Source organism: Phascolarctos cinereus, unplaced genomic scaffold (assembly GCF_003287225.1).
Source record: "Phascolarctos cinereus isolate Bilbo 61053 unplaced genomic scaffold, phaCin_HiC Scaffold_4;HRSCAF=312, whole genome shotgun sequence".
NCBI lineage: Eukaryota > Metazoa > Chordata > Mammalia > Diprotodontia > Phascolarctidae > Phascolarctos > Phascolarctos cinereus.
In genome coordinates, this window is record NW_027555847.1 from 482744859 (window position 1) to 483898291 (window position 1153433).

General features: G+C 35.4%; 1 protein-coding gene and 4 pseudogenes across 1 annotated transcript; 2 read left to right on the forward strand and 3 right to left on the reverse strand.

Annotated features, from left to right (window-relative positions):
- Positions 1 to 136940: 136940 nt before the first annotated feature.
- On the reverse strand, positions 136941 to 626827 carry SNTG1 (syntrophin gamma 1). Its single transcript, XM_078151780.1, is given in 18 exon segments — positions 136941 to 141192; positions 172557 to 172667; positions 231932 to 232024; positions 239122 to 239274; positions 274982 to 275053; positions 278989 to 279105; positions 386617 to 386655; positions 460627 to 460756; positions 467492 to 467522; positions 467525 to 467621; positions 493863 to 493945; positions 497611 to 497713; positions 586460 to 586501; positions 587209 to 587252; positions 590012 to 590069; positions 605890 to 605946; positions 626095 to 626229; positions 626822 to 626827. Coding segments are annotated over 18 exon segments (1536 nt in total). The 3' UTR covers positions 136941 to 141027.
- On the forward strand, positions 326075 to 327426 carry LOC110212501 (nucleosome assembly protein 1-like 1 pseudogene; annotated as a pseudogene).
- A 120184-nt stretch (positions 626828 to 747011) lies between the features above and the next one.
- LOC110212545 (large ribosomal subunit protein uL2 pseudogene) lies at positions 747012 to 747688 on the forward strand (annotated as a pseudogene).
- A 163937-nt stretch (positions 747689 to 911625) lies between these two features.
- Positions 911626 to 912564, reverse strand: LOC110212546 (large ribosomal subunit protein uL10 pseudogene; annotated as a pseudogene).
- Positions 912565 to 1086015: 173451 nt separating this feature from the next.
- Positions 1086016 to 1086186, reverse strand: LOC110212502 (cytochrome b-c1 complex subunit 10 pseudogene; annotated as a pseudogene).
- Between the last annotated feature and the right edge of the window lie 67247 nt (positions 1086187 to 1153433).

Genomic DNA, 1153433 nt, shown 5'->3' on the forward strand with positions numbered 1-1153433 from the left:
GATAGGTTCAGAGGATATCAAATGGATAATTCTGATTACACAAAAACAAAAAGATTTGGTACACAAGACTTAGTAGTCAATGGCTATAGTAATCTACTATTTGATAAGATCAAAGATTCCAACTTCTGGGATAAAAACTCACTATTTTACAAAAACTACTGTGAAAAAATGGAAAATAGTATGGCAGAAACTAGACATAGATCAACATCTTACATTATATACCAAAATAAAGTCAAAATGGGTATAATTTAGATATAATGGCTGATACTATAAGCAAACTGGGAGAGCAAGTAAGAGTTTACCTGTCAGATTTATAGAGAACTGAAGAATTTATGACCAAACAAGAGACAGAGAACATTATGACATGCAAAATGGATAATTTTGATTACATCGAATTGAAAAGTTTTTTGCACAAAGCCAATGCTACCCAGATTAACAGGGAAGCAGAAAACTGGGAAACAGTTTTTATAACAAGTGTCTCTGACAAAGGTGTCCTTTCTAAAATATGTACAGAACTGAGTCAAATTTATTAGAATACATACAAGTCATTCCCCAATTGATAAATGGTCAAGGGATATGAACAGGCAGTTTTCAGAGGAATAAATTAAAGCTATCTATAGCTATATAAAAAATGTTTTAAATCACTATTGACTAGAGAAATGCAAATTAAAACAACTCTGAGGTACCATATCATACCTATCAGATTGGCTAACATGGCAAAACAGGAAAATGATAAATGCTGGAGATGTGGGAAAATTGAACACCAATACATTGTTGGTGGAGTTGGGAAATGATCCAACCATCCTAGAGAGCTATTTGGAACTATGTTATAAAACTGTGTATACCCTTTGACCCAGCAATACCACTTCTAGGTCTATATCCCAAAGAGATCACACAAATGGGAAAAGGACCCACATGTACAAAAATATTTATACCAGCTCTTCTTGTGGTGACAAAGAATTGGAAATTGAGGGGATGTCTATCAATTGGGTAACGGCTGAAAAAGTTGTGATATATTTTGTGATACACACACACACACACATACACACACACACACACATATATATATACACATATATATGTATATATATGTATATATGTATATGTATATATATAGATATAGATATAGATAGATATAGATATAGATATAGATATAGATATAGATATAGATATAGATATAGATATAGATATAGATATAGATAGTATCTATATCTATATCTATATCTCTCTCTATATATGTGTACTTCCTTTTTCTAGATGTTTACTTACCATCTCTTTAACAGTAGGTTGTAGAATTTTTACAAAAATACGTCAAGTTGAGCTACCAATTCCATTATATTTCCTTTATGTGAAAATTTTGATATTTGTGCTTCTTTAGTTTTGCAGTACCTTTCCCTTTCTCTATGCTATTTCAAATATCACTGACAATGGCTCAGTCCCATCCTATAGCTTTTTGAGCATCCAAAGATGAAATTCACTTATACTTGGTGGGCTTGAATTCCTCAAAGGCAGCTAAATTTCCTCTTAATAATGTCTTATTTATATTAGGTATCATCTTCCTATTAGGCATTTTTGTTCTGTCCTTTCAGTCCAAGAGTCATTTTCATTGGCAAATATAGTGGATGGGAAACAAAATTTGAACACCTGTCTTCTCTTTGTTGTCAGTTATAATAATCCTATCAATTGGTAAATCACAAATTATTAAGCACTTTCAATGTGCAAAGAACTATGCTAAGTGCTAGTGACATAAAAATAAAGGGAAAAAAATGCCTTTGCTCTAAAGGAGTACATGCAATAGTCTAATTCCTTCTTCCTTCTCTTCTTTCACCCAATATAACTTTAAATAACCTTTTTTGCAGCCTATCTTTTTCACCAGCCTCAACTCATTCAAGGCATTAGCATTTCTATTCCTTCAGAACTGAACCATCTTTATGCTCTTACTTGACTTTCCTTCAGTCTCTTGTGTATATCTTTTTTAAAATCTAAGTTTATTGGTGTTTTTTTTTACATTTTCCTCTTCAAATAACTTCCACTTTCATCCTTATCAAAGTTGCTTACTTCTATGTCTTCCAGCTTTAATTATTGCAAGATTCTCATTGCTTTTGGCCTGCCTTTCTGTGGAATTTTAATCCATGGTATGCTGTCTCTTTTTCTTCTGAATTCTTTGAACTTTGCTTCACAAAATATAGATTGTATATCAGAATGTGCTTTGTCTGTATCAAAAACTCTAAATGAAGGAGTCACATTCCCACAAGGCTCTTCCTTCCCAACAACCTTTTCTTCCTATAAATAAAGAAAATATCTAAATTGTCATTCCTACGTCTTTTGAATGAAGGATGAAATAATGATGAACAAAGTCAAGAAATGATTAGTTCTGTTTCTTTTTTTGACAATACTTATGATGTCTAGATAATTGAAGTTCTCCATTAATACTATATAATGACTCTATGGCAGGATTGTGATCTCTTTCTCAAACTCAGTACATTTCTTTTTTCTGTCCATGGGTCTATAGCATATTTGGATGATAAGTTCATTTCTGTTCCTTCATTCATCTTCTCCTAAATATCCTCAAACCCCCTGCTTCCTGGATTTTCTCCCATGGATATACCCCTTCAAAATGAAATGATACTCCAATCCTCACTGCTTTTACCAATCCCAATTATTTTGAATAAGGTATGCCATATAGAACCTTTTTCCAAGCATAAGTCTTATCCAATCATTTCTCAGTGATATCTACAGGGTCAAATGCTTTTTCTTGTGTTAGGAACTCTAGAAGAGTAGTTTTCAAAATTTTTGGTATCGGCACCCTTTTGTACTCTTAAAAATTATCAGGAATTGTTTATGTGGATTATACTTATCTATGTGTACTATATTGGAAATCAAAATGCCTTGTTGTTGTTCTTATTATTATTATTGTTATTAAAATAGTTTTGGCATCATGGCTCCCATGAACAAGTCTCAGCTACCCCAGGTGTATTCAGTATATAACTCTATGAGAACTTGATGCTTTAAAACATCTTATTTATTGTCTAAAATGCATACTTTGCATGTACACCTTTAAGATCATAGGTTTTACCACTAGCTCATTTCTTGGATTTTGTCACCTAAGAAATTCTGAATAGCTTAACAACTACTCTTTTATACCATAGCTACTATGTATTTATCTAGTTTAGTTTTCTAAAAACAAAGCATTAACAACTCAAGTTGTTTTACTCCTCTATTCTTTTGTACTCCTCCTATTCTTTTCAGTATAATGTCCTTTTGATTAAATTTTTGAGATACCAGGCAAGTATATTCAAACCTGTCTTTGTTAGGCATAGTTCATTAATGATACAGAGCACATCACTATTATATTTTAAGCTATGGTCTAGAATTTTAAATCTGATAACTAGATATCATCTTCTGATTAAGTTGTTCAATTTCCCAAATAGCTTTTCTTTTCAATTTCCCTTACCTTCAGTGTGTCAGAGTAATGAAAACATCACCTGTGCCCATAAGGTTCTTTCTTTCCTTCTATCTTTTTTCCTTCCTTCCTTCCCTTTTTCTTCCTTCCTTCCTTCCTTCCTTCCTTCCTTCCTTCCTTCCTTCCTTCCCTCCCTCCCTCCCTCCCCCTCTTTCCTTCCTCCTTCCTTCCTTCCTTCCTTCCTTCCTTCCTTCCTTCCTTCCTTCCTTCCTTCCTTCCTTCCTTCCTTCCCTCCTTCCTTCCTTTCTTTCTTTCTTTCTTCTCTGTCCATACAGGGTATTGCACCTCTCAGGTGAGATTATCTTTGTTGTTTTATCTTTTAAAGAAATCTTCCATATGTAGGCAAGATACCATATTGGAAAAGAGTCTTTAAGTTGGCATTTTGCTCTAATAAATATTTTAAAAATATATTCAACTAACAATATGTATGTCTTATATTCTTTACATGTTTCAATCAGTTCTGCAGTATCTATTACTATGAACCAGAATTGCTCAGGGCAGTTTGTTTGCACAGTGGATAGAGTGCTAAGCCTCAAGTCAGGAAGACTCAACTTCCTGAGTTGACATCTGGCCTCAGATACTTACTAGGTATGTGACCCTGGGCAAGTCACTTAATCCTATTTGCCTCAGTTCTTTATCTTTAAAATGAGCTGGAGGAAGAAAGGCAAACCACTTTACCATCTTTGCCAAGAAAACTCCAAATGGGGTCATCAAGAGTCAGACATGACTGAAATATACAAACAACAGAATTATTCACCCCTCCCCTTTTTAAAGTATTTCTTCTTTTTTTTTTCTCAAAAGAGTTAAGTGCTAAACTAATAAGTGAAAAAGATAATAGCTGGTATATAGGCACTTGTATTCTTGAAATGCAATCACTTTCAGTCATGCCACATGCAGATGAAAAATTTACCTGCTAATTTCCATGTCTGGCACCAAATATCAAAGCAAATATGCTTTGTGTAGTCTACACATTCAATGACAATTTTTAATTCCTTTTATTTTCTTATAAATTATTGTCTTGCTTATCAAATATAAAAGAGTACCTGATTAATTGTATATCACATCCAAAGAAAAGCAGGCAGAATTGAGAAATGAGGTTAGTCAGTGCTATTGAGTACACCAAACTTTATGGAAGTGCCTGGAGGGGAAGCTCCCAGCATGATCAGACACTCTTCTACTTCTCCTGAAGGGCTGTCAAATTGCTTGTTTGCTGCTTATCAAGTCAAAATATTTTAAAAGAACACTTTGACTCCTTTATACTCCACTGTGTTCATAATTGTAGGAGGAAAATCCTTTTGAACTTTCTAAAACAGGGAAAGAATATTTCAGACTTTAGAAAGTCTGTTTTTAAATGAACTTCAGGTTCAAAATGAAGGCCAGATGAGAGATCTCTAAAACAAAGTGAAACTAGATAGACACTTCAAAGACTAGGGGTGAGAAGGACTTGAAAAGTAGATAGAGCATTTTTTTGAGAGAGAGAAGAACTTTCATGAGTCTGTTTTCATGAGAAGCACTCCTATTAGAAAGAATCTTTTGGAGAAAAATAATACAGTAGTTGATTAAGCTTTTTATTGAGACTTGCAATTTTAGGTAAATTAAAAATATCTTCTATCCTTTGTAAATGAGGAGATAATATTAGTATTGTTTTAGCTGAAATATCACTGGCCTCTAAGTAGAACATTAAATGGTGGTCAAAGAAAAAAAAACATGCACGCTTAGAGACCTATTGAAACCTATTCTGCTATTTCAAGGACATTGTACTGGTTCCATGAACTTACTAGGAAGCTGGGAAGTTCTCCTGGAACTTGGTGATATTGCAATGTGGGAGAAAAGGTGATAAAAGAGGATTGAGATGAATATAAGATTGAATTGCCTTAAGAGGTCACCTCCCAGTGTGGAACAGTTTTTTGGGGAAAGGTAACCAAACTTGGCAATAAGATTTGTTGCCAGAGTCCCAAAGGAAAGATGAGATAATCTAGTTCATATTGTTAGGTACATGATGTGTTGCCTATTTTGTGTTTAGTCTCTATGCTTAATGAGCATATGTTTAAGAAAGAATTTGAAAACACACTCGTGTCCATTTCATATGATTTGCCTTTTGGGACTAGAAAAGAGCATTAAGTGTGCAGCCATTAAAATTTTATCATCACGATCAGTTGGTGATTCCCTGCTGAGGGTACTGAAGCAACATTTTTTCAATTTTATCACAACAATGGAGAAGTATGTTGTAGACTCAGAGCAGGCATATTGAAAACATCACAGGGAATCACCATAAACATATCCAAATAAATTTTAACTACACATTTCTGTTGATTCACAGGTGACAGTTTTGGAAGGAATCTAAAAGGTATTTCCAACAATTTTAAATATCCAGCATGAAACTGAACACCAAGGGGCACAGGTTGTGTTTTCCTCATTGTCCATTAAAGGCAAAAAATGAAGAAGAGAAAAATTAATTTGGGAAATGGACAGCTGTCTAGGAAGACGGTATCTGAGAGTGATACTTGGGTTCACTGGTCACAACTTAAAATATGAGGAAAACATATTACTGGAAAGTAATGGAGTATTCCTATCAAAACCTGGTAATATTGTATTTGTTGGGTGTCTTCCAAATCTAATCAAAAGGATTTTGAACTTAAGAGTCTGGAGTGAGAAGGAAACAAACTGTATATAACCCAAGTTAGAAAACAGAGAATACCTGTAGAGAAAAAGAGCCATTGAGATGCTAGAAGTTTAAAGGAGACAAAAGCCATGAAAGAAGCCTGTAGTAAATTCATGGTTTCTACATGAATTCCCAAAGTTTAGGCAACAATCAGGAGGAGAAAGAAGTTCTAATGTAAGGAGAAAATTTGAGCTCATAGGTATTATTAAAATGTTGTAGGATGGAATCCTTGACAAAATCATGGTTTTGAATACTGTTTAAAAGAAACAGCATAGGTTAAGAGAATGGGGTAACATTGTATATCAAGGAATTATACTTATGGGAGGCAGAGCCAATATTGTGGAATAAAGATTCACTTGAGCTCTCCCAAATTCCCTTCCAAACAACTTTAAAATAATGCCACAAAATGAATTCTGGAGTAGTAGAACCAACAAAAGAATGAGGTAAAACAATTTTCCACCCCTGGACAACTAAAAAGGTCTGCAAGAAAGGTCTGTTTCACTGATGAGAAAGTGGAGATGGTTGAGTGCAAGCTGCACTCTTGCAAGCCGGCAATAGGTTTTTGGGGAACTGAATCAGCAACTGGGTCTTCCAGAATTCTCAGACCACAGACAATAAAGGGAATGGATAATCGGGCAGAAGGAAATTAGAGGAGAGCCTTTGCTGGTACTGGGTACAGGACTGTGTTTCATTGCCAATACAAAATTCTGGGTCACAAGGAGAAATACTACCATGCAAAAGGAGCCCCAGGGGTGCAGTGGTTCTGGTCATAGTGCCAGGGCAGGAAACAAGTGCTTGTGGTCACTTTATGGACCAGAGAAAATGCCAGGAAGGCAGTGACCACAATTCTCCTTAGATCATACCACCTTGGAAGTATTGAAGAATTAGCTCTGAAAACAACAGCATGAAAAAGCTAAAGTTTGGGACTCTATGCTAGGAAGAGATCACAACTTTAATATAAAGTTAAAAGTCATAAATAGGCTGGATGAAAGAGCACACACATATATACACAGAAACATCACACACACACACACACACACACACACACACACACACACACACTATCCATAGAGAGTTAATTTCAAACATTCTAGAGCCACAGTCAGGATGGCACAAGATGTGGCAGCTTTTACATGAAAGAATGAGAGGGTTTTGAATATGGTATTCTGGAAGGCAAAGGAATTAGAATTACAATCAAGAATCACTTACTCAACAAAACAGAGTATAATTCTTTGGGGGGAAATGGATATTTAATGAAATAGAGACTTTGAAGCATTCCTGATTAAAAGTTCAGGATGGAATAGAAAATTTAACTTTCAAATATAAGACTCAAGAGAAGCACCAAAAGGTAAACAGGAAAGAAAAATCAAAAGTGATTCAATACTGTCAAACTGTTAACATTCCTACATGGAAAGATGATATTGTAACTCCTAAGAACTTTATCATTATTAGGGCAGACAGAATGAGTATATATAAACAGAGGGTACAGTGTGAGTTAACTGTGATGGAAAGATATTTTTAAAAAAATTAAGATGTGAGAAAGAAGGATGACTATGATGAGACTAATAGCTAAAAAATAAAATTCAGAGGGGACAAAGAGGATGCAATGCGAGAAGGGGGAAGGGAAAGGTAGAATGAGGTAAATTATCTCACATAAAAGAGGCACAAAAGAGCTTTCACACACTTGAACCTTACTCTCATTGGAATTGGCTCAAATAGGTAATAAAATACACACTCAGTGGGTATAGAAATTTATCTTACACTACAGGGAAGTAGGAGGAGAAGGGGATAAGAGAAGAGTGTGTGTGTGCGTGTGTGTGTGTGTGTGTGTGTGTGTGTGTGTGTGTGTTGTGTGTGAATGTTTTCTGATAAAGGCCTCATTTCTCAAATATATAGAGAACTGAGTCAAATTTATAAGAATACAAGTCATCCCCCAATTGATAAATAGTCAAAGGATATGAATAGGTAGTTTTCAGATGAAGAAATCAAAGCTATTAGGAAAAATATTTAAACCACTATTGATTAGAGAAATATAATTAAAACAGTTTGGAAGTACCACCTCACATGTATCAGATTGGGTAATGTGACAGAAAAGGAACATGATAAATGTTGGAGGGGATGTGGAATTTTGAACTGATCCACACATTCTGGATAGCAATTTGGAACTGTATATCAAAGATTAAAAGAAAAAAAAGGTGGAAGAGGGGAGGAGGAGAAGACCTAAATGTATACGAAAATTTAGAGCAGCTCTTTTGTGGTACCAAAGATTTGGAAAGTGAGGGCATGTCCATCCATTCGGGAATTACTGAACAAGTTGTGATACATGATTGTGATGAAATACTCTAAGAAATGATGGGCAGAATGCTTTCAGAAAAACCTGGGATGACTTACATGAACTGTTGTAAAGTGAAGTGAGCAGATCCACAAGAACATTATGTACAGTAACAACAATATTATACAATGCTCAACTGGAATAACTTAGTTATTCCCAGCAATACAATGATCCAAGATAACTTCAATGGACTTATGATGAAACACGCTATCCACCTCCACAGAAAGAACTGATGGAGTCTGAATGCAGATAAAAGTATCCTTTTATGTTTTCAATTTTTCTTGTTTCCCGCCCCTCTTTTTGGTCTGTGTTTTCTTTCACAAAATGACTTATATGGAAATATGTCTTGCATAACTGTACCTGTAAAATCTATATCAACTTGCTTGCCTCCTCAATGAGGCAGTAGGGGAGGACAGGAGGGATGGAACTTGGAAATCAAAATTTAATAAAGAAATGAATGTAAAAATTGTTTTTTACATGTAATTGGAAAATATTTTCTTAAAAAGAAATTACACTTTTGTGAGGAAATCTGTGAACCAGAATGGGGTAAAACACTATAGAAATATGTGGATAAATGTCAGTGGAAGGAAAAACAAAAGTGATTTTATCATTCAAGTAAACTACAGACTGTCAGGATAGAAAGAAGTAGGTGAACAATGTGGGAAACAGATCATGAGTATCACAAAGAGCTAGGATGTAGTAGTAATGAGTGATTTCAGTTATCCATATATATTGTGGAATCTTGACATGCAAAAAAGCAGTTAATAACTTATTGATTTCCCTTAGTGATAATTTAATTCTCCCAAAGGTAGAGAAATAAATAGAAATTATTTTCTGTACCTGGTTCTCAGGAAGAGAATCATTGTTGAGATGTAAATAACAGAAACACTAAAGGAAATCACTACTCTCTCCTAGAATTTGTGATATAGAAGAAGAAATCTTGGCATTGTCTGACATGTACCTTAGATTCGGGGAAAGCAAATTTCAAAGGATTCAGAGAAAAAATTGTTGGGATCCTATGAACTAAAATGCTAAAGGGGAAATTGGGCCTGGAGGGGTGTGAGATACTCAAAAATAAAATTCTGAAGAAACAAAGGCAAGACATTCCTGTGAGAAGGAAAAATCTGATTTGTCTAAATAGACCAATGTGGATGTACAGAAAACTTATTAATTAACTTAGGATTTTTTTTTAAAAGGTAGATAAGACGGAAGCATGACCAAATTACAGAGGGTGATTATAAGACTATGACACTCACCTGTCAAAATAGTCTCAGGAATACTGAAGGTTACATTAAGCTGAGATGCAAAGAGAAGTTAAGGACTAAAAACAACTTTGTTTTAGTTATGAAGAAGGAACAATTAGCATTTATTATCAACAAACATTTTTAAGCACCTATTATGTTTTAGGCACTATGTTAAGCATCAGGGATATGAAGTGAAGTAAAAACCAAACAAAGAAACAAAAAAAAACCCAGTTCCTGTCATCAAAGACCTCACAGTCTAACAGGGGAGATAGCATTCCAACAATTATGTACAAATAAAATAGAGGATAATTAGAAAGTTGTCTCAGAGGGAAGGCACCAAGAATAAAGAAGACTAGAAAAGGCTTCTGACAGAATGTAAAACTTTAGCTGGGACCTAAAGGAAGCCAGGAAAGCCAGGGGGCAGAGTTGAGCAAGGAAAGCACTGAAGGCATAGGGATAGCCAGTGAAAAATGCCCAAAGTTGGGAGATGGAGTGTCCTATGCAAATAGAATAAAGCCAGTGTCACTGAGTATAAGACATCAGAAGACAGGAAAGGTAGGAGGTGGTCATTTATGGAGGGCTTTTAAAAATGAAAGGATTTTATATTTATTTTACATTATTTGAGGTGATAGGGATCCATTGAAATTGATTGAGTGGGAGGACAACACGTCAGATCTGCTTTAGGAAGATCATGTTGACAGATGATTTAAGAAACTAGAGTAGGGAGAAATTTAAAGAATAGAGACCTGCCAGGAGACTATTGCAATAATTCAGTAGTGAGATGATGAGGGCCTGTACCAGGATGGTTGGCATGCCTCTATATCTGAGGAGAGAAGAGGCATGTATAATAGAGAAGATAGAAGGGCAATCAAAGAAGGTATATATGACTATTTCTTGAGCTGAATGAGACAACAATATCAACAATAGAAGTCAGAGATGTTGAAGTATTATTTTGATTCTGTTTTCTTTGACAAGGAGAATTACCTTTACACTGGAATTTATGGGGGGGGGGAATGACTAAAACAGAGATTTGACATTCAGAGATAAGTAAACAACTCATAATAAGTATGAATCTGCCCTTGATGAATTCAAGTCATCTGAGCTAGACGATCAACATCTTTGAATACTGAAAGAACTGGCAGATATGTTTGCTGAGACAATGTCAGGGATATTTGAAAATGTATGGAAAATGAGAGAGGGGCCACAAGATTAGAGGAGAGTAAATGCTCCATTTTATGGAAAAAGAAAGTTTAAGAAAATGGAATTTACAAAATTTATACCAGTATCCTTGGATTCGATTCCTGAGGAAAATCTAGAATTGAGCATTAAATAGATGATCAGAAAATATCTAGAAATGGAAGTCATGATTACAAAGATACAGCATGGCTTCATTAAGAACGGGTCATACTAGATGAAACATTTTGATAGGATTACTTAAAAATAAGATTAAGAGAATGATTCATAAATAGTTTACCTACATTTTAGGAAAGGTTTTGATAAAGCATTTTACGCTTTTCTTTTGGGGAATATTAAGAGACAGGAATTTGAAAATAATAGAATTAGATAGTTTCAATATTGATGATTGGACTCAAAGAGCAGTTGTCAGTGGTTCAATGTCACCATGTCCAGAGGTCTTTATGGAAGACCACAGGGATCTGTGCTTGGTCTTGTGATATTTAACATATTTACTGATGGCTTGGATAAAGACATAATAAATTGTATATTTATTAAATTTGCAGACAGAACAACTCTGGGAAAGATAGTTAACATATTGGATTCAATATTCAGGGTCTAAGATGTACTCAGCTGGTTAGAGCTCAGGTTGAATCCAATAAGAGGAAATTGAATAAAGATGAGTATAAAGTCCTTGGCTTGGGTGCAAAAGCAATCAACCTCATACATACAAGGTAAAGAAGATATAGTTTAACATTTGTTCTGGAAAAATCTAGGGTTTCAGTGAACTTCAAGCTTGATATAAATTGGCAGTAAGATGTGATAATCAAAAAAGAGATAATGAAGTCTTGGTCTGAGAGGCACACTTTTCTGGAAAAGAGAGGTGATGGACCTTCACCAGATTACATTTAGAACCTGGTTCCACATTTCTGAGGGACATTAATAAGAGGGAAATGTCCAGAGAAGTTTTACCAGCATTATAAAGGGACTTCAGTTTCTGTCATATGAGGATTAGTTGATGGAACTGGGAATTATTAGCCTGGAGAAGAGTGAAAGAGGTGTGTGTGTGTGTGTGTGTGTGTGTGTGTGTGTGTGTGTAACAATAAATATGTTCAAGTATTTGCAGAGCTTTCAAAAAATACTTATTTCATTTGGCCCTAGGAGGCAGATCCAGAAGGATAGGTAGAAGCTTCAAAGAGTCAATTTAGATCTGAGATCAGGAAAAACTTCCTAAGTATAGTGGGCTTCCTCAAGAGGCTAGCAAGGGTAGGGAACCTGTGACCTTGAGGCCAAATGTGGCCCTCTAGGTCCTCAAGTGTGGCCCTTCCTTCTGAAGTTTCTTCCAAGTCTCAAATAATGTGATTTTATGATGCTATCTCTGGTGGAAAGCAGGGAGGGTGGGGCAGGGATAGATGACTCCTCATTTCTCCATGTCTTAGAGGATATCACTCGCAAATTTTCCAATCACTGCCTTAGCAGCTAAAGTAGGTTAGTCTAGGAATGGGACATGAAAAGAATATTTCCAAGACATTAATCCAGGGAAATCCAGCTCTATTCATATTCTTTTGGCTCCTGTTGAAAAAATCCTTCATCTTTAGGGCTCACCACAGAGAAAATCACAGCACAAATGGCAAGTACACATTTTCTTTCAGCAAGTTTTCTTTCCACTGGTTCTTCTCCTTGCATTTACTTGCCTAGAACTTCTCTCTTATTCCCAACCTGATCTCAGGAAAAAAAAAACTGTTAGCAAGTATTGATACATTAATGTCATTTAAGTTACATGAGCCTTGTTTCTCATTGTGAAGTTAAAAATGTCCTTTTAAAAGAATTTTTATCATTAGCTGAGTTAGGTAGGGTAGAGATGTTTAGGTGGGTGGTTGTGGTAGGGAAATCTTGTGTGAAATCTGGCCAAATGGGCAGATGTCCACTCTATGTTAGGGGTTTTAATCACTGAACAGCCATCAATTAGACCAAACTTCCTGAAGGTTCTTTCCTCAGCTAATAGTGCAGCTGTGCATTCAGGCAGAGCAAGCATAAGCAGCAGGTGGAAGCAGGAGGGGATGGAAATAGAGTCGGGCAGAAAGTGATCATTAGCATAAGCCATAAACTCTATAAAGTAAAGACAGTGAGACCAGGAAGAATCCTTATGGTCTACTGTGTAGATTCATAAGCAAAGCCCCAAAGTTGTAATTATCAATATTTAGGGGATTTTTGCGTTTTTATTTTTTAATTAAATTTTATTTTATTTTTAGTTTCAACTTCTTTGTGTTTCTCTTTTTCTTCCTTGCCATTTAGTTGTAATGGAAACAGTGTGCTTGCTACTCAGAATGAAAATGTACAGAGAGAGAACTTGATTTAAAGTCAGAACAGTACCTGTGTTCAAATGCAGGTTCTGACATTTACTACCTGTTAGAACTTGGACAGGTGCCTTTACTGCTTGACTTCCCTTTACTCCTGTGCATAGTAGGGGGAGGGATTTCATGAGATGACCTTTGATACCAAATCTGTCTTATTGTTCTATTAAAAAATTATTATTTATCATCTGATGACTCCTTGGATATTTTTGTTATTGTTCAAAGAGATGAGGGTCTGGGGTCTGTACACAAATGGGAGTCAGATTCCCTTTGGTATGAGGAGGTGAAGATCTTGGCTTGGGCCCCACCCCCATCAGTGTCCTTTGTTGCCATGTGGGTGTAGGTACAACTGGGATTGGGTTTGGCCTATGGAGGCTTCAACTCTACTGAGATGGAGTTAAGGCTCCCTTTATTTGTACTCTTCAATTCATTAAATTCCTACCCTGGTGCCTTGATGAAATATTATGCAAAGCTTAGGCTTTGACTCATATCTAGGCTTGCAGAAACAAGTAGAGAGTAGGAAGGTACCGGATGTGCAAGGTAAATTGCACAGGGATTTTTGAATAAGTTGTAATTTATACAGGTGTAGGACAGGAATTTATTTCCTACACACACATACACACATACACACACACACACACACACAAATATGCTAAAAGATTAAAAAAAAAGACCCACAATTAAAAAGATGACTTCAGAAAGGATCTAGTATCTTAATATTTAACTGCTATTATAATCTCTTGGGAGACTGATACTTAAACCTCATTAGATTACAAAGCATTTCAAAGGATTGTTCATTAGCCGCTCTACATTACACCTGGATCTGCATTGTCTCCATTAAAATCAAGGTTTTCTAGTGTGGTAGGCCTAGGGCTTGTGCTCCTCCTCTTGTTGATTGCTGCCTTCTGCAATGCAGGAGCTTCTGCTTCCATTACTCATATTGGTTTATTAGACCCAGGACCTGGACCTCTTGAATTTACCAGGTGAGTTCCAAAACTTGCTATGTCCACTTTGTGAATCATGCTTGATCACCTGCTCAAGAAAGGAAACACACAGAATTAAAAAACAGCCAGTGGCCTAGATAAAAGCTCACCTATATGATTCCATACCCCTTACAGGAACAGCTATCATGTCAGGGAAAAGAGCAATGCCCATGCCCCTGTCACCTCACAGGAAACCTAAAATTAGAGCACTAACTGCCACAAGGGCAAGCTGAAGCAAGACAGCAAAGCTCTCTTTTTCATTTTCAAAGTTCTTATTTATTCATTATTAATATTTTCTTTTCAAATTTTGAGTTTCAAATTCACTGCATAGTTTCTTCTTTTCCCTCTCTCATCCACTGAGGAGGCAAACAATATAATATCAATTACACGTGTAAAATCACACAAAACATATTTCCATATTAGTTGTATTTCAAAATAAGCAAGAAATATGAGAAAATTATACTCCAATTTGCACTCAGAGTTCCTTGGTTCTCTCTCTGGAGGTGGATAGATTTTTTTCATCATGAGTCTTTTGGAATTGACTGGGATCATTTTATTAACCAAGTCTTTCACAGTTGATCAATCATTACATCACTGCTGTTACTGTGTACAATTGATGGAGTATGGGCCCAAGCCGAGACCTTTGCCTCTCACCCCAAAAAGAATTTGGGTCTCATTTGTCTACTGGCCCCAGAAAATCCTTAAACTTTCTTCGACCTCATTCTGGTCTCAAACCATTACCTGAGGCTATACTCCACTCAACTGGCCTTTCCTTAGGGACTCTCTCAATCTCCCTTTGAAAACCTAACGAAGCTTAGTCTTTGATCTTAGTCCCACTTTTGATCTTATCCAGACCCCATTCAAACCTCTTCCTACCAGTACCCTTCATTATCTGTTCCCATTGTCCCAGACATTCCCATCAGAATTCTCCCTAAACTCACCCCAGCTCCAGGATCTTTCTCTTCAGCCCCTTCTCTGAACACCCAAAATTATTTGAGTATATATAAGATCCACCCTGGTCCCATTTAAACCCTGAGATTTCCTCTTGCCTGCTAGTCCCCATCATTCTGTTTTGGGGTCCCAGAACCCCAAGACCTCATCACAATGATCTCCTAGTTCTACTCACTTCACTTCAAATCAGTTCATACAGGTCTTGCCATGATTTTTTGTTTTTGTTTTTTTTGTGAAATCACTCCATCATCATTGTTTATAACACAATAGCACTCCCCATGTGTGGGCTCCAGAGAGATATTCACCAGATCTCTGCTCTGATGTTGCAGAATTCTCCTGATTATTTCTTAAGTTTTACTAGGTCAGAAAAATATCTTACCCCAACTTTTTGTTAGCTCTGACACTCCAAAATTTGATTCAAGGCATTATTTTAAAGTTGTTTGGAGGGGAATGTTAGAAGAGTTCAACTGGACTCTAATCTGCCATCTTGGCTCTACTCCTTAAGCTCCCTCTTCTTAAAAGACCTCCTAAGTCCTCAGTTCCTCAGGCTTAGAAGCCAATAAGAAGACTATTTCATCATTTTATCATTTTAAAATGCCCATGGTCTTCATTGCTGAGTCATATGTATGGCTTCAACTGAGCCATTACACATGGTTGGCCAGAATTGGACAACACAACTGAAAATATTTTATGGAATTGCCTTTCTTACCCCAAAAAATTATTTTTGTTTTGCTTTTTTTGATTGGTTTGGTTTTTAGATAGAGGAGACATGACCTTACTTGGCAGAGGAAAAGGAATTAATAGAGAAATTGAAGATGAACAGGAATAATGAGTGATCAAATAAGTTCTGGGTTCTGTGTGCAAAGGCATACTTTCAGGAGCATAGGTCAAAAAGTTACTTTGCCAAGTAGAGAGTCCATGTTTTCCTCTGATACTAGAAGATAAAGAGGAGAAGACAGAAGATAATAATATTTGTGGGGAGTCAGAGGGAAGAAAAGGCAAATTATGCCTGATGTTTGCTGTCTTCTCAGTAAAGTTGGAAACAACGTTTATTGAGGGAAATGAAGTTGCAGTCTTATAGAGATGGAAGGAATAAACAATATTCTACCTTCCCAATACCTTTACTTACAATTCTACATGGCATATTACTTCTTGTCAGTAAATTGTAAAGCTCCACAAGGTTACATATTGTTTACTGTCTTTGTATCCCAAAGAATCACAGTCTCCCAAACCTCTAGGTAGGAAGGGATCTCATAGTTCCTATGATCCAGATAATATTTCAACAGATCCTTTCTTTAACATTACTGAGAACTGGACAACCCATTTCTGTTTGAGAACTTTACTTGATGGCACCCCTTACATCTTTCTATTTACAATGTATATATCTTTTATATACACAAAATTATGAACAAATTTACTTGAGTATTGTGAGCTTCTGGAGAATAGGGGTTATGTTATTCTGTTTTTTTGTGTATCCCCAGAGCATCATATACTATCTTTCATATAGTAAATACTTCATAAATGCTTATTCATTGTTCCATTTTGAGACAAATAAAGAAGTTTTTCCTCAAAATGAGTTGAAATCTATATCTGTGAACCTTCAACCTGTTGTATGAAATTTTCTGCACTCTGGGCCTTGGAAGACATGTTTAATCCCTCTTCTCTATGTGCAGTCTTCAAATAATTGAAGACATCTATCATCTTTCCCTTCATTCCCCTCAAGACTTTTTTTTTTTTCTCAAATCAACACACACCTATTTACTAAACTCCAGGCCCTGTGCTTTCTGTTGGAAAAAGACAACAATGGAGCAGTCCCTGACCACAGGGAACTTGTATTCACAGACTCCCTGATAATATTCCATTTCCACAGGAAAACCACTGTGGTTCCCACAGTCATAACACTCTCTCACAACTGCCAAACTGACTCTCATTCACAGCCTATTTTGTTTTGTTTTACTTTGCTTCTTACTGTTACTGCTATACTTCTTTACTCTGATTGTAACATGAAACTTTCAATCCAAGCTCTTCTTTCATGCATCCAGGGGCCAAGCTTTAGTACCACTATCAAACACAACAGACTGTCCTAATGCTTTCTAAATAAATTCAAGAAATAACTGGAAGTTATGAAGGACTGTGTACCCCATCTCTCCCATATAAGGCTGCAGCCCTGTATCCAGGCTTTCTTAGGTTCTGATAGTCACTTTTTTCCTGGAAAAGTTCCATTTGTCAATATTGTTAAAATGTGGCACCCAGAAGAGTTAGGTATAACTCTAAAGTCATTGGTTGTCCTAGGCAGAATGTTAAATGAATAGTATTTCACTGATTCTGGTCACTCTGACTCTCCACACAGTTTTTTAACTATACTATTATATTGTCGATTTATGTTGAGACTACAGTCTGATAAAATGTACAGATTTTCATCACACTACCTATTTTTTCTTTAGGCAGTTGGGTTAAGTGACTTGCCCAGGGTCATACAGCTAGTATGTGTCAAGTGTTTGGTCTGAAGTCGGATTTGAACTCAGGTCCTTCTGACTTCAGGGTCGGTGCTCTATCCACTGTGCCACCTAGCTGTCTCCACAATATCTATTTTTGATACATGCCTCCACTATTCTGTATTTGGAAAGTTGATTTTATTTACCCCAAATGAAGGCCTTTACATTAATTATTACAAAATTTCATTTTCTTAGATTGCCTATCATTTGACTAGCTCAGGATATATTTTTTTTAAATCCTAACTCTGGCATCTAATATGTTAACAATCCTTTCAAGCTTCCTGTCCTTTACAGATCTGATGACCTTTCTATCTATGCCTTCATCTAAATCAATGATAAAAGTTTTGAATTGTATAAGGTCACAAACATTCCCAGCTCTTAGTATAATATCTCATATAACATAAGCCCTCAACAAATACAGTTAGATTGTGTCAACTGTTGCCAGTTAACTGTTGCCAACAAGATTGTTGCCAGCCTTGATCCTATGAAGAGATCAAGATAAAGCCAGAACAGGGATGATGGATAGAGGGAAGCAAAAGAAGATGTGGAAGTTCATAATAAGGGTGGAGAATAGGTTCAGTTGGAATTTAAGTAAGAGAGAAGAACAGAAGAGCATTGTTAGAGTAGGGAATTTCACACTTCAAGATCTTAGAATTTTATGAGTTTAGAATGAAAGTGAGGCCTAACTTCTAACACCCCAGATAAGTAACTGTAGAATAGAGGAAGAACAGGAGAGATGACTAGATTAAGTAGAGAGGTCTACTTGCTAGATGATTGTTAGTATTAATATTCAGTTTTCCAAGGATGGTAAAAGGAAATAGGAAAAGAGATTTATAAGCCAGGTGTTAAAGTCATTGAATGAAGTAGAAAGTGTTTCGGAGGCTTGGTTGGTTAATGAGGTGGAATTAGGTGAAGATGATACAGTCGGTCAGCATGAACTTCAAAGGAGAAGTGGACTGATGGTGACAAAAAAAAGACTTGGGACTGGAAGTAGGTTAGCATAGGCTACACTAATTCTTCCTTTCGGCCTAGGTAGCTGGGGGCATGAGAATGGTTAGCATTGAGATGGTACAAAAACATAGGGTATCCTCAGATGACAGCAAGAATTTAATTAATGCCAAAAAGTTGAGGGCACAAGAGGAAGAGATCAACCACAAAAAACAGTTTGTGGACAGTCAGGAAAGTTTTCCAAAAGTCACCATTAGTGTAGTGTGCAGAAAGGGATTAAGGACAGAGAGGGACAGAGCAGAAATAGAGCCTAAACTGGGCCCTGTCCATCAGGTTCAAGTGTTTTTAAAAAATGCATCAGGTACTAATGAACTATACAATCTAATTAAACTATGTTAATAATTGAAGTTTAAAAGCACATAATATGAGAATATAAAGGATATAAAGTACAACTCCCATTGAGTTAGGAGCTTAAGAAAACAACTTTCAGGCAATTGGAGTTCAGGCAAAGATTTCTGACAACCTTCCATGATCCCAGTCTAATCACACTAGTGTTAAATGCTAGGCAGCCAGGGCTGAGTTAAGGGGCGTGTAAAAAAAAAAAAAGACCCAGATGTGGCTACCACAGATGCAACAGCCCCAGAAGCCAATTCAAGCTCTAATTACAGTGTGAATGCCAGGACAGAGAGAGGTAAAAGAGAAGTTTACACTTCAGGTATTGGTAATTGGGATGAAAGGCTAAAACAGGAGTTTAGACGGTACAGTAAATGTGAAGAATTTACTAATCATAAGGCAGAAATAAACTAACTAGACAGAAGTTTATAGAATGCATAACACCCAAAGTTCTCATTAGAATACTGGTGTAATACAGACTTTAAAAATCAGTCCCCAAGAGCCTGAATCAGTCCATTATGAATTGGGCCTCCAATGGCAGGCTGAATTAGGTTTGCAATTTCATCTTGTAGGTCTCAGAGAGAGACTAAATTTGATTTCAGGAATTGTTATGATAAAAAGTAAATTTAGGAAGATTATTTTGGCTCATGTAGATTGCCTTGTTCTAATTACACTGGAGAGAGATTACTTAGGAAAAAAAGTGAAGTACGTAGAGAAGGCAGCTAAATACAATCTTAGCAAGGATCCTTATTTAAGAGAGAGAAAGAAGAGAAGGAAGCATGACATAGGAAATAAAGAAGTGGCTTCAGCATTAAGAAGACCTTGGTTCCAAGCCTGCCTCTGACAAATACTGGCTATGGCTTGCTGGGTAAATCATTTGACCTTTCAGTTCCACAAGGCAACAAGACAATAAATTGCAGAATACTTGGAATCATGCATTAAAGGTTCTTCAATGCAATGAAATCATAGAAAGCCTGAATAAATAACAACAAAAAGAGCTATATGCACTTGGGCCAGATGAAGAAGCAAATTAACTTTTAGATAAGTCAATTTGTTCCCCTTTAATTCAACAGAGTTATTTCTATGTGAGGGAGCTTAAGTACATCATAGCTCTACAGTACCAGGCTGATTTTCTTTTGTAAGCCATGTCAGGGAAAGAGCAATTCTAATTAATCTGAATGACATCATGTTTATAAAGAGAGTTGGGAGACAGATTATTTTAACAGTTACATGTCTTATAAAAGCTGAGGAGGTATTTCTCTTAAATAATGAAATCATTGCTGGTCATACTTATGTTTCTTAGGATTTTATACGTTCATCACATCTTCACATTCAAGCTCTGGTCTTCCTGGGGCTCTAGGCCCTTATGGGTCTTGATAATTTACTTCCTATTATATGAAAAGAAAAGCAAAATAAATAAAGCTAAAGGTTTTTTTTTTCTTTGCAGAGTAAAGCTTACAAATGTGGCAGCTAAGTGACACAGTGGATAGAATGCTGGGCCTGGAAACAGGAAGCCATAAGTTCAAATCCAACCTCAGACACTTATTACTTGTGTGACCCTGGGCAAGTCATTTAACTCTGGTTTCCTCAGTTCCTCATCTATAAAATGAGTTGGAGAAGGAATTACAAACCACTCTATTACCTTTGCCAAGAAAACCCTAAATGGGGCCATGAAAACTCACACTGAAAGGACTGAACAACTACAGTAGAATTCAATAGCAATTCACAATATTCTTTGGTATTCATTTAGTTTTTAGATCATATTATAGATGGTAGGTAATAAGAAAAGCTTCTAATGGTGTTTCTTTTTGCTTTTGACTTTATGCTTTAGGTTCTAATAGTTTAATATATATCTGATGTTCAAGGAGAAGAGCTGTTCATGGAGATAAATAACTTTCTTACAAAAAAAGGAGGAAAGAAAAGTGTGGACTGAGGCAGTAATTTCACAAAGTATATGAGAGAAAATGCTGAATATTCAGGTGCAAGAATATGAATAAAAAAGGAACATAAGTTGCAAAACTGTTAGTTTTCCTTCAGTGGTAAATGACTATTAGCCAAACAAACAAACAAACTCATTTGGAATTAACATTTCAGTTAGCTAGAATCAATGATCTTCAAAGACTCTGCCATTTTCTAAATGCTTGATCTTGGGAAAGTTACTTCTACATACCTTTCTTTACCTTAATATGGGGATGACAATAAATGCAATGTGTTCTCAGCAGTATTGTGACGCTTAAATAAGATAATGCTTTTGAGCAATGGTGTGCTTGTAATAACAAGGTTGTTATTTAATAACTTGTTCTCCAGAAAATAATAAGCATGACATACTTCTCATTTTAATTTACATTATTAACACTTTTTTCTATCACTTTCATATGTCTAGAAATCAACAAAACAATAAATCAAGCCTGGATTTATAGCATTTGCCAATTTCTGAATTGTAAATGCTCACACTGAAAATTTCACAGTCAACTCTCCTGTGCCAATTAGTGTTGACTCCAGCACAACCCTGCTACAAAAAAAAGTTTTCTAGTTATAAAATATTATCTAAATGTATTTCCCACCCCCCCCAGTTTGACCTGTGCTCTCTAGATGTCAGGGCTGGATCAAGGAAGATATTATTACACTCAACACTAAAAAGGAAAATCAAGCCACTAATTAAATAGGAAAATTAATTAATTAAAAAGGGGAAAAGGTAGGATGGGGACATGAAATCACAAGAATAATTGAATCATGAAATAGAAGTGTGGATGACTAGATTTTTCCAAATGCTATCTATTATTAATGAATTGAGAAGCAGCATGGTGAAATGGATAAGGGCTGGCATTGAAGTTGGGAAAACTGGAGGTCAAATATCACCTCTGTAACATGTGTGATCCTGAGCAATCACTAACATGTCAATGTTCCAGGAAAATTCGTAAGACTTTTAGATGGTAGAGCTGATCTGAACTGAGTTGATCTGAATTGTTAGAGGGAGTTTCAGCACCAAGAATTCCTTGTAGCATGGATCTCCAAAGTGGAGTTACTCCAGAGTAAAATGATCTTGAGGATGAGAGAAAAATATGTTAGCGCTTCTTTTTATGTTTTATGTGAAAAAAAAAAGAGAGAGAAAAAACTATCCCTTAGTAAGTCTTTTTTTTTTTTTTTTGGCACAGGTGAAGTGATTTGCCAAGGGTCGCACAGCTAGTAAGTGTTATGTGTCTGAGGCTGGATTTCAATTCAGGTCCTCCTGAATCCAGGGCTGGTGCTCTATCTACTTCGCCACCTACCTGCCCCCCTTAGTAATTCTTATTATACAAATTGACACTAGTCACCTGCCATACAATGTATGATGTTTCCTGAGGGAAGAAGAGAAGTTCAATAGTGTAGATGAGTTGACAGTGTGGCTTTTGCTTTTTTTATTTGGTTTGTGTAAATTGTGCCATATTGAAGTTGTTGTGAGCCTGATTACATATGTCTAGTTTACACATAAATATCCATAATATTAAAAGATGCTTGCTCCTTGGAGGGAAAGCAATAGCAAATCTGGACAGCATCCTAAAAAGCAGAGACATCACCTTGCCAAAAAAGGTCTGGCTAGTCAGAACTATGGGTTTTCCTGTAGTAATGTATGGCTGCAAGAGTTAGACCCTAAGGAAAGTTGAAGGCTGTGTAACCGACACTTTTAAATTGGAAATGCTGGAGAAGACTTTTGAGATTCCGTTGGACAACAAGATCAACTCAGTAAATACTTAAAGAAATTAATTCAGACTATTTATTGGAAAGAAAAATACTGAAGCTGAAACTTAAATACTTCAGCCACATAATGAGAAGACAGGACCCTGCTGTTGGGAGAGATTGAAGGCAAAAAGAGAAGGGGATGGTAGAGGATGAGATGGGTATATAGACTTTGGGAGATAGTGGAGGATAAAGGAGCCTGGTGTGTTTTGGTCTATGAGGGCATAAAGAGTCAGACATGATTGAACAAATGAGCAACAATTAACCTCATGATTAATAATTAACCTAACAAAATTGACCAATGACTTAAAAAGTTTCCCACAAAAAATGAACAAGCAAAACCATTGCATATTGAAGATAATTACTTATGATATGAGTACAAATGAACAACAACAAAAAGATGGGAGAGTTTACATTTACAGTTTTAATATGAACTCTCTGTAAGCTACAATATGAGCTATTGAGAATGAAACTCTAACCAGATCTGATGAAAAGTAGGCTAAATTTTTAAAAAAATATCCAAGATTATTTAAATATGGACTTACATGCACTCTCATTAATAATGCAGGTCACCCTCTGTCTATATTTTCCCTAGAGAGATTAGCTAATGATAGTATGATACCATTACATTTTGAAACTAAGTTTTTGTTGATAAAAATAATGTCACCTCTAAAAATCTCTCATATCTGCATAAAGCAAATGAAAATAATTTTATAACCTGTATGAAAATCTTCTAACTGAAGATTTTCAAGGTTTTTAATCCATTTGTTAAAAAATACAATAAGAACAGCTGACAAACATCAGTGAAAATGGAAATTTACTATCCAGATTTCAGCAAAATCCTTGACCTAGTTGGTAGATGGAATTGATCATTGAGTACCTTGATTAGAAAGCACCAATAACATACATTTTCCTTCTGGATCTGTATGCTTTGCAGCTATAACAGCCATTAATACCAAGAATAAGAGTAAACTAAACTTGGAATCAGACTTCGGTATCACAGGACATTTTCTCTGGATCTTTCCCATGGCGGGAATGCTCTCTCTCCTCATCTCTACCTTCTGACTTCCCTGACTTCCACCAAGTCATAACCCAAATCTCATCTTCTACAGGAAGCCCTTCTCAGCCCTTTTAATCCTTCTATTAATCATTTTCTATTTATCATGTATATAAATTTCTTTTGTATATTTGTTTGCCTGATGACTCCCCTGTTAGATTGTGAGTTCCTTGAAAGCAACCTCTTTTATATACCCAGTATTTAGCATAGGGCCTGACACATAGTAGACATTTAATAAGTGTTTATTGGCTAGGATTGGAAGAAGTGGGAATGTTCACATTCAGAGAGGAGGTACCTTTCTCTTGCTTCAGGACAACGGCTGTTATGTCAGGTTGATTGGAATGATTGTCTCACAAAGTATGTAATGAAACGTGCACGTAATACTCCTACTAAAATGGTATTACTAATCCTATTAATGAAACATCAATTATATAAATTATTAACATTTTCAGATGAGTATATTTTGTGCTATTTATAAAGATAAAATTATTTTAGGATATTGTTCAGTTTGTTGTCTTATCTCTGTCCTACCTGGTTTCAGCTCCACAGTACAAGATACCCCTTCCAGGATAAGATCATCATTTCTAAACTCACCACCATGCTGCTTACTCAAGCCTTCATTCATACCATCTTCATCAGCCTCCTCTACCTTCTGGAAGGCTGAGGGTTGAGTATCAAACTCTTCTTAATGCCTTCCTATATAGAGGGCTGGAAATGGACTCACCTCACTCCCCTTTGCATTTGCTCCTCTGTTTTCAACTTTATAGAACAAGACGTCCCTACCCTGGGTATTCCATGGTTTCCCTGCCGCCTTCCCTGTAGTGTATTGTCCCCTCCTTGTGGGGAAGGAATGTCTTCCATTTTATTAACTGTAGTCTTAGTACTTAGCACAGTGCATGGCACATAGTGGGGACTTAAAATTGTTTACTGGATTGGATCATCCATTTTAATTTCTGTTTTGTGTATTTTTTATAATGAATACAATAAATTAGTATAGTACCACATGTATATAATTTATAAATAAATAATATTAGTTTTAAGTGATTGATATGCCCTCCTTTGATGAAATCATGGGTTCTGATTATAATAATAATAGCAAAAACATTAAGGTTTATAAAGCACTTTACAAGTGTTACCTTATTTGATTCTCACAACAAACCTATGAAGAAAATACCATTATTATTCCTATTTTATAGATTGTGAAATTGACTCTAAATGAGGATAAGTGACTTGCCCAAGGTCACACAGATGGTAAAGTGTTTCAGGTAGTATTTGGACTCAGATCTTCTTTAACTGCAAGTTCAGCATTCTATACACAACACAGTGTGTGGGACAGAGACCACCCACTCAAAATAAAAACAAAGACTTAGATACCTTGAAAACAGAAAGGAGTTTATTGCTTTCTCATTAGAAAGGGTACTGCCCCTAGTCGCCATTGCCAGCCAGAGAGTAGGAGTTGGGAGCCACACCCTTGGCTCTTTCTCACCTAAAGCGATGCCCCCTCCCACTCTCTTATCCCTTTGTTCTTTGACTGGGTACTCAGGGCATACATTCTAACCGTGGTAGCTAATACCCAATAGAAGCAAACATGCCCATGTTTGGACTAGATGTATATGTGTACTAGGAAGTAGGAGTGACTAGGCAACCGAGCTCCCCCATCCATGCTGACATGATGCTGGAGAAATAGAAACAAATTGGGGAAAATGGAAACTTAACTCATGGCTTTCTGGAGGAAGGAACTTAGGTCTGTGGGAACTGTACTGCAGGCCATCTCTCACACTCAGGCAGAGTGTAGGAGAGAGATAGGAGCATAGCAGGGAGGTAAGAGTATAGCAGAGAGATACTAATGAGGGAACTTCACTGTGAGCCATCCCTCACAGCTGCATCAAGAAGATGATAATCAATCAATATTTATTAAGCACCTAATATATGCCAGGTATGATACTAAATAGTGGGGATTTAAAAAATAAAAGACAAAAGACAGCCCTTCCCCTCAAGGAGCTTAAAATCTTACAGAGAAGACAGCATACAAACTTACATGTACAAAGCAGGTTATAGATATGAAAATAAATAATTAAAGGCACTGAAATTAAGAGGGGTTGGCAAAGGCTGCCTGTTGAAGATGATTTTAGTTGTGACTTAATGGAAGTCAGGGAATTCAGTTATCAGAAAAGAAGAGGGAGAGTTTTCTAGGCATGGAAGACAGCCAGAGAAAACTACTGATGATGATGATGATGATGATGATGATGATGATGATGATGATGATGATGACAATAACTATGGTTATTCACATCACCTTTTGTATGTTACAGTTGTTTTAATAAATAGAATCCTAGCATTTTAAATAAGTGAATTTACCTGCTATACATGTTAATTCTGGAATTCTAACATTTATACTGGTTAGCTTTAGGTTATATTCTCCCCACTCTCTGAGTTTTCCATGAGAGTTTGTTAAGGAAATCCCACTGTCTCTTTGAGATCAGTAGGAACTATTTAATGCCCACAACTAAACAAGATATAACTACTACTTTCAGTTTGCAGATGCAGATGTATTGAAAATTTGGGAGAGAAATAGATCCTAGAGAGAAAAAAGACAATATGACTGCAGGTTACCACCACCCCAGAAGCATTGAGAGCTTTGAACACATCCTGTAGAAGCTGCTTAGTTATTTCTCATCAGTCTTATGCCACCAGGACAATGTGTATGCTGTGTAGTGTAGGTGACCCAATGGTTTTAGGCATAGGCCCATATGAGGTAGAAAGCTAAAAGTTCAAAGGATATTGTACCTTACATAGGATCCTGTATTTATAGCTGGAAGGAGCTTTAGAGACCATCTGCTCCAATTCTGTCATTTGTTGTTGTTGTTTAGTTGTTTCAGTCATGCCCAACCCTTTACAACCCCATTTGGGGTTTCCTTGGCAAAGATATTGGAGTGGTTTGCCATTTCCTTCCCCAGTGGATCCATTTTGTCAGACAATTAGAGGTTAAGTTACTTGCCCAGGGTCACACAGTTAGGAAGTGTCTCAGGCTGGATTTGAACTCAGGTCTTCCTAACTCCAGGCCCAGTGCTCTATCCACTAAGCCATCAGCTACTTCTACTGTCATTTTACAGATAGAAAATTCATGTGGTCCCAGAGAGTTAACCGAAGGAGCACACAGTACTTGGCAGAACCAGGATTGGAAAATGAAGCCCTGTGACCTCACTGCACCACACTGCCCCATTCTGCATTTCTAAAGACATTTCTTTATAATAACAAAGAAAAACAAAATGTGTTAATATTAGGACAAGATTTTAATAAAGAAAATAGAAAATATCATACAGGGAAAACAAGGCAAAAGGGGAGAAAATAACTATGTTTGATATAAAAGCTGTGATATTTCCCTTCTTACAATTGACTGTGATAACTATTTTGACATGAATATATTTACCCTTTTTTTCAGTTGCTTTACAGTCAGCGTGTAAATTCCAGGCTGACATCGTTTTTGTACTTATACCACCTATTTTGTATTCACCTATTCTGATTCTTTCTCAGTTCAGTAAACAACCTTTCTTGTTGAGCTATCTGACTTTTGATGTTTTCCTAAAATTGCCCTGACCTGTTTTGAGTTTGCCCTTCAGAGAGTCACCAGGTGAATAATTCAGTGACTTAGAAACAGGAGTCTCTTTAAAAGAGCCCTACTATTTTATACCTCAAATATACATTAAACAATGTTGACCCACATGAAAAAAGAGAAAAAGACAGAATTCCTCTTAGAATATTCCCTTTTACCAAATGTAATTAGAGCACACATTCCTTTGCAAGATAGGTGAATCAACTGCAAGGAATGTAGTGAAAGAAACGGTTGGCTTGATATAAAGTTAATTAGCAACTCATCTCATGATACTATTCTTACAAAATGGCTAAGCATAATTGATTCATTCCACTCTAAAAAAAATGCATCTGAGAGTAACCTTCTTCTTCTTTCCCATGACTCCTGTTTAAAGTTTCAATTGATAAAGACATCTGTAGAGGCAGGAGAAAGCTATCCCATATTCTCTAGGTACAGTTTTTGAGTGAACTCAGATCTAAGAAGTAATAGCTCTTCTTCAAATGTCAGAGTTAGGGAAAAGAGAAAAATGGGAAAAAAAAGTTAACTTTACTGGACCCTCTAATTCAGCCTCCTCTTTTAGCCAAACAACTTTACAAGACACATATGTTGCAGACAAGGTGCTGACCTACATCCTTAGAAATTTTTTCATTCAGGGGTTCCTTACCCAGTGAAATCATAGGTCCAGTTCCCCTTTCTATGTTATGTTTGGCTCCCAAATAAATGAATTAGTTAACTAATTAGGGATAAGGAAAAGATATGCAGGGATGGCATTTAAAAGCCCTTTTTTTTTCAGAGCATCTTCCAGTGTTTGAGAGTTAGCTTCTTGAGGGAAGAAATCTTTGTGTGTGTGTGTATATATATGTATGTATGTATATATTTCTTTTTATCCCTATCACCTAGTACAATGCACATAGTAGGCACATAATAAGTGTATATTGGGTTGAAATGACAATTCTTATTGTCATTTCATAATGGGGAAATCCATCCTTGTGTTACCAATGTAAGTCTATTTCTTTTAAACCCACTGGTATCAAACATCAAGGTTGTTTGCATGGAGTAACTGAATGCAATGTTTTGGCGGAATGTTTTGAAGCATCTAGGTGGTTCAGTGGATAGAGAGTTCTGGGCCTGGGATCAGGAAACCCTGAGTTCAAATATAGCCTCAGAGATTTACTAGCTAAGTGATCCTGGGTAAGTCCCTTAACCCCTGTCTGCCTCAGTTTTCTCACTTGTAAAATAGAAATAATAACATCTACCTCTGAGATTACTGTGAGAATTCCATGAAAAAAGATATTCATAAAAGCACTTAGTATAGTACCTGGTACATAATAGAAGCTATATAAATGCTTCTTCCCCCCTCATTTGCCCCCTACTTTCCCTTCCCCCTTAATCCATACCATACTTTTTATATTTCTCCCGTTGTTTTTGAAAAACCCCTTAAAGTCAATGAACAGTTTGTAGGTAAACTTGTCTAAATGCTGAGAAATGATGAATTCACTAGCCCCACTTCTGTGGTAGTTGAGTTACACGAACCAAGGCACCAAGGTATGTAGGATCTAGGATTGTTTCCTGGGATAGTAAAGTTTATGAGACAAATACTCAAAAGATTACAGTGCTATAAGGGAGAGGGGAAATAGAGAGAGAGACACAGAGAGAGAGAGAGACAGACAGAGACAGAGAGAGAGACAGAGAGACAGAGAGAGAGAGAGAGAGACAGAGAGAGAGAGAGAGAGAGAAAGAGAGGAAGAGGGTGGGAAACAGAGAGGGTGAAGAGGAAAGAAGAGGGAGAGAGGGAGAGGAGGACAAGAGGGAGAGAGAAGGAGAGGGAAGGGGAGAGAAAGTCAGAGAAAGAAGGATAATGAGAGGAGGAGGTAGACAGAGAGAGGGAGAAGATGGAGACAGAAAGAGAGGGAGGAGGAAGAAGGAGAGAGGAAAAGGAGAAGGGAAATGGAGAGAAGGAGGGAGGAGGAGGAAAGAAGGAAGAGGGAGACAGGGAGTAGAAGAAGAAGAGTAGCAGGGAGAGAGGAAGAGGAAAGGGAGAACCAGAAGGAAGGGGGAGAAAGAGAGAAGGGGGGAGGGGAAAGGAAAGAAGAAGAGGGAAGAAGGAAGAGGGAGAGGGAAAAAGGAGGAGAGGGAGAAGAGGAGAGGTAATAGGAGAAGAAGAGAGAAGGAGAGAGGGAAAGGGAAAGAGGGATAAGAAAGAGAGACAGAGAGGGAGAAGAAAGAGAGGGAGAGGGACTCCTTTCTGAGATGTTCCCAAATAGCGCTTGATGGGAGCAGAAGAAATTTTATTAATTCATACCTAGTTTTATAACTTCACAAAAGCATATGCTAAAAAAAATTATTCCGGATACATCCTAGATATACAAGTTTAATAGTAGCTTTGGTTAGGGATAATTTGCATTTGGCATGTGAATTTACACTTTTGCTTTCTTCCCATTCTGTTCCTCACACCATAGATTTTTAAAGATCTATTCCCATCCTCACTCCCAAACCTAGAAATATTGTACAGCCAAGGGTGCTGATTAGAGAGAAAGTCATGACCCTATAGGAGGAGCTAGGGAAAAAGGCCACCACCCACTTTAGGTTGGGAACCAGAAAAAGAGGGGACTTATCATTCTTTCACTTTATATTCTAGAAATAGCTAGATGGATATTGTTCCTATTTTACTAATAATCAAAGTGAGGCTTGTGGTAACTAGGTGGCATAGAGCTCCAGACCTGACTTACTTTTGTGAGTTCATACCTTGCCTCAAACAGTTAATAGCTGTGTCCCTGTTTGCTGCCTTAGTTTCTTCAGCTGTAAAATGAGCTGGAGAAGAAAATTGCAAACTACTGCAGCATCTGAACACCAAATGGGGTCACAAAGAGTCAGACTCCAGTCTTTCTATCTTCAGGTTCAGCATGTGGAAGCTGATGTGTGTGTGTGTATGTGTGTGTGTGTGTGTGTGTGTGTGTGTGTGTGTGTATGTGTTCCCTCATTTGCCAACCTGCTGCTTCTCCTGAAAGACCACAAAGACATAGTGAGTTTTACATCTACTGACAACAGACACCATCCTTTTGCTTTCTCCTTATATATCATCAGTTAAAAACTGTCTCTGAACACTGGAAAAATGAATTTGTGTTATCATTTACTCACTTTTCCTAGCTTTTCAGGGGTGCCTAATTGCAATGTTAACACAGTCTTAGATTATCCAAATGGTTAGTATTATATGGTATTTCACATTTAAAACACACTTATATGAATATCATTGTAATTTATATTTGCACATTATTTTAGATTTTACAAAATGCCCATCTCACAATGACTCAGGCAAGGAGGCAGAGGGAGGATTATTTTCTCTAAACTACCTTTTAGGAAACTGGGATTTAGCCTACTGAAATGACTTACTTAGGAATCCTCAGCTATGAAGTACTGAAGCCAAGACTTTGAATCCATGTCTCTGGATGTTTGTTTCAATTCTTGGTCTTTCTAAAAAGTTTTGTTGATATGTTTAGTTTTAATATTGCAGGTATTAACAACTGACTTTCACACTGAGAGAGGTCTCATAAAAGAGTAAAACAGTTAAAGAAAAACTAATACTACAGGGACTTCATCTGAAAGTACATGAAACATTTCACATCTGTAACACCCTCCCCCAATCACACAAATAACCCTCTATTATTTTCAAATTAATAGAAATCAGCTTCCGGGAGCCAAGATGGCAGAGTGAAAAGGTAGTCGCTCTCACTCTCCCCTATCAACCTCTGAAAACCCAGAAAATACCACCCCAGAAAAAAAAAAACCCTGGAACACCTGAACTAGAAGAAAGACAAGGAGCAGCAGTGCAGTAGCCCAGCAAATGGGTCTTCCAGTGCCTCAGCAAAATCAAGGGGCCCCAGGCGGATAAGTACCCTACGGCATTCATCTGAAAGGAGGTGAAGAAAACAACCTAAAGGCTTCCTAAAGCCTGGACCTCGCTGATTCCAACCCAACACCAGGTGAGCTGTAGGAGCCCTGAAGCCCCCAATTGTGAAGAGATCCTAAAGCCCAGGTGGTAGAGCAGGCAAACACCAACACCTAGACCTCCCAGTGCCTCAGTGAGGGCAGGGGGGAACTGGTGGAAACCAGCTCAGAAAACCACCAGGAGTCTCGGCACTCCACCGCAAAGGAATCTCCAGTGCATTAGCAGAAAAGAGGGAGACAACACTGCAGGGGGCCCCAGGCAGATAAACATCCTGCAGCAGCCATCTAAAAGGAGTGGAAGAAAGCTAAAGGAAAGGAAAAGCAGGTAACCTAGAATTGCCTGAAAGTTCCACCCTTGCTGATTCTAGCCCAAGAAACCTACAGCCTCCAACTGCCAGCATAAGAGGCCCCATCGCACAAAGGCAGTGACCAAGACCTAGGCTCCCAACACAAGAAGCTTGGGTCAGTACCCTCTGTTCCCCAGCAGGAGAGCTCAATCTCTTTAAAGGCCAGGGAATAAAGAAACACCATGAGTAAAAAGAAATATACCATAGATTCATATTGTAAGAAGAGTGAAGATCAAGACAGAAATTCTGAAGAGGACAACATTGTCAACAAACCCACATCTGCAACAACAAAAGGGAATATGAACTGGTCTGAAGCCCAAAAAGCCTTCTTAGAAGAGCTCAAGAAGGATTTTAATAGTCAAATGAGAGAGGTAAAAGAGTCCTTCAAAAATACAATTGGCCAGTTGGAAAAAAAATACACTGAAGAAAACAAGTCCCTAAAAAACACAATTGGCCAATTGAAGAAGGAAGGACAAAAACTAACAGAAGAGTACACTGAAGAAAACAAGTCCCTAAAAAACATAATTGGCCAGTTGAAGAAGGAAGTACAAAATCTAGCAGAAGAGTATGCTGAATGAAACAAGTCCCAAAAAACCACAATTGGCCAGTTGAAGAAGGAAGCACAAAAACTAACAGAAGAAAACAATCTGTCAAAAACTAGAATTGGACAAATGGAAACTAATGTCTCTATGAGAGAGCAAGAATCAGTCAAACAGAAACAAAAAAATGAAAAAATCGATGAAAATGTAAAATACCTCATCAGTAAAACAACCGACCTGGAAAATCGACTCAGGAGAGACAATTTAAAAATTATTGGACTACCTGAAAATCATGATGAAAAAAAGAGCCTGGACAGTATCTTTCAGGAAATCATAAAGGAAAACTGCCAGAAGTCCTAGAACCAGAAGGGAAAATAACCATAGAAAGAATCCACCGACTACCACCTGAAAGAGATCCCAAATTGACAACGCCAAGAAATATAATAGCAAAATTCCAAAATTACCAGATGAAAGAGGTGCTGCAAGCAGCCAGAAAGAAAGAATTTAAATATCATGGAACCACAGTCAGGATTACACAGGACCTTGCAGCTTCTACATTAAAAGACCGCAGAGCATGGAATATGATATTCCATAAGGCAAAGGAGCTTGAAATGCAGCCAAGGATCAATTACCCAGCAAAAATGAGCATCATTTTTCAAGGAAGGAGGTGGATATTCAACGAAATAGGAGACTTCCAAACTTTCCTGATAAAAAGACCAGAGCTCAACAAAAAATTTGATCTTCAAGTACAGGACTCAAGAAGGACTTAAAAAGGTAAATGGGACAGAAGGATACAATATGTTGTTAATGGGGGGGGCTGTTTAAACCCCTACAAGGGAATATGAGACTTGCAACCCTTGAGAACTGTATTGTTATTACACCTTGTTAAAAGAGGGTGATATTAGTTGACTTTGATGTAATGATAAAAAAAAATCTAATCAAGTGGGTTAAATGGATCCAAATAAGTGGACAAATCCAATCCAAGAAAAGGACTGAGAAAGGAGGAGGCAGACAAGGGTAAATGACATTACAGGAAAAGACACAAAAACCTGTTACAGCAGAGGGAAAGCGGGGAGGGGGGGAGCATTGTTTGAACCTTCCTCTCATCAGATTAGGCTCAAGAAGGGCATAATATAACCAGTTAGGTATAAAAATCTAACTTGCCCTATAGGCAGTAGGAGGGAAAAGGGGAAAGGAAAGGGAGGGGGGGAAAGAAAAGGGAGGGGGGAAAGAAGGGAGGGAAGCAGCAGTAGGACTAAAGAGGAAGAAAAGGGAAAGGGATAATAAAAGGGGGAAGAGCCTGAAGGAGGCAGTGGTCAAAAGCAAATTAATAGAAATCTATTTTCTTTCCCTTCCACCCTCAAATCCATTGGAAAGAGAGAAAAACAAATTTCCTTTAACACATATGCATAGTCAAGGAAAATAAATTCTTTCAATAGTTGTGTAAAAATTATGTATTTATAACACACACATGTGTGTATATATGCACGTGTATGTATATATATATACACATGTACATACAAATATGTACATATGTTATATATATATATGTGAATATATGTATATAAACATACTGATATACATATGTAAATATATGTGTGTATATATGTATATGAATACATTTATATACATATGTAAATACATTTATATTTTTATATATACAAAAAAAATCACAGTCACACACACATATATAATAATATATGCATGTGACTGTGAATTTCTTATTTGGTGCCCTAACTTTTTCACATATCTATATCTATAATGGATAGCATGTTTCATTATCCATCCTCTGGCATCATGAGTGTTTATTGTGTGGATAATAGTTCTTAAAAATTTCAAAATTATTTGTTTTTACAGCATTTATTTTATAAATAATCCTCCTGGTCCTAATTTCATTTTACTTTTTAGTAGCTCTTTCAGAATATTTTTATTGCTTTGTAATCACAAAACTTTGTATATGATATTTATCTTTTTCTGCATTTGTTTTCAAGGTCCTAAGATATGGTCAGTTTTTGTAAAGGTGACATGCCCAGCTGAGAAATATTTATATTCTCTGCTGTTTCCATAAAAAACATAGTAGGGGAGGGCATCTCCCCAAAGATAAATGGGTAGCTTTAAACCAAGAGCCTCAAATGCTTTGGGTCCCAAAGGGTCATGGTTAATCACAAACAAGTCATCAGCTATAAAGTCTCTCAAGTTCTGGAAACATGTCTTTGAAAAGCCTTAAGTGGCTATTCTGAATCTGAGCAAGGACAGTTTTAACCAAGGATACATCTGAGATTTGTAGCTGAGAAAATTTGACAGAAAATGTTAAACTGCCTTTAGGAAACACTTCATAGACATGTTTGAAGAAAAAAAAAACAAGACCTGCTTGATATTCACATCACTGAGCTGATGAAGTGGGAAAACTTCTGAAAGTCAAAAATAAGAAAACTTTCAAGCTCTTTAAAATAGATTTTGTTTGAAATCCAAGTGAACATGTTGTTTTATTTTAGCCAGTGCCTGGTAGCATTGCCAAATCTCCTAACCGTCCTCATCCATTACACCCAACTTTCCATTCAGCCCACACAAGCCTGCTGTTACTTCATTTTTATGATTGTAAATCACTGACATCAGATAATGCTAAATCCGAAGTTACTAACAATGCCATTTCTCCCCTGAGAATGAATGCCATATCATGCTAAGCTTTTGATTCTATTTCTTACATTTTGGTTTGTTGTTGTTTTCCATTTCAATGGTTATGTTATATGAAGAAAAGGAGAGATCTGAAATGGGATACAGAAAGTTTGTTTTTCTTTTGTTCAGTTTTTTAAAAAAATCTAGCAAATACAAATTTAAATATCTAAAAGGGTAAAGAGAAGAACTGAAGTTAAACAATTTTGAAAGCACTATTACATGAAGTGAAGATTTTTCATGTTATCTTTCATTTAGTCCATCCCTTATATAATGAGAACAAACAGAAGAGGTTTCCTGCACTCTTTCTTTACAGGAAAAGGGCCAGTGCTCCACCAGCTTCTGGTCACAGGCTTGGTTCTTTTTAGCTATATTTATGTGTCTGTACTCATATGCAGAGAAGCAAGCAGATCTGAATATTGCCTCTAGGAAGATATGTTGTCTTTTTTGTTATTCCCATTCTTTTTCTTATCTGCATAGTCAGGGAGCTCACTGTCCCCCAAGATAAGCCATTCCATTTTGGAATAATTCAAATTTAAAAAAAAAAGTTTTTTTCTTTATAATGAGTAGAAATCTGCTGGTGTAATTTCCAATTATATCTTCTAGTTCTCCTCTATGGCAATAGAAAAAGTAAATCAAATCTTTCTTCCACATGATAAGTCCTTTTTTGGAGCACAACTCTCATATCTTACCAAATTCTGTCCACTTCCTATTAAATCTCTGTAGTTGTTTCAGTCACTTCTTAAATGGAATGCATCAGTCTCTTCACTGTCCTGACTATACTCCTCTGGAAAAGCTATGATTTGTTCATGGATAGGGACAGGGTCTGGACCTGTGATTTCATTGGCTTTCATGTATCTCCCAGGGCAGGATACTCCCTCTAACAACACTCCCTCTGACAGTGCAATTCTGCACCTTATCTGCAAATTTTAAGTGTGAGTTCATATTAGAGTTGCTTAGAGCATCAAAAGGCCAAATGATTTGTCCAAGGTCACAGAGGGGGTTTGTTTCTGAGACAAGGCTTGAATTCAGGTCTTGTTGAATTCAACATTAGCTCTCTATCTGCTATGCCATGCTATCTCATAATTTCTTCAATATAGGACAGGCATCATGGCCAGAATTGTAAAGCCTGCCTCTCACTTGTCCTCCTTTTCAGTATAACCTACCTCCAGCACTCTAGTTGTGGGTGTCCCCCTCTAGTGAGCTGGCAAATATTTAACAACCAACTCTTGGACGGAATATGTATACACAACACACTTAATGTTTAGTGTGTTTTATTAACATTTTCTCCATTACTTTCATAAGTATAGCCAATCAGCAAAACTAAATCAAGCCCTGATTTGTAGTGTTTTCCAGTTTCCAAGTTGCAAATAATGAAAATTTAATAAACAGCCCTTTTCAGCTATTTCAAGCTGGATCAGCTCAACCCGAACTGTGCCCCTCAAGTCTAGTCATTTTCTTTGCTTACTGTACATCATCTGTCTTGGTGATCCCAACAGCTCTCACTAATCAGAGTATTGTCCCTAGACAGACAACTCCCAATTCTCCATATCCAACTCAAATCTCTTGTGAATGCCATCACTTAACCTCCAGTTTCTTGCTGGACTTCTCCATCAGTATGTCCAGAGAACATCAAACTCAACATGTCTAAACATAATTCATTACCTTTCCACTTAATCCTGTCTGGAGAATTCTAAATGGTCCCTTTGACTTCCTTACTTCTTTTGGGAGCTCCAGCGTCCTTCCTATCATCCAGGTTTGTAATTTTGATGTAATTCTTGACTCCCCGTCCTCCCCACCCCATCTCTCATATTCAGTCAGTTGCCAAATTTTTTCAGATCTATCCCTGCCTCATTTTTTCTTATCTTCCCTCTTCTTTCTCCTCACAGTTATACCACATAGACCTCTTTTAACTTCTTGCTTAAACTAGTACAATAGACTCTGAATTTGTCTTCTCTCAATCTCTTCCTTCTGCATTTCATTATATTTACATGTATAAGAATACAAATGTAACATACAAATGATATTTTCCTTTAATATTCTCCTTTTGAAAAAATAGCATTCTAGGAATAGTCAGAAATAAAAGCATCTTTATAGAATTTCATGGCATTAATCACACTGCAAATTTCCCAAAGTTAGGATCCTTAAAATGTTGGTATCTGCAACCACATGATGTAATTGAAACACTCTAACTACACTGCTAGGCATGGATAAGCATCTTATCTAGAGTAATTGAAATAGCTCTTCTGTTTCCACATTAGAAATGTATAAAAAGCAAATGTTCAAAATGATTCCTTCGACATTTAAGACTATACATCAGCAGGACCATATAATAAGAAACTTTTGGATGTATAGGGACAAATAGCAACTACTCTATCTGCTCAGTTTGTCTAATTAATATGTATCCTTGTACGTCAGAGAGAAGTGCCCTTAAATTCAGGAATCAATCAATGAGCATTTATTAAGAGCCTTCTAAGTGTCAAATATGGTGCTTGGAAATGGGAACAGAAATATAATAAATGAAATAATCCTTACTCTTCTGACACATATTGATTATGACTCTGGACAATTCACTTAATTTTTCAGTACCCTAGGCAACTCTTAGAGCAAGTATCATTCTACATCGATAGCTGTGTATGGGTTCCTCATCAGGACTTCACTATTAAGCCAATGAAATTACAGGTCAGTTTCCCCAAAATACTGTAGGCGTGCTCATAAATGTCAAATATATGCACATATGGATCCCTTTTATATTATAGAAGCAGATCTAGAGCTAGATGTAGCATCATAGCAATAAATTAATCATGCACATATATCAGTAAAGTTAAAAATCTGAAAAATGTTTTTGATTATTTACTCCTTGACTGTAAAAAATTGGTTAAATAAAAGTAACTAGGATGAATAACAAAATGCATACATTTTCATGAAAAAAAAAATTCAGTTCCTTTCTGTCTTCTTGCTATCTGAAGTAAGAATCCAGTCGGGCACAAAAAGGTTGAATACATTTTTCATGAAGCCTCTTCGAAAATGCAAGTGCATTTATTTTCTCATTTGTTCTTTCAAGGGAGAAGTTCTGTCTAATCCACAGCTGCTGTCAATAATTAACAAAGCTTGTTTCTACTACATTCCAAAACTCACATTCCTACTCTCAGAACATTCACAAAAATATGAGTTTTCTTCTCTTCTAGCAAAAAAATCTCAGCAACATCAAGAAAAACCCTGAAGGATGGACCTGGCACCTTTTCTGAAGCAACTTAAAATTGTTAATTTGAATATTTAAGAGAAAACAATTAAAAATACAAAAAAAAGCCCATGTAATATCACATGGGGCTCCATTGTTGATATGCCATTTGACCTATTAACAACATTTCCCCACACCTATTCCTCCTCATTGCACTATGATGGTGATAAAGAATAAATGGAATTTAAACCAATGTATCATTCATACCCTGCCCATCTTATAATTCCACCTCTTAAAGTCAGATAATAAATCAAGAAACTCCCACAATCTAAACAATCGGTAACTTTGGGTCATAGAAACTTTAATCAAATAAAATGCATGTCACATTCAGCTGCACCTGAGGTTCAAGCCTTCTATTTTCAAGAGATAAAGAGTAGATTTCTATAATGATGACACAATTGCTTAGTCTTCATATTCTGTGGCTAAAAATTAACTTGTAACTTTTTTGTGAAACTAGAAGGATTTAATTTCTACAATTTTAATATAACAGAAATGTGCAATATCCATGTTGAGTAGTAAATTCAGGTAAATATCCCTATCTTCTAATGAAAAATATATTCCTTATTTCTTTTCAATATATTTCTGTTTTGTTTATGTTTGTTAATGCTTGTTCAGTTCATAATAAAAAAAATATGAATTTCAATATTATCCCTATAGAAATGAGTATTAACTTATTATAAAGAACAAACCTCAAAAATCAGTATTACATACATAATAATTTAATATGCAACTTGTACAAGGGACAGCATGGAGCTGTGCCTCCCTGTGCCATAATTTTTATCTACTGTGCCTCATTCTGCATTAGAATCATACATTTAGAAATGGAAGGGAATTTGTGGCTTGTCTCTTTTTAACTCTCTGCAGTCTGGTTTCTGATCTCATTATTCAACTGAAATTTCTCTCTTCAAATTTTCCAATGATCTCTTAATCACTACATCTCAATTTTCATTTTTCTTGATCTCTCTGCAGCTTTTGAGTCACCTTCTTCCCCTTGATACTTCTATTTTTTTTAACCCAACTTATTTTTTCTATTTTTTTTTCTTGGTGACACTGCTCTCTCCTAGTTCTCCTATCTGTCTCCTTCCTATACCTTTGTATATATGCTACTTCTCAGTCTCCTTTGCTGGATCTTCATCCAGGTCACACAGAGTTCTATCCTGGTCCCCCTTTTTTTCTCTCCCAATATTATTTCACTTGGTCTCAACAGCTCATGGATTCAACAATCATCTCCATGCAGCTGATTTTCAGATCTATTTGTCCAGCCCTAACTTCTCTCCAGTCTCACAACTCCAATTGCCTATTAGGAATCTTAAAATGTCCAAAATGGAAATCATTATTTCATTCTTCCTTCCTCCATTGCCTCCCCTAACTGCACTACTACTATTGATGGTACTACCACCCTCCTAGTCTTAAAGCTTACTTGTCATACTCAACTCCATGCTCTCTCTTACCCTCCTGTATTGAATCAGTTGCCGGGCTCTGCTGTTTGTATCTCTCTCATATATGCCACCTTCTTTCCACTGTCACAGAGTACAAGTCATCATCACCTCACACCTGGACTATTGGAATATCCCAATTGTTAATTTCCATGTCTCAAGTGTAGACCCAACCTCCACTAAACTGTCAAATTGATTTTCCTAAAATGCATGTCTGACCATGCTATACTCTTATTCATTCAACTCCAGGGGCTCCCTATCACTTCCAAGATCAAATGTAAAATCTTCTATTTGGCTTTTAAACCTCTTCATAACCTGGCTTCTTTCTACCCTTCCTGTCATTACATATTAAACCTTTCTAACCTGACAACATACCCTGAAATACAGTAACATTGTCCTTGCTGTTTCTTGAACAGGAAATTACATCTCTACTAATGACATTTTCACTGGTTTTCTCCCAGTCTCCCAGAGAAATACATGTATTTCTCTCCCTTTTTCTGTCTTCTGGCTTTTCCTACTTCCTTCAAGTTTCATCTAAAGTCTCACCTTCTACAAGAAGTTCTTCTCAGTCCTCCTTAATTTTAGTGTCTTCCCTCAGATTATCTCCTAGTTATCCTGTATATTTCCTATTTGTACATAGTTGATTACATTTTGCACAGCCCCTCCTCCATTAGACTGTAAGATCCTTGAGAAGAGGGACTTTTTTGCATTTCTTTGAATTCTCAGGTTTTTATCACAGTCTCTGGCACATAGAAGATACTTAAAATGCTTATTGACTGTTGACTGACTTGTCCAATCCCTCATTTATATTTTTAATAATTTATTTTACTTAATTTTTTTATTTTTTCTATTAGCAAGATTTTTTCTCTATCATCTTTCTCCTCATTAAAAAAAGAAAAATAAAACTGTCATGATAAGTATTCATAAACATAAAAAACCAAATCTCCATGGGATATATTGCAAAATGTATATTCCCTTCTGAATTTTGTGCACATGAATTCTCTGTCAGGAGGTGGTTAACATAGTTTAGCATGAGTTTTCTACAACTGTGGTTGATCATTGCATGGATCAGAATTCTTAAGTCTTTCAAAATTGTTTGTCTTCACAATGTTTTTGTTTTTGTATAAATTGTTGCCCTGGTTCTTCTTAATTCATCATCAATTCACACAAGTGCTCCTAGGTATTCTGAAACTGTTCATTTCATCATTTCTTATGATACAATAATATGCCTTTACAGTTATGCAACATAATTTGTTCAACCATTCTTCAACTGATGAGCATTCCCTTAGTTTTCAGTTGTTTGCCACTGTAAAAAAAGTTGCCATGAAATTTTGTGTGTGTGTGTGTGTGTGTGTGTATATATATATATATATATATATGTATATATATATATATATATATATATATGTATATATATATATGTATGTATGTATGTATATGTATGTATCTATGTCTATATCTACACACACACACACATATACACACACACACACACATATATGTCCTTTTTCATTTCTTTTGCTCTCTAGGAAGTGAGGCTGAGAGAAGTGTTGTGACTTACACATAGTCACAAAGGAAGTAAGAGGTAAGGATAGCAGTTAAAATCAAGGTGTTAGATTCTAAATCCAGCATCCTTCATTTGCATAATGCTTCCTTCTGGAACAATAGTGGTTCCTGCTTCCGTATGGCAACACTTTAATTGTTTGAAGAAATGTATAATTCAATTCAATTCAACATCTCTAAAGTGAACAGAAAGCTGTGCTAGGTACTGGGGGAGATAGCAATGTTAAATGGAGCTTACAATGCAGTTGGAGGATATGGCACATACAAAACTGATGCTAATACAAAATACTATTTGATGAGGAAAAGAAAGGTAAACAATGTCTTGTGAGGTTTAATGGGGATTCAATTGTTTCTTTCTGGATATACCAGGGAGGATTTTCAGGATAAGGAAGGGGAATTGACCTAAGCTTTTAAGTATGGTTTTGGTTTTAACAAACAGAGAGATGGAGAAAAACACTCCAAGCCCAGAGAACTCAAAGTCTCAGATATTAAAAAGATGTTGTATTTAGCTGTGTCTTCCCTTATTTGGGAAAAATCTCTCTAGTTCTTTCAATTCTTTCTCATATCACTCCATTTCCAGACCTCTCATCATCCTTGTTGCTGTGTTTATTTGTCACTGTTCTTCTTAAATCTCAGCAACCTAAACTCTGTACAGTACTAGTCAAATTATCCCTATGAATTGTTAGACTATTCCCTGACTTGATTTGGACACTATGCATCTAATAATGTAGCCTGACAGTGTATTTAATTGTGCTAGAAGCTAATGTAAACAAAAAGTTTTCATGCAGGAAGAAAAAAAAAATGACCAAAGGTATGCTGTGAATAAACATACAATAATAAAAGGGATTCTGAATTGTAGTCCAATTGCTAAGGTAGATGAGCCATTGAAATAACAGTTAAGAAATCTGATTGGTCTATGAAGAAGTCATCAGTTAATTCAAGTTATCAACATACAAGTAATCCATGCACCTCTTTTCATTTCATTCTTTGTCATTAATGGAAATAATAACCTAAAGAGAGAACATTTCCTAAAGATTGATGCCTGCCTGATCTGTTGACTACTCTTATGTATGCCATTTATCCACAGATATTTTCCTGAACCTTGGTCATTACTGCTTATTTAGAAAGTGTAACTATGAAACCATGAGACCATTACAAATCAGCTAAGACAAGGAGAAAAGAATGATTAACGGCTGCTTTCTGGAAAACTATATTCAGCAAATTTGTCCTTCCCAAACAATATCGGTAATTGCCTCCACTATGGCCATCCAAAGCCCTAACTCCCTCAAGGTTGCAGAATTAAACAGACCATTTATTTTTTTCCCAAAAACTGGATTTTATTAATATTTATATTACAACACTTACATTTTAAAAGCATTCCAAGATCACTAATTCCATGTAACATACCAGTGAAGCAGATCATTGTATAATTCTTTTTAAAAATAATTTATTTTGAATTATCAACAATCACTTTGTCTTTAAAATTTTTCTCCCCCTTTCCCCCGCTCTGCAAGACTGCTCACAATCTGATATAGGCCATACATATACATTCCTATTAAATGTATTTTCACATTAGTGATGTTGTAAGTAAGAATTAGGACCAATAGGAGGAACCTCCAGAAAGAGGAAATAAAACTCAACAGAAGAAAAAAAAATAGCAAATAGTATGCTTCAATCTGCATTCAAATTCTACAGTTCTTTCTTTGTATATGGATAGCATTTTCCATCACCAGGCCTTTGGATATATCTTAGATCCTTGTATTGCTGGGAAGGGTTAAGTTTATCAGTATTACTTATTGCACAACGTGGCAGTTATTGTGTACAATATTCTCTTGGTTCTGCTCATTTCACTCAGCATCAGACTATACGAGTCTTTCCAGGTTTTTCTGAAATCAGCCTGTTCATCATTTCTTATTATTGTACTGAGAAATCAGCGAGTGAGACCCACATATAATTTAAAATGTGGATTTATTAGTGTGCTGCTGCAAGGGGTATGCACATCCAAATCAAGCAACCCCAATTAGGGGTCGAGCTAGGGTTTATATGGAAAAGAGCATGGGAAAGAAATGCCAGGAACACTGATGAGGTAATCCAAAGGTGCAGGTGTCTTTGGGGGCTATGGATGGGAAAGCACAGGGAGTACACCGGACAGGGAGGGGGATGGATCTTTGGAGTCTGGCAGGAGGAAGAGTCCTTGGGCTGGCCAAGGACACCCCTCTCCCTCTGTCTTGATGAAAGAATGCTTTGCAACAAGGGAAGGCTTTCTCACAACACAGGAACTTACTAAGGAATTGGGAGGCTTCCAGAGACATGATCTGAGGGCTGGGGCCTGAGCAGCCCAGCTCTGTGTAGCTGTACCAGGGAGAGAGATAAGGGTCATGCTGAGGCCCATGAATGAATAACTGCAAGGCACAGTGTCCTTGGGCTGGGGAGTGGTTGTCAGAGACAGTGTTTCTGAGACTAGGGAGAAATTGGGGCAGAAGTACAAGCACCCGAGCACCCCATCATTACAAGTCAGAGATCACACAAACCAGACCAGGTGTCCTGGTCTCTGGTATGAACATAATTATCTGAAGCAATTATATTGCAAGCTTTCTTGATCCATTTGCATTGGAGGTACGGGCTGTGCTGAGCTATGAAAGAGTACATTTCATTATTGTTTAGATTTAGAAGGAAAGAGGTCTGGGGCAAGATTAAGCACCAACTTTTGCTTTCCATGGCTTAAAGGGCCCTACTACCTAAATGGCAAAATAATGTTCTGCATTACATTATAGCACAATAGTATTCCATTACATTCATATACCACAACTTTTCAGCCATTCCCCAATTTATGAGTGTCCTCTCAATTTCCAATTCTTTGACACCACAGAAAGAACTTCCATAAATATTTTTGCACATGTGGGTCCTTTTCCCATTTGTATGTAATCTCTTTGGGATATAGCCCTAGAAGTGCTATTGCTGGGTCAAAGGGTATGCACATTTTTATAGCCCTTTGGGGATAGTTCCAAATTGCTCTCCAAAATGGTTGGATTGGCAGCAATAATCAAAACTGCTTGGTACTGGCTAAGAAATAGGGAGGTGGATCAGTGGAATAGTTAAATACACAAGACACAGTGGTCAATGACTATAGTGTTTTATTATCTGATAAATCCAAAGATGCCAGCTTCTGGGATAAGAACCCAGTTTTTGAAAAAAAACTGCTGGGAAAACTGGAAAAGAGTAAGGCAGAAGTACGCATTGACCCAAATCTCACACCATATACCAAAATAAAGTCAAAATGAGTTCATGACTTAGCTATAAAGGCTGATACCATAAGTAAACTGGGAGAACAAGGAATACTTTACCTATCAGATCTATGGAGAACAGAAGAACTCATGACCAAACAGGAGATAGAGAACATTATGAAAAGCAAAATGGATAATTATGATTACATTACTTTCAAAAGTTTTTGCACAACCAAAGCCAATGCAACTAAGATTAGAAGGAAGGTAGAAAATTGGGAAAAAAAATTTTACAACAGTCTCTCTGATGAAGGCCTCATTTCTAAAATACGTAGAGAATTAAGACAGATTTATAAGAATACAAGCCATTCCCCAATTGATAAATTGTCAAAGGATATGAACAGACAGTTCTTAGATGAAGAAATTAAAGCCATCTGTAGTCATATGAAAAATGCTCTAAATCATTATTGATTAGAGAAATGCAAATCAAAACAACTCTGAGGTACCACATCACACCTATCAGATTGGCCAACATGATAAAACAGGAAAGTGATAAATGTTGGAGAAGATGTGGGAAAATTGGAACACTAATACATTGTTGGTGGAGTTGTGAAGTGATCCAACCATTTTGGAGAACAATTCGGAACTATACCCAAAGGGCTACAAAAATGTGCATACCCTTTGATCCAGCAATAGCACTTCTAGGGCTACATCTGAAAGAGATCATACAAATGGGAAAAAGGCCCACATGTACAAAAAATATTCATAGCAGCTCTTTTTGTGGTGGCAAAGAATTGGAAATTGAGAGGATGCCCATCAATTGAAGAATGGCAGAGCAAGTTGTGGTATGTGAATGTAATACTATTGTACTATATGAAGTGATGAACAGGCTGACTTCAGAAAAACCTGGAAAGTCATATATGATCTGATGCTGAGTGAAGTGAGCAGAACCAAGAGGACTTTGTACACAATAGCAGTCATGTTATGCAATGACTAATATTATTAAACTGAACCTTTCTCAGCATTACAAGGATCTAAGACATCTCCAGAGGCCTTCTGATGGAAAATGCTGTCCACATCCAAAGAAAGAACTATGGAAGTTGCATCGCTATCACTTATTTTTACCTTCTGTTGAGTTTTGTTTCATCTTTCTGACGGTTCCTCCTATTGGTTTTAATTTTTACTTACAGACTTCACTAATGTGAAAATATGTTTAATAGGAATGTAAATGTATAGCCTATATCAGGTTGTGTGCCATCTTGGGGAGGATGGTGGGGAGGAAGGGGGAGAAAAATTTTAAACTCAAAAGAATATGGAAATGATTGTTGATAAAACAAAATAAATTAATATTTTTTTACATGGTTGGATCATCTCACAACTCCACCAATAATGCACTAGTGTTCCAATTTTCCCAAATCTTCTCCAGCATTTATCATTTTCTTGTTTTGTCATCTTTGCCAATCTGACAGGTATGATGTGGTACCTCAGAGTTCTTTTGATTTACATTTCTCCAATCCATAGTGATTTAGAGCATTTTTTCATATGAATATAGATGGCTTTAATTTCTTCATCTGAGAGCTGCCTGTTCATATCCTTTGACCATTTATCAACTGGAGAATGACTTGTATTCTTATAAATTTGACTTAATTTTCTTTGTATTTTAGAAATGAGGCCCTTAAAAGAGACACTGGTTGTAAACATTATTTCCCAGTTTTCTATACCTTCCTTCTGATCTTAGTTGCATTACTTTTGTTTGTGCAAAAACTTTTAAATTTAATGTAATCAAAGTTATCTGTTTTGGTTGTCATAATGTTCTCTATCTCCCATTTGTTTATGAATTCCCTGTTCTCTATAAATCAGATAAATAAACTATTCCTTGCTTTCCAGTTTGCTCATAATGTCAGCTTCTATATCTAAATCATGAACCCATTTTGACTTTATTTTGGTATATGGTGTGAGATTTGGGTCTATGCCTAGTTTCTGCCATACTCTTTTCCAGTTTTCCCAGCAGTTTTTTTTTTCAAAGAGTGGGTTCTTATCCCAGAAGCCGGGGTCTTTAGGTTTATCAAATAATAGATTACTATAGTCATTGACTACTGTGTCTTGCATACTTAACCTATTCCACTGATCCACCACTCTATTTCTTAGCCAATACCAAGCAGTTTTGATGATTGCTTCTTTACAATACGATTTAAGATATAGAATGGCTAGGGCACCTTCCCCTGCATTTCTTTTCATTAATTCCCTTGATATTCTGGAACTTTTGTTCTTCCAAATGAATCTTATTATTTTTTTCTAACTCTATAAAATAATTTTTTGGTAGTTTGATTGTTATGGCACTGAATGAATAAATTAGCTTAGGTAGAATTGTCATTTTTATTATATTAGCTCAGCCTACCCATGAGCAACTGATGTTTTTCCAATTATTTAGATCTGACTTTATTTGCATGAAAAGTGTTTTTTAATTTTGTTCATATAGTTCCTGGGTTTGTTTTGGTAGGTAGACTCCTAAATATTTTATAATGTCTACAGTAATTGAAATGGAATTTCTCTTTCTATCTTTTGCTGTTGGGCTGTGTTGGTAATATATAGAAAAGCCAAAAATTTATGTGGGTTTATTTTATAGCTTGCAACTTTGCTAAAGCTGTTTATTATTTCAAGTAGTTGTAAAAAACTACTTGATTCTCTAGGATTCTCCAAGTATATCATTATGTTATCTGCAAAGAGTGATAGCTTTGTTTCTTTTTTGCCTATTCTAGTGCCTTCAATTTCTTTTTCTTCTCTTATTGCTAAAGCTAATGTTTCCAGTACGATATTGAACAACAGTAGTGATAATAGACATCCTTGTTTCACCCCTGATCTTACTGGAAATGCTTCTAGCTTGTCCCATTAAATACAATGCTTGCTGAAGGTTTAAGTAGATGCTACATATTATTTTAAGGAAGACTCCATTTATACCTATGCATTCTAGTGTTTTTAATAAGAATGGGTGTTGTATTTTGTCAAAAGCTTTTCCTTCATCTATTGAGATGATCATGTGGTTTCTGTTGGTTTTGGTGTTGATATGATCAATTTTGCTAATAGTAACTATTTCGCCCCACTGTATGCTAACAAATTTGACAGTCTTAGTGAAATTGATACATATTTACAAAAATATAAATTGCCCAGATCAACAGAAGAGGAAGTGAAATACTTAAATAACCCCATCTCAGAAAAAGAAATTGAACAAGCCATTGTTGAATTCCCTAGGAAAAAAATTCCAAGACCAGATGGATTTACATGCAAATTCTGTCAAACATTTAAAGAACAATTAATGACAATACTATTTAGACTATTTGGGAAAATAGATGAAGAAGGAGTCTTACAAAATTCTTTTTATGATACAAATATGGTCCAGACCATTTAAAGGAGCCCTTTTCAGAAAACTTAGTTTTAGAATTTTCCACCTAGACCTGCATAATTCTGTAAGTGTGGGCAAATCACAGTGCTTTAATATCCTTACCTGTAAAATAGTAATGATAATAATTGCAGTACATTTCACAGGGTTGTGAAAAGGCACTTTGTAGAATTTAAAACATTTATGTTTTAAAGTAGTAGGTACCTGTTGTTTTTGGTATCATCAGTGTTGTCTTTACCAAGGGAGTCCGTCCGTGAGTCATGAAACTGCTGAGGCACTTCTCTCAGCTTTGTTTCTCAGTTAAAATGAGGTGATAAAATATCTTCCAAAACTATGTCTCTCTGGTCTCAAGCCATATGAAGTAGAGTAGAGATTACAGAAACTTATTTGGTTGACACGGGATGAGAAGAGTGGGCAGAAATGATACCATCTTCAAAACAATTTAATACTTGGGCAGATCTGTGATCATATCTATGCGTATATTCTCTATAAAAGCATTATAATTTTCCCTCTAATTCAACATGAATCTTTACCGTGTCCTCCTATAAGTAACCCATAAAAAATCTAACCAAAGGTAGATAACTGTGCTCGACAACTTTGTAGATTCTATGGGTGCCAGTTCGTTTCTTATATTATTCATTCTCATTGTATTACCAGCATACCTTCTGGTTGTAAATTTTTTGGATGATATCTTTATAAAATTTTTCAATCACCTTAGAACAAATATGTGAGAAAACAACTTAATAAGAAAACAAATTTGCTTCATCGTGAGAAAAAAGTCTAAATTCTTTATATTCATTCTTTATGTTTCAATAATATAACATGTATACATATGCATACAAATGCATACATACATATATACATACATACATACACATGCCAAGCTTACTTATTCATTCCTCATTAATTGGCTATATATTTTGTTTCAAGGTTTTTTTTTGTTATGAGAGATTACAATGCTATGAACATTTTGTAAATTCATAAAAAGAACAATTAAAATTTATATGGGATTGTCAGATCATAAATTCCTGGACATGATGTCTCATTTGATCCTTACAACAACGTTGTTCATCATATGTCATTATCATCCCCATTTTACATATAGGAAACTGATATTGAGAGAGGTTATGTGAGTTGTCCAGGTTCACACAGTAAGTATCTGAGTTGGGATTTGATTTTACATTAACTCTTGCTAGGTGGTGCAGTGGATAGAGCACCGACCTTGGAGCCAGGAAGACCTGAAGACCATCAAATCCTGTCTCAGATACTCACTAGCAGTGTGATCCTGGACAAGTCACTTAATGCTGTTTGCCTCAGTTTCTCATCTGTAAAATGAATTAGAGAAGGAAATGGCAAAATACTCCAGTATCTTTGTCAAGAAAACTCCAAATAGGGTCATAAAGAGTCATGACCACAACAACCAAACGATAACAAGAAGTCTTGATGACTTGAAGTCTAGTGCTCTCTTTTATAGCCTTAAAAATATTTATATACATCAAGGTACAGTAACAGCAGTATAATCTCTAGGCCAAGAGTTACAAACATTTTTCTACTTTCCTTGTATAATTTCAGATTAATTTTTTAAAACAGTTGAACCAATTCAGAGCATAATAAGCATTAAAATGCCTCTCTTCCTAGAACTTGTCCAATAATGCATTTTGCCACTTACATTTTTGCTAACTTGATAATATTAGATGATATTTTAGTGTTGTTTTAAACATGTATTCCTTTGATAATTAATAATTGTGAAATTAATGTTTCTGTTTGTTTATGAATTTCTTTATTCTTTTGCAAACAGTTTGTTCATGTGTTTGGCTATTTTTGAAATCACCATTGATAATCTGCTGCAACCTAGTCAATCAACCATTGTCTTGTGGGTCACAATTTTGATTCTTTAAAAGTTTTAGTATTCTCTGTTTTGTTGCAAGATAGCACCACCAGGAGAAAATCGATGTCAAAAAGATTTATGTTTGTATTTGACCAAGATTACTAAAAGCAGGGTATGATTTCCCAAATGCAGTTTAGCTCATTTTCTTCATCCTTTTCAATTCTGGGCTGATCTCATTGCACATTCAACGATTCAACGACCATTTATTAAATATCTAACTTATGCAAGATACTATGTTGGGCACTGTGTATCCAAAGAGAAATACAAAAATATCTCTTTGTATACCTGTTTATTTTTCATATTTAAATGTTTCCCTTGGTTTATGTCCTCCAGGAGTTTTTAGGCTACCTAGGAGAGATGATATGTTCACAATTAAGTATAATTCAAAATCATTTGAGGAGAGAGAGGGCAAGTGGGAGAATCAGTGAAGGCTTCACAAATAAGTGTGTGATAGGCTATGACTAGGTTTATACACATTAAAAGAAAAGTCTTGGGTCTGCATTTGAGGCCTTAAAATAGGGTTTTGCATTGTTTAAGAATAAGGGAAATGATTAAGGTAATGCTATTTCCTAATGAAAAATTTTATGAAAAATGATTCCGTATATAACCATGCCCTACCCCCAAAAATATTTGGATTTATAAGGACATATAAGGACATTTATAATATTGGGAGCTTTTCACTAAGTACCTCTCCTACTGTATATCTTCCACTCATGATTTCCTTTGAGACTACCAGTATTTGCCTTGTTTTACCTCCACCCAGAATTTCACCTAAGAACATCAGGATTTAGTTCATTTCTTAGGCTCCAGATTCACTTGTAATACTGCCCCAAGATGGAAGTGGTTGGACTAATTTAAAGATCTGCCCATCTAAGTGAAAGCAATAGTCTATTAATAGGCATTCTTCATCTATTTGTGTGTATGTGTTATGTGTGTATGTGTGTTTGTGTGTAGTTTGCTAGTGGCAATGGGTCTTATTTGGTAGCCCCTGTAGTATTTGGAGTTTAATGTCATCATGATAACACCATCCATAATGAGTAGAATTTGCAGTCCTTCATTATTTAGAGGGCATTCCTCTTCTATTTTGGACTCTGCTCAAGACAGTGTTGACCACCTTTGCTGATCAAACCTCCCCTAATTTGACACTTCACTTGGCATCAATAATCATAGGATTGTAGAGCAAAGGTATCGTTGGTTTCTTCCATCAAGAATATTATTTGCTCTTAACATATAACAATTGATACAGTGTTTGACTTGGGAGACAAAAAGACTTGAGTTCAAAAGCTGTTGTGTGACTCTGATCAAGCCACTTAACTGCTGCCTGCCTGTTTCTTCATCTAAAAATGGGAATAAAAATAACACCTACCTCCCATGGTTATAAGAAGTTCCTTAAATATTATATTATATATCCCACATATTTTAGTGAACTGAATCTTCAGTGTTGTACAATTCTGGATTAAATGGGCAAACATGATCAAGTCACTGTTCTGAAAGGCAGCAGAACCTACTATAGTTATGTCAGTATTTGTAGCTCAACCCCACAACCAGAAAAGACAAAAATGCACTCCCAATTACCTGGATTCTTTTACACTTAGGCAGAGACACTCCTTCCACTGATATAGGCTACAATCCCTATTCGTGTAATAGCTGATCTTCATAGGCTACTGTAGTGATGAGACTCTGAACTACTTTGCTGGCCTTAAGTGGTAGGTAGTCCTTAAGAGTCCATGGCAGAGGTCATGCTTGAAGTCTTTCAGCAGAGCCTGTGCCTAATGGTTATAGCTTCCAAACCCTAGAGTCTCCTCCATGGCAAAATAAAATATCAGAGTTTGGCATGAGTGGAAGCGAACATATCATACATCAGCAGAAAGATTAGCACTCAGAGTGGAGATGCTGATAGTGATCATTTTTAAATTTTGAGGTCCTCAGTTGATTCTACTACAGGACTCTGGAATACTGGGAGGCATAAGAGTTGAAACAGAGACAACTAGTTCCTCAGGCTTAGAAACAACCTGGTCGAATGAGACCTTCTGTTACATGCAGTTGTGCTCATTATGACCAGGCTTAAGTCAATCAAATTAAATCCAATCAGTATTCCATAAAATTCACTTCAATAATTAGATGCAATTAGCATTTCAATTTCACCAAATATATTTCAACTCAATCAAAATAATAATTATTTGATTCTAACTGTCTTTGAGGTGCCAAATCACTTTACCATTCTTGGGTTTGGATACCTTTCTGAGTACAAGTCCATGAAAACACAGTGTCACTGAGATCCTTGTTTCTGGGTCAGTTTCTGTTTTCTTTGCTTGGTGCTGTGTTAACAATAAATATTTTAAAAAAACTCAATAATTGATTGGGTGTTGCTTCATAGAAATGATTTAAAATGAATTACAATATCTTAAAAATAACCCCATGACTTGTCATAGGCAAGTGGGTGCCTCTGAGTTATCTGCTGAGCCACTTTCAAAGATCTGAAAGAATGACTATTAGAATCTGGAACATGAATGTTTTCCTTTGATGTCTGTCTTTCTACTGCCGATATTGATTTTTTTAAAGTCAGTTACCTCATAACAAAACTGTAATGTGTGAAATGGGATTTTAATTACTGCTCAGTGACAACTCTTTGGGCTATAATTTTTCTTGTTGGATATGAAATCTTTTAGGAAGAAAACCTATTTTTCAGTTTCCTTTAGTGATTAAGATATATTCCTTAGTACAGCTCTTGGGACTGTCTTATCACAGCAGAATATGATGAATTTCGTTAAGCAAAGTGACAGCAATACACCACAGGCATGCCAAGTTTTTCATCTATTATCCCAAACAAACACTTTTATATTGGGCCAGGAGGGAGTTGGGCATCATTCTTTTCACTTAGGAGACAGTTGAGTAACCTTTGATTTCATTTTTCTTAAACCTTATGAGATGATGCTGGCTTTTCATTAAGGATGTTTGGGAGCCCCTCCTTTAGTGTGCAAATCTTATGGGCAATTACATTTGAGCTGCATTTTTTTTTGATTACACAGAATGAATTAGTGAGAATAACAGAGAATCATGAATCTAGATTTCCTCTGCAATTTTTAGGCTATGATCATATGCATCATTAATCTTTTCTTTTACTATCCAGAGCTGGGGGTGGAGGGTAGATGGCATTCAGGGGACTTATTGGGATATTACAAAATTTCTTTTGCTACTATTAATGAAAATAATGAATCAACAAAATCTAAATATAGGTAGATAGCTTTAATTTTAAGTGTACTGATAGATAGGAATATTCATACCGAGATAACTTTTCAAATGAGATAACATACATAAAGAAGTTTATAATCCATAATGTACTATACAAATATCATTAATTGTTATGATAATCTTTATCATTATTATCATGTAAACCTTACCCTCATGGAAAATAACTGGAAGTTGAAGAGGGGGCAAAAGGGTCTCAAAGTAATCAAAATAGAAATCAACAAGTCTACTCACTAAATCTAAATGAATTTATTCATAGTCAAGATATAAGCAAACCTTCACTTATAGAACATTTACTGCTAGGTTACCCTGTTATTCAGAGTTTTAACAAGATGGATTACCTGGTTTTCTAACCCACAGCAACATGAAATGTGTGTGTGTGTGTGTGTGTGTGTGTGAGTGTAGATGGAGGGGGTGTCTACTAGAAGCAGAGAGACAGTGCTAAAAGCTATAACTAATACAGAGAACAGACCCTCATCTTCCACTCCGTCCCTAAAAACAAACAAAAGAAAAAAAAACTTAGAAAAAGCAAAAATAAGAACTCAATAAACATAACAATAAACAAACCTATACACCTCAAATAGTTCCCAAGTACAATAGAGTCACAAAACAACTGAAGATTTTACTGATAATCAAGAAAATGTCAAAATATATTCAGTGCCTGCTTTTAAAAAGCAAAATAGTACAGTCTAATTTAGAAAACTTTTGTGAAAGTACCTCTAAGATTGATATGTCTATTTTCTAAGAGTTACTTTACCAGATAGGTGCACTAGACACTAGAGTAAGCCCATTTGCCAAAAGGAACCAATCGGGAGCCTGAAATGAGATAAAGTCTTGTACAATCCCAGATACCTTTTCTGGTGTTCACTGGCTGACCTTGCTGAGCTGTGAACCCCAAACCAGCCTAAACCAGCCTTGTGGTCAACTGTTCATACAAAACATTCTGCTTCTGTGTCCCACCTGTTCCTGTCCATTCTTTTTCCCAACCTCTTCCTGAACCTCCCCATTGTGGTTTTCAAGTATAAATCTCCCCTGCCTCTCCTGGGCAGTGAGCTCCATTGTACTTTGTACTGGCACCCGTTTCTGATTTTCTTTCTGATAAAACTTTTCTGTTTTCAACTCAGCTTGGACTCCTGTGCATTTTGAAGGGCAGGCTTCACTATATTGACACTTTACTTATAAGGTTATTTTTCTTCCAGAAATATTTGGACTAGAAGGATTAAAGTTCTCTGTGGTAGACCTCATTTCTCAATGAGGCAGTGCTGCAGCTAACAGTCATAGACATAAATAGTTTCTTTGCCTTCATTAAAGTTGGACAATTTTAGTGGAACAAAGAAATCAACATTTATAGTCCAATGCTGAAAAATTTTGGGGAAAACCTGGATTTATCTCATCATATGGCTATTAATTTTATTAATTATCATGCTTTTCATAGTAGCTTTCCTAAATCTTCTCTCTCTTCAGTTCTCTCCCTGTATTCCACTCTCACTCACCATTCTCTTCTAGTAGATGACTCTTACTTAACTGAGAATGACAGCACCTAGCATGAGTTTCATCATCTTCTATCCTTTACACTTCACAGCTCTGTGATTTCACCTATTCTCTCCTGCTTTGCTCCAGCCTCAGAAGACATTGTAGATGGCTAATATTTGTAGCATTAAACCCTCCATTTATGTCCTCCATCATATTTGCCTTCATCTCTAGGATGAGTAACGTTACTCCATGGCTCACTCTCTTCCTCTGTACCATCTCTGTTCCTTCCCTTCTGTATAGAAATATTCCATTTCCCCCTAATAAAAAACAAGCAGAAATTTGGCCCTGCCATCTCTTCAACTTAAACTCACTTCGCTCTACTACTTTTCCTTACTAAACCTCTAGAGTTCTCCATATGTGTTGTTTCTTCTTTCTAACCACCACTGATTCTAAGTCTTTGTAATATGGCTTTAATCTCCAACACTCTTTGGAAAATGCCATCTCTAAAGTTCCTATTTAACTCTTAATTGCCAAATCCTGTGGCCTTTTTTTCAATTCTAACCCTCCTAGATAGCTAGGAAAATGATTTTCCTAAAAACCAGTTCTGCCATGTAACCTCCTCCTGCCTTTTCTCACAAACAACAACAACTCCAGGGACTTCCTATCACCTCTAGCTTAAAATATAAACTCTTGTTTGACATTTAAACCTTTTCACACCAGTTCCATCTGCCTTTTCAGACTTAATATGTATTATTTCTCCATGCTGTCTATGGTCTAGTCTTCTTACTGTTTTTCACATTTCCCATCTCCATGCCTTTTTGTTAGCTAGAATCTTCTCACTTCTTAACCCTGCCTCTTCCATGGACTCTTAAGGACTACCTGCCATTTCAGGCCAGCCAAAGAAGTCTAGCATCTCATCACCACAGTAAACTATGAAGATGAGCTCCAACTATTCCCTATCTGTTCCTGGGGTGAGGAGAAGACATTATTTTTCTTCTATCACCAAACTAAACCACACTAGTGGCCATGCCACTGCAGGCTATGAGGATCTTGTTAAACTAACAACATCCTATAATTTGTTTTTCTTTCATAATATCTCTTCCACCTATCCCTACTTCTGATTGTTAATATCCTGGTCCAGGTCATCATTACCTTGTGCCTAGATTACATGGAGTAGTGGCTAGAGTATTAGACTTGGAAGCAGGAAGGTCTATCCTGTTTGAGAACCTTAGTAAATGGGCATTTCACTTAACCTCTTTTTGCCCTATTTTCTTCAGATTTAGAATGAAAGGGTTGGATTTAATGGCTGCTAATGTCATATCCAGCTCTAAATCTATGACCCTATAGCAATGTTCTCATAAAAGCTTTCAGGTTGTCCACTCTCTGGTCCAACATAGAATTCCACACTATTTACCATTGTCAGTTTAATCTCCTTAAGACAAAGTTTTTCTCACAACACAATGCTGCTCAAAACATTTTTAATGGTTTCTTATTTCCTCCAGGAAAAACCAGAACTTCTTAGTCTATAATTTAAGCACATCTCCTATCAGGTGGCATTCTACATTCCAACCTTATCTCCTGATACTCTCCTATAAATACCTATTGCATTGACCATATTAACCATTGCTGGTTAAAAACATCACATGCCTGACTTAATGCATTTGTTATTGCTACTTTTCCTATCTAGGATGCCTTTCCTACATCTTTCCATTTATCTAAGCCTTACTTAAAGTCACAGCTTTTTTAAATGAGTAAAGTTAGAGCTGCTATGGCAATTTTGTATATGCTTGTGTTTATATTTTCTTTTAATTTGGTGTATAATTGACCTTTGTTCAAATTAGTCAGTAACCTGAGAGTTCACAGATTGCTGACTCTGAAATACTGCTAAATCTATAATCACTTGTCTCATGTCTTCTAGTAATGATAACGATAGCTAACATTTTAACATTTGTAAAGGGCTTTACAAATATTGTCTCACAATAACCATAGAAGGTAGGTGCTATATATATATATATATATAATATATTATATATAATATATATATAATATATATATATATATATATAATATATATATATATATATATATATAATATATTATATATATATATATATATATATATAATTTTCCAGATGAAGAAACTGAGGGCAGCAGAAGTTATGACTTGTCCATGTTCACATAGGTAGTGAATGTCTCTGAGACAGGATTTGAACTTAGGTCTTTGTGAGTAGCAGCTTAACTACTTAGCCATCTTTATGAAATACACTTACAATTTTGCTACCACTTTTCAGCTGTACTCATGAAAAAAATTAACTTGAAAACCCCAGAAACGAATTCATAAAATAACTGTTGAAATGTAATATAATTATAAATCAGCAACTCTTTGTAGAAGATATATCCTACCCAGTCAGTCCATTTCACTTTTTTTAATACTAATTTTCTTATGATATTCATGTCTACTGTTTTCTAAATCTCTTCTTGAAGAATTTATTCAAGTTTTATGAGCTGGAAGTTTTGGAGTGGTCTCTAAACCTTTGGATTTTTTCAGTTTCTGATGCAAAACTTTATTTTCCAAAATGTTTTTCACTGTCATTCATTTTCTTACTGTTTTCCTACTGAAGCAACTAAGTAACAAGGTATATTTTCACTAATTGTTGAGTTCTTCATAACATATGTATTTTTTTCCTCATTTGCAACAATAGTTGGCTTAAAAGTTACAAGTATTTTAGTGTTTGCTTTTGCTTACTGTGAGCGTAAGTACACTTTCCATAACTGTAGCTTTGAGACTCTTCTTTCAAGATCTCAATTTTGTGCCAACTCTTCAATGACATTGTCTTATTCCTCCAACTTAAAGTTTTCTTTCCTCTTTCTAAGGCAAGAGGTCTATGAAATGATATGCCTTGTTGATTTTAATTGTGTCAAAAAACCAATTTTACCAAATCATTTATTCACCCAGCCAAAGAGAATCTTCCCATTATTTTTCCATTTAGCTATAACTTCATGCTCTTTAGTCTCATTTAACTTCAACATGCATCTGATTCCTTCAGTAGACTGTCAACTCAATGGTTACCAGACAAAGATTTAACAGTTAAAATAATAGCTACCAATGATTTGACTCTTATCTTCTATTTCATTTTAATAGAATCATGAATTCTTAGTGTTAAGAATAGACTTCACTGATGAAGCATGCTATCTCCCTCATGACACAGAGATAATGAAGTTAGAGTGCAGAATGGAATGTATATTTTGGACATGGACAATATTGGATTTTTTTTTTATTTTGCTTGATTTTACATGTTAGTTTAAAAAATGTAGGTGGGAAGGAGAGAAAATGTATTTTTGCTCATTAAAAATGATTATTAAAAAATTAACTTCACTGTTATTTAGTCCTACATTTACCTGAAAAGGGGCCGCTAGGTTGTGTAGTAAATAGAGCACTGCATCTGAAATCAGGAAGATTCACCTTCCTGAGTCCAAATCTGGCCTCAAACATTTAGTTGTATGAGCTTGGGCAAGTCACTGAAGCCTGTTTGCCTCAGTTTCCTCATCTATAAAATAAGCTGGAAAACAAAATGGTTCAAACTATTCCTGTATCCTTGCTAAGAAAACCCCAAATGGGGTTGTGAGGCATTGGAAAAAAATTGAAAAACAACTGAACAACAAAATACCTGAGTAAGACTTTCCTCTATAGAATCCATATCCAATGATCATCTGGCCTATATTTAAAGGCCTCTAATTATGTGGAACTCACTGCCTTCTAAGATACACAATGCTATCTTTATACAATTCTAATTGTTAGGAAGGATTTTCTTTCTTTTAATATGTACCTGAATTCTTCTTTCCTACAACCTTCCACATTACTCCGTGTTCTTCCCTCTGAATCTAATGATTTACTTCATCTATAGAACAGGCTTTCAAATGCCTAAATATATAGTATATGAACAATATTCCTCTTATGATTTTTCTTCTCCAGACTAAATGGCTTCAGATTTTCCTATCAATCCTCATATGTCATATTTTCCAGTTTTCTTATCTTCTTATTTGTTCTCTAGATGTCCTTCAGCATTTACATTTTCTTTCTAAAATGTGGCACCAACTGAACCAAATTTATAAAAAATAAAACCCCAAAAACAGGCATACCCCAGTTCATAAAATGGTCAAAAGATATGAACAGGAAGTTTTTAGAAAAAGAAATTATAGCTATCTCATGAAAAATGCTCTAAATCACAACTGATTAGAGAAATACATATTAAAAATTCTGAGATACCACCTCACACTTATTAGATTGGCTAACATAACAGAAGAGGGAAATGAGAAATACTAGAGAGGATGGAAATACTGGAAAATTCTGCCTACCTCCAGAGAGAGAACTGATGAACTCTGAATGCAGATTGTAACATATTTTAAAAAAAATTTATTTTTCCTGGGTTTTTTCTTTTTGATCTGTGTTTTGCACCATGGCTAATGTGGAAAAATATGTTTTGCATGACTTTACATATAGATATAATCAACATCAAATTCTTGACTTCTCAAGGAGGGGGAAGAATTTAGATCTCAGAATTTTAAAAAATATTTAATTTTTATATATAATTGGAAATATTTAATGAAATAATAAAATATAGTTAAAAAATGTGGCACCAAGAACACAATCTGTCAGATATGGTACAGCTATAGTGGAGTTCAGTGATGTGTTCACATCACTCTGGATACCTAGAATTTAACAAGTTGAAGGGATAGATTAGCTTCTTGGTGTAGTGACTTACTGTAACAGCTAATATTGCAGTACATTCACACTTTCTCATTCTGTGAAGTTTATGTTCATATATTCCAATAAATCCTGTAAAAAGAATATATACAATATGCTAGAGATCAACTTTCATTTAACATTTCATGGGTGCCATGACTACACAGGCTGTCCATCTGTTGTCATCATTTGACCTGTATACCTCCTTTTCTAACTTACGTTTTCTAAATGTCCTTAATGGAATTTCTTGCATAAAAGTCATTGCCATAGCATAGCGCATACAGCACTAAACTTGCAGTAAAGAAGGCCTAAGTTTGACACTTAGTGGGTCTGAGATGCTACCTTTGAGTCATTTAACCTCTCTTTTTCATCTGTAAAATACGTAATAATGATGCCTACCCCACTAGGATATTGTGAAACTCAAATGCAATAATGCATGCAAAACACTTTGGAAATTTCGAAGTATATTATAAATGGTTTTTAGAAATATTTTATCTTACATTTTGTATCATCGGTTCCATCTTCTCTTGTGCCTTTTGAAAAATATTCAATCCAATAAGTATTTATTAAGTGCCTTCTGTGTACCAGGTACTGTTAGGCACTGGGGATATAAATACTAAGAAGAAAGACAGTACAGGCTCTTAAGGAGCTTACAATGTAATAGGGAAAAATACCACTCAAAAGGAAGCTGGAAAGCAGGAGTAGGGGCATACCATGGATTCCATAGAGTGCAGGCATCTTGTTCCATGAAGTTAAAAGTAAGCAGAAGAGTGCAGCTAGGTGGTGCAATGGCTAGAGCACTGGCCCTGGAGTCAGGAGGACCTGAGTTCAAATCTGGCCTCAAACACTTGACACTTGCTAGCTGTGTGACCCTGGGTAAGTCACTTAACTCCATTGCCTCACCAAAAAAAAAGGAAGCAGAGGTACAGATGGGAAGTAGAGGTTGAAAATCCAAATGCTGCCCTCTATGAAGGAAAATAATGGGAGTTCAGTGCTCTCCCCTCCATCCTATCAATTAGAGGGGAGAGGAAGCTAAGGGAGATGAGAAGGAATTGAGTATCTAAGGCTGACTTAGCAGCTTAGTGATGAAATTTGAAGTGATCAGCTTTTTCTGGGAGGGGCATTTTGTCTCTTGGAGTTGAAATCAAGCAGAGTAGCAGATGGAAAGTAGGATAAATAACTTGTTAATAACTTCCCTATTCTTCCATATCAACCATGTTATACAGTTTCCAACTTCCTTTCTCATCAGTCATTTTGCTTTTGTCATCATCATTAAATTTGAGAGCATGAGAGCATTCTAACTGTGCTTTATAGAATGCTAGATCATGAGGTCATTCCCACCCTCAGTACAACTCCTTGATATCAATTCTCTGAAAAATCTAAGGTCTGTCTCAGCCTATCCCTAGTTTTCTCTTCCCTCTCTATCATGAACTTCCATTCCAAGGCTTCCATCAGTACATCTTCAGGAAAGAACTTCTGTTTATTGGTCAGAACCAGCCACACTATACCAGTTCCATTCATAACTTCCTCTACTTTGGGAAGAATGAATTTATCATTGAGAAAAATGTAAAACAAACAAACAAACAAACAAACAAACCCATAACTAAACAAACTACCACCAAAAAATCCTCAAACAAACTTTGTTAGCCTTTCTACTTTTGGTACAAGGGAAGCTCCAGTAGATATCTAATACGATTGAAAACTTCTCCCATTACTGTTTCATGTTTTCAGTTAAGGTTTGTGATTTATGTTCTCTACTTTATCATCCATTTTGACTAGGGGTTTTGTATAATTCTATGGTCATAATCCATTTTTGTTTCTCACTCTATTGATTTTCACCCAAATCTCCACTAGCATGAAGAACTTTCTATTCTGGTTCTTGGTTTTCTTCAAATAAGCATATCTTCTTGATGAAGAATTCTGTTCTACCACTCTTTTTTATCTAGTTCACATGTTTTGCATAAAGCATCCCCTTCTCCTGCTATTTTCCAGCTATTAGTCTCCTCTTCATATATTCTACTCATCCCTGGCTGTGAGCAATGGAACTCTGTAGGACTAGGGAGTGACATCAAGGTGTCCATTATCAAGGTGTCTTACTCAGTGACTACTAAGAGTAAGAACATAATCAATATGCTAGTCCACAAAATATTTGTAGGTTAAAAGTAACCCTTCAACTCAAAAATATTGGGAGCCAATTAAGCAATTTAGAGATCAAGAATGACTCAGATTTTTCTCTATGACTTTGTTCACACTGTCCCCCATGCTGGAACAGACTGCCCTTTCCCCTCCTCCACTACTCCATCTGCTAAAGTGTCTCCCTTTATATGAAGCCCACCTCAGATTGTACCATGTTTATGAAGCTTTATGTGACCCTCTTTGGTTCCAGAAAAAAGTCATCTCTCCTCAGATTTGTCTTAGATTGTTTTTTAGGCCTCTTCTTGGAAGTTTTCCTCATTCTACCCCTGTTTTTTAATTATTTTGTGCTTGTACTTTCCCTAATTGGATATGGAAAATTTGTAATCTAATCATTAAGCCTATGTAGCATCTCTACCTATATTATTTGTTTATACAACATCTATATCTATGTACCTAGAATAGTGCCATTCATATAGTAGTAATCAGGTATATGTGTGTTTACACTTACACACATACATTTTCTATCTAGAAATACTTAAGTTATCTATCTGAGAAAGAATTAAATTAGTTTCATCTCTTGAAAGCCTTAAAGGGCAGGGCAAATGGGGCTTTGCCCAAAGGTACCAAAATGCAGAGGGTACTAACAACACATATTCCCTCAGATGCATAAAAAATAGCTGAGCATTATATCTCATTATCAAGAATAATTAATTAAATCAGAAAGCTAGAAAGTGGCTGGCTTCTTCTTGGAAACTTCACCCTAGGTAAACTAACTGGCTAAGCCCTACCACATTTTATTCCTAACACGTTACTGTGTTTCTTGGAATAGTGCATCCTGTGAATTACTTAGGTTATGTCACTGATAAATTTTCTTTTATTATTCCTTGTCTTTACTGTTTTGTGGAACATTTTTGTAGTATTTACCATCTGTTATTGTTGTTTGGCTATGTGTGACTCTTTGTGATGCTATTTGTGGTTTTCTTGGCAAAGATAGTAGAGTAGTTTACCATTTCCTCCTTTAGCTCATTTTTGCAGATGATGAAACTAAGGCAAACAGGGTTAAGTGACTTGATCAGGGTCACATAACTAATAAGCGTCTGAGGCTGGATTTGAACTCAGGTCTTCCTGACTCAAGGCCCAGTGCTTTATCCACTGTGCCACCTAGCTGTCCATCCTCCTAAATATGCTTGCCTCTCTCAATTTTCATGACTTCTCTCTTTTGGTTATCGTTATACATGTCTGCTGCTACTCTTTTGTGGGACTATCACTTGTTACAGGTCATATCATTGTGAACCTACTCCAAGACTCTATCTTAAGCCGTGTTTTTTTTTTCCCTTTTCTACACTCTTTTACTTGGTGATCTCATAAATGACCATGAGTTTAATGATTATTTCTGTGCAGAAAATTTACGGATTTATTTATTCCATCCTAGTCCTCCTAATCTCAAATCCTCTAGCATCAAATACCTGTGACACATTTCCGACTAAATTTCTTATAGAAACCTCAAACTCAACATGTCCAAAACAAACAAAAAAAGGTTGCATTTTTTCCAAGATGTACCCCTATTCTGAATTTCCCTATTTATGTCAAGGGCAACAACAGTCTTCTAGTCAATCCGGTTCACAACTATGGTTCTCACACCAAGTAGTTGCTCCATATACCCAATTACTTGTCAAATCCTGTCATTTCTGTGTTACCAACATCTCTTGTATATGTTCTCTCCTCTATACTTACACAGCCATAATCTTAATTCAGGCCCTTATAACCCGAAAAATTTTAATATCCTCTTTGGGGCATTAGTTTTATCTTGTATAAAATGGGAAGTTGTGGAAGTGGGCCTTTCTGAAAGCTCTAAATATATGATCTGACAATCTTAGGTCCCATAATCCTATGGTGTTCTTTCTACACTGGAAGGGATCTTAGTCAGTCAAGAATCATTTATTAAGCATTAACTGTGTGTGAGATACTGTTCTAGGTACTGAATGGAGCTACAAAGATAAAAACACAATACTTTTTCTCAGGTACCTTGCAATCTAATGGAGGAGACAACATGTAAATAACTACCCACAAAATGACGAGACATGTAGGTGGTTGCTATGAGGTTACCTAATTGGAAAATGGGCTTAGAGGCAACACAGAAAAGGCTTCTTGAAGAAGCTGGGACTTGAGTTAAAAAAGTTTAAAGTTTAAAAACTTGAGTTTAAAGAAGTCAAGAAAGCCAGGAGGCAAAGGGGGGAAGGGAAACGAAGGAAGTAAGCATTTATATAGCAACTACTATGTTCAAGGCATTGTGCTGTGCTTTTAACAAATGTTATCTCATTTTATCCTTACAAAAACCCTGTGAGGTAAGTGCTCTTGTTTATAACCTTTTTACAGTTAAGATGAGGCAAAAAAAATAATAATTAAGTGACTTGCGCAGGGTCACGTAACTAGTAAATATCTGAAGCTACAGTTGAAATCAGGCTTTCCTAACTCCAGGCTCAGTTCTCTAGCCACTGTGTTACCTAGCCCGAGAGGGGGAGAGAGGAAAGTGTTTCAGGCAGAGGAGAGAGCTAGTGAAAAGGCATAAAGTGGAGAGATGCATCATACTGTTCAAGGAAAATTAAAGAGAATAGCAAGAAAGTCACAACCACTGAATAGTACAGTATGTAGAGGAGACTAGAGTATAAGTAGATTGAAAAGGTGAAAAAGTGCCAGATTATGAAGGACTTTTAAAGTTAAGCAGAGAATTTTATATTTGATCCCTGAAGTAACAGAAGTTCATTCAGCTTTCATAGTTTTGAACATCATCTCTTTACAGATTATTCTCAAATCTTCATACCCTGTCCTCATATCTCTCTTAACTTCCAATCCCAAACACTACCTGCCTACAGGGCATTTTTAATTTGACATCCCATAATATCTCAAACTCAACATATCAGAAACAAAACACATGATCTCCTCCTTCCGCCCCCAATAATATGCCCTGAAAGTCACACCATGTCACTCGTCTTTTCTAGAAGCTTCACTGATCCCTAATTGCCTCTAGGAAAAGAAAAATCCAAAAATTTCTTATACAGAGCTTCAAAATCTTATTCTGATTATTTTTCCAAACTTCTAACACATTACTCTGTATTGCAACAATACTTGCCTACTTGCTGTTCTCTATACATGGTATTTTCTCCAGCCTCTGTGCTTTTGCACAGTCCATCTACCATGACTGGAATCATCTTTATCTTTACCTCTACTTCATAAAATCCCTAACTTCCCTCAAAACACAACTTGGGTACTATCTCCTACAAGAGGCATTTATTGATCCCCTAAGTCATTAGAGCTGTGCTCCTCCCTGAACTAATTTTTATTTATTTCACACACACACACACACACACACACACACGCACACACACACACACACACACACACACACATATTTTGCATGTGAGACAGCACAGAGTAGGGAATAGAGAACTTACCTCAGAGTCAGGAAAAGCTGGATTCAAGTCTCACTTCTGATACATGCTGTCTATGTTTCTTTGGAAAAGTGACTTAACCACCAATACAACAATGAATTCAAAAAAAAAATTGCTGATCTGCACTGGTAGAGGAAGTTGCTTTGCTTTCAAATTTCTTCTATCCATGAAATAACCAGTGTGTACTAAATCCCAAACAACGTGTGTGTGTGTGGTGAGATTGGGGGTTGGTAAGTGGGTGCTTTGATTATTGCCAGTGGAATTTAAGCTCCTTCAGGGCATGAAGGTATTTCATTTTTGTTTTTGTATTTCCAACACCTAGAACATATCACTCAATACATTTTGCTGAATGGAATTGAACCTAATTGAAATGAATACTGGGTTCTTGTTTGCCTATTAATGGGTTGGAAGAATAGATTTCCCCATCACATAAAGAGAAACCTTCCAGAAAAGTGTGTGAAAATTCCTAGTTTCTCCTCAGAATGATCAATTTTGTTTCCTTTTGAAGAAGCTCAGGGCACAGAGTGGCAGTCCCAGTTTCATTAAGCTATTCCCCTAATGCAAAGGAATGTAATTGTGTCTTTCGAGTGATCTCTCCCATCTACTACACATCAACTCTCTAGAAAATAATGTCCAAATGGTAGATAGGAGCATAAACTCTTTCAGGTATGAAAAATAGAGCCAAACATTGTTTAACCAATGCAAATTTATATTATTCTCATATAATAATAAATGTTATGATCACTGCCACTGTTTTCTTTTTGGTAATACAAAGCTAACAGAGGAAAGTTTATGAGTTATCAACTTAAAAGCTAGAAATTCGATGCATATAATAAAAGAAGACAATGAAATTTTTATAAAAATGCTTGGTTCAGTTTAGCAGGATAAAACAAAGTAATACCGTTGTAGCTGTTAGTGCTATTGTGATACATACAAAATTAGTTCTATACACTGTGGTTTCTCACTAGACAAAAATGTAAGTACTGAATTATTTAATTCATCCACCTTCAAGAATACAATGAAATGCAGAGGTAAACATAAATCCCACAAAATGAGAAGAGATTATTCTTATCAGTAAATTTATGTTTGGCATTGAAAAAGTCATTTTGAAAGTTTTTCAAATTATCTCACATTATAGTGGTGGTGCGGTATAAAGAACTCAAAGTATTGAACTTAATTTTGTGGGCTTTAAATTCAAATCTCAACTTTGCCAGATTTTCTGTAGAATACTGGGGAAGTCATTTAATCTCTTTGGAGTTCAATTTCCTCATTTGTTCAATTAGGTTGTTATACTAGATGAATTTGAAGGTCCCATCAAGTTCCAGAAATATGATCCTGTAATGTATACAAGGAGCGACCACTACATAATATAGGAACTCACATGTTTCAGGCAGGGTAAATGGACACAATCACTGGTTGGGCTAACTTACTCATTCCAACCTATTCTTACATTGACAAAAAGAGGCTCCAGAGAAGGACCCCCACCATAATGTTACACTCAAATTCTCTTGGGATCTTTGTTGTGGGGGAATACATTTCCTATTTACTACTATAGTACCTGAGCCCTTACCAGGCACTTCTATTTACACAAACCCAGACACTAACAATGATGAGACAATTTGACAATAAAGGAAAAGAAATAGTATCATTGCAGGTACTTATATATTGAAGAAAATTTAGAAATACTAATAACCATATCACACTCAACACATATAAACCTAGATCATATTATTTTCAACCAATGCACTTAGTTGAAGAAAAAGCACAAACTTAAAGAAACCTTGCAAAGAGAATATGAATATGGAAAAAAATATATGTTCAGGGTAACTCCAAATGCTTAAACAGTAAATTTTGAGGTCCTCTTTTTATCTCAGAAATTGTCTATAAAAAATCCTTGATAAAAATAACTTCAGTGTTGAGCAGTTGCTTCTACTGTTAAGCTGAGATGATCCAGCCTCCTCTTGACTAATGCCCAACTGGGCATAACTCTCAAACTATTTGATCCACTAAGTGATTTCTCTGATTCTGTGCTTCTAATCTATATATCTTCTCAGCAGTTCTTATTCCTCAACAGGAACTATAGTATCTATGATTTCCAGCTTCAGGCTTAGTTGATAGAGTCTCAAATCTGTCCTTTCATCTCTCTTATTATCTTGGATGCAACTCGGGTTATTTCTGTGACTAATCGCACCTTAGTATTCAATTAATAAAATTTTAATCTTCTGTCTATGGTCAAGTAAACTACATTTGTCCCATAATCCTTAAATAGTTCTGATATTTATACTTCCCTGGTTATTAAGCCAAAATTTCTCTGTTTCTTCATATGTAAATCATAGAATATAATGTGTTCTAAATTCATTACAAAATTCAAAAGCTTGCCACATTTAAAACTGAGCAACTGCTATCCCAGAACTCTGGTTCAGGCAGCTTTAGTAATTTATTCTCTGAGAACTATAAACAGACCTGTGCCCCTAAATAAGGGATCTATCAAATCAGGCTTAACTCATAAACTGCTTTTTCTTGGAAAACTTATGTACCAGAAAAGTAAATTGTTATTCCATTACAAATCCAAAACATACATGAATTACTTCTGTGATTTTTCATTTTTTCCATAAATTTACATCATTTTTCAAGTTTTCTTCAAAGTGGTTCAATTTTTAAATGATATTTTTCATGCTCTATTTATTTATTTATTGCTATACAAATTAAACCTCCTATTCATTTGACACTATTAAAGGTACAATGCAAACCATAGAAAATAGGTTATATTTTATTGTATATATTAATTTCATAGACAAGGAAAATATGGTTTGACTTAGAGTCAGGAAGACCTGAGTGCAAACTTTGTTTCTAACACTTACTAGCTATGCAACCCTTATTGCTCATCTTCTGTCTGCCCCAGTTTTCACAGATGCAAAATGGGGATATAATGGCCCCTACCTGCCTGAGTTGTTGTGAGGATAAAAGGAAATAACATTTATAAAGTGCTTTACAAGACCTGAAGTCCCATATAAATGCAAACTATAATAACAATGAGAATAATTAGTAATAATTTGAAGCTTTATTTTTTTTTTTGCTTACAGATGTACATAAAAAGCCCAATTTTTATTTAGTAGAATGAACTTTCCTATAAATCCCCATTCTCTTGTCTATGCTCCTTGAATACCTTATAAATACTGTACATCAAGGGATTGCTTGATTCACAGTAGGAGCAAAAGAATGGCTATAACTGAGCACCTTGGATTATTCTCCAGGAAATTTCTCTCTGCACACACCTGCCCCATCCTCTCCTTATGGATGTATAGTATAGATCATTCATCAGGGAAAGGGCCAGGTGATATGGATGATGTTTTCCTCTGAAGGAGAATTTATAATTAAAATTAAGAAATCATGATGTGCTCTTAGATTAAACTGTTCTTTGGTCATTTTTCAATCCTTTCTGACTCTGTGACCTTATTTGGGTTTTCTTGGCAAAGATACTGAAGTAGTTTACTATTTATCCAGCCCATTTTATAGAAGAGGAAAGAGAGGCAAACAAAGTTAAGTAATTTCTCCAGGGTCATACAGCTAGTAAGTGTCTGAGGCTGTAGTTGAACTCAGGAAGATGAGACTTCCTGACTCCAGGCTGGGTGTTCTATTCACTGTGCCACCTAACTGCCCCTAGATTAAACCTCCTAGTCCCCAGTATATCTGATGGTAGAATTAGCAAACTACTGTAGGAACTTATTTGGAATTTCACCTTTGAATTGAGAAAGCATGATGTAGTGGGTAGAGACCTGCCCTGTGAATCTGGAAGATCTGGGTTCAAATTCTATCTCTGACATATGTTAGCTTGGTTCCTCTGGGCAAGTCAACTACCTTCCCAATGCCCTGTCAACTCTTCTGGGATTAAGCAGGGGGATTGATGTGGTCCAAAGAAACTTGGCCATAATTATCCACTTGGTGGCAAAAGCAGAACTGAAATGCATTTATCCTGGCTCCTTGAACAGGGTATACCCCCATGTAGCCTCTCCTCATTTTAAGATGGTTTGATATGCTAAGGAATACTAAAAATTCCCAAGACTCACCATTTATGTCTCTCAGGCCTATGACTAAATTATATTTCAACAGCTGACTTCTTCCCTAGAGTTATTTTTTTTAAATATATAAACACATTATTATCAGATTTTGGATATAGACTAACATCTGCCTTAGCACAATCAGCATTTATCAAAATGAAGTGCCCAAGGTGATTATGCAGCCGCCTCTGCAATGAATTAATCCTACATATTTCATGCTCTTTAGTTCTATTTAATTAAAGTGTCTGCTTAGTACCATACATTGAAGAAAGGAATGATTCCTTGATAGGATGTTGAGAACAAAGAGTTGAGAACTCTACTAGTTGAGTGACTATTAACACGTCCCTTAACTTTCCTGAGCTTCACTTTATATATCTATAAAATAAAGATACAATTCTGATGCTAAGGAGCCCCGAACTTGTTGTCTGGGCTAAATTTTGCTTCTAGCATGACCATGGGCAAGCTCCTTAATTTCTCTGAGTCTGTCTTATTACTTCTAAAATGACAGAAATAATATCTGTAGATAGACCTGATATAGAACTGTTGTAAGGACCAAGTGACATAATATATGTAAAATGTCCTGCAGAATTTAAGATACTTGATTCTTATGATTTTACTTCCACCACTATTGTGAGGAAAGCCCATGCAGACCACTCCCACATTTTCATTTCCAGTCCTGGTGTCTTTCTGGAGTCACAGACTCTTAAATTCAGCTGCTTACAGGACTTGCCCACCTGGCATATCTAAAACCTGTAAAACATGCCCACCAGGCACACATCCAAAACTTAGCTTAGTAACCTTTCCTCACAACTAATAAGCCTTTTAGCTTCACAATTTCCGTCTGAAGAGTCAATATTCATGCAGTCTTTTACTTTCATATCTTCAAGGGGTTTTGTTATTCTTCCAAAATCGAACTCATCTCTCATATGCAGGCAATTGCTTGGTCTTGCCAATTCTGTCTCTTCAATGTGTCAACAAATCTTTCCAATCGATCATTCAATCAACAAGTATTTATATGTGGCAGACACTGTGCCAGGTGCTACAGATCCAAAGTAAAAGAATAAAACGATTCCTTCTCAGAAGAAGTTTATATTCTAATACAGGAAAAAGCAAGTGAATATCTGAACATTCAGCACAAATTTAAAGTCTCTCTCTCTCTCTCTGTCTGTTTCTCTGTGTGTGTGTGTGTGTGTGTGTGTGTGTGTGTGTGTGTGTGTGAATGCCACCTATTTTGCCTAACCTGGAAGTGGCACTGACATTCATGGGAAGGATCTAACTGCTGATTGGCACACAAGTTTTCACCTTGTGTATTTCAGATCCTGAACCAGTTCAACCTTCCTTAGCTAACCAGGCAGCCTAGTGTTCCTCTTCCATCCAATCACTTCACCAAATAACTATAAAGGTTTGCAATAGGAACATGTTGTTAGGATTGCCATTAAGTGAAAGTACCTCACCTTTAGATAGAGTCTCCGAAATGGGTAAACACAAGAGGAATGAAAATATCATCATTATAATCTCATTCTTCTCATTTTTTTCATGAGGTTGACATAAAAATGATCCAACTTGTTATCTTGCTACAATGCCTTGGTATCTAATGTTCTAGAGACAAGTAGAAAGAATAATTGTCTTTTATAATTGAATAAAAGTATTTGGATGTGAACTCTTACTTTGTAGACTCACAGAAATCAGCTTTGGCACAACTCCAATACCAGATAGGACAATAAGGATAACATGCATGTTATCTTATTTTCATATGATATTAATCTCTTTCCAAGGCCTCAATATTAAAAAAAAATGTTTCACATAGGTTGGATATTTTAAGTTTGTGGTTCAGTGTCACCTTTTAGGTTTTTTTGTTTGTTTTTGCATTTGTATGGACCACTGTTATGATTGGATAATTGTGGACAATAGTTTACTCTGTGATAATGGTCTGGTGTGAAAACAGCTTACTGATTGAGATCTTCAGGAAATTTTAAAATATGTATTTATGGTATGGGAATTTGTCATCTCTCAGTCCATGAAAGTTAGCATTCTTCTGATATACAATTCTAGCTACCAGCTTCCATTTTGCTAAATAGTAGGCGCTTTTTTTTTTAATAGCCTGTAAGGATGTGTTACCACCCCCAATGCTTTTTTTTAAACCTTTTTCTACATAATCTACATTGATCACTAAGTCTAGACCCCTTAAGGATAACCTTGATATAATTTCTGGTAGTCCTAAGCTCTTGGTCTTAAATGGTTATCATAAACTCTTCTGTTTTTCACCAACAAATATGAATCAATCAGCCATTTGTTTGATGCTTCTTAGTTATCATATTATTGGCTGATTTCATATGGATGTCATGCTTGCTGGGTCTTTAGAATCTATTTGTGGAACTTACCTTTTGGATAGGTTCCATCCAGAGGACATAGAAGCATAATATGCATAATAAAAAAAACTGGTTACATTTGACAACCTCAATGCTTGTATCTCTTATCAGCCTTTGATTTGAAACCTGCTTGTGGCAAAAGTATGTTTCTAGGTCTTTGACATATTTATTATGGTGCTGTTATTGTCATTTGTCATATGATCCTCTGAATTTGAATTTTAGGTTGTGTGCTCATTGTTTTTCTCAAGGAGAATGATTGAAAGCCTTGGTTTTGCTGTTATTTTCATGTTAGCATATACTTAGTTTTGCAATATGTTTTCCTTTAGTACAAGACATTTCCTTTTACTTTTCTACATTTCATATTTCAACTTTTTCTTTTTACTTCTCCTTGTTGGCATAAAGTCCTGGGCACTGCAAAGTGGTATTGCTTTATATGTGTATTACCTTCACCCTGCAGTTTGGAAGGGTCTCTTTGACCCAAAATGTCTAGCACTGGAATACTATGTTTCTTTGTGAATTAAGCTGGGGACAAGGGTCTGAATTAAGATATAAAAGTAGAAATAAGTGGATTAGATTCATTGTGTAGATTGTGTATAGAATATTTGTAGAAAACAAGACAAGAATCACATAGGATGAGAAACTACTGCGGGATATTAATCTGTGTAAGTGGAAGAGAAACCAACACAAATGAAATAAAACATTCATAAAATAACAAAAGAAAAGAAAAAGGGAATAAATATAGTTGAATCATGGGATAATGTAGATATATGCATTTTGAGCAACCTTGGGGAGTTTCCAGAAAATTGTGAATACAAAATACTTGCAAAACTCTAAATTGTCTGAAAAACAAATAATCAAAATTCATACTAAGTGGCATTATAGTTTTATATATCAACAGTTACACTTCACAAAATAAAATATAAAATTCAATTACTTCAGTGGAGGAAGTGGAGGTGCTGGAGAGGGAGGAATGTTTCCTAAAGAAGTGAATGATGTTGACAAACTATCAGGGTTGAGTAACTAAGCTTTCCTTAGTGACACGCCAAGTGTGCACATACATATAATGGCATGTAAAAGGTCAGTCTCACTTTTACCTGCCAAATAAAAGTCCCAAATGGTGCTCTTCCTTTTGTTGAAATGCAAACAGACCTCTGCTTTGTGGTAGTTCATTCACTAAGTAGGGCCAGGACAGCAGGAGACAAGATGCCTTTAGCTAGGTCAGATGGAACAAAGAGCTTCTAGGGAATGCTAAGATTTTCAACATCATCATTTCCTAATCTATTTGACTTGTAGGAAATGTGGAGAAATTAGATTTAAAGTATGCTCATTTCAGAAGGCATGTTTTAAAAGGGAGCCAAATGAATGTGTTTTCATGTATTCATAGAATTACATATATTAAGAATTTAACACAGAGAAATTGAAGGTCACAGTGAAAGTTCTGTTCATTAATATTTTTTCCTATGATCATTTTGAGAATGTGAGAAAATTTAGATTTGAACATGACACCTGCTGAAAATGTTAATGTCAGTTCAAGTACAGCTGTGTGCCCAATTAATTGTACAATTGGCAAAATGAAACATGCACAAGACAGCATATCTTTTAAAACTGATACAGAAGTGTTTAATCGAGGCAAATACTCTCCATGGTGTTTCTCTCCTTGGAGAAAGAAATGTCTGAAAGTTGCCAAAATTTACACATGCAGAGTGGATATCATTAGAGGCCAACTTCTAAACCCACCTGACTGTGTCTGGAGGCTGGATGCAGATAGGCCTCACTTAGCTATTTTTCTCCATGGAAACAGCTGGATGTCTGAGAAATTAATAAACCAAAGCAAAACCACTGTTTAAATACAAAATCAGGCCACTTTATTTCTTGATCAAGCTTTCAAACTTTTGTAAGAAAAAATACATAGAGAAAAAAAGCAAAGCCTTTAACATCACTTGTTAATGTCATTTGCTTTTATCTATCCTCTAGTGTGACTGGGTTGATGAGAATGTTATTAGCATGAGTTTGAAATTTAATTTGAATGCTTCATTCAATCATGGTTATCTCAGAGAGTGTACACACTTGCTTGAGGTGCTACAATTTCATTAAATATTTGCTTTCCTTGGTAACAATTGATGAATTGTGTTCAATGTGGGCATTCAACAGACTAAGCATTGTAAAAAAAAAAAAAACAACCCAGAATGATAAATGTTTCCTTATTATTTTTATATGAAAGTTGAATTTTATTTGTAGAGTATTTGATTTTATATATTCTTATTTATGTTTTTTAGGGTCTCATTACTTATTTGTGTGTCCTGTGTGGATTTTGTAGCATTGGTGAGTGAGTACTTAAAAAAAAAATAACAGAAACTAACCTACATGTCCAGGGTAAAAGCCACTTTTAAAACACCAAGTGTATCGGCAAGATAAGTGAGTAAACGTGAAAGAAGTTATTCCATAAAAAGTAAGATCACACATCTCAGTCTCTTCCAATTCAAGCTCTGTTCCCTTTTTGTTGCAGATTTGTGCTTAATTTCCAAATGCCTCTAGGTCATCTTCACTTGCACTTCCTCTGGGTATCTCAAATCTCAAATTGAACTTCCCAAACTGTACTCATGTCCTTTCATAAACAACATACCCTATCAATTAACCCATTTTGGCTAAAAAAAAAAATTCTCCCTAGCTAGAAATCTTGGAAGTAATCTTTGTCTTCTTCTTTATGAACTATATATAATCTCTCATTAAGTCAAATTGTCCTTTCCTTCAAATATTTCTTGTAAGCTTCTCCTTATCATCGCTCCCTTCATTCCCATCATACTATAAAAGCCCTCAACACCTTATTCTTGCATTATGGCAATAGTATCCCAATTGTTGTCCCTGCCTCTATTCTTCCATTCTAATAATGAATCACTTTTTCTCTTTTCAAGCTAATCATTTATTCATCCATTCAACAAATAACTAATGAGTGCCTCCTATGTTCAAGGTTTATGGTCCCCCAATGCTAGGTCTCAAAGGGGTTGTGTTTCAGAAATAATTAAGATATAAGCTTTGCCTAGAGATGACAACAACCCATGGATCTTAAAATGTCAATTCCACTTTGACCCAGTAATAGCACTTCTAGGTATGTATCCCAAAGAGATCATAAAAATGGGAAAAGGACCCACATGCAAAAAAAAATATTTATAACAGCTCTTTTTGTGGTGGGAAAGAATTGGAACTTGAAGGGATGCCTTTCAATTGGGGAATGGCTGAACAAGCTGTGGTATATGAATATAATGGAGTATTATTGTGCTATAAGAAATGGTGAACAGGTGACTTCAGAAAAATCTGGAAAGACTTGTATGGTCTGATGCTGAGTGAAGTGAGCAGAACCAGGAGAACATTGTACACAGTAACAGCCATGTTGTGCAATGATCAACTTTGACAGACTTAGCCCTTCTCAGCAATGCAAAGATCTAAGACATCTCCAAAAGTCTCATGATGGAAAATGCTATCCACATCCAGAGAAAGAACTACTGAGTTTGAATGCAGATTGAAGCACACTATTTGCTATTTTTTTCTTCTGTTTTGTTTTGTTTTCTCTTTCTTGTGGTTCCTCCTATTGGTTCTAATTCTTCCTTACAATGTGACTAATGTGAAAATATCTTTAATAGGAATGTATATGCAGAGCTTATATGAGATTGCACACTGTCTTGGGGAAGGAGGAGGGGAGGGAGGGGGAGAAAAAATTTAAAACTCAAAAGTTTATGGAAGTGAATGTTAAAAACTAAAAATAAATTAATTAATAAAAAACTTAAAATAAAATAACATGTCAATTCCAGTCTTGCATTTCCTGATCAAAGCAAAACAAAAACAAAAACAAAACAAAACAAAACAGAAAAATTTCCTATTGCCTAGTCATTAAACCTAACTTTTTCTATCCACCTATGAAGGCACTCTATAGACTAATCTCTAACTATATAACTTCATTCCTCAGCACTTCCCTGCACTGTACCTATCCTCCAATTCAAATAGTTCATTCTCCTTATTTTACCCCCTAGCATGCACACAATGCTTATCACCACCTCCATGGCTTTGCTTCTACTATTTCGTATGCTTAGAATGTCTTTCCTATCAGTTGATAAATCAACAAGCATTTATTGCACCCAGGACTCTACTAAATCCTTGGGGATACAAAGAAAGACAAACATAGACCCTGCTCTAAAGGAGTTCCCATTCTAATGGGTAAGATAATGGATAAATAAGCACATGAAAGTGGATAGGAAATAACTTTAGAAGGAATAGTTTTAGAAATATCTTCTGAAGTTGGTATCATTTGAGCAGATTCTTGAAAAAAGCCAGGGAATCTAAGAGGCAGCAGTGAGGAGCGAGAGCTTTCCAGGCATTGAGGAAAGTTAGGATAAAGACTCAGAGATGAGGGATAGAGTGTTTTATGAAGGAATGGCAAATAGGGTTCTGTAAATTCTTTGCCTATCCAAAATGTATACATCTGTGGCATTGAGCTGGCACAATGGATAGAGCACTGGCCATGGAGTCAGGAGGACCCGAGTTCAAATTTGGCCTCAGATATTAGACATTCAATAGCTGTGTGATGCTGGGCAAGTCACTTAATCCCAATTACCTCACAAAAATAAACAAAATTTACACACCATATTATCTAAATTTTCTATTAAAATTGAACCTCCTACTATCAATATCCAAGTTTTTCAGTCCCCTTGATATCTTCCTTCTTTGAACCGTTGCATATGGGTTCCATATCAGAGAAGTCAGAACTTTATTCTTTAACTATCCTAATTATGCTTTCCTTTTCTCCTCAGTAGATCATAAGCTCTTAAAAGGCAACAAGTATTATGTCCTTATTTCTGTGACCTTTGCCACAGCATCATTATCTACTCTGAGCATAAAATAGGTTATCCTTAGGTACTATTTGATGGATTCTTTAATTGAGAAATCAGTTAATTATTCAGATAGTTCAAAGCACCAAAATTAAGGTGTACTAAAAGTATCCTATATTGTCACATACATAGTTTTCCCCAATAATACTGATTTACAAGGTGAATCAAATACATCAGAGACCTTTGGCCTGACTAAAAGATTTGGCAGGTCAAGAATAATTCACCATTATTGTGCATAACACTAAGAGAATTCATCTTAGCAGCATAGGATATGTTAGCAAGAACATAAAACATGGAGAGGGAAAGCCCGGCTTAAATTCTTTCTGTGAAGCTTAGTATCTGAGTGACTTTGGGACAATTATTAAACTTTCCTCATGCTGTCATGTCATCCATAAAAGTAAGGGTTTGAATTAGAGTATCCTAAATTCCCTTCTAGCTTTAAATCTGCTTTTCAACACATTCCATTTTTCGACATCAAAATCAATATTGAAAAAAAAAACTCTGTGATTTAAAAGGTTTGAAAGACATAGTTTCTGGGTATTTAACCATTTTATTAATAAGGCCAGCACATTATTAATAGAAGGATGGTCATTTAGCTGTCTCTCTCTTAGACCCAAGAAAATCATATTGATAGGCTCACAGTTTATAAACTCTTCTTAGTGTTCAATGAGGGGTTGAGAGTGACATCATGTCACCCTTGGACAGAGAGATTTATCTCCAAATCACCATCAGTGTTGGGCAATGTATTAAAAAAAATATGCCCCACCCAAACCCAAGTGGAACACAATAACTACTCCACTTTGATGGGGTCTGAACAAGAAAGTTAATCCAATCTCTTACTAGTGATGTCTTTCAAAAAACTAAACTTTTAAAATCAGGACTTCAGAAAAATTTGGGGAGGGGAGACTGGATATTCCCAGATCATTGGTTAGCAATAATCCTTTCTTTCAAGTCAGAAGCCACATATAAAATAAAATCAATAAAACAAAGCAAAGCATTGTGTCCCATTCTACTCTCCAACCTGCTTTCCTGCCTCCGTGTGTGTGTGTGTGTGTGTGTGTGTGTGTGTGTGTGTGTGTGTGTTGTTTTCTGGATTACGTTGGGAAAGAACTGAAAGAATTTATCATTCACATAATGTTCTTATCATGTTTACTACATGTCAATTCACTAAGACACGATAAGTATAGGAGATACATACATGCATACATATGTGTGCATAAACATATAGCTAAATTACACTAAAATTGCATTTACCTTTTTTACATGTAGCAACCCATGTGAGGAAAGAAAAGATCGGTATGATGATGGATAGCTGCTGTCTGCTGAAAAGCCCAGACTCAATGCAATACCAGTATTGTAACACACGCACACACACACAAACCAGTGTTGAATCTGGGGTGAGCCAAGCAATAAAATAAGAATGATGGATGTCAATAGGACTGAACTCTATGGGACTTGAGGATAGTCAGTGCTATTAAAATGATATAGAAGGTATTCTAGGACTACAAACTCAAGATTCAGGGAAATCTGTATTTTGGGAGGAAAAAAAAAAAGATGAAATGCAGTAATGCTTTCTCAGATAAAAGAAGATTTAGACTGAGAGGCACTCATGCAGAATATTAGTGTCACCAAGCACAATAATAAGGGAACAGAACCTTGCTCAGTGGGTAGTATATAGAAATTGATCAGTGCCAAGTATATGAAAAGGTAATAGTAGATATGGGAGCCACCTGCTCCCTGCTCTTCCTACTAGTTTTATGGAAATACTGGCATGCATTGGAATTTATCCCATTGGTCACTATTGATTTTTTTTTGGTTTGTTTTACTTTTAGATTTGTTTTCTAACAAATGAGCAAAACAGGACAGCATAGCAACCCTACAGACTTTTTCAGTTTGACTTTACAGAGCGAGCTTTGATACTTTGCTATATTTTGTGATGTCACTTTAATCTGCCTAGATGAACAAACCAAAGAGTCACTATCTTTAAAGCTGTGTAGCTACATTTGACCTCAAGGCCGTTTTGGTTTTTTTTGAGGATGAGAGAAGATGCTTTAGAGGAAAGGAATGATGTTTTTGAACAAATGCTTATTTAACTATAAATGTCTTTTTGCTAAACATATTTAGAAGCCTTCAAAGTTCTTAGGCATTAACTATCAACATCTCCTACATTAAAGGATACTTTTTTAAAAACAGCACTTCAATTTTATACTTAGGGAAACTGTAGTGGAAAGAGTGTTGGACTTAAAGGCCCAATGCTTATGAGCTGTGTGACAATAGATAAGTCAATGTACTTAGGGCTTAGTTTCCTTATCACTCTAATGGGAATAATAGTGGTTGAACTTTATACGTCAGAGTTATTGTAAAGAAAATACATTGAATATGAACATTTTTACACATGTTATGACTAATATTACTATTGCTTAAAGGGCAACAATTTTATTCCACATATGACAATTATTCAAAAGTACAGTAGCCATTCTTATCTTGTTCAGATTCTGTGTGGCTTTGTCTCAAGCTACATTAGACATCAGATCTACAAATACCCAGTGCTTCTGTATTGAGGGGAAGTAGGCAAGGGAACAAGTATTTATTAAGCACTTTATATGTGCCAGATCTGTGTTAAGTGCTGAAGACATGAAATGTGGCAAAAGACAGTCTTGTCACAGAATAGAAGACTCAGTGGGCCAAGAATTATAAACTTATGCCACAAATTCATGTCCTATTTTCATATTTTTCATTCATGACCAAGCTACTTCAATCCTTCAAAGACCATTTTAATAGTAAGAAACCCCCAAATTTTGTACTTACAAAATTATTGAAATATCTTTCATGAAATTTTAGTTTCTTTTTTTTTTATTAAGTTGAATATTTTCTGTAGAATGGTTATGCAATTGCACTTTCAATAGCACTATTTGCCTATTGAAAACATTCTATACTATTGATATTGCCAATTAAGGCTTGCCAAAATCTAGCTTCTACCTATCTCCAAAAACTTGTATTTGAGGTATTTTTCTTAAGACCTTCTATTCTAGCAGCCAGTACATTTGAATATCTCCTGTACATTCTTAACTTGCTCATGCTCATCTTTCCATCTATAGATTTAGAAAACCTGCGTAATGGCTTCCAAAGCTACCCTGACTAGAGTTCTTTTCCTTTGATCTCATATAGCACTTATTGCATCATGCCTTGGATTTCCTTTATAATTCTATGCATGCTTTGTCTCTCCTTATCTTTATTTATCTATCTATTTATATATTTGCTTATTTATTTATTTATTTGGTTGGTTTGTGGTGAGGCAATTGAGTTTGAGTGACTTGCCTAGGGTCACACAGCTAGTAAGTGTTATGTGTCTGAGGCTACATTTGAACTCAAGTTCTCCTGACTACAGGGTTGGTGCTCTATCCACTGCACCACCTCACTGCCCCCCATGCATTATGTCTCAAAATAAATTATAAACATCTTAAAGATAGACAACACTTAATTATGCTTTGCATACCCAGTGCCTGCGACAGAGTTTTTACATGTGGTAGGTGTTCTATAAGCTTGTTCCTATAAAGGTGGAAGATGATGTTTATAATGCAAAAGCTAATAGTGATGCTAGTGATGATAAAAATAATTGCTTTGAGAGAACAATAATTCACAAAGATAGCAGATTTAAAGATAGAACTCTCCATTTTAATTTTATTTAATTACAATCTGTTTCATTATGAAGTTTATAACCAATTTGCTCTGCAAACAATGGTTATAGAAAAATATTTTAATACAGTGCCTATCATGTGCTGGTTACTGTGATAAGTGCTTTACAATTACAATCTCATTTGGTCCCCACAACCATCCAGGGAGATAAATGCTATTATTATGCCCATTTTACAGATGAGAAAACTGAGGTAAATAAAGTTTAAGTTATTTGCCAAAGGTTATACAGCTAGTAAATGTCTGAGGCCAGAAATGAAGTTAGGTTTTCTTGACTCCAGGCCCAATGTTCTATCCATTGAGACACATAGATGCCACTAGGACACAGGAGAAACAATCACTTTCAATTGGTGAAACATACTTGGTCATACAAAAACACACATGTAAAAGTGGATAAAGCTACCTTTGCAACCAAGAAGACCTGTGTTCAAGTCCTGTCTCTCACACATACTTGTGTAACATTAAACATAGAACATAAATTCTCAGTGCTTTCAGCTACTTTCTAAGACTATTAGCTCCAGAGAAGTTGCTTAACTGTATTGGTAGGACAAGTTTCCTCATCTGTGAATTTCTTAAAACCATGAAATTATACATCTTGTCTTTATGCTCTATGAAATTAAAATGGATATGAAGCTTCAGTTTTATTCTGAGTACTTTAAATAATTATGATTTGTTTCTTGGCAATTGATATAGTGAAAAGAAGTTTTAAATGAGAATGTTTGAGTGTGTCAAGTTATCTTGGATTTTGAGCAGTTCCAGGAGAGTTCAGAAGATTTTGATAAACCTTTCAGCAGCACCAGATTTCTCTGGAACATCCAAAATCACTTACTTCCTTTGGTTTATAGAAGAATTTGTTTCTTTGTTATGGGTAGTATAGTCAATACCCTGCAAACACACACCTTAGCTCATCATAGATTATTTCCAGTGTTATTCTTAACATGAAGAATGTCACTTGACATGCTATGCCTAGAGGAGGGTAGCATATCTGTAGGAAAAACAGGTAATGTATGCATTAATGTGGTATAGTGAATGAGCACTGGATTTAGAGTCAGATAACAATAATTTGCGTCCAATTTCTGATTCTGAGGTAATACAAGTTACATTCATTTTCTAAGCACTAGTTTCCTTAGCTTTAAAATGGTGATGATACCTATAGTTGTGATAAAAGTACTTTGAAAACCTCAAAGTGATATAAAAGTGAGCTATTAGTTTTTCTTTGATTAGACCTCAATTTTCTCAGTAACAATAAAATAATAATGATATTTTATTCAATTACAAAAGCAGTTATTTGTTCAACTTCACTCTAGTCTGTAAAACACTAAATAGAAAAGAACAATAGTAGCATAACAACTTACTTATTAACTAGTTAAATAATAAATGATGGACATTTATATTGAACTTTAAGGTCTGAAAATTATTTTGCAAAAATTATCTTATTTGAGCCCCATAAAAAGCCTCATGAAACTGTTAGTGTTAGCCTCATTTCACATATAAAAAACTAAAGCTGAGAGAGGAAATAACTTGACCACAGTAACACCATGCAAAATTGTCAGAGGTGGGGCATTTGCCTCCATAAAGGCTGAAGGCAACAAGACAGAACAATGAAATAAATGATACTGAGCATATGTATAAATTAGAATTAATAACAGCTAAATTGACTTACAAAGTACTCCATCTTCCTGAAGAAATTAAAGCCATCTATAGTCACATGAAAAAATGCTCTAAATCACTATTGATTAGAGAAATGCACATCAAAACAACTCTGAGGTACCACATCACATCTATCAGATTGGCCAAATGACAAAAAGGAAACTAATAAATGTTGGAGAAGACGTGGGAAAATTAGAACATTAATGGATTGTTGGTGGAGTTGTGAACTGATCCAGCCATTTTGGAGAGCAATTTGGAGCTATGCCCAAAGGGCTATCAAAATGTGCATACCCTTTGACCCAGCAATAGCACTTCTAGGGCTGTATCCCAAAGAGATCATACAAATGGGAAAAGGACCCACATGTACAAAAATATTTATAGAAGCTTTTTCTGTGGTGGCAAAGAATTGGAAATTAAGGGGCTGCCCATCAACTGGGGAATGGCTAAGCTAGTTGTGATGTATGAATGTAATGGAATGCTATTGTGCTTTAAGAAATGATGAACAGGCTGACTTCAGAAAAACCTAGAAACACTTGTGTGGTCTGATCCTGAGTGAAGCGAGCAAAATCAGGAAAACGTTGTACACAGTTAACAGCCACATTGTGTGATGACTAACTTCGACATACCTACCTCTTCTCAGCAGTGTAAGGATCTGAGACGTCTCTAAAAGTCTCATGATGTAAAATGCTATCCACATCCAGAGAAAGAACTATAGAGTTTGAATGCAATTTGAGGCGTACTATTTGCTCTTTTTTCTGTTTTGTTTTGTTTCTTCTTTCTTGTGGTTCCTCCTATTGGTTCTATTTTTTTCTTTAGAACATGACTAATGTGAAAATATGCTTAATAGAAATGTATATGTAGAGCCTATATCAGATTGCATACCATCCTTGGAGAGGGAGGGGAAGAAAATTTAAAACTAAAAAGCTTATGGAAGTGAATGTTGAAAACTAAAAATACTCCATCTCATATCTCTAAGCCTTTTCCTTGGCTGTCCTTCATGCCTTGACTGTTCTTTCATCTTACTTCCTCAGCTCTTATGATCCTTTCTTTCAAAACTCTGTTCAAGTAACACTTTCTGTATAAAGCCTTTCCTAATCCTCACCAAAAAACATTTGTCTTTTATTTATTCTTAATTTATTTTATACACATTTTCTCTCCTGATAGAATGTGAGCTCTTTGAAGGCTGAACATATTTCAGGTTTGTTAATATTTTCCCAGTGCCTATTATTAATAGCGCATGGTGCATACCATTCATTAGTATAGTGCTTAGTGACAGGTTGTTAAGGAATATCTAAGAAATGACCATTAATGTATATAGTTTAATTGGAGACATCATAAGTACAGATATCATTCATTTCCCTTGATTTCTAGATGTCTCTTCATTGTTCCTAGTCAGTTTGTGGTATTGCTACTTCTCCATCTACCTACTTTCACTCAGAGGATGTCAAAAATGAAGGAAATTAAATATCACTCAAGTCACCAACCTTATTTTATTTATATCATTTTACAAATATTATTATTTTATCTATTATTTCATGGCACAAAGTAAGGAATGGACTTAACAAAAGTCACACAGAGAATCAAGGCTGGAGCTGGAACTAGAATTCAAGTGCCCTACTTCCAAATCCAGAAATCTTGTCATGACTCCATGATGCTGAAGTAGTCTCAGGTAGAGTTCTGAAAGGTCCAGTCTAAGCATCCTGAGGCTTGCTTCCCTACTAAGGACATGTGGATACAGCTCCCAAAAGAAAGATGTAGTAAAAGAGAAACACTATCCCATATCCATACTTTAGGATGGACTTGAGTAAAATTGGGAGTGATCAAAGAAAGAAAACTGGAGTAGTAAAAGGTCTCAATACCATGCTATAGGAGGATCATTTAAAAAAACTGAGGTTGTTTAGCTTAGAAAAGAAAAGCCTTAGAGAGTGCTTAATACCTCCTTAGTATATTTAAGGGTATAACATGAAAACAGTATTAGATTTCTTCCACTTAGTCTCAGGGGGCAAAAGTTGGAACAAAGAGTGGAAATTGTGAAGAGAAAAAATTGAAAGTTAAATGATATAAAGAAAAACTTGCCAATAATTAGAGCCATACAAAAGTGGCCCAAGTGATAGTAGCTGCCTCTTCAGTTGAGATCTTTAATGGCCACTCATCACGTATGTTATAAAGTGGATTCTTATTCTGGTTGAAGTTGGATTATATGTTCACCAAAGTCTCTTCTAAATCTCAAATTCTGTAATGCTGTGAAGGTCACTCATGGGAACAAACATATTTTATAAAAGGACTAGAATATCTCAATTCAATTCAATAAACACATGAAGTTCCTACAGTGTGCTAGCCACTTTTTTGGTACTGGGTAAAAAAAGTGCAAAATGAAATCATCCCTACCTTCAGTACTTTCTGCTCTAAAAGAGGCCGAATTGAAATCAAATATTCAGAATTTATGGAAAGTAAAATTTGTAGTTTTGCCCAAAAGATGATACGGTAGGTGGAAGAAAGAACACCAGATTTGGAGTGTTAGAAGCTGGCTTCAAATCTTATTACCTGCTACTTACCCAACTGTATGAGTGTGGGCAATTCATATAATATCTAAGCTCCAGATTTTTTATCTTTAAAACTAGATATTAGACCAGATGAACTCAAAAGGCCATTGAATTTGTAAATCCAATGACCTATATCACCAAATGAAGCATGTGGTTTGGTTGCAATTAGATGCTCCATATCCATCTGCATGGAAACAAGATCCTATATCAACTGGATGAAATTTTTGTTTTTGTATCCCTCTGTGTGTGGCATGTAGTAGGTACTTAATAAATACTTGTTGATTAATCATAATAATCATAACATTTATATATAGTACTTACTATATGTCTATCACTGTGCTATGTGCTTTATAATTATTATCTCATTTGATCATTACAACAATCCTGGGAGTTAGGTGCTATTATTATCACCATTTTATAGATGAGAAAACTGAAGCAAACAGAGGTTAAGTGACTTGCCCAGAGTCACGCAGCTATTAAGTGTCTGAGGCTGGATTTGAATTCGAGTCTTCCTGACTCCAGGCCCAGTGAACTAACTAGTGTGCTAACTATTTTTGACTGACAAATTAAACAAATACAATTTTATGTGATCCTATTACCACATACTTCATCTGGTCTGTTCACTGAAGAGGATATATAGTCAATGTGTGCATTTAGTCAATAGGCAGGGCTGGTCTTATAGATATATATTGATCAAGATCTAAATCTATACACACACACACACACACACACACACACACACACACACGTGCACACCTGTGCATATAAGCATACTTCATGGAAGTGGTTGTACCCAACTGAAACCTTGAAGGAAGAAAGGAAGAATCTCAGGAGGAAGAGATGTGAGAAGAGACTGTGCTAGACATGGAGGATCAGATGCTTAAATTCACTGTTGTAGGAAAAAGGCGATGAAGGTGAAGGAATGGAGAGTACTCCAGATTGCAAGGAACAAAGAGGTCATGAAGGAAGAGGAGTAGTATTGACAAGGCTAAAGTGATAAGTTGGGGCAAGATTATAGAGGGTCTTGAATGTCAACAAATGACTTTTTTTTTTTACATTTAGTGATCAGTGAAGAGCCACTCAACTTCTTTGAGTGGAGGAGTGACATGGTTAGACCTATTCATATGGAAAAGTATCTTTGAAGGGATATAAAGCATGGACTAGAGATGGAGAAGGCAGGAAGAGCAGTTACCAGTGGACTGGTACAATATCCAGGTGATAGGAAATATAATGGGGACCAAAACTACATGGTAACAATCAGAGTAGAATGGAGAGGGTTGATACCAAAGATGGTAAAAAGGTAGATTAGCCAGGATTTGGCCACTGATTGTACATGGTGGGGTGTGAGAAGAGGTGGTCACTTAGTTAACAGGGGACATGATTCAGTAGAAAGAGAGAAGAACAGGAAGTTAGCTAAAGTGGAGAGATATACATAAAAAGCTTGTAGAATCAAGTCCAAAGTGCTAAGAATAGCCATATATCTTGCAATACACTATAGTTTTATATATTTTATAATAATGTTTTAGATACTTTTATTCGTATGAAATAACATCTAAGACATATAGAATAATGAAATATACTTATGTTTCTATTAATTAGAACATGAGTGGAAATCTAATAGTATTTAACCCTGGGGACTTGATTAATGAAACTCTAAGATGCAACAATATAGAGGGTGGAGACCAGTTGTTAAGCAACAAATAAATGAAGCAGTGTGAGCCTGCTCTCCCAGAGTTTGAGGGAGTGTCTGTCTGACAATTCTTAGAGCTGACATGTAGTTCTATTCAGGAATTACTGATTAGGGAAGTATAGCATCTCAGTGCTTTGAAAGTGGAGGAAAGAATGAGAGTAGGATTTAGGAAGAAAGCTCTTTTTTTTCCTCAAACCTCAACTACCAGATCTCATTTTGCCAGCTTTGGCCCAATTATCTAGGGGATCACTTGAGTTGGACCTAAGATAACCTAATCTACTCCAGCAGAGCAGCCTCACCCCCCTGCACCTCTTACCACCCCTTAAAAAAGATAGGCTATAGGAATGTAAGGTCAAAACTGCCCCATGAAGATCTGTTCCCAGACTTATCTAACTGTGACCTAGGTGAGACATATCTCTAGGTGTCAGGAGCAGTCATAGGTGCATTTGCTGAGTTAGTCTACTGAACTGATTTGAACCTGCTTATAAGTCTCTGCTCACTATTTTTTCAACTTCCTGAATTGACTGGTCTCACGAAGTCATCCTTCTGGTTCAAGTATTCTGAACTGGTAATCTCCTGGGGACTACTACTGAGAATGTGCAGAATATCATGCATTAGGAATTTTTCAGGATATTATTAATTGCAGAGGTTTATTGATTACTACCAAAAGTAAAAGTAACTGAAGATGTTTTAACTGCTGTCTCACAGAAAATAACAGGGTTGGGTTTTTTGTTTGTTTGTTTGTTTGTTGTTTTGTTTTGTTTTTGTTTAGTTTTAGTGAACTACTAGTATTTACATTTACTGAAGAAATTTGCCCTTTTGTGTGGTGGTCATATAAGGATATCAGGCAGTCAAATGTAAACTCTGGAGGGCAGGGACTGTTTAGTCTTTTTAATATGTAGCAAGCAGCACAGTGTTGTGTATATGCACTTAATAAATACTTGCTGATTGATTGCCTGTGATATCTTATTTCTTGTTGCGTTGGGTCACAAAATGAAAGCAAATCTCCCCGCTCTTTTATTCAAGATATGTGGAAGTGATCGTGGAAACTATCTCATCCAAGCCTCCTCATTTTTGACCGAAAAGTGCAAAGTAATTTTCTGAAGGTTAAAAATGTAGCACAAAACTACACTGGAATTTGAACTGAGGTCCCATGACACTCTCTCCCCTACATGCTACATCTTCCTTTTGAGAATTTGAAAACCATCCTTTCACTTATTACAGCTCCCTTGTCTTTCTGGTGGCTTTTGACTTCACTTATAGCCAGTATGTCAGTATTAATAGAATTCAATTTTTCCAAAGGCATTCAATTCATTTGTAATTAGATAAAGATGTGATAAATAGAATGTCAAGGATAAATTAAGCTTTATAGTCAATCTAATTCTCAGTCCCATCTCCTTTTGCCCCATCCCACTTCTTTTTTATTTTTATTTAGCCATTTCACTATTTTCACTTTAGAAAAGGAAAGGAATAACACAAAGGAAGAATAAAGTTTTTTTATTTGTTTCATAGTTTGATATGGCCAAAAACATTAAGCAACTTGGTCAATGTGCTAGTGATTAGCTTCACTATAATTTTTAAGTTGTTCCTCAGACATAAGACATTGTCTGTCCCTGGAGATATATCTAAAGACTTTCCTAACTGGTAGAAAATGCCAGAATTTCTGTTCAGCTCAAATAGTTATTAAGCACTCTGTCTTACTTCTGAGCCAAGACAAGGCATGAGAGTAGCACTTTTGTTGATTTAGTATATTTAATTTAATTAAAGCAACGATTCCTTCCAGGAAGTCCTTGTTACTCCCCTTTTGAATCTATAAGTTCCTTCTTTAAAGTTCACCCTATAATAATTTGCCCTTCTTTGCTACCCTATAGTACCAGGCTAGGCCATCATACCTCATTTACTTTAATTACTGGAGTAGCAAGAATCTTGGGAGGCAGATGGTAGGGTAAAGGCAGGGACTTATCTGAGATCTACCAAATTCCTGTCCAAAAAACTTTAAAATAATACCACAAATCTAATTCTAGAATGGCAGAACCAACCAAAAGAATCAAGCTGAAACAATTTTCCAGTCCACGACAATTTAGATGATGGGCAGGAAAGGTTTGTCTCACCTGTGAGATGTGGTGGTCAGATCTAGAGCACTGTGGAGTGTAGGATACTCTTCAGCAAACCAGCATCAGGTCTCAGGGACTGCTGCATCAAGCGCTGTAGCTTTGGTAGCTCTCTGCCCACAGATTGTAAAGGGGTCAGACAACTGGTCAGAAGGAGATTATGGGAGACCCTTTTTTGGCACAGGGTGTAGGATTCTGTTGCATTGCTTATATGAGGTTCAGGGTAACAGTTCCAAGTTAAAGAGAAGCACTAGCACACTAGCCATGAAGCCAAAGGGGAGTGGGAACCCAGGTCAGAGTGCCACAGAAGAGAAGAATGCTTATGGTTGCTCAACCAGGAAGAAAGGGCTTTAGCCTCAGGTCCAAGGAAGAAAGGAGTACTGACAATTGGGACCACAGGAGAAAGGAACATGGAGCACAATTCCAGTATCATAAGGAGTGAAGGCACTTGTGGTCCCAGGAGAACAGAGGCTCTGTTCACAGGTCCAGGGTAGAGAAGAGTGCTTGTGGTCACTCACAGACAGAGCATAGAACAGGAGAACAGTGAATACAACTCTATTTAGATCATACCACCTTGGGAGAACTAAAAACGTACAGATATCCAGAACTAGCTCAGAAAACAGTAGAATGAAAAACCTGAAGCTTGGGACAATGGCCCTTGCACCCTGGGAGCAGAGTCTGTCTTTAACACACACACACACACACACACACACACACACACACACATATGTGTGTGTGTGTGTGTGTGTGTGTGTGTATATATATATATATATATATGTGTATATATATGTATATATATATATATATATATATATATATATATATATATATATATATATATTTGTTTTTTGGGTTTCTTTTTTTAGTGAGGCAATCGGCGGTAAGTGACTTGCCCAAGGTCACACAGCTAGTACATATCAAGTGTTTGTTCTGAAGCTGAATTTGAATTCAGGTCTTCCTGACTTCAGGGCTGGTGCTCTATCCACTGAGCCACCTAGCTGTCCCTATTTTTAACATATTTAGAAGTCTGGAAATAGTCTGGGAAAAATGAGCAAACAATTAAAACAGCCTGACTATAGACAGTTACTATGCTGACAGAGAAGATCAAAATACAAAACCAGAAGAAGATAATGAAATAAAAGCAGCTGCATGCAAAGCCTCAAAGAAAAATGTAAATTTGTCACAGGAAAGAAAGAAAGAAAGAAAGAAAGAAAGAAAGAAAGAAAGAAAGAAAGAAAGAAAGAAGAAAGAAGAAAGAAAGAAAGAAAGAAAGAAAGAAAGAAAGAAAGAAAAAAGAAAGAAAAAAGAAAAAGAAATCCTGGAGTAGCTCAAAAGGAATTTAAAAATCAAATATTTAAAAATCAGAGGTAGAAGAGAATTGGGAAAAGAAATGAGAGTGATGCAAGAAAATAATGAAAAGAGAGTCAAGAGCTTGGTAAAGGAGGCACACAAAATGCTGAAGAAAATAACAACTTTAAAAACAGAATTAGCCTAAAGGTAAAAGAGGCACAAAAATACACTGAAGAGAACAACTGCTTTAAAAGTATAATTAGCCAAATGGAAAAGGAGATACAATAGCTCACTGAAGAAAATATATTTTTTTAGAATTACAATAGGGCAAGTAGAAGCTCCATGAGACACTAAGAAACAGTAAAACAAAATAAAAAATGAAGATGTAGAAGAAAATGTCAAATATCTCATTAGAAAAACAACTGACCTAGAAACTAGGCTGAAGGAATATAATTTAAAAATTATTAGACTGCCTTGATCAAAAAAAGAGCCTCAACATCATCTTTCAAGAAATTATCAAAGAACAATAGCCCTGACATCCTAGAAGCAGAGGGTTAAATAGAAATTGAAAGAATCCACTGATCATCACCTGAAAGATATCCCAAATGAAAACTCCAAGGAATATTATAGCCACATTTCAGAACTCCTAGGTCAAGGAGAAAATATTGTGAACAGTCAGAAAAAAAATCAAATATTATGCAGCTACAGTCAGGATCACAGAAGATTCAGTAGCTTCTACATTAAAGGAGTGGAAGGCTTGAAGTTTGATATTCTGGAAGGCTAAGGAGTTAAGACAACCACCAAGAATAACCTACCCAGAAAAACTGAGTATAATCCATTGTAGGACAGGCGGGGGGAGTGAGGAATTTAATGAAATAGAGGATTTTCAAGCATTGCTGATTAAAAGACTAGAGCTTAATAGAAAATTCAACATTCAAACACAAGAGTCAGCATCATACAAATGTAAACATGAAAGAGTAATCATAAGAGACTCAATCAAGTGAAAGTGAAAGGTAGATTATTCCTTGCTCTTTTAATTTGCCTATGGTGTCACTCTTTATGTCTAAATCATGTACACATTTTGACCTTATCTTGGTACACTGTGTGAGATGTTGATCTATACCTAGTTTGTATCCTATTGTTTTCCAGTTTTCCCAGCAATTTTTGTCAAATAGCGTATTCTTATGCTCAATCTGTGGTCTTTCGATTTATCAAAGCTAGGTTACTATGGTCTCTACCAAACATTTAAAGAATAATTAATTGCAATGCTACATAAACTATTCAGAAAAATAGGCAAAGAAAGAGTCCTACCAAAATCCTTTTATAACACAAATATATTGCTGATACCTAAATCGGGAAGAGCAGAAACAAAACAAAGAAAGAAAACTATAGACCATTTCCTCTAATGAATATTGATGCAAAGAATTTTTTAAAAAATACTAGCAAGGAGATCACAGCAATATATTACAAAATAATAAATGAAAATTTCCTTAAAATGATAAAAAATAAAGATAGCATCCATCTAAAACCATCAGCAAGCATTATCTGTAATGGAGATAAGTTAGAAGCCTTTCCAATAACATCAAGAGTGAAGCAAGGATGCCCATTAACATGATCATTATTCAAAACTGTCCTAGAAATGGTAGCTGTAGTAATAAGAAAAAAAAAATTGGATGAATTAGAATAGGCAAGAAGGAAACAAATCTTTCACTCTTTACAGATGAAATGATGTTATATACTTAGAGAATCCTAGAGAATCAGCTAAAACCTAGTTGAAATAATTAACTTCAGCAAAGTTGTAGGATATAAAATAAATCCACATAAATCACCAGCATTTCTATATATTACAAAGTCTAGCAGAAAGACATAGTGAAATTCCATTTAGTATTACTGCAGACAATACAAAATACTTAAGAGTCTACCTGCCAAGACAAACCCAAGAACTATACGAACACAATTACAAGACACTTTACACACCATTAAAGTCAGATTAAAACCACTGGAGGAATATTAATTGTTCATGGAGAGCTCAAGCCAATATAAAAAAAAAAATAACAATTCTATCTAAATAAATTTTCTTATTCAGTGCTATACCAATCAAATTATTAAAAAAAATTCTATGGAGCTACACAAATTTATAGCAAAATTCATCTGGAAGAACAATGCTCAAGAATATCAGGGGAATCAATGAATATGAAAAATGAATAAGGTGGTACCAGATTTCAAACTGCATTGCAAAGCAGTAGTCATCAAAACAATCTGGTATGGCTAAGAAATACAATTATTCTTCTACATCATGGGGGTTAGGGGCATAGCACCCCTATGATCTGGAAAATCAATGTAAAAATTTTTGGCCCTCTCTTTGTACAAGAGAAGAAGTCTGAGTTATTATGGTTTTAAAAGATAAAATATGTTGATATCATATAATACCGTACAGATATTTTATGCATTTCTGAGTTTCTAAACTTTTTATGTGTCATCTGTTGGCCTCTCTGTGTCGTCTGTGGCTTCCACAAAACTCCCCAAAAGTTCTTATTTAATTTCTTATGCCAACTCACAATATATCAAAACCACAATGGGGAAAGTCATGATGTGGAAGGGAAAACTGCAGGTGGTTATTCAGCAGAACCGATTACACAATACACGATAGGAAATGCTTGTAGTAATCTAGTGTTTGACAAACCCAAAGTTCCAAGATTTGGAGACAAGAAATCATTATTTGACAAAAATTGCAGGGAAAACAGGAAAACAGTTGGAGGAAAACTAGGTATAGACCAACAACTCACAACCTATACCAAGAGGGGAAAATGGGGATACAAGGATAAAATTTGTGACTCCAAATTTAAAAAAAAAAGAATGTTAAATTGTTATTTACATGTGATTGAGAAAAAAATAAAAATGAAATGTAAGAGAAATATTTCTCGCGGGCTTTTCTTTATCTTCATTCTCTCATACTAGTAAAAGCCCTCAACACTTTGCACTTGGATTATAACAACAGTATCCTAGTTGGTCTTGTTGCCTCTCCTCTTTCATCTCATAATGAATCATTTATTCTCTTGCAAAGTTAATCATGTATTAAGTTATTTATCTATTTATTCATTCATTCATTCAATAAACATTTATTGAGTGCCTATTATGTGCAAGGTGTAATACTAGGTTCCATGGGGGTTAAGAGATAATTAAGGTACAAACTTCTCCCACAAATGGCAACAATCTATCTGTCTTAAAATATCAATTCCAATCTTGTATTTCCTGCTCAAACACAAACCATTTCCCATCAAGCCTAACTTTCTCTACCCAACTATCTCTATAGAATAACCCTAGTCCTCCTGTATAAATAAACAACATACTTTGTTCGTCAATATGCCTGAATACTCTCTAATTCAAATAGTTCATTCTCCTTATTTAATTCCCAGCATACACACAAACACATAGACACACAGACATACATGCACACAAACTTACACACAAACATACAGTGCTTATCATCACCTCTGTGGTTTTGCTTCTACTATTTCCTATGCTTAGAATGTCTTCAAATTCAATTAGATCAATAAGCATTTACTATGTCAAAAACTATATTAAAGCCCTGGGAATACTAAGAAAGGCAAACATAGTCGGTGATTTAAAGGAGCCCATATTCTAATGGGCAAGATAACAGTAAATAAGAGTAGAAGGAAAGTTTTAGCAGCTATGGGTATTAGAAATATCTCTTAAAGAGGGCAGCATTTGATATGATTCTTGTGAGAAATTTGGGAATCTGAGAGACAGCAATGAGTGAGAGTATTCCAGGCAATTAAGAAAGCTAAGCTAAAGCCTCAGAAAGAGGGAGTGGTGGTGAAGTGTTTTGTGTGAGAAATAGCAAATAGGTTGTGTAAACTCTCTTCTCTGCCTATCCAGAATTTATACACTATATCATCTAAATCTTCTCTGAAGACTGAGCCTCCTACCATCAACATCCAAGTACTTCAGAACCCCCCCCCCATATCTTCATAGTATCAAAACAATCTGGTACTACCTAAGAAATCGGATGGTATATCAGTGAAATAGATTAAGTACACAATTTGTTGTTGTTGTTGTTCAGAAGTTTCAGTGGTGTCTGACTCTTTGTGACCTCATTTTAGGGTTTTCTTGTTAAAGACACTGGAATAGGGGGAGCTAGGTGACACAGTGGATAGAGCTCAGGCCTTGGAGTCAGGAGGACTTGAGTTCAAATCTGGCCTTAGACACTCGACACTTACCAGCTGTGTGACCCTGGGCAAGTCACTTAACGCCAATTGCCTCACCAAAAAATAAAACAGATTCTGGAGTGATTTGCCATTTCCTTGTTCAGCTCATTTTGTAGATGAGAAAATGGAGGCAAACATGATTAAGTGACTTGCCCAGGGTCATATAGCTTCTAAGTGTCTGAAGCCAGATTTGAACTCAAGAAGATGAACCTTCCTGAGTTCAGGCTGGGTGCTCTATTCACTGTGTCACCAACTGCCCCAATCCACAGTAGTAAATGAACATAGCAATCAAGGGTTTGATAGACACAAAGATCCAAGCTTTTGGGACAACAAGTCACTATTTCACATTGCTGAAAACACTGAAAAGCAGTTCCACAGAAACTGAGTATAGACCAACATCCACCACTATACCAAGTTAAGGTCAAAATGGTGACACAATTTGGACATAAAAGGTGATATCATAGGTAAATTAGGGGAGCACGGAATATTTTACTTGTCAAATCTATGGATAAGGAAAAGAAAGAAAGAGTAAAAAAGAAATCTATCACCAGAAACCTGCAGCTCTGCTTCTTAACATTGGCCCCAATGAAGAACTCTTCTCTCATATAAACATCAATTCTGTTTGAAAGCATTCTTTTAAAAACAACTTTGAAAGACTTTAGAACTCTAATCAACGCAATGATAAACTCTAAGTTCAAGAGAATGAATATGAAACATCCCACTCACATCCAGATAGAGATGATAAACTTAAATTGCACAAAGAGATTTATATTTTTAATTGCAGCCAATGTGGAAAAATTGTTTTGCCAACCTATGCAGCTATGTTTTTGCTGTTTTCATTTGTGTTTGCTCAGTTAAGAGTGGAAGGTGGATGGAGAAACATTAATTTTCTTTTAATGTTTGTCATTTGAAAAATGAAAAAAGAATGAAGTTTCTCATCCTATACAATGTCATCTCCTCTATAAAGTCTTTCCTGATTTCCCAAAACAAACTCTGCATCTTCAAATTTTTTATGACATCACATTTTGACATTACATTATTACATTCTGATATATTTGTGCATCTTATCACATCTAATAGATTGTAAACTCCTTGAGAGCAAGGACTTTGCCACTGTTGATTTGTTTTATCCCTAGAAACTAGCACTGTCCCTTAAAATAATAATTACTTGATAAATGTTTGTTAAATTCAATGAAACTTGACAACTTTGGCCTCCTGTCTGGCATTACACTTTCATCAACAATCACTTTTTTTTTCTCGAGGGGTTGCTGTTCATTACTAATAACAAAGGAAAAACAGTATGGATACTGTGGAAATGCGATGTGATATGTCAAATAAATATTTATAAAGCAATGAGAAAGGTATTTTTCTAGTCACTGATGATATACAAAGATGAAAAAATGACATTAACTCTACCTTCAAGAAATTTACAACAACAACAACAATAATGATAACAACAACAAGCATTTATATAGTACTTTAAGGTTTACAAAGCATTTTGTGTATGTTGTTAACTCAAGGACTGCAAAGGTGGAAAGAACAGATAAATTTTTGGCACCAGTAAAACAATACAAAGGAATATTTTATTCTGGATAATATAAACACAACCTCAGTACAAGCAGAAGTAATTTTTCTTGACCAAACTATTAGATTGGGTTGTTCCCAGGGCTGAAAAAAGAAGAATAATCCTTATATTGCGTCTACTGTTCAGAGGGAAAGTTCCCTCCTTAGTTCTCTCTAATATAGAGAAAGATGAAGAGGGGCTAGTGGTTGACAGGGTGAGAATATCCACCACTGGTATTTAATTATGCCAAAGAGTGGTATGGACTGAGGTGGAGCCAAGATGGAGTGAAAGCAGTGACTTGTTTGAGCTTTCTCTGAAACCCGTCCAAATACCTATAAAAAATGGCTCTAAACAAATTCTAAAGTAGCAGAACCCACAAAAAGATGGAGTAAGACAAATTTCAAGCCCAAGACAACATGGATGGTTGAACAGAAAGGTGTATCACGCGCTGGGCTGGGAATGGAACACAATTTGGTGTGGCCCCGCAGGCTGCAGCAAACCTGGAACAGCCCTCAGAGGACTGAATCACAGTGAACTGTGGTAGTTTCCAGACATTTCAACCCACTAATGCCAAAGACCACTTAGGAGGTCAATGGGAAAAGCCTGTTTCTGCGGTGCTGAGAGAGAAGCATGGTGGTCTCAGCTCCATTCCCAAGCACGGCCCAGGCTGGGGGCTGCCTCCTGAGCTTCTGGCCCACAGATTGAGGGGGGAATCGAGTGGCTGATCAGAGGGGGATTGCAGGGATCTCTCTGCTGGTGCAGGATTCTCTTGCTTTGCCCGTGCTTGGATCTGGGTCACAGTTCTGGGTGGTGGTCCTGGGGTGAGGAGGAGCACTGGCATGGTGGAGCTTGTAATGGCTGTGGAGAGGAAATCTTCCTTACAGTTCCAACGCAGAAAAGAGTGCTTGTGGTCACTTATAGACCAGCTCACAGGCCAAGAAAGGAACAAACACCTCGCCCTTGATCATAGCACCTTGGAAGGACTGAAAATTTACGGGTACCTACAAGTATCTCTGAAAACAGCTGCACAAAACCATGAAGCTTGAGACAGTACATTCTCCACACTGGAAACAGACTCCTACCTTAACAAAGAGTTTATAACTCAAATAATTGGCCGGGATCATGAGCAAGCAGTGCAAAAAGGGGTCAGACTATATTATCTTAATTTGGTGACAAAGAAGATCAAAACACACAACCAGAAGAAGACAATGAAGCCAAAGCTCCTACATCCAAAGACTCCAAGAAAAATATGAATTGGTCCCAGGCCATGGAAGAGCTCAAAAAGGATTTTGAGAAGCAAATAAGAGAAGTAGAGGAAAAACTGAGAGGGATGCTAAAGGAGACCCAAGAAAATACTGAAGAAAATAACACCTTAAAAAAATAGCCTAACCCAGATGGCAAAAGAGGTCCAAAAAGCCAATGAGGAGAAGAATGCCCTAAAAAGCAAAATTGGCCAAATGGAAAAGGAAGTCCAAAAGCTTCCTGAAGAAAATACTTCCTTGGGGCAGCTAGGTGGTGCAGTGGACAGAGCAGCAGCCCTGAAGTCAGGAGGACCTGAGTTCACATCCAGCCTCAGACCAAACACTTGACCCGTACTAGCTGTGTGACCTTGGGCAAGTCACTTAACCCCAATTGCCTCACTAAAAAAAAAAAAGAAAAAGAAAAGAAAATATTTCCTGAAAAATTAGAATAGAGCATTTGGAAGCTAGTGAGTTTATGAGAAATCAAGACACTGTAAAACAAATGCAGAAGAATGAAAAATTAGAAAATGATGTGAAATATCTCATTGGACAAACAACTGACCTGGAAAATAGATCCAGGAGAGAGAATTTAAAAATTATTGGACTATCTGAAAGCCATGATCAAAAAATGAGCCTAGACATCATCTTTCAAGAAATTGTCAAGGAAAACTGCCCTGATATTTTAGAACCAGAGAGCAAAATAGAAATTAAAAGAGTCCACTGATCTCCTCCTGAAAGAGATCGCCAAAGGAAAACTCCTAGGAATATTGTAGCCAAATTCCAGAGCTCACAAGTCAAGGACAAAATATTACAAGCAGCCAGAAAGAAACAATTCAAGTTTTGTGGAAACACAATCAGGATAACAACAGATCTAACAGCTTCTACATTAAGAGACCGGAGGTCATGGAATATAATATTCTGGAGGGCAAAGGGGATAGGATTACAACCAAGAATCACCTACCAAGCAAAACTGAGTATAATCCTTCGAAGAAAAAAAAATGATCATTCAGTGAAATAGAGGACTTTCAAGCATTCTTGATGAAAAGACCAGAACAGAATAGAAAATTTGACTTTCAAATACAAGACTCAAATGGAACATGAAGAAGTAAACAGGAAAGAGAAATAATAAGAGACTTGTTAAGGTTGAACTGTTTACATTCGTGCATGGAAAGATAATATGTATAACTCATGAGACCTTTGTCAGTATTAGGGTAGTTGGAGGGGAAAAATTATATGTATGTATGTAGATAGATAGATAGATAGAGATAGAGGGCACAGGGTGGGTTGAAGATGAAGGGGTCATATCTGGAGAATAAAAATAAGGGGTGAGAGAAGATTATACTGGGAGAAGGAGAAAGGGAGAGGTTCTTACAGTGGAGGGGAAACACGGGAAGGTGAGAGGGAATGAGAGAATCTTATTCTCATAGGATTTGGCTTAAGGAAGGTATAACATACACACTCAACTGGGTATGGAAAGCTGTCTTACCCTACAGAAAAATAAAGGGAGAAAGGGACAAGAGATCAGGGGAATGATAGAGAGGAGGGCAGATTCGGAAAGGGGTAATCAGAAGCAGACACTTCTGAGGAGGGACATGGTCAAAAGAAAGAATAGAATAAATGGGGGGGGCAGAATAGGATTAAGAGAAATAGAGTTAGTTTTTCACAATATGACTACTATGGAAGTGTTTTGCAAAACTGCATGTGTATAACCTATATGAAGTTGCTTGCCTTTTCAATGAGGGTGGGTGGGGAGAGAGGAAGGGAGAAAATTTGGAACCCAAAGTTTTAAAAACACGTATTTTAAAAAAATGTTTTCACATGCAACTGGGAAATAAAAAGTACAGGAAATGGGATACAAAAATCTCTCCTACCCTACAGGATAGAAGAAGGGGAAGGGGATAAGAGAAGGGGGAGGGAGAGGAAGAAGGGAGGGCAGACTAGGGGAAGAGATATTCAGAATGTATGCCATCTTTGGATGGGGGTAGGGGTCAGATGGGGTGAAAATTTGGAACTCAAAATCTTGTGGAAGTAAATGTTGAAAAACTAAAAATAAATAAATTTTTAAAAAGAGTGGTATGTAGAAAAATTAGAGGATGAAATGATCAGGCATCACCTGGGTGATAGAAAGTGGAACAGCACTGGATGTATCCCATGTTGGTGACAGACTGTGTAGATCGTGAAATGAGTAGTGGGTAAGCAAGGTATTGTTTGTCACTAACTGCACAGTTTAATCTTGGGCCTCATCATGTCACAGATGTGTGTTTCTGTGTGTGTGTGTGTGTGTGTGTGTGTGTGTGTGCGTGTGTGTGTGTATGCGTGTGTGTGTGCACGCACTCCTATATGTCTTGAGGGAGGATAGGAGATTTATACATGAACATTTATATTGATCTGGATAAATGGCTTGTGCTGCAAGCCTACCTCCCCCCCTAACCTATCCTAAAATGAGTACCACTATTAGAAGCAAGTGCTTGATGAAGCTGTGAAGGCAGCTCTAGTCCAACACTTACTACTAGAGTTGTACTAGCTGAATTCTCTTCTGTTTTTGAAATACAGTGCCAGAAGTGAACATGTAATTAAGTTGTTTGTTTTTCCTCAGAGACAGTTTGGTGTAGTAGATAGAGAACTAGTCTCAGAGACAAGATGACCTGAATTCAAAAGCTGGTTCTGACACTTACTGACTTTGTGACTCTGGGTATAATCACTTAAATTTTTACTGTCCCAGGCATCTCTCTAATATTTGTTGCAGGGAAGATGCCATCTTGCACTAGTAGAGGGAAATTCCTTCACTGGGAGATTACTGTGTCCATGAAATCACATATCCAGTTGCCATCCATATTCAGACTTAATTTTTTCTCATATCATACCAGCTACCTTTTATTTTTTTAAGGGGGATCAGAGTGTAGTTTTGTTATGTCTGCAGTTCTATTCTTTTTATTATTATTATTATTATTTTTGTCAGGCAGCTAATGAGACAAATTTAGCTCCTCCTAAATATTCATAAAGGAATTCTCATTTTTTTTTTTTCCTGGCTCTCTTCTTTAATTGCCATACCAGTCTAAGATATTAAGGGTGAGGGAAACACCACGTGGAATCTGAATAAATATTTAGGGAAAAGCTACAGAGTTTCAACAAAACAAAATTGATGAAAACCTATATCTAGCCTCTTAGCTTGTGTTCAACACTTTCTGGTTTCATTTATTTATTTTTGAAAAGGAACAAAAAGAAAGTTTACCCTGAGATAATGCCTGCATGCTGTGGAAGAGGCAATACTATCCTATGTGATATTTCAGCCAAACCATAGACAGAGCTCACATAACTTCAATTTTCCCAGCCTCCCACTAGGGTGCCAGTTCAGAAGAGATTCATTTTCAGGTTTTGCCATTCATTTCCAAGGGTATGAATACAATGGAATAAAGATAACATCCTTCTCCCTAGCCTTTCACACAGGTGAAAAACACAGAGGTAAAAGGTTTCCTCAAAAGTAATCTAACAGTAATCTAAGAAAAAATAAGGTTATATTCTAGATACACACATACATTTAACATGTACATGTCTTCTGTTTTAGCTTTCAGCTCAGTGGTTTTTATCTGAGTCATTATATTAGCATAACTCACGATCTTATAAAATTATTTATACCTTACTGTATGGTGATCAGTCGAGCTTAATTGCCTGTCTTTGGTTGCTGTTAGTTTTTCTTTTAGTTAGGCTACATAATTATGTGGTGGGGAATATCATAAATAATCCAGAACAAAACCTCATTAGTTTGGGGAAAAGTTTTTGGCAAAGACATCCATAGATATTTGTATTACATTTTGTGCTAAGCCTTTCAACTTCATTTAAGGCATCTGGTTCTTGGTAAAGGGAATGCTTTTGTGCTTACAGAGGCACTGACTACTTTTGATGATTCAGCTGTCCTCTAAGCCTCTCTTCCACTGTCATTTCAATGAGTCAATGCAGATTATATTGGAGAAATATTCAAAGAACTACATTTGCTCACGTCATTTATTCTGATGACATTTTCCATTATGATTTTAAGATGCTGCAAAACATACATATATTGTGGAAATGTCCGCTTCACCCCCCAAAAAAATAACTGGCTCTAGCTCTTATTAAAACAATTATTAAATGGCCTTTATTACATTCATTACAGAAAAAATCAACTTTCCAACCATAATCTTTTATTACTTATATGAGCAAGTTCCTATTGGTAAATTATTTAATTTAATAAGTTAACTTGTTAGTAAGTTACAAGTATTGTGTGTATATATTTTTGCCGCCAGAAACATACACACATGGTCATGTAAAAATCAGGTGCGATCAAAAATTCTTAGTATGTTAGGATCAGAGACATCAAGCTGGATGGGATCTCAGAGGCTATCTAGTTCTACCCTCCTATTTTACCCTTCTGGAAACTGAGGACAAGATTAAATGACTTGTACATGGACTCAGTTTTCCAATGGTAAATATTAATTTACTTCAGTGCTAACATAATAATATAAACTAGAATCACCCAATGGTTAAACAATCAATCAACAAACACTTATCAAGCATTTACTATGTGCCAGGCACTGTGTTAAACACTGAGGACCCAAAGATAATAGTAAAATGATCCCTTCATTCAAGGAGTTTGCAGTCTAATGGAGGGGAAAACACATATAGTTAGTTTCAATTATATGTGTAATATATACACAATTAATACAAAGTAGTGTAGAAAGGAAAAGCACTAGCAGAAAAAGCTATAGATGGTGACATTAGCTGAATCTTGAAGCAAAGCCAAGACTTCAAGAGGTGGCAGTAAGGAGGGAGCAATTTTAAGGAATGAGAAACAGTCAATGCAAAGGCAAAGAAAAATTTAGATAGAGTATAATGTGGGAACTCCATCAGGTAGGCCAGTATGGCTGAATTCCTGAACATAAAGAGAGTAATGTTTAGGAACATTGGAAAGATGAGAAGGGGGTCAGGTTTTCGAAGAGTTTTCAATAGCAAATACATTTATATTTGATATGATAGACAAAGAGGTAGTCATTGGAGTTTGCTTAGCAGGGAAGGTAATAAGATCAGGCCTATGTTTTAGGAAAAATCAATTAGGTAGTTATATGGAGGATGGCTTGGACTGGGCAGACCTGAGACAAGAATATCAAATAGGATGCTATTGCCATAGTCCATGCAAGACATGATGAGGGTCTGAACTAGGAGGTGGCTATATGAAGAAAGAGAAAAAGACAAATACAGGAAATATTATGGAGATAGGACTTAACCTAAAGACATGTTAGTTAACGCCACCTTATAAGTTATATAAACTCTTATTGGCTGCTAGATTTTTTTTTTCTACTCAAACAACAACTTGCTGAATTAATTCTTTCTGGCCTAAAGGGATGTAATTTTCCAAAGACATCTACCATCTTAGAGAGTGATGATTTTTCCTGAATTTAATTGTCCTGATAAAAAGTAAATTAGTCTGCATCTCATGTTTACTATTTTTTTCCACTAGGGGATCATTTCAGGTAACGCTGAAATGGACTGAAATAAGTAAGGAAACATTTACCAGTGTTAGCCAATGTTAACCAGTATGGATTCCAAAAGTACCTAACAATGTAAGTTCATGACTCAGACACTTGAAAAACTGAATTATTATTATTATTTTTTTAGTTTTTCCATGGGTATATCTATTCTTAGTAGTTGGTATAGCATCAAAAAAGCCAGTATTCCTAAAATAAGGCCTCTCTACCAATGGGACCTTGTAGAAATGGCCTTTCTTCTAAGAGATCCAACCACTACCAGGGCTGCTTCCATCCATAATGGAGAGTGGAGTAAGGAAGAGAGATGAGAAGCCAATATTCAAAATGGGAGCTTTAGAAATCTGAGAAATGTGTACTAGGCTTCTTTCTAATTTGGAGCTCCAAAGTAGCGTTGAGAGGTTAGCCCTCTCCTCTGTTTAGTTTTAAAAATGTCAAATCTGATTGTTTCTATTCTTCTTGAAGGAATTTTCCAAAAAATCATTCCACTAAGAACACAAGTAGTAAAAATACTTCAAATTTCTGCAATATTATAAGTTATGCAGTGAAATTTACATATATTATCATGTAATATAATTCTCATTATTCTCATATAATTCTCATTCTCATATATATTCTTGTAATGCTCATTCTCATATGAACCCTGAGAGGCAGATACTATTATTATACCCCATTTTATACAAGAGGAACCTGAGGAACAGAGGGTTTAAGTGACTTGCCCAGGGGCACATAGCTAGTATTTGAGATATAACTCAAAGGTCTTCTTGACTCATAGTGTAACACTCAATAAAGTACACCACAAAGTGGTGCTTCCTTCTTCAACTAATATAAGCTCTTCAGGCAAGAGGTTGTTATTGTTGTTTTAACACGATACGAAGAAAGAGATAAACTCATATACTATCACTCCCTTAAACTGAAAGTTCTTATATATCCTTATCTTTAATGTTATCCATAGATTCATATAGACATACAACAAAGGAGAAATGTTTTGAACAAAATTGTACATCATCATTCATAGATGCTTGCCTCATGTTTCCCAAAATACATCTTTTCTCTAAGCACAAATATTTTTAGCAGATAAAGGTGCCATGTGAATTCCATCAAGAAGTGGAAAGCTCACCTGTGAAGGCTGTGTTGATGATTATTTCTTCAACTTCATCCTCAAGAGTTGAAAGTTAGCTATGTGCTTAAAAGTTAATAAGAAAACCAATAGGAGACTAAAACACTAGAAGAGGAAATCTGCTGAGAGTGAGAAGTATCTGCTGAGTTGGCAAACTGGGATAATTAAAGAAGAACAAAAGCATCAAACTAGAAGAATTGAGCAAAGCAAAGTCTACTACAGAAAATTATCCAACCAAGACAGAGGTGGCCTAGAAACAACAGTTTTATTTACCTTGGGACAAAATGAAACAAATATGAAACTGTTCATGTCATTTTGTTATTCTCCTATGCTTTAAGACTATTCAAATTTATATTACAGTTCTTTGTGTCTTACTTCTTCCCTCTCTGCTCCATTTATGAGAATGAAAGCCAAATCAGGACAGACAATGCAGAATTCTGGGAAAGAGCAAGTACCTAGGAAATGCTTGTTGATAATAATTCTCTGCATTGACTGCCAGACTTACATCTACTACTGCCTACTGGACAGCTCCACCTAGATTTCACGTTTATGCCTTCAAAACTCACTCATCTTGTTCAAACAGAAAGCTATTCTCTTGCTAACTTCTTGGTATTTGTGAAGATCAAAAGGATAATACCATCTTCAAATCAACCAAGCACATAACTTCTGCCTTATTTTGGACTTACTCTTCCTTAAAATACTCCCATATCCAATCACTTACCAAATTCTATTAATTCTACCTCCAAAGCATCCCTCTCATTCATTATCTTCTCTCCACTCACATTGCCACACCATAGTTCAAGCCATCATTACCTGGTCTTTTGCATCCATGCTACAAAGCATGGATTTTGACAGCATTACTTATTGTTTGCTTAATGTTACACAAATTATCTAACATTTCTAGAACTGAGTTTCCTCTTCTATAAAATGTGTGGGCTGTACAAGTGATCTTAAAGGCCATTCTAGCAATATATCTGAATCTGTGCTCTTGTTTCTCTTTCTAGTGCCATGTCTTTACACAGCTCCAAAATATTTAGTGGCTTTCTTTTACTCAGAACACAAAATTTCTGGCCTCTTATTTAAGGACTTACACAAATTGAACACACAGGAGGAACTAGTGATATCAAACTTTATTTCACATTACTGCTCTTTATGCTAATTACATTAAATACAAATGTGGCTGCAGGCTTGTATTCCATCTCTTATATTACTTCTTATCTCTATGTGCCTATATCTGACAGCTGATATGCTTCTCTTGAAATAAATTCTTTTCTATATGAAAGAAATTGGAAGAAGAATAAATAGCTTAGAAAAGAAATTGGTACACATTACTTAAGTTACAGAATTCCTGAACACCAAAATAAGTGAAACAAAAATCAATATATCCATAAGAAACCAAGAAATATTAGAATAGAATCCCAAAAAATGGGAAAATAGAAGACAATCACCAAAAACAACTCATGTGGACAACAAATAATCTGGAAAACAGGCCAAAGGAAGATACTTTAAGAATCACTGAATTCCCTAAAAGGCATGTTTAAAAAAAATCTGGATATTAAATTTCAATAAATTATAATTTGAAATGTCCCAAAACTATTAGAACCAGAAAGCAAAGAAAATAGCAAGAATCCACTGTTCACCTAATGAAAGGACCTACAAAATAAAATATCCCATGAACATCATAGCAACAATAATTTCACACAAAAGAAAGATTATTGTAAGCAGATAGAAATGAGTTCAAGTACAAGGAACTTTAATAGAGATTATACAAGACCTCAAGCCTTCTACTACAAGGGAGGAAATATTGAAATGCAATATATCAGAAAAAGATATTCTTAGAACCAGGAATAATAACATGCAAAGATGAGTATAATCCTACAGAGGAAAAGTGGGTCTTTAATGTGATAGAAGACATCTAAGCATTTTGGTTTGAAAGACCAAAGCTGAATTTTGAAAAGAAAACAGAAAAGACCTAAGAAATCTATGAAAGTAAATACATGCAAGTAATGGGAAGTGACTACATGATGATTTGTTGTTAACATTCTATTAGGGAGAAAAGAAACAAGTATACCTTAGGAACATAAATGTTCTCAAAGGATACTGAGAGTTAAAAATAGAAGAGCTAGGAATAGTTGGGAAATAGCTTTTTTTTTTGGATTTCATGAGAGGAGAGGAGAGTTAAAATACATTGGTGTATAAAGGAGGGAGAAGAGGTGGCTTTTGTTATTTGTCATAATTGGGATATGTAAGAAGAAAAATATAAAACTCTGAAGGAAGGGGTGGTGATAGTGGGAATCAGATCTATCCCACTCTTATTTCAATTGGAAAATACCCAGAATTCCATGTAAAATACATCAAATTCTTCAGGTAAGTAAGCTGGAATAGAGAGAAGTAAAAAGAAAGGATAACATCTGTGAAAGAATAGCCTACAGCAAAACAGTCTTTCTGATGGGAGGAGAAAGGAAGTAGAATAAGAAGTGATGTACTCTAGGTGCATAAAGAGGTGCATATTTTTGTACATGGCCACTGTGTGGATTTGTTTTACTTGGACATGCCTATTTGTTACAGGAGTCATTTTTTTTGTTGTTGTTGTGTTTAACTGATGGCAGAATAATGGTGGGTAGAAATAGTGATACAAATGCAAGATGGTCACTAAATCATTTTTGCACAGAAGAGAACAGAAGGAACTTCAGACAATAGCACATATAAGCAAAACAGAGTGGAGGGCATCACATGGTATGAAATGGTGATTCACGGTTACATAACCAAACCTATTCTTATATTATGATGTGTCTATGGGAAAAAAATGGTGTTTAAGTGCAGAATGAAAAAAAAAAGAAAAATGAAAGAAAATGAATGAAGCATTAGGTAAAACATTATTGTTGTGGGAGGGTGTCTGTATCTGAGATTTCATCAGACTTCATGCAGACTTCTTTCCAGTAGTCTTACAAAATTGTCTAAGGTACTTAGAGGTTGAATTATTTGCCTGAGGTCACACCACAAGTTTATATCAGAGGTAATACTTGAGCATTTCTTAGAGTTGAAACCAGACTCCAAGGTTGATTCTGTATCTACTGTGCCAGGCTCCCTCCCACCAACATTAATTTTACAATTGCAAAATATTGAAGAAATGAGTTTTTATCTGCTAAAACTTTAAATCATAAAAAATAGACTAGAATTTTGAGATGAGCATTATTTACAGTATGATTTTAATAATCAGGGCTTTGGAATGTACTTACATCTTTTAGCTACATTTATAACTGTTAAATTTTGGAAATAAATGTCAAGTTCTTTAGGTGTCATGAGGAGAAGTATAAGAACTTGGCTCTCTCTCATTTTTTTGGTTGTGGATATTTCTTATCTTTCAAAATTCTTTGTTTTGAATGTAGGTCTTGGGAATGGTATTTCAGCTATGGACAGTTAATGGAATTAGCCTAAATGTAAAGGTACTATTCAGTCATAGCACACACAACTACAGCCTAATGAAAGCATAGCTGATCTACTGATATGGGGAAATTAGTCCTTTTAAGGAGTCACAGGAGCTATATTAATAGGACACTGTTAGCTTAAAAGTATATAGGTAAGTGGGTGGAGAGGGCAGGAAAAATTCAACATGTATTGCAGTGGAAAGGCCCAAAGTGGGTAATCACGTATGATTCTCATGTTGTATCTAAGGAGACACTAAAAAGTAAAGTGTAAATATTTTCTGCTTTTTTAATACAGTCATAAGATACATTCCCTCTGTCATGTTGATAGTAATATAGATTGGGAGTTTAGAAAGCAATGTTTCAGTATATTCCATACCTGAGCTTTTTTAAAATTCCCATTGGAAATAACTGGATAAGAAGGTCATTGCCTCCTTCTCTTCCAGAGGTAAGGCCCAAAATTCCCAATGTGATAATACAAAGATAAATCAAAAAGAGCTTGTAGTCTGAAATTCAACTTCCAGATCTTTTTCAAGAATACAGTATCTTAGTCATGTGTCTCCAACTTTACTTAGGAAATCATTTTTTAACCTGAGTATAAGATTTTACATTATTAAAGTTTATCTTATTAGAATTTGCCCATATTTCTCAGCTATATGACAACTTTATAAAAACTGTCATGTCAGTGCATAATATCATTGAAAATGCAGAAATATTAAACTTATCCTTTGCTGACTATAATACAGTAATAAATTTAATCAATGAAAATCTTTGAAGAATGGATTCAAATTAACAGGAGAGTAAATCATTTAATCCCAAAGAATTGGAGGGTTAAAGAAGAAATCACGGAAACTATACAAAGTGATATCATTGAGACAACATACCAAACCCTTTTGGGATACAGACAAAGCAGTCTTTAGTAGGGAAAATATATAGGTGTTTGTGTGTGTGTGTGTGTGTGTGTGTGTGTGTGTGTATGAGAAAGAGAGAGAAGGAGCAAGATAATCAAGTCAATGAATTGGATATCCAATGAAAAAATATTAAAAGAGCAACAAATAAAAATTAAAACTATATACAAAAAGAGACACACTGAAGATCAAAGAAGAGATTAACAATAAAAAAGGCTCCACTGAATTTATTTTTAAAAATCTAAAAAACATTTCTTCCTTTTAAAAAATAGATAAACAGATAATCTGATTTTTTTTTTGGTGAGTCAATTGGGGTTGTTACTTGCCCAGAGTCACACAGTTATTAAGTGTTACGCATCTGAGGCTGGATTTGAACTCAGGTTCTCCTGACTTCAGGGCCAGTACTCTATCCATTGTGCCACCTAGCTGCCCCAGATAATCTGATTTTTAAGGGAATGAAATGAAATTGCAATTATACAAAATGATAACTCACAAAAAAGAAATAGAAAAACTTAAAATTATTTTGTCTAAATATGAGAATGATTAATATAAAAATGAAATAAATTACAAAAATATAAAACATCCAGATTAACAAAACAAAAAAATAATTTAAGTATCCTAATCCAAGAAAAACAAAACAAAGAAGTCATAATGAAACTATCAAAGAAAGGAATCTCCAGGATCAGATGAATTTACATATAAATTCTAGCAATAATTCAAAGAATAATTAATTCTAATGTTACTTGTTATTTGTAAAAATTGAAAAAAAGTGATTCTGCCAAATTCCTTCTATTATGCAAATATGAACCTGACCCTTATTGGCCAATATCTCTTTTGAACATTGGTGTAAAATATTGGATACAACAGTTTCAAAATGATTACAACAATATATTAAAATATTGTAAATACTCTATGACTAGATTAGATCATAGGAGGAAAACAATGTTGGGTCATTATTAAGATTTTATGGGCATAATAGACCAAATTACTAAGAAAAATGACAAAATCCCAAGAATATTGCAAAATATGTGGGAAAAGTCTTGGCAAATTACAATGTCCCTGTACGATTAAAAACAATTTTCAAAAATTTAGAATAAATGGACCATTCCTAACATGGTGAATTATACTTATTGAAAACCAAGAGCTAGCATTATCTCTAATGAAGAAATGCTAGAGGTCTTTCCATTAAGATCAGTGATAAGGCAAGAATGTCCACTTTCAGTAAGAAATACAAGGGTACAAAAAAGAAAACATCATTGATAATAATTTTTAAAGTAACCTTTTACTTTTTAAAGGAACCTTCAGATTACATACCCATTACTCTCCCACTTCATACCCAATATTCTTAAGATTACTTTAGACTTAAAGAAATATTTATTAAAAATAAGAGAAACTAAACTTTTGATTCTTGATTTAGTATACAAATAGTTACTGGAGGGCAGGGACCGTGCACAGGAATAATCAAGAGCTGATCATACTTTGAATTCTTACAAAAGAGATATTTTTAAAAAGAATATGTAAATGGCCTTTATGATTTAAAGTAAAGGTAGGATGAAAACTACATTGATGTTTTTATTCCCAATGTCTATATACATATCCAAAGAAACTTGAATCATAAATAAACATGAAAACAAAAATCTGTTTTCCATAAAATTAAAAAAGGTTAAAAATGTGTGAAGTATAACCATGTTTTCTACTTCCTTTTTCATATCCCAGTATAGTATTATAGATATTATATTACCATTTATATACCAAATACTTTATAAATGTAAATTGTATTGTATTAAATATGTTGTGGCTAAAATATATATAAAAATAGAGGAATCCTTTTCCTAGGACATTCACACTGAGAAATTAATCTACTTCTATCCTTCTTTATTTATTTTTTTTCAGTGAAAGACAAGGTTTATTAGAATATCCACCATATTGGGCTGACTCTTAAGGAGTCTGAATATTAGTGAGCTATTGGCTAGATTATAAGAATATAAGCAACTTAATGGATACAAGGTGGACCTCATATACATTAAGACTATGGGAGGGATCTAGGAGTGGCCAAGTAGTCTATGAGGTAATAGAATTCCAGGGATCTGGACCACATGGCTAAGGGAGAATGGAGCCTAGATAGGTTTAAGGGTGGGAAGTGGCCTGGGGCCATAGGGAGGGCCACAATGAAAGGCCAGTTGATGGGATTACAGCCTCAGGGGAACACCAGAGATTTGGCCATGTGGGAAAGTCCAGAGTTTTTCCTTTTTGGAGTCTAGATACCATCCTCATCATTCCCCTCTCAAACAAATGGGACACAAATTCTTTTGGGGTAAGGGGTGAAGGTCTCAGCTTCTGAAACTGCTTCCTGCTGACAAGGGGCATAGAACTGTCCCTGCCTCAAGGGGGTCCCAAAGAGGAGGTTGACTGGGACCAAGCACAGGATACATCCAAGGAATGATGGGGGTGGGGGGACATTGGCTGGTATCTGCTGTTTGCTATCAACTGTAGGTGAATCGTGTGTAGTCTGAAGGCACAAATCTGACAGAAAAGACTACAGGACCCAGATTTGGCAGGAGGAAACATCCTTAGCTCTGTTTGGATTCAGATAATTCAGTTATTCAACCATGGAGTATCAAACCCACCTCATAGCCAGACTCAGGAATAGCCAAATGGTAACATTCCCTTTCAAAGGAACATAATGGGAAAACTAAGCCAGAAGAATCCCATCTTGGACTGAGGCTAAAATTGTCCTCTCAGCTTTTTCCAATGCTGACTTCCCACCAGTATCACATTCTTTGAGTAGCTTGTGGCATTTCTCTCAGATGGTGGATTGATTATTGATGGATTATGATCCATCAGACAACTCAAAATAAAATCCTAGGACCTTTTACCTCAAACAGCAAGTTTCATTAATCACAGCTTAGGAAAAACTTTTCCAGGATTTACATGTCAAACTTAAATTTGTCCTGGTGTAAAAAGCCAATCATTAGAGATTTCTATACACTTGCAAATTCTCAGCAAGCCATTACCCAAACAAGCTTTTTGGCTAGTTTACACATTAAAACAATAACCAACAATAGCCATATTATTTTAGCGGTAACCAAATTATGAAAAGTTGCTTGAACTGATATAAAAAGTTCACCAATTTGAAACTTGAAACAAGCACATTATCAATCAGGTGACTTCAGTTTTGTTAAATTCATTTCCAAATTACACAGAAAATCAACATCTCATCATTAACAGTTAAAACTACAACTTTAAGAAGAGCATGCTTACCCAAGTTCATAGGCTAGGTTCTTTATCATGAGCAGGATGTGCTGAACCCGGGGTGATGCTTCCAGGCAAAGGTTGCCCAACACCATTGCCAGGGGGCCCACAATGTAGCTGTTGCTCCTCCCCGCTCCTTCCTTTCCCAGGTAGGGAAGGGTAAAATCAAAGGTGAGGGGTAAGGGGTGAAACTCTCTTCTCCTCTGAGAGGGGTTAACAGATACCCTCTTGACTCAAGCAAAGGGAGGGAGGAAAGAGTGACCAGGGTTGTAACAAGGAGTTCCAAACTCCTTTATGATCAATCACAAAATCTCCACAATATGCCAAGATATTTTTAGCTCTTCCAACTTTCCCTGTAAGCTCCATGAAGGAGAATTCAGGGGTATAGAGGGAAGGTATTAAGTAAGCCTCAGGGAACCAAAAAGCAATTACATTTTTCCCAATTCTCTCTTGCCGAGAGAACCGAGAGAATTGGGCATGCGCTTCTTGGTGTCCGTCCTCGTCCTCTATGCTGCGGAAGATGTAACCAGGTCCATAGCCTTGAACTGACCCAGTGGACTGAGAGCCTGAGAGTGTTAGGCCAAGTGCGAGACAGGCTGTTACCTGTCTGCCTGAAAACACCTCCAAGCCTTGGGGCTTGGAGAGCAATCCCAACTACAGAGCAAGAAAGGGGGGTGGGGGTGGGAAAGCTTACACCTTCCAGTCTTGGCTGGAGAAGAACTTGGGGTTAAGCAGTTTCCCCATATGAGCCACCAAAATGATAAGGGTGCTGGAACCCCAAAATCATGACATATGGGTCCTGTCTGAAAGAGTTCAACCCAAGCCTTCTTTCAGCCAAAGACAAGGTTTATTAGAACAGCCATTATTTGGGCTGACTCTTAAGGAATCTGAATATTAGTGAGCTATTGGCTAGATTATAAGAATATGAGCTTCTATCCTTCTTTGGAGATTATCACTCAAAACACAGGCAAACAACTGTTCTTGAAAACTCTCTTCTGGGTACTATATACGTGATAATATATGGACTTGGCCTGTCCCATCTACTATAATGTTATCAACCCTATTCATTGTGTTACATTTTCAGATCATAACAAATAAACCTCTTATTTCCTCATCATGCCAGCTATTGCCCCAATTATAGGTTCTACTAATTTTGTCTTGAACATCTCCTTAAATAAAACTACAAAATAATTAATGTTTTAGGAATTTTTTTTTTTTTGGCGAGGCATTTGGGGTTAAGTGACTTGCCCAGAGTCACATAGCTGTTGAGTGTTATATGTCTGAGTCTGGATTTGAACCCAGGTCCTCCTGACTCTAGAGCCAGTGCTCTATTCATTGTGCCACCTAGCTGCTCCTTAGGAAATGTTTTAAAACACATTTTATTTTTTTAAATTTTTAAAAAAAATTTTAATTTATTTTAGCTTATCAACAATCACTTCCATATGCTTTTGAGTTGAAAATTTTTCTCCCCCTTTCCTCCCCCCCACCCTCCCCAAGACAGCACACAATCTGATATAGGCTTTACATTTACATTCCATTAAACATATTTTCAAAATAGGGAAGGTTTAAGGAAAAATTAAAACCAATAGGAGAACCATCAGAAAGATGAAACACAACTCAACAGAAGGTAAAAATAAGTGATAGCGATTCGACTTCCATAGTTCTTTCTTTGGATGTGGACAGCATTTTCCATCCCGAGGCCTCTGGAGATGTCTTAGATCCTTGTAATGCTGAGAAGGGTTCAGTTTAACAATATTAGTCATTGCATAACATGGCTGTTATTGTGTACAAAGTCCTCTTGGTTCTGCTCACTTCACTCAGCATCAGACCATATAAGCCTTTCCAGGTTTTTCTGAAGTCAGCCTGTTCATCATTTCTTATAGCACAATAGTATCCCATTACATTCATATACCACAACTTGCTCAGCCATTCCCCAATTGATAGGCATCCTCTCAATTTCCAATTCTTTGACACCATAAAAAGAGCTGCTATGAATATTTTTGTACATGTGGGTCCTTTTCCCATTTGTTTGATCTCTTTGGGATATAGCCCTAGAAGTGCTATTGCTGGATCAAAGGGTATGCACATTTTTGTAGCCCTTTGGGCATAGTTCCAAATTGTTCTCCAAAATGGTTGGATCATTTCACAACTCCACCAACAATGTATTAGTGTTCCAATTTTCCCACATCTCCAACATTTATCATTTTCCTGTTTTGTCATGTTGGCCAATCTGATAGGTGTGATGTGGTACCTCAGAGTTGTTTTGATTTGCATTTCTCTAATCAATAATGATTTAGAGCATTTTTTCATATGACTATAGATGGCTTTAATTTCTTCATCTGAGAACTGTCTGTTCATATCCTTTGACCATTTATCAATTGGGGAATGGCTTGTGTTCTTATAAATTTGTCTTAATTCTCTATATATTTTAGAAATGAGGCCTTTATCAGAGAGACTGGTTGTAAAAATTCTTTCCCAATTTTCTACCTTCCTTCTAATCTTAGTTGCATTGGCTTTGTTTGTGCAAAAACTTTTCAATTTAATGTAATCAAAATTATCCATTTTGCTTTTCATAATGTTCTCTATCTCCTGTTTGGTCATGAATTCTTCTGTTCTCCATAGATCTGATAGGTAAACTATTCCTTGTTCTCCCAGTTTACTTATGGTATCAGCCTTTATATCTGAGTCCTGAACCCATTTTGACTTTATTTTGGTATATGGTGTGAGATTTGGGTCTATGCCTAGTTTCTGCCATACTCTTTTCCAGTTTTCCCAGCAGTTTTTTTCAAAGAGTGGGTTCTTATCCCAGAAGCTGGGGTCTTTGGGTTTATCAAATAATAGATTACTATAGTCATTGACTACTGTGTCTTGCATATTTAACCTATTCCACTGATCCACTCTATTTCTTAGCCAGTACCAAGCAGTTTTGATGATTGCTGCTTTATAATACAATTTAAGATCTGGAATTGCTAGGCCACCTTCCCCTGCATTTCTTTTCATTAGTTCCTTTGATATTCTGGACCTTTTGTTTTTCCAAATGAATCTTGTTATTATTTTTTCTAACTCTATAAAATAATTTTTTGGTAGTATGGCACTGAATAAGTAAATTAGCTTAGGTAGAATTGTCATTTTTATTATATTAGCTCGGCCTACCCATGAGCAACTGATGTTTTTCCAATTATTTAGATCTGATTTTATTTGTGTGAAAAGTGTTTTGTAATTGTGTTCATAGAGTTCCTGGGTTTGTTTCGGAAGGTAGACTTCTAAATATTTTACAATGTCTACAGTAAGTTTAAATGGAATTTCTCTTTCTATCTCTTGCTGTTGGGCTTTGTTGGTAATATATAGAAATGCTGATGATTTATGTGGGTTTATTTTATAGCCTGCAACTTTGCTAAAGTTGTTATTATTTCAAGTAGTTTTTACTTGATTCTCTAAGATTCTCTAAGTATATCATCATGTCATCTGCAAAGAGTGATAGCTTTGTTTCTTCTTTGCCTATTCTAATGCCTTCAATTTCTTTTTCTTCTCTTATTGCTAAAGCTAACTTTCCAGTACAATATTGAATAACAGTGGTGATAATGGACATCCTTGTTTCACCCCCAATCTTATTGGAAATGCTTCTAGCCTGTCCCCATTACATATAATGCTTGCTGAAGGTTTTAGATAATGCTATTTATTATTTTAAGGAAGACTCCATTTATACCTATGCTTTCTAGTGTTTTTAATAGGAATGGGTGTTGTATTTGATCAAAAGCTTTTTCTGCATCTATTGAGATGATCATGTGGTTTCTGTTGGTTTTGTGTTGATATGCTCAATGATGCTGATAGTTTTCCTAATATTGAACCAACCCTGCATTCCTGGTATAAATCCTACCTGGTCATAGTGTATTATTCTTGTGATAAGTTGCTGCAATCTACTTGCTAGTATTTTGTTTAAAATTTTTGCATCTATATTCATTAGAGAAATTGGTCTATAATTTTCTTTCTCTATTTTGACTCTTCCTGGTTTAGGTATCAACACCATATTTGTATCATAAAAAGAATTTGGTAAGACTCCTTCTTCACCTATTTTCCCAAATAGTCTATATAGTATTGGAATTAATTGTTCTTTAAATGTTTGATAGAATTCGCATGTAAATCCATCTGGCCCTGGAGATTTTTTCCTAGGGAGTTCATCAATGGCTTGTTCAATTTCTTTTTCTGAGATGGGGTTATTTAAGTATTTTACTTCCTCTTCGGTTAATCTGGGCAATTTATATTTTTGTAAATATGTATCCATTTCACTAAGATTGTCAAATTTGTTGGCATATAGTTGGGCAAAATAATTCCTAATTATTGTTTTAATTTCCTCTTCCTTGGTGGTAGCTTCCCTTTTCATTCTTGATACTAGTAATTTGGTTTTCTTCTTTCTTTTTTTTAATTAAATTAACCAAAGGTTATTATTTATTTTATTTTTTTCATAAAACCAGCTCTTAGTTTTATTTATTAGTTCAATAGTTTTCTTAATTTCAATTTTATTAATTTTTCCTTTGGTTTTCAATATTTCTAATTTGGTGTTTAGTTGAGGATTTTTAATTTGTTCTTTTTCTAGTTTTTTTAGTTGTATGCCCAATTCATTAATCTCCTCTTTTTCTATTTTATTTATGTAAGCATTTAGAGATATAAAACTTCCCCTAAGAACTGCTTTCCTGCATCCCATAGTTTTGGTATGTTGTCTCATTATTGTCATTCTCTTGAATGAAATTATTGATTGTTTCTATGATTTGTTGTTTGACCCAATCATTTTTTAGGATTAGATTATTTAGTTTCCAATTATTTTTTAGTCTATCTTTCCATGGCCCTTTATTACATATAATTTTTATTGCATCATGATCTGAAAAGGATGCATTTAATATTTCTGCCTTTCTGCATTGGATTGTGAGGTTTTTATGCCCTAGTACATGGTCAATTTTTGTGTATGTGCCATGTACTGCGAAAAAAAGTATATTCCTTTCTATCCCCATTCAGTTTTCTCCAGAGGTCTATCATACCTAACTTTTCTAATGTTCTATTCACCTCCTTAACTTCTTTCTTGTTTATTTTGTGGTTAGACTTATCTAGTGAGAGAGGGGAGGTTCAGGTCCCCCACTAGTATAGTTTTGCTGTCTATTTCTTCCTGTAACTCCCTGAACTTCTCTAAGAATTTGGATGCTATACCATTTGGTGCATATATTTAGTAATGATATTACTTCATTGTCTATGGTGCCTTTTAGCAGGATGTAGTTTCCTTCCTTATCTCTTTTGATTAGATCTATTTTTGCTTTTGCTTTGTCTGAGATCAGGATTGCTACCCCTGCTTTTTTACTTCAGCTGAGCATAATATATTCTGCTCCAGCCTTTTACCTTTACCCTGTATGTGTCACTCTTTTTCAAATGTGTTTCCTGTAAACAACATATTGTAGGATTATGGTTTTTAATCCATTCTGCAATCCATTTCCTTTATGGGAGAGTTTCCCATTCACATTCACAGTTATGATTACTATCTGTGTCTTTTTCTCCATCCTTTTCCCCCATTTATGCTTTTCTTTCTCCTTTTTCCTTTCCCCCTTCACTAGTGTTTTGCTTTTGACCACGCCTCCTTCAGTCCCTTCCCCCTTTTATTATCCCTTTCCCTTTTCTTCCCCTTTAGTCTTACTGCTCCTTCCCTCCCTTCTTTCCCCCCCTCCCTTTTCTTTCCCCTTTTCCCTCCTACTGCCTATAGGGCAAGTTAGATTTCTATACCTAACTGATTATATTATGCCCTTCTTGAGCCAAATCTGATGAGAGTAAGGTTCAAACAATGCATCCCTCCCCCCCTTCTTTCCCTCTGCTGTAATAGGATTTTGTGTCTTTTCCTGTAATGTAATTTACCCTTGTCTGCCTCCTCCTTTCTCAGTACATTTTCTAAGATCAGATTGATCCACTTATTTGGATCCATTTAACCCACTTGATTAGATTTTTTTTTATCATTACATCAAAGTCAACTAATATCCACCCTCTTTATGTATACTCCTTTAACAAGGTGTAATAACAAAACAGTTCTCAAGGGTTGCAAGTGTAAACCCCTTGCAGGGGTTTAAACACCCCCCCTTATTAACAACATATTGTATCCTTCTGTCCCATTTACCTTTTTAAGTCCTTCTTGAGTCCTGTACTTGAAGATCAAATTTTTTGTTGAGCTCTGGTCTTTTTATCAGGAAAGTTTGGAAGTCTCCTATTTCATTGAATATCCACCTCCTCCCTTGAAAAATGATGCTCATTTTTGCTGGGTAATTGATCCTTGGCTGCATTTCCTTTGCCTTATGGAATATCATGTTCCATGCCCTGCGTCTTTTAATGTAGAAGCTGCAAGGTCCTGTGTAATCCTGACTGTGGTTCCATGATATTTAAATTTTTCTTTCTGGCTGCTTGCAGCACCTTCTCTTTCATCTGGTAATTTTGGAATTTTGCTATTATATTCTTGGCATTGTCAATTTGGGATCTCTTTCAGGTGGTGATGTGGATTCTTTCTATGGTTATTTTCCCTTCTGGTTCTAGGACTTCAGGGCAGTTTTTCCTTTATGATTTCCTGAAAGATACTGTCCAGGCTCTTTTTTTCATCATGATTTTCAGGTAGTCCAATAATTTTTAAATTGTCTCTCCTGAGTCGATTTTCCAGGTCGGTTGTTTTACTGATGAGGTATTTTACATTTTCATCTATTTTTTCATTTTTTGTTTCTGTTTGACTGATTCTTGCTCTCTCATAGAGACATTAGTTTCCATTTGTCCAATTCTAGTTTTTAACAGATTGTTTTCTTCTGTTAGTTTTTGTACTTCCTTCTTCAACTGGCCAATTGTTTTTTAGGGACTTGTTTTCTTCAGTGTACTCTTCTGTTAGTTTCTGTCCTTCCTTCTTCAATTGGCCAATTGTGTTTTTTAGGGACTTGTTTTCTTCAGTGTTTTTTTTCCAATTGGCCAATTGTATTTTTGAAGGACTCTTCTACCTCTCTCATTTGACTATTAAAATCCTTCTTGAGCTCTTCTAAGAAGGCTTTTTGGGCTTCAGACCAGTTCATATTCCCTTTTGTTGTTGCAGATGTGGGTTTGTTGACAATGTTGTCCTCTTCAGAATTTTTGTCTTGATCTTCACTCTTCTCATAATATGAATCTATGGTATGTTTCTTTTTACTCATGGTGTTTCTTTATTCCCTGGCCTTTAAAGAGATTGAGCTCTCCTGCTGGGGAACAGAGGGCACTGACCCAAGCTTCTTGTGTTGGGAGCCTAGGTCTTGGTCACTGGCTTTGTATGCTGGGGCCTCTTATGCTGGCAATTGGAGGCTGTAGTTTCTGGCAGCTTACCTGTGTTGGGCTGGAATCAGCAAGGCTGGAACTTTCAGGCAATTCTAGGTTGCCTGCTTTTCCTTTCCTTTAGCTTTCTTCAGCTCCTTTTAGATGGGTGCTGCAGGTGTTTATCTGCCTGGGGCCCCTGCAGTGTTGTCTCCCTCTTTCTGCTAATGCACTGGGAGATTCCTTTGTGTGAGTGCCAAGACACCTGGTGGTTTTCTGAGCTGTTTTACACCAGTTCTCCCACCCTCACTGAGGCATCTGGAGGTCCAGGTGTTGGTGTTTGCCTGTTCTACCACCTGGGCTTCAGGATTTCTTCACAATTGGAGGCTGCAGGGCTCAGGCAGCTCACCTGGTGTTGGGTTGGAATCAGCAAGGCTGGGGCTTTAGGAAGCCTTTAGGTTGTTTCTTCACCTCCTTTCAGATGAATGCTGCAGGGTACTTATATGTCTGGGGCCCCTTGTAGTTCTGCCTCCCTTTTTTTTTTGCTGAGGCACAGGGAGACCCATTTGCTGGGCTGCTGCACTGCTGCTCCCCGTCTTTCTTGTAGTTCAGCTGTTCCAGGGTTTTTGTTCTGGGGTGATATTTTCTGGGTTTTCAGAAGTTGATAGGGGAGAGTGATAGCGACTACCTTTTCACTCTGCCATCTTGGCTCCTGGAAGCAGAAGTCCTCTAACTCTCCTACTTCAAGGGGAAATGAGTAAAAGTGTCTACAACACATTTTAGAGTGAATATTATTAGAACCATAGTGAAATATTGAAATTCCAATTGCAATTTGAATTTAGAAAGAAGTCAGATGTGTGATACATTATGCTCTGCCTTTATTCATGGTGGTCAGTTACTGAATACTGTTGATGGGTTAACTTGTCTAGGATTGGAAGCTCAACTTTTAATGATAGGAGGAACATGCTCATGGTAATGAACTGGGCTAAGGTCACTTAAATATTAATCTCATTTGAGTTTAAAAGGAGGAAGGGATCTAGAGATCCTTCAGTCTAGTCATCTCATCTGATAGATTAGGAAAGAAAGGTAAAGAGAAGTTTGCTAAGTAAAAGCCTCAGGTCAGTCTTTCCCATCTCCAATTCTTCTTCCACATAGCTGTCAAAGGAATATTCCTAAATGACAGGTCTGACAATTTTCTCTGTCTTGCACAAGATATTCTACTGGTTTCCTGTTACCTCTTGGATCAAATACAATCTCCTCTGTTTGACATTTACAACCTCTCTCCAATTTAACATATTAGTTATTATATAGTCTTCAGTCAAGGCTAACTGGCCTTCCTGCATTCTTCCCACATAACACTCCATTTCTCATCTCTCTGACTTAGCATAGGCTGTCATCCATGCCTGTAATGCAGACAGCTCTGAAACTTTTCCTCTTATTTTTTTGGAGGCTCAGCTCAGATTCGACCTCCTACATGATGCCTTGCCTGATGTCCTCAGCTGCTAGTATCTGCTTCTGTCAACTGAATGAAACCCACCCCTCAAAATGCAAAAGAGTCTAGCTGAGTTGAAAGCAGAAAAGTGTTCTTAGGAGGAAAATCAGACACTTAGTGCTGAGGCACCCCAGTACAAAGTACAAGAGAGCCCCAAGAGAGGCAGGGAAGATTTATGCTTGAAGGCCACAAAGGAGAGATTCAAGGAGGGCTTGGGAAAAAGAATGGGCAACCTTTCCCAGGAACAGGTGGGAAAAAGAAGGAGTATGTTTTGCAGGAATAGTTGACTGCAAGGCTGATTTGGGCTAATTTGGGGGTAGGGGGCACATGGTTCAGCAAGATCAGCCAGTGAACACAAGAAAAATCTGCAACAATACTTTAGCTCACTGCAGACTCCTGATTGGCTATTTTTGGCAAATGAGCTTACTCTGTCCACTGCACCTGCCTGGTGACGTAACTTATAGGAAACAGACATATTAATCTCAATGCTACTCCCACATTCTCCATTTGTTGCCCCGCCCCCAACATTACCATGTATGTATTTTCTATGTACTTATTGTGTGGAGACACTGTCTGACTCAACAGAACATTTGCTATTTGGATGGCAAATACTGTTCCCTTTTTGGATTCGTTTTCTCAACACCTAGCACAATGCTTGCCATATTTTAGTTCTTCAATAAATGCTTGATAGATTGATTGATCTAATGATTGATTGACTTTATAGCTTTTTTTAGTTATTTAATTTTAAGTTATTTAGTTTTTGTTATTTAGTTATTTATTTTTTAGTAATTCTAACACATGCTCTTTCAATAAAACTAAAGAAACAGACAACAAAAGCCTAATATATACAATGCTTCATTTTTTAAGCAAAGAGTCATTCATGTGACAGTCTTATAATGAAGCAACAAAAATTATTAAATAGAAATAAAATAACTTTTTTTGGTTGACCTAAAAACATTTTCCAAGCTATACATAATTTTTCTTAGTTCTATCATCAATTATTTTACTTAGATGAAATGAATTCTTGACTTTATAGCTAATTTCACCTTGAACCGATGAGGACATAATTTTGATTAGGAAAAGAAACAAATTTACACATAACTGTGTCATAAAAATTACCATTTTAAAGACTATCTCTCATTCATAAATATGCATATGTATTTTAACAAATTCCTTGGGAATAGAAGTCATTTCCTTCCAAGAAGACTTCCTTTGCATCCTAAGGAATATGTGCTTTCAACTTTCTTAAATTTAAGGGGAAAATTACTTTCTACTTCCAACTCTTGTAAGTTGCAAATGAAATGAAAACATGTATTTTGCTGAATGTCTATTTGTTTCAGTATTTTACTTCAGTTAGTTATTATATTTTTTACAAGAAAAGAAGCTTAGAAAAAGTCCAGGTCTTATTTAAATTGAAAAACAACATCAAAGATAATGAATCTATCATCACCAAACCAAAATAATAGCTCTCAGTATCCAAAGGCTTAAAACAGAACAAAATAAAAATAGCTTTTAGAAAAAAAAATAAATCAGGAGAGTGACATAATCATACCTGCAGCTTAGAAAGATTATATTGACAGCTTTATAGAAGATGCATTGGAGAGAAGTGAGACTATAAACAGGACTCCTAATGAATTAAGTGATTATTATTGTAATCCAGATAAGAGGTGATGAAGACCTGAACTGGAATGATATCTGTTTAAGAGTAAAAGGATCTTTCACTTGGTCATACCCTATGTATCCTAATGATTCTAAAACCCTGCAGGTCATCATCCAAAATTTATTCCCATCCTCCAACACCCAATTTCTTGCTCCCATCCCCCTCAATCTTTCTCTCACCAAGTTCCAACCAAATACCATCCATTCCTTCCACTGTACCCTTTAGAAGGTCTGTTCCATAGGTAACAAACTTCCTTTCACACAAAATATTTTTCTTATCTCACTCCTACCACCTTTTAGCAACCATTGAGACCTGACTCTCCCTGAGTTTCAGTTTTTCTAGCTACTCTTTCTAGTACTGGCTGTACCTTCACTCTTTCCCCTCCCACTCACTGGTCTCAGTAAGAGAGTTATAGTACTCCTTGTTCCCCATTGCCATTTCCAGGTTCTCTCCTTACCTCTGTCACTCAGTAATCTCTTCTCCTTTGAGATTAATGCATCCACATCTAATGCCCAGTCAGACCCTGGTAGTTATTGTCTACAGACTTCCAGGTCACTCCCCATCCTTCCCCAACAAGTTCAATGCACATCTTTTACTTTGTTTTTCCTCTTCTCCAGCTCCTGCCCTCATATTAAGGGACTTTTATATATTGGCTCACTCTCAAACATTCTGACAAATGAAGAAAGAATGTTTTTTGTCTAGAGGGAGATTCAGAAACCTGAATGTAAAGAGTTGAGAAGTGAATGAGTGGGAAAGAAAAAGAGACAGTGAGTAAAGGGTGGCGCATGACTGGTTGTTGAGGGTTTTTTCCCCTACAGGTTACATGTACCCATATGGGCTTGTCTAGACTTAGCTCAAAGGGAAGCAAGAATAGATATTTCTAGCATCTCCTCCCACCTTTCTCCAAGGAAGATTTTTATTTCTGCCAGGAGGGGAAGCAGGAGTTTGGGGCCAGAGGCTGCAATCTGCTCTCTTCAGAGAAAGGTGGATACCAGCTACAAAGGTGGATACCAGGCTAGAATTATGTGAATCCAATTCATTAAATATTGTTAGCATAGAAAAAGTAAGTTTTAGATTTAAGCCAAACTCTCGATCACTATCTCTTAAAGGAAAAGAATGAACCTAAGCTTTATATATACATACATTGACCCCTTTCCAACCAGATGCCAATTCCACAATGAACACACATAGTAAATAGAAAATCAATCCCTTTTCCCAAACAGATAGCACCAAGAAACCAAAGACAGTAGTCATATGAGAATAAATGCTACAGAGATAAATACACAGAATAAAGGACCTCTCCCTTTGGGAGCAAAATTAAATAAATAAATAAATTAGCCCGAGAGAGAGAGAGAGAGAGAGAGAGAGAGAGAGAGAGAGAGAGAGAGAGAGAGAGAGAGATTTTATAGAGGGAGGACTTTACAAAAATTTTTCCTTAGCAAGAACTCTATGAGACAGGATGTGAGGAACTGACAAGAAATTAAGTGTATTGTCAAAGACTACACTTAGTAAAATGGAGATCTGATCTTGAACTCAGGCCTTCTGACTCTAGGTAGCTCTTTCCCCAGTAGTTTGTTTCCTTTCTAGATAGAGCTAGCACTAGTGACCTCTTTCCTGTCCATATTCTGACACTCACTATCTGTGTTGCCTTGGGCAATTGACTTCTGTTCATTTCAGTATAAACATCTGTAAGATAAGGATTCCATTTTGATATCAGCTCACTTGTTTATCAGCAGTGGCTGAGATATGTGTACTTAGATACTAATTCAGTGTGTATCATTAGTAACCATACACAATAGTCATGCCATAGTTTGAGCAACAGAGGCAGCTAGGCAGCATAGTAGATAAAGTGCTGGGCTTGGAATCAGGAAGAACAGAGTTCAAATTCAGCCCTTACAACCTTACTTACATTTAACCTCTATTTGCCCTATTTTCCTCAACTAAGAAATAGGGACAATAATAGCACCTACTTATCTCACAGGGTTGTTGTGAGGATCAAATGAGCTTATATTCATAAAGTGGTTAGCATGGTGCCTGCTACATAGTAGGTACTATATAAATGTTAGAAATTATTATCGGCGGGTGGAGCAGTGGATATAGTGCCAGGCCTGGAGTCAGCAAGATTCATCTTCCTGAGTTCAAATCTGTCCTCAGATGCTTACTAGCTGTATGACTCTGGGCAAATCATTTAACCCCGTTTGCCTCTATTTTCTCATCTACAAAATGAGCTGGTGAAAGAAATGTCAAAGCACTCCAGTATCTTTTGCCATGAAAACCCCAAATGGAATCACAAAGTGTTGGACATAACTGAAAAGAATGAACAATAACAACAAATTATTATTGGGGAACAAACAATTTTTGATCGACTTTTCCTGGGCAAATAGCTAGGCCTATCTCCTGAGTGAATGTGTATTTAACCATGATATTCAGACGCTTTATAGAATTAGCACAGTACCACCCATAAACAGGAGAGTCTGGAGGACATCCATAAGGAATCAATCTTAATTCCATTTAGACTCTTCAAGGAATTTTGTATGACAAAGAAGGATACCTTTGGCAAGCACATATTTTCTTGTGCTTTATTTGATATTTGTAAAAAGAGACTTTGAACAAAGATATTCCTATGTTTACATCTATTAGGGACTTATGTTTGTTTTTAATATATGCCTTGGATATGCTTACATGGAAAAAACCTGTAGGACTGACTTTTGCTCTACCATCTTGAGTGAGAAATATATTATATTCTTTATATCTCCTAGAGGGAAAATGTGAATGGGACAATCATCAGCTGCAGAAAATGTTATAAAAGTTTGCCTTTTGGTCTTTCATGTTTTCACCAAAGATAGATTTGATACATACATAGTTCATTCTCATAAAGACTTTATAGACATGAGAAAGCAGTCGTATGGGTCAGTGACTGCTGATTTCTTTTTAATTACCAATTTTTGTTTAATAACATTTTAGTGATTTTTATATATCTCAGGAGGAAATACTGACTTAGATAAGATCACTGATCCACTGAAATATTAAAATAGAAAAGAGGAGTAATAATTGTATTCCCTATCTACCTGCTGTTGAGGAAAGTGATTGGAAAATGGCAAAGCAGGGTAGTACAGGAAAGATTTGTTTTTGATGTTATAAATAAGATGTGTTACTAATGGTCTCATGATGGGCTTTTGGAGCAAGAAAATACATCAGCTTGAAAAAAAAGGTATCTGAAACTACATATGCTATATGACCTCTTGTACTTAAGTCAAGGTAGACCTAAGGAAAATCAAGGTTAAAATAAATCAAATCTATTTCCTTTCCTTTTTTCCCCTTGTGTTCCATGCATCAGTAGAATCTAGGCTAGTGGTTGAAACTTGAACGCATTTGCTCTAGGCAAATTCTTTAACCTGGTCTCAAGTTACATCTGCCTTATAAATAGCCTAGTATACCAATGGAAGCCATCCCTGCTTCCTCCTTCTCTAATTTTTTGGTCTTGGGTCCCAATTGCTTGCTGCCACAGGATCCATTATGATAGAATTTGAGGAATTTGGAATCTGTAGGCTTCACAAATAGAGGAAGGGAAGAAGCTATGAAAAGTAGGTACAGCTCAGGGAAGCTAACAGTGTGAAGGCAGGCAAGGCAGGTTTATCTGCATAGGATTATAGCTTTTGAATTGGAAGGGCTTTTTGAGATCATCAGGGGCATCCCTTTATTTCATATATGAGAAAAATGCAGACTAGGGAAGTGAAGTACTTTAGCCAAAGTAACACAAACAAAAAGATGCAAACCTAGAATAAAATTCAGGCTTTTTTTCCACTATCATTTCTCTGTGAAAATGATCCCTCACACAAAACACCCTCCTTCGACCATCATTTAAGGAATTTTACTTGTATTTCCAGCTAAACAGAATTCTTAGGCTCATAGGATGGAGAGTGGACCTTTTTAAAAATCATCTAGACCAACTTCATTATTTTACCTATAAGGAAACTGAAACCCAGAGACTTTAAGTGATTTGTCCAATGTCACACAGATAGCAATGAAATTCAATGAGTTATAAATTACTTGTTATCCATTTACATACTGGAATATTCAGATGCTCAAATGACTCTGTGATCCCATTGATTTAGATCTTCCCTGAAATGAAATACAACTCATCTAAGCCTATGCACCCTTTGGGACTCTTGGCAATGTTCTCTCATAAGTTTGCCAAAGATTTTCCTCCAATACCCTTGAGGCCTCCTTCCCTTTCTCCTGAGTAGACTAGAAATGTGATTGGAGGACTTTAGTTCTTGGTTTACTATCCCCTGCCTTCCCTCTCCTGACCAACTTAACTCCTCTTCCTACTGTTTGTTTCATTTATACCATCTTTTACTTTAGTTCTTAGAAACTCCATTATATTAGGTGGTTACACAATGTGTTTTTCTCAAACTCCTTTCTCCTTTGCCCTTTGTGAGATATTCAATTTTCAGTTCTTAGAGACTGATATTTGACATCTCCCAACTGTACAATAAGGGCAATAGAATTTTTTTTAATGGTTTCATTTCCCAGGTAAGCTTGGGGTTTAAGGAGCTTGGCAGTTTCCTGAAGGCAATCTACCATGCTCTCCATAGACACAAAAGAGTGAATTACTTCACCCACGTGTACAAAAATATTTAAAGCAGCTCTTTTTGCGGTGGCAAAGAATTGGAAATTGAGGGGATGCCCACCAAATTGGGGAATGGCTGAACAAGTTGCGGTATACAAATGCAATGGAATACTATTGTGCTATAAGAAATGATGAAGAGGGGGCAGCTAGTTGACCCAGTGGATAGCACTCTGGCCTTACAGTCAGGAGGACCTGAGTTCAAATCTGGCCTCAGACCAAACACTTGACACTTACTAGCTGTGTGACCCTGGGAAAGTCACTTAACCCCAATTGCCTAAAAAAAAAATGATAAAGAGGTGGACTTCAGAAAAACCTGGAAAGACTTGTATGGACTGATGCTGAGTGAAGTGAGCAGAACCAGGAAAACATTCTACATGGTAACAGCCACATTGTGCAATGACTGACTTTGATAGATTTAGCTCTTCTCAGCAATGCAAGGACCTAAGACAACTTCAAGAGACTCATAATGGAAAATGCTATCTACATTCAGAAAAAGAAACATGGAGTCCAAATGCAAATGGAAGCATACTATTTGCTCTTTTTTTTCCTTCTGTTTTGTTTTATGTTTTTTTTTTTCTTGTGGTTCCTCCTATTGATTCTAATTCTTCTTTACAACATGACTAATCTGAAAATATGTTTAATAGGAATGTATATGTATAGCCTATATCGGATTGCATGCCATCTTGGGGAAGAAGGGGGAGAAAATTTAAACTCAAAAGCTTATGTAAATGAATACTGAAAACTAAAAATAAATTAATTTAAAAAAGAAAAGAAAATATGCCACACAGAACAGTTTTTAAAAACAGTGCATTACTTTCCTCAGATTGCTTTCCTCCTAACATCTAGCTAGGATATGAAACATACCAATGGGGGAAAAATTCTGGTTGAAGGGGAGTTCACTTTGGATCATAGAGAACCTCATGAGGGAGGAGAGATCTTCATGGTATGCTCCAGTGTTGGGTGGGGGAGGGAAAAGGAGCTTAAGAGAGCATGAGAACATTAGGAACCTAAGGTGAGGGGCACTAGTAATTTAAAAGTAGAGGGCAGAGGCTGAACAAAAAGACAGAGAATGGTACAGGTGCTTGATTTAATGTCAGGAATACGTGGGTTTAAATTCCACCTCACACAATTATTAGCTATGTATGTCACTTAACCTTTCTGAATTTCTTTTTTTTCAACTGTTAAAAAAAGTATTAAGCTCAATGACTTCTAAAATCCCTTCCACCTCTTTGCCTGTGATCTTTTGAAAGGCTAAAATTTTCTGACTTGATGCCTAGGAATATCTTCAATGTCATTTGTCTTCCAATTAATTTTCCCTTGTTCTTATACCACATCACTTCTAATTCCCAGTAACATAAACATAGGGATGTCTGAATTAGTCTGGGAACTCTGTCTCCATTTCAAATTCCATTCTTTTTGGGAAATGATTTCTAAATTCCAAAAAAAAAAAAAACATTGTAATTTATGAAATGGGAAACAACAGAAGCTGGGCCTAAGGGTTTAGCAGAGGAGACTTGATCAATTCCCACCAAGCTGACTTCCTTTTAGAGTCTATCATGCCTGTAGGAAGCTCATCATCAGAAAACTTACCATCCTGTGAGATTTGTGTCTATACTAGTACTAGTACCTCATCTGTATCTTCAGTTCCTTCTGCTCTTCTGATTGGAGGGCTAGAGGGAGGATCAGATCCCCTAGCCATCTCTTCATTTCCCAGCCAGCTGGACTCCTTTGGAGTCCATCATACTGGATCATCAGAACTTAGCACAGTGGCTGGCACACAATAGGTGCTTAATAAATGCTTATTGATTGATTGGATAGCAATCCTACCCTCTTATCCCTTCTTCCCTCCTTTCAATGTTGTTACCCTACATTGCATTTTAAGTTCCTTGAGTACAAAATATTGTCTCCCTGTGTGTGTGTGTGTGTGTGTGTGTGTGTGTGTGTGTGTGTGTGTGTGTAATACTTGTATCACAGGCCTAGTGTTCAGTACAAAGCCTGGTATAAAGTAGGTACTTAGTAAATGTTTATTGACTGACTGACTGACTTAGACAATACAGATACATCCATACTGACACTGTTGGCAATGCAGAATTGGAATGAGCCCAACACAAGTATTTGGGGAAACTTTATAGAGCCCCTTCTTTTTTGTGATTCAAAGTCTATTATAAATGGCATATAAAACATTCAGGGTCATTTACCTCTGATTTAGGGACCTCACTTATCTCTTCTGGTAGCTAAGATAATTCAGAAAGAGAGTAGTTGAAATGTTTCTTTTTGTCAGAGAAGAAAGCTTTATATTGTAGATTGTGCAGATCCTTTCCCCTTTGCAGTCAGCATTAAAGGATTATCTTTTTTTTCTGTGTATTTCGCTGGATAGTAAATTGAGTTCCACTACTGTATATCTGTATACCTATAAACTATTTTCCAAAGTTTAAAGTATTACATTTAATTTTATGTTTCTTGCCCTTGCTTTAGAAAATCTATTTTATACACAGAATTCAGTCGTTCCTTTGAGATATGCACTACTTTTTATTAGTTTATGTTCTCAATATTTTAGAAATCTAATAAATATACACTGTGAACATTACTGAGGGGAAGCTTTAAATAAGATGGGAAGGCAAGTCAAGATTAACATTTTGCGAGCCAAATTATTATAAGTGAAAACTTGAAGAGGATTATCAATTGTTCTACTATAATTTACATTTACTTGCATAAATGCAGGGTAACATTATTTTCTTTAGCTTTTTGGATTTTCATCAAGCTTTCTTGTTGATATGTACTGGGTAGGAGGTATATTAAGGGCAGGTAGGTGGTATAGTAGGTAGAGTGCAGGGCCTGCAGTTAGGAAGACTCATCTTTTTGAGTTTAAATCTGGCCTCAGACACTTACTAGCTGGGTGACCCTAGGCAAGTCGTTTAACCCTGTTTGCCTCAGTTTCTTCATCTGTAAAATGAGCTGGAGAAGGAAATGGCAAATCACTACAGTATCTTTGCCAAGAAAACCCCAAGTGAGTCACGAAAAGCCAGAAATGACTCAACAACAACAAAAGGAGGTATATTTATCTATACAACCAATGGCTAAATAAATAAAAGTAAACATTTTGTGGACCGATTATAAAGGAAAGGATTCTTCTACCCACTGAAAATGCTTAAGTAGTGCATCAAAGTGGAACCCATTTATGAGAAAATTTGAGGTTATGACAAAAATTGTGGTGGGACAAGGAATGAAGAGAAAGAAATAGACTGATAATATTAAGTATTGGGCCCTTTTAAGTAGATGAATAACCTTGGAAAGAGAAAAGGCCTCAGAGCTGGGAAAATCAGGGTTCAAGTGATGCTTCTTACACAAAGTGTTAGGTGAGTTACTAAATTTCATGTTGCTCCCAGGCAAATTTCTTAAACACTAGAAATTGAAGAGAAGGTAAAGATCTGCATTAGCAGAAAGAATTTCCTCATCTGAAAGTTCCCTATACCAATTAGTTCCATTCTATCCTTTCTCTCTTATTTATTGTAAATGCTGTTTCCATAATTCACCAATTTCAGTATTTTGCATTTGCATCGACAAGAACAATTGAAAACATGAAACTGTTCTATCCACATGCCATACAGTTAATCCTAACTAGAGGTAATTAACTTTTGCTTATACAGAAATGCATTCATATGTTTGGAACACTTTCATATTATTATTATTATTATATTTTGATATTATCATATATTATTAGCACTTTCACATATATTCGTGTATTTGGACACCACCTTCCTCTCCCTTCAGTCCCTAACTTATTCCTTTGATGTTGGCTGTGTCTTGACAGAAAGAATGAGTACTTCCCTTGTGATGACTTGTTTATGTATTTGTCAACTATACTGTATCATTACACGACTTCAGAAGTAGTGTTGAAATGTGCTGTTCAAATAATGGACATTCCTCATGTGTGATCCATATGTCTCCTCACTGAGCTGCCTCATTTCTTTCCAGGCATACATAGATGGACAAAAGTTGTGTGTTAGCAATCTACTAACTAATAAAAGTGCCCTGACTAATATTGGCCACTAACTAGCTTTGAGATTTTAGAAGCCTCTCTTTTCTTTGAGCCTCAGTTTCCTCATATAAAAAACAAGGAGAGCTTGGATTGAATGATTTCTATGTCAGCCTGATTCTGATATATCATTCTTTGTGCTAAGTACTGTAGTAATACACACAGTGACAGAAGTTATGTAGAAGTTATGTTCAACCTATCAATAAATAAAAATAAATTCTTATTCCCTTCCCCCCACTTTCCCACCATAAACAACAAAATGCCAGCAAGGGATCTATCTGTCCCTGTTTCTCATATTGTGAACTTAAACATAAAAAACATTCCATACACATCAAAAAACATTAAAACAGGATTCCATATGAAATCATGAACCCCCATTTCATATTGCTTAACATATACTCTATGTGTTATTTTATGAAGTGTCCTGTTTATCTGTGCCTCCTTCTGACCTTCTTGTGTTATTCTGTTCTGTGTATTTAAAAAATGTTACAATGTCTTTTTTGGGGGGATCACTATTGTTAACTCTTCCCACCCTCTCAAAAATGAGTAATAAAAAAACATAAATAAGCATAAACAAACAAAATTAATCCATACAGTGGTCATGTCCAAAAATATAGGTCTTTTTTGTAGCTTGTGTCCATCACATTTCTGTCAAGGAGTAGGTAACATAATTCATCATATAATTCTCTAGATACATACTTGGTCACTGGATAGATCAGTGTTACTGTCTTTCAAAGTTGCTTTTTCATTACATAGCTTTTTAAAAAAATGTTCTCCTGGTTATTCTTCCTTTACTTTGCTCTAGATTATATTACTAAAGATTCTTTGAAATTCTTTCATCATTTTATATAGAGAAACATACATATACACCCACAATACATGTATATATAGATATATATATAGATATATAGATATAGATATCTATATCTATCTATATCTATCTATATCTATATCTATATCTATAGATAGATATAGATATAGATATAGATATAGATATAGATATAGATATAGATATAGATATAGATATAGATATAGATATAGATAGATATAGATATAGATATAGATATAGATATAGATATAGATATAGATATAGATATAGATATAGATATAGATATAGATATCTTGTACCACAATTTGTTCAGCTAACCTTCAATCCTCTAAAAGGCAATCTAATGTAGCCTCTTAAATGCTAGAACTTTTCTCCTCCCTAACTCCCTTTCAATAATCCCTTCAAGATCATGAAGTTTATTTTGATGATGATGTTGATGATGATGATGATGATGATGATGATGATACTATTACTAATAGTTAGCCTTTATACAGTTCCTATCATGTGCCAAGTGCTATGCTAACCACTTACCAAATGTTTCACTTGGTCTTCAAAATAACTGTTGGAGGTGGTAACTGTTATTATACCCATTTTACAGTTGAGGAAATCCCCAACATTATCATTCCTCTTAACCTTCCCTTTCCCATTTATTTCCCTGTTGTGCTTAACATATTTCTACTCCAAACAATTCATGTATGTTAATGCTTGGATGTATGAATTTTCAACCTCCTTTTTTCTGTTTCAGATAAGAGTGATGGTCAACTGTTATCTTTCTGCCCACCCATTCCTCTATTTTGCATATATTTTTCAGGTACCACTATTGTGAATAACAGCACCGCTGCTTTCTGATTCATTTTTTTTGTTGCTGATATATTACATTTACAATCTCGTCATTTTCCTTGCTTTACACTTGTACAAGAGAATCAATCCACTCCCAGGGTTCTCTAACTTTCTTTTTTTAACTCTTTCAGTATCCCATGAAGACTTTCAAGTTCCAAAGGGACATATTTCTTCTCTTCCTCCTATGATTGACAATGCATCATCATATAGCCACTTTTAATTGCTCAAATAAATTTTACTTTATAGGATTCTCTTGACCTTTGTGTTTACATTTCAAAGTTGCTAATATGCTCTTTTTTTTTTTAACAAAAATGTTTTTAAATTCTCTAGTCCATTAAACACCTATTTTTTTTCTCTGCAGGTTAATACTAAGCTTTGTAGAATAAATTATTTTTGGTTGTAAGCCTCTATCTTTTGCCTTTCAATATATTGGATTCAAAAATCCCCTAAAATTTACAGTAGAAGTGTCAGGTCTCATGATCCTGAGTGTAATTTCTTGATACTTGGTCTCCTTTTTCTGTAGACTTATGATATTTTTTTCTTTGATGTATTAGCTCCCAATTTTGTTTATCTTTCTTGGGGCTTTTGGAGTTCTTTTCTGGAGATGATCAGTGGAGTCTCATATTACATTTACTACATACACCATCAGAAGCCATTAAAGCATTATGAGTGGCCAAAAGGATGTTACTTCATCTAATTCACATCCTTACCCTTAACAAACTTTTTCATTTTAATGACCAAAAAAAAAAAAATTGAAAACTAGCTTTTTGGAGCCAAGTCCACATCACCTGAAAGACTTAGGCTATATAGAGAGGCTGGCATAAACCGGACTTTGCTAACCTTAAAGTGTTACATAAATTTGAATGATCATTATTTCAATGGAAGAAAATACTGTGAATTGGCATTTCAGAGAAGATATACTGGCTACATTCTTCTATAAAATATTGATCTTTCATAAGGTGGATTCATTGTGAAGATTACTGAATAAAAATTATTATAAACCAGTTTGAAAAAATAAGGAGCCCAGAAGTTCCTTATAAATGCACATAAGACTCAAGATCTTTTGTTTTCCTTAGTAGTGAAGTCTTAGTTACAAAATCATAGATTTAAAACAAGAAAGGTCCTGAGAGACCATAAAGTCCATTCACTTCAGGTTACATATGGAGAAACTGAGCCACAGAGACATGATTATGGGTATTAAATGGCAGAGATGGAATTCAAACTCATGTCCTCTGACTCCAAACAAATGCTTTTTTCACTATAAAATGTCACCCTACTCTGTTACAAGATTTGGGGATTATTTTAGTAACTTTTAAACAATCAGAAACAACTTTTAGTAAGTATTTTAAAGTAGTTATGAATTGACTATTTGATAGCTACATAGCATAGGTGCCTCATGATTTTAGACCCTTTTGCTAAATTAGAAATATGGTTATTTGGAGTAATCAATTATGCAGAATCTTTAGCCAATAAAACTAGTCTTTAAGAGAGAAATATAAATTGAATATCAAAAGCATGCAATTGAGATATGAAAATGTAGCAAATTAACATCAGTAAGGAACTGATGGGAATTATAATTTTTTCCACTAGAACAACAAAGTGAGTGTCTCAAATCAGGAAAGCCCTGGATTTTTGAGCTCCAGGAAGAGGAAAGAGAGCTGGGATGAATGTGCATCTATGATGAGACAATAGCAAGTAAAAGGTGCTGCTAACCAGAATTGAACACAATCATGAACATCTGGAGCCTCATCAGGTTCACTGATCTGCTTAAGCAGTGATCTGCCTCAGACAGATTTTGCTGTTTAACTGAATATGCCTGACCTGCCACTCCACGGGACCTGATTAAGGTATCAGTTCTACCTCCTCCTTCTCTCCCAGTTTCAATGGTGCTGGAAGAGCTTTCAGCCTGGAGTTTTCTGCTTAAACACACACACACACACACACACACACACACACTTCTTGTTCATTTGCTGTCTGTACTTCATACTTTCATAATGTGTTTTGTCTCTAGATAACAATAAGCTGCTTTTTATTGCATGAATGCACTGCTATAAATGAGAGGATAACGTGTGTTCATAGTGAGGAAGGAATAAAGCACAAAAGGGAACCTGTGAGACCTAGACTTACTGCTATATTAAGCCCTCTCTCAGGAGACAAAAAGGAGGGCTTCAACAAGGGAAACACTGTGGGAAAGAAAACTTCCTAGCCTTTTCTATTTGGAAGTCTAAACTTTTGGGTTTTTTAACCCTATATTTGGGCTTTCATATTTTATCTCTGATTTACCTTCTGCCTATATTCTACCCCAATTAATCATTGTTTCTGAATATGAATGCTTGATTGTAGCTGAACTAGCTAAATTGTTTGATTGGTTTGCGAAAGGTTTTTTTGGCAATTAGTTAAATGTTGCAATGACTGGTGCATATGATGAGTCTTTGAGAGCGATACTCTTAGAACATACCATTTACTTTGTTATTGTTCAGACATTCCATGTCAGTTGTGCCTGACTTTTTGTGACCCTACGTGGGGTTTTCTTGGTAAAGATTCTGGAGTGGTTTGCCATTTCCTTCTCTAGCTCATTTTACAGATGAGGAAACCAGAGGTAAGTGATTTGCCTGGAGTAACACAGCTAGTGTCTGAGGACAGATTTGAACTCAGGAAGATGATTCTTCCTGACTCCAAGCCCCATACTCTATCTACTGCACCACTTCACTGCCCATACTGTCAACTAGCAAATTATAATACTCACAAGATATTACTGATGCTGAGACAATCCTGAGAATTAGAATGAAGGTATTATAAGTGTTTTTAAGCATAATATGAAGATGTTGGGGGGACTTTAAGTATATCATTAACAAATACGTACTAAGGATATTCTGTCTGTACTGTCAGACTTAACTAAATAGTATCACATACTCACATAGTGCAAAAAGGGGATGGTACTTGGGTATTGGTCTTTGATTTCTCATAAGGGTAAAGTAATGTAATCAGCAAGAAACAATGTAGTAGAGAAATTTTGTTCTATACACAAGAGGATGTGAGCTCCTCCTCTTCCTACCTCATAGAAATAGAATAGAAACCTCTCAGAGAAAACTTATTGGTTGCTGAGGAAGTTCTCCTTCATTGAGGAAGAAATTTGACCTGTGATTTCGTTGGTGTATTTAAATCCCAGGCAAGAAAATTCCCTCTACCCATGCAGGTCTATGAGTTTTCTGCAACTTACATTCTTAGAGAGTTACATAGAACACTGAAAGTTTTAAGTTGTTTAACCTGGATCACACAGCTAGTATATGTCAGAAATGGGACTTGAACCCAGGTGTTCAGGTTTTTGGAGGCCCGCTTTCTATCTACTGTACCAGAGTGCAACTTTTATCCTTATCATATAATGAAATTGTAAATTTCTCCCTTTCTTCTCTCAGTACATCCTAGTGGCCAGCAGGGGGATCTGCTAACTCCTTGTCTGTAGGAGGGAATCAGCTGAAACTTCTTGGCTTAGGACCATCAGGATTTCCCTTGTCTCTGCATTCTCCCACATTTCATCCTAGCTTCTTCTATCATTCTTTAAATTTAGTGCCTCTTCCCTTTCTCTCTACACCCCCCCCCAAAAAAAAATTAACTGCTACTTTAACCTTCTGCTTAGCTGGCCATTCCCCACCAATCCAAATTCCTTGCCAATCAGATGTCACCAGTCTGTAATCAGAATACGGTTTTCTGGGGAACATAGTCCAAGGAATTTCTCTCTGGGCACAAAGCACCTTGGGAAATGTAATTGTATTCTTCTGAGAAAAAATAATCCTTAGTCCCTGCAAATCACACTAGCTACTAAGAAATATCTGTAGGCACACAATATAAATATCTTTTGCTTGGAATATAGAATAGTCACATGTATTAATCTTTAGAAGTAATACTTTTTGGACAGTAAAAGCAACAAGAAATGAAGCCATTGAACTTTTGTTTCTCATATCTCAATGTCTAGCCAATTTGTGAAGACATGACCAAAGTGTCAAGGAGAATAGTGTTCATATCTCTAAGTGCAGAGAATCCTGGACAGGGCCAGCCATAGGAAAGACTGGATTTCAAACAAAATTTGTCTATCACCTATCAACCTTCATAGGAAAGCCCTGGCCTCAACTCCTGATAACCCATTTTTTCATTGCCTTCCCTCAGCTATTTATCCTATGAAAATTGGTCTGATGAATATATTCACAAAATAGCGTTAATGACTGATATTTATGAAACCTTTGAAAGTTTTTTCTAGAAGATGCCTATAGAATCAGAAACTTAAACTTAAATGACATCATGTCACATACCACAGCATAGAAATAGTTTAACATTTTTGAAGAGTTCTTCAGGTTCTATTGAGCACTCAACTAATGATGATTATTACTGTGTAGCTAGTAGTCTTAGAATTGACATTAAGTATAATCCTTTAAAACTGTCAAAAAATGTGTCTTTCCCCCCATATAGCCTCTCTGCCTCATTTCCTTTGTACCTAGCATGCATTGATTTTTTACACCCACCTCATAGAAATAAGTATGCAAATCTAGTAAAAAGTATTTATTTTCTGTTTTTCAGTGTGCTCCATTACAAAAGTACAGTTTATTAGTAGTACATTAACGAACTTAAACATCTAAGTGACTGTTTGTCACAGATATTAATTTACATTTTACAAACATCCACCAAAACAATTAAAAATGAAATAAATATATTTATAGTTTGACTTTCTATTTTCATTGCAGTTTCTCATATTTATAAAATATATAACACTTTTAAATTTTATTCTCAAAAACAAATTTAAATGTGCAAACAAATGATATTGTGTTTTAAAATTTTTCAAGAATAGAAAGAAATCAGAAAGCCAAAATCTTGGAGGTATGAAATAGCAATTCTTCCAGAAGGCCTATTAAGTATAATGATGTTCATAGGAACTCGGGGCAGTGGTTCTTAACTATAGAAGTGTCTACACTTACCTTAAAGAAACAGAAGACTTCACTTGTACTTTGTAAGCTTCTTCAGACTTCTGTTTTCTGGCAGCAGACCTGAATCAGTCAAGATCATGACTTTTTCAAGGCCAGTGCAGTGTGGGCATTTTAAAATTTTAGGACTTGACCTCTAAGTTATAGCAGTAGAAAGAAAGGATTGTATAAAAACTAATGAACACTAATATACACCTCTCTGCTGACATTGCTAACAAGGAATTAATGCAGCTTTTCAAGTGGCTGCTGAATGGAAATCCAATGAGCAAACATTTTTGAATTAGAAATCAGGAACACCTCTAAAACATGAGCAAGGAAAGATTTATTTTTCCCACATAAAAACTTTGCAAGACACTTGGATGTTAATAACTGGGTTATATGTTCTTATTTTCTCTTAGCTATTAACCTTCTCCCCCCCAAAAAAATACACTTTGATAAAATAGCAACTAAAATGGCATATGCTTTAAAATATATATATCCTTCAGCTAAAGGCTAATGGCAAAAATAAAATGGAAGTGCCACCCAGATAGAAAACCATATGATTATATAGATATTAGTAAAGGTATGAAGTGATACTTTAACCCCTTCTATGCTAGATAATACTTTAAAATGTCCCTTTTTATTCTGCAGTATGTACACTATTGTACAGGGAGGAGGACTAAAGGATTTTTATAATGCAAAAAAACTCCAAGGCACTGAAGGGGTTAACATTTGTAATGTATGATTAGGTGCCCGAAGGTTCTGCTATTCAAATGTTGTATTATATACAACTGTAGCTGTCTCTAGGGATTGTAATAAATAAATTTCATGCAGCTAAACCTAAATTATATGGGAATATAGTTTACCTGATCACTATTTCACCATTTCTAAGAATTCTCATTCATATAATTCAAACAATAATAAATAAAAGCACTTATTAATTATATAGCAAAAATAAAATGAAATTATTGATTGCTCAATGAATGGAATTAAATACATATATATATATATATATGTGTGAAGGTAATCATGTAAAACACCAATTTGCCTTATCATCCTCATTAAAACATTGATGTAATAAGAATATGTATAGTGCCATGAATTTTAGTTCAAACTATAATTTATATTCTATATTTGAAGAGTGTATGTGTAGATGATATACATGTATAATAATAGATCAGAATTTATAGGGAATATTTTGTTGTTTTTTAATCACTGGTTGGTTGGTACAAATATATTTCTTTAAATACTTGGCATTTGAGTAACAGACTAGAAAAAAAGTCACCAATCTAGCTTCCAGTGGGTTTCAAAATGAATTGTCCATTCAATTTTTTTTCCTCTTTAATCACAATTTTAAAAAGGTTAATATGATGTTTCAAATTAGTTTTCAAATATATTAGTGCTTTATATTGAAATTATACTGAGCATTAAAAACAATGGAATGTTTTGCTCCCTCTAAGAGTGATTCCTTATTCCATGCAGGCCAGCTTTCATGCTATATAATGGTGGACATGTTTAGAAAATTCAACAATAGTTCAAGGCAGTGGGGATAGATCAGAATCACTTTCTGAAATTTAATGCTAGATTTCTATTCTATCCCGAAACACATATTACCCAGTTGTCCTTTAATTGGACCTATGAAGATTGCATTTATGCAAACTTCAGTATGACTTAAATTGACTATTTGGGCAAATCAAGCAGCAGGAACATGGAGATGCAGGTTCTGCTATATGTACAGGGTTAGGAGAGCTTCTAGAGAAGTGGGCCAGTCGCCGAAATCCAGTTTGCCTATTCGCAGAGATTCAGAGCTAACTTTTCTGACTAACTGAAACATCTGATGGTCCCTTCTCTATCTGCTACACCTTGAAATCCTAGAGCCTCTATTAGTATGAACCTCACTAAAGCAGTTTGCCGGTCAACACTTAACAACTGGCTCTCCAAAAAAGTACACACAGGACACAATTTAATCTGAATTATTAACATCATCTCCATTGGTTTCTTAATGAAGAAAACAGTAAATCAAGCCCCTTTTTGTATCATTTGGTGATTCCTTATGTCTAAATGCTCACATTGAAAATTTAACAATTGCTTCTTGAGATCCTGTAGGGATCCCAGCCCTCCTCTGCCTCATTATCTGGCATTTCATAAACCTCTCACATCTTAGAGCTTCTATCCTTAGAGGAAGTTTTCTCTAGAATTATACAAATGGAGAATCTGACCCTATTTAACACAAATATGAAAATATTTGATTTGACTTTCTTTTTCAAGTTGGATGTCACCATAATTAGTAAAAAGAAAAAAATGTAAGTGTACTCCCTGCTCCACCTTGACCCCCCAAAAAAAGAAAAAAAATGTAGCCTTCATAACAGTTTTATACTTACTCAATGATTCTTTGAAATCTACTATAGTAGGGGATAAATAATACCTTATAAAATTTTTTTTCATTCTGTTGCATTTTTAATTTTGATTACTTATTATCTTGGGGGAAAAAGTAATTTTCTAGACCACAGCTTTAAATAATTTGAAGAAACTTTTAAAACTGTTGGCATTCAAAACCTTTTACTTTCTTTGTATCAAATATTACCAATATACCTAGGTTACAAGATATCATTCTGAGTTTGCAGATGGAAAAAAAATATATTAATAAATATAGACATATGTCTATATCAGTTTTTAAAACTGAAATAATAACTTCTTCCTGAGGCCGAGTCTACAAAATTTCCCAGGCTGGCCATCTATAATTCAATTGTATTGTGAATGGTAAACTGATCTGCTCTCCAAAACATCAAAAAAATAAAATGCAAAAAAAAAATTATAACCAAGTATTTAGGTTAAGATCAAATCAGCAAACCATTACTCAGCTACCTGATAACATTAAAATAAACTGTTTAATTCCCAAATGGTTGTACTATGCAGAGAGTGCCCCCATCTCACACCATGGACATGTGCTATATAATTTAAATATTATGATCATCCAGAATTAATACTAATAAAAAGAGTTACAGAAGAAAACATAACAAATTAAAATTGGATTATTAATAAAGGTTATTCCTTCTCAATAATTCAAAAGATGTTTTCCAGCTAAAATTTCATTAAACTATGATTATTTCACATTTAGACCCTTTGGAAAGGAATGCTTTCTCACAAATGTATTGGGAAGTTAAATTTGCACACTTTACATATGTACAAGAAACTATAACCACATATTTGGCAAATATTTTCATAGCATAAGTCCTTCAAGATTCAAAGCATTTTGACCACATATCATTTAAGAAATACATTCCAAATACACTCAGAATACTATTATTAGACTCAAATCTTCAAAGAGCTAAGGCAGAGTGGTTTAAAAACAATATTAAAAAACTGAAAGCAAAGCTCACCCTTATCTGGTAAGCAATAATTGACTATTGGATTTAGTGACATTATGAAATAAATTTGTTACAAGGAAATCCTTTAAAATTGGAAAATCCCACTTTCTTTTCTGGTTCTTCTTGGTCCTTAGAAATGTTTTTGATTCAGCACATTTGAGAACCATTCAGGAATAAGTAATAGGAAACGATGACTGGTTACTCGTATTCATAAAATCCACGGAAACAATAGAATAAGAATATAGCATTCATGTGCTCTCTTTCTAAATAATAGGTCCCTTTTAAGGGAGCTATTCTTGCTTAAAGGAAAAGGCTATCCATCTTTTTTTCAATATTAGGTCCCACACACAAAGTAACACCAAATATTTGGTCATATTCATATGCAAAATCAATTTTTAAAAAATGGGGGTGGGGTTTGAATATTCATATGAAACTCCTATTAAAGCCATATCTTAGGAACAAGAACATGGCCCAGGGTATTCAAGTAGTGTATCTTTGAAGTCTGACCAATGGAAGAAGCACTGACAATTCCCAATTTACAGCTTCTCCATTTTACATTCACCACGAGTCAAAACATCAAGAATATAAAATACATTTTTGTATGATGAGAAAGACACAATCTTCAGAGAGTGAAATGTTGTTCTATCTTCATAGCTTACTTATTTCTTTTTCCTTTAATAGTGGCATTATGAAGTAGTCATGCCATTGAACTAACAAATCCTTGCCTATAAGAGTGTTTTCTAGGGGAATTTGAGTACCTGATTAATTAATCAAAAATGAGTAATAGGGACTTCCCTCACCTGTTCTCTCTCATGTGTTCTAGCCTATTTCCTAATGAAAATTTCCTTAGGTCACAGGTGCTACACTACCCCAGCTAAGTCAATTAAACACATTAGATTAAAAATAAGTTTCCCCACAATGAAGATACAAATAAAGGAGCTACCAAACCCATTTGCATCAGTCATAATTAAAATAACATCTGGTTTTCATTTTCAATCGGCATTAAGGCCTATGTCTGGAAAGCTTTTACAGCAATGATCCAAGATGGGAGGAGACCATTTCTCATTTTGTCTGTGATGAGTCGGCATGGTTACCTCTTTACAAGTGGATTAAAATGACTAAAGATAAAACAATGAGGGCAGAATGACAGTATTACATATATGAGGTGGGGTACAGGTAAAAACTTATAAGAATTAAAGTGCTTTCTTCTTTGAGGAGATACTTAGACAAATGTCTTTCATGCGAGTCTCTTTGTGGCCATAGGGGTCTGTCTGTTTCTTGCTTGCTTTATGTCACTTATAATACACAGATGGGGTAGTAATTCAGGCTCAAAGCCTAGCACATTGTCATAGAAAATAACCTGGAAACAAGAAAATGACCATTCCATTTGTAGTTTCTTATGGGCAGTTGAAAATTTTATTGGATATGTAAGTGTTTCTTCATATCATTAATTCTTTTGTCTCTACTTTTGCTTAAAGCAGTAGCTTTGTACAAATAGGTCATGTACAAAAGCATATCCATCCTATGGTTGGTTTTCAGCTAGGGTTATTTACAGATGTCTTGCAGAACTGAAAGGAGTTTGTGATCCATTGTGATGTTTCCTTCTGCCAAAACTGCAGTATGGATTTGTCTGTTGAACTGGGGAATTTGTGGTTTTTCTGGGGTCTAGTAGTGATGAACATTTGTACACAGTTTGTGTATTTGTGGCAGTATGAAGTGTGGGGTGTCAGGTTGTGTATTTTACTTTTCCAGTAGCAGCAGAGGAAGCAGAAGTAGAAGCAGAGGCAGAGGCCTGATTGCCTAAATATAGAGGGTCCAAACAAGCAACTTTGGCAGCAAAGAAGGAATGAATGCAATGGAGAACAGCAAACAGATTGGAAAACTCCAGCTCCTGAAAGGAAAAGCAAAAACCAGGTTGCATAAAATTTGCCAGCCACCAACTTCTTGAGAAAATTCACAATAGCAATGAATGCATCTGTGTATCATGCCTGGAACAGGAATTGTTTATATTTGACATATAGAAACTATACGTATTTTTTTCAGTCTTAAAAAAAGCTAATTACATGTTTCATACCCTACAGGCTTATTTCAACTAGTGGAGGAAAAAAAATATCAACATATAGGGGCTATGGTTTCCCAAAGTAAGTGACTTCTCTATTAATGAGTAATGTATGGCAATAGAATGCCAAATTATAATTTTATTAAAGTGAATTCTATTTTTTGATGAGTAAGTTTCATAATCAGAGAGGCAGAATAGCTGATTTGTAGGTCAAGGAGGCAGCCAATAGCCCTAATGAGAGCACCAATGCCCCTCCCACTGAGGCTGCCTATAGGGAAAACCCAAACCAATGAAATGATCATTAGATTAGAGTCCCAGGGGTGGGGAACCTATGGCCCGGAGGCCACCTGTGGCCCTTTAGGTCCTCAAGTGTGGCCCTTTCACTGAATCCAAACTTCACAGAACAAATCCCCTTAATAAAAGGATTTGTACTGCAAAATTTCGGCTCAGTCAAAAAGCCACATGTTCCCTACCCTTGTAGACTTTTTTCACTGAAATGGCAAAAGTAATGTTTGCTGGAAGAAAGGAGAACAAACAAACTAGGTGACCTCTGTTCAAAGCTGAGTAATCTGGCCCCAGGGTATGGTACCTTTTCCAGTTTGCCAATATCATAATCTTTTTGTTGTGCATGTCTCTGGGGAAGACTTTTCTTTGGGTGTCTAGGTAAGTTGCCCCATTTCTGAGGCAGTTCAGAGAGAGTTAATGTGGGGCAGTTAATGAATGCTGGTCTTAGAGTTAGAAAGACCTGGGTTCAAATCCTGCCTCGAACATTTACTGTGTGACCTAGGCAACATGATTCTGGTCAGGTCACATAACTTTTCTTAGCCTCAGTTTTATCACCTTGTTAAATGGAGATAACAATAGCACTTACTTAACAGGGTTGTTCTGAGGATTGTAGAAGAATAGTAAAAATGATTTTTTTTTGGTTTTCCTAGAAATGTTAAAGTGTAGTTTTGTTTTTTTTTTTTTGGTCTAAAAGGGCCTTCTCTGTCTTTGGTCTTCAAGTTTGAAGGTGGATTGATAAAGACAAAAGGGCTTTCTTAGGTAAATTAAGCTGTAACCAAAACTTTGAACAAAGACTAACTCTTGTTTCATTTAGACCATTGCCTCCCTCACCTGGAAGTAATTGGGTTATTGACCAATCTAAGGGCTATATCTGCTTTTTCCATCCCCTGAAGAGTCTCTATGACTCACTTTTCTAAATTGAGGAAGGATTTAAGATGCTAATTTCAGGAAAAGGTCCTTTGTTTTACCCTTGGAAAACATTTTAAGGGCATGGTCAGAGAAGGAAGGAAATAGTGACAATTTACCCCAAATTGTATTTTAACATATAACAATGATTTCCTTGTTTAAAAATTCTTATTAAATGTTACTTAAAGTGATCTTGTGGTAGAAAGTCATGACAATTTTGGACATCTTTCTCTCTAGGCTAGACATGCTTAGATATTAGGTCGATGTTAAATTAAATGGAATTCTTTTGGCACACTTGTGCCTATAACACAAGGTAGAATTTTTCTTTTCAGTATCAAAAGAGAAAAAAACATTTATCCAGGTTTGCAAGCACTACAGACATGGTAGTTATTATTCTCATTTTTATGCATAGTTCTAAAGGGCTAGAATGATTATGCGTGTCACATATAATATCATCAACAGCTATGTTCTTAACAAAATTTGAGATTGGATTAGATTCTTTCTTAGTTTGTCCACCTTTCAATCCTATGATCCTTCATAGATTTCATGGAACTTCAGAGCTGAAAAGGACCTTAGAGAACCTATATTCAAAACCCCTTTGAAACATCTTAAAAAATGATACCCAAACAAATAAATGACTTGCCCGAAGTCACATGGGCAATGTTAGGTCTCAGACCCATGTCTCCTGACTACCCTATCCAGGGCTTCTTCTTTTATAAAAAATCTGCTTTCATTAGCACTTTACCCTACCCAACTTCACTAAACTAATGTACAACATTTTTGGAGTAGTCCTTATGCCTTATATCTTTTGTTATGGTTTTTGTTTTATGAAGCTGTGTTTTCATCAGGGTAGGGAAATTCTAGTGTGGACTGTGTCTTCTATTGCTGCAGATCAGCAGCTAGTCGGTAATATGAAGTCTTAATTGCCTGTCCCACTGAGAGGTTAAGTGACTTGACTGCATGTCAGTAGCAGAACTTGAAACCAGGTCTTTCTCTCCTTAAGGCCTCTGTCCACCATGGATGGCTATCTCTCACTTTGCTGTATGCTGTACAAAACTAGAAAGGAATTGAATGGCATCATACATGTCACTGATATCCAGAGTACTATAATTAAATGGGAAAAGAGAGACTACAAATACACTGTGACCTCATTCTTCCCACCCACAACTATACTTCCTTTAGCTTGGGATGTGTTTTGCCCCTTCCCCTTTCCCCAAGGGACAGCCCTGTGCCCTGAATTTTGCATAAGCTAAGGGTACATCTCACTTAGTATGCAGGTTACAGTCTGTCTTCAGTTCCTTTTCTTTCATTAACCCTCAAACTTTTGCAATCTGGCCTCCAACCTCATCACTTGACTAAAACTGCTCTCTCCAAAGTTACCAGGCATCTCCTAATTTCAAAGCTGGAGGGTCCTTTCTCAGTTATTATCTCTCTTGACCTCTTTGCTACATTCGGCACTCTTGATCACTCTCTTTCCTGGATAATCTCTCTTCTCCAGGTCTTGGTGATGTACTAGTCTTTTTCCTACTGTCTAATTGGTTCTTCTTAGTCTCTTTTGGTAGCTCATGATCTGTATTATAGCACCTAACTGCATCTTTAAGTGTTCCCCAAGTCTGTTCTGGGCTACCATCTTAACATTCCCTCTTGGGGGCCTTATCAACTCATGGGAGTCTGATTATCATCTCAATGTATATGACTCCAAGATCCATCTATTCATGTAAAGTCTCAGATAGCCACCATCTTAGTCCATGCCCTTATCACTTCTCACTTAGATTATTTCAATGGTCTCCTAATTGGTTTCCCTGAATAAAATCTCTCTCCACTCAAGTCCAATCTCTCCAACACTGCCAAAGAAAATTATCTTAAGCATAGATCACATTATGTTATTCGCCTACTCAATAAAATCTAGTGTCTTCATATTATGTCAGGTTGATCAAGCCAAAACAACTACTCTCTTCCTTAGACATAACATTCCAGGATCTCTCAAGCATGAACTTTTTCATTGGCCATCTCTCATTACTAGAATGCATTCTCTCCTTACCTCTTCCTTGTAGAACCAATCTCTTTCAAGATTCAGCTCAAGTATTATCTTCTATGTGAAGCCTTTCCCAAGTTACCCAATTGCTAATGGCTTCCCTTTCTAACTTCTCTATATTTAACTATCCTATATTTTTGTATTTATTTTTATCTTTATGTTTATTCTGCACACACATGAATATATACATATATATATATATATATATATATATACACAATACATATGTACACACATATATATATATATATGCACAAGGGAATTACTACATATATATACATATATAGTCATGCACATGAATGTATGCAAAGATGTATATACATGTATATTCTATATGTGCTTGTCTCCTCAAATTGAGAGTAGGGATTGTTTCATTCTTTGTATTTGTATTTTGTATGCTCAGAGCTCAGCCCTGGAGTATACACTTAATACATGTAAATACATATTGATTGATTAAAAATATTTTTTTCCCAGTATTCTGTTTACTGCTCACAAACTGGCCCATTTAGAAATAAATGTGCTTATGTATAAATGGGAAAATAGCCCTCAAAAAAAAAAAACCTTGAAAATGAATTAAAGGGCTTTTTATAACTAATTTTTATAACTAATTATAATAAACTTTGGAAAAATATATTATTGCTAGCAGTTAAAGGCATAGTAAAATAAATGGTTACATGTCACTTGTCTGATATTCAGCCTTTTAATGACAGGCTTTGATGAGTCAACAACCATCTAAAAACTTATTGGACTTTGACCAGAGGAAGATGATAAAGTTGGATAGATCTGAAAACTATGTCATATGAGGAGATGTTGAAGACAATGGGGCTGTTTCAGCTGCAGAAAAGAAGACTAAGTGGAAACATAATAACTGGCTTCAATTCTCTGAAAGGCTATAAATAAAAGTGTGGAAAACTAATTAAATTTATTTTCTGTAAGTTTTGAGAGTAGAATTTAAAGGCAGGAAGATTTGGGGACCATATAATAAAACACTTTTTTAGCAATTAGAGCAGCTCATCTCTAGACATATGCACCAAATCAAAACACAGGGGCATATTGTTCTTATTAATTCATACTATCTGTTTTTATTATTCTCATGAAATGAGAAGAAAATGTTATGTTCTCTTTAAAAATATTCCCAGGAGGGGTAGGATACAGAGCCAAAATGGGAGAAAAGGCAGCAACTTGCCTGAGCTTTCTCCCAAACCCCTCTGAACACCTTTAAATAATGTTATAAAACAATTCCTGGAGCTAAAGAACCCACAAAAGGATGAAGTGAGATAATTTTCCAGCCAAAGACAACCTAAAGGGGCAATAGAAAAGATTTGTCACACCTTGGTGACAGTGGAACATAGTCCAATGCAGACCAGGTCAGCACGGAATGGGCCTCAACAAAGTAGGACCAGGCCTTGGCAGTCACTGAATCAGCAAAGGCAGCAGCTGGTTCTTGGGCTCTCAGCCCACAGATTGTAAGGAGGTCACACAACTGGCCAGAAGGAGAATCACAGGGGTCTCTCTGCCAGGAGAAGATTCTGTTGCTTTGACCATACTTGGATCTGGGTTGCACTCCTGGGTGGCAGTCCCAAGGTGAGTAGGAGCCCCAGCACACAAGAGCTTGCAGCCAGAGGGGAGCAGTGACCCTAGTCACAGTTACAGAGCAGAAAAGAGTTCTTGTGGTCACTCACAGAGCAGAGCATAAGCCAGCGGAGTAATAAACACACCTCTCCTTACATCATACCACCTTGGAAGAATTGAAAACTTACAGGCCTCTAGAAGTAGCTCTGAAAACAGCTGCACAAAACCCTGAAGTTTGTGACATTGCACCTTACACCCTGGAAGCAGAGACCTGTTTTAGCAAAGAGTTAAAAGTCTAGAAATAGACTTGAAAAAAGAAAACAGCAGAAAAAACTCTAACCACAGAAAGTTACTATTGTGACAGGGAAGATCAAAACACACACTTAGAGGGAATTAACAAAGTCAAAGCTCCTACATGCAAAGCCCCCAAGAAAAATATGATGACATCAAAAAAAAATTTTGAAAATCAAGTAAGAGAGGTAGGGGAACAATTAAGAGGAGAAATGAGTGTGATGCAAGAAAATCATGAAAAATGAGTAAACAGCTTGGTAAAGGAGACACAAAAAATACTAAAGAAAATAATACATTAATAAACATATTAGGCCAAATGATAAAAGAGGTGCAAAAAGCCAATGAGAAGAATGCTTCAAAAAGCAGAACTGGCCAGATGGAAAAAGAGCCACAAAAATTCACTGGGGGGGTTGGGGAACCAAAACAACTCTTTAAAAAGTAGAATTGGCCTAATTGAAAAGGAGGTACAAAAGCTCACTGAAGAAAATAATTCCTTAAAAAATACAATTAAGCAAATGGAAGCTAATGACTTCATGAGAAATCAAGACATAATAAAAGAGAACCAAAAGACTGAAAAAAATAGAAGCCAATATGAAATATCTCATTGGGGAAAAGAAAACAGATCTGGAAAATAGATCCAGGAAAGACAATTTAAGAATTATTATTAGACTACCTGAAAGCCATTATAAAAAAGAGCCTCGACATCATCTTTGAAGAAATTATCAAGGAAAACTGCCCTGATATTCTAGAAGCAGAGGGTAAAATAGAAATTGAAAGAATCTGATCGCCTCCTGAAAGAGATCCCCAAATAAAAACTCCCAGAAATAGTATAGCCAAATTCCAGAGCTCCAAGTCAAGGAGCAAATAGTGCAAGCAGCCAGAAAAACAAACAAACAAACAGTTATAGCGTCATGAAGCCACAGTCAGGATAACATAAGATTTAGCAGCTCCTACATTAAAGGATCGAAGGGCTTGAAATATAATATTTCAGAAGGCAAAGGAGCTAGGATTACAACCAAGAATCACCTACCCAGCAAAACTGAGTATAATTCTTCAGAGGAAAAAATGGATATTGAATGAAATAGAGAACTTTCATGCTTTCCTGATAAAAATATCAGAGCTGAATAGAAAATATGACTTTCAAATATGAGACTCAAAAGAAGCATGAAAAGATAAACAGGAAAGAGAAATCATAACAGATTCAATAAGGTTAAACTATTTATATTCCTACATGGGAAAATGATACTTATAACTTCTAAAATCTTTCTCATTATTAGGGCAGTTGGAAGGGGTCTATATAGACAGAAAGCACAAGTGTGAGTTGAATCTAAAAATAAAATAAAATTAAGGGGTGAGAGAGAGGAATGCACTGGGAGAAAGGGAAAGGGAGTGGCAAAATGGGGGAAATTATCTTACGTCAAAGAGGCAAGAAAAAGCTTTTACAGTAGAGAAGAGGAAGGAGTTGAGGGGGAGTGTATGAACCTTTTTCTCATCAGAATTGACTCAAAAAGGGAATAACATACACACTCAGGGATAGAAATCTGTCTTACCCTCTCTATAGGGAAGTAGGAAGGGAAGTGGATAAGAGAAAGGGGGGGTGATAGAAGGAAGGGCAGATTGGGGCAGGGTATAGTAAAACACTTTTGAGGAGGGACATGGTGAAAGGACAAAAAATAGGTTAAATAGGAGGGATAAGATGGAGGGAAATACAGCTAGCAATACTAACTATGAAAAAAAAATTGAAGCAAGTTTCTCTGATAAAGCCTTCCTTTCTCAAATATATAGAGAACTGAATAAACACAAAAATAAGAGTCTCTCCCAATTAACAAATGATCAAAAGTTATGAACAGTTTTCAGATGAAGTAATCAAAGCTATTTTTGGCTGTGTGAAGAAAAATGAAAATTAAAACAATTCTGAGGTACTACCTCATGCTTTTTAGATTGACTAATAGGAGAGAAAATGTAAATGACAAATGTTGAAGGGGATATTGGAAAAATGTGACATTAAATACGGTCAGTAGAGCTGTGAACTGATTCAACCATTCTGCAGAATAATTTGAAACTATGACCAAAGTGCTATAAACAATGCATAGCCTTTGACCTAACTATACCATTACTATGTCTATATCCCAAAAGAGATAAAAATAAAAAAGGAAAAGGACCTATATATGTACAAAAATATTTAGAGCAGCTCTTTTCTGGTGGCAAAGAATTAGAAATTGAGGGGATGCCCACTAACTGTGGAATGGCTGAACAAGTTGTATATGTGATTACGATGGAATACTATTGTGCCCTAAGAAATGATGAGCAGGATGCTCTCAGAAAAACCTGGAAAGACTTATATAAGCTAATGTAATGTGAAATTTATTGTGCACAAACAACAATATTGTAAGATGATCAGTTGTGAATGACTTACCTATTTTCAGCAATACAATGATCCAAGACAACTATGAAGGACTTATGATTAAAAATGCTATCCATCCCCAGAATAAAAACTGATGGTGTCTGAATACAGATTGAATTATACTTTTTTTTAACTTCATTTTTCTTGATTTTTTTGTCTTTGTTTTCTTTTTACAACACAGTTATTATAGGAATGTTTTTCATGACTACACATGGATAAACTATATCAAATTACTTGCCTTCTCAATGGGGGGGTGAAGAGAGAGAATTTGAAACTCAATTTTTAAAAAATGAATGTTAAAATTTGTTTTTACATGTAACTGGAGAAAATAAAATATTAAATAATTTTTAAAAGAAAATATTATAACTCGAGCTCCTATAGACACTAATTTGTCCAAGATGCCTAAGCAAAGTTTCTTGGCAGTTTGTAAGTAACCTTGTTATGGTGACATATTATTATGAAATACTATTTTTTTTTACAAACATCCAAGTTTTATTGTCTTCTGAAATCCAGGATTATCCAGACTCAAGTTCTTTCATTTTCAGCCAATTTTCAAAAAAGTGTTAAATATACACAGAAGCCTAATTTCTGGTTCCAAAATATTCATTATCTATACTTTTATATGAGAATTATCAGATGCCATTTAAAATGGCTAAGAAGGGGAGAAGAATGATGCAGGGCTTTAGGATATTAAAAACAATGTTGATTCCATATTTGTTTGTTTGTTTTTAATCCCCTGGAAAATTAGGCAGGACTTGGGGGTGGAAAGGTAAGGAGGAAACATAAAATAATGAAAAATATGTCTCCTCATTCATTTCATTAGAATCATAGTTAGAGAATTGGAGTTCATTTGACTCAACAAACTATGAAAATAATGTTGTCTCTTGAGCATTCATAGCTTTGATTGAATTGCTTTAAATCAGATCAACATCTGTCTGAGAACTTCCTTATTAAGTGAGAATATTCACTGGAGAGTCAAAAGATGAGGTGGAAGGAAAGAAATTGAAAAATAAAAAGAGAAAAACAAGTAAGGAAGAAAGGATATGTCACCAATTGGATTGAATTCAAGTGAACAAGCATTTATTAGTCATCTACTATGTGCATGGTACTGTGTTGGGCTAGATGAAATAAAGAAAAACAAATAACACAGTCTTTGTCTTCAAGGAGGTAATATTGGACTCCTATTCTTCTTACTCTTGAATTGTCTCAATTCCTCCCTCTCTCCCATCTTCATTATTGGTAGCTACCTGATTACTCTACTTATATGATCCTTTAGAAACATTTCTACAAGAATATCGAGGGCGGCCTTCACTAACTAATAGCTGAAATTTATATGAAGCTTTAAAGGTTCAAAAATGCTTTACATAAATTATCATATTTGAGCCTCTACTCTTTGGTGTCCTGTAGGTTCCACAGATATTGCCATACCTATTATACAGATGAAACAACCAATCTTAAGTGACTTACCCACTGTCACACAGCATCAGAGGCAAGATTCAAATCCAGTTTGTGTCAGGCTCCATTTCTAGCACACTATGCCATACTTTCTCTCAATGCCATATAGCTACTTAGAGATTCTAAATGACATTTCATTTCAGTGATTTTATATTTCATGATGCTTAAACTTAAAAAAAAATAACATTGCCATTTAAAAATTGACTTTTGTTCCCTACCTTTCAAAGATGAATAATTTAATTTTGAAAACCAGTGTTGAATAGGCAGATAGAGGTATGGGGAAAATTATTAATTTAAACCTCTCGTTTATTTCCAGTAAGTATTATTCAGTTGAGTTTGATTCCACAGAGGCAGTGATTATCACTGTTGTACTAGTCTACTATTATACAATTAGTTAATCTAGTGAATCCACTTGCATAACCAATATCTAATGAGCAAATGACCAAGCCCAGTGTGGTGGAGGTGATGCAATGGCATGTAAAGTCCCCCAGCTATTTTTGATTTTACCTCTACCCTTGTTTTCTCTGCCCTAAGGAAATGGCCCTAGGACACTTGGCCAACAGGTCCTGTGAGTACTTGACCAATGGGTGACCCTATCTTCACATTTCAGGAACTGTTTGCAAATCTGTTCCCAAATTTATTGTCCAACAATGAGAGACCATCAGCTCTTTCCATACTTGGAATATCCTCTATCAGCTAATCTATTGAAAGCTGAAGCTGAAGCTTCTTCTGGAAGGCCAATATATAAGTCTATCAGCCAATGAGACTACATGTTTTACTTTGCCTCTTCTGTATTATCTGGGTAGCAAGCACTACAAAGTTAAGATTTTAAGGAAAGGGGGCATCTCAGATCATGAGGAAGATCTGAGGTACACTTCATTAGAGGGGGGCATGGATACTTAATAAAGTATTATTGGCTCAGAGCACTGTCTCAGCCTCTTTTGTTGCACATTGGACAATTTTGGACCCCACAGATACTTTCTTGGTGTCAGGAAGACCTCTATGTTCTTGTCCTACCTCTGTTACACTCTAGTTGTATCACCATGAACAAATCCCTTAATTTTTCAATGATTTCATGTAACTAAGACTATAAATTGTTGATTTCTATTAGTAAAAGGAGTTTCCATTCCAGAAGTACCACATGATGAAATTATATGTCTGGACCTCTCACCCCTACCATGATCAAAATCCCTATCCTTATTCTCTAAATAGTCTAGTGTCAGAACACAATACCTCTGCCAGTAGAGGAATGATGATTCCAACCCTCTGAATAACTCCTTCTGTGGGATCCACCTCTACAATGCTGATTCAAACCCTCTATTACTCAGTAGGTAAGTATTAAGGCAGAGGTTCCAAAACTTTCTTGAATCATAGTAATTTCTTCAAAGCTTTCTTAGGCCAAAAAAATACCTAACAGGGGGTGGAGGTGTGGGAAGAGTGTGGAGCCAAGATAGTGGAGTAGAACAACATGACTATTTTGGAAGTGTTTTCATGACTACATATATATAGCCTATATCAAATTGCTTGCCCTCCCAATGAATGTGGTGGGAAGGGAGGAAGGGAGAGAATTTGGAACTCGAAGTTTTAAAAAACAGATGTTGGAAATTGTTTTTGAATGCAAGTGGAAAATAAGATACACAGGCAATGAGGTATAGACATCTATCTTAACCTACAGGAAAATAGAAGGGGAAGGGGATAAGAGAAGGGGGGTGATAGAAGGAGGGCAGATTGGAGGAATAGGTAATTAGAACGCATGCTGTCATGTCGTGGGGAGAGGGAAGAGATGGGGATAAAATTTGGAACTCAAAATCTTGTGGAAGTGAATGTTGAAAACTAAAAATAAATAAATAAATTGGGGAAAAAATTACCTAACAGGTCTGTTTATTAAGTAGTTAGGTTCAAACAATTCCATAAATATACATGTCCTAATAAATTAGTGGCCATTTGAAACAAATGAATAAGTTCAAAGAAATAACAATGTCATTATTACATTTTTAACTATAGTTACTGAGTAATGGGATGAATGTGCCTGTTGGGCCCTGTAAAACTTCTTGAATGAGATTGGACCTTGCCACCCTCATTTCCTTTTCTACCCTGATTATTATTGGTAACTGCATATCACTTGCTTTTTTTTTTTTATCACAACAACCCAAAGTTTTGCAAAGGTATGGATTTGCAAAGATATGTCTTTGCAAAGACAAAGATCTAGAAATTATAGGCATAACCTATAGTAAAGGTTAATTAAAATCTCAAACATTTTTTAACATAATAGATGTTAATTACTGCTAATTTCCATTGAAAATGTGAAATATCCCAAGGTATCTCTGTGAGTTCGCTGCAGCACCGAGAGGTGCCAACTACACAATTTGGGTTACTCAGTCTTAGAGAGTTGTTTGAAGTACATAATGGTTAAGTGACAGATTTGACCAATGCCATATAACCAACAACTACTGGAGGTAGGATCCTGAGTCTTATATTTTAATCAATACACTGATGAATAACCAGTACTGATCTTACTTTTTTCCATATGTTTAGATTCATATCACTAATAGAAATTCTTAACTTTACCCATCCCAAAAGCAAACGATTTTTGGTATAATGAGTTTTTTTTCTCTACATATACACGTGTGTTCCACTTTTATGATAATTAGAAGGGTAGAGTTAGAGCATCCTTTTTTAGCAAAGAATATTTATTCAATCTCTTTTATAATATTGAATGGTAAGTAGCAAAAATAAAAATCAGGTTCCCTAAAAGAGAATAATAGTCTCTGTTAGATAACCTATCAGGGAAAATAAGACTTAGTACAAGTAAACAAAAATGTGAAATATCTGTATCTTCTAGTAGATAAGCTTTTTTTTTATAGATAGATGCTTCTATCTGCCTGCTTGAATATCTACTAATAGAAAGTTCCTTACTTCATCAGGCAAATGAACTTTAAATATAACAGCATAGGTGCATGTTATTATTAATATACAAATATACAATTTATTTTACTTTTGTGCTTTGCAACTGCTTCAAAATTTTTTTTTAAAGTTAAATATTCACTAACAATTGACCCACAGACATTAGTGGCCCTTTCCCCAAATCTACTGAATACTTTTTTTCTTTTGTCTATGGGAAATATTGTGTGTGGAGAAGGGTTGGGGAAAGGAGGGTAGAAAATTGATCTTTTAAAGAACATTTGACTTCATTAATAGAAGAAGGAAGTATATTGTGAAAATGGGAAGCTGACTATAGAAGCTGGTTTTTAGCCAAAGCAAATTTGCTGGTATAGCAGAAAGATAACTAGATTCAGAGTCGTAAAACTTTGGTTAGAATAGCAAAGCTGGTGTTTGTTATTTGTATGACTTCAGGGAAATGATTTAACTTTAACTGGAAAGGTGCAGTTCAAGATGGCTTTTAAGATCTTTTCCAGCTCTACTTCCTATGATGAACATGCCCCAGAATTTTTTCCACTGACCATCTTATTTTTTCCATAATTTTTTTAGCCATGTCTAAAATTTGAACAATTGATATTAAGTTGGGTAACTTTCTCACTCTTAAAATGAACATTTTAAAAATAATTAATTCAATGCAAATTCTTAGAATCACTTTGTTTCTTCCCAATTCTCATCTACACTGAGGAAATATGTATTTTAATTGGGGGAAGATGTCAGGAGAATAATTTTTCATGGTTTAGAGCACTGACTTTGAATCCTGCTTAGACCATTTACTAGCTGTTTGACCTTGGGCAAGTCACTTTTATCTTTTTGAAGCCTAAGTTTCCTCATATGTAAAATATGTAAAAATGTAAAATTATTATCTGTATAATTTACTTTCAGGAAATTTGAGGATAAAAGTACATAATGGATTTAAAGTTATCTAGATATACCTTAGCACAGTGGCTGGAAATCAGGAGGTACTTGATAAATAAATGTTTCTTAAATTATCACATTGAATTATTAAATTTATAAATGGAAGTTGTTTTTTATTGTCATCATTATAATATTAGAGGACTAGTTAGAGTTGCATTTTGAAAAAAGGTATAAATTAGGCCTATATGCATCCAAGAAACTAGGAAATGGGAAAGGGATACAGAAAAGAAGAGAGAAAGGTGTTAAGGACAAACTTTCCTTATTTCCATTCTTCTTTTGTTTTCCTTCATTCCTCTCTTGGCTGTTCTTCTGATTCTCCTTCCATTCTACACCTGCCTTCTCACTCTGGTAGTGCATCTTCCTTTTTTGCCTTTTCTTATACTGGTGAGTTTCCCCTGGAATTTCCATTTTAAGGAAGGACCTAGGCCAGCCAATCTTCATTTCTCTTCTGGGTCTGCTTCTCCCTTTGGCCTTCCCCACCATGCATCCATGTGTGTCCTCTCTGCCCTCCTTTTCAAATGCTTTATCTTCTTGGGGAGAATGTAAACTCTTTGAGGACAGGGACTGTCTTTTTGCTTGCAAAAAGCACTTAGTACAGTTCCTGGCACATTGTAAGATTTTTTAAAATGGTTCTTGTCTTATTTTGGCTCAGCATCTAGGTGAGAACTGCACAATGTGGGAGTAGGTTCCGGCTGCAGATAGTTTAGACTAGAGATAGACTAGCTATAGTTGGTTGCTGCAGGTCACATGGCAAACAGGAGAGTTTGCAGTCCTTTGTATATTGTGCAGGAGTGATCTAGGTAATAGAACAAAAGCTAATTTATTTCTCTCTATTCTCCTTGCTTTGCCACATTGGTTCCCTGCTCAAAGTACCCCCACACTCATCCTAGCACTCTTAGAAATATATTTAAGTTATGTTATGGCAGCTTTGTGCCACAGTGGATACAGTGGGCCTGGAGTCAGGAAGAGCTGAGTTCAAATACAGCCTCAGATACTTACAAGCTATGTGACCCTGAGGCAAGTCACTTAACCTGTTTGCTTCAGTTTCCTCATCTGTAAAAATGAGCTGGAGAAGGAAATGGCAAACCATTCCAGGATCTTTATTAAGAAAACCACAAGTGGGATCATCAAGAATTGGCTACAACTGAAAAATGACTGAACGATGTTATAATAATAATAACATTTATATAATACTTTTAGTGCTTTAAAAATGTTATCTCATATGATCCTCACAACAGCTATGTGAAATTGGTTCTATCTTCATCATAAAGATGAAAAAAATTAGTTTGAAAGAGATTAAATGACTCGTCCATGTTCACATAGCTAACATATGTCTGAGACAGGATTGAAACTTAGGCCTCCTTGAGTAACTACTTCACTCCTTAGCTGCCCGTTATGACAAGATAGACCTTTATGAAATAGACTTAAAATCTGTACATGATTTATAAGACTTTTCCCATCAGGGAATAACTTCTGAGTCACAAGAAATCAACTCACAAAATAACTTTGGAATATAATTCATTTGTAAATTGGCAATTATTTGTACAAGACAAATCTGTAGGCATTATAATTTGAGAAAACCTATATATTTCAGAAAAAGGAATAAAGACATGGTTGCCTATAAAATATAATAATAATAATAATTAATAATAATGATGATAGTAAAACATTTACTATGTGTCAATACTGTGCTAAGTGTTTTCCAATTATTACCTCATTTGAGTCTTACAACAACCCTATGAAGTAGGTGCCATTATTATCTCCATTTTGCAGGAAACTATGGCAAACAGAGGTTAAGGGATTTCCCCACAGTTGGTAAGTGTTGGAGGCTGGATTTTCACTCTGGTCTTCCTGACTCCAGGTCCTGTGCTCAATGCACTGTACCACATGTAAACGATTATGCGTACTGAGGAGCTTCTGATTTCATTATAGCATCATAAAACCTATCTTGGGAAATCTAGAAACACGAGTTTCTATAGGAACTCAATGTGTGGTCTTTGGGAAGACATTTTACATCTCTGGGCCTCAGTTTCCTCATCCTGAAACTTAGTTGCTTAGACTAGATGGACTAAAGTACCTTTCAATTTTAAAATTCTCTAAATGTAGTCCTTTTTTTATTTCCAAGCATTAAAAAGGAAGCTATAGTGAATTTGCAAATAAAAGCAGTAGCTCTCATTACTTTGATGTGAGACATTATACGTTTTCATTCTGCCCACGAACCTTTGAAAGTCATTATGAGACTTTCAGAAAAAGAGAAAGAAGGGCAGCTAGGTGGCATAGTGGATAGAGCACCGGCCCTGGATTCAGGAGGACCTGAGCTCAAATCTGGCCTCAGACACATAACACTTACTAGCTGTGTGACCCTGGGCAAGTCACTTAACCCCATTGCCTAGCCAAAAGAAAAAAAAGAAAAAGAAAAAAAAAAAGAAAAAGAGAAAGAAAAGATAGAATTATTGACTTTCTGATTAATGAAGTGACAATTTATGAGCTTCTGCTGTCAGAGATAAAAAGAAAGTGGACTCTCTAGTTGTAACATCATGCTTAGACGTAGAATATAGAAAATAAATAAACATGTGTGCACACACATGCATGTATACATACATACACACATATACAGACACATACATATATATGCATACATATGTACATATATATGTACGTGTGTGTGTGTGTATGTGTGTGTGTGTGTATATCCCCATCCATCCATCCATCCCTCTGGACAATCTTCAGAATTCCCAGCTTTCACACAGACCAATGACATTCAACAATCGTTTCTGAACCAGTTCTATACAAGGACCTGTGCCAATGAGTCATTTAAGCTTTGTCAAGAAGTACTTCAAAACTAACCTCACATGTAGGAACACTAATCACCATGCTTTTGGCAACCTTTACTCCAAGTAATATACATAATAAGGATCCAATAACTGAAACACTTAATATTAAGTACCGTAAAAAAAGCCCCTCTTCACTTCATTCCCCCCCCCATTTTGTAGAAGAAATACATATTTTTAATTTTTTTCTTTCTTCCTAATTCATCCCAGTAGGGTTGCAGTTATCACTAGCAACAGTCCTGAATCTCTGAAGTGATAGGACATAAAAATGCATTTTTTAGTATTTTATATAAATGTTCTAGCAATATTAAACATGTTTATTATCTGGAAGTTTGCTTTTTTCCTTTTTACTATTCTTGCTGTTTTCTTTTTTCCCATTGGAAGTAGATGGATTAAATCTTTGCTTCACCATGATTTCACAAGCAATCACAATACCATTCCACAGGATCCCAGAATAGCATGAATGTGCCCCTTCTGTACAATCCCAAACTTTATTTTCTTTTCTCTCTTTGGCTTGGCTCACTCACTCTTTAGAAGATTTTTCTTGATGATCAGTCCTTAGAGAATATTGGTGATGGGGTTTTCTAAGTGCTCCTTCTCTTGTGTCTTTTAAGACTAAGTGTATTTCACTTGCTGACTTAAGGAACCAGCATAGTATAATAGAGAGAACACTAGATTAGCTGTCAAGAAGTCTGGATTTTAATAACACCATTAGTTAACTAATTGAATGACTTTGGCCAAGTGACCTCACCTTGCTGGGACTAAGTTTCCTCATCTGAAAAATGAAAGGATTAGACTACATGATCTCTAAAGTACCTTTTAGCTCTAAATTTCAATTATATTATAATTGACTAGAACGATATGTATGTATCTATATACACACATACATGCATCTATACATATATCTAGCTAGCTAGCTAGCTATACATATATTCAAGGTCAGTAATTAGTACTACACAAAATGAATGACATCCTGGAATGTTTAGTAAAAATGCGAAATGCTGTAAGAGTTTCAGTAACCTAGTATGATAACTACAGTGTTTCTGGCACTGTGACTCCAAGATTTAGTATGATGCCTGACACAGAGCAGGCATTTAATAAATGTTTATTGACTATTAACGTCTACTTGATAATGAGGGTTCTTTCATTGTTTACTAGTTCACATTTATAGTGTTTTCATGTTTGCAAAATACTGTCCTAACAATTTGGTGAGGTAGATAGTGCATATGTTACCACCACTTTAGAGATGAGGACCCTGATGTTCATTGTGAATAAGTGATTTGCCACTGGTCAAGGAGCTAGCAAGGATTAGAGTCATAATTCAAACCTATAATTTTCCTGTCTCCAAATGTAGTACTCTTTCTGCATCTGAAGTAAAGCTTTAATAGCTTAAAACTGCACTAATACTTTAGGGACCCCTTATACAATGATATTGTTGATTGATCAAAGATTGTGATTGATTTTTGACAAATGAATAGTGTTTAATGCTTGCAGCTTTGAAATGCTTTTACTAATGAACTGAGAAAGGTAGAATGAAATATTTTACTAAAATGTAGGAAAAAAAGGTTCTGCAATTAAATTCACTGCTTCTCTTAAAATTATTTTCACACATCTCACCTAATTAGAATCTATTATCCAATGTAAGTCACTTGCAGCTCATGTATTAAGTACACAATAATGTAGATGACTTTTATATCAGCCATTGAAGCTTAAAATAAAAACAAGGAAACTTATTTTAAATTAAATAAAATGGAAAACTTCTAATTTATTTTTATTCAGCTATTTCAATTGTCTCCTCTTGAACAAAATGCATCCTCAAGCTTACACTGCATGAGGAAAACTTGCTATTTGTCAGAATAGACCTGTTGAATTAAATTTCTCCATGTTGGAAATTTTTTCTCACATCTCTTGTTCCATATTCTTGCTGCTTTGATTGATGCAAACCATAGAGCAATGACACAATTGCATAGTGCAGTTTCTATAATTCCTTTGCAAAAAAGGGTACAACTGTGCCTTCCATTGCTAAATGCACCCAAATTGACAGAATTTTTACAAGTCTAAGTCCTAAATGAAACCAGGTTGAGGAAGAAGAAAACCAAAATGCATTTAAGAAAGTAATTCTTTCTATTAATCTTTAGCCAGTTTTCATGACAAGTACTTCTTATGGGAAAATGCTGAATATCTTAGCTAACATTTGATCCCCTTGACAAGTGGAAAGATATGATAACTAAAGGCAATACCTACTTGAAAATATAAATTTATTCTTGAAATCTTACATAGAAGGATATGACACTTAAAAATAGTGGAGAAAAAAACCAAGTTTATATAAAGCTTACTAACAGATCGATCAAAACAAAATTATCCCTTGGACAATTAAAGATAACCTGGGAAAGCAACACAATGACAAAAAGTATATATAAATCCGTCAAGATTTCTATGACTAACGTTTTTTTTTTCACATTTGAACTCTAACATTATGGTCTCCACATATAGAACATAGGTACATATGGCAAAAAAGTCAAATGACTACCATCACCTCCAGCTACTGACTGACAGCCACCAATGGGCAGGGGCTGTGGCCCCTTCTCCTCAACAGCTACTTGCTGCTAAAGTCCTTGGCACTATCACATGATTTGATATCAGAAATGAATCATGGTTTTGTTAGCAAAAATGATATAAAAGGAGATACTTTCCCATCTGCTTTGCCACTGAATGCAAAGGATCATGGGACCTTTCCAACTAACTTGTCCCTGAAACCTCCTTGAAAGCAGGGATTCTTTCTACCTTTCTATTTGCATCCTTAAAATTTAACATGGTGATTTGCAGATAGTAAATTCTTAATAATAACTTTTTTCATTCATTCATTTAATATGCTACAAGAAGAAACAGAAATACAATAAAGAAAAGAAAGTTGAGGAAAACATAGCGTTGGATTAGACTACCAAGTTTACATTGATGAGATCTGTATTGAAGACAACATAATTTTGAGGATATCAAAGAATCAGGTTCTAAGTATATGGAAATGGAAAATATCTTAGACGTTATTGTAACAACACCAACAAAAAACAATACTAGGTTAGGAATAGGAGTATGTTAAAGTCATAAAAACTTTAAAAGATTCAGAAAAAGTGATAACTTAATTAGATAATCTGATTATTTATATCTAATGAAGCATAAAATTTGATTGATTGCACATAATAGGCACTTAAATATTTATTCACTCTGACTCTTTCATGCCAAGGAACAGAATGATACAGCTCTACTCAGAGATTTTAGAGTTAAACAATTGTATCATCCCAAGAAATACTTTTTCAGATGTAACCTATGACCTAGAACAGAAGCTCTGATTTTTTTTTAATTTTATAAACTGGGTATAATCTTGGAAACATCTTAATAATGATGCCTTTTTGGCTTCTTCTCTGACTCAGAGTTTCCTCTTGAAATACCAGAATTTGTTTGTTTCCACAAAAAAGTGGGTAGGGGAAACCTTTGAGCCCTGTAGTAACAATAATCACAGTATATCCTTACAGAATTCTTATCTTTATCTTACAAAAATCAATCAAAAGTTGTTTTTTTTAAAATAATATATTCCAGATGGGAAAGGAAAAAGAATGTCTTTAAATAACCATTTCTGTCTTTTTTTGGAGTTTCTAACATATAGTAAGAATCAAAAGTTCCAATATGCAGGACATTTAGCAGAAATGTTAGGGAAAATATTTCACAATAATTAGAAATGTCATTCATGATTACTACTATACATATATATGTGTGTACATATACATATATATACACACATGTATACATACATACACACATATATATTTGACTGTATGCATGCAGCTAGGTGGTTTAGTGTGTAGAGTATAGGACCTGAAGTTCAAAATCTGGCCCCAGACACTTATAAGCTATGTGACTCTGGGCAAGTTGGTTAACTATGTTTGCCTCAGTTTCTTCAAGTATAAAATGAGATGGAGAAGGAAATGGCAAACCACTCCAATATCTTTGCAAAGAAAACTCCAAGTGGTGTCATGAAGAATAAGACATGACTGAAATGACTGCACAACAAATACAAAAAATACACACATAGATATACATGTATATTTGCCTACAATCACCATTTTACCAAAGACTTAAAAATATATATAAACATACTCAAAGCTAATAAAGTAAAAGGTCAAGAAATAAAGATTAAAAAAACAAATTTAAAATATCCAGTTTGCTTCCCTACATATGTGTCTACCTTTATAAGCACATAATTATTTTTAGGGAAGGGGAGTCAAGGAGATGGATTCAAATCCTAACTCTGACACATATTAGCTAGATGATTCTGAGCAAGAAATCACACCATTAAGTGTGTTAGTTGGAGAAAAGTTGTTGACACACATTAGAAGAAAGTGTTTCTTACATTAATGAAACTGCAAGTCCATGTAAAAATAGATATCTATGTGTACAAATGTCTTTGTGTTTTAATACTTTATTTCCTACCCTTATAATCATGAAAAAGAAGAAGTTATTCAACAACCCTTTTCCCTTGGGCTGCTGAAATTCTATGTTAATATAAAAATAAAATTATAGCACCTGCTTCTTGAATGATGAAAATCTTTTACTTTGCTGGATTGCATATAGTTCTGATATAAAACCCCTGTCATCATTGTACTCAACTTCAGCCATGTACATGGTTGCAAAAATCATTAGACTCACTTAATCATATTTGGCTTATAGCCTTTACTGCTGTTTATTGATAGGTTCTCTCATTCCTTTTATGTTGCTTACTATATCAGTACTTTAGAAATACATAAGAATTTGCAAAGAACAAGTACTAAAGAAATCTCTTGCAAGTTTCCATGAAAACCAGATAAAATAAATTTAAAAGACAGAGTACACTGACATTATTTTCAGAGACTGATTTCCATTATTCCACCTGTATTTATTTACCTGTTGGACAAATGGAGCAATGCTGATTTCCCTTACAATTTTATTTAGTATACATTTCATTATGTTTAGGCTGGAAAGAAATGCTCATAAATGGTGTCACAATACATAAGCAATGCAAAAGAATTTCAGAGGGAAATCTGAAGTTTGTAAAAAAAATTATCATTAAGCATGTGTTTATAAGTTACTTTAAAAAGCTTATCATATAGCTTTCAAAGGATTTTTTATAAAGTCAAAAAAAAGCAATAAGAATCAATTTATGTGATTCAAATGTGAGCAAATATGCCTAATTGGTCACATGCTTCTTCCATTTACATCATTTTTTTTTCCTCAAAGAGAGCTGTGCACTTTTTGGGGAAAAATATAGCATGCTACTGTGGAGAAAATGTATAAAACCTTTATAGTGTGAATTTGAAGAAAACACATCCCCAGAAAAAGTAGCCTTTGAGGTCAAAGAAAAGGAGTTGCAGGGTTGTATTAGTAGACATACCCTCAGAACATATTTTATATAGCAAGGTAAACCCATTGATTCTATTTTGAAGGAAGCCTCCTCTATTTTTGGAGACCTCCTGCCCCGTGTATATTCTGATAAGAATAACTGGAGACCTGTTTATCTCTCACCCCACCCAGATGGTCTGATGAAATTAATTACACAGAAACATTCCTGCTAGAATAGATCTGATCTTTGTGAACTCTTTGAAATGACAATGTTAACAAGTTATAACCCCAAGGTTAAGACTCTATTCCCCAAATCATTTGACATTCTGTCCTTTTTACTACACTTCCTCAAGTAAGGAAAGTAGCTGAGCAGCCTCACCTGATTGGTTCTATTTGCCACTTGTACTGTTGCCCTAAGGCTGTGTTTTATATTCTTATCTCCTTTTGCCCTGTGGAGTTGCTGTCTCCCTAGCAATTGCCCACAGGCTGATGCCAACTGAACATTTTTATCTTCTAGTGTTTGCCTCTTTGTTTATTGATCTCCAGGCAAATGGAACAAGGTGAGAGGAATCATTCTCCAGGAGAATCTTAAGATCTCTGGATTGATGAATTCCTCAACACTACAGAAAAGAATCTTGGCACTTTTTGCTCTGTATTTATATAAGAACTGTCAGCTAGCTAGAATTACTTCAAAACTTTCTTCATGTCTTAGTACTGTAATCATTCTACCAAGCATTTTATCAGTATTCTAAGGGAATTTCTTTTTGTTTTTAATTTCCCTTTATTATTTGGGAGTGATGGCTGTTCCTCTTGCAAATTTTGGTTAACTGAAAGCCTATCTTCTATTAATATTAACCTTTTTTGACCAATATCTGATTCATGAAATAAAAAGACTATTTGATGTTCTCCAGATAGAAGCCAAAGAGGAGCCAAAGTGGTTTAGTTATTTGTTAACTCCCTTAGCTAGCTGTTGAAGGAAAGATTTCTCTGACACTGAGTTTTCCTGGTTATGTTGGTGACATGTAAAATTTCCCCCTCAATGAACCTACTTGTTAACCTGCTAACTGATAAACTTTGACCTGACTTAGTTTACCTACAGAATTTGTTTGCTGGAGTTTGCTTCTTTACGGGATATATGAGATTATGATTCTTTTTAATTAAGATTGTTTGACTTCTATGATTTTGGAAGCAGTATGCTATTATGAATTTATCTTTTCTTTTACTTTTATGGTCCAAGAGGAATGTACAAGATTGCTATATGTAAAAGACTCATTTCTTTGACACTGTGACATAATTTTGCCTATAAGAAGGCAATCCTTATTCAGGAATCTGAATCCTGATGATTGTTTGGGTTTTCTTTAAGCCCTAAACCTATGCTTGAGCATAATAATAAGACCTAGGATTTTACCTCTATGATTTTCATACTGTGGTAAATATATTTGGGCAGCAGCTACCTATCACATGAACTCAAAGAGAAGATATTTTCCCATAACAGTATGATACAACTTTTACGGAAATGTAACTTTTACTATGGGGGCTACCATACAAAATGCAATACTCTCCTTTGATCTCAGTTCATTGTTACTTAATAACTCTCCAGTGAGGTTGACATTTGCATTATTGACATTATTATCAGGGACTTCAAGTTGAGCAGAAATGACCATCAACTTTCTTAAATAATAATCAACTCAAAAACAGAGAGAAAGTCTTCCAAGGTAGAAGGAAGGAGGGAGGAATCTGCAATGGGGATAATAAATAATATTTTGCTAATAGAAAATTTAAAAATAGCATTTTCATATTTAAAAATAAATTAAATTATTATTCCATTTTGGTTTTGGCAAAGATTAATTTATCCTTCAAAGGAAGTCAGTCATTATCCTTGAATCCATTTATTAAACATGATTCTATTTATATTCCTTTAAAATTTGTTTTGGCGTTTTTTTTTTACTCAGCTAATTAAGTCTTTTCCCAAGAGTTCATTGTACAGCACGTTAGTCAGAATGAGAGTGTCCTCTGGATTTTTTCTGTTACAAAGTGCTGAAGAAATATAGAAATGAAATTAAAAACTAATAGAAAAAGAAAATATAAACCTGATTATGCTTTATATCCCACATTTTAGGCTGTTACATATAAGATAACCTTATGACTTAAGTCATTTATCAAAATCCATTTTGTAACACACAAAAACATACATATATATATATATATTGACATGCAGTTTTGGGGTATATAAAGTCATTTTGTGGTAGTGTACACAATCAATTTACACATGAAGTAAGTATTTATTCATTTAAATGAGCTGGACCATACATATACAGTTATTGAGAGCTTTAAATCAAGGGTGTGTTGATATGATTGGCAAGACATGGGCAAATCCACAAACACTGAATCTCATGTTTTTTAATCTTTTCTTAAAATATGACAACAATAATAACAAAAGCAGAGTGCATGAGAGAAATGTAAGGGTATTTCATGCAAATTGATCTTCTAGTAAATATATATTTTAGTTTATGGAGTAAATAAATTTGCTTTACTGCTCACTTATCAGAAATCCATACAAATTGTATCGTTCTCCAATTAATTCCTATCTTAAAAATAGGGTTATGTTCCACTGGGAAAGTCTTCATCCAAGAAAAAAAAATTAAATCACATTCAAGAATACAGTATTTTCCCCAAAGATATACTTAAAGAAAAGCAATAATCTCTTGAGAAAACTATCAAAATTTTAAAATGAACCACAAAATGGAAATGCCAGATACTCAGAATCCTATGGGGAGAGTTTCATGTCAAAGATTCTCACTGTAGTTTAACTTCATTCCCAGGTGTGACCACTCCACCCTCACTTTATACAACCATGATTTAGGCCAGATTCTATGACTCAATCATGTGGATTTCACAATTCTGCAAGTATTCTCTTATCAAACTTTTCTTTTTTCTTTTTTTTGAGTGACTAGATGGAGCCATTAATAGCTTCTAGCTGATTAGAGTTTGCTTCCTTTAGAAGTGGAAAGTATTCAAAGTATTCAAAGATTTTGTAACTCTTTGTAATCTTAATCTTTAATTTTAACTTTTTTTTTCCTTTGTGGTACTTCATAATGAATGAATAATGAAGTAGTATATTCACATTATAAATGTACCAAGCATTTGTAATGAAATAAAATATTTTCTTGCTTAATACATTATTGGGAAGCAACATGATATAGTAGTTAGAGGACCATCCTGGAAGTTAAAAAGACTTCAGCTCAAATCTTGTTTGTGTTATAGATCTATTTTGTCCATTGGGGAAATGACAACCTTTCTATCCTCCAGGCAACTCTCAAAGACTGTAAGCTAAAACAGTACTAGCTAGCATTTCTAGAATGCTTTAAATTCTGTAAAATATTTGTTCATATATTATCTCATTTGTACTTCACAATAACTTTTCATTAGGTGCTAATATTACCCCTTTTACAGATGAGGAATCTGAGGCTGAGGCAGATTAAATGACCCAGGGACTCACAGCTAAGAAAATGTAGGTAGAATTTGAATTGAGGTCTTCCTCATTCCAAGTCCAAAATTTTTATCCACTGTACCACCTAATTGCCTATATATGTAGTAGTAGAGGAAATTTCCCCATTATGAGTTTGCTACACAAAGAAAATCAAAAGTCCATCTAGCATCCTCTCCTTCCTCCAAGTGAATTTTCAAAAACATATTCTTGGATATACCTTCATAAATATACATGAAATATAATTTTCTCTTTAGAATGATTGGTGATAGGTTGAAAACAGAAGAGACTTTCACAGGGAAAAGAAAAGGGAGGTAATTAATCAATCAAAGAATAATTTTTCTCTTGTTTATGTCATTGTCTTCTCTACCCATCTGAAGTGATGGACACCATAACTCATCCTACTCTATTGAAAAAGGACACTGCTAGGAATTTTAGGGAGGAGTAACATTGATCCATTGAGGGTAATAGTCCAGGAGTGAAGGTAAGTTGTTATTGTCTTTGTTCTTGTTGTTGCATTTCTGGACATATCTGATCATATTTCTAAAGATATGAGTTACATAATCAAACTTATGAATCACTTATTCTATCCCTTGTGAATAAAGAGGACTGATAATTATCATGAGGTCAACCAAACAAAGATTTTGAAAGAAAACAAATAAAAAAGTCATTTGAACTAATAATAGATTTATATGATGATCATCTATTTATTGTAATTTTTCCCTGAAATGCAATTATCCTTATTTTCTTCAGAGAAGGAGGGAAAATCAAGGTAGTTGAATGGTAGTTTAATGTTATTTAAGCTTCTCCTCACTACCACAGAAGAGCTAGAAATGTGCCAAATAAACTGTAACAATAACAACAACAACTTAAAGAGCTGAAAAATACCTCATAAGGAAGACCTTATTGGGGGGGGAATCAGCAGTAAAACTGAATAATTAATATGAGAAAAAAATAATAACACAATTCACAAGTACCATAGCGTCAGAGAACCTCAGGATAAAAATTGAGAGGAAGAAAATAATTGCACAATAATTACAGGAGACTACAGTGGAGTATGGAATGAATATAAGAATGCTGAAAGTGGTTTTGAAGCATAAAAATAATAGATGGAATGGACAAGGGGTGGAATAGAATAGAATAGAATAGAATAGAATAGAATAGAATAGAATAGAATAGAATAGAATAGAATAGAATAGAATAGAAGCTGGGAGTTTAGCAAAGCAGGAAAGACCCTTAAAAATAAAAAGAGGAGTTAGATCTGAAAAATCCAATGATATAGCAAAAAGCATTAGAGCAAAATCAAAAGATAGCAAAACTGAAAAAAAATCAATTACTCAAGCAAGCATTTATTAAGCACCTGTTAGGCCCTGAGGAAAAAGATTAAAATGAAATAGAACCTGCCCTTTAATGAGCTTACATTACATCACAGGAGAGATTTATTATCATTAATGATTAACTTAGAAAGCAGGCCTAGTACACAATTTTAGGATTTTTGTCTCCTCAAAAACCAGGATTAAAAAAAATGAATACCATAGTTAATTAAATCATAAAACAAATTATCAAAAATATTAGGTGAGAGCAAAATACAAATTAATAAAAATGACAGAGATAAATATGATGAACCAATACTCATATTCAGAAAAGCAAAATAATTTGAGTTTATTTTTGACTTTGCCTTGTTATTGAAATAAGAAATATTATGAGGCAAGAGGAGGGAAGAAAAGCACTTAGAGCTTCTCATAATTTGACTACAACAGAAGGGATCTCATGAATCTTACAGTATCTGGACTAAAAAAAAAGCTTAAATAAGAGAGATGGAAAGAGAGAAAAAGTCAGAGACTGAGAGACAGAGACAGAGGCAGAAACACATAGACACAGAAAGAGGGATAGACAGTGAGGGACACCACATTTTTAAAAAATATATAAATTTTAAACAAGACACTATATTGGGATAGGGAGGAGGAGATGTTTTTTAGTTTAAGGGACAGAGAAGAAATTATCATAATAAAAACCAACAGCAGATGTTTATAAAAGAAAAGACAAGGTAACAAGAACAACTAGTCAAGGTTTAAATTTAGAGAGAAGTGGGAATGAAAGAGACTGGATGAAACTATTCTAAGAAATATTAACTGACACTCTGTAGTATAGATTTTATACTTTTTAAAAGAAATACCATAATACAATATCTTGTAGGGAACTTTATAATCATCTCTATGAATGTGAATGGCATTAACTTACTCATAAAATGAATCAGGATGGCAGAAAGGCTTAGGAGGCTAACCTCAAATCTTTGTGGTATAAAGTCAACAAAAAGCTTCAAAGAGAGCTAAAATTAAGAGTTGGAATAGAATGCATTATGGCTCAGTTGAGTTTTTTTTTTTTAATAAAGCAGGATTGACAATTATAATCTCAGAAAGAAAATCTCCATAAAATAGACATAGCTGAGAGAGAAGGGGGGAGTGTGATATATTATCCTTAAAGGTAGCATAAATAATGGGAAAAAAATAGGAAGGAAGGAAGGACTGCAATGACATCTAAGGAAAATCCAACAGAATAATTACAGGGCATCAGCTGTTGGTGACTTCTACATATGTCTTTCCTTACAACTGTATATACTAAACCTACACACACCAAAAAACAAACAAAAATTAGGAATTTCATTAATTGTGGCACAACTTACATTTTTATCATTGAGTAGTAATTTCTAAACTATCATTTTCTTATCTTTCTGTCATGTTTTCTACTGTTGTTTCTATATAATAGACTTTTAAGAACATATCTATACTGTGAAACTGTATTTTATTTGTGCTTTACTTCAAATAAAACATATGAGGAACACAGCACCCCCCCATTTTTTTTTTTTTGCTGCAGATCCACTCTATCCATTCTAAAAAGTTCCTGCAGCATGCAGCTATGGAACTTTAAAGAAAAAAGCCTCCTAATAGACACCACAAGGAATAAAAGCACTAAAATAAGACTGTTACAGCTCCACCTGTTGTATATAACATTCTCTTCCTTTAGTTAATATGATCTTTTAACTGACTTGGAGATGCCCATTTTTCAAGCTGACTATGTTTTAGATGTAGAAATACAAAGTGACCCAATCTCAGCAGTTGCTCTGATTAGAAAAGAATTTATTGCTTTTATTTTATGCTTTGGCTGAATACTTAGGAGGTGTATTTGAAAGACCACTTCCAGATTTTTTTTTTAGGAGATCCTTCTAACAGTTTGCCTTTTGTCAAATTGTGGGAAGAATGCTTTCAAGATAATCCATCATGGTGATGTCAATGTAAATGCTGAATTTGTGCAATATGTTGTAATATACTGTATAAAATACCTTGACCTCAATGGTAATGCCAGTAGCCACAGAGCAAGGGGCTTATAGTAAAATATTTATTATAATAAAAGTGATGGGGAAAAAGTAAGTGTAGAAAAAATAGTATTTAAATTACATTCTTATTTGTCTTTAAGTCACATTATAGAGGTTAATTACTAGTAATGTTAGCATAAAGTAATATATTGAATAAGAAACCTGAATCAAAGAATCTTAGCATCATAAGCAATCTCCAAGATCATCTAGTCCAACCTGTAAATGAACAGGACTCCTTTACTACCATATACATAACCAGGGGCTTCTCCATTGATTTTACATCCAGAATATTCCTCATGACTCAACGCTACTTTTTAATTCTATCACCACTTTAGTTTGGTCTCTCATTATCTTTTTTCTTGTGTATTGTAATTGCCATTAATTAATGACCTAGACTTTATTTTCTTACTTTCATTTTTCATACTGCTGTCAGAGTAACCTTTCTAATGAACAGTTCTCATCATTGGACGTCCTGGTATCAATTGGTTTTCTATTGTCTATCAGATAAATTGTAAAATCTTTCATATGCCATTTAAGAACCTGAATAATGGGAGCAGCTATGTGGTGCAGTGGAGTCAGGAGGACCTGATTTCAAATCCAGCCTCAGACTACATAACACTTACAGCTGTGTGACTCTGGGCAAGTCACTTAACCCAAATTGCCTCAAAAAAAAAATAAAAAAAGAACCTTCATAATCTTGTTCTAGTCTACCTTTTCAATCATATTTCATGGTACTCATAGGAATACAAATTTAGAACGGGAAGAAACCTTAGAGTTCATCCAAAATAACTCCATTTTATAGATTGAGGTACAGATAGATAGTATAAATGATTTACGCAAGGCCACTCAGCTAGATTCTGAGTTTAGTGCATTAATCACAAAGCTACATTGCCTCCTGCTTATATGTTTTCTGTTCTTTAGTCAAAATTGATAAGAAGCCAATGTGGTGCAATGGAAAATACACTGGCCTTGGAGTCAAAACATTTGAATTCAACATCCAGTGCTATATATTAATTAATTGTATGACTTTGGGCAAGCTATTTCTCTTGTCTGGGTCCAAGTTTTTTCATCTGTTGGTCCATTGTTAGCAGAGGTTTGTGCCTATATTAACAATCTATGTTTCTGTGCCTGTTCACAAATCTTAGTCTGTTCTCTGTTGTCTTTCTGCACACCTTTCTCTGTGCCTAGAAGATTCTGGACCATTTTTATTTATTGACATATATTTTCTTCCTTCAAGGTTTACTTCAGGTGCAGTCCTCCATAGTTACTACTGATCCCTTCATCTAGAAGTGACCAGTCCCTTCTTGAATCTCTTGAAGTCTTCTGTAAGATTACTTTTGTGGACTTAATATCTAACTTAAAGTTATACTTCTCATTAACTTACTAGATTATAAGGTCTGTAAGCAATGAGAATGTAATTTTTCATCTCTATATTTTTAGTACATTGTTTTGTACCAAATTGAAGGATAATAAAGTTTAGCTTTATTACATTTTAAAGAAAGTACTTTTTTGGGGGCAGCTGCATGGTGCAGTGGATAGAGCAGTGGCCCTGGATTCAGTAGGGACCTGAGTTCAAATCTGGCCTCAGACACATAGCACTTACTTCCTGTGTGATCCTAGGCAAGTACTTAACCCCATGGCCTAGTCAAAAAAAAAAAAGTACTTTCCAACCTGTCTTTATATATTAATAAAAGAAAGACTTTCAAAACATAAATTTATAATTTCTATTACCAAAATAATTTGTTTTATTCTGAACAATAGTTATTCTAAACAGTGTCTTGGAGGTTGTTTATGATGCTAAGATTTCTTTGATTCAGGCTTCTTATTCAATATATTACTCTATGCTAACATTATTAGTAATCAACATCCATAAGGTGACTTAAAGACAAATAAGAATAACAAATAAGAATTTTAATACGTAGGAAACACAAATTACTTATTACTTTGGTATTCAATACTAAAGTGAACTTTTTTTTGATAATGCTACACTTTCTGAAGCTCAAAAATATAATTTTTCAGAAAGTGATAGAGATGTTTGCCAGCAAATAAAACATAAGATTACATAGAAAGAAAGAAAAAAAGAAGGCTTAGCATTCTTGTGCAGTAGGAATCCCAGGAGTATCATTGCTGACATTTCCCTATCATCACGTCAATTTCTTAAAACGAGGTCCCTAGCTACAATTAGTCTTTGAAGTGTAAACTGCTATATGACTGGGCTAAAGATGTTGAAAGATAAATTGCTAGCTTTTCGAATGACAAAGCCAAAGCAGAGAAAGTTTAAATGACTAATCAGGGAAAATAACCCACTGAAGAATAATGTTACCTGTTCAGTCTACTAGTCATTGAATCCTCCTGATTCAGAGGGGCTGGCTATATTAAAGAATTCATTTCTTTACATTAATTTTTTCCCTCTCCTTACTCTACTCTCACACCACCATATCTGAGATGATAGTTATAGAATTATAGCATTGAAGGTCCTAGAGGCCTTTGAGTCCAACCCCTTCATTTTACAAATAAGGAGAGTAAGGTACTGAAAGATGTCAAAAGTTGAATTCGAATTGAGGTCTTCCCAACTCCAAGTCTAGTGCCTTCTCTCTTCTACCAGGCTGCCTTTCATGTACTTTCCTTATATACTGTTTGTAGTATAACTTACATGGTAGAGTCTATTTCAATATATTAAAGTCACTCTTTTGTTCCCAAAACCTAAATACGCTAATTAGTGACTAACATTCAGAATACCGAGCATAGTACATCAACTTTATAAAACTAAAAATTTACAATAAGAAGGGAGAATATTGGTTTCGCCCTTCTTATTCCACATGAACCTCGTGAGGTAAAATGTGCCCTGGTATTTAAAATAACTCTTAAGGCTAATAATATTTTGCATTTTTTAAGAATATTATAAATATATGATTAGATATCTACATACTTACAAATTATTATCTTTTATAAAAATACCATGATCTATACCTAGAACTCCCCATTGCTATTCATACAGTGATTAATGAAATAGTTTATATTATAACAAGTTGTTGTAGCCTAATGTGCATGTAGTTTGTAAGACTAGAGAATGAATACATAGACTAACTTTTCTCTGCACAGGTTTCTTTTCTTTTCTTGTTTTCTTTTTTCTTTTACTTTTACTTTGGTCTTACAATAAACAACCCTTACAGAATCCTGAAATCAGCCCATGCTTTGGGGCATGATGGACATTCAGAAGCAATCAGAACGCCAATGAGCATTTGACCTCATCAATTCACTCAAGTTTCCTTTACTTCCTATTGGTATTAATACAATTATAGGTGGATAATTGGATAGATGTTTTGCTTTACCTTTGCTTCAATCTGCTTAGTATCTGGATTCTGAAACAAAAATTTGATTTTGCTTTTGCCATCATCTGAAGAACCTTTAAGCTGAGAAAACTTGTACCTCCAAAGTACAGCCTGAAGGAGAAAACACACACACACACACACACACACACACACACACACACACACACACAAAAGATACAGGTCAGTGAAATTAATATCAAGCAGTGGAGAAAACTAAGAAACATTTTCTTTTCTAAAAACATTATATAATATGAAAGGAAAATAGGTCATTTTATCTTAATTTTAGAGTAACTCCCATTTCATGGTAGCCAATGCACATAAATATAAGTATTTATCATAATATCTCTTGGTTTTATGACCTTTGTAGTCACTCTACTGGGCATACCCCCAGCTATACAAATGACTTAAAATAAATATAATTAGTCAGATACCAATGAATTCTTTTAAAGATATAAATATCACTTTAATAAGAAGTGTTACTTAAAATGCAATCTGATGCAGCTGACTTAAAATACTAAATATGTTTAGAAGAAAAGTTGATTAGTAAGTAGAAAATATAAATTACTTATTACTTTGTTATTCAATACTAAAGTGAACATTCTTATTTGATAATGCTATAGCTTCCTGACGAAGCTCAAAATTATAATTTAGGGCTTTCTCAGGAAGTGATAGAGATGTTTTCTAGCGAATAAAACATAAGATTACATAGAAAAAAAAAGGCACAGCATTCTTGTGTAGTAGGAATCCAAGGAATATTGTTGCCGACATTTCCCTATCATCATATCAATTTCTTAAAAGTGACGTCCCTAGCTACAATTGGTCTGTGAAGTGTCAGGTGCTATATGACTGGGCTAAAGTTGTTGGAAGATAAGTTGTTAATTTTTGGAATGACAAAGCCAAAACGAAGAAAGTTTAAGTGACTAATCAGGGAAAATAACCCACTGAAGAATAATGTTATCTGTTCAGTCTACTAGTCATTGAATCCTCCTTATTCAGAGAGGTTGGCTATAATAGTCAGTGCTTCAGAATGCCCCCAGATTGAAGAGTTCAAATAACAGAAACAACATACCCACAGTATCAGTATTGATGACATGTTGGAAACAAGGGATGAAACATAAGTGTACAAGGAAAAACACAAATGTACCGATAGGGGCACCACTTGGTATGTTACTCCTCATTCATTCTCTCTGACTCTGGACTAGCCACTGATGTGGAGAATAAGAAGGGTGGTTCCAGATGCCTCAGTTGTAGCTACTTCACCTTACATTGGAGAATAGGGCTGGCTGAACTTAGTTAGATATGAAAACATGAGGGCAAAATATGCAAACAACACTACGGATCCTGATCAGGTATGGCTTCTACACAGGTCCAGCTTTGAATGGAGCATAAGTTAATAAATATTTTTATTTCATTTTCTGTCACTTTTCTTTACTAACTCCTTGAGTTCTCCCCACAATGTCCAAAGAAAGTATATCAGGTGTATGCCAGATGTAACCCTCATTCAGATAGAAATTTCACTTCATAGCAATTTGTTTTAAGATGTGATTTATGCTAGAAAATTATATTCTTAAAAATAATTAAAAGCACTTTAATTTAATACATTCTCTTCTATGACATATTTTACTAATTTCTCCACAATATCTTTGTTTTATGTGTTGCAGCCCATCATACACACAGTTTATATACCTCCTGGGGGTTCCTCATTTTCTTTGAGACTAGAAGTATTCTGTGTCTCACAATTATTCAACAACCTTTGTACAATACTAGTATTAAAAAAAAGCAATTCATTTCAAGGAGAGGTTTAGGGATGTTAAGAAGGACATCGAAGTTCTCAAAGGTAAACAATCTGTTTCATACCTCTTGATCTGTTCTAATTCCAATTTATCATGCATTTGCAATATTTGTCCAAGATACACATATACACACACTGATGGATGGACTTTTTGAGCTGTTTAAGCATCTAAAAGGGTACATGAACAAAAAGATAGGCTTCCCAGCTGGTAACATGTTGAGAATAAGGGATGACTCCTTTGGTATCCTTCCAGTTATCAGAGGTAGCTAGGTTGCACAGTGTATAGAGTGCTGGACTTGGAGTCAGGAAGACTTAAATCTAGCTTCAGATACTTACTAGCTGTGTGACTCATGGCAAGTCTGTCTCAGTTTTCTAATCTGTAACATGGGTATCATAATAGCAACTGCCTTCCAATGTTTTGATGAGGGAAAATGAGATAATATTTGTAAAACTATTTATAAACCTTACAGCACTATATAACTGCTAGCTGTTATTATTTTTGTTATTGTTATGGCTAAAATATATTAAGCCTTTCCCTTTTACTCAGCTCATTAGGTGGAGAGATAGTATTCTACAGTGGATAGAATGCTAGGTTTGAAGTCAGGAAAACATGGGTTCAAATTCTCTTCCGATCCCCAACTAGCTGTATGAACTGAGTAAGTCACACAACCTCATTTGGCTTTAACTTCCCCATCTGTAACATAAATGGGTGAGAGGGGAGTGGAGAGTTGAACTTGATGACCTTTAAGACCCCTTTCAGCTCTATATCTCTGAACCTATACCTTAGAGTGGCATAGACAAAATTTACACAGGATGGCTTGTAATCAGCATTTTTGAGAGAGTATCTACATTTTTGAGATCATAATTCCATTTGAGTAATTTAAAAATACTCAACAAAATATCAAAAGCATTATGCCTCCTGAGATTCCTTAGGACTTTAAATTCAACCGATTTCTCAAAGGCTCTAACAACTTTCAATTACATTCTGTAATCACAAGGTACAAAAATTACTTTGAAAGCTAACTGCAGAGCCAATTCACTCCAAGACATGCTTTCCCCTCCCCCCCCAGTCTGAAAAAGAAATCAGGAGGCATTTTTCATACTTGGTTACATTATGGAGTGAGGGGAGACAGGAAGAGGGAACAACAACAGCAATGAAAAACTACTTCATATGCAGAGAAAACAAGAAAATCTCCCAAATTCAATATGAGGGGGCAGCAATGTATCATTAAAAAAAAGAAAGAAAGAAAATATATTGTGTCTGAACCATAATAATTTGTCCTTATTGGTACTGTTTAATACTCTACCTGGATGCTTTCAATCTTTGAATGAGGGCATGCTGCTTGGCCTGACTCTCAAAGGCACATTATATAACATATGGTCCATTAAGTACTCAGTTAATAGTTATGAAAAATGTAGCTAGTCTTAGGTAAAGTATGAATTGCTACCAACCGTGTTTTCTGAAGGTGAACAAAGCAATAATTTGATGGTTGACCAACCTGGAGCTCTAAGGAAAGTATTAAAAAACTTTTTTTTTTCTCCTTCTCTTTCCTCCCATACTCAATGGCAAGAAGAATAAACTTCCATGACATTTCAGAGAATGTTTATCAGCTGTTAATGGCCACAAGATCTTTAAAAAAATAATAAAAAGATTCACTAACTTACTTTTACTAACTTGTTCAGTTGTTTCAACCATGTCTAACTCTTCATGAACCCATTTGGGGTTCTCTTGGCAAAAATAATGGGGTGGTTAGCCATTTCCTTCTCCAGCTCATTTTACAGATGAGAAAACTGAGGTAAACAGGTGATTTGCCCAGGCTCACACAGCTAGGAAATGTCTAAAGCCAGATTTTAACTCAGCTCTTCCTGACTCTATACACTACTCTACCTAGTTATTTGCTATAAAAATGTAGGAGGAGGCAGCCTCACATGAGAAAGTAAACTTAATAGAGTGACTAGCTTATTATTGGTATTAAGTACATAATTGTTAGTTGATTAATTGCTCCTTGATAGACAAAGTCCTGAACTCAGAGTCAGATCAACTTGAATTCAGATTCATCCTTTGACACATTATACTTGATTTTAGAATCAATATGGAGCCAGTGCACTTTATTGCATAGGGGAGAGGTATGCTTACACTTGTGCTTTATGAAAAGCACTTTGTTAAGTAAGTATAAGCAGAGGACAGATAAGAAAAAGGAGACACTTGAGGGAGAGACACCAATTAGAAGGCTATTGCAACAGCCCCTTGAAAAGATTACAGGGGCTTGAAAAAAGGCAGTGACTATGGAAGTATTTAGAAGGGGGTCATTGCAAAAGATGCAGTAGAGATAGAAATAACAAAATCAAACAATTGATTGGATATATAAGTTGAGGGAGAGTAAGGAGGAGAGAATGACTCTGATTGTGAAACTGAGTAACTAGAAGGATACTGATGCCTTTTACAGGAATAGGGAAGAAGAGTGGTTTTGAGGGGAAAGATAAGCCATCTGACAATCCCCCTTTCTTTGCACAGTTATCTCTTCCATATTGTGACTTTCCCCATCATGCTTTCAATATGTCTCTGGTCAACATAAAAATTTAAATGGGAATTTTGGAGAGTTTTGTAGAAGCTGCAGACAACACACAAAGGCCAACAGATAACACAGAAAAAGTTTAGAAACTCACAAATGCATAAAATATATGTATACTATTGTGTAATGTCAACATATTTTATCTCTTAATACCATAATAATTCAGACTTTTTCTCTGGTATGAAGGGAGGAAGCAAAAAATTTTATGTGGATTTTCCAGATTATGGGGCCACTGTGCCCCTAACTCCAGCTATGTGGAAAGGATAACTGTATAAAGAAGCCGTACTGGTGAGCAGTTAAGAAGTATGACCACATGTCAGGTATGCTTAGTGAGAAATTGCACCAGATGGTTGTTGAGGACTCCTCCATTTCTCATATTTAGTAATTCTCTGATGCTGGCATCATAGAAATTGTTTACAGTTTGATTTATACTAAATCATTCCTATAAAGAATCTAAGGAACCTGACATACCATCATAACATCACTATTTCCTGATTAAAGTCAATTTCCCCCCCTCCTTTTTCTTAGGAGGCACATTTTTTAATCTATAAAAGCTAATATTGGTGGAATTGTGAACTGGTCCAACCGTTCTGGAGAACAATTTGGAACTATACCCAAAGGGTTAAACAATTGTGCATAAACCCATCAGTACCACTATTATGTCTGTATCTCAAATGGCTTAAAGAAAAAGAAAAAAGACCTAGGTGTACAAAAATATTTATATCAGCTCTTTTTGTGGTGACAAAAAATTGTAAATTAAGGGAATTTCCACCAATTTGGGTATGGTTAAACAAGTTATGATCTATAATTGTGATGGATACTACTGGTCTATAAGAAATGAAAGATAATAGTTTCAGAAAAACCTGGGAAGACATATATGAACTGATACAACGGGAAGTGAGGAGAAACAGGAGAATACTGAACAAAATAAAAACAATGTTGTAATAACGGTAAACTATGAAAGACTTAGCTACTCTGATCAATACAGTGATCTACGATGATTCCAAGGATTCATGATGAAAAATGCTCTCCACCTCTGAAGAGAGAACTGATGAACTCTGAGTGCAGATTGAAGCATATTTTTGTCACTTTATTTACTGTCTAATTGCTTTTCTTTTTTTGCAACATGACTAATTTGGACCTATGTTTTGCATGATTTCACATGTATAAATTGCTTGCATTCTCAATGGATGGGGGAGAGAGGGATTGAGGAAAGACAGAATTTAGGACTCAAAATTTAAAAAAATATGTTAAAAATAAATAAACACAAATTAAAACAAAGTTCCTTCAAGATGCTTTTGTTTTGTGAAATGATATCTTGCCATTGTAAGAAGCATTCTTCTATTCTGGTTCACATGAGGTAAAACAAGAGAATGGTTATTAATTTTGTATTAGAATGCTGTAAATTTTAAAGAAAGACAAATATACCTAGCTATGTCATTCATACATGCATATGAATAATGAGAATGCTGCAGAATAGTAAATTCTTGTCAGGTGTATATTCTCTCCTGTAACCCTAAAGTGGGTTTTACAGCCCTGGAATTCCCCTTAGATGTCACGATGATGCTCTGTTTCAGTACCTGAGAGTATTAGAGTAGATTTTCCTACATGTGTGCAAGGAAAAACCTCTATCCATTGGAACAATCCCAAAGTAGAATAGACTTTCTTGGGAGTAGTGTTACTTCTTTTCAAAGTCAGTTATGTTCCATATGCTGTACAGGATATTTTCTTTTGTTATGGATTGATTAATCTGGATGTCCACTGAGCTCCCTTCTAGCTTTGAAATTCTGTAATTCTGTTTTCTTCTTGAAATAATTAGGGATATCAGAAAATAATTTGATATGTTATTTAGGCACTTAAATTACAGTGCTTATTCCTTTATTTACAGCAAATGTTCCAGTCAAAGAAAGAAGCCATTTTCATTTGAACTATTCAGAGAACAAATAAAACATCTCCCACCACACATACTACAAAAAGTTATCTATTTAACTGCTATTTAACTGATGGGGGTGGTAGAAAGAGAGAGACAGACAGACAGACAGATAGACAGAGAGACACACACAGGGAGAGGGAGAGAGAGAGAGAGAGAGAGAGAGAGAGAGAGAGAGAGAGAGAGAGAGAGAGAGAGAGAGAGAGAGAGTACTTAATATTCACATTAGGAAAAAACCTCTAAGGATGGACTGGTGACTATTGATCAAACAAAACAGAAATGAACATCATGAGTGGATTCTGGGAATTGAAAATCTAATACCATATATGTAAGTGAATATACAAAATTTTAAAAGTCATAAGCAAACTAATGTACCTTCTACTACTTCTCAATAAAAGAAAGTTTTTTCTGAGCAATTAAAGTTGTCCAAAACCTGAAATTGGCTTTTCTGTCAGGTAGTGAGCTACCCATTGCCAAAAGTGCTCATGAATAACTTTTATAACCAGTTGTCATGGACATTTTAAATTTCCCATGTACTAAAATAAATCTGATGATATCTGAGGCCTCTTTTACCTCTTAGATTCTAGGGCACCCTATTCTTTTGAAATAATATCTGTCTGTTAGTGGGACATATATGTGTGTGTGTGTGTATATATATATATATATATATATATATATGTATATATATATATATGTATATATATATATATATATATATATATATATATATATATACAGAGAGAGAGAGAGAGAGAGAGAGAGAGAGAGAGAGAGAAAGCATTTACTAATAGCCTCCAAACTTCCCCACAGATTCACCCCTCCACCTAAACAAAACAAAACAAAAAATAATGTATACCCATACCCTAGGCTGGTCAAATTATATATTATACATGAATAAGGAAAAAAAAATCATATAAAACTATACAACCAACATTGATCTAGCCTGCTAGCAGCATTAAGCCAACAGAGCCCTTGAACTTCATAAAGAACTTTTACTTCAAATTTATAGTTCCATAGAACTATTGTGTGTTCTTCAGTCTGCTTTTACTTGAGCATCATTAAGATAAAACATGCCAGGTCATCTAGAAATAATTAGGTCTCAGAGGAGTCAGAATATTGGTTTTTCATTCTTCAAGGAATCAGTTTAAAACTGTGTAGAATAGATGCAATGTGGCACAGCGAATAGGGAACCAGCCTTGAAGCCAGCAGGCCCTGGGTTCAAGGTCTTCTTCTGACTCATACTCCTGGTGAATCCTAGGGCAAATCACTCAACTTCTCAGAACTCTGAAATGATAAATTGCAGAGAAGGTGCTGATCCACTGTAGAAACAGTGCTCTTACCTGGGTGTTCCTTATGCCAATGAAGTTTCCATTGTTGTTCAGTCATTTCTGACTCTTTGTGAACCCATTTGAATTTTTCTTGGCAAAGAAACTGCAGTAATCTGCCATTTCCTTTTCCAGTTCATTTAATAGATAAGGATACTGAGGCAAATAGGGTTAAGTGATTTGCCCAGGGTCACACAATTAATATGTGTATGAGGTCACATTTGAAGTCAGGAAGATGATTCTTTCTGACTCCAGGCCCAGCACTTTATCCACTATACCACCTCACTGCCCCATAGTTCCAGACCCTATCTTTCTACATTAGGCTCTCAAGCTACTTTTGCTTTACTCCATATTTATTTTTTCTTATACATGTTGAGTAATTATTTGTTTGTTCATGACACATTGATCCTGAAAGATAATCACATGAAGCAAAGCTCACCAACGTGATTACCTTAAAAAAATTATATTTAATTTTTGGTTCCCGGTAGAAGGAAGTTAATGAATTTTAAAAGTGATTGACAAAGTCTCAACTCTATATTCTTTATCTGTTAATGTTTTCTCCCAACTTGTCTCCTAATTTGGAATGTAGGCTCCTTGCAACAAGGAAATATGTTTATATTTTCTTTGTACCCCAGCATACAGACATCTAATACATGTTTACAGAATGATCATTTGATTGATATCAACAGTGTCTTTTATGAATTAAGCCAACTTTCTGCTGTCAATATAAACATTTTCTCAAAGTGAATTCTCAGCAGGAGACCTCCTTAGAAGTACTATAGGCCAAATAACTTGCCTACATGAAAAGTCTTGGTTAAAACATTATTCTTCCATATACTGTCTATATTTAATTCTTTCAATGAGAAAAAAAAGAAATTAAATCAGCCCTTTATCACCATAGCCTCAACACCACCACCATCACAAAGTCTTTGTTTATGTGACATTTATATGTGATGTATATATTTATATATGTATATATTTATGTGAATTGTAAATGTGCATTGAATATTTCTAGAAGATGGAAATTAATCCTGTTTCTATTTTAAAGGGTGCTTATGTACTCCAACAAGCATTTATTGAGTGTTTTGCATTGTGCAGTGGGTTTTTACATACTTTGATTCAGATATAGTTTCATATCAGATAATCTCAGGGAAAGAAATACTTATGATGACAGCTGAATTTTATATAAAACTTTAAGCATTGTTAAGTCTTTTACATATAGATTTGTCTCATTTGATCCTTGTAGTGACACTGTAAATTAAGTGTTTTATTAGCCTCCTTTTGAAAACATAGAAACTAAAGAACAGAGAGGATGAGTGCTTTGTCCAATATTAGAAACCTGGAATGTGTCTGAGGTAGGATTTGAATCCAGGTTTTTCTGACTCCATGCCCAGTACTCTCCTCTGCTGTACTATGTTGTCTCTCAAAAACTGACAAGAATAGGTTTTGACTCTTATGCTATATGTAAATGAATTAGCAGATGGAGTATTATAATTATTTATGACTTAATATCATGGCATAATATTTTATATTATAACTATGATGATCCTCATTGTAGAAGTGTTCATGAGTTCTGACTTCCAATATGGATGAGGTCAGTTGAAATGTGGAGAAGGATAATTGAGGGACTGCTATTGAGAACTGGCTAGAGCTCAGTGTGCTATGGTAGAAAGCAAACTGCATTTGTAATGGAATGAGCTAGGTTCAAATCTGAGTTTCGTCATTTCTTCCCTGTATGACCCTGTCCAATCCCTTTACCTTTCCAGACCTTAAATCACTCATCTGTAAAATGAGAAAGTTTGACTAAATTGTCTCTAAGGTTCAATCCAGCTCCAAGTCCAAGGTACTTTGATCCTATATAAAAATAACTCCCATAGGGATGAAGTAGAAAGAAAAACCTCCCATATGAGGTAATTCAGACTCTTCCAATCAAGTTCAGTTAATTAAAATGAAATGTCAAGTTTTCAAGTGAAAATATAAACTTTCAGTAAAATATCTTTCTTTAAAAATCATTGGGGTAAAAAGCCTATCTTTTAAGTTTTAAAAAGAAATATTTTTTTCAAAACACCCAAAGGATTGCTTCTGCTTATTTATAATCCCTCAACCAAACAACAAAGAGATCTGGGAGGCAGCCTTTGGCAGACATTTCATATGTGGTGTCTTATTGTCAGTACTGACCTGCATCAGCTGTATTTCTTACAACCATTGAATTTATTTTTCCTTCAAGCTAAATTGTTTCTGAAAGATAATCCTATGAAGAAAAGATCACCAAAGTGATTGTTCCAAAAACTGTATTTAATTTTCATTTCCTTGTTGGGGGTGGGGCAGTAATGCATTTTTAAAATGATCAACAAAAGTATCTATTAGATATTTTAGACTTAATGTTTAAGTGATTCCCTACTATACAAGATAGAGGTATAACAAAGTTTTTCCTGAGCCTTCTCACTGCCAACTGCTAATAGTCTTCCAGTTTACTATCTTGTATTTAACTTTTCTATATTTTTTCTTTATATTTATTCTGTATATACTTGCGTCCATCTTTATGAAATCATGTCTCTCCTTAATTAGAATATAAACTTCTTTTGAGAAGCGATAACTTCATTTATTGTTGTCGGATCTTCATTTCTTTGCACAGTGCCTGGCACACAAGCAAATAATAAATATATGTTGATCAGTAGATTAATTGAAGAAAGAGTTCTCTCTGTTTAGATTTTCAGTGCAAATTAAAACTAAGGTGATACTGATTCTAACAATTCAGTTCACACCTAGAAAAAATTAAATAAGTCATATCATTGAATATTTTAATAATATCTTTCATTGGTTTAAAAAAAATACAACCCCCACAACCCAAAGCAATTCCATCTGACTGAAATATAGAACCAACACACTGAAGAGTCTCATTATTTTTCTTATGAGAAACACAAGCATTTTAAATTCATTTTATGTGTTGGCTACATAAAAAGCTCAATGAGGAATAAAATCAATTCTATTTTAATGCTACAGTGCACTTGGAGGTTAGGAAAAAAAGTTTTAATTTTATAAAGAGTATACAATTTCTTTTTTAGAAACAAAATTAAAAACTGCAGCAATGATCACAACTATTTTTCTTAGCACAATAGAATGTACTGGGTGAAAAAAAAACTTAATTTTGTTTCTAATTACTATATCCATATGAATATTTTAAAAATACTTCACAAGTTAAATACCTAATTTAAAACTCTATAATCATTTCAATTATGTTTTGTTTCCTACCATTAATACCCTTGACTACTTGACCTTTCATTGTTCTTGTCCCTCTCCCCCCAATCCTTCACCTTGGGTTACCCATTCTATCTTGCTTCTCCATTCTTGCTACTCCGAAGCTATTGTAAGCTTCTCAAAACAAAACAAACAAAAACCACAAACGCACAAACAAAAAACCCCACAGAAATAAGTCATTAAGCATCTACCAAATGCAGAAGAATGTATTACCACTGGGGATGCAAAGGCAAAAACAAAACATTTCCTGCCCTGCCCTTAGGAACATTACTTTCTATTGGAGGAAAATAATATGCAAACAGAAAAATAGTAGAAGGTAATAAATGAAAGGGGAATTAGAAAACATTTCCTGGAGGAGGCGGAGCCTGAATTGAGTGTAAAAAAACAAAAAGGCCTGGAAGGATTCTGAAGAAGTTGAGGGAGAGTAGTTGAAGAGTTTTCCTGCTTGAGCAGCGGGTTAGAAATGAAATACTGATGGGGGCGGGGGGAATTAATGCTTTATTTAGTTGTTTATTTTTAGGATTCTTTTTTAAATTTGGAGTTCCAAATTCTCTTCTTCTTTCCTGCCCCTCCCCCAACCATTTAGAACACAAGCAATATGATCTCAATAATAAATGTGAAGTCATGCAAAATATATATCCATATTAGCCATATTACAAAATAAATAAATTAAAAAGCAAGAAACATAAAGAAAATAGAGAAAGTAAACTTCAATCTGCACTCACAGTTCATCAGTTCTCTTTCTGGAGGTGGAAAGCATTTTTCATCATGGGTACTTTGGAATTGTCTTAAATCATTGTACTGATCAGAGTAGTTAAATTTTTGACAATTCATTATCCATCATTATAATATTGATGTAACTGTGTATAATGCTCTTCAGGAAACAAATATTGAAAAATTTTAAGATAGAGCTGTGATTGTTCCAGGAGAGATCTGTGATGAAACTTAGTGGTTTTGAGCTGGTGTTTATTACATTCTGGTAGCTTTCTCCTTGAAATGGCACTGTAGCTATGTATGGAATCTTGACCATGGTTTTTTGACTAATTCCTCGTAGAAAAGAAGAGGCCTTTGGCAGGTTAGGCCATGTGTAGCCTGACAAGGTGCTCCCAGTCCTTTACAATCTTTTAATAGCATATGGTATTAGAGGATGCCAGAAACAGGTCCTTTTATTTGATAACCTTCCAGACACTATGCATGTAGCATGGTCAAGAGTATAATGTCCTTTTGAAGCAGAATCATAGATATTTAGAATTGCATCACTTGATGCAAATACTTCATTTTGATCATGAGGAAGATGAGGCCAAAGAAACTATTTCTCCAAGGTCACCAGTTTGTTAGAGGCAGAACTCAAACTGGAACTAAGGCTTCTTGGCTCACAGTTCAGTTTTCTTTTCATGATCCTATATTATCTCCCCATTATAACATTCTTCTAAAAGGCTGCCTTTATGTGTATATAACTCATGAGGTTTATTTGTGAAAAACAGTTTGACTGCAGTTTCTTTTTCACTTAATTCCTCATTATCCAAATGAAAACATGGACCAAACTGGTAAACCATGTAGCCAATTAACAATTTGTCTGAAGAGATGGATGAGAGAGTTATTGATGGGATGATGGGACCTGGACCCTTAAGAGGAAAAGACCATGTCTCTGAAAGCAACCCAGTCCCTGAAGTTTCCCACACTTGGCATTTCACCTGAGGCATCTGGCCCATCCCAACCAACCTAGATACTCAATAATCCTTTTAATTGTGCTTTCACTGGGCTCCCCAACCACTTAACTCCTTTCATTGTCTGTACCTGACTCACCCTAGGCTACTAACCACTCTTTAATGCCATCTAGACCCTTTCTCTGTTGCCCCTGGGCCAGCCCAGGCTATTTAACTTTCCTTAATCCCATCCAGATCTTCTCACTTTCTTTTCTTGTATATAAATACCAATTTTACCCCCATTAAATTGTGCAGATTCATTTAGAATCTAGCCTGCTTCTATTGGTATCACAAATAAACTTTCTGGCTTTGACTGAAAGAAGGCTTGAGTGGTTGAATTCTTTCAAGGCAGACCTCCTGTACTTTCATGTTTCAGTGTTCCTAGCACCCCAAACTACAACATTATCATAAAATAATAAATTAAATTAATAAAATAAAAATAAAAACTATTGGTGACACAAGACATCAGCAATTTTTTTTTCTTTCAGTTTAAGAGACAAAAACACAGTCAAAGACATTGAGCCAAAGACTACTATAGTACTTTGGGTTGGTGTGGTAATTGTAATTTTTATGGGTTGATATTATAGTGATAATAATAAGACTCCTATACAGAGATTAAATTAGGAGTCTTAATGCCCTTAAGTATATAGACAAGGATAGATAGGTTTGAAATTTTCTGAGTTCAGCAGTTAATGCATTTTGCTTCTGATTGGATAAAACTCTCAGGGGATTGCTGCAGTCTGTGATTTACTCCTCTTCTGCTACCTTGGTAGCCAATGCAAACCCTTTCCCAAAATCTGGTCATGATAAAGAAATTCCCCATACCTGAGCCTTATTGAAGCCTCATATTGATAAGTGACCCCAAGAACTTCTATCTCATATCTGGCAAAGATTACCTATTCTCTACCAAGCCCATTTTTAGGGTATAAAACTTCCTTACCTGAAACCCAACTTTGAGCATGTTTCCTCCCCCAACACATTTCCCTTTCCGTCCCCCTTTCTTGTATCTGCTGGAAAGAATATCTATCTGTCTATAATGACATAAAAGTGAGTATATACTCTTTTTTTTCCCCTGCCTGCTTGCTCAATTGCATAATAATAAAACTCTTCTTTTATTAGTTTCCTGAGTACCAATTTCTTGTAGATTTCCAAGACAGGTTCTTTGCTTTAACCTGACTACTGAGGTCAAGTTAAGCAGTTGGTGTTCTCCTTTTATTTCTTTGTTCAGAACTATGATTTCACTAATATGGGAAAACATCCTAGAGTTCTACCTACACAGATAAGCAATTAGTCTAATTTTTTTAAGAGTTGCTTGGGCACAGAAAGGTTAAGGACTTGACCATGTTCTCCCAGGTAAAATTATTATTTTTCTATTACAAATCAATTATTAATATCAAGGTTCAGTTTGGTTTTTTTCTCTTTTTACTTCCACATTTAAAGACTAGTCCCTTCTAGGTCAAGGAAGGCTCTGAAGGACCAGAGACTGACAATGAGACTGAGTTAACATTCTCCTCCATCTTGGGTGGGACCCTACCCAATTGAGAGAGTTTATTTCTGATTAAGAGGTAAAGATAATCTAATATAGGTGAATTCTGGTCCATTATTCAATTCTGGTCATTATTCTTAAGCAGTCTAAGTGGAGATGGATGCCTTTGTCCAGATTGCTGGAGGCAGCTGAGCCTCATCAAGTCACATCCTCAGCCAATCTCCTTGTCCACTCCCTCATTGTTTACCAATCTGGGTTGATTGCCACCTGTCAGGGGAACCCCACTTTTCCAAAGGTATTTAAACATTGGATAATCTCCAAGGTTCTTCTTTGGTTACCCCAAGATAGACCACTGACCTTCAATTTATTGATTATTTGCTAGCCTAATTTAAAAAATGATTATTAATTACCCAGAAACTCTATCTCTTGGACTTTTCATTTATCTCACAGCTAGTGTATTTAAGAGATAACATTTATTGTTATCTTGTTCAGTCAGGTCTGACTCTTTATTACCCCATTTGGAATTTTCTTGGCAAAGACACTGGAGTTGTTTGCCATTTCCTTCTCCAGATCATTTTACAGATGAGGAACAGAGGCAAACAGGGTTAAGTGACTTGCCTAGGGTCACACAGCTAGTAAGTATCTGAGGCCAGATTTGAATTCAGGAAGATGAGCCTTCCTGACTCCAGGCCCAGCTTTCTCTCTACTGTGCCACCTAAGATTTGAACTCATGGGAAATGGAAAATTTTATGTTTAGACCTTCACCCTGATTAAAGAGGCAAAACTCAGGAAGTATAATTTAAAAGGGAATGTATCAACATTATGGCAGAGAAGTCTTGGTGGGCCAGCAGCTAGGCTTATCTGAGATTCAAACTGGGCACTGCTTTTATAGACAGGACTCAGAGTCTTCCAAATAAGAGCAAGAAAGCAAAATAGCTGTCTGATTAGGCTTTACAAATAGTTGAGGAAAGAAGGAAAGTCAAAGGTAAAAGAGAAAGGGAAAGTTATACCTGGGAAGGGGCATAATTCCAGAGAACAGCAAGGAGAGATAAAGGTTGCTTAAATGAGCAATGCAAAGAAATAGAAGAAAGTAAGAAAATAGGAAAGACAAAAGATCTCTTCAAGAAAATTAGAGCTATCAAGGGAAAGTGTCATCCAAAAATAGGCATGATAAAAAAAAAATAGGGATTTAACAGACACAGAAGAATTTAAGAGGCAGCAAGAACATATAAAAGAACTAAACAAGAAAGATCTTACTTGATGATGTGGTTACTAATCTAGAGCCAGATATCCTGGAGAATGAAGTCAAGTGGGCCTTAAAAAAGTATTGCTAACAATGAGGCTAATCGTGGTGATGGAATTCTAGCTGAACTATTTAAACGCCTAAAAGATGATGCTGGTAAAGTGCTGCACTCAACATGCTAGAAAATTTGGAAAACTCAACAGAGGCCACTGGATTTGAAAAGATCAATTTATGCCCCAATCCTAAAGAAGGGCAATGCCATGAAATGTTCAAATTACCAAATAATTGTGCTCATTTCACATGCCAACAAGATTATGCTTAAAATTCTGCAAGTTAGACTTCAGCAATATATGAACTGAGAGAACTGGTTTTTGAAGAAGCAGAGGAACTAGAGACCAAATTCTAACATTCTCTGGATTATGGAGAAAGCAAGGGATTTCCAGGAGAACATCTATTTTGTCTTCATTGACTGTACTAAAGCCTTTGACTGTGTGGGTCACAATAATATGTGGCAAGTCCTCAAAGAGTACCAGATTATCTTACTTGTCTCCTGAGGAACCTCTAAGCAGACCAAGAGGAATACTTAGAACTTAACATGGAACAACTGGTTGGTTCAAGATTGGAAAAGGAATATAACAAGGCTGTATATTATCACCTTATTCAACTTAATGCAAAGTACATTATGCAAAATGCCAGGATAAATGAATCAAAAGTTGGAATCCAGGTTGCTGGAAGAAATACTAAAAATCTTAGATATGCAGCTGCTACCACTCTGATGGCAGAAAGTAAAGAAGAATTAAGAAGCCTCTTCATGAGAGTGAAAGAGGAAAGTATAAAAAGTGGCTTGAAGCTTGATATCTAAAAAGCTAAGACTTTACAACTAGTCCCATCCCTTCTTGGTAAACAGAGAGAGAAGAAATGGAAGGAGTGTCAGATTTTATATTCTTGTTCTCAAAGATCACTGCAAACAGTGACTACAGCCACAAAATTAAAAGATGTTTGCTCCTTTGAAGGAAAGCTATGGAAAATATGGACAGCATTCTAAAAAGCAGAGACATCACCTTGCTGACAAATGTCCATATAATAAAAGCTATAATAAAAGAAATTAATTCAGGTCTATTCACTGGAAAGTCAAATACTGAAGCTGAAGTTTAAATACTTTGGCTACATAATGAGACGATAGACGATAGGACTTATCGGAAAAGCACACAATATGGGGAAAGATTGAAGGCAAAAGGAGAAAGGGATGGCAGAGGATGAGATGGATAGATAGCATCATGGAAACAATGAATATGAACCTGGACAAATGATATGAAGAGCCTGTAGAGCAATGGTCCATGGGGTCAAGAAGAGTCAGACATGACTGAATGAACAAGAACAGTGTCCTATATAAGTGCAAACATACTTTGATTGGATCATGTTATCCTGAGGAGATTGAGTAGTGCTGCTTCTACTCCAAGATTTTAATGATAAGATAAGGTTAAATGAGCATTCCTGGCAGGTACAGAAGTTGGATTTAGTGCAAAGGAGACACACCATTAGAACACATGCAGAGTCCTTTTCTGCAGAACCACCTTCCCCAAAGTCAAGCAAGGTTAAAACATGAGGTCACTTCAGAATGACTCTACATTAGTGACTAATTTTGCACTCTCAGGTATTTTGCCAGCTCCTTAATCATTACTCACACATTACTTCTCTTTGGATGTTTATGGTAGTATAATTAAAGCTTATCCTTACAAAAGAGCCTTGGAATCTATTTTTAAACAAATTGCCACAGTATATATTATAGAGGACTTAATTTATGTATACTTTTTCTTTGACATTCCTGAGAATGGAAAACAACTCTTGTCTTTGTCCACATCAACAGCATGGATTCACCCATGATAGCAATTTACCAGAAAACTAGAAAGGTACCTTATACTTTAAAGGAAGACAGACTTGAGGAAGAATTTGAGCTTCTTGTCAAACAAGTAATCCCAGAAGCATTTATGCATAACTATTGTTTGGTAACAACTGTCATGAAGAAGACCTTAATATCTTTCTTTCTCTCTTTTTTCTTTCTTCCTTCCTTTCTTTCTTTCTTTCTTTCTTTCTTTCTTTCTTTCTTTCTTTCTTTCTCTTCTCTCTCTCTTTCTCTCTTTTTTCTTTCTTTCTTTCTTCTTTCTTTCTCTCTCTCTCTGTCTCTCTTTTTTCTTTCTTTCTTTCTTTCTTTCTTTCTTTCTTTCTTTCTTTCTTTCTTTCTTCTTCCTTCCTTCCTTCCTTCTTTCTTTCTTTCTCTCTGTCTGTCTATCATAAAGCATTTATTTAGCACTTACTGTATGCCAGGCACTAGGCTAAATGCTGAGAATACAAAGAAAAGTTCAAACAAAACAAAAGAAAACAAAACAGTACTTGCCCTCAGGGATTTTAATTGTATGGAGAAGATAATATATAAATAATTAGGTTGTTGTTTAGTCATTTTAGTCCTGTCTAATTCTTCCCGACTCCTTTAGGGGGTTTTCTTGGCAGAGATACTGGAGTGGTTTGCCATTTCCTTCTCCAGCTCATTTTACAGATGAGGAAACTAAGGCAAACAGGGTTACCCAGGGTCACACAACTAGTAAATTTCTGAAATTGGATTTGAACTCCTGTTTTCCTGACTCGAGGCCTGGTGCTCTATCCACTGTACCGCCTAGCTATCCTTAAATAATAGTTAGAAAAAACAAAGTATACAAAGAGGTTTAGAAGGTAATCTGAATCCACACTGTAAAATAACCTGGCTGTTTTGTATAATTTCTTTGCATTTATAGAGTGTTTTAAAGTTTGAAAAGCACTTTATAAATATAATCTCATTTTATCCTCACAACAATCCTAGAAGTTAGATGCTATTATTATCCCCATTTTATGGTTGAAGAAACTGAAGCAGATAGAGGTTAAGTGACAGAACTGAACTCAAGTCTTCTTTACTTTAAGTATAAGAATCTATTCACTATACCCCCTGGCTGGCAAGAGAATCACTTGAGAAATCTATTGATAGCTTCTTTTGGCTGGATATTCTGATAGCATGACAACCTTGGGCATATATGAAACATTTTCTTGCCATAGGGCCTTTGACAGCCTCAGTTTATACATCTGCAATATAGGGATAATAATAAGACCTACCTAGCAAGGTCTTGAGGATAAAATGAGATAATATTCATAAAGTTTTTTTTGCAAACCTCAAAGTACTGTAATTTCTAGCTATTATTCTTTGTGCTGTTGTTACTGTCACTGTCATTATTACAACATAGTGGGCATGTGCATGAAGTAGTTGTGCTGCATATTCATAATAATTTTCCGCGATATCAACTGTGTGATTATTGCACATGATGCCTGCAACAGGACTGACAACAGCCTTGTGAGAAAATAGAGAGAGGAAGATTTTCTGGTGAGACACAAAAGCAACATGGGGACCATTGAGACAGTCTGTACCATTCCATTCAAGTCTTTTGATGTTAGCTTACTTTAAGAGAGAATGAAAGTGTCCTATCATCAAATCCCAGGTAGTAGGCTGGCAGACATCAGACTCTTCAAAATATCCCAAAGGTGCCCATGGTTGACTTACATTCTGGGGAGTTTTGAAATGTTTTACCAGGACTCTCTTTGCATCCCCATAAATATATTCTAAACAGCAGGAGAAATAGGCCAGGAATAAGCAGGTCTTCCATGAGCTAGGCCATGTTTGCTGCTAAACTACTCAGAATTAACTGTAAGCTAAATCATTGCAGTATGTAAACAACAGTAAATTACATACCACAGCCCCCTCTGGTATTAATAACCTCTTCTACAGGACACAGTGGAGGGATCTGACAAACCCACCATGGTGTCTTAGAAAGAGAGCTGATCTTGTAGTGAGGAGGCCTGGGTTCAGACCACTGCATGCTTCTGCCATTTATTAATTTCATGGCTTTTGAGCATAGAGTAGCTTCCCTGGGTCTCAGTATCTTCATTTTTAAAAGTAGGTGTTTGGAATAGGAAATCTTCAAGTAACATGGTGTGAGAGTTAAGTGACTTGGTCAAAAAATACGTAAGCAATTATTATGTACCAGGTATTAAGGACTGGAGATACTAAGAAAGGAAGAAAAAAAAACACAACAGGCCCTGCTATCAAGAATGTCACATTCTAATGAGGGAGAAAACATTAAAATTATCATGTAAATTATGTGATTTATTTAATTATGAAATATGTAATAATTACATAAGTAATTGTGTAATTATGAAAATAAATATGTAAATAAGATAAATATAGTGTAAATGAAAAGTAATATCAAAAAGAAGAGACTACTAATAGGGGAGACCAGGAAAGCTTCCTGCAGGATGTGGAATTTGAACTGAGTCTTGAAGGAAGCCAGGAGTAAGAATGGCAGAGGGGAAAGAGCCCTGGCATGAGGAGAAACCAGTGAAAGGGCATAGATCTGGGAAATGGAATGTTATGTGTAAGAAAGACTAAATAAGCTAATATAGCTGGATCATAGTGTATTTGGAAAATAGTAAAATATCAGAAGACAAGAAGGGTAGGGGAAGGTCACACTGTAAAGGGCTTTAATTAAACAGATAATTTTGTATTTGATTCTGGATGTAATTAGAAGCAAATGAAATTCATTGGAATAGAAGGACAACATGGGTAGACCAGTGCTTTATGAAAATCATTTTGTTGGTGTAGTGGAAAAGGATTACAGTGGGAAGAAATGAGGGCCAACCGATAGGTCATAGTAATAGTTCAGTTTTAAGTGATGATGGTCTGCATCAAAACGGAGTCTGTGTGAGTGGAAAGAAGAGGATATACTCAAAAGATTTTGTGAAGGCAGACATTATCAGACTTGATCAAGGGTTCTTGATGAGACCCCCTTGGTCTCCTCTAATCCACTCAAACTTTCCTTTTACCATCTGCACAGCTCACTGGAGGGGTCTATCCTTTGCTATCCATGCTGTGGAGAGGACTCTCCCACAATCAGCACATAACAAAGTGTCATGCTTGTCTTTGGGATGGTAGAGAGACAGAGGTGGAGAAGGAAAAGAAAGAGACCAACCACCATCATATGTCCATGATCCCAAAGACTCCTAGACAAGTAAAACATGGCCTGCCCTAGCACCTTATTTTCTTGAACCGAAAGTATTATAGACACCTTAAACTCAACATGTCCATAACTGAACTCATTACCATTTCTTCTAAGCTCTCCTTTCTTACTAACTTCCCAACTATTTTAGAGAACACCACATCTTCCTAGTTTGCAATGTAGATATCATCCTCAATTTTTGAGTCTCTCTCATCCTCTTTATACAGTCTATTGTTAAGTGATTTCAATTCCATTTTCAAAACATGTCTCATCAATGTCCCCTTTCCTCCTTTCACATTGCCATCACTCTGGTCCAAGGCATCATCATCTTTTGCCTGGACAACTACAACAGCACCTCGATTCTTCTCTCTACCTCAACTCTCTCTCTACTTTAATCTATCTTCCACTCAGCTATGAACATGATCTTCCTAAGATTCAGGTCTGATGAGATGATCAACACCTATTCAAATCCTATTCAATAAACACCAGTGGATACCTATTCCATTCAAGATCAAATATACAGTATCCTTTTTGCTTTCAAAACTCTTCATAACCTGTTCTCTTCCTACCTTTTCAGGCTAAAGAGGCAGCTAGGTGGATGATACAGTAGATAAAGCATGTGCATGCAACCCGGAAAACCTGAGTTTAAATCTGGACTCAGAAACTTATTAGATGGATGATTCTAGGCACAGCACTTAACTTCAGTTATCTCAGTTTCCTCAACTATAAAATGGAGGTAATAAATAGTACTTACTTCAGGGGGTTGTTATGGGGATAAAATAAGATAAATATCCAATACATAAAGTGCTTTTAGCACAGTGTGTGGCATGTAATAGGCACTTAATCCTTCCCTTCATTGCTTTCCTCCTTTACATGTAGTGTACCATCCAGTGACACTGCCCACCTTGCTGTTCATTGTTCAAGACATTCCAGTTCTGCTTCTGTTCATTTTCACTGGCCATCCCCTATGTCTGAATGTTCCCCCTCTTCATATCACCCTCCTGGCTTCCCTGGCTTCCATCAATTCCCAGCTAAAATCTGACCTTCTGCAAGAAGTTTTTCCTGGTTCCTGTTAATGCTAGTGCCTTCCCTCTGAGATAACTACATACCACTTTTTCCAGTATGCATCTTGTTTGCATGTTGCCTCCTCCATTAGATTGTGAGTTCTTCTTTCTGTTCACTTTGTATCCCCTTGTAATCTCATTCCCACTAAATTTAGTCTTATTATCATCAAGTTTCCCAGGGATTTTTTAATTGCTAAATTAAATGATCTTCTCAACTCTCATCCTTCTTGATTTTTCTGCAGAATTTGAAATTATGGACCACCTCATTCTCCTGGACTCTCTCCGCTGTGTTCTCCTGGTTCCTCTATCACCTCTCTTATTCTGCCTCTCAGTGTCCTTGGCTAAATCATCATTCATGTCATTCAGGCCTGGGGTTTACTGCTGGCACAAAAGCAGGAAGAAAAAGGTCTATCACGTCCAGTCCTTTCAGAAGTAGCTTCTTATTAGACTTGGACTCTTTCCCAAGGAAAATGAGCTATTACATCTCGTCTTGGCTTGTTTCCGTATATCCCTATCTTCCACCTGCCTTGCTACCCAGACCAGACACTGTGTTCTCAGGATTTTAATCCTTCTATCTCTGGAACTTCCTCTATGAAGTTTGGATTGTCTTAATTGGTGACTGCTACTTCTAGCCCATTGTTTCAGGCAAGCCCTAGGAATACTTCATTTTCACCCCATCTTCTCAACGGTAATCTTTCTGCTATGTGCATACACTCTAAAAAAAAATCCCATTTCAAGTCATAGCTAAAGTCCCTCTTATATGAGAAGCCTTATTCCTGCACTCTTTTATCTTAGTGTCTTCCCTTTCAGACTATGCCCAATTTGTTGTACGTATGTACATTTATGTACGTATATACGCATATATATGTGTGAGTGGCACATAATAGATAATAAATGCTATTTGACTTGACTGGTTAGCTTGAGGTGATACTGCTATCCTTCTGGCCACCTAGGTTCAAAAGGGTGGCATTGTTATATACTCTTTTTTCTCCTTCAACCCTCTGCCCCCCCCATCCAATTAATAGCTAAGTCCTACTGAGTCTACTTTAATAACAAACTTCATACTTGTCTTTTTCTCTCTTCTCACAAGGCCAGCACCTTAATTTGGATCCTCATCATCTTTTGTCCAGACTTCTACAGTAGCTTCCTAATTTTCATTCTTTCCTTCAACCTTTCATAGTTCTGTTATTACTCTCTCTTTCTTCAAATAATCATGTACATCTATGTATATCTATATATAACTATTATCTGTGTATACCTAAGTATGCATATTGTCTCTCCATTAGCAAGTAAGGTGCTTCAGGACACATCATTTTTTGTCTTGTCTTTTATTCTGCATCAACTATCACATTGCTGTGTATGTAGCAGGCACTTAATAAATGCTTGTTATAGGGGAGTGAATACAATTCACAGCTTTTGGATAATTTTCAGAGAGAAGCTCTTTCCCATTCCCCACTGACCCATTCATTCTTGTATGCTGGAGCCTATGTCCAACTTTATTACTGAACTGAGGGGCCCTTATTCTGTCTCTTGTCTTAAGTTCAAATATCACTTCTTGTAACCCTGAGACAGATAGTGTCATCATTATAGGGGAGAAATGGTGCCCTAGTATACTAACTTAAATGGTGGAATGATGGCATAACTATACCTTTATTAAATCAGTGTCCCACACTAGAAAGGAAATAATCTCCTTATATCTCTTGGTATGATCTTTTAAAAATTTACTTTAATTTTTTAATGGTTTCATAGGAATATAGTCAGAAGCTATGGTTTTATAAGATTCTATATTTCTGTTAAATCTAGAACAGAAGTCCCTAATTTGGGAGCTGTGATTGAAAAAAAAAGTTGGTAACTGTATTTCAACATAATTTCTTTCCTTTGCAGTCCTATATTTAATATTATGCATATAAAAACTTTTTTTTTTCCTGAGAAGACTATAAGTTTCACAAGACTGACACAGGAGTTTATGACACAAAAATTATTCTCTTAAGGGAAACAAACCTCTTAACTAGTAGCAAATACACTGTGATTGGTTAACTCAATAAGGATTTTTATAAAATCAAAATTGTAGCTGTATTAAAATAATGAACAATGTGTCCATTTCAGTTTTAATGGACTGAAAGCTCAATATTAGTCATCAGAATGATTCAGCAGTCAAAATGTAATGTGATCTGAGGATACTGTTAGAGGCACAGCATTCTAGAATGGGGAGTTGATAGTTTTGTTTTCATTTTGTTATTGTTCTTGTTATTGTTTTATGTCAGACTACTTCTAGAGTAGTGTTCACTTTTGCACACCACATTTTAAGAAAGCTATTGATCAAACTGCAAATGTCCAAAGCCATAAGGGTAGTGAGGGGCACTGGGATTGTACCATGTGAGTGTTAGTTGAAGGAACCAGTAATGTTTAGCTCAAAGGAAAGCAGACTAAGAAATAAGATAAGTTTCTTCTAGTATCTGAAGGGGTATCACATAGAAAAGGGAATAACTTTTTTTTTTTGCTTGGTCTTGAAGGGCCGAACTAAGAGTCTTGGGTCAGAGTTTCAAAGAAGACAATTTAAGCTTGATGTAAAAAAAAAATGTTAACAATACTATCTGAAAGTGGCATGGGCTGCCACCATGGACCTTGAACAATCATAGACCTTGACAGACCTGATTTTGGACACCGAGTTGTATAATCAAGACTTTTCTGGTCACTTTCACCTGCTCATTTGAGGCTTACTATTAATGTTCAAACATTTAAGAAAACAAAGAGCAAAAGTTGTCCAAGGATATTCAGGATGCCATTCTTGTGTAGGCTGCATTTCACTTTTCTTTAACCCTCATTTCATTTTTTCTAGGCCCTTGTACATAGTAGGTATTCAATATTTGTTGAATTGAATTGTAGGGAAGTCATTATTATCCTCCATGTACAGACATGAAGCCTGAGGCTCAGTGAGGTTAAAATCTTTGCCAAAAACCATAGGGGTAGCTTCATAAAGAGTTCTTATTAGAACCTAGACCAGCAGGGGACATTAGACCCCCGTGGATTGCACTTTGACCCAGTACTCTATAAAATGCGCTAAGATTTCTAATAAATTCAGTGTAGCATTTTGAGATGTGCAAAGTGCTTTAAATACATTATTTCATTTGCTTTTCACAACCCTTCTGTAGTGCTATTAAATACCCATTTATCACAATGAAGAAACTCAAGTTGGGTGAGGTCAAATGTATTGCCTAATTTCTTATAGCTAATAATAATAGTGATATCAATATTCAGCATTTATATAGTACTTTAAGGTTTGAAAAGTTTTTAACAGATATCTCATTTGTTAAACCCTGTGAGGTAAGTGTTATTATTATACTCATTTTATGGCTAAGGAAACTGATGCACAGAGAAGTAAAATGACTTGCCAGGCTTAGGATAACATAGCTATTAAGTGTCTGAAGCTGACTCCAAGTCCAGCTATGTATACACTATATACACACACATATGTGTACATATATGCACACACATTTCTATATGTATATATGTGCATATATATATATGTATATATATATTATATATATATACACACACACACACACACACATATGTGTCTTTTTTTTTTCAAGAAACTGGAACTTTCTACAATGTTGAATAAGGTAATTACTGAAGATTTCCCTTGGGGGAAAATAATTTTTCCTGAAAGTTCAAAAGGAATCAGAATTATAAAAAGTCAAATAACCTTTGTGTCTAGGTTGCTGAGATCACAATCTATCATGCATGGCAAACAATGAGTAGGAAAATTCAAGTTTATTTTAATTATAAAGATTGTATGCAAGGAGGCAGTGGAGTGTTTTGGTTTCCATACCCTCTGGGCTTTAAGATGTAAGGTCAACACATTCAATCACACTGGTAATCCAGGTAAATTAGTTACAATTAATAAGGGATCTATGTGAGCTGTATTTGTTTGATGAGGAGATGTTGAAATGTCAGGCAGCAGTGTCTTTCCTGTGAAGGGGAAATAGTCTAGACTTGAAATCTATTATTCATGTTCAATAACACCAATGAAATAAAGGATGTTATGTTAAAAGGAAGAAAACCATCACCTATATTCATTTACTATTTTCTTCAACTATGAAATTAAGTAGATACAGCTATGCATAGTGGATAGATGGCTGACCTTGGAATCAGGAAGAACTTTGTTCCAATCCAGCCATTGACATAAACTATGTGACCCTGGGAAAGTCACTTAACCTCTTAGAGGTGTTGGCAACTCTAAGATAATAAGAGAAAGTGCCAATCTATATTGATAGAAGATAGTTCTTCACTTGGGGAGGAAGGAGTCTCACTGTCAATGAAATCACAGATCCAGCAACCTATAAACCTAATAAAATAATAATAATAACAATAATAAAAATATAATGAAAGCTTACACTCCCTTTTGGCTATATTCAAGTGTTTTAAATGAATACACACAAACATATGCATAGATTAGTCCTTCCAGAAGTTTAGAAGAGAGTTAGAATAGAAGCTTTAAGGGTCAAGCATGTTTGTATGTTGAGTCTTTTTTAAACACTGGAGAAACCTAAATATCTTTGTAAGTAGAAAAAAAAACAAAAATGAAATTTAAGGCTGAAGTAAAAGCTTCTGAAAGACAAGATAAGGAAGGGTTGAGAACAAACATTTATTTAGCACCTATTATGTGCTAGGGACTGTGCTAAATGTTTTATAAATATCTTATTTGTTCCTCACAACAACCTTCAGAGGTAAAAAAAGGTACTATTATTATCCCCATTTTGCAGTTGAGGAAACTGAGGTAGATAGAGTTTAAGTCACTTGCTCATGGTTAGTAAGTGTCTGAGGCTGAATTTGAATTCAGGTTTTCCTGATGCCAGGCTTAACTGGGAGAGAATAGGCTCAAATACACAATGTGGAAGGGTTAGCCTTGAGAAAGAAAAGGCAATTCATAATGTTATCTTGGAAGGATAGAATAGGTGAAAAGGTAGAAAAAAGTTTCAAGGTGAAAAGAGGAAGCTTATAAAAGATGGCCTCAGTCTTCATGGTGGAACTCAAAGTGAGCTTCTGGGAGTGATGTGGTGCTTGGCTGCTTATGCTTGGGTGCTTATGTTTGGGTGCTTGTCCTTGGGGCCCAATTTCTCCCTAGCCTCAGAAACACTGTCCCTGACAGTTTCTCCCTAGCCCAAGGACACTGTGCCTAGCAATTACTCATGAGTTGGCCCTAGCAAGCCTTCCTTATCTCTCTCCTTGGTGCAGTTCCAAACAGCACCTGAAGGAATTATTAGTTTAAACTGGCTTTGCACTGGGTCATAAAGACATTTTTACCCACTGGACTATCTCCTACCACCCTACCTCATTATCTACATCCTGGGCTCCTCATTATCTGTATTCTAGACTTAAGACATATGTATACTCCCTACATCTATCTTGTCAAACAAGACATTGATTGGTGGCAGACTGGACAACTCTCAGTTACCCTGAACACTGGCTGAATTAGTGACTTCCATGTGGCCCCCCTTGTGGGCTTTAACTGGTGAATCTGGGTAAAACGCCTGTGCAGTAGGTACTAGAAGTGCATGTTTCTTTAAGAACTGACCACTTCTTAACCACTCCCTAATCTCACCCTGAATCACCTAGTTAGCATATTTGACACATGTTTTATTGTATTTTATCCTATATAAACTTTAACTGTACCTCTCCAAGGTTGCAGGAATCCTTAAGAATCCTTGCCCACTGAAAAGCATAACGATACATCTTTGCCACCTTGACTTAGAGAATGCTTGAGTCTGTGAATTCATTCCAGACAGCCCTTCGTGTACTTCAGTCTTTGAGGGGTCACAACCTCTTGACCTCTCACACTGCAAGGTAGAATAGCATCTCTGTCTGCCTGACTCCCAACTCCTTTTCTCTACTTCAGACAGAATACCATCTAAAGAATACCATCAATCAGTCAGCATTAATTATATGGCAGACAATATGCTAAGTGCTAGACAATAACAGAGGGAAAGATTGGATATTAAAGCTGAGCTATACATAAATGAGAACATAGGGAAAGTCAGATATATTTGGTTTCCTTCCCAGGTACACAGACAGTCCTGGGTTATAAAGATTAAAGGAATTTGTAGGTTAGATTTAGCTCCCCACCCCGACCCATCCCATCAAATATAATGTTGGTGTGAAAGAGCCTCTATTGCTGGTATTTCCCTGGTAGATCCCTTTCCTCTAAAATGAGAGGTTCCTGGGTTGAATGAGGCACTCTCTTCTCACTTCCATATATTTATTTCTCTTTTTTTGTTCTTCAAGGTCTAGCTCAAGTCAAGTCTTCCAAGAGCCCTTTACATATTCCCCAAAATGAAAGTGGTTTCTCCCTCCTCAAATTTTCCTAGATCATTTTTTATCACTTCTTTCCTCCTGTCACATTCATAACTTCAAACTATTTAGATATGGAAGAGACTTTACATATAAAGCCCCCTCCTTTTACAAATGGGAAATGAGTCCCAAAGAGGTTAACTGATTTGTCCAAGTTTAACATACTTACAGATCCAAAAACAGCATATTACACACACTGGAGTAGATGTATAAATGTTTGTTGTATTGAATTTCATTTAATCATATGCATTTTTTTTGATATCATGTCCTCCTATTGTTGTTGTTTTAGTCACATTTGACTCTCAGTAACTCCATTTGAGGTTTTCTTGGCAAAGACACTGGAATGGTTTGCCATTTCCTTCTCCAGCTCACTTTATAGAACTGAGCCAAACAGAGTTAAGTGACTTGCCCAGGGTTTACACAGGTAGTAAGTGTCTGAGCTGGATTTGAACTCAGGTCCTCTAATTCCAGGGCTGGTGTTCTACCAGCTGTGCTACCTAGCTGCCAATTGTGTCCCCCTAGTAAGCATTTTGAGGTAAAGGATGATGGAATTTTTCTTAAAAATCATCTTTATAACCCCAGGACTTACCTCTGTGCCTTTAATATAATAGGATGTTTTTAAGATCTATTTATTGAATTTAAATATCACATAATGGGAGACCAAAGCTATATTAACATTGATAGAATTTATATTTTTAAGCTCAAAGTAAACAAAACCAAAAAATCCCAATGAACTACTGACATCACCTTCTACCATACAAGAGCTTAATCTATAACTTTCCCAACTAAAGAACATATGATCCTTATTCAGGATGAAAAATATACTTAAAATGCCTTGGTGTCTTAGGTACCATTAAAAAACAGGTTTTGAACTCACTGTATTTGCCTGGTTTTATATTCTAAAGTCTTCTTAACAATCAATTTCTAAACCATATGAGTTTTTCTTTCTATGAGGTTTTCTGAAGCAAAAAAACCTGCTGTTTGGCTCCTAGATAAGATATGCTTCAAATTACCTTCAACTTTAACAGTTTCTCTTGCTTATTTTTTTAAGCATTCTGTTAGGGGTGAAAGAAGAAATTTAGCTCTGTTTTTAATGTCCCTGCAACATCAATCAAATGGCATTTGACATTAAGCCAGACTACCACCAGCTATAACTACAGCCTAAATGATGATTTTTCTTGCAATTTTGGTTAATCATCTTCTTTGTTAAGCAACCTTATCTTCAAACATGTCAACATTTCTCTCTTGTTTATCCTTTTCCTTTGCCAACTAGAATAAGCACAAATAGTTATAATACAGCCAGATGACTGTCTCTTATTCTCACCCCCAATTAACAGGAGACATTATTGCTAAAAAACTAAACTAAACTAAAATGCAATCATAAAGGGTCACAATATTTAGTAAGGCTTGACTGGGCCTTTGACTAGACATTTTTAGGGTTAAGAATATAATTTACTCTTATTTCATATGTATACTTTTTCCTCATTTATTTCCAATATACATTACCAACATCAACTGTTTTAGATTACTATTATTTTTTCTAACTACAAACTCAAATATATCTGTCTATCACAGGAATGAAAAAGAAGTTGTTGGAGGATTCAGAAAAATGAAACATCACTGCATAATACCTGGAATATAGATGTAGACTGTCCCCAAAGTCTTTGAGCAGTTCAAGCTTTAATAAACTTAAATTGCACTGTTAAGATGCTCTGTAGATAGATAGATAGATAGATATAGATATAGATGCATGCATCACAATTAACAGCCACAATATGTTATATGCACACATATCTTCTAAGAAGCTAAAAATACCATTCATTCATTTCTATTAGTATAATAATCCATAAACATTCCCACAAAGGTATTTGACTACTACCATGTTCTAAAAACTTTCAAGCATCGATGTCTTCTATAGTTTTAAAGATATCAAAGGTAAGAGAACTACATGATCTCCTCTTCTCTTTAAAGTCTATTTGATTTTCATACACTATGGCAATAGTACACTTAGGTTAACTCCAGGTTATTCCTTGGGTCTTATCAAAATACTCTTTAATTTTGAATGTTTATAGAAAACTACTGAATATCATTTTATAGGCTTTAATGGAATGAAAGCATCAGTTTTGATGTAAATTCTATTTGCTTTCAATTTTCCTAGATCTCAGACTTGGAAAGTACCTAGGAGGTCACCCATAGTTGAGCAGGAATCTTCTTTACAACATAATTGATTAGTGATCACCTAGGCTGCTTATTTCTAATGATGCAGAACTCATTACCTTAAAAAGAAGCTCTTTCCATTTTCAGCCAAACTAGTTTTTTAATGATTTATTTCTTTTTCTCATATGTATTGTAAATTTTATTTACACCAGATACCACCATTACTTCTAAGACTGCCCTCTGGGGGCAGCAAAACAAGTCTGATGTCTCTTAAATATGATTATGTTTCAAATGTTTGAGGACTGCTCTCATCCTTCACCTATGTCTCCTTTTCTTCAAATCAAAAAATTCCAGTTGTTCCTTGTATGCCATGAGTTCGAGTACCTTCACTATTCTGATGACCCTCTCCAGGTACATATCACCTCATCAATATCTACCTTTAACATATGGTACCTAGAAATGAAAGTAATTTTTCATATGTGGTCTAACCAGAGTACAGAATATTAGTAATATCACGTCCCTTGTTCTAGATTCTGTGCTTCTATTAGTGAAGCCTAAGATCAGTTTGTTTTGTTCCTTTGCTTGTTTGCTTGTTTGCTTTTGGTGTTTTGGTTTGGTTTGGTTTGGTGTTGGTTGACGTGTCCCTCTGTTGACTCATACTGGGTTTGTAGCCTAATAAAACCCATAGGGAATTTTCATTAGAATGTCTCTTTAGTCACATCTTACCTGATATTCTTGTGCTTCTGTGAGCCTAAGTAGAGACCTGACAGGCAGTGTGGAGTAGTGGAGAGAAACTGTTGCCTTGGAGTCAGGATAACCTTTCAAGTTTGACCTTTGACACACACACACACATAGTCTGTATGACTCTGAGCAATCACTTAACCTTTCAATATCCAAGACAATTTTCTAAGACTACAAATGACAGAGAAGGTACCAATTTGTATTTGTAGCCAGCTCATCTGAACTTTGCTTCAATAATGACATCATAGGTCTAATAAAAGAGTAAAGAAAAGTAGACATCCAATCATAAATATTTTCAGCTAGGGGAAAATAGTTTACCTGGGTTGAGGGGAGGCAGTTGTTCAGATGATAATCTGACATGTGGAGTAGTTGTGCTAGGAAAGTGGTGGTCTAGGTGTTGCCCTAATAGGGTTTGGGAAGCAAGATAGATCAAGGTCTACCATGGTATGAGACTCCTGGGGGTTAATGAGTTGTCCTGGTGTTTGCAATATGCAACAGTTCTTTGTAGTGAAATACGAGGACAGTGGAACAAGGAGGAAATTTCCAGCAGGGCAGAAGTATACCTTCTGAGGTCAGAAGTGTTTCTGTTCTCTCTGGTATGTTGGCACCTAAGAACCAGAGCCTATCTATCCCATGCTATTGACAGTTTCAAAATCCTGTCTCTCACGCGTACTGACTGGACAAGTCACTTTACCTCTCCCTGCTTTAGGCAACTCACTAAGATTCCCTACTGTATTGTTCATCCTTCCTTTTCAAAGTCATCAGCCTCACTCTCTTTTCCTGAGTCATTGAAGTCTAGTGGCAATACAAAAGTCAAAACAACTGGTGGTGGCCCAAGATGCAGTGGAGGATGATCTTGGCATTTTTGATGACTGACCAAGCATTAAGCACTTCACAGCACCTGTTTGGGACACCTTCATGGCTGTTGGAACAAATTTTTCTCATCCAACCATACCTGCTGGGGGAAGTCTTCACATGCTTAGGGTATACAGAAGAATAAGAATGGACATCAAGTTATAGGGAAGGTGCCAATATGCATTGGTAGAGGGAACTTCTTCATCTGGGAGTTTCTTTTACCAAGACATTATAGGTTCTGTCTCTATCTCTATCTCTATCTCTATCACTAAGGCAAGTAGAGAATGGTTCAATTGTTCTGTTTTTTTTTCTTTCCAGAATTAGAGTATCAGCAAATAGCAGGGTAGGTGACCTTCTCCATCACTGCTCTATTTTGTCTGTGTTATAGTCTGGTTTGCTTCTGATACTTATTTTTTTGTCCTTCCATATGGGAAATTCTACAAGATGTTGTTTCTGGTTTTCTCCCATTGTCACACAAATGTTTTCTCCTATGCTTCTAGTCCTCTCTCCACCCACCTTCTCCTTCCTCCCCCATGTCCATGGAATCCTCATAGAGGTATGTTTTCTTCTCCTACTCTATCATCTCTTTTATTAGATTTTGGTTTTTTTGAATAAGGCATATATTTCCATTGCTAAATCCCATCCATAAATCACATCCCACCAAACCTCAGCAATATTTAAGAGACTGGGTTTATGTCTTTGTGTTAATATCACCAGTTTGCTTTATTGCCTATTCACTGTGTATTTATGTAGAGATACCTGATATCATGAATATTATTAACTACTCCTCTTCCTGGATGAGGTAATGAGCCATAGTAAATAGATAAGGCTTTAAGGCCAGGAATTTCAAATCCTGCCATTGTCAAAACTGGCTAAGTCACTGTAAGTAAGTCGCTTATCTTCACAGAGCTCTAGGCAACTCTTTAAGATGATAAATTATAGAGGGGGTGTTAATATACTTTGGTAAGAGAATTTCCTTACTCAGGAATTCTTTAAACCAATGAAATCACAGGTCTGTTTTCTATGCAAGAAAAGATGTGGTTCCTGGATAGTTCATATACATGATGGGGCCTCTCACTGATACATACCTTTAGATACATCACATTCTGGAAGACCCCTCAATACTCCTGTGGCCCTTCCTCTGATGGGTCAGTTCTTCCTGAAACCTCTATTTTAAGGAAGGGCCCAGGCTGGCCATGTTTACACCTTCATTTCTTTCCATCCCTGCTCCTGGCTTTCTGCACTTCTTTCTCCATTATTTCCAGTAGCCTTCTTGCCTTGGAATAGACCTTAGGTACCATGTCATAATAGGGTTTTTTGTTGTTGTTGTTTTTGTTGTTGTTATTGTTTGTTTTGACCCTGGAAAATAGCTCCAACCTGTATCTTTTCATTCTGTGAGAACTTTCTGTCCTGCAGTAACACCTCATGCCCCCTTTTTGTTTCCTTTTATGTGTTACCTTCTTTCTTTAGAATGTAAGCTTCTTGTTTGTTTTTAGTTTTATTTGTATTTCCAACTCTTAGCAAAGTGCATGACACATAGTGAGTGCTTAATAAATGCTTGCTGATTGACTATTACTTTCCTTTCCCCTCAAAATATTCTCTCTCATTCTCTCTCTCTCTTTCTAGCCTGCTTTCTATAGAAACAATGTTTCATGGTAGAGTTCTGGGTTTTAAATGAAGATTTGTATTCAAAAATACTTGTGAATTTTAAGAGCTGCAGGATCTTGAGCAAGTCATTTAACTGCCGTTTAACTGTTTGGTGCCTCAAGCAACTCTCTAGCACAAATCTGCTATGGATGCCTTTATACATCAGTTTATATATGGCTGTACTTGCTATTTGCTTTGCTACATTGCTCAGTGACTGTATAAAAGTACTTTTCCTTGCCCCAGTCTGTTTTCAATTTAAAGCCCTTTAATCAGATAGGCAAAGTGCCAAAAAAAAAATTCTTCTTGCTCTTCGATGAAAATATTCAATCCTAGGTCCTAAACTTAGTGTAGCTGAAGTTCTGGTCCATAAATAAAAATCCTGCTTGCCAACACTTTTGCTTGATCACACGCAATATTTGCCTTTTCCTCCAAAACAACATTTGCTCATCAGCAGCAATGAAACACTGTACATGCCCTTAGGTATTCTGCCTAGGAATCTTTTCTAAGTTTCTTCTGGTGTTATCATTAGTTTCCACATGAATTGCCAAGAGTAGGTATTGGTCATCAAGTTTGACAGGTCTCTCGAAGCTTCTGTGGTGGCCTGGATACATGCAGAAGGAAAACAAATTTCCCAGCTGTTCATGCCATGTCTGTGATATGGCTGCCTAGGTACTCATAAGTACCAGGGATATACCACAGAGATGAACTGGCTGTTCTTTGTTTTCCTGATGACCAGTACGAAATTTTTTCTCTCTTGGTAGATCTTCTGGACTCCTTCCCTGGTTTGATGGTTTTTCTTCCTAATGAACCATACCAAATATAAAAATTGGGTTCTAATTTTCAGTTGGTATTTGAGATTCTTAAATATAGGAACATGGCAATTAGTTAACCTAAAAATGTAAAGTCCTGGTCTAAAGTTACAAATTTTATATTCTAAGACATAAGGTTTGAGTTAACTTTCACTATTTGACCTGGTTATTGGCAAAGTAAATTTAAAATTGTGTTAAGACCATTTTTTTTACTGTTTACTTTTTTTTCCTTTAATCCTTTTATCTGTAAGATCTACTTATCAAAGGGGAATGCCACCTTTGATTTTGTCAAAGCACTGGTTGATCTTTCCCTTTTTCCCTCACATTGTTTCCCCTCATAAGCTCCATAGGTAGAAACCTTTGATGAAGTGTTTGTCATGTCAGTTAGTGATTCATTGAAAAGACTGCATCTTTTAATATGGGGGAATGAGAGAAATGATTATTAATAATCAATGATTTGGGGAGATACAGAGTTCTTCTCCTTTTTCTAAAGTCCTCATTTCAAGGCTCAGCCTCTGAAGGACACAACTGATGTTAATAGACAAGATTAACATTTTCCCTTAACCTAAGTATTGCTACTCCACCCAACCTTACTAGGAATTTAATCTAAGGTGAAACTCTGCCCCATTGTGCTCTACTCAGGCTTGAATGGGGGATATAGATTCTTGCCCTAGAGTTCCCCAAGGCTGGGAGTGATTTTGGAAATAATGATGTGATCCAAGTCATGCCCCCCCACCCCACCCCACCCCCGGCTGCCACCCCCTCCCCCCCCAGTAGAATAGGTCCACCTCTCATTATAATATTCATTCTCACATTACCTATTAACCAATCAGAGTTGATTGCTACTCTCAGGAACACCCACTCTTTCAAGGGCATATAAACTGCCATAATTCATCTTTGGTCCAAGAGAGATGGCCAAATGACCATTTCTTTTTATTAATAATATACTAGCATTATTAATAAGATGATTAATTACCCAGAAATTGTCTCTCAAAGTTTTTAAATGCCTTATTTCCTTCCTTCCCTTCTTCCTTCCTTCCTTACTTCCTTTCTTCCTTCCTTCCTTTCTTTCTCTGTCATATTTTTTTTCCATCTTTCAAACTCCACACATTAATATGGATTCTCAATAGTTTGGATTCTTTCCTCTTATTCTTCTCTTCTTGAAGCATTTATTTCAAGGAATGCTTTATTCTCCCTGGTAATAGTGGTGAGATATTCTTCCAGTCTTTTCTCTTTCTCTAGAAGGAAGACCAGCTTGTTTGCATATTCAGATGTTACTTAGCCCAGGATAAATGCAAATGTAGCACTATGTCTTTGGTCTAAGTATTTCTTTTCTTTTTTTTTAATGGATATATATGTGTATATAAATATAAATATGTATGTATGCATATGTGTGTGTGTGTAGCGTAGAAATGTAGTGGGGGGCACTCAAAGTGAGGTTTTGGAGCATGACTCAAAGCAGCACAAGAGACCAGAGATGTAACAAGGGGACCCAGAGTTCTGCTGGAACCACACCTCACTTCACTTTCTGCAACAACCAAAGATTAATTACAAATCAAACACACAATGAATCTGAGGTATTTCTGTAAGTGCTTGCCCACGCTGCATCATGCAACTTCACTGAACCTTGGTTCTGAACACACAACATGCACACTTTGCACTGCATATATCATCATGCCCACCTAGCCCCAAAGAATGCTGCTAAAACTGAAAGGGGGTCAAGAGTGGAAAAAGTCTAAGAGGTCAGGCCTGGTCTATATAATCTACAATTAGCAGATTTCTATCACTGCAATAGGGGCAAGTAGGTGGCACAGTAGATAGAGTGCTGGGCCTGGAGTCAGGAAGACTCATCTTCCTAAGCTCAAATTTGGCCTCAGTTACTTACTGCGCAAGTCATTTAACCTTGTTTGCCTTAGTTTCCTCATCTGTAAAATTAGCTGGAGAAGGAAATGACAAACCATTCCAATATCTCTGCCAAGAAAGCCCCAAATGGGGTCATGGAGAGTTGGACATGACTAGAAAAAAGACAACAACAAAAATCAATGCAATGCTCAAATTTAGATATTACTGCCTTTACCTATTGTATACTAGAAGGTCTTTGGAAGAAGTCCAACTTCCAAAGAAGCCCAGGCAATGTTCTCTCTCCCTTTCTCCTTTTTCCTCTCTCTTCTCGGGTCATCTACCGTGTTCATTTCCATCTTGTCTCTGCCACAAGGCCGTATGTTTCCATTTGTGATGTTGTTGCTTAAAATATGCATATTACAAGGAAACAATTTCCAAATTGACTTGTAGAATGGAACTTTTTTGATAAAGAGCAAACTGCAATATACTTAGTCTGTAACAGTTTGCTTGTAAATATGAACATGAAATGGGTGTACCTAATATGATAAAACAGCTTTGCCCCACAACATGTATTATATATGCTAGAGAATGTGATATAGCACTTAGAGAGCAAGCCTTTGAGCTAAGCCATGACTCTGACAGTTTTGACTGTGTCAACTAAAGGCAAAATTCTCTAATCTCTTAATGCCCCAGGCATCCCTATAAGATTGAAAAACACAGAACAAATTTATTGTTCCTTTGTAGCTAGAATTTCCTATACTGTGGAATCTCAGTTTCTGACTTCCTCCTCCTTAACACCCACAAAAAAATAATGCATCATTGGAGTGATATGTTGCACTGTTCATATAATAAGATAAAAACATTCCTTTTTAGTTAAGGACCCAAATTAGCCTTGACAGCCTAGAAGAATCTATTTAATAAGCTAAAAGCTGAGGTTTTTTGGAAGAGGAAGCTTAAGGAAGCTTCTTTTGATCACCAGATAGTGAAAAATGGTTGAAGTCCTGGCTATGAAAACTGGAGTTCTCCCCTGCCACCAAAAACCAAACCAAAACAAAAAAAAACAGGAGGTTAAAAAAAATATTTAAGAGCCACAAAGATAATTGCAGAACCATTTTGCTTCTAAGTTCTGTTAAATCAGTAGAAAATCAATTGACTTTGTGAGCGCCTAGAAAATAAAAGTTGATATACTCAAAGCCCTGCCTGCCAAGAATTGTCCCAATGCATTGTAAACTTCAAAGAATCATCCTAGACCTTAAGTTATAATTCAAACTGAATAATCAAGAAAAATGGAGCTTTTAAGTGATCCCTAATCACTGACCATTGTTTCTCTCCCTCCTCACTCCTTTTCTTCCCTCTAATGACAATAACATATTTATACAGCTGGGTGGTGCAGTGGGTAGTATTAGACTCCAAGTCAAGAAGTTATGTTAAAATTCTGTCTCACTAGCTTTGTGAGCCCATGGCAATTCACTTACCCTCTCTGGTTCAGTTTCCTCATCTGTAAAATAGGAATAATAATAGCACTTACCCCACAAGTGAGATTAAATGTCAAGGACTTTTCCACTGTGAAGGCACTAAATAAATATTGATTACCATGTTTTAAGGGTGAAAAATATGTAAGCACCTACTATTTACTGAGTGCTTTATATTGTCTCATTTGATCATTTGTTAAGGTTTGAAAAACTTTTCTCACTTTGTGCCATATGTGGTATCATATTATTCACATCTAGTAACTTGCCCCCAAATCACACAGTTAGCAAGTGTTCTAGGGAGGATCTGAACCCAAGTTTCTCTAGGTGTCATTTCATCACCACACAATGTAGATGTGTTTATACATGAACCCTAAACAATGTCTATTAGTAATTAACAAAACCAAAAAGCAGGTCTTTCGTAAAATGTGTTGAATGCTCAGATTTTGAACTTATACCACTGGTGGCTTTTGTATCTAGATATATCATTGTTTTGTGGTTGCAACTACAAAATGGAACAGAGGCCCAGTAAATGTTTCCATGCTAGGCACATGTAAAGGTTGCAAATGCTATTCTCTGACAGCTGAGAATCTGGTTTAGTCTACATTTCTTCCTTTAGAAACCACTGCTCACCAAAGACCTCTGATGAAATTCTGATTGCTACATGACAGGTTTCTCTGTCCTGGTTATTATTTCCTTGCAACCTACACCTATCTCACATTATTTGGAGCTAGGCTTCTGTGTTTCCTTTAAATTATTTCCTTGGCTTTCATTTGTTACTGTCTTCTAGTCTCCTGTAACATGCAGAAGCTAATCTGTTATTTTGTATGGCTGTATATTTTCTGTCACGGTGGAGTTCAAGCTTGGTGAACACTGTTCCAATGTCAGTAGACTTGCTGTTATAATAAATAATAATAATTGCTAGCATGTACATAGTTCTTTAAGGTTTGCAAAGCACTTCACAAACACCTCATTTTTTTCCTCCGAATAACCCTGGGGGTAGATACTATAATTATCCCTATTTTACAGATGAGGAAACTGAGGAAGAGAGGTTAAGTGACTTGCCCTGAGTCATAGAGTTGGTAACTATGTGAGGTGGCAATGGAAATCAGATTCCAGATTCCAGGCCCGTTGCTATAGCCATTGTGCCACCTATTTGCCTATTAGAGCGTTCATGCAAAGAAAACATAATCTCAATCTCTTTAAAATGTCATTTCAGTTTGAAAGAGTCCTTGAGAGTTTACTTGCTACAACAAAAATTGGACTTTCTTTAAAAGCAGTTTATAATAGAGGCTGGATAGTAAAATTGTAAGGTCTACAGAACTTAGTGAAGGACTAATAGAGAACACTGTATGCATGATTATCCATGTATGCATCATCTGCGCTATTGCACTGGAAACTTCTTGAGGAGCGAACTGCTTATGTAATCAATTAATCAACAGGCATTTATTAAGTACCTACTATGTGTAAGGCCTTACCTTTTAAGAACTTACATTCTAGTATAATAACTTGTATTTCATAGGATATTGTCATTGTGGCATCTGTATATGCAAAATATACATTGCAAGGCATTCTATGAATTTTGAATGAATAAGGGTATACTTCTAAACAATTTTGTCATTGAACAGTGATACCTGATAGGAAGAGAAAGAAAGGAAAATATTACTTTCTAAAGGGGAAAATTACTCCACTTAATCATCATACTAGAATCAGAATATCTACACGTATTACGTGATGATCATAATTGCATTCTCCCTTTGGCATTTATTGCTTTTGTGACTTTGAGCAGTTGACTGAGCCTCTCTAGCTCAGTTTCTTCATCTGTGGATCTAGTAGTCTTATTGTTCTGGGCATTTTTCCTCCCTGAATAATTCTATAGTTTTTTCTATAGTTTCTTGCCAATCTCTACTCTATATTATATGTAATGAATATTTATTCTTCCTTAATCACTGGTAGAAATACATATTTTATATACCTTTGGTTACTGGTCAAGTGCAACTAAATTAAATTCTTTGAATTTAACAAATAAAAAAAAATATTCCAGGAAGCAAGGGACTATTAGGGACTAGATGAGTGAGAAAAAACTTCATTAATAACTTTTTGGTTGTAACTTTCTCCCTTTTCTGTAACCATCCTTTAGTATCTAAGGATCCATGAACTAAAATTTATTGAATAACTTCAGAGCTCTTTGTAATGCTAATATTGTCACTGTAAGCAACATATGCCATTATAGGAAATGTGGAAGAACTGATTACAAGTCAACTACTCCCCTAAGGTAAATTTATCAAAATGAATTTGCATATGGCTTAAAATAACTATGTGCTTGCATATAATTGATAAGGCTGAAAATGTACACAAGGGAAGGGTTTCACATTATGTTTCTTCATCCAATAGGCCTTAACGGAAGCAAAGGGTGACAGCCTAAAGCAAATACTTTATATTTGAAGAATTCAGCAAGTGCTGCTAAAGCCTAGTACTTGGGAGATGGTTCAATAAAAGAAGATAAAATGGGATTTATGCCTCGGATAGTTCCAAACTATACCTCAAAGCTAATATTCACTGGGGATTTTGAATTTTTCAAGGTAAAACGTTAGAAAGGTCAACAACTTTCATAATTTTACAACTTTTTTTTTTCTCTTTGACCTAAGTGTGGCAAATATTCTTGGGTGACTTGGTCAATTGTTGCCATCATATATTTTTAAGGTGGATACTATGTCTTTTCAATTAAATACAAACATTTCCCAATATCATCATGTGTGTATTTACATATCATAAATTTGTATTTACTAACTCTGAGCAATTTAGAATTCTACCTTTAATTATTGTCAGAGGTGAAAAATTAGTGAAAGCATGACATTTTTACAGAAGAACACTTTGGGAGTATTATTTTAAGATTATTTATGAAGAAATAAGATAACTTATTTGAGAATGAAGCATGCCACTTTTGCAGGCAGCATGGTACATCAGAAATATGCAGTATTTGGAATCAAATTGCCTGAGTTCAAATCCCAGCTCTGCTATCTGTGTGACCTTGGGCAAATTACTTACCCTCTCTGAGGCTCAGTTTCTTACTTATAAAATAATAACGTTGTTTGGGGCAGCTAGGTGGCACAGTAGAGCACTGGCCCTGGATTCAGGAGGACCTGAGTTCAAATCTGGCCTCAGACACATAGCATTCACTAGCTGTATGACCCTGGGCAAGTCAATTAATCCCCTTGCCTAGCCAAAAAAAAAAAAGAGTAAAATAATAATTTGGACAATATGACCTCTAAAGTACCTTATAGCTCTGAATATATAACCCTTAAGGGAAAATAAGCATCTAAGTTATTGTCACCATATTTAGGGCGGGACCATGGGGCCAGCAGTAAAGAGCCATGGGAAAAAGTCATGGGTATTGCACATGCCTCTCACCTACCTTTAGGCTATCCACAGGCAGCATACAAACAGGCAGAAACTACTCTGGGCTAATGTTTTAGACTGGCCCATTTTATCCTGCTGCTTTACAGAACTGGAATTCAGAGAAAGAGAGAGGTAGGGGCCTTTCTTTGAGTCAGCATAGAATAAAAGTGAGGCCCTGGTATTCGAAAGTGGCTTTCCTCTGGTGTGCGTGTGTTTGTGCTCTCCTGCATAGCCTGTGTCCACAGGGAAGTCTTATTCTCTGAGCCTGATGTTGTGGCAACAGAGAATATGGAAGGATTTGAATAATGATGTCTCAGTCATAAGATCAATCATAGATGTGACCTTGACCTGAGCTTCTGAGCCCTTCCCTATTTTTTTTGGAAATAATCACGTCAGACATTGAGGGATTCTTCCAGGAATATAGGGCTGCCCCTTACATTTGAAGGAATTATATACTCTCACATTCTAGAAGTACAAAATTTATTGAGCTGTAGAAACAAGATTTTAGATCTGTTCACAGGGAGAAATAAATGATTAATGCATCAGATTTATTTTTGGAATTAAGTTTTGGGAAACAAGATTCCCTGAACATAATCTAGAATCAGCTTTAACTTGTTTTTACACAAAAATCCCCTAAGATGATGTTGTACTAAGAATGTCTGATTTATAGTCAGAAGACCTGGGTTCAAGGCCTCAGTTTGCCATTTACTATTGTATGACTGGGAAGTCACTTCACTTATCTCTTTATTTGTTTAAACTCTTTTACTTTTACCTGCACCTCATGGTTAACCAGCACTAAAACTACATGAAAATGTAAATTTTTTTCAATTTCAATATGCTAACTGAAAGGAAACAACCACATTCTATTTGAAAGGCTCATTAATTTAATAAAATATCTTTTAATGAAATCAAATTTACATTCCCCCACTTTCAACATTTTAAAACAATGTCTTTGCCTCAGATGTAGAATAAAATATCAATTAACTTGGTCATTTATCGATATATATATATTTATAAACCATGCCAACATTTCTCCTTTAAGTACAGAAAAAACAAGTATAATGTTTTATGCATTGTGTTGGTGTAAAGTATTATGGATGAATTCTCACCAACCTCAAGTAATAGACACTTTAAAAAAATGAACACTACACTTAATGACAAATGTTTTCATTTTGATAATATGTTAGATTTACCAAAAATTCTCCAAAAGCCAGTTTAATTAAATGTGGCTAACATGTCTTCGGAAGAATATACATTATTATGTCTTTTACAGGAATAGAAATAGTAGTCATTTATAAGAATATGTATTTATTGAAATATTTAGTCATCTAAAAAAAAGCACCACTATTTACACAAAAAATGTTATTGCCCATTACCCTGGCAATAGTAAGGAGGTAGGAGTAAGTAGCAGTAAGGAGTTGATTTATATAGAGAAGTGACTATATGAACTAAGTGTGAGTAAATTATGGGATGTTACCTGAATAATGCAAGACAAGGCCCCTTAATGGTACAATAATTGAATGTCAAGAAACTAAAGCAGATTGTCAGCTATTATTTTCAAAGCACATGGCAAACTTAGTTAACACGAAGGAAATACATCAGGAGTATGAAACAGCATGTATCTACTGCAGGCCCAGTCACACATGGCCACACTGGAATTCTCTTCTCTATGTGTACCTCAAGTCATTCTCTTGATTATTACTAGTGGGATATATATGCACCAAAACAAATAGTCCTCTTGGTAATTAATCATATGTTATTGTTATCTGTGCATTTTTAACAAAATCACCAGCTACATATTTTGAAGCACTCATCCTCTTTACTCAGGGAATTTGTTCAGGGAACATATATTAAAGAAGTTGGAAATTAGCTGATAGAAGCTCTTTCATTTAATAGAATCTAAAACTGTGGCCCAGAAAGGTTAAAAGATTTGCTTAAGGTCATACTGATGTTAAATAACGAATTTAGGATTGAATCCAAGGTTCTCTCACTACAAATCTAGTCCTCCATCATTAAATCATAAAAATTTATAACAATTCATAATACCTAATAATAATAGGATTTTTGTTTGCAAAGCTCTTCACTTATGTTATCTTGCCTAGAGTCACACAGCTAGTAAGTGTTATGTGTCTGAGGCCAGATTTGAACTCAGTTCCTCCTAACTCCAGGGCCGGTGCTCTATCCACTTTACCATCTAGCTAACCCCAGGTAAGACATTTCTGACAAGGGTACCACTAGACTGGCTCTTCCTAGTTGCATATATTTTTCATCAGCAACTCAGATTTCTGTTTTCCATAGTTTCTTCATTCTTTTCAATTCTGAACTGGAGTGGTAGAGATGTGGGAGGAGGATGGTAAGGCTCAGGGCAGGAGCATTAGAATGTATGGCTCATATATAAATGTAATTGCAAAAAAAAATTTAAAAAAGGTTAACTAATCATTTATATAGGGGGATTTGATCCATGCTATATTCAAATCCACTATTAACATGTCATGATTATAGGATTGTAGGTTTAGAGCCAGAAGATACCTGAAATGTTACCTGGTCCAACACCCTCATTTTATAAATTTGGAAACTGAGGCAGAAAATGTTACATGAGTTATCTAAGGTTACTATAATGATGGAAATAAAGGTAAACTGAAGAAGGATCCATTTATTAGCTAGGCTAGCAGTAGCCGATAAATGGGGTCAATGCCTCCTCAGCAATCAAAGACCCCATGTGAGAGAGGGGACAGGGTCTTTTATGGTGATTAAAAGGATGATGGAGAAAAATCATGAGCAATATAGTTGTGACCTCTTCTGATTGGTCAGAAAGTTAAAAAAAAGTCTCTGACAGCAGTTTGATGTTAGGATTGTTAGGACTTCCCCTTCTGAAATCCTCTTAACCACAAACAAAATGTGATTTGGTTCACAAGGGGAAAAATATATATAATATATAATATATATATATATATATATATATATATATATATATATATATACATACACACCCACACACACACACACACACACACACACACATATATATAGTAGTCCTTTCTGACTCTTCATGACCCTGTTAGAAAAACCTGAAACAAAAATCTACTACAGTGAGTGAGTGAAGGAAAGCCTTTGTTACACTTCTCACAAGGGAAGGGGGCACAATGCACTTTAGTAGCACATGGGCATTGGTTCAGTGGTAGAATCAACTTTTAAACCATTAGTAAGATCCATGCTCCAACCATCAGGGCTATGATTGGTGTAGTTCTCTGAGTTACACCCTTCCTGGACAGCCCATTGAATGTTTGTCCATGTTCTGTTAACTCTGCCCACTTCATGGGTCCCATGTTCAAAAATGGTGGCTATCTCCACCCTTGGGGTGTGTCAGTTCATATTCAATAAGCTTATTCAGCAAGCTCAGTGGAGAAAAGCCTTTGCCCAGTCGAAGCCCCGTCCCTGAACCCTAGCAGTTGCAACCTTCCAGGGCTCTTTCTTAAGGAGCTAGTTGTTTATGGAAAAGTTTGGAGCACTTTCTGAATGGTTAAGGGACTATCCACAAGGTCTTGGAATTTCTTATCCTGTTGTGGAAGCCTAACCCCCTAAAATCTTTCTTACAACTCCATTGGGGGTTTTCTTGGCAAAGATACTGGATTGGTTTTCCATTTCCTTCTTCAGTTCATTTTATAAATGAGGAACTCCAAGAAAACAGAGTCAAGTGACTTGCCCAGGATCACGTGGGTAGTAAGTGTCTGAATCCAGATTTGAACTCAGGAAGAAGAGTCTTCTTGACTCTAGGCCCAGGATTTTATCCACTGGGCTACCAAGCTTTACCCTAAGACAAAGGCAAGACAATTCTAGTGTTTCAATGAGGAGGTGGGATGTGTCATCTCAGCTCCTTCCCATTGCATCACTGGGAGATGAGAGCAGTCCTCGAGTGATGGAAGGGAGTTGCTACAGTTTAGATTGATGAGAATGACCTTTAGACAAGTTTCTTGAGAATGTGGGTGATGGGTGAAGTTACAAAATAAGAATTATGAGACAAATGACCTGAAGTTATCTGAGTAAAACTTACAGGGAAGGGGAATATTTAAAAATCAATTTTCAGTTTCAGATTATATAGAAAATAAATGGTGAAAATGGGATTTAAACCACGGTCCTTCGACACCAATTCTAGTACTTTTTCTAGTGAATCACTCTGTATGTAAATATTGTTCTTACTATTCAGTTGTGTCTGACTCTGTATGATCCCATGGGCCCATGTTTGTTTGTTTGTTTTTTATTTTTGTTTTTATTTTGTTTTTGTTTTTGGCAAAGATACTGGAGTGGTTTACCATTTCCTTTTACAGTGTGTTCCTGTAAGTAAGATGAATTTTAGTGTGTGTAAAGTGGCTTTTTTGTTATTCTTTCTTAGAGTTTTCTTCCCAGGATCCATAGCCATAACAATCTCTACTTCCCAGGTGTTAGATATGAGTTTTCATGATCATGGTTCAAAAGAGTTTCTACCAGGCTTGCGCAGTAGATATAGGGATGAAGTGATGTAAAACTGTGAGGCTAATGCTGGCAATATGCCTTCTTTGTCTGTTGCCCCTATAAAGCAAATTGGCACTGATCACTGAGGACCCCTATAGGGGTGAATGTTCAGGCGGAATGCTGTTGGTCCCTTGATCATCCCCCATCAAGGCTTGGGAGGAAGAATCTGTGTGTTCACCTCAACCAACCCCCATTGAGGTTTGAGGGGATTTAGGGGAGTGCACAAGTTGTGCTGGTCTCAACTGACCCCATAGACATGAGGGGTAGTTGCCCCTCCCCCCTTCACTCCCCCCTTCATGAGAACAGTTGTTAGGGAATGCTGTAGGAGCTGGTGCTCCCATTATCAGCAAAGTCCCTTTGAGAAGACTTGACTAGAATAAAGTAAGCTCATTTAACCCCTTATTATGACTCCATTCCTGTCTTCCTGTCTGACTAGATCAAAAGCAAACTGGCTAGTGAGAGAGGTGTCTCTCCTGTGTCTCCTATCTAAGAAATGGCATAGTCGATGTGTTTACTTGTCCAACAGTCCCCATTTTACAGATGAGTAACTGAGGTAAACAGGGATTAAATGACTTGCCTAGGATCACAGAACTAGTAAGTGTCTGAGACTGGATTTGAGCTCAGATCTTCCTCACTCCAAGCTGGTGCTCTATCCACTGCACCACCTGGCTAACCCTTTATGTATAGAGGGGAATGTGTACTTAAGAAAACAGGTTATCTACTCCAACCAAAAGTGGTAGGTTGAGCCATTACCATGAGTGATGGAGCCGGCTCAGAAGGGCTTGAAACAGTTGACTATCAAATTTTCAGTGTGAGGATTTACACCTCAGAAATTAGCAAACACTGCAACTCGGAGGCTGTTATTATTGTTTTGTTGATTTTCTAGACTTAGGAAAATAATGGAAAAAATGTTAATAATTCAGATTAAACTTAAAAGTGTGTCATGGGTAATTTATTTTTTTCCTCAAGAGAGCCAGGTGTCAAATATTTGCCAGTGCTCCCCTGCATGTATCTTAAGAGTATGGTGTTGTTCATGACTACCATGGAAGTGTTTTGCATGACTATACATGTATAACCTGTATTGAATTGCTTGCCTTCTGAATGAGCGTGGGTGGGGAGAGAGGAAGGGAGAAAATTTGGGACCCAAAGTTTTAAAAACAAATGTTAAAAATTGTTTTCACATGCAACTGGGAAATAAGATATACAGGCAATGGGGTATAGAAATCTATCCTGCCGCACAGGAAAATAGAAGGGGAAGGGCATAAGAGAAGGGAGGGGGAGACATAAGGGAAGGCAGATTAGGGAAGGGGTATTCCGAATACATGCTGTCTTGGGGTGAGGGGAGGGACGAGATGGGGAGAAAATTTGGAACAGAATCTTGTGGGTGTGAATGTTGAAAACTAAAAAGAAATAAATTAATAAAACTAAAAAAAAAAGAGTATGGTGCTGTTTACCACAAACCACTTTTACCTAATTTAATACTGATTGTCACCATGGCAAATTATACAAAGAGGCAAGGAGCAGTAACCTATCTTCATAGGCAAACTGTTCCTTATTAGTGTCATCAGCAGGAGTTCTTGAACATCACATAAGATTGCAGTGATAAGCTATGGCTCCCTATGCTGTAAGTGAAGAAGAATCTTCTATATATGGATCAGGAATCAGAGGAGCAAAAGGAGGCAATGCATGAAGGGAAATAGGAAATATCTGGTTCCATTCCAAAGTTAGAATCCAAAGAGTTATAAAACAAAAGAATGCCACATATCTCTTGATATTTTCCTCTATAACTCTTATCTTCTTTATTTCTCTGTCTCTTTGACTTCCTTTTGATTCAATACTTATTTGAACACCTCCTCCCTTTAATCTCTATAAAGGACTGAACATAAATTCTGAGCTAGACATACCTTGAATGGGAGGTTCATTTTATATAACAAAGATAATTTAATGCAAGTTACTAGTTCGCAGAGTCACAAAATTTTAGAATTGAAGGGAATTATAGAGGTTACCTAGTTAAATTCATACCAATAAAAAAAAATTCATTGCAAACACATCTGAGAGGTTTTCATCTAGATTTTGTTCAAAGATATCCAAGGAGAGGGAACACATTACCTCCTGTGGTAGAGCCCATTCCACATTTACATCATGGTAATTATCATGATGTTTATTTTGCCTCTTTCCTCCATCCACATTTCCCACTTGAAGCCCATTGTTAGTAATGCAAGCCTACTTGGCCTAAATAGAACAGTTCTATCTCTTTTTCAGGTGAAAGTCCTTCAATTATTCAGACATTCATTATGTTCCTCTGAAGTATTTTCTCCTCAGCTTAAACATATCCAGTTCTTTCTCATGGTCCCCTCATGATACTTTAATAAACGAGGCCTATTACCTTTGTGGCTGATCTGCTTTAACTTGGGTTAAGGAGTGGGGGTGAGGCATTTTTTAGCAATCACTTTAAGTTTCAGTCCACTCTCTTCAAGGACTAAATGAGACTTTAGAGGGCAGAGTGTGTCTCTGATTAGGAAGGGATTGGAGGAACTTTGTTGTACTTCACTCCTTGCTGTATCTTTTTGGTAAATGTAGTTGCTAGGTGGTGCAGTGGTTAGAGGACTGGACCTGAACTTAGGTTAAACCTGAATTTAAATCTAGCCTCGGATATTTATTAGTTGTATGACTAGGACTAGGACTTAGCATTTGTGTGTTTCAGTGTTTTCAACTATCAAATGAGAAAAATAATAACATCTGCCTCCCAGAATTATTGTGAGGCTAAATATGATATGCTGTTTGTAAAGTTCTTTGGAAGCTTAAAGTACTATACAAATATTCTTTTTTTTTTCAGTCATCTCCAACTTTCTATGAGTCCATCTGGGGTTTTATTTTTTTTTTCTTTCTGAGGCAATCAGGGTTAAGTGACTTGCCCAAGGTCACACAGCTAGTAAGTGTTAAGTGTCTGAGGCTGGATTTGTACTCAGGTCCTCCTGACTCCAACGCCAGAGTTTTCTTGACAGAGACACTGGAGTGGTTTGCCATTTCCTTCTTTAGCCCATTTTACAGATGAAGAACTGAACCAAACAGACTTATGTGACTTGCCCAAGGTCATACAGCTAGTAAGTGTCTGAGGCCAGATTTAAATTCATGAAGATGAGTCTTCCTGACTCCAGGCCTGGTACTCTATCCACTGAACAATCTAGCTATTATTTTTCAATATCCTTTTATGAAAGCTTATTGAAATTAAGATACTCAAAGTTTCTTTCTGTGGTAATCAGTGGATTCTTTCTATTTCTACCTTGTTCTCATGTTTTAAGAGATCTAGACAGTTTTCTTCTAAGATTTTTTGCAATATGATATTTAGGGTCTGTTTTTTGGTCACGGTGCTCAGATTGTCCAATGATTCTTAATTTTTTTTCCAAGTGAGTTATTTTTTGCTATGAGATACTTTATGTCTTCTATTTTTTAAATTTCAGTCTTTTGACTTTGTTAATATTTCTCATTGTCTAACGGACTCATTGGCTTTTATTTGGTCAATTCTAATTTTCAGTGAATTTGTGCTGGTGTAAGGTTTTGTATCTCCTTTGCCAACCTATTAATTCCCTTTCCAATTCTTTCATCCTTAGTTGTCATTTTCTCCATTTCCCCCCTTCTAGAGCTCCCCTTAATTTATAAAAAAAAAAAAAATTAAACTTTTAAAATCTGTGGCTTCATCTCTACTATATATTCTAGTTTAATTCTGGGACCCAAACCATATTTTTCTTTGAGGTTTTGCTTGCAAATGTTTTGGATTCATTATCTTCTTCTGGGTTTGTGTCTTGGGTGGCCCTGTCACCATGACAGCTTTTTTATTATAAGGTTATTTTTGTTCCCCTCATTCTTCCATCCTCCTTGCTGGACATGGTGTTACAGCCTGCCTCTACACAGTTTTGGAGGTAAGGTCCTAGCTGGTCCTGTTTCTTTCTTGTGATATTGGGTACTGCACAACACTTGCTTTTAATGGTCATCCAGAAGAGACCAGTAGCCCAAAGCAAAGACATTTATTTACCAAGATAACATATTAGCAATAGTAGTTACACAATATTCCTTCCCTGATAAGCCTTAGACACACTCTCCTACAAATACATGTGGCATCAGTTGGGAGTGTGGGCATGAGCTGAGAATATAATAGTAGTGAGGCATGCATGTAAGGAACTAATAAGGACAAAGCCAAGACATATATTTTTGGTACTTTGTTTAACACATTAACACCATTTTTAATTCTCTTATCTAACCTCTTACTGTTTTATGATTATACCAATTAAACTGGAGGAGGAATTAACTTCTCAAAGTATACAAGACTCATGTGAACACTGTTAAAGCTGTCATATCATGTAGATTTACTTTCATTAATTTTAATTTCATCCCTTACCACAGCCTCCTTTATATTTATATAAAGACAAAGATAAGGACTGGATCTGTGATGTGATTGTTATAGTGAACTCCTAGGTGAAAAAAGAACCCTTACCAGTTCAGGTTGGCATCTTCTTTGCAACTTTTGGTCTCTGAAATTTCCCTAGGCTGCTGAGAGACTTTTCACTTGACCAGGAATACATGTATGTATTTGATACAGTATGTATCAAAGGCAAAGCTTGCTATACATTTCTAATTTCTAAAATATATTTTGAAAAATCCATCTCAGGTTCTTTGTATGACAGAGTTGAAAATTATACTAATACTGGTGTTTATTAGGAATAAGAGAGTAAATGGTGATGTATTATGACTGTCAGAGTAACTTGTGACTAGTAAATACCTGTACATTTGTTATATTTTTTTATGTCTGAAAGGAAATGACCACTCCAGATTAGATTCATGTTGCATAATGGTCTGAAATGTTTTTTTTTTTGAGGACAAGAAGCCTGTGAAAGAAAGAACTACGCCTCATGGTGGATGTGAAAATGATAATAAAAGATGGAGCACAGTCAAACCTGTTCCTCTCTTATTTTTTTAATCAATGGGAAAAAATCTTTAGGCTGGGAATGATAGGACAATAATAGTAAGCATCTGAATGTAAATGAAAAAAAAATATTAAGCTATCTTCAATGACCTTAGCAATTTCAGAACAAGGTGAATTGAATCCTGCATACTTCGGATATTGATAGATATTAGGGCTGAATTACTCTTATACACAGGGAGCAATAAAAGTTGTAGGATTTTGACAAGACAAATATTTTGATTTCAAACAAAGAAAAAAGTGAATTTTTATTACTATCAAAAATGAACCTTGATGTGAATTTCTAGCAAAATTCTAGAACACTATTAAATGGGTGATTTATGAGCATTTAAAAAAGGAGGTAATGATCACTAAAATCCTTCATGGTTCATGAAGATCAGGTTATACCAGACAAACTTCATATTTTATATTTTGATCAAGTTTTAGCTGGGTGATGCTAATTTAAAAACATGGTATACCTATATTTGGAAAAAAAATTGACAATGGTGTGCTATGCTGATTAAAAAGTTAGAGGGATATAGGCTATTTCATAGAAACTTAGGTAGATTCTGGACTAGTTGAGAGACTAGACTCAAAGAATAGTGACTAATAGATTTATGTCAATATCCCATGATTTGCTCTTGATCCTTTCCAATTTCATATTTTTTAAAGCCAGTGAGTTGTGGAATGGCACGAGTGCTATGCTGATCAAGGTTTCAGATGGCATAAAGCTGGGACAGCTAAGACAATGGATAAAAGAAAGAGTCAAAAAAAATGATGGCTAGATGACTTGACTCAATATAATTAAATATAACTTGATAGGAATAAATGTGAAATTGTATGTGGGTTAAAAATTAACTGTGCAAGTATAGGAAGTATAAAGCATGGCTAAACAAAAGTTCTTATTTTTTTTTAAATGGAAGGTTCTAGCAGCTCAAATTTTAGCAAGTTCAATAGAACTCAACAATAAAGCATGGGTTCCACCCGCCCAAGAACAAAAACAAACTTCCAATGCAATATTAACTAATTACCACATTCATAAAGGCATAGGAATTAGAAAGAAGGACATAAGATAATCCTGCTATACTTCACCTTGGTCAGACTACACCTGGAATATCATATTCATTTACATATACACATTTTAGGAAAGACATTGACACGCCAGTGCAATGAAATGTGGTCTTCAAAAGTATTGAAAGAATTAGAGATCACACCAAATGAGAATTAGTTGTAAAAACTAGAGATGAATTGGAGAGGAGAATATTTTAGGAAGACATAATTGCTATCTTCAAGTATTTAACAAACTGCCATGTGAAAGAGAAATTCAACTTGTTTGGGTTGACTAGAAATGGAAGAATTAGGATCAGTATTAGAAAGGTTAGCAGGTAAGATTTTGTATTCATACGAAGAAAAACTTCCAAACAATTAGAACTGTCTAAAGTGGAATAAGTTGTCAGGATGTAGAGAGAGAGAGGCCCTTCAATGAAGATCTTCAGTTGGAGGCTGAATTATCACTTGTCAGTTATGTTGTTGAGAAAATTCATGTTTATTCATCAAATATCTACCTCTGCCTTTACTTCCAGTTCAAAATTCTGAGTTTTTTTCTTCCTTTAGACATAAGACTTAAGTCTTTGAGGGTAGTTATACATCCTTTACAGTTATATATCCTTTACATTAAAAAGCTTAAGCTAACATAAATTCTATTAGCCTAAAATGACTTTAAGAATCACAATATTGGGCACTCCCCGGAAGGCCTGTGGCCCACTTATGGTGCCTGAGAAGATTCAGGCATGGCAGCCATGGCCGAGGGCCCCCCTGCAGCTCATGGGGAAAGTCTGGGACCAGATGATGCCACGGCAGAGATGGCCGAGGAGGCCTTGGAATCTGCTTGAGGCGGACATCATGGAGCTGTGCCAGGATATGTTTTCCAAAATGGCCACATACCTGACAGGTGAGCTGACAGCCACTAGTGAAGACTATTAACTTCTTGAAAATAGAACAAACTGACTAGCTGAAGTATCTAGTAATGAAAGATATTACAGTAATCATAAGTAGAAACCTAAAGGACTTAAACCAGAAATATCCAGCACTTCAGCCTTATCTGGATCAGATCACTTTAATTGAGGGGCAAGTAGCAGCTCTTGAGCAGGCAGCTTACAAGTTGGATGCATATTCAAAGAAACTAGAAGCAAAGTACAAGAAGGTAGAGAGGCGATGAAAGAATTCCTTAGCACGAGGACTTTAACTACAAGAATGTTTCCTAAGGGCTAATAAGTGGGATGGAACTTATCACTATGCTTCACTTCTTAAAAGGAAGCAATGCTGCTCATCCAAGGAGAATTCCAGCCTCCACCTCTGGTTGGATGCGTAACTTTGGCCACCCCTTGATGTATCCTAAACCTGTGACCCCTGGAACCTTATCTTATTGTGTGTGCTGGACTAAGGCTCAGAAATCAGGATCAACCCTGTCAAGAGCAGACACAGAGGAAAGGCTCTTGCCTCCCTTTCTCCTCCTTTCTTCCCTCTCCCCTAGAGCTCCACCTTGGACTCTCCATTATGAATGTGTCCCCCACCCTCTTCTTAATCTGTTCTTCAACTTAAATAATAAATGAAAAAAATAACAATGTTGAATTTAAGAGATAATTTACCATTTTCAAGTTATAACGTTATTTAAAATGCTGTTTACCTCTAGATATGTCCACCTTTTGTAAGGTGCAAAGAGATTACCTGTATTTTCTTTCTTCATTCTAGGACACTATGCTTTGATTAGATGGGTAAAAGTCGAAAACCCAAAATTGCCAAAAAAGTTATTGACGTGCATAGAAGGCATTTTTATTCTTGTTGTCTAGCAGTACACGTCATTAAAGTAGAATGTGATTTCATAGAATGTAAAAGCCATCATATGGTATGTTATGTAGCATCATACTATTTAAGGAGTAATTAACATGAACTAGTAATGGGATAAGAATGAAGAATAAATAAAACCATAATAATTGCTTCTTTGTGATGCCCTCAAATTCACCTTATACCTATACCCTCTATCTATCTATCTATATATATATATATGCCTTCTAGCTGTACTATTAGTGATACAATTTTTAAGAATTACAAGTGTCATCTTCCCATGTAGGGATATGAACAGTTCAGTTCTCTTGAATCCCCTATGTTTGCTCTTCCCTTTTTACCTATTTGTGCTTCTCTTGGGTCTTGATATTGGAGATCAAATTCTTGCTTCAGTTCTGGTCTTCTCCTTTTGAAGGCTTAAAATCCTTCTATTTTATTGAATGACTATTTTTTCCCCTTGAAGTATTATGCTTAATTTCATCAGGTTGTTGTTGTGGTTGTTGTTGTTGTTGACTGTCTTTAGTTCTTGAGGAAGACCATGATATCAGGGAGGTGATGCCATGTCATTCAAGTGAACTCGATTTAAATTAGGGAGGGCTTCGTGAAGTCACCGGCCTCACTTTCTTCTGTAGAGCCATCTGGTTCCAGTGGCAAAATATAGATCAAGACAACTGAAGATGGCTCAGGATGCAGTGGGAACTTTGTCCTTTTCTAGCTAAGGCCTTTAACAGGTCTTAGCTTGACTGAGGCAACTCCCATTCAGTGATTAAGGCTTAATGAGAAATGAGGCAGAGAATGGACTCTACTTCATCAAAAAAAAAAAATCTGTCTGGGAGGGGAAGACCCTCAGGGCTGAAACAGAAATAATTGTTATTTATATTCATTCTGATGTTCCAGAGGGCAAAGGAACTAGGACTACAATTGAAAATCACTTATCCAGCAAAATTAAACATAATACAAGAGGAAAAAATGGTCATTCAAAGAAATAGAATTTCAAGTCTTCATAAGGAGAAGACCAGAATTGAACAAAAAAATTTGATCTCCAATATCAAGACACAAAAGAAGCTTAAAAAGGTTAAAAAAAAGAAAAGAAAAATAAGGGATTCAATGGAGCTGAACTATTTATATTACTACATAGGAAAATGATACTTACAATTCTTAAAAATCATACCACTAACAGTACAGCTAGAAAGAGGGTATGGGAATACAGTGAACTTCACTGGGTAAGTGATTCTTGGTTGTAGTCCGAGCTCCTTTGCCTTCTGACGTATCATGTTGCATGACCTGCGATCCTTTAATGTTGCAGCTGCCAAATCCTGTGTAATCCTGATTGTGGCTCCCCAATATTTAAATTGTTTCTTTCTGGCTACTTGTAATATTTTTTCCTTGATCTGGTAGTTCTGAAATTTGGCTATTAATGTTCCTTCAGGTTTTTATTTTGGGATCTCTTTCCTGAGGTGATCCAGAGGATTCTTTCAATACCTATTTTGCCCTCTGGTTCCAGAATATTAGAGCAATTTTCCTTGACAATTTCTTGAAAGATGCTGTCCAGGTACTCCCTTTGGTTATAGCTTTCAGGTAATCCAATGATTCTGATGTTGTCTCTCCTGGATCTATTTCCCAGGTTAGTTGTTTTTTTTCCCATAAGGTATTTCATATTTTCTTCTTTTTTTTTCATTCTTTTGAATTTGTTTTATTGATTCTTGATGTCTTATAGAGTCATTAGCTTCCATTTGCCCAATTCTAACTTTATAAGAATTGTTCTTCTCAGCTGTTGTACCTCCTTTTCCATTTGGCCAATTCTACTTTTTAAGCAATTGTTTTCTTTTTCCAAGCTGTTGACTTTTTTTTTCATAATTCGCTTGCATCACTCTCATTTATTTCCCCATTTTTTCTTCTCCCTCTCTTATTTGATTTTTAAACTCCTTTTTGAGCTCCACAAGTCCTTTCTGGGCTTGAGACCACTTCTTGTTTTTCTCTGGGGTTTTGCCCACAAGTGTTTTCACATTGTTCTCTTTTGAGTTTGTCCTGATCTTCCCTGTCACTATAATAACTGTCTGTGGTCAGATTATTTTGTTATTGTTGTTGTTGTTGTTTTTTCTCATCTTTTTCCTTTTTTTAAATTTGAGCTCTCCTCCTGGGGTAGAAGGGGCACTGTCCTAGGCTTCTTGTGCCTAGGGCTATATTCCCTGGCTGTTTACCTGGTGCTGCACTGATGTTGCCCTGAGACTCAAGAAGGACCCCTGTATTTGGTGCTGTGCTGAAGGGGTGGGGTAGGGGGTGGTTGGTGCTGCTAGAGGCTATAGGGGTCTGGCAGCTCACCTGGTCCTGAGCTGGGTTTCTAGTGCTGGTGTCTGTCATATATTGAGCACAGTGGGTTGTTCCTGCATTGATTTCTACCTGTTTTACTGAGCTACACTGAAGTACATGGTGTTCTGACTGCTGTTTGCTGCCTGGTTGCCTGGCTATGCTGGAATATGCATGGGGTCCTGGAGAACTGGTGTCTGCCCATTTGCTTAGGCACCTGTAGGGCTGGTGTCTACTTGCTTGTCTGGGGCTATGCTGAAGCATGTGGTAGTCTCACTAATGAAGGTTGTCCATTCCCTTGGATAAGCTGAGGCATGTCAGGGGTCCTGTGTTGGTGTTTTCCTGCTATATTGCACTGGGACACAGGATCTCCTACTGGGGCTGCTGGATTGCTGGAATGCTTCATGCCCTAGACTGTACACCCCCTTTACCTGAGTAAGACAGACCTTTCCTGCCAACCTTCCAAGTTTCTTGGACTAAAAGACTATTTTACCTGATCTTTTTGCTCTTTCTGCTGTTCCAGGATTTGTTTCAGGGTGCTATTTTATGGTTCTTTGGAGACAAATATGAAAGAGTTACAGTGATGCCTGCTTACTCTGCCTTCTTTGCTCCCAGAAGTCTACAATTACTTCTAATAAATAATGAAGTTAACTGACATGAATTTTATCTCTCTCCTAACTGTCCTTTTCAGATGGTGCTAAGAGGAAGTTAATTGGGAAAGGGCATGGAGAGGATGAAAACAAGAAAAAAGGTAAATGGAATTGATAATCACCAAGTTGATAAAAATTTGACTGGATAATTGTGAATTGACTATTAATCCACGATGTCAGTATTGCTGAACATATTATGGCTTCAAATGGTCTTTCTTAGTAAATGATTTTTTTTTTTTTTTAAACTAATATATGGAAAAATCAGCTACTTCAATGACTGTAATTATAGTAAAAAATTCCCTTTTGGAAGAATAGAGTACCAATTGTTCCTATCATACCAACACTTTAGTTCTACTCCTCCTGAGATCAATGTGTTTCTACCCACTATCTCTATGTCAGGATGGAAGAAAAAAATAGTCAATAACTGCCTTTGCCTGCTGTTTGTGAGAAAAGAAAATCTGTTAAGTTTGGGTAGGAAGGATAAGGAATATGAAGAACTTAGGGGGAATTTGGAGGAAAAAAATAAGGTATTAAAAGATGAGTTGGAGACCTAGGGCAACTCTGACCTTTCTATATTTATGTACCCTTTCAAGTATGGTTGTGTGCAATCTATACTTTTGGGAAGATTTTTATTCCCTTTGCTACAAGGAACCAGGTTGGAAATTATTTTTATTTTAGTCGGGTTCCTTTCCATTTTTTTACAATAAAAATATTTTGAGTATCATGCAGAGTTATGATGATGTATCCTTTGTTCCTGGACTAGATGACTTTTGAGGTCCCTTTCAAAACTTGATTATTTTAATATTATTTTTATCTTTACACATTCATCCTATCAAATGCCACTATCTTCCTGAAGCATAATTAACTAAGTTATTAAAATGGTCTCTTGATGCATATTCCACTAAAGTCATATCATTGCATGGACATCATCTTATGTCCATGAAAGTTATGCCAGAGAGCACACACCACAACAGACTCTACTAAGCAAGAATAGCTTTGAATTTTAGGTTAGTGATAAGTGTGTTTGCCTATGACACCAGAACAGAAAGAGCTAAATTAGAAGAGACAACTGAACATACCAGTAAAGAGCTGATTTTAAGGACAAAGGACTTGGGTTTAAAAATCCTGGTTCTGATGCACTTGGCAATGTGACATTGGGGAAGTCAAAGAAACCTCGGGGCCCTAGGACACTCTCAAAGAATATAACTGGCAAAATTATTACCATTAAGAACAATAATAATTTAATATTAATAATACTGACCTTCCATAGAAGGAGTTTACTTATGGAATATCAATGAAATCTTAGGTTTAAATTCCTATACCTTAATCATCTGAATTTCAACTACCAGATGGTGATTTTTTTTAACTACAGGAACCCACTTACACTAAAGGAATAATTTATTATTTATGATAATAATAATATAGTATCAATTTTATGAAATAAAGCAATCATTTCTATAACAGTACAACAAAAAAGATGATTGCACATGAAACAGCAAATCCACTATGTACAGCATGCTATCCTAAAGGAATACAGTGTTTGTGATCTGTATCAAAAAGAAGTATGAATGAATTCAAGTCACTAAACTCTCTGGGTCTTAGTTTCCTCATCCCTAAAATGCTGGATTGGACTAGATAATCTTTATGGTCCCTTCCAACTCTAGATTGTTATGTCCATGAAGAAACTTTTTTTTTGGGGGGGTAAGGGGCAAAGCAATCAGGATTAAGCGACTTGTCCAGGGTCACACAGCTAGTAAGTATCAAGTGTCTGAGGCCAGATTTGAACTCAGGTCCTTCTGTCTCCCAAGCCAGTGTTTATTCTATCCACTACACCACCTAGCTGCTCCAAAGAAACTTCTTAATAGACATAATAAATTCTATGGTCCCGCAGAAGCCTCAGATAGCCTTAAATATGAATGTTCAACATGGCAGAGTATGATGACAGAAGGTAGGGATTACTGCTATTCCTTTTATGTCTTTGGCCTTCCTCCTTGTCAAACTTGTCTGGACTCAAACCTCATTTCTCACTAAATGTTTTTGCCCCCTATATGGAAATATAATAATTTGCTTAGCATTTCCAAACTAATCACATTCCCTAACTGCTTCCCGGTTCTTTCTGGGAAACTTGCCAGTGTAACCGTGGTATGAATAAGCAGATAGTGATATACATTGTTTGAGACATTTGTATCCTCATTATCCTCTTGCTGCACAAGTCACAAAGGATGGAAATCAAGACATCAGCGGCTTAGATCAGCCTTAAAGATAGAGCAATAAATGCTTTAGGCCCTCAAAAATGCATGTGAGGATTTTAAATAGCCTTTCCTAAATTTATTTGATTGCTATAACAATGCCTCTGAAGTCATTAAGAATCACAACCCAAAAGGACTACCCATGGCATCAAGAGTGTATATAACATTTCTTTTTTCCCCTCAGAGTTTGTTTTTGTATGTGATATGACTTTTCATTTACATAAGTATATATAGATTAGACAGATAGATAGATAGATAGATAGATAGATAGATAGATAGATAGATAGTGTGTGTGTATGTGTGTGTGTGAGATTTCAAGGAGACCAGTAAGCTCAGCTCTCAAACTTTCATATGTATCCTGATGCATTTAGGATTAAGTACTATGTTTTAAGTCTCTCTTAAACATGGTAACAGCAACAGCAAAAAAAAAAAAAAGGTATGATTCTAACATAAAATCTGATAAGTAATGAAGGCTTTAGTGCAAAAGAATTTGCCAGATCATTTCCTGAAAACAAGTTTTGACAAATGTGTAAGTTGAAATAATGCAAAGACACTGGATGCCTGTGAAATAGAAGGCACTAGTGAGTTGAGGAGAAGACACAGTCATAGATTGTGATAGTGGGATGGAGACTGCACTTGTTACTCTCTAAGGTTTCTTCCAAATCTAAGATTCCATGAATCTATGAAGCACTGATCAGGTAGGCAAAGCATAGAAAAGCATTATCATACATGAAATTACTTTTACAGTAGCAGTTTTTATATAATTCAAGAGAAATAGTCTAGAGGCAACTTTAAGGCAAATCTTATCATCACTGAGGTATATTTTTCTCAGAGCAAGGGCATAGCTCACTGAAATGCAAATAAATATAATAGCCATTTACCATATTTTAGACACTAGCAGCATAAAAACTTGGTATCTTATCAGTTTTTATTTTGAATTTTCTATAATAACATTAAGACATTACTTATCCCATTTTAACCAGGAAACAAACTACTTGGATTTTGCTATAGCCTACGGATTTGGCAAAAGATAATTGAGTTTAAAACTGTAAGAAAATGCTTTGAGTACATTTAAGTTAAAGTCCAAAGTCAGAATATCTGCACCATGATTATCAGAGCCAGGAGTGAAAATTTTACCTTTGTTGCAGCATCAAAGCAGACAAATCCCATACTAAAGTCAATAGTTAGTCCCATTAGATGACTTTCCAGTACACAGGCATAGGTCTTGCACTAGAAAGATTAAAAAAAAAAGTTACTTTATATGAGAGATCTAAAGAGATTGTTTTGCCTCATTACACCAAACTGCTGTAAGAATTGTCACATATTGGCAGAATCATTTTGAGTACTTTTTTGACAAACATTATGTCTCATGGTTTCATATTATAGTTTCTCTTAAACACTAATGAGAATTTTGCTTAAAATTCTACCATGTTGGGGAACAGTTTTTGGATCTAAATTTCTCTGATTCACCAAAACATACCCTGAGGCAAAGAAATATAACAGAGTTCATGACTTGGCAAAAGGTCTATAATTTGAACCATGTGTCACCCTGACATAAAGAGATAGCCTTCCATAGCTCTTCAATAGAAAATTTTAAATTTGTTGCTAAAAGGGCAGTAATCTACGGACAACAAAGTAGCGACCATTTCTTAGCATGACCAATTCATTCTCAAAAACATTTCAAGTGAACATGGAGGCATTTTAAATCACCCACTACAGACTGTTGATGTCCAACCTCTATGTTGAGCTGTTTTCTTACTATACCTTCTGAATAATTGAGAAAAGATTTGCAAAATGTAATATTTTTAGCCAATAAGTACGTTGCTATTGCTATTGCCATCAACTTGAAATCTAGAAAATTAAAGTACATAAAAATAAATGTAGTTGATTAAATTTGACAGGAGGAAAGGTTTTTCTTATAGAATGGTAACTCCCATAGATAGTTCCTGTTGATGTAAAGATTTTACACCACTGAAATGATACTATGCCCTTACATGCACCAACCTTATAGAGCTGGCTCTCAGTCTAGACTCATCATTTCCCTTTTCAAATTTGTTCAAATCTAATTCAGCAAAAAATTGACCTATGTATATTGACAACCTGAGTCTTAAGCACAATTTACCAAACTCCTCTAGTCTATTTTTTTCTTTCTACTCTTTTTCAGTCCTATTTGCAGCTCATCTATTTCATCCTCTAGCATTTCCAGTCTAAAAACCATAATGCCTTTTTTAATTAATCAGGCAAGAAGAGAGAATATATACACAGAGGGCACCATGCTCTATTTATACAACATGATGTATGACTGTATCTGTAGACCAGTTGCTTTATTTGCATTTAAATATGACCTATAGAGTAGCCTTGACAATGATAAATACACATTAATATTGTGTGTAGGAAAATAGAAAAAAAAATTAAACCACCAAATCTATTGTAATTCATGCTACAGATTTGCATTACCAATTGTGACTTCATAAGAAGTGAATATATTAGATACTGTAAGTGTCACTACATTGTTCAGTAGTTTCAGTCCTATCCGACTGTTCGTGACCCCATTTGGGGTTTTCTTAGCAAAGATACTAGAGTGGTTTGCTTTTTCCAGCTCATTTTTTAGATGAGAAAACTAAGGCAAAGAAGTTAAGTCACTTGCTCAAAGTCACAGAGCTCACAAGTGCCTGAGATTGGATTTGAACCCTGGTCTTCCTTACACCAGACCCTGTGTGCTCTATCCACTGAGCCATCTAGCTGCCCCAACCACATGAATCAAACTCTGTATTACTTAAATGGCTCAATACACAGAGGCGACATTAAAACTTTTATTACTCATATGATCCTTGCTTCCTAAAAAGAAATATCTGCAGTACTGCATTTATGAATAACTTCCTCTTCATAAATATTAACTCATTTACAAAGGGCAAAAGGTGAACATAAAGTCACTCATTCATTAAATAATAGCAATATTAGATAGACTAAGGGAGTAGCAATGAGGAAGTTAAGGGATGGGGAAAGGGACTCAAGCTGTTATTTCCCTAATATTGAGTATTCCTAGGTGTGGACTTTCTCATTTACAGACAGATTTGCACCTTCTCTACAACTTATAGCTGGAGAGATTTACCTAGAAGAGGTCTAAGAGGTTCAGTCACTAGCCCAGGGCCATACAGCCAGTTATGTGTCAGAGGTATTGTTTAAAGGCATGTTCTCCTGGCTTTGAGGCTGGTTCTCCATTCATTATGTTACGCTATCCATCATGATGCAGTGAAATAAGTGCTAAATCTGACATGAGATCAGATTCCAGCCATGCTGCTTGCAATCTGTGTAATCATGGGGAAATCTCTCAGGTTTAGTTTCCTCCATCTGTAAAATGAGACCCTGTGATGTTATGACTAAAATCCACTTTTGGAAATGCCAATTAAGACACTTGCAGCTTACTGACAGACCATAAACTCCCTGAAAACAAGGCCTGCTTTTTTTTTTTTTGTCTCAGTGTTCCCAGCACCTATCACAGTGTTTGGCTCATAGTATGCACTTAAATACTTTTTACTTTTTCAGTGATACAGAATTGTGTGTTTACTTCTGAATTTTTAAAAATTCATGGACTTATGATTTCATTGATTTCCTTTTGAGGAAGTCTCTCAACCAGTACCTTCTCTGCAACATACAAAATATTGGAAAGTTGTCTATGGGTATTTAAAGGTAGGTGACATATAGTCATTATGTGTCAAACCTGCACCAATGCTTTTCTGACTTAGCAGTCAATTCTATACACACTACACTATGCTGTTTCTTACTTTAAATGCAACTGGGGGAATGGTGGATAAAATGCCAGCCTGAAGTCAGAAAGACATCTCCCTGAATTCAAAGCTGACCTCTGACACTTATTGTCTGACCCTGGGCAAGTCACTTAACCCTGTTTACCTCAGTTCCTCATCTACAAAATGAGCTGGAGAAGGAAATGGCAAACCACTCCAGTATCTTTGCCAAGAAAACCTTAAATGGGGTCAAAAGAGTAGGACATGACTGCAATACACTCATAGCTACTTCTGAAGGATATAACGTAATCTTTACCATCCTAATTCTTTATTCAAATTATATTCAAAATAATTTTCATAATTAGATATTATTTCAAAATGCTAGGGAATTATAGTATGTAAAAATTAATATTTCCTGTTTGAAGCCCACCAAATATAGACACCAAGATAAATAAAATATCAAGTGATTGCAAAATTGAACTGGGTAAATGAGATATTGATTTTAAAAGAGAAACCACGTTTCTATTGCTTGAATCCTATTCTGAGAGAGCTATTACACCTATTTGGACAATTCTAGCAGATATCCCATAAATATAATCTTGTCAATAATATTACTTTTAAATTCTTTACTTATATTGTTCATAAATTCTCCCAAACTTCAACAATCAAATTATTCCAAGGGAGGAAATATTTTTTGCAAGTAGATTAAAATTAGTGTTTTGAGTACAAAGGAAATAATTATTTGTCTACTTCACATAGAATTATTTTAACTTCCTTTTTTTTAGGGAAAAAACAAAGCCCTCTATTTTTTATAAGGATAGTTACCAAATTCCTACAAAACTCAGCTCAGTCTTTTCTATATTAGGTCTTACCCAATCGCCCCTGGATCCACTGTCTTCCTCTAAAATTATTTTAGATATTCTTTTAATATACTTATATTTACAGGTTTTCTTATCTGATAGAATTTAAATATCTTGAGGGCAAAGACTTTCAGCTTTATCTTCCTGTACCTATTAGTTAGACTCTTTCTAAAGTTGTTTACCATCTACTTTCAATTCATCTAATACGTTCATACACACACACACACACACATACACACACACACACACTTTCTTACTCATTAGAACGTGGTGATCACATTGATAGCAGGAACTATATTTGTTTTTTAACTATGTCCCTAGTGTTTACTAGTACATAGTTGGCATTTAATAAATGCTTCTTGGCTGATTTTTACTATCAGCATCTAGCAAAGTATCTGACACTCAATATGTACTTAATACTTGCTTATTGACTGATTAATAATAGATGGTATTATGGGATGTTCTTAGGATATATAATAGATCATGATTGAAAAAATATTTTTAAAAAATTGTGAGCAGGTAGAGTTCAGAAAAAAATAGCAAAAGTGATAAAATAGATGAGGATTAGTAGAGAGATGATAATCACTTTATATTGCCATATAAAGGAAAATACAAAATAAAAATCTGTTCAACAAGCAAAGGTATTCATTTATGTTCTTTACTACCTTACTTTCCAATACAACTTACTTTTTCCATAATGTTTTTATTTCTATACAAATTTAATGGTGCTGAATCTTTTATGGATAAGGGAAAAAACTAAAAAAGATAACTGTCAGTAGGTAGGCATATTCAAATTCTTGTTACTTTAAAAGACTCCTTCTCCAAATACGTAATGAAGTGAATCACCTTTGATTACAGATTTCTCATAAAAAAACGCACATGAAACCTGGTAAATTTTAAGTAAAAAAAAATTTCATTGCTCATTTCCAGTGCACTCCAAGCACATTGTGGCTCAAATTGGCTTTATGAATAATTTGCCACCATAGGTACCCTCTTGAAACAGTCCAAAGCTTTATGCTGTTGCTCAGACCTCAGGCTTAGAGAATATACACCACAGATCCAAGAAAATGTTTTAAATTATGGAAGAATACTGTAAGGTTATTCTATCTCATTTCTAAGGTTTGGAAGAATTGGAGACCTTCAAAATATTAGCTTCCATTTGGGAAAACATTTTAAAAAATGACCCTGTAGACTTTACATGGCCACTGATCTTCCTAAATGAAGGTAGTCAAAAAAGTTAATTAAAGAAACATAAAGGAGAAATAAATACATTCCCCTATCACCTTGTGTTCAATTAAATATTATTAACTAATGTTTTAAAAGTAGTCTTGAGATTTCATCCTAGATCCTAGGAATAAAGTATTATTTTAAAAGATAGAAGTTTCCTCTACCTCAATAATTCAGAATCAATTAAAAATATATTTGTATAGAAAAATACCAAGCATTACAGTATGTTTAGACTGTATTAGGTTCTGAACAGTGCGTAACAGAATATTGGAACTGAAATACATGAAGAAATGAGTAGAGTGAATATAGATAGCCTGAGAAGCAACTAAAACACTAAGTCTTATGATATTTCACCCAACTCTATTATAACACAGTTGTTACACAATAGTTTTATACAAAAGGATGAGTTGGAGAATATTGAATTCAGTTTTATACTTAACCAGGAAGTAGTAATGACATCTGTTCTAGGAGTTTATGACTCAAATAAAGACATTGCTAAAGATATTGAAAAATTATTTCTGTGAGGTAAGAAGAAAATCTTCTTTTCATGATACGAGAATTCCAGCATCAGCTAAGCATTCCAGAACACCCATTCATGGTGACTGCTATTATAATCAATGTGTGTGTGTGTGTGTGTGTGTTTGTTTAAATTAAAACAATGTTTTTGGAAACAAATCTTGCATCAAATGCTCACTTAACACATTGCCTTGAACATGATAATGTTTGATCTCTCTCTCTTCCTCTCTCTCTCTCTCTCTCTCTCTCTCTCTCTCTCTCTCTCTCTCTCTCTCCTCTCTCTCTCTCCTCTCTCTCTCTCTCTCTCTCTCTCTCTCTTCTCTCTCTCTTTCTCTCTCTCTCTCTCTCTCTCTCTCTCTCTCTCTCTCTCTCTCTCTCTCTCTCTCTCTCTCTCCTCCCAGCTACCCCAAGGAGGCAAAAAACAAAGACCATAAAGAAAGGTACAGTGCAAATCCAAACATATTTAGAAAGGTTTTTTTCTTGAAGAAGTAAACATATTATAAATAAAGTTGATGTCCATTAATTGGGGAAAGGTTAAACCAATTGTGGTACACTGATGTCATAGAAAATTTTTAAGATTTAAGAAATGATGGGTATGAAGAATTCATGAACTGGTGCAAAGTTAACTAAGTAGAACCAGAAAATAATATACATGGTCATAGACAAAATATCAATGAAAATTTAGAATCAATATAAAATAACTGATTTACTACCACATTTCAGAGTCATATAATTAGACTACAGAAATATGGGGAAATTTAATGTTTAAATCTGTGTGATTAACACATATAGATATGAATTTAGTTTTTAATACCAGTTACATTATCCTTCACAGATTTCATTATAGAATGTGTAACTTGTTATGGGGTTTGTACTTTCTTAGAAGGATGCAGCTAAGTAGGAAACACAGATGTGCAATGTTTATTGTTACACTTATTAAAACTACATCTTTTCAACAGAAATCTCTCATCTCTTGATATACAGGAATATACTTGAAAAATATACAGAAGTAAATATTGACTAAATGGCATATTAATATCTCTCTAGGGAAGTGTCAATTGAAAATTGCAATTGTCCAGAAACAAAAAAAATTTATTAGACAGTATAATACTTCCGGAGAGACAGCATGGTATAATGGATAGAACACTGACCTCAGAGTCAGGAATTGAAATTTGCCTCTAATGCACATTGGCTGTGTGACCTTGTGTCCCCATGTAACTTTCTAAGAATATAAGTTTTGAAGCAGTTATTGATCTGAATTTTTATGGACATTATTTTCCTCCTCTGGGGTTACCTACCATAATGAAATCAATAGTCAAGTTCAAAAAACACTTGCAAAATATTACTCTTTTTACATTTTAAATTCTAAAGTTCACCATTTCCTGGCCCTACAAAATATTCAAGATTAGTTAACAATAAAATGGCCAGTTTCTCAGTAGTCATGCATTTAATCTGTATTATCTCACTTTGCAAATATTGATTCATTATTTTGTAATTATTTTAAAAGTATTTCATATATTCATGTTTTATTTCCTTACCTAGGCTGTTTGCCATCTTCATAGCAAAAACATTGTCTTAGCAGGTTTTTTTAAGCATGAATTAATGACATCTGGTAGAACATTTTGTATAGAGCAAATTTTCAATAAATTCTGTTTAGCTAAATTATTGGAAGTACATAAACATGTATTATACTGCCTCCAAGGTAGCAAGCAAAAATCTCCATCAGTTGTGAATATTCTGGTATTTTTCCCCAGCTGCACAAATAATGAAGGGATAATGGTTGAATCATAAAATTGTTTTATCTTCTTCAATTTATATTCAATTTGTTTTAATGATATTTTAATATAATAATCAAATATTGCTTCTTATGAACTCAACTCTATAGAATACGATATACTGGAAAACATAAGGTAAAATTCAAATTCTTGAATTAACAATTTTTTCATGATGAAAATCATAACACTCAATTGAGTCTTACCTGTATCCTTTCAACTTCTAAAAAAGTTGCTGTTTGGAAAGCTTTCTCCCATTGGGCTAGGTCACACTCTAACTCTACTGAAAAATAGAGGTCCTCTCCAGTTTCTGATTGGACACCAAAGCAGTGTTTCCGACGGTCCAGCAGATCACTGTCCTGATGAAAACCTGAAGTTATATAATCTGGCATACATCAATTCATATTTCTTATATGACCATGCCTTAAATCTTGTTCTAGTAATCCATTAAAAGTAGGTAATCCAAAGAAAGAAATATTGAATGATACCATAAAGAAGGATTTTTAAAACATGTAAGGCAGTCAAAAGTATTATTCATTGCTCTAAAATGTATTAACTGTGTGACTTTAAGTGAGTTATTTTATCCTCAGTTTTCTCATAGACAAAACTAGGATGTAATTTCTACCCTGAATATCTCATAGGATTATTGGAAGTATCAAATGAGATTTTGTATTTCAAAGAGTTTTGTTTGTTTGTTTTTAACCATATCTGTGATCAAATCATTTTATCTCAGTGCTATAGGCAATTATATTTGCTGTATAGGGGGTTTCTTCACTAAGAAGATACTTATAACAATGAAATCACTAGATCTAGTCTTTATTCCTATAAAATTTGTTTATACACATGGCATTATATATGAAAAGCAGTGTGGAATTATAGATAGAGAGTTAGCCTTAGAGTCATGAAGACATGGGTTCAATTTTCATCTCTGTTGCTAGTCAAGTTCCTAATCAGAATTCTAATCAACTTACTAAAATGACAATTTATAGAGCAGGTACTAGGGTGTCAGAGGGATTTCCCTCTTTGTGAGTTCCTTATACCAATGAAATCACAGGTCTGGTAAAAAAAATCAAATAGTAACATCATCATTATTGTCATCATTATTATTACTTATCAAAATAGTAACAAATATCACATATAAAATAAAATTTTCTATCAACCCTGATATAAGAAAGCAATTCTTCTGTATCATAAAAGAAAATCAACCATATATATATATATATATATATATATATATATATATATATATATATGTATGTATATATAAATAATTTTACTAGTACTATCCAGTTATTTCTGCAATACTGCAATTGTAATAGTATAAGGTCTTTGACAGCAAACTTTGTACTTTGGTACTACATATACCTTTTTTTTTAAAGTTATAGGTTGGTATTTGTATATAGCACTCAAAAAACACAATAAAAATATTTTAATTAGAATGTAAATTCCTTTCAATGAAGGATTGAATTATGCTTTGTGTCTCAAGCACAATGATTAGACACATAGTAGGCACTTAATAAATGCTTTTCAATTGATTCCTTAAGTCCACACTATTGAAATAGAGACCTTGTTCACTTTGTATGAAGAATATGAATATTTAACTACCTTGTATTTAATCATATTCTAATGTGTATTATAGTTTTTCATATACATGGTTTATTTTTTCTCCTCCCCTGCAATGCATGCTACTTGAGAGTAGGCATTGTGCCATTTTTTGTTTTTGTTTTTCTAGCATACTGCTGAGCAGAGAATTTTGGGCACCTAAATGTTTAATTAAATTTTCTATGAAAAAAGTTTAAGGTTAAACTTTAGATAACCTAGACTGTAGGTAACAAAGATTTAATCAAATAATTAAATAAAGTGTGTCATTCTATCATTATAGACGAGATAGAAAGATAAGGGTTCTATGACATTCTAGCTAGATGAATTTATAACTAAACTGATTGAAACAGTGAGCCCAAAAAGTAATCATCAATGGTTCTACAAAACTTTCAGGGAGGTAAATATCTTACGGCGTGTCCCTGACAGCTTCCCTTGTTCCTGGTATAGTGAGAATGTTGCTTGCTTTGGCATAACTGACTCCAATTTGTATTAGGTCACTATTTTGTAATGAAATGTTTTATTATTTGCTTTTTATAGCTTGTTTCTCAACATTAAAATAAGCATATGTGCGTTATAGGTTGGTAAACAACATATGTGTTTTTATTAACTGACAAACATATGGGATCCCCAAATAGGGCAGACTACCTATGGGAAATTTTGGTAAACAACCTCATCATTAGCTCGTCATCAGGTCAACTGCATTTCTAAAAATCCATTCTATTTCTCCCTGTTGCACTACTCAACTGAAGTAATGGCAAATTACATTTATAGGAAATTCACAAGTTTATAAGATCTTTTCCACAGGCATAGATGCCCTTTTCTTTGGGATTCTAACCCACAACCCAATGTCCTTGAATTCATGGTTACCTTACTTTAGGCCTTTAGTGGGAAGCTAGGTAGGCAAGGTTTCTTGAGTTACTCTCTGAATGTAAGTTGTACACTTTGTCAGTATGTATGTATGTGTATATATATATATATATTATATATAATATATATATATATATAATATAATATATATACATATATATACATATATATACATATATATATATATACATATATATATATATATATATATATATATTCCATATATATTCCTTCCCCCCTACTAGTTATCTAGTATATCATTTAGTAATTTGCTCCTTTGATGAATTATTTATTAGTAACTTAGTGGTATATTAATGTATTTATTTTGAACTATATTCAAGTGTTAGACTTTTCATCTGCAAATATTTGGCCCAACATTAAAAATGTGTTAAGAGAAGGATCTAGTATTTTGTTAATCATGTAGAAACTTTCTCCAACAATGCATATCCCAACCCATCCATGACTTAGAAAATAAATCTTAAGAAGTTTCCTGAGCTACATAGAAGTTAAATGGCTTGTCCAGGATCACAAAGCTAGTAATAGTGGCAGTATTTGAATCTAGGTCTCCAAGAGTCCAACTTAAGGTCTCTGTTTTCTTAGTCATAATGTCCTCCCCAATAGTCAATAGTGGTCTCAAAATTCTTTATTTTCACAAAAATATGAGTAAAATAAGTAACTCGATAATTAATTATACTCTAAATTGTGCAACCACCCTGAGACATGTAATTTGCTCATTTATAAATGATATACATGTATTAATAACTACATATGTAAATAACTTATGCAAAATGGATTATTTTGAAAAAGAATGACATGATGATGAAATTATATTTGACCCTAGAGTTAACTGGAAGCCATTGGAGTCATTAGAGGGGTTGGGAGGAAGTGACGTAGTGAAAACTGCATTACATAAAGTCACTTTGGCAGCTTTGTGTGTAATGGATTGGAGTAGGGAGAGAATTGAGGCTAGTAAAGTAATCTGGATGTAATTGCAATAGTCCAGGGTGAAAGGTGATAAAGGTTTGACCTAGGGTGGTGGTGTATATGACAGAAGAGGACAGATGCAAAAGATGTTGCAGATGCAGAAATCATAAGATTTGGCAAATGAGTGGATACATGTATTGAGGGAGAGTAAGGAGTCTTAAGATGATTTGTAGATTGGGAACTTCATGGACTGGAAGACTGGTATTGTTCTCAGCAATAAAGAAAAGTTGTAATTCAGGTGCCTTTTTGGAGAAATATTATATAAGAGATCCATGATGAGGATCACAACCTATCCTGTGAGATTCACTTTGAATCACTTCCCATAAAAGATAGGTGGGACTCTTACTCTCTGATCTGTGCCCTGAAGAGGAGACAAAGGTAATTTTAAAAAAGCTACCTGTATAGCACTTGCCTCTGTGAGTGCCAGGTAGCTGTTAAGTTATACCTGTTGCAAAGGTCTAAGTCAACATTGGCTAAGAGAGGGACTGTGGCTGAATGTGTGAAACTTGAAATCATCTCGTAAGATGACAATTCAACTCATCAGAAATAATAAAGTCATCAAGTAAGAAAATATATATGGAGAAGAAAACAGGGCCCAGACCAGAGCTTTGGGGTAAACTCATATTTAGTGAGTGTGCAAAGATTATGATCTAGTAATGAATATAAAGGAAGAGTGGTCAGACAAGTGTAAGCACAACTGAAAGAGAAGAGTGTTAACAAATTCCTGAAAGCAAAGACTCTCCAATAGAAGCATGTGGTCTACAGAGTCAAAGGTTACAGAGGTAAAGATAAATAAGAAATGAGAAGAGGGCATTAAGCCTTAGATTTGGTCATTAAGAGACAGATCTTTGGTAACTTTGCATAAAACAGTCTTAAGTAACGTGATTAGAACACCAGAGTACAGAGGGTCTAGAACCTAGTGAGAGAGAGGGAATGGAGATATCAAGAATAGATAGCTTTTTCAAGGAATTTGACTTAGAGAGAAAAGATATGACAGTAACTAAAGGAGAGCTGTAGGATCTGTTAAGGTTTTTTTTTTTTAAATTGGTAGAAGAGAGGCAGTCCTCTTAATAATAGCAGAGATAAAATATAGGAAAAGGATGGCAATAGGGATAATCTACCAGACAAAGTGCAGGGGTAGGGGGCTACATATATGGTAGCAAGGCATACTAAATGTGACTGTTTCAAAACTACATGGAAATGGCACTTGTCAATTTGTTTTACTATAATGTATTATCGCAAAATCACAGAATTTTGGAATTGGAAGGAACATCAGAAGACATCCTTTTCTCACAGTTTTTGACAAAGAAAGCTAATGAATTTTTATCTCTCCTAACATCTGTTAAACTATGAAAATGGATAATGATGCTTAAATATCTCTCATTTATTATATATGAACATAAAGGAATTTTTCTTCTAGATGCTTAGATTGATCATAGTTAAAATAATCATTTCCATTTATTTCTGCATGACTTTTTTCCTTTTTTTTCATTTCTTTGGTTAATCTCCAAATTTAGTGTCAAGGTATACACAAAGTCTAGTGTAGATATAGATCTGCTATAACACATTACAAATGTAGAATTGCACAGGAGAACTGAATAAACAAAACCATTTGAGAGAATCATGACTGCAAAAGGAAGTGGGTCAGTCATGTAGTAAGAGCAAGAGATTATCACTGTATATTTCCCCTGAATCTAGTCAATGTTAGAGATCCAGAGAAGGGCCTCCACAAGGTTGGTCAGATCCTCTGTGGAAGATTTCTGGGAGGAGACAAACAAGAATCAGGCAGAATGAAAAGGCCAAGATAGTTTCTATCTGTACCATTGCAGGGAGTACTCACATTGATGAAATTGCAGCCCATCGAAGTATCAAAGTATTATCCCTTCATGTGGATTGTTAATGATGATGTCAAACAGAAAAAGACCCAACATCAATTGCTATAGCAGTCTCCTGGACACCTTAACATAACACATTGCCAATTTTCAATTTATAAGGCACAGTTCTCATTGTGAGCAATTTAAAATAATATTTTGAATAAAATTACATGAGCTACCATGCAAAATAACTTCAAGATTTAAAATCAATGAAGAATCCTCTCCTTTAGCACCTATATAATCTCCCTGGTCCATGAAATCAAATCAAATGAGAATAATTGAGGTAATATATGCAAAGCAAAATGTAAGCCTTTAAACACAATATCAATGTCACCTATATTATTAATAGGTGATTGCTTCCTTTATATTAACCACACTAATCTTGTATTTGGTTTTGGTTGATACTCACCTTCCACTTTAATTTCTTCCAGAAACAAATATCTTTCTCTCTGCCCTATTTATTAGCCACCTATTTTTAACTCAACCTCAAAATATTGCTCAGCTGGTCCATCTGGACTCACTTATCTCTTCCAGAAAAATCTATGTAGTTATTTGTTATTTTTGATAACTTATCTGTAAGTTCATTGTGTATTTTCACTGGTTCTTTTGTTAGACTTAGAATCTCATGGTGACTATATATTTTCTAAGAACTCCTTTATATGTATATTGTCACATTAAAGAAAAATGAGGCAGTTGTGTTGCAGTCCCTCTTTATAAAGAAGAAATAACCAATTACAGTTCTTTTCTGGTAATTGTTTACAACAACCACAATCAGAAGAAAATAGGAAAGGTACATAACACACATTATTTTTTTTTAATTTACTAAACCATATTTTTAAAAGAAAACCCTTGGTTTCTATGGTGGCTACTGACTAGCATGAGTCTGTTTTTGCTGTTGGTTTCTTCTTTTTCAAAAAACAAAAAGGAAGGAAAGAAAGAAAAGCAGAAAGAATTGTCATAGGTTAGTGTATGTAGATTTTGTTTCTTTAGCCTCACTACTAAAAAGTGTATAATAAAACTCATTATATGGCAATCTATCTGGTTTCCCATCATTCTTAGTGAGCTTTTTATCAGATCTGAAAGCACACATCAATTTAATTACATTCCCATGAAAGGCTAATAGCTAGAACAGATGACAATTTTAAAATTATTTAAGAAAAAGAAACAAACAAACAAAAAAACCCAAAGTTGACCTCCTTTTCTATCATAGACAAGTTACTTACAAAGTCATACAAACGAATTTATGGATCCTGTGGTGTTATCTACATTTACTACTTGTTCTAATCAACAATGCCACTTTTTTTAGTAATGTATAATATGGGTGTATTTGAGGAAAAAAAAAAAGGTTGATTATTTTAGATGAATTAGTGGAAGCCTCACAAAGGTAACTACTAAACAGCATCAACACTGGTCTCTTACAAATATTTATATTAACTTATAATGGGTGATGAGTGTGAAGAACTACCAAGAAAAGAGATCTTTGCCATATTATTTATGAACTAGTTTCCTATAAAGATCAGAAGCTTTTGAAAAAGATTCATCAGTCATATTAAACAATATGGCAGCAATTTTAATAGTGATAATATTATGTAACCATTCAATATTGGGGAATGCCCCTTTTGTCACTTCTATGCAGTCAATAACTTTGTCATTGGTTTTGACTCTGGACTGTTTTCTTGATTTTAGAAATGAAGAATTAGAGACATTGAATCATGCCTGACAAAATTATAAGGTTGGGTTTATGCAGCAGAAAGATATTGAAATTTGACAACTCTCTAGTCAGTTTGACTGAATTTGTACAGGTGATTTGGGGCCACATTAAATAAATTTAAATAAATACAATTTATGTTTTTCTCTTCATTATGTATATACAACCTTAAAGTCAATAAAATGGATCTTCATTTCTCAGCTGGGATCATATGTATTTTTTAATAATAAAAAATCACTTGAAGCTCTCCCTTTTGAGTGATATTTTAAAATAATTAAAAGATAATTTCAAAATTAGTATTAGATATTTTCTTTAGACTCACTACTATCAATGGAACCATCACTTTAACTATCATTTATAAGTAACATGTCTTATGGTTTGAAACAAAATAAAATCCACAATTTCCAAAATGAAGTCATCTTCAAATAATGTTTTAATTTTTAATTTCAAAATAAAACATCTGGTTAGGGATATTGAAAGCTAACTAAAAGCACTCCCAAATTACTAAGTTGCCATGCATGCAAGAAAATCTGTGTGACTATAATGTAATATAATTTCTTTTGTGTGCCTTGGGGCTTGATATTATTATTTTTATGATTACATATCTTATACATGAAAACTTGCAAGTAATTTCACTATCTCCTGAATATTTAGTTCACCAGAACATTCCAGTTGCCTGACAATGCTAGATAAAGGAATTAGATTTATAAGGATTTATGACTAAAGCTACTTTTATGTTTCTATATACTCATCTATTTTACCTTCCTTTAAATTTTAAATACGAAAGGGAAGATATAGCATGTTATGAAGTTCCCATTATGGATAGTAGCCTGAGATGTGAGGAAGAAGAAATAGACAAAGATGACAAATATTTTGAAGGGCTTGGCATCTTCAGATATGTAGGGTAAAGGAATCTTATCAATAGTGTCCAATGTCTGGGTATAAGAGATTTGTTTTATTTGGCCCTAAAGAGGTGTGCTAAAATAGACAGAATTCTCTGAAGTAAGATGCATGCTTTACTGGAGATTTTCCCATGAGATGTTTCTATTATCTCATATAGTTAATGAAAGCAGTAGTAATGAGGGTAATGGATAACCTTGATACTTGTGACGAGGGCTGCATATATCCAGAGTATCTAAGGGTAGCACATAATATAAATACTACTGAAGTATTCTTTAATAAGTAAATCTAAATAAATAAAACTTTTATTAAAACATGAAATATCAACATGCTAGCTCATTAATTTTACATTTAATTTCAAATGCAAGTAATTATTGAGTTAGAATAGATGTTTGTGATATTTGAGTTTGATTCTCTCAAAGACTGCAATTTGCAGAGAAAGAGTATACCAACTTCTTAATCTAGGAGTTACATATACAAATAAACTCTCAGATCCAGTTCCTAATTTTGATGTTTAAAGTATTGTATTCATGTTCCTGTTTCTTCCTCTGAGTTTCCATCAAGAGTTGCTGAAAATTTTCATTCACTTTTGCTTACAGAATCTTGCATACTCCATTCACTACATTATTTCACAAAAATTGTGTGTGTATGTGTGCATGTGTGCATTTGTGTGTGTGTGTGTCTTTACATTTGTCCATCTTAATTGCTTTGACTTGATGTCAGAGGACCTTGGTTCAAATTCCATTGCCATCACTCATTACGTGCATGACTTTTTGCATTCATTTAGCTTGTCTGGGCCTAAGTAACCTCGTCTCTAAAGAAAGAAGTTCGGACTTGATTATATGTAAATTCCTTTCCAGCTTGAAACCTATGATCTTATATTAATGTACTTCAATTTACCTAAACAATTTACCTCCCCTTTGTTAGATATTCAATTGACTTCCAGTTTTATTTTTAATTACTTATTAATACTACTATGAAAAATATTTAAACACATCCATAATGATGTACTCACTGGGGCAAAAGGTATCCTTTTTATAACCTTTACTGTATTTGTACTACCAGTTACATGTGCAAAAGGAAGACTTTACCTATTAAAATTCAACAAAGCTGATATATTCTGTTAAGCACTGGCTAGCATTTCTATTGATACCTGAGAGTTTGGGGGATGAGGCTATTGAGAAATATGTTTTAGTTGAGTCTTCCATTCAACCAAGGTCTCTCCCTTTTCTGTGGCATTTTGTGTGGTGTTGTGTGGCATTTCCTGGTGGGCTACCCTTGAAAATACTTTCAAGGAAGTTGTGGCATCTACATCTATAAGGACCTATCTTTATGTTTCTGTACCAGCGCTGCTGAAATTGGTATATCTGAACTAGAGAGAGTGATAAAAGTATGGCCCCCAGATTAGTGAATGCTATGAATCTGAGTGCACTCTCCCTAGGCTATTCCTGAGATAATAGCTTAAGGATGTATCATCCTTTAACAAGTGACCCTTGAACACTGAAAAGATTTAATCAGGAGACAATAATTGCTGATATTTGTAGAGTGTGTGTCTGGTCATCCATCCCATGATCTATGCATGTTCTTGCCAGGCATCCTCTTGCCCAGTGGATTGTCTTTCTAGGGTGGCTAATCAGAGTGAAAGGTATAATTTTATGGTCATTGAACAGAGTTACTTTAATTGATACAACTAGGCACCTCAACTTGCACATAGTAGGTGACAAATAATTATTTGTTGAATTGGACTGGATTGTTGATAACATCATGATTTAATCAGCTTAATTTCTTGTAGAAACTGAGCTAGAGTTATATGAGCAGAAGATATTTTTATGCCCCCAGAAACTATTTGAGTCTTATCATTTCTGAAAATCTCAGTTTCCTTTCTAACCTAATATTCATGGACATTATTTACACATGGACCTTTCACAACTTGGATAGCAGTATTTTGTCTCTTCCTTACTCATGATAATGTTACTTTTCAAGATGATAATCCTTTGTGGCCCCAATTTAGTGCTTTTGACTCTTGTATATTAAGAAAGTTAAGATTGGCTACTGAGTAAAAGTATCCAAAACAATTATTGGTTCTACCGGGCTGATTTTTTGATAACTCATACTAACAAAATCAGACTCTATACCTCATGTTTCCTCCTTCACTTCCTCTTTCTCCTTCTTATCTTGCCTCTGTGCCATAGAAAGTTCTATATTCTAGTAATGCTGAAGAACAGAATGCTGGGATTTTCTCCATGAAAACATGGTCCCAGACCTGAACAATGGTGATTTTGGCCCTGTTAGGTATCACTATCCTTTTAGTTCTTCTGACCTTTCTACATGGTAGATAGATACTCCTAAATTTGATGAAGATCCTAGAACAGTTATTACCCAGTTCCAGGTTTTTATAGAGGATACAATCCTACTTGGGAAGATATAATGGATTTAATGGAAATCTGCTTTCCCCCAGTGAAAAGATAGCTGTTCAGAAGCAGCCAAAAGACAACCTCCAGTGAGAGGGGCTATCCCTGCAGGACTACCACCCCTTCCCAACTGGCCTTTGCAGGACCCTTACTGTCATCCCAATCTTATTGCTGACTCTCATAGACTAAGACAAGCTAGGGAAGTTTTACTTTCAAGAATGAAGGCATGCTATCCAACCTGAAAATTGGAGCAAATTTCGGGAAACTATACAGGAAAAGAATGAAATCCCAAACTTTTTTTTTTATGATAGGCTGGCAAAAGCACCACATGGTTTGCAATCTTAGATACACTAAATCCGAGATATGCTAGGATTATCAATCCATTTTTTGTTAACAATCCTAACCAGATATTTGGAATTATTTTCATGAGTGATGTCCCCAGTGGTGTGAGAAGACCATAGGTGAGTTACAAGCTATCACACATTATGTATGAGGGAAGAGATAAAGATAGACTCCTGAGCAGTGAAAAAACAAAACCTGAAACCATCTTTGCTGCTGCCCAAAAGGTTATGGCCTCTTGAAGGCCATGTAAATATTGCTATTACCAGAGAAATGATCATGTTGCTAGTGAATGTAGAAAGAAAACAGTGGGATCTGATAAATCAAACTAACCCTATGAAACAGTGGGATTTGAAGAATCGAGTTAACCTTAGGGAAGCTCAGAGAAACTTTAAAGCGTGAAGGCACAAGGGGGGGAGGGGCGGCACAAGGACCATAGCCTCTAGCAATAGTTTTTCTGGGCCTGACATCCTTGCCCCAGTCATCCCAGTCTCTACCTTCCCACCTCCTACACTAGAGAACCTCTTATCATTCTCTTAATTGGTACTGCACCTTACAGTTGTCTGATAGATAGAGGAAGTATGGTTTTAGTTTGGATGAAAATGCCTAAATTATTATTAGGTCTCAGAGAATTACTGGTGTAGATGGAGAAAGACTCGTTCCATCCCATCTCTTCAGTTGGTCACCACTGGCTTCCTCTCAGTGTAACATTCATTTCTATTGATTCCCAAAACTTCTGTTAATCTTTTGTGTAAGCTCAAAGTTGCCATTTCATGGTTTTCCTGATGAATCTGTAGCTGTGCTGCACTCACATGAGCCCATTCCTTCATTCCCCATGCTAATAGCTTTCCAAGATGATGTTAATGATGAAGATAACTCTTGGCTTTCTAAGAAAGATGCTGCCGTCCTATCCTAATTCCTGATTCTCTATGGGCCACATTCTTCAAGGATGTGGGCCAAACTGAAATATGCTGTCCCAGTTTCCATCAAGACTAAGGGAGAGCCTCTCGAATCTGTGGCTCAATATAATTGTTCAAAGATACTATTGTAAGCATCTCCCCAATAATTGATTTTCTGAGGGACTAATGTATTATTGTTCTGTGTAAACCTCCTTTTAACACTTTCCTACTCTTCCTGTTAAGAAACAAAACCCTGGACCTGATGGAATATCTACTTTTTTAAAATTTTGTGCATTGTTAATGCTTACAGTATCCCTAGATACTCCTTTTTCTAACCTTGTCACAATTGTTTCTTCTATTCATTGTGAGGCTGCATTTTTATAGTGATTTTTACAACATTTTTAGTGTTCCTATTCATTTATATATTCAGTATCTTTTTATATGTTTGCCTTTGCCTTGAAGAACTCACAGTGGACAAGGTCTTAGCTACTTCAAAGGTATGGTGAAAGTCCCATCCTATTTTCTCAGATTCTACAGCAGAATTTGGTTTCCATTACTTTCAAATGTTCCTCTTTAATTTAATGTGTTGATGATCTCCCCATAGTAGCACCTAACCTCAAGATTTGCCAAGATGACAGCAAGTACCTTCTGCTCCAGTTATACCAGATAGGACATAAGGTACACTGGTTCCACCCACAGGTTGAGTATCTAGGTTTCATTTTGTCTGCAGATGTTTATTCTGTCTCTCCAAAATGCTTTCAGATTCTTCAACAGATGTCAGCCCCTAAGACCAAGAAGCAGATCCATGCCATTCTGGGAGCATCAGGCTATTACCATCAGTAGACTCCTGCTTTTCGTGAGATCACTAAGCATCTTGTTTCTCTAGCTAAGGATTCTGTTACTAAACCTGTCCATGTTGTGCCAGAACACCTTAGGGCCCTTGCAGAATTCAAGAAGGGCTTGTTAGCAGCACCAGCCTTAGAACTTCCAAATTACAGTACATTTTTTATTTTGTTCATCCATGAACTTGAGGGAGTGGCCTCTGGATTTTTGACCCAATCCTTTGATCCTTCTTCTGGCCAAGTAGCCTATTTCTATGTTCAACTTGACCTTGTTGCGGCAGGAACTCTTCCATGCCTTAGGGCCATCGCAACTCCTATCCTTTAGTAGAAAAGTCCTGTGATTTTGTTCTAGTGCCTTTCTGATTATTCAGTGTCATCATGAAGTTGAAGAACATTTGCTGTGCCATAGAACTCAAGCCTTTACACATCAGAGGCTAGCATGATATGAAATACTTTTGTAACAGACAATGATGATTCATGACAGGATCTTTCTTCTTGATTTTTGTGATTGTTCTCCTGGTTTAAAATGGGTAACTACTGCAGTCAAATATGCTCTTGGTACCCTAGGCCTTATAAATGTATTTTTGCTTTGCATTAATTGTTGTGCTAAAGTTTTTTATTTTTTTTAAGTTAATGCCTAAGAAACTTAGGCTCATTCTCACTGTGAACCATGACTATGCTTTTCCTGATTATACTTCTCTTGGTCCTGATTGTATATCAATCTATCAATCTAGCTAATTATAGATAAGTGATCCATGAAAGGCAAATCTTTCAGGGATCAAAGGGGGGACTTGATAATTGTTAAATTATTATTAATACATTTACTGTGTGATAATGCTTTTTTAAATACATTTACTTAGCTTTGACATGATTTAATCAAAGTAACTTTAAATTGGCCTATGCTAGAAGGATTTGTAATTGTTAAATTCCCTATTCTTGAAACAGCTAAACTCCTGCAAAGTTGAGCTGGAGAGCCTAACTTTCTGGCTCTGCAAACTTCCCTATTCTATGGAAACTAGAGTTTCCTTTTTGTATGTAAGTTAGTTTCACATGATACTAAATTTAGTTACTCATGATGGTATTGCAGCAATTGCCTATAAATGTTTACCATAACTCCTTATTCCCGGAAACCAGTTCCCTAATTGTAACTTCAGTTTCCTAATGACACGTTTTAGTTCTTTGTAACCAGTTTGGAACTGCTTAGTTCCTTCTTTTCTTGTTGGTCTGACCACCTTATTTAGATAAGGTGACCATCTTATTTACAGTTTTTCCCTTTTTTTGAGTGTAAAAGACTCTGTTTGATCTCAGTGTTTGTCTTCGTGTATTATGGAGTCATTGGCCTTATTTATTGACAAATTGCTAGCTTTGCTAACAAATGAATCATGCCCAGAACTTTGTGACTCAGTTTAATTTATGTTTCATATAACAGTGTCCAAGTACTTGGCAGGTTGATGAATTTGCAAATTGTAATAGTTTGATAACTATAGTTCATTTGTAAGTTTATGTATGTTATTTTATACATTTAAAAACATTCTGTTGGTCCATTAGCTTACCAGACTGCCAGAGGGGACCATAACAGAAAAGAAAACAAAACAAAACAAAGCAAACAAACAAAAAAAAAACATTGAGAACAACCTATCCAATTTGTACCTATGTGGTGTGGTGGAAAAATATTGGAAGCTGGGATATACTATGTACAAAGATCTGTATGCTCTAACTTAAAATGTGATGAGGGCAAAGGAAAGATCTATTAGACAAAGTGCCTTAATAAAATGTGAGGAAGGAGATGGTACTTTCAATTGAGGCCATCAAGGAAAGCTCCCTAATTAAAGTGGCACCTGAGCTGAGCTATGATAGAAGAAGATCCAGAATGGCAAAGATGGTGAGGGAATGCATTCCCAACTTTGGAAATACACAGAGATTTGAAAATGCACAGAAGTTGGAGAGGGTATTTTCAGAGTGAGAAACAGCTCATAGTGTTGTTTGGCTGGAGTATCCAGTTCATGAACGGGAGCAGTGTGAAATAGGTTTTTAGGGTAGGTGGGTGCTTTGTAGCAGCCTTGAATGTGAGGCTAATGAGTTTGCACTTTTGCTTCTAGGAAATCAAGAGTCAAGGCAGTTGTTCAAGCAGCAGACTGACACTGCAAAACTTGCATGTAAAGATAATGATTTTGGCAAATTTGCCAATCAAGGCACAAGTATTAAATGTATCAAATGGAAGCAGGGAGTGAGAGCTCATGAGAGCCTGAACATGGTAGGTGGTGACATTGTCCAAGGAGAGAACAAGACAGATGAAACATGTCTTATGGAGACAGAATTCAGAGAATTTAGCATCTGATGGAATGTAGAGGGAGTAACTATGAAGAACCAAAGATGTCTCTAAGATTTTAAGCTCAGCCAAAAGAAGATAGTGGTACCATAAACAGAATCAAGGTACTTGAGAAGGCTTACCCTAAAGTGAAAAAGATTTGAGTTCAAGTTCTGCCTCCCATGTATACTAATTGTATGATCATTTAAAAGTCATTCCACCTCCCAGTGTTCCAGGCAACTCTATAAGACTATAAGTAACAGATGCATTGCCAATCTGCATTGGCAGGATAATCCCCAGAATGCAGGGCAGCTAGGTGGCACAGTGAGGCTTGGAGGCAAGAATACTCCCCTTCCTGAGTTCTAATGTGGCCTCAGACACTTACTATCTATGTGATCCTGGGCAATTCACTTAATCTTATTTGTCTCAGTTCTTCATTTGTAAAATGAGCTGGAGAAGGAAATGGCAAACCATTTCAGTATTTTTAAGTCTTCCTTTCTGATTTACTTTTATCCATTATTGAATAATAAAAGAACAATGGAAAATGTTCAAAATTCAAATTGACAAAATCAAGTTACTGGTAAGTCAAGTTTGCCCCTTTCTAACCAGATTAATTATTGCAACTTGAATATTTGATTGCTCTCACTCTTGCTTACTCACTTTCTCTTTGACTGAAATTTAAACTCATTTCCTCTTAATCTTTTGTCAGTGGATATTGAAAATAGCTGGCCACTGCTCTCTAAAAAATAACCTTCCTTATACTGGAATACCATCATTGGGTCACTTCTCAGCTTTTTCATTCTAGCACTAAATGGAACCAATTCTTTTACTGTTTTCTCATACGTCCTTATTTTTCAACTCTTTAATTATCTTTGTGGCTGTCCTCTGAACCTTTCCCAACATCTCCTAATCTCTCAAGTAATAAACACTGAAAGTGGGCATAGTTACCCTCAAAAGGGTCTGACCCTTTATGGAGCACAAAGAGAATTACATCTACCAATTGTATTTCTATTTATATAGCCTAGGATCATGAGCTAGGATGCCTAGGGAGGAAGAAAAAGATGTAGGCAATTGTGGGCAGCTATATTTGGCCAGACGAATGTCTCAATAAATTAGTTCCATTAATACAGCACATTTTGTCAGGCTGAGGGGGAAGTATCTGGCCACATTGTTCCATTAGTGCTCATTAAGAGAAAGTGGTCTGGTGGCCTGGCTCCTGAATACTCTCAACATTAGCTAAGGGCTGCAAGAACTCTCATACTTCTGGATTAGGAACTTTCATTTCTCCTGGTAGCAAGCCCAAAAGGACTTCTCACTGTAAAAAAACAAAACAAAAAAAACCAAAAAATAAAATTTTGTCCTAAGTTATATATAACTACAGTTGTCTCAGTACTCATATTTAGTCTTAAAATACTTTTAAACATGAGGCTATATATGAAGTCCAATCATGCATGCAGGAAGATACTGTTGAAGTAATTATTTCTTGATCAAGTAGCATTCATATCACTCCATAAGTATACTGTGCATATAGAACATTGGGTTCAGAAGATAGATGGAGCAATAGTCTACAGTAATATAGGAATAAGTGGTACAGTACTGCTCTCTGATCTGTATATCTTCTGTTCAAGAGTGAAGAGGGATAATTATTGACATATAACATCACTTACAATGCATGATTTTAAGCCATAACAAAGAATATCTCCAACCAAATATTACATTATACATATTAAAATACACTCAAATATTCAAAAGATTTGGAATCTCATAAATGTGAATTTCCCACATCCAAACCTATAACTTATTCAATATTCTTTCACAAATACTCCAAAAGGCACCTACACAACCTGTTGAAGACCTTTGATAATTTCCTCTAACCTCCAGAAGGGTAACTTGAAACATTTGGGCCATGCATCAGTTGTTCGCAAACTTACTACATGACTAGCAAATTTTATTTTGCAGTTGTATCATTCCTTGATGACTCCTTTACAATACTCCAATATCTAAAGAAATCTATGATGTTATCAATCTCTGTGTTTCTTCCTAAAGGGTAGATTACCACATATTTACATCTGCCCATCCTGTGCAACTCTCATCTATGTCCCTGTAAAAGTTTTCTACAGTGGGTTCACCCATTATGTAGGAGGCCTTCCTTTCTTTCAATATTCCAAGGGTATCAATGGAGCAATCTGATTGTCCCTCTGCCAGCCCACATCTTGCCATGCTACTAGCCCATTTTTCCTTTCTGTCATATAATCTATTGATGCCAACCTTTACTACTCTTCTTTAGAGCTGCCTTTTGGTGATATGTTGCTACCTGGTCACACCTACATTCACTTTTCATTGCCTTCTATCCATTTTGAGTGATGACCATCTTTTGCTCTTTAAAGGTAGTAGTGTTCTCGGTCTGGCCATACAGCAACACTGGTGAAATGTTAATATAATAAAATGGGCCTTTGCTATTATGAGAAGCTTGGGGATCACAACAAGCATTTTTTAACATCTTGAAAACAATTCATCCTGGTCTCCTCCTTTTCTGAGCTTAGGTCATTATCCATCTACACTTTCTGTCCCTGAGTCCCACGCTGCTAGAAAAGTTCCTTTAGATTTCTATTCAAGTGCATATTGAAATCTGAGCAATATACTATTTTCATCTATTTGGCCTTTTTTGTGTGAATGGATAGACCAAAATGCTATTAAGATTTCTTATTGGAATTTATGTGAGATTGTGAGGCTTTATGCAATATCATTTAAATACAGGAGCATCTGTAGGGCCTTACCATCTATAAGGAATCTTTACACAGTGTAGACTCTGCTCCAGGTCTCCTCCTGAATATTTTTGTAGAGCATTTATCTCTGTTTTATATTTTATGTTTTACATTTATTACTAAAATATCATTGGACAAGATTATTCCTGTTATTTCATCCTCCAAGGAATCTTGAATGATGTAGCCACGTGCATATCAAACACCTTGTTGTAAAAGAACCTGCAAAGGGCAGCTAGGTGATACAGAGGGTAGAATGTCAGGCCTGAAGTCAGGAATACTCATCTTCCTGAGTCCAAATCTTACCTCAAACACTTATTAGCTGTGTGACCCTGGGCAAGTCACTTAACCCTATTTGCCTCAGTACACTAATCAGTAAAAGGGGCTAGAGAAGGAAATGGCAAACCACACCACTATCTTTGCCAAGAAAAACCCAAATGAGGTCACAAACTGTCAAACACAACTGAAACAACTAAACAAAAGCAATAAAAAGTGATGTTTCGGTCTACCAAGATGAATTTTTTTTTCATAAATAACAAACAATGAGCAAAATGGGATCTTATCTATGTCTTTCAGTCAATTATGAAATAGGAAAGATGTGTTTCAGAATTGAACATGGCATATAATTAAATCTCATAAGAATTTTGTATAAATAAGAAAGAAGGTATTTAGGTCATTAGGTGGTGTAGTTTTCTTGGTCACTTTTTTTTAGAATCAATAAATCTGAGAATTTGTTCCCATTTAGTTGCTATCCTTGCCTACTTTAGATCTCATGTAATAAAGCCCTTCTAATGTCTTCACAATTGTATTTGCTACTTTTTCTCTCCTTGTTCTCTTTGATGCCATTTCTACTTCCTCTGTAAGCCTCCCACTAGATAAGAATCTGGCATTTAGAGTCTTGATTGCCTAGTAAAGTTTAAATATAGTCTAAAAGTTGTGTGATACTTAACATCCTCTGGTTCCACTTCCATTGCTCTGTCTCTGTATCTGCACAAGCAGAAAGGAGCTACACAGCACTAGGGGCTATTTTTGGATTTTTCTTTGTTTCATGGGTTGCCATGGACAAAGAGTTCATCATCTAGTTGACAGGGTTGTCTCTTTGTACTTATGTAGGCTGCTTTTCAGAAAGCAAATATGTAACATGACTATACAGGAAAATGATAAATAATGGAGACAATTTGGGAAAATTGGAATAATACATTGTGGTGGAGTTATGAACTAATCCAAACATTCTGGAGAGCAATTTGAACTATGGTCAAAGGGCTATACAAAATGTGCATACCCTTTGACACAGCAATATAACTTCTAGGTCTATATCACAAGGAGATCATAAAAAAATGGGAAAAAGATGCACATTTACAAAAATATTTATAGCAGCTCTTTTTGTGGTGGCCAAGAATTGGAAATCGACAGGATGCCTATCAATTGGGGAATGGCTGAACAACTTGTGGTTAATGAATGTAATGGAATATTACTGAGCCAAAAGAAAGTATGAGCAGGCAGACTTCAGAAAAACCTAGAAAGACTTACATGAACTGATGTTGAGTGAAGTGAGCAGGACCAGGAGAACATTGTGCACAGTAATAGCAACATTGTGTGATGATAGACTTTGATAGACTTAGCTTTTCTGAGCAGTGCAAGGATCTGAGACAGCTCCAAAAGACTCATGATGGAAAATGCTATCCATATCCAGAAAAAGAACTATGGAGTCTGAATGCAGATTGAAGCATTGCGCTCTCTCTCTCTCTCTCTCTCTCGCTCTCTCTCTCTCTCTCTCTCTGTCTCTCTCTCTGTCTCTCTCTCTTTCTTCTTTCCCATGGTTTCTCCCATTGGTTCTAATTCTTCTTTATGATATAATTAATTTGAAAATATGTTTAATATTAATGTATACATATAATCTATATCAGATAGCATACCATCTTGGGGAGGGGAGGGAGTGGGAGAAAATTTAGAGCTCAAAATCTTATATGGAAGTGAATGTTGAAAACTATGAATGAATGAAGAAAGAAAGAAAGAAAGAAAGAAAGAAAGAAAGAAAGAAAGAAAGAAAGAAGAAGAAAGAAAGAAGAAAGAAAGGCAGATATGGTTGATTACTAAGACCTATACTTGAAGTCTTTACAGAATGGTAGAAGCTGCAATAATGGGTATTCTGCTGGGATAGCCTGCAAAAATACTGGGTCAACAAAATTTTTATACAAAAAAAAAATGGTTCAGGAACTTATTTCTCACAATAAAAATATATACTCCACCACAAGAATTTAGTTATCATCTCTTATTTAAAATAAAGCGTAACCAGTGTTGATTTAGAAGTAATTGTGTTTCTGTTATTAGCATTTAAAGATTATTCATTCTATGATTTTGAATATTGACTCATTGACAAACAATCTTAGAATTACCATACTTGGACTGTACCTCCTTGATACACAAGGTGTTAACTGAGAAAGTTAGATATATAAAGTTAGATAAATGGTAATTTAGAAAATGAAGCTGCACAGAGGTGATGGACTTGATTATGTATAAAATGTATAGAACGTATAAAATGAGGATGCAAGACCATTTTATAGGATCTCAGGGATAACATTTTGAAATATGAAAAAGGGGGCATTAGGGAGAAGAAGCAAGAGAATGAAGAAGATCACAGATGATTTGCTGGGGGAAATAAAGGACAATGGAGAAGCTGCCTTAAACCACAAGTTTCATGTATGTTTTCTAATCTGCATAAATATTTATGGGAATAATCAATGAACTAATTAGGAATATCCTCAGATAAAACCTGGGAATAAAATAGGCCGGTTCTCAGAGACTGTTTTCTGTAGAAGCAGACTGTTTTCTATTTTTCTTGCTAAAAAGATGTACTATTTTATAGTAACATAATTTACTATGAAATCCAGCTGTATTGCATGGTAAGGTGGAAAAGTCATGGACATTGAATCAGAAGCCTTAGGTTACAGGCCCAGTTTCATCACTTCCTAGCTGTATTATATATATATATATATATATATACATATATATATATATATATGCACATTCATATATATATATGCACATTCATATATATATATATGCACATTCATATATATATATATATATGCACATTCATATATATATCTATATCTATATCTATACATATATATATACACACACATATATATACATTCATATATATAATATCTACACACACACACACACACACACACACACACACACATATATATGTATCAGTCAATTACTCTGAGCTTCAGTTTCCCCATCTACAAAATGGGTTTAATAATTGCACTACTTACCATAATGGGATCGTGAAGAAAATACTTTATCTACATTTAGATGCTACACATGTATTCAAGTTATTAATGGGGAAAATGAAGCTGGAGGGACATCCTTTCTAGTAGGTCCAACAGGATGTAGGGCTTGGACAAATCAGATGGACAAATCTGATGGGATTTTGTCCCAGTCTTTAGTAATGGAAGATCATACTGGATGGTATTTGGGAAACTCTATAGTGCTTTACAGTGGTCTCCTACAACTTGATGTCTCAAAAGACCATCTCTTTAACCCCTGTATTCTCTGAGATATCCTATATGACCACAAATGATAGACTTCTGTAACTTTTGATCAATCACAGCTATAAATAATACCAAGTGTAGTAGGAATACACATTAAGGCTGTTTGTGAAATGACATGATATATTATTTAGTACATATATCACCAAAAAAGAACTGACCATGTAGCAAGAATGGGCTCCAAAGGAAAAATGAGAAATCGCATATTCCTGAGATATTTTAAGAAGCAAAAAATATTTTCCTCATCTTTTCACTACCCCTAAATCTTACTTAATGTAGGGCAGGGTATATATGACTATATCAGTAAGAGAGCTATAGGACTGTGAAGTGGGGATGAAGTTAAGGAGAGAAAATTATGGTGATGAATGACTAGATGGTAGAAATGGACTCCCTTGTTCAAATTATTGATACTCTCTCCTTTTCTTATAACCCTATGAAAGATGTATTATCAGTTAGAGATTTTTATATCCTAAATCTAAAAGTCAAATATACTTTGGAATTATAGAATTACATGCATACTTTTTCCTCCTTTTGGCTGTAGCCTGAACTTCAGTTCTATTCATCCTATAGCTTTGGAATTGCTACTTCCAGAAAGTCCCTCTATTGTTATAGCTGGGGATTTGGCATCCATCTACTAGAAGGAGATGTAGGGCTGTGCTCTTGTGAACATGGGCAGAGGTAGAAAAAGAGGCTAGTAACATTCTGTCACTACAGTTTCCTTCAAACACCTCTGACCATACAATTCCACAGACTCAACTTGATTTCCTTTTCAGAGAATGAGAAGAAAGCTCAGAATGGCAAATTTTACAAACAATAGTTCATTGTCTAAGCAGCAACCTTAAGACAAAATTAAAAATACATTTCTGCTTTATTTTAATTCTTTGACATGTTAATAATGTTTTAATATTTTGTAGTATTTGAAACAGTCCAAATTAAGCCTCTTGAAGTATTTCCTTCAAAATTTAATGTTGGGCTAATCCCTTAATATTTCATTGTAAACAGTCTGCATAATGCAAACCTAAAGCTTTGTTGTTGTTCTTTTTTTAAACTCTGCCTGTTGCACAGGAATGCAAAATATGGGAGAATTTTATTTTGATTAAAAGTCCTTAAATTGTTGTTACTATAGCAATCTCTAGAACAGAAAATTTTATCTATGACATAAAATTCTTTTTATTTTTAAAAGCATATTACTATGGAATAGCCTATTCTTTCCCCCACTAGCATGCAGATTTAACAGATGGATTAGCAAAGTGTAGGAAGTGCTAATGATGGAGAAAATTACTACTCTCCAAAAAGGTTCTCATAATGGAGGGTAGCAGATAGAGCACTGCCCTGGGAGTCAACAGATGAGGGCTCTATTTTTATCTCAGGCACAGACTCTTTATGGGATAAAGACCCTGCAAATATGTCAGGTTTTTTTTTTAAAGATCTAACCTACACACACAAACACACACTCACATACATTCACACACCACCTTTTTTTTCTGGCGGGGGGAGAATGCTATTGAATACTTTTCAAGGTCACAAAGGATTACTAAGTAATAATTACAACTCAGTTCTTTGAGACAGTCCCTATGCTTCTTTTTATGGTGAGTATTGTATGAAATTGAGCTTGATGCCACACCCATTTGATGTTAACTGAAACTGATTCATCTCATTCCAAAAATATCTTCCACAGAAATGAAGCTTCTTCCAGAGTCACAAAGACACTCAACCAACTGCAACCCTATTTCCAAAGCAATCCAATTAATCCTTTCTTTAAATATCTGGAACTTGTTCAAGAGACTGTCTTGTGGCACATGTGATGAAAGCTTCAATACAACAGATGTTCACTTGTACCATTATAAATTTCTTCCAGTTTTTTATGGATGCTAGAAAGCCTGACAATTCAGAAAATGTTGGAAAAAAATAAAACAAAAATATTGGATTAATATAATTATAAAGTGAATATCTTAAGATGCTATGCCAATAATTGACATCACCTAGGGAATTCAATTCAATTCAAATCATCAAACACTTATCAAACAATTACTATGTAGCAGACACTGTACCAGGCATGGTAAAAACTAAGACTCAATGAAAATAGTCCCAGCCCTCAAAGAACTTATATTCTAATGGAGGGAAACAACATGCATTAGGATGAGTGAATATAAAATATGCACAAAATAAATTTAAAACAATTTGAGTTTGGGAGTGCTAATAACTAGGTTGGAGAGGTGATCAGAAAGGCATCTGGGAGGAGGTAATACATGATTTGAGCCTTGAGGGAAGCTATGGATTTCAAGAGGTAGAGGTAAGGAAAGAGAACACTCTAGGTGTGGGGAACAATCTTTTCATAAGCACAGGGCTGGGAAATGCAATGTCAGTCAGAGACAGTAGATAGTAAGTCAGTTTGGCTGGAATTAAGAGTGACTGAATAGTAACATAGAATCAGTCTAGATGTCATTGTTCATTGTGAAACCATGCAAATAAAAATCACTTTAGTCTTGGCTAATGAGCTTATAAAAAGATAATAGCCTCATAGATTGAGATTTGACAAGTAATTAAATATCAAATTAAAGCAGAGAGCTAACATAATATAATGCACAGATAGCTGGCCTTGAAGCCAGGAAGACCTGGGTTCAAGTCCTGCCTTTGATATATGCTGCTTTTTTTACCCTGGAGAATTCTTTAACCTCTCAATACACTAAGGCAGCAACTCTAAGATTAAAATGTTCTCTATAGCAATGAAAGTACAGATTTTTTTTTATTGTTTTTACCCCTTTGACAGCTATCCGTTGCAGTTGATAGGGCATTGATCCTGGAGTCAGGAAGACCTGAGTTCAAATTCAGCCTCAGATACCTACTAATTGTGGGATTCTTGGATAACCACCTCCCTCAGTTTCAGTATCCTCCACCATAAAATGAAGATAATAGCACCTACCCCTCCAGGGTTGTTTTGAGGATAAAATGAGATAATATTTGCAATATTTCTATCATGGATATTTATCCCTACCCAAATTAAAGCAGAGTAATATATACTTGGTAAGGGAAGAATACAGTTGATAATTTGTATTTGTCTATGGAAATAAATATATTCATTGAGAATAAAAATGTTTGGTCTCTGTGAAATCAGTTGGAGGTTATATAAAGAAAGTAGTAATGGAGAGGCAAAATACTTTTACAGCACTGAAGAAATACTTAAAAAGAATTTCACTATTGCCATAATATGATTTAATTGAACTCTAGGGTTATTTTTTTTATGGACTCAAGCTATTAAATCCAAAGTAATGAGGCATTTTACTTGCCTTGATTTTACCTCTTTATTAGTAGAAGTTTACTTTCCTACCTCTTCTTAGGCTGTGCACCACCACAGGTGAATAGCATATCTGAGAACAGTCCCCAAAAGGGAATAGAAGAAATAAGTTAGAGGAAGCAACAAGCTTAATTTATTGACTTGTTGGCCTTCACGTTTCATTTTGAGGTCTTCTTTATAGCAATTTTGTTTCTTGTACAGACAAAACATTTTGAAAGAAAATAGTTGTTGGTATGAGCCCAAAGGAAAAAGTCAAATTGAATAATCCTAATTTGAAATAAAGGGTATTGAAAGGAGTATATCATGAGGTAGGGCCAAGATGGTGGAGTAAAGGTAGGGAATTGCCTGAACTCTCCCCAAAACCCCTCCAAATACCTTTAAATAATGACTCTAAACAAAAAGGATGGAATGAAACAGTTTTCCAGCCCAAGAAAGGAAAGTGTGTTGCACTAGGGTGAGGAAGGAGTACAGTCCAGAGCAGGCTGTGCCAACTCAGACCCAGCCCCAGCAAACCAGAAGCAGGCCTTGAGACGACTGAGTCAGTGGCAACAGTGGCAATTTCCAGACTTGTCAACCCATAGATGGTAAGGGGATTGTACAGTGGGTGAGAAGTAGATTTATAGGGTTCCTTTGCTGACACCAAGGGCAATGTTGCATTACCTATACTTGGATCTGGGTTACAGTCCTGGGTCTTGGTCCCAGCTTGAGAAAAAGCAGCAGCACAGCAGAGCTTGTGACCACAGAGGAACAGAGACTCTGGTTACAGTTCCAAAGTTGAAGAGAGTGCTTGTGGTCATTCACAAACCAGTGCACAGTACAAGAGGGTAGTAAAACACACCTGTCCCAAGATAATACCACCTTGGAAGAGCCCAAAACTTACAAGTACCCAGAAATACCTCTGAAAACAGCTGTGAAAAAAAATGAGACAGTGCCCTCTTCACTTGGGAAGCAGAGTCCCACTTATGCAGCGAGTTAAAAGTCAAGAAATAGGCTAGAAAAATGAGGAAACAATGGGGGAAAAATCCTGACCATAGAAAGTTATTATGTTGACCAGCTGACATTTATATGGTGACAAAAACACACTCAGAAGAAGACAATAAAGTCAAAATTCCTTTATCCAAAGCCTCAAAGAAAAAAAATATGAATTAGTCTCAGGCCATGGAAGAGCTGAAAAAGGATTTTAAAAATCAAGCAAGAAAGATAGAGGGAAAATTGAGACAAGAAATGACAGTAATGCAAGAAAATCATGAAGAAAAGAGTCAACATTTTGCTAAGAGGCACACACACACCCACACCCACACACACAAATACAGAAGAAAATGACACTGTAAAACAGAATAAGCCAAATGGTAAAAGAGGCACAAAAATCAGAGAAGAGAAGAATGTTTTGAAAAGCAGAAGTGGTGAAATGGAAAAAAAAAAACATAAAAAATTTACTAAAGAGAATTCCTTAAAAAGTAGAATTGACTAAATGGAAAAGGAGGTACAAAAAACTCACTGAAGAAAATAATTTCTTGAAAGTTAGAATTAGGCAAGTGTAAGCTAAAGATTTTTGAGACATCAAGAAACAATCAAAATCAAAAGAATGGAAAAAATATAGAAGAAAATTTGAAATATCTCATTGGAAAAACAAACTGATCTGGAAAATAGATCCAGAACAGAGAATTTTAAAATTACTGGACTATCTGAAAGCCATGATCAATAAAAGAGGCTAACCATCATCTTTCAAGGAATTATCAGGGAAAATTGCCCTGATGTTCTGGAACCAGAAAGTAAAATATAAATTGAAAGAATCCACTGATCATCTCCTAAAAGAGATACCCAAATGAAAACTCCTGGGAATATTGTAGCCAAATTTCAGAGCTCCCAGGTCAAGAACAAAATATTGCAATCAGCCAGAAAGAGTCAATTCAAATATCATTGAGCCACAGTGAGGATGAACCACAATTTAGCAGTTTCTACATTAAAAAAATCGGAAGTGTAGGAATATGATAGTCTACAAGACAAATGATTATCACCAAGAATTACCTACCTAGCAGAACTGAATATAATCTTTCAGGGAGAAAAATAGATATTCAATGAAATAGAGGACTTTCAAGCAATTCTGATTAAAAAGACCAAAGCTGAATAGAAAATTTGACTTTCAAAGTACAAGATGCAAAAGAAGCATAAGAAGGTAAAAAAGGAAAGAGAAATCATAAGGGATTTCATAAGGTAAAACTGTTTATATTCCTATATGGGAAAATGATATTATTAACTCCTAAAATCTTTCTCATTATTAGGGAAAATAGAAGTATATATAGACAGAAAGCGCAGGTGTGAGCTGAATGTGATGCTATGATTATTTTAAAAAATAAAATCGAGGGAAAGAAGACTTCCCTGGGATAAGAGGAAAGGGAAAATTGGAATGGGATAAATTATCTGACATAAAAGAAGCCTGAAATAGATTTTATACTGGAGTTGAAAATATTGGAAACTGGGAGGAGAGTACATGAACCTTGTTCTCATCAGATTTGCCTCAAAGAGGAAACAATATATACACTCAATTGGGTGTAGAAATATATCTTATCAAAGAGGAAAATAGAAAGGGAAGGGGATAATGGGGGGAACTGATAGAAGGGAGGACAGTTTGGAGGAGATAAATATGAGGAGCAAAAGACTTTTGAAAATGGACTGGGTAAAGGGAGAGAGAAAGTAGGATAAACAGGAAAAAACAGGATGAAGGGAAATAACATACTTGGTAATCATTACTGTGAAAAAATCACCATAAGTTTCTCTGAGAAAGACTTCATCTCTCAAACATAGAGAAAACTGAGTCAAATTTGTAGAAATAAGAGCCATTGCTTAATTGATAAATTGATATCAAAGGATATGAACAGGAAGTTTCCAGACAAAGTAATCAAAGCTATATATAGTCATATGAAAAAACGCTTTAAATCAAAAGGCAAATTGAAACAACTTTGAGCTACTACTTCACACCTGTCAGATTGGCTAATATGACAGAATAGGAAAATAACACATCTTGGAAAGGACGTGTGAAAATTAAAAGACCAATATACTATTGGTAAAGTTGTATACTGATACAAGCATTCTGGAGAGCAATTTGAAATTGTGCCCAAACCATTCATATGCTTTGACCAAATCTGTGTCCGAAAGAGATAAAAAACAAAAAGGAAAAGGACCTATATGTACAAAAATATTTATAGCAGCTTTCCTAGTGGTGGCAAAGAATTAGAAAGTGAGGGTATGTCCATCAATTGGGGAATGGCTGAACAAGCTGTTACATATGACTGTGGTGGAATATTATTGTGCTTTAAGAAACGATGAGCCTGATGCTCTCAGAAAAAAACATGGATAAGGGGCAGTGAGGTGGCACAGTGGATAGAGCACTGGCGCTGGATTCAGGAGGACCTGAGTTCAAATCTGGCCTCAGGCGCATAACACCTATGAGCTGTGTGACTCTGGGCAAGTCACTTAACCCCATTGCCTAGCCCCCACCCCCCCAAAAAAAAAACCCACATGGATAGTCTTACATGAACTGATGCAAAGTAAAATGAGTAGAACCAGAGGACATTGTACACAGTAACAATAATATTGTATGATGACCTATTATCAATAATTTAGGTATTCTCAGCAACCAATGATCCAAAAAAATTCTGTAGGACTTATGATGAAAGGTGATGTCCATCTCCAGAGAGAGAACTGGGAGCCTGAATGCAGATGAAAGGTGCTTTTTTCTTTACTTTATTTTTCATGGGGTTTTTTTTTGTTTTTTTTTCACAAAATGAATTACATGGAAATGTGTGTTGCATGACTACACATGTATAACCTCTGTCAAATTGCTTGCCTTCCGAGTGAGGGAGGGGTGGGAGGGAGTGAGATAATTTGGAACTCAAAATCTGAAGATTAATAAAAGGAAAGGTGTCTATCAACTGAAAATATACCAGGTCTTAAATGAATCTTTTATATATCATTAGGCAATCCAGTTCCAAAAAGTAATACACCCACATGTGGACAATAACAATTAAATTAAATAAGGTAAAAATAGGCCAATAAATTCTCATGGTTTGGCAAGAAAAACAAAAACAAAAATAAAAAACTTCACTGAACTAGACAAAAATTTCTCACAGTACCCAAACCATGATGGAAATAACATTCCTATTGGATAAGATTTTAGTATCCATTATAAAGGACAAATGATGGCATGACTTCAGGATGTGGGATCCTTAGGTCTTTGAGCTCTTCTATTGTGACCCTTTGCACAATTATCTAGTCCTCTGTGCCTCAATAGTGGGTATGCAAATGGTGAGACATGTATAAATTGTGTAATTCAAAGTGTGCAAATGTAGAGTGAGTCCTCAACAAATCCTGCTGACTCAGTACAAACAATAGTGGAGTAAGAGAGCAGATCACCCCTTTGACCCAGCAATAGCACTTCTAGGGCTATATTCCAAAGAGATCATACAAATGGGAAGAGAACCCACATGTACAAAAATATTCATAGCAGCTCTTTTTGTGGTAGCAAAGAATTGGAAATTGAGAGGGTGCCCATCAATTGGGGAATGGCTGAGCAAATTGTGGTATATGAATGTAATGGAATACTACTGTGCTATAAGAAATGATGAACAGGCTGGCTTCAGAAAAACCTGGAAAGACTTGTATGGTCTCATGCTGAGTGAAGTGAGCAGAACCAAGAGAACGTTGTACACAATAACAGCCACATTATGAGATGACTAATATTGATAAATTTAACCCTTTCTAGCAATACAAAGATCTAAGACATCTCCAGAGACCTCATGATGGAAAATGCTATCCACATCCAAAGAAAGAACTATGGAAGTTGAATTGCTATTTTTTTCCCTCCTCTATTGAGTTTTGTTTCCTCTTTCTGATGGTTCCTCCTATTGGTTTTAATTTGTACTTCTAACATCACTAATGTGAAAATATGTTTAATAGGAATGTAAATGTATAAGACTAAATCAGATTGTGCGTCGTCTTGGGGAGGGTGGTGGGGAGGAAGGGGGAGATAAATTTTAAACTCAAATGCATATGGAAGTGATTATTGATAAATCAAAATGCATTAATAAAATATATTTTTTAAAAGACAGCAGATCACATATTAAAAGATAATGTAGTGGCAGAAGTTTTGTTTCCTACCAAGTGATGCCACAGGTAACATCAGGACAGACCATGTGATACATTAGTATCCCCTAAATGCTAAAAGATCTACAGCAAAGCTTCTAAGGCTTTTTGCAGACAATCTATGTAAGGTTAAAGGGAGGTATCACAGGGTGGAAGAGCAGTTAGATGGCTAGCCTTGGAGTCATGAAGACATAAGATGAAGTCCTTTTCTCACCCATGCTAGCTACATGACACTCAACAATCCTCTTAATCTCTCAGTGTCAGAGACAATTATCTGAGACCACAAATTACAGTCCTAAATTCTAGACTTTCATTGATGGAAATTTCCACAAACCAATGAAATCATACATCCTGGGAGAACATAGATATTAATTATAATGCACAAGAAGGCTGGGATGAACCTGTGAATGATCTTGTGTTGTTCTGTTTTTTCAGTCATGTCCAATTCTTTTTTTTTTTCATGTCAAATACTTTGTGACCCCATTTTGGCTTTCCTTGACAAAGATATGGAAGTGGTTTGCCATTTCCTTCTCCAGCTCATTTTATGGTTGTGCAAATTGAGGGAAAAAGGGTTAAGTGCCTTGGCCAGGGTCACACAGCTACTAAGTGTCTGATGCTAGATTTGGATTCAGGTCTCCTAGACTTCTGGCCCAGCATTGTATCCATTGTCCTACCTAGCTTACATGTGAAATGAATACTTGCAGTAATAACAACACAACCATTTCAGTATTCAAATATTCAGGATGTCAGAGGTGCATAAATATCTATTGAGAACCAATCACTAGGATGTTCTAAAAAATTTCCTATTGCCTACTTCAATTCTTTTGGATAAACACTTTGAGACAAAAGAGGGATATAGTCTTAATGAGCTATAAATGCTTAATTTTCCCTTTGTTTCTTAATGTGCATTGTACTATAACCAAGTCTCAGTGGAAATAGCCTGAAAATTTCATATCACTTATTTCAAAGAAAAAACATGAAAGCATTGTCAACTGCAATTCAATGGGAGCAGTAGCTCCTGAAAGATAATGAGATAAGTCCACAAAGAATATTCTTATAGGAGCTAAGTGAATGGTACTGAAGACTGACTCCCTGATACGAACACCTAACCTCCTTTGAGAATCCAAGTTTAAAAAAAGAAAAATGTCTTTTTTGAAGAAGAAGATCTACTTATATCAAATTTCTGTTCACATCTACTTTTTGAAGTAACAAAAAGGATCAGCTGTCATTGACAGGGAAGGAATTTTAAATAGTTCACTTACTTGTTTTGTTGAAAGAAATAAGATGATTGCAGTATAATAGGCATGTTTAAATAGATTTAGTATTCCAATTAAAATTGTTTTAACATTCAAAGATAATGGTAAAAAGAAGTATTATACTGAAAAGGGTACTACATTTAGAGGCATGAGACCTGTGTTTAAACATTACTTCTTTTATCAGGTGGACCACAGGTAAATCACTTAAAATCTTTGAGACTCTTTTAATGCATCCTTCAATATATTAATATAATAACAATATTCTACACAACCCACAGGGTTGTGAGGAAAATGGTTTGCAAATTGTGAGATGTTATATAAATGTGAGCTACCACAAAATGTGGCATACTGGATTGAGAGGCTGGGAGACAAGAAAACCTAATTCAAGTCCTGTTCCTGAAACACATGTAGCTATATCACCCTGGGCTAGTCACTTAACTTCTCTACTTGACCTAGACAAGAACAGTTAGGTGGCAGAATGGATAAAATGGTGGGCCTAGAGTAGGAAAGACTCATCTTTCTGAATTCAACTCATACACTTACTAGCTGTGTGACCCTGGGCAAGTCACTTTACCCCATTTTCCTCAGTTTCCCCTTCTGTAAAATGAGTTGGAGAAGGAAATAGAAAATCACTCCAATATATTTGCCAAGAAAACCCAATATGTGTTCACAAAGAGTCAGACATAACTGAAAAACAACTGAACGGCAACAGCTGACCTAATCAATTCTCTAGGGAAATAACCTATAGAGAAGGTGTAAACCTGTATTAGAAGAGGTAGATTCCTAATCTGGGAGTTCCCTATGCTAAAGAAATCACAGGCCCTCCCCCTATCCATATTTCTATCAGGATTTTAGCCTCTATTTTCTAAATCAGATTGCATTGCATCTGTTTTGTCATTTTTTTTTGCAATGTTTATAAATTTATAAAACTGCTTTTGCCAATGGTACCTAAGCAACCCTGATAACTTAAGGTTGATGGAGAGGCATGTCACAAAGAGATTTTCTTCTTAATAAATGAATAAATCTTTGGTTTTTATTTGGTTTGTTTGACTTTTAAAGGACCTAATAAAAGGATTTGTTCTGTGAATTTTGGATTCAGTCAAAGGGCCACAGGTTTCCCACCCCTGAATAAAATTCCAGACATTGATTTGTTTCAATCCATGTGTGATCCACTTTTTACTTGAATCATAATCTTTTTTTGCAATTCACACTAAACTTAAAGAGATTCTAATAGGAGTGAACCCCTTTTCTCCCTAGGTATCCCATTCTAATTTTAAACAGCTCTAATTATGAAGGTGTTTTCTTGTAAATGTTAGTCTTTTATAGTCAGGCCTGAATACCCATTGTTTTTATATCTCCAGTTTTACACTGACTTGGCTCAGTACCTTGTGGGTATGGCCATATGTTAGGATACTTTAAAGATACACATTGATGAAAGGCCATTCATTTGATGAAAAAAATATATTAGTCACATTGTCAAATCTCATGTAACATTGTCCTAAGTTGTAGTCATTTGGAAACACTATGCACATAGTCCAGAATGGCTATGCCAATTCACAGATTTACAGATAATTCATCAATATTTCTATTTCTCCAAAACCTCCCTAACTTTTGACAAAGCATAAGTCTATAAGCCCAAAATGATAAAAAAAAAAAAGGAAAAGAAAAAAGGATCTATATAAAGGAAAATATTTGTAACAGCTCTATTGTGATGGCAAAAGAACTGGAAACTATGTGGGTACCCATCAGTTATGGAATGGTTGGATAAATTATAATAAGATAGTACCATAAGGAATAAGAAAAGGGATGTATTTAAAGAAACCTTTGTATGAATTGTATTTGTATGAATTGCTGCAGAGTGAACTGAGCAGAACCATGAAAATAATTATACATAACAACATTATAAAGACTAACAACCTTAAAAAATTTAAGATGCTTGATTAAGGCAATGGACAACCATAATTCCAGGGGACTTATATGATCCATGCTACTCACTTGAGGGCAATGAGGGGATTGATTCAAGACACATAATAGGACATACATTTTTGAATGTGGACATGTAGGGGTTTGTTTTGCTTGACTATGCACATTTGTTACATGTGTTTTATTTTTCTTTTAAATTGGGGAGGGGTGAGAGAGAGAGAGAAGATAGATGCTTGTTAATTTAAAAAGAAAATGAAATTAAAAAAAGAAATACCATGTGTAATCACATCAACTTTCTTTTGATCAAACTTAACTTTTTGTCACTGAAAATCCAACCTCTCACCTTTGCTGTATGTTCCTTTTTAGGTAATAGAACTAAACATGGACAACTCTGTAGGACATGACATTTCAAAATAAAAGTTGATGCACTATTTGATTGAAGGTGCTTTATCGTGGATAAGAAACTAACATCGAGTCTGGAAATCAGAGGAAGGAGAAAGTGGGCTTCTTTGAATGAAAAAATCAGAGCACAAGGATTCCTTTTTGGGAGTAGACATTAATATTTGAATAAATAAGGTCCTTGAGAGTAAAATCTGCATGGAAAACAAAACTTTGTTATAGGGTAAAATAAAAAATGGAGGGGGTTAAGGAGCAATAAAATCCTATAAAATGACATGAACTGACAGGAAAACAAACCCACAGATGATGCTTTCCATGGGCATGTGAATGGAAATGAATTTACAGGGGAAAAAATCCAAACTACATTTATGAAATGGCAAGCTTTGTCATGTACTAAATGTAGCTCCGTTGTGATCACCACTCCTTAAAATAGATATAACAGAAGTGAAAGAGGTCCAAAGGAAAGCAACAAGCATGACCAAGGGAATGGACATTGAACATGCAAAGACAACCTGAAATGATGAGGACTTTTGAATCTGGACAGGAAACAAGTAAGAAAGGGTATAATCAAAGTCACATACATTTTGGAAATCTGAGTACAGACTCATTTAATAAATATTAGGACACTAGATAGAGTTAGGAAAATTTTGAAGCTCTGATTTTAGGGTTGGTGAAAGCAAGCATTACTTTAGACACTGGACATTAAACATAGGAACTCATCACTCTAAGTCTGAAAATATAGTTTTAAAGCAAAGTCATGAAACTATGAAAATGTTTATGACTCATAATGCTTAATGAAGGGATGCTAAAGCTTTCCAGAATCCATCTTTTTATCACTGACAGGGATAGGTAAATCATTTTATTATGGCAACTGTCAGAAATGGGTATTAGACCATATAGGAGATATCTCTGAGCCAACATGGCAATACAAAAAGGTGAGCAAACGAACTAAAATGACCAAACAAAAAAAAAAATAATTAATTTATCTTAGTTTTATCAGAGGAAAAATAGTTGAAAAGCTATATGTTTGTTAAATGAATTTAAATACTTAAAGATAAGCAGTTTTATTCATTCTAAAAATGATAAATTGTTTAGAGCTCTAAACTGTTTTACAATATTTATTCTTATGAAGGCACAATTTCACTTATTCAGAAATTTATGGAAAACATTTGGATTTAGTTATTTAACTTAATGCCTACATATGTAGTAGGTACTGCCTTTAATGTGAGATTTCGTAATGACTGCAGTATCTTCCTTCATAAAGAGTTTTTTTTATGGAATAAATATTCAGCTTCATCATATGTTGTGTTCTACAACACTCATTTTATTTGTTAGGCAGCTAAGTGGTGTACTAGGTAAAGTGCTAGATTGGAATCAGGGAGACCAGAGTTGAAAGAAATCTGCCTCAAATACTTACCAGCTATTTGACCCTGGACAAATCACTTAACCTAACTCAACCACAGTTTTTTTTTCACCTGTAAAATGAGGATAATAAGAGTACCTAATTCACAAGTGATTGTGAGAAAGTGTTTTACAAAACTTAAGGCACTATATAAATGTTAACTATTAGTATTATCATTATATTTGGATTATAGTACATTGTTAGAAAATACATTTCTGAAAAATACATTGCAGTGCTTCCAAATGGCTTCTTTCTCTACTTAACTTTTTTCAAACCAGGGCAATGATGTAGATATCAAAAAACCCTTTGTTTCATAGTATTTGTCAAAACTTTTATTTCTCTTTGAATTGTTTCCCTCCTCCCCCCCCACCACCACCATGAAATGTATTGTAACAAGTTTTATTTTTCTACAGTTTTGGACCACTTAGTTCTTGCCTATTCAAAGAACCTATTTCCAGAACATAAGGAGTTAAAAGTAGAGTGAATAGTTTACTGAAAATTGCCTTATTAGGGACAAAGTTCATCTATCTTACACCAGAGTGAATTATGGAATTGTATTAATGTGGCAAAAAGAAGACTGAGCTAGGAAAGACTTGCATTCCAATTCCCACTCTGACATTTTCCTAGCTGTATGACCATGCAATTCATACAAGATTCTGAGATTCAATTTGCTTACCTGTAAAATTAGGTAATAATATTCTCATTATGTATATCACACAGTTGTTATGAGGAAACTAAATTAAAATGCTGTAGAAATGTTAATATAGCGTATACCTTTTGTAGAATTAGAAAAAATATTAATTTAAACAAAATAATTCAAACTCTTTTTAGCACCTTGTGAATTCTTGCTGATTGATTTCTCTGTTTTAAATTGTTTTAAAAATTATATTCTTACTAGCTTGGATTGGTACTTAAAGGTCATTGGCTAAAGTAGGGGGAAAGAGTTATCCTAATCAATCTTTTGTGCCTACTACATATCCCACACTACTCTAGCTGTTAATGATATAGACAAAAATGCCATGATCCATGCCCTTAAAGAGATTATATTCTATTGGTGGGATTCTAGAAGCTATAAGATGCATGGCTGCATGACTGGTTGGAAAAACGGGAAATTTTGGCACCTTGGACATTCTGCTTGCTTATATTTATTTTGACACATATTTCTTTCTGATCTTCACAGCATCTCTTGTACATATTTCCTTCTCTCTATTCACACAGTTAACACACTAGTTGAGGCCCTTAATCCCTCTTGCCTAGACTACTGTAGTCTTCCAATGGTCTCCCTGACTCCAGTTTCTCTCCACTCCAATAACAACAAAACAGGTGATTTAATGGCCTAAGTTTCTTTTCAGGACCTATCTGCAAACTAATTCCACTATAAATAGTTCAATAAATACTGTCCTGGCCCATCAATGATTATAGTAAAATATAGAGTTGGGAATGTCCATTAAGTAGCCATTTCTCTTGAGGTCAAGTTCAATTTTTTTTGGTCTTACTTATGTTCTTTCTATAATGCTTAAGAATATCTTTGTGCTTAATACATATATATACTGCTAACATTAAAAAAATAAATCTTACATTTATTTTTCATACCTTGAAGATTTTAAACATAATCTCATAAACTGAGAACGTTTTTTCTGCTCTTGTCCAGTCCCAAGTGGTTACCTTTAAAATGAGAAAATTACATGGTAATATCATAATTGTTAGAAATATAATTCATTTTTAATTCCTCTAATCACAAAATGTTTATTCATAGAGACTTCCACAGATTAATTTTGTCCTGACTTTTTGCAAAAATGCTTACAGAAATCAGTATGTTGAAGTTTTTGTTTCTTTATTACTACTTTTTCTTACTCAATTTCCTTTCCACACCTTCAAAAAATACTTTATCACTTGTCACTGGCAAAAGGTCTAATGTGTCTGCATGTTTTATTTTATTCTTTGAAAACTTTTAAAAATACTTTTTATTTATTTTGTTAAATGTTTCCTAGTTACATGTAAAAATTAAAAATAATTTAATAATTTGAGTTCCAAATCTCTTCCTCCCTTAAGCTTCTCTCACCTCCCCCTAGAGAAGGCAAGTGATTTGATATGGATTATACATGTGAAGTCACCCAAAATATATTTCTATATTAGCCATGTTGGGAAAAAAATGTATAAACTATTAAAAATAAAGAAATTAAAACAAAAAGTTATGCTTCAATCTACATTCAGAATTTATCAGTTTCTTTCTCTCTGGAAGTGCATAGGATTTGTCATCATGGGTCCTTTGGAATTGTCTTGGATTATTGTCTTAATCAAAGTAGTTAAGTCTTCCACCACTGACATCTATACAATATGGTTGTTATTGTGTACAATGTTCTCCTGGTTCATCCCACTTCACATACAGTTCATGTAATTCTTTTAAGAATTTTTTTCTGAAAGCGTACTGTTCATAATTTTTATAGCACAATAGGATTCCATCACAATCATATACCACAACTTGTTCAGCCATTCCCCAATTAATGTACCTCCCCTTGATGTCTAATTCTTAAGCCACCACAAAAAAGAGCTGCTAAAAATGTTTTTGTAAAAAGATGTCTTTTTCCTTTTTCTTTGATCTGTTTGTGATACAGACGTGGTAGTAGTATTTCTGGGTCAAAGGATATGCACAGTTTATAGCCTTTTGGATGTAGTTCCAAATTGTTCTCCAGAATGCTTAGACCAATTCACAACTATACCAAAGGTGCATTGGTGTCTCAATTTCCCCACATTCCTTCTAACATTTGTCATTTTTCTTTTGTCAGGCTAGCCAATCTGACAGGTAAGAGGTGGTCTCTCAGTGTTGTTTTAATGTGCATTTCTCTAATCAATAGTGGTTTAGGGCATTTTGTCTGCATATTTTAAATGCATATTGGGAAGGCATTAAATTTCCTAAGTACTTCAGAAACAACAATTAATGATGTTTCACAAATAATCTGTGAAGTTTTAGTTTTCTTCCATTTTTCCTTCCCTCCCTTTCTCTTTCCTTTCTTTCTTACTTTCTCTCTTCTTCCTTCCTTTCCCTGGTAAACAAAGCAAGGAATTATAGAAGAGTTCATCATGAAGTGAACAAACATAGAGCTTTATCTATTTAAGAAAACTATTTCTATCAAGGGCTCAAAAATATTAAATTCATGAAAATCAATAGTTTTTTTCTTACTGTAGCATAATTAGTACACCAATAATTTGAAGATGATTATCTTATATAAAGAAATACTTTACATCTTATATAAGCATAATTTTAGTAGTTTAGAGATTGGTCAAGGGGTCTAAAATGATTTCAATTCCTCTTTTTTAGGGGTCAGAGAAGGCTATTAAAGTTAGAGCTAACTCAGATTCTATTATTGGAAGGGTCTAACTTATAATTTCCCTTGGAAATAGCCTTTTGATGGTAGTTGGATTTCTAGGAGAGCCCAGAAAAAGCTGCTTTAACTCACAATTGACCTAAAGTATGGTGTTATAAAGATAATACTGTGGTAGCTAACCATCATGCATGGATATCAAATGCTTTTCAGGTTCCAGCTTTGGGTATAACAATCTTATCTCCATGAAGGATACATGCTTCAACTTTATAACAGCAGGCTCATCTCTCCCTTCCATAACCTTTCAAACAGCAGAATCAGCAAGGTAAATGGTGAGGATAACCTATGCAGGAGATGCCTACCCATTTGTCCCTCACAGTTCTAATGGACGCCTTATACCCTCAGAAATCAAATGACCAGGGTAGTGAATTTTGCTGATACTGAGATGCCCCTTGTTAAGAAGGATATGCTCACAATGTAGAAATGCTTTGTTTGGTTAACTAATAACAACAGATGTACTTTAAATGCAAATTAAAACACAAGGCTGGTTTGATATTTTCAATTTGCCAGACAAGAATAAGGTATGGGTATGGAAAATAATTAATATTCAAAATATTCAAAATAAGTTCTATTATATACTGGCTGACTGACCAGTGATTGTTAAACTTTGATCTATACTATTTCTATGGAAATTTATCCATTAAAATTAAATACTTTTCCTATTCTTTTTTTAAAAACATTTCTTATTCTATCTGTTTCTTATTGCCTCAGCTTTGTACCCTCAAGGTAATTTAATAAACATCCTTAAAATTCTCCTGTGGCACGAATTATTTGTAAATGTACTGATCAATCAGAAACCTGAGCTAATAAAATCATTGTACACATTTCCTTTGTTCCTCTTTCCATGCACTCTTCTATCTAACGCTCAGACACAACATTAATAGATGATCTTGCTCTGATAGCATCTCATTATGTAATTTTTACGTTGTGTTGGTGACCATAACTGAATCCTGAGGTGACAGGTTGAACACTATCATTGTTTCTAAGGTTTGCAATGTGAAAAATAGTAGTTTTAGATTTTTCATGAGTTACCAAAATTAAGAAAAAAATTCAGGACAGTTCAATTCCAGAGTGAAAGCTCTTTAGGGCAGATTTTGGACTCTTTAAATTATTTCTTTACATTTATGTTTTTCTTTTTAAAAATATTTATTTTAATTTAAATTTATGTAATAAAACAAGCATTTCCATAACAGAATACAATAAAAAAAAGGTGACTGAACATGGAACTGCAAATCCATTATGTACAACTTGTTATTCCTTTTGAATAGGTAATAAAGTTATCACATAACTTTCTTTTTCTTTTTTTCTTTCCTCTCACCATATTCACTCTCTCTCTCTCTCTCTCTCTCTCTCTCTCTCTCCCTCTCTCTGTTCTCTCTCTCCCTCTCTACTTTTCTTCTTTTCCTCATTCTTTTCCTCTTTCCTTCCTTCCCCTTCTCTTTCTTGTCTTCTTTCCTTCTTTTACGGAATCATATAATTCGAGAATTGGAAAGGAGGTCAGGAGATAGCTAATCCAAACCATACCAGAAAAGAATCCTTATTTTAACATACCCAGAATGTAATTATCCACCCTCTGATTGAAAACCAACAAGCACAGGGAAACTAGCACTTCTCTAAGGAGCCCATTATGCTTTTGGACAGTTCTATTGGATTTTTTTTTCCTGACACAAAGCTTATAGTTGCCCCTTTGCAACTTTCACCCATTTCGTTGTTCCTGGTTCTAGCCTCTGGAGTCAAAGAGCAGAAGTTGAATCTTTCCTCTATGTGATGGCCTTCAGATACTTCATGATAGCTATTTTTTTGAGTTTTCTAGTCTCCAGACTAAAATGACCAGTTCGTTCAATTATTCCTCATATACTTTGTTTCTCTTTTTTTCTTTTTAGTCTGGATCTATGATTTCATTATTTTGGGAAGATCCTAAGGCCCCCTGGAATTCTACCAATGGAGCATAGCAACTCTTCTACAAATTATGGTCTTAGAGAATTACCTGAAGCACCGGAAAACTAAGTGACTTGCTGATAGTTGCACACCTAAGATGTCTCAAAAGCAGGACAGACAGCTAAGTCTACCCAACTTCTGAGGACAGCTTTTCTTAGGCTATACTACAATGGTTCTCATCTATATTTAGTAACAGAAATAAATTAAGTATAGGATCAATTTCTGAAGATTAGGCAGAAAAAAATTAGTAAAAATTAAAATGTAAGAAAATATACTTACTGGAGGTGCCAGAAATTTATAAAGAGAAGAGCCTCTCAGTGCTAAAAACTTTGGTGTATACTTCCGATCTTGAAGGGAATCTTGTTCTCGTTCTTCAGTCCAGCCCATGTAGACTATCTGGCAGGAAAATTAATAATGTTGACTAATGTCACATGAGTTTATCTTCATTAGAATCTGTTGTGCAAATATGGTAAAGTAATTCTAATTCTGATTTTTTTTACTAATCATTTTCAATTAAAATGACAAAAATAGCCACATGTTGAAAATTATTTTTTCCTTTGCACATGAGAAGGATGGCCGTTATAAAAACAAAAACATAGACTAAAATTTTCAAACATTTTCAACCCAAGATCAGAATGGCTTGAGAATTCCTATAAGGAAAACAAAATGAATGAAATGAAGGCCTGTTACATATGTTCTCTTTCCCTGAGGTTTTCTGTATTACCTTTCTATCTTTCCCATTTGAAGCTGATAGCCTCCCTTATCTCAGTATGGACATGAGATGCTCAGATATATGATGATTTTGCTTATCCAAGATGAGAAACTGCCACATTATTTACTGCTCTTAAATTTAGGTAGCAACAGGGCTTAGACCTGAGATTAATTTCATTGGTGTGGTGAACTCCCAGGTGAGGAAACTTTTTTTTTATGTATCATTGGCATCTTCTCTTCAACTTATAGTCTTAGAATTTGCCTAGAGAACTGAAAAGTTACTTGCCCAGAGTCAAAGAGCTGCTATGGATCAGAGGTGAAACTTAAACCCAGGTTGTCCTGATTTCAAGGCCAGTTTCCTATACACTATAACATAATATGTTGCTTCTTAAACTAATATTGATATATTTATGGCAATGGAATAACTGAAAACAAACCACTCTTTTTTTCCTCTCCATGTGACAGCTATGAATTGTTTATATAAAGCTCTTTCTAAACTTGAAAGTGATGTAATAATGCCAGTTATAATTCACAGTATCTAAACTCTTTGAGGACAGGAACCATATTTTTATTTTTGCCCTTTTCCATAACCACACTGCTTAGCATAATGCTTAGTGAATACTAAACATTTAATAAATGCTTGTTGATTTATTGTTATTACAATTATTATTAACAATGCCTCCCAGAAGCAGCACATTCTAACTATCCAATCTATCACTTAACAAGTACTTATTGAGGTGACCAGTCCTATGTTGCATAAGAGGTAGGTAGAACAGAGCAATCAACAAGCCACATGAAAGGATGCTCATGTAGATCATTGATCCATGCCAAATGGATCATGGCACTACACTGATTAAAGAATGAAAACTGGGTATTTTGTGATGCCTCCATGTTCAAGGGAATTCTTAGCTAAAATGTTCTTTCCTTCAAGTAATTTGCAATTCAAAGAGATTGAAATTTAGTTATGTATTCCAAACCAGTTACAGCCTCACTACGCTAAACTGGAGAATTCCTGGGCTGATTTTGGAAACAGGCAGATAATTGTCAAAAGATGAAATATGAGGAAAAGGAGCAGAGTCAAGATGGCAGAGAGTTAACAGTTTTGCCCTACCTCCCTTCACATCTTCCCCTACAAAAATTTTTAGAGTACCAGAATAAAACTTGACGTGGAAAACCAAGAAAAAGTCCCAGTGATGCATTTTTTTTTCAGCACAGGGTAGCTTAAGAAGAAAGAGATCTGTAGACACTGAGTTGGGGAATGGCCAGGAGCGTAAAATCAGGTGAGTGACACCTGGCAGCTTTCTCATCCATTTCCCAGTTCTGGGTCATAATTCCAGGGTGAGAAAATGGGCATAGAATTGAGGGAGCAAGGGCCCTATCTATGTAAGGAGCAAGGTACAAACTACAGGAAAAAAAATAGTTATGTGACTCTGAGCCCAAGAAAAGAATGAAGAATCACTTTATCCCCACACATAATCCTGTAGTACAATAAACCAGGGCAGAAGGAGAAAACCAATGCAGAGACAGCAGTTCAGTCATTCTGAACCCACAGAACCTTTCAACAGGGTAACTGACTATGTCTAGCAGCAGTCTATAAAAACCAAATCACACTCAAGTCAACAAACACAAAATAGGTCAGGAATGTTCAGAGTAGGCAAGCAGTAAATGGACGTCTCCCTGTCTCACTTTGGAAGTACAAAAAATCTACAAGTCCCCAGACTGAGAAATGAAAGCAGAAGAAGGATATAAAAGACAGGACAGAAGCTCAGACCAGGCATCCTCCCAACCTCCAAAGTGAGCAGAAGCCAATACTAACTTAAATTCCAAAGTCAAGAAGTAGACTGGAAACATGAATGAACAACAGCAACAACAAATAACCTGGCCATAAAAACTATTATGGTTACAGGGAAGCTGAAGCCATAAACACAGAAGACTATAAGCAAAGCCTCAAAGAAAAATGCAGATGGTATAGAAGGCCAACAAAATTCCTAGAAGAGTAGAAAATAGAGGTAAGAAGGTAGAGATAAAAAAGCAAAAAATGTTTTTAAAAATCAAATAAGAGTGGTAGCACATAAATTTGGAAAATAACTAAGAACTAATGCAAGAAAATTATGAAAAGAGAACAGTGTGGAAAAAAAAGGTACAAACAATACCAAAGTAAATCCTTAACAATTAGAATTATTCAAATGGAAACTAATGATTCCATGAGACATCAAGAAACAATAAAACATCAAAAGACAAAAAATAGAAGAAAATGTAAAATATCTCAAACGAAAAAGAATAAGGAAAGATAATTTAAAAATCACTTGACCACCTAAAAATCATGAACAAAAAAAGTCTAGACATTGTATTTCAAGGAATTATAAAGAAAACTTACTAGATGTCTTAGAACCAGAAGGAAAAGAAAAAAAAATATGAAGAAACTACCAGTCAACACTTCAAAGAAATCTCAAAATGAAAACTAGAATGTTATAGCCAAAATCCAGAACCCCTACATAAATGAGAAAATGTTGCAAAGAACCAGAATGAAATAATTCAATACTCTTGAGGTACATTCAATATCTTACATGATTGAGTAGAAACCAGTATAAAGGAGCAAAGGGTTTGGAATATGCTATTCCAGAAGGTAATATAGGATTACAACTAATAATAACCTGCCCAGCAAAACTGAATATAATCCTACTGGAGGGAAATGGATATTTAATGAAACTGAGAACTTTCAAATTTCCTGATGAAAAAAACAAAACAAAACAAAACGGAACTTAATAGAAAACTTAACATTTGAACACAAGGCTCAAGAGAAGTATAAAAAAGTAAATATAAGTAAGAAATCACTAACAGCTAAACAAGTTCAAACAATTTATATTCCCTATATGGGAAGGTGATTATGCAGTCCCTATGAATTTTATTCTGACTAGGGTGGTTAGAGGGAGTCTACTTAGACAAAAAGCATTAATGATTATACTATTTTGGGATGTTCTCAATAGAATAATGGAAGGGTGAGAAAGAGGGATGCACTGAAAGATCAGGGAACAGTGGTGAAGGATGGTAAAAAATATCTCAAGTAATGGGTCATGAAAAGATGAGTTTATTAGAAAGAAAAGATGCAACAAGAACTACTTCATGAAATCCTTAATTATTTCACAAAGCTTTAAGGTACTGTTTGGTTAGGCAAGGTAATCTGGTGATGAGTCCTATCAATGGAAAAAAAAAATTGAGCAACTAGTTATTGAATATGGGAAGTAGGACCTGGGTATGTTAACAATGAAGTAGAGAGTGTCCATTGAACTGAGTGAAATAGAATGTGGTGAGAGATGCAAGAAAATAACATAGACAAGTTGACAATGTACAAGGTGGAAATAAATGAAAGGCAGTGAAAATGAAACAGGAGTGTATCTAAATATGGGTCCTCAGAGCTAATTCCATGTTGAGCATAGGATGAGTGTGTTATAGGGCCATGAATGGACAGACAACTGTGTCCTGTGGACTTGGGGGGGAAGTTACCAGCACTGGATGTTTCCCTAATCCCCTAGGAGCAATATCAACATTCTGAAGACTATGATATAAATATCTGATCGTAATGGTTTTTAGAGTTCCTTATATCTGCCTGGGGCAGGTTAATAACATCTAATACCTCTTAACATAGTAGGAGCTAAACAAATGTTTGTTAAATGAAAGAGAGTGGCAGGGGAGAAGTCAGTGAACATAGTTTGATGCCAGCATAATTAGCAGCAGATGGGGTACGAATTTGAATTTGTTTGTACTAGGGGGAAGGCACAAGGAGGAAGTGGGCTGAGGACTCTAACACATGGGAGGTCTGTTTAGATTGTTATTTTTTAGTCTATTTCATGTGAGCATTTTGCATAGCTAATTAAATTACAAGCTCCTTGAGGGTATCTGCTCCACTTTGCCTTCAATCAGCTTCCTATTGGTATGTTGTTGAATGTGGAAACATTAGAGAATATGAGAGAATCTCTCTCACATATGCTTAATCAAATTGAATGTAATTTTGCATGAAGTTTGAGAAATGATCTAAAAAGAATGGTAATAAAATGTGGGTTAGAAGATCAACACTTTTTTCCAGAATGAAAAAAATGGGCAGCCAAGATGGTGGAGTGAAAGTAGTGGCTTGCTTGAGTTCTCCCCCAAACCCCTCCAAATACCTGTAAAAAAATGGCTCTAAACAAATTCTAGAGCAGCAGAACCCACAAAAAAGACAGAATGAATTAAATTTCCAGCCCAAGACAATCTGGATGGGCAATTAGAAAGATCTATCATGCCTGGCTGGGAAAAGAACCCAGTTTGGTGTGGGTACATAAGCAAAACGTGTCTCAGTGGGGGGGCAGCTAGGTGGAGCAGTAGATAGAGCACTGACCTTGGAGTCAGGAGGACTTGTGTTCAAATATCACCTCAGACACATAATGCTTCCTAGCTGTGTGACTCTGGGCAAGTCACTTAACCCCAGTTGCCTCACTAAAACAACAACAACAACAACAATAACAACAACAACAACAACAACAAAAACAGGCCTCAGTGAACCTGGAGCAGGGCTCAGAGGACAGCTGTGGCAGCTTCCAGACTTCTCAACACGCAAATGCCAAAGACAACTTAGAATGTCAGTAGGAAAAGCTGTGACTGTGGTAAGAGAGAAGCGTGGTCCCAGTCCCAGCCCTGCCTGCCGCCCCAGGATGGCGGCTGCTTCCAGAACGTCTGATACACAGACTGAGGGGGAAACAAGTGGCTGATTGCAGGGATCTTTTTGCTGGTGTAGCATTTTCTTGCTTTGCCCATGCTTGGATCTGGGTCACAGTTCTGGGTGGTGACCCTGGGGCAAACAGGAGTGCTGGCATGGTGGTGGTGCAGACAGTATCCTCCTCACAGTTCCGAGGCAGAAAAGAGTGCTTGTGGCCACTGATAGACTACAGCAAAGGCCAGGAAAGGAGTAAACACCTCACCCTTTATCATACCACCTTGGAAGAACTGAAAACTTACAGGGCCCTACAAGTATCTCTGAAAACAGCTGCATTTGAACAACATGGTCAGCCCATCAGAGTTGAGCTTTCTGAAATAGAGTTTGAAGGCTTGGGACTTTAGTTTAAGATCCTATCTCAGTGTCTGGTATCTTATCCTGCCAGTTAATCTTCAGAATCTTCCTAAGACTATTAGCATGATATTTTCAGACATATTGTCAACATTTTTATACATAATTAAAGATAATCAACAGTTGGGTATGGCATTAGTATTAAAAACTGGGGAAAAAGATTCTTGCAGAAAGTAGGATTTTAGCTTGTATATGAAGGAAGCCAGGGAAGCAAGGAGGTGACAATGAAGAGAGATAACAATTAATTCTTCAAATTAAATATGCAAATCATATTGTTGCTGAAGATTCACTACACTCCATAAATGAGAAACTCACCACCAGCCTACAAACATGAAAACTCATCATAAGCCAAGGAAGACTGCTGAGGGCATTTGTACTTTTCATCCTCCTTGTGTGTTGAGGGCCAGAGCTGGAAAAGTCTAAATATGGAATTAGGAATTTAGGTTAGAGCTTGCCTCTTCCCTTTTCCTACCCATAAAGGCTTAATTATGTTCAGACCATTTGGCTCACCAACTTTCTCGTGCCTAAATGGTTAGAATACTCTGACCCTTAGACTTTGATAGTAAGCAGGTGTGAACAATTAAGGATGCACATAAGGGCTGGGGTTAGTCAGATAAGAATGGTGAGAACACCTTGGGGATGATTGTTAGCTTTCCCTATATAATCCAGACCCTCAGGACAATAAATGGCTCAGTCTTTCACTGACCTGCCTGGCCCACGTGTCTCATTTTGCACCCATCTGTTTGATGCAATACTTGGTGGCGGGTGACAGGTGGCGCCCACACAGGGACCCAAAGAGGTACGATAGGAGTGACTCTCTTGGTGCTCCGGAGAAGAAAAAAGAAAAAAGAAAACCCTTGGTAGCTCTAGCTGTGGAAACAAGGTCCTTGGTGGCTCCAACGCTGTGAAAACAAGGTAAGAGAGCAACAGTCACAACACCCTATCTTTTACACCAGGCTGAGTGGGAATATAGGGGAAACAAAAGAAAAAAGGCTCAGCAATAGGAGCATAAGAAAAAAAGAAAAGAAAAGAAAAGAAAAGAAAAGAAAAGAAAGAAAAGGAAAGAAAAGAAAAGAAAAGAAAAGGGATTGAGCATAAGAATAGTGCTGCTTTGGAAGGGCCACACGCACTTACTCTCGATTCTGGGAGGCGTGCCTGGGATCAAAAGTATGGGTCAAACACAAAGCAGAAGCAAAGACAGAGAATATTATCTAAAACTTTTCAAGAAAATATTGAAAGAAATAGTTTATTTATTACAGATGGTCAGTTACAGGAATTTTTGGAATGTATAGGAACATGCCGCCTGTGGTTCCTTCCAGAAGGAACAATAGACTTAGAAACATGGGAAAGTGTGGGCCAACAAATGAGTGAGCACTACAAGGAAGTAAGTCCAGGTGCATTCTCCATGGCTACATTTTCAATTTGGAAAGTCCTAAAAGTGTGTCTTACTCCTCCAGAGAAAGTGCTATTAATAACAAAAGCACTTAAGGCAGATATGGGGGCGGGAACAGAAGAAGAAGAAGAGATGAATAGAGTATTTGAGGAAAAGCTTAGAATTGTAGAAGAAGATGTTATCTATGCAAAATCTATCACACCTTCAGCACCACCACATCCCCCTTTCATATAGATCAAGCTCATACAGAGAAGATAGTGAGGGGACAAATAAAGATCAAGAAAGCCATAAAACACATTGTAAAGGGATATTATAAGAAGAAATAAAAAAAAAAAGAAATAAGAGGAAGCACACATTTTTAAGCACAAGTCATAGCAGCTGCCTTTAATAATGTCCAAAATCCTCAATGAACACTAAAATGCTTTAATTGTGGGAAACCAGGTCACTTAAAAAGGGAGTGTAGAATAGCCAGAAAAATCTCTCAAAATTCTCCTAGTACGCTCTGTCCCAAATGTTGTTGTGGGAAGCACTGAGCTTCTGAATGCAGATCTTCTATTGATATTGATGGGCAACCTTTAAACCCCTGGCAGGGCCACTTGGGCCCCAGCAAAAAATCGGAGTTGTGCTGTCTGTTATGCACCCCAGGCCAGCTCTGACTCTGCAATAACCATTGTGCTTGATCTTATACATGCTACCTCTGGTAGCGCTGGATTGGATTTAAGTTCTCATATTTCTACAGAAATTAGTGATGACGTAGTTTGCACTCCCACCAGTGTATATGGTCCACTCCCTCCTGGGACTGTGGGACTTATATTAAGTAGGAGTTCACAGTCACTCTGTGGTCTCATGGTTATTCCTGGAGTAATAGATTCTGATTATGTTGGGGAAATTAATGTTATGTTGTATGCTTTCCCTTGTTGCCACATTTCTATCAAAAAAGGGGAAAGGGTAGCTCAAACGGTTATCACGGAATATAAAAAGTTAGGAAAAACAGCTAAAAGAGTAAGAGTGACAGAAGGCTTTGGGAGCACAGGGATGTTTTGGCATAGAACTATCACAGATGCCTGACCTATATTAAAGATAAAAGTACAGGGAAGATATTTACTGAAACATTTGAATGTCGCCATAAGTAGCAAAAATTTTTCGTAGGGGTCACAGCCAAAGATTAAAGAACAGTACAAGTTCCAAAAATAACTTGGAAAGAAGGGCTTCCCATATGGGTGGACCAGTGACTGCTTAATCTAGAAAAAAATCAGGGCTCTTCAACAGACAGTAGAGGAACAATTAGCTGCAGGACACATAAAACCATCCACAAGTCCATGAAACTCTCCAATATTTGCCATTAAAAAGAAGTCAGGAAAGTGGAGGATATTGAAGATCTCAAACAGACAAATTGTGGCATGGAAGAACATGTTAAGGAACCTTTGGAACTGAGAAAAGTATTGACCAGTTATAGATAAATGGTTTAAGCAGCCAAAAGGTGTATCTTTGTAAAGAATTGATTAAAGTAGACCAACTAAAAACAGCTTGAAAAAGAGAATTGTTATTGGATACCACATACAGGGACTTTTAAATACCCAAAGATTGAACTTAGATGTCAGCAAAAAAATACTATAGTAGTAGAAGGTACAATAAGGTTCAGAACAGGGATTCCTATTACTATGGAACAATTGACAGGAACAGAGATCAAAAACTTTTAACAACAAAACAAGACGTACAGGCAACTTGGGTTTTTTGCTTAAAAACATGATTTTCAAGGGGTAATTCACTTGTATATGGGACATTTTTCCTTCTTTTTGAGGAGGAGAGGGAAAAAGAGTAGAAAAAGACTTTATTAACAACAGATTTTGAAAGGTTTCTTTGGTAAATTTTATAAGAACTCATTCAGAGCTAAAATAAAATTCTCCTATTCCTAGTCTTTACATGCTTCATATCATCACTGTCCCAAGTAGAAGGGAAGAGCAGTTTTCAAAACTTTATTACTAACAAGTGGTGGAGGTATAAGCACAAAAATTAGGATCTGGTTATGGTTCTTATAGTGTGTACCTTGTCATGAGGTGGAAAAAATAGTTTGAGTTATCTGTCTGCTCTTACAGATTTATTTCACCCCTTCAAGAAAGTAAGATCACATATAATTGCCAATCTCAGCTAATTAAGATGCTCTACATTGGAGTAACATGAGTGGCACAACTTAACATTGAGGGGTGTTCAAGAAGCTGTATAGGAGACCTTATGCTTTCTCCTACTCAATCTGTTTGAGTTATGACCTTTCAGAAGCATCTGAGTTTTTCAAAAGGAAAAAGCCTTATAGGAGAGTTTATTATGAAATCCCTAAATGTTTTTTCAGATCACATATATAGCTGTAAGAACAATTACAATTGGTTTACCCAAAAGGAACAAATGAATGTTTAAGATGCTGTCTTTGATTCTGTAAACAGCCAGGGCCCCACACCCTTTTGTTCACCAACATCTTTAGAGAGGTGGAAAGCTCAAGCAGCTGAAATGAAAGATGATAAAGTAGATAATTAAATTGTACTTAAACTACCACCAGTTGTTAACAAGAAAGTAACACCATTGACTCAGACTTCACGAGTTCAAGAAGAAAGGCAAAGAACAATAAAGAATTATCCTGAATATGGCACCTGCTCAGGGACCTTGGGTTTTCTTATTAGAACCTATTCTTGTATATAATGGCAGTTCTGAGTAGTTCTTCTTAACCATTTGTTAATTGTTAATTTGGAATGGGTGTTCTTATCAGCATCACCAAAGTACACTCTCCGAACACATCAAAGAGTAGGTAGTAGACAAATGGCCAACAAAGAATTCTTTGCACATGCTTCAAGGCATTCAAATAATACAATGATATTATGAGTGACATGTCCTACTATGAACTTAGAGAAATTGAATTTCATTACACTGAGTTTTTAGGATATTTGGAAACTTTTTCAGGTTCGATTTTTTTTCTGGTTAAAAAGCACCTGTTTATTGGTTAGGATATCAACTCATGGCAACCTGTTTCACTGAACCACTGCACAAATACAAAAATCAAATCCATTGGAAAAGGTTATAAACAGGAGTTCATAGTAAGTGATCATTTCACAGGGAAGTCATTGATGTGGAAGCACTATTGGAGAATGACAAGTCCCTGGTTTGTATTAGCTTAAATTAGAGCTGTTATTTGGATACAGACACAATCCAAAGGCAATGTGGAATCAATTCATCTTTTGTAATATTTACTGACTTATCTGGTCCAAGTCAGCACAGAGTGTGTAAAACAAATATTCTAAGATGAGAAGAAATATAGTGGAAATTTGACGATTATACAGTGACTGAAAAACAAAACTTTTTAGAAAAAACAATTACATTTAGACTCCTTTGGATGTAATATGTAATACAAGTGTTCAAATGCCTCTTGGAAAAGAGAAAAAACACAGAATAAAGCACCACTGTGTAAGTAAAACAAAGGCTTGAAATATCTAAAGACTATGCCACTGAAGTCCATAATAGTCAAAAACCTAACATACTGTGTGTGCTACAAGATTTTGTCAGGCACATTCAGTTATATCAATTAGTAACACTTTGTACATTTTTACCATTACAACATTGCATTGACATTCTGCATGTATCACCAGTAACTAGATGAAAAGGCCTGTGGTGCTTTCAAAGTGTAGGAAGAAATTTTGCTAGCGTGCATGCCAAGTTACTGAATATAAGGTGCACCAGCCCAATGCAATCTTAAAATCAGTCATTCTGCTATAGAACACCACAGATAATGCATCAGTTTTCACTAACTCTAACCAGTCTAGTGACATTGACTGTCCTTTCAGTAAAGGGAGAAAAATAATAATGGAATGTTTTGCATGCTTTTCCAAAGAAAACACATTACTGGAATCCCATATAACCCTATGGGACAAGCAATTGTGAAACAGAAAAAAAAACAGATCCCTGAAAATGCTTCTTCAAAAGCAAAAAGTGGGAGAAGCAAGGGGAAGGCCACAAAGACAATTGGCACAAGTGGTATATGCTCTAAATTTTCTTACACCTGATAGAGAAGGCTATACCCTGGCTGAAAAACACTTTAAGGTTTATGGGAAAGATTATAAAGAAGAAAAGACTCAAAAGAGTCATGTGGAAGGATCCGAAAACCAATCATTGGTTTGGGCCAGATAGGTTGTTAACCTGGGGGCGAGGGTATGCAGCTGTCTTTCCAGATTGGTGCAGAAGGACCAGTATGGATTCCTGAATGGAACCTCTGGATCTGTGCTCAAAGTGACCCAAAAACTTCAGAAACTCAGACTGCAGAACAAGCACAGAGACAAAAGAAAAAGGAAGGAATACTCAAGACAACAGAGCAAGACCTGAAGTTTGATAAAAGCATTGACTCTCATTTTCCCCTGCAGCCTTGAGGTGTTTTTCTTCAGTGCCTGTACAATGTATTCTTTCATTTTACAAGGGCAAGCCAGTCAGAATTGAGTCTCCTCCTCTCCTCCACCTTGGGATGTGACCTCTCAAGGGAATAATCAACCCCAGGACACATTGCTAAAGTGACTAACATTGTACAAGAAGAGGTAAGTTTGCATTGCTTACCACTTTGCAGGGGGATTATACCATGGCAAAGGGATGCTTCCAATGTGTTTTAGGAAAGAGGTGACTTTTGATCATTGTGTCATCTGGGATATTGTATTCCTTGTATCACTTATTGTCTCATCAATGTCATTTGGCAACAGCTTCATTGTGTTATTTAGGATATTATATCCTTTGTATATTTACCAGCTTTAAGAAGCATGAAGCATTGGCTTGAAATGTATCTGATTTGTCTTTTGCTAACAGTCATTTCCCAGGGACTCAACCCCAGAACCTAGCCTGAGAAATTCTGGAAAATTGGGTGTAACCAATATAGTTAAAAAGTACCTACTGTTTTCATGGGCAACATTGTTTGTTATATCTCACTATTGCTTGTCATATTATCTACAGTAAAACCACGGTTCAAATCTTTGGGTACAGATGTTCATCACCTTAAGTCAATTTATATAAAAAAGAAAGGGGAGTTAGTGAGGGCCAGAGGTGGAAAAGTCTAAATATGGGATTAGGAATTTAGGTTAGAGCTTGCCTCTTCCCTTTTCCTACCCATAAAGGCTTTTATTCAGACCATTGGGATCACCAACTTTCTCATGCCTAAAAGGTTAAAATACTCTGACCCTTAGACTTTGATGGTAAGCAGGTGTGAACAATTAAGGATGCAAATAAGGGCTGGGGTTAGTCAGATAAGAATGGTGAGAACACCTCGGGGCTGATTGTTAGCTTTTCCTATATAATCCAGACCCTCAGGATAATAAATGGCTCAGTCTTTCACTGACCTGCCTGGCCCACATGTCTCATTTCACACCCCTCTGTTTGATGCAATACTTAGACTCGGGGGACACTTGTGGTCTATCCTGATCCTCCCAGTTTTTAGTGCTCTCCTCATATTACTTTGTACATATTTTGCATTGCATTTTCTGTCTTTATATTGTTTCTTCTAGAACTATTAGAATTTTGCCTTTATATGCATGGTCCATAATACAGTGTTAGTATTGTAGTAGGTGCTTTAAAAAATGCTTGCTTAATTAAATAGAATCTTGAAATCTGTGCCATATTCTTGTCTAAAACCAGTATATGAGCTATGTGTTGGACTCCATTTTTACTTTTAATGGCAGTATGATAATACCCCATAGCCATTCTTTTCAGGGGGTATTTGCAGGTAAATGTTGTAGAATGAGCAGAAGAGACTGATTAACTTTTTAACCGCAGAAATTAGCTCCTTGAATCTATGATACCAAATCTAATTATTCCTTTATCTTCTTTTAGTAACTCAATAATATGCATTGCTTCATTTTACATAATTTGCACACTCAGTGAAGTCATTTACATAATTTCATTTTTTCATATTTTGGGTCCTCCAAATAATCTGTAAGCTCTTCAAGGGCAGAAACTATACCTCTTCCATTTTTCCTACACTCCCATTGCAAAGAACTTTAGTATAGGTACTCAGTATATACTTTTAAAACATGACAGAGAATGTAACTATGCCTAATAAGCATGCTCCCTCAATTCAGAAAAAGAACATATGAATTTTGATAGGAAATAGACATCCTCTTTCCAAATGTAAACATGTATACATGAATGTCTTGAAAAAGTAACATGTTAACATGTTATCTATAACGAGAAATTATAGCTCAAGTTATCACTGCCCTTAGGATAATAGAACTACAGTTTGAAGAAACAGAAAAAAAATCTCTGAAGCAACCTTATCATTTTACACACAAAAGAACTATGGCCCACAGACATTAATTGACTAGTGTAATATACATATTGAAAATGAAAGAGCTGTAATTTCCAACCAGGTTCTTTGACTCCAAATCTGAATCTCTCTCCATTGCATCAAACTGTCTTGGCTAAATACATGTGAGTGTGTGTGTGTTTCTGCATGCACACACACACACACACACACACACACACACACACACACACACACATACAGAAAATAGATTTAGAGGAATAGAAGATAATTTTAAAATGTTCCCCAGGCTTTTCATAGTTATATGTAGTATTTCATTTGTGCTTTTATTTTGTATGTATCTTTATATATTTCACATGGCTTTGTATGCTGTCTATACCTATAATTATATTATACATTGCTTCAGAGAAGGAACTTTTTCTTCTGGTTTCAAATCTCTCCCACTGTGCTTTGCACAGTAGAGTCTCAATAAACATTGATTGGCTTTGTGTTGCTGTTCCACCTGGTATAAGAAAGAGTGGGAGGTTGGAGAGGAAAAGAACGTTTATCCCACTAGTGTCAATCTTGACGACTGTTGAAATTCCTAACATTTTAAGAATTGTAATTCTAAATCAAACCTATCATCCATCTAGCCCAGTACTCAGGCTCTGGCATTGGAGTCAAGGTATTTTATACAAAAGTATTTTTTTTTCATAGCCTCAGTGTTAAATACAGATTCAAAAAATATCCTTGGTTTCCCTTAATAAACCATAGTGGATGTATCTTTCATGAATTTATTCAAAAGATTCTAGAAACTATTCTTATTTTTAGCTTATGCCATTTCTTGGAATAATATATAAATTCCCTAAGTTTAATTACTATATGAAACAATATTATGTTCTATTTATCCTAATTTACCTCTTTCAAAAAAACAGTGAATTATTCCTCTCCCACCCCACTCCACAGTTGTAATATACCAGGATTTCATGAACAATTCTATGTTCTTGGTTAAGCTTTTTGTGATTCTGAAGATACTTTCCCTCCTTTCTCTGTCTTTCCCGACTGAAGAATCTGAACCATTTAAAAATGTCTTCTAGAAATCTCACCTCCCTGATCATTTAGCTGACTTTATCTAGACTGTGATATTGTGAAACAAGATGCCCTGAGTTTCGGTCCTTCCTGAGAGTGTTTGCAAAAGTAAGAAAATAAATTTCTGTGATTTTGCTTTGATGATTCTTATCATTTGTAAAGGTGAAGGGCCCACCTACACATACTCTAGGGAATGGCTCTAATGACCGACCAGTCTACCAAAATGGAAGTAGAATAGGTTGGGACACTGTCAAAAGGGCCAGAATAGAAGCAGAATGGTTAAAGGGGAAATTCAATGATTTTTATATTAAATAATTCTACTCCAAAAAACCCCAACATGAGAATTATACAACTTAAATAGAAATGACTAGATTAACTACTGCTGTGCACTAGCTATAATACTGACCCCCCTCCCACATCTGTGTATTTAATTAAGAGTTGACAATATGTTAATTTGAGCAGCTAGGTGGCACAATGGATATAGCATAAGGCTTGGAATCAGGAAGATTCATCTTCATAAGTTTAAATCCAGCCTCAGACCTTAATAGCTGTGTGACCCTAAGGAAGCCACTTAATCCTATTTGCCCCAGTTACCTCATCAATAAATTGAGCTGGAAAATGAATAGCAAACCACTCCAGTATCTTTGCCAAGAAAACCCCAAATAGGGTCACAAAAAACAGACATGACTGGAAATGACTGAACAACAACCTACTGATTCCAGGCCTAAAGCTCTATCTGCTGTACCACCTAGTTGCTTCTGCAGTATAAGGAACTTCAGCATCTCAAGAGGCCACCAGAATAAGCTGGTCCATTTTCTATTCTTTTCTATTAACAAATTTGGCATCCTCTAAATATCAGTAAGCTTGTACTTATAGATAATGAATAAAACTGAAGAAACAGTTTGAGCATAAGCAGAATTTACATTTAAAATTACTAGAGCTCACACTATATCATAGCAATATGGTAATAAACAAAAGGAAAGGAATGCTAGACAATCTTTTGGGCAACTTCAATGGGAAAGGAAGTAAAAGGCAGTCAGAGAAAATCTTCTGATACTCAGACTGATTTCAGATGCTGATGGCTTATTATGAATAAGCATGAACCTTCATCCCATATCAAAGAAACAATGGCTTTCAGAACTGAGGGGGATATTATTGATTCTCTGCAGCAAAAAAAAAAAAAAAAATCAAATAGTGAACAAGCACTAAACAGAAGATGAAAATAAATTTCTTCCTTTTGGAAGCCACTGAGGAGAAACAGAAGTATTTTAGAATATTGATGTTAGTGACATGCTAGAGAAATGTACTTAAAACATGGAAACCAAAAAAGATGGGGAAGCCTTGCAATGTCCATGAAAGGAGGAAAAACAAAGTCAAAGATGAGCAATCTCTAATTCTTTGGTTTTGGGAAGCAAAAACCTAATGCTTAGATGTCATGGAAAGAAGAAAGGGCAGTCTTTAAATTTTTTGTCGTACTTTTAGAATAATCCTGTTTCCAATAATATCATATCTTGTGGGAATGTGTTTTCATTCTGACAATGTTTTCCGTCTTCTGCTGTGTTGTTGTTTGTCCTTCATACTAGAAGAGGACCAAAGACATCACTACGTTGGGTGTTCAACTGTGGCTAATCAGTCCAATATGAGCTTGGAAGGCTTTACCACAGATTGGGCACAAATAGTCCATTTGGACATTCTCCTAGTCTTTCAGGATAGCAACCTAAGAGTCATCCTGGACTTATCCCTTATTATCTCTTACCTTCCATATCCAATCTCTTGCCAAAGCCTGTCTGTTTCACCTTTGCAACATCTCTCTAATATATCCTATTCTCTCTCCTGACACTGCCATAGCTCTAGTGCCATCTTTCATCACCTCACCTATGGAGGCAGTAGCCTAGTGGCGAGTCTGCCTACCTCATCTCTCTCCACTCTAATTCATACTCCATTCAGTTGCTAAAATAATTTCTCAAAAGCCCAGGTCCAATCATATCACTCCCTACTCAATAAACTTTAATGACTCCATATTCCCTCCAGGATAAAATACAAAATCCTCGGGTTAATGTTCAAAGTCCTTCATAACCTAGCTCCCTCCCCCTTCCAGTCTTCCTACACCCTAACTGCCTGCCACAAACTCTTTGATCCAAAAGAAAGTGGACTCCTGGCTGTTCCTCAAATAAGATACTCCTTCTCTTTCCAGACATTTTCTCTGGGTCTCCTTCTTGCCAGGAATGTCTTCCCTCCTCTACTCTGCTTGCTGAATTCCCTAGCTTTCTTTAAGTCCCAGCTAAAATTCTACCTTCTAGAAGAAACCATTTCCAATATCTCCAAATTTCAATGCCTTCCCTTTTAAAATTATTTCCTATTTATCCTATTTATACCTCATCTGTACTTATTTGTTTGTTCATTAGATTGTGAGCTCCATGAGGGGAGCAACTGCTTTTTGTCTCTTTTTGTATCCTTGGCACTTATGGTGCCCAATATATAGTGCTTAATACATATTTTTTGAATGACTGAGTGCTTGCTTGGAATCAAGAAGACTTGTACGAAGATTGGAACTGTAGAGGCGCCTAGGTGTCATAGAGGATAGAGCACTAGCCCTGGAGTCAGGAGGACCTGAGTTTAAATCTGGTCTCAGACACATTACATTCACTAGCTATGTGACTCTGGGCAAATCATTTAACCCCAATTGCCTCACCCCCCAAAAAAACAGAAGAAAAAAGAAAAAGAAAAAGATGAGAAGTGTAACAATATTTGACGTTGCACAAATTCTTTCTAGAGTTCATGTAAAATAGGGTTGATAGCACCATCTGTACCACATACTTCCCAGGGTTTGGGGGAGTATCATGTAGGATAATGCATTCAAAATGCCTCATGAACATTATAATTAATGCTGCAAGTCTTTTGTATTAGGAACAGTATGTCTATGTTTGGCAAGTCTTATTGGCAAAGAGTTGACCACCATGTGACCAATTACATTTTTGGCCTCAGAAACTCATTAAATTGCCTACTAAAGCATGAGAAATGTGCAATCTGTATTAGGAGATGGAACATTTGCTTATGTGGAGTCATTAGATCTCTGTATTTTGAAATAAGTATAACATTACTTAATTGTAAGCTCCTTGAAGTCAGATAACGCATCTTTTTTTAATACCCTTCATCTTCACCAATTAGTATGGTGCCTCGTACATACTACATACTTAATAGATGTTAATTTAATTAAATTGTATTAAATCATGAATTGAAACAAAATTTGGGTTTAAAACCTGGAAATAAACTTGATTTATTTAGACTGGAGTGAAACTATTTTTTTTTAATTTTGGCTAGTCAAAGGTATTTAATAAATATAACTCAAGACTTCACAGCAAAAAAAGAAGTTAAAATTAGCAATAACAAGAGACATTCAGTGGCCTCTTCATTATAGGCTTTAACCTTTTAATTTAGAATGTTACTTATGAAATAATGAATCTGAGTAATACTGAGAAATATGTAAAGACTGTATAAAATGATGCAGAATGTAGAAAAGGCAAATAAGAAAACAATACATGCAAATGACTGTAACACGTAAATGGTATCAGTGAAAGACAGTTTAACAATGCATTGTAACATTCAGTCTTGATCCTAGAGAATGGGTAATAAATCATGCTTCTTTTGCCTCAACAGAAAGGAGACTACAAATGTGGGATGTGGTATAGACACCACCCAGCATGATTGCTATGTTGGTTGACTTGCTTAAGTGCTTTTGTTTTGTTATAAGTAAGGGGAAGGTTTATAAGTAAAGGGTTTGGGAAAGTGATTTGTTTAAGAGAAAATGTCTAAGGCATCAAACAAAAGACAACAATGGAACTTTTTTAAAAAAAATTTTAAAAAGTTAAATGTTTTTTAAAGTATTAGGCATTATAATTCAAAGAAAATAACAGCTTTGGTGAATTATTTTAAATTGCTCTGATCATTTTAAAAATATTTTAATATTAAAGATGCAAACTAACAAACAAAATTTTAGAGTTAAATTTTATAGCAGATCATGTAGCAGGTTAGAGGCTAATCTAGAAATACATGTCTTGACTCCCAGTGCAGTATTCACTTCTGAGGGCTATGGTATTAGAAGATTGCTGTTCACTTCTATAGTTTTTCTTAGGATGCTCAATCACCTTTCTAATCCTGAGTGGACAATTGCTTTCAAAATGGCTTGCTCAAGTTGGCGGACTATTTCTCTTTTTTGATATTTAATAGAATTTTTTTCCAACTACATATAATGATAGTTTTCAACATTAATTTTTGTAAGACTTTGAGTTACAAATCTGAGTCCCTCCCTACTTCCCCAGAACAGGAAGCAATCTGGTATAAGTTATACATGTACAATCATGTTAAACATATTTCCACATTAGTCATGTCATGAAAAAAGAATCAGAACAAAACGGAAAAACAATGAGAAAGGAAAAAAAAAAGTGAAAGTATGCTCTGATCCACATTCAGACTCCATAGTTCTTTCTCTGAATATGGATATCATTTTCCATCATAAGTCTTTTGTAATTGTCTTGGATCACTGTATCGCTGAGAAGAACCAACTCTATCATAGTTGACCATTGCACAATGCTGTTGTTACCGTGTACAATGTTCTCCTGGTTCTGCTCACTTCACCCAGAATCTGTTCATGTAAGTCTTTCCAGGTTTTTTCTGAAATGTTTGCTCATCATTTTTTATAGCACAATAGTATTCCATTACATTCATATACCACAACTTGTTCAGCCATTCTCCAATTGATGGACATCCCCTCAATTTCCAATTCTTTGCCATCACAAAAAGAGTTGCTATAAATATTTTTGTACATGTGGGTCCTTTTCCCTCTTTTATGATCTCTTTGGAATATAGACCTAGTAGTGGTATTGTTGGATTAAAGGATATGTACAGTTTTATAACACCTTGGGCATAGTTCCAAGTTGTTCTTCAGAATGGCTGGATCAGTTCACAACTCCACCAACAATGCATTAGTATTTCACTTTTTTCACAACTTCTCCAACATTTATCATTTTCCTTTCCTGTTATATTAGCCAATCTGATAGGTGTGAGGTGGTAACTCAGAGTTATTTTAATTTGCATTTCTCTAATCAATAGTAATTTAGAGCATTTTTCAAATGACTATAGATAGTTTTAATGTCTTCATCTGAAAACTCTCTGTTCATATCATTTGACCATTTACCAACTGGGGAATGGTTTGTATTCTTACAAATTTGACTAAGTTCTCTACAATTTGAGAAATTACACCTTTATCAAACATACTGGCTATAAAAATTGTTTCCCAGCTTTCTGCTTTCCTTCTAATCTTGGTTACATTGGTTTTGTTTGTGCATTTTTTAAAATTTAATGTAATCAGAATTATCATTTTGCATTTCATAATATTCTCTATCTCTTTTTTGGTCATAAGTTCTGCCCTTCTCCACAGATCTGACATGTAAACTATTCCTGGCTTTCCTAATTTGCTTATAGTATCACTCTTTCTGTCTACATCATGTACCTATTTAGAGCTTATCTTGGTATAGGGTGTGAGAAGTTTATCTATGTCTAATTTCTTTTTATCCAGTTTTCCCATTTTCCCAGCAGTTTATATATATATCTGAGAAGAGGAAATAAATTCTGACCAGTTAGGAAATTAAAGTACTTTGAATTTCTTAATTAATTTTATTGATAAATTTATGGCTTTATGAATTAATTCATGAATTTGAATTTATTTATTGACATATGAAATATTCATATTAACATATGAAAATGTTCTGAATGGAGCACAAATTCATTTGTTTTAACTGAAATAATCTTCCAAGGATATGAAATAAACCTGCATAAATAATCAGCATATATATATTAAAATTATTTAAACTCTAATACCTTCAATGAGAAGAAAACATTTTCTGCCATTTGAGCAATGAGTAATAATCTTCATTTTTCAGATTTCCAGCTAATTCAAAGTTGGTTTTTGATACCATAAGGATATTTCTTACAAAAGTTAACATGTTCCTTCAGGTGAAAAGAAAGGTATTTATGTATCATATAAATACAATAAATAGAAATCCAACATATGATGCAAAAATAATGCACAGAAAAATGCTATTATTGAACTATATCAGAGACTAGACAAATTCTAAGTGAAAAGACAAAGCTCTGTCCCTGCTTCCAGTAAAGGGTTTGGTTAACTGCTGCACTGGCAGAGATGGACCCTATTGGTAAAAGCTGGAAAGGAAGCCTGTAGAGAACTCTCTTAAAGTATTAGAATATGAAGTCCTCATTATTAGTTCTTCCATTCTTTTCCCCACCCAGCCCTGGACCATATTAATGCCCCAGTTTATTGGTGTAGGTACTTTTCATATCCTAACACATTATTATTGTGAATTTATTTAACATCCTAAAAGTAGCCATGAGATTATTACATTTCCTTAATAAAGTTGAAACATATGAATTTTATGCAATATAATCTTGGAGTAGCTTTAAAAAGTTATGGTTGAAAGGCATGAATAATCTACAAAATGATTTCCATTAGTTTCTGGTGCATATTGTAATCAAGGTTTGTGTATCAAACAGCTTTGGTACTCAAAGGCACAAAAAAAACAATATAAATGGATTCATGAATGTGTTTGCAGATTACACTTTCATTTGTCATAGAAGGCAGGAGAAACAGGCATGAAGCCAGTATGGTAAGTGGAAAGAACATTGTATATAGAGTCAAAGGATCTGGGTTAAATTTTTTAAAAAATCAATTAATTAATAATAGCTACCATTTATGTAGTGTTTTAGGGCTTATAAAGTACTTTACAAATATTATCTCACCCTATTCTCACAACAGCCCAATTGAAGAAACTGAAGCAGATAGAGGTTAAGTGACTTGTCTAGGATCATTCAGCCAGTTAAATGTCTGAGGTTGGATTTGAACTTGAAGGTCTTCCTGACACCAGTTCCACTATGCCACTCAGCTGTTGAGTTCACTTCTGCCTTGTGTGACATTGGTTAAATCACTCAGTTACTCCAGGCCTCAATTTCATCAATTGTGAAAAAGAGCTGCTAGGGGCTGCTGAGTAGCACATTGGATAAAATGCAGGGACTGGAGTAAGGCAGACTCATCTTCTTGAGTCCAAATCAGACCTTAGACATTTACTAGCTATACAACCCTGGGCGTGTCACTTAACCCCATTTGTCTCAGTTTCCTCATCTGTAAAATGAGCTGGAGAAGGAAATGGCAAATAACTTCAGTATCTTTCCAAGAAAACTCCAAATGGGGTCACAAAGAGTATGACATGACTGAAAATGATAGAGCAATAATTACCAGTAATGAGAAGGTTGAACTAGCTGACTTATTAGTTCCTTCCTAGTTCCAAATCTGAATATATCCTAAGAGGTTACTCTCAATAAGAGTCTGTTTATCTTTTTTTTTTTAAGGCAACTGGGGTTAAGTGACTTGCCCAAGGTCACACAGCTAGTAAGTGTCAAGTGTTTGGTCTGAGTCTGGATTTAAACTCAGGTCTTCCAGACTTCAGGGCCGGTGCTCTATCCACTGTGCCACCTAGCTGCCCCTATCCACTGTGCCACCTAACTGCCCCAAGAGTTTGTTTATCTTGCAGTCTGCAAATGTTGCCTTAGTCAGCAGAAATCAATAGTATAATCAGTTATCCCTATTCACAGAGTCAGAGAACTCAGAATAGGAAGTAACCTAGCACTTAGCACAGTGCCTGGCACATAGGAGGCACTTAATATATGTTTATTGATTGATTATTAATTGCCCTTGGCGAGCACCTAGTCCAACCCACAGTTGAATAATGATCTGTTCTTTGACATCTCCACGAGTAGTCTTCTGGATTTTGCTTGATCTCCAATGAAAGAGAAGCTTCTACACAGTACATTCTTGAGCATCTTTCTAACTGTTGGGAATTTTTTCCTTACATGAAACTTATGTTTTCCTTCCTTTCCAACTTCCATCCATTGCTTCTACTTCTGCCTTCTAGAGCAAACAGCACAAATCTAAAGCTTGCTGTTTAGTAACTGACCCTGATAGACCTAAGAAATGGGAAAGATGAGGTTAAGCGAATTGTGCAAGTCACACAGCTAACTTAGTGGTAGATATGGTCCTCAGATTCAGGTTACCTGAATGAGTCTGGTGGTCTCTGTTCCAGCTCTTAACGTGAAGTTTACATTGGGATTTCAACATCACAATTTAATTGTAATTATGTTCATTTCAAAAGCAGATTTTTACTATTACCCTTTGCTGCTGACAGAACTCCCCCACTGTGGCTCCTACTGTTACTGGCCATACTACCTGAATTAAACCACTTGCTCCATTTCCTGTTCTTGGCACCAAACCCCAGGAGAAGAGCTTAAATCTGATGCTAGAGCCTGAGGCTGACCTGAAACCAGACTTCCACAGCTGTGGACCTTAAGGGTTGTTTAGAAAATGGGCTTTAAAGGAAAGTCTGGTGGTCTCACCTAGTTACACAATACATACAACTGGCATTGTCCCAAACTGTAGCAACATCAGCTACAAAGACAATCTCCCTTTCACATTCTGAAGAGTGGACACAGGTACAAAAAACTTCTAAACTGGGGGTAAGAGAGGAGAGAAATATGTCTTTCATTGGGACAAAGTGCATGGTGAGCCTCTTGTGGTACAATTATCTCCTAGAGAGCATGTAGATCTGTTCAATAGTAATTTTATTCTCCCAAAGTAACAACCTGGGGGCAGCTAGGTGGTGCAGTGGATAGAGCACCCGCCCTGAAGTCAGGAGCACCGGAGTTCAAATATGGCCTCAGACACTTGACGCTCTTTGTGTGACCCTGGGCAACTCATTTAACCCCATTGCCCAGTAAAAAAGACAAAACAACAAAAACAAATTAACAACCTGCTTTTTGACTTGAGAAGGTAGAGGAAGAGAGAAATGTGAATGCAGTAATCAATATAAGGCACTGAGTAGGTGGTTGAGGGGAGGATCATAATATACATTGTTAGATCTAGGAGGCAAGGATCAAAGGAGATTTGTAGATTTTTTTTAAGTTTTTCAATGAAGAAAAAACTATTTTCTCTCTCTCCTACTCCATATTTCTCACTGAAATAAAATAAAACAAAACAAATCCTTGTAACAAATGTTCATAGTCAAGCAATACAAATCCTCACATTGGCCACATCGAAACATACACACACACACACACACAATTCTGTATGCTGACACTCATAGATTATTAGAACTAGAAGGGGAGGGTCAGAATAGGTTATTAGATTGTTAGAGCTAAAAGGGTCTTAAGAGATTGTTTATTTAAAATATTAAAATGGGGATATTTTGGCAATATGCCAACCCATTGAACTCAATCAAATGGAAAGACCTTCACTGAAAAAAAAAAGACCTAATTTCTTTGTATAAACTAGGTTCACCAATTGTTAAAACTGGTTCAGCTTCAATTTTGTGATGATAAAGAGAAGTGTTCATTTCAGCACAATGTTTTTCTTAAGGGCATAGGGTATTTCATTTTTTTTTCTTTTCAGTCTCAGAACATAACACTGGGCCTGAAACACAACAGGAATTCCATACATGTTTGTGGAATTGAATTAAACTGAAATAGAAAATTATCTTTTTTCATTCCTCTTAGTTATCTATTCTATAATTGATGTTCAAAAAGCCTACGAGGTCGCAAGGGGAAGTGGTAGGTTTCAATAATCTTCATCTGATCCCAATAGTGCAGTTTTAGGAGTTATTTAAAGCTCAAATGCTTAAAATCTGATATTAAAATGAATTACACAAAATCAATCCAGATAAGTTAAGAAGACATTCCCCTTTCTTACCAAAAATTAATTTGAGGTTTCTCCTAAGTCCACTGATTTTCTTTTGGTCTCAGAAATGGCTACTGCTAGGCATTAATGCATTCATATGATCTCTAATATAGATAATAACCTCTAAGTGGTACTATGGGTAATGTTTTGGGCCTGGAACAATAACAGACATTTAGCTGTGTGATACTGGACAAATGACTTAACCTCTGTCTGTTTCAGTTTTCTCAACTAGAAAACAAGAAAAATATTACCATCTACCTCACAGGATCATTGAAAGGATCAAATGAAATAATATTGGTAAAGCTCTTAGCACAGTGTGTGACACATAGTAGGCACTTAATAAATATGTGTTCCTCTCTGCGTGCTTCCATTCACCACTTCATATCTTTGACCTATAAATGTATATCACTGCACCTTTAGGGGGGAAAAGCACAAGAGCTTTAGTAAGTGAGGAGTTAAGGGACTGTTCTGAAAAGTGACACAACTTTTAACTTAGAGTTTCTATGACTAAGTACATACCATAAGGGGGGCTATTGACCCAAAGCTTCTGTATGCACCAACATTTTTATAGCAGTACTCCTTTGTGGTAGTAAAGAACTAAAAACAAGTAGACACTGCTTAACTTGAGAATGCCTCAAAATATTGCGGTAAATGAATATAATGGAATATTCCTGTACTGTAAGAAGTGGTGACTATGATAAATACAGAGAAGCATGAAAAGATTGCTTCAACATTAAGTAATTAAAGCCAGGGAAACAATATACACAATGACTACAAAGGTGCAATGGAAAAAAGAATTATAAGTCATCACAAAAATGAATATTGCAATATTACAAAGAATAGGCTTATTCCCTAATAAGATACTCCTTCCTAACTTCTGCAGCGATTGGGGGCCCATGGGTGTAGAAAATTACATATAGACAGAGCCAAGATGGTGGAGTAAGGCAGGGACTAGCCTGAGCTCTGCCCCAAATCCCTCCAAATCCCTTTAAATAGTGACTGTAAACAAATTCTCGAGTGGTAGAACCCACATAAAAGACAGAGTGAAACAATTTTCCAGCCCAAGAAAGGAAGGTGTGTTGCATTAGGGTGAAAGAGGAGCACAGCAATTTTCCAGCCCAAGACAAGTTAGAAGGTCTGCAGGAAAGGAAGGTATGTTTCACCAGGTTGAGAGGCAAGCACAAGCCAGAGCAGGCTGCGCCAGCTTAGACCAAGCCCCAGCAAACCAGGAGCAGGCCTTGGGATGACTGAATCAGTGGCAACAGTGGTGATTTCCAGACCTCTCAGCCCACAGATGGTAATGGGATTGGAGAATGGATCAGAAGGAAATTTACAGGGGCTTCTTTGCTGGCACCAGAGGTAGGACTTTGTTGCATTGCCTATACCTGGAACTGGGTTACAGTCCTGGGTCTTAGTCCTGGTGTGAGGAGGGGCACTAGCACAGTTAAGCTTGTGGCTGATGAGGAGCAGGGACCCTGATCATAGCTTCTGAGTTGAAGAGAAGGCTTGTGATCATTTACAAACTAGTGCACAATACAGAAGAGTAGTAAACACACCTCTCCCTAGATCATGTCACCTTATGAGTCAAAAAATTACACATCCCCAAAATTACATCTGAAAACATCGGCACAAAAAAACCTAGATCTTGGGACACTGCCTTCTCCACTTGGGAAGCAGAGCCTCACTTTAGCAGAGAGTTAAAAGTCAAGAAATAGGCTGGAAAATGAGCAAACAACAGGGGAAAAAAAAGGCTGACCACAGAAAGTTACTGTGGTGGCAAGGAAAATCAAAACACACACTCAGAAAAAAAACAACAAAGTCAAAATTTCTGCATCCAAAGCATCAAAGAAAAATATATATGAATTCATCTCAGGCTATGGAAGAGCTCAAAAAGGCTTTTAAAAAATCAAGTAAGAGAGGTAGAGGAAAAATTGTGAAGAGAAATGAAAGTGATGCAAGAAAATCATGAAAAAACAGTTATGTTTGGTAAAGGAAGCACAAAATTAAAAAAAAAACCCTGCAGAAAATAACACTAAAAAACAGAATAGGGCAAATGGTAAAAGAGGCACAAAAATACAATGAAGAGAAGAGAGCCTTGAAAAGGCAAATAGAAAAAGTAAAAATTCACTGAAGAGAAGAACTCCTTAAAAAGTAGAACTGGCCAAATAGAAAAGGAAGTAGAAAAACTCACTAAAGAAAAGTTAGAATTGGGCAAGTGGAAGCTAATGATGTTATGAGACATCGAGAACCAATCAAACAAAATAAAAAAAAAAAAAAGAAAACAGAAGACAATGTGAAATATCTCATCAGACTTGTAAAATATATTCAGGAGAGTTAATGTAAGAATTATTGGACTACCTTAAAACAATGATCAGGAAAAGATCCTAGACATCATCATTCAAGAAATTATCAAGGAAAACTGCCCTGATATTCTATATAAAGTAATAATAATAAAAAAAAAAGACCACTGATCACTTCCTGAAATAGATCCCCAAATGAAAACTCCTAGGAATATTGTAGCCAAATTCCAGACCTCTGAGATCAAGTAGAAAATAGTGCAAGCAGCCAAAAAGAAACAATTCAAATATTGTGGTTCCATAATCAGGATAACACAAGATTTAGCAGTTTCTACATAAAAGGATCAGAAGGCTTGGAATATGATATTCTAGAAGATAAAAGAGCTAGGATTATAACCAAGAATCACCTACCTAGCAAAACTGAGTATAATCCTCTAGGGGAAGAAGTGGATATTCAATGAAATAGAAGACTTTCAAGCATTCCTGATGAAAAGACCAGAGCTGAATTTGAGTTTCAAATACAAGACGCAAAAGAAGCATACAAAAGGTAAACAGAAAAGAGAAATCATAAGGGATTTGATAAAGTTAAACTAATTATGTTCCTACATGAAAAAAATGATATTTATAACTCCAGAAAACTTAGGGCAGTTAGAAAGAGAAAGCAGAGGTGTGAGTTGGATGTGATCATATGATTTAAAAAATAAATAAAATTAAGAGATGAAAAAGAATGCATTGGGAGAAGGGGAAAGGGAGAGGTAGAATGAGATAAGTCATCTTACATAAAAGAAGCTTGAAAGATATTTTGCAGTGGAAGGTATATGGGGTAAGTGGGAAGAAGAACATATGACTCTTATTCTCAATACAATCGATTCAAAGAGGGAATAATATACATGCTCCTTTGGGTATAGAAATCTATCATTTCATACAGAAAAGTAGAAAGGAAAGTGGATAAGAGAAGAGGGACGGGAGCTAGATAGAGGGCAGTTTGGGGGAGGTAAAAGTCAGAAGCAAAACACTTTTGAGCATGGACAGGGTAAAAGGAGAGAGAGAGTAGGATAAACAGGGGGGAAATAGGATGGAGGGAAGTACATAGTTGTATGTACAACATTACTGGAAAAAAAATTCAGTGTTTCTCTGATAAAGGCATCATTTCTCAAATGTATAGAAAACTGAGTCAAATTTATATAAATAAGAGCCATTCCTCAATTGATAAATGGTCAAAGGATATGAATGGGCAGTTTTCAGACAAAGTAACGAAAGCTATCTATAGTCATATTTTAAAAAATTCTCTAAATCACTATTGATGAGAGAAATGCAAATTAAAACAATTATGGGCTACTACCTCACACCTGTCATATTGGCTAATATGACAGAAAAGGCAAATGACAAATATTGGAGGGGATGTGGGAAAATTAAAGCACTAACGTACTATTTGTGAAGTTGTATACTGATTCAACCATTATGGAGAGCAATTTGAAATTATGCCCAAAGGACTATAAAACCATGTATAACCTTTGACCAAGAAATACTACTACTAGGTCTGTATTCCAAAGAGTTAAAAAGCAAAAAGAAAAAAGAACCTGTGTGTAAATACACACACACACACACACACACACACACACACACATACACATATATATCAGCTCTTTTAGTGGTGATAAAGAATTGGAAATTGATGGGGTGTCCATCAACTGAGTAATAGTTGAACAATGGTTGAACAAGTTGTATATGATTGTGATAGAATACTATAGTGCTTTAAGAAATGATGATCAGTTGTATGTATATAACTGATATCAGTTTGTTTGCTGTCTTGGGGAGGGGTGAGGGAAGAATTTTTCCAATAAAGTTTTCCAAGAAAAATTTGGAACTTAAAATCTTACAAAAATGAATGTTGAAAACTATATTTACATGTAATTGGAAAAAATATTAAATAAAAAAAAAGAAATGATGAGCCACATGCAGAAAAACAAAACAAAACAAAACATGGCACGACCTAACATGAACTGATGCAAAGTGAAATGAGTAGAACCAGGACAACACTGTACACAGTAACAGCAATATTGTATGATGATCTACTATGAATAGCTTAGCTAGTCTCGGCAGTACAATGATCCAATATAATTCTGTAGGATTTATAATGAAAGGTGCTATCTCCAGAGAAAGAATTGGTAGAGCCTAAATGTAAACTAAGATACTTCTTCTTCACTTTCCTTATTTTTCTTTTTTTTTTTTTTTGGTCTATGTTTTCTTTTATAGCATGCCTTACAAGGAAATGTGTTTTGCATGACTACACTTGTATAACCTATGTCAAATTGCTTTCCTTCTCAATGAGTGGAAGAGGGAGAGAATCAGAATTCAAAATTTTGGGGAAAAAAAAGAACATTAAAATTGTTTTTACATGTAATTGGGAAAAATTAAATATTAAATAAGATTTTAAAAAGAAAACTGCATATAACTTCAGAATTTTTGGATGTGATTAGTTTACTGATTTTTCTCTTATTCTTCTTTCTGTTGTTGTTATGTTTTTGTTCTAAAGGATAGTTCCATGGGAAGGGAAGAGGATGGATAAAGGGGAAAATCAAGGTAATGTGAAAATAAAAGTAAAAAATCAAACTTAAAAAAAAAAGACCTCCTATACTCACCCACCTAGTGGCTTTCTTTCAAGGCTATTACTAAAGCACTTTGCTACCTATCCCTTTAGAAGAGCCTTTCCCTGGGGCTATTTATAATTCCAGTGACAAGAAGTATTCCATTCTTGCTTCCAGAGACCTTCTTCAAGAATAATGAGACACCTCTACCCTGACTAGAGTCCCATACTTCAACCTCAGGTCTCCTGACCTCTCACAAGACGTAGTATTGCCACCTGTCCTTGGACATATACACATTTCCCCAATTACCTCCTACATCATCTATAGTGAATTGAATTTCAGAAATCTGAGACAAGGGAGTGTAGTAGTGAAGACTTTCAGAGACAGCTGCATACAGGGCTCTATGCAAGTGCATTTAATTTTTTTTTCATTTTCTCTATGAACTGTTGAACAATTTGGCCAAAGTATTTTGATTATTTATCTTCTATATATGATATGAATCATTTAACAAAGAGTACTTGGCCTAGGGTCAAGAAGACTTGAGTTCAAATTTGACTTCAAATACGGACTAGCTGTATGACCCTGGGCAAATTACTTAATCTCTGCTTAATCTCAGTTTTCTCTATTGTGAAATGGGGTAATCAGAGCACCTTACCTTTCAGGGTTGTAGTAAGGATTAAATGAAATATTTGTAAAGCAAATAGGTAGTGATACACAGTAGGAACCATATAAATGCTTATTCCTTTCCCTGTTGCTTCTACTACTACCGCTATTGATAGCTATAATAATGGTGAGATCAAGAATGCAATAGTGAATAGAGAGACAGCTTCCTAGTCAGGATGACTTGAATTCAATTTACATTTTTAAAATAAAAGTCACCTTGAGTGGATCATTCAGTGTCTCAGTGTCACAATCAATTCTCCATGTCTATAGATGGCAAAACTGCTGCTAATTGGCATTGGTAAAAAGAATTTCTACATCAAGGAGCTCCCTATACTGACAAAATCACAAATATGTATAGATGTTGATAGAATTTGCTACTTAGAATGCCTTACTAGTATCCACAAAATATTAAAAAGAACCACGTCTGCCATATTACTTGATAAAAGGATACAGAAAAAAAATGAGAAGATGTGGGTTGGTTATAACCTGAACCAGTGAAAGAGTACCCATAAAGGTAAGATATGAGATTAATTGAAATAACTTACATAACAATTCACATTTACCAAGTCATTTCCTCCTAACAATCTTGTGAGGTAGATAATTATAATTATAATTATTATTGTTGTTGTTGTTACTGTTGTTGTTGTTATATAACTCATTTTACAGGTGAGAAAGCTGACACCTGGAAAGCTCAAGCATCTGAGCTTGACTCCCATACTAAGTGTCAGAGCCAGAATCAAACTGAGGTTTGCAAGATCATTGTACTTTCCACAATGCTCACTTTGTTAATACATCCTATTTGTAAGGAACAATAGTCAAGATATCTTCCACGAAAAACCCTAATTTATATTTCTTTTCCATTCTTGATTCAGCGAGTCTGTAAATTGCTGAATTAAAGATATAACTAATGCACACAAACTTTTTCTACTGATATGTAACATATTTTAATTTATGCTTCTCATTTTTGTGTCCATTTTATAAATTTAATTATGTTATCACTTCATAAGTTAAGTTGCTAATAAAATTGTTATTAATTTTCTAAAAAGATTGGAAATAATGTGACTATAGAGAGATAATCATTACATCAGAAATTCTTCTGTGATTGTGTTGCTATTATTGTTGCTTAAAATGAATAAGAACATGGCTGAGAATGCTTAGACTTGATAATCTACATGTTCTGTCTTCTGATTATTGGCTATATCCCCAGCTCATAAAACCTAAGTATCATCGAAATCTTTATCTCCAAAGCAGTGTTTTTATTTCAAGGAAACTACCCCCTTCTTAAATTCTTCCTTAATACCTAATCACTTAGCATGCTTAACATGCATTGGAGAAGCATTAATGTACTTCTCCCTGTAAAACCAGAATTGCAGTATGTAGTAGACTTGGGTATTGATTTAAATGTCTACTTCATCAAAAATGGTAGAAGGCAGGCTAAGGCAGTGAAGAAAGGTTCTGCAGTGTCTGCATTATGTAACATAGATTCAATCACTTTTTATAAACTCTATAGGGGTAGATGGATCTCTTATGCCCAAACCTCCTTACTGTGCTTTTCTGTACCACTAGTCACTTATATTTCCTTTCTTAGTTAAAGGGAATTTGATTGCTACTGTCACATAATTAAACCAACATTTGAAGGAGAAAATAAAAAAGCATGAAGAATCTATTGTCTTACCCATGCATTACTTAAAACCTGATTTGTTTTTTACTTGTACAAATTTTCCTTGCTTACCCATATTTAACTTGTCTTCACAACATATTATAAGTTATTTGAATTGCCCATTTATCTATAGGATTCAAAGGCCTTCATTAATTTAATAAGGCTGACAGGCTGTTAAACCCTAGTCACAAAGAAGAGGTACTATGTGTTAAATAAAACACACACAATATCGGCTAATTAAAATGCCCTCCCCCATACATTAAATCTTATGTTCACTGAAAACCTTGAGGAAGAACTCATTCATTTTCTCTTCCTCATTCAGAATCCCAAACTAAATCCATACCTTTAGCTTCTCTTTTCTGCTGAATATAGATATTTTCTACCTATTACTTTTCCCTTACATTTTAAGATTAAGAATATGAAACATATAAAGTCAGCTGACATCACTTTTTCTCCTCCTTTGCCCTTCTAAATGGAATTACAAAAATGTGAGTTCTCATTTCATTTCTCTTTTCTGTAAATAAAGTAGTTGAAGCCATGAATTAAGATTTGAAGCTTTTCTTCCTTGTTCTCCATTCTCATATGTGTTTACCTGCTCCTTCAGACTCCTAGTAAACTCACCTCCCAAAAAACACAAAAAACAAAACAAAACAAAAAAACCTTAATAGTCTCTACCCTCAACCTCCATTTTTTTCCTTATGATATTTAACCCTGTTAACTTTTGTGAGAAGTGAAAAAATGTTGATATTACAAATTGACTATTCATTTCTGTTCGTGGTTATCTTGACAAATCGGTAATCAGCAGCATCTATTCAGATAAGATGGTTAAATTATCACACCAAGGTGGTAAAATTGTTTTATTTGTCCCCTGAAAAGAAGAAAATATAATGTCCTATTTGTATTGGGGTAGAAGTGTGCCTATGAGCTTACCATAATCAATGGATAGAGACCTAGGATGGGTCCAATTACAGATGTAATTACAGAACTAAAGGGCAACTTATTCTAGGACAAGAATCCATAAGTTGAGTAGCATGAAGTTTTAGGCTTAGAGGGGCCTTTGGGCCCAGGCCATAGGTATGAACTGATATTCATTATCTTTGAGGAATTATGTTAATCAGAAAATTGTTAATGGGCTAGAGTAATGAAAATGTCTTGATTTTTAAAATGAAAAAAGAGGTAGATAATTTGAGCTACTGTCCTCTAAAATTGGTGTCACTTCTTCAAAAATTCCAGAATTTATTATTAAAGATAGTTTTTTTTTTCACATACATTAAAAAAGGGCTGAGGGTAGGGTAGAAAAATGACCACTAAGAATCAGCTTGGCTATCAGGAATAAATCATGACAGATTAACTAACCTGCTTTATTTAAAGTGTTAGTAGAAAAGTAGATTAAGGGAACTTCACATATTTCAATAAAGTATTTTGGAAAATATCTCATGCCTTTATAAACCATATGGAAAGATATCACAGAATCAAAAATAAAATATGGAATTTCAAGACTTTCTAGTGTCCCTGATGCTATTTAATCCAAAAGGAATAATTTCTATAGGTTATCTGACATGTAGTTACCCAGGCATTTCTTTTTTTTAAATTTTTTTAAATTTATTTTTAGTTTTCAATATTCACTTCCACAAGTTTTTGAGTTCCAAATTTCTCACCCCTCCCCCCACCCCGAGATGGCATGCATTCTGAATACCCCTTCCCCTAGTCTGCCTTCTCTTCTATCTCTCCCCCCTCCCTTCTCTCATCCCCTTCCCCTTCTATTTTCCTGTAGAGCAGGATAGTCTTCTGTACCCCATTTCCTGTATTTCTTATTTCCCAGTTGCATGTGAAAACATTTTTTTTAAACATGTGTTTTTAAAACTTTGAGTTCCAAATTTTCTCCCTTCCTCCCTCCCCACCCACCCTCATTGAAAAGGCAAGCAACTCAATATAGGTTGTACATGTGCAGTTATGCAAAACACCTCCTTAGTAGACATGTTGTGAAAAACTAACTCTGTTTCCCTTAATCCTATCCTGCCCTCCCATTTATTCTATTCTTTCTTTTGACCCTGTCCCTCCTCAGAAGTATTTGCTTCTGATTACCCTCTTTCCCAATCTGCCCTCCTCTCTATCACCCCCCCCTGCTCTCTTGTCCCCTTCTCCCCCTATTTTCCTGTAGGGTAAGACAGATTTCCATACCCAATTGAATGTGTATGTTATTCTCTCCTTAAGCCAAATCCTATGAGAATAAGATTCCCTCATTCCCTCTCACCTTCCCCTGTTTCCCCTCCACTGTGAGAGACTTTTTTTCTGTTTTTTTTTGTGAGATAATTTACCCCATTCTACCTCTCCCTTTCTTCTCCGAGTATCATCCTCTCTCATCCCTTAATTTTATTCTCCAGATATGACCCCTTAATCTTCAACTCACCCTGTGCCCTCTATCTATCTATCTATATATACATACATACATTTTTTTCCTTCAACTACCCTAATACTGACAAAGTTCTCATGAGTTACAAATATCATCTTTCCATGCAGGAATGTAAACAGTTCAATCTTAATAAGTCTCTTATGATTTCTCTTTCCTGTTTACCTCTTCATGTTCCACTGAGTCCTGTATTTGAAAGTCAAATTTTCTGTTTAGCTCTGGTCTTTTCATCAGGAATGCTTGAAAGTCCTCTATTTCACTGAATGACCATTTTTCCCCTGAAGGATTATACTCAGTTTTGCTGGGTAGGTGATTCTTGGTTGTAATCCTATCTCCTTTGCCCTCCAGAATATTATATTCCATGCCCTGTGGTCCTTTAATGTAGAAGCTGCTAAATCTTGTGTTATCCTGATTGTGTTTCCACAGTACTTGAATTGTTTCCTTCTGGCAGCTTGTAATATTTTCTCCTTGACCTGGGAACTCTGGAATTTGGCTACAATATTCCTAGGAGTTTTCCTTTGGGGATCTCTTTCAGGAGGAGATCTGTGGATTCTTTCAATTTCTATTTTGCCCTCTGGTTCTAAATATCAGGGCAGTTTTCCTTGATAATTTCTTGAAAGATGATGTCTAGGCTCTTTTTTGATCATGGATTTCAGATAGTCCAATAATTTTTAAATTCTCTCTCCTGGATCTATTTTCCAGGTCAGTTGTTTTTCCAATGAGATATTTCACATTGTTTTCTAATTTTTCATTCTTTTGGATTTGTTTTACAGTGTCTTGATTTCTCATAAAGTCACTCTTCCAATTGCTCTATTCTAATTTTTAAGGAAGTATTTTCTTCAGTAATCTTTTGGACTTCCTTTTCCATTTGGCCAATTTTTCTTTTTAGGGCATTTTTCTCCTCATTGGCTTTTTGGACCTCTTTTGCCATTTGGGTTAGGGTTTTTTAAGGTGTTATTTTTCCAGTATTTTTTGGGTCTCCTTTAGCAAGCTGTTGACTTGTTTTTCATGATTTTCTTGCATCACTCTCATTTCTCTTCCCAGTTTTTCCTCTACTTCCCTTACTTGCTTCTCAAAATCCCTTTTGAGCTCTTCCAAGGCCTGGGACTGATTCATATTTTTCTTGGAGGCTTTGGATGTAGGAGCTTTGACTTTGTTGTCTTCTTCTGGTTGTATATTTTGATCTTCTTTTTCACCAAAGTAAGATAATATAGTCTGACTCTTTTTGTGCTGCTTGCTCATGATCCCAGCCAATTACTTGAGTTTTAAACTCTTTGTTAAGGTAAGAGTCTGCTTCCAATGTGGAGAGTGTTTTGTCCCAAGCTTCAGGGGTTTGTGTAGCTGTTTTCAGAGATACTTGTAGGGACCTATAAATTTTCAGTTCTTCCAAGATGGTATGATAAGGGGTGAGGTGTTTACTCCTTTCCTGGCCTGTGACCACAAGTATTCCTTTCTGTCCTGTAACTGTGAGGAGGGGTTTCTTTCTACAGCCACTACAAGCTCCACCACGCCAGCGCTCCTCCTCACCCCAGCACTGCCGCCCAAAACTGTGACCCAGATCCACACATGGGCAAGGCAAGAGATTCCTGCCTCAGCACTGGCAAAGAGATCCCTGCAGTCCCTCTCTGATCAGCCGCTGGATTCCCCCGCAGTCTGTGGGCCAGAAGCTTGGGAAGCAGCTGCCCCCCTAGGGCCACGCTTTTGGGGAATGGAGCTGAAACCCTGCCTTCCTCTCTGACCACCGACAGAAACAGACTTTTCCCACTGCCCTTCTAAGTTGTCTTTGTCATTCGTGGATTGAGGAGTCTGGAAACATCCACAGCTGCCTGAGATTCAGTCCTCTGAGGCCTGCTCCAGGTTTGCTGCGGCCTGCACGCCCATGCCGCACTGTGCTGCGCTCCCAGCCCGGCGCGATACACCTTTCTGATCAATCATCCAGGTTGGGCTGGAAATTTGTTTCACTCTGTCTTTTTGTGGGTTCTGCTGCTTCAGAATTTGTTTAGAGTAATTGGAGGGGTTTGGGGGAGAACTCAAGCAAGTCACTGCTTTCACTCTGCCATCTTGGCTCCACCCCTACCCAGGCATTTCTTGAAAATCATCAATGAGAGGAGAATTCACCATCTCCTAAGGAATAACATTCTCATTTTTGAGAGTTTTAGTCACTAGGAAATTTTTTACCTCAAATCCAATTTAAATTTGCCTAACTTCCACCCATTTGCTATTCGTTAGTTCTGCCCACTAGTGACAAACAGAACAAGTGTAAGCCCTTTCCCAAGTGACAGCCTTTAAAATATCTGAATACCATTTTCAGGTACCTCCTGAGTCTTCTCCAGGCCAGTTCCTTCAAATAATCCTCACAGGCTATTAGTTTGAAGTAGTTACCCTCCTCTGGATGCTTACTAGATTGCTAATGTCTTTCCTAAAATGTGGTGCCTAGACCCAAATGTGATAATATAGAGAAGTCTTTGGTATAACTACCATTTTCTTATTCCTGGAAACTGTCTCTCTTTTTTTTCTTTTAATTTATTTTATTTTTAATTTATGTAATAAAGCAAGAATTCCCATAACAGAATACAATAAAAAATTGCAGATCTACTATGCACAACTTGCTATTCTTTTAAAATATGCAATGAAATTATGATGTAAATTTCTTTTTTCCCTTTTTTTCTCCCCCCATCTTGAGATGGAAATACATATATACACATACATATATATATGTATATATACGTATGTATATATATATATATATACACATACATATATATATATGTATATATATGTATGTATATATATATATACATACATTATATATAATAATTCTATATGTACTTCTATTTATCGGTTCTTTTTCTGAATGCAGCTAGCATCTTTCTTCATATGTCCTTTATAATTAATTTGGGTATTTATAATATTATATCTCTCTTAATGAAACCCAAGTTCAAATTTGCTTTCTTGGCTGCCATATGACATCTTTCCATCATATTGAGTTTAAAGGTCACCAAAGCCCACAAATCTGTTATAGCTGAAATTATTTTCTAACCATCTCTCACCTATATTTTTGCTGTCAAATATTTTAACAAATATATACATATATGTGTATATGTAGCTATACACATATATACATATATATGTGTTTATACACACACACACACACACACACACACATTTATATGTATATATTTGAACTGAAAAGAACCTATCAACTGATGACAACTTTTAAGTGAATTCACATCTGATTGGCTAAACTCCTATTCAGTGACTATGTCTTACCTTTGTATATCCTGAGCATTCAACATAGTTCTTCACATATAATAATTTAGTAAATGTTTGCTAAACTGAGAGGGAAAGCAACAGTGGAGTTATATACAGCTCTGCACTCAGCCTTGTTCGATTCAATATTTTAATCAAGTATTTGGATGAAATTATAAATGGCATGTTTATTGACTTAACAGATGACCTGATATTGAGAGGAATTGCTATTACATTGCATGAGAGAATTAAAATTCAAGCATACTCAATCCTGCTTAACATTTGTGTTGAAAATACAAATTTGTTTCACTGTGATTAATATATTAGGGAAATTATTTGAGCATAAAGCAAATTTTATATTCACTTATGCTTGATTTCATCTTCAAGAAACAGTGAGAAAATACAGAAAAGTGAACCACTTCACAATAATTTGTGAATTGCAGACTCTTCTGATGCCTACTTCCATAAGCAAACCAGATCTTTTCCAAAAGTATCATATTTACTGTATATCATCTTCTGGTGTAGTAGAAGCTGTGACCTGAGGAAGGCTGGTCCACTTGTCTCCCTCCCCCATCTTCCACCATGGCCAAGATGCACCCTGCCTGCCTCACCCAGGCTCTGCCCTTTCACTCCCAGCAACTCAATTTTGCCAGTCGAGGTCCCGTGGGAATAAGGCACAGGCTGAGTAGCAGCCCAAGTCTGAAAATGCCACTACTATTTATTGTAATATATTTTCTGTTTCTTAATTATTTAACATGCTTGAAACCAAACCTTTTATTAGGTTCTTTTTCTTCTTATTTTTAAATGTGAACTAATGAAGTTTTTTAATATTGTGCCCCAACTCCATTTTCCCCAAAAGCCCTGTGATTTTTATCATGTGATTTCACATGGCATAGTGATTTCTAGGAACATATATATGCCATTATCCCAGGACTGATTGTAATTCTTAGGTCTTCACAGTCCACTAAAATTAACAATATGAAATTCACATACATTCAAGTTTTAAAAATTCAGTGCCCACTACTGACTAAAGACTAGATATAAGATTTTCATTGGTGCAGGGAACTCCTTGGTGAGAGAACTCCCTCTATCAATGCAGGTGGACAACTTCTTCGCAATGTATAGTCTTTAATTATCTGAAATATCAAGAAGTTAAATGATTTTGCTAGGATCACATAACTTATGTATTACAGGCAAAACTTTAACCCACATGTTTCATCTTGAAGTTTGGCTTTCTATCCACTATGCCATACTACTTTTCATAGCATTAGATAGCCTACTATATAATAGGGGAGTTGGTACATTCCTTTTTGGTAATTGACAAATGAGGTCTTATAAAGCTAGAGTTTAATGGAGATTCCTTCATACTAGAAATTATACATCTACTACATCAGCCCAAAATTACATTAGGTCTTTTGTCTATCACATCACACAGTTAACTGATATTGAATATCCAGTTCACTAAAACCTTGAAGTCCTTTTCATTTGAGCTGCTTTTGTAGACCTATCTAATCCTATCATTGTGTAATTTTTTTAACCCAAGCATAGCACCTTATACTTATGTATAATACATATGATCTTGTTGATGAACTCACAACAAAGAAGGGATAGCAAAGGTCATTTTTCCCAGGCCACAGACAGGAGTCTTCATAAGGCATCCTGGGAATTATTAAAATGGGGAGCCCTATGAGGAAACTGCCATATGGTGAAGTGGATAAGGCATGGGACGTGGAGTTAGGAAGACCTGAGCTCAAATCTACCCTCAGACACGTACTAGTTGTGTGACCCTGGGCAAGTCACTTAACCTTTGTTTGTCTCAGTTACCTCAAATGTGAAATGAAAATGAAAATACCACTTATAGGGTGGTTGTGAAGATCAAATGAGATGACTTTTGTAAACCTCTTAGCATGGTACTTGACAAATAGTAGGTGCTTAATAAATGTTCGTTCAATCCATCCATAGCAAAAATTGAAAGTGAAGGTATGTTACACCATGTCAATCAAGTCCAAGGGAGGGAAAGAAACATAGTAGAACTAAAAAAAAAGCAGCAAAGGACAAATAGGAAATCAGGAAGGAACTAAGAAAAAAGATACCATGAATCTCACAATTTATTGGTATTGATGACATGAAATGAATATGAACCTTTTTTCTCTAATTTATGAAGGTGGAATTGTTAACATTCATTCTCTAGTTAAGTGTGCCTGTACAGGCTACCCTCTGTGCCTGGAATGCATTCCATTCTCTTATCTACCTATTAAATTCTTCTTTTCTTTCAAGGTCTTCTTACAATTGTCACCACCACAACTGATCATGCACTGATCACTCCAACTGAAAGTTGCAGCTTTTTAGTTTCTCCTAAAATACTTTAGAATGACTTCTACTTTTTCTTATATCATTCTAATTTGTCTAATAAGATTTGTCACCCTCACTTATAGGTTACCTGCCAGCTTCTTATTTCGCTTGGTCACACATTTAATCTTATCATCCTAAAATATAGAGTAATCTAGATACATGTCTATAAATTCACTCATTAATTAATGCACTTTCAAAACATCTATCAATTAATCAACTAAATTCAGACGCCTATCTTAGTTCACATTTTTTTTAATAAACCAGAGAAGCCTCTAGTCACAATAATTACTCTTGTTTCTCTGTATTAAATCCATTAATATTTTAGGATTAAAGTTATCTCAAACATTCACTATAATTGCAAATGACTTCACTTCTGAAAACATGGTCATATCAATTAGTTCATTCAGGTCAACAAATAGTCTCATGCTTCTCTTTACAAGATAGAGGTCATGATAATAGTTTCATAAAAATAATTCCTTTTTATAATCTTTCTCTGTGCCTAACTCAGTTTCTCTCCAGCCAAAAAAGGTCAATAGGCTTTTCAAAGATGACATCTCAAAGAATCACGGTGGCTACTACTACTACTGCTACTATTAATGTCACAGCTTCTCTGCTCTTAAAGAGACAGCAGTTTTTACAATTTCTGTAGGAAGTAGGCTATTGAAACAAGGGATGTGGCTCAGATTCTTAAAATCTGGCCCAGCCCCAATCAATGTTCTAATAAGCTTTGTCTTTGGCTGAAAGAAGGCTTGGGTAGTCAAAGTCATTCAGGCAGAACTCATGTCTTTAGCTCTCAATATTTTGGGGTCCCAGCACCCCTAATCCTCAACATGTTGGTGGTCCATACTGGGAAACTGCCTAACCCCAATTTCTTCTCCAGCCAAGATTGGAAGGTACGTAAGCCTCCCTTCTCTCCCTATCCCCCTCTCACCCTGCAGTTGGGGTCACTCTCCAACCACCTAGGAAGGTTTGGAGTTGCTTTTCAGGAAGATAGTTACTAGGCTGTCTTGAACTCAGCCTGACACTTTCATGCTCTTGGTCCAGTGGTTCATTTTGAGACCACGGATCTGGGCACACCTTCCACAGCATAGAGGACAAGGACAGATACCTTATCTGGAAGGGTATGCCCAGTTCTGTCAATTCTGTTAATTCTCTCAACACTAGGGAAATGGGAAAACTTCACTTTTTGGTTCCCTGAGGCTTACTTACTCCATTCCCTCTACACCCCTAGATCCTCCTCCATGGAGGGACTTCCTGTTCACACATCTGTGCCTGTAGGATCCCCTTTCTCTCCAGGCTTCTTGACCACTGAATCTTCACTGCTTTGCCCCTAGGTTAGACCTGGGAAAGGTCTCTAAAACCTTGACAAGGAAAGTTTTGTGCCTAGCCTCTATGATCTAGAGCACCAAGATAAATTGTAAAAGTTCAAAGAATGAAGATTCTTCTTCCTGTAGTCCCAGCTCTGACCAGGCTGACTGTAGTGAAAGTTAAAACAGGCAAAAACATCTTATATTCTAGAGGTTTTGTGATTGATCATTAAGAAGTTCTGAAACACCTCCTTACAATCCTAGTCACTCCCTTCCCCCACTCCCTTCTCTTGAGTCAAGAGAATATCTCCATTAACCCCTCTGATAGGAGAAGACAGTTTCTCCCTTCCCCCCCCTCCACCTTTGAATTCACCCTCCACCACCTGGAGAAAGGAAGGAGGGGAGAGGGGCAGCAGCTATAGTATGGGTCCCACTGGCAATGGCCTTGGATCCTGTGGCAACTTTTGCCTGGAAGCATCACCCAGGTTCAGCATATCCTTCTCACCCCACCCTCCCCAACCTCAACCAACTGCAGCTGTGGAGAGAGAGGAATGAGGGATGGGTCAAGGTAAAAAAGCCAGCCAGACTTGGAACTTGGGTAAGCCTGCTCTTTTAAAATTGTGGTTTTAACATTTTAATGATGTTCAAGCCAATTCTCTGTGTATAGTAATTTGGAAATGCATTTAACAAAATTGAAGTCATCTGATTGGTAATGGGTCTGTTTTAAGTTTCAGATAGGTAAACTTTTGTATCAGTTATGTCAAGCAACTTTTCATAATTTGTTTGCAGCTAAAAGAGTTTGGCTGTTACTTATGAAAACTGTTAAGATTTGCTGGTTATTGTTTTAATGTGCAAACTTGCCAAAAATCTGGTTTGGGTTTTGAAGTTCCTAACCAATGCACTTGGCTTACTGAGAATTTGCAAGTTTATAGACATAATCTCTAATGATTGGCTTTGGCATAAGGACAAATCAAAATTTGAGGTGTAAATCTGGGAAAATTTTTCCCTAAGCTGTGATTAGTGAAACTTGCTGTTTGAGGTAAAAGCTCTCTGGACTGTAACTAATTTTGTTTTGAGTTGTCTGATGGATCATAATAAGCCATCCATAACCAATAGTCAATGTCCTATCATCTGAGAAAAATGCCACTAGCTACTCAGAGAGAATGTGATATTGGTGGGAAGTCTGTATTGGGAAAAGCTGAGAGGACAATTTTAGCATCAGTGTAAGATAAGATCCTTCCGGCTCAGTTTCCATTATGTTCCTTTGAAAAGGAATGTTACCTGGCTATTCCTGAGTCTGGCTATGAGGTGGAACTGATACTGCATGATTTGAAAACTGTAAATTATCTGAGCTCAAGCAGAGTTCAGGATGTTTCATACTGAGATATTTGGGCCCTAAATCTAGTCCCTGCTTTATCCATTTATAGTAAATTTGTATAATCAGAGTAAGTGGTCAGTAAAAGATCAATGCAAGTGCATGAGATCTTGCTATTTTGACCTAAACTAAACAACTAAAATTAAGTCAGAAACATCTTTTTTAATTTTCATTTATTTACTTATTTATTTGTTTATTTATTTGTTTGTTTGTTTATTTTTAGAGGGAGGTAACCTATTTGGCCTAATCATTACTTAAGTATCCTCCCAAGTCTTTTGTTAGAATTGAAGTCAAAGTCAGTCTCTGGCAAATTCATTTGTGTAACTATTGAAGGGGGGAGGGGGGAGGAGGAACTTCAACATGTAAAAGTATTACTTAAACTTTTGAGAAACTCACAAGATCAGGTAATTCCGCAGGTCAAATGTATATGATTTTAATGGGGCTCTTGCACTTTTACTTCTCCCTATATCTGGGCCCTGTAACCTTGCTTGTCAGATTTATGTCTTCCAGACTACAGGCCATTCATCTACAGTTGGTGGCAAACAGTGGGTACCAGCCAATGTTCCCCCCAGCAGCTGCTGGATGCAGCCTGTGCTCCTTTCCAGTCAGCCTCCTCTTTGGGACCCCCTTGAGGCAGGGACAGCTCTATGCCCCTTGCCAGCAGAAAGCAGTTTCAGAAGCTGAGACCTTGTCCCTTACCTCAAAAGAATTTGGGTCCCACTGTTTGAGGGGGGGGAGTGATGGGGTTGGTATCTGAACCCCCAAAAGGAAAAGCCCTGGACTTTCCCATGTGGCCCAGGTCCCTGGTGTTCTCCTGGGGAAATTAGTACTTCCCAGTTAATTAACTGCCCTTTCATTGTCTGCACCTGGCCCCATCCTAGACCTTTACTCCTTGATCTTATCTAGACCCCAGTCTCCTTTGACCATGTGGTCCAGGTCCCTGGTGTTCTACCTCCCAGTCACCCCAGCTTACTGGCTACTTCCATCCAGATCCTCCCCAGATCCCTCCTCACAGTCACCTCAGACTACCTGATCACTCCTAGATCGCTCCCACAGTCTCTCTGTATATAAGATCCATCTTGGCCACCATTAAGGTGCCCAGATCCTTAAAATCTGACCTATTTGCATTAGCAATATAAATGCTTAGATTCCTTAAGAATCTGGCCAATATGGCGGATTTTAAAACTCTTGCCCACCCCTCAATCGATGTTCTGATAAACCTTGTCTTTGACTAGAGGAAAAAAAAGAAGAAAGAAACAAGTGCTGTAACTGTACTGGTGGTCAGGGAAATTGGCCAATGGGGTCCGGTCCTTATTAAAACTTTGGTGAGCTACTTCCTGCTATCTTTGGCTGAGGGGTTAGTACTGTGTAATGATGAGGAGTCTTCTGAAAGGTTGTGGAGATAGAGGATCTAGTGATTCAGCAATAGCTGATCCAGAACAGAGTGTGCATACAAAAGGGATGATCTGCCCTTCTCTCACTCTCTTTCCTTGGTGGCTTTCAGTGTAAAATACTACTTTGGGCTTCTGTGTAACAGAGGGACAGTTTGCTCACCTCCCCCAACCAGACACCATATTTCCACAGGCTATGAACCACTGTTTCTTTTGTGTTTCCTTATTTCTGTACTTTAGTGAACAAGTATTCTGAAATGGGAGTGCCCAAAAGATCATGTACATTTAGGAGATCCTAAGGAATCATTAGAGGTTGTATCAGCAATTAGAATTGGGAGCAGAGTCCACTAAAAGGTATAACAGTAGGTTCAGAAATTGGGAGGTAGGCAAGCAAGACCTGGAGACACATATTCCCAGGCAATGACCTTGTGGGCATTTTAAGAGCTGAAGAGATTATTAAGCTGCATAGAGTAACCTAGGCAGCAACAATCAAACCAATTAAGGAAGCATTTTAGCAGTTAGGAGACAAGTGGCATCTTACCCTTCCCTGGAATTCAAGCAAAAAAGAACTGGGAGACTGTATCAGCAGCAGAGCAGCTCAAGATAGCAGATAGTTAAACCTAAGAGGGACTTTATGAGGACTCTACAAAGGATAAAAAATACTTCCAGGTCCCAGAGTTGGGAGGTATAACTTTGTCACACAGTTTTTCTATGCATATACTTCACTACAATTAGACTATTTGAGCCTACTCTGCATAGGGACCTTGACTGCACAAGGGGAAAGCACAAACACTGGATTAAGGGAAGTGTTTTATACCAACTGTTCTAGCTATGTTTTCTCAGTAAATCCTATTTTAAAAGTCAATAGAGTTAAACTGGTTGAGAGATAATTGAGAGTACCCTAGTAACAGCGCAGGAATAGTGGTAAGCCACCATAAGTCCTCTGAGTTACTACTATAACCCTGAGGGGTGTAGCATTCAGCTGTAATCTGTAAATGCAAATGCTGCACTGAGCAAGCAGGTCTCGGAGTGTGTGCTACATACTCATCTGAGTAAATTTCATATGCTTATGAGTAGCTGAAGTAAATTATAATGGAAAAGAGCACTGAAGACCTGGTTTCTATTCTCAGCTCTGCTACTCACCTGTGTAATGGTGGATAATCACTTTCCTTTTGAATATGAGTTCCTTCATCTATAAAATCAGGGGTTTGGACTAAATAATCTCTAATATTCATTCCAGCTCACAACACCTGGGAGCAAAATTATTTTTCACCATTATATTCCCAGTTTCTGGCATGATATAGAGGCTCAGTAAAGGTTCTATTGAATTGGATTGGACCAGAGACATATATGGTAGATTTTTGTATAAATAAGTGACATGAATTCTTCAATTAGTTGTATATTACTTAAAAGAAATATTCATCTTTTGCTCCAATATTATTTGATTTAATTGGCAAATATTATGGCTTGATCACATTAATGCATATATATACTTTTCATACCATACTTTAAAGACTGATTCATTTGTAAGTTTTGACAAATTTTTCCTAACACACTTTTTATCTCTGTCATTTTTTAATCTGCTGCATTATTTTGAATTGTTTGTTCTTACAAAGGTAGAGCTATTAATCTAAGCAAAATTAAAGCACATTGTTTTGAACACAATTAGCTTTCACTTGGAAAACACAGACCAATTAGACTTTCTTTAATATGGTTCCAAATGCCCAAATTGGGAAAACAAAACATCACTATGTTAATTATATAATAATCTTAGCAGTGATTCTATGGTACACTGCTATATTTCCACATTAATTTTAATGCAAATCACCAGAAAAATTTTAAGGAAAATGCCTGAACTGAATATTACTAGATGGAATATTAGAGAAGTTAGAAATTTCGTGGACAAATATCTTTTAACTGGAAATAAGAACAGTTGTCAAATATCTTTCTTAAAAGAATATAACTTTTTTTGTATGAATTAATTATGTATTTGGTAAGAAAATCACTGTTGTGAGTATATCTAAACTGTGTCTTAGATCATCCTTAAACTATCTAACCAATTCTTTTGGTTTTAAAGACTATTTAATGCTCAATGGTAAAAAATAATTTGCATGAAAAACAAGGAAAGGAAACTATGAAACTTATTGTTTCCTGTTGACATAATGATAGATATCATGAAATAAATAAATGTCTTTAATCTAACTATATAGTCAATGTGATTCAAACATTTTCCTGGTAAAGTGTTCTATGAACAATATTTCACAGCTGTGGAAGGGTAGTAGAGTCACTGAATGAGGTGGAGTTTTCCATAGCAGCCTTAATTGCATGGATTTAATAGCTATTTCAAATTATTAAAGTAGTTTCATTCATTGAAGCTGAATTCCAAGTAGTTTCCTGTCATAAGAGCATCAGGCAGGATTCAGGGTCATTGTAAATCTGAGGGAGCAATTATTTTTGGATTCTTGCCTTTGCATGCTGAGTGTGATCTCAATGAATTTAGCACAAAAACTAGCAGACTTCACAAATATCAAGAACTATATATTCACAGCAAATTGAGCTAAATATTTTAATACTTTTTGTATCACTTTTCTTCTAGAATATTTTATGTCTTCTAGTTTATGCAAAGTATTTTACTATTTTTCTTGTAAACATGATTGAGAAGACAATAATAATGTGACATGTGAAATAACTATTTTGACACATACTATTATTGAGAAACAAACAAAAATGTTTTAAGATGATACTATTTAATGCTCACTATTTTCTTTTTCTTCTTAAACAAGATAGCAAATTTATGAGTTCTGTTCTAACAGCAAGAAAATTGCACGTTTGTTACATTTTCCAAAAAAGGAGGATTTTAAAAGATCTTCATGTTCTGAGAAATGAGTCCAATCCTGCCACATGTCCTTTTCTACCATTGCTATTCTCAGCCATCCATCATAAACCTATAGATGGAAATCAAACAGGCATTAGGAAGGAAAAGAAGAGTATACAATATATAACACTGGATTTGTTGAATGATTCATTTTAAAGAGGGAGTTGACATAGAATCATACAGTCATAGATTTAGAGCTAGAAGGTCTCTCTGAGCTCATGTCCAGTGGTGTCAAACTCAAATAGAAATGATGCTTGTGGCACAGTGGTAGAGCACTGGGCCTACGATCAGGAAGACCTGAGCTCAATCTGGACTCAGATACTTACTAGCTATGTGATTGTGGACAAGTCACTTATCCTCTGTCTACCTCAGTTTCCTCACCTATAAAATGGGGATAATAGTAACATCTGCACTGCTGTGAGGATCCAGTGAGATAATATTTGTAAAGCACTTAGTGTTATGATGATGGTACTGCTGCTATTGATCCCTGTAGCCACATACTGATTTAGAAAACTAGACATTAACAATATGTTGTATTTCATTTTTAATTTATTTTGTTGAACATTTTTCAATTATATTTTCATTTACTTTGTGCCTGTACTAAGGAATTTTGGCAGCTGGGAGTTTGATGCTTCTGATAAAGTTCAACCTCCACAATTTATAAGTGAAGGAACTAAGGCCCAATGATAGTAACTTGTTCCAGATTGCATAGATAGTGCTGTTTCAATGACATCTACGCAGGATGCTGTCTTCTCATTCTCCTTTGCCTCCTCCCACCACTGCCCTGAGTCAGCTCTGGCTGCATGGTCCTCACAGCAGTTGTAGATCTTAAACATTTGAAGATCTTACAACATGGTGGACATTAAAAACAAAGAAACTGAATTTGACCAACAAGATATGGAGAATGATGAAGAAGTGGAAGAAGAAACTGGTGAGGATGCAAATAGCAAAGCTTGTCAGCTAATTATTCAGATGATGCAGAATCCTCAAATTCTTGCAGCTCTTCAAGAAAGATTGAATAGTTTTGTGAGAACATCTACTGGATATATTGAAAGCTTTCCCAAAGCAATTAAGTGACATGTGAATGCCCTCAAAAATCTACAGGTGAAATGTGCTCAGATAAAAGCCAAGTTCTAGGAGGAAGTTCATTCTCTTGAAAGTATGATGTTACATTTTTTGTTGTTATTCACTCATTTTAGTCATGTCTGACACTTCATGACCTCATTTGGGGTTTTCTTGGCAAAGACAAAAAGAAACTGAGGCAAAAAGGGTTAAGTGACTTGGTCAGGGTCACACAGCAAAAAATGTCTAAGGCCAGATTTGAACTCAAGAAGATGAGTCTCCTTGACTTCAGGCCTGGCACTCTGTCTATTGTGTAATCTAGTTGTTCCTATGCTGTTATTTACCAGCTGCTTTTGATAAGAAAAGTAAAATTAGAGAAACAATGTGACTGATGATGAAGAGATTTCAGACAAGTGAAAGAGAAGGCTAAGCTTGAAGAGAAAGAAAAAAAAAGATGATAAAAAAGAAGACCCTAAAATAATTCTTGAATTTTGATTGTTTCTTTAAAAAAGTTGACTCATTCAGTGATATGGTTCAGGAACTTGATGAACCTGTTCTAAAGCTGTTGGTAGGTATTAAGTGAATTTCTTAGATACTGGTCAACACATCAGTTTTATGTTAGAATTTCACTTTGAACCCGTGAATATTTCACAAAAGAGGTGTTGATGAAGTATATATCACAAATAGTCAGAGCTAGATGATGCTGATACCTTTTGCTCTGATGGAACAGAAATTTTGAGTTGTACAGAGTGTGAGAGAGATTGAAAAAAAGGGGAAAATATTGTTTTGAAAACTATGAAGAAGAAACAGAAATGCAAGGGACTCTAGACAGTTTGAAATGTGCAACCCCCCCCCCACAGTTCTTAATGTTTCTTTCTTCAATTTATTTCCTCCTTCTGAAGTTCCTTAAAATAGAGACCTAGATGATGACATGCTGAAGACTTCAAAATTGGTCACTTTTTATTTGAGCATATTGTCCCAAGATCAGTATTATATTTCAGAGGAGGAGCTGTTAAGGATAATGATAATGGTGAAGGTGAAGAGGCTGATGACGAAGAAAGGAAGATGAATCTGATGAGGAAAGTGATTGAGAATATGACCCAAAGAAAGATTCAAACCAGCTGAGTGCAAGTAGCAGCTAGCAGTGTGTGCTGTGGCCTTTAGAATTGCTGCACTTTCCCAGCCTAAACCATACTTAGTAGTTATTTACAGTATTATGTTTTGTATTTTCTTGGTGGAATCAAGTAAACAAATTTTCACAAAAAAAGAAAAAAGTATTAATGTGTAAGAACCAATGTAAATACATGTTCATTCTACTTAGCATTTTAATAGTATAATTTTGAAGATTTATTTATAAGATTTTAGTTTTCAACATTCACTTTCATAAGCTTTTGAGTTTTCAGTTTTCTCCCTCTCGATCCTCTCATCCCTCCACAAGACAGCATGCAATCTAATACATGCTCTACATATACATTCATACAAAACATATTTTCACATTGGTCATGTTGTAAAGAAGTAATAGAATCAGTGACAGGAACCAGGAGAAAGAAGAAACAAAACAACAAAAGAATCTGCTCTGCTATTCACTTATGGTTTATGGGAAAGTTCATCCCATTTACATTCACAGTTATGATTACTATCTGCGTCTTTCTCTCCATCCTATTCCCCCTGTTTATGCTTTTCTCTCTCCTTTTGCTCTTTCCCTACTCCCTAGAGTTTTGCTTACAACTACCTTCTATCACGTCCTCACCTTTCTTTCCCTTTTCCCTTACTTCTTCCCTCCCTTTTACCTACCCCTCCCTTTTCTTTTTTCTTTCTCCTCCTACTTACTATAAGTTAAGTTAGATTTCTATACCTAACTGTAATAGGTCTTTGTGCCTCTTTATGTGATGTAATTTACCCTTTTCTGCCTCCTCCTTTCTTCTTCTCCCAGTACAATCCCTTTCTACCACTTAATTCAATTTTTTATCGTCATATAAAGGTCAATTTATATTCACAGCCTCTGTCTATTGTACACCCCTTTTAAATGTTGTAACAAAGATATGGTTCTCCAGAGTTACAAGTATCTTCCCTTGTAGAGATGTAAACAGTTTGTCCTTATTGAATAACATGTTTTTCTTTCTTTCCTGTTTACCTTTTCATGCCTCTCTTAAGTCTTATATTTGAAGATCAAATTTTCTGTTGAGCTTTGGTCTTTTCATCAGGGAAATTTGGAAGTCCCCTATTTCATTGAATGTCAATCTCCTCCTCTCAAAGATTATGCTCATTTTTTGCTAGGTAGTTGATCCTTGGTTGTAATCCAAACTCCTTTGCTTTATGGAATATCATATTCCCAAGTCCCCTTATCTTTTAATGTAGAGGCTGCAAGGTTCTGCCTAATTCTGATTGTGGTTCCACAATATTTAAATTGTTTCTTTCTGGCTGCTTGCAGTGTTTTCTCTTTGACCTGATAGTTTTGGAATTTGGCTACAATATTACTTGACATTTACAATTTCAGGAGGTGATTGGTGCATTTTTTTGATGACTATTTTACCCTCTAGTTCTAGGACTTCAGGGCAGTTTTCCTTGATGATTTCTTGAAAGATGCCATCTAGCATCTTTTTTTTTGTTGTTTCTCTTCATGACTTTCAGCTAGACCAATGATTTTAAAATTATCTCTCCTGGGTCGATTTTCCTGGTCTGTTGTTTTTTCCAATGAGATATTTTATGTTTTCTTCTATTTTTTTCATACTTTTGATTTTGTTTGACTGTTTCTTGTTGTCTCACAGAGTCATTAGCTTCCAATTTCCCAATTCTAATTTGTAATAAATTGTTTTCTTCAGTTAGAGTTTGTATCTCCTTTTCATTTGGCTCATTTTACATTTTAAGGAGTTCTCTTCAGTGAATTTTTATGCCTCCCTTTCCATTTGGTCAATTCTACTTTTTACAGGGTTTTTCCTAGGGTGATATTTTCCGGGTTTTAGAGGTCAATGAAGTAAATAAGGTCAATAAGGGAGAATGAGAGCAACTTATTTCTTACCCTACCATTTTGGTTCTTAATCCTAATAGGCTAATCACCAGCACAAGTGGTGGTTTTCCAAGCTAGAGTTGGTCCTGGTCCTGGTGCTTGCCTGCTTCACCACCCTGGGGGGCAGGATCTCCCTCTGCTTTGCTGAGGTTGGGTTTGTCATTGGCTTGCTGGGATTCCTCCCATCCTGCACAGCTCCCATTCCATCAGAGTGAGAGGGATCTTTCTTGTTAATCCCCCAAGCTTCACAGGCTACAAGACTGCTGTACCCCATGTTTATGTTGGATCAGCTGTTCCAGGGTTTTTCCTGGGGTGATATTTTCTGGGTTTTTAGAGGTTAATAAAGTCAATAAGGTGAATAAAGGAGAATGAGAGCAACTTATTTCTTACTCTACAATTTTGGCTCCCCAACATCTTAAACCTAATAGTCTAATTTCTGCTAGATATATAGCATGCAATGCATCCCCTATCACATGTCCATTGCTGCATAGTCTGATTCTTAGAAAGTCTTTTGTCATGCAGGTTTTAAACTACAGCTGCAAAAATTATCAAAGTTGTTCATTGACAGTAATATTGGTTTAGAAAAAGAAATCCTTCTGAAGAATTAACCAAAGTATTTTTTTTCAGCTAATGCAAGCAGACTTAAGCCCATTGTTGAACAGGCTTATGTCTGCTTGCATTAGCTGTGCCTTCATTATTTTGTTAGAGAAATGCAGCGACTTGTACCAACTAGGAGGCAATGCATTTTAAAATTTGACTTTTGAAGAGACTGGTATGCAGTTAAGAATTTCCAGTAAGACAACATTTAATGTTCATAATTGTCTTCTTGTTTATGGATTTTGTATTTTAATGTCACAGCAATCTACAAAGAAACTTTATCTTATTAAAATTATAGTTTACCAGTGGGATGTGAATAAAACCTAGTATTTTCACAAGTTAGCATCCTCTTATACTTGTATAACATTGTACGTTCAAACTGAAAGCGTCTTTCTTTTTCTTTGTGGTATTGTGACATACCTTCACAGAAAATTGTGAATAGCCATGGAAAATAAGCCCATTTCAAATTCTTTGTTGCAATTTTAAAATAAATTACTAAGAAGAATTTTAGTTCTCATAGGAGAATGTCTTATTTTTGACACATCTGAATATCTACCTTGATAGTTAAAAATAATGGACTTTGTTTGGGAGAAGAGAGCAGTTCTATATTTTAAAAAGCAGTCCTGTATTTAACAATGTGCTAGCATAAAAGAAACACTAGACAACATTTCAAATCATAAAAACTCTTTAAAGCTCATTATCATTAAGGGTATATTTATTATGGTCTTAGGGTTGAAGCTAGGGAGAGGATTCTATTCCAATTTGCATTACTTAACATGTGAATATATTATTTAATCTACCCATTTATTTAAATGGATAATGTTGGTTACTTATCTACCTCACAAGAGTGTTAAGATTTATTAAGTTACATTATATGAATATTGTTCTTGATAGTGAAAGGTGAGAAATTTTTTTAAAAAAAGGTTATACAAATAGTAAGCATCAGAAGTGAGATTTGAATCAGAAATACATTGCAAAGGTAGAGCATGAATCTGGGCCTTTTAACTTTATAGAAAATATTTTGTATTTTTTGTTTTGTTTTGTTTTTAATTGTACTATATTGCATTGCAAAATAATGTAATAGCATAAGCATTGAGTGCCTTAAAGTTCTTAATGCCATTACATCATTCCATCACTGGATCCTTACAATAAACCCACAAAGTAGGGAATGCAAGTATTCACATCTACATTTTAGAGAAGAATGAATCCAGACTCTCAAATGGTAAGACTTTTTCCCAGAGTCACAAATTTAACAAATGGCTGAGCCAAAGTCAGACAATAGGTCTTGACTCTAAATCCATTCCTTCTTTCTCTCCCCCCACCCATATCATACTGACTCCTCAGCTACCTTAAGCATACTTAAGTAGATCCATCTTCAAGCTGCATCTAGCTAAGGTATTTTTCTGCATTTCTATGTTGAGATATACCAGAGAATCCGTTACTTGAGTGTTATGTAAAACATTTTTAATCAATGATCTGCATGAAGGCAGATCAGGAATGCTTGTCATATTTTCAGATGGTGTACAGCTGACAACTGGTATTCAAACCAATCTTGACAGCTAAAATGGTGGCCTCAAGTTACCTGAAATTGAATTGCGATAAAGGCATTTGGATGGGAAAAAAATAAAATCAATTATACAAGTATAAGTTTTGAAAGAAATTGACTGATAGTAACTATTGTGGGAGGTGGTGTGGAAAGAAACAATTTGGGGAATTACTTGATGATACGTTCAGTATGAAGTAGTATTGCAGCATGGCGATCCAAAATGGGAAGGAAGGAAGGAAAGAAAGACAAAAGGAAGGAAGAAAGGAAAGAATGAAGGAAGGAAGGAAGTGAGGAAGGGAAAGAGGGAGAGAAGTAGAAAAAGGAGGAAAAAGAAAGGAAAAAAGTGAATCTGTGAAACAGACTAGAAAAGCAAGGATCAGATTTTTTTTTCAATTGCTTCATATTTAAAAACCCAAGAACATGAATTAGTTATTGAAAAACTCCTTATTCAACAAAAAGGAAGGAAAACTGTAAAACAATATGTTAAAAACAGAATAAGCCCACCGTTTTATGTCATTCACCACAGTAAGTTGCAAGCATAAACATGATTCAAATATAAAAGCTTATGTAATTTTTTTTAACTTGAGAAAATGGATGGAAATAGCTTTCCCAACTATAGCTGGGAAAGAATCCATAATTTTAAAAAAAGATCAAATTCACCGTTTCAATTAAATGAAAGTGAAAAAACTTTTGCATAAACAAAATCAATGCATCTAGGATAAGAAGTGACATGCAAGGTTGGGGGGGAGTTCTCTTTATCGAAGATCTCTAATGAAGTCTGAAACCTGATATAGGAAATTACCACAAATACATATGATCAATAACATTATCAACAGATAATTGGTGAATGGTGTTAAACCCTTCTCAAATTAAGAATTATAACCTGTAAACACTATCACTAAGAAGAGAAATTTAAGATCAAATGGTATTTCTTATCATACCCAACAAACTGTCAAAGTTAATACAAAATTGTGATTTTCACTTTTAGAAGGGCTGCAGGAAGAGAGGCACACTGATACATTTTTGATGAAGCTATAAATTGGTCATAGTTTAGTCAGTATTTTAAAATTATGTCTAAAAAGTGACTAGAATTTTTGTACTCTGTGACCCAAAGATCTCATTTCTAGACATATACACCAAGGCTGTCAAAAACTGAAAGAACAATGCCACGTATACCAATATGTTGGGAAAAGAACTTTTTGTGGCTAACAAAGTGGTTGCCCATCAACAGGGAAACTGTGGAACACAAATATAATGGAATATTTTGTTACATAAAAAACTGATGAATCTGAGAAATTCAAAGAACTGTGGAAAGACAAATTAAATGATGACAAGTAAAGTAATTAGAACTAGTGATTACAAAAAATATACATTTAAAAATGTATGCTAATTAAGCTGGATAGTGAAGAGGAAATGAAATATAAATACATGACCCACCTTTCATTGTTGAGGAGGTAGACTGAAGGTGTGAAATTTTGAAAATGATGTCATGTGTGCTTATGTGTGCTTCTTTTATTTGATAGATAGAGATAGAGATGATAGCTGGATTGATAGGTAGATAGATAAATAGATAGATAGATCAAAATTTGTCTTTAAGGTGTATATACCTAAGTGTTGTTGCAGGGATACTTTCAGAAATCAATGTCATATTTTTTTGAAAGTATGTAATAAAAATTCAAAAGATAAATTATAAGAAAGGACTTAAAAAAACCAACACTCATAGCAGTACATAAATACAATGATTTAATTCATAAAAGAGTTTACTCTTTGTACTGGATTGTTCAGACAGAGACTGGCCACCTGTCATGAATATCACAGACACCTTTGGTTACCATCTGTCTCCTTATTTTATGCTTATGATGTTAATAATCAAAACGTTGTCAAATTTTAGTATTGTTAAAATTTTAAAGGCATTTTTTTTTGCCAAGAAAACCCCACATTGGCTTATGAAAGGTTAGATGGGACTGAAACAACTCGACGACAACAACAACAACAACAACAACAAAACAATAAAAAGAACGCTTTGGAAGTCATCTAAGTATAGGGTGTGAGGTGTTGGTCTTAACCTAACTTTCCATAGACCATTCTCTTAACCACCAGACACTGAACTCCCAATGCTTAGGATCAAACTAACTTGATGTTTTGTAAATGACATCTAGGGCTTGTCCAAATTTGCTTTCATCAGGAATGTTTGAAAATCCTATATTCCATTAAAGTCCATTTCTCCTCCGTATGATTATATTCATATTTTTTTGATTGGTCATATTATTTGTTTTAGAATATTGCATTTTAAGGTCTACTCTTCTAAAGAGTGGCAGCTGCCACGTCTTGTGTGATCCTGTCACAATTTTGTTCTTAAACTCCTTTGTTCTTTTTGTTTGCTTGATCATTTTTAGTTTGATCAGGAGGTGCTAAACCTTGATTATGACATTCACAGGGACTTTCTTTAAAGGTTTATTTCAAGAGGTGGTTAGTAGAATATTATTTTTTATTTCATTTGCCCTCCCATTCTAATAGATCTTGGCAGTTTCTGTTAATGATTTTTTTTGAAACACAGTTTTAATTAGTCTAATAATTCTCAGATTCTCTCTCTTTTTTATAAACCTGTTTTCTCAGTCAGTTATTTTTGATAGTATCTAGTTTTCTTGAAAACTGTTGTTTTGCTGTCTATTTAGGAATTATAGTGTTGTCTGTAGTACATCTGTACTCTTCTAGTTCTAACGCACCACCATCTTCCCATAATTCTGGCCGATCTTTTTAATACCAATATTTTATCAATGCTATAGTATGATGTCAATTCATACTATAGTCTCTAAAGAAGTGAAAATGAGTCTCATTCAAAGGGATCATATACAGTAGAGATGTTCAGGCTATAATATATTACAGAAAGTGAACTACAGTAAAATATATCATCAAAGAAAAGTAGAAATGGAAAACAAGATGGGCTAATTGCTATGTTTACCACAGTGGTATCCTTGATAAGTTTCATGAGAAACCAATGAAGAGTCAAGAGAAACCAATGATGACTCCCTCCCAATATATTGAGTGTGCCCCATTTGCAAATTTGTGAGATGATAGAAATAAAAGTTTCACACCAAACAGGAGAGCATGTATGCACCACGATCTGAATTATCTGGGGGAATGCCAGCATCAAAAAGATCTAGGTCCCTCTTGGTATGAATAATCAATTATCTGAAGTGGTCGCATGTATTTAAATTTCAGATTTCCATGTCTCTCTCTGCCTTTTATTACCAAACCCTACTCTTCCCATACCATGCCAGTCCCTCAAACCATAAATTCTATCTCAGGCTATCACCTCTACACTAGTCATACTCTTCTTCTTTCTTTTCCTTTGGTGAACAAGTATAATTCTATACTATTTTCTTCTCTTGAGCCTTTTGTATTTTATCATATATTTGAATGCCAAGTCTCAGGCTTGAATTAATCCCACTATCCACTACCTTCACTTCTATGATACATACTACTGAATGAATTTAGAGAAAATTATACAACTTTTCCTGCCTGGCTCCACTACAAATTTATATTACATAATGATTATATTACATAATTATTATATTACTCAACTGGGCACTCATTGGTCCTGGGCAAGCCTTTTCTACCTCCCTAATTAAGCTGTCCCATTTACCATAGTGGCTTTTCTAAACCTTTTCATGCTTTCTCAAGTTTTCCATGGTTTCCATTCACATGCTTTCTCAGCTGACAATATTGTCACATATTTTACTGAAAAACTAGAGATATTCACTAAGAGCTCCCTCTTCGTACCTCCTCTCACACCATACAGATGCCTTCTACCACCATCTCCTCCTGTTTTCCTGTATCACATAATGAGGTGTTGCTTCTTTTTTGCCAAGGCCATGATTCTATGAAAGTGATTCTATTCCATTCCACTTCCTCCAACAAATTGCTCACTATATCATCTCCACTCTTTCTCTGATTTTTAATCTTTCCTTGGTGTATAAGGTATGTTTATGGAAGACTACTACCTCTTGTATGAGTGTTTCTGAGCCCTTTTCAGGGCTGCTTTCCACCTTTGGTGTCCATGTGATTAGAGGATATGTTGAGCCAACACAAGGCAACAGTAGAGCAGAAAAGGAGTGGGCAACTTTCTGAGATTTGGTGTACAGCACTGCATTTACTCTTCTGAGTCAGAACACTTGCAAACATCAAGACTGGTTTAGTGAAAATCACAGGGAAATTCAGAAGGAACTCCACAGGGTTTGCCAGAAGAATAGTGCATCTGTCTCTGAGAATACTCTCTATACTCTGTATTCTATACTATACTAAGAAAACCCCTATACTCTCAAACCTTCCACTCCCCTTTACTCTCAACCTAGATGACATTCTTGACCCCTATCTCTCACCTCCCATACCCAATCTGTTGCAAAAGTCTCCCTATTTGACTTTTGTAACATCCCTTAAATGCACTCCTTTCTCTCCTCTGATATTACCGCCATCCTGGTAGAGGCCCTATCATGTTTGGTTGTCTGTCACAAGAATTTCTCCACTCCAGTTCATCCTTCACTCATCCTCCAGAATATTTTTTTTTCTTAAAGCACAAGTTTGATCATGTTATTCTCCACCTACTCAATGAACTCCAGGAGTACACAATCACTCTAAAGATCAAATACAAAATCCTGTGTCTAGCATTCAAAACACTTCATAGTACATCCCATCCCCATTACCAACCTTCACATACATTACGCCCCCTGCACATAGTCTTTGTTTTGAGTAACACTCACCTCCTTGCCGTTCCTCAGCTAAGACACTCCAATTCCCACTCTGGGCATTTTCATTCTGTCCCCCAAGCCTGGTATGCTCTCTTCCTACTCATCTCTACCTATTGACTTTGACTTTCTTCAGGTCCTAATTTAAATCTCACCTTCAACAGGATGGTTTTCCCAATCTCCCTTAATTTTACGGCCTTCCCTGTATTAATTATTTCCTAATTATATAAATATGACATATATGCATATAGTATTATATACCTGTTTGAGTGTTGTCTCACTCATAATATTGTGAACTCCTGGAGTGCAAAATTTCAATTTTGTCATTCTTTATACAATCAGTGCTTAGCACAGTAGGCTAAATGGGCTTGAGACATAGTAGTCACTTAATAAATGATTACTGACTTGACTGACTGAATTTCTCTAAATTAGAAGACGCATAGTATGTAGAAGTAGGAAATGTCCACTCTCCTCTATTCCATTCAGACTACATCTAGAATATTACATCAAACTCAATGTCTGATTTTAAATTTTGGGAAGGACATTTATAAACTGGAAACCATCCAGAATGAGGCAAAGAAGAAGATTAAGGGATTTGACTTCCTATCACCTAGGTAGTGTCTGAAGGACATGAGGACAAAATAATAACAACTAGCAATTATATAATACTTTAAAACTTTCAAATTGTTTTATGAACATTTTCATATTTTATGCTCACAACAACACTGGGAAGTAGGTGCTATTATGATCTGATGAGGAAATTGAGGCTAGGAGAAATTAAGTGACTTGCCCAGAGTCACATAGCTAGTTAGTTTTTTAAGCTGAATTTGAACTTAGGTCTTCCAGACTCCATTTTCAATATTCTATCCATTTCTATACTTCATGCAGAAAAACAGATAGTTGACAAATTATTATTTTCTTCAAGTATTTAAAGGTTTAGCATGGGGAAGAGGTAGTAGGGTAGTTCAACTTGACATTAATAGGCAAATTAAGAGCAAAGGTAGAAGTGACAAAGAGGAAAACTCAAGATTCGTATAAGGAAAAACTCATTAATTCAAGCTATTTAAAAGTGGATTGTGCTGCCTCAAGAGGTCGTAGTTCATCTTCTTTAGAAGTCTTCATGCAAAAAAACTGGATGACTGATTTTCAGGTATATTGAAGAAGATATCTTTATTTATAAAAGGTTGAACATTTTTCTTCCAAATTTGAAATTATGTGATTCTAGATATGGTCTAATAAGGCCAGAATATGTCTGAATTATCACTGAATTAGAATGATCACTTCCTACCTTTCTGTCTCAGTTTAGGGGTTAAAAAAATGAAGTCCACAGAGGTTAAACAACTTGTAATGTTAATTTATTGTAGCAACATTAAGTCAGCTAAAATATTTAAATACTGAGAATTTTCATATTATAGCCATCAAATATATAATTGTGTTGTTCATTTAATAAAATTTAGATAGTAATATTGATAATAAGCAGCAATTATTATTCCCCATGATTATTCTTTAAAGCAAAGTCTATATAATTACTTAGGACTATGGAAAGAAAATCTACAGCTGAACACTACAGAAAGTTATTAGAATAGCATTAACTGCTCTGTAGTTTGCCTAAGGAGTTTAGGAAGCAACAAAGACACTACTAGTTTGTTGCACAGGAAATTATTGATTTCTTTATTCACATGAGAATCTGTGGGCTGGGACCATTTCCATTTGATTTAATTTTATTCTTGTTATCCCTCAAGTGTATTATCAACCTTCATGAAAATCATTCAAAAATCATTCTTTAGACGATAAGTGTTCTTATATTGTATTATCTGAATTGTTTCTTCAACCAACAGATTCTATAACAATATAACCATATATACTCCAAATAATTAGAAATGTAACTTTCTCCAGAAGATGACTAATTCTACAATTTTCCATTTGTGTCCAGGAAAATTTAAATTATTTTTGCCAAGTTTCACTAGGTAGAAAATACATGGTGAAAGTAGGATCTGAAATCAAGTTTCTTGATTCCAGATGCTTGGTTTAATCATAATAAATCCTGTCACAAAATTTGGTTATCTTTAATTCATTTTAGTGTAGCAGAAAGAGTGCAACATTGGTAGTCAAAGGACTTCAGTTCTAATTACAATTTGTCTAGGATTAATAATAACATTGTGATCTTGGTTAACCCCTTCACATTCAGATTACTTTCAAACTATAAAGTGTGTTATTAGCACTTACATTTTGATCTAGAGTTTCAGTTAATTACTTCTGATATTTTGTGAGTGATCTCTTACAATTAAAAGGATGGTATATTTAGAGTTGGAAGGTTCTCAGTGATTATTTAACCCAACTTTCTGATTTTATACCTGCAGAAACAATATCCCAGGGAGGTTAAAAGACTTGTCCAAGGTGGCACAGGTAGGTGATAAATGGAAAAGCTGGGATCTAATACCTAGGTTTTCTAACTCTAGATTGAGGGCTAGTTTAATTTTAATAAATGAAGAGATTCTAGGGGCAGAGACAAGATGGAAAATAAAGAAAGTACTTATCTGGGCCAACTCAAAATTACTTTCCAAACAACTTTAAAATAATGCCTCAAATTGAATTGAAGAATAACCGAGCCAATTAAAAATCAGAGTAAGGCATTCTTCTGACCCAAGACAACTTAGGAGGTTAGAAAGGGAGATCTGTGACACAAGAACCCATGTGGATGAAACACCAGTGGTGGGACTAGGGGTTGGAAATAGAAGTGGCAGCAGGTTTTGGAGTTCTCAAGCAAAAGATGGTAAAGGGACCTGGTAATTGGTCAGAAAGAGGCTTCAGGGGTCCCCTTTGCTATCACTGGATGCAGGACCAGATACTGTTTGGCAATTACATTGCCTCTCCCCACTTCAAAGGCAGAGAAAAGCATTGGGAGTATGATGTTTGGTCTCAGGGGATCAGAGACCCTGAGGAGTAGTATCAAATATAATCCCAAGGGATGAGGGTGGCCCTCCTTAGGTAATAACCAGAGTACATACAAGAGAACAGTGACCACACCTTTCCCAGTTCATACCACCTTAAAAGAACTGAAAAATTCCAAACTCCCATATCTAGCTCTGAAAACAGCAATGTGAAAAAAACAGAAGATTGAGAAAGTTCCAAATCAAGAAATATGGTGGAAAAATGAGCAAATAACAACAAAAAGAACTTGACTATAAAAATCTAATATGGTGACAGGGAAGAACTCAGAAGAAAACAATGAAGTCAAAATAGTTATAAGCAAAACATCAAAGAAAAATGTTGGTCACAAGCCCAACAAGTATTCTTAGAAGAGATTAAAAACAATTTTCAAAACCAAAGTGATAGAGAAAATTAGGCAAAGAAATGAAAGCAAAGGAAAAAAAATATATGAAAAGAAAATTAATAGGTTGGTAAAAGAGGCATAAAAATATTGAAGGAAATGTTTTAAAAGACAGGATTGGTAAAATGGAAAAAAAGGGAACAAAGATTCATAGATAAAAACAACTCCATAGAAAGCAGAATTGATCAAATGAAAAAGAGAGATACAAAATGTCACTAAATGAAATAATTCTTGAGTTCCGCTTCTGGGAGCCAAGATGGGCAAGTAAAAAGGTAGTTGCTCTCACCCTCCCCTATCAACCTCTGAAAACCCAGAAAATATCACCCCAGAAAAAACAACAACAACAACAACCCTGGAACAGTAAAACTAGAAGAAATACTGGGAACAGCAGTGTAGCAGACCAGCAAACAGGTCTCCCAGTGCCTCAGCATAAATAAGGGAAGCAACACTACAAAAGGCCCCAGGTGGATAAGCACCCTGCAGCACTCATCTATAAGGAGATGAAGAAGGCAGCCTAGAGTCTTCCTAAGCCTTACTGCTTCCAACCCAACACCACGTAAAGTGTTGGAGCCCTACTCCTCCAACTGTCAACCAGGCCTGAAGCCCAGGTGGTAGAGCAGGCAAACACCAACACCTGGACCTCCAAGTGCCTCAGTGAAGGCAGGGGAACTGGTGGAAAGCAGCCTTGGCACTCTACAACAAAGGAATCTCCCAGTGCATTAGCAGAAATAAGGGAGATAACACAGCAGGGGGCCCCAGGAAGATAAACACCCTGAAGCACCCATCTAAAAGAAGCTGAAGAAAGCTAAAGGAAGGAAAAGCAGGCAACCTAGAATTGCCTGAAAGTTCCAGCCTTGCTGATTCCAGCCCAGCAAGACGTAAGCTGCCAAAACCCTACAACCTCCAATTGCCAACATAAGAGGCCCCAGCACACAAAGCCAGTGACCAAGATCTAGGTTCCCAACACAAGAAGCTTGGGTCAGTGCCCTCTGTTCCCCAGCAGCAGAGCTCAATCTCTTTAAAGGCCAGGGACTAAGTAAACTATGAGTAAAAAATATATATATATATACCATAGACTTATATTATGAGAAAAGTGAAGATCAAGACAGAAATTCTTAAGAGGATGACATTGTCAATAAACCCACATCTGCAACATCAAAAGGGAATATGAACTGGTCTGAAGCCTCAAAACCTTCTTAGAAGAGCTCAAGAAGGATTTTAAAAGTCTAATGAGAGAGGTAGAAGAGTCCTTAAAAAGTGCAATTGGCCAGTTGGAAAAAAGGTACGCTGAAGAAAACAAGTCCCTTAAAAATAAAATTGGCCAATTGAAGAAGCAAGTACAAAAACTAACAGAAGAAAACAATCTATTAATAACTAGAACTGGATAAATGGAAACCAATGACTCTATGAGAGAGCAAGAATCAGTGAAACAGAAACAAAAAAATGAAAAAACTAAATTAAAAAAAATACCTCAATGGTAAAACAACCGACCTGGAAAATCAATTCAGGAAGGAGAATTTAAAAATCATTGGACTATATGAAAATCATGATGAAAAAAGAGCCTGGACAGTATCTTTCAGGAAATCATAAAGGAAAACTGCCCTGATGTCCTAGAATCAGAAGGTAAAATAACCATAGAAAGAATACACCACTCATCACCTGAAAGAGATCTTAAATTAACAACGCCAAGGAAAATACTAGCAAAATTCCAAAATTACCCGATGAAAGAGAAGGTGCTGCAAGCAGACAGAAAGAAACAATTTAAATATTATGGAACCACAGCCAGGATTACACAGGACCATGCAGCTTCTACATTAAAAGACCTCAGGGTGTGGAACATGATATTCCATGAGGCAAAGGAGCTTGTATTGCAGCCAAGGATTAACTACCCTGCAAAAATGAGCATCATTTTTCAAGGAGGAGATGGATATTCAATGAAATAGAGGACTTCCAAACCTTCCTGATAAAAAGACCAGAGCTCAACAAAAAATTTGATCTTCAAGTACAAGATTCAAGAAAGACATAAAAAGGTAAATGGGACAGAAAGATACAAAATGTTGTTAATAAGGGCGGACTGTTTACATTCCTACAAGGGAAGATGACATTTGCAACTCTTGAGAACTGTACTGTTATTACACCATGTTAAAGGAGTATACATAAAGGGGGTGGATATTAGTTGACTTTGATGTAATGATAAAAAAAAAAAATCTAATCAAGTGGGTTAAATGGATCCAAGTAAGTGGATTTGTCTGATCTTAGAAAATGTACTGAGAAAAGACGAGGCAGACAAGAGTAAATTACATTACAGGAAAAGACAGAAAATCCTATTATAGCAGAGGGAAAGAAGAGAGGGGGTGAGCATTGTTTGAACCTTACTCTCATCAGATTTGGCTCAAGAAGGGAATAACATAATCAGTTAGTATAGAAATCTAACTTGTCCTATAGGCAGTAGGAGGGAAAAGGGAAAAGAAAAGGGAGGGGGGATAGAAGGGAGGGAAGAAGCAGTAAGGGCAAAAGGGCAAGAAAAGGGAAAGGGATAATAGAAGGGAAGAGAGACTGAAGGAGATTGTAGTCAAAAGCAAAACACTAGGGGGGGGAAGGAGAAAGGAGAAATAAAAGCATAAACAAGGGGAACAAAGGATGGAGAAAAAGACACAGATAGTAATCATAACTGTGAAAGTTGAATTGCTATCTTTTTTTATTTTCTCTTCTTTTGAGTTTTGTTTCCTCTTTCTGATGGTTCCCCCTATTGGTCCTAATTTTTACTTACAACTTCACTAATGTGAAAATATGTTTAATAGGAATGTAAATGTATAACCTATATCAGATTGTGCGCTGTCTTAAGAAGGGTGGGGGGGGAGGAAAGGGAAGAAAAATTTTAAACTTAAAAGCATATGGAAATGATTGTTGATAAATCGAAATAAATTAAAAATAAATTAATTCTTTAAAAATTAAAATTTGGCAAGTGGAAGCTAATGGCATCACAAAACATCAAAAAACAATAAAAAAAAGTAAAAATAATAAAAAAAAGAAGAAAATGTGAATATCTCATAGGAAAAACAAATGTCCTGGAAAATAAATTGAGAAGAGGCACCACTTCACATATATCAGTTTGCCTAATATTACAGAAAATATTTGAGGGAATGTGGGAAAATTTAGATGCTAATGCACTGTTGGTGGAGTTGTAAACTGATTCAAACATTTTGGAAAACAATCTGGATCTATGCCCAAAGGGCTATAAAACCATGCATACCCTTTTAAGTTCAGCTCAAGTGCCATCTTTTGCACAAAGTCTTTTCTCATCCTTCCAGCCATTAGAAGCTTCACCTCTAAGGTTACCTTATACAATATCTACTTTGTATATATCTCATATATGTATACTATATTGGTACACATTATTTCTCCCATTAGAATTTTAATGCCTTGAAAGCAAGAAATGTTTTAAATTTTTGTAAAATATATACCTAGCACTTAGCACAATATCATGCACATAGGAAACAGTTAATACATCTTTTTGATTGATGTCATTGTCATTATTATTTTTGAGTCTAAGGACTTCACCTTCAATAACTTTCTGTTTGACACTATTTTCAATAAAACAATTTTTTATATTACTGTCAGCTAGGTTGTTGCAGGTGCAGATTTAGAGTCAGTTTACTTGATGTTGCAATGTGGATATTTTACCAGGTTTCTAGATGGAACTATATTAATCAGGGGAAGCCAGAAATTTCCCCAAAATATACCTAGGCCCTATATACCTTGAGAATCATTAGAGTTACTCAGGTAAATTCATGACTGAGCTAAAATAAATAACCCAGTGGATAAAGCTGTGGGAAACAATAAAAAATTTATACTGTATAATCGCAAAGTTCCCTTTTAGCTTTAAATCCTATGAGAAAACAATACCTAAATGTGTGTTGAAAATAAACTAACAAAAATCCTATTCCATTTTTATAGAGATTAGCTATCTTAATTATGCCTTATCACCAGAAAGCATTCAATCTACCCAAAGCAAATTGTTAAAGCCAGTTTATAAATAATATGACCTAAAGAGATAGAAGACAAAGATTTTTTTTTTTTGCTTATCAGACAATAGTAGCTTATAGATGCCACTTCACTGTACTCTTCAGTATCACATTTTTCTTAAGATTTTCCCAGAAACAGAAAAAATAAAATCACACAAAACTTGAGATTTGAAACAAAAAGAGAGAGAGGTTGAGTAAAATGGCTTTCTTCCTGTTTTTCATATATTTTCCAGGAAAAGAAAATAAGCTGAATGATTTCCTCAAATGGTAAATGACTCTGCATCAAATATTTTGCTGCCTGGTTATTATATTATATTATATTATACTACATATGTTATATTATATTATATTATATTATATTATATTATATATTTTATTAATTATTTATATTATATTATATTATATTATATTATATTATATTATATTATATTATATTATATTATATTATATTTATTATATTATATTATATTATATATTATAGTAATATATAAAGACATTTAAGAAAACTAAATTATCAAAGTACATAGAGGCACCATAACCTTGGAAGGAACTAACATGAGAATAATAGTGCTGGTGTATCCTGAATGAGAAATATCTCTTTGATATTAGTAATCTCTCTGTCTTTCTCTTTGTCTGTCTCTGTGTCTCTTTGTCTCTCTGTCTGTCTCTCTCCTCTCCTTATTTTCTTCTTCCTCTTCCTTCTTTTGCTCTCATTCTCCCTCCCTCCTTTCTGCCTCAACCTCCTCTTTCTCTATCCATAATCATGTTTGTGGGTTTGCATATATGTTTACATCTTGTCTGCCTGAACTACTGCAGGTATATATGAAATTAGATTCTCTACCTTATAAAACATCTGTTCATTCTAGCTACCTATAGAAAATGCATTCATTTAAAACTCCTTCAAGTTAAATAAAACGTTCAAAACCAATTTAAAGAAACAAGAAACTGTGTCCCCATTTCTAGCTTCTGCAACCCCCACCAACTAAAAAAAGTGATAAAAACCTGTGACTTGTTCCTTCTTCCAACTTGCTAAAATCTAAAAGGTAAAATAATAATAATAATATAATAATAATAATAATAATAATAATAATAAATTAATTAAAACATCTTTAAAATATATCTTTTAAAGCCAGGACTTAGGCTACTTTCCCCTCTCCCCCATGAACTTTCCACTAAAAAGGCAGAAGAATGCTAAATTTAAAAGGAGGAGAAATTTCAGGAAAACTTAACCAAAGTAAGATTTTTTCCCCTCTTTTTATACTATGCCACTTTAAGAGGAATATGGTGAAAATACTATTAGGTAGGGGGATAGCAAGATTGAGTATATTTTGCATAGTAAGAAAAATGATTATTAATAACCAATGATTTGAGGAGATTCAGATTTCCCCCTTTCTCTATTTTCCTCATCTCAAGACCTCAGTCTCTGAAGGTTGAGCTAAACGTCCCCTCTATCAGATACCACTCAGGTGGGGAAGCCACTGTGCTCTTCTCAGGTTTGGGTGGGGATAAATTCTTTGAATAAATTGCCCAAGCCTGGGGGTAACTTAGAAATAAATAACATAATCAAAGTTAATTTGAATATGTTTAGTCCCTTATTGTAATATTTACTTTCCCATTAATTGTTAACCAATAAGAGTTGGTTGCCACCTTTGGGAACATCCCTTTCTTCAAATGGGTATATAAGCCCTAGGCCTGCCACCATGATCATCTTTTGCCTAAGAGAGAAATGGCCAAATGATTATTTTTTTATTAAAATACTGGCATTATTAATAAAATGATTAAATTACCTAGAAACATCTCTTGAACCTTTTTAAATGTCACAATAGGCTTGATCTGATTTTTTGGAGGTAGATATTAATCAATGATATCATGGGATAAAGAATATGTAGTGAATTGTATAATACTGAAGAATGTTCTTGACATTATTCATTCATAGTAGGAAAAATGAATAGGTTTCCTAACCAAGTCACCCTTGGGGATAACAGACAATATTCAATTGATGAGAGTCTGAAGGAGAAAACTTAATTTGCACTGAATAATAAATGTTGGACAAGAGTCATCAAATCATTTGCCACCTCCCCCATTCTTCCGAGAGACTACAGGATGTTTTTTTTCCTTTGTTGTTTGCCATGGACTTGAGTAAGGTATATCACATATTCCTTTCTTTCCTCTGTTTCCCCCCTGTCCTTTCTAATATACCCTCCCATCCTTCAGTGTACTGCCACAAGGTACATAGTTGTACCTAACTGTTGAATCCATTTATGACATTGAAAATGGTCAATATTCATGCTATAGACTATTTGCATTTTATTTAATCATTACTAAATTTTGGGAATCAGAATAGGATTTAGATGAGGATAAGGACTGGATCTCTGATGTGTCAGGGAATTTCTAGGTGAAGAAACTGCCTTCACCAAGGCAGGGCTGCACTCTGTTTGGAATGGAGAATCACTAAGGCACTGAAAGGATAAATGACTTGACTGAGGATCACGCAGCTGGTATTTCCCAGAGGCTGGACTTGAGCCCAGATCTTTCTGGCTCTGAGGACAGAGTTCCATGCATATTTCATGCTCCCTCTCAATAACTGTAAGAGTTGCATATATCAATGTAATACATTTTACTAACATAGTCAAGGTTGAATCTGAGAGGATATGGAGCCATAGGATCATGAGGTGACTGGCCCATAGATACAGAGTTAGAAGGGAATTCAAAGGACATCTAATCTATGCTCTCATTTTATAGGTAAGGAAACTTGAGATGCCCAATGATTGTTACTTGTGCAAGGTCACACATTTCTTATACATATTGTATTGGAATTCTACTGAATAAATTCATACATGTGTATTTCAAGTTATTGTATACCTTATTATTTCCATACACAAATGTAAAATCTGTACCTAATAATGTCCTTTAAGTATATATACACTTATATGCATATTTAATACTGATATATCCTTATATACTTATATGTAAGTATATAGCTACTTAATATACTTAAGTATAATAAGAATACATACACAATATTATATAATATGGTTGTCATATAAGTATATATATACACATATGTAATCAAAAGGGAACTTACATGATTAAATTAGTAATCATGTGAAATTTTCAAAAAATATAGACTTGCCTTTATGTTAAACATGAACAATGAAAACAATTTCTTGCCTTTCCTGGTTTGTATTAACTTGTACAGATCCCATTACCACCTTTCAAATGGATTTCCTAATGGATAGCATCATATAAATAGATAGATATAGATAGGTATAGATACAGATATGTATATAGATAGATATATACACACACATACTTGTGTGTGTGTGTATACACATACCCATACTTACATCTATATCTATCTTTAATCTAGATAGAGATAGATATATGCACATATGTACAGGTAGCATACAGTGTGTGTATGTATGTGTGTGTGTGTCTATGTTTGAATTATGTATATAAAAAGTTTTTGGCCTGAATTGAGTTGTTAACTTCCCAATTCAGGGATTCCTTTTGATTTCATGTATTGCTACTTATCTTGTTCCTTCATCAGAATTTGAGAAGAAGAATAAAGTATCATTCTAGGGAATGTTATGCTTATTTCAGTGGCTACTGTGCAGTGAAAGGCTATATAAACAGCAGGGGAAAAGTGCTGCTTTTCTAGTCAGAGGTTTTAATTTTAAATCTTGGCACTACTATTTACTCCATGGGTGACCTTTGGCAATATAGTTACCTTTTCGACCTTTAATTTCCTCACTCTATATTGGGAAAAAATAAACATACACACACACACACACATATACAGATATTTAAGAAAAAGTACATACATATATATGTGTGTGTATATATATATGTGTGTGTGTGTGCACATATATATGTGTGTACACACACACACACACACACACACACACACATATATATATATATATTCACATATATTTAAGTCCTGTCATTTCTACCTTTGTAGTATATCTCATATATCCCCTTCTCTCCTATGGCAGTGCTATATCTCTGGTGTAGGTCTCATCACCTCACACCTTGCCTATTGCAAGAGCCTTCTGGTTGGTCTCCCTGCCTCATGTTTCTTCTAATAAACTCCAATGACTCCTTATGTCTAGTATAAAATAGAAAATCTTTTGTTTAATTTTTAAAACATTTCAAAAGTTCTTTCTTACCTATCTAGTCTTCTTACGCTATATTATCCTTCAGGTACTTTTTGATCCATCGACACTAGCCTTCTGACTGTTCCTCCCATAAGACATTCCATCTACTAAATGAGCATTTTTATTGGCTTAGGAGAGAAGGGGATATATGAGATATACTACACCATACCTGAAACTCTCTTCTTACTCATGTTCACCTTCTGGGTCCCCTTGGTATACTTCAAGTTTCAACTAAAGTCTCACCTTCTACAGAAGTCTTTCTCAGATTTCCTTAACCTTAGCACCCTCTCTCTAATATAAACCCAATTTTATCGGTATTTATTTTATTTGTACAGAGTTGTTTGCATGTTTTCTTCCACACATTAGACTTTATATCCCAAGAACGTTGTTCAGTACTTGCATTTTCTGCCCCACTTGGTTTCAACTACATAGAACAAAGATGCCCTTCCCAGAATAAACTCATCATTTCTAAACTCACCACCATACAGTTAGCTCTAGTACTGATTGACTTCCCTTAGCCTCCTCTCCCCTCTGATTGGAAGGTTGTAGGGTGGCATACCAAAGTCCTTCTAATGCCACCCTTTATAGAAAGCAGTAACTGGATTCAGCTCATGAGGGGATTGAACAAAATATCATCCTATATTTTCTTCCTAGTGATTTAATATTTCCCCAATTACGTGCAAAAACAATTTTTAATATTAATTTTTCTAAAACTTTGAGCTCTAAATTCTATCCCTTCCTCCTTCCTGCACCCATTGAGAAGACAAACAATTTTATACAGGTTATACATGTGCAATGTTGAAAAACACATTTGCATGTTAACTATGTTTAAAAAAAAACCACCACAGACCAAAAAAAAAACCAAGTAAAATAAGGAAAGTAAAGAAAAATGTGCTTCAATCTGTATTCTGACTCATCAGTTCTTCCTCTGGAAATAGATAACATTTCTTATCCTAAGTCCTTCAGAATAGTCTGGGATCATTGTATTGCTGAAAATGGCTTAGTCATCCATAGTTGATCATCATACAATATTGCTGTTACCGTGTACAATGATTTCCTGGGTCTTCTCATTTCACTTTGCAGTAGTCCAGGTAAGTCTTTCCAGGTTTTCCTGAGAGTATCTTGCTTGTCATTTCTTATAGCACAATAGTATTTCATCACAATCATGTACAACTTGTTCAGCCATTCCCCGATGATGAACATCCCTTCAATTTCCAAAGCTTGGCTACCATTAAAAGCACTGCCATAAATTAAATATTTTTGTACATATAGGTCCTTTTCCTTTTTTAAAAATCTCTTTGGGATACATAGTAGTCATCAAGGGGTAAGCATGGTTTTATAGCCCTTTGAATATAATTCCAAATTTCTCTACAGAATTGTTAAATAAGTATGCAACTTCAATAATAGTGCATTAGTGTCTAAATTTTCCACACATTATTTTATTTATTATTTTCCTTTTCAGTCACATTAGTCAATTTAATAGGTGTGGTGTCAGGTCAGAGTTGTTTTAATTAGCATTCTTTAATAAATAGTAATTTAGAGCATTTTTGTATGATTATGTATAGCTTTGACTACTTTTACTGAAAACTGCCTGTTGATATCTTTTGATCATCTATCAGTTGAGAAATGGTTCTTACTTTTTTATAAATTTGACTCAGTTCTCTATATAGTTGAGAAATGAGGTCTTTAACAGAGAAACTTGACATGAAAGTTTTTTTTCACAGTTATGATTACTAACAGTGCATTCCCTCCATCCTATTCCCTCATCTCCACCCCCTCTTTATTCTGTTCTCTCTGTCCATCCTCAAAACCGTTTTACTTCTTTTGCCTACCCCAATCCATCCTCCCTTGTATCACTGCCCTCCCCTTCTCTCATTCCCTTCCCTTCCTGCTTTCTTGTACAGTAAGATAGATTTCTATACCCAACTGAGGATGAACGTTATTCCCTCTTTGAGCTAATTCTGAGAAGCTCAAGGTCCACACACTTTCTCCCACCTTTCTCATCTTCTCATCCACTAAAATCTTTTTCCCACCTCATTTATGTGCAATACTTTTATCACATTTTACTATTCCCTTTCCCCTTCTCCCACTGCATTCCTCTTTCTCACACCTTAATTTTATTTTTAGACAATCACCCTATCATATAGAACTCACATCTATGCCTTCTCTCTCTGTATGTATACTCTTTCTAACTGCCTGAATAATGAGATTTTTTAGGAATGACAATTATTATTTTCCCATGCATAAATGTGAACAGTTTAACTGTATAAAAACCCTTATGATTTCTCTTTTTTGTTTATCATTTTGTGCTTCTCATGAGTTTTGCATTTGAAAGTCAGATTTTCCCATCAACTATGATCTTTTCACCAGGGATGCTTGAAAGTGTTCTATTTCATTGAATGTCTATTTTCCCCCCTGAAGGATTATACTCAGTTCTGTTAGGTAGCTAATTTATGGTTGCAATTCTTGTTCTTTTGCCCTCTGCAATATCATGTTCCAAAAACTTTTATCTTTTAATATAGAAACTGTTTAATCTTGTGTTATTCTGACTGCGGCTCCATGATATTGGAATTGATTCTTTCTGGCTGCTTACAATAATTTCTCCTTGACTAGGGAGCTCTGGAATTTGGCTATAATATTTCTGTGAGTTTTCACTTTGTGATCTCTTAGGAGGTGATCAGTGGATTCTTTCAATTTCTATTTTGCTCTCTAGTTCTAGAATATCAGGACAGTTTTCCTTGATAATTTCTTGAAAGATGATGTCCAGGCTCCTTTCTTGATCATGGCTTTCAGTTATCTCTCCTGCATCTATTTTCCAGATTAGCTATTTTTCCAATGAGATATTTCACATTTCATTCCACCTTTTTTGTTCTTTTTATTTTGTTTTATTGTTCCTTGATGTCTCATGGAGTCATTAGCTTCCATTAACCCAATTCTAATTTTTAAGGAATTATTTTCTTCAGTGAGATTTTTACCTCCTTTTTCCATTTGGTGAATTCTACTTTGTAAGGAGTTGTTTTCTTCAGTGAAGTTTTTGTACCTCTTTTTTTTTCATTTGGCCAGTTTTACTTTTCAAGGCATTCCTTTCTTCATCAGATCTTTATACCCCCTTTACTACTTGGCCTATCTTTCTGTAAGGTGCTATTTTCTTCAATATTTTTGTGCCTTCTTTACTAAGCTATTGACTTTTTGTTTCATGATTTTCTTGCATCACTCTCATTCATTTTCCTCTACCTCTCTTACTTGATTTTAAAAATCCTTTTTGAGCTCTTCAGTGGTCTGAGACCAAATCATATATATATTTTTTTCTTTGAGACTTTGGATTTCACACTTTTAACTTATCTTCTTCTGAGTGTGTGTTTTGATTGTTCTTGTCATCATAGTAACTTTCTAAGTCAGATTTTTTTTTCTGCTGTTTGCTGATTTTCCCAGACTATTTCTTGACTTTTAACTCCATGTTAAAGTAAGACTCTGCTTCTGGAGTGGAGGACACACTTTCCAAAGCTTCAGATTTTTTGTTCATATGTTTTCAGACTTAATTCTGGGTGTCTGTGTGCTTTCAGTTTTTCCAAGGTGGTATGATCTAAGTAGAGGAGTGTTTACTACTCTCCTGGACTGTGAGTGACTACAAGAACTCTTTTCCAACCTGGAACTGTGATCAGGGTCCCTGCTCCCTACAGCAGCAATCTCTACTATGTCAGTATTCTCTTACCTTGGAACTACCATCCAAGACTAAGACTAGGAACCAAGTATGTGCAATCCCAATGCCAGCAAAGGGAGCTCTGTAATCTCCTTCTGATCAGTTATTTGACTGCCTTACCATCTGTGGCTTAGGTCTGGAAGCAGCACTTCCTCTGCTGTTTCAGTCACTCTTAAGGCCTGTTCCTGGTTTTCCAGGGCCTGGTCTGTGCTGAAGCAGTTTATATTAGACTGCACTACACCCTCACCCCAGTGTGTCAGACCTTCTTGCTGCCCATCTAAGTTGGTTTGGACTGGAAAATTGTTTCACTCCATGCTTTTATGGGTCCTGAGTCTCCAGAATTTGTTTTTGGGCATTGTTGAAATTTATTTGGAGAAAAAAAATAGGGAGAGCTCAGGTGAGTCCCTGCTTTGTCTTCATCAACTTGGCTCCCCACCCCCACTTAGAAGATGACATCTTAAAAATGTTCATTTTTTGTGGGGGCAGAGCCAAAATGGCAGAGTGAAAGCAGGGACTCCCTTGAGCTCTCCCTCGAGCCCCTCCAAATACCTGTAAAAAATTATTCTAAACAAATTCTAGAGAAGCAGAACCTGCAAAAAGACAGCGAAAAAAAATTCCAGCCCAAGAAAACCTGGATGGTTGATAGGAAAGGTCTGTTGCACTGGCCCAGGTGAGGAACACAGATCAGCATGGGCCACACCGGTAAAGACAGGGCCAGAGAAAACACTGGGCAGGCCTTAGGAGACTTAATAATGGGCAGCTGTGGCAGTTTCCAGACTTCTCAACCCACAAATGCCAAAGACAACTTAGGTCAGTTTTGGACCTGTGTGAAAGAGAAGCAGGGTCCAGTCACGGCCTTAGAGCAGTCCCAGGGCTGTGGCCACAGTAGCAGTGGCTGTTACTTGAACTCTTGGCCCACAGATTGTGGGAGGATCGAGCAGCTGATCAGAAGGGGATTGCAAGGATCTCTTTGCTGATACTAAGGCATTACTCATGTTTGCATCTGGGTCACAGTACTGGGATGAGGAAGAGTGCTGGTGAGGTGGAGCTTGTGGCAGCAGTAGAGAGGGAATTCTCCTCACAGTTCCAAGGCAGGAAAAAGTGTTTTTTTGGTTACTCATAGACCAGAGCAGGAAAGGAGTAAACACCTCTCCTTTGATCATACCACCTTAGAAGAACTGAAAATTTACAAATCCCTAGAAATATCTCTGAAAACAGCTACACAAAATCCCTGAAGCTTGAGACAGTATACCCTCCACACTGGAAACAAGGAGCTAAAAAGTCAAGTAATTGGCTGGGAAAATGAGCAAACAGCAGAAAAATTATTCAGACTATAGAATCTTATTTTGGTGACAAAGAAGATCAAAACATACAACCAGAAGAAAACAATAAACTCAAGGCACCTACATCCACAGCCTCCAAGAAAAATATGAATTGGTCCCAGGCCATAGAAGAGCTCAAAAAGGATTTTGAGAAACAAGTAAGAGAAGTAGAGGAAAAATTTGGAAGAGAAATGAGAGCGATGCAAGAAAGTCATGAAAACTAGTCAACAGCTTACTAAAGGAGACCCAAAAAGATACTGAAGAAAATAACACCTTAAAAATAGCCTAATCCAAATGGCAAAAGAGGTCCAAAAAGTCAGTGAGGAGAAGAATGCCTTCAAAAGCAGAATTGGTGAATGGAAAGGGAGTTTCAAAAGCTCACTGAAGAAAAAAATTCCTTAAAAATTAGAATGGAGAAAAATGGAAGCTAATGACTCCATGAGAAATCAAGAAATTATGAAAACAAAACCAAAAGAATAAATAAAAATAGAAGACAATGTGAAATAGCTCATTGGAAAAACAACTGACCTGGAAAATAGATCCAGGAGAGATAATTTAAAACTTATTGGACTATTTGAAAGCCATGATCAAAAGAAGAGGCTAGACATCATCTTTCAATAAATTATTACGGAAAACTGCCCTGGTATTCTAGAACCAGAGGGTAAAATAGAAATTGAAAGAATCCACTGATCACCTCCTAAAAGAGATTCCAAAAGGAAAACTTCCAGGAATATTATACGCAAATTCCAGAGTTCCCAGGTCAAGGAGAAAATAGTGCAAGCAGCCAAAAAGAAACAATTAAAGTATTGTGGAAACACAATCAGGATAACACAAGATTTAGTACCTTCAACATTAAGGGATCAGAGGGCTTGAAATATGATATTCCAGAAGTCAAAGGAGTTAGGTTTAAAACCAAGAATCACCTACCCAAAAAAACTGAGTATAATTCTTCAGGGGGAAAAAAATGGGTATACAGTGAAATAGAGGACTTTCCAGAATTTTTGATGAAAAGACCAGAGCTGAATAGAAAATCTGACTTTCAAATACAAGACTCAAGAGAAGCATGAAAAGGTAAACAGGAAAAAGAAATCATAAGGGACTTATTAAAGTTGAACTGCTTACATACCTATGTGGAAAAATGATATTTGAAACTCATGAGACCTTCACTACACACACACACACACACACACACACATACACACATATATACAAACACACACATACAGAGGGCACAGGGTGAGTTGAAGATGAAGGGGTGATATCTAAAAAGTAAACTTAAGGGCTGAGAGAGGATTATACTGGAAGATGGAGAAAGAGAAAGGTAGAATGAGGTAAATTATATCACATAAAAGAGACTAGAAAAAAGTTTTTACAATGAAGGGGAGTAAGAGAGAGGTGAGAGGGAATGAGTAAACCTTACTCCCATCATATTTGGCTTAAAGAGGCAATAACATACATACTCAATTGGGTTTTTAAATCTACCTTACCCTACAGGAAAAGAGCGGGGAAAGGGATAAGAGTGGGGGAAGATAGAAGGGAGGGTAAATTGCAGGAGGGGGTAATCAGAAGCAAACACTTTTGGGAAGGGACAGGGTCAAAGGAGAGAATAGAAAAATGGGGAGGTCGGATAGGATGGAGGGAAATATAGTTAGTCTTTTACAATATGACTATTATGGAAGTGTTTTGCATGACTACACATATATAACTATCAAATTGCTTGCCTTCTCGATGAGAGTGGGTGGGAGGGAGGAAGGAAGAGAATTTGAACTCAAAGTTTTAAAATTGTTTTTACATGCAACTGGAAAATAAGTAATACAGGCAAAGGGTATAGAAATCTACCCTGCCCTACAGGAAAATAGAAGGGGAAGGGGATAAAAGAAGGGGAGGGATGATAGAAGGGAGGGTATATTGGGGGTAGGGGTATTCAGAATGCATGCGGTCTTGAGGAGGGGAGATATTGGGGGGGAATTTGGAACTCAAAATCTTGTAGAAGTGAATGTTGAAGACTAAAAATAAATAAATGAATTTTTAAAAAATAATCTTTTCATTCCAAATCCATTCTATGATTGTTTCCATGGTCTTTATTGCAAGGTCCAACTCAGGAACCCCTTTGGAGCTTTCTCTTATTCTCAAATTTCAAATACCACTTTGCCACAACTTTTCTTTATACTAGTCTCATTGGCCATGGTTTTATAATTATTTGTAATTTGTCTTCCTCCTATTAGATTATAGTAAATATTTTGACAGGGGTTCCATATAATATTTATATTTGTTCCTCCTCCTAAAAAATCACTGATCATATCATCTGAAATTTATTAAGTATTTGCTATATTTTACATTTCATTGAATTGAAATAGGTTAATTTTGTTTGGAGACAGAATGATGGGAATAAGAGTAGAAAAAAATAGAAGCTGAAATCTCCAAAGCACTGCAAAGACCTGTTCGTGACATTGTTTCAATTTGCAGGATGGAGAATAAGGTTTGAACAAATTGTGCTTTGGCTTCAGCAGTGAACTAACAAAAATCCCTAAACATGACAGCCTGTAGTTAGTTTTCAGCTTACACCCCAGCAGTAGAGCTATTTTTTTAATTATTGTTTTATTCTGTAAGTATTTTAAAATTTATTAATTCCTTTCTCCAGTCTGGGAATCAGCATTTCAAAACTATCTTATTATGTTAAAAAATATATTTATAATGTTCCAAAGTTGGAAAAAGGCTTGGTGCCTTTAAGAAAAATAGCAAATATTATGTTGAGAAAAATCAGCTATAAAAACCTTAGGAAATGCTAAGGTAGATTAATTTTTCATTTTTCACATGTGCATTAGTGGTGAATTTCAAATAGGATGAGTAGATAACTAAGGACCTGATTGTCTAGTATGACTAAGATAAACTTTGATACTGATTGGAAGGTTATTTCAGCTGTATATTTATATAGCTTCCATGTTTTCCTCAGTGTAGTTTTGAAATGTGAAGCAAAGATGATACAGAAAAATGGCAAAGAAACCCATGCTGAGCTGTTCTGCCCAGAGAAGAAAAGGAAACCTTGCCTAACAAGTTGCACTAAGCTGCTACGATATCTTCTTGAACTAACAGATAATGACAAGTAGGTATAGTCCCTAGCCGACTGAGGAATAAGTTCTGATGCATTCTAAAGAAAGATGAAGAAGGGTTGAAAACAAATTATGATTTAGGAATATGCAAAAGAGAGAAACATTTACAGAGAATTAATATATGATACAATAGCATCCACTCCTTCAGTCCTTACCTAGTAATATTTAAACCAAATGTTCTCTTGTGAGTTGGGAATACACATCCAGTTATTATTTATAGCTCCCTGTATATGGAACCCCTTAGAGCATGTATCATAAAGAATGGATGTTTGAAAGGCACAAAACCTATATAGCATTTTAAAGGGGGAAAAGTGAACATTTCTACTACTGGTTCAGTTGCAAAATTAATTAATCATACTTTTTACTTATGCATAGCAGGCTTTTAATAGCAGTTCAGCTTGAGGAAACTTTGTTTTTATTTGCTAATTGCCCTTTGTTTTTTATCAAAAGAATTATAGTTTAAAAGGACTACAACTACTAGAATACATCCCATTGTGAGTACATATTTAGTACTTACTACATGAAATGGTATTATAAATTATCTTTTCTTGACCATTTCTAACTCTGTAACTTTGTAAAGCAATAACAATAGTAGTTTATGTATGTTCAGTGCTTAATGATTCTTGTGGTGCTTTATGGAACATTCATGTGCCCTTTGAAAGAAATATGCTAAGTCTGGGTCCCCAGTAGCTCAATCATGTTTAATCCATCAATACTGAATGCTTAACCTTTTTGTCTCCAAGCTGACTGCCAAATGACACTTCCATGACAAACTTCATAGATTAAAGGCATTCCTATTGTACAGAGCATACGTAGCAGGTCCTGCCATGCTCCGATCATTTCCAAATTTGGGGGTGGAGGAGGCCAGGGTTAGTAATCTAACCAATTCTGCCTTTAGGTTATTTATACTATCAACATCAGATAAATATACTATCATCATAAGATAAACTTTGATCCTGATCCCAACCTCCAAATCACAATCGCTATTCCTACCTTTTCTGAAAATAAAATGTCAGGGAATTGAAATAGCTTCAGCTCCTTGATAGCTTTAAGCATAAAAGGAAAGACTACTTCTCAGAGGTATTGTAAAGAAGACTCATGCTTTAATTAGGGATTGAATGGCTACTGAGATGTCTTCCAACTCTAACATCCAATAATTAGGATAAAATATAATTTCAGAAAAAGAAGAACCTCAGAGATGGAAAGTAACTTGATCACAGAGGCCAATATGTATCTAGAGAGGACTATCCTCTCTAGCATGTCTGATTAATAGCTATTTAGGTTCTGCTTAATGATGTCCAGTAACAATGAATACTCTACAACAACATACTGTACTCTTCATTTTTTTCCCTAATCAATTCAATCTCATTAAATAAAGCACATTGTTTTAACCTGTTGGGACACTTTCAGTTGCTGACTCTGTCATAGCTATCCTTTCTGACACAAAAACCAAGCGCAAGGGACTATAGAAATCCACTAAAACTATCCTTCAAGTTGGTGCCAACTTGATTAATAACTTTTTTTTGGGTCTGGCTATTCGCCAGTTCCAAATACACAAAATGTTTTATTATTTAACATACACTTATCCATCCCCTTCCCCAACTTATCCTCAAAAAAGTAAAACACAAGACTGTCAAAAGATTTACTGGAATTCAGGGACGTGTTTTATTTATATAATTCTCTTGAACTAACACTCTTAAAGGGATAGAGACTAGACCTGTGATTTTATTGATATAAGGAACTCCTTGGTAAGAAATTTCATCTGCAATGCAGGTCAGTATCTTCTCTTAAACTTGAAATCTTAGACAGCCCCAAAGACTAAATAAAGAGTAAGCAACTTGCCAACATTCACATAGCTAGAGTATGTAACAGGTAAGATATGAATGTAGATCTGCCTGGCTTTAAGCACACCTCTCTAGTAATTGGATTATATTTTAAATTTTATATTAATAACATTAATAAGGTTAATTGCATTAACCTTATGTTAATAAGTTCAATAGTAATCTTATGAAAGACAATGATGTTATTTTTGTATAATTTGTTGCTGAGGAAGCCCTGATGGCTCATTGATCACCAGAAGCCTTGTTAATGTTCACACACTAGCCCTTCAATATTAATTGAACACGTCATTTATTCTTCATCTAATTCCATGTGGGCACTGCCTCCAGTGAAAGTGAGCATAAACTATCTAGATCTCACCCTGTATGACTTAGCCTGTGTCCTGAAAATAAACCTCTACAAAGAACCTACTCAATGTACAAGAACCAATTCTTTAAGTCTCTGACTATTTTGTTTTCTATTGCTTTCACTATATACTTTGCTAACTACATATTTACTAGATAATATCATTTATACCACTATTTCATTAAAATGTATATATGTATATATATATACGTGTGTGTATGTGTGAATATACATATATATGTATATGTATACGTGTGTGTGTTTGGTAACATAGCGTGTAATGGTTGTTAGTTATCTCTTCTATTTGGTCATTTATAATTTTGATTCTTCAAAGAATGGAGCATTCCACAATCTTCAGCCATATTATATCACCAGTATAATATTGGTGTTAGAAAAATGGGCTTTTATTTTAGCTAAAGGCTTGGGATCAAAGTGTTATACTATTTTCAATATATTCTATTTCTATTTTCTATATTCTATTCTTTTTTTCCTATCTTTTATGTCTGTCCAAGTTATGTATTCATTGGCATGTCATAATCTAGACAGTCGGCCTTCTTTATCCACTTTTTTTTGCTGTGTGGATTAAAGCACTGAAAATTCTCTGAATGGTGGATCCCATTATATTGGTTCTGTGGTGTACAAGAGCTTCATAAAGTCAGCTCAATATGCTATGGAAACAGGAGAAGCTGGAAGATTTTATCAACCAGAGAAATCCCTCTTACTTTGGGACTGTATGTAGCATATCCTCCAAGACATGGGATGAAATTTTTGAAAAGTACATACCGCTTTGTTTTAAAATTTATTTGATATCCCCAATTGACTACTGAGCAAATAATTATAAGTATCCAAAAGTAGTAAATAGTCAATCCCCTATTATATTTCAGGCACTGTGCGGTGATACAAAGAAATACAAAAGACAGTCTCTGTCCTCAAGGAGCTCACAGTCTAATGAAGGAGACAATTTACAAACAAATATGTGCAGAGAAAGCTATATACAGAATAAATAGGAAATAATCAACAGAGGGAAGAGAATAGAATTAAGAGGAGTTGGGAAAGACTTCTGGTAAAAGATGACCTTTTAGTTGAGACTTAAAAGAAGAGGGAAAGCAGTAGGCAGAGATGAGGGGGTAGTGCATGGATGATAGATAAAATGCCTGGAAGAGAAGGATAGAATTTCTTACTTGAGGAAGAGCAAGGAGATCACTGGATTAAAGCGTACATAAAGAGTGAGGTCTGTAAGAAGACCACAAAGGTAGGGAAAGCTATATTATAAAAGAGTTTGAATGCTAAACAGATGACTTTGTATTTGCCCCTGGAGATGATAGTGAGACACTGGAGATCATTGAGTATGAGTGTGATATGATGGGAATTGTGCCTTAAGAAAATTCACATTGGCAGCTGAATGGGGAATGAGATGGTGCATTTGGGAGATTTCAAGATAATAGGTATGAACATCTTTGGGTTTGGCTGGGTTGGGGTGGAAAGTTAAGTCATAGGGAATGAGTAGGTTGAGGAACTGGGAAATTAAGATATTTGAAAGAGTATCAATATGTATATTGAAGTCCCCTAATATGAGGTAGGAGTTGGGAGAATAGAAAGATTTTGAGCCATGTTGACAGAATACAAGTAACCTGGAGCAGACATGCCAATCTCGTGGTTCACTGGCCTGCTCAATGAGTGCCGCTTGAATCAGATTAAAACGTAATTGGGAAATGTCTGACAAAATACATTTTAAAAATATAATATGACATAAAGTTAATTTGTGTTTTCTATGTTGATATACAGCCAACAGGATCTCTTTCCACATCCTGGAGGTCTCTAGACAACAGCTACCAGGTTTTCAATTGGTAGTAAATGTGAATTGTGTGGAACTCAAAGGAGGAGATTATTGAGTGATGGTGGTAGGGGGAGAAACTGGACATGGTAAAGGGGAGGAAGGAGAATTTCAACTCTCCCAACTTAACCAGTGAGTCAAGGGGAATATTTGAAAAGTATCTAAGTGGCACAATGGAAAGGGTGTAAGACTTGGAGCCAGGAAGACCTGAGTTCAAATCCAGCCTCAGACACTTACTAGTTGTATGACCCTAAGAAAGTTACTTAACTTCTGTTTGCTTTGCTGACCTCATCTATAAAATTGGGATAATAATGGCACTTCCCTGGCAGAATTGCTATGCGGACAAAACGAGATCAACAAATGAACACTATTATTTCATCTTCTCTGCATCTTTCAGCCAAGTGTGTGATTGTATTGATGTGGTCTACTCTAGAAAATGATTTGTGAAAACCACACCCTATCCATATTTTCATGAATTATGCCTTCTATATATTTATGATCAGCCTCATGAAGATTTTATGGAGATGAGAAAGTAAGCAGCTGGGCTAGTAGTTATTAATGTCCTCTTGATCACCTTGTTTTGTTAATAAGACATTGTAATCATAAAAACAATCTCACTATATTTCTTCTTTTGGATAGCTTGAGAATCAATCCCTCAATGCTTTTTTTAATTATATAACTTCTGACATACACCCATGCATACACCCGTAGACACATACACATACTACACACACACACACACACACACACACACACACACACACACATATCTACCTATCATCTATCTATCTATCTTCTATTGATATCATCCACATTTATCTCTACCACTACTTCAATATTTATGGGTCTAATGATTTTCTCAGACTGAAGCATTTCTTTATGCCTATGAATAACAAACTCTATAGACCTTAGTTGGTGGTTCTAAAGAGGTGTTATGTATATAAAATTCATATACAAATGTCCATCCTCAGGTTTATAATGCAGTGATGAACCTCTTTGGCTAATATTTATTAATCAACTATTAGGTTCCCAGAATTATGCTAGGTATTGGTGATAGAAATACAAAAATTAAGTAACCCCTATATTCTATTGGGGGGAAATAACAGGTACACAATAAGTATACACACACACACACACACACACATACATATATACATATAATACAAGGCAAATTTGTTAGGAGAAAGGAACTAGCAGTTGGATTGTTTGGGGAAAGTTGCATATAGAAAGATGTGATGCCATTATTAGCAAAATAGGTAGATATAGAAGATGAAAAAATTTTGAGAGGAATATAATTAATTATCTTTTTGCATGTTATATTTATAATGCCTATAAGCCATCCAGGTGGCAAGGGCTGGCAGACAGCTGCTAATATAGGATTGATTTCAGGAGAGAACTAATAGCTGGAAAAAACAGATTTGGGAATTCACTGCATAAAAGTAGCAGTTGATCTCAAGACTTAGCAAAGGTATTTACCAGCGCCATGGAGAATCTCCTTTGCAGATTTCCAAGGAAAATTGAATTCCCTATGGACAGCAGAGTCCTTCAGATCCTTCTTTTTGTAGACACTTTTGTGCTTAATGCATTAAGCTTCTAAATATTCAAGTGCCTCCTCAATAACAGACTCAATAGGATAATTGGATAAGAATGACTTAGCAAATTATATTTGAAAAATCAGAAGGATAAAGAGTATGAATTGCCAAGATTATAATATGTAATTGGATGGGCAGCCAAGTGATTTAGTCAGTTAGTACAGGGGATAGTAGACTATGGCCCATGGGTCAAATCCAGCCCACTGTCTATTTTGGGGCTAAGAATGTTTTTTTTTCTTTTTTATATATTTATTTGCAATAAAAGTTTATTTAAAATATACAAATTATTATTAGCTCATGGGCTGTACAAAAGGCGGTGGATGAGATTTAGTGTTTGGGCCATTGTTTGTTGACCCTGAAATTAGACCTTTATCTTGGAAAGACATTGTAGTTATTCAGTGAAGTAGGTCCAGAGTTTGACAGGAATATGCTAACAGGCTTGATTGCATTTGGAAAATTGCATACTAATTGTGATTGGATTTAGTGAGTAAAAGGGTGACATAGTTAAACCTACTTTTTTCGAAAATTCCTTTAAAAACTGAGTGGAGGATGAATTGGAGTGGAAAGAGACAGGAGGTAGGGAGACCAATGAAGTGCTTATTACAATTATACAGATAAGAGGGGCTCAGGGCCTTAAATGATAATTGACTATAGGGGTAATGAGAAGAGGATGTATACAACATATGTTCTGAAATTAGACATGGAAAGTTTTGGCAATAAATTGGATGTGTGAGGTGAGTGCGAATGTGAATCAAAAAATGACACTTGAATACCAAACCTGCTTGACTGGGAAGACGTTGAAGGATTAAAGGAGTAGAGGAAAAATGGAAGGTTTGGGGAAATGGTAAAGAATTCTCTATGAGGAATGTAGAGTTTGAAATGCCTTTAGGACTCCATTTTGAGATTTCTAATAGGGAGTTGATCACATACCATAGTTAAAAAGATAAATTAGAGTTGGAAATATAGATCTACAAATCATCTGTATAGAGATGATAGCTGAACTCTCTATTGCTCCTGAAACAAATATAAAACCTAATTTTTGACATTTAAAATTCTTACCCATCTGTCCCAACTCTATATTTCCAGTCCTATTATACTTTAAATTATGACTCATCTTTGATTACTGAATACAAATCTTCTCAGTGAATTTTCTACTGCAATGTGAAGTATGAATAATAATAGGAATAATTTTTGTTCACATTTCATAAAGGGAATCCGAAGTCACTTCACAAATAGGGTTCCTATAATGATTTGAGCAATAATGGCATTATTAGAAAATATATAGTCTCCTGGGGTGACTATCTTGGTAGAAGTTGTATTTGGATTGGGCCTTGAGGATGGGTAGATTTTCAACAATTGGAAACACAATGAAAGGGCATTCTTGATTAAGAGTGTAACTGGCACAATGCATAAAGTTGGGAAGGTAAGTTTAAAGAATAACAAATGTTGAATCTCCTAATTTGATATGAGCATGTGATAAGATTGAGGGAGAATCAGTAGTTCCCAAAATCATAGAAATATAATATCTGAAGTAACCTCAGTGGACGTCTAGTCTCACCCAGATATGAAAAGACGTAAAACCCACTATAATATATATGACACTGAATTATTCAGCCTCTTCTGAAAGACTTCAAGACATAAAGTAAGGGGGTATCTATCTAATTATAGATAGCCCATTCCACTTTTGAATAGCTCTAATTGTTTAGGAAGTGTTTTTTTCTTGCCATCATGCCTGAAATTTTCCTTTTTGTAATTGCTACTAGTTGTGCCTGGTTATGTCTTTTACAAACTTTAGCCTCAAAATAGACCTGTGAAGTAGTCACCCATTTTACAGATAAGAAAACTGACAATCAGAGAAGTTAAGTAACGTCCATGGTGACACAGCAAGTATTGTATCAAAGATAGGATTTCAACTTAGAACTTCCTGACACAGCCCAGTAGTCTATCCTCTGCACACAATTTGGGACAGAAATATATAAACATAAGTGTTTAACTAGATTTATGAGGAAAGACATGGGGGGTACTGACTGTCTGCTAAACAATGGTAGAAGTATTCATTACAGCTAGTATATGATGCTTCCACATATTTTAGGATATTATTTTTTTAAAAGCAAAATTTCTACTGCCCTCTATTCTTTAAGAGTCCTTGATCTTTTCTTAGAAACTTGAGGATTTTTTTTTAAATTCCCTATACACAAATGCTAAATGAATTACTCCACTGAATCCTCTATCAACCTTGTCTCATTTCTAGGGAGAAAACTCTAAGACTGAGTACTTGTCTGGTGGCTAACAACCAAATAAATTTCAAAGCAGATGGAGAGCAAAATTCACCTCTGTTCCATAGTGCATTATATACTCATCCTGTGAATTCCATTAATGCATTCGATTTGATGACTTCTCATTGCATTATTTCTCTTAAAAAAACTGTAGGTTGAATTTGTTTTTATTCTGAGTCTGTTGAGGTTTCGTGTTGCTTGAATATTTTCATGTTTTAGTTTGAACTCTTCTCCAGCTATTTCAGAGATGGTATAGATCTTTTTAAAATGGCCAAACCCAGGCATTAACAAAACATTGAATAGCAATGAGTCTCACTTACATATGCCTATCTAATGATCCCACTTATATTCAGTAAGATAGGCCTTATAACATTAACTTATGTAAGTCTATGCACAATGTTTCACACTTACGTTTTCATGAATAATACATTTTATCTACCCTACTTTGCAAAATGTTATAGATGTATTTCCTGGTGACAGACATAATGAACACTAGATAATTTATTATAGAATAAATATATCAAATGAGAATGTTAATTCATGGTAAAGGGAAACATAGAAAGAGTAGGATAGTGATACAGAGAGAGAGAGAGAGAGAGAGAGAAAGAGAGATTTTTGAATACTTATATCTTCCTATAGTAGACATTCAATATCAAATTTCTCCTTTACAATTCAGATTTAATGACATTATTTGGCCTAGAAGCCAAAAAAGTAAAGCCAAGAATCAAATTAGGCCATGAGATAGAGATGGACCACTACCGATTTAATGGAAGTTATATCATAGACATGTCACTTATAATCTTAGTGTGATAGACAACTCTTCAAAGATCAGCCACATTATATATGAGTGAATAGAATTTTCCATATGAGAATTTCCCTACTCTAATGAAATTTTAGGTCCAGACATCCCTACATATCCACCAAAAAAAAGTCAGCACATAGTTATCACTAATATTATTATTATTATTATTGTACCACATTTGGAGTATCATGTTCTATACTGTAATGTACTGGGGATCAGAGGGAGACAACATTTTAAGTGATGCTAACATGATGAAGCACATTCAGGGGAAGACAATGAGGATGATGAAGAGAATCAATACTATGCCATTGGTTGAAAAAATGGGGTAATGCTTAGGTTGAAGAAGAGGAGATTATGGGATTCAGCATAGCTGTCTTCAAATATCTGAAAGTCTACCATGTGGAAATTTTGATGACAAAAGCAAATGATGAAAAGGAATATGTGACTAACGGACTGAGTTGGATACACAGGGAAATCACTGGCCAACTCATATTTTAAAAAACCAATACATAATATGAAAAAAGAAAAATTAACTTGAATACAAAAACAGACTACTAACCTATAAGACTTAAGGGCAAAAGTTCATAATAAGCTAACCATAGTACTCTATGTAAAGGCCAACACAAGGGTTATTGTTATGTTTTAGCTAGACTGGGGGCAAGAAGAAGTTACAAGAAGAGAGAAACCTGTTTTCTGGCATCTCTGAACCTAGAGGTCTAGGACATGTAAGCAAATAAGTGTCTGCGGCAAGATTTGAACTTATATCTTTGTGACACCACGCTCTTGGCTTTTTAAACTATGTGACCTCACTGCCTCTAGGTTTGCTTGCTTTATGATGGTCCCCTTCCTTCAAGACTAATCTATTTTTTTTAGGCAGTTGGGGTTAAGTGACTTGCCCAGGGTCACACAGCTAGCAAGTATCAAGTGTTTGGTTGGAGGTCAGATTTGAACTCAGGTCCCCCTGATTTCAGGGCCAGTCCTCTATCCACTGTGCCACCTAGCTGCCCCAAGACTAATCTTTTTTTCAACAAGGTCGTTAGATTAATTGATCTTAGAGATGCTGCAGACATCATATATCTGAATGCCAGCAATTTATTTGACAGATTTTCATGAGAACCTTATGGACAAAATGGAATAATAAAGTGCTACCTGAAGATCCCAGATTTAGAGCTACAATGGATCACCTTAGAGGCTGTAAGTCTAACCTCTCATTTTACAGATGAGAAAATTGAGGCTCAGAGAGCTTGAGTGACTTGCCCAGCATTATACAGGTATTAAGTGTATGAGGTAGGATTTGAACTCATGTCTTCCTGTCACAATGCCCATTCTTTAGCCACTGCACTGCCCTAGGTATGAGAATGAATGGTTTTAGCAACAAGGGGTGTCTTAGTGGTCTTAACAAATGGCTTTATCTTCCATTGCTTATGAGGATGGATAAAAGTACAACAGAAAGTAATGGAACACATTTCAGGTATGGGAAACAAAGTCTCAGGGGAGAGAGATATATGTTCTGATGTCAAACAACTACATTTTGGCAGTAGCTTCAAGTGATTGAAGGAGAGTACTATGAGACAAAGTTAGTGATTGAAAGTAAGCAGTAGGTAATGAATTGCTAACAGGTCTTCAAGTCAGCCTAATCTGAAATTAAGAAGTCCTGCCTCTGACAACATACCAATTCTGTAGGTTGAGCAGGTCCCTTCACTTTTTTCCCCTAACAACTCTCTAAGGTTAGGAGTTACAGGAAGTTTATGATATGAGATGGTGAAAGAAGTTTTCACTCCAGGAAATTTTCCCACTAATGAAATCACAGATCTCGACAATTAGAGATTATTAAAGCATGCATAGTGCAGTGGAAAATGCATTGGTTCCAAAGTCTGGGGGCTGAAGTTCAAATTCTGCTTGTGAGGACTATTGTTACTGTGATCTTGTGTAATCATTGAACCTTCCTTGGCCTTTCTGTCTTTTCATTTTCCTTCAATGGCCCTAGCTATGCTTGATTTCCATACCAGATGCATCATGCCTCTTATCACCTGAAATATCATTATAATGCAAATTATCTTTGAAACAGCACCTTTTCAGTTCTTTCAGCCTCCCCTCCCCTATGATTGGAGGGCTGGGGGTTGAGTAACTAAATAAATATAAATAAATGGAGGCTCAGAACTTTTGAGGGAACTTTTCATTTTCCACAATCAACTCTGTTTGACTTCCACTGAAGCAGTGGCTGCAGCATTTTTCAGGCTAAACCAGTCCAAAGCTTCATTGTAAAGATGTCCACCTGACTGTTATCTTGCCTACAAAATCCTGAATCCTTGAAGTCCTCATGATCTGAGTTCAATACTTTTAACATGTGACATAAATTCCCTTTAAAAGCCTTAATGATTGCATCCTTATGGGAAGTTAAATCTTCCCTGTCATAAAGAATCTTAAACAATCCTTCACTTTCCTCTAGTTGTGACAAAAGTCTTCTCAATCCATTTTCACTGTCAAAATTCTCAGTTTCATGAAGCAATAAGTCTGGAAATCATGTACAATTTTCAGGGCTGAATCATTTTAAATACTTTTGGATTCATTTTGGATTCATATCCTTTGCTTTTATTTTTTCACTTTAAAATTCACCTACATCCCCACAATCTTCCTTGCAATCAAGATAACAAGTAACAGTTTTTCCAAACTTTAAAGATTTTATATGTATATATATATATATATATATATATATATATGTATATATATATATATATACACACACACACATATATATACATATATATATATATATATATGCTAGCTAATATTATAAATTACTTCAAATCAATTGTGCTGTGAAAAGGCAGAGCTATGTAGTTAGAAGCCTTTCAGTTCAACAGATTTAACTGAACGCTTTTTATGTATTAGAGCCTGGAGGGGAACAAAAACAATTCACAAAAATGAAAGTCTCTGTCCTCATGAAGTTTCTACTTCACTCAATTGAAGGCTCTCCTACTCTAGGAGGCCTCATTCTTATCCCCTATATGCCAGAGCCTCCTTCTCCAAGGTTATCTTGTGTTTCATTTATAGATGTATTATAAATATCTGGAATGTAAGAAGGAAGCTTTTCCCATGTCCTTAGCATTATGCCTGGCACAGGCATTGACTGAGAACAGTATCAGCAACACTGATCTTCTCAATTCCATTCTCATATAGAAATAGCATGTTGTAAGGTCCTTGAGAAAAGGACTTTCCCACCTTTTAAATCCAGTACCTAATCCACAGCTCCAGTTAAATAAGTGGCGCTTTTAAAATGCTTTGTTGAATTGAATTATATTATCAAAGTGAAACTATAGAAAGTCATTTGGTTATAGAATAATAATTTTTATTCTGTTTACAATCAGCAATTATTTTCAAGTTAAAAGGATTTTCCTTCAAAAATAAATAAGGAAATCATACAGATACTCTAAGCTATCTTCAAACATTAGGCAATGTGGTGCAGGTCTAGTACAGTTGCCTAAATGGCTGGCAATGTACTCTGAGTGAGTTATCACAACATAAATTCACACCCTTCTGAGTCTCATTGCTTAATTTAACAGCAAGACAACTCTCCCCCTGTGTGTTTCAATAAACATTTAGCCATGGGAGATCCATTTCAGAATGTTCCTTTCTAAAATGAACTTGATCAAAATCCAGTCTGAGACAACAGATGGAGAAGTCCCAGATGCACTAAAGAATTGGAAAAGTCACTGTTTTTAAAAGGTGGGCCAAGGTATGCAATGGCACTGCTGTCCTACTGGTTTAAACAAGAAAGGAGAAGCCAAATAATAACCGTGATTTAATGTTAATTGCTAGAATTACTTTAGAATCATGCCTTTTATGATTTTATTTCTTAAATAAAAGGTACTCCTAAAATTATTTCATATAATACCTTGAAGTTCTAAGGGCACTTACACTTGCTCATTCATTTAATGCACAGTCCAAAGAAACGATCCTTGGTTTTAACCTGCCTGAGAAGCATGTTATCCTTAACAGAATAGCCTAATTATTGGTAAATAACATCTAAGAGCAAGTCTCACCATATTACTTCTCAGCTCAAAAATCTTCAGTGGTTTCCTATTGCTTTTCAGAAAAATACAAATTTCTCGGTCTGACATTTAAAACCCTTCAAAATCTATCTCCAGCCTGTATTTCCAGAAAACTTTTCCTATTAGTCACATTTACTAACTCCATATTCTAGCCAAATTGATCTACCAGGTCTTTCCCAGAACTGGGGATTACATGTCCCATCTTGACAGTCTGCAGTAATAACAATAACAACAGTAATAACAGCAATAAATGGCATTTATATAGTGCTTCAAGGTTTGCAAAGCTCTTTAAAATATTACCTTTTTCATCCTCACAGTAACACAGATTTGGTGTTATGATTAATTCATTTTATAAATGATGAAACTGAGGCAGAGATTAAGTGACTCAATTAGGGTCACATAGTAAGTGTCTGAGGCTGAATTTGAACTTGGGATTTCCTGACTTCAGGTCCAACTCTTTGTCTACTTTGTATTCATGTTTGCCTCTTAGAATTTGTATCTTTCTTCAAGGAGCAGCTCAGATGCTATCTCCTCTATGAAGCCATTCCTAATTGTTCAGTTGCTAATGCTCTCTTCCTCCTGTTTATGCTTCTCTGTATACATGTATTTATTTCCTCCTGACCTCATCCCCTTCTTCTGGAATTTAAGATCCATCAGCTGTTATAACTCTAGTGACTAACATAGTGCCTTGCACAAAGTAAGCATTTTAGAATGTTTATTAAGTGAATTGAAATTATTCATGTTATGCCCATAGATTCACACATTTTTTCTTTTTAATAAATTTATTTTAAAGGGTGTAATCTTCAGGAAAAAACCTAGAAAAATTGTTCATCTACATTAAAGGTTTTGATATTACTTGAAACTTAAAGCATTTCTCATATTCAACAAGGTTTTACTGAATTTCCTGCCTAAACGTTCAGCACTATGCTATAAATTTAAAAGAAGTAAATATATCCTTGCCATCAAGAAGCTTACAATCTAATTGGAGACACGAGATACAAAGCACACAAAGCAGACATTTGATGATTGTTTAAATGCCAAAATGAATTAATACCAACAATACATGATCTAACAGTTTGCTAATCCTATGAAGCCTCAATGTTGACAAACATTTTAGGTGCAATCACAAATAACTCAAATGGTATAAGATTATACAAGGAAAACTAAATGTATTGATTTTTTTCCTAGATCCATTTTACCTATGCTGTGTAGACAGTTATCAACAAATGTCACAAGTTAAAGACAATCTACCTACAAATAAATATATATATATATATATATATACATATATGTGTATATGCATATATATGTCAATACTAATATATAAAAGTATGTGTGTATGTACACATTATACAACTTTCCAAATATAAGACCTATCCAAAATTGAAAGAGCTGGGAGAAGGAATATATAACTTCTTTGATAGTCATTGTTTTAGTTATGTAAAGTTTAAATTGTTTTGTTTTAGATCTTATCTATATCCTCATCCAATACTTATCTATAACATTGAAAGATATACCTTGGTAACTATAAGACCCCCTAATAGTTCCAGAATTCTATGAACTTCAAAGGCTTTAAATCAAAAATAGAACCATAGGAGCATACAACATATAATTACTCACATGAGTATGGGCCTATGTTAAGAAATATGAAGATAAAAATAAATAAACGGCATGGCCCATGACTTTAATGATTTTTGAATCTCATTAGAAGGACATTACCTAGACATAGACTAACACTATAAGGCAATATAGAAATGATAAATGAATGGCATAGACTTGAGTAACATAAACATTCAGATAAAGAAAATAAGGGAAAACTATGTATTTGACTTTACTCATTTAATGAGAAAACCTCAGAGAGTGTGGAGAATAACAGTTAAAAAATAAAGTGAAAAAGAAATTCTCAAAATATTGACTTTTTTTTAAAATATCCAAGTAGACCCATAAGAATTGAAAGATCATCAAGAAATCTAAAGTTTCAGTTAAAGAAAGCTTCCAGAATTTGAAAGGTCAGCTATAAAAAGCAAATGCTGATTTGGAAATCTAGCACTTAAAGTATAACTTTAAAAAAAAAAGTGAGTTAAAACACAGAATTTTGGTTTAGGGGCAAAGTTTGAATTTTGGCCTTTCAAAGTCTTCACGGGAATGCTCACTGACATCTACAATTTTCATCTTCCCCTCTCAGAATCCTTGTCTTCCCTCAAGGCCTAGCTCAGGTGACACTTCTTCCATCAACTTTTCCATGATCCCTTGTAGCTGTCCAATCCTATCAGTTCAGATTGCTCCTTCCTTCTTCAAATCATCTTGTATTTTTTTTCTGTGTGTATGTTATATCTCCCCAACAAAATGGGGGCAGCAACAGTTTTGTTTCTTTCTTTGTAGCCTCATAGCATAGCACAGTGCTTTGCACAAACTGAACATTTAATAAGTGACTTTTGAATGGCAAAGTCTATATGCAGAGTGATGTTTATGTGGTCTATAATGTACTGAGTTAACACTTTTAATTTCTATTATAATTGGGCAAAGCTAGCAGCTCCACCTGACTGAGTGCTCTGGCCAACTATGGAGCTATGAGATAAGCCTGCTTGTTTCACACCCAGACATACCTGCTACTACACGCTTCCTCTCATTAGAATGTAGATAACATTGGATAAGGTGACATAGCCTCTGACTACAAATCAAGTCTTACAAACTCAATTATGCAATAATCACTATTGAAAGAGTTAAGGGAAACAGGCATATTAATACATTGCTGGTGGAGCTGTAAATTAGTCCAACCCTTCTGAAGAACAATTTGGAAGTTTAAAAAAAAGATCTTAAACTATTCATAACAATAAAATAATCAGCAAGAGTTTATTAGTCCCAATTATATGTGAAACATTGTGCTAGGCCCTGGGTATACAAAGACAAAAAGCTAAATACACATTCTAATGGGGGAGATCACATACTCATACATTCATGCACAAAATAGTTGTTAGGTAATCTTGGAGTGGGAGTGTCATTAGCAGCTGGAGTGGAGCAGGGTTGGTACAGAAGGTAGTATTTGAGCCAAATCTTAAAATAAAGCTGGGATTCTTTGTGGTGAGGGTTGTAGGGAGATAAAGAGATTGCATTTCTGGCAGCCAAAGCAAAGGCATGGAGATGGAAATGAGCATGTTATGGATGTCCAGTTTGGCTAGACCATAGGGTATTTTGAGGGGATTCTTGCATGATGAAGCTGAACAGGCAGGTTATAGTCAGGTTATGAAGAGTTTTAAATGCAAAACAGAGAAATTTATGTTTGATCCTAGAGGAAATAGAGAGCTGCTGGGGTTTTCTGTGTAGTGGTATAATATGGACAGACATGGTCAGTGGGTTAAAGACTAAATTAGTGAGAAGTAAAAGAATTGTCTTTCTGCAATGAGGGCCCTGCTGAGATTAGCTAGCATAAATTTGTAATTACCTCATTTGTGTGACTTCCAGTAACTCTTTTCAGCAGAATATCAGTAGGAGTGGAAAAGGCAGATGGTAGGAATAATACAGGGCTAAGATTTGGCAAGGCACGAGCATCAATAGAACAAGAGATCAAGAGATGAGAGTGCAGAGGACAGTATACAGTTAAATTCTGAACTACCTGGAAGAGTTTGGATAGGGAGAGGACAGGAGTAATCACCTGATTTTTGGTAGCAATGAGAACTGCATCCCTTTGACCAACTTGATGTAGGAGTGAATGCTGAGTCATATAGGACACTACAAAATTGTTGTTAGAAAAACTGTGTAAATTTTGAAGTGCTATAAAAATGGAAATTAGCATTGTTATAACTATAACATTACAAATATTAGGATAGGTGGGTGGTATTTTACTTCTTCTACCCCAATAAAAATAATTACTTGTCTTAGGTAATAAGAGTTTTTAAATAATCATTTATTTTCCTCTAATTACATTTTAAAATATTTTAAATTCATTTTTCTTACAAAGTTTTGAGTTTCAAATTCTATTCCTCTCCCCCTCCCTCCCCTCCCCTAACCCTGAGATTGTAAGCAATCCAATATAAGTTATACATGTGCAATCATATAAAACATTTCCATATTAGTCATTTTGTATATGAAGATGTTAAGATTTATTGATGGAATTCATCAATTGAAACTAGATATGTAATAAGGCCTGGACTTCTTGAATCAATCAGACATTACAATTAGGTGCAATAGAAAATCTGTTCTGATTGGGTGAGGAACTTTGTCCCACCCTGAGGAGTAGTCCACCTTTAGGTAGAGATTCCAAGATTTTGGTAGTGAAAAGGAAAGAGGGCATCGAGAGCCACAGAAAGAGAGTTGGAAACATAGGGACAAACAATGAAAAGAAAGCAAATTTAAAACTAAGGCAGGGCAGACAAAGGACAGATTGAGTAAGCTACTGGCCAAAGGTGTTTTTCTAAGCAGGGGCAGCTAGGTGGTGCAGTGGATAAAGCACCAGGCCTAGAGTCAGGAAGATTGATCTCCATGAGTTGAAATCTGTCCTCAGATTCTTACTAGCTGCGTTAGCCTGGGCAAATCACTTAAGCTTGTTTGCCTCAGTTTCCTCATTGGTAAAATGAGCCGGAGAAGGAAATGGCAAACCACTTCAATATCTTTGCAAAGAAAACCCCAAATGGAGCCACAAAAGGAAAAGTCACACAACCGAATAACAAATTCCTAAGCAGAAATGTGAGAAGATGTGAGCAGATGCTATCATTGTACCCACCTTTTCAAAGATTGTTCTTTTCCCTAATTACCGCTCCCCCTCCCCCCAATTCCTGTCTATAAAAAGGCATTGTAATATACTCTGTTGCTTCCCTTAACCCGAATTTTGCTTCAACTCCAAAGAGGGCAAGGGTTAGCTTGGGATAAATACAAATGTAAAATAGAGAGCCAAATCTTTGCCTAAAGTTTAGGAAATTTTGGCCTAAGGATCTTAATGATTGTGGAGTATATTCTTAACATTTCATTTAATACAAACTTCCTATAGCAGCAGATAGAGGAACCATGTAGATCTGAGGAGCCATTATATTGCCTTACGTTTAAAAACTGTGGTAATTACTGTAACAAATCACCATAATAATTACTCTAACTAACCTGGCCATGTGATCTTAGGCAAATCACTAAACCCCTTAGTACACTGGCCAAATCCCCCAAAATATATAAATTACAGAGCAGGTGCCAGTCTTCATTGTTAGAGGGAGATTCATTAATGGACATTTCTTATACTAGTGATATCATAGGTCTGAAAAGAAAATCAGACCATAATATAGTAGTGGGAGAATATTTTCAAGTATTTAATTAATGACTAAGTGAAAAGACTTCACTGGCAGCTGGTGATGGATGCCAACAATCAAAATACAGGCCCATAAAAAAATTCAAACTCCATGAAGATATCATGTGAGTTTCATTGGTTGGCAGTTCCTGATATCCTCTATGGTCCCTTTCTTACGGATGGGCATTCCATTAAAAATTTGCCAGACTTCTGGTATACTGACCTTTTACAATGACAGGCTATACAGTTTTTATCAGTGCCTCCAAAATCACATCCTTGAGTTATTTCAAAATTCTTCAGTTGCTGCCATCTATTTCAGGTGATTCATTTAAATACAATTTTCGATTGAGTCTGTAATGTTCTGTGCATTTATCACCATATTTGTTAGTATAAAAACATACTTTGGGAATGCAGTTTGATACTTAAGTTCTGATTTCAGAAATTACTGAATCTGCTTCTCAAATGACCCAGGCCTCACATTTTATCCTGGCAGAAAAGTGCCTCATCAGCTCCTTCAGATAAAAGATTTGTAATGTCATTACCTTACCAATGTTCTGTTCAAAATGTTGAGACAAGACTCTGATCTAATGCCTAGTTGTAGTAACCTAGAGTTTTCCTTCCTCTTGCCATTAACACGTGCCTTCTCCCAATTCCCAACTTTTCACTTCTCTCACACCTGTTGTACACACCTGCTGCTTTTGGAGAAAATCTACTACCCCATAGCTGCCAAGTCTTGCTAGAGATTATCATAGTAGTTTCTTGCTAACATCCTGTATCTCTCATCTCTACTTCACTGCCAAAATTCCTAAATGAGTGATGTACTCCTGCTGTTTTCAGTGCCTTATCACCCTCTCATTCTTCAGTCCCTTACAATCAGCTGCCATCCCTATCATTCTATAAAAATTACACTACTGAAAGTCACCAATGATTTCTTAATTGCTAAATCTATTTTTTTTAAATCCATCACTATCATTCTTGACCTCTCCCAAGCATTTAACATTACTGACAATCTCCTCTGTCTTGAAATTCTCACTTATCTGAGATTCCTTGATATGACATAGTGGGTCCCCCCCCCCTTTCTTTCTCTATTATCTCTGGTTTAAACCTTTCCATCTCCTCTTCCTTCTCCTATTGACTAATTGTGGAGACTTTCTAAGGATCTGTTCTTTCTTCATCCCCTGTTCTCTCTCTCAGAGACTACTTCCACTTTTGTAACTTCAGCTTTTATTTCTGTGGCTAACTCCTAAATCCTTATTTCTGTCCCTGGCATCTCTCCTACTTTCTAAGGCATGATTTCAAACTGCGTAATGGATGATTTCATCTTAAATTCAATAGTTTAAAATTAAACCCATTAACTTTCACTAGTTATCTTTATGAACTAGTTCTCTACGCCCTGTTTCTGTCATCATTCTATCAGTGACCCTGATTTTACATTTCAATATAACTGAATCTTAGAATTTAAAATGATATATAATAAAATCATCATTCTCTCTTTTGACCTCCATTTTCGATCATTTAAGAAGTTTTCTTCATTCTTAATCCATCTTTTCTCTTCTTTTCACTACTATCCTAGTTCAGGAAATAACTGTTTGTTTCTTAGACTTTTTAGTAGTCTCCCCCCCCAAAAAAAAAAAAAAACACAGGCTTGATTTTTTTGAAAAGGAAAACCTTTGAGGTTTGGTTGACTCAGGTAACTAAAGATTCAGACTGTGAACATAACTTCCTCATTGACTTGGTAAAAAATAGTCACAATAAGGTTCAATTCCTTTCTCTCATTTTTGGCTAATGGATCATGATAAGAAACTCAGACAATGTAGCTTCCCTCACTAGAATCAACTCCTGCGATTCTTCTCATAAAATAGCCTTCTCTTGCTATGACTAAGTATACCTCATTTTTGTTAACTGTTCAAGACTTGTGACTGAATTATTATGTTCCAAAACCAAATCTAAATTACCAGAGTACTGATGTGTGTCACAACAGCCCAAGATAACCTCTTAATGCATCTTCTTCCCTTCAACAAGTTGTTCCCTTAAATACGTTTTATACATTCTGGCTATATTGTCATTCCCCCCCAAAAAACCAAAATCTCTCTGCTAGTAATATTGCCATAAAGACCTTGTAGACCAGGAATTCTAGCACATACGTATTTCTTAGAGTTTCCTAAATTTCCAGGGGTTTTGACCTCAGGGGAACTACCTTCCGGTAGAATAGCCACACTTGGTGAAATGCAGGGAAATCATGATGAGAGTTGGAAGAGGAGGACTAGGAGTCATGCTGGTTCATCCATGCTTCTCCTGCTGAGCAAGAAAGGAATGAGGGGTATTGAGTGCTGTCCCTAGAACAGAAATCAAGGAAAGCAAGTAGAACTGAGACCTGTGGTGTACCAAAGCATATACGCAGGTAGAATGGCATATTATCAAATGAGTAAGAGCAGACAGAAGCAAAGAGAACTATGGAAACCAGGAATTGTGGTGGTTGATAAGATAGACCACCACAGCCCAGTTCACAATACCTCTTTATAATCTTATCAAGAATACTTCCCAGAAAACCTCCCAGCTCCCCTTTAAAAATTGGACTACTTCTATTACCATAACACCTCTTACTAGAGGGATAAAAGGGAGAAGAGAAGGGATTCAACCCTGTCTCCTTGGTTTTAGAATCATAGACTGTTCCTTTAAATTCTTATGTATATTCCCATTGTTTAAAGATATTGTTGAAGAATATGACCGTATATGATGATTTTAGTCCAAGACAAGAAAAGTGGTTTTGAAGAGGAAGTTCAAGCAAAAGGGAAAATTTAATTTCATCAACTTAAGGTGAGTTTGGGGAGAGCCATTAAAGAAAGAGTTTCTCAATTTTTACTAATCTCTGATCTATTTCAGAACTCAGACCTCTTTTCCAACTGGAGACCTAAATAGGAAATACTCAATAGCCAAAAGAGGTACATGGCAACCACTTTGCCTTACAGCACACACTTGTCTATGCTAAACATATGCTTCTAACATTCATGGAAGTCATGCTCCACTGCCTAATTATTATAATTACTGAAGGTTATAAAAGTGAATGAAAAATTTGTTAAATTCCAAACTGTGGCTATTTCTCTAGGGGCCAGACTAAGTTGGGAGAGGCTATCTACCTGGTGATGATTATTTAAAAATATAAAATAAAACAAAACTCTTTAAAGTAGTCCATATCTTCCCGGAGGTTATCAACTTTTTTAAAAAAAGGCCTTTCATTTTTTTTTTGCTTAATGCTTTAATTTTATCATGGTTCTATTTTCTCAAATCAAATAGATCTGTGTTTTTGTGTATTCATTAACAATTTTTAAATTAAGTTGAGATAAATTTCAAAAAGCTTCAATCATATATATTGTATATTCCAGATTCTCTTAATTACTCAGAAACAAGTCCAATATATATTCTTTCTTTGTGAGTAAACATTGATCTTTGGGAAGAATAATATGGGTTAGAAAATATAAAACCCCATACTTGTTTTAGAGAATTATGATACCATGCACACATATTTGCAAGTGTGAGAAAATATCCTGTGAAAATTCAAAGACAATATATCTTCTTAACACTTAACCCACTAAAGAAACCTGAGTTGAAATTATCAAGCAATTAAGTATCTGAGAAGTTTAAAGAAGGATGTGATGGATCAGTACTGTAAATGATGTCCTTTGAATAAGGAAGCTAGTCATGATTGACATTTCATTATTATGTCAGTCAAGTCAACAAGCATTTATTCCGCACCTATTATGGGCAAGGCACTATGCTAAGTGCCATATATTTAAGATATACAGTTCTACCTATAGAAACTCATATGTATTTGTATGTCTCTATGTAACATCCTAGTGTTTTATAGAAAAAAAAGTAGTTTATTTTTATTGCTAAATGATAATTTAGTTCTCTCAGGGCCTGACATTTTCTGTGGCTAATATAGCAGCTGCACAATAGTGATGTGTTCCAAGAAAAGAAAATACACATCTGCTGAGCTGTGCTTCCTGTTCCACCTTGGCTAAACAGATTTAGGCGTCCTTATCTGTCACCTTGTCATCTGCTTGTCTAACTTCATGAAAACTTGTGTAGTAAATTATGTGCTCTTGACTGCCCACCTTCAAACAAGAGGTTTATTCTCAAATATAATCTATTCACTACCAGAACATTAAGGTCCTGTGGAACACTGGATTAGGAATTCTGCTATGCCATTTATCTGTTATTACCAGAAAATTAAAGGCATATGACAATATGACATTATTAGACAAGTTATGGACTACATAAAGCCATAGTTCATATTTCTAATGGTAACCTTTATCCATAGTTTCTATTAGTACCCAGAGCTTTCTATTCATATGCCAAGCTTTCTATATCTTCAATTTTTTTATTCATTCCCTATTCGTTATAGACTATTTATGTGTATTTAATAACTTGCTTCTTCTGACTTCATTATTTGTCACCAAAATCTCCGACTCCTTCTTGCCCTTCACCTCTCACACTCTTTATTTTATCAGGTCTGTCATTTTACTGCCACATTATTTTTTGTCAATTGATTATATTTTTCCCCATTTACAAACACCCTAAAAAATATGATCATAACTCTTCCACTATAATTTAACCTTCCTTGGCCTATGTAAAATGAGACAGTTGGATCAGATGATCTAAAGTTTCCTCTATATCTAAAGCCTTTTTTTTTGGGGGGGGGAGAGGTAATGGGGGTTAAGTGACTTGCCCAAGGTCTCCCCACTGGTAAGTGTCAGGTGTCTGAGGCTGGATTTGAACTCAGGTCCCCCTGACCCCAAGGCTGAAGCTCTACCCACAGTGCCACCTAGCTGCCCCTAAAGCCTTTGATTTTATGATTACTGCAAGAGCCTCTTTAAAGGTCATATGGCTTCCACTTTCTTCATACACCAACTTTCCTTCACACCACTATGGAATTTTTCTCGCACACAATGATAATGTCACAATTATATTACACAATAACCCTATGGGTAGTTAATTCAAGCATTATCCCCAGCTTACCAATAAAGAAACTGAGTTTTTGAGAGGGTAACTAATTTGTGCAGTTTGGCACAAATAGAACACTTTCAAACCCACAGCTTTCCTGACTCCAGGTCCATGTTCTTTCCATGACACTGTGATGACCACGTAAATTTGGTCCTGGCACACTATGATTCAAAACTCTTTGAAAGCATCGGTTGCTACTGAATCATTCCTTTGCCTGGCATTCAGGGCCTTTGCTAAGAAGGTAACAAGCTATCTTCACAGGCTAATCTCCTACTATTACCCATTATACAATCTATGCATAGATTAATTACAATACTTACCATTCCCCTTATGTGAATTCTATTTTATAGGTACCATGCCTTTCCTTACATGGTTTCTTATACTTTGCCCTGCCCATGCCTCTTCTCTGTTGAATTCCTACCTATCCACAACACATCACAAATACTGCCTTTTCCAGGAAGCCTACTTTGGTCTGCAGCCTTTTACTTGACATCTGCCCTGTCTATCATTGTACTTTCCAGAGCACCGACCTTTGTCATCTTTTCTTTCCATTGTACCCTCAGCATTAGAGATCTAACACTGGGAACATAATGATTGCAACTATAGAAATCTCACTCTGTGGTCTGCACTGTCCAGACTGGTGAGTGAGTTACATAGTCCACTATGTCAAACTGGATCCAGCCCATATCACACTGTAACCTGGATATCTTCTTAACATCTACTTGTGAATGAACCCAGTGTATCCACTCACTATCCCTAGACAAACACCCTTCCCTGCCCCTACTCCCAAATATATGTTTTGCCTTTCCCATTAGAAAGTTAACTCCTTGAGTGCAGTAAATGTCTCACTTTTGCACTTGTAGCAAATATAAGTGCTAAAATGCTTTTTTATTCATTCATTCAACCCATACCCGAAAATAAGAATTCCTTTTAGAACAAACCCTCATGATGTAACTTTTAATTGAGACCTTTTATAAGGAAGAACCCACTATACCCTGAGGCAATGTATTCCACTTTTGGAACTCTGTAATTGTTTGTTTCCTCTTACTTTGGATCTAAATTTTTCTATTTTAAAGGTCTATTTAGTAGTACCTTCTGGAATTTAGCAGAGCAAGCCTAATTATTTTTCCACATTAATTCTACAATAAATTAAAGACAACTACCATGTCTTCTCTGAAGTCTTCTGTTGTCCTGGCTAAAGACCCCTAATTCCTTCCAGTGATCTTCATGTGCTATGAATTTAAGGTTCTTCCTCATCCAGCATGTCTTCATTCAAGGACAAGTTTAACTGTGTTTGAACAAATTAATCTCCAGAAGACTTTTTGTAATAACAAATGAATATCATATACTGAGATGTTGAGTGGCTGTGCTTGGTTGGCATAGTTTTTGGACACTCAAATCCACCTTCATATATTATGAGATATTAAAGAAAAAAAATATAAAATGTGAAAAAGGATAATTTATTGTCCAATTCTTATTCATTCTATTTAATTATATGCATATGTTCCACAGAGTCTCATAGTTAAGTAGTTGGTTGCTTCTGCATTTTAATTATTTTCTTCCCAGTATAGATTTATACAACTCTACCTGTCACAAAGTGCCCAAAGCTTGAATACATACATACATACACACGCATACACATACACACACACACACACACACACACATATTTATACATATATAAATTTAAAAGAAGTTTGGATAACAGTTCTGTGCCTTTAAAAATAATACTTAATGATTGTACTTTCAAATGAGTTTACTACACATTATTTACATGTTATACCTTGTATAAGGGAGATGTTATATATATATAAATGTTTATTCCTTTTTTCAAGTGTTAACTGGCTACAGAGATTTTCTAGACTCCTTTAGCTTTATTATAGAAATTGTTTTATTTGATAAGACTTCTTTAACAACTGACAAAAATAATATTTTTTTTACTTTTATAAATGCCTAATTTTTTTTTCAGAATCAATAACTTTTAAAAACAGATCAGGGTGGGCTCCTACAATTCCTCACAGTGTTTATTTAATCATATATGTATGTATATATATATATATATATATATATATGTACATTATATATATATATGTATATATATATACACACACACACATACATATATATACATTCTAATACACACACACATACATATATACATATGTAATATATATGGGTATGTGTATATATATATGTATGTAAGTATGTATGTATGTGTATGTACACAGATATGTATATATGTATGTGTGTGTGTGTATTAGAATGCTATCAGGCTCACTGTCCCATAGTTCAGGGTTCACCTTCTTATTTTTGAGTTTACCCTCTTCCCCAATATTCCTCCCTGTTTTCACCCTTTCAAGATTGTTCAAAGTCTTATTACTGGACTTTGAAACCTTCCAGTCCCTTCTAATCACTTTAATTGGTTTGATGTCTCAGGCCATATTATTTCTGAGAATTTTTCAAAATCTTCTGACTTTGAAATCTAGGGCACCTTCAATTATACCACACTGAATTCAATGTTAGTTGCTGTTGGCAAAATGCTACAACCATTTTGTATCCACCTTTCTTCCAACTTTCTCTTGTTTTTTGAGTCAGTAAGAAATCCAGAAAGGGACACAAAGAAGCATGACAGTTTTGTTATTATCATGTTAAAAAAATTTGGAAACTATAACAGAAGTTTGTAATTATATATACAATCCTCTTCCTCTTTCTTTGTTGAAATGTTCATGTTTTTCAAGTTCATCATATATTATGCATACATAATAATTTTACATTTTTTAAAGAGAGATTGATTGTCTATAGAGGGATAACAAAGAAAAAGAGTAATGGAGTATAGATAGATAGATAGATAGATAGATAGATACATACATACATACATACATACATACATATCTTTATGACTCTCTCTCTATATATATATTATCTATTTATCTATCAGCATACAGATTTGTCCTGAACAGATAATATGTGAAAAGGAAATAGCTTAGAACCGACTAGGAGGGAGATCATACCAGACAATATTTATCAAATTATTCATTACTTTCAATAATCCCATTCTGTTTCCTTCCACTCCTTAGAAGTTCTGTTTCCTATAGAAAATACAAACTCCTTCCTCTGGAAGTCTGGGTTTTTTAACCTTTCCAGTATTATTTTACATTACTCCCCTCCATGCTATGTCCTAGTTAAATATGATTTAAATCTATTCCCCTATCTCATTCAATCATTTTTTATCTCCATTCATTGATAAAGGTATCACCTTGTCTAGAATACAACCCTTCATTATCTCTCCCCATTGGACTTTCTTGAAGGCCTAGTTATGTGTTACCTCCTCAAAAAACTATTTTCCAACCCGTCTTATTGAAAGTAGTCTTTACTTTTTTTTTCAAACTTTCTTAAAAAATTTTCTCTGGACCTCTCCTTGCATTAAATTTTTATATTTATGACATATCCCCACCCACCCAATGTATGGTGGGGCAGCTAAATGGCATAGCCGATAAAGTGCTGAGCCCAAAGTCATGAAGACTTATCTTCTTGAGTGTAAATCTAGCCTCAGACACTTACTAGCTATGAGATCCTGGGAAAGTCACTTAACCCTGTTTGCCTCAATTCTTCATCTGTAAAATAATCTGGAGAAGGAGATAGCAAACCGCTTCAGTGTCTTTGCCAAGAGAAACACCAAGTGGGTTCACAAAGAGTCAGACGATTGAAAACAATTGCACAACAGCGAGCTGAAGCTCGAAAAGACAACCACAATGTACTGCAAGTTCTTTCAGGGCAAAGACCATTTTGTCTTTCATTGCTACATCCACATGTTGCCTAATACATAGTTGAATCATAATCTTTGTGGAGTTGGATATAATCCAGTTTTCTCTTGAGAGTATCGTTCATTCCCAAGTATTTATATCACACATAATGACATAATTTTGTAATTGTTTGATATTGATATTCATATAAATTTCATCACTTAATGATAACTCAGAAAATGACAAATAAGGGGACTGCTTTGGACTCCAATAGGAGGGAAGATCTTTGAAAAGCAGATGGCCCTCAGCAGTCACTAAGCAAACAAAGTGTAATTCAGTTGTTTGCATGTTCAATGGAATCTATTTTCCCCCTTTTAAAATTTACCATGTTTCCTGGAACCCATTTTTCTAATGAGTTAGAATTCCTCCACTCATTCTTTCTTGGCTCATTGTACCTATATTCAATCATCTGTCACTATATGTGCTACTTTTCAAACTTGGAAAGCATACTACTTCATTTCTTCGTTAATATTTCAGTCCTTTCCTGCTACCTTCTCTAGGTCCTACCCTTTAGATGGAGTGGTTCATACTCTCCATGCTCTACCCCACCACTTAGAAGCAATAGTAAATGAGACAGTGCCAGGCCTTCCATAGCAAAAATAATCATGAAATTGTGGGGATTCATTCTTTCCTCACCACTCTATCTCCACCCTCATTTTTCTTTTTAGACAGTAGTTAAAAATGAGATATATCTAAAAGTTATCTGTCAGTTTGGATTTTCATCAAATAATCACTTTTGCATTATATGTCTACGTCCTGAAACACAATACTTTAAATAACTAATTTAATGTTCATTCCCTAGTTAAATATTATATTAATATATTTCCAGGACTCAATATAGTGACAACCTCAAAGATTTAAAAAATAAATGAAATATTTTAGTCAGAAAATATTGCCTTGAAAAATTGTTTTTAAAAAGTCCATTATATTAAATATATATAAATATTATTATGAATTAATTTTATGGGTATATTTTAAATTTGTTGCATCAAAATATTTTGATAGTACACATTATCATTTTAATGTTTTGATTAAAAACATATAGCATATACATATCTAGAGGAACAAAAACAATAACAACAATTATAACCTTCTTTAATAATAAATGACTTAAGTGGTCACATTTGTAATTCAATAAGTCTATGTTAAATTTATTTAAAAGACATGGGGAAAAAGGTAGTGGTGATTACATATGATCCATAATTACAAATATAGTCAATAAGTAAAGGTAATGGCATTTAGCCATTCATCCTATATTGGACACTTTTCATACATTTGGTAAATCAATCTTTACTTTTGTAAAAATCATTCCAAGCTTCAAAAATTCTAAATTCTAATCACTATAGAAGAAACATCTGCTATGGAAACAACTGAACATTTCTATGGCCCAAGGCATGTATCCAGTCAAATACTTATTCTGAGCCCTAAATCCCACAATGGAGAATGTATGTGTATTTTTTTCCAGTTCCTTCCTGAAATGTCACTTTTTTTGGACAGTCTATTAAGTAAAAGCTAATCAAAACAAAACAAAACCTGAACTCATATGCTGTTCTGGGTAACTGTAGGCTTGTTATATTCCTATAGTTTGTAGTTTTGCTTTTTTTTTTCTTCTTCAATTACGAGTTTGTTTGTTTGTTTTTAAGTTAGTCTATTGTTTGCTAATCTATGGTACCTTCAAAAAAATCTTACAGTGTTGGCTGACATTCCTGAAAATCTCTTGCTTATTATTTTAGATTGTTGTAATGGAAACTAATTAAGGAAAACGCTATTAATTTTAGGCTCTCAAACTTTCAACATATCCAGCAAAAAATTATGATTTTTAAGCTAGTAGGACTCTAAGGGACAAGAATCAAATACCAAACTAAACAATAAGCCAGAAGGTTAATGAAGCAAAAGCTCAAGGATACTAATGTACTTGCTTGCTGAGAAATGGGAAGTTATTTTTATCATTCTTACAGTAAATAAAACTTAGATTGTGTTTACTTAATAAGTCATAGTTATTAAAATAAACTTAAACTTTTAAAAATACTGAGAGATTCCAATTGTTTCATATGTAAACCTTTGTTCTTAATCATCAGTTAGTTGTACATCTGTACTAGTTAACACTCTGGCAAAGACTTAAAATTTCAGTTGCTATCTTATGATAATCATTTCATTATGAAATGAAGTTGTATCAGAGATATGTTAGATGTTTGTAGTAAAATGCACAATATTTACTACTATAACCTGTGGCACAGGGCACTGGGCTCTGGACTCATACAGACAAAAACAATTCATTTAAAAAAAATAAAATCTGTTATTTGCATTTACTAATCACAAAATAACGAAAAAAGAAAGCTTCCCTAACCTTCAAGGAGCTTACTCACTGGCAAATACTTTAAGTTTTAAAAAGAGAAAGGTCAGGAAATTAACATCAGTGAACTGGACCAGATTACAAGATTCTAGAACATATCTATCTATCTATCTATCTATCTAGGCAATTGGGGTTAAGTGACTTGCCCAAGGTCACACAGCTAGTAAGTGTCAAGTGTTCGGTCTGAGGCTGGATTTGAACTCAGGTCCTCCTGGCTTCAGATCAGTGCTCTATTCACTGTGCCACCTAGCTGACCCCTAGACCATATTTTTCAAAGGAATATTTGTATGTACTCAGAAAGGGAGAACACTATAATCTAGATGGGTTCATCATCACATTACAACACTAACCTCATTTATATTTTATTTGTGTCATCTAGATTGATCAATTAGGACTTCAGAAATAAATGGATTGATGTGTATTAGACTAAATTTGAGGCAGCTAGGTAGCTTAGCAGAGAGCACTTACCTTGGAGTGAGGAAGATCTGAGTTCAAATCTGACCTCAGAGATTTATTAGCTTTGTAACCCTGGGCAAGTTATTCAACTTCTGTTTGCCTTGATTCACTGAAGAAGGAAATAGCAAACTACTCCACTGTCTTTTCCAAGATAACCCCATAGACTGTTTAGGCATGATATGGTCCACAGGTTCACAATGAGTGAGGAAGAAGATTAGAATTAGGTGACTTGGATTGGCCTGGATAACCATAACCAGATAGTGTTGATTAATAAATTGCTGTCAAACTGAAGTCTCCAGTTAAGTGCAACAAATTTTAAAAAATTGTTTGGGTAGATGACAAGGATTGATGACTGGATATGTTTAGCTTTGGGAAGATAAAGAGTTGGGAGAGCAAAACAAGCTCTGAGTATCTGAAGAACGGTTATACTGAAGAAAAATTTGGAACAATAAGTGATATTTGCAGAGGAATAGATTTAGGCTAACTACAGTATATCCCCCAAAACTTGCAATTTTAAGCTTTACCAGCTTGAAACAATGAAGGATCCTAACAATTACAGTTAGTTATAAGCAAAATAGACTACTTACAGAGGAAGCATGATCTCCCTCAAGAGAATTATTCATGTGAGGTCTAGAATTTGATTTGTTTGAGATTAGGAGAAGGAATTTTACTCAGGAGTATATGGGGCTATGTGCTCTGATTTCCCGTTTAGCTCCAGGTTTCTATAAAACCATGATTATAGATCTTGAATTTTCCTTCAAGACATTAACTTCAGCAACATTTAAAATGAAGAACATGCTCAAAGAAGGATTATCTGAATTACTAATTCAAAGTTCTTATATTTGAGGTTCCCTATTTGAATATAAAGGAAGAGAATCCTAACTGCACATAAATCTAGATCAAATCCAATTTTGTGATGTCTAAACATAAGCCAACTTTACATTTCAAAAAATTTAGTCCCTAATATTTGTTGCAAGTATACAAATATTTAATATAATGGATAAGTATGTCTAACAGGAAAAAAAAAAAGAATATCTTGCAAGCCAAGAGATGGAAAAATCAACCACCTTTTTTTTTACAATAAATTACATACATTACAATTACATTACATCATATGCATATTAAGCAAATACCCCAGATTTTCCAAGTATTTTTTCATCTTACCTGCTGGTTTACAGGGAAGTTCCTGTTGATTTTTTTAATCTGTAAAAAAAAAAAGAAATCAAAGTCTAGAAAGACAAAGAAAAGATGGCACATGGACTTCAATAATGTTTCTGGAAATGATATGCACAAAGGGAACAAATATTGTCAATGCTTATGCTGCAAATACTTCTCTGACAATTCAGAGAACGTGCTGTAAAGAATGTCTACCAAATGCCTTTTTGTAAGTGTAATTACCTTTAATATTAAATACTGCCTCATTTCAAAAGTTCACTTGGAAATAATACAACAGGATTTATTTGTGCTTCCTGAGAGTTGTTGGGCTAGCTACTTTATCTTCTGATTCTTACCTTTCTTTTCTGTAAAATGATGGGTTGGACCAGGAGATCTCCATTGTCCTTTCTACCATCATTTTTCTATGGTCCTTTGGTTAAGGAACCAGAGCCATTTATAAAAGTCATGTAAACAGATAAAACTGCTTATAAATACTACAATGTATAGAATATCAAAAGCAACGTTGTAGTTAACTTTAAATTTTTAAGTATAAAATAAAGTAAAAACACCTGGTGTTTTAATTTATTTTTTTCTAAGCCACCCACTGTTCTGTTATGTTTGACTCTTACGATTGCTGAGGAAATAAGCAACCTAAACACTGGAGGATAAAATATGTCCATCTATATACTGTCAGTCAGACCCCCAAATAGAACATAGCATTTACACTAAGACAATTTAATATATGACATTTTATCACAACATAAGCTGAATCTTCTGAGAAAACGTTTCCTATATTACCTGACACCTAACTAAACATTTCCACCAAAATGGCAATACTTGGATGTTAATTTAAAGTAAATCCCATAACACTGCTGAAGTTTAATGTAAAATGTCTTGTACTAACTCTAATTTTTTTTCCCAACTCCTCTATTGAATCTTCAGCATGATGTGAAGGTAAGCCTGGATTCTTCAAGGAATGTCAGATTAGTGCCAGTTCTCATAAGTTCCTAAATTGGAAAATTTTTGAATGTAAACATAGCAATGGAGTATTGTTCTAGGATTAGCCTGCTTAATTTCAGAGTGTCCAAACACTAGAAAGTTGGCCACCAGATGATTGTTTTTTACAACAGTAAGGCAAGAACAAATGTATTGATTATGGAATTAAGGCAGTACCTACATCAACGAATTGTTTTTGTTGTTGTTAAGTAACAATGGATTCTTTTTTCTAATTCCCCCATAGTTTCTATAAAAATTACACATGATACATTTCTATAGTACAATATATTTTCTCATCTGTAAAAATGAACTGGAGAAAGAAATAGTAAGCCACTCTAGTATCTTTGTCAAGGAAACATCAAATGTGGTCACAAGAATCAGACATGACTGAAAATGACTGAACTACATGCTGAAACTCAGAGAAATTAAGTGACTTCCTCATTTCACAAGAACTGCAAAATTTTCACGGACAACATGGCTAGTATATATTTTTTAGAACTTAGATATCAATAATTTAAGCAACATTTAAGAACTAGGGCAATGATAAACATAAAGAAGTGAGTAAAGGTGTTGTGGAAATAGAAAATCAGCAAAGTATTACAAGAAAAATTAAGCATAGGAATGAAGTAGTAACTTAAGATCAGGATGATATAAATAAATCTAAAAAGCAATGTGAAAATTAAAAAAATTAAGAAAAACAGAGATCTAAAATTTATAAACTTATATAAAAATAGAAGAAACAATTCAATAAATGAAAGTAAATGACAAAATGGATGAGGGGAAAAACATAACGTGTTGAATTCAAGAAAGGAATAAAAAAGACATATAATGAATGAATCAATATGATAGACTGATAGACTAGAACAAAATTTACTGCAAATCAGGTGAATCTACATAAAAGCAGGACTTGCATATTACACCAAAAAAAAAAAAAACACAACTCACAATCTCAGTGAAGATAAATAAGGAAACTATTATGCTTAAAGAAATAGACAATTAAACAATTTGAGTGTGAAACATACATTCATTATATGGTATAGTAATTAAGGACAAATTAAGGATATTGATTAAGGATAAATGAAAATATTTTTAAAAATATAGATTGTTACTTTAAATGTTCCTTTCTCAGTTAGAAATGTAGAGCAAAAAGATAAATCACTGATGCTAAATAAAGTGAGCAGAGCCAGGAGAATGTTGTACACAGTAACAGCCATGATGTGCAATGACTAACACTGATAGACTTTGACCTTCTCAGCAATGCAAGGATTTAAGGCATTTATAAAGGTCTCATGATGGAAAATGCTATCCACATCCAAAGAAAGAACTATGGAGTTTGAATGCAGATCACAGTATACTATTTGCTATTTTTTTCTTCTGTTTTATTTTGTTTTCTTTTCTTTTCTTGTGGTTCTTCCTATTGGTTCTAATTCTTCCTTACAATATCACTAATGTGAAAATATGTTTAATAGGAATGTATATGTATAGCCTATATCAAATTGTGTGATGTCTTGGGAAGGGAGGAATGGAGGGAGAAAAAATATAAAATTCAAAAACTTATGTCCCTCCTCAGAAACGTTTGCTTCTGATCACCCTCTCCCCCAATCTGCCCTCCCCCTTCTCCTCCCCCCCATACACTTCCCCCCATTTTCCTGTAGGGTAAGATAGATTTTCATACCCAATTTAGCATGTATGGTACCCCCTCCTTAAACCACATCTGATGAGAATAAGATTCATTCATTCTCTCCCACCTTCCCCCACTTCTCCTCCATTGTAAAAGCCTTTTCTTGTTTGTTTTATGTGAGATAATTTAGCCCATTCTGCCTCTCTCTTTCTCCTTCTCACAGTATAGTCCTCTCTCACCCCTTAATTTTACTTATTAGATATTACCCCTTCATCTTCAACTCACCCTATGCCCTCTATCTCTATCTATCTATCTATCTATCTATCTATCTATCTATCTATCTATCTATCTATCTATTTATCTATCTACATATATTTTCCCAATCTAATTACCCTAATACTGAAAAAGGTCTCATGAGTTACAAATATCATCTTTTTGTGTAGGAATATAATCAGTTCAACTTTAATAAGTCCCTTATGTTTCTCTTTCCTGTTTACCTCTTCATGTTTCTCTTGAGTCTTGTATTTGAAAGTCAAATTTTCTATTCAGTTCTGGTCTTTCTATCAAGAATGCTTGAAAGTCCTCTATTTCACTGAATGTCTACTTTTTCCTCTGAAAGATCATACTCAGTTTTGCCGGGTAGGTGATTCTTGGTTAGAATCCTAGCTCCTTTGACCTCCAGAATATCATATTTCAACCCTCTGATTCCTTAATGTAGATGCTACTAAATCTTGTGTTATCCTGATTGTGTTTCCACAATATCTTAATGTTTCTGGCTGCTTGCAATATTTTCTCCTTAGCCTGGGAACTCTGGAATTTATCTAATAAGGAAATGATGTTTAGGCTCTTTTTTTAATCATGGCTTTCAGGTAGTCCAGTAATTTTTAAATTATCTCTCCTGGATCTTCTTTCCATGTCAGTTGTTTTTCCAGTGAGCTATTTTACATTGTCTTCCATTTTTCATTCTTTTGGCTCTGTTTTACAATGTCTTGTTTTCTCATAAATTCATTAGCTTCCATTTGCTCCATTCTAATTTTTAAGGAAATATTTTCTTCAGTGAGCTTTTGAAACTCCCTCTCCATTTGGCCAATTCTGCTTTTTAAGGCATTCTTCTCCTCATTGGCTTTTTGGACCTCTTTTGCCATTTGTGTTAGGCTATTGTTTTAAGGTCTCATTTTGTTCAGTATTTGTGCATCTCCTTTAGCAAGCTGTTAACTCATTTTTCATGATTTCTTTGCATTACTCTCATTTCTTTCCCCAATTTTCCCTCTCCTTTTACTTGCATTTCAAAATCCTTTTTGAGCTATTCCGTGGCCTGAGACCAATTTATATTTTTCTTGGAGGCTTTGGATATAGGAGCTTTGACTTTGTTGTCTTCTTGTGGTTGTATGTTTTAATCTTCTTTGTCACCAAAGTAAGATTCTACAATCTGAGTTTTATTCTGCTATTTGCTTATGTTTCCAGTCAATTACTTGAGTTTTTAATTCTTTATTAAGGTAGAGCTCTACTTCCAGTGTGGAGAGCACACTGTCCCATGCTTTAGGAGTTTAATGCAAGTATTTTCAGAGATACTTCTAGGGACCTGTAAACTTTCAGTTCTTCCAAGGTGGTAGGCTCAAAGGCAAGGTGTTCTCTCCTTGCCAAGCCTGGGCTCTCATCTATGAGTGACCACAAGCACTCTTTTCTCCCTTGGAACTGTGAGGAACTGCAGCCTCAAGCTCCACCATGTCAGCTCTCCTCCTTGCCCCAGGATTGCCACCCAGAACTGTGATCCAGATCCAAGCAGGGACAAAGCAAGAGAATCCTGCCTCAGCACCAGCAAAGAGATCCCTGCAATCTCCCTCTGATCGTCACTTGATCCACCCACTGTCTGTGGGCTGAAAGCTCCAGAAGTAGCTGCTGTTGCTATGGCTGATGCCCAGGAGCTGTGCTAGGGCTGGGACCAGAACCAGGTCCAACAGACCTTTCCTACTGACCTTCTAATTTGTCTTTGGCATTTGTGGGTTGAGAAGTGTGGAAACTGCCACAGCTGCCCTTGATTCAGTCCCCTGATGAGGCCTGCTCTGGGTTTGCTGAGGGACATCTTTGCCTCTGAGGCCCATACTGAACTGTGCTCCTCTCCCAGCCCTACACAAAAGACCTTTCCCATGAACCATCCAGGTTGTCTGGGCCTGGAAATTCATTTCACTCTGTCTTTTTGTGGGTTCTGCTGCTCTAGAATTTAGAGCCTTTTTTAAAGGTGTCTGGAGGAGTTTAGGGGAAAGCTCAAGGAAGTCACTGTTTTTGCTCCTCCATCTTGGCTCCGCCCCCCAATGTTTCGCTTTCTTAGGTAACTTTTGTGCCCCCTCTAAAGCATGAATGTCAAAATGAAGAACACATATGTCTGTCTAAATGTGTAAAGGGAGATTTTTCAAATGTTATTCTTGTGCCTTTCAAAGACATAATAAGCTTCTATAGAGGACACTGTGCCATATAATCTGAAGAATACTTATGTTATTATGGATAACTGAAGTATTGAAATAGAAACAATGAAAATCCTCAAAAGTATAAATTTAATAATGAAACCAGCAAAATAAAAGTAATATTGCTTACTTTAAAAAAAATTAACAATCACAAATCAAGTACTGAAAACACTGATATTTTCATATTGTTTCTGAACAGATATCTCTAATGCCAATGAAAGTTTCGTTAAATGAGAAAACAATCAATGTTTTATTTAAGATTTTGAAGCACTTTTAATACATTCTCATTTCATTCCTACAATAACCCTGTGAGATAAGCACTAAGGGTGATTATTATCTTCATTTTACTAATAAGGAAATCAAGGTTAAGGTTAAGTGACTTGACTAACTTTACATAGCTAATCAATTTCTATGGTGGCATTCTAACCTAGGTGTTCTAAATTCCAAATCCACTGCTTTATCTATGATGCCAATTGCATCTCAGTAAAAAGGAAAAAATGATTTACATTCCTATTGAAGGTATATTAATAAGATGACCAAGTGTTATGTTATGACAAAATGAAAAATTAGTCTCACCTTGAACAACATGAATACAGTGCCAAAATACAATGGCTTGGAGAGATGAGATGAAAAAGAACACATTTACATTGCAATGTATACTGTGTGTGGAGCATTGCAACATTACTGAAGCTATCAATCATGGTTCTTTATCATTGGTATTATTATTTTTGTTGTTGTTTACTTGTAAGAAGCCTGAAAGTGATTTACAAGTCACAGAAAAACATCAGTCTTTTTATAAGTCTGAAATGTATTTCTCCTGTTTACATTTACTTTAAAAAAAGAATTGATGTGCCTTAGGAAAAAAATGGTAGGTGGCATGATTTAGTGGTAATGAAAAAGGTTTCAAAGAGAATAGAGTATAATCTTTCTTAATTCTTACAGTAGAAAAAAAACAAAATGGAAAATAAATTCCATATATGTTTTCTTTACTCCTGCTCTTGAGAGGAGAAGAAGTATGTTGCAGTTTATAAAACCTTGCCTTTGGAGAAAGGAAGAACAAGGTTCAAATCCCACCTCAGATACTCATTAGATCTATGACTCTTAGAAAGTCATTAATTTTGTGCCTCAGTTCACTAACTGTAAATTGAGGGTTTGGGATGCAATGTCGTATAATATCTCTCTTTGTTCTAAATCTATGGTTTTATATGGAATTATGTCTTATGTTCCACTGCATCCTAACACTTGGCACACTATAGAATGACTTGTAATCAGTTTTATCATCCTGATGATTAATATCTACATTTTCTTGAATCAAATTGCTCACATCAGTTTCCTCTGAGCTACAATACAAAATCCAATGATGCTGCCAGACAGTCCCACTATGTTAGCTCATGTAATAGATTTCAAAGGTAACTATTAGAAACTACCTTCAATGCCTTTCTTTCAAATCCCATACCTTCTTTCAAGATAACTTCTATTTTATCAATATTGGTTTTACTTCTCCTGAATGCTTTTATTGCTCTTCTTATTTTTAGGAAAGTTTCAAATAAGAGCCAAGACTGGTACAATGAAGGATAAAGATCCTAAGTATGCAAAAAAAAAAAAAGTTGCTTATACTGGGTAAAACAGGGCAGAACATTTAAGTAGTGGCACAAGATATATAATTAAAACCACTTCCTATAGTCTTCTTATTTCCCTGCCAACTCACATTCTTGAAAGAGCCTCCCATCACCCCAAGTGGAGGTCATCTTCATGGAGTTAGGGATTCCATCACATCTGAGAATTTAGCCAGTACTATATAGAAATAATATTCACACATATATGCATATGTATTTTGCATGTGTATGTGTATTTATATATGCACATCTTTTTTTTTTCCATTAAGACTAGGAAATTAAATTTTACTACTAAAGCTGTGACTCAGTTTTAGCATGTAAAAACAATGCAACAAAATATTAAAGGAACTCATGGTAGGAAAGGAGTTTACTTAGTATATGTCCCTTAATGTAATGTCTATGTATGTACACACACACACACATGCATATATACACACATGCGCACACATGTATACATGTACATATATACACATGCATACATATATCTATATACATATATGTGCATGTATCTGTGTATATATACATACATACATACATACACACAAACACACACTCCCTGCTTGGAAGGACCCTTAATATCAGATGATTTAAAACTCTACCTTCCCTTCCTCCAAGGTCATCTCTCCAAGAAAATATGCTCCATGTTACATTAATGGATTTTTCTTCTACCGTGAGTACCTTTAACATTTTGTTACTGTTGCTGTTGTTCTGTTGTTTTTGCATATTGAAACTAAGAGTCACAGCTTTAATAGGAAATGTCACTTCCTGGATTTAATGAAAAGGGATGTGTTTTACTTTCTCAATTTAGCTGCTAATGATTTTATCCCTTAATCATATCTTCCTCCCCTGCCCCAAGTTTATTCAATGTGCTTTTTTTCTGGACAGCTTAGGCTACAATTTGAACTCTAAAGAAGACAGTCACTTTTGTTCAATTGTCATATAAAGACAGTCTTTTGATTTTAAAGCTTGAAAGCTGTAGGCTTGATGTAATTAATAATTGAAGAGACTATAGACACAACTGTCAGTTTCTAAGTTCAGCAGGGGATTTTTAATCTAGGGAAACTTTTGTGTTTATATATAAAGCCAGTCTTTAATCAGGGCTTTGAAAAACTCCTCAGAGAATAGCGGTTCTGAGATAGAAAGATACATAGACACCTTTAACAGCATGCAAAGTTCAAAAAATAAATGTAGCCATCTGCCTTCCATAGCAACATATGTAGTCACTATGAAAGGGTTATCTGTAAGCTACACAGTCTACTTGTCGTTTGACTTTGTGTACTTTCCAGCTCATAATGTCCTTAAGGAAAGAGAGCATAGTATATTTTTTTTTCTTAACTTGACACCTATTAACAGTGTCATGCACATGGTAGAAATAGAAGCAATCTATTACTGGTAATGATCATATGACTGACATATGTACACTGTACTCAATTATACTGATAAACTCAGAGAGGACAGGGACTATTCAAATATTGAGTACTACCTGTAAATACCCAACTATTTGTTAACAAGGAGATCTATAATCAGCTTTTATATAAATTTTAAGGTTTGCAAAACACTTGATGAAGGTTATCTCCTTTGATCATCATGGAAACTCTGAAGGTAGGCACTATTATGATCTTTATTTTACAGATGAAGAAACTGACTCCAAGAGAAGTTAAGTAACTTCACCATTGTCACATAGTGAATAAGCTGCCAAACTGGGACTTGAACCCAAATCCTCTAGGTTCTGTTGTACCAGGCTGGATTTTGTAGTATTCTTCATCCCTTTCCATCTCCCATCTCCATAAATTTGCACAGGCTGCCTCCCCACACACACCTCCACGGATCTCTTGCAACATATTTCATTATTTCAACCTCTGAGAATTCCTAACTACCTTCAAAACCCAGTTAAAGAAATTTCTTCTACATTAGACCACAGATGATACTCTAAACTGCTAATGTTATTCTGAAAATGACTGATTTTACTCTGGATATATTTTATATGTGCATATGTTGTTTTACCTGGTACAGTGTAAGCTCCCTGATGGCAAAGTCAGTTTCATTTTTTTTTCTTTGTTTCCCTAGCTACCCATTGTAGGTTTATTGTAATAAAATATTAATGCTTGCTCATTGGTTGATCCTCTTTCCTCATGATATCTATTGTGGTATTTTGAAAATTGTAGGTATTCAACAGCTGCCAAGTAATTTAGTGCATCTCTTAGAGAATTTATGCTACCAGATTTCCAGTAAATATTTGCTACTTATTATGAAAAGAGTGCTGAGTGTTTGTTAGTCATTTTTTTGGTTATTGTTGTTATTGATTTTTTGCTTTCTATTAACCAAAGCACTTATAATTGTATCTTAAATTCAGTTGATAGTCCACAATTATAGTCATCTTGTAGTCAGGATAGATTAATCCCTATGTGATTAATTGCCTACTGAAACAATTTCCTCCCACTCTGCTTCTGGACCTAAAACAAACTGTCAATAACCTATTTTGGATGCATGAAATCCCACCATTAAAAATGAGTTATTTTAGATTAAATGATTTCTTTCTTTGAAAATATAAAAGCACTAATAGTGATGAGATATTATGTCTTAGATATTAGCAAATATTTGTGAATTGGTTTATGATCTCTATGAAGAGTGAGAATAATAAGACAATATATCTTGGCAGACAATTTTAAGAGAAAGGTTCAAATAAAGAAGGAATTCATATATAAAATGAGTTCTCACCACTAGACACTAAACTCATGCCAGAAGATTTTTAGATCAAGAACAATAAGTAATGGGTTAGAATAAATAGCCTGCAATCTCCTTTTCAACTATCAGATTTTATGATGATCTGATATTAAGGGTACCTTGGGGATCATTGATTTGGATATGGCCCTAAAGTGTTGGGGTCTATTCATGTGGGGGAGATGAAACTTCATGAAGATGCAGAATGCCCAGAAGGAAGATTTTTATTATCCACTTGCTCATTCAGTGTGGGTAAAAAAAAAAAAAAGACTGAATAACTATACTAAAAGTAAATAAATGAGCAAATAAAATAGGCATAAATCTTACTAAAATTTGTTAGTATTTCATAGAATTCATAGATTTAGAAATGGAAGGGCCCTAAGAGGCCATCTAATCCAACCCTCTCATTTTAATTATGTTAACTTTTGCTAAAATTCCAAATTTATTTTATTATCCATATTTAATTCAATAGACAAACCTTAGGACATAATCATATTTTTTAATTCTCTTCCCTATTTATCTTTATTTTCATCAATACTTTTGTGTGCATATGTACATATGTATAAAAGTGATTTCCTGATATACCATTATTTTCATCCCCACCCTCAAACTTGGCAAACAAAGAAAAACAGGCAAGCAAAATCCAATGAAACATCCACATCTGACAGAATAGGCAACATTACACACACTTTCTGTACTGAGAGGACAGAGATGTGCTTCGTCTTCTGATCTCCTGCAACAAGATTATTCTTTGTAATCAATCCAAGTTACTCAATGACTTTTAATGTTTTACATATATTTTCATAGTCATTATTGAGTTATGGTACATAGGATAGAGAGCTGGCCTTGGAGTAAGGAAGATCTAGTTCTGCCTCTGACACTTAGTAGCTATATGACCCTTGAAAAAAAAATCCTCCTTCTAATTGCACACTGCTAGACCTTTTATCACAGTAATGAGTATTTGGAGGGTGTGTATTTCTGCCTGCTCTACACCTTGCATGATATATATGATCAAGAGATTATTGATAAAAGTTATTTCTGTTGTTACATCTCTTAAGGGCTACTGAATGATTTATATGTATAGATGGGAAATACCTTATTGGAATAGAGCCTTTAAAGTGGTGCTTTGCTCTACTAAATTAAATGATTTTTCATAATCAACAAATGATAAGCACTGTGAGATTTTATGTTCTCTACTACTTATAGGCACTTCCAAGGTGGTAAAAATATGGTCCATTGTTGAATATCTCTGTGAAAACCTTTTCATTGCCTAGTCATAAAATATAGATGATTATCATGAATATTTTTGTTTAAATAAGAAGGTAAGCACACTGTTCTTTAACATTCTGTCAGTTACATTATTTTGTTGGTATTAACAAGGTCTGAGTATTTTTCTGTGCTTTTGGTGTCTTCCCCTTTTTCAGAAACTTCATGGATCCATCCCTTAGCACCTTTATAATGGTACCATTTCCAGCAGAGATCTCTTCATTGTATGCTTGTTCATATCTGGCTGCTTTAACCCTCTTTGTTCTGGTTAGTTCCATTTATACCTATGCAATAATCACATCAGAAACTGTTGTGGTAGAATCCAAGTAGCCACACTTAATACTGTGTGGACAGTAAAAACAATTTGATATATAAATCATAATGGATCTTTTAATTTTCATGTTCCTTTCTTATTCTACATTCATTTTCATATTTAAGTGCCCAAAGAATTACTTTACTTAGTTGGATCTTTTATCAGTCTGTCTTTAAACTGAATTTACTTTCCACTGATTCTCTCTGTTTAAAAAGTGGTTCTACTCACAATTATTCTGTAGTAGTTTTGTGTGGTCATTATAATGTACTCACTCTACTGACATCTTTCTCTAAAACAAATTATGAACAAGTTCATATTCTAAAGTGGTGTTACCCTTGGCTACCACTTCTCTCTGCTTGACAAATAAGTTGTGTTTTCTAAGTAAAGTTGTTTTCATATATTTTTATCTCATTATAAAAATGTATTTATATCAGTTCAAATTCTTTATAAAATTATTGTAATTGATTTTTAATGTAATTTCTATTATTGCCCATTTTTTATTATAACCTATATGTTTCAATAATTTCAGATTGGGTTGTTTTCATTGTATGACATAGCTTTTTCTTTTTCATTTTTTCTCCCGGCTACTTAAGTATAATCTTTGCTCTATGAAGTTGGTGATCTGACACTATGCTGAAAAGAGATTCAGGGGTGGGGCAGAGCCAATATGGCAGAGCAAAAGCTGTGACTTTCTGAGCTCTCCCCTAAACTCCTCCAAATACCTGTAAAAAATGGCTCTAAACAAATTCTAGAGAAGCAGAACCCACAAAAGACAGAGTGAAACAAATTTCCAGACCAAGACAACCTGGATGGTTGTTTAGAAAGATCTATCATGCCAGGCTAGGAGAAGAACACAGTTCAGCTCCAGCATGCAGTCAAAGACCTGGCCTCAACAAACCTGGTGCAGCCACTACAGGACTGAATCACAGGCAGCTGTGGTGATTTCCAAACTTCTCAACCCAATAATGCCAAAGACAACTTAGAAGTTCAGTAGGAAAAGCCTGTGACCACAGTAAGACAGGATCTGGGTCCAAGCCTGTGGGTGGTCCAGGGGACGGCAGCTACTTTCTGAGCTTACAGCCCACAGAGTGAGGAGGAATCAAGTGGTTGATCAGAGGGCAATTGCAGTGATCTCTTTTGCTCGTGCTGAGGCAGGATTCTCTTGCTTTGCCTGTGCTTGCATCTGGGCCACAGTTCTGGGTGGCAATCCTGAGGCAAAGAGGAGTGTAGCTTGGTGCCTTGGTGAAGAGGAAATCCTTCTCACAGTTCCAAGGCAGAAAACAGTGTTTGTGGTCACTCACAGACCAGAGCACAGTCCAGGAAAGGAGTAAATACCTCGCCCTTAATCATACCAACTTGGAAGAACTGAAAACTTACAGGTGCCTAGAAGTATCTCTGAAAACAGCAGCACAAAACCCCCAAAGCTTGGGACAGTATATTCTCCACCCTGGAAGCAGACCCCTACCTTAACAAAGAGTTTAAAACTCAAGTAATTGGGATAATGAACAAACAAAGGCATAAAGAAAGTCAGACCTTAAAATCTGTCTTTGGTGACAAAGAATATCAAAACATACAACCAGGAGAAGAGAATAAAGTCAAAGCTCCTATATCCAAAGCCTCCAAGAAAAATATGAATTAGTCCCAGGCCATGGAAGAGCTCAAAAAGGATTTTGAGAAGAAAGTAAGAGAAGTAGAATAAAACCTGGGAAGAGAAATGAGAATGATGCAAGAAAATCATGAAAAACAAGTCAACAGCTTGCTAAAGAAGACTCAAAAAATACTAAAGAAAATAAGGCCTTAAAAAATAGCCTAACACAAATGACAAAAGAGGTCCAAAAAGCCAATGAGGAGAAGAATACCTCAAGAAGCAGAATCGGCCAAATGAAAAAGGAAGTCCAAAACTTCACTGAGGAAAATACCTCCTTAAAAATTAGAATGGAGCAATTGGAAGCTGATTACTTTATGAGAAATCAAGACAATGTAAAACAAAACCAAAAGAATGAAAAAATAGACGACAATGTGAAATATCTCATAGGAAAAACAACTGACCTGGAAAATAGATCCAGGAGAGATAACTTAAAAATTATTGGACTATTTGAAAGCCATGATCAAAAAAACAGCCTAGACATCATCTTTCAAGAAATTATCAAGGAAAACTGCCCTGATATTCTAGATACATAGAGTAAAATAGAAATTGAAAGAATCCACTGATCACCTCCTGAAAGAGATCCCCAAAGGAAAACTCCTAGGAATATTGTAGCCAAATTCCAGAGTTCCCAGGTCAAGGAGAAAATATTGCAAGCAGCCAGAAAGAAACAATTCAAGTATTGTGGAAACACAATCAGGATAACACAAGATTTAGCAGCTTCTACATTAAGGGACCACAGAGCTTGGAATATGATATTCCAGAGGGCAAAGGTGATAGGATTACAGCCAAGAATCACCTACCCAGCAAAACTGAATATAATCCTTCAGGGGAAAAAATAGTCATTCAGTGAAATAGAGGACTTTCAAGCATTCTTGATGAAAAGACCAGAGCTGAATAGAAAATTTGACTTTCAAATACAAGACTCAAGAGAAGCATGAAGAGGTAAACAGGAAAGAGAAATCATAAGGGACTTATTAAGGTTGAACTGTTTACATTCCTACATGGAAAGATGATATTTGTAACTCATGAGACCTTTGTCAGTATTAGGGTAGGTGGAGGGGAAAAAATATGTATAGATAGACTGGCAGATAAAGGGCACAGTGTGAGTTGAAGATGGATGGGTGATATCTGGAGAATAAAATTAATGAGGGAGAGAGGATTATACTGGGAGAAGAAAGGGAGAAGTTGAATGGAGTAAATTATCTCACACAAAACAGACAAGAAAAGGCTTTTACAGTGGAGGGAAAGTGGGGGAAGGTGAGAGGGAATGAGTGAATCTTATTCTTATCAGATTTGGCTTAAGGAGGGAATAACATACACACTCAATTGGGTGTGGAAAGCTATCTTACTCTGCAGGAAAATAGCGACAAGAGGATAGGAGGGGGGGAATGATAGAGGGGAGGGCAGATTAAGGGAGGGGGTTATCAGAAGCAAACACTTCTGAGGAGGGACAGGGTCAAAAGAGGGAATAGAATAAACACGGGGCAGGATAGGATAAAGGGAAATATGATTAGTTTTCCACAGCATAACTACCATGGAAGTGTTTTGCATGACTACACAAGTATAACCAGTATCAAGCTGCTTGCCTTCTCAATGAGGGTGGGTGGGGATGGAGGAAGGGAGAAAATTTGGAACCCAAAGTTTTAAAAAACAAATGTTAAAAAAAGTTTTCACATGCAACTGGGAAATAAGATATACAGGCAATGTAGTATAGAAATCTATCCTGCCTTACAAGAAAATAGAAGAGGAAAGGGATAAGAAAAGGGGAAAGAGATAGAAGGGAGGGCAGATTAGGGGAAAGTCTATTCAGAATGCATGCTGTCTCGGGGTTGGAGGAGGGATGAATTGTGGAAAAAATTTGGAACTCAAAATCTTTTGGAAGTGAATGTTGAAAACTAAAAATGAATAAATTAATGGACAAAAAAAGAGAGAGATTCAGGGATGACTTTCATATCAGGAATGAGTTTATTCCTGTATATTAAAATATTTTGTCATTTTTTCTTAAATTGGCATGTACACAGCTAATCTATTCTTTTCTAAAAGAAAACATTAATGATATAAAGACATAATGCTTCTGTATGGCTGAAAATCTTTGGTTTCTTTCAATCCTTCTTGACTCATGCTTTCTACTATATTTCTTCCCACTCTCACCTGTTCCTCTTTAACAATTAAGTCACTAGGGGGCAGCTAGGAGGCAGTGTATAGAGCGCTGGCCCTTAAGTCAGGAGGACCTGAGTTCAAATCCAGCCTCAGACCAATACTTGACACTCACTAGCTGTGTGACCCCGGGCAAGTTACTTAACCCCAATTTCCTAAAAATAATAATAAAAAAAATTAAGTCGCTAGGCATCAAAACATATGTCAATTTAATTAGAAATGTCTACTCGACTTTTTCATTGAATTTCTCTATGTTTCCATCCTCTGCAACTAATATTAATGCATAGGCAGCAATTATTTTCAATGAGATCACAGGTTCATATTTTTTAAAAAATGAAATCCTAAATTATCATGTTTAATAGTTTGTTGCATTAGCTTGATAGATAAAATATTTTCCTAGATAAATGAGTAAGTATTTTTCGGTTGTTAATAATTATGTATGTAGGGGCAGCTAGGTGGCTCAGTGGATAGAGCACGGGCCCTGAAGACAGGAGGACCTGAATTCAAATCCAGCCTCAGACACATAACATTCACTAGCTGTGTGACCCTGGGCAAGTCACTTAACCCCATTGCCTAGCCAAAAATGAAAAACAAAAACAAAACTAAAAACAAATGAATAATTATGTATGTATAAAAGACCATATAATTACACACAATTATAGATAATTGATCTTTTAAAAATAACTATGTAATTTTCCAGTAATTTTTATTGCAGAATGATTTTACTCCCTAGTATTTTCGAGGAATATGTATACTAAACACAAATCCATGTACATTTATGCAATGGGATTTATTTCTGCGTTACTTAAATAACCCCCTGTCCCCAGACCTTTCATACTTTGCCTCAGCTGCAGGCTTACCCTGGAACTTACCTGAAATTCCTGAGGCCTTCTCAACTTGGAACACCCCTTACTCATCTTAGCCCCCTGTTCTCATTGGTGAGTTTCTCTTGAGGCCTGAATTTTGGGGAGTGGCTAAGGCTGGTCAATATTTATTGCTCTCTTGGCTCTACTTCTGATCCTGTTGAACTTGGCTGACATCATTCTCCACCTATTTTAAGCCCAACCTGTCAAGATCAACTGGATTATTTTGCCAAAATGCCTTGCACTGTATGTCTTCATAGTCTGATACTTAAATGTTTCATACTTTTTTAAAAATTATTATTGTCAAGGGCATTTCTCTTTGAAATGATTTTCCTTGATTCTTTTTGATGATGTACAGAAATGCATATTATTTTGTGGGTTAATCTTATATACCATTATTTTAACAAAGTTTTTTGCTACCTCTGTTCATTGCTTGTTATCCATCTTGAAGTTACTAGATATGCAAAATGCATCACCTTCAAATGGGGAAATTTAAATTTCTTTGCTGCCAATGGTTATCACTTAGTTTACTTTTATGTCTTATGAATGTTACTAAGATTCCTAAAATTATACTAAACATGAGTAATAGGAGTGCTCTGCTTTCTACTTAATATTTTTCTGAGGAATATTTCAGGACCATATCTAGAGATGAAAGAGACCTCAGTGGCTCTCTAGTCCATCTTGCTTATTTTATTGATGAAAAACTTGAGGCCCAACTTCAAGGAGCCAAGATAAAGGAATAAATCTCCCATATTCACCTTCAAACAACCATAAAATAGCACCGCAAAACAAATCCTGTGACAGCAGGAAAAGCAAGAAGACATGGTGAAACAATCTTTTAGCCCAAGAGACTCAGAAAATTGGCAAGAAAGGTCCATCTTACTCATGTAAAAGGGGAATGCAATCCAAGATAGGAAGCATCCCAACAAGCCAGGATCAAACTCCACCTCAGCAAACCAGTGGGAGATCCTGAACCCCAAGGTGGTGGAGCAGGCAAACACCATCACCAGGACTCCTCATTTCCCTTAACACAGCCCAGGGCACAAGCAGATTCCAGCTCCAAGAATCACCACATGCTTCATTCTAGCCCTGGGAAAACAGGTATTCTCCAGTGGCCAGACCTCCATGTACTTCAGTGTAGCCCCAGGGAAATGCAGAAACATTCCCACCAGTCCTCAGCACATGCCAGATACCACCAGTAGGATACTAGCTAAGCACTAGGTAAGCTGCCAGACCTTTATTGCCTCCAGCAGCAGCAGCTACCCCACAACCCCAGCTTTTCAGCACCAGACATGAGGGTCCCTAGGGGCTCAGGGCAACATCAGTGCAACACCAGGTAAATAGCCAGGGCCTGTAGCTACTGAGACAAGGAGACTGAGACAGTGTCCTTTCCAATTCTGGGGTGCAGAGCTCAAATTTAACAAACAAATTCAAATTCAAACAAATAAATGAACAACAAAAGAGCAAACAGGGGGCAGCTAGGTGGCTTAGTGAGAGCACCAGCCCTGAATTCAGGAAGACCTGAGTTCAAATCCGGCCTCAGACACATAACACTTACTAGCTGTGTGACCCTGGGCAAGTCACTTAACCCCATTGCCTAGCCAAAAAAAAAAAAGAGCAAACAACAACAAAGGGACAGGGAATACCAAGACACAAACTCAGAAGAGGATAACAATGTCAAAACACTTACGGGCAAAACCCCAAAGAAAAACAGGCAGTGTTCTCAAGCTGAGAAAGAAGACATGGAAGACCTCAAAGAGGAGCTGAAAAATCATATGAGAGGTAGAAGAAAAATTGGGAAAGGAAATGAGAGTGATGCAAGAGAATTATGAAAAAAAAAAGAGTCAGCAGCTTGGAAAACTGCTTAAAAAGAAGAATTGGCCAAATGAAAAAGGATATACAAAAATCTACCTAAGAAAACAACTCCTTAAAAAGTACAATTGGCTAAACAGAAAAGAAAGTACAAAAGTAAGCTGAGGAAAGAGTTTTCCTCTTTAAAGTTAAAATGGGGCAAGTGGAATCTAAGGACTCTAGGAGACTTCAAAAATCAATCAAATTCAAAAGAAAGAAAAAAATGGAAGAAAATGTAAAATACCCCAAACAAAAAAAAAAAGCTGACCTGGAAAACGGATCCAGGAGAGACAACATCAGAATCATTGGACTACATGAGAGCCATAATCAAAAGGAGGACCTGTACAGCATCTTTCAAGAAATTATCAAGGAAAACTGCCTTGATATTCTGGAACTAGAGGGCAAAATAGGCATTGAAAGAATCCACCAATCACCTCAAGAAAGAGATCCAAAATAAAAACTCCACAGAACATTATACCCAAATTTCAGAACTATCAGGTCAAGGAAAAATACTACAAATGGCCAGAAACAATTCAAAATTGGGGTGTCATAATCAGGATTACACAGGACTTAGCAGCTATAATATTAAATGATCAGAGGTCATGGAACATGATATTTTGGAAGGTAACGGAACTAGGACTATAACCAAAAATCATTTACCCAGTTAAATTAAGGATAACACATCAAGGGAAAAAATGATCATTCAATGAAATAAAACGATTTCAAGATTTCATAAGGAAAAGACCAGAATTAAACCAAAACTTTCATCTCCAATATCAGGACCCAAGAGAAGCATAAATGAGTAAAAAGGGAAAAAGAAAACATGAGGGATGGAATAGAGTTGAACTGTTCATATCCCTACATGGGAAGAAAAACAGGATCACTATTAGTAATGTTAGAAGAAATACATACATACATAGCAGGGGGTACAGGTATAAGGTGAATTTGAGGGAATGATGTTTAAAAAAATAAGAGATGAGAAAGAGGAATACAATGGGTGCAGAAAGAAGGGAGAGGTAGAATGGTATAAATCTTGTAAAAATGAATGCTAAAAATTTTTTAACATGTAAACTGAGGAAAAATAAAATACTATTAAAAAAAAGAAAAAAGTTGAGGTCCCATTTCTCAAACATATAGAGAACTGAGTCAAATTAATAAGATTGCAAGTCATTCTACAATTGATAAATGGACAAAAGATATGAAAAGGCAGTTTTCAGATAAAAAAATATACCTATAGTTATATGAAAAAAATGTTCTAAATCACTATTGATTAGAGAAATGCAAATTAAAACAACTCTGAGGTACCACCCCACACCTATTAGATTGGATAGTATGATAGAAAACAAAAATCACAAATGTTAGAGGGGATGTGAGAAAATTAGAACATTAATGCACTATTGGTAGAGTAGTGAACTGATCCAAGTATTCTGGAGAGAAATTTTTAACTATGCTTAAAGGGCTATACACTGCTTACTCTTTGATCCAGAAATACCACAGCCACGTCTATATCCCAAAGACATTAAAAGAAAAGGAAAAGGATCTATGAAATATATATATCAAAAATATTTTTAGCAGTTCTTTTTGTGGTGGTAAAGAATTGGAAATTGAGGGCATGCCCATCATTTGGGTAATGGCTGAAAAATTGTGGCCTATGATTATGATGGAATACTGTTGTGCTATAAGAAATGACGAGCAGGATGATCTCAGAAAAACCTGAAAATGTTATATTAACTGATGCAAAGTGAAATTAGCATAATGAAACCACGGTACACAGTAACAACAATATTCTGCAATGATCAATTGTGAATTACTTAAGTCAGCAATAAGATGGTCTGAAACAGTTCTGAAGGACTGATGATGAAAAAATGTGATTCAACTCCAGAGAAAGAACTGATTGAGTCTGAATGCAGATTGAAGCAAACTTTTTAAAAATTTATTTTTTTCTTTTTCTTTTCTTTTGTGTTTTCTTTCACAACATCACTAATAAAGAAATATGCTTTGCATGACTATACATGTATAACCTATATCAAATTGTTTGCCATCTTAGGGAGGAGTAAGGGGAAGAAGGCAGAGAATTTGGAAACCGAAATTTAAAAAAAAAGTTTGGTTTTTTTGCAAGTAGTTGAAAAAAATAAAATATTAAAAAAAAAGAAAAACTTGAAGCTAATTGACATTAAATGACTTTCCCAAAGACAGTCATATAATAAGTGGATAACATAGGATTTGGACTTGGCCCCTTTTACTTATTTACTCGATTTACTCAAATTCATTACTGTCTCTTTTTTTTGCCCCCATCATGCCTGGTCAAACATTATTCCAGAAGATGTCTAACTTTTCTGCTCTTGATAGAGGCAGTCACATGTTATTATTTAATCATTCTGACTCTTTGTAACCCCATTTAGGGGTTTTTTGGCAAAGATACTAGAGTGGTTTGCCATTTCCTTCTCCATTTTATAGAGAAGGAAGTAAGGAAAACAGGTTTAAGTGACTTGCTTATGGTCACACAGCCAGATTTCAACTTGCAAAGATGAATTTACACAACTCCAGGTCTGGCACTCTACCCATTGTGCCACCAGCTGCCCCCGAGGACAGTCACATAGAGACAGTTATGTAGATACTACTTTATGTTACCAAGTCTCAGCTGGGACCTTTCTATGTCCTCATTTATCTCGGTGCCTTTCTTCTGAGACTATCCCCAATACATCTTGCATAGATCATTTGTATACATTTGAATTCTCTCTCTCTCTCTCTCTCTCTCTCTCTCTCTCATGAGACTGTGAGCTACTTAAGATCAGCGGGTATTTTGTTTGTTTGACCTTTCTTTTCTTTTCTCCTGTACTTAGTATGGTGCCTGACACAGAATAAGTGATTAGTAAAGGCTAGTTGACTGAATGAACTAAACACAAAAAGAAGTACTTCTATTATCCTTTTTTTTAACTCTAGTTCACTCTCAAAATGGGTATTTCCAAACTTGTCCTTATCAATATAACTCCTTACACAACTTCTCAGCGGTAGATATCATTTAATACTTTACTGAGTAAATACAAGATGTTAGCCCTGAGCTCTCTTTTTTTCTCACTCAACAGCTGAACAAACAAAACAAACCATGCATCATTCTTCAATTTCTCCTCCTTCATTATAGTTTCTGATGAAGAAGGTGGTCCTTATCCTACCCAGACTAATCTCACTATGTCTACCCTTTATCTTGTTCTTTCTAATATTCTCAAGCAGAATTATTCCTCATATTTCTCTAGTTTTTAATCCCTCCCTCTCTGCCACATACAGATATGAACTTCACACCCAGATCTCTGCTATGAACAACAACATAAATAACAAACAAGCATATATTACCATCTCTTTGTCATCCTGTATATCTCCTGTATGTCACAGCTAAATTAAAAAAAAAAAAGCTATGTACTTCATTACCTGCTTCTTCCAACTTCCTGGAATTTGGCATCTGACCTTGTATTTAACAGTAATATTCTTTCTTCAAAGGGACCAGTGACATGTAAATCTTCAAATCCAATGATCTTTTCTTATTTCTCAGCTTTCTAGACCTCTCTGTAGCATTTGGCACTCTTGGCCCCTCTGGATAATCTCTACTCTCTAGGTTTTCATGACACTTCTCTTTCAATTCTCCTCCAATGTATCTAGAGTCTCATCTGTTTCCTGTGTTGAAGCCTTATTCTTGTATCACTCCCAAACTGTGGGTGCACTTTTGGGGTCTGTCCCTCTCCCAGTATTCCGCCAGTTACTAAATCTTGTTGATTTTATCTAACAATATTTCTTGCATATTTCCTTCCTTTCTATTCACATCACCACCAACTCAGTTTAGATCCTCATCAACACTTGCCTGGACTATGTTAATAGTCTCCCCTATTCATTCCATCTTGTGCAGAGCTGGCAGATTGATGTCCCTAAAGCACAGGTCAGACTGTGTCACTCTTCTACTCAAGAAACTCTTATGTATCACTTTTGTGACATTTAAAATCCTTAGCAATCTAGATTCACATACCTCTCCATACTTATTACTCATTACACTACTCTATTCCAGTCAAATTCCCTAATTGCTGTTCTTTAAATACTACATTTCATTTCCCATTGTGCTTTTGCAGAGGGCAGTCCCCAGTGCATAGAATGAACTCAATCTTTACCTTGTCCTCTTAGATACTGACTTTATGCAGAACTGAGCTTAATCACTACTTTCCCCATGCTGATTCCATCAGCTTCTAGTACAGGGGTTAATTTAGGGTCTGTGAATTTCATTTAAAAGGGTTTTTTTTTTATAATTTTATTTCAAAATAAGTGGTTTCCTTTGTAATCACATATATTTTGTTCACACAAACTTTTTTTTTTTGAGGAGTCCATACCCTTAACCAGACTGCAAAAGTCATCCATGACACATACATGGTTAAGAAATCCTGTTCTATTGTTCTCCTAAAAATACACCCTAGAAACTAGCTCATGTACAGGTTTTATATATTGGGTATTTATTTATTCATTTATATACTGGGACTGAACATTATATTTAATTGCATCTTTATATGTATATATGAGAGAATTCTTTCATTTGTGTTTTTTTTATCCCAGTGACTGTTACATAATAGTATCTTTGGTTCACATATGTAGTGATAGAAGGGAATACAGAAGTCATCAAGTATGGCCTTTTCATTTTACAGATGAGAAAATTAAGCCTCCAAGAGATTTAAAGTCTTGCCCTAGTTTACATACATAATTATCCTAAGGGGCAGGATTTACATCTAAGTCCTCTGATGTCAGAGCCAGTGTTCCTTATGTTACTGATTTCCAAAGTTGGTTGAAATAAAAGAAATTGGTTATTTCAGGAGACCACTCATAGTGATTATTTGTCTGGATACAGAATTGAAAAAGAGCTATATGTCATTTTTTTTTCATTCTCTATGCTGAGTGAGTGTTAAAGGTAACACTATTTATTTAAGAAATACTTATAGGTTGATTGACTTATTGATCAGTATAAAGCAATTTTCAGAACTCATTATTATTCTGAATATGACATTTTTTAGGGCCACAATTAATTTATTTTATGGTTGAGGTGGAAGGTAACTAACATTTGCCCTCAAGTTTTCAGGACTAAATCCCTTTTCATGCTTTATGGTCCAGAATGATGAAGTTTCGACTGAACATTTGTCCAAGATTTTAAACTGACTCAAAATTCCTTTTAGAGGAAAAAAATGGTGCTACTGTATTCAGACTTCTACTTTCACGTGGGAAGTGGGCTGGCTTGCTCCCTGGGACAGAATATTAGTTAAACTCCCCAACTTTTACAATAGGTTGTGAATTATCTGCCTTCCAATATCTGGTATGACCTCTCATCAAACAAATAAAGGAAAAAAGAAAAGAAGCTTCAGACATTTAACAGAGGACACCTACCATTTGTCAAAAGCTAAATCATCAGGAGGCAATGGACTTGGACTTATTAGTTGAGCTTGATACAGAAATGTAGGAAATTTTGAAATTTCATCACCAGCTTTTAGAGATGACTTACATAAAAAATGTGAATTTGAAGAATGCTCATATATCTGTTGCAAAAGTATAATTGAAGGCATTAAGTAGCTAAACTCTGATAAAAGAATTTATAAGTTGAATTTCTCCAAAAATTCAGTGATAAGAAAACCAGGGGCTCCCATTACCTCAACAACAATATCTGTATAAGTCAATTATTCCTTTTTGTCTTAGTTGCCAGGAAATTCAGAGCTAAAATCAGTGGTCCAATATAGTAGCTACCTCATTCTAGGTGACTGGTAACACCTATTTCCTTATTCATTTTCATTTTCCCCCTCTTTTGATTTTCCTTTTTCAAAACTTTGCCTAAGATTCCTTTGGGACATAGTCAGGATATACTGACTTTCTCCTACAGGAGTCTCCTTGTCTATTCTCAACTGTGTATTATGCCCTTAAACTATATTTATGTTTAATTATTTGGCACTAGAAGGAATTTAGAGGTCATCTGATAATTATGAAAAAAAAGTGAGATTCAAGAGAGGTTTTTATTCATAAGCAGATAATGCTTCTAAGCTTGGATTTGAATCCAGACCTTCTTGATTCTGTATCTAGAACTCTCTCTACTAGGCCACAATGCTACACATAATATGTAATATATGATGTGATTATTTAGGGTGTTCCAAAAGTTACAGCCCAGTTTTAAGTTTTAATAGCTTAGAATACCCTGTATAGTCTTTATATAGTTCTTTAAGGTTTATACACTACTTTACATGTGTTATTTTTTTCAATCATTATAATAATGCTGTGAGATGGAAGTTACTTTTATTACCATTTTCCTGATAAAAAACTGAGTCATTTTTAAGGGAGGCTAAATTATTTGCTTGGTATACATATCTAGTATCTGATACAGGATTCAAACTCCAGTCTTTCTCTTTCTAAATTAAGTCCTTATCTACTACTCCAATTGTATCTTAATGTTTATTTGTTCACCTCAAAGATATTTTTATATCAATTGGAGCAACATAAATCAAAAATTAGAGGTGACATTTCCCAAAATATTTAACTGTTCAATATTACCGGATTAGGCTTAAAACAAAATGCATGCCCTAAACATGCCTCTTTATAATTACACTTAATAAAATGTATTTATTAGAACCTAGTGTATGAAATGATCCAAGGATACATAAGTAGAAGCAGTATGCCTTTGAGATATTTACATTTTACTGTGGGGAGAGGGGATATAACATACACAAATAAATAATTACAAAACAATTCGAGAAAGAAGATAGCATTAAAGACTGGAATGGGAGAGAGCATAAGGAAAGGTTTTAAAGGATTCATGAGGGGAAGAATTCTTACTTTTGTCTTCATATCACCAGCATGTATCACATCTAGTGAATGGCAGACATTTAATTTTCCTCACCCCACATATCCAAACAATTCTCAAATCTTGACATTTCTTCCTTTACAATATCTTTCAAATCTGACTCTTATCCACTCACATGGCTGCCATCTTAGTTCAGGCCTTTATCACTCTTATCTGGATTATTGCTACAACCTAATTAATTTTCCTGCTTCAAGCCTCTTACCACTCTAGGCAATCCTACATACTCCTGCAAAAGTAATTTTCAGTAAGCAGAGATTTGAATATGCAATTTTTCAATTCAAACGAATGCATTGTCTTTCTATTACCTCTAAAATTGGGGTATAGGGTGTGTTCAGAGAAGACTAGTACCTCTGGTGTGAGGGCTGCTGAGTCCATTTCAGGGCTGCTGAGACCATTTCAGGGCTACTTTCCACTTTTAGTGTCCAGCTGATCCTCCTAACGCTCACCTATGGCACCAAGAAGCTGTAGCATGCATAGTAGGCACATCTTGGGAAACCATTTTGTCAGAAGGCTAAACCAGATTGAGGGTAACTGAGGGGTCTCAAACCCATCAGTGAGTTAGGGGGATGTCTACTTCAAGCATGTGAGGAGTTCCCCCAGTGGAATGGGCAGATGAGGACAATTTGTTCCAGTGACCATGAACGGCAGCTGAAGCTGGTTAGAGCTTGATTAGACATCAAAGATACCAAGGTCATCCCCTGCATTCTGGGCCATCACCAGTCATCTTAACTCTGTCCTTCCACTGTACTGTGATGACTCTGGAAGAGAGAGTGAGACCAACGGCTTTGTGCAACTCTGCCTCACTTAAATCCAATTTATGCACAAATCAAAAGACATCACCCATATTATTTTACCATTATACCTATCTCAAAGTCCTGCGGTGACAGGTGATGAAGCACCAGGTGTAGATACACTGGGAACTGTAGTCACAACTCTCCATATAGGCAGCCCTATAAGAATTGCACTGCTCACCTCCTGTTGTGAGGAAAGGGGTAGAAAAGGTGCCCTAAAATTGTCTGTTTATCCAACCCTAGCCTGATTACCATGGCAGGCAGGGATTCTACTGTCCAGTCAAATAACACACACATACACACAAAATGTACAAAATCTTTGGCAAAGATGATTCTGGTGAGTGGAACCAACTCACCATCAGAACATGGAGTGTATGAACACTTACAGACAACAAAATATCCAGGAGACTAACAACAGCTCTTTTTGTGAGCAAACTCAGCAGGTATCATATCCAAATAGCAGCCCTGAGTTAACCAAGGCTGGAAAGCAAAGATTACTTACTGAAGTTGGAGATGGATACACATTTTTCTGGAGTGGCTGCTGTGAATATGAGGGCCTTGAAGCTGGTATAGGTTTTGCAATCAAAACTAATCTGGCCAACAAACTTGTAATCCTACCAAAAGGACTGGATAACTGACAATGCAGTTGCCACTTGCAGGAAAATGCCATGCCACCATCATCAGTGCCTAAGTTCCCACCATGAAAAACCATGATGAGGTCAAAGAAAAATTTTATGAAAACCTGGAGACTTGTCAGTGTGCCAAAAGAGAACAAGCTTATAATCCTGGGTGACTTTAATGCTAGAGCAGACACAGACTAGTAGACATGGCAGGGAGTCCTTGGGAGGAATGAAGCTGGAAACAGCAACAGCAGTAGTCACTTACTACTGAAGACTTGTACATCTCATGGCTTTCTCATCACCAACACTGTCTTCCACTTACCTAAATGCAATAAAACTTTGTGGATGCACCCTTGCAGCAAACACTGACATGTAACAGACTATGTAAGAAGAGACAGACAGGATGTGAAAGTAACAAGAGCAATGTGTGGTACAGAGTGCTGGACTGATCACAGACCTATCCTCTCCAACCAAAATACCTGCATTCAAGAAAAGCAGCTGACCCCAGGCAAAATGACTACCAGAAGAATTAATATCAATAGTTTAGAGCTCTTCTGGGTGGGAACAGTTTGTTGCTAACTTTGAGATAAGGTTGAGCCAACACACAGTTGGCAACAGTGCAGCAGAAAAGGAGTGGGCAGCTTCCAGAGAGTTGTGTACAGTACTGCATTTGCTCATCTAGGTCAGAACACTTGCAAACATCAAGACTATTTTGATAAAAAAGATGGGGAAATTCAGAAGCTGCTAAATGAAAAATGAGAAGTCCTCAGGGTTTAACCAGCAGGATAGTTCATCCATCTCTAAAAAGGCAGCATTTATTCCATCAAAAGCAAAGTATAAGTGAAGCTTAGGGAGATGCAGGATTCTAGGCTCAGTAAGAAGGCAGATGAAATTCAGTTTTATGCTGATAGTAACAATCCAAAATGTTTTCATGATTCCATGAAGACTATTTCTGGGCCAAAGACCTGTGGTTCATCTTAACTACTCAATGCTGATGGAGCCACATTGATTAATTATAAGGACATGATCCTAGAGAGATGGGCTGAACAATTCCATGGTGTTCTCAATAAACTGTCATAAATCAATGCTAAAGCCATTGACTGTTTACCTCAGATTGAAGTCAATTCCTCCTTATCTAAACTTCCAACTGAAGAACAGGTTTTGAATGCCATTAGGTTCCTTTCATGTGGCAAAGCACCTGGTGCTAATTCTATTCCAGTTGAGATTTACAAGGTGGGAGGGTCCATTGCTCATATAAAAACTGACTGAAATTTTCCGGGTTATATAGCAGGAGTAGGTTAACCCCCATGAGTTCAATAATGCCTCCTTTGTCCATCTCTATAAAGGTAAAGGAAATACATTGTCCTGTGACATCACAGGGGGCTCTCTAAGTCATTGCTGGCAAGATTCTTGCCAGAGTCCTCCTTAATAGTCTGATCCTTCATCTGGAAAATGGTCATCTACCTGAGAGCCAGTGTGGCTTCAAAATGGCCAAGGAATAGTTGATATGTTATTTGCTGTCTTACAACTCCAGTAGAAATGCTAAGACCAGAACGGAGGCCTGTACATGTTTGTAGATCTGACCAAGGCATTTGATACTGTCAATTGTAAGGGCTGATGGAAAATTATGTCAAAATTTGATTGCCTGGAGAAGTTCATCAATATCATATATCAGTTTCATGGTGGGATTTTTTTCTGGGTTCTAGATAAAGGATAATGCTCTCACACTTTCCCATCCACAGATGGAGCTTGCCTTTCATGTTCAGTGTGATTTTTTTTCAGCCATATTGAAATGCCTTTAACAGTGAAAAACACAGTATCAAGGTCAGCTACCTCACTGACAGTAAATTCTTCAAGTTGAAAAGTCTACAAGCCAAGACCAAAGAGGAAGGAGTGTTGGTGCACGATTTTTTGTTTGCGGATGATTGTGCACTCAATGGAGCCTCTGAAACTGAGATGCAACAAAGCATGGATCAATTCTCTGCTGCTTGTGCTAATTTTGGCCTAACAAGTAACACCAAGAAAACACAGGTGCTCCATCAGACAGCACTGTACCATCCATATGTGGAACCATTGGTTATAACAAATGGAGAAATTCTGAATGCTGTGGATAAGTGCACTTGCCTTTGCAGTATACTTTCTAGGGATGCACACATTGATAATGAGGTTGACACATGCACTGCCAGAGCTAGTTCAGTGTTTGGGAGGCTCCAAAGGAAAGTGTGGGAAAGCAGAGGCATTAGACTGATTACAAAACTGAAGGTTTGTGGAGCATTTGGGCTCACCTCATTGTTTTATGCCTGTGAAAACTTGACAGTATATCAGTGCCATGGCAGGAAATTCAGGGTCTCTCTTAAGAACTTAGGAATTAATTCCATGACATGGCATTTGATACTGTCACGACATGACCTCATCAGAGAAGGTACTGTGCTCTATGAGCAAAGCTGAATTAAAGTAGCTCAAAAGAAATGAGAAATGCATAAATTTAGAGAATCCACCCAAAATGTTTACATGGATTATTTGTGCCCGACCTGTGGCATACCATTTTGAGCTCATAGTGGTCTAATCAGACACAGTCAAATGCGTTGTAACTTAACTCCAACATAGTGATGTCATTTTGGTCCTCTTTGAGAATAAAGGACAACCAACTAGCCAACTCTGGAAGGACATATAAATTTCTGTTTAGCATGTAAAACTCTATGCTACTGCATCCCAACCTGCCTCCCCAGCCTCATTGAATATTGCTTATCTTCTGTGGTTCAGTTATCATACAAAACTGGCCTTCGCTGTGTCACTAATGACACTCTATTTACTATGTCTATGCCTTTGCCTTTACACTCCAACCTTGCCTCAACCTCAGAGAGTCTTTTTCTTCCTTTAAGAAGCACCTTAGTCACCACCTTCTGCATGAAGTCTTTCCTAATCCCCCAATTGCTAATGTATTCCTTTACAAACAACATTGTATTTAACTAGTTTGCATGCATATTTGTATTAATTATGTTTATTTATTTAGTATATGCACACACACATTTATAGTCTCCCCATTATACTGTAGACTCACTGAGAGAAAGGAATGCTTAATTCTTTGTGCTTTTGTCCCTAGCACATAGCAGAACACCTGGTACCCTAATAAATACTTGATGATTATTCAACTGACTCCCTTGAAAAGTTTTCTATTTTTTTCTCATATGATTTTTTTTCTTGTCATTACTGTTTTGGTGGTATCTTCTAAAGAGAAAATCTCTTTAGAAGAGAAAACCCTTTTCTTGTATCCATCCAAAAATCTAGTGTTCATATCATACTTGAGTTTGTTTTGTACCTTTACAAAATATGAATAAGCCACTACTGTGGAAGTGAACCAAAACCCTTGGGATAATCAATAATAGCAGTATAAATGTCATGGTGTTTGCAAGAGGCTAGTTCAATAATTATTGACTTGATGATAACTTGATAATGCTTAGAATTTTTTGTCACATATTTTTTACTCCTGACTCAATATTTTCTAATTCATATTTATTATTGTTTTCTAGTGATAAAAGTTGAGAATGCATTGTCTAATTCACATAATACATAATTGGACAAAGTTTGGCAGATTTCAGTGATGTTAGCATTTTGGGGTGGTAGATAAGTAAAGGCTTCTGTTAAGTATAACGGAATCACTCTTGTGTATGGAAGGCAGCTTGCAAAATGCTTAGCAGGTAATTCAAGCACCGCTGGGATTTGTTTGAGTCAATAATTATGGATATCATCTATTGTCACTTTCCAGTTTTGCCAAGAAGCTTGATTTTCAGTAACCTTCTTTGACATAATCAGGTTGTTGTTAATTATTACAATAGTGTACAAATTTTCTGTTTTGCATTTGAACCAAGTTGTATTTTTGTTATCTGGGTCTTTTTGCAGCCACATGGACAACCAAAAAGTTCTCCACAATCTCCCTGTTTGATGGTTCCTTCATCTCTAATAGCTTTACTTGTCATGTGTTTGCAATAAAGTTTTTGATACATTTCAAATTATTTATTTTTTTTGTTGCCCTGCTTTGACACCTCATGCTAGATTAACCTTTCATTTTTTCCTTGAAACTTTTGATTGTGAGAATGTAGAATTTCTAATATACAATTGCTTTCTAGATTCTATACTTCGTGTTTCTTTTCACTTTCCTTTCATGGGATAAGGTGGAGTTCTACAATTGTTACTAACTAGATTGCTAATGCTTTTAGACAGATCTTCAATAGCTTTTCCAAATCTTTTCTGCCATCTCAGTTTATAACATCTTTAATTAAGAATATTAGTTAATAGCTCCAAATTTTCTTCCCTGTTCTTTTTTTTTACATTAGCATGAGATTCCATATATTCTATTTGTACATGCAAAATCATAAAGTAGTTTTAAAAATATTTTATATCTAATATTATGATTAAAAGCATTTTTTGATGATGGCTATAGCTAATGTCAACTTTGCTAAATGAAACTATGTCCTTAAATTTTAAAAAGAGGGTTTTTTCAAAATTTCAATTTATTTAAGCTCATGTTTTCAAAATCATATGTCATTGGCATAGTTTTTTTTCTTCCATTCATTTTGCTGTTAGGTAGAATGTCTGGAGATTGTGTCACATGATGATTTTTTAATGATCTCAGGTTATTCCATTTTTCCTCCCTTTAGATCTTAGTAGCTTCTTCATTTCAGCTATTTCATCTGCTCTAGGCCTAGAGATGTGATTATTTCTTATAGTTGTTATGTACTCGTCTGCAATATATGTTATATGACCTGCAATTTAGATAAAATTATGCAAAGCACTTGCCTATAATTTGTTGTGATGTGTTTCCAATTTTGTTACAATATAATGTTGGTGTATAATAAAAACATTTTCTTCAGTCCATTTCTTGGGCACTCATGATTTTCCTGATTTTGTGGTCTTTGCAAGCTGTACCAAAATATTTCCAGTAGATTGAGTATTAATATTTCTGATTTGTAATGACGTATGTTGCCTTTTTGTGTTATCAGAACATGAAAACCTATCAGTCACTTTGTTACCCTCCTTGTCAAACTTGTGTGTGTGTGTGTGTGTGTGTGTGTGTGTGTGTGTGTTTTGGGTGGTCTGTCTTTCATTCCTGAAGAGGACCATGATATTAGGAAGATGATGTCATGACTTGCAAGTAAAGTGGATTTAAATGAGGGAAGGCTGTGCAAAGTTACCAGCCTCACTTTCTCCTCTGGAGCCATCTGGGTCAAGTGGCCAGATATAGATCAGGACAATTGGAGATGGTCCAGGATGCAGTGGGAGACCTTGGCTTGTTTAACTATCATCATGCAAGTTAAGGCATGAAAGGCCAGGCTGAAAGCCTATGGCACTTCATTCATTTCTTTGGCTTTTAGGAATAGTAGGATCACACAAAACAGGGTGCTGACTGAATCAGTGGTGTCATAAGACATCAATGTACTAGTGTTTCCAGTTCCTGCCAGGCCTTTACAGCTACCATAGTGGTCCAGGGTATACAGGTCCCTGCCATTCATCAGCCTGGCTGACACACTTGGCCAGTGCCATCCTCACCCTCCACCCCAAATTTCACAGCATGAATAATGAAGTTGGCTTTGGCAGGGTTATCACCACCATCATCATTTTCACCACCACCACCACTATCATCATTGTCATTATTTTCTTTATCTGAATTAAGTGAGGAAGATTTATTCTCTGGACTAAAAAAAATCTGTAAAATTATACTTGTATGAATTCCTGCATAATGTACAAAAGAGACTGCCCTCAAAGCCATCTAATAGGGGCAGCTAGGCGACACAGTGGATAAACTCTAGCCTTGGAGTCAGGAGGACCTGAGTTCAAATCTGGCCTCAGACACATGACACTTAATAGCTGTGTGACCCTGGGAAAGTCACTTAACCCTGATTGCCTCACCAAAAAAAAGGGCCAAAAAACCCTAAAAAAATAGCATCTAATCTTTTTAAAAATCATGCATGGACAATCTTCAAAAGGAAGTTCTCTTATAACAGCCATAATGAGAAGACCTGACAGAGCTTAAACATGACAGAAGTCAAAGTCTGACAGAATAAATTCCCACACAAAGGAGATTTCTTGAAACAAACTATAAACTGTGATCCAAAGCTAAAGGTATCATGTAGGTTTGACAGGCATAAGCTTCACATTTGTTGATAGATTTTTATTATTTTTTTATAATAACAGGTGATATTTCCAAGCTTTCTGAATAATATCTAAAAGGTGGATGTTTTGATTTTTAAAATGGATCTTTCATATATATATAATGTACACACACACACATATATACACATGTATTTGTGTGTGTGTGTGTGTGTGTGTGTGTGTGTGTAACATATCACTACCTGAATGCCAGGTTTATAGGTTTATGACACAATCAAATTATTAACAATACAAAAATTAAGTGCATATACAACAACGTAATTGCAGCACAGACACTAGAAAAATTTATGCATAACATTTATATTTTCATTTTTAACATTAAATAAATCATATTTCCTACCCATATTCAGCTCTAGCATCATATAAATGTGGAAAGGGTGTCCACCATCTCTGTCACCACCAAAATTAACTGATGAATGCCTTCCATTCATGAGCAGGTAAAACCAAAAGCGTTGGCAACAGCAAAATGAAACATTTTCCACCATCCCCACTGCTACACACCATATAACCTGCTCTCAGCTGAGCCCCAGTCATCATATGTAGAAATAAAAGTTATGGAGATGTAACTTGGACACTGACTCTGTAGGTGCTGTAACACCTATCTCCCCAGTGGCCACAGTTACTAAAGACCAAGAAAAGAAAGCTCTCATTATTGTGAGGAAGGTAGGTAGCACAGCAAATACAATGCCAGACCTAGAGTCAAGAAGACCTGAACTTAAATTTGGCCTCAAACATTTAAAGAGCTGATTTTCTCTTAGCCTGTCACTTAACCTATGGTTGTCTCAGTTTTCTCATCTGTAAACATGAAATTAATAATAGCACCTACCTTTCAGGGTTGCTCTGAGGAAATATACTTATCACTGGCATTAAAGAAGATGCAATATCATCTACTCTTCCACTGCATGGTAATTTCCACTTGCATTTCTATTTCGCTTGTAGCCAAAACCTCCTACAAGCATTTTCTTCCCTATTTAATTGAAATCTTCTGGAAAGTAGGGACATACTTTTGTCTTTGTATATCCAGTGCTCAGTACAGTCAAAACACATACTATGTATTCTTAATATAAACTTTTTCATTCATCCATCCATTCATCCATCAAGGATATGGCTGAGGATTTTTTTTTGGTGGGGGATATTGTATTGGTGTATATTTGTTGTAATTTTTAAATCCATGGAATATTTGAGTCCTTAAGTCATTTAAAATGAAATAATTTTAAAATACTCTAAGGATAAATGTTAAGTCTCAAATATGATGGGCTAAATACCAGAGAACTCAGCGATCACTCTACAGGTTCAAAAATACATAATCTTATCCCACAATTGAATTCCTGAATGTTATGCATCTTAAAATTAAACCAAAATAAAAAGTAATGTTATCACCTTCTATGTGAAATAATGTCAACCTATTTTCAGTGAGGTCTAAATATCTTTGATGACATTATAGGAAAGGAAAATATAGCCCTTAGACATTTTTTTCGTCATAGAGAGCCACAGTTTTGTTACTGACTGAAAACTGTAGAAAATACAAAAATCTCAGTGTTTATTGTTTCTTAATTAGAATCAATTGATTTGATAAAAATATCCTTCTTCATTACACACGGTGACTGCTTTTCTTATATTATAAACAATACCTCCTTGCATGGTCTTCCATTTAACAACATAAACCAGGCACAAAATAGGAGATATGCTTAACAAATTTATTTACCACTGGCATGAAAGATGTAATAGGTAGTGGGGTAGAACAGAAAGACAAGGGGATTTAGATTTCAATTTGGATTTGGAGCAATTTGCTTCACTTCTCCCATCTGTAGAACTGGGGCATATGAAAAAGATAAGTCCTAAAATTTTTTTCCAGGTTTAAATCTTTGATATATATGATCCACAAAGTCTTTCAAAAATACAAATGGAAGAGAAATTCCTTACACATGGTGAGATTCTCCATTCTCATCCCTATTTCTGGATATGCATTGTGCTGATTATATTATGATGCAGAGCCCTCTTTAATGACATGCAAGATCACTCATTTAATTAAAAAGGCATGTCACTTGGGAAAATCATTTGGATAAATAATGCCTAATAGACAAATTATGGTATGCAATTGGATGGGCATTTCATTGTGTTAGTGAAATATTATTTGTAACTTGAATTGGCACTGATGATAGACAATCAACTATGTCCAGAATGAACAAGAAGAGGAAAAATGACTACACTTCATTTGAGGAACTGGGTATTGTTTTTCAATAATTCTAAGGTATTCACTAATTTGGAGAAAAGGTCTCTCCCCTCATCCTTATAACAGCAATCATCTCCCATTGATGGAAGTTTGACCATTAATAATGGACCACCGTGATCTCAGTAGAATCAAATATATAGGTATTCTAAAAAGCAGTGGAGATGGTACAGCTAAGTGGTGCAGTGGGTACAGCACTGGCCCTAGAATCAGGAGGACCTGATTTCAAATCCAGCCTCAGACATATAATACTCACTAGTTGTGTGACCCTGGGCAAGTCACTTAAACCCAGTTGCCTCTCCAAAAGAAAAAAAAAATTAAAAAAAAAAAACAGTGGAGAGATGGATGGTAAGTTTACATAGGCTGTAATACATTAGCAATGAATTCTATGTGAGAAATACCTAATAATAGATCATCCAAGACTTCATGAGGAAAGGAAGAAGGCCAGTCATGAAACTGAATATGAAGAAGGATGTCTGAACCTTGGTCTTGTATTTAAACAAATAGCAAAAGACCCCAATTAAATTTTCTAGTTCTTTGGATAAGATCTTTGAGTGTACTGAAAAGATCCCTGAAGACCTATATGTAGAAGCACTTGGATAAGAGTTATACAGGCTAAGAATTTATGGATGGGTTGTGTGGTGGAGAAGTATACACAATAACAAATCACCAATCCATTCAAATCTTGAAGTATTATTACCGATATTAGTAAAAAAAAAACAACAAACTTTCATGCCTTAATAATTCATTCAATACACAATAACCTAAATAGTACAAGGATAGGGTTATGGGAGGTTGAGAATATGAGCTATAGATGAAAGCCACAAATTCATAGTAATTCACTGTTGTAAAAGCAAATGAAAACAAAATAAGGCCATTAAGATAAACAAAGGAAAGCAATGTTTATGTTCAGGAAAATAAGGTTTCAAAAACCTCTGTTCACAGAAACTAACAATATTCTTGAGAATTCCATTCATTGCTGGGGTTGATGGGATAAAAATGCCTTAAACTTTAGAGATAGGCCCAAAGGGTGACCAAAGTATCAAGGGCATAAAATAAATCCGATAGAAGAGAGGTACTAAAAATGAGGGCCGAAGTATGGCCTCTAGAGAAAAATCATTTTGGACTATTGAATTCACATTACAAAGTCAGTTTTATCAGCAGCTTGCAGAAAGGGTATACTGTTCACAGTGTTGCCCAAAGGTAGATATTATTATTAGTTTGGTGAATTTGTTTCTATTAAAATAAAAATTTCTCACATTCTTTCCAAATCTGCTAAACAGCATTGGCCCAAATCCCTCTGAGCTTGTGAGAACTGCTCTTAGCTTCCATAATGAAGATTTATTTGCAAAATTGTTTAAGATAACTTCCTTCTGTGTATGTGTTTATATGTGTGTGTTTTACTAATACCTACAAATTTTGCTCAAATTTAGTACAAATATCCACCAGATTACATTAAAGTTGTTTACACACCTTTTCAGACATTAAAATATTGAATTTTACAATAACCAAGAGAGGTAGAATTAGAAAGAAACAGGCTTAAGCAAACATCTTCATTGCACTCCTACCATTTATCAGGAAATAAGATGGCATTGTGTAGTAACTCAAAATAGTAAAAGACATGAAAGTTCAAGAAATTCAACAGAGATGATGATCTTTTTGTTAAACACTCACTATTACATGCCAATTATATGTGCGCAACTAGGCTAAGTTCAGGGGTTTCAAAGTTTGAAAAATAAAACAAAACAAAACATTCTTTTCCCTCAATGAATTTGCATTCTCTTAGTGGGGATGGAATACAAATACAAGTGCATTGGAACAAAAGATTAATTCAGGCAAAGCAGTATGAGAAAATTTAAGAAGGAAGAAATCCCTCTTACCTGAAGAAATCAAGACAGGCCTGATGAAGGAAGGTTAGTACCTTAGCTGAAATTTGAATTGAGAAAGAATTTAATAGGAAGAGTTGTTGAAGAAGCATATTATAGGTAAATGGACAGTGGCAGTAGAAGGTAGAGCAGGGAGTAACTCAATTTGTCTTGAATGCTAAATGAAAGAAAGAGAGGAGTAATATAAAATACGGCTATAAAGCCAGAATTGAGTCATAAGTGAAGGGCCATAAAGACTAAGGATTTATTATTTTATCACATAAGCAAAATGGATAAAACAGAATTTTTTGATGCATTGACCAATGATGGAGTCAGATATAGTTCTTGAAAACTGTTGCTATACACACTATGCTACTTTACACCTGAAGTTAAGAGAAAGTGTGAAAGAAAATTATAAGAAAATAATATAGATTTTATTCTTAAAACATAAAAAAAATTAATATATGCATGAAGCCATGAGGTAATGTATTCAAAATACAGCAGACAACCAAATAAAATAATGGAACCTACAGAAGCTCATGTTTACTAAATTATTTGGGCATATATTTAGAAAAAATCAGAAAAAGTATTTCTACATTCTCCCTTATGCAAATTGTTTGCAAACAAACATGCTTTCTTAGAGGCAGGCACATACATTTTTTAAAATTTTCTTTCTTTAGATAAAGTTGTAACACCTCAAGGCATTTTTCTGATATGCTTCTGTGATTAAACATTCGATGTAAAGTAAACACCAAAGAAGTTGTGATATAGAAAGGTGGGAGGAAGAGGAAAGTGTTCTCAACATTGGATCTCATTTATCTAATTCAAATATGTTCATTTTCTACAACTGTGCTCCCTTGAAATTCACTTAAGCAAAATCAAGCAGATGCTACATTTTAAGACTATAACATTCTGCAAAATTTAGAGTATTTATAATGTAATGAAAATATTTGAATGATTACAATGACAGTTGAGAATGCTAGGATAAACTGTTTCTTAGAAGAAATATGATTAGAAATAAATAATGAAGTATAATGATGTTTCAAAATGCCTTTAGAAGTTAAGCTTAAATTTCAATGAAAAGTTTTTATTGAAACAAACAATTCATATGTGTTAAAATTTTGAAATTTATAAGTAGCTATTTATTAATTTTTAGGAGGGGACAGGGCATACTTCATCACTTAGGGTTTCTAATCTCATTATGGATCATTTGGTAATATCCTGCCAAAGATCCTTTGCCATCCATGCCTTCTAAGCCTGTACAACTCTACTCCATGTCCCTAAAATCTTCCCCAGAGGATCTACCCAACGTATTGTGGAGCGTCTTCCAAATCTCTTGATGTTATGTGACTTAAAGCACACAGGCTGTCCATTGGTTACCTTTCACTCTCGCTTGTTGGCTGAGCTAGCAATCATCTTTTGTCTCATTCATTTCTTTGATAATATCTTATTTGCTGTGTTTCCTATATAATTATTAATTGAAAAACTTTTGCAATTTTTTAAATTTCTTTTTCATTTTCACCCTTATCTCAAGAATAATCATTATACACAACTATTTAAATATGCAAACAAGAAAGATTGAATATTAAACTGTATACCTCAACTAAATTGTTGGTTTTTCATATGTGCATATTCAATTTTAAAAGTTAATATCAAAATTATCTTGTTTGTTTCTAGTCCCAAACTCCATTTAGTTTTCTATTTGCATTACTTTGAATTAGTATATATATTTTTTATTCTGTGGAGGGGGGGTTGGTTAATTTTGTCAACATCAACCCCCTCCAACAAATCCCTGCTTTGAAAAAAATAGATTATATATGTAAAATAAATCTATTTATTGACCATATATAAAAATATCTGTTCAGTTCTATGCCTCTACTCCATCTCTCCCTTTCCCTCTTTCTTTTTCTTCATCTCCCCTTCCTCCTCCTTCTTTTCCTTCTGCTTCTTTTTTCTACTTCCCTCTCCCCAATTCCTAGGAAAAAAACATCTTCAGACAACAGTTGCTTTCATTCAATCACCTCCCAATCACCTCTCAATACCCTTTGCAATCTGGTTTGCAGCCATATTACTTGACAGAACTACATTCTCTATTACTAATGATCAATTAATTGTGAAATCCAATGATCCTTTCTCTATTCTAGTCCTTCTTGTCTTCTCTGCAGCATTTGACATTGTCGATCATTTCCTTCCTTTGGATTTTTCTCTTATCCTGACTTTTCATAACACTGCTCACTTATGGCTCTTGTTTTACCCATCCAACCACTTTGTTTCAGTTTCCTTTACTGTAACATTAGCCATTGTTTCAAACTTAACCATGAGTATTCTATTCTAGTTTCTCTCTGTGTGTATCTTTGTGTCTCTGTCTCTGTCTCTCTCTGTCTCTTTTTGTCTCTGTCTCTGTCTGTCTCTCTCTCTGTCTATCTGTCTCTGTCTCTCTCTGTCTCTCTCTCTCTCTGTCTGTCTCTCCATCTCTCTATCTCTTTCTGTCTCTCTCTTTCTCCCTTCCTTTCTATTGGTGAGCTAACCAGCCGCCATGTCGTCAATTATTATCTCAATGCAAATAACTTCAAAGACTCTGTATCTAGCATTCAGCTGTCTTTGAGCTGCAGAAGTAAATAATTATTTGTCACCTGGAAATTCCCCTTGAATATCTCAGTGATATCTTAAACTTAACATGTCTAAAAGACAACACATTTTACCCTAAAATCACCCTTTTTACTAAATTTCTTATTTCTCTCAAGGTACTACCACTCATTAATTGAGTATGCATAGAAAGACATCCTTTATTTTTTTTCATCTCATCTCCCTCACCTCCCTTAGACATTTAAATACCATGTTTTATGAATCCTACCTTCACAAAATCTCTTATATTAGCCTACTTCTTCCCACTTATATACCCCAATTCTTGCTTCCAGGTAAATTTCAGTGAAAAGCCTCAAGATAAAGCCAGCTCCTACTCCTGGCAATCTTGCCACTCCTTTGAATTAGGAAATCTCTTCAGAAGTCCCCTGTTAAATGCAAGTATATTAGTTGAATGACACAAAAAGAACCTAACAGTGCACAGCAAATATACTGGTAAGCTAATAAGATTAGGGAACCAGGAATTAGGGGAGTTGAGACAAATGACAGTGATGATGAATGGTAAATGAAAAAGGGCACAGGCATTTTTATTTGTGGCAAGAATGGCAGGAGTTGAGGTTGCACTTTGTATCGAGGTTTTTCTGAATCTAGAGGTAATTCATATTTTCTAGGGCTAGTTATATCATGGGTTAGATATAGAGATAATAACAGCTAGAAAGGCAAATGAAAAGGAATTTGAGTGTTTTTCCACCAGACTAAAAAAAAATGCATTGGAACTGAACATATAAAGGGAACATAGCCTGAGTTCTAAGATAGTAAGGAAATAAATGGAACCAAATTACTATAATTTAGCTAGAAGTCAGAACTAGGAGTATCTCTTTGAATTGGGCTAAGATAGAAGATTTGCCCAATTACTTCATTTGTCATTTTGTGTAGCAGAAAGTGGAGGGATAGGATCGACTAAGATAGCACCAGAAGAGTGTCAACTAGTCCTGTGACATTTCAAGCTTCATTGATATGTTCTGCAACACAGAACCAAATAAGAAGCAATGAGAGAAGCACCAGAGAGAAGTGAATAGTGGTAATACTGAGGTAGCTTAGTAGCTCCAGATTTTCCAAGATATAAAAAGCATGAATGACTGGTTAACAGTGAGCTAAATGGAGCTGAAGGGAGAATGATATGATGAGGACTTGAAGACCTGAAGACAAAAGCAGTGGAGCCATGGAGTATCAAAGAACCAGAGGAGATGACTGAAAACTTAATGAAGCAAAGAGCAATCATAAAGAGTGAAAACCTAATTTTGCCCTTCAGTGGTACTTTGAGCCACACGAATTGTGAAAGCAAAGGTCTGCTCACCAGCAATCTCAAGTTCTTTCACAATTGATGGAGAGAGAGAAGATGTAGACCTAATGAGGGAGGAACAAACCAGAAGAGAAAGTCTAATGATTCTGACAGGAGTCCTTATTGAATTTCTGGTTTGTATGTTACACTTGGATATATTGTTTTATATTAAACTTATTCTATATTCCATATTTTTTCTGGCTTTGTGTGCATGATTGAACTGAGAATACTTAGAGTTAAAATAAGGCATATTTTTATGATCCCAGTGGAGACTTCCTGCTTCATCTTCCCAGAGCTTCAGCGCTGAGTACTAGAATTATGGAAGGAAAGAAATTGCAATTAATTTATCTTATCAATTTGGATACTTTCTTCACCAAGTTATGGAGGCACCTCCTCTATACATTGACAGATTGCATTTAAAAGTAGTTGTGGCTAAATAATTGGTCACCTTGTGACTAAGCTGATGATGACCCTCTTTCAGTTTAGTTAAGCTTTGTCCTTTGACAAATGACACAATCTGTTTCAGGACCAATTTTCTCCAGCTAGGTAGAGCATGAACCAAGATTTCACAGCTTTGTAGAACCCAGAGTTACTTCAATACCTCAATGAGGAATTGGAGAAGGACTTTAAAAGAGGAAAGAGGAAAAAAAATTAAAAAAAAGATTTCTAGCACTGGGGAATATCCAAATGAGAGTGGCTGTGATGGAAGACACTCAAAGGGTAGGACAAATGGCCTTGGCTTGGAGAGATTAATCCAAATGTCAAAAGAAAAGTTGGAATATGAAAAAGAAAGTCTGGAGTTGGGGAAGGCACAATAAGTATTTAACTAATGTAAAATAATTTAGAATTATTTTAAAATAATAATGAGAAGAAAAGAAAACACCAGGCAAAGAACACTCTAAGAAGTCTCTAGTCTTAAATAAGGGAGAAAAAAATAAGCTATTAGTAACCATTAGTAAAGTGGTGATTAGTTAGCGATGGAACATGTTGCTATGGTTTCTATTTAAATGGAGAGAGGAAAGAAGAAAAACTATATTGCTAGAGAGGTCTATGTTGACTAGTGAAAGAAACAGCTAGGTGGTGAAGTGGATGTTGTACTGACATTAAATCAGAAAGATCTGAGTTCAAATAATGCCTACTAGGTGGGTGGCAAGAGGTAAGTCACTTAACCTCTATCTGCTCAGTTTCCTCATCTTTAAAATTTGGGTGATAATGGTACCTACTTCATGGTTTGTTGGAATCAAATGTAAAGTGTTTTGCAAACCTTAAAGCACTAATATAATCTGAACAGAGGAGGCACACATTTTTGAATCTTTTCCCACCCATATGGCAGGTGAACCAGTGGAGAGCAAAACATAAAGTTGCTTTTAATCTAGTAGCTTAAATTGGGATAAGTATAGCCAGAGGGAGAGGTATAGATCAGTCTCTAGTTAAGAGCAGTTATACTAGTTAAAGTAATTAATAGCTTTTGGAGGCCTAAAGTAGCCCATTTCATGCTGTGCTCTGACAGCCCAAGTTTCAAAACAGCAGGAACAGATGAAAACAAACAAACAAAACAAAAACAGAAACAACAGAAACCTTACTGAGCTTAGAATAGACTCCACGCACCACACGGGAAGGAGTAAAGTAAGGTACGCTCAGAGATTTAGTTCCTTAGGATTGGTAACAATTGACTACAGACAAAAATATCACATTTTATGGTTTTTGTAAAACTTTTTTTTTATTATCTTTTTTATATTTGATGGTCTTTTTTTAAAATGAATAAACCTATAGCAAATTTGAATTATGAACCTTAATCTCTGATCTCCAGTTATATATACCTAGGAATGGTAGAAAAGGAAGCCACACTCTGTAACACCAAGCACCACTGCCAGCCAGAGATAGCTATGAGAATTGGATTGTTCTATCTCAAAAGAAAAGATGTCTGGTGAGAATCATTGTAAATTCAATACACAAAAACAGCCCAGGGAGCACTAGAGGAAAGCATTACCTATTTTACACTTTTACTTCAAGTCACATCTGTCTAATCATAGAACAAAACAGCTTCAAGGATTCAGCCCTTAAATTCAGGCACTTAAAGGATTTAGAGCTCAAAAGGGTCCTAGACATCATTTAGTTTAATCCTTTTATTTTACAGATGTGTAAAATGATGCCTAGAGTCTTATTTAATGTCACCAAGGCCATGTTTGGCAGACTTGGGATTTGAATCCAAGTCCTCTAACTTCAAATCCAATGTTCTTGCTACTATAAAATAATGTTTTCTTCTCCTTTAAACATTCTCTCAATCCAGTATTTTAGTCAGCCAACAAAGATCATGAGAGCATCGATTTAGATATGGAAGGAACCTTAGAGATCATTTAGTCCAACTCCCTCAGTTGAGAGAGAGAGTGAGAGAAAGAGACAGAGAGAGAGAGACAGAGAGAGAGACAGACAGACAGAGAAACAGAGAGAGATCCAGAGAGATAAGCAACTTGCAAAATATACACATTATGAAGCAGAATTAACATTTGAATTTTGCTCCTCTGTATCTTCTCCAATCTACCCTGTCACCTCACTAAGATGAGTATCCTTTCTAATTAAATAATAAAGGAAATTACTTATGGATGCATTCTGACTAATTTTATACTATGGCTTTTAATAAATTTTGATCAAAATAATGACTTGTAGGGTTTCATATTCCAAACAGTTTTTAAAATGTGAAATATTTAGCGTCTTTTTCCCCTTTGCTTTTTTATTTTTTCAACATTATTGAGAATACAGAAATCAGTTACTGATAGTCATTTTGTATTTTTGTTTGTCACCTAAGTGGCTCCAGCCAAAAAATCTCAGCACTTAACTGCTAACTTTCTGTTGATAAATATTTCTGAAATTAGCCAGGCTGACACCACATGCAATAATAAAACTTGGAACATTGGGTAAAATCTAATGAGAGGAAATTTAATATGCATAATTGTAAGTTAAAACAAAAAACAACCTGCAAGTACAAGATGGAGAAGATGAAGCTATAAAGCCATTTATCTAAAAGAGATCTTAGGGGTTAGATCTCACAAAGCAGTGCTTTATGGCTACCAAAAAAAGCTAATGTGGTCTTGGTCTGCATTAAGAAAAGCATAGCTTCCAGACATAAGGAAGTGATATCTTGCTGTTCTCTGCCCTGGTCACATGACATCAGAAAAACTGAGTTCATTTCTGGGAAGGACATTGATGAGCTGGCAAATATCCAGAGGATAGCAACCAAGCTGGTGAAGGTTGTGAAGATCATGCCACACAAGAAACTAATGAAGAAACTGGGATCATTTAAACTGGAAAAGAGAAGCTTTAGTAGAGTCATGATGGCTATCACTTCAAGTATTTGAAAGGTTGTAATATAGGAGAGGTTATGTACTTTTTCAACTTAGCCTGGAGGGGAGAACTGGGAACAAAACTATGAAACTTGCAAAAAAGGCACATTTAATTTGTATTTAATGAGAAACTTCCTAATAATTACAAATATCAAAAGTAAGAATAGGTTGTCTTTGGAGGTTTGAGGTTTTGCCTCACTGGAAACCTTGAAACACAAGATAACAACTTGTTAGCTAATTTTGGAGAAGGAATTTTTGACCAGGACAAATTCTATGAAATGGTTACTAAGGTCAGATCTGACTCTGAGATTCCATGGTTCTGTGAACTCCTTGAAGAAACAATAGTCTTCTAATTATCATTTTACATCTTCATAATCTGGTAGCTTCGTATCCAGCCTCCTCCATACCATGCCTCCTGAACTTGAGCCATCGCTATCTTTTCTTCACCATCTAAGCTTGAACTAAGCTCCAGAGACCTTGGGAATAAAAACAAGATGAGCTTTCATCTGATATTTTCCAGAACCAGGTCTCTATATGACTTCTACACCATGCTTCTGCATCATTGCTCCCATCTTTTCCACCTTCATTTTATTTATTGGTTTTCACTGTTAGAATAGTAAATGTCCTCTTTGAAGGTATAGACCATCTCTCTCTCTCCCTCTCTCTCTCTCTGTTTACAGTGATGAATGTCTATGGGAGTTTATGTGTTTCATATCTAGAAATGATCTACATATTATTAAACTAATATAGATTATCTATATTTGGAGAAAGATTTTAGTTTTTATCCAGTGGAGGAGTGTAGGAAAGAGAAAGTGGAGTAATTGTGCAGATTTTCCTGGATAAGTCTCCAGGTACTCAAGTGTACTTTTCAATCATACAGCTTGCTTTAATAAAATTTTCTTAAAGTAATTATATAAATTTCATGATACCAACAGGTTTTTTTTATAGCAACAGTTGCCAAATTTCACAAAAACAGAGTTGGGAGGCACCCCAGAAGCTGCCTCATCTATTCTATAACTGACCAAAAAAAATTGTGCACAAAACTAAATTTCATACCCCAGATATAATCTCATAAAGAAAGAGTGTAGTAGGCCTTTCACCTTCCCCACTTAGGAAATTATTCTTCTTTTAATTCAATCTAGTAGAGCGCTAGCATTTTTAGCTGCCCTATCACACACTGTTGACTCATATTGACCTCGTAGGTCACTAAAAGCATAAGATTTTTTCACATGAACTCCTGTTTAACTATGTTTTCCTGAACTTGTGAACTGAGATTTTGAATCTATTTGTACACGTCCCCCTGTTAAATTCATCCCTTTGATTCACTCTATTGGTCTAGTCTTGTTGTTGTTCAGTTGTTTCAGTGGTGTCTAACTCTTCATGACCCCATTTGGGGTTTTCTTGAAAAGCTACTACAGTGGCTTGCCATTTCTTTCTCCAGCTCATTTTATAGATGAGGAAACTGAGGCAAACAGGATTAAGTGACTTGCCTAGGGTCACATATCTAAGAATTATCTAAGGCTGGATTTGAACTTAGGTCTTCTTGACTTCAGTTCTGGCCCTATGTCCAGTACCGTCTACTGCCTTTGTTCTAGTTCACTGAAGTCCTTTTTAAAGCAGCAGAGGCATATTTACAACCAAACTTCTCTCCAGCTTCAGATGGAGAGGATCCAAGAATGTAAACCCAAAAGCCTTGGGAATGGGAGTGTCCTTCAGTTCACTTGTCCTACTTTCAGTCCCAGCCCCACAGTGATCACTGAGGAATAAATTTGTCCTGGAGAGGGGCTCCTGCATTTACTGCTACAACCAACACTAGCTATTAACCAAGTGCTACCCATAAGCAGATAAGGCTAAAAGCTATGGTAATCAGGGCATCCCCCAGACTTCTGGTCATGCTTCTAGCACAGCACTCAGTAATCATTCTAGGATACAACCCTGTAGAGATATGATCTGATAACCATGGCTACTGCAGCCACAGCATCAGCAGATGACCCAGAAAAGAAGATTGTCACCATCAAGCACCTTGACCCTTTCAAATACTTGAAAATCAAAAATAAGGTATTTTATCACTGGAAATACATTAATGATGATATATTATTGACTATTTTGCCACTTCTGTCTAAGCACTATGGGAATTTTCCCTCCAACTTATAGCTGAAAGATCCACATGTGTTGTCTCTGCCATTACAATATCCTTCTTTCCTGGCTCATCATCTGTATCATGACTACAAATGGCCTTTTCAGGCTCACTGGAAGATATGAGGATCAAATGAGGCTAAATTTATAAAGTATTTAGCACAGTGTTTGGCTAATAGTAGGCCTTATGCAAATGTTAACTATTATCATTATTCTTATTATTTCTTTTCCTCCCACACACACAGCAATCCAGACAAACTGATCTCTTTGTTTGTTATACAAGACACTCCTTTTGCACTGGCCTTCTCCAATGGAATGTATTCCCACCTTACCTCTGCCTTAAAGAGTCAGTTAGTAAATATTTAATAGTGCCTGCTATATGGCAGGTGCTGTTCTGGGGACACAAATAAAGGGAAGACATTCTTTATTCTCAAGGAGATCAAATTCCCTTTGGAGGATACAACATACAAATAACTGTGTACAAACAAGATTGATATGGGATAAATAGGAAATAATCAACAGAGGAAAGGTAATAGAATTAAGGGAGATCAGGAAAGGCTTACTGTAGGAAGTAGGATATTAGCTGGAACTTGAAGGAAGCCAGAGAAACCAGAAGGCAGAGATGGAATCCCTATCTTCCTTTTAGAGGTAACTCATGATCATCTTCTGTTGCCTGATCTTATGAACTCCTAGTCACTTTCTTCTATAACTCTTGTATATGTTTTCATGTTTTAACTTCATATATATTGTACTTATATGTACTTATCTCTCTCATTGAATTCAAACTCACTGTTAGTAGAGATTGTTTCATTTTTTTGTACTTGTTTCCCCAGCACATAGCACATAATAGCCACTAAGTAAGTCCTTGTTGGTTAATTTACTAGCTGGCAAAATTTACAGAATGCCTTATAATTACCAAGCACTTAATAAATATTATCTTATTTGATGCTCTTCAAGGTAGATGCTATTATTATTATTTCCATTTTTAAAATGAATAAATTGAAATTGAGAGGTCAAGTGACTTGCCCAGTGCCATATAATTATCTACTAAGTGTTTGAGTCAGAATTTGAATCCAGACCTTCTAGACTCAAATCTAGTACTCTTTCAATTATGCTACCTGATTGGTTGATTAATTTGACCATCGTCTACTACACTATCTACTGTGAATAGAAATCCCACCCCTTGTTTGATTTCTTTTCCCCATTAAAAAGGTTTTAAAATCTCCACTTCCTTGCATTTAGCGAGGACCATGCTACTCTTTAAAAATCAAAACTTCAATGAGTTTGCTGTGAAGCCTCATCATCCTTATTAGACAGTTCTCCTTTTCCTTTCATAATAATAATTTCTGCTTTGTGCTCATGTTGTCATGATTTTCTTTTTGATAGGTTCCTTTCCCTGTTGGGCTGAATTGCATTGAATATTACACAATTAGATCCTAGCTATATTTTTCCTTGGATGTTTGAAATATGCTTTCCCAAATTTAGAATACCTTTTAGATTATGTCTGATTTCCTCTCTTGTTTTATCACATATTTATGAAGAAGTTTACATTTGTTCCTATGATTGCTGTCATTTTAATTTCCACAGAGACTTATCAAATTAGTGAGAATAACATCCAGAAAAGCAGTTCTCTTTTTGGCTTCTTCTGAAAGCTGAGGTTATCTTTAAGCCAATATCGCTACATATTTTGAGGGAAGGAGGGAATTGGGGGAAGAAAGGGAAGGAAAGGGGGAGGTAGAGAGGAGCAAAATTAAGGGAGAGAAGGAGGGAAGGAAGATAAGGGAGAGAAGAATAGAGTATATTCACTCTTATATGGATAGTGGAGTTCTGTTATCACTATATATACTCTTCCAGATTGATGATCTGTTTGCTGAATTCATCTATTTTTTCCTATCTAGCAGCTCTCTGATATACTTCCATGACAATAATTCTTTTCTCTCCTTCTACTCTCCCATGCCCAAATGTTCTTCACCATTATTCTCCTTGTGTTCTTGATTTTCTCATGTCAATATATTTTCTTAGTGAATAATGCTACTTCACCTCCCATTCTATTTATTCTGATTCTTTCAAATATAGCATATACTTCAGAGCCATAATCTGGTCATTAGGCTCATCTCATGAAGACTCAAATAGCTGTCATATCAAACTTTGCTTTGTAAATGGAATATTTAGTCGAGCCTGCTTATGTACGACAATGCTATATTTGCTTTCAGAAAAAGGAACCTATAGATATAAGACCTGGATTTCTTCTTAAATACTTTCTCTTATGAATTTGTAGTCTGTTCTTCTGCCATTCTTCTAATGTTGCACCTGTTACTCTATTGTACCTGAGATGACAGAACTATGTGCATGCTTTTCTCTTTCCTGTTCTCCTTTTAGCTTAAAGATCTCTTGATCATGAGACTTCAATTAAATTTATTTTTATAAGCCCTTGTTAGGTATACTATATCACTGAGCATGTGTACATATATTTTTTGAGTTATGGTTCAGTAAACAAATCCTTTTTTTAAATATTATCTTCATAGGCAGATATTCACTTCAAAAATACATTTTCCTGGGCATCTAGGTGGCACAGTGGATATAGCACCAGCCCTGAAGTCAGGGGGACCTGAGTTCAAATGCAGCCTCAGACCAAATACCTGACACTAGCTGTGTGACCCTGGGCAAGTCACTTAACCCCAATTGCCTAAAAAAAAATCCATTTTCCTTTTAAAGTGCCACTAACTGCAGTCAAAGGCCCTGCATCTCAGTCTCACATTAGGATTGATGGTTGCTTCCTCTGTGACCTTGGGAAAGTCTACCCTCTGTCACAATTTTGCCATCTGCAAAACAAGGGCATAACCTCTGACGTCTCTTCCAATTCTGTACCAATGGCCTATGAAAATATTACCTACTCATCCTAAGGTCTTGAGATTTTTGTTTTGCTGTTTAGTGTTTCATTGAATTTTGCTTTGTTGTTTTCCTCCAGCATTTCATAATCCTTAGTATTGCTTCTTTGTTCCATCCAGTGGCATTCTTCTTCTTCATATAAATCATAAGACTTCAGTAATGGCTGTCAGATTTTCTATGTCTAAGAAAGTTCTTCTGCATTCCAGATACTCCATTGCTTATGGCAGTTTGACCAACATCCATCTCTGTAGCCCTATAAAGAGAGTCACCAGCTATCGATACTCACTTCTTGTTCCTCTGACCATTATTGGATGATTTATATTCATCCAAATGATTCATATTTAGGCAAAATCAATATAAATACTGTTATTTCTCTTACCATCAGCTAGGTGTTACAGTGTATAGAGTGTTGGACTTGAAGTCAGGAGAAACAGATTTTGAATCCTGCCTCAGGCTCTTACTAGTTTTGTGACCCTTTAGATTGTAAAATCCTTGAGGGCAGAGACTGTTTTTGCCTTTAATTGTAGCCTTTACATTTAACATGGTTACTGGCACTCAACAAGCATTGGTAAATGCTTCTTAACTTGACTTAACTTGATTCTGGGCACATCACTTGACCTCTCCATACCTCTTTTCCTCATCTGGATAATAGGGGATGATAGCACCTACCTCAAAGAGTTATTGTAAGCATCAAAATAGCATATGTAAAGTATTTTGTAAACTTTTAAGTACTATATAAATGCTAGCTATTATTAGAAATAATGTTTAACAAATCTAAATATAAAATAAATAACAAACCATAATTTTAATGGAAAATACAATTATTAAATGAAAAATTAAACAATGTGAACAAAATTAAGATCAACATGACCTCAATTAGAACTTGAGGAAAATATTCAATCTAATGAGCTTTTGTTTCCCAAATGTCTCAATGACCATATACAAAATATACATCATCCATAAAAAAAAAAATAAAATGAAACATACTTTAGGATATTGAGAAAGATCTCACACTGATTCGTGTATTTAAGATGATTCAAAGATAGTACTAGCTTGATATTTAAATTTCCAAAGTGTTTTGGGGACCCAAATTGTCCTGTGTTTATTTCTGTGTCTCATTTTTATTGAACTTCTATCTACCTTAACCTCACTTTTTAATGCCTCCTCTGCAACATTTGTAGTTGATTAGGGTGTGATTGAAAACACAACCTTAGACTAACTGAAATAGTAAGAAGGGCAATCAAGACAGATTTACCTCCTGCTATCATAATATCAATGAAATATATTTTAACTCAGTGTCTATAAAATGACTTCTTTGCTTTTCCCTGACATCAGAAATAATGGTGAGAAGAATATAAAGAGATTTAAATATTCTTTTGTCTCATATATTACTTTATTTGGTATTTCAATTGCATTTGTTTTCCATAAATTATATTAGTCTCATTTTCAAGGTTTAATGAGTCATAGCTGTGAAGTAAATTGACTCACTTTGACTTTGAATTAAGAATTTCTTATGTGAATTGCTTTTTACTATTACAACTATCACTGATAATAGGTTATTGAAATGAGGAAGGTGATGTAGTACAATGGAATGGATATTAGACAATCACTTCACCACTCTGGGCCTTAGTTTTCTGAAAAATGAAGGCTTGAAGTAGCTTATTTATAAAAGACCCCAAACTCCCAACTTCTCTGATAGTCCTAATAGTCATTACCTTGCTTGGTCATTTTGAATTAGACAACTTAATCTGATGTCTGTCTAAGGCAGCTTCAAAATCTACCCTGTTCCCCATTATGCCAGACAAAGGCCAAAAAAATATTAGAAGCCCCATAATCTTTAATGACTACAAATACTGAAAAATGTTGCCTTAGAAAAGAATGTATCTATCGATGTATATTGAACAAAGAGGTAAGATGGATGGTATAGCATATAGGAAGCCAGACATCACTTGGATACAAGTATAACCTCTAATAATTATTGGTTATAAATGTATAATTCTGAATATGCTACTTGAATTCTCTGTGCTCTCTCTAGACTATAATCACAGGTCCTGTCCCTATGCCTACATTCAATGGCTTTATCTATTGCTTCATTTGCATATGTATATTTGCTCTTAATACTTATAATAGTTTTTTTAATTCTACTTCTTTAATCTTACAAATAATTTCTATTTTTTACATCATTTGTATGTATTTATACAGTATGTATTATATGTGTAAACATGTATGCATATATGTGTGTGTATATACATGCATACATATATACATGCATATGCATACATACATACATATCTCCTTCCCCTCCCATACCAGAAAGTCATTTCTTGAAACAAACAAAAAAATAAAGAGGGAAGCAATCAATTCTGCAACATTAACCAATCAATCAAAAGACTATGACAGCAAATGGAATTTTTCATACCTATAGTCCTCTACTTGGACAAAGAAAGGGGAGAGCAGTATAATGTTTTATCTCTGCGTAAGGACAAAGTTCAGTCGTTATGATTGCATAACAGTCAGTTTCTATTTTTTGCTCTTATTGTTTACATTGATTCAGTCTTGTGAACATTATTTTCCTAGCTCTTACTTCACTCTGTATTTGTTCCTTTGCTTTTCAGAACTCTTAACACTCATTGCTTATGGTGCAGTAGGATTCATGAAACAAAATTTTCTGATCTATTCCCCAAACAATGTCTACCACTTTGCTTTCCATTTTATTTTATTGTTTTTACCACACAATATGTTTTAGGAATGTGTTGGTATCTCTGGGATATATAGTTAGAAATGAAATCTCTAGGTCAAAAGGTTTGCATAAACTGACTTAAAATGAATTAAACAGAATAAGGAAAAGATTATACAGAGGAATTACTACAATGTAAATTAGCAACAGTAACCAAAAATCAAAAATGAATGTTGTAAACTTTAATGACCAAGTTTGACCCCCATGAAGAAGCGTGAGAATAGAGATCTTTTCCTTCAATGTAGAGGTGGGGTTGGGGGAAACTGTTTATATGGACTACTACATATAATATCAGATTTGCTTAATTTATTTGTTTGCTTTGTTTTTACCTTTTTTTGCTTTTTATTTGTGTATTTTTGTTATTTCTTTTCTTATAAGGAATGGTTCTCTGGAAGAGTGAGAAGGCAGATATATTGGGAAGTATAAAAAACATAAATATTTAGTAACTTTTTAAAAAGAATCTATTACTACCATTCCTTTGCTCCATTAGAAAAAGAAAAAAAGGTAACTCCCATTATTCTAATCATTTAGCAGATCAGTATGGTTTATTATTTGTACATAGCATTATAAAGCACAACTATCTACCAACCTAGCTTTTTTCTCTTCAGATCAATCCCCAAAGTCCCTCCACACCAGGCAACTTTGCCTCCTCAAATCATGAAGGATTTTTGTTGTTGTTTTGCTTATTAACACCACCGAGTCAACCACAGAGCATTTAAATATCACTGTAGGCAGATGTCAAACAATTGATAATATAAACTTCAGTTAATTACCTGAGCAAAAAAATAAAAAAGTGCATAATAGTTATTCTTTTATTAACTAAATGTGCCAGGAAGAAAAATGTGATTTCTAAATCAAACTCTGTGGTGTTTATTAAACAATGAAAAACAATGCTTATCAAGTCAATCTGAGGATAAAAGAGAACCAGAGTAAAAATCAAATGAAGCAGCCAAGTTTTGAACCAATTTTGAATAACAACAGTTTGTCTTTCACAACCTACCTATTGCTCCCTGTAATCTCCAGGCTTTGAAATATTCATCTAAATCTAACATTTTGAAAAATACCTCATGCATATTATTTTCTTGTCATTGGGATTCAGGGGTGAGGGGCGGGGAGAGGGCCAGAAGACATAGTTTAAAAAAATAAATGAGTCTACATTCTGCTAATGTCACCTCTATTCTGATTGGTATTATTATAGAACTTCAAAGTTAAAGTGCTTTACTGAGGGCAATTTAAATATATTTTGAACAGTGCATTAAAGACATCTTTAGGAGAAGTAGACTTGGAAATGCTAAAGAAATTATATGAAGTTATTTCTACTAATTTTATTAATGTTCTCATTTTCCCCTCTCTTTGGTCTCTATTCCTCTGCTGAGATGAACTGAGTGGGCAGTGGAACATAGAGTGATAGTCCTGAATTAGGATCCTGTTTCTGCTTCCCACTACCTCTGAAATATTGGGTGACTAACTTTCCATTTCTGAGAATTGTTTGTTTTTTATCTTATTTTTGAGTAAACCCAAATTGTACAGCTTCAGAAATATATAAAAGCATTAGGGACTTATATTATAACATTTATTGGCCTATCATTGCTTAGGAATATAAGATAATTTCTAGAGTTATTCAAACATTGTATAATATTAACTATAATTTATATTTTATTTTGATAAAATGTGATTTTCTATGTGTATGTATTTTGCGGACATCTAAATTTTTTTAACATAAAAAAAAAAAACATGAACTTCAGGACTTCTGGACAAAATGCTTTCCTGAGAATGGAGGCAGAGAGATCAGATCCCATTCACCCAGCCCAGAAAAAAACAAAAACAAAAAAACCTTTACATGCTAGAATGAATAATGATCAATGAATTAAATGATGAATTGTGTAAGTCACTAGTTTTACCCTAGAACTTCACGACAAGTCAGCCAAAAGCCTATGGACAAAAGAGGGAAAAAAAATCAGCAAAATCAGCTTTGACACTTAGGCAAAAAAGCCAGGAGTTGGGGCAGCTAGATGGCGCAATGGATAGAGCACTGGCTCTGGAGGCAGGAGGACCTCAGTTCAAATCTGGCCTCAGATACTTCACACTTACTAACTGTGTGACCCTGAACAAGTCACTTAACCCCAATAGCCTCACAAAAAAAAGCCATGAATCTCCCAGCATAACCAGAGACATTTATAAATTGCAGGTATGTCTCCCAAAGCAGCAAGAGTAAATGGCATCCAAAGATATTTCCAGGATGGGTAGAAACCCAGGATGGGGACCCAACAGTAACCAACAGTATAAGAATAACAGTGCTCAGAGCAGGGCACCAAAGGAGTCTGAAATAGCTATATTCTCTCCTGAAAAGCCAAAGAGGTCCTTTAAGATGAAGTGTTCTGAGCTTCAAAGATGCAGAAGGAAATAACCCGGAGAGTTGGAGCCCAAAGTAGCAACTAAGTGACCAAGGTCAAGACCAAGGAGTCCTGGCCACTTCACAAAACCAGAACAAAAGATAAAGCCTGACCTTGGCACAAAGTCCTGATTAAGACACTGAGATTAGAGTGATGAGGAAAACTAAGAAGACAATAATCATTATAAAGATTTATTATAAATCCAAAGGTATACCCAAAATCCAACCTAAAATGACAGGGTAATACCATAACAATTGCAAGCAGAGACATAGGAAAAACATTTTTCTTTAAGGACTACCTATAGTGATATACATTGAGTGGTAAACCTAGAATCAGTAGGACTTAAGTTCAAGTATGATCTCAGATACTTACTCTCCACCTAACCCTTTGTAAGGCACTTGACTTTTGTCTATCTCAGTTGTTTCATCTGCAAAAATAATAGCACACACTTCCTAGAGTTGTAGGGGGGATAAAATAAGAAAATATTTTAAAAGCATTTACTAAAACTTAAAATACTGTATAAAATCCTAATTTTAATACCTAGAATAAATTAGATAAGGGGTTAAAATGAAATAAAAATTTTGGAGGAAAGAATTTAAAGAATAAATAACTTAAAATTGAAAGTCATAAATCTTACCCAAGTATCAGACTCCCTGAAAACAAGAATAGATTAAACAGAAATCAATTACTCCATGGACAGAAAAAAAATAACAGAACAAAATAAAAACATTGGAAAAATAGAAGATATAAGATTTGTGATAACAAAAACAACTGAGCTGAAAAACATGTCAAGAAGAGATAATTTAAGAATCATTAGACTCCCTGAAAACCATGGATACTCTATTTCAAGAAGTCATAAATGAAACTGCCTAGATCTTTTAGAACCAGAGGGCAAAAGAAAGACAGAAAGAACTAACCAATCATCTTCCTAAACAAGCTGCAAAAGAAAAAGTTTTTAAAATATCATAGCCAAAATCCAGAGCCCCTACATCAAAGAAAAAATATTGCAAATACATAGAAGACAAAAGAAGAAATTCAGAAGACAGCACAGACAAGAAAGACAATTTTGAATGGCAGGTATTGGATTTCTTAATATACATTTTAAAAACAAAATGATGTGAAATAGAGCCTCATAGTTTTAGATATAGTCCTCTTTTTACACTTTGCGATGTATGTGGAAAGGACCTGTAGTGTTTCAGTTCGAAAGTGATTTCAAAATTTAAAAAAAAAGGAAAAACAACAAATAATTTAAACTTGATTTCTACCAAGAAAAAAAATGGAGCAGTCCTCATGGGGGATATTTCCCCTATCCTTGGCTGTTTTCATCACAAGGTTCCTTGTTACAGAAAAATTATAGCACAGGAAATCTCATAGTATTTTTCTATATTTTTAATTGCTGGAATGTATGTAGAACTTGATCTCCTATTATTCAAGGCAACTTCATGTCTGTTGTACTTGTTTTCAACAATATCCTTCTGAAGTAGCTAGAGATATTATCATCATCATCACCACAACCACCACCACTACCACCAACTTTTAAATAGAATCTTATATGAAACAGACACAATGCCAAATACTTTTTATGAATATTCATTCATTTGATCCTCACAACAACCCTGTGACATGATCTTTGTTCTATAGATTGTGAAACCAGAGCAAAGAGAAGTAAAGTGATTTGTGGCAAGTCTCACAGTTGGTGTTAGAATCTGGGCCTCTTGAGTATTGATGCAAGACTTTATTAACTAAACTAATTTTCCTCTTGGAGTTGTAGCATCATACCACTACCAATTTTACTTCCTGTCAGCTTTACCCAATCAAAAAGTCTCTACTGGCAAATGTTTATTCATCAGTTTGGTAGTTCTCTTCATCAAGGCAGTTGGAAACCTCATCTAAATGCTAGTAGTAAGTCTCAGAGAGTTGCTTGACAATTGAAGAGTAAAAAGATACTTACCAATGGTCAAACAGGAAGTTTCAGAAATAGGATTTGAACACAAATCAAGTGTAGAGTACAAATCAAGTATCCTGTCCACGGTACTATGTGGTAAGAAATTAATTTATTTAGATAGTTTCTCAGCTCTTTGTAAGACAACTGGAAATTTCTTAGGATGTTAGAAAGCTGGGGTTGAAAACTGCCATGTTAGTTTACATTCCTATTTCTAATGGTGATTTTCTTAAGTCAGCACATCAGTTAAATTAGTCAAATAGAATATTTTTAACCCCAATTAACCCAAATTTCTCTATATTCCTAAAAGTTACTGTCATAGTGTGATGAGAGATGTAACATCATAATGGTGAGCTTCTTTGAAATGGAGTTTTATTAATTAGGAAAGGGGGTATAGTATGTATTATGTGCAAGGCACTATGCTAAGTACTTTTTACATATACTCTTTGAGGTAGGTCCTTTTATTACCCCCATTTTAATTTTGTGGAAACTGAGGCAAAGAAAGGTTAAATGACACCTACAGTTACACAATTATTAAATCTGTGGGAAGATTTGAACTCAGGTCTTCTAGTGCTTTATCTACTATGCCACCAACTATCTCTATTTAAAACTATTAATAAGAATATAATGCAATAAAAAAATTTAACTTTCAAAAAAGGGGTCTGTTTAATTGTCCTTCATGTTAGTGTGGAAGAGAACCCAGCCTCCCAATGGCTCTTCATGAGTAGACTGGCCATTAGTTTATGAATTCTATCACTTTTGGCAATCCATGAGGCAAAAAAAAAATCAAAGGTAGGGAATTTAACTTTAATGAAACAGTGACATCATTGGTATGATAAGAATTAAAGTCATGTTTTACTTTCAGGTACACAAAAATACACATTTTTCATATTAGTTATGTTTCTGTGCACAAATCTTTTGCATTACATTTAAACCTTTTTTTTTCATTCTTTCTGGAGCCAGAAAATAAGTATGAAAAAATGGAGAAGATATATATATATATATATACAGGGTGGAGGGTGGTGGCTGTAGTCCAAATGTGAGTTCTGATCAGATATATGTTGAGAATTATAAGAATATGCCTTACAAAGGATATTCCTGTAAAAGCAGAGATATTTCTATATAACTTCATATACTAATGTACACACATAATACATACATATGTGTATGGATAGATAACGATACTTCCATTTTCAGGTTAAAAATTCATATATACATGTATGTACGAATACGAGCTTCTATTCTGCAATAATTTTGGCTTCTTATTGCATACCTGATCTTTGAAAGTTTTTTTTTCTTCACTCTGCTAGGCTTCCCCTTCCCCACCTAGTTTTATATATATATATATACACACATATATACATACACATATATACACATATATATACATATATATACATATATACATATATATACATATATATACATACACATATATACACATAATATATACGTATATATGTATATATACATATGTGTATATATACATATATATGTATATATATGTATATATATGTATAATATGATTAATATCCTTTTGTGAAGCAATTTACAGCAGCTGCTTTCTCATTTATACTGTGTACAATAAATGTATATAATCTTAACCCCCCAATCTGGACCAACTCTGCTTTTCAGGGTTGGGAATAACATTTATGTAACACTTACTGTGTGCTAGGCACTGTACAAAGTACTTTACAAATGTTATCTCATTTTATTTTTCCCTACCTGGGAGGAAGGTGTTATTATTATCCCAATTTTTCAGTTGAAAAAATGAATAGAGGTTAAATAACTTGCCCAGGGTCACACAGCTTGGTAAGAATCTGAGGCTGGATTTTAACTCAAGTCTTCTGATTTCAGGTGTAGCACTTTATCCACTATGCCACAGGTGCCTCTTATAACCCCTTCAAAGATCTAAGGCATAGATTTAGAAAAGTCAAAATAAACATTAAAACAAATAAAACAGAGAGGGACTGAAAAGCGACTGGCTAAAGTAGTACCCTAGAAATGGATCCCATAAAAGCATAAATAGCAGGCTGTGGTTTATGTATTTTATTCCTGGTGGACATCAATGGGTTGGACTGGCATGAGATAGTACAAGATTGGAAAAGGTGCTTCTTAGAAGTTAGGGGGATGAAAAGCATATACAAATTCTTACTGGTTGCCAGGCACTATGTGAAATGCTGGGGATACAAAGAAAAGCAAAAAAAAAAAAATCCCTGCTGTTGGCTAGTTCCACAACCCAGAAGTTAAAAGGGATACTTATTCCACTTACCTTGGCAGATATAATACCTTTCCAATGCCAAGTGTGAGCATGTCTTGCCAAATTACTATTGAAATGAATTATAAATTAACAGTAGATACCATGTGTATTAAGTATTTTCTATGGGCATGTAATGGTGCTAATTATGGAGGGAAGGTACAAATAGAAGCAAGGAAAATGGGCTTACATTCTAACATAATGTAAAAAGTAGGGATATTTTGTGTGCCTGAGTATCCATATATCCATTGAAATCAGTAGGGATAATCGTTTTTAAAAGTATTGTAAGATAGGGGATGTACTGGCATCTCACCTAGACTACCGTAAGAGGCTTCCTGATTCATCTCCCTGAATCTCATTTCTCCCCTTTGCATTTCTTCCTCCTTGGAGTTACCAACTTGATCTTCCTAAAATGCAAATCTGACCATGCTGCTCTTGAGAGATTGAGTGATGATTCATCATCTTTAAGATAAAATTTAAAAATACCTTCTAGTGTTTAAAGCCTTATGTGATCTGATTACACTTTACGCATCTAGTTTACAATCTATATTGGGTACACATTTGTTGTTTCTTGTATATGACATTCCATACTTTCTCTCCATGTCTTTTTAGAGGCTATTCCCCCCATATCTGGAATATGGAATACTCAGCCCAATACTGCTTCCTCTCAGATTCTCTAGTTCCAAATATGGCTAAGCTCATATGCCATTTTCCTCAAAAGGCATTTCCTCATTAATTGAGTTGTTAGTATCCCTCTTATCTTTGCCTATGTATTTTTAATATAGTCTTATTTATTTTGTGTATTCTTATTTATATATTTAATATATTACTTCTCTGTGAATATACATTGTTATATCTCTCTTGTGGACTGTAAGTTTCTTGACAGTATCTGTCTCACATTTGTAACCACGCTTGGTGTAATGATTGGCCCATAGCAATTTGTTGTTCTGTCATTTTTCTGTCATGTCCAACTCTTCATGACCCCATAGCAGGTACTTCATACTTATTTGCTGATTGTTTGATTACATATTAAACTCATAAGAAAAGATACTTTATAACATCTGTTCTTAACCTTCAATAAAGTCCTATTTTAGGACCTTACATGCAGATGAATCTAATTCTTCAAAGGCTATGCTAGGGACCTAGAGTCTAATCCTGTGAGGCTGAGCAGACATTAAATAGTTGTTAAGTCCCTAGAGAAGGATAAGAAGAGGCCCACAACTTGGAGGCCATCAACTCCTCATTTGTGCCCTTGGAGAGTTTTGCCATTTTTATATGTTTTAGCCATTTTTTTTCTATCTTAACTTTCTCTGCTAGAGAAAGAGAAAATTCTTCACATGAAACTGATCACCATATTTCCCCTGTGAATAAAACTGAATTACTGTGGCACTCTATGATAAATCTCATGAGATCTCGTGAGCATCTTCCGCTAACTTACAATTATTTTATGTCAACAGGGAACATCTTGAATGATATATTAGGTCTCTTACAAACTGCTTTGAAGTAGTGAAAATTTCACTTTTCTTACACAAACACCAGCTTATGACATCTGTTGATGTCAAAAAAACAGCTGGGGAGATGATCATTTCCTCATTTGCTCTCATGGATGTATGTATATGAGACACGCAAATGGGGCAAAATGAGTTATTAGTTAAATAAGTTCTCAAGGAAAAGACATTTTGGGTTCTAAGACTTAGCTGACTATGAAAATAAACAAATGGGAGCATTTGCTAGAGATTCTTGATCATGTCACTGATCATAACAAGTGACTAGATAAAGAAAAATGCAGGCAACGTATTTCTACCCTTAATTAAGTGGGTTTTTTGTTTGTTTGTTTGTTTGTTTTTGTTTTGGCACTTCATGAAACTTAACTTTGAAAAATCTGTTCAGACCAACTTGGCCTAAAATACCAGCAAATACAAATGGAGTAATAGTAAGTAACAATGAGATAAAATTGAGAATCTCAGAACTGAAAGAAGCCTCAAATCATTTAGTCCAATGAAAACCAAAATAATCACATGCTTTATATGTGATCATCTAATCCTTACTGGAAAACTTCTGATGAAGGCAAATTCAGTATATGCTGAGGTTGCCCAAATCACATTTGCTTTCTTTTTTTCCCCCTCTTTGACATAAAGCTTAAATGTGTCTCTTTGGTAGCTTATAACCTACAGTTCTTAATTCTACTTTTTGAGGGCCCATTGAGTCTAATCCATCTTCCACATGAGTAGCCTTCAAATACTTAAACATAGCTGTCAATTACCCCTAAGTCTTTTCTTCTTCAGGCCAAACATCTCCATCTCCTTCAACTGATGTCAAGGACCTTACTCATCTTGGCTCTATGCTTCTGGATGCTTTCTCAAATGTCAACGTCTTTCCAGTGTTCCAGGTCTGACCCAGGCAGGGTGCAGCAGGACTTTCACCTTCTCAGTTCAGGACACTGTGCCTTTCTTATTGCAGTACAAATTCAAACTAGCTTTTTTGACTCATGAGTCACATGGCTGATTCATATTGAACTTTCAGTCCACTGAAAGTCAAAAATCTTTATTGAGTGCTCTGTGAAGCAGAAATATTGACAAAATACAACTTTGTATTTGTGAATTGACAAGTTTCAAGAGATCAAGCCTGCCTGATCATGCCATTATTTATTGCCACTTTTCTCAATGTCCTTCAAGATAGGGTAAGAAAACATTATGAAATTAACATAAAAATCTTGAACTAAACAGAAAATGAAGCATGGCATTTCCTCATATAATATACATGAAAAATCTTTTTAATACACATTCAGTATTACAGTGAGTATATTTTTAAAAAATTAGAAATATAAACCTATCTCTATTCCATTGCTATGCATATACATATGCATACTAATATAAACATACCAATCAATGGCTATGAACAGTTTTTTTTTAAGTGTGGCAACAGATAGAAGAAATAGCAATATATTGCAGTTCAGCTACTGTAATATAATTGGCTCTCCTACATCCAGAGATTCTACTGATCTTTCAAGGTGGCACAGATACCACTTTCTTCATGAAGGTTTTTCTAATTTCTTGAATGATAATATTGAATCCTGACTGTGATTACCCTAAATTACTTTGTTATTTTATATCATTTATTCTATTCTGAATCATATTGTAATTTTGTATACATGTCTTATAATACTTTACAGATTACAGATTCTTTGTAAGAGAAAAAGCCTCATCTATTTCTGTATGCTGTGTATATCCTTACAAATGATAGGTATTTTGATAATATTGGTAAAATTGAGTTGAAATGCATGGGAAGGAATTGGATAATTTCTCAGGGAGGAACAATGAGGGTCTTTTTCCCTATGTTTGTAGGACTTTTTGTAAAAAATTTGTAGAATAAAAAGGAGAGAATGTGGGGATTAATATAAATTATCTTTCCCAATACTTCACTATCTTCTTGTTTTATGTTTTCATTTGTTTGGTTATTCTTTGTCAAGTCAGAACTTCATGACTTCTTCCTGAAGTCAATGTGAATTTTGTGTGATTACTGTCACTACAACTAATAATAGTCCTTGAGATCTGTACAGTTCTCTATGTTCAGAATGCTTTGTAATTGCTAATACTTTGGAATATTAATGGATAAAATCAAAAGGATATATAATTATAGTTGGAAGTGTTACTAAATTTAAAAAAATGTGTTGCTATTTTATCATAATGTAGAAATGGTCTTCTCAGTAGTTCAGACAAAGAACAGTGTCTGCTTTCTGTCTTTGGTCAAACCCTCAGACAGACCTACAGCACTGGAGGATGCTAACCATCACAGGTGTGAAAAGCCAGTGATAAAGCTTGGCTTGTGCTTCATGGAAGTGTAAATATGGAACAACTATTTGCATTTGCCACATTTTCTTTCTACATGCAGTGCCTTGGCTTTTACGTATTGTTGCCAATTGGAACATTGGATTATACTGTATATAAAATCTCAAGGAATTAGAATGTTCATCAGTACGCCCCTAGGGTTTTGGGTCAATATAAATGTAGTATTAAGTAAAGAAGGGAAAGAGGTATTGAACATTGTGTATATTTCTAATTTTGTGGTAGATTTTACAAAAAGATGTACCATAAGTAATTCAGCGATATTCTTTGAAGTAATGGGATTGATTCTCCTCATTGCAATAGAGTGAATACATGTTATGGACTCTAAAAACAAACATTGTTTTCGTTGTAACAAACATTTTAACATAGCAATAAAAACAAGAAAATTCATTATATAAGAAAATATAAATCTTTGTAATATATTTTAAAAATATATGTGTACATTGTATTGTATATATGTGTTATATTGTATGTGATTATATGAATAAATGTATGTATTAAAGAAATATATGTACATAGAGATAGATGATAGATGACAGAGTGATAGAGAGAGAGATGATTGATAGACAGATAAAGTGAGGCAGCATGTTGAAATTAATACAGAGCTAATTTGGAGACAAAAAGACCAGCATTCAAGCCTTGCCTCTGATACACATAGTCAATAAATAGTAAGTACTTACTATGTGCTAGGTTCTGGGAATACAAAGGAAGGCAAAAGATAGTCCCTGCCCTCAAGAAGCTTACAATCTAGTGAAACAGCATAATACATTAAGAATCAAAAAAAAATGTTAAGAAGGGGGTAGGGAGGAGCAGATAGGAGGAAAGGTACTCAGTTGTTGGGGTGGAGAGATGCAGTCAGGTGGGAAATGATGAGATGTTGCTTCCCTGTGCCCCCTCCTTAATTGGAGAACCTGGGAGAAGCTCTCCTCCACACTCTCTGATCAGAGAGAGGGAATGACTCCAGCACAAGGAGTACTGAGGAGGTGTGAATTCTGAAAGTCATGTGATCTTTCAGGATGATGAGTTTTTGGAGAAAATGAGAAAGACCATGATATGTATATTTGCTGTGTGGCTGTGGGTAAGCCACTTAATTTCTCAGTACTGTAGGAAACTCTGCAGGGCTATCAGTTGTGAAAAATTAACCAACTTGCATTGTTGGAGGTAATTCCCTACATAGTAGAATCAAATGCTTAGTCCCTATTTTTCCCTATCTGACTGATTAAATTTAAGAAGGTGTAACAAAACTATTCATTTATGTCCTGTTCTTTTGATTTTATTTTCTGAATTTCAAAATGTTATATTGATGTTCTTTTTGTATATCTCTCAATACCCACTAACCACTCTTGCCCCAAATAGAAGCCCAGTAGATAAATGATCAAAGAATATTAATAGTTATGTATTGAGTGATTTTCTGCTGTATTTGTCCTAAGAAATCCAGATAGTTTCTTTTAGTCATCTCACCCTCCCATTTAAAGATAAATGATCATTGTTTAGGAGAATTTACTGTCCTATGCAAAACTTGGCCATGCTCACTCTGGGGATACATGTCAAAGGCAGAAGTAGCACCATGAGCTTTGTGACACTAGAACAGGGAGATATCTATACACTGTATTTTTCCCCCTTTAAGAACCTGTTATCTTGGGCTGCCACCTACCTTTCAGAGGTGAGCTGAACTTGCCCCAGACAAGTAGTTAAGAGTGGATTCTCCAGCACCAACTTGCCTTGTTCTGATATTTCCCATATTTCTACTCTATTTGGAGTTGTGCCCTTGAGCTAATTCCAGTGTGCTCTTGTTTAGTAATACTGTACCTATGCATAGAAAAAGAACCATATCCCTCCATGGAACTGTCAGTCCTTTAGATCTTACTAGAGGAGAAATTACAAATATGTTATAAAACTTTGTGAATATCCCATTTACTTGAAGTTACTTCAAAGTCTGTGAAAGATATTAGTTGTCAAAAACTCAGTTTTACCAATAAAATATATAAACGTATCTTTCTAGAAATGAATGACCTTACTTCTGGGCATACTTATTTGATGACTCTATGGAATTATCTCAGGTTTCCTCAGCCAGCTCAGAGTTAAAATCTGCTTATTATGTTTTACAATGTATACTAACAGGAAATTTCTAGAACTAGTCAAACAGCAAAAGAAACATAGTATCTACAAATAAGAGAGATACTTAACACTGATGCCAAACTGGCATCTAACATTAATGTTTTTAGTAAAAAAGACTGTGTTGTTTAGAACATTAGTTTTCAAATAGGGTTTGATTGGGACAGTTAAGAAGTGACATACAAAAGATGTTAGAAAATTGAGTACAGGATAGTTATGCAAACATGGCAGGGATGAGGGAGTGGGGGTGATGGAAGAAAACAAACAAGAGGCGGGGAAGCTAGAGTGAAAGAAGATGATGAAAAAAGTAGGAGAGCTTGAGGACTTCTATGAGCTAAGATGGAGGAGTCAATCACCATAACTCTCCTACATTCACCTCCAAAAAACCATAAAATAGCACCCCCAAACAAATCCTGGAATAGCAGAACCAGAAAAAAAAGTTGGGATAAAACAATCTATGAGCCTGAAAAAATTGGAAGATCAGCAAGACAGGTCAGTTTCATTTGGGTAAAAGGGCAGCACAGTCTAGGACAGGAAGCATCCCAGTAAACCAGGAGCAAGCACCATTTCAGCAAACCAAAGGGAGATCCTGAGCCTCAGTGTGGTGGAGCAGGCAAATGCCAACACCAGGACCCTCCACTTGCCTCAGCATAGCAAGATGAATGGGCAAACATCAGCTCTGAGAAACACCACTTGGCTTCAGCGTAGCCCCAAGCAAACAAGCAACCTCCAGCAGCCAGATGATAATGTACGTTTCAACATAGCCATGGGAAAACACGCAGACACCAAACCGATGGATATCTAATCAAATAGGCAAACCCGAGTGGCCAGTCCTTTGCGTACTTTAGAGTATAAACCCAGGGAAATGCAGAAACACCCCACTAGCCTAAACACATTTCAGACACCAGCACTAGGACACCAACTCAGGACCAGATAAGCTGCCTGTTCCATATGACCTCCAACAGCACCAACCACCCCCTACCTTACCTGCTCAGCATAGCACCAAACACTAGGGTCCCCCATGGGCCTTAGGGCAACATCAGCTCAGCACCAGGTAAATAGCCAGGGGCTGTAGCTGCTGGCACAAGAAGCCTGAGGCAATGCTCTTTCCACCCCAGGAGCAGAGCCCAAATTTAAAGGAAAAGAAAAAGGCCAAAAAAGATAAGCAAAAAACAACCACCAAAAAACAAAACAAAACAGAACAAAAAAAACCCACCAAAGTTCTTATGGTGACAGGGAAGATCAAGACACAAACTCAGAAGAGGACAACAATGTCAAAACACCTATGAGCAAAACCCCAAAGAAAAACAGGAAGTGGTCTCAAGCCCCAAAAGAACTCATGGAAGACTTCAAAGAGGAGCAAAAAAAAACAAAACCAGAAAAGAGATAGAAGAAAAATGGGGAAAAGAAATGAGAGTGATGCAAGAGAATTATGAGAAAAAAAAAAGTCAGCAGCTTGGAAAACTGCTTAAAAATAAAATTGGCCAAATGGAAAAGGAGATACAAAAATCCACTGAAGAAAACTATACCTTAAAAAGTACAATTGGCCAAATGGAAAAGAAAGTGCAAAAGCTAACTGAGGAAAACAATAATCTAAAAGTTAGAATGGGACAAGTAGAAGCTAAAGATTCTAGGAGACTTCAAGAATCAATTAAATGCAAAAGAATGAAAAAAACAGGAAAAAATGTAAATACCTCATGCGAAAAACAACTGACCTGGAAAATAGATCCAGGAGACACAACATCAGAATCATTGGAGTACCTGAAAGCCATAATGAAATGCAGCACCTGGACAGCATCTTTCAAGAAATTGTCAAGGAAAATTGTCCTGATATCCTAGAACCAGAGGGCAAAATAGGCATTGAAAGAATCTACCATTCACCTCAGGAATGAAATCCCAAAATAAAAATTCCAAGGTATATTAGAGCCAAAATTCAGAAATATGAAGTCAAGGAAAAAATGCTGTAAGTGGCCAGAAAGAAACAATTCAAATGCTGGGCAGCCACAATCAGGATTACATAGGATTTAGCAACTGCAGCATTAAAAGATTGGAAGTCATGGAACATAATATTGCTGAAGGCAAAGGTGCTAGCACTACAACCAAAAATCACTTACCCAGTGAAATTTAGCATAATACATCAAATGAAATGATGATCATTCAATGAAATAAAAGGATTTCAAGTTTTCATAAGGAGAAGACCAGAATTAAACCAAAAATTGATCTCCAATATCAAGAACAAAGAGAAGCATAAACAGGTAAAAATAAAAACATAAGGAATTCAATAGAGCTAAAGTGTTTACATTCCTACATGGGAAGATGACACTTGTGATTCTTAAAAATTGTATCACTAATAGCACAGCTAGAAGGAATATACATAGAAGGTACAGGTATGAGGTGAATTTGTGAGAATGACATAAAAAAAAATTAAGGGATGAGAAAGAGGAGGATACTGGATACGGAAGGAAAAGAGAGGTAGAATGAGGTAAATTATTTCACATGAAGAGGTACATAAAACCTATTACAGTGGAGGAGAAGATAGGTGGGTGATGGACACTGCTTGAATCTTACTGTCATCAGTTTTGGCTCAAAGAGGGGATTATATGCACAATCAGTTGAATATAGAAGTCTATCTTACCTGACCTGGAAGTTGAAGGGGAGGAAATGAAGCAAAGGGAGGAGAGACAGACAGAAGGGAGTCAGATCAGGGTAGACACAAAAAAAAATGGTGAGGAGGGAAGAGGTAAGAAGAGAGAGAGGACAAACAGAAGAAAAAATAGGAAGGAGGGAAATACACAGGTAGTAATTATAACAGTGAATGGGAATGTGGTGAACTCTCCCTTAAAACAGAAGTGGATAGCTGGAGCAGAAGCTATCATTCTTCATCTGAACTTAAAAAAAAAAGCAGGGGTGGTAATCTAAATCTCAGAAAAAGCAAAAGCAAAACTAGATCTTATTAAAAGAAATAAGGAAGGAAACTATTTTGCTGAAAGGTACCATAGACAGTGAAGCAATATCAATACTATACATATATGCACTAAGTGGTATAGCATCCAGGTTCTTAAAGGAGAAGTTAAGAGACTAATGGGAAGAAACAGACAGCAAAAGTACACTAGTGAGGGACCTCAACTGTCCCCTCTCAGAACTTGATAAATCCAACCAAAAAATAAGCAAGAAAGAAACTGAGGAGATAAATAGAATATTAGAAATATTAGACATGACAAAACAGAAAACTGAATGGGAACAGAATGGAATAAACCTTTCTCTCAGCAAAACATGGCACCTGTGCAAAAATTTTCCATGTATTAGAGCATAAAAACCTCAAAATCAAATGTAGAAAGATAGATAAAAAATTAATTGGAAACTAAACAATCTAATCCTAAAGAATAAGTGGGTCAAAGAACAAATCATAGTAATGATCAATAATCTCAATAAAGAGAATGAGAACAATGAGACAACATATTAAAATTTATGGGATATACTAAAATTTTTGGGATGCAACCAAAGTACTACTTAGGAGAAAATTTATTTCCCTAAATATTTTCTTCAACAAAACAGAAAAAGAACAGATCAAAGAATTGGCCATGAAAAAAAAAAAATTAAAAATCCCCAGTTGAGCACCAAATTGGAAATCTGAAAATCAAAGGTGAGATTAATAAGATTGAAAGTAAAAACAAATAAACAAAAAATTAAACTACTATTGAGCTAATAAATAAATCTAGGAGCTGGTTTTATGGGGAAAAAAAACCCAATAAGATAGATAAACACTGGTTAATTTGACTTAAAAAAGGAAGAAGAATTCCAAATATCCAGTATCAAAAATGAAAAGGGTGAAATCATCACCAATGAAGAAGACATTAAAGTAATCGTAAAGAAATATTTTGTCCAAATACATGGCAACAAATTTGACAATGTGAGCTAAATCAATGAATATTTATGAAAACTTTTGAAGAATTTATTAAAAATTACCCAGTTTAACAGATCAAAAATACAATGCCTAAATAACCCCATCTTCAAAAAATAAATTGAACAAGCCATTAATGAACTCCCTAAGGAAAAATCCCCAGGAACAGGTGAGTTCTCAAGTGAATTCTACCAGATATTTAAAGAAAAATTAATTAAAATACTATATAAAACGTTTGGAAAAATAGGTGAAGAAGGATTCCTACCAAACTCGTTTTATGAAACAAATACAGATTTGATACTTAAACTAGGAAGAGCTAAAACAGAGAAAGAAAATTACAGACTAATTTTCTTAATAAATATTGATGCAAAATTTTTGAACAAAATACTAGCAAGGCAACTACAGCAATATGTCACAAGTATTATATACTATGACCAGGTGGGATTTATAACAGGAATGCAAAATTGGTTCAATATTAGGAAAACTATCAACATAATTGGCCATATCAATAACAAAAACAACAGAAATCATGTTATTCTCTTAATAGATGCTAAAAAAAAGCTTTTGACAAAATACAGAACCCATTCCTATTAAAAAACATTAGAGAACATAGGAATAAATGGAGTTGTCTTTAAAATGATAAGCAATAGCTATCTAAAACCATCAGCAAGCATTCTATGTAACGGGATAAGCCAGAAGCCTTCTTAATAAGATCAGGAGTGAAGCAAGGATGTCCATTATCACCACTATTATTCAACAGAGTACTAGAAATATTATCTATAGTAATAAGAGAAGAAAAAGAAACTACAGGAATTAGAATAGGCAATGAAGAAAAAAGAAAATTATCCTTCTTTGCAGATGATATTGTGGTATACTTAGAGAAACCTAGAGAATCAACTAGAAAAATACTTGAAATAATTAACAACTTTAGCAAAGTTGCAGGGTATATAATAAAACCACATAAATCATCAGCATTTCTTTATATAATCAACAAAGCCCAGCAGCAAGAGACAGAAATAGAATTTCCATTTAACTGTAAACCATATAAAATACTTGGGAGTCTACCTACTAAAACAAACCAGGAATTATATGAACCCAAGTACAAAACACTTTTCCCACAAATAAAGACAGATCTAAACAATTGAAAAATATCAATTGCTCACAAATAGGCTGAGCCAATATAATAAAAATGACAATTCTGCCTAAATTAATTTATTCAGTGCTGTACCAAACTAATATTTGATAATATTTAATAATAAATAAATAGTATATTTAATAAATATTTGTTATAAATAAATATTCATTTATTTAAGGGATAATATATTATGTTTTATTATATTATATTATCATATAATATATTATTTAAGGAATATTATATTAAATATTTAATAATAAATAAATAAATAATTTATTTGATAGAGCTTGAAAAAATAACAAAATTCATCTTGAAGAAAAAAAGATCAAGAATATCAAGGGAATTAATAAAAAAAATATATGAACGAAGGTGACATAGCAATACCAGATCTCAGACTATATTATACCATGGTAATCATCAAAACTATCTGGTACTGGCTAAGAAATGAGTGGCGGATCAGTGGAATAGATTAGGTATATAAGACACAGTATCTCAATGGCCATAGTAACCCAGTGTTTTGATAAAACCAAAACCCCCAGCCTTTCACATAACAACTCATCATTTGGCAAAAACTGCTGGGAAAACTGGAAAACAATAGGACACAGACTAGGTATAACTCAACATCTCACACTGTATACCAAAGTAAGATAAAAAGGGGTGCATCATTTAGACATGAAGTGACACTAGAAAATATTGTAAGCAGCCAGAAAGAAACAATTCCAGTATGGTGGAAATACAATCAGGATAACACAAGATTTAGCAACTTCTACATTAGGGGACCGCAGAACATGTGATATAATATTCTGGAGGGCAAAGGAGATAGTACTACAACCAAGAATCTCACCTACCCAGCAAAACTGAGCGTAATCCTGCAGGGGAAAAAATGGTCATTCAGTGAAATAAGTGACTTTCAAGCATTCTTGATGAAAAGACCAGAGCTGAATAGAAAATTTGACTTTCAAATACAAGATTCAAGTGCAACATTAAAAAGTAAACAGAAGAGAGAAATCATAAGAGATTAATTAAGGTTGAACTGTTTATATTCCTACATGGAAAGATGATATTTGTAACTCATGAGACTTTTGTCAATATTAGGGTAGTTGGAGGGAAAAAAATTATATGTATGTATATAGATAGCTAGATAGAGGGTACAGGGTGAGTTGAAGATGAAGGGGTGATATCTGGAGAATAAAATTAAGGAGTGACAGAGGCTTATACTAGGAGAAGGAAAAAGGGAGAGGTAGATTGGGGCAAATTATCTCACATGAAACTGACAAGAAAAGGCTTTTACAGTGGAGGGGAAACAAGGGAAGATGAGAGGGAATGAGTGAATTTTATTCTCGTAGGATTTGGTTTAAGGAGGGAATAACATACAAACTCAATTGGGCATGGAAATCTATCTTCCCCTACAGGAAAATAGGAGGGGAAGGGGACAAGAAAGCAGGGGGATGATAGAGGGGAGGTCAGATGGGGGAGGGGTAATCTGAAGAAAACCCTTCTGAGGAGGGACAGGGTCAAAAGAGAGAATAGAATAAATGGGGGCAGGAGAGGATGAAGGGAAATATACTTAGTTTTTCACAATACGACTACTATGGAAGTGTTTTGCGTGACTACTATTGAGTTGTTTGCCTTTTCAATGAGGATGGGTGGGGAGGGAGGAAGGGAGAAAATTTGTAACCCAAAGTTTTAAAAACACATATTAAAAAAAATGTTTTTGTATGTAACTGGGAAATAAGAAATACAGGAAATGGGCTATAGAAATCTATCCTGCCCCTACAGGAAAATAGAAGGGAGGGCAGATCAGGGGAAGGGGTATACAGAATGCATGCCATCTTGAGGTGGGGGGAGGGATGAGATGGGGAGAAAATTGGGAACTCAAAATCTTGTGGAAGTGAATGTTGAAAGCTAAAAATAAATAAATAAAAAGAGAGGAGTGACACTGTAAGCAAATTAGAAAAACAAGGAATAGTCGGCCTGTCAGACCTATGAGGAAGGGAAGAATTCATGACCAAACAAGAAACAGAGCACATTATGAAATATAAAATAGATAATTTTGATTATATTAAAATAAAAAGCTTTTGTATAAACAAAAACAAATCAATCAACATTAGAAGGAAAACAAAAACTGGGAAACAATCTTACAGCAAGTATTACTGATAATGACCTCATTTCTCAAGTATGTAGAAAAAAGAATACAAGCCATTCCCCAAATGACAAATGGTCAGAGGATATGAGCTGCTAGTTTTCAGATGAAGAAATCAAAGTTATATGTAGGCATATGAAGAAATGCTCTAAATCACTTTTGATTAGAAAAATGCAAATTAAAACAACTCTCAGGTACCACCTCACACCTATCAGATTGGCTAATGGACAAAAAAGGAAAATGATAAATGTTGAAAATGATGTGGGAAATTTGGGAAAGAAAGGTTCTGTTGGTGGAGTTGTGAACTGATCCAACCATTCTGGAGAGCAATTTGGAACTATGTCCAAAGGGCAACCAAACTACACATATGTTTTCATTTAGCAATATCACTACTAAGTCTGTGTCCCAAAGAGATCATTAAAAAGGAAAAAGGCCCTAAATGTGCGAAAATATTTATAGCAGACCTTTCTGTGACGCACAATATTGGAAAGTGAGGGGATGCCCATCAATTGAGGACTAGGTGGACCAGGTATATCAATGTAATAAAATAACATTATACAATAAGAAATGATGAACAGGCAGATTTCAGAAAAAAAAAAACCTGAACAGACTTGGATGAACGGATACAAAGTGAAATGAGCAGAACCAGGAAAACATTTTACATAGTAACAGCAACACTGTGTGACAATCAACTATGAATGACTTGGCTCTCCTTAGTAATACAATGATCTTGGGGCAGCTAGGTGCTGCAGTGGATAGAGCACTGGCCCTGGATTCAGGAGGACCTGAGTTCAAATCCAGCCTCAGACAGGTAACATTTACTAGCTATGTGACCCTGGGCAAGTCACTTAACCTATTGCCCAACCAAAAAACAAAAACAAAACAAGTAATACAATGATCCAAGACAAGTACATAGGACTCATGAAGAAAAATGCTACCCTTAACCAGATAAAGAAGTAATAGACTCTGAATGCAAATCGAATAGTATTTTTTCACTTATTTTATTCTTTTTATGTATTTTTCTTTTGATCTGTTTCTTCTTTCACAACTGTGACTAATATGGAAATGTGTTTTACATGATAATACATGAATAACTTATATCAAATTCCATACCTTCTTTTGAAAGGGGGAATGGTAAGGAGGAAGGGACAAAAATTTGGAACTCAAAATCTTGTAAAAATGAATGATAAAAATTGTATTGATGTGTAATTTGGAAAAAAAGAATACTATTTAAATAAAAGAAAAAAGTAGGAAAACAACTTGAGGGCATTTATTATACCTGTCCGTAACCTCTGAGTTGTACCTCTGTCATGTTTTTTATAACGGTAGCAACACAGAGTATCAGTATCTCTTTAGAATTTTGGCTATGAATGCCTCCCCTTCTATTTCCTTTTTCTCTAGTCTTTCAAACATTTATAGACCACATCCAATAGCACATAAAACTAATAAACCTGCTAATATCACCTTGAAATTCTTTACTATGGGCATACTTCATTTTGGGGTACTTCACTTTCTTACACTTTGCAAATACTTCATTTTTTTTAACTGAAAGGTTGTGACAACTCTGCCCGCAGCAAGTCTATTGGTGCCATTTTTCCAATAGCATGTGCTCACATCTTGTCTCCATATCACATTTTGGTAATTCTTACAATATTTCAAACTTTTTCATTTTGTTGTTGTTCAGTCATTCAGTTGTGTCTGACTCTTCATGAGTCTGTATAGACTCAAGGACTGCAGCAAACCAGGCCCTTCTATCTCTACCATCTCTTGAAATATGTCCAAATCCATGTTTGATGCCTCCATGATACTATCTATCCATCTCATCCTCTGTCATTCCCTTTTCCTTTTGCCTTTAATCCTTTTCAACATCAGGGTCTTTTCCAATGAGTCCTGTCTTTTCATTAGGTGGGCAAAACATTTAAGCTTTAGTATTTGATCTTCCAAGGAGTAGTCTGAATTAACTTCTTTAAATATTGACTGATTTGACCTCCTTGCTGTCCAAAGGATCCTCAAAAGTCTTCAGCACCACAGTTCAAAATAATTCATTCTGTGGCACTCAGCTTTACTTTTAGTTCGACTTTCATGGCCTTACGTTGCTACTGGAAAAACCATAGCTTTAACTATTTGGACTTTTGTAGGTAAGCAAAATGATGTCTCCACTTTTTAGTATTTCATTATTATTATTATATCACTTACGGTAATCTGTAATCAGTGATCTTTGATGTTACTATTGTAATTATTTTGGGGTGCCACAAACTGCATTTATATGAGGGTGAATTTAAGTGATAAATGTTATATGTCTTATGACTGCTCAAACAACCAGATATTCCACCATGTTTCTCCTTCTCCTCTGGCCACAATATTGACGAATATTATATAAACTTAGTTGATAAAGAAGCGGCAGAGTTTGAGAATATTGACTCTAATTTTGAAAGTTCTAATGTGCGTAAAATGCTAATAAACAGCATCACATGCTACAGAGAAGTCTTTCACAAAAGGAAGAGTCAATCAATGTGGCAAACTTCATTGTTGTCTTATTTTGAGAAATTGCCACAGATACCCCAACCTTCAGCAACTACCACACTAGTTAATCAACAGCCATTAACACTGAGGAAACACCCTCTACCAGGAAAAAGATTACAACTTGCTGAAGGCTGAGATAATGGTTAGCAATTTTAATAATAATGTGTTTTTAACTAAGGTATGTACATTGTTTTATAGTCATAATACAATACCTACAGTATAGTACAAACATAATTTTATGTGCTCTGAGAAACTAAAAAAGATTGTGTGACTTGCTTTATTGTAATATTAGCTTTATTGCAGTGGTCTGGAACCAAACCTGCAATATCTCCAAGATATGACTGTACTTGAATCGAGAAAGCATATACTTAATTGTATTTAATAAGCACAGTAAATACAACAGTAGATATATTGAGCGTAACCAATATTTGTCATGTATTCTTGCTGGCTATGTGTTGGTACCTTGTGGAGAAAGTACTTTGTTCTAAACCTGATAAAGGCAGCTAAGATAGCTTATAGTAAAATGATAACTTTCAATAAGTTATCCAGCTTGACTTCTCTGTGGAAGCACCAAGCAAGGTTTATGCACAGTTATGTCTAGACTGAAACCCAAGAGAATTTTACAATAGCTCTCATTCAATATCATTGGAAATCTCCTGAATCATTTAGGTTCATACTTACATTGTGCTTTGTGAGGTTTGAAATATTTGTTGCTATTGCTTGTAGCCAATCAATGCAGTCTTCAGCAGAGAGACACTGAATTATTCCACTACAAACCCCATCCACAGCAATTACTTGAAAAGCATTCTGCCTGTAGATATATCATGAGAGGTCAGATCAGAAAACAATCTTATTTATCTAAACATTCATCTCAAGATGAGATAAGACTTGTTAAAAATATTTTCTTCCTAACAATGTGACGCATACATTCTGAACCTTATAAATGCTTAAGTTTGAAAGTGGAACAGTAAAGGTGAATCTAGGCAACACATAATTTCAAGACAGTAGAAACTTCTTGACAGAAAAACAAATATTTGGCAGCACTGGGGATAGAAGGGTTAATTATATTCATGGCAGAAGTCTCAAGAAAATTTAAAATGACTCTAATCAATGAAGAATTAGCCATGCAAATTCACACAGAGAGGATATGCCATTATTTTTGTCTACTTTTCAAACCACTTGTTGGTTTGTAGTATCATCAAATACGTAGGAGGGGAGGTCACTGACATAATGATTATGGAGAGAGACCCAACTACACTAATCTTTTAAAATCATAGAAGTACTTGATTTAGATCTATAAAGTGACCTTGGAGATCATCTCCTCCAACCTTCTCCTTTTACAGAGAAGGATGTAGTTCTTCTATTTACTGCTTGACCTTGGATAAATTGCTTAACCTTTCTGGGCCTCAACTTGCCCAACTGTAGAAAGAAAGGGTTAGATAGGGTGGTCTCTTAGGTCCCTTCATGGTACAAAAATTTGTATCTTATTCCCTATGCAAACTTAATGATTTTCAGTAATGACCAAAGTTTTCCTTAGAATGAAATGAACAGTGTCTAAGTACCCCTTATGGGCTTTCATTGATTATGTTTTTGTTTAAGAAAATGAAATGATCCTCTTCTAAATTGCTTATGAAAATGCTGTAGAATTCCAAGTTACTCCCCACAGATTTAATTATTCCATTTTACATTGTGCTTTTGCATTGTTTAGACATAAGCTAGGCACAACAGAAGTGAAAGATACTGAAATGAATGGAAACCATCCAAGCCTTTCATGCCTCTTTGTTCTACTATGTGCATTTGCCACAGCATATTGGATTGCATAACAAACCACATTTAAGTTCCAAGCAATTAGAAAGCAATGGAAAACTTCTGCTGTTCAGTGTTCAAAATGCTATAAAAGTTGTACACATTTCTCAGTTTTCAGTAAACATCCTTTTTGGCTTCCATCCTGAAAAAAGCTTTGGTGGCTTTAGATCCATGGATATTAGATATTACTTCATTTCCCAAAACAAACAAATAAAAAAAAAGCCCACAAAGCATATGGTGGGTACAGAATGCTTCATTAGGCATTCTGCCACTCTCCTCCTCTCCTCTTTGTGTTCAACTCATAGCTCATAACTTGGACACACAATGATGCCACTGGAATATGAGATCTTATTTTTACATGAGTCCTGGTTCTAATCTCCTGGATATATATTTCATGATTTTCCTTTTATAAATCAGGGATATCCTACTCTACCCCAGTGGGAAGTAAACAAAAATTATTTGTAATATAATGTTCTTTTGAGAATATGTCAGGGCAAACCTATGTGAGGGTCTGGGAAGCAATAACTTTACACAACTTTCTTTGCTTTGATAACAATGATCAACAGAGTGAGACATTTCAAAAGAAACTTCAGAATTCAATTCATCAATTTATGGAAATATAGAACTAATGGATGCATGGTAATACGTACATTTCTCACCTCCCTGCTAAGAGCAAAGGTTCTTAATCTGGAGTTGATAAACTTAAAAAAAAACCTAATATTTTTTTTTACCAAAGAATTAGTTTTCCTTGTAATCCTATGTATTTTTTTATGCATTTAAAAATATTATTTTGAGAAAGGGTCAATAGGGATGACCAGATTTCCATAAAAGTCCATGAGATAAAAAGTTAAGAAATTCTGGCTTAGTAGAATTAGACATCATGTAATGTAAAAGAAAGCATATTTTTACAAATATTAGCTTCATGTGAAAACAAAAACATCTGTGCAAAATCACTGATATTATTAGGTAGTAATATCTGATTAAAATAATATTCACTTACAGCAACCTTTGGACTATTAAATTATATAATACACTTATATACTTACAAATACATATACACATGAGTTCCTAGATATAAATAATTTCAAAATAAATTTGTAACTCTGAAGAAACCTATATTGGCCTCTGTATCATTTTTCTCATTCTCTGAATCAATTTTCTGCACTTTGGGGTAAATCCTTTTGCATATGCTAAATGAATTGTTTAGAATATTTCTTGTTTTAAGTGTAGTCTCTTGTCCATGTGGCTTTTTCATATGACTGGATGAGTTAAGAATTCAGAATTATTTTACCACTGGAAGTTTAAGTGACTTGTCAAAGGTTGTTAGAAGATGGACCTTAATTAATTAATAAAGGTAGGTAAGTCATATAGCCTTCTTATGTTTCAATTTCCTCAATTATAACAAAAATATAATTGTCATTTCCCACATCACTGTTGTCTCCTGTGCTACACTCAAGGTAGTGTTGACTGGGCTTGCAACTCTCCCATACTGTCAAGTATTATTTGGCTCATAATTTTCCAAGACTTGTGTTTACTCTTCAGCGACAGATATCACAAAAGAAAAAAAATAGATGTTTGCATTTAATTTAAAAAAGATAGAATTATTGGACATGAAGTAAGCAGGAATAGTTAATCTATTTAGTTTATTTATAGTTTGCGGGACTCTTTATGAAATCAACATCCTCCATTACCTATTTATTTAGTGGAAAGGGACATTAAACTCTAAAAATATTTTCTGTCCTCTTGAGAACACTCAAACTGTTTTATGATTCTTACCTTAAAAAGAAATATATCTGCTAGAAAACAGCTACATAATTAAAGTGTTATGGAAAGTGTAATTTTGCCTGTATATTCTTTATTTGCCATTTAAAAAAATATTGCTTTCAAATCTCTAAGGATTTCTGCTTTTGCTTCTGTCAAAAAGAATTACTCTTAAAGACTGTTGAATTTCACAACAATTTTCAGTAATTAAACTCAAAATTGTAGTCTTATTTTCTAATAAGTGGACTAGCCTACAGTTTGCAGTCTCTGCTCCCACTTTGAGGTAGACCCATACAATATTGATCTAGAAATATAATGTTGTTACTTAGTAAGTTTAGCCTAACCTTTAGACACTAACTGAACATTATGGTTTTAGAGCTGGTTATTAAATTATTGTTGGCATAATCCAAATCAAAATGCACTACATGAATTTTCAGAATTCAGCTATTTTTGGTTTGAGAGGGGGAAAGGGGGAAGGTCAAGATGGGAATCCATGGTACTCTGAAGGACTATCTAGGCTTATATTTACCATTATTGAAATTCTTCAGTCACCTTTATTCAGCATTTATATGAATGAAGAGTTATCTGTGGAAACAAAAGCCTCCATCTCTTTACCCAGACTTTTATAAATAAATAAATGCCTTTCTATGAATACAATTGTAGTTAAAACTTTCTGGATTTAATTTAATCCTTTTGGAGGGAGATTTGTTCTTGAAAACATATTGAGCATATAAATTGGCTGTTAACATTCTGGCATTATTTTCAGAATTAGATTTGTGTCTGCATATGTATGATGTAGCAGCTAGATGTCTAGCCTTAAAGTTAGAAAGACCTGGATTTAAGGTCCATCTTCTAACAACCTTTGACAAGTCACTTAAACTTCCAGTGCTCCAGGCAACTCAGTAGGGCTGGAGGGCAGAGCAGCGGCAAATAAGCATTTCTTGGGGAGGTTCTCTACACTGGAAATTACCATATGCAGATGAAATAGCATGATTCTAACAAAATCAATGTGTCCTTACTGATATTTATATGAACTTAACTTCAAAAATATAGTAACAACAGTAAGTAATAGCTACTATTTTCATAGCACTTACTATATGCCAGGCACTCTGCTAAGTGCTTTACAATAAACATCTCATCTGATCCACACAACAACCTTGGGAAGTCAGTGTTGTTATTATGTCCATTTTACAGTTGAGGAAACTGAGGGAAGTAGATGTTAAGTGATTTGTTCAAGGTCACACAAATAGTTAAGTGCTTGAAGCCAGATTTGAATTCAGGTGTTCCTGACCCCAGGCCCAGTGTTTTGTTCATTGTACCATGTAGCTGCCTCTAAACACAATATAATATTTACTCATATATAATATAATGAAACTTAAAAATAAGATTCTACACAACTCTATAAAGTTTAATATTTACTACATTCAAATTATTTATTCAGATAGTGGAAGATCTGATACCTGATTCTGATTAATTTCCAGATAGTTTTCATTGATGCTTGTAGAGTTATCAATAGAAAGACATGATATTTGCAGAACTAGACATGAAATTGGCACTAACTTCCTTAACTTTGGGGGCAGCTACTTAGCACAGTGGATAAAGGTCTGGCCTATAATCAAAAAGACTCATCTCCCTGAGTTCAACTCAGGATGGGATGAGGATGGGATCTAGACCCCAAAAAGGATAAATCCTGGACTTTCCCAGGTGGCCAAGTCTCTGGCATTCACCTGAGGCTATGATTCTATCAACTGGCCTTTCATTGTGGCTACACCCAATCTCCCCTCCATTGTCTTATCTCTCTATGACCCCCAGGCATTTCCCACACTTAATCCTAGCTAGGCTCCATTGTCCAGGTCCCAGGAGTTCTATTCACCCCAGCTAACTGGCCACTCCCATCCAGATCTCCTTAGGCCCCTCCTCCCATTACTCCAAACTACTTGGCCACTCCTACATCCTTCCCACAGGCTTTCTGTATATAAGGTCCATCTTTTCTCCATTAAGGGACTGGAATTCTTATAATCTAGCCTTTGTTCAGATTCCTAAAATCTAGCCACTGCTTAGATTCTTATAATTTAGCCACTGCTCACTCATTTTCAGACTCCTTAAGAATCTGCCCAATATGACAATGTTGTAATCAACCTTGTTTTTGGCTGAAAGAAGGCATGGGTCGAATTCTTTAGGGCAGGACTTGTATGCTGTGATTTTGGGGTCCCAGCACCCCTAAACCCCTAAAACATATCAGGCTTAGACACTTAGTAGTTTTGTGACTATGGGTACATCATTTAACCCCATTTGCCTGAGTTCCTCATCTATAAAATGAGCTGGAGAAGGAAATGACAAACCACTCCAGTATCTTTGCAAAGAAAACCCCAAATAGAGTCACAAAGAGTTGGGCATGGCTAAAATGACTGAACAACAACAACATCCCTGACTTTACTCATACAATCTTCTAAGTTTTATTGCTGTCTTTTCCTGCCATTTTTTTTATAACTTATAATCAATATTCTTGAATTTCCTTTTCAAACTAGAATGATATTTCCTTTCACAAAAAGAAGCAGGAAAGACTTTTCTTTTTACTGCACAAAAACAGCTGAGTCATGATGAGGATGGGAACTAAATCCCCAAAACGAAAAACACTGGACTTTCCCACATTGCCAAGTTTCTGGTGGACAGTCTCCCAATTCTATTACCCTTAACCTAGCCTAGCCCTCCCTATTGCCCATTTTCCACACTTAATCCTAGCTAGGCTCCATTTTCCAGGTCCCAGGAGTTCTGTTCACCTCAACTTACTGGCCACTCCCATCCATATCTCCTTAGACCCCTCCTCCAGTCACCCCAAACTACTTGGTCCCTGCTATATCCCTCCCACAGTCTTCCTGTATATAAGGTCCATCTTGTCTCCATTAAGATGCTTAGATTCTTAAAATCTAGCCACTGGTCAGATTCTTATAGTATAGCCAATAGCTTACTAATGTTCTGACTCCTTAAGAGTCTGCCCAATATGATGGATGTTCTAATAAAACTTGTCTTTGGCTAAAAGAAGGCTTGGGTTGAATTCTTGTGGGCAGAACCCATGCATTGTGATATTGGGGTCCCACCACCCTGAACCCCTACATCACATCAAGTCAGAGCCAAGCAAATATGGCCTGAAAGATTTCTTGCAAATTTACATCATTTTAAAAAGGAATTTGTTGTTTTAGTCATGTCCAAGTTTTTGTGACCCCATTTGGGGTTTTCTTGACAAGGATACTATAGTAGTTTTGTCATTTCCTTTTCACTTCGTTTTATGGCTGAGGATATTGAGGCAAAAAGTCTTAAGTGACTTGCCCAGGGTCACACGGCTATTAAGTGTCTGAAGCTGCATTTTTAGTCAGGTTTTCCTGACTACAGGCTGGGTATAGTCTGAGCCCCCTAGCTGCCCCTTAAGAAGGAATGTCCTTCCTCCAGAGGAACTGAGTAGTTACAGAGAATCTCTAGTGAGTGTGGAAAGACATGCATTCATATCTTGCCTCTGATATTTACTACCTATGTGACTTTGGTCAAGTCATTTAATCTCCCCAGGACAAAGTTTATTCATCAGTAAAATGAGTGAGTAGTACTAACTAGTCTTTGAAGTCCCGTCCAGATATAAATATATGGTCATTTAGAAAAAAAAGAAATCTACCTATCCATTTAAAAGCAAACAAACAACAATAACAATAGCAAACTATGCTCTGGGGCTGTGCAGTTGTCAGCTATTTCTCCATCTCTTTTGAGTTTAAGTGGTTGTTAAGGATTGATCCTGATATTTAAAGCTGGCTTTAAAAATATTCAGAAAATTTTTCAAAATAGTTTCCATTTCCTACCAATAAAGATGAAGTTAGATAAAATTTGCTTGCACACATTCACCACACACACACACACACACACACACACACCCAGGCAACAAGTTTATAAGCATATTTTCTTGTCAATATAAAATTAATATGGAGCCACTCACCTACACAAATCTGATCCAGGGAGGTACTGGAGAAACGTGAATGAAGTAAGGGGATTAATCGAAGGTCACACCATCTCTTTTCCCATCTCAGACCTGGTGAGGTTGGCCATGAAGAGCATGATAGAGTATCCTGAAAAGAATTCAGAAGCTCACAAACTTTTCTAAATGTGTATTAATGAACATGTGTTATTGTATACTTTTTGAAATTTTTTGTCACAAACATCTCTCAATCTAAAGAAAAATGTTTCTCTAAAGGGTCAATATTTTTATCATATTCTAGTAGGACTGTAGCTACAAGTAGCAATTTGTTCCTCATCATTTTATGATCAGATGAAAAATGATTAATTATATCAAATGATGTTCAAATCTATATACGGACAATATCTGTGACATAGAAATAAGAATCAGTAATATATGACTGAAACTATGAGAAAATTCAACATTTCTATGAACCTCTCAATGAATATTTTAATATTTAAGATTTTTTAAACCGAAACTTAAATTCATTTCTTTATTATTGATATTTATAAACAAATCACAAATATTCCCTATATTAAGGATCTGGAATTCAGGGTCCCTGACCTTGTTGTTTTTAAACAATATTTTGATAAATATATTTCCATAGAAATAGTTTCCTTTATAATTCTAAGTATTTAATTTTGTATTTTTTTAAAACCATGCTGAAAAGAGTTCCATAGGTTTCATCATATTGCCAAAAAAGCCCATGTCAAATACAAAAAAAGAATTTCTGGTCTATATGATAACTTTTTCATATAATTGAAAGTTATTAAGTCACTTCTTAGATTTTTGACCTCTAGTTCTTAGTCCCATGACGATGAAGGGAGAAAAGATTATGAGAAATCGAGGAGAAAAGAAGCCAGAGCTAAAAAGAGTAAAGCAATGCAACAGAAAAAAAAAAGAATAAAGAAATAGGAAAGGAAGAATAAATGACAGAGAAAGGTAATTTAGATTTAAAATAGGGGTGGCAGCATGGAAGAAAAATGGTGGGATTAAAATAAGTATGCAATATATACAATAATACAGCCAACACTAAATCCAGTAAAGTTAAAGTCCTATTTTGGTGTTTCTTGAGAGCAAATTCTGGGAAGTCCTATACTAAGCTAGAAAATATTTCCCTAAGGCCCAGGTATAGATTGTGTGTCTGTATATAATTCTAACTGAGCTTGTCATCTCCTCCATTGAGTAAAAGCTCCTTGAGAATAAGAATTGTTTTTTCATTCTTCGTATCTGTTTTCCCATGGAAGCTAAGTAGCCCATTGTATAGAGTGCCTGGCCTGGCCTCAGGAAGACCTGAATTCAAATCCAGACTCAGACACTGAATAATTGTGTGACTCTGGGTAAGTCACTTAACCTGTTTGCCTAAGTTTACTCATCCATAAAATGAGCTGGAGAAGGAAATGGCAAACCACTCCAATATATTTGCCAAGAAACCCCCAAATAGGGTCATGAAGAGTTAGACATGATTGAAAATAACTGAACAACAACAAAATCTGTATTCCAATACCTAGTACAGTGCCCGCAACATCATAGGCACTTAATCACTACCTCTTGACTGATGGTTTTTTTGACAACTCATGAAGACACTGTACAAAGGCCTCAGTCACTATCCACATAGGTAGAAAAAATGTCTATGTGCAAATTAATCACAGATACCTGAAACAGTGAATTAGGGGAACCAAATCAGCCAAATACATTTAAGATAATATTCCAGTTCTTGAATATTTTCAGTGATGCCTATAATAATAGTTCTTAAAACAACCTTGAAAATTTTTTTAAACTTCTTTCTTGGATACCTCGTGTACCAGGTACCCTTGTCATGGCAAAATAAAAGTAATAATTAGTGGAGGATTTTTTGGTTTGGTCCTTATTTCTGGAATAGTTTTTTTTTTCTTTCATTTATATGGAGAACTCCTGTTCAGGAAGCTCCCATCCCCAAATGAAAACAGGAACCCGTTTCACCATTTAAAATCTCAGAATGTAGTTGGGGGACACTGAGTACATAAAAAGCTAGGCCTAGAGTCAGGAAAACTTGAGTTCAAATTTGGCCTCAGATTCTTAGCATCTGTGTGACTCTGGCCAAGTCACTTAAGCTCTCTTTACCTCAGTTTCCTCAATTGTAAAATAGAGATAATAGCACCTCCCTCACAGGTTTGTGTAAGGATAAAATGAAATGTTTGTAAAGCACTTAGTACAATGCCTAGCACATAGTAAGCACCATAAAATGTTAGATATTACTATCATCATCATCATTATTATTAGTTATTATTATTAAATACTTTGTATAGCATGATGCAGCCATTATCCAGGACTTACATCCAGTTCATCCTGACTCCAAGACATTCCTTTGTTTCTCAAAAATACTGATATCTACATAGATATAAATACTGACATAGAATTTTAATTCATAAAGAACTATATAATACAAATATTTATATAGATATTTATACAGTACAGATAATTATATAGAAATGTAAAAGTTTGTGAAGTGGTACCAAGATGTCAGAACAGAAGAAGCACTAAAGCTAACATCTCCCAACATTTCCCTCCAAATAACTTTAAAATAATGCCTTAAATCAAATTCTAGAGTGGCAGAGCCAACAAAAAGTTGGGGTGAGACATTTTTCCAGCCAAAAACAACGAGGGAGATTGGAAAGAGAGGTCTGTGACACTGGGGAGGGGTCTGGCCCAGAGCAAATGTGGTGAAAACACCAGCTGTTAGCCTTTGAGGTGGAGGCAACAACAGCAGCAGCTGATTCTGTAATCTTCTTCCCAGAGATGATAAGGAGAGTGGACAACTCAGCATCAGAGTACAGGGGACCATTCTTCAAGTACTGCAAATGGATAGGGTGCTGTTTAGTAATACTATTGCACATACCCACTTCCAAGTAGCAATTCCAAGGTAGAGAAGAGCACTTGGTACAGCAAGGGAGAAGGGGCTCTGAGGAGCAATAGCATTTGCATCTACAATGAAACAGGGTCTCTTCCTGTGTAAGAAGGAGAGTACAGACCAGGAGAGCAGTGACCACACCTCTGCCCAGAAGACACCACCTTGTAAACACTGAAAAATTCCAATTTTCCTGAGCTAGCTTTGAAAACAGCAGTGTGAAAGCTTGGGACAGTACTCTTCCTCCACGATGGGAACAGATTCCAATTTAAATACAAAGTTCAAAGTTAAGAAATAGGATGGAAAAATGAGTAAACAATGAAAAAGATCATGAAAAACTGGATGACAAGGAAAACAAAGATACAAATTTATAAGCAGACAATGCTACAAGCAAAGCCTCAAAAAAAGTGAATTGGACACAAGTACAATAAGTATTTCTGAAGGAGCTAAGAAATCATTTTCAAAAAATCAAATATGAGTGATAGAGGAAAAATTAGGTAAGTAAATGATATCAAGGCAAGACAATTAGGAAAAAAAAATTAACAGCTAGGAAAAAGAGGCACAAAATACTGAAGAAAATACCTTAAAAAAAAGAATCAATCAAATGAAAAAAGAGATACAAAAGCTCACTAAAGAAAATAATATCTTAAAAATTGGAATTGAGTAAGTAGACATTAATGACTCCATGAGGCATCAAGAAAAAAAATTAAAGTCAAAAGAATGAAAAAAAAATAGAAGAAAATGTGAAATATTTTATCAGAAAAACAACTGATCTGCAAAATGGATCTAGGAGAGATAATTTAAAAATTATTGTATGACTTGAAATCTGTGATCAAAGAAAGAGCCTAGACATCATATTTCAAAAAGAAAAAATTAAGGAAAACTACCCAGATATCCCAGAACCAGAAAGTAAAATAGAAATTGAAAGACTCCATTAATCACCACCTGAAAGAGATACTGAAATGAATACTCCTAGGAATAGTATAGTTAAATTTCAGAGCTCTCAGGTCAAAGAGAAAATACTTTCAGCAGCCATAAGGAAAATATTCAAATATAATGGAACCACAATCAGGATCGCACAATATTTAGCAGCTACTACCCAAAAGGACTAGAGAAAGTAACATGATATTACAGAAGGCAAAAGAGCTAGGATTACAACTAAGAATAACCTATCCAGCAAAACTGAGTATAGTCCTTCAAGGGGGAAAAAAGGGTATTTAATGAAATAAAGGACTTTCAAATATTGCTGATGAAAAGACAGAACTGAATAAAAAATTTGACTTTCAAATACAAGACTCAAGAGAATCATAAAGAGGGTAGACATGACACAGAAATTATAAAGGATTCAATCAATTTAAACTGTTGCTGTTCTTATATGGGAAGATGATACATGTAACTTCTAATAAAATGATTATTATTAGCGCAGTTAGGAGGATTTTACATAAACAGAAGGTACGGGAGTATGTCAATTATTTTGGGAGAAGATAGAAAACAATGGATGGGTGAGAATGAGGGATACCCTGAGAGAAGGAAGTGAGAGGAAGTATGGGAAAAAATATCTCACACAAAATAGGTGTGCAAAGAAGAGCATTTATAGTGGAGGGAGAAATGATTGGGGGTTGGGAAATGTTTAAATCAGGAATGGGGAACCTGCAGCCTTGAGGCCACATGCAGCCCTCTAGGTCCTCAAGTGTGGCCCTTTGACTTCAAGAAGTTTGGATTCTGTCAAAGGGTCACACTTAAGGACCTAGAGAGATAGAATAGATAGAATAAGATAGAAGAATAGATAGAAGACAGAATAGATTAGAAACCAGAATCCAACAATATGTTGATATAAGAAACACACTTGAAACAGAGAGGCATACAAAGTTAAAATAAGGGACTGGAGTAGAATATATTATGCTTCAGCTGAATTAAAAAAGGTAGCGACAGCAATCATGATCTCAAACAAAGCAAAAGCAAAATAGGCCTAATTAAAAGAGAAAAGCAGGGAAGCCATGTTTGATGAAAGGTACATAGAAATTGGAGGAATATCAATATGAAATATAAATGCGCCAAAATAACATAGCATCCACATTCTAAATCAATTAAAGTAGGAAATAGACAGTAAAACTGTGATAACTGGGGGAACCTTATCTTTCCCTTCTAAAAGTTAGATACATCTCACTATAAAATAAGAAAAAAGCTAAGGAGATGAATAGAATCTTTAAAAAAGTTACATGTGATAGATCACTGTGGAGGCGGAGGGAAATGAATGGGAATACAAAGGATTATACCATTTTCACAACTGTACATGACACCTTCACAACAATTGTATTAGGGTATGAAAACATCATAAACAAAGGCAGAAAAGCAGAAATACTGAATTCACCTGTTTTAGACCATAAAAAAAAAATTACATTCAATAAAGTACCATGGAAGCATCAATTAAAAATTAATTGGAAAGATAATAATCTAATTTTAAAGAATGAGCCAAATAATAAATTTTACAAACTACCACTAATTTCATTAAAATGAATGACAACAATGAGACAACGTACCAAAATTTGTGTGATGTAGCCAAAGCAGTACTTAGGTGAAATGTTTTATGTCTAAATGCATATATCGATAAAAGAGAGAAAGCATGGATCAATGAAATGGGCATATAACTAATAAAACAAGCCAAAGAACAAATTAAAGACCACAAGTGGAAATACTTAAAATCAAAGGAGAGATTATTAAAATTGTAAGTAAAAAAATTGAACTAATAAATAAAACTAGGAGCTGGTTTCATGGGGGGGAAAAGATATAGACTATTATTCTGTCTAGAAAGAAGAAAAACATATTACCAGTATTAAAAAAAAAACAGTTAAAAGGATGAAAGAACCCTAAATGAAAATGAAATTAAAGCAATTATTAGGAGTTGTTTTGCCCAATTATAAGGCAAAAAATTTACAATCTAAGTGAAATGGAAGAATATTTACAAAATATAAACTGCCCAAATTAACAAAAGAGAAAAAAAATGCTTAAATAGCCCTATCTTCAAAAACAGAATTGAACAAACCATAAATGAGCTCCCTAGAAAAAAATCACTGGGACCAGATGTATTGACAAATTAATTTTTACAATATTTAAGGAAAAAAATAATTTCAATACTATTTTGTTCAGTTGTTTTAGTCATATTTGACCCTAATTATTACCCCTTTAAGGGTTTTCTTGGCAAAGATACTAGAATAGTTGTCATTTCTTTCTCCAGCTCATTTTGCAGATGAGGAAATTGAGGCAAATAGATTTAAGTGACTTGCCCGGGGTCTCATAGCTAAATGTCTGAGGTTGGATTTGAACTCATGAAGAGAGTCTTCCTGACTCTACACCCTGTGCCACCTAGCTGCTCACAGTACTCTCTCTCTCTCTCTCTCTCTCTCTCTCTCTCTCTCTCTGTCTCTCTCTCTCTTTCTCTTTCTCTCTCTCTCTCTCTCTTCTCTCTCTCTCTCTCTCTCTATATATATATATATATATCTGTGTGTGTATACATATATGTATATATATACATATATATGTACATATATATGTGTATATATATGTGTATGTATATATATATTTATATATATATATCTATATATCTATATATCTATCTATCTATCTATCTATCTATCTATCTATCTATCTATATATACACACACACACACATATTTTTTGAATAGGTAAAGGGGTTCTACCAAAATCCTTTTATGACACAAATATGTTTTTGATACCTAAACCTTATGTAATGCAGAACATTATTTTGCCATTTAGGTAGTAGGGCCCTTTAAGCCATGGAAAGCAAAAGTTGGTGCTTAATCTTGCCCCAGACCTCTTTTCTCCTAAATCTAAACAATAGTGAAATGTACTCTTACATAGCTCAGCATAGCCCATACCTCCAATGCAAATGGATAAGAAAGCTTGCAATATAATTGCTGTAGATAATTATGTTTATCAGAGACCAGGACACCTGGTCTAGTTTGTGTGATCTCTGACCTGTAATGTTGTGGTGCTCAGGTGCTTGTGCTTGTACTTGTGCCCCAATTTCTCCCTAGTCTCAGAAACACTGTGTCTGACAAACACTCCCCAGCCCAAGGACACTGTGCCTAGCAGTTATTTGTGCATGGGCCTCAGCATGACCCTTATTTCTCCCCCTGGTACAGCTACACAGAGCTGGGCTGCTCAGGCCCCAGCCCTCAGATCATGTCTCTGGAAGCCTCCCAATTCCTTAGTAAGTTCCTGTGTTATGAGAAAGCCTTCCCTTGTTGCAGAGCATACTTTTATCAAGACAGAGGGAGAGGGGTGCCCTTGGCCAGCCCAAGGACTCTTCCTCCTACCAGATTCCAAAGATCCATCCCCCTCCCTGTCTGGTATACTCCCTGTACTTTCCCATCCATAGCCCCCAAAGACACCTGCACCTTTGGATTACCTCATCAGTGTTCCTGGCATTTCTTTCCCATGCTCTTTTCCATATAAACCCTAGCTCGACCCCTGATTGGGGCTGCTTGATTTGGATGTGCATACCCCTTGCAGCCGCGCGCTAATAAATCCACATTTTAAATTACATCTGGGTCTCGCTCGCTGATTTCTCGGTACAACACTTAGAGAACATAAACAGAGAAAGAAAACTATAGATCAGTTTCCTTAATATCAGTATAAAAGTTTTAAATAAAATACTACCAAGAAGATTACAGAAATATATAACAAAGATTATACACTTTAATAAGGTGGGATTTCTACCAGGAATGAAGGGATGGTTCAACATAAGGGAAACTATCAGCATAATTGACCACATCAAAAACAAAAACAACAAAAATCATGTGATTGTCTCTATAGATACAGAAAAAGCTTTTGACAAAATACAATAGCCTTTGCTATGAAAAACATTAGAAAACATAGGAATAAACTGAGTATTTCTTAAAATAAGTAGTATGTATCTAAAACCAAGAGCAAGCATTAGTTGTAATGGGGATAAACTTGAAGCCTTCCTAAGAAGATCAGAGGTGAATGTGAATGTTCATTTTCACCACTATTATTCAATATTGTATTAGAAATGCTAGCAATAAGATATTAAAAAGAATTTTTAAAATTCTATTTTGTAAATTCAATTTAATTTTATGAAAAATTCTAGGCCCTACTAATTCTACTTTTTCTCACTTTTGAGCTATTCATAAATGGCTTCTTTTAGGCCCAGGAAAATTGGCTTATTTTCCTAGCTTTTATTTAAAACTCTCAGTTTAATACTAGATTTTGTATGCAAATTAGTAGAAGTCAAGGTAATTTTTTTCCATTATATTTTAATAGACTCTAGCCACAATATGTTTCACTTAGGGAACTTTTTTTTTGTTCTTCTATCTATGGCAAACTAAGGGCCACATGTATGATCTTTGCAAAATGGTTCTACTCCTTTACTTTAAATAGTATCAAGATGTTTTTTTTTTTCCTGCTAGCAAATCTCCAGCAGGTAAGTCATTTCTCCATGGTACAATTATTCTTGAAAATTTCAAAGTGCATTTCTATCAATCAGCATCTATCAAAGCACAGAGAACACTTAGTTAAGATTCAAGTCATCATAGGTTGTAAATGGGTTAAGTCTGACTGATCAGTGAATTGCTGACATTGATTTTTTTCTTTCTTTTCTTTTCTTTTCCTTTTTTTTGCTAGTCATAAAATTTTGGGGATAAGATTAGTAATAGAATATTTCCCCCCATGACTGTCAAATGTCTTACAAGTGTAAAGTTTATTGTTCATTATCACAATATGTGCAATTGAGGAATTCACCATTTTCCTACATTTTAAATGTCATTAAAAATGATTATTTGAATTTTTCAGGTTCTTTTGTTATTATCACAAATAAAATCTTGAAAAATACAGACTTGGTTATAATTCTGGGTGTAATAATTAAAATTTAGCTGAAAGCAAGGATTAAAAAAATGATGTTTTCAGGCTAAATCATGGTCTGTATCTCATAAAATGAAATATGAGTCCAAAACAATTCTTCAAATATAAAATTCCAATCAATAACTTCAAAATGAACTGCTTATAGTCATGATGGCAGAGGCATCAATTGATAGCAGTTTCTTTGAAAACAATTAGAAAATATTAGGAGACTGAAACCTCAATATGAATCTTAAACCCAAAAATCAAAAGTGAAAAGAATCAGTCACAAAGCTAATTAAATCATAGGCTTCATCATAGCTAGCATTTATATCGCACCTTAATGTTTGTAAAATGCTTTACATATGTTAATTTATTTGATTTTTATGACAACAGTGCAAGATGGGTGCTATTATTTTTCCCATTTTACAGATGAGGATACCGAGAGCCAGAGGTTAAGTTTCTTGCCAGAATCATAAAGCTAGTTAAGTATCTGAAGTCAGATTTGAATTCAAGTCTTCTTGACTCCAGGTCCAGTACTCTATCTACTATGCCACTTAGCCTTCTTGATATGTATATTGTCCAGATGGAGGCAATATGAAGGAATTAGTTGATTAATAAGGCTCTATTAGTAGTTATCATTTATTGATAGATAATTTAGAGTATACATATATCTTTGTAAGAATAAAGTAATCATAAGATTAATTTAGATATTATAAGACTTTTTCTAAAGATTAAGTTCCTCTTCCAATCTTAATGGATAAATTCTCATTTTCTCTAACTCCCTAAAGATCCCTTTTTGTTAGTCAATCTACAAGTCCCTTAAAAAGTAATACTTCAAATTGCAAATACTACAATGCCTTAGATGGAGAGGCTGATAGACTCAGGTAAAGAACAACAGATTCAATAGTCATCCCACCCTATAAATGCCCAGATATACCTAGACACACCTACACTCCAAATGTTGGACATAATACTTTCAAGTTATGTTGGGAAATGGGGGGGGAGTAAACTAATTTGATGATCCATCTTATCCAATTGAATTATGTTCAAAACAAGTTCCCTAAGATTGTTGTAATTTGCAATAACTCTTTTTCCATTATAAAAATAAGCTCTGTAAATCATTCTTTTATCTATGACCGCTGAGAAGTCAGTAGAATTGATTTGATTACAAAAGCTACCCTTGCAAATAAATCATTATACTCAGAAGCTTTATACCTCAGACTTTTCTATTTCAAATATTAAATTAACAGATTGTACCATTGTATTCTGTCTTCAAACCATATGTGGAGTATTCTGTTCTTTTCTCCCACACACTTTAGAAAGCACATTGAGAAAATGGAGACAATCCAGAGATGAGCCCTCAGAATGATGAGGGCACTTGGAAATCATACTTTTAAAGGGACTTTTTAAAGCAATGGACATTTTTTAGTGGGGAGAAGAGTTAATTAAGGGTGAATATGAAATTATTTCCCAACATTGAAATGATGGGGTTGGGATCTGGATCCCAGAAAGCAAACCCTGGACTTTCTGCCTGGGCCAAATTTCTGGCTTTCCCCTGAGGCTATAATCCCATCAACTGGCCTTTTGTTATTGCCTACACCCAATCTCCCAATTCTCTGGTCCACATAATTTATCCTAGCCCTCCATTGTCTTACCTCCTTAGGGCCCCAGGCCACTTCCCACCCTTAATCCTAGCTAGGCTCAATTCTCCTTTGGCCACTGTGCAGGTCTCTGGCATTCTATTTCCTGACTGCCCCAGCAAACTACTTGGCCACTCCTAGATCCCTCCCACAGTCTTTCTGTATATAAGGTCCATCTTGTCTCCATTAATATGCTCTGATTCTTATAATCTAGCCACTGTTCAGATTTTTACAATCTAGCCAATACCTCACAGACACTCAGATTTCTTAAGAGACTGGCTAATAGGGCAGATCTTTAATAAACCTTGTGTTTGGCTGAAAGAAGACTTGGGTGGAATTCTTTCAGGCAGGAGCCACATGTCATGATCTTGAGGTCCCAGCATCCCTAATCTCTAGACCTTATCAAAAAGACTGTCATGTTGTTGAGGTTTAGAGGTGTAGGGGTTCTGTGACCCCAAAATCATTATATGTGGGTCCTACCTGAATAAATTCGACCCAAACCTTCTTTCAGCTTAAGACAAGGTTTATTAAAGATCTGCCCTATTGACCAGACTCTTAAGGAATCTGAACATGAGTGAGCTATTGGACGAATTTTAAGAATCTGAGCCCTTGGCTAGACTCTTAAAGAATCTGAGCACCTTAATGGAGACAAGATGAATTTTATATACAGAAGACTGTAGGAGAGATCCAGGAGTGGCCAAGTAGTCCAGGATGACTGGAGAAGGGGTCTAAGGAGAATCTGGATGGAAGTGGCCAGTAAACTAGAGTGAACAGAATGCCAGTGGACCACTTGGCCAAGAGAGAATGGACTCCATAGGAATAAGGGTGGGAAGTGGCCAGGGGCAGTGGAGAGGTAGCTGAACAGAAATGGGACATCGGGTATAGCCACAATGAAAGGCCAGTTGAGTGGATTACAGTGTCAGGTAAATGCCAGCGATTTGGGAAAAGTCCAGGGATTTTCTTTTTTAGGGTACAGATCCCAAAGACATGTTTTTTAATTTTCCTTTTAGGGGTTCAGATCCCATCCTCATCAATGTAAAGTTTAGGCTTGTTTTGCTTGGCTCTAGAGCAGAAAGCAGGTACCAATGCCTGATAGCAAAAAGACAAATTTACACTTGATATAGGAAAGAATTTCCTAATAATTAGAGTTGGGTAGTAGTGGAATTGGCTGGATTAGCTGTAGGTTTAATTATTATTGTTGTTTTGTTTTGCTTTGTTTTTGTTTTCATTTTTGTTTGGCTCACTGGAATTCTTCAAATGCTAGCTGTTTTACACTGTGTCAGAGATGTGAAGGAAATTTTCATTTAAATAAATGTCAATTTAATTGACCTCTGAAGTCCCTTTGAACTTTGAGAGTCTGTGAATGATTTTATGTGTGATTTCTAGATTCATTTATGCTTTAGATCCCATAGTCCTTTGCTATAAATTGTTCTGGCAACTCTCTTAATTGTAGAGATTGTATTAACTTACACTGGTAGATTTTTTTGATATTTACCTATTTATTGGTAATTACCTATAACATTGCGATCATAGAATCAATCCCTAAATTTCAATGATATAACATGAAATATGGAAGTACTTTGGAAAAAAGACACTATAAAAATTCAAGCAACACACAAAATAAATAATACTAATTGATAAGGATGCCTGGTGGCTATGAAATTTGCAAGCCATAATTTGTAAACTTCATTAAGATTCAAACATTGCAAGATTCATCACTTCCTTCTTTGATATGAATTCTCATGGAATTCCAACTGGATTCCTTGTGTGTTAGAAGGAATAAATATTTTATTGTTTCACCTTAACAGGGTATATAGAAGGAAAAAAAAAACAAAAAACCCCAATCATACCAAATCATATACTTTGTTTTAAAATAATCTTTTAGCCTAAATCCTGGCCTAACCAATGCCAAAATCTCATTGGATATGCTTTATGGGAATTTTCATGCTAAGACACATTGAAAAAACATCAATGACATTTTATATTGAAAGTACTGATAAAAAATAAATGGTTTTGAAGGCATACTGTTTTTGTTTTTTCATGGTCACAGAATAAAACTGCAGCTGTTATTTATATACTACTTTAAGGTTTTCAATGTACTTCTGAAAAAACACCTCATTTTATCTTGAAATAACAACAAAAACAGAAACAATCCTAAAAGAATATGATAATAAAAGATGCAGGGGACGTAGCTATTGTTAGTCTTATTCTACGCATAAGTGAACAAATATAGAGAAATTAAGACAGTATACCATAGCAATACAATTAGTATCAGATGAAAGATTCAAGACCAAGACTGGCATTCATTCCACCACATGGCACTCAGCCTCTATTCTTTCTACTCAATGGTTCTACCACATCCTACAGCCTGTAGGTTCCCCACTCCTGGTCTGAACTCATTCACTTAGGATGACCTTAGTTTAGTGAAGGAAACTTGTATTTGACAGACAGTGAGGTGGGCTTGATGGGCCTTCTGTTTCAGAAATTCTCTGGCACATAAAGTCTTTTTTTACTTTACAAAACTTAGAAGAGGAACATTAAAAAAAAACAAAAAAAACCTCTGCAGTGAGCACAGAAAGTGAGCTGAGAAGGGTGGGAAAGAATAATAAAGTATCAAAAGAGCTCTTTTAATTATCAGTAATATTAAGCAGGGACTTACACTGACTTTTTGGTTAGACTTTCAGTGGAAGATAAGGAGGAAAACTGAGATTCTAACTCTGCCATCATAACTCTTGCAAGGGTGGAGCAGAGGTAAAGACAGACAAGAAAAGGAAAAAATACATGTATACATACACACACACACACACACACACACACACACACACACACACACATTTCCCCCCAGAGCTTGTAGAAATTTATGGCACTATAAAGACCAAAAATTATAACTGAAATATAGTATCTTTATTGTACATTTCCAATTATGGTAACTGCTAAAACATTTTAATGGATTTTTGAAGGTTTGTATCTAGGATTAAGATTACATGCAAACACATTTCTCAACCCTTCCTGGAAGGTGACAGATACATGGTTCTAAGAAAAGTTGATTTTACCTACTAGACAATAAGCAGACTGAAATTAGTTGGAATCATTAAATGTAATTTAATTGTTTGGGTAAACTAGTAGCAAAGTCACCTAAATTGAAATAGACTGCAACTCCAGAAACAAAAGTATAGCAGTTAATTGGTATTGTATAAGAAATCTGCAAAAGAGAGAACAGTGGCATGTTAGACTAACTATGATTGAGAAATAAGGTGAAGTGGCTTAAGAAAGTAGTTCAGGTAAACAGAAGAGAAGAATCAAAGAATAATATGAAAAGTTAGTTTCAAAGTTGAATCAATCAAAGTTTGATCAAAGTCTACTGAAAAGATTTAAAAAATGCAAAGGAGAAGGTTTTTTGTAACTAGAAAAAGCAGGAGAATGGGGAGAAACTTAAAGAAGTTGTAGTCTATTTGCACTGACAGTGTGACTAGAGGGTTGTAAAGTCAAGGGTTTGGAATTTTGGAAATAGTTTTGAGTAGGTTTTTTGTATTTTAATGAGATAAGAAGGATTTGAGAAACTTTTTAAAAAAGTACCTGTTATCGATTTTAGATAGATAATATTCTATCAAGTTATAACATTTACCAAGTGGAAAACATAGAAATAAATTTGCAGGTTTCTAATTAGAACTTTAACATGTTGTCCCCCAGCTTCTCTCAGAATTGATAAGATCTCATTACCTTACCTGAATAGAGAGTGCCAAGGAATCTCAAAGACAAGAAGAATTATTAGAAGGGGGTTATCTCAATCCTTGGCTCCAAAAAGAGGGGTTGGGAATGTGAGACTGCCACCATGAATCATTGAAAGTGAGCTAACCAAAAGAAAGAAGTGGGCTCTAAAATTTGAAGTGCTGACAGTTTATGCCCTGGGAAAATTTCAGATTTTGAATATTTCCATTAGTGACTGTAAATCCAGATTTGATTTGGCTGAAGTTTCTCTTGAAACTAAATCATAATACGTACTCATTTTCACTGAGATGTGTTCTCTGTTGTTAAGGGCCATGAAGGAGTCCCCTAAATTTGTCTTTTTGAGTGGCCATATTTTCCAATAACACTGAATCCAGAGTATGCAGGAGGCCAAATAAATGTGTCAAGGATGAAGCCCTCCCCCATTCCGGCTTCACTTGACAGAATTTCTTGTTTGCACCCCAAACTGGATTCCCTGTGTGTCCTTGGGAGGCAAGACAGGCATGCCCAGTCTGTACCAGAGTGGGGAGAATGCTTGTGCAGCTTGGGGACCTTTGCAGATAAGCAGACTCTCCTAACTTCATAGACCTAGAGGTTCCTAAGGGAAAAGAATGCAGCTTTGCCCTCTTGGGAGGAATTACTATACCTCTCCCCTAAAATGCCATGTCCCTTCCTGTTTTCTTCTCCTCTTTTTGTTGTACAATTCATATATATATGCAAACTTCTGTAAAGAAGTTTGTTGCACAGTCATATATGCAAACTTCTGTAAACATTGTAAACTCTTTGGGTTCCATATGTTTGTTCATTTCTTTCGTAACAAACCTGGTTTTCACATAAGTCTTGTGACATTGTGATTACCTGATGACACCTATTAGGGTAATTGTGCTAAATCAGAACTTAATGCCAAATATATTTCATATTTGGTATTTAGGGAATATGCTTAGAAACTGCATGGATCAGGAAAACATGAACTCAAATTCAGTCTCAGACATTTATTTGCTGTGTACACCTAAGCAAGTCACTTTACCTCATTTTCCTTACCTATAAAATAGGGTAATAATAGTACCTACCAACCAACATTGTTATAAGGATCCAATGAAATACATTGTAGAGTTCTTAGCACAGAGCCTGGCACCTGGTAAGTGCCAAATAAATGTGAGTTAAAATTATATTAATGAAATTAATTTATACTGATTTTTGAATATGATTGGTACAGAATGCCAAATTGATAACTGTGTAAGAGAATTCAGAAATGCATTCAAATTAATTGATATTACTAGACTGGCAAAAAGTTTCCATTTAATGTGGCTTATGTTATTGTTAGGCTTCTAACTTTTCTTGTATTGTTATTTTGAGGAATCTACCATATAAGAAGTTCTATTAATTTGAAACCTGATACCCAGAGAGTGTTACAATTAATAGAAAAGCAACTTTTCTTTTAATCTGGATGCTGTTAGATTGTGAATTGAGCTGTTAAAGAATGGGGTCACAATGTTTGAAAATTTAAATATTTAATTGGGTATATTTTGCTTTTAAATGGATAATAATAATACTTATTGTTTGGGGGAAAAATAGCAGAGACCTCTTAAGTAGTCCTTATTTGTTAGGTTTCTTGGGACTTTCTATTCGGGTAAGGTCAAAAGATACTATCTCTTTTGAGAGAAATTGTTGACAGCCTGCTGTAAAGTTCTAAAGTAGTGAAGTCTGAGAAACTAGGACCACTCCCAGTCAAAGTGGGAAGACTTGCAAGTTTGCTTATAGTAAAGAGTGAGTTTTATCTGAGATTATTTGACCATCAATTATGAAAATTATGAAATGGGGGGGCAGGTAGGTAGCTCAGTGGATAAAGCACTCAGGAGGACCTGAGTTCAAATCCTGCCTCAGGCACATAACACTTAAGTAGCTGTGTGACTCTGGGCAAGTCACTTAACCCCAATTGCCTTGCAAAAAAGAAAAAAAATTATGAAATAGTACCTGTTACATAGTACGTAGTGAAGTTACATCTTTGAGCCAATCTAACAACAATCTACTTCAGATTCAAACATTTCATATTTTAGGGTTAACAGGCAATACAGATTGGAGGCTTAATGTAGTCAGAATTTTTCTGGAGTTGTTGAGTGAACTATCATCTATTCACTATACGTAAGAAACTTGAAAATGTGATTATTCTTAATTTATAAATGAAGGATAAATAAGATTCTTTATATGTGCTCATTGTTAACTGTTATTACGACATCAAAAAAAAATGACCTAGCAGCTGTGATGAATAAAATTTTGCTATTTGAGGTAAAATCTCTTGGGACTGTATTTTGATATTATTCTGAATTTTGATTTTAGGTATGATTGTCTGAACTGTCATTAACCCAGTAGTCCACCATTTAAGGAGAATTCCATGTGTGGCCCAAAAGGAGCATGGTCTGAAAGTCAATGTCTGTACCTGGGAAAGCTGAGGGGACAGTCTTACATAGGTAAAGGTAGGAGCCTCTTGACTCAGTTTCCCCACTATGCTATTTCCTTTCTGAATAGGAAAATTTCCCATCTGGTTAATTCTGAGCCTAGCTATTCACAGAGTTGTAAATAATGTAGAAATCTGATGCATGATTGGCTGTGAACTATGATTCTTTTTTTTCTTTTTTGTAGGCAATGGGGTTAAGTGACTTGCCCAAGATCACACAGCTGGTAAGTGTGAAGTGCCTGAGGCCAGATTTGAACTCATGTCCTCCTGACTCGAGGGCCAGTACTCTATCCACTGTGCCACCTAGCTGCCCCTATGAACTGTGATTCTTAACCTTGAATCACACAGAGAATTCTACAAAGTCCAAAGGAAGATGTTTCTGCTATACCTTTGGTATCCATGACTTTGGACAACTTGGAAACTGAAGATTCCTTATTGCTACCAGGATGTCCATCTATTTTGCTGGTTATGAGTCTTCCCTAAAGCGGTTTTGCTGCTGTCAGACCTTGGTAGCTGCGTATGATAGGCCTACTCTTTCTCATCTGACCCTGTGTCTATAGACAATGTTCATGCAGACTCTCCAATAAAAGCTATAGCTCTTGGTGACTACAGTCAATACCTTTCAGTTTCCCCTTCTTCCTTCAGCTAATTATGATCCCTTGCCTTTGTCCATCCATTTTGCAACAGCTCAGGCACCTGTCCTCGCCTCTGAACAGGCCTCCTAGACTACTTCTAGACTCTCTCTCAACTCTGATCCATTTGGGTATACAAGGCCAGATGGCATGATACCCTGTTCATTATTGTCTACCTGGGTTCCTGAGGTCTACTCTGCAGCTCACACAAAGCAAAGGATGGTGGTAGAGGAAATCCTCAGGGATTGGGAGGTCCTGGCAGTAACCCAGATAGTGAGACTAGTTTGCTAACAATGTCATTTTTGCATGCAACATAACCCAGGGAAAAGAATAAAAACTGACTTGGGGGCATGACAAAAACCTTGGGGCCCCTTCATCAACATCAATATCCAAATGGATTTCATTGAAACATGTTCTGGTATTAACAGACTCTTCTTCAGAATGGGTAGGAGCCTTTCCCTACAGGAAGACAGACATTGCCATAATAGTCAAGAAATTACTGACCGAACTTCTAGGTGATCATTACACATGCCCAGTATCTCACCACCTGCTTCCAGTGTTCTCTACTCACTTTCATGGTGCTACATTTGCACCTAGCTCTGAAGCATCAAACAGCTGCTATGACCCACTATTCTTCCCTGGATTCTGGTCCTGGGAGAGTTACCTCCCATATCCTGCTCCCTCTAACAGCCCAAATCTCTTCCCATTAGTGCTTGCTTATAGGAATTCTCCCCCTTAGAATAAATGTTATGCCTTAAGTCATACAAGGGGTGGGAGGTGGGGAGGATTCTGGATTATAAACTCAACACAGTTCCCTCCCTCTTTGTTAACCATTATCTTAATAATTAAAGGACCTCTTTACTATCTCCTCATGACAGTAATCCCTCCAGAAGAACGTCCTGCTTGACAAAACCTGGAATTCAAAGGTTCTCTGATTTCTGGAATCAGCTTGGTCATTCAGGTCAAGGTATCTAATCGGCCAGGTCTTGCAACAACCCCACCCAATCTCCTTTTGCCTGAAGCTTTTTCTCTCCTTTGTGGTTTAAGCATCTATAAGCTTTGTCTTTTTGTTCAGGGAGTCTCTGCTTATGTGAATGGGGCTCCCTTGCTATGGAACTCAATAAACCCCAAGACAAGTTTGATAACTCTGGGGTCTTATTATTCCTGACTTACCCACAAAAATTATTTAGGAGTAAGGCCTACCCCCCAAAAAAAAAGCAAACAAAAAAAAGCAACAATGGATGGTTATTTAGACTAAGAAGGAATATTTTTATTATTTCAGATAATGATCTAGAAAGAATATAGATTTCTTTGTGGGAAACAGGTGCTTCACTATTCAGAATTAGTATGTGGGTCCAAAAGAGGTCTCTGCTATTTGTTCTTCAGGGAAAATTAAAATTTAAAACAAAAACAAACAAACAAAAAAAATCAGTCTTCCATCATTGTTTTTGAGCATAGCTGGCTTCCATTTCCCACAGAAGTACTAACTGCTGGGCTTTTACATTCTTACATTTCTTAATTTATCTGTGTATCCTCCTGAGTGCCTTGCAAATAGTAAACACTTTGCAAACATTTGTTAAATGAGGGAGTGAAAAACATTGCATAGAAGAGGAAAGGAATCCTAAGCCCAAAGGGTAAAACCAATCACTGAAAGTCATATCTCTACTGACAACTCATTTACTTTATACAGCAGAAAAGGCATACATCTGAGCACATATTTAGGGCAGTGTTATACATTGTAGAGAGTGCTGAATAAATGCTTGTTGAACCGAATTAAATTCAAGTGAAGAAATGAAAAATGACATTTCAAAAGATTTCAGTGCACCTTTCCTTCAATTTTTATGTTACTTAGCTACTATTTTGGAAAATCTGGAGAAGAGGGGATTTTGTCTTTACGCATGATAAGAACTTATTTAATAAATGGTTATAAAATAGAATTAATTTTGGAAAATATTTCCTTAATTGCAAAAACACACATCCATTTGACTTTATATTTGAGTCTAACTATTATGACCTATAGAAATATATTTTCCTTTTATTCCATCACATGAGTGACATCTTTTGAAACATCAAAGGAAATCTTGGGTGTACTTCAAACAAGGGAAAGAAAAATGTAGCAATTAGTAATTAAAGTGCACAAAAGGCAAATAAATTAAAAAAAAGAAGTTAAAAAAAGTTGGCTATTTATTAAAAACTAGAAAAATTTAAAGACAACAAAACATTCCATCTAAGGAGCTTTGTGGATCATTTTCTTTTTCAGAGAAATATTACATAAAGAATAAACTGCTAGACTCAATCAGAAAGATACACATAAGTTCAAATCCTTCCTTAGATAAGACAGCCAGTCTTAGAACTGGAAAGGAGCATATGGGTCATCTAGTCCATCACCCTTCTTTTACAAATGGGGAAACTGAGTTCCAAAGAAGGAAAGTGACCCATCCAAGGTCACAGTGATCCTAGGTGTCTGATATAGATGTGAACTTAGGTATTCCTTACTTCAGGTCCAGTCCTCTATCCACTAGCAACTTGGGGTGCTCAGCAGGATTAGCATCTCTGGTGGGAGAGTTTACCAAGCCCTTTTTAGGGCTGCTCATCCATCTTTGGTGTCCACTTGATTCACCCAACTCTCACCTGTGGCTGGAAGAAGCAGTAGCATGAGCAGTGGCTATACCCCAGTAAACCATCTAGGCAGAGATAGGCTCAAACATCTGGGCTAAACCAGGTTGAGGCCAACTGACAGGCCTCAAACCCGTTGGTGAGTTAGGGGGATGTCTATCCCAATTCGCTAATGGAATGAGTAGATGAGAATAATGTGTTCCAACAGCCATGAAGGCAGCTGAAGCAGGAGCTGGGGAGTAAGTGCTTAAAGCTTGGTTCCACATTGAAGACACCAAGGTTATCCACAGCATACTAAACTATGGCCAGGCATCTTGACTTTTGTCCTGTCACTGGACTTTTATGACTCATGAAGAGAGAGTGAGGCTCGGGACTTTGTGCAATTCTGCCTCATTTAAGCCCAGTTTACACAAAAGTGTAGACATCACCAATGATGTCATTGGTCCCCTTTGAAAATGGATAAACAACAACAGCAGGGACCTGCTTCACATTGAGTACCCAATTTGTGTTCTGCCCTGTATAAGATTCAGAGGGTAGTACAAAAGAGATACCACATATTTTTTGTCCTCAAAGAACTTGTGGTCTCTTTGTAAGACACAAATATGAAAAATGAAATAAGAAGAAAACTAAGTGACTTGCAAATTTTAAATCATTATAGAACTGACAGGTGGCTATGTCAAGAGGATTAGTAGAGTCAATAAGTAGCATAGAATTTCAGAGCTTGGGGAAACCAGTCATACCCTTTGGGGACAGTAAGATGGAAAATGACATATGTCTAAAAGGACAAACACTGTTTGGGTAAGGAGAATATAGTTTTCACGTGAGGGAACCAGTATAGAAATGAGAATGAGTATAACATATTTTCTTAGGGAATGAAGAGGCTGGCTGGATTAGAATGAAGAGTTCAAACTTTACTACTGTACCTCATGCTTCAACTTCTAGGCATCCATTATGAATGAATTAAAAAAAAATTACTGAGCACTAGTGCCAAGCATTGTGATAAGTGCCTGGGGAAAGAGAGAGAGAAAGCTGAGAGACAGAGACAGAGAGATAGAGAGAAATAATAAGAACAACAATAGATGATGATGATGATGATGATGATGATGATGATGATGATGATGATGATGATGAAAAGCAGCACTTATTCTCGAGGACCTTATTATATTCTAATGGGTTGAGACAACATGATAAGGGAGTGATAGCTAGGGAATGTTATTTTGTTCTGGAAAGTCACAGGAATGCAGAGTCAATTGACAAGTCCTTTCAAGAAGCAATGGAAAGGTTTGATTTCTGTTCCTAGAGCAAAAGTTGGAAATCAGAAGAGGAGTATTATGTGTGTAGCAGCTTGGGTGAAAGATGTCAGGGAACAGTGCTGCTTGAGGGTCATTGTCCATGTAGACATCCCATAATGGGATGAAGCCAATCAGCACAAAGTGGTCCCAGTGTGAAAGGTCTAAAGATGAATGGCTTAGCTACCCCAGGACATTGTTCAGTACAACTTAAGGTCAACTACGTCTGCCAGGTTCTCAATCACGAGTTAGCAAACCGCATTAAGCTATCCCAAAGCTTCCTAGAAACTAACACCAACTAGGAAGTGTCCTGCCTAGAGTAAATGAACTTCAATATGCCTTCCCCCTCACTCCCACAAAAAAAAATACACACACGCACACACACACACACACACACACACACACACACACACATATATATATATATATATATATATATACATGTTCCAGTCACTTGGAGCTATGTGTTCTAAGGTGACAACTAGTCATCTGACTATATATTTTTCACAAAAGTGTTTGTGGTTAGTCAATGTAATTATTAGCTTTCTACAGTTATTTGCATTTTTATGAGGATCTGCTGGGGTCTCAATGCCAACAGGATAAGTCTCTGGTTATAAAGTTGAATTTTTACAGCAGCTAGGGAGATAAATTTTGGCAGCAGAGGCTTTTGCTAGTGTTCCACAAAGCACACCAAAAAGGCAACTATCCACTTCAGCTACATGCTAGGCCATTAAAAAAGAGTAATTCAAGAAGCCCTTTATAATGCTTCTAGGCAGCAGGCATCTAGCTCATGTTGGGAATACAAATACAAAATACAAATACAAATACAAAAGAATACAACAAAAAGTCCCCATTCTCAAGTTTTTATTATTTAGGGAGTGAAGAGGTATGGAAGTGGGGCAGCTAGGTGGTGCAGTGGATAGAGCCCTAGGTTTGGAGACAGGAAGATCTAAGTCCAAAACTGGCCTCGGATACTTACTAGGTGCGTGACTTTGGGTAAGTCACTTAATCCCTATTTGCCTCAGTTCCTCAACTGCAAAATAGGGGCACACTGGAGAAGGAAATGGCAAAATGTCATTATCTTTGCCAAGAAACCCCCAAATGGCATAACCAAAAGCCTGACAAAATTGAAAGCAATTAAACAAAAACAACAAAAGTGAATTATCTTTCACCATTTATTCAAATACAATGGTTGTGATAATTCATTTTGCTATAGTATAACACAAGGAATATTGCAATTGGCAAGTAGTTCTCTATTATTTCCCTCTATTGAAGATTTCTTAATATTAACTATGAGATGATTGATACATTTTCTTCTGTATATGTAAAACTGGATTCTGAGAGAGATGAGAGAATAGATAGAGTTTGGGATATGAAAATGAAAACTATAATCTTCAGAGGGATTGCACTGACTAAATAGCTGAATATTTATCTGTACATTTTCTAGCTCCAAATGACAGTTCAGTATTATGCTCTCACTTGTGAAAAGAATTTGTAATTCAGATTTATGGAATTTCAAAAAATCTAACACTTTAAGATACAATTCAAAATATTGTGTTAACACACCACCTTCTCATTTAGATCTGTTTATAATTTAATAAGAAACAAGTCCTTCTGTTTAATGGCATATACAAATAGAGTTAAGGTTTCTATATACTAATTTTCTGTACTAAACATGCAACAATTCAGGATGTCCCTGACAATAAAATGAAAGTGGGAAAATCCTCTGCAAAGCTCTACTCATATTAAATGGATTTTGATGAGTCTGAGGATACATAGATCTAGAGGTAAGTATTCAGCTTTCCAGCCATAACAATTCCTCTAAAATGAATATACTTTCATTGTTATATCAGAAAAGTATAAACCAAGAGCAAATATTTAGAATCATAGATAGAACCGTAAGGCTAGAATAGGCATTCCAGATCTTCTTTATCTGTAAATTGAAGGGGGTGGATCAAATAACTTCAATGATTACTTGCAGATTAAAATCTAAGATACTACCACCTGATCCAATTACCTCATTTCACAGAGTAGAGACCTGAAGTTAAGAGAGACTAAATGATATATGTTCAAGGTCACATAATTGGCTAATGGCGGGGCTTCACATAAAATCTAAAGAGATGTCTAAAGCTCCAGACATACTAGTACCTCCTGCTGTGCTATGTAGAGGATATGGCATCAGTTGTTTCAGAAATAACATTTAATAATCCTCAAGATACATTGATCTGCTCTTAAAAACAGCTTAGGCTAACTGTCCAAATTGTTATGCCAGTCCAATCATTATCTTCCATATGATGACAACTATAGTTAGAGATAATTTCCTTACGGAATTTGCATTTTTAGTAAAACTTCACTCACTAGGGATTTACTAATATAACTTAATTAATGACTAATGATATTTGCTGGAATAGTTTTCAGGCTCAAATTCTAAAATAAAAATTGTTCAAAGATTATTGCAGAAATTTCAACTAGGTAACTCAGAATGTTTTTTTTTCAAATATTTCTTTTCAATTATAGGAGAATCTCCTTGTTTTCAGACTGTTTCCAGTTCAGGATAGATATGGTTCAGTGTCATAAAAAGATTGAAGCAAAACTATGATTCTTATTTAGTTATTTGGAATTGGGCACAAATTTGTAAGAAATTAGGTTAAAAAACATGTTCTGAGATACAATTATATGAATATTTTGTAACAGCTTTATTAATATCATTAGATTATTGTGTTACAAGTCTGTGATAATGATTATATTTGGTTGGTTTTCATTAAAATAATTCTCTTAAGCTTTAAGCTACTCAGTCCCTGACAACCTCTGATGGAATTCTTAAGTAGGGCCTCTTTTGTGGAAAATCTTTCTCTAAAGAGGAATAGGAAAATCAGATATGCCTAGAAAGTGATGTCCTCTAGTAGGGAGAGAATTATTCATTCAGTGTCATTTCCATAGGCAGAAGGCAAGCATAGGACCAAAAAGAGATGGCACAGAAGCAATATTGGTCTCATTAGAGTAGGGCTTGTGAATTATTTTTGTGTCATGAATCCCTTTGGAAGTCTGGTGAAGCTTATGGACCCATTCCCAGAATACTTTCAAAAGCATGAAGTAAAATACACCGGATTAAAAAGGAAAACAATTGTATTGACACAGTTACAAAAATACTTTTGAAAACAAGTTCATAGACCCCAAGTTAAGAACCCCTACATTAGAATTAGTCTCAGAGGAGCTAAGCTATCAGCTGGGATACTGCAGCCAAGAAAAGATGATAAGAATATATTTGTCCAGCAGCAAATTGTCCACATATATTTGCCAGGCTATATATTATACATAATAAGTACTCTATAGTAAAAAGACTATCAAAAGAGATACCTAGAAGTTCATAGTTAATGATCCAAGCCAAGAACCAGTAGTAAAACCCATGGTCTCATATGTCTATACACAAAAGCACACAGTATAAATTAAGGGACTGGGGTTTCTAGCCCCATGCTGATCAATGTAGTAAGGATAATGGCAAAATGAAGTCTCAAGTACACAAACAAGATGGTCTGTATTCTGTGATCTCAGGGATATAAACTTCTTTTATAAGACCAAGAAGAGAACAGATCATTGGATAACTAATCAAGCTAACTATACTTCTACTGTGTTTAAATAGTTGGAGGAATTTCATTAATGAAACAGTCTAATAGTGATCCAGTCTACTGGCAGAGGAATCCAATGTCCAAGTTAATGATTCCACTTTGAAAGGGAATCACTCTTCACTACATTATAGCTGCAACCTCATGTAAATATTTTCTTCTCTTATTTGAATGTGAACCCCTGAGAGTAGAGACTGCCTTGCTTTTCTTTTTGTATCTCCAGTGCTTGACATGATTCTTCTTTGCAAAGAGTAAGTGCCTAATAAACGTTCTTTTTTCATTCATATAAATGTGAACTACTATGTCAGTTTTTATGTTACGTGTAATAATAATTTAGTATTTTCTCAGAATTATTTCTGAGTTCTCCAATCTGTGCCCACAAATATCACTTAATGAATATTTGTTGAACCGAATTTAATTTAATCCTCACACATTAGAAGTGGATCAATAATGGGTTAAAATGTTATTGGTGGGCAGCTAGGTGGCATTGTGGATAGAACACCGGCCCTAGATTGAAGAGGACCTGAGTTGAAACCCGGGCTCAGATACACAACACTTACTAGCTGTGTGACCCTGGGCAAGTCACTCAACCCCATTGCCTAACCAAATGAAAAAAAATTATTAAAAAAAACCACACTATTAGGTATATTGTCAAATTAAAAGATTCTACTCAAGCAGCTCTGTTTTTCAGCTGTGCACCCAGAGTACATAGGAATATTTTCCCTATAATAAGCACTTCAAAGTTATTTATTAATTTGAATTGAATCAAAATAAAAGAGCTAGTATCTACAGTAATTAGAGAATGAATGACATCCAGTGACCAAACTGTGTAAATGATCAGAGCTACTCATGAACATCTTATAATGAAAGTGAGTATTTTGAAATCCAAAGAATGATGTTAGATGTGAACCTTAGAGAGCCAGTGTGTTCTAATGGCTAGAAAGCCAGAGCAAAGAGCAGGAAAGGCCTTGGTTCAAGTCTGACCTGTTGGCTTTGTAACACCGGGCAAGTCACTCAACCTCTCAGTGCCCTTACCAACTGTCTTAGACCATCAGTTTCAGAGAAGTTGCTGACCTACATTAACGGAGGGAGTTTCCTTATCTGAGAAGTCCTCATATTAATGCAATAACAAATTTATTCAAGGTCAGCTCACTGCCCGTATTTCTGTCACAAAATCATGGCACATCACAAATGTGCCACTAGGATTTCACACTATACATTAATGGATAAATAAAAATCTTAGCTCCCTAATTTCAAAGTATTTCATCAGTGCTAAAATTTGTTGGTTCGTGTAGTTACTAAAAATAAGCCTAGTAAACATTATACTTTTGGTTCAGAAATTCAGGTGTATTCTTTAGGTGCCCAATATTAGAAAACCTGGTGAGATGCTGACTTGTCAAGAGCAAAGGTAAAGCAATGCTGGCCTATTTACTTTTCCTTTCATCTTGTTGAGCTGCAAATACATAAAGAAAGAAGCAACCAAGGACTTAAATCTCAATGACTCAGAATTAGTGAAAGTTCTTAGCTATCGATTAAATTGAATTCTTCTTTAGTTGTTCTTTTATTCTTTCCTCTTATGTTTTATTCATGCACTAGGCCTCTTACCGTGTTGGTAGGATGGTAGTTGAGATGCAAACCGCTGTCACAAAGGGGAGAAGATGTGCCACTGCTCTGGTCACTTGGAGCACCTAAAAAAAAAAAATCTCTATAATTGAAATCTAAATGATATATATGTAATGTATGTGTGTGTGTGTATACATAATTTCATAGTTCTCATTGGCACACCTAAATATACTTTTAAAAATATGGTTCATGATCTCAGGTTTCCTTCAAGTCAGCTAAAATCTCACCATTTGCAAGAAGCATTTCCTCCACTCCTACCCCCTACCCCCACCCCATGCCAGTGCCTTTTCTCTGGGATTATCTCCTACTGATCCTATATTAATCATTTGTACATAGTTGCTTCCACCCCCATTAGACTGTGAGTTCCTCAACTTAGTGTACAACCTGGCACATGGTAGAAAATAAATGCTTGTTGACTTTTGGCAATGAAGAAATAAATTAATTACTTCATTGAAATCAAAGCATAATATTGAAAATTGTTTGTATTGCTTAAAAAGGAATAGATTTTATTTTTTTCCTAACAGATGTGATCCTTTAATAGTAATTTTATTGTATATTCCTATACTAATTTTACTACGCAAGAGCTCCTTTCAAATAATTTTCACCCTGCAATGTGCTATTTCAGGGAAGACTTTTCATATAAACCCATGCCAGCAAATGAATTAATATGGAAGTCTTAATTTCTATGCATTAAAATATATTTAGACTATCCTATCATTTCAAAGTAGCAGCTGTTAACTTGTGCGTGTATGTGTGTGTGTGTGTGTGTGTGTGTGTGTGTGTGTGTGTGTATGTGATGGATTCCTCAGTACCCTGTTTTTAAAGACATAAAATACATAGAATTACAAAGGAAATCAATAATGTTAAAATGCAGTTTCTCTCTCTTTCTATCCACCTATATTTGTAAAACAGGTTCGTGGACCCCAGGTTAAGAACCTCTGCTTTACAGATGTATTTTATAGCCAATTAAAAAAGCTATAATTGAGATGCCAGCTTGGTAGCTATAGTCACACTTTGTGATAGACTATGGAAAATATCCAAAATGAAATTCTATGACCAGTTTGGGCTGGGATGTGAGGTGAGGGGCTGGGAGAAGAGGAATGATGTCATGCAAAAAATTCCTCATGCAATCTATAGCAATACTTGTGGTTGTTGCTGTTGTTGTTGTTGTTGTTTTTTAAAGGCTCTGGAAGCAGACTTAATTTTTCTAATATATTTAGATCACTGAAAATAATTGCAATTTTAAAAATTCAGATTCTTTCTCCATTAAAGATAATAATAGGTACCCTGTTTACAACGTTGGAATTAATGTGAGTGGATGAAGGGCAGGCATCCTTAGAGGTTTTGTTCCCTGGGTATCAGAGCATAGCAGTCTTCATAAAGTTAATGTAGTAAGCAGCTGGCTTTTGTAGATTACCTTTCCTTAGTCTCCTGGATAGCTCCTGTGATAATTCTTTGTGAATCTTTGTGAAAAGATTCTTTGTGACCAAAAGGAACAGTGAATGGAATGCTGGACTTGTAGTCATAAGGCCCTGAGTGTTCAAATTCTACCTCAGATGCTTACTAGCTGTGTGATCCTGGGCAAGTCAATTAAACTCTTTCATCCTATTTCCTCACTATAAAATGGGGATAATAATGGTTGCTATCTCACAGGGTTGTTCTGAGGACCCAATGAGTTATCACATTTAAAGTGCTTTCCAAAATTTAGAGTGCTATATAAATGCTAGCTATTATCAGTCTAGGTTTCCAAACCTTGCTCCAGTTGCTTTGGCTTTTATTGGGTAAAGTTCAAACCTAAGTCTCACTTATGTAGATACTCTAATCCAGTAATAATCCAGTTAAATTCCATTATCCAATTTATTAAGTGCAAGACAGCTGCTGCCCTCAAGGAGTTTACTATCTAATGGGGGGAAACAACACAGGTAGAGCAGCAGACACAGATGGAAATGAGCCAAAAAGTGTAATTTCTGCCTTCTATAAAAGAAAAGCATTGGAAGAGGTTTGGAAAGAACTCTATGAGTACTCCACCTGCCCAAATCCCTTTTCTTTTTCTTTTTTGAAAAATGTCTTACAAGGTTTATGTAATTAACAATGTACAGTTCTACTCTGATTTGATTCAATTTGATAAATGATGTTAACTCATATGTACTTTTCATTTAAAAAATGGGATTCCTGTAGTAAAGTTCTCTTCTAATTCCTGATGGTATAGAACTGACCCTGAAGGCAATGCCAGGGGAATCCAAAATCTAGCAGGACCTAGCAAATTAGAAAGGCTTTGGGAATGAGATCTGTTAATCAAGTTCAGTATGAGTCAGCAGTGTGATGTACTGCCAGCAAAGCTAATTCCATCTTGGGCTGCATTAGGGAAAGTAACAGCTTCCAGGAAGAGTAGGTGATTATCCCACTGCACTTTGCTCCCTTTGGCCCCAATCTGGATTATTGTGCTCAGTTCTGGACACCATGGTTAAAGAGAACATTGAGAAGCTGGAGAGTGTCCAGAGGAGGGCAACAGGGCTGGTAAATGGGAGGCCATAACATATGAGGATTGATTGAAGGAAACAGCCATCCTTAGGCCAGAGAAGATTCAGGAAGCAAATGAAAATTGTCTTCAAGTATTTGAAAGGCTGCCAAATAGAGGAATGGTTAGGCTTTTTCTATTCACCACCAAACAGTTGAAAGAGGAGCAATGGTTGAAAAGTACAAAAGTAAAAGTTTGGATTTGATATCAGGGAAAACAAACAAAGAAACACAAACTTCCTAGCAACCAACATTCTCCAAAAATGGAGTAGGCTGCCTCAAAAGGTGGTGTGTTTCCCATTTTTGGGAAATGAGCCTGGGCAACCACTTTTTTGGTGCATTACAGTAGAGATTCCACATATACATGCATACATATCTGTGTGTATGTGTGTGTGTGTGTGTGTGTGTATGTAGAAACACACACACATATAATGTGGAACTCAAAGGCCACTGAATTCTTTTTCCACTCTCAAATTCTGCATTTCTCTGAATTAACTCTGTTTCTATTGTCCAAGAACTATCCTTGACTTAGATCATCACTAAGAAGACGAGAGCCAGATCATGATTTTTTGGTAAGTACACAGAAGCTTATGTGATTTGGAGGAACTTTGATCATCATGGGTGGTGTGGAGGTGAAAGGTTGGACAGTCACTAGTGAAGTCATGGGTCATTTAAAGAAGGAAAATTTGGGTTCTATTTTTATTTAACAATTTAGGAAAGGATGAAATGAGGCAGATAAAACTAATTCCAGAAACATATTATATAATTGATTATAATTACAGTGTCAACTGCATCCTTCCATATCCCTACTAATGAAGGGCAAATAAACTGAAAGTTTTTTTCATTAATACATTTTCTAATCAAATTAGAATATAGGAATCTTTAGCTCTAAGAGATCTATTAACAAAGTTTCCTCATTGGAATTTAAATGGAGATACAAAGTGGATGTGTGAGCTATGATTTGCACTTTTTTCCCCCTATCAAACCTTGGTATGGGGAAATGTCTTTAAATACTCTGAATTCTTCCTGTGGCAAAGATAGCATCTATTACCTTCCCAAAATGTTAGTGTAGCACCTGGTGATATAAAATGTTCACATGCAGACCACAATCCTGACTTAGAAAGGAAGATGCCAATCACTGTCAGAAGAGATGTTTGAAAATGATAGACTGAATGATGTAGGCATTTTTTTCCCATTTATTGTAAATGCTTACATGCACAATCTTCATTCAGCAGCAGTTTGAGGAAAGCAGGTGCTCTTTTTAGGAATGACACAGTTAGGGTCACTTCTTCACCTGCATTCCGAAGAACCTGAACCTGAAAAATGAATGAAAATAATGATGTTAGAATTGGGGTTCCCAAAGCCTTTTGCATTTGACTCCAACACTTTGAAGGGGTTTAGCTTCCATCTTCATCTGTCCCTTCTACATGAAGGTTTCCTTCCTTGTTCTTCCTTCAGCACTACAACAGAGAATGATATGTATGAGGGAATACAAAGTTTGCCAGTGCAGGTGCCAGCTGAACAACAGGCTTCTTGCTCACAGCACCACCATTGTTATCACTTGACGTTTACTGAAATCTTGCTTGGCTTATCATTGCATATTGGCTAACCTGGGAGTTCACATAAATCAGATAAAATTCAGCTGCTATTTTCAAGGTCCTTAGAGTTAAAAAGAAACCAGTCCAGATCATGGTTACAAGAATATAAAATTTTGCTCACTTAGGCCACTTGCAAATGTATTTCATAGTAATAACACCTCTTTCCTGCTATTTTACTAATAAACCCATTTATCCCCCTTTCCAATCTAAGTACAAATAATGGTGGTAGTGACTACCATTACTTTGACGTCTGAAAGTAACTTTTCGGACATTTATTTCAACTTTTGGATTGGATTTGTGCTTCTTAATTATATGGAATTCCTTGATATGCTAATTTCTATATTAATGCAGATAGGCATCTACTCTATACCCTGGTTTTAGAGAGCTGACTGAGGCAGTAAGGGCTTAAGTAAGTCACACAGCTACTGTATGTGTCAGAAGCGGCATTTGAACCTAGGTCTTCCTGACACTAAAGCCACTTCAATATCCAATTCTCATTCTTTGTGTACACAGATCATAAATTTATACATTTGGCACTTCCAGTAACAAATCAATAATTTCCTTTTCTGCAGACATATCTGCTGTCTTAGAAGACTAAGTTTAGTTCCCATCTGCTCTAACCTGGACTGCTGCAATAGACTTCTAACTGGACTCCCTACCTCAAGTCTGTCCCTGTACCAATTCAACATTAGCATAAATGCCAAAGTTCTTTTCTAACATCGTAAATTCTGACAGTGCTAATCGCCTATCAAATGCCAGCGGCTCCCTATTACCTATAGTATCAAGTAAAATTCCTCTTGTAATCATTTAAAGTTCTTCATAGAGAATAGTGGGTCATGTGACCAGCATTATGGCAAATCACTTTTTCTATAACCCCTTTATCTTTCTAACCCTAAAAAAAGGAGAACAAACAAAAATAATTATACACCAGTTTTAGAAGAATTACTGCTGAATCCAGAGAACAAAGAGATAACTCTGAAAAGATAAAAACCTTCTGATTTAACACTGGTAAACACTAATTCTTAAAATTTCCATGTGGACGTCCCCCTTAACATCCCCTGCAAGGATACAACTGACCTCTCTCATTGTGTACTTTGGATCTATCTTTTTAAAAATATATATTTCTAATTTATGGAATAAAACAAGCATTTCCATAACACAGTATAACAAAAAAAGATGATTGCACATGAAACTGCAAATCTATTATGTACAATTTGCTATTCCTTTTAATTATATAATAAAGTTGGCATACCTTGGATCTATCTTAAGATTCTCTCCTTCACTGATATAAGAGAAAATCTGAGAGAATCTCTTTTTTCCACCCTTGCCAAGTCATATGTAACTGAAAAGTAAAGGTAAAAAGGCTAAAAAGCATCTGCCTTCTGACAGGGGATCTAATTTTTGGAATCCCAAAGCTGCAAAGATTCTTTCTTGAATATCCCTCCATGCTTCCCCTCACTCCACCAAAAAAATCAGACTCAGATTCTTCCCAACCAGGGAAGAAATGGAGGCCAATGTACATGATTATGTTTGGCCTAAAGGAAAAGGAACTGAAATCAGTTTGGGGTCAGTCCTGCTTATCCCCCTCAGGCTACATGGGATAGAGACAGGATGGAAAACCCTATAATACTCAGATTAAGGAGGTTATGAAAGTCCAGTAACTCAGCACCGGAATTACAAACACCAGAAAGTGAGTAATGAAGCAATTTTTTGAAAGTTTAAAACACCAGAGATTTCAATAGGAAACATCTATAAACAAGGCAGGAACACTAGAAAATTTGTCAATAGAAAAGATCCCAAAACAAAAAGAATAATTCTGTTTCTTTGAGTAACTCTTTAAAGAAAAAACATAGCTCTCAAAAAAAAAAAGCAAAAGAAATGGAACCAGTACCTGAGGAAATAGAGAGTCCTGTGAAATAATAATAATAAAAAAAGAACAAAAAGAAACTACACAATAGTGCAAAAGAACTGAAATCCATAAAATAAATTAGAATGAACATGTTGGAACTTAGAGGTCTAAATGTATAATTTTTAAAAATCCACATTGGAGAGTTTTTTTTTTTTTACTTAAAAGAAAGATTAGCAGATTTGGAACATAAAAATGTGAAAAATACAGAAAATCTAGTAGAAGAAAAGGAAAAAGAAAAAAGAACACAAAAACTGGATGAAAAGGATTGACTAGACAACTTAAATATTACAGGTCTCTTAGAAGAAGATGACAGATTAGGGGGAAAAAATCTGATCATAACACAGTAAGTAGTAAAAATAAATAAACTCTGCCCATAATTTTTTGAAAATAGAAAACAAAGCACCAATTAAGCATATTCACAAATCGTTCTTCACATGAAACTCCAAGACACATAATAGTTATATTTAATAAATTCTAAAACACAATAGCTAAAAGGAATATTTTGTTCCCTGGAAAACAATATAGTTACCTTCACCCTAATGCAAAGATTAAGTTTTCTGCAATATATTTTTGGAGCAACTAAGTGGTGCAATGTATAGAGCACCAGGCCTGGAGTCAGGAAGGTTTGATTTCAAATGCAGTCTCAGATATGGTGGGTGAGTCCTTTGACCCATGTTTGCTTTAGTTCCTCGTCTGCAAAATGAGGACACACCAGAGAAGGAAATGGCAAACCACTCCAGTATCTTTGCCAAAAATACTTTGGAGTCACATAGAGTCAGACAGGACTAAACAACAACAGTAGCAAAAAACAACAAATTCTTCAAGCATCCAGGAAATGGAATTTCAAAAACGAAAGAAAGGAAATTTACCTATCAGAGATTATCTCCTAGTTAACACCACCACCACCAACAACAAAAACAAAATTGGAGGGATTTGATTACTATTACTATATTCCAAAATGTAAATGAGGTCAAGATGCAACCCAATATGACATGCTTTGCAAAATTGAACCAATGTAGATAATGTAGACAAAATGTTGATTTAAAAGAGGAAAGAAATAATCAATTTTTTTTAAAAAAGTCATTGAAGAAACAAATATCAAAATATTCATATAACATTTATTGTGAATGAAAAAATAATAAAATCAGAGTGGGAAATGGATAGGAAAATAAAACTATTATCTATTATTTATAAGAAATATATCTAAAAACAAACATGCAGAATGAAAATGAGAAGTGAGAAAAATTATTGTGCTTTAAGTGCATCAAAAATACAATTGTGATCTTGCTATCAGAAAAAAAAAACAAAAATAAAGATTTGTGATATCAATGAAATGTGCTAAAGGAATGGTACAAAATGAATTTATACCAATATTAAACATATGTGTGAAATAGCAAATGGCCTAAATTTATAAAGGGAAAGTTAATTGAATTGTAAAAAGATATAGGGAAAAACATAACAGTAGTAGCAGTTCCTCCCTCAGAGGTAGAAAAGTCTAACAGAAAGTTGAAGGGTGAAATGTAAAACTGAACAAATTACTGGAGAATTTAGGGACAAAATATTTATGCCAACTTCTGAACAGAAATTATAATAGTAATATATCTCAGAATCACATGGCACCTTTACAAAAATAAAACATATATTACGGCCCAGAGAAATTTTAGTGAAATTTTAGAAACAGAGAAAAGAAATACCTCCTCTATAGACCATAACACAAAATAATAATTAAAACAAGAATTAAAACAAAAAACACCTAAACAGAGAGTTCAATAATTAGGGACAATAATGATGTCAGAGAAAAAACAAATCAATTGTCCTTCATAGCTTTGCTAATATGTGAATTCTTAACCAAATAAGTGATATCAATTATTATTAAGGACATAACATATTGATTACATAAAATTCAAAAGATTTTGTTTAAAATTAATACAAGTAGTAAAAGAAGAGAAAAGACAAAGTGAGGGAAAAATAATTGAATCCAATATTTCTGATAAAAGTGTGATATCCACAATGTCTTGGCAAGTATCAGGAATATGTAATGCCAAGCAATATTCTCCAATAGATAAATAATTAAAGGGTAGAAATGGTTTTCAAATGCAGAACTGAAAAAAAAAATAACCATATTAAACTTTGCTTGAAATCACTGATAATAAGAATATCAGTCAAGATAATTTTGCGGTTTCATCTCATGTCCAGAAATTGGCAAAGATAAGAAAACATGAAAATAGCATTGGAAAGTTTGTGGAAAGATAAGCACATGAATTGGTTCAAGTATAATAGAATATAATCTGTAATTATTCTGATAAAGTGTGTATCAATTGTATATCCTTTGACTCAGAGATTTTACTGCTAGGTGTACAACCACAAAAGGTCAGTTGCAGAACTAGGAGACACATGTACATTAAAATGTTTGTAAAAGTGTTTTTGTACTAGTAACAAAGAACAGAAAGTGCAGTCAATACCTAATGATTGGAGAATTGCTAAAGGTTATAGTGATTCAATATAGTATAAATTGAGCATGCTATGTAAAATGCTGAATGTGAGAGCATTGCAAGACTTATGTGAACTTAGGCAAATGGGAGTAAGCAGAACCAAGGGGAAAACACATACACACACACACACACACACAGAGATACATATATACAAATAATATATAAATAAATAACAAAAATATATAAATATATAAAAAATAATATATAAGGAAATAGATAGAGAGATAGATTGATAATGAATTCAGCAATTAAACAGTAATGGGTAAGCAAATGAAAGTGAATGCTACAAAATGGCAGTTACCAAGCTTGACCACAGTTAAGACATATGCGAGAATTAAGCCCCTCCCTTCTTTGCAGAATTGGGGTCTATGTGTCTGGAACATTATAGCTGATATCAGATTTTTTTATGTGTTGGTTTGGTTGAATTTTTCCCTCTTTTTGTATTCTTTGTTATAAGGATGGTTCTCTGGGAGAGAGTAAGAAAATTATACTGGGGAGTGAAGGGTGACATTAAAATGGATGATATTGGTGGAAATTTATATAAAAATGAAAATAAAGCCCTTCAGAACCTTACCCCAATTGATCCAATCGATCTTTTTTTGTTATTCAGTCATTTTTCAGTCATGTCCTATTTGTGACCCCGTTTGGGGTTTTCTTGGCAAAGATACTGGAGAGGCTTGCTATTTCCTTCTCCAGCTCATTTTACAGGCAAGGAAACTGAGGCAAAAATGGATAACTATCTTGCCCAGGGTCACACATCCAGTATCTGAGAGCCGCATTTAAACCCAGGGCCTCCTGACTCCTGGCTCGATCTTCTATCCACTGCACCACCCAGCTGTCCAATCCATCTTTATAGTTTCCTTTTATATTATTGTTCTTTCTATAATTATCATTAATTTATCATATAAACTGGCCTTCGTGCTTTTCTAATCAATGTGCTATTTCTATTATCTGTGCGTTTTTACTAGCCCTCCCCCCTGCCTGAGATACTCTCCCTAGATACTATGGCATCTTGGAATACATAAGATTCTTCCAGGCAGAGTTTAAACACCATCTACATTTCCCCAATCCCTGTGATTCTAGCACACTTCCTCCCAGAACTATATTTATTTCATATATACTCTGTACATATTTATATGTGTATCATGTCTCCATCAGTGAAATGTAAAATCAATGAAGACAAGGACTAGCACAGGGCTTAATAAATACATATTGATCAACTAAGTGATTGAACAAGGTAATTTCAAGAACATATCCTGATAAACTATGATAGTTCATATATTTTCTGGAAGAACCAACATTTATCCTTAGCTACAAAGTTGGTATAGATAGTACTTTTCTTAGACTCAGTAAGCCATAAATATTTCCATCTGTAGGGGAAAAAAATAAGTTTGGCTGTTTTGAACTTCATTAAACTATTAGTATCATTTCATAAGGCACAGCAAAGCTTAATTCCAATTCATCCTTGTCATCAGAAGTCAACGATAAACATTTTAGCTATTGGGCCCTGAGGCTTGTTAGGCAGGTAAAATGCAAATTAAATTCTCTGCCCACTGATTCAGTTTAAATGGCAATCTAACACTGTTTCTGCTGAGAATCTCTGGTATCACTCTTGCAGTGATAATTTAAGTCATGAGGTGAATTTGGTTATCTTTCTGTAGGGCAAGTCAATGTCTAGGAGGTTTGTTGTTAACTACATATGTATAATAAAGGCATCAATTTAGGTCAGAGGGATGACTTGGTAAATTTTTGTAATAATTTAGTAAACTAAGAGATTTAAGCATTTATGTTTATTCAAATTTATTTCCATGTCCAGGCAAAATTGTTTTGTTTTGTTTTGTTTTGCTTTGGGGAGGTTTTTTGAAGGGGCAGGGTAGGGTGGGGGAGACAAATGTGGTGCCCCAGTGACTATTTTGAAGTTTATTAGAGTGAACCTGAACTAATTTGAGGGGGTTACAGATTGTCAACCAATCTAAAAAAATGCTTCAATGTCCCAACTGAATATGTAAGCCAGGATGAAAGGAGTTTAAAACAAAGGAGGACTTTCTAACCTTAAGTCTAAGAGAGAGGATTGGAACCAAATGTCAATCATGTTGTCAAGAAGAAGTTAGCTCCAAGATAGCCTAATGCCTAAGGTCTCTAAACAGCTAGGTAGGTGCTCTGTGTTCCCAAAGAACTACTTGGTCCCTGAATGGAAAGACTATTAGAGCCAACATATTCCTCCCTTCATTATGAAAAAGCAACTGAGATTTCTTTTTTTAATCTTTTTCGTGAGGCAATCGAGGTTAAGTGACTTGCCCAGGGTCACACAGCTAGTAAGTGTCAAGGGTCTGAAGTTGGATTTGAGAGGTTTCTTTCTTAGTATTAAGACTGCATATAAGAATGGCTTACCTTTCTAAAAGAGATAAAACTGAGTCTTTGAGGAGAAGCTAAAAGACAAATGTCAGCGCTCATATTTTTATGGGGAAGAGGTATTAACTTGGGTGAGGACTTGAGTTGAATCTTAGATGTCATAGAAAGTGGTGGTGAGCAGAAGAGATGGCATATCCTTGGGAGATTAGCAGAGACATAATGTGACAAGCAAGGTGCGAGCCCAAAAGAGAGGTGAATATAACGGAGATCAAGCGCAGAGAGTGATCAAATCACCAGAAGGCATCTGTGGTCCTGCAGCTTCTTGTATTCTTGCCACATACTCCTTATGTCTATACCTCCATTTGTGTGCTTTAGACACATACATAGTGAACACACACACACATTCCCTGCATGTGTACATATAAACGTGTGTATTTGTATGTATATCAATATATGTGTATAGATACACACCTACACCTATACATATATGTATACGTGTGTGGTTGTGTGTGTGTGTGTGTGTATATATTCACTCCTCCAACTTATAATGGATATTTATATGAGGATGCCCCCAAAATTATGGAAGAAATTATTCTATTGTTACTTTTTTTAAAAAAAGACTAAACTATTTTCCTAAATATCTTTGTTTTTGATTAGATTTTTTCCCTAACTAGTAAAAGTAGAAATAAAAATATCAGAGGCTTGTGAACCATGGTTTTGACTGATTGTACTTCCACACAGTACCTTGAGCTTGAAGTAGCTTGCCTAGGTACCTCTCATGTGAAACAGAAATGACTAAGGCATTACATCTGAAATGCTAGAGAAGATAATACTGTCTCCAAAAAATCTGATGCTCCAACTGAATGTGGAAGACAGTACAAATGGGTTTCTTAAAGTAATTAGAAATTGTCAAAAGACATCATTAAAGACTATCAATTACCACCAGGTTCATTGTTTTTCAACTAGAAATGACAAAAGGGTTGAAGGGATATGATTAATTTTTCAGGTTGCAGGTATAGTTATAATTTGTCCTTAGAGTCCCACTCTTGGATTTCCTTGCCTCTGCTTCTCCTGTTGGGTCCCTTTTCCCTCCCACAGTAAATTTTGATATAAAAATTACATGTGTAATGTATTACCTGTGTTTCAGACTTTTATGAGAGAAAACATCTGAAATTGAAGTTTAGCTAAACTTTTTTTTTTAACCTTTGAATTATCCAGTGCCACATTTGCTTTGGTAATATTTATTTATTTATTTATTTTTATAGGTGTCCTGGTGCCATATGCCAATTAAGCCTTTGTTATTTACTAAAGTTACTTCTAAACTAAAGAAAAGAAGGTAGTAAGCCAATAATCATTTGATAAATATATTAAATTTAAATTAAATAAAAATTAAATTAAATTTATTAAGCCTACTATGGGCTAGGCAATGTGCTAAGCACTGGAGGTACAAAGAAAGGCAAAAGAAAACCACCACCTTAGGAGCTCAAGTGCAATGGGGAGAGAACATGTAGACAACAATGTACAAACTATGTACAGGATAAACTAGAAATAATCAACAGAGGAAAGGTACTAGAATTTAGGGGGTTCAGTAAAGGCTTCCTTCAGGAGGTAGAATTATATCTATGACTTGAAGGAAGCCAGAGAATACAGGAGGAAGAAATTTTGAGAGAGAGCATTCCAAGTATGATGGGCAAGCCAGCAAAAATACCCAGTTAGAAGATGGAGAGGGCATTGTGTGAAGAATAATAAAGAGACCAGTGTCCCTGAATCACAGAGTACAAGTGTGGGTAGTAATCTGTAAGGCAGAAAAGGCTGGAAAAGCAAAGGGTGCAGGTTGTGAATGGTTTTGAATCCAAAACAAAAGATTTTATATTTGATACTGGAGGTGATAGGGAATAACTTGAGTTTATTGAAGTGGGGATGAGAGAGGTTTGATATGGCCATACCTATGCATTAGAAAGATTAATTTGGCAGTAAATAATATTTATCTAAGAAATATCTATCTAAACAACATGCTTGTATTGAAGTGAAAGTAAAACATCAATATAACATAATAAGTTGTTTTTTTTTTGTTTGTTTTTTAATATAAATTTATTTATTTTTAGTTTTCAACATTCACTTCCACAAGTTTTTGAGTTCCAAATTTTCACCCCATCTCACCCCTCCCCCCACCCCAAGATGGCATACATTCTGAATACCCCTTCCCCTAATAAGTTATTTTCCTTCACCTATGAAACAGTCTCATTCTTAGAACTTTATTTACTAAACCACAGGGGGAAGAAAATGAAACAATGAATAGTATTGATAATGATTCAGTGGGGAGAAAAATCAAAGCTCTTTGAAACACTTATAATATCAGTAAAGAAAGAGTAAGAGAAACCTATTCAGCTGAAAGAATCTTTAAATGGCCTTCTGCCATTTTTGTGATGAGGATATACAAATATAAGACCACTTTTTTTTTTGTTATGAGGGATGGTACAGGTTAAGATAATTGGGATATGTTATGCTTTACTGCGCTGATGCCATTAACTGTGGTCATCAAAGTGAGGGAGTTTTTGTTGAGTCTAAAATCAGTTCCACTCCAGCCAAAGATATTTAGCTGAGATAGTTAGAAAAAAAATATTTTACTCCCGGTTGGAATCATTACTGTTAGCAACGTTGACAAGTGTTTCACATATCATAAAATACCATTCACATAAAGCATGATACATTTAACTTTTCATTGTAGGAATCAGCCAGGTTGAATCCTTAAGGTTCTCTGATAAAAAAAAAAAAGCTGAACATCAAAATTATTCCTTTAATGTAATAGTAACATTAAGGCATTTGTGAACATTGAGGAGTCAATGCTTAATCATGAATCCTCATGTACCCCTCGAAAATTCTGAAACATCATGTTTCATCCATTAACAGATGAGAAAATTTGAAATGAATACTTTAGTTCAGTAAGAATACCATGGTACCCTTAATACTCAGTCTAAATTACTCTTTCCCAAGTTGTTAAATTCCATGGCTTTTTTCTCAATCTTTACACTTTCTGACCTTGCCTGAAGCATTTGACAGTGTTCAAATACCTTATCAGTAGTCTCTTCTCTGGAATTCTGAGACATTAATCACTGTTGCTTCTCTTCCTTCCTATTTGACAACTCCTCTCAGTCTCCTTTGCTGGATCTATATCTATATTGCAACCCCTGACTATGGGTATATGACACTGGTCCATCCTTGTTCCTTCCCTTCAATTGCTACAGTTTAATTAAGCAACCACATCAGCATCAATGGGTTTAATTATAATCACTTTGCATATTAGTGTTGGATCTACACATGCAGCCTAAGAGTACCCCCACAGCTTCATCACTGTCTATAAGAGATTTTAACTGGAATGTAGCATACACACCTGAAACTCGATATGTCTCAAACAGAATTCATTATCTTTACTCCTAACCTTACCTCTCTTTCAAAGTTCCCTATTACAGCCAAGTGAACCACTATACTTTCTGTTACACAGTCTTACAGCCTCAGCATTATCTTCAACTCCTCCTCACACTCACCCTGCATATCCAATCAGCTGCTGAACCTACCTTCACAACATTTCTCATATGTGACCTATTCTGTCCACAAAGACAGGTATCACACTGGTTCAGACCTTCATTATTCCTTACGGGGCTCCCAAACTCAAAGCTTACACCTCCACCCAGCCAGTTACTTCTTTAAAGAACAGATCTAATCACATTACTCCCATACTCAATAAACCTTATTAGCTCACTATTACTTCTAAAAGCAAATATAAATTCTCCCATTTGGCATTTAAAGTCCTTAATAACCAGTCCCCAGCTAAAGAGACTGATGCCTTTATAGCTTTATTAAAATTACTCTCCACATACTCTATGTTCTAGTTCAACTGACATGTCCACTACTTCTCATACATACCATCCCATTTTCCATTTACATATATTTGCCTTCTCTGGCCCTAATGCCTGGGATGAACTTCTTTATCATTAAATAAGGTAGCTGTTTTAGTACAGTCCTTCAAGACACAGCTTAAGAGCTGCTATTTGAAGCTTTTCTTCATTCCCTAGCTTCTAATACCTTCTCTATCTCTAATCACAGCATGTGTGCTTTGTATGCTTATTTTGTACACAGATGTTTCCCCTGATAGAATGTAAGATTTTTGAGGATAGAGATTGTTTAATCTTTTTCTTCATGTCCTCAGCACGTTGTATAGTAGCCAGCACATAGTAACATAGTAGGCATATGATGAGTTTTTGTTAATGGATTGAAGTGTTGTATTCATTAGAAAATAAAAATAATTTACAATTACATGGTATTATATAATTCATAACCCCATAGTCCAATATTTCTATTTTTTTAAACAATAGAAATAATTAATTGTATTGATTTTTCTTTCCTTAATAGTTGCTCTTATTGACTTTTCTGGTGTTTATTTTGTTTAAAATGCTATAAAGTTAAATATTCTTTTAACATTGTTCCCCCCAGTAGCTCAGATACCCCCCTTTTTTAGACATTCCATTTTTTAATTGATCATTTATTATTTGGCTGTTTGTAGCATACATCATTGTGGGTTGAAGCTTAAAATGTACTGTTCTATTCCCTTTTATAATTCTTTGTGACTACAGAATAGTCTTGTGTGTGCTTTGTAATTTCCTTGCCATCATTACTGCTGATGAAATTGATTGAGCATTGAACAACTTAAATTTAACTATCATGTGTCCTGAGATTTGAAGTATAAGGTGTTTTTTTCCTTCATGTCAACAATTTTTGAATACAATTAATTGATACTTCATTGTCTCTATTTAGAAATTCTAAACAGTTTTTGTATTATTTTCTGCATTATGGGCTTCAATTTTTTTTTATTTGTCATGTGTTAAGTGTAAGCCTGATGCAGGCACTCTGTTAATTCTGACTCAGTGTTGATGTGAAATAAGGTACTTATAGTTAACAAAAGAGTTGTATGTGGCACAGCTGAGATTCAACCAATTATCCATGGTCCAGGACCAATGCTTTTTTCACTACACAATGTTGCTCACCATATACCACACTGCTTTTCCACAGACAAAATGATATATGAATATACATATGTATAAATATTTATCTGTATCTCTATTTATCTCTATCAGGAATATAGTAAAAATATCCCATACATCATCAATTTCCCTATTCTAGTCAGTATATTCATATCCTGTTATTCAATCATCATTTATACTGTACATAGTACATATGCAAAATCTATCTACTATACATAGTGGGTTGTGCTAGGACCCAGATTAATTGAAAAGATAAATAAGATATTGATCTTGACATCTTAGAGCTTACAATGTAGAAAGGAATAGCAGAGTCAGAAATAAATGTAATTCAAAATAGAATATTGTAAATAGATAAGAGAGTTGCAGATTAAATAATAATAGCTCAGATAAAGCTGAAGACATAAGCAGTGTGACTTTAGGAAAAGTCATATGTTCAGGAAAGACACCATGGAAGTAATGACCTTTAAGGTGGGTCTTATAGGATAGGTAGATTTCAACAGATATATTTGGTTGAGGGAGGGGGCAATCTAGGCCTACAGCACAGTGTGAGCAATATGGGATAATTGCAACCCATGATTGGAGGACAGTGAGTTGTCCAGTCAGAATAGATACTATAGTATATAATGAGTTATATCAGTTGGAATCCATTATAATTTTACATTTTGTACCAAAGCTAGAGAGCATGGAAAGAAATATGATCAAAATAAAAGTGCCTTGTGGCAATATCAATTTAATTTTCTCTCTACTTAGACATATTAAGGGGCACTGCTTAAGCTGAAAGAGGCTTCATAGATGCCGATCAATGCAGAAAACAATAGATATTTATATTTGACATGCTTTGGGAAAGGCCATGTGGTTTAATTGGAGGCACTCAGGGGAGAAGGAAGAAAACAAGAATATAACAAGGAAAAGTCACTAGGACAGCACTACACTCTTACATTGATGATGCAACTGATACCTTCAAACAAGGGCAATCCATTGACTCCACTGACATTACGGTAGGGGACGAATGATTTCAAAGTGGAACTAGGAAAGGGCCACAATAAGATTTAATCACGAATATCACCGGGGAACCTGGGGAAGGTCTTCAGAAGATCTGCAGGAAGAGAGAATCTATCATGCATCTGGAATTCTAAGGCAGGTCCATGATCAAGGAAACTTGATCTTCTCAGGGACAAATACCGATTAATCAAAGCAGCTGAGGTATTTTTTGTTCTGTTTTGTTTTGAATTATTGATTTGGGGTAGGGGGAGGGAAGAATTCTGAACAGATTAGATTGTTTTCTCATTCCTGAGAACAGAGAGAGTGAGACAACAATAGACTAACACCTAAGAAGTTCCTAGATTAAAAGGACCATTCCTGATGTGAGATTCAAGAGAAAGAGAAGGACAGAAAACAACGGTACAACAAAGGAAGAGGGGGTTTAACTTGGGAATAAACAGTCTGATCAACAAGATAGTAGGAAAATAAAAAAAGGTTTTATAAGACTACACCAAACCTCAGGAAAGTAATATTACCTCATAAAGTGAGATTTCCATTAGCAGAAACTGCAAAGGTACTGTCAAGTTAGAACAAGGAGAAATCTTTCTTTTTAGCATGGATTCATCAGTGGAAAGTAAGCATAGTCAGAAGGGAATCTTTCCCCCACAGATAAACTATATCTTCCTAAAGCAGATCTCTTGAAAGCATGTGTTCCAACCTCCCTTAATAAATTCTCATAGAACTCAATTCATTTATTCAATTCATCAAGAAATGTTTTTGTTGTCCTGGAAAGTCAAGTCAAAACAGAGTAGAGAGCTGTCCTTGAAGTTAGAAAGACCTGAATTCAAGCCCCTCCTCTAACACATGCTGGCAGTGTGACCCTGGGCAATTCACTTCGCCTTCTTTTCTAAGACTAAGGGTTGGAGAGAAGGGGTCTACCTGCATTGGTCAAGGGAGATTATGCACTTGAGTTTTCCCCACACCAAGGTAATAAAAGGTCCCATTTCTGTCTGTTTCTTATGTCAAGCCTCAGGCTTTCTTCTTTGTTCTCTTATTTCTTCTCTTACATGTATAAACTCTGGAAGATATTGAATTTAAAATTCTAGGTTTCTATCAGTCAAAATGGCCTTACTTTGTAAAGGAGGCAGGTCTGATAAAAGTGAACATTGAACAAAGATCCTGCTTCCTCTTCGAAAAGATACGTGAGGTGGGCAGACACATCACTAATCTAGACTAGGAAAAACTCTTAAAATGCCATACCACTTCAATAAAATTTTTGTATATGTATGGATATAGATATGGACAGATATAGATATAGATAGATAATTGTAAATCAGAAATGCAATATATGCTGTTGTTTTAATATAAAAAGTATATTGTTATAGATATTAAGGATTCATTTGCTTTTTTAAAAAAAGTGAATTATTTTGTGTTTCAGTCATAATTATCTAAAGTAATAACTTAAAATGTCCACATAAAACTATCCACTGTTGATCTGAAATTAAAACACTATGCTTTGACTCTAGACACAGAAGTACTTGGTTGTCTTTTTGACTAAAGGAATATTGCCAAGTGGTTAAACATTCTGATCTAATTATTGCAGATCTGGTTCTAAATAGATATTTAACTGTAGTCTCTGCACTAAAGAGACTCAGGCACTGTTGGAAGCTGGGAGGCCTGAGTGATATTATTTTCCTTCAAAGAAAGTTCTTCTAGGCTTGATAGGGAACGAGGCTCTTGACCTTTGTTTTGAAAAGGTCTGATTAACCTATTCTAATTCTAAATAACCTCAATTCTATTGGGAATTATCTGGAAATATAATCACAACTATTGCTTAGGTTACACAGAGTGAATATTATCACAATGTCATAAACATTAGCTTGTTTGCTATAATATTTCATAATTCTCATAAAGATGATTATTAGAACCTCCCAAATAGTTTCCACTCTAATTCATTTTCCAAACAGAAGCAAAAATAATCTTCTTAAGGCATAGGGCTGTTCTCCCTCATTAATCCTGAGCTCAAAAACTTTCAGTGTCTCTGCATCGGATCTAGGATAAAATGGAGGCTCCTAAGCCTGACACTTAAGATCCTCCTTAATTTGACTCCAATTTACTTTTCCAGTCTTAGTTGTAACCTCTTCCCCTTCACTAACTATATTTTTCAATCAGTCCAAACAATTATGAGCTATTTAGAATAGCAATGTGGAACAGGAGAGAGAGTACTGGCTCTCAAATTTGAGGACCTAGACTCAAATCTGTTACACTGTATTTATGTGATCTTGGGCAAGGCACTTAAAACCTCTGTACCTCAGTTCCTTTATCTATAAAATGAGGATTCTAAAGTAGCTAATATCAGAAATTCCATCATTCTCTCCATCTATGATCCTGAATGCCATGCTTCATCCTATGACTTCATTGTCATACCACATACCTGATATGAATTCTCTCCTAATTTCTACCTCTCGGAATTTTTGTCTTCCTTCAAAGTACAAGTCAGGTGATTCCTCTAAAAGTAATCTTCTCTGATCCTACCAGGTGTTAACATGTTTTCTTCCTCCTCAAATTTCTTTATATAATTTTTCATCTTTGTATATCTTGGTAGAATATAAGTGCTTGGAGATTTGAATTTGGTTTTGACCTTTAAACCTCAGGGGCTGCCACAATGTTTTTTGTACAGTAGAGTTCCTCATACCCTGAATTGCTAACAGTAGGTGTACATAATTATTCATGATAAAACTCATAGATAGTAGTCTCCTGATCTCCTCAAGTGCTTTCTGTCTAAGTAAATGAAGAGTCCTAACAGATTAAGACATAGTATACAACCTGCTTGATTGATTCTATTATTTTCTTTTCCCTGATAGACAAGAATCAAATAATATAAATGAAAATTGAGACTAAGAAATTTTTTTTGTTATTTCTCAGATTCCTAAAAATTCATTCAACATAGTTTGGAGGCAACACTTAAAAAAGGTCAGATTGAACTTTTGAGTAAATTAGAACAACATTTATGCCTAGGGATCTTGACTTTGCAGTGTGTAATTATCTCCACAATGTATAAAATGGAATCTTTCTTCCCATCAGGTAATTTATCTATTCTAGGCTCTAGATATCTTTTTTTTTTGAGACTGAAACTTTTTTTTTATTTTCTAAGCTTTTGAAATAAATTCCTGTATCATTCAGGATTTTAAGATAATGTTAACTGCTTTCATAGATTCACTAAATTTTCTGGCTGAAGAGAAAATCTATTCCTTCCCCAGCCCCATTCCCATTTACAGGCCCAGAAGTAAAGTAACTTGTCCAGGTCACTTGGATATTGACAGAGCTGGGATTTTAAACCAGGTCTACCGATTCATAATCCTGAGATTTCTCAGTCCTCTATATTTTTCATAAATGATTTATCTAATGAGTATAAAATTAAAGCAATGATTATACAGGGTGACTAAAAGAGATCAATGCATGAGTGATATGCCTACATGGTTTATTCAGACATATTCAAACAGATTAAAGATCTTGAAATAGTGCAATCTTTGGAAAGAGATGTAAATAATGGCCTTAAAAATAAAATAAAATGAAAAGTCACTGTCTCAGTCTGTTCAAAAATTTTTAATCAGATCAGTACTGGGTTGTTTCATCACGCATTACATACACAACCATTCAGTAATGAACCATACGTTACTCAGAGGTATAAATGCTTCCCAGTGACAGAGCTCAATATTCAGAGAAAGAGAAAATGCCCTCAAGTTATGCTATTAAAACTAGGTCTCTCTGATTTTTTTTTATCAGAGCCTATTGTAATATATTTAATATGCCTAAAATACCAATCCCTAAAATATATTGAAATTATGAGTGGGATTCACAACCTCAGTGATTACTAGAAAGAGCCACTGAGTGAAAAAAATGCATAAAATAATTTTGTAATGCCCTTTAAACATAAAAAATTAAGCTTTGAAAGATGCTTTTTCTAGAGATTATTATTCAAATGTTACTATATTAAGACTAATTTTTATAAATTTCACTCAAGCACTTTGATCCATCATTAAATTATTCCATAAAGAGTTCAGTACAGAAGTGTATCTGCCAAGAACCTCAAGAGACAATTGTGTCCAAACTCAGTTCTACATAATTGGCTATGGCAATAATCCACTTTATGATTAGTGATTTCCAGGAAAGTATAAATATTTCCTGAAAAATTTTACCATTCTATTTCAATAGGGGTTTATTCATCTATATTGTCAACACATTTCCTAAACAACTCTCTTCTTTATGCTGTTTAAACCTTATCTTTCTTTATTATAAAGGAACACTGAAGCTCAGGACTCCACTTCTGATGGTGATCACAATATTTTAGACAGTCTTATAGATTTCTAACAATACTGATATTATAAGATACTACCTTTTTTTTTATCCAACCACATAAAGATTTTGAAATGAAAAAGGCCACCAACAAAATATAAAGTAAGTTGCAAAAATGTTTTGAACCACGTACCAAACAAAATTTTGGTAATGCTGGTTTCCACTTTCCCCTAAATACAAACAAAAAGTACTATGGAATTTTTGAATTTTTAGAACAATTTGAATTTTTAGAACAAGAACTAAAAATTTTTCTGAAACTGTTAACAAAGTGTTCTTGAACACAATTTGCACTAAGTTGATATTTTATATGCTGCTCTAGACTTTGGTTTCACATCCAATTTTGAGAAGCATCTCATTATTATTGTTTAAATGTGTTCTCTATCCAGGATTGGAATTGATAGACCTTTATTCTTGATTAGGCTGTAATGGTAAGATTAAGAATTTTATACCTGAAAATTCCTTAGGCAAATGCCAAATTCCCAAACTTTCTAGTTATTCAGAAAGAATAAGATTCTCTAATAAAAATCATTTTGATTGTTCTGTTATACTTTGATGTTTCAATTGTCCTATTATCTCACAGATAAAGGTATCCCTTCCCCTGGTGCAAATTGCCACCTATTTATGCTAATTCTTATGACACCATTGTCTATAAAATTCAACAAATGCTCCATTGGCAGTTTCCCAATTAGCTGAAAGCTTCTCTTTTAAACATTTGATATTGGGGGATTCCAGTGGAGCAAATATGTTGTTCATGAGTTATTCTTTATTCTTCCATATGACTGTCTCACACTTTGTTTTCCATTTCTCTGTTCTATGATATTCTGTGAATTATTTCTGTTATAGAAATTCTTCATTTGTGCCATATTGTAGTCTCCTGATATTTTCATAAGATTGAAAATCACTTCCAACTCTCATTCTATGATCCTTAGCACAATGGAACTTTATATTCTTTGCAACCTTCAGTAAATCATGTTACTATAAAGATGTCATATACTAAATAATATGATTTGCAAATGTCTATTGGTTTCCCTTCTTTCAACTTGATCAAATATATCTTCAATAGGTGTATATTATTCTCATGATTTGTAGACATGGCGAAGTAAGCATATAAATCAGTAGTTTTTTTTTTTTTATAATTTCTCAGTTACTTTTTGTGTTAAGAAAAAATGTTTAATTTTCCCCCAAGCAATTGTGCTATGTCTTTTTACATACATCCTGAGAATCTCTCAGCACTGTTACAATTTTGTGACATCAAGCATTGATCTCAAAACATCATTGACCTTGGAGTACTTTTGATCTCTGTCATATGTAGGCATAAGACAAGTGAAATATCCTTACACTTTTGCCTATCATTTTTTACTCCTATATCATTTTTCAATATATTTTCCAAGATCTTGACCATGCCTTCCTTGGAATTGATCTCACCAACATTTATGTGTATGTTGATTTAATGTGAAGGATCTTTTGGAGTGCTTTACGGAATATTTCTTTGTTATTATACTCTAAAATAGATATTGGTGGATGAACTTTAATTATCGTGATTTTATTTTGCAAATAATTACTGTTATCCCTACAATATGAGATTATGTTTTTCTGATGAAATGTTGTTTCTTGTTTTATTTGAGTGCATTAAAACACACATAGAAGCAACTCTGCCATTTTCTTTGTCTGGTTTTTCACAACTGTCCATTCAACTATAACTTCCCTTTAATTTCTGGTTTTATGAATAACAAAATGTATTCTTACAAATATTAATAAGATTCAATTTTAATGTAAAATTATATATATATATATATATATATATATATATATATATATATATATATATATATATATATATATATATAATATATATAATATATATATATATATATATATATATATATAATATATTATATATATATATATATATATATATTATATATATAATATATATATATATATATATCTTTTTATTGGTCACTGAAGGAGGATTTTACACGCTCTCATGTTTAGAGGATCAACAACTAAGTAAATGTTTGTAGCTGGTCTAAGAATAATGTAATTCTTTGTACTTCTGCCCACTTTTTTCTGCCTCTGTTTCTGCCACTCTACAATTTTACCAATAAAAGGGAAAGTAGGATTTCAATGGAGTAAAGGTTATTTTGTATTTGTCTTTCTTTCCTGATTTGTCATAGTCAAAGAATTCATTTGCCAGGTGGCCGTCTATCAGTGTTTAGGTTTTTTTTCTGTTTTTTTTTTTGTGTGTTTGTTTTTTGTTTTTTCTTTCCAATGTTTAGCTAAGCTTGTCCTCAGAAAACAGATATAGTTAGATGTTTTTCATGGCAAGCACTGAATGATCACAATCAACTCTTTCCAGGGAAAGAGCTTTCAAAGACCAAACACCAACTCTATGACAGTATCTTAGGATATTATCCTACCACCCCTTAAGCTATCATCTTATAGTGCTCTTCCCACATTACCATAAAAAAGTTATAAACAGCTGTTTTCTCTCAATCACTTCCAAATTCCTTGCAATCTGGCTTCCAATACCACTCAACTGAATCTGCTCTCTCCGAGGTTACCAATCATCTTTTAAGTGCCTAGTCCAAATGTCTTTACTCAGTTCTTAACATTCTTGATTTATCTGCAGCATTTGACACTGTTAACCATCTACTGAGAGTTATGAAATAATGTTTCTGTTTCCTTTGGATACATTATTGCCCTCTCCTAGACATTCTTTCCTCCCTGGGTTTTCATAACACTGCTCTATAATAAAGTTCCTTTTGTCAGATCATATATTCTCAGTCTACTTTGAAGAATCATAGTCTTATATGCTTGAGTGTATCCCTGGGACCTATTCTGGATTATCTTTACAACTCTTTCTGGAATTTCATCAGTAACCATGGATTACACTACTATTTCTATACAGATAACTCATAGATCTATATAGATGCATATACATATATAAATACATATGTGCATGTATAGATATGTGTGTGTATATATATATATACATATTGTGTGTATGTGTATAAATATATATGAATATATATGTATATGTGTATGTGTATATATTATACATACATACATACATATATATATATATAATATATATATATATATATATATATATATATATATATCCTCAGACTCTTTCCTTGGTACATGTACAAACTACCTATTGGACCTCTCTACCTGATGTCACATAGGTATCTCAAACTCAACATATCAAAAACATAACTTATTTTCTTTTTCTCTGAAACCTTTTCTTACTAATTTCCTAATTTCTATTCACAGCATAACTATCCTTTGGTCAACCAGCTATTCACCCTCAATGCCATCAACCTTTCCCTCTCCCTCATGTCCAGCCACTTCTACAACCCACCAATATGTCTTTCTTAAATAATATTTTATTTTCCCAATTGCATGTAAAAATAATTTTTAACATTAATTTGTTTTCAAAATGTTGAGTTCCATCCCTTCCTCCATCTCTTCCCCACTCCCCTGAGATGGTATAGGTTATACATGTTTAATCATGCAAAATATATTTCCATACTACAAATATATCTTTCATTCCTCCCCTTGTCTTCATTCACATGGCTACCACTTTAGTGAAGACCCTCATTATCTCTCACTAGGACTGTAGCAATAGCTGTAATTTATTGGTTCTCATTTGGATCTATGACAAAACACAAATTCCTTTGTTTGACTTTCAAATCCCTTTGTAATCTGGATTCATTCTACCTTTCTAGCATTATTGAATATTACTCTCCTTCACACTTTGCGGTCTCATCAAACTGTCATGAATGCTGTCCTTATGCTTGACAGTCTATCTTCTGTTGCTGTGCTTTTGCATATATTGCCCCTCATTCTTGGAATGCATTCATTCCTCATTTCCACTTTGAAGCATCCATAGCTTCCTTCTTATAGAAAGTGTTCCCTCTTATAGAAAATCTATTGTAATTTCCTCAGTTGCTAACCCCTCCAACTCGAATTTCTTTGCATTTAGTCCTCCATTTACATGTTGTTCCCCTTTCCAATAGCTTGTAAGTGCCTAAATTGCAGAGATTCCTTTTTTTATCTTTGTAACCCCAATGCATCCAGCCATCTGCACCAATCATCTTTCCATCTGATCTGTCAAATCCCATCCCATTTTTTCCATGCTTGGAAGAGTCTTACAGAAAGGGACTCCAAAACCCATGCCCCCTTGCCTATGGTAGAGTCAATCCACTAAATTTTGTAATTCCAATCCTGAATCTAGACTGGGGTGGGGAACCTGCAGGCTCAGCTTATAGTGTGGGAAGACCAGCTACAGAGACATGGAGCAGCTATAGTTGGTTCTCACTATTATCTCCCATGGTTGTTTCTGGCAGGAGATGTCAAATGCATATTGTATTTTGCAATAGTATCTTCTCTAACTGTGTGTGCCACAAATTTTTGATCTGTCAAGTTTGGATTCAGTCAAAGGATTTTATTTAAGGACCTAGAGGGCCACATGTAGCCTTGAGACCCACCCCTGGTCTAGACTGTTTTGATTTCTGAGTGAGTACATTCAGAAACTCATCTATCCCATTATGTAGTCAGCCCCAGATTAGATGATATTTCATATCTTAATCTCTCTTTAACATCTCACTTTCCACCTATTAATTTTGGGATACTAATGAAGTCAATGCTGCATTTCATTTGTTAAGGACACATCATTTGATTGCCCTTTGGATTAACTGACCACCTGTTGACTTCCCACACTGAAACTCCTTTCACTGGGTAGCATTTCCTTTAGTGTGTTGTCTACCCCTATTAGAATGTAGTCTCCATAAGGGCAAGGACTGCCTCTCATTGTAGTTCTATCTCTAGTACTTAGCAAAATATCTGGCACATGGTAAGCATTAAATACTATTTTTTTAATGCACTAATAGGTGCTTAATAAATGTTTGTTGAATTGAATAAATTTTAATTATGCAATTCAATTATGTAATAGAGAACATCATTATTGACCAGGGTGGGGGAAATCAGGAAATATTGAAGTGGTGTTCAAATTGGTTTGTGACGTAGTTTTATTATCTGTAGATTGAGGAGGAGAGATGATCTCTTTTAGTAAAATCTATGACCCTATTATAAGTTGGGAATTTAACAAAATAAAAGGAAAAAGGAGGAAATTCTAGGCATAAGAAATAGCATGAGCAAAAGCCTCAAGGTAAGAGATTACAAAGGGGGAAATGAAATGTCAAATTAAGTCATAATCTCCATTTCTAATTTTACCCACAGTGCACTAAAGGAAGCTGGCTTCGGTAGCACATACATTTACTTTTGTAGCAGAAAAAAGAACTGAAACTCATATTCTAGGAAATTAGTTGTGAGAGAGAAAGAGAGACAGACAGAGAGAGAGAGAGAGAGAGAGAGAGAGAGAGAGAGAGAGAGAGAGAGAGAGAGAGAGAGAGGGAGAGAATGGATGTGCCACGGTACTCTAATGGTAAAGAGAATTAAAAGGAGGAATGTTACCTTTTTCTCCATTAGGATTAACTCTGCATAATCTTAAAGAACATAAGAGATATGAAGAGAAAATTTGAGATATAAGAGTTTAAAGGTTCAAAAGCAGTTCACCTTACTAAAGAGTCAGTTGGAATGGTTTGGGATCATTTTTTTGCCCATAAATTTATTAGAGTTGCTTAGAAGTCCTAGGGCTCCTTGGAGTTTAGTTTAATTATTAAGAATTTCAAATATTCTAGCAGTAATTTTCAGATAATGATGATTATGCTAATAAGCAACTGGATACACGGAAGATCTGCATTGTAGCACAAACTGAGAGGCACAGACCTAGCAACCTGACAGAAGAGAAAAAGAAGCATTTTCTATCGTCCCATTTGAATATCAGCTGGTGATAAATGGCTCAGGGAGAACTCCTTTGAACCACTTTTAAATACTATTAAAAAAAATTTAATTGGTGACTCTAAAGTTTTATTCTGAGAGTTAAAATGAAAGAATATCTGGTTATATATTTCATTTTTATCTTTCCCTTCCTTCCATATTCTGACCCTCCTCCTTATTCCCCCAAACACATCGTTTATGCTTTTGAATTCAGTGATTCACCTTCTAAAGTCAGTGGGGATGATATCACCCATTAATTTCAAATCAATGTAATATTTAAAGAGGTTGTAACCTGAACAGAGGTTAGGGACTAGGTCTGGGGTTACGTCTATATAGGAAACTCTAGAGTTTTTCTGAGACACTAAGAATAACATAAAGTATGTGTCAAAGGTAGAACTTACACCCAAGTTATCTTGGATCTTAGGTCAGCCCTCTATTCCCTATACCATGCTACTTCTTATAACCCACAAACACACACACACATACACACACATACATACACTATATGTGTAATTATTTAGCATAAATAGGAATTAGAATACGTTGACATGGAGAAAAGAGTGAAATTATGGTTTAAGCAAAAAATAAAAAGTGCAAAATATGCACAAAGGTTATTATAAAGCTCAACCATAATGAAATAATGCTTAGAAATGTATATTCACCAGCAGTTGAGGCCTTTACCATTATTCAATTGAGTACAAATGATTTAAGTAGAGTGCAATCTACTTGTACAAATTCTGATAAGAGTTTTCATTTAAGTTGAAAGATCAGCTTTGAAAGATAGAAGAAATTTAACTTTCAGTATCACATTTAGACAATATCACATGGTTCAGATTACGAATTTGTCTTGGTTTTTATTTTAGGTTACTTTGAAGTCTAATTTATTATCTAATTTATTGTTAGTAATTACATGATGAAAAATACACACCTCTTGTAATTAACCATGGTAAATAATATATTTAATCTGGAGTTCAATCATGGTCCTAAAGTAGTTTTACATATATATAAAAAGGTTCTCCTAGAGACAAAGTTTGTTTGTAGTTCCTGGAACATGATAATCACCAAACATTAGCACTGCAGCTCACCCTAAGGGCAAGGGAAAGATCTAAAATGCCAAAAGTAGCCTACAGCGTATTTTAACTCAATTCAATTCAATGGATAGGTATTGAGTAATTTTTATGAACAAGCGCTGGGCTAAATGGTAGGTATTAAAAAAAAAGTTCCTGCCCTCAAGTGGTTCATATTCTGTTTCTTTTCCTTCATTTTTTGAAGAGGATCAATGACATCATTGACAATATGACTTGTGCATAAATTAGATTTAAGTGGGGCAGAGTTGCATGAAGTCATAAGCTTCACTATCTCTTTCAGAGTCATTGAAGTCTAGTGGTAGAACAAAAGTTAAAATGATTGCTGATGGCATGGGATGCAGTGGATGACCTTGGTGTCTTCAGTGCTTGGCCAAGCTCTGAGCACTCCACAGCCTCTGCTTCAGCTACTTTCATGTTGGTTGGGATAAATAGTCCTCACCCACCCATTCTGCTGGGTGGAAGTCTTCACATACTTGGGGTAGACATCCCCTTAACTCACCAGTGGGTTTGAGACCTATTTGTTACACTCAACCTGGTTTATCCCATCTGCCAAGATGGTTATTGTGGGGTATGGCTACTGCACATGCTACAGCTTCTTTGCTACACATGAAGTGTTGGGCAAAAGGTGGACACCAAAGGTGGATAAGCATTCCTTTAAAACTGCTTGGCAAGCCCTCACAGCAGAGATGCTAGTTCTCCCTGAACACGTCATATACTCTTGTTCATAGTCTGCTATTTGAAGGATACAACATGTATAAGAATAATTCTAAGAATGCTTATTTATCATATAAATTGAACTAGCAGATATAGTGAATAAAATCAGATTTAAACCCAGAAGTCACCTCAGAGCCATCTAGTTCAATCTCCTCATTTCTGAAAGTAGGAAACTGAGGACCAAGGAGGTTAAGTGACTTGCCCAAGGTCACTTGGGTAATGTCCAAGACAGGAATTAAACCAGGTATTCTGATACTAATGCAGGGTTTTTATTTTTTATTTTTCCAACTGTGCATCTGCCTATAGGGAAAGAAGAAGATGAAGGCAAAATGAGGAGAAAAAGAAAAAGACTCAGAAGAAGAGAGACAGAGACAGAGACAAAGACAGAGACAGAGACAGAGACAGAGAAATAGACATTGAAGATAAGACTAAAAAAAGTACAAATGAAGTTATTGATCTTGAAAGAAGAGAAGTGTAGCTTTGTGGTCATATATTGGAACAAAAGTGGAGAGGGTCAGTTGCAATGTCATAATAATTATGATAGCTGGCATTTTTATAGCGTGCTTTAAGGTATAGAAAGTGCTCCAAAAATATCATCTCATTTTACCCTGACAACAACCCTGAAAGGTAGGTGCTATTATTAACCCCCTTTTACAGGTGAGGAACTTGAAGCAGCCAGACATTAAGTAACTTGCTGAGGGTTATACCACTAAAAAGTGTCTGAGGTTGAATTTGAACTTCAGTCTTCAGAACTCTAGGTTCAGCACTCTATCCAGTGTAGCACCTACCTGTGCTGTGTAGGGAGGATATGAGGTGTGGCGGGGGAGACTTGAGAAAATTTGTGGTGATTGGCCTTAATTTTGACAGTTAATTAGGAAGCAAGGTTGCCTGCTGAGAGATGGTTTAGAGAGGAGACTAAACACAGCTGCTGTGGGAAGTATGAGAGAGAATAAATCAGATAAAAATAAAAGGAATGCTATGCATCAATGAGGGCCAAATTAAGATGATATATCATGAGTTTGTATTGGCCTCAATCATAGTGGCTGTGTGACTTTGTCCAACAACTTTCAGCAACTTATAAGCAGGAGGGAAGAGAGTTGGTAGTTCAGAGTTAAAGGTTGCTCAAAGGAAGAGGGTTCAGTAAATGTTTGATCAGAAAAGGCATTTTCTGTGTAATAAGAGAAGAGGAGTAAGAGATTAGTATAATAAGTGTGACATTGATACCTGTAAAACATAAAGATGCAAAAAAGGCCTTAATCATATGGAAGTGATTTATATGAAGGTAACAAGCATTTATTAAGCACCTACTATGTGCCAAGCACTGTGTTAAATACTTTACAAATATTTTTTATCCTCACAATAACCCTGTGAGTTAGGTGCTATTATTATCTTCATTTATCTTTATTTTACAACTGAGGCAGACAGAAGCCAAATGACTAGTTACACAACTAGTAAGTGTCTGATGCCAGATTTGAACTCAGGTCTTCTGGCTCCAGGCTAAGCACTTGATCCACTGTGTCTCCTAGCTGCCTGGGAGGTTACGGACAAGAATCATTCAGGATAAAGAAGTGTGGCTGAGTTGTAATCTCTACCATTGCTGTGAACATTGAAGTTTTGAAGTATAATATTCTTATGTGATATCATTTTTCCTATCTTTCATTCTATATGTATATATCTATATATATAGATAGATATATACATATCTATCTATATCTATCTATATCTATATCTATCTATCTATCTATTTATCTATCTATCTATCTATCTATCTAATTTTGCCAAGGAAATAGATTGGTCATGATTGACATATAATTATTAAAATTGCCATTTGCCATTTCCAGAACTCCTTCTATATGTTCTGAGTATGGGTAAAATATCCACAAGTATATCAGGTCTTCTATACTTTTTCAGAATGATAAATGATAATGAACCAGATCCTGAAAGAGCAACCATAATAGCTTTTTAGATAGTATTTATTTTTCTTGATTTAGCCTTTTAGTGCTTATTTGGGTAAACACTCAATAACAACTAGGCATTTTGCTAAATTATTTCTAAGTTCTAACTAAAAGGACACTTAGCAGTGAAGAATTTAGTGGAAAGTTTAGAAAAAAACATTTAAAATCCTGTCTCCTCTTTTATTACTGTTAGAATACATGAACAGGAAAATAGGGAACTAATTCAAGTATGTTTGACAAACATTTATGAAGTACCTGCTGTGGGTAAACCACTGTCACTACCTCCCCTTCACTAAAAGTGTAGCATACCCTAAACTAAGCTATTTAATAGTCCCAGCAGGTACTCATCCCCTTCTTCACACACACATACACATACACACACACACACACACACACACACACACACACACACACATCTATATAATATATATCTACATGTATACATATTACATGTGTATGTGTATGTTGTTCAGGCCTTGTAGTTGCATTTGACTCCTCATGAACCCACCTGGGGTTTTCTTGGCAAAGATCCTTCTCTAATTCATATATATATATATATACACACACACACACACACACATACATATATACATATATATATAATTGTATATATATATATATACACATGCATGCATACATATATATAATTATATATATGCATATATAAATTTGTGTGCCTACACGTATGCGTGGGTGTGGGTGGATGTATCTTTAAGAATATCCCCTCTTCACTTACTAGCTGTGTGACCCTGGGCAAGTCACTTAACCCCATTGCCTAGTCAAAAAAAAAAGTATATCCCCTCTTCCTGGCCAATCTCTTTCTTTCTTTCTTTCCTTTCCTTTCTTTCTTTTTTTCTTTCTTTCTTTCTTTTCTTTTCTTTTCTTTTCTTTTCTTTTCTTTTCTTTTCTTTTCCTTTCTTTTCTTTTCTTAGGGAATAGGGGTTAAGTGACTTGACCAAGGTCACATAGCTAGTAAGTATCAATGGTTTGGTCTGAAGCCAGATTTAAACTCAGGTACTTCTGACTTCAGGGCCAGTGCACCACCTAGCTGCCCCCAATCTTATTTTCTAATCACATTTTTACCAAATCTTCCTACATTTCATCTCCAATGCCATCTCCTCCATGAAATTTCTTGTGATTCCCTTCAGTCAGAAGTCATCTCTCTTCCAATAGCATTTTGTAACATTACAGCAGACATTCACATTCTACCATGCAGTAGTTTACCCCATGGCTGGGTAAGAAGCATCAAAAGAATTAAAAAGGGGTAAAGTAGCCACATCACATTTTGGATATGACAGAGACCTTGGACACCACAAGGATACTCCTGGAGAGGAAGTGGGGAAGGAAATATACAGAATTACAATGGAAATGTTGGAATAAAATCCTCTCTCTCTCTATGTATGTATGTATGTGTGTGTGTGTATGTATACATACACAGATATGTGTGTGTGTGTGTGTGTGTGTGTGTGTGTGTGTGTGTATTACACAGGCTCTAGGTTAAGAACCTTTGAAATAGAAGAATTCTCTCATTTTACAAAGAAGCTATCAGAAGTCCCATAATGAAAAGTGACTTGGGCAAGAATAAAGGCTCATCTAACTCTTACTATTATTGAATCTGAAATTATATAGAGTCACATGGAGTCCAAGTTGCAAAGACTCACAGACAATCTGAACCAAAAGGGACTTTAAAGACAAACCTATCCAACTCATACATTTAAGTCAAGTCAAGTCAACAAGAACTTGATAAATATGCTAAGTGCTGGAGATACAATAGAAGGGAAAAGATAGTCCCCACTACAGAGGAACAAATGGTGTAATGGAGAAACAATATGAGCAAAACTATGCACAAACACTATCTGACTATATATATTGAGAGAGAGAGAGAGAGAATAAATTAGAGATAATAACAGAAGAAAGTCACTAAGATTAAAGAGGAACAGGAAATGCTTCTTTCTCAGCTGAGAAAGGAAAGAAACCAAGGAAGCCAGGAGGTATGGAAGAGAGAGAGCTCGAGGCAGGAGGACTGCCAGTGAAAATGCTGGAGTAGGAAGATGGAACATCTGAGAGAGAAAGAGCAAGGATTCTAGCACCACCGAATCACTAAATACATGAAACAGAGCCTCAAAATTGGTGTCACACTAGCAAAAATTAAATAAATGAATAAATAATCCAATTGTGCTAACTCCCAGGGTTTATTTTTGTTCCTCCATTTTTAGTAGCCCTCCAGGGAGGTAGCCTAGGTAGCCCTTCACTAGGAGATTAAGGATCAAGGATATGGATCTTCTGGTCCTGTACCAGCATGTAAAAAGAGATACAGACAGAGAGGGACAGATGCAGAGAGACAAAAGAAACAGAAAGAAACAAGAGAGAGAGACAGAGAGAGGGAGACAGACAGAGAGACAGGGAGAATATATGAGTGTATTTGTGTTGGAGGGGCAGGAATCTGGGACATTCACCCCTCTTATCCATCCTGTCCCAAGTCAGTGGGTTAGAAGCCCAGGTCCCAGGCAAGTTGTTTGCCATACTGTGATTCCCTTCCTTAGGGTAGAATTTGGTTTTGTAAGCCTAGGTCTCCACCCATTCTCTCCTCTCAGAGGTATGGTTCTAGCTATGCATCTCTACCAACCTACCCCACCCCCAAACATGGACTTCTGTCAATATCCTGTCACACCAGATATCTCCACAGCAGTATTTGAAAGCTTCTTTCTTAGAACAGTACAGATCATCGTCATCCTCAAAGCCACTAAATTCCCATCCCTGTGGCAAAATTTCCCTTTGTTATTTGAATTACCATTCTCACATACTTTCAGTGTATTAGTATTATTCCCATTTCTGGATTAATAAATTTTATTTAAATTCTCACATAATTTTGGTTACTATTTCATTATCAAAAGACACAAGTTAGCAGCTATTGATACATGTGTAAAAGGCCTTAGTAGATATAAAGGTAGTCACTGCTCTGATTTACAGATCAAAAAGTTTGTTGTTGTATTCAGTCATGTCCCTTCTTTGTGACCCCATTTGGGATTTTCTTTGCAAAGATACTGGAGTGGTTTGCTATTTCTTTCTCCAGGTCATTTTACAGATGAAGAAACTGAGACTAACACAGTTAAGTGACTTGCTCAGGGTCACACAACTAGTAAGTGTCTGAGTCCAGTTTTGAACTCAGGAAGATAAGTCTTCCTGACTCTAGGCCTATCACAACACCAACCAGCTGCCCCAAATATTAAAAGCTAACCTCTCAGAAATCTTCAGAGAGAATTTCTCCATTGGTTTATGTGATGATGATGGGAGGTGGGAATGGGGTTGGGGAATGGGCAGAAAAAGAATATTTCTTTCTCAACCAGGAATGAAGAGACTTTCTTCGTGATTTTGTTCTCCCAATTTCTTTAGAATTTGAAATTATCATTCATACTTAAAACATTTTTCTCAAAAGGAAGTGTTCTTTTTGGATGACCTATAAAGAAGTGAGACTCCAGCTTTGGTAATGAGATAATAACATCTGTCTAAAATTTACTCCTTCTGAACATTACATGGAAGGAAGTTTGAGGTGATCCTTTGGCTTATTTAGCTGAAAATTAGGCCATTTCTCAATCTCCCCCCCCATCTTTTCAAATAGCCCTTTATGTATTGTCTCCCCCTATTAGAATATAAGGTCCTTGAAGACAGGGACTATCTTATTCACATGTATATGTATGTATGTATGTATGTATATTACCAGTAATCAGTACATTGTGTGCAACATAATAAGCATTCAATAGATGCTTTATCTATCTATCATTGAAAGCTGGTAGGATTCTTCGAAATCATGTAGTCCAATTATCTCATTTTATAGATTATAAAATTGAGACCCAGAGGAGTGACATGACTTTTTGAAGATCATATAGCCATTAAATATTGTCATGAACTTTATTTCAGGGTCCATAATTCTTAATTCAGTATCTTTACCACTATACCATGTTGCGTCTCAGCCACTCAAATAGCCTCTTCTCCCCTTAAAGACAAACTCATGAAGGCAGGACAGTTGACAAGGACATCTCCCAAAGCAAGTAAAAAGAAGGAATTAGGCATCCTGATAAAGCCTTGCACCAGGGAAGTCTGGCAGAAAACCAGCAGAGTACCAGGCAGATAAGAAGTCTGCCATTAGGTAGCAGATATCTAACAGTGAAGGCAGGGCTCACATTTCTTGGATTGAGATCAAGATATGTCAGAATCCCAGGTCCAAAGTGATTGGGATATCCTTCAGGGAGTTTTAGTAAGGACACTTAGAGGTAAGGCTTGGCTTTGGTCACATGAAGTCAAGAGTTCAGTTATTAGAAACCTGAAGTCAGTATAGGATGAGCAGTAGTATACTTTCATAAATTTTGATATTCTTCCTGCCTAGGACCTGAATTGATTCCAGAGCCTGGGGCACAGTTGTGCCTGCAGGTAGGAGTTAAGCAGCCTCAGTTTTAGGGATTGGATTAGGGAACCAGATATAACTTTACTAGATACATGGAATAGGAAAATGGAATGGAAATTTATTGATTTACATTTGTGCTTAAAAGCAAAGCAATTGGAATGGGTCAAGAAATCACTGATTTTCTTAAACACGTAAAACTTTTGGAAGAAATACTATACTTTAATATGCCTTTCATTTTTCTTTGTGGCCTCATATTCTTCCCCACCACACCTCCATAGAAGGTGCCAAGTTGGCCTTTCGAGTCCTGATGAGATGTAACAGGAAAGGAAATATATGTTTGCTTACATGAATATATACTAAAGTAATCTACGTACATATGTATCTACATAAGAATGTATTTACATATGTACATACATGTTGCATTCTACAGTTACGTATACATGCAGCAAAAATAGAAAGCAATGAATAATAACCAATTAACAAACAGGACACCTCAGGTGTCTGTTCTACTAAGATCTCCAAGAGTCAGTATGTCTGGCCACCAAAAACAAAGATGGCAACTTATTTAGCAGAAATCTCTATTTTACATAACGTGTTTCATTTTAACCTAGGACAGAAGCATTGAATCATTACCATAAAGTCGTGGACAAAAGGCATCTTACATTTAATGTCTTGGGAAAGATTTTGGTGCACAGTGATCACAGGTTCCTAGACTTGAATCTGGAAGGATCGCAGAAGCTATCTAATCCAGTCCTCTAAATTAATCTAAGGTTACACAAGCAGCACTCATTAGAGGTGGAAGCTGATCCCAGGCTCTAAGACTACAGAGCCTATGTTCTTTCTGATGATTTCAATAATAAAATAGCTAGGTTGCGGTAATGCCTTTCGAACTTATATTGGATTAATCAGCCGTAGTCAAAGCCACTGTACCTTGAATCCAACATCATAATGTCATTGGTCTTCTTAGAAAAAGGACAAACAACAACATCTTGGCTAGCTCTAGAAACCAGAGAAGAGTTTTTTTTTCTTCCCACCTGAATTCAATAAGTATTTATAATCGCCTTTGACATGCATATTACTTGTGCTAGGTGCTTGAGCTACAAATGTCCTCAAGATCCTTAAGTGGTATTGAAGAAGGGGGAGGAGGCAGGGCCTCACTTTGCCATTTATACAGATAAGAAATACAAAGTAATTTCAAGAAGTATAGAGTACTGACAACTAAGAGGAGTAAGAAAAATCTCATATGTTGGGAGAAAGGCAACAAGCATTTATTAAGTGTCTGCTATATGCCAGGCCCTATGCTATGTTGTTCAGTCATTTTCAATCATGTCCAACTCTTCATGACACCATTTGCACCATTTGGCATTTTCTTGGCAAAGATATTGGAATGGTTTGACATTGCCTTTCCAGCTCATTTTACAGATGAGGGAGCTGAGGCAAACAGGATTAAGTGACTTGACCAAGTTCACACAACAAGCATGTGTCTGAGACCAGATTTGAACCCCGAAAGATGAGGCGTCTTCCAAACTCCATACCCAGCACTCTTATCTTCTGCACCACCTAGCTACCTTTACCATATGCCAGACCCTGGGCTAAGCACTTTACAAATATGATATTGTTTTGTTCTCACAACAACCTTGTGAAGTAGTTACTATTATCATGCCTATTTTACAGTTGAGGAAACTGAGGCAAACAAAGTTTAAGTTATTTGCTCAAGGTCAAACATCTAGAAATGCCTGAGGCTAGACTAAGTTCTATGCCACTTAAATTTAGGAAGTGATGTTCTAAATGTGCTTTGAAACAGGAAACAGATTCTAAGTGATAGGAGAAGATAGTTCATACCAGGAATTAGGGACATCCTAGTGGCACAGTGGATAGAGAACTGGGTCTGGAGTCAGGAAGAACTGAGTTCAAATCCAGCCTCAGACACTTAATACCTGTGTGACCCTGAGCAAATCACTTAATCTTTTTTGCCTTAGTTTCCTCATCTGTAAAATGAGCTGGAGAAGAAAATGGCAAACCATTCTAGTACCTTTGCCAAAAAACCCCAAATGGAATCACAAAGAGTGGTACATGACTGAAAAAGACTGAACAACAACATAATGTAAAGACATGGAGGCTGTTAGGAGTCTACCTCCTAAAACAAACCCAGGAACTCTATGAACATAATTACAAAACACTTTTCACACAAATAAAATCAGATCTAAATAATTGGGAAAACATCAGTTGCTCATGGGTAGGCAGAGCTAATATAATAAAAATGACTATGCTACCTAAGCTAATTTACTTATTCAGTGCCATACCAATCAAACTACCAAGAAATTATTTTATAGAGTTAGAAAAAATAATAACAAGATTCATTTGGAAAAACAAAAGGTCCAGAATATCAAAGGAACTAATAAAAAGAAATGCAGGGGAAGGTGGCCTAGCAATTCCAGATCTTAAATTGTATTATAAAGCAGCAATCATCAAAACTGCTTGGTATTGGCTAAGAAATAGGGAGGTGGGTCAGTGGAACAGGTTAAATATGCAAGATACAGTAGTCAATGACTATAGTAATCCATTATTTGATAAACCCAAAGACCCCAGCTTCTGGGATAAGAATCTACTCTTTGAAAAAAAGTGCTGGGAAAACTGGAAAAGAGTATGGCAGAAACTAGCATCCAAATCTCACCATATACCAAAATAAAGTCAAAATGGGTTCATGACTTAGATATAAAGGCTGATACCATAAGTAAACTGGGAGAACAAGGAATAGTTTACCTATCAGATCTATGGAGAACAGAAGAATTCATGACCAAACAGGAGATAGAGAACATTATGAAAAGCAAAATGGATAATTTTGATTACATTAAATTGAAAAGTTTTTGCACAAACAAAGCCAATGCAACTAAGATTAGAAGGAAGGTAGAAAATTGGGAAAGAATTTTTACAACCAGTCTCTCTGATAAAGGCCTCATTTCTAAAATATATAGAATTAAGACAAATTTATAAGAAACACAAGCCATTCCCCAATTGATAAATGGTCAAAGGATATGAACAGACAGTTCTCAGATGAAGAAATTAAAGCCATCTATAGTCATATGAAAAAATGCTCTAAATCATTTTTGATTAGAGAAATGCAAATCAAAACAACTCTGAGGTACCACACCACACCTATATCGATTGGCCAACATGACAAAACCAGAAAATGATAAATGTTGAGAGATGTGGGAAAAATTGAACACTACATTGTTGGTGGAGTTGTGAAATGATCCAACCATTTTGGAGAACAGTTTGGAACTATGCCCAAAGGGCTACAAAAATGTGCATACCCTTTGATCCAGAAATAGCACTTCTAGGGCTATATCCCAAAGAGATCAAACAAATGGGAAACAGACCCACATGTACAAAAATATTCAAAGCAGCTCTTTCTGTGGTGGCAAAGAATTGGAAATTGAGAGGATGGCCATCAATTGGGGAATGGCTGAGCAAGTTGTGGTATATGAATGTAATGGAATACTATTGCGCTATAAGAAATGAAGAACAGGCTGACTTCAGAAAAACCTGGAAAGACTTATATGGTCTGATGCTGAGTGAAGCGAGCAGAACCAAGAAGACTTTGTACACAATAACAGCCATGTTATGCAATGACTAAGATTGTTAAACTGAATCCTTCGGAAGTGATTGTTAATAAATCAAAATAAATTAATAAAATTTTAAAAAAAGACATGGAGTCTGGACATGGAATGTGATCTATAGCAAGTAGGTCATTGCACTAAAACAGGGTATTTGAAGGGGAAGGGAAATGTTGGAATCTAGAATAAAAGAATATTTATACACTTGTTTAAAAAGTAACATAGAGTGGGTTACCTGTTGAAAACCCTAAATTTCCATAGTTCCATGGGTTATAGTAAATCATTTTTAATTTATCTACTCTTCACTATTGAACCACTAGATAATGTGTTATAATCATAGCAATGTGAATGTCATACTTTTTTCTGGGCATTTTTGATATTTTTCTTTCATTTTATTTTTTCTAAGTTTAAAATAATAGTGCATTCATATCTCATGTCCCCTGAGAAATATCCTGCCCACATCTCACATGCTCTGAAAAATTTCTAAACCAGAGTTAGGATATAACTTGTTATTTAATTATTTTACTCCCCAACTCTTATCCAAAATATTTTGCTTCCCATAATTGTATAATATAGGCCAGGCAATCAGTCAATAAATATTTATTAAGCATCTACTATGTGCCAGACAGGATAGTTAAATAGTATAGTGGATAGGGTGCCAGGCCCGGAGTCAGGAAGACATCTTCTTAGTTCATATCTGGCCTCAGACACACTTGCTGTGTGACCCTAGCAAGTGACTTAACCCTGTTAGCCTCAGTTTCCTCATCTGTAAAGTGAGCTGGAGAAGAAAATGGCAAACTACTCCAGTATCTTTGCCAATAAAACCCCAAATGGGGCCGGGAAGAGTCAGGCACACCTGAAATAACTGGACAACAAAATGTGCCAGGCACTTTGTTAAGCAGTAAGGATACAAAAAGAGGCAAAAGACAGTTTCTGCCCTCTAGGAGCTCATAATCTAACATGCAGCTCACAATCTAATGTGAAATCAAGAGTCATTAACATGAACCTAGAATATGACAAAAATTTGCCAGCATCCCCAGGATAAGTTTATGATATTCTAAATGTCACAAAGTTAATTGATTCAATGTCTGTCATGGCTTAATATCAAATGATAAGTATCCCAAATTTAATTTACTATACCTTGGCACACAAATTCAATACAATTCAAAGATAAATCATTGCCCCCAATTAATTATCCAAGCCTTTTAATCCTGGTGAAGCAAGTTCTAACTCAAATTTGAACTTTACAGTAATGGTTTTTAAGTGATTTTGGTCAGTCAATCAACAAGGCTACTCACATACAAAACTCTATGCTAGGCAAGATTGAGGGGTAATGTTAGGTATGGCCTTTGTAAAATCATCTAGTGAGGGAAAAATGACATATCTGAAACTTTTAAATAACAAAAAAGCATGAAACCAAGAAAAAATATTGTTAAGTCTTGTTTGATTTTTAGCAGGAGGGGAGCTGAATGTTGGAGGAGTTGTTAGGGAATGCTTCCAGGAGGAGTGAGACTTCATTAGGCCTTAAAACATATGAAATCGAGATTAAGAAGTATAGGGATTGAGGAGGGTATTCCCAGAAGATGATAGTGCAAAGAGTACTATATTTAGAGTCAGAAAACTTGGTTTCATATCATGGCTCTGCTTAATTGTTTGTGACCTTGAGAAATCTTTAATTCCCTGGTCTTCAGGTTCCTCACATATAAAATATAATTAGTGGCAATATGATATAGTGGATAGGGTACTGCACTTTTAATCAGGCAGACCTTGGTTCAAATCTTACCTCAGGCATTTAGCTGAGTGACCTTTGACAAGTCACTTAAACTTTCTATGTTTCATTTTCCTCATCAGTAAAATGAAGAGGTTGGAATTGGAGTCCTAAAAGGCTCTTTCAGTTCTAATTCTATAATCCTAAAACCCAAAACATGAGCAAAAACATGGAGATTGGAATAAGAATGGTTGGACAGTCTAGATGGTGTAAGGCAAGTAAAAAGAGGTAAGCTTAGAAAGTTAGGTTGCCTTTAGAATGTAGAGGGCCTTGAATGATAAACTGAAGAGTTTGGACTTTTTCCTATAGGAAAGAAGAGCCATTGAAATAAGTGATGACATAATAAATGTCATGGAATGCCACAGGGCTTATGACGGGTGAGAGTAGGTAATATGAACATAATAACAAAGACATTAGAGCGCACACGGTAGGTGTGAGCAGGCCACAGTACATTACAGATGAAGAATTGTATAGTATGATAAGAGAAAAAAGATAGGCCAGTTACACAGAAAGGCTGAAAGATAACTAAAGGAGAGCTTATGAGCTCCATAATCATCTGGATAATGTTAAACAATCTGTAGGAAGTTTCCCATAACATTAAGTAGAATCTTGTGGTAGATTTACGGAAGAAGATGAGTCACACAATCACATACATGAATGGATGGGCACCCAAAGATGCAGTTTGCATCACTGGGAGAAACACTCATAAGGTGAAATCCTTGATCCACTGAAGCATCCTACTGGGCATGTGTGTGCATATAGGAATGGAGTTAAGGAAGAGTGACAGGAAACAGACTACGAGAAAAAGCCAGAGATGAAGGAATGAGGGCCCAGACTAGGTTGGTAACAGGGTCATTCTGTAAACTCGAAACTAGCCAATAATAATTGCTATCTAATTAAATTGTTTACCTTCTCAAGGAGGAGGGGATGGAGGGAGGCAAATTGGAACTCAAATTAAAAGAAATGATTGTTAAAAATGTAAAAATCAAGGTTAATTATTACTTTAAGTACCCTTTTTTTTTGACAAACATTGTGCTTTATTAAGTGGGATAATATTGTGGTATTAAGAATAGGAGTAAGGAGAACTGAGTTCAAAGCTGTCACATACATGCTTTGTGAAATCACAAGCAAGTCAGGGCCACCTCTGAACCTCATCTATGAAATGGGGGTGATATTTGTAAGACCTCCCTTACAAATTGTTGGTATCAGATAAGGTAAATTATACAAATGCTGTGCCATCCCCAAAGTGTGTATAGAGGGCGTCCCAAAAGTCATAGTACAACTTTCAGCTCCCAAAGCTTTTTAAACATGTTGAAATGCAGTTTGCAGCAGGTCGTGACTTCAACTGTGTTTCAACATATAACCAGTCACTGATTTGTGATTTAGGACCCATTTGTAGAGCATGATTTGTTTTATAATTTTGGCTAAGTGAGACATGAATTGAGATTTTGTTCTTAAATCTTTTTTTTCTGTGAAGGACTCTACGATGCGACCACTATGGCTCACTTGCTATTCCTCACACACAAAACTGCATCTTCCAACCCTGGCCTTTTCACCGGCTGTGCCTCCCACCGGGAACACTTTCTCTCCACCCCTCTACCAACTGGCTTATATCGACACATGCCTCAGATCCCATCCTGCAGGAGGCCTTTCCTGGTCTCTTTCCCAAATCACTCCATCCTAGTGTTTTACTGCTAAAATCTTCCTTATAAAGTTACTTTCTATTTACCCTGCATTTATTGTGTACGTTTTAAAGGGGGTTTTTTTTGTACATTCTGTCTCCCTTTCAAATAAGTGATCGCTAAGGGCAGAGACCCTGTTTTTGTCTTTCTTTGTGACCCTTGTACTTAATACAGTAGTACCTGGCTTACTGTTGTTGTTCAATCACTTAGTTGTGTGACATCTGTGCACAATAGCACACCAAAGTCGTCTATGGGGTTTTCTTGCCAGAGATACTGGAAAGGTTTGCCATTTCTTTCTTCAAAGGATTAAGGCAAACAGCGGTTAAGTGACTTGCCCAGGGTCACAGAGCTAGTAATAATCTGAGGCCAGATTTGAACTCAGATATTCTTGATTCCAGGTTCTAGTAATCTATCCACCTAGCTGCCTCCAACATATACACTGCCAACTGTATTATATATATGATATAGCTTCCTGCTATATAAAATTGGGCCATTTAGGCAGCACAGTGGATTGAGTGCATGGCCTAGAGTCAGGAAACTTATCTTCTGGAGTTCAAATCTGTTCTCAGACACTTACTAGCTATGTGACCCTGGGCAAGTAACATAACCCTTTTTGCCTCAGTTTCCTTATCTGTAAAATGAGCTGGAGAAGGAAATGGCAGACCACTCTAGTATCTTTGCCAAGAAAACCCCCAAAAGGGGTGATAAAGAGTTGGACATGACTGAAAATGGCTAAACAACAAAAACTACTATGTAAAAAAAACATATAGTAATATTCCAACATAATAACACAATGATGGTAAATTTTATCTAGGAATTAATTTATCTAAAGTCTAAAACTCACCTCTAGCAATTGATATCTAGATCTTGATATTGAAAAAATTGTTTTATGAGTAAGATTAATTTCTGAATTTAGAGGTCATTCACTTTATTTGAGGAGCATTTATTGTACACTAGGGTCTGGCTCAGGAAGTTAGGATTTCTAGATTTTGCGATGTTTTTCAACTGTTCTGAATTTGGTTATAAAGCACTGAAAAATGGAAGTTTTGAAAACTGCTGACTTCATGTTTGGGGAATAGCAGAAGCTACGAAAAGGTCATGTACCAAACTGAACATATTGGTTAGGCAGTGGTATGCTGAGCTTGAGTGTCTGTTTGAGGAAGGAAATTGAAAGCACAAAATTCTGTCAGAGTTGGAGTAGGAAGCATATTTTGACCAAAAAGTTTGATCATTTTATAATGAAATTCTGAATGAATAGTTCTTATGCTGCATCCAATCAGAGGTTAATAGTTGTCATGAATTACCCTTGCTAAGTTCAATGAATCATAAGTACTATGTTGTTTATCTGCATGTTGAAGATAGGGAGGTTAGAAAGGAAGTGAGAATGGCATTTCTGTGAATAAGGAAATGAGAAACAGAGTGGTCATCTGTGGAGTGGTCACTCAGTGGATTCCTGTGTGAGAGCATCTGCAGCTTATAAACTTTTTTATGCTATAATGTAGAAGGGAAGATAACTATTGGCATCAAGTATATATATATACACACATATATATATATATACACATATATATATATACATATATATATATATGTATATATATATGTGTATATATATATATATGTGTATATATATATACACATATATATATATATACATATATATGTGTATATATTATATACATATATATATGTATATATATATATATATATATATATATATATATATATATATATATATATATATATATATATATATATATATATATAACCTCAAAGCCAGGGACCTTGTATTTCCACTCCAGATCTTTGTTGAAAACTAAGTGGGGATGGGAAAATAAAGTCCCTTATAGCCCCTGGACATGAACACTTTGACAGCTCTTCCCCAATTCATTATACTCACCCTCCTACCCACTGGGCAATCCCACTGTGTAAATTACTGCTAAAACATAAACTCTGATTTACCAGAGAAGTAAAGTTAGAAGGGAATTATGACTCTATTAACAACTCACAGGCTTAACATGCTTTCAAGTTTACAAAGTTCTTTCCTCACAAAAACTTTGTGAGGCAAGTACTATTTAAGCACCACATTTTATAGATTGGGAAACTGAGACTCAGAGAGGTGATTCACTTGTAAATCACAGCATTAGCGACAGAGAGCTAATATGTTTTTTGACTCCCATATTCAGGACTCTTTCAAGTGTTACCATTTGTCTATCAATAGAACAAGATCTCCTGACAGGCTCAATCCAGGGGCAACCACATGCCTAGTAATTGATAGGACCAGCAATGTTAATTTACTTTTAAGAGTAAGGAGATGGACATAGCCATCACAGACTCTTTTCCCTTGCCTTCAACAGTCAAAATCCCAAAGTCTAACATCAAGGAACATCAAATCCTCTCTTAGTGGATTGGCAGAGGTAATGTTCCTGCCAAAGTGCACCACTTTCAGAAAATAATAGGAAAAAAAATCCTTGAGTAATTACTTTGTGCTGAATTCAATAAACATAGTTTTTGCTTAACTGAAATCATATCCCTCCAGTGTACTATTACAGGGTAATAATTTCAATTGACTCTCAAAGAAAAGAAAAAACCATAAAGTAGAATGTTAATGGCCACTTGGCACCAATCACTGATCATGATAATATTCTTTCAACACTTAAACTCTGATCTTTATACAGCAGAAGTTTGCTATGACTTTCTCTATAGCTCTTTTGTATGTGTTTTACATATACAAATATATGCACATATACACATTCACACATATATGAACACACACACATACACATATAATATATGCATGCATATACATATATACATACATTTTTCAAATGTTTTTAAACATTTTGTATTTAAATTGCAGTTTGTAGTTTCAGTGTTTGTGTGTGTGTGTATGTGTGTGTGTGTGTGTGTGTGTGTGTGTGTGTGTTTGGGTGTGAGAGTAACAGGAAATACACGATATTGAAGTTAGTAGAATTCATTGCACTTCTGCATTTCTGGTTAAGTCAACAAGACAATAAGCATTTATCAGCCTCTTACTGTGTGGAAGTGACTATGCTAAAAGGCAAAACCAGACCCTGCCCACATTCTAATGTGAGTTCTAGAGTTCTTGCTATCTGATACTGCATAGTCTACCTTTCTGACCTTCTCCCATGTTGCTACCCCTTAACCCTCCAAAATTCATCAAACTGAACTCATTTCTATCTGCAGATATTGCCTGTACTTTTCTGCCTCCATGGCTATGATCATCCTCCTCTTCCCTTGATGAATTACTCTGCCATAAAGTTTTTATTAATTACCTGGTGGGTAAAAACCTTTTCTTTTAGACTTCATGTGACATGTTTGCTCTTTACCTTTCAGATATACTTATCATATAAATCATGTATTATAATTATCTTTCCTTGTGTTTTAAGCACTGCTTAAATTATCAGTTCCATGAGGGTAGATACTACACTTATTTAAATTTTGTGTTTCCTCCAGGGAACACCAGGGTACCCATCAGGAAAATCAGGCGCTTAAGAACAAAATAATAAAAGTAACAAAAGTTAAATTCAGGTTTTCTGATAACTTTTGATTTCCAGTAGTGTTTTTGATAAAGGCTATTATATACTTAAACACTTCCAGTTTTATACAATCTTCTTGTGGAAATTTTTGCGTGTTTTTCTCCCTTCTTCCCTCAACCCCCCCTTCCCCCAAGAATATAGTTAATTTATAAACAAGTTTGCCTTATTTATGGAGTGGGGATAGGATGGGAAGAAGGAGTTGATTGGGAATATGATTTATTCTGTTTACAAGAAAATTTGTGTAATTTTAGTGTCCATTGCTATACAACATGCTTTGCCAAATAAGTGTTCATTATTGTAAAAATAAATTGTCAACAAGCATACATTTGTTCATGCATATATCTACATGATATTGTTAAAAACTGGGACATCTGTAAATATCTAGGATATCCAAGCAATATATAAATAGGCATAATATTTAAGAGATTCAGATTGCTCTACTTCTCTCTTCCCCCTACCCCATCCCTCTTCGGTTGGTTTCAGGCAGTGACAGTGATACAACCTTTCAGGCATGTAAGGATAATGAGTTTCCCATCACTTCTCTCCTACATTTTGTAGGACACCTAGAAAGCTATTACATTCAGCTATGCTTCCAGTTGTTATGGTAAAACTAGGAGAACTCTTTTAGAATAAACTCAGTCAATTAATAAGTTTCTAAAAATAATTCTTGAGCAGCAACCGTATGCCAGCAATATAGAAGTTGATGTATGTGGGGGAGAGGCAAATGAGGAAGACTTAAAAGAGACATTCAGGGAATAGTCAATCTCTTCATAACTAGAATGTGTTCCTTGAGGACAGGGACCCTCTCTTCTTAAAACTTGTAAATTTCCCAGTGCTCTGTACACAGTAACTACATAATAAATATTTGTTGAATTGAATTTATTGAATCTAGTTGAGAGACAGAATTAAAAGGCATGAAATAATCAGAGAAGATTTAATGGGTGGGTGATTTTAATAATGCATAGTGATGTCAGACACAGGGCAGAACACAGTCTTTGAAGATGAAACAGAATGGAACTGATAGGTATACAGTGGTTATTGAGGCCTCTAACTCCATTCCTTTAACTGTGGGCATTCAAATTTTAACAATATGATGGCACCACATGGGCAATAGCCCAGAAGCATTTTAGCTGTGCTCAGGCACAAGGCTAAGGGACACATAACAGAGAACCACATGCACAGACCCCTAGTTCAGAGTTTGGGACTTTGTCACAGCAGGTAGATCTCCTGAGATCTGGTGAAAAAATTTGTGTCTCTATTTAACTGTGTTATAGTACCTGGGAGAATTACCCAAGGATTCCCTAATCTGGGTATAGAAAGTCAGTTATGAATTAACTCTCTCTTTCTTTTGGACTATAGATCAAACAGTGATGGGAGAGAGGAAACAGAAGACAGCACAAATGGGATTTCTCCTGTCTAAGGATGTTGGATCTGGGACTGAATAGAATGTGCCATCTTACATGCAATTCATGTTTCTGCTTTTACTATGCATTTATTAATCAAATGATGCTATGCGTTTAGATTCATGACCTGATTACATGTGAATAAACTAAGTAGCACACAGAGAAGGCACATGAAAGGGTCGGGTATGTACACTGAAGCTAAAGCAGACATTTAATATGTTCTACTCCTGATAAATAATAGAAAAACTGTGGAAACTCATAATGTAGGTAACAGTTGAGTGATAGTCCAATGCTCACGGTTCTCATTATTGAATGGAAGCAGACACACATAACAAAACCCCCTTCTTGTTAAATATGTATCAGTTTTAAATTTAAGGGCAATATAGTTTTAAAAAAGTGAGTAGGGAATAAGGAATGATCACGGAAGAGGTAGGTGAACCTGGTATTTAGTCATTAGATAAATATTCCCTCTCCTGAACATGGTTTTGTTTGATGCCTTTATGACACACAGCTTTCTAAAATTGTGTTGAGGGAAATGGGTCATTCTTAATTCACTTAGAAAAAATCACAGGTTTCCTATATGCCTTACTTTAAAAAAAAATATTCCTCCCTCTGCCCCCACCACATATATTCTCACTATCCCTTTTCCCTGTGGAAGAGTAGGAAATGGATAGAGATCATGAACTTCATTATTTAGGGTCTTTTCACTTCTTTTCATTTCCACTCTAGGTAAAACCTTTCAACCATAGACAAACACAGCAATGGGTTTTATATTCCTCCAAAAGAAATCTAGAGAAAGAAGAAAGAGAGAGACAGAGAAAGACAGAGAGGCAGAAAAACAGAGATAGAGAGAAAGAAAAAAGAGATGGAGAAAAAAGGAAAGAAAGGAAGAAAGGAAGAAAGGAAAGTAAGAAGGAAGGAAGGAAGGAAGGAAGGAAGGAAGGAAGGAAGGAAGGAAGGAAGGAAGGAAGGAAGAAAAAGAAGAAAGAAAGAAAGAAAGAAAGAAAGAAAGAAAGAAAGAAAGAAAGAAAGAAAGAAAGAAAGAAAGAAAGAAAGAATGATAAGTGAATTTGCAGGTGAGAGACAAAAGCTGAGGGCTTCTTTGTAATTACATCCTAGGTGATGTCTCATTCTGTTTGGGATCTGAGTAGCAGTGCAGCTGTAGTAGCAGAGGACCTGCAGAGCAAAATTAGTGGCCTGATATATTTATTTCTTTCTGTAAAATAACTGTGTCTGACTGCCAGAAGCCCAATTCTTTCCATTTTTACTGGAAAACTCAAATCTTCAGACATCTTTATCACTTATTATGAAATAAAAACCATCCAGTATCTCTATCTTGGTGCATCCGAAAGCTCCTGGAGCCTCGTGATGACCCTTTCTGACTATTTCCATCACTTCTCCTCCTGGGCTTAGTCAAACAGGAGACATAAAAGAGAATATGTCTCACCACTGGGAAAACAGTCCATTTTAACTCCATTCATTTTGTGGGCAAAACTGTCTTCCCTCCATTGATTTCCCCTGCTCATTGAGTCTTGTTTATCTGATCATTTATTACCTGTTTGCCACTTTTCTACCTTAGTGCTTCCCTTCACCCCTGAAGGGGAGACTTTCAAGTGAGACTATGACTATGTGTAGATGATATGAAAATAGGAATAAAAAGGTAAAAATTCAGTCAATCATACAAATGCTTTCTATATGTGTGGTGAAACAACCAGATGTTCTGAAACCCTCCAAAGAGTGATTTTTTTTTCATCTTTTCATTTAGATATTCAGTGTCTTAAAGACTCAGTCTGTGTGAGGGTATGTGTTTATACTCGTGACTGTAAGAATCAACTGCATAGGTCAAGTATATGATCTTGTGAGTGGCTGCAAATGTAATTAGTAATAAACAAAGGTTTTCTTTAAACATCAAAGCAAACTTTTTCTCAGAATTCCACAGCTGAAAAGGTAATTAGGTATTACATAGTAAAACTTTTTTCCCCTATTTTTTACATATAAGTAAACTGAGGTTCAGGAAGGTGATGTGACTTACTAAGATCACATAACAAATTAAAGGAGAGTCACATCTAGGACCAAGATTTCTTGATTTACAGCTCTGGTTTATTATTGGCCTTTAGAGCTATTCAGGGTGGCTAGGTGGTGCAATGGATAGGGCATTGGCCTTGGAATCAAAGAGACTCATGTTTCTGAGCCGTCAGACATTTTCTATCTGTGTGACTATCTGTGCAAGTCACTTAAAACTGTTTGCCTCAGTTCCTCATGTGTAAAATGAGCTGGAGAAGGAAATGGCAAACCTTTCTAATAACTTTGCCAAGAAAACTCCAAATGAGATCACAAAGAGTTGGACACGACTAATTAAGAAAACAACAAATAGAGCTATTCAATCTATTTACAGTAAAACTTGAGTTTTCTACCACTATGATGCTATGAGATAGTCATCTATGTTTAGAAAACATTTCCATAAAAAGAACATTTTAAGTTTAATTGTCCTGACTGCAAACTGAAGCCAAATGACTGTCAAAACTCAAGAGAAATGCTGAATTAGAAAGCTCAAGATTTTGGAGACTGTGAAAAAAGTACATTTGGAAAATGATGTGAACATATGTAAAACAGCCAGGTTACTCTCCTATTCTAGGAATAGCTAGATATTTTTGCATAGTGAAGACAAGAAAATATAATTGGATAGACTAGCCCTTTCACTCAGAGGCATTTGGGACATATGTATAGTGATAGATAAAGTGACTGATACAACTCCTGAATGTAAAGGAATTCTATTAGTCGCTTAGTTTAACCCAACCTGTTAACTAACCCTAGTTAATGAATTTGTAAGAGGCATCAGCTCTCTTTGTCAATGGCAAAAGAAAAATCCACAGAAGATAATTTTAGGCCAAGAGCCTAGCCATCCTCTTGTCTAGAAAGAACTGTCTTCCTGGCTTTCCTCTCATTGGACCAAGCTGGCAACATAGTGGTTGCAAAGAAGTTGTGCCCAAGTATTCTTGGACCATTCCCGTATCTATACTTTCATGTAGTGAATATATTATTAAGCAAACTCTTTAGGTAGCTTTAGGCAGGTCTTACTAGGGCTTTCATTCCCCTCCTAGTTGTGCTTCTGCCTCTACAGTCTCTGCCCCCATTACCTTTTCCCCTGGATCTTCCCTCAGGGTCTGGGGCCTCCTCATCCTGGAACATCCTTCCACCATGCCAGCCCCATTTCCACATTGGTGTGTTTCCTTCAGGGGCTTACATGTTTCCTCCCAATGATGCTTCTGAATCTTTAGCTTTCATCATCATGCCTCCATGAATGCACCTTTTCTTCCTTCTCACTTGATGCTTCCGTTTATGTATTGTCTTCCCTTGTTAAATATAATCTCCTTTAGGGCAGAAACTGTCTTTTTGCTTGTATTTTCTATAATAAATCCTTTAGCACAGTGCTTGGCACATAATAAGTACTTAATAAATACTTGTTGTCTGTATTTCTATGGCTCTGTTCCTTAAAACTTAAAGTTTATTAAGATATAGATACTAAGTATATTTCCATTTTAGAGAGGGCAAGACTGAGATTCTGACAGGTTCAGTGACTTCTTCAATGTTTTGCAGCCGTAAAATGACAGAGCAAGGAATAAAATCAGGTTTTCTGACTCCAAGAGCAATTTTTTTAAGGATAAAAGTTTAAAATTATATTAATTATATGCTTTAAAGTTTATAAGGTATTTTCCTCATAAAATCACATTTATAATAATATCATATCCCTTTTGCAGATCTGAACAATGAGGCACAATAGGATAAGTAATTTGCCCATGGCCACAAAGCCAGAGAATATCAAAGCCATAATATGAATCCTGATCCCTTCTATAGTTAATCTAACACTCATTCCACTGAAAATGTTGCATCTCTGTTCTCTCTATGAATCAAAGAATCAGAATCATAAATTTTCAGAATAGAAGGGACTTGAGATGCCATTTTTTCAGACTGTACCTGAACAACTTACCCAACAAATGATAGTACAGCCTTTCCTAGAGGACCTCAAGGAAGAGGAGCCCATCACCTTCCATGAAGTGCCTTCACCATCTGTATGATGTTAATTGTTAGGAAATTTCTTCTTAACATCAAGCAAAAATTTACCTCCCTAAGACTTATATCTTCTGTTCCTTGTTCTGTTTTTAGAACTTAGCAGAGTATACCAAATCCCCTTTTCCTGCTACAGCCCCTTGAAATACTTGAAAACAACCTATAAATCAATCAATCAAGATTTATGTCTGCTATGTGGTAGTCACAATACTAGGCACCAAGGATTTAAAAGCAAAAGCAAAAGTAGACCCTGCTCTTAATGAGTTTGTAGTCTAAGAAAAGTGTGTGTGTGTGTGTGTGTGTGTGTGTGTGTGTGTGTGTGTGTGACACAGTATCTTTGAAGGAAGGATATTAAAATTGGAAAGCCGCAGGAAAGGCTTCATGTAGAAGAACATAATTGAACTGAGTCATAGAAGTAGAGTCTTTGAATGATGGAGCCGATGAAGGAATGGGTATTAGTCATGGAGTACAGCCACTGCAAAGGTACAGAGGTGGAAGGTAGAAGGTTGTGTATAAGGAAGAGGAACGAGATAAATTTGGCAGGACTAAAATATATGTGGAGGAAAATAATGAGTAATAAGGATGAAGAGGTAGATTAGAATGAGGTTCCTGGATAAAATAGGAAGACACTGGAGGAAAAGGAGAAGAGAAATAAGGTCATATTTGCACTTTGGAATATTACTCTGGCAGGGTAGATTTGAGGCAGGCAGACTGATTAGAAGATTATTGCAGTATTCCAGGTAAGAAGTGTTAAGGACCTGATCTAGAAGTGGTCATTGTGTGAGTAGAGAAAAGTGAAGAAGTGTGAGTTAAAAAAGACAAAATGTGTTGATTGTTTGGATGTGTCGAATGAATGAGAGTGAACAGACAAGAATCAAGTGCATGAACCAGCAAGAATTTGAGGATGGTAGAACCCTCAACAAAAAATAGAAAAATTTGAATTTTGTATTAAAATAATTCAATTTTTGATATGTTCATTTTGAGATGACTGTAAGACATTTAGTTTGCAAAGGCTATTAATCAGTTAGTGATATGGGACTGGAACTCAGGAGAAAGGTCAGAGTTATAAATGTAGATCTAGCAGTCATTTGCATAGAGATAATAATTAAACCCAAGTGAACAGATAACATCCCTGAAAGTGAGTATAGAGAGAAAAGGGAAGAGGGCCTCAGATAGAGCCTTGGGCTACCTCTAAACTTAGAATAATATTATGGATGATGAAACAGTAAGTGAGAAAGAAGAGTTGTTCAGAAAATACAGAATATAAAGTATTTAACAGCAGAAATTGGTCAAAAGTGTCAAACGAATCTGAAAATTTAAGAACTCTTCTCTACATTAGCCATACTTATTTGCTTCAACTAATCATCCCACTGTATGATTTACACCTATTCTATGTAGCTTGGTCTAGTTTGCCTTTAAAGAAGCAGGAACATCTTCCTTGGAATCACCCTGATGTGGTTTCTTTGATACCTGAAGAATAAAAGGCAAGGGAAGTCAGTATTGGAGGTTTTAGTAGAATTACCATTGCTTTATGAGAAAGTCTTTATGTCCTAGTGTGACTTGTTATTGTGTGAATTCAGAGGTGGAGGGGAATAGCCATTTTATCTGAAATGCAGTCTTTCATGACTTTTAGCAATTCCTTTTATCCTTTGTGACTTTAGTAATTCTTTTCATCCTTTTTAAAAGTCATTTTATTGCATTATGTATTTAGATAAATATTTCATTGAATTCCAATCCTGAGCCTGAATCACATAACTTGCCTAAATTAGGTCAGGCCAAGAATATATCTTTTATAACATAGACTCAAGACCCTTCATCCTCTTACTTGCCCTCTTGGATGCTCTTCAGGTTGTCAATGTCCTTCCTAAAATAATTGGCTTCCAGAATAGAGCATAATTTTTCAGATATGGTCTGATTGTTCTAGGGCTCAGTGGGATTATCATCTTCTTATGACTGAATACTATAGCTCTCTCTTCAATAAAAATGTATACAAAGCATTTTATAACTGTAAAGAGCTAAATATATATATATATATACATGTATAAAGTTAACTAAACCAACAGTTTTGTAGAACCATCATTAATACACTATGCAATCACAAAATACACTGTAATATTTAGCCACTTAACTATAGTATTATTCCTTCAGAAGTAATTATCTTCTATGACAATATTTTAAACACATCTTATTTATAGTTATTAGTTATGTGAATATTACTAATAAATCTTAAAGACATTTTAATTGCTTATATTTCAGATAAAGAACATACATGGTAAAAATTAGCTCTTACTGGTGATTATCTACTATAATGATTGGCATATATTACAGATTTAAAAAATCAGTATCATACTAGTACAGCAAAAGAAGAATAGCTTATCTCAATATGTTTGACTCAGTTCTGAACTCATGGCTTATTCATATATTAATATATCAAATGAGCCCAGATCTAATATGAATGCTAAAGTATTTGATATCCAAATGGAATATTGAGCTCTTTTTTTTTTTTTGGAAACATACTACCGATATAATAAAGTGAAGTACAATTGACATGAAATGTAGCATTTTTTTTTTCTGGGAGACATGTTAAGCTTAGATTTTTATATGGTTTCTTAAAAGAAGAGCTGAATCAAAACCTCTTGATTAATAACTATGACTATAACCAAATAACCATATAACCATAACTATACCTATCTATCTATCTATCTATCTATCTATCTATCTATCTATCTATCTATCTATAATGAAGCCTCAAGGTACTTCAATAGATAGCTTAGTAAAGGTTCAGTTTTTTTTTCTCTATTTAAGTCTAGGGCAATTTGTCTATGGGTTTAAACTTTGCTTTTCTTCTTGCTGTTTTGGGAAGTTAGTAATGCCAATTACTAATGGAATTCAATAAGCTTAGAAGATCATAACTAGAGAAAAAATTCTATATTTTTCCCTTACCAGTGAGCAGAGACTGCCGCTTTCTGCTCCATATTATACTCTGAAAATACATCATTTAGCAACTGTGTTTCCCGCTTTGTCTGCTCCTCTACCACAAATACTTGTTCAGCAATAAAAATTAGCTTTTTTTTTATCGGGAGACAAAAAACCATTAAAAAGTACAAAGCAAACATAAGCAAGGATTAAAAGACCAGGAAATTTTGATTTAGTAGCAGTGGTAAAGAAGGAGATAAGGGGAATGGAGAATGGACAAATTCTCTAGGTTCCAACAGCAGACATAGTCAATTAAACAGCAAGTTTTGTTGCAGCAGATTACTCCTTAAATGGATCAATGAGCTAGACAAATCTTCAGCTGCTCAGGATTACAATCAGTAGGATTAGCTGTATCCTTCCCTTGCGGCATTATATCTTTAATGTGCTGTAAATAGTTCATAGCACAATAAAGATATAAGAATAATATCAAGTTTTGCAAGTTGTTGTACATGTTATCTCATCTGATACTCACACCAACCGTGTGAGGAAAGTACTATTATTAACTCCAATATTAAATAAGAAAATTGAAGCTGAGAATAGTTAAGTAATTTGACCATGTTACACAGTTAATAAAGGTCTGAAGTAAGATTTAAACTCACATCTGAGTTCCTGACTTTACATACAACAATTTATCCACAGTGCTGCACATATTATATTTTAAAATTGTATAAAATTGTTTATATATGATAGAATTAATATATTAGTATGGCTGGAAGACAATTGGCCATAATATCTTGCTTATTATTAGAAATACATGAATCTTCCAACCATGATGGCTGGATGAATGCAGTATAGAAGCTCTCCCTTTGACCTTAAAGTTCACATCAGATTATATGATGATCAAAAGATCCAGTGAGAAACTATAGTATGTTTCCTTTTCCACCCTAAAATTGCAAAATAAAAAAGTGTAAATAAGAAATTGCCCCTTTCCTTGCCAATAAAGCTAATATCAACACAGATCAGCCTTCCAGATTGACCAGAGAAACCAAGAACACACACAGCCGGAACACTGAGTCTGGAAGAATGAGTGCAGATCTCCAATGAGAAACCCTCAGGACAGTCAGAAAACTGATATTGGTGAGAAATTTATAATATGAGGTCCTGAAAAGTGTTAGAGATCATCATGAAGCAGCAAATAGCATGGGGCTATATAACGCTGAGACCAAAGCAGTGGCTCTGAGGCCACTGAGATTTAAGAGAGGACCTTGAAGATTCAGCACACTGAATCTCAAATACCTGGGGGCAAGGTAAGGAAGTTAATATGAGAAAATAGAGTGTAGTAGAAGAACCCAGGGACCCATTTTGAGACCAAATAGGGCAAACCACTCAACCAAAAGCTCAGTATGGGATAGAGTCTGGACCTGAAAAAAGAAAGAAAAAAAAGCCCTATTTCAGAACTAAATCTGGAGAGAAGAAAAAAATCAAATGCTGATGAGTGTAAAAAATATTAGAAGTCCAGCTGTCTTTCCAAAAGAAAAAACAAGTAACTATGTAATAAGTAGAACCTCAAAGGAAAGAAAACATACTTTCTCACAAGAACTAAATGAATATTTAGAAGAAAGGAAGGGAGAAATAAGGAAATAAAAGTTCTGGAGAAAAGATGAAAAAAGTGCTGCAAACATCTAAAAAGCACTTCAAGTACAAAGAAACTAATGAAAGAATCACATAAAAACTTGCAGCCCAAACTAAAAATGAGAGGAGATCTATAAATACAATATTATCAAAGGAAAAAAAAAAGGATACATCCTACAAAGTTGTTTATGATCCTTGGGCAAGGGGAATGGAATAGTAGACTTTCAAGAATTTCTGATGAAAAGATCAGAGCTGAATAGGAAACTTCTTGATGTTGAAGAGAATATTAAAAGAGAGGAAAAAAGAAAATAATTATAATCTAAATAATTAGAAAATTATTAGAATCTGTTTGCCTTAGGTGATAGGAAAATGGCTGAACAAAATGTGGTATTGAGCCTTTGGAAATTATGAAAGAGACAATTGCAGAAAATCCTGGATAGTATAATCTGAAATATTGTGAAATAAATAAAACTAGGAGAACAATTTATATGAGTAGAGTAATACTGCAAATAAAAATAACTGAAAGATTTAAGATCTCTGACCAAAGCAATGACCAAATGTCTCCAGAGAATGTATGATAAAGCATGTTACTCACCTCCTGAAAGAAATTTAGTGGACAAAAGATGTAGAAAGAGATATCCATTTTGGGGGCATGACCAACATTTGGATTTATTTTGCTTGACTATATTTATTGTTATGAGATTTGTTTTTTTCTCTCTGTTTTTAATTTAGCAATAGTGATATATTTTTAAATGCCAAAAAGAAAACAGAAGAAAGTACAGAAGGAATGACACACAAGCAGAAGATTTTTTAAATAACTTGCAAAATTTATTATATACTTTTTTAATGCGAAAGGTATGAAGTGGAGATTTTCAGTTTTATGTGGAATTCTCTTCTTGTGTTCTGCTATGTATATGAGAATCCTATTTTTTTTTTTGGTATATGTTTCAAATTTTGTAAAGTTGCATCCAAATGTAATCATAGCAGAACACTATGCCCAAAGTTGGAGAGATACTACTAAACCATTTTTTTTCTTTTAACTAACTCAAGAGAAATTGCTTTGTAATGTGTGATATTCAAGGGTACATTTCTCTTTGACTCTACAAATGATGAAATCCTAGCAAAATATACTCTGAAATAGAAAAGGGATTTGCTATTGTTTTTGTTTTTTGGCAAGGGTACCAGACCTTTCAGTTATCAGTATAGAAACTTCTTAGTGAAGAAAGTCTCTCTATCAATGCAGATAATCACCTGCTTTTCAGTTTACAGTCTTATAGAGTTATTTGGAAAATGAGAGCTAAATGGTTGCCCTTGATCATATAACAAGTCAGAAATGAGACTTGAACCCAGGTTTTCCTGACCCAGAGTCCCATGCTCTTATGCAGAGCTAATATAGCCTCTCTACAGGAAAAAAAAAATAAAAAGGTGACTGGCTTTCATTTCAAAATTACTTCTCTGGGTATTAGAACAATATTTTAATTGAAGTGTTGTCATTATCATAATGTGGCCAGATCTCTAGTTTCTGTGCTTCTAAGCAGGCTAAAATAGTTTTTATTTTTTCTTTGCCATATAATGACATGACTAAAAGTTTTAACTTAGCTCTCATTACCTGGCATGCTGAAATATCCATAGATATATTATAAGGAACATTCTTTTTCAGCTTAGTTATTTGGCTGGCAATGTGGTCATAACTTATGTCATTTGAAAATGTTATAGCAATTATTATATTGACAAGGATGACTGTGTCAAAAAAGAAGAATAAAACAGTTTCATTTGGGATTAGTAACAGTGAACCTCATACTGAAATTCCAGTTAGTCACAGTACCGTCAAGTCATACTATAAAAGGTATTCTTCAAAGATGTTTTATCTTTTTTTTTTCATGAACATACTAATGCATGAGTGTTCTTCTGGGTTACAACAACACATGGAATGCCATATCTATCCTCTGTCATCCACAGTTTTTACGCTTTCGACTGTCTTCATTTAAAGTGACATATCAAACTTTACTTGCTAAATTCGTTTGGAGAGAGGGTGGCTGGTTGGTGTGGGGTGGGGAGGGGGAAAGGGGGCACGTTGCTCTCACTGTGAAACCTCTGTGACTGTCTCTTCAAGTTTCATAGCATATTAAGTTTGTAAAAGCTCTTTCCCCATACATTATTTTGGTGTACCATTTATTATTCCAATCTATTAATTTTTGAATTTCTTGTCCTTTATGTACACTTCAGCCACTGTGTAATACTTGGAACAATGATTCACCTAATATTAAGCTTTCTGACAATGATGCCCAAAGTGCTGCTTCTGCAAATAGATTTGCTGAAGAAACTTACCCACTTACTGGGCCAGCATTACTCTGAGAGAATGAAACAAGAAGACAATGGGATTTTAACTTCTCAATCCCTTTTCTTAGAGATTAATAGAATCATACATTATTAGAGCTAGTAAGAAACCAGTTCGCCTAGTACAGCAAAATCTTTCTTTTGTTTTTTAAATGAAGACAGTAAGGCCCAGGATTCTGAAATTAATCTCCCAGGGTTACACAACTAACCATTGGAATAAATGAAATTGGAAAGTGGAACCAGTCTCCTTATTCCTAACCGGCCCGTTGGCTCTTTCTTCTACACTCTACTGCCTTGTATGACTGAATACAAATGGAAATCCTGGAAACAAAGGCATAAGTTCACTAGCCAGTTAGTGTATAAGTGTCCCATTAGTATAGAATCCCCCAGTGAAGGGTGGCACCTTCTTGGCAAGTTGAAGGCTTAGAGAGTTTTCCTAGAGTACATAGTGGTTAAGTAAATTGTCAAGTGTCATACAGTCAGTATGGTCAGAGGTATAACTTGAAGTAACAGCTCCCTGCTTCTCAGGCCAGCTCTCAGTTCACTACATCAAAGGTCTGTTTGTACTGACTTTGGCACAGTCATTAATTGACTAAGTACAAAGTGAGCTATATAATTATGTTCCCTAATCGAAGTCTGATTTGTTAAGACTAAATCAATGCAAAGGATACAGGACTTCATAATATACACAAACTATTGCATAACTTTTCAAAACACTTTGACACTGCTACATGTATATTGCTAACCTCAAAGATGATGCTCCTCTTATGTAACACTCTATGTGCTTATAAATGACACAACTCATGAATAGCTAATAGACCATCTCACTTTGCCTGTCTTGTCATTCACAAGTTTCACCTGAAATTCTATCTCTTATATTTGGCAGTCACCTGAATCTTCAGCTCAAAAAACTCTTATGAATTCATGCCAGACTTATCTACCTGTTTTTGTTATTTCCCTGAAGTCTACAACCTTGTCAAATACTGTAGCCTGTGCCTCAGAATGTTTTAAGAACAGTTCTTTTGCTCTCTTTTGCTTCTGGTTGTTTTATCTTCCCATATCATAAGAACTTGAAAATAGAGAGATTTTGCTTTTCCCAGTTGTTTCCTGAAAAAGTGTAACAATGAATCTTGCTCCAGGACTTGTGGCCCATTAAGGTACCACCCAGGAATCGTGATGTCACATTTATAAAATTGTTCCAAAAAATGTAATCGACATCCCAGATGGGTCCATGTATCAAAACTATAAGGAGTTTAAATACAACCATTATTCTTTAAACTTAAAGCTTGAATTGCAGTATGCCTTGATGGTGCCAAAATCTAACTTCTGGAATAAAAAAAATATCCAGTCAAGGTCAGATGTTTGAAGTCAGCTTAGCATCAATAGAGGCATACACACATGATCACCACTGTCATGAATTGAAGCCAGTTTAAGACCATTACTTGTCCCAAGTAATTCACATGTATGTGACAATCCTGTTATAATTCTACTGCAGGGAAAACAGCATGTTCAAAGATTAGTTAATAGAAAATATATACACAGTAAATTGATGGGCAGCCTGGTACAGTGGAGCAAATAATAATCTCAGCATCATTATGACTTTTGTTTAAGTGTCATTTTTGGCACATTCTGGCTGTGTGAATTTAAACAAATGACTTTGCTTCTCAGTACCGTAGACAACTCTCTAAGAATGTTTTGCCTGCTAGTTGCTGGTTTGAATTCATAGACAGAATTTTCTCACCAGGAAGCTTCCTATACTGATGAAAGATATTTTGTTGATCTGTTTCCTTAAAACTATATCTCATGAACTCTCATCAATGTATTTTCCTATGAACAGTAAGCCAAAGGCATTTACTGAAAGACCATAGTGGGAAAAGTGGCAACAGAACATAAAGCTGGGTCTTACTCTTTCACAAATACATCCAGCATCAGTGAGAAAAATGAATACATAAAAGACAGAAAAGGAAAGCTATATAGAAAGGGAATACAGATCATCAGAGGACACACAGGGAAAGATGTACATGTAGGAAACAGCCAACATATGTGCAAAAACATATAACTCAGGCCTTTGTATTGTGGTCCTGCAGATGTATTCCTGACTCCTATGCACTTGGTCTTGGAGTCTCGTCCAGATGCTACTGTGACATTCAAGGTTCTACTAGGAGCTTCAAGATTTTTTGGGGGGAGGAAGGACTGGATATTACTGGATTCAGATTTGCTCTACTCTCAACCATCTCCAGATTCAGGCTCAGCTGAAATCCTTGTGCAGGGAATTTTCCTTTAGGAAGAGCAGGAATAGGGCAGCTAGGTGGTGCAGTGGATAGAGCACTGGCCCTGGAGTCAGGAGGACTTGAATTCAAATCCGACCTCAGACACATAACACTCAATAGTTGTGTGACTCTGGGTAAGTCACTTAACCCTAATTTCCAAGAGAGAAAGAGAGAGAGAGAGAGAGAGAGAGAGAGAGAGAGAGAGAGAGAGAGAGAGAGAAACAGGAATATTCATATCAGTTTCCACTCCAAGTTAATATGTAGGAGCCATGTAGGCTTCTCCAAGAAGGATAAATCAGTAAATTCTCTCTCACTAGAAATTCAGTCCCCATGACTCTTAAACTCACAAAGTCTTGGACTTGGTGTTATTTCAGAGGGAATTTTTAAAGTTGATGAGATATCAGAAATCTCTTTTCTCTCTTATGATACTAGATTCTAGAATGTTTCCATCTAGGAAATTAAAAATCTTCCCTCCTCTGTCCAGAAGGTTGGGATTCAAAAAGCAATACTCTTGAGTTCTCCACTTAGCCGGCATGCAAACAGGAATCTTCCATGGCCATATGCTTCTGCAATATCACCATCACTGCTTGAGTTTTTTTATTTTTTGGAGGGGGTGGTGGTACAGGGGGACAGTGGAGTAAGAAATCCTGATCCTATAACCCTCTCCCCTTTCTCTCTTCAAAGGAAGAAAGAATGAGAACCGTAGTGAAACAATCTTGCTTTTTATAGGCCATGATCAGTGTAGTTGATTCTTCGTCACTCAGTAAGTAACTAAGAATTCTCTTTGACTCAAATTTGTCTGGTGGGGTTCATATTAATATTACAGGTATATTAAAGAACTTTTCAATTTAGTTAGTGACTAACAGTGACCCACATCTAATTATGTTTTCAGGTTGTTTTGGAAATACCTTAATTTGATCAGGGACTTCCTTGGTCCACCACTTTTACTTTAATAATAAAACAGGAAAATTACATTAATTTAATGTTTTCACTCTTTAATTTCAAATTTCTAATGAATTGGAACTCTTTGAGACTTCGGTTTGGGAAAACAGTACTAGCACTGAACTTATAGAATAGCTATTGTGTCAGGCTTTGCCTACATTTGTTTTGTATGACATATGTAAATACGTGCAAGAAAAACCATTGAGAAATTATGAGTCTTATAAGTATATATTTAAAACTATAATTAAAATAGTTGAGATAATTAATTTGTTTATACATCTAAATAAAATAATTACATAAGTCATAGCTGTGAAATGACTTCTTGCTTTTTAAAAGAGCAAAAGAGTTGAGAAAGTGCTGATTAAAATATAGAAGTATCATTCAGCTCCACCTGAATATATAAATCCCCATACAAAATTAAATAAATATCTCTAGATCTGAAAAAAATAACATTTTAACACAAACACCCCCACATTAGAATTACAGCTGCAGAACATGCTTGCTAAATATTTGTTTATGCATTTTTTATAAACTGTTTGCACAACACAGAACAAAAAACCAAATCACTTAGAAATGTTTACACTCATTCCTACTATATACTGTCATTTCAGACTATTATGCATCGTTTAAGCGAGTTATGTTTAATTTTAAATGTCATCACCATTCCATGCACATTAAGTACAATATAAATATTCTGATACCATTAGTGGCATTGTTGATGGCACTCCACAGATTAAGTGATGTCAGCATTTTCTTGTAGAAGTTGTTTTGAAAGGGGACCAACACAGCTGTATGCTGTCTTTTCTTGGGAACCCTTTTAACCATTTCAAAACAGCTTAGCAACTTCCATTTTCAATGAATAAAATAACAAGTGAAAGTTATTTGAGGACATGTTACACAGTTATTAAGTCTAGGAAGCTAGAAACATTCTTTTTAGTAAATTCATTAATAATTCAATTTCTTTACACAAATCCCCAATACGCCCAAAAAACTACAAAACCAAAACCAATTGGCAAAGGCATTCGTCACACTCCAAAGGATACACAGGATTTTTGCTAGAGGTTCATCTTATGTAAGAGAAGATCAAATATTCTAATAAGTTAACACCAAAGTTATCACTTTCCAACTCTGCACAAAAGGCAACTAGCCAAGATGTATAGTACTAGCTCTAAGGAAAATGTTATGGGAAGAGAGAGCTATTACTATTCACCATCTCCCTCTGGACTTCCCTCTTCTTTATGTATGCTTTTCCATTTATTCTCATGCTCCAGTATTCTCAGAGAAGCTAAGAAACTTTGATTATCTTGACTCCCTTTTGTCTGACATCACTGATGAAAACCCCCAGCCTCTACCCTCCTCCACTCCTTCAAACTCAGAATCATATCATTTTTAAGAAAATGGAACTTTAGAGATCATTTAGCCCCAAACTTTCATTCTACAGATAAGAACCTGAAACTGACTGGAGAAAAGAATGTTTGTCAAGATCACAGAGCTACTTACAGTTTAGAACCCACTTCTACTGACTCCCTAATTAATGTTCTTCCTCAACAGATGCCTCCTAAATTGCATTGTATGTAGGGAAGCGAGGTGACACGGTGGATTGAATGCCACGCCTGGAGTCAGGAAAACCTGAGTTCAAATCTGGTCTGAAACATTTACTAGCTATGTGAGCCTCAGCAAGTAACTTAACTTTGTTTACCTCAGCTTCCTCATCTGTAAATGGGGATAATAATAGCACTTGCCTTCCAGGATTGTTGTGAAGATTAAATGAGATAATAAGAATAAATAAGTATAAAGAACTTAGCACAATGCCTGGCTGTGTAAGTAAGTACAGAGTAAGTTAGCATCATATAAATGTTAGTTGTGGTTGTTGTTATTAGTGGTGTCATTTCCCATTATTTCAGGGTAACTTTAGAAAACTCAAGAATTAGATGAAGGCAATTCTGCCTATATAATAGTGCCTATTGGAATGTCATCCTCAGCATGCTTTGAATTCACTTCCCTATGAACCAATTCACACAAAGTTACTCAAGTTTTTAGAATCCTTTAGGGCATTCTATTTTGGCTTACAGCTATGAAATGAAGTTTTGAGAAGATCCCTGTCACAGTAGGTTACAGATCGAATACACATGAGCACAAATACAAGAGCACAAATACTACAAAAAGAGGCAATTTTAAAAAGAATGTTAATTGGAATTCCCACTAATCTTTCCTCTTGGTAAGCAGAGGTTTATACCCTACTGTTCACAAGCTTTTTCCCTGAGCAGCCAGCTCACCAACCATTTTTAGTCTTTAGAGAAGCAATACATGGTTTCCCCTACTAATTAAGATGAAAACCTTTGGTAAGATGAGCACTTTCCTGAGTAATAGCAGGAGAAAGCTGCCATTGCTTCCATATCTATTATTGCTGTGGTTTCCATAGCAACCAGTGGCTGATTTATCCCAGACAGAGCTTCACTGCAACTACAACTTAGTGTGGGAAAAGGGAGACATGGTAAAGACATTTTGACAGATTGATTGGGGCAACAATTTGTCAGATCACTGGACTGGGAAATATCTACAAGTCTATTCTGTCTCTATCTTAGCCTCATAAATTGTAGGATAAATAAATATGGCTATAATACATAGATTGTAGTATTGAAAATTGAGCATGGGAAGTGCATTATCTCTACCTTGGAACAGAATGAACCATTGTACCTACATTACTACACAGAAATTAGAAGGCTAGTTGATAGTGACAAGAATGACTATTAAAAAATTAACAAAAGAAAAAAAAAGTTCCCTTTTGTTTGCTATCTCTTTTCATGAGAAACTAAAAATGGATTTTAGACATCTTCCATAAAAGTAAATCACCTGTCTTTAGCCAGTTGTATTCAACTGGATTCAAATTTTATATCTGTGCAATGACTTACACTTTCCAAAACAAAAACTTAGGTACAGGATCTGACAACAGATATTCCTTATGAAAGGATTTTTTAAGTACACTTTCTTTTCTTCAAATCAGCACTGTTCATATTTGGAGAATTGTTATCTCCAGGGTGTATCTAGAAAAATGACACTGTAAGCAATTTCTCCAAACTAAACCAGTAGGTCTATATTTTTTTCTAGACATAATGCTCCTCCTTTTCCTCTTTTTCTTTTTCTCATTTTCTCTCTTCTCTCTCTCTTTTAATCTCTCTCTCTCCTCTCTTTTACTGTCTTTCTCATTCTCTGTCTCTCATCTCTCTCATTCTCTCACTCCCTTTCTCTCTCTTCTTCTATCTCACCTCTTTCCATCTTTTTTCCCTCTCATTCTCTCTCTGTCTCTTACCATTCTCTCTTTCTGTCTCTTATTCTTTCTGTCTCTCTCACACATATATATGTACATATATAAGGTTTGTATATCATACACATATACACTCTCCAATTACTTGTAATATAGTGTACTGATTCTCTCTGAAAAATTAATACTTTGACTTTTAAAGTGAAAAATTTCCACAAATATAGTAAATAATTGATTGTTTTCTACACCATATAATCCTTAAAATCAAACTAATGACAGGTAGTATCTACTTTTGACATTTTCTCTTATGTTACCAACACCATGCTACTGCTCCAAGCTGGAAGGACAACAACTTAAATGCTAAGTTATTTTTGGACAGGAGTCATAGCTTTTTAAGAATAACTTCTTTCTTTAAGGGTCAAGTGGAAAAAAGGACTGTGTATTCAAAACTTGATAATCAGAAAACTATTATTTATTTGTGTTTTTACTTTCCTGTCTTGCAGAATGTACATATACAATGGAAACAGAGGGGAGCCTAATAGCTCTTTTAACAAAAAGTGTTGCTTCCAAAGAAACATCCTCCACAATGAAATTCCAAGGCAATGACTAATTTTTTCCCTCATGAGGAGCTTTCTGAGGGGGAAAAAACTTAGCCTTTAAACAACATAAAAAAGTTTCATTAGAATTTTAATGGAATCAAAAATAGCATGTGGATGTTTGCTAAATATGTTGCCAAAGTATGTTAAACTACTCTTTTGTTTGTCTTTTAACATCATGTCCCTATGAAAGAGAAATATTTGAATTATTATACATATATCACACAAGTTTTTGGCAGGTAAATATTTTTGGACCAAAATGTTTACCTTTCCTAATTGTCACAATGCTAAAAGGCATTTTTTCCTCTTATTTCCTCTTTTTTTAAATAGTACTTTACTGTGACACAGTTAGTTATTCTAGAACAACAGACTAAATTAGAAATGACTCAAAATAATTCATGTATTACAGGCCCAGCTATGTTGTTTAACACAGAGGATTATCTCCAGTTTTTTTTTTCTTTCCAATGGTAACCTTGAGAAAAGGAAACTAGGGATTATGTGGGGATACGATAGCAGTCTTCAAAGTACCTGAAGAGTTGTTATATACAGGCAGACTATTTCAGTAAAAAACTTGTTTAAGCTTTCATTTAGTATTTTATTTTCCCCAGTTGCATCTAAAAACAATTTTTAATATTCATTTTAAAACTTTGAGTTCCAAATTCTCTCCCTTCCTTCCTCTCCACCTTACCCCTCTCACGAGTAGGCAAGCAATTCAACATAAGTTATGCATGTGTAGTCATGCAAAACATATTCATAATAGTAAAGAAAAATAAAGAAAATTTTAAAAAATGCTTAAATCTGCATTCAGACCTCATCAATTCTTTCCCTGGGGTAGCATTTTTCATCATAAGTCCTTCAGAGTTGTCTTGGATTGTTGTATTTCTGAGAATAGCTAAGTCATTTATAGCTGATCATCTTAAAATATTGCTGTTACTTTATATACAGTACATTTCACTTTGCATTAATCCATGCAAGTCTTTCCAGGTTTTTTTTCTAAGAGCATCCTGCTTGTCATTGCTCATAGTACAATCATATTCCTTCATAATCATATACCACAACTTGTTTGGCCATTCCCAATTGATGGGCATCCCCTTGACTTCTAATTCTTTACTACCAAAATAGAGCTGCTTTAAAAATTTTTTGTACATATAGGTCCTTCTTCCTTTTTTGTTTTTTTATCTCTTTTGGAATACAGACCTAGCAGTGGTATTGCTAGGTCAAAGGGTATGCATGGTTTTATAGCCCTTTGGGCATAGTTCCAAATTGCTCTACAGAACAGTTAAATCAGTTCACAACTCCACCAACAGTGCTAATTAGAAATCTGTAGTTAGACAAATGTTTTCAGACAGAAGAATACAGTGGTTAAAAAAAAATTTGAATCTCATAGAACATTTAAATAGAGAAAAAAGCAGAAGAAATGATGAGGTAGAAGCTAGGGAACTATATAATATATAAAATAATGAAGATGAAATACTATCACACCAAAGGAAATGAATTATATAGAGGGGGGATGAAATTAAGTTGAGACAGCTGGTCAAGAAATTTGTTTCCAAATGGTAAACATATTGCCTTGGAGTCCTATCTGTCATTACTTGAACATTTTAGGATAGATGAAAAGAGGTAGATTAACAATAGGTTTTCCTCCAGGGTAAATACTTGAAGTTGAGATAAATAAAGCCTGAAACTCCTATATGGATAATCCAGAAAGTTAGTCAAGAATGACTGGAAAATAGGGATAAAGATTTGCTTAGATGTCGATGAAAGGAAAATATGTGTGTTGGAGGCAAAAGTAGGGAAAGACAAATCATCTTCTAGGTTAATTTGATTCTTTATTGTGTATGTGATCTTACTGATTTATTACATGTCATACTGGTGCAGAGTTGAACCCAACCATGAGTTATTTTTGCAGAAATCTTCCATAGCTAACTACCCAAATATTGGAGGCCTTCTAGCTCTAGTAATATAGAGGATACTAATGTGACCCTCAGTCTATTCTTCCCTCATCCTTGTTATGTGGCAAGATCCACTGTCCTTTCCAGATATATGACGTTTTATACTACTTTTGTCAACTTTTGGTACATAGTGGATCTGTCTCTTGGCCTCTGGTTATATAGAATTTTGACTCAGAATTCTGAGATTATGGGTCTCCCTTTTCATTGTTGGACAGTAGTACTCCATGAAAATTTTTACTAAAACAATGTACCTTTGGGATGGGGGTAACTCAGGAGCTCTGTAAACACAGAAATGCTTCCTCAAATGTAATCTAGGCTTATTGCCTCCTGCTTAGTGAAAAGACTTTCAAAAAATCTTCATGTTTGTGAATGTTCATTAAAAATTGAAATTTGCTCATTAAATTAAATTAAATTAAAATTAAATTTGCTCATTTTTCCAGGATACTTTTAGTTTACCCATCCATAGTGTCTTTCTTCTGAGATGATAGTTTTCCAATGAAAGGTAGTATCTGATATTTCTTTGTGGCAGAGAGCAAGAGTAGGGATACCCTATGATTGAAAAAAATCTAATTTTCTCCACTTCTCAAATACTTATTCTAATAATTTTCATATTTTCTTTGAAAAAAAAGTCTCTCCATTTTGTGTGCTTCACAAAGACAGTCATGGAGTCTGATTTCTTCTCTGCTCAGTGAAATACGTTCCACATTCTAGCATTTTAGTTTAATCCTTTGTTGTTCCAAGCTGCTAAATTTAATTTCATTCATTGAGACTAGTGGGTATTGAGCAATTAAGTGGTTCGCTGTGGGAGTCAGTTGTGTTAGTATTTCCTGTCTTTAGCCAGTAGCATAGCAAAGAGTTTCTCCTCTAAATTTCTACCTTTTTGTGATTATTATTATTTTTGTTGTTGTTGTCTGTTCATGTAACATTCATGGGAGATAGAGAAGTGCCAGAAGCTACCTGACCTAGTGTGTAATATTTTGTGGTATCAAAACCAAGCAGGGATGCTGGTGGGAAAGGCAGAGAGTGCTGGAAAATTCTGACCTTTCTATAAAAGAAGGCTCCAGGAGGAGTTTTTGCTCCAGCCCTCCAAACAAAGAGAAGAAGCAATTGAAGGTACTGAGGAAGTGATCAATATTAAAGCTGAAATGATCTCTATGATGATGAGATTTCTGGGTGATGAGCTTATCCTAAGGGAATCATTGTATTTATAGAGTGAAGCCCATTCCTACCACACTAAATCTTTGTTATCTAAAAGTTGAATATGACCTATAATTAATTATATGTGTTTAGAATATATCTGCTGTATTTTTTCCCCTTTCTAAATACTGTGAAATTATATAGCAGTTTTACTGCTCTGGGGAACATTGACATTTGGTAAAGAATACTGAGGCATCACACTAATTTTGCCAAGAAGTCCAACAATCCAGGGAGATCTATGTGTAGGATAGCTATTATAGAATTCAATTTGCAATAAATAAATAAACAGCTAGACAGATAATAAATGGATGAATGAATGAATAGGTAAATGGATAAATAAATGTACCATTTATATAGCACTTCAAGTTCTATAAAGTACTTTTCATGTTATCTTATTTGATCCCTATGACTATATTTGATCCTCATTTTACAGACAAGGAAACCTACAGAGATTAAGTGACCTGCCTAGGATCATTGAGTTAACAAAGTTCTGAAGCAGGATTTAAAATCAGGTGTTCCAAATTCCAATCCCAGCACTATATCCTCTAGTCTTACTAACAGAAAGTGCACTGAGGACTTATAGTACCAGACCTTAACAGGTCTTCTGCTTCTGGAATCTTTGGTTCTAATTAGGTCAGTGTTTTTGCTCCCTACTTTATATACTCCCCCTCTCCCTGGCCTTACTGCAGCCTACCAACAAGCCCTTCAGATACAACCAAATAGCCCTTATAGAAACAGTAAGGAAAGACAGGTTTTTGGCTATTGCTGAGATATCTAACTGAGATATACAGTGAAAGCAAGTACTTCTAGGATTTACTTGCTCAATTATCAGGTACATCAAGGCCAGAGTTATTAGGAGTGAAAGGGTGATGAAACTTTTGTTTTCCTTCTTTTTCCCCAGAGTTTCAAATGTCCTTTATTGTAATAAGGCAGGAAAGCTTGTACTTACGAAGCAGAATTTGTGCCAGTGTTAAATTGACTACAGAAAAGCTAGCCTTGTTCCAGGAGGAACACTAGGGAATTCAGTGACAGACCAGGCCAGGGATGAAGTGGGGTGGGGAGAGAATGAAAAGCAATCAAGGGTTGAAAGATAGGATCAGTTCTGTGAGTAAACTAGAAAGACCATGAAAAACAAATAATAACCAAGCAAACAAACTTAACTATATACTAGACTACTCTAGGATGAGAATCTTAAAACTAGACAGAAACTTAGATATCGTTTAGTTTGCTCTCTTCATTTTGCATGTAACACTAGTGGATGTGGGTGTCATTACAGAAGGTGCAGGTGACCAGCCGTTGTCATCAATAACTTTCCTCCTAAATTTTTGAATGTAGAGATTTAACCATCTCTACCCTGTTGCAATAAATAGATTAATTTTTACCTTGAGGTAATACAATGACCCCTTAGGTCAACATAGTTTCCTCCTCTTCTGCTTTAAAAATTAATTAAATGAAAAGTTCAGAACATATCACAATTGATTGTACTCACCAATTAGGAAAATTCCTAACATTTAGATTGACATTTGGCTCTCGGCCCTAATTTATATTAAATGGCTAGTAGTCTCTTTATGGTTGAAGCAAAAAGTCAAGTTATTGGAAATATTAAGATGAAGAAAGGAGCCTGAAGTGTTGAGTATAACTAGTGGCTTCAGCACAAGGTTTTTGCTTTGAGATACATGTATGGCCAATGTCACTTCTTGATTTTTCCCTTCTCTTCCACAGCTCAGTTCTACTTTTCCTTTCTCTTTCTCCTTTTGTCCCTGTACCACTAATTCTTTTAGGGTCAGCTTGGGATGTCTCAATACACACACCTTCTTTTTAGTCTCTCTCACTCTCTAATTCTCTGTGTATCTATGTCTGTCTTTCTCAGTGCCTTTCTGTGTGTCTTTCTTTTTCTCTGTGTGTCAATCTGTCTCATAGCCAATATCAATGCAATCTCTGTGCATCATCATCATCGCACTTCATTCAAAGACCTTCACTCTCTTGAAATATGTTAGATCATTCAATATTAGTTCAATGCCTTTGATTAATTGATTAAATAGAGGTGTTTCTACCTTGTTAAAGTATCAAGTTTGTAAGACTATATTCGTTGCTTTAAGTGGGATAGGATTAATAATTGATTAAATCTACCCCCACTCTTACATATATATCAAGAAACTAAAGCCATGTAATTTTAAGTGGCTTTCATAAAGTGGAACTTGACTCCCAATCAAGTATGTTTTCCACTAGACTGGAAAAATGTGACTATATTTTTATACCTGGTATATATTACTTATTATACATGTCAAGGGTAGCAGATCAGAAACAGAGTTAGATGTCCCAAGAAGAGAAGTAAAAGATGCAGTGTGGTACAGTAGGAAAAAAAACACAACTGGATTTAGAGTCAGAAAGCCTGGGTTCAGAATCTGACTATGCTACTTTCTGCTTTGTTTGGACTTGAGCAGGTCATTCTATGTTTTTGAGCCCCAGTTTCCTCAGCTTTGGATTTGGTGTCCTCCAGATCTAGCCCTATGCATGTATAAACCCAGTTTAGGAAGAACAGACAGATAAATCAGGAGGAAGGAAGACAAGCAAGACCAATGCATGGACTGAGAGTAAAGATTGTCATTACTGCATTCACAAAGAAAAACTATTTTTACCAAGATCATTTAAGGGTAATAACTACTAGCAGTCCAATAAATTTGTAATTTAAGAATTTAAGGTATTAAGAATCAAGAAAATTGTGTCCCCACTCCCCTTTCCTCTACTATCACTTATTCTACTCTTCTCTCAAAAATTGTAAGATTGCTATTTCCAGTTTACAACTGAGTACTGAGGTTGTAAGACATAAGGACATATATTTCAAGATGAAAAGGGCCTTACAAGTAAGCTAGCCCACCCCACCATTTATTATTATTATTATTATTATTATTATTTTATTTATATTATTATTTCCCCATCTAAGACTTACATATTAACCTCTTTATGTGCATCTTGCCTCATCTCATCTTCTAATGATTACATAACAAATACAAAATAGTATTTTTGATAGGTGTTATAGAGAAAAGAGCAGAAGATCTAGCCTCAGAGAATCTGAGTTTCAGTCCCAGCCCTATAATTACATGACAAGCTAACCTCCTTTCCATGAATTTCAGTGTATTCATCTGTAAATGGGGTTAACAATAACACCATTACCCATTCAACACAGTTGTAAGAAAAATGTCTTATAATTCATAAATTGCTATGTAAATGTGAATTAGTAATAAAAATTAAAATAATATTGAAATAACAATTATTTCATTACTTATATCTCAGCAGCATTCTTTAACTTTCAAAATTCTTCAAGAAAAGTTAACTAAGCACAGATAAACTTCAATCCAGCTTCCATAGTGCTGCTAGTTCTTGGCTCACCTCATGAAAAAAGGGAAAATGAAAGGAAAAGCTATGGAGATTCTGAGGTTCTAGAAGCAGAGAGATAGGAATGGGATACAGAGATGAGGCAAGAACCAGCAACCACAGGCCAACCAAAAAAGAGAAAGGAAAGATGGGACAGAGCAGTGGCTGAGATGGATAAAATGGAAGAAGGTCACCAACTATTATAACACCACTGTATTCACCAACTCGAGAACAGAGGGAAGTCCAGAGAAAAGGTGTGCTCTTTCTCTAACTTCCCCTCCTCATACCTTTCCAGAAACACTGCTGTTTCCTCATTCAAGTTTTTTTTTTCCAGTAACTTGAATTTTGCCTCAACTACAGTGAAATAAGCAGTTGACTAGAGATGTCTGTAAAGATAAGTTTAGTTGGGGGTGGAGAGGAGGAGGCAACCAATCTACTTCTATCTAAATGCTGACTGAACTTATAAGTTTGTGCTTAAAATAAATAAGCCAAAATCACCAAAGAGAGAACTATGTCGACTTAAGGGGCTATCATATTGCCCATTGCCTCAAAATCAGTCAGACACACAATAAGTCAATAGACATTTATTAGGTACCTACTATATCTGAGATACTGAGGATACAAAGAAAAGCAACAGAGTCCCAACTCTCAAGCAGCTCACAGTCTAATGTGGGAGAAAACGATCAAACAATTTTTTGCTAACAAACTAAATGTTGGAAAAATTAGAACTAATCGACAAAAGGAAGGCATTAGGATAAAGGGGTGTTATTGTAATGGGGTACTATACATTTATGATGGGCTTCAACATGTCCACTATCGGCCTCATTCTTTGTGTTATTTATTATTTTAGTCCTTTTGCAGTCATTACAGTCATAGAACATGATTAGAAAAGTAGAGATGTTAAAAAGATGGCATTTTACAGCATGGGGAAAAAGAGGTTATTAAAAGCATTGTATAAATCCCCAAACATATTTCAACCTAGTTTTCTCATTTAATTTCTTGTCAAAGAAATGGACTAATGAATAAATTTTTCAGGTTGTCTGTACAAGTATGACATACTGATGTTAACACTGTACATATTTTTCACCCATTGATTTTACAGTTTGAATGCTTAGGCCAAACCTTTTCTTTATACATATAAGAGATAAAATAACTTTATTGGCTGGCCCTAATGCTGAGATGAATAGAAGAAAATAAAATTTTAAAAATGTTCTTCTTTTAATGAGACAAAATGAATTGAACTACTCTTTTTTTGTTTTGTCACAAGGGGTTCAAGACATGAAGTTAAAAAAAAGACTATTCTCTATTTCTCAGATATTTGTGAGTATCTCATCATAGGAGACCTACTAAGGGTATGTTAAGAAACATCACAATGATTCCAATAAATATTTTATTGAAGTTTAACTCAAGATTTTGCTTTCAGTCTCCCAGTTTGCATAAAAAAATCAATGATACAGGATCAAATCAAATGACTCCATCTTCTGGCTATTTTCTGGCTGAATTAGCATGGACTTACATCAGTGATGACAAAATGTTTAATTAAATGTGGATAAATTCACCAAGCACACTACATTTAGCATACTTGGGGTTGCCAAGTAGTACAGATTTGAACTCAGGTCTTCCTGATTCCAGACCCAGTGTGCCCCTCTTACCATACCACCTAGTTGTCTCCCTCCTAATCAGAAAATTAGTGAGAGAGTAAAAAGAAGAGAGTGAGTTCAGTTTTGGACTATTGATTTTAATATGTTACTATTTTGTTGGTACTTTTTATTTTAGGAGTACGCAACACTCACAAAAGAAGCAAAAGGTGTTTTTTTTTTAATATAATAGGCTTTGCAGATATCTATAAAACAGTCACCAGTTTCTTGGTATGAATTGACTTACCACAGGATCATATACTTAGTTTAAAAGGACCTTGTATGCAATCTACTTTAACGCCTTATTTCACAGATGAGGGAACTGAGACACCGGGAGTTTAAGTGACTTCCCAAGGTGATAAAAGGGGTGAGTGTTTGAGTGTTTAATGTAATCTAAGTTTGCTTACTCTAGAGCCAGTGTTTTTTTCCCACTGTATCATCCTCATCCACATCATCATTATCCTCATCATCATCTTTACATCAAGAAAACAATAACAAAAATCACCTTTATAGAGTACTTTATCATCTCCAAGGCATTTTTAATGTACATTACTCTGTTTTTATCCTCACTAAACTCCTCTTAGTTTAAGGATGTAACAGGGAAAGTATTGAGGAATTTTAAAATTGAAGAAATTTAGTCTCAGAGAAAATAAGTGGCTTATGCAAACTCATAAGGATAGTCAGTGGAAGGCCCTAAATTGGAACCTACTGCTTTTTCTCTATTATCAATTTGGTAGAGGAAAGTATGAATTACATTAATTATATATCCTTCCTTCATAAAAGGCACAGTCCAAGCACATGTATTTTCATTTATGACAGGAAATCTGCTGGGTAAAAGGTTAAATTTCCTTTATTCACGTGTAAAAATTAGCTAGCATTAAGGTTATTTGATGTTATTTATTAAACCTCCTTCCTCCTCCCACCCCTCCTACACTTGTAGAAGGATGCTACTGAACTAGGCTTGATAAACAGCTGCACACTTGAACTATACTCTTTGGAATCAGATGAGAATCTCAGAAGTGCTGTCAAAATTCCAGTGGCATTATCTTAAATATTGTACCATATTTCCAGTACTTAAGTTGAAGAATTGGTTGTATTTGAAAATTTCTGTTTAGAGCAAGTGTTCTTTTATCAAGTTCACTGCCAAGCCAATCAACACTGAAAATGAAAGATGTGGTCGATATTTAGATCCCTGTATGTTCATTAGCATCTATTTACATTCAAAACATACCCATGACCATTTATTGATGCATTGATTCTTGTGCACCACAATATTGCATATAGATGTATTATTTGTCTTACTTATATGGCAGCATAATATAGTGGATAAAAGCTGTCCTTGAAATCCGTAAGAACTGGGTTCAAGTCCTGTCCCTAACACATCCTGGCTGAGTGGTCCAAACAAGTCATTAACTTCTCAGTGTTCCAGGACACTCTCTAAAACTAAGTTGTAGAAAAGATGTTGACTTGTATTAGCAGAAGTAATTTCCTTATTTGGAGATTCCTTAAACCCATGAAAGCACAGATCCACTCCTGATCTCCCATTTAGACTGACATCCTGGTATAGTGCAAAGACCACTGAATTTAGAATCCAAATACCTAGATTTGATGCCTTTACTACTTACTAGCTTTGTGACCTTCATCTACTCACCTAACATTTCTGAATTTTCTGTTTCCCTATGCATAAAATGGAGATAATAAATAATTCTATTGTTGTAAGTCTTGGAACACTGCATAAAGGCATAGAGCATAGTGTCATCAGAGATATATATGGGAGAAAATGGACTGGTCACATGGCAAGAATGAGGAATAACTAATGGATAAACTTAATGCTATTTTGGCATCCTTGTGATGTTAGGAGACTTCACGGAAGTTTGGGTGGATCTTGTATTGTGAACTTACATGAGGGCACGAAACAAAATAGCACCATTACTCTCTATATAGTTGAGTTGATAGATTCACTTTTGGAGGATCCACACTGTGGCACCAGAGATTCATTGAACTCCTGGCTTGTGTGGATAAAATGAAATAATGAATGGGAAATATTGTATAATTGTGAGGTTCAACATTAATACAATTACTACTACTATCCAATATGTGTTGTTTTATTTTGTCTTTTTAGAGTAAATACATTTTTTTTCAAATGAAAATTAACATTTTCTGCCTTCTATAACTTCTGTTATAAGCATGTCAAACAAAACAAAATGTCTATATTGGCCATGGAAAGTAAAAAAAATACACACACACACACACACACACACACACACACACACACACACACACATATATATATATATGTATGTCTCAGCCTGTATTCCACATCCATAGCATGTTTCATCACGAGTCCTTTGGATTAATATTTGGTCAGTACATTGACCAGTGTTTCCAAGTCTTTAAGATATTTGTCTTTACAATATTGTTCTATAAATTATTCTCTTGGACCTAAACATTTCATTATGCATCAGCTCAGAAAACCATTCCAAGTTTCTCTGAAACTCTCCTCTTCATTATTTCTCACATCACAATACTGTTTCATCACATTCATGTAAACATATCTTGCTCAATCATTCCCCCCCAATTCATGTCTCTCTCATTAAAATGCAAGCTCTTTCAGAACAGAGTGTTTTACCTTTCTATTTGTATCACATGTGCTTAGCAAAGTTCTTTACACATAAAAAATACTTAATAAACACTTTTTTCTCCTCATTTATTCATTGATTTGCAAGAAAATTTAATTGAACCTTTTTGAAATTAGCATGTGATAGTGTATATACACAAAAATGCTTTACACATTAAAAAAACACCTTTATTCTTTCATTCATTCACTGATTTGCAAAGAAAACTTAATTGAACCCTTTTGAGATTAGTATCCAGAAGGATATGGATGAAAGAAAAAGGTCCCATATTAAGCCTTGGGTTAACCCTATGGTTAGGAAACCAGGTAAAGATAACGATAGAGTAAAGGACATGGAACAATTAAATGTCAAGCAGGTGGAGCTGAAGAGAAGAGAAAAGAATCACAAAATCCCCAATAGGAGAATGCAAAGAAAGATGGAGTGGTCAACAGTACCAAGTACTCTGGAAAATTCAAGAAGGATGAGAATTAAAATTTTAACCAAACTGGAAATTAAGAGATGATCAGTAATTTTGTAGAGAGCAGTTGCAGTTGAATGTCATGGTAGGTCATTACATTATATGGAATTTAGGAGTGGGAGAATTGAAAGCAATAAGCCTACAGAATGTAGATAAAGGTTTCTAGCAGTTTGCCTATGAATGGGTGGAAAGGAATGGGACGATCACTCATGATTCCACACCAAATATCTTTTTTGTCATCCTCTCTGCTCAGTCCTTTTACCTCTTCAAATTGCCAATTGTTGCTATTCAACCTGTTGCTACATCCTTCAGACCATTAGCTCTTGACATTCACCTGGTTCCTACATCCTCCATCCCATAAAACATGACATGAGGGATGTAACCTTCTGAAGCTCTGAAACTACCATCCTGATTTCACAGATTTCTCTCAATCCATTTCCTGTATTTCATACATTCATTTCTACATCTGAAGTGAATTGAAATTAATTAATTTTAATAACTTTGCAAATTCCTGAGATAATTAAAGATATGTGGGAATTTTAAAAATACAGGCTTGAAACTACTGGAATGAAAAGTTTGTTCATTACATCTCTGGATGACATTACATGAATTTAACAGAAAAAATAATATTGACCTTATGTTTAATAATAATATGAAAGGCTTTTGAAGCATTTAAAAATCTTTGCACTAATATATAAGAAAGGTAAATACATTCCTCTGTCCTATGAAACCAATATATTTTTAGGATGAGAGAGAGACAGGCATGAAAATTTGGGAACTCTGCCACCAGATATCAAGAATACTGACTTCCCTTGTCTTGAGAATGCAGTCAGGCAGAGATGCTTGTGTATGAAGTATGGTAATGTTTAATAATAATTAGATATTCATATTGAGCATCAGATTTAACAATAGTAACTGTCATTTATATAGCACTTTAAAGTTTGTAAAGCATTTTTGATACATTATTTGTTGTTAGTCTCACAAGAACTCAGTGAGATAAGTATCATTTTATAAATTTGTCCTCATTTTACAAATTTGGAAGCAGATTAGAATGGCTTGCTAGAGTAATATACTCAATAAGTATCATATGAAGTATTTGAACCCAGGTATTTCTTTTTTAAAGTCTAATATACTAGTATATTAGTATATTATGCCACACTGCCCTCTCAGTACTTTTCCCACAACAACTCTTTGAGATGGGTATTTAAGCATAATTATCCTCATTTTGCAAATTAAGAACCTGAGTCTCGAAAAATTTACTGCATGATGACATGGGTGATGTCAAAGCTAAAAAATAAAGTTTTCTCCTGATTCAAGCATAGCAGACAATCCAATAAATATTATTGCCTCTATCTAGACATGTAAGTTTAAATATAACCTTTTAAATGTTTGTTGCTGTAGTACAACATATGTTTTATCTAACCACAAATGTGTACTGACCATTATGCTCAGTTATAGAGTTATAACCCCTTTCTTTTGAATGGTCCTGAAAACATGATATTAGCTTTCATTCAATTTTAGGTGATCTCAAGATTGTCTGCTTCCTCTTTTAAATCATGTATGAACCTCCTTATGTCAACACCTCTCACTTTTCCCACTCTTGCCCTTTAACTAATTCTAACATTCACCTCTTCTTCTGTAGCTGTTCTTGCAATATCAGTACTGTAGAGTTAAAGAGACTTTTCATTCTCTCCTGCCATCTTAACATATCTTATCATAGCTCTCTGTCAGCCTGTCTGACCTTTAATTCTTTTTTTCAAATCTCAATTCATATCTCTTTATTACATTGCAGAAGAAAAGTGAAAATAGCCATCTCTAAAAATGTCACATTAATCTCTACTTTCATAATATAGTTTTCAAATCAAAATCATTCAAGATGGTGAGATAAAAGGTATTTTTACACATATCAAAGCAAATGCAATTTTAAATGCCTTCCTTCCTTTGTTGAATACATAACGGGATGCCACATCCCTGAAGAGGATTTTTCCCTCTCCTTCCTTGAAAGTTTATTAGAAAACTAAGATGTCTAAGTAGTCAAAAAGGAATAGCAAATAAGCAGAGAAGGTAAAAATATTTCTTCAAAATTCATAGGGAAACACATCCCAAGTATGATACTAGATTCAGAAGACCTAAGTTTAAATCCAGCTTCTAATGCTTATTACCTGTTTGATCTTGGTCAAGTCTATTAACCTCCTTGAGCCCTCAGTTTCCTCATTTGGTAAATAATGTGTTGGACTGGATGACTTCTGAGGTCCCTTCACTCTTGAGGGCAATAATCCTATTATCTCTGAATGATTTAAATGACACTATCTAGTATCTTTGCCAAGAAAACCTCAAATGGGGCCAAGAAGAGTCAGACACAGCTGAAATGACTCAACAACAATAACAACAGCTACAATACAATTAAACTACACCAGAATCTCTGTTGTGTACCCAGAAAAAACATTTACGCTAGTTCCTTGAAGAATGCTAACTAAGGACCTTGCAGGCAAAGCATCAAACCATGTCACCTACAGTACTTTGTATCCTTACTGTAGTCATCTATTGACTTCCTTTTGTGTGTGTGTGACTTAATTATAGGACTCAGAGTTGTCCTACCTATTCTTTCACCACTACAGGAGACTACCTTAAGAAATTGTGAACTAGAAGGGATCTCAGGGATCACTGAGCCCAGGTCCCTCATTGCACAGATAAAGAACGGAACCCCAAGAAGTTGAAGTGTCTTTTTCAAGGTCACATAGATCTTCAGTAGCCAAGTTCAGATTTAGACCTAAAACCTCTGTTTCAAAACCCAAGGCATTTTCTACTATATTATGTTGATCACATTTCTAATAAACATCTCACAATTCTTAGATACTCTCATTTCCAAGGATCTCAATTTAATTCCACTTAAATCATTTGAAGGCATAACCACACTGTAGAACTGATAATCAATTGATATACTTCCCAAGCTCTTAAAATCAAGAAACTGACCTTTCTAATTACAATGCCCTGCCTTTCATCTTAACCTCTCCTTTTCCAGGCTGTGTTCTTTGCACTTATGATCACCAGTCCTTGAAACTTTTGTAATGTTGCACATTAATATTTAACCTTCATCTCAAAGCCAGCCATTTCACTTCTAATTTTTCACATTTACTTGTGCTATTCATTCCATCTCTGGCCTCCTGTCTCCCTTGGGGACTTTCCACTTTGTATTCACAGCTCTGCATCTGCATCTGCCTCTTTCTGCACCTCAGGATACGCTGATTATCTCTATCCTTAACACCACGTAGCTAACTCAGCCTTGGATACCAAACACTTCTCTGCTCCCTTTGCCTCCTCAGAGGACTGGAGAGTGGAGCACTTAACTCTTCCCAAAGCTTTCCTTTATGTAAGGCAGGAATTGGACTTCCAGATGACTCCACTTTCCATCTGAAGCTTTGCTGAGTTTTAACTCCACAAACTAAGATGGATTGGTTTCCTCATTTCCACTTTTCTTTTGTATGTTGTCTTTTCCCATTAGACTGTAAGCTCCTTCAGGGCAAGGACTCTTTCTCATCCTTATTTGTATACCCAGTGCTTAGCACAGTACCAGAATATAGTAGGCAGTTAATAAATATTTATTAAATTGAATTGAATCTGTATTTTTTATCTCTACTTTTTCTTGTTTCTTTAATCTTTCTCTCTTTATTGATTCTTTCCCCTTTCTCCCAAACTCGCTCAAGCCTCTCCTTCCCTAATACCTATTCAAGCTACTAACTCATCTCTTTTTCCATGTCCTGGCAGGCTTTTTGAAAGTATTTTCACCTTTCTGCTTCCACTTTCCTACCACCCATCCAATCTTGTAATTTAGCTTCCATCTCTATTACTCTACTACTGGAACTACTCACTTAAATGTCACTGATCACCTTTTGAGTTTTGAGTAGTGTCAGATGACTTCATAACTCTATTTCCTTTCTGCAAAATTTAACCTAATCTTTCATGTTAAATATTCCTCTTTGCCCTGACCAAGAAGAAAGGGTAAGAATAGGAATGGAGCTTGGATTAACAGTTTTCTATCATATCAGCTCAAACATCTTAGGGTTGGTGGACAGGTAAAAACATGGCAAAAATGAAGGGGCAGTAGCATCAGATTGATTGGTTAGTTAAAGCTAGATTTGGTTGCTAAGGATATCGATGCTAGGTCAAGCTTCAAAAGATGTTGGTGTCTAAAGAGTTAAATGGCTATTACGTAGCTGCTAGTAAATAGGCTAAGGTATTCAATATCAAGATAACAGATGACTTGAGTTCTGCACTGAGCATATATATACAATTTGTGCTCATTTTCTTACATTCATATATGTATATATTTATGCCTATCTATTCCTCCCTTCCAATGCCCCCTAAATTAATTATAGCTAGAGAATTTCCAGTTACCAACAGTTTTACTCTCTATAGAAAGGACTGTTTCTCAGAGGCAATGAATTGTTTGCAGAATTGAATTCGTTACTTTGAAAAGAATAACTCTTTAAGCAACAGCCACAGCACGCTAATAAAAGAAACATAAGTATTTATAATGGATTAAGATCTTGGTTTTATTGCTCAAAGCATGGTTTATTAAGAAATAATTGCTTCTAACAATATTACTTTGAACATACATTCCAAAAATAACCAGGCCATAGTAAACCTTAAATGATTTCATGCATGATTTCTTTCAGTGGTAGTGCATGCAGAGAAAACAAAAGTTCTACAATGATTAGTCCTCTTTAAGAAAGTATTGATCAATTAGACTTGGAAAAACTATTTCCAAAACACTGAAAACAATGTAATTGTTACAAGTTAAGCAAAATATGATTTGTAAGTCAATGATATTTCAACAATTGTTATAAAAACATAAATGATTTCCCTGCCAAATCTATAGCTCTAGTCTGTTCCCCTGTGACTCATAAAATCCCCAATGTTTTTCCAACACACACATTTATGCTGTATTATTCTTGTAGTGGTTTTTCCTTCCAATTTAAAACTCAAAGAAAGTATTTTGGACTTTATGCACAGGTTTTATATTGAATATAAATTATACACAATTAAAATGTCACTGTTTAGCATTTACCCACAGTTTGCTAAAAAGGGAAATATTTTGTTTTCATGGTTAGAATGTTATTATATCTTCTCACACAACTCTGCTGCTTTTTCTGCTTTGTTCTTAAAAAGAATTGTAGAGCTCTATGATAACCATTTACTTTAGTACTTATTGGAAGATCATGACTTCAGAATTAGACTAATAATTATTGGTATTTTCTGTAGACCCACTGGGAAATCCCAATGCCTTTGGATCCACACTACTTAGGAAGCACTGTTAGAGTCCTTAGAAGACAAAACTAAGGAATATCCATTACAAGAATTATTGAATTAATACCTGGCACCAAAATTAAATTTAAACATTCTCACAGATTACTACCTTTTGTTTTTAGATCACCAAAATGTCCCAATATCTTTCCTTCTCTACATGCTCACAGAGAGCCATCCCATATAGCAAAGAATATTTTTAAAGAGAAAAAAAAGACATAAAGATGAAGAAAAACATCCCACATAGTCAAATGATCAAACTGAAAAAAAAATTCCAAAATTGTGGACCAACCCCCTCTGCAAGTTAGTGTTCAGTCTTCTCATGGCTTTTCCTTGGGACAATGCTTGTTCTTTGTAATTCTGCAATTATGACTTTCAAATTTTTTGTGATTGTTGTTGTTTCCATTCACATTTCTGTAGTCATTGTGTATATCATTTTCTTAACTCTGTTTACTTCACTTTGCATTACTTCAGGTAAGTCTTTCATTGGATCTCTGTATTCATCATTTCTTACACCATAACAATATTGTAATACATTCATTTACCACAATTTACTTTACCATGTCCTTATTAATTGGCACCTATTTGCTTCTAATTCTTTGCTACAATAAAAAGTGTTGCTATAAATATTCTGGTACATATGGGGACTTTCTTCTTATCAATGACTTCTTTGAATCATATCCCTGGCACAGGAATTTCTGGGTTAAAGGCAATGGATATTTTAGTCACTTTATTCATATAATTTGAAATTTGTATCCAAAATGGTGGCACTGATTCTTATCACCACTAACAATGTTCTAGTATGCCAATCTTGACATAATGATGACAATATTGACTTTTGTCATTTTTTGCCAATTAGCTGTATATAAGTTATAAACTCAAGATTGTTTGGATTTGAAATTCTCTTATTAGTGATTTGGTGCTTTATCTTAAAAGATTATTAAAAGTTTGTGATTATCCTTCGGACAATGATTTATTATTATCATTTGGCCATTTGTCTATTAGGGGATGAGTTTTAGTTACAAAGATATAGATGTTAGATTATACAGATATTGATAAATATAATATGCATATAAATAGATAATAATACAGATGATAAAAGCATAAGTGATATAGATATAGATCTGCAATCTACATTAGTTGGTTAGCTGGTGATGAAAATAGCAAAGGAAGACAGTTTCTCTCTCTCTCTCTCTCTCTCTCTCTCTCTCTCTCTCTGTCTCTCTCTCTCTCTCTCTCTGGCACAGCTCACATTCTAATGGGGTAGATTGTATCAGTTTCTGGTGTTGAATCATTTCACAATGCCAAAAGTCTTTGATGACAAGGAACTTTCTTTTCTGGGCCTTCAACCGATGTGGCTGTATCATCTGCAGAAACTATTGTTATGCTGCACATCCATGTGAATTGCTTTCCATGATGATGGCTTTGGACCCTGTAGTGGAAGCAATGTTATTCTAAAGCCTCTTAGGTTTTGGGTTGTGGTCTGTCTCCCTTAGGGTATGAGGTGTGAAGGTTGTAGTCAAGGTTGTAGTGGCATTGGTTTTACTTGCTTGGCATAAGGTGCCTCTTATGCTTTCCTCAGAATGTCTTTCTGCTTTAACTACACAGGCTTACCTGTCTTGTGAGCGGCATATGGTTGGCAGTTGGTGAGAATGGTTTGCCCCCTTTCCGCGGGTATTGCTTCCTTGGACGATGGCTGTGGGAACTGGGCAGCAGTTAGGAATAATTGAAGGGAGGGGATGTTGTCACTATAGGGTCTTATGATCATTTCCCTTTTGTTGGCAGTTATTCATCAGTTGTTGCTGGTGGTTATATGGAAGTTAGGTCTCTTTTACATAATGGTTTTCCTCCTCAATGATGGCCACAGGGGCATGGCTGGAAGCAGGATTTGTGGTCTGGGAGACACCGCTAGCCTCAAGTATTGAACAATGTGGCTGAGTTCCACTGTTTCTTATTCTCCCTGATCTACCCTGTCATTTTATATCTCTTTCTCTCTTAATTAATCAGTACCAAATTGTTTAGATGACTGCTGTTACAGATTTTATATGTTCATAATGAATGATTTCTTGGATGTATTGCTATAGTCTGTTTAACAGGATTTTACTAAACATTTTTAATTGATTGTCTTTAATGATCTTGATTCTCTTTTTTGGCTGCATACTTCCTATATCTGGTTTAGGTTTTAGATCTGGATTTGCCTCTTAAAAGATGTGCAGTATATTTTCCCCCTCAAATTTAAAGGATAATTTGTATTGTACTGGTATTAATTGTTCTTTAAAAGTCAGATAGAATTCTTCTGTAAATCCATTAGAAACAGAAGTTGTTGTTTTTCTACATCTGTGGTAGCTATTTTATGTAGCTATCACAGTTATTGGATTCTATTGCTATTTAGTCTTAGAGTATTTTACAGTTCTGAATGTATTTATTTATTTTTCCATCTGTTTATATCTATCATCTATCTATTTATCTACCTAACTAGGTTCTAACAATACTTTTTATTTCTTCTACTTTTATTGTGAACTCACTTTATACATTTGCTATTTTGATTTGACTTTCTATCCTGTTTAAAAAAAAAGTTGGCTAAAGGTTTATCATTTTTTTCTTTTCAAAGAACAAACTTTTAGTTTTGTTTATCATTTCCAGTCTTCATTGCCTTTTTGTCTTCTGATTTATCTTTCTCCTGTAATTTTCAATATCTCTCTTTTGGTGCTGATTTGGGGTTTATTTGTTAGATTTCTAAGTTTTAAGTACATATTAAGTTTATTCATCCTTTCACTTTCCATTTTGTTAAGGAATGGTTTGGAGGATTTATTTTTTCCTTCAGGAACTGCTGTTCCTGAAGCTGTTTCCCGGAAATTTTGATAAGTTGTTTCATCATTATCATTTTGAATATAAGCCCTCTACCAAGGCCCACTGCTATGGGATTTTCTCCTTAGTTATATTAATTACTCTGTTCTTTTGAGGGCTGGGGAAGACTTGATGAGAACAGGAGAGTTTCAGCCTTCTTCAGTCTTCTTTAGGGCTTTTCAAATTTTGAGTTGCATTAAGTGCTTCTGGCTTCCAGCTTCAAGAAGGGAGGTGGAAGACTAGAAGGGAAGGGCCAACCCCACCTCAGGTTACTGAAAGAAAAGAGTCTCCATCATGTCTTTATTTCTAGCTTGCTAGATTAGGTACTTTGGGAAACTTCCCCTTGGGTGAGATCTAGAACTCTTTGTCTTGGCTAAACTAAGTTATGTCATTCCCAGGGGAGAACTCATTTACTCTGTATTGAGTGGTATGTTTTCTTCTATATATACCTTCTCAGATTTCCATTTTGCTACTATTTCTTCACTATCTTTTAATGTGTGCTCATTGTGGAGCTACTATTTGGTGGAAAAGGTCAGTCAGATATAAAGCTTGGAGTCCTCCTTCCCCCAATAATGAAATAAAGAAAGTTGATTAGAAGTTAGCTTGAACCCAATCAAATCAGATAGATATGATTCTAGACCAGTACCCCCTCTCTCTGAGCAGAATAGTGAATTCTGACCCTAAATTCCTGCTCCTCCTCCTGGAAATAGTGAGTCTCCCTTGAAGAAGGGACAGAGAAAAAGAGGCTAGAAATATCTATTTTGTCTCCCTTCAAGCCACATATGGACACCTGCTGCAGGTGGGGGGCACAGGCCCTCACCCACATGTGGGCCTTGCTACATATGTGGTCTCCTTATGTTTATATTTAAAATTTTTATTCAATTTTATTGATATATTTTGTTTTTCACATCAACAAAATTTCTCCCAGCACTCCTTTACACTTCCCAGAGAGCCATTCCACATAGTAAATATTTTATTTTTAATGAAAAATAGGAGGGGGGAAAATCAGGAAAACTTATCAATATATTTAAAAAGTCTGAAAATATATTCTGCATGTATGATGCTCCCTAGTCTATAAAGAAGCGAGGGGCTGTTTAAGGTTTTTTTTTTTTTGCGGGGGGGTTGTCTTTTAATATCTCTTCTTTGGGGCTATTGAAGAAACAAAATCCTAACCCTTTCCCCTATGAAAGTGAGGTTAATGTTTTATTTATTTGTTTTTTCCTTAAAAGGCATTGAGACATTCCTCAGGAGTTTGATGGCTCAGTTTACTAAAGGCTTAAACTGTTGATGTCACTTCACTATATTACAAATCAGCCATAAGGAGCTAGAGCATGTCACAGATGCTTTTGGTTGGTGAATGTAATTGAAGCTTCAGTCACTTGAATCTGAACAAGCACTTCTCAATGCATACCGCAGTGAATATTCTTCAGCAGTGGCTAAGTAAACTTTTTTTTTTAATTAGCTTTTGAGTGACCTGCAAGGGTCTCATTTTGTTCCAATATTGTACCTGAATTATGAAGGACAGGCCTGGCCTAAGTCAAGCTCAGACTAGATCAGGGGCCCTGCTTATTGTTTGCAATTTCGCAACATTCTCATTTGATTGTTTTGTGGTTGTTCTTTCCTTTGGCACTATTGTAGTCACTGTGTATATTGTTTTCATAGCTCTGCTTGATTTATTCTGCTTCAGATCATATAAATATTTCCATTCTTCTCTGTATTATTCACATTCTTTTATTTTTTAGAGATCTTTATTTATGTTGTGAATTTTTGTTTTTGCTTTTCGTATGCCATGATTGTAACTCCCACTTTTTTGGATTCACCTAATGCAGAGTCAATTTCATTTCAGCCATTTATTTTTGTTCTTTGCTTATCTTTGTTTTGTTTAGCTATGTTTCTTATAAGCAATAGATTACAAGATTTTGTTATCTTATCCAATCTGAAACTATTGTTTTATTGAATTTTTAATCTATTTCCATTTAAAATTATGTGTGTTAGGTAAATATTTAACAACTGGCTTTCTGGGGGACAATGTGCCCAGGACAGAGTTTTAAGTTTAATTTCCATCATTAACTTTTTCTCCATCACTTTCTTATGTCTGGATAATCATCAAAAAAGGAAATCAAGGCCTGATTTATAGCATTTCCTGATTTCCCAGATATAAATGCTTGCACTGGAAATTAACAATCAGTTCCTTCAAGTCAGTCCAAACCAGCTCTGGCATACGTGAATATATATGTATGTATGTTTCCATGAATATGCGCCCCCCAGCACGTCTGGCAATACTATGAAAAATAGCAAATTATTGTTTAAAAATATAGAATAGTCTTGCATAAAACTGTTTCTTAAACTACATATCTTTTTGTATCATTGACTTTGAATAAGAAATGCAATGTCCAAGAAGGCTTTCCTAAAATATCTGTGTACAGTAAACAGTGTGCCTTTTTTTTTTTTCTGTCCGTGATGGCCTGGTCTTAAAAGTTCGATAAACATCATAGCTCCACCGAAGGAAATTCTCTATTTGTTTATGTAATAATCAGGAAGACTTAATGAAAATGCAAAGATAGATCACTATTGGACAGTCATAGATCACAAACACGTAAGTATACTAGCACCTGCATTTCCTAGCTGTTATATTTAAGTCCCTTAGTAAAAAAAAAAAGGAATATGCTCCAGAGGATCACATATCATTTGTAACATACTCCCAGACTCCTTTTCTCTGAAACAGAATGAGCCCAGCAAGTCTTATTATTAATATATTCTAATCTTTTATACTTCACTAATCTGTTTCATCACAATTTTCCTAACCATGTTGTCTACCTCTAAAGAACAAATTGCAAACACTATTCCATCTAACAGCGTATGGTTTTAAAATAGATCTGACCTTTCCCCCTCCTGGATGAGTATAAAGCCTCTTTGTACTTACAGCACAGGATAAAGCTGAAAGGTGTTTTTTTTTCTTTTAAACTTATGTGGTTCTATTAAAATTTTACATATAAACAGAAACAAGAATCAAGTTTGGTTGGCCATGTGAAATTCTTTTCTTCTGCTTCTATGTGCAAAAGGAAGATTTATCTATATTGTTCACGAGAACTGATAAAGAATGGATAGAACACTTCCTTTGGAATTAGGAAGACCTATTTGGCTTCAAGGGCAGCTAAGTGGCAAGTGCAGGGCCTGGAGTCAGGAAGACTCATCTTCCTGAGTTCAAATCTGGCCTCAGACACTTACTAGCTGTGTGACCCTGGGCAAGTCACTTAACTCTGTTTGCCTCAGTTTCCTCATCTGTAAAATGAGCTGGGGAAGGAAATGACAAACCACTCCAGTATCTTTGCCAAGAAAACCCCAAATGGTCTCACAAACTGTCAGACATAACTGGCTGTGTAATCCTAACAAGTGAATTCACCTCTCATTAGTCCCAGGTAACTCTGTCAGACCATTAATTAAATAGTGCATGCCAATCTTCATTAATAGAGGGAGTTTCTTACCAAAAGCATCATATATTGATGAAACAAGAGTCTGGTAAGAAAAATTATAATTGAATTTTTTCTTTTATTATCATCATTAAATTTAATTTAATGGTCTTCATTAGAATGTAGTAGTAAGGTTATATCAGCTTTATAGAACATGTGGTAAATAGTAAGGTTTGATAATTTTTTTCTAGTATCTGTTTATTCTTCCTCAGGAGATAAAGTAGTTTTCTTAAAAGGTGATATTCTTATACAAATAGATTAATAGAACTTTTCCCCAAACATATTCTAATATCTACTTAGAGGCAATGTACCTTGTAACAAATTGAGTCTGTTTTTGTTGAATTCCCAGGAAGTATCCCCTTTGAAGGTAATGACTTCCTACCAGCATTTGATATAATCAGAAATTCCTGATTCTGCCACTGGGCTATAGTCAGTATAAATGACCACTCTGTCAGTTTTTGTTTCTCCAATTCTTCTCCAATTCTTCCATTCAACGTCTAGACCTTAGGTTGGGAGCTAGAAGGAATCTCTGAGGCTAGCCTTCTCATTTTGCTGTTGTTCAGTCATTCAGTAGTATCTGACTCTTTGTGACCCTGTGGACTTACTGTCCATGGGGTTTTCTTGACAAAGATACTGGAATGATTTGTCATTTCCTTCTCCAGTCGATTAAAGCAAACCAAAGTTAAATGATTTGTCCAGGGTCACACAGCTAGTAAGTGACTGAGGCTTCATTTGAACTTACTTCTTCCTGACTCTAGGCCCTGTGCTCAGGCCCATTGAGGCATCTAGCTGTCTCTTCTTCTCCTTTTTTTTATACTTGTGATTGTTCAGTCATATTTCAGTTATGTCTAAATTTTTGTGAACTCATTTGGGGTCTTCTTGGTGGAGATACTAGAGTAGTTTCCCATTTTCTTCTTTAGTTCATTTTACAGATGAGGAAACTGAGGCAAACAGGGTTAAGTGACTTGCCCAAGGTCACGTAGCTATTAAGTGTCTGAGACCAGATTTGAACTCAGGAAGATGAGTCTTCCTGACTACAGGCCCAGCACTCTATCCTGTTCCTTTGCCACCTAGCTGTTCATTTTACAGAAAAGGAAATTTAGATCCAGAGATGTTAAATTACACATGTACCTTCACACAAGTAAAAAGACAACAAAGGAATTTTCAAAGACAGGCCCTCTGACTCCAGTCAGTGCTTTTCTACCCTAATACTATCTGCTTCTTCTAACAAAAGCAGCACTCTTAACTCAATTAACGTGGTAGTATTCTCTAATCTTTCCATTAGCTTGGTGAGCTAGGCTAAACGCCAGCATGGACCTCCTGCCCTCTCTATACACATAAAAAGAACCAACAGGAAGCTTTAACCTCTTATGCCTGAGGGTATGCCTTAGCCCACTTCTGCCTAAATCAATAACTAGCAGAGACTTCTGACAGTCTCAGATAATATAAATAATGTCACTCAGGTTCCAAAGAAATCTAATGGGGGAGGAGAACTATTAGGATGCTTTATAGATTCCTGGGAAAATGGTTACATTCCCTCCAGGAAGTTACGGCAGCATCATGAATCCAGAACAGGGAGGGGCATCAGAGGTTAACCAATCCAATGTCCTCATCTGACAGATGAGGAAACTCTGAGAAGGGAAATTATATGACTTTAGAATGTCACACAGATAATATGTATCAGAAGCAGGATCTGAACCCAGGTCTCCAGATTCAGTGCTCTCAAGGATATGGCTGTCTCTACCCTTTCCATGTGTTGGAGGATGTCAGTTTTTATGTTCACCATATTTTAACTTGCAGATGTGATAAGGACTCCTCTGAAACTAGAGAAAAAAGAGACAATGTCAAAAAATGTGGTAAGTTCAGAGGTTAACAAGAAAAGGAAGAGCCCATATAGGGTAGAAAGAAGGGGAAAATGTCATAGAATACATTTTTTTTTCAGTTTTCCAACTATCTTTAAGTAAGGAGAAAGGATCTAAGCCTTATATATTTTTATGCCTTCTATCAGTATGATCACATTTAAGGTTAATGCTGTAAAAAAAAAAGATAGGTCTGAGTTGTTTGTGCTAATGAAGTCAGAGGACTTGGGTTCAAATCGTTAAGTGTCACACTTACTTTATCTGTGACCATAAATATATTATGCAACTCTCTCAATTTCAGTTTCATCATATGTTCAATAAGGGGATTAAACTAGGTAACTTTCAAGATGCATTCTAGTTCTAAAACTATGATTCCAAGGTCCCATGAAGGCTGAAGTCCCTTCCAGATATAAATCATGTACTTTTGTAAGACCTATAGTAGGTCTGATACTGAATTACTAGAGATGTAGTCAGAGGCATATTGTTACATGTTTAACAACCAAGTCTCCTCCAAACTGAAAAACACCCTTATGTTTAAACTGCACTGTTAATATTTCTTTTTCCTCCATCACTATCTTAGGTGTAGTAGAAAATAACAAAATAAATTTTACTTTTATTTGTAGCATTTGAGGATTTCCAAGGTGTAAATGCTTACACTGAAAATTTAGCAATCAGGAGGCAAACTCCAGTATATCCCTATATAGACTCAGATGATAACCATATCTCTTAACAAAGAACTCAAGGTATTTTTTTTCTTAGGAGGAGAAAAAAAAACAAAACAAAAAGCAAAAAACAAAACGTCACCACCCAAAGACAGAGCAAATTTTGCACCACCAAAGTGTTTGTGAGGGAGAAGAAGTGGTTAAGGAGAATTCCCTGATTGAGCCCTTTGGGCAAAAGAGAACTTCAGAAGGAATCACAATGCTACTGTTATCAGAGTACAGGAAGGTAATATAAATGGCAGCTGTGGGCAACCCCTAAAACTATTTTCAGGGAAACATCACATAATCTGAAATGTTTAGAACTCTAAGTGACTCTGAGGATTTACATTACCCTTTGGAGCATGGGAGTTTTAATGGATGTGTTGAGAAAAAAATAATTACTTATCTGTGGTTTTTTGTTTTGTTTTTATTTTAATATAGTTTTCATATCTAAATTCTAGGCTTAAAATAAGGAGTTTGTCTCAAAACACAAAGAATACCAGGCCTGTTTCTTGATTTTTATGTGAACCAAGATCAGTGAAGAAAATCCCTAAATTCTACCAGGACCCTTCTTTTCACTCAAATGTCTGATAGAAAGGTTACAGACATGTATTTTATATAGAACGTCAATTTGTTGATAGGTAATAACATATAATATATGTTAACATATATAATCTATAATGTTATATGTAATGGCATATAAGCCCCCCCTTTTTTTTTAACATTCTTATACTGATTACCAGGGGAACACAAAGATTTGAGGATTAACTCTTGCAGCTGAGCAGTTTTACCCATAATTCTCAAATGCTTGTGATGTCGAATTTTGCAGTTGGGAAAATCTAGGATGGCATGAGCTGAGATCATTTGTCCAGGTGCTGACCCTGGCCATTACATAGCTCCAACCTTGGACAGCCTAAGCTGGGACTCCATCTTCTCCACCATTCTAGCCATGCTTCTGCCTCTCTCACCTATGTGACCAGACAAGATGGATAGATCCTAATGATCCTGTCTCTGTGTTCTCAGCTAATACCAAATTAAACTTATTAGAAACTCTGGGGAAAGAAATGTTTGGCTTCCAAAGTTACTTAGTGCATTTCACTTTCTCATAGTAATGACTATGAGAATGTCATGGTTATGAGGGGTGGTGATACATTCAAATAAATATATAAAGAGAGTGAGATAGAGAATACTTATATTTAAAATATTTGTCTATTTGTCTCATGTTATTTATAAAGTTTCAACAGCAAGAACTGTGTCTACCCTATGATACAAAAAAAACAAAACAAAACAAAATCCCCAAAACCTCAAATGTTAGTAACGTCATCAGTAGCTTTTTGGTCCATAAATATCAGCTCTTAAAGAATAGCTCTCATTCAGCAAGAGGTAAACAATGGTTGATGAACATAAGCAAAATGAAACCAATGTTCACAATAAACAACTCAAAGATTTAACTTTAAAAACTAGCTGTAGGGGCAAGCAAGATGGCACAGTGGATAGAGCACCGGCCCTGAAGTCAGGAGAACCTCAGTTCAAATCCAGCCTCAGACTAAACACTTGACACTTCCTAGCTGTGTGACCCTGGGCAAGTCACTTAACCCCAAGTACCTAAAAAACAAAAAACAAAACAAAAACTAACCATATACTTCATCTGACAGTACACTAATTTAGATCTAGTAGTGCAGAAAAAAAATTAAGAAAAACATCCTTGCAGAATGTAGGTTTGGCCAAGACATTAGGCAAATGCCACATCTTTTCTGAACATAAAGAAATTGCTTCAGTAATGCATCAAACACCTGTTTATACAAATGTTCCTTCATTAAGAAAAATAAAAGTGAGCTTACCACTTCTTCATGTCTGCATTTTCTCACATTAATTCCATTAATCTGCAATGGAAAAAAAAATTGTCTTGCAGTACACCTTGTAAAGTGAGTTTGCATTTTTCTTTTAAGGGTAAACTGTGCCAAAAAAAAAATATATATATATATATATATACATACATATATACACATATATATACACATATATATACATATATACACATATATACATATATATGTATAAATATATATATATGTATATATATGTGTATATATATGTGTATATATATGTATGTATACGTATACATATATATGTGTGTATATGTGTGTGTGTGTATATATGTATGTATACGTATACATACATATATACACATATATATACACATATATACACATATATACACATATATACATATATATGTATAAATATATATATGTGTATATATGTATATATGTGTATATATATATATATGTATGTATACGTATACATATATATGTGTGTATATGTGTGTGTGTATATATGTATGTATACGTATACATACATATATATATACACATATATATACATATATACACATATATATTTATACATATATATGTATATATGTGTATATATGTATATATATGTGTATATATGTGTATATATGTATGTATACGTATACATATATATGTGTGTATATGTGTGTGTGTATATATATATACATATATATACATATATATATACATATATATATATATATATATATATATATGTACATACTATGTTTACATACCTGAAGAATGGCATCCCCTATAAAGAGCAGTCCAGAAAGTTCCGCTACAAAATAGAGAAAAACAAATTATTCCTGCATTTTTGCTTGAGTGAATTAAAATTTTGACAATAGGATCATATGTACAGTGCTAGAAAACAAAACAAATCAAAATTCAGAGTCCATGTGATCCAATTCTCTTATTTTATAAATGAAGAAACTGAGGGACAGAGATATGGTGGGACTTGCAAGAGGTCACACAGATAGTAAGTGGCAATACCAGGTTTCAAATCTAAGTCCTGTGACTTCAAATCCACTATTCTTTTCACAGCATCACCACAGATGCCAAATATAGTGGAGCCAAAATAAAATAATCTTCATGAAATGGAACTAAAGTTTTCTAACTAAAATATGCATTTAGAAAATGTTTTCCCAAATATGAAATATGAATATAGACATTTATGTGTATTCATATGTGTCCTATTTCAGCTCAACAGAGTATTACAATCCCCTCCACAAAGTCATTAAAATAGAAAATGATACTTTGACAACTCCCTTTGGATGGAGAAATCAAGTTCTCTGCCTCCTTTGTAATTCTTAAGCGATCTTATCTATGCAGATTTCTGACACTCAGGTTTCTTAGACCATTTAATTTCATTGATTTTCAATTTAAGGCAGCAAAATAGTTTCCAAAGTATGTCTAAGTATATAATATCTAAACTTTGTTTTGAAAAATAATCATTAATTAGGTTTAAGCGTTAAGAAGACTAATCTAAGCTTTATGTATTCAAAATCAGCTCCCAAAATGGATTGGGCTTATTCACGTAGTACAGATTTCTCCATCATTGAAATTCTCCAAGCGAAGCCTGGATGACCATATTTTTGAAGACATTCACATCCAGGTATTAGTCAGATTAGATGACCTCTGTGGTACCTTTTGATGTTGAGATTCTGCAAATAACATTCATGTTTGTTTTTTGAATGAGACAAGCTACAGGAAAGCTCTTGGAAATCATTAAGTGCTCCATTATAGTAACTGAAATAGGTGAAAGTTTTATGTAGTGGGAAAAGCCTTGAACTCAAAAGTACTCAAAAGCCATGGCCTTGAGTCTTGCCTCTGCCACTTTGTAGCTGTGTACTTATTTATTAACTAGGGAAAAAAAATCACTTCCCCAATAAGGATCTCAGCTTCCTCATCTATGATATAGGATCTTTGGACAAATTAATTTCTAAAGTCCCTTCTACATCTAACATTAAATGAGCTCTAAAGAGGTGTTTTTCATTGGCTTTTTGTGAAACTATTTTCTCGCCATCAAACTTTTGTGTTGTGTCCTTATATTTCACCTCTTTTCCTCCAAATAAGTTCATTTAAAAATGTAGAAAAAAATAAGATTTGAAAATTAAGAAAAAAAGAAAAGAAAAGAAAAAGAAAACAGGGGCAGCTAGGTGGTGCAGTGGATGAAGCACTGGCCCTGAATTCAAATCTGGCCTCAGACACCTAACTAGTTATGTGACCCTAGGCAAGACCGCAGTTGGGAAGAAAGAAAGAAAGAAAGAAAGAAAGAAAGAAAGAAGAAAGAAAGAAAGAAGAAAGAAAGAAAGAAAGAAAGAAAGAAAGAAAGAAAGAAAGAAAGAAGAAAGAAAGAAAGAAAGAAAGAAAGAAAGAAAAAGAAAGAAAGGAAGGAAGAAAGAAAGAAAGAAAGAAAGAAAGAAAGAAAGAAAGAAAGAAAGAAAGAGAAAGAAAGAAAAAGAGAGAGAAAGAAAGAAAAATCTCCATTGTCAAAGAAGAGACAAAGGCAAGACACAGTGTAGGATTTCTGTATACTCACATGATAATGGGATACCAGGAAACAGAAATAAAAACAAAACAAAAACAAAGTGCAAATACAATGGAAAGAGGACTAGCCCTGGAGTCAGGGCATGTAAATTCAAATCCTGTCTCATGATTACTGCCTCTATGACACTGGAGAAATCACTTAATCTTTCTGCACCCAAGTTTTTTTTATCTGTGAAATGAGTGTCTAGACTAGAGACTGAATGGCCTCTGAAGCCTCCTCCAGTTTTAGATCACAGTGATGTATTAGATAGAGTTTTGCAAATGGAGTTAGGAAGTACTGAGTTTGAATCCTTCCTAAAACTTTTGCTAGCTGTAAAAGAAACCCAGACAAATCACTTAAGCTCTTTCAGCCTCAGTTTCCCCATCTATAGAATATGGATGATAATAACACTAATGAGATAGTGAGGATCAAATGAGATAATATATGCAAAGTGCTTTGAAAAACTTAAATGCCATATATATTGAACCTATTATTACAAAAATATAATTTTCTCCCCAAGTGGTTTGCTGGTTGGCATTTCTTTCTTTACACCATGTCCAGCAGGTCCTTATTTAAATGAATATGTCATCTCAGAAGAATAAAAACCACATGCTATGTACATAGCTCTAGTGAATTTGCAAAAGAAGGGAACAGAGAAGGTCTCTAATATAGGGTGATGCTGGGGAGGGAAAAAATAATTGGTGTTTCCTTGGGTTGACAGAAAAATATGAAAAAGGTACTTGACACTCTGATTATGAAGGAGGAAGCTTGTTCAAGTGGAAAATGGCTTTGTTAAAAACGGGGGAAAAGCAAAGATCTAAGTTAAGTCCAATGATTTGGGGGAATGGAAAAAGAGCTTATATTTATGGCATTATCTATAAATTTTATAACCTCTATTGTTAAAAGAAGATGTGCATATTTAAGTTTGATTCTCATTTTTTCCCCACCATACTATAAGAGCTGCTTAGAAAGCAGTTAGAGTTACTTTATAATGCTATGTCAATACATACCTCTTTGTTCTTTGGAAATTTTTGAAATTACAACTGGAATGTTATGTTCTGCTCCTCCCTGGAAAATAATTAAGAATAATTTAAGTGATTGTTTAGTGGTTAAAAATACATTTGTAGCTAAGAAAATTAGCAATTAGTTCACAAAATCCATTTACCATGTTTTCAGTAAGCAAGTGGGGAATGAAACAACAAAAAATTGTCCTCCATATTTCATGAATAGACATTAATAAAATTACTTTTATGTAATATTGGATAGAGTCAAAATAGCATGTTAAACGGAGACTGTGCATATTTTGATACAGCAATATAAATTATTTTTCCTATAGTTGCCTGTCATTTCCTCTTAATAAATTAATTACTTATGAAGGTACATTAACTAAGTCAATTTACAGATTACTGTATTCAGTTTTGAATGAATTAACATGGATTGTTTTTTAAAAAGTGTTTCATGGTTCATCTGAATTTCATGACTAATTGCTTTAACATTTCAATTTGTGTATATGCACTGTAAAATCATATGAAAATAAAATGAATGCTTTATTATCAAAATAGCAAAAAAGAGATGCTTAACAAATTAAAAGCAAAAAATATCTGAAAGCTAATTTTTAAAAATTAAATTCTCTCACTGTACTTCTACTGGTCAGTTATAATTAGGATGTTGAAAACAAAAGCTGATCAAAACAGATAAAATTGCATAAGAGTAAAAATCAGGGTTATGAAAAACATTTGAAACATTTAATAGAGGAAGGTCAAAGTTAATCATTTACAAAATGAGATTTTTCCTGTCTTCCAGAATTTGAGAGCATGCTAAGTACTATTTTCCTCCAAAATAAAACGCCCTAAAAGCAAATCTTTCCGCTTTAATAGAAGCAATAGGACACACATCTGGCAAGGTGTTCACATCTCACTTTATTAAGCTTTATGCATGAAACTCCCTCTCATAAGCAGGAAAAAATTCCTAAAGGGCTCAGTTTCTTTTAACAAACCCCTTAAGAATTATGTATGGAATGCATTGGAAAGATTTGCCATAAGACCTTTTTCTTTGCAGAAATTCCTTCTTCAGGGTACACAGGTGCTTCACACTTCCATTAACTCAATAACTGAATTGAAATTTAGAGCATTACAAGGATAATTTATGCAATGCTGCCTAAGCATCCTGAAATCACCTCCCCAAAACATCAAGCATATGTTCAGAAGGAAATCTTGATGATGGGTTATTACTCCTTCCTGATATGCTGAAAATGGTATTTTCCAAAATAATCTGAAAGAGATTCATCACTAAAATTCACTTTCCACTCAATTCCAATAATTCATGACACTAAATGCCTGACTTTACTTTGCTGTTATTTCTTACATAAATTAAGGTAGTCATCTACTTACTCATGGGTTGTATTCTAAGTGTCCATTTGTAATTAGAGGTTTTAAATCTTAGAACCCATTTTATCTATGGAAACAATATAATAAAGTGTGATTGCATTCACAAGCCAGACTAGAAGTACAATTTTAATGCTAAATAATACAGCAGTATAGAACTATTCAGATAATTAGTCTGATACTAGGAGCTTACTAGGGTTATTAATAGTACTTTATATTGGGAGTGATGGTCAATACAGTTTCAGATAGATAAAGAGCTGAAGGAGAAGAAAAAAAGGGGAAGATATGGAAACAAGAGAGGAAAAATAAGAATAAAGAAGCTGAAGGGAGAGCGCTTCTTCCTCTTCCTTTGAATATAGGGATAGTACTGGATAAATTTTTAAAATATAGCTAGTTCCTGATTAATGTGAATAATATGAATTGGTCTCATTTGCACTGCGTATTTCCATTGGGCTGGAACCAATTACCATAACTGCATAATTATAACCTTGAATAGTGTGAATTTGAACATATTCAACCACTTCATGGGATTAGTTTTTTCGTACAAATTGCTACTGAGCTATATATTTTTTTCTGATTCCTACCTCTTTTCTTTTTTCAGTTTCTCCTCTATTTCTCAAAGCTCCCACTCCCTATGACAGTAGTGTCTTCATGTCACTCAAAGCATCTCACTGAGAGTATCCTCCTATTCCTGCCTCACCCATCATGGTACTTCATGCCCTAAAATCACCTACTTTCCCTAACCCAACCAGTCCTCATTGTAAGCTGCTAGAGTAGCTGGCCTTGGAATAAGAAGGCAGGGTAAAAACCCCACATTAATCAGCCATTTATTACTTAGTAGCCAAGTGACCCTGTGTGACCAATTTTGCTACTCTGAACCTCAGTTCTCCCATTTCTAAGATAGAAATACTATCTACTTATCTGGGTTATTATGAGAAAAACATTTTTAAAGCACTTTATAAATGTCAGTTATTGCTATCATTCCCTCAGCACAGTTTATATACACTAGCTTCTAGGAGGAAAACTGTTAGATGCAACTAATTTATACTACTCAGTGAATGACTGATCTCACACTGAAGAGACCAACAATTACATCAATGTTAGTAGACATTCTACTCCTATGTTTTTATCACTCTGCTACTGGACAGTAGTTTATAGGGCCACAAACTACTGTGTGTGTATGTGCGTGTGTTTTCTGTTTTATAAGGCAATGTTACCAAAAATCAAAAACAAATACTGATCACTCTAGTAACAATCTAGTAATTATCCTCTCAGTACTTGGATGGGCTGATCCTCAGACAAAAGGTACAAAGATCATTTGTAGGTCTGTATTTGAAGCATTTCCAGCTTTTATATGGTGTACCAGAGCTTTTCCTCTATTGAGATAGCATTTAGATGAAGTTTTGGAAAATGGCTTTAATGGAAATTATCTCTACTATGATATATATTCCTGATTTTCAAAGGCTTCCTTGCATCTTCCACCTCTGATTCTATATATTTTTCTAAGAGAAATAAGTTATAAGTTTGCGATAGATTTAAAGCTGGAAAGAACCTTAGAGGTCATTTATTCCAACCCTGTCATTTTACAAATTAGGAAACTGGGGGCTTGAAATGTTATGTGATTTGTCAAAGGTCACACACATAATAAATTGCAATGCTTGGATTTGAATACAAGTTCTGCATTTTCTATGGTACAGGAAAAGAAGGGGAGAGGGAGCAGCAGTCATCATTTACATATGTATATATCATTTATAAATTGAAGAGTATTTTTTTGTTTTGTTGTTGACTTATTTTAGGTGAATCTTATTTTTCATTGACTTCCATTAGCAAATAGCATGAAATATTTTATGTAGGTAGCCCTTTTTAGAACTTTGTTTTAACTTCCTCAAATTGTTGGCCTCTTCATACCCATCCCAGGAATCAGTCATGCTTACATAATTACCTGACATCATAAAACATGACTTTCCTCCTATATATCTATATCTATATCTATATCTATATCTATATCTATATCTATATCTATATCTATATCTATATCTATATCTATATCTATATCTATATCTATATCTATATCTATATCTATATATGACACTAGAGATTGTCCTCTACTGACACAGCCTTTAGATGAGATATTGGAGAAGGGATTTAATGGAACTTATCTCCACTATAATGGATATTCTTGATTTTCAAAGGCTTCTTTGCATCTTCTACCATCCACATATGGATGGTAGAAGATACAGGCACACAGATAGATAGATAAATAGATAGATAGATAGATAGATAGATAGATAGATAGATAGATAGACAGACAGATAGATTGATCTGTCTAAAAGCTAGACTGCTATAGCATGCTCCCAAATAGATGCTACCACATGGTACAAAATCATTATCATACTAAAAACCACCATAAGGTTAACGGTTAGGACTCTACAAAATAATAATGTCCCATTTGGTTATTTCTGTATGCTTCAAATTCCGTAAAAATTGTGAGGGAGGGCCTATATTTTCTCAAAATATTTTAGAAATAGTCTTTTCACATGAATAGTCTTGATGTTATTGTAACACAAACTATTTAATAGTAAAATTTTTCACATTTTATATATGAAATGAATACTGTATAGATTATTTTAAGAAGCATACATGTATATACATATATTTATACATATGTATGTAATATAGTTAGTGGACAGCTTTAATACATTAACCAACTTGTTTAATAAAAGGTAATGTTTTTATTTGTAGTTTCACACACAAATACCGTACTACTTATATTTGCCTGCATCTGTACCATTAATGTAATTGACCTTTTTTTTTTTTTCAATTGACATTAAGTAATTGCTAGCACTCACACCTGGCTATTTTGACTCATTTACTTGCATCATTGTATTTCACCTTGATTATATGGCACTAAATCCATTTCTTTGTGCTTGGTTATCACAACCAGCATTGCAATACAGTAACACTGTGCATTAATGATGCTATATTGAGGTACCTCTCTTTTTTTCCATTTTTTTTTTTTTTGCTAAACAGCAAGCTATGGACCTAGGATAGCACACCCATTTATCAGAAAGGATTACTTAAGGATTAGGGATGTAGTTGATCAAGTTAAATTAATAAATAGTACATTCTTATCTAAACCTCTGAATGGATTGATGGCTATTCTAAGTAATCTATGAATCTGATCATCTTAATTATTAAGAAATGTTTATTTTGAACCTCCTTTTTGCATTACATTACGAGGGAGAGAAAATAATGAATTAGGTTCTAAGTCTAAGGACTTAAAGAAGAGGCAGTTTGGTGCCTCATAGACAAAAATATATATCCAGGCAGGACATATTAGCAGAATAGTAACCTATGGAGGACAGCAAATGAAATTATAGCTGAACCTGCATATCTTCTTATACAGTACTTCACGTGGTATAATTGCCATATGATCCAGATTTTCCAGGACTGTCTTGATTTTCTGAGGCACAGAATATTAAAGCTAGAAAAGAGCTTAGAGATAATCTAGCCCAGCCCCTTTAAAATGAAGAAATTGAGGACTATCGAGCAGAAAGTTCATGTAGCTAGTTAAGAGGGGGGAAAAAAGCAAGATTCAAACCCAGGTCTTTTGACCAAAAGTTCAGTAAATGCTTTTCGCTACACTGCACTGCTTATAGAAGAAAAAAGAATGTACTTTCAGTGAGTCTCTATTATAGTAATAATACATATCAAACCATGTGTTCTGAATTTGGATTGGAAAAGTTCAATCACCATACTATTTGCTCGATGCCTCAGTTTTCTGTTTTTGTTGTCATTTATTTTGTTGTTTAAATTCCAAGCCACTAAAAAATAGAGATTTTTTTCCCCACAGATTGGTTTCTATTGGGATTGATTGAAAATTGACCGAAGTGATGATAATATAAAGGTACACAGCATCTTCAGCTCCTCAGTGACTACAGTGCCATCTAATTCAGATAAAAGATAAAAGAAGTCTACTCACTCCTACCAATGCATAGGTCTCATCAGTAGCATTCCTATATTTCTTCCTTTCCCATCTCCTTATATTCCCCATTGGAAATCTACTCCTGAAATCCCATGAAAAAATTTCTGAAAGGAAAATATGTGATGTTGAGCTTCATTTAGAAATGTAGGTGAAGGTAGGAAATGGAAATTATTGGAAGGAGCTTTCTGTATGGAAAGAAAAATGATGTAAGAGAACCAGTCCTGGGGCAGCTAGGCAGTGCAGTTTATACAGCTCCAGCCTTGGAGGACCTGAGTTCAAATCTGATATCAGACACTTGACACTTACTAGCTGTGTGACCTTGGGCAAGTCACTTAATGCCAATTGCCTCACCAAAAAGAAAAACAGAGAGAGAGAGAACTAGTCCCGACATTTAAACAATCAAAAAATTGGATAGATATCTGAAGAACAAAGATGAAGATAGTGTTGCGGAAGAAGATTAAGATCTAGCTCCTCTTATATAACCATGACTATCAAAATTAACAGTTTTGCAGTCTTTGTGAAACTTTTGAACTTCCACTTTTAAAAATGTTTTTGTTCTCTGTTTCTGCAAATGTTGCTAATAGGAAAATCCTTAGAATTTTTGAGTTTGATTCAGGGACAGAACAAGGAAGTTGTAAGTCTGGTTTTTTTTTTTGTTCTTATTGCATGAATGGAGAAACCTGAATTGGGAGCAGCAGATAGTGACAGTAGAGAGAGATAAGATTACTCCATGGAAGAAAAGAAAAGAACTTCCTGGGGAGCCAGCCAGGACTGGAACTTGTTTCTTTTGGAAAACACATTGAAAATTTCAAACAACTTACAAATAAACCTTTGAAATATGTTATTTATAAATTGGGGCCTGCATATAAAGGTTTTTTTCTAATTTGTTAGAGAATTTGCATGCATTCAATCAAAAAGTTTAGCTATTGCAATATCAACCCACACAAATCTACAAAAATCCTATGAAGTGATAATAATATACTGTAAAGTGATAATGCCAAAGTTATTGCTTTGCACAGAAAAAAAGGATGTATCAAATTATCTTTTTAAAACACTAGAATGAATATCTGACAATTCTTCAAATTGATTTTTTTTTTAGTGAAAATTTATTGGTTCCTCCAGTGATCATTTTACTCATCCATCAGTGGACAATGCATCATGTTTAGAGTAGTAAAAAACAAAATTAATGTTTATAGACTATCTAAATATGGTCTACAGGGTTTTAGGTGGCACAGTGGCTACAACATTAGCTCTGGAATCAGGAAGACTTGAGTTCAAATCCATCCACAGACAATTACTAACTGTGTGACCCTAGGCAAGTCACTTTACCCTGTTTGCCTCAGTTCCTCATCTGTAAAACGAGCTGGAGAAGGAAATGGCAAACCATTCCTGTATCTCTGCAAAGAAAACTCAAAAGAGGGGTCATGAAGAGTAAGATATGACTGAAAACAACTAAACAGCAACAAAATATAATGTACTTCTTAGGACTTTCAATACCTTTTTCTGTCATTCTGCCTCTATTGCAAAAGAAGAAGGGGGCCACAGAGGAAAGTGGGTTATTTTGTGTGTGTGGTTTTTTTCCTTTACTTCTTCATTAAGTGATATTATATCAAATGGAAGCCTACCAGTAATGAGTCTTTCCATTCTGGAATAACATAGACAAGAGTCACCCAAGAAAAGTAGTTGTGGGTGGGTTGAGATTTGCATTGCTGAAGGAAGTACTAATTACATGTGGGATCAGAGTTACTGAAGTATCTCAGTATGAACTTAACTGTACTTTGTATTTGAATGGTTCAAATAGGTGTTTTATTCTTCCTTCCTTCCAACACATTCGTCACTGAGAGTTAAGAACAAGGATTATGAACAGAATCGTAGTAGAATATTCAATATTTTAAGAAAATACTTCTACCTAAATTATATATGCTTTTATTTTAACATTGCACACAATCTTAAAACCTCAAAACAAAATCAGCTCATATAGACTTACAAATATGTTAAATCCAAACAGTTCTATTCCCATTTCCTCATTTTACATAATCCTTTCTCTGTCTCTGATTCTGTCTTTTGTTCTCTCAGTCTGTTTGTCCCTCTCTGTCACTATCTCTATCTCTTCTCTGCCTCTGTCTCTCTGTCTGTCTCTGTCTCTGTCTCACATACATGTACACACACACACACACACACACACATGCATACACACCTACACATCTGAGTGATCTACTTAGTACACTGGATTTTCTCTCTTCTTGCAATTATTAAGCAAACAAGTGTTAGTATCTTAGGACTCGAATTCAAAATCCTGTTATCTTAGAGACAATCACAGTCATTGTAAAGAACCTCTGAATCATATATTTTAGAGAATGAAAGAAAATAATAAAGGGAAGGGAAAGAAAGTAGCTAGTTTTGATGTCTGTTAAAAGGGAAGGAGTGGTGAGTCGTTTAAAATTTCCTTATGTCCTTTATCATAAAAAAAAAAACTTTAGGTCTAATGATGAAAATTTTTTACACCTTTACCTGTCTTCATTTATACCCTACCAAATTTATTTATCTGTATTAAAATATGGACATATTTTCTTTTTATATCACCCACATTTCCAAATATACACCTCCTTTCTTCCCTCCATAGAGTTATCTCTTATAATGAAAAATTAAAAAGAAAGAAAAAGAAAATTATGTCAGGAAAACTAAGCATTGTATTAATAGTTACTGGCAGTCTATACATTCTTCCACACTCATAATCACCAACCTATTCAAAGAAATAAGGTGTGACAAGATGCAAAGTGGCATGGTAGAAACTAGATGTTGAGGGCCCTGGTTCATATCCCACTTCTGGCACTTAGACCTGTGAAATCTTGAAAAATTCATTCTACATCCTTGGGGCTTAGTTTCCTCCTCTGTAAAATGAGGGAGTTGGAGTAGGTAACCTATGAATCTACTTTTTTCCCAGATCTATGATTTTATTAAAAGGTGAATATTCTCATTGCTTCTTTGGAGCCAGGGTTACTTTTCCTTTTTTAAACAACTCAGAATATTAGGTACATTTTGGTTTCCCTTGATTAATATGGTTATGGGAAAAGATGTCTGTAATTCTTTAAATAATTTGGAAAATATTAAACTTATTTTTGAAAGATGAAAGAAAAATATAATGCAGTGTATGTTAATAGTGGAAAAAATCTGAAATATGTATGAAAGTTGTGGCTCTTTTCCTACATATTTTTAAAGAATCCCATAATCCACCTTTTCTTTCACATCACTTTATTTCTACAAATAAAAAATTGCAGTCTTTTATTAATAATGCTTGCTGGCATACCGTCTAAGAAATGACAATTGTAATTACTTATCTGGTGAGAGTGAGAAGAAAATAAAAGAAAGAAAAATCATATTGTAGATGTTGATTCAGATTGCTTGAAGCAGTAATAAATGTCTCCAAGCCAAAAAAAAAGCTAATAAGACTTTAAGATTGGAATACTTTAAAAAGTAAAAGTATTTTAATTGCAAAATGCCTTTATGTTTAGACTTAGAGAAAAATACCCATAGTAGTGAGGTATGCATGCAGGTTATTATGTAGAGTCCATAGCAACGAGGTTAAGGAAGGAACACATTTGTACCATGTTAAGAATAGCTGAAGGAATGGTCTAGTCTGAGAGTCAGAACCCTGGGCAAGAGAATGCAACCATAGCTGGCTTCAATGACTTCAAGGGTGGTCATGTGGAAAATGTCATGTTGGCTGCTAGGTGGCACAGTGGATAGAGTTCAGGGCCTGGAGTTAGGAAGACTCATCTCCCTGAGTTCAAATTTGGCATCAGATATTAGCTGTGTGACCTTGGGCAAGTCACTTAACTCTGTTTGCTTGAGTTTCCTTATGTGTAAAATGAGCTGGAGAAGGAAATGGCAAACTACACCAGTATCTCTGCTAAGAAAACCCCAAATGGAGTCACAAAGAGTCAGACATGACTGAAATGACTAAACAATAACAACATATGAAAAAGGGTTTAGGCGTGTTTAGTTTGACGCTAGGAGATATAGCTAGCAAAAGTGTGTAGACATTGAAAAGTGGCAACTTTAAGGTTGATATAAGGAAAAACTTCTTTACAATTAGAACTAAGACTGTAATGGGCTGCTTGGGAAGATGGTGACTTTACTTGATGACTTTAAACAAAGACTAGATAGACATATCAGGTATGTTTTGACATTCAACCTTTTTTTTGCAAATATGGGTTGGACTAAAAGACCTCTGGTCTCCCTTCTAACACTAAAAGTCCTATAATTCTCAAGTAACTGTGTCAGAGGGCAAGCTAACCTATTCCTGGCTCCTCGTTGCCACTTGTAGACTTTTCCTCAATTAACATCACTAAACAACCCCTCTTGCTTTGAGGTTCACTCTTTCTGAATTTAATAACCAATCCAGACCTTGGTAGCTGTTTTCTATTAGCCCCCAAAACATTCTCCTTCCTTTCTCAATAAGTTCAGTGGCTATTTCTTATTCTCCATCTCTATTCTAACTCTTGGTTTTATGCTAAGGGACTTCAAAATATATGTTGATGTCACTCCAAACACCCTAACCAATCACTTCCTAAATCTACTCAACTCTTATGACTTATTCTATTCCACCTCAGTGACACACAGTGATAAATATACCTGTCACCCAAAAGTGTTTCAGTCTCGTGATCATGAATTATTCCTCCTAAATCAATTCTTTGTCCTCACTATGCCCTCCACACTCTATCCACCACTCAGCGCTTTCCCAGGCCATCACATATATTCTGGCTACAATCTCTTTTCTTTCCCTATCTCAGCACCTAATTTAACTTTGCCCTACCTTCTATTATTGGATCTCTTGTCCTCCTTTTCAGTAAATGCTCACATCTTGCCAAAACCTGATCCTGGATTGCTCTTGATCTTTTACCATCTGCCACATCTGCTCCTACTCATGTGCTGTTCAGTGGTCTGAAGGAAGTCATGAAATTATCCTAGTTATACCATAAATGCATATTATCTAATTATATGTGACAAGGGTCCCCACTGTAAATCATTCCATTTTTTTCTTCCCTAATTAATTCTATATCTGATTCATCTCAACAACTGTTTCAAGCTGCTCCATGTACTTTAAATCTTCCATACCATCTCTCTCCAAGTCTCCCTATTGAGAATTTTTCCAAGGAAATAGAAACTATTCAGGATGAACTCCCTGTTCTCCTCTTTGCTTCATATCACAACCACATCACATCATTCTCCAATATCTCTTCCTTTACTCTGGTTTCTGAGAAGTTGCCCTTCGAGGTTTTTCTTTAACACGGTCTACCCCTCTACATGTCCTCTTGAACACATGCTTCCCACATTTTCAGCCAGATTGGTTGGTTCTTCTATCATCACCTTCTCAAATCTTAAATCTCTTTCCCTCTAGTAACTTCCTGCTGCTTAGAAACACACACCTCATTAGTTATTATGATTTAGCTCTCCTCCATTTCTCAGCCAAATTCCTTGAAGAAAAGTTGTCTATGCTCATTGATATTGCTTCTCTCTCACCCTTTTTAAGACCTCTGCTTTATGATTTCCAACATCATAACTCAACTTCAACTATTCTTTTCAAAATTACCAGTATGCATTCTCTTTTCTCAATTCTCATCTTTCTTGACCTTCCTGCTGCATTTGACACTGTTCAACATCCCTGTTTTCTGAATAGTCTCTCTTCCCTAGGTTTTCATGATAATGCTTTCTCTTGGCTCTTTTCCCTGAACTCTTCTCAGTTTCCTTGGACTTATTATTATCTAATTCATATCCACAAACTGAGGCTGTACCTCTAAACTTAGTCCTGGCTCTTTTCTTTTTTCATTCTTTATTATCTGACTCAGTGACCTTATCAGCTGACGTGGGTTCAATTATTACTTCTAGTCAAATGATTTCATATCTATGCATCCAGCTGTAGTGTCTCTTCTGAATTCAAAAAACCTACATTACCATTTCAAACTGGATATCCTGCAGATATCTCAAACAACATTGTCAAAATAGAACTAATTTTATTTCCCTTCAAACCTACAACTTTCCCAAACTTCTTTATAACTACTGAGAGTACCAATATACTTCCAATCACATTAGCTCACAATCTCTATATTGTCTTCAATTCCTAACTTATAATTGACCCCAGAGACCCAAGCCATTGCCAAGCTTAGTCATTTTTACCACCCCAACATTTTTAGTAATACACACAACTTTTTCTATCTATTACCCTAGTTCAGGCCCTTGTTACCTCTCACCTTCACGATTGCAAAATGTTTCTAATAATAGTTTCCCTGCCTCTAATCTCTCCCTCTACACAGCTGACAAAATGATTTTTTTCTAAAGCACAGGCCTGACTATGTCATTCCCACCTCCTTGCTACTCAATACAAACTACTGGCTCCCTAATACCTAGAGGATCAAAAATAAATTCCTCTATTTGGTCTTTATAATCTGTCTTCATCCTACCTTTCCATATCTCATACACATTATTCCTCTTAATGCCCATGATTCTGTGACCAGTGAATGTCCCTGAAAGTTAGCTGACTGATCCTGGGATTAAAAGTTTAATAGCATAGCATGGCCTAGTACAGAATCTAGGGGAACAGTGACATATTCAGCAGTAATACCAAAGGAAATTTAGTGGTTTTCATACATGTTAACCAAGATACAAATGGGCTTTCTTTGCCTAATATGAGGTTTCAAAAATAACCTTATAACAATCATTTTTTTCCCAGTTGGTGAAGAATTTGCGTATAAATCAGTCTTTTAAAAACAGAAGCCATTAATAAAAGCTATTGCCTTGACCAAGAGAAATAACAATTATTTGCCTGAAAATGTGGCAAGGTTGTAGGGGGTGTGTGTGTGGGGGGGTATTATTGTTTAATTTTTAACAATCATTTAGCCTGAATATTAAGCAAAAAGAAAAACTGAAGGGGCAGAACTTGAATGTATTTAAAAATGATCATTTCTTTACCCCCCAAATAGTACAGTAATGTTTTCAATTCCTTAATCCAGAATCATACTGTCATACATGCTTCTAAGAAAATATCTTATGTTTGCTTGGCTTGAAATCAGGAAAATATGAGTTCAACTCATGAGTCTGATAATATTAAATTTATGGCCTTTTGAAAGCCTCAATTTCTTGTAAAATGTCCTTCCTTATCTGTAAAATGGGACTAATAATATTTCTATTGCCACTACTTCATAGGGTTGTTGTAAGGCTCAAATTAGATAATGTCCCCCAAACCTAAAAACACTATATAGAGTTTAATAATAATAATAATAATAATAATGACATGGTGCTGTAGATTACATGACCTCTAGACTTAAAGGACATGAGTTCTAATCTCATCTGTGATTTTTATTGCCTGTGTGACTTTTGACAAGTCTCTTTCCTCTCTTTCCTCAGCTACAAAATGAGGGAATTGGCCTAGATGACCTTCAAAGTCACTTACAGCTCCAAAGCTACGCACTGTGTATCACACACACATACCTCAGGCTTGACATGGTGCATGGAAGGAGACAGAACTTCTGATTGCCTAAGAGAATACTGAGCATGACACTACATACCTGAATAAGAGGGGATACAAGGGGAGCAGTTAGGTGGTGCAGTGGATAGAGCACCGGCCCTGAAGTCAGGGGGACCTGAGTTCAAATCTGGCCTCAGACAAAATACTTGACACTTATTAGCTGTGTGACCTTGGGCAAGTCACTTAACCCCAATCACCTAAAAATTAAAAAAATAAAAATAAAAAAAATAAGAGGAGATACATGGAGAACACAGTAAGGTTTATGAAGACTGTGACAGAGGTGGTTGAGAGAAGCAAGCATGGACCTTTGAATAGCTACTGGAAACCTCCAAATTGCAGACATTTAGGAGAAGCCACTACCCTCCCTACGCCCAAATGTGTGTGTGTGTGCGTGACCTCCAACCCTCCCTTAGTAAAGTCATTTCCTCCCTTCTTGGTTGAGATGAAGTGCTTTATCTTGCTCCTAGAGAAAGAACTCCTTTGCTATTATATATTCTTTGGTTTATTTTATCTGTATTCTAATCATGAGTGCCCCAGCTTTTTCATTTTCATCTGAGCATTTTCTATGCAAGCCTGTTATCTACAACACTATATTGAAACGATCATTCACATTATTCCCCCACCATATAATGTGAAAGTGGAGTAGTGAAAAATACTTTCTCATATGCTATATCTCCTGCTACGTATAGTAGATGGAATCAGCATGATCCTGATACGTGTGGCCAATTGATTTTAAAACACACAAAATTACATGCAGTACAAGTTATTGAAGCTTCAGATATGGATTGACACAAGAAGTACAATTGGATGGTGTGTGTGAGAGAGAGAGAGAGACAAAGAAAGAGAGAAGGAGGAAGAGGAGGAGAAATGGAAGAGGGAGAGAGACAAGTTTTATAGGTTATACAGTGAATGTGAGAATACTTTTCTAACATAAATCTACAGAGGTTGACTCTCAATATTTGACACAAATACCATTTCCCACTAGATTCCCAAGTCTGATTATGTATCATATGACTTGAATACATTTTTTAAATTAAACTTTAAAAAATACTGAACTATAAAAACTCTATTGTAAAATGTTCAGTACGTGTAAAACATATTTTAAGTTCAATTTAATTAAAAATGCCTTGGTTTACTTTTACATTGTTTCATTTAATGCCCAGTTCTTTACAATAACCAAGTTATTCTGAGATGCTATGAGACCTGTGTTAAAGGGGGAACCCTAAATTAAAAAAAAAAAAAGAATAACATTCCCACGTGGTGTGCATATTATGATAGCTTGATTAGGAAAAGTGGGAAGAATACCATGGCCCATACAATTACTCTTCGAAAAAAAGTCAGTCATTCCCGTAGAATTTTATATGGTGACTCAAAAATCAAATTGTATATTCTTTTCATATACTGCCTAAGTGCCCCCTCAACCTTCTTAAATAGATTTGAGCATATCAGGGCAATTAAAATACATATCCTTTCTGCATAAAAAAAACTTTCTTGTCCTTAGCTTGACATAATTCTTAAGAAAATCTGAACAGGATATAATTATTTATTTCTCATGAATAGAAGATATCTGCTATATTAAAAAAGAAAGTCAAAGCACCAAGTCAAATAAAAAAAAATCCACCTGGCAATTTTCTTATCATGGGCAACACAAGGCAACTACATATTAATCTTTTCTGAGTCATTTTTATAAGGTTAGCTAAAATCACATATTCACAGAAATCGTAGTTTCACTTTGCATGCATACCTTGAATCTTTTTTTAATGCCTTGGGATATACCCTTAGTTTTTACCCACTGCTATCATAATCTGAAGATGGCTATGCTAACTGACAAGATAGGAAATTAATTTCTTAGGAATGATTGTTAGTTTTCTCTCTTCTCAAATTTATCATGCATATATTTACCTGTTTACATACTACTTGCCCTTAGGAGAATGTAAATTGCCTGAAAGCAGGAGTTATTTACTTAATCTTTGTATCCCCAGAAAGAAATATAAAGGCACTAGACTTTCAGAAGGATAGCAGCTTCAGAAATGTCTTCTTTTTTTCTCTTTCTTTTCTTTTCTTTCTCTTTCTTTCTTTCTTTCTTTCTTTCTTTCTTTCTTTCTTTCTTTCTCTTTCCTAACTTCCTTCCTTCCTTCCTTCCTTTCTTTCTCCTTCCTTCTTTTCTTTCTTTTGAGGGAAATGAATTGGACACAAAGTATCTGATTTTGTTTTCTTTAATTACAATATTAATATAATGCTACTACTTGTTATTTTTTTTCTGAAGAAAAGGGGGCTAATAAACTACATTGATGGTTATATCTTTACTAAATGAATATCAGAGAAACAACAGCACATTCACTTTTTTTAATGAATGAAAATGAATGAGTAAATGAGGGTCATCGGATCAAATATGATATTTATAAAGCACTTAGCATAATGCCTAGCATATGGGAGGTGCTATATAAATGAAAGTCACTTCCCTCCCCCTTATGTTCCCATTCTCTTCATATTTATCAGAGAGCTGTTACCAAACTCTGACTCTCCTATGCCTTTGCCTCTGTAAGATAAAATTTTAATGAACTTCAAACCCATAATGGAAACAAATAAAACAAAAGTAGCCAAATACAATTTCACTTCCATATCTTAATAGATATAGACCTTATTGGAGATATCCACCCTTGTTTCACCCAGTGATAGGCACAATCATTGGTACATTCATTGACTACAAAATGATTTATAAAATGCTCTGGGATTTAAAGCAAAAAAAAAAAAAGATGGAATCCCATGTCAGAGAGAGGTACAAATCCCAACTATTTTTTTTCCTCAACTCACTCAATAAGAAGAGATGCTTTATCTGATATTTTGGAATGCCCAGCCAATTTGATCCCTAAGCCAAATGGGAGGGGGAGCTCCCTCTCATCTGCTTTCTTCTTTATCCACAAAAATAAAATGCATGATAAGGCAGGCACTATAGCATGGCCTATGTGATGATAGACTGAAATGACATGCTACCTTTATGCTTAATCCAAATCCTCCTACAGTTTGTCTTCTAATGGTCACCGTTCTTTCCTGAAAGAGAGGGTTTTTTTTAAAGCGGTTAGTAGATTCTAATACTGTACTTACATTCACATTTCTATTCTCTCTCTTGGTTATTTGATCATAATAACATCATATTTTAGATTCTTACAAATAGATAGATTAATTTTTAAAGTTAGAATAAAGCTGATAACCTAAATCTCAAATTACTGAAAAAATTATTAAATTGTTGTTATACTTTATAGTGAAAGAAAAATTAAGCTTTGTTCAGACCATTTATGCTCATGTTTCAAAATTCAAAGCTTCTCAACCCTCTCATTACATCATGTTATTGTACTTCCATGATAAACAGGGGCTAAGAGGCTCATTTTTACATACAATCAGCTATTGGTTATCCGCAACAAAGACTGATTGCTTTTCAACCGAGGATACCCTAACTACCAGTATTTGATCAAGTTTCAACTTTGGATGGTAAAGGTGAACCAATAAGGAATCAAGCCCAGGGCTAGAAGTAGTCAAGGAAAATGTTTTTATATTTCCAAGTGCATTTCTGTATTGCATATATTGTAGAGTTATAGGATGTTAGAAACATAAAGGGGAATTGTAGGTGTATCTCCAGCATTTTAAACAGCAAGGAACTAAAACCCAATCCCGTTAAGTGACTTACTTAAAATCAATTAACTGTAATGTGGGTAGAATAATTTCTTATTGAAAAAATAGTCATGAATCTCTAACTCAATATTAAACCTAACTAAAAATGATTTTTGAAGCTGTTTTTTTAAAATTATCTAGGCATCTTCATCCTTCAAAATGCAAGCAAACATTAACTGTATACTTGAATTTATATCATCACAGGTAATGTATGGTCCAAATACATACGAACATACTTCTACCTACATATCTAAGCTTTCTTAAACAAATTGTGTATTAGAAACCCTAAGGATAAGCTGCCAGGAGTTTTGTAATGTCTGACATTCTGAATTATTGAGTTACTATAGCTATGAAGATAACACGGGGAATTGAAATCTCCTTCCATCTGAGGGCAACTTGAAGCCTCTTCATCTGTTCATCCTTGATCTCCCAAATGAACTTTCTTGTTTGATAAGCATATTCAATTTAGTTCTAGATAGTACATAATCTTAAACATTTTCCTCTATTTCAGCAATAATTTTTTTTTCTCTCTCATCATAGTACTGATTCTACAAGCGCTTTCAGAATAGATAACATTCAAAGACAGGGACTAAGAAAAAGCAAAAGAGACTTTTGTTTGCAGTAGCTCAGGAGCACAGGCTACTTATTCGTTGCATTTTGGTGGATTTTCAGGTTTTCTTAAACATAAGCTAAGCTACTTAGTTTCCATTAAAAAAATTAATTAGGTCTTAAGGACAAGGTTACCATATCTGAAAATAAAGTTTCTTAAATCTTACACAATCTATATTCAAACAAGACAATTATGCCAATTTTTATACAAAACTTCATTTCTCCTCGGCATAAGACATAAAAGATAAAGAGGTAGATTTTTATCACAATTTATTTGTTAAGTAGAAAACATTCAGCCTTACGTATCTATAACCTTTTAGAAATTATCCTACTAAACACAATCTTAAAAATAACTTCTTTATTTTCAGAATTACTGTTTTATCATGACTTGTTTAATAAATCCATCTTAAGACCCTCTTTGTAAAGTTATAAAAAATTAATACAAATAAAAGTAAGAAATAAGATAAATACTTTCTTTATAAATAATTTTACACACTGCCATGTAGTTCTTTAACTAAACTGTGATTTTCAGCTCAGTCTGTATGTGAGTATGGTTGTGGCTATATAACAATTTTTTTTTAATGTAAAATTCCATGTATACAAAATGTATCTAGACATACCCCAAACAGAAAATAATTAAATATTATATATGTATATATGTATGTATATAGATATGTATTTTCCAGTACAATTTAAAGTAAATATTTATTATGAAGTGCCTTTACATTTAATAAGTTAGACATGAATTCAAGGCAGAAAAGGCACAGAATGCATTTAAAGAAATTATCTTAGGGCAGCTAGGTGGCGCAGTGGATAGAGCACTGGGCCTGGAGAGTCAAGGGGACATGAGTTCAAATCTGGCCTCAGACACATAACACTTACTAGCTGTGTGACTCTGGGCAAGTCCCTTAACCTCAACTGCCTTGACAAAAAAAAAAATCTTTGATTTAATCTGATCACAGATGCATGAAGCAGTATACACAAGACGTAGTATAATCTATATCCAAAAGGCATATAAACAGAAAAGGAGGTGGATCACTTATAAGGAGAAAATGTGGGATATGCAACAGACTAATCATATATTGAGCTGGTTCTCATGTTAGTTGTTCAATCCACAAGCCTTTCTTTTTTCTTTTTTTTTTATTGGTGAGGCAATTGTGGTTAAGTGACTTGCCCAGGATCACACAGCCAGTATCAAATGTCTTGAGACCAGATTTGAACTCAGGTCCTCCTGACTCCAGAGCTGGTGCTATACTCACTATGCCACCTAGCTGCCCCCTTATCTAGCATTTATTTTGTTCATACTGTATGCCGAGTGCTGAGAATACAAAGAAAGGCAAAACCCCATCCCTGATCTCAAAGAACTCATTTTTGAATGAAGAAAATAATATGTAAATAACTAGGCACATTCAGGAAATATACGGAGAATATGGAAGCGAAGGCCCTAGCAGCTAAGGTGGACCAAGTGAAAGGTGTTCTGAAGGTTTTATCTAGAGAAGCCTTGAAAGCAGTCAGAGAAACTAAAAGTTGAGATGGGAAGGAGCAGAGAATACAAAGAATGGGAGATAGCTAGAGCAAAGGAACAGAGATGGAGTGTCATGATCAAGGAACCCTAAGTAGGAGCTGAAAATTAAAGTATGTGGAAGAAAAGAGTAAGAAGACTAGAAACATAGAAAGGATACAGGTTATGAAGAATTTTAAATGCCAAAAAGATAAGTTTATATTTGATCCTTCAGAAAACAGGGAGCCACTGGAGGTCATTGGACAGAGACCTACTCTTTAGACAAAATCATTTTGGTAGCTACTTGGATGATGGCTTGAACTAAGGATGCTTGAAATGGGGTGACTCTTTATAAGATTGTTGTAACAGCTCAGACAGGGGGCTATGAAGCCCTGAACTATAACAGCAGCTCTGTGAGTGGCAAGAAAGGAAAATATATGGGAGATGATTTAGAGGTAAAAAGGATGAGTGAGAGTGAATGGTTGTAGATGATATTAAATGCTGGGACCCCAAATGCATGATTGGAATGATGATGGTACTATAAGCAATAATATGGAAGTTCAGAAGAGGGGAAAGTGTGGAGGGAAAGATCATGAATTCTATTAAGGGAAATCCAGTCTGAGATGTCCAATTGGCAGTTGGAGTTGCAATACTGAACCTAGGGAAAGAGACCAGGGCTTACTATATAGAAGTGGGAGTTGTCAGAATAGAGATAATAATTGAAGCCATTAAGAGTTGATGAGATCATTAAGTGAGATAATATTGAAGGGAAAAAAAGGAGATGATTCAGAACAAAGCCTTGGGTACCATCCAAGATAGTAGGCATAATATGATACCTTAGCATGATAGATACCCAACATGAAAACCAAAAAATAGCACTATATCATACACACACACATACACATACACATAAATATAAAGGAAAGAATATGTAGGAGAGAAACTATTGGCTGTGTCAAATGTTTTCAAGAGTTTAAGAAGGATGACGATTGGGAAAATAGCATTATATTGAGAATTAATTAAATGTTCACTGGCAACTTTGGACAGGGCAGTTTCTGTTGGTTGATGAGATCAGAGGCCAGATTGCAAAGAGTTTGGAAGATAGTAAGAGAAGGTAGGGGCACTGATTATAGATGGCTTCCTAAAGGAATTAAGCCATGAAGAAGAATCGAAATACAGGATAATAGCTAGTGGGGATGGTAGGATAGAGTTAGCTTTTGTTTGTTTTTGGTTCCTTAAAGATGGGGAAGCATGTTTGGAATTTTAGGTGGGAAGGAAAGTGCCCATAAATAGAGAAAGACTGGAAATAAAGAAGAGTAGAGATCATAGTGGATCAGGGTAAATTGGAAGGGGGTGGGATCAAGGGTGTTTATAGGGGGGTTGAATTTGGCAAGGAGATCAGCCACTACTTCATCTGAGATTGGAGTGAAGAAAGAGATGGTGGGAAGAGACATGGTATGAGAATGATAAAAGACATGGATTTGGGAAAAGAGGAATTGAAGGTTACTTTGGAAGGCTTGAAGAGAGACAGGAAGATTTGAGATAGGAGAGTGGTCTAGTGAACCGATCAGGGAAGAACATAATTTTAGAGTACAGGATAGTATAAGGTTAAATTTGATCACAAAGAGGAAGAAACAGGGAAGAGATGAGAGTATAACCAAGTTCAGGGGTGATGGAAGTGCTGTGGAAGAACTAGTAGAGGGAATACAGGTGTAATGCAGCCATTAGACTAATTTTTCCTTTGGTTGCAGGAAAATACTGGTTTCATTCACTGCTGGGCTTGGCAAGTAGGTTGCTGCTCAGTGCTGGCTTATTACTACACATCAGCCACTGCAGTCACTGGCAGACTGCTATCAACTCTAGTTGCTGGACTTCTGATGGCTCTTTTAATCTTTCAAAGGTCAGAAAGTAATAACCTGGTCCATTCCATCTCTGTATACTCATTCATCCATCGTGTAGAAATAAATAGAAGGGATAAAAGAAACAGGCACCATGCTCTTACAATCAAGTGACAGCTTGGGTGGGGAAATAAATCAGTTAAAATCCCTGCTATTGTCCCTCTCTCACCTGAAGGCACTCAATAGCTCTCCCTATGTTCATTGCTAGGCATGCCAAAAAAGCTGAAGGAGAAGTATATTGAATCTTTTGAATGAAAAATGTTCCAGTTCCACCATCAGTCCTTTAAGTTCCAAAGCCAAGCATAAAACTCTTTGTCACCTCATAACATCATAATTCCTCATTGCCCAGTCTGTATATATATTGGATTGAAACTAAAAGGAAATAGTGTGTGTGCTCCGTATAACACATCAGGAAGAGCATATGTTTGCATGCTCTCAGGACTGGGCCTTCATTGTCTAGTCCTCCATTATATATGGACCTGTAAATACTGATTTTTAAGAGTTTAATGTGATTTAATAAAGAAAATGGGCTTTCCTACACAGTATATATTCATTCTTTTAATCAACAAATATTAATTGAGAACTTAAGAGTTGCAAAGAACTCTACTTAGCATTGTGGGAGATATTTTTTTTTAAAAAAGTAAGACATGGCCCTGGTACTGACAGAGTTTATAGCCAATAAATACTTATGTAACTATGATTCTATTAGATGAAAATTTTTAGTACTTTCCAATACTTTCTTAGTCCCAAACTACAATTTCATTGGTTTAGAGAATACTGGATAAAGACACTCTGGCAATAAAAATGTAAAACTTATAGTCTGAGAGCTTCCTAGAGTATTAAGAGGTGGAGTGATGTGTCCAGTGTACAAACCAGTACATGTCAAATGTGGGACTTGAACCCATGTCTTCTCGACACCAATTTATCTCTCTACACATTATACAGTAATACTTCAACAATTCCTAAAAATTATAGAAAGGAGTACCCTAAGTAAGAGAGAGAAACTAGCTTTTCACCTAGTGAGCTAAATAGTCATTTTTATTCTCTTAAAATTGGCAGGAACTCTTCTCTCAGAAAAGCTCCTCATCCACTAATAGCTACTCTTGGGCTGCATGAACTACTTTCTTAACTCTTGTTCTGTGGATAATAAATAAATGATTGCTTAAAATAGAACCAAGCCCAGTGGTGCAGTCAGTTCAGGCAGAGAGCTTCAGTGGTATCAAGATGGAGTTTTCAATCTGTCAGAGAAAAATGCATCTTAATTAGCCAATGTCATCACCCAAATTACCTAGAACATCTTGCATAGCAATAATTAGCTTTGAACACATCTTGGTCAGCTAATTTTGTTACACAGCTGATTTTGTGCTGGCACACCGATTTTCTTGGATGACAGCCGGCAAGCATACCAAGGTTATCAAAAATCTTTCTTCAATGCTCCTTCTCATTTCCTACAATCCTGGCTCCAAAATCTCAGGGCACAGAACATTTAGAACATGTTCCAAATACAGTACAAAAGAGCTGATGCAGATTGTCTAGTAGAGACTGTAGAGAGGCAGCAAAAATTGTTGAGACTCTCAGAAACAGCACTTATTTCAATGTTAAAAAAAAAAGCAGACAGACCTACTCCCATCCGTGTTCTACAGCTTCAAGACATATATAAAGCATGGATTTAAACCAGATTGTATTTGCTGATTTATAAAACATTTAAAAAAATCCTTCCCATTTAAACATAATCACTTTTTAAAAATAATTATGAAATATAAAATAAATCACAAATACCTCCCTCAAGATCAATTCTTCCCTAATGATTCTAAACAAATTATGTCAGTTTCCCAAATTCTGCTCTGTATTTCATATGTCTGATTTCTTTGTGCTCAGTGAGTGTGTGTTAGTGTTAGATTACTGAAGGACCAAAGTATCTCTCTAACCCCTTCATATTCACCTTTTCTCATTCCTTTCTGCTTTCCAAGGAGAAAGGGAAAAAATGGAGTTTCCAACATTTTCTATGTTGCCCAACTCATCAATCAGTCTATGCCTGGGAGCAGGATTGGAATTGTGTTTAGTTAACACATGTAGGTACTGTAAGAACTGTTGCCTGGTAACAAGCCACATAGTATTTTGGGAAGCCAAGGTCTAGGGTCTATCTATACTTTAATGTTTCATCTCAAGTCCAAGCTAAGGGTACAAAGCACATGTTGTATATATAAATGAGGGAATTTACTATAATCCTTTTGTACTTCTTAGAATGAGAAGGTTTGAATTCAAGAGGACTATTATCATATAATATTGCTTTAGATCACAACATCCCAGAATGGTAAAAATAACATTGAAGACCTAGGTCACATCTTAGTTTACTCATCCCTAAAATGGGCAGGATAATACTCTTCAACTGTTGTGAAGATCAAATGAAATAATCTATGTGGAAACACCCTGCAAACTGTAAAGTACCTATCTGAATGTAAAATGCCTATATGAACTGTCACATCTGTGTTCTTATTCCTCATAACTAAAATATTTATTGTCCTTAATCACACATAGGTTTTTTTTGGTACTATACTAATAGTATTACATTCCAGATCATATGCTTTTCTTTTAGGAGTGTGTGATCCTAATGGACATCATTGACGCACAATAGACATCACACATGTAAAAATGTACAATATAGCCTATCAATATATATTTAATCTATATTTCATTAGTCAGTTTTCTTAGATACAAGATAAAAGTCATAAACTTGTAATCTTCAGTATATCCCTAAGCTCCTTAACTCTAATGCTGTATTAGGAGCACTTCCCGTCATAAGCAATAATCATGACAAATTCTTTGCATGTACAGTACATTCCTGATGAGGTATCATTTCCTAATTTTAACAAAAAATAAATTATTAGTATACTTTGCATTTCTCAGGTATAATAATCACTAAAGAGTTCCTGTTTCTGATGCTATGTATACATAGTGGAGACAGAAACGAGCAATTAACCAGGCCATTCATTCTTTCATTCAACAAACATTTATTTGAATGCCTTACAGTTTTCAGGCAATGGGATAGTCAGTGTGAGCTGGTCTGCTACTTAAAAGCTGAGTGATCTCGGGGCAAATCACATCATCTCTTGGACTCAGTGTTATCATCTATAATAGAGGTTGGAGTGAATTATCACTGACTTTCTCTTGAAGGTCTAAAGGTATGAACCTTGTTCCTATGCACACTAACCTCCTTGTATGAACAGGCAATGTTCTAAAAATACAACCAAATCAATAGCCACATTTTAAAAAATGCTCTAATCACTGATGATCAGAAAAATGAACATTAAAGCAACTTTAAGATTCTTCCTCATACCTTTAACAGGTAACAAAAATTTAAAATGACACATTTTTGGAGGGACAGTTACCTTTGCCTCCATACCTGCTGAAACTGAGATTCTTCATTGTTTGTAAATTGTGGCTCTATCTAGCTGTCCTTGCTACAAACTGTGACAGAAATTTGCCTATAAAACATTGTTTACAAGTATTTTTAACTCAGTTTGATAGTACTACGCAGGTATTTCTTTTAAAAAGTTATTATTTTTAGCTGAAGAAATAGTAAGCTCAAACCAGTGACATTATGGCACTGAAATGGATTGTGAATGACTTATAAATAAACCTATCCTGCTCATAGAAAGACAATTCAGATGAATTCCAGTCAAGGCATATCTTGTCAGTACCAGGTGATACTCATTAGTGAACCAAGAACCAATACTGTGTGGGCAGAACACACTTGAAACAGACAGCCCCCAGTGGTCCAGAAGCAAATGAAGCATTGTGTACAAGCCTCATAGAGCCCATGACCATCTTGCTGAATTGCCAGGATTGCTTAGCCCTCATTAGGTTAATTGATCAATGCTTTGAGTCTGATTTTCACCAGTGTTTCCTTCCCTAACTGTTATGGTTTGATTCTCGTCAAAAGACTAGGAATTAGTCCTCTCAGTGACCTTCCCTTCCCACCAACCCATAACCCAAGATTTGCCAGTTCCCTAAACCCCATCTCATACAAAAATTGTACCCCCACAGAGTTTCTGTTATAGGGCTACTATTTGTCAATGTTCCCTCATTCCCCTGCGGCATGGCTTAAGCTAGTAACATTTGAAGCCCTGAGTCATTGGTTCATCACAAGGAATCAGTCTACTACTAGAGGCTCTACCTACTGTCACCAATGGATACAAAGAAGAGTCTCTGACTGAAGATGCTGGTCCATCATACTTTTGCCTATTAACATGCTGCCTTCGCTAGAATATGCTTTATGAAAGCCAGAATAATCATTATGGCAACAACTACTGGGCTTTGCAGGGTGGCTGCCATCACTGCTGGAGTCTGAGCATTGTCAGTTCTAATAACTGCCCTAGAGGTGATAGCTCTGGCTGCTTCAACAAATAGTTGATAAAGAGTGGAAAGAAAGGTGATTTACTAGCATCTTATAGACTTAGGAATCTTTTCAATCAAAACAAGGAGAGACTTATTTTCTCTCTAGTTCCTAAATTGATTTTTGCGTATGGCTATTTTTCATCTAATTAAATAATAGTTCACATTTCTAAAACATCTTTCTTATACAATATCCTCACAAAACTCCTGCTATCATCCATTATATGAATGAGGAAAACAGTTTAAAAAGAATACCAGAATCACAAAATTTCAGAGCCAGAAGGGATCTCAATGGCCATCTCATACAACTTCTACCTGAAAAACAATTCCTTCTGTCAGTAGTTAAAACAGCTTCCATTTATGTAGTGCTTCATGGTCTACAAAAATACTTCATATATACAGACCATCTGCAGAGTCTTAGTGCAGTTTTAAGACTTAATAGCTTTAAATTGCACTACAATTTTTAGGACTCTCTATATTATATCATTGGAACCTTATAATATTTTTTTGAGGTTAAGTGCTATTATTATCTTCTTTCTATGGCTGAGGAAACTGGAGCTGAGAGAGGTTAAGTGACTTTTCGAAAATCACAAAAGAGTCTAAGTTCAATCATTGTTCTTTTCACAAGGCAGAAAACTTTCATAGCAGCTTTCACCTTGATAATAAATTCCTACTTATACAAAAATTTCCCATTTTATACACTACTCATGTCTACTGGAAGGTAAATATACTTTGAAGTTTATGTACAGGCATCTCCCTTCCTATCAGATCTTTACTGCAGGAATCACTCCCATGGAGAGCCATGGTGGAAGGGGTAGAAAGTTTCTAATCATTTGAGTTTTATATTTTATATTACTCAGGAGCCTTGAAGCTTGTTTCTAAAACACCCTACTTTTCTGGCAAGCAACCCAGATTCCAAGACTCTCTTACTTAGTAAGGTAGCTACCTGTTGTTGCAATAACTCAAGGTGGGTGCTACATAAATTTTCCTTCTTCAGTTAAAAAACAGATTATGAGATATTATTGAGTACAAAAGCTATATTTCCCTTTCCTTAACAAAGGAAATTGTGGGTTCAGGAGCATTGTCCTAGTATTATGTAATGGAAAGAGCATAGATTTTATAGTAAGATGACCTGGGTTTGAATCCAAGCTCTGCCTACATGACCTTGGACAAGTTCTTTCATCTCTCTCTGTACCTCTCTCATATGTAAAATTAAGAGGTTGAACTTAATGATCTCTATGATCCCATGAATTCATCTTTGAGGCCACACAGAGTCTACTTCTGTCTTTTACCTCATTTGCGGAAACTGTACCATTATCCAGATTCCTGATATCTTTTAAGCTGGAAAAATCCACTATCGTGTCTCTTCCATACTTAGCAGCCTTTACAATAGTACCTGGCACAGAGCTGGCAACTAATAAATGCTTACTGACTCACCAACTCACTCTCTGCTGAGTGGTCAAGAAAGCCATGGGGCAGGAAATGCATAATCTCTCCTTCAATCTCTCCTTTTGATAAGAACACAGGCCCTTTCTACCAAGCTCTGTTTTGTCCTATGAAAAGACACATATAGAAAAGAGAAGAGAAGAGAAGAGAAGAGAAGAGAAGAGAAGAGAAGAGAAGAGAAGAGAAGAGAAGAGAAGAGAAGAGAAGAGAAGAGAAGAGAAGAGAAGAAGAGAAGAGAAAAAGAAAAGAAAAAGGAAGAAAATAAAAGAAATGGAAGGGAATAGCAATCAGTACCTAGCTTTCTTTTATAGGTTAGCATAGAGCAGGAAAGAGGCTTTGCACCCTTTTGAGTCCTAAACAATCATGCTTAGAGTGCCCCAGTCCTTGGACCCCCTTAAAAGCCCCTCCACCCTCTCAACAAAATACGGAATATGATCACTGTTTTCATCAGAAGGTGCCCATCAGATATCACCAAGCCTAACCACCTCATAAGTATAGCAAACTGATTGATCATAAAATTAATCAACTGATCCGCCCACTTTACTCACATATGTCATTTTATATATCTCTACATGTCATGCACGTCATAAATGCATGTATACATGTGTACCTATGCAATATGACATGCGTTGAAGATGGAAAATGGCAACAAAATTGAACAGCAAGAAGACATCTTGATTGTCTTTGGAGTAAAAATTTCAAAGTGCTTTCAATTTTCCCAGGCTGCTCCTTTTCACAAAGCTTATCCTTTTCTTTTTATTTCTTTATTTCTTTTTTATTTTTTTGGCTAGGCGATGGGGTTAAGTGACTTGCCAGAGTTCACACATCTAGTAAGTGTAATATGTCTGAGGCAAAATTTGAACTCAGGTCCTCCTGACTCCAGGGCCAGTGCTCTATGCATTGCGCCACCTAGCTGCCCCACCTATCCTTTTCAATACATTTTTTTCTCTGTAATTCTGTATGCTTGTGAATTTTGAAAGTATTATCTCCAAAGAATCAAAATTTCCAGTGAAACAAAAGTCAATGGAGAGATACAAATTGGGCATAAGTATACTGTATATTTCCAATGATGATCTATGAACAAGAAAAGATGGAACATATACATATACATATATGTTTATGTATTGTTATATATTTGTATATCTATAAATTGGGTAAGTAACAAGATTGAAGAACAAGAGATAAGCAGCCTGAGTAGACATCTGTGCTCTCAAAATGTAAAAAGAGGCCCAAAATGTTTCTAGTAATTGAGGGTAATCCTCTATGGAGGTTTTATGGAATAACATGGGCAAGTATTGCTCAAAATAAGAGAGTGGAAATAGGTTGTGATTTTCAATAACAGGATTACCTGCTCTGATGAGATAATGGATTCTTTGAACTGTTGAAGTGTTAAAGAGAAATCAAAAAATTTGTTGATTGAGTTTAATGAGGCTATTAGGTAACTGATCAATTAAGTGTAGCAGAAGGTTCATTGGACTTGGAGTCAGAAGACTAGGCCTTAAATACCACCTGCTTCTGCCACCCAGTAGTCACAGAAGCCAGAAAAGTCGCCTAAGTATTATGAGCCTCATTCTCTTTACCTATTAATAGGAAATACTAAGATTACACCATATAGGGACTGTTATGAGGAGAATGCTTTGTAAATTCTAAAGCTTCTAAATTTTTTGTTAATTATTATTATAGCTAATGTTATTAGTTGGGGATATTTAATTAACAGAGACCCAGAACTTACTTTTGGATGATAATCAGTTGCCAGTCTGGTACTCTGTTAACTTGAGCAAGTCACTTCATTTCTCTAGTCCTCAGTTTCCTCTTTTGTAAAACTAGGGAGTTGAGCTAAATGATTTGTAAGGCATATTCCAGCTTTAAATCGTACAAACCTATAAGTTCTACCCTTAGCTCTATTAATACCTACTTTTAAAAAAACCCATTATCTCTTATTTGATGCATCCATCATGTAATGGTCTGGAAATAGCTGAACTACCCTGTCTCATGCCATCTACCATGAAGCAATAGTACCTCCTGACTAATAAAATTCAAAACAAATGTTACCTCCCCTTAAAATTCCCTCTGTTTACTTTTCTTATCATACAATTATAATCTAAAACCATAGGCTTTGTCCCACAAAGCTGATAACCGGAGACATACTGGCTTTTAACAAAACCCAATTCTAGAACTTTAGGGCAATTTTCCTTAAAATTCCTTGTAATATTATATCCAAAATATTTTTTTAATCATAACTTTCAGGTACTCTGATAATTCTCTTTCCTCAGTTTGTTCTCCAAATCAGTTGTTATTCTAATGAGATATTTTGGATTATTTTCTATTTTTTCTAGTTTTGTTGTTTCTTGTTGTCTTATAACGTCATTTGATTTTACTTGCTCAGTTCTAGTTTTCAAGGAGTTACTTTGTTCCTTAGGATTCTGTATCTCTTTTTCCACCTGATTAACTTTTTTTGCAAAATTTTCTTACATTGCTTTTATTTTTCCCCTAATTTTTCCTCACTCTGTCTTATTTTAGTTTTGAATTCCTTTTAAGTTCTGCCAAGTGTTCTTTTCAGGCGGGCTTGTAACCATTTGACATCATTCTTTGGGATGAGTGGCTTTTTTTTTAACCTCATTATCTTCCTCTGCATGTGAACCTAGATCTTTTTATCTATCTATGGTCTGGTTCTTTTTCTTTTGCTTACTCATTAACTTGCTTTATTTTATTTTTAGCTGCTTATCACTATCATTAAATTTTAATCCTGAGTTGTGGGTAATATGCCTTAGGCCTCAGGTCCTCCTTATTGTTATTTTCAGAAATCTGTCCAAGGGTTCAACCTCAAGGAATTCTCTCCTTTCCTAAGCCACAGTTAGGAACCCCAGCCAAACTGTACCCAAAATGTCCTTGCTTCTTGCAGCACTGCCCTCACTGGACTTGTGTTCACTCTTCCTTGCCCACTGCCACAGCCCAGGATCACATCTGGTGTCAGCACTGCTAAGCCTGGCTCCAAGAAACAGCAAGTGGTCCTTCAGTCTTCCCTCACTCAGCCTCTGCTGGTTTTCAGATGGAAGTTTGTGAGGTAAAACTTCATGAGGTGAAATTTCTTGAGGCGATGAGTGAAGTGAAAGTTGAGGCAAAATTTCTTGAAGTCCATTCAGCTTCCTGACAGAGCCACTCCAGGGTCAGCTTTTTGTTAAGTCAGTGGAATTGACCTGGAGGTGTCTACGCTTCACTCAGGCCAAACCTCAGCCCCTGGAGGTCCTGTCTTTTCTGAGGTCCTCTCAACTTGTCTTAGAGGGCAACTGCTTTTTCTCTTTATTTTTGTTGCAGGGACAGAGGAGGCTCACTCTCTGACCATCAGAACAAAGTGAAGTATATCTTGAGCAAATGGACCTGACCTGAGGCAATGGAAGAGGTGCTGGTGTTGGAGGCAGAGCTGGAATCTTGACTACACTATATACATTTCATTGAGAAAATCATTTCTCTTAGTTCCTTGTGATACACACATCAGATGTCTTCATAGATGACCACTTATCAGAAAATCTCTTGAAAGGTTGTTGCATAGGTGGTATAGGTAAGAGTTTTGGAATTAGCTCAAAATGGATGTGCTGAAGAGAAAGGAGGGATCTTTGTCAGTGACCTTTGGAGCCCAGCCAAGGGGTAAATGAGACAAGTATTCAATCAACTGCGATGCCGCCTATAGATGTCAACTTAGTGGTATTAATATTATGTATCAAATGGACTAAATTTATGTCAACTTTCCCAAGAGACCAAAGATAGCATAGGAGAGAGTATACCCAGAAGATATTGAGGGGAAAATGTTTGTACTTTTATTCTTGCCTATGCTTTGAAGTAAATATTTCTTTGTAATAATGAATAGATGCTAGATAGTCAAATGGAATTAGGACACTAGTCACTGATAACTAACTGTGGGGGAGAAACCCATTCACATAGTACTTAAGTTAAAGGCAATAGAAAAATACCCATAAACCCTTCAGGGAAGGCAATAAGTATTTATTAAGTGCTTACAACCACATATTAGAAATTGTGCTAACTGATGGGGATACAAATACACACAAAAAGAAAGGTAGCTTTTGTCTTCAAGGAGCCACCAAGCATCACTACTCTTTCTCTCTCTCTCTCTCTCTCTCTCTCTCTCTCTCTCTCTCTCTCTCTCTCTCTCTCTCTCTCTCTCTCTCTCCTTCTTTCCCTCCCTCCCTCTCTCTCTCCTTCTTTCCCTCCCTCCCTCTCTCCCAAGCACCCTTCAGGAAAGGTATACCTAGCTTGACTCTGAAATAGTAGGCCAGAGCATACTTGCTCTATGGGTGTGTATTTGTTCATGGCCATGCTGGACCTATGATTTCAATTGCCTCTCAGGAGAGAGAAGATAATATAGTGGATAAAGAGCCCTGCTCAAACTCAGGAAATTCTTGGTTCAAGTCTTGCCTCAGACACATATTTAATGGCTCAGTGCTCCAGGTGATTCTGCTAATCCATAAGGTCCAGAAAGTGTATTGATCTCTATTGGTAGAAGTTTCCTCATTAAAAAAAAAGTTTCCTCATTAGGAATTCCTTCTACCAAAAAAAAGAAAAAAGAGTCAAAGGAACAATCCAAAATCGAATCCAATAAACATTTATTAAGCACGTATGATGTTCCAGGAACTGTGTTAAGCTGTGGGGAGAAAATAATAAAAAGAAAGATCATCTGTACCCTGAATGAGCTGCAATCTAAAGGGGAAACAGCACATGAAAGGAGACAGGAAAAAAGGGGGTGTTGGGAGGAGGGAGGATTCAACACCAGGATGTACTGTGATCCATTGAGTTGAAAACAGGCAGAGCAGCTAGAGGGTACAGTGGATAAAATTGCCAAGCCTGAAGTCTTCTTCCTGAGTTCAAAGCTGGCCTTAGACATCTACTAGCTCTATGACCTTGGGCAAATCACTTAACTCTGTTTGCCTCAATTTCTTCATCTATAAAAGGAGCTGGAGAAGAAAATGCCAAACCACTCTTATATCTTTGCCAAGAAAACACCAAACAGGGTCACAAAGAGTCAGATCTTACTGAAAATGACTCAACAACAGGGCAGCAGATGCAAGATGAAGTGATCTGAGGCATTGGGAAGCATTTGGTACTCTGTCTTCCAGGACTTCCAAGAAAGGGGAAAGAAAGCTGAGGGAGGTATAGTCAGTCTTATCTATCTATCTATATCTATCTATCTATCTATCTATCTATCTATCTATCTATTTATCTATCATCTACATATCTATTTATTTTTGCCATAAATAACATTCAATATCTTTTCCTCTGCAAATTCCTAATATCACTTTGCCTAGATCTCTTTTTCAATATTTCAGGTTTATTTATTTATTTATTTGTTTATTCATTCATTCATTTATTTATTGTTTGTTTATTTATTTATTTGTTTGTTTATCTATTTATTTATTTATTTAAACTTTCCCTCATTAGATTGTGAGTGCCTTGATATCATGGGTGTGACATAATTATCTTTTTAAAGTTACTACCTATCACAGTGTCTGGGACATAGGGAATGATTTGTAGTTCTGGAGACTGTTCCTTCATAAAATTAATTATGTTCATAAATTTTTAGAAGATTTCTATTGCAAGATTTCATACATATATCAATGAGATGTGCAGAGTTAGTTAACCTGGTTAAATCCATAAACATAACCTCAAAATCTAGGCATTCTTCTTAGCCTTTCTGATGACAGATGACAGTAGTATACATTAATGGTAATTTCCATTTGCACAGATATCTTTGGACTAGTAGAAATGCACAAGTAATGGGTACTTAAAATTCTGGGCTTATATTGCCATTTCTTTCTTATCAAAATGACTTCTGCAGTAGCTGAGTTATAGCTATCTGTATAGATTTCACCAGTACCAGATGTTCTGCCAGATGAGAGTGGTTATAAAGCACAAAATATTTCAATTTCGGAGATAGCACCAATCCTACAACACTGACATAAGTCACCTTTAACTTCAAGAACATAGTAAGGTCATAGAGGTCAAACTGAGATGACTGATTACGTACTATCTAAAAGTGCATTGCCTATAATTCTGGGATTGCCAGATGTTCAATGTTCAGTTTTCATCTTTGTCGAGTAGGGAAGCAATGACTGAATACCATGGCCCATCGATTGTTTTTAAGACCCCAGAGAACTATTTCATGTCATCATTCTGAAGCTTGCTGAAACCCAGTTGCCAATTCCACCCACCATATTGCTTATATAGATTACATGCCAACTTCTTATCATTCCATCATCAATCCAGGTCAAGTATCTGTCATATATACCACTCTAGCTTATCTTGTACTGCCATCATTTTTATGAAACAGATCCTGATATCTCTGCCTCTTTTAGCTAAGTTTATTGATGTGTAATAGATTGAACAGTTCCCCAGCTTGGTAGCTCTTTAAGTGGATTTAGAGTTTGATACCTTGTAATCACTGTACTCTGACAGCTGGCATCATAAAGACATGCAGACCAGAATCAAGGGAGGTCCTGAGGGAATATGGTATTAGATGGGTCATTTTTAATAGATGGAATAAAGCAAAGTAAGTGAAGCTATGTGGCAAAGTAGATAAAGTGCTAGAGTTAAGTCAGGAAGACCTGAGTTCAAATCTGGCCTCAGACATTTACTAGCTGTGACACCCTGAGCAAGTCACTTAACCCGTTTGCTTCAGTTTCCTCATTTGTAAAATGAGCTGGAGAAGAAAATGGCAAACCAGCCCAGTATCTTTGCCAAGAAAACTCCAAATAGTTTAATGAAGTGTGGGACATGACTTAAACAACTGAAGAATAACAACAAAAAAGTCCCAGATTCTCAGCAATCACTTATCTAAGGGAGTGTTTGAGTATGAGAGCACTAAGGGAGTGTTTGAGTATGAGAGCACTAAGGGCACAAACAGGGGTACAGAGAGTTGAAATGAAGAATTAGGAATGCCAATTTTTGCCTCTTTCCTAGCTATGCTGAACATCATTGAAAAGTATTTAATTAACATTAGCTTTACAAAAAGAGAGCCTAGATGAATCTTGGTACTGAACCTGGTTTTAATTTCTACTCCTTTGCCTATCTGGTTATCATATCATTTTGATGACACCTTTCAGCTTTGAGATTCTTAGTATGGAATGGGGACATTCAGGATTCTTTAGCAAGATTAGTAGTATATACCTCTGTGATGACTCTACCAAATAGTTTGTGATCTCATATATATCATATATGTGCATATATGATGTGCTTACATACATATATACAGAATACACATAAACATATGCATATATTTATATATACATACTATATATATATATATATATATATATATATATGCTATACATGTGTATATATAATACAGATATATACTACACATACACATATGTATAGTATATATTCTCTGGCTGCAGTCATCAGTACAGAGTAGCTTAAGAAAAAGCCTCAGTCTTTTAACATTTATAAGCTGAAAGGATTCCTCAAAGGACCAAGAGAGTAAATATCAAATTTCAAGGTCATCATTCTGTCAGGAAACTTCAGAAATGGATAGAATGATGTGGATCTTTACTGTATCTCCCTTATTCATAGTTAAAATGGAAGGCAGTAGAGGTAACAGAATGCCATCTCTTGGTGCTCTAGCATGGCTTCAGTTTGCCAGGGCCTTCTCTGGCCACCCACATCTATTTTGTAGCCTCAGAGGTCTGATAGTATCAATGATTTTGGGAGTGCAAAGAAAGGAGTGTAGAGCTCTTGATATAAACAGTTGAGATAGCTTTTCCTTTAGGTGTCTTTTCTCTGATCAACTCCTGTTTATGTCAGGCAGAGGAGAGTATGTCTGCTGTGCAGTGGTGAATGAGGAGCTTATAATCCCACTCCTGATGTTATCATTGTTCAAAGAGAGAGAGAAAATGCAATATCTTGAGCTATTGATTTGATACTTCACAAATATAACAGGTTGATTTTTCTGTCATGGTTTTTGATCTAAGTTTTCTCTGTCATTCTGAGCTTTTTTCATTTTTTTTTGGTTCCAATTCTCCTTATACTAAGACAATGTCTGTGCACCACTGCCTTAAACATCATCTTTACTGACAAAACTCACAAATAAAGACTGTTTTGAGTACTGGACCTGCTAGAGTGCATGCATTCTAGATACAAGCTAAAAATAATGTTGGCTTACATCAATCATACAAGTACAAACATCAGTCTTACTTTCTGAGAATACAAAATAAATTTAGCACTATCCTGTCACTAACTAAGGTGAAGGAAGAGTAGCCTTATGGGATTTCTCTAATCAGCTTTGACAACTGCAGCACATGATTCAAGATGATTTAAATGTTCTGTGACAAAAAGATAGTTAACAGTCTGTGAAATGTCCATTATCCTTAGTTGGAAGGATCCTCCTGATTTAAGACCTTGCCTCGGTCCCACGGGGCATTAGACAGCAGGGAAACACTAGTTCAACAACAAGCAACAAAGAGTAATCAATCTAAGGCAAAACTGTTAATGTTTTATGAATGTGTTCTGAATACCCAAAGGGAGCAGGTTAATCAATAGAGCAAGATAGAGCAGGTCGTTCAATGGCCCCTCTTCAACAACATTCTCAAAGCAGATAGGGCAACCCTTGTGTAACCAGGCTCTAGAGTGGTGCTGCATAGACCTATAACAATTATATATATAGTCCTTCCAAAGTGACAATGGGGGCTCTTCTGTCTTGGAGGGGAAAGGATTGCGATCCTTTGAATGGCTATGTGAGTTGGAGTTGGACTTTAGGTTTGTAGGAGCAGCAAGTACCTGGCTTAGAGCCACTCATTCTTCCTTTCTAAGCAAGGGAAACCTAGGATGTTTCCTTGGATATAGTTCCTATAAGCCTATGCAACCACACTCTGGAGGCTGGTTATACTCAGAAAATAAAGCCTTTCTATGTTATGTTGGATAGAATTTGGCATAAGCATAACACAACATTTTCAAAATGAAACATGCAGGCTAAAAAAGAAGTGGTTAATTCTTTTTTAGTCAATAAAATTTAATTTGAACTAATGAAATATTCTAGGCCTTTACTTTGGTGCTAGGAAAATCTAACTTTTAAGATAAAATTCACAGACCTTAACAGCAGTTTAATGTCAACAGAAGAAAACACTACAACTCTGACATCATTCCATCAATGACACCCATGCAATTATTCATATGTGATCCACTTGGAAAAGCATTCACACAAGGTTCAGTGACAGGCTACATATCACCCTCCTGCTTCACTGAAAATGAGTGAAGTAAATTGTCTGAACACTGACTCCAAAAGTCAAATGTGATGGCAATACAATACCAGTACCAGGGTAGAGTAACTCACACATTACTCATGAAGGTCCTATGGGAAATGGAAGGAGGGCTGGGCATGTCATCTGAATATTTTTTGGTGACTAGAGAGAATGAGAGCCACTCTATTTATATAATAAAAATAAGAGACAATAAAACATCAGATTAAACAACAGTACTTGGTGTTCAGTTCTAGGTCAAAATGGGTATTATGTCAAGGAAAATATTTTTTCTCTTTGATTTAACAAGAGGTACACATAGGCAGTACTATTATGTAGTTCTTGTAGGTAAGGACACATTGAGCAGGTTCTCTGAATAGATTGATTAAAATAAAAACAAAAACAAAAACAAAACTTCAACACAAGAAAAACTACTTACACCAGAATAGAAAGGCTCGCCAGACACACATATCACATCCTGCTCCTGGATCATCAAAATATCTTTGGCTAGGTGCAGTCGCACTTTGAAAGGCTCCTGATTACCATCCTGCAGCAAACAAATTCCTGTCTTTGTCTTTAGTGAAAAAAAAAAAGGAAAGAAAGAGAGGGGAAATAGTATGCTTAGTTTCCAGATTGTTATTTCAATGGCCAAATTACATTAAAACATCAAGAATAAATAGCATTTGTAAGCTGGGCATATACCATAATGAATGTAGGATTAAAGCTTTAACAGAGCTTCTTCTGCATAAAGAAAAAGAAAGTAGCCATTTAAATCAAAGTAAAGCTATGAGGAAATTGAGTTTGTGGGTCAGAAAATGAACAGCAAGATTCTCTGTTAAAAATAAGAATTTTGCCTCCAGTTTTCCTAAATAATAAGAACTCTAAGTCTTGGTTTTGAATGTTTTTAATTGCAGGGTGACAATATAGGATATGAATTGTCTTTCTTAACATTACTCTGGTACTTCAGGAATTACGCATCCCCTTTTACACAACTATACAATAGAAATATAGCAGGAAGTTGATTTGGAGCACTTCTCATGGATTTGGGCATGAGTATTTTGTCTTCATAGGCAGGTACGTACATGCTCTGGCATAAACAATCTCTATAGAAAGCAATCCATTAATCCATGCCCTTTAGGAGGGAGCCAGAGTATATTTGTCCCTACCACCATCCCCCACTCCATCCCCCACAGGAAAAAAAAGGTTATAAAGTATTGAGCAAATTGGTTCTGTGGGGAGAAAAGAGACAGTAGGGTAACCAATTGTTTGAGACATTTTAATTACCTACCCTGATTCATTATTATGTTGTGGAGGTGAGCCTGAGTTCTTAAGATCAATGCCAAAAGATTAAAAGCTCTGTTAAGTCCTACCAAGATGCAAAATGTTTCCAGTGTGGGCTCAGTCCATGACTATCTTCCAAAGGATTGGCCTATCTAAGGTGGATAAACTCATCTTCAGAAAGTTGCCTACTAAGTGATGAAAATTTTCAGCTGTATTATGTCATTAAGACCAATAATTAAGGCACAAAGGAATTCTGTCATGCTTCTGTGGTAGAGGAAATAAATGTACTGATGAAATCACCGATCCTTGAATTTGAACAATAAACCACTGAATCAACTGTTACTTTTGATTTTTTCGATCTCCTAGGTCTTTGGTGTTAACCCAGCCACATAGAATACAAACGTAAACACACAGCAAATAATTTGCTCAAACTCTTCCGAAGAGATCCTCATAAAAACTGAACCTAATGATAAACAAATGAGATAAAATATAGGATTTGTATCATATAAGGGTACAGGAACTGGGGGGAGTATTTACTCAGTAATTAGACTCTTCTCTTAATTACTTAATCACTACAAAGTTTGAATCTCTACAAAGTAGGAAGCCTCCCTCAATCTTCCTTTCTACTTACACCTTAAAATATGTTCTCACTCTATCAAAAACTATAAAGTAAAACATAGAATGATACAGTGATGCCTGGGCTTAAAGGGAAAACTGTCCCTACCATGTCTGGTTATCTTTAGATGTTAGAATTTCTACATGAATTGTTCACATCTTGTCACTTATAGCATCTTCCTTAAGAATTTTAGTATTCTTTTACATTTATAAAAAAAATCATAAATGAATGATTAATTCTATTTAAATATGCAATGCAACTCTTTGGAAGTGAATTCACTATCATTTTGGCCAGAGGGTAACAGGTTCTAATGTCAGCAATGACATCAGAAGTTTTCTAGTACAAATTCTTCATTTTACACATAAAGAAACTGAGGCCTAAGAAAGTAAAATGACTTGATGGATACATACATATACACACACACACACACACACACACACATATATATATATATATATTTATATATATATATTTATATATATGTGTGTGTGTGTGTGTATGTGTGTGTGTGTGTGTGTGTGTTACCAGTTCCCTCAGCATAGACAGTGAGCTCTCTCTATTGAAATGTTCTTCTTTCTTCAAAGCCCACCTCAGACAGCATCATGATGAAGCTTTTCCAGCTAGACGTAATCTCATTTTCTTTTGAATGACTCGGAACATTGTGACTCCTTTAATTTTTGTTTTTCAATAGTTTCAGTTATACCTGACTCTTCATGACCCCATTTGAAGTTTTCTTGGCAAAGATACAATAGTAGTTTGCCATTTCCTTCTCCAGCTCACTTTACAGATGAGGAAACTGAGGCAAATTAAGTGATTTCTTCAGGATCACATAGCTAGTAGTGTCAGAGGCTAGATTTAAACTCCAGGACTGGGACTTTATCCACCACACCAACTAGCTGTCCATGACCCATTTAATACATTATATCTAATAGTTTGTCAAAGCCTCAAGGACAGGGATTCTGTCTTTTTTTTTTCTTTAACCCACAGACCATGACATTTTCCAAATGTGACTTGTACACAATAAATTGAAATAAAAGGCATCATCAAGTGGATGTATGACCAGAGAAGGGAACTGGCTTATCAGGATGGAAGAATGACAGATAAGAAACAAGCATCCTGAGTGCTACACTACTATATATGAAATATTAATACAAAATCAGAGAATAGCCTCTAGGATATTAGGTAGATCCTCTATGGAGCATTTGTTCACACAATTGCAGAGACAAGAATTAAATTATATATAAAAGTTTGGAGGAGCTATGATTTGTTCCAATGAGATGACAGAGCCATTGAAGTATTGGACTGTAAATATTCCCAACATCTACCACAAGGCCTTGCACAGACTAGGAATTCAACAAGTTTCTTGAATTATAATGAATTAATAAATGAGATTTGTTGAACTGAATATAAACGAATACCTGAATAAACCAAAATACTGATTTTGCTTTGTATTTTTTTTTGTAGGGGAATACCTCCTACTCACAATGCGATTTGTGCAGGGCATCAAAATAGATTGAAACTAGAAGATACCACTGACATAAAGTGTACAATAAATGGAAAACTCATTTTTGATACATTTACTTTTCTTCTATATGGATATGAAGTAATAAAAATGGTCTATGTACATTTCTCATTTTGACAATGTTTTGAAGAATAACTTACTTAAATACATAGTGGTATGCTATTTTTGTAATATTTCTGAAGCACAAGTGAGATCACATCACTCCCCTGCTCAAAAATCTTCAGTGACTGTCCATTACCTTACTTTGTAGATTCCTTACTCTTTTATTCAAGAACATCCGTGGACTGACATCAAACTAACTTGCAATGCCAGCTTACATCACAGTTTCGTCTTTCATGCACTGTTTGTTAAAGTGTTCTACTAAGCATCTTGTCTTCCCATTGTGTCATCTTCTACTTCTAAGATCTTTCACCTTGAAACTCCACGTCCAGAACAGACTCTCTCCCCATTTCCACATTTTGAAAATCTACCATTCTTTTAAGGACCTGCTTAGGTCCTACATTCAGGAATACCCAGATATTCTCTATTCTCTCTCTCTCTCTCTCTCTCTCTCTCTCTCTCTCTCTCTCTCTCTCTCTCTCTCTCTCTCTCTCTCTCTCTCTCCCTCTCTCCTCTCTCTCTCTCTCTCTCTCTCTCTCTCTCTCTCTCTCTCTCTCTCTCTCCCTCCCTCTCTCTCTCTCCCTCTCTCTCTCTCTCCCTCCCTCTCTCTCCTTCTTTCTCCCTTTCCCTCTCCTCCCTCTCAAATCCCATTCTGTTTTTAAAATTCCTGTGCACTATCATTATAACAACAAATTACTTTCACATATAAATTATTTATGTTTAACAACTTTAGTATATAAAGCTTATTTTAAGGACTACCAAGTACTGGGAGTATGACATCCTCCTATTAAACTATAAGTTCCCTGAGAACAGGAACCATTTTTTTTCAATCTTTGTATTCCCAGAACCTAGCAGAATAATTTGCAATTAGTAGGTGCTTAAAAATGTTAATAGAAATAATAAATGTTGTGTTATCTAAAGGGATGTAAGATGAATCAGGGAAGGGTGGACTCATCACAGTATAAATCAAAAACCTGCATTAAACACTACTCTGTCCAGGGCACTGTATTAGATACTCAGAGAAATGCAAAATTTAAATAGTAGTCCTTACTCTCATGGCATGTATAGTCTAGAAAAAGAATAAGAAAGAAAGGCAAATAAGTGTACAGTAGAGTAATATATGTTGAGAACATTAGTGACATGCAAAACAAGGGGATGCGTGAGGTTTGATACCAAAAGTTGTTATCAACAGGAGGGTTCAGGGAAGCATTCATAAAGGAGTCAAGATTTGAGTTAAAGTTTCAAAGATGGATATGAATTCAATGTCAAAATCAATCAACAGACCTTCATTAAATGCCTACTATGTTCCAGGCATTCTTCTAAGCACTGGGGATACAAAAAAGAGGCAAAAGACACTCCCTGACCTCAAAGATCTTGCATTCTAATAGGGAGAAAAATTCAAATAAATACATACACTCACACACACACACACACACACATATATAAAATATATAATATGTATATGTGTGCATGTGTATATATGTGTGCATGCATATCATATATATATATATATGATGGTGATGAATTAGAAATAATTAACACAGGGAACCACTAGAGTCAAGAGGGGCTGGGAAAGGCTTCCTATAAAAGATGGGATCTTAGTTGAGACTGAAAAGGAAGCCAAGGAAGGCATGAGGGGAGGTGAGGAGGAAAGGCATTCTGTGCATAAAGATTAGGCAGAGAAAATGCCTGGATGCAAAAAAATGGAATATCTTGTTTGTGGAAGAGGAAGAAGGCCAGTGTCACTAGATCAAAGAGTAAATGTAAAAGGAGTAAAGTGTAAGAAGACTGAAAAGATAGGAGAGAGCTAGATTATGAAGGGCTCTAAGTGCCAAACAGGGCATCTTGTATTTTATCCTGAAGGTGATAGGGAGTCACTAGAGTTTCTTGTGTGTGGGTGTGCATGCGTGATATCACTGGACCTGAATTCTAAGAAAAGCATTTTGGTGGCTGAACGGAAGATGGAATGGAGTAGGGACAGATTGGAAGCAGGCAAACCCACCCTAGTGCATATATAACCTATTCCTGATTGCTTACCACCTAAGGGAGAGGACAGTGGATAGAGGGAGGGTTGGTCAGCCCCAGGGTGGGGCTTTACCGCTGGTCAGCAGTCCCAGCAAACCGGTCAAGGTCTCTCCAGTGGTTTCTGCTGGGGGCGGGGTCTTTGGTGTCGGATCTTGTTGCACGGTACAAACCACTCTCTTGCCTAAGGTCCTGCTGGTTTTCAGCAGAGCAGGGCCTCGATGGTGGTCTGCCCCAGACTAAGAGCCTCGCTGCAGGCCCCCTGCTGCGAGGTGGCCTCCCGCTGCTGCTGCTGCTGCTGCAGCTGCTGCTTCTACTCTAGGACCTCCCTTTCCTCCCACCTCAGTGAGGCCAGATTTGAACTCAGGCCTGCTACTTTTCTACTCTGCCATCTAACTACCTCTTCTTTTTATTCACACTCAAGGAAATCAAGATCGATTGAGTTTACACCACTGTGCCAAGCTTACACAGCTAGTTAGCTGAAGATCAGGAGGTACCCTTCAGGCCCTTCTATCTCTCAGACCAATATCTTTCAAACTACGCCATAATTACAGTTCTTCTAAAAGCAAAACTCATGGTCACTTGAGGAAAAAGTAGTTTCCCCTGATATCACCCAGGACCCATGGACATAATCCTAGAGTCTTCTCTGCTAAGATTTTCCCCCACACACTCAGGCTTTGTGCATTGGTACAGGTAGGTACATTTTTGAGTAATGAGTAGATTTCCAAAGAGAGGGGAGTGCAGGGGGAGTCGGGAAGGACTAGAAAGGGAAGTAAAAGAAAATCAAAGACATCATTTTACTACTTCTTAGTTGTATGCACAGGACTGATGCTATATCACTTCCAACTAAGATCAAAGTAGAACACAAAATTACTGTCTGGCATTGCAGATCTTGGTAAGGCAACCAAAGTACCACAGTTTCCATTGAAGTGTATCTCCAGTTTTCAATTATTATTTCCCATATACATTAACAATTGTATCATCAAGGTAAAAGAAGAGGTTATTTTTTTTTCTTTACTTGGAAACATTTGGAAGGCAATGCCTTTCTTCTGAAATAACTTCCAATTTGTCCAGTATATATATTGTTTGTATATAATTGTTTGCATGTTGTTTCCCTCTTTAGACTGTGAGCTTTTTAGGAGCAGGGACTATTTTTAATTTTGTTCCATAGGAAATATTTAATAAATATTTGTTGACTTGATTTGGCATATAGTGTCATTCCATCTTATATAGTTCCTGGCCAAATACTTAGAATGTAGTTAAATATTTCTTTAACTGCACTTATTAGTACTGAATAAATATTTGTTTGAGTTGAATTAAGATATATTTTAAAATAATTAGAAAACATTCTATAAATTAAAGAAATGTGACTGTGCCTATCAATTTTGCATGACCCAGATACACATAGCAGTCTCTGCCATTTACCCTGGGGCAGATGAACAAAGATTTTTGGACTAAATAAGCACTTTCAGTTGTTTGTATTTTTTTAAGTGTGCCATTTAAAACATACTTTAATAGTCTGATGAATCTATGCTCACATCAGCATGGATCTTTCCTCCAATAGATGAGATACCAAAATATTCATGCTCTCTCATCTTATGTGTGACTCTTGTTCAAGTCTTTCCACAAGTGCTCTGGGGTGAGGGTGGTGGTTATCAAATGTGCATACAACTTCCATTAGACCTCTTAAAAATATGTAGATATCATTGGAGTATATAGGAAAAGAAATATAGACTTTTTTTAAATACTATTTATACGCATACAGATTCCATTAAAAAAAAAAGCTTATGTAGAGAGTTTTTTGAAGTCTTGTGATTTTATTGGTATGGGGAATGCCAAGTGAGAAAATTCTCTTTATCAATGCAGAAAAACACATGCTCTGCCACTGTAGTCTTCTTCTCCTTTTTTTTGGCAAGGCAATTGGGGTTAAGTGACTTGCCCAGGGTCACACAGCTAGTAAGTGGCAAGTGTCTGGTCTGAGACCAGATTTGTACTCAGGTCCTTCTGACTCTAGGGCTAGTGCTCTATCCACTGTGCCACCTAGCTGCCCCACACTTATGGTCTTAAAGAGTTGCCTGGGACACTGAAAGCTTACATGACTTTTCAAGGCCACAAAGCCAGAGCATGTCAAGCAGAACTTGAATGTATCTTCCAGACTTTGAAGGTAGCTCTCTATCTACTACTAGGGTGGAGAACCTGTGGCCAGGAGGCCCTCTAAGTCCTCAAGTGTGGCCATTTGACTGAATCCAAACCTTATAGAACAAATACCCTTAATGAATAATAGAAATATATTTTTATTATAATATAAATATAAGCAATGAATAAATAAATAATCCCCTTAATAAAAGGATTTGTTTTGTGAAGTTTGGTTTCAGTCCAAGGGCCGCCCTTGAGGACCTAGAGGACAACATGTGGCCTTGAGGCCACAGATTCCCCACCCCTGTATGCCATGGTTGTATCTTAGTGAAATTTTCCTCACCAAAAAAATCTCTTTCCAATATTCCTAGTCAGTTGGCAAAATGAAAGGCATTTTTAGAGGGAAATTTTTAGGTTGCCACCACATATCCCATTTAGTCCTAGAACCAAAATATCACAAGAAAAGCAAATGTCTGAGCAAGCTGTAAGAAATGAAACTAAAAATAGAGACTCAATAATAACTGAAGCAAGGTTCATAACATGTAAGTAATCATGCACTATAGCCTCAGCCATAATAATTAACATGTTTATTTCTACTTCAGAACATAGAATTTTTCAACCATGAAACTTCACAACTATTAATGACTATGACATTTCATACATTGTAGAATATTAAAAACAACATGACTACATTGAAGTTAATTTCATGCAAGGCACATAAAGCCAGTTTTATATTTCATTTCTTGCCTTTATGCCTGCTGATCCCTCGCCTAGAACTCCCTCTTTCTCCTCTCTACATAGCTAAATATTTGCCCATCTTTTCAGTGCACATTCCCCCTGAATCTTTCACAAGCCACGTCAGTCCACTGTGTTCTCTCTCCCTCCTCATAAATGATAGCTCTAATAGCCCAAAATATTTATTAGGTAATTCATCTTATATAGCTTCCTGATAGTACCTGTATTGTTGATTTTATTGTTATTTAAATCAAATTCCAAAGCACTGATGGTAACAACTTTCATATAGTAAGCACTCAATGAATGTTTGTTGAAATAAAATAACTAACAAGTTCACTTGACTGAACCTGTTGAAATCTTTTTTTTTCTTCATTTCTTCCATTTATAGTTGGATTACAAGGCTCTTGACGGCCAAGAAATGTGTCTAATTCTCTTTTACATCCCACACAATGTATAACCCGGTGATTTGCACATGGAAGGCATTAAACAAATATTTGCCAAATGAAATTTGATTTTCACAGTGGAAAATGGAAGTAAGCAAGCAACTGGACTTGTGCTAGTAATTTAAAGGAATAGCCTAGTCAATATACCCTAATCAATGGAAAGATAAAAGAAATTAAACTCATGTCTACTACATGTTTAGAAGCAAAAACATCTTCAGCACTCTGATATAGTAAAAAGAACACTGAGGACTTGTCATCTGAAGATCTGGTCCTGTCACAAACTGCTTATGGACTCCACAGCACCTTCAGATCATCTAATCCTCCCCCCGGGCAAGTCCCTTAACTTTTCAGAGCCTTAGATCCCCCTTCACAAAGTGCTGGCCTAGATGGTACTGAAGACCCTTCCAGCTTTAATTCCATCTTAAAGACAAACATGCTGTAGCTCTTTACAGAGGCACAATATAATTAGTCAATTGTTCTGGGTCTCAGCCAGTTATTGGCTGTATGGTCCACTACAAGTGGACCATGTATGGCCCTGCAACAATTCTTCTTTGGGCTGTATAGATCAAATCTAAGCTATGGAAATTATCATGTCTTTACTTCTGTCTCTCCCATTGCTATTGATGGCACAAGCATTCTCCCCATTGCCCAGGTTCAAAATAATAGTCATATTTGATTCTTCCCAGTCCCTCAGTGCCTCTCTGCTTCAGCCATCTAAGCAACTGCCAAGCTCTGTTGATGCTGCTGCCAAAGCGTCTCTCTCACATATCCTTTCCTATTGTTCAGCAAGCATTAAACATCTACTGTGTTATGGGCACTGTACTGGATGATAGAGATAGAAATAGAAAAGTGAGACAGCCCTTATAATGCTTCTGCCTTAGGTCAGGATTTTATTACTATTTTGGCTAGAATATTATGATTGCCAACTGGTGTCCCAGACTCTACAATCCATGCTTCATCCAACTGACAAAATAATCTTCCTAGGACATAGAATTGATCACGCTTACTCACTGCTAAAATGTCTTCAGTGTTTTCCTATTGCCTTTAAGACGACATATACCCTCTTAGCCTAGCATTTGGGGCAATTATAGCATGCTATCATGTAGCTCTAACCTATTTTTCCAGCCTTATTTTACCATGCTACATTAGACATACTCCATGTGCTAGACTAACGAGGTTATACCATTCCCCAATTTTATTGTGTATCTTTCTGATTCAAAATATTTGAGGCAGCCATCTTCAATAACTGGACACAATGTCTTCACTGAATCTGTTGAAATCTTTCTTTTCCTTAACATCAGCTCAGGTGACATCTCTTCCTTTATGAAGCCTTACACAAAGCAATTGAAAGTGATTTTTCCCTCCTCAAACTTTCCCCAGGCATTTTGTCTTGATAGTTCATCATCTATCACATTCTGTTTTTCATCATATTTTATGTTGTGCTAATCTTCCCTGCTTCTGGTAGATTGCAAAGATATTATGCTGTTTTTAATCTTTGCATCCCTAACACTGTCTTTCTCATAGGGGTCAGTAAATAAGTATGATTAAATTAATTTCACTCAAATTAAAGTATAACAAAAATGTTCTGTAATTGAGGTAAAGTACTAAGAACGTCACTAAAATAAATCCTCTGTTACAGGAAGCAACTAATTCTTGAATACAGTTATATGAAAGAAAACTATTAACAGAGCAGTTTCTCTCTCTCTCTTTTAACTACAAAGATTCAATTTCATATGAGTTTTAAAAGTATGAGATACAATTTTTGGTCAGAAATATTTTGATCTCACCCTTTTTCTCCTATATGAAATATGGAGTTTCTCTTTTAACCTAGTAATCATTAAATTTCCAAGGGTTTCTTCATATACGCAGTTAAGGTTTTACTTTAAGGGGAAAATGTTATATCATAACTCTAAATTGTAGCAAAATTAACATGTGAGATTAATATCCAATAATATATAAATTATTGATTTTTCAGAAAATAAAAAAGAACATCTTAAAATGTTAAGCTCATGTAAATATAAAAAAGAGGACTTTAAATTAAAAATTACAGACTCATTTGTACTTTTATATTATTAAAACATTTTCACATTTTCTTCAAGCAGTGTTATACAGAACTTTCTTTTTTCATGTCTTCCTTTTCACCTCCGATGGATAGAACACATTCACTTATGTGAAAATCTACAGTTTTCATAAATTTTCCATAAATTTAAAATAAAGTTTACCACCTACTTACTCAGGACATCTCTTTTTACTTAAGTCACTTATATCTGTGGTATAAAATTTAAGAATGTAGGGCAAAGACTAACTGTATTTTGTCTTTGCTTGTAGAGATTTCATTTCCCAGTGAACAATAAGAAGACATTTTCCTGAATTCTTCATAAAATATTAGTAATGAATCTCTTCTTTTAAAAGAACAATGGTTATGAAAGAAAGGCTTAATTCCCTGAACTTTGCTCTAGTATAGACTACTGTAAACTTTAGGACAAGAATTAAGTTTTATTCATCTTTGTTTTTCCCTCAGGGTCTAGCAGAGTATCTTAGACATAGATACACAATAACTGTTTATTGATTGAAGGAAAGAAGCATTAGTGCAACAAGTACTCTCAATTTTCTACTAGTAGCATGAAAGATGACATCTCTCTAAAGTGTATTACAAAGAATTAATTTCAGCAATAAATGGTAATAATCCACAATTATATAGCAAGTTTACAAAGGACATTCCTGTGAAATTATATGAAGTGTAAGTATGATATATTTATTACATAGTTGAGGAAAATGAGGTTAAGAGACCCGCTAAAGGCATCACAACTAGAAAGGATTTGAACCCAGAACATTCTTAATTTCTAGTTAAGTGCTTTTACCATGCTATCACTATAACAAATTCCACTAGTATCCTCTTCTTTAATGTTTTGTAGTATCTACGGCTTCATCAATATGGGTATTCTATTGATACAACTTCTCTATACTTCACCCTGTATGATTCTTGTCTTTGTTCTCCCATAAATCCACCAAAAAGAATCTATAAAGGCTAAAAGTCCTTCCTCCTGACAGTGTATTAGTATTTAATCAATATTACTATCATTTGTTTGAAAAGAATGATTTTTCATAATAATTCTATAGGGCATAATATACTAGTAAGGGTAACAATTTGGTCAAATCAATGTTCTGATTGATAAAGTTCATGTTGAAGACACATCATTGCCTGGGGAAACATGCCTTCTCTACAATGGCAGGAAGGTAGTATTACTTCAATGGCTCAGTGGGCCAACCCCTTAGTTCACATTCAAACCTGTGTCGATTCAGTCATGTAAATTTAGGTTGAAATAAATTTGCTTGTATTTTTCTCGAGGGAAACTTTGGGATAGAGTGAGCAAAACAACCAAAACAACAACGAAAACAGAACACAAACTCTTCACCTACCTCTTCACAGCTAGTCCTGAAATCCATGTGCTATGGCACAGTAAAGGGTATCGTCTAAAAAGATAGAGAGATAGTATGTCATTAAATTCAGCATTGGTGGAAACATGGGAGAAAACTCATAAGGTTATAAAATTATAAAAACAAATGCCATGGCCTTCCTGGAAAATTGTGTTTCTGACTTTGCATAAGAATCCAAAAATATAATGAAGTGAGAGGAATAAGGGGAAAACAGACCCTAATTCCTGGCTTGTATAAAAAATAAACATCCTGATTTTATTCATGGTGATTAAGAAAGAAAGTGCATTTCCACCCCTCTCTCCACTCTATCAAGCATTCAGACATGACCTACTCTATGATTAACCTCTTCTTACAAGTGCTAGCTTATTTCAAACATTTATTTGGAACGTCTTGTTTGCAGCAGGGAAAGAACCTTCAAAAGAGTAATTAAAAATTGCTTTTCATATGGTTATCTCTTGCAAAAGGTTGACTAATCTTTTCTCTTCTAATTAAAAAGATGCATGCATGAATAATTTTCTCCTTGGACTTGAGATTTTATTCACAAACATTTCTGCTCAGAGAAAACAAACCATTTATCACAGAGGGTAATTTTCAGAAATTTCTTTGTAGTGAATTAAGGAAATTACCTCAAATATTAGGTAGAAGTCCACTGGTTTCACACAAGTGAATTCCACAATTATTGAAATGACAGGTCTAGGCCTAAATAAATCTCAAGGTACACTTAAGCTTCTGTAAGATACAGGTTTCAATAGCTTTGTTTTAGTTAGAAAGTAAATTTAATGGATTAAGTTATTGTCATAGAATAATGCTACACTGACACTATAAAAAGCCATTGAGACGAAGTATAATTTAGAAAAAAACAAGATCTCAAAGCAAAGTAGATGTGTAACTTCAAAATAGATAACACATGACATTTGTGACAACAAATAATGCTATACTTATTTGCTTTCTTCTATAGCATTAGATTGATTAATATATCATATAGGGGATATAAGTGAAATAGGCTGAAAATTGTTTCAGCATTGTCGTTTAACTGATAAATTATTGGTGGTTCAGGAGAAAGGAATAATACCTTTTATGGATATTCATATACTTTCATTTAAAACATTGTGTACATACTTTTCCATTTAATAAAAGTAGCAATAGCCATCATTTATGTAATCCTTTAAGATTTTTAGAGTGCTTCAGTAATATTATCGCATTTTATGCTCACAATCACCCTACAGGTAGGTGCCTTTATTATTCTGACTTTGCAGAATAGAAAACTGAAGTAGATGCAGTTTAACTGATTTGCCCAGGGACATACCTACAGATCATCTGTTTTGAGATTGGATTCACACTTTGATTTTCTGATCCCACTTCCTTTAGTCTATCTAGTATACCACCCATCAGTCTTTCATTACAGGGTAACATGAAAAAGAGATTTTTAAAATCATGAAAGCATATATAAACAATTCTAAGAAGTAAAATTGGTTCCAAGAAGTTAAAACCCCAGAGATTTCATCTAAGGTTAAAAGTATATGCGAACCATTCCCATATAAACATAGCTTGGTTTTACACATGAGCTTAGTGCTCAGTTCCCAATTAAGAAGCATTGATATTATTACCATACCTATGTAAGGAAATCCTGAGGCTTAGGGATTTCTTATCTATAATAAGGAGAAATCTTAGATGCTAACAGGGAGTTGACTCTGAAGGGAAGCCTGGAGACAGTAAAAAATAAAAAAACCCATTAATCATCAAACTATATTTTTTAAATGCCTAAAATGTGCCAGGCTTTATAGACACAGGATAAAAATATGAAGGTAAGGAAGTCCCTGTATTTAAACTTTTAATATTGACTGAAGAGAATAACAATAATTCTGGTAATTCTACAATGTTGCCAGAAATTGAAGTCAACCTCTATGACTTATTTAATACAGATTCCATTCTCTTCAGCCTCTTCCCCCCTCCTCACTCTCCCAGTTTTGTTTTTGGAAAATCAGAACAGCATTTCTACCTCTCCTATCCTACTGTGCCTCTCCCATTATGCATTATCTTGCAAAGATCATTAAGAGTGGCTAGTCACATCATCTATTGTGTATGTGAACTCAGGCCCAAGGCTGTAGACTATCTGTGTCTGGTGATTTTAATCTTTTTTATTGTTATTCTCTTCAGTCAAATGTTAAAAAGTTTGACAGTGACTTCCTTACCTTTGTATTTTTATCCCCAGTATCCATAAGGCCTGGCACATTATAGGCACTTAAAAAAATATGGCTTGATGATTAATGGATTTTTTTTTTACTTTCTCTAGGCTTCTTTTCAGTGTCAACTCCCTGTTAGTGTCTAAGATTTCTCTTTATTATATATAGATAAGTAATCCTTAAGCCTCAGGCCTTCTTTACATAGGTATGATGATGATATCAATTTCTAACAGCATTATAGAATATATCATTAAAGGAATGTTAATACATATAAAAAAATAAGCAGTGACTACAAAGAGTCATCATTTTATTATCAATAATAGGTTACACCAGACTATCAACATTTTTATAGAAGAGAGAAAGAGGATAAAAATGAAATAGAGGAAAATGGGGGAAAAAAACATTTAAACTGTGTTGAGTATATTAGAGGGATGCTATAGATGTGGTTTGACTAGACATTAAACATTTGACAGTCTTTCATGATACACTCACGGCAAACGTGGGGAGACAAAGGCTAGATGATAATAAAGCTAGGTGGGTTCAAAAGTAGTTGAAAGGCCAGTAAAATAATCATTAATGACTGGATATCAATTTAAAAGGAAGTTTCTAGTAGAGTACTCCAAGGACCTGTAGTTGGTCTACTTCATACATAGAGATATAGAGATAATATAGATAGACATATATTTTTACATATATACATATATATACATCTAGATAGATAGCTTTTTATATATTTATATATAGATATATCTATAGGTAAAATCTAATCTATAATAATCTATATATCTGTATCAGTATGTTTATATCTATCTATTTTGTTGTTCAGTTGTTTCAGTCATGTCAGACTCTTCATGACTCTATTTGGGATTTTTTAGCAAAAGTACTAGAATGGTTTGCCATTTCCTTCTCCAGTTTATTTTGCAGATGAGGAAACTTAGATAAAGACGGTTAAGTGACTTGCCCAAGGTCACACAACAGGTAAGTGTCTGAGGACAGATAGGAATTCAGGTCTTCCTGACTCCAGGTTTAGCACTCTATCTACTGCACCACCTAGCTGCCCATGTTTATATCTGTATCTATCTAGATATATTAACTATTTCAATATTTTTCCATTTATCTGTCTGTCTGTCTATGTAATGGAAGGACTGGCCTTAGAACATTCTCAGGTTTTCCCAATGCATGAAAAATATTTCCTTCTTATTTCCAGTCCAACATTTGGAGCCTTAGTGACTCTTCTTCAGACCAGGAGTGACTGAAGGGCTGGTACTGTCAGAGTACTTTGGTTAGTGAAAGATCTGGAAAGAATGAGGCTAAGGAGTTACTAAATAAGAAGTTTGATCAAATACGTAAGGATGAATATCCCCTACTTAGGCCCTTTGGTGCTTCTCTTCCATTGAAGAATTCAAGTAAGGAAGACTGATATGAGACCTGTGGAGTATGGGGGGGAGGAGGAAAATTGAGTGTTTTTCCCCCACCAGCAGACATAAATTTCTGAGTGCCTCATGTCTCTATTTCTTTTGGATTTTTTGTTTTCTGATCTGGATGATTGAGTATCCTGAGACAGGAATGCACAGCCAGCCAGGAAGACCAGGAAATCCATTAAAACTATCAAATACCCGACCGATAACCACAGGCAACATCCACAGCACCCAAGTCCAGTGAGAAAGGAGCGCAGCAGCCAAGTCACTACTTCATCCGGCCCATTAGCTGAGACATAATGCTTTGCAAAGAGCCATCCCAGCTGATCCAGAGAATGGCTCATCCATGGCTGAGGATACATGCAAAAAGCGAAAGGATAAGGAATCCACAAAGAGAGAAAGCACTCCCGGAGTGAGGAGTCAAGAAGCATCTTTTGGCCCCATGTGTTTCTGCCTTCATTTGCATGTTAAGTTTGAGCTTATTCTTCCAAGGGTGAACAAGACTGTGGTCATGCTGTAGACCCTGGGGAATTTTCTTTTTCTTTTTTTTTGGTAAACTTTTATCATTGTTATACATACTCAGTTAATATCCCGCCGTAAATGCTGATTAATGCCAACCAGTTGATCAATATTCAAATATTCAGGAGCACACCAGATCAGGTCTCAAAAGCAATGTTATTAGAAATCACATCTCTCAAGTTTATCCCTTAAAATGTTGAAAGGAGCAGTAGTATTATGTCCTTTAGAAACTTAACCTAACAATGTAATGTGAGTTGGGCAAATGGTCCCCGGGGGTGGGATAAGATTCTTAATGCATTGCTACTTTAGTATTTTGAAAGACAACTCTGTGCTGTTTGCTGTGTATACCAAAGTAGACATCAATCCTAATTTGCTGAGACACATTTGTGACACTGGGTACCTTTGGAAATGGGAAGCTAGCAGGAAGTCAAGAAGACTCAACTTTCTGAGTTTGAATCTGGCCTCAGACACAATAGGTGGATGACCCTGGGCAAGTCACTTAACTCTATTTACCTCAGTTTCTTCATCTGTAAAATGAATTGAAGAAAGAAATGGCAAAGCACTCCAGCATCTTTACCAAGAAAACCCAAAATGAGGTCATAAAGAGTCAGGATGAAAAGTAAACAACAACAACTACCTGAAGTAAGGGAAATTACCTGGGAGCTGGTTCCAGAGACATATATGGAAAGAAGATGTCTAAGGAGGCAATGAAAAGAAATACTCTAAATAATGAATTGAAAACCTCAAAAATGTAGATTTATAAAGAAAGTCATTCCCATCATGTTCCCTGACCTTCAATCTATCCCCATCGGTCTCCTTAACCTGCAAATCTAGTGACTGATGTGAGTGAATCTCCCCTGGATGAGATCTTTTCTCTCTCTCTCCTGCTTATCACCCTAAGGTGAGTTTTTATCTTGCTCTCAGCTGAAGAGCTCCATTTACTCTTATGCATCATTTGTTATAGTCTAATATGTAGAACTTCTGTAATTTCAGTTTGCCGTTTTGCTTGGATAAATGAGTTTATTTGATATTCATTCTTCTTAACACTCTTTTATGGAACTAGAGATTGGTGGGAAGGAGCTAAACAAGAAAGTGTGTGTTAAGGATTAACCTTCCCCCTTAAGAGAAATCAAGGAGTTGGTTTTCATTCTGAATATCCTAAAATTGTGTTTCTAGAATAGAGATATTTTAGGGCTTGCTAGATAACATTCTAGCCCAATATCTCCACCCCACCCCCTCAGACTAGAAGAATGATCAACCATCCTCATGTGTTCTGGACCTTGGCCTGCCTCTCCCTCTGCTGAATTTGAAGAAAGGGCCCTCTTCCTCCTTTCCTCAAAGGTTGTATATATATGTATACATACATACATACACACACATTTATGTGAGTGTATATATTTGAAATTTAAGTGAATAGAATTTGTAATCCACACCATTATGGGAATGTACATATCAATGAGATCATTGAAGCATTCAAAGTATTACTTGCTTAATAAATAATACAAATAAAATTCCTACTTTCTTAGATTTTTATTTTTGAAAATATTTTGTGCCTTCCTTTGCTTTAAGCATCACATCCAAGTTTTCTAAGTGGGCTTATTTCCTACTTTTGATCCCCAATATGCCCTCCTTATTATAGAAGAGTGGAAGAAATAGCTTCTCAATCTCTTTCCAGAATCCCCCATCTCATCCCATACACAAATTCTAGCAGTTAATAGCATGCTTTCCTCATTATGGAAGAATAAAAGAAATAGCTTCTCTATCTCTTTCTAGCATTTCAACTATATGTATATACAATATATATATGTGTATGTATATATATATATATATGTATATATATGTGTGTGTGTGTGTGTGTGTGTGTGTGTCTCCTATTTTACTGTCTATATTGGAGATATCAAGGAGAACTAAGTTTCTATATGCATAAGTCTTTTGGAGGACACATATAATATAGTTGATATCAATGATTCTAGAATCACAATAGAATTATACAATCTATTTTTTGCCCTACCATATACAATTTCAATTCTTTGGGGATCATGTGACCTACATTTAATCCATACAATATGGCAACGTCCCTGTCTTTGATGAGAAATGTTTGCCCTGCCTTTACATAAGTGACTAAGGATCGCAATCTGAACAATTGATAGTCTAACGCCTTCTTATGTTGTAGAGGATTTAGCTTATTATGGAGTGCCTGCCATGTGCTCAAATTGTACAACATCTATCATCACACTCTGCCCCTGCCCAGAGGTCCTGCAATCTAAAATTAAATCTAATGCTCAAAAATTAATCAGAGCTGTTGTCATCAATTATTTGGAGTACAAGTCCAATTGCTGTTGATGAAATTTCATCTCTGCAAACAAAATAGATCAAAAGAGCCAAGGAAGTGATCTCAGCATGCAAAGCACTCTGTGGCTGCTTCTCCAGAAGAAAGTTCCATTGCCAGGAGGGTGAATGATCAACAATGGAGAGATGAATCTCTAAAATTGTAACAATAAAGGGAAAGGATGTGAAGGACTGATTTAGTTTGTTTAAATGGGGAAACAAAATAAACCAGGAGAAATTTATTGGAGCATTTTTTTAAAAAAATTTAGATAATTCCCAAAAGTCTTTACTTGGGACTATATGTTCAGCTAGGCTCTAGAATATTTTGTACTTATCATGGCAATTCTATTTATTCAAGAGAAAAACATTAATAAATTAGGGAATACTATGTGGCACAGTGAAAAAAGCGCCAGCCCTGGAGTCATAATTTGGCCTCAGACACTTACTAGCTGTGTGACCCTGGGTAAGTCACTTAACCGGGATTGCCTCAAAAAAAAAAGGAGTGAAAAAAAGTTAATTAAGGACAGATCAAGGGACAGATAAAATTTATATTCTTTGGCTACATTGGATTGGTGAGCCCTACCTCTACCCTCACATAGACTTCTAATTCTACCTAGTCTACCTGTACCTCAATTCCTCATGCTCTCTCATGATTAGTTTGCCTAGGTTTGTCGTGATAGAGATAGTGATGTGGTAGACAAGAGAGGCCATTAGTCCTTTCAAGTTTCTAATGACTTTGGCACGTTTAGGTTTCCAAATCATCCATCACTGATGATATAATGATTTCCAAAAGAATAAACTTCATTCCTATTGGATGTTTGTTGATCATATGCGGTGCTAGATAAATGCCTATTCTCACATAGCAGGCACTATACAAATGTATATTCCCCTCCCTTCCTTATTATAAAGCCCCTACTATATTCCAGGTACCATATTAAGTGCTTTACAAATATTATCTCATTTGATCCTCACAACCTTGCAAGGTAGGTGCAGTTATTATTTACAGTTTACAGTTGAAAAAACTGAGGCCAAAGGAAAAAACAACGGTTAAGTGACTTCCTCAGCTAGTCAGTAGTCTGAGTAAGTAAGAGCTAGTAAGAGTCTGAGACTAGATTTGAAATCAAGCCTTGTTGACCTCAGGCTCAACACTCTATCCACTGCACTATCTATATGCTCCAAATGAGGGTGCAGTGAGGTATCAAGCTATAGTTGTTAAGTTATATAAAATTGAAAGAAGGTAAGCAGGACAATCACTGCTGGATATGAATTCACTATTCTAATTACTGTTACTAATGAAATTACTAAATATGAATTTAGTTCAGAAGTTTTCTAGTTTTCTACCATGGTCCCTTTTGTTCTTTATAACTACTAACAAATTTAGCAAGCTCCTTTTCTTATCCATTTAGGGTATAACTTATCTGTAGGTGACTTAACTGGTTAAAATCAGATAATTTAATTCTCAGTGTTGTATTAATGTCCTAATGCATTATTTTGGGGTTGGGAGGTAGGGTTGAGGAATCTTTGTATTTTAAAAAGAAAATTCCTGACAATACAAGTCTTCACCCAGAGGAGTAAATAGCAAATGATGGGAATTTTAGTGGCCATGACAGATCAACATAGTGCAAATTTTTTTTAAATTTTTAATCCAGCCAGTTTTCCTAAAATCACTATACCGTATATGCACACACACATATACGCACATACACACACATGCACAGACACATACACATACACACACCAAGCCACACAGAACACATAATAGGCACCTCTCCCTATAAATATGGACTAACCAAGCATTTGTCTTAAATTGTACTGCCCATAGAATTTAAATATTTACACATTGTGATTTTGAATGAAAAGTATTTCCACCATAAATCACCAGATTAAAACAATTAAATTTTCCCACTTATGTCCTATGATATAATTATCTATTTATCTTTGTCTCTCTAATCTATCTACAGGTAGCTATAGACATACACACATATGTTATCTACATAGACACATATTTCTAAATATAGACATATTTCCTATGTGATATATGTATATATATGTAATATATACATATATTATATATACATTGGCATATCATGCAAGATTTAATCACAGATGAACTTATATTTGTTAAAAATATTGAATATGATTCTCCAACTAGTATGTGAATTGCAATTTTATGGAAATACAGCTTTTATGAGTGCCTTCCTCATCTATAATTGTGGACAAAGTACTAAAGTAGAGTATAGCATTTATAAATGAAATACCAGTATTGCCACAGACAGTGAGGGCAGATGAGGTTTGGAAAAAGATAATTGTCATTGAGAGATATTGGGGGTTATATGTAGACTTAGAACATGACCAGAGGGAGAAGAAGGAATAGAGGAGGGTCGGTTGGATGGGGTCTTGTCTTTGACTTAGGTTCTAATTCAGGCTTTATTTATTTAATTACACAAACCTGGACAAACCAATCTAATTCTCTGGGTTTCAAAATCATTACCTGAAAAATGGGAATATTGCCTTTCCTATCCAGCACATCAGAATATTATGAAGTTTAAATGAACTAATTATATGTAAGTATTTTGAACTCATAAATTATTACAAAGATTTGAGGTATATAAAAAACTTTACTTAGGATAAGGTTATGGGGAATTTATTCTCTCACATTAGAGGAGAACATATTACTCCTCACAGTTCAAAAGGAAAAATCAAGATCCCAACATAATTAGCACAAATACTATTACAAACTTCATTTGGGTGACTCTAACACATTATTGTTGTTGTTTTTTAAATGCCATTCAAATTGGCAATAAGCTGCAAATCTCAGCTTCTTATCATTCAACATATTTTATATATTTTCAATATAATATTTCAGGCTGTTTTACCTAATAGTTATGTGCATTTGTTTTTTGTCTACTTGATTTTCCACAACATGATTATGCACATATAGAAATAATTTTGGAGAGAGAATGAAGTATCACATTCTTTGATCTAGTACTTTCAGGCAAGCTCTACACCCTGAGATTGTTAAATGTGTGTGGGGTGAGGAGGGTACCAAAAATAGAATAGATTTTAATCTGTTAAATGACAGTTTAGGTGAGAGGCTTGCCTGAAGACAAGAGGTAGACTGTCCTTTAATGTCATTCATCTCCGCTCCCCCATCTCACAGAAAAAGCGCCTTACAACCAACCCCAAATGTAGAATTTACTGCATCCTATGTACTGTACATATATAACTCAACTTCCTTTTAGATGAAATATAGTACCAATTTAGCAGTATGTGCTAATTATCCACTGTAGTCCAGTACATTAAATATGGAAGAATATTGTATCCAATTGAAAATTCAGGTATAATTTAGTTAGATAGAATGTAGTAACCTATTTTGGATTTTTTCCAGGATATTGAAACTAACAGCCCTGCTCTTGTAAAACAAAACAAAACAAAACAAAAAATTTCGATGATTTTAATGACTGCATACAGTTAAGATTTAGTTTTAAATCTTTTCCTCTCAACAGGTAACACCCTAGTCAGCCTAAAGTACTTAAATATTTCCCAGAGGAGTTTGGTAACAGGAGGAAGGGTAGGGGTGGTGGTGGTGGTGGTGGTTTGTGAGTATAAGTAGGTTTTGCAAAGAACATTAGACTTCATGTCAGAAGCCCTAGGTTGGATATCCTAGATTGGATAAACAACAATGGATAGACAAAAGTATGGTACCTGAATGTGATGCATTGTTACTCTGCTGTGAGAAATGACAACTATGAAGAACTTAGTGAAGCATGGGAACATGATGTTCTGTGGAGTCAAAATCAAATAGAACTGTTAGTGGAAAATGAAAAAAAAATCTGAAATTTTTGAACCAAGCACTTTATGAAAGAATACTTTTGGAGGAATTTATTGCTTCACTCCTCAGACATGCAATCAAAAGGAAGAGGCAACTGAGGGAGTAAAGAATATGAAAAAGTGAGTCCACCTGCATGACGAGATTTCGGGTAATCAGCTCAACATATAAGCCATGATATCAATGAATATTTCACAATAAATAAAAACATGCATTATTTTAGCATCATTTTTTAAATATGCTGATTTTAGAGCAAATGTAGAGTGAAGACCTATGATAAAATTGAAGGAATAAACCATTACAATTCACCATTAGCAAGAGTTTAATTAATTGAAGTTCTTTTTCATATTTTTGTTGGTTTTAAAACCATTTTCACTGAGCAACCATTGCGGGTTGCAAAAAGAGGGACAAGAATTTATAGATGAATTCTATACATACAGTATAACCTTTAATTGTATCAACTCTTCAAATAATACCATCAATTAGAAAGAAGAGAAAAATGCATGTAATAAATGACATGAAGTCAACATCCTTCCTTGCTTTTCTTTCCTTCCTTCCATCTTTTCCTCCTCCCTTCCCTCTTCTCTCCATCTCTTTCTTTTCTTTTTTCCAAAACATATTATTTTACAAATCTTTTTTAAAGTTTTCTTTTTTATTATTTTATGGGATTTCAAGAGGGAACAGAATGTAGCCTTTATCTGATTTTTGAAAATGTTACCAGACTATTCTTTGGCATGAAAAGTAGCCTGATTATAGATCATATCTTGAATATATTTTTTCTTTGCATTTGAATTACCAAAATCAAGAATTCCAACTTAATCTCCAAGTAATCTTACCTTGCCAAGGAAACTATGAGAGACAATTCTGTACATATAAATTTTATTTTCAGGAAGATACATTCAATACATGCTGCTCTTCTATCTATGAATGGATATATCAAAATATAATTAATTAGTTCTTGATAAGCATAGCAAGATTACCAAGCTTTGGTTATATTGAGTTTTTTTCTTTTGAATTTTTTTCTTTTTGAATGTCCTAACTTCCATGCCATTAATGAGATTTATTAATCAGATGAATTAAAATATGTTCTTTTATCTTAAAACAAAACAAGCAGAACCCAAAACATATTAACAGCAGGTATGTCTTCTTGTAATGTTTTAAGTCACTGGATTATACTTTGTATCTGGTTAGGTTGTCCTGAGCAACCCATCAAGTCCACAGAAATAAGTAAGAAGGAATCAAACTGATATGGGCTGATGCTCCCCACTTCAGCAACAACAACAACAATAACAACAATACCAACGTCAAGTATCCTGTCCAAGGTAGTTGTCTAACCAACAAATTAATTCCCCTTTTAATTATTTCAAAAACAATAAGTTACTATAGTGAAGTCTAGTCCTGGTAAAAGAGCAACTAAATTCTTCACATTCTTTAAAAGGAGAGGAAATTTTAGTAATTAGAGATATAGTCTTCTGTCTTTAAGAAAAGTATGGTGAGAACAGTGAAGATACAGCATCCTGTCACCTTGGCAGAACAGTTTTAATAGTTAATGTTTTCCTGAAAAAAATGTCAATGTATGTTTCTTTCCTCTAACAAGTTAGGCCAATAAAAATCAATGATCACTTACTGTGTGCCCAACAGATGCAGTACATTCCATTACACTTTGTTGCAGATATAAAGACCTATTTTACACACATAGAGTCTGTCCTTAGGGAACTTTCACTCTAATCGAGTGAATATGTTTATACATGCTCAAGGTTAGAAAAAAAAATAATACATGCTTAATTTTTAAATGAATGAGATAAGTAAGCAATAATAGCTGTGAGTTTTGGGTAAGTAGAGATGATCATAAACTTAGAATGCTTCATGGAAGAAGGACTTTGGATAGGCCTTGAAGAATTGGTACAATTTGTGTAGGTTGAATGGAAGGAAGGAGTGATAAAGAAAAGGTATGGAGGTAAATGAGGACAAAAAAATTGGGGGGAGACACAGTAAACCATTTTATCTGTAATAATAATAATAATAATAATAATAATAACAATAATACTAATAATATAATAGTAAACCTTTTTGGCTTATCTAAGTTTATATGTAAGAGAAGTTGAAAATAATGCTGGCAGGGGAGATTGGGATAAGATTAAGGAAAATCTCAATTTAAGTCTAAAGAATTTGGATGACTAAAGTTTGAATAACCATTAGGCTAGTCCTAAAGGAGGATGAAAGCAACATTTTCAAGAGTTTAATGCATTGTGTTATGCAACATGGTTCAGAAGGAGATTCTAGGGTTGCATTATCTAAGGCCCTTCAAGATGTAAAGCACATACTTTCCCTGTGACTTAGATTGTGCAAATTTTTGTCATTGTTATTCCAGATATGTGATTTTATGGGAATAAGGAACTTCCATTATGCAAACTCCTTTCCTCAGTTACAGATTAGCAACATTAATGCAGTTTACAATCTTAGAGAAATGGCTATGGCAAAAGTATTGCTATCTCCAATTTATAGAAGATGAAATTTATACTCAAAGAAGTTGTGATTTGTCCATAGTCATCTAGATAGTAAGTGTTAGGACTAGAAATTTCAGTTAAGAAACTGGAGAATATGGTAGGTACTGTTAGTGGTATAAAGGGTAGAGCTTCAGAACTTGGAATCAGGAAGACCTGAATTCAAATAATTTCCCAGATTATTTATCACTTATGAGAAAATGGAAAATAAGAGTTGAACTCAATACCCTCCAAGGACCTTCCAGAACTAAATTGACAATCCTATGAATTCATGATCCACTGGTTCATAGGTTAACAAAGCACAAATACATTAAGAGATTTGCCTCAGGTTTAGATAGATAGATAGATAGATAGATAGATGTTTCTATATCTATCTAACATATCCATATTTATATCTCTATATCTTTGTATATCTATACCTATGTCTATATCAATCTCTATCTATCTACCCATCTATCTGTCTGTCTGTCTGTCTGTCTATAATTTGTGGCAGAGGTCAAACATTTGAAACCAAGCTTCCCCTAATAATAGATGAAATTTGTCAACTAGTACTCACACAAGTCAATCTCCTGGTACCAGAAGGCTAATATTTGAATGAAATAAGACATTTATAAGTCATTCAACTGCCAGTAAATAAAAATGCATTTACTTAGCCACAGCAAGAAAAGGATAGTAATGAGTGTAGGTATTGCATTATTTCAGCTAAATGGAGTTTTCTTGTGTTTACCATTGAGATACAACAGCCAATTACTAGAGCACCTCCTCCCTTTCCTCATGGCTTCATTGTACCAAGGTAACAAGGAAGTGAAGTTAACAGTATTTTGTGTCAACCAAGTCTCAATGAATATTTCAATAGCTTTTTAGAGAAAAAAAATAGACTAACTTGCACAGGGAGAAGAGTTAGGATATTACTTCTACCACAGGAGTTTTATAACAAACACTGTATAGGCATTATTTCACTTGAGCTTCACAGTAACCCTGAGCAGTAAATACTTCAGGTATTATTCTTTGTTATATTAAAGAAACAAAAAACCTTAATGATCAGGTGATTTGCCTATGTTCACATAATAAGAAAATGTCACATATATAACCTGATTCTAGGTCTTGTCCTATTCCATCATTTTTGCCATTCTGCTATGCTGCTTTTCTCTATGTTAATTGCACTACATTTAATGCAGCCAAGTAAACATTTACCTATATATTATTTTCAAGGGATAATAAATGTGGCATCTTACAGTATGTAACCTTTACTGGCTTCCTCCATTAAAAACAGGCTGAACTTCTTCCTATGTCTTGGTGTTGACTTCAAATCTGAGCTTCACTAACTGCAGTAAAAAAAAGAATCTGCCATAGAATTCCTAAGAAGAAAATAACATGTCTGAGGTATAGCAAAACCATGTTCAAAACTATTGAATAACATAGGCATAGAATTCAGACACAGTGGCTATGAAGCAAATCTGTCCTCCCCCAAGAATCAGAGGTCACAGAGGTAATGCAAGGGACTCCATCTGCATAGGACATAGCTGAAATCTGCCCAAGATTACTGCCTCAGATTTTTGTTGCAGGATTTGTTTGTTTGCTTTGGGGGGGTGGCATTAAGATATTTGAATGGACAAACCTGTCAATGGTACAAAGGAAAAAAACATATATATATATATATATGTATATGTGTGTGTGTGTGCACATTTTACAAGTGCATTTTATCTCACACAAAGGAAATTGCTTCACTTGATAGGGTGGGGTTAGGGCATGAGGAAGAGAACAAGGAAAGCAATGGGGAGGGCAGATGATCATAACAACTAACATGTGCATAATCTTCTAGGTTTGCAAGGGGATGACTATATATGATCATAAAAGTCAAGCTAGAAGGAGCTCAGAGACCATCTAGTCTAGCCTCTTCATTTTACAGTTGGGGTAACTAAGGTTGAAAAAGGTTAAGAGATTTGCTTAAAGTCACAAAGGTAATAGTTATCAGAGGTAGATTGGAATCCAAATATTCTGACTCCAAAGGCAGTGCTGTTTCCACTATTCCACACAACCTCTTACAGACATTATCCCATTTAATCCTCACAACAGCTATGTGCAGTACATGTTCTTATCATCCCCATGTTACTGACAAGTGAACTGAAGCTAAGAGATTTTGCTCAGGCTGTAATATCCTTCATGAATCTCCCAGTCAAGCTTATTTGATTCTCAACCACTTACCAGCTCTCTGTTAAAGCTAGTTGGTTGAGCAAAATTTGTCCATCTTGCATTTCCTTCCTTGCTGTCATTGACCCAAACTTGGAAAAGAAAAAAAAACAAATATGCTGTCTCTGTACACACAAGACTAACTATCTAAAATTAAAAAGAAAGAGGATGAGCAACAGAAATTATGTAGATTTTGACACACATCTGAATGTTTTTCCATTGTGTGAACATGACCTCTGAGCAACTTCTGGCAAATCATCTAGAACTGTTGTGTCTATGGTTCACTATCAGTAAAGTGCGAGGAGGCATATTCTTGTAATTCATTGCCCTTTTGGTTTTATAGGAACAAAGTTCCTAAAGGCTGAATGTTAGAGAAGGGGGTTATAGAAAATAGAAGGAAAAATAATTTTCTCTTCTCTTTTCACAAAGCTCTTCCTCCATAATGTGAAGGTAATACAAAAATTGGTTTAATTGAGCTTTTTGAATACTTCTTTCAGTTTTTAGATTCATCCAAATCACAACCACCTATGCTTAATGCATAGTTCCATGAATTACTGTGGACAAAAATGAAAACATTAGCAAATGGTAATCAAACTTCCAGGGATAAAGCTCATCATACGGTACTAGGTTGATGGTTGGAAGAAGTCCATCACTAGGTCCATATCAAAATTTATACAACTTGATTGGAATCAAATGAGGATACATTTTACTGATCAAAATTTTCAAATATCCAGTATTTCTTATATACTATAATAAGGTATTAAAGTGTTAGTTGAGCAACTCAATCTTTTTAAATTATGCCCCCCCAAAAGGTATATCATAAACAAATGATCTCTCCTTCCTCAGATTACTCATAGCACCATACCTATCAGTTGAGTGGTCCAATGGATAAATGGTGGACTTGGAATCAGAAAGACTTGAATTTATATCCTGTTTCAGACATTTATGAGCTCTTTGACTTTGGGCAAGTCACTTAAACCCTCTCAGTCTCAGTTTCCTCATCTGCAAAATCGGGATAACAACAAAATCTCTCTAATAGGGTTGTTGTGAGAATTAAATGAGATAAAATTAATCATTGATTCAGCGAACATTTATTAAGTGCCTAGTATGTTCTAGACATTATGTTATTAAATGCTGGGGATACAAAGAAAGACAAAAAGACAATTTCTGCCTTCAAGCATCTCACAATCTGCTGGGGTAGACAACATACAAATAAATTATGTGTAAATAAGCTGTAGAAAGGAGAAATTGCAAATAATCTAAAGAACAAAGACACTAGAATCAAGGGGGATTGTGAAAAAATTATCTTGTAAAACTGAAAGTGCTATACGAATGCTAGTATTGGTATCAACTATCTATGCATTGATTCAAATGTGAATCATAGTCATTTCCATGCCATTCTAATTTCTCCAGCAGGAATGTAAATTCCTGCATAAGCAGGCAGAACATTTAATCCATCTTTTCACTGTCCATACCCTAGCATTGCATGCAATGAGCTCTTTAAACATATGTTAAATTAAATGGAATCTTTCACTGTATAGAGAATACAGGGACTCTTATAGTCTTGGCCTAATAGGAAGGAAGGAAAGGAAATAAGCATTTATTAAGCAATTAGTTATGTGACAAATATTATACTATATGCTTTAGAAATATTATTATTTCATTTGATCTTCACAATAATTCTGTGACATATATACTATCATTATCTCCTTTTTGAAGTTGAGGAAGCTGAGGCAGAGATTAAGGATTTGCCCAGGGTCACACAGTTAAGTTTCTGAAGTAGGATTTGGACTCAAGTCTTCTAACTTCAGGCCCAGCTAACTCCTAGCTGACTCAATTTATATTTGTACATAGGATGGTGAGTTGTAAGTGATGATAAATATCAGTTCTTTCATTTTACACGTACAAGATAGAAATATATTTGAGAGACATTAATTGAATTGCCCAAGAGTCAAAGCTATTAAGCAACAGAATCACAAAGTGACTTCTTGCCCAGGTTAACAAAAAACAGTATTCCAAGTCTATGAGACATAGGTTGCAATTGGATTTATTACAAGAGAAACGTACATGCACGAAGAACCCTATGCAAGTGCAAAGAGTTGACAACCCAAACAGAAGCTTGCATACTTATGAGATTACTACAAAGAAGTGAGGAGAAATAACAATTGCCTCCTAAATGAGAGTAGCCTGCAGGAGGAAAAGAGCACGAGAGGGTAGAAAAAGGCCTAGTTCCCTCCCAAAGAAGAGGAGAAATCATGAATAAGTAGGATGGCAAAAGCAACAATCTTTTCCCTTTGGGAATAGCTGAGCGGTAGCTGTGGTACTACTGTAGATAAGAAGACCACCATATTTTCATAGTCTAGCAGATAGTTTTGTCTCCCAAAGACCCATAGGGAGCTTAGGGTACAAATAACAAATTATGTCAGCTCCAGCAGAGTGGGGGGGGGGGTTCATCCTTGACACAGTCAGGGCCTCTTGCATGCTTTGGGTCCATTGTTTCTAGAAAATATGGTCACTGAAAAGACAAGTTCAGGGGACCTCAAAACCTAGAGCTCTTTTCGTTATGACAGATGACTCCTATAGTGAAAAAACATTTATTCAATTCTAGAGGAATATTTAGAAAATTGCATTTTTTTTTCCATTTCTATTTTACTTTTCAGGATATAGGTCAGCAAAAAACAAAATAGTCTGGCCATGGCCTGTGGTGGTCCTTGGTGACAAATATATGTATTTCATTTATGATAATGTACTGAAAGTCTGATCTACACTTGGTACTAATGTTAATAAAATGAGTCATATTCCAATGGAGTAATTACTAGATATTTTTTCATCAAGTAGTGGAAGATTGAATGCTTTAATATATTTGGCCAACTGTGATAGATGCAAATGAGACACATCATACACTACATTATAAGCAGTGGTTAAAACATGTAAACTTTTGTATTTTCCTCTGACTCATTATCCAAATGTTGGAATATTGTGAGAGGCAAGGAAAATAAACATATTTTTCTTTCTCCTGGATTCAGAATACTAAGCACCAATGAATTTTGCATGTAGAAGTAGCATGTAATTGATATCTTCTATTACTGCTTGCAATTCAGTTTATTAAAATAAGAGTAAATATAATTAATCTACTAATGATGTATTTTATTTTGAAATGTAATGCATCCTATACAACTATGGTTATTTTTAAGTCTCTAACCTGAAAACTATTGCAAGTTTTGTTAATTTCTCAGCAGTTAATTGTAAAGCAATGCAAGACAGCAGAGCCCTGGTTAGGCAGCAGTTTATCTGAAAAACAGCAGGTGATTTTATTGGACTGAAAACTAAACATGAGTCAGTAGTATGAAACGGCCACCAAGAAAACTGATTCAGGCTTAGAATGCATTAAGAGAGGCACAATGTCAGAGATGACAGAAGTGATAACACTGTTGTGGTTTGTCCTGGTCAGACCACATAGCACCATAGGATTTTAGATTTTAGAGGGGAAAGGGACTTTAGAGGTCATGGGTTCATAAAGCTAGACCTGGAAGTGACTTTAGAAGACATCTGATTCAACCTCTTCATTTAATTGATGAGGAAACTGTGGGCCAAAAATAGTAAATGTCTCACTTAAAGTTATACAAGTCGTAAATACCATAGAATAGATAGGAACCAGATTCTTTAACTTCAAAGCCAGTGTTCATTTCATTGTATAAGAATGTTGGAATAATCATTGACTACATTTTTAGAAGGACATGGATTAACTGAAGAATGTTCAAAAGAGTATTAAAAAAAAGATGGGAAAGGATATTTAAGTCATGTTTTATGAGGATAGGCTGAAGGAACTGGGAGTGTTTCACTTGGAGAATAGAAGATAGTGGAGTTACGATAGCTGTCTTCAAGTATCTGAAGTTTCGAAAGTCACTTAGAAGAAAAAGGAAACTTGTTTTGTTTGGTCCCTTAGGGGAGAGCTTGTAGCAATAGGGTGCTAGGTTCAAAGGGACAAATTAAGGCTTGATATCAGAAAAACAAATCAAACAAATTTCCTGATAATTATAGCTATCTCAAAGTAGAATGTGCTGCCTTAGAAAATAGTGTTTCCCTCTCAGTAGTGGTTTCCCTAGACTTTAAATAAACACTAAGTTATCACTCATCAAACACAATGAAAAAGGGAAGAGAAGGTTGAAGTAGATGCACTTGATGGAGTATGAGCTTAAGCAGAGATCTTTACCCCTTGACCCAAAGGGAATCTGGCTCCCATTTGTCTACAGACTCTGCTCCTTATCTCCATTTGAAAGCCCTAGACCCACCTTTTGACCTTACTCAGATGCCTTTCAGTTCCCTCCATTATCTATTCCCATTGCCTACTCAATCTCTCAGTCCTCCCAATCAGAATTCTTACCTAGACTCTTTTCCCAGCCCCCTCCTCTGGCCCCCCAAAGTGATTTTATTGTATTAAAGATCCACCCTGGCCCCCATTAAGATGCTGAGAATCTCTCATGCCCCAAAGGCTGAACTTTTCTCATGCCTGCTCATCCTTATGGGTGTCACCTGGTCTATGTATTTTCTCACTAATAAACTTTTCCTCTGGCTGGAAGAAGATTTGAGTTGAATTCATTCAGGCAGGGCCAGTGTCCAATCTCAGGGGTTCCCAGCAGCACCCCAAAAAACTCAGACTCTGAGTTCCTTTCCAAATCAGTTCCTATAATATTATATTAGTTAATTAAAGGATTTAGAAAATATCTGTTACTATATAGTTCACAAGTAAGTCATTTCAATGGTGTCTGACTCTTTGTGACCCCATTTGGCATTTTCTTATTGAAGATACTAGAGTGGTTTGCCATTTCCTTTTCTAGCTCATTTTACAGAGAAAGAAAATGAGGAAAACAGGGTTAAATGACTTGCCCAGGGTCACACAGCTAATAAGTGTCAAAGGCCAGATTTGAATTCAGGAAAATGAATCTTCCTGACTTTAGGCCTCGCACTCTATCCACTGAACAACCTCACTGCCCCCTTATTTTATAATTATCTGGTAAATTCAATAGAGGGGAAAAAAAATTAGTGAGGTAGTATGATCTAGCAGAAAGAATATTGGGCATAGAGTCAGGTGAGTTGAAATTCCATATTTAAAATTTTAACTACGGAATCTGAGACAAATCACTTACATTCAGTTGTTTTTTTTTATAATCTGTGAAATGAGGATAATAATACCTATAGTATGTATCACTAAGTATTATTGTGAGAATCTAATGAGATTAACTTGGAAAACTTTCTATAAACTTGAAAGAATGTAGACAATAACGTCGAATACTGTTATTCAGTATTCTCCAGAAAAATCACAATAAATTGACCAACTTATTGAATATTTATTTTTTTGTGTCATTTAACAAGATTAGTATGGTGTAGTAGAAAGAATCAGGAGATATAGATTCCAATCTCTGATCTATCATTAAGTAAATGTGACCTTGAGAAGGTCATTTAATGCTTAAAGATGTGGAGGCAGAAGTTCTCTCAAAGGCTCTTCTAACTGGCTCTTCTAACTAAATTTCTGTGATTCTAATCATACATAGGGCATTATTTTTGGTCCTCTCCAATAACAGAAGTATTTGCATTAAGAAGAATCTAGTTTTATCTTAAAAAAATAAGCCAGGCTATATTTTATCAAATAATTTGAAGAAGTACTGGGAAATAGAAAAAAAATTCACTATTGAAGTCCATATTTTTCAAATATACTGCTAATTGGAGTCAATTTAATTCTAACTATACTGAATGTGGCCATTCTGTGAGTTATTTTCAAATTGCAAGAAAGGTTTGGCTGAAAGCTTTTAAGTACAATGCCTGAAGTCAGATCTGGACTTTCTTTTGCGGTTGAACCAGTCTCTGAAAGGCCTTACTTTCAAAGGGTTCAAGTTGGCAATTAGAGGCTAATAAGCTTTTGAAAGATTTCATGCAATTTAAATTGGATACAACAAGACAAATTGTTCTTTGACACTCATCTTTTGTAAGAGAGTTCTTAATCAGCAGCTACAATTAAGAAGTCACCCTCAAGAAAGCAGGCTTTTAAAATAACAGAAGGGGAAAAATTAAAACAGAAGATTTTGACAAATGAACTTCAAGTTTTTTTATTATTTTTTTTATCTTACAAAGTAAATAGGACTAAAATTAAAGTGAAAAAGTAGTGAAATGGAAAAACTAAATTTTATTGGACACATTTTTCAACTATACCTCTCATAACTCTAAAACATTGTTTTTTATTACCATAAATAATAGCCACAACGTATCTATAATGCTGTATACAGAAAATATAATGTTGGAAAGATATGTGAGACGGTTAAACAATTATTTAGTAAATTCAGCTAATATGGACAAGGAATCTTAATTATTTACCTCTTCTTGTTTTTCTCAACCTGAGATTTGTTTTGTCTAGGTTATCTAATTAAGTCAATTTAATGAACAGTGAACACTAATGTTCATTGGTGAAATAGCCTACGGGTTGAATAAACTTAGTAGAGAATCTCTGTAAGTTGGCAAAAGAAAAAAAATATGTAGTTTTGTATTGATCTCTATTTTTGCTCATGAATTTCATAGCAAATATCTATATAAAATAAGATGAAAATATTAATTGGTAAAGAAAAATTGATGTTGTGATGACACATCATGCTTATAAAGCCCTTAACAATTTATAAAGCTCTTTCAAATTTATAATCTTATTTAATATTAGACAATCAGATCAGTAGGAAAGTGCAGCATCAAAAGTCAAGTCAAAGGGAGGCTAAGTGGTGCAGTAGATAGATGACTGGCCCTGAAGTCAGGAGGACCTGACTTCAAATCAGGCTTCAGACCAAACACTTGACACTTACTAGCTGTGTGACTTTGGGCAAGTCACTTTACCAAATTGCCTTAAAAAAAAAAGGCAAGTCAATTCACCTCACATCACTTCAGGGCCTATTCCTCATTGATAAAAGGAAACAGTTTAGATAATTTTTAGAATATTTGCAGCTCTAGCATTCTCTAGTTATAAAGTTCTTTGTTTTAGAAAGCATACATTATATTGAGCTTAAAAATATTTCCGAAAAGAAACTAGAAGGTTAATTGTAAGGTTTTTTTCACTTTTATGATTTATCAAAACATTTCAAATTGTTTGGAACTTTTATGATTTCTAAAGGATGAAAACTGAATGATCTACCTATTTTTTTTCAGTCAAAAATATTTGTTACTGACCTGCTATTTACTAAGCACTAAGCTAAATCCTGATTATACAAAATAGGGGAAGATACTCCCTGCTCTCAAGGAGTTCCCAGTCTAATGAGGGAGATCACAAGCCAACAACTGTGTACAAACAAATTATATATAGAATACATTTGAAATAATCAACAGAGGAAGGTACTAAATTTAAGGGCAATTGAGAAAGGTTTTTTATGAAAGTTGGGATTTTAGTTGAGATTTGAAGGGAGTCAGAGAAGTCAGGAGGAAGAGATGAGGAGAGAGAATATTGCACACATGTGAGACATTTAATGAAAATAACCAGTGTTGAGAGATGGTGTGTCACTAGATCAGAAAGTAGGTATTGGGGTAAAAGATGCGAGAAGACTAGAAAGGTGGGGGTATGTGTGTGTGTGTGTGTGTGTGTGTGTGTGTGTGTGTGTGTGTGTGTGTGTAGTAAGGAGAGGCAGTTAGTGTAAGGTGTGAACACCAAACAGGATTTTAAGGAGGAAAGTTATGGGTTAGCGGAAACAAGAGAATGTTTATAGTTAGTAGGAAAGCAGTGGGTAGACAAGGAGAAATAGAAGATAAGTAAGAGAGTGAGGATGATTGAGAGGGTAACCTGATGGAGAAGGCAGAATGGGATCACTAGTGAACATGGAGGATTAGCCTTGGCATTGTGTGGGGCCACTTCATTACATGAGGAAGGGGTGAAGTGAGAGATAGTAGAAGAAGGTATCTGGGTGATGTGATATGAGGATGGAAGAAGAGAGAGCTCTTAGGGGAGTGGCAATCAGTCAAGCAAAGTTCTTAGCTAAGAGCTTGTGGTGAGGGGATGTTGGAAGAGGCATAAAAATATTTAGAAAATATACTGTAGTGAATGGGATAGTAAGCGAATTGGGGAGGAATAAAAAGTACAAAAATTGCCTTGCACCAATATGGGTCTCATTGAGGTTATGCAACATGAATTTCTAGTGGATCAAGTTAGAATAGTTTCATTACTTTTTTAGATGAGATTTTTTTTTTAAATTTTAGACTCAACCTCCAGAATTCAAATACAGAATAGAGAAAAGAAAAAAAAGAAACATATCTAAAACTTAAATACTGAAACTTAAATACAAAATAAGAATGGGAAAAAAAAGCATAACATAAGAAAAGATTCAAAATATATAGCAAAGCCTATATGATAAATGCTACACATTGTGTTGAGAGCTATCCATCTTTGCTTCCTTGCAAGTTTTCTTTTGTTTAAGTTATGCATTTTTTACTTTGTTCTTTCTTCCCTGTTACTACCTGACCCCCACCAAAAAAGGCTACAATTAAGTGTGGATATATTTATATGTAGATATTGATATATGCATACACATACATACATATGTACATATATAGGCATATGCTTTCCCTAACAAATTCTACCCTTGATCTTTGTTTTTATGTTTATGCATTATGATTTTTTTTCTAGTTCATTTCAGCAGCAAATGTGTAGGAGTGAAAGTGGTAAATGATGAGAGTGATCTAAGGCTAAAGCTTGGCAAGGCACAATCAGTAACATGATAAGGGGTAAAAAGAACAGGACAGAATGGAATTGAACTGACTCAACAAAGGATCAAGATGGGGAAAGGAAAGTGCAATTAGTTTAGGGATGAGAGGTCAAGGGATTGAGTGAAGAAAAAAACATGATTTGGAGTTGCAATAAGAGTAAGGGAAATAATAACAGTTCATGATCATATAAGGGAATTTCAGAAGTCATTAATTATGGGGGTGAATTTGTGGGTGATGGGGAGATCAAAGGCATGAACATTTTTGTGTGTGGCTGAGGTGGGGTGGATAGGCTGTTGAACTGGGTGGTTAGAATTATAAAGGATTATCTTTACATATGTTGAAGTCCCCCAGTATAAGAACAGGAGTTGAGGAAAGACACTGAATATGCATTGAACATATTGAGCAAAGAAGGAAGTGTACTGGAGGTCAATGGACAACAACAAGAACTAGAATTTTTATAGAGTGGTACACATGGATTCAGTGAGAAGTTACTGAGTGATGGTGAGAGAGACAGAACCTGAAAATGACAACAGGTTGCAAAGCATATTCCAAATTCCCACTCCTCAACTAGTGATATGGGGAGAATGAATGAAAATACAGCCAGGGAGATTGTGTCATTAGGTGGCAACCAGGTCTCAGTGAGAGCCAAAAGATATAAGGAGTGGAAAAGGAAAAGATGTAAGATAAAAGGCAAGTTTGTTGCCTAAGGAGCAGGCATTCCAGCAGATATGGGTAGATTTAGAGGGGGTAGATTTGGGTGAATGTATTGCAGGCAAAAGGAATAAAGGATCAGGCAACGGGAGCTAAGGAATGGTGTTTGAATAATGATCACAGGGAGTTCAGACTCAGGGATTAGGAAGGCATGGGGGGGTGAGTTTCTGAATCACTGAGGTATAATTTAGATAGATTTTCATTATCCATGGTGGTTTGGCTTCAGGGTAGGTTCCTCTCAGGGTTTTAGGAAGTTCAGGTTACTTGATACTTGCTTGGAGCAGAAGAAATGGTATTACTCTGAAATAAGTTTGCCTGAAGAAGTTTGCTTTGCATAATATGGACTAAATAGTAGGGTAAATTAGAAGATTAAGCTAAGGGGCCAATCTAGCTCATCTTTTTAACTAATAATAGTTAGTGCTTAGCACATTGCCTGGCACATAGTAGGAGCTTGATAGATGTGTATTACAGATAAATTTTATGTTGACTATAAGAGATTCCTGATCTGATGAAAATTTAGTCAGTAATTCATTTTAATGTCTAATCAGCTTCAGATTGTGAGTGGGATAATAAATTTAGTAGATGCTAAGGAAACATTCTTTATGTGACCCAAATCTTTGTTGGACAAATTCTGCATGTAAATATTTGTTGAGTTTTTCCATAGTCTTATGTCACTATAACACACATGGAGGGAGTTATATATGCTTGCATACCCCAAGACATGGTCCTAGGCAGTAGTGACAAGTAGCAAGTGGTGGTGTTTGGGGATTCTCTACTGTGTATAATCAAGGCAACTATTTGCTACCTTGACATAAAAAAAAGAAACGTTTGTTGTATTCTTGAAATATGTATCCAGAACCTGAAGATATCCCAAGATTTGCCCATCCTATTGACTTCTACTTCCTCCTGATGACTATTGTGAAAACAAATAAGACAAGAAGAAACATTAACAGAAATTGTGAAGTTTCAGATAAGATATTGAAAACCTTAAGGGCACAAGTCAAGGTTTCTATTTAACAGTAAGAATTGTCAAAGGTACGGACTGTCTGTAAAATCATTTATACTCCAGTGGTGGTTGAAAAGGGAATTTGAATTTCTAGACTTTAGATTAAAAGATAGAAATTATGGAATCTCAATTAAGAATAGAGTGCATTAAGTACTTTTTAGTTAAATATATATTTGCCTGTAGTCCTGCAAATAGGATCAAAATGCCTTTAAACAAACAAAAAAGTTTTGGGGGGGAGGAATGCCTATGTGTAAATGCCCAGAGATCATAATTAGCACTAGTTATAGCTTTCTTTTTTCTCTCCCCCTTGTCTCCCCCTTCTCTGTCATTCTTTATCTGTAACTGTTCCTGCCTCTTTCTGTATCTCTCTGTTTCTGTCTGTCTTTGACTCTTTTTCTGCCTCTTTTTGTATCTCTATTTTTGTCTCTGACTGTCTGTGCCTCTCTGCCTCTATTTTTTTTTCTCTGTCTCCCTCCGGTTATGACTAAATTTAATGTCTACTCCTGGCCCCTGCACCCATGGGAACTGTCTTCTGTTAGACAGAGATTGCTTGAAATTGAGACTAAGACAATAAAATATTTCACATCTAGTAAGCAGGTCAGTCCCTAAATTCTAGACTTACTGTGAGGAGTGACACTAGGACCCAGGATATATCTTATCTTGTCCTATGCACACACTTGCATATTAAAGATTGTTATGTTAACTATCTTTTACAGAGGCACTATATACATGGTTTCCTAAGGGTGAGCTTAAAACTTCTTTGGGATCCATACTTAGACATTGTTTTCTTACTGTTTTTGAGTTGTTTCAATAGTGTCCAACCCTTTAAGACTCCATTTGGGGTTTTCTTGGCGAAATACTGAAGTGGGGTGCCATTTGTTTCTCTAGCTCATTTTAAAGATAGGAACTAAGGAAAACAGGATTAAGTGACTTGCCCAGGGTAACACAACTAGTAAGTGTCTGAGGCTGGATTTGAATTAAGTTCTTCTTGACTTCAAGGCTGGTGCTCTATCCACTGTACCACTTAGCTATGCATTGCGTCCCCCTTGTAAACACAATGAATGTTTACATGCTTTTTGAGGTAAAAAAATGAGGGAGGGAGGAGTTAGTCATGCATTCTAGGAACATTTGGTACCAACAGTACCAACAACCAGATACGGAAGGTACAGTGGAATATGTGAAAAAGTACAAGTATCTAATTTTGGCAAGATTACAGAGCACAGGAAGGGGAGTAATGTTGTTGTCATTTGTCCTTTGTTCTCAAAAAAGACCATCATGACTTGCAAGTAAATTGGATTTAGGGGAAGGAGTGCTGTGCAAAGTCACTAGCTTTACTTTCTCCTCTGGAGTCATCTGGGTCCAATGGCAAGATAGAGATCAGGATTAGTAGAGATAGCCCAGATGCAATGGGAGACATTGGCCTTTTTAAGCTAAGGTCCTTCTGAGTACTCACTTTGATTGAGGCAACTACCATTCAGTGATTAAGCCTAGGTAAGAAATGAGCCAAGGAATGACCACTTTTACCTAATAAAAAAAAAAGTAAATAAAACAAACAAACAAATAAATAAATAATCTGGGAAGGGAAGATCCTCAGGATTTCTGGCCAAAACAGAAACAATTACTATTCATATTCACTCTGAAGCCAGGCCCAAATAATGATAGTAACAAAGGAAAGGGAGGGGCTAACAATGGGCTCTCAATGCAACAGTGCTTCCCTAGTAAAGAAATGGCTTGGCCAAGCTTATATTTAAAGCAAATCCCTTTGGTTTCCCTGTGGAGGATAGATTGAAGAAGAAAGAGACTTGAGGCAGAGAGATAAATTAGGAAACTATAGCAATAATCCAAAGTGAGGTCCAGAACTAAAATCATGCATGGGTTAGTAGCAAGAAGGAAGGATATGAATATGAAAAATGTTGTGGAGGTAGAAATGATGAAATATGGTATGAGGTATGTAGGTTGAGGCAAACAGTCAAAAATGACATATAGTTTGTAAATCTGGGGGACTAGAAGGATGGTGGAGTCTTTGGGAAGGGGGAGATGATGGGAAGGAAAAAATGATGATTTCAGCTGTGTACATGTTGAGTTTACATTAGCTATGAGATATATTTGGAAATACCTAATAGATCCTTGGAAAGGTGGAACTACATGAAAAATTCAGAAGACAGAATAAACCAGATAGAAGGTGCTGATGAGGTCACAAAGTGAGAGTTTAGACTGAACATAGAACATGGCTCAGGTCAGAGCCCTCCAAAAAATCCACAATTATGGAGTATGATATGGAAGATAAACCAGCATCAGAGACTGAGGAGAGGCCAGACAGATAAGAAGAGAATGGAGAAAGAAAACTGTCATCAAAACCCAGAGTGGAGAGTGTATCCAGGAGGAAAAAGTAGTTTGCAATTTCTTTCTACATATTAAATTATAAGGGATTATAGTGAATCAAAAAGCCTTTTTTTTGTTGTTGTGAGTGTTTTTTTTTGTCTTTATAAAGTTAATAACTTGTCTTGGTAATAAGATAATAAACAAAAGCACAATTTATCATTTTGTTTCTACAATATCTTAATAGGCACTAAGGAGAAGAAAAGCCATCATTGGGTTGATACCACAAGTCATTACAAGGATGACTTATGATCTTAGAAGATAATAGGGTCTTAGATTTAAAACCTGGAGTATTTTGAGGCTATTTATTTCAACTCTGTCATTTTACTGGAGGAAACTACCATTATGAGATTTTCCCAGGATCACATAGGTAAAAAATTGGAGGAGCAGTATCCATACTGTTCCTCTGAATCCAAATAAATTGATCCTTCCACTGTACCTCGATGATACTCTGATATTGATTCTGAGATTTTAGTAGTGAGCTGTATATTTCATAGTACATTTCTATGTTGGTTTAGCATTATTTGATTACATACCATTTTATTCTAAACCTATTGAAGAAGTCAGATTAACTACTTTCATTTTAATCTGTCCTTTGCCCTTGCCTTTCGTTAAGGAGGTACATTCCTCAGTACCCTTGTTCTTTTCTCCTTTTTCTCCATCAGATTTCATACTCTGCTGCTCATAAATATGTTGTCCATCTATTAAAGCCATTCAAATCTAAATGATGCTTAGGTAATTCTTAAATTGGTACCTTTCTTCATACTTTATTTAATTACAGGACTTTTAAAATCAAAGTGAAAAAATTTGGATGAAGCAGATATCTGTACTTCTCCAGCATATAAAGATTTCTCTTCCAGTTCATCTATATCTATCTATCTATCTATCTATCTATCTATCTATCTATCTACAAAACTTACATTTATTGAGCAGTTTTAAACTCTTATCATAAAAAAAATAAGGTTTCCCCAGTTAGCCAACTGCTTCATAAAACTCTGAAATAAATCTTACCTGCTAAAATGATGAAGTGGTTTTTGTTCTATGACAATATACAAATATGCTTTCTAAGTTAATATTTTATTAAAGAAACATTAATTAAGCACCAACTATACACAGAGCCATTCTCAACAGCCATCTTGTTATGTGGACAACAGATCATGCCTTGTTGATCTTTTTCAAATCCAAAACTCTTGTCCTAGAAACCCATTATCTTGATTGGTGAATGACTTACAAGGCCCATCATATTTAAGCCAGCTCTAGCCATCCTTCACTTTATTCCCCCTCCATCTTCTCACTAGCTTCTTTGAAGTCATATGCCTACCCTTGATCATATATTCCTTATTATAATCAAACTAACAATTCTATTTTTACTCAAAAACATGGGTCAATGTAATCTTCTATGACTTATCCACCATCCTTGTAACTTTCTAAATCACAAAACCCTTTACTAGCCATAAAAAATACCCTTTACTGTGTTATTTCCCCAAATTAGAATATAAGCTCCTTACAAAAAAAGATTTAGTCTTTATATCTGTATTCCCAGTGCTTATCTAAGTGCATGACATCCAGTAAGTACTTAATAAATGCTCTCTCCACATTAATTCAAGGCATTAAGTTGTATGCTAAGGATTAAAAAAAACAGTCCTAACCCTGAATATTTTTATTACATCATGAAGCTGCTACAATATTTTGATTTTTGCTTTTTAAAAAAATTATTTTAGTGGCATTTGATATACTCTATTGACAGACTACTAGTTATTCAAGATCTAGCTCAATGCCATCTCTGTGGTAATCATAGTTTATAAAACATTCAGGAATCTGACTTTGTATGTCACCCTGTACAATATCTACCCATCAGATAAATAGAATTAGGTCTATGATAAACGGGGAGCAATATGATGTCATGGAAATGGAATTGGACTGAATGTCAGGCAACATGACTTCCTATATGACATTAGCAAAATAATGTGAACTCTAGGATTTAATTTTCTCATCTATAAAAGTGAAGAAATTGAACTGTAAGATCACTTAGCTTCTTCCAATTTACAAAAAGAAGGAGGGAATAGTATGGAGGGAGGAAAAGAGAGGGGAATAAAAGAGAGAAAAGAGAAGGTTATACTGACAATAACAATAAATATTGGAGGTGAGAGATACAACATTTTGGGGTATGCAAGAAGGTGGGATTCCTTAGAAAGTCCCCAAATCAGTACCTGAGATTTGGAAGGGGAATCAGAGTAAATCTATTCCAACTCAAACTTGCTCAAGAGTACCCTCTACAATATAACAAACATCTGGTCATTCAACCCTTGCAAGAAAACCTTCAGTGAGAGGAAAACTACTACTTCTTGTAGCAAGCCATTCCATTTTTGGACAGCTCAAATTATTAAATATTTGCAGCAAAATATAAGGGGAAAAAACATTTTTGGCAACTTCTATACATTGATCCTATTTCTACCCTCTAGCTTCAAGTGAAATAAATCTTATTTCTCTTCCCCAAATAGGCTTTCAATATTTGAATGCAACTTTCATTTCTCCGCTAAATCTCTTCTCCAGGCCAACTTTCTTCAACTAATCCTTGACCTCAAAGACTTTTTATTTTTCATTCTGGTTGCTTTCTTCTAGATGCTCTCTAATTTTTCAAAGTTTTTTTTTTACCCTCCAAAATTGGGTTCATTCAAACTGAAGGCAATTTTCCAAATGCTATTTAATTAGATCAAAGCATAGTCCACTGTGACATCTGAATTTTTCGGACAAATTGTTCTGATTTCAGCTTCCCCATCTAGGACATGTGAAGTTGATTTTTTTTTTAATCCACTTGTAAGACATTATATTTATCCCCATTAAATGCCAATAGAGTCAGCTAATTACTTGGGCTGCAAGATTGCTTTGGCCCTGAGTCTTGCGCTTATTTTTTTGCCATCTACAAATTTGATGTGCATTCCATCAATACATTTGTCTATTTTTAGTCAGTGCTAAAACTGTTAAGTAGCATGAACTAAGCCAGATCCCTGCAGGCTTCACTGGAGACTTCCTACTAAGTTTACATTGACCTGTTACTCTTGGTTTAATGTCCAATCATTAAACCAGTTCCAAATCCACCCAATTTTACGTTTTTCTTAGCCCACATCTCTTCATTTCTGTTGACAAGAACAAAATTAATGTTTTTGTCAAATATTTTACGAAAATTGAAGTAATCTATATCAATAAACATTAGCCCATCTACTATCCTAATAACCTTATAAAAAAAGCAAATGAGCTTAGTCTGGCATAAAATTTTTTATTAAGCCCTTCTGGCATTTTGTGTTCACTGCTTTCTTTTCTAAATATTTAGTAACCATTCCTTTAATCAGATATTGAAAAATTTGGCTGGGAATTAAATTTAAGTTTGCTGTCCTACAGTTGGCAGATTCCCTTCAACTTTTTTAGCTCTTACCTATACAATCTATAGCTTCAGCTCATTTAAATCTCTATGGGTGTATGCTGTCCTTATCCCTGTTATGAAAGTGTAAGCATGCTGTCCTGGTGTGATGACCTGATATGGAAATGTTGACTACTGCCCTAGTTTGAAGGTAAAAGCATACAGCATTCCAGCATTTCCTATGTTCTGGGGCATCTTGAAGTTAATGATTTGTATTTTTTTATTAGTAGACTTCCATGTTTTTCTATACAAGAAAATGGTATATTAATTTTAAGATAAATTATTGAGCTTCACAATATCCTTGAGAGCCAAGAAACTACAACTTATGTAATATATAAAAAATTAGAAAGGGGATTTCAAATTCAGGTAAGGAAGATATTGACTATGTGGTTTTTCAAAGTTGACCTTGATAAATCCCTATGATATTATGGTTTTCCCATGTGCTATTTAGGGGATTATTCCCATAGACACTTTTGCATTGATTTGCTTCTTTCACATTATATTTGTGATAGTAAGTATTATGAGACCTGTGAGTATTTGAGTATACCCACTGTTTCCCTTTTCTTTGTGAGGGAGCTAGCAGTCCAGCTCTCTTGGGTACAAGGGCTGAAAAACATTCAGAGCATCCGAAGGACATTTCCCTGTCTAGTTTTAGAATGACCCATTTTCACTGTCTGGGGGACAGAGAAAGATTCAAGGAGGTACAGTCTACCTATGAAACACTCCCTGGGAAAATAGCTGCATTTTTCAGAAGCCAAATTTACTCTTTCATATTAAGAGAGTCAAAATTCATCCACCAAGAGGGTAAATTCCTAAATGCCATTTGAATAAATAACAATACAATTTTTTAAAGTATGTAAACATATAAGTATTGAAATGTTATAAATCTCATTTTTTCTTGGCAGAAATAATTGCTTCTCTTCTCTCTGAAATAGGCAGTAAAGTCTTGACAATAACCAATGATGCAGTAATGAGCATACATCCAAAAGTAAGTCAAGGATAGAGAAAAAAAGACTTGTGTCCAAAAATACTTATGACAAAGAACTGGACTTGTAATGCCTATTTATTTTGCTATGAAAAGGTAGTAGAAATGAAATAGCTATTTATTAATTATAGAATGTCTGAAAAAACCATGGCATATGAATGTAATGGAATCTTAGTGAACAAAAGAAATGATGAGTATAATAGATAATCAGAAAGACATGGGAAGACTTGAACTAATACAGTCAGTCAACAAGAATTTACTAAGCGTTAATTTTGTGTACAGCACTGAGGGAACCATTGGGGATACAAAGAAATGAAAAAAATCATGGTCATGTCCCCACATAGCTCACATTCTAATTGAGGGAGACAACATGCAAATGTTCTGTTTTGTTGTTTTGCATGTTGTAACAACATGCAAATGCAAATAACTGTAAAGAAAAGATATCTATATCTATGCATATTGTAGTATATTGTATATGAATATATAACATATGTATGTGTGTATACACGCACAAAGAGAATGCACATGGAAGGTAATCTCAGAGGCAAATCACTAACTGTATGGTATGTAGGGGGTGGAGGTTGGGGAGCACCAGGAATGGTCTCCTGAAGGTGGGATTTGTACTGAGTCTTGAAGGAATGGAGGGAGGTCAAGAGGTAGAAGTGAGGAGGGAAAGTGCTTCAGGCATAGGGTGAAATGAGAAAAACTAGAAGATCAATTTCTATGATGATAACAAAAGTAAAAAAGAAAAAAAACTGAAATACCTAAAAATGCTGATCAATGCAGAAAATATTTGTGAATTTAGAAGACTGATTATGACCTACACCTTCTACTTGTTGGCAAAGAGGAGACAGACTAGAGATGCAGAATGAGAAATGCATGTATGTACAAATATGCATATGTATATACACACATATATGTTGTTCTGAGGGCTTCTACTATATTCAGGGAATGGTCAGTTAATGGGTGTCAGTCCAAAGATATAAAAAATATCATTAAAAATTTTTAAACACAAAGAAAAAACAAAAAAAGGAAGAAGGGAATACAAATAGAGCTACCTTATTACTACCTTATGAAAATAGCAAGTCATATCTCTATATATTTCTTTGAAATCAAAGTCTACTTTGTAAAGTTTCACCATTTCTTTTAGGATCTTATTTCTTGTTCTTATTTGTATTTGAAATATTTGTGATTCTTAAGTTGATAATAAAAATTATATATATATATATATATACACACATACATATATAGGTATATTTAAATCAGATGAGTTTAGGTGGCCTCATCCTTGCAGCTCTAAAGTGATGCCCCCTTAACTGTATGAAAAAAAGAGGAGCATATAATCTGGTCAATCAACTGACCCCTTCAGGACTTAGGTTCAAATTCCAACTCTGCTAGTTACTACCTGTATGATTTTTGTCCAGTTGCTTAAACTTTTGGTACTTCAGTTTGTTAATCCCATAAAATGATGGATTTGTGCTGGGTGGCCTCTAATATCCTTTCTGGCTTCATCTACGATTCCATGAAGGAAGAAACAATTCAGCATGAGCTATAAAATGCAAATAAAAGTACTCTGACCAGATCTTATTAAAACTCCTTCTGAGGTTAAAAAGCCAAAATCACTTTCTACTTCAATTTAAACAACAACAAAAATTGGAAGCATATTATCACGCATATACCTATGAAAGCATTTTTGATCTCTAGATTTTAAAAATACATAGCTTTGTGTTAACTTGCACAGAAAATCGTGGCATGAAACTTATTTTTTCTGTCTTTTTAAACAGTTTAAAAGGTAGCCTGAAACTTGAGACAGTTTCTTTTTTTTTAATTAACATGTTCTAACAATTATATAATTATGGAACATGCTGACTATGCAATAATTGTTTATCACCAGGCAGATGGAAATATCTTGCATTTATAATTTCTACTTCTTTCATTTCCATTAGCTAATATGTCTTCACCAATGTGAGTTAGCCGTTATGGTGTCTGTGATTTATGTTTATGGAAACTGAGAGCAAATATTCCAATTTAAACAATAAGACAAATTTATTACCCATTCCAAATTTACTTAAAATTTATCAAGCAACACCCAGGTCTTACTGATTCTAAAGCCAGTTCTCTATCCACTAAACCACATTGCCTATCACATACAGATCTTGGTGGTTGTAGCAAATAGAATTAAGGTCCATGCTACATGGAAAGGGATAGGAGGACAGGGCCTCATTCCTTAAAACCTGGACAAGATTTAGGGGAAGAAATACTAAGAAGGTGTATAGTTTTAGTTTTTGAGCTAGAAGACTCCCTAGAGATTGTCTAGTCCAATCCACTAATTTTACAAATGAGAAAACTGAAGTTCACAGTGGCTATGATTTGCCCAAATACACTAGCTTGTGGTAGAAGTGGGACTGAAGCCCGGGTCCCTTGACTCCTAGCTCAGTGCTCCTATATAGTGTTTATAAGTTAAAAGAAATTCCTAAAGAGGGATCTAACCAGGTTACTCAGGGAAGTTTAGGGCCCCACCTCCGTCTTGTTGAAATGACAGATTGGCCTCAATGTGCCCTCTACAAATCGGGGCTTGATTTATTGTCTAGACTTAAAGTGACGGATATTCATAATTCTGCATATTAAACTTAAAAGTATCTCATGCAAAAAAGAAAAAGAGAGAAAGAAATTTATCAAGTAACACAACAAAAACAAAAATCATTCACTCTAATTCTCTCCAGTAACTAAATCCCCTTGTGGCTGCAAAGTGGGGTTAGCAGGGTATAGGGAATGTTCCTTTAAATACAAAAACTCTTACTATTTTTAGTGTTAGTGAACGAGGGTTGTGTGGGAGGGCTTGACCTGGAGAAGGAGAAGGAGAAGGAGAAGAAAGAGAAGGAGGAAGTATGAAAGATGTTTGAAGGGTTTTATAATTGTAAAGAGAACAATTTTAGAAAGAGGAAAGCTGTGAATACTCAAATAGAAGTTGAAGCAGGATGAAGACAAAGGGAAAAACTCAAGCTGAAGGACTAAAGGAGATGTAGTAGAATGATCAAGTTTAAAAGAAAGGATCTCAAGCAGAAGGCCTTGAGGAGGAACAGCAGAAGGAGAAAGAACACTAAAAATGAAAGACAAGAAGGACACAAGGATTTAGTTAATTAATTTATAAACTCAAATTTTTTTCACCATATTGCCACTTATTAGAGCAGCTAATAGAGTATATTCATAAGAATATTAATCTTGAAGTTAGAATGCTTTGATATTTTTGATACTCTTTGGCAAGTCCTCACATTAAATTTCTAATTGATAAGCAATAACTTTTTTTAAGGCAATTGGGGTTAAGTGACTTGCCCAGGGTCACACAGCTAGTAAGTGTCAAGAGTTTGGTCAGAGGCCAGATTTGAAATCAGGTCCTCCTGACTTCAGGGGCAGTGCTCTATCCACTGTGCCACCTACCTGCCCCAATAACTTCTTACATAGAGTGGAAATTTGTAGCAGTTTTAGCATCATGATTGGATAGACCTGCTATTGTCCCTAGTAAAATATTCTGAACTCTTATTAATAAAGTGTAATTTAAACAAAGAAAAAATCACACCAAGTGATCTCTGAAATAATTAGATTAATATCTCAGGATAGGAGAAGGGCAAATATTCTCTGATTTTTAAAAAATAAAAGAATAGCATCTGTAAACTATAAACCAGTAATTTTGCATTTGATCCCTGCTAAAATTACAGAAACTATATTGTTAAAGGGATGGTTACTGTATGTTTAGAAAAGAAAGCAATGATCACAAAGAGCTAGGAAATAGTCATCGAGAACTGGTTATACCAGACTAAGATAATTTCCTTTTTTTTTTTAACAGTTACTAGACTGTTATAGGTATATAGGTCAGTATAATGCTATAGATACAGTTTACCTAGATTTTAGCAAACATTTGGGAAAATATCTTATGCTAATTCTGTGGACAAGATAAATGTAGGCTATATGAAAGTAGTTACGTAGATTATGAATTAGTTAAATGACTGGGCTAAAAGAGCAGTTATTAATGGTTCCATATCTCCAAAGGATTACTCCAGGGATCTCTGATTGTCCCTGTGCTATTTAGAGTAATTGACAATGACTTGAATAATACCATCAGATTTGTAGATTTTGCATATTTGGGAGGGACAGATAATACAAAAGATCTTGAGCAGTTATAACATTGGGTTTGATGTAGAAAAATTAAAATTTAATGAGGATAATCATAAAGTCTAACATGGGTTCATAAAAATGAACTCCATAAATATAATGCAGAAGATGAGAAATAGCTAGACAGTAGTTTAAAAAAAATATCTTGGAGTTTTAATGGATTGAAAAATCAATATTAACAGTCTTCACTCCCAAGTCATTCAAGGCATCTCCAGCATACCCCTGGGTTAAGGCCTTGAGATAATTCTACTTGAGGATCAGTTTCAGGAAATGAAGCTAGTTAGCCTAAAGAAAGGGCATATAGGAGGCATAACAGCTGTGTAAATTGTACTTTTCCATCCGTGGTTCTTCGTGGTTTTGACTCCACAGAATATCATATTTTCTCCAGGAAGTGATGATCACCTCAAATCTCATCACCATGAAGAACCCCATATTCTCTGGAATTTGTAGTGTTAGAGAGCTGCCTAGAGTGAGCACAAAAATTCAGGAACTTGCCCTGGGATACACAGTCAGCATCTGTCAGAGGTAAGATATGTGCTGAAATCTTCCTGTTTCTAAGGCCAATTTTCTAGCAACTACTGATTCCACCTCACACTACCATTTTAATAAGTGCCATTTTCTTGGGAAAATGTCATTATTTTCTACTTCCTCCTCACAATGAAAAAAATTTAAATAGTAGTATTAACTTCCTAATTAAGTCCATATAGTCATAACCAATGTGTCTTTGCAATGCTTAGTTCCCTATGGGAGCTTATATATTTTTTTCTCAGGCAGCTGTGTGGGATGCCATTCAAATTAAAAAAACAAAACAAAACAAAACACAGAGGTATCCAAGGAGAAACAGAAAGTTAATTTATTATTATTATTATTTCAAATCTTGAGATTTGGGTGTCCCTCCACCAGTATGCTCTGATGAGGGGAGGCAGAGACACAGAAGCAGAGAACCCGATTAAATAGCCCTAATGGGCAAATCACCCTTCCCACCAACTGTCCATTAAGTGAAACTCTACCATAGAACAAAGGAAATAGTATACATCTCTATATTTCTTAGTTTGCTGAGATAATGTCAAAGAAGCAATTAAAACTGTGCAGTCAAGCTAGACTTTCTACTGTGGAGCCAGGCCACCATGGCAGAAAGATGGTTTACAACTGTTTTTGAAGGTCTGAGAGATTGAATAGACAATGGGGATAGATAATGGAGGGAACTGGAAGGCATCTGAGTAAGGTCCTTTCAAAGGGAGATAAAGGGGAGTAGATAAAGAACTTTTTAAAGGTTTTCTGGAGCCAGATTCTTTTAGGGCAAGGGGCAAAGGTGCATCTGAATAAGATTAAAATGTAGGCTAAGGCTTAACAACTAGACAAATTTTGACTACTGATACATGGCACTAAAAAGCTTACAGAAATTTATACTTAACCCCATCTACCGCCTGAACTTATTACAAGGTTTAGGATAGTCTTATCCCAAACCTTAGTTACACTAAGAAGTCTTCACTGGGATATCCCATTCACAGCTATTCAGCAATAATGGTATTTTATGTAGATATGAAATTCAGATAACAAATCAGGGCACTAAACATTGCTATATTCAATTAGCTTAAAAATCTCTGGGGGAAAAAAAGAAAACTATAATGCTAACTCAGCATAAAGTATTAAATGCCTTCCCCTCCCCCGCCCCTGTAGCTTAGTGTCATAATTAAGAATAGCATTACATGAAACTGAAAAATATGGTTGAGTAGAGAAAAGTTGATCCTCATCTCATACCAACAAAGTTGATAACAGTTACGTAATAATTGGGACCTCCATTTTCTTTCTATTCTCTAACTACTTAATTCCTTGCAATTTGACTTCTACCCCAATACTCTACTGATGTTTTTATTCTCGAAATGAATGAATGAATGAATAACAAATTCTATATTTTCTTAATCTTGATCCTTATTGACAGCTCTGCAGAAATTAATATTGTTGATCATCAGATGATTAAAATTTTCTTTCCTTAGCTTTGGTGACATTGTCTCCCCCTACCTCTCTGATCACACCTTTGAATACTTTAATGTTTCTTCTTCCTTCTATTCGAATATAAACATTGGCAAAAGTTCTGACCTGCTTTCCGCCCCTCTTCTTTCTTTATATTCTTTCCTTCAGCAATATTGTCCAGAGTTTTAAGTATCATCTTTTTGTATTTGTTTACCAAATAAATGCTTCCTTCTATGCCCTCTTTCTCAAGAATAATAATTGATATTTATATAACACTTTTAAATCTGTAAAGTGCTTTTTATATATCTTGGATCCTCACAATAACCTTATCAAGTAGGTAGTGGAGACAGTGGTATTACCATTTTATAAATGAAGTAACTGAGGATCAAAAAGTTGAATTAACTTGCCCATTGTCACATAACTAGTAAAGACAGAGGCAGGATTCAAAACCACATCATCCTGATTCCAAGCCTAAAATTTCATCCATAATTCCATTCTCCTAAATAACAAATCCATGGTTTGCAGCTGCCTTCTGGATATGGCCAACTGGATGTCCCAACCACAGCTTACACATGTCAAGTCTCAAAACTTAAATGGTTATATTATCCCAAAAGAGAATTATTTCTCATAACTTCTGTTTTTGTAAATAGTACCAAATTTTCTTAGTCAAATAGCCAAAACTATTTAAAATTATCTTTTGGCTCTTCTATTTTTCTCCCTATGTATAATTAAGGTACACATCCTACATCTTCATATTTTTTTTTTGCTGTTGTTGTTTCAGATCCATCCCATCCTTTCTCTGTCAGCTGAATTCAGGTCCTCAATTTTTCTTATATAACTATTATGACAACCTTCTATTGAGTTTCTATGCTTTTAGTGTCTTTTATAAACTATGTATCTTAGAAAGCCAATGTCAGATTAATCTCCCCAAAGCACAGCCTCATTTCTGCCATACCCTCCTCAAAATGCTTTAATTTCAACCCATCACATGATCATTACACTAGAATTACATTACGTTAGAATTACATCTAGTCCTTCATTCTCTGACCTTAACTTAGTTGTATTCTTCCCCTAAACATTATCACCCTATACTTTATGATGTAACTATTTATTCTTCCCTAAATATCACCTGAATTTCTTTCCTCTGTACTTTTATTGTGCCCTCTGCCTGACATGCTTCAACCTCTGCCTGAAGAAATCAAGGCTCAATTCAAATCCTACATCTCTTCTGAAGTCTTTTGTGATTCCTTACTTCCTCAAAGAAATGATCTCTTCCTCCTTTGAATCATCTCAACATTCTGTCTTGCTTGTCTCAAATTGTTAGCTCTTGCCTTCTGTCCTGATTATTCCAAGTCCTGACTTTACCTACTCTTACTAAGTCCAGGCATCACAAAATGTTATATGACTACCTTCCAGAAGATTGAATGTTGAGGGAGATTTTGAACAATCTGTTTCATTCAACAAAACACACTCCAGACATTGATAAACTGTACTCATTCTTCAATAATAAACATTCTCATACCCATCACATAATGTCTATCCCAGTGATTCTAACCCTTCAGCTGTTATTGTACAAACCCTAGTTCCGATTGTCAACTGCTGCCTTCCTTACTGCTATCCCCTTTAATCCTACAGCCCAAAGATACTACTCCAGATCTGTCTGCCCCTTCCATTGTGTTCTCTGGAATGTCTGTTCCATAGTTAACACAGTTGCTTTCATCCTAGATATTTTTTTTTCCCACTGCTTCCAGCTTCTGGCTCTTACTAGACCTGGATCCCTCTTAGCGAAACAATATGCTTGTCCACTCTTTCCAGTACCAGTTGAGTTTTCACTTATAACCCCTCCCATCCCTACTCAATAAGGGAGTTGGAATACTCCTTGTTTCCCAATGCTTCTTCCAAAATCTTCCGCTGCCACCATTATTAAGGAGACTCTCCTCTTTTAAGGTTCATTCAGTCCAAAACTATCACCCAATAATGATTCTGTAGTTGTTAACTATAACCAGGACACTTCTTCTCTCCTTAGTAAGTTAAACACATAGCTCAGAGTTTTTCTCTTTACCTCAATTAATGCACTCATACTAGACAACTTTAACATACACATTGATACTCCTTCAAACACACTAAATTTAGTTTCATCAATCTCATTTCCCTTAACCTTCACCTTTACTCTACCACAGCTATAAATAGAGATGGCCACACCCTTCATCTAGCTGTCACTGACCAGTGCTTCATGATCCCCTACATTCATTTATGTCAGGATAACTTTTATCATTTAATCTCTTCCTCTTCCTTAAAGCTCTTAGCACTGTCTCCTCTACCTACTTGATAAGGTTATTGTGAGGATCCAAGATATATAAAAAGCACTTTATATAAATATCATCATGACCACTAATGCCTATACTTCTCACTTCCCAGGCTATCATTCCTGCATTGTCTATATTTACCTCCTTTACCTTAACTCATTGGTGAATCAACAGTTTCCTCTACACTCAAATCTATGCCCCGTTTATCCTATCCTATCATTTCTTCCCAAGCCCTCACCTTATATTACTCCTGTTATCTGTCACACTCACTTCTATTCATATGATGCTGAACAGAGTTGGAGAAAATCACAAAATTGTACTAATTAGGTTCACTATTTTGTTAATAATCCTAAGTGGACTCTCACTAAAATGAGGCAACCCTTTTTACTATCATAATCAATCTATTATCCTACTCATTCTGGCAGCTATTCCAAAACATTTCATCTATCCTCAAGCTTCCATTAGCATTGCTTCCTTTCAACATCTAATAATTCACAAAAAACCAAAACAAAACAAAAAAGCAAAAAAAAAAAAAGCTGGCCATTAGCTGAGAGATCCTTCTTCTTTTTCCCCCTCATCTGATGTCACTCATATGCCTTCCACCATTAACTCCTTCATATCTGTCTAAAAAAAAAGAGGTGCCCCTTCTCTTTTTAAAGGCAAACCCCTCTATATACATATTTGATCCCATTCTTTCCAATTTCCTCAAGCTGATTGGCTTCTATCATCCACACTTACTCACTAATCTTCAATCCCTTCCTATCTGTTGATTGTTTTCAAGCTGCCTATAAATATGTCTCCTCAATCCTTGTAAATAGACAAATAAACACAGCCTCATTTGATCTAAACTCTTTAACCATTCTCATTCCATATTGCCCTATATCTCTCCTCTCTTTCGTGGCCAAAATCCTTACCAAAACTATTTGCCATCCTTCCCTCTGAATGTTTCTCTCTTTCTTCTAAACCTTCTGGCTTCTGACTTTATCATTTAGCTTAAATTGCTCTCTCCAAAGTTATCTATTATCTCTTAATTACCAAGTCTAATGATTTTTTCTCAAAATGGTCATCCTTTTTGACCTCTCCCCAACCTTTGGCACTGGATTCTATCTCCAGCCTAGGTGTTTGTGACAGGGCTCTTCTCTTGCTCTCCTCCTACCTGCCTGATTGCTCCTTTTCAGTCTCCTTTGCTGCATCTTCATCCAGGTTACAGCTACTAATCATGAGTATCACCTACGAGCCTCTTCTTGACGTTTTTCTCTCCTTTTATATGATCTTGCTTTTTGATCTCATCAGCTGCCATGGACTTAATTATCATCTCTCTGCAGATGCTTCTGAGATTTATCAAGTTCTAATCTCTCTCCAGAAACTAATCTCACATTGCCAATTGTCTATTGATCATATAGAACAGCAGGTCCCATAATCTCCAAGCCAATATATCTAAAAGAGAAATTATTATCTTTCCCCCAAACCCATTCTTCTAACTTTCCCTGTTACTGTTGAGAACACTACCATCCTCCCAGTCACCTTGGCTAACAATCTCAGTGTCATCCTAATCACAGTTAACCCATGTATCCAATCTGTCAGTGATTGTTACTGTTTCTTTCTGCTCACACAGGAGACACCATGGTGAAGTCTCTCAACACTTAACACTGGAACACTTAACACCTGGAAAATGGCAAGGACCTTCTAATTGACCTCCCTACCTCAAGTCTCTGCCTGCTCCAGTCTATCTTAGACTCAGTGATCAGTGATTTTCCTAAAATTCTGGTCTGATTATGTCTCTTCCCAAACCCATCCCTTGTCTCCCCACCTCCCACCCCCAATCCACATTCTTAATAATTAAAATAGCTTACTATTACCTCCAGGATCAAATATAAACCTTGCTGCTTAGCTTTCAAAATTCTTTACAATTTTTCCCCTTCCTAACCTTTCCAATCTTCTTATACTTTACTTCTTTCTGTGTATCATACAATTCCCCAACACTGTCTTCCTTGTAATTCCTTGAACAATATATTCCATCTGCTGGGTTTTGGTTTTTTGTTTTTTGCCTTTTCAAAGATTATCTCTCTTGTCTATTGTGTTCTCTCTTATTAGCTCTACCCCTTGACTTCCTTCAAGACTTAGCTCAAAGCTCACCTTGTACAAGAGGCCTTTCTAACCCTCTTCTCAGCTCCAGGGAGTGGGGGTGGGTGGGCTTCCTGCTAAGATTACTACCCAGTGACACTGTGTATGCCCTACATGTATATAGTTGTTTGTATACTACCTTCCACATAAGAATGTGATCTCTTTGAGGCCAGAGACATCTATCTATCTATCTATCTATCTATCTATCTATCTATCTATCTATCTATCTATCTATCTGCCTGTCTGTCGGTCTTTCAATCTTTCTCCTAGAGAAAGGCCTGCCTTTTGTTCTACTCTGTCCTCCTTTGTCATTTGAGTTCATAGCTTTAATCTGTGAAATCTCTTTGTTCTTGACAGGCTTTCTGGATCTCACACTTTCCTGCCCTTTATACTGCCTTCACCAGTATGCATTTTGACCTCTGGAACTTGGATATATGTATATGTTTGTGTGTGTGTGTGTGTGTGTGTGTGTATACAATGTGTATATGTGTAACTATGTGTGTATGTATATGTGTATATATATGTGTGTGTGTCTATGTGTGTATGTATATATGTATATGTATATATGTGTGTGTGTGTATGTGTGTGTGTGTGTGTGTATGTATATATATGTATACATTTGACACAGTGCCTCACAGAACTCAGGTCCTTGTTCATTATTATGATGATATTTTTTCTTTCTCTTTTAGTCCTTTATTATATTCTGCCTTAGCACAGTACCTGGCATGTAGTGGGTGCTTGACAAATACTTCTTGACTGATGACGGCCTTAAACTATAGTATACCTTATTCCTTTTATGGATGTTCCAATTGCATGTGAGCAAAGTTTACGTTTTATTCTTCTTGTATTCTCAGTAACTCCTAGACAGTGAGAGCGGTAGCCACAGAGACATTGTAACAGTAATATCCTTAATACTGATTGATAAACACTTGAAAATGATTATAATAGGTGCTATTTAACCAAATACTCATAATACCTAAAATACATGGAACAAAAACCTTTCAAAATATAGAGACCAAGCAGAGAAGATCACAATCATGTAGGGAAAGGACAGGGTTCATATAATTTCTTTTGTTTTTTCTGCTATTAGAACTGTGCCAAGGAAACTTGTGTGTGTGTGTGTGTGTGTGTGTGTGTGTGTGTGTGTGTGTGTGTGTGGCAATTGGGGTTAAGTGGCTTGCCCAGAGTCACACAGCTAGTGAGTGTTATGCATCTGAGGTCACATTTGAACTCAGGTCCTCCTGACTCCAGGGCTGGTGCTCTATCCACTGGGCCAACTAGCTGCCCCACCAAGGAAACTTTCAGGGAGTCTTCATAAGATGACCTTACATCCTACTTTTTTATCCAACTACAAAAAAGAGTAATTTTTAACAGTTCAGGTAATAATGTATAAAACCTTAGATATATTTTTAAAAAAGATAGTGATTATCCCAGAACTATTTATATCTAAATCCTATTTAAAAAGATAAGAATGAAATGAGAACATAAGAACCATTTACATCTGGAATCTAATTGAACAAGTTGAAAACTGCATGATATATTAATATTTAAAAATAATAATGGTGATGATGATGGCAAATGCATTTTATATACAGACTACATGACAGGTATAGTAGTAGTTAGAAGGCTTAAGTTCAAAATATAACTTTGACCCTAATGAGCTATATAACAACATACAAATCATTGAACTCCTTTGGTTTCATTCTGTGAACTTAAGACATCAGCTGTTTTACCTAGTTCACAGAATTATGAAGAAAGTACTTTGATTAATCTTAAAAGTCAACCTACATAATGTAATCTATTAGTAGCATTACATCCTCCATAAATACTTGTTGAATTGGAGTAAAGAAAAAATAAATAGTAAGAAAAGAGGGAAAGAAAATAGTGGTGTCACCAAATCTCAGAGTTGGAAGGAAACTGAGAAGTCTTTTAGTTTGACCCTATACCTGAGCAAGAATCTCCTCTAAAATATACCAAACATGTGATCACTCAAGTTCTTGATCCCTTCAATTTGGAAACAAAGAAAAAGAGGAAGAAGTCTGGGAAGGTAAGGATGGACAGAAGAAGGAGTAAATGTGACATAATTGATGGGAAGAAGAAAAGAGGGGAAAGACAAGAATTAAGGAAATTTAAAGGAAATAAATGTATCAAAGTGTCTACGTATATATATACACACATATGTGTGTGTATCTCTCTCTCTCTCTCTCTTTTTATATATATATATATATATATATATACATGGAGGGGGGAGGGAGGGGTGACTCACTGTAAATGTTTTCATTATGTCATTAATTCTAAGTGTACTGATATGCATAACAAAAAATCTTAAAAATAACAACATTCTGAGTGACCCCACTAAATTTTTTGAGCATTATCACTCTAATTTTGACCACTATCAATTTTTGCCATGCAAAACTGAGATATGCTTCAGACAAGAATTCAATTCTTAAGTTCATGTTAAGGGTGAAAAATGGTATCTCTATAATTGATTCAAGAAAACAGTCTCAGAATAAAATGTCTTTAAAGGGCTTGTCATATCAGAGACCAGCAAGGAAAACAAAGATGCAGACAGCCGGAGATCATCTGGAAGAGAGCCCAGAATGAACAGCATCCTAAGCAAGCAACGTGTGCCCGTCAAAATGCCAAGAACCTATAAAATGCTGATACAGAAAACAGATTGTATGGATTAATATCAAGCTCAATCCAAGTTCCAGATGTCAAAATGCATACTGGTGAAGGTAAGTGGATGTAGAAGGTATAACTATGAAATGGCAGAGGAGTATGAGGGGCAAGAAAGTCTGAGATCCAGAAAACCTGTGAAGAACAGAGAGATTTCACAGATTAAGGCAGTGAACTCAAATGACAAAGGAGAATAGAGTAGAACAAAAGGCAGGGCTATTTTAGGAACTCTTGGCATTCCGTTAGCCCAAGGAAGGGCCTGTCTGTCTACACCCTGTGTGACAGCAAAGCTAAAGCTTAAGGGAAACCAGGAAGGATATGCTGCAGGGAAATGGCAGAAATGTTCAATCAACGTCTGACACAGAAGCCCAGAGTGATACAGTGTTCTCACAGATGAATAGCAAACTGAATGTCAAGGATGTCATTTTATATAAGCAATTCATTTTATTTATGCTACTATATAAAATATATATATATATATATGCACATATGTGTATAAGTATATATATGTATCTATATATATACATATAGATACATATATATATATACATATACACATATGTATATAGTCTCATGAGAGTATGCAAACATGTTACACATATGCATATATGTGAATGCATGTGCATATGTGTGTGTACACACATATTTCTTCTTCTATGAGAAGGAGTGTAGTACATTGGATGGAGTATTGATTACTCAGGTTCAAGTCCTATATCTCATACTAGCTGTATGAACACAGATAAGTTCTTTAACCTTTCTGAGGCTCAGAAAACTTTCTAAAATAATAAGATATAAATGGCCAGCTATTCATTTAGATTTAGGCTTCTCTCACACTGGGAGGTTCTATGTCATCAAACTCACAGGTCCTTGACATGTTGATGTGTTCCACTTTAAACAGATAAGAGATCCTGGCATGCCCTAATCCATTAAATAGATCTTAACCCAGATTATAATTTTATCTAAGACCAACACTTTCCTTACATATCTGATATGCCTGCATATGAATATAACATTCCAGATTAAAACAAAACAAAACAATGCAAACAAAAATACTTTGAGCCTTGGATTTTCTTGGTATAAGGAGCTCTCAAGTGAGGAACTCAGTCTACCTATGCAGATCATCACCTTCCAACTTAGAGGCAGTCTGAAGCCTTCAATGGGTTACTAAGTGGTTGAGTGTCATTCAGAGAATCGCATGGAAAAGATGTCACTTTTTTTTTGTGGTTTTTCCCTTTTGAGGTGTTTCGTCTTTCACAACATGACTAATGTTAAAATATGTTTAAAATGATTGCACATATATAACATAAAAAAAAGAAAAGAGAAGGAAAGAAAAAAAAAGATGTCAAAGGTCAGACTTCAACCCAGATCTTCTTGACTCTTAGGTAAGTTCTTTAGTTAAGATGCTATATACTGCCTCTCCAAATACAAATGATCATGTTTTTAAAACACCTTTTTCAGTATAACAAGATCATAGAAACAGAGAATTTTGTTCTATTTACTCTTCAAATTCAACACATATAAAATCGCATCTGTCACTTTTCCTCTTAAACCTTCCTTGATTTTATATCTACCACTGTCAACAATGATGTCCTAATTTGTTATAGAGAAAAGAACACTGAATTTGGAGAAGATCCAACTTCTAATTCTCTCTGTTACTTAGAAGCTGTATGACCATGCAAAAGTCATTTACCCTATCTGAGCTTCCATTTCCTCAACTATAAAACTGAGGTAATAATGCCTATTTAGGATTATATGACCTAATGAATGTAAATCATTTTGTAATGTGTAGTGATTACAAGTTAGCCATCATTTTCATTACCATCTGCCTCTTCATTATTACCTTGTTTGTGATCATAGTGTCGTGCTTAGCTCCATGTTATCCCTGATCTATTCTAATAAGTACACAAGTCTTATGAATTCTCCTGCTGAATTAACTATTTTAATATCTTTCTCCCCATTCCCACTTCTACCACCTTACTCAAGGCCCTAAATACTTCTCAGCAATACCACTGAAATAGCTTCTTAAAATGAGAATTCTTTATTGTTTTCCAAATTTTCATTAAACCTATTTTTAAATCTTATTGCCCACCGATATTTAGTACATATCAAATAGAATGACTTTCAAGACCTTCACAACCTGCTTCTCATTTACCATTTCTAACTAATTTCCAATTCACTTTAGTCAAAGAGTAGATATGGAAGGATTGATCAGAGATACAGGAGAAGTAGCAAAGTGCTACCTCCCAGGATCCAAGAGAATAAAGATTTTCAAGAAGAGAAAAAGGGTGGACAATGGGTTTGAATGTTAAATAATGATGTTCTTACTCCCAGCTAAAACACACATCTGAAGATCTGCATAAAGTATTGACTAACAGAGGATTTATCAATCACTTAGGTTGTTTGGGGAGATTATTTGAGATAGGAAGATATTTTTTAGTACCATTAATATTCACCTGAGGCAATTACCTCCTCTATCTAAGCATAATGTCAAATAAGAGGACATTAACTATTTCTAGAATAGAAGTGCTTTTTATTAAGTAACTATTTCAGTATAATAAGCAGCTCAGCCTTGCCCTTAGCCTAACGTGAGATCAATACTCTTACTTAATATCTCAGTCATGGTCACTTTTGTCTTTTTAAAATATAATTATATTGGTCTATTTTGTTTTCAAAACATCTACATTATCTACTTTATTCTTCCCCTCAAAGTCTCTCAGAAAGCCATCCTTTATAATAAAGAATAAAAAAGAGGAAGAAAAAAGTTCAGCAAAACAAGCCAAAGTATCAAAAAATTCTGATGTCACATGCAAGGTTCACAACGACAATTCCCCTCCTTTGGAAAGAGATGGGGGAAGTCTCAGATCTTTTGGATTATACTTTATCAATATGACTCTTCATCATTCATTTTTGATTATTTAATTTTCATTGCGGTTCATTCCATTTCCATTATAGTCATTGTCCATATTATTTTCTTGATTATACTTCTTTCATTGTGCATTTTATATGGATTCTCGTGCTTTTCAACATTCTTCATATTCATAATTTCTTAAAAAAAACTAATATTCCATTACATTCTTATAATGCAATCTTTTTTGCCATTCTTCCAGTAAGGAATCATAATACCTTCTTATTATTCAAAATGACATTGCTAGAAGCAAGAGAAGGGCAGCTGGTGGGACAGTGGATAGAGCACTAGGCCCAGAGTCAGGAAGACCTAAATTCAAATCCAGCTTCAGATACGTACTAGCTAGGTGACTCTGGGCAAGTCACTTACCATGGTTTGCCTCAGTTTCCTCATTTGTAAAATAAACTGGAGAAGGAAATGGCAAACCATCTCAGTATCTTTGCCAAGAAAACCTTAAATGGAGGCATGAAGAGTCAGCAAATGAAACTAAAGGGGCAGCTAGATAGTGCAGTGAGTAGAGCACTGGCCCTGGAGACAGGAGGACCAGAGTTCAAATCCAGCCTCAGACACATAACACTTACTAGCTGTGTGACTCCAGGCAAGTCACTAAACCCTAATTGCCTTGCCTCCCCCCCCCAAAAAAAAGAAACTAATGAACAACAAAAAGGAGCAGGACAGTAGTACTAAATATCAGCTCAAACCTCCTTGCTTTTGTAGCCATCCTTCCACAATCTTAGTAGCAGGGATAGAGAGGCTACTTCACTCAGTGCATACCAGTTAGGAAAATGATCTACATGAATGTATAGAAAGGTATCAACTGGATTAGAATAAATGTTAATTCATATATAAAACAAGACAATTTATATATATATTTTAAGGCAGTTGGGATTAAGTGACTTGCCCAAGGTCACACAGCTAGTAAGTGTCAAGTGTTTGGTCTGACACTGGATTTGAACTCAGGTCCTCCTGACTTCAAGGCTGGTGCTCTACCCACTGCGCCACCTAGAGGTCCCGACAATAAAATATTTTGAAATTTTCTTCCATTTACTTTAAGAATCTCTGCTTTTATTTGCATTTCCATATTTTAAACATATCAAAATAATTGCTGACATTTAAACAGTGCTTTGTAAATACCATATGTGTTTATATAAGCAACCTCATTTGATGCTTATATAGCCCTGAAAAGTTAATCAACAAGACGTTCTTTTTAAAACCAAACCTTACTTGTTTTCTTTTTTGGATACAGAGAATGATGAGTCAAAATAAACTTGTCACTAAGACAAACAACAACAAAAAAGTAAAACAAGTAAAAAAAAGTAATATTAACTGCTTTACAAATGAGAAAATTGAGGCTCAGAAATATGAGGTGATTTGTCCAAGGTCACACATCTAGTAAGAGACAGAGGTGGTGAAGTGGAGAGAACACTAGATCTGAGGTCAAGAGGCCCTGAGTTCATATTCTGCCTTAGACATTAACTGGATGATTCCAGATCTCAGCCTTTCTTTCTTCATCTATAAAATGGGGATAACAGTGGTAACTATCTCACAGAATTGTTAGGAGGATCAGATGAGATAACATGTAAAGTTCTTTGTACATTTTAAAGCACTATATAAATATAACCAATACCACCACCACCAACATCACCACCACCATTACTACTACTACTACTACTCCTACTCCTACTCCTACTACTACCACTACTACTACTTACCACAACTATTACCAATTCAATTCATAATAGTGACATTCTGTCAAAAGGAGATTGATTTCTGGCAGTATGGCAATTCCCTGTGGTTTGGAATTGAGAAAATTATCATTTATAATATTCATATAAAGGTGATAGGTAAATGGGACTCTGTTAAAGAAAACAAGCAATAACTAAGTTTCTGTGATGTGCTAAGCATTGTGCTAGGTGCTGGTGTACAAATAGCACAAAGTATGACTCTTCAGGGAATTTTAAAAAGTTTTCATTAGAAAGAACTCTGGATTGGGATGGGAGAGAATTGGGTTTGTTGCAGATTCTGATAGCTACCTTTTCGATTTTGGGTTATATACTAAATTGCTCTGACCCAAGGTCACTCATCTGTAATTTGAAAAGGATGGATTTCACCAACCTCTTTTGGTAGTTTATTCTAATTTTTCCACAGGTGGTAAATCAACAAGATGTCCTTTTTAAAACCACACCTTATCTGTTTTCCTTTTTGGATACAGAGAACGATGAGTCAAAATAAACTTGTCATTAAGACAAACAAACAAAAAGAGTTAAAATAAACTTTCATACCTTTAAAATAACTACTTATGTTTTTTTAATATTATTTAAGTTGCTTATGATTTGTACACTAGTTTTACCTCACCATGCTAAATTAGAATAATTATTTTTTGCCTCAAAGAAGTGCATTTCCACATTTGGATTTCCCTACCAGGGGAGGGAAACCTACAGCCTCAAGGCTACTTGTGACCCCTCTAGATCTTCAAGTACAGCACTTTGACTGAATCCAAACTTCACAGAAAAAAATCCCCTTAATAAAAAGATTTATTCTATAAAACTCAGACTCAGTCAAAAGGCCACACCCAAGGACCTAGAAGGCCATATATGGTGTTGAGGCCACAGGTTCCCCACCCCTGCTATCCTGTCATTAATTTAGCTAATACAGGGCTAGACCCACCTTACCCCCAAACTTCCCTTCCCACAATGCTAATATTACTTCATATAGACTCAATTTCGTTATGTCCTTATGTCAGGAAGATCAAAATTATATATGTGTGCTTGTGTACATTTATATCAGCATATGGTCCACATTGCACATTTATACATGGATACATGTGTACATACCTATATGCATATGCACATATACATGGATATGTTTGTAAACTCCTGGGTATAAATAAAATATATAAATAAGTGTTATATATGTTTGTATATATTCTTATACACACAAATATCCTAAAGCAGGAACCACAGACTGAAAAATGAGCTACTTTTATTTACCTTATGGGATAAGGAAAGAGTCTCTCTATACTGACAGTAAAGCCTCCTGAATCTTAGTAAATGTGGGATTAGAAAAAAAGAGTGGAATTAGAAAAGAGGTGAGAGGAATGGCTTCAAGAACTGACCTAGAAATCTACCAAGTGAAACTTTAAGGTCTATAAAATAACCTTATCTACTGATTGGGAAACACCATTATAGGGGCAAGAATCATGTGCCTACTGTAATTAAACAAAGTTCTAGTCATTTTAAACTTATAAAATATAGAATGGAGCTAACTCTAGATGAAAAACAGAACTTGACTCATTGGATTAAATAAGAATACTATTAAGAAAATGAATATACTCTGCTGTTGACTTTTATATCCTGAGATTCTATTCCTTATTTTTAAATGTAGATTTCTATTATCCCCTTCTGAATTCTGTTGCTAAAACATTTGTAGTGGCTTATCTAATTTTGCAATTCTTGAAATTCGTGTTTTGTTTTATTTTTGCCTACTTTTTATGGGCTTGTGATAGGAATAATAAAATGAAAAGAGACATCGGGAAATAAAGAACAGAATTCTAAGCCCAGCTATACAGTCAACATATTTGTCCCATGTTTCAGTACAGTGCCAGAAATGTAGTAGGTACTCAATTAATGTTTATTGACTGACTAAACTGTTAATCAATTTCACATGATTTGCCGGAAACAAGAAGTGACAACTGGATCAAAGATAGATATTACTACTGGTAGGAGGGAAGAAGAGAGGGTGGGGGACAGCATTGTATTGCTTAAGGAAACTAGCCTATTAGAATTTTTACATGAGAGATTGATTGATTGATTGATTGGAATGAGCCTATTTTATTTATTATGTAATTTTTTTCTTTTTGGTAAAACAATTAGGGTTAAGTGACTTGCCCAATGCCACACAGCTAGTAAGTGTCAAGTGTCTGAGGCTGGATTTGAACTCAGGTCCTCCTGACTCCAAGGCCAGAGCTCTACCCACTGTACCACCTCGCTGCCCCTATTATGTCAATTCTTGTCTGAAATAAAAGTATACTTCTATAAGCATGCTGAAGCACTCAAATGGTAGGTATTTATAAATTGCTTCTATGGGAGGATAATTTTATCCTGTATCTCCTGCTTTAAACTACTTATAAGTAATAAGGCAGCAACTATTCTTCATCCCCTCCCTCCTTATCATTAGGAAATAGTGCTATGGAGCCTATCTTCAATATCTTTCTTAGTAACATTTTTGTACTTAACAGTAGCTCCAAATTGAAATTGTTTCTTCAGTTATAGAAAGTATTACAGGAATATATTTATATGTGTGTATATGTGTGTGTGTGTGTGTGTGTGTGTGTGTTATGTGTGCGTATTTTTTTCTCTTGGACAACCTTTCTGAGAGTCATGAATCTGGTGTATTTTACATCAAATTTCTAAAATAAAGATCCAAGACATATAAACAGCATGCAGACACACATGTGTGTACATACATATGCATATGCAAATAGATATGCATGGATACATTCCTACCTATATGCATATACACACGAGTGTGTTGTTTCTCTTGTGTCTGAGTGTTTGTGACTATATTTGGAGTTTTCTTGGCAAAGACGCTTTACTGGTTTGCCATTTCCATCTCCAGCTTATTTTAGAAATGACAAATTGAGGCAAAAAGGGTTACAGAACTTGCCCAAGATCACACAGGTATTAAGTCTGAGGCCAGATTTGAAATAGGAAGGTTAGTCTTTCTGACTTCAGGACCAGTGCTCTATCCACTGTACCACCTAGCTGATATTTGTGTATATGTCTGTGTGTGTGTGCACGTAGACACATATATGTATACATATATGTATAACATATATATACTTGTAAATATACACACTTAAACATATATATGTGAAATCCAAATACACACACACACACACACACACACTTGCGTGTATATACACTTAAACGTATATATGTGAAATCCAAATCTGGTCAGAAAGATGAGAAAGGACCTTTGCTGGCACTGGGTTCAGCTGCTGATGATTGGCAACTCTATTGCTCATACTCAATTTTGGGTCACAATTCTAGGGCAGAGAAGAATGCTAGTGGTTGCTCACAAGGGATCAGGGTCCTGGTTACAGTTCCAAGTCTATGAGGAGTGCTAGCACTTGAGGCTTCAACAGAAGAAGGGCCCTTCCTGGGTGTAGTCCAGAGCACAGACCAGGAGAGCAGTGATCACCTTTCCTTGCATCACACCACCTTGGAAGCACTAAAAACTCAAAGAACTAGCTGTGAAAACAAGCATAAAAAAGCCTGAAAATTGGAATGGTACCTACTGACCCCAAGTTATCAGAGCCAAACTTTAAATAAAGTTCAAAGTCAAGAAATAGGCTGGAAAGATGATAAAATAATAATGAAAAAGAAATTGTCCATAAAAAGGTATTACAGTGGCAGAGAAGAACAACACATAAACTCAAAGGAAGATAACAATGTAAAAACAGTTACAACCAAAGCCTAGACCAAAATTCCACAAGAATTCCTGGTAGAGTAAAAGAAAGAGATAAGAGAGGGTAAAGGAAAAATTGAAAAAAAAGAAATGAGAGTGATGACAGAAAATTATAAAAATTAACAGTGAATTAATTACAAAAAGTCACTGAAGAGAAGAATTCCTTAAGAAGCAGAATAGGCCAAGTGGAAAAGGAAGTAAAAAAATCACTGAAGAAAATTATTCCTTAAAAATGAGAATTGGGCAAACAAGCTATGACTCTATGAAACATCAAGAAACAATAAAATAAAATCAAAGGAATGAAAAAAATGTGAAATATCTAATAGGAAAAAAGAAAACCTGACTTGGAAAAAAGAGAAATAATTTAAGTATTATTAGACTACCTAAAAGCCACAATTTAAAAAAAAAGAGCCTAGACATCTTATTTAAATTATCAAGAAAAACTGCCCTGATATCCTAGAATCAGAAGGTAAAATAGAAATTGGAAGAATCCACTGATCACCTCCTAAAAGAGATCTCAAAATAAAATCTTTCAGGATTATTATAGCCCTATTCCAGAGCTCCCAGATGAAGGAGAAAATATCAGAAGCTACCTGAAAGGAAAAAAAAAATCAAATATCTTGGAGCCAACAGGCACAATCACACAAGATTTAGTGGCTTCCATGTTAGAAGAGTGGAATATTTTGGAGAGCAAAGGAGATAAGATCAAAACCAAAAATCACCTATCCAGCAAAACTAATCTATTTTCTTCTATTTATCTTTTTTTCTCTCTTTTTATCCTCTTCTTTCTCAAAAAGTGTTTTGCTTCTGAACACTGCTTCCCTTAATCTGCTCTCCCTTTTAATCATCCTCACCACTCCCATTTATATCCTTCATTCCTTTCCCTTCTATTTTCCAATAGGGAAAGGAAAGAATGACTAGGGGAAATTATATCACATTGACAAAGAGCTTTTATAGTGAGGAGGAAGATGGGGTGGGAATGAAGGCAACCCTTGAACCTAATTGGAATGGGTTCAAAGAGTAAAGCGCACACACACACACAGCTGAATAGGTTGGAGGCAAATATACAGTAATCTTAAGTGTGAATGTGAATGGGGTGAGCTCACCCATAAAATGGAAGCAGATGGTAGAATGGATTAGAAACAAGAATCTAACAATATGTTTTATATAAGACACACACTTGAAACAGAAACACACATAGTTCAAATAAAAGGCTAGAGCCAAGTCTATTATGCTTCAACTGAAGTAAAAAAGGTAAGGAGCATAATCATGATTTCAAACAAACTGAAAGCAAAAAGAGACCTAATTGAAAGAAATAATTAGGCAAAGTACCTTTTGATAAAAGACAATTAAGCAATATTAAAAATATGGCAAGTTTCTGATAAAGGCTTCATTTCTCAAATATATAGGGAATGGATTTTAATTTATAAAAAAATACAAACAATTCCCCGATTGATAAATGGTCAAAGGATATGAATAGATAATTTTCAGACAAAGAAATCAAAACTAACTATAGTCATATGAAAAAAATACTCTAAATTATTATTGTTTAGAGAAATGCAATTAAAACAACTCTGATGTACCAGCTCATGTCTATCAGAAATGACAAATTTTGGAGGTGGTGAGGAACAATGTACACTAATAAACTGCTGGTGGAGTTGTGAACTGTTCCAAACAATCTAGAGAAAAATTTGGAACTATGCTCAATGGGCTATAAAATTGCATAACCTTTAATCCAGCAATACCACTACTAGATCTATGCCTCCAAGTAAAAAGGACCTACATGTGCAAACATACAGCAGCTCTTTTTGTGGTGGCAATGAATTGGAAATTGAGGGGATGCTCATCAATTTGGGAATGGATGAACATATTTTGACTATGATTATGATGGAATACTATTGTGCTATAAGAAATGAAGAAGGGGGGTGGTTTCAGGGAAAAAAAACATGATGAGACTTAAATGAACTGATGCAAAGTGAAATGAGATAAACAAGAAGCTCATTGCGCACAGTAATAGCAATGTTGCAATGATGATCAACTGTGAAAAACTTAGGTACTCTGATCAATATAATCCAAGACAATCCCAAAAGACTCATGATGAAAAAAATGCTATCCCATCTCCAGAGGGAGAATTGATAAACTCTGAATGCAAATTGAAGTATAATTTTCTCACTTATGTTTTTTCTTTTTTCTTTCTTTCTTTTTCTTTCTTCCTTCTACTTTCTTTTCTTTCTGTCTTTTTTGCCATATGGTTAATATGAAAATATGTTTTGTGTGATTTCACACGTATAACTGATATCATTTGCTTGCCTTTCTCAGTGAGTGGATAAGCAATGGGAGGGAAAGAACTTGGACTCAAGATTTAAAATAACAGAATGTTAAAAAATAAATTAATGAATTTGTTTTTAAAAAAGTAAATGATGTCTGTAAGAATGATTTTTAAAAAGAATCTGGGGTCCTGACACATCTAAACTGTTAAAATGTTATCTTACCTTTTAATTGGAGCATCTAAATCTAGCAGCAGACCTTGTTCTTCATTCATAAGGTCCATTTTGGGGGTGTAATTGGGGAGTTATTTTCTGACAAGTCTCTGAAGAACATGGCCTGAACCCATCTTTACCTGTGGGCTTTGGACAGCTGGCAGAATCAGAGATCACATCAGAGAATGGCTACAGAACCATCTCATCTGCATAATAGGACTTTTGCCAGCTTTTATTTTCTTTGTTTCATCTGGAAGCTCCAGAGGAATTGTACACTGCACTAACTGAAAAGCCATATTTAGCCAGAATAATAGATACAATTTCCAAAGGACTCAAACCAGTAGCTCCCAGTCAATATTGAAGGTTGAGATCTTTTTAATCAGATTTAGTGACAATAACTCTCTTTTTCCTCTACAAAATGAAACAATATGAAAGAGTCACCTGTAAAGGTAAGTAGGACATGGAAAACTGTCCCCAGGAATGATATTCTACCTTCATTTTCTGTCCCTTTCTAAATATCTTGATATATTTCCCCTTAGAAACAATATTTTTTTGGAGGTGGGGTAATTCTCTATTCATTGTTCTTTTCTCCATGGATTTCTATAGTAATCTTCTGAGGTATTTAAAGTTCTTCATAACCTGATACTAACTTAACATAAAGCTAGAAAGCTATGTCATATGCACATTATGCACCTTCACACCCTTTTTGATCCAGCCAAATTGGCAAAGCTACTTTTTACTGCTCCTTGTATTTACTGATGGATTAAGTAATTATTCTTCTACTAATTGATCGGGCCTGGTAAACTGAGCCAGTTGCTCCCAGCAACTTGATGGGCCCAATGTAGCAAGGCACCTTTGACTTTTGCCTCACAATGGCAGTCTGCAACGGTCCACACCTCTAAAGATACCCTTGGACAGAGGAGGGGTAGAGAAAGAGGTACTGAACTTGGACTTCCTACTTCACTCATATTCCACCTTTATAGCTGCTCCTGTCAAGTGTCTTGAAACCAGTTCCACCTCTAACCTCTGACAAGTCAAGGTGGAGTGTTGCTAAGGCCCCTCCATCTCACTCAGCAGGCATCTTTTTCCAGATTTTTGAAGATGTTTGCAAAAAAGAGAGAGGAAAGAGCAGCCCACTCCTCTGCCATAGCAGTTGACCAGGTACAGCAGATTCTGTCTGAAACCAGATGTACTGGTTAAAGATTTAAAGCCTTGGGCCATATTTTCTTCTGATATCCCTACTGACCTTCTTACACAACCGTTGGGAATCTCTAGGCACATTTTCTCTTCCTTGTATTTGTGCACTTAAGTCTTTTATTTCAGACATGCCACAAGGCTTTTTAGCTTCAAACTTGGGCTGAACCTAGGCTTGATTTGGTCATAAAATTGTTTGAAGTAAGTACTGAGCTTCAGGGGCACCTAGAGATGCTATTGAGATCTTACTGTTATGACTTAGCTCAAATGCGACCTTCTATAGGAAACCTCTCCAGGTTGACCCAGATATCAGAGCTCTCTCTTCTGTGGTTACTTTCCATTAAGTAGATAAAGGCATATGTCTTGTATGTACCTAACTATGTTTGTGTTCTCTCTCCATCAGAGAGTAAACTCCTTGAGGACAGGGTATAATTTCCCATTTTTGGTATTCCCAACCTTTGGCACAGGATCTGACATATGGTAAATTCTTTTTCTTTTCTTTTCTTTTGGCAATTGGAGTTAAGTGACTTGGCCAGCGTCACACAGTTAGTGAGTGTAAAGTGTTTGGTCTGAGGCCGGATTTGAACTCTCTTGACTTCAGGGCTGATGCTCTATCCACTGCATCACCTAGCTGCCCCTTAAATTCTTAATAAATGCAAGTTGATTCATTGATTGATGAATCAGATCAACTTAGATTGATGCAAAGTACCTAGCTATAACAGAGATGCTAAGCCTCTACAAATAGCCTCTTTCACAACTTCCCATTTTAAAGGAATCAGGAAGCTGGTGTTTCAATTCCAGTTCCACCACTAACTCCTTGTTAATCTTGGGCTAGTCACTTAATCTCTCCAGGTCTCAACTTCACTATTTTTAAAATTTGTAAAATAAAGGATTAGGCTACATCTCTAAATCAGATTAGACCTCTAGATCAGATCTCTAAAATCCATTCTAACTCTTAACAATATATAACTCATTCCCAATTCCCTAGTTCTTAAGGATTGGGAGGGGAAATATTTCCATGAGTAATAACATACAAAATAAAAAAGAGGGAAAGAATGAAGATTATTTTATATTTCATGCATCATATCACAGTAGTAAAGGGACTTTAAGGTGGGGGTTACCTCACCTTTGTAGGAATGTTTAAAAACAGAACAAAACAAAACACATGCCAATGTGTCAGTTTGTAGAGAGGAAAATGCCTACCTTAAAAATGTGAACCTACCAATCCTGACATTTGGAACCATAATGGGTAAGGCACTAACTGTTTGTGCCAGAGATAAAAGGATACCAGCAGCTGCAAACCTTGGGGAAGAAAAAAAAGTCTAGGTTTTCTTTAGTGATGGTTAATAAAGGAAAACTCAAGTTTGCCTCCGCAGGAGTGCAAACAGAATATATAGACTTAGCTTTCTCTATCCAGATAGTGAAGGACAGAATGCCCTGTAGAGAAAAATCCAGCTCTGGCAATAACAGAGTGTATAGTTCACTCATCTGGCCTTCACAGATAGGCACATGCCCTGCTGAGGGTTTATGGACCTCCCTCACCCTGGGGAATCAGGTGCACACCACCAATTAGTCTCTCTAGAACAGCATGAGTTTCTTTTGGGGACCACTGACTAAACTAATCCCTGGAAGCAGTAGTATGAATTAGGTCTGACAAAACAAGGTTTTAACCCCTACTTTCCCACAAGACTTTTTGCTCTGATTTACTCATATTATCCACATGTCTCATGCTCTAATTCAAAGCATTACTCATGTTTATAGAGCAGGCCTGTTTTTTTGTTTGTTTGTTTTTCATTTCCTTGATTCAATATGAATGGAAAATGATGTCATATGACCTCAGTGTGCTATTAGTCAACAGTAAGAAAGATTCCACTTGACCTTCATGGTGCCTTTGGCGTCACTGGCAAACGTACTTAAAATAAATGTCCTTTGTCTGAATCTGTCATGTGGATCAGACAAAATAAAGCACACCAGGAATTGTCATTTCCCAAGAAAGGGCACATTCTACCTTGTTTTACCTTTCAAAATAGCATCCTTATTTATCAGGAAACTAGTGGGTACCACCTGCCTGGCATTATACAAAGCATTTGTAGTGGTCTAGCCCAGTTGTAGTGCTATTACCATATTTTCATTTGTAGGATAATTGCTAAAAGTGCTCTTATAATGCATCTATTTTTAAAAGGTAAAAATGCTTTGCAAATAGTCAAAGGCACTCTATCTCAAATATACTTAATACTTGCCTTAATTAGTATATTGTCCCTTTATCAGGACATAAAGAATGGAAAAATAATTATTATAATTTCAGTTATATCACATGACAATGAGCCATGGTATCCCCTACCACTGTGAGCAAGTCTGCCATCCCATTTCATTCTCTGAAATAAAAAGAAAGCATTAACAAAACTCCCTTGCTTTGTAAGGCAAATAAAGCAAGGCAGTATTTGCACTCATTGTCTTATATGACTATTACCTTCTTAATATTATGCTTAATACTTTTCTATATAAAATTCAAACTAATTATCTAATCTCAGATCATGTTAGTGCTTATTTTGGGCAAATCTCTTTTCCTTGTTGGACTTCCTTATCTTTACTTGTAGATTAAGGGATTGTACTAAATATCTAAGGTTCTTTACTGCTTTAATGTCCCATGATTTTCACAGTCCCTCATATTTCCTAGGAAAGACATTCATTTTAATCTCCTTCTTAAAGAGTCAAGGTTTTTAAAAAAATGTCTAATTGATTTGGTGCAACATGTAAGATTTTCTATGAGGTCATTGATATAATTTTATATCTATCATTGGTTTACATTTGAATGCCAATGGGGTTTCCAAAGGGAAATACATACAATTCAACTAAATAATATCCTGGGGATAATTCCCTTTTTTGTTAAAAGCATCATGAAAACAGAGGAATTAATAGCAATTTAATGAGTTAAGAAATGTATTCATTCATTTATCAAACATTCAGTAAGCTGTGCTAAGTTCTGGTCATTGTGCTAAGGGCAAAGAAGAATTTTGGGAACATATGAATATAATGATCATGATAATACATGAAACTAGGGATTTACAAATTCCAACTCTGAAGCAATTTAGCTTAATGAAATTTTGTAATGTATAACATGTAAGAATAAATTGTTGTAATTCTAAATATATTGTTAGGAAACAAACTAATAGAATTTCAGATTTGGAATTTACTTAAAAATGTTTAAGATCTATAAGAAACCACAAAGTTCAAGCCCACCCTATTATTTATTGGGTGAGGATGTTAGAGGCACAGGGAATTTGTGGCTTGGTCAATATTACACAGAAAGAGCCAGAATTTAAACCTAGATCTTTTTACTCCATATTGAATATTCTTGCCACTATACCATGCTTCATTCCAATGGTCATTTAAGTCAGTCTCTTCCTATACAATATTCCCCCTCTAAATGACATTTTTATATCTTCATCAAGTTTGTCTAGGGTCTTACATGCATTACTTCATTCAAGCCTCATGATAAAACTATGTGACATTTACGACAGGTATTATATCTCCATTTTACAGATGAGGAATCAAAAGAGAAATTAAGTGACTTACCCACAGTCACCCAGCTTGTGTCAGAGAAATGATTAAATGATTTAAACCTAGTTCTTCCCAATTTCAAGGGTAATATTCTGTGTTGCCTCTCTGCAATATCCTTGACAAGTGGTCATCTAACCTCCTTTAAAAGGCTTGTGTTAGAAAAAACATTACCTTTCAAGGTAGCCCAGTTTGGGCTAACTCTCAATTGCTAAGATTTTTTTTCCCCATAAAATAGATTAAAACATACATATCTGAAACTCTTACCCATTGTTTATAGTTCTCTCTGGTACCGAAAATGGTTAATGCCTCAAACACATTATTGAAGAAAGCTATCATGTGACCCTTTATTACTCTTTGTGAGCTAAATATATTCAGTTTGTTCAACTAATTCTCTTAGGGAGGGTTTCCAGTCCATCCATCATTCTAATCACTCCTCTCTGTATATACCCCAGTTCATCAACATCCTTCTAAAATATGATGCCAGGACCTAACTTACTACTCCAGATGTAGTCTTATGAAATTAGAGAAAAGTAGAATTATGATATCCTTCATTGTGGACATTATATAATTCAACCCAACAAATATTTGTAAAGAAGAACATGCATTTCATAACTTTCAATGATATACACTAATAAACATGCAAGATGTGCTAGGTGCTAAGGAAACTCTGCCTCTAATTAATGTAATTAAACTGGGCTGATCGCATCAAACCCTAGAACTCTGTCCATAAGAAAAGCAAGTGGATGCCTCCTTTCCATATTAAGATATGCAGTTGGATGGACAGCCCAAAGAGCTGGTTAATCAGTAAATTTATACTGGATAGATATTGAAGATATACAAGGAATTGGACTCACAATTCAATAGCGGGAGGAGATCAGGCTGGATGCATTTAGGACACTTTATGTATTTTTTCACAATCCCAAACTTCTCTCTAAAACAATCGCTGATCTTTTTAATGTCAGCATTCTGCTGCTGATGTGTTTGGAGTCATGGAATAGCATAGTCTTCAAAGAATTCAAGCAGCCTGTCACAGAAAGGGTAACAGAGAGGCACATGTTGGTAGTGACTTGGCTGTAGCATATCTTGAATAGACAATTGTGTGGGAGAAATAGACAAAAATATATCATCACAAAGCTAAATGAGAGCCAAGAATGTGGGCCACTTTTCACTGATACTGTGGGATAACCGATGAACAGCCTGTGTGCGCTCCAAAGGGATCTTTGGAATTCCAGGAAACATGGAAGAAACTACTAATACTGAATTTACTTCAATGAGATCACGAGTAGTTTATAATTGTCACTGCTTAAAGGAGGACCCATGTAGGTAAGATTAGGTTCACTTTTTCTTCTTTTTGGCTACCATCACACTGATCTTGGAGTCAACTAAAATTCCAGGGTTTTTTGTTTGTTTTTAATGAATTATTGGTTAATATAGTCTCTTTTTCATCATATACCTTTATGGTGTGTGGTCAAGTTTCAGACCCAAGTGCAAGACTTAACATTTATTCCTAACAAATTCCGTCTTTGGAGATTCAGCCCATCATTTCAGCCTTTTGAGATTTCTTTGGAAATAATATTCTTTCTAAAATGGTAACTATTCCAGTAGTTTTGCTTTTAGGAAAAAAAAACAAACAACAAAACTCTGAGGCTCACTATGATATTATAATTGTAGGTTCAAGTTTAAACCTTTTTTTTTCCTTAGTCTAGAGTCATAACAAAAATCAAGGCTTAGGGGCAAAGTTTTTAGATGATGTTAATGGCTCTAGGTTTCCTATAGGAATTATACATCTCAAACTTGACATGTCTAAAACACAACTCCTTTTCTTTCCCCACAAATTCTCCCATTTTAAACTGCCTTAATACTGTTGAAAGCCTCATCACCCTGCAATATCGCATAAACTTATCTCTCTCTGTCATCCCACATGTCCAATCAGATGTCAAATCCTGTGATTTCTTTATTCTATCACTTCTCTCTCACATGCATCCAATTCTCTATGTCCACATGGCCACCACATGATCTCAGGCCCATGTATGTTCTCTCCTAGACTACTTGAGTAACCTTCTGATTGATTTCCCTACTGCAATACTCCCCTTTCTCTAATCCATCCTTGACCCAACTGACAGTGATTTGCCTAAAGTGTAGGTCTGACCTCTTCAAACCCCTGCTCAAAAAACTCCCATGGCTCCATATTGCCTCCAGGATTAAATATAAAGTCCTTTGTTTGGATTTGAAGATTTACAGAATCTGGCCCCTTGCTACTTTGCCAAAATTCTTATATTTTACTCCTGTCAACTGAGACCTTTCTACTGTTTTTTCCCGATGCTAGAAGTGCTCTCCTTCTCAAACTATGACTCCTGTAATTCCTAGCTTCTGTTAATGCACAGCTGAAGTGCCACCTCATCCAGAAAAGTTTTCTTAGTCCCCCTGCATATACTAAGTGCATCCTTTCTAAAGTTACTTTCTATCTACTCAGTACTTACCTTGTATATTCTTATATGTATGCATGTACATATGTACGTATGTTAGAATGTGTCTTTCCCTCAAATGATTCTGAGCTCTCTACCGAGATACAGAATAGATGATTTTTACTAGGCCTCCCGGCCTCCTCTGGGAGTCTTGAGGGGCACAAATACTCCCATGTTATTGAAAGTGAGGGTGGAGATATCAGAGACCAACCATGTTTACTGGCCATTTTTATTTAAGTTTGGCTGCAGAGAATTCCTAATGGCTGTTTGTGGGAGTCACTTTTCAGGATTTCTTTTTTCTCCTTGACATTTTGCCAAAATACTCATTGGAGCTTGAAGATTCATAAGGAATTAAGGTTACTCTTTTAACATTTGGTCTTTCTAAGTCAGGACATGGATGCTATTTCTGGGTCACCTCTTTTATGGCATATTCTAACTCTTGCTTTTACCATCTCTAATAAATCTACCAGCTCCAGTCTTCCTCAACCAGCCTCTTTCTAGAATCTGATGCTTTTTTAATGTTTGCTCATAACTTCTGTATAAGCTCAACATTATATGCCACTGCCTGGATGGTGCTTTCATCATCACCATCTAAGGATCCAAGAAGGTAGATTCCTCACTCCTCTACAACAAAACAATAAAATAAAATCACATTTTTACATTGTATTTGGAAATTTGGGTAACCATCAGCACTTTCAAGTGATTTAGAGTTAGAAGTAATTTTGGAGATAACCTTGACTGACACACTCATTTTAAACACAAAGAAACTAAGATGCAAAGCCATGTCCAAGTCACTTACTACTGGCAATAAGTAGCAGAATCAAGATTTAAACTCAGCTCTGCTGACTCCAAATGTAGTGCTCTCTCCATTGCCCAAAATATTCTACACTGAAGAAAGAGGTTTAAAATTGTCATTCTTTGTTACTATAACAAACTCCTTATTAATATTGAGATTCCCATAGTACTTGACTATTCTGTCCTTCTGCCCCTCCCACCATATTTGTACTCCTTTCTGATTCAAATAAATGTTATTGACATTTCAGTTTGCAAAATACATTTGGTTAGCTTACTCTTATGAGCATATGGCCTTCTTTTACAGAAAGAGGAAAATATACACAGAAGTAGGGAATAAATTATTATCTCCTCAAGTTACTAACACCAGTAACAACAATTTTTCTTTAGCCTTGATTGATGGCTTATTCTTGAGTTTGCTAGATGGGGAAGTAGAGTATATTTATCAGTTCTGTGATGGTACTGAGATTCAGGTTTTCGATCCTATTAAATCAAGAATGTGAACTGAAAAAAAAAGTTTGCCTCATGTTTAGAGAGATATGACTACGTATAATCTCTTAAAAGAGTAATTGTTCACAGGTCTATTTCTATAGAACTATCTTCTGTTCCTTCTCCTGATTTCCTTATTACCCTTACTAGGTCTAAATTAGTGTGAAACAAAATTAAAAAGAAAGAAATTTCAAGTATAATACAGTTTTTGATTCACTCATGTTTTATCATTTCCACACAAACACAAAGAATTTGTCACCATCATATGAAAACATATTTTAACACAAATACTCCCACCTACAATGCAGTATATATTATAAGTCATGTGTAAAAGCTATTTTTAAGTAATAGATGCCAACAGTAACACAGATTTGTTGGAAATAAGGTCACAAAGAAATCATTTCTAATTTGCTAAGGTGAATTTTTTTGGTTATATTTTCTGATCTGCATGTTTCACAAAGTTATGTACACAAACATGAACACACGTTTATGCACATATATATATGTAAATGTATATGTGTTTGTATATGTAAGTGAGCATATATATGTGTATGTGTCCAGGACTGTGATTTCACCTGTATGAGGAACTCCTGGTATAGAAACTTCTTCCATATAAATACATAGGCAACTTATCTGTAAGTTGTAGACTTAAGAGAGTTGCCTGGGCACTGGAAGGATAAGAGATTTATCAGTGGTAACATAATGAGTGAATGAATGAATCAGTTAATTAACTAATTAGTTATATTCAACTTTTATTAAGTACTATGTGTAAAATACTGTGCTAAACACTGGGAATATAAATAGAAAAATAGTATTGTCCTTGCTCTCAACGAGTTTATATACAAAAGGGGAAGACAACAAATATGGAAGGTTTCAGCCTCAATTCAGTTGGAAAAGACCTATGGTGCTTAGGGTTCAGGGACAAGTATTTTTATGTCTCTTCTTTAATATCACTTAACAGATAAAATTATAACAATTTCTGTAGTTGAACCATTTGATAATGCCAAGGACTTTGGCCACAAAAATTTTCTTTTCTAAGTCTTTATTAGATGTGGCTGTAGCAACTGTAGGAACAGTTGCTAGGCTGCATCTTCATATGGATTGTTTCCCAGGATCATACTGGTAGGCACTGGGCTGGAAACAGTGATATTCCCAAGGTTCTTGCATTCAAGATCCTAAGCTTGTTCCATCAGAATATGAAGGGAGATAGTGGTCAAGATGGTGGTGGCTCATTTTGCCTAACGTATATTGCCTCCTGTCTTTCCTTCAGCATTCCTCACTGCTTTGGCAGGCTGGCATGCTTGCTCTGTGAGTGGCAGTTGACATTTGGTGGAGATGGCTGGCCCCTCTCCACAGGATTTTCTTCTCCAGATTTTGGCTCTCAGGCCTGAGCTGAAGTCTAACAGGTAATCTGGGGAGGTGCTGTCACTCCTGGAGTGGCCTGTTGATGGCAGTTGGTCAGATGCTGTTGTTGATGAAGGTAGTACTCTTTTCCAAAATTATTTCTCTCCTCAATGCTAGTTGTGGCTTTGCTAGCAGCAGATCTGGTGGTTTGTGTAACGTTACTTATTTCTAAGGCTTTGTGCTTAGGGTCCTGGACTAGGCTGTTTCGATCAGGGTCTATTGGGAAATAATGGTCAAGGTGATAGAAGTGGTGGTAGTGGTGGTGGTGATAGCAGCAGTAGTTTTCTAGGCAGTTACTATTTCTGTCTCTCTGTCAAGATTTGAAAGCAGAAGCAGCAGCAGCACAGTATGGCACAGATTTATGTAGGGCTTAAAAATTAAGTAAACACTTTACAAATATTATCTCATTAAATCCACATGACAACCCTGGAGATAGGTGCTATTATTACCCCATTTTACAGATGTGGAAATTGAGGCTGGGAGAAATTAAATTATTTGTACAAGGGTCACATATCTAACAAGTGTATGAGTCAGGCTTTGAACTCATGAGTTCCTAAGTCTAACCTTCTATCCACTGTACTAACTAACTTCCCTAATTATCCCTAATAAGTATTTCAGTCCAGTTCTTCCTGACTCCAGTCTGGCTGGTGTGTTCTGCAATCTCTCTATCTCTGTCCAACTCACCTTCCCCCATCCCCTTCACTTCTTTAAAAGAAGAAAAATAAGTAAAGTCTCTTCTACCTTCTATACTATCAAGACAGATTCACTATTCCTTGAAAAGTCAATTCAATAAACATTTGTTAAGCACCTACTATGCACCAGGTACTGTGCTAAATAGGGTTTACAAATAAGAGAAAGAAAGATAGTTCTTTTTTTCCTCCAAGATCTCACAATCTAATAAAGGAAGACAACACACAAAAAGCAGTTGAAAAGGGTTGGGAGTGTGTGTGTGTGTATGTGTGTGTGTGTGTGTGTGTGTGTGTGTTTGTGTGTAAGGGGGGGGCACACATATCCGGAGGCATCTTGTTTCCTAGAGTTGCTCTGAACATCTTCAATTTAGTAGCAGGTGAATAAACTACTTTTAGGTTAATGCCATGTGGTCTACTAAATTAATGCTGATTGATAGGTTTTATCTTTCTCTCTTACCTTGCATTATCAGGTTTAAGAGAATTATCACTCAAAAAAAGTCAAAATTTATTCAATTATGACTGAATAAGACTTCGTATGGGATACTATAAAAATAATAACAAACTCTGCTGGTTATATATTTTAAGAGTAAACAATAACCATATATGTTTTTAATGATTTTGTGTTTTTTCAAGGGGGGTAAGGGGTCAAGATGTGTGGATTTTTTCAGTTACTCAGACATATATGGTCCTAGGAAGAATAGTTAACACATTGGATAATAGAGATGAGATTCAAAAAATCAATAGGCTACAATGATACATTAAATATAATAAGATAAACTCAATAGAGATAAATGTAAAGTCATACATTTGGCCTGAAAAATCAAATGCGGAAATGCAAGATGGAGAAGTTGACTCCAGACAACAATTTATGTGAAAAAAAGATTTAGATATTTTGTAGACTTCAAGTCTCAAATAAATAAATAGATGTGGCAGCCAAAAATCTAATTTTGGTATTTTTTTCTGCTTTAAGAAAGGAGGGATAGTATCCAGAACTAGGGATATCATAGGTTTGAATCCAAATATTCCCAATTTTGGGTAGAATATAAGAATTGAAGAAGGATCAAATTTTTAATCTTATCTTTTTTTTAAATAAAGCAAAAGAGAAAGACATCTGCTTTACTTTGTGCCCTCAGCTCCACCTATCACTAAGTAATTTTTAGAAAATAATTTTACCTCTGTTTCTTTTACTAATTATATTTTCCCTCTAACATAGTTATAGAATCAGCCTTGCTACTTCATGCCTTATCAATACCCCTCAGTTGCTACTGCCTTTCTGATTGGAGGGCTGGAGGGTGGAGGAAAAACTTCTCCCATATCCTCTCTTTATAGGAAGCTCAAAATGCCAGCCATCTCTTCATTTGCCATCAACTGTTCTGCTTGCTTTTGACTGTGCCATCATCTTCCTAATGCCTTCTGGCTAGGAATCCTCTCTCACTCTCCTCCTCCCTTTTCAGCTTCCCTTTGTGTATTGTCTTCTCCCACTAGATTGTAAGCTTTTTAAAGGCAAGCACTGCCTTTCTTTTTCTTATTTCTAACTCCAGTACTTAGAATAGTGCCTGGTACTTAATAAATGTTTATCCTATTGTAGCGTGGAATTATGGATTCTAGAACTGGAAGGAACATTGACAGAAGTTGCTTAATAAATTTCCAGAACTATGTGGTAATGGTTGATTAATGTCATGACATTTAGCTTAAGAAAAAAAATACTGGTTTTGAAAAATAAAGTACCATGAAAATATTCTTATATAACATCAAAAGGATCGACTTTTTCTTAATGAGTCAAAAAGGTAATTCTGTGTCTTCCAGGGTACAAACATTGTTCTAGAAAAAAATTATATAACCAAGAATGATTGAAAATCCCAATTCCCTTTGATATTATTGCCCAAATAATTTAACACAATATTTGAAATATATTTTATTGATTTATTTTGTTTCTACATCACCAAGATTTTGCTGTGTCCTTCCTCTTTTTCTTCACATAGAGCCATACTTTATAACAAATTGTTTTAAGAAAAAGAAGAGATTAAATCAGCAAAACCAATAGAAAAATTTATCTCCTCTCTCTTCAAAGGAGGCAACTAAGATTTCTTCTTCTATCTCTCCTTTGGGATCTTTTTGTTCTTTATAATTTCATCACATTCATTTTTTATTGTTTTGTGTTTTTTTATTTGCTTTATTGCAGTCAATTACTTACTTTAATGTAGTCAATGTGTATATTGTTTTCAGTTCTGCTTATCAGTTCTTATACGTAAACACTGTATTTATCATATTCATCATTTCTTCCAATAAATTAATATTCCTTTACTCATTTTGTATAGCCATTCCTCTAACAGTGGGATCTACTTTGTTTCTATTTTGATACCACAAAAAGTACTGCTATAAATAGAATTTTGTCAATGACCACTATGCATTATACACCTACCAGTGAAATATGAGACAAAGTGTTATATTCATTTTAGCCACTTTATTTGTGTAGTTCCTAAGTGTTTTGAAGAATTGTTGTACTAAAACATGGTTCTACCAATAATATATTAGCATGCTTATCTTTTCACAACACCTCCAATGATGACTATTCCCATATTTTGTCATCTTTGCCTATGTGATGAGTATGAGGTGAAACTTAAGATGAATGATATGTTAAAAGAGCATAATTAGTGTAAGGAAATTCACTAATATTCCTAAAATACCTTAAGCTTTGAAACAAAAATTCTTTCTACACAGCATCCCTTTGAAGTAGATAGAATATGTCTTTTCATCCCCATTTTATTAATAAGAAAATTAAGTTTGAGAAATTTTCTTAATGTTAGCTAAATTTAAGTAGCAGAGGCAAAATTTGAAATCATGCTACAAGTTGAGAATGCATTTGACCAAAACAAATCCCCTCTTCACAATGAATTATCTGATAAAGGATCCTCAAACTCTCCCTTATGCAAACAAATGAACACAAAAGTTAGATAAGGGAATGATTTACATACACTGGCTTAGGTTTAAAGTTATCAAATTTTTCACATACCATTCCCTTCTAAAAATGAACCCCAATATAATGCAACACCAGCAATACCATGAATGGAGACAGAGGACATGGGCTCAATATCACTTTTCATTCTTTTTGTCCATGTTACTTTGGGCAAGTCCCTTAACCTTCCTTAGTCTAGTGTTCCTTATCTGTAAAATGAGGCCACCGGATTAAATGCTGTACAGTTATCCCTTCTACATTGCATGCATGAGGGGCACAGCACCCCTGAGACCTAGAAAATCTTCATAAAATATTTTGGCTCTCCCTTCATACCAGAGAAGAAGTCCAAATTTATTTCTTTTTGTTTTTCTCTTATGGGGTATTAACAGTACCTTATTATAAAATTTGGGTTAAGTATTTGGTCATAGGCTCTGTGTCCTCTGCTAGCCTTCGAGTATCATCTGCAGCTTCTGCAAAACTCTGAAAAAATTCCCATTTAGTTCCTTAAGACGACCTTTGATATATAGAAACCACAATGGGGAAAATCATGATGTGGAAGGTATAACCGTATAGGATATTTCAAATTGATGTGTCATGGTCATCTCAAACTCAACAAATCTAAAAAGAACTCACTATATTTCTGCTTACATGGATAGAAAGCACAGTAAGTGATATTTGAACTCATGTCCTGTGTCTCCATGCATGACGTTGCTTTTCTATTCACAAGCAGATTGGAAGGTGGTGGTATCTTTAAATACAGGTTGTTGGTTTTTTTCTTTAATTTGTGTGAGGTGAGAAGAGTTGGTTTTTAGAAGGGAATTGTGTATGAAAAATCTGTAACTATTTTAACTTAAACCAATATATTTCTGCCAAAACCCACCCCTCTTCTAAACTTTCCTACATGAAGCAGCAGCTAAGTGGCACAGTAGAGAGAGTACTGGACCTGAAGACAGAACCCACTGAGTTCTTGCCTCAGATACTTAGCAGGTGTGGTACTGGGCAATTTGCATAACCTCCAATTGACTTATCATTTTAAAAATGGGAATAATAGCACCTACCTCCCAACAACTTATAAAATGAGATAATACGGGTAAAGCACTTTGAAAACCTTAAAGTGCTATATAAATACTAGTTATTACTGTAGTTGTTTATTGCTGTTTGCTGCTATTGTTGTTATTGTTATTGTTATGAGCTCCATCATACTCCTAGTGACCTGGGCTAGAAACATCAGCGTTATCTTCAACTCCTTACTCTTGACAACCCTATGCATCCAAAAGGTTACTAAGTCTTGTTTCTATATCCACAAGATCTCTCACCAATTTCCCCTTCTATCTGCTCACATAGCCACAAATCTAGTGGAGGCCCTTACCACTTCTCAATTGTAATATTGCAATAGCCTCTTTATTTCTTTCTATACCTTTAGTCTCTATCCACACTATTCTGTCCTCCCCAAGACTGTCAAAATGTCTTTTAAAAAGGTCATGTCAGGCCAAATCTACACAATTAAAATGTAAGCTCCTTGAAGGCAGGATCAGTTTCACTTTTGTCTTTGTTTCCCCAGTGGCTAGCACAGTTCCTGGTACAAAGAAGGTGCTTGATAAATAACTGAATAGGTGTGAGAACTAAATCTATGTTGAAACTATGAATTCCATAACCCCATTTTTCTTTCAGTAATGGAGATCATAAAGGCAGAGGGGAAGTAGAGGCAAGATGGGGTTCAACTAATTCACTGGTATCCCACTGTTCATCATTGCTACTACCACAGAGTTGTTTGGAACTCTGCAGCTATGGGATGACATCCTTGAAAATTCTTTTGTGTCCCATAGGAAGAGAGAAAAAAAGGACTCCATATATACCATTTTTAGGGCCTAAACCTGTGATTTCATCAGCAAAGGGAGCTTCTGCTAAGGAAATTTCCTCCAAAATTCTGTCCACATCTGTATCATCAGGGCTGCACAACGTAGAATGACCATTTAAAGACTTCAGTTGAACACCACAGAGTTGAACCCAGGTCATCCTGCCTGTTGACTATAATCCTCATATATTTATACCTTATACTCCTACATTATAATATTGGGAGGAAATTCCTTTTATATGGTTAAGAGTAGACAGAATGATTAATTTTGCCAAGATGGGAGACAGACAGTTTAATTATCCCCCTTTCCCTTCTGATACTCAACTTCAAACATCTTCAGGGCTTTCTCATCCTAAAAAAGGTGAAAATAAAATCTCCCTATAATCCTGCCACTGCCTCAAGCTTTCTATAGATTTTTTATGTACTTACATGTATATATACCATTTCTACCATAGAATGTAAGTTTCTTGTGGGCAGGCACATTCATTTTTGTCTTTGTTTCCCAAGTACTTCACATAGTGCCTGGCAAATAGTGGGCAATCAAGGGATACTTGTTGATTAATTCATGCTCTAAGAATGCCATTTTTCCTCCTCCCTTCACTGATGTAAAGAATTCAAAAGTTCCCTACACTATAGAAAATATACTACTCACATAATTACATATTATGAACACAAGTAGTATACCCCTTATACGCAATGCCTATATAAACATTTTTTTCTCTGCGCATTTTTTAAAATCTCCAAATCTGGCCTCTTGTCTGTTGTATAATTTCCACCATGTTTTATATTCATTTGTTCTTTGCACATAACTGAATAATTATTTTAAATTGGCACTGAGTCCAAGTTCATTTACAGATACTGAAATCATAACAGGTTACATGTTGAGATCTTGATCGATTGTTTAGCCTTTCTGTAAATGCCAGCTAACATTGGCCTATAGATCCCCTCAGCAGTACTTTTCCTTTCCTGAGCTGCAATAACGCCAGGTTGTTTACATAGCTGATAGGAACTTCTATCCATTATGAGTGAGTTGTAACATATTAGTTACAAAAAAAGATATTAGAAATAAGAAAGGATCAAAGAAATATAAAAGGGAAAATAGATGAACTGGTCATAGAACAAAAGTAAGGGATAACCACTGGGCATTCCACTATCGATATCAAGAAAAACTGAAGGACCCCTGCCTCCTCACCTACCACCTTCAAGTTTACTTGGTGGATATGACAAAAGTGTAAAACAATCGAGTTAGGAGTTGTACAGTTTTGACTGGTATTCAAGGGTTGTCAGAGGGAAAAGCCATATTGATGAGATCACTGACCTCTTTAAGTATTTGATGATATACTGGCTCTAGGGTGCTAGCCTCTAAGCAACACTCTTCACCTAGCACAAGTCATTCTCCCATCACATCTGGATGCTGCCAAAATTTGTCAACTCCCCACAGATAAATCATGAGCTCTGCTGCAGCTCAGTGACTTTCTTTCCCCCTCCCCTCCCGGGCAGTCTTACTAGCTTCATCAATTTCAGAGACATATACTTGTGTTTAAGCTGTGTATGAGTGTGTATAATTGGAATGATGAGGAAAAGGGTGTGAGATAGCCATAGGAATGAAATGCTTATTTTGTGAACTTTAATTAAAATTGTCACTAAATTCTTAATTTTTCTAAGGTACTACTCTTTGACTTTGGACCAGTCTTTGTGGTTATTTTCAAATCAGGAGGGGAAAAGTGAACAGGAAGTAGAAAAATAGTTCTTACTTCTCTCTTTCTCTGTCTCTCCCTGTCTCTGTCACCATCTCTGTCTCTGTCTCTCTCATTTTATTTTTATTTTTAATACCTACAATAAGAAGTGTTAGACACCATGTCATAGAATCTTTCTATATAATATCCAGGTTGAAAAGGAAAACTGAAAGCATCATGGCTACTGTTCAGTTAAACATCATATAATGCATTGGTTTATCAAAACCAATCCTCCTGCAGTTTATCTTGACAGCCATTCCTCTCTATTAAGAACTGCATGCTACACAATTTTTGTTGTTGTTGTATCCTGGGTGGTAACAGCTCAAATTTGAAGATATAGATATTGAATTTCAGACAATCAGTAATATTAAATAATTTAAATAAAGGTAAAGAATGCAGTGAAACAATGGGTAGGTTTATATTATAAACAATTTAGTCATTTCTGTGCATTTGTAGTGATTTCCTACACAAGAAAACCAGTCCATTTTTCCTCATGATAGTGATAGGAATGATAAATGTGTATTTTCCCAAATGTCAGGTCAAACATATAATATAACAATCTAAGTTACCATATAAAAATTTTTTAGTTAATAAAGTGTTAATCAGTCATGATTCTTTAATATACAATAGATGATAATATGTGACAGAACCATTCAGAGAAAGCCTATTGGTGACTTATACTGAATTTTAAGATTATGTAATAAGTTTTATTATTTTCAAAAATTCAGAAAGTAGGAAAATCACACTTGGCACATCTGAAATGTAATTTCTTGTTGAAAAAAAAAAGTACCCCATTCCTTAGGTTCAAGATCTAAGTTTTAGGATTCAGCAGGAAAACCATTAGATATGTGCTCATGATACACTCCAGTAGGTGGCAGTCTATGATGTTAAAAGGTTGCACATGACATTCGGGAAGCTTTTAAATATCTTCATGCAGAACTAAACAGAAAGAAGATGTTTTCACTCTCCTTGTTGCCTATTCTTTGGAGCAAACCAGACTAGCTGAAGAAGCAAGGACCCCCAAAGGAAAAACAGGATGTGGCCTATGTCAGACAAATCAAATCACCACCAACACCACTACTGCCATCTTTCTTCACCCTCTAATGGACAGAGCTAAGGAACCTGAACCCAAGAGCCTTAGGAATAACAATGCTTCCCGTATTACCAAAAACCATCTTCCCTGAAGGCAGGACCCATGGAGATGCAGGCTGTCAATTGCTCCTGCATGCACTATAGCCACAGGTACAGATCACCTAGAAAAGAAAGTTGTTCTCATGAAAGGCCTTGACACTGTCAAAGGTTAAGAATCAGAAATTGCTATGATTTTTAGCAGTGGAAATGACCTTAAAGATGCTGCATTACCATCTGCTTTGCCACTGCATCCTAAGGACTATGAGACTTGCCTCTGAAGTCTTCTTTCTATGTGTGGTGTCTCCTCATTAGAATGTGACCAAGGGCTCTCTTATTTTTCTATTTATGCTTTACACATGGTAGATATTTGTTAAATTCTCATTCATTCATTTATTAATATTTTACCTTCACCAAAAATATCTAAGTTCCCTGGCAAATCATTCCGGCAGGAAAAATTGATTAGAAGAAGATGGTGTAGCAGGTTTCATGGATAAACTGTTTTAGTAGCAGGATTATGAATTTAACTCCCAGATATATAAAAGCCTATAAAATTTGATTTTTCACTCATACTAGGTAGCTAGACGGTGCAGTAGATAAAACACTGGGTCTGGAATCAGGAAGATGTGAATTCAAATCAAGCCTCAGACACACATTAACTGTGTGATCCTGGTGAAATCACTTAACTTCTGTTTGACTCAATATTATCCTAATCTATAAAATGGGGATAATGATAGAACCTACTTCCTAGAGTTGTTGTGAGGATCAAATGAGATACTATTTGAAAAATGCTCAATATAGTTCCTGGTGCACAGTAGGTGCTGTATAAATGTTAGCTATCATTGTTATTATCATTATTCTGCAGTACATAATAAACATCATTTAGCATATATCAAATTGATTACAAGTAGAGATCTCAATGAAATGATTAGTAAACAGAACTGAGAAAAATAAATCTTTTCTCAGTCATTTTATAATGTAAGACTTTAAGAATTAAAGCCAATCTTTTTTTTTAGAACTCCAAAGCTGTTTTACATACATTAACTATTTTATTTCTCACAACAACTCTATGAAATGCATAGGGGTTAGAGATAACATTGTCACTATTTTAGAGATGAAAAAGGGAGGTTCACAAACTTTGTGAGTTGCCTTTCATCGCACAACTAGGAAGTGTCAGAGGAGAGGATTGAAAATCTAGGCCAATCTTGACTCCAAGTTTAGAATGCTGTCCACTGGTTCTAGTGGAATCTGAAACAGCATTTCAAAAACTATTTGTTTGTTTGTTTTTGTTACTAAAATACTCAGTCTTCACAAGGCTACTAGGTTTCCTGATTTTCTTGTTAATAATAAAATTGGCAGTAGTTCTAATTTTCTTAAGTTCTGAATTCCTTAGAAATACAGGTACAGGAAATGATTCACTGACTTGAAAACAAATAAAATAATTTTGATGTTTTGATCAAACTATTTAATATGTTTCATATTTCCAGTTTGAAAACATATAAGAAATGTAGTTGGCCAAATGTCTATGCTGGTTGGGTTAACAAAATAACTGTACTTGAGAAAAGAAGAACATTGCAGAGTCATACTATAGCTCTGGCACCTTTCTTTTGACATTGCAATCATTGAACACTATGAAAGCCTGAAACATCTTTGACATTAATGCTAGCTACTGTACAGTTCCCTTTACTCCAGAGACAAGAGTATAATCTACTCTAATGGCACTCAATATGAACTGCTAGCAGAGCTTTCATTTTAATTTAAGAAACAGAAGGCTGCATTAGTGGACCAGTCATGCATACCTGGAACATACATTATTAATGGTGGATGACTTGAAATTTTGATGTAAGAGCCAAATCCATGTGGAGAAGCTTATAATCACAAACAGGCAAAAGTTGTTCCCTTATTATTGCACTTCTTTAAGCCTTCAGGACTATTACACACAAAAAACAGTTTGATTCTTCCTTTATGGAATTAATTTTAATTTCACTTCTAATAAAGAAAAATAGGAGTTGAGATAATTGTTTTAATACTTAAAATAATTTGTGTTTTTTTTAACAGGGAGGCTACTTACTGTATTAACAGATCATTACCCCATCTAAGCCTTAGAAGATAATTTCATATGTTTCTATGGTTAAAAATAATTACTTTTTGGACAAGGCAAGTCCTTGGAAAAGAATTTCACAAAGTCATTAATAAATTCATTCTCAATAGTTTTCCAATTAATAAAAACTACAAGAGTTTCCAACATAGTCTTTGAGTTTCTTAGGCTCACTTCGAAACCATAATGCCACAATGGATAAGAAAGTTAGGAAAAAGTAGTTCATTAAGTTAGCTAAACAATAACATTTCATGGGCTTACCGCTATTATTTCTAGAATTGCACCATTCTTTTTAAGGGCAAGGAGCCTATGTTATCATTGTATTTTTTGGGTGGATAGCTAAATAAGTCATTGTAAGTCCAGGAGAGATGATGAATTTTTAATCAGTTTTCAGAGCTTAAACATTAATACACTTAGTGAGCATGGTTAAGGTGGTAACAACAATTTTCACCTAATAGGTTGCCCCATATTTGTCCAATTGTGAAATATAAATGGGATGAAAAGATCACGCTTTATCTGGGAATACTTGAAACCTCTTTAAGACGGTAAATATCAAGTTCATCTTTATAATTTATAAATCCTTCAATAACTTTTGATCTAAACTACAATCCACTACCCATTTAATGACATGAGTGTGTACACAAAAGCTGGTGATAGCTTTTTAGCCATCAGCATAAATCTTCATTCTCTGAACCCAACTTTGTAATTCCTCCATTCCATAAAACACAAGCATTGAAATGAAAGAAAAAAAAAACTAAAATAAAAACCAAAATTCAAAATGTGATCTCTGATATAGTGATGTGCAAAGTCCTTCTGAAATTACAATTACAATTATGGTATGAGAAAATGACAAAGTACATCTCATGCCAGTGACTGTACCTCAGATAAATGATAGGACAATCATGAAAGCATCTGAATTGTCTTTGAACTAGAGTCTATAGAAATACTTTCTGATCTTTCTCAAAAATTGAAAGCATACCATGTCTTTTTTCCCTACATGTATGCACAGTCTTGCATTTAGAGGCATTGTCTCCCTTTTAAAAATTGTTTTCTGTTCATGAGTCCGATCCTTTTCATATGAATAACTTTTGGGGAAATAAATCAAAGAGAAAAAAGCAGGAACCTATGGATCATTAAAGAACTCTGTAATGTTTTCATTCATTCTTTGTCTGCTCACTGATCATGTCCTCCTTCCACTTTGCCTAACAGTGATCTCTTCCATATCATCATTTTTCACCTTCCTCCTCAAGCCTGAGGAACAGAAAGACCAGAAATGAAGTCCTGCTCAAACTGCACGGTTGTATTAAAATCCTCACAGAGAGCTGTCTAATCAATGACCTATCTTTAGACTAGATTAATGAAGGCTATTTCAGCTCTGAAGTAAAATTTCCAAGGAAATGATTTCTAAGTTCCATACAGCTAAAAGCAGTGCCGCCATTTTTTTCATCCTTTTTTAATTTTTAAATTCGCTATTTTTGTTCCAGTGCACATTATTATATTCACATCTTTTCTTATTTAGATGGCCAGACATCATTTTTACTCTCATTGCCTTAAACAGTAGCCTACTGTAATTTAACTATAAGCCTGCAGATATTTAATTAAATGCTGAATATTTGTTAGAAATTGTAATAGGTTCTGAAGATACAAAAATGAAAAGACAAGACATGAAACAGTCCTTGCCTTCAAGGAGCTTAAATTCAACCAGAAGTATATAATTAATTAATCCACATATATTTATTATTACAAAGAGCTCTGAATGCCAAACATATAATTTCGTATTGATCCTAAAGATGACAGGGAGTCAGGGAGTCCCTGGAGGGGAGGGAGGAAGGGAGGAGAGAAAGAGAGAGAGAGCGAGCGAGGGCTTTTCAGGGGTGACAAGGCTAAACCTGCTTATGTAATAGGGAATGGGAATGGGATGGACTCCCACAAAACAGGAGGAAGCAAAAAGGAATTAAAAAGCAGAATCCAACAATTTGTTATTTATAGGAAACATATGAAATATAAAAAATTTGCACGGAATCTTCATGAGGGGTTCATATAGAATTTATTATACTTGAAATGACTTTTTTTTTTAAAGCAGGAGGGAAATAATAATATCTGACAAACCCAGACATGGTTAAACCAGATAACTTGGGAAATTGCATTATGCTTCAAGATATCCAATATAATAATAAAAATACTTATATTTTTGTACTGAATGTCATAGCATTGAAGTACTTTAGTTGAAGGAAAAGTTAATTGACCTACAAGGAAAAATAGACAAAAAAATAACAATAATTGGCTCCTAATGTTCCAATTTCAATGGGAAATTGGAAGCCAGAGAAGCTCCCATGGTTACTCCTTTCTCTGGTTGTTCTTTTGCACTCTTTCTTCCACCTGAGACCTCCTTTCTAGTGGCCCTAGTCAGTTGATTTTATTGGAAAAAAAAGGAAAAAAAGATTGTCCAGCAATAATATTTCTATATTGAATTCCTGAGGTCCTGAGATAACTTAGAGAAAGGCTGCTTCTTACTATTCAAAGAAAGTTGAGGGGAAGTATGTAGATTAGGTGGAGAATTGGACTTTAAAAGCATAGAAAATCTGAGTTCCAGCCCTGCTTGTGAATCCCACTGTTTTTTCCACCCTTGGTAAATCTTTTGACCTTTTAGTTCTGTAGACAACTTTCTGAGGCTATACATTTTAGAGAAGTACCTACTTGTACTGGTAGAGGGAGTTAGTTCACCTAGGAAGTTCCCTATGCCAATGAAAGCCATTTACTAACAGATAAATTATCAATTGATATGCACATAAAGTACTCCACAAAATGAAAGTTATCAAACATTCCAAACAATATTCCAAATTATGATTAATGGCTAGCATTTATTTAGAAACTTCAGGTTTGTGAAGTTCCTTTTTTCATATGTTAGCCCATTTCTTCCTCACAACTCAGTAATTAGATAATATAATTATACCTGTTTTACAGATGAGGAAATTGAGACTTAGGGAGAAGTGACCTGCCTAAGATCACACAGCTGGCAAATGGATGAGGCAGGATTTTAACATAAGACACCTTGACTCCAAGTCCAGCATTCTATCAATTATATCATCTACCTGCAATAAAATAATAAAATAAATTAAAATTAAACAACTCTAAGGTTCTGCCTTATAAAAAATGACAAAGGTAATAAACATTGGAAATAAGTATCAGAGGGATATCCTATCAGGATAGGAACAACCATTCTGGAAAATAATTTGGAAATATACCCCAAATGTCACTAAATCAATCATATACATTTTGATCCAGAGATATATCCTAAAGAAGCTAATGAAAAAGGGAAAGGATAAGTATATACTAAATAATTACAGCAGCATTTTGATATAATGAAGAACTAGAAACAAACTGGTTACCCAGAACTTGGGGGAATGGATAAACAAGTCATATGACAGGAATATAATGTAATACATAGTACATCAATCCATACATTTGTAAATACATATATGCACACGTGGGTATATATTTAATATATGCATTTTAAATCTGTGCATATCTGAGCTTCACAGTTTGTATGTAGAAATGTTGATGCCTGTCAAATTCATAATTTTCAAATGAAGAACAAATTTAAGATAATCAATAATTTGCTTGAGGTGCCTCACTAATTCAGAGAATTAGGAAAAACTTCCAGATTTATTTATAGTAAGCAATAGTATCCCTGAAATGAAAGGCAATTAAAATTATTCTGATTTAGTCTTGTTTATTGGGGAAAGACAAATTAATCTAGAGTCAGAAGACAAGTATTCATAAGGTTGTGTAGCATGTTCCAGCTGTGTAACCTAGGCAGGTTGCTTAATCATTTTGAGCTGCAGTTTCCTCATCTATTACATCATGTCCTACACTGTCTCATGGTTTGTATGAATATCAAGTAATGTATACTTGAGTTGTTTTGGGTACTACTTCCTGTTTCATTTTAAGTGTCATTTCCACTTTCTCATATAACACGTTAGAGTCTGAGTTATTAGGATACAATTTTGGCAAAAATTATCAATGAGGATCAATAGAGATAATAGAAATATTGCCAACCTTTTTTTCCATTTTTCCCTCTATTCTTATTCTATTGGTTTCATCTATGAAGGCTCTCAGAATGTGTGGCCTAATTATTTATTACAATCCTTTTATAGATTTACTTTCATTTTCTGCTTTTCACTATTTCAAGAGGTGATAATGCTTTTAATATATTAACAGTAGTATTTTAGAAATAAATTTGTATTTTAACATGGGTCATTTTCCTTGGCATTTTCATTTGGCAAGGAAATTAAGTATCTTCTATTTAAAGTGACTTCTAAGCTCTTTATTAGGACTCTTCATTGTGGTGACTGCTTAAAGCTGCTTAAACTTCCGTGGGGAAATCCCTACTGAACAAATACTTGTTCAATTGAACATATCAGTTAAGACAATGGAAGTGAAAATACTTTATGAACCATAAAGCACTTCAAAAATGTTAAATAAACATCGAACTAATGTTAGCCAGAGAAGAGAGCCTGGAGGAATCCTAGTATTAATTTTATTTTCTTTGTTAAGTCAGAAAAAGCCAATTATGGGGTATACTGAATGGAATACTGGACTTGAAAGCAGGAAGACTCATCTTCACGAGTTCAAATCTGCCCTCAGACACTTATTAGCTGTGTGACATTAGGAAAGTCTCTTAACCTTGTTTACCTCAGTTCCTCATCTGCAAAATTAGTTGGAAAAGGAAATGGCAAACCATTTGCCAAGAAAATCCCAAATGGGATCACAAAGAGTCAGATATGACTGAAATGACTGAACAACAACAACAAAGGCAGAAAAGTGGTTCTTGAATAAGGCATATAAGCTGGATGAAATCCAAGCAAAATGTGGTTTATTTGCTTTGATTTAAAGGTTTGAATATCAGAAAGAAAATAGGAATCCTTTCATTATAGGAATCCTGACTGAATAATTTCTGTAGATTCAAATGTTTTCTACCATCATACGTCCTGTTTTTTTTCAGCATAAGGATCTCATGCAGATGATATAAGAATATGCCATTTCATAATAAATTTTGAGAGTTCTTTGTTGACATATGGAACTTTTTTGGGAAAAAATGGACACGTGTGTATACATGTGTATATATGTATGTGCATATACTGCATATATGTACATGTACTTATAGACATATAAGCATATATATGTCTATGTATACAAACATATACATACACACACAGGGAAGAGTATATATACAGTGAGTTTTCCCCTACCTTAGTTTTAAAGAACTGCTTTATAACATGAGGCAAAATGTGTGAAATCCAGGAGGAAACATTATTTCTTCTCATAGCCCTTTCTCGTTGAATACTTAGTTTTGTTCTAGTCTTCACAATTTAATAAGCCTACAAAATATGTACTATAAAAAGCCAAGGAGAGCCCACAAAAATGGTAGAAATATTGGAGAATAATACACATCAGAAGATACTGAAAGGGACCACTTTATATTGCCTAGGAAAGAGGAGACTCAAGGGGAACATGATCAGGATCTATAAATGTCTTCTGGGTAGTTATATAAAAGAAGGAAGGGATTTATTCATAGCCTTAGGAGATGGTAGGACAAAGATCAATGTCTAAGAGATGAAAGAAAGATTTATCCTCCCTATAGCATTAGGACAAGTTTTAACAGCAAACACATTTCAGCAGTAGAACATTTAAATCTTTCATAAGACCACTCTATTGAGGACACTCAAGGACAATCTAAGCAATGAGAAATTAGTATAAATGATAAGCTCAAAATGAAGGCAATGGTTTCATGCAATTGCATTATTATAATTGGTTCCAATGTAGTATTTATTTTAAACCCAATATTACTTTCAAATAGTAAAGAGAAAAAAAAAGCTAGTCTGAATCAGTTCATGAATCTAACTTATTATAGCATATCTCTTTTCAACATATACAAAGATAATAAAATAAATGACAAAAAGATTAAATAGTTGAATAGCAACCTAGATCAATATATTTAAATCATTATATAAATGCAGGAATCTGAAGGGCTAAGGATGGTGGAGAACATTTAGGTATGAATGAAAAGCAGGTGCAAGTTATATATTACAGCACACCAAATCAGATGGAAGAAATAGATGATGAGTCTTTCTAATTCTAGGCCTGGAACACTACCCACTGTACCACCTAGCTGTCCTAAGGAGAACTGATTAGCAAAGTGAAAATGACAAGAAGCATGGAGTAAACAAGTAGTCAGAAGAGAATTGCAGAGGACCATTGGTGGGCACTGGGTAAAGAGCATAGGTTAAAGACCCTGTTAAATACCATACACAGATCAGGGTCACAGTCTCAGGGTCAGAAGGAGGAATAGCACTTGTGGTCCCAAGGGAACAGGGACACGGATCATGTTCCAGGGCAGAGAGAAATTGTTTGTGATTGCTCCCTGGGGAGTAGGGAAACTGGTCTCAATTCCAATTCTCACCTCCAGAGGGAAGCACTAGCAATTATGGCTGCAGAAGAGGAAAGAACCTGGTCATAGTCTTGAAGCCATGAAGAGTGATAACACTGGTAGAGACAGGGGAAAAATTTTTCCCCTTTCTGGGGAAAGACTAGAGCACTGGCCAGGAAAGCAGTGGACATAATTCTTCTTAGATCATATCACCTTGGTAGTATAGAAAACATACAGAGCTCCAGACCTAACCTTGAAAACAGCATCAAGAAAGGCTACAAGCTTAAGACAGTAGTCCCTCCACCATGGGAGCAGAGCCTGAACTTGAACAAGAAATAGATTGGTAAAATGAACAAACAACATAAAAAGAACCTGACCATAGAAAGTTACTATGGTGACAGGGAAGTGCAAGACACAAACTCAGAATACAAGTAGGTCAAAAAAGTTACATGTAAAGCTTCAAAGAAAAGTATAAATTGGTCACAAGTCCTAAAATGTTCCTGGAAGACCCCAAAAAAGATTTACAAAATCAAATAAGAGAGGTAGAGGAAAAAATGGGGGAAAAATGAGAATGATACAAGAAAATTATGAACAGAGAATTAATGGCTTGGTAAAGGAGGCACAAAAAGTACTGAAGAAAATAACTTTATTTCCTTTTATTTTCTTTATTTTTCTTTTCTTTTTTTTCTTGGCTAGGCAATGGGGTTAAGTCACTTACCCAAGGTCACACAGTTAGTAAGTATGAAGTGTCTGAGGCTGGATTTGAACTCAGATCCTCCTGACTCCAGGGCCAGTGCTCTATCTACTGTGCCACCTAGCTGGCCCCCAAAAAATAACACTTTAAAAAACAGAACATGCCAAATGGTAAAAGAGGCACAAAAATCCGCTTAAGAGAATAATACCTTAAAAAGCAGATTTGGCTAAATAAAAAAAAAAACTACAAAGATTCATTGATGAAAAGAACTCCTTAAGAATCAGATTTGGGCAAGTAAAAGCTAAATACTCCATGAGACAATGAGAGACAATAAAACAAAATCAAAAGAAGGGGAAAAAATGGAAGAAAATGTTAAAAATCTCATTGAAAAAATACTGACCTGGAAAATAAAATGAGAGATAATTAAAGAATTATCTTAAATAAAAAGCCATGATCAAAAAAGAACCTATCCATTGTATTTTGAGAAATTATCAAGGAAAATGTCCCTGCTATCTTAGAACCAGAGGCTAAAATAGAAATTGAAAGAATCCATTGATCACTTCCTAAAAGAGATCCCCAAATGAAAATTCTCAGCAATAATATAGCCAAATTCCAGAGAGCTCCAAGGTTAAGGAGAAAATATTGAAAGCAGCCAGAAAGAAACAATTCAGATATGATGGAGTAAAGGTCAGAATCACAGAAGATTTAGTAGCTTCCCCATTAGGATCAGAGGGCTTGGAACTTTATATTCCAGAAGGCAAAAGAGCTAGCATTACTATTGACAACCTATCCAGCAAAACTAAGTAGAATTCTTCATGGGAAAAAGTGGATATTTAATGAAACAAGACTTTCAAACATTCCCAATGAAAAGACCAGAGCTGGACAGAAAATTTGACTTTCAAATATAAGACTTAAATTAAGTATTAAAAGGTAAAAAGGAAAGAGAAATCATAAGGAAATCAACAGGGTTAAATTTTTTACATTACTATACGGGAAGATTATCATTATAGCTCCTTAGCACTTTATCATTATTAGGGCAATTACTGGGATGATTAAAAAAATAAAACTGAGACGTGAGAAAAATGAATGCATTGGGAGAAGGGACAAAGGAGATTAAGAACAGGGAAAAGTATATTACACAAGAGGCACAAAAGGAAGAGATTTTCCAATAGAGGAGACAGTGGGGGTAGTGGCAGGTTAACATTTGAACATTATTTTTATTGGGATTGCCTCAAAAAAGAGAATAAGATACCCACCCAATTTCGTATAGAAATCTATCTGACTCTATAGGGAAGTAGGAGGGGAAGAGGATCAGAGAAAGATAGGTAACAGATAGAAAGGAAGGCAGATTAAAGGGAGCCAATGGTCAGAATATAAGCAAATTAGTTGAGCATAGAATAATTTACCTTTAAGATTTATGGATGTTGGTAGAATTTATGAGCAATCAAGAGAGAGAAAGCATCACAAGAGGTGAAATAGATGATTTTGATTACATCAGGTCAAAAAAGTTTTGTATAAATAAAAGCAATACAACCAAAATTAGAAGGAAAGCAGAAAACTGGTGGGGTGGGGAGATTTTACAGCAAGTTTTTCTGATAAAGGCCTTATTGCTCAAATATACAGAAAATGGAGTCAAATTTATAAGAATGTGAGTTATTCCCTGATTGATAAATGGTCAAAGGATATAAACAGGTGACTTTAAAAAGAAGTCAAAGTTATCTATTATCATATGAAAAACTGTTCCAAACCACCATTGATTAGAGAAATTAAAATCAAACAACTCTAAAGCACTACCTCACACCTATCAGATTGGCTACTGTGATAGAAAAGGAAAATGACAAATGCTGAAAGGGATTTGGGAAAATTAGGACACTAATGTACTGTTGGTGGAGTTGTGAAATGATCCAACCATTCTGGAGAACAATTTGGAACTATGCCCAAAGAGCTATAAAACTATGCTTACCCCTTGCCCCAGCTATGCCACTAATAGTTCTGTATCTCAAGGAGATTAAAGAAAACAGAAAAGGACCTTTAGGAATGAAAATATTTATATCATCTCTATTTTTGTGGTGGAAAGAAAATGGAATTTGAGGGGGTACCCAGTAATTGGGCAATGACTAAACAAGTTGTGGTATTTGATTGTAATAGAATACTATCGTGCTATAAGGAATGACAAGCAGGATGCTTGCAGAAAAACCTGGGAAGACTTACATGATCTGATTCAAAGTGAAATGAGCAGAAACAGGAGAACATTTTATATAGTAACAGCAATATTGTATGTGTGAACGAATTAGCTGTTATCAACAATACAATGATCCAAGACAAATCCAGAAAGACTTACATGAAAAATGCCATTCATTTCCAGACAAAGGACTGATGAAGTCTGAATGAAGATTGAAACATACTTTTTTTAAAACTTTCTTTGGCAACATGACTAATATAAAAAAATGTTTTGCATGACTATATATGTGTAAACTGTATCACATTGCTTGTTTTTGCAAGCAGGAGGGAAGGGAAGGAGAAACGGAAAGAACCTGGAACTCAAAATTTTAAAAAATGTTAATTATTTTGTTTACATGTAATTAAGAAAAAAATTAAACAAATAAAAGGTAAACAATACCATTACCTGTAAGATAATGTAAAACTTTTTCCAGAATATATATTTTTTCTCAAAACTTCTTTTTCTAAAGTTTTATTGATATTTTCATTTTATTACTAAGTATGTATGTCTCCCTTTTCCCTTCCAAAGAGCCATCCCATATGACAAACTTAACTCCCTCTTATCAAAGAATATTAACTATAGAAGTTTTCATTTGCAAATGTAAAATTTTGGTATTATATTTCAGCATTTATATTAGAAAATCAAATTAATTTTAACGTGTGCAGTCATTTAAAAATAAATAATTAGCATCAATATGCTAATTTTGTTTTGGAATTGAATTGTCCTTGTCTTAACTTACAGATTCTGCATCTCTTCCTACTAAGACCTTAAAACCCATGCAATCAAATGGGCAAAGTTTATAAAATAATCACACCAAATATTTACAAGCTATCTCTCATCCAAGTTCTTATGAATCCCAACCCTGTTTAGATTCCGAGAGTAGATGAGATTATACAAATTTAATATGGTAGAGCCGTTAGAGTTTGCATGTAGTAGTGGATATAGTCTTGATTTTGTAGTAAGAGTAATTTAGGTTTAAATCTTAGCTGGATTAGATGACTTCTATATTCTCTTCCAACCAGCAACCCAGGGAACTATTAACCAGGTTTTCATTTTATTTTATCTTATTTTTTGTATTTGCTGTTGTTGTTATGGCTAAATACAAATAAAAGCAAAATGGAAAATTAATATGACAGGTTTCTAATTATTAAGATGTTTCCAAAGTTTAAACATTAAAATAATTGTTTTTTTTTTCCTAAACAGTCATTGCCACTCTAATTTATTACCCAGGTAGAGATTTCATAGATCAATGCAAATTACCTCTATTTTTAGGTTCTACCTACACAATTCCAAAATAATGAGTCTACTCAGTCCTATCACTTAAAATAATTCACTCAAATCAAGTATTTGCTATCAGGAAGGCAGGACATCCAGAACATGGACTGCATCACTGACAGAAATGACTAAGTTAATTCTAAATTTTGATGATTTGAAAATCTTCTGAGTCATTTTATAGATTATCAAATTCTTGATTTCAATGAGTGAATGCCCAAAGACAATTAAAGACTTAAGAAATCATTTAGTTAAATTACCTAACATATAGCAGGAGACAGACTCAGATAAGTCAAGTGACCTGACCATGTTTGACTAGTTACTTTCTGTCATTGAGAACTACAACCCAATTTTCTGTTCTCTTTCCAATGACATTACATTATGCTACCTTGGCAACTGTAATCTATAGTCATGGAATGTTAATTGGAGGTATTAGTGCTATTTAGTTAAATGCCCCAGCCTAAAGTTTCTATTCTATAATATTCTCTTATCTGCATGGTGGTTACCCTGCCTCTCCTTAAACCCTTCCAGTAATGATACTGAATTTAGAACATTCTCCTCAAAAAAACCTTGACAAAGAAAGACTGTCATTAATAAAAGAAAAAAACTGAACCACTTATATGAAAAATGAATACTTTTTGCAAAGCCTAAACTCTCTCACCACCCTGCTTCCCTATAAGGTAATTGAAGGTCAACAATGGTGGGAAAGAATGTCTTCCATCTGTTCATCTCACCAGAGAGTAAAAGTTGATTTTCCCTTTGGGGAGCCAACCTGGAGTTTTAATCTGAGTCCATGGACTATTTGGCCTTGTCTTTTATACTTGAGGATCCTTGAAGGCTTTAAGCAATCACTGTCACATAAGTTGTTTCCAACCTGGTGAGGGTTTTTTTCTCTAACAACAGCAAAAGTCTGCTACTTTAGAAACTGATATTCTGGTTTTTACAGGAAACTACCTATGACATTATTCATTTCAGGTCTTTGACCCAAAGATCAGAAATAAACATCATGTATAACTAATGCACTGATGTTTATTATTGTGGTTTTAACTAAGATCAAGTGCTTATTTTTATTTCATTTAGTAAATTAAGCAACAAAGGGATAGAAGATAAAGATATACATTTCTTCCCAAAGAAACAATTCAAACACTGAGAAAACACATTTTCTGTCCTACATAAATAAAATTGATGCAAACTTGTGCCTGGCACCAATTCAAAGGCATTATTTTTTTCCCATGGCAACTACAAAGTAATCACTCATACTGGCATAGTGGGGAATAGAAAACATACTGGGATTGTCATGTGTGGAACATTACCAGGAGAAAGTAAGTGCATTTTGATTAGCAACATGCTTGAGAATTTAAATTAAATTATGGCTAATTTTCATGGTAGTGTGGCAAAAATAAAATGAAGGGGGAATTAATTATGGTGGAGCCAACCAGAAACCGTCACTCAAAAAAGCTGAGGTTGAAAACTGTTCAAGTCCTCTTGGACAGACAGCTCTTTGTTTATTGCACTGACTGCTTAACATAAAGAACTATATCAAAGCACTGTGGATTTAAGCATTCAACAGGCATGCAAATAATCTTTTTTTTTGTTCAGTCTTTCCACAAGTTTAGACATAGACTTAAGTGTCTTGAAAGAGTTATTTAAGGTTCCATTTGCTTACCAATAGTAAAGGCATTTTCTTAAATTTGTAACAAATATAACTTTTTCTCTGAGTACTTCTCCAACCCCTACTTCTATTGGAGGTCCAGGTCCCCAGAGACTGCCTGACTACTAGTTTTCTCAGGGTCCTATGGATTATTTCAAGGGGGCGTTTCCAGTACTGTTTCTCATGAGTCTCCGTTGGTGTGCTTCCCATTGACAATTAAACTGCTACACTTAATTCACTTTAAAAAAGTTATTACTACTAATAGCAAGACTTTTTGTGAAAGCTAAGGATTGGAAACGAAGTCAAAGCCCATTGAAAGGCTATTCACTAATGTGTTAAAGGAACAACAGCAACAACAACAAAAAGTTGGTTCAAAATATCCCCCCTCCCAAAATGAAAGGAACACCTTCCCACAAGTGTACACGTGTGTGGGAAGAGTGAGCTCAAATTAAGAGTACAGTGGGGGTGAGATGCACATGGGGAATACTTCTGTGGCAAAGGGTAACAACTCTTGAAGAATTCTTTCTTGAGTCTCTAGCTAGCATTCTTTTCTGGTAAAAAGTATCATACCTTTAAAATGCCTTTTTCCTTTAGGTGACCATTTCTCTGTATCTTTCTGTGTCTCTCTTTTTCTTACACTGTGTCCTTTTTTCTGCTTACTGTTGAATTGTTTTCTGTTATTTGTTGAATTTCTCTGATGAAATTGTTGTGGGAAGGAGAGAGGAAAAAAAAAATCTCCTCTCCCCAAGAAGATTTCCTCTCAAGAGCATAACTTCACCTCTTGAACTATAATCCTTAGCCTCCAAACTTGCAGTTCCCCACCACTAAGTTGTTTTACCTCTAGCTTCACTTCTGCTTAAATTTTTCTCAGGTATTTTAACTCCAGAGGCTCAGCTAGTCCATTTGGGCAGCCAAACCTCCCTTCTTGAACCAATTAAAGATATTTACATCTCAAAATAAATCAAAAGTGGGGGCATCTAGGTGGCGCAGTGAATCAAGCACCAGCCATGGAATCCGGAGGACCTGTGTTCAAATGTGACCTCAGACACATAAAACTAGCTAGCTGTGTGACTCTGGGCAAGTCACATAACCCCAGTTGCCACCCCCCCAAAAAAAATCAAAAGTGCAAACCATCGTGTTTGCACATTTAAAGCCTCATCTGTATCTTACACTGATTGCAGTAATTGAGGTGGAATGTGGTGTGAACACAAACTCTCTGACTCTCATGCTAACTCACCCCTATTATAGTCATCCTGAATCTAGTAATTAAATCTTAAAGTGCTGACCGTGCCATGTGCAAAGATATAACTTACTGAAGTTCTTGAAGGAAGCTTGTTGTGTTGTCACAAACTCATTCTATACTTCATTAGAAACTTTGTGATGAATAACACCTTTTGTATTCTGCTAGTAATCATTCAGTGCTAATTGTGCTTAATTGAAAGATAAATTTTAAGTTGCAGATGAAGGATGGAAAATGTATCAGGTAGGGTATACACACATGCCTCAATTAGTCAATCACTGTCCCTTTTCCACTATTGGATGAATGAGCAAATATTTGAACACGTGGAATCCTGAGCTAGCAAACGATTCAAGTTGTGTTTGTTTTAATCACCATTTTAAAAAGGTGTTGATTTAGTCACAATGTGATTTCGTGACATAAATGTTAACTTTGGGAACCTTCCATACCAATAATATATGTAATTTCCATTATTAATACTAATTAAAAAGATAACATTTATAATGAGATATATATATATATATATATATATATATATATATAATTTTTGAACCCTGATTCTTTTGATTAATAGTTGTGTGACCTTAGTATATGTCATTTCACCTTGAAGAACCTCTGCATTATTTTATCAGTAAGAGGGGAACAGTAGCACTTAGATTATCTATTTGTCTGAGTTGTTGGGAGAATCCAGTGACATAATACAAATGAAAGTAATCTGTATCTATAAAGCAGTAAATGAAATAGTCCTCAAACTATGGACATCAAAGAGAAGCAATAAAGCATACATGATCCTTCCCTATTTATTATCTAGCCATGCAAGTAGAGAACACAGTGATATTCATATGTTAATATCATACACACTAAGGACAGGGACAGATACTATATTTTTGAAGGTTCTCTTTACTGAGATAAAGGACATAAATCACAAATCCTTTGGATATTGTACACTTTACGTAGAAATGCTGTATAAGATAAAACTCAGAGTGATTTCAAATAACAGAAAATGTTGGCATTCTAAAATTCTTTGCATGCATTTAAATAGATCTTTTCTTAAAATATTTTCTGCATATTCAACTCAACATCAAAGTCAATTCAACAAATATTTATTAAGCATGCAAAGAACTGTGCTGTATGCTGGGAATACAAAGATGGGCAGGAGAGAGTTCTTGCTCCCAAAGAGTTTATAATCTAATGGGGGGGAAGGACAAGTACATAAGTAACTATGATGCAAGAGGACAGAAATAAGGGCAAAGGAAAAGATCAAAACAAAGTATTAGGAGAAATACGAAGAAGGATACATAATTTTACCTGTCTGTGGATTTGGACAAAATCTTCAGGGTAGAGATAATAACTGAAACCTTAAAGGAAGGGGTTCTCCTATGGAGGAAGATTACTGACTAAGGACACAAGAAATCTATGTTAATTATTGGAGGCAACATGAGCAAGGTAATTGAGATTTGATGGGAAGTGGGATGGGGAATGAATAATGTGACATGATTTTGATAGGTAAGTTGGAGCCAAATCATAGAGGGCCTTAAATGATAGGATCAGGAGGATGTATTTCATTCAGTAGGCAATAGGGAATGGGGAGAGGTTGTCTCTGTCACAGATATCTAGAATATAGATATATTAAAGTGCATTGGGTAATGAAAACTCCAAACATTATTTGATAGAGCCAAACACAAGTAAAAATAAATGGATAATTGAGACCAAAAGAAGTTAAAGGGCCATACTGCAAATCATTGTTATCAGACTCTCACCGCCCAGTAATGTCATATACTAAATATACCAGATAACTGATTTTCAATCCTCATATATACATTCACTGAAAATTACACCAATGTGGTACTATGAAACAACTATTTTGTTATTGAAAGATGTAAGGTAAATACAGTGACTACAATGTCTATACCCTTTGAATAAAATATTCTACTACTAGGCTTATATCTCAAAAAGGTCATCGATAAGAAGAAACTTCCCACATACACCAAAATATTTATAAAAGCACTTTTCGTTACAGCAAAGAATTGTAAACAAAATAGATGCCATTGTTTGAAGAATATGGCTAAACAAATGGTGGTACATGAACATAATGGAATATTAATGTGCTATGAGAGATGGCAAATATCATGAACCCAGAGAAGCGTGGAAAGATTTATACGATCTGATGCAAAAGAAAATAATAAGCAAAATATAAATGGAAAAAACAACCACAAAACAATAAAAAAATGGATGTTGCAAAATTGCAAAGAACAAGCATCAACTCAAAGAAGAGAAATGGAGGACTTCCCCACATCTCTCCTTTACAAAGATGGGAGATCCATGTATATGACTCATTGAATAGATTTTCATACTTGTTCTTTGTATTGATAAGTTTTACCGATAGTATTCCTCTTCCTCTTCTTTTTTCTTTAAAATATTATTTGTAATATAAGATGGCTCTCTGAGGAGAGGGAGGAAGGATACTGAGAGAAATTCTGATGATATAAAAAGAGAGCAATAAAATTGCTACTACATCACCAGGTTCTGTAAAACATAGAGTAAATTTGAAATGACAATTATTAAAGGGTCATGATTTTGTACACTCAGTGTAATGGTAACTTATAGATGGAGAACATCTAAAAGAAAAGTATTATTATAATAATTGTAAATAAAGTGATATAAGAACAAAAGATATTAATATAAATGTTTTTAAAGAAAAAATCTTTTGTTATTATTTCATAATATTCTGATATTTGTTATATTTATTGAATATTTAAGCACAGTTGTAGATTTTGCCTTTTATTTTTTCCAATATACATTTATAGATTAAGAAATAAATATACTAGATTATATTCTGTCCCTATAACCCTGATATATAATTGAATAGAAAAACAGCAAAACATAGCATGGAACAATAAAGAAAGTAATTGTGTCTTGTATTTTTTAAGGCTGCATCTCCCTGCTTTTCCCAAGTGTTAGAAGTACAGCAATCACTCATGAGCTGTATCCCACCATTAATTACTATGAAAGCTTTGACCTGCTCTGTTTCCAAAATGGGCTGGTTCATTCCTCACTAGACAAACTGGTAGAATCCCTGCTCAACAGATCGGTATGTGACTTAGGATGGACAGTTGCACAGCTTTAGCCCTATTACAACTTAGAATTACCAAGCTCAGAAGATCCACCCATGTCAGTTTCTCCCATCTGAAGGAATTTTATACATGTACCACAATCCCTGGCTCTAGTTTGGATGTCTAAAAGACTGATTGGATTGCCATTGAAATTGAAGGAGAAAAACTCAGATATGCAGGGAGTTGTGTGATGAGGTATGTAAGCTCTTCAAGGACAGGGATTGCTTTCATTTTTGTCATTATATCCTGAGTGATTAATAAATAGAAAGAGCTTATAAATGCTCATTGAATTTAGTTTAGGTGGAGTGAGTAGAAACGTTGGGTCACTCATTATCATATAGGTTACAATTTAACTCCACAACTTGTGAATGAAAACTGTTTCTTCCCTTCTGTCACAGACTGTATCTGTACTCTGTTCACAAAGATGGGGTCAAGAAGATTAAAAGACACAGATAGTTTAGGGCAGGGTGGGAATAAAAAGAGAAACAGAGACATTTTTCTTGTTGCTTTTTTCTCCATGCCTCAGGCCCAAAGGTACATGAGAGTCTTCTGACAAAGGTTTAAAGCTATCCTGTTTGAGTCATGTGGTAAATATTCTCCTAGAAAGTAAATATCTATGAATGGAATAAGAAACATGCAGCTGTCATTGATTGCAGGGTTTTTCCCTCTCAATTTCCACTTGCATAGATTTCCAGGTATCATTTGTGCCATTAGAATTTAAAAAGTAAAGAGCTCTATATGTGTGTAATTGGCTCAATTTCAGTACACACCTGTAAACTGCTGAGTTTAATTGCACTGCAGATATTCATGGCAAGAATAAAAGAAAGTGAAGGTTTAATGCTTTGCTGTCTTCACATTTATAGTTCATTGTTTTTTTCCTTTCAGTAGTTTCAACAGGAAGTTAGTTCTAAAATCAATGCTATTTGCCCTATAAGAGATGAAGCAGAAATGGAAATATTGCAACCCAGAACTGAAAGATATCAACCATAACTATTCAATAACTAAGTCCATCACTGCTTGACTCTCTGAAATTCCTAGAGCTACCTGGCCTGCCTAATCAGTTATCTAATTTTCCTGTTTCTTTCTCTTAATTTTTTTACTCCCTTAAACTCTAAGCTATAATATACTCTAAAAATCATGATTTTTATTTCAAATAAAACGTATTATATTTGGTCCTGGACATAATTCCTCCTCTTGCTCACTGCTACCTATTAGAATCTTGACTTCCTTCAAGATTCAGCTGAAATCCTACCTCCTGCAAGAGGCATATCTTGGTCAACCCACAACAAACCTTTCTAATTCCTTCTGCTATCAGATGGCCTTCAGTATACTCTAAATATATCTTCTTTGTACCTATTCATAAACATGTTACATCTCCCATTAGAAGGTGAGCTCTATAAGACCTGGCTTTGGCTTTCTTTGCCTTCAGAGTTTATCGCAATTCACAGAAGATAATAAGCCCTTAATGAATGTACATTGACTTTGAGGGTCTTAAAATAGGTCATAATAAGAGCAAAAAACAAAACAAAACAACCTGATATTTGAAGACCAATACCTAAACTAGAATTATAAAAACTGTTCCAAAAAGTACTTTGATTTTTCTACATGTACAGCATTTCACAACACCACTCTGAAAATTTTAAATTCCCAAATCTGTTGAAGGCCGTATTTATAAAAATTCAACTGTGTACATTGTGACAATAAACTAAGGCCATTTTGGGGTAAAAGGATGTTCTCTTTGACACAGTTATTTCTCTTTATCTCTAGACTTAGGTAGGCTAAGAGGAATTTTTAACTATATGATTTAGTGTCTCTGAAGTATAAAAAGATGATGCATAGCCATTAGCTGAGTATCCAGAGATGAGAATATCCACACTGTACAATACCATTGGGGTGTTCATCTACAAGGGAGCAGGAATGTCACTCGAGGTACTGAAGCACTGAAAGGACTAGTTTCTGAATTTAACAAAAATCAATGGTCAACCCAAAAGGTGTTTTCCTATTGAAAGTGGAGAAATAGATTATTTAAAATAATGATAGCATTATTTGTGAAAGATCAGTAGCAAAGGGACTAAAAGAAAAATTATAAAATGGCAGGAAAAGAGAGTGAAAATGAATCCATAAAGAAAATTAAAGAATATATGAAAGTAGAAGGTAAGACCAGAAGAAAGACATATTAGTCAAATAATGAGGGCATGGTTGAAAAGTGAGGACAGTGATAAGAGAAATAAATTACTTATCATTTGTATAGATGTCAGACGTACTGTAGAATTAATAATTTCTCCCTGCTAAGCATTCAAACCCTACTGTAGAGAGCTCAACTCAGATGGGCTGGCCATGTTGTTCAAATGCCAAAGACACATTTGCCTAATAACACTACTTTCTGGAGAACTCACACAAGTCAAACACTCACATGGAGGTTAGAATAAGCGCTACAAGGACACTTTCAAGGTCTCTCTGAAGAACATTAGAATCAATTGTGAGACTTAGGAGACACTGGTGCAGGACTGCCCAGCATGGTGTGCCTTATCAAAGAAGGCATTCTATTCTATGAGCAAAGCAGAAATGCAGTAGCTCAAAAGAAATGTGAGATGTGAACATTTAGAGCCATCTCTACTCCAAATGTTCATATGGACCACCTGTACCCTAGCTGTGGTAGAGCCTTCTGAGCACATACTGGTTTGATCAGCCACAGTCAGACACGCTGAACCTTTCTTCCAACATAGTGATGTGATTTTGGTCCTCTTCAAGAATGAAGGACAACAACCAACCAACCAACTTGCAATTTGTACTAAATTACTATAAGGTCTCTTCCAATCTGAATTCTATGACTGAAATATACATATGTACTTGCACATACATATATATTGGGCAGCTAGGTGGCACAGTGGATAGCGTGTCAGGCCTGGAGTCAGGAAGATTGATCGTCACGAGTTCAAATCTGGCCTCAGACATTTACTAGCTGTGTGATCCAGGACAAGTCACTTAACCCTCAGTTTGCCTCAGTTCCTCATCTGTAAAATAAGCTTGAGAAAAAATTGGCAAACCAATTCAATATCTTTGCCAAGAAATCCCAAATAGGGTCACAAAGAGTCAGACACAACTGATACGTCTGAACAACAATAACAATAGGAGCAGAAAAGCTGCATTAGGGAAAACTCCTTCGTGAATTTCCTGTGCTCCAGAAAAGCTATTTTTCAAAATTATAACCTATTTAAACTGCAATCACCTTTCTTTCTTTTATTTTTTTTTGAATGGAGGAACTATAGCCACTTCATTTTTCACCCTAATTCTCAACTTGACTTCTTCCTGAATTCTGGCATTTTAACTGAAATGATTCTTTTTTAAGATAGTCAATGACCTTCCTTCTTGCCACAGTCACAAGTTCCTTCTTACATTCTGCCCCTAAACATGTTGATTTTTTCCCTGCAGTGAAATGGGAAAACTTCAAGGGCTAAATGCATATTTATATTGTCCTTTATCCTCCTGGAGCCTATTCTATACAACTTACACATAGTAACACATGGTTTTGCTCAGCGCATGTTGAGCATTTAAGGAACCTGATATTTTGACCATCGGCTTGTATATCCAAGGAAGCATATTCTTGTGAACAGAATGAGAAGGGATTCAAGTCCTGCCTGATGAAAGGATTCAAGAATTACTATTTCATTTCACCCCTGCCTTCTACAAACAGGAGTATGGAAAAGCACCTCATATACCCCCTAAGAATTTAACTGAGGATTCAGTGGTAATTTCTCGCTCTCTTTCTGGTAAGAGAGTGCATGTAGTATGGTAGAAAAAAACTCTGGCTTTAAAGTCACAGGACTTTACGCCACTAATGTTCACTACTTATGTGACTTTGGGCAAGTCAATTGTTTCCTGGAAATAAAGTGTTGAACTAGATGGCCTCTGGGGTCTCTTCAAAGTCAAGATCTATGATCTTATGATTTCTGTATATGCCTTCTTCCAGAAGGTGAACTGAACTCAGTAAGTATTATTGGCTAATTGACTTTGTGGAAATAGAAGATAAGGAATTTCTACATCCTATTGATCAAGATGAAATTAAGCAGAATTCTCAAGCTGATATTCTGAGCATCAAAATTGTGTCTCCTTCCAATATAAATAATAAATACCAAAATATGTTTTGTCTAAAGTGCCCTGGGCCTCAGTTTTACCTTATACTAGTGCTTTTATTACAAGGAGGTTTATGTTTGCATCAGAAGAATAGTAAACACCTATTTAAGGTAATCAAAAGGGGGAAAGGGTGTAACCCTAAAAATAGAGAAAAATTGAATGGAAAGGCTACAGAGGAGTTACCAGAGACTGCTTGTCATCAAAGACTACATGAGAGACTGAGCAAGAACTAAGTAACATGAACTAATTTCCAGAAGGGTAATATACTTACTGAATGAACCAGGACCAGAAGATGGATGTTAGGTTTTAAGACAAGAGCATACCAAAAACAGACAAGCTAGATGGAAATGAATCACCAGAAACCACTGGAGTGCCAAGAAAACTAAGACATATGACATACATATATGTATATATGCATGTCAATGAAACTGAAACAATAAAATTAATAAATTAAATAAAATATTGGGTTGGTCAACTTAAGCTCTTTATTAGTAATCACAGATGGAATAAAATACAGAAGTCACTGAAAATGAGCAATAGGATTTTAAAGTGATTATTAGGACTTGACATTCAGAGAATATTCTGAAGTTCAAAGCACAAAAGAAAGTCAATTTTTTTTCCTCTTTAACTGATTATGGAGGATGTAGTTATCTAGGATATACCTGGCTTTCCTGTTCTTATCTTTAACATCATTTGCTTTGCTTAATTAAGGTTTTTGTTGATAGTTAAGGTCATCTCTTTTTTGATACATAAAATATTTTGTTGATATAGTTATCTTCATTTACACTATCCTAGCTAGAATTGAGAGGATAACCTTTTTAGGCCCCCAACCTTAATCAAATCTGCAACCCAGAGAAAGTGTTAAGCTATGTTTTCTACCTGAGCTCCTAGGTAGTTGGGGGGATGGAAGAGAAGAAATTGTGTATGTGAAAAGATTGTGGGAGATGTGTTTGTGTGTGCGTGTGTGTGTTCAGAGATTGGCCATCGGCTAGTACTCTCTCCTTCTCTAGGTACTTGATATAGGAGAGGAGATGTCAAAGTGAATCCATTGTTCTACAACCCTCAACCCTATTTCTCCAATTTATTGAGGGACATGGGGAGAATAGAATGGAAATTGTTGCTTTTCCCATGATTACAGGGATCAGAGCAAGGAGATGAAAAATACTGGTTGTGCAAAAGCTGATGAATGGGGACCCTGAGAAAACCCAAGTTAGAAGCTTCATCAGATTCCAGGAGCAGCCAGGCAAGAGGTGAGCAGCAGACATCTTGTATTTAAAGGAACAGATTTCATTAAGCAATGCTAAGTCTGTCTTCACTGACTTTTGCCATCCCTCACTTTGACTAGAGAGGGACCTTCATCTTGCATAGGCCTTACTATATAGGGTCTCTTACCTGCAAACTTCAGAATCCCTAGGTCTGGGTTATTCCGTACTTTCTCCTCCATACTCCACTCTTATTTGAAAGCATTTCTTCCTCACCATTGCCTCCAAATTTCCCAGGCTTCCTTTAAACAATAGCTCAGGTGACACTTTCTGCTCTGAACCTTTAACAGTTGAGGAAATCAAAGCTCTAAAATAGTATTATTCTATACTATTTATATATACCAATATATAGTGAAGATATACCAATTAGTAAATTATGTCAGAAAGTTAGAAAACTAAGAGTTCTAAAGAAACCATCAAACTCTAGTATTCAGTTTGAGAATTAAAAATAAATATGCATTATTTTTATTATACAACACTGTGGTTCATCCATAACATTTCTATCTGTCTAGGAATAGACTAAACCTGTGATTTCACTGATATAGTGAACTCTAGAGTGAAGAGACTCTGTCAACATCAGTACAGGCTAGCACCTTCTCTGCTATTTAAAGTCTTAGAAAGTTTCCTAGAGAAAGAAGATGTTAACCAACTTGCCCAGGGTCATACAGTATGTGTCAGATGGGACATTTGAACCCAGGTCTTCTGGCTTGGAGGCTTGTTCTTTTGATTATGCTACACTTTTGATTATGCTCAGTGATTACTGGTGTTAATTTAGATAGCATTGATATCCAAAGGAATTTGATAATGCACAAGTGTTTAATTTGATTAATTAGGGACACAAAATTTTAAATGTAGGCATTTTGTGACCTTACTCATGGATTAAATTTATCACAAAAATGACACATGTATTTTGTCTCACACAAACATACACACATACTCATGTTCAAACACACACACATAACTTTTCTATACTATTGCTCTTAATTAGGTCACATGCCTCAAAGATCAAACTCCTGTCTTTTTTATAGATGAGTGTTAATGCTCAAATATATCTTTCTTCCTTTTTTTTTTTTTGGAGGTAATTGGGGTTAAGTGACTTGCCCAGGCTCACACAGCTAGTAAGTGTCAAGTATTTGTTCTGAGGCTGGATTTGAACTCATGTCGTCCTGACTTCAGGGCTGGTGCTCTATCAACTGTGCCACCTAGTTGCCCCCTCAAACATATCTTTCAAAAATATTTCTTCCAGAATACAGATATAAAAAGAATGAATGAAATATGGCACAAAAAGTAGAGGATATTGACAAATGTTTATGGTCTTCTAACTTCCAAGATAATTTGAATTTTATTCTTAAACAAATGCAAGACAAGGTTTTAGTTTTTTGCTTTTTTTTTTTTATCTAGAAAATCATTTATAGCTACAAGACAATTCTACAGCATGGAAAGGCCAGTTATTTGTAAGTGTATGCGTAGATTCTACTCAGAATAATCACTTCAACTTCTACTGCTAATGCAAGGTTAATTTTGCTTTCAGTCAAATGTCATGTATAAACACAAACTCTATCAAAATGTGATTATAAAAGCACTTTGGTTCTACATTTAAAATGGGAAATTATGTAGGTTAATCAGCACAAATATAGTTGACCAGAATGGAACATAACCTTTCTAAAATGGCCTGCAACCTATGTTCCTTCATTCTCTGTTGATGAATGCTTATACAAGTACCCAGTTAGGGAGTGTAGTAAAAGTTACAGACCCTTTGACCACTGAAGAGGAATCCCTATAAAGAAAATTTTGAAAACAAACGAACTAGGTAAGCCACTAAAAAGAAAAAAAAAAGATTAAATCAATTAATTTGATTATCTGTCAATTAATTTAATTATTATTTTAATATTTAGTTATTCAATAAAATCTTAAATTTATTTAATGAACAAATCATTTAATGAACAAACCTAGACAAATAAAATAATATAAAGGAAAATTATGTATGTATAAGGATATCTACATATATATCTACACATATGTCTCTAAATATATATGTATACATTGTCAGATGAGATTTAACAAGCATATCAAAATTGCAATATATTCTTATGAGTGTTATTGCCTTATTATCGATCTCCTTGAAACTGTTCATTTGTTCCAAAGATGCTACCACCGTCCAAAACACTTTTTTATTCCTTTTGAAGCCAATTCCCTGCTTTTAGAAATGTTCAGTAGTAACAAATTTTTTTTCTTGAAGACTGTATTTTTCATCTTTGGAAGTGGACAAAAGTTATTTGGAGCTAAGAGTAATAAATGTAATAAGTAAACTAGCTGGACAATTGTTTTTGATTTAAATAATTTATTTTTTTCTCTTAAAGAATACTAGGCAGGGTTATTAATGTGATGGTATTACTTTGCTTGTGTGTGATGCACAGGTTATAAAGACATATTTAAATAAGGGGCTTTGCATATTTTCGAAACATTGACAGCATTATTGGGATAAAGACATGATTTCCAAAGGTGACTACACTGATGGGCAACATATATAAATTCTACTTTGCTTGTTTATAAAGGCACTTTATTACTTGCTATCGCTTCTCATTTTTGTGTGCATGTCCATTTGCTCATACACACTCATAGACGTTGATGGCCATAAAATAGAGGTTCTTAACTGTAAACTTAGTTTAGCTTTTTTTTTTTGATAATTACAGTTTTTTAACTCACTTTGTAAAACTAGGTGTTTTATTTTGTGCATTTAAAAACAAACTTTTGAATACAGAGTCTACCCATAGGTTTAAACACACTACATATGCAGAAGACTATGATGAAAAGAAAGAAGGAAAGAAAGAAGGAAAGAAAGAAAGGAAGGAAAAAAGAAACAAAAAAAGAAAAAGCAAAGAAAAAAGGGAGGGAAGGAAAGAAGAAACAAAGAAAGGAAGGAAAGAAGAAAAGAAAGAAGAAAGAAAGAAAGTTTTAAAGCTCTGACATAAAATGATGCAGAAAAAAGGGTGTGTATGTTTTTTATCCAAAACAATAATTTTATATGAAATGTCAAGATGGTGGACACAGAAATGTTCAGGGTTCAAATTATTCAGATCATTAACTCATCATTTCTCAACTTTAGCCTGGGTTCATGTTTGGACTTGTGCCTGGCTTTGTGTAAGCATAAAAGTAGTAGATAGAATCAGTCAGCGGGATGACTCAGGCCACCTCTCAACATATACTATTTCAATACATTTTTCTTTTTTAAGAAAGATTTTGTTGTTGTTGTTCAGTCATTTTTAAGTCATGTCTGACTCCTTCTGACCCATTTTGGGGTCATTTTGGCAAAGATACTAGAGTGGTTTGCCATTTCATTCTCTAGCTAAAGTTAAGCCCACGTTAAGTACATACATTATCTCATTTGTCCTTCAGAACAATTTGTGAGATAAATAGTATGTATTATAATTCTCATTTTACTGATGAGGAAACATGGTCAGATAAGTTAACTGACATGATCACACTCACATAGCCATTAAGTTGCAGGGCAAGGATTCAAAATCTCATTTACTGATTCCATGTCTCAGTCTTTCTCTTCTGTATATACTATAAACTGATATGAGTGTTTGCAAGACCACATACCTAATTTCTTACACTTTAGCTACTATATAGATGAGGTATAAAATATGATGATAAAATGATAAAAGATATATATATATATATATATATATATATATATATATATATATATATATATATATATATATATCTGTATTTTAATAGGAGTAAGTCTCTGGTCTAACACTCACTAGCTGCTCTTAGTGACCTTGGGTAAGTCACCTAAAGTCTCTCATCTTCAGTTCCCCCATGTGTGAAATGAAGATATTATTTATATAATTGATCTCACAAAGTTGTTATAAGGATCAAATGACATGATACATATGACACATTTTGGAAAATGAAACACTTTATAAATAATCTTTAATCATTGTAGGTAATTAGCTAATCTGGCAAATAATACAGTTATCTCTAGAGCTTTGTCAGCAACTGAGTTAGCAAAAAGAGGTGGAAAACACACATATAATCATGAGCTTTCTGTTTGCGGGGAGTTTTTACTGTATTTTCTTGCAAACCAGTTTTTCTCCTACAGATAAAGTACAATACATTTAACATTTGAAAAGTGTAAAACTAGATTGATTTAAAAAAAGGACAACTAAATATATGGCTTTCCTCTTATCAGGCTTACAATCCTACTTGATTTTGGAAATCAGATCTATATTTCAAAAAGGAGGGCTAACCCTGGGTCCCTTTTCAATACATAGTAATAATATAGAGCACGTGCTTTTTCATCATCACATGAATCCTAAGCTTGAATAGACTTACAAAAGGTCTACAATGCCACAGGAATAGCCTTGAGAAAAAAAGAATCACTGATTGCTTCTAAGTATTAGCTGTTCCCAGATGACTTTTAAATCCCCTGCAAATGGCTGGAAGTCGCAAAGATTTATTTGCCTCTCTGAATCCCCTCCAAAGTCACCTCTGAATGTGTGGATCAACACTACTGGCTCCTAGCTTTTGATAAAAGGAATTGGTTTACAAAAAAGAAGATCATTTAGAAACAAAAAGCCACAAATCTTCACTGAACAGAGTAATTCAATATGGCTCTCCACCATTCACCATATACAGTCAAGAAAAGAGTTAAGGAGAAATAAAAATGCTCTATCATGTTCCCTCATGACAATTTAAGCTCCTTAAAAGCAAGGACTTGTTTTGTTTGTTTCTGTATCCTCATAGGCTATCATAGAGCCTTAACCTAGAACATGTTTAGAAAATCTTTCTTGAGTTGGAGATTATTATGTGTGTATGTGTTTGTATGCACACACACACACACACACACACACACACACACACACATACCAATACACACAGGATTACGCATGCGTCCATACACACACACACAGAGTCTCAAGTCATAAGACCCTTCCTCCTGGAGAGGATTATATACACACAATGGTTCCCTCTCTTTCTGTCTTTCAACGTTGCATAGGAACATTTCACTATACAAAGTGTTAGATGAGGTATTAGCAGAAAGTGAATCAATTATAGGGCTATCTAGTTCCACATATACTCAGAATATTTTGTTTAATCTAGGACACAATTATGAAAATGGGGATGAAAAAGGACTTGAGAAAACTAGACAGCATTTCCTTTGACTCCCAACTGTTTAAGAGAGCCACTGTGATCTTCCCTGATTTAGTTAAGTCTTGGGATGCATAAAGCCACATTGATTAAATTGAATAAATTTAACAAATGTTTAATGAATTAAATTGAGAACTCATTGAGAAGTTTGTGAAAACTTCCAGCTTTTTTTCACCAGCAAATCAGCTCTGTCGTTAATAATAATAACAGCAAACATTTATACATAGGGCTATTTGCCATGCATTGTGCTAAGTGCTTTAAAATCATTATTTCATTTTTTCCTTTAAACAACTCTTGGAGGTAGGTGCTATTATTATTACTATTTTACAACTGAGAAAACCAAAATAAATAGAGGTTAAGTGACTTGCCCAGGGGCAAGTGTCAATAAGTGTCTGAGGCCAGGTTTGAGCTGATGTTTTCCTGATTCCAGACAAGATACTCTATTGACTGCACCATGGCCAACCTATATTCCCATAGCAACTTAAATTTTGCAAAGGGCTTTCTAGAGTAAAACTCTTTGAAGTAGATCATGTACCTACTGTTATCTTCATTTTGCAGATGGAGAAACTGAAGCTCAGGAAGCTTAGATGACTTGCCTAAGGTACTACAGGTAAAAAGTGGTAATGCTGGGACACAAACCATGTCTCATGCCTATCCATCTAATGGTATTGATTTCTACATTACACGACATCTAAACTTGGAAGGGCAAGATTCAAATTCTTTGGGCTCTTTTCATTCCTTCAGACCAAAATATTAATCTCAATACAGGAAAAGCAAAAGTTGTTCAATATATTAGGTCTCATAGAAGTTGTACTTGGGACCAAGGCAAAGTCAGGACTTTTCTTATTGCTTTTATAAACTAACTGGAGCAGAGAATAAGATGAGGCCAAAAAAGCAAATGACTGAAAAGCAATACCAATAGCAGACTTATATTACTTAGGGCCACACAAAGTCGATGGATGATACGGCTGAGGAAGTTGATTAGCTGGTCCCTTCATTTTTTCTCTCCTCTTGGCTGTTCACTGTCATCAGTGCTACTGGATCATTAATGCAAGTTTATAACCTTCCAAGTAACAGCACTTGACCCCTGTTCCTCGTTTTGACTTTGGTCCACTGCTTTACCCACACTGTGACACTAATCAGCAAAGAGGACTGCTGCATCATCATCGAAACTGAAGGTGATGTGAAGTATGGAGTCAATCAGAACACTAATATGTGGTTTGCTAGATTACTGAAAATGGATAAAAATGGATAAGTGGATTAAAGAATGTCTAAGGATAGTCATTGGATCATAGGCTTTAGAGGTACAAAAGACCTTAGAGATGAATCAGGCTAAACCTATCCCCTTATAGATGAAGACCATGAGGCTCAAAGAAGGGAATTAAGTGGTTATACAACCTGGAGGGAAGAGAAATTGAATTTGAACACTGGTCTTTTGGCTATTTTGGGTACTATGCCAAGTTCTTCCACTGATCTTTATACAGCAGAGTCATCAATTTTATTTCTGTCTTCAATATTTCCTTCAGTCTATCAATGCCTTTTGAAAAATGGGGTGACCTGAAGTGAACACAATACTCTGGGTATGATATGACTAGGGAAGAGTACAGTTGGACTATTACCTTACATGTTCTCAATACCATATCTCTATCAATACAGACCAAGCTCTCTTTTTTTTGGGGGGTGGGGCATTACGCTTCTCTCATATTGAGCTCTCAGTTCAATAAAATCCTCCAGATTGTTCCATAAAAATTGTTTTCTAACTATATCTTTCTCATTCCTAGACTTGTAAGGCTCCAATTACAGAACTCATATTCATCAACATTAAATTTCTTCTTGTTTGTATCATTTTTAAAAATATCTTTCATTCTATTGAAATTCATATTGTGGCATTTCTTAAACTGGGTCATGACCCCATGGGTCATGACCCAGTTTAAGAACCACTGAAGGGGTCAGAGTGGATAAAGTTTTAGAAGCCATGATCGGAGCCCAAGTCCAATATATTAACTATTCATCCTATCATTGTGAAATCTGCAAATTTGATCAACAATATGCCACATATGCCTATATCTATGTCAATGATCACTATGCCTAAGAGTATAGGGTAAGGAGAGACAGCTGGTATAGTCCATTATAAATCTCCTTCCAAAATGATTTTGACCTATGATCACTACTTGATTCATCCATTCAAACATTTCTGAATCTACTTGAAAATATCATCATCTAAACCCATTTCCCCCCTAAGTTATTCACAAAGAGATTCTGTTAGATTATCGTAGTCCCACCTTAACTCCTAAATAGTTATGTGACATTCATTCATTCATTCATTCATAAAGCAAAGATTCCACGGTAACATTCACTATTCTGACTTCAGAAAGGCAGCAAAATGTACTTTGAAACTATTGATCATATTTCTGAGAGTTAAGCCAGGTAAAGTCAAATTTTGAATTAAGAAGCAGAATAAAATAATTTATTATGAAACTCAAAGCTTCTGGGAATCTCATAAATTTCTGGCCCTATACTAGAAAGACAGGGAAACTTGGTAAGTTGTCTATTTATTTATTATTAATCTAAATGAAATCTACTCTGCCTTGTTCTATCACTATATTTACAGCATCTGCTCAATAACCCTACCCTTATCTCTCTAGACCATGTCACTGTGCTCAATAAGATTCCTATTTGCTACACAGGCAATGCTCAGGAAAAGCCATTCTCTAATCCTGCTGCTGAACAGCATTATTTGCTGCATTGCATTTAATCCACATAATTCTTGTCTTCAGAAGAAGTTGTCATTGGTGGATAAAAATCTCATTGTTGAAACAGGACAAACCTGGGATGTTACACAAAGTACAAAACATCTCTTTTGATATAATTCTATTCCAATAGCGCATAATACTACCTTTTTACTGAATGTGGGAAAAGGAGGATGAACATTTCATGGAACTCTTTTGTCTGAAATAACACACTATGTTAGTGTTAATCCAATGGGTTTTGTTGCTTCTGATTATAAGTCTTGAAATGGAAAAAAGGCTTATTTGCTAATTTACAAATCACAAAGGGACATTTTCTACCACCTGTAATCAGGCAAAAGCTCTGCCTGATGACATAGGAAAGAGAATGAGAAAATACTACACTCAAAACTCAATAGTCATAAACATCCTCTGACTAGGAAAATAAGAAAACTATTGTTCCTAAAAAAAAAAAAGTAAATATTCAAAATCTACTTATTACTTGAAAATGGATGAAAGGAAGATTTATTTATATATTTTTCTCTTTTTCTCTTTGGTTAAATTAGTGATGTCAAAAGTGTTGGCATTACTTATGGCTTGTTCCCTTTGAATTGAGCTCAAAGAATTTGCTTTTCATTAAATCTTATTTTTTCAACTTCATAATCCCATTTCCAAATGGAATCTACTCTATTTTAATAACTTTGTGAATCTGACTTATAATATTTTTATGACATGCCCCATTTGTTGGGAGTTGCCAAAGTGTCCTTCATCTTGGATTCCTTGTGGGCACTGAGTTGATGATGGAATTTATTGAAATCTATTTGTTACAGATCATGTCTCCCCCCAATTCAAATTCTACTCTAATAAATCACTATGGCATAAAAATGGCCTTGGGCCCTTGGAGGTGCTGCAAGTAGAGAACAAGCACTGCAGCTTCTCCCAGGCTGGAAAGACATCAAGCCTGGGTCATGCAGTGACTCTCATTTCAGGGCAAGACTAATTCATTCTGATTTAATTGGTAAAAAAAAAAAAAAGAAAGAAAAAAAATGGTAAAGTACCTAAGATTTACTCTAGATGTGAGATTTATTCCTTAGTCAAGTGTCTGTGCAGAGTAAGACCATCATCATAACTAAAAGCAGAATTAGATTAAAAAAATAAATGAGGAAAAGATATGATATATTTAAATCATTGAAATAAGTTACTAGAAATCAACAATGTGAAATAGAAAGTAGAAATAATTTCAACATCTAATATAAAAATTTCATCATAAGATTTAGCCAATGCAAATTAGTAGTCATAAAAAAACTAAAAGAGTCTTAGTCTGCAAAGCATTTCACTTACTTGCCAAATCTTAAAAGATGTAGGCCAAAGGCAACACTGATTCATAATATAAACTAATTTGTAAAACCTTATGAAAAAGGATGATGGACTACTATGGATGATGTAATTTCATAAAACACAGAGAAGTAATACAGAGTAAAACCATTTCAAAAAAATATTGGCAAGATATCAAATCAAGCAAAATAACTCTCAGGAAATTTGAGAATGAAAATGAAAGTAGGACCTTAAACAAAGAAGAAAAATATTTCCAAGAAATATTTTAATAAATGGTTTTCTACATCAATAATGGAGAAGCCAGAACCACTAAACTTAGACCCTTATATCACAGTTAGAAATAGCACTAAAGTAAACAAATATGGGGAAATATGGGGAAAATAAGCTAGATTAGATGATATGCATATAGAAAAGATACCTGCTGGGAGACACACATTTGTGAGGTCACTGAGGTTCCATTTTATGAGGTATCTGATGAAGGAAAGATATTAAAACTTAAAAACAAAACACTCTGGAATTTGTTGGTTATTTTTTTAAAGGTGACCAATAACTATAAACTTTTATATTCAATCAGCCAACATGTGTTTATTCTTAGGGCCACATGATGCACTAAATGATGGTGTTATAAGGAAGTAAAAAACATCCTTCCTTCAAGGAGTTCACACTGTAAAAGAGAACTCAGATAAAAAAAAAAACTAGGTACATACAAGATATATTTAGAGGAAATGGAAGGTAATCTCAGAGGTGAAGGCACTAATATATTTAGAGGCCAAGAATGATCTCCTGCAGAAGATAAGATTGAGCTATGTCTTGAAAGAAGCTAGGAAAACCAAGAAGCATAGGTGAGGGGACACATTTCCAGGCATGGAGGACAGCTAGTACAAAGGCCTGCAGGTATCATATGAAGTATTTTATTCAATAAACCCTAAGTAAGCTGCTGTAGATGGACTTTATAGTGAGTTGATGACAATAAAGTATAAGACTGGAATTGTAGGAGAAAGTCAGGTTATGAAGAGGCTTAAAAGTCAAACAGGAGTATATGATTAATCTTGGAGGTGATATGGAGACCTTGGAATATGGGTGTGACATAGTCAAAACTGTGCTAAAGAAAGATTACCTTAGGTTCATATTAGTAATTCCAGAATCAGACTGTGCACAATGGGTTGGGTGATCTGTGGTCAGAGGAAGGGCACAGGCTCTGCTATCCCTTCTGCACCTATGTTAAAGCATAGGGAGGGGACTCACCTAGCTTCACGCTGTTGACTTCACCAGGAGGCACGGCCACGTCAAGGGTATTTTGAAAAACATAACCTGTGATCAAGGCTAAGAAATGCCTTTTGTGAAAGTAGTTTCCCAATATCCTCACTGGTTTAAAGAAAAGAACAGAAACATTCACTGATGCTGAAAACCTTTCTATTGGACAGTATGTGTATTGTGATAATAAATCTCAGCACAACATTGGCAATATCCCCCAAGGTGGCATTATGCCCAAAGGTACCATTGTGTGCTATCTAAAACAAAAGTGTGGTGACCTATGCAAGCTTGCTCAAGCTTCCATATGCCACAGTGGTCTCCCCACAATCCTGAAACCAAGAAAACATTGGTGAAGCTACTTTCAGGCTTTAAGAAACTGATTGCCTCAGAAAATAGAGTGGTGATTGTTATTTCTAGAAAGGTCATATTGATAAAGTCATCCTTAAAGAAGGTCATATCTACTGCAAATACAAGGCCCAGTGGATCTGATGGCCACATGTCTGAGGTGTGACCATGAACCTGTGGAATAGCCCTTTAGAGGAAGTAATCACCAGCATTTTGGAAAACCATCCATCATTTGAAGACACATCCCAGATGGATTCAAGGTCAGACTCATTGTTGCCAAGTATAAAAGCCAGCTCTGAACTACCAAGACAGTACAGAAGAAGGCTTAATAAAACCCAGAATCCTGACAAGAAAAAATTAGTTGGAAGAAAAAAAAAACTCTTGGCAGCCTAGTGGAGAGTAGATTAGAATGGAGAGAAATTTGTTAGGGATACCAGTTTGAAGGCTACTATAATAGTTCAGGTAAAGTATGTGACCCGTAACTATGCGTAACTTGTTATTACATTATATTTCAGTACTTCTTTCATTGTTCCAAGTGTCCAAACCACCTTCTCTCCTAACTTCCCACAGTCCCCCAACCTCCATACTCTGTTTCCAAAACAAAAATAAATAAGAGCTCATACATCCCTGAATCCAAGGTGTACTTACAAAGAATTTAAATGTTATATTTTTTCATTCATTTTGTACAGAAATAGATTGTGGATAGTATTAGCAACAGGTCACAGCTCAATCCCAGTCATTGTTAGCACTCTATTGTCCCCAGAGTTATAACTAGGAATTTTTTCACCTGGAACAAACATTATTGGAGCCATATCTAGAAGACAGTCTAACTGCAGATACAGTAGAACTATGGTGGTTCTGTCATTCAGTGATACTAACCCTCATCTCCATATGATTAGAGGGAAGGTGGATCCCAGGGGAGAAATACCACATCATCAGGAGCCTGGCTGTGACTGCTTGGGAAAACAAGGGCCAAGGCTGGTGAAGAACTGTGAAAAAAGGTATAAGGGTGTTGTGTGCTATGAATGGTGAGGGATGAAGGTCAGTAAACACTCCTGGGGAGGTGGGTCTTTCAAATCTTGATTCTTTGCATGAAAGCCCTATTCACACAAACACACACACACATACACAGACACACACCAAAGTCTGAGGCTCTCACTGTTCCTTTCAGACTACTTCCCCAAAACTTCATGGTAGTTTCATCACTCAGTTGTAGTTACACTCATTCTCAATCCTCCATCAGCTCTCATTTTAAGTCTTTACTTAAAATGTACTGGCATGGTCCAGAGATTCTATACTTAACCTACACTGAATCAAACATTAACTTCACATGAAACCCTTAGCCCCCAACACACAGAGAGACCCTGAGGGCACACTCTCATCACAACCTCCAACTCTTCCTTTAAGTTACTGTATCCACAGCTCCACAACTACTCTCCTCAAACCACTAATTCACAAACACCAATTGTAGAGTATCTTCCTAGTACTGACAAACATACTCTGTGGAATTGGAGAGACTCTTCTTTCACAGTCATTTGAAGTCATGCTAGACACAGCAGGAGATGTGAAGGAGAATTCTCTTCCCTCTCAATTTTCCTCTCAGTGTCCTGACATTTGAAGAATCTGTGATTTCAATATTGTGGATACTTCAACTCTCAATGTGGATTTCAAGCCCTCTGTACTTTGTTAAGTATAATAAATCATTATTAAGCATCATTACCCTATCTCGTTAGGTAAAACAAAACAAAACAAAACACAAAATCACCAATTATTTATTAGGTTTTTGGTTGATTCCATGAACTTAACTGGGCTGGTCTTCAGGCAACTATTATATAGACCATTGCCCCCCTCATACTCAGAGCTTTTCCAGCTTTGAAGCACTGATCAGAGCTGCTACTATACCGTTTTAGTCCTAGTGAACTCAAAGTCAGTCTAGAATATGAAAAAGGAAATCATAAATTTATAAGACTGAAAATCAAGATCTGGAAGGTTATAAGAGTCCTTTAATTTTACTAAAGAAACTTATGTCCCAGGAAGATCTTACCACAAGCTAGATATCACCATCTTAATTAAATCTAATTCTTCATTTCACTGATTAAATTGATAAACTTTTTATCTCTCGTAGTAAAATCTTAATCTGTCATGCTTTGTTCTGACTTTACTGAAGATTTTGTTGAAATTTAAATTTCAAAAAAATCTATTCTTAACCCCTCTTATGACTCTGAAATATTTTATTTTGTTGTCTGAACTTTAATTACAGACTACAGTGAAGAAAACAAAGAACAAACAAGCAAACAAAAAAACTTGACAGCAGGCCCAAGAGGCTAATTGAGAACTTGTTTTAATCACCTACCTTGTATTCACTTTTTCTTCCTGACATTTGCTAAAAAGTCTCATTGTTAAGAATTCAGTTAGGGATTTCAATTTATTGAAATAGATGAAAGTCTTCAACAAGATGAGCTCTTCTACCCGAGTGAATCATGAGAAAACTTCACAAATTTATTGCTGGTCTCTGGCCTTATTAATGTACCAAATGATAGGTGGAACCCTTTTAAGGAGTTGCACTGAAAATTCTCAGAATTGCCTCTAATGACTTCCTTTAGCAACCAAAACACAATTTTTTTGGGGGGGGTTGTCTCTGGTGAAGACTTGAACATTAAAAATGGCCACCTTACTTTCTCATTTCTCAAATATCATCACAATCATCATCATCATCATCATCTAGCCAGAGAAATTATCTCAGAAATCATCTAATCCAATACTTATATGAAATGAAAACCAATGTACAAAATTTGTAAGAACCGATTGTTCAGAAACTGCCCCAAATAATTTTAAAATTTCTGATTATTCTTAATTTTTAATATATTTAATTATTATAATTAGAATTATAATCTAATTGATTGTAAAGTTCCCTCCCTTCAGCTTATACCTACTTATTAATTCATCAATAAATAAACATGTACAAAATGTTTTCTATATTTTGGGCACTGTGCTAAGAACTGGGGATGCAAAGAAAAAGCAAATGTAACCCCAGCCCTCAAGGTCCTTACCTTCTATTGAGGGAGAAAACATGAGCATAAATAGGTGTATAAATGATACATTCAAATTAAATTGGAGAATAGCCAGTATACCAATATGGCTACAGAGTAAAGTACACCAAGAGAATTAACATGTAAGAAGACTAAAAATATAGGAAGGAGGCCAAGTTGTAAAGAACATAATTCTGTCACCCCACAATAAAGGTTACCATTTAATTAACAAGTTACCATTCAAAACAAGTCTTATTCCCCATTTAGAAATGGGTATCCCAAAAACATTCAGAGAAGCAGAGGTCTCCCCTCCTCAATTTCTCCTTTTAGGGATGGAAAGAACTCATAGTGGCAAATCCTCCTTTTGGAGGTGACTATGTCTAGAAATGTGTTCCTCTTAAGAGCAGAGATAAATGAAAGCTTAAATAGGTCCCCTAAAATAGATTAAAATTGGTTCGCATTAGGTGTATTTTTGAATTATTTTTCTTCCTTTATATGTCATGGGGCTTGAATCACAGAAGACTGAAACATAAAATTATTTAATGATGGTGATCTGAAAAGGAGTGTCAGATATAATATATTATGCACTGGATTTAAAGACAGGCAGTTTGGTTTCCATTCCTGGCTCTGATATTTGCCCTCTGTCATCTTTGTGGCAACTAGGTGGTGCAGTAGATAGAGTGCCAGTCCTAGAGTTAGAAAGACTCATCTTCATGAGTTCAAATCTGGCCTTAGACACTTATAAGCTGTGTGACCCTGGGTGAGTTACTTAACCCTGTTTGCCTCAGTTTCAAAAAGAGTTGGAAAAAGAAATGGCAAACCTCCTGTATCTTCACCAAGAAAACTTCAAATATGGCCACAAAGAGTCAGACATAACTGAACAACAAAAATCTCTCCAAAGTCATCCTGGACAAGTCTCTTTACCTCTTTGGGACTTAAGTTCCTTACCTACAGAAATGACAGAAATGCTCAAATGATATATATGGTATCCTCTATCTTTAAATTCTATAATCCATGTTCCTTGAGAAGCAAGAAAGTATACTAGAAAACAAACTAGATTTGGTATCAGAACACTGAAATTGAACTCCTGGCTCCATTACTACTTATGTGACCTTAAACAAAGAGCCTTCCTTGATTATTATTTTGACTCAATATAATTACAAATTAGTTTAGGTTAAGATTATGATATATAGTTTGTGATAAGATCTTCATGGGACCTTTCATTTTCCTTTCTATGTTTCAGTTGCACTATCTATAAAATGAGGGGATTTTATTAGTATGTAATTATTAGATTATTCTTAAAGTCCCATTAAGCTCTGGCTCCATGACAGAATTGATTCAGAAAAACCTTTTCCATGTTAGAACCATCAATTCAGAATTTTTTTTTAATTTTTAAGGATGCAAGAATTCTTCTTGGACCTTAGTTGTTGTTTGAAAGTAGTTAAAGCTTCTTTCCAAAGAGTTGTCTTCTCAGAAAAGGATTCAACTTGGCAGACCAAATCAGCCAGTTAAGTTTAGAACTCAATGAGTTCTAATTCAGTTTTTAGTAACCCAGTGAGATATATATGAACATTTTATACTTTCTGGGTTAATACTTCATACACAAAGAGAAATAGGGTATCGATTTTGTTCTGTCCCAAGGTCAGCCAAACTCTTTAGCCAAATAACTTAAATAAAAGCAGCTGACTTCTTGGAAATGCAGTCAAAAAGTGATAAACATAATTGGATTTTCCTCTACTTCAGGATGTCCAGCTTGTATAAAAGAAAGGCCTTGGTGCTATAAGTAAGAAATATCCTTAGGAAAAGATAAGTATTATCTCAGGTTAAATTAGAGAAATGAATAAGGAAACAGAACTGCATCATTATTAACTAGTTTGAATTAAATAACTTGATTTATCCATGCAAATACCAGGCTTGTTTGTATGAAATATTTGTTGTTCTTAAGCAAGAGGCAACTGTTTCTACTATCTTAAATATGCCCTATATGATATTATCTCTTAAATGAAAGGATCAGTTCTTTCTTGTCAAACTTTATTGCTTAGCTGTTCTTATGAGACTTTCCTATGGAGAATATTTTTTTTTCCTTTTTAAGTTACACAAAAGATATGCCTTTCCCCAAGTCCTCTCAATACAAATGAACAAGCAATTGTTATAACATAACTTCCATCTGTATTTACTGTATATTGGCTTCATTCTACTACATTCATGGAGCCTTTTATAATATTACAGACTTGTAATCAATACTTAATTCATCTTGAATGCCATCAAATAGAAGAAAGAATGAGCACCGGTCAAAACAAAAACAAAACAAAATAAAATAACAACAACAAAAAAAAACCCTCATAGCTGTGCAATAAGGAGAACAAAAGCAAAATCTAAGTTACCTCCTAATAAGTTTTTCTGTTCATCCAATATTTCCACTTTCAAGTAAAAATAGTGATGAGACATAACTAACTGTCATCTCTTCTTTCTCGAATTTCCTTTTATTTCAATCTCTGCTCATGTTCTAGTAGAATGTTAGGTCATGTAAGCTCATATTGCTTGTATTGGTCTCTGTACTTCCTCAGTCCTCAGTACTGTTTTTTTTTTTTCAAAAAAGACTTGATATTACATTGGAATGGGGAAGTCCTGGTAAGAAAATTCTAGTGAGGTAAAGAAATCAGAAGATAGAAGACATATACAAAATGGATGGAAGGGATAAGGGAATAGTCACTAAAGAACTTGGAAAGGTCTCCTGGAGTAAGTTGGATGTAACAATAATAATAATAATAATAATAATAATAATAATAATAATAATAATAATATTTTAACAATAGCTAGGATTTACATAGAGCTTACTACACACCAAGCACTGAACTAAATACTTGATGAACATTATCTCATTTGATCCTCACAACAACTCTGAGAGGTGGTTGACATCATTATCTCTATTTTACAGTTGAAGAAACTGAGACAAACAGAGGTTAAATGTGAGTCTTGAAAGAATTCAGAAAAACCAGGAGGCAGAGCAAAAGCATGGGCAAAGGCCCAGAAATGAGAGATGTGGGTCATGGTCAAGGAGCTGGAAGTTGGCAAGTATTTCTGGAACATAGATTTTATAAAGAAGAGTAAATTGAAAGAAGACTGGAAAGATAAGAAACAGAAGGTTATGAAGTGTATTCACTAGCAAACAAAGGAGCTATATTTCATCTTGGAGTTTACAGAAAGGCACTGGAGTACATCGATCAGGTGGGTGACACAGTTGGACCTACATTTAAAAAAAATGACCTTGTAATGCTATCTAACTCCAGAGAGAGAACTGATAAACTCTGAGTGCAGACTGAAGCAGATTTTCTCAATTTATTTTTTGAGCTTTTTTTCCTTTTTTTCCCCTGCAACACAACTAATGTGAAAATATATTTTGTATGACTTCACATTTATAATTGATATCATATTGCTTGCCTTTTCAATGGGTGGGGGAAGGAAGAAAGTTTGAAACTCAAACTTAAAAAAATGTTTAAAATAAATAAATCAAAATAATTAAAGGCAGGAAAATTACCATGTAAGTGGAGCAGAAAATGTGTTGGAAGGTGAAAGATGTATTAGAAGGCTGTTGAGATAGTTCAAGTGAGAGGTAACCTAAGGTTGTAGCTGTATGAGGGGAAAGAGGGGATGTGTAAAACAGAGGTTGCAAAGGTAAGTAATGATAAGATTTAGCATTGGCTTGGACATGTAGGTTAAATGAGACTGAAGATTCCAACACAATAAACATGTTATTTGTGGGCTTGTTTTGCTGGAAGGTCGTGGCATCATCTTTCCTTTCCATTTCCTCCCTCACTCTCCTATCTTATTTCGTCAGTTAGACTTGGGTTTGAGTCAACATTCTCTTAAAGGCATGTAAATACCTCCCCTCACCTTGATTCATATCTTGATAGCAATTGATTTAATTAGGTAAGCTTTCACCAGTAAAAGGAAGGAGCCCTATTAGCAAGGAGGACAGGAGGATTTTTCAAACTGAGGGATTTCAGAGTGAGGCAGCAAGGGATGGTAATGAATAGGAGGTACAGGTGGCAGAGGTTTTTAAAGATATAAATAGGATTGACGAATTGGGCTTATTTTGAAATTTAGGTGGCATTTCCGATCAACGCAGGAAATCATTCCATGCACTGTGGCAGATGTGCCTGCTGTAGGTTGCCTGTGCCTGTGCTCATGAATCTAGAACTAGTTCTCAACTCTACAAATTCCAGTCCTGTGATTCAGCCCAGATTCTCAACTCCAGGTTTTTGGTTCTTCTTGTGCGATACTGAATTATCTGTATGGAGATGGTAATTAACTTGAGCATAGTTACACAGCTTGTAACTGTCAAAGGCAAGACTTGAATCCAGATCTCTCCTCATTCTATGTCCTGGGCTGTTCTTTCCTTTACATATTAGATATTTCTAGATCTTTGACCTTATTGCTCATCTCTTTAATACTCATTTGAAAAATGGGAAAATGTGGCATGCAGTAAGATGAAGAGCCATCAGGTCCAAATCCCTCCAAAACAGCCTTCTAAAAATTTAAGCTTATTGTTTTAGTGAGCTCTCTCTGCATTTAAAGAGTTTCCTCTTTTTCCTACTCATTTGGACTACTTGTGGGTGTTTCATGAGAACCTGGATTTAAGATCACATATCTACAAGTGGAACAAAATTAGAGGTGATCTCTTCTAACCTGTTTACTTCACAGATGAGAAAATGAGGCCTGGAGAGGATAAGTGATTTGTACAACTTCACACAGGTCAACCAGCAAAGCAGGGATGAAAACCCAAGATCCCATACTCACTCCACTGAATAATATTGCCCTTTATCTCCCATTTCATTTTCCTTTCTGATGTCTCAAGCTATGAATTCATGCTTTCCTGTTATCTGTACTTACAAAAACTTATTTCCTGACATCTATGGTACTTATTCGCCCATTTCCAATGCTCCCTGAAGGGTTATTATAAACACTAAAATAACATCTTCCTTTTTCTCTTTCTTTTCTGCCACTTTATTCCACCCTCAAGTTCTTCTTTGCTGAGCAAAATCAGGTCCAAAATGGCAGCTTCCCTTTTCACTAATATTATCTTCAGAAAGATGAGGTTAAAGTGAAAGAAATTTCTCAACATATTTGAAAACTCAATTTTAGTGAAATTAAACTTTTGAGTAGATGGTTAGTTAACATGAATCCCCATCACTATTACAGTTTGCCTTAGTGCCAATTCTGTAGTTTGTATTAGAAAGTCAACATTAAATAACAAACACTAATTTAATGCCCACTATATGCCAGAAGTCAGGGACACAAAGTCAAAAATGGAACTAACATTCCCTGTCTTCAACCACCACCCTAGAGAACCTTCAGTCATGTTCTGCTTTGAGCCTTGCCCCTAAATCTTTCCATGGCAAGGCTGGATTAGAGAGTATAGCCTTTTTAACTTTTGAATAAAATGCATCCTTCCATAGCTGTATCTTAGTCTCAGGTGCAATTCCACTAATGTCAAAGATAATTTATGAAGTTGTTTTTACTGTACAAGCAGAGTAGAATAGCCCTAAAAGAAATTCTTATAGATTATCTAGGGCAACTCACTCCCATTGCAAACTTGAGGAAAGATCTGGAGAGATGAATAACTTTTAAGTTCACACAGCTGGTAAAATGACAGAGATGAAACTGAAAACAAAATCTTTGGAGTCCAAACCCAGTGTTCTTCCATGATACCACATTTCCTCTCAGTTAAAAACTTCTCATTCACAATACTGCTCATACCATTTAGTCATGTCTCTTTTTTCCTTTGAGTGTTTTACAAATTATACCATTTCCATACCTTTCTATTTTAAAAGCCAGACAAAACCTGGAACAGGAACGTTTGAATCTATTAAAAAAAATGACCCTCTAAAAATTGATCTTTGTAGATGATCACATTTTTTCAATAATATCTTTTCTCCTCTTTTGTTATTGTTCAGTCATTTCAGTCATGTCTTACTCTTTGTGATCCCATTGGGGTTTTCTTGGCAAAGATACCAGAATGGTTTACCATTTCCTTCTCTAGCTCATATTACAGATGAGGAAACAGACAAAAAAGGTTAAGTGACTTGCCCAGGGCCACACAGCTAGTAAATTTCTAAGCCCACATTTGAACTTGGGTTTTTATGACTCTAGACCCAGAATTCTATCCACTGTACCACCTAGCTGCCCCTTTTCTCCTCTTGGTCTATTAGAAATGAAAAAATGCTGAATTTTGGTAATGTAGCTGCCTCTCATCTTTAAACCTGTGATACACTATATAGGATGCTATATCCTATTCTACAGGATAAAATGGCATGCAGTGGTGAAAATTGTGTGAGCAAACTAGGCTGGAAGCAAAATCTGCATTTGTTTCATTCAATAAAACTTTAATGATGATCAATGACAGTCTGCTTTGTTTGTGTACTATATTTTTGTGTCAAGAAGGACTATCAACAGCTATATTCAAACTCAAACTAAATCCTTCAAGAAGGCTAGGAAATTTCTAAGGCTCTAGGGGTTATTCTGCTGGACAGAGACTTAGAAAACTATTTTTAGCAGGGAAATTATAAAGGGATATGGAAGAGAGGAGATTTTTGACAACCAATCACTGACTACCTTAACAAGTAAATGTGATACATTATGAGTGATTTCTTTTATTAACAATGGTTTCAGCTGATGTTTACTGAACTAGAATCTTTCCCATGTTATTTTATATCTATGTCAAATTCTTCAAAGATATGCAAAATCAGGTCATATTTTTTTCTAGTCATGGCTGAGATCACTGCCTCACAGGGTTGTTAAGAAATTGTTCTGTAAACCTTGAAGCTCTTTGTCAGACATGTGTAATCTTTTGTGTGTGTGAGTTATGGAGTCTTTTGCTAGTTTTGTGAAGCCCATCAAAGACTTAGAATATTATATTTAAAAGATAAGAGTAAAATACTCAGGATTACAAAAAGGAACTACTTATATTGAAATAAAGACATAATTATTTTTCCCTATCCAAGTGCATGGAACACTGGGTGTTCCTCAGGTGGACCTCAGGTTAAGAACTATTCCCCTGTATAAATGTGAACCTCTCCTATATCTATATCTATATATGTATGTATGTATAAACATATATATGGGGCAGCTAGGTGGTACAGGTGGTACAGTAGATAGGGTGCTGGGCCTGGAGTCAGGAAGGCTCATCTCACTGAGTTCAAATCCAGCTTCAGACACTTACCAGCTGAGTGATGCTGGACATATCACTTAATCCTGGTTGCCTCAATGCTTCATCTGTAAAATGACTTGGAAAAGGAAATTGCAAACCATTCTGTTATCTTTGCCAAGAAAATCCCAAATGGGGATGTGAAGAGTCAGACATAAAACAATTGGACAACAAAATACATATATACATATTCAATGCATATAAATGCATACACACATATCTTTTTGATCCAGACCTATCATTTCATCAGTGTAGGGAAAGGCTTTTTGGGGGAATCTGTTATCACAGATGCAGACTGGCAACTTCTGTATTACTTCTAGTCTCATACAGTTTCCTGTGTGGCTGATAAGTAAGGTGCTTGACCCTGAGTCACACAGCTAGTAAACAGTACAGACAAAACTTAAAATATATATATATATATATAATCTGTGTATGTATAATTGTTTATTTTTCCATTTCCTAGATTTCCACCTCTATCCATCTCCCTCCCAGATAGGTATTCCATATAATAATGAATCTTTTCCAAAGAAAAAGAGGAGGAAGATGAGGGGAAAAAATCAGCAAAACGAGTCAATATGTTGAAAAAAACCTGAAAATATATTTAATGTTCCACAGCCAATGAGGGACTGTGCTTATACTTTGTTAATTTTGCAACATTCATAGCCATTTGTTTTATGATTTTTGTTTCTAATTTACAGTGCTGAAGTCACGCGTATTGGATTCTTGGCTCAGCTTCTTTCAATCTGCATCAGTTCATATAAGGCTTTGAATGATTTTTTTATATCCATCATATTTATTGTTTCTTATACCACAGGAAATGATTCCATTGCATTCATTTGCCACCCTTTCTTTAGCCATCCCCAATTAATGGGCTTCAAAATGGGCACAAAAATGTGCTACTATAAATGATTTGGTATATATGGTGACTTTCTTCCATAACAATAAACTCCTTGGACTATATACCTAAGAGGCTAATTTCTGGGTTTAAAAATGCACATTTTATTATTTTATTTGTATATTTGCAAACAGGAAAACTTGAACCCAGGTATGGCTGTCTCTGTAGTCTGGCTCCCTAACTACATGTGCAATTCTTCTTAATGAGGATGATTTTCATCAGCAATAGCAGCATTACCACCACTTAAACAGTTTCCTCAACTGTAAAATAGGGATAATAACAGCACCCACCTTGTAGGGTTATTGTGAGGATCAAATGAAATATTGATGAAGCACTTAGCACAATACCGGACATGTATTAGACTCTACATAAATCCTTTTGCTCATTCCTTTCCTTTTCCTTCCAGTTCCTTTTCCCTTTTTTATTTCCCCTTTCCCTTCTTTAAAACACTCTTTGGATAACTTTACTTTCTTATGCTAGGACAATAGAATATTAAAAACACCTTACAATTAGATAGCACTTTAAAGTTTGTAAAATGATTTACATATACCATTTCAGTTTATATGCATAACAACCCCAAGAAGTAGTGAAACTCCTTTTCATAGATAAGGTAACAGTAGTTTATATTTGAAGATAATGGAAAATATATGAGATACCTGAAAATTAAAGAATGGCAAATGTCCCAATTAAAAAACAACAGCAACTACAAAACAGAAGACATTGCAAAATATAAGCCAGTAAATTTGACTTTGATTCCTAGGAAAATTCTAGAGCAGATGATTCCAGAGATGGCTGGCAAATGACTTGAAAGTGAAACATTAATAAAAAACCAACATGACTTCATCAAAAACAGGTTGTCAAAAAAAATTTTTTTTTTAAGTTTTGTCAGTAGTATCTATTAGCTGTGACTCAGGGCCAAGCACCTTACTTATCAGCCACCTAGGAAACTGTATGAGGCAGAAGTCGCCAATCTGCATCTGTGATAGGAGATTCCTCCAAAAAGCTTTCCCCACACTGATGAAATCATAGGTCTGGATTAAAAAGATATGTGTATATGCATTTATATACATTAAATATGTATGTATGTATTTTGTTGTCCAGTTGTTTTAGTTATGTCTGACTCTTCACAATTCCATTTAAGATTTTCTTGGCAAGGATACTGGAGTGGCTTGCCATTTTCTTCTCCAGTTCATTTTACAGATGAGAAACTGAGGCAATCAGGGTTAAGTGACTTGCACAGCATCGCACAGCTAGTAAGTATCTGAAGTTGAATTTGAACTCAGTGAGATGAGTTTTCCTGACTCCAGGTCCAGCACTCTATCTGCTATACCACCTAGCTACCCCATATATGTCTATAAGTACATAAATATATGGATATAGATATAGGACAGGTTCACATTTATACAGGGGAATAGTTCTTAACCTGAGGTCCCTTGGAGAGGGAAAAACAATTATATCTTTATTTCAATATAATTAAAATCTTAAAAAATTTTAAATTATTAAAATCCTGAGTATTTTATTCTAACCTTTTAAATATAATATTCTAAGCCTTTGATGGGCTTTGCAATACTAGCAAAAGATTCCATGACATGCACACAAAAAAGTATACATTCCTGACATAGATACATATTCATATACCTACATAAATAAATGTGTGTATATATATATATATATATATACACACACACACACACACACACACACACACACACACACACACATACATATATGATGTTCACATTTATAAAAAAGAAGTAGTTCTTAACCTGAGGTCCACAGACTTTCCCCCAGTGTTCTGTAAACTTAGGGGAAAAGAGTTGTATATGTATTTCATTATAATTGGTTTTTTTTTTTTTTAATACTAAATGTTTCATTCTGGTACTTTAAATGCAATATTTTGAGGATTTGATAGGCTTCACAAGACTACCAACACAGTCCATGACACACATGCAAAAGGTCATGCACTACTGACATAGATAGAGCTTCAAGGTTTACAGAACAATTTCTTAACAACCCTGTGAGATGGTAAAGGACCTTGAGTCTATCTCATACAAAGAGCTTTTGAAGGAACTGAGCTGGTTGTTAAATATTTTCCATTACAACACTGTTTGAAGGTACCTACTTAAAAAAATTAACCCAGGTTATTCACTAGAAGGTCAAATACTGAAGCTGAAGCTTAAATACTTTGGCCACATAATGAGAAGACAAGACTCATTGGAAAAGACCTTGATTTTGGGAAAAATTGAAGGCAAAAGCAAAAGGGGACGGCGGAGTATGAGATGGATGGATAGTGTCAAGGGAACAATGAACATAAACTTGGACAAACTTTGAGAGATAGTGGAGGATAAAAGGGTCTGGCACGTTTTGGTTCATGGGGCTCACAAAGAGTCGGACATGACTGAAGGACAGAACAACACAAATATTTCTCACCAGTTACATTGACTTAGGACTCTATTATTCTTCTCATGCCTTCCTTCTCCAGGACACTCATCACTGGGAACTCTCACCCTGAAAGACTGAATCTGCCTGCTACTCATATCTCATAAGTACCCTCTGCCCCTCTGACTGGACCCTTTGGTTGGAGGGAAGACCCAAGAGCTCCAGGGGCTCTGTTTAAGAAATGGTATCAGCACAGTCTTCTTTCCAGTTTCTATCAGCTATATTGATCATTGTGCTACCTCCTAAACCTGTACTGGGTACTTCCTCTCCCCTACCTCCCAGCTTCTCAGCTTCCTTTTGTGTATCTCCTTCCATTACATTGTAAACTCCTTGAGTTTAGGGACTTTCCTTTTCTTTTTTACTTGAATTTGTGGGGCAGTGCTTGGTACATAGTAGTTACTTATGTTTATTGACTGACTCATCATGTCAATCTAAGTCTCTTCAAGACTAATCATTTCTAGTTCATTCATGCATTCTTTGTGTGGCATGTGGTATTACTTTAAGGCCCTTAATTACTTTGGTTGTCCATGTCTGGATTCTCCTTTAGTTTATCAATGGCATTTCTAAACTGTCATCTTCAGAATTGAACAAATACTTCAGATGTGGTTCAACAAAGGCAAAAGAGAGCAGGATTGTCATTTCTCTTGTTTAGGACAATATGGCTCTCTTAACAGCACTTTTGTAATGGGATAGAGTGCTGGACCTAGAGTTAGGAAGACATAGGCTCATATACAGCCTCAGATACTTACAACCTGTGTAACCCATGCAAGTCACTTAACTTCTGTCTGCCTCAGTTTCCTCATTTAGAAATGGAGATGTTAATAGTTTCTACCATCTTGTTATTGTGAGGATCAAAGGAAATAATATTTGTAAAGCATTTGGAAGCCTTAAAGCACTATATAAATGCTATCATTATCATTATCTTACTATTATCTAAGATTATATTAGCTTTTTGGCTTCCATATCCCACAGCTCAGTAATAATATGGGCAGCAGGGTACAATGACTGGAGCATTGGTCTTTGAGTCAGAAAGAGTTGGGTTCAATTATTACCTCCAACACTGACGAGCTGTGCGACTATGGATGTGTTACTAGTCTTCACTTTCCTCATCTGTAAAATAGTGATGAAAATGCCTTTCTAAAATACTATGAAGATTAAATGAGGCTCACAAATTACTCCAATGCTCAAATGAAATAATGTATGAAGAGCTCTTTGTGATTTTTAAAGAGCTTGATATAGAAATATGTTCCTATGAAATTTAGTTCACAGTCCCCTTAAAACATCCATGTTCTTGTCAGTCAAATTGCTATCCAGCCAAGCATGCATCTTGTACTTGTTAAAAAAAGATTTTTTAAACACACTTATAAAAGTATATATGCATTCTTATTTAATTTATTTTTTTATTAAATTTGGGCAGGTGTTTTATCCTTAGAGAGATTTTTAAAACATTTTCTGTCATATCTGATTTAGGCTGAAGCCATTGTTTGAGGAGGGAGGAAAGGGGAGAGGGAGGAAAGAAGAAAGAAGGGAAGGTAGGAATGAAGGAAGGGAGAAAGGAAGGAAAGAAGGAAGGTGGGAAGGAAGGAAGGAAGGAGGGAGGAAGGGAAGGAGTGAAAGAATGAAAGGAGGGAAGGAGGAAGGAAGAAAGATTCAGATCTTTCCCTAACTTTTCCTCTGTTCTAATGTATTCTGTTTACTTCTTTTAACTTAACATATTTCGTGTCCTGATTTTTTTGATTAAGACCTAAAGAGGCCGGGGGATAACTAGATATCAATATATATATTTAAATTAGGTGAGAGGGCTAAACCTTGCCCTGAAAATTAGGAATTTTCCTAACTAGGGTCATTTATTAATTGACTCTACTAACTTTTCCTCTAATACAAACTATATAAAGCAACAGAAAAAGAGACCAGAGGTACCAGGTAGACCAGAGGGACCATTACTTTTTCTTTTTAGCTCCTAGGCTAAAAAAAGCGAACTAAGTATTGTAACTGGGGTGTGGCTGATTAAATCTGCTTAGGTAATGGGCTAGGAAGGAGGAAGTCATGATAAGTAGTGGCCCACAGTGTCCTCCCCTTCAATACCTTTAACCATTACTGCTGTTATCAAGCTGTTTTGAATGGAAGAGGACATTCTAATTGCCCCAAAATAAACACAGGGATTTTTTAGCTAATGAGACCTGTGAGAGGGACTCATTGGTTTTCCTTCTAGTACAAAGCCAATCTGACTTGCTTGTAGCAGCTATTTTTGAAGTGCTGCTTTTTATTGTATTGATTTAAAGTAGATAATAAGAGATAACTCTGTGCATGTTTCAAATCTGGCTATTATATTTTCTATAAAAATTAGCATGCATTAGAAGGAATGATTGCTAATTATATCATCAATATATGTAGTCAATCAGTCTTTCCAGAGAATATTATATTTTATAGTTATTGCTGAAGTTTCAAATGTTTAGTATAAACTCCAGGAGTTCAAAAAGTCACAACATTTAACAATATTTTTTTTCTGCTTTGTAAATTCAGACCAAAAAAAGCTACAATTAATGTTAATATTTTTGCCTTGGTCTCAGTACCATATTATGCACATAATCTTGTCTACCCAAGAAGGAAATAATGACCTGCATGGCATCAACTACTTTAGAATCAGTCACTATTTCTAAGATATTCTAAATATTTCCTTCAGAGTTTTTAATGTATAAATTTATGCCATCATCATCCTCTGTACCCTGGAATGAGTACTGAGAAGACAATGCTTCCTTTAATTTTTAGAATATTGTGATGACCTTTATAGAACTAGGCTCTTTCTAATAATTTGAATAACACTTTTAAACTTACCAGATATGACCACAACATTGTAGTTATTCTAAATGCCATTTTATAATGTTGATACACAATTCTATGGATTCTACTGCATACAACTCTGTCTCTCTCTCAATTTATCTGAAATAGAAATGTCTATATGCATGAATATATGTGTACGTGCTACATTTGTATATTTTGTGTATATCCACATATGTATATGTGAATATATACATATATGTAGATATATACATACATGTACATATACATACGTATGTGTGTGTGTATGAATTTTCACCTCTTGCTCTTTACTTTCATGGTTAAAGTCAACTGCCTTAAGGGAAAACAACAACAACTACAATAACAAACATTCTCTTTGTCTTCAGGCCACTAGACATATGAACTCAAGAGAAAAAAAATTGCTAAAAGAAAATTTGTTCTCATACTTAAAAAGAAATACAAAACTTTAATTTTGGTCAGAATTATGTTATAGGCAAAGATTTTAAATTATATTATGCGTATTTGATGTTCATCCTACATTTTTTTGGTTTGTTTTTGCTAGGCAATGGGGTTAAGTGACTTGTGCAGGGTCACACAGCTAGTAAGTGTAATGTGTCTGAGGCTGAATTTGAACTCAGGTCCTCCTGAATCTGGGGCTGGTGCTCTATCCACTGCCCCACCTAGCTGCCCCCATCTTACATTTTCAATGGCAGGTTTGTTCCCCAGAATTTGACTAAGCTCTAGGAATAGGTCTGAGATGACCTAGATACAGTGTTATCTTTCTAGTATTCTATATTACAAGCTGACACTGTTGGGATCCCCAACCTCCTCAATCACCATCAGTATCAGTTTATGTCTATTAATCAGCCAGTTAGCTTTTACAAAGACATATTTGCTAAGGTAAGGCATCTAGATAGAGTAGTAAACAGAGGGCCGGGGCTGAGTTCAAAGCCAGTCTCAGACACTCACTATCTGTGTTACCTTAGGCAAGTCATTTAACCTTGTTTGCCTCAGTTTCCTCCAAGGTAAAATGAGCTAAAGAAGGAAATGACAAATCACTTCAGTATAGCATCTCTACCAAGGGTACCCCAAAAGAGGTCGTAAAGAGTCAGATACAGATGAAAACAACTACACAAAAACAATTTACTAAGATGGAACGGTAATAACTGTTAATATAAATATTCCCATGCTTATAATCCATCTCAGTAAAAACAGGGCAAACTTGTTGATTTGATACTGGTGGTAATAGGAAGCTCTTGGAGTTTACTGAATAGGGGAGTTGTGATAGCCAGACCTGTGCTTTAGGAAAATCAATTAAAAGCTGAGTGGAGGATCTATGACAGTAGAGAGACACTTGAGGCAGAGAGACAAAATAGAAAGCTACTACAATAGTCTAGGTTTGAGGTGATGAGGGCGGGAGTGTCAGAGGAGAAAAGGGGCCATATATGAAAGATGATGACAAGGCAAAATCTATAGACCTTGGCAGCTAATTGTATGGGGGCAGGGGAGAGGAGAGAAGAGACCAATCAAGGATGATACCTACATTTCTAGCCTACATAACTGGCAGGAGAGTAGTGCTTTTGAAAGTAATAGGAAAGGTAGAAAGAAGAAAGGCATTTTGCAGTGGAGGGGGTAAGATAATGAGTTCAGTATTGGAAATGTTGAGTTTGAAGTGTTGTTTTTTGGACAATCAGTACTTCTCTGTATATGTATTTGTTGTTTCTAACAGCACAATAATATTCCATCACATTTCTGTACCATAATTTGCTTAGCTTTTCTTCAACTGATGGATATCTACTTTGTTTTCAATTCTTTGCTGGCCCCCCAAAGTGTTACTATAAAGATTTTGATATATATGGAGACTTTCTTATTTTTTTTGGGGGGGGGCGTAGGCAATGGGGTTAAGTGACCTGCCCAGGGTCACACAGCTAGTAAGTGCCAAGTGTCTGAGGCTGGATTTGAACTCAGGTCTTCCTGACTCTAAGTACTTGGCTCTATCCACTGCACCACAAAGCTGCCCCAGAAGGCTTTCTTATTACAATGATCTCCTAGAATACCTACATAGTAAGGAAATCTCTGGGTCAAGGGTCTTAATTTTATCATGTGAAAATCAGAGATTTAGATAACATCCCTTCTAGTCATAATCCCATCTTCTTATGTTAGAGTAAAGAATGTTAAAATATTAAAATAGAGAATAGGTATTATGCCACAGTTTTATGCATCCTACTCAATGATATAGTGGTACTGATACAAAATTGAGGATTATAAAAAAGTAGTTAGATGAATACCTTCCCCTCCAAAAGAATAGATATATTATAGAACAATCCTAAATTGACAATTTGGATTAATTCAAGATTTAAAATGTAATAAATACTTGTGGGCTGTAAAATCCAATTAAAACACAACTTTATTAATTAAAAATTAAAAGAACACAATTCTAGAGTTTAAGAGGATATAAATATTACTCCCTTCAATAATTATCAAAAAAAAAAAGAAAAGAAAATCAGCTAGATCAGAAGCCATTCCCTAGTGGTCAGTAAGAGCTAAGTCAAACTTTTAACCCAATTTCCCCCCCAGGCTAAGCCTTTTATACTTCTGGCTGCAGCAGGAAAAAAAAAAAAAGCTTCTTCCTGGGCCAGCCTAGTTAATTTAAATCAACCTTCTAGCTACAGAACCTTGGGCTGGGTTTTTAGAAAAGTAAGGAAGAAGAATAAAGGGGTAAGGACAAATGCAAAAGAAGGATAAGTCTCAGACCTCAAATGAGTTTGGACTGCAAATATAACCCTGCCCTCAAAAATACCCAGCCAGGGCACCTAGTCCTGATAACGTTCCCTAACATTAAACAATCGCCTATTAGAGTGAGTGATGAATGCCTGGGACTACAGACTCTGAATACAAATAAATCCTAAAACCGTTAGGCCTATCTGACTTTCTCTTGACTAGAATTCTCAAAAGGAAGTAGGTTTTGGAAGAACATGTCTGTGAAGTTTGGATTCAGTCAAAGAGCCACACTTGAGGACCTTGAAAGCCATCTAAAGCCAACATGCAGCTTGGACTAAACTGGTTACTTTGTATTCTGCTACCATGAATATGTCTTTAATTCCTAAACCAAGGTGGTGTAAGCAGAGATTACCTTGAAGTAGAAGATGCCAAGTCTTACACTCCTTCTTTATATATATATATATATATATATATATATATATATATATATATATATATAAATTGATTTATTTTTAGTTTTCAACATTCACTTGCACAAGTTTTTGAGTTCCAAATTTCCACCCCATCTCACCCCTCCCTCCACCCCAAGATGGCATGCATTCTGAATATCCTTTCACCTAGTCTGTCCCCTCTTCTATCTCCCCCCCTTCTCTTATCCCCTTCTCCTTCTATTTTCCTGTAGGGCAGGATAGACTTCTGTACCCCATTTCCTGTATTTCTTATTTCACAGTAGCATGTGAAAACATTTTTTTTAAACATGTGTTTTTAAAACTTTAGGTTTCAAATTTTCTCTCTTCCTCCCTCCTCACCCACCCTCATTGAAAAGGCAAGAAACTCAATATAGGTTGTACATGCGCAGTTATGCAAAACATGTCCATAGCAGACATGTTGTGAAAAACTAACTCTATTTCCCTTAATCCTATCCTGTCCTCCCATTTATTCTATTCTGTCTTTTGACCCTGTCCCTCTTCAGCAGTATTTACTTCTGATTACTCCCTTTCCTAATCTGCCCTCCTCTCTATCATCCCCCTGCTCTCTTGTCCCCTTCTCCACTTATTTTCCTGTAGGGTAAGACAGATTTCCATACCCAATTGAATGTGTATGTTATTCCCTCCTTAAGCCAAATCCTATGAGAATAAGATTCACTCATTCCCTCTAACCTTCCCCCATTTCCTCCACTGTAAGAGACTTTTCTTTTTTTTGTGTGAGATAATTTACCCCATTCTATCTTTCTCTTTCTTCTCTCCAAGTATAATCCTCTCTCATCCCTTAATTTTATTCTCCAGATGTGACCCCTTAATCTTCAATTCACCCTGTGCCCTCTATCTATCTGTCTGTCTATCTATCTATCTATCTATCTATCTATCTATCTATCTATCTAATCTATCTATACATACATATTTTTTTTTCCTCCAACTACCCTAATACTGACAAAGGTCTCATGAGTTTTAAATATCATCTTTCCATACAGGAATGTAAACAGTTCAATCTTAATAAGTCTCTTTCCTGTTTATCTCTTCATGTTCCACTTGAGTCCTGTATTTGAAAGTCAAATTTTCTATTCAGCTCTGGTCCTTTCATCAGCAATGCTTGAAAGTCCTCTATTTCACTGAATTACCATTTTTTCCACTGAAAGATTATACTCAGTTTTGCTGGGTAGGTGATTCTTGGTTGTAATCTTATCTCCTTTGCCCTCTGGAATATAATATTCCACGGCCTGTGGTCTTTTAATGTAGAAGCTGCTAAATCTTGTGTTATACTGATTGGATTTCCACAGTACTTGAATTGTTTCCTTCTGGCAGCTTGTAATATTTTATACTTGGCCTGGGAACTCTGGAATTTGGCTATAATATTCCTAGGAGTTTTCCTTTGGGTATCTCTTTCAGGATATCAGTGGATTCTTTCAATTTCTATTTTGCCCTCTGGTTCTAATATATCAGGGCAGTTTTCCTTGATAATTTCTTGAAAAATGATGTCTACGCTCTTTTTTTGATCATGGCTTTCAGATAGTTCAATAATTTTTAAATTCTCTCCCCTGGATCTATTTTCCAGGTCACTTGTTTTTCCAATGAGATATTTCACATTGTTTTCTAATTTTTCATTCTTTTGGATTTGTTTTACAGTGTCTTGATTTCTCATAAAGTCACTAGCTTCCAATTGCTCTATTCTAATTTTTAAGGAAGTATTTTCTTCAGTAGTCTTTTGGACTTCCTTTTCCATTTGGCCAATTTTTGTTTTTAGGGCATTTTTCTCCTCATTGGCTTTTTGGACCTCTTTTGCCATTTCGGTTAGGCTATTTTTTAAGGTGTTATTTTCTTCAGTATTTTTTTGGGTCTCCTTTAGCAAGCTGTTGACTTGTTTTTCACAATTTTCTCGCATCACTCTCATTTCTCTTCCCAGTTTTTCCTCTACTTCCCTTACTTGCTTCTCAAAATCCCTTTTGAGCTCTTCCAAGGCCTGGGACTGATTCATATTTTTCTTGGAGGCTTTGGATGTAGGAGCTTTGACTTTGTTGTCTTCTTCTGGTTGTATATTTTAATCTTCTTTTTCACCAAAGTAAGATAATATAGTCTAACCCTTTTTGTGCTGCTTGCTCATGATCCTGGCCAATTACTTGAATTTTAAACTCTTTTTTAACGTATGTGAATCTGATTCCAGTGTGGAGAATGTACTGTCCCAAGCTTCAGGGGTTTGTACAGCTGTTTTCAGAGATACTTGCAGGGACCTGTAAATTTTCAGTTCTTCCAAGGTGATATGATAAGGGGAGAGTTGTTTACTCTTTTCCTGGCCTGTGACCACAAGTATTCCTTTTGGTCATGTAACTATGAGGAGGGGTTCCTCTCCACAGCCTCTATAAGCTCCACCACATCAGTGCTCCTCCTCAACCCAGCATCGCAGCTTAGAACTGTGACCCAGATCTAAAAAGGGGTAAAGCAAGAAATTCCTGCCTCAGCACTGGCAAACAGATCCCTTCAATTGCTCTCTGATCAGCCACTGGATTCCCCGTCAGTCTATGGACCAGAAGCTGGGGAAGCAACTGCCCCCCCAGGGCCATGCTCTTGGGGAGTGCAGCTGAGACCAGGCCTTTTTCTCTCAGCACCACAGAAACAGACTTTTCCCACTGACCTTCTAAGTTGTCTTTGGCATTCATGGATTGAGGAGTCTGGAAACCACCACAGCTGTCCAAGATTCAGTCCTCTGAGGCCTGCTCCAAGTTTGTTGTTACATGCCCTCCCACATAGCACTGCACTGCGCTCCCAGCCCGGCAGGATATACCTTTCTGATCAACCATCCAGGTTGTCTTGGGCTGGAAATTTGTTTCACTGTGTCTTTTTGTGGGTTCTGCTGCTTCAGAATTTGTTTAGAGCCATTTTTTATGAGTATTTGGAGGGGTTTGGGGGAGAGCTCAAGCAAGTCACTGCTTTTACTCCGCCATCTTCTACACTCTTTCTAAAAGAGTGGTACAGCATGAAAGCATCACAGAATTAAAACAACTTCAATGGTCCTCAAGTCCAACACTCTCTGAGAAATAACCCCCTTCTGCAATATCCAACATATGAATTATCAAGTTTTTGCTTGACAGCTTTCAATGAGGAGGAACACACACATTTCTAAGTTAACTCATTTTTTCATTTTTGAATTGCTGTAATTCCTAGTAGTTCTGTCTTTGCATCAAGGTTTTATATAATTACTTTCAGTTATTCCTACTAGTTCTGCCCTTGGACAAAACAGACTAAATTTAATGTTTCATTCAGGGCACAGTCTATAAAATATTTGAACATTGCTTTATCTTGCCTCCATTGTGTCCTCTTATTCAGATTTAAAATCCCTAGTTCCTTCAATTTAGTCTTAATATGACATGAACTCTAAATCTTTCCTTATCCTGGCTGTTTTCCTTTATATGCTCTCTCCAGGTTATTAATATCCTTTCAAAAATGTGATACAAAAGAAGGGCCCACAATATACTAGTAGTCTATCCCAAACAGAGTGGAGGGCAGGTATCATCTATTTCTTCCTCATTCTCAGAAGGCATTCCAATCAATGATGGTTTGAATTCCTCAATAAAACCTATATTTTAATATTTCAACTCTATATTAGGTATTTCAAAGTATGATACTTTGAAATATTTAACTCTGACTAGATCATTCATTAATCTTTAGATCTACAATCTAGTGAAATCCTAGTCTTATACCAAGTATCAAAAACATGAGGACTACTTTTTTTTATTTATCTGGATCTTTATTTTCCACTTCCCAAAGATATTCAAGGAACATCTAAACTAATGATTAAAGGCAACTATTCCACACAGTGGATAGGGCGCCAGGCCTGGAGTCAGGACAACCTGAATTCAAATCTGGCCTCAGGTACTTATGAGCTGTGTGACCCTGGGTGAGATACTTAACCCTTTTATAGTTTCATCTGTAAAATAAGCTGGAAGGAAATGGCAAACCACTCAAGTATCTTTGCCAAGAAAACTCCAAATGGGGTCACAAAGAATTGGGCAGGAATGAAATGATTGAACAATAACTTCCTTTTCTACACAAAATATCTTCTTGAAGAAAAATAATTGTCTCCTGAATGATGTTTCAGCACTTGACACAAATGAACTATGAGCAAATTTGTCAGATTTGGTGCCATATGTTATCTCGTGTTTTTCCTAGTAAGGAGATTGACCCTTAGGGCATTAGCCTTCCCCTTACACAAAACAAGGTACAATTGCTATATTTAATTTAAGGAGGTGATACACTATAAATTGAATGTTAGTAACCTATAATGTGCAAGGTTTTGCTGGCAATTAAAAGATAAGTTTCATTCTATATAGGAAGACTGGGGCTCAACTGTTAGATACTTGCAAATATCTGAGTGGCAAAAATTAGCTTTATATTTCATCACAATCTATGTAACTGGACTGGAAAAGATTTCTTGTGTCTTTCTTATCCTTAATTTTCCTGAAATTACTTATATATACAGAGGCCAGTGTTTTATAAAGTGCTATGTGTACGAGTTGATAAAATTAAAGTCTTCCAATTTTTCAGTGAGAGATTTTCTTTCCTTTAAGGGAAATTGACAGTGACAGGAAATGGACAGTATTGGTATATGCAGTTTCCCGACACTAATAACATCTCTTTTTTTAGGAAGGGAGAACAATATGCAACATTCTTTTTTAAGCTAGTTACCAAATTGCCCTACAAGTAATTCCTCTCATATGGCATTCCATTTCCTGTCTCCATGGCTTTGAATGAGATGTCTCCCATAGCTATCTTTCTCCAGTAATTTCTTATTGTTATCTTTTCAAATGCTCTTCAACATGGTCCAAAAGGCCTATTTGCTGTGTTCATTACATGACATTCCAATTCACAGAATCATCTCTCTCTCTTTAAAAAAAAAATATTTTTTTCCAATTATACCAAAAAAATAATTTTCAACATTTATTTTTTAAAATTTTGAGCTCCAAATTCTCTCCTTCCATCCCTTTCCTTCGCACTCCTTGAGAAGGCAAGTGATTTGATAAAGATTATGCATGTGCAGTCATGAAAAATATATTTCTCTATTGGTCATGTTGTGAAAGGAAATGCAGATTAAAAATAAATAAATAAAAAAGAAAAATAAAGGAAGTAAAAAAGCATTCTTCAATCTGTATTCATACTCCATCAGTTCTTTTTCTGGAGGTAGATAGCATTTGTCATCATAAGACCTTTGGATTTGTCTTGGATCATTGTACTGCTGAGAATAGCTAAGTCATTCACAGTTGATCATCATACAGTATTGCTGTTACTGTGTACAGTGTTCTGCTCACTTCCAACTCCATCTCTTTACACAGATTACTATTAGCTATGCATGGAATATTATTTTTTGCTTTGAGGATAGATTATTTCCTTATGGCCACTTCTTAGAACCTTTAGATCCCTTCAGGTGTCATTTGACACACAATATCTCTTCAGATCCCCGTATATTTAAGAGCTCTCCTCCACCCAGATTATTTTGTATTTACTTTTATACAGATCATATTTATTTTATATATATGACATTTAAATATGCATGTATGTGCTAGGTTAGGTAGTAAACTCTTTGAAGACAGGCATGATTTTTTTCTATCATTTTTCCAGTACACAGTCTAGTAACTACAATATCATATATGCTTGCTGAATGAATAAAGAATTAGAAAAGTCAAAGTCAGTCAAGATGGGCCAGATGCTGTGGACCAAAAGATGATAACAAAACAGCCTCTAAGGAGCTTTCATTCTAACAGGAGAAACAATTTGTAAAATGTAGGTATATAGAGAAGACATGCACAGCACATTAAAGGTTGTTTGGATGGTTGGTTGTTATCCTTTGTTCTTGAAGAGGACCAAAATGATACCACTATGCTAGAGTCAAGGTAGGGTGTGTTTGACTGTGGTTGATCAGACCAATATGAGCTTGGAATGTTCTACCACAGGTCGAGAACAAATACTCCATGGGAACATTTGGGACAGATTCTCTAAATGTGCACTTCTCACGTTTCTTTTGAGATACTTCAATTCTGCTTTACTCATACAGCACAGCCCACTCTCTGCTGAGGGTATGCCATGTGGGGAGGTCCTGGGCCAGTGTCTTCCATGTCACACAATTTATTCCAAAGTTCTTAATAGTGTTCTTGTATTGCTTCTTTTGACCACCATGTCAATGCTTGCCCTGTGTGAGTTCTCCATAAAATAGTCTTTTTTTGGCAAGCACACATTTTGCATTCAAACAATATGGCCAGCCTATTGGAATTGCCCTCTCTGCAGTAGAGTTTGAATGCTTGACAGTTTAGTTTGAGAAAGAACCTCAGTGTCTAATACCTTATCCTGTCAGGTGATCTTCAGAATCTTCCTAAGATGATTGAAATGGAAGTGATTCAGTTTTCTGGCATGGTGCTGGTATCCTGTCCAAATTTCATAGGCATATAACAATGAGGTCAACACAATGGCTCTGTAGACCTTCAGTTTGATAGTCAATCTGATACCACTTCTCTCCTACACTTTCCTTCAAAGCCTCCCAAATACTGATTTGTGGGTCAACTTCACTATCAATGTGTATATCCCTGGAAAGTACACTACCAAGGTAAGTGAACTTATCCATAGCATTCAAAACTTCTCTGTCTGCTGTAACCATATCCATATATGGATGGTGTGGTGGTGGCTGATGGAGCACCTATGTTTTCTTGGTGTTAATTATTAAGCCAAAATTAGTACAAGAAATAGAGAGTCCATTCATACTTTGCTGCATCTCAGCTTCAGAGGTTGCTTTGAATGCACAATCATCTGCAAACAGAGAATCATGCATCAATACTCCCTCCACTTTGAGGAGAGAATAGGCTGGATGTTGAAGCAATAAAGACAGGTCTACTGTACAAGATGGCTCTTGGACTGCATTTGAAAGAAACAAAGGATTTGAGGAGTACAAGGAAGGGAGTATATATACCAGGCTTGGGAGGCAAGGGGTATCCAGTGTAAAGGTTTAGAGAAGAGATATGATGAATTGTATATGAGGAATAGTCAAATGACAGTTTGGCTAAAATATAGAGTATATGGAAAAGAATAATATGTAACAAGGATGGACAGACAGGATGGAACCTCAATAGGCTAAATGGAACACGGAGGATTATATTTGATCTTAAAGGTGATAAAGAGCCACAGCAGTTTGTTGAGTTGGAGGGGGAGGAACATAGCCAGACCTATCCATTATTAAAAATCACTCTAGAGGCTCTGTGAAAAGGCTGGAATGTAGAGGGATTTAAAGCAAAGACACTAATTAAAAGGCTGTTGTAATACTCCACCTGTGAGGCAATGAGGGTATGAACTAACACGGAGGCTGTATGAACAGAAAAAAGGGGACATATCTGAAAGATATGGAGGTACATACAATAAGATCTGGCAAAAATCTTGAAAAAGGGAGAAGTAAAAAATAGCAGAGGTTGTGAACCTGGGTGATTAGAAAGATTGTGATGTCCTAGCTTTGAACATAAATATAAAAATACAGGATACTTGTGGAACTTGGAGAATTTGGACCTGTTCCCTCCCATTTCCCCACTCAGTCTAGCATTTGGAATTATAATGGCAGGGTAGAAATTTAAAGGGTGGAGACTGCCTCCATAGAGGTTTAAGGTTGAATACTTGGAGTATATTTATCTTTGTATCTGTACATATGTGTATGTATATATACTGTGTATGTTTATTGTCCCCGTCAGAATGTAAGTTCCTTATTAATAGGGATTGTTTTACTCTTTGTATTTGTGTCTTCAGTGCCTGGCACACAGTAGATGGTTAATAAATGCTTGTTGATTGATCGGCTCACTGATACATAAATATTATACAGAAAACTGAAAGCAATATTTTCCTGGTGCTAGAGCTGTCCAGGCTATCATTAGATGCTGATACATACTATGCCTACTTTTCATTTGTACAACTCTTTAAGTATGAAAGAAAGTGATCCCCAAGGATGTCATCAAAGCAGTGACACATATTTCACATCATTCCTGTAGTAAGAAATAGAAGTTTAATGGTCAGAAATGGCCAGCACAAAGGTTACAGAGATAAATTTTAAGTGCATGCTAAGTATATAAATATCCATTGCACCAGAGACTCAAGTACAGATGTGCCTAATATGTGAAGAGTTCTCTCTTTCCTTCAGTTATAAAATTTTATTTTCATTAAATGTTAAGGGGAAAAAAGTCTATCTTTTCTGCAATTCCTTTTCACTTTATTATTTTGCTCACAGAGTTCCTTTATTGCATGTATGAGATTATTGATTTAGTGACCATTAGTGTGTCCCTGGTATCTTTACATAATTGAGAGGATTCTAACAAAGGACAATGTGTTTGCCAAATAAGAAACTAGGATTCTGTATGAATCAATATGCATAGTTTTATATATAACTTCAAGAGTCCTTGTTTATGATTCACAATAAATTCAATCAGGAGGGGTTCTGAAGAGATTTCCATTTCAATTATGCATGCCTCATTATCATACTTTTAGTGAAGCAGAAAGTGCATTACAAGGTGAGAGCTAACAGGGTAAGAGAGAAGCGCAAATTTGCAAAAAAAAAATAAAATATTCTTGATGTACTTTAAGCATTGAATAAAAGATATAAAGTACATCATGCAGCCATATAGTCTGCCTCTCTACTTCTGGGAATGTCTGTACTCAGTCATTTCGAAAAAGTGCCTTTCCTTAAGTCTCCCAAGAGGGGAGTCCATGAAAGGATTTTATGATATGAAATCCATAATTAAACATCCTTTCAGTGGTCATGAAGGTCTCCAAAGAAAGAACATAAGATAGGACAACTTTTCCTTTGGCAAGAATAAAGAATGTACTGAAAAAAAGCAGAAGGGATTGTGGGAATATGGTAGCATGCTAGGCACAGAGGTTCTCACATTTTTGGCTAACACTTCATTATGGCTCAGAGATACATAATTCTACAAGGCCACCCAAAGAATTACCTCTATTCCCCTACCCAATCCAAAAAATCCATAGAGGGAGCTCTAGATTACATCACAGATCCTAAGACAGACAAGCCAGGACAGGTCCAGAGTGCAGCAAAGAGGCTAGCCATCACTGGAGTTTTCCATAGGTCCCAGAACTCCCCTTCTCACCCCTTTGTCCCTGAGCTACTGAGCACTCAAGTACAAGCAAGCCCAAAACTTGTTTTTCCCTAGGCCTTTGGTTGCAAGACAGCAATAGGACTCTCTACTCAAGTCTGGCAGGGACCTGAGCTTTCCCAAATATGCTGGAAGCATTAGCGCTGCACCAGAAGGAATAGCCTTGAGGTATTGCTGGGAAGATCTAATGCAGCACTCCTAGAAACAGAACCTGAAGTTGGCCCAGTTCCTAGAGTACCCTATCCCAGTCCAGGACTAGCCTCAAATGACTTTAACTGCCCTCTCCAAGCTTCAGGAGAAAGGCCCTGGGCAAAGACCCACCCTGAGCACTTCCTGAAACCTTGTATCAGGAACCCAGTGCAGAGGCAAATTCAGAGCTCAGCATCAAGGGGGAAGGACCTACACCAAGCGCAAAGTGGTGAGAGATTCCCAAGAGCCATGTGATAAGGGCAAAGCCTCAGACAATGTCCCTAGAGGGAAGAGCTCCAGTGTCCCTAGAAAGTAAGACCTAGTCTGGCCCACTACTCTCAGGCCTACCCTATCACTTGCAAAACTTGATGTAAACACTGCTTCTCCCTTGAGCAAACCAAGGAAAATTTAAACCAATATTTCTAAGTACCTTGGTTGGAGAGATGTCAAAGTAATACACCTATTCCTCCTCACTAAGAGGATGACAACCTCACAAGTCTGGGGGGCGGAATACAGATATGTGTGTGTGTGTGTGTGTGTGTCTGTGTGTCTGTGTGTCTGTGTGTCTGTGTGTGTCTGTGTGTATGTATATATATGTATATATGATATATGTGTGTGCATATATGTATGTATATGTATGTATGTATGTATGTATGTATGTATGTATGTATGTATGTATATACCCTGACCATAGGGACTGAATGAGTCCCTTTAGGAAATGAAATAATACATATAGAATAGAAAAGCTAGAGAAAAAAACTTGCAAGGAAAATTGACACCTTATTACAAGGGAGAGAATAAAGAACACATTTGCTGTCAAAGTATAGAACACTAGAATGAAGAAACAAAGAAGCTTTTGAAAAGTCTATTCTGGATTTCTTTAAGAAGAGGAAGTTAGGTGGATAGAGCAATGGACCAGGAGTCAGGAAGTTAAAAATTTAAATCCTGTCTCAAAAACTTACTCACTGTATTATCATGGACTAATCACTTAACTTCTATTGGCCTCAGTTTTCTCATCTCTAGAATGGGGATAAAAAATAGTACCTAAATTACACCATTGTTATGAGGATCAAATGAGATAATCATATATAATATATATATATGTACATATATATGTATATATATTTATATCATTTTGGAAATCTTGAGAATTATATGTGATTATATGTGTTAATTATTATTAAAATAGATCTCCAAAGGCTGTTTTCTAATCTATGATTTCACAACCACACAGGACTTGGAATCAGGACTTGAGGTCAGTTCCATCTTCTGACACTTACCAAGTGTGTGATCCTAGGCAAATCACTTACCATTTCTAAGCTTATCTTTGTCTATAGTAAGGGGATACTAGTACTCACACAGCCTACTTCACAGGGATGTTGTGAAGAACACTTTGAAAACCTTAATACCTTAACATGTAAAAGATACTAGGTGGACAACTAGACTAGAAGTTGGAAATCCTGGGTTTGTCATATCTCTCATACCTCCTGGATGCTTGACCCTGGGCAAACCCCCAACATCTTAGGGCTCTAGGCAATTTCTCTAAGATGAGTTGCATGTAGAGAAGGTAGTGACCAGTACAGGAAGAGGGAGTTTCCTCACCTGGGTGTTTCTCATAACAATGAAATCACAGGTCTAGTCCCTAGTGACATTTCTTCTTATTGGAAGAATCTAATTGATTCCAACTTCAGATGACTTTAGAATACAGATGCAAACTGACTTTAGATAAGGGTATTTCCACAGGTGTTAAGTAGATTTTAAAATAAACTAGATTTTAATGTTTTATGACTTAAAAATAGAAAGCTGACAGTAGAATATAAATGATGAACATTATTATTCTAGTTCTGTAGCATTATTTAAACATTATGTAGGTAAAATTGAAATCTAGAGAAACTTAGGCCTCCTTCATGTTTTGCTTTGACTACAACAATAGTCTCCTAATGTCTTCCTATTTCCATTTTCTCTTTCTCCCCTCAATCCTCCACACATCTGTGAAAATAATCTTCCTAAGACACTGTCTGACAACATATTTGGCAGAAAATTAAATGAAAACTCTTCAGTCTGGCACTGAAGGACCTCCATAATCTGAGTCAAATTTAATTTTCCATTCTTTTTTTCGTACTATAACTCTTCACATATTCTACAATGCACTTTTGAATTCTGGCTGTTTCCCAAATTCAGTATTCCACAACTCCATCTGGATTGCATTGCAGGTAGAGCACTGGGTCAGGAAGTACTGAGTTCAAATCCAGCTTCATGAATTTACTAGCTCTGTGACTCTTGATAAGTCAAAAATTCTGTCTCTCTCATCTTCCTCAACTGTAAAATGAGGACAATAATAGCACCTATTTCTCTGTTCTCTTTCCTGCCATCACTACAATAGAAGTGAAAGGGGGCTTCACTTAAGACAATTAACATTTTTTCCTTTGCTTTATGGGTTTCTGTGGCCAAATAATCATCATCAGGTGGGCAGCCTGCTGGTGATATATCTGTCCATTGTTAGCAAAGTTGTTTTTTAGGAAAAAAAATATCAGCCTGCTCCTGAGGCCATAATGAAAATATTTCCAGCTTTGTAGGACCTGTATAGCCTACATTCATTGGCATAGCCTTTAAGGACCTAAATCCACATCTACACTAATATAAGGCATCAGAGAAGGGTTGTATAGTGGCAAGAAAGAGTCCAAAGACTTGAAGATTATACAGAAGCTTCATACTTCTATGTCACGAAGTCTCATTAGGAAATAATTGGTAGATTTGGGGCCTTACAAACATCAGCTAACACCAAAAACAACAAAATAGATTATATATTATCAGATAGGATAAGAGTTATTATTTCTCTGGGGGTTATCCCTGAGTCATATGTCTTTGTACTATCGTATTTTATGAAACTGAGCTAAGATCAAAATGAACAACAACAACAAAAAGAATAGTTAGAAAAAATAGGTATATAATTGAAACAGCCTTAAATTATTTAAGTAATTACAAATAAAAAATAGGAGATTATAAGCAGTGTCATATCATAAATCACAGAGAAGCAGTGGAGGGAAAACCAACTCAAAGCCTGGAAAAATAAACAACTAAGTAAAGTAATCTAATGACATTAAAGGAGGAAAGTGTAAATATTAAAATGAAAAGAAAAAAAAACAGAGAAGGTTCACAAAAGTCATTTTACCCAATAATTCTTCTTCAAGGGCAACTGAGCTATGGAATTTGAACCCTAACATCATAATCTTACATGTGCTTATAGAGATGGCATAAATATATTAAAGAAAATAGAGACAGAAAAGCAGCCGATTTGTAGCAAGTTGAGAATTATATGTGATTATGTGTGTTAATTATTAATAAAGTAGATCTCCAAAGGCTGTTTACTAATCTATGATTTCACAACCACACAGGACTTGGAATCGGAAGGACTTGAGTTCAGGGACAAATAAACAAAGATTCTGAAGGAGGGGCAGATACTAAAAGCATGGAAAATAATCTTCCACAATATTATTATCAAGAAAAGATGACCAAGAGAGTATCTATAGCTATTGACTTATATTTAGGCTCTCTCAACCATACAGAACATTTATAAGATTCCTCTATATATGAATCAAGGCCATCATGAATGAGAGTATTATTAAGGAACAAGGAGGCTGTTGCAAAAATGGATGAAATTTGAGATGTATAGCATTTATAGAACAATGGATCACATATTTACATTTCACAATTAACTGAAAAATATTAAGAATGTAAGATCCCATAGTGCTTAATTTTTATTGATTATGGAAGAGCATTTGATTTGGTAGATCAAAATATTGTTTTAGAGGCTTTTAAAAAATGTGTCTCCCTTCTGTACTTCTAAAATAATTGAAGATTTCTGGGGAAATATCAAAACAGAAATAACTGTTCAAAGACACTTTAATGCCCTCTGTTTAATGACAATAAACACCATACAAAATAATAGATGAAGAGATTTAATCTCTCCAAAAGTATTCAGTGCTGTGTTAAATGATAACTAGAAAGAACAGAGTCCAGGGCAAAGTGGAATTCTCTATGGATAGCAAGGTTCTCCAGATGCTCCTGTTTGAAGATGGCTTTTTGCTGAATGAATCAAGCTGAAGGACATTACAGAAGCTCCTAAAAAAGATCTTAAAATAAAGGAGTTTATCACATCCACTCACAAGAAAAGTCCAAATGGATGAAGCATATCTATAGCTCAGATTATGACCTGCATTTAGACAGATAACCTATAGAGTTTATCCATCAATATGTATACCTGGCACATACAGTACATATGGGCAATGAGTGGGGCCGAGAGTTGAACAGGTAGAAGAAAAGGGAATAGATTGCCTTTAGGAAATTGCAAAGCTCCTTTAATGATTCCATACTTCCCATGAAAGCAAAGGTTCATATTTTAGTACTAACCTTTTACTGATATTTATACATTGTGGAGAGACGTAGAATAATAAGAAGTAAAATGAATATAACAAGGGGAAACAAAATAGCACTTAGTAGGCGATTTCTCATTGTCCCATGTAATTAGCCAGGAAAATTTGAGGTCAAATCCTACCTCAGCTACTTACTAGTCATATGATCCAAATCTCTGCCTTCCTTAGTTTCTTTTTCTATAAACTGGAGATAATAATAATATCTACTTCACAGGTTTTCTTTTAATGAGGATCAAATAATATAACTTTTTTGTTGTAAAACTTAAAGAACTATATAAATATAGCTATTATAGTTAATGAAGAGCTCCCAAAAAGAAAAAGGTAAAAAGTATATCATCAAGGATTTTTTTTTTTTTAACGATGGGAAAAGAAGATAGACTAGTCATAGCAATAATGAAGAATGCCAAATAGACAGGTTAAGTATTCCCCTGAAGTAAGGAAAAAGTGAGTACTTTGGGTGTATCCCCTGTGGCAAATTTAAGAAGGTCCACATGCTAATCCTTAGTACCACAGGATGAATAGGCATAGATGGGTTGTTATCTAGATTACCGGAGAATACAACCAAATCAATGAGTTCCCAGAGGTACTGAGTATTTGACAAATTTCTTCTTAGCTGATTTAATCCAGCACTCTAGACTGTCAAGACCTTTACACATCCTGATTCTGCCACAAAACATGTTAGCAATTCCTCTTTCATTTTGTCATTTGTGAGCTTACTGACCTTAATAACTAAGCTTTTTCTAAGCTATTAAAAAAATCATTAAAATCCAGAGACTTAAAGAAAGCTCCCTAAAATATTTCACTAGAGACTTAGTTCCAGGCTTATGGGCATCCCTTCAGGTCCAGAACTAGTTCCAAATCCACTTCACTCTACTCTCTTCTAAACCATACCTTCTCCATCTCATCTACACCAAAAGCAAGATACTTTGTTAAATGCTTTGCTAAAATCTAAGTCGATTTGACTAAACTGGAACTCTTTGCATTATGTTTTTGTATCCCTTGAACATTATGCAAAATAGGACCTTGATAAGAGTCTTTAAATTTTAATTGAATAGCTTTACAGGAGCTATTTTGTATGATAGAATTACGTATAAATCATTGACTTTTCTCTGAATGACCATTTTTTCCCCTAAAGGATTATACTTAGTTTTGCTGGGTAGGTGATTCTTGGTTGTAATCCTATCTCCTTTGCCCTCTGGAATATAATATTCCGTGTCCTGGGGGTCTTTTAATGTAGAAGTTGCTAAATCTTGTGTTATACTGATTGGATTTCCACAGTACTTGAATTGTTTCCTTCTGGCAGCTTGTAATATTTTCTCCTTGACCTGGGAACTTATATTCCTAGGAGTTTTCCTTTGGGCACCTCTTTCAGGAGGAGATCTGTGGATTCTTTCAATTTCTATTTTTCCCTCCGGTTCTAATATATCAGGGCAGCTTTCCTTGATAATTTCTTGAAAGATTATGTCTACGCTCTTTCTTTGATCATGGCTTTCAGATAGTCCAATAATTTTTAAATTCTCTCTCTTGGATATATTTTCCAGGTCAGTTGTTTTTCCAGTGAGATATTTCACATTGTTTTCTAATTTTTCATTCTTTTGGATTTGTTTTACAGTGTCTTGATTTCTCATAAAGTCACTAGCTTCCAATTGCTCTATTCTAATTTTTAAGGAAGTATTTTCTTCAGTAGTCTTTTGGACTTCCTTTTCCATTTGGCCAATTTTTGTTTTTAGGGCATTTTTCTCCTCATTGGCTTTTTGGACCTCTTTTGCCATTTCGGTTAGGCTATTTTTTAAGGTGTTAATTTCTTCAGTATTTTTTTGGGTCTCCTTTAGCAAGCTGTTGACCTGTTTTTCATGATTTTCTTGCATCACTCTCATTTCTCTTCCCAGTTTTTCCTCTGCTTCCCTTACTTGCTTCTCAAAATCCCTTTTGAGCTCTTCCAAGGCCTGGGACTGATTCATATTTTTCTTGGAGGCTTTGGATGTAGGAGCTTTGACTTTGTTGTCTTCTTCTGGTTGTATGTTTTCATCTTTGTCTCCAAAGTAAGATGATATAGTCTGACTCTTTTTGTGCTGCTTGCTCATGATCCTTGGACAATTACTTTAGTTTTAAACTCTTTGTTAAGGTAAGAGTCTGCTTCCAATGTGGAGGATGTACCAAGCTTCAGGGGTTTGTACAGCTGTTTTCAGAGATGCTTGTAGGTACCTGTAAATTTTCAGTTCTCACAAGGTGGTATGATAAGGGGTGAGGTACTTACTCCTCTCCTGGACTGTGACCACAAGTATTCCTTTCTGTCCTGTAACTGTGAGGAGGGGTTTCTCTTCACAGCCACTACAAGCTCCACCACACCAGTGCTCCTCCTCAACCCAGCACCGCAGCCCAGAACTGTGATCCAGATCCACACACGGGCAAAGCAAGAGATTCCTGCCTCCGCCCTGGCAAAGAGATCCCTGCAATCCCTCTCTGATCAGCCACTGGATTCCCTGTCAGTCCATGGACCGGAAGCTGGGGAAGCAGCTGCCCCCCCAGGGCCATGCTCTTGGGGAGTGCAGCTGAGACCAGGCCTTTTTCTCTCAGCACCACAGAAACAGACTCTTCCCACTGACCTCCCAAGTTGTTTTTGGCATTGGTGGATTGAGGAGTCTGGAAACCTCCACAGCTGCCCGCGATTCAGTCCTCTGTGGCCTGCTACAGGTTCACTGTGGCCTGCGCTCCCACGCCGCGCTGCACTGCGCTCCCAGCCCGGCACGATACACCTTTCTGATCAATCATCCAGGTTATCTTGGGCTGGAAATTTGTTTCACTGTGTCTTTTTGTGGGTTCTGCTGCTTCAGAATTTATTTAGAGCCATTTTTTATGAGTATTTGGAGGGGTTTGGGGGAGAGCTTAAGGAAGTCACTGCTTTCACTCCGCCATCTTGGCTCTGCCCCCCAATCATTGACTTTTCTGTATGAACATTATGATGACAGGGGCCTTGGTCTGAGTGAGGACCTGATAAAACTTCATAATCAGTCATTCTTTTCATAATGTGAACAAGGCAAGACGTCACTAGCCTGTAGTTTTGGATCCATTTTTTGTGTAATAAGTCTTGACATTTTTAACTTATGAAAGATTAAAAAAAATCTTAAAATGCCAGTATTCATCTAGAAAAGATGAGATTAAATTTTCTTTAAGGGAAGATGAAAAAGTCAGAGTTAAATTAGTTTTATGAAATTTTTTTTAAAGATGAGCAAAGTGAACTTGATAAATTATATTTGTTTATATAATTAACACATCTCTCCTACTAAACCCAATTTAGGATTTAATAACTGCAGACTTAAACGTCAGTCACTACCTTCACTATCAAAATTATCATCTGATTGTACTGCCAAAGACAGTATTACAATACTTTACAATGTACCTCCGTTTATTTAATGGTTATATCCCTGAACATATGGCTATAAATCAAATGATATCTTGTATATATTTGGACAATGAGCGGGGTTTTTTTGTTGAATTAACAATAATTTTGTAAAAAGAATAATTATTACATAATTCATTTTGTGAGTCTAGATTTTTATACATTACCCTTTTCTAAAGGTATGAATCAATATACTACACTAGGTTTCTAATCGTGACTCCAAATGATGGGGTTTTATAGTGGCATTCTACCTGTTGTTTTCATTTCCTCAAAAACCTATTATAAGTATTAATGGAAAGTTTGCTAAAAGAATATGAATCAGCTGTTGTTGTTCAGTCATTTTTCAGTTGTGTCTGACTCTTCATGACTCCCTTTGGGAGTTTTCTTGGTAAATATACTAGATTGTTTTCTATGACATGCAAATAAATCGGATTTAAGTGAGGGAGGGCTGTGCAAAGTTACTGGCCTCATATTCTACTCCAGAGCCATCTGAGTTCAGTGGCTAGATATGGAGCAGGACAACCGGACACGGCCCAGGATGAAGTGGGGGACCTTGGCCTTTTCAAACTAAGGTCCTTAATAATTCTCAGTTTGATCGAGGCAGTGCCCATTCAGTGACTAAGGGTTAATAAGAAATGAGACAAAGAATAGCCTCTTAAAAAATGATTAAATATGGAGGACAGCTCAAGGCAAAGCAGAGATCCTTGGCCCATTTTACTACAGAAGTTCCAGGTTGACCCCTATCTATTAGTGATTCTTCATAGGAACTGGTTCTGAATGTATGTATTTCTTTTATTGTCTAGAACTACATTTTTATATGGTTTTGATCAATCAATGCAATGTTAATTGAGATAATTTTCATATAGAAAGATCTATGATTTATATTTTTTTTCTAAAATAGAGAGTATGTTAGGTCCTGTAACATACAAATTCAATTTAATTCTTCAGATTTTTATTGAAGTCTTCATTTGTATCATGCACAGGCTATACAAGAACATAATCTAAACAGTTTCGGTTTAGTCAAATATCCTTAGATTTTAGCAAACCATTTGAAAAGTATCATGCCTTTGCTATGAGAAAGGTAGAGAGATGATAAGGAATAGAATTAAGTGGATTTGGAACTTAAGTTATCCCTTCCACATCATAACTTTCCTTATGTTGTTTTGGGTAAGCATAAGAACATAAATGGGAATATTTTGGGAGTCTTGCAGAAGCTACAGATAACATAAAAAAGTTAAGAAACTCAGAAATGCATTATATATATATATATATATATATGTATATATATATATATCTCAACATATTTTATATTTTAATACCATAAATACACACAATTTTTATTCTCTGGTATGAATGAAGGGCCAAAATTTTTGTATGGATTTTCCAGATCCTGGGGCACCACATCCCTAATCCCTGCGATGTTGAAGGGATAACTGTAATTGAATGGCGGCTTTATGAAAGTAAGTCTCTAGTGGAGTGCCTCAGTCAGCCCTCTTCAATTTTGTTGGTTTAACATTTTTATTGACTGCTTTGACAAAAGCATAGCTGTTAACTCACAGATGACAAAAGCAGGAAGGAACAGCTGACGTGTCTCATATATATAAAGATCTTGACAGGCTAGAACATAGGGACAAATTGAATGAGATGAACTTTCTCAAATACTTAAATAAATCAGTTACCTTATCGATTTAGATGCTTTCTCAGTGAGACATATCACAACGCCTCTTTTCTATAACCCAACAAGCATGGATTTATTGACAGACAGAAAAATGTAGGAGATGGTAGTCCTAAAGAATAATTGTGTTATTTCCATCTAAAACTGGTTGAATGGCAGAACTAAAAAAAGTCATTAATGGATCAATGGAAACCTGGGAGGAAGTTTTATTTTGTTTTGTTTTGCTTTTGTTTTTTGTGCCCCAGGTTATCTATATGCAGGCCTGTACTATTTAGCATTTTTGTCAGTGAATTTCATAAAAACAGAGATGATACACTTACCAAGTATGAAAATGATAGAAACTTAGGAGGGATGACTAACTCACCAGAAATAGCAGATAAAAAGCTCTCGATAGGCTACATTTGTAGAAAGAAACTAATGGAGTATAAAATTTTATTCATAGGGTCAATGAATCTACTTTATAAATACAAAATGGGGGAGGAGTAGCTACATAATATTTCACCTGAAAATGATATAGCTTTTTGGTGGGTTACAAGATCATTATGTTTCAATAGTATTATTCCCATACAAGGGGGGAAAAAAAGGCTAAAGCAATTTTGGGTTGTATTAGAATCAGGTCTAGCGTCTAGGACAAAAGGTGATCATTCCACTATCCCTTGCTCTAGTAAAACTTCATCCAGAGCAGAATTTTTAAACTATTTTTTTTCAGTCCTGGATCCTTATGGCAGGCTGGTGAAGTCTGTGGACATCTCAGAATAATGTTTTTAAATTCATAAAATAAAACACATACAGTTATGTAGGAAACATTACTTGAAATACTAATAACCATATATTATATATAAAATATAATCATATATACATGTGCATATGTATTCATACACACATATATGCATGTATGTGTGTGTGTATGTTTATCAACTCCTGGCTGAGAACATCTCATCTAGATCACTGTGTTTCATTCTGGGTGCCATATAGTTCACAATATTCCCAGAGGATCAAATGAGATAAAACATATAAAGTATTTTGCAAATCTTAAAGTACTAAATGAAAATTAGCTGTTAGTTATTAGAAAAGTCTTTGGTAATCTAGGGAACAAAGAGGCTAGAGAGTATCTTTGAAAGAGGGCAACATAAAGTGATAAAAGCCTTGAGATCATAGCATGTGAGGAGTAGCTGAAGGGAAGAGAAAAGGTATTCTTAAACTGAGAGTAAAAGGCTTATGGGTGGTGGGGGGATGTGTGTAGTAGAGAGAAGTGGGCAGCAAAAAAGGAAGAAAGAAGGAAAGAGGGAGGGAGGGAAGGAAGGAAAGAAGGAAGGAAGGAAGGAAGGAAGGAAGGAAGGAAGGAAGGAAGGAAGGAAGGAAGGAAGGAAGGAAGGAATTATGATGGAAGTTGCTTTATCTACAGAGAGACGAATTAAGTCTTGACGTAAAGTAAAACTTAACAATTAGAACGATCCCAGCATATAGAGGGCTACCCTGGGAGATAGTATGTTCCATTTCACTGTGAGTATTCAAGAAAAGTCTGGATTCTATAACTTCCAATGTATATGACACAAAGTTCATTTCACTTATCAGCAAATAAATATCTCATAGAAAATATTTGACAATACTGCTTCATAAAATAAATATGATACAAGTACATACATACAAACAGCTTATCAGAGATATTCTGAGCTATGTTTTCTATAGAAATATAATGGTTAAAATATTCAGAAAACTGAAATCTATAACAAGTTTAACAGTTGGCTATCTGTCTAAGCCAGGCTAGAACTATTCCAATAATAATAAAAAAAAAGGTTGATTTAAATTTTACTACCTAGTGATTTATTTCTTTGAAGACTATGTACTCCCAGAAGGCTGAGTATGGTAAAGATGGGTAATAATTGATAGTGATTTCAAAAACAACAATATGACTGTTAAATTGATAGTGTGTCTTATTTATTTTAAGAATGTCATATACATCTTCAGAATTTCTGTATAAGTCATAGAGGTTTGTAGGTACAAACTCATATGCGTATGTGTGTATGTATTAATAAATTATAAACCATATACTATAATATATAACATTTCTATATGCTATATGTGTATATATTATATAAATAAATATAACCTATAGTATAGAGTATGTATACACACACACACACACACGCACACACACACACACATATTTAAAATGTGTGTGTGTTCTTGCAAGTATATAGCTGAAAAGTTTCCCAGTTTGGGATAAAACCTATGTAGATTCATTAAAACCGAAATACACTATTATGCTAATATAGTATATTATTTGTAGGTTTTAAAAATAAATACCTCTCATTATTATTGCTTCTATGAATATTAATGGATATTCAGAAACTTTCCAAAGGTTTAGAAACTGAAAACCCCAAATCTCATGTATTTTAAATAAGAACAATCTCTCAAATGTTTTTGTAATCTCTGTCTACAAATACACTCATTGTAGATTTTGCTATTACATTCAATCATTTTTCTACAAGTTTGCACCGTTACCTACAACACTGCATGCACTATCCTAGAAGAAATTAACTTTATCTATTGTTTTTACTGAATTTACTATATCCCTTCGGAATACCATAACTTGATGGTAGTATCTACTAGTGGATAGCATATTTTAGGCTCTTTTATTTTATAATAACTGCTGTAAGACATATTTAAAAGCAATAATCTTCAGCAAGTTTCTATTTCGCAAATTCCCTGCTATATTTTAAGCTTTCTTTTTGTACTAATTGGACCACCATTTTTTTTCCCATTCTGACTTTCAAAATCTCATGGTTATTTTTAACTTCTGTTTCCTTTAGAGTAAGGTAGTTGGAATAGTGGATAGGATGCTGGATGTGGAGTCAGGAAGACCTGAGTTCAAATACAGCCTCAGACACTTACTAGCTGCGTGACCATAGGCAAATTGCTTGACCTCTCTGTCTGCCTCAGTTTCCTCATCTGTAAAATGAAGAAGATAACAACAATAACTTCCCAGGGTTGTTGTGACGATAAAATGAGATAATAATTATAAAGTGCTTAGAACAGTACCTGGCACATACTTGTACTATACTATACATGTACTATATAAATATTAGCTCCAATCTTTTTTTTTTAGGCAGTTGGGGTTAAGTGACTTGCCCAGGGTCACACAGCTAGTAAGTGTCAAGTGTTTGGTCTGAGGCCCTATTTGAACTCAGGTCCTCCTGACTTCAGGGCCGGTGCTCTATCCACTGTGCCACCTAGCTGCCCCACATTAGATCTAATCTTAATTATTATTATTAGCTCCAATCCAAATAAGAAGTCCAGTTGAGTCCATCTCTGTACTCTACCTCATGTTTATTCCCTCTTTTCTTTTCCTATTGATTTCCTAAAGGCTCTCTTATTTATAGCTTACATTACTGCAATAAACTGGTCTCCCATTCTTTTAACTGGTTCCTCCAGCCCTACAATCCATCATGCAAATGGTTGCCAAATTAATCTACCAAAATATTGTGGCTTGTCCAAGACAATACAGGTAAGCATCTGGGGTAAGATTATCATAGAATTGCTCAAAGTGCTTAGAGAGGAGAAGGAAACAAAATCATCATCTTGAGGGTAACATGGTAATGAGCCTCTGATACTGACTTTGTGGGTCCTTAGATAATAGACATGGAGTTCATAGCTGTGCTCTTACTTTAAGCCTTTCCTGATTGATAAATCTTGAAAGGATTTGAACTGTAATGGGATTGCCTTAAAAAAAAAGAGAGATACCGCCATAAAATGCTTGCAGCTGTAAAATATGCAAAATTTCATATTTCCAAATCAATGAAGAGTCAGTTTGTCAATGAATAAATATTTATTAATAAACTGCTATCTGACAGACACCATGATAAATGCCGGGGATACAAAAAGACAGGAAAAATAAAACAGGCCCTGCCCTCAACGAGCTCACATTCTAGTGGGGGAGACAACAAGCAAACAGGTAGTATGTACAAACAAGCTATATATAAGACAAGCAGGAAATAATTAAAAGAGGATCTCAGAGTCCTTGAGCCTTGGCTCTCCTGGTTGGAGTTCTATGATGGTCTCTACCTATTGTCATTCCAAAGTTTCCAACTTTGATTTCTAGTGTTTTTCTAGTGTTTTCTGACCACCCAGAAGACTTCTCATGGGAGAAGTCTTCCACTCTCACTTTGTCTCAAGCCACATATCCTTGCAAACTATACATCTCCTAGCTATGGTCACACTGGTAGGCTGTCCTGTGCTAGTGCTGGCTTTGCTGGTAGGCCCACTTTCTTATTTTCCTGTGAAGTTCTGGATGATTTATCCATTTGTTTATTTATTTGTTTTTGACAGATGTGGCCTGGAAGAAATAACTTAATATAGTTTTCAGTTAATTTCTCGAGAATTATTCAAGTGTACTGAAAGTTTTACTGAAGTAGGTTTATGGGAAAGGGAAGACGAGGGGGAAGGGAGGGAGAGAGAGGGGGGGATTGTGGGGAGTGAATGGCGGAAATGATGCATGAAATAATATCCCAAAGGAAAAAGGAGAGGATGGGATATCAGGGACATACCTGCAAAAGTTAGCCTTTGAAAAGAGTAGTAACATCTAGTACTTCAAGGAAGAATGTAAAGAACGATGGGACGAGTGATATGGGAGCTTGAAATGGACGAACTCAATTCTTAGTAAATTATGGGGAGTGATCATTCTGAGAGTGAGGAAAGAAGGTTTGGAACAACTGCTGTGGGGATTGGGATTTAGATTCATTAAAGATGAATAAAGTAATTGTTGTGCAGAGGAGAGGGTCCATTTGAGGTTAGATAACATTAACTTGCAGTGGATTTAGTTAGTGTGATGTCACTTTCTACAGTATGGCTAACTACTGCGGGGGGGAGGGAAGACATGTTCCATGGTTGAAATGATCCTTCTTTGGGATTAACTAACAAGAACAGAAGGAGAACAAAGATACAAGTGATTTCCAGAATAGAAGACATCTTCTTGAAATGACTGACTATACGATCAAGACTGTGCAGAAAGCATAGAGAATCTAGTATAAGGAGGGGTTGAGGCGACCAGAGATCAAAGTAAAGGAGAACTGGTTCATGGGGAGTCATGTGGTGGGAAAGTAAGAGGCTGGGAAATTGTGATCAGAATTTTGGATCTTAGAACAATTTTAGGTGCTGGTAGAATATGATGGCCTAACTGAGGGAGAATGGTGATGGAGGTTAAGAGAGTTAAGAATTTGGCACTCAAGGTGTTAGAAATATTCTCAACCTGAGCATTATAATTCCCAATTATGAGAGCAAGGTTTTGGTTAGTGAAGAAGACTGGAGTGACCTGATGAAATTATTTTGGAAGGTGGGAAAGTACCCAAGATTTTGGTTAATGACAATCACAAAGATCTGGACAGAGTGCTGTAATTGAATTTCATGGCTCCAAAGAAAGAAAAAAATTGTTGAGTGATGGTAGCAGAGCAAGACCCGGAAATGGAAGTGGGGAAGGATCAAAAAGTAAACTGCCTCTTCCTCTTGATCCTGTGCATGTGAAGACATGTAAGAAGAAAGGCAGCTTTTGACAAAGGCTGGATGATGCTTTGTCAGGTATATGGGAAAGAGCATCCTTGGACAGATATGGGTTGGAATAGATGAACTCTGAGGTCTCTTTCCACTGAGATTACGTGATTTTATGGATTTTGAAAAAGCACATTTTGGAAGATTCTTTTGGAGGCAGTCTAGTTCAATTGAAATAAGAATGGTTCTGGGGTCAAAGGATTAAAGGTTTGAATCCTGCCTCTGATGCTTACTGCCAATGTGACCTTGAAGAAGTAGCTTAACCTCTGTGGGTTTCAGTTTCAACATCTTTAAAATGAGGGAATTTTACAAGGTGGCCTCTGTGCTCTTCTTCCTACTTTAGATCTATGATCCTATGATTTTCAGGTTTTGCTTAGAAGAGATGGCTCCTGAGATCTCATATAACCTTGAAATTCTATAATTCTGTGATGTGTCTTCAAGGGAAAGTCAGATTCCAAATAATGTCGTGGGTAGAGGAAGAGTAGGAGGAATAATGAAAGGGATTTTGTTAACAACAGAAAAGAGGTTGCAGAGGACATGGTAGAAGTGAGGATCAGAGAATTAGGATGTACACTGTTAAGTTGGATAAGGATGAGAATAAGGGGTAAAGTAGAGCAAATATCTTGTCAATGGCTCCGAATGACAAGTATTAGGGACCCAAGGGTTTGCATCTGGTAATCTTCTTGTAGATGGGGTGCCAAGTAGGCAGAAGCTTTAGCACAGAGATGTAGCATGGTTCACTTACAATTCTTCTATAACTACTTTTTTGGATTTCCCCTCGTGCTCATTTGATAAGAGCAGGAGAGGCCAGAGGTTATAGCATGGGGAGGAGAGTGTTTTAGGATGATTATCTTTGCTGTGGTATGCAAAATGAATTTGGAGCACAGAATGGCAACAAGGTGACCATTTAAGAGACTATTACAATCTATCAGGCATGTTAAGCTAAGGTTCTATTTTAGATGTGCAGGAATAGAAAAGGAAGGAAAATGCAACAAAACTTGGTGACTCATTCCATGTGGGTGGCATGGGAGGGTGTGGTCAAAAACGGTTTCGAGGATTTCAGTCTATATAACATGCATTGTAGATGTATAATGGTTTTAAGAAAACAATTCACATGGACTTGCTTTAAAGCTTGTGAGAGGTCAATAAAGTTTGGAATAAGCCTAACAAAAGTTAACAAGTTTTAATTCCTATAATACTTTGTCACTTAAGAGAGAAATAAACTGGAAAAGTTATTACATTGCTATAGAAATGCATCAATTTAATAAGGAAATAGAAGGAACAGGGAGAGAGAAGAGGTAGTGATAAGAGGGAGGGAAGATCAAGGGAAGGATTTGTCATAGGCATTGGTATGGTATACAAATCTTCCAGGTAAAGAAATACCTTTAACCAATGCAGGTAAATAATTTCTCTGTAATTTATCCATATACACAGTGACATTTAATCAAGACTAAAAGGATTTTCACCTTTTAGAAACTGCCCTGATTTAAGTCAATGAAACCAGGACAATGTAGAAATAAATCAACTCAAGATTTCTAATAATCTTCCTCTGCCTTGTGATTAAGCAACTTTAAATTAGGTTAAGTCCAGAAAGTTTTACCTTGTTGCTGTCATATGAATTTTTTTTTTAAGAATTTGTTGGAGTAAAAAATATGAAGCCAAATAACTCCATTTTCAAGCAGAAAATTAAAGATTGGAGGAGAGGAAAGGAAGAAGCAATACTTCAGATTAATGCATACTTTATAAATATATATATGTATGTATATGTATATATATACTATACACATACATACAAATGTATACATATACACATGTATGTAAGAAACATATTCTTAGTGCTTAAGTATAATAATACAATAATATCTTTGACACTTTTTTGATCAGAAATGGCTTCCTCAAGTATACAGATTATGCATTTTTGGATGTCTGTCCTAAAAGATATTAGGAATGTATATTCATTCAGACCTCATGATCATTGCCAATATTTATTAAGCTTTTCAATGTCTCATAAACAGCATGTTTTGGAGAACATAGTTTACTTTTAGATGAAGTAATTTCTTTGATATACTTTATATGTTGAACTTAGTCCTGTAAATATGAATGTCAAAGGGTTTTTTAAACTTTTAATTTATGCTATAGTTAATACAATGCATCTTATGAAATTGTCTGCAAAGAGCAAATCCTAATTTCAAAATTGGTAATTCTTTGTCAAAAGGTCTAGCTAAAATGAATTTTCAACAAGTATACCCTGAGTTAGAAGGAATCCCTTTATGCTTTGATGATGCAGCAAGAATAATAATTTTACCCTTAGCATAAAATGTCTAGGAGTGGAATGGCCTGCAGGGGTCATTCAGTTCAAATCCTTTATTTTAGCTTGGGGAAATAAGTGACTTGTCCAAAGTCTGACAGAAGTATAATAAACAATATACCAATAATGAAATTTGGAAAAGACAAGATAGAAAAGTGGTTATAAAAGAAAGTGATTATTCTATGAAATATCATATTAAGAATAGATGAGATTAAGATGAAACAGAAAAATCAGAGACTGAAACATCCAGTAATAAAGGGAGGCATCCATCTTTTCTTGACTGAAAAATCAAATATATGTTTGTCAGTTAGTCTATATATCTATAAATTTTCTAAGTGAGAAGGCACTAAGATGAAATATTATTCGGAAAGGAATAATATGGATCTGATAGAATCCAGGGAAACCAAGAGGCAGAGTTGGAAAGAGAGGTTCAAAGAATGGGGATGGCCAGTGAAAATGCTCAGATTTGGAAGGTGGATTGTCACGTGCATGGCATAGCAAGGAGGTCAATCTCATTGTACGAAGAGGTGAGTATGTTTTATAAATCCTTAGAAGGTAGGAGGGGAAGTCAAACCAGACTTATTTGTATTCTCTAGGTAATGGGGAGCCCCTGGAGTTGAATAAATAGAGGGGTGACATGGTTAGACTTAGGCTTAAGAAAGATCAATTTTATAGTTTACTGGCAGATGGACTAGAATGGTAGAGACCTGAGTCAAGAAGACCAATCAGAAAGCTATTGAGCAAGACCAGGAGTGAGGTGATGAGGACCTGTACACATGTAGGGTCAGTGTCAAAGGATAGAAGGGAGTGTGTAGGAAAGATGTTAGGAACTGTGGACCTTGGCAACTTATCAGACTTGAGGTAAGACAGAGTGAGGAGTCAAGGATGACATCTAAATTGTGTGCTTGGGTAATTGAGACTATAGTAGCATTCTTGATAGTAATAGGGAAGTTAGGAAGAACAGATTTTGGGAGGAAAGAAAATAAGTTCAGTTTTGTTTATCTTGAATGTAAGATGACTATAGGACAACCAGTAGGAGACTGGTGGAGAGATGTGAAAGATTTCAATAGACAAGTGGAAATAAGAGTAGAAAAATTAGGGCTGGATAAGTAGATCCAAAAATCATCTGCATGGAGCTGATAATTGAGTCAATAAGACCTGATGAGATCACCAAGCAAAACAGTACAGTACAGGAAATAGTAGAGGGAAAAAAAGACCTAGGACAAAGTCTTCTGGACAAAGCCCATGGTTAGTTGGTACAAATTAGATGAAAAGCTAAAAATGGAGACTGAGAAGGAATGGTCTAATGGTTGATTTCTGTCCTTCATTCTCAAAGAGGATGACATCATTATGTTAGCATCAAGTTTCAGTGTATCTAGTTGTGGCTGATTAGACCAATGTGATTTCAGAATGTTCTACCACGGGTCAGGCACAAATGATACATGTGAACATTTGGGGGTGGATTCTCTGAATTATAGGAGAAGAATGAGGAAAGAGAAACATCATGAAGCTCTCTCATCAAAAAGAAGATGATTGACAGTGTCCAAGTCTGTGGAGAGGTCAAGAGAGAAGAAGACTGAGAAAAGGCCTTTACTCCTGGCAGTTCAGACATCATTGCTAACTTTGGAGAAAGCAGTTTCACATGAATGATGGAAGCCACATTACAGAGAGTTAAAGGAGTCAGAGGAAAGGAAGTGGAGGCATTGACTGTAGAAGATACGTCTAGGAGATTAACCATGAAAGAGAGGAGATATATAGAATGACATCTAATGGAAAATATTGGATCAAGTGAGGGCCAACCATTTCTTCATTTCCCACCAGACTACACTCCTTTAGACTTCCCTGTCATGTCACAGAAGCCTCTGGTTCCTAGATGATCACTTCAGCCCCGGAACTCATGCCTTAGAAGTACTCTATGACCCTGGGGTCCCTTCCTATGATTGGAAGAGGAAAAGTTCTTCCCAATACCTCCATTTAAGGAGGGAGCTCAGGCCTGCCGTCTTTTATTTCCAACTCGGCTTCCCTTCTCTGGACTTCTCCATCATGTGCAACTGGATACCATATTCTCCCAACCTTTTTACTGCTTCAGTCTATATATTGTCTTCCCCATTAGAATAAGCCTCTTAAGGGAAGGATCAGTTTTCCTTTGGTACTTGTATTTGCATTCTTAGTACTTAGCACAGAGTCTGGCACACAGTAACAGTATGCATTTAATAAATGCTTGCTGACTGATGATTTTTTGAGGATGGAGGAGACATGGTTGCATTTGTAGAGAGTAGGGATAAGCCCAGTGTCAGTGAGAAATTAAAGATTCATGAGAGAGTAAGGATGATAATGTGCAGGCTGAGAAATAGCCATTAGCTATTTAAATTGGTATAGACCTGTGATATCACTGATAAAAGGCAACTCCTCTACAAGCAAACTCCCTTTACCACTACAGATCCTGAATTGTTCTACTTACTTAAAAGCTTAGAGAGATGCTTGAGCCATAAGAGGCTAAGAGCTAGGTGGCTCAGTGGATAGAGTACTGGTCTTGGAATCAGAAATACTCATCTTCATGAGTTCAAATCCAGTCACAATCATTTATTAGTTCTGTGACACAGGGCAAGTCACTTAGTTTCTCATCTGCCTTAGTTTCTCACCTGCAACCAGCACCTGAACCCTGGTCTTTCTGATTCAGGATCACTCTCTATTACACCATACTATTTCTCACTCACTTATTAAGAATTCCCAAATAAAATGCTTACAGGGGTAGGCACATGAATGGCTGAAGAACAGGATAGATATCTCTTATTACATCTTCTTGCCTCACTCCAGTACAATACACAATCTACTTCCCCAGTTATTCTATTTCATTTCTCACTTGATTCTGAGATCTAAATAAACATTGTCCTTCTCAAAGTGAGCTCTGTTTAAAAATTCTCTGAGCCACCATGGAGGAAATAAACACAAAGCTCTTGAATTTCTCTTGAGGGAGAAATAGACAAATCCCACCTTTCCCCCACCCTCCCACCCCTGCAGGCACACTGTCTTCAGCCATCTTGTAAGCAAGCTGAAGGACAAAGCTGCTGCAGTTGTATCCTCCAGGGTCTCATTCTCTCTCCTTATCTGAGCCAAAAGACTTACCTATTGAAGGTAGAGGATTCCAGAGTCCTGTGAAAGTTCTCCTCCCTGTCTGATCCAATACATAGATTTCTTTGATTTAAGTGAGACCAGCTAGATTCATATAAAAAAACCCTGTTATCTACCTCACAGCTAAGAATATGCTTTTTTTCTCCAGCAAGTATACTATTTCTTTGTGAATAAACACCTGTGTTTATGAATAGCCATCTTTCTTTTCTTTGTTTCCTAAAAGGTAACTTTGAATAATATTTAGCTTATGAATGCTGACCTAAAAACCTATATGTAAGGAGACACTTATGTCATGCTCAGGGTAGATTGCCATCCATCTTGCAATCTACTGCATCAGTCTTAATAAACAGATACTTGCTTCACTCTAAATTGACTCCATACTGCTATTTTGTGACCCCTAACCTCAAGAATCCAGATTAGTGTGTAATTACCCTCTTGGTCCCTAAAAAATTCCACTACTTTCTTCACAACCTGACTCCCTTCTACCTTTCCAATCTTACTTTTAGCTTTAAATTTATTTTATTTTTAACTTAAGGAAGAAAAAAACCACTTCTACAACATAGTATAATGAAAAAAGGATGGCTGCACGTGAAACTGTAAATTTATTATGTACAACTTGCTATGCCTTTTAAATATATAATAAAATTATCATGTAAATTTCTTTTTTTCTCCCTCCCTTCTCCTACCTTAGAGATGGTTAGCATTAAACCCAGATATATGTACTTATATATATATATGTGCACATATATGTGTGTGTGTATATATATATGTGTGTGTGTATATATATATATATATATACATATATACATATATATATATATATATGTAAAATTGTTCTATACACACTTCTATTTTTCAGTTATTTCTCTGGATATAGATACCATTTTTAATCATATGTCCCTTATTGCTAATTTGGACATTTGTAATAGTCAAAATGATTTACTTGCTCAAAGTTGTTCTTAAAACAAGATTGCTATTACTGTATACAACATTGTCTTGGTTCTTCTCATTTCACTCTTCATTACTTCATATGAGTCTCTATTCATGTTTTTCTAAGATCATCAACTCATCATTTATTATAGTACAGTAGTATTCCATCACAATCATATATCACAACTTGTTCTGCCATCCCCCAATTGACAGGTATCCTCACAATTTCCAGTTTTGTTTTGGTTTTTTGCCACTACAAAGAGAGCTGCTCTAAATACTTTAGAACATATAGATTGTTTTCCTTTTTTCCCTAATCATCTTGAAAACAGACCAAGTAGTGGTACTGGTGGGTCAAAGGGTATATAGGCAGTTTAATAACTCTTTGGGCACAATTCCAGACCGCTCTCCAAAATGACTGGATCATTTCACAATTCCACCAACAATAAATTAGTGTCCATATTTTTTTTTCATATCCCCTCCAACATTTATCACTTTCCTTTTCTATCATTTTAGCCAATCTGTTATGTGTAAAATGATATCTCAATATTATTTTAATAGTCATATGAAAATGCTCTAAATCTTCCTCATCTTGATCTCTTGGCCTCCCAGACTTCCTTCACATCCCAGCTAAAATCCGACCTCCCACATAAGGCCTTTCTGCCCTAATACTTTTATGCTAGTGGCTTCCCTCTGTTGCTTACCTCTGATTTGCCCCGTATATATTCTCTTTGTACATGGTTATTTGCACGTTTTCTCCCACATTAGACTGTGTGTCTTTTCCCTTTTGGCTTTCTTTGTATCCTCCCTGAGTGTACCTAGTAGGGGTTTAATAAAATGCTGGTTTATTGACTTGTTCGACTGGAACAAATTATGTGTGTGTATATATACACACACATACACATACACATACGCATATGCATATACATATACATATATATATATGCATACACACACACATATATGCACACACATATTTTTAATATCCTCTCTTTACTCTGTTTTTCTTCTCATTTTTTTGTTCCCCCATAAATAGTGCTTCAGATAAAGGTTAAGCGACCTATCAGAGATTGACTTATTTTCTTTGCCCAGGTACCTATTTGAAATGGAAGGTATCAGAATGTAGTTCAGAGAGAACCAGACTAGGAAAGAGAAAACCTGGGATCTAGTCATAGAATCAGTTGTGATCATGGGCAAATTACTTAACCTTTGTGAGACTCAGTTTTTACTTCTATAAAATGGGAACAAAATACCTATCCTACCATAGGGTTATTGTAAAGATCAATAAAATAATCCTGTGTATGAAGGGGCCCCATGAGACATGAAAGGGACCTCTAAACTCATTTTCTCAAGTTGCCTGATTCTCCAGAGATGAAGCCCCTCTTACTAACATAATAGTGATCTTTGGCAACTGAACTCTATTAAACTTTCAGTACCCTTGAAGCCAAGCCAGCTACAAGCCTGGCTCTAGCCAGCCTAACTCAGACTGATAAACCATTTGTGCAGCTGGAACTTTTCAGATTAGCAAGAACATACTACCTTCATGGTCTAGCAGATCCCAGGAGGGGCCCTAGCCATGCTTCACTTTTCTCATGACTGCCCTTTAGGGAACTTCCTCCTCTCCTCCCTACTTCTACTTCAGTAATCTCCTATTCTCACTGTACCATATAAAACCCCCAAGTTTCTACGTGTATTGTGGGTTCCTTTGTACTTGGTATAAGGAGTTCCCACATGCATGTGACTTCCTCTTGTAATGAATCAAGTTACTATTTATGTCTTGTGGAGTCATGATTTTTAGTTAACATGGGAAAGCACTTAGCAAATTACAATGCATATATAAGGAGGTGAGTCAGGAAGCCAGAGTCTTTTCTGAATTTTCTGTCATGACAAATCTTACTTTTCTAATATTCTTTACATACTCTCTGTCTTTTGAAAGTCCAAGTGTCTTTCCCTTCTTGGGCAGAAACAGAGATTCATATGTAGTTGAAAGATTAGGGATAGGAGTAGGGGAAGGGGTATTAGACTCATGAACTTTTCTCACCAAAAAGGACCAGGGCACTGTGAGAGGCACTCTAGTCCAAGCCTCCCACCACCTATACTGTTAGAGTGCTTGCCAGTGTAATTGGACATGCACTCTGACTCTTTCCTATGGGATATATTTTACAGTCCTGCCCATGATACAGAGAATATAATGTAGAGCAAAAGCAAAAGCCAGAATCATCTCAAAATGTCTTGACAGACTAACATTGGAAAACCCCTAGCTTTGCTTAGGGAGAAATAAAAAATAACATACTATTCAAGAACACAATGAAGTATCTAGTATTGTTAAAAAAAAAAGCCCACTATTTTTTGGTCTACATGAGAGACACCAGAAGCTTTGCCTAAATGGTTACCTTCACTATGCTGTCTTAGTTACAATTGTAAGAGTATTTGATCACTTCTTTCTTTCTCTTGAGCAGGGAATTTTTTCTTGTTTTTATGGCAAACCTGCCAGCTGCATTGAAAATATTATCTCAGAAACTTCCTTTTTCCTCTTGGATGATTCCCCTTTTCTCTACTTCTTTCTCTCCTGTGAAAAGTATTTATCCCGGGTTGCCAGAAAATGCTGCTGATTGGCTATGTATTCTTGGATGAAAGCTTATAAAAGGTTATAATAGCCTGAAAGGTTATAAAAATAAAATCAGTACCAGAGGAATCTGAGGCTGCTATGAGCAAGGAGTCTTCCTTAGTTTGCTAATATATCTTTCCTTTCCTTTCCTTTCCTTTCCTTTCCTTTCCTTTCCTTTCCTTTCCTTTCCTTTCCTTTCCTTTCCTTTCCTTTCCTTTCCTTTCCTTTCCTTTCCTTTCCTTTCCTTTCCTTTCCTTTCCTTTCCTTTCCTTTCCTTTCCTTTCCTTTCCTTTCCTTTCCTTTCCTTTCCTTTCCTTTCCTTTCCTTTCCTTTCCTTTTCTTTTTCTTTTCTGTTTGGTTACTCAAGTTATTTAGCCCCTAACAGTTGATGTTGCAGGTGGATACTATTCTTCTTCAGTCCTCTAAGAACCCAGAATGAGATATTCACCAACAATAATCACATAGAACATCACTACAAATTTGCCAAGTCAGAGATGGTAAATGAAACAATATGGCACCACAGACTATATAGAAGCTCAGCCTTGTCTCTTGCTCTATTTATGAAGCCAAAGCCAAATGTAGACAGAGTTGATAGAATTATAATAAAGCATCCCCTGGCCGGAATATTCTAACTTCCTTATAGACACCACTGAATAGCAAGCCCCACTACCCCTACCTAGCCACTCCCCCCCCCACTCAATATCTTAACTTCTTCATATATGCCTCACTGCTCACTAGAACAACAGGTGTGTACATGAACTCATATTTCTCCCAGAAACAGCAGGTGGATGGGATCCCAGACATTGCCTCTAGCTAGCCACTGCCCCTAGACCCATTCCTCATATCTCCTACATGTCACCAGCACTCAGGTAGTGCACCAAAAGGGAAGGTGTGAAATAAATGTGAGACGTGGGCCAGGTGGAGCAGTAAAGACTGACTCAGTTTGTTCATCTGAGGGTACAGGACATATAGAGAAAATCTAGCCTAACTTCAAAGAGTCCTCCCCACGAGACACTCCCCAAAACATCTGCTGAGGATGTGACAACATACATTTCCTCATTATCAGGGTTCCTAGATTGGGTTGTATTTTCCAAGGCTTTCCCATGTGCCTTGGTACCACCTGCATAGAGGAGTGAATGTGTAAATCTAAGGTTCAAAGAGTGAGAAGGAATGTCTCAGAAAACCTCCCTTGCAGGGGGAGATTTGGAGAGCCCTGCTTCCTAAATGATTGAGCCCTGTGGGTTAAGTCTGGGCAAGAGTCAAACTCTGTCCTGGATCTTAAACCCAGATCCGACTCTTTACAGCCGGCCCTCAACACCCACAGAAACAGCAGGTGTGTACAAGCACTCAACCACAACCATATTCATCTAATCTCAGACAGGACCACAATACTCAGCCAATTGGAAAGCAGCACCACCAGGATGCCCAAGCAGGATGTGGACCCCAAAACAATAGAATGGACTTTCCTTAAGTAGGCACCTGTGCAGTAATAGCAAAATCTGTCCTCTAGACATAGAGAAGTTTATTATAATATCATTGTCACACATATCCCTCCCTTAGGTTTTTCTGTATGCATTGTGGGAAATTGCATGTGCAGTTCCACTGAGGCTGCCACTCCTCCCCTATTACCTAGTCCCTTAACAAACCCCTCCTGCCTTTTTACATTCAAAATTTCTGTTATGTGATTGCATCTTTACCCTATAAAAATCAGTCTTGCTTTCACTAAAGTTTCTGGTTCCTCTTGGAACTTAGCTACTTCATGAGAGGTGTCAATCTCAATAAATGCCTATACTTGTATTAGAGGTGGTCTGACTGAATTCTCTGAGAGGGTTTTGCCATAACACATCATGAAACCTCAACAGAGGGATACTTGCCTCATTGCTGTTCCTCCCACACAATATTCTATCTCCCCACTTCTGATATTTTCACTGGCTTTCCCCCATGCCTGCTGGAATGCTCTCTGTCTTTGTCAGTTTCCTGCTTTCTTTGGCTCCCTTCAAATCCCAGCTACAATCTTACTTTCTACAAAGAGACTTTCCAATCTGTTTTAGCGTCAGTGCTGTCCCTCTCTTGAATTACCTTTAATTTATCTGGTATATAACTTTCGTGTATATAGTTGTTGTTGTTGTTGTTGTTGTTTTTTTACCATGTTGTCTCCTCCATTAGACTGTGAGATCTTTGAGAGCAGGGATTTTTTTTTTAATTGTTGTTGTTTTTCTTTGTATCACCAGCACTTAGCACATTGCTTAGCCCAAAGTAGGTACTTGATTAAATGTTTGTTGGCTATTTAAAAGGCACTAAAGCACTAAAATAAGGCACTAAAAGCTTCCTCACTATGGGTAAAAACAAAATCAACCAGCCAAAAAAAAAATCCTCTTAACTAGGTCCCCAGAGGGTTTCACTAAGGAACTCAACAGCTAAAACCTAAAGAATGAGGTTCCACATACTACTATACATTTACTTTCCTTGGTAAATAGACCTATTCTTTACAATCTGTCAATTATAACAAGACATTTGAAATCTAGTTTTATTTATAAGCTGAGAAGAATAGGCTGTCTAACTATGGAAAGTATTTTAAGGTCAATGTAACATCTATTTTTAAATGGGAAGTAAAAATTCCTACTGGAATCTAGGACACACCAAAAAAAAATTTAAATAGAAAACAATATATTTTTTTCAGAAAATATTAAGAATGAAAGAAAGGATGAAATAAAAACAAAGATTTGCACCTTCTTGTTCCTTACTGAACTGTCTTCCAGAATTTAATGAGTGAAAGCACTAAATGTCCTGCTAATGGAACACATGTCTCTTTGGTTATAAAACAATATGTATTTACTTGCCTATTTACCCATCCCCAGGAGGAAGAAGTTTGATGCTTTCCTTGTAAAGTACCAAGAGAGAGAACAACAAAACAAAACACAAAGAAGCGAATAAACAAAACCCAACGAAGTTCAACCTGATTCTTACTCATTTGGCAGCAGTCTGACACCTGAGATCAGGTACGATATTCCCAGTCAACACTCGATAAATACTTGATGAGCATCAATTGATGCTTGTTTATTCTACTTGTATATTCTTGCTGACAAAACCTTTTCTCTTTTCAGACAGAGCTCTAATCATTTTCTTTTTTACCCCTCTACTTTGTTTTAACGGACTATACAGATATTATAGTTAATTTTCTTCAACTCTACCAACCTTTTCTTCCTTCTTAACTACTTACTTTTCAATTCTTAGATAATGTCTTTATGGGTTTTTGAAAGATTTGAATTTTTATAATTAAACTTTCATTTTCATAACAGGTAAATTTAAATCATTAATATTAAATATAAGTGCCACTCCATTTTTTTTCACTCAAAAAGGTTTTTTTCTGGATTTTTTTTCTTAGAAAGAAGATGTACACAGAATGGGATCATCTGTTTTAGATGCTTAACATTTCACTACTTTTCTCATTTGGAATTATCAAATTAATACTTGTACTTCTTTGTTGCTTCCTCATTTAAAGTGTTTCCTTTCAAAGCCTTATGCATATGGCATTGATCAGTCACTAGGAGGCAATGAGGAGGAAATGGAAGAAAAAATAAGGACATTGTTAGTTGGTTTTTAAAGAATTATCCTGAGATTTCTATTCAATCATCTGTATAACATCAATCCCACCATCATCAGGTCAAAGGAATATGACTTTCATCCTCCTTCTAAATATTATAGTCCTTGATGTTGTGGTACAGCAGAGAGAAACTAGTGGAAATAATAAAAATAGAAGTATTTGGAAGAAAGATGAATTTTAGGGAAATATGATGAGTACTTTTTCATATGTTGTGTTTGAAATATCAATAGTAAATCTAGGAGGAATTGTAAGTTGGCAATACAGTACTGGAACAGCACAGAGGGCTGCATCTAAATAGTTGGGCATTATTGGCAAAGTGATAATTGAACTCACAGTATCTGATAAAAAATTATCTTAACTTTCAATGAAATGGGGGGTCGATGTAGTAGTTTTAAATGCCTACACTCTCAAAAAGAAATTTTGGGGGCACAAATGCCATCACTTTAAAACTCCTAATATACCTTTTATTTTAGAAATGTGGGCCATCAAAATCCTTTTCCTAAAGCTTTTCTAAATTCTAGAAAAGCAAACAAAATTATTCCTAATTAAATGTCAATTAATGTTTATTTAATTAGAAATATTTAATTAGGAATATTAGGTTTATGTATGTCAAATTCAGAACATAGTAGAGTTGTATTTTTATGTACTGTGTATGGATTTTGTCATACATTGTACTACCTTATATTATCTGTCTGCAAAAAAATATATTTGTGCACATTTTATTGTACTTGGAGCATAGTTTTAAAAGATTGTAGAGGTTTATATTTATGACAAAGTATTAACCATATATGAGATTTATTTCATGCTGTATCCTTGGTCAGGAATTAATCCCTGAATTTAATCATTCCTCTTATGGGAATATATGTTGTGATTTATGATGATATATTTATAGCAGACTTAAGGAATATAATGCTCAGGGGTTAAAAGTATGGAATCTCTCTGTCTCTGCTTTTATTTATTTTTTTACATGCACATATTAAACATATGTCATGTTGTGAAAGAAGAATCAGAACAAAAGGGAAAAAATGTGAAAAAGAAAACAAAAACAAAAAAAGATGAAAATAGTATGCTTTGGTCGGCATTCAGACTCCATAGCTTTTTTCTCTGGATGTGGATAAAATTTTCCATCATGAATCTTTTGGAATTGTTTTAGATCATGTATTCCTGAGGAGGTCTAAGTCTATTAAAGTTGATTATTGCACAATGTTGCTGTTACTGTCTAAAATGTTCTCCTGTTCTGCTCATTTCACTCAGCATCAGCTCATATAAGTCTTTCCAGGTTTTTCTGAAATCTGCCTGCTCATCACTTCTTATAGAACAATAGTATTCCATTACATTTATATACTACAATTTATTCAGCCATTCCCCAATTAATGGGCATCCCCTCAATTTCTAAGTCTTTGCCACCACAAAAAGAGCTGCTATAAATATTTTTGTATATGTGGGTCTTTTTTCCTTGTTTATGATATCTTTGTGAAACAGACCTAATAGCGGTATTGGTAGATCAAAGGATATGCACAGTTTGGTTGCCCTTTGGTGATAGTTCCAAACTGTTCTGCAGAATGGTTGATCAGTTCACAATTCCACCAACAATGTGTTAGTGTTCCAATTTTCCCACATCTTCTCCAACATTTATCATTTTCCTTTTCTGTCATGTTAGCCAATCTGATGTGGTACCTAAGAGTTGTTTTGATTTTCATTTCTCTAATCAATAGTGATTTAGAGCATTTTTCATATGACTATAGATAGCTTTAATTTCTTCATCTGAAAACTGCCTGTTCATATCCTTTGACCATTTATTGATTGGGAAATGACTTGTATCCTTATAAATTTGACTCAGTTGTCTGTGTATTTTACAAGTGAGCCCTTTATCAGAGACATTGGCTGTAAAAATCTTTTCCCAGTTTTCTGCTTTCCTTCTAATCTTGGTTGCACTTTGAAGAAAATCTTTTTAGTTTAATGGAATCAAAATAATCCATTTTGTATTTTATAATATTCTCTATCTCTTGTTTGGTCATAAATTCTTCCTTTCTCCATAGATCTGTCTGTCTCTCTCTTTATATACACATACATACATATGTAGTAGTGTGTGTGTTTCTATATGTATACAACAGAGTCCTAGCCACTTGATCCTTTGCAGTTAATCTCACATGGAAGAGGCTGGCAGCCTGCTTCTGGGAGACTCATGATAATATGAAATGGAAGTAGCTTGTAGAGACTCTGAGTACGTGTAGACATTCTGTAATTAGTTCTTTTGTGCTAATTATGTGATGGACAGCAGGCTCTTTAATTGAGTTCAGTTGAGGAATTAAACCTGGGGTCATGGATCTGGACATGGAGGTGATTTTAAAAAGCCTTAATCACCTCAGCATTTTTCCTGTTTTGGTGGACCTCTGCTCTTGGTCTAATTGCTTTGCTGACAGGAGAAACCCAGAACTGTGAGGAAAGAGGGGACATTAGTGGAGGTGCTTCCACACATCAAAAACATTTGACAGGTATAAAATTAATATCTTAGTTATAATAAAACTTAAACTGCACATTTTATTAGGATTGTGCATTTCCTACATATACATCCTTGCTATTTGTCAGGAATCATAAAATTAGTATAAATCTCATAATATAATCATTTAAAATTTTTTTTTCAAACTTAAGATCTGCTTATTTAACCAATCACTTATCATTATTACTAGGTTCTTTGGTATCTCAAGGGTTTGTTTTTAAAAATGAGTCCCAAGCAAAAGGGTAGCAACATATATAATCAATCATTTTATTTGGCTTAATAAGTTAATAAATCTTTTTTTTTCTTCAGCAGCTGAAATGTGCCAAGCATTGTGCTAGACACTGAGGATATAAAAAGGCAAAAGACAGACTTGGATTTCAAGGAACAATATGCAGAGAACTAGGTATGTACAAATAGAATATATACTGGATAAATTGGAGATAATCAAGAATGGAAAGACAATACCATTATGGGGGATTGATAAGGGCTCTTGTAGAGGGTAGGATTTTAGCTAGGATTTTATGGAGGGCAAAAATGCTAGGAGATAGAAATGAGGACAGAGAACATTCCAGGTACTGGGGATTTCCAGTGAATATGTCTGGAGTCAGAAGATAAGAGTTCTTGTTCAAGAAACAGCCAGAAAGTTAGTGTCACTGGATTGTAGAGTATGTGGAGGGGAGGAAAGTATAAGAAGACTGGGAAGTTGCTCGGTTAAAAAGGCCTTTAAATGCCACAGTTTTACTCCTATAAGTTAAAAATTGTACTCACTTTTTACATCTACATGTCTTTTCTCTGTGTTTTGAGAGTACAATGCTGTTGCTTTTCTCTTGTTACGAACAATTATAGAAGAAATGACAAAGGAAGTTCTTCCCACATATTTACAAAAAAAATCCCACAAAAGTCATGTTGTGATAGATTCCCTTATCTACAGGATTGTTGTTTTTTATTCTTTTATTTTCCTACTTAGACTCCCTTCTATCTGTTTCCTTGGCTGCTTAACACACTTAGACAAAATGGATCTTGCAACCTTGGACTGCCACATCTGACCTAGCTTAGTCTCCTGTGCCCTTTCCAATCAGTCTTCAACAAAGCTACGGAGTCTTCAGAGAATCTTTAGGGGTTTCACTACTTTATTTCTTGGCTTTCCTTGCTTTAACTATTTGAAAACTCTACATTTTAGTTTAAGGGGGCTATGTCATATTAGTATCATGATAGCATTAACTGGATAAGTTCCTGGCCTTCATTGTTAGTGTCTTATCTCATTTCATTATTTAACAATGAACAGAACACTATTTTCATGAGTTTCTTTCTTTCAAGATATTTCAAGCAAGTATCAGTTGCAGGCTCATGGGGTCCTGTGTTAAAAGGCAGTGGACTAATTCACATGTTTAGCATGGGAATTCCCTGCCCCCCCTCCCATGTATGACATCTAATGTTCTGTCTGATAGTCTGCATGCAATATTCATAAAATTAATTTTAAAAATATTCCTTTAAGGTTTTAATCCCCTAATGATGAAAATGATTGATTGGTTAAATCTATTCAGATATTAAGGGGGGAATCAAGCTTTTTCTTCCTTTCTTCCTTCCTTCCTTCTTTCCCTTCTCTTCTTTTCTTCCTTCTTAGATCTTAAAAGAAGAATATTATTCCATTTGTAAGTTATCATTACAACCAGGTTTTCTTTTTTTTTTAATTGGAACTTTCCTATAAAATTCAGATATGGTTGCTACAAACTGTAGACCGAGAGTTAGAAGTGACTTTAGTGATCATGGAGGCCTATTTTTGTTTTTTAGTAAAAGAGAAAACTGAGGCCCAGAGAGGCTAAATGAGTTGTGCAAGATCAGACAATAAATGATACAGGCATAATTTGAACCCTAGTACGCTTCCTCTTAATTCATTTGGAATCATGACACACTATAGGTTGTTTTCAGTCAATCAGTCAATAAGCTTTTTCTAAGCACGTACTATGTGCCAGATACTGTGCTAAATGCTAAGGATATAAATGCAAAAAAGAAATACAGTCCTCAAAAAGATTACAGTTTAATGGAAGAAGACAATACACAAATGAAAGCTGAAAGGGGCTGAGATACTTGATAGAGAGATGGTAAATAGATAGTAAAGAAGTCAGTGGAATCTCAAAATAGGAGAAACAGGTAAGAAATGAAGGGTTTGCTGGCCTGGGACCTTCTTCAAATGGAAAATTTTGGAAGAGCTCTTTGCTCTGTGACACCCTCCCCCATCCACCTTAACCCAGCTTCTCCAATATGGGGGCTAGCAATTATAAATAATTTAAAATGATGCATTAAAATGAAAAAAAATATTGCTTCAAACTATTCATTTGTGTCTCTGTACTTTTTTCATTCTTATCATTCATTTGATTTCTATCAGTCATTCTTAAATAAAGCATTTTTTTCCCTCTACTTGCCATTTGAAAAGTTTTGGGTTTTTATAAAAATGATTCTTAGCATTCTACTATCATCATCCTTTCTTTGTTCCTTTAACATTTTACTTTGTAAAGAAAAGCTTTTTAATAATCCTTTCACTTTCATTAGAGTTTTACGTGATAATAGTTTTCTCTTTTCCTTTTCATGTTTTCCCTTTTTTTTATAGCTTTTCTATTCTCTTAAATATAGAAATAGAAGTATATTTTAGTTGTTAAATATCCCTTTTGGCAACATCAGTTCTGTAAATGCTGTACAGAAAGAGCAGAACAGTATTCTAGATCCATGGCCCATAGCCATAGTCAAGAAAGCAAAGAACATGAGACAAAAGGGAAAAAAAATAAATTATATTCCAAAAAACTGTTTGGGAAATATATTTTTCAAAAGTACACATTGTTTTGACAATTATAAATGATTCTTTATTATGTTATAGTTAAGTGACATTGCACCAAATTGAACTGCATTTGAAAGTTTTTGTACTTGTAAATGTTTGCAGTTTTGTGTATTTGCTGTATTTGGTATTCTCGTTAACAGAAGCCATAAATGACCAGGAAAACAAATGACCGGAAATTGAAAACGCAATGCCAAGCTGGCAGAGACCCTATGTACAGTTCACACTGTGATATTTTTCCTCAATGTTAATCAGTCTCTCAGGATCTTGGAATGTAGAAAAAAAATTAAAGCTGTAGCTTTTGGAACAGGACTATTTAAATATGCCATGTTTTTCTTCTGTGCCCATTAAAAAACTCATCCTAAGTTCATGTTTACATGTTTATTATTTTTCTTGTTGCCTCAACCTCCTATCTTTTACTGTGTATTTTCAGAGAGGCGTAGAAGAGCAGTCTGGGGTTAGAGTGAGTGAGGGGTAATTAAAGCAGAATGTGGACTCTTGAGGTGGGGGTGAGGAATACTGCTATTTTTTTTTAATGTGATCAGTTTGATTGAATTACAATTATGGATTTTTGTTATAGCACCAGCCAGATGTTTTACACCATGAGATTATGAGACTGAAATCTAATTTAATTCTCCTAGCATCTCCTTTAAACAATTTAAAGAACAGAAACAGGTTATAATAAATTTAGGACAAGAGTAATGCACATCACATACATTTTTTTCCTCTCAGCATAATCCATTCTGAACACATTACAGCAACAGGAACGTTAGCCAAGACTACAATTTTAGTGCAGAGTTGAGGTGCAAAATCTCCTGTTTCGTTGAAAGTCTGGAAATGCTGGCTTTTAAGCTGATGGCAGCATACCCCAAATCCCATGGTATTCCTTCATGGTATTTGGCAATGACAGAGCTAATTCTGTATGTTATGTTGTGTTGCTATGTTATGTTATATGTGCTTACATCATACTTTTAATGTGTCTGAAAATGATCACTTTATATTGAACTGAGGTGCACAAAACCATGTAAAACCACTGAGATGCAAATGCGACAATGTTTTGATGTTGTCTCAATTTGCACAATACCAGACTCACATATTTCTTTATCTTCTCTACAAATGGAATGCTTCTTTGTGTACATTCTTTAGAATATGTCCACTTAGTAAAACAACAGAATCAATACATTTCCCATTATATTAAATTTATCAAGCAAAAGAACATCTAGTCTGTTGACAGAATTTGATCTGTTATAATAACTCTACTTTCCAACATATTCTGAGATTCATATTTATTATATAGCGTTAATCCATTTACCAGGCAATAATGGACGTTTACCTGTTGAAATAGCCTCTTAGCAATTTGTTATGCCTTTCAGTTGATGAGATAGTTTGTCTTCCTCTTGTACAATTTAATATCTCACTAATAAATATCAATTTCACCAATCACTAATAAATGAATTTTCAAAATTTTCTGTCACCTTTTTCAAAATAATGGTTCCTCTATTACAATCAAACTGTAGGTTTTTGCTTCAGCAACAAATTTTGAAGCTTTATTCATATAATTTTGGCCAAGCAGAAATGGTAAATACCTGATGAATTTTATGTTTTTAAACACAAACTGCAGATATAAATTTAAATTTAAAAAGCATTTATTTAAGATTGACTACATGCGTAGCCCTCTACTAGATTCTGTGAGATGAGATGAGAAAATTTTGTGATAATCCCTGTCATCGGTTAGCTTATAATTATATTCCAGAGACAACACATATATTTGAAACAGAGATTAAAAAAAGGCTAGGGTTTAATTTCTTCATCTGTTAAATGAAATGGTCAGGATAGTTGATCTCTAAGGTCCCTTCTGGCTCTAAATCTATGATCTATCATCTGAACCTGAGACAACTTTGTCTTATAAAAATGCAATTTCTCAGTTTTTCCATCACTGTAAAAAATTACAATGTTAATTAAACACTTCATTTTAAAAATCAAGCAAAAAAAGCTGTTGTCATTGAACTTATTTGCATGACTTATAATTTAAGTTAAACTATTTGAAGTATACTCCCTGCTATTTGCCCAATTTTTTCAATGAGTTTAGTACACATATCACATTGCATTTCTCTATCCTTCTCATCATCCTTGAAGATACCAATATTCATATGAATGATTTTTCTAGTAACTAAATTCTTTAGCCTTTTCAATTCCAACAGCTCCTTGTTCATTTAGTCATATCAACAAGGCCTCATCTTAAACTTCACTGTCTCTCAAAACTGTAAAGTAAAATTTTTTTTGAATTTTTAAATTTTACTTTGTAACCACAATTCCCTATCTTTGAACCCAGCACATTCTCAAACTAAAACTTTCCTTTGCCTTTTATTGACATTGACCAAGTGGAAGTTGCAAAAAGGTAAATAAAGGTCCATGCAAAAAAATCCACATAATTTAAACTGTCCAAAAGTGGAAAGGGCAGCCTTGGGAAGTGATGGGGTCTTTAGCAGAGGCCATATGGCCATTTGTTGGATTTGATATAGTGACAATCCTTTTTGGCAATGGTTTGCATTACATGGCCATTGAGGGACTTTCCAACTCTTAATTCTGTGATGACCCCATACATATTTTCCAATTCAGTCACACATGCCTCCCCACTTCCTGACTTTATCTTGCCACTAAACCCAGAGTTAATTCCTTGGTTTGCATCTTTAAATATCTAGCTACTATGTTAGAATCCACCAGAAACCTGATTTCCATTGCAACCCACCTATGAATCCTCATTCCTCAGGAACTCTCACCATTTCATATCTTCGCTTTTGCTTTATATACAGAAAGTTTAATGTTCACAAAGCAAATATTGAAATCTCACTGATACTACCAATCTCAAATTTGTGTTACATAACTTCAGCTGGTCTTTTGCTGTTTGTTTTTATTTGTAACATTAGTAACTCCTTTCCTCATTCCCTACAGTTATTAGTCAAATACATTTTTTCTTCCTCTTCCAGAAGAAACTCTTCCTAAGTTTTCCAATAGCCTCCAGAAAATTATATGATTCTGAGCTTCAGAGTCTATGTATTTTCACAGTAACTGGTTTGAAAGAGGGAGGAAAAGCCGAATTCAAGTAATTTATCACTTATTTTGAAAAAGAACCCTATGTTTTAATTTGACATTTTCTCTTAAAGTGTGTTTGCATGTGTGAAAAAAAAAACAGCTATAGTTTGCTTCATGTTTTTTTGAATCCCTCTATCATGATGTTAAACAAAAAAAAAATTAAAAATCAGCAATGTACAGGCCTGTGGGTTTTATATAAGAATAAAAAATTACAGAACTTCAGATTAAAAAGGTAAGTTCAGAGACCTACTCCAACACAAAACCAAGCAAAAATCCCTTCTACAATATGTATGGCATAATTGTCAACCAATCTTTTCTGAAGATCTTCAGTGAAGAGAAGAAACAATTACCATTTTTGGAGATCATTCATTGTTGAAAATTTTACCTTAAATCAAACATCTCTTTATGGCCTCCTCTCATTGTTCCTAATTCTTTTCTCTGGGGTCAAGCAGAACAAGTTTATTCCTTCTCTCACATGTTAGACCTTCAAATACTTGCGGATAGGCATTATGACCTGCCTAGTTACCCTTTTCTATTCTAGATTCAGTATCCTCTATTTCTTCCAAGGATGCTCAGGTAACATGATTCTGAAACCCTTCATCATTCCATTTGCTCTCCTCAGGACACTTTCAAGCTTATCAGTTCCCCTCATAAAACATGGATTCCTTAAGTAGTATAAAGAATATTAACCAGTAAAAGAAAATGAGCTAGTTATGTAGTAAGACTGATAACAAATGGGTGGTAGGTTGTGTGGTAGAATATATGTATTTCTCAGGTAGATCCTTTACTGAGGACTTATGGGAGCATGGTGAAGTGATTCCCAGAGGATTAGATGGGTTTGATATGTGTCAATAGAGGAAATCCTGACAGCAATGAGTCATTGAAATATTGATGTATAAGTTTATAATTTTAGCTGATCAATATGGTATAATGGAAAGACATTTGGACAATGACTTATGAGATGTGGGCTCCATTTCCATTTTTACCACTAATAAGCTTGTAACTTTTGTCTGCTCATTTAACTTCCCTGATTCCTTCATCTGTAAAACATCAGGGTAGAGTTGATCAATGCTATGGTCTATTCCAAATCTAACATTCTATGATTCTAGTCAGGTCCAAGCAAAATATTATCAGAATTTGATTTAACTCCCTTCCTAGAGAATAATAGTAATACCAGAGAATAACACACAGTAAAATTCTGAATTGAGATGATAACTAAATCTGGAGATTTTCTTAGTTTTAGATATTAAAAGGCAATGTTATGACAGGCCAGAGCAGTAATTTTGTAATAAGAAGGAATGAATTTGAGGCCCAGTTCTGACTCTATTTTTGTGATTTTTCAAGTCATCTACATTCTTTGGACCTCAGTTTGCCATCCTTTTAAATAGAAATGAAAATATTCATGCTACCTAACTTACAAGTTATGCTTTAGAAAAGTATTTTGGAACTCTCTTGGAATTATATAAATGTGAGCTAGTTTTAATAATAGGAATTTAATTCAGCAGCCTACATTTAATTCCCTTCATCCTTTAATGATAAAGTAGACCAAAAAGAAAAATAAAATAAATATAGTATCTTTTTTATATAATGCACTATACCCTCTGTTTCTATGTTAAACACTATTAAGTAATAATCCTGTTATAAAGAATAGTCTTTGCAAGTCGTTGTTGGTTTATTTGTTTTTTGCTAGGCAATGGGATTAAATGACTCGCCCAGGATCACACAGCTAGTAAGTGTCAAGTGTCTGAGTCAAATTTGAACTTGGGTCCTCCTGACTCCAGGGCTGGTGCTCTATCCGCTGTACCACCTAGCTGCCCCTGTAAGTTGTTGTTACCACCTAAAATGTTGTTCAGTCATGTCCAACTCTTCATAACCCCATTTGGCATTTGCTTGGCAAAGATACTGGAATGGTTTGCCATTTCCCTCTACAGCTTATTTTACAGATGAAGAAGCTGAGGCAATAAAATGACTTGCCCAGGATCACACAGCTAGCAAGTGTCAGACTAGATTTGGACTCAGGAAGATTCCTGACTCCACACCTGACACTGTATCCACTGTACCACTCAGCTGCCCTATAAAAATAGAGTAATAGCTCTTTTGCAACTGCATTGGCATTTTAAACAATGCTCATTTTGACTTTAGTCACTTCTCTATAAAACATACAAAACTTGGTTCAATGTAGAATGTGGAGTGATATAGTCTGGGAAGTTCTTAAGACTCTATCAGTGGTGCTGGATACAAGAAGCTTTTTTATTTTTTTGCATTGAGCATAGAATATTATTGCAAACAAAGTAAAATAATGTTGTTTGTGTTGTTTGTCTCTTCTCAGTACCTACAGAAATAGATAATGTATTTTAATTAAATTTTAAGTAAAGTAAAACCAAAACAGAAACACATAGCTCCTGAAAAATATTGTAATAAAAAAATCCTCATTCCCCTGTCACAAGAAGACTTTCTCTGTGATTTTAATTTCAAAGTTATAATAACAATACTTTGAGCTCCATTATCCCCACCCTTGCCTGCCTTGAAGATGGTTTCCCAAGGGGAATAATGAATCTCTCCAAACCCTGAACATGCATTTAGGTATAAGAATTCTGCTCATACTTCTCTGGAGTAGATTGGGGTTTGGGAGATGGGGAAGGGAGGCCACTAGTCAAAGTCCTAAATAATTTACAGATTTCTATAGTCTGAATTTTCTACAAGTTGAAAAGAAATATGATTTAGTCTTAGCTATTAAGTAGCTGAAAAGGAAAGTGACCTTGAAAGTCAAGGTGTAGTATGCATCAGGAAGGAGAAAGATGAAGGATTTTTCACCATTTTATGTTTGAGATGATGCTTTACTGAACTCACTCTAATTATTGGCCTGTTTGAGTTAGAAGTTATACATGGTATAGTGAAAGTGCCACTGAGTCTAGAATCACTGGGTCTGGGTTTGAATCCCCTATATGAAACTTACTGGCTTTTTAATTTTAGGCATATAAATCCATTAACCTCTCTAGACTGACTTTTCTGACATATGTATGAGACCTACCTGGTAGGGTTGTCAGGAAGAACAAGCTTTGTAATCAAGAATAATCAACAGGCATTTATTGAACTACAAATATTGTGCTAAGTGATAAAGTTAAACACACACACACACACACACACACACACACAACCCCAAAAAACAAAAGTGAAAGAATCCCTGCCCTGGAGAAATTTATATCTGTTGGAGGAGAAAACATTAACAGATGTGAAGGTTGTCCATTGAGAATTCTATAGTTATGACTACGTATAGTGTACTAGCCTTGATGCAATTCCCTTTTGGGGACACGAGCATAGATACAAGCATTCTATGACTGTTTCAGTCTGTTTGCCACCTGGTGAAGAAAGGATTTTTTTATTTGCTTCAGAGCTAGGACTCAGTGCTGTGGAGGGAAATTTTTGTGCTTCTTTTCTTGCTCTATCTTCTCTAGTCTTTTCAAAATTAGGTTTTGTAAAAGCTAGTTGGTTAAATGATTAATTAATATTATGATTATCACTAATGATTGGTCTTATGGAGAACACACAAGAATAGGGGCTCAGGTTGATAGCATAAGTAATATAACTCCCAGTACTTCAGGAGTACACATAGAATCTTGAGGGGAAGATATAGTTTTGCTCTAGGAACCTGACTTCCAGTGGGAGTTGAGATAAAGACTCCTCAAATTTACATGAGCAATGTAGAGATATACAAAGCAGATACAAGTTAATGGGGGTAGGGGAGAAACTGTAAGCTAGAGGGACCAAGGAAAAGTATCAGTTTAACTGATTTTTGAAGAAAATCAAGGATTCTGAAAGTTAAGAAGGAGAGTATCATAGGCAAAGGGGATTCTCAATGCAGTGGTTCAAAAATTTTGAAGCTAAAATGTCATGTAAGTGTGTCATTGATATTATTGGCCAAGTATTGCATTTTTTTTCAATGTTCAGAGAAAGGTCATGAAAACTAAAGAGTCTGCTGAACTTGTGTGAGATAAAGGATCCTCATATTAGTTAGTTGAATATTATTGTTTTAGTTCCAATTTCTTACGGAACATTGGAGAAATTTCTAAAATCAGGAAGCTGTAGAAAGAGTAGCTTCTGCATAAAGAAGTTGGTTTGCTTGAATCAGATTTTACACCATTGTCAAAGGTCAGGGCTATCCAAATTATAGATTTAAAAAAAAAACATGTTCTATTACATTATCTAGGATCTCTCTTATCCTTCCCACATTGTCCATATGTCAATGTAAGAAATATAGTAGATGGATTGTATTGCATGTAGCAAATACACAAAATTATGTGTGTATATATATATATATATATATATATGTATATATATATATATACATATATATATACACACACACACACACACACACACACACACACACACACGTGTATATGTATCACTTCAAGAAGTAAGACTATAAGCATTCCTAGAGGTCCCATAATGCATTTTGGAAGTTTCTAGGTTTTACACATCTTGACTCTTTCCAGGTTAATTTATGGGGGAAATGTTGGGGGGAAGTTCCCTAACAGGACTAACTTACCATCCTATATTTCTAAATCAGCCAAGGAAATAATTAAACTGACTAATGAGGAAGAAGATTCTTACATTACTCTCATTTTATTCTATCTTTCTGACCAATCCTTTGTTATATACTTTCCTAGCTCTTTTTTGTCCAGACCTATAATTATGAATGTTTCCTTGGCCATTTACTAACTGCTGTAGAGTCACAGCCACAGAGGAGGTATCCATTTTCATGGCTTCAGTTTTACTTTCTTGTATTTCCAGTAGCCCATTGAATATCTCCCCTTACAGGCACTGTCAGGGAGTATAAATACAATATTTCCAATAAAATCATCTTTTCCAGCGAACTGGCTCTCCTCCTTTCTATTTCTATCTGAACTATCCCTATTTTCTAGCCTCCCATTTTCAAAACTTTATGGTTATCTTTGTTTCCTACTTCCTCTATGACCCCAGACAAGCCATTCAATTTCTCAGGGTCTCAGGTTTCTTACATATAAAATGAGAAGGCCTACTGTCTCTTCTAGATTTAAATAATATGATCCTATCATAGACACAAGGGAGCACTGGGATCATTAATCAAAATGACCAAAGTGTTTGCTGTTCCCCCCACAGGCTCTATCCATTGTTTTTGCTTACCAAACTTCTAATCGACCTCAACACGTGTCCAAGGTATTTGTTGTCAACTAATCATATTGACCAGCTTGTGCTTCTATCCAGCCATGTCCTTCCTTCCCTGAACAGGTTGTCAAACACTCCCAAGACAGTATCATCCTTTTAAGCAAGTAAATGGGAATATGGAAATAGTAATAAAAAACAGAATCATCCTTTACATTCAACAGAGACTGCATTCCTTTCAGTCCCTGGGAACAAATTCTTACAAAAGCAGAATTCCTAGCTAGAATGAGATTCATCCAGTCCTCACCTTTCCCTCTCCCTTTCTGCCTCTGTGATGAGGCTACTCATAAATGTTCTAAAGCAGAAGCTAATGCTCAAATGATGCTGCCCAAGGGTCATAAGTATAAAGCTGATAGAAGCAAGGGGAATAGGCATTGTCATTTGATACCACTGTATCCTCCCAAATCTACTCTGTTTCACCTTCAAAAAAGATACATACAGGGATACGTACTTAATCATTGTCTTTCCACAACTCTTTAAAATAGTGAGCAAAGCATATGTAATTATCCCAGTTTTATAGATGGGAAAAATTAGGTTCATAGAGATTAAGTGACTTCTCCAACATCAAAATTAGCTCCCTGTTTTTTTTCAAAACCTTTCTATAATTTGACCCCATCCTATCCATTCCCACTGTTATCACCTCAAATAATTTGAACGATATACTTTATATATCTATATGGATTTTTATATCACAGAGTGGATCAGGTCCTCATTACCTTGGAACACAGTAACAACTCACTAAGTAACCTTCTAGCCTCCAGTTTTTCTTCTCTCTAAGTTGTTTTGCATACTACTGCCATACTAATCTCCCTGAAACAGTATTTTTATCATATCATTCCACTACTTAAACAAAACAACTGAAAACGCATTACCATTAGCTACTCTATCAAGTCTAATTTCTCTATATAACTAACTTTGAAGGCCCTCCATATTCTTACCTCTACCTACTCAGAAATAAAAACTCTATGCTTTAATCTAGTCACTCTCCTGTAGATCAGAGGCAAGACTTAAACCCAATTCTTCTTAACACCAAGGCCAATGTTCTCTGAACAATTCCAGGTAGTCTTTTACTGGGTTCATTATATTTATTAATAGTTGTTAACTGATCAATTACTACTGTGTTGTGATGATAGTAGTAGTCGTAGTAGTAGTAGTAGTAGTCGTAGTAGTAGTAGTAGTAGTAGTAGTAGTAGTAGTCGTAGTAGTAGTCATAGTAGTCGTAGTGGTAGTAGTAGTAGTAGTAGTAGTAGTAGTAGTAGTAGTAGATAAATAGCATTTGTAGAGTACTTTGCAAAGGACCTTGTCTACATAACCTTCCCCAAGATCAGCACTTACTTCAAAATTTGAAGGTATAAGTTGTTATACTAAATACTATAAGTTGTTATACTAAAACTAAGCCACTCCCACAACACTAATAAGCCTGTTTTAATAAGTAACTATGTTGTACAGAGGCTGTAGAGCTGGATTTAGAGTCAGGAAGATCTGAGTTTGAATCCAACTTTAGACACTTATTATACAACTTTGAGCAAGTCAGTTAACTTTTGTTTGCCTCAATTTCCTCACCTGTAAAATAGGGATAATAATAGCATCTACCTTCCATGGTCATTGTGAGGATCAAAAACATAATATTCATAAAGAGCTTCACAGTGCTATATACATGCTACTTTATCATTATTATTTCTGTTCAGACACTGTACACGATTTGCTAAAAATAAAGACATTTATTAAAATAGTATTGCAAGAACAGAGCTATTAAACATTCCCTCCCCTTTTCTGTACAGTAAGATTGGGGCTTACTCTTGTGCAAAGCATTCTTGCACATAATGTCAGTGGAAAGAATGTACATAAACTTACAGTATATTTATTTGTGAGGTATACGTATAGGGAATACCTAGCCAAAGCAAATGATGCCTCAGGTACTGAAGGGCCCTGATATCCTTTCTCTTCTCATGGAGTCCTCATGCTGCTTCCCCCTTTGCATAGTTACAGGTCAGCTTCTTAACTGCCATAGATAATTTCCCCTTGGATCCCTAGCTGGCTCTCTTCTCTACAGTCAGAAATCATGGCGTTTGAAGCTTCCTGGCTTTAAATTCAACTGTTTCCCTGAGTCTGTGTTTTTTGGAAAGTGTGTTTGTTCCCTTCTCCTGGAATACCCCATTGAAATACCATGTCTCCTACTGATTAAATGGATGTGATGCAATATGGGATGGCCTCTGGGTGAAAGGAAGTGGAACCTCAGGAAAGGGAAAGAAGAGAGAAAAAAATCACTCCCCATACTCTGTGAACTCTGGCAGAGGAGCAGGGGTCACACTCCACAAAACTTCTCCTTGCTTAGAATGCCTTGAACTCTCAAAATATGTTGCTACTTGAGGGCTGACCAAATTTTTACTAGCCAATGTCCAAGCTTCCCTTCTAATTCTATCAGGGAGAAAGGAGAACTCCTTCACACTTTATAGGAAATAAAAGGATGGTAAAATGTCTTTACACTTAATCAATATGTTAATACCACATTTCCTGTGGTATTTACTTCTTAATTTTCTGCATTTACATCAAAAGATCATGGTGAGGACCAAATCACGTCTATCACTGCTACACACACACACACACACACACACACACACACACACACACACACACACACACACGCGCGCGCGTGTGTATGTATAAGTATGTATGCCTATATATGTGTATGTATATATGTACACAACTGTATATGTGTGTGTATATGTATATGTACATATACACACACAGAAATATGTAACCAAGTAGACATACACACTCATCTGGCTCCTTAGTTTATATATGTATGTATACATCCATATGTGTATCCATATATGTATGTATATATGTGTGTGTGTATCTCTCTGTGTGTGTATCACTTGAACCTCACAAACAACCTTAAAAGGGAGGTGCTACATGCATTATCGTGTCCATAATAAAGTTAAGAAAACTAAGTTTTGGGGAGCTTAACTGACTTCCCTCTAGTCACATAGCTAGTAAAAGTAGCAGAGACCACATGTGAACTCATATCTTTCTACCTCTAAATACTCCAATGAATCCCATATGTCCCATTGCCTGTCTGAAGGGTTGTATGAAAGAGGTTAAAGAATTTAGAATCAATGAGCCAAAGAATACTATGACATCACATCAGTATTAATGCAAGATCAGTAGTATTAGGACTAGAAGGTCTCCTAAGAAGAATCAAATATTATGCTTTCTTAATATTTCTCATAAAGTGAAATAGATTTCTCCTATATTCCTGATAGTATTATTGTCTGCCACAGAACTAGTCCCTAGATTTACTTGGCCTAAGTTATAAACTTTTTTCTTTACTTTAACTGTGTGATAATCAATAATTTCACTGCGTATAGCTTCTAAAGTCAACAAATTCTATCCTGATCACATTTCAACAACTTTTATTACATTTCAAACATGTCACTAGTCCACAAATTTTTACTTCAGTGACTATAAAGAGGCTAAATAAAATTTATGTCCTGTCTATGAATACAATATACATTCTCTACTTTCCCATTCCAGTGTTAAGGCCTATACTAAAAGTAATGAAAACATTAGTCTTCATAGCTTCGTGATGACTTGCACATAAGAATAAAAATACACATACTTTTCCCATGTTTAAGATATCTCACTCTGGGTAATGAGAATCCTACTGTAAATGCATCTTTGTTTTTCTCACATCAATCAAACAATTATTTGTTGAACATCTATTATGTGAAAGCCTCTGTGTTTTAAAGGGATACACAAGAATGAGACATGGTCCCATACATTAAGCTGTATACATGTTTGCAAGTAATATAACACAAGGTAGAGTATGAGACATGTGCAGTACAAAGTGCTGTAATTCTTTGGAGTTCTAAGAAATCATATCCCATCAGTAGAAAACATGGACATTTCACCAAGGACATTCTATTTAAGCTCAGCTTTAAAGAATGAGTAGAATCTTGACATGTGGAGAAGAGATTATAGTCGGAAAGAATGGCATATGCGGGAGGAGACAAAATTAGCCTCCCCAGACAAACTCCAGAAGGTTGGCAGCTTTGGTGGGTCTCCTCACCTCCCTTGCCTTAAGATCCCTTACTAACCTCCATGTTTTTTTTTTTTGTGACATATGGACTCTTACCTCCTTAGAAACAGCCCTGCGTCAAGGTGTGCTGACTCTATGCTGTTCTTTAACAGCCATTTTGCTATAAATTACCCTTAGTCAAATACAAGGCCAGTTCCAACAGCTAGTATACCTCAGTGCTTCCTTTTTGTCTCTTATCAATTAAAAATAAAAAAAAAAAACCTAGTTACTGAAGGGGAAGGATTCCAGAGCCCTGGGAAGGTTCTCCTTTTCTGGCCCAACAGACAGATTTTTTAAAATTTATTTACTGAGTCTAGCTATATTTACATGACAATTCATTTATCTATCTCTTGTAACTAATAATATACATTTTTCTCCAAACAAGTATAATATTCTTTTTTGTATAATCACTTATGTTTTATGAAAAGCCATCTTTTGCTTCTTTGTTTCCTACAATATTACTTTGAATATTGCTTAGCTTTGGAATGCTGTCCTAAAATTTGAATATAAGGAATCTCTAATACCAGGCTTACTATGGTGCCTTTCATTTTGGTATCTATCTTGTTTGGCCAGAACAAATGACTTCTTGTTTCATTCTTAATCGATTCCTTATTGCTATTTTACAACCCAAACCTCAAGAACCAAAATTGATGAGTTCCACTACACATGCTTGAAGACACGGATTTGGAAATCATAGGACATATTCAAAGAAAAGCAAATAATATTGTTTGGCTGGAGCATATGGTATGTATTGGGAAATAGCCTGCATAAATTTAGAGAGCTTTGGTTGGTACTGGAACATGAAGGCAGTTCATTGTAGGGTTGGGGAGTTTCAAGTTAACTTCAGTAAGTAGGTGATAAGAAATAGGTAAAGAAGTAAGAGTCTCAGAGCTGTGTATTGGGAAGATTGATCTAACAAATGTGTCCAGCATGAAATGAAGAGATGGAAAGATTGGAGATAGGAAAACCTGTTAGGCAACTGGTCTCAGACAGCTGAGGGGTGATGAGGCCCTGATCTTGGCTTGTGATAGCGTGAGCAAAGCCAAAAGAAGGGAGGCATGAAATGTGAATGTTATTTTAGGGCGTGGAAACACAGGACCTTATAATTGATTATATGGAGCTGGTAAGGAAAAAGGACTCAAAAATAACTCTGAGACATCAAGCTTGGATAACTGAAAAGAAAGTATTGATTTTTTTTAACCTTCATTTTCTTCCCTTTAGGATTTTTGACAACACATTTTTCTTTGACTTTGAGAAACCCTACTTCTCTTTTTTAAAGGAGTATGGTAGGTCTGTCACAGCATCATAACACTTTAAGGTTGCTAGGCATTTTTTTAATCTATCTCAAAACTTCCTTTTATAGAAGAGGAAAAATGAAGTCCTGGAGACATGAAATGACTTACCCAGGAGCATGTGCCAGTTAGTGGAAGAGCCAGGAGAAGACAACAGGTTTTCTGACTCCAACTTCAATGCTTTAAAACAAAACAAAACAAAGAAAATAAATGTGTGTGTGTATCACATGTCACAGGTAGATTATATCTGATTATTTTGCTCTGAGAATTTTTTGAAATTATAACATAGTTCTTTGATATATGTGAAATATGCCAGAGAATCATAAAACTATTGTTTAGATTTTGTGCACATTGGGTAATCACACACAAATGGAAGAGAGCAACTAAGCTAATACAAGGATTAATTTCTCCCAAATGTATATATTCTATGCAATTAATTATGTTGTTTTCTAATTTATGTTTTTCTTATATTAATATTAAAGCATATTTGCAATTCACACTAGGCAAATATCAAGAGGAGCTCAACTTACTTTGTTATATTTCTAAATTCTGAGAGCAATCCATTAAGAGCAGATACTATGTATAGACAGTTAGTAGGTTAGTTGACTTAAAACATTTTGATTCAATTCACCCATATGTAAGAATAAAAAATGAAGTGACTTTTCCAAGGTCATATAAACAGCAAGCAGAAGAATCTGAATTCAAACCCAGGTCTTCTGAATACAAATCTTTCACTTCTTTACATGGACAAAGAGTAGGCAATTGCTTCTGTGCTATTTGTAACTTCATGAAAGATAGCCCTTCTGCTTGAAATTCTATTACTAGAGATTAATGTCTTTGGGTCTTGAGTACTTTTTGGATCTCAAGAGACCTTATGAAAATACAATATGAAAAGCTTGAGGTATTATACCCTAACAGTTATTAATAGGGTCATAGATTAAAAACTAGAAGGTACCTGAGAAGCCTCTTATCTGAACCCCTCATTTTATAGATGAAGAAAGCCCAGGTAGGTTAAGTGATTTGGCCAAGGTCACATACTTAGGAGGAGACAGAACTGCAATTTGAATCCAGATTCCCTGACTTCAAATCCAGCAGCCTTTCTACTCTACTATTACACTTCACTATTACTATTACACTGTACTTTGAACTACCTTACATTCTCTTCCATTTGTTAATGCATTTGATGAACCACAAAATAGTACCATTGAAACAGTAAATTAATATTGCCCTTGTTTTTGGATGACTTGAACACCTTTCCTTCAGTAGCACTGTGAACATAAAACAAAAGGTAGGGGCAGTAAGTGATTATTTTTATGATGTATTACCCTACTTGATAGGGTTATTATCGATAGTCATTTATTTCTCTTTGTAAGTCGTTCAGCATCATTTCTGACCAAATGTCAGGTTCTAGTGGAACTTAGCCATGGCATTGTAGCAAGACTGCTGGAATGGAGTAAGGATGACCTGATTTTAAATCTTGCCTCAGACAAGATGAGCTCTGCAACTCTGAACAAGTCAAATAACCCCTCTTGAGTTCAGTTTCTTCATTTGTAAAGTAGGGATAACAACAGTGCTTATTTCACTGGGTAGCTGTGAGATACCATGTAAAGTGCTTTGCAGACTTCAAGGTGCCATATAAATGCTAAATATCATTGTCATTATTATTATTATTATTATTACCTCTGTTTCCCAGTGAAATACTATTTCATTGATTCTGTAGTTCAAAGAGTTCATCTCACCTATAATACAACTGTGTTATTTCTCTGTGGTTTATCACCAGCTGGGACAGTGGATAGAGAGAACTGGCCTCTAAATCAGGAAGACCAGTGTTCAATTCATACCTGAGATACATGCTGTTTAGTAAGCATGGGCAAATCATCTAAATGTTTCATGTCCCTTGGAAACTTTCTAATGGATAAATATTTACTATTTGCTAAGTAATATGCTTAGCATTGCGCTACATATTTTAAAAATAACTACACTCCCTGTCATCAGGGAAGTTACATTATAATAGGGGACCAAACAAATAAGTATATGGTGACCAGGGAAGGAAATGTTAATCTAAAAAATTATTGAATTGATATGTGAAGACTATATGGGAATAGATTTACACAGACTTTCCAGGAGTAAAGGCAGTACTGATTCGATTCAGTTCTAATGGAAATGAGATGGGTAAGGAAGATGGAATGAAAATGCCTGGGGAATAAAATTAAGCAAGAATGGCACCCATGTGAAATAATTCCTAAAGAAAGTCTCACCAATCAGACAAGAAGAAATAAAAGTTGTTGAGCAGGTGCTGATTTGCATTGGTAGAGAAAGTGAACCATCATGAGCTCCCTTTTCCAATAAAATTGTTGATTTGCACCACTGAATGGAATGTTCAAATTGAGGAAATCACAGAACCAATGTATTGTTGCAGCAAATGAATAGTTCTTTACTTTCAAGGAAAGTAAGAAAGAAAATAAGCATTTATTAAAGCCTACTACAGCACTTGCTAAGTGCTTTACAAATATCTTATTTGGTCCCCACAATAACTCTGTGAGGTAGGTGCTATTATTGTCCTTATTTTACAGATTGGGAAACTGAGGTAGATAAGAAGTTAAATGACTTTCCCCAGGGGGGGTCACATGGGTAGTAAGTGTTTGGGGTGAGATTTAAATTCGTCTCTTCCTGAGAGTGACTCAGCACTCTGTCCACTGTACCACTTTAACTGCTTCAACATTAGATAACAAATGAGTATTTCTAAACTGAAGGAAGTAAATAGGGAAAGGTGGAATGGCAAAAGAAAAATGGGAAGACAACATTTAAGAAGCTGTTTTTCACAACCATAAGTCAAATTGTCACAGTCTCTCTGTTGAGTAGGCCAAATCATTTCGCCATATGGTTTCACTTTCAACAAACTCTAGGAAAAGCAGAAACTTTTTAGCTAATGGGTCATTGAAGCTGACAATGTTTTCATAATTTAGTAATAATGTCTAAACTATCACCCAAAGTTATTTTCCAATAAGTCATATACTAAAATGCACTTAATATGGGCAGCTAGTACCTCTAACTTCTGACTATGTAAAAAATCCATAGTGGTCAAGGAAAAAAATGCTATTTATTACTGCTAGTATGCCATCTTCCACAGCTATTCAAAGTCTTGACACTGTTGTAGTGATCATTTTTTCTTGACCACATTTTGTGCAAGACCTATGCTCAAACACTCACTCTAAATGTACCCAATTGCCTTTACCTCTGTGCTCCTCTGATGGAGTTCTGACAGGAACAATGTAATGATACAATTGCATTTGAACCGCTCTCCTGATCTAATGCCCCACAATATGTCTTTCACACTGCTTTCTTCAAAGAAGGGTTTCAGTGAGGGTAAGGAAAATTTCAGTCTATTTTTCCCCATGTATTCAGAGTTTAAAATTAGAGTTGATCCCAATTAAATTATGTAGAAAGTCTTATCTAAACTATATGCAATTTTTAAAAACTTCAACCCTGAAGGTTAAATAAGGGAAAACATTTTGATGTTTTGCCTACATTTTTCCTTCATAGCACCACTGAATTCTGAACTGCTTGAAACTCTGGATTGCTTTTCTGCAGAAGCCAACAAAATTAAATGGGAGAAAATACCTTCTACAATCTTTCCTTGAAAAATACATACAAACTAGTTCATTATGTCCTTAAGCATGTCTTTTATTCTTATTCTTGGGTTACACAGAAGATAGATAAATAAACTTTTGCTATTAAAGTTAACAAAAAACAAAATGTACTTTAAAGTAGAATAGATCTGTTTCTATTCACATTCAATTGAAGATCAGGAATCCCAGGAAGCATCAAAAGTGCTACATTTAGTCATTCATTCAGTTAATCTATAAACATTTATCAAGTACCTACTCTGTGCCACCTACTAAGTGCTAGGGAAATAAAGAAAGGCCAAAAAAACAGTTCCTACTCTCAAGGAGCTCACAGTCAAGGAAAGAGATGATATGCAAACAACTTTGTACAGACAAGGTACATAGAGCAAGGTGTTAGTATTAAGGACTATTAGGAAAGTCTTTTGGTAGAAGGTAGCATTTTAGAAAGGACTTGAAAGAAATCAGGAAAGACTAGAGATAGAGATAAGAGAATTCCTAGCATGGAATTTATTATAAATGTCATAACTATAAGCTCTTGCCTAGGGGTGCTCCTGAAAATTGCCACACATCACCACTCCTAGAATAAAATCTAAGAGGAAGCCTTTTAGACAAATGGGTAATGCCTAAACAAACTTCAATACATAAATGTAATTGAATATTAGTATGCTGCAAGAAATGATAAGAGATAATTTCGGAGAATCCTAGGTAATATGAATTGATTCAGAGCTTTACAGTTTCTAAGGGTCAAAAACTTAATAATTACCTGACATTGAATTTGAATTCATATCATTCTGACTGTATGCTGATCTCTCTAGCCTAGATACCTACTGTGAGAAGTTCCAGCAAATAGCCTATTTCTGTTTTGTCTAGAGAATGGATTCTGCTTTGAAATGCTGAGTACCACTCTTTTTTCCCTTCATTAAAGTCTCTGCTCCCCTCCTACAGGACAATTTTCCAGATCCTCCCAAGTTGTAGAATGTGCCACCCTCAAAAAATTACTTGGTTATTTATTTTTTATATGCTTTGTCACACTTATCTTGAATATTTGAAGCAGCAGGGCATTCTGAGCAAAAGCCTGGAGAAAGTAGCATGGGCCAGGCAAGTCAAACCGTCACTACCATATCCCCTCAGACTCAGAGGGAGACATCCAAGGACACTGACCCCAAGTACTTTGGTTTCAGAAATGCCCCTAAAACTGTTAGATGTGCTTCCAACCTAGTCCCTACACCCAAAGTTGTGGGGAGAAATCATTATGGAGAAAGGAATCAATTAGCTTACTACAGCAAACAATAACTGCTGATTAGTAAGCACCAACAGGCAAAGGCAGAGAACACAAGACCACTGGGAATAATGGCTACCCCTTCCCCCCGGCAATATAGTCATGTTTCTGCCCCAACACCCACAGCCATTATCTAGGGAAGAAATTCATGTGGAGAAGGAGTGAACCATCGCCAATTGTCGATCAAATGCCACTCACTGGGCAGAAAAGTCTGTCTAGTAGAAACAGCAAAGCACAAAGAGAAAGAGGCAGAAAGCAAAATGTAGCAGGAAAGTCAAAACACTACCAGCACCTTGACTACCATCTTACCTCAGACCCTTATGGAGACAGCCCAAGAACCTGAAGCCAAGAACCTTGGGAATTGCAATGTTTCCAGTCTGACATGTGAAAATATCCTTGGGAAAAACACCCATCTTGAAAACAGGAACTGTATTACTTTTCCATATGGATCTTTGTGGCTGACTCACATAAGGCTTTTAATAAATGCCTATTGAATTTAGTTAAAGGCTTGTGCGCCTCAATGTATAATTATTTTTCATGTATGTTTATTTCCTTGAATTTTTCACTTAGAGAAGTCCACTGTCCCCTTTATCAATATTTTATATTTAAAAGCTAAATGTACCAATATTTTCATTTTACAAGAACTGAAAAAAAAAAATTAAACTCATACACACTTTGTTGTGCTGCTTAAGTTCGTGGAGCTATTTCCATTGAACAGATTTGGACAAATAGCTTTTAAGCCACAGAAATGGGTATAAATGGGGGCGCAACCTTCCAGGAACACACTTTAATTAAATTTCACTTCGAAGGTGAAAATAGCAACTTTGGAGGCCTTTGCCTGCCTTTTGTTTGGGTAATTATCATTTGTGGGCCCTCATATTTTATAAAATATTTCTACCAGAAGGAAAAATGATGATGTTCTTTATAATTTGAGCTATATTTTTTTGTGTTATTGTCCCCTTCAGACTCTTGTGAATCCAGGAACTCCTTCACAGAATATTGTTTTTAAGTTCATAAAATTTAAAAAAATATATAGGATTAGAAAGGAAATCAATTATATCAAAATAGTTATCCAAATATTTTTAAAAATAAATTCACGGACCCTCAGGTAAAGAATCATTATTCTAATGCACTCATGAATACACTAGAAATTAACAACTATGTGTAAAAGAAATTTATTGTTGAGAAAAGCTGGTTTCTAATGATGATAAAATTTACCATGCACCATAAATACTTAGCAAAATGTGTTCAATTTAAAGTGCATGAAAATTTATTTGGACAGCAGCCACTCAAAGAATCCTTGCTGCTCTATGTCTAACAACTTCAAGTTTAATATTAATAATTAATATTAGCTAATATTAAGAAAGTACATCCTATGAAACAGACATTATGCTAAGACCTTTATAATTACCATATCATTTGATTCTAATAATAAATTGACAGACAGGTACTATTGTCATCCCCTTTCACGGACAGGGAAAGTAGGCAAAGAAGTTAAGGTGCTTGTCCAAAGCCAGATTTGAACTGAAGTCTTCCTGACTGTAGGGTAGGCACACTATCCATTGTATCACCTGGCTATTATGTTTCATAATATCTGCTTTGTGGATTGCTCAAGTATCTTTTCTTCTATGTAAATTTTACCAGATAAAAATAATCATTCCTCAGGGGGGTGGAGCCAAGTAAAAGCAGTGACTTGCTTCAGTTGTCCCCCAAACCCCTCCAAATACTTATAAAAATGTCTCTAAACAAATTCTAAAGCAGCAGAACCCACAAAAAGACAAAGTGAAACAAATTTCCAGCTTAAGACAACCTGGATGGTTGATCAGAAAGGCATATTGTGACAGGCTGGGAGAGGAATGCAGTTTGGCATGGGCAGGAAGGCCACAGTGAAACTGGAGCAGGCCTCAGAGGACTGAATTATAGGCAGCTGTGGCAGTTTCCAGACTTCTCAACCCACTGACGCCAAAGGCAACTTAGAAGGTCAGTGGGAAAAGTCGGTTTCTGTGGTGAGAGAGAAGCACGGGGCCCCAGCCCCATTACCTGTGGGCTTCCAGCCCACAGACTGAGGGGGGAATCAAGTGCCTGATCACAGGAGGATTGCAGGGAATCTCTCTGCTGGTGCAGGATTCTCTTGCTTTGCCCGTGCTTGGATCTGGGTCACAGTTCTGGGTGGTGGTCCCAGAGTGAGGAGGAGCGCTGGCATGGTGGAGCTTGCAGAGATTGTACAAAGAAAACCCTCCTCACAGTTCTAAGACAGAAAAGAGTGCTTGTGGTCACTCATATACCAGAGCACAGGACAGGAGGGGAGTAAACACCTCGCCCTTGATCATAGAACCTTGGAAAAACTGAAAATTTACCAGTCCCAGGAAGTATCTCTGAAAACAGATGCACAAAACCCCTGATGCATGGGACAGTATATTCTCCACACTGGAAAAAGACCCCTACCTTAACAAAGAGTTTATAACTCAAGTAATTGGCTAGGATCATGAGCAAACAGCACAAAAAGAGTCAGACTATATTATCTTACTTTGGTGACAAAGAAGATCAAAATATACAACCAGAAGGAGACAATGAAGCCAAAGCTCCTACATCCAAAGCCTCCAAGAAAAATATGAATCTGTCCCAGGCCATGGAAGAGCTCAAAAAGGATTTTAAGAAGCAAGTAAGAGAAGAAGAGGAAAAACTGAAAGTGATGCTGAAGGAGACCCAAAAAAATACTGAAGAAAGTAACACCTTAAAAAATAGCCTAACCCAAATGGCAAAAGAGATCCAAAGAGCCAATGAGGAGAAAAATGCCCTAAAAAGCAAAATTGGCCAAATGGAAAGGAAGTCCAAAAGCTTACTGAAGAAAATACTTCCTTAAAAATTAGAGTGGAGAAATGGGAAGCTAGTGACTATATGAGAAATCAAGGCACTGTAAAACTAATCCAAAAGAATGAAAAAATAGAATAGAATGTGAAATATCTTGTTGGAAAAATAACTGACCTGGAAAATAGATCCAAGAGAGAGAATTTAAAAATTATTGGATTATCTGAAAGCCATGATCAAGAAAAGAGCCTACAGATCATCTTTCAAGAAATTACCAAGGAAAACTGCCCTGATGTTTTAGAACCAGAGGGCAAAATAGAAATTGAAAGAATCTGCCAATCACCTCCTGAAAGAGATCCCCAAAGGAAAACTCCTAGGAATATTGTTAACCAAATTCCAGAATTCCTAGGTGAAGGAAAAAATATTGCAGGTAGCCAGAAAGAAACAATTCAAGTATTGTGGAAACCCATTCAGGATAACACAAGATTTAGCAGCTTCTACATTAAGGGACCAGAGGGCAAGGAGTATGATAATCTGGAAGGCAAAGAAGATAGGATTACAACCAAGAATCACTTACCCAGCAAAACTGAATGTAATCCTTCAGGGTAAAAAATGATTATTCAATGAAATAGGGGACTTTCAAGAATTCCTGAGGAAAAGACCAGAGCTGAATAGAAAATTTGACTTTCAAATACAAGATTCAAGTGAAACATGGAAGAGGTAAATAGGAAAGAGAAATCATAAGAGACTTATTAAGGTTAAACTGTTTGCATTCCTGCATGGAAAGATGATATTTGTAACTCATGAGTCCTTTGTCAGCATTAGGGTAGTGGGAGGAAAAAAATTATATGTATGTATAGATAGATAGATAGATAGATAGATAGATAGATAGATAGATGGATAGATAGCTAAATAGATAGAGGGTACAGGGTGAGTTGAAGATGAAGGGGTGATATCTGGAAAATAAAATTTAGGGGTGAGAAAGGAGAAGTAGAATGGGGTAAATTATCTCACATGAAACAGATAAGAAAAGGCTTTTACAGTGGAGGGGAAATGGGGGAAGGTGAGAGGGAATGAGTGAATCTTATTCTTATAGGATTTGGCTTAAGGAAGGAATAACATACACAATGGGGTATGGAAATCTATCTTACCCTACAGTAAAATAAGAGGGGAAGGAGACAAGAGAGCAGGGGTTTGATAGAGGGGAGGGCAGATTGGAGGAGGGGATAATCCTGAGGAGGGACAAGGCCAAAAGAGAGAATAGAATAAATGGGGGGTAGGATAAGATAAAGGGAAATATACTTAGTTTTTCACAACATGACTACTATGGAAGTGTTTTGCGTGACTACACATCTATAACCTGTATTGAGATGCTTGCCTTTTCAATGAGGGTGGGTGGGGAGGGAGGAAGGGAGAAAATTTGTAACCCAAAGTTTTAAAACCACATTTTAAAAATTAAAAAAAAATTAAAGAAAAAATAATCAATCTTGTTCATGTTCATTTGTTTCAGTCATGTTTGACTCTTCATGATTCTGTTTGGGGTTTTCTTATCAAAGACCTTGTTTTCTATCCACTGTGCCACCTAGCTGCCCCTAAATTTGATGCTCTTCTTGTTTAGTCATTTTCAGTAAAGTCCAACTCCTCATGACCCCATTTGGGATTTTCTCTGCAAAGATATGGGAGTGATTTGCCATTTCCTTTTCCAGCTCTTTTTAAAATGAGGAAACTGAGAAAAACAGGATTAAATGACTTACTTAGAGTCACACAGCTAGCAAGTTATCTAAAGCCAGACAAGCTCAGGAAGATGAGTCTTCTTGACTCCAGGCCTGGAACTCTATCCACTGTGACCTAGCTGCCCCTAAAATAATCATAGCCATTGTTCTAATCTTTAAAGTCAAAACTGTATTCCCAGTGGCTCCGCTAAAAGCTTCTTTCTATGCTTATAGGATGTTAGTATCAAAATCTTAAAAGGAGTTTCTGAGTGAGACCCATCAGTCACTTAAGTGGTACATATTGGAAAGTCTGTCTAGTAGTCAATCTCAAGAGCATAAACATTGTTCAAGTTAGTTTTTTGTTTTCCTACTAGAAGGAAACTAGCATAATTAGGAGCAGCCAAGTGGATGGCTCAGCTAATGAATGAATACTCTCTTCTCAGCAGATTCAGAAGAGGGCATGGTGGCTAGAGGATTCCAGAAGAACAATCCAAAAACAATTATAGTCACGTAGAAGGAAAGGAAAGAAACTACAGGGAAATCTAAATAATTTTGACTTTAAATATCAGGATTTTTTTTTTCATGGCAAAGCCTAAGAATATTATGCATTCTGATCAAGAAATTCTATATCAATTGGAAATCCAGAGAGTTCTTTGTGGTCAGTGCATTAAGTATTTGAGATCTGTATGGAAATACAGTCAGAAGCCTAGTGTTTTGGTAGAAACAGCACTCTGAGCTTATCTGTGCATATTCTGGTTTTAATATGGTATCTTTTTTTTTTTTGAGGCAATTGGAGTTAACTGACCTGTGCAGGCTTACACAGCTAGTAAATGTCTGAGGCTGGATTTGAATTCAGGTGCTACTAACTCCAGGGCTGGTGCTCTATCCACTATGCCACCTACCTGCCTCAATATAGTATCTACTTTTAATGTTTTTATTCAATTAATATTTTGATATTTGTTTCTAAGCCAATGCATAGCTAGTATGATGGCTTGTATATAAAAATGTATGTCAAATGGATATATTGATGAATGAATGCTACATTCAGAGTAGTATCGTAGATAGCCATAATGTACTGTATTGCTGCTTTTATTTTAAGGAACCAAAGTCTTTTTTATGACTCTTAATGAGTAACAAGATTGTGTGATCATAGTCAAGTTCTGCTCAGATTTAATTGAGGATAACAGGATCATAGAATTTAGAGCTGGAAGAGACCTCAGTGATCATGTTAGCTTCCTTAGTACGAAAGAATCTTTCAAAAAAAAAAGTATATTCTGGCAACACTAGCCTTTTGTAATCTTGATATTAATGAAATCATTTTATTTTCCTTTTAACTGCTTGCCATCAATTTTTTTACTGCCTCTCTAAATCCTTCCTCTGATAATTATCTCCAGAAAGCAGTATTCAAAACCTATAATCTATTCAATGTTCAAAATGCCATGTTAAGAATTCATATTAAGATGCAAATGGCATACATTTGAATCAAGAAAATATAGAATCAAAGCTCTGCAACAAAAGGTACAAATAATTCACATCCATGATAGATCAGAACTCACAAGTACACAAAAATAACTAATTATTTGTGATGGAGTGGTGGACAAAACAGAAAGATAAAGAAAAAAACAGATTAAAAAGATGACTGAGCCAATTTTAACAGGCCCTAGATAATGTTAGAAAGGAACAACCACTCCTGCAGATGGGGAACAAGAGACATGATGTCAAACGTCATTTTGCCTAGAGAGCAAACATTGGAACGTGGTTGGTTTTAGTGGTTTCATCTGAAGGAAAGTTTCCCCTCATAATCCTGTATTAGACGCATTAGCTCTTAAATATAATTTATAGCCAATTAAGAAAAAGACTGCAAGGTAAGTGATTTGCCAAACTATTTCAAATTTAAAATTATGCTCATCACAGATAATGCAGTCAGCTGCACTCATGTGAATTAATGGAATAATGCTGACTCACATTGCATACTAAACCAACCATTTCCAACAACTTGATGTTTCAAAATGTAGCAGTAATATGTGAAATACTATTCCCCTATTGCTCTACAATGATTTTTCTGATGAGCCAAAAATTCTTCTAGGATGTGGAAAATAATTATTTAAATGTAATCTACATTCCCTGAAACCACAGAAAGGTCACACTTAGAGCAGCTGTTTGAGGCAGAAGTGATTTCTTTTTCTTATTTTTAAGGGAAACATTCCTACCATGAAGATCCCTGACTTCCTATGGCTAGGAGATATCAGTGTTCTTTGTCAAAAGACTCAGGGGTAATTAGGTGGCACAATGGAGAGAGCACCTGCCCTGGAGTCAGGAGGACCTGCATTCAAATCCAGCGTCAGACATTTGACACTAATTAGCCGTGTGACCCTGGGCAAGTCATTTAACCCCATTGCTTAGCAAAAAGCAAAAGAAAAAAAAAGAGAGAAAGATTTAGTAAACCAATAACCTTTAAGAAATATGTTTATGATGTATGATGAAGGATAAAAAAATTATGGAAAAGCAAATATAAAAATATAGATGAAAAATAACAAATCATTTAACTAGTATATATTTATTAAAAGACAAATTACTTATTGGCATTTGGGTTCAATTTCACCTTTGGATTGATCTTCATTTCCTGTTATCCTCTCATTCTATCTCTTTCCTTCTGAGATTCCTCACATAGCAGAAATTTAATAAATGCTTATTGACTTGACTTACCCAACCTCTTCTGACCTAAAGAAGGAACAGATGAATGCTTCTTCTCATGAAATTCAGGTTCTTTAACTTTGCCAAAAAGTCCCTCCTCCAGTAGTCATGCATGTCACTTTTGAGGTCACGCACACTTTTGGTGTGGTATAACGAGTGTGTGATTGTCTTAGATATTAAGGGATAGGAGAGATGAGGGCCTGCTGTTTTTCTCAATAAGAGAAAATTAAATACCATACAATCCTCATTGATAACAGAGTATAAAGTATGTATATGCATATATGTGTGTGTATGTGTATGTGTGTATATGTGTGTGCATATGTATGTATGTATGTATGTATGTATGTATGTATGTATATAAATGTATATAAATGCATCCATCTAGGTTTCCTTTTTCTTTTTAAATGCTGTACTTATAAATCCTTCCACTTTTCTGCCAGCAGCTGGCGTGATGTGTGACAGAGCGGTGAAGAAAAAAAGGGAAGGGAAACTGGAGAAAGAAAAATTGGGCTAGGAGAGTCTGAGACTGATGCTCATAAGACTGGTTTATTTTCAGAGGTTACAAGATTATATAGAAACAGCTTTGTACCATAAGAAATGATCTACAAGCGCTAATTGATAACATAAACAATCTAAGCAGCTAAAGATCCTCATTGTCTCATGAGAAAGTAGTTTTAATGCCAAATTTCATATCTATTGTTTTCCTGCCCAGTTCTTAGTATTGTCTAGCCGAGTCAGCCACCTAGTCTCAAGGCTGGGCATGAGTAAGAACTTAGAATCAACAAACCATAACAAATAGAGCCAGGGCAAGAGTCATGGGAGCGTTTATCCTGAGGCAAGCTTCTATACATACTGACCCCTAAAGTCTATAAGGACTTAGAGATTTTCCATAAGGACTCAGCCTTCCAAATGAAAATATCCCTATTCCATGGGGGACATTAGACAATTAAGACAAAGTCTTCATTTTTATGCTCAAGCAGCAACAATTTGAAGTAACAGGATGGGTGCATCTCAAACTGATTAAAGAAACTGACCCTTGCAATTTGATAAACATAAAACATAAATCAGTTCAGTTCTTTTACTGCCCAATATGATTAATCGTTAATTGGATGTAGCAGGTGGGATGCTATAGGAGCAGCTTTAGTCTGTGACCTAGCAATACAGTCATTGGAGATGAGCCAGAAAACTCTTTTGCTTATGTGTGTGGGTGTTGCATTTTAACCTGACACACTGAACAGAAATAAATCTTAGCTATTAACTGAAAGTCAGAAAAAGTAAGCAAGCTAAGACTACCAACTTTTGTTTGGCCTTCCTTGGAATTTGCGAGCCCAGGATACCTGGGGAAAAAAAAGCACATGAAAATAGTCACCATCTGAATTTCTTCCTGGGCTGGACAGCTGCCTGAAGTGTGAAATTGGCTTTGTGAACGAACTATAGAAAAGAAATGCTTCCTCACTCAAAGGCCTTTACTTTGAATGAAGTTATTGACTGTGATAGGTGAAATGTATCATGTAGACCAGTTTCTTGTCAGCGAAATGGCCTTATAGTTGGAATGAATAAACTACTCTTCCAACTCATATATGAATCACAAGATTATATACACACACTTATACACATATGTATATATACATATATATGCATACACATATACATATATGCATGTATATATGCATGTATACATATGTGTGTTGTATTATAAATAGCATTTTATTTGTTGAAAGCAGCTTACAGAAGCATATTTGGAAACTAACTTCTAGAAAGAGCTAAGGTGAGATATCTTTTTCAATGAAAACAACATCTACATTTCCTGACTGGGAGCCTCTAGAACAGCACCAGGCACATAGTAATAGCCCACTGAAATTGTTGACTGCTTGACTTTAGTGTTGTTGCACATTTCTTACCTCCTACAAGCTGACTTTCATAAATGCCCTGGGTTCAGGATAGGTAGTCTGACCATATTCCAATAGGCACCTTTTGGGAACAGGCCAATGATGCTATCTATCTGTTATAAAAATAGATTCATATCTTTGTTTTGCAAACTGAAAACAAAGTATGTTGAGTATGGGCTAGAAAACATGCTAAAAATTACCTTGAGCATTGAGAAGATATGCTGCTATGCTTGACAGGATCATCTAAAATAGGCAGCATTGCCTATATTTTAAAATGACATTCAAGTGTTTTCCATTGACTTATTCTTATACCTTTATCTTTCCTTCCACAAAAAAAGAGAACTGCTATTTTTCTTCTTTGATCTCTTTATACATTGCTTCACTTTCTCCCTTTTTATTAAGTTTATCTCTTATAATTTATGTCATTCTTCTTCCATTTGTGGTGCTTCCTTTACACATGACAAATAGTGCTTCTCTTTTAAGTAATTCACAAGCAAAGTAATCCTGTGCTATTATACTGTGTCAAATACCACCCTTGATAACCTGGACCCAAATATAGAGATGCTTATGTTTGTGGATGACATTGTTCTGAATTTATTCAGCCATAGAACATTTCAGAGCCTTCTAAATGAGATTCATAATTGTTCAAAAGAATTTGGCATAACTACCCACCTGGGAAAAATTAGAGGATGAAGAATGCCTTTTGTCCAGGTTATGATATGCAGTTGGATGGGTAACCAATACAGCTCATGCATCAGTTTATATCTGTTGGGGGCAGACAGTGAAAATGGTAATGAATTAAGCCCAGAATTTAACAAGATGGAGAAAAAGGTTTGATTTGCTTTGGGAAATTGGACAGTTCTACTAAAGACCTTGAACTTCTACCTGAAATAAAGGCCTATCTTCTTGATGTGAGCGTTCTTATAGGGATTGACATATGGCTACACATTAAGAAACACTAAGGTCTTTAAAGATTGAAATTAAACATCAATCAAAGGCAATAGAAAGATGCAAAGCAGGGCTTCTTAAGCTTTTTTCCACTTATGACCCTTTCAGTGCTTCTTTAACTGTGGGTCATGACCATGGGGTATATAATATGTTATAAACAAGAAATTATGAAGGATGTCATCAAATACCCATGTAATCAAAAAGAAATGGATCACTCACAAAATAAGAGTGTGGAATAGCCAACAGATAGTTTGTGTGCTACACTAGAATCCTCAGAATGTCAAGAGAATGAGAAAAGAGGCCTCCATTATTTTAATGACAATACTATGGCAAACTTAGAAGTTCACACAGATGGGGCAGACATGAACGTCTTGTAATCAACATCAAAGGAATTCCACATTTAACAATAAGAGGTCTATTTAAACACCAATATGCATAATACATTGGATGAATGTTCTAGAGAGGATTTACAAGATGTGAGTGACATATAGGATAAGAGAGTCTAGATGAGTTGATAATCTACATCATTGGAGAGAGTACCTACAGTGATGAATTTATAAGTACAGAAAACTAAGGAAGTACCGCAGTTTCCCAATGTACTCTCAGAAGATAATGAACATAAATTCTTAAACTTAAGAACTAGACATGTCAGAACATTTGGATTCTATTTGCAACTATGCTATACTTAGTTTTGTGAACTTGGACAAGTCACACCTCTTTGGACTCCAATTTCCTGTTGTTTATTGATTTAACACATAATTATTGAGAGGCATCATGGCACAATGGATAAGCCACTGATATTGGAGTCATGAAAACCAGGTTTCGAACCTGCCTCAGATATTACCTGTGAAACCATGGGCAAGTACTTTAACCTCTCTGTTATTCATTTCCTTATCTATAAAATGACAGAATTGGCCATGATGTTCTCTAAATCTATGATCTTATGTTCAAGGCTTCTTATGTATTGAGGCAGCTGGACTTGGACTTAGGAAAAACTGAGTTTAAATGCTATCACAGACACTTACTAGGCTTCTTGTCATCTCCAGGAGTAAACATAAAATTCTTTGTTTGGAATTCAAAGCCCTTTATAACCTGCCTCTCTCCCTACCTTTCTAATCCTCTCACACCTTACCCTTACTTGTAATCTATAGTACAGTGACACAGGCCTCCTTGCTGTTTCCTAAACAGATAATCTAAAAACAGACATTTTTGCTGGCTGTCTCTCACACATGGACTACTCTTTCTAGTCATCTCCACCATCTGACTTGCCCTCAATATAACAGCTAAAATCCCACCTCCTACAGCCTTTCCTAATGTCCCTTAATTTTAGTGTCTTCTCTTTATCGATTATTTCCAATTTATCCTGCATATAGCTTGTTTGTACACAATAGTTTGCATATTGCCTCCTCCATTACAATAGCCCCTTGAGAGCAGGGACTGTGTTTTTGTTTTGCTTTTCTTTGCTTGCTGAATGCTTAGCACCATGGCTTCTAGGAGGTTTTTGCTAAATGTTTACAGATGGACACTATTAGCTGTGCTATGCTGGACAAGTACTTAACTTTTGTCTGCCTCAGTTTCTTTATCTTTAAAATAGAGATAATAATAGCACCTATATTTAAGGGTTGTTCTGAGGACAAAATGAAATATTTATAAAGTGCTTTACAAACCTTAAAGCTATGAAGGCACTAGTAAGGAGAAACTGATTAGTGAAATAGAAATGAAGAACTCTCTAAGCCTGTTTCCTCATCTATAAAATAGATATAGTACACATGATTAGGTTCCAAGGCTAGAGAAGCTACTCATCCCATTAGATTTTCATAAATTCTTTTTAAATACATTTTTAAAACTGTTAAATGTTTAAATTTCTCAAACTAACACTGAAATAATTGCCAAAATACCTCTACAACTCCTTTTGGGAAAGAAATGATAAGAACACTTTAGCAAATTGCTCCAAAAAGAGAGTATTAGCTTGGTTGTAAGTAATCTTTTACATAGCCTCTTGCACTATAGCAGTCCTCAGGAAAAGAAGTGACTCCTTTAGGTGAAGGTAAATTTATTTTGTGGAGAAGGTTGACCTTTGTCAAAATGGTGAAGTAGGTAATTTTCCTTTGGAACCCTCCTACATCTCTCTCTCTCTCCTCTTCTTCCTTCCCTTCCATATCCTCTTTGTCTCTGTCTCTGTCTGTCTCTGTCTCTCTGTCTTTCTGTCTCTGTCTCTCTCTGTCTCTCTTTCTCTCTTACTCAGAGGTAATCGGCCAATGTACTTAGTCCTAGCAAAATACGCAGAATACTTAGGTGAAATCATCTTCACATAGATACTTTGGAATATGTGCAGATATTTTATAACTGGTTCTAATCTATTATTCATGTGATAAATGTTGACCACTTAAAAATTTTCTTCATAGCTGCTAATGGGAGCTCTGACAAGGCACTAATTCACCAAAGCCCTTTTCTATTTGGTCTATCTCATTCCTGCCTGATAGCCTGTGGTGAGAGAAGAGAGACAATGCTCTAAAGGGAGAGGCCTTGAGGTCTCCCCATTTGAGACTGAGGCCAGCATCTGGCCCAGTAATATGGGCCTTGGATCTTTACAGAACCGTTAATTTGTCAGCCTCTCCAGGTCTGGGGTCAGAGTGGAATACATGCTCAATTTTGCAGATAATCCAGCATTGAGGCCCTGAGGAAAAAGAAACAACCTGCAGAACTCAGCCCATCAGGAGCTGACAGAAGAAAGCTTTCCGCAAAAAAAGTCTTGTTTGGAAGTGAACTTAAATGGAAACAAGCCTCTGTAGAAATGACATTGCATGCGCTCTTACTCTCCTCAAAGACTGAGGTGGTAGTAGAAGGGGATTGTCCCACCTCAGGGGCAGAGTTATATTCTGTTGTTCTTACACTATCTTCAAAGTAAATTTTGTTGTCATTTAATCATTTCAGTGCTGTTCGGCTCTTCATTATACCGTCTGAGGTTTTCTTGGAAAAGATCCTGGAGTGGTTTGTCATTTACTTCTCCAGCTCATTTTACAGATGGTAAAACAGGCAAACAGGGTTAAGTGATTTGCCCAGGGTTACAGAGCTAGTAGGTGACTGATGCTGAATTTGAACTCAGGTCTTCCTGTCTCCAGGCCTGTTGGTCTATCTGCTGCACCACCTCATTGCCCTGAAAGTAAATATTCCTTTGTAAAAGCTTTTGAAGACAGCATGTCACAGTGGAGAAATAAATGCTGTATTTGGGGTAAAAAAAAAATGGGATGAGTGATACAGTGGAAAACATATAGTTTGTTTTACTTCATTGGCTCAATGTGCTTGACACATGAATATTTTATTTTGTCTTTTATTCAGCCACCCCATTTTTTTTAAAAAAGGACAATATAGTTACATGATATTGAATTTGAGTTAGGAATTTTGTAGATGTGTCCAGAGAAGTTATGTGTGATAAAGGATAGGAATCAAGAATTAAACTCAATAAACCTTCATTAAGTACCTATTATGAGCAATGTACTGTCATAGGCACTTGGGATTGAAAAAATGAAAGGAAAAGCCTCTACTGTCAAGAAAGAAATGTAGTAACATACTAAACTCAGGGCTAAATTCAGGAGAAATTTTATGAAAAGCTTGAATTTGGTTTCCACCTTTCTTCTCACTCCTACATTTGGTTTCCCCTTAGAAAAATCACAGTTCACTTTCCCTCTCTGTGCTTTGGTTGTTAAGCTCATTTAAATATGAATTTCACTTTCCAAGTGGTGAATATCTGGCACATTATGTATTTAAATTTCAATTCTTATTGCATTTAATCAGTGAAAAAAAAGAATCTGTTGAGTGTCTGGTCTGACATTTCAGTATAGGCACTGCAGTTTATATCTAGAATTCACAAATCTTCTGTTGCTTTATGCTTTCACTCAGTTCCATCTCTTCTCTAATATCTTGCAGACTTCTATTCCTGTTGTGTAAATGCCACACTGTACACAACAGGATACAACTGAAAAAGTGAAATCTGACATGTCGCACATATGCTGGAGTTCGAATGATATTAATTCCCCTGATACCCTGAATTATAATCTCAAGGCAAATGTAGCAATACTTCCAAATACATTTACAAATGAACAGTTATAGTAGGGTCAGGAAACAGATTGCTTTTGGATTTACAATATTAATTTCATCCTTCGTGCCACTTATTAGTACTTAGATCTCCAAAAAGCAACCTACTCTAGAATCACTAATGATGTTTGCATTAGACAAGAGCACAGAAGGTCAAAAAAGTTCTTTTTTTTTTTCAACAAGCCAACACTTTCATATACTTGAGATTTCTAGTGGCTTGATCAATTTCCGCTTACACCAATCTGATTTCTTCTCTCATCGGTTCCACTGCTTCCTCCCGCCCCACCCTTTGCCACTCCTCACTTTGTAAGTGACTCTTCCTAGCAGAAAGGAAAGAAAAAATTCATTCTGGGATTAATTCAAACTGAATGTGTCTAAATACACTCTAATGTGCATAGAATGGTATGGAATTTTTACTTTGTCTTTAACCACATTCCAATACTGTATAATTAAATCAGATTTATCCTACAGATGTAATTCTACATTAAAATAATGTTATCAAGAACAACAGAGATGGATCTTTAAAATAGCCAGGAAACTTCTTATTTGGTTTCTGAAGTCCACTCCAAACTACTTAAGAAACATTTTGAAGATGAATTAGAAAGATATCCACTTCAATCAGAAAGATGTCTAATGTTAATTGCAGTCTCAATGATGAACAACTTCTGAAGTTTAAAGTCACCAGAAAAAAATGCTGACAAGCATAGAGGGAATGAGATATTTCAGTAGGGGAAAAAGTGTTTCATATTCTCTACTCTGTAAGAAAACATTTATATTCCAGAGATAATGATAATAGGTAGTATTTATTTAGCAACTTAAGCTTTCTGAAGGACTTTATTATCTCATAAAACAATATTATCTCATTTGATTCTTATAAAAACCCTGGGAATTAGGTGCTATTGTTTTCCTTGTTTTACAAATAAGGAAACTGAGGCTGAGGGAGGTTAAATGACTTGCCTAAGGGTGTACAGCTCGTAAGTGTCTGAGGCAGGATTAGGATTCAGGTCTTTCTGACATCAAATTGCTTTAATAACTGTCATCTAACTGTTTCGTTTATCAAATGAATTTTTTTTAGAAAATTTCTAGAGAAGATGTGGGAAAATTAGAATACTAATACATTGTTGGTGGAGTTGTGAAATGATCCAAACATTTTGGAGAACAATTTGGATCTATGCCCAAAGGGCTATCAAAACGTGCATACCCTTTGATCCAGCAATAGCACTTCTAGGGCTATATCCCAAAGAGATCAAACAAATGGGAAAAGGACCCACATGTACAAAAATATTCATAGCAGCTCTTTTTGTGGTGGCAAGGAATTGGAAATTGAGAGGATGCCCATCAATTGGGGAATGGCTGAGCAAGTTGTGGTATATAAATGTAATGGAATACTATTGTGCTATAAGAAATGATGAACAGACTGACTTCAGAAAAAACTGGAAAGACATATATGGTCTGATGCTGAGTGAAGTGAGCAGAACCAAGAGCACTTTGTACACAATAACAGCCATGTTATGCAATGACTAAGATTGTTAAACTGAACCCTTCTCAGCATTACAAGGATCTAAGACATCTACAGAGGCCTCGGGATGGATAATGCTGTCCACATCCAAAGAAAGAACTATGGAAGTTGAATCACTATCACTTATTTTTACCTTCTGTTGATTTTTGTTTCATCTTTCTGATGGTTCCTCCTATTGGTTTTAATTTTTACTTACAACTTCACTAATGTGAAAATGTTTAATAGGTATGTAAATGTAAAGCCTATATCAGATTGTGTGCCATCTTGGGGAAGGTGGGGGGGAGGAAGGGGGAGAAAAATTTTCAACTCAAAAGCATATGGAAGTGATTGTTGATAAATCAAAATAAATTAATAAAATTAAAAAAAAGAAATTTCTAATTACATTGTTATTGTTTGTTTTTCATTCTCAAAGAGGACCATGACACCAGGAAGATGATACCGTGACTTGAAATTAGATTTAAGTGAGAAAGGGCTAGGCAAAGTCACCAGGCTCACTTTTTCCTCCAGAGCCATCTGGGTCCAGTGGCAAGATATAGATAAGGATGACTAACAATGGCCCTGGATGCAGTGGAAGACCTTAGCCTTTCAAGCTAAGGTCTTTCCCAGGTCTCAGTGATTAAGGATAGGTAAGAAATGAAACAAAGAATGGCCTCTTTTACTTAATCAAAAAGAAAAGAAAAATCAAACTGGGAGAGGAAGACCCTTAGGGTTTCTGGCAAAAATAGAAACAATTGCTATTTATTCTGAGCCAATCAGGACTCAAACAATGAACACTAAGTGGGGCTTGAGCTGGGACCTAGTATTGGCCAATCAGTGAGAGCCAGAGTGAATTGGGTTCAAAGCACTGTCCTTGAGAAGGAAATCTAGCCTGTAAACCCCAAGATATCTTGGGGAGGTTTCAGTGATCAAAATTTACATTCCTTTGTGTAGGGCACCTGTAGGTAGGGGATGATACCCTATGTGGACAGAGGGAGAGGAAGGTGAAAAAGAAAGGGAAAAGGAGAAAAGGAAAAAAAGGAAAGGAAAGAAGGGAGGGAGGAGCTACATTGCCCAACTGGAACTGGTCAGTTTAGTCCCCAGTGGGGCAGCCCATACTATTCAGAGGTTGTTGTTTGTCTTTTGTTCTGGAAGAGGACCATGGCATCAGGAAAGTGATGTCACGATTTGAAATGATGTGGATTTAAAGTATGAGGGCTGTGCAAAGTCACCAATGTTGCATTCTCCTCTCAAATCATCTGGGTCCAATGGTAAGATATAAATCAGAATGACTGGAGATGGCCCCAGATGGAGTGGAACACCTTGGCTTTTTTTCCCTTAGTTTTCAATAATCACTTTTATAATATTTTGAGTTCCAATTTTTCTCTCTGTCCCTCTCCTCCCCCTTCCCCAAGACAGAAAGCAAACTCATATAGGTTAGACATGCAGAATCATATTAAACATATTTCCACATTAGTCAGACCTTGGCCTTTTTAAGCTAAGGTCTTTCTCAGGTCTCTTTTTGACTGAAGCAATGCCAATTCAGGGATTAAGCTAGGTAAGAAATGAGACAAAGAATGACCTCTTTTACCTAGTCAAAAAGAAAAAAAATCAATCTGGGAGGGGAAAACCTTCAGGGTTTCTGGCCAAAACAGAAACAATTGCTTTTCACATTCACTCCGTACCTCTGTGATCATGGGTAAACTCCAAACTATCTTAGTTTCCCCATTTATAAAATGAAGAGGTTGGACAATATGGCCTCTGGTGACCTGTGAGTCTTTGAACATTATCAAAACTTTCAATTCAGTATTGCAAAAGCTATTTTGATCCTTACTGTACAAATCAGACTGTTAGTGATACTGAAACCACATTTCTTTACTATTTGAATCTCTTGAAAACATATAAAAGAAAATAATATCTTGGAAAATAAGGTTTTCTCCCTCAGGTTAGGTCAATATTTAACACAGTATCAATATCCAGAACTTTAATCAGGTAAAATTTATGAGGCAGAAAAGTCTGAATTTGGCTTTCAATCACCTTCCCACCCATCATCAAGTTATCACTTCTTTCCAAGATGGCTTAATATTTTCCCATTATATTTTATCTTTTATGAGCCATTCTCTTTGGTTCTTGTTTCATTTGATGTGTCAGGGGATTGATGTCCCTTTATATTTTGTTTCAGTGGTTTTTTTTTTAAGCAGTCAATATTTCCATTCAGCTGTGGTCATATAAAAAGCAGATTAAATGATAAATGTAGCATCTAGAAGACCTGAATTCAAAATCTATCTCTGATAATAGTTGTGGCAACCCAGGTTAGTCACTTACCCTTCTCTTCAGTGTTCCAGCCACTTGCCGACAATTTAATTACTTTGGGAGCAGCTACCTGTTTTGGGGGTGGACTTACTTCATACTTATAAAACCATAAACCCTTAGTGATTCATTCATATATAACCACTCAGACTCCAAAACTCTTCTTTTGAGACTGTTCATTTTTGTAGAAAATGATACTTTTATTTGTTTGTTTTTGCTTGGTTCAATGCTAAGACCATTTGGCAAATAGTCAGATGTTTATATGTAGAATATTCTTTATTCATTTCATACATTTTGTGCTCTGCTATGCCAAAGTAGAAAATGTCCAAGGGTAGGAATCTGGTCCAATTTTTACAAGGCAACATAATTCTTGGCAAGGTGTCATTATATTCATTTCTGAATTTTTTTTTATTTCTTTAGTAACCAAATACCCCTCCCTTCTGGAAGTATTGATTTTCTTGTTTTAGCAAATATGAGTCTGATGTAGTTTATGACAAAGTTCTGAGAACCCAAGATGGTCCTCTAAGAAATAAAAAAGGGAGCACCATCAAGTAATTCTTAGAGACTACCTGGTAATGATGCATTTCAAAATCATCTTGCCTTTGTGCGGCTTTATCTTGGGTTAAAGAATCAACAGACATAGTACTATGAGTCATTTCCTCAAATGTAATCATTTCTATTCACACACTGGCACCTAGAAGAGTAAAACACCTATCCTTAACTTGATTCCACTGGAATAATGCCATTTTCTTTCTAGCCTCATGCAGGGTTATTTAAAATGGAAAGTCACTGAAGGAATGACTTTCCCCAAATGACAGTTTAGGATAAATTTCTGAAAAGAATCTTCAAAATATTCATTGTATTTATGATTTTTTTTTGTCTAACTGTGATGTGAACTTTTTTTAATGCATAGAGAATAACTTTGGGTTAGACTCAAAAAGAACTTGATAACTAATTTAGGATTCTAAACAACTATCTTATTTGCCTTATTGTCTTTGTCTTTCATGGTAAATTTCACATCAGAATTAGTAAATAGACTAGTTTATGTACATTACATTTTGGGGGAATCTCATTGACATAATTTTTATTTAACATATTTCTAACTAGGTATTAATACCTGTACTACAAGGCCTTGCCCTTATGATAGCTAAACATCTACTTAAGGAAATTATCTTGCACTGTCAGTCTAGAGTAAAGCCAATCATCCCTCAGGGGAAAGAAAGAGGATACAGGAGCCACAATGAACAGTCTGAGAATAGATGAGTTCTTATAGCATTCAGCCAGGCAAATAATAGGTGTTGAAGACCTACTAGTCCTAGTGTGTGTTACATTTTCTTTACTAATGAGTTTATAACTAGAGGAGGTTATTCTTGAAATATTGCATCAGAAAAGTAGAAGTTCACAGGAGAGACAATGGGAAGGAGAAAGGGGAGAGGAAAACAGAAGAAAAGAAGGAGAGGGAAAGGGAAAGGGAAAGGGAAAGGGAAAGGGAAAGGGAAGGAAAGGGAAAGGGAAAGGGAAAGGGAAAAGGAAAGGGAAAGGACAAGGAAGATGGAGAAACCATCTGTGTTGAGAAGCAGGCCATAGAGGCCTGGTCTCATGATCTTGGGTTAGATGACAATCTAAAACAGGGGTTCTTGGCATGGCATATGTGAACTTGCATGTGTCTATATGTGTACATGTATCTCTATATCTATACAGTTATCTATATCTGTAATATCTATGGGAAGCTAAGTGGCATAGTGAATAGAGTACCAGGCCTGGAGTCAGAAAGATTCATCTTCCTGAGTTCAAATCTGGTCTCAGATACTTAATAGTTTTGTGACCCTGGGAAAGTTATTTAACCCTGTTTGCCTCAGTTTCCTCATGTGTAAAATGAGCTGGAGAGGAAATGACAAACCATTCTAATAGCTTTGCAAAGAAAACCCTAAATGGAGTCACGAAGAGTCAGACATGGCTGAAACAACTGAACAATTAATATCTGTATCTATGCCTGTATCTATACCTATTTATAGATATATGAACCCATAAAGTCATATGTATGTTTATATATGTATATGTACATATATATTTCATACTAATATTTCAATATAACTGGTTTCCTTTGTAATTCTATGTATCTTATTTTATGTATTTCAAAAACATTATTCTGAGAAGAGGTCCAGAGGCTTCACCAGACTGTCAAAGGTTAAAAAAAACAGGTTAAGAACCTCTGGTCTGGAGCATCACTCCAGGGGACAGATCCAGCTATTAAAATATAGGTAGAGGATTTTCTTTAGCAAATGAATCTGGAAAAAGAATGAAGGTCAAGAGTGAAAGAAAGTTTTAGCTTTCAGGGACAGAGAATTGAAAATTTGAAACTAGTTATTATAGAAAGAAAAATACAAGTCAACATGTATCCTTCAGGAAAAATTCATGTCAGACTGATCTTTGTTCCTCCTGTGATAGGATTACTAGACTGAAAGATCAACAGAATGCTGTTGACAGTGTACATGGATTTCAGCAAAGCATTTGATACAACTCTGTCATGATATCTGTAGATATTAATATAAAATACATACAATATATACTTTTGTAGGAAAAAATTATCTATAATAGGATACAAACTCCAGTATTCTCCTTGAAGGCAAGGACTATTCAATTTTGTCTTTGTATCCATAGTATTATAAACAATGTCTGGAATGTAATTGACATTTACTGGTTGATTGATTGCTTTACGTACAATATGGGAAGATCTGAGTTAGATTGGACTGCATTTAGGTGGTTTTAGAATTAGCCAAATGACTATATCTAGAGAGAATCACTAAAGGGTAACTCTGATCATGGAAAGTAGTCTTTTGAAGAGCTCTAGGTTTTACACTTATTGAATTTGCAGATGTCACAAAACTTTGGAGGGGAGGAGAAGAATAACTAACATGTAGGATGAGTCAAGATTCAAAAAGATTTTAAAAAGCTAGAGTTATGAACTGAATCAACTAAAATGAAATATGATAAGAATCAGCATATATTTATCACTTTAAGTTTAAATTGTATAATTTTTCTTCTTTTTTTTCCTTTTGGAGAGGAAGTGAGAGTAGACAACAATTTGTTGACAAATTTCTGGTAGCTCTACTGGGCCACAAGCTCAATATGAGTTAACAGTGTGATATGACAGTTAAAACAACTAATGCAATGATATTCTTCATTAAGGTGGGGATAGACGCAGGACTAGGGAAGTGATAACCCTACTCTATTCTTTTCTATTAGGCTATATTGATAGTATTGTACTTTGTTCTAAAAATCACATTTTAGGAAAAATTTTGGTAAAATACATGTATTCAAAGGAAGATAACCTGGATGATGTACTACTGCAGGTACTAATTCAAAATATGCCATATAAGCATAAGTGATATTTTACCCGGAGAAAAGAAAGCTTGAGGCAAATTACATTGTTACATTTTTTTTACATTAAATATTTGAAGGGTTGTCATATTAAAGCACACTTAATAGAGTTTGTGCTTAGCCTTAGAAAACACAACTAAGATCAATGGGTCTAAGTTGTTGGAAAGGCAGATTTTAGCTCAATGTAAGGGGAAACATTCCTACAAACAGAATTTATCTAAATAAATTGGGTTATTTCAATAGTTAGTCAGTTCCCTACCACCAAAGGTGTTCAAAAGAGCATGGATATGACTCCTGAGGTTATATCAGGTTGTTACATCTGATTTTTTGTTTTTTGCATGAGAGTATGGGACTTAGAAATTTCCAAGAGGAAATAAATCAAATTATATAAAACTATAAAAAGAAATCATAAGGAAAATTTTTAAAAAATTAAAAAAGGAGGCACTTGAGTTAGGCTGGAAAGTTGCTGAGTTAGGGAATCAATTGTTACTGAAAAGGGTTGCAAAATTTCTTTAGTATAGGAAAGTGCCCAGGTGTGGTCTTATTGGCAATGGTGAGGATCAGAACTTGTTGAGTGAAGGTCGGGGGATAGGCTACATGAAGAAATCAAACAAGACAAGGTCTCTTTTTAAAGATCCCACACTAAAAACTCTTTCTAAAGGTCTTTCTCATTCACATGACCAAAAGGAATGATATCACTGCACTTCTCCTAGTTCAATGCCAGGATCTGAAGAAACTGAGTTCTTTGCAAGCTCTGAAATAGAGCTTTTTCTGGGAGATTGTCTAAGGGAAGCATACAGCCGAAGACATGGGCTTGGATACTTGGAGCTGAAGCTCAGGAAAATAAATTCTGAATATATAGTAATGTGGTCAAAGTGAATTTACCTTCAGAGGAAGCTATTAATAGAAAAATCTCAATCCTCAAGTCAGGCATTTAGCTCTCTTTCTTTAAATCCCAGTTGCCACGGCAAATATGTCTTTGGAGAATGAAAGGCAGTTTTCTCTCCACCTACAGTGCCCAAATACTTTCTAACAACAACAACAACAAAAACATCGCATTACAAGTTACTATTCCTAGCCCTATCTACTTCATCAGGTTCTGGTGAGGAAAGCACTTTGAAATGCCATAAATGTATGCTTCTTGAGGTCAGGAACTGTGTTTCCTTTTATCTGTATTTATATCCCAGCACTGGGCACAGTGCCTGGAACACAGTAAACACTTAATAAATATTTATTGACTTACTGACTTACTGTGGAAGTAGTAACTGGTCCATTCAATGCTATGCCTTTGCTACTTGGACTATCACTTTCACAGCCAGGATCCCCACCAAAAACCTTGGCTCTGCCCCTGGTTCCCTCAGCTGTAATAGGTGGGCTTTTTCTTTGTCTTGGAGGACCCAGCCCTCCACATCAGGTCAGTTGCATACCTACTCCCTGACACCATTCTCAAGTTCCTTTTATGTATTGTCTTCTCCCAATAGAATGTTAACCATTTATAGGCACTCTCTGATTTGCTTATTTTTGTACCCTTCCGAACCCCTCAGCATAGTACAATACAGTAAGTTCTTTTTTTTCTCTCATCTTTTTACTTTTAACATGTGTTTCTAAAACTTTGGGTTACAATTTTCTCCCTTCTCCCTCCCCCCCACCCTCATTGAAAACCCAAGCATCTCAATACAGGTTATAGATGTGCAGTCATGCAAAATGCTTCGATAGTAGTCTTGTGAAAAACTAAGTATATTTACCTTCATCCTATCCTACCCCTCATTTATTATATTCTCTCTTTTGACCCTGTGCCTCCTCAGAAGTGTTTACTTTGGATTATCCCCTCCTCCAATCTGCCCTCCCATCTATCAACCTCCTGCTGTCTTGTCCCCTTCCCCCCTTATTTTCCTCAAGGGTAAGATGGATTTCCATACCCCATTGTGTATGTTATTCCTTCCTTAAGCCAAATCCTATGAGAATAAGATTCACTCATTCCCTCTCACTTTCCCCCATTTCCCTTCCACTGTACAAGTCTTTTCTTGTCTGTTTCATGTGAGATAATTTATCCCATTCTAATTTTCCCCTTCTTCTTCTCCCAGTATAATCCTCTCTCACTCCTTAATTTTATTTTCCAGATATTTCCCCTTCATCTTCAACTCACCCTGTGCCCTCTACCTATCTATCTGTACATACATATAATTTTTGTCCCTCCTACTACCCTAATACTGACAAAGGTCTCATGAGTTACAAATATCATCTTTCCCTGCAGGAATGTAAACAGTTCAACCTTAATAAGTCTCTTATGATTTCTCTTTCCTGTTTACGTCTTCCATGTTTCACTTGAATCTTGTATTTGAAAGTCAAATTTTCTATTCAGCTCTCAACTTTTGCTCAGGAATGCTTGAAATTCTCCTATTTTATTGAATGACCATTTTTCACTCTGAAGGATTATACTCAGTTTTGCTGGGTAGGTGATTCTTGGTTGTAGTCCTATCTCCTTTGCCCTCTGGAATATCATACTCCATGCCCTCTGGTCCCTTAATGTAGAAGCTGCTAAATCTTGTGTTGTCCTGATTGGGTTTCTACAATACTTGAATTCTTTCTTTCTAGCTGCTTGCAATATTTTCTCCTTGACCTGAGAATTCTGGAATTTGGCTACAATATTCCTAGGAGTTTTCCTTTGGGGATCTCTTTCAGGAGGTGGATTCTTTCAATTTCTATTTTGCCCTCTGGTTCTAAAATATCAGGGCAGTTTTCCTTGGTAATTTCTTGAAAGATGATGTGTAGGCTGTTTTTTTTTTTTATCATGGCTTTCAGATAGTCCAATAATTTTTAAGGGCTCTCTCCTGGATCTGTTTTCCAGATCAGTTGTTTTTCCAATGAGATATTTCACATTCTCTTCTATTTTTTTTCATTCTTTTGGATTAGTATTACAGTGCCTTGATTTCTCAAATTGTCACTAGCTTCCCATTTATCTACTCTAATTTTTAAGGAAGTATTTCTTCAGTAAGCTTTTGGACTTCCTTTTCCATTTGGCCAATTTTGCTTTTTAGGGCATTCTTCTCCTCATTGGCTCTTTGGATCTCTTTTGCCATTTGGGTTAGGCTATTTTTTAAGGTGTTATTTCTTCAGTATTTTTTTGGGTCTCCTTCAGCATCACTTTCAGTTTTTCCTCTTCTTCTCTTTCTTGCTTCTCAAAATCCTTTTTGAGCTCTTCCATGGCCTGGGTCATATTCATATTTTTCTGGAGGCTTTGGATGTAGGAGCTTTGGTTTCATTGTCTTCTTCTGGTTGTGTGTTTTGATCTTCTTTGTCACCAAAGTAGGATAATATAGTCTGACTCTTTTTGCACTGCTTGCTCATGATCCCAGCCAAATACTTAAGATATAAACTCTTTGTTAAGGTAGGAGTCTGCTTCCAGTGTGGAGAATGTAGTGTCCCAAGTGTCAGGGGTTTTGTACAGCTGTTTTCAGAGATACTTCTAGACCTGTAAATTTTCAGATCAAGGACAAGGTGTTTGCTCCTTTCCTAGCCTGTGCTCTGGGCTATGAATGACCACAAGTACTCTTTTCTGTCTTGGAACTGTGAGGAGGATTTTCTCTGTACAACCACCGCAAGCTCCACCATGCCAGCGCTCCTCCTCACTCTGGGACCACCACCCAGAACTGTGACCCAGATCCAAGCATGGGCAAAGCAAGAGAATCCTGCACCAGCAAAGAGATCCCTGCAATCCTCCTGTGATAAGCCACTTGATTCTCCCTCAGTCTATGGGCTAGAAGCCCACAGGGAATGGGGTTGAGGCCCCGCGCTTCTCTCTCACACAGAAACCAACTTTTCCCACTGACCTTCTAAGTTGCCTTTGGCGTCAGTGGGTAGAGAAGTCTGGAAACTGCCACAGCTGCCTGTGAATCAGTCTTCTGAGGCCTGCTCCAAGTTCACTGTGGCCTGTACACCCATGTGGAACTATGCTCCTCTTACATCCTGGTGCAATATACCTTTCTGATCATCCATCCAGGCTGTCTTTGGCTAGAAATTTGTTTCACTCTTTTTGTGGGTTCTGCTGCTTTAGAATTTGTTTGTAGCCATTTTTTATGGGTATTTTGAGGGGTTGGGGGAGAGCTCTAGCAAGTCACTGCTTTCACTCCGCCATCTTGGCTCTGCCCTCCCATACAGTTAAGTTCTTAATAAAAGCTTAATCTATATTTCTGAATATGCTTTATTATTACGCTTAACTATAGGGCTGAACCCTTCTGACTTTCCAAGATTTTGTAAGTTCATGTTTACTAAGTCTTCATACCCTTTATTTGCAGATTTTGAGCATCAAAGCATAGCTCCACTTTCAGTGGCACTGAATAAAATATGAGTACTCAACTTTAGCATACAAGGCCCTTTACAATGCGGATCCAAATGATTTTTTCCAGCCTTATTTCATAGCTATCCCACAAACTTTCTCTATTCCAACTAGATTGCTTCTTATCCTGTGTGCTTGTCTAGTCTTTTCCTGACTCTGCATTTCCTCACGCCATCTCCTATACATATAATGGGCTCCCCTCAGATTTCACCTGTTGGAAAAGTACCTCCATTCCTTTGAGATTCAATTCACATTACCTTTTTTTTTTTACAGCCTTCCATGATTCTCCCAGGTGACAGTGAGCTCTCCCTCCTCAGATTGTTCAGGGCATTTTCCCTATGTCTATGCTTTGCAATTATATGTGAGAAAAATAGAAAGAGTACTGATTGGCATCAGAGAATCTGGGATTAGATTCTTCCTCTGATGCTTACTGCCTGTTTGACCTTGTACCAGTCACTCTTCTGTAGAGGATAGCCTTTAAATTTCAAGATTTAAGATACTATGACACTTGTATCATGGTTTCTGTATATACATATCTTATTGCATATAAGACAATACTTAGAAACAAGAAGTATACAATATATCTCTTTCTATACCCCATGCCTAACAATCTCTTTAACACAAGTCACTTTTTTTATTCAGTCAGCACACATTTATTACTCTTTCACTATGCAAAAACAAAAACAAAAACACTATTTTGTTAAATATATACTTATAGATAAGACATAGGTCCTGCTCTCAAAGGGCTTACATAATTAAACAGGCGTTTTAATATCAGCCCTCAAATAATCTTAGTCATTTTGTTTGCCTTTTATAGGTTTTCTTCAATTTGGATGTATAGAATCTAGAATTCCTCAAAGACTTGTATTTCTCCATTCACCAAGGTTTTGTAAAGTCAGAAACTTTTGTGTCTTTATTTCCTATACCACAGGAGATGCCAAATATATTTTATAGCTTTCCCCTCTTCCCCCCAGGAGGTTTTTCCATCAAAACAAAGGATTTAACTCTGAGATACTTAACCATTTTTGAGTCAAGGGTTCCTTTAGCAGTCTGGTGAAGCTTATGGACCCCCCACATTCTTCAATGTAAAAAAACTAAATCTGTAGGATTATAAAAATATAATTATATAGAAATAGTTTTCAAAAAATATGTTTTAAGTACTCCATGAATTACAAGTTTAAAAAAATCTGTTTCAAATGTTTCATCCGTAATCATGATTACCCAGAAAGCCTCTTAGATAACTTCTTCTACCATTGTCACTTACCCTTGATAACTGCCTGAGGCATTCTCAAAAAATATAGGCTATTCTACACATAGCCCTGCATGCACATTTTAGGTCTCTCAAGCTTCAAATAGACTTCAGCTGGGCAGCATTACTCACCCTGCTGTTCACTGAACTGCAGTGCAAAGTCAAGTACTGAGGTGAGCTGGAATGGAGAAGAAGGCAATTAAAGACAAATCTGCCTATAAAGGAAAACAATATGAGTAAGAACTCCTGCTTCCTTCCTTCATTACCATTTTTCCTTATTAAATGACATTTTCTCTTGCCTTAATCATACAGATCCATGAAAATGGACCAAAATTTTATTGGATCCTAAGAGACTTTAGTAGTAATGTCTCCAAAAGGGCATTGCTGGGCATGGAGTTCAGCTGAAATACAGCCTCAGCCACTTACTATCTGTGTGACCCTAGGAAAGTCACTTCATCTTTTTTGCCTCAGTTTGGTCATCTATAAAATGAGCTGCAGAAGGAAATGGCAAGCCACTTTAGTTTCTTTGCCAAAATGGGGTCATGAAGAGTCAGACGTTATGGAAACGACTCAACAACAGCGTCACCATATTGTAGTAATGAACCAACTCTTCATAAACCTCTGATAATGATGTGTCTGATGTTTTCAAATTTCAACAAGATGTTATTTTTCAATGACAATACTGCAAATATATTCAGAAAACAACTATATCTGTATACTTATATATAGTTAAATACAAATATATATAACCATCTATTGAAATGTGTGTGTGTGTGTGTGTGTGTGTATGTGTATATATACACATATATTAGTCAAGGGAAGAATCAATCATTAAATCACTTAGTTTTCTTATAAAAAAGGAAGCTTTCACAGTTACTTTACTTCCTTCCTATTCCGTTTCATGTTTTAGTGTGTAAGAACATTTTTCCTACATTTGCTTTCTTTTTAATTATATGTATAATTTTTTTTTTAAATCTATAAAAATACGTGCCTAAAAGTGGAATCATCCTCTGATTCAGTTTCGTACTGTATGTTGTTCTGGAGGCTGTGCTCTAGGAAAAATTAATGTATAACCCACAAAAGAATAAAAAATAAAATTATATTCAGCTTTGAAAGCATTCAGTAGAAAAGAAAAAAAACGTGAAAAATTGAATCTTAACATATAATTTACACTTAACATTAGTGACAAAACTGTGCTTATATGTATGAAATAAAGTATTTAGAAAAATTTCTTTATTTTACCTTAACTATTGGCATTCCAGTCTGACTCCTTAAACTCAAAACACTAAGTCAAATTTGTGACATAAGTGGAAAAAAAGTTGGAATATATAGCTTTAGAAGTGATAATCGATGCCCGCCTCTGAATTTTTTTTTGTTGCAAAGATAATAGAAAGGCATTCAATTAAAACATATATTTTAGTCTTCCCCTCCCCTAATTATTTTGGTTACAAACACAACTACTCAGGTCCCATTCCTCAAGAAAAAAAATGAATTGAAAAATGAATATTTGGTAGCAATAGAGAAGCAAAAAATAATAATAGATTTAATTATAGAGAGAAACTTATTCATGAAGTAAGTGGAATGCCTGATCTCAATATACATATAATGTCTGATATATCAGAATTATTTTGTTTTCGGTGACAGATATTAATTAAAATATCTGTGCAAATTTAGGTGTTTTTAACAAAATTCAGTAATTTTCATTTACAATAGTAAATAGAAAAATAAAAATAATTGAAATTTATGCAGTTTTTAAACTTTTTTAAATTAAAATTTATTTTAGAATTTATTATTTATTTAAAACTCTTTTTTTAAACAAATTTTGAGCTCCAAATTCACTCCCTCCTTCCCCAACCCATTGAGAAGGCAACCAATATATTAATTATACATGTGAAATAATGTAATACATATTTCCATATTTGCCATATTACAAAAAAAGAAAAAAACAAGAAAAATAAAGTGAAAAAATATACTTCAATTTACACTCAGAGTTCATCAATTCTGTCTCTGGAGCATTTTTCATCATGAGGCCTTCTGAACTGTTTTGAATCACTGTATCAATTAGAGTAGCTAAATCTTTCACAGTTGATCACCTTTATAATATTGCTATTACTGTTTACAATGACCTCCTGTTTCTATTCAATTCACTCTGAATCAATTCACCAAAGTCTTCCCAGCTTTTTCTGATATCATCTCTTTCATCATTCCTACATGAAAATAGCGTTACCTCATACTCATATACTACAACTTGTTCAACCATTCCTCAATTAATGGGCAGCCCTTCAATGTCCAATTATTTGCCATGATAAAAGAGACACTATAAATATTTTTGTATAAGTAGGTCCTTTTCCCTTTTCCTTGACAACTTTGGGCTACAGATCTAGTAGTAGTATTAGTGGGTCAATTTTACATTTTCTTCTATATTTTTCAAATCAAAAAAACAAGTAAATAAAGTCAAATTAATGGAAATATATATATATATATGTATATATATATATATTTCAGGGGGCAGCTAGGAGGCACAGTGGCTAGAACTCTGGCCTTGGAGTCAGGAGGACTTGAGTTCAAATTCTGCCTCAGAGACACTTACTAGCTGTGTGAGCCTGGGCAAGTCATTTAAGTCCTTTCACTTGCCCAATGCTATTTTAAGGAATTATTTTCTTCAGTAAGCTTTTGTTTCTGTTTCTCTAATTGGATAATTCTCCTCTTAAATGATTTTATTTTCTTTAGTTAATTTTCTGCTTCTTTTGCATTTGGCCAATCCTTTTTTTTTAATATTTTTATCAGTATTTTTTGTGCCTCTATCACTTTCATTTCTTTTCCCAATTTTTCTTCTACCTCTATTATCTCTTTCTTTGATTCTTCCAGAAATTCTTTTTTGACTTGTATCCAATGAACATTATTATTATTTTGTTTTTCCTTTGAGGCTTTGCTTATAGTTGTTTTCATGTCATTTTCTGAGCTTCAGTCTGATCTTCACTGTCATCATAGTAACTTTTTATGGTTAGATTCTTTTTTCTTGTTTTTTTTTCATTTTTCCAGACTTTTTGTTTATTTTGAAATTACATTAATTTGAGCTGCTTTTATAGGGATTGAGGAGGTAGTGTCCCAAACTTCAGGCTTTTTCATTCAGCTGTTTTCAGAGCTAGGTCTGTAAGTTCTCAGTGCTTCCAACATGGTCTTATCCTGGAAGAAGTGTGGTCACTGCTGTCCTGGTCTGCTCTTTGATCTTTACACAGATCCTCTACAGCCACAAGTACTAGTGTTCCTTTCTGCCCTGGATCTGTGACCACGCCTTTGCTCCCTTGTGACAAGCTCTCCTCTTTGCCTAGATTTGTCATGGAAAACTGTATATGAGCAATGTAGTTGCCAAACAGTTCCCAGTCCTGTGCCCAATGTCAGCTCAGGGTCACCTGTAATCTCTTTTTGATCAATTGTCCAATTCCCCATACCATCTCTGGGCTGAGAGCTCCTGAAGTTGCTGCTTTTGCTGCTCTTGCAGATGCCACCAAGGCCCACTGCTAATTTTGCTGCCTTGTGTGCTCCACGTCAGTCCACATTGCGGTGTCACAGATCTCTCCTGCCAATCTCCTAAATTGCCTTGCACTGGAAAAATTTCTCACTTTTTTTTTTTATGGCTTTGCTGATGCAGAATTTGATTTGAGGTTATTTTCAAATTGTGTGGAGGGGGATTTGGGGAGGGTTTGGCTGGACTGCTGTCTCTAATCTGCCACTGCTTAAGTTGTTATTCAAATTTTTAAAGTAATTATTCTTTATCTATTTTAATATTAATTTTCTTCCTCCTTCTGGCCCCTTCTCCACTCATTGAAAAGGCAAGTAACATATCAATTACATATGTGAAATTGGAAAAAATATAGAGTTTTAAAGATTATAGAGTGATTAAATATATTCTCATTTGAACCTCAAAACCATTACATAAATAGCTATTAGAATTACTATTATCCCCAATTCACAGATGAGGAAATTGAGGCTGAAACATTAAGTGATTTGCTTTTTCATTTTATGGGCATCATTTGTAGGATTAGAATTCAATTCCTCTGACTCCAGGTCTACCACACCAGACATTACACTATAATGTCTCATATGGTTGGAAAACTAAAAAACAAAAGCTTAGTTCTCTATTTTTTTTTTGTTAAGGCAATTGGGGTTAAGTGATTTGCCCAGACTCACTAGTGAGTGTTATGTGTCTGAAGCTGGATTTGAACTCAGGTCCTCCTGACTCCAAGGCTGGTACTCTATTCATTGTGCCATTTAGCTGTCCCAGCTCTCCTTTATTTTAAAGGTTAAATTCTGTTTTGTGGGACTGCATGAGGTCAAAGGGTGTAGCATTCTACATGCTGGTTTAATATCACTACATCCTACTTGTGAAGTACTGGCAGCTACATGGAATAGTAGGTAGAATAAGGGCCATTAGTTAAGGAAAACCTGACCCAAAGCAAGTCACTTAGCCTCTCTGATCCTCAATTTCCTCATCTATAAAATGGAAATAGTAATAGTATCTATTTCAAAGGGTTTTTTGTGAGGATCAAATAATTATAGTACATGTGAGACACTTTGCAAAAGTGCCATATAAATGTTAGCTCTTTTTTACTAGTGTCATTTTTACCTCCAAAATCTCATGTACCTAAAAATATGAGAACGTCAAACTGTTTCTTTGCATTCTAATAAATTAGGCATTACTTGGAGAGTTGAATCAGACAAGTTTTACCAAATAAGAGGGTTAGGAAGGCATTTGTCCAGTCCCAGGCCTGAAGGAAAGTCAGGAGTCACCACCTGCTGGCCCTGTCTGAGGCAAATGAAATGTTTTCTCGTAGTCCAAATACATTCTATTCTCTCTTCTATATTAAACAGATCCTAATCCATTGCCCATTTCCCCTCACTTGCTGTCCCCTATCTATTAATTCAAGTTGACCAAAAACTAAAAGACAAAACAAATTGTATGATTAAAATACACACATTTTTCTGGAATGGCCAGATGTGCTTGGCCATCACAATCAGTCCTGGTTTTTGTTGTGTTGGGATTTTTTATTCTGTTTTACCAATAAATTTAGATACTTTGACTCAATTCAGGTGTGGGGGCATATTATAGACTACATAAGCATTAAAGAGAAATTTTTATTCTATTTTCCATGAAATTTTAATCCAATTAGAATGGTTACTGTACTCTTAATTATTTACTCAATAAAATTTTAAGAGGAAAACTAATCATTTCTACTTATAAGGTCTGTCTGAAATAGTCCCTTGCTAAATGTTTATCACATGAATGAGTAAACTAGTAGATGGCAGTGTAGTGGCAGAAAACATTTTATTTGAGACCAGAAAACTGTTTTAAAGATTCAGTCATTACATTATCTGAGTGATCTTTTTTGGAAATATTTCCAAGTTTATTTAAATTTTTTTTCTTGTTTTTCTTTGCTTAAATAAGTTTTTTTAAGATGCTGAAGTTATATTCTTTCACCTACAATCAATGTATTTCACAGTGTTGATGCTTGACTTCAGTTCATTATGTTGCTTTTCTGCACAAGAATTTATGCTAACTCACCATTGCCTACAGAATAAAATTTCAGCTTCAATCTCCATCAAACTCTGCATCAGTCAATGACTTCTCATCACAGATTTGTCATTCCAGAAATGCCATTCTCACTTTTCCCTCCTCCCCTTCTCGCCCTTCAGCCTATCATATTCATTCTCAACTTCAAGTCAATACATTGGATTACATCAATTCCAGCCTCAGCCCTTCATTTTACAAATGCTGAATCAGAATTTCCCACTCTTTTCCATAGTTTCAAATTTGATTATTTGTAATTTCACATTGATTCTCCCTCAACCATGGCAAAACTCTATAAATTGTGGATAATCTTTAAGAGTTGTTATGACCCATGGTGATGTGAGCAGGGAGGAGGAAATCAGCTTCGTAAGAATGGCCAAATAGTCTCTAGCTTTTTCTCTGCTGGCATGGCCTTCAAGAAGTGAGGATCACTTCCAAATCACAAGACATTGAAGCAGGACACATTTTATTTATGAGAAATACATCTCTTATTAGAGGGTTAAATGTAAGCAACTTTAAAAGATAATATGATAGGTCAGTTACATAAAGAAACCAAGTCCAGAGTACACTTTCTCACTAACCCTTTCCTTTACTTTGGTCAGTTCATCTGAGCTTTAATGGCATCAAAAGTCCCTACCTATTTATCTTCAATTTTAGGACAAAGTCAGCACCAAGGTACCACTGGTCTTCTTATCTCCCTTGATTCAGCTGCTATAGGTTATTAAATAGAAAGCTTTCATCTACTTTTTCAATTTTGCTGTTCTCAGAACATTTGTTTCTCTTCTACACAAACACAAGCAAAAAAGAAAAAGTAGGTTCAGGTTGTTGATATCACAAATTTCTCAATGTGTAATTTTTCTCTACCAGAAGAAAACAATTTATTCATTTTACTCTTTTGTTCTTTCCTCATAGTCTTCTTCTCAGCTAGTTATTAGGTATAAATTGTATGAAATACTCTGCTCTGCAATAAGTTATTTTCAATGGTCTAATGGTTTAAAATAGGCAGGAATTTTTTTAAATGAAAAAAATCCTTTTATCCCATATAAAGAAAAGATCATTTAAATCTATTTCAGCCCATTGTTAAGAATGAAGATATGAAAATATTTCATTACAGTAAGCTAAGGTCTATATACCAAATAATTATTATATTAAGATTGGTAAGTGGGAGATAAATTCTTTCTACAAGTACAGAGAATAACCTGAAACAGGCTGACCCCTCACTCTCATCCAAAAAGGAGAGGAGCCCAGGTTTAAAAAAAAAAAAGTTTAGTGAAAGGAATATATATATAAAGAGAGAGACAGAGAAAGAGAGACAGAGAGAGAGAGTGAGAGGGAGAGAGAGAGAGGGAGGTAGATACATAAGTTAACAAGTGGCTCACTTTTCAAAAAGAAATCAATGAAATTTTTTTTAAATCATAAAATATTTTATTGTTGTAATCTGATTAATTATGAGTTGTTTTTAAAATTGTGGTATTTTCCTTTCAATTTACATTCTCAAACTGAAAGTCTTTCTTAAAAGTTTTTCATTGTTTTTTTGACCTACAAATCAACCTTTTTCCCCCCTTCAATTGGCCATTTTGTAAATGTTAATGTTTGCTTATGTAAATATCCACATATCCATTCACAGTTACAGAATATCACACATACATGTAGTGTGATGATAATTTAATGAGATTTATTTTCACATATGAACTAAGTGTAATCAGACTCTATACTAAATAACCATATCATGTATATGTAACAGGATTCTGAATTGTAGATTCTAGGAATAGAGCTTAGAGATGATATAATGTAATCTCTTAACTTTATGGACCAAATCAATAAGGATCTTTTAATATATGTCAGGCACCATGCTGAAGTCTTGGTATGTAAAGGGAAAAAAAAATACAGTCTGCTTTCAAGCACCTTACATTCAAATGGGTTGGGGAGGCAATGTATACAAATCAGAACAAATGAGATAAATAAATAATAGTTGAAAGATCACCTTAGAGAGGATGTCAACAGCATCAACGGAGACAGAAAGGCCTTGTAATGCAGTAATACTTGAGCTGAGCTTTAAGGACTTTCCCAAATAATCAGTAGCAAAGAAAAGTTTCTACTTGGGTCTTCTTTCTCTGAATTCATTTTTTTTTTTGGCAGGGAGGATACCAGCAGCAGCAGCAACAACTGCTATTTATTTAGAAATTTATCTCATTTGAGCAGCCTAAGAATCCTATGGGTTAAGTGTCATAACTATTATTATCCCCATTTTACAGATGAGGAAAATAAGACTCAGAAATTCTAAGTGATTTGCCCATAGTCACATAATTACTGACTTTGTCAAACATAATTGATGAAGATGCAAATTGTAGCTTATCCCTAATGTATAAGTAATCAAAGGTGATGAATAATTTTTATAAGATGAAATTTAAAATATTAACAAAAAATTGTCCCAATTACTGGCAAGGGAAACACAGATTAAAATAACTTTGAGTTTTTATCTTGTACACGGTAAGCTGGCGAAGACTTCAAGTCAGTAATGGAGATGTCAGGAAGACAGAAACACTAATACCCTGCTGGTAAAGATGCAAAATGGCCCAACAATTCTGTAGAGCAATTTGGAACTGTGTTCTAAAAATTGCTGAAATAGTCATATGCTTGGACCAGAGATCCCACTGCTAAGAATAAACTCCCAATGGGGTCTTAGATAAAAATAAAGTTCCTATAAATATAAATATTTGTGGGGCAGCTAGGTGGCAGTGGATAGAACACTAGCCCTCGATTCAGGAGGACCTGAGTTCAAATCCAGACTCAGACACATAACACTTACTTTGCTGTGTGACCCTGGACAAGTCACTTAACCCCATTGCCTAGTCAAAAAACAAACAAAAAAACCAAAACAAATATCCGTAGCACTTTTATGGTAGCAAAGAACTGGAAACACAGTAAGTGCCAAACAAATTGTCTTACATGAATGTAATGTAACATTACCTTACTAGGCCATAAGAAATAATATTTACAAATTTTAAAAATGAAAAAGTTGTATGAACTGATAGAGTATAAAATGAGCAAAACCAACAAAATAATATACACAATGATTATAGCAATGTAAAAAGAAAGAATAACAAAACTAAACTGAATTGCTGTGTAATTAGAATGACTAAGCTTGAATGTAGGGAAGAGTTGATGAATTAATGAAATTAATTCCCATTTTTAGCTGAAATGAAAGATTAAGGTTATAGAATTTTGCAATATGATATAATTTGCTTGATACATTGGTTGGCTTTTCTAAATTTCTTTTTTTTTTCTTTAAGCTTTGGCATAGGGGATGGCTTTCTGGGTAGGATGGAGCAGAAGCAGAATATAATAAAACATGAGTGTAAAGTCAAAATTGTGATGGAAGCATTGACTGTACCCAGACTTTGAACAGATTTACCTTCTGAATCATTTTTTTTCAATCTTTCCTGTATTTAATATATGAACTTGAAGGGAAACAGTAATTTGTTATTATTTAAACCTCTGTGGTTTTCAATAACACTAAATAAGGTATTTTGATTAAGCTGCTTAAGTCTGATGACAGCTTGAGCAGGGAATGTAATCAAAATTTGTAATGATTCTTTTTGAATTGTCACTTCTCTAGGGGAAAAATAGTGGAGGGGAAACAGCCTTCAAATCTTTACAGGAAAAACAAACAGTCCCTAAGTGCTCCAAATTTCAAACCTCTAAGCAGAACTCAAATATTCAGAATGTATCATGAAACAATGTTTCCCTAGCTTTGTGACATACAATGACTTCATTGATATTAGCAGAAGAAAGCTCTTTCCAAGAACTTCTAGTCCTAAAAGCAAAGAGCTGATGTTGCTACAAGATTTTGCAAGAATTTCTGGAGAAGAGGCAATTTCTTTCCAAATACAGTTTTGGCCTGTGCTAGGCATTTTGCTATGAGCTAGAATAAGCAGAGAATAATCAGTTAACTAAAGGATGTTGTGTGTGTAAATTAAGCGCAATATATTTATTTTAACATTTAAAAGAGCTATGATTTAATCTATTTAGTAATCTATTTAATTAATCTAGTAAAGGGGATAATCCCTCTTACTCATGTTTACTGCACTTGCTTCACAAGTGGAGAACTTACTGAGTTGTTATCAATTTAACAACATAAATCACTTGTTTTCTAAATATCCGGTAATGAGCCTTTCCAAATTTTTCCAGTTTGTTGTTCAGATAAAGTAGATGTTCAGATAAGGACAAAGACCATTATCTGACTTATGCTTGAGTCTTTTCTGGCTTCCTAGGGCCTACCAGAACATGCAATCTCTTGGTAAAATTTCCTCAAGAAGCCAGGGTTACCTACACACTACTGTGATGCCTCAGAGAAGGAATTTAGCTAATTTCAACAAAAATGAGAGCTGGTCAACGACGAAAATAACATGCTTGTAATAGGCATCTATCTACCAGAACACTGACATTCTGTGTCAGTTACATATGCATAGTTTATCTTGCAACATCCTTTGAGCTTGGAAGGACAACATATAGGTCAGTGTGACATCCAAAAGGGGACAGGATGAGGATTTTTTTTAAACTGTCTGCTAAGTTTATAATATTATATAAATAATATTGTTTATAGATTGTTTATAAATATTGTATATAAATAACATTCCTCTTCCAATAACTTCCTATGAAATGTGACAGGGAAGCGATGAGGGAGGGAGATGAGTTTTCCTAAGTGGGAGCCAGAAGCACGTTTTGCTCAGATAAAGCACACAAAAAATTCCCAGAAGAGAGGTTCCTAAACTGTGTCATGGTCTTCTTTTGTAGTCTAGTGAATCCTATGCCCTCTTTCTCAAAATAATATTTTGAAATGCATATAAATAAGAAGCAAATATATTAAAATGTATATCATAATAATCATTTTTAAATGTTTATAGACACCAGGTCGAAAGCCCCCAACAATGCTAATGAGAAGCAACCTGGAATACTATTTACGGAAGGTATAACTAAGTCATGATAACTGTAGCATAGCCTTCAAGAGACCACAGTCCCTAATCGGTTAATGTTCTAGAGCAAAGGAATTAAACATCCCCATTCCCAAGTGCTACCCAAAACCAAATTAAAACATAATTGGAAAATATTTAACAAAACAAATTAAAGTGAAATTAAACAAAGATAATGTTGATATTTGGTTTTCTAAGTCTATTTATCCCTGCTAGGATCCTCATGTACAATTTGAGACTGTTGCTCCAGAGAATTCCCTGATACTTGATATCCACTGCAGCTAGTAAAAATAGAGAGACTGAAAAAGGTCCTGTCAGTTTGGTCCCAGCAATCATATATTTTATATAAATAAAATGACACTAAAGATAATATGAACTTTGATTAACAGAAAGGTCTAGACATTTCAGAAACAGAAAACAGATAAGGAAACACATCTTTCTTTTCCATAGAGAGGTAGGGAACAATGGTATATATGTTGTCAAAATCAGTTTGTCAGATGGCTGTGGTTAGCTAATTGTCCATGTGGGTGTGGAGGTGGAGGTGGGCATGTAAGAAAGTTTTGTTGTATAAAAAGAAAACTCATTGATAAAACAGTTGAAAGGTGTGAATTTTCTTACTGTTACATACTATTTTTCTGAAAATATAAGGATATAGTCATTTTATAGATGATACATTTCTTGACCTTTATTCATATCAATTTGTAAGAAAAAAAGAAGGCTAGAGAATAATAATTCAGGACTATTTGAATTTCCTACATGGTAAATATACTTTATTAAAATAAAGAAATTAAGAACAAGCCATAATTTGATCCCCCCCCCTTTCATACGCCCCATTGAGAAAGAGTTCATAGTTGGTAATTATAGGAACCCATAAACTAATCTTAGGATTCAAAGTTGTGAGTGACCAAGCCCAAAAATTTGGGAGAGGCAGACAATGGACACATGTTGGTTAAAGCATATTGCCAATAATGATCTACATGAAATAAAAAGCATAAGGGTTATTATAAAGGAAATGCACTATAGAAAAAACAGGGAGAGGGTATGGTAAAACTCTGACGTCTTCATTGGTACTACAAAAGGAAAATTAAAGTGAGCTAAAGAAGACAGCCCTTTAGGCAGATCATTAATTGGGGATATATGAAAGAACATAGGTAGAAACTGCACATCACGAGAGGCATGGATTGAGATCTGCACAGATCTCTTTATCAAAGAGATATCAAAGGTTTTATTTTCACTGTAAAATTCTATGTAGATATTATTTTTTTTATTTTTCAATTTTGTGGTAATTTCCCTCATATCTTTGTTGAGAGCTAAAATAATACACTTATGATCATCCTTTGGCCTGATGTTCTTAGAAGATAAATATGTAATAGAATTCAGTGATTTATATAGATATGGTAGAAATCTATAAAGAATGTTGTATAATCTATTCTCTAAGATTTTTTTTTAATCCCTATGTTCTTGGATATATAACAGACAAATAATGGACTATTGATTGCAGAAAATGACATGTTAGAGAAATAGTCTATTTGTTCATTTACCCATCAGATTCCTCTTCTATAAAGTGAGGAAAGTGGATCCAATAACTCCTAAAGTCTCTTCTACTTTATTCTGTGATTGTGTAACCTGAAGCCTATTTTCTCTTATTTTACACATATTTCTAAGAGCCTTCATTATATTTCCCCCAGTACACGGCAAATTAGAAAAGGAGTAAGAGCTGGAGGGAATAGTCACACTGACATTACCAACAGGTAGCAGTGTGAAACCTAAAAGAGAAGAAGGTGATGAAAACAAGAAATACAAACAAGAAATTTTTAAGCATATTGAAAGGTGAATGTTGAGTTCAAGAATGAATAAACCTACATATGGAAGTCTAATAACCTCAACAGACCTCACTGTAAAAAACACGATGAAGTAATTAGTGTTTCTAATGTAACTTTGAATCATCTATAAAAGGTTAAATTATATTTGGAATATTCTTTCCTGAACTAAAGTCTTATTTGCATGTTAAATTGTTTTATGTAAGCCACTATGGGTTCTCAAAGCTACACACACACACACACACACACACACACACACACACACAAAGTTAACTCTCACAGATTATTCATACTGCGCTGGAAAGGCTTCAACCTGTGGTTTATAATAGGTTCTGTTATCTGAGGATCAGGCTAACTCATCAGATTTTTGGCCACAGAAACTTATGGAATCATCTACTAATAGATGGTACTGGGGATACAATTTGTTTTAGCAGAAAGAATAATTAGATTGGTGAAATCATGGATCTTGGAGTAAGTGATAAATATATTCTGGTTAAGAAGGCAGGAAATTTTAGAAATACTTTAGAAATTTTAGAAATATTTTCATCCAGATGGCTAAATATATGTTTGGTTAAATAATGTGCTGCTCAGAGGCTAAGGTTCAGTTATTTTCAACATTCTTACACAAGCATGGAATCATCACATTAGATAAATAAACTGTGATTCTTGTGTTTCTTGAACTCCAGCATTTCTTCTGAAATACCTTTTTTTTAGAAAAAAAAAACCACTCATATATTCCTAACAAAAGGCCTTTTTATTTCTCAAATTTGGATTCCCTGGGTAAGATCTGGGAATCATTCTGCATTAAATGAATATTGCAGCTCAGGGCTTTTAGGTGACATCATTATAGTATTCATGGAAAATGAGAGATTCTGAATTTAAATATAGTAGTTTGAAGTTGAACAAAAGTAAAGGTAAAAAGGAAGAGAATAAGTTTCAAGGACAAAACCTCGAAGGATAAAATGTATGCTAAATAGAATATAAACTCCAGTGATCTGTGAAATATCTTTTCATGTTTGCTGTAAGTGCTATTTATTCTAATTCCAAAGTGAGTTAAATCTAAAAAAAAAAAAAGAAGAAGAAGAAGAAGAAGAAGGAAGCTACTGTGTACTTAACAATAGTTAGAATTATTTTGTCATTTGGGCCACAGCCAAAATATCAAAGTGGGGTGCAAAGCTTCATTTGTTAAGTGAATGGTTGAAAGGTTAATACTTGACTTTCCCAAATTTTCATACATCAAGAATCAATATTTTATACATTAACCTTCTGTGCTGACTCTGAGCCACTTGGAATAGGATAGAACTTCAAATCTAATTTTGCAATAGATAGTTATGAATTAAAAAAATTATTGCTTACATGGCAAACAATGTTTATTTTACCTGAGTCAAAGCCTAAAATCCAAAGGATCATAGGCAACAGGACTGACAGTTTAGCTCCATGGAGGTCTTTGAAAGAAAGAAAAAAAATATACACCTTTTGAGAGGTTTTGAATTTAAAGCATATTGAGCAAGGGATTGGAAACTTCAGGGCCAGGAATGATATTTCTACCGTGAATCTGCTTTTGAGCCAGGTTATGTCATTTGATCTACCATTATATAAGCTTTCTCATTTGTAATTTTGAAAAGGTCCTGGGGCTGCAATACACTAAGAGACTGGGCAGAGCCTCAATCTGGTCTTGATCCCAGAGATATCAACCATAGACTGAACAATGTACAACAGACTTCACTGTGGCTGTCTCTGAATCCCAATCTGTGGTCAACTAAAGACAATCCTCTTTTTTTGACTCATTCCAGTAACAAGCCCATTAGCAGCAGCAGGCATCTTTTCACCTTTCTAAACTAATTTATAGCTCATGTACCAGTGTAGCACTAAGCATTCTGGAGATTAGGGGTGGAGAAGAGACAAAAAAATAATGTGTTGCAAGGTAATGATCATGCACAAAAAAGTATAGAGCAACAGCTTAGCAGGTTTCGTGGTTAGTGAGCTGGTCTTGAAGCCAGGAAGATCTGGGCAACAGTCCCAGCTCTGACGTGCTTTCATGGTGGTTATTTGACCCTGGCCAATTCATTTTACATCTCTGTGATCTAGGCAACTCTCTAGGACAATAAGTTGAAGAAAAAGTCCTGACTTGCATTGGTAGAGGGAGTTTCCTCACGAGAATTACTTGTACCAATAAAATTACAGGTACAGTCCCTGTCCTAGAGACATATATTGACTCTTTCAAGAAAATCCTTTCAAATTAACTTCAGTGTCTTTATTATCCTCTTAGTGTGGTTTTGGCAGAATCATAGTTAGTAATTTTTTTGAGCAGGTTCAAAAGAAGAAAAACTCAATTGATGAGAGATGACAGGTGGAGAACATAGTATGCTGGGGTGAAGAATGGGAAAAGTTCACGACTGTGGAATCATATAGTAGTTTCTATTCCAACCCAATCTTATTGAACAAAAAATAAGTGTTTACTAATGCAGGAGACATAGAAGAAAAATTGAAACAATTTAAGTTTTCAAAGAGCTTACATTTTAGTTTTAGGAAGAAAATAATAAGTTCTAATTTGGATATTTTGAAAGAAAGTTACATATAGGACATCCAGTTAGAAAGGTAATGATAGCTAGTATTTTAAGATGTCTAACAAACAGTTGAAATGGGGTTAGATTTCAGGAGAGAAATTAGGTCTAGGTGTATACATATGGAAATCATTGGCAAAAAGATGATAGTTTAATTTGAGAACTAGTAAGATCAAGAAAGAAGGTAAAGAACTATGGTTCTAAATGTGGAATCCCCAAACTTGAATGGAAAATTATAAATCATTTACACATATGTATATGTATGCACATACACACACATATATATACAATTATATATACTTTATGTATATATATGTTGATTTTCCTTAATCTGTGGTTTACTTTGTAATCCTACGTGTTTTATTTTGTTAATTTAAAAACACTATTCTGAAAAAGGGTTCATAGATTTCACGAGGCTGCCAAAGGGGTTCTTGACTTCAAAAGATTAAGAACTGGTATACAGAGAAAAGAGAAGGTCCAAGACACAATTTTGGGAGACAACCATGGTTAGGATAATGTTTCATCAAAGGAAACTCTGGAATGATCTGAGAGGTAGCAGAAGAATGAGGAAGAAATAGTGCAGCGTAAGCAGAGGGAAGACAGATCTAGGAGGAAAGGTTGGTCAAAAGTATCAAAAACTGTAGAGAAACAAAAAGGAAAGAGGTGTAAGAAAAGACTAGCAGCAATGACAATTTTGGAGAGGGCAATTTAAGTTAAGTGATGAGGTTAGAAGGCAGATCACAACATTAAAAGAAGCAGCTCTAGCATATTAAGTGCTTTTTTCCCTCTCTTCACAAAAGGAGTTTATCTTTTTTTTTTAAACTAGATGTTATTTAAGCTGTTGAGTATTTAGGTATTGAGTATTTCCAGAATGGTAGATGTGGAGGTGGGTATTCTAATACCTTTCCCAAAAAACTTACATATCTCTCCACCACCAGCACCATTCTTATTCTTGTGCATTCCTTTCTATCTACCTCTCCTCACAGATGGTGGATGATATCACATATCAGGCATGGAGTGGCAAAGGGCCAGTCCCCTTCTTGAAAATATGAAGATAGGAGAAGTGCCCATGAACCAGGACAAATAATCCATGCCTAAGTGTCCTCACCTCTATTGTGTGAGGAGGTAATAAAAGTTGGTAGCAAAAGAAAGCAAATCCTCATGAGCTACACTTATCCCTCCTACCCCACTTCCCATCCCTCGGTTTTAGCACATTGTTTGGCTACAGAGGGAAAGAGCTGATGAGGCGAGAGACTATAAACACTCTGTATTTTTATAGAAGGTCCACACCCATTTGGTTTCTTTCCATTGTTTCTGCTACTTTTGATATTCTTTGGTCTTCTTTGACTCCACTGCCTGGTTCAAGACTCCTATCTAAACAGGACACATCTCCCCACCAACAAGACTTAGTAGGGCACCAATCCATATTAGCTTTATGCCCATTCTCTTGTACCTAACTCATAATGTTCTGGGAGTTTAAATATGAGGGTCCACCCGACATGACAATGCCTATGGACCACTCCTAGCCTCTGATTGGAAGGGAGGTACCAGGGTGTTGGAGTAATGTCAACTGTTTGAAACTAAGCCCTTCATCTCTTCAGTCAAAGAGGCAGTGATAAGCAACTTACATTCACAAGGAAAACTTAAACTATGGGCAGAGCTACTAAGCCTTAGGTGCTCTGTTTTCCTCACTCTGAAGTATACTTATAGGTCTTATTTTTTATTTATTTTTATTATTATTATTATTATTATTATTATTATTATTATTTAGGATATTATATTTCTAGTTTGGGAAATTCTAATTTTCTTAGCATCTCATTAATAGACCTTTTTTTTTTCTTTTAGGCATCCTGGACCTCACAATGGATATTAAATGATACTTAACAACAAACTGAGCTTACATAATCTATGACTTTGCTAATATGAAGCAATGCCACAGGTGGAACTGAGTATGATAGGATCACAGATCTAGAGCTAGAAGGAGTTTCAGAGGTCATTTAATCTGATCCTCTCATTTTATAGCAAGGAAACTGATGCCCAGAGCCAGTGTTCTTTCCACATTTGTCCACTTCCTCTAGGCCTAGGAAATGATGATCAGATTGTACTCCTTCCTGGTAAGAATATATTTGAAGCTTTATGTTCAGTTCTGAGTGCTACATTTTTAAAAAGAGGAGAAGATTTGAATGAACACAATAACTCTCTTCAGTGTTGAGGGGCTGTCTTCCTAGCCTCTGAGGGTAGAAGCGGTGGCCATAAGTTGCAAAAACAAACAAACAAACAACAAACAAAGAAACAAACCATTTTAGGACTGGATATAGGAAAACATTCCTAACAGAGATGTTTAAAAGTGGAATGGGGTTGCCTTTGAGGTAATAGATTCCCTCCTCACCGGGTATCTTCAATGAAGGGCTGTATGATAATTTATCAGATAAATCAATTGGTTTTTTGGGGGGAGTTTGAGTAGAGTTTTGACTAAAAGGCTCCTGAGGACCTTATGAACTTTGAGATTCTGTGATAGAGGCATCTATTCCAGCATCATCCCATCACTTTCTTATGAACTAAAAAGCAGAATGAGATATGGAAGGAGGGGACAGAGACTAGATATTTCACCAACTCTTTTCTCCACAAATCTTTTCTAATTTTATCTTCATACTCATCCACTTTTTCCACTTTAATTAAGAAGATTTTTTTCAATGAGAGATAATAACTGCTAATAAATCAAAACAATAAACAAGTGAAAAAAATCCCATATCCAGGATGCAAAAGATTAAAGTGACTGGGTGAGAAAAGGTTGATTAACGCTGTATTTGAAGTGAAGAATAATAACATTGGGATGGTTTCAGCCTCTCTTATCACACCTTGCTTTCAAGTGAAAAGTAGTGGGTTTTTTGTTTTTGTTTTTCTTTCTGTTTGTTTTGTTTTGTTTCTTAAGGTCTTGAACAAAGGAAAATTACATTACTTTGATAGATATGTAATCTTCTTCTTGATGGTACTTTCTCCAAATGTCCAGATAGTAACTCATTCATGCCTTCTAATTACATGTTACTCTTGACTAAGACAAACGTAAGTCCCCCATTCTGGTGGGATACCCAAGAGGCTAGAGATTTTCTAGTAGTTCTCTTAGCAGGCCACATTATCAGTGCTGTACTTGAAATGATTATCTTTATCTCTTGATTTTCTTTTCCTTTTTTTTTTGTTTTTGGTGAGGCAATTGGGATTAAGTGACTTGCCCAGGATCAAACAGCTAATAAGTATCAATTTACTTGAATTCTAATTCAGACCCTCCTGACTCCAGGGCCAGTGCTCTACTTATTGCATCACCTAGCTGCCTCGCTATCTCTCATTTTTACAGCACGACAGCCCACATCTAAATGTAATCGTTTGATATCTCATAATAATTATCTTTCTTTATGCTTCTTACATGTAAGTCATCATTGGTAATGCATTTGCTTCAATCTATTTAGATCTACCATATCTATATATCTATATCTATATCTACATATACATATACATTATATATAATATATAATAATAAAAGATATATATATGTGTATATATTATATAGATATAGATATATAGATATATATACACGCACATATATCTTTTGCATCTGATTTACCTGAGATTTGGATAGATGGTGTTGGGTCATATGCAATAAGTGGAAGGATATTTGATACAAACAGATTGAGGATATCCTTGAAAATTTGAGAAAATAAGAAACACAGGATTTTGCAGACTATTTCCTATAGCAAACATCTTCACAGCTGCACAACTGAAAAAAAATAGAGAATACCAGTTTCCATTGCTTATTGATTTAAAGATCATTTTAGTTTGCCCTTCAGATGTAGCATCCAGGAGATGAGCCAAGAAGGAGAAGGAGTATTTCCTTCAAACTCTCCCAACCTTCCCCTTCAAACAACTTTAAAACAATGCATCAAATCAAATTCTGGAGCAGCATAGTCAGCACAAGGTCAAGGTGAGATATTTTTCTAGCACAAGAAAACCCTGGAGGTTGGAAAGAGAGGTCTTTGATGTTGAGATAGAGGCTGCCCCAGAGCACAACTCGGTACCAACATAACCAGCTTTGGGCCTTAGAGGCTGAGGTAAAGACAGCAGGAGCAACAGCAGCAGCAAAAGTTCCCAAAGGCCTTACTACCCAGACACAGTAAGGGAATTACACAACTGATCAGAAAGAGATCACAGAGGATGCCTGTGTAACCATTGGGTTCAGGACTTGGCAATAACATTGCCCATCATCTAGCTCTAGGTCAGTTCTGAAGTAGAAAGAGAGCAGGGGCCCTAGTTCTTTGACATAGTTCCTAGGTTGAGAGAAGAGTACTGGCACTTCCTGTGGCAAGGGAGAAGGGGCCCTTCCTGAGTCAGGACCAGAATGCATAACACGAGAGCAGTGACCATACCTCTTCTCTATTCATACCACCTCAGAAGAACTGAAAACTTATAGAGCACCTGAACTAGCTGTGAAAAAAAACTGGGGGGAAAAAACAAAGAAACAAACAAACCTGAAGCTAGGGACAAGTCCCCAGAAGAGAGCAGAGTTCAACTCTAAAGTAGTGTTCAAAGTCAAGAAATAGTCTGGAAAAATGAGAAAACAACCAAAATAATTAACATGACCATAAAAAGGTACTATGGTGACAGGGAAGCTCAAGTCACAAACTCACTATATGACAATGAGGTCAAAACATCTACAAGCAAAGCCTCAGAGGAAAATTCAGTTTGGACAGAAACCCAAGAATTCCTAGAAGAGCTAAGAAAAAAAAAGGATAAAAAAAGCAAAACAATATTTTAAAAATCAAATAAGAGCAGTAGAGGGGGAAAAAAACCTTGGTAAAGAAATGAGAGCAATGCAAGAAAATTATGAAAAGAAAAAAAAATAACAGCTTGGAAAAAGAAGCACAAAGATACCCAAGAAAAGAATTCCTAAAAAAGTAGAATTGGCCAAATGGAAGAAGAGGTACAAAATTTCACTGAAGAAAGTAATTCATTAAAAATTAGAATTGGGGACTTTTGCTTCCGGGAGCCAAGATGGAAGAGTAAAAAGGTAGTTGCTCTCACCCTCCCCTATCAACCTCTGAAAACCCAGAAAATATCACCCCAGGAAAAAAAAAAACCTGGAACAGCTGAACTAGAAGAAAGATGGGGGACAACAGTGAAGCAGCCCAGCAAACAGGGAAGCAGCACTACAAAGGGCCCCAGGTGGATAAGCACCTTGCAGCATTCATCTCAAAGAAGCCAAAAAAAGCAACCTAAAGTCTTCATAAAGCCCCAGCCTTGCTGATTCCAACCCAACACCAGGTAAGCTGTCAGAACCCCAGGAAGAGATCCTGAAGCCCAGGTGGTAGAGTAGGCAAACACCAACACCTGGACCTTCTAGTGCCTCAGTGAGGGTGGGGGAACTGGTGGAAACCATATCGAAAAACCACCAGGTGCTACGGCCCTCTACTGCATTATCAGAAATGAGGGAGGCAGCATTACAAAGGGCCCCAGGCAGATAAACACCCTGCAGCACCCATCTAAAAGGAGCTGAAGAAAGCTAAAGGAAAGGAAAAGCAGGCAACCTAGAATTGCCTGAAAGTTCCAGCCTTGCTGATTCCAGCCCAACAGGAGGTAAGCTACCAGAACCCTACAACTTCCAATTGCCACTATAAGAGGCCCCAGCACATAAAACCAGTGACCAAGACCTAGGCTCCCAACACAAGAAGCTTGGGTCAGTGCCCTCTCTCCCCAGAAGGAGAGCTCTATCTCTTTAAAGGCCAGGGAATAAAGAAACACCGTGAATAAAAAGAAACGTATCATGTATTCATATTATGAGAAGAGTGAAGATCAAGACAGAAATTTTGAAGAGGACAACATCATCAACAAACCCACATTTGCAACATCAAAAGGGAATATGAACTGGTCTGAAGCCCAAAAAGCCTTCTTAGAAGAGCTCAAAAAAGATTTTAAAAGTCTAATGAGAGAGGTAGAACAGTCCTTAAAAAATGCAATTGACCAATTGGAAAAAAAATACACTGAAGAAAACAAGTCCCTAAAAAACACAGTTGGCAAACTGGAAAAAAGTACATTGAAGAAAACAAATCCCTTAAACATACAATTGGCCAGTTGGAGAAGGAAGTACAAAAACTAATAGAAGAAAACAATCTGTTAAAACTAGAATTAGACAAACGGAAACTAATGACTCTATGACAGAGCAAAAATCAGTCAAACAGAAACAAAAAAATGAAAAAATAGATGAAAACTTAAAATACCTCATTGGTAAAACAACTGACCTGGAAAACTGATCCAGGAGAGACAATTTAAAAATTATTGGACTACCTGAAAATCATGACGATAAAAAAGAGCCTGGACGGTACCTTTCAAGAAATCATAAAAGAAAACTGCCCTGAAGTCCTAGAACCAGAAGGTAAAATAGCCATAGAAGGAATACACCCTTCACCACCTCAAAGAGATCCCAAATTGACAAAGCCAAGGAATATAATAGCAAAATTCCAAAATTACCACATGAAAGAAAAGGTACTGCAGGCAGCCAGAAAGAAACAATTTAAATATCATGGAACCATAATAAGGATTACACAGGACCTTGCAGCTTCTACATGATATTCTGTAAGGCAAAGGAGCTTGGATTGCAGCCAAGGATCAGCTAACCTGCAAAAATGAGAATGATTTTTCAAGGGAGGAGAGGGATATTCAATGAAATAGGGAACTTCCAAACCTTCCTGATAAAAAGACCAGAGCTCAACAAAAAGTTTGATCTTCAAGTACAAGATTCAATAATGACATAAAAAGGTAAATGGGACAGAAAGATATAATATGTTGTTAATAAGGGCGGACTGTTTGCATCCCTAGAAGGGAAGATGACACTTGCCACTCTTGAAAACTGTATTGTTATTACACCATGTTAAAGAAGTATACATAAAGGTGGTGGATAACAGTTAAAAAATCTAATCAGGTGGGTTAAATGGATCCAAGTAAGTGGATTAGTCTAATTTTAGAAAATGTACTGAGAAAGGAGGAGGTAGACAAGTGTAAATTACACTACAGGAAAAGACACAAAATCCTATTGCAGCAGAGGGAAAGAAGGGAGGGGGGTGGGCATTGTTTGCAACTTCCTCTCATCAGATTTGGCTCAAGAAGGGAATAACATAATTAGTTAGGTATAGAAATCTAACTTGCCATATAGGCAGTAGCAGGGAAAAGGGGAAAGAAGAGGGAAGGGGGGATAGAAGGGAGGGAAGAAGCAGTAAGGCTAAAGCATGAGAAAAGGGAAAGAGAAGGAGGGACTGAGGGAGGTGGTGGTCAAAAGCAAAACACTAGTGAGTAACTTTTTCTTACAACTTCACTAATGTGAAAATATGTTTAATAGGAATATAAATGTATAGCCTATATCAGATTGTGTGCCATCTTGGGGAGGGTGGTGGGGAGGAAGGGGGAAAATTTTTAAACTCAAAAGCATATGGAAGTGATTGTTGATAAATCAAAATAAATTAATAAAATAAAGAAAAAAAGAAAAAAAACACAAAAAAATTAGAATTGGGCAACTGGAAGCTAACGAGCTCCATGAGATGTTAAGAAACAAAATCAAAATAATTGAACAATAGAAGATAATATGAAACATCTCATTGGAAAAATAACTGACCTGGAAAATAGCTAGAGCAGAGATAATTTAAAAATTATTGTACTACCTGAAAGCCAGGACAAAAAAAAAACCCACCAATACATAATTTTAAGAAATTATAAAGAAAAACTACCTTGATATTTTAGAAGCAGGTGGCAAAATAGAAATTGAAAGAATTCACTGATCACCTCTTAAATGATATCCCAAAATGAAAACTCCGAGAAATACTATAACCACATTTCAGAGCTCCCAGATCAAGTAGAAAATACTGAAAGCCACCAGAAAGAAATAATTCAAATATCATGGAGCCACAGTCAGAATCACACAAGATTAAGCAGCTTTTACATTAAATGAGTGGAGGGCTTAGAACACCCTTGGCTTAGAATAAGATATTCTGGAAGGCAAAGGAACTAGGAACAAAACCAAGAAGAACCTACCCAGCAAAACTGAGTATAATTTTTTGGGGAAAAAATGTACATTTAATGAAAAATTTCAAGCATTCCTGATGAAAAGACCAGAGCTAAATATAAAATTTTCTTTTCAAACACAAGATTCAAGAGAAGGATAAAAAGGTAATCATTGTCATGGCACTTCATTGCCTACTGGATAAAGACATGGCGTGGAGTTTTCCAAGAATGTCAAGCATTGTTGACTTCTGAGTCTGTGCTAGTACAGTACAATGAACATTAATAAATGAACATTGATCACTGATTTTAAACACTGATATTTCACTTTTGGACACATGAGTTATACAAACAAGCATTTATTAAATGCCTACTCTCACCCAGCTACAATTATTGCAACAATCCTTATTTGCAAAAAGCTAATGAGGAAACAAGAACAAGTATCCCAAGAATCTTAGTGTAATTTTAAGCCTTAATAGCAATAAATAAATAATGATGATGATGATGACTGATATTTATACAGTGTTTACCATGTGCCAGATACTGTGCTAAGCACTTTACAATTATTATTCCATTTGATCCTCACAACAACCCTGAGAGATAGATTAAACCTGCACTAAGAATTTTGTGACATCATGTCCATCTAGAAGGATATACAAACTGCAAAGAGAATAAGTAACTAAGCACAATACAGTTTGAGAGACAGGGCCCTAGTAGTTGAGGGGGCATGGGAATCAGGAAAGGTTTCACATAGGAGGAGGTGATGATGCTTGTCCTGAATCTTGAAGAAAAAGAGGGATCCTAGGAGTCAGAATTATGGAGGGAGGGCATTCCAGACAGTCAGTGCAAAGAAGCAGATACAAAAAAACAACAAAAAAAATGGGAGGGGGACAGAAACAGAAACTGGGCTGGGAGGGAAGTGCCAGTGTCAGCCAGAGATGTCAAAAACAGGAAGACCAAGTCAAACCAGGAACCACTCTGTATTGATTGGTATTTTCTCTGGTAGCGCTCTGACCTGAGTTTACTATGGTTTCATTGAAATTATTCTTTTAACAGGCTATTGCTTGTCCATTAAGAGAGTTAGGAGCCAGTGTTTATTCTGACTTCCTATTACCCTCAAAACATCTAAGTATGTACATGTGGATATGATCCTCTTCACAAAAGAATAAAATAACAACTTCACAGAAAATCGGCTATCACACATAGATAATATCCCAAGTTTACCATGTACTCCAGGAAAGTTTCCTTTTTATGGTGGAGACACACATACTGACCATGTCTCCTTAATGTATAAACTTGCTGTTGATAAAGTGATGAAACTCTTGTCTACAGAGTTTGTAACTTATAGTGATCAAAATTTCCTGGTGGGATATTTTTCTAAAGATAATATCCCTGCATCCTAAATTACGTCATCATATAATCAGTAGTACCGTTTTGCCCAGCACCTATGATTATAAACTCCCTGTTATTTCATGGCAATTTCCTAATCCTTTGTCTCTTACAAACTCCAGTTCATATTGGTCATATCCACTGGAAATATTAATATCAGAAAAGCTCCCTAATCCAACTATTTATGCTGATCAACGCACAAAGAATCTGAGTGGCCTGGGCTTTGAAGGCATGTATAATATACAGAAACTAATGAATTCAAATGATTCACAAGTTATCACAGTCATAAAGATTTTTTAAGGGAAGAAAATTAAAAAAAGCATTTGACTCAGTAGAGCAAAATATTGCATTAAAAATTCTCCTGTATCAGAGCATCTCCTGTATATATGTTAAGATAATATCAAAATTCTTGGTAGACACAATAAAAGCAATAATTTTGTTTCAGATAATATGATTGTCAGTGTTAAGAGAGTCACACAGCAAGTGTTTACATGTTAGCCAATGATTTTTTGCCATTGACATGGATTATAAGTACAGAGTACAAATGGATGGGAGGTTTTCTAAAGAGGGTGACAGGCACTGGATTCTTCTTTTTTGTAAATTATATTGTGCTGACTGCATGAAGGCTTGCAATATTGTAGAGCAAAGAAAAATACTTGGAAAGGAGTCATCTCTAATTTTTGTTGTCAGTAGTTTTTCTTGAGAGGAAAAAATAGAAGATAAGGTTATTTTTCTAAAATGATATGATCTTAGTGGAACATATGGATATGTCTTAAATTGTTCAGACTATCATTTCAGTACAAGAACATGAATATTATTTGTCTTAAAATGATTCTTCTCAAAGATACACAACCTTTCAGTGAATTAAATAAGAAACAGGTAGCACTGAGAAAACTGATTTATCAGAATCAAAGCAAAACAAAAACATTTCCAAATTGAAAAGAGTCATAAATCATTTATATTCCTATCCATACTGGGAAAAAAAAATCTACTTCACAAAATATCTATCAAACAGGCATCTAGCCTTTGCTTCAAGGCATTCACTGAGGCATTCCTGAGATAGCCCATTGCATTTTTGAGCAGTTTTTAGGAAGTCAATCCTTGCAACAAGCCTAAATTTGTTTCTTTTCAACTTCAAACCATGGTTCCTAGTCCTGTTTCCTCTGGCTCTTCCAAATTTATCAACACCCTTCCCAAAATCGGGGTGACCCAAATAGAAGAAAATATTCCAGATGAGGTTTGATAGGGGAAGAATAAAAAGGGTCTATAATCTCCTTATTCTCTTTCACAGACAAAAATATGACATGAGTAGAATTAAAACACATTAGAAATAAATGGATATCAAATAAAAATATTTTTTGCATTAATTGGATACGCTAAGATAAAGAACAAATCATGCTCAAACATCACTCTGTGTGGCCTATTTTTCAATGAGAGAAGCTTCCTTTTTGGCCATTTTAATGAGTTTTTAGTACACTCATTTCGTTGTTGAAATTTTGGCTTTTTTTCATAAGGGTAACTTTCAATTTGTAAGGCTTTCTAAAATATTTGTCTTTTTCATTCCATAACAAGAGTGTTTCATGATTTACTTTTTTAAAAATTAAATGTCAATTTTTTTTAATGCTCTGAGTTTTGAAATTAAAAACAAAAAACAATTCCTATACGATTGGTGTCACAGAAACTATATAAGCTTCAGTTCTGCCCTAACTCACCCAAGTACCACTGCTCTATTTAATAGAAGCGATGCTATCTCCCCAATCAGAGCCTTTTGTTATAAAACAAAATGTATTTTAACACAGCAACAACCTCAAATTAAACTTCACATCTGCAGCTCTAAACATGCTTCCTACACTACAATATAAATATATGGGTCAGGATTTTCATGGCAAGGGGCAACGAGCCTGGGAACATCGAGGCTTGTGATAGTAGGAGCCTTCTGAAACTACACACTACATTAAGATGATAAAAAAGTTAATATAGGATATGAATGGTGATCTGTAACACATGTTGAATCATTTTACAGGGACATGATAATTAAGTTGATAATGGATTAGCTACTTCACTAAAAAAATATAAAACAATTTTATTATGGGATTATTTATGTCATGGTCATGCCCCTGTTGGTTAGAGTCAATCTGGAAGCAGGTGATATGACAGAGGATAAAACACAGATGGAAGGTAATTATGTTTTAAAACTATAACCCTGGAACAATGGCATTTTTGCATAATCAGTATATGTTAAAGAGTAATCAGATTGCGGATAATGTGTTGCCAAAAATCAATTAAGTTGATGTCCTTCCATGGCTTCTTCATTACATTCACAGCACATTCAATAAAAACTTATTATGTGGAGATATGTGGCTGGAGACTGATGCTATTATTCACTTGCCTTCTGCTTACATCACGTTCCAAGTCAAAGTAAAATTAAAAACAAATACTGTATTGCTTGTAAAAGCTGAAGTGTCAAGACTGATTATGGCTTTTCTTTATTTTTCTTTTTTTTGTATTCTACCAGTTCCTTTCTTCCTCTCTTGCCTCAGAGCTCTTCGAAAATCACACTGAGGGTAATGGCATTAGAGGCTGTGCTTTTGGACAAGAAATCAGCATAATGCTTCATTCTTTCCAGCATGTCCATGTGCATGTGTGCCTATTCCTCTCTCCCCTCCTTGCAGAAGCCATCCATATCAATCAATCAACAGGCACTTATTAAGTACTGTTGCGCCAGGCACCGGAGATAAAAATACAATGAAGGAAACTGTCCTCATTTTCATATCACTTGCCTCCTGCCCCGGTTGTTCCAGTAAGTCCCAAATCATAGCTGCAATAGACCGAGATCAATTGAACATCATTGTATTATGATTGAACCACCACTTTTATAGGTTTGTCAAGAGAAGTAAATTTTCCGCCTATGTCAATTATTCCAACATTAACTAGGGTAAATGGTTTTATGTTTTGAGAGAAGTATTTAACAATAGAATTAGTGGTGGCTGCCACACTTATTCACAAATCCAATGATGCAATCTGTAGTTAGGTAGGAAAAGGAAATACCATAAGCTTCAAGGTGATCATTTAAGCATTACTTTTATAAACATAATTATTTACAACTTCGCAGAAGTTTTATGGAACAGTTTAAGGCTAATCTAGATTAATGTTTCAAATAAGAAAAAGGAGAGACATAGAAAAACTACATCATCATTTTGACTGGTGTTTAAAGAAAGCAGTCTTTTGGTAAAATTCTGATATATTGGTGAAGCTGACTCAATTAATTTTAGATCTAAATATAGATTTTCTTAATATATATTTTCCATCCTTAAAGTTACAGCTGAGTTAAGCCAGCTACTAAGTAATTACTAAATGGGTCTTTAATTCATAGAATAGCACCTGTCTGAAGGAAGGTTACTTTGTTGCTTACTTCAGAAGGAATTTATTGATGACAGCAGGGAAAGAGTAAGAGGGAGGAAATGGACTGTTTGTATGAGTCCAACTACATTGCTGAAAAGTGAAAATGTCAATTGCCTGGTGGTTTTGTATACACAATTTTAAACAGCAAGCATTTTTCAGCAAACATCCCAACAAATCTAGTGAACTATTGGAATACAAACCAAAAGTATAAGTTATTAAAGCTACTGAATGGACACAAGTAATCTACAGTCAGTGGGCAAATTTGGAGACCAAAAGAATAGATTTCTGCTGGTAAATATAGTACAGTTTTTCTTTATTTGTAAAATATCAGGGATTGGACTAGGTCAGGGGTATTTAAGTTGGAGTGAGGTCTTTGAATAATTTCAGGGGATCTGTGAACTTAGGTGGGGAAATATCAATATACTTGGTTTCCTTGGTAATTTTATGTGTTTTATTTTGGGCATTTAAAACATGCTTCAGAAAAAGAATCTGTTGGCTTTACCAGGTTGCCAAAAGGTCCCTGACATTAAAAAAAATAAAATAAAACCTCTTGGACTAGAGAATTTCCAATATTCCTTCAAGTTTGAACAGTCTTCAAATCTAGAAATAATAGCTGATATTCTCTCTATCATCCAAAATAAAGGAGCAATAAAGACACAAGAAAGGAAAAAATGAGGAAAAAAACTTCATGGCCAACCATCATGCTTATTGTTGAAACATCCATCAGCAAGGCAAAAATAGAGCTAAAATGTAAGAGTAGTAGCACCATCTTCCAGAATAGTCTGGTCATTTCCCCTCTTTTTTTCATAAATCCCTGGGTTGCAAATGTTTTTCCTATGTATCCAGACATCTCTAAAGATTTTTTCTGTGCATCCAAACATCTGCCAAAGCCTTTCTCCTGTCAGACATTGTCTGCTGTTTGATACAGAAAGCTAATCTTTCTCAGTAGATAATGTGTGAGAGTCAAGGTGATTGGATGCCACTCACTGGGAATGAAAACTAACCTGCAAGTATAATTGACTTCAGTTAATTAAATTGGGCCATATGAAGTCAATTACATTCCTTCCAGTAAATAAAGGTATGCCTGTACTCTGTTATCATCAGGGCAAGACAAAACATAGCTCTAGACAAAATTATTTTTAAAAATATGAGGCTTGAGTCTAAGAGAAAAAAAAAGCCCAGCTTTCTTCCATTGATTCCAGTGATTCAATCCAATAAGTACTATAAAGAAAAGGCTTTTCTTTTGTTCTAGCAGTGAAATTAAAGACAAGAAAAGCACCAGGACAAATATAGTTACTTGATGTAAGAGATTGTTTTCTGGAATAAGAAGGTTCAAGAAAATGGTTACAACCTTGATACCAGAGAGGGGATAATACGTGAATCTAATCATGTACAGAGGAATAATTTTTTAAAAATGCCTTGTGAGAAAGTTATATTGTTGTAGTGGTCATTTTATAGGACAACGTGTTTGAAAATACATCCTGGTTGGGGTTAAAAGAGAAAGAGAGAAACAGGGGTGGGGAAGAGAGAAAGAGAAAGAGAGAGAGAGAGAGAGAGAGAGAGAGAGAGAGAGAGAGAGAGAGAGAGAGAGAGAGAGAGAGAGAGAGAGAGAGAGAAGGTTAGACAAGGGGGCAATATGAGTGAAGGAAATATAGTAATTGTAACTATGAAAAAATTACAGTAAACTTTTCTGATAAAGACCTCATTTCTCAAATACATAGAAAACTAAGTCAAATTGATAAAGAGTCATGCCTCAGTTGATAAATGCTTAAAGGATATGAGCAAGCATTTTTCAGATGAAGTAATCAAAAAGTTGTCTCTACTCATAAGAAAAAATTTTCTAAATCACTATTAATTAGAGAAATGCAAATTAAAACAACTCTGAGGTACCACCCCACACCTATCAGATTGGCTAATACAACAGAAAAGGAAACTGATAAATATTATGTGGTACATGGGAAAATTGAGACACTGGTGCAGTCTTAGTGAAATTGTATACTGATTCAATCGTTCTGTACTTCAATTTGTAACTATGCCAAAGTGGCTATAAAACCATGCATACCTTTTGACCCAGCAATACCACCACTAGGTCTATTTCCCAAAGAGATTTAAAAGAAAAAAAGAAAAGGACCTATATGTATAAAAACACTCATAGCAATTCTTTTAGTGGTGGCAATGAATTGGAAATTGAGGTGATGTCCATCAGCTGGGGAATGGCTGAACAAGTTGTTTATGTTTGTGATGGAATACTCTTGTATTATAAGAAATGACAAATAGGATGCTCTCAGAAAAACTTGGAAAGACTACATGAACTGATGTAAATTGAAATGGAGCAGAACCAGGAGAACATTGTACACAGCAAGAACAATATTGTACAATTAACAGGTGTAAATGATTTAGCTATTCTCAGCAATAAAATGATCCATGACACTTCCTCAGGACTTATGATGAAAAATACTATCCATCTCCAGTAAAAAAACTAATGGAGTCTAAATGCAGATTGAAGCATACACTTTTTCTTTTGCTTCCTTTATTTTTTCTTGAGGTTTTTTAGGTATTCTTCTCTTTTACAACATGACTAACCTGGAAATGTGTTTTGCATGACTGTACATGTATAACAGATATCAAATTGCTTGCCTTCTCAATGAGGGAATAAGGGGAGGGAAAGGGAAAATTTAAAACTCAGAAGTAAAAAAAAAAAAGCCTGTTAAAATGTTTTTACATGTAACTGGGGAAAAAGTAAAATATTATTTTTTAAAAAGACATGGGAAAATGCCTTCCTGATTCAAGATGACATTAGCAACTCATAAGCAAGAAATAATAATAATAATAATTATAATAATAATAATAATAATAATAATAATAAACAATAGTGATGCCAGAAGAATTATATACACTGTTGTCTCAGTTGATAGGGTACTGGACCTGAGTTCAAATCAGGGATCAGACACTAGCTGTGTGATCATGGGCGAGTCAATTAACCTGTTTGTCTTAAACCACTGGAGAAGAAAATGGAAAAGTACTGTTAGTAGCTTTGTCAAGAAAGTTCACGGGGTCATGAAGAGTCAGATGCAACCAAACAACAATAAAAAATGTGTATGTACATAAGTGTATATGATGTATGTGTGTGTGTACATATAATTGATATTAAATATATACGTTTAATTATAGTTTCCCCTTTTTTAAGATCACCTTCTAATTGGCTTCAATTAGTATTTGTATATTGTTTATCCCACTTTTATCTCTAGCCCTATCTTCTCTCTTGAGTTCCAAACCCCATTTCTAATGATTACCACATGTTCCAAATTAGATGTCCAACTGGCACATCAACCCAAACATGATCCAACACAAACCCATTACCTTTCCAATTAAACTTTTTTTCTGATGACATTGCTATCCACCCAGGCACTGAGACTGGAAACCTTGGTCATCTTTTACTCTCTCCTCTCTTTCACTTGCAGAATCCCATCAGTCATTGATTCTATTCTGTATCACCAATTTTTGACATATTTTATTGTCCTTTGTGTTCTTGCTACTGCGATAGTTCAGAACCTCATTTTCTTGACCTTGGACTATTGCAATATCCTCAAAACTACTCTTCCAACCTTCGACTGACATTCTCCTCTCATCAACTAGACACATTAATAGTATAGCACTGCTAATGTCTCTTCAACTTAGAGTGACTGCTGGAATTCAGAAGCCAATATGATCTAACCTGAACCTTTATTTTTTATTACTATCTCCTACTAATTCTGTGCCTTCTCACCCCTTAGCTTTGTTCAATTGTTTCATTTGTCAATGATATCTTTCCCTGAATTGGAGCTATAAGGTGTTACATGTTTTTTAAGTTTTAGTTCAAATGCCACTTCTTCAGTGAAACTTTCCCTCCTTACCCCACACCCAGACTTATTTTTGACTTCTAGACTTCAGAACTTCTGCTGACTCATTATAAAATTCTTCTTAGTGCATTGGGGGCCTTCCCACCCTGGAATATCCAATAACCACCTTCACAATATGGAAAGTCCCTTCATAAGACTTAACTGCTTCTCTCATTGGTGATTTCCTCTTGGGCATATTGTGGAGGAGCCCAAGCCAGTCTGGAAGTTTTCAAAACCATTCTTCTGCAGGTATGCCCTTCATGTATTCCCCTCCCTTTTGTATGTTGTCTTCTCCCATTGGACTATAAGCAGGTGTTGTCTTTCTTTTTACTGTCTGTATTTGTATCTTCAGCACTTAGCACAGTGTCTCACACTTAGTAGGTACTTGATACATGCTTGTTGACTGACTGAAACACCCAGCACACACCCAATAAATGTTAATTGTATTGAACTGAGTTGAGTTGAATTAGTGTTTTAACTCTTATAAAGAAGCATTTCCAAGTAAGATCACAAATAATAAATATTCATTACAGCAATGTTATACATTGGTGCAGTAGAAGGACCATTGAACCTAGAGACAGGAGATAAGGGTTTGAGGCTTGGCTCTGAAACCTCTTATCTGTGTGACCTTTGTCGAGGTACTTCATTCTCAAAGCTTCATTTTCCTTAGATGCATAGCAGAGATAATTTTACTTGTGCTGCCTACCTTGTCAACTGGTTATGAGAAAAGCACTTTATAGATTTAAAGTCCTACATAATGATAATATTGTATTAAAGTTTGCAAGTCACTTTACATATAGAGTCATAAGAACTCACATTTATGTGCTGTCTTAAAGTTTGCAAAGTACTTTACATGCACTATTTCATTTGAACTTCACGACTACCTCTTTAAGTAAAACACACACACACACACACACATGCCTTATCCCCTTTTTCCAGATGAGAATCAGTCCAGAAAGGATCAGACTTACTCATGATCATTCCTCTACTAAGTGTTAGAAGCAGGAACTAAACTGACTTCAGGAATGAGAGCTATTAGTATAATTATTTTCTTTCCTTTAAAGACTACCTACTTTTAAATGCCCCCTGTTAGTCTGCTAGGGAACGATATGAACCTATCACTTCCTGGAGAGCATCTGCTTGATATAGCTTTAAGCTGACAGGCACTGGTAAATGAGGTTTGCCATCTCATCTACTGTTCATGCTTGTCAATTTAGAATTATTTGCACTCTATTTGATCCCTTTCAGCCTTGATTTTGAAATACATCCATGTGCAACACTCATTGTAATTGCTAATCATGTCATCTAGGCAAGCCCTACAATAAAACTTCTGGATAGTAGGGCTCTAATATTTCAATTTATTAAAGCATCATAGGATTCCATATTTGTGAAGAATGCTTTCCATTTGCTAAAAATTCCTATGGCTTTTTTTTAAAACATACTCAGCAGATTGAAGTTGCATCTAACACAAATAAATCTGTACTTCCTTTCTAGGGAATCTGTCCATGTCTACATTGGTTTTTAAAACATAAACTATTGCCACTTATACAAGATATGGGCAAATATGTCAAAGTTTGGTCTTCTTGTAAATATGAAATAATCACTACTGCTACAACATTGTGGATTTAGTTTTATATTACAAAGTCAGGGTCTGGACAGCAACCAAGTTATCATAAGTTAGACATCCCCAGCCCTTACCTCTTTAGGGAGGGAGGGGGCAAACTGTCTGAACAAATAACTCTTCCTCACCATCGGGGAACCATGAATATAATACACTCATCCCTTTTCCTCTGTATCTTCAATGCCAACAGATAAATTAATTCTACCTCTGTCAATCTCACAATCTTGTTTTCATATATACATATCTTCAATTCCCTCCTTTCCCACTTCTATTCTGTTGTCAAAGTCTTGCTCAATAACCTTGGGAAATTTCTCCCTCTCTTCAATAGGTAATAAAGCTTCCAAATGATCATAATTATGACTGATAAACATAACAGTCATGTAGATATTAAGCTTAAATGAAGAAAAAGGAAGGCTATGTCTTGAAATGAAATTTGACAATTTACAATTAGTGTTATCAAAATGATATTGAAAATATCTAAAAGTCTCCTTCATAATTTTTATATTTTCTTAGCTACCACCTGTTCTTTATTCATTCTCAATATTTTCCTATTTTGTCCAATTCCTTTATTATAACTACATTACTTCCTATATTTATTTTTTTTTCAAAACAATAAGACTGAGTTTCCCTATTTAACCTAGGAGGTACAGTGACCACTTAAGGGCCCTATCCCACTGCTGATCGACTCATTATATTTACAACCTGGGCAAGTTTGTTCTCCCCTTCAACAGCCTGGTGACCTTCTTGTCTCTAGGGCTCATTATATTGGTATTAGACTTAGAATGGACCCTTGATTAGCTTTAGCTTTACCCCAGTTCTGAAACCTGAGCTAAAGAGATTCATCAGCCTCCATTCCACTTCTTCTGGGAGAAGAGATTATAGGTTTATAATCCTACTATATTTATCACATGTCCAGAGTAATCAATTTATCTAATTTGATAGTTTCATGTGAGTTTGTATAGGCTTCCTGTGATAGCAAATGACAACCCCACACAATCCTCTTCATCCTCTGTTGTTACCCATATATTTCCAAAAATTTTCCAAAATACAACCCACCAGTTGGAATTTTTCCTCTGGCTCTTTTCATATCTTGGGATAACAATCATGCACTTAAGTTGTCTCTTATTCTTGATATGTTAATAAATCTCCTCATCAGTGTTTTTTATGATATTTTGTATGTAGCACTGGCACCGCTTAAGGCTACTTCACCAAATCCTGCAGGCATTTGCAAGTTGGCATCCTCAAAGGGTTGACTGACTATGACTGCATATTCTAGGGGAAACCTTGAGAAGTCTAGCTTCTAGTTTTGCTGATCATGAACTCCCCAATGGTTTATTTCCCTTTGATAACAGGTAATACAATTAAATAGCAAAGGACATTAACTAAGGTGGTATAGTTTAAAAAGTTGGTACAAAACATTCCCCACAAAATTGGGGGCACATTTTCCTCTTGAACACAGAAGGTACCTGAAGAGAGTAGCCTCAAGTTCCTGACCCTAAAAGTCTTCACTTTTTGTGGAGTCCTCATCAAGTTCCCTAAATTGTAGCTTGCTGCTATCTTGTTAAAGATTTGTGTCTTTCTAGTGTATGTAGTCAAAACTCTCTCTGCCACAAGTGTTCACATTCCCTGAAGTCACTTCCTTCATCAAGTGGTTATCTTTATCTATCTGTGCCTGCCTGTGTTTGTCTTTATATCTGTCTCTGTTCAAACTTGGGTGTGTTGTCTTCTATTGGCCCAGCCTCTCCAATAATATTATTAATGGATATGTAAGAATGAGAGAAAATCTCCTCTACAATAGTACCCCTTCAGGGGCTGGGCTTTAATTTAAATCCTCAACTTGTGAACCAAATCTTCTGTTGCTGTGCTGGGCTTTTCTGAACTATGGAATGGATAAAATTATTCTGTTATTTATTTATCCCACTGGTATTTAGTTAACTAATTAATATTTTTTTCCTTTCTTGATCTGAGCAAAATGCTTTGCACCTAAGGGGGTTTTGTTCAGTTGTTTTCAGTTATATCCAGCTCTTTGTAAACCCTTTTAAGGATTTTATTGGCAAAGATACTGGAGTGGTTTGTCATTTCCTTCTCTAGTTCATTTTACAAATAAGGAAACTGAGGCAAACAGGGTAAAGTGACTTGCCCAATGTCACACTAGTAAGTGTCTGAAGTGAGATTTGAACTCAGGAAGATGAGTCTTCCTAACTCCTGGCTTGTCACTGTATCCATTGTGCCACCAAGCTGCCACATCTAATAGGGTAGACAATTTTTCTTTTTATACATCATGTCACTTGACTGATTTTTGACTCAGAGAAACATTCTAACCTAATAAAGGTATCAGGACATAAAGCATCTTATTAACTGAAGTGGGGTTTATAGTAGAACTGCACCCTTTACATTTGTATGTAAGTGATGTAAGGTGTATGCTATAGCATGCTTTTGGTTACTATGCAAGTTTCCATTTTGTAAATTGTTTTCTCAGTTATACTGAAGCTTAAATAGTATTTTACTGGCTTGGATGGGCAGTAAATTATAATTTTTAAGGTAAAGCAAAGGGAGGAAGGGGAAGGGGAGTGAGCAAACTTTTATAAGGGCCTGCTATGAGCCAGGCTGTATGCTAAGTGTTTTGTAAATATTATCTTATTTGAATCTCACAAGAATTCTGTGAGGTATGTGCTATGATCCACATTTTACAGTTGAAAAAACTGCGGCAGTCACAAATTAAGTGACTTGCACAGGGTCACATGTTAAATCTCTGAAGCTAGATTTGAACTCAGGTCTTCCTGACTCTAGGCCTGCTAGCATTCTAACCTGGGAGCACCTAGAAGTCTTCAAATGGGAAAATATGTGCTTGAATTCAAACAAATAAATTAAAAGGAAAGTTCCACAACAGAGTCCATTTGAAATTTGAGTCCTATATGTATTTTGCATTTTAAATTGGAAGACCTGATTCCCCTACAGATAAGAGCCTATCAATAGAGAGTTGCCAAAAGATGAACTGAAAACCATTGACAACCATATAAAAGAAAGCTTCAAATTACAAATAATAAGAGAAATGAAAATTAAATATCCCAGAGGCTTTACCTTATGCCTATGAAACTGGCAAAGATGACAAAAGATGGGCATTGTCAATGTTTGAGTGCTTGGGCAATGACAGCTACGGTTGGTTGAACTATGGATTGGCCTAGCCATTCTGAAATGCAATTTAGAATTAAGCAAAGTCAAAAATGTCTGTAACTATTGACTTGGAGATTCTACTGATAGGCATATAAGCCAGGATGTCAACAACAAAAAAAGAGGCCCTATGTGCTTACACACACACAAAGGCTTAACTGAACTGATGCAAAGTGAAATAAGGCAAACCAAGAAAAAGAATGTACATAATTTTAATTGAAAGAACAAGAACAACAACACCAAAACAACTAAGCTGTATGCTAGGAATGTTATAATAACCAAACTTAATACCAAAAACAAGATACAAAAATGTACTTCTTCCTGATTTCTTGCAGAGGTTGGGGAATATGTTGGTTTTGGTTGCTGAACTATTTAACTATTTTTTTTCCTTTTTTAAAAATTCACTATTATAAAAGATGGCTTTCTGAGCATGTAGGAAGGGATGCATTTGGAAATATAGATGTCAAAAGATATTTAAAAATTTAAATTAGAGTCCTGATGATAAGATTAATATGAAAATTCTAGTTAAACTGAAATAAATCTGAATTAAAATTTCAAAATGACAACTCTGTAGTGGTTTTGCAATGCTTTTAGAAAGAGCTACAGTGATAAATGCCTTAGTTCAAAAACAAAATATATGTTTTTAAATTTCTATTAATTAAGTGAATATTTTAAGGAACAGAATATTAAGTGGGCTTTTGGAATATTATAAAATTAATATAATATCAAAATAAATCAATATACACTTCCTAGTTATCATTTGAGGGGAAAAACAATCCCATTAGGCTTTCAAAATTATTAGAAGCAACTTTATGGGTAAAACTGCTTGATTAGAAAATTAAAATCCAAACTTTCAAAACTGTGTCACATTGGACAATACCTTCTAACACATCTCTGGTGGAAGGAGGCCCAACAACATGGGCACTGAATGTCATTTACAAGTTCATCTATAGATCCTACAAACAAAGTCTAATTCTACTGGGGCATTTGGGCCACTGCCTTTTATAGGAACTTTAAAATCTCCTTAAGCCCCCAACATCCCTTTCACTTACATTTACATAAGACTCATAATAATCTCTGAAGCCCCTTTAATACAAAACAGGTGAAAACAAACAGAATCCCCAAATTTATACTGTGTATCACATCTTTGTATGAAGTCTTAACACAATGAAAAATAGGTTACAATTCCCCAAAAGACTGAGAGATGAGACATATATAGTGCTCTTCTTACTTGTCAAAATTAACATAATTTGTTTCATTCCCTTTTTATTTTTGTCCATTTCTGGGATTTCTTTGATATGCAGGATTCCTAGTGAAGAAACTCATTCTTATTGTCCTTTTGCTTAAAAATTGTTTGGGAAAGGGAGAAATAAATAAAATTGATTCCATAGTATATGCTTCCAGGGCTTATTCTAGATAAAACTTTAACCCTGATCTCGTTGACTCTAAGACTGGCTCAACCACAGGATGCTACCTTTCAGCATGAAACTTTAAGAAGTTTTATGTGGATGGTTATCATAAAACATAAATTATAAGCAGTTACAAGTTATGAATATAAAATCAGAGTACAAAAAGGAAAACAGCACAAAGTTGTCTGGATGATAGAACTGAATTTTTCTACATTAGTATCGGTCCTTTAAAATGACTTGGGAGACTTTCTTGGGAGGAAGAGTTCACTTAAAGCAATATAACTTGCCCTTTGAAATTCATCTCAAAAGAAATCAATATTTATTTCCCAGTGACACTTGGAAAGACAAAACTAAATCTTTTCCAGAAACTCTCAAAAACGATTGAAAATGACTTAACGCCATAGAGCCATTGTGCTATTCAAATGCAATCCAATCTTGAAAGGTTGGGGTTCAGTGTGGGGGTGGAGAATAGGGAGACAGGGACTTCAAACCCTGAGGATAAGTGAAAAATTTGCAACAGTTAATTAACTATTAGTTCATTCAGTGCAATGCCCAGGATTATTAGGGGAATGGCAAATGCATGAACGTAACGAACTGAGCATATGCCAAAAATATGGCATTCTCTCACTGTTCTCTGAACAAACACCAAGTGTCTGTCCATATGTAATTAGCGACCTGTTGAAACCACAATAAACTGACTCAGGTAAGGGGGCATTTTTAAACAACCATGAATTGGACAGAATCTATTACAATTTAAATAAATCACTTAAAAAAACATGAACTTATTCTTAAAATGTATATTTGGGATGAGATTTTTAAATAAAACAAAGATTTTACTCTTTCATTAACAGACAAAATAAATGTGTTATCTATCTTTTCTTTTTATATCTAGACTACATGATCACAAACCTTACAAAATTCAAGGCTTGAGCCTAAAAGATGTACTCAGACACAAAACTGCTATCCAGAAGGCTAAGAGGCCATTATCCTTGGCTTCCTGAATGCCTTCTTTTCTTTAGCTCTATTAACCCTTTAACAGCTGGTGAATCAATCAATCAATCAAGCACTTATTAGTAGCCTGCTAGTATAAGATAGGCATTGTGCTAGTAGCTTGTCATACAAAGACAAAAAAGAAATGTGCTCTTCCTTTAAGAACTTTGCATCCTATGGAGGTAAACAACATGCATACATATAAAGTAAAAGAGCAAATACAAAGTAACTGGGGGGAGCTAACATCTGGAGGAATCAAGAAAAGCTTCATGTAAAAGGTGAAATGTTTTTTTTTTTTGGAGGAAACTATTACTCCTAAGAGGCTGAACTGGCATAGGGATAAAAGGTACTGTCAAGACCTCATTGCTTGTAAAATAATTTTGCACCTAGTGCTCTTGCCCCAATACATCCTATTGTGCCATTGGCCTAGATACTGAAAGATGCTAAGGTGGAGAGGAAAATAGAGTCAAGAAGGAGAGGGTTCAAGTACTGACTCAGGCACTTACTCACTATTTGATGGTGAGAATAAGGATGAGGATGATGATAGCATTTATATAACACTTTAAGGTTTGCAAAGCACTTTACGAATATATCTCATATGTTTCTCACAAAAATGCTGGGAAGCAGGTGTTGTTATGATCCCATTTTACCAATGAGGCACCTGAAGCAGATAGAGTTTAAGTGACTTGCCTACGATCACATATCTCCAAGCTGTCTGAATCTGGCTTTGACTTGAGGTCTTCAGACTCCATGTCCAATGCTATATCCACAACGAACTGTAGCTATTATCTCTGAGACCTTATGTACATCACTTAATGTTAGTGCTCAAGGAAACCCTCTAGGACCATAAGTTGCAAAGAGGGTGCATATCTACTTTGATAGAGGCACTTTTCTGTCCTAGAGCTCCCTATAACAATGAAATCAGAGGTAGAGATATATTTATATTTATACATACATACATATACAAATGTGTGTGTATCCACAGAACACTTTTATTCAGCATCATTATTCTGACATCATTTATATTATTTGTTCTTCAGAAAGATTTTTATTCTGGGACACTAGATTATTAAATTTTTGACAGAAGAAGATTTCATCAACATTTTTTGTTTCCTTGGCATCCCTCTTTTGAAAGGATTAATAGAGAACTGTGTCGAACCAATATGTGTCAATATGACACAACTGGATGAGTTAAATGGTTCTTTTCCATAAATCATAAAGCTCTCTTACATCCTAGCTCAAAATGGAATTTTAAGTTATCCATTTCTGAATGTTCTGTTTCAAAACTTCAAGAATAAATTTCTTTGTTGTACATACTCTCTTCACTAATGCTGATCAATTCCTGTTCATAACTTAATACAACTAGGCCTCCATTATTGTGAATTATAGGTCCTAATAATTTGTCACATTACTTGAACTCACACTGCATATTTCCACTGGGCTGGAACCAGCTGCCTTATGCTATACAATAACTATGAAAAGTGTGAATTTGAATATATAATATCACTTCACTGAATTTATTATTCCCAAATTATAGACAACTTCATTTGTTGTTATGGTCCAAAAAACATTGTCCTGGTTACCCACCACTTAGTGATCATGTTCACAAATGAACTAGGTTTGTCATTGTGGATGGTCACACAGTTTGTTACTAGAATTTTACTCAAAGGCTTTCAAGATGCTTTGACTATTTCTTCTCTTTCTTTAAGACAGGCATTTGTTTGTGAATTAAAAAAACTCCACCTCACACCTATCCGATTGGCTAATAGCACAGGAAAATGATAAGTGTTAGAGAAGATGTGGGAAAATTGGAACACTAATGTATTGTTAGTAGAGTTGTGAACTGATCCAACCATTCTGGAGAGCAATCTGAAACAATGGCCAAAGGGTTATAAAACTGTGCATACCCTTTGGTCCAGTAATACCACAATTAGGTCTCTATCCCAAAAAGATCATAAAAAAAGGGAAAAGGACCCATATGGGCAAAAAATATTTGTAGCAGCTCTTTTTGTGATGGCAAAGAATAGGGCATGCCCATCAACTGGTGTGTGGCTAATCAAGTTGTTGTATATAAATGTAATGGAATGCTATTGTTCTATAAGAAATGATGAGCAGGTGGACTTCAGAAAAACCTGGAAAGACATGAACTGTTGCTGAGTGAAGTGAGCAGAGCCGAGAGATAGTTGTACACAGTAGCAGCAGCACTGCGATGACCAACACTGATACACTTAGCTCTTCTCAGCCATACAACGATCCAAGACAATTCCAAAAGACTTGTGATAGAAAGTGCTAACCATATCCAGAGAAAGAACTATGGAGTCTGAATGAAGATTGAAGCATATCATTTCTACTTTTTTTGTTTTTTTCTTTCTTATGGGTTTTCCTTTTTGTTCTGATTCTTCTTTCACAACTCACATGGAAATATGTTTAATATGATTGTACATGTAGAGCCTATATGAAATTGCTTGCTATCTTGGGGAAAGAGGAAGGAGAAAGAAAAATTTGGAACTCAAAATTTTACAGAAATGAGTGTTGAAAACTATATTTACGTGTAATTGGAAAAAAATAAAATACCTGTTAAGAAAAACAAAGAAAGTCACTTGTGCCACCTCCAGAGGCAAAGCCAACTGACATTGCTGAGTAGAAGAACCACTACAGCCAAGCTCTTCCAATATTACCCTTCAACCAACTTTAAAATAACTCATGAAATCAAATTTTGAAGTGGTAGAGGCAAAAAAAAAAAAGGTCAGGATGAGACATTCTCCTAGCCTGACATCCACGATACAGGATGGAGGCTGGCATGGAGTTCATGTGGATACTATACTAGTGATGGGATTTGATAGTAGCAACAACAACAGAAGGTTCAGGAGCTCTCAAAAAGATATAGTAAGGAGATCAAGCAACTGGTCAAAAAGATTTTACAGAAGATCTATGTGCTACCATTGGACATAGAACAACTCTTTTACCTCTAACCACTCCCAGATCACAGTTCAAGGAGGAGCACTTCTGGTCACAAGGGAGTAGGAGCCCTGAGTAGCTATATCACTTGCTATCCCAGGGAATCAGGAGTCCTTTCAGGGTAAAAACCGAATTGTAGATGAGAATAGCAGTGACCGTACATCTCCCCAGATCTTATCACCTTGGAAGCAACAAAAACTTCCAAACCACCAGAACTAGCTGTAAAAAGAGCAATGAAACTTAGAACAGTGCTTCTACACCAAAACCCAAAACGGGAACAGAGCCCAAAATTAACTTAAAGTTCAAACTCAAGAAATAGCCTGGAAAATGAGCAAACATCAACAACTAAAGAACATGATCATAAAAATCTACTATGTTGATAGGGAAGATACAGACAAAAACTTAAAAAAAGACAATGACATCAAAATAGCTAAAGGCAAAATCTCAAAGGAAAAAAAATGAGTTGGACACAACATCACCAAGAATTCCTTAAAAGGTTAAAATTATTTTCAAAATCAAATAAGAATGGTAGAGGGAAAATTGGGTGTTGAAATTAAAGTGATAAAGGAAAATTATGACAAGACAACAGCTTGAAACTGTTGAGGCATAAAAAATACTGAAGAAAATAACGACTTAAAAAAATAAAATTGGCCTAATGGTAAAAAAAAAAGCACAAAAAGTTGTGAAAGAAGAGAACACATTAAAAAAACAGAATAGGTCAAATTGAAAAGGAGACACACAAATTCACTGAAGAAAATAACTTTTCAAAAAGCATAATTGGCCAAATGGAAAGACATGCAAAATCTTACTGAAGAAAATAATTACTTAAAAATTAGAATTGAATGGATAGAGCACCGGCCCTGGAGTCAGGAGGACCTGAGTTCAAATCCGACCTCAGACACTTGACATTCACTAGCTGGGAAAGTCACTTAACCCCATTGCCTAGCCAAGAAAATTAGAATTGAGCAAGTGGAAGCTAATGACTCCATGAGACATCAAGAAACAAATAAACAAAATCAAAAGAATAAAAAAAACAACAGAATAATATGTAATGTACATAATTTAAAAAAAAACTGACATGGGAAACAAATTGTGGAGAAATAATTTAAAAATTATTGCACTACCTGAAAGCCGTGATCAGGAAAGAGCCTAGACATCATATTTCAAGAAATCATAAAAAAAAACCCCTAGCCTGTTATCTTAGATCCATAAAGTAGAAATTGAAAGAATCTACCATTTATCTCCTGAAATAGATCCCAAAATGAAAACTCCTAGGAATATTACAGCCAAATTCCAGAGCTTCTAAGTTGGAGAGAAAACACTAGCCAGAAAGAAAGAATTCAAATATATTGGAACCACAATCAGGATCACACAAGGTTTAATGTTTTCCAAATTTAAGTAGCAGAGGATTTGGCATATGGCATTCTGGAAGGCAAAGGGGCTAGGATTACAAGCAAGAATCCCCTACCTAGAAAAACTGAGTGTAATCCTTCAGGGGAAAAATGGATATTTAAGGAAATATATTAATTTAAAGCATTCCTGAAGAAAAAAAAACAGAGGTGAATAGAAAATTTGACATTTAAACACAGGACTCAAGAAGCATAAAAATGTTAAGAGAAAGAGTAATCATAAGGGACTCAATAAAGTTAAACTGTTTACATTCCCATATTGTAAGACGATTCATGCAGATCCTAAGAACTTTATCACTATTAGGGCAGTTAAAATAATTTTACATAGAGAAAATGGGCATGAGTCGATTCTGTGGAATAATATAAAAATATATGAGTGAGAAAGAGAGATGCAACAGGAGAAAGGACAAGTGATAGGTAGAATGGTGAAAATTTTCTCACATAAAAGAGGAGTACAATGAGGAGCTCTTACAATGGAGGAGGAAATAGAGATGTGGCAGGCAATGCTTCACTCTCATTGAATTGATTCAAAGAAGGAAGAACACACACACTCAGCTGTGTACAGAAATGTAATTTATTTAACTGATAGGAAAATAGGAAGGGAAGGGGATAAGAGAAATAAGGGGGGGTTCATAAAAGGGAAGGCAGATTAGGGGGGAAGTAGTTAGAAGTAAAATAGATTTTTGAGGAGTTTAAGGATACAAAGAGAGAGAATAAAGAAACAGAAAATGATGGGATGGAAGGAAATATACAATCATCATAACAGTGAATATGAATGGGATGAGCTCATCTATAAAATGGAAGCGAATAGCAGAATGGATCAAAAAGAAGAATCTAACAATGCATTGTATACAAGAGATACACTTGAAACAGAAAGACACAAGAGTTAAAATAAAGAACTCGAGCAGAATCTAGTATGATTCAGCTGAGGTAAAAAAGGCAGGGGTAGCAATCATGATCTCTGGCTTAGTAAAAAGAACTAATCAAGGAAACTACATTTTTGTAAAAGGTATCATAAACAATGAATATAAAAATGCAGTAAGTTTTCCTGATAAAGAACCTATGTTTTCAAATACATACTGAATATAGAACTGAGTATAATTTATAAAATAACAGCCAATTCTCCAGTTGAGAAATGCTCAAAGGTTATGAGTGAACAATTTTCAGAAGAAATCAAAACCATCTATAGTTATATGATAAAAAAATCTCTAAATCACTATTTATTACAGAAATGGAAATTAAAACAACTCTGAGGTACCGCCTCACACATATCAGAAATAACGAATGCTGGAAGGGATGAGGGAGCTATAAGTATATGAATGAATTGTTGGTAGAATTGTGAATTGATAAAACCATTCTGGAAAATAGTTAGGAATTATACCCAAAGGACTATAAAAGTGTGCATACCCTTTGATTCAGCAATATCAATACTTGGTCTGTACCCCAAAGGGATGGAAGAAAAAGGAAAAGGACCTACATGTATAAAAATATTTAAAGAAGTTCTTTTAGTGTTGGCAAAGCTTTAGGAATTGAAGGGATTTTCATCAGTTTAAGATTTGCTGAAAAACTTGTAGCATGTGATTATGATGGAGTATTTCTTGCTGTAAGAAATGGCAAGGGGTTGCTTTCAGAAAAAATAAACAACAACAAAACAAAAGATGGTAACATTCATATGAACTGAAGCAAAGTTAAGTGAGACAAATCACGAGATCAATTTGCATGGTAAAAGAAATGCAATGATGATCAACTGTGAAGGACTTTGGCTACTGTAATCAGTATAATTATCCAAGACAATTCCAAAGGATCATGATGAAAAAGTGCCACCTCACAAAACATTAGTGATGGATTCTGAGTGTGAATTGAAGCATGATTTCCTCACTTTATTTTTTTTTGCTTTTCTTGAAATCTATCTAATATGAGTACATATTTTGCAAGATTTCACATGTGCAGTTGATATATTGCTTGCCTTCTCTGTGAGTGGGGAAGGGCATAGAAGAGGAGAGAATTTAGAACTTAAAATTGAAAAAGAAAGGAATGTTGAAAATATTTTTTTAAAAAAGAGGGTTTTGGTAACTTTGGAGTGAGTAGTTAAATAGCAAGTGTGGGGAAAAAGACTACAGAGGATAAAGAAGAGAATAAGAAAAGAGAAACTGGAAGTACCTATTGCAGTTTATTTTCTCAAATTCAGACAAAAAAGGGAGGAAACATGTAGGATGAGACGATGGACAGGTAAGGGTGAGGGTTTTTTTGTTTTTTTTTTGTTTTGTTTTTGTAAAGGCAGGGGAGATAAGGGTATGTTTGTAGGTAGCAGAGAAGTAGCCAGTGGACAGTGAAAGACTGAAGGTTAGTGGGAGACTAGGGATAGTAGAGGGGTCAATCAACTGGAGAAGATAGGAACCTAGGTGTTATAGTGGATAGGGTACTGGGCCTAGAGTCAGGAAGACCTGAGTTCAGATCTGATCTCAGACCCTTACAGTCTTTGTGACCATGGTCAAGCCATTTGACTCTGTCTGTCTCAGTTTCCTCAGCTGTAAAATGTGCTTAATAATAACAGGTACCTTGCAAGATTGTTAGGATCAAATGAAATCATATTTGTAAAGTACTTAGCATGTATCTGGCACATAGGAAGGAATTTAATAAATTCTTTCCTTCTTCCCTCCCTTCCTCTCCTCCTTCCTTCCTTCCTTCCTTCCTTCCTTCCTTCCTTCCTTCCTTCCTTCCTTCCTTCTTACCTTCTTTCCTTCCTGACTTAACATTAGCAAGGAAAAAAGCCATTTCTTCAAGTGAGCCTGGGATGGAGGAGAAGATGGGAAGAAATCTGAATGATGTGGGATGAGGAGAGAAGGACAAATCAATTTTTTTCAGTGAAGCATGAGGAAAGGTTCTCAGCTGAGAGAGTGGCACATGGGGTGCCATGGGAAGTTTAAGGTAATATGAAAAACAATTCCTTAAATTCTGGCTACTTTTTTTATAGAAAGGTTTGAAGTTTATATGCATATATATTCTTCATAATATTATCTAAATCAATATTATTTTCAACAATATCCATAATATTCTATAAACATGTGCCATTGTAAAAATACAAAATATAATTTGGCATATAATTTGCTAATTGATCCATGGAGATAGAATTTCAATCCTTAGTGTTGTCAGGACCATTCTTTAACAACTGAGCAAATTAGATGCTAAACATAATAGTCTTGACATTTTCAAGTAAGTTCCATGTCTCTATTAAGAAAATACTATTGAATCTCTAACACAACTAGGCAATGGGAAAAATAAAATAGTTGTGCATATTTTAAAGCCATTTTGAAAACTGCTTCTTAATTAATGTTATTTGTAATTACTTGCTAGTAAGTTTCATGGCACCTACTGGGAGCAACTATTCAATTCAGACATTAAGATGGAGAGAATGGTAATCAAATCTATGGTGATTAATACTAGTGCTAGATGACATAACGCGAAAAATCAGCTGGAATCATTATTTCACAGAAATAATCTTTATCATAAAAAGTTTGTGAAGCCATCTTTACATAAATAATTCCCCCTCCAAGATTGAATATTTTAAGGTAATACTGTGACTTAAAATTATTGTTCAGTGGAATGGGGGACATTTTTTTGTGGACATCATTTTTACCCTTTGTGTAATTTTGTAGAATAGTTGAAAGCTAAGAAATTTTTGGACAAAAGCAATTGTGAAACCATGTAACAATATGAACTACATCTGATATCCTGCAATCACTGATTTCTGTATTCTTTAGGGAATAAAAAGGCAAACTAACATAAAGTTGTAACCAACTTATGTCTCTAAAATGTAACATGTATTTATGTATATCTGAATATAATTATGTGCATACATAAATGTAACATAGATAGAATTTGAGATATAATATATTCTCTACATAATAGATATATTTCATTCTTAATGTTTCAGTCTTTAGTGATTCTCTATCCAAAAAGAAGACATGTTCCTTCAGGGAAGGGGAGGCATTTATTTTCATCTTTTTGTGATTAGAACCTAACACAATACCTGAAAAATAGTAGGTAAGGCCTTGATAAATGTCTGTAGAATTGGACTGAATCAAAAATTAAGAGACATCAAGTGAATTTTTATATAAATGGCAACTAACATCAATAACCCCGATGATATTAAATCAAGATAATTTGTATGTAAAAAAATCTAAAATTATTCAAATTTGGCCTCAATGTGCCTTGACATACATATACAGACATACATATACAGACACATATACATCACATGTGTATACATATACATACACATATATGCACATATACATACACACACACATATCTTTATACACCTGATTTTGGTTGCATTTCAGGACATAGTCACAAACCCCTTTAACTCTTTGTGTGTACACTCATAAATCCCTATGAACCCCTACTCTTTGTGTGTAAGGAAGGATTAAAATGTTCAGGAATGTTTCAGAAGGCAGAGAAACATATTGTTTTCAAGGGACATATCAATCCCTTCTTTCTCTTAGCATTTTTTAAAGATAGTAGTAGATCATTGGTCAAGTTTCTAAGTTGCAAAGTGAAAGCATACTGCTCCTGAAAATAGGAGCAGAGGGGAGGGGAGTGGGGGCAGGGAAGAGAGGAAAAGAAGAAAAGAAAGGATAGAACAGAAGCATGGCAAAACAGTAATAATTAATTTTAGAGAGAAAACAATTATAAGCTACACTATTGGACAGCTACTGTAAAGAGGAAATATAGCCCAGTTTTGTTACAGAGCTGATTTTCTCATCTCATCTCCTCCTGATGTAGAATGATTTGTGGTGAGGATGAAAGATAATGGAAGGAAACCATGGTGCAGGAAATTGCTTCCTCTCATGCTTCAAGTGAGCCTCAAAAGAAAGAATATAATAGAAAGCAAGATTTAGCCCATGTCTCTTTCCCACTCTGTAGAGCAAGGTAGATTTTAGCTTAGTGCCCAAGTGAACAACAGGTTGTGGAAGCTCATTCACTGTGCAGATATTTGAAGGGATACCCCTGGAGGCTAGGTCCTTGGCAAAGCTTGGCAGGGACTGTGACAAGAGATGAAATGCATGAAATTCTATATTTGGACAAAATAGTAGGATATAAGTAAGGCTTTGATACAAAGGTAGTCAACCCTGGGATCCATCAGTTTCAAACACTTAAGCTGGTGTGACTGTGGAGATATGTCTATGTGTTTATATCAAAGAAAGAAATACTGTAATTATTTTTAAAAAACCCTCAGAGTCCCTAAGGCTATGTTTATTTTGTGCCCAAACAACCAGCCAAATGAATGAACTATGAGTCAAAACAATTAATTGACAACATATAATTAGAGGGGAAAAGGTCATTTGACTGAAATTTTAGCTTGTCATCTGGTACTGTTAGCAATCCTCCACATGATATGGGTCATATATGCCTCTCTGAGAAAGACGCTTGTTTACCAGATGTTTTGAAGCACAAGTAAGGAACGTAATATAAACTATTGGGGTCACATTAATCAGAGTCTTGATTAGCTGTGCTACACTGAATGCAAATCTTTGAAAAATTCATATGTTATGGGTGGGGGGGAGATCATAGCACCAGTTAGCTGCCAGAAGGAGACAGAAGGAGATAACTTTTGCATAATCCTCCAAAACAAACATGGGATTCTGATACTTTATTTGCTTGAAGGGAGCATAGCAGACATGGTGCTAAAACTCAGTTTTTAGTATTTTAATTCCTCTTCATATATTCCAACATCTGTCAGTATTAATACATCCAAGATTTGCCCCAGGAGCAAGTATTTTCTAAGATATGAATCAACAGGAAACAATTTCAAGGCAAAGAAAAAGAAGCAATAAAAATAATAACACTAATATTAAACAAAGTCATTTTCTTTAATGAAATGGCCATCACTGGGAAATAAGTGGCTAGACTAGTTTTATGTAGCCTTTTGTTTGTGCAATAAGGCATTCCTCAGCTCCTCCAAGGAATGTATTACATAAAAGAAATTCATCTTCAAGTATTGCTAGCAAGTAAATGAAAGGCAATGGGAAGGATAGATAACAATGAAACAGAACCAAAAAAACCTGCAACAAAATAGTTTGGCCCAAGTACTGTTTGGAAAGCTCTCTTATAATTCTATGTGTCAGTACTATTCTAGGAGTTTCACAGAAGATAGCCTTAGAGGATAAATCTTATAGTCCTATACATAATTGGTAGTTCTTTAGGGCTAGAAATTCATATATTTGCTCACTGTTTCCCATGCCTCACCACTAACCATTACCCTACAATATGACTTCCAATCCCACTATGTTACTGAAACTACTAATTTCCAAGATCATAAATAGCCTTTCAATGGCCAAATCTGATGACTTCTATGGTGTCCTCATATATCTTAAATTTCTGGCAGAATTTGGCAGTTACCTGTTTCCTTCTTGAAATCTTTTTTTTTTCTTCTTGCCTTCCATGAAAGCGCTAACTTGCTTCACCTACCCCTAACTCAATGACCTATCCTGCTCATTTTTAGTGTTTTCTCTCCCTTTTTCCACTACCTAAATACTGAGGCCTTAGGGGTGTTTTCTTGCCCTTTTTTGGCACTTCCTTATTTGACGATCTCATTCATTCCCTTTGGAGGAAGCATAGTACAGTAGAAAGGGAGAAGTGTTTTTTATGTGGAGGATCTGGATTCAAAAATTGGCTCTGCTACTTATGATGACCTTGGGCAAGACAGTCTTTCTGGGCCTCCCACTTATAAAATAAAGGTGTAGAATGAAATTCCTTTTAAGGTCACTTCTTGCTCTAAATCTATGATCATATGATTCCTTATCAAGTGCTATTTACATTAAGCCCAATTTACAGTATAGATCAGGAGAAAAAGAAAGATGAGAGAGAGAAAAAAAAAACAGAGCTTAGGAAATGGAATCCAGGATCTGCTGATGCAGGTTAGGAGCTATATAAAGTGTAGAAGGTTTTTCTATAGGAGAACTTAGGAAGAGTGGGACCAGATGGCTTTATTGAAAGCAGGTTTCACCTAAAGGTGGCTCCCAAAAGGGGCCAAGGCTGCAAGGGACTGAAAGAGAGAACTAAACCTAGATGTACAACTTAAAAAAAAAAAAGAGCAATGGGGCAGCTACGTGGTGCAGTGGATAGAGCGCCGGCCCTCACGTCAGGAGGACCTGAGTTCAAGTCCGACCTCAGACAAAACACTTTACACTTACTAGCTATGTGACCCTGGGCAAGTCACTTAACCCCAATTGCCCCCCAAAAAAAAATACAGCAGACTAAGAATAAAGGTTAGTGACCTCCATTGATGAGGGCTTAGGATAGCTCTCTGAATTGGTTAAGGGCTTAAATGGAAAACCTTTAAAAAAGGCTGATTTATACTTTATAGGTATAATAAAACAATAAACAATGAGAATGGGTTTGTGATTTATCATAACATCAATAATGGATACTCTCAAAACTTCCTCACATTACTGAAATTCATTCACATTACTGAATTTTGTAAACTTAATTGAGCATAGGTGCTGGATTTGAGTGATCCAAATGTAGGAATAAGTAGTCAGTAAGTTAGTCAACAAGCATTTATTAATCCTCTAATATGTGTTAGGCAGTGTGCTAAACTCTGGAGATACAAAGACAGGCAAAAGTAAATAATAATTGGCAAGAACAAAATTGTCATCATCACTGAAGTGAAAGTCAGGAAAGGCCAGTGATGAAGAAAGTCTTAGGACTTCTGAAGGAAAATGATGCAAAGACATAACTAGAAAAGGACAATCAGGGATTCTCCAAGCTGGTCCAAAACTTATAGGGTGCTAAAATCACTGTGACTCTGAATTGAGCACCTAGTTAATAAGACTAATTAGATAAACTAGGAATCTGCTAGATGGTATGCTACCTCCTCCAATTGTTGAGATATTCCATTCTCTGAGAATGTGTCTTTGGATGTTTGTATTAGTGATACCGGCTAGAGTCAGGGCTAGAAAAGAATTTTAACTCCTCCCATGAACTTCATGATTTATGCAATTCTTCTATCAGACTACAGAAATATTTTCCTAGGGACATGGTCTTTAGATAAATAGTTTTGCCCTTATCCCTTCTTTAGTGGCAGTATTGTATAACAAATAACCTTACCTTGTGCCTTAGTTTCCTCATCTGAAGAGCAGGGATGCTATTACTTGTACCTATATCACATTGTTATAAGGCTCAAGTTAGATATGTTTCTGTAAAGTACTTTATGAATTTATAGCAATTATCATTATTATTATTATTATTGTGGTTGCCTAAGATAACTTAAGAATAAGTAAAAAGGACAGAAAATCTGGATGGGGGAAATTGTGCATGTTGGGGTAGGTTAGAAATTAATTAATTACAATTAGAAAAATAAAAATGGAAGTCATTAGGGCCAATTTTTCTAGATAGATATTACCCTTTCACTTAGATAACCTCTATAGCCACTATTACCAAGTTAACCTGTAAGATCCTTAAATATTCAGTAGCTGGGTGGTACAGTAGATATAGTGCCAAACCCTGGAGTCTGGAGCACCTGAGTTCAAATCTGGCCTTAGACACTTAACATTTACTAGCTGTGTGGCCCCGGGTAAGTCACTTAACCCTTTTGCCTGGCCAAAGAACAAAAATGAAAAAATCTCCCTAGATGATACATAAGGACCATAATCTATGATTCTTTGTGTTCTTTCTTGTAGTGTCTATCACAGTGACTTGCACTTAATTGACATTCCATAATGATTGATTGATTGGTTGTTAGAATTCATTTGAACTACAATTAATATGGTACCATCAGAAGGTACTTGGTTTTTTAATCTCAATTCTTTCCCCTAGAATTAGTCAACTCCTTTTGTCTGTTATTCTTTTCAATGTATTGATAAAACCTAAAAGATTACAATAAGTCTGAATAAGCTTTTGATAAACACCTGAATTTGGAGGAGATAATTCAAAATGAATTGAAACATTTAAGTTTTACCTATCATTAAAAATCAAGATGAATTCTCTAGCAAATAGTATCATCTCTCCTAAACTCTTGACTCATATGGAACATGAAAGATAATTAATTTTTCTCCTACATATCAAATTGTGGAGTTTGATAAGTTAGGACATATCAAATAAAATGGCAAATACACATTTTCTTTATCTTTTTTTTTCTTCATCAGAAGGCCACAAAGCTGAACTCGGCATCCAACACAGTGCCAATGATGTAAGCTATCTAATGAAATAGTTCTTATCTTTTATTTCTCCCTAATGAACTCTGATGAAAAGCATTCAAGAAATGATTTCAGTATTCACTTTGAAAGTTTCTAGCTAAGGAAATGTTTGAAGTTATAAAACCAGTAATACTTTTAGTATAATTAGGGAACTTGAGCTTCTGTGTCAGCTAGGCAAAAATGATTTTTACAACTTCTCTCTGGTATATACAAATTCTCTATCATCTCCATGAGAATTTTCCAGTCCTTTTTCTAGGTATTTAATCCTCCTTCCATGTATGAATCCCTATATTAGATAGAAATCTGTAGAGGGAGTTTCTGTGGCAATGAAACATCTTTGATAGGTGTGCAAGATATTGTACTAGGTGCTAGAGATACAAAGATAGTTATATCTCCCAAGTTTTCAGATTTCTTTACTACAAACATTCTGACACAAGACAAGGGATAAAGAAGGAAAGTAAGAGTGCAATAAATTTCTTTGACCAATTTATTCTCATTGTTTAATGCAATGTGCTTAGCAGATGCTAAGCAATTAATAATAATAAAAAAAAACTTTTTCTATTCCTTCATTCATCTAGCTTTGTTTTTGATTTCCAACAGGGTCATTCAATTTTATTTGAGAAATTGGTTATTTTAGACCTGTGTTGACTTTCATGGTTTCACTTATCAAAAAGAAAAAAAAAACATTATTCCTTTCTACCTAGCCCTCTCCCCTACACTTGAAGGACTGAAACACTGGGGTATAGGAGAGAATAATGACAACTAGAATATTTTACCAGAAATGTGGTTCCTTGAAAACCCACATTAATAACAATTTTGTGTTCTTATTAAAAAAAAAAACTTCATGAATGAAGTCTCTGTTGAAGTGATTCATTTGGTTGGGGAACTGACCCCAAGATCACTTAAATGACAATAGTACTGATAGTGCATAATTTCCATTAGATTCTAACAAATTAAAGGAACTGTGAGTATAGTCCCCAAAATGGACTATATTTATGCTTTCTGAAGACCAGCCTAGCTAGGTTCATTAATGTTCATCATCAAAGGCTTGACAACCAGAAGATTACGTTTAAGTTACAGCAACTCTTGAAGAAAAGCTCCAGAACTATAAGCAGATTGTATTTTCATAGGTGGAGGCCAAATTAACATCAATAAAATAATGAATGTTTTTTGAACATTTAAGTTCCTAATGTGTGCAAAATATGGTGATAGCTGTTGAGGGAAAAGTGAAGTTTAGATACAGTGGCTCTAAAGATATATGGTTTATTAAGTGGATGAGGAATGAAAACAGCTATAGTATCTTCAATGGTTAAGTGTACAGGAAATCAGACATTGTAGTTGATGAGGCCAGGTAGCTAGGTAGTACAGTGCATAGAGCACAGGCCTGGGGTCAGAAAGACTCATCTTCCTGGGTTCAAATCTGGCCTTAGATATCCACTAGTTTTGTGACCCTGGGTAAGTCACTTAACCCTGTTGGCCTCAGTTTCTTCATGTATAAAAGGAACTGGGGAAGGAAACAGCAAACCTTGCCAGTATCTTTGGCAAGAAAATTCCGAATTCCTGAAGAGTTGGACACAAAGCTGGAAATGACTGTACTATAACAACAAAAGTTAATGAGGTCAGTGAGGGATAGACATTTTGAACTTGGAAAAATTGGGAAGATTTTCCATAAAGAATGACATTTGAGTAGGTAGAAAATAATATGTGAGCAAAGATAAGGAGGGCAATGAATTTTGAAGCTGAAGTGTGGTTATATACGCCACGCATATGCATAAGGAAACTAACTCCCAAATGTGTAATCTGAAATTGAACAAACAAGGAATATTTTAAAATAGGGGCTCTTAACTTTTTGTGTCATAGATTCCTTTGGAAATATTTTGAAAGATATGTATCCCTTCTCAAGGATTATTTTTTAAGTGTACAAAATATGTACGTTTATAAAAGAAATAATTTATGTTGAAATATAGTCACCTAACTATATTTTTAAAAAGTTCTTGGACCATGACTTAAGGAGAATTGAAAAACTCCATTAACCCCCAGAATGGGTGGATGGATACACACACACATATATGTATATGCATATATATATATATATATACACATATATATGTATGTATGTATGTATATATTCATATAACCTATAGTTTAGAACTAGAATGGAAAAATCTTAATAAAGAGGAGATATGCTGGAAAAGGGAATGGTAGAGATGAAACAACAAATATTTGAGCACAATCAAAAGACAGCATAATTAGAAAAGTACTTGAAGCTACTACAACTGAAGCAACAAAGCTTGAAGATAAACTTTAGCAAGACAAAATCTGCCCTTCACAGGTAAACTTCTTGAAAAGGTCGTCTATGATAGGTGCCTCTACTTGGTCTCCTCTCACTCTAATCCTAACCCCTTACAATTCAGCTTCTGACTTTATCATTCCACCAAAACTTCTCTCTTCAATGTTACTAATGATGTCAATTGCCAGGTCCAATGTCCTTTTCTCTATCCTAATTCTCTTTGACCTCTCTGGAGTCTTTGACACTATTGCTCTCTCTCTCTTCTCCTTGATACTCCCTTCTTTCTTGGTTTTCAAGACACCATTTTCTCCTGGTTCTCCTCTTACCCATCTGATCACACTTTTCCTATCTCCTTTGCTGGATCCTCTTTCAGATAACACTCTCTAACTGTAGGTGGTCCTTGTAGTTTTATTCTGGACCCTCTTTTCTTCTCCCTCTATACTACTTCCCTTAGTGACTTTGTCAGCACCCAGGGATTTAATTACCACTTGTAGTCTGATGATTCTCAAATCTGCCTATCTTGCTCAAATCTCTGCTGACCTTCAATTTCACATCTCCAACTGCCTGTCAGTCATGTCTCACTGGATGTTCGATAGATTTCTTAAACTCAATATGTCCAAAACCAAATTTATTATCTTTCATCCTAAACACTCTTCCCTCTTACCTTCTCTATTACTAGAGAAAGCAACACTATCCTCTAAGTCTCTCAAGCTCACAACCTAGGAGTCATCCTGAGTCCTCCCTGGCTCTTACCCCTATAGCCAATCTGTTGCCAAGACCTATGGGTTTCATTTTTGCAACACCTCTCCTATACACAATCATTTTATACAATATCATTTTACTACACCTGTTGGTTCTGGCCATTTTCTCTGGCTATTCCCTGATGCTTAGAATGTTCTCTCTCTCTCTGACTACTGACCTCCCTGGCTTCCTTTAAGTCCCAATTAAAATCTTATTTTCTACAGGAAGCCTTTTCCAACCTGTCTTAATTCCAGTGTCCTCCGTCTGTTACTTATTTCTTATTTACCCCATATATAACTGTACGTGTGTATATATGCATATGTATGTATATGTATGCATGTGTATATATACACATACATACATATGTACATATATACACACATATATGTGTGTATATATGTACACTATATATATATATATATACATATACATATACATATATGTATGTATATGTATATATTCTCCTCATCTTCCTCATCAGATTGTAAGCTCCTTTAGGGAAGGAACTGTATTTTTTTTTATATCCCCAGCCCTCATCAGTACCTGGCACATTATAGGTTCTTAAAAAATGTTTACTGATTGATTGACCTATAGAAGACAAAGTAGCTCATTGCTGTCTTCTGATGGCAGTCTTTGCTTCTAGATACAGACTTTCACCACATTAAATATACAAATGTTAGTGATCTATTCTTTCTATTGCACAAAAATCCTAAAAGCAACTTGGTCTTCTGAAAAAGAAGATACCATTATTTCAACCAACTGGTTTTTTGTAGCTGATGTGGCCAATCACAGAAGTGAGAACTGGAACATCCACTAACTTCTTGACTTTGAACAATTTACCTAACTTGTTTGAACACAAATCTTACACCTATAAAATGACAGTGTTGAATTAGATTTTCAAGAATGCCCTTATAAAGCTAAGATAATGTGACTGAAATCCACAGGACTCATATACTCATAAACTATTATAGTGAACACTCTTAAGAAGATAGAAGAAATGAGAGTGATAAATGCTATCCTGGCTTTCATTCTGGCCAATAAGGAGGGACTCATTGCCATATTAGAAATGAATAGAATCTTATTTTGAAATGACCTGTATTAGATTGCACCAAATAACTGGCCTCTGATGTCCCTTTCTACTTTGAAGTTTTATTTTTATTTTTGTGAGTATGAATAAAAGTAGAAGAGGAAAGAAAACATCCAGGCCTTCATTTGAATGATGTGTAGAATAAAAGGATGTTGTTTTATTCTGGTCTTCCCTCCTTCAACTCCTTCTAATTATCCGACTTTACCTAGCTTTTTCTTATCTTTTTTTGTTGTTGTTGTTTCAGAGATAAGTGAGCACTTTATTTCTTTATTTCACAAATATACTGGCTGAAATAGTTGTTTCCTGTGGGCTAATAAAATAGACCAAATCCCATATCTTCATCAGACTTCTCCAATTCTTCCTTGGTTTCCACTTTGGCAGGAGTGGTGGCAGCAGGTGCAACAGCAGTTGGAGCAGCGGCAGCCGCTGCAAATGCTGAAGGGCTGGCCAGGAAGGGCTGTACTTTTTCAGCAAGTGGGAAGGTATACTCAGTCTGCATGCCTACAGCCAAGACCTGCTTGTACCCATTGATGATCGAGTGGGGTACTGATGCAACAGTTGGGTAGCCAATCTGCAGACAGACTCTAGCAATGTTTCACCTTCCAAGAACTGAAGGTGCAATGTCTCCTCCATGATGTCCAGAACCTCAGGGTTGTAGATGCTGCCATTGTCAAATGCTTGATGAATGATCAGCCCAAAGGAGAAGGGGGAGATGTTCAGCATTTCAACAAGGTGGCCTTGCTGGCGGCCACTTTGTCTCCAGTCTTAATCAGCTGTACATCACTCAAGATTTCAATGGTGTCCCTGGAAATCTTGGTGGTGATACGCAGAGCCTGGAAGAAGGAAGTTTTCTCAGGACCCAGACCACTGTTCTGGGCTGGCACATTGACATGACATGGGGCGATGGCACCAGCATAGGCAGCAACTGGCACCTTATTGGACAGAAGCATGTCCCTAATCTCCATCAGATCTTTCTTGGTGAACACAAAGCCCACATTCCCCAAATATGAGGCAGCAGTTTCTCCAGTGCAGGGTTGTTCTCCAGATGTCCACAAATGGCTTTGTGCATCATGGTGAGTTTTCCCATCAATACTATGGCCTTCCCACTGAGAGACATCCAGATCTGCTGCATCTGCTTGGAGCTCACATTGTGCGCTCCCACCAAGAAGCATTTTGGATAATCATCCAAAAGTTGGATGATCTTGAAGAAGTAGTTGGATTTCCAGGTAGCCCTGTCTACCCTGGGCATCTCAAAGGTGCTTCAGGGATTGCCATGTGGGGTTTAAAGACGATGTCACTCACATGAGCATGCCTGGGGAGAGCTCTGATTTTCTTTTATACTCTACCTATTCAGGAACCTATGATCATCCACTTCAATGATGCCTTCTGTGCCATTCTCACATCTCAATCTTTTAACCTCATAATTTTGACTTAATGTAAAACCCATACCATCTTCCTGCTATGATTCCTTCTGGTGCTACCCACAAGACTGCTAGAAGAATTCACAGCCTTAACTCCTGTCTTATAATGGTTGATGCTACCCTGATATAAACTCCCCCAAATCCCTACCTAAATTCTGCCAAGCCTCTCAATATCCTCATGGATCTTCTTCAATCAAGTCAAAAGAAAAATAGTGGCCTTATTTTGAATAAAGCTAACTCTCAAATTTTGACACTATTCCTTTATGTCTTTTATGACCTTTCTCCATCAATCATTCTATCTCTCATGTATTTCTTCTTTCCTTTAAAAAAATCTTTTGTTTTTATATTATTTTCCTTTCCAGATATATCCTTTGCCCCTCCCACATCCATCCAGCCCTTAGATCAAAGAATAAGAAATAAAACACTTCCGTAAACTAACCTATGAAATGCTTCTAATGCCTTTAGTATCTCCTGTATTGATTGTTCCTCTACACCCTATATAGATAGATAGATAGATAGATAGATAGATAGATAGATCTCCTATCATAAAACAAAATAATTACTCCTTAATCCTGCCATTTACTAAAACTATAGTGATTTTGTCCTCTCAACAATTCAGTCTCATAAATCTTAACTTCTTTCTCCACATCTCAACTTAAATTGCTCAATCCAAGGTCACTAATGGGTTTAATACTGTTAAGTAATGTCCCCTCCCATTCTACTGCTCTTTGCAACATTTGATATTTTTGATGAAGGCTTCCTTTATGATGGCCTTTCCTTTGACTTTTATGATATGGCATCATGATGGTTACCTCGATATTTAATTGCATTATTTCTTATTTTAAAAACACTTTTTGTCAATGCTTTTTCTATAATATTAAATTTAAAATAGATGTATAGTGATACGCTAGAGCTAGATTGTACTGGATTGAGAGCTGATTATTAAATGTTCATTGTAAAAATTTATACCGTGGGAGTAAGCAAATGCCACAAATTAGGATTTGATTAGTTATTTCATTGATTTTCTCCATTTAAAAAAGTGATGAAGAAAAGTGTTACAAATGCAAATTAAACTTAAAAGTGTGTCATGTGTATATTTTCCCCAAAGAGACAGTCTTAAAATATTTATCAGCACAGTTCTTAATATATTTCACTCTAAACCTTGCCTAGCAAGTTTTTCTTTTAAAAAATATATTTTTTAAAAGTTCCACAAAACCAAAATATCCATCAACTTCATTCCATAATCCATAGTCCCCTACCTCTTCAACAAACAGATGTGTGCGTATGTGTGTGTACAAATATATATAAATATATATATTTTACACATACACACACACATATATATATATATATATATATACACATACCCATAAATGCATATATACATATGCATGCATATATACATACATACACACACACACACACACACACATACAAACATGGTCTGCTCCAGTCTCTATAATTACTTAGTGGTTCAGTTTCATTTTATTGTTCTTTCCATTTATATTAATTTTTTGACATTGTTCATATTATTTCCCTGATTCTATTCATTCTTTGGGCATCATTTAATGTAAGTCTTCCCATGTTTTCTTAATTTCTCATATTTGTCATTTCTTAGAATATTCCCTTGCATAATAGCCCAAATGCATTTAATCTTTTCCCAATGATAGGCATCCTTGTTTCTTCAAAGTATTTGCTAGCAGAATAAAATGATTTTATAAGTATTTTAGAATTTGCTTTTTTCTTATTATTGATTTTGAGCACAAATTCATAAGATTGTCAAGAATGTGTTGTTCATTTATATTCTTTCATGATTTTTATATTAGACAATGTAATTTTTTTGTTAATTCCCTAATAACCTTATACATTATTCCCTTATCAGATATGTTTAATGCATTTGTGTTTTCCTCAATTAAATGTTTTACTTCTTATCCTAGAATCATTGATTTAGTTTTCATAAAATATTAAAATTTATGTAATCATTGAAATGATCTGTTTATTGTTTGTAGTAACCTCTATTATTTGATTAAGGATATTCCACACAGACACAACTGTAAAAGGTAAGTGATGAAATTTTCTTCTATTTTAATATTTTTTTATCTTTAATATTCAGAGTCAATATGCATTTTAATTTGTCAATCATTAATATTTCATGGAAAAATAGGGAAAAGAAAGAAGGAAAGTAAGGAAGAGAGGGAAGAAGAAGGGAAAAGAAAACAAAGAGGGAAAAGGACAGGAAAGGAGATAGAAGAGGGAAAGAAGGAGAGAGAGAAAAAAGGAAACAATAAAAGGGGAAATACCTTCTTTGTCAATTCTATTAAATTATAAGACTGAGTAGGTATGTTTTTCTTCTGAACTTACACAAAACAAAACCTATTCATTTTATGCATCTCTAAAAATTTGCCAAAGCTAAATATACTCAAAGATTTGAGCAAGTAAATCTTTGAAATGTGAGACTTTGAAAAGTTTGAGTAATCCATTATTTTAGGAAAAATAAAGTTCCATCCTCATGGTTAAAAGAAAAGGCATTTGTTGTTCTGTTGCTAATACAATATTCAAAACATTTTAAAGGAAAAATGTTAAATTCTATTCTACAAATACTTATGAATTTTCTATGCTTAGCACTGTATCAGGCACTATGAGGACCAAAAAGGAAATATATGATATAATCCTTCATTTTAGGGACACAAAATAAATTTCAATAATTAAATTCATCGGGGTCATAGATGAAGTCCTGGGAGGGGCTTTAAAATTCATCAAGTATTACCCTTTCATTTTTCAGAGAAAGAGGCACAGAAGAGATGACTTATCCAGGGATACATCTTGTAAGTATCTGAACAGAGATTCAGGTCCTTGTCTTCCTGACTCTGACGCCAGATTTCCATCAATTTTGCAGTAATGACTTTTCTAATTCAATTAAACATATCATCTATTGTACCAAGATACAATTATCAAGATAAGACACATGAAACAATCAGAAATTAAATAAAATCAGGTAAGATACAGGCACAATAGTCAATCAATAAGTATTTATTAAGAGCTTACCAACTAAGGAATAGGGATATAAATAGGAAAAAAAAAGAGAAAGTATCTACCCTCAAGAAGCTTATAATTTAATGCAAGATCTTACTGTTGTTCAGTCAATTTCAGTTTTGTCTGACTCAACTTGACCCCATTTTGGGAGTTTCTTGGCAAAGATTTTAGAGTGGTTTGCCATTGCCTTCTCCATATCATTTTACAGATGAGGCAAACAAGGTTAAGTGACTTACCGAGGGTCACACATCTATTAAGTGTCAGGCCAGATTTGAAATCAGGAAGATGAGTCATCCTGACTACAGTCCCACCTCAGCCCCACTATTTGCTGCACCATCTAGCTGCCCCTAAATGTAGGAAGGCCACACACAAAGGGAAGCTGAAATAGAATTGGGAAGGGAAGGTACCAAATGTTGTGGCATGGTGAAGAAGTCAGAAAAGTATTAAAGTAATGTAGCCAGGTAGGAAATTAGGAGATGTCTGTACTGAACTCACTCATTAAACAGAAGTTTTAGAGTTCATGGCTCTGTCCTTCAATTAGAAGGGTAGAAGGTAGCCCTCCATTTAGAGGGGCAGAAGATAGTGATGAAATATGAGTACCATTACAGACTGGATCTTGCAGCATGATGTTTTCCCAATGACAAGTTTCATGGGATATGTTGGACAGTTCAAAGAATTCTTAAAGTAGCATAGCCAGGATGTTGTTGTTGTTGTTATTTGTTCATTTTCAAAGAAGACCAATGATATCAGAGGGTGATGGGCTTAACTCTTGCCTGAATTGGATTTAAGTGAGGCAGAGCTGCAAAAAGTCACCTAGGTCTCACTTTCTCTTCCAGAGTCCCTGAAGCCCAGTGGCAGGACAAAAGTCAAGACCTGGCCTGGGATGCAGGGGATGACTTTGACTTCTTTGATACCTGACCAAGCTGTAAGTGCTTCACAGTGCCTGCTTCAGCCTCCTCCATGGCCATTGAAACAAATTGTTTTCATTTATGCCCTTTCCAGAGGATGTCTTCACATGCTTAGTGTAGACATGCTGCAATTCATCAATGGGTTTGTGGCCCATTGGTTATTTTCAATCTGATTTTGTCTGCAGAAATGGTTCACTGTGATGTGGCTGCTGTGTATATTATAGCTTCTTTGAGCCACAGGTAAGAGTTGAATGCCTGGTGAAACCAAAGGTTCATAAGCAGCCTTGGAAAGAGGCTTGGCAGGCCCTCACACCTGTGGTGCCAGTACTCCTTAAACAATCATACCCCCATACACCCATATACCCCTTGTAGACAAGAAGAAAATGTGGAGATGTCTGTGCTTAGCCTGCTCTGAAACCTGTGTTTTTGAGTTAATGGCTCTGACTTCTAATCTGTAGGGCAGAGGTTAGCGATAAGGTATGTGTATGAGGGCTGATTGGATCTTGTAGTATAATGAAGTTTTCCCAATGAAAATCTTCTTGGAACATGGTGAAGTCAGAGAAGTCCCACTATAGTTCAGCCAGGTTGGAAATGACTACATATAGCTTCAAAATGCGTTATTTTAATTTACACACACATACATATACATGTACATATGAACACACAAATACATACAATATATTTAATTACTTGTACATATTATGCATAAATGTATATCTAGATACATATATGTGTATATATGACCTATGTATATATCATCATCTATGTCATCATATACAGACATATATATGATAGCGTAGATGCTTTGCTTCAAATACTTTAATGGAATAGTGTTAATTTAGTCATATGACAGCTGACAAGTCACTTAACGTCTGAAAACCTTAGGCAACTCACCAATACTTATCTGCTGCTAAGTTATGACAATAGCTAGGATTTATATAGAGCTTTATAGTCAGCAGAGTTCTTTAAAACATAATTTTAATTAATTTTCACAACCACCTTGTAAAGTTGGTGCTATGACTATTTCCATTTTACAGATGAGGAAACTGGGTTTGTTAGAAGTTAAGTCACTTTCCTAAGGTCACAGAGCTGGTGAGGCAGAATTTGAACTGAGGTCCCCTTGACTCCAAGCACAATAACTAATGCATAGGAATAGACAGTTATATATATCAAGCTATTTTGGTGGAAGGTGTCAACATACTGAGAAAACCACATATCCTTTTAAATGACAATGTATCAATATATTAATAATGATGGTCTTCTTAGCTCATTGGATATAATATGTCAAAGTATAATTTTCCTAAAATAGAATATCAGCTACATGTATATAGGTAATACATTTAACTGCTGTGTTCCTCAATTTTCCTATCTGTAAAATGAATTTCACTTGATAGCCTCTATGATCCTTTAAAATATAACTTTTTGTGTTTCAAAATGAAATAAAACTAAAAACAAGTGAGGAAATCAGAATCATGGAATCATAGATTAGTCTGAGAGGCTTATAAGCAATTTGCCTATGGTCACCAGGTTGCTAGACTCCAAGAAGTGGGGAGGGAGAGGCATACTTTATACAAAAAAAGAATTAAAAAAGATTTTTTTAAAGTTATACACCACACACACACACACACACACACACACACACACACACACACATATATATATATGTATATATATATATGTATATATATATATGTATATATATATATGTATATATATATATATATATATATGTATATATATATATGTATATATATATATATATATATATAAAACATGTTAAAGTATAATTCATACAGCCCCAGAATTCAGAAACTAGAATTTCAACTAAGTACATAAGGGATAGTCAAATGATGCCTTGAATGAGGAATTACGATATGACACATGACCTGAATAGATAGTGAACCAATAACAAGATGAGAAAAATGTTGGCAGATGGACAGCCCAAGTGCTCTAATAGTACTTTTAAAAATACTGCAACTATCAAAGGAAAGCCTCCAGCACATTGAATGGAACTTCTGCACAGGCTGATTGTAAATATGCACACAGAAGCCCACTGCCCAGGTTGAAAAAGTTTGACATGTAATTAGCAGGATGGAGGGAGTATCCTCATGTATGTGGCTATATCTCTCAAAATATAGAAAATATGCACAAATGGCTCCAATATTCCACTTTCCCATGTATATTTGACTTTTTTTTTACAGCTATTTGGTTGAATTCCAATTGAGGGTTTATAGTACTGAGTGAAAATCAGACACAAAGACAGATGCACGTGGGCCTTCTAAAAGTCAGACTCCATTCAGAAAGATCTTAGAATAGATTGTGGTGACTGTGCCACCCACAGACAATCAAGGCAAGTGGAGTATGAATTAGTTCAACTCCATAGAGATCTTGTTTCAGCTTCTTCCTAGATCTGGGGGTGAGAAATAAAAGGACACTGCAGCTTCACTGTTTGTAAGTATGGAAAGCACCAGTCAGTCAACAAGCAGCAGGCAGTCTTATAAGAGAACAAGCAAAAGATAAAGAGAAAGACTTATTTTAGAATAGCTTCAGGGTAGGCTGAGGTGAAGTTAGGGACTCAAGACAATCCTCATAAGCAAGTTAGGTTGTATTGGGAATAGCACTGGACCTAGAGACTAGGGAAACTTTGTTTTGAGCATAGAGTTTGTCATTAATTAGGTCTCTGACTTTAAGTAAGTCACAGTAACTTCGCTGATCCCAAGTTGTTTTATCAATAGATCTGAGGATAATTGTACTATCCACATCACAGGATTGTTCAGAGGCAAGGACTTTGTAAATCCCATAATGCTTAGTAAATGTTATCTATGCCTTAGAAATTAGTAGTAGACATTCTGGTCATCAACTCCAACTTCCTCATTTAATAATCTACAACCTGAAGATGGCAAATGACTTACCCAAGGACCCACAGGAAGTATCTGACTGAGATCTGATCACAGTCATTGATTCCAAAGCCTCTGATTTTTTTTTTCTACCCCAACATGCTGCTGATACCAAAAGTAATAATAAGCTATTAAAATAGAACAAATTTTCATTAACAAATGATATATTATCCATGATATGTTTAATTCTTAGTAGGTAGTAGATTTAAAACTTCATAAGATAACTCTGTAATAAAAATGAAATTAGCTATTTATCTCAACATTGCAAAATTTTGAAAGAACCTATAATTATTGCACATAACTCTAATATGTAATTGCAGAATAGTTGTTGATCTGCTTTATAGGGGGAGTTTTCTCAGTAGAATTTCCTTGCATAAATGAAATCACAAAATGAACAATAGTAATAATAGCCATAATCCAACTCATGACACATAGTTATTAATTGGTCTTCATAAAATACTCAACAAGTGGTTAAAAAGCTTCATTGGTTCCTCAAAAAAAAAACACACTAAATTCTTTTGCCTAGCATTTAATGCTATGATCATATGGTTAAAAACCACCAACATGACTTTGTCTCACACCTCAGAGGATGTTTTTTTTATTTGGTTCTGGAAGTAATAAGGAGCTAATGAAGTTGAATAAATACGAAGTGATATAATCAGGCCTATTCTTTAGGAAAAATCAAGTTGACAGACAAAAGGAGGACAGATTGGAGTGAGGAGAGACTTGAGGCAGGGAAACAAACTTTTACTATTAAATAATATGCAGTGTAGCCTAGAAAACAGGTTTTATTACAGAAAGAGGAGAAAAAGGAGGAGAGGGAGGAGGAAGAGGAGAAGAAGAAAAAGAAGGGAAGGAAGGAGGGAAGGAAGGAAGGAAGGAAGGAAGGAAGGAAGGAAGGAAGGAAGGAAAGAAGAGAGAGAGAGAGAGAAAGAAAAAAGAAAGTAAAGAAGGAAGGAAGGAAAGAAAAGAAGAAAAGAAAGGAAAGAAAGGCATTAAGATAGAAAAGAAAAGGGAGGAGGAAGAATACATTTTTGTAGCAATTGAAGGTTTATGAAGTTTACATATATTATCTAATTTTATACTCAAAAATTTTGTGAGGTAGATACATTATCTATCTATTTTGCAGGTGAGGAAACTGAGGTTGAGAAAGGTTAGGTGACCTATAAAGAATCATATAATTTGCGATGCTGGAGGCAAAATTTGAAGTCCAATTTTCTTGACTTCAAGTTGTCCACTATCTCTACCATGCTACCCAGCTACCCATTTAGGCAAGTAGTTAATCTTGGCTAGGGGTTAAATTTGTTTTTAATATTTTTTGAAGATCATGTATATTTTACTGTATGGGATAATATAAAGCTAAGCTGTCATAATGTTGATTCTTCAGGTAGTTTTGTTTATTTAAAAAAATAATTGAATTGGATTTACTTATGGGTAATGTATGTGTGTCTTTATTGATTCTTTTGACAGTTGAATTGACTATGGTATCATGTCATAGGATCATGGATTTAGAGTTGGAAAGGACCTTAGATGCCATGGAATCAAAGCCCCTCATTTTGTAGATGAGTGAACTGAGACAAACGGAGATCAATTCACTTTCCCAGGGTTACAAAAAAAATTTCTAAGGGAAGAATATACTACTCAAATAAGAACATGAAAGTTAAAAGCACATCTTCCTTGTAGTTACACAGTAATGATATGAAGTATTCTTCAAAATACAGGAAAATAAAATTCATGCCAAATATGATGTCTTTTAGGGAAACAGGTCAACTTTAAATCATTCATAAAATGTTAGAGATATACAGGACCTCAAAATTCATTTGGTCCACTTTTTCCTCAGGGTGAGGAGCACTTTGTGCCTTCTCTGAAAGGGAGAGCACTAGTTTTATGTAATTTTTGAATCCTCAACATATATATTCATATATACGTGTGTGTGTGCTCACACATATATGCATATATAGTATAAGAATGATATATGCATATGTGTGCATATATGTGTATATATGTGTGTATATAGATAGATATGGATATTAATCCTTAGAAGGTGAGCATAGTAGAGTGCATGATGTTGGCCTTGGAACTCACTAAGATTAGAAGTTGCAGAATGGGTACTGACTAGCACTGGAAACAGAGTTTCCTAGAAAGGGATTCCCTATACCGATGGAATCATAGGTCCAGCATAAAATATATATGCCAAGTATTCCAAACATTTTAGTGCACTTGGAATCTATAAAAGCTTATAATTGCACTAAGAATTTTGGGATAATACATACACACACACACAAACACAAATCACACAAATGGCTTAAAAAGATGATTTGCTTATTTGTCCCTCATTGAGATTTCGTATCTAATTACATAGTATCTTATTCTTTACATACAAAACAAAACATATGTTGAAACTCTAAGGTGTCTTCTTAATCTCTGATTAATTACAAGAATTATTTAATCAATTTTGGAACCAGCCAAATTGACTCAGCAGCATTGCTAACAACTGTCAATAATGAAACACCATGGACATCGAGTAGAAATCAAACCTGGACCTAAGTAAACATTTCCTCTTGATATAACCTTTCTTTGATGCTAGTTTAACTTAGGAATAGCTGTTCTTCCTCACATAGCCAATGAAAGTTCCACATAATAAATTGAATATGTAATATTCTTAAATTTGAATAGATGAAAATTTGATCCCCACTGTCTGTTGAAAATAAAAGACACAGATTTAAAAACTCTGTCTAGTGATTAGTTCGGCATTGATAACTTTGCAAATATGTATGTATGTATACATACATACATGCACATGAATACACACACATGTGCACGTACATATGTGTGTGTATGGGTTTTTTTAAAGAATTTTTCCTTTCCTGGAGATTTTGTTAACAGTTTCATATTTATTTTTAGTTATTGGTGTCTGGCAGCATAGATTGCAACTATGAAGAGAAAATCAAAATAATTACCTGCATAACAATTTTATAACTAAATCATCATAATAAAGCAGAAAGAAAATTTATCAATTTTCAGAGGATCTCAGTTCTGATCCTTCTTCTGACACTAATTACATTTGTGACTTTGATCAAGTCCCTTAACCTCTTTGGGCCTAGAAAATGAGGTTTGGACTATGTAACCTCTGAGTTCCATTCCAGATCTAGATTTAGAGAACTACTCATCTAAAAAGGGAAAAGCTATGAATATTAAAACTGAAGCAATTATGCTAATAAAATTCCAATTCTGATGCTAATAATAATAACTATATGATCTTTAAAAACAATAACAACAATACTCAACCACTGTGTACTTCAGTTATTTTTTCTTTGAAATGAGATGGTCGAATTAGGTTGAAGTTTAATACCCCTTTCATTTCAAAAATATTATGCTTGACTGTAGATTGCCACAGACAAAGAATTTGCCACCAGGTAACTGGAGATGAGCTTGACCCTCAGAAAATAGATATAGTCTGTTATTTGGACCACATTGAATGGCTTTTCATGATTTTTTTTTTTTAGATATCAAAAGTCCTCGGGGTCAGGAACTATTTCCTTATTGTCTTCATATCTCTGGTACCTAGCACAATATCTCTTGGTAAAAGAGGCACTTACTAAATCTGTGTTTAGGAAATGAATGATTATATCAGAGCCTAAAAATAACCTTGTAAGGTAGAGACTAGAAATTGATGATTTTCATTTTGAAAATGAGAAAACTTATTGGTTAAATGACTTGCCCATGATCACATATCTATAATAACAGCTAGTATTTATATAGCTTTATGGTTTTCAAAGCACTTTACAAATATTATATCACTTGATCTTCCCAACAACTCTGAGAGGCAGGTGCTGTTATTATCCCCATTTTTCAGATGAGGGAAAAAAATAGAGTTTAAGTGACTTGACCAGTCACAAGAAGCCAGTTTTGAATCAGGACTTCCTGATTCCAGGTGCAACATTCCATCGACTGCACCATCCCATGAGACAGCATACAGGAGACTTTACAAATTGAAGGATCATTTGAGATTAGTATAATGTAATTTCTGTTTAAATTTTGTTCAACCAAGCAATTGATAAGTGCAAGAGATTGGTAATCGGTCATTTCATTGATTTTATGGTGATTCCCTTGGTAAAGACAGCACAAAGGCATCAGTTACAAAGAGGGAATGCCACTGACTGGGATAAAGGTGACTAGGAAGAGTTTAAAGAAAGAGCATGAATTGTAAGCTTTGTTTAGGGGCAGGTGATCTGTCTTTAACTGAACTGGGAAACACAAAATTTGTATGCAGAGTTGTTTTTTGTTGTTGCTGTTTGTTTGTTTGTTTGTTTTTCCCATGCAGCTGGAAACTAAGCAATTCTGATTCTTATAATTCATGATGATTTCATTCTTTTTTTGAACATTGCTGAATATGAATAAAAGAGTTGTGTTCTCAAGAGGTTTATTAATTGAAGTTTAACTGTGTATGAAGGAACAAGAAAAGGAAACGCTTGACCTATCTCCCTGTGGACATTTGCACTGAATAAGTAGTCCTTATTTTCTGTTTAATCTTCATACAGACACATATTCATCAAATTAAATAAATTTTCTTAAGAGATGCTATTATAAAATGAAACCACACTAACTTTTCTCATGACTTTGTTAGTGCATCCCCTATCTAATTTGTAATCATCTACACATAAAATGTTTTGTAGCTATAAACAACATATTAATGTAATCATCTCTAAAGCTTCAGCAGGTATTGCTGGGGCAGTTGAATGGCTTCTCAATATTTTCAGAATTCACACGGGCTTGCCTCCAACTATGCCTTAATTATTTTGTAAGAATTTCATTTTATATTTTGATCTAGAACTTGAATACTGGGTTCTTAACATTAAAACACACATATGCTAACTCACTAGTCCACCTACTACCCATATGAGAAGCATAAAAATTTGGATCTTAACTAAATGAATATTTTAAGAACTCAAGGGGTGGGAGGAAAAGAACTCTCTAACATTCAGTTGGATTTCTCTTGAACAGGGATGTCAACTACAATAGAATATAATAATGTTAATATATGGCTTTCCAAGTGACTGTGCAGCCTGCAAGATCCTTATGTACAGTTTAGTGGACCTATTTCTATTTGAGTTTATACCATTGCTCATGAATAATGCTGACAGTCTAGAGAATGCAGTTATCAGTTCCTCATCAGATAAGGAATCTTCTTAAAATCTTCTATAAAATCTTCAAATCTTATGTAAAATATAGATCAGATTTAGTATTGATATGAAAATCACATCATTTATGCTTAAAGGAGAAATCTCATTGCTTACCTTCCTTCTGACCATGTTGCTTATCTATCTTCTGAGTGGGTAGGTGGTACAAAATACTGCCTCAGGTACTTCCTGGCACTTTTGAATATAGGCAAGTTAGCAAGGACATATCTCCATATCTCAGTCTAAATATATACATATATATGTTGCACATACATACCTCTACAAACATCCTATTTTTGTGTACTACCACTGCAAAAACCAACAGAAAAGTACCTTTCTATGCTATTTGTTAAGTCCCATAAGACAAAACAAGAATTATTTCTCCATAAAATCCAGAACAGAAATGAATAAATTTTCATTTTAAGAGTTAACTTTGCCAGATTGTTTGTAATGTATTGAGCATTCTATCTTGAATTAGGAACCCCTGATCCTATGGTGCCCTTAGACTGGTTTAGCATTGCTGGTACTAGCAACAGCAGATTATCAAAAGGAAAATGATGCGAAAGGGAAAGCAACTTCGGTATTCTCCAAAATGTAGAGAGGAAATTGATCAGCAAGCATTTTAATAGGTTTAGTGTATAGAGAGCCTTATGGTTTGTGAAGGTATATATACATATATACATATATGTATAGTATATATACATATATACATATATGTGTGTATATATATATATATATATGCAGACACACATATTTGTATATGTATATGTATGTGTATGTGTAAAATATATATTACAATATCTCATTTGATCTTCATGAGAACTTTGTGAATTAGAGTTATTATTATCCCTGTTTTACAAATGACAAAATTCAGGCAAGTTAAATGATTGTCCCAGTATTACATAACTAGCAGATGTCTGATGTAAGATTCAAATTCAGATCTTGTTGACTCCCAGTCTAGTACTCTAGCCACTATATGAGGCTGCTTCCCATAATAGGTGCTAGGGATAAAAAGGCAAAAATCCCCTGAAAGAGCTTATGTTTTATTGCAGGAGACAGCATATACTCACATATGAAAATAAGTAATCATAATATATATTCAAAATAAATATAAGGTAAGTTTGGTGGAAAAGTCCTACCAACTGGGGAGTTAAAGAACGCAGACATACATATGAAGCCAGTAAAACTCCTCCTGACAGTAAGGAGAGCTGCAATCAATACCGCTAACTTATTGGAGTTTCATGGATTTCTTCTTGACTGATTTCCTTGTTTACTTTTAGTACTATAATTTTATTTCCTTCCTCTGTCACATCTTATTTTCTATCCCTGAAATACAGTGTGGAAAGAGGACTGGGTTCAAATCTTGCCTATGACACTTAATAGCCATGGGACTAAAGTCATTTCACCTATCCAAACCTCAATTTCCTTATTTGGGGGAGGGGTAAAGTAGATGGCCTCTAAGGTTTGTTCCAACTCTCAATAAAAAATCAGAAACCTTTTTCTGTTGCCAAGTTTTTTGCAATCACATATGGGGTCGCAACCACAGTTTAAGAAGCACCAGACTACTGTATGTATTACATATTCATTCATATTCACATACACATTCACAACATTTTCTTTGAAGTACAGACAGCATGCAGGATACCTCAATGTGCCTTTCTCCAATTGTTGACACTCCTTAGTGGCTAGTACATGCTCCTCTCCGTATAGTCACCATATTCCGGGGGTTCTGAATCTTGGATGCTTTTATACAACATCCATTCCTCAATCACACTTCACCACTCTTGTCTATTTACCTCTACTCAATCTATATGTACCTGCTCCATAATGAATGAACTTGCTTTTATCAAAATCCTCCTCTTTTCTCACTTCTTTCATCTTCTAGTCCTCACTGGGACCTGGATCCCTCCTGGTGACATCATTCCCTTCACCAACCTTTCCAGTAATGGCTACTCTTTCCATCCCTCGGTGAATGAACAAAACTTTAAATTATATTGTAGAATCATTTGTCCATTGTCCTGTTGCTGATTTAGCCTTAGTAAATCTCAATTCCTGATTTTTCCCAAAATCTATTTCTTATTCTCTCCTGCTGATGTATGGAGATGGAAGAAATTATGAAACCACATTTGTTTGCCCTATAGATTTAGCAATGCAGATATTCTGTTCCTCCTTAATCAGTTTCATATACTACTCTCCACCAAGATTTTTCCAAACCTTCTTGCCTCGCATCAAATCTCCTGTGGCACTTGCTCCCCAACATCCCTTAGCCTGAAATCTTGCCTCATACTCACCAAAAGCTTGAAGCCATTTGCCAAGAGTTCCTGCTCCCTCTTTGTTCCTCATCTCACACCATTCAGACATCTTTCCCGACTATTTTTTTTTTTGGAGTTTAGTGAGTGATGGTATGCCACATTCACACCTGCACATTAGAAAAATCACTTTGACAGCTGTGTGGAGAATTAATTGGAATGGGGAGAGACTTGAGGAAGGTGGAATCAATTAGGAGGCCATAGAAGTAGTCTAGATGAGAAATGATGAGGTCTCTCTGTTTTTCTATTCTTTCCTTTAATCATTTCATTCATTCTTTCATGGAAAATTTCTTAATTTCTAATAATTGACATTATGGAAAATTTTTCCCCTAAGTACTTTCACTTTCTTCTTTATCATTAGTAGGGGAGACTATTTAAAATTTTCTTATATAATTGATAGAAAACAAACCTAGCACAGTTTGCTGCAAATTCTCCTTGCCTTTTCTAATTGCTAGAAGTAATATTCTTAGTCCTCTGACATTCCTATTGGTAGGTTTAATTAATGACTGTCATGGTTTACTTCTGTGGCAAATTCCATTGGTCATGCCTATTCATTGTACTATGGATTCGATTGTTGGACACTCCTTAGTGAGGCTTATTTGTTTCCTTCATTCTTGTTGAAGCATGTTATATACATACATATATACACATACATGTACACACACTCATATATATTCTCACTCATATATACATAAATACATGACAACAGAAATAAGCTACACTAATAAAATCCTCATCACTTTGCTGCTTTAACTTTATATTTCTATACTCTATATTATTATTTGCAAATCTAATTTTTGTGGCTTTAAGATTAGATCAAGTCTATGTGATTCATATGTATCCAAACATGCATTTTCCAAAGCCATCTTTTTTTCTTCTTTCTCTTTGTTTTCTTTGTGTTCTGCAAGGAAAGATCATAAGACAGAAACACATAGCATTCATATGCTTTGCTGGATAATCTCTAAGATTCCTTCCAGTTCTAATATTCTACAATTCTATAACTTTGGATAGCAAGATATTCTACATAATCATATACGTTTGTGGCTCCAAATAACTATTGTCATTTGCAAGTGGCACAAGTGGCAGAAGTCAATCTTGGTTGCATGAAGCCCACACTGCATACACTTTGAATGGTTCAGCTTCTTGAATGGTTCAGCAGGACATTTACTTTTCCTAATATATGCTTCTATCAGGTGTTTGCATCCACCTAGAACCGGACTAGTTAGGAATAATTAGATTTGGTTCGATTCTATCAGAGTTAAACCCAAAGATGGATAGATGGAAATAATGAGGAGGAAGTTCACATAGAAAGAAAAGCATAAGTCTAAATATAGCAAGGATATCTAGGGTAAATGTGATTCACATTGGTGATTCTTTCTCCACATATCCATCTATTCATTCATTCCTTGGAATCAGAAGATCATAATTTAATGAATGCAAAAAAGAATCGCACATTTCAGAGGGAAAAATGTGCTTTAGTTATACTTAAATAAAATTTACTTTACAAAAATATATCTGATGCATTATTGAAAAAAATATAAACTAATTACCTCCTTGTATGAAGTATTTTTTATATTTATATATTTATAAAAAATGTGATGTTTTATTCTTCATTATCAACTTTAGTACTACAGATAGCTCAGATTCCCACTCCATGTCCTTATTTTAATCTCATAATTTTGATAGACACATTATTTTTGCTGTCTAATTACAATAGCAATGTTTCTGTGGTTTTTTTTGAAGGGTTGAGAAAGGTCAAATGGAAATTTAAAATAAAGTGATCTTTGAATGAAGCATCTAGTCTTCTTATCTTGAATATGAGCACCAATCCCTCAGGACCAAGCTATGACAGTCAAATTCTATAATGGAAGAAAGCAAAATCGCTCTTATAGCCTTTTAAATGTTTTACAGATGTAACTTTTTTAATTTAGTCTCACAGATTTTCTGAATTGTATTAATACCTCCACTCTAAGATAGTTAATGCAAAAACATGTAGTTCAATTGCAATGTCCCTTATGTTTCTTGCTTCGGAGGTAAATGTCTTCTTGTTCTATATTCTACTGCTACTTTTGGTCAAATTATTAATGATACTTCTAGTTAAATAGTACATAGGTGAAATATTTTAAAGCTTTAGAATGTTTCATTTTCAGTAGTGAATAAAGTTGTCCTGTATTGTCTCATCATGCCATGGAGATGAACCTGAAGTGTTGAAAACTATACCACCAGAGAACATGCTGAAAAAGGCAATTTAAATGGAACACAGAATGTTATGAGATCTATTTCACTTACTTCCTCATGTGCTTAAGTAGGGGCTTTCATTAAATGATTTCTAAATTCCATCTTAATTCTGACACTTAATTCTGGATAGCTTTTCTTTCACTTAACCTTGCATTCAGCCAAGTCATTATAACTCCGCCTTGGTTTCCCTAACCATGAGATCAATAACCTTTGATATTTTGGGAGTTCTTTAGGTTAGCTTTTATGCCTATGACATCAAAACATATTTCATTAAAAACACTGAAACACTGATATTAAAAGTGAAGGTTAAAATCAGATGCAGAATAGATTTCATTTCCCCCAATGCTTAACACTTGTATGTTTCTTCCATCTAAGTTGTTAGAACATGAATATTCTCAGTATGTCTTCTGTATCACCTACCTGCCTTACTAAAGGAATTTCCTTGGATTGAAATGTCATTTTAAACTTATTAAACAAAACTGTTTAGTTTAATCATCTTAAAATCAATTCTTGTCCCTGAAATCAGGGAGGCAGGAATATTGATCTGTGGAGAGGAAGCTAGCAACTACTGTCAATAGCCATAAAAAGAACATCCACTTCTTTCCCACATGCTTTAATTAGCATAAGAAAGTAAAAACAAAACAAAGAAAATAAAAAAACAAAGCAAAACAACAACTCTGAACTTCTGAACTGGATTTATGCTGCTTCATTATTCTATGGTCATAGGTGCTCACATAGTCCTGTGTACACTTTGCTGATCTACTTATTTGAACAGAATATCAGGAAAACCAGTGTTCTTTATGGCAGAACACTGAAGCACTGGGGAGTCAGGTTACTTTCATCGATACCTCTGTTCAGCTGTGGTGTGTTTTTTTTCCATGTGTAAAGTCTTGTGTGTTCAGATGTATTATAAGCTGTTTGAATCTTAGTCATATATTCCAAAGGGCTAAGAGGAATTTATGTTCTTGCCAAGAAAAGGGATTGGGGGAGTGAGGAAAACCCTAATTTGAGCCAAAGCACCTGGGCTGGAACCCTGGCTTTGCAAAGAAGCCTCATAATATGGTGAAAAAAAACATTCTGGATAAGAGTCAGACATGCTAATTTCAAAATCTGGCTCTGCTCCTTATTGCGTATGCAATTGACCTGGACAGTCACTTGATGTCTCTAGGGCTTCAACTTTTTTGTCTCTAAAATGAGAGTGTTTGTCTATGTCAAGGTCCCTTGCAACGTTGAATCTATGTTTTCTTCTACTAACTCCAAGGCCTTGGGCAAATCAAATAACCACCAGATTCTTCATCTTTAAAACAAGTGAGTTGGATAAAATGATCTCCTGCTCATCAGTTTTAAGTCTATGCTTCTCCTGAACACTTCCTGATTTTCTCTGTAATTTCTATACTAGTAGGAACAGAACTGGTTTCGTTAGGACTTGGTAGCCTATTACTTGCAATTACAGGGAATGAGATGTAACACATTGCAAAGAATTTGTCTGTGCTGGATGAGAATTTAGCACTTTATCCTTTAATTATTCATGATATATTATAAAGGGCTTTTTACTATTTCTTGTATAACTGATATTCCTTCTAAAAATATAAGCTATGTTATTTTGCTCCCATATCGTTATTTTTACATTTAATCTAGGCACTCTAATTTAAAGTCGATTTAGGGAAAAAATTCTATGAAAAGAATCATCTTGATGTCAAATTCTCAATACAGGTTTCCACTTCTCTGTCCCCTGTCATAAACAGCAAACCTATGGTAAAATCATAATCAACCTATCTTCTGTGAATGAAAGTAATGAAGTGAAGACGTCTATAGAGGTTGTTCAAATAGTATTATAAGTATTGCCCTATTTATGACACATGAGGAAATAATAATACTGATTATACATTTTCAGTAATAAATGACATGTACTTGGGTATTAATTGTTTCCTTAATATTGTAACAAGGTCATTTTCAATTTTGTCTAAGAAGATATTAATTTTATCCTGAAATATTCTGAAAATTCATTTTTTTCTGTGTGAACATTTAAAAACACCAACAATAAAAGACATAGTGGAAAAGCAGCTGCTTACATGCCTGGGTGATAATCACTCTGTCAAGCTGAAAAAAAGAGGATATATGGACCCTGAATTTTTTTTGCATATATAATATGTACTCCAATGACAAACTTACCAAAACACAATATTAATTACATTGCTTTATATATTGGTTTCTACTAAGAAGTGACCATTAATATAACAAAATTCAAAGGACTACATGAATACCAGTCCCTCTCTTGTCTCTGTTTTCCTACCTATAAAAAGAAGAAATTGTACTCAAAAATCTCTTAGGTATCTTCTAGTTCTAAATTCATCATGCTGTACATCTCACAACCAGATAATCTAAATTTAAAATTCAGTAGAGGTAGGCATAATATCTTATCAAAAGTTTTAATTTATTCTAGTGTCTCCCAAAATAAGGGATTAATAGATACATACTGTCTTGAATTACATAAGGTACAATTCTACCATGTTTTTACATTTTTATTTTGAAGTCCAATCTCCTTATCACTATATATTGTTTCTCATAGAACCTATTCTTTCTGTAAATAAAATAAAAAACCCTTATTCTTCTTTTAAGATATTTTATATTTTAAGATTTCTATAACTTGTGTATGGCCATATATTTTATGGGTCCATTATCTCATCAGTGTAGCATTCCATCTACCAACCTAGATCATAAACCTCTTTAATTTAGTTGACTGCTTTTAAAAGAGTTGCTGTTGCTGAAAAATTCATCACCTGGACCAGTCAGAGCCTCCTATAAATTAGCTTGTCTGGTTTCAAGATGAAAGGTGTGTAGTATAATTGGTTGTACTACACAAGAAATCAGATAGTGATTAATGAATCATTAGCTGCAATAAGTAAAGCACTTCCAACACTGACCGGAGCTGGATACCATGCAAAGTAACTTAAATAAATCTTTTTGTCCCCACAATGTAGTAGCTTAATATTTAAAACAGAGGATGCTAAATAGAAATACATTGAAAGACATGATGCATCATGTAGTCATACACTACAGTGAAAGAGGTTTTCATAGTAAGAGGCTATGCTAAAAATAAATAGGAATTTATAGAACAAGCTCTTTGTGAATAGAAGATAGAGGACAATAATGAACAAAGAAGAGAATAAAAAAGGTTGAGACAATTAGGGAAATATTAACAAAGAACATTGGAGGGATGTGAGGAGGAGAAAAGCATTAAAGAAAGTAAAATGCTGTGGTCAGATTAAAGGGATAGTAAATAGATAACTTTAGAATCTTTCAATATCTTACTGTAGGTGATTTTGAAAGGTTAGTTTCTTGTAAAACTGAACCACTAAAATCCTAGTTTGGTTTACTGGCTTTCTAAAAGAGGCAAGATTTTTGAAACTTTTGAGTTTCTCCTAAAAGGGAAAAAAACTCCTAGGATATGAAAGGTTTGAGATGAGTAGTACAGTAGGCTTAAGGAAAGCTGGTACTTTAGGCCATGATAAAACCCACTCTGAAACAAAATGGGATCAGAGATGTAGCACAGAATTGAAAGACTATCTGGTCCAATCCTAAAAACAATCAAATCAATAACAACTTGCATGGGAAACTGACACCAGATAAGTTAAATGATTAGCCCAAAGTCAAGTCCATTTCAGGTCTCCTGGCTGGAAATTTAGTGCTCTTTACACTGTACTAAGTGGAATTACTAATGAACAAGTTATAAGCAGAATTAGGAAGCAACATGGAGTAGCAGATAGACTATTGGGCATAGGATCATGAAGACCTCACTTAGACATTTACTGGCACGAGCAAATCACTTGACGTCTCAGTATCCTTATCTGTAAAAGGATGACAAAAATTAATTCCTGTAGAACAGTTCTCAATGGTCTCAATAAATACTTTTCTAAAAGATTGGTTATATAAATATCTGTTATTATTGTTTTGTAAAGCACACTGATAATGACCTCACACCCATGTTTGGCATCTTCAACAGAAAGTCCCTCCCTCTTAACTGCTTTTAATGATGCGAAAAGTATATTTTATGTAAATATTAGATATCATCCAATGTGACACAGTGATATGTGAGAACCACCCTTACTCTGTAATGTGGAGTCACAACAGGCTCTTGTAAGTGCTTATCAAAATGCCTAGAACATAGTAGTCACCTAATAAGTATTTATTGACTTACCGATAAAACTGCAAGTAGAGGAGGTGATTTGAAGGGCAGCTGAAGAGGAGGTGGACTGTCAGTACCTTGACTGCCAATAGTCAAAATTAAAGATGACCAGATCTTAGGTTTAGATTTTGGACATATCAGATAAAAAAGAGAGTAGATGGAAAAAAGTAGCAAGGTAAGATGCAACGAGATATTGGAAGTGAAAGGAAGTAAGGAATCAAAGGTAAAAGTTGCAAGTCTGGAGAATAGTAAAATCACACAGAGCACAAAAAAATGGCAACACTTCAAGGATAATTGTGAGGATCTTTATGCTCACCTATCTAATTTGAATTATTCATGAAGCAAATAATTGATAGAAGCATCAGAAGTGGATAGAGATCTGGCCCCCTGTTAAAAAGATCTCTTCTATTCAAATTCCTCCTCTGACACTTGCTGGCTTACGTGAACCTTGAGCCTTCCACTTGTGAAGTACCTCTCTTAGACCATAGATTACAGAGCAGGTGTATCACAAACTTTTCTGGCTTCCCTAGGGTTAACATATAGTAAGTGGTTAATAAATGTTGATCACTTGACAATTCCCTACACCAATGAAATTCAGAACTCTTCTCTTCCCTCCTCCCCAAAAAACAAAAGAGCAATGTATGATTAGAGATGTCATCAAGATAATGTATGAAGGAAAGACTGCATTAAGGGGGAGAGATAATATTTTTAATCTTCCTCTACAAGAGTCCCTAGTTCCACAGGAAACCATGACACTTCCTATAAAATTACTAGAAAAAGGAAATTCTGATCCCTACTCCCATTTTACAGCCTTTAAATTTCTCTCTGTGTTTTGCAGGTTAAATTCAATTTGATATCTGTGTCACAGTGAAGGACCAGCAGCAAAACCTTCAAAGGATAGATTTTAGCTATTCTGGGTGACTTTCAAAACACGTTCACGCACTATTCCATTAAGCTGGAGCTTTGTTTATCAACCAGTATCACACTTTCATTGAGTTAATGAATCTTCATGAATGTAACAAATTGGTTTTAAGGTCAGTAGGTTTGTAGGTTTGCTAAAGAAAAACAAATTCAATGAAATGTGGTGGAAGAAGGAAACCAGATGCAAAGTGAAGGCAGCTATTTCTAAGTACTCCAGAGTAGCAGAGGAAAGTTGAAAAGATTCTAGCTTTTTATTTATAAAGGCAAACAAGTAGTTTTAGCACTTTTTTTTCTCCCTACTAGTCTCGAAACCTGGAAATCAGAGCCAAACATCATTATGCTAGTCCTTAAAATGGTGAAAAGTCTTTTATTTAGTCACAATCTGTCTCCAAACAAAGTAGAATCACAAACAACAGTAAGCAGAAAAAAATCAGCCAAGAAACTTCTTTTTTTATTTGTTCCATGTTCAGATCTGAAAGCTCAAGAGATTGTCAACTTGTCCTGTATTCTAGATAATTACCAGAGAAACAAACAATCAAAAAGTTTTAAAACAGAATAAATGTGTCTTTGCCTTAGGTGTGCTGAAGGTTGTTCATCATGCTTTGTTTCAATGTTTTTATTTCAGTGGCTTGTATTTAGTAATTAAACTTGTGATGGAATATGTTGAAAATTCTAAAATGAGTATAATTGGAATATATGGGATATATAAATAAAAATATTTCTCCCCAAAAATTTTCCTAATATGAGAAACATGGAATATGTCTGAATTTGGAACAGAAGGTCATGGAACAAAAGTATACTCCTTGGGAATGCGGCTTCACTTTTGTCCTTGCAACCCCAGCTGTTAACTAGATGCTGACCATTTTGCTAATTGGCCTAATCCAACTCCTTTTATCTACAGATGAGGAATCTAAAATCAAGAGAGATTTAATGTTTTCCCCAAAGTTTCACAAAAAGCAAAAAGCAAAACTGAGGTTTGAATCTAGATACTTTGACTTTATATGCTGGTGGGTATGTTTCCTGCCACTCCCTGAAACATAACTTACTCAATGATTTTGTTTACCTATGTCTTGTTTGTTTTCTGGCTTTCTTAGACTCCATTTTTAGCATCCCTTTTAATGGCCACATGGTATAAATGGTGTTTATACAATATATTATATGTATAGACATATACATATATATGAAATGTATATGTATATATACTTATGTGTGTATATATAAACATGTACACACACACATATATAATTTTATTTGATCTTAAAATACCTTTTTCCTATTTTAATGTTCTCATGCATAGCCAGGTCCTGTAAGAAAACCCCAAAAGCACCATGGAGGTGAATGAAAAACAACAGGGAGGCGGGACTGGAGAAACTAATTTGCTCTAAATGTATGGCAATCAGCAAAAAAATTATATTTCTATTTTATTAAAGGTCAACTATTTTTAAATATTTAAGACATATTTCAACATGAAAAATTCTCTCTGGAGATAACTTGGATTTTTGTTAACAGGTGTGTAATTAATTGTCTGGGTATTTTCAGGACTAAAACCTAAAACTTCAGAAATGCTTGGCACAGTACAAACGTCTTCAGAATAAAAGGTAATATTAAAGAAGTGGGCAAGGAAGCAATGTGAATTTTTGAGTATTGTTATCATTTGAACTTTTGGTAACAAGTCAAGTTGGTGTCAAAAGTATAAAGGCAGATTTTTGGCAGTTTTTTTTGTTTCTAATTTTTAATTTAAAACACAGAGCAATTCTAGAGCAGAGAGCATCTTTACATTCATACAATTGACAGAAAGCTAAAGCTCTACATCTATTATCCTGTTTGTACTTTTTATTTTATTTAATCTATTATCCTATTTTTATTTACAAATACTTTTGCCACGGCCAGGGAAGTAGATTTGTAATTATGAAACAATTCTGGATAAATAGATTTTTATCATTATATGATTTTGTCAACATTCTACCCAGAGCATAAAGAATAAAAGAGAGTAATAATTTCTCTGATCCTCAGTTTCTTTTTCTGTACATTGAGAGATTAGAATTATCACATCTGGTCCAATGCCATAAATTGTTTGAATGGCATAAACTAGGCTTCATTCATATGTAGTTCATACTATGAATGATGACTTAAATTACAATGGGATTTGCATCCTTAAAAATATATCATATACAATATATCTCTGAACATGTTGTCCTTCCCCAGTAGAATGCTCTTTGAGGGCAGTGGCTATTTGATTTTTGTCTTTGAATCCCCAGCATTCAGTACAATGCTGGACTCATACTAGCCAAATAAATGCTTGAATAATCATAGTGAATTTAGCTGTGAAAGTCCTTGCAGTAACATTTAAACCTGATCAATTGACTTGAGGCAGAAACCTTCCTTCCGTGTTGTTGTTTCCTCATCAGAATGTGAGTACTTTGAGAGCAAGAACCGTCTTACTTTTCCATTAGTATCATCAGCACTGAGCATAATTTGTACGTTATAAATGCTTAATAAATGTTTTTTTCATTCATTCATTCATTCATTCATTCATTCATTCATTCATTCAAAGAGCAGTACTGATAACACAATCTACATGGCTATGTTTTTCTTCATTTAATTTTATACTACCTAGAAAAGCAACTGTCATGGCTCAGGATTCAGCACGGTTCCATTTCTCTAAGCAAAAAACTCCATTTACATCTTCAGAGAGATAAAAGACTGATCCCTTCAAATTAGCCTGAGTTGATCATCTGGTTTACCATGTTTAGCATCAGGATAACTGAGATTTAAAGTCCAAGGAAGCAAAAGAGAACATGTCATTTCCCATATTTATTATTCGCGCTCTGGTCATTGAACCTAGGTATTTTTGACAGGTTTTTGCACAACCAGGTAGAGAAAATAAATAAGCCCATTAAAATGTTTGTAACAACATCTGTTCAAGGGATGTAGGGATCTGGGCATCTTACTTTAGCAAGACCTTACCAGAGCTCCTCTATCTTTTAGCTTGACTTATTTTTTTATTATACCTAATTCCCTTTAGTCAATCATTTGGACATAAGTCAGAATTTAGTTGTAAACTTTAGCTGGCAATACAATTGCCTTGGCTTTTATCAAAATGTATTTCGTATCCTGCATGCTATTATGAATAACCTTTACCTTATTCAAGGCTAATGGACCAAACATTTTATAAAGTTCTTTTAGGTGAAAATGATGAAAGCCTTCCAGATGAAAGCATGTAAATATTAAAGATTTAAAATGTAGCAGGAAAAGCATAAGAATCAAGGGTTGAAGAAAAATATTTTCTCAATTTGAATACATTGTAAATGTATTTCACATTATAATCAACGCTTTGACAACTTTTCTTTTTTTGTAAATATCCAATGTTAAGTTTCAACCTCTGAGTCTTTCAAGCAAAAATCATGGTTATAGGCTTTCTGTTTGGGCTCAACAGTTAAACTTCTCTCTTTGAGATGTCAGGCCTTAGGGATGATTGAACAACTGCCTAGTTTACTTTGTGTCTTTGTATCCCCAGCATCTTACACAGTACCTGGCACATTTTAAGTGTTTAATAAATCCTTGGTGTTTGATTGATTGATATAGAAAACCAACATGAAGTGAGGATTCCCAGGTGACCACGAGATGAAAAGAAATGTACTTGGTTAGCAAGAAAAACAATCCATCAGTCAATGAACATTTATAAAGTCCCTATTACCTACCAGACAGTGGGCTATGTACAAGACTCTATGAGTCGTTTTTACTTTCTTGTGCTTCTAGTTTATACAACAGAGGAAAGAGCAAGATCTATTTTAAGTTAATCACAATCTTACTGTTAAAAACAGTGGCAAAGAAAAGTATGAAAATTAAATCCCCACAAGGAACTTAGAGTCTATAAACAGAGACAACATGGGCATGTAGAAGTAAATGCGAAACAAATATGAGTAACTATGACTCAGGCATTGGTTTTGCTTTTTTGTTTGTTTACCTTTGATATATTTCATCAGAGCAAAGCTCACAGAAGGGCATTAACAGGGATCATGGGGAACAAACAAAAATGGCTCTTTCTCATTTATTGCCCAAGAGGCTAGCATGGGAATAAAAGCCAAAAGAAAGTATGTCATAAATAGTAACAGAATATTGACAATACTTTCCATTAAAACAATCAAGGAAGAAAACATCATACTACCTTAGATAATCATGTGCATATCTATGCATATCTACCCATCTATCTATCTATCTATATATATATATAGAGAGAGAGAGAGAGTAAAGTGAGAGAGAGACAAGGAGAGAAATTAGAAAGGGATTGTGCTTTTAAGCTCTTGTTAAAATTATGTGTATGTATGTATGTAGAGGTATACATAAACATGTGTATACGTTTATGTATATAAACATGTATATGTATACATACACATGTTTATGTATATATGTATATGTGTACATTCATAGATAGTGTATATGTATGGAGAAAGACAGAGACAGAAATTGGAAATATGATTATATATATATCATATACAGTATATATGTATATTTGTGTGTACATATTTATATTTATATATGTATCTATATATACACACATATGTATTTATACCTTTATCTTTAGAAAGAGAGCTCAAAAATCATAGCTCATTTCTATTATAAATTGATCTGGTCCCGCAGCTACAGTTTCTATAAAAGTAATCATTAGCTGTGTTTAGAGGAAAGGTATTCTAGTTCTTTATTACATTTTACTGCTTATAAAACATCAGTATTCCAAGGATCCTTGAAGTCTTGAAAGTTCCATAGCTCAGGGAATATTTAATTGCATTGATCTCTAGTGCAGGTTGTTTTCAAATGATTATTAAAAACCACCTACACTAATTTAGAGCCTTGTCATGGTGTAGAGGTGACCTGAGATTACTGAAGGGTATGCCAGCTGAACACAAGTATAGATCTTATAAACTTGGAAAGGTTTCAATTGCTATTGGTCTCATTCCTCCTATCTCCTTTAGCAACTTGTTCTATTTATCATTCCTTTCTCTGTTATTTTCAGACTCTCTCCATCTACCAGTTTCTTCCTGGTTGACTGACAAGCTCAACTCTCCCCTAACTTTTTAAATGACTTTCATTTGACCCTGCCTCTTCTTCAAGCTAATATACTGTATTTCTCCAACCCTTTCATTGCTAAACTCTTAGAAAGAGGGGGCTACACTCTACTTCCACCCCTCACCATCCACTCATTCCTTGATTCCTGGTTTCAAAAGCTACTGACCTACTGAAACTGCAAGCTCATCTAAATCTAATGGGCTTTTCTCAGACTTTATCATTGGTGAACTTTTCAAAGCAATTCACACCATTGAAGCCCTCCTCTTGAATGATTTCTCTTACCTTGGTTTCAGTGACATACTTCTCACTAAATTTCTTTCTTTCTGTCCACTTCTCTCTGCCTCCTTCATTTGTTATCTTCTTCACATTCCCTAAGTTTGGGTGTCCCTAAGACTTTGTTTGAGATCCTCTTCTCTTGTTTGTCTATACTTATTTCCTTGGTCATCCCACCTACTCAATTACTCTCTCTTATTCAGATGGCTCAGAAATGTATGTATCTAGCCATAACATGTGAACTCATACTTTTCATAATCAATTACTAGCTGAACATCTCCATCTCATATCCTATTAGTATCACAAAATGAACATATTCAAAATGAAACTCATTATATAAACATCCCCACCCTACAAATGTTCATTTGGAGGAATAACTGTCCTCCAAATGCATCTATTGTCCAGCTCTCACCTCCCTTTCTAGCTTTATTTTACCTTTTTTCCCCATAATGCTAACTCCAAGTTCTCCAAACAAGAGTAATGAATAAAAGATTCCTATACTGGAAATTCCCTCTTCCTGCTTTATATATCTATATAATTAAGCCATGACACATGTAATGGATCCCCTTTTATTTTTGTGTTTCAGAATCCTTGTTCTCAGATATTATTCACTCTGTGAAGGCTTTCCTAATATGTTTAGCTATTAGTGCTTCTTTTGTTCTCAAATCATGTGTTATTTATTTACCTGTACATATATTATTTCCTTAGAGTACTCTGCAGACAAGGACAGCTTCTTTTTTGTCTTTTCATCGATCCCTAGTGCCTAACTCAGTGCCTTGCTTAATAAAACTACTGAGGAAACTGATTACACACACAATTAATATGAGAAAATAAAGTAGGGATAAAATGAAGGAAAAGATGTAAGAAACTGGAAATAGAAATGAAAATTTGTCATTATGTCAGTTTTACTTCAACCAATCTAAAAACCACGTGGTAAACACCTAATACATACCAGGTTCTGTGTTATTCTGGAGATATCAAACAAATTAACAACAAAAACAAAAGAAAACATAATGAAAAACTAAAACTAAAAAAAAAAAGAACAGTCTTTGTTTGCCCTTAAGGGGCTTACATTTTATCAGAGGGAACAACATGAAGTCTATATAAAAGAATGTAAAAAATAACTACCAGGTAACTTTTGAGTGGTGTGAGAGGCACTAGCAGTCATGGGGAAATAGGAAAGGTCACATGTTAGTGAGGACATTTGAGCAGACTTTTGAAGGAAACTAGTGAGTCAAGCAAGCAGAGATGGAGAGGAAGAGCACATCAGGCATGAAAGACTGACTGTGCAGAGGCCCAGGCGTGGGAGTTTAGAATGTAATTTTTGTGTAATAAAAAGGACAGCTGACCAAAGACTGTGTGAAAGGGATTAATGTATAATAAGCCTGAGAAGGTAGGTTGGGTCCAGATTGTGAAAGGTTTTGATGCCAAAGAGAAGTGTTTGTATTTGATCTCAGAAGAAAGAGGAAGCTACTGTAATTTACTGAGCAGAGGAGTAATGTGGTTAGACTTGTATCTTATTAATATTACTTTAGCAACTTAGTGGATGATGGGTGGAATTGAAGAGACATAAACAGGGAAACTGGTTAGAATGCCATTGGACTAGTTTGTGTGAGATGAATAAGGGGCTGCTCTAGGTTGGTAACTAGTTTGATGTAGTGAAAGGGACAAAGTACAAGAGGTGCTATAGAGGTACACTCAACAAATGTTAACAGTTTTGGTTTGATAGGATAACAAAGAATCCAGAATGACTCTGAACTTTAGAATCTGGGTGACTGGAAAGATGGAGGTGCTTTTACAGAAACAGGGATGTTTAGGGGTAGCTAGATGGCACAGTGGATAGAGCACCGGCCTTGAAGTCAAGAGGACCTGAGTTCAAGTCTAGCCTCAGACCAAACACTTGACACTTACTAATTGTGTGACCCTGGGCAACTCACTTAACCCCAATTGCCAAAAAAAAAAAAGATGGTTAGAGGAGAGGTGATTTGTGGTGAAGATAATGAGTTCAGTTTTATATATGTTCAATTTTGAGATAATACCTAGTGTAATTGAGGTTAAATTGACCTTTGATGGTCACCCTAGGGAGTATGTGACTCAAGGTCCCTTTGGAACTTTTAGGTACAAACAGTCTCCTCTAAGCTTGCAGTGTCCATCTTGTACTCCTTTGCTTAAGACTGAGAAAAAAAAGTAAACAAAAGAGGCAACCCTAATACAGGTTTATCTAGGCTGCTCATGTGCCTTTTATTTTTTCAGCCAAAGAAAAGATTTATTAGAACATCTGTCACATTGGGCAGACTCATAAGGACTCTGAACATTAGTAAGCTATTGGCTAGTTTTTTAAGAATCTGAGCAGTGGCTAGATTATAAGAATCTGAATCTCATGTGCCATTTTCTTATCACAGCACGGCAGCCTGGGTCGGGGGTAGTAACCCTTACCCCTATCTCCCTCTAGGGAAACAGCTTAAAACATTCTTCCCAAGATTTGCAACTGAAAAGCAAGGGTCATTTCAATTATTTATTTATTTATTTAGATCACTGACTCATCAACTCTTCTGGCTAAGCAGAAAATTAGAAGCACAAGGCCTTCTGTGTCACACATGGACAGAAGCAGGCCTCAAAGGCCTCAGGTGGTAGACCAGAATCAGGAAAGAACTCTAAGCCCATTCTGTAGGATGGCCTTTGTGACCCTAGATATCCAGATTTAAATCTGTATTTTATGGGTATGAACATTGAGGTCCAGAGAGGTCAGGTTAAGTTATTTGTCCAAGATCACATAAACTGAATTATCTGCACTTGGACAGATTCCTCAGAATTAACACAGACCAGGGGCAGCTAGGTGGTGCAGTGAATAGAGCACCACCCCTGGAGTAAGAAGGACCTGAGTTGAAATCTGATCTCAGACTAGCTGTGTGACCCTGGGCAAGACACTTGACCCCCTTGCCTCCAAAATTAAACACACACATACACACACACACACACACACACACACACACACAAAGAATTAACACAGACCAATAGACTTGACTTTGCTGAAGGACCAGCATTTAACCTCAGCTGCCCCTTCTATTCCTCTGACTAGAGTGCCCTACTGGCTTAAAGTGGATCCCAACCATCCAGGACTTATCTTCCCTCTTCTGTGTGTAACCACAGCTATAGATCAAATACTTACTTCCTGATATAACTTAGCCAGACTCTTATAACCCAGGAATATTCTTTGTAAATTAGTCATTTATAACACTTAGAAGCATTACTGCTAAGGTTACACTGATTTTCATGTTCTTGGAGAACTTCATTGAGTTCTGTAATGACTTAGAATAGTTCATTTGCCTTCCCACACTGCCTTCTCCATTATTATATGTATAGTCCAACAATTCTTAAATCTTTTCTAAAAAATCTTTCCTTGAGCTAGTTATCAGTAACCACGTTAAATGATTCATTAAGCATTCAACAAATATTTATCAATTGCCTTCTATGTGCAAGCTGTGCTAGACACTGAAAGAAGATACGAAAATAAATAATATATAGTTCCTGCTTCCATTGAGCTTACAATAAAGCAGGGAAGGGGAAAGAAAATAACACCTGTTTACACAAGCAACTCTGATGTAAAATAGATGAAGTACAAAGTGCTATGGAAATTTAGAAGATGGATAAATCATCCTTGGTGAGAAGAATAAGGAAATGTTTTATAATCTAAATAGTATATAAATGAGCTTGAGAGACATCTGATCATGTCATTGCCCTGAAAAGAGACAGAGAGACAGAGACAGAGAGAGAGACAGAGAGAGAGAGACAGAGAGAGAGAGAGAGACAGAGAGAGAGAGAGAGAAGCCCAAATTTGGTAGGACCTTAAATGCTAGATTATGGGAGTCAGCCTCAATTGAGAAGGTAATAGGGAACCATTATAGGTTTTAAAAAATGGTAATTTTGATAATAGACATTCCGTACACTCAAAAATTTAATCTGTTAGCAATGTATAGTGTGAATAGAATCAGGGGTAGTAGAGAGTAGGGATGGCAGGCCTGTTGATATTTTGGTGCAATAATGCTCATAAAGCAATGAGAGATTGAGCTAGGGCAATGACAGTGGGATTGACATGAAGGGAAACAATAGATGCACAATGCTGTAAGCATAGTGAGTTATATGAACAAATATTCATAATAAATATTCTTTAATTTATGTGAATTGATGCTAAGTGAAGTGAGCAGAACCAGGAGATCTTGTACACAAAAACAGCAACATTGTGTGATGACTCACTTTGATAGAATTAGCCCTTCTCAGCAATGCAATGATTGAATTAAAAACATTCGTGGTGGAAGATGGCATCCATGTCCAGAGAAAGAACTATAGAGTCTTTTTGCAGATTGAAACTTCTTATTTTTACTTTTTTTGTTTTTGTTTCTTTGTTTCTCATGTTTTTTCTGTTTTGTTCTGATTCTTCTTTCATAACATGACTATTGTGGAAATATGTTTAACATGATTGCACATGTATAACGTATCAGATTGCTTGCTGTGTGGGGAGTGGTAAGGGGAGAGTGGGAGGGAAAAATTCAGAATTCAAAATTTTACAAAAAAGAATGTTGAAAACTACCTTTACATGTAATTGGAAAAAAATAAAATACTATTAAAGAGAAAAATATTCTTTAAATTGAATTAATGTAAACTCTCCATTATCGTTGGGTTTCCCTTTCATTGACCTTCACTTGGGGTTTTCACTTTCAGCTGAGGGTACCATCATCCTTTAGGTTACCCAGGTATACCATTTCAGAGTCATACTTAATTCTTCCCTTTCCCTCTCTTCCTCAATTTGTTGCCTAGTCTTAACAATTTTGCCTTAACATACCTCTTTCATCCTTTTCTCTCTATTTATATTGCAAACATCCTAGTTTAATCCTTTAAATCACCTTTTGCCTAGATTATTGCAACATCCTTGTAACCGGACTTCTAGGTTCCTATGTCTTCCTTTTCTAATACATTCTACCAAAATAAACATCTTAAAACATGTCTGATCATGTCATTGCCCTGCTTAAGAACATTTAATTAACTCCATATTATCTCAAGAATAATATACAAACATATCTGTTTGGACTTTAAATTCCTACACAATATTATTCTTGTCAGTCTTTCCAAGTTAGAGAGTCTTGTGTATGTGTGTAAATTTTGACTTCGCATCTTCAGTTATTTTTCTCTAAAGGAATTTTAAAGGTATTTTAAGGATTGATGTGAAGGAAAATCTTATGATGTGCTCATTGCGTAATAATATCTTTCTTCTCTTCGATGGCTCTGTTATCTTATCAATGATGGGTTCCCTCCATCAGTACAAATCACAACCTACTATATTCTCTCATCTTGGTTAATTCTTGTCCATATTCTTCCATAGATTCTTCACAATAGATTCACCCAACATACTGACGGCCTTTTAATAGGTCATTGTACATTTCCCAGATACCAGGAAAGCAAAACCTGAGGCTGACTACCTGTTATTCCCTCAGGTATATAGCAACATTGCTCTGTTTCTCATTCCCATCTTGGACATAAATTATCATTGGAAATAAGCTGCAATGTAATTGTGGTTTCTTCTTTCTCTTAGAAAGATAGTTTTCAATAAACAGTTTCATCTGTCATTTTATGGATCAAATGCTATGTGATAGATGGTAGCAGCCGAAGTCCATAAGAGTCTTGCACCAAAACCTAAGCCAATGCATAAGATATGATACCTGAGAGAAGAAAATCAGATACTTGTTTTGCTTGACCCTATGGTCACAACAAAAGACATGACTTAAATGGTAGTCATGATGTCAGCCATATCCTCATTTTCTTAAGTCTAGAATATCAATGAAATCATACTAATCATTTATAATGGAGCTAGAAAGCACTCTGAGGCCAACAAGTGAAAAGCATAAACCATATCTCCCCCATCAAGTAAAAATTGTTATAATAAAGGAAATAAATCAAGGATTTAGTCATGCAGTGAGGGAAGACTACGAAGTGTTAGGATATCAGTCAGAGAAATGTTTAAGATAGAATCTACAGATTAAATGTCTTAAAACAATAAGTTATTGATCAACATAATCATTACTGTACTTCTACATAGAAAGAGCTTAAAGTAAGGATGGGGAGGATGGGGAGGGAAGTTTTCTGCTTCATCTGAACATTAATTAGTTGAGTTTGTAAAATAAGCCAAAACAAAGCAGGTATACTGGTGTCACCTCCATAATGTTTTAGGATAAACCTATTGTTTCTGTAAAAGGTTTAATATTAGGTGGAACATGACAACAGAAAATAACTTGGTGCAAAATGGGTTTCAACTATTGAAAGATAAGGGCTAACTGAATGGAACCTTTTTTTTTTAACTTTCTATCTAAAGAATGAAAGTTGCCTATGTTGGAAATAGTGCTCAAAAGTATATCTCATCACTGTTAATTCAGTAACTCATAATATTAGGAAAAGAATTACATATATCTATCTATCTATATCTATCTATCTCTCTCTCTCTCTCTCTCTCTCTCTCTCTCTCTCTATATATATATATATATATATATGTATATATATATATATATATATATATATATATATATATATGTACACATATAAGAAAGATAGACAAATGGAAGACACAGAGTGTCCCTATTTTTACCCAGACTGGAAGTACAATAGTTACTTAGGCCTGAGCCTTCTGAAAGACAGATCTAGACTGAATTGTTTCTGAACTGGGTCAGTTTGTACCTTCATAGGCAGCTTGATATAACCCTATTTTTAGAGGTTTACTATATTGGTGCAGGATCTAGTTTGGACACTAGCTTAGCCCACTATAACTCAGAACTCCAGTGATCATATAATTCACCAGTCTCAGCTTCCTAAGTAGCAGGGATTATAGGCCATCATGCCTGGTGATAATAACCACTTCTCAAAAGACCTAAAGTGATCTACTCTAGAGAACAGGGATTCTCAACATAAAGGATATAAGATAACCATATTGTTAATAATTTCTGTGGGATAACATTAAATACAAACAAGAAGTTAACAGAATTATAATAGGAAAAATTAAGAACCAGTTGATACCTTGGGTGTATAACACTTGCTACCTTAAGACATAAAGATAATCCTCAAAGTGATTATAAATGATCAAAAATAATTGCTGATCAGATTTAAGATAAATAAGCAGAAGAGGTAAAGCTCCATCTGCATAGAACCACTATATAATGTATGTATTTTTTTATATCATGTGTCATTTGATTATGAGCTCTTTAAAAGAAGTACTATTTTTTGTCTTTCTTTGTATCCAAAGCATTTAGCATAGTACCTGGAAGATAGTAGGCACCTAATAAATGCCAGCGGACTAACTCTTTGATGGTGTTCAACTACCTGGTATTAAAAAATTAGGATAAAATGATCATGAACAGTCCAATAATTTTTAGATAGATTCTTCTAGACAGTAAGAAATACCTGATTTAGGGCCAAATTCCCTAAGCAGAGTGTGTGTGTATATTAAGAAACCTAGAAGAAGAAACCAGGAGTGTTTAACTAGAAATATTTAGTTCAAATTATGTATTCTTGTAAGTTCTGTTTACAAAGCCCTTATTGGGATGGAGTTTGTAACTTTGGCTATTTTCCATATCAATTGGCTCTTGCTTAGAGTAGATGCAGGAACATATCTAAGAGACCTGAGGGCTCATATAATTGAAAATGAGTTCAGTCTTGGACGTGGACAGTTTAAGAAGCCTATAATGAATTCTAGCATCAGAGATACTGTTCTCAAATTCAGGAGAGATATTACTGAATTAAGATTTGGGAGTCACACAGAGAAAAGACAATTGAACTGATGTAGCAGAAAAGCTCACTGAAGAGAAAGTATATAGAGAAGAAAAGTAGGCTTTGAGAATAACCCAAGTCACAGAGCATGAGATAGATGGTAATACTGTGAATGAGATGGTGATTGCAGGGAAAGAAACAGGACAGAAATATATCCTGGAATCAAAAAAAGGAAAGAGTGGTCAATGGTGTCAAAGTATTCAGATAAGACAAGAGGATGAACATTTAAGAATAGCTATGAGACTCGGCATTTAGGATATCCTACTGTGGCAGTCTTTTTCACAAAGTTTAAATTATCTGCCTAAGTTGCTAAAGATCACAGGAGTTATATTTCTTCCAATCTCAAGAGGAGAAGAAACTAATGTGAGATCAGAACCAGAGGAAACTTTCCTTTGACAAGAGATGGAAGAGATTGAATATAGAGAGAAGAAGGAAGTGGAGGGGCTTCCTTCTCATTCCAGCTCCCCTCCACACAAACCCACATGGAGTTGCAGAATGATGAAGGGAATTGGGGTGGGGACACCAGCCATTTTCCTCCATAAACCCTAGCCTCTTTCTGTGTCTTTGGTGAAGTAAAAGCTAATGCAGCAGTTGGCAAATTGTAAGACCGTGTTTTATTACTGTTGCTCTTTTTATGGTGGGATCTCAAGTGTCTGGGTCACTGGACAAAACAAAATAATAACAACATGAAAAACCACAGAGGAACTGGTATTTACCCTTTCTGTCTTTCTTCAAATGAACATGACTGACAGGCACACATTTCTAAGCTTAGTTTTTTTTATTTCTATTTAATGACTTCATCTGATTGATTGGCTCTTATTTCCTTGTGTCCTTTTGTGTTATCAGGGTGTAGGATGTCTCTGGAAACCACATAGAGAAGAATAACTTCCTGGTACAGAGCTAGGATCACAACAATCTGTTCATTGTTAGAGAGTTTTCTCACTGGGGGATGGGGAGAACAGAAGAGGAGGGATGATCACAGCCTATTCATATGTTTCATACCTATATTTCAAAGGCAGACTATGAAATTGAAATTGGACTTTCTAATTTGCCTCTTTAAGTAGCCAGGTAAAAATAGCAATGCCTAAGTGGTTATAAAATAGATTAGGGGCTGGAAAGGATCTAAGAATTTATCTAGTGAGTTCATTTTACAGTCAAGAAAACTGATACCCAGATAAAGTAGGTTAATACAGGTAGTAAGTAGTAGAGGCAGGATTCAAAGCCAAATCCCCTAACTCTTTTTCCAGTGCCCTTTACATAGCATGAGGTTTCTTCTAACACTGGTAACCTTGGAGAGAATATTTTCAGTCAAGTGTAGGAGTGGGTAGCCATATTTCAAAGGGTTGAGGAGAAATGGATGTTGAAAAAATGGCTAAGTCCATTTGAATCCTTCGAGGAGTTTGACACTGAAGAACTGAAGGGGAATTACGTAGGATAGTAGCTTGAGGATAGAGCAGGCTTTTTAATGATGAGAAATATTCATATTTGCTATTGATAATGAAAGAGTCAATAGACAGGGAGAGATTGAAGTGAGAGAGACAAAAAGGAATAATTGATGGGACAAGTATAGGAAACAAGAAATGAGGAGATTAAAGGTAAGACCCAGAGGCAAAATAATCGTTGTAGAAGAGAAAGACCACGTCTTCCTCAGAGAGTGGAAAAAAGATCAGTGAGACAGTAGGGAAAGATTAAAGATGAGAGAAAGGCAATAATTGATAGCATAGAAACCGAAGTAAATGTGAAGTTAATTGAAGTAAAGGGCCTTTGCTCTCAAGTTGCTTACAGCTTAAGAAACCTAGAAAAAGAGAGAGAGAGAGAGAGAGAGAGAGAGGAAAAGAAAAAAACCTTTTGGTCATACCTATTTTTATAAATCTCATTAATCAGATTAACTACAACAGGGAAGCTACTATTACAAATAATCATGAACTTGTCCTTTTTCCCCCCTGAGGAACTGAATAGTGTAAAAAGTAGGTTCAATTATACATAAGGAAAAAGACTAGGCTTGTGATTTCTTTGGTAGAAGGAGTTGCCAGGTGAAAGAACTCCTTCTACCCTGGGAACTCCTTCTACCTGTGCAGGTCTGTACCCTCTCTGGACCTTAGGGTCTTATAGAATTGCATCTAAGAGATTAAGTAACTTTCTCTGGGTCACAGAACAGAGGTGAGACTTAAACAGAGGTTTTCCTGGATCCAAGGCTGGCTGTCTATTAACTATACTATGTTGCTTCTCAACTGTACATGAAAATCCACAAAGGAAAAAAAATTGCAAAATGTAAACAAAATAATGAAGATTACCTATTGAACTACTAGAAATTTCAGAAATTTCATTGCAAAGAATTTGCAACATAAACTTTAAAACATTCTTCCATTTTTCTATTTTTACATTCCTTTTAACTTGTGACTTTTTTTTCTACATTATTATCCCCTTAAACTAGAAGGACTTCCTGGTTGAGTCTAAACCCATGTGGTTTCTTCCATACGGTTATATGGAAGAAATACAGTGTGCTGTTTGGTCCTACTGTACTGCTTCATAGGAACAGTACCTGCTAGGAATCAAAGGGATAAGAATTCATGGTGTGGTAACAGGGAAGAATAATCTAATATGAAATGAAGTTGGAAGGTAGGAATAGAAAGAGACTGATTGTTTTACAATACAAACTATGATCTCTCTCTTTTTTCCCCTAGGAGAGGGGGGACTTTATTACTTTTTTCTCCTAATTTCTGGTTAATTTACTTTCAGCTGAATTTGTTCTATCATATTCCTCTGGGCAAATTGAAAGTATTTCCTGCATTCTAGGAAAAGAAAGTGTGTGTGTGTGTGTGTGTGTGTGTGTGTGTTTAATATTCTCAAAGAACAATGGTGAGTTAGGCATTTCTGTCTGGAATTTATAGTGGGGACATGGTAAGTGATTCCCTGAGTAAGATGTTTCCATAGAGGTTGGCTGATGCAGCTACTTGCTTGGCCTGAGTAGCTACTTTACAGGTGCATATTAACATATGTTGCCTGAGTTAGTGATTTTCACTCTGACAGAAAAACAGATTGAATTTATAGGAGCATCTGCCACTAAGAAGGTAGTGATGGGCCTTAATTTTTTTGGTAAAGTTATTTTTTATGACAAGAATACTCTTGGGTGTGCTCTGAAATATAAACAGACAAGTCCTGCTTTCAAATGGTGAAAAGTGAGTTGAAGCTACTGTTATTGTCAATGTCAACTTCAAAGATAGAAAGTGAGCATGAACAGAAGGACATGACCTTCCAAGATTCTCCTTAAGTAGTAGCCTTTCTGGTTGCCTCCAGGTTTGGATGAGAACAGGTGTAATCAAAAAAGTGGGTTGTTTTCATTCAAGACTACTCTGTTATGATTACAAGAATAATTGAAACAATTAAATATGAAATGTCAAGAGAAACAGTTACAAAGGAAGTGGAGGGAATGAAGCTAAATTTAAATAGATTAAAAATATTATGTGAACTTCTACCCCCAAAATTTGTGTTCTAAGACCAAATGTCTTAAAATATCAAATGACATTGAGACCAATCATGGCATATGATCATTGACTGGGATAACAAATGAAAGTTAGCCAGCTCTCATTGGTCACAGAATAAATGTAAATAGAGTGAATTAAATGTTGTTAGAGAAATTCTGAAATAGATACAAAACAAGATTAAGGACATTTTAGTAAAAAGACCATAAAGGTTTAACAAACTTTAAGGGCTGGAAGGATGAAGGTTCAGGAGACAGATTAATTTCACACTGAGCTAAATAAACAAGCTCATTTGAAATAAAATTCCCCAGCTGAAATGGAAAGACCTGAAAGAACCATATGGTTTACTCTTGTATTTTGACGAATCTTATTTTCTTAATGGCTTAAAGGTAAATTTAAAGTTAAATTAGACTTAGAATGCAATTGGAAGTTAAATGATGTGTAAATTAATAGTTCAATTTTTAAAGTAATGTTATTAGTTTGGGTTTGGAGGTAAACTGGTGCAAACCACAGATGTGCCTTATAAGGATGTTCTCAACTTTCTAGAACTTCATTGAAACAGTTTGCCTCCAACATCACAAGGAAATTGATGGAAGAGGGAAAACTACTGTCACTCAATACAAAATAACTGCCTCAGTATGTTTTACATATTGAAAAAAATGTTTCACACTATTTTAAAAAGTATACCCAGTTTGAAAATACACACACACACACACACACACACACACACACACACACACACACACAAACTCTATTTGTTTAAAAGCCCCAGATATTTTGAGAAAGGGAGAAGGAGGAAGAGGAGAAAAGAATCAGTGATAATGACCAAAGTTCACTTTCCATTTTGATCAAATTCATGAACTCCAGTGTTCATAGATAACACTGCCAAAACGGCTTGACTAGTCTTTTTTCTCTAGGGATTTATGCTTAGTATATTAGTAGTTGAGATTATTGAAGGTATAATAATGTAAATAATATTCAAAACCCACAGACGGGGCTGGGAGAGATTGCTGGGTAAATGGAATTCTTGTATTTGAGACTGTCCCCACTCCAAGTCATCCTCCATTCAGGTGCCATGATTATATTGTGTCACTCTCTGTTCAATGAACTCCAGGATCTCCCTATCCCTTCCAAAATCCAATATGAAACTCTCTGTTATTTAAAGCTCTTTGTAAATTGGCCTCTTCATGAATTTCTAATATTTTTACTCTTTATTCCCCCCACATACTATACAATACAGGTATAATAGCCTATTGCAGTTCTTTGAATTCCACCTCCCACCTCCCACTTCCCTGCACTGACTGTCTCCCTTTGCCCAGAGGTGATGCTCATCTCTACTACTGAGATTTTTCTTTCCTTTCTTCAAGGGTCAGTTCAAAACCTATCTTCCTCATTTCCTTCTTGGTACCCCCAGCAGCTTCCCATGTTAGAGTACTTTCCAACTACTCTGTATATAGCTTGTATTTACCTGGTTATTTACAAATATTCTCCCTCATTAAAATATACTCAAATAGAAGGCCAATTTTTGTTTCTTTCCTTGTATCCCCAAACACTTAGCAAAAATGATTGGCTCACAATAAGTACTAAATTCAGTGCTTGATAAATAAATGCCTCTTGAATTTAAATTCATAAACAGAAATATAAGATAGTGTTTTGTGTTAGAACAAGCCAAATTCAGAAAGGCTCTCCATTGGGTAGTTGAAAAGCGTTGAAATTTTCAGCAAACCATGGCTGACTACCTTAGAGAGCTGTGGAAGACTGGTGATTGACATCAATGTAAGGTATTCCTGCATGGACTAGATCATAGGTCCTTGAAGTATGTTATCATAAATTCTTGAGTAGGTGGATAATAACAATGTTTTTGACCAAAAGTTTGAGAGGATTTGTGCTGACACAGTCTATTCCCACTGAGATGTAAAAAGAAGCATTTTCTAAGAAATAGGCTGGGTTCTAAAACTTATTTTAAAATTCAGTAATTTAGAATTGAGCATAATGTGATAAATGGTAATTTTCAAGGCAAATTAGCTGGCAAAGTCACTGTGTACCTGAAATACAGTGTTAATTATTGTATTTCAACAACTCTTGGGCACCAATAACTTTTCATTTTGGTATTGAAGAAGGAATCTCTCCAGAGCAGTTACTCCTCAGGTATCTTAAATGGAGACTGAAGCACAAAATGGGGTGAGGAGAAGAGGCAAGGCCAGTGCTGTTTCAGGAAGGAGAATCCTTCACAAGTCATTGTTATCTATGGAGGGTTCATATGCTCCTAACCAGGAGACTGATGATTTAGAAAACTTTTTGCCTACCCAAGAAAGTTAATCACAAACACAGAACCAAAAACATTCATATGCCTTTTCATTTCCCTGCAATGCTGTTTGCTTTTATTTTCTTTTACCTATGTTTTCTTTCTTCATTCTCTATTATTTTAACATCAGAAAACAAAACATTATATGCTTAACCTTGGATAGTCTTCAGATAATACTGACACACTGCAATACAAGGTCAATATATTGTATTATCTCTCAACCACTAAAGAGAAAAAACACATGAAGTTAACATTTTGTAATGTGAGTTTCCCATGAAACTTCTTGCCTTAATAGAAGACAGCTTTATCTCTCCTTAACAAAGAAATAACAAAATAAAAAGCTCATCTCAAAGGAAGAAAACATTTTTCTTAAAAAATATCCTCATTTTTTCAGACCCATCCCAGCAGAGCAAGAACCCAGCAGGTTCTTGGAATCTTAATGATTACATAAGGAAAACAAACCTTTGTAGGATCAGAGGTTTAGAGGCAGGAGAAGCCTTAGAGATCATATAATCCAAAGTTCTTATTTACCAGGTGAGGAAATAAAAGTCCAGATTGTTGCTGTTCCCTACTCAGGATATGAATTACCTTTCTCCTCTTCTGGTGTAATTCCTAGGGCTTGGCCCACCCAACTCAGTGAAAGAGGCATGATGATTCATTACAGAATGCAGCCATGCCTTGAATCAATGCAAACCCCTATAACAGTGGATATTCCCAAAGGAGTTAATATTTCTAGCACTGCATCTGCATCCAGTAGGTAAAGTATGTGACCCACTTGCTTATTCAAACAGTCACAAGTGTTACTGGCAAGTTGTCTTTACATGTCTCCAATTTTCTGAGAGTGATCTTTAATTATGATTTTATAACTTCCCATTAAAAGAGCATAGCATGCATGAGCAAGGAAAGGCCTGATTGATTTGATGGGCCCCTAGGTCCACTTGATGAGATTGTAGAGGATGGACTTTTGTGCTACTTATGCATCAAAAGAGATGATGGGATTAACTCAGGCGACAAACTCCTCTATAAATCTAAATGATGCTTAATCATCTGGAATGTGTTTTTTTGTTAGACAGCTAATACTCAAGGAAACAAGAAGAAATGTTTTCAATAATATTATAGCTTGAATAATTAATTAAAATGAATTGAGAAGTGTGGTGTAGTTCAGGACTTCTTAAACTTTTTCCACTCAAGACCCCTTCAATGCTTCTTGAACTATGGGTCAGGACTCATATAAGGTTGTGACCCACAGTTTAAGAACCACTCCGTGATAAAGAGTTACCCTTGGATCCATGAAGCCTGAAGTTCAAGACCTCCCTTTGCCACATCCCTGCTATCTGTGTGACCTTGAGGAGGCTGCTCAACTTCTTAGAGCTCAAGGAAATTCTAAGATTTTAACTGCTGAGAATGTGCTATATTACATAGTCAATAGGAATTTCTTCCTTTGGGAGCTCCCCATGACAATGAAATAATAGTTCTAGTATCTCTTTATTTAATTTAATTATGAAATGAAGCAACCTGAATAAATCCCACTCTGGCTATGTGAAGCAATGTCTCCTCAATTCCTTATATTCACTAAAGAGTTAACAACAAAATTATGGTTACTAGCATGGTCTGCTTTACATCAATAAATTGCTGGCATTGGTGATGTAAGGTGTTTTATCCATCATGTAATCCCATTTCTCAAAATTATTTCCAATCCGCAGAGAATTACATGCCATTTTAATTCATCATGCCTTGCTGCATACACAATCTAATTTCTTAATGCAAAAATCAGCTGCCAATATCAGAGAGCTATACATTATGTGGTAGTGACAGTATAATAGATGTTTGAAACTGAACGAAGCAATACTTCACATCTTATTACAAATATTTTCGCTTACACGTTTTGTAATTACTGATCAATCCATTTGAAAATACCCCTTCAATATATGCTATGCAATGTTGTCATACTTACAAATTCACTAATTCAGGACACTGAAGTCACTGCAATACACAGCCTGAATCAAATTTTACTCAATAAAATGCTACACAAGTGACTAGACTGACCATGGAATTGGAGTCAATACTACACTTAAGAAGCCCCTACTCCGACCCCCCTAAAGGCATTTAGGAAAACAAAAATCTAGTGTTGTTCATCTTGGTTATACTGCTGATAAAGACCAAACACCAGCTATATTCACAGCAGGGAAAGTACTCAACTAATATATTAAGTCTGTTTTAATTTACGCTATTTACTTTTTTTCTTCTTTCTTACCCAGCTTTTCTTTTTTGCTTACTTAAATCTAAGGTTCTGTCTTGATAAGAGCCTTTATATAAATGAAATGTTTTATTATACAAGTTTGGTTTGAACAAAGCATGACTCATATTTCACACCAAAGAGGCACATTTAGCTGCCAATTTTTAGGGTTAAGGGCCTTACTCAAACAAATATTTGATCTTAAGACTAAATGGATTATAGAATAGAGGAAAACAGCACTGAAATTAGTCATAATATTTGAGTTCTAGTCCCAGATCTGTTGCTAATTACACGTGTGATATTGGCTAAGTCACTTAGATCTCAGTTTTGACCCTAAGGTGAAGACATTTTTATATATGGCATATGGTCCAACAACAAGAAGAAAGGATACAATGGTCCCTTTCTTTTCTAAAATTATGCCACTTTATCCTGAGTTGCTCCTTATACTTCTTTATTCTTCTCACATTGTCTTGTACCTGAAATAGTAGGTAGCATTCTTATCAATTTCATCTTATTTAGTATTTAGCTTTAGACACTACAGGAAAGCTCAATCATAGTTTTTGAACACCTGAAGAGAGACTCTAGAAATTAACCTATAGCAAAGATGTCTAAATAAGGATATTTTAATGCATCAAAAAAAAAAAAAAGATCTAGTCCACAGACCAGATTCTGCCATTTACTAGTTGTATGAATTTGGACATTATTTAATTTCCCTGCATTGATTATTAATTTGTAAAATGAAAAAGTTCGATTATTTTTAAGGTTCCTTCTAGATGTAACATTCTCTGATTTTATCTTTCTTTTTGTATAAAAGACAGAAGAAATAAGCTGAGACCAGTTATCTTGATTGGTGACTGAGTATGAACAAGCCCACTTATTCCTCTGTATTTATTCAGATCATGATTCACCTTCACACTCCAATTAGTTATCCATTGAGGTAGCCTGTCTTACAGTAACTCTGCCTCACACTAGTGAAGTCAGTTTCCCCTCAACCCTCTTCTGAACTTTTTGGTTTGGGTATAGTATTCAAATCTATAGGACCTTATTTCAGGAGAATACCAATTTATCAATTCAACCCCCATATATCACACCAACTATATATGTCCATCAACTTGCCATGCCTTTTGCTTCTATTTTCAAATACACTTTTTTTTTTTTACAATCTAAAGGGCACAAGAGAAGAATTGCAAATCCCAAGAGTCAGTGTCTTGTAGTAAGAAAAACATTTGGCTTTTAGAATAAGAAAACTGGTAATCAAATGTCAGCACCACCACTTACTATCTATGTGACCTTGAGCAAGCCCACAATTCTTTTTTTACCTCCATTTTCTTTCCCATAAAAATTGGAATAACACATTTTGTATAATTCACCAGATGTTTTGAAAATCAATACTTCAGGACTTTAAAAATCTGTTTAATGTTATTAGTATCACTTCCACAGCCATAGATATCTACTCTTTTTGACTGAGTAGATGGTTTCTACTAAATTGTTGTTATCTCCCAAAATTCATTACCATGGTGGTGCACCTTCAAATAATCAGGCTCTATGCGCCTAGCTAAGCTGATCTTCAGGAATCAATCCCAGCAGAGATTCAAGGCCTTTCTATCCTGTTATCACCTAGGGAAGCTTGTGCTCTTTAACATAGTTTTCAAGGAGCCACGTACCCACTTCCATGGCATTAAGAGAAATCTAAAGCAAAAGGGAGTTAAAAGATCATCATCTAATCTAATCCAATCTTTTTCTTCATTGTTGTTTGAGGAAACTGAGCTCTGCAGACTCTAAGTGACTTGTTAAAATCACACAGTAAGTGTCAGGGCTTGAATTTAAACCCAGGTCTTTTCTTTCCACATCAGTTTTCTTACTTATCTGTATTACCTACTTCTAAGTAGAACCTGAGTAGATGTGAAAATGGAATGCGATAACATATGGAAAATGAGAGCTATAAGAACTGCATCACCTCAAACTTTAGAAAAAATGAGTTTAAAATATGTATGGAATACTATACTCTGCACTGGGAGAGATACAAAAAACTGTTCTCAAGTAATTAATGGAAAGAGAATAAGGATCATCATGCATAAATAACTATAATACAAAATAAAGTATGAGTAGCATAAGTATAATAGAATACTGAATTTAGAGACAAGACATCTAGCTGTGATCATGACTGCTTCACATTGAGGCATCTCACCTTTCTGTGTCTTGTCTTTAAAATGAAGCAGCTGGGCTAGAGGATTTCTGAGGCTTTTTCTAGCTCTAAACCCTATGTTCCTAGCAACAAAGTCCTATGGGCTCCACGGGCGACAAAGTAATCCTTCTACATTTAAAAGATTAAGATGAAATAGTCTCAATGCCACTTCCAGTTAAACTCAAAGGTGCACTATAAGGCACAAATACTATCAACAAAGGCCTTTTTTTTTCATTTAATGATATTTACCTAATTAATGGCTGTCAACATAGGGCCAAATGCCACAAAAATACATATGTTACCTGGAAAAGATAGCTGGAGTCTTAACTTTTTTTTTAAATTCAATATTTGTTTTCAGCTCATTAAGACATATATGGTTGATGTTGCATGATAAATGTAGCAGAGAAAATGAAGCAGGGAATATTTGAAAATTGCAATACTTGGGTAAATGCGTGCCTGTAAAATGGAAGATGGAAGATGGAAGATAAAACACATGACCACATTAGCAAGCTCAATCAAATACACAAAAAATACAAATAAAGGTTCACCAATACTCTGAGTGTATTTTCCATATTATTTCTCAAATATGGATTATATATTAGTCCCACATCTTGAAATATTGTCTAACCATAGGAAACTCACCTAAATTATTTTGGACTCATTTTCTTCATTTCTAGGAAGAGCTTCTGCTTGATCATCTCTTTTATACCTTTGAGCCTAAAGAATCTGTGACTCTATTTGCCAAGTAAAATGAGAAGCAAGAGAATGGACAACCCCATTCTCCATTTTATGACCTAATTTAAAGCAAATCAAATTTTTTAATATAGAATTTGGTGGGGTTTTTTTACAAGATAAAGATGACTAACATTTGAAAAGTTTCTTTTCTTTCTAAGCAATAATATCCCTTAGAACTCCTCCTAAGCTCTTAGAAGGAGGATTGTAAGAGGTCCACTAGTCTAGGTTAATTACATACTATAAAAAGGAGAACAGTTAAGTATCGTATCATAACATATCACATCAGTTAGAGCAGTCCCCTTCAATATTCCATTCAAATGTCTAATAACTTACTTTCTTCTTTATGTGTGACCACATTTTTTAAAGCTGCATTTTCCTCACACTAATTTTCCTCCTTTCACCAGTCATCATCTTCTATTCAATGTATACTGCAATGCAGAACATTATTTTACCATTTGGGTAGTAGAACCCTTTAGGCCATGGAAAACTCCAAATTCCTTAGCAAGACCCTTATCTGGCTGCTCAGGCTCCAGCCCTCAGATCATGTCTCTGGAAACCTCCAAATTCCTTAGCAAGACCCTTATCTGGCTGCTCAGGCTCCAGCCCTCAGATCATGTCTCTGGAAACCTCCAAATTCCTTAGCAAGACCCTCATCTGGCTGCTCAGGCCACAGCCCTCAGATCATATCTCTGGAAGCCTCCATTGTGAGAAAGTTTGCAGAGCATTATCATATCTACACAGAGGGAGAAGGGTGTCCTTGACCAGCCCCCCCCAAAAAAACCTCTTCCTCTTGCCAGACTTCAAAGATCCATCCCCCTCCCTGTCCTGTATACTCCCTATATAAACCCTAGCTCAACCCCTGATGGGGGCTGCTTGATTTGGATGTGAATATCCCTGGCAGCCACGCACTAATAAAGTCCACAATTTAAAATTAGCTTGGGTCGTCAACTCGCTCATTTCTCGGTATAACAATACCACTTATGACAGTCTCCCTCCTAACAGAAAGGGTTCAATTAAACTTTGAGGACCTCTGATTTATCTGAATTATTTGCTTCCACCCCATATGGAACCAAGGTTGAATATTTCTGGCTCTTCCAACAGTAGTATCAACTCCATTTACAAACCACAAGATATCAACAAAATTGATATATCATCCAATACCAGCTCTTTTTAACTTGTCTCTAGACTATTTGAGACTATTAATGTTCTTTGACACACAGTCTTCTTGGCTCCACCCTATTCCACACAAGGTACTCTCTGTTTATCTCAGCACTTCCCCCTCAGTATTCTCGACCAAATCTCCATCATTAACTCTTGGTTAGCTTTGTGTGGATCCTTGTAGCCTATCTGCTCCCTTTTCTAGTGCCCAAATTGTAAAACTTTACTTGGTCGACACCCTTCTAGGATCCTTTTTTGGTAATTGAAAAGGTGCTGATGTGTTCTTTTCATTTGCTTTTCTGTTTTCCTTTAGGGTAGCTGAATTAGGTCACACAGATTGCTGTGAGCTACTTTGTAATGGCTGGATGGGGGATGGGAAGGAGCTGGGGGCTGTAGCCAGAACCATTATCAGTCACTTTGAAAGGGAACAGGTAATCTTACCTACCCCTATGGGAAAGATTCATATCTCTACTAACCTTTTTAATGCATGCCCTTAGACCATTATTAAGGTACTGTTCTCTGTTGTTGATTTTTGATTTTTTTCTTTGTTTTTTAATCACACTTCTTTTGGACTCTCTTCATAGATCTTAACAATAAAAGATTTTATTATAATTTAATACTTCTCCAAAATGGAATATATCCATATAAAAGAAATGGAGCTATGGGCATTCAATGGAATTCATTTGCACTTCATAACTAAGAGAAGAGAGAAAATATTATTTCTCTTCGGAAACAAAAACAGAGGAAGTAGATAATGCAATAAAAGATATGTCCGACTATTTACTATAGCAAAGCTACATAATACTTTACCTCCAGGATGATTGCCTTTTTCTACTGGTTATCATTTAATGAAATACAGGAAACATAAGCTCCCAACAAATTAAATACACAGGACAACTTGAAGTACTGCAAAGATTCTAATTAAATCAGTGTTTTGTACTCAAAGGAATACTAGTCCCTTTGTTTAAAAGTAAAAAAAAAAAGATAAAAACTGGTATCAAATACAAATAGTAGAAGTATTTCTCTTTTTTAAACAAACTTAGATTGGTTTCTGCTAGATTAATCGCATGTGAATATGCTAATTTGATTAATTACTTTTAGAGTTAGATTTTCGGGAAATAAAAATAGAGTCCTGCTTTCATAATGGTCTCTATAACTTGAGATTTTGACATAACCTTTTTAATGTGGGAAAATCTCGTTCTAGGTTTCAGCAAAATACTTAAGGTGAAACCTAATGGAGCTTGAGAGAGAACTTGATCCATCATCAAATACCAGGTAGCAAGGGTTTGTTTATATTGCCAAGGCCACTTAAAAATCATTAACTGGGAACTGTCTGCTATTTTAGGAAAAGGCAATGTATAACTAATTGGGTGATCAGGTAATAGTTATGAAAGCTCACATTTACATACAGCTTTTATATTTTCAAGATTTTTTTCTTCACACTAATCCTGTAGTGTCAGTAGTTCACATATCACTATTTTTTTCTTTTGAGGCAAAAGAGGTTGATATCAGTTAAATAACTTGTTTGCATAGTAATACCAGAATTCCAATGCCAACCTGTCTCTCAACCATTATGGTTTTGTTGCAAGTTCTTTTATTCTATGATACTTGTAGAAAGGGTATTATGAGACTGTGTCACTTAACCCTATAATTCTACAGATGAAGAAATTTTACCTCAAAATGATTAAGTGATGTATTCAATATCATATAGCTTATCAATGCCAAAGTTAGGATCAGATCCTACATCTTTTGACTCCCTAGTCCAGTCAACCATAATACTATGCCTCAATCCTTTTTAAAAGGTCAACTCCTCTCACACATTATAAAAACACTTTTTCATAGTCTCCCTTACCCAACACAGTAAAATACATTTTTCTAATCATTCAAATTAATCCTTCAAACTCCAATCCGAATGAGAGTTGACTGCTTTGCCTTCCCACAGCCAGGCTACATCTCTCACATACAAACAACTACTTTGAGTTATTTGTGATGGGGTGTGGCCCAAGCTGAGGCTGGCCCCTGGACCCAAAGGGAATCTGGCTCCCCTTTGTCTGCAGGCCCCAGCCCCTCATCTCCCTTTGAAAGCCTTAGCCTACCTTTTAATCTCATTCAGATACCTTTCAGTTCCTTCATTATCTATTCCCATTGTCTATTCAATCTCTTAGACATTCCAATCTCTGGGAATTCTCACCCAGATCCTTTTCCCACACCCTTTTCCTAGACTACTTTCCCAGACCCTTCCCTGGTCACCCAAAGTATATAAGATCTACCCTGGCCTTCATTTGGGGCTGAGAATCTCATGCTTAAAAGCTGAGAACCTCTCATGCCCAATGGTCTTTACGGGCATCACCTGGCCCTAAGTGTTTTATTACTAATAAACTTTTCCTCTGGCTGAAGAAGATTTGAGTTGAATTCTTTCAGGCAGGGAGTGGTACCGTGATCTTGGCGTTCCAGCAGCACCCCAAAAGTCCTAACCTTTTCAAGTTGTATGTGGCAGAGTGGTAAGCACACTGGATTTAAGTAAATTAGAGGTCCAGTCTCACCTTTGCCACTTACTATCTGTATGTCCTTGGACAAATAACAGATTCAGTTTTTTTCTTTTTTTCCTTAAAAATAACTTTGAAATTGTCTTTACATATATTTTATATAGTAGTATTTGTGTAGATATACATTCATATACATATATATGTATACACACACACACACACACACAAAATTGAATAGAAGTGAAGTAGGACATTCCTGCTTTACACTTATCTTAGTGGGAATGTCTGACATTTCTCTAGTACACAGGGCATTTGTAAATACAAGATGGTGAAGGGCTCTGATGTCATTTTGTATAGAGATAAATTAAAAGAACTAGAGATATTCAATCTGGAAAAATGAGACTTAGGAAGAATATGATAGTTGTCCAAGTATTTGAAGGACTATCATATAGAAGATAGCTTGGCCTTTTTTTTTTCAATTTATTTTTACAATTTCCATGGAAGTTGTAAAGATTTGTGTTTCAGCTAGACATAAAAGTGCTAGTGGGAAACAAAACTTCCTAACAATTATAATGATTCAGAGTGGAATGGGCAGCTTCAGGATCACTAGAGATCTTCAAGTGCAGGCTAGATTACAACACATCAGGGATATTGTAGAAGGGTGTCTGGTTCATGTATAGCTTGAACTACACAGCTTCTGAGGCTAGATACTCAAAGAGGACAAGCCAGGAACCCTGCCTCACACTCCTGATTATGATCAATAAGATTGTCCTATAGAGAGATAATATCCAGTTCAACTGCTGCTCTGGAACCATAAACGAAGATGCATCCACCCTGTGGAAGGGTTCTGATCAGCTGAGGTCAAGAAGGAAATAGCTATTGTTGGACGGTGGGAACCGGGCTCTAAATTAACTAGTCATTTTCCTATGCTAACTCAGAAAGTTTTTCTCTAATAAAATACATTGAGCTGGGACTGACTCTAGGCTTCACCTTCACCTCCTGTTAGTAAAGAATAAGCTCCTTGAGAACAGAGACTTTGTATCTTTGTCTTTTTGCCTCCAGCACTGAGCAGTGACTTCTCCTAGCATCGACCCTGTTTGCTTCATTCCAAGACTATTGCAGTAGCACACTGGTAGGTCTCCAATCTCCCTGCACAAATCTCTCCCCACTCTATTCTATGCTACACTCCACTGTGACATTGATCTGCCAAATTACAGGTCTGAATATGTCATACTCCTACCACCATTCCACTGCATTCCATAAACTCTAGTACCTCTCTATTTCCCAGGATGCAATATAAAATACTTTGACCTTTAAAACCCTTTATAGTCTGGCCCACTACTGTTTTTCCAGGTTTATTTCTTTTTCACCTTATCTGCTTTCATATATGCTATGATCTAGTGACACTAGCTCCTTACTGTTCCTCACACATGAAATTCCTTCTCCAGACCCCATGCACTTTCATTGGCTGTCTCCCATACCCCAAAGCCTTCTTCACCTCCTCTCCACATTCTAGCTTCCCTGGCTTTCTTCAAGTCTCAGTTAAACTCTCACCTTTTGCAAGAAGCCTTTTTCTATTTCCCTGTCTCTTCCCTCTGAGATTATATGTAATTGAGACTGCACATATCTTGTTTGTGCAAAGCATTTGTGTGTTGTCTTCCCTATTACAAAGTGAGCTCCTTGAGAACAAGGACTGTTTTGCTGTTGTTTGCCTTTTTGTTCTCATTGTTGTATCCCCAGCACTTAGTGCAGAGCCTGTCACATAAAAGGTACTTAATAAATCATTATTGACTTGACTAGATTCATTCATTTTGTGTGTGCAAAAGTCTTTCAGTTTTATATAATCAACATGATGTATTTTATCTTCTGTAATTGCTTCTGCCCTTTGGTTAAGAATTCAATACTAAGATCTTTGAAAGGCATGTAATCTCCTCTTCAATTGTGTGTGTGTGTGTGTGTGTGTGTGTGTGTGTGTGTGTGTATGTGTTTAAATATGAAAGAGAAGGTCTGATCTACATAAAATCTTTGGCTTGTTCAATTTCTGATCTGGGCTGGTTTGCCACACCTTTCACAAGGAATTGTTCCTGTGTGCCCCTACCCCCCAGGGCCCCACCAAATTGATGCCAAACACTCTATTTCATGAATTGGCAAGGCTTACTACAGCTCAGAACTCTTGAGCTTGAGATATATCAACTTGAGTTCAGCTGGTACATGGGACTACCGGGATGTGCCGCCTCCAGCATGTTATGATCTTTAATGTTAATGTCATAAAGCCAATTTTACTTTTTATACAATATTATAGAATGTGGCAAAATGTTGTAGTAAATGTCTAATTTTTGCCAGGCTGATTTCCAGATAAGCATTTTTTAAAAAGAAGAAATTAATATAATTGTTCAGAGAACACATATGGGAACCTAGGATCATGTCTGGTGATTTATTCTTCAGGTGGGTAGTTACATTCAATAAACTTCTGTTGTTTTTTTTTGTTTGTTTTTTTGTTTTGTTTTTAACAAAACAAAATATTAACAGGTTGCTAACACTGGTGATTTAAACTGGCTGCTAAAGTTTTGGTGAACCAGACCACAGAGTTTATTATTATTTTTCATGACATTAAATACATTGATATGCAATCTCATCACATAGTGCTGCTGGTTTCTTGATTTTCAAATTTCTTGTCTGTATTTTGTGGCTTTCTGGAGTTTCAATATGTTGACTATTATCCTAGGGACTGCATCTTCCCTGTAGATCCTTTTGAAATAGTGAAGCTCTAAGGAGCCTGGCTATTATTGCCTATCTTTTGTTTTCAAGAGTTGCCTGAAAGGTAAACAGTTAGGAACTACTACTACTACTACTACTGCTACTACTACTACTACTACTACTACTACTACTACTACTACTAATAATAATAATAATAATAATCATAATCATAATAATCATAATCATAATTATAATCATAATAGCTATCATTTATATAGTGGTTCAAATTTTGCAGCATATTTTAGAAATATATAATTTCATCATTAAAACTCTGGGAGGTGGGTGGTATTGTTATCCTCATTTTTTAGATAAGAAACTGAGGCAGACAGAGACTATGTGATGCCCAGGATTAACAACTTAGGTCTTTAAATTTAGGTCTTATTGACCCCCACATCCATCTGATTGCTCATTTCATGTTATTTTTCTGTATTTAGGAGCAATTCTGCCCTATAAATTCTGCCCCAGTCTCAGGTGTGTAGTAGATGCTTGATTCATCTTACCCGAATCAATTCAACCCCTCCCTGACAGAGTTTTAGTGTATGTGAATAGAATTTTCAAGTTAGTGGGGATTAGGGTGAAGAAGGAGAAAAAAAAAGAGAAAACAAGATTGAGGAGGGAAAAATGAAGCCAAAGATACAAACAACAATTCAAGAAAATTAGGGATAGATTTTCAGAGTCTAAAAAAATAATAAACATGTACATAAAATTCTGTTCAAAGTTCAATATGTAGAAATCAATTGATATGATTCTGGTATTTATGTGAACAGGAACCAGAAAAGGATTTCATAATGCTTTTATCCCATACTGAATATAAACTTGTGTGCCAAATAAGTAAAATTACAAGCACATACATATATTTAAATATTTTAAATAAAAAAATGTAACTTTAAGAATCAAGAAATAAGCATGTTTATAGGGGAACTAATAGATTGTCTTGGTTTTCTAGGTCCTATAAAATTGAAGGTAAAATCAGCTGTAGCCCAGAAAACAGAGACAAGATAACCCTATGAGACACTAGGACTACATTTTACTTTATTCAGATTGACACTGGCAAGTAAATTGGATCATCCAGACATTATTACTTATAATCTTTGATTGACATTTTTAAAATCAACACACATACTAAAAATAAATTGGGCACATTACGATTTCTGTTTTTTTTTCAGATTACCTCTAACTTATTGTAATTGGCATATAAAATGATAGTGACACTAATAGCTGGGTAATATACATTGCAAATATGCTAGCTTTGACATATTTATATTTTCAATAGTCTCCTAGTATATAAATTCTAATCCCCACAGAACTGTCTGAAGACATTAAATTATTTGTATCAATCCTAGAGATAATAAAGTTTTAGAATGATTTTATTTCATAAACCTCAGTCATTAATCCAGATAACATTGATCCTCAGTCATATGATGAATTGTGATCTCTAAGGGAGATTTTTTGCTATTATAAGGGTTTATTAGCGACATAAGAGATGCTGCCAATATTTGCATGTTTTATTGATTAATGTATGTATATATTTCTGTATATAATTTTAAAATTCATTCATTCACCAAAGAGTATTACAAGGATATTTTACTATTTTCTGAACAAGTGAAGAATATTCTGTTTTACCCCACCAATTAACTCTGCTCTGTTATTTAATATCTTTTTAGCACATATGTATAATATATATGTGTACATTTATTGTTAAGTTATTTTTCAGTCATGCCTGACTCTCCATATGGGGTTTTCTTGTCAAAGATAGTGGAGTGGTTTGCCATTTCCTTCTCCAGCTCATTTTACAGTTGAGGAAACTGAGGCAAACGGTGTTAAGTGACTTGCCCTGATTCACACAGCTAGTAAATGTCTGAGGTCAGATTTGAACTCAGGAAGATGAGTGCTCCTTATTCCAGGCCCAGTGCTCTATCCAGTGCACCACCTACCTACATGTATGGCAACATACATTAACTATTAACTAAGAGATGGATAAATAAATAAAATAAGAAACAAAATTTTATGATACGGATACATCCAGATATTTGTAGGCACCATATATTTCAACCAGTAATAAAAACTGCCTTCCCTAACTCAACTTTTACTTTTCACATTGAGAAAAATTTTAATTTATTTTAGACCTTGTCTAGCCATAGTTTCCCAGTGGTTTACATCTTCTGTCAGATGTATGTAGGCTCTGTTGGCTTGAAACCTATTAGAATCAAGGCTTGGCATGAAATCTTGGTGCTTTAAGTGTCCAGACTCTTTAATTAGTTACTGTAATTATCTCCCACTGTCCTTTGTTAATTCCTGTGTTCTAGACTATTCTTAACAGCTGAATCTTTTTAGGACTTACCTTCTTGTTCAAAGCAGACAAACCCTAAAACAAAACAACTCTTTCACCGGGCAAACCTTAAAATTTTCTTCTGTAGTGGTAAATAAGTAGAATAAAAAGGATTTGCACATAGTGAATCATCTCATGAGATGGTCTCATTTATTTAAGTTTTCATTTTATAATCAATCAACAGGCTTTTATGTGCCAAGAACTCAGTTAAGTGCTAGGGTTACAAAGAGAAAAGCAATTTAGATTCTACCCTCAGGGAACTTACATTCTAATGGGTAAAATCACATGCATTTATTTAGGAATATGCATGATACATAAAAAAAAAATAAAACATAACCTTAGAAGAGAAGGCACTGACAGTTTGGAACTGGAAAAGGCCTCCTGCAGAAGATATCATTGAGCTGGGTCTTAAAGAGAAACACAGATTCAAGAATGGTAAAGAAGGAAAGTATTTCAACTATGCAAGCAGCTAATGCAAAGGCACAGAGATGGGAAATGAGCATCAGGTCTGAGGAAAAGCCAGTAGGCCAGAATGACTGGAGCACTGAGTATGAAAAAAGAGAGTTAGGTGTTAAGAAGACTGGAAAAGTAGGAAGGGTCAAGGTTGTTAAAAATTTTAAATGCCAGAAGAGTTTATATTTGATCCTAGAGGTACAGGGGGCCCCCGGCATTAAGACCACTTAGTATTCCCTTTCCTTTTCTATAAGCTTCTCTGCTTGCTTATAGAGAACAATATACCCTCATCCAGCCATGCCTTTCCCCGAAGGCTTATTTTATAGATGATAGCATTTGGATTTTCCAGCTCACTCCGCTGTGTATCTGTAGATCTGCTTGGTTTCAACTCCACAGAAAAATACTTCCCCAACACTCCTACATCCACTTACTCTGCCCTCTTTTTCAGTTTCCTTTTGTGGGTTGTCATTCCTCCTTAGATTGTAAGCTCCATAAAGGTAAGGACTGTCTTTTTTTTCTTACTTGTATTTCTGGCATCTAGCACAGTGCCCAGTACATAGTAGGAATGTAATAGAAGTTTATTGAATTGAATTAAGTTTTTAGGAACAAAGTATAGGGAAAAAATGGTACTTCTTTACCATATCCTGTAATTTGGGCAGTTTGGGAAGAAATCTTTCTGTCAAAGAACTCTAGCTATTTCTTAAATTTTTTCTTCCTGATAAACATTTAACAGCATGTGAAAATGATTAATCATCATTTATAGAGTTGTATGTCATTAGTGCCTACTCTATTCTGTAAAATCCCCATTGACTTGTAACTTTTCTTAAAAAGTCTCCCATGATTAAAAGGAAATAAAACATAGAATTTCAAATGGACTTAAAAAAAAGATACATAGATGACCTCTCCATGAAAATCAATCATTTCTATGGAATTGAGAAAATCCTACTTAGATTAATTACTCCCCAAATGAGAACAGCTTTGAAATATGAACCATATTGGAATACAGCTTAGGAACAAACTAGTTCATGTCCAGTGTTTTCCTATTTTTAAATGTCAGAAAATTATTCATCTGACTTGAATTTGACTATGAACACATAATAAAATTATAAATATTTAATTAAAATTTTATGACATAATAAATGTTTTGCAATAAGTATGCAATCATATTTAATCTAATTTTCTGTCAGAATTAGCAAATTAAAAATCATTTTTTCTTGTAAAAATTAGCTATTAGCATCTATCAAGGAGACAGGTTTCCCCCTTTTCTGCAGTCCCAAAATGCTATTGTAACTTTGAATGAACTCCCTGAATACAAAAACATTGAATAACCATACTGACAGAAATTAATACTGCAGCGAAAAAAAAAATACTGTCAGAAGGAAAATTAAGATAACAAAAAGCACTTCCATGACCCACATATTTTAAGTACTCCTTTTTTTTTTTAACACAAAGTAATTCCAACATAATCTTAGAATTTGAACAGTTCCTTAGTGGTCAGAGAAACAGGATTTATTTGGCTTTTCATGGAAAGAGACCTGTTTTGGCTGCCAATTCATTCTTTGTATTGTAAAATGTCAGTGCTGGTAGTGTTATTTTCTGTGTCTATAAGTGGCTGTGAAATCCACTGCATGACTCACAGATGTTTCCACGGTTAGTACTTTTACTGCCTATTAGCTGGTTGGTAGAGATTCTTTGGCTTGTTTCTCAGCCTCTTTGTTCTACTGGTGACTAGGCTTCCTTGCTCAGAATGAGTCAGCTTGTTTCTCTTGACTGTCTATCATGTTGGTTCCACCACTGAACCTGCTGCTTCTCAGCCATCAAGGTCCATGTCCTCCTAATTGAATTCTTTTCTTAAAAGTGAGTCATGAAGATTTTGCTTATTGTGGATGGCTATAATAGACATGAAGAATGTTCAAGAAACCCCTCCACCGCAATGGCCAGAAATTGAGAGAGAAGAAAGAGGAAGCAAAACATAAGCACTGGGACTTCAAATCAAAAGAGGCAGAGAATGCTTATCTTCAGCTAAGAAAAGGTAGAAGAAGAATTGCCTCAGAAATTTTAGTTTAGGAACTTGAAATTTAAATGTGTCCTTGATGAGACCATGCAAAAATGTATGTCATGTATGGATTGCAAAGTATAATATAATAGCAGAAGCATCCATACTAACAAGACTGTAGCTAAAATACTGAAATTCAATAAGGATAGTGGAAAGTTCTACCAAAAAAATCAGTCAAGTGCAGTACAGAAGAAATGAGATTTGATAGGATGTTATATAGGAAAGAGCTTAGTGCTTTCAGCTGGTGGTAAGGGAGGAAAAGACAGCTGTTTTAATGTATTTGAAAGGGAATCACCTGGAAAATGGATTGGACTAAATCTGCCTGGCCCCAGAGGGCAGAATTAGTGATGAGTGAAAGTTGATTGGAACCAAGTTTAGGCTTGATGTCAGGGAACACACACACACACACACACACACACACACACACACACACACACACACACACACACACACACACACACACACACTGCCTAACCACTGGAGTCATACAAAACTGGGATAGGCTGCCAGGAAGTTATGAGTTACTCATCAGCAGAGGTCTTCAAGCATCAGTAGATAACCACTTACTAGATAGGTCATTGAGGAAATACATTTTAGGGGATTTTGTTTTATAATCCTTTTTTCCCCCTAGTTCACTTAAGGCCTCTTGCCTTTCCCCTCTAATTGTTAAATATGTGTGTATGTATATATGCATATATGTGTATGTGTGTTTATATATACATCACAAAACTACTTTTCTAAACCCTGTAATTTGGATTGGATAGCCACTGTGGTCCCTTCTAACACTGAAATTTTATGATTCAATATGATTTGATAATATATATTTATATACTGTCCAATGGAATGCAAGTTTCTTAAGCGTAGGGACTATTTTGGTTTATGTTTGCATTTCTAACACCAATCATAGCTCTTGACACATAGGAAGTACTTGATAAAGTTTTGTGGAATTGAATTAAATAGAATGACTTCTAAAAACATACTAATATTATCTTGGGTTGCAAGAATTGCAATAGATACAGTCTTCAGAACAAGAGTTATGAAGGTCTTACTTGCAGAATACTTTACTTCATTGTGGTCTCTCACCCTTTCCCCCATTGTGCAGTTCTGTACTTTGTTCTGGGCACTGTATTTGCAAAGATGCTTTCGTAAATCTGGGGAAGCTCTAGAAAGAGCCAATTTGGATGTTAAAATGACCTAAGATTATGTCATCTAAGAACTGATTGAAGGAATTAAGAATGTTTTAACTAGAGAAAAAGAGTGAAGGGAGATATAATTGTCTTCAAATACAGGAGAACCTACTGCATAATAAACAGATTAGAATTATAATGCCTAACTTCAGAGGCTTGCTAAAGGATCAATGGCTGGACCTTATGAGGAATTAGATTTTGGTTAAAAATAAAGAAGTGCTCTGCAATTACTAGTTGTCCCAGGTTATAGCAATTTTCCTATCACTGGAGATTCTATGAACAAAAAATAGCTAATGATAGCTATCGTTTATATAGGACTTTAAAGTTTCTGAAATACTTTAACAACACTGTCTCATTTTATCCTTTTAACAACCCTAGGAAGGAGGTGTTATTATGCTTTCTATTTTTCACATAAGGAAACTGAGGCAGAGATTAATCAACTAGCCCAGGGTCACATAGCAATTAATTGTTGGTCCAGTGCTCAATCCACTATTTCATCTAGCTGTGTTTAGGATGATAGAATTCAAACTGGAAGGGACCTCATGGGCCCTGGAGTCCAATCCTGTCAAATGACAAATAATAGTTGAGGAAAACTGAAGCCTTTGCAGATTTGTGTAACTTGACAAAGGTCACAGCATTTGAACCTTTTCCTCAGTCTTCAAAGTCAGTGTCTATTCCACAATAACATTCTGCTTGATTAGAGATTGGATATGTAATTTGTAGGGGAGTATTGTCATTTTAAACTATATTTTCACTGATATCTTTTTTTTTGAACCACCTTTCCCTTGGCATCTCTCCTCCTTTCCCTACAAGAAAACCATTCTTGTTAAGATTTTTTAAATAAAAATGATGAAAAAGAAAAGAAATAAATCAGCAAAACCAATCATTAAAAACCAATCAGTACCTCTAAAAATGTGACAATATATGCAACATTGCATACTCACAAACTCCCTGTTTCTGCAAAGGGAGGGTATCTCCTCACAGCTCTTCTTTTCAGCCAAGCTTATTCATTGTAATATTGCAAAATTTATTTTCAATTGAGACTCTCCATTTATATTGCTGTAGTCATTAGAAATACTGTTTTCCTGGCTCTGCTCACTTGAATTTACATCATTTCATGTCTTTCCATTTTTTTCTTCATATTTGTCATTTCTTGTTACCCAATAACATTCCATTGTGTTTATGTACCACGATTTGTCTAGATTTGTTTAGCCATTCCCCAATCAGTAGACAACCAGAAAAGAAGGGAATAAGCATTTCTAAGCCCCTACTGTGTGCTAAGTGACTTGTCCAGGTCACACAGCTAGTAAGTATCTGAGGGTATATTTGAACCTAGGTCCTCCTGAACCCAGAACCAGTGCTCTACTTATTGTGCCACCTCTTTGCCTTTATGTTTCTAAATATTTTGTTTCCAATCATTTGCTACCAAAAAGAGTGCTAGTATTTATTGGGTACGGTGAAAGGGATTAATGCTTCAGGTAGGGAGTTGTACTAAACACCGATGTGTTTCTGTGAAATCTGACATGCCATAATTCTGTGATTCTTTGATCTTTATAAAAACATGGAGTTTACTAGTAACAAAACTATATTGTCACAAAACAGCAATGAATTCAAAATATCATTCACATGATTAACAAGGCAAAGGGATATATAAGGAAAAATGAAAGGAATTAGAACATTTTCACTTTGACTAAATCTAGATGAAAGGGATCAGATAACCATAATGAAGAGTAATCACCTCTGCTAATATCCAATTTAGATAAGAAAGTATGCTGCTGGGTCAAATGACTTTTTATTCAGAGTTCATTTATCAGTTGCTACAATAACCTCTAGGTATCAAGTAGATAAATTCAGGCAGCTACTCTACCCATTCCAGAAAAGCACAGGCCCTTTTTTTCCATTAAACTTTACTCTAGCCTTGTTTAATGGTGTTGTTCACAGTGCCCTGCAATGATGAAAGCAATGGCCCATATCATGCTGTTCTTAGGTTCAATATCAACAGGCTTTGGGAAGTTCATGTCAGGCTCAGCTTAGCAAGACTCCCAGAGCCCCAGAAGTAATGTTGTTATGTAGTAGGATCACAGATCTAGAACCAAAAAGGAACCCAGAGGCCATCTAGTCCAATTCTTTCATTTTATGGATGAAGAAACTGAGACCTAGTAAGATTAAATGACTTACCTGAGGACACACCTACATAATTTGAGACAGTTTTCTTATCCTTATTTCCTCTTCCACAAACCAATCTTGGCACGTTAATTCAGAAATGCTAGTCCATTTTTTTTTAGGTTATAATAAAAAAAGAAATTCAAACTATTACAATCAAATACTAAATCTGAACAGGAATCATCAACTGATGGAGTCACCTAGGTATAGTAAATCCCTTGCATCAAGACTACGTAAGTGGCACACTTTGAAATTAGGAGAACAGATTCTTTCTTCAGGGATAAACTGAGAAATCAATTCACTTTTTTTTGGGAGGGAGTGGGGAGAGAAGCTTTTGTTTCTCTTAAGGCCTTTTTAGCCAAGAAGATTTTCTAGCTTATGTCAATGGCTGCCAAAAAAAAAAAAAGCATAAAACGCCCACACTTATAGACTGTATTCCCATGTTATGCCTGGATAAAAAGTACTAGACTTAAAGTCAGGACATGGGTTCAAATTCTGGTTTTAATACTTGCTAGCTGAACCTCTATGGGCCCTAATTTTGCTAATATGTTAAAGGAGTTTTTTGCACTGTCTAATTTATACTTGTTGCAAGGAAAAGACTTTATGATCCCTAAAGAACTGTGGGGCTCACATTGCTACAGTGTATTATGGTTTATAGAGTGTTGATGAAATAAAACATCCAGTCCCTATTACTATCTCTAAATTGATCAATGTAGAAATGAAAGCTATTAGCACCATCCCCATCACAAATCATCATTATCACCAGAACCAACTGTGTTTGGTGTTAAGAAGGAGATTGAAGGAAATATATGGATAATCAAAATAAATGACTGGATTTTAACGGTCTATGAGTTCAACTTTCTCTTACTTCAAACCTATAAGAACAGTCATTTGACAAAATAAATAGATGTGAACCTCCTGTCCTTCCTCTTAATGTCCTGTTAATTCCAAGAGGAGGTGAGGAAACTCCCTTAAAGATCAGCCTAAACAATGTGGTGTTCTCAGTGATCGGACCCTTCATAAACAGTGACAGATAATTATAATAAACTCAAAGCATAAAAACACAGAGTTAAGGGATATATGCATAATCATAGGATATTTTTTTCCAGGTTTCAGACCTTCCCAATACTTCCTGGTTTTTAGCCACTCATTGAGCTATCTTTTCTTAAGCTAACATTTTCATCCTCATATGCTTTTTATTATTACCTTACGCTCTACTTCTGTGTCCCCCAATTCTGATAATGGAGTTTTGCCTTATTTTTCTAAGTCCCAGGACTCTAGGTATTTTCTGAACATCTCCTCACCATGCACCATTTCCAATTCATGAAGTCTGAAACACTGTTGAAATAGAAAAACAAAAGAAAACAGAACATCTTATTTGATTTTATATCAAGTAAGTTTCTAGAAACTGCTTTAAATTGTCATCTCAACAATATTTTATTCATACTTTCGAAGTAACTTTCACTAATGGAAAATAAGGAAATGCTTACAAAACTTAAGATTTACAGAACTTTCTAAATATATGGGTTTGTTGAACCACCTAGGTACTACACCAACATAAATTAGGAAAGGATATTGGGATATACTTAACGCTAAAATGAATGTGTCTCATTTTAGTCACATTATACCTCCACTGTGCAAATAAAGAAACTGTAAGTGTCTGACATATAAATTTACTTGTAAAATTAAAATTTGCATAAATTTTGATTTCTCAAAGAGTGGATTATATTGATTTTTCTCAAGATGTTTATATGAGTTGTATTTATTTTATACTTATTTAGACTTTTTGAATTTTTTGTTCCCATTCTCAAATTTTTCACAATCTCAAAATTTTGAAGCAACATTCCTTCTACTCCCCAATTTACTAGATACATAGGTCTCTCCCCAAAGATACCACATTTTTTTGCAACCCTTTGCATTGTTAAACATCTCTCCTGTTCTCATCCCTCTCCTCTCAAGTGAGGAAGAGAGGAGTGTATAAAGATCCCAGAAATCATTTAATCAAACCTCCTCATTTCACAGATAAGGAAAAGTTAAGTGATTGGGTTAAATCATATAGGTTATAAGTAGGAAAATAGATATTTTAACTGAGAGCTACCAATTTAAAATCCAGCAACTATTCAGTCAATCAATAACATTTGCTAAGTACCTACTACGTGCCAGGCACTGTGCTAATGGCAAGAGATACAGTGGTTGTTGTACTTTTTTTTCCTTGGTTGTTGAAGAGGAACTAGCATTCTATAGGTAGAGATATGCAGACCATGCACAAAGGAAATATTGGGGGCGGAGATAGAGATCAGAAAACAATTCTGTTAGGAGACAGTACTCGCTGAGCTCTGAAGGAAGCAAGAGGAAGAAATGCGTTAAAGGCATTGGAGATAGCTTGAAGAAAAAGCACAGAGATGGGAGGAACAGTAAGAAGGCTGTTTGGTTAGTGTATAAAAGTAGGCATTGGGAAGATACGTATAATACACTTGGACAGGCAGTTAGAGCAAGCTTGGAAAATATATTAAGCTATTGCTCCTTGTTCCATTATGTTTCTATGTTATTTTGCTAACAATGTTCCTCAATGATCTGTCTCTGTGTCACTGACACAGAGACCTCAGGACGTTTTCAGGATTTTTCTTTCTATCTAGTTTCCTGACAACATCCTCTGGGACTTCAGTGTTCATGCTCATGACTTCTGTAAGATCCTGGCTACACAATGCCTTAAGGTCCTGAAATACAAGCACCTCCTTCTTATCCTGCTTCAGCTACACATAGATAGAGACACATCTTTCCATCTCATGAAATTAGGACAACCTTGTCCAAAATGCAGAACTTTAAAATATCATAATCTGACCCTAATCTTAAAGTTCCAAAGGACAAACCAAAACATCAATTTCAACCCATAGCAGAGGAAGAATCATCTCTCTGACATCTCCAACGAATGTATAATCAATCACCAAGAGACTACTCAGCACTTACTGCATCAAACACTTTGGTAGGCACTAGGAAAATAAATGCAGTATTGAGAAAGTCACCAAAATAAAGTTGATAAAATTATAATAGTATGCAACATATAAAGAGAAATGGTAGACATGGTGGGTGTTTTGGGCTAAGGCTAAGCAATCATAAGGATTGTGAATGGAGTTAGAAGACAGCAGATTATTGTGCTTTTTTCTATAGCTGTGATGGTAATGGTTTGATCAGTCTCTGATTACACAAAGGGTAACTGCTCTACATAGATGGTTGATCCTATCCTTTCTCATTTTCTTGAACAGATTTTCCTTATAATCATACCCCTCCCACAGTCTTCAATTTCCCTGTGTTTATTGCTTTCTTCCTTTCAGCTTATAAAACACAACAAAGTCTTCCCTGATCATTAAATTCTACCATGCACTCAAACTATTGCCCTATATTTCTTTTCCCTTTCACTGTCATATTAAAAAAAAAAGACTGTCTATGACTGTTGCCTTGGCTTCTACTCCTTTCAGTCACTTTTCAACCATTTGTAATCTGGTTTCAGAACTCATGAACCAATTGAAACTGCTATATCCAAATTTACCAATGACCAAGTAATTGTCATGTTTGATAATTTCTTCCTGATAATCCTTCTTAACCTCTGTAACATTTGACATTGTTAACACCCCTCTCTTCTTGAATACCCTCTGCTTTGGGGATTTTATGATAGTGTTGCCTCTTGGTTCCTTTCCTACTGGATTGACCACTTTTTTCAGCTTTTTTTTTTTTTACTAGCTCATTTTCTATATGATATTCCCTTACTGTGGACATACCCGAAGGTTCTATCCTGGCCTCTCTTTTATTCTTTCACTTGGTAATTTTATCAGTTCTCGTAGACTCCATTATCACTTCCATGCAGATAAACCCCAATTTTATATATCCATCTTAGCATCTTTCCTGAGTTCCAGTCATGGGTTTCCACCTGCCTGTTGGACATTTCAAACTGGATGCCCTGTAGGCATCTAAATGCAGTATGAAAATCAGAAGTTATAGGAAAAGCTCAATTGATTCAATCAGATATATGAAAGCACCCTCAAAAATTTAGGCCAAACTTTACCTAAAATAGGAATTCACTAGACAGCTGACAGTCTAAGTCAACCCAAAACAAAAACTCTAATTAAGCAACTAGTAAATGCAAGGCCTTCTTCTAGGTCCAGGAGGGGCAAAGTTGGGGGGGGGGATCCCAGTGAGTCTTCAACCCAAACTTCAAAATGTCTAAGAATAAGGACATACCTGATGAGGTGGCCCATTTCATCTTTTTGCAGTTCTGATCATTAGGAAATATTTCTTTATATTAAATAAAAATCTTTCTCCTTTTAAAATTCCATCTGCTGGATTGGGGGATTTTCTACTATTTGTATACAAACAAAACAAATCTAAGTGTTCTCCTGTGGGAAATCCTACACATATTTTCAAGGTTTCCATCAAGTCCTGTTATCTGGAATAAACAGGTTCTGAATTCAAGTGGTCATCTCAAAGATCATAGCCTTGACTTCTTTCATTTCTTTAGGCAAAAGCAAGTTCTCTCTGACTATCCTCTGGCTAGCTTTATCTGAGCATACTCCAGGTTTTCAGTTTCTTAATAGATCCAATACTCTAAACTTGGTCTATTAGTGTGTCCCCTCTGAGATTATCTCCAATTTTACATATATGTATGTGTATATAATATATTACACACACATTTGTAATTTTGTTGGTTTTCTTTTAAGTTGTTTCAACAGTGTATGACTCTTTATGACCCCATGTAGTGTTTTTATTGGCAAAGATACTGGGATGATTTGCCATTTCCCTCTCCAGCTCATTTTATAGATGAGGAACTGAGGCAAACAGGGTTAAGTGACTTGGCCAGGGTCATATAGTAAGTGTCTGAGACCACTCAGAAGAAGGTTAGTCTTCCTGACTCCAGTCCCAGCACTCTATCCACTTTGCCACCCAGTTGTACCATTATATTTAATAAATGTGTGTATACATACATATATATAATAGTACATATATGTGTATATATATATATATATATATATATATCTTATACATATATCTTATTTGTACAATTTTTTTTGCATGTTGTCTCCCTTCTTAGATCACATTTTTGTATTTCTTTGTTTCTGAAGTATATCCCTGGCATTTAGTAGGTAGTTAGTTCTTGTTGGCTTGCCTTGCCTTGAGCAGGAAAGAGTATGGCAGGACTCCAAAATTCCTTTGTTCTGTCGCTATTAATGCATCCTAAGACTGTATTAATTGTCTTGTTATACTGACAGCAAACTCTGACCAAGACAGTGGCTTTTAAAATAACAAAAGAGTTTCTCTACACAATTGCAGTTTCATGGTACAAACAGTGCAAGTCCTTCTTGTTGCTCCTATTTACATGTCTACTTGACCTCTGTAACATTTCACAGGATATCAGCATTTAGCTAACATTGTTCACTTTTGTATCTGTTGTCCCTGTTCCCAATATAGTGCTGTTGGTACTTAGAAAACATTACCTGAGTGGAATTGATTGAACTCAAATGCTCTTCTCATCAGCCTAGACATCAAGTAACCTCAGCCCCTCTTTTCCTGGACAATACAAGTCATCTATTTTGCTTTCATTCACATCATCACATCTTTCAACCTGCCACAACCATCCCAGGCACATTTATTCATTGGAAGGAATAGGACATCAGCAGTGTGACCATTTAACCAACTCTACCCATGCTGTTTCTTAATGACCTTCTTTTTCCCCTTGCTTTTTCACAGGGCCTATGAAATGAGCACACATTTGGCTTTCCCTGACTTGTCCTTTCACTTGATTATGGCAGGTGCAAAAGATGCTTGGGAGCCTGCCCTGACTATTAACCTAGATCTCTTCCAATGGGACTCCATCTGGTCCCACTTGCTGTCAGGTTTGGACTTTTCAGCTTAGTCACAGATGTCCTTTTTAAAAATTTCACTGTATAGCACACAGTCATTTGGATCCTGTTGAGATTTTCTGTGTAGGATTATCATCTATTAAGACCTGCTGAGTTGGTTGAGGTCAGAAAGGTATTTTCTCATGCCTGATCATTGGAATTCCAACTGATAGAGTTTTTGGAGTTGAATCAAATTGATGCAAGAGGGTATAAAGTTCTTTCTCTGGAGACAGAAACATTGACTTTGATTTTCAAAAGACTAGAACAGTGACAGCTCCTGAAAAATAACAAAGGACCATTATCTTTCTGATACTTTTTGAATTTTCAAGTGAATTGAACTATATTTAACATTTCTTTTAACTTATAATAATTTTATTTTAAAAAATAGATTGCTCAGTTGAAGTAACCAATACTTTACCATTTCTTACATACTATATACTCTTTTGAAATTATGATTTTTTTTGTTTTAGATAACTTTACTTTCAAGATATATATATATATATATATGTATATATATAAGCCTAGCTATATCTTTTATATGAAAGAATCAAAGATAAAGAGAAAAAAAACCAGTTTAACAACTCTGAGCAGGACATCAATCAAATCTGATATATATGCAATGCTGTGTACAAATACTCTTCTCCATTCTTCTTCAGGGACAAACTTGAGCAGTATAATTGTAGAGCATTCACTTTCATATTTTGCTGTTGTTCTTTCATTTTGGCAGATTGGTCCAGGCCAGATAAACTTCATTCTCCTTTTGGCTCTACTCCTGACTTTCTGGATTTTGTCACCATGCCTCAATTTCCTTTCTACCCTCGAAATTCCTTCGGAGCATGGGGCCTTGAAACATCTGTCCAGCCCTGTAGTTTTATCACTCTAGAACATCTCTCTGCCATACCAGCCACTTTCTCCCATTAATGGGTTTCTATGGGGCCTTCATTTTGGGAAAGGGCCCAGGTTAGCCAACCTTCATTCCCCTCCTGTCTTTATTTCTGGTATTTTAGGTTTCGATACCATGGGAAACTTCCCAGGCTTCTACCACTATCTTAGTTCCCTTTTTGTGTTGTCTTCTTCAATTAGCATGTCAGCTTCCTGAGGACAGGGATTTTCTCTTTTTGTTTATATTTACATCCACAGAACTTAGTACATAGACTGTCATATAGCATTTAATAAATGTTTGTTGCCTTTCCTTTGCAAATACATCATACTTGTAATTGTCTACATTGTTTTCCTGATTCTTCTTAATTCATTTTATATCATTTTGTCTGTTTTCCCATCTTTTTCTGTTTTATATATATTTAGGGTACAATGAAATTCAATTATATTCATGTACCATAGGGTGTTTATCAATTCCCCAGTCTACAGGCATAGTTATCAATTCATCATTATCAGTCAGGCAAGGGATGACTAGGACTGAGATACTGGGCCAAAAAGACAGGGCCTATTAACCAGCAAGCTATGAGTACTAGGCAATAAGACAAGATTCGGATAGGTAGTCAGTTGTTGTAAGCCTCCTACCATTAGATAGTGAGTGCATGTCTCAAAGGTAAGTAGAACAATGCAAGTAAAAAGTAGAAGACCAGGCAAGTGGTCAGCATTAGGGAGGCCATTCAATAGTTGGCAGGAGGTGCATACTACGGAGACTAGAGGAGCTAGTAGGGACTCTCAATATCAAAGGGACAAGGAAATGACCTAAGTACATTACTACTCTCTCTCTCTCTCTCTCTTTCTCTGTGTGTGTGTGTGTGTGTGTGTGTGTGTGTGTTCGTGTATAGCAGCAATTGAATGAGTAATCAGAAGAAGGGTGTGAGGTTGAGACTTGGCTATAAGGACCGAGAGAAGAGTAAATTGATGGATGAGATTTACAGGGTTAACCTGAGGCCAGTAGAAACATTATGTAGATGCTGAACTCTGAGCCAGTGTCTGTATTTTATTTTCAATACATATTTTAATTGGCTAATGCAGTTATTACATAAAGTTACAGGGGTGGAGCCAAGAGCCAGATGGGTTTCAGGGTCAAGGGCAGAATTGAAACTCTACATGAGAGTTTTAGTAACAAAGGGTACAAAAAGGGTTTCAGGGCATAAAATTAGGCAGACCATTAATGAATTTCTTATTTTTCTTACTGTGATCAATACAGTTTTACTACCCCATTACCTGCTCCAAAGCTATCTTCTTATACTCCCCTAAGAATTCTTCCAAAAAGTTTAGAGATTTAATTGCTTCACTTATTTGGGTGAAGAAAAGAACTAAAATCTCTCTTACTTTGCAGTTCCTTAGAGACTTATGGTTGAGTTCTTCTGAACATTTATGTTTACCTCTTGGCAGACTATAGTCAATTGTTGATCACTGGTTTACCTCTAGGACCACTGAACTATGTCTTATAACATCCCAATGTTAGAACTTGGTACACTGGATTTCTTTGGATCCAAATCAGATGTGGTTCTAACTGCAAATTCTCTCCCCTGTTTTCTTCATATTTTGCTATTACCAATAAAATAATATTTACTGACCCCCTACAAGGCACTGTGGGGGAAAACACAGATATACAAGGCATGATTTGATAGAAATATAGATTCAGAACTGGAAAGGAAATTATAGGCTACTGAAACCTTTTATTTTATAGATTAGAAAACTGAGGCACAGAGATGGTAATTTCTTGCACAGAGCCAAAAGCTGTCAATGTCTGAGGTGAAATTTGAGCCCAGGTTTACCTGATTCCAAGTAGAGAGCACCATCCAATTCACCAATGCCACCATCTACGCTAAAGGAATTTACCATCTAGTTGGGAACATGAACTCATGTTCATATTCAAGGATTTTGTTTTGGAAATTCATGTGCCTTATGTTAGTCCAGTTGCCTTTTGCTTCTTGGTTTTACTATATCCCTTCTCTCAATCTAGACTTTTGTGTGATATTGCTGTTGCCTTCTTCCTTAAATAGTAGATTAGCAAGAGAAACTTTGTAAATGTTTAAGCATGGAATTGGTGTTTTATCTTTATTCACATGAAAAGGACTTGGAATACTGTAAAGAGTAATCTTCAGTCAGAAAAGGGAATGAATCTGGAAAGGATTTTCCTTGAAACTAATAATTATGGAGTTGGCCTTTCTAGGGAATTCCTAGAACCTACTCTCTATGGATATATGGAATATCAAAAATGCACAAGGACATTCAACTAAGACCATAAACTCAAATCACTGAGGAGCTCAGTTTCCTCATCCGTGAAATGAAGGAACTAGACTAGATGGCCTCTAAAATCACTTCTAGTTCTAAATCTATGATCTGATAATTTTATGAATGGAATGGACAGTGAGTTCCATTGAAATGCCAGCAGGGAGCAGGGTAGGAAAACCATAAAAAGTATACAAAGAAATTGTGCCAGGTGGGTAGGTGTCCCGTTGTAGGAGTTGGCATTTGAACTAAGCACTTCTAATAAAGAAACCTATAAACACTAGAATGGTTTTTCAGCAGAGGTGGGGAAAGCCCTTTCCTTTCTTGGGGTCCTTAAGAATAGAAACACACTTGACCTGAGTGTTTGCATGGAAGAAATGGAGCAAGGACACATTTCAAGTGTCTTCATACTTACTACATAAGTCAGTAACTAAAAGGTGTACTGTAATAGACTGAGTTTGCTCCATTAGTGGCAGAGGGCCTAAGCTGAATCTTCCTTATTCTCTCAGCTAGTTGAAAGAATGCCTAACAGTATAGATTTGTGAGATAGTTGTTTGGGGAGAGGGGAACAGAGTTTTTCTCTATGTGAAGCTAATTGGCCTACAGGGACTTTGAACCTGAAAGCTTAATCTAATTAGGCAGAGATTCTAACCAACTGAGCCAACCAAACCAGAAAAGTTTATGGTAATTGGAGAGGGAAAGGTCACTTAAATTATACAGACCAAATTTATGCTCACTGATGCAAGGTTAAAAAAAAAAGATCTTCCTGAACAAAGCTCTCAAATTAAAGTCTAGAACCACTACCATTCATAGATGCCTAGAAATAATCAATAAGTGCTCTACAAGTGATGCAAAGTTATGATTTCACCAACCAGAAACATACAACACAATGCATATGTTGACAGCACAATTCACATTTTCCCAATCTCACCAACTATTTATGTTAATCAATACCACACACCAAGATTTGTCACAAAATCTTTACAAATAAATATTTGAGCATTTCTCTGCAGTATAGAATACATTTATATAACTGAAGTGCCTTCCAAAAATCACTTATATTCTCTTCTGAATTTATAGTAGCCCATAAGGTTGAGATGATTTGGGCCTGGGATCAACTATAAAACTCAAGGGGAGATATCTGGATGGAAAAAGAGCAACAACAACAACATCTCATTTTTCTTTTTGTTAGTTTGAGAGCTTCAGATAGAGTCCTTATCAACCACTATAACTAGTGAGGAGAGAAACTATAATTGAATGAATTAAGAACAGCTCTTGAAAACATATGGATAAATCAAACCTTAAACCAGTTAGTATAAATGTGCAAAGATTCTTAATTTTTTATGGGAGAAAAATATACCTTCACAAAGTCTTTCCTTAAAGAACAGAGTCAAGGGCAATATTCAAGATGCTACTCTAACAATCTTCAATCAGACGGATACTTTTTTTCTAATTCACTCATCTATTTTCTTCTGCTCTGCAATTCTTGTCAAAGACAGTGGTTAAATGGAAACAAATTTCTTATGACTTTCCTTTCTCCAGCTGGGATGGAGTTCATGTTATCATTAAACCTATACCTCTTAGTTTATTATCAATTATCTAGAAAGTATTGGTCTGAACAGTCACAGTTGGACACATTGTAACTTGATTCTAACATAGTGATGTCATTTTGTTCCTCTTTGAGAACAAAATACAACCAACTAGGAAGACAAAAAAAAAATCCATTTTCAAATGGTTGCCTGAAGAAGAGGGTAGGAAGAGTAAGTAAGGAAATTTGCTTCACTGTTGTTGTTTTCATATGTAGTTAGTCTGTCAACTAGTATTTATTAATTGCTTACTTTGTGCCAGGCACTATGCTAAAATATGGAAATATAAATAGAAGCCAAAAGAAACATAATCCCTGTCCCCAAGGACCTTACATTCAATGACGAAAGAGAGTTCATTAAAGCAAGAGGAAGCAGAAAAAGGAAGGGGAAAATTAAGTGTTATGTTTGAAATGATATCACTGTTCTTTATTTTCACAACACAATTCTTGTCCCATCTATTCTGGGACATTTGGAAGTCAAGCTTGGGTGGGTATTGTTTATATTCTTCCTTTTGCAAAGGAAGTTCTATGGAAAATACGGAATATTATAAAATACTAAACAAAAACTCAACAAGAATATTTTTGTTTAAATATATACATGCAAATAAACAACAAAAAAGAACACTGGCTAATAATCCCAGTTTTTCAGGTCTTTTGATTTGGCTGCCATTTTTGTATCATCATCAAAATTCTTTTTAAAATTGAGTCAATTGAATGATAATATTTACATTTTTAATAAACAATACGTATTGTGGAAAAACTATAATAAGAGATCAATACCAGCTAGGACCAATGAATATAAAGGGTGGAGATGAGAGAAGGATTAGGAAAGAATGAAGAGAACTAACTAAATTAGTGTCATTTGTATAAAAGATACATTTTTTATTCTGATCCACTACTTTCATCAATGGCAATGGGAAAGTTGTTTTAATATTTGTTGCTTGCTCAGATTTCAAAATCTTTTAAATACTTGACTATGTCCCTTTTATATTTCTCTATAATAATATACAATTTATGTTATATAACACCTCATGACTTTCCAAGAAAGCCCTTTGCACAGATCCTCACAACAGCTATGTGAGATGGGTGCTCATCCTCAATTTACAGATGAAGACACTGAGGCTCTGAGACTTTAAGTGACTGATGTGGTGTCACACAGCTAGTAAGTATCTGAGACAGATTTTGAACTCAGGTTTTCCTGAAGCCAAGTTCAGCCCTTTGTCTAATGGGCCACTTACTTGACTTACTCTACTTTGTCTCTTTCTCCATGTCTCTCACTCCTACTCTCACTCTCTTTCCTTCCTCCCTTCACTCCCTTCTGGATCTGATCATGTGCCTGTTTCCATAATCATAAAAAGTCAGTCCCCAAACAAGTTGTAAAAATAAAGACATGCTTATGGTCTAATATAAATCAGAAAGGATATAATAGAAAATATACTTAGAGCCTAGGGGGAGCTATGCAGGCACCCTGCTATCGCTCTGAAATGTTTGTTGATGGAAATCATGAAACTGTCAGCCTAAAGCCTTGGCTAATGCTGTTTGGTTGTGAAGGGGATCTGTAGGGGTTACTTTGGCATGGTCAAGTGAATCAGACACTAAGTACAGTGGCCCATAAGTATCATCTCTGCATAAGTTTCTCCTCGTATAACTAGAGGTCATTGGAAGGAAAGCAGGGCATACGGTGAGTCAGAGAAGTAGGTGAGTCAGTGAAGTAGGTAAGTCAGGCCACACAATATGATGTAATGATTTCTGAAAGCTCTAGACTCTAGCAGAACCCTGTTTAAACGTGTATTCACGTTTACTCAAATGAATATGTGGTCTCACTGACGTCAACTTCTTTTCAACAGTACATACTGCAAACCTTTAATGCCTGACCAAACTGCTATTTTTGTATAGACGAAACAGGGGTCCTTCCTTAATTTCCCCATAGGTTCCACCCAAAGTTCTGGGGACCTTCTTCATTTTTTCCAGTCATTTCTAGGACATTAGCCAAGCACCCTAGATCATCCACCAGTCATCCCTCATTCTTACCACATGAAAAGCCCATCATCTTTTTGCTTTGAGAACATACTTTAGTCCTTCATAACCCTCGTTTGTGATCTACTGCATGCAGCCTGCTCATATCTAATACACGCCCCTTCACTGCATTCATAGTGATACTTATTTTTAATTCTTTGGAAACTGAAATTTTCTAGAATTTACTGTCATAAAACAGTGTAATAACATTGCTTTTCAAAAGATGTATCTTTGTTTCAAAAGAAATTTAGAGTCATTAATATATGTCAGATTATAGCCCCTAAATCAATACGGTGATATAGAATAGAAAACTAGATGAAGTATCAATGTTGTATAATGAAGGTTCTGGACCCAGCAGAAAGCCCTTTTCAATGCCAGTGCCACAAAGGGATGCAACTGTATTTGGAAACATCATCAAATAAGACAGGAACCATGATTTTTTTTTCTAGTAGAAAATAATTCAGTTCATTTTCATGTTTATCAAGCACCATGTATGTGTGCGTGGTTTTGAAGAGTCAGGTAATAAAATGAATAAGCCATTGTCCCTCAGATAACCTAAAGCTAAGCAGAGAAAGACAAAACATAGACACAGATTATTATTGGATTATGATGCCTTAAAATTCTACCTCTCCCCCTATCATCTTTCCGGAGCTTCAGGTGTGGGTCTCCACAGTTCACTTGACATTTTTATTTGCCATTACCTGAAACTCACCCTATCTAAAATGGCATCAATCATCTTTTCCATAAATCTGTTCCTCCTCATGAGGAATTAATGGGTTCTTTAACACTATTCTTTATTCACATTTGAATCCTTGCGTCCAACTCTTTCCTTACTCTTCATAGTCATGACTTCAGGGCTGATTTCATACAGACAAGTGATATCGGTCAAGCCTCTTGTGATTCATTAAATTAAATTTAATTCAATAAACATTCATCATACACCTGCTAAGTGCAAGGCACTGTGCTATGTGCAGTGGACCTGCCCTAAAGGAGTTGATATTTTACTAGGAGATAGAAAATGGAATGCCAAATTTGGGGAGTGGCTAATAAGCAGATTTGACAGGAATGTGACATGTGTGAATAGAAGTAATGTGAAATGCCTGGAAAGGTGAGCTACAGTCAGATTGTCAAGGGTTTTAATGTCAAACTATGAATTTTGCATGTGTCTTAGAGAAAATAGGGAACCACTAAAGATTTCTGAACAAGGAAATACCTTGTCCAAACCTGTGCCCAAAATTAACTCTCTGGTAGCTCTGAGAGAGATGTTTTCAAGATGAAGTGGGAGGAAATATAGGAAACAAGGGAGACAGGGAAAAATAACAAACCTATGGTACATATAGGAAGTGATGAGTACCAAGACTAAGGTAGTAGGTCACCGAGTAGAGACAAGGTGACATATGCAAGAAATATTGTGGAGTTAGAACTGACAAAACTTGACAACTGATTGGATATGAAGGTGAGAGAAAGCTCGGAAGGGTTAAGGATAATTTTGACTTGCACACCTGGGTGCCTAAAAGAGTACTGTAGCACTCAAGAGGAATATGGAGTGGCTGTTGCTTTTCATGCAGAAGGAGCTGGAGGTAAAAGAGGCAGGAGTAGACACCACGGAAAGTAGGCCAGATCCATACTGAATACGCAGAATATGGAGACAAGCAGGGACTCACAGAGAAGGAGGAATCAACGAGTCTAGGAAAACCACGAAAAGCCCTAGCAAGTTGAATGCAGAGCCAAAAGCAATCTGATCGATTCTCATACTCAGCACATTGTTTAAAAGAGTGTCCTTTTCAGCATGTTAATGGATCCCAGCACTATTATTGGAACGTAGGAGAACTGAAACAGACTCTTAGGTCTGAAACTCTTTAGTGGGACCAGGGAAAGTCACAACCTCTCAAAGCCAGGTTTTTTTTTTCCATAAAAATAAGGATAATAATTATGCCACAGGGTTTTTGAAAGGAAAGTGTTTTGGTAAACTTTAAAGTGTTATAGAAATATGAGTTGTTATTCTCAAAAGGGCAAAGGTTTCAAAGCCAAAATCTTACAACTAAATTTTGCTGATTCTATGGCAGATTCTGAACCTTTCCTATCTCTCTTCCCTCCTTCTGGATTTTATTCCATTTAAAATGGAATGGTGGATGGTGCACTGGAAAAAATGCTGTATTTTCATTTAAACCTGAGTTTGAATCCTGCCTCATCCCTTTACTACTTGATGGATGTCGGGCAATTCACTTTACCTCTCTCAGCCTCAGTTTGCTCTTCTGCAAAATGGACTAGATAACCTTTAAGTCTGTGCTAAATTTAGGATCTAAATCTATGATCCTGTAAATTGATAAACCAATTCCTCCTGTGGTATTATAAATTAACCAAATCATTCAATAAATCGATAAACAAGCATTTGTCAATTGCCTACTAAGTACCAGGCACTATACTAAGTATTCAGAATAATTTTTTAATTAAAAAAGGAAAAGGAAAAAAAAAGTCCTAGCTCTCAAGTTCCATAGAATTGATTGGGAGAGAACCCTACAAGAACCTACATAAATAAGTAACTAAATATAAATTCAAAAAATTTTTATTTCTTGTGTGTGGCAAAGAGAATAGCAGCTGGTTTTAATAAGTCATTTTTTCTCAGGTTAAGTACTTGCATTTTTTTAGTGGTCTTTGATGCCACAATTTAAAGTGTTAAAAATGGGAATTCTAGGCAATTACGGCAGGCTAATTGTGTAGATTTTTGCAGACCTTTCACTAGCACAAATAGGTGATCAATTGCTCAACTTCCATTATGGTTGACTTTAGCTACACTTTTCTCTACTCCTGTGGTACAGAGAGAGGGAGAAGAAATAGTCTGAATTTCCCAAAACACAGTGCCTGGCATATAGGAAGTATTTAAATGTTGATTTGCTGACTGACTGACTGAACTGGAAATGTATCCGTTGTTCAGGATTCATAGGGATTTTCTTGGCTTCATTTACTATAGCCGTTAATATCTAAAAGTAAAAAAAAAATAATATGAAAAAGAGTTTCATAGATCTCTCTGAATTGAAGTAATGTTAATGAAACCTGTCTTTATCTCTGTGAAGGACCTGGAAATCCCTTTGACTACAAAGGCAGATGACAACCAATGAAAGTAAATTCCATTATTTCAGTAACATCAATGTGTGTGTGTGTGTGTGTGTGTGTGTGTGTGTGTGTGTGTGTGTGTGTGTCTTATAAGGGAAGAGAACAAAAATAAAATTATAATCAATAAAAAGTTGCAAACAAACAAAACTGGCAAAATGCATCTGCTTAATTTTCCATAACCTCAGTTAGTGGATTTGTGTTTGAGGATAGAAGATAAGTGATATGTAAGGTTATAGATCAGTAATCCAAGAAAATATTGAATCCTGTTACCTATCCTAAATAAGTCACAATTTTACCTAATGTAGAATTCCTTCCCAGGAATAAAAGAACAGTTTAGAGCATATAGCACAAATGGTAATTGGTTCTAGCACAGTGGAAATGTGCAGTGAAAATTTAAATAATACAACCACTTAACAAGATTCATTATTTGTACTCTTTGGCGCTTACCTGTATCATACAGGCAACACACATATCTATCTAAATATCTATCTATCTATCTATCTATCTATCTATCTATCTATCTATCTATCTATCTATCTATTTATCTATCTATCTCTATCTATCTATGTATCTATGTATGTGTCTATCTATCTATCAATCAACTATCCTCTTGGTATCTATCACCATGTTTCTGACTCTATCTTTCTGTCTCTGTCTTTCCCTATCTCTCTCATCACACATTAATTCCATCAATCACACCAGTTGGTAAAAGGCATGCATGATGGTATAGTGGATTAAGAGTGAGCCTGGAAACCAGGAAAGTTAGGTTTAAGTTATATTGGCTGTATGATCCTGGACAAGTCACTAAACTTTTTTGCTTTGTATTTACTTTTTACTGTGTATTTTTAGCATGTTCAGCATATAGTTTCTAGTCTTTTTCATGAGCTGTGTCCTTTCATAAGCAAGATCATTGGAGACAGAAACTATATTTAATTTTAGCTTTATAACTGTCCAATATAGAGACACTCTGGTGGAATTGATATAGCAATTGCCTTAAAGTTAGGAAGATCTACATTCCAGTTTCATCTCTGATACATATTGGCTATGTGACCCTGGACAAGTCCCTTAACCTTTTAGTGTTCTAGGCGGCTTTCTAAGACTAAGTTACAAAGAAGATGCTGATCTGTACTGGTACAAGGAGTTCCCTATAGAAATGAAATCACAGGTGTATATTTAAGTCAATAACTCCAGGTGCAAAGGTCACTCATTTTTTTTCCTTGTACAAATACATTTGTGTTCTCATTCTGATCACCACTAATCAGATTACAAATTATTCACTTATCAAGAGAAAGCACCTGTATGCTTGCACAATCTGTGGTGCAATTATAAAACAAAAACCCCCACAACAAACTGATATGAAAAGATGTGCCAAGCCAACATAGGCGAGAGAGAGAGAGAGAGAGAGAGAGAGAGAGAGAGAGAGGAATTGAATAGTACACCTAAATAAATTAGACACCGATCATTATGAGAAAAGATGTACTACAAACAGAATGTAATTGAAAGTTTAGTATTCTCCAAATGAATGTGCTGTATACAGTAAAATTTATCATCCACAAATGGGATGAATAAACTCAAAAAGTTTGCTAGCAGTAAACTTAATGACTTCAAGGTGGCATAAATAGCTAGCAGGCAGCTGTGCAGGCAGCTTCAAGTTACCACCTTTGAGAGAAGAACAAGAGTGAAAGAAGACCAAAACCTAGAAGAAGGGAGTATTGGAATTCCATTACATGAAAAAATAGAGAACTCTACCTTTCTAGGCAATTAAATTTGAAGTAAAGAGGAGAAAAAATAAGAGGATGAAGAAGAAAGTAGTTTATTCACAGTACTATTTGCATCTTCATTCAGTTGGAAGTGGTGTTTAGTACTAGATGACTATTTTTCAGGCCTATTTAGTAGATAAAGTAATGGAAGGCTCCCATAGTAAATTCAAGGAACAAATATGTTTAATGTGGTTCCACCAGCAAATATGTTTAATATGGTTCCATAGCCTTGGGCTCTGATAGATCAACTTGATCAATATATAGCCTGAGACCAGACCTCCTTCAAACTTCCTATCCATCTCTACACCATGCAATATGCAGTCTCTGCTGCGGCCATCATGTTGACCCCTTTCCCAATAGAAATTTGTGTTCCACCATCTGGGATAGGAAAAAAAATCAACTCTTCTTATTCTGTCCAGATCCATGCACCCACCCTATAGTACATTTCCATGTTATGTACATAGTCTTGACTTTTTTCTCACATTCCAACTCCCCATGTTATATTCTCTCATTAAAGAGTAAGCTTGTTGAAGGTGGAATTTGCCTTAATTGCTTGTGTTTGTTACCTTAGTATTTAGTATAATTTCTGAAACATCGTAAGTGCTTAATAAATGCCTGCTCTTCTCTGTGCTTAATAAATTCTAGTTGGATATGTCTATTCATCGTGTCATCATAATGTTTTTTCTCCTTTCCCTTCCTCCCCTCCCTCTATTGCCTACTTTTCAAAGTAGAAGACGTAGGAGAAAGAAGAGGATCAAAACTGGTCATTTATAATTGAAATGGTGTGATCCTATACTTCTGCCTTAGCTCTCTTTATCCCACTTAGATCATGACAACTGGATTTTACTGTTTCTATCTCTCATTTGAATTCTCCCCTTAAAATCTGCTTCCCATAGTTGAAGTTAATTTTTCTTGAGATTGTTACCTCTTCGTCTCTACCTTCTCTCTTAAATGCCCTTCTTCTCTTTCCCTCAATATTTTTACACCAAATACTTTGTGAGTGTGTGTTCAGCTTTTCTTGCTTTTCTATATATTAATGGGAAAAGATCAGATTAGATCACTTTTACAGAGCCCATTCAGTTTTAGAATACTAGAATTTCTTTCCTAATTCCCCAAGTTTACATTATCTCCTTCAAAACTTAATTAATGTTTTAACTATTATTTTTATCATTTGTCAATTTATTTTCATTCTGACGTTAGTACAATGAAAGTGGATATTCCCAGATTATGCAGCAGATGTTTTGACATCCATTTTTTCCACTGGAAACTGCCTTCATTAACACTGGGAAATCCAGCAAAAGTCACAAGTCATCTTACTTGAAAGATTACCAAATAAAAGAAATCTCCAAGCATTCTCCAGATCTGCCAGAAACACAAACTAAGCTCTGGAGGACTTAAACTTGTTCTCCTTGGCTTAGATCCAGTAAACTATCATTCCCATCCATCACTCTTATTTTTTTCTTTTCTTTCACTTTTTTTCAAGAAAAGCTCTAAAAATACCCCACCTTTAGTTTTTACAGAATGATATAAAAATTCTCCCACAAAACCTCAGGCATTTTTCAGTACATTTATTGGTCCTAAGAATTTTTGTTACACCCCTAGCTCTTGTGATAAATCATACATTTAGCCAGCACCTTCCTGCCATCTTTGGGTTGCAGGTTTAGTATAGAGAATAAAAAAATCTTCTGAGGAAAAGAAATTCATAAAACAAGAGGTGACAGAAACAAAACTCAGCACAGAGAATTTGAGAAATATGCAAGCAAATAAAACTCTGTGGCATACTTTCCTTTCCCTATTCCCTATTCCTGAACATTGTTTTACTAATCACTACTCTCTTCTACATATTTAATGAATTTTTTTATCACTCTGTAACAAGACTTGCAAAGCTTTCTTTCTTTGCATTGGGATTTACACATTTGTTGGCATGTAGTAAGGCTGTTAATGGCTTGTTCACAACCACTCTTTCTTTCATTCATTGAGTCATTCAACAACCACTTGCAGAACATGCACTACATTGAGACAAGTAAGTATAACAATACTTTGTCCTTGCCTTCCCCCAAGCCCCCCCCCAAATTCAAGGCATGGGCCATGCTATTCAGATAGTTATATTTTAAAGAGAATCTTTGCCATTAATTGTTGCATAGCCTACATTTTTAAATAGTTACCCACCATTGTACTAGATTTAGCATTAATTCACAAATTTTCATCATGGAAAATAAAAGGGGTTCATCAAAATAGCATGGGAAGATGCTTCAGAGTCCAGGTGGCTCAACCCCTTTACTTTATAGATGAGAAAAGTAAAATCTACAGAGGGGAAGTAATTTGCCCAAAGCATCTAACATGAGTTTTAGGCTCTTTTGTTATTATACACACACACACACACACACACACACACACACACACACACACACACACACACACTTTTTTTTCATTGAAGTGAACACACTTTTATTAAGCACAGTAATGTAATAGGGGAGTCAGGATTGGCAGGTGCAATCCCCATAATGGAAGAATCTGAGGAGCTGGCTCCTGAGAGATGTGATGACATATAATGTAAAGGCCTTAGAGATATCTCAGGCATTCCCAGAGATTTTGTAACTGACCTTGGTCTGTTAGCTACATAATGAAGAAGAACCTCTTTGATTGGCTATTGAGGACTTCAAAGAGCTTTTGGGGTATATCTATAAAATTGACTATATTGTCTAATAATTAAAATATCTTAGTATTGTTACGAGAAATTATGACCTAGATACACTGAAAGGGTCTCAAGCACCCTTGAAGGGCCTACAAAACATGAATTTCACATATCCATTCTCTCAGGACTGTGTGTTATAGTGAAATGTGCACCAGACTGGGGATCAGTGGACTATTCTTTGTACTGTAACTAAATTTACTGCACGATTTTAGAGAGCAAATAAGTAGTGACTGTGGGCAAGTCTTAACCTCTCTAGATTTCTGTTACATTTATAAAATGAGGTTAGACTAGATAAAAACTGATGTCCCTTGAAGTGTAAAAATATATTATTTAAAATCACAAACTCTCAATCTCACTTTCCTCACCTGTAATATGAGGAGAATATATGTCTTCTGAATAACTCAGGAGTTATGTAAGACTCAAATTAGTTAATGGATGTGTAAATATGTCAACAGGATATAAATCATGAAGATGAAAATAAAAGATTACCTTTCTACAGCTTTTTTAAGATTTCCAAAGTGCTTTAGATGTTTTATCTTAATTGATACTCGCAACAACCTTGTCAGGTAGATGCTATTATTATTCCCCCTTTTAGAAATAAAGAAACTGAGACTAAAAGGAAGCTAGCTGTTTCAGTGGCTAAGAAAACTGTATTTGCAGTGAGGAAAACCTGAGTTCAGATTCGGCTTTAGACACTGTGTGACCCTGGACAAGTCACTCATCTGTCTAATTGTCCTTGTCTGTGAAATGTGGATAATCATAGCACCTACCTTCCGTGAGGGAGATTATATTCCTGTAAGGATCAAATGACGTAATATCTGTAAAGTACTTACCACAGTGTCTGGTACATAGAATGTGACATATAAATGCTAGCTATTATTATTATTATATTATTATGAGAGAGGTGAAGTGATTTTCCCAATGTCACCCAGCATGTAAGGAATCTAGGTCCATCACTTTTTTTTTTTTTACTGTGCATACTGACCGTTTTTCAAAGTGATAATGAAAAGAATTATTATTGCTATGGAAACCAAAATCTGCTCCTTTTAAGCAAACCTCTCAAAAATTCATCTGTTTAAATACACTCAGCCATAGACTCAGACACTAATTTGGTATTTCATGTTTCAGTCTGTGTTATTCTATGGACTAATAAGTTCTTGAATGTTGCAAGAGCCACTCAGATCCACTTCTCTCTAGGGAATTTAGAGAAATCAGAAGTGAATATGATGCCAGTAAAGTGAAGCTAGCACTCACAAAGCAAACCATTATGCTCAGCGTGACTACTTCAAAAGCATTTTACAGAATCTCATAATTAGAAAAGAACTAGTTCAGAGACCATGTCCTCTAACCTGGAGTTGAGCAGGAACCTTTACAAAATGCCAGGAAATTGTTATCCAACATTTCTTTGAATTCTCTAAGTGATGTGTAGTCCACTATTCCCTTCTGCCCTTGACTCTTTGTTTTTAGGACAGCTCTAAATGCTAGGAAAATTACTCTTTTTTTATATATGTAGCTTCTTTGTACCACCTATTCATTGTTCCCAATTTTATTATCAGTCTAAGAACAACAATTCTAATTTCTTTTCCATATGATAGTTCTTCAGATAGTTGAAGTGTCAAGTATGTCTCTCATGAATCCTCTATTCTAGCTAAAGATAGTTTCTTGAAATCATCCTTCTATTTTGTGGTCTTGATTTACCTCCCCATTCTGAACAGTGTCCATTATACACACTCCTGTTTACATTGTTCTTCCTAATATGTGTTGTTCAGATCTGAATTCAGTACTCAGAATATGGTCTGACTAAAGTACTATATTTACACCAGTACTTTCACTTGCCTCATGCTGGACATCTACCAAAAATTCAGCCTAAGATGGTATTAAATTCCAAATAAATTATTATCATTTTAAAAATTAGCATGTGCATGTATATGTAGATATGTATGTGTATACATGTATGTTTAAAAGCATCTCTAAAGTCTTCATGCCATTTTCTGCTATCAGAAGCTTAAAGCTGCTCAAAGACTTGGGACATTCTGTCTGCACATTTGTATTTATATAAAATTTTACACAGTTAGAACTATATATACACATATATCACTACATATGTATGTAAGTATATATGCAAATATGTATACATCCAAATGTATGCACATGTCCATATGGGTGTTTATTGTACTTTGGAAGAACAAATCTCGTTAATTTAAATTTAGCATAAATGAGTTGAACTTCTGTCTTAAACTGGATCTTCTTGTCTTTTTCACTCCTTTTTCACAGTGTACCCTACCAACTAAGCCATGGAAAAAAGTAGTTCAGAAATACCTTGGAAAAAGCAGTGTGGGCAGCAAAACAGGTAGCAAGGTGACTTCTTTCCTATTTTTCCCACTCCACTATAACACAATTTTATCTTCTTTGAAGAATTTCCCATTTATTGTTGAGAACCACAAGAAACACTTGAGACATCCCCTTCTACTCCAAATAGCTTCTCAAGTAATAAAAAAAAAATCAATGTTTCTGTTTTCTGAAAGAAGCATCTATTTCATAAAATTAATCCCTCCCCATCTAAACATTAAGAAACTGGTAAACCTTGACTGATCCTGAAACTATAGAACTGAGCCCACAAGAAAATTAATTAATTAATTACTTAATGGAAGTACCTAGAGAACTCAAAAGATCTCTTCTTGCATTGAGCCTATATCTGGGAACCACAAAAACACCCAATCAAAAACTGGCAACCTGAAAATATTACAATTCCATGTAACATTTCTACTGAGAGAAAACTTGTCTCAGCAAAATATGAATGCAACCAGATGCATATACAGAAATTAAATAAATCTGAAAAATTTCTTGTCGTATATCTTGATTGTACAAAACTGAGTGGATGTAATTCTAATTTAATATATGGGGTAAATCATTATATAGTAGTTGTGAGCTGTTAAAGTTTTATGAAATGTGAACTAGTCTGGTGTTGCTATCTCATTCTACTTCTACTCTCTATATTAGGGATGACAATAAAGTAATGAAGCTCAATTTAAAAAAAAAATCACTCTTTAAAACCAATTTCATTACTTTTGGACATTGGAGTAATATCTTTTACAACCTGACTGTTTTCATTTTGTTTTATTTTGAGATTGAGTCTACATATTTTTCCTGGACTAGAAGTTCAGCAGCCACTAATGAAATAGATCCATGTATTGATTAGAATAGAAACTTAAAATTGCTCTGTTCTTCCAACCTGGGACAGCTAACCTCTGCTTAGGCAGTCTGGTCTCCCTCTGCTCCAGGGGACTCACTATGGTGGTGGAGGACAGTGCATCCTTTCTATTGGAAGAGCCCTATTGCATTTTGGAACTCCAGAACCCAAGCTACCCATTAGGCTTACCTTTCACAGGATCAGTGACTAGGCATGAGCCACCACTTCCAGGTATCAAAACGACCCTCTATCTATTCATGACACTTTATGTGTACCTATGTTTAGAACAGCAATCCATACACTGACATACTTTTTTTTTTCCATTAAAAAGAATGTTTCTGAGAGTCACATTTAAGTTGCCAAAGCTTTGGTGTGTATAGATACACACTAATATGTGTCTGCATATATCCATTTAAGCAATCCATTTTCTTCTTCTGGAAAATGAACAAAACTGCAATATGGAAATGTGAAATATTGTTGAATAGGTATTTCTAAAGTAAGCAAGAGATATTAAAACAATAGAGGTAAGCCAATAATGAAATAGCATCTTTGGTAGATATTGTCATCTTAACTAATCATCTTACTTATATACACTTGAAATATGATCCCTACTCCTTTTAAACAATGTAAACAGCATCTTCAATTATCTTGTCCCCAGAGGTAGTATGGCTATATCTATTGAAGGATATGGTTGATGTTGCCTAAGTAACAGGAAATTTTCTGAGAAACTCTATGCTGGGAAGTTTTTAATAAGTTTATTACAAATCTGACATTGCAGATAGCCATACAAAACCAGTTTGGGTTGGCATTCATCATTTATATCTTTGGAATTATTCATTCTTTAGGAAAAGAATTATGATGTTGGTGTTTCTTTTGGAAAATAGTGTTTCTTATCTGTATTTATTAGTTATGGCTTAACACATTCATTTCCTGGGTTACGAAAATAAATTGTTCAGTTACTCTATGAATTAAAAAAAAAGTTAGTTGAATGCAGGGATATCAGCTGTGAAAAATTAGAGCAATACTTCTTAAGTATTCTGTATACAAAGATTGTTGATATGTTTAATAAGACAGCACCAAACAATAGTAATGTAGCTTTCATAGAGAGGTATTTTACCACAAACTGTTCAGTTTAAAATATATCCTATTTAATGCGTAATAGCTGGGTTTTTTTGTAGGCGGTAGGTTTTTGGGGAAAGTTTCGTATATGTTGATAGCATTTAAGTCACATAGGCTGAATTGGAGAGTTGATTTTAAAATAGCCTTCTCCCAGGTGCTCCAGTTCAACTTCAAAAGATGTGTAGATACAAGTTAGACTGTATCCATAAAAGAGATGATGACCATCTTAGAGCTAAATTCTATATTTTAATTTGATCTGAGCTCTTTGTTCTACTTATGTAACAATATTCCAGTAGACGCAAATCATCACCTAACCTGCTTGAACTAGAGCTCTGGGTTTAGGCTGGAAATATCCTGGATATTTGGTCCCTAAAATTTGACGTGGCAGAAAATTCTGATTTTCCCAATAATGTCTCTAAAGAACAAGTGCCAAGCTACTCATTTTACAAGTTCATCTCACAGGCACAGCCTTTGAGGAATCTTAAAAATGACATGAAATTAAGAAAACCTCATTTAAATTCATGCAATAACAGGGCTTAGGTTAGTAGGTAGAAAAGAAATGTTTGCTGTCACTGCTACTGTTGGCATTATGGGAAAAAGAATGGTTAAAGTAATGCCACTATAGGGGCAACAAGGTGGCACAGTTAATTGAACATGGGGCCTGGAGTCAAGAAAGCTCAAGTGCAGATTTGACCTCAGACATTTACTAGCTGTATGACCTTAGGCAACTCAACCTCTGTTTAACCTGTTTCTTTATCTGTAAAATGAAGATAATAATAATAGCACCTACTTCTCAGGGTTGTTATAAAGTTCAAACTGGAAAATAATTTCAAAGTGCTTAGCACAATACTTGACACATACTAAGTGCTATATAAATTTTAGTTATTACTATTATTATTTATCATCATCATCATCATCATCATCAAGTTATTCAATAGAATTTGTATTTAGTTCCACAGTAATAAAAATTTGGCTAACATGCATTCTAGGTTCATAGGATCAGAGAGCTAGAGCTAGAAGAGCCCCTTGAAGTTGGCTGCTTTTCTCATTTTCAGGATGAGGAAACTGAGGCAAAAGCAGAATACGTAGCTTGCCCAAGGTCACAAAGGTAATAAGCATCAAAGGCAAGATTTGAATTTAGGTCTTTTGACTCCAGTTATATTATTTTATTGATTATCTATGTAGATTCTAGAGTTATTGAGGAGAAATAGTAGAAGACAAGTCCTTGAGCTGACTAACTTCAGACTAATGCTATGATCTGAGTAAGTCTATCTGAGTTAATATTACACGTGTTTAGTTGCCTGTATGTTTCTATTTGAGGGGTGCCAAATGTGCTCCCTTTTTCACTGTGGCCATACAAAATAGACAAAACAAAACTAAACAAAAAAACAAACAATAAAAAATAAACTTTTTCACTGCCCGCAGAATAATAGTATCAGCCACCAATATAAGGCATTCATCAAAATGGCCATCTAAAGCAAAGTCTTCATGGTGCACAGGTAATATAAAAGTTTAATAGAATGAGGCAAAGATTAGAACATAGGTAATTATCAAAGAGTATCAGATCACTTATCACAGAGACCAAGACAAATAAGCTTTACATAGAGATATAGTGTAGTTCAGTGGAAAGAGTATTAGAAAGTCCCAGTTCTTCCACTTAATTACTAAACAGTGTCGTGTAAATTATTTAAGTATTCAGGGCCTCACTTTGTTCTTCTGTAAGTGGAGGTAAAAATAGTTCCATTCCATAACTCATATAGTGAGTATGAATATCAGATATTTTTCAATGGTAGAGAATTATTGCATGCATCAGTAAATATATACAGTTACTTGGACAAAATTGGAATGAGCATAGTAAGATGTTTTTGTTCAACAAAATTGGTTTACAATGATCTCAAGAATTTAGAAATTGGCCAGAGCCAGGAATGGAAAAAAATCCTATGGTGATAATTAGCTGTCGTTTCCAGAACACAGTATGTTGGCACCAACCAAAAAATGAGTATTGCAGAATAGTCTGGCAAACACACACTTCTCAATAGTAATTCCTTCTGTATAAATGCCTCTATAGATTAAACTATCATATGCCAAACCACATATTCATGGAGCAGTAGTGCCAACCAGATCCGCAGGATAATTAGTCTAGGCCCATCCAAATAATTCTGGGCTGAAACAGAACTTCAGTGAAAACTCAAGTACAAAGTACTAGGACAGATTAGAAACAAATCTATGGCTCTTTCCAGTATTAACAAATTCACCTTAGGAAAATACACATGAAAATTTAGCAGTTGCCTTGTAATTCAGAATTTTAAAAGGGAATTTGGTGCCATGTAAACAGCAGTTAGCAAGCCAACAAGCTTAGATGGTACATATTCAGGATGGATGTAGAAAAATCCAAGATGTACCACCAGTTCCCAGAAGCAGTGCCTTACTATTTATTCCTTGATCATTTTTTCCCCCAAATGTTCACTATAAACATAAGATTTAAAAGTGAGAATCGCACGTCCAGGCCACAAGTAATGCAAAAGTGTTTTTTAGATGGTAGTCATACCCTACAATGTATAAATTGCATGGTTTAAAAATGAATAATTATTTCTTATAAAAATAAAACTTGTCAAATGTATAGTACTGAATACAATTTTCTGGTAAAATTCTATTGTCTCATTAAAAACATTTTATTCATTCTCCTACTGTGAAAAAGGAGCTCATTACAAAGAGTAATTGCTTATATGATGCAGTAGGCATATTTCTGTATTTTGCCAACTGAAATTTACTGACAAAACTGGTTTTCTCTGGTCAACACAAGAATGGCTGTGTGAGGAATCAGGTATTTTGTAACTGAGAGCAAATCCCTAATGGGATTTACTGAGAAAGGAGCCTAAAGGGAATTAAATCCCATCAGTATTCTGCTCTTTGGTTCTGATAGAAAATTGTTTTCTTTCATCCTGTGTTTCTTTTTTGTTACTTTAGGCCAGAGATTCTCAACTTTTTTTTTAAATCATGGAAATCTTCAGCAGTCTGGTGAAACCTATAACCCCTTTGTAAAATAAGATTATTAAATGTTTAAAATACCTAGGATTACAAAGGAAACCATCTGCATTGAAATATACTTCCTCTGTCTCTGTCTTTGTCTCTTTCTGTCTATCTGTCTCTCTCTGTCTGTCAGTCTACCTAGGTATCCCCCACAGTTAAGAGCTTCTGCTTTAGGCAAAGATTACAACATTGGGGAATTTTTTGAGTTTAAAGGAATATCAAAGAACATGTCAACCAACTTCCTTTTACATATGAAGAAAGTGAGACCCATAGACCACTCCCACCTCCTGCCCTCTGTCTTTGTGTTCTCTTTAATCTTTTCATTTTCATTCTTTATGTCTTTGCTTTAGCTGGGGCTGGGAATCATTCTGGATCTGCAATCAGATATCTACTAATTTGCCCAAAATAACTTCACATCTGCGATCTCACTTTCTTCAACTGTAGAATGGAAGAGTTGGGCTAGATGATCTCAGAGACCCCTTCTAGCTCTATATGATCATATTGTGAGAAATGAAAGAGGTATGTTTCCACATAAGTAGATAAGAAATCAGCACAGACAGGCTAACTTCTCAGTCCAGGGTGGGGAGTGATGACACAATTCTAGGCACATGATGTCTTTGAGACAACCACTCTTTGGAACTGGGTCTGGGGTCATCTTTATAACAATATGACATAACTTGTCCAGATTCAGATGGGTAGTTTAAGGCAAAGCTGAGACATGGCTATGCCTCCTTATTTTCACTTCAGTGTTGTTTCTAGCACTGAACACTCCCTGCAATAGAGAAATGGGCTGCTTCAGATAACGATGGATCTCCCTTCACTGGAAGTCTTTGAGGAAAAGCTATATGGCTCCTTCTTGTGAATTTCACGGGGGTGCTTCTTTTTTAGGTGGAAGCTGGACTAGAAGGCCACTGAGTTCCTTCGTATTTCTGAGGCACTCTGACCTAGTACATTGCAATTCATAGATAATAAAAGCATAGATCTGGAAGGCAAATGTAATAGATTGTGTACATCAACTCTCCAGAAAGTATACTTTACTTTGAAGATAGGGAATGGAATTGTCTAACCACAATGTTCTCCCTGTCAGTCCTTTAAGATTCATTTCAAATCCTTCTTTTGTGTATACCATTAATGAACTACACAATAGCATTCATCCTAGAACTCTTAAATGTACTTTTTTGTCTTTGCCAAGCATTTAAGTCATATACTGAGTAGTGCTTCATTCATTCATTCTGTAATCACTTATTACCACACTTATGCCCCGACACTTTATTACTCTACTAGATAATAGCTACACAGAGGCAAATAATAACAACAACAATGATGATGATGATAATGTTCACTCTTAGAGGTTATATTTCCTTTGAGAAAAACCAAAGGCAGACAGATAATCAGATAATAAATTAATTAATTTTTAAAAAGGCATTTATAAAGTATTTACTACATGCAAAGAAAGTGCTATGGATGCAAATAAAAAAGTAAAGCAGTTTCTGCTCTCAATAAGCTCACTTTCCAGTGGTGAAGACAAGACATATGGAAGATTTCAGCTACAAGTCAGATGAAAAGGTTCCATGGTCTTTAAGTTGTGGTTGCAAACCAGATGGTCATGCCTGTTTTTGATGTCATTTTCACTAATAAAATTATCTCACTTTCTCATGTTGAACCCATTTGGCAATGCCAAGGACCATGGTGTTAAGAAGTTTCTTTTCTGGTCCATGAGTAGCTGTGGCTACAGGAAATGCAGGATCATTTTCTAGGAAACATCTTCACAGGAATTGCTTCCTGGGGTTATGTTATGGAATAACTGTTGTTCTCAAGGTTATTGTGATCAGCGGCCTGAGCTTTCTCCATCAGCAACTGAGAGGAAATTGTGGTTAACGTATGGATGAGAGGTTCCCAAATTGGGTGATATCACCCCCTGGGGGGGTACTGGAGTGATGGGGGGGCAATAGTACCCTTGAGTGCAATTGGGGGGTGTTGAATAAAAATAAAGGGGTGGTGGAAGCATAAAGAAAGAAGAGAAGAGAAGGACATTTTGAAAAAACATCTATACATTTTTCATCTGTTGCATAACAGAGTTAAAGTCACAGTGGTTATATAATTTTCCAAATAAACATGGAAAACACAAGTTAATCAGTGGTCAAGTCAATTGACAGCTCTTAACATGCAAGTGTTGGCAGGTGAGCATGGCATATATTGTTGGGAAATCCAGAATGCATTGGTGGGAATATGTGTATGTAATGACTTGTTTATAATACGATATTATATAGTTACATGATATAATATTGCATTCTCAAAATTTCAAGCAGGAAGAACCCCAAAAATTTACAGTAAATTATTAAATTTAAGATGCATCATTTAAAAATACTTTATGTTTTTTTCTGAAATGTTGCAAATTTCCATAAACAAAAAAAAGAATTGTTAAGGGTTAAAGAAAGTAAATTTCCGGGGGGGGGCACTGAGTAAATAGGTTTTTTTTTTGTTTGTTTTTTAAGGGAGAGGTAGGCCATATAAATTTGGGAACCTCTGATATGGATGTTGGTTTGAATTGCTTGGAACACACTGCCTCCTGTTTCTCCTTTAGGGTACCCTGCTGCTTCAGCTAGCTTGACTTGTCTGCCCTATAGGTGGCAGTTGATGAGAATTACTGGCCCTTTACCACAAGAGTTTCTTCTCCAGATGATGTCTGTAATGGCTGGGCTGGATATAGGACAGGTGAAATGATGGGATCATACAAAATGCATACAAAATAAATACAAAGATATATTGAGGGAGGAGGGGTGATTAGGAAATGCCTTAAATTGAAGGAGGCGACACAAATTGAGCCTTTAAGGAAATTAACTATTCTAAGAGGTTAAGGTTAAAGTAGAATTCATTCAAGGTATGGGAGGATAGCCCATATAAAGGTACAAAGTTGGGAAATGAAATATCATGTGTAAGAAATAGGAAATAGGCCAATCTGGCCTTAACCTGGACTATAAGGGAGTCACGCGTAATTAGCCTCAAGAGGGAGGATCAAGCCAGATTGTGTAAGGTTTTGAATGTCAAAGGAGTTTTTATTTTATACTAAAGGTAATAAGAAACCACTAGAGCTTATGTTGGCCTGCTTTTACTTTGGTATTATTAAAAATCAACTTTCTTTGGGGCAGCTAGATGGTGCAGTATATAGACACTAGCCCTGAAGTCAGGAGGACCTGAGTTCAAATCTGGCCTCAGACAAAACACTTGACACTTACTAGCTGTGTGACCCTGGGCAAGTCACTTAACCCCAATTGCCTAAAAAAAAAATAAACTTTCTTTCTCTCTCTCTCTCTCTCTCTCTCTCTCTCTCTCTCTCTTCCTCTCTCTTCCTTAAATAGATTATAATCTTGAAAACAGAGAATGTGTCTTTGGTTTCTTCTTTGAAGGTCTCTTAGTGTCTCCCTAGAACAATAATTGCATATAGTAAGTATTCCTTAAAAACTGGTTTATTTTAATTGACAAGAAGATAATTAGAATTATTAAGTAATTAATCTTATCTTTATAAACCATGTTTTTCTTCTCCCTCTCTCTGAGCCTATTGAAACCATATATATATTTAATATTGTATTACTATATATATACACCAGTGGTAGATGAAATAAAATTCAATTAGAATGCAACAAAATAAACTTCACCTTTTATTTTATTTTTTTGGTCTGAGGCTGGATAACTCCATACTTTAAGAGAGAATATTTTTAACATTTATGATTTAGAAGGAACATCAAGATGTTTTAATTCCTATTATCATTACAAGTATCATTGTACTTCCTCTCTTCTCACTCACTCCACAGCCTTGGTAATATAGATTCCTACATCATAGTGGTGGAGGAATCTCTGAAGTCACAGAGGATCTATTAATTGACAACTATGAAGATCTTCTTTTCAGTTCTTACGCTCCCTGACCTTTTAACTTCTTTTGACATCAATGACAAAATTCTCCTCCTGAATATTCTCTTCCCTATGGATTATCAAACACTACTCTCTTCTCATTCTTCTCTCACCTATCTAGCCAAGACTTTTCAGTCTTCTTTGTTCACTCATCATCCATATCATGCCCCCTAACTGTAGGGAGTAAGCTCCCTAACAAGGCTCTGCCCTAAACACTCTTCTTGCGTGCTGCTTTCTCACAGGTAAATTCATAAGCTCCCATGGTTTTAATTATCATCTATAAAATGTGTATGTGTGGAGGTTTGGGAAGCAGTTAGGTGGCAAAGTGGATAGAGCACTAGACCTAGAGTCAAGAAGACATAAGTTCAAAATTAGCCTAAGACACTTACTGGCTCTGTAACCCTGGGCAAGTCACTTAACGTTGTGTGCCTCAATTTCCTCATATATAAAAGAAAAGGAACTGGAAAAGGAAGTGGCAAACCATTTCATTATCTTTGTTAAGAAAATTCCAAATAAGGTCATGAAGAGTTGGACATGGCTGAAACCACTGAGCAATAAAATATGTGTATGTATGTGCAAATATTTGTGTGTATATATGTAAATATCTTTATTTTCACTACTTTTGTTTTACTTTGTAACCTTATGAATTTTATTTTATGAATTTATAATCATTTTTCTGGGAAGGGTTTCCCCAGAATATCAAATGGGTTAATGAAACAAAAAAGATGGTCTAGATCAGAGGTGTCAAACACATAGCCCATGGACTACAAACATCTGTAATAGACCTAAACCAGATTAAAATATAATTAGAATATATTTAACAAAATAAAAGTACAACAAAACTTAGATAACATTACCTTTAAAACATTCAATATGAAACCCTCAGGGATCCTTTTGAATGAGTTAGTGGACCCTGCTTATATCTGAGTTGGACACCACTGGTCTAGATCACCTCTAAAGTTGTCCTAGGTCTAAATTTCTATACATAAATGTGACTTTGCCTAGAATTCAGTGGGGGAAAACTTGTGTAATATAATGAAAAAGACATATTAGGGGAATAGGTATGATAATGGAATGTAAATTAAGTCCCAAATGAATTAATTCTAAAATAATTTGGAATCAAGGAAACCAGTAAGGACCACATTGCAGAAGTCCAAGCATGAAGTGGTGAAACCATGAACCAAGACAATGGCCATGAGAAGGGAACTTGGATTGGGGAATGAAGAACAATGATGTCTCAGATTTCAGGCCTGGGAGAAGAGAATTTTGATGCCATTGATGGAAATAGAAAAGTGGGGAGGAACAGCTAATCTGGAATGAAAAAAAAGAATTTGGTTTTGATACTACTGAGGTTAAGTTGATCTCAAGTGGCAATATCAAACTACACCTAATCTGCTATTTTATTGAGAAAACAATGGGTTTCTGGTGTAACTTTTCAGAACTTTTTTCTTCTCAACCTCATAAAATCTTAAGAGTTTTTTTTTCTCAGTTTCTCTTTTTCTCAATTATTCTTTCCAGTCTAAGAGAAAGTAGGTATCCCTGATTTCAAGGGCATATTCTACCACCAAGCACCTGAATTATTTTCCTTCAACCCTCAGCTGAGGCTTTGCTCCTGAAACTATTTTTAGTATCATGAATTGGTCACTCTACTAACTCCTTTTTCCCTGTCACTTATGTCTCCCTACCTTGAAAAAATTACTTTACTTTTGGTCCATGAAGCAATTCTTTTATTTCTCTCCTTCCTTTCACAATAAAATATTCCAAGGCTATTTGTGATCTATAATAGATCCCTGAATTCATTCTTTCATTACTTTTCTAGCAATTTTTCTTAAACTCTTGCCATTCTACTAATATTACACCAAAAACCTAATCAACAAATTCTATGATCTTTTCTCAACCATCAAATTGTGGGGGTGGAGAAGAGGGTGCATACAAGGAATGTAGAGAAAGAAAATGTTTTGGAGACAAACTGAATATGTGGGAGATTAAGCATTCTATGAAACTAATTTAATCCAATTTCCCTGTCCTCTCTCAGCAGCCTTGTTCTATCTCCTTCTCTGGCATCAATTTCCTTTTCCTACCTTCTAAATGTGAGTGCTTCCCTAGGCTCAGTCCATATAGCTATCAATATTCCTTTCAAAGTTTCTATTATGTAAAACTACTCAACTTTTACACTTATTGCTTAAAGGCAATGTAAGAAATTCAAATGAACACAACTGATGCATTATTAAGTGTGTGTTGAGTTGCAAGAGTAGCTCAGGAAACAAACAAACCTTGTCACGGCTATTGTAAGCTCAAACCTATGTTCCTCAATTTATCTTTGTCTGACCCCTATTTAACTTTCCACATCAGCAAGGCTATTAGGTGAATTGTTTGATCTACGCAGTAATAAAATGTCCAATAGGCCTATGACCAACATGATTAGAGGTCCCCAAGGCTTGAGGAACTGAAGCTGTGGCTGCCATTTATGGAAATCTTGGTATGCAATACTTACTTGGAACTGTGTGTTTATATAATAATTGAAATACCCTAGAAACTCTTGTCTCTGCATCCTGACCTGGATTAGTGACTGGTAGCAGAGTAGAGGGTTAGGCAGCAAGTATCCTGTGAAAGTATGAAGTTTATTCTCTGCAGATGGAGACATTGGAAAGGCTGTAATCAAGCTGAAACCTAACACCATTAACATTGGTCTCAGTTATGAGGTCTCACAACTCTGTCCAACTCCCCAGAAGCCGTACCCAGTAGTTGGACATCTGGTGACATTATATTACATATGTGAAGTATTGTGCTGATTGGCATGGAGGCAAACATTGTTTTATCAAGACTATAAAATTCATTTAATGACAACTTTTCTGAAATTTATTTATTTTGATATTTTTATAGTTTCACTCAATTGTTATGTTCTAAAGATAAAAATCAGCATTGATAGCCTATTATTATGTTTCCAGTTTATATTGTAAGTAAAACATTTTAAACAACTCATAGACATAACATTAAAACACACCTGATTCCATATTGTAAGTATCACAATTTAAATATAAATTCTTCTTTGTGATAACATTTTAAAAAGAAACTATTAAAAACTGAGAAAAATTTTGGGGTCCCTAAAAAGGATCAATCCATTGTGACTGTTTCTAAATGATTTCTACCTCCAAGGAATTGTTTCAACTTGTTTCCCAGCAGGAATGTCTTTCTTGCCTTTATCCATATAACTACATCCTACCCTTCCTTCCAGAATCAACTGCAGTTCAGCATCATTGTTACACTAATCTAGCTTATGATACTTTTTTACTTTGAATGCCTAATAATAATTACAAGCATAGGCTTCTACTTGCTGATTTCTCTTCTCAGTCTCACTCTCCCCTACACTCAGGACCTTCCTTCTGACATTAAGTCAAATTTACCCTGGATGTTCCTTTTGATATACATAATTGTTCTAATGTCTTCCCAATTAGACTATGAACTCCTTGAAAGCAAAGGGTGTGTGCCAATTTGTTCATCCCCAGTTCTTAGCACAGTGTCTGATACAGTGTAAGTACTCAATCAATGCTTATCGACAACTTGACTTTTTGACTTCAACGTCCCCTTGACTTCCAGACTGCTTTTCTTTTCTGAGTTTTTCTTTCTTTCTAGCCTCCACAGATATTCAAATTTAAAACTCACAAGGCTCCTTCAAAAAACGTGGCTTCAGGCCATCACCTGTTGTTCAGGACTGTGCCAAGCTTCAGTAACAGCCCACTCACACAAAACAATTCAGCTTGCCCTGGGAATTTTCATTGGCTGTCCCCCATGCCTGGAATTCTATCCCACTTCTTCCTCCTTGTTTCCACTCCCTGCCTTACTTGGTTTTCAGAAATCTCTCTGGTCCCCCTTCATGCTAGTGCTTTCTCTCTGTGACTATTTCCAATTTATCCTGCATATAATGTTTGCACATAGTTGTTTACCCATTGTCTCTCCTATTAGAATGTAAGCTTCTTGAGGTCAGGGACTGTTTTTTACTTTTTTTCTTTCTAACTCAGCATAGGGCATAGCATGCAGAAAGTTTGTAATAAAACCTTAGTAACTTTAGTTTTGATATACACCAAGAAAATTACCACACCTTAATGTAAAAATCAGAAACCACGTACCAACAAAATTATGTTAGTTTAAAAAAAAGTATTGGCTTACAGCAGTCCACTTGTGTCCTGCCAAAGGAAGTTGGGGGCCCATGAAAAATGTAGGATTGCCACTGTGCACTCTCCCGTTTGTCACGTGACCTGTGGCAATCAACCATGTTCAGTCTGCCTATAGTCTAACCTATCTGCCTCCCAAAGAAGTTTACAACTTGTGTAGTTCTGGCTTACATGAGATATCAGGTTTGTAGGGGCAATGTTATAGGCAAAGCCTTCTTTGTGTGGCATAAAGTTTCCTGATACTTCATGCCAAAGATTTTTCCTAGAGGCCTTACCACATTAAGGAAATTCATCTGAGGCCTGTAGGGAGACAAGTACATTAATATACTACTGATAGAGTGGTGAACTAGTCCAGCTATTCTGTACATCAATTTAGAATTATATAAGAAAAGTCACCCTGATGTTCCTATCTTATGATACAGCAATCTCACATGTTCATTTGCTCCAAGAATAGCAAAATCAGAAATAAAGTTTCATATATACCAAAATACTCATTTTAAACTTTCATGGTATCAAAAAACTGGAACAAAGGTATGTATCAATTGATTGGAGAATGTCTAAACAAATTCTAGCACATGAATGTAATGGGCAATTGTTATAAGTTGTGAAACAATAAATGTTAGGAATTCAGGGAAAAAATTATAACGTGGGGAGGTATATATGGACTCATCCAAAGCAAAGAAAACAGAACTGGAATAACAATACACAGAAAGCCTACAACGATATAAAGGAAAGAACACTATAAGGAAACTAAAATGCGATTAAATGAAAGGAACAATATTGTGTGTAAGGGGAAGTGGATGTATTGATTGGTTTTGCCTAATTGAGTGTGTAAGAGAAAGACAGAGAGAGAGAGGGAGAGAGAAAGGGAGAGAGAGAGACAGCAAGAGATGGAGAAGGAGAAGGGTAAAGGGAAGGGGAAGGAGAAGGAGAAAAATAATTTATTTTTCCTTTTAAAAGAAAAGTAAGGGCTGAATACAAAGAAAGTCCAGGAAACTGGAAACACAGAAAGGTTATATACCAGGAACCAGATTGATATCATAGTATATAGTCTTAATTTGGATCAAATAGGCTCCAGGCATCTAAGTGGTGCAATACATAGAACCTTAAACCTTAAGTCAGGAAGACCTCAAGTCACATCTTACCTCAGACATATTACCTGTGTGACTCTGGGAAAGTAACATAACTTCTCTCTCTGCTTCAATTTCCTCATCTGTAAAGAGGGACTAATGATAGTATGGACCTCCCTGGATTGTTGTGAGAATGAAACGAGATATTATTATGATTACTGTTATATGGGTCACCTATTATTATGCATACATACTCACTCTTGTCCTTCCCCAATTCCCACTCCAACAATACTATCGTTTATAGCTGTGCAAAAGATGAGTCTGAGAAATTTACAAATGTCTATTCTCAACACAACTGTTATTTCCCAATTTTATTGGAGTGTCCAAAATTCCTGTTATTAAAATCACTCCTTCAGTCAAAGAAGTCACTCTGGAAACTCCAGAGGATAGCATATTAATTTCTTCAAAGCACTGATCAGTTTATCCCATTAGCTTGCTGTACCTTACTAGAGAACTAGTTTTTGAGGGAATGAAACTGAGAGCAGGGAGAGAATGTTAGGATTCTCACAGAGCAGTCTTATCTATATGGTACAGTGCGAAGAGGTCTAGGACTTTGGGGTGCTCTTGGTGGACACCCCAAGATCACAGTACCAGGCCCTGCCTGAATGAATTCAACTCAAATCTTCTTCAGCCAGAGGAAAAGTTTATTAGTGATAAAACACATAGACCAGGTGATGCCCATAAGGACTAGCGGCATGAGAAAGTCTCAGTCTTTTGGGTTTGAGATTCTCAACTCCGAATGAGGGCCAGGGTAGATCTTATATACTTTGGGTGACCAGGGAAGGGTCTGGGAAAATGGTCTTGGAAAATGGTCTGGGAAAAGGGTCTGGGTGAGAATTCCCAGAGATTGGAATGCCTAAGAGATTGAATAGACAATGGGAATAGATAATGAAGGAACTGAAAGGTATCTGAATGAGATTAAAAGGTAGGCTAAGGCTTTCAAAGGGAGATGAGGGGCTGGGGCATGCAGACAAAGGGGAGCCAGATTACCTTTGGTGCAAGGGACCAACCTCAGCTTGGGCCACACCCTATCACAGTGGAAAGTACACTGGATTTGAAGTGAGAATAAGTTAGATTTAAATTCTAGCTCTCATATTTGCTACTTGTCAAAGCAGACTGTGTACTAAGTACACTGAAACATTCTGAAGCACACAACAAATTCATAACATATTTTACTGAGGCAGGAAAGACTTAATAAGAAGGACAATGGGGGAAGATGCTGGAAAGAGTTCAAGTTCTCTGTGTCCTGAGTGGAATTGTACACACCTTGCTGGCATACCTCCCAACCGAGTAAACCTGCTGAATTTTTATAGGTTTCTTATCCGCATCTAGCAGAACCAGGGTTTGGAGGGAAGGAGAAATTAGCCTGGATCTGGGGAATGATGCTGATTCATGCTTGTTGGGTATGGAGGGATGGAGAGAAATGTCTAGTAAATTATTGCTATCCAAACTACCTGCTTGAAGATATACTGTTAGTCTTAATAACAGGGTGAATTAGGTTTTTAAGCTTCCCCAAGGCTTCTTTTGGGGAACTGAATGTCATTGAACCACCTGTGTAAGGCTGATCAGGACTTCTTTCTTCTCAAATCCTTACCTATAAAATATAGGGAGGGAGGAAGTTGGTCTAGCTGTTCTTTCAGGTCATTTCTAGCTCAAAGTTTAAGTTCTTTTGGAGCTTACTTCTAAGGCTCCAGGGAGCTTGAAAGCCTTGAGTTGCCATAACAGAACACTTAAGACAAAGGCCTATTTCCATTTTGCCTAGGGCTACTTCTGCAGGTTCATGTAAGAGTCACAAATTGTTTGCTATTTACATTACATTATGGGAGAGGGAGAACTATAGCTTAGATTTTTACAGCTCCATTATTTTGCTATTACCCTTCAACTCACCTCAAACATTCCAATTACACACTTAAACTCTTTGCTCACCAAAACAAAATAATGAAGTTAAAAAAAAATAAATGCCAGGAGTATAGGTCAAGAGTTTATGGAAGAAAAAAGATTTGAGGAGAAGAGGTTGTATGTAGAACATAGCTCACTTTCCTCTTGTGATCAAATAACTTATTTCATATATGAATTCACTGCATTCTACTTTGATGTTAAAGAAAATCATTTGATTTCTAACTATGGTATTTTAAAAAGTAAGCTAGTCAATATTCATTAAGTTCCTACTATGTGCCAGGCACTATGCTAAAATCTCCAAAAGTACAGAGAAAGATAAGAGTCCCTGCCCTCAAGGTACATAAAATCCAATGATGGAAGGTAACATAAATGAAAAAGGCTGAAAAAGTAGGGATAAAGGGCATCCAGGAAACCATGAAGAAGTCCAGAGGAGTGCATCCTTATGGGAAATAAAGACATAGCTGCCCTAGGAGCTCATGAAACGGAACTTCGAGGTAGAGAACTCCAACTTCCAAGCAGAGGAAGGGGCACAATTTCTTGATGACAATAACATTCATATCAATCAATTAATTAACATTTATTAAGTATCTATTATGTGCCTGGTACTGTTCTAAATGCTAGGGATAGAAAAAGAGGCCAAAAACATTCTCAGATCTCAAGGAGCTTTCAATTTAGTGGAAGAGTTTACCAACTGATGGAGGAGCTTATAACCATAGGCTCCTTGGATTTTGTTGCAGTGGAATTTCAAACATGTCATGTTTATATATGAATGCATGAGCACATGTATGTTTACTTACGTATATGCAATGCACTTATACATGCTTTATATGGTGTATATGTATATAAATATACATTTTTGATAGATATAAATATATTTGCCTGTTACAAAACTTGAACCTAAACTATTACAGAAGTGTGAGAGATAGTGTTACAACAAAGTCTATTGGTCCCAGATATTTGCTGCCATTTTAGATAGGCTGCAAGTTATAACATGTGATCTCTTTGAAAACATATGTGTGTATGTACACAAGCATAAACGTATGTATTTCTAGTCAAATCAATTGTGAAAGATAACTATATCAAATTCTCATATATTAAAAAGTACAGAACTTTTATATTTCATCCAAATAAGTTTTTTATTTATTTTTTTATCATCACTGTTCACTGTCTATTCCTATTATTTTGCTTTCTGTTTAATTACAGATCTCACTCAAAATGATTACATATTACTTAATGCAAATAGTTTATATCATATATACATATATACAGAATATGCCCTCAGTGAAAGGCCATTTGGTCTCTTGCTATTGAGAAAGTGTCCCAAAGTGAGGGATCTACATATTAAACACTGATATTAGGTCAATTCAATTGGGTTTAATTCAACAGATGTTAACCAAGAATCCATAGATTTCCAAATGGAAAAATAAGATGAGTCAGTAGTTTTAAAAGGAAAAAAACAGTCAGCATCATATACTAATAATACATTATCAATTTGAAAGTTAAACACATCTGGAAACTAAATTGTCACTTGTCTTCCAAACATAACTGGGTGGGGTAGAAAGAATGATTTGGTATTTTGTTTTTAATTTCTAAAAAATGTTGCTGTTAAAATATGAAGTATTTATAGTGAATGATTAAGTTGTACTAGGTATCAGAAGTGAAAAGGTTTTTATTTAAAGGATGTATTTTCACACTGGATAATCTCAAAAGTATTTTTTTTTCTTTTCCCTATATATGCTATGTGTTATATAATTATAATAGGATATAAACTTGCAATCTTAGATATCTCTTTTCTTTGCCCCCCTCGTCTTTCCTTCTTTTCTTCCTCCCTCCCTCTCTTCCTACTTTCTTTCCTTCCTTCCTTCCTTCCTTCCTTCCTTCCTTCCTTCCTTCCTTCCTTCCTTCCTTCCTTCCTTTCTTCCTTCCTTCCTTCCTTCCTTATGTGCTTTGCATATAGTAATCATTTAGTAGGTGTTTTTGGAATTGAATAGAATGGAATGGAATAGAATGAAATTGAATAATGTTTTCTAGATAAGTTGAAAGTACACTGGAAGACTTTCAAGTAAGATGGCAGGCCACATAAAAGGTTCAGACCAAAAAGATCATCTTACAATTATAAAGATCTAAATAGAGCACCAAATTGATCAATGTCAAAAAACATTACAAGAAGAAATGAATAAGCTCCACCATCTAGCCAAGGAGTGGACATAAAGATACCAGAATCTGATAGAGATCTTGACAAAGAAGCAGTCATGGAGGTAAGTTAACATGCTGGAGTCCCAAAGAATGGAAGAGCCCTGGCAGTACCACTATCTAGAAAATTCCAGGGAGGACGGTACATTGGATAGTGATTTGATAGGGAGGTCCTAGGGATACAGAGCACACAGTGACATGACAAAGCAGGAAAGGGGATGGGTTGAGCACACTGTGGCTGCCCTCTTAATCAAGGAGTCCCGGGACCACAGAAATGTAAAGGACAGTGAGGTAGAAAGAAATGATGAGAATCAATGATATATTTTGTTAAAAGTGCATAAAACAGTAGGAGGTTCAAAAGCCATAATTTCTGTTACAGATCATGTGCTTTATATAAAAATAAATTAAAAAAAATCAACCTCAATACCCTTCACACTTGTATTTCTAGAATGTCAGGGCTATAGAAGTGATCTTGGCATTCTTCTATTCTAGTCTCTTCTTTCTGTGGAGGTGGAAATACTGCAGTATATGGTCTCAAAAGTTTTAGGCAATTTTAAGCTTTAATACCAAAACATCTTAGGGAAATTTTGTGGTATTAAAGCTTAAAAAGACACAGATTTTTGGGACACCCTATAAAATGGAAATCATGATTTTAGAGTAGGACTCAAGTTCAAATCCCATAGTGCTTTACATATAGCAAATTCTCAATAAATGCTTTTCTATCTGTTCATTCATGCAAAATATTCTTCAATTTAATGCAGTCAAAATCATCTATTTTATTTTCTATAAATTCTTCTATCCCTGGATTTCAATTTGGGATTAAGCAAAAGGAATAAGTATACTATTCACATGATTTGACATACTGATCCAGCTACTGGGCATCTTTCCCAAAGGAGCTGAAAACAAAAATAAGGGTTGAATATGTACTACACACCTTCTCCCCCTACCCTACCTCACCCCATCTTATAATGAACAAAACCTAAAACTAAAACAATCTTTCCTTATAAATATCAAATAATCAATCAAACACATTCACATTTTGGCTGTGTCTGATATGTTTCATTCTTTACTTCTAGTTCATCCTATCCTGCTCAGGAGTTATATTTCAGATGAGATCATAAAACTCTCAGAATTTTTTTCTTTTTTCTTTACAGTGTTTTATGATCAATGTAGACATTGATATCTTGGTTCTGTATTCTGCATTGGTTCATTAAAATCTTCCAAAGTTTTTAATTTTTTTTTTACTGTATTATTCCCAATTACCTTACCTCGTGGCACAATAATATCTCATTATAATAATATACTTATTTATTTAATCATTTCCTAGCTGATGAAGGCACCCTTAGTTTCTAGGTTTTATTATTAATATTATTGTTGTTGTCTGTTTTGTTTTGTTTTGTCTTCAGTAAAAAGGCGGCTAAGTGGCACAGTCAATAGAACACTGGCCAGGAGTCAGAAAAACTGGAGTTCAAATCTGGTCTCAAACATGAGCTGTGTGACTTTGGGCAAATCACTAAACCTCTGCCTCAGTTTCTTCTCTGCAAAGAAGTTATAATAATAGCACCTATCCCCCAGAGTTGTTGTGACACTCAAACGAGATAATATTGTGAAGTACCTGACACAAAGGAGTTACTATGACAACGCTAGCTATTATTATTCACTGCTACTATACCTATGGTTTTTTTCTTCCACTTTTTAACTTTTTAGGGAATAAGACTAGTAGGTGAATAAAGGGTATGCCAGTTAAATGATCTTGGGAGTATAGTTCCAAATTGCTATAGAGAATACCTGGACCATATTGATACTCCACCCAATGTGCATTAATAGGTTTTTTCTTTCATACTCCCTCTATAACTGTAATTTTCTTTCTTTTTTTTTTTGCCCATTTGTGGAGTATAAGGTAGAACACTGGAATCATTTTAATTTGTGTTTCTCTTATTATTAGTTATTTGTAGCATTTGTTCATAGAATTGTCAATAGCTTTTTTTTCTTTTGAGAACTGCTATTCTTATATACACACAGACACATAGGTGCACATACACAACAACTACAACGAACAAACAAAAACCACCCCAGTTTAAAAGCCCTCCTAGACTTTAAGAAAAGAGAAGGGAGTTATAGCTATAACTGTAATTCCAAGAAATGCTTTTTTCTGTTTGAGGACTGGGAGAACATATTTTAATTTTGATTTGTAAGGTTATATGAGGAGTTTGTGGAGAAGACAGAAACAGAGGTGGATTTCTTAGTAGAATTATCTTAATTGTGAATTTATGAAGAAATATAATGAAGAGAATTTAGAAATCTGCCTAGAAGGAGATTATTAAGAATCAATGGCTTGAGAGAAGCTACAAGTTTGTTTCTATGTCAGGATGGAGATAACTGGGGAAGGCCAAGAGAAAGAAAGTAGAAAGAGCTTTAACTATGAAGATCCTATAACCTTTAAGCTTTGAAGAAAATTCTAGCAAAGGTAATTTATTTGTTATCCTGAATGAACTAAATGATGTGGGACTCTAGTTTTAGAAATGAAGATAATTAATTTACAATTATTGTGATGGTTTCAGAGGATTTGGTATGATCTTTCTCAGAAGGAATGTAAACAACATTTGTCATTAATTTGCTAAAAATTTTAAGTAATTCAATAATTGATATATTTTTAATTATAAGAGATGGAGGGATTTAATATATAGAGTAGTAAAATTACTATTGGGAGGGAGGGTTCTTCAGTTTATTAAAAATAGCATTTGATAAACTTCTATAGGATCTCTGAGCTTAGTTGATTAATTGAACTATATATTAAAATTTAATTAATTATCAGGAAAGATATAAACATGCCACAGCATTAACCTAAAGTGCAGGAGGATAAGATTAAATATGGGAATGTGCCAACCCTTTTAGATGTGATGGGTCATTCTTTTAATTCTATTGTGTAAGTGTATATGTATGTGGATCTGGGTAGATAGATAAATATAGATGGCAAGAGAAGGTACTGGACACTAAGTTTCTTTTTTGGGCTGAACTGTCAAGCATTCAAACTCTGCTGCAGAGAACACAACTCTGACGGGCTGATCATATTGTTTAAGTGCCAAATATGCATTTGCCCAAAACACTATTTTACAGAGAACTTACACGAGGCAAGTGCTTAAATGGAAGGCAGAAGTGATTGGAATGAAAGAAAAACACCAAGAGACAGAGTTTCTGGGTAATTAATAATCACTTTTAATAAAGTTAGCTAGCAATCAATAAATTGATAGTCAGTGGTTTCTTTCAGTAATCAAAGACAAAAACATGGAAAGCCTGAAAGCCTTAAATGCTTTTGTAAAAGGGAAAGCTCTTAAGAAGTGGAAATCAACCAGATTGGTGAACGTTTAATTAGAAGATGGGCTAGAAGTATTCATCTCCTCCTACTGGTAACTAGGCTCGATCATGAGACTTAGCCATTTCTAGCAATCTGTACAAAGGAATCCATCTCCGTCCAGACCACTCTTATTTTTCTCCTTAATGATCTGGGTCATCCAAAATTCTAACTCATCAAGACATCTAAACTTAATTCCTAGGGGTAAGAACTCACCTAGACTGGATTCTGTTTTCATTCTAAACACAAGTTAGGTCTCCTAGTTGGGTGGGGTCAAGATTGGAGAGTTTATTTCCTTGAGGGTTAGGACAGTCTTATCAATCAATCTAGGCATGAGAAACTGACTTTTTACAGGGGCTGGGCCTTAAATGAGGAAATAAAGGAAAAAAGCCTGGTTCCCAAATTAATAATTAGTTATAATATAGTAGTAAAATAGTTTGTTTCATGATACAAGAACACTTTCAAGATCTCTCTGAAGAACTTTTGAATTGATTGTGTAATATGGGAGACACTGGCACAGGACCACTCAGCATGGCATTCCTGCATCAAAGAAAGCACTGTGCTCTATGAGCAAAGCAAAATTGCAGTATTTAAAAACAAAGTGAAATGCACAAATTTAGAGACATCTACACTCCAAATGTTCATATGAATTATTTGTGCCCAATCTGTGGTAGAGGCTTCTGAGCTTGTTTTTCTGACCAGCCATAGTCAAACAGCACTGTACTCTGACCCGAAAATAGAGATGTCATTTTGGTTCTCTTGGAGAACAAAGGACAATGACCAATGAATCAGAACCGTATCTACTACACCATGCCACTTTTTATTACACATGCACAGAAACACACACATACACCCCTCTGAAGAATGATTACATGTAATATAATATAATAACATATTAATAACATATAATATATGAAATTATATATCATATTATTATCACATATAATAATATATTAAAACTCAGAGAATTTGAAATTTCTTCTAGGTGTTAGATTCCTTTTGGGAAACTACAAGTTCCTTTTAATGACTCCAAGCTTCCCAGTGAAATAGACTCTTTTTAATAATACTATCTTTTTAAAAATATTTTATATCTGCAAATTATCAAACACTAAGATAATAGAATAATTGAAATTGAGGAAAATGAGGCCATTTTAAGCATGAGTAGGCTTTAATATGTTACAAATAAGGAATTACATAAATCATGTCATTTAACTTTTTATCCCCAGTGCCTGGCACAGAGTAGGTGCTTAATAAATGTTTGCTGATTGATTGATGTGTCATGTGCTGAGAATGATAATCAATTTTCAACCTATGTTCCTCATAACTAAATTCATGATTTCAGGATAAATTAATGTTTCCCTGGACATAGGGGATCACATGGACAAAATATTCAAAGGAAGGGTACACACGTGGGAACTGATCAAGATCAGTGGAGGGAATACCTACATGAGATCACAGGTTCATTTGAGTGAGTATTAATTTGACAATGTCACTGTGCTAAACACAACTAAAATTGTCCATTTTGTATTTTTGTGAATGTGAGGAAAGTAAGTGAATTAAAAGTTCTATCATAAGGTAACTCACTATTTTTTTCTAATATCACTTCTAATGTAAAATTTTCACACTCTATAAATGCTCTTAAAACTCAATTTTGACATCTCTTAGATTCTTATTAGAAGTTTAATATTTATTATTAAGCATCAATCCACAAATAATAGAAGACCATTGGTGCAGTTCTAGTTCTTAAGGGAAAAAAAATGCATCGTCATATCTACATCAAAGGGTTTATTAATAGCTTACTGGGGGAAGACTCGTTCACTCATTCCCTCATTCACTCACTCACAAAAACTCACATATACAAGATTAAAGGAGACAAGTACTTTTATCTTATTGCTACATTTGGGACCCAGGCTTGTGCTGATTCTGAGAAATAAAGCTTCACACGTAACTGCAGCTCTGTCCAAACAAAACTATAGACCAATTGAGAGTGCTCCAAATGATGTGAAGCTTAAATGGTTTTGTATTGAGGTAGACAAAAAGAACCCGAAAATTTCTGCAAATACAGCAACCTAGGTGAACAAACTTCAGACTCTTTAAATATAACCATTCCCTTTTCTGTCAGGAGAAACAGTCATGGATTTGTTAGTCATTCTAGCTATTTCTGGCTACTCATTTTCCCTCCTCTCTTGGGGCATAGTTCCCAGTCTGGCCAGACTTCATTAATAAGGGAATTCATCTGACTGTTAATCTGGATACTACATGCAAGGATTCTAAAGCACTAGCACTTTTTGTTGGGATTTGAAGTCAGTAACAAATATTCAGCAAGTATCCATTAAGTATTTGGAATGTGCAAGCATTGTTTGTTAGGTGATGAAAACAGGCTCTGATAAATAAAAACACAGCCTTGACCATCCAGTGTGTTTTATCAAGCAGTGAATGATAAGGAATGGAGAAATATACAACAACAAATGAGAGTATGATAAGTAAGTACATAAGAAAAATATGAAGTGCTATGAAATCTGCAGAGGGAAAGATCACTTCTTGCTAGGAAAATTCAGACTATACCAGTAGGTATAGTCTAGTACAATATGGCAAGGAGTCAATCTGTCTTGACTCTCCATCTCTATCTTTTCTATGTCCCTCTCCTTGTTTCTCTGTCTCGGTCTCTCTTTTTCTCTCCTCTTTTGTCTCTCTTATCTCTCTCCTCTCCCCTTCTCTTCCCTTTCTCCTTCCTTTGAGGAAACTTGTTCACACATAAGACACATTTGAGGGTGTGCTCAGACTTTACTTCTTAAGGATGATGGTAGGTCCTTTAGAGAAGGCTGTTTTGAGCTTGAGCTGTTCTTCCTATTTCTCAAGACACCTGGTTGACTAGACATTTTCTAACCTGTTTGGAAAACTTTTCTTAGAACTCAACTACCATCAGACAGATCAGAAGCCTGGGAGCAGAGAGAAAAGAGTATAGGGTAGAGGTCAGAATGCCTGAAAAACTGACCTTAGTTTTTACTGAATCACAGAGGCTACTTTATAATTACTTTAGACCTAAGGGGAAGCTCTAAACTATAACAAAAACCCATGCTCTAACCTCAGTACAAATCTAAGAGAGTCTTACCATTAGATCAGACTCCAGGAAACTATATAAGGATGCCTGAAGACTCACCTGGCTTAGCTCCAAGTGGATGTGCCAAGTTGATAAGCAATTTTTGCCTGGACATTTTCCAGAAAGAAAATGACCAAATCATTTTTATATCCTCAGAAGCATTAATATAATATGCTAATGCATACAAGGACAATTCTCCTTGCAAAAAAAAAAACCCTCAAGAACTATGAGTTTCCATCATATACACAAACACACACATATGTATGTATGTATGTATTTAGGTATAACTCTATTACAAGAGACTATTAGTGAAAGAACAGATTTTGCAAGGCAATCTTGCTGTAAGACTCAAGTAAAGAATATTTGCTTTCCAGGATAATGTCATCAGTGGCACCACATTTATTTCATTATCCTTGAATTTAAATGTAGGTTTATTTCAGCTATCTAATGAAAAAATGCTGATAAACTCTGTATTCTGTCAGTGTGCTGTTGGAGTTTAAGCATATCCCTGAAGACCATATAGTCTTCTCACAGAATGACAAATTTCTTAATGTTTATTCTGCAGGGAACTTACCTTATTTATGCTAAGTAGGCAAAGGAGAGTACTTTTTTTCCATTTGCTTATTTTGAAGCAGCTTTAAATTTTGGCATTGATACCTAAAGAAATGCCAAAGCCCTAAAGCTGTGGTTTAAAGCAGGACAATCACAAGCTATCTTATTTAGAAACAATAGTGGGATATCTAAATGTTTTTTTTTACCAAAATCTAACATTATTTCTCAAGTAATGGGTAATTCCCTCCAAATCTCAATCATTGAAACACAAATTAAAAAAAAAAAGAAACAATATTCAATTAGAAAACCCACAGATATATGTCACCTGAATAGTCATCTTCACATTTACTTGAAGGGTTTAAGAAAAACAGGTTTCTTTATAGGCCAATTCAATAATCTCAAGCAATGTGGTACAGTGATGCATACTCCAATCTAATCCTTTACATTTTTTTAAGTTGTCAGCTGACTTGAAGAAATATGTTGCAGTGGATAAAGAACCAGCTTCAAAGATGGAAGAACTTGGGTTTAACCCTTGATTCTGACATATACTGGCTGTGGGACCCTTGGAAAGTCACTTAAACCTTCACTGCTCTAGCTTGTTGTCTGCAAAAGAGGTGCAGACACTTTCCTCCCAGCTCTGCTTTTGATTTCTCAGACTTTGACACCATAACTCAGCTGCTTATCCACCTTGGAACGTCCCTCTGTACCTGAGTCCTCCTCACTCTAGAACATCCGTCCTCCCAAGAACTTCATTTTGTGGAGGGGCCCAGGCCAAGGAAATTTCATTGAGCTCCTGGCTCTGCTTCTGACTCATTGTACTTTGCTACCATGCCCCCAAAGTGGGTCCCTTCTTCACCCTCCCCAACTTCTTTTGTATGTTGTATTCTCTACATTAGAATGTAAGCTCAATGAGGGTTAGGACTGTTTTTTTTAATTTATATATTTATAAACCTGCACTTCACACAGTTCCAAGCACATAGTAAATACTTAACAAATGCTTGTTTCCCTGCCTTGGCTTGATAGTAAGTTCCTTGTGCCTGGAGTTTCTTTCGCAAATGAAATCATGTCTACTTCCTATCTAGCCTACTTCTGCACCTGCTTGTGTAAAGGATAATACTAGGCATTTGGGATATGGGAGTTTAAGGTAAGATTCCCACCATCAAAGTGTAGATAGATAAACCAAGACATATACATTTAATCTTTGTTTCCCAGTCCTTATTACAATGCCCATCACCTACATAAAAGGTGATGAATACGTATTTACTGAATTGAAATCAATATAAGGAGAAAAGAGGTTCTCTGTGGCTTTAATTCTTGTGGCATTCATGCTATTTTTGGAATAATAGAAATTATTTAGTTCAGCTTCTTAATTTACAGATGAGGATCCCAAGGTCAAAAAGGCCTAATGTTATAAGATAGGTTTTTGGCAAAGCGTGGTATAGCAACCAGGTCTCCTCCTTCTTGACTCTATTCACCAAGCTACACATCTGTTTAGGGATAGTAGAAGGGAGAAAGGAGAAAAGAAAGAGAGAAGTGATAGAGAAAGAGGGAATAGAAAGTGCAGAGGGGATGAAGAACAGCTGAGGTGAAAGATGGAAAAAGGAAATGTGAGGAAAAGAAAGTATGATAAGTGCCAAGTGAAACTTACCAAATACAAGTACTTTGGGGTATACCTTTTGTTTAAAAAAAAATTTTATAGCTATACAATATACTGTACATATGTATACATATGTACATGTGCATAACATATACATGGATATGGATATAAAGGTGATAAAGACAAATTACATAAATGGCATAGGACTTCAGGATAGGGAGAGCCTTTTATTTATTAATTTTTTTATATTCAATTCAGCTCCACAAGCATTTATTAATTAGCTAGGTGATGGAAAATGCTACTTAGTAAATGCAAATGTGCAGGGAGCTTGGGGAGAGACTGGGGGAGACAAAGAAGATTCACACATGGAGGATGCTTTCATAAAGCTTATAGTCTGGAAGGCAGATTGAACTTGCATACACCTATTGTTGTTGTTCAGTAGTTTTTCAGTTGTGTCTAACTTTGTGACCTCATTTGGGGTTTTCTTGGCAAAGACACTGGAGTGGTTTTGCATTTCCTTCTCTGGCTCATTTTACAAATGAGGAAACTGAGGCAAAATGGATTAAGTGACTTACCCAGGGTTACATAGGTAATAAGCATCAGAGGCCAAATTTTAATTGAATAAGAGGTATCTTCCTGACTCCTCTCCTGATCTGGCACTCTAGCCACCATGCCGCCTACATGTCCCAAGGACACACCTAACTCTGACTAATCATAAAATCAGTGGGAGCTCCTTGTAGAGGGTCATTTGGCACAATATTATATACTTTTTATCATTTATATAGACATGCAATATAATTTTTCCAAGGAAAAAATAGTTCATATTCCAGCAAGCATTTATATATACATACATACATCTATATCTACATCTACATCTACATCTACATCTATATCTATATCTATATCTATATCTACATCTACATCTATATTTATATCTATATCTATCTATATATATATCTATATCTATATCTATATCTATATCTATATCTATATCTATATCTATATCTATATCTATATCTATATCTGTATCTGTATCTGTATCTGTATCTATATCTATATCTATATCTATATCTATATCTATATCTATATCTATATCTATATCTATATCTATATCTATATCTATATCTATATCCATATCTATATCCATATCTATATCTATATCTAATCTTACAGTTATTCAAAGCAGTTCATACTTCATGGTTTATAGGGACATCATTCTATAACAAATGCAGAAAATGTATTTAAAATGCTTATATCATTGCTAGGATGACTATATCTTCCTTGCACCAGGGGCTCACAGATGGGTGTCATCTCAATCCACCTGGGGTACCCTTAACTCATACTGCCTGAAGTCTTCTCCTTGATATTTTCATTGTCAATAACTCCAACAGCTGGTGCTCATCCTGGCCCAGAACAAATATCCAGCAGAAATAGTACTAAAAGAAGCTTGTTATTAACAATGACAGCAACCATTTGTAACCATGTTTTCTGGTATATTAATATAAGAACAACTTTTGGGTAGTGAAGGAAATGGCAAACCTCTCTAGTATCTTTGTCAAGAAAACCCCAAACTGGGTCACAAAGAGTTGGACACAACTGAACAACAACAATAATAATCCAAGACTTCTACTAACTGGTTTTAATGTTGGCTTTCCAGACCTCTACTCTTTTTGGACAGGCAATGTTGATGGGTAGAATGTTACAAGTTCTCCCCTTCTGCCATTATTGATTATCTCCAGCTTACTGTGTAATTTATCTTTTATATGCATAGTGTTTACATATTTTCCTCCTTTAGACTGTGAGCTCCTTGATACTCAGACAGTTTTTTTGACTTTTTAAAAAATCTCTAGTACTTAGAACAGTGTTTGGCACATAGTAGGCACTTAAAATGTTATTGATTGACTGATTGCTAGTGTTGCTCTTTGGTTCTGGCCATCCTTCATGCCTGAAATGCACTCTCTTTCCCTCACAGAATCAACATCTTCCTTTAAGGTGGCATTCAAATACCACTTTTCCCCAGGAGTGAAAATCTTTTTATTTTCTTTTTTGGTACCATAGTTTGCTTTGGAACACTGGTGAATCCTATTGACATCACGTCAGAATAATGTTTTTAAATGATTAAAATATAACACATACAATTATAACAGAAATCAATTATGTTGAAATATATTTTCAAAATATTCATATTCATTGAACCCAGGTTAAGAATCTCTGTTCTACAGGAAGGCTTTCCTGATAACCTTTGCCCCCAATTACTATTCTTCTTCTTAGTTAACTACGTTATTTTAAACTATAATGGTTTGTGATGTATATACTTATTTTGTATGTTCACATACATATAATATATAGTATATACAAAACACATGTGTATATGTATATGCATATGTGCACAGGCAAATTAAAACACACACATAGGTGTATATACATATGGTATGTATTATACATATATACATGATACATGTATGTATGTATAGATACATGTGTGTTGCATATACTTTATAGCATATATATGTATATTCTGTATATAGAATATACAGAATAAATATATGCTTTATATAATGAACTTTAAAACACCAGGTAGTTAAATACAATGTATTTAAGTAAGGAGAATATAACAGCTGGTGGAGGACAGATCAGGAAAGGATTCCTGGAGAAGAGGGATTCTTAATCTGGGTTTTGGGAACTCTATTTTTTTTTCTTTGGTGAGGCTGTTGGGGTTAAGTGACTTGCCCAGAGTCACACAGATTGTGAGTGTTATGTGTCTGAGACCACATTTGAACTCGGGTCCCCCTGACTCCAGGACCAGTACTCTATTGACTGCACCACCTAGCTGCCCCTAGGAACTCTAATATTTTGAAATTATATTTTGACATCATTGCTTTGCTTTCTAATTGTATTGTTTTCTAACTTTTAATTGTGCATATGTCCATAGATATATGCACATATACGTATGGGCACATATGCACACAAACATACATATTTGGTTTTCTTGCTAAAATGTAAAATCTCCAAGATTGGAAATGGTTAGCTTGTTTTTTTTGTTCATTTATTTATTTGTTCATCTATCTGTCTGTCTATGTATGTATGTATGTATGTATGTATGTATGTATGTATGTATGTATGTATGTATGTATCTATCTATCTATCTATCTATCTATCTATTTTCTTTGTATCCTTAGTGCTTGGCACACAATAAGCATTCAACAAAGGCTTGTTGGTTGATTGTGTGACTTTACTTTTAGCCTTCTTTTTCTCTAGTTCCACAGATTTGGACTTGAAGATCTATGGATCTCTCACACTTTTTATTCTAAGTCAGAACTGGCACTGGAAGGACAGCATTTCTCTCTAATCACAAATGTAGTGAAACACTCAGGTGAATTACTGTAGGGGGCACTGAGTTCTACTTTTCAATAAATTTCTTCGGGCAGAGTAAGCGATTCTCACTCTGGGATGAATGTAGACTGAACTATATGAAGAAGGAAGACATGTTCAACTCTCACCCAGTCCTATAAATTCCATATGAAGCCTATCTTTAGTGAGTAAATAAGCAACTGTCATTCAGTAGGTTGGCACAGCTATGAATAATCTTCATGATGAAGCCAAGAATTGATGAAGTTGTTCTAAGTTAAACATATTGAAGTGATTTACAAATATTTGTGCTGAACTAGTCAGTCAATGTAAACCAAAGCATCTATAGATGAAAAGGATCCTCATTTGTAACTTGATGCACGGAGCTAAATCAACTCTAAGATCCTTTTCAGTCTAACATCCTGCTATTCTATGAGGCCAGTGGATAAGTCCTATTCAAATGCTTCACAAAGACTGAATGAAATAAACAGAAGGTTTGGACTGCCTAAACCAGCTAAAATGACATTTACTAAGTATTTGATGACATACTAGATGTCAATCATTCAAAGTACAATCTAGCTAAGTCCAAAGGACTCTTTATCAGGTAGGCTACCGAGTAATGATTTTTTTCCCCCTTAAGCCATAGCTACTCTCTGAGATCACCTACCAAGATAGAAGTGTTGCAATCTGCATATGTAGTGGGAGTGTCCACAATCAAGAAACTAAGGAACTAAGGAAACTAATGACGCTAAGCCATATCATCAAGAGCCAATTCAACCAACCCCTTAAACTGCTTCTGTATAACACAACTACCCCAAAGATTTCAGAACAGCAGGTGTTTGGAATGGTTGAGTGGAAATAGTATCGGATTCAGAAGCCCAGGTCCTCTTTGGAGTCCCTGATATGCTGCTTATTTATTATCTCTGTGACCTTAAGCGAGACTCTCAACTCTTGGGCTGTAGTTTTATATTCAAGAAAATGTGGGGTTTGGAATATTTTATCATTAATTTCCTTTTCAACTATAAGTCTATGTACCTACAATCCTCAAAATTAGTGGAAATTTGTCCCATTCAATTATGCGAGAGAATCTAGTCCTCTAAGACTGAAAGGTGCACAGATATAAGAAAACAAGCAAGCAGAGCTACAGATGCTTAGTTTTATAAAGGAGATGAGAGGCCAAAGTGATAAGAGGATTGGGACGCTAGGATGCTAGAGTCTGTTAACAGCAGGGGTACATGTATACAGCTGTCCAAAGGATCTTTGCACATAAATCTATTAATTATTTGCCATAAATCTCTGGTATTATGTGAAAGTTTTTAATTAAAATATTTGGGACGTTAGGAATGTTTTACTGGAATTCAGCACCTAGCAAAATGTTCCTGTACAAGTTTGCTGTTCCTGTTGTTCCTGCTGATGCTGAGACTTCTGTTAAAAAAAAATGTTACCTGAGAAGTCATGTACTTACCATTATTAGATCAGCAACTACTATTCCATTTAAAGTCCTAAGGAGTTGACTGGGGGACTGAGAGGTTAAGTGATTGATCACTTAAAGTGACATGGTGAGTATGGATCAGAAGTGGAACTTAAATTCAGGTATTTCTGATTCCAAGGCTAGCTCTCTTTGCATCACGCCAAGCTTCTGCTCCTCTGGTACTGTTTAATTAACAGTAGATATCACTATTCAATTATCAGATTAGTTGTTCATTATTCTATCAGGGACCTGAAAGAATCACACATAGGCTGGGTAATTTTGGATAAAGTCAAAGGGTATCCTCAGAACTTAGAGCATGCTGAGAGATTAGGCCTCTTAAGGACATCACTATGTAATCTCTGGGTAGCAAGGTTGCAATAGTATATCTTGGATGGAAATGGATGTGAAACATATGACAGCCCAGAAAAAGAGAGGACCAGGAAAAGATAACTTAGGACCCTTCATAATTTTGCCTTGAAATGTTTCTGCTTAGCAGAGATGGACATGTACACAGAGCATAGCTAAATGTCCTTCTCTGGAGCAGTGTCCTCCCCCAAACTGGGCTCCTCATTTGCCCAGTGGAGCAACATCATTAAGGATAAAGGAAGAACTTGTAAAATACAGGGAAAGGAACAGGCATTTAATAAGTGCATACTATATGTCAGGCGCTGTGCTAAGCACTTTACAAATTTATGTAATTGATCCTCAAGTCAACGCTAGGAAGTCATTGCTATTATTAACCTGTTTTACAGTTAATGAAACTAAGGCAATAAGAGGTTAAGTGATTTGACCAGGATCACACATGTATCTGAGACTAATTTTGAACGCAAGTCTTCCTGGCTCCAGGGCCAATACCTCAGGCCCTCTACTGAAGAGATATAGAATTCTAAGATTAATTAATAGTTCACTAGAATTTTTCATACCACTAACAATTGATTTCTTTCTTTTCTTTTCTTTCTTTCTTTCTTTCTTTCTTTCTTTCTTTCTTTCTTTCTTTCTTCCTTCTTTCCTTCCTTCCTTCCTTCCTTCTTTCTTTTCTTTCTTTCTTTCTTTCTTTCTTTTTTTCTTTCTTTCTTTCTTTCTTTCTTTCTTTCTTTCTTTCTTTCTTTCTTTCTTTCTTCTTTCTTCCTTTCTTCCTTCTTTCCTTCCTGATTAATCTATGCTTTCATTAGCGTCAGAAACTTTCAATGTAGAAAGAAGCTCTGTCTAACAATGTAGATGGGCAACTTACTTGTAACTTACAGTTTTAGACTAGAGGATAGACTTCGAAAGAGAGGCCCAGACTTATCCAATCTCATTTAATTTTGATATAGTAGAGATAAGACTTTAACAAGAGTTCTCCTAATTTCAACTTTGGCACTTTATCTACTAATCTATGCTGTCACTCATATATAATGCAGTAAATGATACTAAGTAGCAAAAAATAATTGCTCTTCCACATAATTAAATAAGCAGAATTCTTTCAACCAAATAGGTTTATTACAAACTACTTTCTAAAATGAAGCCATTTTAGCATTCTTGTTACTTAAAAATAAAAAGGATAACATGAAGTTTGACTTGGTAGCTTCAGCCTAGGATCAGAAAGTAAAAACAAACAAACAAAAAATTGTACATTCACTGAAAAATGCGAAGTCCTAAATCTTAGGCACCCAAAAGCTAAAAACAAATGTTCTAGTAGTTGTAAAACTCTAAATCCTTTCTTTCATGTGACATGCAGCTACTTGCTTTAGCACACTATGAGGTATGAGGTCTTAACAAAACATAATTGTGATTATCATTTGATCTTTTCTTCATCAAAGGCAATTCTAAACTCATTATCCAGGTTGACATCTTGAGAAGCCCTGAAGTCAAAAATCAATGTTATATACTATTAGACAGCTTATCCCAATTTTAAAGTTTGTACTTTTCTCCAAGCTTGCTAGTGCTACAAAGCAGCTCTCTCTAACACATAGGCATCAGTTGCTAAAATAATAAAGGGGAAGGAGAAAAGCAAGGACATGGAAAATACAGTTTTCATTTTTTTAAGTGTGGCTATCAATAATTCTGATAAAACAACATAGACTATTTTTCCTCTTTTTCAGTGTCTTCTTTGTACTTTCATACATTTGCCAGGAAACAATGACCAATGAGTTCCTACATCTGTACATGTTTAAAAGTGTCCTTTAATTTAGTAAATCTTGGCAAATATCTAGTGGTTTAGTGAAATCAGACTCCTCTAAAAGAAATTAAACAGTGATACTAAGAATTTACCAAATAATAAATTTCCCTCCTTTTGTCCATTTGTGAAGGACTGTACGGGTAACTCACTAAACATTTATTAAGATCCTACTATGTTCAAGACACTCGGCTTCCTCTTTGGTTCACATTACCTATATAAAGTACTGCATCAAGGAATCTGAGGCTGGCCTGCTGATTGGTGATTCCCAACCTGAAATTGCCAAATCCACAGAAGTACCAGCCATACTGCTCACTTCCCTTACAACTCACTTTCCGGTCTGACCTTCCTAGATACTAGACTGCAGAATTTATGAAGGGTCAAAATATGTTATTATCTTGAAAAAAAGTTAAGGTTGAGCAAGATTTTAAAGGATTTTAATGTCAAATAGAAAAGTTTGTATTTGATCCTGATGACAATCAGGAGCCATTCAAATTTCTTGAGCAAGAGCATGACAGGTATAGAACCACACTTTAGGGATATCAGTTAAGCAGCTAGGTAGATGATGAATAGGGAGTGGGGAGACCAGAGGCAGGCAGATCAGTTCAGAGGCTATTGAAGTAGTTTAGGTAAGAGATGATGAGGGCTTAAACTGGAACTGAAGCTACAAGAGTAGGGGAAAAAGGGTGAGGAAATTTAGATTTGTTGAAGATTTAAAATCTGTAAAATGTAGCAGCTAATTGGACTGGGGGTGAGAAGAGCGAAGGATGACTCTAAGATTCTGAACTGGTTGGGAGGGAGGTGAAGAGTTGGATATTTACAGGAAAGATGATTCTTAAGTTTGAGATGCCTATAGGACATCCCATTGGAAAAAATTAAAAACAAAAACAAAAACAAAACTAATAGCAGTTGGTGATGTAAGACTGAAACTGAAGGAAGAGACCAGGGGTGTCTGTGTATGTGTATGTGTATGTTCATGTGTATGTGTATGTGTATGTGTGTATATAATATATATACATAAATATATACATATATGTACACATACGTATATATAACACCAAATATCTTAAAATAATCAACATAAAGATGATAATTCCACTCATAAATAATGTTCTATACTAAACACTACTTCTAAACAGTGTTCTACTACTAAAATACTGCTGAGTATTTTAGTAGACAACAGGGAAGCAGTGACCTAGTTTCATTTAAAATACTTTTAAAAATCTTTTTCTTTTTTTTACAAGCAGTTTAATTAACCCCTTCTCAGTAGATGTGGAAAGTCTGAACATTAGAGATAGGACAATTAGAAGACTGCAGGGGAAATATGCTACAGATTGGCAAGGATAGAATTAAAGGAGAATTCTTCATTATAGCCTGGAACAGACCTGCACAACTTGTAAACTTCTTCTGGCTTCAGATAGGTTAGACTAGAGACAGACAGACAATGGCAAAAAATGTGACAAACAGGACAGTGCACATGGCAATCCTACATTTTTGTCCAAAATCCTTAAGGAAGCCACAAGTGGCCTGTAGTATGTTATGCTGGCCTGGCCTAGAATTAAGGAAGATAGAATAGGAATAATGTCAAGAGATTTTGAGATAAAGAGTAGATGATTAAAGGAAGCTCATGGTAAATGGCCTCTATTTTCTCAGTAAAGTTTGGGGTGAAATCTTCAGATAGGGTAGCTATGTGGTGTAGTGGATAGAACACTGGGCCTGGAGTTAAGAAAATCTAAGGTCAATTAGGCCCCAGACACATATTTAGCTGTGTGACCCGGGGCAAGTCACTTTATCTGTCTATACCAGGTTCCTCACCAGTAGAATGGGAATAATAATAGAATCTACCTCAAAAGGTCATTGTGAGGGCAGGCATAAGATAATATTTGTAAAGGTTTTTATAAAACTTAAAATATTCTATAAATGTTAGCTATGGTGATGATGATGATGATGATGATGATGATGATGATGATAGGTAAAAGAGGTGGCACAGTCCTCCTGTGAGGAGATCAAAGGTTTTGAAGCAGTAATCATTATTAGCCAATGTCTTTAGGGAATCAGGAAAAAAAAAAAAAGGAAAATAGCTATCTTCCAGCAGTGAGGCCCATCACAGAATAGAGAATATAAATTTGTACTGATCTCTGTCAACATGGTTCTGTGACTGCTAAGTAGGCAATTCAGCAAGTATTTATTTGGAACCTACTATGTGTAAGGCATTATGCTAAGCACTATTCTGCAGCAAATGCATAGGAGTAGAAGAGACAGATTGTAGAGACAATTTGGGGTTGGGATTTAGTAAGGCATGATAGATAGCAGGAACAGGGGCAAGGAGATTGAGAGTAGAGGACAATATAAAATAAACTTAACTGAAGGATCAGTAACTGGAAAGGAAAATGTAACTGAAAATCAGGGGTTATAAATGGAGGGTATATATATTGAGAGGGACAGACACTAGAGGTCATCTTTAGAATGAAAAATAGGTTTTGGAAGAGTAAGGCTTATGGAAAGACTGAAGCTTTTGCTGTATAAAAGAATTCCTTTTTTTTTTTTTAAATCTTGAGAATGAGAGAAGTGTGGTAAATATAGTTGTCCAAGTTACTGTAGGATTTTGCTTTCCATATCTCTGCTTGAGCAACTAATAAAGTAGTTTCAGTAGCTTAGAACTTTTATTGACATCTTTGGCAATTGCAGGGAATAATTTGGCTAAATATATTCCAAAGATAATAATACTCTAATGGATGTACAATTATAAAACATTGGTGCTCTCAAATGATGTAGATAGAAACAGATCCATGTCTGCCCATTCTTGCCTCTCCAATCAGTCCTAGAATAATCTGTCACTGAAGTTCCTCTTCCCATGCTGGTAGCATTGCTCAGGTTCACTTCACATTGTGTAGATAACAATAAAGCACATGGTCTATCCTTTTATTCTCTCTCACTCGCATTATGTAACTATTTTTTAAAAATCTGATAAGAAATGTATCTAATGGTAACCTTTATCTACATAATTACTCATTTATAATGTCTTATAGACGTTTCTTCAATGCCCTCTGTGTAAACATTACTTCAATTCTTGGAGGCATAATAACCTATGGGTCGTATTAAAATAAATTCTGAAATGGAATTTATTACTTCAAAGGGAGGACTATCTCAAGATATTTGATTCCAAAAACCATAGTCTTAAGTAGAGAATTAGTTTCCAATACGATTTTAAATCTAAGTATTATTTTAATCAATATGACAGATTTTAAGTATTTGCTATAAATTATGTTAGTTTGGTACAGTGCATAAAATGTTAGGTTTGGAATCAGGAAAACAGGTTCCCATTCTACCTCTGAAACTTAAGAGCTTTATGATACTTGGTAAGTCATTTAACCTCTATGAGCCTTTCAAAGTCAATGACAGATTGCGAGGGCAGGGGAAACTTTTTCTGATAGAGTGAATATTCAGAAAATTTTCCATAGTGAAGAAATTACAGATCCCCCATGAATTTTTATGCAGACATCAATATAATATCTCTCATCTGCTCTAAAAAGTTTCACTTTTAAACTTTGAAGTTAGTTTGGGAAATTTTGTGCTTATTGCTTCATTATGGCAAGAAGCTTTACAGAATTTACTGAAGGCTGAAAGAATCATCGGTCACATAATCCATTCTTCTTCCATACTGATTCTCGAAATGATTCACCTGGAATCTTAGGTCCCATTTTCAACTTCACAACTTGGTTAAGATATACGTAATAAAATGAGCACTCCAGGGTAGTCTGCAAGCTAAAGACTTCTTTTTGTTTTTGCTTGCTCATATAACGTGCTACTATAAAGAGGGCCTCACTCCTCAAAAGTGTTATGACCTTGGGATTCATGAATTCTCCTTTTTATCCCTCATAGGCCCCTGCTCAGATTTTTCAACTTTTTCAATTTTTATTTTTAACTTTTATTTATGTATGTATTTATTATAGCACAAGGAATTCTCATTGTTCAAAGCATACATAACCTTAGCACAGGGAATGGACATACATACAATCTTCTCATACATTTGGCTCTGCACAGTTCTGAGGCATTAATCAGTGACTTTAAGGAATTAATTTTTCCTTCCCCTTTATTCCAGTCATCTCTGGACAGTTCACTGGTTCTTTTCACACATCATTGGTATATAGTAAAGCACAACTATAACTCAATTACATTTATATCCCTCAGGCTCCAGTTAACCTGGGCATACTCCTAAATCACCATACGAACATGGGAGAAGAAAATTTTCACCAAAAGGAGAATTTTGAAAATGTAGAATCTACAACAGAACAGTGATTTCCAGGATAGGCCATGATATGCATGGAGTTCTTCTACCCCTGTCCACACTTCCACCTCCATTTGCCCCAAAATGTAGGTTATAAAAGAGGCATCCTTCAAAATGTATGCCTTGCCTCTGAGAGTTTATAATCCAAGACGGTGAAGGCATCTACTTAGATTACTACCTTTATATAATCCCCTGACTGTCTAGGAGCAATGTCAAGACAAAGAATTTGTTTGCCTTAGGAAAAGTTTGAAAATTACACATATTTTCACACATGAATACACATACCTCACTTTAGAAAATTCTATCCCTCCTCTATTAATATTCACTGGAGGTTAGCCACCATTGTGACATATGCAGCTTTACTTAACACAAAATAAATAGGCACCTGCATTTCAGAGCAGACTTTTTTGATATTAACATATGTTACTTTCTAAAAAGTGGAATTTAAAAGTACTCTTCATTTTACCTCCACTTGTCATTTTTTCATTTCCTGGGAAGCTGATTACCTTGTTTACCCCTTGCTCTTCAAAGGACTTTACATCCATTATAGAGACCCATAAAACTTGTTGTTTCCGGGTACCCTTCATTTTCTTTCTTTTTTTTTTGACTGTACCCATTTATTAGCTTGGGAAGGTAAACCCAGAATGCCTGGGAAAAGCAGCACACTCCACCCCCAGTTCAAGCAGCTCTGTTCCCAGCCTGGCTCCCAGAGACAGTACATCACAGCAATGACAGTTCAGACCTTGTAAATTGCTCTTTCACATTTGTAAAGCACTTCAAACAAATGTATTATTTCACATGACCTCCACAACAACTGTTTGAGGTTGATACTATTACTATCCCCATTTTATAGATAAGAGAACTAAAGTTCAGAGAAGTGACTTGGCCATGATCACACAATTACTAAATATCTGAGAAAATTCAAAACCAGGTATTCTTGGCTCCAAGTACACAGCTCTATCTCCTGTGCCATGGTAATAATTAGCCACCTGAAATTAAGCAAGTTACCTTAACTTATCTAGAACTCACCTGTAAAATGAGACAGTTGAACTACATGAACTCAAAGGTGCCTCCCAAGCACTTATACTCTAAAATTGCCTTATGGACTCTTACTCTTCTCTCTCCACATTCTATATTCTTTTATTTTAAAAGCATTTTATGTTTATTGGTGCTAGGTTTTTTAAACATTACTGGAACTTCGCATTGAATTCCTCTATCTATGCCATTGATTAGAGACAATTGGGTGAGAAATATCCTTTCAGTATTTCCCAGATGCTTTGCAAAAATAATTGCTCACATTTTTGGGGGGGATTATGTTGTTGATGATGGTAATGGCCCCCACATCACAAAGAAGGAGGGAGCTTTGATCATGGATACCTCTTTCTGAAGCTTAAGATCAAGCTAAGCAAAATTTATAACCATATTTCCTCTCTCCTTAATTTTTTTCCTCTCTCACAATGGTCTTTTATTTTATTTTCTTAAATATAAAATTATTTATTTTTAGTTTTCAATATTCACTTCCACAAGTTTTTGAGTTCCAAATTTCTCACCCCTCACCCCACCCCAAGATGGCATGCATTCTGAATACCCCTTCCCCTTGTCTGCCTTCTCTTCTATCTCTCCCCCCTCCCTTCTCTTATCCCCTTCCCCTTCTATTTTCCTGTAGGGCAGGATAGACTTCTGTACCCCCTTTCCTGTATTATTTCCCAGTTGCATGTGAAAACATTTTTTATAAAACATGTGTTTTTAAAACTTTGAGTTCCAAATTTTCTCCCTTCCCCCCTCCCCACCCACCCTCACTGAAAAGGCAAGCAACTCAGTATAGGTTGCACATGTGCAGTTATGCAAAACACTTCCTTAGTAGACATGTTGTGAAAAACTAACTCTATTTCCCTTAATCCTATCCTGCCCTCCCATTTATTCTATTCTTTCTTTTGACCCTGTCCCTCCTCAGAAGTATTTGTTTCTGATTACCCTCTTTCCCAATCTGCCCTCCTCTCTGTCACCCCCTGCTCTTTGTCCCCTTCTCCCCCTATTTTCCTGTAGGCTAAGACAGATTTCCATACCCAAGTGAATGTGTATGTTATTCTCTCCTTAAGCCAAATCCTATGAGAATAAGATTTTGTCATTCCCTCTCACCTTCCCCTGTTTCCCTCCACTGTGAGAGACTTTTCTGGTTTTTTTTGTGAGATAATTTACCCCATTCTACCTCTCCCTTTCTTCTCTGAGTATCATCCTCTCTCATCCCTTAATTTTATTCTCCAGATATGACCCCTTAATCTTCAACTCACCCTGTGCCCTCTATCTATCTATCTATACATACATACAATTTTTTCCTTCAACTACCCTAATACTGACAAAGTTCTCATGAGTTACAAATATCATCTTTCCATGCAGGAATGTAAACAGTTCAATCTTAATAAGTCTCTTATGATTTCTCTTTCCTGTTTACCTCTTCATGTTCCACTGGAGTCCTGTATTTGAAAGTCAAATTTTCTATTCAGCTCTGGTCTTTTCATCAGGAATGCTTGAAAGTCCTCTATTTCACTGAATGACCATTTTTTCCCCTGAAGGATTATACTCAGTTTTGCTGGGTAGGTGATTCTTGGTTGTAATCCTATCTCCTTTGCCCTCCAGAATATATATTCCATGCCCTGCAGTCCTTTAATGTAGAAGCTGCTAAATCTTGTGTTATCCTGATTGTGTTTCCACAGTACTTGAATTGTTTCCTTCTGGCAGCTTGTAATATTTTCTCCTTGACCTGGGAACTCTGGAATTTGGCTATATATTCCTAGGAGTTTTCCTTTGGGGATCTCTTTCAGGAGGAGATCTGTGGATTCTTTCAATTTCTATTTTGCCCTCTGGTTCTAAATATCAGGGCAGTTTTCCTTGATAATTTCTTGAAAGATGATGTCTAGGCTCTTTTTTGATCATGGCTTTCAGATAGTCCAATAATTTTTAAATTCTCTCTCCTGGATCTATTTTCCAGGTCAGTTGTTTTTCCAATGAGATATTTCACATTGTTTTCTAATTTTTCATTCTTTTGGATTTGTTTTACAGTGTCTTGATTTCTCATAAAGTCACTAGCTTCCAATTGCTCTATTCTAATTTTTAAGGAAGTATTTTCTTCAGTAATCTTTTGGACTTCCTTTTCCATTTGGCCAATTTTTATTTTTAGGGCATTTTCTCCTCATTGGCTTTTTGGACCTCTTTTGCCATTTGGGTTAGGCTATTTTTAAGGTGTTATTTTCTTCAGTATTTTTTTGGGTCTCCTTTAGCAAGCTGTTGACTTGTTTTTCATGATTTTCTTGCATCACTCTCATTTCTCTTCCCAGTTTTTCCTCTACTTCCCTTACTTGCTTCTCAAAATCCCTTTTGAGCTCTTCCAAGGCCTGGGACTGATTCATATTTTTCTTGGAGGCTTTGGATGTAGGAGCTTTGATTTTGTTGTCTTCTTCTGGTTGTATATTTTGATCTTCTTTTTCACCAAAGTAAGATAATATAGTCTGACTCTTTTTGCGCTGCTTGCTCATGATCCTGGCCAATTACTTGAGTTTTAAACTCCTTGTTAAGGCAAGAGTCTGCTTCCAATGTGGAGAATGTACTGTCCCAAGCTTCAGGGATTTGTGTAGCTGTTTTCAGAGATACTTGTAGGGACCTGTAAATTTTCAGTTCTTCCAAGGTGGTATGATAAGGGGCGAGGTGTTTACTCCTTTCCTGGCCTGTGACCACAAGTATTCCTTTCTGTCCCGTAACTGTGAGGAGGGGTTCCTCTCCACAGCCACTACAAGCTCCACCAAGCCAGCACTCCTCCTCACCCCAGCGGTGATGCCCAGAACTGTGACCCAGATCCACACATGGGCAAAGCAAGAGATTCCTGCCTCAGCACTGGCAAAGAGATCCCTGCAGTCCCTCTCTGATCAGTCACTGGATTCCCTCTCAGTCAGGAAGCAGCTGCCCCCCCCCCGGGCCAGGTTGTTGGGGAATGAAGCTGAGACCCCACCTTCCTCTCTGACCACTGACAGAAACAGACTTTTCCCACTGACTTTCTAAGTTGTCTTTGGCATTTGTGGATTGAGGAGTCTGGAAATCTCCATAGCTGCCCGTGACTCATTCCTCTGAGGCCTGCTCCAGGTTTGCTGTGGCCTGAGCACCCATGCTGTGCTCCCAGTCCAGCTCGATACACCTTTCTGATCAATCATCCAGGTTGTCTTGAGCTGGAAATTTGTTTCACTCTGTCTTTTTGTGGGTTCTGCTGCTTCAGAATTTGTTAGAGCCACTTTTTATGAGTATTTGGAGGGGTTTGGGGGAAGCTCAAGCAAGTCACTGCTTTCACTCCACCATCTTGGTTCCACCGCGTACCCTTCATTTTCAAAGAGGATAAATGACATCACAGGGTAATCTGTTGACTTGTGCATGAATGAGATTTAAGTGACAGAGAATTGCACAGTTGTAAGCCTCATTCTCTCTTCCAGAGTTATCAAAATCCAGTGGCAAGACAAAAGTTAGGACTACTGGAGATGGCTTGAGATGTAGTAGATGATCTTGGAGTTTTTGATATCTGACCAAACTCTAAGGACTCCGTAGTACCTGCTTAAGTCACCTTCATGGTCTTTGGAACAAATTGTTCTCATCTGCCCATTCTGCCAGGGGAAATCTTCAAGTACTTGGGAAAGTCACCTACCCTTCCACTCATCTATAAGTTTGAGGTTCATGAGTTAACCTGTTTGCTGAGGGTGATTTTACTAGAGTGTGGCTGCTGTGTGTGCTATAGTTTCTTGGAGCCACATGTACAAGTTGGGTGACAAGTAGAAATCAAAGATGGATGAGCAGCCCTAGAAAGGACTTGGCAAGCCATCACACCAGAGGTGCTAGTTCTCACTGAACAGCCCATTAAACCCCTATTAAGCTAGGTTTTACCTCATGCACTTGAGTTCTTCCTGTCCTCAAACACTTGCTTCATGAAACCATTTCATTATAGTGTTCTCTGTTAGGTGCAAAGGCTAGCACTAAAATAACTATATTTATTTATTTATTTGTTTGTTTGTTTTGGTTAGGCAATGGGGTTAAGTGACTTGCCCAAGGTCATACAGCTCGTAAGTGTTATGTGTCTGAGGCCGGATTTCAACTCAGGTCCTCTTGAATCCAGGGCCAGTGCTCTATCCACTGTGCAACCTAGCTGCCCCTACTATATTCATTTATCTCTAGATTCCCTGATATGCCTAATGGTTCTTTGGTAAATATAATAATAGTAGGAATTTCAGCCACCCTGACAGGCTGCTGGAAGAAATGTGGGCCTTTCATAACCCCTCAAATCATGGAATGTAAGGCTGTCCCTGTTTGAAAAAAAAAAAAGAAAGTACCCATCAAAGGAGTCTCATGGAATATATGATGTATAGGGTATCTGAGATTAAAAGATGTAAGGTCCTGAGCTGAATTAGTATATGCTTAATCATTAACTCATTTCTATTAAAATCTGGCCAGCACTTCTTTTACAAAGACATAGATTTAGACTGTGGGCAATGTAAATGCCAGAACAATAATGAGAAAATGACCACATCACATAGCGATATTCCCCTTGCTAATAAGAATTCCCTTCAACTACTTATTTGGTTTAAAGACAAGAAAATTGATAAAACCATTAGATTTCAAATTACTCAAGGGCAGGGATTGTATTTTGCCTTTTTTGTATCTCTATCATATAACACAGTGCCTGGCACATAGTACATACTTAATATATTTGTATTGATTTACTCAGTACACAGTTGTATTTATAAATATTATTGGCTTCATTTAGAAAATTTGTTTATAGTGTTTTGGCAAAAATTATATTTGATTGATAATCCATTTTTAGCATCATACATTGAATAATGTTTGTGAATTAATAGTTAATGCAATGCATGAAGTGAAACTGTTTTCTGAAGCATCATTAACACCTATAGCTTGATCTTCCCCTAAAAAAGATGGTAAAATACTTTAATCAGAGGGAATGCATGATTTAAAATTCACGTGTCAGGATGATGGAATTTTCAACCAAGCCAACTGGAGTGTACATTAAACATCATTAAATTTCCTCCAAAACAATCTTCTCTTTCCTCTCTAACTTGCTCTGTTGCCTAACTTCTCTACTTCTGACAAAATCTCTAGTTTATCACTATTATCCTTTTTCCCCCCTGAGGATTCTTGTTATATACATTTGTGAAAAAAATTGGCTATGAATTGACTCTAGTAAAATAATAGTTATTCTAGACTCAGTCAAAGAACAGATTTGATGTGGATGCCTTTTAAATACATGGAATAAGTACAAAACATCCTGAAGAACTTTTCCGTTCAGACTTTGAAACTAATTATTTCTATTGGTCCAAAGAACATGGGATTCATTCATTCAACAACCTTGTATTAAGCATCTATATGAAGAGCAATGTCTTAGGCAATGAATGAGTGCTTAAAATCCAGTCAGAATGTATTATATGTGTAGCACTGATTATAATGCAAAATGCTACATTTTAAGTGTATGTGTGAATTATAAACAAGGTTTTATGAGAGTTCCAAACTGGAAAGTCTAGAAAAATTTCATGGCAGAGGTGAGATCTAAGCTGAATTTAAATGGTAGATAGAAATTCAGAGGGGCGGAGCCAACACAGCAGAGCAAAAGCAGTTAGTTGCTGGAGCTCTCCCTCAAAGCCCTCCAAATACCTATAAAAATTGAATCTAAACAAATTCTAAAGCAGAAGAACCCACAAAAAGACAGAGTGAAACAAATTTCCAGCCCAAGACAGTGAACAGAAAGGTACATCGCGTCGGGTTGGGAGCAGAGCACAGTGTGGCACTGGTGCGTAGGCCATAAGGGACCTGGAGCAGGCCTCAGAGGATTGAATTGCAGGCAGCTGTGGTGGCTTTCAGACTTCTCAACCCAGGAATGCCAAAGACAACTTAGAAGGTAAGTGGGAAAAATCTGTTTCTGCGGTGCTGAGAGAGGAGCACACAGTGACAGATCCAGTTCGCTGAGAGCGTGGCTCTGGGGGGTGCAGCTGCCTCCTGAGATTCCGGCCCCCAGTATGAGGAGGAATCCAGTGGCTGATCAGAGAGGGATTGCCGGGATCTCTTTGCCAGTGCTGAGGCAGGAATCTATTTGCCCATGCTTGGATCTGGGTCACAGTTCTGGGTGGCTGTCCTGAGGTGAGGAGGAATGCTGGGGTGGTGGAGCTTATAGAGTCTGTGGACAGTGAATCTTCCTCAATGTTCCAGGGCAGAAAGGAGTGCTTGTGGCCACTAATAGGGCAGAGTACAGGCCAGGAAATAAGTAAACACCTCACCCTTTATCATACCACCTTGGAAGAACTGAAAATTTACAGGTACTTACAAGTATCTCTGAAAATAGCTGTACAAACCCCCAAAGCTTAGAACAGTACACTCTCCACATTGGAAGCAAACTCTTACTTTAACAAAGAGTTTAAAAATCAAGCAATTGGCTGGGATCATGAAGAAGTAGGGCCACATTATCTTACTTTGGTGACAAAGAAGATTAAAATATACAACCAGAAGAACACAACAAAGTCAAAGCTCCTACATCCAAAGCCTATAAGAAAAATATGAATCAGTCTGAGACCTTGGAAGAGCTGAAAAGGGATTTTGAGAAGCAAGTAAGAGAAGTAGAGGAAAAACTGGGAAGAAAAATGAGAGTGATGCAAGAAAATCATGAAAAACAAGTCAACAGCTTTCTAAAGGAGACCCAAAAAAATACTGAAGAAAATAACACCTTAAAAAATAGCCTAACCCAAATGGCAAAAGAGATCTGAAAAGCCAATGAGGAGAAGAATGCCCTAAAAAAAAAATTTGCCAAATGGAAAAGGAAGCCCAAAAGATTATTGAAAAAAATACTTTCTTAAAAATTAGGAAAATTGTAAGCCAGTGACTTTATGAGAAATCAAGACACTGTAAAACAAATCTAAAAGAATGAAAAAATAGAAGACAATATGAAATATCTCATTGGAAAAACAACTGACATGGAAAATTGATCCAGGAGAGGGAATTTAAAAATGATTGGACTATCTGAAAGCCATGATCAAAAAAAAGAGCCTAGACATCATCTTTCAAGAAATTGTCAAGGAAAATGGCCCTGATAGTTTAGAACCAGAGAGCTAAATAGAAGTGGAAAGAATCCACTGATCTTCTCCTGAAAGATATCCCCAAGGAGAGTTCCTGGGTGAAGGAGAAAATATTACAAGCTGCCAGAAAGAAACAATTCAAGTATTGTGGAAACACAATCAGGATAGCACAAGATTTAGCAGCTTCTACATTAACAAACCACAAGGCATGGAATATAATATTCTGGAGGGCAAAGGAGATAGGATTACAATGAAGAATCACCTATTCAGCAAAACTGAGTATAATCCTTCAGGGGAAAAAATGGTTATTCAGTGAAATAGAAGAGTTTCAAGCATTCTTGATGAAAAGACCAGAGCTGAATAGAAAATTTGAATTTCAAGTGCAGGACTCAAGTGGAACATGAAGAGGTAAACAGGAAAGAGAAATCATAAGAGACTTACTAAGGTCGAACTGTTTACATTCCTGCATGGAAAGATGATATTTATAACTCATGAGACCTTTGTCAGTATTAGAGTAGTTGGAGGGAAAAATTATATGTATGTATATAGATGGAAAGATAGAGAGATAGATGGATAGATAGATAGATAGACAGATGGACAGACAGATAGGTAGATAGATACATAGAGGTCACAGGGTGAAGATGAAGGGGTCATATCTGGAGAATAAAATTAAAGGATGAGAGAGGATTATAATAGGAGAAGAAGAAAGGGAAACGTAGAATGGGGTAAATCATCTCACAAAAAAAAAGGAAAAGAAAAGGCTTTTACAGGGGAGGGGAAATGGGAGAAAGTGAAAGAGAATGAGTGAATCTTATTCTCACAGGATTCAGCTTATGGAGGGAATAACATACACATTCAATTGGGTATGGACGTCTGTCTTACCCTATAGGAAAATAGGAGGAGAAGGGGACAAGAGAGCAAGGGGATGATAGAGAGGAGGGCAGATTGGTAAAGGGGGTAATCAGAAGCAAATACTTCTGAGGAGGGATGGGGTCAAAAGAAAGAATAGAATAAATGGGAGGGCAGGATAGGATTAAGGGAAATAGAGTTAGTTTTTCACAACATGTCTACTAAGGAAGTGTTTTGCATAACTGCACATGTACAATCTATATTGAGTTGCTTGCCTTTTTAATGAGGGTGGGTGGGGAGCGAGGAAGGGAGAAAATTTGGAACCCAAAGTTTTAAAAACATATGTTCAAAAAATGTTTTCACATGCAACTGGGAAATAAGAAATACAGGAAATGGGGTACAGAAGTTTATCCTGCCCTACAGGAAAATAGAAGGGGAAGGGGATAAGAGAAGAGCGGGAGAGATAGAAGAGAGGGCAGACTAGGGGAAGGGATATTCAGAATGCATGCCATCTTGGGGTGGGGGGAGGCGTGATATGGGGTGAAAATTTAGAACTCCAAATCTTGTGGAAGTAAATATTGAAAACTAAAAAATAATAAATTTATATTGAAAGTGAAAAAAATAAAGAATTAAAAAAAATTCAGCAGATAAAAGAGATGGAATAGAGAATTTTAGGCCCATGGAAAAGTGTGATAGAAAAGCCTTAGATTTACATAAGAAACCATTATTAATCCAATTGGAGGGGAAAAAAATAATATATGGAGTGAAATAGCCTGAGACAAAATTTGAAAAAAAAGTGAAGTGGAGCCAGATTATGGAAGATCTTGAATGCCTGGTTCAGATGTATATATTTTATTTGGTTATAACATGGAACTATTAGAAGGTATTTAACTGATAAGTAAGAAGACTGCATCTATGAAATTAACATGTCAGTCATGTAAAGAGTACATTGGAAAAGGGAGTGCGAAAACAAGAATTTTGGTTAAGAGAAAAATGTAATATTCCAAATGGGAGGTAATGAAAGCTTATACTTAAATAGTTGAATTAAGAATAATGAAAAGAGAACTATGGGAAAGAAATTGTAAGTATATAAAATATAATACTTTTCAGTGGATCGAAATGGAAAATACGAAGGGAAAAGGAAGAATTAGAGATACAAAGTGTATTTGAACATGGGCGACTAATTAAATGTTGATACTAGTGACAGAAATAGAAAATTTCATAAAAGGAGTACATTCTGAGGAAAAATAAGCTTAGCTTTGGACATATTGACATGAAGATCTTAGCTGGATGTCCACAGGGAAATCATCTACAAGCAGTAAAAATGTTAACCTGAAATAAAAGGGAAATGTTGAAGTAGAAATTTTAATTTGGCAGTCACAGTATGAACATGGCAGTTTAAAGTGAATTAATCTTCTTTTCTAATTGTCAGTTATTAGGGACATTTGGTTTACATGTTAGAAGAACTGCTATTCTTGTAGCTAGTCATAAAATGGTACAGGATATATGTTTCTGTCTTCTATCAGTAAAAAAAAAAAGTGTCGTTAGCTATAACTGGGTGAGATACCTGCCCTAGCATCGCCCTAATCTTCATAGTTTGGTCCTATTTCATACCAGCTCTTAAGTTCAGTCTTTCTTGCAGTTCTGAGAAAAATAAAAATAAATGATTCCCAGACCATGGAAATACAAGGAAGTAGATACATTTAGCATTTAAAGAGTCAGCATTGAGTGAAGCAAGCAGAACCAGGAGACCATTGCACACAGTAACAGCAACACTGTGCAATGACCAACTTTGATAGACTTAGCTCTTCTCAGCAATACAGTGATCTAAGATAATTCCAGAAAACTAATGATGGAAAATGCTGTCCACATGCAGAGAAAGAGCTATGGAATATGAATGCAGATAGAAGCACACTAGTGTCTCTTTTTTGTTGTTTTTTTTTCTTGTGTTTTCTTTTTCCTTTTGTTCTGATTCTTCTTTCACAACATGGCCAATGTGGAAATATGTTTAATGTGATTGTACATGTATAGCCTATATTTTTGCTTTCTGTCTTGGAGAGGAGGGAAGGAAGGAATTGAGGGAGAAAAATTTTGGAATTCAAAATCTTATAAAAGAGGATGTTGAAAACTATCATTACACGTAATTTGAAAAATTAAAATGCATTAAGGGGGGGAAAGACAACATTAAATTAGATTTCATACTAAGCTTGTATTCTGTGCTTGGATTCTATTTATTTTTTGCCTTTTTCTTTGTAACTGAGCTCTTGGTTTGTATTTCAGTTTCAGTAACTCTGTTCCTGTCTTATTTCTCCATGTCTGAGTGCCTGTCTTCATTCCTTTCCTATTCATCCAGTTTCTATGGGCCTAAGGTAGTTCTTTAACTTTATTCAAGTTCTTCCAGGGACTAGAATGCTGCTTCCTTTTCCCAATCTGGCTAAATTCCTTCCATTCTGCTTTGTTTTCCCTGAGTACCATCTGTATAACCTCTGTGCAAGTGATTACACAATTGTCACTCTGGCCTCTTTTTTTTTAATTGAAGGGACTTTGTTGTCATTCTTACCTAATAATAACTATTTAACATATTATCAAACAAATTTCCTATCTATTATATTTATATTTCAATTGTTGGAATATATAGGTGTTCAGGAAGGACTAGCACCTTTGTGTGAGAGCTTGCCAAACTCATGTCAGGGCAGCTCATCCACCTTTGGTGTCCACTTGGCACTCAACTCTCACCTGTGGCCCCGAGAAGCTGTACCATGCGCAGTGGCCAAACCCTGATAAACCATCTTGGCAGATGGGCTAAACCAGGTTGAGAGTAACCAATAAGCAACAAACCCTTAGATGAGTTACGGTAGTGTCTACCCTAAGCACATGAAGACTTCCCCTGGCAGAATGGGTAGATGAAAACAATTTATTCCAAAGATAGCTGAAACAGGCTCTTTGAAGAACTTAGAGCTTACTCAGAGATTGAAGATTCCAAGGTTATCCACTGCATTTTGTGCCATCATCGGTCATCCTGACTTTTTGTCTTGCCACTGAACTTCAATAACTCTGGAAGACAGAGTGAGGCTGATGGCTTTCTGCAACTCTGCCTTGCTTAAATCCAATTCATGCACAAGTCAAGACATCACTCTGTGATGTCATTGGTCCTCTTCAAAAATGAAGACAAACAGCAATATTTCATTTGTGATAATGAAGAACTATGTTTTCTTTGGGAGCCAATGCTTGCTTCTCATTTTGAATGGGGCTTAATTACAACTCGAAACATAATTTTGAGACATATTTTCAGTGCATCAGAAATCTGGCCACCCACTATAACCTGAATAGAGGTATTTTTTGCTATTAGAGCTTAATTGTAAGATGATAGCCACAGTTCATCTTTCATGACACATTGACTATTTTTTGAAGATGCTTTGTGGGAAGTGTGTCATTTTGTTAATGAAGACAATCAGAAAACTTTCTATAAAACTACTATATTCAGTACTATGTAAACTGTCACTTTTCAATTGAGAAATTTTTTATAGAACATAGTGAGAATATCTTCCATTGGAAAGACCTAGGTTTTCCGTAGTTTTTTTCCCAAGGGAAAAATTAAACCTTGTACATATGGATCTTTTTTCAAAAGAAATTTTGGGTAAATGTCCAGAAATGTCATTTTCAGCCTCCTGAGTTATTCACTTCGTGCCTTTGAAGATCACTATTTTTTTTCTGATTTTTTTTTCCTTAAAAGGAACTGATAACAAAAGAGATGGTAGAATGAAACACATTGTTTTTTCTATACTTCTGAACGTTACTCAAAATTGGCATTTTTCAGGCAATTCACTTACTTTTCAAATCAGTAAAACATATACATGAACAAATGAACCCAAGTTCTCACTCAGAAAATGGGACCTACTATAAAACATTTGTTAAAAAAAATACTGGTAAGCCAGTTTCACTGAAGCAGACAAAAACTGTTCACATAATGGAAGCTAGTCACAATAGGAAGTCTGAAAAATGGTGGTCAGATGAAAATAATGCAAAATGGAGACCTGCAAGTAAAGTAATACTGGCTCCATAGGGCACTTTTTACAGATCCATAAATAGCTCAAGCTTATTTCAGAGAAATATTGTGAAAATTTAATAGAGCCAGGGATTAGATCTATGATTTTATTGATATAAGGAACTCCCAAATAAGGAAATTTCCTCTGCTAATGCAGGTCACTTGCTGGGCAATTTAAAGTCTTAGAGAATAGCCTAGGAAATATTAAAAGATTACACGATTTGTCCAAAATAACACAGCTTGTATGTTCCAGAGAATGGAACTGAACCTATAGTGGCTCTTGGTTCTGAGGCATGCTTTCTATCCAATACCCTACATTGTGTCTGTGACAATGCAGTAGAATTCATAGAGCTAGATCCTAAAATATCTTCTTGATTTCCATCCTCCCTGCCCTGGCCCCTCTCAAGTCACTTCTCTTATGCTGAAAAATAGCCCAAATGAGGACCAAACACAAGTCTGTGGGCTGTCACTGGGGAGTTAGGATGCAGAATAAGGTACTAATGATTGTATGATTACTGAGTAACATGGCTTCCTTCCCAGACATATTTTTTACTTCTTAAATCCACGAAACAGGCCGATTAACACATGAATCCAATTCTCGCTATGAAATAGGAGTCTAACATAAAGGGATCCTCTGAGAAGAACAGCAATAGGAGCTCAGCTGGAAAAAAACCAAACCAAACCAAACCAAACAAACAAAAAAACCCATTGAAATAGTGTTACCTATATTCCTTTGCTGTATATCCCTCACAAGCAAACAGGACAGTGCCACTGACAGAAGGAACAGGGACTGTTGTGTTCTACTAGTTGTTGGGGCTGAGTGTGCTTGGTAGAGAGAGGGGCAAGAGCAAGCTCTCACATGCTGCAGATACTTGAGCAGGAAAAAGCTCACACATCTTAGAGAACTACAGATAGTAAAATGCTTGTGGAATACAAATGTTGGAGTTTGTCAAAGGCTTTGAGGTCCTAAAATTTAAAAAAATTCCAAGTCTAAAAATCTATATATTTAATCAATCATTAGTGTATCAATCCACCTTTTCAATTAAAAAACAATAATTTGAGGTCACGTTAGCAGTGTAGTTTTATGTCAATGTTTTGAGTTGTGACAAAAAAAAATTATTTATCCCCCTAAATCTGTTATACTTCATTTCTTACATACAGCCAGTAGGTACTTTCTATTCAATAAACAAGATTAATTGAAGAGTTTCTTTGTTGAAGTTCCTTATCTTCTCTGGTTGACATTTTATCTAAATAATTTCCCATAAAGGATAAGGAGCTAAGCATAAAACTGGATCCACTAACTTTGAAGCTACATTTCAGTTTTTATTGTTATGTTAAACTACTGGGCTCAAGATCTTCCTAATCTTAAACTCTTTATTTGGTTAGTCAAAATAAGATTTATCTTCTATAGATGTATTTATGAAACTTCACTGATTTCACTTTATGGCAGTTTAAACATGTGTTAAGCCTTTGTAAAACCCACACTAAAAGAATATAAAAAGATTTTGGTGCTTAATGTTTTTTAAACCATATATTCCTAAGCTTAGCCAAGTAAAATCATTTCCATTATAATGTGAATTTTTTGCCTTTAGGCTAAACTCATACTTTGATGTAGGTCATACCTTTTATCAGTAATTGTCAGGGATATGAGGAGATGTTAAAAGAAATTATCTACTTGTCTTAAAAACACAAGAATGGTCTAAACTAGACTGGATTCATTGGTTTTCTACTTATGGGGAAATAAGAATAGGGATAATAATAATGATAATTCTACCACAGCTATACATCAACAAAATAGAATTCATTGCATTTTGTTTTTCATTTTAGACTGAATTTCTTGATTTCATCTGAGTTTCTTGATTTCACACAAGTTATTTGACATATTCAAACTGAAATACTCAAGTATCAACCACTTAAGACAATCTGGTATATATAACAAAAAGGAATTGTTCTCCACCCTGTAACTATATTCATGTATGTACAAAGTGAAATTGAAAATTGAGGCCATCTAGTGCATTTATCTAAAGGCAAAATCAGCATTTGCCAGGTCTTTCAGGTGAAAATAGAAAGGCAGGGTAGCCTAATGGGAAAACAATGACATTAAAATACTAAGCTAGTTGTGAGAAGAATTACTACTGTCTTACTTCTGATATTAAAAAACATTGCAACCTTTGACAAGCTTCCTAAACTTTTTATTTTTCTTCTTTGGTCCTGATCTGTGATTTAGCCAGTGCTGGGAACTCTGTACCCAAAGGCACTTTTATATTATTTATAGTTGTCAAGAGTTGCTTGAGTCCCAAAGAGATTAAATAGCATAGCCATGTTCACAATAGTGTTTCAGGAATAGGTTTTGACACCAGGTCTTTTGACTCCAAGCCCAGAACTTTATTGTATTGTTGGATCCAGTTCCTTTAGCTTTGGCGTTGGTCCTATCTCATCTCTTCCTAGATTTATTCACCATTCCTAGAGGCCTTATCCTTACTCTGGATCTCAGAATCATAGCGTTAGACCCTAGAAAGGGCCTTAGAGATCATCTAGTTCAATTGTTTCCATTTACAAATAAGGAAACACAATTCTAGAAAAAAAGACTTGAGTAAGTTGACATAACAATTAAGTGGCAGAGCTTGGATTTGAGCAAATGGGCTTCCAATCACAGAACTTTCTCCATTGCACCACTGTTTGTCTGTATGTTAGCTACAAAATTATAATTCATATAGTAAGAAAATATGTATCATGACCAAAGAAAGGTGAACATGAAGTAGCCCTTGATCTTAATCTAGTTGAAATATGACACTCCCATAAATTGTAGATTTCCCATGTTCACATTAGTAACAGGGGCAGAAAATTATTTAATTGGCTGGCATGGAAAACTGTCAAGAATATAATTTTAGGCAGAGTTCTTTAGATAATTTTCTATATAAAGAATATTAAAAAAACACAAAAGTTGACAATACAATCTCCTTAAACTTTACAATAAAGAGGAAGGAATAAAATTTCCCTCCTCTCCAGAAACACTTAGAGATGTGACAATTAAACAAAATCATTTCAATTCATAAAGCATAAAATGTGTTAATGTTTTAAACACTATTAGTTTATTTGCAGATGATCTCATGGATCACAGAGATGATACTCATCACATCTTTTGGAAGAAATACAGATTTTTAAAAGTATTTTACCTGCTTTTCAAGTATTGGTCTTCAAAATTCATTACATTACATCAGAATTTGTAGCAATTATGAACAAACTCTGTTCAATCTCTGGTCAATTTAAATTAAATCAGGTGGTAGAATATTGGAGAATATTAAAAAATAACCATGTCTTCAGTTTATATTTTGATCAGGGACATTAAAAATTATTTTGTCAAGTATTAAAAGACCTGCTTTGGGTTTACAACACTGACAACTGGTAAATTCTCCATCAGTCCATAATGCATATCTTTAAAAATTTATTTATTTATTTACTTATTTTCCCCCAGTTACATGTAAAAACAAGTTTTAATATTCATTTATAAAACTGAGCTCCAAATTTTCTCCCTTGCTCTCTCCCCAGTCCCATTCCCCTCATTGAGAAGGTAAGAATTCAATATAGGTTATATATGTGTAGTCATGCAAAATATACCCATACTAGTCATCTTGTGATGAAAACATAGAGAAACAAGTTCAAGAAAAATAAAATTAAAAAAAAGATGCTTCAATCTGTATTCAGACACCATCAGCTCTGGGGATGGATAGCATTTTTCATCTAAGTCTTCAGAGTTGTCTTGGATCATTGTATTGCTGAGAATAGCTAAGTCATTCACAGCTGATTATCTTACGATATTGCTATTGCTTTGTACACAGTACATTTCACTTTGCACCAGGCCAGGCAAGTCTTCCCAGGTTTTTCTAAGAGCATCCTGCTCATCATTTCTTATAGTATAGCATCCCATCATAATCAAATATCACAACTTCTTCAGCCATTCCCCAACTGATAAGCATCCCCTAAAATTCCAACTTTCTTGCCAACAGAAGAGAGCCGCTCTAAATATTTCTGTACACATAGGTCCTTTTCCTTTTTTTATAACCTTTTTTGGGATACAGACCTAGTAATGGAATTTTTAGGTGAAAGGGTATGCCTGATTTTATATCCCTTTGGGCATAGCTCCAAATTATTCTACAGAATATTTAAATCAGTTCACAATTCCTCCAACAGTACATTAATGTTTAATTTTTCCCATGTCCCCTCCATCATTTGTCATTTACATTTTCTGTCCTATTAGCCAATCTGATAGATACGAGGTATTACCTCGGAATTGTTTTAATTTGCATTTATCCAATCAGTAGTGAGAGTATTTTTTCATATGGCTATAGATATATCACCTGAAAATAGATCATATCTTCTGATCATTTATCTGTTGGGGAAAGACTTATTTTTATAGATTTAACTCAGTTTTCTACATGTCTGAGAAATGTGGCCTTTATCAAAGAAATTTGCTTCAATTATTTTTTTAATAGTTACTATTAATAACTGTTATTTTCATCCATCCTATCTCCACTCTCCTGTTTATTCTATTTTTTTTCTCCTTTCACCTTGTCCCTCCTCAAAAGTGTTTGGCTTCTGACTACTGCCTCCTTCAATCTGTCCTCCCTATGACCCCCTCCCTTCTTATCCCCTTCTCATCCTACTTATCTGTAGGGTAGTACACCCAATTAAGTGTGTATGTTATTCCCTCTTTGAGACAATTTTGATGAGAGTAAGATTCACTTACTCCCCCTTGACTCCCCACTGTTCACCTCCACAGCAAAAGCTTTTTCCTGCCTTTTTTATGTGAGATAATTTACCACATCCTGCCTCTCCCTTTCTCTTTCTCACAGTACATTCCTCTCTCACCCCTTATCTTTATTTTTATATACCATCCCTTCATATGTAACTCACACCTGTACCCTCTGTCTATATGCGCTTCTAACTACTCTAGTAATGAGAAAGGTCTTATGAATTACAAATATCAACTTCCCCTGTAGAAATGTAAACAGTTTAACCTTATTAAGTCCCTTATGATTTTCTTTTCCTTTTTACCTTCTTATGCTTCTCTTGTGTTTTGTATTTGGAAGTCAAATTTTGTATTTAGCTCTGATCCTTTCATCAAAAAAGCCTGAAAGTCCTCTATCTCATTAGATGTCCATTTTTCCCTCTGAAGGATTATACTCAGTTTTACTGGGTGGATGATTCTTAGTTGTAATCTTAGCTCCTTTGACCTCTGGAATACTATATTCCAAGACCTCTGATCCTTTAAGGAAGAAGCTGCTAAATTTTGTGTTATTCTGACTGTGGCTCCATCACACTTGGATTGTTTCTTTCTGACTGCTTGCAGTATTTTATCCTTGATCTGGAAATTCTGGAATTTGGCTGTAATATTCCTGGGCATTTTCATTTTGGGCTCTCCTTCAGGAGGTGATCAGTAGATTCTTTCAACTTCTATTTTACCCTCTGGTTCTAGAGTGTCAGGGTAGTTTTCCTTGGTAATTTCTTGAAAGATCTTTTTTGATCATGGCTTTCAGTTAGCCCAATAATTTTAAAATTATCTCTCTTGGATATTTTCCAGGTCATTTTTTTTTAGTGAGATCTTTCACAAAGTATTCCATTTTTTTTTATTCTTTTGGTTTTGTTTTATTGTTTTTTGATTTCTCATAAAATCGTTAACTTCCATTTGTTCCACTCTAATTTTTAAGGAATTATTTTATTTGGTGAGCTTTTGGACCTCCTTTTACATTTGGCCAATTATGCTTTTTAAGGTAGTCTTCTCCTTATTGGCTTTTCGGATGTCTTTTACCATTTGATCTAGTCTATTTTTTAAAGTGTTGTTTTCTATAGCAATTTTTTTTGTCTCCTTTACCAAGCTGTTAACTCATTTTTCATGATTTTCTTGCATCACTCTCATTTCTCTGTCCAATTTTTTGTCTATTTTTCTTATTTGATTTTCAAAATCCCTTTTGAGCTATTCTATAGCCTGAGACCAATTCATACTTTTTTTCTTAGAGGCTTTGGATATAGAAGGTTTGACTTTGTTATCTTTTTCCAAGTTTGTGTTTTGATCTTTGTTGTCATCGTAGTAACTTTCTATAGTCAGAGTTTTTTTTTTCCATTGTTTACTCATTTTCCCAGCCTCTTGAATTTTTAACTGTTTGCCAAAGTAGGGTGCTTCCAGGGTGGAGAGCACACTGTCTCAAGCTTCAGGAGTTTTGTGCAGTTATTTTCAGAAACACTTCTAGGGACCTGTAAGTTTTTAGTTCTTCCAAGGTGGTATGGTCAGGGGTGAGGTGTTTACTCCTTTCCTGGCCTGTGCTGTGGTCTGTGAGCAACCACAAGCACTCTTTACTGCCCTGGGACTATGAGGGTTCTGCCTCCACTGTGGCTACAAGCTCTGCTATGCAAGTGCTCCTTTTCACCCTGTGACTGCCACCCAGCACTGTGACCTGGATCCAAGTATGAGCACTGCAACAGAGTCCTGCCTCATGCTAGCCAAAAGACCCCTCTAATTTCCTTGACCAGTTGTTTGACTGCTTTACTGCCTGTGGGCTGAGAGCTCTGGAAGCAGACACTGTCACTGCTGATTAAGTCACTCTGAAGGCCTGCTCCTGGTTTGTTGGAGCCTGGTCTACCCTGGGAAGGCCTGTATAGACTGTGCTTCTCACCTACCTTGGTGCAACAGACTTTTCCTGCTGACCTTCCAAGTTGTGTTGGGCTGAAAATGTGTTTCACTTCATCTTTTTGTAGGTTCTGCTGCTCTAAAATTTGTTTAGAGTCATTTTTAAAGGTATTTGGAGGGTTTGGGGGAGGATTTAAATGAGTCCCTGCCATGGTGCCACCTCTCAATAATTCATATCTTAATGGATCTCATCTGATCAATGTCTACCTGCTGCCTTCTTCAGGGACAGTAATAACCCTTGCTATTTCTTCTAATCTGTATAAGCCTTGACAATGTTTTCCTATCTATTCTCTGCAGACACTTACCTAATATAAGAGAGGACTTCCCTATGTCTTTTTACATTTGTAGGCACTAATGCACTCATTTATTCTTATTACATGACTAGTTACCTCATTTTCCAATCAGACTTTGCCTAGATGACATCCAGCTGACAGAACTGAAAACAGCTAGAAAACTGAAATACTTATATTGACCTCAAATTTTATTTCCTTTTCAAACTGAGCCTCTGAAACCATGCTTCATATTATCAATTTCTAAAATTTTTAAAAAAGAAATAATTTTATTAATAGTCTCAAATGAACTTGAAAAATGGTAGGTAATAAAAAAAGACAGGCAAATGAAAAGAGATAAGGTGTTAAACATTCCCCAACCCATATATTAAGTTCTATTTTGAGACTTATGATTTGTATCCCATCTAACTGGGCAGTTGTATTAGTCTCATATCCAAATGAATTCTCTTTAGAGGGATTTTTGTGGCAGCACAGAAGAGAAATCCATTCCTCATATCTACACTAAATGTATGGGGCAGATGGGGAAACAAATTAACTTCGAAAAGGTCACCAGCTTTGACATCACTGGGCCAAAAATGTTTCCAACTAGGCAAAAAATTCACACTTCTTCCAATTCTGGAAAACTAACTCATTTCACCACCACCATCAAGTAATTAGAAGATGTATAATGCTCACTAAGAAAGAATAAATTTAAAAGATTCATAATATTTTTAGTTATAGTGATTTGATTACTTTAAAATTAGATGCTTAACATCAGAATTTACTAAGAAGTCACAAAATTCTCCTTTGGAATTTGAGAAATTGAAAGTGGTTGGAGCCATGTGCCCTAAAGATACTATAATCTGAGTTAAACTGCTACTTTATCTTGATAAACTACATGAAAATTCAAATAGGACCTATACAAAGTTGAGAAAGTGATACGTGCAGGCATGTAGTTAGCCTAAGGACCCACTAATTTATCACAGAACATTAAAAGATTAACCTTTAAATTGCTAAATCCATACTACTAATATCAGCACTATTCCACTAAAATCCCTCTGCCTTATCAAATTTCTAGAGAGTCTGTATACAAAAACTCACACTCTATCATATGTCATGACCGAACAAAATTATATTTCAGCCTAGAGGGTTAGCACTGAAATAGCAGTATCCTGAGAACTAAGTCAACTACCACTGTGTATATTAAGCAAAACTTGTGTCCAATTTTAAAGGACAAATTTACTCACAAATTTCTTCATGTATAAACAATTAAATCTAAAGAATCTTCTTATAAGTCAGATTCTCTATCTTATCAGAAATGATAAAAGAATAACTATCACCATAGATGAAAGCATCTTTTATCATCAGAATGAAATATTAATAAAGTTAACTGCCCTTTTAAATTTTGTAAAAATAAAATGAAACTAACTCTAAAGGATCTGAATCTTTAAGTTGTTCTCGTTTAGTCATTTCAGTCACGTACAAAACTTCATGATCCCATTGGAGGTTTCTTAGCAAAGACACTGGAGGAGTTTTCCATTTCCTTCTCCATCTCATTTTATATAAGAGGAAGTGAGTCAAACTGGGGTAAGTGACTTGCCCAGGGTCACACAGCAAGTAAGTGTCTGAGGCCAGATTTGAACTTGGGAAGATGTTTTTTTTTCCCCCCTGACTTCAGGCCTGGGACTCCATCCACTGTACCACCTAGTTGCCCCTTTAAAGATTTATGTTACAAAAAAAATTTACAAATTCACCAATGGTTATAATTAAAAATTTTTATGTGATTAAAAATATAAATAATTTTATTCTTATGTCTGATCCCCATCACTGGATCATATGATCACAGATTTATCACTGAAAAGGAGCAATGGATCATCTTGTCTAACCCATTATTTTGCAGAAGAAGTTGGTGTATAGATGCTACTGGAACTTCTAATCTGTTCAAACAGCTTGGCACATTACAAAAAAAAAATGCAATTAACTGGAATACATAGACCTTGGTTTGGATCTTGTATGTGACTAAAATTAACTGCATGATTTTTAGCACTTTTTATCTCTGGGCCTCCATTTGCTCATGTATAAAATGAGATATTACTTGCATTAATCAGTTTCATTCCATTATTATGCAAAAACCACTTTGTAATATTTAAAGTGCTATATAAACCTTAGGTATCGTCAAAATGACTAGACTTTAGAGTAAAAATGAATATTAAAAGTCATTTCAACTAGTCCTCTGATTACACACAAAGTGGGAAAATGAGACTCAGAGAGGCTAAGTAATCAATTAAAGTTCAAACAGCTGATAAGATATAGAGTCAGGATTTGAATTCATGTTTTCCTATTGCAAATCTATTGTTCTTTTCATTACAACAAGAGAAATCTATGCTGCACTTCCCCCCTCTTTTTGCTAGAGTAATAGAGAAAAAAATTTTAAACTATGAAAACAAACACAAATTTTTTTCTTCATTTTTGTATCACTGCCTCAACTTGATTTTCCAATTCAGCCTAAATTTTTCATGTTTTCTCTATTTTGATAGATGTCATGAAGAATTGTATGCATAAATCTAATCAAAATTAATTTATTGACATTTCATAGATTTACATTTTAAAATTTATTATTTCCCCAAACATTTATCTATTAAAACAGATTGATGGTCAATTTATGTTACAAGAAAAAAAAATTCTTGTATCCTATTAATTATTTCTAAGTCTCAGATAATCAACATATTCTAAAGTAAAAGTAATATAACTGCTATAAAATTTCTTTTCGTTATTACATAAATTAAATTTGACAAAAACAAAGGCAGAATCTTATCAAATGATGTAGCTAATATCCATTCTCTTTTTTTAACCAATATCATTTCAAAGAAAATCCCTATGTAATGTTTTTTTTTCTAAATTCTGACAGAAGAATTCAGGCTAAAATTTTCCTCCCTACAGCAAGTAGATCTACAGGTAAATGTCAGTGATTTGTATGTGACAGAATAAAAGTCAATTAGAAGGCTATCATCTGGAAAACATTCTTCCATATAAGGTAAAGACTAATGTTTTGGAACCCAAAAGTCCTAAATTTAAAGGCAGTATGTATTCTAGAAATCTATTTGTTAATTTGGTTGTTTGGACCCTCAAACACACACAAACACACACACACATACACACACACACACACACACACACACCCCACACATACCCCTTAGTAATATAAGTGGTAATGAGGTTCCCAGGTCAACCCACAATATCTTACTTAACCTGAATCAGAGTTCTCTTTTAAATATGTCTAACCACTGTGTATGGTATTTTTCCCATGAGGAAAAAATGAATTTCAAGAATCAACAAAAGTCTTCAAGAACAAATCTTCCATAAAGAGTAATGTCAGAAAATAGAGACAGGCTTATTATAGTCATCTTGAACTGATCAGAAATTTTAATGTTCGAAGACTAAGAGCCAAGCAAATAAACAGTGTCTAGCTCACAGTACATGCTTAGTAGGTGTTTTTTGATTGTTGTTGTTGTCGCTTCTCCTCCGTTTTAGAGGAAAACCAATGGTATCATGGGGGTGATGTCTTAACATCTGCATGAAATTGGATTTAAGTGAGATAGAGTTGTACAAAGTCATCAACTTCATTCTCTTTTCCAGAATCATTGAAGTCCAATAGCAAGACAAAAGTCAAGATGACTGGACATAACCTGTCATGGCCCATTGATGTAGTGGATGACCTTGGTGTCTTCTCTGTCTGACTAAGCTCTTAGTGCTTTGCAATGCCAGCTTCAGCTGTCTTCATAACCATTGGAACAAATTGCTTTCATCTGCCCGTTCATTCACGGGAAGTTTTCACATGTTTGGGGTAGACTTCCTCCTAATTCACAGTCCAACCTGTCACTTACTCTCAACCTGGTTTAGCTCAAGATGGTTTTACTGGGGTGTGATGCATGTTACAGCTCCTAAGATCCATAGGTGAGAACTGAGTGCCAGATAGACACCAAAGGCAGATAAGCAGCCCTGAAAAGGGATCAGGATACCCTCATATCAGAGTAACTAGTCCTCCTTGTATACCCCATCTACCCTTTTGATTGGTTGGCTGATTACATGATCCTTTGCATATTAACAGAATAGCATAATACTTATATATTCCATAATACTAGAATAGGATATATACACATATATATGTATGTATGTAATATATATATATGTGTGTGTATGTGTGTGTGTGTGTGTGTGTGTGTGTGTACAGAGGAGAGTGGGGGGGGAAGAGAAAGAAAGAGAGAGAGAGAGAGAGAGAAGAGAGAGAGAGAGAGAGAGAGAGAGAAAGTTGCTTTTTGTGGAATATAAAAAATGAACACAAGTAGGTCATCTCACTTAATTATCTGAGGAAGCAGTCACTAACCAACAGTTCTAGAGAGACTGAAAATATTTGAAGAAACAGTCTCCCTTTGTTTTCCTACTTGGTCAGTCCATTTAAATTACAAGGACTATGGAAAAGCCTGTTAGAATATTAAATTACATCTACATCTTCAAAGTGCAGCATGTAATTTTAAATACCTTTCAAAAATTAAAAATAAGTCATTCAACAGATGTCCATCATTTTAATGAATGAATGTTGTTTTAACCACAAAGGAATTAAAGACTAAGGAATCTATACTACAAAAGGAAATTTTCTTTCTCTATGCCTTTATGTTTGCAGCCCTTTAATATTCTTATTACTTTAACATCCCACTATTTCCATTTTGTTTCTTTCTCTTTCAGCTGCTTTCTGGCAATCTTTTAGATTATTTCATTTCTCTTTCTCCTGTTCCTGTAGTACTTTTGGATTTCATACCCCTTCTGCTGCAACAATTACTTCATATTCCCCTTTTAAAATCCTCTTCTGACACCAAACCCTTTCTGGACTACGGGACTTCAAAGAAACAGTATTGTGTAGATGACGAGAATAATCAGAAGTTGAAGATATTACTGTATTTAGACTATCCTATCCTCTAATGTTCTTATCTCTTTTAAAACTGTATAGCATGAATCTTCTCCTCTCCATTTCCTATTGAATAACTTATCCATTAAGTAAGAGAAGAGAGAGACAACACAGGTCTGTAGGCCATGATATCAGCTGGCTCTCTCTTTAACACCAACAACTGGCACGCAGAATATTGAACTTGGTGTTTAAAAAGTTACTAATTAAGAACAAACAAACAAACAATATATATTCTGCTCTTGGTGAGTTTATAATTTAGAAATAAGAGTAGCATCTAAGGGAACCACCATAAACTAAGGCCTTATAAAGATAGGAAAGTCAAGTCAACAAGCATTTTAAGTGCTTACTATTTATTAAGCCAAATATTGTGATATGTGCTGGGATGGAAAGAATAAATGAAGAGTTTGCAGGGGTTACCAGTGCAACTGGACTGATTAGAGTAAGGGAGTTGATCTGAACGTGTATTGTTTAGGTAGAATGCATGGACAGATTTACGGATGCACACAATTGTCAATAGAAATGTTTTGTTTGTTTTTTTGCTTCCTTTTTCCTCCCGACCCTGCAACTTAGCCTCATTAACACCAGCCTCAAAGCAAATAGGCAAAATTGATCAGGCAAGCAAACCAAAACGGAGAACTTTAGTCTGTATCTCCACTTTGTTTTCTCCTTAAATTTATTCATATTTTCAGAAAATAGTCACAGAATCCTACAATCTCAGGACAAAACTTGGAAATAATTTACAATCATTTACAATGATTTAGAAATTTAGAAATCAATATACATTCAATGATAAATAGTCATATAACCTTAAAAATATATAATGATAAAGAACCTAACACCTTCAGAGGCCGTCCATTCCCCTTTTAAGCAGTTCTAGTTGTTACAACTTTTTCCCATACAACAATCAAAAGTCTTCCTTTTTATGCTTTCTACTCATGGCTTCTAGGCCTAATTCCCAGGAGAAATTTTATCATGGAGGAAGAATCAACAATATCACAAGTTAATGAATGTCAAAGGTAAGGTAAAGGCAAGAGTTGAGGATAATTCCATGGTTGTGAACATGTGCGAATGGAAAGATGATAGCAGCAGAAATATGAAAGTTAGGTAGAGAGAAAAAAAATTTGGGGGAGGGAAGGTATGTCCTGGCCAAGTTAAATTTGAGGTGACTGCCAGACATAGTTAGTTAAAGATGTTTACTTGATGGAGAACTAGATTCCATTAGAGAAATGAGGTCTGGATAAATAGATTTGGGAATCATCTACTCAGACACTAGCTGCACCAATGGACGATGACAAAATCACTGGGGGTATAAATAATGATAAAAGAGAAGAGCCTAGTATAGATACTTGGGAAATACTCACAGTTAAGGATGGCATATGAATTACTGTCCAGCAAAGGGAACAGAGAAGGAACAGATAGGAAGAAACCCAGAAGATAGCAGTTTCACAAAATTTCAGGCATTAGTGGCTATCTACTCATAGTAGAGTAAATAGGAGAATGCTGCTGACAGTAGCTTTTCAGGCCTACAGCAATGAGAGAGAGAGAGACAGAGAGAGAGAGAGAGAGAGAGAGAGAGAGAGAGAGAGAGAGAGAGAGAGAGAGAGATCTGTCTATATTCCTATAACCTCTTTGTTAAGTTGGTTGTTTGGACCACAACTGTTATTATAGCATCCCACCAAGATATCTTTCACTTCATATCAATTTGCATCCATCTCTCTCTCTCTCTCTCTCTCTCTCTCTCTCTCTCTCTCTCTCTCTCTCATTCTTTCCTAGCTGAAGGTAATAAAGCTGTTGTTCCTTCCCTTTGCCCATTAGGGCTTCCAATTCCAGGGGTAGAAATTTGGCAGCTGAAACCATTAACAACTGTCTGTTCATTTCATTCTGACCAAGGGTGATTAATCCATAAATATAAAACATGAAAAGAAAGTAAATCTTAAAAGTTGACCTTTTAGTTGCTAACAAGTCATATACCTCTCTTTCCCTCTCTCAGCTGCTCAGAATACACAAACAACCTGACTTTCTACTTCAAATGATTGTGAAAAGCAGTGTTTGGTTCTAAAAATAGGTTTTTCACATAGGATAGAATAAGTATTTGGTGATATAGAGTGAAACTGGAAGCAACATGATGTAGTAGAAAGAATATTGACTAGATCTGTATAGATTATTTGGAAAAAATGATGCAAGGTAATATCAAGAAGGTCCTAATCTATTAACCTGAGGGCTAAAATAGAGAATATTTGAGTGAGTATCTTAAGAAGAGAGAAATCACAGAAGTGACATAGTAATGAAACTATACAACAATACATCAATTAAGATGGAAGGAAAGGGATTACTAAGTTAGTATTAAGACATTACATCGTTTTGATGGAAGTCTTCTCCAATCTGTATACTGCTAAAACCACAGAAATTAAAACATTCTTGAATTGCTTCAAAAAAGTAAAGGAAGTGTCCAGAGGTATAACTCTTTTTTTTTCCCGGTGACTAATCTGCAGAGTTTAGTTAAAAGTTTGGTAATAAAAGTCAAAGAGCCTTTGTTTTTTAAGCCTCACAATGCTTGATTGTATTTTAGGAAAATAGTTACTCAACAGTGTTTCTTCTGGCCAAGTATATATGTTTTGTTTTATTTTTACTTGAATTTTATTTTGGATTTATGGAATAAAAGAAGCATTTCTATAACTTACCATAATAATAATAATAATAATAACAATGATTGTACCTGAAATCACAAATCTACTATGCACAACTTACTATTCCTTTCAAATATGTAACAAAATTATCATATACATTTCTTTTTTTTCCGTTTATATTCTTCCCCCACAATATAGGTAACATTAGTTTCTTGTTTTTGTTGTTTGCTTGCAAAATGACATCACTATGCTAGAGTCAAATTAGTGCATTAGACTGTGGCTGATCAGAACAGTATGAGCTTGAAATGTTCTACCATAGGTTGGGAACAAATGGTCTATGGGAACCTTTGGGGTGGATTCTCTAAGTTTGTGTATCTTGCATTTCTCTTCAATTATTTCAATTCTGCTTTGCTCATTGAGCACAGCACCTTCTCTGATGAGGGCAAACTGTGCTGGGTGGTCCTGTGCCAGTGTCTCCCATATCACAAACCAATTCCAAAGTTCTTAAGGGAGACCTTGACAGTGTCCTTGTACTGCTTCTTCTGACCACCCTGTGTGAATTCTCCATAAAATATACATATATATATATATATATATATATATATATATATATATATGCCCATACACATATATACACACATACATATACATATACGTATATGTGTGTGTGTGTGTGTGTGTGTGTGTGTGTGTGTGTGTGTGTGTGTGTATAAAACTCTCTGAAGCAGAGTTTGAATGCTTGGTAGTTTAGCTTGTGATATGACCTCAGTGTCTGGTATCTTATCCTGCCAGGTGATCTTCAGAATCTTCCTAAGACAATTCAAATGAAAACAATTCAGTTTCCTGACATGGTGCTGGTGTACTGTCCAGGTTTTACAGTCAGACAACACTGAGATCAGCACAATGGCTCTATAGATTTTCAGTTTGGTAGTCAGTCTAATACCTCTTCTCTCCGATACTTTCCTTCAGATCCTCCCAAACACTGAGCTAACTCTGGCAATGCATATGTCAACCTCATTATCAATGTGTATATCCCTGGAAAGTACACTACCAAGGTAAGTGAACTAATCCACAGCATTCAAGACTTCTCCATTTGCTGTAATTGATGGTTCCACATATGGGTGGTGTGGTGGTGGTTGATGGAGCACCTGTGTTTTCTTGGTGCTAATTGTTAGGCCAAAATTAGCACAAGCAGCAGAGAATTGATCCATACTTTGAAGCATCTCAGCTTCAGAATCTGCATTGACTGCTGCAAACAAAATCATGCGCCAATACTCCCTCCACTTTGGTTGTGGCATGTAGTCTTTTCAAGTTGAAGCTATCATTAGACATAAATACACATAAATGTAAAATTATGCTATAAATACTTCTATTTATCAGGTCTTTCACTGTATGCAGATAGTGTCTTCTTCATATATCCTTTATAGTTAATTTCGGTATTAAAGTTTTTCTAGTTCTTCCTAAAACAATATTGCTGTTACTGTTCTCTTGGTTATGATTATTTCACTCTTTATTATTTCATGCAATTTTTTCCATTTTTTCCCTAAAATCATTGAACACATCATTTCTTATAGCACAGTAGCATTCCATCAAATCATATACCACAACTTGTTCAACCATTCCCCAACTGATGGGCATCCTTGCAATTTCCAGTTCTCTGCCACCACAAAGAGAGGTGCTATAAACATTTTTGTAACATACAGGTTATTTTCCTTTTTCCCTAATCATCTTTGGAAATTGACCTACTCATAGTATTACTGAATCAAAAGGCATAGGCAGTTTAATAATTCTTTGGGCATAATTCCAGATGGCTCTCCAAAATGGTTTCATCAGTTCACAGTTCTACTAACAGTGAATGTGTCCCCATTTTTCTACATTCCCTCCAACATTTATTGCTTTCCTCTTCAATCATTTTATTCAATTTGAGAGGCATAAAATAATGTCTCAAGGTTATTTTAATTTGCGTTTCTCTAATCAATAATGATTTAGAGCATTTTTTTTCATATGCTATAAATTGTTTTGCTTTCTTCATTGGAAAACTGCCTATTCATATCCTTTGACCATTCATTAATTAGGAAATGTCTTCTATTCTTATAGATTTGACAAAGTTCTTCATATATATGAGATGAGACTTTTATCTGAGAACATATTTTTTGGGGGCCAATTTTCTGCTTTCCTGCTGATCTTGGCTGCATTTATTTTATTTGTACAATTTTTAAAAATTTAGTGTAATTGAAATTATCCATTTTATACCGTACCCCTATATCTTATACATTTATAAATTGTTCACCTATCCATAAGTCTGACAGGTAATGTATTTCATGTTCTTCAAATTTTCTTATAACATCTCTATATCTAGGTCATACATCCATTTTGATCTTATCTTGTTTTGTGGTGTAAGATATTGTTCTATGCTCAATTTCTGCCATACTACTTTACTGTTTTCCCAATAATTTTTACCAAATAATGAATTCTTAGAACCAAAAGTTAAGTCTTTATACTTGTTAAATACAGGGTTACTATATTTATTTGCTGCTGTACATTGTATGTCTACTCTGTTCCACTGATCTACCTTTCTATTTCTTAGCCAGTGCCAGATAGTTGTGATAATTAGAGCATTATAATGTAATTTAACATATGTTACTGATAAACATCCTTCCTTTACTTTTTTCACTAATTCCTTGGACATTCTTGAACATTTTGTTCTTCCAAATGCATTTTATTTTTTTCTAATTCAATAAAATATTTTTTTCAATATGAATTAGTTTAGGCAAAATTGTCATTTTTATTATATTGGCCCTGCCTACCCAATCCATTAATTGGAGAACTAATGTTTCTCCAACCACACCCACACACACACACACACACATACACATATAAATACATATGCACACAAATAAAATTAGATTTAAATATATACACTCATATAGCTTTTGGGTTTGTTTTGTGAGATGTACTCCTAGGTATTTTATAGTGTCTAGAGTTAACCTTTTTTAATGGGATTATTAGGTGAATAGTTCAGGTTTATATCATATAATAGAATATTTGTCTCTCATTTAGACATCTGAAAAAATATCTTACGGTTAATTTGAGTGATGGAAAAATGGAAAAAATGCCTAGACTTTATGTCCTGGTCATCTTTAGACTGACCCTGATGTAACCAGAACCAAAAAAGAAAAAAAAAAGGTCTTTTCACTCTACACTTACGACAAAATTAAGAGCAATGAGTAGAATCTAAAGAGAGGGAGATAGTCTTTAAAAATGAAAAAAAGAACCCTTCTCAATAATTAGAGCTGTCTAAAAGTGCAATTGACAGCCTTGAGTGGTAATGGGTTCTTAATTACTGCTGGATTTTAAGGAGAAATTTGATGACTGCATATCAGTGATATTTCAGGAAAAATTCCTGTCCAAGTGTGTGTTTTACTGTATTAAATATCAGGAATCCTTTGCAACTTAGTTATTCTGAGTTGGACAGTTCTATAGAGGTTATAAATCCAATGCTTATCATAAGCATGAGTCCTCTATTCAATGAATAACTTTGCTGTTTCTGCTTATTAAAATCTAATCAGTGATTCAAGAGCTTTTTTCCCATATGAGCTCTCTGTCACGAAGCCTTCTTTGATATCTTTAAACAAGCATTTTCTTCTCCAAACTACTTTGGCATTCATTCATATTCCATTTTGTACATATTTCACATAGTATATTGTTTTATAATTATTTGTGTCTTGACACTTACTATCTGTGTGACCCTAGGTGAATCACTTAACCCCATTGCCTAGCCAAACAAACAAACAAACAAAAAAACCCTAGTGTAATTTAGGACATATTCCTAGAGTACTAGATCAAGAAAAGGGATAGTTCTACTGTACTCTGCCTTGTTCAGATAACAACTGGATTATTGCACAACATTTCAAATACCCTGTTTTAGAATGGCTATGGACTAACTGGAATGCATTCAGGAGAGTGGCCAGAATTAAAAGTTGACTAAAAAGTATAATGTCATATATGTATCAGTTGGAGAAAATTGGAATGATGATGATAATAAAGAGGAGGAGGAGGAGAATATAACAAGTAGTATTTACATAGCATTCCCTTACTCTGTAAAATGAGTAGATTAAATGAAATGAACTCTTTTCCATAATTCTATGACCTGAGATAATTTTCAATGCTAAAGTTCTGCTATTCTAGTAAACAAATATTAGAAGCTTAAAGATTAATGAAAATTGCTATGAGTAGCAAGAAGCTTCTTTCTTCCACTCTGACTTTATAGTAAAATATATCAGAACAAAATAAGGGAGGGGAGCATGCAGGAGTAAATATAATGAAAAGCTTGTCTGAAAACAATTGAAAATATCTCCCTCCTCCACAAAAAAAAAATGTACAGAATGAATGCGATTATACTGACTCTCTATTCCTTTCATTACATTCTGAAATAAAACCAAGAAGTTTTATAAATTATGTATTAACATGTAGAGCCTTTCCAAATGCAAACATGTTTTTCTAAGAGCTGCTGGCACACACTTATATTATTTAAAAAACATAATAATACCCTTCTTGTTGAATGCCTATGATTTATGTGTATGGAGAACCTGTCTCTTCTGGTTATTGGAGAGCTATCTTGAAAATCCCATGGATGCCAAAAAGCATTTAGATTTGCTTCATGGTACTTTTATCCAGAGAAATTCTCAGTGCTTGTTCCCATGAGGAGAAGATTGCAGCATACTGTATAAACTCCATGAATAGGTAATGAGCTTGAAGATGAGCAACAGGAAAGCAGCTTTGGGGATTGGTCTTAGGACTGGGACTCTGATCTTCAGGACAGCAGGTAAAATAGAAGAAATCACTGACTATCAGAGGTGGAAGAACCTGTCAAGATTCTCTAGTCCAACATACTCTCATTTTACAAATGAAGAAACTAAGGTTCAGAGAAAAAGTCTAGCACTAGACTATTCATCCTAAATGAATTTCCTGAGGATACACAGCTAGTTGAAGTAGAAATCCACAATATCAATTCAATTCTCTATAGCATCCATTTATAGCAAATAGAAAAGATCCCGGTTCTAAGGTCCCTCTTCTTTCTAACTACTACATGTATCAATACGTAAAAATGGAAAACAAAAAAAACACCGGATAACTTGAAGTCCTTTCTGCAACATACATGAATTTTGAAACAGAAATCTTCTCAGACCTGTTTTAAGATTCTATCTTCAGCCCCTGTGTTTACACAAAAGCTGTCCTCCAAGCCTGAAATGTATATTTTCTTCCTATTTTCCATTCAGAATCTCTGATTTCATTCAAAGTTCAAGTTCTGTGATACCTCCTATAGTATGAAGTCTTTCCTGGATCCTCAAGTTGTCAGTCTCTTCTTCTTTTTGGTATAACCTAGTATGTACCTATGTGTTCAGATGTTGTATCCCTCCCACCCCAGTGAATGTAAGCTCTCTGAGGGCAGGAAATGTGCATTTTTGCTTGTTACTTTTGCTTCTTTTATCTTTCCAATATCTAGAAATATGTCTTGAATATAGAAGGTGCTAAAAATACTCCTTAGAATGGATTGAATTGAAATACCCTCTAGGCCACAGGAAAAGGTGATGTTCTATAGAAAGCAATAAGCACATCAAGTCCATTTCTCCCAGAACTTAAGCTCCTTAAACTTAAACCCCTCACATTAAAAGCTAGTCACTTGGGCTCTATCAGTATGCTAACTTTCAATAAAATATGTAAACTTTTTTTAATGCAAGATGTTAAATATAATTCTGAAAGATTACACTAAAGCATAATATTGATTAAGCATTTAAAGTATTTTTGAAAAGAAAACTATGACAACATTATATTCAATAATTTTCATTAAAAATTCAAAAGTGCTACATATTCACTCATTGCCATAGAATTCTTAAAGCAAAATCTCATTACATTAATAACAAGATACTTGAAACAGAAGTGAATGAAACCAAATTCATTATTTCATGGATAGAGATTTATTACATTATTATATTGATATAGCTCTAGTCATTAATAGCATGGACCAAAAAAACTTCCAGCTTTTTGGAGATGATTTTGATCTTTGCTTCTGAATAATCATAGTAAAAGGACAATTTAATTAAATTTATTAAATACGTACTAGAAGCACTTAAGTATAAAGCATAGATCCTGGTGGAAATTATAAAAATTAATGTGGCAGAGACCTTTCTGTCCTCAAAGAGTTTTTGATGAAAGTAGAAGACGGATGGAACCAATTTCTCCTAATATCAGTGGATAGACAGTTACAACTTGACATTTTTAATATTACAGCTACACAAATCTATTATGGCAGCATCAGGAGAAAAAATCATTATTTCTTCAGAATTGTTGATACACCAGCAGTTGTAAGACTTTATTTGAACTAGTCATTTCCATATGTATCAATTGAAGACCATTGAATCTCTGTTAGGATGTTCACTCAATTTATGGAAAACAATAATCTTGAGTCTGAAAGGTCAACAAAACCCTTCAAAGACAAGTTTAAATTATCTGTGTTTTCCATCTGAAGTTTTCCTCCAAACTCTTATTTTCTGAATACATTCACCCTCACCTTCATGCCATACTCTACTTAGAGTCTAATGCATGCAAAATAAATGGGAGAACTATCTTATTTTTTCAATATTTTTTTTTATCCTTCAATGTATCACACTTGCAAAGTGTTGTTTTTTGATTCCAGCACTACATCCTGCAGAGACAAACTGATATTTACCAGACTATAACATAACCTTTTATCTGATTTGAACCTCAGCCAAGTTGCTTTTATCTGTGACCAGCATTAGGTGACTCACTTATGGAACCACAGTGCCATCACTTGTCCTATATCCCTGTAGCTTTCCATCAATACTAAGGCACCTCATACTGACTTATGTACCAAAAGGAAGAAGAATTCCAGCTTTGGTGAAATGTTGTGTTTCAAGCTTTGAATTATTTACTTGTTCCATTTCTGCTATAATGCCAGCTTCAGGATGTTTGGAAACTGGCCAAGATCCATAGTGTATATGAATATAAACTTTACAAATAGAACTAAGTCTTCATTCTCTTACAAGGTCAGGTTAAATTTTATGTCTCATTCCTGGCAATCTTAAGACTCCTGGTCTCCCATTTGGTTAGAGGTCTTAATTTCATTACCTTATTTGCTGGCAGCAAAGTATATAAAAGAGAAACAAAAAAGAGAAACAAAAGCACAGCCGTACAAGTTATGTCACTTAAATCAGAAGTGGACTAAACATATAAGATTAATTTGCCTTGGAATCCAAAAGACTTGGATTAAATTCTTTGATCTGACATATACTACCTATATAATTTGGGGCAAGTTACCTAAACTTTCAGGACCCCAGCCAACTTCCTAAAGCCATAAATTGCAGAGGAAGTATGATCCTGCATTTATAGAGGGGATTTTGTCATCTACATCAATAAAATCATGTAAAGCATCAACTCCATAAAAATATACATAATCAATAAAAAGCACTTATTGAGTACTTATTATGTATCAGGCAATATGCTACGCATTGAAAAAAAAGGCAATAGTACCCATCCTCAAAGAAGTAGCATTCTAACACACACCTAACAACTTACTTCCAATGTAATAAGCTCTCCATCTTGAGATATTTGAGATATTCCCTAACCAACAAAGATTAATGAAGAGTCACAGTACTTTTTTTTAATACAACTCAAATTGGAAAGAGTTATAAAGCTATAAAGAATGAGAATCATAGATATATTCTAGAAAATTCTAGCTTTGCAAAGTTCCGAGGATTTCAACATAAGATTTTATTAATAAATATATAATTATTATAACAACCACATTATTTCAAATTCCTGCAGTATACTCCCCAAGTAATTGACCAATCTCAAGATTTGTCTAAAGCATTGTGCATTGGCTAAACCTTCTACCTCTGAACATCAGACATTGTTAACGTATAGATTAAGGTAAAATAAATATTTTTCCTCTACAGGGTTTCCATGATTTGAACTAAAAATTTTAGCCCTTTTCTCTGTCTCTATTCTTGCCCCTGATTCAAGTAGGTCCCTGAAAGTCTTGTTTTTAGACTAAAATACTAAATAAAAAAATATATTGCTGAAAAAAATCTGATATAACTCCAGAAAATTGGCGTAAAGATAGGAGGGACATGGATTCAAATCCTACCTCAGTCACTTACTAGATAAGAGCAGCTCCACTTCTGTTGTGTTTTTTGTAAAATGTGAATAATGATATGCCTAGTGCCAACTTCACAGGATTATTGTAAGGATAAGATGAAATAAAGACTTTTCAAACTCGAAAATGACATGTAAATGTCAGCTTTATTTATGAATTCCACCTTTCTTGAAGAAACAGCTACATAAAAATGTTCACCTCTTCAAAAGACTCAATCTCTCAGCCTTCTAATTCTTCCCCATCCCTTTTTCTCTCAAACAATATGTTTATATTTCTTTTTTTCTTTTTCATTTTTTAGGGGTAACTTTTTTTAATATAAATTTGTTTATTTGTAGTTTTCAACATTCATTGCCACAAGTTTTTGAGTTCCAAATTTTCACCCCATCTCAACCTCCCCCCACCCCAAGATGGCATGCATTCTGAATATCCCTTCCCCTAGTCTGTCCTCTTTTCTTTCTCTTCCCCTTTCTCTTACCCCTTCCCCTTCTATTTTCCTGTAGGGCAGACAGACGTCTGTACCACATTTCCTGTATTTCTTATTTGCCGATAGGATGTGAAAACTTTTTTCTAAAACATGTGTTTTTAAAACTTTAGGCCTCAAATTTTCTCTCTTCCTCCCTCCCCACCCACCTCATTGAAAAGGCAAGCAACTAAATATAGGTTGTATATGTGCACTTATGCAAAACACTTCCATAGTAGACATGTTGTAAAAAACTAACTCTATTTCCCTTAATCCTATCCTGCCCTCCCATTTATTCTATTCTTTCTTTTGACCCTGTTCCTCTCAGAAGTATTTACTTCTGATTACCCCTTTCCCAATCTGCCCTCCTCTCTATCATCCCCCTGCTCTCTTGTCCCCTTCTCCCCCTATTTTCTTAGGGTAAGACAATTTCCATACCCAATTGAATGTGTATGTTATTCCCTCCTTAAGCCAAATCCTATGAGAATAAGATTACTCATTCCTCTCACCTTCCCCTTTCCCCTCCACTGTAAGAGACTTTTCTTTTGTTTTTTCTTTGTGAGATAATTTACCCCATTCTACCTCTCCCTTTCTTCTTCCCCGAGTATAATTCTTCTTCATCCCTTGATTTTATTCTCCAGATATGACCCCTTAATTTTCAACTCACCCTGTGCTTTCTATCTATCTCTCTATCTATCTATCTATCTACATATACATACATATAATTTTTCCCTCCAACTACCCCAATACTGACAAAGGTCTCATGAGTTATAAATATCATCTTTCCATGCAGGAATGTAAACAGTTCAATCTTAATAAGTCTCTTATGATTTCTCTTTCCTGTTTATCTCTTCATGTTCCACTGGAGTCCTGTATTTGAAAGTCAATTTTTCTATTCACCTCTGGTCTTTTCATCAGGAATGCTTGAAAGTCCTCTATTTCACTGAGTGACCATTTTTTCCCCTGAAGGATTATACTCAGTTTTGCTGGATAGGTGATTCTTGGTTGTAATCCTATCTCCTTTGCCCTCCAGAATATCATATTCCATGCCCTGCGGTCCTTTAATGTAGAAGCTGCTAAATCTTGTGTTATCCTGATTGTGTTTCCACAGTACTTGAATTGTTTCCTTCTGGCAGCTTGTAATATTTTCTCCTTGACCTGGGAACTCTGGAATTTGGCTATAATATTCCTAGGAGTTTTCCTTTGGGGATCTCTTTCAGGAGGAGATCAGTGGATTCTTTCAATTTCTATTTTGCCCTCTGGTTCTAAATATCAGGGCAGTTTTCCTTGATAATTTCTTGAAAGATGATGTCTAGGCTCTTTTTTTGATCATGGCTTTCAGATAGTCCAATAATTTTTAAATTCTCTCTCCTGGATCTATTTTCCAGGTCAGTTGTTTTTCCAATGAGATATTTCACATTGTTTTCTAATTTTTCATTCTTTTGGATTTGTTTTACAGTGTCTTGATTTCTCATAAAGTCACTAGCTTCCAATTGCTCTATTCTAATTTTTAAGGAAGTATTTTCTTCAGTAATCTTTTGGACTTCCTTTTCCATTTGGCCAATTTTTCTTTTTAGGGCATTTTTCTCCTCATTGGCTTTTTGGACCTCTTTTGCCATTTGGGTTAGGCTATTTTTTAAGGTGTTATTTTCTTCAGTATTTTTTGGGTCTCCTTTAGCAAGCTGTTGACTTGTTTTTCATGATTTTCTTGCATCACTCTCATTTCTCTTCCCAGTTTTTCCTCTGCTTCCCTTACTTGCTTCTCAAAATCCCTTTTGAGCTCTTCCAAGGCCTGGGACTGATTCATATTTTTCTTGGAGGCTTTGGATGTAGGAGCTTTGATTTTGTTGTCTTCTTCTGGTTGTATATTTTGATCTTCTTTTTCACCAAAGTAAGATAATATAGTCTGACTCTTTTTGTGCTGTTTGCTTATGATACTGGACAATTACTTGAGTTTTAAACTCCTTGTTAAGGTAAGAATCTGCTTCCAATGTGGAGAGTGTACTGCCCCAAGCTTCAGGGGTTTGTGTAGCTGTTTTCAGAGATACTTGTAGGGACCTGTAAATTTTCAGTTCTTGCAAGGTGGTATGATAAGGGGCAAGGTGTTTACTCCTTTCCTGGCCTGTGACCACAAGTATTCCTTTCTGTCCTGTAACTGTGAGGAGGAGTTTCTCTTCACAGCCACTACAAGCTCCACCATGCCAGCGTTCCTCCTTACCCCTGCACTGCTGCCCAGAACTGTGACCCAGATCCACAAATGGGCAAAGCAAGAGATTCCTGCCTCAGCACTGGCAAAGAGATCCCTGCAGTCCCTCTCTGATCAGCTACTGGATTCCCCCTCAGTCTGTGGGCCAGAAGCTCGGGAAGCAGCTGCCCCCCCCAGACCACACTCTTGGGGAATGAAGTTGAGACCCTGCCTTCCTTTCTCAGCACCGACAGAAACAGACTTTTCCCGCTGACCAAGTTGTATTTGGCATTAGTAGGTTGAGGAGTCTGGAAACCTCCACAGCTGCCCAAGATTCACTCCTCTGAGGCCTGATCCAGGTTTGCTGTGGCCTGTGCTCCCGCTGGGCTGAGTCGCGCTCTCAGGCCAGCACAATGCTCCTTTCAGAGCAATCATCCAAGTTGTCTTGGGCTGGTAATTTGTTCCCCTCTGTCTTTTTGTGAGTTCTGCTGCTTCAGAATTTGTTTAGAGCCATTTTTTATGAATATTTGGAGGGATTTGGGGGAGAGCTTAAGCAAGTCAGTGCTTCCACTCTGCCATCTTGGCTCCGCCGATATGTTTATATTTCTCATGATAGTTATTGTATTATACCTCAATTTTACAAATTTGTGTATATTACCTTTCACTAAAGCCAATGCCCATACACAGATACACATACAAATGTACTAAGCTGCAGCCTCTCTGAGAAATCAGCTATAAGTACCACTAACTATATTTTTTGACTGGAACAGATTTGAGAAGTATGACTAGTGAATACTCAGTGATACTCCGGAAGGGTATAAATTATGATCCAAACTGATTCCTATTTAAAAAAAAAAGAGTCATGGTTATTCTGCTCATTCTAAACATGAACATGAAATAAGTATGCTAGTGATCATGGGTAGTGAATAATGTCCATGGCTTTGAATAAATCTAATAGTGGCTATGTCATCATCTTTCACCCAGAGAAATATAGAAATTCATTTCCCCCTTTTTATGTCATTATTATTAGGTAGTTTATGTTTATGAAGTCATTTTTCTGTCCTGACAGATAACTGAAGTCAAGCCTAAAAATGAGCTATTAGCTTACCAAATTCAACCAAACAAATTCAATTTAATCCAATAAACATTTCATAAGTACCTGTTTTTGGCAAAGTATTGGACTAGGTGGGACAAGAGTGGGAGCCCTTGGCTTTAGGAGCTTCACAACTCATCAGTTAGGGAAGAGACATAGGATGTGAGTGACATAGTGAACTCTTGCATAAGGGTATTCCCTCTTTTAATGCAGCTCAATTTTTTTACATGTAACTTAAATTTTTGGAATTTCCTAGAGAACTTCAAAAGTGATATGCCCCAGAACAAAAAGCCAGTCATATAGGCATATTTTGAACCCAGGTCTTCTCAGTTCTAAATGTGGCTATTTGTTATCATATTCACATCATACCATGTTCTCTCTGTGTATATGCATATATATAAATATGGACATATACATGTATATATATATACATACATATATATATATATATATATATATATATATATATATATATATATATATATATATATATATATATATATATATATATATATATAAAATATATTATTGTCTCTTCTTTTGTCCTGAATCAGGATGCGCATGAAGATACAACACTTCAACTCACCTAGTCTTTAAAAATTCATCCCATCAAGATAATTAGATCCCATTGATATAAAAAAAAGGTAGCAGTTGCTAGTCTGGAAGTGACCTACCATTGGTACCCTTCTTGTGTCACAGGAAATTATGTATTTTATCAGAGTGTTCAATAAATTCAAAGCTGCCAACCCACTGTCAAGCAAAAACTTTAGACAATTGAAAGTCACTATTCAAGAAATTATATTTATATCAACTTCACAAAGGATGTGTAACTAAGACCTAAAGGACATATCATAAAAAAAAATAGAGGAGAAGGAAAAGACTGTCTATACTTATTTGACAACAATGGGTATGGAGTGAGTTCTACAAAAATGCAATTGACAGGATTGTAAAAGATAAAATTGGCAAAATTGCTAATATAGTTTTGAAAAAAAAACTTGCATAAACAAAGTGAAAGTGGTTATAATCAAAAGGGAAGTAGCTCAGTAGGGGAAAGGAAACAATTTTTTCTGATAAAGGTCTGATATCCAAGAATATAGAACAAGAAGAGCCATTCTTTCAATAGATAAAATGGTCAAATGATAAGAATAGGCAATTTTCAAAAGAAGAAATCAAAACTCTGAACCATTGAATAAAAATTTTCCAAATCCCTGTTAATAAAAGAAATTCAAATTAAAAGAACTCGAGGTTCTACTTCAAACCTGGAAGATAGGGTAAGATAAAAAACAAAGAAAATACCTATTGAAAAGGTTATTGGAAAACTAGCACTAAGTGGAGTTGTGGATTAACTCAATATTTCTCGCAATATACTCTAAAATCATTCATTCCCACATGACCTTTAACTTGTCAAATACCACTACTAGACTTTTTTTGTTGTTTAGTTGTGTTAGTTATATTTGACTCTTTGTGACCCCATTTGGAGTTCTCTTGGCAAAGACCTTAGAGTAGTTTGCTGTTTCCTTCTCCAGATCATTTTACAGATAAGGAAAATGGTTAACAAGGTTAAGTGATTTGCTCATGTCACACAGCTAGAAAGTTTTTGAGGCCTGATTTGAACTCAGATCTTCTTGACTCCAGGCACAGTGTTCTATTCACTGAGTCACCTAGCTTCCCTGATCAAAATCAAAGCCACAGAAAAAGGACCCATGAATACAAAAATATGTTTTGTTTTAGCGAAGAGATAGAAAGGAAATGTGTGTCTATCAACTGGAAAAATGCAAAATTATAAGAAATCAGTTAAATTATAAGATGTAGATTATAACTTATGAATATGATGGAATATTAATGTACACTAAGAAATTTTTTTTAAAAAAGTGGATTCACAGAAACCGAGAAAGACTTACATGAACTGATGCACCATCAAGTGAGCGAATAAGGTAAAAAATTTAAATGGTAGGTGACACAGTAAGTAAAACAGTGAACTTGGAATCAAGAAGACTCTTAACGAGTTCAAATTTAGCCTTTAATGCTAAGGGGGGGGATCCTGGGTAAGTCACTTAACCCTTTTTTCCTCATTTCTTCATCGGTAAAAATGATCTGTACAAGGAAATGTCAAACCACCTTAATACCTTTGCCAAGAAAAACCCAAATGGGGTCACAAAGAGTTGGATGTGACTGAAACAACTCAACAACAACAAAAGTATAAAGAAAACAGTTTTAAGAGACTTGAGAACTGTGATCAATATATTGGACAAGAACTATCAGGACTTCTCATCTCTTTGTGAGAAGCAATGTACTGAAGATATATAAGGAGATACACATTTTTGGATATGGGCAATATGTAAAATTGTTTTGGCTTGATTATACTTATTTGTTACAAAGAAAAGTTTTTCTTCTTTTGTGAGCAATTGTGACGAGCCAATATGAGGACAATAATAGTGATGCAAAACATAAAATAAAAGAAAGATGGTGAAACAAACCTTAAAAAGTACACAAAAGAAAAGAGAAGGAAAACTGAGAAAAGGACACAAATAAGCATAGCAATTTTGGTAAAATCTTGTTAAATTAAATTATACCTACAACATAACAAGGTATATGTAATAGAGGTTATTGGTTTATATACATTATGTTCTGTTTTAATTTGTATATGAAAAGTTCATATTTGTTTATATTAATTAAGTTTTCAGCTAAAGAAAAGTAAAGAAGGTATAGTCTACATGTGGAAATGCATGAACCTGGGGTAAAAGCATGGTGAGTAGAGATTAATGGAGGGACAAATTAAAGTGATTTTAGCATCAGAATATAATAGAGTCCATCTAGGCCAAAAGTTATAAAGCTAGGGTCCATGAACTTTTTCTTTTTAAATTTTTTTAACTGTTCTCAAATATAATTAAATAATTATAGTATGTTCACTTTACTTTGTGAATTTAAAAATATTATTCTGAGAAGTAGTGCATAAGCTTTACTAGACTTCCAAAGGAGAACACGATATTAAAGTGTTCAGAAATCCCTGATTTTAACAGTATAAGAAAATAAATAATCAGATGATAAGCCCTAGAATAGAGGTATGATACAGTAATGATCAGGAATGCAAATGATCAAGACCATTTCAATTGTGTTGATGATAATTTTCAGCTTTTCAGAGCTATAGTGAGCAAGTAGGATGATTCTTTTCTTTATCTGATTCTTAATAACATAGAAGAAAAAGTTTCTGGACTAAATATGATAGGAATTTTGTGGAGGAAGTGACCATTTACAATAGCAGGAAAGTCAAGCATATGCACCCTCAATTTTAGGTGAACAAATTTCAAAAGGTTCAAAGGTAAGATTAGCAGAATACTTTGGATTAAAATTCTACTTGGATGTTAGCCAAGATGGAGTGGTAATTGAGAAAAAAATCTGAACATATAATGGAAATAATGACAATAAACATAAACAAGGAGTGGCATTAAAAGATTAATGTGGAAGGAGGGAAAACTCACTAACAAATTTGGATGGGAAAAGAAAATACAAACTAGAGAATATACCAGGATAACTTTTAAGTGGCATATACTTGTAAACATATTGTCATGAGGACTATATGTTAGAATAAAACTCAAGCATACCGAGAAAAAGAAAAAAAATAGGGAGAGCAAAAGATTGCTGCTTGGAGGTATGGGATGATAATAATTGACAAAAGAAAGAAGACAGCCTTACTTGATTATGATTTTGCTTCTGTTTTCTCTAAAAAGGAGATGACCTTTGATAAAGAAGCAAACAGTAATTAATAAAGAGCTTACATACAAAATGAGGAGAAAAAAGAGAGGAACAAACTCCCATTAATAAGTTTGAATCAATTGGTCCAAATGAACAGTCTTTTGGATACAGGGAAATAATAGATGTGATTTGGTGATGTACTCTCAGAGATATTAAATCATCATGAACCACAACAAAGAACTCAAGAAAGATAAGTGTTATCCTGACTTTCAAATAAAGAGAAAAGAACATATAGTCTTCATTTCAGTTACAATGAAAATTTTAGAATGCATCATTAAAGAGATGGTTACTGAATATCTATCCATGAAATGGTGATCACAAATAGCCAGCATGATTTCTTGAAGGACAAGTCATGTCGGAGGAAGATTCTTTCTTTTCTGACAGGGGTCATAAATTAACAAATTGTTAAGATTCTTGAGACAGAGTTTGGAAAGCATTTGATAAAATATCTCATAATATTTTTTGTGAAAAGGATGGTAAGATATGCAATATGATAATAAAATTTTGTGTATTTAATACTATTTGAATTGTTAGATTTAAACCTCAATGGTTTAGTTTGACATTGGAAGGAAGTATCCAGCAGAGGATCCCAGGGATCAATGCTTTCAGCTTTGCTATTTCACTTTATTTTTTCTATAAAGAATTTGGAGATGACACAAAGCTGGAAGGGATGGCTAACATACTAGATAAAAGGGATAGATTCCAAAAAGCTCTTGACTGGCTAGAATGTTGGACTGAACTGAATAAGATAAAATCATATAGGGATTAATGTAATGTCTTATACTTGGGTTAACATAATTGATTTCACAAGCAAAAGATGGCTGTTTCATAGTGAGAGCTTCTGGGATGTCTGAAATCTGAAAAAAGTTCTGAGAGATTTAATGGACTGGAAGCTCAGTATGAATCATGCATGTGTTGTGGTAATGTGCTTTAGTCAAAACATCTATTGCAATCTTGGGTTTAAGAGAATAAAGCTTCCAGGATTAGCTAGGTGATTCTTATTGTACTGTGCTTGGTCAGACAATATCTGATCTACTATGTTCAGTTCAAGTGCCCCAATTCAGGAAAAAGGTTGCTAAATTGTTGAGATGAGGACAACCAGAATGGTGAAGAGCCTTGAATATATATCATATGAGAAAGGGTTGAAAGAATAAGGAAATATTTAGCCAAGAGAATTAGAGAGTCAAGGGAAATGCTATGCTGTCTTCTAACATTTGTCTTTCCTCCGGAAAATGCATTGTACTTGGGCATGAAGGACACAGGTAGGATCACTAGGTGCCATTGGCAAAGAGGCCTGTTAGAGCTTAATGTGAGGAACAGTTTCCTAAAATTTAGAACTATCAAACAGTAAAATGGCTGCCTTGGGATGTAGTTCAGAATTTCTGATTGGATACATTGTAATACACCCTCTTTTCAGGTATGGATTGAACGAGATGGCCACAGAAATGCCCTCCAACTATGCAAATATGTGATTCTGTGAAATCATTCTTCAATTCTGATCTTGATTGCAGTAACATTTGTGGTAGCAATTTGGGAAGAATTATGACATGGTCTTTTTAAAACCTAAGATTACACCTAGCCAAAAGCACAAAATTAAATATTTTGTCCCTAATGTCAAGTAAAGAAATATTAATAGATAGTATTTCATTGTTTGAAAAATGTTCATATGGTGAGAATAGGGGGGAGAGAGAGAGGGAGAGAGAGAGAGAGAGAGAGAGAGAGAGAGAGAGAGAGAGAGAGAGAGAGAGAGAGAGGAGAGAGAAGAGAAGAAGAAGAAGAAAGAGGAGGAGAAGCAGGGAGAATGATGATGAGGAGGAAATAAAGAAGGAAGGAATGAAAGAAGGGAAAGAAAGAGAAAGAGAGGGAGAAAAACATTTGAGATGGTGAATTGCTGGTAGCATGAACTTATGCCATCCAAAAAATTTTTAGCTATGATATTCTGTGAAGTGAATATCCTATATTAAAAAAGGACTCCAGAGTTCAGTTACTTTGGTCTCCTGTCTTTTTCTTCTTTGTTTAATCATACAATACTTCCTCCTTGTATCCTTATGGCTTGCCCTGATCCCCACCTCTCTACCCAGTAATGCCATATAATGTAAATTTTTTTTCCAGGTTCAAGTAGGTTAAAATAAATTTCATTTGAGAATATTTTATTGACATTTGCAGCAATCTTTAAATAATGCTGTCCAGGTATAAAACCAAGCCAAAATTATTGGGTTGGAAACTTTTTCTTTCAGATCTCAGTGTGTGTTCTTACAGTGACTCAGAACACATATAAACAAAGTAATCAAACTTTGGGCAAAATTGCTAACAATATTAATCTAAGCACCTCATTTAAAACCAATAAGAAATGCTACAATTGAGCTTCACTACACACAAGATGTAAAACATATTAGTTACCTTAATTAGGGAATACACAGTCTTGAGTTTAGGCCACCAGAAGTACTCTCAACTGTGCAAATATTAGCAATGTGATAAAGCCAAAATTTCTATCCATTATCAAAATGGAAGGAAAGCAGAAGCTCATCTCAGTTTGAACATTAGACTTTTTATTCAGATGAAGGCATGTTTCATTCTCTAGTCCCAAAATAAGAAGACAGCCATCCCACATACAGAAAACAAAAAAGTCCACCTGAGCTCTTCATTCCTGACTGTATTTTTCAAAGTGAATGCAGTGCATTTATAATGTATTAGTATCCTTTTATCATGTCTAGATTCACATGTAATAATAATCATTAAATACAATGCATTTGAAGGACATCTGTTTCTAAGAAGTTCAAGGTACTATTCAGAAATGATCTAATTCATTTTCACAGTGTTTTTATGAGGGAGGTTGATTTGTGACATTACCTCTTAGACTGTCCTGAAAATAGTTTTTCAAAATCCACATGTTTATATAAATTCTACTGGCTCTATAAAATGCCGAAGAAACTGACATTTGCTAGTCTTAATCTGTGTTCCTTAGACTGAGTCTCATCATCTATCTATTGTTAATCATAGGCACATAATAAGAGTACACAGAACATTAGTACAATAATAATTTAATAATATTTAATACAATAATAATAATATCTGACATTGACAAAGAACTTTCCCAAATATCTAATTCAGTCACACAGATAGGTACCATTATCTCCATTTTACAGATGTGAAAACTGAGTCTCAGATTATGTTACTTGTCTATGACCCTGAAACTAGAAAGTGTATGAGGTGTGATTCAAACACCAGTATTATTAATGCCACCAGTCTAGGAATGTATCCACTGCACCAGCCTGACACAAACATGTACACACACACATACACACAATTGTCCTATCATAATTAGCAAAAGGGAAGTAGAAAGCAGCTAAGGAATCTATTCCATTTATTGTGGAATAATCTCATTCTCATTAGGTCTATTACATGATTGCTATCAAAATCATCAACTCATTTTTATTATTTTTTTATTTTAATTCCTTCAGCCCTAGGGAATATTGGCTATAGCTTTCTTTTTTTTTTTTTTCATGGATGGTCTATGGATGAAAAAAGAGAACATGTTAGGACTTTAATGCTGAAAAGGTCCTTGGAAATCATCTATTCCAATAATTTCATAGTTTATATTAATGTGGCATTATAAGATATGCAATGTGTGTTTGTGTGTGTGTATATGTGTGTATTACAGTACAAAGCAGTAATCATCAAAATTATTTGAATAGCTTTTACAGTGCATCTAGTCTCCTTGCTATGTCACCACTTCTCTGAATCTATTTCTTCATTGGTAAAATGTGGGTAAAAAGATGGCTTTGTACTTCACTGGTGTTTGTTTTAGTGTAACACAAGAGGGTAGTGTGTCCCATGAGTTCAGTAAGGACTCCACATGTAAGAAGGATGTTGTGGAGTGTGTCTAGAGGGAGGTAGAATAGACATCTCTAGTCTCTTCTCTCTCTCTCCTTCTCTAAGGAAGACATTTATTCCTGCCAGAAGGGAAAGCAGGAGATTGGGGACAGAGGCCCCTCTGCTCTTTTCAGAAAGAGGGGATATCAGGTTAGAAGTATATCTTCTCCCTTCAGTGTTAATCTAGGGGATATAAGGTTCCATCTAACTTCTTATCACTTTGTGATTTGGTGGGGGATGCAAGCTCTATATGCAACACTTGATCCCCTCCCCATCTAATGTCAGTACCTCAATGAATGTACATAGACAGTAATGAAGAAATCTATTTATCCAAATCCCTAGCAAAACAGAAATCAGAGAAGGTTTGTATAGGGGAATACATACCAACAATACAGAGTAAAGGACCTCTCCCATAGGGAGCAGGGTAACAGCTTAACCAAGAGAGATTGTACTAGATATCATCCAAAGGAAATTCCCCAAAGTCTTTAGAGTAGCAAACTGGGAGAGATTCTGTGTTCTTCTGATGTCTTCCCAGAATCTTTCCTTCAGCAACCTTCTGTATTGGTCTCTTCCATATTCAGTCTCCACAACTCTGCCCTACCTCTTTCAAAGGACAGGGCCTTCATCTCTAACAATAAGGGGAGAGTCTCATACCAATAGGCCTTAGGACAGGAGTTACATTAGAAAAGTGACTTCTAAATGTGACATTCTTTTACTTGAGTCCTTTGTAAACTGTCACATACACGGTAAAAATTTTAAAAAGAGCATGGGCTCAGGATTTCTGGACTCAAATACACTATTCTGTCCAGCAAACACCTATGATTGTCAGATAATTTTCAGGCTTTAATTTCTCTATCACTATACTAATGAAAAAATTGAGAGGAGGCATGAATCTACAACTAAAAAAACCTCACAAAACCTAGAATGACAACAAATAAAAATATCCCAAGTAAACAACAAAATAGAAATTATGGAAATCAAATAGGTGTCCATGCACATGTCTCCAGTTCCTGCCTTAAAGGAGGCTGAGGCTGGTGGATTAAATGAGTTTAAGAATTTTTTTCAAGAAGAAAACTAAATTATTTATCTTAAACATGAAAAAGATTTCACAATAAAAAGAAGAAATAAATAAAATTATCAGAAACTATTGTGTCTAATCACATACCAGCAAAACTTATGACTTGGAAGAAATGGATGAATACTTACAAACTATAAAAACCTAGATTAACAAAAAGAAATAGATTATTTGCATAACCTAGAATCAAAAAGATATTTGACAAAATGTAATTGAACTTCCAAAGGGAAAAACAAAAACCATACAGAAGTAAGTAGATTACAAATGAATTCTTTCAAATGCTAAAAGAACAATGGATTTCAGAATTCCATAACCTGTTTTCAAAAATATGAAAAGATGGGAACCTTCAAACCTCTTTCTAGGACACAAATATGGTCTTGATTCCTAAAAGGAGAAGAGTAAAAGCAAAAAAGAAAAAAAAGAAACGGAAAAGAAAGAAAACCATAAACTAATATACCTGATAAATATTAACATGTTTTTAAATGCAATATTAACAAGTAGATTATATTAACATATTAATAGGCAAAAGATTTTATACTATGTCAAGTTTAGATTTATAACAGGAATTCATGGTTGGCTTAACATAACAATCACTATAAATACAATAATTCTCATTAAAATAATAATTATTATCATTATATCTAATGAAACCACATGATATCAGGAGATGCTCAAAGTGGTTTTGAAAAAAATCTAAAACTGTTTGCTAAAAAAAACTAGAAAGCATAAGAATAAATTGACATTCTTTTAAAAACATCAATTAAAACATTTACTTAGTACCTGTTTTACTTTAAAAGGCCCCAGTCCATTCCCCTCAAAAATTGCTGTGCATGTATTTTCTATCTGTCTATATGTTCAATTTTCCATCCTCTAGTGGAATGTAAGTTTTTGAGAGCTGGGCCTTCTCCCCATGAGTCTTTATCTCCAGTGCCTAGCATATAGCAGTTAATCATTAAATAATAAGTTTTGCTTAAGCAAAGGTTGGATCCTTTCAATTCTGAGTATCTATGTTTCTATGGCCTGCTTCTGCCTACCGTGTGATCTTCTGACAAATTGCCTCATTCTCAGTGACCTAGGCAAGAACTTAGCTTATATTGCAGGGGAAGTGCCAGGCTTCTCCAGAGGAAGGATTCCCCACACCAAGAGTTTCCTACATGCAGATAAAGTCCTAAGTATCAACCCCTTCAAGAACTCCCTATCACAAATACACACACACACACACACACACACACACCACACACACACACACACACAAAATCTCCCAGAATAGCTAGGACTTGGTTCTGTCCATAGTGGGTTTGATAAGTGTTGAATTAATATTGTTGACTTTCAAAAACAGTCTATCTTAAAGGCAGCAAAAAATAAAATAAGCCTACCCTCACTACCAGCCATAGGCAATCCTCTTTATGTTGTTGCCTCACATAATTTTAGGGTGGTTTGCTTTGAATTATGACTAGAAGGGATCAAACAAAATATCCATAGCAACACTTTCTGGGATGGCAAAAAAAGGGTGGATGCCCATCAATTGAAGGATGGCTGAACAAATTGTGGCACACACATGTAATAGAATATTACTGCTCCATAAGATAGAATGTGATGGATTCAGACAAATATGGCAGAACCAGAAAAAAACAATCCATAACAATGACTACACTGATTTAACTTTAATGATCATTGAAAACAAAGCCAAATTGAGTGAAGCTAACACTAAATCTTGACCACACAGGACAGAAGATGAAAGGTGCTTTCATCCTTTCAGGAGAAAGGGAGGCACAAAATGCAAGCGCACACACTTTCTGATTCTGTCCAAGGGTAAGTTGGTTTCATTTAATGGGTTGTTTGGCCACTTATTCTCTTAAGGGAAAAGCAACCTTACAACCATCCTCTACTCCACCCCACCCACCCTATTCACGTAAGGGCCTTCTGTCAAAGAAGCAAAAGTGTAGGGCAAAAATTGCCAGCCTAAACTCTTTTCCTTCAGTAGTGCTAAATGCTTCCTTGAAATTTGTAAAAATTTGCATGGTCCTATCACTAGGAAAACAGCAGCCTCAATCCAATCAGAAATAAGGTGTAGGGAGCTTTTCAGTGGGAGGAAAGCATGAAGTTTAAACGAAAAAAAAAAGACTTGAAGTCTTTGTGTTCCTGAGAAGAGATGAAATTGTGTTGACAGGCCCTGATGCATTCTGGCCCAGGATGGTCTTCCTTCTCTTCCTAAGAAGGCACTGCAACAGATGGTAACAGGGCTTGATGGAGATGCAGCAAATGGCAGCTGTCAGGGCAGGGACATTACAGTGGGCCAAGGGCTGAATTGGCCAAAATAAGAGGAGTTCTGTAACAAGGACAGGAAGGCACAACAGGTGAGGTGTTTCTGTCAGAACACAAGCCTTTCTTGCCTAGAAGCATGAGTGTTCCAGGGAGTGTTCCGTTTTCTACCAGCATCAGAGTGTGTGAGAGGCTGGACTTCATTTTGGATGGGAGAGATGAAAATGATTCTACTACTTGAGAGTCTCTTGTTAGTCATTTTGCTGCTCTGTTCTATTTAAATGCTTTGCTGTTTGATTTATGGTTTTGGTCCACTCTGTAGAATCCCTGAAGTGCTAACAGATAATACAATCTATAAATCCATAGATATCACTAAAATTACAAATAAACCAATAGGAATATAACAAAGGTCCCAAATGACTCTTTTCTTGTGGTTCGGTCATTTTTCAGTTGTGTCTAACACTTTGTGACCCCTTTTGGGGTTTCCTTGGCAAAGATATTGGAGTGGTTTGCCATTTCCTTCTCCATAAGGAAACTAAGGCAATCAGGTTTAAGTGGCTTGCCCATAGTCACACAGCTTCCAAGGGCCTGTGGCCAGATTTGAGCACAGGAAAAGGAGTCTTCCTGGCACCAGGCCTTGTGCTTTATTCACTGTACCACCTAGCTACTCCAAATGACTTTAGACCATCTAATTATCCAAGATTTAGGAAAACCAAAATTATGAAAATATGTCCTCCACTCAGTGCATGCACTATCAATATATAAGTTTTCCTTCTTGCATGGCTCTAAAATCAATGTTCCTTTACCAATATTGATAGTTCCAGGTCTGTTTAGCTAAAGCATGGTTGGACTACATGACTGTTATAATCTACTCCAAGAGGAATATTCTACATTTCAACAACCCTTCCAAGTTTAACACTGTATAGTTCTAGAATTATTTTCCTACATGTCTTTATTCCCTCTGGATCAGTCCTGATCCCTGCCTCCCCTAAAGAGACTTCCTGACTTGAACATTCTCAAATGCCTGACTGAGCAGGCAATTAACAGCCTAATTGACACATTTTCCCCTCTTTTGTAGCCAGCATCACAAACCAACCCATTTGTCACAGTGGAGACATTTTCTTTTTCACTTCTCCCAAAAGGCAAGCCCCACGACTCTGATAGGTACCTGAATTAGATAAGTAAATTCCTTTTATCTCATGTCATGCCCTTAGCAACTACTATCTGAGCCATCCAAAAGGCCTTGTTGCTTTTTGCTGTTCTCAAGGAAGAATTGAGCAATGGAGGCAGGGGGACAGTGCAGAGCTGGCATTCCTGCTGATATGATAAATGTCTCTGTGCCTCCCCTCCCTTCTAGGGCAGGTGTCTAATGTTTTTTTTTTAACAAAAGAATAATTTTACCTTCTTCTTATCCTCATCTTTATCAAAGAAAAATATCAAACATTACCACAGAAAAATTTGGACTTAAACTTGCCAGTTAGATTTTGTTTTGTTTTGTTTTTTAATTCCACAAGTCACTTTGAAATCAGGCATAATGAAATCTGTTGTGATAGTTATTCCTGTGTTCAGCATTTAAGCAGCCATCATGTTTCAGAGGGAGGTTTAATTATCCCTACCCTAGTGATACATCAAAGGTGCTCATTGAGAGACACTGAGATGCTTAAAGTCCACCCTGGACATTTCACGTATGTCTGATCAGGTACCCAAGAAGATCAGTCTCCAAAAAGTCCTTCATCCCTAGACCATAAGAATAAAAAGAGACCTTAATTGCTTTTCTTAAATTTGCCGTTGACATATAGCACACAATCCAGAATCAGATACCAATCAGTGGCCCGAATTAGCACTACAACACCATCAACACCCTATGTGCCTGCAGTAGGAAACCTGTGCTTGACCAGCTCCTTGTAGCCCAGTCTCAAGAACTTGTTCAGCATCACTGTCCCACTTGCTTCCATCACAACTTGGCCAGCTCCTTAGCCTCCTAATGCATCTGCTCCAGGGTCACCTGTTCCTGCTTCACAGGTCACTCTGTGAAGGTGCCTGATTTATTTTTAATAGAGTAAATAGTATATATTTAAACCCATCAGTAACATTCATTATACATAATGGAGAAAAATCAAGGGTATTTGCAATAAGATCAAGACTAAAGCAAGGATGCCTATTATCACTACTACTAGTTAACGTAATGCTAGAAACATAAAATATAGTAATAAGACAAGAAAGAGAAATTGAAGTAGTAAAAGGAAACAAAATGATGATTTTTGTAGACATGATGATTTACTTAGAGAATAAAGAGTCAACTAATAATTACAACAATAAATTCATCACTATTGCAGAATAGAATGTAAATCTACATAAAGCATCAGCATTTTGGTTTATTACCAACAAAAGCTATTTAGAAAAAAAAAACAATCAAAATAACTACAGAATAATTAAGGAGCCTATCTACCAAGACACACCTAGGAACTATACTAACATAGTTTCAAAACACTCTTTACAAACCAAAGCCTGGCCAAATTTATTTAGGAAATATTAACTATTCATGGGTGGACCAACCCAATATAATAAAAATGATAATAACATCTAAATAATTTAATTGGTGTAATACCATTCAAACTACAAAAGAATGGAAGAACACAGAGAACAGAAGTTCAGTAAACCAAAATACCTAGTTACAAAAAATATGAAAGGAATACAAGATGGAAGCTAGTATATGTAATGCAAGCTACATACAAAAAAAGGAGAATGAAACAGAGGGAAGACATGGAATTAAAATGAGTTGTGCAAAGATTTCAGTAAAAACAACAACCACAAAAAAGCAATTTTATTTGAGAAATAAAGGAAGTCAGGGAGGTCAGTAGTCAGAAAGGAGGAGGCATAGGAGACATCCAGAGAAAGCACCCAGAGCTGAGATTACAGTATCTTCTATATGGAATGACCAGGAGGCCAGTGTCACTGGATCAGAGAGTATGTGTTTGAGAATAAGAGTAAAGAAGACTGGAAAGCTAAGAAAAGGATTTGTTACCAATAGCTTTGAATGCCATACATAGCATTTTATATCTGATCCTAGAATCAATAGGGAACCACTGGAATTTATTCAGTAGAAGAGTGACATGGTTGGACCTTTGCTTTAGTAAAGTCACTTCAGGGACTGAATGGAAATTGAATTGGAAAGGAGAGACTTCAGGTAGGAAAACTCACCAAGAGACTATTACAACAGTCCAGGCATGACTTGATGAGAATCTGTACTAGAGTGGTGGCAATGCCAGAGAAGAGTAGAGGGCTTATTTGAGAGATGATGCACTAGGGAAATCAACAGCTCATGGAAAAATATTGGATATGGGGGGGGGGATGGAGTGAGCAATAGTGAGGAGTCCAGAATGTCTTCTAGGTTGTAAGCCTGAGGGACAGGGCAGATCTATAGATCTATAGAAACAGAGACTATGGGACAGGGGAAGTTTAGGAGAAAACATAATGAGTTCTGTTTTGATCATGTTGAGTTTAAGATGTATACTTGATATCTGATTTAAGATGTCTGAAAGGCCATTATGCAAAACTGGAAATGCAAAACTGGAAGTCAGAAGAGTTTCAGGCAGAATAGGCAGATTTGAGATGGCCGTTAAATCTATTGGATTTAATGAGATCACTGAGTAAAGTAGTATAGAGGGAAAACAGAACTCAGGAGAGAACTCTGAGGAACACATATGGTTATAGGCATGATCTGGAAAAGAATACAGCAAAGAGTACAAAGAAGGAGCAGTCATATAGGTAGGAGGACCAGGAGAGAGAAGTATCCCAAGAACCTAGAGAGAAGAGAGTGTCAAGGGGAAGAGAGTGATCAATCACATCAAATGCTGCAGAGAGGTCAACGGGAATGAGGATAGAGAAAAGGCTGTAGGATTTGGCAACTAAGTGATCATTAGTAAGTTTGGAGAGCACAGTTTCAGTGAAATGATAAGTTCATAAGCTAGATTATAAGGGGTTGAGAAGATAGTGGGGGGGAGAGAAAGGAGAGGCAGCTATAAAAATGGCCTTTTCAAGGAGTTTAGCTACAAAGGGCAGAAGAAATATAGGACAATAGTTAAGTGGGGATGGCAAGATCTAGTGGCTTTTTTTTCAGCATAGGAGAGAAATAGTCATACTCTAGGCAGAAGGGAATGGACCAGGAAGCAGAGAGAGACTGAAAATAAATGATAGCATTGGGATTGACAGAGGGGCAATGTGTTGGAGGAAATGAGGTAGAATGGGATCACTTACATGCTATCTCTTGAATATGCTACCTTCTCTTTGCTGACATTCCCATTATCATGGTACAGCAACTCATCACTTCATATTCGAACAATTACAATATCCTGCTTGTTGATCTTCCTGATTGAAGTTTCTCTTTAGCTGTCTATCCTTAACCAGCTATCTAGTACAAAAGACAGATGGCACAGTAGATAGAGTGCAGGACCTGGACTCAGAAAGACCTTAGGTCAAACCCAGTATTTGACACTCATTAGCTGTGTGACTTTGGACAAGCCACTCTGTTTGCTTCAGTTTCCCAGACTTACCTACCCCTCAGGGTTGTTATGAGGATCAAATGAGATAATATAACACTGTCCCTGGCACATAATGGATATTTAATAAATCTTTATTCCTTTCCTTCCCCTCCTTCTTCTTATCAGCAAAAAAGATTTTTGTGAAGCACAGGTTCAACCATGTCACATAAATATCCCTACAGACACATATACCTCAATCACCACCGATGGCTTCCTAACACCTCCCAGATTGAATATAAAATCCTCTTTTTAACATTCTAGGGCCTTCATAATCTCACCCTTCCTTACCTTTGCAGTTTTCTTATAACTTATACCCTCTCCACCTTAAACATAAGATATTTAAAAGTTTCTGTACAAGTAAAACCTATGTGGTGATAAATTTAAAAGAAAAATAGTTAACTAAGAAAAAATATTTGAACAACATTCTGTGATAACAGTTTCATTTTCAAGATCTATAATAAAATGATTCAAATTTAGAAGAATAAGAACCATAATCAAAGGCTATGAATGGGTAGGTTTCACAGGAAGAAATCTAAGATATCAACAACCAAATGAAAAAGATGTTCCAAATTCATTAAATCATGAGCTCCTTAAGAGCAATGTTTTTTATGTGTGTTTTAATTTTTGGTCTGTCTTTGTAACCCCAGTACTTAGCATACTGTCTAGTATGTGATAAGCACTTACCAATTGGTTGCTAACTTTCTGTGTTAAATACCAAATAATTGAAGGAAAAAAAAAACAGTTCTGAGGTTCTTCCTGACACGCATTAGATTGGCAAAGATCAGGAGAAAAATGACAAATGTTGTAAGGAATGAAAGGATACAGATACCCTAATTACCTATTGGTGGAGCCATGAGATGTTCTACTAATTCTGCAATGTAGTTTGAAATTGAAATTGTACCTTTTTGGGGCACAGTCACTAAACTGTACATGTTCGGCAACCTACTAGGCCTACACTAATAAAGAGGTAAAAGAAAGAGCTATATGTACAAAAATGTTCATAGCAGCTCTTTTTGTAGTGCCAAAGAAATGGAAACTAAAGGGCTACCCACTTGTTGGCAAAGGCTTAACAAATTATGTTACAAGAATGTAATAGAATATTATTGTATCATGAGGAATGACCAAATTTATAAGGTTATGAACTTATAAAGAGTTAAGCGAACAGAGGCAGGAGAGTAATTTATAAAATAATAACAGTATAATAAAGTAAAACAACTTTGAAAAAACTTTAGACCTCTAATCAATGCAATGAGAAACCAGTAATCTTGTAGAATTTATTTTTTTTTTGTTTTAGGAAAGTAGGATTTTGAAATTTTTCCTATACTTACAGAGTCTTGGTCTAAACTTTCAAAAGGCAGCATTGGTATACATATGTTGTTCACACCCGTTAATAAACAAATAGATGCTAACAGGATACCTCTTTCAATATTGCAAAAATAAGTGATAAAGCCTTTCATTTGACTTTACTGAATACTGATAAAATATAGATTTATTTTCTTTCTTAATGAGACATATATTTTAATGCATTTGTGTGAGGGCAGACATTAAAAGCATTCCTAAATTGAACATACAATATTTTTAAACAAATTCTTAGGATAATGTACTTTTCATGTACTTTGGAATAATGCATCTATAATTGATAATTGAAACTTGGACAATAGGAGGGGAAGGTAGAATGCCGTCCTTTCTTTTGTCAATTTTAAAGATCTGCATGTTGTGTATTAAAATTGTGATGAAGGTTAAGTTTCTGTTTGGACCCTTAAATTTTTTTTCCCTCAATTTGATTCAATTCCATAAATGTCTATGATATATCAGACACTGGGCTTATAAAAACAGAACAATCATAAGATTATTGATTTAGCGATGATAGAGACCTTAGAGTTAATCTAGTCTAACCCTTTTATTCTACAGATGAGAAAATTAAGCCTGTTGTTATTAAGTACGCAACTTGCCTAAGATTACAGTGACAGTGAGTGACAGAGCTAGGATTTATACTCAAGTCCTCTGACTCCAAATCTAACATTCATTCAATGGTATTCTACTGTCTTTATTTTCTGTATTCTTTCCTTTTTTATCTTTGCTCCACCTCATTATCTCTAATCACCTAGATCTTTCATATTTCTCTAGGTTTCTCCTTTCAGGGAACAAAATGCTTCAGTGAACTAATTTCTTGATGAAATCTCAAGAAAGAGAATGCATTTTCAATTTGAAAAAGGGAAATATAAAATGTTCAATGCACAACTTTTAATTGGCAGAATTTTAACACAGTTGTACCTTTATGGAGAAGATATGTTTGAACATGGGGAACTTCCTGTTGCCCCTCAAATCGCACAATGTAATTTCAGTTCTATTCTACCTATGGGTAAAAGTAGCCCTATTGATTCTGTTCTGATTTCAAAGGTGAAGCTGATATATGTTCCCTTTATAAGATTTAATTTACAAAATACTTTAAAATGTATAAGCATATGTAGCATAGTAATACTTTGCATTTTTATTAACTAATAAAGTTTTATTGGTTAGGGTGCTGAAATTCTCAATTTCATTAACCTCCATGGGACAAGAGCTTCAGGCTTAATATCTGGGAGAATTTCTAATTATGGCAGATTACTTTGTCTACCCTTCTCCCAAGTGTTTGCTACCATTTTGTAAAAGGTCCAATTAAGGTAAGGACTCTTTACATCCAATTGAATCATAATTCAAATTCCATATTGACTAGTATTCTGAATGCTAGGAAGAGAAGAAGAGGAAGCAGGAGGAGAGAAAAAGGGAAAAATGGATACATAAATGTGAATATACATATATGCACATGCACATATATCTAAATGTATACATACATATAAATATAAACACACATAGATATGTACATATATGTGTCTGTGTATATGTATACATGTACATACATATAAATACACACATATACACACACATACACACTCATATATATATATATATATATATGATAGTGTATGCTTATGGTCATTTTCTTCACCCTTAAATGTGACTGATAATATGCAGATAATCATGATAACTAATTATATTACCTGAAATGTCTGGTTAAATGACTCAGGTATTTACTAATTCTTTTGGAGGAGAAAAACTTTTCACTGCCTCTAACATCAATTTCAATACTAATTAGCACCAGCCATTTCTTAACACAAATGAAAGAGAGAATCTTGGAGAAGGGCTGAATTCAAAAGACTTGGTTTGTTACATTAAGGGAAAGAATAGAAAGAAAAGGTTAAAGATGGCATTCTTTTGAACATCATAGTACAATTTAATCAGCACATTACATATTTTCAACATTGTCTATACCTTTTAATTAAATGAAAAGAAGCTAAATTGAAAGAGGCAGAAGTAAATGAGAGGACTGTGTCATAGAACCTGGAGACAAAATTTTGAATGATAGAAAAGAAGAAGGCCACAGCAAATTAACATACTGGAGCTTAATAGTAAAGAGATACAAAAGGAAATGTGAGGGCACAGTTAATGGGCTCCTCTCTGCTAAAATGGATGTATCACAAAGGCTGTGTTTAAATGATATTGAAACAGTTATATATTCTGTACAAAAGAGTTATAATTGTGAAAAATTCAACTATATTCATATTTCTTATTAAGTCTCATTCAACACATTGAGAATCTAATATTTGAAGAACATTATGCTAGGTTTTAGGAAAGATGCACAATCTAGATAGTTAACAATCCCTGGCCTCATAGAGTTTAAAACCTAGTAGAGATGAATCATATGATTATTAAGATATGACAACATGTAGACAAAACCAAACTCTTATGTGGTCTTTAGAAGATTAGTCAGAATAAATGGGGTGTACCCACCATGACGTGAAAGTATGAGGTTAATGTCAAAAGACTCCATGCCCAGCTTTTCATCATGTCATAGAAAATATAGGTTATTAGAGCTAGAAGGGACCTGAGAGATCCATTCTAGTTCAATGGCCTTAGTTGTAAAAAACCAAAGAAAACAAACAAACAAAAAACCTGTTTAGGATGAGTTCCACAGAAGCTAAAGGACTTGTACAAAAGTAAATCTAGGTAGTTACTGTCCACCTGAAATCAGAGGATAGCTGACTTAAGCTTCAGTCTAACTTATTTTATACTCTCTATCTTACTGTTTTCAAGGTCTTTGACAAGATTGCAAATCAAATTTAAAATAAATTATTTTCAGAAATGGAAGCTATTCTGATAAGCAATAATTGTTTGGAATAGATTAAATGTAGTATGTCAGGGCTCAGGGTCAGGGTGTAGGAGGAATCTCCATATAGAAGTCCCAATGCCACTAATGTGTTTTTTTTAAATAAAATTCAGCTAATGATAACATGGGGCAGCGAGGTTGTGCAGTGGATTGATTACCAGGCTTGGAGTCAGGAAGACTCATTTTCCTAAATTCAAATCTGGCCTTAAACTCTTAGTAGCTTGTGTAAACCTGGGCAATTTTTTTAACCCTATTTGCCTGTTTCCTCATGTATAAAATGAGCTAGAGAAGGAAATGACAAACTACTCTATTGTCTTTGCTGAGAAAACCCTAAATGAGGTCATGAAGAGTCAGACTTGACTGAAAAAGGCTGAACAACAATGATAACATAAGTAGGTTTAACTGACTAGCCTAGGAAGCTATCACTACATAAAATGTTACTTCTGTGCGGTGATGTGTTGCAAGTTCTAAACAACAAATTACAAACACAATTTTCAACATTCCTATTTCACATATGGCTAAGATTTGCAACTTTTGTCTACTTTATTAACCTTTTCAGTAGTTGTGTGTCACTTAATAATTCATTTTGAACTTTAGAATCTTAACATGCATGTGTATGTCTTAAATTAAATTCAAAAGAATTCGATTTTTTTTTAGAATTGGAATACCTGAAACTTCACAGAAATATGTGATTCAGTATCACAAAATAAAAATCTATTATCTATGAAGAGCAGGGTTTTATGAAATCTAGTATAATATGGACCCCACATGATTCTGGAGAATCAAGCTTCCATACAGTACATCTCTACAAAAACAAAAAACAAAACAAACACAAACACAAACACCAAAAAACCACCACCAACAAAACAAAACAAATAAACAAACAAACAAAAAAGGCAGAAACCAAAGATCAAATAGTAAAGCTTTTTAATTAGGGCAGAATAACCAAATAAATAACAAAGGAATTGTCAGGAAGTATAATTAGTTTCACCAAAGTAATAAGATGACAGAGAAGGCCTGGAGTCCAAGACCCAAGGTCAAATCCAACTTCATACAATTACTAGCTGAATGATCCTTAGAAAGTCACTCTACCTGTGTTTACCTCAGTTTCCTCAACTATAAAATGAGTATAATAATACCTACCTCCCAGGATTATTGTGAGCATCAAATTAGATTATATTTGGAAAGTATTTAGCATAGCATCTGGTACATATAGATGGTTAAAACAATGCTTATTCCCTTTCCTTCCTTCCAATCCACCTATAAATTCCCCAAAGATGCTTTTAGGCATGAGTGAACCTTTGCCTTTGTTACTGTAGCTGGTATTCCTTTCATGTCTCTGCATTGCAGCAACTGAGTGGGGTTCACAGAAGCTGCATTTCCCATTCTCTGTGCCTCTGAAATTCATTGCTACTTCTCTGAAGAGCTACAAGTAGGGATTTGAACATAAGCAATCTTGTGGAACTAGGTGCATAGTGGATAGAGCACTAGATCTGAAGTCAGCAAGACCTAACTTCCAATGTGCCTCAGACACTTACAAGCTGTATGAACCGGGGCAAGTCACTCAACTTCTGTGTGACTCAGTTTCCTCAACTGTGAAATGGGTATAATAAAAGCACCTATCTCCTAGGGTTATTGTGAAGATCAAATGAAATTGTATTTGTAAAGCTCTCAACATATTGCCTGGCATATAGTAAATGCATTAAAAATGCTTTATTCCTTATTCCTCTTTCCCTTCCTTACTAGAAGTACAATACTCCATCTCATAACACTATGTTGCCTCTCAAGACAAGAGAAAAGACAAGTACAAAAAAAGCAAGTAGCCAATAGAAAGGAGGTCTTGGGAGTCAGAAAGATCAAGGACCTGATTCTAAGTTCTTACTCTGAAACATACTAGCTTTTTAATCCTAGTTAAGACATGACCTTTTCAGTAACCCAGGCAACTCTTCAGATATCTTACAAAATAATTGCATATATTCATTGATGGCAGGAATTTCATCACCAGAAGTCACTGAACCAAAAAAATTCACAAGTCCAAATCAAAATTGAAGTTTAGGAGCTTCCAGGACCCAAGATAGCAAAGTAAGCAGCATTTCGCTCTCACCCTCCCTTACCGAATTTGAAAACCCAGAAAATATTGCCCCAGGAAAAATCCTGGAAGAGTAGAGTCAGCAGAAAGACGGGTGCAACAGTCTTTTAGCTCTGAAGTCTTGGAGGTTTAATGAGGAAGGTCCCTCTTGCTGTGGTTGAAGGGGACCAGCACAGGACAGAAGGCATCCTGGCAAGCCGGTGTCAAGCCCCACTTCTGCAAACTCATGAGAGTCCCGAACGCAGGATAGTGAGTGGAGCAGGCAAATACCAACAACAAGCCCCCTTCCCCCTTGCATGCCTTGGCACAGCCAGGGAAACTAGCAGACATCAGCTCACAGAACCATCAAGTGTGCCAGTGGACAGGCATCCATCCACAGCTGAAGCTACCTGTGCTCTAGTGAGAAGGTGATCTCCAGTGGGCAGACAACTCCCACCTCCAATCCTGGGAGCTTTAGTGTAAGCCTGGGAAATGCAAAACAAAAACAAAAACAAAAACAAAAACACCTGACCTTGGCACACACCAGTTACCACCACCAGCTCCAGCTCACCACCAGGTCAGCTACCAGACCCCTAATGGCTCCAGATGCCAGCACTTGAGACCCCAGCACACAAAGCCAGTAACTAGGCCTCTAGCCTTCAGCACAAGAAGCCTGGGACAGTGCCCCCTGTGCCCCAGAAGCAGAGATCAACTTTAAAAGCCAGGAAAAAGGCAAACGCCATGAGCAAAAAGCAACAAAGAAAAATACTGACCATACAGAATTATTATAGTGACAGGAAAATCAAAACACAAATTCACAAAACACAAACAAATCAAAACACAAAAAGAGGGCAGCATTGTCAAGATACCCATATCTGAAACCTCAAAGAAGATTATGAATTGGTCTCAAGCCCAAAAAGCCTTCTTGGAAGAGCTCAAGAAAGATTTAAAAGTCAAATAAGAGAGGTAGAAAAAAATTGGGAAAAGAAATGAGAGGTATGCAAGAGAGAATCAACAGCATAGAAAAGGAAGAATAAAAATTGACTGTAGAAAACAATTCCTCCAAAAATAGAATTGGAGAAATGGAAAAAAATAGTACACTGAAGAAAACAACTCCTTAAAAAGTAGAATTGGCCAAATGAAAAAGGAGGTATGAGAGCTAACTGAAGAAAACAGTTCATTAAAAATTAGAATTGGGCAAGTGGAAACTAATGACTCTATGGGACATCAAGAATCAGTCAAACAAAATCAAAAGAATGAAAAAAATAGTAGAAAATGTAAAATACCTCATTGGAAAAAAGAACAACAGACCTGGAAAATAAATACAGGACAGATAATTTAAGAATTATTGGCCTACCTGAAAGCCATGGTTAAAAAAAGAGAGCCTGGATAGTGTCTTTCAAGAAATCATCAAGAAAAACTGCCCTGAGATCCTAGAACCAGAGGGTAAAAAAGTCATCAAAATGATCCATCAAACACCTCCCGAAAGAGATCCCAAATTGAAAACACCAAGGAATATTGTAACCAAATTTCAAAATTATCAGGTCAAGGAGAAAATACTGCAAGCTAACTTGAATTTTAGGAAAATAAAGAGAAAGGATGAGAACATAGTTTTTAAAAAGCAACCTGATAACTAATATTTGCTTCATAGGATTTCATTTTTATTTCAGGTAACCTAGAGTTTGCATGCTTTGTATACATCTTAAAAAAACTCAGTATCCAAATATTGAATCCTACATTGCACAGTGTATGTGTTGCCAAACATGGAGTCACTGAGACCTGAGTTGAAATCCTGCCTCAGACACTTGGCTGTATGACTTTGGGCAAGTTGCTTAATATCTATTTGCCTCAGTTCCCTCATCTCTAAAAGGGGACAATGACAACACCTATGTTACAGGATAAAATGAGTTAATATTTATAAAACACTTTGGAAACCTGAAAGTGATATGTAACGCTAGCTATTATTATTATTATTATTATCAGAGGGGAAAGTTATCTTATTAGAATATAAAGCAATCTTGATATGCAATTCCTACAGAGATTATAACCCCAGGTTGTAAAGTAAGAACTATCTGGGAGATTCCACAGATCATTTCAATTATTCACACAAAATTTTTTTCTATTTTTGTTCTGGTAAGTAAACACAAAACAATACTGTGAATTTTCAGAGAAAAAAAGAAAAATGATTTGGAGTGAGTTAATATATTGGAAAAAATAGCAAGCCTCGACCTATACAGCTGTTTACAAAGAGTGATATTAGCTCGAGTCTAGGTAGCTCTTGAAAACTTACAGAGCATTTCCTTCCTTACACTCTTTCTTAGTGTTGGGTAACACAAGAATGATCATATAATATTGACACAGGAGGATCCTGTGGTACAGAGGGGTCAATGCCAAACAAAGGCTCAGAAGCCAGTAAGAGGCAGAGACCAAACCAAAAATAGCATTGTTTGTTCTAATTTAAGTGCTGTTCCCGGGATGCCATTCTCAAGAATTGCCATTATTCTAAACCTGGGGACATTGACCTGGTATTCACAAATTTTTATAGTATTTTAGAGAAATACTTTGAAATTGAATATAATTTTCATCCTTTCTAATCATATATATTTTATTATACGCATTTAATGAATAGGCTTTACCAGAATGCCAAAGAGAACATGATACAAAAAGAGTTGAGGACCCTTTATATCCATCATTACTTGCTCCCTGCCCATCTTTATAAACTGTGTCTTTTTCTCAGTCTTCATTCCTTTTGACCTCTGCATCCTTTGACACTTTTTCTTGATACTCATCTATAGATCTTTATGATAATGTTCTCTAATGGTTCTTCTCCTGAACTTAGTCTCTTTTGCTTACTATTGATCCACACCATGCACACTAAAAAAATAAATGTCTTTCAAGGCACTATCCTGGGGTTTCTTCTCTTCTCCTTTTCTATTTTGCTTAGTTATTTCATCTGTGCTGATGGATTCAATTATCATCTTTATGCAGATGATCCTTAGATATATCTATCTTCTGATTTCTAGTCTTGTAACTCCAACTGATTCTTAGACATCTCAAATTAGGTCACTTGAGGACATCTTAAATTCAGCATGCACAAAACTGAACATATTATCTTTCTACCTAACCCCCCTCCTCTTCCCAAGTTTCCAGTTTCTGTCACTATTATTCTATCAGTGACCCAGAGTTGCAACCTAGTTGTCATTCTCAACTTCTCACTTTCTTTCATCTATCATTTCCAATCAATTGTCAAGTCTTTGCCATATCTCTCATACATCCTTCATTCTTTCCTTTAACCCTGCCATCACCTTGGTACAAAGTCATCACCTAACACTATAGCATTCAGTTTGGTCTTCCTGCCTTAAGTCTCTGCCTACTCCCATCCATGCTTTCCTCAGCTATCAAACTGATTTTCATAAAGTGTAGGTTTTATCCTATCATGCCCTTCCCCCTCCATTCAATAATCACTGTTGGTTACCTATTACCCTGAACATCAAAAATAAAATACTTTGACTTTTAAATCCCTTCAGAATTCAGTCCCTTCTTACCTTTCTAGGCTTCTTATACCTTACTCCCCTTTGTATACTAGATCTATGATGCTGGTCTCCTTGCTCTTCCTACCACAGAACACTGTATCTTCAGACTCTAGATAATTTTACTGCTTGTCTCTCATGTTGGTAATTCTCTCCTTACCTATTTCTTTCTTATTGGCTCCCATGACAGTCCCCACTACTGAAAGAAGATTTGACAGTTCTCCTTAATCTTAGTGCCATGCATCTAAGACTGTCCATCAATGTATCTAGATAGATAGATAGATAGATAGATAGACAGATAGATAGATATAAACATACATATACATACATACATTATATATATGTATATCTACATGTATCTTTATACATATGCACATACATTAATATACACATATACATATGTGTATACGTATATATGTATATAATCTTGTTTGTATGTAATTGTTTGCATGTTTTATCCCTCATTTCACTATGAGCTCCTTGAGAGCAAGGATTTTATTTTTTCCCCCTTTCTTTTTAGCGCAATGGTGCTTGGCAGGCAGTAAGGACTTTATAAATGTTTGTCAGCTGACTACTTGTTTTCTGATAGTTTTGATCTGTATGACCATAGACCAAACTTTTAACCAAAAAAGTGTATTGTTTAATGAGAGGAACCAGAAAAAAAGATTCATGGGATTAATTGGACCACATTGGCCCCAATGTGTAGGATTTGGGGAAACAATGCTCTAATCAAATTTCCTACTTATAATGGGTTAATTGAATTATGATTGTAGAATAAAGAGATGGTATCACATATGTTCATGATATGAAATTAATTATTGGACAAAGAAAACCAGGTATCGTTCTTTCATTTTTAGTTTAACAGGTCATGAAGATAAAATAAATTATGCTTTATATGACTGCCAGATTTTAGACTTTTGACTGAATACAACTTTTATTGTGCTCATGAAAAAGAAGATATATTGAATTAATTGTCTCTTGAGTCCAGCACACATTCTTTTACTTACATGGTTATGAAACAAAGTGTTCTGCATAAGAAACTGCATTAACAATTTAAAAATAAAAGAAATATAATAAAATGAATTTAACCAAAACTATATACAATATAATTGCATTTTTATGATTCATAGAACATTTCAAGGTCATTATCCTCTATTAGAGTAATCCTAATGCATAGTGGACAATTTTGATCTCAAAAATATCATTGAAATTTGGAGTGATAAGCCTTTGACTGGAATATGTACTTTGAAAGTATTCCTTATTAAAAAAAGCCAATAGGATGAAGATCAACATCGGGCAAAAATATAAAAATAGGAAAGATATTGCAGAAGTATACTATATACCACGGGGAGAGAAAGAAAAAAAAATAGTAGAAGGGTTAAGGAAATATCTCACAAACATGATTTGATGAGAAGCCCTAAACCTTAAGGAACTATGTAAATGATGAATACTATTTAGTATATGTTATCATTTGATATGAATCCAGTAGGAGTGAACAGGCACTTTAGTTATCCTGACATTAACTGCTAGAGCTCTCTCTCTTTCTCTCTCTCCCTCTCAATATCAGAGTAACTAATAATTTCTCAATGTGCCTTAATGATACTTTCATTCTCAAACATTAGGGAAAACAACAACAGGGAATTCTGTTCTGCCTCTGATTTTTGGTACCAATAAATGATTAGTTAATAGGAAACTTTGGAGAAAGTAACACTTTATCTTAGAACTTTTGATAGAGGAGAGAAAAGTTTAGCATCATCCAACACGCTCCAGATTTTAGATTAGCACCTCTATTGGGGTAAAAAAACACAATAACACAAAAAAGATCACAAAACTATAGAATTCTTTCTGAGACAGGTGGGATAATCATAACAGAAGATAGAGGGAAGGCAAAAATGTGTGACTGCTAAATTGAATACATGATACTTACTGATCAGTTGAAAAACTGCGGATATTTTGCTAGAGAAAAGTCACTTGGAATAAATAGGGAAGAAGTATTTGGTTTTTCTATACTTGGCCCCTGAGAAAAGAAGTAGGACTGAAAAAGAAACCAAGTATTATAAATAAACACTGGCTAGGCATTAGAGCCATTAAAAAAAATGTTTAATGAGTTATTTTGGGAGATGTGTGTTGTCCTTTCTGTATAGTCATCCAGCAAAAGCTGAATGACCACTTATTAAGTATGTTGAAAAAGGAATTCTTTTTTAGGTATGAGTTAGAGCAGTGCTTCTTAAAGTCAGGTCACCTACATGAATGTGAAGGTCATGAAAAAGTTGGCAATAGTAAAAGCTTTCTGAATGCACAAGGATCAAAATATCAGTACCAAGTATTCTGCCAAGATTTAATTCTTTATGTAAAAATAAACAAGCACACCCATCTTATTAGTATGCACATTTGCTTTCATCTTTAATACATGATAAAATTATATGTATACCAAAAATTGTTTTAAAATAAATTTCCTTATGATTATTATCAGCAAATGTTTGAATTGTATACCTATTTTATACACCTATATACCTGGAGTCACATAAAAATTTCTCTGGCAGAAAGGGGTGAGTGGAAAATGGTTAAGAAGCCTTGAGTTAGACTACCATACTTCTGAAGTCCCACCCAACTCTGAGGTCTTGTGATTCTGTAATGAATACTAATTATCATCATTTTAAGGTAGTTATGTCACATTTTAGATAAAGTCAGGAAGATCTGAGTTCAAATCTGGCCTCAGGCACTCATTAGATGTGTGACTTGAGCATGTAACTTAACCTCTTTCAGTCTTTGCTTCCACATCCTTAAGGTTGGAATAATAATAACTCCTATCTACAAAGTTGTTTTGAGAAATGAAAATAGTAATTTTTTCTGTTCTGGCCAGAAACCCTGAGGGTCTTCCCATCCCAATTTGATTTTTTTTAAATTTTTTTTTTAAGTAAACTAGGGCATCTTTTGCCTCATTTCTTACCTAGCCTTAAAATCAATGAATGCATGTTTCCTCAGACAAAGTGAGACTTGGTAAAGACCTTAGCTTTAAAAGGTCAAAGTCTTCTACTGCCTCTGGGGTCATCTCCAGTCTTCCTGACATATATCTTGCTGGTGGACTTAGATAAATCTGGAGGAGAGAGTGAGGCTGATGACTTTGTACAGCCTTGCCTCACTTAAATCCAATCCCCTTGCAAGTTAAGACACCCTCCTGATGTCATTGGTCCTCTTTCAGAAGGAAGGACAAACAACGAGATAAAATATATAAAGTGTCTTTAAAAACTTTATAGTGCTATGTAACAGCAAGCTATTATCATTTTATTGTCGAAGTGAAGAAGTATCAGTTGATCTGTCCATTAGTTATAGTATCAGATGTACCACTAAAGCCCTACTCTGAAGCTCATTGCTATATGAAGGTGACCTCGGCCTCTTGGACGCAATATCTAGCAAGTCCTCCCAAGTTCAAAAGGTATTGAATGTTGCCCAACAGTGTTACTCATGTTCAGAAAGTCTCATCACCACAACCATGGTCCCAATGTGAAGAAATCACAGCAGCTCACACAACTATTTACTTAGGCATAAAAGGACTTTTGTTCCTACTTGGTGGAAGAGATACATGCTTAGATGAAAGAATGGCTCCTTCAAACTACTGAAGTGTAAAAAGACTAAACTGCAAGATATCCTAAAAGTCCTAGTAGAGTTCTAAGCATTATGCAAGGTAGGACAGGAAGAGAAAGGGACATGATTCTCCAATAGAATGCTTACTTTAAAGTAAAGGTATATATTCAGGAAGTTACTAGAATTGAAGTAATCTAGTTTTCTCATTCCAAGGTACAAGTGGAGGAACTGGCAAAAATTAGTTGGCATGTAGGCCCCAAGCAAAATCCTTTCTAAAGTGGAGATACATTTTGCCAAATCAGGTAGAGAAAGAGATTACTTTTCTGCTAAAGAAAATGAATGTCTCTGAGTGTTACTCATTTTAAAAAGGCTGGGGAAATCATGAGAAATACAACAGTAGGTAAATAAGGCAGGGCAGCAAGGATTCAAAGCTTAACTAACCCCCCAAAGGAAAAGTATAAGCATTAGTAGCTTCAAGCAAAAGAACCAGTAGCATCTAAGCTACGGACCTTAGATTTCATCCAGCTTATGCTGCTCACAAGGAATGGAATGAAAAAGGCAATTCCTACTCAACAAAGAAAGCTCCCTTCAAGGCAAGGAGACTAAAGTAAATACTATTTAATTCTGTGAGGAATATAAAACACTACATTAGACACTGTTTTTGTACCCATAGAGCAGTGTTGAATAAAAAACAAGAAAGGTCTAACCCAACCTGGACTTTATTTGGGTGGCAAGAGGAATACCTAGAACTAGCAATGAAAGCAATTATTGAATCCTGGGTTTAGAAGGCTGAAAAGGAATCAGAATGGGCCTAATGAGTATGGGCCATGTACTTCAGGGAAATTTTGTAAACTTGAGTAGGCTACCCTTTTTCAGTAGAGTTTGCTTCCAATGAGTCTCTGTGTTAGCAGGGGGACTCTGACAGCATGTGCTATAGGCAAATATTAGAGTTCTTGCCTTCACTTACTGAAACCAGAGAAAAAGTTTTTAATTTCAGTTGGCAGAGAGATTTTTCAATTAGGTAGAGGTACTGGCTAGATGGTATTTTTGCAGGAGTTTTTGAAAACCGCCTACAAAACTTTCTTTAATTTCTATGTTTGGTTGTTAATCTTCCATGAAAATTTACCCACTTTTGAAAGTTTCCATTACAAGCTAAGGTAGCCTCTCCTCATTTTAAAAGATTAGAAATGTCAAGCTGGAACAGGCATTAAAGATCATCAAGTCCAAAGATACTTAGACTTTTTTTTTTTCTGTCACGGAATCCTTTGCTAGTCTTGGGAGGACTAGGGACTCCTCAGAATAATGTTTTTAAATGTATGAAATGAAATACATAGGTTAAAAAGGAAACTAATAATATTGAAAGATGATCATCAGAACATTTAAAATCGTTTTCACACATGTGAGATTAATAACCTCTGATCTAGGCAAATCCTTCATTATACAGATGAAATTGTGGTTCAGAAAATTGACCTTGTTTGCTAAAGTTCCAGCGATATAATGAGAGAGGTAGCATAGCTGAGTTTTAAACCCAGGTCCTCTCACTTCTAATCTTGTACTTTTCACTATAGTACATTGCTTTTGCCACTGACAATAAGCCTTAACTTAGAATTTGGAACAGAAAGCACAGGTATGTGTGTCTGGTCAAAAAAATAAGACTTTGGAGCTGGGGTGTCCTGGTAAATATTTAACAACCTGCTCTCTGGAGGACGAATGCACATGACACACTTCAGTTTAATCTGGATTATTAACATTCTATTCATCACTTTTCTAAGTCCAGATAATCAACAAAATACTAAATCAAGCCTTGATTTGTAGAATTTGTTGATTTTCGTGGCATAAATGCTGGCACTGAAAATTTTACAATTGGTTCTTGTGAGCCAGTTTGACCTGGCTCTGGCATACTCCTGGATAGAAGTCAATAAGTAAAATGAATTTCAGAGTATCTTCAAAATACTTTCCTTCAGAAATGCCAATGAACATGCCACCAACCTTATATTGCAGAAATTGAGTAATGTATATTCAGAAGTAAAATCTTAAGATTTATTAAGTACATACTCTGTCCTAGGCATTATGAAAATATGTAGCACAGGCATTCATTGTAACCAAATACTGTCAATGTTAATTCACCTTGTTGACAATTTCACATAAAGTAGTTTGCAGAATCTGTTGCTTGAGATTATCTGCAGTTTCTTTTCCTTGTTTGCTATGAATAACCAAGAGTTAACTTTATTGACTTTGTTCCAAAGAATTCAACACATAGAATTTTCTAACTATTGAGATGAGAAATCCATGCTGTTAGGATACCAACAAAACTTACTAGAAATGGCATAGAGCAGTACTCTGTGGAAAGTCTCCATGTCAGTTTTTGACCACAGAGTCTCAATTTAGCAGAATGACAGCTACAGAAACAGAACTTAAATGAACAGGACAAAAATGAACACTCCATCTCAATAGGAAACTGGGTTACATTGTGTGTGTGTGTATGTGTGTGTATTTATAGAGAAGGATAGAGATAAAGTAAGTATATGCCTATATATGTTTTGTATATATGCATATGTATAAATATATATGCGTACATATTCATGTGCGCTCTAAGAATTATACTTACCTCTCACACATTGAATTAATTCACATTTCAATAAATTTTAAAAAGTACCAAAGATTTATAATTCCTTTTTCTTCCTTTGCCCATATAATCTCTATGGGCACATATAAAAGAGGAGAAGAGATCTTAGCCTTGGGAATAAACTCATTTTTAACTACTGAAAATGTCAATCATTCTCAAATTCAATATTAAGTGTTGCTTTTGTATTTGATGAGCTGCCCTCAGATGTAATGATTTTCCCATTAAGGGAAGTCTTCAGATATAAGTTCAGTGACCACTTCTGAGGGATGTTATAAGGAGATTCCTGATAAAATTTAATTTCTACTAGATGAGCATTGATTTTCTATGGCATTTCAGAAGGAAAGACTAGAAAGAGACTTGCTCTTTTCTCAAAAGAAAAAAAAAAGCTAAGTGTTTCTGAAAAATAGAACCTGCGGAAGACAAGACCTATACAACCCTGCAGAAATAAGAATCAGGGCTAAAAGCAATAGTTCAGGCTTTTCTTCTATTATTTTCTTTTTGTCTATGTGTGTTAACTGGAATTTTCTAGAAGTTGATTTCACTCACAGGATAGAAGGAAAAAAATGGGTACAGAGATTGAACCTCTGTGTAAAAGTGCATATTTTTATCTCTCACTAACATTGTCCCTACAAAAATTTCCTCTTCATCCTTATCTCTACCACATGTTCAGTGCTCTAATGCAAAAATATGATCCATTGCCTTTCTGGAGGTTTTTTAATATTTTACAGCACAGCATTTAATATGATTTTTCTCACATCATTCTCACGATAGCCCTCAGAGGTACAGATAGGGAAAACATTATTTTTATTTCCACTTCATCAATGAGGAAACTGAGACCCATGGAGATTGAGATTTATCCAAAGTTACACAAATATCAAAGGCAGCAGCATGTGAGAAATAGAACCCAGACCTCCTCACTGCCAGTCAAAGGTCTTTCCATTTTACCACAATGGAAAAATTATCTTCTCAAGGTTTAGGTCTGACCATGTCACACTCCCTTATTCTAAAGCTCTTCAGTCATTTCCTATTGCCTCTAACATCAAAAATAAACTTCTCAGTTTGGGAATTAATTCCCTCTACAATCTGATTCCAACTTACCTTTCTAGTCTTATTTCGAAAGTTAAGTGTAAATTCTGTCCCAGTAGCTATATGAATCTGGTTAAGTCACTTAAACACCTAGTGACTCAGTTTCCTTGTATGTCAAAATGAGGATAATAATAGTATGTACTCTATGTTTCAGCCAAATTGGTCTATTAGTGATTCTCCAAATCCTTAATTGTGTTTGCCACATTTCTAGTACAAACTTTCTCCCAAGGCTGGAATGTAGTACATCCTCACCTTTGCAAGTCAGATTCCATATTGTCCTTCTAAAGGACTGGAATCAGGAAGATATAAGTTCAAATCTGAACTTGGGCAATTACTAGCTTTACGACCCTAGGCAAGTCATTTGATCTGTCTATCACAGTTTCCTCAATTATAAAATATGGATAATAATAGTACCTATCTCACAGAGTTGTGAGGATCAAGTGAGTTGATATTTGTATAGGGTTTAGCACGATGCCTGGCACATAGTAAGTACTAAATAATTCCATTCATCCTTCCTTTTACTTTACTTTCTTTCTTTTCCTTTCTTTTCTTCCTTCCTTTCATTGCTGCCTCTTCTATGAAACATTTCCACATTATCACCTGAGAATTATTAGTGTTGATTAGGTCCTTAAACACCCTTGTATCTGTACATCTATACATACTATGTCAGTATAATGTAATATACTTAAAGGTGGGACTGTTTTTTATTTGTTTTTGTTTTCATTGTTGTATCCCTTGAGTCTAACACAATGCTTTATCCTCACACACCTTAGAAGAAGTAGTCCTTAATGTCACTTGACATTACTTTTCAATTGTTAATGATCCTTGTGAGAAGGGATTATTTCATTCTTTGGAGTCGCACATTCAGTTTCTAACATGATCCCTGGTCACACCTGGGGCACTTAAATATTTGCTGACTATCCTCATTTGAATCTCTCTTTCGTTTAGTCTTCTTAAAAATCTTTCCCATTTCTACATATGTATAGCTTTGAATATTGAAAATTTCAAAGCATGCTATCGTTAGCAGCATAACAGGGGATCAATTATAGTTTGGCTATTTTAATTGGGGTTTGGAGAAGGGGTCCCGACCCATGTCTTCATGACGATGAGGAACTTTAAAGTTTAGAAATTGTTTCTCCTTATGTAGGTTGGCAATTCATCTATAACTTATAATCTTGGATAGTTGCCAGGAGGGCACTGATATATTTAGTAATTTGCCCATGATTAAAAAGCTAGTATGCATCAAAATTAGAACTCACCAATTAAATTTTTTTAAACACTAATTTACTATATCATACATTTCAACTTTTTCTTATGTGTTGGTGTAGTGGTTAAGATCACTGGACTTGGAGTCAGGGAAACCCGTTCAATCCTAACTCATTAGCTATGTGATCCTAGACAAGTCATTTAAATTCTTGGTGACTCAGTTTCCTCACATGTAAAATGGGGATAATAATAGCATCTAACTAGCTATTGTGAGCACCAGATTAGATAATATATGGACACTTTTGTAAACTTCCAAATGTTGTTGTCATTGTTACTACCATTATTATTATCAGAGCCAATAAATATTTTGGTCTTGTCTTTCTTCCCCAATTGGATTGTAAGTATAATAAAATTTTCTTGGGTCACATAGCACAAAATATTGCAGAGTTGAGTAAGGCTCAAGAAATATCGTGATTATTAATGTAATTCACACAATCTGTAGAGTGGGAAGGCAGACATCTGAAATAGATACCGAAAATTTGGCAAACATAAAGAACACTACCCAAGAAAAGCCATGGTGGTATTGCTGTGTTATAGCTATAAAATTTACAAGATGATGAAATTACTTGTTGTTAAGAGTCAAGAACTCATCCTCCTTTTCTGTAATAGTTGAAAAGTAATAGTTAGAAAAATAGCATAATTGGTACAAATCAGATACTGCTTTTCTTGCTTTCTATACTAAAGAGTAGATGACATTTTATATATTAATTAAATGATTATTAATAACAATTCTGGATACTTTAAAAAAATAAACTTTTTTAACTATGGGAGGATTTAGGGTTTGGTTGTATATTTAATTGTACTCATGATGGTGACTATATCTTCTATGGAAAATCAAGACATAAAATATTTCTTTAATAAGCACCATGTGTCTATTTCAGTCAGAAACTTCATCTATGATTAAATGCTATAATGGTTTCACTTAAGAATTATCCCAACTAAGCTTTCTAGTAATAAATTCTTCTAGTGAAAATCTAGGAAATTACTTTTGTAGATACATGGCTGCTTCTTTCGCCCCCTAAGAGTAGAAACCTCTTGAAATGTATATAGCTTATAACTTTTTTTTTCTATCTGTTCTTCCTTAGTCTTTGGTCCTGAAGGCTGGAAGTCTCTGACAAACCTCCTGCCCCACAAATTCTTCATGTTTCATTTGGCCTACACAAATTTACCTATACTGTTCTCTCTGGCATACTTACCCCATTGGGGAGAGGGCTTCTTGTTTTTTATCTTAAATATTTTCTTTTCTTACTCCTCCCATTTTCTTGAATTCACTGAGACCTGTCTCTTTCTTTCTCTCCAGATGGCCCAGCATCTCTGGTTATACTTTCCCTCTACCCCAAGCACATACTTGTTGTGATAGCAGAGTAGGAATACGTCTTGTTCCCCACTCTCATTTCCAGATTCTCATTTTTCCATTATTATTCAGTAAAATCTTTTCCTTTGCGGTTCATTCAATTTTTTTTTTTATTACCCAATCAAGATACTGGTAACTTATCTCTCAATGTCCAGGACAATCTCTTTCCTCCTTTAATGAGTTCAGTCCAGGCTCACGGTCTTTCTTTCCTCCCCAACTGCTGCCCTCAACATAAATACTGATAGTTTCTCACTTCCACTCCACTTCATGGGTGATTTGGTCATCACTCATAAGTATTTTACTTCCACGTTCATGAAATCTGAAATTCCTTTCTCTCATCAATCCTTTGTCATTTTAACTATGCTTCTGCCTTACAACCCCTTCCTGTGTTCTTTGTTCTCACCTTGCCCTCCATTCGCTTCTCTCTTTCCCAAGTCATCACTCTTACACTGGCTATGCTCTGCTTCTTTCCCCAATTTTTTCCTTTAGTTACCCAGAACAGATCTACATAATCCTCTTCTCCTCAGTCTTTTGCCCTTTAACCTACCACCAATCTGGCTTTGATAAACCCCAGGCTTGGATTATTCCCACTATTTACTAGCTTCACTCCTATTAATTTGCTGCTGAAAGAAAATGGAGAAAATTTAAAAAAAACATGTTGAGTTCACTACAAATTTACATTGTTGTTTTTTCAGTCCTGTTCAGCTCTTTGTGATCCCATTATGCATTTTCTTGGCAAAGATACTGTAGCGGTTTGTTATTTCCTTCTTCAGCTCATTTTACAGATGAAGAAACTGAGGTATACAGAGTTGTGACTTGCCCAGTGTCACATAGCTAGTAAGTGTCTGAGGCCAGATTTGAATTCAGGTCTTCCTGATTCCAGTTCAGGAACTCTATCCACTGTGCCACCTAGCTGCCTATAAATTTATATTACATAATCCCAACTCTGTCCTCACTGCAGTAACATAATCCTTTTACAATTTCCTAATCAGTTCACTATGCCACTTAACACAATAGTTTTTCAGGAACTGTTGTTTATCCCTGCTTAAACCTCTCATGGATCGCCTACCCACAATTTGGCAGCAAAGAACCTCACCTTATACTTTAGTGTAAAACCTAAGGTCATCCACAAAGAGCTCCCTCATCTCCCTTCTTTCTCATCTCATCACTCAAATGTCTTTTGCCACTCTCAGTTCCTTAACCCATTTTACAGAAAGAGATGAACCTTATCTTTGCTAAGGCAAAACCCTTTATATGCAAAAGTGATCCTATTCCATCCTATCCTCTCCCGAGTCTCATGATTCTTTCATTTCTCCCTGGCTATAGACCACTTCCCTGCTACCTACAGATATTCTTAAATCATCCCCATCCTCAAAAAACACTCACTGAGTTGTCTGTCTCTACTATTATCCTATATATCTTCTTTTCCTGGCTAAATTCCCAGTGAAGACCATCTTTTATTGATGCCTCTACTTCCTTTCTTTTCAATCTCTTCTTAACTTTATGGAGTCTAATTTTCTGACATTTCAAACTCACAATATCCAAAACTGTACTCATTTCCCCAGAAAAATACTCTTCTGTGAATTTCTCTGTTGCTTTTAAGGGTACCATTACCCTCCCAGTCTCTTAGGCTCAAAACCTAGGTATCATACTCAATGCCTCACTCTCATTCCTATATCCAACTTCTTGCTATTTATATCCATTACTTCTCTTGCATAATCCCCCCACCTTTTTTCCTCTGACACAACAACCAACTTGATGCAGGTCCTTATGCTCAGAATATTAGAATAATTGTTCTCCCTGCCTCAAGTCTCTCTCCAATCTAGTCTAATCTCCCATGGACTGTCAAGCTGATTTTCCTAAAAAAGTTCTGACCATATCACCTCCTTATTCAATAAACTCCTGTGCTTTGCTACTACCTCCAAGATCAAATATAATTCCTTTGTTCGACCTTTAAAGCCCTTCATAATCTGACCCCATCCTTGCTTTCCAATCTTCTTACACCTTTCATTTATGCTCCACATATTGTCATCCAGTCTCCTTAGATTCTTTGCTGTTTCTCCCACAAGATATTATATCTCCCAGCTCAGTGAATTTTCATTGACTGGAATTCCTGCCCTCCTCACCTGCCCTTCCTGACTTTCCTGGCTTCCTTCAAGTCTCACCTAAAATTCCACCTTCTTCAAGAAGACTTTCCTAAATCTCTTTAATTTTAGTGCCTTTCCTCTGAGATCATCTCCAACTTATCCTGTTTACATTCAGGTTGCTCATAGCTATTTATATGTTGTCTGCGCCATTTTATTGTGAGCTTTTTGAAGGAAAGAACTGTTTTTGCCTTTCTTGGAATCCCCAAGTACTCAGCATGGTGCCTGTCACATAATGCTTATTGACTTGACTACTCAAAATTATAAAGTTAACTTTGTCTTTAAAGCACCTAGCATCTCATTTCTGTCTCCCCCTTTCTTCTTTTTTTCCTTGTCCCCATTGCATTTCAGGCTCCTTGGATAACTTGTGCTCTCATATTCTCTTCCTCTTCCTGTTTATTAAAACATGCTTCCAGAAAACAAAACAAAACAAAACAAAACGAGCAAATCCTTTCCTTCACACTAAAAAGATGACTAAGAAAAAGGTTGTGCTCATAAATATTTGTAGGCCACATTCAAATGTATATAACCTGAGGGAATTGATTCTTCCTTAGGGACACTGGTGTCCCTGGCCTTAATGCTACAGTGTGGATATAGCATTGTTGATAAGGCTCACTATTATATGTGTCTCATTGACATTGCATTTAAACAGAGTACAAAAACTATTTATTAAAAAATGACACCTGGGGGGCATTTTAGAAATAGTCATGTGGGCATGACCCCTTCACGGTGCCCCTGAAATGAGTTATGGGGGCCCTGCCATTTTTTCACATTCCCAAGGGTGGCCCTAAGTCCAAATTTTAAATGCTAACCAGATTAGAAAGTTAAATGATGAGTGAAATCATCCAAACTCCATTGTTCTCCTTTACAAGGATATTTTGAACAAGAGCATGTTTCAGCTTTCAATTTTCTGGAGAAGAAACTTGCATCCTGCTTTCCCTCTAATTCCTTTCACCTTCCCACTTCACTAAGAGGAGACAGAGCACTTAGCATTTGATAATAATAAAAGATTGAGATAGAAGATAAGTGGTAAGAGAGAAATAGCAGGTGTACTTAGTAATGTTCACAGTCTTTAAGGAAATCATTCCATTACAATGGGAAAAATATTCAGGGTAAATACTATAGTTAGGGCAGCTATAACTAAATTTAGCCCAGGAAAATGACAGGTCTGCTGATTTTATTCCTGCTTGTATTCGGAGAGAATCTCTAGCTCACAAAAAGTGCTGAAATGAGGCAGCCCCCACACACTAGTCTGCATTCCAGGATTTAGCTTTTAATGAAATAGACAGGAAATAGCAATTAAGGCTGCAAAAACACTGGCCTAATAGGCGATTTTCAACCACATGTTGCTGGGCAGGACCCTACTTTAGGTACATTATTTTTGAGAGCCTTTGAATGACTGACTGGTATCCTCATGACGTTTGAACGTTTCACCACCTGGCCAGCCCAACCATTGCTTACTCAACAAACTCTCCCCATTTACTGTTTTGTTTTTCCTGCTTTTGTCTCTTTTCTCTTCTGTTGTTGATGTTGCCACATTTAAGGTTACAAGTTGAAAATTCTGTCTACCACCCTCCAGTTGCCACTGAAAGTTTATTTAGAAATAGTTGGGGGGGAAAGGGTTTGCAGATGGAAAAACAAATAAATAACTTCAATTATTACAGAAGGAAACAAAAGTACTGTGTTGTAGTAGAAAGCAGACTGGCTCTGGGGTCAGGGTACCCAGGCTCAAATGTCGCTTCTAACACTTCCTACCTATGTGATCTTGGGTAAATGAATAAAGCTCCCTAGCTCTCTGCTTCCTCATTTTTAAAATGATGGGATTAAGCAGTCAAGTAAAATAATGGATAGATTACTAAGCTTGGAATCACAAAGATCTGAGTTTGAATTCTGCCTAGAAATTTACTACTTGTATGATCTTGGGCAAGTCATTTAACCTCTGTGTGCCTCAGTTATTTTCATCTATAAAATACAGATAAAAAAGAGCAATTATTTCACAGTAAACTGAAGATCAACTGAAATAAAATAGGTAAAGCACTTTTTAGGGCAGCCAAGTAGCACAGGAGATGGGGGTCAGGAAGACGTGTGTTCAAATTCAGCTTCAGATACTTATTAGCTGTGTGGCCCTGGGTAAATCATTTAACCCTTTCTGCTTCAGTTTCCTCATCTGTAAAATGACCTGGAGAAAGAAATGGCAAACCACTCCAATATCTTTGACAAGAAAACCTCAAATGTGGTCATGAAGTGTTAGATGCAACTGAAACGATTGAACAACAGCAACAAAAAAACATACTTTTCAAATCTCAAATTGCTACATAAATGTACCAGATGGCTTCAGACATCTGTTCCAGCTCTGGAGTTATGGTTTTAACAAAAACAATATATGGTTTGTAATTTTTTGGAAATTGCTAAATGATAATTATATGAGACTTTCTTATGAACAGTCCTATGGCATTTGGTACAACTATTCTATAGATGTTCAGATGGATATTTCAAATAATTAATTGACAAAGATCCTGAGTCTTTTATTTTAAACAAGTAACAAATATATTAATGGCTACTATATACAAGACCCCAACTAATGCCATGCTTGGATGATTCTATATTTCCTGTTCCCTGCATTTCTCATTCCATATAACCATCTGGCATCTCAACAGAAGGTGGTTGGATGCATAGCGGGTAACAAGATACATAGTTTCTGTCACTCATTCTATCACTTGTTTTGATCTTTAGAAATCTGTATAAAAAGATATCTGTGGCTGGCATGGTTAAAAAAAAAAAAACCACAAAACTCTGAAAATACATTACAAAGTCTCTGTTCTCTGAAACGAAATATAAGGAAAATGTTTATTAAGTTTTATGAGCATTGTCTATGAAGGAGTAGGAAACTCTTATGATGCAAATAGATGGGACTCAAGTTTTACTTAAACATATCTTTTTTAAAGAAAAGTTTCTGTTACTATTTTAAGCTCAGCAAACCACAAATACTTCCATTTTAGGTAAGAAAATACAGCTTATGCATTAGAAATATTACATACATTTTCCAAATAAGAGCTCATTCTGTTTGCTATGAGAGCTATAAGTGTAAGACACAATTCTTGGCCTCAAGAAACATAAAATTGTATAGAAAACAGAAAGATCATGTAATATCTGGACACAGGTAGATTTCAAGAGCTTTCACGTCAGTCTTGATTCTGCTGCTACTGTCTAATAGGACCCTATAGGCTTTGGTTTCCTCATCTGGTGAATAAGAAAGTTGGCCTAGATATTCTCTAACGCCCTTTTATATCTTAATAGTCTGTGATTATGAGGGACAAAAGTAATGGCCTGGAAAAGTATATACACTATCTATACACTAGATTATTAGGAGTTTACTGTCTGATCTTCACATATAGACATTTGTATCATTTGCATCAATAATACACACATGTGGCAGTGTTTAAGAGGCCACATTAGCTAATAATAACTTACTTTTTAATAGAACTGTTGGATTTCCTGTCCATTTATTTCATCACTTATCTTCATAACAATCTTAAAAGTATATATGTGCTACAGAGATTATTACTCTTCTTTTAGAGATGAAAAAAAGTAGACTAAGAGAGGTCGCTTTGCTGATGATTACACAGCTAACATGTGCCAGAGGCAAGATTTGAACCTAGTTTTCTGCTGACTCCAAGTTCAGGGCATTTTATATCATACCATACTGCTTCTGTATATGAAACTCTTGTCTTTAGATGTATATGGGTCCAGTCCAGCCATTAAATGACCCTGTGACCATGCCTTGGTTGTTGAGTAATAATCATTGCCATATCCCTATTTAAAACACAGGGGAAGCACAATAAACCAGCACAGCTACCTGGTAGGTTAAATTCTGACAATATAATTAGCTGAAGGAAAAGGGTAGGTATGTTTATTTCCAAAGGGTTTTTGTTAGGGAAAGTTGTTGGGTTTGGTTTGTTTTCTTTTTATGAATTGTCAGTGTGGACTGCCTGGAGGTATCTTAATGTATTGGGTATATAGATATAGGCATATCTATATGTTCAGAGAGACAGAGAAAGAAAAAGAGAGAGAAGAGAGAGAGAGAGAGAAAGAGAGAGAGAGAGAGAGAGAGAGAGAGAGAAGAGAAGAAGAAGAAGAGAAGAAGAAGGGAGAGAGAGCAACTTAGTTCAAGCAAGCATATTAAAGAGCATTTTGCTAAACACCTAAAGATCCTGCCCATACAACCAAAGCTGGGCCAAGGCCCTAGAAAATGGATGCAGGAAAAAATAATTTCCAAATGGAAGATATAATGGTCTTTAGCCCATTGTACCACCCTTAAGGTCATTTTAGGCCAAGATTTTACCTGACAGCAATTAAAATGTGATATGTCATAATATAGCAAAAATCATTCCTCATGCCTTGAATCAGTAAACTTTTTTTTTACACCAAAGATGCATTAAAAAGCAATTCTTATGACCAAAAAGTCTATCCAGCTGGAGAGAACGGAAATTTGTCTTGGAAAAGGAACATACATCAATCAAAGGAGTAAATAAGGGAAATGACATTACATTTCTAATTACATGAATGGGTGTTAGAATTCCATTGCCATGCACTTGAATCAAGACTGAATATTCCTTAGTACCTATGAGCCTTGCATCGGACAGGAATGTTGTAAAGCTTATAAATTGCTTCAATCAATTAATGAAATAATGATGAATTCTGAACCTGAGATTGTGTGGCAATTGCTTTTTGGGCAGTCTGGTTAACCAGAGTGCTTCTGTGGGACATCTGTTATTATTGATCATGAATTCTTCTCTCAACCCTTTTATTTAACAGCCCAGGGTAAATGAGAATGTTAGGCAGTTAACTCTGATCTTTCCTGTGTGCAAGCAGCAATTTGAACAGATTGTCCATTAGAACCAATGGTTGCTAATAAGTACCTGGTAACAGGTATCACACTAATGTATTTCCAATAGGAGATAACTAAATTAGGAAAAGCTTTGGGGTGTGCATTTGTCAGTCAGGTTGTAATGTTAAAAGCTGTATACCTTGGTTCTCCAAGGTCAACTACAGAGGCAACAAAAAACATTCAGGCCCATTATCTCACTGGAGTAATTATGCTAGTAATTATGGGAGATAGCTCAAACTCCCAGCCAATGGGAATGATCTGGTGCAGGGATCAAAGATGAATGGCAGTATGAAAAGTACAATTCAAATAAGATCATATATGGTTTTGAAAATGCCTAAAGCTTTAAGAAAAGAAAACATTATATACACACACACACACACATATATGTGTGTGTGTGTATGTGTATGTGTGTGTGTGTGTGTGTGTGTGTGTGTATATATATATATATATATATATATATATATATAAAATAGATTTATGAAGTATCTAAACATATATTGAAAGGCAATAAACCCCCTTTTTTTTGGCTCCATGGTTCAGAGATAGGACATGTGGTTTAATCACAAATCTAGGTAATATAGTACTAGCGTTAAGTGCCATGAGATGACAACTTTTAACATATTAAAATAGGATGGAAAACAGGATAATGCAACTCTGGGGATTGAGATGGGACATGTGATTTTGAGAACTCCCAAATAAGAGAACTATCTCTAACCAATGTAGGCCACCATTGTCTCTGCAACTTAGAGTGTTATGGAATTGCCCTTAGAGGACACAGATGTTAAATGACTTGCCCACAGTCACATATCCAGTGTCTCTCAGAAGTGGGACTCAAACCCACTTCCATCTCTAAGAACAGCTAAGTGATTCACTATGCCATGCTGTTCCTATAACCATAATTAATGTAATTTCCTCTTTCTTTGATGATCCGGAAGAGATCAGAGCATTTTACATAGACTTGGCATTATTAATATGAATAGAATATCAATTATCACTGCTGGCAGAGTGTGGAACTTCTTGTTAACAGATTTTTGGTTGGCATAATGCTCATTAGGCAAGGTTCTGATGTATGTGATTACTGGGGAGCTACAATATATTATAATTTCACCATTTCCACTGAGAATCACAGCAGATAAATGAAATTCATACTATTAATATACTATATTATGTCTCATATAATTTTTTGGACACTGTAATCAGTGTAAATCAGAAAAAAAAAGTTGTAGGGGGAATACTCTGTTTCTCCTTTATTGAAAATACTCATGATGATGATGATGATAATGATGATGATGATGATGATGATGGTGACGATGATGATAAAACAAGGGCATTCAAGCAGTTAAATATGTCCTATCTGACTATTAAGAACTTTATAAGAGTATGTTGGATTTCCTAATGTGTGGCTGAATTTGGAAACCCAAGTTATTAATGGGCTCCAAATAGAGCCCTAAAATTAAAAAAAAAACATTTTTAAAGGCAGAATACACCACCAGAGGATTCCAAATCCCTCATTCTGCCACATTTCTCTGTATAAATTACACTAGCAATTAATAAAGCACGGAAGAAATCTCCCCCTTTCCCTACATAGCAGCACTTATAAATCACTTTAAATGATGATAATTATGAGTCATTAGAAACCAAAATAATTTATGCTAAGTACAACATTTGGTGAGCAATGGGTTTTATTTTTTATACATAGCTGCCCATCAAAAGTAGTTCATTTTGACTGTGTCTAGCTCTCTCTCAGTTTAATATGTTTTTAAATCCTCTCTTGATCCCACATTTCCAGTCAACTATGACCTTTAACTCCTCAGATGTTACCAGCACTCTGTATATATGTTTGTATGTGTGTGTGTGTGTGTGTGTGTGTATTATTATCACATTTCATTTTGCACTATGCTTAAGGGTACATGTGGCATATTCCTTTTCTAAGGCAGAAGCTCTCTTTTCTGAACATTACTTCTCTACCAAAGTCCCTTACCTCTGCTTCCTTGAATAGCTAAATTCATTCAACTTTCAACTCTTGTAATACTTCCTTATAAGAAGTCTTTTCTAATCTTTTTAGTTTTAGTTCTTTCTCCATCCTCAAATTATTATTCATATAATTATTTATGTAAATGTTCCACCCTCCCCAATCCCCAATGCCATAGAATATAACATCCTTGAGAATAGGACAGATGAAGGAAACAAGCATTTCTGAAGCACTGATTATGTTCCACGCTCTGTGCTAAATGTGGTGGATGCAAAGACATATAAAAAGAAAATTGTCCTCCCCTCAAGGAAAACTTACATTTTAGTGGAATAAAGACACCTCAAAGAAGAGGGCAGAAAATCAGAGGTAAGGAACAGAGATAAAGGCACCCTGCTCAGGGCAAAGTTTTGAAGTCCTTAAGTCAGGAACAGGGCTAGAAGTTCAAGTACCTCCACAAAATGGAGGGCCCAGGAGGAACTCACCTATGGGAAAAGGATATAGGTCTTGAACAGGGGTATTCCCAGTTGAGAACAAAACAGGGGAGTTGTATCTTCAATTAAGAAGGTACTAAACCACATCAGGTTTTGTTTTTGTATCCCCAGAACCTACTATGTATAGGTGCTTAAGAAAGTTTGTAAAACTTTGATTAGCACAGTCTTCTTCACATATTAAATACCTAGTAAATGTCTATAGAATGAAATCCATTTGTCTTCCATTAAGTTAACATGATTCAATATTTTTTCCCTTTCAAGTTGAATAGTATCCTCTCACCAACTTTAGATCAAAATCAAATTAGAATGGATAGTAATGTAGGTGTTATTTCTAATCTTTCTCATTTTTTGCCATAGAAAAGAAGGAAGAGCTTACATATAACAAGTCACAAATGAATTCCACCTTCAATCCCCATGATGAAGCAAATATAGTTCATGTTTTCCTAAACACTTTCTGACAATTTCATTCCTTTATGTGTTTTCTCACATGGCTTTAGTAGTACAATTTCCAGCAATGTGCTGATAGAAACACAACAGAATAACCCATGATTTATAACAAATGGGGTGAGGAAGCATTAAATCTCCTCCTTCCCTCTGTTATTGTATAGTCAATGACTACCTCGGAAATTTTCACATACACTTTACTGGGGGTACTGAATGTTGAAATCTGGGGACTGAGAAACTCCTCCCAGCAGGAAGTCTTCTAGTTTCCAAATGAATGAACTGAGTTCTCAAAAAAAAAAAAACTCCACAGAAGACCCATGATTTCTAAAACATTTTTTTGCATACATTATCTCATTGATCCTTAGAAAAACCCTGTGAGGTAAATGGAGCAGATATTATTATCTCCTTTTCATTCTCTTGGATGTATACATTATTAAAGATGCTTCAGTGAGGAGTAAGAGGTGAAAGGAACTACACAAAAATCAGTTCAAATGAATTTAAAATAGACACATTGAAAGAACATTCCAATTTCTTTGAGGACATTTATGGCTAAGATTAAAATTCAGATGCAAAGTCTTTTTTTCATTTTGGAAGGCTCACTAAGGAAAAACATAGTTTACAATCAATCTGCTATAGTGATGGAAATTATCAACTAGAAAATTCCAATGTGCTTCATTATTTCCTGATGCCTATGCTCATTATTTCGTCTATCCACATTAAGATTACTTCAGGAATGCTTAAGCGTCGGTGTTTCTACATTGACAATTCATTTTCTCTTTGAAAGGATTTACCTAGGAGGAAAACTAATTTCTTTGGAGGGCTAACCATGACTGCACTCACTTATGCATCAGAATCATAAAACACCTCTAGTAAACTGATTTTTAAGAAATTCAGATAATAGGTATAACTAATATGATCAAAGATCAAATCATTGACTATTTCATACCTTATCCTAATGACAGGAATTTGGTAGGCTAATGAGATATTCTATTTTATTTTTTAATATTTCTTATTTCTATTATTTTCACATCATTTTCTTTTTACATTTTGAGTTCCAAATTCTTTCCATCCTTCTTCCTCCCACTCCCCCTCAGAAGGCAACTAATATGATATTAATTATACATGTGAAATCATGCAAAATATATTTCCCTATTAGCCACATGTATATTTTAAAAACAAGAAAAAATAAAGTGAAAAAAATTATACTTCAATTTGTATTGAGTTCATCAGTTCTCTCACTGCAGGTGGATAACATTATTTCATCATGAGTACTTAGAATTATTTTAGATCATTATATTGATCCGAATAGCCAAATTTTTCACATTGGTCGTCTTTACATTGCTGTTACTGTGCACAATGATCTCCAAATTTTTCTCACTTCACTTTGGAGTAGTTCATTTAGGGATTGCAATGATTTATTTTGTTTTCTGAAAAACAAAATAAAACAAAACAAAACAAAACACCACCCTCCTCATTTCCAACTTCACAGTAGTACTCCATCACAATTATAGGCCAACTTGTTCAGCCATTCAACAGTTGATGAGAATTCCCTTGATTTCCAATTCTTTGCCATCAAAAAAGAAGTGGTATAAATGATTTTCTTCTTATAAATCTTTTTATTTTGTCTCTTTGGAATACAGACTTAATAATGGTATTGCTGGGTCAAAAGGTATACACAATTTTATAGCCCTTTGAACCTAGTTCCAAATTGTTCTCCAGAATGGTTGAACCAGTTCACAATCCCACCAAGAGTTCATTAGCATACCTATTTTTTACTCATTAACTCCAACATTTGTAATTTCTGATAAGTGTGAGGTAGTATCTCAAAGTTGTTTTAATTTGCCTTTCTCCAATCAAAAGTGATTTAGAACACTTTTTGTATAGGAGCTCCACTTTCTTCTTCTAAAAACTGCATATCCATATCCTTTGACTACTAATAATTTGGGAAATGGCTCTAATTTTTAATAAATTTGAGTCAGTTTTGTCCTCAGTATATATTTGATAAATGAAGCCTCTATCATAGAAGCTTGTTGTCAAGATGTTTGATATTATGCCATTGTTTATGATACCTTTTTAGCAAAACATAGTTTTCCTGATTATCTCTTTTAATTAGGTCTATTTTTTATTTTGCTTTGTCTGTACTCATGATTTCTATCACTAACGTTTTTTAGTTTAGCTGAAGCATAATAGATTCTGCTCTAGCTCTTTATTTTAGCACTGTGTGTATCTTTGTTTTTCAAGTGTGTCTCTTATAAACAACATACTGTTGGATTCTGGTTTCTAATTCATTCTGTTATCCATTTCTATTTTATGGGTGAGACCATGCCATTCACATTCACAGTTTTGATTACTTTATTTTCCCCTGTATCTCATTTTATTTTGTTTCTTCTTCTTCTTCTTCTTCTTCTTCTTCTTCTTCTTCTTCTTCTTCTTCTTCTTCTTCTTCTTCTTCTTCTTCTTCTTCTTCTTCTTCTTCTTCTTCTTCTTCTCTCTCTTTTTAACCTGTCTCTTCTCAAAAATCTATTTTGATTCTAACTGCTGCCTCTCTTCTGTTACCCCTCTTTTCTCTAATCCCCTTCCACTCCCATTTCCCATCGAGCAAGTTAAATGTATATATACAACTGAATAAATATTTCTCTCTCTTTCTCTCTCTCTCTCTCTCTCTCCTCTCTCTCTCTCTCTCTCTCTCTCTCTCTCTCTCTCTCTCTCATATGTGTGTGTGTGTGTGTGTGTATGTCTTTGAACCAATTCTGATGAAAGTGAGATTCAAACTTTGCCTGCCACCTCCTCATTTTCTTCTACACAGCAAAAGTTCTTTCTTGCATGCCTTTTTAATGTGAGAAAAATCTTCCCTTCTACCTCTTTCTATTTCTCCTTTTCCCCTTCTCCCAGTGCAGCACCCTTTCTCAACCCTTCATTTTTTGGTGCAAATCATTCCCACATAATCAATTCGCATCCATGCCCTCTGTCTATGTAAACTCTTTTTAACTGTCCTAAGGATGATAAAGTTCTTAGGAGTTTCAGGTATTATCTTCATATATAGGAATATAAACAGTTTAACTTTATTGAGAGCCTTAAGATGGAACTTTCATGTTTAATATTTTATGCTTCTCTTGAGCCTTGTGTCTGAATGTCGGATTTTCTATTCAGATCTGGTCTTTTTATCAGGAATATTTGAAAGTTCTCCATTGTGTTAAATGTATATTTTCCCCCAAGGGATTATACTCAGTTTTGTTGGGTAGATTATTCTTGGTTGTAATCCTAGCTCCTTTGCCTGCTGGAATATCGTAGTCCAAGCCCTCTACTCCATTAACATGGAAGCCACTAAATCTGGTGTGATCCTGGCTGTGGTCCCATAATATTTGAATTGTTTCTTTCTAGCTGTTTGAAGGATTTTCTCTTTGACCTGGGAGCACTGGAATTTGGCCATAATATTCCTGAGAGTTTTCATTTTGCTATTTCTTTCAGGTGATGATCAGTGGATTCTTTTGATTTCTATTTTACACTCTGATTTAAGAAAGGCAGTTTTCCTTGATAAATTCTTGAAATATGATGTCTGTGCTCCTTCTTTGATCATGGCTTTCATTTAGTCTAATAATTCTTAAAATTATCTCTCCTTGATGTATTTTCCAGGTCAATTGTTTTTCCACTATTTTACTTTTTTTCCCTATTTTTTCATTCTTTTCATTTTGTTTTATTGTTTTTTGATGTTTCATTGAGTCATTAGTTTCCACTTGCCCAACAATAATTTTTAAGTGATTATTTTCTTCAGGGAGATTTTGTGCCTCTTTTTCCACTTGGCCAATTATGTTTTTAATGCAATGTTTTCTTCTATGAATAGTTGTGCCTCTTTTATCATTTGGCCAATTCTGTTTTTTAAGAGGTTATTTTCTTGAGTATATTTTTGTGCCTCTTTTATCAAGCTGTTAATTCTCTTTTCATAATGCTTTTTCACATAACTCTCATTTCCCAATTTTTCCTCTACCCCTCTTATTTCTTTCTTTAAACTCTTCTAAGAATTCTTATTGGCTTTTGTACAATTAACATCCATGTGTGTCTTTGTCTGTAGCTATTTTTACATTGTTGTCTTCTGTGTTTATATCATGGTCTTCCCTGCTACCATAGTACCTTTTTTACGTCCAAATTCTTCCTGTTGTTGTTATTTGTTCATTTTTCTATCCTATTTCTTTATTTTGTAATTTATGTCAAAATTAACTCCCAACCTGGCAGTTGGGAGACCATGTCCCAAGTTTCAGATTTTTTTCATGCTGCTGTTTTCAGAGCTAATTCTGGAATTCTGCAAATTATGGGTACTTCTAAAGTGGTCTTATCCTGGGAGATGTATGATTACTCTTTTCCTGGTCTGTGTTCTGGTCTTTATACAACAATGGTTCTTGGTTCCCTCTAGCCACAAGTGCTAGCACTCTCTTTGCCTTGGAACTGCAATCTATTGTCAAATGTATGCATTTAATAAATATTTGTTGAGTTTCATGGCATCTCCATTGATTTTTATAGCTTAAAGTAAACCAGGAATCCATGAAAGCTATCTATAGCTATATCTGTATCTATAGACCTTTAAAAATTAGATTTTTTCAATAATGAGCACATTTACCAATATAGAGATTATATCTTTCTTAAAATAATATGTTTAATGATGTACTAAGTTGATATTTAGTTTAGTTATATAATATGGGAAACCAGACTTTTTCTAATAGGACTTTAAGGTGACAATTTCCAGAATATATTGGTTCTGCATTTCGTCTTGTCCTGAAAATTTGAAGATGCATTTTTTCCTCAACAGAACCTTTAATTAATACTGATTCTTACATTGATTATTTTTATTTTTTTATTTTAATTTTAAAAAAATCAAAAAAGGTTTGTCGATAGTAAAAAACAGTATTATTTTTTTTCAGTGGGGAAAAAGGGTTTATTGACATGTCATGTTTTTTCACATTGCAAATATTTTGAGATTGCCACTATGTTGTGGTTGATGCCAATGATACAAACATGAATTCTGATACAGTCTTGGTCTCCAGTTGTTTATGGTCTAATGATGAGGATGGTGGGTATGAGGGTGGGTTGAGTGAGATATGAAACACCTAAACAAATAATTGCTGTGTAACAGAAATGTAAGAAAGGTAAAGAAGAAGATCCAAGTATAATATACCTGATAAAGAACAGTTCATTGCAACTAAAGGAATCAGGAAAGCACTCAAAGAGGAAGTGACAGAAATTTTGCCTTGATGAATGAGAGAGATTTACACAGGTAAAGGTTTGTTTGTTATTTTGTTGTTGGTGGGGGTGTCCATTCCAAGCATCACAGATAGCATACATCAAGACACAGAGATAGTGGGGTACATGATTAGAAAGAGAACTTTGGCTAGCGCAGAATTGAGTTTTATGCAGCAAAGGTTAAAAAGGAGGTGAGAATCAGATAGTAGATGACCTTCAAATCCAGGATAAGACATTTATACATTATTCAGTAAGTGATAGGGAGATGCAGAAGATTGTTTGAGCAGAGGAGTGATGTGTTCAGGAAAATCCATTGGCAACACTACTTTGGCAACATCATGAAAAATAAAAGCTAAAGGCAAAAAGACCCTATAGGAAGCTATTACCTAACAAAATAGTAAAATTGAGAAATGATAACATTTTAAATCATTTTTGACAAGAGCTGTACTGGAATCTCTAGTTATAAAAAGGAATTTTTCAGGTTTCTGTTGGCACTATCACCTGTGATGTAGCTCAGATGATCATAAGTAAATGGCAGTAGAGCCCAGTAGAACCAGGACCAGGACTTCCGCATAAACACTAAAAATCTCACTGGATAGTTAATTCAGAGTCAGAAGTCATTTTCCACATATCCCTCAAATTTACATATTCAGCCCATATTCACTTACATTAGGAAGATTTTTTTAAAGTGTAGAAGTATTAATTTCTTCTGAAAAGAGAAAAGCAAATGAGAAAAACAGAAATGAAAATAAGAAACTATGTAAAAAACCCTCTCCACCAAAATAAGCATGTTATAGCTGCCTCAGGAATTCTTTACTTGATACTCAACAGAAATACATTCACCTTGAGTAGCCTTTTAAAAATAGAATTGGGAGTGGTGAAGTAGTACAATGGATAGAGCCCTGACCCCACAGTCAGAAGTACCTGAGTTCAAATCTGGCCTCAGAGACTTGACACTTGGTAGCTGTGTGATCCACGACAAGTCATTTAACTACGAGTACCTCCAAAAAATAAAAACATAATAAATTTAAAAAATAAAACTAAGGTGCCACTAGAATATGGAAATATTTCAGTTTTAAGAAAAGGATTGAAATTTTATTCTGAATGATTATGGAGTGATTGGATGGTTTTGGTCCAAGGAACAACTTGCAGCTTGATCTAAAACTAATGAATTTAGAAATTTGAAAAGAATTATTAGAGAGTGGAAAGAGTGGAATGTGGAAGATCTATTGAGAGGTTACTACAATCATCCAGATGTATGTTAGTCAAAGCCTATGCTAGAGTAATGACAGTAGTAATCAAGAGAAATGAAGGAAGGTTGACAGCTTAGATGGTGGAATACTGGAAAGAACTCACCTGAATTTTTCCAAATTCCCCTCCAAACAACTTTAAAATATAGCCTCAAATCATATTTCAAAGTGGTAGAGCTAACAAAAGGTCAAGGTAAAATAATTTTCCAGATCCAATGTAAGAAGTTGCAATGAAAGGTCTGTAATACCGACATGATGACAAAGTCAGCAGCAGGACTTTGAGTCAACTGTATCTGTGGCATCATTATCTTCGGGAGCTCTTAGCCCAGAAATGAAAAGGGAGTTAAAGAAAAGGTCAGAAAGAGATTACAGGGGAGCCTCTTGCTGGTGTTGGGTTCATATCCCAGTTGCTCATAAGCAGGTTTAGGTCACAGTTCCAAGAAGAAAAGCACTAGCATTTGTGGCCACAAGGGAACATAAGTCTTGATTACAGTTTTAGAGTAGAGAAGAGTGTTTGCAGTTGCTTACAAGACAGCAGGGATCCCAGTCACAATAACAGGGCCAGGAACAATGTTAGGACTGGTAGCTCCAGGGTAACAAGGCCCACTTTGGTTAAAGACCAGAGCACAGACCAGGAGAGCAGTGGTCACATCTATCCTTAAATCACATCACCCTGAAAGCACCAAAAACTTACAAACCCCCAGAAATACCTTTAAAACAGCAGCATGAAAAACCTGAAACTTTCCACACTGGGAGCAGAGATGAATTTTAAAATAAAAAATGCAAAGTCAAGAAATAGGCTGGAAAATGAGCCAACAACAACAATAACAACAAAAACTGACCATAAAAAGTCACCATTGTGGCAGGGAAGATAAAGACACAAACTCAAAAGAAGACAACTGTCAAAACACCCAGAAGCAAAACCTCAAAGAAAAATTTTAATTGGACACAAGTCCAAAAAGAATTCATGGAAGAACTCAAAAAAGGATTTTAAAAATAAAAAAAAAGAAAGGTAGGAGAAAAATTCAGAAAAAAGGAATGAGTGATGCAAGAAAAAAAGTGTCAAAAGTTTGGTAAAAGAGGAACAAAAAATAATGAAGAAAATAACATTGTAATTGACCAAAAGATAAAAGAGGCACATAAGTATGGTAAAGAGATGAACTCCTTAAAAAACAGAATTGGTAAAATAGGGAGGGAAAGTACAAAAGCTCACTGAAGAAAAGAATTCCTTAAACATTATAACTGGGCAAGTTGGAAGTTAATGACTTTATGACATATCAAGAAATAATGAGAACAATGTCAAAAGAATAAAAATAGAAGGAAGTGTGAAATATCTCAATGGAAAAACAACTGACTAAGAAAATAAGTCAAAGAGAAATAATATAAGAATTATTAGACTACTAGAAAGCTATGATCAAAGAAAGAGCCTAGAAATCACATTTCAAGAAAATATCAAGGAAAACTGTCCTGATATCCCAGAAACAAAGGGTACAATAGAAAAAAAAATCTCCACTGATCAGCACATGAAAGAAATTCCAAAGTAAAAACTTCCTGGAATATTGTAGCCAAATTCCAGAGCTCCTAGGTTAAGGAGAAAATGTTTCAACAGCCAGAAAGAACAATTCAAATATAGTGGAATAACAGTTGGGATCACACAAGATTTAGCACCTTCTACATTAAAGAAGTAAAGGGCTGGGTATATATAACATTATTAGAGGCAGAAAGGTTAGGATTACAATCAAGAATAATTTACCCAGCAAAACTGAGTATAATCCTTCGGGAGAGAAATTGACATTTAAGGAAATTAAGGAGAACCAAGCATTCCTATCGAAAAGATCAGAGCTGAATAGAAAATTTGACTTTCAAACACAAGACTCAACAGAAGCGTAAAAAGGTAAACATTGAAGAAAAATTGTAAGGGAAGTAATAAGGTTAAACTGTTTACATTCTGATATGGGAAAATGATATGTGTAAACCCTAAGAACTTTCTCATTATTAGGGTAGTTAGAAGGAATATACACAGACAAATGGCATGGATGTGACTTGACTCTAATAGGATGATTTCAAAAAAATCAAATGAAGGGTTGAGAAAGAGGGATTCACTTGGAGAAAAGGCAAAGGAGAGGAAGAATGGGCAAAATAATCTCACTTAAAAGAGACAGAAAAGGAAGAATGTTTACAGTAGAGGAGAAAACAGGAGAGACAAGCAAAGTTGTAAACTTACTTATAAAGGAATTGTGATTAAAAAAATGTCCATTTCCAGAGAAAGAACTGACAGAGCATGAATGGATATTGAAGCTTTTTTTTAACCTTCTTTCTTTCTTTTTTTGTCTGTATTTTCTTTTCCAACATGGCTAATATAGAAATAAGTTTTGAATGACGTGACATGTGTAATCTACGTCAAATTGCTTGCTTTCCCTGGGCAGGGGAGGGTGGAAACAAGAAGAAAGGGAATTTGGAACTGTCAAACATTTTTACACGTAATTGAGAAAAAATAAAGTAAGAGGAAAATATGACAGAAAAGAAAAATGACTATTACAGGAGATTTGGGAATATTGATTCACTAATGTAGTGCTAGTTGAAGTATAAATTGATCCAACCATTGTGAAACATTATTTAGACTTTTAACCCAAAGATCATGAAAATATACATAATCACTTTGACCCAGTGACTTCACTACTAGATGTACACTTCAAATAGATCAAAGAAAGAGGGAAAGTATATCTGTATAAATACGTATTATTTTCCCAAAGAACTTCAGACAAAGATGGTATTAATAGTTTTTGGGACAGCATAACAAATTACAATATATGAGTGTAATGAAATATTATTATATCACAATAAATAATAAAAATGGTAGAATAAGAGACAAGTGGGAGATTTGTATGAACTGATGCAGATACAAGTGAACAGAACCAGGAGAAACATGAATGTGATTATAACATTTTGAAGGAAAATAGCTCTGAAAGAATTTAGAACTCTCTTCCATTCAATGAGAAATTATAACTCCAGAAAAATGATGATGGATCATGCTTCTCCTTTCTTGGTAAAGCTGATAGGCTGGAAGTATAGAATGAGCCATTTTCAATCATGGTCAATGTTTGGATTTCTTTCATTTTGTTAATTGTATTTAACACACAGGAGGGTTTTATTTTTCAGGGTTGGAGGAAGAGGGAAGATTGGAATGATTTGTGACAGGAATGACAAAAATGGAAAGAAAAGAAAGAAAACAATATTACAGGAATATTTAAAATATGCACAGAAGATAGCTGGATATTCAAAAGAAAGCATAGACAAACAGGTCAATGTTTTTACTTCCGTGTTCCATTGTGAATATACTTAAAATAATCTGTATGTCATATGGACTCATAGTTTCATATGTACGCTTCTTTTTTATGTTCTTTAGATATAAATAATTGCATTTGGTCATGTTTGTCAAGTTCTTTTTTACAAAGATTGCTTTTTTTTATTAAAGAAATTAGAGGTGAGGAATAAGAAAGAATTAAAGATAATACAAAGGTTTTAAATATGGCAGATAAGGTAGGTTGTGACAGAAATTGTAAAATCAAAGGAGGAGGCTTGTTCCTGAAGGATAATGTTGATATTAAACACTTTTTATTTTAAATGCTGGTGATATATTCAGACTCACCCTTTTGACCATCAAAATTAAGATCTGTAGCTCAAGAAACATTTCAGTTATACGTTTGGGAGTTATTTTCACAGAATTGATTTTGAAGCCAAAAGACTGAATTAAATAAATGTGATAAATACTGCAAAGGTAGCAATAATAGAACTTAGCAAATGAATGTGTCAGTGGGGAGCAAGGAGCAGGAAGAGTTGTGGATGACAGGAAGAATGGTGGTGTTGGTAAATCAGCATTTATTAAGCACTTACTATATGCCAGATGCTGTGCTATGTCTAAAGGGAAAAGCTATAAAGAGTTGGGGGAACTAGAATAAGTCTCTTGCAGAAAGTAACATTTGAGCTTACTCTTGAAGGAAAACAAGGGTGCTAAAATTTGGAAGTGAGGTGAGAGAGCATTGCAGGCATGGGAGACATGCAGTGTGAAAGTCCAGAGGCCAATGTACAGGTTTGGGGTTGTGGGAAATTTCAATGTAGAATTTTTATGTGAGAAAATAAAGTTCAAATAAAATAAGTCTAACTTTTTTAAAATCACAAATTTAAAAAAAATCTTGTTTAAAGGCAAAACCTAGTAATCTGCTTTTTACCTTCATACTGAAATACTATTTTTAAATCTTCTCTACCGATAAAGCTAAGGCAGTTGGTCCCCTTTGTTGATAAACAGAAACAGTGTTAAGAGCCTAGAATTTTATATCTATCTATCTATATGTACACACACACAATAAATACAACAAAATAAAATTCAATAAAGATTCTATATAATCAGTTTCATTGTTAGCTTTGCCTCAGACAACATTCTGTTGATATGATAGATATGTTTGAGAATTTAAGTCTTTCATAATCACATCTGTAAGGGACTGGATCAGTGATTTCAGTGGTATTATTGTTTGTCCTTTGTTTTCAAGGAGAGCCAGTTACATCATGGGATTTAAGTAAGGCAGAATTGAACAAAGTCATTAACCTCATTCTCTATTCCTGAGTCATTGGAGTCCAGTGAGAGGACAAAAGTCAAGATGCAATGGCCTCAGATGAAGCGGATGACTTTAGCACCTTCAGCGTCTGAAAAAGGCACTTTATGGAACAAATTGTTATTGGAACAAATCATTCTCTTCCACCCATTCCACTGGAGAAAGTCTTGGGGTAGATATCCCCCTACCTCAATGACAGGTTTGGGGCCAGTCAGTTACCCTCAACCTTGTTTAGCCTGTCTGCCAAGGAGGTTTACTGGGTTGTGGCTGCTGTTATAGCTTCTTGGAACCAGATGTGAGAGTTGGGTGAATCAAGTAGACACCTAATGTGGATGAACAGCCTTGTAAAGGCTCTGCAAGCCCTCACACCAGAGGTGCTAGTCCTTCTGAACACTCTATACACTTTAAGTATACCCTAGTTGTAGGGACCTTTTGGTGAGAAATTTCCTGTACTGGTGGAGGTCAGAATATAAAAATACAAAACAACATAGATAATGTTGATTTGTGGCTTCCTAAGTCAACATGCAGCCAGCAAGCATTTCTATTTGTGTTTGACAGACACTGGCCTACAATACTGAAAGAACTTACTTGTAAAAAAAGGGAGCACATGTCAGGGGTAGGACCTGAACCCAGGTCTTCCCAACTTCATGGTCCATCTTTTCTCCATTAATGCATGTGGCCTCTATCTCTACTACGCATAGTGGAAGACAGTCCAAATCAACCCAAATAATGAACTAATCAATAGTAATTCTAGAGATTTATAATATTCTTCATTTATTTTTTTTTAATTATTAAGCATTTTATTTTCTTTTCCATAACATCATTCTCAACCCTCATCCAGGGAAATATGTGTCTCATTCTGCATATTGGTCCATCACCTGTTTGTCAAGATATAGGTATCATTCTTCAATGTCATTCCTCTGGAATTTTTGTTGGTATTGTTAGAGTACACATTATTCTATTTCTGTAAACTTCACTCTGTATCAGGGCTTGCAAGTCTATCCAGGTTTATTTGAAATGTCTCTTTATTTCCTATGGGCCAATGCAATATCCTATACTCATTCTCACAGCATAATTTGCTCCTAAATTGAATGCCACTCTCTTAATTGTAAGTACTTTGTCACTACAAAACAGGTGCTCTGTATTTTTGTACACACAGGGACTTTCTACTTTCTTTGATATCCTTAGTGTACTGATCTAGTAGTGGTATTACTGATTATTCATAATGGTAGGCACTAAAATGTGATTTTAGGGAATATAGATTCAAATTACTTTCCCGAATGGCTATACCAATGCACAGCTTCACCAACATTGTCTCAATATTCCTGGATCCTCTTGAACATTGGCCATTTTCCTTTCATGTCAGTTTTGCTGATTATGTGAGTAAACAATGGAACCTCAAAGTTACTTTAAATTGTATTTATCCAATTGTTATTGAATTGTAACTTTTTTAAAAAGGCTTTGAAAACTGACTTGTAAAATTTTTTGGCAAATTATGGACTTGTGGGAATCTGAATAAAATTCTGGTTTGGAAGGAAGGCTTCAGTTCAAGCTATAAAGCAGAGGTGTAACAGGATGCAATAACTAGAAATTCCATGCCACCTGCTTACTCCTCCTAGTCTCTTTATTGAAGCCTTCCATGTTAAATTTTTCTATCATGGAAACTTCCAGCTCTGTCATGCACTCAGCTGGACAATCTTCTCAATCTTTGAAACCACCCTACCTGTGGCTTTGGAGTTCCAAATCACCTTCTTATGAAACTCTTGGGCTATAGCTACAGCACTGATCTACTATTATTATCTAAGAAGGAAGGAAAACCTGGTGTACTATGGATGCCATGCTCAGAGAGCACTTTCTCACAGAATCCCTCATCCTTTTTTTCCCACTGTGTTATGAATTAAATATCATAAAATCCAAGGATGAGCAATACTGGTTGAAGTAGTGGGTATATTTTTCCATGTATTGGCAGGTGTCAGTCCCCAAGAATTTACTAATAGTTTGTACTAGGGACTATGCTAAGTACTAGGACTATGAAGAAAGAATTGTAATAAGGAAACAACATGCAAATAAATAACTGTATCAACACAAGAGATATACTGTATAAATAGAAGTTAAACTCAAAGGGAAGGGACTTAGGGGGTGAGTGGGGAATGCAGTAGCTTGGCAAAGATCTGCAACATATATATATATATATATGTATATATATATATATGTATATATATATACATATATATATACATATATATATGTATATATATATGTATATGGTGGCAAGTAGATATGGGAAGTATATCTGGGTCAAAGACTATATGGATGGAAATAAAGTTTAAGAAGACTGGAAAGTTAGAATTATACCAAGTTGTGAAGATATTTAAATACCCAATATAGGACTTTATATATTTGATCTTGTACTTAATAGGGAGCCCTTAGGAGGGAAGGAGGAAGGAAGAGATGGAGAGAGAGAGAGAGAGAGAGAGAGAGAGAGACAGAAATAGAGATAGAGATAGAGTCAGACAGAGACAGAGACAAAGACAAAGAGCCACAGAGAGACAGGGTCAGAGAGAGACAGAGACAGAGAGAGACAAAGGCAGAGAGACAGAGAAAGACAGAGAGAGAATGCTGGGGCAGAGGGTGTGACATGGACAGATATTGCTTTAAATAAATTATTTTGGTGACTGAGTAGAGGATGAATTGGAGTAGGGAGAGACTGGAGGCAGTAAGACTGAATAAAAGACAATTGCATTAGCCCAGAAGAATGTTGATGTGGATGTTGTACTAGGATGGCAGTCCTATAAGTGGACAGAAGGAGACATATACAAGACATGTTGCGAAGGTTAAAAAAATTAAGAAGAGATTTTCTATTTGGGAAGAGAAGTTTGGGGTTAAGGATGACATTGATGATTTGACTCTATGCAAGAGAGAAGATTGTGATAAGCATTTTGGGAAGAAAGAAGAGAGAAATGTTTTGGGAAAAGATGAATTCTATTTTGTACATGTTAAGTTATATCCTTGTATTTCTTGTGACTGTGCTACTACAATCTGGATATATCTTTACCTTGGACCCTCTTTTTCCTCTCCTACTCCCCACCAATGCCCTGGGTGTTTCAAGATAGCTTTGATACATTCTCTTGCATGAGTTAAAATGTACCCATAATAAAGACTTGTTGCTTTAAGCATAACTGGCCATTCTCTCTCTTCTGTGAAAGCCTTGAATTCCCAAAGCAATCTCAATGGACAACAAAAAGAAACATTCAGTGAAACAAATTCCATACACTTATAAATAACAGAATCACGGTAATCTGATGAACTGATTTGCTAGGCAATGTTATTCCTGATAAACAATTTCAGTCTAATCCAGGCTTTTGAAATTTTTTAAAGAAATTTCCTACTGTAAATCCTTAAATGTACCTCTCATTATTGAGGTTACAATTTTAGGATACTGGCTTTGAGAATTGAAAGAAAACTGAAAAAGAAACAGAAGTCTAGCCTGATGATCCAGCTCTGTGCTGGACTGGCGAGCCCTCAATCAAACATGTACTCCTTGAAAATTCTTCCTCTCCCTTTGCCATTAACTTGCAAGTCACATAACCTCACCAAGCTTGGATTCTCTGAGATGGGGTCTGAGAGGGAAAAAGTATGCTGTGCTTGAATTTATATATGTGTATATATTAATAACAACTGACCACTATATACATGTCTCTGATGGCTGAGACTGATGATGAATGGCAGATGTGCTTTCTTAAGGTCTGGATTTCAGCTGAGCTATCATTTCAAGTAGTCCAGCAAGGATATAAATATGATTAGCCCCAACTTGGGCTGCTTAGCATAGAGGCCTGGGAGCTAGGAGTCAGTAACCCAAATATTGTCTTGAAACATTAGTCAGGATGAAAATGGATAAGAATTCACTGAGCTCAAGAACTCTAAAATAAATATGGTAACCCTATTTCTATAGCAATACACGCAAAAACCTAACAACTCTTCCCCATGACAACACTTCAAGCATGTGAAGCCAGTAATCATATCTTATGACATCTTCTGTTTTCCAGGATCCCTTAACTTTTTATAGCTTGCAAAAAAATGCAAAACAACTAATTTCTAGTCATCCCCTTCACTATAGTCCTTACTCCCTTCAAAGTTTTAGTAGCAGGGATTTAAACATTTTAGAAATAATTTTAATGAATTAAGACAGTATATGATAGGTCCTTTTCAAAGTGGAGAGAGACTGTCCCCTCAATAGTCAAATATGTAAATTATTTTTTATTGTAGATAATTTCTTTTAAAGTATTCAAAGGAACAAAATAAAATTCTCTGATTGAATTGTTATTTTATGGTATTGAATACTGCTGGGAAAAAATTAACAAGCTATCAGGTAATACCTGGAAATTAGTCTTGTCACAGAGAGATTTAAATTGCAATGGGATTTGTCACGATGAATTTTGACCTGTATTATATTTGGCATCTTTTCATACCAGATGGCTAGGTGGTACAGTGGATAGAACACTGTCAGGAAGACTGACTTCAAATCTGGCCTCAGATAATTGTTAGCTCTGTGACCCTGAACAAGCCATTTAACTATGTCTGCCTGAATTTCCTCATCTATAAAATGAGGCTAGCAATATCTACCTTCCAGTGTTGTTTGTGAGAATTAAATGAGATGATATTTGTTTAAGTGCTTTGCAAAACTTAAAATGCTATATAAATATATTAGGGTTATTATATAATTAGAATCGCATGTTTAACATCATTTTAAATATAACATTTCTATACAAACCACTATATTTTCAAAAATACCTAATGTGGTCATTCACTCATTTCTCCAATAACATAAGTTCATTAATATTATTTTTATTTTTTCTTCTTGCCCTATGCAATTGTGATAAATATTAATGAATATCTAAAATAATATTTTCTTACCTTCTAAGTATATAAATACAGAATGTATGCACATTAAATTCACACACATTTTAATGTATAAATATATTTTAAACCGTATATTTTAATACAGATACATAAAAATACATATGAAGAAGTGTCCTCTGTAACCTATCATTTTAGAGAGTTGCCTGTGTTACTTAGGTAAGTCACTTAACCTCTCAAGGACATAGGCAACTCTCTAAAATGATAAATTACAAAGGAGCCATTAATCTTCATGGACAAAAGGAGTTTCCTCACTTGGGTTTCTTTATTCCAATGAATTTATAGGGTCCATGTAAACATATATAGATAAGACATAGTAGATCCATACCTAGATGGTGAGATACATAGATAAGAGAGACTTAAATTAGGTCAGAAGGTTAGTTTTCTAAGTACTATTAACTCTTTCTTTCCTCCTTCTTTCCTTCCTTTCTCCCTCCCTCCCTCTTTCTTTCCTTCCTTTTCTTCTTCTTTTTTCTTTCTCTCTCCATTCTTTTCCCTTTCTTCCCTTTTTTGCCTTCTCATCTTTTCTCCCTTCCCTCCATCCAAATAAAATGAAATGGGAGATTATAGAGGACTGTTACAGTGCTGCCTAAGCCACTCATTACACTCAAACCTTGGAATATGTCCATTATCACTACTAAGCTTTCCGGGATACCTTTTTCTAAATTTTCTATTAATGATCCCTGTTATTTAGGATAATTGCATTCATTTGGCACATTGAAGTTGTTCTGGAACCAGAACAAATATCCACAGCTTTACTAAAGCTGTGTGTACTGGTTCCAAGTATTCTCCTAAGTATTTCAAGCATTAGCCAGAAGACACAAGTATAACTATGATATCTACTTTGTCTCTCAGGATTTTGATAATCTTGAAGAGTAAATCATCTGAAAAATTTCTACCAGTCCTTTAAAACATTCACTGCATCTGTAACATCTTTTATCTTTTATATGTAAACTTACTCCATTTTACAAGATACGTAGAAATAAGAGGGTGCTCACTTCTCATAGACTGCAGAAAAAAAAAAAAAGATTTGCCGGAAATTGTTTAATCATAACATCAACAGCAATTTCTATTAAAAGCTCAAAATCAGTCTTTCATATGAATTTACATTTCAGAACATCAAGAAGAGCACTGCTTTTAAGTTGTGAGCCGCTTCAAATGTAGGAATGCAATACGAAAAGCACTTACAAGAAGCTAAGGCCTTTGTAATAACTAATGCTCTATGATGAACTTTACCATATTTTCTGTCATTTACTTCTTTTTATTTCATTTTTTGCCTCTCAGGTTAGTGCTATAGTATCATTGTAGCTGTGGTGTGTGTGTGTATGTGAATACATTCACATATATATGCATGTGTACTTGCACACACGTATATACATATATCAAATATATAGTCACACATATACACATATATGCATGCATATGACATTGTATATGTTAGTAATTATACATATAAACACATTTTTATATTATTTTGTATATGTGATCATATTATTTTCTTTCTATTATTTATATACTTCTTGTCACTACAGATACACAAAAACCTACCAAGGGCAAAGATCAGAATTTCCATTTATCATAGAACCACTGAGCCACTGTGAATCTTAAAGGTCATCTAATCTAGTCTTTCCATATTAAAAGAAAAAGAAATTGAGAATCATGGTTCAAATGAGTTGTAACTCATATGTAACACAGCAAGTAAGAAGTAGAGTGAAGATTTGAATGAAGAACCTTTGACTTCAAAGTTATTTCTATTAGGCACTCTCCTTAATCCAACTACTGCCTCTTGTCTATCAGCACATTTTAGATCTACATGAAAGACTTGTGAATGGCTGAATTCAATAAATCTGAAGGTGCATATCTGTGGCCACATTCTCCTTAACAGCTAAATCAAGGTAGGGGGGAAATGTTTTTGCAAGTGAAATTAAAGAAAAGCCTTAGCTTCCAAAAAAATCTATGAAGACTATCCTTAGAAAAAACAAAGAAAAAGAAAAAAAAAACATTGATGACAAAAATAGAGCAACAAGCTAGACAAATCAGCCAAACATTACCCATGCTTTGCTGATATTCCCACAACTGGTTCTACTCATCATATAGTGATCCAAATCTTTTAAAGATGGCATGAACTGCTATTACCCAAATGTAAATGGTCAAAGTATATCAACACGCAATATTTAAAAGAAGAACTAAAAACTATCTATAGGCCTATGAAAAAATGTTCTAAATCTCTATTGATTAGAGAAAGGCAAATTAAAATAACTCTGAGGTACAAACTCCTGCCTATCTGAAATGACAAATGCTGAAGGGAATGTGGGAAAATAGGTACACTAATGAATTGTTGATGGAGTTGTAAACTGGTTCTACCATTCTCATGAACAAATTGGAACTATGTCCATTATAAAACTGTATACACTTTTGATTCAGCAATACTACCATTAGGTCTGTATCCCAAAGAGATTTATTTTAAAAAAGGAAAATTATTCTTATACACTAAATACTTATAGCAGCTTCTTTTGTGGTAGAAAAATAATTGCAAATTGATTACATGTCCATCAATTGTGGAATGGCTGAACAAGTTGTGGTATATGATTATGATAGAACACTAAGAGGATGGGGAAAAAAAGAACAAAAACCTGGGAACACCTAAATGATCTGATACAAAACTAAGTGAACAGAATCAGAAGATAACTATATAGAATAACAGCAATATTGAAACAATGATCTGCTTCTAGAGACTCAGCTACTCTGATCAATACAATGTTCCAAAATAATTCAGAAAAACTTATGCTGAAAATTGCTATCTCCAGCAAGAGAACTGGTGAACTCTGATTGCATATTGAAGTAAAATTTTCTCGCTTTACTTTTCTTGCTTTTTTGCAGCATGGCTAATAAGAAAATATATTTTATATGATTTCACCTGTATACTGAGTATCAACTTGTTCACGTTTTCAGTGGGTAAAATAGGGACTAGAAAGAGAGAAAGAATTTGGAACTATTTTTTAATTGCTTAAAATAAATAAATAACACATTCACTTTTTAAAGGTCTAAACTAACAATTTGACTTAAAATATGATAAATCTAGCATGGCATGGGCTATAATTCTAGAAAATGTAGTGAGAGATATGTTGAAAATCTTTAGAGAGACACATCTAAATTTAAATTATCTGTTACCTTTTCTAAAAAAGAAAAAAAAATCATCTCCACATTTCCCCTCCTTCAAAAGCTTTGGTCTTAATATAATTGTTATGTCCTATGATAGATATAATCAAACCAAAGGTTTTTTTTTTAATCATAAGATTTCTAAAGGGACATATTCATCTATTTTACCACCATACATCTCTCATTGATTCCCTAAAGAATGTTGTTGATTAGTCACATAGATAATTCCTCTCTGAACCTAACTTTATTTTCCCTAATAACTTCAGAAATGTGTATCTATATGTATATACACACACATACGCTCACATAATTTATGCATTGCATATATGTGTATATGCACATATAGGTGGGTGTCTTTATATGATGTATACACATTTACATAGCCATATATAAACCTGCCGAATGTAGAAAGTTGACATTTCAGAATGGAGAGAACTAGTGATGGCCTCAAAGTCAGAAAAAAAACTGGGTGTAAGTCCTTCTTTTGACACAGACTGCCTCTGTCATTGTGAGCAATTCGTGGAAATTCTAAGTATTTTAAACTCTCTAAGGTCACAGAGAAGGTACTGAATTAAATACATAGATAGAATAAGTTTCTTTACCTTATAATCACCTATCATTATCCCTGCATTCTTGAAGAAGGGGTGTTAGTATTTGATATTTAGTCCTAAAATGCTCACCTTTTTGAAATATTAAACTTAATATACTAAATCTAGTAATCTTTACATTTCAAATTTTTAAAACTACTTGGAGTAGTTAATAATTAGCTGAAGAACTGGAGCCAAAGTTACAAGTGAGGAGTCAAGATAAAAACCAAAATTTTTTTTAAATGAATAGCATATGACTTCGCTGTTATGACTTCCCTTGTAACTTCTCTCATGATGGGATTCTAAGATCCTATTAAAATATTCAGTTTAAATATGAGGTTAGGTTTAATCAGTATATAATTTTTACATTTATTTTTACTATAAAAATCCTCTAAGCAAAATATTTCTCTTATAGGCTAAAGGCTAAAATATATGCTTATATAAAAGATATTTGAAGTATCACAATAATTCCATAATTATAATAATGCTTGGTAACTTAGCTTTTCTGAAAAAGGTTCCATACATGCTACTAAAGATTTTAATCCACTTGTGATATGATTGAGTAATTTGGGCAACTATTCAGCAAATAATAACAGTTATAATTTAATAACAAGATTAAAGAAACAAAATTAAGTGTTATTGGGATGCAACATATGTTTATATCTTTATATAATTTCTCCCTAATATCTCTTCTTGTAGGAAAAAAAAATCTTCAGTAGGCAAATCAAATTACTTCCTGTCCCTCACAAGTCTCTCACTTCCTTTTGTACATGTGTTCAGACAATATATCATCGGTGTCTAGGTATGAAGGATAGAGGATAGTCACTATTACTAAACTTGAAAACATTCTGAAGTCTAAATTCATGCAGAACTCTAATAATTTAACTTTAACACCATCCATTGCACTAATTCTTTGGGACTCTACCTCTGATATCTCTCAGCTTCTCAAGTTAATTACAAGTATGATTTCTAAAGAATACAGAGTATTCTGCAGAATGAATAAATCTCAGCTGGAAATCAAGAGCCAAGTACAACATGGACATGCAATCTTTAGCATGAGGGTCTAAGGTAAAAACAAGAACCCTTTAACTCTTTGACATTATTTTTCATTAAACTTTAAAATATCAATAAGCCCTTGTAAATTCTTCACATTGAGATTGATGCTTCTTTCATTAGCAAGTGCAAGTGAAATTTCTGAGATAAATTATATAAGACATAATGTTATGGTCAATACCCTAACCCACTGAATGAATATGGGAATGGAAAGTAGAATTCAAGGAGGTGCAACATAAGGACTTGTTGAATTGAAACTGAATGGGTACTTCACATCCGGTGAGGTGAGTGTTAAATATATTTATTGACCAAAGAAAGAAAGTGTTTAAGAATCATAAACATTTTATTCATTTAACATACATTTTCAAAGTGCTTACTAAGTGAACATCTTTGTGTTAGTCACTACAAGAGACATAAAGTTTGTATATGGCATGCTTTAAGTAGTTCAAAGAGAAATAAGATGTATAAAACATGTACAAATAATTATAATCAATACTATTGTCTAAATAGTTACAACCTCAGATTTATAGAATGCTTTAATGTTTGTAACATAATTTGCTTACAAGAATACTGTAAGGTCAAAATTATAAGCCTTATTATTCTTATTTTGCAGAGAATAGAATACGTAAAAAAATCTTACTCAAGGTCAAATCCTTAAAAATTGTTGAAAGTAACTTTTTAAAATGTTTTTTGAGTTTAAGGTGGCTTCACACACAGCAAAAGTGGTCATTCACCCATATACTACTGTGTAATCTATTTAGAAGCTTATCTGCATTTAAAGGCTCCCTGTGTAAATGGTTAACTGATATGTGCACTTATTTTATTTCTGAGTGGGATAACATATTTTGAACCAGAATCAGAACTGGCAACAGAAAATGAAGTGAGGCAGTTGCCTAAGAAATAGAGTCGGTTGTGAAATAATTAATTTGAGGAGTGTGAAAAGCTCAAAAGTCTTTAGAGCAACATTGCCATAAAGGTGACAATGCATCTCTTATGTTTATCTACTCTGTCTTTAGCACCAAGTTAGCAATTACTAGTAGTCCACACTGAATGCATGAGAAAAACAAAACCAAACAAAATACAAAATACTTTGAATATAGAAGAGAAAGAGATCATTATCATTTGAGGGTAAATCGGGAAGAATTCATGAAGAAGTTGTAATTTAAGTTAGCCTTGAAGAGGCCAAAATAGGGCAATATGAAAATCAATATTCCAAGTAAAGTGACTGTATGAGAAAAGGTAATTTGGTGGAAAAGTAAGAGACAATGAGTAGCCCTATACAGCAAATTATGGATTTTTTTAAAGAAACTATGTTGCTTTTTTTTCCCCAGAAAGCTATTTAAGTAACTGTGAAAGGATACTTAAAAGGTCAAAAGACTATAAGAGCGTCAAATGAAATAATTTAGACGGTGGTTGCTGTTATGATTATTATTATATCCAGTGCCCTGACTCTAGGTTAGAACAAAATTTTACCAATTCAAAAATGCAGACAACACCAGAATTTCCTCCATTCCAATGTTTCATCATCCTTTCAGTCTAGCAGTTCTTTTTCATGCTTAACCTTAATTCCTAGGCCTATTACTTCTTGTCTTTGTCTCAAGGAAAAGCAATAATGGCAGCACTCTACTACTATACACCAACCTTTCACAGAATTGAGAGCTCTGATTGTCACTCATCATCTCACTCTTTTCCAGGCTAAATAACTCCTATTCCCATAGCCTTGCCTCATAAGGCCTATTCTCTTCTCACCTAAAGCTCTATAGAGCAGTAAAAATGGAAGATGCCAGAGGGAGAAAACATCTGAGTCTTTGTAGAGAAAATCAGGCAGCTAAAAACAAGTTAAAATGCCAAATCCAACACCTATTCCAAAAACTCCTTACTTTGCTATGGCCAAAGAGACTGCAGAGTGACTGGTATGTGCCAGTGAAACATAAAGCAAGTCTGGGATGGGCAAATCTACCAAAAAGCGTAAGGTGAAAGAGATAATAAATGGACTAATGAAGTAGGCAAACAGTTCAAATGCAGTTACTTAGGCTGCCAGCTGTGATCTTCATTAATTTTTAAATGTGTACAAAGCCACATTCCTGAGCACAATTGCCTGATGGAAAAAAAAATAATACTTTATATACTTAAGTGACTGTTGTGAAGGGAAAATGAAATTAACAACCACAAGCAAGGTAAATTAAAGTAAATGCTAAGACATTAGGCAATATGACCTACCCAATGACAACTGAGAAAGTCAGTGAGAAAAAAAAAAATTCAGCATAGGGAAGGGGGCTCATTTTGAGCAAACCTCTAAGAAGAGCAGTCGAGATATAAACAATAACAGTGAAATCTCTAACAGCAGCAAGTAGCATTGTGACAACCTGCTGATTGTTCAGACTATTGGCAGCCCCTACAGAGCTTCTTTCCAGAGTCCCATCCAAATTGACATCTTTGCTTCCCTATATATCCTTGGCATCCCATTTCTCATCTAGGGCAGCCTTGGGCTTTACAGGGTTCTCTAGGATGTTCATTCCAATTCCAGATATCTTTTAAGTAACTACTGTGTGTGATTGGTGAAATAGTAAAGGGATTAAAAAAAACACTTTTCCTTCTTGAATCTAATATTCCAAGGAGGATGGAGAGGGAGGAGGAGAAAGAAAGGGAGAGGAGGAGGAGAGAGAGAGAGAGAGAGAGAGAGAGAGAGAGAGAGAGAGAGAGAGAGAGAGAGAGAGAAGGCAACTAGAGAGAAAAGAGAACTGAAGAGAAGAATAATCAATATCCATAGAGGATGCAGAAAGTGGTCCTGTAGGTGGCTGCCGAGCTTCGTTCCTAAGGAACCTAGGGATTCTGTGAAGCAGAGATGAGGATGAAGTACATTTCTGGCATAGAGGAACACTGCACAGAGTTAGGAGAAAGAATATCTTGGAAGGGAGACAACTAACCCACAGGACAGTTTGGCTGTAATAGGGAATGTATGAAAGGGAACAAAAGAGAAACTCTTTGAAACTCTTTAACTCTAGAAACAGGTTTGTGGGAGTGGGCAAAGGATGGTGCTAAAGCTACAGTCAATCAATAGGACAGACTAATTGCCAACCTGTAAGTATAGTTGCAATGAAATTTTTTGATCTATCATGTTCCTCAAAGTATTTATTTCATAACCCATTATATTTCTTAGTCACTGGGCTCACCTCATTTCCTGGAGGGGCTAGCCTGATACTGGTTCAAAATAAAATCAGTGCACAGACCAGTCAACCATTTAGACAAGCAACCTTTAAATACAGAAAGCTCTGAAGTAGATTACTCAGTACTATGTGTATGAATGATCCTTTTTACTATCTGTGAGGCATCCTGGGGAAACTTTTTAATATCTTTGAGAACAAAAATGTTTTCCACAGGCTCGGTCTGCAAAACCAAACCAAACCAAACCAAAAAGCACAGGAAAAAAAAAGCTTCATTGAGTCATTGGCCTTATCCCCTTGATGTCTCCAGATTGCAGAAAGGTGCTACAGGTTTGACACATTTTTTTTTGTAAAAAGTAACATAAGCACAAGTAAATTCTGTCTAAACTAAGGGTTTTTAAACTTTTTATGTGTCATGGACACCTCAGAATAATAGTTTTTGAAGTAATTGAAAATGCTAAATTTCATTTAGAGGTTAGTCAAAATAAAGATATATTTTTCCCCATCCAAGTACATCCATTTGAAATGTGCCAATGGACTCCCATGAATTTAGGCTTAAGAAACCCTGAGGCAAAGGCTTTGGTGCTATTTATAGCTGAAAAGAAAAGAAAAAAGAGAGTGTTTGGTATAAGCAATGGTTCAAAAGGGATGGTAGATTGCTTTTAAGAGATTTGAAAAGCTTTTTTAGCAGACAGTCACAACTAAAGGGAAAGTGAATAATTTAAATAACATATGTACATGTTTATATCAATTCACATTAAAGCAAAAAAGGGAATTAAAGTTTTAAAGCAAAATTCCAATATAAACTTTCAAATGAAGTCAATTTTAACTATTTCTCTAGGATTTTACATTATATAGGTAGACAAAATATATACACAAATTGGGATAAAGAATAGATCTATTATTTCATTAGCATAGGAACCTTCCAGGTAAGGAAACTCTATCTACCAATGTGGGTCTTCACATTCTCTACAATTAATGCCCTTAGAAAGTTGCTTAGATCACTAAGAGGTTATTAAATCAGTTTAGTCAGCCAGCAAGCACTTACTACATGGTTAGCCCAACCACTATGCTAAGTGCTGGGAATGCAAATATACACAGAAAGATCAGCCCTGGTGCCATCAAGAAATTGGCATTTTAATGGGAGCAGACAGCCATAAAAAAGGGAGTGTAAAGGAGAGGGTAGAGAGGTGGTGGTGAATAAAGACAAGTTTAGCCTAAGCCTCCTCCTTAAAATGTTGGTTCTGGGAAGAACTGATCAATCAGAAGGTGCCTTCCAATGTGAGAGGTAGACTAGGACTGGAGTGAACTTCCAGAGTTGATAAGTTTCTATACCATGCTAGAGAAAGTCCTCTGAAAATGAGTCAGCATTGCAACCAGAAGGGGGAAAAAAGGTTCAATGACTTGCTCAGCATCACTGAGGCATTATATGGCAGAGGCAGGGCTTGAATCTGGGTTCTTTATGTTCAAGTAACGTTTCTTATCTGCTATGCCATAGTGCTTCAATGAATACATGTAAGTATGTTCAAAATAGATATAAACAAATATATATCACTATAAAATGTATTTTTTCAAAGATAACTCCAAAGTCACACATTTTCTTCTACTCCATTGTAAGTGAAGAAATACTATGGAATTATTTTTCTGTCTTTGACAAAAACATTTTTCTATGACTTGTATTTTATATTAATGATGGTATTTGCTAAGTTCTGCTTCCATTGAATTATGTCTTTTAATTTGCAAAAATGCCAAATTACAGACTTCATTAATATGTTTTGGGTTTAGGAGACTAAAACAATGTCAATTAAATTTGCATGACCCAGTCTCAAACTATTCCTTTAAGTATTGTTGGTTCTTGTAAATTTATTTGTCATGTTCATTTCCCATTGTTTTCTCCCTGATTCTTTTTTGATGGATTGATATTGCCAATCATTTATCTCAAGCCACAGCTAACAATGCTAGTTTAAATGTCAATCTGAACATCTCAACTATTGTAATATGTACATATATAAATTCATAAATATATACACATATGCATATAAGAGAATAAAATGAAGATGAGATATATATGTACACATGTGTGTGTATTTCATTACACTATCATTTCATTCTTTTCTTGGTCAATTGAATTCAGACAGAATCAGCCATGGGAATAAGTCACTATGCTGCTATTGCTCTTCAATGTTTACTATACTGTGGACTGTTGGTTAGGTAGAAAAAATGATTAACTTTTGCATTGAATAAAAGTAATGGGAGAAAAGCTTATCTTCTATGGCCTCACTGAGAACATCTTTTGGATCAATCTGGACAGGATGATGGAAAAGATTTCTTCATGTTTTTTTTTTTTCAGCCAGATATCTATATTTCAAAAGTTTTTCAATCCCATGTAATTTAGAGATTATTAGTATTTGTTTTGATGACATCCTATTTAAATGTTGTTATCATTGTATGGATCAATGTAATATTCAGATAATTGTGGGCAATAGGTTATGTGTGACAATACCCCAGTCAAGGGTGGGGAACCTTCAGCCTTGAGGCCACATGTTGCCTTGTAGGTCATTGAGCATAGCTTTTTGACTGAATCTAAGTTTTACAGAACAAATTCTTTTATTAAGGCGATTTGTTCTATGAAGTTTGTATTCAGCCAAAGGGCCACACTTAAGGACCTAGAGGGCCACATGTGGTCATGAGGCCACAGGTTCCCCACCCCTGCCCCAGATCAAGTAGAGCTTATTTGTTTAATTCCCAAGAATATTGTGAACTCTATATTGATAATACAAGGAATTATGCCTCTTAGTTGTTTCTAAGAGAAAGACTTTGATACATTATCATTTTTATCAGTGAAAAATTGAGGTGGGAATGAAAAATAGGTTAAAAAATAGATAACGCTAGAACACAGGTGTGTTTCTCCCATGATTTCATGCATAGTCTGGATTTCTGATTTAAGCTATGGAAAATCTGTCTCTTATTCAAAGATGTAGGAATTGACCACACAGGCCAAAAAGTCCAAGCTGGGGGAGGATGTGTCAGCAACAGAGAAGCTTCTTGAAATCAGGGGCTTTCATTTTTTACTTTGCATGAATAACACCTAGCTTAGTGCCTAGCACATAACACTTTCAATAAATGTTTGCTGATTGACTTCTTAGGATAATATTTATTTTCACCTTTATTTTAGAGGGTTGTTGATTTGAAAGTCCAGACATTTGGTTTCATTGACATAGTGAACTCCCAGTGAGAAAACTCACTTTACCAACACAGATCAAGAAGTAGTCCTTCACTTATAGTCTTAGAGAAATATCTAGGAAACTGAGAAGTTAAATGAATTTTCCAGCCTCACACGGGCTAGAATCAGAGGGGGTGTTAGAATGTAGGCCTTCCTGACTCCAAGGTAACCTCTCAATCCATACCATAATTTGCCTTGCTTCTCAAGAGTTGGAGATAACAAAGTATTTTTGACACATTCGTCCTAATATTGTCATTGTTCTTTAAGCCTGATGAGCAAAAATAAGGGTCAATCCTAAGCTAAATCTCGAGTAGGTGAAATCTGTGTTTAATCTCCATCTTCTCTTGTCTCACTAATAGAAGCCACATCATCATCTTTGAACTATCTCATAACTTCTAGGAAGAAAGGTTTTTACTAGCTTCTGTAGAGTAAGTGAGATGATAGACATTTCCCAGCATCACTCAACATCAGAGCTGGGTAAGGCCTGAGTAGCCATCTAATCTACCCCTTATCTCATTCAGCATTTCAAACAAAACATCTCTAGGAAATGTCACTAACAGAATGTTCAGAATAATGCAAACCTCCTAGTCCAGATTTGTTTGAAAAGTGGACAAAAGTAGAATGCTGAGGCAATGGTTATAAAGGAAGCTGAATTGTTATAATTGCAATCAGTGGAATGAAAAGAAACAGATTCGTGATGCTCTCTGCCAAACAGTGTAACATAGCTAGAAGCATCTATAGAAAGAGATTAGCACTGACCAGCTTGCTTTGCAAAGGATGCAAGCTCTTTAATCAGTGGTTGGACATCCAAATGAGAGCTAGAAAAAACCTGAGAGAAATATAAGTTTCTTCAGAAATTCATCAGTGTGAATTATTGAGTATCTCTCAAGTTCTCTTAAACCTTATGGAATTGTTAGTCTCCTTTAATTATCAGCCCAGCCTTAAGTCTCCCCCACATAATGTATAGGTACATTTTAAAATAGGAATGAGTAACAACAATTTTAATAATGTAATTCCAGTCATTAGAAAGCAAAATATTTTTATATGAAGTGATCTTTTAGTACACTTCAAAGATGTACAAAGCATACCTCCACTTATAAGAACGTCCCCCCAATTGTAACTGCTCTCTACCTCCTCAAATTGCCTTATATTTACTTCTAGGTTTATGTATTGTATTCATCAGGTAAATATAAGATTATTTAAAGCAAAGACAATTTGTCATTTTTGTCTTCATTAAATAACTGTGCCTTGTATATAGTAGCATGTGATAAATATTTCCTGAATTGAGTTTGTCAAGAAAACTTCATTTGAAGACCTGTAGTGAAAGAAAGACCACTATCCCTTACAGCAGCATATTCCACTATTGGGAAGATCTAGTTTTTATAAGGTTTTTTTTCCCCTTACATCAAGTTGAAATTTGTCTCTCTGCAACTTCTAATCATTGGCTCCTAATCCTCACTTCTGTGGCCAACTACTACAATTCTTTTCCATCTTCCAAATTACAGCCTTTCAAATACTTCAAGACAATTTATATTTCCCTTAACCCTTCTCTAAGCTAACCATGCCAATTTAGTTTAACAGTCTTCTCATATAACAACAAACATTAACAGTGGAATTTCAATCAGCCACAAGGAAAACATTTGTATATGAATGCATTTTCATAATGTCCTTTAAAGACCCTCAGATCATACTACATTGGTAACCACATATTCTGGTTCCCTTTGTCTACGTGCCCTGCTCCTAAAAGGTTACAGAGAGAATAATTTTAATTTTGACTGACAGTGAATGAATTGTTGGCATTTGATTTCTCAAACCTCTCATGGAGATCAAAAGGAGCCTACTGGAAAACTTAACTTGCAGATATTCTATTGGGAAGGAAATAAAGGGACAGTTGATTTGTTCTAGTGTGTGGCCTTGAATTTTTTTTTTAATTCTTGTCAGGGCTCTCCTTCCAAACTCTAGTCTTCAAGCCTATCTGAAACATCGACTGATTAGAAGAACTCCTGGTGAAGTCTACTCTTCCTTCCTGAATTCTTTTTAAAACTATATCTGCCTGGTGGAATAGAAACTACCCAAATGAACAAGATATTTATATTAGTTTGTTTTTCCAAAGCTTGAGAAAAGGAAAAAAAAAGAATTCATAGGTTCCCTCTTTCTTGTGGGGAAATTTTCTAATCAACTATGAAAATAAGTTATGTCACTGCTGTGTTCTATTTGAATAAATTGTAACTATCATTATGGCACTTACTAGACATTGGGGAATAGCATACACTCCAAGACAGGTTCCTTGCCTCAATGCATTGCAATATAAAGCAAAATATTGGAAATACTAACTCCCCACAGTCTCCCTCTACCCATCTAGCCAAAGATGACTTTCCCTCATCTGAATTCTTATAAAACTTACTGACTAAGGGCACTCATTTGATACAAACCCAAATAAATGTTATTTAACTTTTGAAATGTGTATACCTTGTTTCATTCAAATAGACACTAACCTCTTTTAAGGGAGAGACAGTGTCATTGTGTTTTGTATGCCAGTGGCAGTATTAGGAACATAATACTTCAATACTTAATGGATTTCTGATCTTACTGATGTAGGTACCTCCTTTAATGCCAACCAATTCACACTTGTCTTCTCACTCTGTTCAGTTCTTGTATTTCTTTTCATGTTATTTATTTGGGCAACTTTCACTGTAGCCAGTTAGAACTTTGGTTTTCAGAGTATTCCATGAGAGAGAAAATTTTAGCAAGAATCCTTTCAGGAAGCAAATTTGCCTCCACAAGGAGCCCACTGAACCCACTGCTATTTTCTAGATCTCATGTGTGTGTATGGCAAGAGAACAACACAGACTACCCAATGAATACATGCTAGGTAGCCAGTACATTTTTAGCCAATAAAAAAGTGAAGATAGTGCTACACACAAGAAGCAAAAGAGAATTTTCTTTTAAATCTGATTAAACACGACAGGCAATGATAAGTAGGTGTGTAGGTTGTCCTTTTTTAGCCTATTACTTCTCTTAGCTACAGTGGTGTCTTTATGCATGAGAAGTGAATAGATATGAGAGAAACACTAGTAGTCAACTTTCTCTTTTATGCCTGCTCTACTGTATGCTATTATGACTTGTTACAATTTCCCACACCTTTGCGCCTTCAGAGTGCCAAATGAAATACTGTGACATGAGTCTACTAGTTAAAAATGACAGTGTCTTGGTTTCTAATTACATATAAGGGATGAAGAGAGAGAGGAAAGAGTTAAAGATATTAAAGATTTCATATATGGAAAACTAGGGAAGTTGTGGTGCCATAGATAGAAAGAGTGAAGTCAAAGGGAAGAAAAGGTTTGAGGGAGGAGATAGAAGCATTAAGAAAGACTGAACATGACCTGATGAAGATATATGAGGTACTTTCCATGAGAGAAGAGAACATATGCAAGAGGGAAAAAAAAACATTTGAAAATATATTCATCATTCTCATCTTTTAGATTCCCCAATTCCCTGTAAAGTACAATGCAGTCATCTACTACAGAGCCTTTCCTGATCCAGTTAGTAGTCTTTCTATCTTCAAATTGCACTGTATAAAAGCTTGGTGTACTGGATGAAGCCATGAAGAACAATTCAAGTCATACTTGTGACATATTGGTTTTTAGATCTGAGACAACCTCCCAGTCTTCTAGACAGTTCTCTGTGATTTTAAGATTGCAAAGAGGCCAATCTGTATTGCTAGAGGAAGGCTCCTCACCTAGAAATTTCCCTACATTCATGAAATCATAGATGCTGTCCTTAGGTCTATATTTTGTCTTCATCTGTATGTGTATTGTATTCCCAAGAACAATGTATCCAGTAAAGGCCAGAACTATTGCATTTAGTATCATACCTGGTACCTAGTAGGCAGTTCATACACATTTGTTGCAAGAGTTGTCTGGCTTTTTTTAATGAATGTTAAAATACATAGAAAAGCTTCACATACAAATGATATATTAAGACATAAATTCTAGGTAGGTCTGGGAAAGCAAAGATATGTCACTGACAACTTTAAGTTCCCTACAGGAAAAAAAAAAAACAACAAAAAAAGTTAAATTGGTTATACTGTACAAGGTTACATAAAAGGTTATACAGACCTTTCTTCATTTTATTCAGTTTATATTAAACAATTTTATAGATAGTGTTATATTCTAACATTGTAACCGTAGTGTTATATAGCATTCTATCCTACCAGGGAATCATATTTGCAAGGTTTTGGTGTTACATAAAAGATGCATGTTAAGTTGGAATTTTTGCTATCACAATTTTATGAGCAATGCCTCTGCAGGGTTCTAATTCAAATACAGCTTTCCAAGAGAGGTTATGTCTATCACATTTTATTTTTGGATTACTAGGCAGATTTTATGTGAGAACCTGTACTGAGAACATAGGCAACTCATTTCTTCTGATTTATATTTATTCCAATCTATAAAGTAATAATGGTTTTTTTTTTTTTGCAAATCTCCTCATTTTGGGACCCTTAAAGGTTCAGATGCACTCTTATAACAAGAATATACTATATTATAGAGATTTCTGCCATCTGACTGGGAGCAATTATGGTATTTTAACTAGATTGGAAGCCTCAGCTATGGAAGTCAAGAATACTCATGTTTTTTGTTTGTTTACTGATTTTTACTAATGGTGATTCACAAGTCCATATATTCACTTTTTTTCTTCCTTATTTTCACCTCTACTTCCATCTCTCTATCTTATCTCTTTTCCCCTTAGTTTCAGAAGGGCCATCATTGCTCTCAAATACAAATTAAAATGGATAACTAATATGGACTTCTACACCATTACATTTACAGTTTCCCAAACAATATTTCTAACCTTGACATCCTTCTTCCAATCCATACGCCTGTCACATTATGCACAGGAATGATATAGGAGTAAACGCATCCTTATACATGAGCATTTGCTCATATTTATTTTCTTTGCTTGTTTCTCAATGCCTTCTGAATAAAGTTCAAACTACTATTGCTAACATTCTAAGTCCTCAAAAATTTCATGTCATGTTCCCTTTTAAGCCATATTTCACATCATTACCTTCTTCCATGCACTCCTTGCTCCAGAAAACTGTACACTAGTCTTTACCATGCTCTGTTCCCTGAATATATACTTAAATTTGTAACTTCCATGTTTTTGCTCATTTTTATAAATGCATAAAATACTCTTTACCTCCCTTTCACCTGTTGGATTCTGATTCATTCTTTAGAAGGTATTTTGGTATAATGGAACAAGTATTGGATTTGGAGTGAGATATGGGTTCAAATCCTGACTGCCATCTGATTTTCCTGATTTTAGGAAGATGCAGCATCCCTGGACTTCAATTTCCCCATCTGTTGATGAGGGAACAGGACTGGATGGCTTTGTAAGTTGTATTGAATATTTAAATGTATCCTCTTCAATTTACCCTTTCTTAATTCCCTTTGTCAGTAAAACATTCCCTTATAGATTTCATTTAGCTCCTTAGTTTTTATCTCTCCTCTCTAGTTATCATGTAAAATTGTTTTTATTTTCATCACTTTCACTTATCTCCTTACCAAACTCTAAACTCCTTAAAATCATGGATTCAACCTTTCAACCTATTCAACCTTTATATTTCCTCTAATGCCTAACCAGTGCTCTGTATACATTGGTCACTTAATAAATGTTTGTAATTCCACTTTAGCTTTATCCACATAGAAACTCATTCACTCCCCAAACTTCTGGCTATTCGGGTTACCTCAATTGTTCAATGTTTCATCTGTCATCATTTATGTTCCCCACCCTGCCAACTCACATGTCTAAATAAGGATGGGAATAACAATGTTATGCCATATTGTGAGAATATAAGCTCAGTTTCCCTTTAAAATCTTATGCACCCACAATAAACTTAGATATAAAAGGAAAGTTGTGATACCCTATAATATGGCATATAAATATAGTGCATGGTGCCTGACTGCATAACACAATAACTGCTCTTCAAATGGTGATCAATGCTTTTTAAAAACACATTTTTAAGCCATCTGCTTACTCAGCATCCTCTTTTAGCAAAGGATTTTTTTTAAATTGGAATATTGTTATTTATACTATCATGATGGAATCATTTGTAGATTTTTGGCTGTGTTTAACTAATAAAGGTTTTTTTTTTATAATTCTTAAAAACCTTGAGTATCCATTCTGTGGAATCAAAATCATCAACATTACCATCATAACACTATAATACTTATCTATATTATGTACATATTTACATAATATGGTCCTAATTTATGATTGATATTAATAGCCTTAGCTTCACAAAACATATTTTTATAGTTACATATTTCAAAACATCATAAATATTTTTGATATATTAAGAATAGGACATATGTCAGAAGATAGTATTTTGTTATCCTAAATCTTTTTTTTTACCATCTAATAATAAGTGCAATGGGATCTTGTATTCTCTACATTTTCAATCAATTGTATGAATGTAAAGATGTAGTATCCTCTGATATTACTTCTTGAAGCTTCCTGTTTCTTACCAATACCCTCATCAATAATGCCCTTAATGCATATGCATGCTATTCTCATAGACATTTTATATAAATGGGAAAGAAGATATGTGGTTTAATGCTTGTTTATGTTCCATCAACGATGTTACTGAGTAATACCTCTTTGGGAGTATAAATAAGAGATCTCCTCACATACATAAACACCCTTAATATCTTTTCCTCCTTTGGATATCTCAATACCCATAAAAACAGAAAAACTCATACCCAAAATATTAATCACTGTCATGGAGAAGATTCAATGCAGAGTTCAAGTAAAAAAGTTATTCCTTTTTAATCACAGAATTATAGCATTTGTAAGATGGTAGGGAAATTGGCATTAACCTTTTCTAACCATACACCAAAGGAATTCCCATCTTACTTTCCACATGTTTTCTCCTCTTCCTGATGAGCTGCCTGCCTACTCTGAAGAAAATTATGCCTTGAAACCCTCCTTTCTCTGATTGGTGACCCCTTCAGTCAATAGGAGGAATCCCAGGCATGCTTCACTTCCCTCCTGACTTGAGTCATTCTCTGGACTTCTCCTTGCCAGCTGCTTTTTCCACAGGTAAGTAAAAATTTCCACCACACCTACTGATTCCTCTTTATGTGTTATCTTCTCAAATTGGAATGCAAGCTTCTCAAAGATAAGGGCAACATATTTTGCTTAATTTGTATCCCTAGGACTTAGTGCAGTACTTTGGGTATAGTAAGTACTTAATAAATGCTTAATTCATCTACTTATTTATCATTATGACATGCTTGACAAATGATCCTCTAGCCTCTGTTTGAAACTCTCCATGGAGCATGAAATTAATTCTCAAGGCAAATCATTCCACTTTTGAATAACTCCAAATTTTTGGAAGTTCCCCCCACCAGCATCAAAACTAAATTTACTTCCTTGTAACTTCCACCCATTGCTCAGACAGAACAAATCTTGTTATTTTTCCGCATCTTTTCAAATATGTGAAAGCAGTTAGCATACCCCTGCCAACACTCAAGTCTTCATTTCTCCAGACCAAAAATGCCCAGTTCTTTAAACTGATATTCATCCATGAGTCAGGAATTCAAGGCCTTTCACCATTTTTACCATTCTTGAGACATTCTCCAGTATGTTGACTTCAAGTTATCAAGCACACTACCATGTGCCCAACACTGTGGTAAATGCTGAGATGACAAGAAAAATAAAAAAGACAGGAAGGAGAAAATTTCAGGCATGAGGGGTAGCCAGTAAAAAATGAACATGGTCAA